This window comes from Macaca thibetana, chromosome 1 (genome assembly GCF_024542745.1).
Source record: "Macaca thibetana thibetana isolate TM-01 chromosome 1, ASM2454274v1, whole genome shotgun sequence".
Taxonomy (NCBI): Eukaryota; Metazoa; Chordata; class Mammalia; order Primates; family Cercopithecidae; genus Macaca; species Macaca thibetana.
In genome coordinates, this window is record NC_065578.1 from 176,870,276 (window position 1) to 177,998,313 (window position 1,128,038).

General features: G+C 37.3%; 6 protein-coding genes, 1 long non-coding RNA gene, 2 other non-coding genes and 1 pseudogene across 28 annotated transcripts; 4 read left to right on the top strand and 6 right to left on the bottom strand.

Annotated features, from left to right (window-relative positions):
• Nucleotides 1–9,416: 9,416 nt before the first annotated feature.
• On the bottom strand, nt 9,417–57,287 carry ODR4 (odr-4 GPCR localization factor homolog). Of its 4 annotated transcripts, none has more exons than XM_050783308.1 (14): nt 57,009–57,287; nt 53,379–53,496; nt 50,344–50,478; nt 47,445–47,540; nt 45,332–45,438; nt 44,243–44,279; nt 43,021–43,161; nt 42,080–42,175; nt 40,020–40,088; nt 35,792–35,920; nt 35,179–35,269; nt 27,771–27,956; nt 16,488–16,598; nt 9,417–15,328 (listed from the first exon to the last, which is right to left on the bottom strand). In XM_050783308.1, the coding sequence occupies exons 2-14, from the start codon at nt 53,475–53,477 to the stop codon at nt 15,261–15,263; spliced, it is 1,365 nt and encodes a 454-aa protein (XP_050639265.1). In that variant the 5' UTR covers nt 53,478–53,496; nt 57,009–57,287; the 3' UTR covers nt 9,417–15,260. The 4 variants fall into 4 exon arrangements, 3 of the variants coding, with proteins under 3 accessions (XP_050639265.1, XP_050639275.1, XP_050639284.1); XR_007724061.1 differs by lacking the exon at nt 9,417–15,328 and adding an exon at nt 22,208–22,290 and having other exon boundaries at nt 16,516–16,598; XM_050783318.1 differs by lacking the exon at nt 47,445–47,540.
• TPR (translocated promoter region, nuclear basket protein) lies at nt 57,254–119,834 on the top strand. The gene is made up of 52 exons (XM_050783265.1): nt 57,254–57,427; nt 57,799–58,107; nt 59,834–59,938; nt 63,116–63,189; nt 66,171–66,267; nt 70,715–70,818; nt 71,159–71,323; nt 71,779–71,871; nt 72,291–72,371; nt 72,451–72,538; nt 73,260–73,400; nt 73,793–73,884; nt 74,163–74,360; nt 75,537–75,644; nt 76,571–76,797; nt 77,736–77,899; nt 78,417–78,550; nt 78,627–78,775; nt 80,331–80,493; nt 82,062–82,196; nt 82,702–82,842; nt 83,801–83,966; nt 86,431–86,597; nt 87,584–87,736; nt 88,185–88,301; nt 89,308–89,511; nt 89,782–89,966; nt 90,395–90,542; nt 92,483–92,620; nt 92,709–92,840; nt 94,120–94,250; nt 95,681–95,891; nt 96,764–96,907; nt 97,220–97,418; nt 98,379–98,584; nt 98,795–98,856; nt 99,387–99,595; nt 100,535–100,807; nt 101,615–101,763; nt 102,373–102,456; nt 106,236–106,436; nt 107,296–107,427; nt 107,676–107,766; nt 109,719–109,903; nt 111,019–111,087; nt 111,197–111,291; nt 113,178–113,284; nt 114,758–114,853; nt 114,983–115,139; nt 115,990–116,108; nt 118,928–119,023; nt 119,634–119,834. The coding sequence occupies exons 1-52, from the start codon at nt 57,358–57,360 to the stop codon at nt 119,687–119,689; spliced, it is 7,320 nt and encodes a 2,439-aa protein (XP_050639222.1). The 5' UTR covers nt 57,254–57,357; the 3' UTR covers nt 119,690–119,834.
• On the bottom strand, nt 119,787–137,162 carry PRG4 (proteoglycan 4). Its single transcript, XM_050783274.1, is given in 14 exon segments — nt 119,787–119,979; nt 120,775–120,900; nt 121,305–121,502; nt 122,068–122,224; nt 122,492–122,628; nt 123,744–123,821; nt 124,475–126,068; nt 126,070–127,106; nt 128,493–128,621; nt 129,155–129,304; nt 131,693–131,812; nt 133,189–133,311; nt 136,425–136,530; nt 137,084–137,162. Coding segments are annotated over 13 exon segments (4,023 nt in total). The 5' UTR covers nt 136,501–136,530; nt 137,084–137,162; the 3' UTR covers nt 119,787–119,881.
• LOC126944618 (U6 spliceosomal RNA) lies at nt 121,743–121,850 on the top strand. The gene has a single exon (XR_007722133.1). It is a non-coding gene; the product is annotated as a U6 spliceosomal RNA (small nuclear RNA).
• A 102,157-nt stretch (nt 137,163–239,319) lies between the features above and the next one.
• Nucleotides 239,320–747,829, bottom strand: HMCN1 (hemicentin 1). 8 transcript variants are annotated; one of them, XM_050765484.1, is made up of 110 exons: nt 746,466–747,829; nt 745,144–745,250; nt 741,163–741,268; nt 694,013–694,219; nt 588,576–588,646; nt 569,756–569,914; nt 568,542–568,664; nt 518,715–518,886; nt 516,104–516,210; nt 505,117–505,237; nt 503,960–504,223; nt 501,968–502,112; nt 498,510–498,631; nt 493,025–493,300; nt 477,987–478,128; nt 476,745–476,872; nt 474,391–474,504; nt 469,502–469,660; nt 461,380–461,574; nt 458,319–458,414; nt 457,004–457,131; nt 454,796–454,940; nt 451,597–451,709; nt 449,768–449,927; nt 448,984–449,152; nt 446,115–446,242; nt 444,371–444,643; nt 441,934–442,029; nt 439,216–439,410; nt 438,100–438,230; nt 437,787–437,934; nt 435,685–435,811; nt 432,682–432,836; nt 417,203–417,481; nt 416,401–416,682; nt 415,566–415,674; nt 414,290–414,459; nt 412,931–413,091; nt 409,435–409,558; nt 390,536–390,637; nt 389,562–389,738; nt 388,692–388,843; nt 387,440–387,563; nt 382,226–382,401; nt 379,236–379,332; nt 374,969–375,091; nt 374,061–374,222; nt 372,394–372,675; nt 369,029–369,196; nt 364,358–364,471; nt 363,712–363,798; nt 361,012–361,203; nt 358,410–358,583; nt 356,599–356,712; nt 355,644–355,789; nt 351,544–351,694; nt 349,816–350,010; nt 348,227–348,340; nt 345,081–345,268; nt 343,176–343,272; nt 339,768–339,929; nt 338,911–339,024; nt 338,596–338,798; nt 338,230–338,311; nt 337,958–338,089; nt 337,460–337,609; nt 335,287–335,446; nt 332,994–333,118; nt 332,583–332,766; nt 331,877–331,974; nt 330,724–331,002; nt 322,813–323,009; nt 319,546–319,627; nt 318,121–318,257; nt 314,021–314,162; nt 312,856–313,000; nt 312,032–312,159; nt 311,564–311,720; nt 309,848–309,969; nt 309,349–309,513; nt 307,670–307,777; nt 307,084–307,221; nt 306,810–306,944; nt 305,573–305,842; nt 302,998–303,188; nt 300,555–300,768; nt 298,813–298,947; nt 298,251–298,441; nt 296,551–296,632; nt 292,611–292,880; nt 291,876–292,046; nt 291,572–291,742; nt 279,177–279,347; nt 278,816–278,986; nt 277,950–278,120; nt 277,609–277,779; nt 272,026–272,175; nt 271,599–271,736; nt 270,517–270,638; nt 269,450–269,687; nt 264,555–264,617; nt 263,421–263,540; nt 262,803–262,937; nt 258,461–258,574; nt 257,786–257,911; nt 255,352–255,480; nt 251,393–251,743; nt 247,915–248,034; nt 242,206–242,332; nt 239,320–240,744 (listed from the first exon to the last, which is right to left on the bottom strand). In XM_050765484.1, exons 4-110 carry the CDS (start codon nt 694,125–694,127, stop codon nt 240,378–240,380), a joined length of 16,761 nt encoding a protein of 5,586 aa, XP_050621441.1. In that variant the 5' UTR covers nt 694,128–694,219; nt 741,163–741,268; nt 745,144–745,250; nt 746,466–747,829; the 3' UTR covers nt 239,320–240,377. The 8 variants fall into 8 exon arrangements, with proteins under 8 accessions (XP_050621441.1, XP_050621450.1, XP_050621468.1 ...); XM_050765493.1 differs by lacking the exon at nt 741,163–741,268; XM_050765511.1 differs by lacking the exon at nt 694,013–694,219.
• LOC126939933 (uncharacterized) lies at nt 473,616–477,328 on the top strand. The gene is made up of 2 exons (XR_007720505.1): nt 473,616–473,802; nt 477,173–477,328. It is a non-coding gene; the product is annotated as an uncharacterized LOC126939933 (long non-coding RNA).
• On the bottom strand, nt 708,886–709,002 carry LOC126945531 (uncharacterized; annotated as a pseudogene).
• Nucleotides 747,830–748,782: 953 nt separating the features above from the next.
• LOC126939910 (uncharacterized) lies at nt 748,783–944,378 on the bottom strand. Of its 10 annotated transcripts, none has more exons than XR_007720491.1 (12): nt 933,015–933,137; nt 884,177–884,312; nt 862,756–862,990; nt 798,992–799,077; nt 797,314–797,405; nt 795,443–795,585; nt 793,288–793,430; nt 780,929–781,206; nt 762,623–762,668; nt 759,737–761,067; nt 754,821–756,965; nt 748,783–751,061 (listed from the first exon to the last, which is right to left on the bottom strand). XR_007720491.1 is itself a non-coding variant. In XM_050765742.1 (4 exons), exons 1-4 carry the CDS (start codon nt 781,199–781,201, stop codon nt 759,797–759,799), a joined length of 618 nt encoding a protein of 205 aa, XP_050621699.1. In that variant the 5' UTR covers nt 781,202–787,218; the 3' UTR covers nt 757,969–759,796. The 10 variants fall into 10 exon arrangements, 1 of the variants encoding a protein (XP_050621699.1); XR_007720489.1 differs by having other exon boundaries at nt 748,783–751,082; XR_007720490.1 differs by lacking the exon at nt 748,783–751,061 and having other exon boundaries at nt 752,177–756,965.
• A 50,090-nt stretch (nt 944,379–994,468) lies between these two features.
• LOC126945046 (U7 small nuclear RNA) lies at nt 994,469–994,530 on the bottom strand. Its single transcript, XR_007722279.1, has one exon. It is a non-coding gene; the product is annotated as a U7 small nuclear RNA (small nuclear RNA).
• A 109,009-nt stretch (nt 994,531–1,103,539) lies between these two features.
• Nucleotides 1,103,540–1,124,036, top strand: IVNS1ABP (influenza virus NS1A binding protein). The gene is made up of 15 exons (XM_050765700.1): nt 1,103,540–1,103,638; nt 1,109,261–1,109,488; nt 1,111,036–1,111,164; nt 1,111,376–1,111,545; nt 1,111,672–1,111,747; nt 1,112,880–1,113,053; nt 1,113,361–1,113,486; nt 1,114,861–1,114,968; nt 1,118,826–1,118,955; nt 1,119,194–1,119,418; nt 1,119,854–1,119,975; nt 1,120,069–1,120,195; nt 1,120,279–1,120,410; nt 1,120,533–1,120,706; nt 1,122,142–1,124,036. Exons 3-15 carry the CDS (start codon nt 1,111,054–1,111,056, stop codon nt 1,122,393–1,122,395), a joined length of 1,929 nt encoding a protein of 642 aa, XP_050621657.1. The 5' UTR covers nt 1,103,540–1,103,638; nt 1,109,261–1,109,488; nt 1,111,036–1,111,053; the 3' UTR covers nt 1,122,396–1,124,036.
• Nucleotides 1,124,037–1,128,038: the final 4,002 nt, after the last annotated feature.

Here is a 1,128,038-nt window from a genome sequence, read left to right on the forward strand (position 1 = left end):
CACAGAAGTTTAGAAGAATAAGGCCATGGCTCTACATTACATTTATCGTTTATTAAAAATAAATACAGATGTCATTTTTGCCAATCATTGTCTCTCCAACTTATTTTTTCCCTTCTTCAAGCATTTCCGGAGAATGAGGATTTTTAATTTTCTTTTTTGTTGCTTTTGTTTTGGTAGGGAAATGGAGAGGACTTTTAAACCTCCATTTGGCTTTCCTTGAAGGAGCAGCAAGGAGTTTCTATTTGAAAACAGAGTTATTTTACCATTCTTTCCAGTTCCAGAGTAAGAATTTAAAAAGGCAATAATTCCAAACATAATAATAGTGACAAAAACCATAAACGATTTCAATTTAACAGTTATGAGGCATATATTGTTTAATTAGACTTTTTATAAACTCAGGTATTGGCTATTCAAAAGAGATACATACAAAACATAAGGATACAGAAAAGCAAAGTATAAAATGATGGAAAACCATATCTAGCAAATACAATTCTTTAAGCAAGTATCAATTAATATCAGACAAATACATTTAAAGAGAAAAAGCATTATTAGATATAGAAATATATCTGACATACATAATGTAATATTACTTACATTATTACATAAGTATAAAATGGTACAGTACCACTAGAATGATCTAAAAATTTTAAACATATATATGGCTAATAAAATGTCATAGAATATACATGGTAAAAATTGATAGGTTACAAGAAAATAGTGGCAATCCACCATCAGAAATTTCAGTACAGTTCTTTCAACCTTTGCTAGATCGCATAACAAAAAAAATTAGTATCTACGTAGATATTAACCACAGAATTAACAAGCTTGATCTAAAGGACATATTTAAAACACCACAACTGACCAGGTGCAGTAGCTCATGCCTATAATCCCAGCACTTTGGGAGGCCGAGACGGGTGGATCACCTAAGGTCAGGAGTTCAAGACCAGCCCAGCAATATGGCAAAACCTGTCTACTGAAAATACAAAAATTCACTGGGTGTGGTGGCGGGCACCTGTAATCCCAGATACTCGGAAGGCTGAGGCAGGAGAATTGCTTGAACCCGAGCTGCAGAGGTTGCAGTGAGCCAAGATCGTACCAGTGCACTCCAACCTGGACCACAGAGTGAGACTCCGTCTCAAAATAATAATAATAAAATAATAAAAATAAAGCACTGCAACTAATAATTAGGAAAGTAGCCACTTTTCCCCCTCCAACACACAAGGAACATTTTCAAAAGTTAATAATGAACTAGGACACCGTAAGACAAATTACTCTTTAGGACCACAATGCAATTAAGTAGAAATTAATAACAAATATGTATTTACTATTAATCACAAATACACATACATCTAAATAACTTCTGTGTCAAGGAATAAATTATACTGGAAATCTAAAATTCTTAAAACTTAAGAATAATAACTATTTTATATCAAAACTTTGGAATATCAAGAAAATATTACTATTAAAAACATAAATTACAAAAGAAGAAAGACTTAAAACAAATAGCCTGAGTTTCCAACTGAGAAAATAAAGCAAGCCCACGAAGTAGAAAAATAAGGAAATAAGTACATGCAGAAATTAATATAATATAATATAATATAATATAATATAATACAAATTTTATAGATAGAATTCACATGCCAAAAATTGGTTCTTTAATAAGATTTGAAAAAAATCTGGCCGGGTGCGATAGCTCACGCCTGTCATCCCAGCACTTTGGGAGGCCAAGGTGGACGGATCATGAGGTCAAGAGTTCGAGACCAGCCTGACCAACAGGGTGAAACCTCATATCTGCTAAAAATACAAAAATTAGCCTAGTGTGTTGTCATGCTACTGGTGTGTTGCCAGTAGTCTCAGCTACTCGAGAGGCTGAGGCAGGAGAATTGCTTGAACTCGGGAAGTGGGGGTTGCAGTGAGCTGAGACCACGCCATTGCACTCTAGCCTGGGTAACCGACTCCGTCTCAAAAAAAAATTAAAAATAATAATAATAATAATAAAAACTTCCAGATTCACTGCAGGGGGTGTGGTGGCTATGAGAAAAGCATAAATAAACAACATTTAAAATTTTTTTTAAACTCATGCTTAGATAGAGCTGAGATAAAAAAGATATAGAATATTATGAGCAACTTAATGTCAACAAATTTGGAAACAAAAAAATCAATAGATTTCTAGAAAAATATAATTTATCAGAATTGAGTTAAGACAGATAGAAAGTCTGAATAGCCCTGTAACCAGCAAAGAAACCAGAACAGTAATTAACAAAATATTACTCCCCACAAAAAAACCACAGGGTCTAGATGTATTTTTAAGTTAATTCTATCAATATGAAAAGAAACATTACTTTACACAGGCTTTTTCAGAGAACAGAGAAGGAGAATAATTATCATTTTATTAAACTTGTATAATCTTTGTACCAAAACTGGACAAGGGCAGTATGAGAAGGGAAAATTACAGGCTAATATTGCTATAAGTATGGAAACAAAAAAAAATTAAATATTAGCAAGTCAAATCCAACAGTGTATGTAAAAGAGAAAATATGATCAAGTTGGATTTCTCCCTGGAATATAAGGTTGGATACATAAAGCTCATAGCTCATAGCTATAGGTTATGTTCCTACTGTAGCCTTAATGTCTTTAGTTGCTGGCATCAATACCTAGGTCCCTTCCCACCTCCAAGCCATTTAGGAGAAGCTACCCAAACTTGTTCCAACTGCAATAATTACTCACTTAGGCTGAATGAGTCAAATCCTTTATTAGAACCAGAATCCAGCCTCCTCAAAAACTCTGAAATTGAACCCACTATGACTCTTAATCTTGCATTAATCACAGTCAATATCTAAAATATAAGCCCCCTACCAACTTTTCCCACTCCCTACTTTCTGCCCACTCCCAGCTTGCCCTTTGCTTTAATAATCTACTACACCATCCCCATGAAAGTCTGTGCTTCCTTGCTCTCTGAAATCAGAATTTCCCTCTATTTTCAACCTTTTTTCCAAGAATTCCTTCCACATCTTTGCCATTACTGAAACCTGCCTCTTCAAAGAGGGCACACTTTCTCTTTATAGCTTGCAAGTGGTGATTGTGTACTATTTCAGAATTCAAATATCATTAGTGACACTCTCCCTTACCCCAGATTATTCTTCTCATTGGTTTCCATAAAAATACTACATATCTTTTAGGCTCATGCTATTTGTATGTATCACTTTTTTCCATCCTTGCAACTGACAAATATTGGCCTTCTAATTACTGTACTTTTCTGCTTAAGTTTTGTGGTCATCATTAGCCTAAATTTCTAAGACCTTCTTTAATTTCAACTCATCTGTCTATTAGACAATCCTCCCAAATATTGCTCTTCATTTTTTCTATTCTTGAATCTGAGAAGACAAGGATTGCTGGGGGAAAAATACACAACTTATTCATTAGTGATTACTAACCTCAAAAGGAGTTTTACCACTCTCTGGCAATTCCACGATATTTCTCTGGTCAACTCGATATACCACTCTTTGCAATACTTCTTACAAATCTTTATTTTCATCATCCTTCACTCTAGGAAGATGACCTTGACAATTTTATAGAAATCTAAGGCATCAGATGAGATTATCTTCAACTTTTCACCAGCACACCTACAAGTCTGTATATATTTACACCTATTTTCTTCCCCCTCTGAGCTATTATGCTAGAAGGGGTGTTCCTTCTCTAAAGGCTAAGAGCCACCTGTACTTTAGAGTCTATCCTCTCCCACATTCCAAAAATCTTACATTTATGTTTTCTTAGTTGTGTACAGTCATCTGTCTTGTTTCTACACACTTAATTGTTCCCTTTCATCAGTATGTTTTCCCTTAATCTGTATATGTACAGTAATCTTTAGGCTTAGAAAATGACTTTCCTGAACATTTTTCTGAATGGTTAAAAAAAAAAAAAAGGAGGGAGGGCATGATAGAAATGAAAGTACTTTGCAAACAGTAAAGCACTATTTATTGAGAGTTAGTGTAATGTTAGAATTTGTTCCCACTTAAAGATCAAAGGAATTAACTGACTTCGCAAGGTTTTATTATTTTTCTTTTGGCAGATCTAGGAATATAACTCAATTCTCCATAATTATTAGCTATTTATAATTAAAAACTAGAAAATATTTTTAATAGTGCTAACTTGAAAGCACAGAAAAAATCTATTAAAATTATGTTGGTTATTTTTGTTTCGACATAGAAATTGCAGTCTAACATCTTAGCTTATTGACATTCAGAATTTTAATCATGGGGGTAGGCGTCTGGTGTTTCTACAACTAAATTGGATTTGCCTAAAATAGAATCTAAGACCTGATTAAACTACCTTCATCCCTATCATTAAGTTCCTCTTCACCATTCTGTAAACAAAAAATCTCCTCAACAAATTGAACAAGTTGAATAAAGGATAGTTTTCTAAAATATCAAGCCTTTTTAATTAAGGATTTTTTTACAGTGCTATTTTGGGATCAGAAATTCCATAGTACAGTACAAAATCTAGCTTCATTTAATGGCGTTAAGTAAATAAAATACCTATAAAATATTTTTACAAAGATGAAAAAAGAAGGAATAATGTTTCTGATTATTGAGATAAAGATAATAGTTATTTACTCAAATATCTACTCTATGTATCCTTGTGAATAATAATCAAAGTCTATTTCTATTATATTAATAAAATTTGAATCTATTTAACAAATTTTTGCCCTTACAATACAAACTGTTATAAAAATCCAATGAAGTAATGAATCTGAAACACTTTCAAAATGGCAAAAACAAACGACTGTAACTTCTAACTCTACTTTCATCCTTTGTTCTTAACAAATAATAAATCAGTACCTATTAACATATTAATTTATGTTTTAATATGTTATAAATTTTATGAGACCTCATTGACCACCTTTGATTAATATTCATTAATAGACTTGATATTTCCAACATAATTATTTTTTAGGTTAAAGTCAGAAATCAAGAACAATTTACCAGATATTTATTGTGCATTGGCTAATTTATATTTAGACAAATCTTTTAGGTAAGAGCCAGCAAACATAACGACATTATATTATAATAGGGCTTGATTATTCCTAACTATATTGGTGATGTAGTCATGAACCTATTGACTATTGAGGATTGTAGGGTAGGTAAAAGACATTTTATTTGTCCCCAGAATTGTCACAGTGAAAAAGAGGAAGACAGAGGCACTATAAAAGACAGACTGTGACAAGAGTCATATGTGGATTATTTTTTGTGTAATAACTATTTCCTTAGGGAACTCTTTTGTCTCTTCTTTCTCCTAAAGTTTACAGGCATATCTTATTTTATTGTAGTTGGCTTTATTGCACTTCACATATACTGCAATTTTTAGGAATAGAAAGTTTTTGACAACCCTGCCTCAAGCAAGTCTATCGTAATTTTTCCAACAGCATATGCTCATTTTCTGTCTATGTATCACAAATTGGTAACTCTTGTAATAACTCAAACTTCTTCATTTACATGATACCTTTTTTTTTTTTCTTGAGACAGAGTCTCAGTGTGTCACCCAGGCTGGAATGCAGTGGCACAATCATGGCTTACTACAGTCTTGGCCTCCCAGGCTTAGGTGGTCCTCCCACCTCAGCCTCCCAAGTAGCTGGGACTACAGGCATATGTCAACCATACCCAGTTAATTTTTGTTTGTTTGGTGGTGGTGTTTTTGTAGAGACGAGGTTTCATCATGTTGCCTAGGCTGGTCTTGAACTCCCAGGCTCAAGTGATTTACTCATCAAAGTGCTCGGATTATAGGAATGAGCCACCATGCCCAGCCTCATTATAACTGTTACAGTGATCTGTGATCAGTGACTTTGATGTTACTATTATAATTGTTTTGGGGCTCCATGAACCATGCCCATATAAGAGGGTAAACTTAATTGATAAAATTCTGTGTGTTCTGATTACTCAACCACTCAGTCGTTTCCCTGTCTTTCTCCCTATCCCTATTCTCTGAAACACAATATTATTATTACTAGGCCGGTTGATAACCCTACAATGGTCTCTAAGTGTCCAAGTGAAAGAAAGAGTTACATGTCTCTCACTTTAAACCAAAAGCTAGAAATGGTTAAGGTAAATGAGGAAGGCATGTCGAAAGACAAGACAGGCTGAAAGCTAAGCCTCTTGCAACAAAGAGCCAAGTTGTGAGTGCAAAGGAAAAGTTCTTGAAAGAAATTAAAAGTGCTACTCCGGTGAACATATGAATAAGTGCCTTATTGCTTATATGGAGAAAGTTTGAGTGGTTTAGATAGATCAAACCAGTCACAACATTCCCTTAAGACAAAGCCTAGTCCAGAGCAAGGCCCTAATGCTCAGAAAATGATTCCTTTCAAAATATTATTGCAAGAGCTCTTATGGAGATATGCAAAGAGATTAATGTTTGTTTCATACCTACGAATATAACATCCATTCTTCAGACCATGGTTCAATAAGTAATTCTGACTTTCAAGTTTTATTATTTAAGAAATACATTTTGTAAGGTGATAGCTGCCAATGATAATGATTCCTCTGATGGATCTGGACAAACTAAATTGAAAATACTTTGGAAAAACTTAATCGTTCTACGTCATTAAGAATATTTGTGACTCATGGAAGCAGGTCAAAATATCAACATTAACAGAAGTTTGGAACAATTTTATTCCAATCCTCATGAATGACTGAGGGGTTCAAGACTTCAGTGGAAGAAGTAATTACAGATGTGGTAGAATTAGCAAAAGAACTAGAACTAGAAGTGGAGGCTAAAGATGTGACTGAATTGGTGCGATATCATGATAAAACTTGAATGAATGAGGAGTTGTTTCTTAAGGATGAGCAAAGAAACTGGCTTCTGGAGATACAATCTACTCCCAGCAAGGATGCTATGAACACTGTTGAAATAACAACAAAGGATTCAGAATAACACACAAACTTAGTTGATAAAGAAGCCATAGGGTTTGAGGGGACTGACTCCAATTCTGAAAGTTTTACTGTGGGTAAAATGCTATCAAACAGCATCACCTGCTCTAGAAAAATCTTTAATGAAAAGAAGAGTCAATTGATGTGGCAAATGTCATTGTCTTTTTTAAGAAATTGCCATGGCCACCCCAACCTTCAGCAACCACCACCCTAATCAGTCAACAGCCATCAATATCAAGGCAAAAACCTTCCACCATCAAAAAGATTATGATTTGCTGAAACGTCAGAGGATTGCCACTTTTTTTTTTAGCAGCAAAGTATTTTTAAATTAAGGTATATACATTGTTATTTAGACATAATGCTATTGTGCACTTACTAGACTACAGTATAAAAGTAATTTTATATGCACTGAGAAAACAAAACAAATTGTGACTTGATTATGATAGCTTAGTATTGGTGGTCTGGGACCCTGCCCACAATATCTCTGAGGTATGATTGTATTTTCAATCTTCTTTTTTTTGACATATACTAAAAATGTGTAGTTACAAATCTCCATTAATGACTGCCATCAATTCTTTCTCTCTCTACAAGCATGTGCCACTTCCCCAATGAGATATGGGCTACTTTTTCCCCTTCTATGGAAACTGGGCTGGACCTGTGTTTGCTTTGACCAGTAGAACGCAAAGAGTGACGTTCTGGGACTTCTGAGAAGACCAGGCCTTAAGAGGACTAACGGTTTCCACTTCTTTCATCTCTGAACACTGAATCTTGGAACACTCCCTTTTGGAATCTAATCACCATGCTGTGGGAAGCCAAGCTCTTTGGAAAAGTCACACGAAGGAAAATCAGATAAACTGTCAACCATGTGGATGAACTGTCTTGGATATCATGGCCTTTAGATAACTGAATATCCCACCCAGCATCATGTGGAGCAGGGCCACCCAACTGGGTCAGTTAAGCTCTATCTATACAAAGAGTCATGAGTTAACAAAATGATTGGTTTAAGCCACTAAGTTTTGAGCTTGTTTGTTGTGTAGCAAAAGATAACTGAAATAGAAACCGGTAGCTAGAAATAGGGTGCCACTGGGTCAAACCCAAAACTTATGTAGCCTCAACTTTGGAATTGAACAGGAAATGCAGACAGTGGTGGCTAGAAGATCAAAGAGAAAACAGGAGGGCAACACTTTCCTTTGCAGTAATGTGAAAGGTAGAACTAATAAGCTCATGGCAATTGCTAAAGGGAAAGCATAACCTAATAAATTTGTGAATCTACCCAAGGAGACGTCCAGGCAAACATTGAAAATGCCACCTGACTACTTCTAGCTGCCTATCATCAAATAGGAGAAGAGAAAAATAAACTAAATAAGAAACTGTTCAGTTTTGGAGCAAAATTTATAGAATATATAAACCATGTAGAACATCTTTTCCAGCCAGCAAGAGGTTCTCAAGGAAGAAATCACCTTATGGCAAAGATCAAATCAAGAATTGTTAGTAAACCACAGAATTAGGATAATTTAGGATCAATGGTGCATCTGTAATATCCTTTAAGGTTTCAGAAATATTTAAGCCAGTGCTTCATAGACCTCTTAGCTAGACAAAAACACTTCTAAGAATCTTATGAGCACATTTTGTAGATCACTCTGCTTGATAATGAGTATCTAAGACTGTTAAAGGTGCTGTTCCTCAACATCTCTCAGTTCAAATTGGAGACAGGCCTGTCTTAAAGAGACAAGTATGGATTTTGTCTAATGGAGCAGATTATAATTCAATTCAAAGGGAACACAAGATGTTTTAAAATGAATTACATCAGCTTATACTAAAAGACAGAGACAGTTCAAATTGAAGAGTCTTCTGGGCCTTCAGCGTCCCCAAATCAGGAAGTGGTTTGAGAAGGCTACTCAGCTTCAAACACAAAGCCATTTCTCATGGAAAAGAATGACTCAGAGCAAAGTTGAGATCTTACAGGGAAGAACCAAGAGCTGAGAACCACTCTCAGGTAGAATTAGGCCCTAACTGACATACATTCTCTGCTCCCAGAATCATAATTAGACGTGCCCAATTGGAGTTCAGAATTGCTATGAACCATTCACTGCTATGTACCTCTCATTTTTCCTCTTTTTAAAACAAGAGTGTATATTCCCTGACTCACCATTGTAGGCTGGGTGAATATGAGAAAGAAAACTTGTCTAGGTGAATATGGGAAAGAAAACACATCTTCAGATTGAGGGAAACTGTAGTAAAGGCACCTCATATGTAACTGAAACTGGTTTAGATGATGAGATTCTGGGTCTTGAGCTTGAACCTGATGTCATATTGAGACGAGACTTTAAGGTTTCCTGGGAGGTGGTGAAATAATTTTCCATCAGGAACATAAATTACTATGACCAGGGGGTACATTATAACTACCAAATATTTCTGCCGTTTCTTTCTTGCTCATGTATGCATGTCCCTTTCCCATCAAAAAAGGATTTGTTTGCTTTTTTTTTTTCCTTCTTCAATCTAGGCTGGCCCTGTGGGTTACTTTGACCAATACAATGTGGTGAAAATAATGTTCTGGGACTTCCAAGCTAAGGCCCCAAGAGGACTTAGCTTCTACTTTCCTCTTCTTGAAATGCTTATACTTGGGGTGCTGCTTCTTGGATCCCAGCCATAAATGATAGCAAGCCCAGCCACCACGACTGGAAGAACTCCAAGTCCCATGGAGAAGCCACATAAACTGAGGTGTGGCAGCTGAATTCCCAGCTGATAGCCACCATTAACTGCCAGTCATGTGCATGAGTATCTCAGATGTTTCAAGCCCAGTCCAGCCCCGAGATAACTGCAGCTAAAGTCACCATCATGTGGAGCGAAACCACCCAGCTGATTCCTATGAACTCACAGCAATTATGAGGCAAGTGAAATGGTTATTTTAAGCTAATTAAGTTTGAGGGTAGTTTGTTAGTAACAGACAACCCCCCAAAATTCATGTTAGTGCCATTAAGTAAATGAAATGAAGATCAAGAAACCCATTACTCAAGAACCAAAGTATCACTAATATTATTTTATGTATTCATGTGTTACACCTTGCCACTATGCTGAATTTTATGACTCTTGTCAAAGTTTATCACAAATATACATATTCCTACATAATACACTTTAGGTTTCTTTTACAGCTTTATAAAAACTGTAGCATACTGTACGTAGACTTCTGAGACTTGCTTTATCATTTTTACAATTACTCTAGGTTGTTGCATGTAGGTCATTCTCCCTACTAAACAAAATTACAAAACCCCTAATTTATTTTTTGTTGTCAGTGGTCATTTGAGTGGTTAAAAACAGAGCTGCCACGAGCACTCTTGAGGTACACAGGTCCAAGAATTTCTCGAAGGCATTTATGTAAACGTAGACTGGTTAGGGTATGTGAATGCTTAACGCTAAGAGAGAGTGCCAAATTGCTTTCTGAGGAGCCTATCAGTTCAAAATCCTACCTGCAGCGTGAAAAACTGAGGCCCATCATCTTTATTGGTATTGTCATATCCTTTAATTTTTCAATCTATTGAATGCAAAATATTATTCATTATGGTTTTAATTAGCCAATCACTTAAGAGGTAAAACATCTTTTCATGTGTTCAGCCACATCCTCTGAAAATACCTGGTTTGTCTTTTGCTTATTTTTCTATAGGACAGTGATAAATAGAAGTGGTGGTCGGGTGCAGTGGCTCATGCCTGTAATCCCAGCACTTTAGGAGGCCGAGGCAGGCGGATTACCTCAGGTCGGGAGTTCAAGACCAGCCTGGACAACTTGGTGAAACCCTGTCTCTACTAAAAATATAAAAATTAGTTGGGTGTGGGAGCAGACACCTGTAATCCCAGCTACTTGGGAGGCTGAGGCGAGAGAATCGCTTGAACCCGGGAGGTGGAGATTGCAGTGAGCCGAGATCACGCAACTGCACTCCAGCCTGGGCGACAGAGGGAGACTCCATTTAAAAAAAAAAAAAAAAAAAAAAAAGCACAAGAAGTGGTGATAATAGCCACCCTTATGTTCCTGATTTTCAAAGTATACAACTTGGTCATGATGCAGTTTTAGTATGTCAACGTTTATTAATAGTGCTTTTGACTTTACAAGTATAAGTGCTATTAGCCTGTAATTTTCTTTTCTCCTACTGAATGTCTCTGATTTTAGAATCAGTAAGTTATATCAACCTCACACAATATGCTGGCAAGTATTCCCTCATTAGCTATTTTTGTCTGAAAGAGCTTGTATAAAATGTTGGAATTTTACCCCCCTTGAAAGAGGGGTAAAACTTACCTGTAAACCTGTGCCAGGTCTTGTCAAAAAGTTAATTATTGTTTACTATTCAACCTATGAATAAGTATATTCAGCTTTTCTATTTCTTCTTGAGCCAATTTAAGTAAATTGCAATTTTCTGGAGTTTGGTCTATTTTGTCTAAGTTTTCAAATACATTAGCATTAAGATGTTCCTGGTAGTCACTTTTTCATCCCTGCTTTATCAATGGATTCAGACCGCTTTTTCAATCTTTACATTGTTTGTGTCCCATTTCATCTTGTTCAATTATGCCACTTTTACTGTTTTGTCATGAAAACAACTTTGACATGTAATTCTTCATCATTTTCTAATTCATTGATTTATTCCCTTGCCTGTATCTTCTTGCTTCTACATTGCTTTTACTATTTTCTAAGTTACACATCTAGTCTTTTCCCTTAAGCATTTAAAGCCACTTCCCTCAAAGTGCTGTTTTAGCTGTAATACCCAATTAAAAATATATATTACTTGTAACTAGGTTTCAAGTATTTCCTTTTTCCTTTGTGACGATTTAAACATGTAAATGTAAGACTTTAAAAAATTTAACCTTTATTACTGACCTCCACTTGCTTCTGATTATCCATTTAATACCAATTATTTGATGTTTTGTAACTTGCTTATGCCTAAAATACATGGTCAATTTTTGCTAATATACAATGCTTAAGAAAAATATTCTCTGTTTAATACATTGTTCTAAATGTTTATTGACTCAATATTAAGAATGCTTTCACTAATTCTTTATCATTAATTAGTTGTTGAAATCTCCCATTGTTGTTCAATTTGTTGCTTCAGCCCTATTGTTGCTTCAGTTCATACATTTTGAGGCCATTTCATATGGTAAAGGCACACTGAAAATTGTTATATATACCTAGTAAATTGATCCTTTAACTATTTTTAATTGACTTCTCAATCTTTAATATCATAAATCTAATTATTTTAATATCACTAAAGCTACACGTTTTTAGTATTTACCTACTTCATTTTTAAAAAATATTTACTTTCAACCTCCTCATGTCTAATATTTTAGGTGTTTTAAAAAGCCTAGTTGGGTTTTTAAAAAAATCTGACCAATGCTATCATTTAATCGGGTAATTGTCTATTCATAATTAATATTAGACTTGTTATTATTATCTTACTTTCTAACTTCACTCCCCCACCTCCATTATTTCTTCCTTTATTTGTACTAGGTTATTGCATACCTATTCTGTATTTTAAAGTTCTTTTCCTTTGGAATGATTCATCCCCTATCTTTTTTTTTCTTTGAGATGGGGTCTCACTCTGTCACCCACACTGGAGTGCAGTGGCACGATCTCGGCTCACTGCAACTGTCACCTCCCCGGTTCAAGTGATTCTCGCACCTCACCCTCCAGAGTAGCTGGGATTACAGGCACCTGCCATCATGCCCGGCTAATTTTTGTGTATTTTGGTAGAACGGGGTTTCACCATGTTGGCCAGGATGGTCTCAAACTCCTGACCCCAAGTGATCTGCCCGCCTCAGTCTCCCAAAATGCTGATTATAGGTGTGAGCCACAGTGCCTGGCCAATCCCCTATCTATTCTTGTGGCAGTCACCCCTGAACTCTGATTACATATATTTATTATAACATAGTCAATTTTAAGGTTAAACAGTATCTTAACCAGTTTTCTGAATAAAAGAACCTCAGAACCCTCTAATTCCAATCACCCTTCTGCCAGCCAACCGCTGGCAGTTTTTCAATTATATCCTTATTTAAAAATTCCACATTATTAATGTTGCATAACATTTATTTAGTTTTACATTTGTTTACAATTTCTTATAAACACTTTTCATTATAATTGTTTTATCCAAAGTTTAAATTTACTTATGCTAGTTTTTCAATTTCAGATCATCCTTTTAGAATCATTTTCCTTCTTGAAGATCATCCTTTTGTAGTCTCTTGCCTGAAGTTCTGCTGAGGATAACATCTGTTTTTCATCTCAGCCTGTGTTTGCTTCAGTTTCACTTGCTGCAAATTCTAAGCTAACAGTTTTTCTCAGAAGTCTACCCTCTTTTGGGTATATCGTTGCTGTTAGGAAGCCTACTAAGTATTTGACTGTCTTGCCTTCACTGATGATGATCTTTTTCTCCCCATGGTTGCTTTTAAAATTTTCTCTTTGGTATCTTATCATTTACAATACCTTGAGTCTAGGCCTGGATTTTATTTAAATATATGTTTGGTATATATTGTGCTTTCTGAAGCTATGAATTCATGTTTTTCCAACAAATTTGGAAAATTGTTTTATCTTTTCAAGTACGCCTTTCCTTCATTCTCTAAATTCTCTCCTTCTAGTACTCCTAGTCTTTATAATTCTTCCCTCCAACTCTCTTAACTTTCTAATGTTTTCTAGCTCCTTCTTTCTCCTCACTGCTCACTGGGTAATTTTAGATCCAGCTTATAGTTCACTTGTCTCTTCAGCTGAGTCTAATAAAATATTCACCATGTCTGAGGGCTTTTTTCTTATTTCAATAAATATTTCTCATTTCTAGGAATTCTATTTGTTTCTTTTTCAGATCTGCCTGTGGTTCCAACTTCATTTCTTATGTTGGTGATGAAACCTTGAAGAACTGAGTTCAATGTTTATTTTTTCTACAGCTTCCTTGTCATGCTAGTTTGTTTCAACTTGTGCCTGTGATCTCTAGTCATAATATAATACTACTTGATAACAATCTATACGAATCTTGGAACTAAATTAGGAAGGTTTCCCTCTTGCCTCTGCCAGGAGCTACAGCACTACAAACTGAGGGCCACTGAACCTTCTTTAACTGTCCTCTCTAGGGCAGCATCTCAGATTCAGATGTCTTCTTGTTTCTGATTTGAGGCAAACTGAATATGGCAGTGTTGCTATTGGTATCTGCCATCCAGACAAGCATAGTCCACTTGTATGGTCAATACAGTATTCATGACTCCTAACTTAAAATGCATCCATTTCTTGTGGCAGAGGAAAGGCAGAAGTATAGAAGTATGGTTCTTGAAAGTTCTCCTACTTCCTGTGAACCTATTCAAAAGCAGATTTTATTCAGGATCTAGTTGTTTTATAATATCTAGTCTAACATACCTGCTGGAAGCAAAGTCTTATTTTGTATATTAAGTATACTAAAACAGTTATATAGTAACCTGAGAAAGCACATATTTTATGTCATTTCTTACTAATGGGACCTCTCTGGAAAGGTTCCCTACCCCTTGATCAGAACAAAACACACAGTATATAGGAACTGAGTGCACGTCAGAAAACTCCTAGAAGATGAGCTTATCATAAGGTTGTTGTTTCACTTGGTAGAAATTTCTCCTAGTGCTCTATTACTAAGACGTTGCATCAACATTGACTGTTCAAATTACTTTTTTTTTTTACTTTTTAAATTTACTTATTTATTTTAGAGACAACGTCTCATTTTGTCACCCAGGCTGGAGTACAGTAGTGCGATCATAGCTTGCTGCGGCCTCAAACTCCTGGGCTCAAGTGATCTTCCCGCATCAGCCTCCAAGTAGTTCCAAGTAGTTGGGACTAGAGCTGCATGCCACCATGTCCAGCTAATTTTTTTTTTTTTCCAGTAGAGACAGAATCTCATTATGTCATCCGGGCTGGTCTCCAACTCCCTCCTAGCCCCAGGTGATCCTCCTGCCTCAGCCTCCCAAAGCATTGAGATTATAGGTGTGAGCCACCATGCCTCTGTTCAACTTTTTAATGTCCTGATTAATATGTGATTCAGATTAGTAAGACTAAAATCTTGATCATATCCCATCATTTTGAACCTTTTAAAAAATAGATAATAATGATTTGTTACATGCAGCTTCCATCTAGATGCATAACTTTATTTCTGGAAATGTGGGCCACCTACAATGTAAAGCAGACTAAACAAGGCAGCTTGTGATTTCATTTTAATCAGAAACACATCAAATAGGCATCATGGCAGCAGATCTGGCTGCTACTGTTTTAAATACAGATGGATTAACATCTTTATTATTCATAATTATCTGTCAATGTTCTCTGGATGATCAAGAAACTCTTTGTGCCTCACCCTAATCACTGAAGTAATGAAAGGAGATACCAGCAGCAAGCACTGCAACTGTAAATGCTGCAATCACACCTAAAAGTAAAACAAACACAGAACAAATGAAAATGGAATGAGCAAAAGAAAGGCCAAACTAATCCTAGGCTCTGAAATGTGGGTAACTGATGGGCCTAAAAAACAACAATACACAAACACACAAACACACAATCTTACATACACATACATATGTATATACTAAAAGGCAGCAACATCTTAGAGAAAAATATAGTCATAAGTTGAAAAACTAGACTTCGAATGTTGGACAAAGTATCTTTCTTGCACAAATGTGCACTGAGACGTATCTAAGAGAAAAAATAACAAACACTTTAAAGGGCTTATATAAATATTTTTATTGGCATACCAGCTGTCTTATGCTACTTAGGTTAAAAAAAAAAAAGGCAGTTCCAGTAGGCAGCAGTTCTCAACCATTATAATGTAAAGCCACTTGTGTAACTTGTGTAGCTACTGAAAACTGCAGAAGTCCATGTTCAACCATTATAAAATCTAAGAATTAGTATGTCTAAGTTGTAACTTTTATTTTTTCCTGATTATAGTAAGCTAAAGAAAGAAACTGGCCATAGTAGTCCAGACAGACAGACACACACACGTACAAAAAAATTAATTAAATTTATCTAATGAATGACAAGAACTACAATTAAATCTTCTGGCTCCTAACTCTCAGTCAGAAGTCTTAATACTTAGTATTTCTCAAATTGTTACCCCATTAAACAATAGTCTGCATGTTCCTTGTTCAAAAAGTCTGAAAATGTTAAAATAATTCTGCATTTCTTAGAGCCTTTAAAATATAAAAATACATTATAAAATGCCTGACTTGAATTTGACATTTTTTGTCATAGAACACACATCAAAATCTCCTGTGATACTAATTCTAGGAATACCAGTTTGTAAAACATTAGCCCTACTATACTAACTGATTCCCAAAACTCTGCATTTTTTTCTTTTAAGAATGTTTTAAAAATTAATAGGATGTGTCATCTTTGAGGGCACTTGAATGACAATGTATGAATTATAAATCTTTCTATCTCTAGGGCCTGGCACTTTCCATAATACCCAATAAATACTGTTAAGTCTAGCAATCTTAAGAAAGCGAAATGAAATACACAAATTTTAAAGTAACAAGAAAACTCAAATCTAAATATGTTTTCAGTGTTATCAAAGAAGTAAAATTAAATACCTATGTTTTGCTGAATTTTCAATAACATTGTAGTTTTAATTGGTTGTTTTGGTTGTTCATCATCTGTGTTGTCCAATGAAGCTTGACTATTCATAGAGGAACTCATACAAGCTGAAAGAGTATAATAATAATAAATTTCACATAAAATAAGGATTAACACATGAAACTGAGTTTTAAAGAACATTATAAAAACCATACAATCAACACCATTTTCATTCTACTTGTTTTTTATATAATAATGAATTTGCTCATTATCAATTGTAGGTGAATTAAATTTAATAGAATATATGTCAAATTGACAGTTTTCAAAACAATATAGCTTTATCATTGAACTAAATCAGAGGGCCACACAGCCAGTTCTGAATGACTTTCAAAAATTGTAATTTGTTGGTCAGGCATGGTGGCTGACGTGTGTAATCCCAGCACTTTGGGAGGCTGAGGCAGGCAGAGTGCCTGAGCTCAGGAGTTCAAGACTAGCCTGGGCAACATGGTGAAACCCTGTCTCTACTAAAATACAAAACATTAGCCGGGCGTGGTGGCATGCACCTGTAGTCCCAGTTACTTGGGAGGCTGAGGCAGGAGAACTGCTTGAACCTGGGAGATGGAGGTTGCAGTGAGCCAAGGTCATGCCACTGCACTCCAGCCTGAGTGAAAGAGTGAGACTCTGTCTCAAAAAATAATAATAATAATAATAATAATTTGTTTACTATATAGTAGTAAATTTATACCAAAATTCATAGCAGAGTAAACTTCACTCCTGAGATTTACTTTTTTTTTTTGAGACAGAGTCCTACTCTGTCACCGAGGCTGGAGTGCAGTGGCATGATCTCAGCTCACTGCAACCTCCGCCTCCCACGTTCAAGTGATTCTCTTGCCTCAACCTCCTGAGTAGCTGGGATTACAGCTGCCTGCCACCACACCCGGCTAATCTTTGCATTTTAATTTATTTTATTTATTTATTTGAGACAGAGTCTTGCTCTGTCGCCTAAGCTGTAGTGCAATGGCGTGATCTCGGCTCATTGCAACCTCCACCTCCCAGGTTCAAGAAATTCTCCCGCCTCAGCCTCCCGAGTAGCTGGGACTACAGGGTTGCGCCACTACGCCCCACTAACTTTTGTATTTTTAGTAAGATAGGGTTTTGCCATGTTGGTCTGGCTGGTCCCCAACTCCTGACCTCAGGTAACGCGCCCACTTTGGCCTCCCAAAATGCTGGGATTACAGCCATGAGCCACCACGCCCGGCCTAGTTTTTGTATTTTTAGTAGAGACAGGATTTCGCCATGTTGGCCAGGCTGGTCTCCAACTCCTGACCACAAGGGATCTGCCGCCTCGACCTCCCAAAGTGCTGGGATCACACAGTGGGTGGGAGCCACTGTGCCGAGCCAAATTTATATCATTATTGGTGGTTTTAGCAATTAATAATTTCAAATAATTAGATATTAATAATAAAACCAGTGACTAGCACATTGCAATACATGGGCCTCTGGCTCATGACCTATTTTTGTAAAAGCTTTTAAACTAAAAATCTATTTTTTTATATTTTTAAAACACTGTAAAAAAAAAAAAGAATATGTGAAAAAGACCTTATGTGGCTCACAAAGCCTAAAATATTTATTTGCACAAAAAAAATCTGCTGACTCTTGATCCAACTTGAAATTTAAACTATGATAAAAATTTTGACCTTAAAACAACTCTGAATGGTAAGCAAGGCAAGGACATCATCACATTTTACAAATGGAAAACATAACCTGGAAGGTTAAAGTGCGTATTTGACCATCACAGGCATTTGACTGATGATTTGGACACAAGTTCTCTTTCTACTTCATTATGCTGACAGCAATTTATGTAGGTTAGCCTATCTGAATTTATTTAATGCTCAATGAAAGTGTGTGAACTGATAACATCCTCAAAGACCACACAGGCTAATAGTTTTCCATTTTTTTTCTCCTAGGACTGAAGAATCCTACGAAAACAAAGAAAATCTGACAGAAATTCCCAGTGTGTAAAAAAGATGAAAGTATGCTAGCCAGGCTGAAGCCGGGAGGGAGGACTCCTGGAGTCAGACCAGCTCCTTACTTCTATCCTAGAGGTGACAGAAGAATGCTACTCTATAGAACTCTAGGGAACTAGGTTATGAAAGCAACTACTTTAGATTGATCTGTTTATTTACCCTCACCACTCCCCAAAAAAGAGAGAGAGAACTCAAGAGAGATAGTAAATATTATTGTTTAAATTTAAAGTAAAATAGATTATTGTTGAATTTACAATGTTCTTACAGACATCTTCGCACCCCAATATACTAGCACAAGTTCAAAAGAATGACATATAAACTTACTGAAATAAGCATCTATGATACCAAAACGGATGAAAAAGAAAAAAAAATTACCTACTTGTCATTAATTTCTCATAAAGTTTGATTTTCATAAATAATTCCTAGTAACTATCTTATTAGAATCAAGGACGCCACCATTCTTTTTTTTCTTCTTCAAGTATACAACTAAAATACTTTAAAAACAAAAAACAAAAACACCCTCCCTGCCTTTTTTTTTCTATTCTCACATGAAACCAGTCACAAAGAACAACAAATTCTTATGAACTGTCTCTAGGAATATCTAGTTTTCTATATTTCCAATTTCTAGGTTTCTCAAGGGCTATAATACCTCGGTTCCAGACTATATTAGCCTAGTAATTTAAAATTTCTTCCAACTTCAGTCCATAGGTCTAAAAGTTGAATGGCTAATACAATTTTACGTTAAATAAAAACAAAAACAACATTTGGCTCTATGAGCAAATATCTCTGTTAAAAAGGTATTTTTTGGCTGGGCACGGTGGCTCACCCTTGTAATCCCAGCACTTCGGGAGGCCAAGGTGGGCGGGTCACGAGATCAGGAGATTGAGACCATCCTGGCTAACATGGTGAAACCCCGTCTCTACTAAAAATACAAAAAATATTAGCCGGGTGTGGTAGCAGGTACCTGTAGTCCCAGCTACTCAGGAGGCTGATGCAGGAGAATGGCGTGAACCCAGGAGGCGGAGCTTGCAGTGAGCCAAGATAGTGCCAGTGCACTCCAGCCTGGGCTCCGTCTCAAAAAAAAAAAAAAGGTTTATTTTTTTTTCCCCATATTTGGGCCAATAAAATCCTTATATCAGATAACAAACAAAAATAATGGATGGTGTGAATTATACCTATTTGCTATAGGAACTTTATTACCTGAATACTTGCATACAAAAAAAAAAACAAAATTGTTTTAGTAGTCATATTACTTATATATTTAACATTGAATATTACATATGAAGATCATGCTCTAGAAGATCGTACTCTGCACAAATAATATACTTTTATAAAAGGCATTCCATTGCCCTGCTATTTCCATTTTTAAATCTGTCATATAAAATCATGTGGTTTGATACAAATTTGAGATGATTTTACTGAAGCAGAATGTTTTTCAATAATGAAAATAGCAATTTATTTGTTTATTTTTGGTGGAGGCTTGTAGGATTTTTAAATCAAATCTCAGGCACTGTGTTATTTCACCAATATTTTAATATATTACATGAAATTTAAATACAAATAACACAGTGATTCAATACAACATTAGATCTCAACCATTCCTTAAAACCAAGTAATTTTAAATTCAGACAAATCGAAAATTGATCATTATTGTTAAGAAAGTATTCTTCTTGAGCAGCTGTCAAAAAGACAGACAAAACAAGGGTGTGAATGCATGCAAAAGTTGCAGACATGTTCAGATTTCATTCCAAGCTGCTGCTAGGTAAGAAGGACTATTTAAAAGCTTAAAATGAAATGTTAAGACTTGAACTCCTTCGTTGGCTGTGTTCTTCCTATCCCTAAATCCTAAATTACTGATGTATAATTATAGTCAGCGATGTAGCCATAAAATTGTATCTTCAGTATTACTCATTTTTCTTTTATAATTGTCAATGTTTAACCAAATGACAAAAATTAATTTCAGCTCTGATATTGGCAAAGATGAGGTTCACCAGATTTTAAAGGTGTGACTTCAAAATTTTTTAGATGGTACTGTTGATAAAAGTACATTGAAATTATTAAGTTAATGTCAACTAGGAGATGACTAACACAGCTAAGAAATTTTAAAGCCAGTTATCCCTCACCTCAAGTGAGTCATTTTGACAAACAAATTGTTCCTCATCTCTTAAGTCATTTAAAAGTATGTTATTTTAAGACACTTACTTGGCAAATATGTATTTTAAACATAGCAACTATTTGGCAGCCATACTATAGAACAGAAATAAGTAATAACCAGGTAAATAATATAAGTTGAGCATCCCTTACCTGAAATGATTTTTTTTTTTTTCAAATTTTGGATTATTTGCATTATACTTACTGGTTGAGCATCCCTAATCTGAAATCCAAAACCCAAAATGTTCTAATGAGCATATTTCCTTTGAGTATCATGTTGGTGCTCAAAAAGTTTCTAATTTTGGAGCATTTTGTGTTTCAGACTTTCAGATTAGGGATACTCAACCTGTAATGTTAAATACTTAGAAGATAAAGCAAAATGTTTATAGCAAATTTAACATTCCTAAATGTGTAGTAATTGATTCCAATTTCTGAATTTGAACATTTGAGCTCCACTTTTTTGTGGTTTATTTTATATGGAAACTCTAATTTCAAATATTTAGGAAAACTTACACATATTATAAAACATTTTCATACTTTAACATTAATATTTTTCATTACAAGTCAGAGGTTCAGTATTTAAAAGCCTAATAATGTGTTAATATCATCTCTGTTTAGAAAGTGTTTTCCCTAACAGTTTTACCAAATTCTCATAGCAACCCCAAGAGAATCTAGGACTCAGAGGGCACTTCTTTAAGGTTAGTTCTAAGTGGCAGGCCTGGATTCCTGGACATTATCTTCGTAAAATTGTGGCATCTAATATCTTTGAGTAAATGAATAAATGAGTAAATGAGTGAATAAGTGCGTATAATTCTTAAAAAAAAATAGGATGTTTATGTAAAGGCACATAATTTTTCTATTAAAATGTATGTTTTTATTCTATTGTTTGAGAATGTGTTCTTTATAATAAATATGCATAATTACTAAATCATTCCTTCCAATTTAACAAATGCTTGATGAAGCAAAACTAATATACTTCTAGGTAAGCCATATTCTTGGTTGTAATATATCTCATACCAGTGTTCAATTCCTAAAAAGCTACTTTTACTTGTATTCATCCTTCAAAATGAACTCAAATGTCATCTGCTCTAAGAAGCTTTCCCTGAGTCCCTTACAGAGATAGTGCCTCTGCTAAGAGTTCTGACGCTTCTCTGTTCATTCTTGTTATAGAGTTATTAGTGGTTTTAGCAATTAATAATTTCAAATAATTAGATATTAATAATAAAGCCACAGATCAGCACATTATAGCACATGGGCCACTTTGTTTTGGAATAACTCATTTCTTTGTATTTTCCATTGCACTGTGGGCTTCTTGAGAGTCAGGTCTATATATTTTATCTGTAGAATCCTAATACATAATAGGCAACCAAGAATAGACATCACTCGCTCACTCACTCACTCACTCGAGATTCATGTAAGTTTCAAAAACAGGGCAGAGTCCTGAAAGGATCATACCTACCATACTGAAATATCTTCAATACGTTATACAATATTAGAAAAATGTATAATATCATCTAGAAACCATGAGTTTAATATGGCATACATGTAAGTATACACACCTAAACTTTCCAAATTGCTGTTTTGCTTCCTTTGTTCTTGTAATATTAAACTCTTCCTACTGTTAATCCATCTCTATACTAGACTGTCAGCATAAAAAAGAGAAATATAGACAGTAAATAATTTTTAAATACAGTGTGAAACATATAACTAAGTTTTAACAGTAAAGGTTTATGAAAATTAAAATCCATAAATCAGACATATGTATTAATATTTATATATTATCTAAGATTTTAAAGTTATTTTAAGGTATTTCATATTTACTGGTTCATGCGAATATTTAACAAGGTGCAAATAATGCTAATGATAAAGTTTACTGAGGGAACTCAAGAAAGAGGATTAAAATATATTTAGTATATATATAAACAGTTCATTAGAGAATAGCATTTATATCTGACAATAATGGATAAAAAGTGTATTGTTTTGAGGCTAAAATTAAAACTTTTATTTATTTGCAAAAGTAAACATCATTCAAAACTATGAAACTTTCAACACAAGAAGGATTATACACTGTATAGAGCATCAATTTATAAAACTGCTATGTGCTTTCAGTGACCTTTCAGTTGAAGTGAAACATAAAAGTAGTACAGGTTGAGTATTCCTTGTCCAAAATGCTTGGGACCGTAAGTGTTTCAGATTTCAGATTTTTTTGAATTCTGAAATATCTGCAGTACATCAATTTAGCACTCCTAATCCAAAAATCCAAAATCTGAAATGCTCTACTGAATATTTCCTTTGAGTATATCAGTGCTCAAAAAGGTTCAAATTTTGGAGCATTTCAGATTTTAGATTTTCAGATTAGGGATACTCAACTGTAATAAAGAATACAAAAAGGGAAATAATTTACTAAATTTTTTTTTTTTTTTGAGGCAGAGTCTTCACTCTGTCGCCCAGGCTGGAGTGCAGTGGCGCGATCTCGGCTCACTGCGAGCTCCGCCTCCCGGGTTTGTGCCATTCTCCTGCCTCAGCCTCCCAAGTAGCTGGGTTTACAGGCATGCGCCACCATGCCCGGCTAACTTTGTATTTTTAGTAGAGACGGGGTTTCTCCATGTTGGTCACGCTGGTCTTGAACTCCTGACCTCAGGTGATCCCCCCGCCTCAGCCTCCCAAAGTGCTGGGACTACAGGCATGAGCCATCGTGCCTGGTCCACTAAAATTTTAATATAGGAATGCCAAAACTTTGTTACTGTATATTGTAGATTTCTGGTAATGCCTATAATAGAGACTTTTTTCTGATTAAATTACTAACCAAATCACTGGAGACCCTAAAATTCTCATCACTAATCTTGATGGAGTACTTAGGTACTCTTAGGACCTTACTACATTCTCTGCATAACTAATCACGCATATACATTCTATCTTTCCTCTAGGCTTCTAAAGGAAAGCAATCAAGTTATTGATTCATATCTATTATATTGTCTTGAACAGAGCGTAAGCTTAATAAACATCTGATAAATAGACATACTAAATGCTGTAAACTAGATTAAAATTTCTGGGACAACAACTAGTGCTACATATTTTCATATAAAAGACATAATTTCATGTCTTAAATGTTCAATACTCCTGAAAATGTTCTGAACTATACATTCTCAGCCAAACATCTACGAATATTATAGCCTTTTTAAACCTTCAACATGTTCAGTATACTATACTACACAAACCTTAAAAACCTTGTCTGTCCAGGCATAAGCTTATAATTTGTCAAGTATAAAATAAATGTGAAAACAAGATGTGCTGTAGTTTCCTAAGAATCATTTATTCAGTATTTATGAATCAGTAACAAATACTTAGGAACACCTACTATGTTTTAGGCACAGATAAATAAATACTCTACTTACTTTCAAAAATCTTATAGTCTAATGTGAAAGATCAACATTAAATATGCAATTGATGATTTAAATAATTACAAGTATGTAAAGTATTATAGAAGAACAGCATAGAAGAGCGAACTACAAGAAAGTTTAGTGAAGGAGTTTACCTAGTTTGAACTAGCCTGAAGTTAGTAAAAACATAGTATCTACACAGACATTTTTTTAAAAACTCTATTGACTGGGCGTGGTGACTAACACCCGTAATCCCAGCACTTTGGGAGGCTGTGGTGGGTGGATCACGAGGTCAGGAGTTCGAGACCAGCCTGACTAACATGGTGAAACCCCATCTCTACTAACAATGCAAAAATTAGCCACGCTTGGTGGCACACGCCTGTAATCCCAGATACTCAGGAGGCTGAGGCAAGAGAATCGCTTGAGCCTGGGAGGTAGAGGTTTCAGTGAACTGAGAATGCGCCTGTGCACTCCAGCCTGCGAGACAGAGCAAGACTCTGACTCAAAAAACAAACAAACAAAAATCTACTTAGCTCCTTGAAGACAGGATCAGCATTTTGTTGTTCTTTGGATCCCAATCCACAGGACTGACAAAATAAATAATTTATTCAGTCAACAAATATCTACTGACAACCTATGACGTGCTAAGGCTAAGCTCTTAGTAAAGTGCTAGAAATATAACAGTAAGCAAGAGAGGCAAAGGCCCTTTTTGCTCTCTCAACAGATGTTTGCTGAAATGCAATGGTTAAATATAATGGTTTCATGAGAATTCAAATTTATTGGGTTTTAGTTTTGGTTTTGGGAGGCTGTCATGCCAGGTTGCCATAGTTACCTCTTAGGAATACATTACAGTGGTCGAAGCTACTTAATTTTTTTTTTTTTTTTTTTTTTTGAGACAGGGTCTTACTCTGTCATCCAGGCTTGACTGCAGTGGTGTAAACATGGCCCACTGAAACCTCTACAGCTAATTTTTGTATTCTTATTGTAGAGACAGGGTTTCATCATGTTGCCCAAGTTAAATTTTTTTAAATGTCTTAGCAATGTAAAGAAAGAATATTAACCTCTGTTATTAACTGTTTGTTAAAATATAACTTAAAGAGAACTGAATAAAATAGTGTTAGTCTATATACTTGTGTTTAACATACAACATGAAATTAAATGAGTTAAAAATACTTAAGACAGAAATATTTTTAAGAATTATTTTAAAAACCTAGATGAAATGACTCTCCCTATTCTTTTATATCTGACTTTTAAAGTAACTTGTGAATGGGGCAAGTTTTGCATAGAGTGCTACCCTTAGTCATTCTTAGTTTAAGAATGTGATATGCACTAAGAATGTGACAAGTAATTCAAAAAATTATATATAAACATGATATATATTTATATATTTTTATAAGAAAACATTTTTATATATTGTTTATATTGTATTTTATAAACATATTCACATAAACATATAAACATGTTTATAACTATAACTTATATTTATATATAAACATAAAAATGTTTATATTACACGTTTATATACATGTATATGTTTATATTATATATAAACATAACATACATTTATATTATGTTTATATAAACATGAGATCCAAGATTCCAGCCAACAAATGAGAAATTATATTGACATAATCTAGATGAAATTAAACCAAGATAATGTAACATCATCCATTTACACTTGAAAATGTTTAAAGGGATGGAATGAAGAACACCAGGCTAAAATATGTATCTAGATCATGGAAAGTAATAGTACTATACTTCATTATTTAGCTCCCACAGAAAGGCAGTAAAACAAAATTTTTAGAAAAGAGGCACAGACTCTAAAACCAGACTGCCTAAGTTTAAATTCCAGCTCCACCATTATGAGCGATGTAACTTTGAAAAGTTACCTGGCCTTTCTGAGCCTTAATTCTCTCATCTGGAAAATAGGATTAATAATATTATTTACATCAGAGGGTTGTTATAAGGAATGATAATTTGGTATTTGTAAGACTCTTAAAACTGTGCCTGGCAGATATATAAATAATGGCTGATATTAGTTTTAGAGCATTAGCTTCATCAGGGTAACATATTTCAAGAAAGGCAAACCAGAGTATATTTAAGAAGTAATTTTTAATTTTTCTTAGTTACCAACTCTTTGAAAGCGATAAACCTTTTCTTCAGAAAAAAATCATACAATTACTTTCAAGTGGTTTGTCAACCTTCTAAAAGTTCAGCTCTGACACCAAAGGTTTTGGAGCTCACAGGTTAAAAATTCCTAATCTACTGGAAGGCAAACAAGGTGGTAAGAAAAAAATGTGGTCTGGAAACTATAATAAAAAGAACAGCTTAAGGTAGATGAGAATATAGGGCTTTGAAATATTTAGAATATAACAGTTGCTCTCAAATTTAAAGCATGGTCTCAACGAGGAAGTGGTACTCATGTTTTATTGCTGTGTATTACTGAAAGAATAGGTTACAGGGAGGCAGATTGGTATGTAAAATGAAGAATAGAAGGTGAATAGAACTATATCTGCTAGGGACATAGTTTTCAGTATTAACAGGTTAAATTAGGTCAATTTGAATAATCCTACCAACACTATAAGATCTATTCAACAACAGAATGGCTCAAGAACTATTGCTAGGCATTAACGATAGACAAGTGAACAAAACAAACAAAAATCCCTGTCCTCGTGATTCTAAGTTTCATTGGCAGAGATAATGCAGTCACTAACCAGGGAAAATAAATTTTGGAAAGCAGTAAACATTTTTAACAGTCTACTTTCAAAAAGCCAATACTTTCCGTCTGCTACAGTTATATCTTTAAAATTATCAGTTTTCATGGGATTAGAAAGTAGTTGCTTCTTTATTTTAACACCACGTACTGGGTAATTTAGTATATTTTATTTTCCCCACTGAAACAAGCTTATTGCTTTACATCATGATCTGGCATTGCTGAAACTAAAGGGTGGTTTGCAACTAACTTGAGGCAGTTTACTATGATTTGAAGTTCCCCAATCAAATACTAACTTGACTCACTATAATCTCAAGTGCACTCTGAATCAAACACCCTATTCCTGAAGGGAGAATTAACTATGCAAAGAGGAATAACTAAGAAATCAGAAAAGGAATTTACATATTTATTTATAGACATGTTTTCATACCCTGAACTCACTAGAAACAAAAAGAAAGTGAAACAAAACAAAACAGTCTTCCAAAGTGTAAATTCAAATGTGAAAGTGATGGCTAGGGGAAAAAAATGTGTTATCAAACCCAGATAGTACAACAAATCTATGCTCTAGGAAAGTAATCTAATTTCTGGAACTGTCCATTTTGGTGTAGTATCCCAATTACATGAAAGGGATATTTTAAAAAAGGCAAATAATATGGAGAAAATGTTTAGTAAATTAGTGTTTTAAAACTTTCTGTTCTGACATGGTGCTTACTTACCAAGTAAGTAAGACTTACCAAGTCTGACATGTAATTTTACCTACTTAATGCTGAACTTGTTTTATTAAGATTTACTTGCTAAGCTTGAAAAATACCTTAGTATCTTAAATTTTGGTACAATTTCCCAGGAAATACTCTATGTCTAGACATGTAGAAATTAAACATACATTTTAAAATGTCTCAGTTAATATTTTGAAGTGTCAAACAGAATTAGCTTTAAAAAATCTAAAGACATGCCATTTAAACTAGACATCTCATAGGTAAAATCTTAGCTGTAATCTAATCAGATTATTAAATAGCATCATATAATGACCTGTGTTTATTTCCTCTGCAATTTTCAAATCTTCTATTTGAATTGTATGATCCAACATCTCCATAAAATGGTCCCTGATTTCTTCAGCCGGCTCATCATCAAATTTGTAATCACACAACATTACAGTGGATCCAGGAAGGGGAACAAAGACTCGATAAGGGAGGATGTGGAACTCTTTTTCAGAATCTAAAAGGAGAAAAAATATTATGAATATTTAGATAGGTTTGTCACTGGTATCAGTGATACATATTTCAGAAGTACATAAAAAAACTAATAGAAATAAAGCTTAAAAAAGGTCAGTATTTTTTCATTTTCTAGTTGATCTGGCACAAAACTGCTCTTACCAAATTGTGCTTTACCTCAAAATCCCTGGTCTTTGCAAGAAACCTAAATGATACTCCTATGAGAAACAAATTTATCTCCAGGTGCAGTGGTTCATGCCTGTAATCCCAACACTTTGAGAGGCTGAGGTGGGCAGATCACTTGAGGTCAAGAGTTGGAGACCAACATGGCCAACATGGTGAAATCCCATTTCTACTAAAAATACAAAAATTAGTCAGACATGGTGGCGGGTGCCTGTAATCCCAGCTACTCAGGAGGCTGAGGCAGAAGAATTTCTTGAACCAGGAGGTGGAGGCTGCGGTGAGCCGAGATCGCACCACTGCACTCCAGCCTGGGCAACAGAGCGAGACTCCATCTCAAAATAAAAATAAAAATAGAATAAACTTATCATTGCCTTCAATGTAAAGATGTTGATTACACATTCTTATATGACTCACTGTCCTATGAAGAACACTCAAGAGACAATTTTGTCCCTAATGTCAGAAACATTGTCCCTCGTTTGTTTTACCCTCATAGGTGCTGTACATTTTACAGTTGGTTTTTCTCTTCTTCATCCAAGTTTGGAGCCAAATTACCACCCACCTTACATCAAGTGCACAGGATCTGACAGAATACATTTTTGTACTAATCTCACCATGAATTTGGTCTTACTAGATGCAGCCCCCTTCCTGTATCAAGCATGTTTAGGACATCTAGTCATACATACATTTTTTGTGTACCAATCTCACCACCAACTCCATTTTGCTTTCTTTAACTTCCCTTTGACTCTTTATTACTAATACTTATTTTCACTTGTTTACTTATGCTTCTTTGTAAAAAGCCTTAAATCATTTTTAGAAAAAAATAAATAGAAGTAAATAATAAATATCTCATTCTTCTTTGAATACTTACAAACTGGAATATATTATTTTCCCTAATTTCTAACATAGTCACTGTTGCATGTAAATGATTACTTTTTAGTTCAACACTACGATTCTTATGAACTATCAGAAAGATAGAAATTTTGTGAAAAGAATGACCTCTTTCAGCCACAGATATGATTAAAAAGTTACTAATGTAAAGATCAAGTGGAAAACTAGGGCTTACTTTAATAGTAACCTAGACTTCGTTATCAAGAAACTAGTGGTAACTTTACATAATTACAAACAGAAGATGAGGAACAATGCCTTAAGTGCCACGGGAAATGCAATGGCTTAAACTATGTGTTCCTTCCAGATTCGGTGTATCATCTTGTTTGCACAGGAGAACTGGGAGAGAAATTTTACTCTTTGACCAGACTGCCTCCTAGCTGTGGAAGAATAGTACTGCAATTTGTACTGTAGCACAAAAATTATCCACACATTGAAATTAGGACTATATTATTTTATTTTGGGCCACAGTTACTTGAAACAGATTAAATAAAAACTTAAAAATGACTATAATGTGCATGTGCAATTGGCATGCAAAATTTTAAAACCATTTCAAACTACATCAATTCTTGGTCTATCTGAAAAATAAGCTAAAAAAATTAAACATTAAATAACTGATTCCAATAAATTTAAATTACTAATTTAAAAAAGCACTTATAACTTTCAAATTAAGACGTTAAATTAGTAATTCAGTATCTAAATAAGACTCGTTTTCTGTTGGTCTGAGGTTTAAATGGGAGGAGAAATCTTTTTGAAAAGACACATCTCAAAAAGCATTCAAAAGCAGAATCCTTTAGGAATATCCTCATGTCACGGTATTTAGTTCAAAATTATCTGAATAAATTCAAAACAAATAAAAAACTAAATTTAAGCCAATATAAATAAGAATTGGGTTTCTATTGGTCAAATGTCCTAGCTGGTATCACAGTACTATAGAAGCTTTTAATTTACTTATGTATTTATTTTTTATAGAAACTATTTTAGAACAGGTGATAGCAGAGCTGAAGATTAAAGGACAGGAGGACATCTGCATAAAGGGATAGGAAAAGTACTATTCAGAGAGTGGAATCATGGGCACAGGCAAAGAGGATTACAAATGTTCTGGGAAGACAGTGGAGTTTGGTATAGAGGATACTGATGTAGGGATGGGCAAAAGTAAGAGGTTTCATAACTGATGACCTCCATTTTCACAATGAGTAGGTCATGTATGAGAGTAAGTTGAGCAGGATCAAATGAAGACTTAAAACAGTGAAGAAGGCTTAGGCTATATCTTAAGAGGAATCAAAGAGGAAGATCACAACAAGTATAAGGATTAATTGGAGGGTTTTTTTTTTTTTTTTTTTTTTTTTTTTTAAACTGACATTGACATACTAAGTTCTTTTATCTGGATAGCCAAAATTAAAAGCCTAGGTTTACTTCAGAGATCAGAAATAGAAAGTTATAACGTCCTTTACAGACTTCCACATGCATGCAAAAATACTCTAATTCAGGTTAATTTTATGGCATACGTTCTACATTTTACTGTATTACAGCATCTATAAGATCTTACCAGTATATAAGAAAATTAAGCTAAGTAAAATGAGGACAAAATCTAAAATCTAACAATTTGGTGTATAAATTCAACATCAGAATTTAATTTATTTATGCTTGAGAGGATGGATAACTCATTCTCCATGATGATTAGTTTATATCACATGCTTGTATCAAAACATCTCATATACCTCATATATATATATATCTACTATGTATCCACAAAAGTTAAAAATTAAAAAAAATTTTAAAGAATTTACATTTATTTATATTATCACACTTACAATATATTCTTTTATCTTGATACCTAAGATCAAATAATACATTGTTGGAATAATTATCCTGTTACTAAAGTGTTGAATATATATTTACATCTTATTTCTGTTTGAGATATGCTAAATTTCCCAAAAATTGAAGTTAAGACATTTTAAAGACAATTAACATAAGTAGTTCTCCTTCACCATCTCCAACATGGTATTAAAACCACTTGCTGAGGGCTTGGCTTAAATCAATTTTATTAGGGGCCTTACAAACATCATCTCATTTAATCTTGCAGCCTCAAAAAGTAGCGACCATAATTCCTGTTTTATATATAAGAAAATAGGGCCATTCATAGTGGCTCATGCCTATAATTCCTAGTGCTTTGGGAATTATAGGTTTAATTTATAAATTAAAGATTTATATGCTTAAATCATTTTTAGAAAAAAATAAATCTAAATAAATTAAATAAATATCTCATTCTTCTTTGAATACTTACAAACTGGAATATATTATTTCTCCTAATTTCTAATATAGTCACTGTTGCATGTAAATAAATAATTACTTTTAAGTTCAACACTATGATTCTTATGAACTATCAGAAAGATAGAAATTTTGTGAAAAGAATGACCTCTTTCAGCAACAGATACGATTAAAAAGTTACTTGGGGCCAGGAATCTGAGACCACCTGGACAACATAACAAGGCCCCATCTCTACAAAAAAGTGAAAATTAAAAGATTACCCAGGCATACTGCCGTGCAACTGTAGTCCCAGCTACCTGGGAGGCTGAGAGAGGAGGATCCCTTACAGCCGGGAGTTCAAAGCTGTATTTAGCTATGATCATACGTGTGCACAGCCATGGGACTACAGCCAGGCCAACACAGCAAAGACTCTGTCTCTACAAAAAAGTTAAAAAAAAAAAAAAATCAGCCAGGTGCGGTGGCCCTTGCCTGTAGTCCCAGCTACTCAGGAGGCTGAGGCAGGAGGACTGCTTAGGACCAAGAGTTCAAGGCTGCAGTGAGCTATAACTGCATTATTGCGTTCCAGGCTGGGTGACAGAGAGAGACCCTCTCATTAAAAAAAAAAAAAAGAAGGAAGGAAGGAAGGAAGAGGAGGAGAGGAGAGAGGAGAGGAGAGAGGAGAGGAGAGAGGAGAGGAGAGAGGAGAGGAGAGAGGAGAGAAGCGGGAGAGGAGAGGGAGAAGAGAGGGAGAGGAGAGGGAGAGAAGAGAAGAGAGGGTAGGAGAGGAGAGAGGAGAGGAGAGGAGGGGGGAGGGGAGGGAAGGGAAGCAAAGGGAAGGAAGAAAGGAAGGAAGGAAGGAAGGAAGGAAGGAAGGAAGGAAGGAAGGAAGGAAGGAAGGAAGGAAGGAAGGAAGGAAGGAAGGAAGGAAGGAAGGAATGGAGGGAGGGAGGATCCCTATAAAGTCATTTGTCTGAGGTTACCCCGCTAGCAGCAAAATAGACACAGAACCCGAGAACCTCAAAGTCTTTGCAGAAAGAAAGGAAGAACAAAGACAGAAAGAAAAAAAAGACAGAAAGAAAACAAGAAGAAATAGAAAACCTGAACAGACTAATAAAAAAATCACATGATTGAATCAGTAATGAAAAATTTCCAAACAAAGAAAACTCCAAGACTGGATGGTTTTACCAATGATTTATACCGAACCTTTAAAAAAGAAATAATACCAATTATTCTCAAACTACTACAAAAAAAGGAAGCACAGAGAACTCTTAACTCATTCTATGAGATCAGCATAACCTTAATAACAAAACCAAAGACACAAAAAAGAAAACTACACAATATCCCCAATGAACACAGACACAAAAATCCTCATCAAAATACTAGCAAACCAAATGCAACAGTACATCAAAAAGATAATACATGATAATCAAGTTGGATTTACTCCAGAGATTCAAGGATGATCCAACATATAAAAGCGAATAATGTGATATATCACATCAAAAGAATGTCAAAACCTATGTGATCATAGAAAGAGGGAGAGAGAGGAGAAAGGAGAGGAACAAAGAAGGAAGGAGAAAGAGAAAGAGAGAGGAAGGGAGGGAGGGAGGGAAGGAGGCAAGGAAAGAGGGAAAGAGGGAAGGAGGGAAGGAAGGAAGGAAGGAAGGAAGGAAGGAAGGAAGGAAGGAAGGAAGGAAGGAAGGAAGGAAGGAAGGAAGGAAGGAAGGAAGGAAGGCAGGCAGGCAGGCAGGCAGGAAGGCAGGCAGGAAGGCAGGAAGGCAGGCAGGCAGGCAGGCAGGCAGGCAGGCAGTCAAGCAGGCAGGCAGGCAAAATTCAATGCCTATAAAGTCGTTTGCCTAAGGTCACTCTGCTAGGAGCAGAATAAACACAGAACCTGAGAACTTCAAAGTCTTTACTCTTTCCACCAAACTACAGTCTATGCTCTTCACACAGGTCCCAAGGCCACTCAATTACCAGTAAAAACTTTTTCACTTTTTAAAAATTTAGGATTAGGCTATAACATTAACTGCTAAATGCATCAAGTTTAACATAAGAACAGTACAACTGCTGTTAGGGGCCATTAATTTTATTAATTGAACATCAGCAAAAATTTCAAAATACTAACTGAACATGAAAGAATACCATGATAGCCATATAATACCACTTTTATAAAGGATTTTTAAATAGAAGAGAATATGCTAATGTGTCTGATGAGGTGGATCTTTAACATTAATGGTGGATACATCCCCATACCCTGAAAATCCTGAAACTCGCTATGCAGCTATAACATACACTGTTGCTCAGAAAGTGAAGCAATGATTTCCACCACAGGAGTTACCACAAACTCAAAGTCAAATTGCAAAAACAAAGCCACACTGACATGGGGCTGCTAAACTGACGGACCATGTGAACAGGTCCCACATACTGCCCTTCCAAAACTCTCTATCCAATTGTTTCATGTAAGAGTCAAATAAAATTATAAATTATTAGTAAATGGAACTTTAGAATTGTGAATTAAGGGAAGGATAAATGTGAAATCTGGCATCCGCAGAATCTAGCATACTAGGAATATAAAAAAATTAGCCCATCAAACTTAATATACTAGCTATCAGTAGTACTAAAAGAAGTTGGTTAAATAGAGGAGCTGTGTTTTCGTACAAACATAAAAATATTCCCTTCAAAAGCTAATGTGGGCCAGGCGTGGCGGCTCATGCCTGTAATTGCAGCACTTTGGGAGGCCGAGGTGGGTGGATCACCTGAGGTCAGGAGTTCACGACCAGCATGGCCAACATGGTGAAACCCTGTCTCTACTAAAAATACAAAAATTAGCCAGCTGTGGTGGCGGGCGCCTGTAATCTCAGCTACTCGGAGGCTGAGGCAGGAGAATTGCTGGACCCGAAGCTAGTATGAATGTTTCAATTATGTACATATCTAAATGTGAATCTCAAATCCAGTGACATTGGAATAATAAGAATGGGGAGATGATGATATAGCTTTAAAAAGTGTACTCAGTATTTGAATTTGCTTTTGATTAAAAAAATTTTTAATACCAATTACTGCGATGGTATAAATTGTTATGTTTCCCAAAAGTTGCAATCGTTATTAAAGGGTAAGATACTGTGACTCAGCCTTTTTTAAACCTAATGAAGTCTGTTAGAGTAATAGCTGAGAAGCATATAAACTCATGTAGTTTATGTAAATAGTACCTATTAAAGGACCTATTATATAGTATTAAACATTAATAAATAATATTTTGATTATGGCTAAATTATTTAAAATACTCATAGATATTAACAAAAAATATTAACTTTAAAATGTCAACAAGGTTTACTCATTCTGGCAGGAGAAGTTCACTTGGAATTAATTTTTTTAAAAATCCTCCCTAAAATTGTTAAGTGTCGACAAATTTGCTAAATTTGATAAAGTGTTCAAAAACATTTTTCTAGAGTCAAGCATGGTGGCTCACACCTGTAATCCCAGCACTTTGGGAAGCCAAGGACGGTGGATCACTTTAGTTCAGGAGTTTGAGACCAACCTGGGCAATACGGCGAAACCCTGTCTCTAAAAAAGAAATACTAAAAATTAGCCAGGCATCATGGCATATGCTTGCAGGCCCACGTACTAGGGAGGTTGAGGTAGGAGGACTGCTTGAGCCCAAGAGGCTGAGGCTTCAGATGAGCCCTGACTGCACCACAGCACTCCAGCCTGGGCAACACAGTGAGACTCTGTCTCAAAAAAAAAAAAATTTTTCTGAGCAGCAACTGAAAAATGTTCATCCAATGATAAAAGATGATACACTGTTTGAAAACACAGATAGGTAGCTATAAAAGATGATGTATTTGCTATATCTTGATATCTTATTACTATATCAGTCGAAGTTAGGCAAAAAAGTACTTATTTTATACTCATAACTTTTTTTTCTGGAATTTCATTCAAAAGCAGATCCTCAAATAGTATTTCACAACGATCAGCAACTGTGTTCAATATATCCCTCTTTACTGCCTACAGGGAAAAACACACAAAGACACAGTAAGAAATAAAATACTTTGGATTTACATTATTTAACTAACAAAAAAACATAATTTGCTTTCCAGTACAATCATGCCCACTAAATAACTGATACATCATTCAGTGTTTTATTTCCATTTATTTAGCACACTTATTAACAAATGTATAGTTTAATGACAAATTTGCCTAGACCATATCTAAATAATTAAAACCAAATAAATGAATAAAGTTTCACATCTAAAAAAATAATTGCAGTGTTCCAAATTAGATACTAATATGTACAACTGTGGAACACTTACTAAACTTGTATAGCCATCATTTTTAAAAAGGCACAAAATAGATCCTCTACATATGAAAATCTTGACACCAGTTATATGGTACATTTGGACTGCAAAATAGGCCATTATCAGTTAAAATCAAATGAATAATTATAAAATATAAGATAAAAAAAGGTAAAATTTTAGGTTTTTGTTAATAGTTAACATGTTTTCATTCACTAGTTATTCCTTTTTGTACCTGCACAGCATCTTTAACTTTGGGTTTACTGCTGTGGATATAAGCTCTGCATTTCACAGTACCCTTAAGGTTTACAGAACCGCTACATATCTGGACTGTGGCTGTGGATCTGTGGTCTGAATTCAGGAGCTGAAAGACAAAATCTGTTTAAGTTCTAACAGCCAACAATGATTAACTACAGGAAATACTTAAACATTATATTAGAGATTTTATGAAGACAGAAGAAAGTTTTGACTGAGCCAAGCATTTGAAATTATTTGCCGCAAATTATTTAAAGGCCTTCATATTTGTTTTTATAAGTTATATATTATTTTCCAGGCATTTTGAAAGTATACTGAAATTAAACACAACTACATCTAAATTTTTCTAACATAACCATCTAAAATGGTTCAATATTCACTCAGTATGTTCCTAAAAATATATTATTTGCAAATTACTCACATCAGTACTGTGATGATTAAAAGATGTACAAAGACATGATGTAGTAGATGTAAGTTGTGCAATGCAAAATAAGTTCAACAATAACAAAGTGGGATGTGAGAACTATGGTAAAACTATAAGCAATGCACAGACACATATATTTACACACTTTCAACCAAAAGCTTTCATAGACTAAAAGTAATCCTATGCTCCAGAGCAAAACTGAAACAAGTCAACTATGCCTACTATCAGAAAATGGTATCAGTGGTCGTAAGCAGTCACTTTCATCTCACAGTCCCATCCTCTTCAGTCTAAGGAATGCCAGTGCTCTTGTTTGGTTTTCAGGTGTTTCACATATATTTTCAACCTCATCATCTTAATAAGTGCCAAAAACAAGGATAGTATCAAAATAGTTAAAGTACTACAGGTACTTTAACTTTAAAGTAACTTTGAAGTACTACATCCTTAATCTGAAAATCCTGAATGCTCCAAGATCCAAAACTCATTGAGCACCAATGTGATGCTCAAAGGAAATGCTAATTAGAGCATATAAGATTTTAGATTTTTGGATTAGAGATACTCAACTGGTATGTATTCTGCAAATATTACAAAATCTAAAACAATCCCAAACCCAAAACACTTCTGGTCCTAAGAAGTGTTTCAAATAAGGCACACTCAACCTGTAATAGAGGCTCATAATAATGGAAACAAAAAATCATGATTTAAAAAGATAACCAAAAAATGGAAATGGTAAGGAAGTAATTTATGTTCTAAGAACACTTGGAGTATAAGTCATTCAACAACAAAATCAATTCTGAAGAACAAGAGTCAAATTACACAACTTGTGAAAAGTGCTTTGTGCCTATCTGCTTACGCAATCAGGAATAAATGCGGAAAAATAATGAAGAGTAGAATATTTAAATGCATAGCTATCAAAAGAGCATTATTTGATGTCTAGTGTAATTCAGGCAATATCTAAGGTAATGTAAACCTTCTAGGTGTTGTTAAACAATTTAAACTCTAACATGGTCAAGGACTTGTTGATAAAAAATTAGCCACAGAACACACAGCTCCAAAGGTCCTGGGTCCATTCAAAAATGGCTATCATCAAACCAAGCAGCAGTCTGACCATGCTGATACGATATCTGGAATAAGCTTCCATATGACACATGTAGAGTTTACTGATATATCAATAAGGTGGAGTTGGAGGAGGAATAACAGGCTTTCTCTATCTACTCCATAAATTTTTACTGTAGACAAAACTACTCTAAAAAGAATGCCCTATTTTACATATTTAATATATAACGTATATCTTTTTAACATATAACACAATTACATATTAGTATATGTAAATATTTGTGTGTGTGTGTATATACATCTATCGAGCTAGCTAGCTATTTATCTATCTATATTTAATTAGGGCACTGTTTTCCAAAATAGACTAGACTATTAAAGATCATATACACACATATTAAAGAAAAGAGGTATTTTTTGGTTGGTTGGTTGGTTGTTTTGTTTTGTTTGAGGCAGGGTCTCGTTCTGTCGTCCAGCCTAGAGTGCAGTGGTGCTATCACAGCTCACTGCAGCCTCAAGATCCTAGGCTCAATCGATCCTCCCACCTTCGCCTCCCGAGTAGCTGGGACTACAGGCACACACCATCACCCCCAGTTAATTTTTGTATTTTTTGTAGAGACAGGGTTTCACTTGTTGCTCAGACTCATCTTGAACTCCTAGGCTCAAGCGATCACCCTGCCTAGGCCTCCCAAAATTGCTGGGATTACAGGCATGAGCTACCATGCTCAGCCAGGAAAAGTTTTAAAGAATATAAGGTCTGACTCATTCCTTTTAGGTGGAAATGTAAACTAGTTGGGGTCTACAAATGTAAACTCCTCTTGATTACCTGGACTTAGGAATAACCTGGCTGACAAACAGCCTTTAGGTAAAGGAACTTCTGTGATGCTAACACGGCATTTGAAAAAGAGAAGATTCCCCATTTTTATGGGAACCAAATGAAATCTTACACAAGTAATGGCATTTGGGCTAGATCTTAATGTACTGATAGGATTTTGACAGTTTGGGTGACAGAGAAAAGAGCAAAGACCTAACACATAGTTCAGGAAATACAGAGTTTTAAAGGTACAGCAAGCATACATCTAGAAAATAAGAGGTAGAAAGAAAGAACAAAAAGGTATGTTGAGGCTATGAAGAACCCTGAGTTGGACTTCTCTAACTAGTCAGTACAGAACACTTAAGAAATTTTGAGCAAGAAGAATAACATAATCAGTGTCTGGCCATTGTACAAACTCAATAAATACTTCTTGAAAAAAATTAATAACTGAACATAAACTATGATTCAGAAATGATCATCTGAGTGTATAAACAGGATAGAGTAGATAAATGGAAAGTATTTCAAGAGATATACTAACAAAGGTAGAAGGGTTTTTAGAGAAACAATCAGTTTGGACAAGAATGTATAGATGAAGAGAGACCAGTTAAGGGTTACTTGTGCTAATTTAGGTAAAATAATAGTGTTGTAAGGCTAATAACAGCAGGACTGTATGAAAAATAAAAGAAAAGCTTAATACTACAAATAAGGAATCAATGAGACTTAACTGGGAGAAAAGTGGCAATAAGTACTGACTACTTATTGTATATTAGTCACTTCAAAATTTCCAGTTAAGTGATCGGTGGAGTGACTGCCAAAAATATACTATATAATATTACTACAATAAATTATCTCATGAGATTATCTTTCACTCATCTCTCTATATTCCCACACTCTATACATCTCCCAACTACAATTTTATACTATTAATAAAATAATCTTAACCAAATTGTTTAATAAACCATGTAGTAAGCCTAACTAGTGAAGAGCACATAAGTAGAGGAATAGCCAGCCTCAAAACAAAGGACACTTCTAAAATCAAGACAAAGTAGAAAATCAAGACTAAAATACTTCTAAGGTATTGAAAAATGAAATTGAGAACTCACATTGAGTGGCATAAGTCCAAAGACAATTTACTAATGCTCTATTGCTACACACAGAAAAAGAAGAAACTAAAACATCCTCAAATGCCAAATTGCTTTTAATTCTATTCTATTCAGTTCAAAAAAAGACAAGTCCTGAGAGTACTTCTGTTTCAAAATTCAGTATAATATTGAAATAAAGTTTCCTACAAACACGCGTGTGCTATTTTATACCCTTGTCTGTTCTTTAGGATAATTTCAAGTAGGATTAAAATCAAAGGCATGTATATTTTTAGGAGTAATTAGTGGCTTTAACTTTTTATTCTTCAAGATATCCAACTTTTAAATTTTCGAAAAGATGTGTAAATTAATGCAACCATACAGAAATATAAAACTTGCTAATTAATACTTTGTAATTTTTATAAAATCAAGGGGTATAAATCTAATACATCTACTTCAAATGAAGCATATGAAAACTCTTTGCACCTCTGTATACACATCTTTTACTTTTAAGTTGTTAAAATTGCAACTTTAACTATAAAAGCTACAACCCAAAATATTTACACACATGCATACATATCACGTATGTATGTATGTATATGTACATATTTTTTTCAACTGCTATTGATGTTAAAATTTTAATATCCTTAAGGCAAAAAACCCAAACAGGTTTTATTAAAATGACGTTTCTTGGGAATAACGTTCCTATAACCAGCCATTTCATACAGTCTCTTACAGCTCTAAAATCCTTTTATTCTCTAATGAGAAACATAAAAACAGAAAGTTTCATTATGGTTAGTCTAATAAATATTTTAAATCAGTGGTATTTTAAAATATTTACCAACTGCGTTAGCACTCTGACATCAAAAGAATGACTAGTTGCTTGAGTATTTCCTCTAGAAGATTTTTTCTGAAAAAACACAAAAGTTAAAAAGCCAAATTGTTAAGACTACAGAACATAAAAGACAACTTAGACTATTGTAGATGTACTAAGTAACTTAGAAAAAACAAGTCTTTTAATTATTTTAATTTAGTTTTTTACATAGATATTACTTTATGTATTCTGGATCAATGTGCAGTCTTTAAAACAATTAATTCCATACTTTCATTCCTCTAAAGTAACAACTGGCAAACCATTGCCTGTGGGCAAATGCCCACATTGCTACCTGTCTTTGTAAATAAAGTTTTACTGGTATGCAACCAGGATCATTCACTTATGTATATTTCCTGTAGCTGCTTTCATGCTACACAGTAGAGATAAAAATACAGACTGTGAAATCTAAATATGTAGTATTTTCCTCTTCACATAAAGTTTGCTGATCCCTGCTTTGAAAAGGGAGGGATCACAGAAGTTCTGCTTCCTTCAGGTCAAAGCTATTTTAGAAGCCTCTATAGACTTCTCTTATAAAATTGCCATAGCTTTTGAACTGCCATGAGGGCAGAACAACATGTGGCCTTTGGTTGCAGGTCAGCAATTTGCAATTTGGAAATTAAATGAAATTCAGATGACACTCCCATAAGTTTCGGGATTTCAATTACATCATCTTCTCTTTTTTTCTTGGACTTACTTATTTTTTAACTTTTAAGTTCATCAGTACATGTGCAGGTTACATAGGTAAATTTGAGTCATAGGGGTTTGATATACAGATTATTTCATCACCCAGGTATCAAACCTAGTACCCATTAGTTATTTTTCCTGATTCTCTCCTTCTCCCTCCTCCCACCCTCTACCTTCCGATAGGCTCTAGTGTGTGTTTTTCCCCTCTATGTGTCCATGTGTTTTCGTTGTTTCGCTCCCACTTATAAGTCAGAACATATGGTATTTGGTTTTCTGTTTCTCTGCTAGTTTTCTTTTTTTCCTTTTCTTTTATTTTGAAATGGAGTCTCACTCTGTAGCCCAAGGCTGGAGTGCAGTGGCACGATCTCAGCTCAATGCAACCTCCACCTCCCAGGTTCAAGTGATGCTTCTGTTTCAGCCTCCTGAGTAGCTGCGATTACAGGCAGCTGCCACCACACCCGGCTAACTTTTGTACTTTTAGTAGAGACAGGGTTTCACCATGCTGACCAGGCTGATCTTGAACTCCTGACCTCAAATGATCCACCCACCTCAGCCCCTCCAAAGTGCTGGGATTACAGATGTGAGCCACCACGCCTGGCCCCTGCATTAGTTTTCTAAGGATAATGGCCTCCATCTCCACTCATGTTCCTGCAAAGGACATGATCTCGTTCTTTTTTTACAGCTGCATAGTATTCCATGGTGTGTACGTACCACATTTTCATTATCCAGTCTATCATTGATGGGCATTTAGGTTGATTCCACGTCTTTGCTATTGTGAATAGTGCTGCAGTGAACGTAATGTATGCATGTGTCTTTACAATAAAACAATTTATATCCCTTTGGGTGTACAGCCAGTAATAGGATTGCTGAATCAAATGGTATCCTTGTTTTTAGGTCTTTGAGGAATCACCACACTGCCTTCCACAATGGTTGAACTTATTTATACTCCCACCAACAGTGTGTAAGCATTCCTTTTTCTCTGCAGCCTCACCAGCATCTGTTATTTTTTGACTTTTTAATAACAGCAATTCTGACTGGTGTGAGATGGTATCTCACTGTGGTTTTCATTTGCATTTCTCTAATGATCAGTAATGCTGAGCTCTTTTTCATACGATTCTTGGTTGCATGTATGTCTTCTTTTGAAAAGTGTCTGTTCATGTCCTCTGCCTACTTTTTAATGGGGTTGTTTTTCTAAGAAAAACATTTGCCCTTTATTTTAAAAGAAATTATAAATGAGAGGTAGATGAAATCAGTTATCTTGTAGGCAAGGACTAAAAATAAGTTATCTTTTATTTTTCCTTAAGCATTAACAATTTAATAAGATGATTTTTCTCTTAACTCACCTGTCCTTCTAATAGGTCACAATCTTCATCTTTAACTTGTCCATTAATCAAATAAACACCATTTTCTATTTCCTTGGCCCAGCGTGTAAGTCCATTCTTAAGAGAAACACAACATGGAAATCTTTCAGATTTCCTATCTCAATTAAACTTCCTATAATCTACTTTTTTCACCTAATAAACTGAAATATTAAAATCCCTAAAAGTCTCATTAATGCAGCATTTAAATCTAGTTTCACAAATTAAAAAAAACTTATACCCCCCAATTCTTGGTACCTTATCATATCTAATAATATAGTTTTTTTCTGATCTTTATCCCAGAATAACATTTATGTCACAGACTCGGGAGGTTATTAAGTACATGACCAGTTAAATAAAATTTAACGCCCATTACCTTAAAAAAAAAAAAAGTGAGAAAAAAACCTCAAATAATATGTCTAAATAATTTTTTTTAAAAAAGCTCCATTTGAAATCTTCAATGGGAAAAATGAAGAAAAATAAGATAAAAATAAAAGAATGGTATAGAAATACAAAAAAGAACTGGAAAAAGACAAAAAATCTAAGTACCAAGAGAAAGCTGAAAGTCCAAACACTATAACTTCGTACATTAATTACATTTTACATATGTTAATTAATGAATACTGGTGTATTTAGTTTAATGACAAAGCACATAATAATACTTAATTGGCACATAATAAATACTAGTGTATTTAGTTCAATAACTAAATTATTAGTTATTATTAAACTGAATACACTAGTATTATGACATTGTTCCACTTCTAAAAATTTCTAATTTGGCTGTGGCTATGGTTACTCACTCATATAACATTATTATAAACAGAATGTAATTTTTTAGGATTGTAAAATGAATGACACATGCAAGCAAAATAAAAGCAGATTGTTCACTTAGCAATCACTGAAGAAAATTCATTTTACCCTGATACCTTTGTATTTTTCTCCAGAGTATAGCTGACAGAAGTAGCAGAAAGTGGGATATGAATATTAATGTGAACTGTACACTCTAAAGAAAGCCATGAGGATAATAATCCACTTTGATACTTCCAATCTGCTGGTCTTGCTGAACCCTAGTAGTGGAGAAGGGAGAAAAATAACTATGATGTGGTCTAGATAAAATACATGGATCAACAAAACATCATTAAGTATATAACCTAAATAACGCATACAAGCTGATATCTAACATATATGGCTAAACCCTCGATCAAAAGACTACAGGTTGAACTAAATACAAAAGAAAGCATGTGTTAAGTTCAGTACTCTTCAAGCTTGGCATCCTTGGCATCACTGCTCCTCCCAATGGTAGACAGAAAAAGAACCAGAAATTTCCATGTTTAGAATTCTGAAAGGTCCTTTGATCCTCTAGCTTCAACAGTATCAATATCGAAGATTCTGATGTGAAGCAAATAATCACTGAGCAACTCCTAGGTGGCAGGCATTCTCCTTCTGTCCCATCCTTGCTAATGACACTGCAAAGTTACTTTTTCACAACCCTTTTAGATGCATTAGCAAAGTGCTAGTCTGGGTTTTGCTGAATACACATAGCTTGTTCAGTAGGCATTGCAGCTACCAAAGTCCTCAGTCACTTTTATTACCAGCCTCTCAAATATAAAACTAAATACACAAACAAGGCAGGAGGAGATTAACAAAGATATTTTAACAATTTTTTTAAAAGTTGGCTGGGCCTGGTGGCTCAAGCCTGCAATCCCAGCATTTTGGGAGGCCAAGGCAGGCAGATCACTTGAGCCCAGAAGTTCAAGACAAGCATGAGTAACATAGCAAAACCCTATCTCTATCAAAAAAAAACAAAAAAACAAAAATAATTACGGTGCAGTGGTGCACATCTGTAGTCTCAGCTACTCAGGAGGCTGAGATGGGAGTATCCCTCCAGCCCAAGAGGTGGAGGATGCAGTGAGCCATGACTGCACCACTGCACTCTAGCTTGGGCAACAGAGTGAGACCCTGTCACACACACAAAAGTTTTCCTTACCTTTAGTAAAATTAATCATAGTTCAAAGTAAAAACTATAGTTAGCTGTAGACATCAGTAGGAAGTGATGGCAATGGAAATTATTAAAACTAAATATAAAGCTGAATTTTGATTGAAAATACTTTGTGACACAGAAAAATCTTTAAAGAGTAAATTTCTTACCTTTGGATCATGCATATCATAAGTTCGACAAAATATTCTTTACTAATTAAGGAAAGAAATAACCAAAAAAGGCATTATGGATAACTAAAAGAATATAAACCATCAAAAAATAAACTAAAAAATGCACACATCCAAAAGTTCTTACAAATTCATAACTTTAAAGATATGCGTACATATATGTATACATGTGTGCATGTGTATAAATATGTGTGTATGTAGTCATACATGTAAACTGCTGTCACTATAGTACTTGAGATGCTTCAAAACTCATTTCCTACCTTTTATGAATCCCACTAATTGCAATAAATAGAATCAAAGCACTTGTGAAATTCTGCTCAAATACACATTCTCCATTAAAAAAAGTAGCACTGTTTTATATGAGGTCAAACCTGAGACTATTTACTGGATTAAAGGGCTTGTACATGAAACTTTGCAGTTAAATACTAAAGATACAAAAAGAAAAAAAAAAAAAAAAAGCCCTGCTTCTGCAGGAATGGTCACTTTTAAAATTCTGTCTTTGGAAGTCCATCAATCGTGTCACTCCTTCGGTGAGGCTGACCCTTGTTTGGGAGGTACCCTTGCCCTGGCAAGGTGTAGACAAGAAAAGGTAAGGAGGCCCTGTAACTGGCTTTTAGTGTCATTTCATCTTAGCCAAAGACATAAGAATTTCTCGGATGTCCTATACTATCCAGCTCTGTGCACCTGTGCTTTGAATTGTACATCATTATCTATCGAAACTGGAGGTGAAAACTTTCACATAATAAAAACACTACTTTGCCTAAGTCATGAGTTAGGCATTTATCTCTGTAGAGAACCTACTGTGCTTGGATGTACCGGGGCAGATAGGTAAAAAATTCAAAATCCTGAGACTTTCATATTTCAGATCTCAAGCTTTTTATGACCTTGAGACATGATTAACAACCATTATTGCTATTATTATTATTAGCAGCTCTAATTCCATGTTATTTACAGAAAAATCTTACAAAACTATGCCTATTTTTTAAATGATGATTTAAATAGCAAAAAAACCTTGTAATAATATTATTTTGGTACTTTGTACTTTTAAACCATAAACTGAACAAAAGATACTTTTTTGTAGATGCACAAATGTGAAGTGTCACTCGTTCTGAGACCTCCTCCTCTGTGAAATTCCACAATCTCTTTCTATTTATAGACTTTTCCACAGCATACATTAGCTGAAAGAGAAAAATACACATCAATTGAATGCAAAATGAAAAAAAAAAAGTGAGTGTTGAAATAGGCAATTATAATGTCCCCAACTCTCATCTAGCTTTAAAATTTCATGATTCTTTATTTACTGGAGAAGGGGTCCCATTATGTTGCTCAAGTTGGCCTTCAATACCTGGGCTCAAGCAATTCTCTCACCTCAGCGTCCCACGTAGCTGAGACTACAGGTGTGTGCCACCATTAATTTTTCTTTTCTTCAAATTAAAGACTGGAGCTAATTACTAACCTTTTGAGTCCCTTTTAGGAAATTACAAAAAAATTGGGTTTAAATAAAAAAATGTAATTCACTGTCATTAGTGATTAACTGGACATGAACAATTAATTTGGGGCAACTAGAATTTACATAAACTATAGAACAGAGACTTTATTTTCATTAGAATGAGAAATGACAAGTGATTTTAACTAAAGAAATCAAGCATGTCATTAGCATTTCTTGTTTAAATGTCACACAAGACTTAAGGCAATATATAACAACATATAAAATATAATAATAACATAAATTAAAAGTTAAAGTAGAAGAGTGAGATAAATTTGTGTCAGAAATAAGAATTATAAAAATGCATACTTGATATAAGGGGTGGTAACACATTTCGCTCTAAGCTTTCTAACAATAATGCACAGAGAGAAATCTAATCTGTAACCTAATTCACATGGTCTGTAAGCTGAAGACAAACAATCATCAGAGGAGGCACAACTTTCTTCATGATATAAAAAGAAATTTCTTCTGGAAACACAGTATTAATGTAACATGATGAATAAAGTTCTTAACAACAATGGGTGACACTGACAAGTTTTATAAGGCTGTTTCTTATAGTGTTGGTCAATGTAAGCCAATGGAAACAATTAGATAATTGAAACTCAGTAATTTTACAGATAAGCATTTCTAAAGTTTTATATACTTTTTAGGAACAAAAGATACAAAAGCAAGGAAAGTGGGTCTGGCTATATCCCTCTAGCACTGGGCCCACATTCAACCCACTCAATTCAGCACCAGCCACAAAAGAGTGCACAGTCAATGCTATTAATATTAAATACGCATAGATTTAGGTTAAATTTCAAAATGCCAAAGGGAATGAACAATTGTGAACAAGGTAAATTTATTTAAGATGGAAAAATTGGCAGAGGGTCAAACAATTTAGCAGGGAGAATATCTCCATTTTCTTCCCTTACTCCCTTAGGTGCAAATATCAGAGGCTTGAGGCTTGGACATCTGACAGGACAGGTTACAAGACTGAAAAAATCTGTAACATCTAAGTTCTCAGCTGCACACTTTTTGTGGGATACTGCTGAGGTTGGGTTTTATATGTCTCAAGATTAAAAGGTCCCCCCCTTTTGGGGTATGAAATACCCTTCAAAAAGTTCATGTGGATCCTGAATGTTGAAAGAACTGGCTACACAGAGTTTACCTTAGGTTTGGGTTTAAGGGAAAACAGCTTGTGCAACTTCATATTTACTTTTACACTACATTACCCTATTCTCTGGTGCAGTAATTAAGCAAAAAACACAGGAGATTCCTGATAGATACTGTGTCCAGGAATAATCTGATTCTTTATGTTTTTACTCTTGGGATCCAAGAAGAATTGAAAAGAAGGTAAAGAATTTCAGCACCTATTAATTTCATGTTACAATAATCACTAGGTGCTAAATGGAATGTGTGACAGAATACTGCTATTGTACAAGAAAAACTGTTAAAGCATTATAACTTGTTTCCTAATAGTCAGAATTGTCTCTAAAATAAAGACTATTTTAAAATATGTAGTTTTTAAATATATAAACAGTTTTTACACTCAAGATATCCAAGAAATCGAGTGAAAAAAGCTTTTTCAATGTAACCCCAGCAAAAAGAATTATGGAAAACAAATTTAAATATGCCTAGAATCATTATATATACTCATAATCAATAAAAATAACATATAACTGATTTCATTAAGAATTTTCGATATATCAAACTTACTCTACGCAGGGCATTTTGAAAATCATTTGCCAGTTCTAAAGTAGTAATAATAAATACTCCAAGAACTAAAAGTCCCCCTGGTAGCATTCTGGATACCTAAAAATAGAAATATAGTATTAGCTAACAAAAGCATTTGGCATTATACGCAATCCTTTCCGTTTGAGAAACTGTCTTCTTAGAGTGTCCTTAGCTTTTCACCTTAAAACTACTTTATAAATAAAACTATCTGATAACAACATCCTTTAGCTACATCAATAAATAAACCCCTTTCTCAGGAGATCGAAGACTGAAATATTTTTTCAATGGTGTCCCACCATCAGCTAAATAAAATTAAGTTTTATTTTAGATTGATATTTCAGACTTTCTAGAATTTGGTCAATCTGATATTTATACCCTCATTTGACACTACTTTTCCTCAAGTAATTCAAATATTTGTCAAAAACTACTTGAAAAGCAGAGTCAAATGAGCTATAAACTGTTTCCCATATACATCCTAGGCTTCCTAACCCTATGTCTTTACTCAGGGTGCTCCCTAGGCCAAAAATGACTTTCTCTTATATTTCTACGTGTCTCAACTCTACTGGATACTTCAAAGGCAGCTTGAGGAAGCTGCCTTCTCTGATCCTTTGATCTCTGAACTCCCATAGGGCTTTGGGGTAGTTTTCCCAAGGATTTTATCACACAGCCTTATATTATAGTTATCTGTGAACCCTACTAGTTGGTCAGGGAGCTCCTTAAGGGAGTAAGTAATTCTACCTTTGTATCCCTATTTTTAGCAGCATACTAGATCTGGAATTTGAACAGAGGGAGTCTGACTTGAAAATCCATTATTTTCTATCGCATAGATTAACCTCAAATTTTTAAGCCCATTTACTGATATTGGGCATTTATGTTATATCTAATTTTACCTTAAAATAATATAGATTAAAAATCCTAGTACGTCTTTCTGCATTCATAGAATTATTTGTTTAGGACAAATCCCTTGAGATGGACAACTGGTTTAAGAAGTTATACATATTTTCAAGGTTTTTGATACATACTACCATGATATCTCCATATTTGTATTTCCCTTCACATGATTGTGGCTAGTTCTTAACACCACATGGATTTTTTTCTATCATCTACACTCAGAGATTAGAGTGCTTTGGTTAGCTTTTCATTAGTTAATGTATAAGCAATTAATCAGAGTACAGTCTTAAAAAATTAGATACCATGCTCTAATCCTTAATCTACTTGCATTATGTCTGCTGGTGGTTTCCTCTAATTTAATAAATTCTATTTACTATAGTAGCACAATCTGACAAAGTTTTCATATTTAGCATAGGGAGTCTGCTATCTTTTCAAAATCACCAACACAAAAAATTAACCATTTTTTAGGAGATGGAGGTGACAGCAAGAAAGGGGAAAAAGTAATATCAACCTTTTCTTTCTAGAGGTAAAAGGTTAAGCTAATTTACTATATAAATTCATTAATACTCTGTGTGTGTGTGTGTGTGTGTGTGTGTGTCATATACAATTTCACGAGAGACCAAAAGCAAAATTAGAGTAGAAAGTTATTTACAAACCATTGGGAATTGAACTTTACAATACTTAATATTTTTTTTAGAAGATAGTTGCCATGTTTGTCCCCCTTAAACATCATGTTGAAATGGAAGCTGTTTGGGTCATGGGGCAGATCCCTCATTAATGGCTTGGTTACATCCTCACACCAACGAACGAGTTCTCGCTATATTTGTTCCTAGGAGAGCTGGTTGTTAAAAAAAACAAAAAGCCTGGCACCTCCCAACCCCTTGCTTCCTCTCTGGCCATGTGATCTTTACACACCAGCTCCAATTTGCCTTCTGACATGAACAGAAGCAGCCTGAGGCTTTCACCAGATGCTCAATCTTGCAGCCAGCAGAATCATGAGCCAAAAAGGCCTTTTCTCTTTATAAATTACTCAGTCTTAGGTATTCCTTAATAGGAACACAAATGGACTAAAACAATAATAATTAAATATTGAATTTCTTTGTTTTTTGTTTTGTTTCGTTTTGTTTTTTGAGACAAGTCTCGCTTTGTCGCTCTGGCTGGAGTACAATGGCACGATCTTGACTCATTGCAACCTCTGCCTCCCGGGTTCAAGCAATTCTCCTGTCTCAGCCTCCCAAGTAGCTGGGATTATAGGCACCTGCCACCACACCTGGCTAATTTTTCGTATTTTTAATAGAGACAGGGTTTTGCCATGTTGGCCAGGCTGGTCTCGAACTCCTGACCTCAGGTGATCCACCCGCCTTGGCCTCCCAAAGTGCTGGGATTACAGGCAGGATTTTTGTTGTATATAACTACGCACTGCCCCATAATCACAAACACAAACACAGATACAGATATATGTCTGTGTGTACATATATATATACACAGAAACACACGTTTGAGTTTAAAAGATTTAAAGTTGATTGGAAAAGGAAATAATTCTTTTATTTCTTAAAGAAAATTCTTTTTCTCCAAAAAAACAAAAACCCAAAAACACAGAATGGGCAGGTTTGTCACATAGGTATACGTGTGCTGTGGTGGCTTGCTGTACCTATTGACTCGTCCTCTAAGTTCCCTCCCGTCACCCCCAACCCCAGAAAAGGAAATAATTCTATTTTTAGCTTATTCTAACATTATGTATTTGATGATACATAATTCATTCAATAAATACTTGTAAGTGAATTTAGTCATTATTCCCACTCACTCATCCCAAATCTGTTTCTTCCTTGTATAATGCCAACACTATCCTCCTAGACACCCCAGCTAACAATCTCAGTCATGTTTAGCTACTTTCTCCCTATGTCTCTTCTCTCTACTCAGCCACTAAATCTTCTTGATTCTAGCTTTTTTGAAATAAAACTAAAACATATAAACAGAAAAATAAGATAACCTGGTAGGCATGTTCTGTGGCCCATTCTTCATCCAAGTTATCCAACTTAGCTTTGGGATGTTTGAGGTTCTCACTTTGTTCCTCTTTGGGGGGCGTTCTAGTGGCAAGAATCACATAATCCTTTTGTGAAGAACACTTCAAAAACAAATTTAAAAGCTTGTTAGAGTGGTATCTGATTCCTCAATCTAATTAGAGTGATACCTGAATTCCTTAGCTTTTATGACATGCAAAAACTGAGTAATATTTGTTAACAGGTTAAATCATTAACACCAATATTATAGTGGAAGCTAAAGGGAGGCTAATTTTCAAGAGTGGCCTTCCAACCTTTCCCTCACATGTTGTTTATCTTTTAACGTATTTAATATCAGCTTCTTATTTATTTGGACAACTCAAATATAAATCATAGAGTGGCCCCTAAAAATGGTTTACAGGATGAGTGAATGAATTACATTAACTAAAAAGTAACATGCTTATTCAGTTTTCTAGTTATATTTGTTATATTTTCTAGATATATTTGTTTTATAAATAGTAAGTGAACAGATTGTAAAATATCAGTGATATTAAACAAGTGACCTTTTGTATCTTATTTTAACTGAAATGATGACAGTGGGAAACTTCCACATACATTTCCACAGAATAACAAAGGGGATTTGGGACACAATTCAAAGTGACACCAGATTCTATGTTCTTCAAGGGTTTTTTCTGTTTTGTTTTTTGTTCTTTGTGTGTGTGCATGTGTGTGTTTATTTATTTAGAGACAGGGTCTTGCTCTAATGCCCAGGCTGGAGTGCAGTGGCGTGATCACAGCTCACTGCAACCTTGAACTCCTGGGCTCAAGCAATCCTCCCGAGTAGTCTCCCAAGTAGCTAGGACTACAAGGCTTGAACAACCAGCCACAATCGCCCGGCTATTTTTTTTTTTTTTTTTTTTTTTTTACTTTTTTGTAGAGACAGAGTCCTGCTATGTTGCCCAGGCTAGGTCAAACACCGAGCTTCAAGCAATCCTCCCACCTCGGCCTCACAAAGCATTGGAATTACAGGCATGAACCACCACACCCAATCTGTTCTTCAGTTGTAAGATCAGTTAAGTAGTGACCAAAGGTGGGAGATCTAAAAATAAATGTAGGGAACATTTAATAGCTCAGTTTCACTAGAGTGAAAGTTTCCTACAAAAAAGAGTGAAAATAACACTGCTAATGCAAGTTAGCATTGTATCATCCCCACACATGACCTGAAATGTATTAGACCTGAAATGATCATTAGTATCACCTTGGGATAGAAAATAAGATTAATTATTCCTACCAGTTATTTTCAGGAAGTTACATTCAAATAAACACAGGAAAAGAAGGTAGGTCTCAGTTAAGAAGGCTTCTCTTTTCTTAATAAAATGTATAACTTTGAAAAGAAAAACTGACAGAGACCAGGAAACAAGCAAGCTTAAGGGGAAGGAGAGGAAAAAGCAATAAACTCTGGAAGAAAAGCGAAGAAAAAGCATGTAGAATACTGAAAGGAATGAATTCCTCTGTCCTTGAGCAATACATACTAAAGCATAAAGACAGATGGAAGGAAGGCCTTAAATTATGAGACACTCATTTGTAAGATGGCAGTTTGCCTGAGCTTTAGAAACAACCTTTATCCAGTTAAGACAAATTTAGAAGAGGGTCTTTCTCCCTGACTTTTTATCTCTACCGATCACATCTTTCTCTAAGACTTCTTCTCTTTAATATTTTAAACAAAGAGAAACAAAAAAACTTAAACAGAAAACTCCTAATAAAAAGAGCCCCGAATTACATGCTAAGTAACTGAATTAAAAAGAAATTCACACTGTTCTCAAGAGAGGTGGTCTGGTTGTCTAATGAGAGGCTTCACAGGGTGGTGCTACCTGGTTGATCCATGTAGACGTGCCCTCTGTTTTGCAAATTAAGAAATGAGATTTGTAAAAATTCTGAAAATGAGCCTGTCTTTCATGGCTAGACTGACATTAACAGAGTTTATTCAGAATGATGTAGAAAGCTAAAATGTCATGAAGGCATCTGAACACGAGTCCTCTGGACAGTGTATTCTTCATAAATAGATAACATGGGGCATCAAACTATAAAAGAAAGTAGCTTGGGAATATGGATAGAATCAGAATAAGAAAAGTTAATTACATAATTTGAAGATTCTAAGGCATCAGGCTAAGTTATCTAGAAAGAAAATTGTCCCAATAACAGCTTTATTGGCTAGTAGGCCTCAAAATCAAGTCCTTGGGCCAAAGTGCACTCTCCCCAGTGTTTTTGGATAGACACAGTCAGCTTGCCTGTGTGACTCGTTTTTTTGTTTGTTTGTTTGTTTGTTTGTTTGTTTGCTTTGTACTGCTGACCAGTCCCTCCAGCTGATTAACAGGTTCTTCTTTCACCTGTAACAAATCAGTGGCATAGGTTTTCAAATAAGTACCTGAATCTCTGTTTGATTTTGTGTCTATTTTTAAGACACAGCTCTAAGAAGAAATTAGAATTTGTCTAATTTCCAAATTTTTCCCAATCCCTCTCCCTCCTTATTGATCCAACATAAAAAAAAATGCAGTAAGATGGGTACTATAGCATATAAAAATATGACCACTGTTGCTATAATGTCTAATATAAGACAACACAAATCAGAATAGGAATAAAATTTCCAAAAGCTTCCTTTGTAAAGAATTGAATAACCAGATATTAGAAAGATTAGAAGGGAGTACAAAACACTCTGGAAAGACAACAAAATGTGAATAATCTGGTCAATGAACATTCTAATTCTGAAGTTTCCATGTAATAAATTACTTTTACATGGTGAAAGGGGAAGGTGTCCTGACTTGAGCAAAACTGGGCTAGGTTTGTCACTTTTCCATGTTTCCCCAAAGATCTACTTTAAAATTACTTCTTCTACATTCCTTCTTCCATCCCCCAACCTTGCGTTTATTATTAAACAGCATCTTTTAACTTTAAATAAACAAGTAATTTGTTTTAATAAATTACAGAGTAATTATTTAGTAATAAATACAGAGTAAAAGATACATACCTGTCCTATTAAAAGGCCAGAGACAAAAGCCTTTCCTTGGAGATTTATGTTTGAAAGATACTGGCCAACAGTCTCTTCTACAATGTAGGTTCTTCCCATTTTTAGGAACTAAAATCTCCTGTATTACAAGAAAAAAAGATATAGTGTTTTTAGGTAAAATATCATTTGCAATGTCTTTATCATGAGAGTAGTACAGCAAAAGAAGTGATACTATCCTGAGGCCATCCCAGGCCTTGCAGCAAATGCTTATTACACAGTGTATTCCTTCTTGCAAAGTTCAGATGTAGTTCCAGAGTTCTCAATACAGTGCAGCAGGAAACAACCACAAATCAACCAGAGTTGACATGAGAGATCAAACCTTTTTCTCAAAGCTGGGATAAGGGAGAGGATACTAAACTAGTAGGCAATACATCAGATTGCTTTCTTTTTTTTTTTTTTTTTTTTTATTTATTTTTTCTTGAGATGGAGTTTTGCCCTTGTCACCCAGGCTGGAGTGCAACGGCACAATCTTGGCACACTGTAACCTCCGCCTCCCGGGTTCAAGCAATTCTCCTGCCTCTAGTCTCCCGAGTAGGAGGGATTACAGGCACCCACCACCATGCCCGGCTAATTTTTGTATTTTTAGTAGAGACGGGGTTTCACCATGTTGGCCAGGCTGGTCTCGAACTCCTGACCTCAGGTGATCCGCCCGCCTCGGCCTCCCAAAATGCTGGGATTACAGGCGTGAGCCACCGTGCCCGGCCAACACATCAGATTTCTTATTTTAGATCTACTTCCTAGTTGTATTGTCTTTGATAACATATTGCTAAGTCTCAGTGTTCTCATTGCTAAAATAGTAAACATGAATTTCTGAATAGTTCATTAGGAAGTAGAGTCAAATTCATTTACTTGATAAGCATATATGAAAGAACTATACTTCTGCTTAGAAACTATGCTAAGTGGGATAACACAAAGATGAGCAACACAGTCTCTGTCCTTGAGCAATATATACTACAGTAAGAGTTATTTAAGTAGATAAATAGCAATACAACAACAACATTTATATAGCTTCTATTTTGAACAAGGCATTATTGTAAGTACGTTCCATGTAACAATAATTCATGAAACCCCAGGAAGTAGGTACCATTATAATCCTCATTTTATATATGAAGAAACTGAAATGAGAAAGTTGATTAAATAACTTGCCAAAGTGACAAAGTTGGTTAAGTGGCAAAGGAGACACTCCAGCTCTAGAATCCCTGTTTTTCAACACCATTCTCGTAATGAGGAATCGTAACCAGTCCTTCAATTAAATCATTACTAAGCATAGCTCTTGTTCTGCTTTCTCTCTGATTTCTGGAAGGAAATCAGTATATTCATTCCCTCTATTGGCTTATGCTCCTTCGATTTGCATTTCTATAGCTTAAAACCAAAGATACTCAATAAAAGAGCTAGGCAATATAATGAATGATTAAATCAAGGAGCTCATAATTGGTGAGGATGAAAATGTAAAAGAGATGATACCCAAAAGAGCTATAAAACAAACAGAGACTGCAGGAACACAGTTACAGTATTTTGAACACTGCAATTTAGGAATAATCATCATTTGGGTTCTGTAAAAAATGTGAATCTTATTCAGTACCACAAAGTTAAGGCTACCAGAGATATGCTGGGATGGTATATCTGATACCAGTAAACTGTCAGTCACAAGATGGTTTTGCATTTTAAAATTAAAGCCCAGAGAATGGATTCAAGTTTGAACTGTCCTACTAGAGGCTGTTTCATTATTGTTTCAATGAGCTTGCTCAGTTTTGTCTCAAAATACGTTAATTTCTTCCTAGCTCTTTTTTGACAACAATAGACGTGAATCAGATTTGCATATCATTTTTTAGAGACTAAGTCTAGGAATGCTTGTCTAAATATCACTGATGCCTCTGTGAAGTTAAGGGCTTTTACCTTTTAGTAATGCCTTACGAAATTCTATATATAAACTTTCCTCTACTTCACCATATTATACTCCTTTTCCTTCTGCTCTAATAATTCTTAATTCTTGCAACAATACAAATAATTCCAAAGTTATATTTACCCTTTTAACCTTAGTTCCTCTAGGGTGTCACTAATAGCCATATTAATGTGTAAGAAACTCAGTGCAATAGAGAGGTGAAAATCTGTTCAATTATGAAATCGGATTGAATGTCAGATAAATTTTTCTTTAGAGCTCTTTCAAAATGTTTAAATGTAGTCAACCATACTTTATAAAAGGCAGTACTAAAAATATATATAGTCAGCTTTCCACATCTGTGGTTTCCACTTCCATGTAGCCAACCAACCACAGACTGAAAGAAATTCTATTTTAAAAAAGCATGATTACATCTGTACCATTAGTGCAAAGATGTTTTTTCTTGTCACTATTCCCTAAACAATACAACAACTATAGCATTTACATTGTATTAGGCATTATAAGTAATTTACAGATGATTTAAAGTATCCAAATGCCACACCATTTAATATAAGGAACTGGAGCATCCATGGATTTCGGTATCCATGGGGTGGGCAGGTGAGAGGGTCCTGGAACCAATGCTCCACGGACACTAAGGGACCACTGTATTTTGCCTTATAGGGTCATAATTTTCCAGAAATGTTGTATATCAGCCAAAGCCTTTGTGATCCAAGCACTGTGACTGACACAACTCACTCTTCCTGGGCTCCGGTTTCCTAATCTATAAAATAAAGCATTTGAATCCTAGCAGATCTGAAAACCTATCTAATGTTAGGATTCTGTGAATCTAAATACAGAAAATCTACATTTCCCAAATGACAGATCAACAGTATGATAATACTGTGCGCTTAGGACATAGCATAATACTTCATATACCAGCAACTTTAATTACAGTGCTTATCTAAAACGTATTTTGGGGGAAAAAATCAACCTTAAGCTCCGCTGCTGATTTATTTTTCCTTAGTTATTACAAAATATCACAAAATGCTTCCATTTATATTTCTTAGATGGCTTCACAACATGATTCAAAAGTAGGAACTAGAGAAAAAGAATAAATTTCATATAAGAAATAAATCTCCAATTCACAGAAGGCCCACGACTGTGGGAACTGCAGAGAGAAGACATTGGGAATGCATTATTTACAATGAATAATTTAATAAATTCTTTCTGAAGAGTAATTAAACACGAAGCAATCTACGGATTGAGCTTTAAAATTACAGAATTATGATCTGGAAACATGCAAGTTCTATTACTGTAGCAATTAACACTGTGTTTAAAAACTTCAGTTATAACAGTTTTCAATTTTAAAAACAATATAATGTTAGGTAGCAATTTCTGCAACGAAAAATTTAAAACACAGGCTACACTCAAAGTGCTAACGGTTTCTTTTAATTCTCCTCCTGAAGAATTAACCCGGGTCCTTAAATTCCCGGGTACTGTATCACTCAGTACCACCTCTCCACCGCCAAAAACCATTTAGGTACGCCGTTTCACACAAGGTAAGTTCGTCAGAAGTGTGTGCCGGAGTGACTGTCCATATGTTTCCAACACTCTGTCCCTTCCTTTTTCTCTTGAAAAGGGAGCTGTGTGCTCTAGTGCACACGCACGCGCACACACACACACACACATACACTACATTTAGGCTGACTTACCTGTTTTCAGAATGTGCACTCGTGGCCGACAATTACCTCGGACAGTCTGTCTCTGCTGGAGATGGGGTTTGGGGGCGCAAGTACCAGCCTCTAGGGGCCAGATTCCCTCCGGTCTCAATTCACTGCCACTTAATTCATCAGAAAGCGACCTACTTCCCACACCTCACTTCCCACTCCAAAGCTAGGGTCTTGGGAGTCAGGTGCCGCAGATTGATGACGTAAAACGCCCCCCCTCCCTTCACCGCAGAGCCTCAGCCAAAGCGACTGCGGTCGCCACCCCGCCCCCTTCTGGGCGCCATAGAGAGCGTGGCGGTAGCCTGGAGCCTGCCGTCCGCCCCTACCGGGACCGATGCCCTCTAGTGGCTCAGTGTCCAGAAGCCGCCAAAGAGGACGATCCATGGTATCCCGGGGCTTTGATGGTAAGGTCACCAGCTCTTCAGGGAGGGCCATGGGGTGACGAGTACGTATGTGGCGCCACCGTGCGGACAGCGGTTACGGAGCAGAGATAGGAGAGCCAGGGGGGCGGGGAGAAAAACGGAAACTGAAAGGGCGGTGCGGGATTGGGCTCGCGGAAGGGAATGAGAAAAACACTACATTTCCCAGAGACCTACAAGGCCTGAAGTGGGTGGAGCTGGAAGCCGGAAAATTGAGTGCGCAATAGGATCGGGGTAGCAGCTGAGCTCGGGTTCCCAGGGTGCGTAGCTTCCAACGGCTGCGCGCGCACTTCGGTCGCGGGCGGTGAGGTGCTGTTGCTGAAGCGCCGCCGCTTAGGCTGGACTCGATTTCCCAGGGTCCCGCCGCGGGAGTCTCCGGAGGGCGGGCGCGCGCGAGCCACCGAGCGAGGTGGTAGAGGCGGCGGCCCAGGCGTCTGGGTCCTCCTGGTCTTCGCCTTTCTTCTCTGCTTCTACCCCGTCAGCCGCTGCCACTGGGGCCCCTGGCCCCACCGACATGGCGGCGGTGTTGCAGCAAGTCCTGGAGCGCACAGAGCTGAACAAGCTGCCCAAGTCTGTCCAGAACAAACTTGAAAAGTTCCTTGCTGATCAGCAATCCGAGATCGATGGCCTGAAGGGGCGGCACGAGAAATTTAAGGTGGAGAGCGGTAAGTGAGATGCTCTTTCCGCACTTGGTTATGAGCTTGACTCTCGCCCTTTGGGTCTGGTCTTCCCCCTATCAAGTTGGCACTGGGTACCACGCTGTTAACCTCACTTCCTGGGCTCTTTGGATATCCTGAGCCTTCGCTTTCCTGCTCCTTACAGTTTGATAAGAAGCCTTTGAAAAATAAAATCTGAATCTAAGTTTAGTACCATTTTCTTTGTCATTAGGGTAGGCTCATATAGGGACTCTTACTTCTCTTCGTCCGACAAACGGGAAACAGACTTGGCTGGAGTCTGCTAACCCATCTCTCTGAGCCTGGAGTACCTTGTATGTTTTGTTGCACTTCAACTGGTAGTGGCTCCGCCCTATTTTCTAGTCACCTGCATTCTAGGCCTTTGCCAAATTGACCACTCTGTGCACTTGTTCTTAGTGTGTGCGTCGTCCCTTGGCCCCAGAATGAATTAGATGTTTACGAAAATGAATATTAGGTGCATAAGAGCGCTGGAAACACAGTGAACGTGCAGTACATAAATTTAATGTATCTGATTTCTCTCAAAAAGTTGGAGTTTGATAGAAAACATTAAAATTTTCTTGTAATTACCTAAAGTAGGCCTTTAAGTAAGAAAGTTACTGACAACAATGGCTTGAACATCCTTGAAAAAATATGAAGAATATAGTAATTACCATTAGTAAAATACAAACTTACTGATAATGTGTTTTGGTTTACCATTTGTTTGGGGAAGTTAATGCTGTTCTTGCTAAGTTGACTGGAAATTCTGAACAAGTTTTTACTTCAAAAAAAGTGTAACTGTCTGCTGGGCGCATTGGCTCACACCTGTAATCCCAGCACTTTGGGAAGCCGAGGCGGGCGGATCACGAGGTCAGGAGATCGAGACCATCCTGGCTAACACGGTGAAACCCTGTCTCTACTAAAAATACAAAAAAAAAAATTAGCTGTAGGTGGTGGCGGGCGCCTGTTGTCCCTGCTATTCGGGAGGCTGAGGCAGGGGAACAGCGTGAACCCGGGAGGCAGAGCTTGCAGTGAGCTGAGATCCAGCCACTGCACTCCAGCCTGGGCTGCAGAGGGAGACTCCTTCTCAAAAAAAAAAAAAAAGTAAAAATAAGTGTAACTGTCAAGCAGAATTGACTTTGAAAATTAGTTCTCTGATCTCAGAGCTGAGTAGTACGTTGCATTCTATATATTAATTTGCACCGTAAATATTGAGTGTCTTACATGTTCCTGATACTATGCTGAGCACGATATTCAATCCCTTCCCTTGGGAAGTTTACACATTTACGTAAATTTAGTAGTTTTATGCTTTCAGGTAATATCTTGACTACTATAAAAGAAGCCTTTTAAAACAAAGCAATTTTTTTTTGTCTAAACAATTTTTTCTTGTTTAATAAATACTTCATGGTAAGCAGTTTACTGATGTCTGGAGAAAATACTAAGATAAATGAGACATGTTACCTGCCTTAAAGACATTGATTTGTAAATTCCCTTTTAGGCCTTATTTTTATTTTTATTTTTTGTCATGTAAGTCATTTGGAAATACTCTAAGTCCTTTTCAGTGCTCAGTCTATTTATCTTTACTTAGATTCTGTTACGTGAAGTGCAATTCTAGTACTATACCTTAAATTTTAAATTCGAGGTTATTAGAAATAAATAACAGTATTGACAATGTATGTACATGTGTTTGATTTTGTTGTTTTTTGCTTGTCTGCTGTAGAACAACAGTATTTTGAAATAGAAAAGAGATTGTCTCACAGTCAGGAGAGACTTGTGAATGAAACCCGGGAGTGTCAAAGCTTGCGGCTTGAGCTAGAGAAACTCAGTAAGTATTTAGTTCGTCTTTGTAAGTATTCTTGGAGTATTGAAATCTTCAGAGACTCCTTTGTATACTTGGGAAACATTTACTTACTAAATATGAAGATATTGATTAAGCATCATTGGTTTTTATTATGGTGATATTTTGATTTTTCACTTAGTAGTAAAGATTTTGTAAGAACACAGAACTTAATGGACGGGAGGCCTGGATTCTTATTCTGATTTTGCTATTAAAAACGCTTTTGCCCCATGTAAATCTTAACAGTATCTGATTATTGTTTATAAAATGGCTAGACCCACATACCTGTCTACTTAGACAGCTTTGTAAATCAAATAAGAGTTCTTGAAATATTTTTTAAAAGGTGGAAGCGTTATGCAACTAAGGAAGTAGAGAGTAGCTTGTTTTTATGTTGAAGAATCAAAGCCTATTGATTTCATTATATTTATGTTTTAACTTTTTAAATAATTTTTATAAATATCTGTGAATCTCAGGATATTTCCCCTTTAAGGCCTAGTTCCTATAAAAGATTGATAGCTAATCTCTTTCTTAGTTTTCTTACATCATTAAGTTTTAGAAACCTCACAAGATGTTTGAAGGGGTGGCCTGCCCCTCCACACCTGTGGGCCTTTCTCCTTAGCTGGAACGAGAGACTTAAGAAAAGAAATGAGACACAGAGACAAAGTATAGAGAAAGAAAAAGTGGGCCCAGGGGACCCTGCTCACCATACAGAGGACCCACGCCAGCAGTAAGACATATGAATAAAGATCTCTGTGACATGAATAAGTTTAAGGAAAAGTGCTGTGCCTTGATATACATACGCAGACGTCTCCATAAACCTTTTTAGTGCATAAAGAGCAGCATTGCTGCTAGCACGTCCCACCTTCAGCCCTAAGGCGGTTTTCTCCTTTCTCAATAAACAGAACATACAATAGGGTTTTACACCGAGATGTTCCATTGCCCAGGGTGTTCCATTGCCCAGGGACGGGCAGGAGACAGATGCTTTTGTTTATCTTAACTGCCAAGAGGCCTTCTTTCCTCTTATACTTCTTTCCTCTTCTTTCCTCCTTAGCACATACCCTTCATGGGTGACAGACTGGGGGACGATCAGGTCTTTCCCTTCCCACGAGGCCGTACTTCAGACTATCACATGGGGAGAAACCTTGGACAATACCTAGCTTTCCTAGGCAGAGGTCCCTGCAACCTGCAGTGTATGTGTCCCTGGGTACTTGAGATTAAGAGAATGGTGATGACTTTTCACAAGCATACTGCCTTCGGGCACTTGTTTAACAAAGCACACCCTGCACAGCCCCAAATCCTTTAAACCTTGAGCCCCCACAGCACAGTCTCTTGCAAGGACAAGGTTGGGGGTAGGTTCACAGATTAACAGCATCACAAATATAGAACAAAATGGAGTCTTTTATGTCTACTTCTTTCTATATATACACAGTAACAGTCTGATCTCTCTTTTCCCCACAAGATGTTAAAGATCCTGACATTTCTTAGGAGGATGATATGTCCTGTGCTTTGCTTCTACCATCCAAGTTCTAACCAGGCCCGACCATGTTTAGCTTCCGAGATCAGACAAGATTGGGTGCCTCAGGGTGGTCTGGCTGTAGACTACTTCTGATTTAAGAAAGCAAATGTCAGAACATTAGGAAAAATCTCTATAGAGGCATAATTAATTTTTTTTAATTTTTATTTTTGGAGACAGAGTCTCACTCTGTTGCCCAGGCCAGAGTGCAGTGGTGCGATCTTGGCTCTCTGCAACCTCTGCCTCACGGGTTCAGAAGATTCTTGTGCCTCAGCCTCCTGAGTAGCTGGGATTACAGGCATGTACCACCAGGTCCAGCTAATTTTTGCATTTTTAGTAGATAGAGTGGTTCGCCATGTTGGCCAGGCTGGTCTTGAACTCCTGGCCTCGAGTGATACTCCCGCCTCGGCCTCCCAAAGTGCTGGGATTGCCACCGTCCCTGGCTGGCATAATTAAATGATATTTAATATAGTTCAGTTTTAATGTGATTGTTGGAGAAGGAACACAGGAAGTTCATAATCAAAGGAATGATTAAAATTGCAACTTTCTTTCTTAATGGGTTCATGACCATCAACTATTTAGGTTATAACTTTTTCCAGCTACTTTTGGTACACCTCATTTTAAAAACATAATGTATATGCATACATGTGTGATGGAGCATATATAGCTAGATCTGGTTCATTATCTATGTAGTTTTGCCTAGGCATAATAGGAAGATCTGTTTGGTAGTAGTGCCGAGGAATTTGAGAAAAATGATTGTGAAGACAGCTTTTATGAGATCTGGGAGAAGAGAAAAAGGGAGGAACCTAGATACATCAGATACCTTCCTGTGGTATACAGTTAATATGTGTGTGTGTGTTTATGTACTGTGGATCAGTAAGTCTGGAAAGCAGTAAATAATATTAAAACAAAATAGAAAATTTAGACCCATTTAATGGGGTCCTCTTTAAATAGTAGTTAAGATTAGAATTAATTATAATGTATTTGCTTATTAAATTACCAGCATATGTATTTTAGTGAAATACAGTTTCACAATGTATATTTTTGGAAAAATTTCGAAAATTATATTTTTTCTAGTTAGCCTATGTTTAGAAGAGAAACTGTGTGTAAGGGAAAAGAACCCATTTTGAGTGGCAATTGAGAAATTGATAAGTGTGTTATCAAGCATAATATTTTTTTTCTTTAAAGTCTGTATGTAGAGTGATAAACACGATAGGAATTGCAAATATTCATTATTGTGATTTGCTGTATATACATGTTATATAGTTTAAATGCTATTTTCTCTCTTGATCCTATCTTTTTAACTGCATTTTCTTGTTGCTAAATACAGGTCACTGTTTCTTATGATATATGTTGACTTAGAAGATGGCATTGAAAAATAAAGGAATTACTAATTGCATATGACTTTCCCCATAAATGTTGGCTAGGATTATTATACATTTGATTTGGAGACAGGATAGCATATTTAAAATTTTGGTCTAGAACACAGTAAATTTTGAATGTATTCATGAATTTGAAATGTGATGTGCATGCAGTCCTTCTGGGCTTCTGTTTTTTCATTTTTAAAATGTGTAAGGTTGGCAGTTGCATAAAAATACTCATTGCAAGTTTTAAGCAAATGTGTATGTATTCATAAAATTCCTTTTATCCAGGCAATCAGCTGAAGGCATTAACTGAGAAAAACAAAGAACTTGAAATTGCTCAGGATCGCAATATTGCCATTCAGGTAAGAGATATTTCTTTGAATAAGCTCATTGTAGATGTGTTACTTGAAGAGACATTCTATTCTGATTGTTTATTAGTTATTAGTCCATGGGAAGATGTAACTGATGTCCTCTTAGGAGAAGCTACCGACAAAAATAAGTATATATAAATTCCTTAATTGGATCTATGTTTTATTGATAGATTGGACATTTCTTTTACTCAACAGAAATTATCTGTTGAATGCTTACTGTAGTCCAGGTATTACACCAAATGTGATACAGTTGGGGATTTGGGTGAATCCACATTGGTAATCATTTCTTTAGGGTAGTTTTGTAAGAATAACAGTTTGAATATGATCCCAGGGATTGCTGACAAATTTGTTAAAGTGGTCACATGCAGTTATTTTTTAGCCAGATACAACTTTATACTTTTGCCATTGCTTTTTTAAAATTTACATTTTATTTGCTGTTAAAAGATAATTTCTTCAAATTTCTGAAGGGAAAAAAAAAATTTACTTCCAAAATCTGAATAGGAGCAAAAAAGCCTCGTAATATGCCTAGAAAGGCTTTGTAAGAAATGTATTTATATGAAGAAAAACTCAATACACAATAAAACTCAAATACTTTTCTGAAAACTGTGAGAATATACCTTTATAAATGAAGATATTACAAATTTCTGGATGGAAATGGTTTCCAAATTAATGTGTTGGTAATACATTTTGACTCTTAAATCCAAGTCAGATAGCCAGAAACTTGTTAATGTAGTTCTAAAGATGATTGGGGAAAAAAAAGCATAGTGTAGCTAGGATGCTTCTAAAAAAGGAAGTATCAGTTTAAAAATACTTGCATAGCCACATATTCAAATGTTTTATAAAGCTATGGTTATTAAAACATTACAATGCTGATATAAGAATCAGTACAGAGAATAAAAGGCAGTCCAGAAATAAAACCCAATACGGAGGTTCTTAATCTTTTGGAAAGAAAGCAGAACTGTCACAAAATCTTTATAAATCTTATAAAAGCTATGGATCTGTAGCCCAAGAAAATAGTGTGCACACAGTCACATAAAATTTTGCAGGAAAAAAATCCATGAAGCAACTTAAAAAGTAATAGAAATTATTTAACTGCTTGATGGCTGAAAAAAAGAAACTGAAAACTTTTTCACTAAGATCCAATGGAAGGCCGGGATGCCCACTCGCCATTTGTATTCAGTATAGTACTGGAAGTACCAGCGAGAGCAATCAGACAAGGAAATAAAATGCACCCAAATTGGAAAGGAAGAAATAAAAATATCTCTACTTATAGATTATATGATCCTATATGTAGAAAACCTCAGAAGATTCCACAAAATCCTGTCAGAGCTAATAAGTAAATTTATACAGTTGCAGGATACAAAATCAATATTAAAAAATCTTGTAGCATTTCTATACACAAATAATGACCTAGCTGAAAAAGAAATCGAGACAGCAATTTCATTAGGGTACCATCCAAAAACCAAAAAACAACTTAGGAATAAATTTAACCTGAGAGGTGAAAGATTCGTATACTAAAAATGATATAACATTGATGAAAGAAATTGAAGATGCAAATAATTGGAAAGATATCCCATACGCATAGTTAAGAAGAATTCATATTGCTATAATGTCCACACTATATAAAGTGGTATAAAGATTCAGCCCAATCCTGTCAGAATTCCAGTGGCACTCTTCACAGAAATAGAGAAAAAAATCTAAACTTCTGATGGAATCAGTTAAAAAATCCTGAATAACCAAAGCAATATTGAGCAAGAAAAACAAAGTTGGAGGCATCATACTTCATGATTTAGAAAACTGTTATAAAACTATAGTAATCCAAATAGTACAGTACTGACATAAAAACAGAAACATGACCAATGGAATAGAGAGCCCAGAAATCAATCCAAACGTATGGTCAACTAATTTCAACAAGGGTGCCAAGAAGATACAAAGGAGACGGGATTGTCTCCTCATTAATGGTGTTGGGAAAACTGGATTTCCACATTTGAAGAAATGAATGTTGGATGTTTGTGCATCATATACCAAAGTCGAGCCAAAATGGATGAACGATCTAAATGTAAGATCTGAAGCCATAAAACTCAGAGAAGTGAACATAGGGGAAAGATTCTTGACATTGGCCTTGATAATGATTGTTTGGATATTACATCAGTAGTTCAAGCTGCAAAAAGAATTAAATGGAGCTGTATCAAATTAAAAAGCTCCTACACAGGAAACAAGAATATTAAAAGGCAACCTACAGTTCTGGCATAGGTAGCTTGAGATTGGTATTTCTCAACGGCATATAAATTGCCATTGTCTTGCTGGGAAGCAGTTTGACAAGTTTTTTGGTTTTTTGTTTTTGAGACAGGGTCTCGCTCTGTCACTCAGGCTAGAGTGCAGTGATGCAGTCTCGGCTCACTGCAACCTCCGCCTCCCGGCCTCAAATGATCATCCCACCTCAGCTTCCTGAGTAGGTGGGACTGCAGGCACATGCCACCATGCCTGGCTTTTTTTTTTCTACTCGTAGAAATGGGGTTTTGCCATGTTGCCCAAGCTGGTCTTGAACTCCTAGATTCAAATGATCCGCCCAGCTTGATTTCCCAAAGTGCTGTGATTACAGGCATGAGCCACTGTACCCGGCTGACAAAATATATTAAAAGTTTTAAGTAATTCAATTTTTAGAAATCTTTCTTGAAAAATAGTTTGAACTAAGGTGTAAATACAGTGATATTCTAAGTTATTAGGACATTTCCTTGTGATTAAAAGAGATATGAGAAAAATTTTCATAAGCCTGGTAAAAATGTTTTAAAAATCCAAAACTTAAATAGAAACATTGGAATTATGGATATTTTTAATTTTTTGATGTGTAAATTATAAGAGAAAGCCAATCATTTAAACTGCAGCTGATGTTAACTAAAGTGACAATTCTATGTTCACTTTCCTGTATTGCTCTACTTGATTTTCTTATTTATTACTCCTTTATATGACAGAGCCAATTCACAAGAACAAAAGAAGAATTAGAAGCTGAGAAAAGAGACTTAATTAGAACCAATGAGAGACTATCTCAAGAACTTGAATACTCAACAGGTATGAAGAAGTGCTTTTAGCTTTTAGTTCCATTGCTTTATTTTTCTTCTGATAATGCTAGGAGTTAATACTCAGCCCATTTCTGTTGCTAATATTTTTTTGTTATGGTTGAGTATAGAGTTGTAATATCCTATTATTTCTCATACTCATTTATCTTTAAATCATTATCAAGTGTTTAAAGAAGTGTCTAGAAAGTGCAAGAAATGAAGAACATCTCAAAGAAGTAGTAATTTGGACCAAATTTTCCATGCAAAGATTTTTACTATAATGCTATACATAATATCAAATTGGAAGCACTTTAAATGTTCATTTGCAAAGACTGAACTACTGTTCTTCATTTCATATGGACATCCTTGCTGTATAATAAGCATGCAATATAAGAACCTATACTCAGCTCATATTTATAAACAAATTGAAGGAGACAGGGACATAAAATACATAAACATAGACTATAGTATATAATACAACTGATGTAGTCAGGTGAACTTGACTCTGAAGCAGTTAATGGTAAGAAGTTTCCTTTGGTGGCTGGGCATGGTGGCTGACGCCTGTAATCCCAGCACTTTGGGAGGCCGAGGCGGGTGGATCATGAGGTCAGAATTCCAAGAACAGCTTGGCCATGATGGTGAAACCCTGTCTCTACTAAAAATAACAAAAATTAGCTGGTCATGGTGGCACGCATCTATAATCCCAGCTACTTGGGAGGCTGAGGCAGAGAATTGCTGAAACCCAGGAGGTGGAGGTTGCAGTGAGCCAAGATTGTGTCACTGCACTCCAGCCTGGGCGACAGAGCGAGACTCTGTGTTAAAAAAAAAAAAGAAGAAGTTTTTGGGGTCCTTTTTTGTGTGTATGTGTGGTTTTTGAAACCTTTTTATTTCTATAAAAGAAAGAATTCTCAGATATTTATGTCATTATACAATAATATTCCATTAGTTAGGTATACTTTCCCAGTCTCACGAGAGTTCCTTCAAAATACTTGCTGAGTGTGTTGATCAACAAGTGGTAGTTACAATTAAAGGAATTCATAAAATCTAGATATTTAATAGGTAGTTTTAAAAAAATGTATATTCTATATTGAGTAGAAGATTTTTATATTTATCATTGCTTTTTAGCTTAATGGTTATTTATAAAATTTTAATAGATCTTCGGATATGTATCAGGAAAATTAAGGTTGATGTTGAATATTTAACTTACTTAAGATACTATATTTAAAATAAAGAAACTTGGATAATTCACAGGTTTGGATACACAAATTTCAATTTTTTGTCATCTATTTGTAGAAATTGAATTTGTAATTAACTATGGCAGAAACAAGTTAAAATAAGGGAGTGGAGAGCTACAGTTGACCCTTAAACAACACAGTGGTTAGGGCTGCTGACCCCCCCCCAGTTGAAAATTTATGTGTAACTTTTGACTCCCCAAAAACTTAACTACTGCTGTTAACTAGAAATAACTTACCAATAGCATACACAGCAGATTGTCATACGTTTTGTTTGTGATCTGTATTACTGTGCTGCTTCAATAAAGTGGAGAAAAAAAATGTTAAGAAAATCATAAGGAGGAGAAAATACATTTACTGTTCATTAAATGGAAATGGATCGTCACAACCATCTTCATCCTCCTTGTCTTTACCTAGGCTGAAGAATAGGGGTTGGTCTTGCTGGCTCAGGTGCCAAAGGTAGAAGCGGGAGGCAGGAGAGGGAGGCACACTGAATGTAACTTTCCTTCCACCATTCGCTGTAGTTTCAGTGCCCGTATAAGAAAACGGTCTATGTCATAAAAGAAATCAAAAGCAGTCTTGGATAATCAGAACCCTTCCGCCAGATAGTCTGTTATCGATTTGTTTTCTGACACTGCTAGTTCTACGTTCTTTTTCCTCATTGTCTCGCACTGGTTTTGAAGCACTCATTTCCATCCAGTCATCTTCTGTTAATTTCTCTGATATGGTATCTGTTAGCTCTTGGATTTCTCCAAGGTCCATATCTTGAAACCCTTCATCCCACCTTTTTTGCCATATCCACAATCTCTTTCATGATTCCCTTGATTGGCTCTGTTATAAATTTTGTGACATCATGCACAACATCTGGACGGTTTCCTCCAACAGGAATTTATTATATTAGCCTTGATGGCTTTCATAACTTTTTCTGTAACAGAGATGGCCTCTTCAATTGTGTTATCCTTTAAAACTTTCATGGTATTTTCTCTGTTGGGGTACTCTTCCACAGTGTTGACATTTTTTTTCCACAAGGTGTCATCTCTACTGAGCCGTAAAGGTCCTTATGACCCCGATCTAAAGGCTGAATTAGAAACATGTTTGGGAGCAAGTAGACTGCTTTGACACCTTCCATGTTGAACTCCTGGGTTCTGGGGCCAGAGACAGTGTCTAAAATCAAAAGAACTTTAAAGGTAGCCCCTTGCCCTGGCACGGTGGCTCATGCCTGTAATCCCAGCACTTTGGGAGGCTGAGGCAGGTGGCTTACCTGATGTCAGGAGTTCGAGACCAGCCTGGCCAACATGGCAAAACCCCGTCTCTACTAAAAATACAAAAATTAGCTGGGCATGGTGGTATTCGCCTGTAGTCCCAGCTACTCAGGAGGCTCATGTGAGAATTGTGTGAACCAGGGAGGCAGAGGTTGCGGTGAGCGGAGATCATGCCACTGCACTCCAGCCTGGGGGATAGAGTGAGACTCTGTCTCCAAAAAAAAAAAAAAAAAAAAAAAAAAAAAAGGCAAGGTACTTTCTGACTTCAGGGACAAAGCATGAGTGGAACCAGTTCAGAGAAAGGCGTCTCTCACTGTCCAGGTCTTCTTCTTGTGTAACCAAAAGACAGGCAGCTGGTTTTTATCTTTTTCCTTTGGGCCCTGGGGTTAACAGCTTTATAAATAAGGGCAGTCCTTATCATAAACCTGACTGCATTTGCGCAATGTGGTAGAGTTAGCCTATCCCTTCCTGCCCTAATCCTGGTACTCCCTTCTCTTTCTTACTAATAAATATCTTTCGTGGCATTTTTTTTTCCAGAATAGGACACTTCCATCTGCATTAAAAACCTGGTGCAGGGATATAACCTTTCTCAATGATTTTCTTAACAGCATCTGCTGTTTCTTGGTTGACAGAACGTGCTGCTTCTGTTTTCTTGACTTTTCTTTAAGTCAAACCTCTTTCTAAAATTATCAAACCATCCTTTGCCGGCATTAAAATCTCCAGCTTTCCTTTTGCTTTAAATTGTCATATAATAATTTAAAGCAGCTTTCCTTTTGCTTTAAATTGTCATATAATAATTGTTTTACCTCGAATCATATTAGAGTCTATAGGTATGTGATAGCAATCCTGCACCCCATAAAAGCTGCATTTTCAATACGAGATAGGAAGGTATTTTGCAGAAATGCACTTTTTTATGCTTGCTGGAGTAGCTGCAGTGATGGTTTTATGAATTTTCTCCCTTTTTTTTTTTTTTTTTTTTCAAAAAAACAACGGTCTTTATACTGGATTCATTCGTCTTGAAATGGTGGGTAACCATAGCTGCAGTCCTCAATCTATGGCACATATCAAGCAATTCAACTCTTTAAAATATTGTCATGACATTTCTCTGCTTCTTAGAAGCACTTCCAGCATCACTTGTGGCACTTCTTATGGAACCCGTGTTGTTATTCAAGGTTTATGGTATTGCACTAAACACGATGATAAATATGCAAAAACTTCAAAAGATTTCAAGGTTTATGGTATTGCACTAAACACAATGACAAATATGCAAAAACTTCAAAAGGTTTCAAGGTTTATGGTATTGCACTAAACACAATGACAAATATGCAAAAACTTCAAAAGATTACTGTTTTCTGCATTATGCAATTTACTAGAGAGAAACTGCTCACGTTAAGAGTCACACAGCATTCCATACAGATACTCAAAACACTTGCGCTTACTGCAGGAGTATCAGGAGGTGGCTATGAAAGTATTACAGTAATATAGTATGTATTACAGTTTATGCAGTTATGGTTTAATAAAGCATCTGTACATTTGTTTATATTTCTGTTGATTACAAATGAGGTTGTGTACTGTTGGTATAACTTTCGATAAAATTTTTAAGTTTGTTTCATAGATTTGTGCATATCTTAATGGTAGTAAATGATAAAATACACTAATATCTACATATATTTTATGCACTTACAGTAGCTTTTTCTTAGTTTGTTTCCATTTCTGGGCTGCCTGGATTGGTCTGTGGTCTCTGAGGTTTTCAAATTGTTGTAAGTTTTTGGGAAAAAGGTCCAATATATTTATTGAAGAAAATATGAGTGGAAGTGAATCTGCACAGTTCCATACTCTGTTATTCAAGGGCCAGCTGTGCATACTTTGTATTAAAGATTTATATTCCTAGAAATATATTTTTGATATTTGGTTCCCCTGAGTGTTAATTAGTCATTATTTTTTAATTCTCTTTTCACCATTCTAGAGGATGTTAAACGTCTAAATGAAAAACTTAAAGAAAGCAATACAACAAAGGGTGAACTTCAGTTAAAATTGGATGAACTTCAAGCTTCTGATGTTTCTGTTAAGGCAAGTAACAGATGATTCCTAATGCATAAACTGTAGCTTTTGATTAAAACTCACCTAAATTAAATTTCAAATACAGGCAATAAAGTAATTAAAAGCTGCATTTTGTTTTGTTTTTAATGTCAGAAAATTAAGCATTAGGACAATTCTATTTCAACTGTTTTGCTTGTTTGAAATTTAAGTTTGTTACAGTTTTTAATGTTTTCTAGTTAAGGATCTATGCAAATACTTAATTTCTGTTTTGAAATAAAATTCTGCTTGTGTCCCTTAGCTACAGACAAAATCTTTTGAATAATCGTATATCTTCTTTAACTGTAGATGTTATTTTCTTGGATTTCTTTAGTATCGAGAAAAACGCTTGGAGCAAGAAAAGGAATTGCTGCATAGTCAGAATACATGGCTGAATACAGAGTTGAAAACCAAAACTGATGAACTTCTGGCCCTTGGAAGAGAAAAAGGGAATGAGATTCTAGAGCTTAAATGTAATCTTGAAAATAAAAAAGAGGAGGTAAGTTAGTAAAATTGTTTTTCTTCATGTTGAGTATAACTTACATTTGTGTGTTAGTTTATTAAATATGTATTCAGTATTGTGTACCTGATTAGTTGTAAGATTAGTGGTTAAATGTGAATAATGCATTAGCATTTGGCATAGGAAATCAACCAATTGCATTTGCATAAAAAATTTAAGATTCATTGTTGAATCTGGATAGTATCTACTGTGTTTTGATGTATCTTTCCTAAAATATGTGTTTGTTTAAGAAGTGGTGATAAGTTTTTGTGAGCTAAATCTAAACATTGTTCTGTGAGCAGTTATTCTTAGTTTTCTTAAATGTGCACATTTGAATTGCTTTTTCAGGTGGGGACGGGGAGTTACTCAGCTTTTCCTTAGCAGCATAAACCTCATGTCAGAGTAATTTCAATTGATATGACATCCTTTAACTCTGCTCTATGTTTTGTTTTTAGGTTTCTAGACTGGAAGAACAAATGAATGGCTTAAAAACATCAAATGAACATCTTCAAAAGCATGTGGAGGATCTGTTGACCAAATTAAAAGAGGTATATATGACCATTAAAAAGTCTTTTTTACAAAATATTAAAGAACTTATGAAGCTGTTATTTCACAAAATGATGTCATGTTTTAATCTGTCCTTGAGTCCATAAAGCAGTGAGAGTACTACTTCCATATGCTGTAGCTAGGCTAAAATAGAATCAGAAATAGCAATTATATGTTATATCGAAAATACTATGTAAAAAATGAGTATGGGTTAATTTTTTTGTTTAATTATTTTACTTTGAATTTAAAATATCAGTAATATTTTATCCATAATTTATCTTTGTCATGAAGACTGATTTGAATTTGAGTGTTTTAGATTTAGCTCTGACTTTACAAAAATGGAATTTTTCATCTTGTCATTTGATAAGCATTCTAAATTTAGTTCAAAGTAGACTGCTATAATTGGGCTATATTTTTTCAGGCCAAGGAACAACAGGCCAGTATGGAAGAGAAATTCCACAATGAGTTAAATGCACACATAAAACTTTCTAACTTGTACAAGGTAAATATCCCACCACACATGTTAGTATCTAAATGTTGCATTGTTGACTGTTAGGTAACTTTTTAAAATTAACTTTTAGAGTGCTGCTGATGACTCAGAAGCAAAGAGCAATGAACTAACCCGGGCAGTGGATGAACTACACAAACTTTTGAAAGAAGCTGGTGAAGGTAAGTGTTTTCGATTATGGGAACATTATTTTTGTTATAGTCTTTTTTCTTTTTACCCTTGTTTTGTATAGATTATTGGATTTAAGTGTTAGACTTTATTTGGGATGAAATTAGGTACAGAAGAAAGAATTTTGGATTAGGAAATTCGGAATTATATCTTAAGCAAAAGTAAGTTTATGTATTTTTGAAAATACAGACAGCAGGGGGTTTTGTTCGTTTTTCATCTAATAATCTTGTATAATTTCCTGATTTCTAATCAGAAAGTTTTCTTTTTTGAAACATTTACTCTGATTAAGTATGTTTGAGTACTCTTGGTTTATAAATAAGACATCCTCTTTAAGTTATCATTTGCATTTTGTAAAGTCTTTTATTTCCTCAAATTTTTGCTTTTTTCAGTGTACAATATTTATGGTCTTTTCCAATAATTTCCTTTGCTTAGGATTAAAGATCAAAATCGAAATCAAAGATATGCCTAGAACCACTTTTTACCCTTTGGGTTTCCTTATTTTCATTGTGGGTAAGAGACATCAAAAGGAGAAACACCAGGCCAAGACAATTACAAAATTAAAAGTAGAGCAAGAACTTTCAATAGATACTGTCAGCTGAAGCCTCTCTAGAAATTTAATATCTGCTCAGGAGAGAAGTGACTGATCTATTGCATTTTGTAAACTAAAATTTTAACTGTATGTTTGAATATTTGGTCTTTAAAATTGTTTTTTAGCCAACAAAGCAATACAAGATCATCTTCTAGAGGTGGAGCAATCCAAAGATCAAATGGAAAAAGAAATGCTCGAGAAAATAGGGAAATTGGAGAAGGAATTAGAGAATGTAAATGACCTTCTTTCTGCCACAAAACGTAAAGGTATGCCTAATAGATGCTTGTTAGTGACTTGAAATACTACAGCTTTCCTACATAAAAGTCATTTAATTTCATTAATAGTATTTGTCATGCTGTGATGTAGGAAACTCCATCAAGTTATATTAATAGAATTTGTTTTAAAATTAATACTCTGTATCTTTATAGAATCAAGTATATAAATACCATTTGATCACACACAGTCTTGTAAATTCCCAGGTTATTGTGTGATTTTTAGAATTAGATGTGTTACATGACTTTTTGATGTCATATATTTAAAATTTTTATAGGAATCACTATATAATGTACAGTACATGTCACTTATCTTGAAATAATTATTAATGACTTTTAGTTTGGAATTTTACAAAATTATACTAGATGTATATTTGTTGGCACAGGAGCCATATTGTCTGAAGAAGAACTTGCAGCCATGTCTCCTACTGCAGCAGCTGTAGCTAAGATAGTGAAACCTGGGATGAAACTAACTGAGGTAAGAATGGTATGAAATGTTGTTAAATTATTTTTCTTCGGCAAAGGTATACAAATCTCTTTGAAATTTAATTCTCCCAAAACTTATTTTTAAAATCATCTTAAAATTAATGGATCATTCTAGGAAATACTTTCTTTCGTTCCTAGTTCTGTGTAACTAACATATAATAAATATTGCCATTTTGTGTTAGTGTTAAAGAATGTTTATTATAAAACTAGATAGACTAAATATTTGTGTTGTTGTGGTTAGATTTGAAACAACCCCTCGTCTACTTTCAGCTCTATAATGCTTATGTGGAAACTCAGGATCAGTTGCTTTTGGAGAAACTAGAAAACAAAAGAATTAATAAGTACCTAGATGAAATAGTGAAAGAAGTGGAAGCCAAAGCACCAATTTTGAAACGCCAACGTGAGGAATATGAACGTGCCCAGAAAGCTGTAGCAAGTTTATCTGTTAAGCTTGAACAAGCTATGAAGGTTGGTTCCATTCCTAAAATTTAGCTGTGGTAACAATACAAATGAGAAATGATTTACTAGGTATTTTTTTCTTAAGGTAATTGAGTCAGAAAAATCTAAATATGATTTTCAGTAAGTACATTTTGAAACTTCTCACTACATTATTTAACACTACTAATCACAAAACGTCCTACCTTTATTTAGCAATTTTTATTTATTTCACAATTTTTATATAAAATTATGAAAGCATTTTAACCTTTTTTTAATGCATTTGGTATGTTTTCCTTAGGATTCTCAACTAGAGAATAATAGCCAAATCTCCTAAGACTGCTCTTCAAATTCAGATAATCTGTGTGTAATAAAACTCTCCTATTTTGCGTAATCATTCTTTATCAGACAGTTGTAATAGCCTGCCTAAAAATAATAATATTGTTTGACCATAAGTAGAACTCCTTTTTTATACCATTTCACAATTTGGCATGTCTCTGTATACATTATTTTGTTATAGCTCCTTTGCTTATTAAAAGTGTTAATGAAATTCATAAAGATTTTTTCTCTTTTTAAGAGATATTGATTGAAAAAGAGGTTATACTCTGAATGTTTTGCTTTACGGTACAATTATTAACTACTGAGGGAAATGTAAAGATTTCTTTAAGAAGTTTTATGGAGGAAATTCAGTTAAATGAATTTATATCTACTCTTCTAAACTGATAAATTGTTTTCCTTTTGTTGGAAAAGAATATAAATAAATTATATCCCTATTTCAAAATTAAATCTCTGTTGCTGTTATAATTTAGAAGTCAGCTTAAATCCAAGTACTTTATTATATCAACTGGTTTTTTCCTTCTTCATCAAATGAAGTCTAGCAGTCCCGCCTGACTGGGAATAATTGACTTTTTTTTTTTTTTTTTACTAGCAGTGTAGTTTGCAAGAGAGCCCTTGGGTCCAATTAGATCTTCCTTGAATTTTTCTCTCTGTTGAAAGTGAGGGTTTTACCTAAAGCTTGTTATTGTCTGAATAAAAAAATAATGTGTTCAAATTTATACAGAACTTCTTTTTTAGTGGCTACAATATGGTATAGAATTTTATTTAGTGTATAAGTTGATTACTGGTGGTATTTGAGTATTACATGTCTTGATTATTTGTATGAATCCTAGAAGGAAGTACAAAATTTTAACTTGAATTTACATTTTAAAGGAGATTCAGCGATTGCAGGAGGACACTGATAAAGCCAACAAGCAGTCATCTGTACTGGAGAGAGATAATCAAAGAATGGAAATACAAATAAAAGATCTTTCACAACAGGTTAGAATTTGTTTTGTTTGTTTTCTTACTTTTAAAATCCTGACTGCCCGTTAATCTTTGAATCTGAAGGTATCTAAGATAGAACTACCACCTATGAAATTCTAATTAATTAGGAATAGTACTCAAGCAGAATTGTAGCGTTATTGTTTCTTTTCATAGCCCCTCCCTTTTTTCAAATGTTTGATAAATTTTTAAATTATATGTGTTGGTTGTAATAAATGAATAAATAATTCAAAGATAAATAAAAGCTTTCTCCGATTTCTACCCCTCTACCCTCCAAAGTCCCAAAGTGTAGCTAACAGACTGTTGTGTATTTTTTTCACATCCTTCTCTGTATATGTATATACATGAGCATATATAAACATATGTAAGAATTATTTGACTTTACTGAAATAAAATTGGACTGTATGCATTGCTCTGACACTTTTTTAAAAAGCAAATCAGTAAATTTAACGTCTCATTCATATATTTTACCCTAATTTGTGTGTGTGTGTGTATATCCACACAACGCACAAATGTAAAAATTTCACATGAATGACATTATATATATGCTTTTTGTTTAAATGTCCATTTTTCATGCTCTTCCCTATTATATATACAAAAGCACACACACAAAAAATAGATGTTTATATCTCTGTGGGTTTTATTTGATCATTGTTTTACAAAAATGGAGCCATGTTTTGGGAATTGTAATTTGGCTACTTTTTAATAAATATCCTTCAATATATACTTAAAAGTAACTTTATTCTATTCAAATTTGATTGTTTAGATTTTAATATCTAAGGATGCTTTGTTTTTAAAGATAATTTGAGGCAATACAAGTTGAAGGTTTTATAAGTAATGTTTTAATTTGAAAACTTTCATTCTAAACTTTTCCAGAATTGAAACTAATACTATTTTATAACATATTAAAACTTTGTTTTTAGATTAGAGTGCTTTTGATGGAACTTGAAGAAGCAAGGGGTAACCACGTAATTCGTGATGAGGAAGTAAGCTCTGCTGATATAAGTAGTTCATCTGAGGTAATATCACAGCATCTAGTATCTTACAGAAATATTGAAGAGCTTCAACAACAAAATCAACGTCTGTTAGTGGCCCTTAGAGAGCTTGGGGAAACCAGAGAAAGAGAAGAACAAGAAACAACTTCATCCAAGTAAGCAGTCGAATACCTCAGCTTGTTGAGCAAACATTTATGAAAACTTCAGCTAGGCTCAGTGTCTCATGCCTGTAATCCCAACGTTTTGGGAGGCCTGAATGGGGTATCATTTGAACCCAGGAGGTCGAGACCAGCCTGGACAACATAGTGAGACCCTGTTTCTCCAAAAAAAGTAAAAAATTAGCTGGGTGTGGTGGCACATGTCTATAGTCCCAGCTATTCAGGTGGCAGGCTGAGGTGGGAGGATCACTTGAGCCCAGGAGGTTTAGGCTGCAGTGAAGCATGGTCATGCACTGCACTCTAAGTGGGTCGACAGAGTAAGACCCTGTTGCCAGCAAAAAAAATCTCCTATGTGTCCCTAACAGTGCTAGATACTTGGGATATAGTGATATAGAGAGGAAAGAATTGAGCAACAATACCAGACAAAAAATTTCTACTCCAGGACCTCAGGTTATGGGTGAGACAGATGTAATAAATAGATAATACGATAGGCAAGTAGACAATTTCCATTCAATGTGGTTAGTGCCTATCTGTGGGAGCATAGAGATGAAGGACCTGTCCTAGATTTCAGGGAGCAGACCAGCTTCATGGAGAACCTATATAAGAATTAATCAGAGATTTTTTCAAAACACATGTATAATGCTAGAAGAGGAAGAATGACTAAGAAAGCAAGAAGACTAGAGTTTGGAGTGAGTGGAACTGATTTAATTTTTACAAACAAATTTTTCAGATTGCATTGGTAAGTATAAATACCTGAGTCCTGTGTGGTAGGGATTTAAAAAGTAGTTCATAAAATACTCAGCATCTAAAAAAGGATGAGAGAGACGAAAATGGTATGCTTAATGGTAGGCAAAGATGCTTGGTTAATTACAGTGGAAATTAAAATCAGCTAACTCTCAGTTCAGTCCTGTGAAATAGGCCGACTTTTTCTACAGAATCAGTGAGCTTCAGCTCAAACTTGAGAGTGCCCTCACTGAACTAGAACAACTCCGCAAATCACGACAGCATCAAATGCAGCTTGTTGATTCCATAGTTCGTCAGCGTGATATGTACCGTATTTTATTGTCCCAAACAACAGGAGTTGCCATTCCATTACATGGTAGGTTTTTATAAAGTTATTTAAAGGAATAATTTAGAAATGTACATTAAGGGATTAATTTTGCAACATAAGCAATAGCTAATGATGGTAGGTTCAAATTTGACTACCATGTATGATTGCTTATAACATTCCATCAACTGTAAAACATACCATTATTTTGTGTATTACTAAGAAGAAATGCTTTCTGTTGTTGAAAAAGGTGCATCTCAGAATCAATGAATTACAGTGTTTATTTTGATTATGTTTTGATGACCAAAGCAGATAATATGTTTTAATAAAACATAAATGTGGATTATGTTTTAACCCATAAATACTGAGTTATTTCTAATAATCATCAAAAAATCTTAATACATTGTTTAGTGGATTCCTTATTTAAAAACTCCTATAATTTCATTATTTCATTTCAATAAGTGTAGCTTGTTTATTTGGTAATAGTGTATTTGCAAAGAATTGTTAGATTAAAACTGATCCATGAACGCCAACAAAGCATTTTATTAGTCTTTTTACTTTCCTGAAGCTTCAAGCTTAGATGATATTTCTCTTGCATCAACTCCAAAACGTCCAAGTACATCACAGACTGTTTCCACTCCTGCTCCAGTACCTGTTATTGAATCAACAGAGGCTATAGAGGCTAAGGCTGCCCTTAAACAGGTAAAGATCACACCTTTGCCCTGGGTTAGGTTTTTAGAGAACACAGTGTTACCTTCTCATAATCTCCAATATTTAGTTGCAGGAAATTTTTGAGAACTACAAAAAAGAAAAAGCAGAAAATGAAAAAATACAAAATGAGCAGCTTGAGAAACTTCAAGAACAAGTTACAGATTTGCGATCACAAAATACCAAAATTTCTACCCAGCTAGATTTTGCTTCGAAACGGTAAGTTTTCTTTTGTTTCAAATTAATTAAGTCTAAATTGTATGCTTTACAATTCAAATCATTTAAATTCAAGAGCTAATTTGCAATAGCGTTACTTTTTTTGTGAACCGTCTTCTAGAATGAGAACCTCTGGTAATTCATTTTTTTCATATTAATTGATTCTCTGGGCAGTGCTAAGGGTTTAGCTTGTTTAATAAGTTGAGGCCTGGCGTGGCGGCGCATGCCTGTAATCCCAACACTTTGGGAGGCCGAAGAAGGGGGATCATTTGTCTCAGGAATTCAAGACCAGCCTGGCCAATATGGTGAAACCCCGTCTCTACTAAAAATACAAAAATTAGCTGAGCAGCAGTGGTGCATGCTTGTAATCTCAGCTACTCAGGAGGCTGAGGCAGGAGAATCACTTGAGCCCAGGAGGCGGAGGTTGCGGTGAGCCGAGATCGGGCCACTGCACTACAGTCTGGGCAAGAGAGTGAGAATCTGTCCCAAAAAAATAAAATAAAATAGAAATAAGTTGAAATTCATGTGAGGAATGTTGGTAGTTTCCCTTCCTAAGATTGAAGGACCTGTTTCAGTAGGACTTAATTCTTTTATAAATGCACCAGACAATGAGAGAAATGGGAGCAAATTTTATTCCACCTTTTCTGTTCTAGGTAGAAGAGAAGCGAGTGCCACGTAGTTTTAGGAGAATTAATTTTCTTGGTCACATCCAAAGAAATAATAATAAATATTTCATGGTTATTTGTGATTAGATTCATTGAATACTTGTTAGTTTAGTTTGTTAGGACAGCATTTTTTTTTTTTAGTACGTGACAAAACCATTTCTGTTTTATAGCAGACAGGATATATTGCAGACAGTTACCCCTATATATCTAATAGTTCAGCAACCCCAATTAAAGCCCCTTTTTTTTTTGTGGTGTTAGCTCTGGCCAGCCATTATCTAAGCTGTCAAGCACATAAGAAAATAAAACTGAGGGTTATAGAAGAAAAAAGGATTAGCAAAAATCCATCACTAACCTTGTATAATATCTTAATTTGCATACTGCATTGTAGTGGGTGTCTGGTGTTATCAATATTGTATTGACATTATTTTAAATATAATTGATGTTTTTTAAAAAAAATTAAGAAGTTATTTAGCATGAAATACTTTGTTTATTTAAAACTTGGACTACTACATTTGGATTTGGGAAAAAAGAATGAAGGTTTTACCTTATTACACAAGCCACTTTTTCATGAATCATAAAATTAACCCCTTTCCCATTTAGAAAAAAAAAGTGCAACTTGTTGCCAGTGCTCATTTAATTTTACATAAGCATGCTGTTTGAGGTTAAGACAAATGTGACAGGTTTTCAGTGTGAAAATAAAATATAAAAACTGTTCCTGGAGTTATTTCTAAAGAGAACTCAATGTAACAGAAATATATATGATGTTACATTAGGATTAGAGACAATATTCTCAGGGCAATTGGGGAAATGGGTTAAGCTATTGTGAAATTTCTTCGAGGAATTAAGCTAGGATATCATTTCGGTTACTTATAGAATTACTTTTTTCATACCAGTTATGAAATGCTGCAAGATAACGTTGAAGGATATCGTCGAGAAATAACATCACTTCATGAGAGAAATCAGAAACTCACTGCCACGACTCAAAAGCAAGAACAGATTATCAATACAATGACTCAAGATTTGAGAGGAGCAAATGAGAAGCTAGCTGTCGCAGAAGTGAGTCCAATATCCCGTATCCGACTTGCATTATAAGTTGCATTTGACATTTGTTTAGTTTTTACTTTGAATTTTACTCACTGATAGGACTTAGGTATTTAAGAAGTTTATAGATTACATCCAAGTAATTAATACATAGTCTGCAAATAGCCAGTGTGCGTTAGTGAGGTGATTGTTTCTATTAAGATGGAAAAGGGAAAGGAATTTGTTTTTCTGCTGGACTAAGATTTACTCGCAAGTCTTGTATTTCAAAATAAATTTGTAGGTCAGTGTTCGGTTCTAACAAAGATAACAAAGACAATTTTTTTTTTTTTTTTGAGACAGAGTCTCCCTCTGTCACCCAGGCTGGAGTGCAGTGGCACTATCTCGGCTCACTGCAAGCTCCATCTCCCAGGTTCACGCAATCCTCCTGCCTCAGCCTTCCGAGTAGCTGGGACTACAGGCGCCCGCTACCACACCCAGCTAATTTTTTGTATTTTTAGTAGACATGGGGTTTCACTGTGTTAGCCAGGATGGTCTCGATCTCCTGACCTCGTGATCCGCCCGCCTCGGCCTCCCAAAGTGCTGGGATTACAGGTGTGAGCCCCCGCGCCCGGCCAGACGAATATGTTTTATTCATTCTTGCTCATCTGAAATAAAAGGCAATATAATAATTATATTGCATTGAATTTTATTTCTGAATTTTAACTTGACTATAAATGTCCATTTGAAATTAACAATATTTTTAACTACTTAGTTCAGTGATGATAAATTTTTTATATAGTCTTCTTTATTACTTAGTTATCTCTTCTGTCTTTGATCATTACTGTAAGCAAGGTATGGTTGTCCCCCATTTTACCTGTGTGAAACAAACTCAAGAGCTAATATATAATTTGCCTATTTTGGGACAGTCATGAGAGATGGGTTGGTTAGGACTTGAACCCATGTCTTATAATACTCTTATAAGGCTGTATTCTTTGTTTTTATCTTGCTCCATCTCCGTTGTGAGGAGTGGGCAGCAGCACTTTTTCAAACTGGTAGAGTGAATTTTATGGTTGATTATTTTTATGAATCATTGTGTGTAAATATGAGTACTTTGAGATTATTGGTTTTCAAAACATTCTCCCTGGTCCCCTTGAGACTCAGAGTGTACTCTCTGGGTTGAGGGGAGGGAGATGATTTAAATAGATGAATCATCACTTTTAAACAGGTACTTAGAAACCAGCTTGGATTCTAAAACTTACATAATTTAATAGTAGTCAGGTATGATTATAGCAGTCAAGCAATTCTGCTTTCTTATTCTTGCATATCAAATTTTTCTTGCTGTTATTTTTTAAAGTCTGGATTGTTAGAGCAAGGAACCATAAGTATTTGTAGTAGTCAAAAGATTTTTTCATTGATCATCCCCAATAATTTTTGCTTCATATTTTAGCACATGAAACTAAGTTATATATTTCCTTGTACAATGAGGAGGTATAGTCTCTAAGAGCATTAAAAAAAATGTAGTGATGTATGAATCATTTTATAATCTTAATACATTTTACACCATGTTTTTCAGCATTTTTTGTTTCATTTCTACTTATGTTAAGGTAAGAGCTGAAAATTTGAAGAAGGAAAAGGAAATGCTTAAATTGTCTGAAGTTCGTCTTTCTCAGCAGAGGGAGTCTTTGTTAGCTGAACAAAGGGGGCAAAACTTACTGCTAACTAATCTGCAAACAATTCAGGTAACCAATAAAAAGCCTATGTAGAAAAAATTTATAAAAGTTAAATTTAGATTATGTTTGTATTCTCTCAATTTCCTTAATTAGAAAATTTATCCATCACTTTTGTCATCCATTATAATCATTGAATTTTGGAGTTTATTAAGACATTTCAGTATTTTAAATAACATATTGAAAGAAAATTGATTGAAACCATACATTGGTAAGTCCTCAGTTATATTTACAGCGTCCTGTGCAGTTTTACTATTTATAAGATTAATTCTTTGGTTTTTATTTTCTTTAAAACTGGGAAATCTGAGTGATGATCGTAATATGTTCCATCTCTTTCGTGTATAATAGATGTTTTAATATTGAAAAATACCAGAATACTTTCTTGATAAATACTCTGGATTTTAGCTTCTTCATGTAGAAATGGGTTTTAATACTGTAATTATTTCTTGCCTTTAATTTTTATTGTTTTGTATTGCCTTTTTCTTAAGCATAACCAAAAATCTTTTCTTTACTTTAGGGAATACTGGAGCGATCTGAAACAGAAACCAAACAAAGACTTAGTAGCCAGATAGAAAAACTGGAACATGAGATCTCTCATCTAAAGAAGAAGTTGGGAAATGAGGTGGAACAAAGGCATACACTTACTAGAAATCTAGATGTGAGTCCATCAGAGTTCTGAATTTCTGTAGTGTGTTTATGTTCAGTAATTAATCTGGTGTGTGGACAGTCTGCCATCTAAGATGAAGCATGATTTTGAAAAACTTTCTCACTAAGTTTCTTGCCTCACTCTATACCCAGTAATTTTTTACTGGGTGCCATGTATTGTGAGTTTTATTGTGTTGGGTGCAATTTTTGTATTCCTTTAAATCTTCTTGAGCTTTATTCTGAGATGCAGTAAAGTTAATTTAAAATGGTTTGATTCTTTTGACTTTGCCTTTTATGATGTATTAGGTGGGCCCAGAACAGTGTGCATTCTGGAGTTATTATTCCGCACTACTGAGGCCAAGACTTCCATGAGTTCTAGTGCCAGTGTCCAGTGTAATTGTGGGTTTTTTTTTTTAGTCTGGCTGCTGGGAAGAGTCATTATTCTTGACTTTCTTTGAGTGACAGATACTCTTCACTCTTAATTCCTTTGGACAATTCTTCCCCTTTCTGGGGTAAGCGCCTCATATATATATGCAGTGATCACTACTCTGGTGAATATTTAAGGAGGACCCTCTGTAGAGCTCCAGGGTACTCTGTGTATGCATCTCTCCTGTCTTACATTCTGTCTTACAAATTTGAGCTGCTTTGGTCTCCCTGGACTCAGATCTGTGTTCTCAATTCAGAGAGTCTCCTGGCCTCTGCCTCATTTCCTCTTCCCTGTGTCATAGCCTGGAAACTTTTAAATCAGTAAACCGAGGCAATATAAGGTTCACCTCTTTTGTTTTCCATCTCAGGGATCTCAGTTGTTTCATGTGTTTTCTCTGGTTTTTTTGGCTGTTTCAGGTGTGACAGTATATCTATTTTCTGTTACTCTCTCTTGGCTGAGCTCCAAAGGTTTATAAAGAGATAGTTTGAACCTTTAGTTGCTTAGGAACCTAAAGAGAGTGTTATAAGGTTGATGTATTTTATAGGTTCAACTTTTAGATACAAAGAGACAACTGGATACAGAGACAAATCTTCATCTTAACACAAAAGAACTATTTAAAAATGCTCAAAAAGAAATTGCTACATTGAAACAGCACCTCAGTAATATGGAAGTCCAACTTGCTTCTCAGTCTTCACAGAGAACTGGTAAAGGTAAATAAAATAAATAGACCAATATAATTGTAAATAAATAAGTATTTCTTAGTATTATATATTCTGTCAGTAAATAACCTTATTCTTTATGAATGCTAGTAAAATGAAACAAAAAAAAAAAACAAAAAAACGCAGCTTTTTCTTTATACAGTGGTACTCAGTTTTGGGCCTACAATAGTAAATTCGCTGTTTTAAAAGATTCAGAATAGTTTGGCTTGGCCTTTGATCAAGGTATGTACCCAGTTTTCTAATCCTTGAAACTATTTATTGATACTTTAAAAATTATTCTTTCTGAAGAGAGTTATTTGATTTTTAACCCGGGCCCCTTGGAAATGAGGTTACATACCAAATCTACAATAAGTTTCTCTTAAAGAAAGAGTTGATTTGTGATCTCCTTTAAAGTAGTATTCCCAATTTTTGCTTATTGGTAGCCTCAGGTAAAACATTTGTTTCATTAGATTTTGCTTCCCTTTTTAAATACATCATTTCAAGGTCAAAGCCTTTGTGTCTCAATAATCTTTCTATATGGTTTTATTTCTTAATACAAGGGAAATAAATAATAAGTGTATGCAGACTTTCTGATTTACACAGTTTTTCAACCTATGGTGCAAAAGCAGTACACATTCAGTAGAAAATACTTCAGTACAGTATTTGTTCAGGAAATTACATGAGATACTCAACACCTCATTATAAAATAGGCTTTGTGTTAGATGATTTTGACCAACTATAGGCTAACGTAAGTGTTCTGAGCTCCTTTAAGGTAGTCTAGGCAAAGCTATAAGCTATAAGCTAAGCTATGGTGTTCAGTGAGTTAGGTATATTGTATGCGTTTTCAACTCAACGATAGTTTCAAATTACGATGAGTTTATCAGGATGTGCCCCCACTGGGAGTACAGAAACATCTCTCTGTATATGTGCATATATACAGACTCATAAATATCTGATCCATATAAATAATGGGTATATAATTATCTAGGAGATAAGTATATACTTTCTTGTTGATATCGTGTGATAAAACATTCTTTCCAACTTACAGTTTTCTGCCTATTTTATGTACTTCTGATAAAAATTGGGCTAAATTTTAGATTTAAGATTTAGTGTTTTAGAGTAAATAATGTTTAATTATTGGGAGAATCCACCCCCAATATTTCAACATAGGTTCTATTTTCCATAACTATTGGCCGACTGAGAAATAAAGAGAGACAGTACAAAGAGAGGAATTTTACAGCTGGGTTGCCAGGGGTGACATCACGTGTTGGTAGGACCATGATGCCCACCTGAGTCTCAGACCAGCAAGTTTTTATTAAGGGTTTCAAAAGGGGAGGGGGTGTAGGAACAGAGAATAGATACAAGGATCACATGCTTCAAAGAGCAAAAAGCAGAACCACTGATAAGGGTCTAACAAAGATCACATGCTTCTGAGGGAATAGGGCAAAGGGCAAAAGCAGAACCACTGATAAGGGTCTGTGTTCAGCGGTGCACATATTGTCTTGATAAACATCTTAAACCAGAAAACAGGGTTCGAGAGCAGAGAACCTGTGTGACCACAAATTTACCAGGGCTGAGTTTTCCAAACCCTAGTAAACCTGAGGGTTCTGCAGGAGACCAGGGCTTATCTCAGTCCTTATCTCAACTGCACAAGACAGACATTCTCAGAGCGGCCATTCGTAGACCTCCCCTGAGGAATGCATTCTTTTCCCAGGGTATTAATATTAATATTCCTTGCTAGGAAAAGAATTTAGCGATGTATTTCCTACTTGCATGTCAGTTTATAGGCCCTCTGCAGGAAGAAAAATATGGCTCTTTTTGCCTGACCCCGCAGGCAATCAGACCTTATGGTTGTCTTCCCTTGTTCCATAAAGATCGCTATTCTGTTCTTTTTCAAGGTGCACTGATTTCATATTGTTCAAACACACGTTTTACAATCAATTTGTTAGTTAACACAATTATCACAGTGGTCCTGAGGTGACGTGCATCCTCAGCTTACGAAGATAACAGGATTAAGAGATTAAAGACAGGCATAAGAAATTATAAAAGTATTATCTGAGAACTGATAAATGTCCATGTTAAGATGAAATCTTCACAATTTATGTTCCTCTACTGCGGCTCCAGCTGGTCCCTCCATTCGGGGTCCCTGACTTCCTGTAATATTTAATAAATTAAGAGTTCTGTCATTTCTTCATATAGCTACCTCAGTTTAGTGGAAATATTTGATTGTTCTCTTTTGAATATTCTTTTCTTAATTTTTGTAACAGATTTCAAATATTAATATTTGAATATTTTGTTTTTGAGGAAGTAACATAACAAAGTACCTGTTTTTATTTTTGTATTTGACATGCATTGAAACGTACTTTCTAAATATATCTATATTTGAACCTTAATGCTAATTTCACAAGCTCTTTATAACAGTCATCTCAGATACTATTGAAAATACTAATTTTAACAGAGCTGTTGTATCTTTTAGGTCAGCCTAGCAACAAAGAAGATGTAGATGATCTTGTGAGTCAGCTAAGACAGACAGAAGAGCAGGTGAATGACTTAAAGGAGAGACTCAAAACAAGTACTAGCAATGTGGAACAATATCGAGCAATGGTTACTAGTTTAGAAGAATCCCTCAACAAGGAAAAACAGGTATGTATGATTCTGAACTCAGAATTCAATCTGAACACATTTGTTAACTTTGTTTTTATTAATTAGAGGACTGCTTTGTAAGGCACTGGTATGAATTAGACCAACATCATTGCCTTTAACCTTATGAAAGTACTTGAGTCTCATAAGACAGATAAAACAAAAACACACAAAATTCATGAAGCAAGGAGGTTATCCTTGCTGTTGGAATGGTCCAGATCAAATGTTGAGAATGAGAGGTCGGGAATGTTATTTGTTTTCTGGGTATGCATGCCTTCACGAGAGATGGCCTTTGTGCAGATAAAGCCTTGAATGAAGGTATCTGTGTAGGCAAATAGAGTAGAAAGGTATTTTACATACTGGGAACCCTCAGCCATGGTAGAAAGCCTTCAGAAGATGACAGTTTGTAAAGTGAGTAGTGAAGGGATACAGTTATAAATGTAGTTGATAACCAAATGTGAAAGGTTTTAAATATGTTAAATTATATTCTGTAGGTTTATTAAGAGCCATTGATTTTTTTAACATGTCATAATCAGATTTTTTTTTTTTATTAGAAAATTAATGTGGTAGATTGGAAGATACAGTGCTCATTTTGAAGGCTGTAGCAGTAGTCTAGGGCTGCAATTTTAAAAGATCCTTTTGTAGTTGACATCACTGTAAAGACATCACAATGTGTGAGGAAAATACCTTTCAATTGTAGAATAGATGGATTTGGCAAGTGGATGTGAGGATTGAGGGAGAAATGAGAGATTGGAAATTTCATTTCAAAAAAGAAAAATGGCCAGTAGCCAAGCTGAAAGGTAAATGCTTGTAGATTTATATGGTGTTTTTGCTTGTTGTCGAATCTTCTAATCACCTTTACTGGATACTTTTTCTAATATAATGCAAACATTAATTTTCTTATCAAATTAGTTTTGATTTGGAGAAAGTAATTATATGATTTTAAATGTGTGTAATTTTTATATCCTACGGTTTGTAATATGGTAAAGGTGACAGAAGAAGTGCGTAAGAATATTGAAGTTCGTTTAAAAGAGTCAGCTGAGTTTCAGACACAGTTGGAAAAGAAGTTGATGGAAGTAGAGAAGGAAAAACAAGAACTTCAGGATGATAAGAGAAGAGCCATAGAGAGCATGGAACAACAGGTAAATAGGTTAATGATATTAATGTTGTTGTTGTTGTTGTTGTTGTTGTTGTTGTTGTTGTAAGGATTTGAATTCTTTTAACTAGGTCATTAGTTGCCATTTAGTTCATCTCAGCAGAAATTTATTAAAAACATAGGCAAAATTATGTTTTACTCTTTTCTGTACCTCTATATACATTTCCCATTGAAATGTTTAGACTGCTTTACAGAAATAGGTATCAGTGGTTCTTTTTAAAAGCCCCTATCTGAGATGACTTTTGCAAATATTAGGGGATGGATAGAGTTGCAAAACTGATTTTATCAGGGTGTGAGCATTTTAAATTTAGCAGCAGTTTTTTGGTCTAATTGGATCTTGAAAAATGAGCCTTCAGTATAGTAACACTACAATACAGTATTTTCCAAGTAAGTTTGCAATTAATTTTGGTTTTAATCTTGTTCTTTCTACTTAGTTATCTGAATTGAAAAAAACACTTTCTAGTGTTCAGAATGAAGTACAAGAAGCTCTTCAGAGAGCAAGCACAGCTTTAAGTAATGAGCAGCAAGCCAGACGTGACTGTCAGGAACAAGTAAGTGGTGCTCTTATAGCCAGTTAATTGAGAAATGAGTTTTGATCCTAGAGAATGATTCTTGAAGTATATTTATGCATTGTGAGAATTGGTGGACCTTGGAAAAATTCAAGATTATTTCCACTTTTGTGGAACTTAGGACAAATTGAAAAGTATAGATGAAGGCTAAAAATAAATACATAGTGCAATATTCGTTAACAAAGCAATCTTGACAATGGGAAAACAAAAACAGGAGTAGGAGACTAAAATTTGTACTTGGCTCTTATTTGCGAAAATTATTTTACTATTGTCCTTCACTAGATCCGGTTATAAAATTATAGATACAATTGATTAGAGACAGCCTTTCCTTAACAAAACAAAAACCTCTTGATAACACTGTTAATGCATTACTAAGTTTGCACATATATCTGTATACTGCTTTTTATAAAATGTTAAAAAAAGTCTTATTAGTTTGACTGTATGTATGTATGTGCACACGTGTTGAAGCTTTTTATAATTTTTTTATGAACAAGAAATTATAAAAATTCAGGAGTCAGAGTTACTAAAATGGTAGGATGGGATAGGAATACGTTTGAGGATATTGGTAATGTTCTTATTTTAAGTTGGGTGTCATGTTAATAGCTATTCATTTGGTTACTATTCTTTATTGCCTATATATATGTAACATGTATACCACTATTTTAAAATGTAATACAGGGAACTGCTTCAAAGTAAATTTCATTAAAATCAGTGGATCTATAATTTAGTATTTATATAGCTGAGTTATGTTTAGTTTCTTATATCGGAAAGTTTGTCCAAATTGCTACCATCTTCTAAGTTTCATTTCTGACAGTTTTATTATATTTCATTAAGTAGCTAAAGCATTAACTTTTAATTTCTTATTTTGCTACATTTAGATTGTCTTTACTTTTATTATTTAAAAAGTTCAATGTGTATCTTTTCCAAAAGTGCTAGCTAGCTTTATGGATTTTTGATCTTTGGTATCAACTGGGAAATAATTTTATAGGCTAAAATAGCTGTGGAAGCTCAGAATAAGTATGAGAGAGAATTGATGCTGCATGCTGCTGATGTTGAAGCTCTACAAGCTGCGAAGGAGCAGGTTTCAAAAATGGCATCAGTCCGTCAGCATTTGGAAGAAACAACACAGAAAGCAGAATCACAGTTGTTGGAGTGTAAAGCATCTTGGGAGGAAAGAGAGAGAATGTTAAAGGTATAATTGTAAATCTGAATAGAATGTTCAGTTGAATTCAAAGATTTTTTTTTTTTTTTTTGTGAGATGGAGTCTCGCTCTGTCACCCATGCTGGAGTGCGATGGCGTGATATTGGCTCACTGCAATCTCTGCCTCCCGGGTCAAGCAATTCTCCTGCCTCAGCCTCCCAAGTAGCTGGGATTATAGGCATTAGCCACCGTGCCTGACCAAGTTGTTTTTTAAAATGTGTATTGGAAAATCTGCTATTCTGATAGACTCTTGGCTTGCAGGATGAAGTTTCCAAATGTGTATGTCGCTGTGAAGATCTGGAGAAACAAAACAAGTTACTTCATGATCAGATCGAAAAATTAAGTGACAAGGTCGTGGCCTCTGTGAAAGAAGGTGTACAAGGACCACTGAATGTATCTCTCAGTGAAGAAGGAAAATCTCAAGAACAAATTTTGGAAATTCTCAGGTAAATCATGTTCTTACTGCTTCGTTTCTGTGGTATAACAACTGTGAAATAAAACTACAAATCATAAATTAAAGAGATTATACATAATTTTGATACAGAGTTCATTCTTCTATTTGTCAAAAAACTCATAACTTTTAACATTTACACATACTAATCAGTGACTAATAAGTTGAATCTGATAGTAGGAACTAGAGCAGATTTCTCTTGAAAAACTAAATGCCTTTCAGATCATTTTAGAGATGAACATTCTAAAGCCAGTGTCTATAAAAGAAAATAGAAATGCATTTCCCATTATTGTTTATTATTAATAAAAACATGTGAAATAGTTATTAAAGTCAATGATTTTTGTCATCTTACCAAATTATCCAAGTTTTGAAATGTTGGCTTTTTAAAATTCACATAAAATTTTAATATCTGTATTTTTGTAGATTTATACGACGAGAAAAAGAAATTGCTGAAACTAGGTTTGAGGTGGCTCAGGTTGAGAGTCTGCGTTATCGACAAAGGGTTGAACTTTTAGAAAGAGAGCTGCAGGAACTGCAAGATAGTCTAAATGCTGAAAGGGAGAAAGTCCAGGTAGGTATAGTAAGCTTTAAGAAAGCATTTGTTAAATCAAAAGAGAAACACTCATTTGTATCTCTACTATTTAGCATAACGTAAAATTTAACTTGAAGTAAGCATTCTTCTAAACTTATAAATTCATTAAGCTTTTGTTAAACACTAATATAGTATAGTGCTTGAAAGTAAAGGCTCTGTAACCACACTGCCTGGTTTCAGATTCTAGCTTCATACCATTAGCTGTGGCATTGAGTACATTGTTTAACTTCCCTGCTCTTAGTTTCTTCATCTGTAATATTTGGATAATAATGAGGATTAATTGAGTTTGTGCACATGAAGCATTTAAAAGCATGTCTGGTATGTAGTGGGTGCTTAATAAATTCCAGCTGTCTTAATTTATTATCGTTATGGTTTATACATGTGGATAGTCATTCTAGGATAAAGTGATTTAAACTGCTACAGAATATCTTTCTCACCCAAGGAGCAAAAAGTAGTAAAAACTAACAACCAAAGGAAAAGAAGCTGTGGTAGTGAAATGTATGGTAATAACACAAGCTTGACTCCTTACGGCACACTACCACCCAAAGCTTATTGTTGAGTTACTTCATTCTTAGGAACTACAGTAATATACCCCCACATCTAGAAGGAAGGAAATTAAGATCTTAAAACATTCACCTCTTTTAACTGATAAGTAGTCAAAATGACTGTTAAGAAACCATTGAACAGGGAAAAGTAAATAATGAAGTTTATGGGATTTATGTGTTCAGCAGAAGCTAAAGTTTCCAGAATTATATCCTGTTTAATTCAAATGTATCTCACCATGGAAATAATAGAGCCTCCAGTTCAATGGAGTTAATACTTGGAGGAAAAGGGACAGAATCAGAGTCTGTAACAAAGATTGCATATTGTTTCAGTCTTTTCTGCTTCCTTTTTTTTTTCCTTTGGGCTATAGAAAGTAAATACTAGAAAATGCCTGCCCACCAACAAGTTCACAGGGGGAAACCAACTCTTAAATATAGGAAGAAGAGAGTCAATAAGTAACATAGATTATATAAAAAGTAATATAATGGGCCGGGCGCGGTGGCTCACGCCTGTAACCCTGCACTTTGGGAGGCCAAGGCAGGCAGATCATGAGGTCAGGAGATCGAGACCATCCTGGCTAACACGGTGAAACCCCATCTCTACTAAAATATAAAAAAATTAGCCGGGCGTGGTGGCGGGCTCCTGTAGTCTCAGCTACTCGGGAGGCTGAGGCAGGAGAATGGCATGAACCCGGGAGGCGGAGCTTGCAGTGAGCCAAGATCGTGCCACTGGACTCCAGCCTGGGCGACAGAGCGAGACTCCATCTCAAAAAATAAACAATAATAATAATAATAATATAATGTCTGTCTAAGCTTGAACAGTATAGCATGGCAACCATGAAATATGCTATAGCTTTAAAAATAGTGGGGGAAGAAAGTAATATACCAAATGCAAAAGATGGATAATTATACCCTATGAGAAGGAAAAAATTCTTCACAGATAATTCGGTAAAATTTCTCATAACCAAAGTGATGAAACAAAGGATCAAAATAAAGAGATTTCTGAACAAGAGGGAATAAACTGAGATTAAAATAACATTTTAGAACTAATACTGAATTTAGTGCAGCAAGGAAAAAAAAGATACAGAAAGAAAAAAAAATAGAGATTTGGATTGATGTTTTTACCTAATGTTAATACTTTGTTGGTGGGATTTGTAGCATCTTTTCACTTTTATCTTTGTAATTCTTGTATTTGTTTAAACTGTGCAGTTAGCATGCCTCACAGAAAAGTAAACATGAACTTTCAAAAATTTTAGTTCTAAAAGTTGAAACTTAAATCCTCTTTACTTTGTTGTAGGGAGGATTTGAGCTCATAGGAACAGGTAGACTTTCAACTATTGTTAGATGTTGGTATGTATATTTATTTGAAATGTTTAGGTAACTGCAAAAACAATGGCTCAGCATGAAGAACTGATGAAGAAAACTGAAACAATGAATGTAGTTATGGAGACCAATAAAATGCTAAGAGAAGAAAAGGAGAGACTAGAACAGGATCTACAGCAAATGCAAGCAAAGGTTTGTTGCTTGGTTATCAAGAGTGGAAGTTATTTTTAATAATAAATGAATTTTTACATTTGTTGTTAAATATTGGCATGACTTTCAGGTAAGGAAACTGGAGTTAGATATTTTACCCTTACAAGAAGCAAATGCTGAGCTGAGTGAGAAAAGCGGTATGTTGCAGGCAGAAAAGAAGCTGTTAGAAGAGGATGTCAAACGTTGGAAAGCACGTAACCAGGTAAATGCAGTTAAAACTCTTCCAAAACATGGAAACGTGTGTTTTTCATAATAGGGGAAACTTAGGGGGATAAAGATATTTGAGGAACTAGTGAAAATTACTGTGTTTATTAGTGGAAGTCTATTATTTACATGTATTATGTTATTAACACATGTAAATATTTGACATGTTAAACTTATAACCCAATTTATTAAAAATTTTTGTTACATTATATACATTTCTAAAAAGCAGTTACTTTATTTTCCATAATTTAAAAGTTTTAGGCTTTCATTTTATCTCTAAAATATTTTTATACATGAAAATAGAAATCTGAGGCCAGACATGGTGGCTCATGCCTGTAATCCCAGCACTTTGGGAGGCCAAGATGGGAGGATTGCTTGAGCCCAGAAGTTTGAGACCAGCCTGGGCAATGTAGTGAGACTCCATCTCTACAAAAAATTAAAAATTAGCTGGGCATGGTGGTGCATGCCTGTAGTCCCATCTACTTGGGAGGCTGAGGCCAGAGGATTACTTGAGCCTAAGAGGTCGAAGCTACAGTGAGTTGTGATCATGCCACTGCATGCCAGCCTGGGTGAGAGAGGGAGACGCTGTCTCAAAAACAAACTAGGAATGTGTATACTTTATTGTATTTATTGAAGCACTTTAAAAAGACTTGTTCACTGGAACGTTTTTAGGGAGATGAAACCATGTTAACATACTGTGGTTAGAAACTCAGCTCTTTATTCAAACAAAAGGTTAGAAATCTGCCTTGCATGTACTAGTTATATGACTTGGGAGAGTTTCTTAACCTCTTGGAGCTTTAGTTTTCCTCATTTGTAAAATGAGGGAAACTCTTATCACCTTTCGTGTGATAAAAAATGTAATACACGTAAAGCACGTTACCTGGCCTCTACAGAAGGTTTGTGTGTTTAACTTGTAATGCATTATCTACATTTTTTTTCTTTTAAATGTCACTTCAATGAAATTAGATACTTAATATTGAAAGTTTTGATTCTTTGGATCCCTTTATTTGGCTTCTAACTAATCTGAAATGTTTATTCACAAATATGAAAATATAATGAGCAGTTAATGACATTTGATTTGTTTTCCTCTTCCGTTTTGGCTAGACTTCTTAGCCAAACCAAAGCTAAGTTTGATCTTAGTATCTTGTAGTTCCATGCTTGATTACTTTACATGCAAGTAACCTAATGTAAACATAATCAGATATTCTTCCATTTTATTATAGCACATTTGTTTCATAAAACCTAAAAAAATCAAGTAAGCATTTTTGTTATTCTAGCATCTAGTAAGTCAACAGAAAGATCCAGATACAGAAGAATATCGGAAGCTCCTTTCTGAAAAGGAAGTTCATACTAAGCGTATTCAACAGTTGACAGAAGAAATTGGTAGACTTAAAGCTGAAATTGCAAGGTATATTGAAAGAAGCCTTAAATCATATATAATATATAAAATCTTAAAGAAGTTTATTTTACTTACTTATATGACTCCCCAAGTGCCTGCCTCGTGGTTTAAGAAAGAATGGAACGTGCTAGAGCACTCATATCTGACTTGCGTCTACTTTGTAGAGTCAAGCAGTGATTTAATATTATGCCTTCATATATAAAGTATGTATGAGAATATCCTCATTATAGATAATTATTTCTCTATATTTTATTTTTTAAAGAGCTACTCAGTAGAAGTCTAAAGCTAAGTTTATAGCTATCAAAGACTTTTACAAGTAGTTTTTGTTGTTGTTGTTGTTGTTGTTTTGGTTAGCTGATATTTGTGACTCTGTAAGGGAAGTGGGTTTTATTGCTTTGGCTTTTTTGTTCCTTTTTGTGGAGAACAGTGTTTCCCTCTGTTGCCCAGGCAGGTCTCAAACTCCTGGGCTCAAGCTCTCCTCCCACTTCTGCCTCCCTAAGAGCTGGAATTACAGGCATGAGCCATCATGCCTGGCCAAGGGAAGTTTTTAAGTCTTAATTTTTTCTTGCATGAACTAATAGCAAAGTGTTGCCCCTTTAAAATTAAGAAATTAAATATTAATGTTTCTGGTTTACCTTTTCTGAAGCTTTAGTGTAATTTGTCCATATCATGACCCCATTTATATATTGCTTTACAACTTACAAATTTGTGTGTTTTTTATACATATGTGTATATATATTCTCTTTGTAGCAATAGTCTAGCATGTTAAGTAGAAGAGTTATATTTTAATCTTAAAAATGAAGAACCTAAGATTCAAAAAGATTGACTACCTAATTCAGGCCATCTGATTTCAAGTTCAGTTCAAAATTAACCCGTACTCTTAATTCAGGCCATCTGATTTCAAGTTCAGTCCAGGATATAGTACAGGCATTGGCAAACTATAGCCCACAGACCTAATGTGACCCATGATTTGGTTTTGTACAGCCTATAAGCCAAGACTGATTTTTATATTTTTAAAGCATTGTTGAAGAAAAATGCAGCAAAGACTTTGTGGCTTGCAAAGTATAGCATATTCTAATATCCGGCCCTTTACAGAAGAAATTTGACAATACTCAATGCAGTAGAAAGAGGGTGGGTTTTACTCTCAAGCAAGTCTGAATTAAAATCTGAGTACCATCACTTGATTTTAGTTTGTGAAATTGCGCATGTTACTTGACCACTGGTAACTCCGTTTTTCTCATCTCTAAAATGCACATGTAAACCTATGTAATAAGATCTTGCCTAAGGGCTGTAAATTTGTAAGTTCTTACCTTTGAAGTATGTGGGTATTTTTTAGGATTTTCAAAAAAAAAAATTTTATTAAAGCAGTATAACGTAAAGTTACATTGAACTTCAAAATTTGAAAGAAAAATCTTTATTTTTTCCTCCATTTTTTAAAGATCAAATGCATCTTTGACTAACAACCAGAACTTAATTCAGAGTCTGAAGGAAGATCTAAATAAAGTAAGAACTGAAAAGGAAACCATCCAGAAGGACTTAGATGCCAAAATAATTGATATCCAAGAAAAAGTCAAAACTATTACTCAAGTAAAGAAAATTGGACGTAGGTACAAGACTCAATATGAAGAACTTAAAGCACAACAGGATAAGGTATTTTGAAGAAGCTTACAAAAAAAAATTAGGATGAATGTTATGAAATCTTATTTCTTTGTAATTTTGAATATTACTGGCTTTCAGATACTAAACTCGTGTAACCATATATGATATCTTTATTTAAGATTAGTTCTTTAATATGCTGAAAATGCATTATAAACTCACAAATTTTGGTAAATACTAGATATATTTTGGTTCAGTTTTCACCTTTCAAGTACTCTCCATTTTCAAAGCTATGTTCTTATAACTCATTGGTAATTACAATTGGATATTAAAAAATGATGACTAATCAGGTTTTGTATAGTTTTAAATAAATTATTTATGTTAACCACCTATCAAAAAAATTCAGAAATCTTTATTATGTTTATATTTTGAATCTAAATGTTGTTTTTAATTCCTGAAGGTAAGGAATTTGTATATTGAGAATTACGTATTTATTACATGTTGGATTAGAAAATAAAGAAAAAAATTCGCAATTACTACCCCTTTGTTTTAGCCACTATTAGTACATTAGTATCCCTTTTCATACATATAAGCGATGTGTTTTTTCAAAGAAATAATATTATATGCTTATATTATTTTGTAGTCTGCTTTTTTCACTTGATTCATTATTATGAAAATGCAGTTCAGTGTTGAAAATTGAACTATAATGCATCATTTTGATTAGCTGTTTAGTATTCAGTTATGTGGAAAACCAAACTAGTTCCCCGTTTTTGGAGATTACAGTTGTTTCATAGAAAATTCTGTTTCGAATACCTTCAAGGATAAAGTTTCTTTGCAAAGCTGTGATTATTTTCTTAGACAAACTTGCAGAAATGGAATTACTGAACGTAAATATTTAAGTGTATTATTACTGTTTGTTGTCTTAGGTTATGGAGACATCGGCTCAGTCCTCTGGAGACCATCAGGAACAGCATGTTTTAGTCCAGGAAATGCAGGAACTCAAAGAAACGCTCAACCAAGCTGAAACAAAATCAAAATCACTCGAGAGTCAAGTAGAGAATCTGCAGAAGGTATGAGTGTGAGAACAGTCTGTTCCTAATTCTTTCCTGTTATACACCTGAAGAAATATGTACTAACTACTGACAGTTTCTCTTACCATGTGGGAATGGATACATTTTATTCGTTTTACTTGGAATGGCTCCTGTAAGTAAGTAGTACCCAGTCATCTTCAGGTGTGCATTTAGTTGGTCTGACCACCATTTTTATGCTTCTATTTAATCTTTTAAAGAGCAAATTAATAAGTTATACTTTAAGTTGCTACCACATACAGTTTATATTGAAATGATTGAATTCCATGGTGAATACTTTGTTTTCCTTTAAAGACATTATCTGAAAAAGAGACAGAAGCAAGAAATCTCCAGGAACAGACTGTGCAACTTCAGTCTGAACTTTCACGACTTCGTCAGGATCTTCAAGATAGAACCACACAGGAGGAACAGCTCCGACAACAGATAACTGAAAAGGAAGAAAAAACCAGAAAAGCTATTGTAGCAGCAAAATCAAAAATTGCACACTTAGCTGGTAAATACCTGTTTAAAGTTTGAACTTGGTAGTGAAAGTTGGTTGTGTGTTGCAGGCTTAAAATTAAATGGAATAGAAATAAAAGGTATCTACTATGAAGGGTGTGTTTGTGTCTGTGTGTGTGTGTGCGCGCTTTAAATATTAGGAATAATTAGTTGGACACAAAGAGCAATCCTAATTTTCAAGTGATGAGGACGTCCTTGATATGAAATTTTTCTCAATTGTTGGCTGGCAATAGATAATGGAGTACTGCTATCCTTCTGCTTTCATGAATAACAATTTTATCTTGTGACAGAGATCCTTTGAGCCCAGACCATGCTGCCTACACACCTTATGTAGACTGCATAAAGATCTTTACCAGTCCAGGGATTTTTTTGTGCCTCATATGGTAGTGGGCCCCTCTAGCTCTTTGGGGAGAGTATCATGTCAAATTTATGAAGAACCTAGTTCTTCAAGGATCAGGGGTTTATTCGGCCTTGCCTGTCAGTCTGCTGAGTAGTTAAATAAAATGTCAAATCAGTTGGGTTTTGTTACAGGCTTTTTTTTTTTAAATGATCTTTAAGACAATGTCCTAACAACTTACTTGATTTTAAAAGTTCTTGAATTATTTTTAAACAGTGCTGTAGATTATATGAAATAAAAATTTTGCAATTCATAATAATGAATTGAATGATACATTGAAATATAAAAGGGCTTCTGCTAACTCAGATCTTTAGTTTGTTGAGATTTTAGTTAGGAAAAAGTAAATTTTTATGTTGGAGTAAGTATATTTTATATTCTAGTAATAAGTGAAAACATGAATGTACTTAGAACTTTGCTCATTGAGATGTATAGTATATCATAACTAATGTAGATGTTATAGTAGTAGAATCTGATGTGACCACGTGTCAATTAAGTGCATAAATGTTGTTTTAAATGTTTGATTGTAATATTAATATAATCACCTGGTTACTTCTTTAGGTGTAAAAGATCAGCTAACTAAAGAAAATGAGGAGCTTAAACAAAGGAATGGAGCCTTAGATCAGCAGAAAGATGAATTGGATGTTCGTATTACTGCTCTAAAGTCCCAATATGAAGGTCGAATTAGTCGCTTGGAAAGAGAACTCAGGGAGCATCAAGAGAGACACCTTGAGCAGAGAGATGAGCCTCAAGAACCTTCTAATAAGGTGATTAGCTAATTCTGCTTAAGTAACAAATTGTTTTTCTTTGTACATTTTACTTGAAAGTGCCTGGTGACATAGGAGCCTTTGTCAGAGTGAATTTTGGCTAAAATTCAATGTATGCAGAGAGAATTAACAATAGTGAAATATTTTTTGTAGCATTTTTAGTGGACTCTTGTGGGCTAGGAACAACAATCAAGAGCTTTCTCTTTATAGGTCCCTGAACAGCAGAGACAGATCACGTTGAAAACAACTCCAGCTTCTGGTGAAAGAGGAATGTGAGTTTTAGTTATTTCATAGTCTGTTATTTTTCTTTTAAAGCTCAGGGAATATCTAGTGATCTTTCTGTTTAGGAAACAGAAATCTGTGTATTCTATTGTAAAAACATACACTAAAGAGTTATTTTCTCTGCAAAACTGTATCATGTGTTTGCCAACTTGTTTTCAGCATACTTTCAGTCCTATCAGATGAAGCTTTGTGACAGAGAAAACATCTCTCATCTTTTAGTTTACAGTTGGTTTCTAAGGCTGCTACTGATTTTCCCCGTGATGTTACATGATGACAGATATAAAATGCTGGGCTGAGACTTGGGTTCAGCAATTCAGCAGCTGGATACATTCTGCATTGTCAGGATGCACCACACTGGAGCATTCCCTGTATAGTTTTTAATGCTTAAATTCAAAACAGCTTTAATAAGGCTCTGAAATACTTAGTGAACAAAAAAATAGAGACCTGTACTCACTGTGTTTTTAAAAGTATTTGTGTAATAATTTGTTATTAATTATTCTTGCATTTTCTCCTCTATTAGTGCCAGCACCTCAGACCCACCAACAGCCAATATCAAGCCAACTCCTGTTGTGTCTACTCCAAGTAAAGTGACAGCTGCAGCTTTGGCTGGAAATAAGTCAACACCCAGGGCGAGTATCCGCCCAATGGTTACACCTGCAACTGTTACAAATCCCACTACTACCCCAACAGCTACAGTGATGCCCACTACACAAGTGGAATCACAGGAAGGTTAGTAAAATAATACAGATCTGATTAGACTGATTGCTTATTTAGATTTATTATGAGAAAATGACAGTAATTTCAAAGATAAGTGAAGCGTCCAGTACAGCTGAAGTCAATGTCATTATAAAAATGGATGCTTAATATTTGCAGTACATACTTCTAGGACCAAAAATTTCACTTGTAATGACAAAGAATATATGAAATCCACTTTGGAAAATCATACTGAATTACTGGCTCAACCCAACATTGCTTTCTCACTGAACCTGACCATTTCATTGCTTTCTTCAATTTTTTCCCATGACATTCTGTTACTCATTACAGCAGTTACAACTTTGTATTTTATTCTGTGGTATACATGCCTTTTTACTCCACTACATTGAGCTCCTCAAGGGCAAAAATCTTGGCTTCTTATTGTTTAATCCCTTTACCTAACTCCACAGTAGGTGTTCAGTAAAACTTTGCTACCTGCATAGTTCCTTATATTCTTATCTTGATAAATGTTAGAATTCAGTAAATTATTCAAGTGTATCTGTGCTATGAAAATACAGAATGTTTTATTTCAACTACATCCAATAAACTAAATATATTACTAATTACATTTACTGTTATATCAATTAAAAACAAAAGATGCTTAATGAAAAATTCTAATTATACTTCGAGCTTAATTTCATTAATTTTATTCAACAGTAATTTAAATGAGTAGATGCAAAATCAGTTTCAGATACTTATTTATTTAATTGAGCCAACATTTTATTGCATGCTACATATCAATTACATAGGGAATATAAAAATCCATAATACATTACCTTTACCCACAGTGTATTTGTCTACTAAGTGCCAAGAGAATCCTTGTGAAAGGTGACGTTTACCGCAGAATAGGGAAAGATAATTTCAGTTTTGATGAAAGTAGAAGTCTTATATTCAGCATTATAATTATTTTTTCAGCTATGCAGTCAGAAGGGCCTGTGGAACATGTTCCAGTTTTTGGAAGCACAAGTGGATCCGTTCGTTCTACTAGTCCTAATGTCCAGCCTTCTATCTCTCAACCTATTTTAACTGTTCAGCAACAAACACAGGCTACAGCTTTTGTGCAACCCACTCAACAGAGTCATCCTCAGATTGAGCCTGTCAATCAGGAGTTATCTTCAAACATAGTAGAGGTTGTTCAGAGTTCACCAGTTGAGCGGCCTTCTACTTCCACAGCAGTATTTGGCACAGGTAAGATTAATTTTAAAATGAAGTCAGAGTACACCTATGCATTTATAAGATCTCGAGTATATCTTGAGTTACATATCTTGAGTATATCTTGAGTATATATATCTTGAGTATTCTTTGTACAAATGAAGTTAAGTAAACCTATACAATTATGATATCTTATATGTATTATAATACATATCACAAGTACTCTTTGTGCATACTTGCTTTCTACCAGATATTAGAATGAACGAATATATTACTAACATTTTATTTCATGTTTACTGCTGAATATGACTATTTTAGATCAGTTGTTTGTCATTAAGATGATTCTCCCCCTCCAGTTACTTTTTTTACTGGTTTTACCTATTAACGTAAAACATATTGTATGTAATTTAACGGAGGTCCAGAGGACTAAAAGACACCTAAGATAAGACTATATACTGATTTACATATAGTGTACATTTTTTCTTATTCAAGGAGTCCTGAGTTTTGTAGAAGGTCCCATGTAAACTTTGTAAATAACAACATATTAGTATAATCTCAGTGAATCAGATATATTGTAAAAATTGGTTGACTTTATTAAGCAAAGCGTGAGTTGGTATAAAAACATTGACTCAGAGCGTAAGTTGCTCTTTGTTTACCCATAGCTTAGCAGAAACAAATTATGTTGATGCATTGATCTAGGAGTTGGTTGAGTGTATTTTAGTAATCTGTACAATTAAATGTTTACTGTGTTCTCCTTTAGTTAAGTGACTGTATTGGGTAAATTATCTTTATCTAAATCGAGTTATGATCATGCTCTAATTCAAGATTTATGTAATTTCAAAGTTTCAGCTACCCCCAGTTCTTCTTTGCCAAAGCGTACACGTGAAGAGGAAGAGGATAGCACCATAGAAGCATCAGACCAAGTCTCTGATGATACAGTGGAAATGCCTCTTCCAAAGAAGTTGAAAAGCGTTACACCCGTAGGAACTGAGGTGCATAAAGTTCTTTTGTCGATTTTAATCTTTACCAGTAGAGTTAAGGTACTCTTTTCAGTTATAGCCTAGAGAAAATTAATCTTTTGGGACCAAAATGTTTTATCTGGAAAACACTTTTATTGAACTTTCTACAAAGATTCCACTGACAACCCAGGTATTGTTGCCAACAGTGTTTTATGTTCTTGCATATCTTTAATTTGTTTCTATTTCAATAAAAAAACACAGTTATAAAAACACAAATTGAATTTCATCTCAGCTTTTAAATATCATGGACATAAACTGTTACCTGCTGTCTTTTTCTAAGATTAACCAAAATTATATTCCTTTTTGTTGTTAAGATTAAATTATAATGAAGCAGGTTTCAAATCAAACATTAAGGCTACTAAATTAATTGTATTAGCATGTATTAATGTTCATAAACCTTACTTTGTGTATACTGAGGAGGAATGTGATTATAATTTTTAAATAAAATTTTATTTTTCTATAGTTTCATAAAATTAAAGATTTGAAGGGTTTTTTCAAATGAGAGAACTAACAAAAACAGGTAACCCTTCATCTTCATCTGCTACACTGATATGGTTAATATATTAGTGTATTATGATACAGGAAGAAGTTATGGCAGAAGAAAGTACTGATGGAGAGGTGGAGACTCAGGTATACAACCAGGATTCTCAAGATTCCATTGGAGAAGTAAGTAAAAACATACCTAACGTAGCAAACTGTTGCTTTTCATGAATGAAATTAGCTTTGACAGATTGAAACATTATTTGGTTTTTTTTTTTTTTTTTTTTTACTTGTTCTTATTATATTTAATGAAATTAAATTAATCATTGCAGAGTCTGCTTTCTTTTACTCCTATGAGTATAGTGTACTGCCTTCTAAACTTATATTAAAGAAATGTTTTTGTTCATATATAGCACAGATTTCCAGATTTTTTAGAGTTGTGAGCCAAGATTTTTCACTATTTTAATTACATGGAATACAAGAGTGCTAGTTGCGTCTGGAGTTAATTCATAATACCCCATTTGCTGCTTCTCTCTTACTCCCCTGTATTATTTCCCTTACGGAATTAAAGTAATCCATAAGAGGAAATGCATTTATGCACCTCTTCATTTTTTTATCTTTCATTGAGTTTCCTCTAGAGCAGTTTTACTAGTGGAGAGAATATAGACCCTGAAATTACAAAGCATGAGGTGAGCTTTGTGACTGTAAAGCATGTCCTTAATTCCCTGCATTGTCTCATTTGTCAAAAAATACAAAGTAGTACCTGCCACATATTAGGCACTCAGGGTATTATTACTTTCCTTTCTTCCCTCTGTCCCACAAAATGAGAATTCATATTGTCATCCAGAAGACCCCCAGGGTGGCTAAATACTGTTTAATAGAAAGGAGAGCTTTATTAGTGATATCATTTTGCTAATGAGGAAGAGATAGTCTCCAGCATGGACCAGAGGTGTTTTGTCTTCACACAGGGCAGGGACAGGTGTGGTTGTATGCCTCACAGGGTCCTAATTACACAATAGAATCATACATATTCAGCAGGTTTGGGGAAAAAGCTATACATATTTATGAGGGGAACTGAGCATATGAACAATAGGTAAACCTATATAATATACATCCTGTGTTCACTTTGGGGCAGGGTTTTAGCACTAAAATGATCTGGAATCTGGCTCTTTATGTGAAGAGTGAACAAAAGGTGAACTACAGGACACAAAGACAGTTTGTGCGCAGCCTCTTTAAGCAGGCTGAAACTAGCTTAAGGTGTCTGCTGCAGTTGTTTGCCAGTCCTCTCTACAGTCACAGTTGTAGTCGTTGTATTGTAAATCAGAGATAGAAGTCTGATAACTTGCCCGATAGCTCCAGTTAGAGGAGTTTAGCAAAGTCGTATTTTTTTTTAATTGTACGTACGAATTTAGAAATTTGCCGTGCCAGCCAGGCCCTGAACCCTTGACCTACAGGTAACTTTTGTTTCCTTAACCTTTGGGTTTGTCTTAGTTGACAAAATGGCATCTATTTTGGTCTCTCAGATCACAATATATGATAGTAATTAAATATCAATATTTAACACCGAACTCATTACTATATGCCAAATGTTGATCTAAGAAATTTTTATTTATTGACTAATTTAATCTTCATTATACCTCATAGTTACAGAAACCGATACCCAGATAAAGTAGTGTACCGAAGTTCACATAGCATTGGAACTCAGATTCAAACCCAGGCTAGGTAGTTTTCGACTGTCCTAAGCTTGAAACAGTACTTTTCTCTGGATAAACTTTCTGAATCATCTTATGCTATAATTATTTTATCCATGTAAAATTAAGGAATTATCTCAAGCTAACCATAAATAGCCATATCGCAAGTAAATTTTAGTTTCTTAGCTGCGTTAATTTTGTAAGCTAATTTTACCAGCTTTCTTTGACTGAAAACACTAAACTAAATCTTCAGATGAATATGTAGTACAAGTCGAACATCCCTAATTTGAAAATTCAAAACTTTTTAGGTGCCAATGTGCAAGCCATATGTGTAATGTTCCACAGCTGACTTAATGTGATGGGCCACAGTCAAAACAGTCAGAACTTCATTTTACACACAAAACTATTAAAAATACTGTGTCAGATTAACTTCAGGCTATGGGTATAAGGTATATATGAAACATAAGTGAATTTTGCATTTATGCTTGGATCTTACAGATATCTCATTATGGATATGCAAATATTCCAAAATCCTAAAAAATCCAAAATCTGAAACACTTCTGGACCCAGGCATTTTAGATAAGTTATTCAGAGCGTACTATAAATGATATCTTTTTCATCTATCCTTTAGAGAGCATTATTTCTGAAGAACATAATAATTTGAAAATAATAAGATGTGAATTTCTGCTTTCTTGTCAGACTTGGTTAAATTATACTGAAATCTTCTGCGAAAGCTTTTTCTTGAAATTGGCAAAATTGTCTGTGACTCCAAAATACCATTTGGATTTTTATTCTACCCTTCTAGCATTGTCTACTGAATGTGTAACAGTTTATTTTTCTGATTTTCTGACAGTGAAGCAGATGTTCTTTACAAGTGATGCTTCTTCTGAAATAAGCATGTCACTTTGAGGCACTTTTTAAATTAAATCATGACTTACTCGTTTTTTCCATTATGGCATGTGTAATTTTTTATGAATGTCTTAGTTTAAAAGATACTGTTGCTGGCTTATATGAAAAAATGATTTTAGTGAGTGCTTAAGCCAAAACGACATTTAACTTTTGATAGTAAATGTTATAAATGAAGTTAAAATAATAGTTTATTTCAGTAGTTAACAAAATAGAATTGTGGAAATAGATTGAGCAAGGAATTGTCTAGTATCTGATATATTTATTTTGGTGTGAAGGCTTGGAATAATTGGAGTTTTGGGGAGGGAAGAAGTTCTTTGTAGAAAGACAACAATAATAACTTATGTATTCAGTGCTTTTCTTTGTGAAAAGACAATGGTAATAGCTTATTTATTCAGTGCATTTCCAAATTAGGTCTAGTTTGGGAAAACCTTCTCTTAAAACATTGCAGACCTATGAGTATTTTTTTTTTTTTCTGACTTTGGTCTGTAGCTGTATTGTACACTATCCGCACTGGTCATTGAGCAACTGAAAAATGGCTGTCCAGATTGATATAAATATAAAATATACATCAGATTTTTGAAGACTTAGAAATTTTAAAATGTGAAATATCTGGTTAATAATTTTTACATTGATTACATGTGGAAATATTTTGGATATATTGGTTAAGTATATTATTAAAATTGATTTCACCTTTTTTTAAAGTGGCTACTAAAAAATTTAAAATTACATAACATATTTCTGTCTCACAGCACTGATGTACGATATCACACTAGTAGTTTTGAATACATAAATATTTGTTTATATTTTTTTCTCTTTTTCTTCTTGGAGTATTAACCAATAAGATTTATGATAATTCTTCTATAGGAAGACATTAAGGAAACTCAAAGGTTCATCTTCTTTCTTCAAAAATACTTGAAGTACCATTTTTAAAATTAAATGCAGCTGGCTGAGGTAGCTCACACCTATAATCCGAGCACTTTGGGAGGCCAAGGTGGGCAGATCACTTGAAGTCAGGAGTTCGAGACCAGCCTGGCCAACATGGTGAAAACCCGTCTCTACTAAAAATACAAAAAATTAGCCAGACGTGGTGGGGGGTGCCCATAGTCCCAGCTACTCAGGATGCTGAGGCAGGAGAATTGCTTGAACCTAGCGGGGCGGAGGTTTCGGTGAGGTGAGGTTGCACCATTACACTCCAGCCGGGGTGACAAGAGCAAGACTCTGTCTCAAAAAAAATAAATTAAATTAAATGCTGCTAGTCCATAAGTACTCATTATTCTTTACTTTGACCTATAATAATACCTCACATATAGTTTTAGGTATCTTTATAGGGCTCTTAATTTTTTTCTTGCTTTTTTATTTTCAAAGGGAGTTACCCAGGGAGATTATACACCTATGGAAGACAGTGAAGAAACCTCTCAGTCTCTACAAATAGATCTTGGACCACTTCAATCAGATCAGCAAACAACAACTTCATCCCAGGATGGTCAAGGCAAAGGAGATGATGTCATTGTAATTGACAGTGATGATGAAGAAGAGGATGATGATGAAAATGATGGAGAACATGAGGTAAATTTGATTTGAAATCATCTAGTGTTTTTAAACTATTGGATGAAAGTGCTCAGATCCTTGGGATACTAATGCATTGGCTGTAAATTCTGGTTCCCAGTCACCTTAAGTAGATTGTATTGTTTTTTTCTTCTATCTTAATTAGTTCAGAAATCAACATTTTATAATGAAAAGTAGTGTAGAGCCAGTGATGGAAAGCCCATTTTTAAAATTTTGTTTCATTTTGGTTTTTTGATGATTCATGAGTGTTTTAGGATTTGTTCTCAATTAGACCTAATTTTAAGTCTTATTGGTAAGTGACTGTATGGCTTTAAATGTAAGTGCTATGGTTTCTGGAGATAAAAAGAAGAAACAAGAATTATTTTTGTTTCCTCTTGGAGCCCCATAAGTCGTTTTTGTCATTTTTTTATATATAAAGTATATTTTATGTATATAAAGTCAAATTGTGTATTTTATTTTGGGGTTTAAATCTTATATTGACAGCTTCTCATTTTAGATTAATAAAGCAACATTTTTTTAAAAGCTCCTGATATAGTGTAATTTTATCATTTTCTTCAGCTCCACCTGTTTAAATTTAGAATAAAGTGGACCACTTGACATTTTGCTGACACCTAAGGTCTATATTATCTTTGAACAATCTCATGCAAACAGAATTCAGAATTGATCATTATTGTACTAATTCCAGTAAGTATCACAGTTGTGATATCTGGTACAGCTATACTAATCCCATACAACTCTCAGGACAATTCCTGTCTTCTGATTAATGCGTCACTTAAATTTCTAAGTGTGGTATCTAGATATGCAGAGCATATAGGCCATATTCTAAACTTTTATTTATACCTGGGGAACTTTCTACTAGGATTATGAAGAGGATGAGGAAGACGATGATGATGATGAAGATGACACAGGGATGGGAGACGAGGGTGAAGATAGTAATGAAGGAACTGGTAGTGCCGATGGCAATGATGGTTATGAAGCTGATGATGCTGAGGTAACTGGCTAGAATTTTGACCGTTCATAGTTCTTTCTGAGAGCTTTCTTGAATTTGATGTTTTCCAAGGATATAGAAAGGCTTATGAAATACACTAAAACCTTTGGGGGTTTTGTTCATTTGTTTTGTTTTTTGTTGTTGTTGTTAGTTATTTGTTTTGTTGTGGTTTGGTTTGGTTAATTATTCTGTCTGGTTTTTTTAACGTACCTATTTTATTTGCGCATTATGTTATCACGTTTTGTTTTTAGGGTGGTGATGGGACTGATCCAGGTACAGAAACAGAAGAAAGTATGGGTGGAGGTGAAGGTAATCAGAGAGCTGCTGATTCGCAAAACATTGGTGAGATTTTTATTAGTCTTTTTTGAATTGAATATCTCTGGTATTTTCTAAACTAGAATTGCACTTAATTATAATATATAAATTTATTTAGCAAATTGGTAAGAAAGAGATTGGCCCCTGCTCTAGCTTTGTGACTGTTATGCTGTCATAAAAAGTCTACTATATTTATGACTGTTAGGTGCTGTCATTATACTTTTTCTGCCTCATTGGACTGCTATAAGATGCAAACATTTTGTAACCCTTACAGTATTGTAGATGCTGTACGCTGCCATTAAGAGGAAAACTTTAATTAGGGACTACTTGTAACAGCAATTCACAACCAGAGGAGGTCAGTCTAATCAAGCTGCATGCTTCAACATTTGGGACTATTGGAACGTTGCAGTATGTTCTGGTTTTCCAATGAATAAAAGATTTTTGGATCAATGTAGCACATATTTTGTTAAATCTTGGAAAGGATAAATCCTAGAGGTCCACTGAAAAGTTTTGGGCATTAAAAGAGTATGGAAGTTGTAGAAAATAATTTTATTTTGAAATGTGTTTTAAAGAATTAATGATTATCTGGATAATAGATAACTAACAACTGATATGAAGCCAAAATCGTTAGTGTTGACATAGTAAATAAAACCTTAGCTGTTTAGACTAATGGGAAAATATTGTATCTGGGTTTCTGTAGAGGCCTGGGTATTTAAAAGGGCAAGGTGTATTCTCATTTTAACTAAAGCAAGAACAGACAAAAATTTAAACTTTTAAATTTTTTAAGAGAAAAAATACATTAATGAATATTAAGCCATATAATAAGTAATACTATTCTTACTTTTAAAGAGAGATGAGAAATTGATATACTTTGAACAACAATTTACATTTTATAAACAATTCGTAGATTAAGAAACATTTTTTGTGAATCACATAGTTGAAATATAGAGGGAACAATTTTTGCTCTTCTAGGCCTGCCTGCCTGCCTTGCCTCCCTCCCTCCCTCCTTCCTTCCTTCCTTCCTTCCTTCCTTACTTTTCCTATTTTTTTTTATTTTTATTTTTGCAGCCAAGCAAAAATAGGCCTAGTGGCCCAAATAAAATTAATGGATGGATTTGAGTACATTTCAAGCAACTATACTTGTATTGAATTGTTTAATTCTTATAGTAAACTTAATAAGGTTTAGGTACCAATGAAAAATCTGAATCGCAGAAGTAAGGTCACTTGAGGTGTCACATAGCTTACTAAGTAGCTAAGTAGCTTAAGTATTAGATATTAGAGCAAGGATCTGAATCTAGACCTCAGACTTTTAAACTATGAAATTCTGTGGCATCCTGTTCAACTTTTCATAGTAGAAGATGGCTTCTTTTGTTGCTACAGTGTATGTAGAAGAATACCCAGACATTTGAGAGACATTTGTGAAAATTCAAAATTCGGGGAAACCAAAAGATAAAAATGTATTTGTAAGGCTTTTCCTCTGTCTTTATCCTATTTGATTGTTATACTGATTCTCTAGTAGTCTAATCTTTAGGCAACTTGCCTACTTTATTAAAAATTATGTAACCCAAATTTATTAAATGTTAATTTTAGTTTTATTTTATTAAATGTTTACTTTAATTTTAATTTATTAGATGTTTATCATGTGTTGAACTAAGGGCTTTATGTTCATTATCTGAACTCTTTAGAAAAACCATTTTAGAAAGACCATACCTGGAGGTTACATTTGCTCTATTAACCAACCAAAAAGTAGACTCAAAGAGGTTAAGGGACATGCCCAAAGCCACACAGCTAATAAGTACAGATCCCATTATCTCTGCGTATAAAAGCCCACATTTGTTTCCATCACATCTCACTACTTTACTTCTGAAAATATTAGAGCGGTGAACATTCCTGTTGGCAAGATTTATACTTCTAGGGATAGTCCAAGTTTTTTTGTCGTAAATTTAGCAGTTCAAAAGTAAATTTCTCTTTTCCTGTAGGTGAAGGAAATACAAGTGCTGCAGAATCTTCCTTTTCTCAGGAGGTTTCTAGAGAACAACAGCCATCATCAGCATCTGAAAGACAGGCCCCTCGAGCACCTCAGTCACCTAGACGCCCACCACATCCACTTCCCCCAAGACTGACCATTCATGCTCCACCTCAGGAGTTGGGACCACCAGTTCAGGTATTAAAAGTACTGGTCATTAGGAAAAATGAACTTGAAAAAAATCTTGGCTTTTCTCCCTTTCCATTATGTATTTCTCTCTCTCTCTCTCTCTCTCTCTCTCTCGATTTTTTAAATTAGCAATCCCATGAACTTTTGGGTATTTTGGCACATTTTTATAAAATTCTTTGAACTGAAACTAATCTCTGAGGGATGTTTAGAAAGGCAAGCATTACTAAAAGTTGTGCATACGTTGAAATGGTTATAGTTATAGCAAATAAAATTCTGTTTGTTATTTCTCAAGTGAGAAAAGAAAGATTTTCTTGGGTTTTAATTAAAGTACATTTCAGCAGCTCACCATTGTCTGATTTGAAGGTTTCTTTCTGTACAGTGCACGTATTTATAAGAGAAAGGAATTTCTGTCGTACTTAAGAATATTTTTTCTCATTTGTTGATAATCACATATTTTAACTTTTAAATTTAATGAAGGTATGTATGACCCCTTATATTTAGCATATAGTAGGGTCGGTCATCTCTTAATCAGAAGCACTTGCAAGAAGAGTAGGAAAAGCACAAAGGTTCTGTTAATTTAGCTTAAATTTTACCCTATAAAATAGTATGTGTAAACACTGTCAAATATAGATTCTACTAAAATATCACTAGTGAAAATAATTTCATGATGGGAGAATATCAAGTCTTAAAGGATCATGTATGGAGGCTGCAAAAATATATACAATCTATCCATTTAGAATTGTCTTAACTGGAAAACAGTTTAAAAGGCAATACTGCTGTTTGAACTCCAAAAGAATACTTGCTAACACTTCCAGCTAAGGAAATAGGAATTAAATTTGTTTACATGCAAGATGGTATTAGATCTGTTTTTATTTAAGTATTGGCTAATAATTGATCTGTTGGTTAATAGAATGATTTGTATTGGTTAATATTAGAGACTATAGTTAAAAATTTGTCATTGACTAAAAGCGATTTCTTGGCAGGTTTTCCTGGGAAAATTTCCTAATTACCTATCTGCTAACTATTTTGTTGGCAGCATAATAAGCTGTATCTGTTGATATTTGGTGTTTGTTTCATTGCCTCATTTCTTAAAGCAAATGTAATTCCTTTTTCTTGACATGCAGAGAATTCAGATGACCCGAAGGCAGTCTGTAGGACGTGGGCTTCAGTTGACTCCAGGAATAGGTGGCATGGTAAGTACTTACCCATTATGTAAAAGTAATTCATTTCTTCAGCAGATATTTGTATAGTCCATATGTGTGGTGTTTTGCCTGTTAACTCTGTTTTCTATCTTTGTTTTAGCAACAGCATTTTTTTGATGATGAAGACAGAACAGTTCCAAGTACTCCAACTCTTGTGGTGCCACATCGTACTGATGGATTTGCTGAAGCAATTCAGTAAGTTAATGAAAGGGAAACATTTTGTAACTAATCAAACTTTTAGTCTTTCTCTGTTAGTTTGTTTATCATTTGGTTAACTCATTATTTGTTGAGTCCCTCTCTATTATGTACTAATAAGTACTTGTGGTAGGTCAGTTGAGGATGTATTGTTGGGGAAAATTATACAGAGGTCAATGACATACAGTTACTTCTACCAAGAATTTAAAGTAAAAGACAATATAAGAATGTTTAAGAACATGGCCTCTAGAGTCAGAATGCCTGTGTTTGAAACCTAACTCTACTGTTAACTAGTAGTAGCAAGTTCCTTAGGTTCTCTGTTCGTGAGTACCTTCATTTTAAAAATGGGAATAACAATAGAATAATTTCTATTGCATAAGTTAAAAGAATTAGGTGAATCAGTTAATTTGTGTTAACATGTTTAGGATATTACCTGACTCATGATAAATTGCTTTATAGTTGTTAAGTGTTAGTAATTACAATGATCATAATTTATAGTATTCTTGTGGAAGCTAAGCAAATGAGCAACTAACTAATGTAAACAATGTAGAAGGATAATAGAGCAATAAGCAGTAGGCTTTGTTAATACAAATGAAGTAGTAATTAATTTCAACAACTAAGGAGAAAGAATATGAGATGATTTAATGGGGATGATATTGAATTCAGTCTTGGGAAAGAATACTTAGCATTTACTGAGCATTTTCATGCGTTAGTTTATTTAATCCTCATACCTTATGAGGGTAGACATTATTAATGTTGTCATCTTATAGTATACTGAAACACAGACATGTTAACAAATTTGCCAGAGGTCAGACAGCAACAAAGTAGCAGTTTTTAGTTTCAAACCAATTAGTCTGGCTGTAGGACCTGTGTTAAGTGTTGTGCTATACCACTCCTCTTAAAGGGTTGAAAGGTTCTCCATATGAAAGTATACACATTTATTTATGGCTGAGGTATTAGTTGCATAACAGGATATATTCGAAGATCAGAACTTACAAATTTCTACAAACTTGGGGAAAGGTTGATTGTTCTATAGATGTGGTAACATGTGGCAGTTAGAACCAGTTTTAAACTTGCTCAGTTAGCCGCAATTTACCTTGGCTAACACATTTTTACAAGCCAACCAATCAATTTCAGCTCCCTCCTTCTGAAAGTCAGCACTCAGGAAGAGACTTACTCCAATAAACATGAAGAATTCTGAGTACCAGCAATCAACAGCATCTTCACTCAAACAAATGTCACTACTCCTACGCCTCTAGAAGTCACCACTTCCTGAACTCCATGTTTCCTAAAGACATTAATAGCTCACTAGCTAAAGAAAGATAGGCAGAGTTAAATAATGCTAAGTTTTATGTCCTGAATTATAGACAGAAAAATAAATGATAGTGGTATTAGGATAAGGAAAAAAGCAAGTTTTTAGCTATCTAATATTAGAATTTTCCTAAACCTTGGGAGCTAGCTAGTAAACTCTTAATAAGCTAGACAGGTGACTTGATTTTTCTATGACTAAGTGAAAACTAAGATAAAGCTTTGTCTCATGACTTCATTCTAACTTATGTTTCATGTTGAGTTTGTGTTGCTTTCAATATATCTATGTGAGGATATCTGAGACATTCAAGAAATGTGAGGCATAGTTCAGGAGAGCTGAAAATTATTTACATGTAAGTCACAGGTTATTCATATTATTGCTAAATTCATTGACACCTGATAGTATAAAAGGATTTTTATAAGTAAGAAACCCTTTAAAATAAATAGACTTTATTTTCGATCTGTTTCCTTCCCAGTTTGTTGGTGTTCATTCTTCCTTCTTCCTATATTATTTTCACCATTGTGCTTTAAATAGGTTAACTTTAAATTTCATCTTAAATTAGTTTTTGTCCATTTAGTTCACCACAGGTTGCTGGTGTCCCTAGATTCCGGTTTGGGCCACCTGAAGATATGCCACAAACAAGTTCTAGTCACTCTGATCTTGGCCAGCTTGCTTCTCAAGGAGGTAAATAGTTAAACCTTTAGATCTCCTGGATTTGTATGTATTTGGTAATAAACTATTGTGATGTGATTTAAGGGGGATAAAAGAGCGAATATAAATATTTTTAAAATTGATATTGTTTGCTAATTTACTTTTTTGAATGCTGTAATATACTTATTAAGCACTGCCTTACATCTTACCTTTCTGACAAAGTTCTAATTTCTTTGAGCATAAGGATTAGCTTTTACATTAGTATTTCTTCTGGCTCCTGGTGTAATGTCATACATGTAGTTTAAGTATTCAGGAATATGTGTTGAACCAATAAATATGGGTACTACTAGCCATTTTAAAGTTGTTGGAAGGAATGCGGCATGTTTTCTGTTTACAGTTTGACGCTTGTAACATTCCTAATTAAATGTCTAAGGCTAGTTATATTTTTTGTATTAACATTACTTGGAAAAACAAAAAATAAAAGATCAAAATATGTGGAATAAAATGGTCACCACATTAAGTAGTAGAATTAGTTTTCCACATGTGAATTATGCAATTTGTGGAATTGATTACCTTTTAATCCTTAGTTGGAATCCATATGACCCTCTTTATTTCTGGGAAGCTGTCTGGCACTTGGTAAATGAATAGAGAATGCATACTACTGTTATAATAAGCTCAATCTTTAGCCCTCATAAAAGTCATACAATGTAACATCTGCTTGTTTAGAATATTAGTTCTAACACTGAAGGCCTCTTACATGAAATTGTAAGTTGACTTTATAAATTTAAAATGTTATTTGATTTTGTGACTGTATGTTAATACAATTTCCTAGACTTGGGCATCAGATCTAGGCTTAAATTGGAATGCCAACACTTACTAAACTTTGTAACCTTGGTAATTACTTTTGTTAATTACAAAGTAACATCCGTAGTTGTATACTCAATAAAATTAGCTTGTATGAAAGTCTTAACAGCATTTTAGCTAATGTTTTAAGGGCACTTTAGTGTTAGAAAGTTTAAAGGATGTCTTTAAATTGTATTTAAAATTTTGAGGCCAGGTGCAGTGGCTCACACTTGTAATCCCAGAACTTTGGGAGGCCAAGGCAGGAGGATCACTTGAGGTCAGGAGTTCAGGTGCAGCCTTGACAGCATAACAAGACTAACCCCTGTCTCTACAAAAATGAAAAATAATTAACTGGGCCTGTGTTGGTAGCCCTAGCTCCTTGGGAGGCTGAGGTGAGAGGATCACTTGAGCCCAGGAGTTTCAGGCTACAGTGAGCTATGGTGGTGTCACTGCACTCTAACTTGAGTGACAGAATGAGACCCTGTCTCTAAAATAAAATAAAAAATAAAAGTTTGAGAGATGGATTTTTGCTTGATGGAATAATTAAATTGTGGTCTTTAGTAAAGTTGTGTATCTCCAATAATTAATATTTTTCTTTCAGATCCCTAGCTTGTTGACAATTTTATGTTTTTTTCAGTCATTAATATTCAGAATTGTCTTTAGGTTTAGGAATGTACGAAACACCCCTGTTCCTAGCTCATGAAGAGGAGTCAGGTGGCCGAAGTGTTCCCACTACTCCACTACAAGTAGCAGCCCCAGGTAGGGATCAAAGGCAGATAATAGGTTCTGTTTTATTGGTAAAATGAAAACCTATGAAATATATTCTGGCTAAAAATTTGATAAACGACAAAGTTTAAAAGTTCTTTTACTTGTCTTTTCTTTTTAAAGTGACTGTATTTACTGAGAGCACCACCTCTGATGCTTCGGAACATGCCTCTCAATCTGTTCCAATGGTGACTACATCCACTGGCACTTTATCTACAACAAATGAAACAGCAACAGGTGATGATGGAGATGAAGTATTTGTGGAGGCAGAATCTGAAGGGTAAAAGTTTATTTTGTTGTTTTTGCTTGCTTTAGTCTTAGCAGACTTTTACATTTGTTTTCCTTTAGCCAAGAAACAATCAGCTAAGCCGTTTTCTCTTTTTTTTTTTTTTTTTGAGACGGAGTCTCACTCTGTCACCCAGGCTGGAGTGCAGTGGCGTGATCTCGGCTCACTGCAGCCTCCACCTCCCAGGTTCAAGCAGTTCTCTGCCTCAGCCTCCCAAGTAGCTGGGATTACAGGCGCCTGACACCACACCTGGCTAATTTTTGTAGTCATTTTATACTGAAGTTTTCAAATGACTTAAACTGGAGCAGATTCATGTTATTCTTGTACTGTCTCCCTCATTTGTGTCTTGAATGGAAGAGAGAAAGATGGATGTAGCCACTGAGCTAGGAATTTTACATACCCATAGCCTATCTCATCTGGGCTAGAGCCCATGGTTTAGTTACTGGCATACTATTTAATAGTGTGACTATTGTGAACTTTTTAGTACTGTGCTTTCCTAAAATGTTGTTTTGAGATTTATCAAAATCTGGACCATATATTTCTTATGAGTGTCAAGAATGTGAACATCCTTGTCAAAAGGAAAAAGGAAACAGAAGAAGAGGAAAATCATAAACTAAAATTGGAACATGTCATAGTGAGAAAAGGAGTGAGGAAAAAACAACTTGAACTCTCTTTCCCCCGTTCCTTTGAAAAATATATATGGTTAGCAAATCAGTCTGTAATTTTTTGTTTAAGGGAGCTCTGGATTATTTAAGTGATAAAATTGATTTAAAAGAGTGGATATAATTTAGGATAGACTGTAGGATCAGTTTTGTATTTTTTAATTAATTTTTCTTTTCCTTAGTATTAGTTCAGAAGCAGGCCTAGAAATTGATAGCCAGCAGGAAGAAGAGCCTGTTCAAGCATCTGATGAGTCAGATCTCCCCTCCACCAGCCAGGATCCTCCTTCTAGCTCATCTGTAGGTGAGTCCCTGCCCTTGACCGCAATACAGCTTTTATACATCAAACTTGTTTGTGAAAACAGTGCTTTATTAGTAACAAATTAATAATCATTTTTTCCTTTATTTTAAAATGCTTTATTTAAAAGAGAAATTTTATTATTAAAGGGAACTTGATTTATATTGAAATCATTATTCTAAGAATATTCTGGCATCGATAATAAGAAATATGGACATGGTGGATCTATCCCAAAAGAATAGCTCACTCATGTTTCATCTAGACTAATGATTGTCAACGTGTTTTGTAGAGCTCTTGGGTCTTTTAGAGGTGCTACAGGGGTTGTAGTGGATGGGTATACTGGGAGGGAGGCTAAGGAGTGCTAGGGCACTCCAGGCCTCTTGACTCTCAACCACAACAGCTCCATTTTTATTTGTTCTACATATTGGGGTTCTACATGAGATTTGATGTGGAGAGTTAAAGGGTAAGAGCTCTGTTGCTTAAAAAAAATTATTTGAAATTTACTGATGTAAACAGTTTCAGAGTTTGGCTTTTCAAATTTTTGAAGTTAATTTTGAAAAAAGGATATGTATTCCTGTAATAGAAGTTATTTTTTAGAATAACAGTTAGCATTTACTGAACACTTAACTGTGTATCATGCAGTATTCTGAGCCCTTTACTTATATTTACTTATTTGATTCTCACAACTCAATGTGGTAGATATTCATCCACATTTTATAGATGTGGAAGCTGAGGCACAGAAAGGTTGAATAACCTCTTCAAAGTCAAATAGCTAATAAGTAATGGACAAGCAACGATTACACTGAAGAAGTCTGGCTCCAGAGACTCCACTCTTAAACAATACAGTGTACTAGCTCAGCTATCTCAAATTTTTAGACAGAGAATTACCTTTATTATTAAGGATATACAGTACTTGGTCATTCAGTCTGATTATTTTAATTTTTAATTGCTTACAGTGGTAATTCTTAAACTCTGCCATGGAACCTTCAGATTTTAGGGCAGACCTGCTCAGTTATTTATTACTTTTTTAAATCACAGAACTTTGCTATCCCAAGATCTCTTCCCCTGCTTCTCAGCTGCTTTGATGTGACACATCAACCTATTGGCTAACATCCCTTATATCTACCGTTTCATATCTGGTAACTTTACATTTCTATACGTTATGCAATATGGATACTCATAACTAATCTTGCAATCAGGATTTAAAATAATGTATGTAAAATACAGAACCATTTCATACACAGTAAAGCTCAAAAAATTTATAACTATCATATTCATGATTACTGAGGTTTTGTGCCCCCAGTTATATTTTGATGTCCCATAAAAATTGGCTTTCCTCAACACAATTGGCACTTGTTATATCTTATCAGAGCTTGTATGAGAAAAAATGGTGGTTGTTCCCTTTAAAGTATAATATGAAATTACGATGTCTTTAAATTTATTTGATAATGTAAAACTGGACCTCCCCCATCTGAGTATTTGGTCAACAATACTCATGCTGCATTGTCAACAAATATTTGACAATGCAGCAGGCAGTCTCATAGGAAGCATCACTAAGAGAAGGTGACATTTAAGTGAAGATCTGAAAGAAGAAAGGGATCAAAGCTGTGCAGTTACTTAATGAAGAGCATACTAGATCAAAGAAAATATTAATAGATGCCAAGTCCATAAGGCAGCAGTGTGTCTGCTTGTGTTCAGGGTCAACAAGGAGGCCACTGTGGCTGAAGCACAGTGAGTGAGAACAGAGACTAGCAGGAGATATGTTAGAGGCGGGAGAAGATAGAGTAGATCATTGTAATTGCCTTGGCTGTCATGGATACTGGAAGCTACTGGAGGGCTTCACACAGAATAATGACACGACATGATCTCATCAGTTTGGCTGCTGTGTACTGAAGAGATTGAAAATGAATAATGGACAGAAACAAGGAGAAACTTTGGAGGCTACTGCAGTAATTCAGGAAAAGATAGTGATGGCTTAGGTGAGATGGTAGAGTTAGGGTTGTGAGAAGTTGTCAGATTTGGGACATATATTTAAATTTGACCATTCAGGATTTGCTAATGATTGCATTTGGGGTGTCTGACAAAGAAGAATCAGATATAATTTGTGTTCTATTGTAGGCGGTTTGCTGAGGGACTTGATATTTTGTTTTCTGTTGTATTTCTTAGCACCTGGTACTATGTTTGATACATGGGTAGTCAACAAGTAAATATTTATTAATATAAGTGAATAAATGAAAAAAGTCAAGCACTTCTGGGTTTTTTTGTTGTTGTTGTTGTTTTTGAGACAGGGCCTCGGTCTGCCTGGTTTTTTTGGGGTTTTTTTGAGGCAGGATCTCACCTGTCTCCAGGGAGTGATTTAAAGAGGGAAGTAAGGAAATAAGAAAGAATAAAATGAAGATAGATAGTAGTCAGGCTGGAGTACAGTTAGCTTGATCATGGCTCACTGCAGCCTCAGCCTCACCCGGGCTCAAGTGATCCTCTAGCCTCAGCCTCCTGAGTAACTGGGACTGTAGGCATGTTCCACCATGCCCAGCAAATTGTTTTATAATTTTGTAGAAACAGGGTTTCGCTGTGTTGCCCAGGCTGGTCTCAAACTCCTGAGCTCGTGATCCTCCCACCTTAGCCTCCCAAAGTACTGCTTTTTTTGATGTTCAACCATTTACCCTTTTTTGGTTTGTTAAATGTTCCTCATTGTTTGAAAAAAGGAATTGAAAACAAATGGACAAGTCTGCATCTTATTCATTCTTTTAGTAATCAGTTTGTATCATTATAAATGCTTTCTCATTTTTTCACTTGCTTTTGTTTTATCTTAATGTTTTTTGTAGATACAAGTAGTAGTCAACCAAAGCCTTTCAGACGAGTAAGACTTCAGACAACATTGAGACAAGGTGTCCGTGGTCGTCAGTTTAACAGACAGAGAGGTGAATTTCTGACATAACTGTATTACATGATAGAACGTGGAATAGTAATAAATGGAACAAGTTTTCTAATCCTTAAGCCTCCAATTTATTTTTTTTAATGTTCCAAAGTTTTATTAAATAATTACATGTTGAACAGGTGATATTTACCAATCTGTAAACTTCATGTAGACAGATTTGTATACCTTAGGTATACAGTAAATATATGCTTATATTTTATATTTATTGATTTCTTCCTTAAATCCAAATTAAGATTTGGAAAATATGAAGTGTTATGGTGTTATATTCATTTGTTGTATCTCTACATCTCTACCTATTGCCATTATATTGTTATTTTTTTATACAATGGATAAAGCTTTGTGATTATGTTTTAGCTAGTAAAAGTGTAAAATTTTAATATTTCCATGTTTTCCAATATAACTTTTAGATTGTACTTATGTCACAAAAATATTAATATGCTTGTAATAATTTCCATTGAAGTTGTAGAATACCCAACAGTTTTATATCCATAATGCCTAGATATTTTTTATAATGAAGTAGAGTAAGTGAATACATGAGTTTTGAATTCTTAAAAGATATATTCAATTTGATTCTATTTTTTTTTCTTTTACAGGTGTGAGTCATGCAATGGGAGGGAGAGGAGGAATAAATAGAGGAAATATTAATTAATTGGTCTGTAAACAATAACAATTGTGAATAAGATTTTCAAATCTGTTTTAGTGTAATGATTGTCAAGTTTAAAAACATTTTTATATATAAACTGGTATACTCATGTCAATATTCTTTATTAATAAAATGTTTTTCAGTGTCAAAATGTATTATTCTTTTCTTCATTAGTTGACTCCTCCTTTGCTCATCAGTCTAAGGACAGTTGTACCAGACTTTGGATAAGGTCTGCCCAGAACGAGTAGTAATTGCTCTTGCTGTTCTACTAGGCACATCAATGTTATAGTATTGATCTAAATGGAAGAGAAAACATTTTTTTAGTTAAAAGAAAACAATGCCCAAACTAAAAAATAACTTATATTGACTATTATGCTCAAAGACAATGTTTATCATTTTAATAGAGATGTTTTTACTAATTAATTTGAACTTTATAACAGAAAGAAAAACAATTGCCTAGACTTTCCAACCTTTCAGCTTTTTTGATGTTTCAGAAGATTGACATTTCACCATCTTTTTGTAAAATCAGATTCAACTCTCGTTTATGAAATAAGCATTAAAGAGTAACCAAGTTTGAAAAATAATTTACTTGGGTTTATTCTTTTTAAAAAATACATGCCAGTGTCATTCATATTATGGAATTACAGGCAAAATAACTTAGATTTCTGGGCATTTCAAAGAAAAGCATCCTGAGTAACACAATTTAATTGATAAAGTTAGTTTCTCAGGCACTTCTTTTCTGATCTTACAGACTGCAATGATGCAAATCAGTATAACCTTGTGCCAAACAAGGTATCTGTTAAATGCCACAAATGATAGAAGTAAAATATTATCGTCAGTAGCAATTTTACTCTAGTAATTGGATGTTTTATCGTAATCTCATAAAGGTTAGAGCAGAATTGAATTGCAGTGCCATTCATTTTAATTGAAATTAAAGCAAAAGTCTTAACTCTTTTCCACAGCAATTAGAATTAAGTATCGTAGTGTAACTTCTCACATTCAGTCATCATTGCAGCCAGCATTTTTACTTTATCTTCATTATTTTCACAAATGATATCACCTCCTTGGGAAACTATTAGTTAATAACTTACCTTTAGAAAAGGCATAGTAATCATAGCCATCAGGTTTTCTAATGTTGGGCAGTGATATAGCTGAGGTAACCACATTTGGAAGTCCTCTCCACAGTGTACTCACTTTAACTTCATTATGAAGGAAACCTGTAGATGACATGTTTAATAATAAAGATACCAGATTAAAAGGCAATGTACTATCTTGGGAAGGGCCAGACAGATCTGAGTTTTAATCTCAGTTTTTGCCCTCTGATGTAGAACTATTGAAGGTTATAGATTGGTATATAAAAATAGTTCTTGGTAAGATGTACTTGATAAATAGTATTGGTTATAACTGACAAACCTGAACAAACTGCTTTCCTTACCCACAAGGAAAAAGAAAGTATTGGTCTTTGGTTATTCACTAAGGCAAGTGGATGAGTTTTTCATCAGTAAGCTTAAATTATTAGGGCTGTTTGATCAGTATCTATATTTCGTAAGCCTTACTGTATAAGAAACTGTATCACATCTACTTATGTTTAAGGATTTTTTTAACAGAATAAAAATGTTACCTTTGTCTTGATAAGCCAGTCTGACGGGTGAATAGTGAATTCTGATGGTGTGTGTTAGAGAAGGTCCTATAGCACGTTCAAAGCGACGTCTCCTAACCTGTGTCGTTTCTCCATACACTGGATAATTTAGAGCAGGCCTTCTTCCAGGGCACTTCTGTACAGGTTCCTGTTTATAAATATACTGCTGAATACTGCCACCTGTTATGTGTTAGAATATCACATGGAAAATGAAAATTTTAATCCCCTCAGAAAAGATGGAAAGCAACTTTTACAATGTATAGGAAAAAATTTTGTTTCATTTTTCATATAATATGTCGATATTAATGGCTGTTAGTCAAGGGTATTGTAAAAATAATTATTAAACCCTGAAATACTTGTTGAATGAATAGATGCAGCCAATTACATGGTTATATATTTAATTTCAATTGAAAGTGACAAGTGCTCACGTTGGCAGCACATATGCTAAAATTGGAATGATACAGAGATTAGCATGGCCCCTGTGCAAGGATGACATGCACATTTGTGAAGCGAAAGTAAAACATTCTATCAGTGACCTGAAAACTCAAATGAATTGTGATTTGCCTGTGAAGAAATCTAAGTAAAAATTGAGGACAATAAGAATACTACCCTCAATTTTGATTTTTGTCACTGAAAATATTTGATTCCAGCCATTAAAGATATCTTTTAACAGTAAACTCAATAATAAAATGCTGAGTGTAATTCTTTAAAAGTTTTGTAATCTTGTCAGTTATGTAGCACATACCTCTCTTGAAAAAATACACAGATTCAGGCCGGTTCTTGTATTTAGCTATTGAAAGCGCTGCCACTATTTGTCCAGTTAGTCCTCCAAATCCTTTGACAACTGGTTTGGGATACCCTGCATCTTTTATATCATTGGTAAAACGCCAGTACTGAGAATCCTGATAATTTAAAAGAGAAAATTATGTTACCAGCTTTGGGAAAAAAGATTAGGAACTCATTTCTAGATTTAAGTATAGAGAGAACATGTTAACTTAGTTGAATGGTTGAATTTTGACCATTAATGTTATCAAACTTGCTTATGATTAAATTTTGATGATAGTTTAAAGTGCGGACACTTATATTGGAGGTTAAGGTGATATATGTTGTAATAAACAATGCATTTACAAATTATAATTAAATTTCTCTCACAAAGATAATTGTGTTACCTTGAAGAAGAAAGTTTTTCCTTCACAGTTGCACCTAGTAAAAACAGTATCAATGGGGGAAGGAATACCCCAGACTTCAGTAATTCTGCGAGCTGGAGATGGTGGACTGAATGGACTTAGCATCCAGAAATAATGACCTAAAATTTAAGGAAAAACATCAGCCTACAAGCTGAATGCTAAACCTATCACAAAAGAAACCAAAATGGAAAAAAAAAAAAAAATGTAGTTTTCTTATGCATTGTATGACTGGAAGTTTAGTCAGATCCAAAAGGTAGTGTTTGAACATTTCTGAGAGCAGGTATTTCCCAAGTCCGAAATTTAGCATAACCTTTGAGATATTTTAGTTTTCTAGTTTCTTTAGAACGAGCTATTGGTTGGGCCAGGTGCAGTGGCTCACACCTGTAATCCAGCACTTTGGGAGGTCCAGGTGGGTAAATGGCTGGGCCCAGGAGTTTGAGACCAGTGTGGGCACCATGACAAAACCCTGTCTTCACCAAAAAAAATACAAGAATTAGCCAGGTATGGTGGCGCACACCTGTAGTCCCAGCTACTCAGGTGGCTGAGACGGGAGGATCGCTTGGGCCCAGGAGATTGAGCCGTGATTGTGCCACTCTACTCCAGCCTGGGTGACAGAGGGAGACCCTGTCTCAAGAAAGCCTTTCGGCTTTGTGACTTACTATCTCTTTAGTTCTCAATTTCTTTATCTCTTAGAACTAAAGAATTATAATTTAATGGCTAACATCTCTTTAGCCTCTACTATACAAAAAGGAATTATTTTCACATTTAATCTAAATATGTGTTAAGACTGACTAGCAGAGAGTACAGCAGAGAATTAACATGAAATAACTTTTCTTCTGTTACCCTCCGACAGAGTGTAACACTTAAACACATCACAATTGAGATGTTATTTTCAAATAAAGCAGCGAATATGCATGCTGATGTCATTTCATTTGGTATGAAATTAAAATTTTAACAACCGCCCAAAAAAAAAAATTGAACTACCTTTTAAATCTTAACAGTAGGAAAAAAACCTCAGTAGTATCAGTTCAGGGTCTTGATTTTGTTTTGTTACTTTGTCTAATTTTCTTAATCCAATATTTCCATTATTACTCTCAGATTCTCCTGTGAGGTATGTTTATCAATCAGATTCCCCTCCAGAAAACAACCCAAACTAGCACTCTTCCATGACTTTGGTTCTCATAAATGCCGAAACAAAATGATGAGAAGAAAAATAAACGTGTACATAGCTCACCTCGGAATGCAACTAATGTCCCATTGCGCAAAGTAGTCAGTCCATCTACTGGCCTACCATTGCATATATCGGTCTCATCTAAACAAATTAACAAAAACAAAACAAATACAGAACAAAATGAGAAAAGTATGTATGTTTTTTCAAGTCTTTCCACAGGGTTCTATTTCCTGTTTACCTTTTCTAAGATCTTGAAGAACAAAATTTGACGCGTTTGCAGTTATATACTTGATAATTCCATTTTACTTAAAGATGCTACTCTTCAAAAGTATTACATGAAATAAATTATGATGAATTGGAATGGGCCAGGTTACCTAGATTTTCATGTAAACTAGACATTTATTGGATGTATGAACTCAATGTGAAATTGCATCTTTCAGTTCTGATTGCCCTCCCTTTGGGTTAGTTTGGAAAATGATACTACACATTTTTGCTTTGCATTGTACTTTTAAGAATAGACTCCCAACTAAATTTTTTTGACATTCGATGTACCATCTCTGCTGCTCACAGACACACACATGCTAAATTCCCAACCCTAAATTATTAATTTCCTAAAGAATGAATAAGCTTACTATACGCCTCTGCTTACCTACACGGAAGCTGTAAAACTTCACAAGTTAATCAGGTCAGGTAATACATCTCAGTCGAGTGATACTAAACTAAGGCATTCTGGTTCATATAGATGTAAACTAACATTACCAACTTTAAAAATGAAAATAACTGATTCTAAATACCGGAAAGCATGGGATTGATGATAATGCCTTGATTGGGTACTCTCAGTGAGTAATCCATGCCGGGAATAACTATAGGCGTGAACACATGGGGCCTGGGAAGCATGTGAGGTGTTTCTCCTTCAGCACCACCTGCATCTTCATTCTTTGGATTTACTTCAAATAGTTTGGAGTTTGGAGTTTGGCTAGGTCTGGTGGTGGTTTGGAGCATGGCTTCTGCTACTCTTGAGGTAGGGTTCAATTCTGGCATTGTTGATGTCATCTTGGGGGGAGTTGGTGTCATCTTTGGTTTTCTCACTCTAGGTGTTGTTTTTGGCTTTTTGGTAGAAGTGGGCTTTTTGGTAGAAGTGGGCTTTTTGGTAGAAGTGGGCTTTTTGGGTGCTTTGGTTGGCTTTTGAGGTTTAGCAGTTGTCGCTTTAGAATTAGTAGCTCTATCTTTTGGTTTAGCTGTTTCTTCAGGTTTGTTCATGATCTCAGTTGTAGTAATTGTCTTTTTTGTTGTAGTTACTTTGGGTGCAAGAGTAGTTGTTTTAAAAGTAGTAATTTTGAATGGTGTGGTATCTTGAGTAGTGGTAGATGTTACTTCTGTGGCTGTAGTTGTTATTTTGGATTCGGTAGTTTTTTCTGTTGTAGTTGCTGTCTCTTTTGTCATCTTAGGTGCAACAGTTGTAGTTTCAGGTGTAGTACGTATGTCTCTTTCTGTTATCTTGTCTTTAGCTATTGTAGTCATTTCAGATTTAGTCACTGCAGGAGTCTTAGTTGTAGGTACACTGGGTTTCTTGGAACTGTTTTCAAGAACCTTTGGTGTGGGTTCTGCAGAAAGCTCAGGAGTTGATTCATCAGGGCTTTTGTGGCTAGTGGGAGGCTCCATGGTGGTAGTTGGAGTAGAGGCCTCTGAAGTGGTTGCAGGAGGTGTCTCAGGAGTAGTTGGAGCAGGCTTCTTGGGGGTAGTTGGAGCGGGCTTGTCAGAGGTGGTGGGTGTGGGCTCCTTGGTGGTGGTGGGTGCAAGCTCCTTGGGGGCAGGCTGCTTGGGAGTAGTGAGTGCAGGTTCATTGAGGGTAGTTGGAGCAGTCCCCTTAGGGGTAGTTGGAGCAGTCTCCTTGAGGGTCGTTGGAGCAGTCCCCTTAGGGGTAGTTGGAGCAGTCCCCTTAGGGGTAGTCGGAGCAGTCTCCTTAGGGGTAGTTGGAGGAGTCTCCTTGAGGGTCGTTGGAGCAGTCCCCTTAGGGGTAGTTGGAGCAGGCTCCTTAGGGGTGGTTGGAGCAGTTTTTGGAGCAGGCTCCTTAGGGGTGGTGGGAGCTGGTGCCTTGGGAGTGGTGGGAGCAGGTTCCTCAGGGGTGGTGGGTGTGGGCTCCTCAGGGGTGGTGGGTGTGGGCTCCTCAGGGGTGGTGGGTGTGAGCTCCTCAGGGGTGGTGGGTGTGAGCTCCTCAGGGGTGGTGGGTACGAGCTCCTCAGGGATGGTGGGTGTGAGCTCCTTGGGAGTAGTGGGTGCAGGCTTCTTGGTGGTGGTGGGTGTGAGCTCCTTGGGAGTGGTGGGTGCAGGCTTCTTGGTGGTGGTGGGTGTGAGCTCCTTGGGAGTGGTGGGTGCAGGCTCCTTGGGGGGTGGTGGGTGCAGGCTTTTTAGTGGTGGTGGGTGCAGGCTCCTTGGGGGTGGTTGGGCCAGGCTCCTTGGGAGTAGTGGGTGCAGGCTTCTTGGTGGTGGTGGGTGCAGGCTCCTTGGGGGGAGTTGGGGCAGGCTCCTTGGGAGTGGTGGGTGCAGGCTCCTTGGGGGGAGTTGGGGTAGGCTCCTTGGGAGTGGTGGGTGTGAGCTCCTTGGGAGTGGTGGGTGACGGCTCCTTGGGGGTGGTGGGTGCAGGCTCCTTAGTGGTGGTGGGTGCAGGCTCCTTGGGAGTGGTGGTTGCAGGCTCCTTGGGAGTGGTGGGTGCAGGCTCCTTGGGGATGGTGGGTGCTGGCTCCTTAGTGGTGGTGGGTAAAGGCTCCTTGGGAGTGGTGGGTGCAGGCTTCTTGGTAGTGGTGGGTGAAGGCTCCTTGGGTGCAATTGGTGCAGGCTTCTTGGGAGTGGTGGGTGCAGGCTCCTTGGGGGTAGTTGGGGCAGGCTCCTTGGGAGTAGTGGGTGCAGACTTGGTGGTGGTGGGTGCAGGCTCTTTGGGAGTGGTAGATACAGGCTCCTTGGGAGTGGTGGGTGTAGGCTCCTTGGGGGTGGTAAGAGCAGGGCCTTTGGTTGTAGTTTCAGCTTTGGGTGTAGGTTTAGCCGGCACTTTAGATGTAGGTGCTAAATCTTTAGCTGATGTTTTCTCTACACTTTGTGTCTCTTTAGCTGAAGTAGTCTCTTTTCCATCAGTTGAAGTCTGTTTATTTGTTGTAGTAGGTTCTTTAGTTTCAACTGTTGTCTCTTTATTCGTTGTCAAAGATGTCTGTTTAGATGTATCAGAATTAGGTGGAAGACTGGGTCTGGGATTTTTTGGTTTTGCTGTTGTGATTTTGGGAGATGTGGTGACTTTATTGTGTTGGGTGGTAGACGTGGCAGGAGTTGTGGTGACCTTGAAGTCACCATTGTCCAATCCACTTCCAGCTTCATCTACAACTGGTGGTTTGGGAGTAGGTTTCTTTTTAGTTCTGTTCTTCTTGTTATCTTTTCCTGGAGAAAAAACACATCTTGTTATTTTAGAATTTTTTTTCTTTAATAGTGAGATAAAGATCCCATTTTTATCATTGACTAGTTGTGTGTTTCTAAGCAAATTGCTAACCTCTACTATGTCCTTTAATTTGTTGTAAAATGGTAAATACTCAACCTATCTTATTCAGTTGTTTTAGGGAATGAATGAGATGAGGGATGAGAAAGCACAAATTAAACTCTATACAATTAATACATGTAAGTCAGTGGCAACTTTGAAATTAGCAACACAACAAATAACACTAATTCATCTGTTTATATTAATGTTCTTTACCCCCCACTTTTCTAGTCTTATTCTTCAGTGCCCAGTGTCCCTTCCTTCCTCCTGGAAACCTAGTACTACCATCTTGCTGCAACAATTATCTCAGAGGCCTCTACAGCTACCTCTGAGCAATCTGCCCCAGTCACCTGCACAGTCCCTGCTTGAGGCTTGTTCCCATACATAGGGCTATTAGCCACTCCTTTTCTTCTGCGCAGCTAAACTGGCAAGTCCCAGGGGACATAAGTAGGAGATTAGGGTGCCATGGCAGCAAAAAGACAGTATTTATCAAGGCTTTCCCATAGCAGCTACCCCACAGGTGAACTACAAAGCCCAAGGGTGGCTTTGTGCATGATTTTCTGGGTGACTAAAAGATTAAATATCTGGCTATTTATCTAGAGAGAATGCTTCGGAGGAAATCACAACCACTTAGAGTTCTTTAAAACTCCCTTATCCAAAAATTCAGTATTTCCTGGAGAAAGAGAATATATTTTAGAACCAGAACTTCAGGAAATAATAAACAGCAAAGGAAATCTCTTTTCAGGCAATAATAGCCTACTCTGTAGCATAGTCTCTACTAGAGAAAAATCAGCCAGATATATAAGTTACCAGGAAAATAAAGAGGATTTGTAAAATATGGATAACATTTTTTCCATAGAGGTTTGTAAGAATTTAATGAATTAATACTTGTAAAACACTTAGAACAATAGTATATAAATGTTTGTTAAAATAAAGCTGGGGAAGGGAAAATGAAGATGCAAGGAAGATGAAGGGGAAGAAGCAAAATGATATCAAGTAAATAAGAGTGACAATAGAACGCCATAAATAATCATCTCTGGTGCCATCCTGTGGTTCCACAGTCAATGCTACAGCATCTTCTTATCCTTTGCTTTTAGAGTGGCTTCTGAGCTGCTTGGCACTAATTTCCTGTAGTAAGTATTCATTTGGTACTTTCTAAGATAATAGTTTTAAAGTTATATTCCCCCACCCCATATTGAGATGTCTTCATTCTACCAACACGCACTACTTTTAAATATAATCATTGTTAATATGGCATTGATATAGTCTTTGATCTTTATCAATGCTCAAACCTTTGAGTTTCTTCTGTAATTCTCTATTAGCAGCTGAATTTTTGGAAGACTTGATTTTCCGAATTGTTGAAGAAGAAGAGGAAGAGGAGGAGGAGGAGGAGGACTCTTGATTTTCAGAAACAGAATGTTCTATAAATCAAATAGAAAGTTTGATCACACCAACTTGATTTAAAACAAAAAAGAACTGACAGTCTAAATACAGCAAGAAGTGCTATTTACTAATCTACAAGTATCTGGATTTTGCTTTTATTAGTAATATGACCAACTGCCTTTCAACTGTCATTAAAAGCAAGGCACCTGGGCTTATCACAGATACTAGCAGTATTACTAGTATCTCTCAACTTTCCCATATCCTCCAAAACACAGAATCAAATTATTCTGCAAAGAAACTCATGGGATGGTTTTTGTTTTTTACAGTAAGATGTGTCCCTTCTGATTTGTTTTAACCCAGACTCATGCTGGGTTTGGTAAATACAGAAAGACCTGAGAGTTTATACTTTGTCTTAAACTTTACTTAAAAGCAAAGTCTAAAACCTTCAAGTGTAATGAGCCTCATGATTCCTAAGATTACCCTGTTCTCTGAGAATGGGCTTAGATAAGCAGTCACCTACAAGTTATTTCATCTAAGAAAGCTCCTTTGATTATATCTGTCATCTTCCTACCTTCTGTTATTTCCTCTGATTCTACAACTTTCTTAGTCGTCTTCTTGTTTGGTGGTTTGGGTGAACGTTTGGTTGTTGATTTGATGGTTTGAGATGCTCCTGAAGGTGGAGGTGCTTTCTTTGCAGATGGTGGTGATGTGGGATTATGCACTGAGGCCAAGCAAGACAAGTCAGTTAACATCTTGTTTTCATCAGCAGCTCTAACTGTGAAAAGCACAGATGCATCTAGCTTCAAGAGTAGATGCTGGTGACAGCCAGTGCAGGCAGGCTCCAGCCCAACACGAATGACTCCATTTTATTCTAAGGATGCATTGCTATAAAATATTAGTTCTCAGATTGTTGTAAGTTATGACAGGGAGCAAAGTCTCAGGAATCAGAAGACCTGAATTCCAGTCCTAGACCTACGAGCCTCTACCATTGTGACCTTAGGCAAATAATTCTCTTGAACTTCATCTTCCTGTCTACAAACTAAGATGTTTATTCAAGATGATTTCTAAAAGTCTTTGCCTTCAGAATTTTTTTTCTGTTTTAGTATTCGTTTTTTGTTTTAATATTCATTTAAATTAAATGATACCAATTTGTCCTTTGTTTTTTTAATTACAAAAGTTCCACATGAATATTCTTGTGAAAAGTTCACACCTTCACATTATGCTTTTCCTCAAATGTGCTTCCCTTCCCAAAGATACAACTGTTAATGGTTTGGAGTGTATCTTTTTAACCTTTTAGTCCCCTTCCCTCTTCTGCTTCTCAGTCTAGAAGAGAAAACACGGAACTTTAAAATTTTTTTTTTAATCATTAGGAACAAGAGGGACTAATGAAGGATATGAAAACAGAGAGTACTGGGGACTCTCTGGGTACAGAAAAGTTGTGATAAATTGTGCTGCTCCCAGCAACATCGCCCCAGAACCCTATTGCTATAGTCTCCATGAACTGGCCACTGCCCCTCTCATTTCTCTTGCCACCCAACAAAAATGTCAAGTATCTCAATTTGAGAAACAGATCTGCCATGTACTAGCTCGTGCTCTTGGCCAGAACGGTTAACCTCTTGAACTCTGTTTTCTCTCTCCCATTCGGAGACACTTGGATGGCTGGGATTCCTTCAATTCTTGAAATGTTATGATTTTTAGATGTATAGACACCTGTAAGTGGTATCTATACTGAAACAACTAGGTGGTGAATCTCAAGATAGTTGGGTTATTATACTTAAACAATAAAGTATTGAGATTCTGAGTGGTTTTATTATTTTAAGTTGGGACCCTGACTATCTTATGAATTCTGTAAAGAAAGTTGGCCAGCATTTCCTTCATCTTTTTTTTCACTGAGTTCTACCTAAACTTTAAGTAAGCTGACCAAACATTTCTTAGCATAAAGTATTATCTTTATCAAAATGTTCTCTCAATGTCTCATCACTTTCTAATCATCTTCCCTCCCTACACATCCTCTGCCCAAAACAAATTCTTAGCTTTCTTGTCTCACAGCCAAAACAATTAGGGTAATGAGTAAATATGTGTCACTCATCATGGGACCTGCTAAAAGCTGCAGGAAGGGTGAGCTCTGAGTTTTTTATTACAAGGGTGTTGTCTTCATTATTTTTGGAATGTTTTCCCATGAAAACATTGAACGGCTAAGAAACATCTCTCAACTCTGCTGATTAACAGTTTTCCACTCTGTTTCTTCACTGTTCTAAACAAGCAGGAGGTGAAGGCTTGTTTAAATAAAATGATAAGATTGATTATGCAAGCAAAGCTTGTCTTCACCTCCACAAATATTCTTGTTTTAACAAAGTAGAATTTAAGAACAGCCGTTTGGTAAAGGAAAGTAATTCAGTATTTAAGTATGTTTTTAAAATCTTTTTCTATAAAATCTGGAGCCTTTTGTTATATTCTAGAGTAGTCCTTCAAGACCTATAAATAGAGAAGATGATATTAAGATGGGAATATCGCTTGTTATTGACTTTACCATGCACATGTATTGGAATAGAGACTGCTGAAGAGACTGCAGAAATGGGAAGGAACATGACAGTTAACAACGTGTTACGTAGATTTGCCTATAAATTTAATGGCTTAAACTAATTCATAAATTTACTTGTTTAGGGAAGCTGAAAGTGTTGCTTGTGTCCTTAAATATATACTCAAACACTGAGGCCAAAAGCACAGATAGCTCGAAGGATAGTTGGCTTTGTGAAGTCAGCAAGGGTGAGACAAGAAATAATCAAGTGAGTTGATTACTGTTGATTTAACCTGAAATTGAACCATATCTGAAGAAAAAAAAGACATGTGCATTCAGCCTCATCCTCTGTCTTTCCCCTCTAGCAACATCTTGTGCTCCTGGAGCCTGGCTGAGCCTGGGGGTGCTGCTGTTGCAAGGCGCTTTTCTTCTTTAATTAATCTCCACAACACAAAATTGTTATGAAATAGCTTATATGTTAGTAGAATCAAGGCATGAGATGGACTGCATGTTAGACATTAGCAGTGATGCTAAGGTCGGTGCACAGATCTGCCTATACTGAGAAGCATTGGTTGGTACTGTGATGCTTACCTTCTGCACAGAAACTCTCATAATCAGGACAGCACTTGTCATACTTCTTACATTGGGCGTCGCAGTCACACTCCCTCCCTCTCTCGAAGGACTCAAAGCAGCGGCCTTTACAGGAAAGCTCTACCCAGAGCAAAACAAGAAGTTACAGATTATTAATTGCAAAGCCAGGCCCGTGTATTTGACAGCCATTTCCCACCTTAGACTCGACTAGGTTTCCAAAAGTTCATTTCTAAGTCTTTTATTTAAAATTTGAAGTACATCATCCAGGAAAAATTAGATAGTATCCCAGATGGAGACAGCCCAAGTCAAAAAAGAAATATGGTGACTGAGGGCCACTCTTCTTGCCGTTCAAGACGTCCTGATGCTGCCTAAGTTATTCACATTTATGAACAATGAAAAATCGGGAAATGTCTAAATAGTGAGGTACACTTAATATGAAATCTCTTCATCCTTCTCCTCTTCACACACTGTTTTGTAATAGATTCACAGTAATTGAATGTACAGATCTCAGCAATATATTCCATATAAATATATATCTGTATATATATATATTCCTATAAATGGGCCACTTTTGAGGCTTAAAAATCATTTGTAATGCAGAGACCCTTATTATGACAAACTGAGAAACGTGTATAGTTGAAAGCTTTCAGCCTAATCTTATAGTGTGGACTATGTTAGGGAGGACTACTCATTTAAAACAGGAAAATTTAAAAAGCCTTGGTTAGAGGTACCAGGACTTACCAAGGCCTATTTGAAATAATTACCCACCCAATACATAAATTGTACAATGTATTCCTCACCTTCGCATTCAAATTCTAAAGCAAATATACCTTTCAAATAATTTTAATTATAATTTTCTTAAATTGAATAGGAAATGTTTCTGTGTTAATAACAAAATGGTCCAAAATATATTCAAGTGAAACACTACTCACAATTTAAAATTCAGACCTTCGAGTTTAACTGAAATTCATCATTAAACACTAGCACTTTATCTTTAAAGTGTCTTTTCCAGGTAATTTAGAAATGTATTAACATCAAAAAGTCAAATAATAGACAAGATTATTCCACGCTCATGTATTCTTTTGAGAAACTATTGAAAGACCTCATCACTAGTTGAGGACATCTCTGATTGTAAATAATTACTCCTTACTATATACTTAATGACTGTTGACTCATCGTATCTTCTCTATTTAAAATAAGACATTTTACTTGGAACTAGTCAATAACCTTGTGCAAGTGACAGATTTCCAGGCTCCCCTTACCCTCCCCAGTAATCACAAGCTTTGACACCATCCTTAGGTACAACGCGCTGCAACATTTATGCAAGTGAAGGAAAAGGCACTTAAGCAAAGGAAGTGATACAGTGGGAAAACATCACTGCAAGTGGGTGCAAGGGGAGGCTCAGTCTCACAGTCAGCACTGCACGAGGGTGCAAGGAGGCACTCACAGACTCACAGAGCTGCTTAACAGAGGAGACACTCGCTCTCAGGACTTACCCACAGTGCAGACTCTCTTGAAATCAGGGCAGCACTCCATGTAGTGTTGACAGTTATAATCACAGTTGCAGGTGGCATCTCTAGAATACCCTTCCCCACATCTCCCTGCACAGCTTGATAAATCTAAAATTATACAATACTGGCGTAAATATGGCCAAACCACTTTATAGAAAGGGAGCAATCTAATGAGGGGGACGAAGCTGCTTGGTGAGAGAGAATTTTATTGACCGAGAAGGTGTTGGAATGATGTTAGCAATAGGCCCAGCTGATATTTGGCTGATGTCTTAGGTGATCTCAGTTATGTCACTTTATTCTTCACTAGATTGAGATAAAAAATACACTTTTGAAAAGCAGGCAAAGTAATGGCTTTGCCTGAAGAGGGTGATATTCCTAAGGGAGAGGTGGCAGCTACAGCTACTACCGATGCTGTGGCTATGATGATTAGCAGTTGACATTTATTGAGCTTCTCTATGCCAGGTACTGAGTCATACATTATCTCTAATGCTTATGAAAATGTTTCCAGGATTTAATAGCCCTTTTTTAGAGATAAGAAAGCTGAAACACAGAAATTTTGACGACTTGCTCATCATCACACGGCTAGTTAATAGTTCCAGTGTATCTGTATCGTAGGCTAATTAATACCTTCCAATTATTTGTAGTGAACTCATTTACTCTTATAATTGTCCTAATTTAGATAATACATTTTATGATCACCTTAAGTAAACAATCCATCCAGAATTTGAACTCTGATATATCTTATTTCAAGCCTGAGATTTTTCCACCCATCGCATCGCCTCCCATTCCTGATGATAAGCTTAAAGCAAGCCGGTTGCACCAGCACAAACTTTACTGAGCTTTTTCTTTCTTAATTGGTGGGGATAACTGGATTTTTAAAATGTCAGGGAAGCCAGATGCTTACAACCACTGCTAAAGTGAGAACACTTAAAATAACTGGGCATAACTATAAAGGTCATGAACAGAGATTCTCCAGGCAACAAATAAGCAAACAATAACAAAAGCATACTCATTCTCAAATATTTTTTAAAAGTCATTTGGAAAACACCACCTTAAAACCCTCCCTAAGAAATGACTGCAGGAATGTGACAATGGAATCCATCTCTGGAACAGAAATTGGCAGGTGCAATGTCCTAAATCCACAGAGGAATGTTGAAACACACTGAAAACAAATCTTAATAGAGTCCAGGAATGCCAAGGTCTGAATATGCAAATAAAACAGTAAATTATAGGACAACTTTCAGAACATTTTGCATACATGAATGCATAACACATACAAAAATGTATATATAGTGTATGTATATAAATACATATATTATATATAAAGAAAAAAGAGAATGAGATGAGGTTGAGAAAGCAAGGGAAGCAGACAAGACAGTATCAAGAGATTTTTTTTTTATGGTTGGCAGATTTCTGAAATAAGAAATCAACTGTAATCCCGGCACTTTGGGAGGCAGAGGCGGGCGGATCACCTGAGGTCAGGTGAGACCAGCCTGGCCAACATGGTGAAAACCCATCTTTACTAAAAATACAAAAATTAGCCAGGCATGATGGCAGGGGCCTGTAATCCCAGCTACTCAGGAGGTTGAGATAGGAGAATCGCTTGAACCTGGTAGGTGGAGGTTGCAGTCAGCCAAGATCATGCCACTGCACTCCAGCCTGGGACAAAAAAAGACCCTGTTTCAAAAAAAAAAAGGAAATCATCCTTACAGGAAAAGTTTGTTTTCATAGATTAGGTGTCTGTCCTACTTTTATTGCTATTAATTATAACCATTAATTATATTTATTTATTTATTTATTTTTGAGACAGAGTCTCACTCTGTTGCCCAGGCTGGAGTACAGTGGAGCAAGCTCGGCTCACTGCAACCTCCACCTCCTGAATTCAAGAGATCCTCCTGCCTCAGCCTCCGAGTAGCTGGGATTACAGGCACACGCTACCACACCCGGCTGATTTTTTGTATTTTGTATAGAGACAAGATTTTGCCATGTTGCCCAGGCTGCTCTTGAGCTCCTGACCTCAGGTGATCTGTCTGCCTAGGCCTCCCAAAGTGCTGGGATTACAGGTGTGAGCCACCGCACCCAGCCCCGTTAATTTTAATTTCATTTATTTAATGAAAATTAAAATTAAAGTAGCACTGTTTTAGTGAACAACCAATTGTATTACAGAGGAAAAGGCAGTTTAGAAAGTGCCCCCAGGGTTGTGAACCTTGTCATATTGTTATGCGAAAGCCGAAGGGTCTGGAGATACTGGAGTAGTCATCATTCTCATTGACTATTCACATTTGCTTTCATGTGTTTTCCCATCTTTTCTTATCTAAACAATTCTGCAACTTATGCCTATGCAGACAGTTACCACTCTTGTTCAGGTTTCATAAGAATCTTCGTATTTTACTGGAAATGTTTACTTTAGAAATGTAATTTCATCATAACTGTCATGAATCTTGATTTTTATTCTCTCAGCTTTTGCTTATCAAAGGGGAACAAAAGGAAAAGAAAAGAAAAATCCAAAGCTTGGCATTGTTACTCTTAATCCACCTAGATGGCATGATAGCATCTTCTACTAATGTGATTACACTGAGTGTACTTTAACATTCTCTAAAAAATGAATAACAAGAACTGTTCATCCAGGACCTGTTTTAGAGGACTGTGAAAAGTTTAATGTTATAATACAAAATGACAGTCACGTCTGTATTTGTCCATACCTGGATGAATAGTTCCTGTAAGAAAAAGAGAACATTTTCAAGACTAATAAAATGCCATTTGAAACACTGTCGTTTATTATAATATGGTATCTATGCCTAAATGATGCCAAAATAAGTTATCAATAATTTATTTGATTTAAAAGACCAAATTGTTCAACATATAGGCAAAAAATATGTTATCTAAATATTGTTCTTTTTAGTTATTTTTATGATACTATATAGCTCCAGCATAAATTTATGATGAACTGTTTGCACTTTTTAAACTTTTGGGAGAACCATAGAAATAACAAGTACCAAAATTATTATTTACAGAAGCTCAAAACTCTCAAAAGGAGAAAAAGATGAGAATTCCGAAGCACTTATAAACAGGCTACATATTGTATATTATTTTAAGGTTGTACGATATATTAAACTCAAGCAAATATAAATTTTTAGAAATATATTTCTGTTGTTATAAAAATCAAGACTGAATGATTAGCAATAGTTGTTAAATAAAAGTATGTCCGATGGTTAAGCTACCTTGAGATGAAACTTGCTGAATCACGAAAACAGACAGCAGCAACAACAGGTAAATGGGAAGTGTTTTCCACGCCATGGTTGTTTTCGGGTACCATAGGTACCCTTGCTGAAAATAAAATAAAGGTATCAGAAAACTGCTCTTTCATCTCACCACTAACTTAGGCTTGCACTATACATGTTTCAGTAATTTTAAAAATGTAACTTAATAATAAAACCATCCTATTCTTGAAACAAGACTTTAAATCACCTTTAATTCTATAGAAAATATTTGACCATTAGACTTAATTTTATGCAGAACAAATCACGTCACCCTCAGCCATATTATTGACAGTTTTAATATTTAAGAAATCTCTAACATAGAATAGACTTATCTTAAAACTCTAGTCAAAGTATAGCATGTACTTACCAGTGCAAGGTTAAAATTTTATCTTAAGGAAAATAATAACCCGTGTCATTGAAATGTAATTTAATAAGCATCATGGAGTTACTGTTCCAACTTTTCCTTAACTCTCAATATAAATTCAGAGACTTCCAACAGGTGTATTGCATAAATATAATCCTTTTCAAAAATTTCCAACTACTATCCTTATACATTTTTTTCAAATACCTCTAAAGAAAACACATTTAATTCCATGAAGCAAGTTAACTTTGACACTTACCCGTAAAGGATAGATGAGTTTATCTCATGTCCTGGAAGTCTTATATATCAGTGCAAATATAGTGGGATGAACCAATTAGTCCAAAGGTTAGACAAAATCAACAGTGACAACCTATGAAATCAAACTTTCCTCATTTATTGGAAGAGGGCCCAGACGACTAGACTTAGGCAACATCTGGAAAACACTTCCATTAAGCAAAATGACTACTACAAAATAAATTTAGATTTATTGGCCAGAGCACATTTCTAATTTCTAAGTGAAGTGAACAAATTGTCCTGAGATGGTAAATAGCCCTGGCAGGCTTCAACTAGTATATTGAAGCAGCAACTGTAAAACATTCACATACTGGTATCACTTCTTTCTTTCTTCCGTTTTCCAGTTAAATCTAGCAAAGGTGGCTTTGACATTTACCTAGTGTTAGCTTGTGGTATACATTTTATATACTTATACCATTATATCAAATGTACATTTCTTGAGTAGTTTCATTTTCTCTGAGCACAGAAAACATGCTCTCAGTTACCTGCAGGTGGATTATTGACACTGGATTTTCTAGCTTCCTTTATCATCTTAAAAACCTGCTTAAAAACCGTATTGATATTTTCCTTAGATCCCTCCTTTAAGATAAGCATGCTTGGAAAAGGTCTTTTAAATTACTAATTTTGCTCCCTTTCCACAATGAAAATGTGAACCATCACCATTGCACAGCTAAGTCAGCTCAGCCCAAGGCTTTCCCCCATTTTCATATGGAATGTATTGGTGTAAAATCTTACCCACCAACATAAGGCCTCTCTCATGTCCTAGCACCTCCCTGAAACCTTTCCAGATCAAATTCAAATCACATCTAGAATTATAGTCAACAACTGTACTACATTTTACTGAAAGCATCTGTTCATCTGTCTCATACCCCCAACAGACTATGATTTCCCTAAGGACAACCAACACATATATCTTAGTCTATTGCCAACAAACAGCCCAGTTGTTTCACCAAGTTTATATGTTTAAAACATGGTCAGGCCGGGTGCAGTGGCTCACTCCTGCAATCCCAGCACTTTGGGAGGTGGAGGTGGGTGGATCACCTGAGGTCAGGAGTTTGAGACCAGCCTGGCCAACAAGGTGAAACGCCCTCTCTACTAAAAATACAAAAAATTAGCCGGGTGTGGTGGTGGGCACCTGTAATCCCAGCTACTCGGGAGGCTGAGGCAGGAGCATCACTTGAACCTAGGAGGTGGAGGTTGCAGTGAGCTGAGATCACGCCATTGCACTCCAGTTTCGGCGACAAGAGCAAAACTCAGTCTCAAAAAAAAAAAAAAAAAAAAGAAAGAAAAAAGAAAAAGGAAAGGAAAGAAAACATGTTCAGTGAACCACATGGTTGAAGGTTGGATCCTGCTGTCTACTATTCATTTAGTAGGTGCTGCAGTTAATTTTCACAAAATGCCTTAAAGTTAAATATAATCATCCACATTTACAAATAAAAAGATGAAGACCCACAAATGAAGAATGTGTGACCCATCCAAGGATCTATAAAGACTAGAGGCCAGAACCAAGATTTGAACCCATGTCTTTGCATTTTAAGTTCCATCATGTTTGCACTATATCCAGCTCCCTTTTGATCAAAACCATCACTTAGTTTGTAATCATTATACTACATTTTACTCCTTTACTCCACATGTATACACAGATTTGTGAGATTGTGACTTTTTTAAGACTAGGAATTATAAGCATCTATTTTCTTTCCACAGTGCTTATTTCACAGGACTAAACATATAAAGACAATTTGGAGGACACCTGCTCATCTCTAAATAATCCCCCTTTTCTGGAAACTACTTCCCTTTCTATCAGGGTATTTTCCTTTTAGCTCTGGTTATATATGTTACCTTCCCACATCAGCCACAGCCAATAGGATTAGGAGTCGGAACTTGAACAACCTGAGCCAATATGATTTCTTCTCCTAGAAAACTGAAATTATAGTTCAGAGATTACAAATTTGTCGGTCTATGTAGACCAATAATGTGTACATTTCTGCCCATGGTCTAAAGGTTTAGAGAAAGTCATTCACAATAAAAAGATCCATATAAATGAAGCAACCATGCAGAGAGAAATTTCTGATAACTTTCTAAGTCTCAGTTACTCTGTTTTTTAGACCCAACTTCTTGCTCTGCATCTTTATGGCAAGTTTCCCTTTTGGAGCTGAAGCTGGTTATAGATGCCTTTTGCTACTTGAAATCAATATACAATAGATACACAAAAGATCATATATGGAGTTGAACATTAAACAGAATTCTGTGAATTCTTAGCTCTACTGAGGCCAAGAGTGGGTCAGCTACAAGCTTTTCCAAGTAAGACCTCTACAGTGTTACTTTATTATTTATTTGGAATATTGGGAATGCCCAAGTCAGATACAAATATATACATAGATACATATTTTTAAATAAGATATAAATTGTTTTCTAATCATTGCCTTTTGAACTGTATGCACTATCATTTTCCTTCTTTGTATTGATCTTATAATAGTGATGGCAAATAAAATTCTTGAATTGATTAATATCACTTTTTTTTTTTTTGAGATGGAGTTTCATTCTTGTCACCCAGGCTGGAATGCAGTGGTACAATCTGGGCTCATTGCAACCTCTGCCTCCCGGGTTCAAGCAATTCTGCTGCCTCAGCCTCCCGAGTAGCTGGGATTACAGGTGTGAGCCACCATGCCTGGCCTATTAATATATTTTTATAAACTGTACTAAATACTCCATTCTGTGAATATTGATCCATTTAACCTTCCTTGTTGATCACACTGCAATCATCCCATTCGTTTATAGGTTCCTCTTTTAAGATTTCCCTTCTCTTAAAGGTATTTTCTTAATGTTCATTTAAATCTCATTTAATTGGATAAAAGCTATTCCAGAATTGGTTTTTGATGCATGGGAAATGGGGAAAGTAAAGAGACATGGAAAAGACATACACAATGTTAAATCCTAGAGACCTCTTCTAGGGATGATTTTCACAGGGTTCAACCTCATAAGCATCAGTTTTATGCTTGGCAGCAGCACAGTGATACCTTAGAGAACACTAAAGCAAGTTCAGGGGTATTTTTCCTGTGCTAGATTACCCTGGACTGTGGTGCCTTTATACTTCGTCTCCATGCCTGCCCATTAGTTGTCACTTTGCCCTGTAGCCAGAGTGTCTACACCTAGTGGCATCCCTCCACCTTTCCACATCTTTGATGTGTTTCATTTCCTTCCAGCAGCAGCCTAGGAAAAAGTGAAGCATGCCAGGGGAAAACCACAGATGTGAGCTTGTTCTTTATTGCCCTAATGTTGCTCACAATGCTAAGTTAGTGTGCTCTAGATACGAAATAACTCCCCTCCTCTCACATGAACCAGAGTGTAGGACTTTGGGACTATTCCTGCCCATTCTGTTCAGGCATTTTCACATATTAGAAAGTGATGTGGCTTTTTCTTTGCAGGTTTGCTCAAAAGTATCACTATTAGATCAGTGAAAGTATTATTAGATTCGCTTTTGAGATTGTGGCAGTCTGATCATTGATCCCAATCTTTTCTAACTTTTTCTAGTTGCCCAGCTAGAGAGTACATTTCCCACCTTCTCCTTCAGGTAGTTGTGACCGTACAACTGTGGTCTCTCTGGTAAAATAGGGACAGAAGTAATATGGGCAACTTGCACTTATTTTTCTAACAGGAAACTGCTTGATCTGGACTTTCTCTTTTTCCTGCTTCTTGCAGAATGGAAAGGGGGCATCAGAGACAAGCTTTGATTATGCAGACAAGGCTAGCAGCCTAGGGAATAGTATTCTTGGTGGAATCCAGATGCTGTCTCACTCTCTGCACTAGTCAGAAAGTTTCAGGAAAAGAAATACATTTCTATTGTATTTGAACAACACTCACTTTAGGTCTTTTTAGACACTATCCTAACACAGAGATCATAGGAAATTTCTAAATATTTATAGGAATTATATTCCAAAATTTGATTTGAATTCTCTACGACAATAAAAAAGAGTGAGCTAAATGACCTATCAGTAATAAACTATTGGCATTGGAGAGGCAGAGGTAAACTATCCTTATTTGCAGATGACATAATTGTGTATGTAGCTTTAAAATCCTAAAGAATCTAAAAGCTGTAAAAACTACTGAGTGAATTCAGCAAGATTGATATAAGATCAACAATCTTATATCCAGATTCATACTGAGGCCATTTTAATGCATAAACTTAAATGTGCACGAATAAAGAATTTTCTCTACTGAATTTTCTAAGAATAAAAGTTCATCCAATTTGTTCATTCTATTGAGGGGAAATGATCAAATAGTGATCACTACACACCAAACCTAGTATCAACTTCTAGAGATACATATGTGTGCAAAAGAGAATCCCTGGTCCCTAGCATTTCTTGGACTATTCAGGTAGCCAGAAACAAACAAATAGTTCAAATATCATGTGAAAGGAGTAGGCAGGGTGGTGAGCATAAAGCTGGGCTTTGGAATGGATGAGAACATTGTTCAAATCTCCACTACAAAATTGTCTACCTGGTGGCTTCATGCAATTATCTTGACTTATCTAGGCCTCAGTCTCCTCATCTGGAAAGTGGGAGCAATAATCCCAATGAGTTGGCATTGTCGAGATGCATAAAAAAATCAGAGAATTATACTGAACATTAGTGACATATACAGAATAAATTATAAGTGTTACTGTTATGGCTGATTATCATGCTAAAGCTGCACACAAACTCTTATGGAAACATAGATGAGGAAGTGCCAACTCTACCCAAGGAATTCTTTGCAGATGAATGACATATAATCTGGAGTCTGAAGGCTCCCACGGCTAAAAACTGGGACAGTAGCCAAAGGTGACAATAAGGGAAAAAATAATATAGCTACACTTTTTCATTCTTCTTACCTCCTTGTTCTTTAGTTCCTGATAATATGGCTTTTTCTTCCTCCAAAACAGAGCTTTGGGAGATAAAAAGTAACCTTATAATCATTCTAGTATAGCCTTTTACTAACGGGCCATTTTAGTAACCTAATAATAATAGAAAACATGTGTTGAGTGTTTATTTTGTTACATGGCATAAATGTATGACTTTATTGGATCTTACAGTAATTTTTTTTTTTTTTTTGAGACGGAGTCTCACTCTGTCACCAGGGTGGAGTACAGTGGTGTGATCTTGGCTCACTGCAACCTCCGCCTCCCGGGTTCAAGCAATTCTCCTGCCTCAGCCTCCAGAGCAGCTGGGACTACAGCCACGCACCACCACGCCCAGATAATTTTTGTATTTTTAGTAGAGATGGGGTTTCACTATGTTGAGATAGTGATCCACCTTCCTACAGGCATGAGCCACTGTGCCCGGCTGAGCCTCACAGTAATCTTATGACATAATAGTTATTATTATTCAAGCTATTTGACATTTCAGATTATCTGAGGCATAGAAAAGTAATGTGCTCAAGATTAAAAAGCTGAAAAGCCAACAAATGGTAAGTTAGTATCTTAACCCCAGCCTTGTCTGACTCCAAAGCCCATGATTTTAACCAACTCAATGACCCATGTGCTATAATATCCATGGTTAGTAATTTCCTTCTTTGTGCTCCTATATAACTGTTTGCATCTCTAAAACAGCATCTCACTCTTATCAATATCTATCTTTCTCACTATGCTGTAAGCTTCTTAAGGTTTCAGAATGATTACATTTTGTAGCTTTTTCACAGCTAGCATGGTTTCTTCTCATACATGATAAACTTAGGTTTACTGTCTTTCTTCTAACGGCCACTTTGCCATCATATATCTGTTTTCTAATCCAGTATTGTGATCATTCAAGTCCCCATCACTTGGGTTCCAGATGTCAAGGAAGCATACTATGCGACAGCTCAGACAGGAACATTACTGACTTATTTTCCAGTAGCCAACAACATGAGTAATTTCCAACATGAGGGAGTGAAAGTGAATTGGGGTGCTATAACTCAGTGTGACAAATACTTCAGAATTGGGAAATTCAGAGAGTGGGAGCAGAGCCTGGGTGTGGCTGAAGGACCCATAGATAGGTGGGATAAGAGGGAAGTCTCCCCAGAGACACTGTAGAAGACATTTCATTGAGTCATTCCAAAGCAGGAACACCAGGCTCTTTAAAGATATTGAGTATAATGCAGTATTGGCTGATTGTATAGTATTGCATAATAATCCTTTTAAAATCCCTTTCCCCGTGATGGCAGCTAATTTCTGTCAAAAGGATTAAGAAGCAGGACATTTGCAACAATTGTCTCTATGGAGCTTATGTTAAGCTTGATACAGAAAACTCAATCAGAAGATTAAAATTCAACATTTCCTCCTTTCTTTTGGTTGATTGCTTATGAAACAAGACCCCAGAGGATCTGTATATCTCTGGTGGCTCAGTAAATGTTCCTGACTAAATTAATGAATAAATGTCACTGCTAATATTAGCACTTGCTCTGCCTGTGCCTTGGACTGGGGAAAAGGGCCTTGGTATTGACAAACACGTGGGTTCGTTGTATGTGTCACTTAGACCCTCAAGATTTTTGAAGGGATGGAGAGCAGACACGGAACAAATGGTTACCTATTTATCCTTTTATTTGTACTCTGCTGTTTGTGCAAAGAAAATATTCACGGGAGGGGCACTGATAGAGACCAGACCCTTTGTTCCTCCAAGTCCTCCTTAAAGTAATATCGTAGAAAGCTATGTCCTTTACAGAGGCAAACTCAGGGTCACAGCAATGCCTTGAGGAGTCCTATACTAGGCTTTGGACAACTCCTCCACAAACCATCAATATTTATTAAGTATCAGCTAGGTACCAGACATTTATTCTGATTAAAGTGAAACCAACATAAACAAAATAAAAATAAGAAAAAACAGTGAGGTAGCTTTTGTTATTGTCCTCATATTACAAATAAGAAACTGAGCATCAAAATTTCAGTAGCTTTTTCTGTGAAAATGACAGCAGTAGGATCCCAGCCTACATGTGTCCAAAAATTATGCAGTAGATTCCTTTTAATATTATATTGCAAGTTCCAACACCAAATTACTATAAGGATCCAAAGAAGCTTTGGAGTCTTAAATTTATTCTCAGTTTAAAAGATGTCTTCCTCCTTAAAAAGTCTTCCTCCTTCATAGGTGGCCTGTTATTATGATGAATTCAGTAGAATATGGCAAGTAACTCTAAGCCTCTAATTTTCTTTTGTATTTAATTATAAAAATATTTTAATACAAGAAAAACACTCACCTATAATTTTACCATCCTAACATAGTATTTACATTCTTACCTATTTTCTTCCAGATTTAGTCCTTATGTAATTAATTAGTCCTTATGCAATTAAATTAGTCCTTATGCAATTAAAATTGCATAAACATATTCAAAATCAAGAATTCGTATTTTTTATTGTTTACTATCAACTTACTATTCAATTAGCCAACATGTTTGTTTTCTTCATAAGTGTCATAATTATCGCAGAAAACTCCATGTACTTGAGATACCATAATTTAATTTTATTGAGCAAATTCTCTGTTATAAGACATTTCTAGCTTTTTTTGTAATAAAAATGTACATTTAGCTTTTTCTCTTCTATTAAAGATAATGAGAAGCCTACATAGAAAATATACAGGTAACTTGTGCTTTTTTGCATTTTTGGAGGTTGGAAGAAGCAGTCATAGAAATAGCCTGAATTCCAGCTACGTAAACTTTGTGTCCCAAAGAAAACTTTTACTTCCATGCAGCCTATAATTAACTATTCTCCCAAATCTGTTCATGGTATATTATGGACTCTCCTTGTTCAGTGATCAATGTATAATTCTGGTTTACTTAAAAAAAATAGCCTCTCCTTGCCCCAATTTCTTCAAACTCTTTGACCCTATATATTATACTTCTTAGGGAATATTTGTCCTAAATTTTTCTAACCACAAAAAATGAGATATATTAACAAATGAGGTATAAAAATGAGAATACCTTCATAGTAAAATTGAATTTTGCAAATAGCAGTAGTGTAGGTCATTAGAGTCAATCTTTCTGTTTTATCTTCACAATTATTATTCTAAATGATGCTATAGTATTTTGATCTTTACTTAACTATCATTCTATTATTGACCTCCATACAAGTTGTTTCTAGGTTTTTGCTAATGACTAACGCTTCAATAAATTCCCTTTTTCATGCGGCTTGTATTGAATTTTACCTTTAAAATAAAATCTTAGGAGTGGGAACATCTTCATAATTCTTAATAAATATCAACAAATTATCTTGCAGTTTAGATTGTAAATTCATCAAAGGCAAGAATATGCTGTATCCCCAGCACCTAGCAGAGGACTTGGCACATAAGTGTTTGATAAAATATCAGATTGAATTTAATGAAACTGTAGGATTGTCATTAAAATTTTTTTTTCTCCTAAAAATGAAGTTGGTGCTTAGAGACACATACTGTTTCTTCTTCCCAACAGCGTGCATTAATAGGCATGAGACTGAACTGATGGATGTGGCCTGTGTAGGCTGAAAAACCCAGTAAGGTAAGAAACAGTGCTGGGAAACAAATGACTTCTCAGAACTCAGAAAAGTTATGATCAGTCCTCCAAAGCACTGAAAACAGGAACTGCTCTTTACTTTGATCCTTTTTTCTGTTTTTGTTTATTTTGTTTTGTTTTGTTTTGTTTTTGAGACAGAGTCTCGCTCTATCGCCCAGGCTGGAGTTCTGTGGAGCGATCTCGGCTCACCCCAAGCTCTGCCTCCCGGGTTCACACCATTCTCCTGCCTCAGCCTCCCGAGTAGCTGGGACTACAGGTGTCCGCCACCACGCCTGGCTAATTTTTTGTATTTTTAGTAGAGACGGGGTTTCACTGTGTTATCCAGGATGGTCAGGATACCTCGTGATTCACCCATATCGGCCTCCCAACGTGCTGGGATTGCAGGCTTGAGCCACCGCGCCCGGCCCTCTGGTTTTTTAATCTTAAAGCACATTGCTATAGATATGAATGTGCTTATCATATCAGAAGAACACAGGAGGTCAAAGTTGAGGAGAGTAGCCAAAAACTAATTTATTTCCCAACACCCTTTATCTCTTCCATGCTTCTTGCAGAAGAGGAATGTGAAGGCCTTAAGGAGAAGATAAAGGAAAGGCCAAAAAAAATAAGTCCTGATGTAAATAGATGACACAGCTTACACAAAACCATCTATCTTATACCTGGTAGAGGAGGCAGGAATGTCAGAAGGGAAAAAAGTGGAGTCATTTATATCAATGCTGGTAAGACTATAATTGGGATTGTATAAGGTTTTTTGGAAATTGAACTACTTTGTGGTTCTGCTTTTGGATCTAAAAAATTAGTTTAACACAGGAAAGTAAAGAAACTATGTATTATGCAGTGTAATTGTCTGGATAAAATGTTATATCTTTGAGAGCAACAATTCATTTTGCCCTCCTCGTGCCTTCCAGAAGAAAGACTGATTTTAGTGAAACAAGATTTTAATAATCTCTCAGCTAAATAGAAGCTGGCCAGCACCCAGAGATTCTGCACAATAAAGAAAGGTAGGAGGAAGCAGAGGGAGGAAGTTGTGGGCTGGAAGGAAAGGGGAGAGAGGGAGGAAGGGATCTTGGATAGAATGATGGTAAAGGCTGAAGGCGGAATTTAGGTAAACAGCAATGGAGATTTATTAAGATACGTGCTGTGTGGTGTGAAATATACAATCTTTAGTAAATCCTATAAATTTACAAAAGCTTTTGATTTCAATGGATTTGTTATGGTGGTTGTAGAAATTAAAAAGAAGATTCTTTTGCTATATACATATTGGGTCATGACTGACACTGGGCAAAACTAGAAACTACTCTAATCCTTTATTGCTAAGGATACTAAACAATGACATTACATCCAACGTGTAAAATATAGTAAGAGGAATATTGTCAGAGCTGCTTTCAGAGGCTGCCAGTCACAAGGAGGGTATGGGCTGAAAGTATAAATGTCCCTAAAAATTAAGGAATAATTGGAGGTAATCGAAATGTTTGATAGTTGACAGAACATCTCTGACTGGGAAACTGACACAGAGGCCTATGGGGCAGATCCCTGCCATCTCTTCAGGGCCTCTGTCCGGTGCAGTCTGTCTGGGCTGATTCTTTGTCTGTTCCATGAGGCAATTCTAGAATCCTGGGTTGAGGTACCTAATGATGGGAGAGATAGCAGTTTGCTTTTTTTGCTTATATTTTGCTTTATCATTGAATAAAACAATACTTAGGCATCATATAAAGAAAACAATTCTAACAGCAAGCGAAAGTTTTAAAATATAGGAAAGCTGTTTTCAAGGGGAAAAAAGATGAGGATGGCTATTTGTTGTTCATGGATTATAGCCAGTTCTTCCTTCCTTGATGGTGATTCTTATAAGTGATGCGCTGTTATAAACTGGAATAACATCTAATGGCCAGAGTGACTCACTGATGGGAAATTAGTCAACAACGCACAACAACTTTTGAGTAATAGGTCAATTTCTATCTTCTGACTTGAGCCACACTCCTTCTCCCTTTGCCCCTAGAATTTCACCTGGACATCTCTTTTCTGCTTTATTACATCAAGGAAAGTTAGGTTCAACTCTGATTTTTTTCAAGCCTCTTACAGGAAGCAAACCTATGAATCAAAAACTAATAGAGTGACCTAATTAATGGCTGGTCCAGGCTTCCTGCCATTGGCAACCCACCAACCCATTCCCTCCTTCAGAAGATTTCTTTATAGAAGTTGTGAGTGCTAATTATTTGCAGCTGTTGCTGACCGTGCTGTAACAACCTGATGGGCTCACCCTAGGAGTCTGGCGGATTGACCAGCCTATATGGGGTTATTGGCCAAATCCTACTAAAACCAAAGACAGTGGGAGTATGGAAATTATATGGGGGAATCCCAAGAGGAATCTCAGAAAAATATCTGTAGAAATGTATATTTTGCCTAAAAGCAGCCAATTCCAGAACTCTTAGCTTTAGAGAGAAAGTATCAACAGGGAATTGCAGAACATAAGAAAAAGGAAAGATCAGTGAGGGAGGATTAAGGAAGGAAAGAAGGAATCAGCACTTGGAGACTTGGATATAGGAAGGCAATTCCTCCCCAGGGTGGCAGGTTGGAGTAAAGGGGACAACCCCGCCCCTTTTATAGTCCAGGAGTAACAGTCGTGAATGGAAATGTTAAATCTGGCAGTTACCTCAGGATAGAAATGGGACCAAAGGGTCCAGGACAAGGAAGTGAGCACACAACGAGGCCTGACCAGGTGGCATGGCATCTACAGGACGTTCAATCAGACACCCTGCAAGGGCCACCCTTCCAGCTCAGGAGGAACCGCTGGCTAATCACATCAGTTCTCAAACTTTTGCCCCAGCTCAGGACTGGGGGCTATTTTTTCTCATATATAATCTGAATTTTTTAATACTTTTCCTTGATTTTATTTTTTAGATATTAAAAAAAATTGTCCAATTAAGGATGAGAAAAATATATTTTAAAAAATAACATGGGAGCCGGGCGCAGTGGCTCACGCCTGTAATCCTAGCACTTTGGGAGGCCGAGGCGGGCAGATCGCCTGAGGTTGGGAGTTCGAGACCAGCCTGACCAACATGGAGAAACCCCGTCTCTACTAAAAATACAAAATTAGCCAGGCATGGTGGTGCATCCCTGTAATCTCAGCTACTTGAGAGGATGAGGCAAGAGAATCGCTTGAACCCGGGAGGTGGAGGTTGCAGTGAGCAGAGATCGTGCCATTGCACTCCAGCTTGGGCATCAACAGTGAAAATCTGTCTCAAATAAATAAATAAATAAATAAATAACGTGGAAACTCATAACTGCAACTGCATCAACCTTTATTATGACTTCAACCTTTATCATGAAGCCTAAGCTAGGCTTCACATCTTGATTTTAAACTCTGGGGAAGGGAGTCATGTCTTGCTTTGGACCAATTCAACATTAAGCAGAGATTTAGTAGATGTGAGTAGTTTCCTGACTACTAGACTATTACTTATATAATCATAAAATAGGGCACAGGAATATAAAGTTTGGAGGCAAATCCAGATACAATAGAACTGTTTATAAATTTAAACATACTGTATGATACCTAATATTTCAGCATATTTAGTAAAAATCAATAGAATAACACATGATGAGGCATTTGTCTTGTTCCACACAAGCTTTAAAAAGGCATTTTGGTATACTTTGAACTAATGGGAAAATGTGAATTCATAATCTAATTGGTGGACTATCATAAACTTTGAAAGCTGTTGAAAAATTCTCCTGTGGATATAATGACTATTATCTGGAAAATCATATAACAAAGTAATTCAAGTGTAGGCTCTGTCAATCACTAGCTATGTGAACCTAGGTAAATTATGTAACCACTCTGTGCCAAGAATACCTATTGTGGAAGGATGTTGTAATGATCCACACAGGTTAATGCATCTAAAGCACTTAGAACAATACTAGCTACATAATGTATACTCAGCAAAAGTTAGCTTTTATTATTGGTATTCTTTTAATTACATGAGTTTAAGAGTTATTTGGTGTGCCATCAAATTTCATGGTAAAATGACTATCTTCAGAGACTTAGCAGATTATCACATGGAAGACTATGGCATTCTGTCGTAGAAAATGGTAGAGAAGGAAAGATCTAGGTTGGAATCACAACAGTTCACCGGTATATCATAAAATTTTGCCACAGAATCTCAATCTTTACTAGATTCTCTCTACTTGCCCCTCTACCCATCCAACCCCCAGATCAAACCTTGATGTGAATAAAGCTGAGCACCTTCAATGTTTTTTTCACAAAAATTATAATCTGTAAATACAGCACTTTTATGTTTTTAAACTTTTGTGACAATTTCTGAAAAAGTACGAAGGGGATTTTTGTTGTTTTTCATTAACTCCTGCTAACACACTGGTTCTCTCCTCCATTCTCCATAGCTGACCCAAATATTTTATGACGATTATAATGATAAGTAATTAGGCTGTATATACGATAAAATAACACTTAACTTTTCATATTGACCACTATGAAGTTTAAAACTCTATTTATGGCTTAGATCTAACAAGAGTCTCTTGAGTCACATAATTGTTCTATAAAGTAATGTGTAATTCAAATGCTTCAATAAAATAACTTCTCTGGGAGGAAATAAAATAGACATAGGAGATATGTTCAAATAGGTTTTATAAATACCACTCATCTTCTTGTCTGTCATATAAAACTTGTACCAACAGTGGTTTTTAAGAAAGCAAATATAATGGATTGAATGTTCATGTTCCCCCTCCAAATTCATATGTTGAAATCCTAACTCCCAGTATAATGGTATTGGGAGCTGGGGCCTTTGGAGGTAATTTAGGTTGTGATGGTGGCGCTCTTATGAATGGGATTAGTGTGCCCACGAATGGAAAAGAGACCCCAGAGATTTCTCAACCCCTGCTCCCACCATCTAAAGATACAAAAAGAAGTCAGAAGTCTGCAGCTTGGAAGAGGTCCCTCACCAGAAGCCAACTATACTGGCACCCTCATTGGAAACTTCCAGCTTCCAGAGCTGTGAGAAATAAATTTCTTTTGTTTATATGCCACCCAATCTACAGTACTTTGTTATAACATCTCAAATTGACTAAGACAGCAAGTAAATTAAAAATATTAATGATATGACTGTAAAAAATACGACAATCTCCAATCAATATCCAAATGATAGCCTACAAACAAAGCTGGGGAGGAAAGAGTAAGGAAACAACTGTCACAGAAACATCACTGAAATAAATTTAAAATGTAGCATCTGTTAGTTTAAGTTTTAGCATGGAAATTGAGGAAGAGAAAACTTGCGTTCTCTTTGTCCTGGGCACACAGTTGGATTGCATTTACCAGCGTTCTATATAATTGCAGGGGCAGGGGGTGGGGGGAGTACATGATTGTGTAATGGATTATGGGCAGAAGTGAGGTACACCCCTTTTACTTTGGGCAAAGTGGAGGACTCAAGTGCACTAGATAATGGCAGAGCCCCTTCATGGGAGAAGTCTGGATCCATGAATGACCATCAACCAGAGACTCCCCTCTCCTCTTCCCTGCATTGAACTGTGCCATGAAGCATAAACTTTAACTGTGTATTAAAAATATGAGAGGAGTTATTTTTTTCTTAAATGGCAGTTAGCATAGCCTGACTAAAACAGAAATCTGACAAAACTAGTAAAACATAAATTGAATTTTCTTCTGGCGAAATAGAGTACACCCTTGAGATAAAGTAGAAAAGCACTCTCATCTCTGGTGAGTAATTTTATGAGTGCCTGTGGCACTTGGTAAAAAGAGGCTGCTGAGTGGAAAATCCCCTTGAATCAAGCTGTGAGTAGCTTAGTTATCCAAAACTGATCCTCAACTTCCCCATTTTGTAAACCTTAAAATGTGATGAGCAGTTTCAATGATACTATTTCACACGGTATTATGGTTTTTTTAAGTACCATTTTCACCATTATTTTTGTAAAGATATAGAGGATATTTACTTGTCACAAGTCCCTGGACACAGAAGCAGAGCCCATTTCCAACAGGAGGGGAAAGAAACCTGGAGACAGTCTCCAAGTGCTGTTATCCCAAGCAGAAGACTCTTCCACAAGCAAATCTCCTCTGCTCTCCATCTTGAAACTGATCGAATCATCGCAGGTTTCTGTAGGATTCAACAAGCTTGGGATGATCTCTATTATCCTTGGGGCAGTGTGGTGAGGGGGCAGTGTAGTGAGAAGGCAGTTGCTCCAATAGAGAGCCCAAAAACTAAACTGCAAACCATTAAAGATTCATACACTGAATAAAAATTATCTATAAAGAGTCATGCCCCTTTGTGCTCAAAACATTATCTAATACCTCAGTACAAAACGTAAGATCCTTCATGTTCTGGCATTTGTTTACCCTACAGCTTCACCTTTTTCCACTCTCCCTTCACAATTTATACTGGCCATGCTGAACCTTTTAAAGTTTCTTCAATTGTCCCTGTTCTTTCTCAATTTCATTTTTCTTTACACATAGTGTTTCCCTTCTCACAGCTGCTAAAGATCTGCTCTACTTACTCCACCACTTGTTAATTGAACAGAGATTCAAGGAGGCAACTGAGTGGCATGAAAGAAGTGGTGCTCTGAGAGGATTCAAAGAAATGTTTAGCAGTTTTGACCTTCCCAGCCTCTGCTTAGATATCCTTTCCACCTGGAAGCCATCTGGTTAGTTGCTTCATCTATGTCCTCCTCCAAGCGTCCCTATGCCAATGTATTCCAGTCATTGCACTTTACTCCTAGTATACCCCCACCCTCCACCACTCCCAGCACACACACACACACACACACACACACACACACACACACACACACACACACACCCCGAAGAGCTTCATGAGAACAGTACTCAAACCCTGTCTGCTCCTGTTATCTCTCAGGCCTCAGTGCTTAGGGGTTTGTTGAATGATTAAATGAATGCATCTGCCACCGTCATCAAACTAAGTAGCTGAAACAGCCCCATCCACCTACTTTTCTGCTCCAGCCTAAATGTTACTTCTTTTTAATGACATCTTGTCTCTTTGATGCTGCCATTGACTTTCACTTAGAATTTATATCTTATGTATTAAAATACATCAGTAAATGGAATATATACTGTATTTTACCCACAGAATTCTGTTCTGGCTTAGGGGATGCTCATTAACTATAATAATGGCAAACTTTTTTCTTTCCTTTTTCTTTTTTTAGGCATGTGGATGCAATATAGAAAAAAATTAAAGAGATTATGATTTATACTTTTGGATTAAAAATGAAAAGTTCTGTTTGAAAAAAATGTATATTCATATAACTCAAAGAGCATGTGGAAAGAGGGTATAAATAAAAAACTACTATAAAAATATCATTTTAACTTTTCACTGAAAATAATTTCAGACTTACCAAAAGTTACAAAAAGGTACGAAGATTTCAAATATATCTTTCACCCAGATTTCCTAAATGCTAACATCTTACACCACTACACTTTTCAAAATCAAGAAATTATTATTGTTATAAAATAGCACTGTATATATTTTATAGACTTTATTTCAAATTTCATTAATGGCTTGGCTAATGTCCTTTTCTGGCCCAGGATCCAATCCAGTAACATACATTGCATTTAGACATTAGATATACTTATCCTCCTTTTTAGAAAAGCTCTTCAATTATTTTGTCTTTAATGGCATTGACAGCTTTGAAAATTATTGGCCAGTTATTTTGTAGAATTTTCCTATGTTTAGGTTTGTCTGATTTTTCCTTGTGATTAAATTCAGGCCATGCATTTTTGTTAAAAATACCACAAAAATGATGTTGTATTCTTCTCAATATATCATATCAGGAGGCACATTTTATCAATGTGATCACTTGGCTAAGCCAGTATCTGCCAGGTTTCTTCACTGGAAAGTTACTATTTATTTTCCTCTGCAATTAGTAAATATCTTGTGGGGAGACAATGTAAGACTATACAAATATTTTGTTTCTCATCACACTTTCATCCTCTAATGGCAGCATCCATTGGTGATCTCCACCTAACACAATTATTACTATGATGCTTGAAAGACAGTAGCTTTTACTTTTCTTCTTCTTTTTTTTTTTTCCAAGATGGAGTCTTGCTCTGTCATGCAGACTGGAGTGCAGTGGCGCGATCTCAGCTAACTGCAACCTCTGCCTCCCAGGTTCAAGCAATTCTCCTGCCTCAGCCTCCCAAGTTGCTGGGATTACAGGCACCCAGCACCACGCCCGGCTACATTTTTTGTATTCTTAGTAGAGACAGGGTTTCACCATGTTGGCCAGGCTGGTCTCTAACTCCTGACCTCATGATCCACCTGCCTCGACTTCCCAAAGTGCTGGGATTACAGGCATGAGTCACTGTACCTGGCCCAGTAGCACTTAATTTTCTTATTCTTTCTACATCTGTCAGTTGGAATTCTCCTGAAGAGCTTTCTTATTTACTTATTTATTTATTCATGGAATCTTATTTTAATAAACAGGTTACAATCCACGACTTTCATTATTTCTTGTTCAAACTGTTCCAGATTTGAGGTTAAAGTGATATCATAATTTTGTATATCCGTAGCACTTTCCATAGGGCAGACATAGTGGATACTCAAAAAATATTTGCTAAGTAGTGAACGATGCTAAAGGAAAAAACCAGAATGTATTATTTATATATAAGAATGAAGAAAAGAATATGAATTAACTTTTATTTATAGATTGTTTCTAGAAAATTTATAGCAACATGGTAAGGAACTCACAATTAAAAGTATAATATGAATTAGAATAAGAGAGAAGGTTGGTGCAAAGAAGAAACTAAGTAGAAATATATGATGGAAATAAGAATAAGGTGAGTGCTCAAAATGTATAACGATCTACACAATTGTTGAGAATAGGCAGTAGAATTGTTTGCTTAATGTAGTGCACTTATGGTGACAACAATGAAGACGATTGCTGACTTCTTCAAGGTCAATTTGAGACTCAGGTTTCAAGCCTGGGATGAAGTAGTAAATGTGTTTGTTTGTTTTTAGAAAAGGCAGTATAATGATCATAATCTTCAATCTTAAATTGCCTTCTTCACTTAAACAGATGTCTAAAGGGCAAAGGATGAATCTAATATACCACAAGAAGAGAATATCACACAAAGAATGGGAGAGAACAAGAGAGAGAATGTTCTACTCTTGGCTTCTTTTGGTTCTTCAAGAATATTGCTAATGAGCCCCATCTGTGTCGGCTTCTGAGTCTTTACAACTTGTTTCTGGTTGGACTCACATCCCTGATTTTTCTTTTATGGAAAACAGCAGCCTAAAATCATGCCCTCCCACAGGAAAAGGTTGCCAAGCCATCTGGAGTCCCTCTGGGGACAAGAACAGTTTACCATACCCCATTAGAGGCAGGCAGATATGCCCTACATAAAGACCAATAGCTGCCTAGCAAGTCAACAAGAAAACACAAATAATCATTAAAAACAATTTTTACTGCACTGCTTAAAGGAAAAACAAATGTGGTGTCTGCATACTGAAGTTACTATATCTCCAGGAAAGCAACAACCTGCCCTGGGGGCCCTGTAATATCCTGCTTTCGTTCTTCCAAATTCCTATGCTTTCATCAGTTTCCTTTACTGCAGATCTACTCAGAGCCTTTAATATGAGTTAACATATAGCATGACTTTCTGAATGGGGAGTGTTATGTAAAGTATTTTCCAAATGTGTCTTGTAATATGTTGGGACATTTGCACAGGCCAGTAGTTCTCAAACATTAGCACGCATCAGAATCACTTGCAAGGCTTGTTTAAAGAGGAACTGCTGTTCTACCCTACTCTGTAGTTTCCGATGCAGCAGGTTTGTGGTGGGGCCTAGAATTTGCATTTCTAACAAGTACTCAGATGATGCTGATGCTGCTAGTCCAGGAACTATTTTGGGGACCACTGGCCTAGGTATATGGTACCCAAACCATTTTGGTTTAAATATGTCTTTAGGGGTCTTTTATATCTTTCAATTCCCAATAAGAGACAAATTAAAAAATAGGTCTCAGCTCACTGGAAATTTTTGCTGTTGTTAAACCTCCATCCAGTGTTTTCAGAAATGTAAACAAAGAATGACCAATGCTCTATTGCAATTCTGTCAGGGGCCTACAGGTTGTTTTATTATAAAATTGTGTGTATAATATGACAACATCTGGGTTTCCAACAAATAAGAAACATCGACTTATAGTATTTTACGGTTTCAGATTCCATCCCACTGGTGATTCATTAAGAGAAGCGGTCTTCTTACAGATTATGGCAGGGATTTTTTGCATCAGAAGGTTACTCTCTGTACAGGTGTTTGGATTTGTTTTTTGTTAAAATTTTTGGTCTCGGGGGAAAAAAAACTAACTTCTAGTCACTTCTTAGAGGTGCTAAAGTTTCTCTGTGGCCATGAAGATAAGAGATGGTGGAAATATCAATAAAGAGTTCTGACGGCTCCATGCGGTGACGCATGCCTGTAATCCTAGCACTTTGGGAGGCCAAGGCGGGTGGATCACCTGAGGTCAGGAGTTCGAGACCAACCTGGCCAACATGGTGAAACCCTGTCTCTACTAAAGATACAAAAATTAGCTGGGCGTGATAGCGGGCGCCTGTAATCCTAGCTATTTGGGAGGCTGAGGCAGGAGAAGCACTTGAACTGGGAGGCAGAGTTTGCAGTGAGGTGAGATTGCGCCACTGTACTCCAGCCTAGGTGACAGAGTGAGAATCTGTCTCAAACAAAAAAAAAGAAAGAAGAAGAAAACAAAAACAGCTCTGAGAGCTGTGAATCCAGTGAATTAAGTACCAAACCTGGTTTACAAACCAATTTTAAATCAAATATATGTGTATAAATATTCTCTATTTGCTATAAATATCTAAGGAGTGCTTTCAGGCCAACTAATCCCAAACTTTGTGTTTTCATTAAACATGCACCTGTTCTCCTTGGTCTTGGGGTACCAGAAGGAAACCAAAATTGAAGTTCAGCATTTATTATTATGCTAGTGATTATCAGTAACAGTCCTGGTACATATTTGTTATTCAAAAACTCCTGGAACCAGATGTGCTTCAAAATTAAGAATTCAGAATTTCTACCATTTTGGAATGATAAACAGTGAACACATTTTGCAATATATATATAACATTTCCAGCAGGGTCCAGGATAGCACCTGATAAAGAAATGAATTAACATTTCTACAGAAAAAGATACACATAGTCACACTAAGTGGCTTAAATAAAGACAATCAACAGTTTTATAATGGTTACATTTTGCTACCAAATAAGTTCAAGTCATATTTTTTCTTTTAACTTTTAAAAATAGCTTGATTGAGATTTAACTCACATTCCATAAAATCACTATTTTAAAGTGTACGATTCAGAGTTCTTTAGTATATTCACAGAACTGTGCAAACCATCACCACTATCTAATTTTAGATTGTATCCATCACGCTCTATTTCTCTTTCCTCCTGGCCCCTGGTAGCCACTAATCCTTCTGTCTCTATGGATTCACCTATTTTGGACACTTCATATAAATGGAATCATACAATATTGGCCCTTTGTGTCTGCCTTTTCTTGCTTAGCATAATGTTTTCAAGGTTCACCTATGCAGTAATATATATCAGTACTTCATTACTCTATGTTGCTGGATAATGTTCCATTTTATGGCTATACTACATTTTGTTCCTCCATTCATCAATCAATGAACATTTGGGTTCTTCACCTTTCAGTTATTATGAATAATGCTCCTATAAACTAGTAGGTACAAGTTATTTGTTTGCTTGTTCATTTGCTTTTGAGACGGAGTCTTGCTCTGTCACCAGGCTGATGCAGTGGTGCAATCTTGGCTCACTGCTGCAAACTTCCAACTCCCTGGTTCAAGCAATTCTCCTGCCTCAGCCTCCCAAATAGCTGGGATTACAGGCATGCACCACTACACCCAGCTAATTTTTGTATTTTCAGTAGAGATGAGTTTCACCATGTTGGGCAGGATGATCTCGATCTCCTGACCTTGTAATCTGCCCGCTTCAGCCTCCCAAAGTGCTGGGATAACAGGCATGAGCCACTGCACCTGGCCACAAGTTTTTGTGTAAACATGTAGATATACACATAAGATCGGACAAGTTTTTGTGTGAACATATAGATATATACGTAAGAGTGGGCAAGTATATATATCACATGTGTGGAATTATACCTAAAATACACACACACACACACACACACACACACCCCTAATAGTGGAATATAACTAAGAGTGGAATTTCTGGGTCACATGGCAACCCTGTTTAAGTATTTTTTAGGAACTGAAAAACTTTTTTTTTCCAAAACAGCTGCACCACTTTCCATTCCCACCAGCATGATGGTTCCAATTTGTTTTTGTCCTTGCCAATACTTGTCCTTGTTCATCTTTTTTATTATAGCCATCCTTGTGACTTTGAAGTAGTGTTTAATTGTGGTCTTGATTTTTATTTCCCTGATGGCTAATGAGGTTGATTTTTTTTCATGTACTTATTAGTCATTTCTATTTCTTCTTTGGAGAAATATTTATTCAAATCACTCACTCATTTAAAACATTGAGTTATTTCTCTTTTTGTCATGGAGGTATAACAATTCTTCATAAGTGCCCCTTGTATTGTTGCAAGCCTTTGGTTAATGTGTAGAGTTCTGAAAAAGTTAGATTTTTAACGTTTTTGCCAATGTTTTCATAACTTTTGTGGAGAGTCTGCTTTGCAGAGCTTCTTATCCTGCCATTCCAGAAGCGCTTCCCAGGTCATATCTTACAGATTATATATATATATATAAACCTTTCATTTTTCAAAAATCTTTTGGGCTGTAGAATTGTAAATCACGTTTTGCTCTGAATATAAATTATATCCTCATTTCACCTTTTTGGTGTACATATGATTTGAATAAAGGAGATGGCAAAATTGTATGACAGAAAATACAACTTTTCAATGTACAGTAGAATCTAGCGATGAGGATGTGAAAAGAAAATTGAAAATGGAGATGATTATGTCAGAGTTGCTAAAATGGAGCTGGGAGGGCATGACGAGTTGGAGCTCAGTCACATACACACCCAGATGGAATTTGACCTGTTTAACTGGGGCCAAATTATAAAACCAGCTGCATTTGATTTGAGCTATTTCGACTGGGCCCAATCACCAACATCCTGGAGAAATAGCTACACAAAACTAAATTGATCTTCAACTAGAGACATCCTAAGCTGATAACCAACCATCATCAATCATAGACTGTGCTAAAACCCTCCAGATGTATGAACCTACAATAGTCGTTAAAAGCCCTGCCTTACCTTGCCTAGATAGAACATGATTTAGCTGCTTGCTAGATTTGTGTCTCTCAAATTGCAATTCCTAAGGCCCTGATTAGCTAACACCTATCTTCTGCTTGCTGTTCTACAGTGTTGGTTGTATTTCTGGTATTATTATTATTATTATTGAGACAGAATGTCACTCTGTCACCAGGCTGGAGTGCAATGGTGTAACCTGGGCTTACTTCTACTCCCACCTCCTGGGTTCAAGTGATTCTCCTGCCTCAGCCTCCTGAGTAGCTGGACTATAGGTGAGCACCACCACACCTGGGTACATTTTTTTGGTATTTTTAGTAGAGATGGTCTCAATTTCTTGTCCTCATGACCTGCCTGCCTTGGCCTCCCAAAGTGCTGGGATTACAGGCTGTATTTCTTACTCATTGACAAGGAAGAGGTAAATATAAATCCTACGTTTTTATGTTGATATTATGGAACAACTTTGTTATAACTCTACCTACATGAGAATAAACCATAATATTAGGGTTAATTTATACTTATTTTATGTTTAAAAATACTTGTTTTCATAAGAACAGGCCAAAACCCAGATGTTTTGGTTTTTACTGGCAGAAAGTAAAGGCAATATAAAAATTTAATTAAGGTTGTTACTCTTCCATAAATTTATAAATTTCACTGACAACCAGTTACTCTGTGTTTTGATATGTTCTGCCCTTTAAAAATATGAGAATTATAAAAATTAGTTTAATTATACAAATTTATAGAAAAGCCATCAAAATTTTAATATTAAGCTGCTAAGAGTTTCAAAGAGTCATGTTTTGCTTATAGATTTTAGACACCAGGAAAGGATGCCAGAAAGTGGCTTGCTAGTGTAGGAGAGAGAAAAATGTCTTCCCTTCACCTTTCTAGGTTCTTTGGCTGGGCTATAAATTAAATTGCCACCACACAAATTAGCAGGAGAAAAACCATGTTTAATTAAATGCATACACACAGGAGTCCCATGAAAATAGATGATTTAAGCTTATATAGCATCCTGAACTACATACAGAAAAGAATTGGGACTTGGGGCTTCTGGTGGGCAGTGGAGATAAGTTTCAGAAGGATGAGGTGAGGAAATGTATGGTGAATAAATGTTGTCTTGTTATGCAGATTAAAAGTCAGGTAATAAAGTTGTCTCAGAGCAGCCCTCTTTCTGTTACAGATACTTTTACTGATGTAGATTTCCTTTATAGATGTAAATTTCTTGTATAAAAGGATGGGTTTTCAGAGCTACTTCTGTGTCTGCAGTGTCTCAGAATAAGCAGCTCAAAACATGCTAAAAAGGCATATTTTGTGGTAGCATATTCTGGTGTCCTTTGGTCATATTTTGGGATGTCCTGAGTCTCCACATCAGACTTGGGAGTCTTAGAACTCGTATTTATTGAGCATGTACTACATGCCTGGAAACATGTGATTGTGTTTGGAGATAGGGCCTTTAAAAAGGTAATTAAAGTGAAATTAGGTCATGTGGGTTAGCCCTGATTCAATATGACTGGTGTCCTTGTAAGAGGAGGCGATTAGGACACAGACAACACACACTGAAGTTTGGCCATGTAAGGCCACAGAATGTGGTCATTTACAAGCCAAAGAGAAGCTTCAGAAGAAACTAAACCTGACAACACCTTGATCTTGGGCTTCCAGACTTCAGAAGTGTGAGAAAATAAACTTCTGTTGTTTAAGCCACTCAGTGTGTTGCATTTTTTTTTTTTTTTTTTTTTTTTTTTTTTTTGAGATGGAGTCTCACTGTTGAACGAGCCGGGCTGGAGTGCAATAACTTGATTTCGGCTCACTGCAACCTCCGCCTCCCGGGTTCCAGCAATTCTCCTGCCTCAGCCTCCCGAGTAGCTGGGATTATAGGAATGTGCCACCACACCTGGCTAGTTTTTGTATTTTTTTAGTAGAGATGGGGTTTCACCATGTTGGCCAGGCTGGTCTTGAACTCCTGACCTCAGGTGATTCACCCACCTTGGCCTCCCAAAGTGCTGGGTATAGAGGCATGAGCCACTGCACCTGGCTGCATTTTTTTAAATGGAAGCCCTAGCAAACTAATGTAATGGGGCAAGAAGAAAATAAAATAAGAAAAAATGTGTGACAATGTGATACAAGCACTAGGAAGAAAGGAGGAATGAAGGGGCTGCTATATGTGACAGAGTGGCTCAGGGAAGACATCTCTAATGACATTTGGGAGACTTGCATAAAGTGAGGAAGTAGACGTTATGGACATCTGAGAAGAGATGGAAAAGGTAACAAGTGCACAATTTCTGAGGTTGAAATGCATTTATCACCTCGTGATGTAAGGCCACTTGGCCTGAAAGCACTCTGAGACACATAGGGTTTAGGGCTGTAGGAGTGGTCTCTAATTGCCTGGCACCCGAGGTTGGTTGGTTTGCATTTGAAAGACACGCCCAGTGAGTCCTTTGCTGTCTCTGAAAACTGGCTATCCCTGGTTGGGACAGTCTCTCTGGTCAGCAAGCTCTTAAGATGTCAAAACATCGTAAAATACCGAAAAAAATGTAAAAAATGATTAATACAAGCAAATAGTGAAGATCCATGCAGATACATTTGATCTAAAGTTAGTTTGTAACTAGGTTTGATACTTAACTAAGGATTCATAGCTCAGCTTGCTCTCAGAGTTCTTTAGTGATATTTCCACCATTCCTCATCTTCTATCATAGCAACAAAGAAAACTCAGCACCTGCAAGGAAGTATCTGATCTCAATAAAAAAAGTTAGAAGTTTTTTCTTAAAAATGGTTTTTAGTGAGATCAGATAAATGCATGCACACACACACACACACACACACACACACACACACAGACATCCTTATAAGTTCTTAGACATAAAGTGAGGCTTAGGGCAGTTAAATAATATTTCTACTATCAACAGAGAGTACAATTTTGTCTGATTATAAATCTCATATTTTACATTTTTAAAAATCACATTTTTGAAAGCAATAGAGGCTTAAGTAAATTTCAGATGCTTAGGGAATAGTCTGATGGTTTATTTATGCAATCAACGGTGTCATCTAGTGGCAATTCATCTAAATTTCAACCAAATACCCCAGAGGGCTATGCTAAAGTCATTAGAGAGTATGACTAACTTCTCCAACTTAAATGACTCAAAGTATAGTCATCACTTTTTTGAAATAATCAGATTCAGAGGAAGTTACAAAGATAGTACAAGGAGGTCTGTGTACCCTTTAGCTAATTTTCCTTCATCTAACTTTCCACTGTGCACCCTTCGTCTAATGTACTGTAGGTTACTTTTAATGTAACTGATAGTTATAAAACTATAGTACATTATCAAAACCAGGAAATTAACACTGGAACAATGTATCTATAGTTCCATGTCTTTTTATCATACATGTAGATTTTGCATCACCACCATCACAATCAAGATACATAAATATTTCATTATCCCAAATACAGTCAGCCCTCTATATCTATGGGTTCTGCATTCATGGATTCAACCAACTGCTGATAAAAAATATTTGGAAAATAGGAAGAATGAATAAGAGTTAGTATTTAATAGCACAACAAGGTGACTGTAGTCAATAAAAACTTAATTGTACATTTAAAAATAAGAGCATAAATGGATTGCAACACAAGGAATAAATGCTTGAGGGAATGGATTCTCCATTTTTCATGGTGCGATTATTACTTATTACATGCCTGTATCAAAAAATCTCAAGTATCCCATAAATATATTTACCTACAGTGTATGCACAAATTTAAAAATAAAAATAAAATTTAAAAAGACTATCAAAAGTCTAAAAAGTTTGAAAAAATGTGTATTAAAAATGCAGAGACTTTTTTCCTTGTCATTATTCCCTAAACAATACAGCATAAAAACTATTTAGCATTTACATTGTATTAGGTATTATAAGTAACCTAGAGAAGATTTAGAGTATACAGGTAGGTGTACTTAGGTTATATGCAAATAGTAGGTCTTTTTATATAAGCGGCTTGAGTATCACAAATTTTGATATCCACAGGGGTCCTGGAACCAATCCTCCACAGAAATCAAGGAACAACTGTAACTCTCTCAAGCTATACCTTCTTATAGTCATGCTCATCTTCCTCTTCCCTACCATTGCTGACCACTAATTTGATCTCCACCTCTACAATTTTGTCATTTTAAGGATGTTGTCTAAATGAATCATGTAGTATGTGACTCTTTGAGATTGACTTTTTTTCCACTCAGCATAATTCCCTGGAGAGCCAGAGAGGTTGCTCTGTATGTCAATAGTTCATTCATTTTTATTGCTGCATAGTTTTCCATAGTATTGCTATACCACAGTTTATTTAACCATTTACCTGTTGAAGTACATCTGAGTTATCTGAATTTTTGATGATTACAAATAAACATGCAATAAAGGTTTTGTGTGATCATGTTTCAATTTCTCTGGAATACATATCCAGAAGCATGATTGCTGAGTTACATGGTAAGTGTATGTTCTGTTTTTGAAAGAAACTGCCAAACTATTTTTCAGAGTGGTGGCACCATTTAGATTCCCACCAACAATGTATGAGTGATCCAGTTTCTCTGCATTTTTATGAACATTTGGTATTGTCATTATTTTTTATATTGGCTTTTATGATAGGTGTATACTAATAACTCATTGTGGTCCTAATTTGTACTTCTCTAATGAGTAATAGTGTTGAACATCTTTCCATGTGCTTCTCTGTTGTATGCATATACTCTTCAATAAATTGTATCTTCACGTATTTTGTCTATTTTCTAATGGATTTTTTTTCGCTGTTGCATTTTAAGTTCATTTATATTCTAAATACAAGTCTTTTGTAGGATACATGCTTTACAGATTTTTTTCTTAGGCTGTAGCTTGTCTTTTCATCATCTTAATAGGATCTTTCAAAGAGTAAACATTTTAAATTTTGATGAAATCCAATTTATCAAATTATTCATTTTATGAAATGTGCTTTTGGTTTCAAGTCTAAACTCTTCACCAAGACCTAGGTCCTGAAGAGGTTCTACTGTGTTATCTTTGTTTATCCTCTTTGGGGTTCACTCAGATTCTCGAATCTGAGGGTTTCTGTCTGTCTTCAAATTTGGGAAAATTTCAGGCACTATTTCCTTAAATAACATTTCAGGCCATTCCTCTTTCTTCTCTCCTTCTTGAACTCAGTGACATAAATGTTAGATCTTTTGTTATAGAACCGCAGGTCCCTAAGGCCCTATTCACTTTTTTCAGTGTATTTTCTCTATTAAGATTGGGTCATTTCGACTGTTCTTTTTCAATTTTGCTGGTTCTTTTCTCTACTCCTTCCATTCTGTTGTTGAGCTCATCCATTAGGTTTTTGTTTTGTTTTGTTTTTGTTTGTTTTGTTTTGAGATTCTTGTATTTTACAGTTCTAAAATTTTCATTTGGTTCTTCATCTGACTACCACAAAAATCTTCTCAGAAAAACCTAACCTAATATCAATGTCATCTTGGTTTTTGTGTCTATTGACTCAAATTAAGATTTTCCTGGTTCTTTGAATGACAAGTGATTTTTGTTTGAAGCCTTGACATTTTGATATTCTATTCAGAGACTCTAGATCATACAGAAAACATGTTTTCTTTTCTCTCTCTTATTTATTTATTTATTTATTTATTTTTTAGGCAGAGTTTCGCTCTTTCGCCCAGGCTGGAGGGAAGCGGTGGGATTTCAGCTCAGTGCGACCTCTGCCAAGATCGTGCCACTTCACTCTGGCCTGGACGAAAGAGCAAAACTATCTATTCCACCTATTATTCCATCTATTATTCTATCTCAGCATAATAAATTCTCCTGCCTCAGCTTCCCGAGCAGCTGGGATTACAGGCGCTCGCCACCACGCTTGGCTAATTTTTGTATTTTTAGTAGAGATGGGGTTTCACCATATTGGCCAGGCTGGTCCCGAACTCTTGACCTCGGTGATACACCCGCCTCGGCCTCCCAAATTGCTAGAGTGCTAAGATTACAGACACAAGCCACTGCGCCTGGCCGTTTTTTGTTTGTTTGTTTTTTGAGACGGAGTCTCGCTCTGTCGCCCAGGCTGGAGTGCAGTGGCGCGATCTCGACTCACTGCAAGCTCCACCTCCCGGGTTCACGCCATTCTCCTGCCTCAGCCTCCCGAGTAGCTGGGACTACAGGCTCCCGCCACCACGCCTGGCTATTTTTTTGTTTTTTTAGTAGAGACGGGGTTTCACTGTGTTAGCCAGGATGGTCTCCATCTCCTGACTTCGGGATCCGCCCGCCTCGGCCTCCCAAAGTCCGTGCCCGGCCTTTTTTTTTTTTTTTTTTTTTTTGAAAGCAAGTATTATTTGATGCTGCTTTCTTTAGTGGAGGGAAAGGAATGCTATTTCATCATTGCTAGACGGAGGCGGAAGTACAGATTACCCACTCAGTCTCCACTGACATAGAGGGTGGGAAGGTGCTCCTCCTCTCAGCTTAATGGGGATGGGTGTTCCAGCCCAACTAGGCTTTACTGATATTACCTGGCTGAGAAGAACAGGACTATCTCATCCCTGCTCCCCACATGGTCTCCGCTGACAAAGCACCGTAGTGGAAGTCCTGACCCTGTACTAGGCCTGCTCTGACACCACCACAACATGGAGCGGAGGGATCCGTCTTTACTGCTGGTTGGGGGTGGAATCTAGATTCCCTATTCAGCCTTTGTTGACGTGGGTGGGGGGTTGCATTTTTTTTTTTTTATTATGTTTGGCAGGTGTAGGGCAATTATCGTCAAATAGTTTGTCTTGCTAGGCTGCCCCTTTCCTAATCCTTTGGCTAGAGAGAGAAAGCTGTTTTGTTGTTGTTGTTGTTGTTGTTGTTGTTGTCTGTAGCTGTTGGGATTTCCAAGTTGCTGGCATCTCCATCTCTATCACCCCATCCAAGATGTATGAAGCAAAATGAAAACTTAGGAAACATACTCCCGTGTTGCTTCTCAGGCCCTAATGTCCCTAGACAGTCTGACTTTCTTCTTCCACCATTTGGAGTCTTCTCATGTTTGTTTAATATTGAATGTCCAGGGTTGTTAGCTGTATATTTAATGGGAGGAAAGGGAAAATTGTGTCTACTCCATCTTGTCCAGAAATGAAAGTAGAAGTCAGTCACCAGGTAAACTTTGTTTATTATGGTAAAATTCACGTAACATAAAATTAAAGTTCTCACTCATAAGTGGGAGTTGAACAATGAGAACACATGGACACAGGGAGAGGAACATCACGCAGTGGCGTCTGTCATGGGGTGGGGGGGTAGGGGAGGGATAACATTAGGAAAAGTACCTAATGTAGGTGACGGGTTGATGGGTGCAGCAAACCGCCATGGCATTTGTATACCTATGTAACAAACCTGCACGTTCTGCACATGTACCCCAGAATTTGAAAGTATAGTAATAATAATAATAATAAACAGAAAAAAAGAAAATGGAACAAAGAAAATTTGAATTCAACAAATGGCAGGAGATAGGTAAACAGGAAAAAAAAATGTCAGTAGAAAGCCAAATATTAAAATGTCAAGACCAAATCCAAATATAGCAATAAAAACGGTAACTATAAATGAGTTACACTCACCCATTGTAAAACAGAGATTCTTAGGTGATTATTAAAAAACAAACAAAATAAAAGCTAAAGTTTTCTATGTGCTGTATAAAAAGATACTCCTGAAACAAAATAATAGTGAGACGTCTGCTTTCGGGCGGAAGGGAATATTTGATGCTGAACTAACCCTCTCACTCTCAACGACTAGACAATTAGACACAGTATAGGAAATAACTGTTTTCAGACTTTGTACAATAGGCAATGCAAGACTGACTCTTGAAGTTTTATATAATTCTTTTTGACTTCACCATTTTTAGGTAGTAATTTAGCAACTTTGGCTTAAGACAAATTTTGCCTTTATTACTACTTTATAATGTATTGAATACTGAAAGGTAGCATTACTTTTTATTACTTTCAGTTAACTTTGAAGTCTTGTCCAATTGAGTGCTAAGGGTAACATTTTCAAAGGTGGCTGGCTGATGAAATCAGAATCTCTGAGAATGGAGCCCAGGCACTGGACTATTTTAAAGCTTCAGGTGATTTTAAAGTTCATCAGGGCCAGGTGCGGTGGCTCACGCCTGTAATCCCAGTACTTGTGGGATGCTGAGGCAGGCGGATCACCTGAGGCCAGGACTTCGAGACCAGTCTGGCCAAAAAGGCAAAACCCCATTTCTGCTAAAAGTACAAAAACTAGCCAGGCATGGTAGTGGGTGCCTGTAACCCCAGCTACTCTGGAGGCTGAGGCAGGAGAATCGCTTGAACCCAGGAGGCGGAGGTTACAGTGAGCTGAGATTGTGACACTGCACTCTGGCCTGGGCTGAGCAAGACTTCCCTCTCAGAAAAAAAGAAAAAAAAAATCATTAGGATTGAAAAGTCATTATTATATCTGAAAACAAAATCAAACAGAAACTGTTTAGGATAATCAATAATAAAGGACATTTTTTGCAGATTAAATTATTTTGTCATATGAATTAACTATATAATTGAAGCCAGGTGTGAGTTATAATAATGAGTCCTTTTAATAATCGTTAGAAGGATGCCATGTAGAGCAGACTTTCTACTATATTTTTTCATTCTACAAAAACATATTGAATGCCTACTATAATCTAGGCTGTGTGCACTGGAAACCAAAGTGAACAAAAAAGTCATGGTCCCTTAAGAACTGGAGGAGCCAGACATTAAGTACATAGTCATACAAGTCAGTGTTTAAAAATGATCTGTGGCAAATGCTATGACAAAACAGTACAGGTGCTCAGAAAGCATGCATGGGAGGCTCCTGTCATAGTCTAAAAGGTCAGGGAAGTTTGAGTTTTAGTTGAAATATTTGAGTTGATAAATTAATAAGGTGAAGGGAGGTGGGCAAGAATACTGTTTCCTAGGAAAGGAAGGAGCATTTGCAATGTTCCTATGATGCAAAGTTGTGCGGGGTAGCGCTTCTCACACTTCAATGTGCATAAGAATTTTCTGGGGGGATCTTCTTAAAAGACAATGAATCTGAAGTGGAATCTGCTTACGAGTGATACTGATATCGCTGGTCCACATTCCACACTTTAAGTATCAAGAGAAGGACATTCAAGAAACGGAATGAACTTTGGTGTGGTTTGGCCCCCAGAGTTGGAAAGTAATGAAGCAGGAGCCACATGGTACTGTAGGGCCATTTATTTCATTTAGTCCTAATAGTTTGTCACTTAAGTCTTGCATCATTTAAATTGATGGTAATTATCATCTAGAATTTACAGCTTTTTCTCTCTCTCTCTTCCCACCTATCCCTTATGGAGAAAAATGATTGTAACTCTCACTGAATTGGGTCAAAACTCCTAGCTAAAGACTACAAAAAATGCACTTGTAGTTAAAGTTAGGCTTATTTGTTTAGTTGGATCCACCATGGTTATCCATGTGGATAACCAAACTAATTTGCCTTTCTAGATGAATAGTTTGCATTTCTTTAAAGGGAGAGTTTACTAGAAACTTGCTGTTGCAGCCCAATGCTGCATAATTAAGTTGTCCAGTTCTGTTTTCTCCTACTGGGTCCTCTTTAATTAATCAAAGATTAAGACACTCATGAGGGGAAATACTGGTTATAACCCTCCACACACTGAAGTAATAGATTTTTTCATTTAGCCTTTGCTTTTGTAAGAGCTGCCAGAAAGAGGGAATGCACCTGGAAGGAACCACAGGGCTTTCAGCCCGGGGTAGAAGGGACGGGCTTCCTATAATGTTTGGGTTTATGCCAGGTGGTTCTAAAGAGGGACTAGGGAAGAGGGGAAAGAGGGGACATGTTCTGGGTTGGCTTGTGTCTAGAAGCAGCAGTTTGGTATTCCAGTAATCCTGTGCCTTTCTCACCTGCATAACTCCAGAGATCAAAGTCTTTTGTTTCTTTTTCAGCACTTAACTGAGTCCATGTCTGATAACGCCACTATCTGAGTCCCCTATAGGACTGGTTTTTTTGTTTTGTTTTGTTTTGTTTTCTGCTAGTTTTCATTCATGTTGGGTGGTCCTTTCATGGAACTGTTACTATTATTATTATTATAATTATTAATTATGCCAGACTTTGCATTTGCAAAATTACAGAAACAATTGGAGTTCCAGAAAGATGTAATCTTCCAGAGTGGATTTACATTTACTTTCGTCTGGCTTCTTCGTATTATTTCAACTTCAGGCATTGAGCTAATTTGAAGCTGAGCTTCAGTTTCTGTGAGGGCCATTCACTTCCAGTGCACTCTGCTCCTAGGAGGCAACGCTGTCTGAAATCAAAGAAAGAAGGTTCGTTAGACACTCTTTTAGCAAGTTCTGGATCTCATGCCCATTCTTCGAACCCTGTGACTCTTTTAAAAGCACTGTTCAACCCTTCAGACTCCTCCTCTGCGACTGACATAGGAACCCTCTAGGACTGGCAAACATCTCCAGGGGAAAAGTGGTCCTTCCCGGGATTTTGGCTCAATACTTCTTCATATATTATTAGCTCTATAATTGCATCAAGCAATTAAAAAAACAAAACTGTCCAGCTTTTCTAGTTGTCTTCAGTGGGAAACTTGGTCTGCCATTTCTAGAAGCACATATCATATACAATTTTTATAAATTAATTATATTTTATTACCTTTAAAGTTCTTGCATAAAATTAGCTATCTGGATATGGCATATTTATACATTCTTTATTAGCAGAAATAAGTTGTTAGCCAATACCTCACTCTTCCAAACCATGATGGATAACCAAACTAATTTGCCTTTCTAGAAGAAAAGTTTGTATTTCTTTAAAGGCAGAGTTTACTAGAAACTTGCTGTTGCAGCCCAATGCTGCACAATTAAGTTGTCCAGTTCTGTTTTCTCCTACTGGGTCCTCTTTAATTAATCAAAGATTAAGACACTCATGAGGGGAAATACTGGTTATAACCCTCCACACACTGAAGTAATAGATTTATTCATTTAGCCTTTGCTTTTGTAAGACTTGTCATCAAAGAAGGTAGAGTGGCAATGGTAATTTGGAGACATTACTTCATTACCAATGGATCTGAGACTGTAATTGGTTTCCTTTCCTAGTCCATGTGTATCATGCACATCTGTTAAAAAGGAGAGTTGTTTGCAGAGTCAATACAATTTTGCCATTACAAAATCTGCAAAGGGACACAACAACAGTCTCTTCCAAACTTGCAGTTTAAACAAAATATTTTTCTTTACCTGCTTTCCAGCTGAAATTTATTTAAATTTAAACTAAGCTAGAAGATGTTTATAGTTAGAAGGAAAATACCCAGTTGAAGCTGTGAAGCCAACATAGCAGAAATGGAATCTTTCCAACCTGAAATCATTTCATAGTATGATTTAATGATGACAAAACATGAGTTCCCAGAAAAATATAATTTCCATTTCCCTTACTGCAAGTGTTCACCCAGTTTGAATTGTTAATATCCCTGAACCTAGACCAACATCAGAAGTGCCCTGAATATAAGTGATTTTCCAGTCATTTCCCTAGATGTGGAAGGCAAAAATGCAGCTGAATACAAATGGGCCCAATCTCATTATATTAAGTGTGCCTCGGGGAAACTGCTTTGTGAGAAACCAGTATTACTATTAGAAATTATAAAGTATACAGTTAAGGACATTAGAGAAATCTCATATTAATGGGAATGTTAAGAGCCATCTTAATGACTGGGGAAGCTTGGAACAGAGGCATATTTTAAATAATATTAATTTAGAAAGACATTATGGAAAGCTATCAAAACAGTAAGTTAAAATATAGGGAAAAAACTGTGGTGAAATTGGTTATATTTTTCCTGTTGGGATTAAAGACAAACAAACAACAATAAAAACACTTTGAAATTGAACCATCTTTAGTCACTCTAAACTCCAGAGAGAAAATGAATTACCAAATAGAAATCATATCTGGTCTCCACGTAGAGGCAACATGTAATTGCTGACCTCTGCTTGCCCAATTTCTACACTGTTTCTGGGAGAATAGCCCATCCTTCTTTCCCTTCCAGGGTAAGGACACCAAGCACATATGAGCAAACTTTTGAAGGTTTCATAAGAAGCTGGTCGTGGGTGTACAGTATATAATTGTGTTACTCTGTTCCTATGAGCAGAGCTAATTGAGTGCATTATCCTATAGCCAAAATTTTTCCTTTAAAAATTGTGAAATGAATCAAGTTCAGTAAAGATGAATAAGGCTGGTTAAAACTCCTGAGGAAAATGATCATGATTTAACACTTTTAAATGCTTGGCAAGAAGGTCTACTCAGTCTTTTATAAGGGCTCTAGCATTTAATGTGTGTTACATGTTCCCAAAGAAAGGTATTTGATTTTGAGTCATGGATCTGCTCGAAGACATATTCTTTTAAAAAAAAGTTGATGCCACTCTGCTACATGTTCATGGTCTTCCATGGTCACCAAAGTCCACATAGATGCCCAATTTAATCTTATCTTGTGGGTGGTTGTATATTTTGTTGAGCTAATCATGTAGCATGGATGGTATGTTAGTTTCCTATTGCTGTTGTAACAAATTACTACAAATTTAGTGGCTTAATATAATGCAAATTTATTATCTTAGTAAATTGACGTTTTGGAGGTCAGAGGCCAGAAATGGATCTTCTGGGGTGAACATCAAGGTATTGGCAAGGTTGAGTTCCCTCTCAAGGCTCTGGGGGAGAAAACTTTCCATGCCTTTTCCAGTTTCTAGAACCGCCTACATTCCTCAGCTCCTGGCTGCATCCACTCTGACCTCTGCTTCTGTCATCACATCTGTTGTTTGACCTTCCTGCCTCTCTGTTCTTGTAAGGACCCTCATGATTTTTATATCGAACCACTGTCAAAAATAAACACAGCCAGACATTAAAGCAGTGAATACAGATTTTATTCAATAACCACTGAGTGTTGGAGAAAGAGCCCAGCTCCATTCCGATTTGTGCAGAGGTGATTGGGTATTTTAAAGAAAGAATGAGGGAATAGGGAGAGGGAATGTCAGGGGTTGAGTAGAATTAGGGAAGTGAACAATTACAGTAGGTGGGAAGGGGGATTGGTGCATGTGAAACCCATCTGGGTTTGCTAACTGGCACTTGTTGAAATGTGGCTCCTGCTCTCCCACAGAGATGGGGAAACAGAGGCCAAATCTCCAGGTATTGGCTAGAAAAAACAGTAAATTATTCTGGCAGTCTTATAATCACCAAAGTTCAGTTTTTATGAGTAACTCTGTGATAATAGTGATTCTATTTAGTTTCCAAATAAATGTATTTATTCATGTAATTAAAAAACATTGAGTGTTAGCTATAAAAACTTTAATTCCTCAAGGGGTCTTCAGATAGAGACTATTTTCTTTATCCCTGACTCTCCAGTCCCTACCACAGAGCCTTGAACATCAATAATCAATAATTCTTCGACATAGGTAAGTAAACATGTTTGATGCAGCTATGAGAGAAGGAAGCACAGGGAACACTCCTTTGGATATGACAACCTAGGGTATGCGATTTGGGAACCAAAATATTTGGGGTCTTAGTATTGTAGCAGGCTTATACTAGGGAGTTGGGAAAATTGGATTATAAAGGGCGTTGAGGAAAAACAATTTCAAGGCTGACATTGTGGAAGACAGAAGGTGAAACCCTGTCTCTACTAAAAATACAAAAATTAGCCGGGCATGGTGGCGGGTGCCTTTAATGCCAGCTACTAGGGAGGGTGAGGCAGGAGAATCCCTTGAACCCAGGAGGTAGAGGTTGCAGTGAGCTGGTTGCACTCCAGTGTGGGTGACAAAGCTAGACCCTGTCTCAAAAAAAAAAAAAAAATAAAATAAACCAGGTGGAGATGGAGAAAGGCATCAGAAGAAAAGGGGAGAAGATAACAGGAAGTACGCTGTAGACAGCTTCCTATGACTTTGCCACATAAAATATTATTTAAAATGTTCTCTACTTGAATTTAAGGAGTGCAGATTGTTTCCTCAGGTTCATGAATGTATAAATATATCTACTTGATATTGATAAGCCATAATACTATAGGTTGTCATTCAATAGCATTATATGAATCTACAAATAACTAACGAAGAAAAGTTTGAGCTGTGTGAGATTAAAACATTTGAAGATGACCTCTTATTTCCTAGATTGAAGTATTCTCTCATTCATCTTCAAAGCAAAATGCCGATTTTTGATAGTTAATCCATCATCCAGGTATAGTCAATGATTGTAATCAGAAGAGGCTTGGAACCCTTTTAAAAGATGTATGCAAATAGTGAAAGTTAAGAGATAGTATAAGATGTTTTGAATTTAAGAGATAGTATAAGATGTTTTGCAAAAGCTTCCACACCTATTTCAGCGTCTTAGGCAAGTTAAGAAATTCAAACCTGAAACTGCAAAGAACTATAGGATCAGGAAATCCTTCACTATTAAAAGTTCTTTTCTCTGGTAAATAATGCTTAACACATTAAACCAAAAATTTCATAATGAACATTTTCCTTTTTTCATGACTTGGAGAGAAATGGTGAGTTGACTTTTCACAGTATATTTTAGCCATATATCAGTTCCTCTGACACTTTCCCTTCATACATGTATTTTACCTGTATTACTTGGCCCATACCCTCTCAATGCATTTGACACACTTAAACACTTCTTCAGCAAATGACATCATAGCCTCAGTAGCTCAGATAATCTTGAATCCTCTCTTCCCGTCACAGCCCCACATTCAAACCAGCAGGGCTTTTCTTGTTTATTTTCTGTCTGCTCTCCTTGAATGTAAGCTCTGAGGGAGTAGGGATCCTTTCAGTCCTGATGATAAACAAATCCTTAGGACTAGACAGAGTCTAGACAGAGTAGGTATTAAATGCATATTTATTGAATGAATTAATAAAAGCTTTAATAATATTTTAAATAATTTTTTGTATAAAATATTCATTGTCTTTGGTGATATTTTCTTTCAATAGACTATTTTTAGGGGCAGTTCTAAGTTCCCAGCAAAATTATAAAGAAAGTACAGAGACTTCTTCTATACTTATACCCCTTCCCCCACAGATGATAGCCTCCCCCGCAATATCAAATCCCCACCATTAGTTACAATTGATGAACCTACATTGATACATCATTATCACTGAGAGTCCATAGTTTATATTCGGGTTTCCTCTTGGCATTGTGTATACTATGGGTTTGTGCATGTATCCACCATTACAGTATCATAAAGAGGAGTTTCACTGCCTTAAGAATCCTCTGTGCTCCTCCTAATCATCCCTTCCTCTCCTATAACCCCTGGCAACCACTAATCTTTTCACTGTCTCCATAGTTTTGCCTTTTCCAGAATGTCATATAGCTAGAATAATACATTATGTGACCTTTTCAGATTGGTTTATTTCACTTAGTAATATTACTTCTTTCAGGGTTCCTCTGCTTCTTTTTATGGCTTGATAGTTCATTTCTTTTCATTGCTTAGTTTTGAAAGAAACTCTCATACTGTCTTTTAAAGTGACTCTACCATTTTGTATTCCCACCAGCAATGAAAGAGAGTTTATGTTATTCTATGGCTTTGTCAGCATCTGGTGTTGTCAATTTTGGCCATTCTAATAGATGTGTAGTGGTATCTTGTTTTAATTTGCATTTCTCTGATAGCTATGATTTACAGTATTTGTTCATATGCTTATTTGCTATCTGCATATCTTCTTTGGTAAAGTATCTGTTAAGGTCTTTGGCCTATTTTTAAATTGGATTATTTTCTTATTGTTTGATATGGTTTGGCTGTGTTCCCCACCGAAATCTCATCTTGAATTCCCATGTGTTGTGGGAGGGACCCAACAGGAGGTAATTGAATCATGCGAGCAAGTCTTTCCCTTGCTGTTCTCATGCTAGTGAGTAAGTCTCATGAGATCTGATGGGTTTAAAAAGAGGAATTCACCTGCACAAGCTCTCTCTCTCTCTCTGCTTGCTGCCGTCCATGTAAGATGTGACTTGCTCCTCCTTGCTTTCCACAATGATTGTGAGGCTTCCCCAGCCATGTGGAACTGTATGTTCTATTAAATCTCTTCCTTTTATAAATTGCCCAGTCTCTGGTATGTCTTTATCAGCAGCATGAAAACAGACTAATACGGTAAATTTGTAACAGGAGTGCGCTGCTGCTGAGAAGATACCCAAAAATGTGGAAGCAGCTTTGGAACTGGGTAATAGGCAGAGGTTGGAATAGCTTGGAGGGCTCAGAATAAGACAGAAAAATGTGTCAAAGTTTCGAACTTCCTAGAGACTTGTTGAATGGCTTTGAACAAAATGCCGATAGTGACGTGAACAATGAAATCCAGGCTGAGGTGGTGTCATATGGAGATGAGGAAATTGTTGGGAACTGGAGCAAAGGTGACACTTGTTATGTTTTAGCAAAGAGACTGGCAGTATTTTGCTCCTGTCCTAGAGATTTGTGGAACTTTGAACTTGAGAGAGATGATTTAGGGTAGCTGGTGGAAGAAATTTCTAAGCAGCAAAGCATTCAGGATGTGACTTGGGTGCTGTTAAAGGCATTCAGTTTTAAAAAGGAAACAGAGCATAAGAGTTTGAAAAATTTGCAGCCTGACAATGCAATAGAAAAGAAAATCCCATTTTCTGAGGAGAAATCCTAGCTGGCTGCAGAAATTTGCGTAAGTAACAAGGAACTGAATGTTAATCACCAAGACAATGGGGAAAATGTCTCCAGGACATGTCAGAGGTCTTCACAGCAGCCCCTCCCGTCACAGGCTCAAAAAGTGGTTTCATGGGCTGAGCCCAGGGTCCCTCTGCTGTGTGCAGTCTAGGGACTTGGTGTCCTGCGTCCCAGCTGCTCTAGCCATGACTAAAAGCGTCCAAGGTACAACTCAGGCTGTTGCTTCAGAGATTAGAAGCCCCAAGCCTTGGCAACTTCCACATGGTGTTGAACCTGAGGGTGCACAAAAGTCAAGAATTGAGGTTATGGAACCTTCGTCAGGATTTCAGAAGATGTATGGAAACGCCTGGATGCCCAGGCAGAAATTTGCTGCAGGGGTGGGACCCTCATGGAGAACCTCTGCTAGGGCAGTGCAGAAGGGAAATGTGGGTTTGGAGCCCCCACACAGAGTCCCTACTGAGGAACCACCTAGTGGAGCTGTGAGAAGAGGGCTGCCATCCTTCAGACCTCGGAATGGTAAATCCCCCAGCAGCTTACACTGTGCACCTGGAAAAGCCACAGGCACTCAATTCCAGTCCATGAAAGCAGCCAGGAGGGAGGCTGTACCCTGCAAAGCCACAGGAGCAGAGCTGCCCAAAACAATGGAAACCCACCTCTTGCATCAGCATGACCTGGATGTGAGACATGGAGTCCAAGGAGATAATTTTGGAGTTTTAAGATTTGACTGCCCTGCTGGATTTTGAACCTGCATGGGGCCTGTAGCCCCTTTGTTTTGGCCAATTTCCCCCATTTGGAATGTCTGTATTTATCCAATGTCTGTACCCCCATTGTGTCTAGGAAATAACTAACTTGCTTTTGATTTTACAAGATCATAGTCTAAAAGGACTTGCCTTGTCTCAGATAAGACTTTGGACTCTTGACTTTTGAGTAAATTTTGAAATGAGTTAAGACGGGGGGACTGTTGGGAAGGCATGATTGGTTTTGAAATGTGAAGACATGAGATTTGGGAGGGGCCAGGGGCAGTATGATATGGTTTGGCTGTGTCCCCACCAAAATCTCATCTTGAATTCACATATGTTGTGGGAAGGACCCAGTGGGAGGTAATTGAATTAGGGGGGCAAGTCTTTCCTTGCTGTTCTCATGATAGTGAATAAGTCTCACAAGATCTGATGGTTTTAAAAAGAATTCCACTGCACAAGCTACCTCTCTTTGCCTGCTGCCATCCACGTAAGATGTGACTTGCTCTTCTTTGCCTTGTGGCACGATTGTGAGGATTCCCTAGCCACTTGGAACTGTAAGTTCAATTAAACCTATTTGTTTTGTAAATTGCCTGGTCTCAAGTATGTCTTTATCAGCAGTGTGAAAATGGACTAATACATTGTTGATTAGGTGAGATTTTGAAATGTACAGAAAAGTGCAAAGAATGAAATGGTGGTCTCTATGATGTTTGTATCCAGAGAAAATCACTATTAATAATTTGATATATTTCTTCTAGAAATCTAAAAGTGAATGTTATATGCTTTCCAATAGATCCTTAAAAGATGAATTAGTGTTGAAGAAGATTAAGTTTTACGGCTTTTAAGACACATTGAGATAATGTTTATAGAATTTTTATTTTTCCCTCACATAAAATTATATAATAAGTGTTTTCTCATCTGGCTTAAATTTGAAGATATCTTTTAAACAGGAACCTATCTGTTAAGGTGTAAATGGAATTTGCTGGTGAGTGTGCCATTCTGCATCTGCCACACATCACTGGCAAGGAAGTGGCTTCCTCGGAGCCCAGTCAAACTTGTTGAAAGATGACCACTGAGTCTTTTGCAAATCATTGACAACCACACTGCAGGAAAGAAGGAAGGCACACTGAAAACAGGAAGAGAAGCTCTAGTGACAAATTCTAACATTGTTCCAGCTGGGAAAGGAGAAATATTTAATACTCTATATCCAAAATTATAATGCAAGACAAAAAAAGGGTAGATCTGGCACGCAATTGTGAGAAACACGCTCACCCGTTCAAACCCAAAGAATGGACTTAGAGGCACAGAGAACAGTGAAAGTGAGACTTTTAATATCTGTCTTGCAATATCGGGTGTTTGGTAGGCAGGCAAATCCAGGGCAGTCACAACAGGTAATTTATGGTCACAACAGGTAATTTATCTCCTAGCATGAAAGTCCCTTCCCCAGTTCCTCATTGGTTGAGTACTATGGGGTTACAATCTTCCCAGACGTCTCCTAATTTTCATTATCCCCCTTATAAAGTTATACCCCAGCCTCCTTCCATGCTTAAATTTCAATTTCCGAATAACAAAACTTTTTCCCCTTTTATGGGCTGATCCCTCCTCTACATTCTGTTCACTTATTGTGACCTTCTAGTTGCATGACCCATGTGGTTTGTTACATTTGCAGGCTGGCTGCCAGTACTTAGATTTATCATGCCTTGAAAATGGACCATTTAAAATGTTTTCTCACACCATCACGCATAGCACTTTTTTAATGGAATGTTCTTATTATGACTAGTGCATAGAATTGCCATGAAATTTTGCTTATTGATATCATACTTAGCAACTGTGATAAACTTTTTTATTAATTCTAGTTTGTATATTCTTCTGGTTTTCTATGCTGACTATTGTATCACCTGTGAATAATAACAGGTGATATGTCTGTCTTTTGTTTTCTTTATAATCCTTACACAGTTTTTTTTTTCCCTTTAATTGCCTTCTTAAGCTGAATAGGACTTACAGTACAATGTTAAATAGAAGTGATAATAGTGGCATTTTTGACATGTTCCTGAATTTGAAAGGAATGCTTGTAATATTTCACTACTGAATATAATATTTGCTGAACTTTTGGTTCATATACACTCTAGGTTTAAGAAATGATATGGTTAAGCTTTGTGACCCCACCCAAATCTCATCTTGAAATATAATCCCCATAATCTCCACATGTCAAGGGACAGACCAGGTGGAGATAATTGGATCATGGGGGCAGTGTCTTTCATGCTGTTATCATGATAGTGAGTGAGTTATCATGAGAGCTGATGGTTTTACAAGTGTTTAGTAGTTCCTCCTGCATTCATTTCTCTTTCCTGCTGCCTTGAGAAGAAGGTACCTGCCTCCTTTTTACCTTCTGTCATGATTGTAAGTTTCCTGAGGCCTCCCCGGCAATGTGGAACTATGAGTCAAACCTCTTTTCTTTATAAATTACTCAGTCTTAGATAGTATCTTTATAGCACTGTGAAAATGGACTAATACAGTTAATTGGTATCATGGAGAGTGGGGTACTGCCATAAATATACCTAAAAATGTGGAAGCGACTTTGGAACTAGATAACAGGCAGAGGTTGGAACAGTTTGGAGGGCTCAGAAGAAGTTAGGAAAATGTGGGAAAGTTTGGAACTTCCTAGAGACTTGTTGAATGGCTATGAATAAAATCCTGATAGTGATATGGTCAATGAAATCCAGGCTCAGGTGGTCTCAGATGGAGATGAGGAACTTCTTGGGAACTGGAGTAAAGGTCACCCTTACTATATTTTAGCAAAGAGACTGGTGGCATTTTGCCCTGCCCTAGAGATCTGTGGAACTTCTATCTTGAGAGAGATGATTTAGGGCATCTGGAAGAAGAAATTTCTAAGCAGCAAAGTGTTCAAGAGGTGACAGAGTGTAAAAGTTTGGAAAATTTGCAGCCTGATCATGTCGTAGAAAAGAAAAGCTATTTTCTAAGGAGAATTCAAGCTGGCAGCAGAAATTTGCATAAGTAACCAGGAGTCACAGGCCTAGAGGCCTAGTAGGGAAAAATGGTTTTGTAGGCCAGGCCCAGAGCACCCTGCTTTGTGCAGCCTCAGGACTTGGTGCCCTGCGCCCAAGCTTGGTGGCCGGCTCCAGCTGTGGCTAAAAGGGGCCAACATAAAGCTCAGGCCATTGCTTCAGGGGGTGCAAGCCCCAAGCCTTGACAGCTTCCATGTGGTGTTGGGCCTGCCAGTGCCCAGAAGTCAAGAATTAAGGTTTTGGAACCTCTATCTAGATTTCAGAGGATGTATGGAAATTCCTGAACGACCAGGCTAAGTTTGCTGCAGGAGTGGAGCCCTCATGGAGAACCTCTGTTAGTGTTACCAGTGGAGGGTCTTGACAACACATTTTCCAGGTCCTAGGCATTTTGAACAAAGAATTGAACAAAATGCACAAAGTAACAAAGAAGTGAAACACAGGAATGAAACAGGCAAAACAGGAATTTACCAAAGCGAGAAAGTACTCCACAGGATGAGAATGGGCCTGATCAAGCAGTTCAAGGACCCAGTTACAAAGTTTTCCGGGCTTTAAGTACTCTGAGGCTCCTGTTGGCATCCCCCTATCTGGATGAAGGATTTGGTCTGTGGCTAATTAAAGGCTGAGATGAATTTCACCTGGGGCCAGTCCAAGGCACTTTCCCTTTCCATCTGAGATGTGGAAGGGGAGAGTTGTAGGGAGAGTAGCCTTTGATCCTTTGTTACTCAGGTGTGGGGAGATGGGTTTTTCCTTTTGGTTTAGCCTTGGGAAGTTTGTGTTAATTGGCCTTAGGTTCCCTGCCCCCAGACCCAGGTGTTTTCCATTTGATCCAGCTGTGGGAAGTCAGCGCAAATTGGAATGAGATCCCTGCCCCCGATCTTGGTGTTTTTCCTTGATTCAGCAAGTATTGGCCTTAAGTTCCCTTCCTTCAGACCCTATTCTCCTGCCTCACTAGGGCAGTGCAGAAGGGAAATGTGGGGTCAGAACCCCCACACAGAGGCCCCTCTGGGGCACTGCCAAGTGGAGCTGTGAGAAGAGGGCCACTGTTCTCCAGACCCCAGAATGGTAGATCCACAAACAGCTTGCACTCTGTGCCTGGAAAAGCCACAGACACTCAACGCCAGCTGGTGAAAGCAGCGGGAAGTGGAGCTGCGCCCTGCAAAGCCACAGGGTGGAGCTGCTCAAGGCTGTAGAAGCCCATCTCTTGCATCAGCGTGACCTAGACGTGAGACATGGAGTCAAAATGGATCATATTGGAACTTTAAGATTTAATGACTGCCCAGACGGATTTCGGACTTCAATGGGACTTGCAGCCCCTTTGTTTTGGCTGATTTCTCCCATTTGGAACGGTAGCATTTACCCAATGCCTGTACCCCCGTTGTATTTAGGAAGTAACTAACTTGCTTTTGATTTTACAGGCTCCTACATAGAAAGCACTTGCCTTGTCTCAGATAAGACTTTGGACTTGTACTTTTGGGTTAATGCTGGAATGAATTAAGACTTTGGGGGACTGTTGAGATGGCATGATTGATTTTTGAAATGTGAAAGGGACATGAAATTTGGGAGGGGCCAGGAGCGGAATGATATGGTTTGGCTTTGTATTCCCACCCAAATCTCATCTTGATTATAATCCCCATAATCCCCACTTGTCAAGGGAGAGACCAGGTGGAAATCATTGAATCATGGGGCGGGGTTTCCCCCATGCTGCTCTCGTGATAGTGAGTTCTCACGAGATCTGCTGATTTTATAAGTGTTTGGTATTTCCTCCTGCTTTCATGTCTCTCTTCTGCCGCTTGTGAAGAAGCTGCTTGCCTCCCTTTCGTCTCCGCCATGATTTCAAGTTTCCCGAGGCTTCCCCAACCATGTGGAACTGTAAGTACATTAAACCTCTTTCCTTTATAAATTACCCACTCTCAGGTAGTATTTTTATAGCAGTGTGAAAATGGACTAATACAAGAAAGTTCTTCTCTATTTATGAAATTCTCTATATTGGAGTGATTTTTTAAGGTGTACTTTCAAGAAGAACATCAAAATTATAGTAAGCCTTTATTTACGTTTTCTAAGTTTGTGTTTATTAGAAGCAGAGCACAGTTAATAATTCACATTCAGTAATAGTTTAGTTTATGAAAATTCTTATATTTGCTGTGTATTTGAGCTATACAATAACCATTTGAGGTAGGAAAAGGCGTGGTAGAATTTGCTACTTGCTTTCTCTCTTTTTTCCATAATCATTACTTTTTTAAGGTGGAACATGGTCAAAGTAAAGATACGCTTCTCTTTGCGGTGAGTGTGGCTATGGTACTTTGTTCTGGTCAATGGGATAGACGTTGAAGCGTCATGTAGCATTTGCACAAAGATCTTTAAGAGGTTGTTCATGTGTACTCTTTGATACTTCAATTTTTCATCTACTTTGCTGCTTGTAACATGGATAATATCATCTTGGGCCATGAGCATAAGAACTCCCCATAGTAGAATGTCACAGCAATGAGCTTCAAAGAGCTGGTTCCCTGAGGACTCTGTGGAAGAGAGTAACTGTGCCAGGTCATTTATGCAGTTTTACATGAGAGAAAGAAAATTTTCTATCCTGTTTAAGCTATTTTTACTTGTACTTTCTCATTTTTGCTTATTTTTTTTTTCAAAAACTAGAACTATGAAAATATATGGACTATAAATCACAAATATATGTGGTGTATATATTAACACATAATTTATGTGACTACCTTGTTGGGTAGATTTACACTTAAAGACACAAATATTTTATATACTTATGAACATAAATTAAAAAGTCCTAAATATAAAAGCAAATTAAAACAATTGAATATTGTATATTGAGTAAGTGGTATAACCAAACCGGGAAAGGATATTTCAGATGACTTCGTAGCACAGCAATGTGTTTGTGGATACACTGTGTGATATACTCTGAGAACAAAAATAAGTGCAAGGGTATCTTAAAACGTATTCAATAATCAGCTGGGTGCAGTGGCACACGCCTGTAATCCCACCACTTTAGGAGGCCAAGATGGGCAGATCACTTGAGGCCAGGTGTTTGAGACAACTTTGGCCAACATGGTGAAACCCTGTCTCTACTAAAAATACAAAAATTAGTCGGGTGTGCTGGTGCATGTCTGTAATCCCAGCTACTCAGGAGGCTGAGGCACTAGAATTGCTTGAACCCAGGAGGCCAAGGTTGCAGTGAGCTGAAATCATGCCACTGTACTCCAGCCTGGGTGATAGACTGAGACTCTGTCTCAAAAAAAAAAAAAAAAAAAAAAAAATTCAATAATCTATTGGTGGTGGTGTTGGTATTGTCATAGATGGGGGTGTATGTAATTGTGGGATAGACTTAATGGGTTATATATTTTGGTATTGATTAGAATGAGAATTTTTCTTTCAATGGAAGAATAAAACATAAGATTTAAGTGAAATACCTTGTAGTCCTAACTTGACTGGAGTTAAAAATATAAATTCATGATGTGCTTTATGTTAAATAGAAGTGTCATGTAGTTCTGTTCACTGAAAAGTCCTGAAAGAGTAAGTAACAGTGATGTTAAATACCTCTAGTGCTAAAAGTCTTCTAAATTTACTTTTCCTTTAAAAGATACCCAAGTTTCTTGAAAAATGGCTGATTTCAGCTCTGGGGCAGAAAATGTACAAGATAAGATGTCTCATGACTTTGGAAGGCAAGATAGTACTACTATCAAATACTACTAGGGTCATATCAAAAAGGAGCCCAAACTGACCTGAAGATGGTACATCTGGCCAAAATGGTACAATCTATCAATAGAATTATAGTTGCAATATAGTAAAGCACATAAAATGTTTATGTCCTGAAGCTCATAATAATCCCAAAAGACAAAACAAAAGGATCACCTTTACAAGTAGTTTGTAGAATAACTTTATTTGAAGGGAACGAATAAAGGGAAATAAGTATTTATTTATTGCCCTTTCTGTATGAAATATTCCTCAAGGTAACCACACAGTTAATAAAGAGAAATGTTTCTTTATAAAAGTATCCCAGCTAATGGTTGTGGAAGAAACTATATGATTAGCATCTTACCATTTTGCAACCCCAGGTGAATTAGTAGATCTTGGTAATGGTTATTAGTAGCTAGCATCACACAGATATCCAGACATATATGCACCATCACCTATGAAATATTCTTGTAGAGGCTTAAAGCTTAATCTAAATAAAGTTATTTATCTAATTTCTGATGTACAGAAAGGAAATACAGGGGACAGAGAAACATGTTGAATATCGCAGGGATGTAGTCAGCAAAATCCAGACTAGAAAACTCTACAGGACAACCACCTGGTTTCTTCAAAAAAGAATTAAGAGATAGAATGATAGTGGGAGAACCTATAAGTTAAAAGCGACTGAAAAAGTATATCCACTGATCACAAGGTATAGGCCTCATTTAGATTTTTCCTTAAAAAATTTGTGAGCTAATCAGGAAAATTTGAACACTGATTGGACATCTTGGAATATTAAGAAATTAGGGTTATTATTTATTTTTAGGTGTGATGATATTGTGATTTAGTTCTTTTAACAGTTCCTACCTTTTAGAGATTCATAATGAAATATTTCTAGATGAAAGAATATGATGTCTGGAATTGGCTTAAAAGTCATCTGAAGGTAGAAGGAGTAAGCTGGGGTAGAGATAAAGCAAGACTGTCGAAGAATTAGTAGTTGAGGAAATGGGTTGATCCTCTACTACTAAATATTAAACTATATTCAACTTCTGAATATACTTGAAATTTTCTTTAAAAATGTAAAAAAAAAAAAAAAAAAAAAAAAAAAAAAAATGCTGATGCCTTGACCCCTCCCTAAATTCCAGTTTTAAAAGCCTGAGGTGATGATAGATGCTTGATGAAACCAAATCTCATTCAGTTGAAGTTAAACAGGAAACCAAGAGATGCAGTTTCAGACAGGCAGAGCAGATTGAAAAGTACTTGTGTGATAACCAGAGAAAGCGAACTGGAAGGAGGTCAGGAGAAAGGGATGCTAGACCTGGCCTTGCCTCTAGGGAGTGAATGAAACTAGACAAGTCACTTCATCTCTATGGGCCTGTATTTCTTCGTCTGTAAAATGAAGGTATAGAATATTTAATTTTGAACATTCTTTCCAGGTTTTGCAGTGCATGAGAGAGAGGAACGATTATTAAGTACATTGAGGTACCCAATATTACACCATTATTGCATTTTCTTAATTTTTTCCAACCAAATAATTCCTCTGGCCTTTAGAATAAATGTATTTGCTTCTCGGTGGAACCTGACTGAACTTCCTTATTCCCACGATTGTTCCCTTGTAGCTGCTCACCTCACTGTGGGGTCCAGCTAGCAGGATCTGACTGGTCCTTCGCAGTCCTTCTGCTCTTTCATCGCACAAACACGTAACAAGTCCTATTATAGTTCACAAAGAGTCTTAGAAACAGAATATATGATTCTTACGTGGAGATTTATACAAACATAAATGCCATACAATTAGGTAAATGTGTAAAATTTTTAAGACATGGACATTTGAATCAATGGGAGGTATCAGAGGTCTGTCCACAGAGATATGACAAGATCATTTTGGTATATTTGAAATATCTTTGTGGCAGTTGTGTAAAGTGATACAAGTTCAGACAGGCAGCTCTGCTTGATGATAAGAGAATGGGTCCCTGAGTGCTACTGTGTTTGAAAACTGGCTCTGCTGCTTATTAGCTGTGTGACTGGTGTGTGTTATGTAACCCCTGTGTGCCTCAAGCCCCCATCTGAAAAGGGGAGATCGTTATAGTAGACTTTCCACAGGGCTGTTTTTGAGTATCAAATAAATTGATAAAAAGCACTTAGAATAGTGCCAGAGTAGGACATGGTGGCTCATGCCTGTAACCCCAGCATTTTGGGAGGCTGAAGCAGAAAGGTCACTTGACTCCAGGAGTTCAAGACGAACCTGGGCCAACATAGTAAGACCCACACCGACCCATCTACCAAAACAAACAAGAAAACCCCCACCAAATTAGCTAGGCGTAATGGTGCACACTTGTAGTCCCAGCTACTTGGGAGAGATGCTGAGGTGGGAGGATCACCTGTGCCCATGACTTCAAGGCTGTAAGCCATAATAGTGCCTCTGCACTCCAATCTGGATGAGAGACCCCATATCCCAAAATAAAAAATAAAAAAAAAACAAATAGTGCCTGTCTCAGAGGAAGCACTCTATTATTATATAGTGTATAATAATTATTATTTATGGCAAAAAAATACTTCTAGTATAATTTTGAGGATGATAGTTTTGTTGTCATAATTCTGCTACATATAACATAAGAATTATAGGAGGAAGGCATACAATATACCTTCCTCATTTATGAAAAGGTATAAAATAGAATGCAAAGCAAAGAAAATAATTCTGAGGCAATATTTTTTAAAATGGAGACAATTATAAAAATATACCTGGAGGGAATTCACATTAGGATTAAAATTATTAGTTATTTGACACATTTTTATCAAATGTCTTGAACTAGAAGTCACAGTTAAATGTACCCATGATGAAATCTTATCATCTGGAAACACACAGAAATATAATAGTAAAACATACATTTTTTCATGTTCAAAAACAGATGTCCTGAGTTTTGAAATTATTTGTACCAATATATTACTTGAGAATATTAACATTGTCCACTCCTTACATGAATAGAAATCTGTTTCACTAGAAGAATTGTGGCTTCTTTGGTTTATATGTGTGAGGGCACTCTCAGATGGCCAGCTCTTGAAAACATGAGACACATCATCTTTGAGGAGGTTCAATCTTGCCCTAATTAAATAGTGGTCACCACAGGCTCAGCCAATCATAATAAACACTTGTGGCAAAATACTTGGCTATGGAGAAAAAATATATTTCTGGGAGACCCTGTACACCTCTTGGGATCATAGAAGAGGCATTTTAGAGGAAAGCAAATGTTCTTTGGCTCTTACTGGGTAACTGAAGCCTTAATTATATTAAATAAATCAGTGGTTGGGTTGTTGGTGGTGAAAACTGTTAGTGTCTTTGGCCCTACACTTGAATAATTTTTTTTCTTTTAGAGTAACAGCTCAGAGACATATATAATTCACTTCTTAAAGGACGATAATAAAAACATGTAGCCACCTATTCATGAAGGCAAATATGAAGGAAAAAGCCATTCCCCTCATCTGTGCTTAGATAACTTATATTTTGTGCTTGGATAACTTATATTTCCTTTTTTTAAAATTAAAAAATGTTAAAACTTTCATACAGTGTAGGGAAAATAAGGTTAGCATTTTATTGGGTATTTGAAACAAGGACTTCCATCAAGAAGGCATCCCTTATCCATGTATGATTTCTTAGCTTAACAATCTTAATGAATTTTGATGAATTTTAATTTTGTGGAAAATTCAAGCTCCCTCTTCCACTCCCTCCATGAGCTCTATGGTCATCTAGAGGATGTCAGCACATTGAGGAACATCTTGTACTTTATTACTGAAGAAGAAGATGATTTAAAAATTACACATGAGCTTGTATCCTGTGATTTTTGTTTTGCCAAACAAGACTCTAACAGGAGCTCATAGAGCATGAGCATGGTGTAATTTGTGGATGCTGGGGAAAGTCTCTGGGTCATGAAGGATGTTATTCCCTTAATAAAATTCCTTATTATAACACATATATCACACAAAGAATGGGTAGAGTTATTGACTAGCCTCATATTTAGGATGAGTCTAACAGCAAAGTAGTTACAAAAATATTTAATAGGACCCTGGGAAGGAGTCGTAGGAGGAAAATACTGGAAGTCAATGGATGATGATGATATAGTTGCTGATAGGGAGTGAGAACTTACTACGTGTTAAAAATATCAGTGAAATGTCACAGTTGAGTCCAGAACCCAGCTAAGTTTCTGTATTACTTTCTACTTCTTGCCTGCCTCTTGTTTTGCTGCCTACCCTTTGCCCCTCCACTTCTCCATTTGTATCACAACTCATTTCGTTCCCGCCTGCCACACACATTGACTCACCTGTGCCTGTGAATGTGAATGAGTGTCCTGCCTGCTGTTGCTGCTAATCTAAGTGTTCAAGTCTTCCTTGCGCTGTGGTTGTACAGGCCCACACTGGGGATGACCTGAGTTTGTGAGCCATCTTCTAGGTCTTAATCAGTTCATCTTGTTTCCTTTTAAGCTGTGTAAACTCCCTGGCCCAGAAAGCTGGGAAATAGATGCCATTGCACATAGTGGCCTCCTGATAATAATGATGATGACGATGATACAGTAGCTGATAAGGTAATGAGGACTTACTATGTGTCATGAACTCTAAGTTATTTGAATGTACTACCTTTTAAACCTCAAAATTGGTCTTATGAGTTTAGGAACTATTATTCTCATTTTACAGATGAAGGAATTAAGATTCCTTCTACATGAAGATCAAGGAACTTGCCCAGAGCACAGAGAAGGTAAGGGATGGGCTGGAATTTGAGCCCAGTCTGTGTGATTCTGGAGCTCACGCTTTCAAATGATTCCCTCTATTTGACTTTCACCTCCAAGTACTCAGCTCAAATGGCTGAAGAATTTTAATATCAGAAGTTATAGACTGTTCTATGCAACTTGGTTGAAGATAGTCTTGTTTCTGCCTTTTTCTATCTGCCCTTCTTAAGGAACCCTGGGCATCACTTGAAGATTATTGGGGTCCATTATTGCTTTCTGTTGGCCTTGGCCACTCATAGGTTCTGCTGCTCTGGAGCACATCTGGGACCTAAGGAGTCATTTCATGGAGGCTTCCTCTGGGAGTTGCTTGTATATTTCCTCATTAGGAATGACTCACCCAACCCTAGGGTGAGAGGGTGTCAGGGATAAGAGATGTGATGCCTGTCCAATGAATCACACACTTCTCTCCTCTGGATCTCTTCTTGTCTTGCTTCTGCCTAGACCTCACACTCTCTGCTTCTTCACTTAAGGTGACAACTCTGTTGTTCTTTCAGCTGTGCTCAAAAATAGGTAGATGTCTCAATGGAACTGTTTGACTGTCTTGAATTTTCACTTTCATGAAAGGTTGACATGCTTCATACAAACCAAGAACCCATATACAAAACAAACAGTGCCTTTTCTAATAATCATCATGCATTCTCCACACTTCTCATATGTTTTCTGCCCGAGCAGATCATGCTCACATTTCTGTATTCTCTATGTGTAGTTGTAGGTGGTGGGACTAGAGGTCTCCACTAGAGTAGCGCAGGACAGAAGTCACCTTGGAATAGCTGAGCATAGCTCCCTTAGTTCTGAGGGCTCTTGTGTTTTGAGGATCTATTAAAATTTGGTGGTTCAACTCTGAGAGGTAGCAAACATTGCGTCTAATGCCAACCAATTCTCCTGGAGTGTTATGTTCAGGCATGTGACTATGTAAGTGAACGGTTTTTGATAGGGGCTATATCAAGAGTGAGTACTCAGATCCGATATTGAGAAAAGGTCCATAATGCTGGAGATATTCTTTTCCTAAAGCATCATGGGAAAAGAGCACTCTCCTGGTACTCACAGCAGCAGCTGAGGCATAGGATTCTGTCTTTACCATTGGGCTCTAGACTCAAAATGTGTGAACAGCTTTGCTGGCGAGTAAAATATTTTTCTTTCTGGCATCTTCCATCCATGCTGGATTGCCTTCTGTCTTTTGAAAAGGCAATTCCATTGCTGTCATATATCCCGGTTCTACCACAGCCAAATTTCCACAACTTTACATCTATAGGGAAACTGGAAATAAATAACTTTTAACAATAAGACCCTGGCCGGCTTGGCTGGGAGCCCCTCCACTGAGCATAACACTTGGCTATGGGTGGCCTACCATATAAAGATTGGCTTCTGTAGATGACTATGCTATTCCAATGGCTGTGACTTTTATCAGGGTTAGGGGCTTTGCGTGGCTTTCTAAATTTTAAGACATGATTCACAAAGGCTAATTTCTAATAAAAACTAGTGACCCTCTGCCATCATTGCATATATCAAGAGAGATCTAAGAAGGACTGGTTTCTGTCTTTCATACTCTTTTAAGCATTCAGAGAATCTCTGGAGGTAGGAGCCTAGAGGGCGATGGGCTGGATTTGTAGAAAACCTGCTATTGCCACAGGTACAGGCTCAAGCATTTGCATTTTGTGAATAGATAAGAAGCAGCTAGGATGAGCAGACACCGCAGATGCTATATGTTTATAGCCGTATGTACGCATGTGACTGTGCACATATTTATGTATTTGTTGGGAGGGGGAGAAAGGATACTTGGAATATTAACATATCCTTGATATGAAAAATAGAGTAGATATCAGACTAAGGTTTCGAAGTGTGTACATAACTGATTCTCTATAAATACAGAACAGTTATTAGAATAAATTCAAAGTCCTATTTAAGACTCTAACTCATGAACACCTGTGTTGGCACAACATCAGAATCATGACTGAGCAAAAACACAAAGTGGATCAAAATTTCAGACATGAAATCTCATAAATAAGTTATGTATCTTCTTTCCTTTCTTTCATATTGCTAAATGTGAAACATTGCCCTACATGTTGACATGTTGGTACTAGTCAAAGGAACACTAGCTCCTATAACAAATGAGTCCCCAAATCTCAGTGGCTTATAATAAAACTTATTTCTAGCTTATGAACATACTATTGCAATTCCTGGTAGATGAAGTAACCAATCATCCTGGGTTGCCCAGAATGGAGGGGGTGGGGATCCTGGAATACAAGATTTTCAGTGTTAAGACTGGGGAAGTTCTGGGTAAACCAGGACAACTTGGTCATCCTACTGGTCAAACAAATTTTTTGAAACTGGGATCCAGGTACCTGGGTTTTTTCTATCTTATGGCTTCAACAACTTTATCACTTGACTTCCAAGGCTGCCCTGAGGGCTGTATCCATTCCCTTCCAACTAGAAACAGAAAAGAACATGGAAGATTTCATGGAAGGTTTTCTGGCCAATGCTGGAAGTGGCATATATCACTTCTTCCCTTCTTCAGTTGGCTAGAGTCAGACACATGGAAACACTTGCCTACAAGAATGACTAGGAAAGGCAGTCCTTTTTTCAGAAAGAACGTATTTAATAGTGAGTAGTCTTTGGTACATCAACATATATAGATTGTGTTGAATATACAGGTACATCAATATATATATAGATTCTGTTGAATATACAGAAATAGATTGCAATGAGTGATTTGGTAACATGCAATGTAATATTTTCCCCAAAGATTTTTGTTCTCTGATCATTCCTTTCAAAATTGCTTGCTTGTTCTTAGGAATTATTTTTATAGCCATTTAGCAGTTTATTTTTTTCCACTGAATCTTTCCCAACAGGAACTATTTCTTAAAAATCAGGGAGTACTCAGTTTTCATCAGGAAGATGTGGAGTGGGGTTGTTCTTACCCACTGCTTGGCAGAGAAGACATTCAGCTTAACTGTGCTATCTGCTTGCCAAGGGTACCACATCGGGAAGGTCAGAGAGCCTGTTCCAGGGATGTGTGCTGAAGTTTGTAGCAGTTGGGTAGGCATCAGCCTTTCAACCCAGACAAGAGCAGGAAAATGGAGTGCTCTTGAGAGGTATTTTTCAGAAAATGAGCAGGTTCAAATATCTGATATGATGAAACATTTGAGAAAACTGAGCATTATTATCAGTAGTATATTACAAGACACAAAAGACCATCTCAACCATCTCAAAAAAGGCTCTACAAGTAGATGTAATCATAATAAACTTCTTGGCTTTTAGGTGAACTACATATAAGTAAAATAACAGCATAAACACAAATGATAAAATTATATTGGATACGTGGCAAAAGGAGGCTGGGCTTGGTGTAAAAAAACAAAGAGGTCATATCCTCATCATAACAAATACAGATAGTGTCTAAAACTGATAAATCAGGGAATAGAATTACAGGCATATTTATATGAGATAATTACTATAAAACTTAGAAAAAAGAGTTAAAAGTAGTTTGAAGGGGAGATGAACAAGGGATGAGGAAAGTGGGGCTGGAAACAATTGTTCTTATAACCCATTCAATGCTGTTTTTTAAAAAGTGACTAATGTATTGTTAAAAATATTTATATACATGGACATAAAGATGGAAACAATAGACACTGAGGATTCCAAAACAAGAGGGGTGGAGCAAGGGCTGAAACACTTCCTATTGGATACTATGTTTACTATCTTGGTGATGGGATCGATAGAGGCCCAAACCTCAACATCATGCAATATATCCTTAAAAGAAACCAGCACATGTACCCCTTGAATCTAAAATTTAAAAAAAAAAGATGTTTATTTTTAGAAGAGCAGTGCATCTTTAGGATTTCCATAAATATATGCCAATAGATAGAAAATATTGTTGAGGTTCCACAAAATTCCACAATATTTGCAAGGAAGCAAAAACAATAAAGATAAGCAAAATCATGTGTGAATGCTACATAGAGTAAGAGTGGGTTGCTTAGTATCAGGGCATATATGAAATTGTACACATTACACCAACAGTAAGTATAGAGTGAAATTTATGGATTTTCAGCTAAAGCATTTTTTTTTCCTGGATTGGGAAGTACTGAGATAAAGGAGACATACTACAGGAACATATCTCAGGCATGTAATTAAACAAAAAGTAGAAAACAGAATTAATGTGGAAAAACTCAAGATAGTACAGCGAGAGAAAAAAGATGAAGTCATGGTTTCTGGAATGTTAAGATAATGCTACGTGCTGTAACAAACTCTAACTGTAAAATGACTCGAACATCATCATAGGAGTTTGTTCTTAGCATCTAAAATGTTCAGAAGGTGGTGATTTGGGGGCTGTAGGCTCCTTCCATCCCATGGTTGTACGGTCTTCAACATATACCTAACAAAGTAGCATACTCACCTGCATCCAGCCAGTAGGTGGGTTAAGAGCATGGAGGGTCATATGGGGATTTCCACCAGCCAAGCCTGAAACTGCCATTTCTCACTTTTACCTACCTTGTATTGGCTAGAATTCAGTTATATGGTATGATGGTTAATTTTATGTGTAAATTTGACTGGGCTACAGGATGCCCAGGTATCTGGTCAAACATTATTCTGGGTGTTTCTATGAAGATGGTTTTGGATGAGATTAACATTTTAAGTGGGTAGACTTAGTAAAGCAGATTGTCCTCCATAGTGTGTGTGTGTGTGTGTATGTGTATGTGTGTGTGTGTGTGTGTGTGTGTGTGTGTGTGTGTGTGTGTGTTTTTCAATCAACTGAAGGCCCAATTAGAATGAGTGACTGACCCTCCCCTTACTGAGAGAGAATTCTTCTGCCCGCCAGCCTTTGAACTGAAACATTGGCTCTCCCAGCCTTCGGGTTTTTGACCTGGGATGTTGACTCTTCCTGGTTCTACAGCAGTTTGTTGGCCTCCCAGTCTTCATAATTATGTGAGCCAATTCCTTACAATAAATTTCCTTAGGTATAAGCTTCTATTGGTCTGTTTCTCTGGAGAACCCTAATGCGTATGGTTACATGTAACTGTAACAGAGGCTGTTGAGAATAATCTTTGTGTCCAGGACGAAGAGGAGTGGGATTAGAGAATAGCTAGCCTATCTCTGCTGTTCCTAGGGTAGCCAGATGCTGGGAATCAGGCTTTCAACCTTAAAAAAGATTCTAGTACACAAATTTGGCATTGGAGCAGTGACGTCAACTGCCATTGGGGGACCATGCTTTCGTGAAAAAGTATTTACCAGCAGTGATATATGTAGACTGATCACCAAAGGGACGTCTCTAATGCTCTGGACATGACATATAAAACTCCTAAGAGCTTTGCAAAGGTAGTAGCAGTAGTGACTCAGTCTAACTTTTCCTGACTCAGAGGGAAGGATGATTAAATCTGACTTAGAGAATGTTTTAGCTACTGCTTCCTAGCAAACAACCACAAAATGTCAGTGGCATGTCACACTGGCTTTTCTCTATTCCATGTTGACCGGTAGGCTGAGAGGGGTTGTCTGATCCCAGCTGGGCTTGGCTCTGTGCTACAGGTTGGATGTGGATCTGCTGTTCGTGTGTCTCATCATTCTTAGCATGTTCTCATGGCTCGAGGCAAGAGTAAGGCAAGATAGGGAAGGCAGAACAGCTTGGGTGAATTGGTGGATGATGATGTCATTCCCTAAAATAGGGAAAAAAGGAGGTAGATATGGGAAAGGTAGGAAACAGATGATGAGCTAAATTTTGAATCTGTTTGAGGTTTGGGACATCCAAATAGAGACATGTCCTGTAATGAAAACACAGAGAGCATACTATATTCTCGTATGTTACAAAACTAGTCTGTTCTTCGTGCATTTCAGTCCCAGTTTCCCTCTCCCTTATGCGCTTCACACCAGAAAGTGTTTTCCTGGAAGGCCAAGAGATAGGCCATGATCAAAGGAGCAGGTGTTAGGCACTAGGCATTTTCCATGTGGATATAATTGGAAATTTATTATTAAAACATGGAAAAAACATACAACCCAAGCCTATAGTAACTAGGTAAGATGAAGTTTGGCTTCTTAAATATTCACATGATAGCTCTAGGTGAATTGAAATCTCAAAACTTGAAAAAAGTAGGCTTAAGATAGAAAAGTATTCTTTCCCCAAAAGATGGTTAATTTACAGACCCGAAGCTGCAAGATAAAATACAGGATGCTCAGTTAAATGAACTATAGATTTAATAATGATTATATTTTTAGTATGTTGCAAATATTGCATGGTCCATACTTAAAGGAAATAACCATTTGTTGCTTATCTCAAATTTATTCTGTTTATTTTTTTCTTTTACTTTTTAGAGACAGGGTCTCTATCACCCAGGATAGAGTGCAGTGGCCTGATCATGGCCCAACCTTCTGGGCTCAAACCATTCGCCTGCTTCTTTAGTAGCTGGGAGTACAGGCATGCACCACCATGCCCAGCTAATTTTTATTTTTTGTAGAGATAGGGTCTCACTGTATTGCACAGGCTGGTCTCAAACTCCTGGCCTTAAGCAATCTTCCTTCCTTGGCCTCCCAAAGTGCTGGGATTACAGACATGAGCCACAACACCCGGGCTGCTTATCTGAAATTTGAACTGAGTGCCTTACATTTCTATTTTTTAAATTTGGCAACCCTATATAGACATCATTACTTCAAAAAAATATTAAGCTGAAAATATAAAATTTAGTGGCTGCTTTAGTTTCCTTTGGTGCCACAACAAATTACCACAAACTTAGTGCCTTAAAACAATACAAATTTATATTACAGTTCTGGAGGGAAAAAGTCTGAAATGGGTTTCACCTGGGTAAAATCAAGGTGTTGCCAGGTGTGTACACCTTCTGGAGGCTCAAGGGGAGCATCTGTCCCTTGTCTTTTCCGGTTTCTAGAAGCCCTCTGCATTCCTTGGCTCGCAGCTCCTCTATCTTCTAAGCCACCAATATTTCATCTTCCAGTTCCTGCTTCTGACCCATCTCCCTCATAAGGACCTTGTGATTACAGTGAACCCACCAGAGTCACCCAGGATAATCTCCCAATCTCATGATCCTTAATTTAATCACCTCTGTGAAGTTCCTTTTGCCACATAAAGAACATATTCACAGGTTCCAGGGATTAGGACATGAGCATCTTTGTAGGGTCATTGTTCTGCCTACCATAGCAGCTTTCCAAAAATATTAGACTCATGAATACGAATCTATAATGAGCTAGCTTTTGCTATCCTGTGTGATATGTCACCCTCAGTTTTCTAAGATTTTTCGTCAGTTTTTTTCTGCCAGGCTGAAAACAGGATTCTGTAAAGTAGTTGGTATACTAGCTCTGCAGTAACATACTTCAATCCTGCCAAGGCTGTGAGGAAATACAGTTATACCAGGGTACAAGACTGTCTTGAGTTATAACTTGGCAACAAAAGGGATGGGATGGAAGATGGGGTTGATGAAGAGCACCTTACTTTAAAGATGTCCTGAAGCTCCCTCTAGGATGTGACCAAAGCCACGGGTGTTAGAAAGTACAAAAATGTGTCTAGAAGGAATTTTGAAGAATAATTATTAATTTTAATTAACCTCTAAAGAAGCAGCATTGAGGAAAACTGTGGACAAAGTAATTAAAAGGCTGAGTTTATTTTAAAGAATAATTATCTTATTTTTACTTAACCATTAAAGAAGCATCAAGGAAGAATGTAGACCAAGTAATTAAAAGGCTGAGTCAGAATGATGCCAAATCAACTGCTGAATCTCATCATTTCAAACAACTGGACAATTTGTCCAGTTGGCTGAAAATACATCAAATTGATGGTGTCAGAAAAAGAAAAACATGATTACTTGCTTTTACTTTTTAATTGATTATGAACATATAAAAGTTTTTAGAAATTATCTGGCACAGTACCTATTATGTTCTTGGATCTGTGCCTGATAAGTTTACCCATATTATCTTTTTACACCTTCATAAAAATCCTCACAGCAGATATCCTATTCACTATTTCACACCAGCAGAAACCAAGGAGCAGAGAGATTAGCTTGGCTGTCCAAGGGGCAACAGCTTAATGTCAGAGTCAGAATTTAGATGCTGGATTGTCCTAACCCCAAGACACTTTCATTCTCTGTGTCAAGTTTCTAAGATTTTATCACACATTGTTTGAAAAGCTATAAAAAGGGAGTGTTGAAATGCCGATTAGAGAGGTTTTAATCGTTCTTTATTCCTCTATGGGGGAAGAGTCCTGTTGGTCATGTATAAATTTTCTTTAGCTGTATGGAAACAACCAGGTAGCAATTATTTAATAAGGATAATTATGTCCCTCTTTAGAGAAGTACATCCACCTTGTGTTCCATCCCCTCCTTGCCCCATGTAGCTTAATGTTTGTTTTGTAAGACTATAGTGAAGTAATACGTTCTGAATGTTGAGGCATATTTTGGCTTTCTCTGGAGGAGACACGAATTTCTGGCCCTTCTTAATGTTCCTCTTTTGTTCTTTGTACAGTGAAGCACCAAGAGTTTCTATTTTTTTCCACAGAATTTTTACTGTCTCGAGGCATTCAGGGATTGGAAACCCAAAACACTGGTGAGCCAGTGACAGGCGTCGGCCCATGGTCAGACCCAACCCAATGACATAAGCTGAGACAATCTCACTCTGCCAGATTTGGTTTCTTTACTACGCTCTGCTGCAAATGTTTTTCTGAACACACCCAAATCCCAAAGATTTTCGTCTTGTCTGGGCTCCGCAACATCCGCTTTGTCAAATAACAAGTTATTACAGAACAAACCCAGTCTAGGTTTCCAGTAGGATTCTTACTGGGGATACCATTCTTCCTTGCAACAGAATACCTAGAGGCAAATGAGTTTCAGAGTCATCCTTGAACTATGGATGGCTACTCCATAGACAGAGCTGCTGGTTGCCCATTTTTATGGTTATTTCTTGATGCTATGCTGAACAACGGGCGAGGGGGGATTACTCATGCCTCCCCTTCTTAGACCATATAGGGTAACTCCCTGATGTTGCCATGACAATTGTAAACTGTCATGGCACTGGTGGGGGTGCAGCAAAACTATCATCACCATCTTGGTTTTGGTGGGTTTTAGTGGCTTCTTTACTGCAACATGTTTCATCAGCAAGGTCTTTATGACGTGTATCTTGTGTTGACCTCCTATCTTATCCTGTGACTTAGAAGGTCTTATCATCTGGGAATGCAGCCTAGCAGGTCTCAGCCTCATTTTACCTAGTCCCTATTCAAGACAGAGTTACTCTGTTCACACGCTTCTGACATTTCCCCTCTCCCTTTTTATAAAAGAACCCTTAATCCTAAGATTTGCAGAGGGATGAAGATTCATCTTCTGTAACTTCTTCAGGCTGAAGAGGGGTGATGATATTCCTGCCTAACTATGAGGGTTTCTTGTGTTCAGCGTAGAGAGAAGCTCAGTCAGAAAGTAACTGTATGGTGAGGGCCATTCATAACTCCGTTTCAGCAAAAGGTGATACCTGGAAGAATAATAAGTGTTCAATTTAAGAAAACAGTACACTTTATCCTGCATTCCTACACAAAGAGTACAATAGCAGTATGTTCCGCAACAGTAAAGCAAAATAAGAAAACTTATTCCAAGTAAACTAAATTAGAAAGCTTTCCATGAACTGGGCAACTGTGGGAACCAAGCTGATATGGGGTCGCTAGCTGATTACAATGTGTCCAGAATCAGAATATTGATTCAGATTTTTTACATTACTCATCTCTTTTGTTTCTTCTAAGCAGCAGTCAGAGATCATGGCTGGTTCACAGGAAGAAGCAAGGCTAGTCTAAAATGCAGAAACAAACTTAAAAAATAACTGATGAGACTAGAATTTAATAAGTGTACCATAGTTCTTGAAACACATGTCTCCAGTTTCCCATTTTTACTAAAGACAAATTATGGTAAGACCAATTTGCTTTATTATACTTTGCCTAATTATTTGTATAAAGTGCAGCAAGAATAATTATTTGCCATGTAAGCTTTTTAAATTGGCTTTGGTGGAACTCTGTTCCATAAGGAATCTCAAATAAGACTCTTTTAAAAGTTGAGCCCATTCATGGGTTTGTACCCTCACATACCTGAGTTGAGTAAATTCCTACTAACTTGGTGCTTCTGGGCCTGATGGAAAGTGGTTCTTTACTTACTACAGGTCAGAAACCTTATACAGAGACTGTGTAGACAAGGTATGAGGCATTTCCCAAGGGGCTTTTATTGGCTTTACAAGTCAAGTTTGATTTCTTAAAGGAAAACACACCACTCCAGTCAAAGTCTTGGTAAAATACTCAGTTTTTCCAATTGTGTCCTGATACAAAAAAAAAAAAAAAAAAAAGTATTGCACTTATTATATTATATTGCCATAAGTTAATACAAATAGTTTCCAAATTCTGGAGAAATTGGGTAGGGAGAAACAAATATGCTCCAAATTTTTATTACAGGAGTATATTTAATTGCTACAAGCTGTAAATAGCTTAAAAGTTTTCTTAACTCTGAAAAACAAAACAAAGGGTCAGGAACATTGTAAGCAAAGTTAAAAAGATTACTTTAGACTTCAGTTTAGTCCATGCAGTTAACTTCTGTTTGATATTCATGAACATTATAGCTCTCTGAGAGTTTTGAAAGTGGCTTCCTCTATTCTGATGTCACAGTTTCCAGAGTTATCAGAAATCTATATTTAAGAACACCTGTTGAAGTCCTATAGCTGATTTGCAAAGTGGATTAAAACAAGACGACAATTGTCTGTGGATGACAAAACATCTTAGGACAGCCACAGTCAAAAACACAATGGACAAAGAAATTGTTACCTCTGTGGCACACAATAATTTAACGCAACAATTATAATTATTGATGACATATACTGAGGCATATCATTATCAGTTTTTATGATTTTAGAACACATACCAATAACACATTTATACAAATACAGCCCAAAGAGAACCAAACACCATTTCATATTTGACAATGCCCCATGTATGATTTTTATACCAAATAAGCCAAATGTCACTGCTGCATTAGTGCACTATTAATGTTAAGCCCAACTCTTAAGCCCTATAGACAAATGTATTTAGTCTCATCAGTTTGACCATAAGGTAAGATTCTTATAAACCTTTATAACCTTTACAATTTTTTGTTAAAGAGCAGATCATAAGCAGGTTTTTGCTCTACGAAAAACCTGTTGTACTTTTATTCCAGTGTTTACTTTCGAAAAAAAAAAAAAACCTGAATAATGTCCATTTAACTTTAGGCAATATGTTACACGCAAAATTTCTTTTACAAATAATTTTTTTCAGAAACTTTCCACAACTTACTTAAACCTTCAGCTTTATTCTATGTAATGTAATCCTACACTTGTAATTAAATCTCTACACTTAGGCAAGAAATCTACATTCCCATGCTTCTTAACTTTTACCAAAAGCACATTCTACTGTCCTTACATGCCTTATGCCTTGTGTGTAAAACAATTTTTTTTTCTTGTAGTCTCAAACACATGTTACACTGTTAACTCTTACCAAGATTTTCTTGAAAAAAGTTGCTAAGTTCAGGATTTTAACTATGTACTAGATATGGAACCTACACCCAGACACAAATGTAGATAAGATCTAACTCTTTCTAATGTCTAACTCCACATGTCCCAGGCCTTAGCTGTAAAGAAGCCAAGTTGTACAGTAAAAGTCATAGTGGCATTTTATGAAGCATTTAGGAGGCCTAATCATCTTTAAATCGTACATTTCTTGCATAACTTCCCTGTCATAAATTCTTTCACAACTTACATAGACCATGCTTGGACTTTCTGACTTCTCCTAAACATCTTTTTTTTTTTTTGAACAACCAGTCATTTTACTTTAGGACAAGAATCTGTCATACAAGATCCTGTCTTATATAAAATCTCTTTTCTTTATAACCTTCTTTACATAACTAGGGGGCAGGGCTAATTCCATGTGTCCCCCAGCCTTATCTAGAATCTAATGCTCCAAAGTAGATAAGCTGAACAATTTTCAAAAGTCAAAGAAGCAGTTTATGATCTTAAAGCATTTAGCAAACTTAATCTGACCTGCATAATTTAGAACAAATGTTTACATTTTTGAAACAATTTTCATTTTACCAATAATCTTTAAAACTGTCTTTATTTCCTAAAGATTACTTAAGTCACATGAACTAAATAAAAGGCATTACACTTTTTACTTTTATGAGAAAGTATTTGATTTATTATTAAGCCAATTAATTAAAGGCCTTTCATATATAAACATCACACACACAACACATATAAATACATAGACAGAAGATAAAGCACTTATTTTCTAAGCCAGGAATTGAACCCTGAACCGGGGCTGCCATTGTGAATAGAGAAAGCACAACTGCGAAACTATAAGGTCGAGCTCCCAAGGACATACAACACAAGAAGGAAACCTCATCCAGTTTTTTTTAGGGACCTGCAGCAAAGTTTATAACTGACCAGTTTGCTGGACCGTCTTGAAGAGCAGGCCTATGGGGTCCTAGGCATTCACCTGAGGTACCCCTTATTATGACAGAACAATACGTGAAGACACAAAGCACACTAGAGGATGACTAGCCTCACAAATCCTTTTTCCCACTAATCAAAACTTTACAGAGGAGATAAAGAGTGATTTTTACCATTTCACCATTTGTTCAACCTCTAGCCAGGAGGTGGTGCTTTCAAGAGTTCATCAGCTGTGGTACTATAGGGAGAATGCAAACTTGTCCCAGGGTCACCTGGTTAACTGTTCAGGTTTCTCAGGTGTGGTGGGCAGGGCCATAGAGCTCCCAAGAGATTATGACCTTTGTCTTTGGCTACCAAGGCAGGTAGAGAGAGACCTCCAGGTTGGGTGCAGGGATGGGTATTTCTGGGCTCAGCCTCTCCTTGAGCAGGGCTTGCTGGGGCTGCTATGGGGGATGGGAGTATGGTTCCCAGGCCAACGGAGTCATGTTCCCAGGGGCTTTATGGCTGCTGCTGCTGAGTCATACAGGTCCCCATGGAAGTGGAGGAAAGCCAGCAGTCACAGGCCTCACCCTGCTCCCATGCCTAAAGGCCAATGTCAATCCCACTGTGCCCCTACCACCAGTACCGAGTCTGTTTCCAGGCAGCTGGTGACCAGGGCTGAGAAGTTGCCCCAGACCATGAGCCTCCCCATTGAGAAAGCAAGCCAACTCAGTTTTTCAGCATCTCAGGGAGACTGCAGTGGCAATCAAGTTTCTTCAAAGGGTTTGTGGATTCTCTTGGATTTCCTGATATGTTCCTGGGGTAGTCCTTGGAACAAAAGCTCATGATGTGAGTCTCCACCTGCTGTTCTGTCTGAGTGGGATCTGCAAGCTAGTCCTGCCTCCTATCTGCCATCTTAATCCCGAGGGGTTATTCCCTTTTCACTGTTGTGCTTCAAGCTAGCCCCAAGGAGCCAGAACTGACTCCTGCAGAGGCACGAATGGTTTATGAGCTAGAAGTTCTGCTGTTGATGCTTGCTGCTTAAAAGGGGCTTAGAGTCTTAAAAAATTGAGTTCAAGAGCCCAAGTTGCAGTCAAATTACAATGTGCATTGACTACCCTGAGATTTACAAGACTGGGTCAACCAGGCTTAGGCAAGGATGTAAAGTTGGTGAAATTGCTGTGGTGTGCTCTACCTGCCTTTTTAATGTCCTTTCCAGTTGGCGACGATTAGACTGACCTGCAAGCAGATTGCAGTTCTGCCCTTATTAGCTGTGTGACCCTGAGAAGTCCACAAAACCTTTCTGAATCTCAGGTTTTTCTCCCCATAGGTAAAATGGATAATTGTGAAGATTAAAAGAAATGACAGAAATACAGAGAAAAAGACAAAAAATGCTTTTGTTCTAATTCTGTCTTTCCCCATTTCTCTATGGGGCTCTGCTCCAGCCACACTGGTCTTCTCTCTCTTCCTCAAATTGCTCAGCTGCTTGGTGCCTCAGGGCCTTTGCAAATGCCCACTGTTTGCTTGTAACATTCCTCCTTATATCTTCGCATGGCTTCCTCTTTCCCCCCGTTTAGATCTCTGTTAAAATTCCTCCTTGGAGTGGCCTTCTTGGACTTTACTTTATAAAACAAGGAACAATCACCCTTCACTGTCTCTGTAGCCTAATTTCTGTTTTATTCATAGCCTTCATTATGGAAAGAAATTGTACAATTTATATATTTATATACTTGTTTAACCACCTCTCCCATGAGGCTGATGGATCCAAGGGGGTAGGATTTTTTTTGTTTGTTTTGTGGCTGAATCCTTATGGTGTAGGAGAGCACCTGGCATACAATTGAGGGGCATTAAATACTTTTGCATGAATGAAGAAACAAATGAATAAAATTAATGTGCTTAACTCAAAGTACATATTGTGAAAACATTAACTTTTTTCTCTTTCTGGTGTCCCATTAAAGCTATTAACAGTTTTTCATTCGTTTTCCAAGAATATGTGCATTTAAGGGAGGCTATCTGAAGAGACAATGGCATAACCCAGTAGGACTGTCCAATGTTGGCAGTTCAGAGCCCAGGCCTAAAAGCCTACCTCTAATTCTTGAGCCAGGGTATTTACCCTTGTCCTCACACCCCAACTAACTGCTTCGATGGGTTAGCCAGCCTGAGAAAAGACGATGTTAACTGATCCTGAAAAGCAGTAAAGATGAGGGGAAATATCCTCCCAACCCACGTGTTAGGGAAAATGGCTTACTGCAGAAACCACCCTTCCTCATATGACTTAGATAAGACTCGGAGACACTTTCCTTGTTTACCCATGACAAGGGCAGACACAGATTTTCCAAATCCTCATTCTTTTCCTCATAAATAGCTGCACTGCTTGTCATCACTGGTCAGTGAGATCAAAATGACTGTTAACCACACTTTGGTTTATTCTTTCTCTCCTCCTCCCAGTTTCCTGAATGTTGCCGCACTCAGCCCAGCCTATCACCCCTGCTAAGAAGAAGTCAGCCTTAGGGTAACCATTCTCTGGTCCACTGTCTGACCATGCCCCCTTTTATCCCACTTCCTCACATCCAGTTTTTTTCTAGTCTGTGCACAACTCCCCGTGAAAGAAAACCCCCTCTTGTCTAATTCTTGAGACTGTTGCAGATCTATGCTAACAGCTCTTTCCTTGTTCAAAAATCCCCCATCCCCTCTTCCAATAGCCTCTTCCCCTTGAAGAATCCTTCTTGAATAAAGTCTCTTCTTACTAAGTCTGGATTTTTAAAAAAAATTTAACAAAGAACAAGAATATTGCTTTTCAATGGCTGTTACGGGAGAATGGCTTTGGAAAACACGAATTCATGTTAAATACATCTTTAGGTTTTACCTTTTGAGTATTTTTGCTGTTTTTCCACCTCCGGTGCTGTGGTTCGTTACAACGTTATAAGCAGTTGCCATCTATCTGCTCTCACCTGTTACTGCAAAGACCTGCTGGCTGACTTCCTCGTATTTGTTTTGTAGCCCCCCTAGTCTCCATCCTGCAGCTAAAGTGGTTGTCCTAAATAGCAAAGTTGAGCAGGTCACTGCACTTGTTGAACTGCAAAATTCAACACTTTGGTGGCAAGATGGACTTTTTTCTTAGTATTTTTCCCTTTCCTTTGCTCCATTTGAAGAGGGAGCCAGCTCTGGTCTTCCTTGTCTCTGAGGAAGTGTGTGACATGGATCCTTGTATTTTTGTTTTTCTTTTTTCAAAAGTACCATAGAGGAGATTCTGTGAGGTATTCTGGTAGCTTTGAGAACAGAAGGAGTGTTTATGCGGGAAACTTGGCATGAATTCCCCCCACCCCCTGGATAACATAAAATTTAATAAAAGGTAACAGAGTTCTGGAGATTCCACAGTCTCCAGGGGACTTGAGCTAGGTTCCACAGCAGAGAACTGGCATCAAAGGGCTCTGGCCAAGTGAACACCTGGGCAGAGCCAAGGCCAGTGGGCAGTATAGTGTTGCTATTAAGAGCAAAATGGTGCCTCACAAAGAATATGTCGTAAGTCTAGAGTCAGAAAGATGTGGGTTCCAGGCCGGCTCTTCCATACATCAGCCCTAAGATAGTTCAGCTCTTTGAGTTTCAACTTCCTCGCAAGTAAACAGAGATAATGATAAGTAAAACTTATAAGAAAGTTATAAGAGATGTAAAGCTGGGCACTTGGCTTAGACTAGGCACTCAATATCACTTTCTCTTTCAAGAGTATAAATTGTGATCTCAATGTGAACATGGCTGTATCCTGTTGAGCATGTCAGAGGAAAGTGCTGTTGGTACAGGTCCTTCCCGGTGGATAGAAGGAATAAGGCTCTGCTCTCCTGTGCTATTTGTGAACAATTTTGTATTCAACCTCCCAAGGGGAGACTAAGGCACCCACCAGTTAAATACATCCACAGAGACCCCTATAACATATGTACATTACCTCTTTTTAATGTGTAATCTTCCACAATATCATTTTTTATGGGCTTTCTCTCAGATGATTATCTTTAGGATTGGGTGGCCATTTATTTCAGGCCTTTAGTATTGTCTGAGTCTCCAAACTCTAAATGCCTTTTAGATGTTTAGGCATGAATTTGGATTGATGCTTTAGTGCTATGCATACAATATATATTTTTAAAAAATTATTTTGACTTCAATTGGAAGGCTGCTTTGTTTGTCACATAAGCATGAACTTACTGCACAGAAATTTCCCCTGGTCAAACACAGCAATGCCTTGTTCTTTTATGATCAGCATTCTGGTATTTAGTAACCTATTCATGTGAACCTTCTTACGCGATACAGTGATGACTTTTTAATAATTTACTTTCCACCAGTAATTGTTTTCAATGTGGAACAAAAAAATTATTTAATCTCATACATTGTGCATAAGTTACTATGTATTCTAAAAATAACAAGCTCAATACTTTGATCAGATTCCAAAGCAATCATAATTAGCTTACAGGGTCAAATATTCAGTGTTTCAACTTGGAGTACCCCACAGACAAGGATGCCATCAACCTAATTAGGTCATGATAATTCACAAACATAGTCAGAGTTCAAAGTCTATGATGAGATTTAGCATTGTTATTCCTTTGCTACTAATAGGTCTCCTGCCCGTTAAAGTATAGATTCCTAAAAAGTATGATATCCCGTTATCTTAAATAGTCACGTATTTGCAAATGGTTGACAGTATATTTTTGATCTGTCATGTGACTTATTCTGAAAACTGATATTATGAATTGAATATAACAGAAAGTAGACCCAGAGTTTAGATTGAGTATTCAGACCAGAAGATTGTAGCTAGTATTTAATTCTATGCTAAAACCGCATTGTTTTTTTTATAAGAATTAAGCTGCTTTTGATTAATCAAGAGTTGGTATTTAGCCCACCAGCTCTCCAGAAGAGAGTCTGGAAATGGTTGAATGTGAAAGGCTGTGTTGTAATGACCAGAGACACATTCATTCACTGCTGTTAGTCCTGTCCTATCTGAAATCCTGATGAGGAGTGTCTCCTTGAAGAAATTCTGTAAGCCTCCAGGATCATTGGCTGTGGTTGTTACTTCAGTAATGCCAGAGAGGGGCGAGTGGGAAGCCCTGCTCATGGTTACCATGTATACAGCCATGCCATGTATAATTGGAAGGTGTAGCCTCAGATTCCAGCTTCATCAAGTCATAAGCTGACAGAATCTCATGTTGTCAATGGCTGAATGAAGAAAAGCCTAGGCCTCCAGCACGGGTCTCCTGCTGCTCTGGCTAAAATGATCCTTGCTTCCTGGGTATGAGGGCATAGAGGTATAGGAGAAATTCAAGCACATGTTGAGATTAGTGAAGAATTTGGGGTTTTCTCAGAATGCATGTGGATTTTATGTCCATTTTCCATTTCTTTCACTACCTGCAAGATACCTTCCTCAGGTAAAACAAAGTGTTCATGTTATTGTGTCTCATGACTCAGAACCTATTTTCTTCGTTATTGTCTGGCCATTAGATAATAATTGACATATTAATTTAACCAAATAGGCAAAAATTGGCTTTATCTGTTGTTTAGAGAAAGAAATAATTCACATTTAAATAAAACACCAGCAAAATAATTCTACATGTATGTTGTGTTTTGCTTTGTCTCGTGTTGATGTATTTAAGCTGGAGCTACATTTCCCAGAATTTCTTTCACTGCATAATTCCAGGTTAGTGTTGGGTCATAGGGGACACTTTGCATACAGTTTGGAAGGTAAAAATAGCCAGGGCCATGTGATTTTTTACATTCAGATAATTGGTGCAGGTCACACACATGGTCCAGGGTCTGCTGGCTCATGCTGTTGTCATGGACAGCAACTGGGCACCTCCAGGTCCCACTGGACCACTCTTCCAGCTGCTGCTTCTCGTGGGCCAAGTGCATGTTTAGCTGCATTATAAAGAGCACCCCTCCTCCTGTAGGTTACTCGCATCATTGAAGTTGGAGGCTGGGAGGCCGTAAGGGGCCAGTACGGGTTCCAGCTTGTCCTCTTGGTTCTGGTTTGCCATTGCTCTCCCTCACCTCACAACTATATTTCCTCCCTGGATGTCTTCCTTGCTGACCTGAGGCACAGTAAGAAATGTGAAAATAACAGCAGAAAGTCAACTATTTGACCAGCTCTCACGATTGTGTGAGATCAAATCTCTATGATAATCTCCTATTACATACGTGACTTCCCAGTGACTTTTCCTTCTCTGATCAAATCATGATTGATACAACCAGTATGTTTTGGTGCCCAAGTGTATAAGCCAGCTTTTCTTTCTCTAGAAATGTTTGACTCACAAGAATTACAAACTAAGGACCTATATATCTTAGCTAGGTGAGGTGGCATATATATCTAAGGACCTAATTATATGTCTGGCTAATTTTTGTATTTTTTGTAGAGATGGGTTTTGCCATGTTGCCCAGCTTAAGGACCTGTATTGACATAATAAGTCTTCTGTTCAGGGGAGCTGGCAGAAAATGTGAGAATCTGAATATAGAGAGTGAAGGCTCTACTAAGTTTGATGACTTTGAAGATTTCTTTTCCTATATATTTATAATCTTTATCTCTGATAGTTTTATTGGAATACAAATTCTTTATTGAATCTGTGATAGAGGTACCATTTTAAAACATAAGATGCAGGCTAGAAATCCTGGAAAATATTGGATTGCTTTTGCTCTGTGAGCTAAGCTGGTGGATTGTGCTGGGTGGTGCTGAAAGTCTGGATTTTGGAATCATGCAAAATTGGAATCAGACATTTATTGCTACAAAACCATAGACATGCCACTTAATCTCTCTGAACCTTGGTTTTTTGACCTGTTAAGTCTGCTGAAAATATGGTAAAATTTTCAATATTTAAAAATTGTTGTGAAGACTAGATGAAATAACAAATCAAGGCGAAATTCACGCACATGGAAGTGCAGAAGTTGCCATGGACTGCCATATCCAGTAGTTATCTGTGTACGTTTCACCTCTTTTTCAAATTTGAAAATGCCCTTGAGAGTAGGACTGTGCTTTTTTTCATCATTGTTCCTAATACTGTGTGAGGTGTTCAATAACTGGCATGTATCTGGTTCATTCTCAATATTACTTGTGTTACAAACGAATGGATGTCCAGAGGCACATCTTTATTGCTGATGCAGCACAATTCAACCTTCTCTTCTGTGATCCCAAATAGGTAAGGCTGGCTACTGTGTTTAGAAAGTCAGGAGTAACGGGTGAATGTCTGAGAATCACCGTGTCTCTGACAGCATTGAAGTTAAGGATTTCTCATCTGAAGATCTTGGAAGGCCTGCCACCTGCAGTTATAATTGCATACCAGTGGATGTCACCCTTGGAACACACAAGCGTGCTGTCCTGCTTGCTTTGAGAAGGCCAGACAGATATTCCACAGATGTTTGCTCCTTTCACAAGGAGATCACAATGATGTTGATCTCCAGGTGACATTCATCATCATGGAGCCCTCCATGCTACATCCTCATCCAAGGGCAGAAAGAGCACTTGCAGAATACTTTGCCTTTATCTATAGGAATGGTGTTCATTGATTGATGGAATTTTGAAAATGCCTCGTAGTGAATGGATACCATTGAAAAATGTTTGGCTGTAATAGCACTTGCCTCTGGAAAGGAAAATGGAGGATTCAGGCCTAGGCATGGGGAGTTCTCCTTTCACTTCTGTATTGGTGTGTGCTGTTTTGTTTGTACTTTGTCAATAAATCACTCATTCAAAAGTAAAGATTAAAACATAAATTGTTTGGCAAAATCTTGGAAGTATAATTCAAGGAAGCAAAATCCTGCTTCCTTGAATTGTTTGTCCTATTACTAAGGACGTTTCTATTTTGAAAAAAAAAAAATACTGATAACATTCTCTGTAAAGTTACTGGTTTTCAAAACCAGTTTCTCATCAGACATTAATTCAGATTTATGTATTTCAATATTTATTATGTACCTGTATGTTAGATGTTGTACAGTCACTAGGGCATGAGGGCAAATAAGACACAATTTTTATTTTTATTTATTTTTTTATTATATTTTAAGTTCTAGGATACATGTGTGCAACATGCAGGTTTGTTACATAGGTATACATGTGCCATGTTGGTGTGCTACACCCATTAACTCATCATTTACATTAGGGATTTCTCCTAATGCTATCCCTCCCCCCTTCCCCCACCCCACAACAGGCCCCAGTGTGTGATGTTCCCCACCCTATGTCCAAGTGTTCTCATTGTTCAATTCTCACCTATTTGAGTGAGAATATGCGGTGTTTGGTTTTCTGTCCTTGCAATAGTTTGCTGAGAATTATGGTTTCCAGCTTCATCCATGTCCCTACAAAGGACATGAACTCATCCTTTTTTATGGCTGCTTAGTATTCCAGGGTGTGTATGTGCCACATTTTCTTAATCCCAGTCTATCATTCATGGACATTTGGGTTGGTTCCAAGTCTTTGCTGTTGTGAATAGTGGTGCAATAAACATATGTGTGCATGTGTCTTTATAGCAGCATAATTTATAATCCTTTGGATATATATCCAGTAATGGGATCTCTGGGTTAAATGGTATTTCTAGTTCTAGATCCTTGAGGAATCGCCACACTGTCTTCCACCATGGTTGAACTAGTTTACAGTCCTACCAACAGTGTAAAAGTGTTCCTATTTCTCCACATCCTCTCCAGCACCTGTCATTTCCTGACTTTTTGATGATTGCCATTCTAACTGGTGTGAGGTGGTATCTCATTGTGTTTTTGATTTGCATTTCTCTGATGGCCAGTGATGATGAGCATTTTTCATGAAGATACAATTTTTAAAAAGAGAACTGAGGCCAGGCCTGGTGGCTCATGCCTGTAATTCCAGCACTTTGGGAGGCCGAGGCAGGTGGATCACCTGAGGGTCAGGACTTCGAGACCAGCCTGACAAATATGATGAAACCCCATCTCTACTAAAGATACAACAATTAGCTGAGCGTAGTGGTATGTGCCTATAATCCCAGCTACTTGGGAGGCTGAGACAGGAGAATCACTTGAATCTGGGAGGCCGAGATCACACCATTGCACTTCAACCTGGGTGATGAGCAAAACTCCATCTCAAAAAAAAAAAAAAAAAAACAAAAACTGATATGCATTAGTATTATAGAGAATAATAAGAAATACAGGGCCTTCAAAATCACGTGTCTGGTTTCTAGTTTATGGGTAGATTTATAAATAGGTAGATTTATAATAAAAGTATGTAGCTTATAATTTTATCGGAATAAAAATTTATCATGAAGTTGGCAAAATTAAGTGGTTTCTACTTGGGAGTGTAATTATGTCCTCAGAGCAATTTGTTGAGACATCTCTGAAACCTCAGGAGTTATTATTTTTGACCCAGCAATTCCACATCTAGAAATCATTCTCAGGTGAGAAAGGTGTATTAGAAAGGTATGTACAAGAAAGTTTTAGTAAGAACTATGTATATTGGAGAAAAATCAGAAGCAAGAAAGAGGAAATATAGTGATCACTCCCTTAGCAGAACAGTGTGGCCGGGAGGCAGCTGTTGCCAAAGCACAAAGAGAGTGCGTCCCTGATTAGCCCTTCACCTTTGGGTTGCTTTGCATCCCTTGTGCCCTTTGCAAGTTCCCAGGCAGGAAAATGTCAAGCAGTGGGTTCTCTTTCCTTTGACTTTCAGGAGGAGGGAGTGGATAAGGCGCCATGTATCAGTAATACTACACACACTGCGGGATGCCCCACAACATAGGTGGAGAATTGTGTGTTTGCCAAAACCTAACGGAAGTCCACTACAGTAGACACAGGGAGGTAGGACTTCTCCAAATCCTAACTGGTTTAGTTCTGCCTATTGACAAGAATGAACTTCCGGTTAAAGAAGATGGAACATCGTTAAGATGAAACTACAGCGTGAAGATAGTTGAGTTTACCTGGTTGTCCTAAATGAGCTCAAGTCCCTAGGATAGGACAGATTAAATTCTAGACTACTCACAGAACTGGCAAATGAAATCAAGTTAGCTTCAGAGAGCTCTGTTAAAACAACAACAACAACAACAAAAAGTAGAGTGGTGCTGGAAAATGGAGCACAAGTAAATATTGCTTTGATTTTCTGAAGGGTGAAAAAAATTCTGAAAATGTTAGCCTTTGAGCCAACAGGTGAAGTATCTTAATTCTGCTTCACATCGGGGTACAGTTGGGTGACCTCAGGTTCAGGCTTCTCCTTCTGACCCTGTGTTAGTTTTCTGGTGCTGCCATAACGAAGTACCACAAACTGCATGGCTTAAAACAACAGAAATTTATCTTCTCGTGGTTCTGAAGTCCTGAAGTCCTGAAGTCCAGAATCAAACTGCATGGCTTAAAACAACAAAAATTTATTCTCTCATGCTTCTGAAGTCCTGAAGTCCAAAATCAAGGTGTCAGCAGGGCCGTGCTCCCTCTGAAACCTATTGGGGAGACTCCTTCCCTGCCTCTCCCTAACTTCCGGTGTGGCCATCAATCCTTGATGTTTTTAGGCTTGCAGCTGTATCACTCCAATGTGTGCAGATGTATCACTCCTCTGTCATCACTCGGCACATTCCCTGTGTGTCTTCTAAGGACATCAGTCAGATTTAGATTAGGGCCCACCCTCATGACCTCATTTTAACTTGATTACGTCTGCAAAGACTCTATTTCCAAATAAGGTTATATTCATAGCTGCTAGCAGTTAGGACTTCAACATGTCTTTTGGGGGATATAATTCAATCCATAGTGACAGCTTCTTCTTTTTCTTTATCTTTTCATTATCTTATTCTATCTTGTTCTATATTGTGTGGTCTATTTCTTCTAGTCTATAATCATATGCCATATGTCTGCTTCTATAAACTACCACCTCCAAACTCTTTCCCACATTTATTTTTATGAGTAGGATTATTTCTGTTATCCATCCATACTCAGGTGATCAAGCTAAAATTTTGAAATTGACAACTGTAATGCATTAATTGGGACATGCTTTCTTAAGTGGCATGGAGCCTGAGATGGAACCTAAGTACTTGGTCAAACTTTAAGGTTTCTAATCCTGCTTTCTGGACCTCAGCTTCCTCATATGTACAATCACCTCCACACTTCCCAGCTTGAAAACTAATAATATGTGTGACAAACTACAGTAACCAACAATTCTGATGTGGGGGCCTTTGATTGGGTGCAGAGATTAGGACAGGCTGAAACAAGCCCTCCCGTTTGGCACATTAGGACCTGCAAATAAACTGCAGTGCATCTTCATGTCCCTATTGGAGTAGACACATCAACAACCCCTCTATCTTGTTGGTGACTCATACCTCAAGGTTTGTTCAAACCCAACGTCTGAAGCAACCACTAAAACATGGAGGAACTGTAGAAGCAGCAGTTTCTTTTCAAAGAGACTGCTAGGCAAAAAGTCAAGTTCAGTCTGCAGGTCTGGTGATTGTTTCTGCTGCATATCAAAAGATGCCTATTTTTAATTTCCATATCATGTTGCCAAAGAGGTAATAATAACGAAGTGTGATTCTGTAAAGGAACAGCCCTGCCTCAAATGCATGTCCTTCTTTGATCCAGCCAAGCCAGATGATAGTTATTTTGCTGTCAAGAGAGCAATGACAAAAGGCCAGCCAAGCTGCAATGGTTTAGCTGGGTGTGTGTCAACTGAGGACAGATGCCTGTGCCTCTTCGAACTGGAGGCTGGGAAGGCTCAGTTTCATTTGTTCAGAATCCAGATACAACGATTGGTTCTCAAAAATCAGCTTATGGGATCAAAGCTCCCAGGGTGTGAGAAAGATTAAAGTGTCTCTATGTTTTTACCTTTAGTCTGTGGAACAGTATCCTACAGGCAGGAAGCTGAATGGATACAGAGAACCATTACTTCTTGTCCATTCTCTTTCTCATCTGCTTTGAATGAAAGCTAGTTTTTGTGCTACCTGGGAATAAAGCTACTTATTTTTTTTTAAGAAACGTTTTCCTAGGGTGCAATCATCAGATAGTTTGAGTTGTGCTTTATTTCAAAATGAAATAAAAAATTGCAAGAAAGATAGAACACCATATATCTTGATAGTGTCAATTTAGCAAGTTGTATCCTCGCTTTTAATCTTAACAAGTACTTGGGAGCTTTGCCTCCCTGGTGTAATGGCATTCTGAATGCTACCAAGTGCTCTGTTTCCTATTGCAATTCTTCCACCAGAGTGATGTTGGTACCTTTGATCTCAGACCAGGAATGAGAATTTGTATGAAGACAAACTTTCATGTTCAGCTGTAGTATGGACCATGTTGGCCTTTCAATGGTGAGGTTCAGGCTTTGTGTGAGAAGCAACTGTTAAGCAACCTCAATTTCCCAAGTGAATTACATTATGAGCCAGTCAGTCCTGATTTTCTTGTTCTAGGAAGGCCACCTCTGGTCTCCTGAACCCCTTGCTAAAGGTCCTGGTACACTTTCATTTAGGAAGGATGAGGCTGAAACTCATCAGACCCCACCATCTAGGAGAAGGGCATTTGCTCATATTGCCTTAAAGAAAACAAATGAACTCTATCATAAACAATCCATTCCTAAATTTCCTATAACAACCCTCAATTTAGGATAAGGACTAAGTTCCTAGGGTTGGTGTCATTGAGTTCAGCCTTTCAGCTTCTCTCAAAACAAATTCTGTTTCACATTACTCTGGAATAAAGTCATAACTTCCTGAAAGAATTTACGGGAACTTTCATATTTTTATATCTGCTCTATTCTCCAGGCTTCTAGCCATATGGAACTGCTCACTCACCTCTGAATCTAATGATCTCTGTAGAGAATGACTTTTCCCCACTGGCATGTTTCCTGCCCCTTCCCCTTCCTTGCCACTTGGATAACACTCAGCCATTCATTGCACTGTGGAGCACAGAGGTTAACAGCCCCAGGTAACCTGGTCCTACATCTAGGCTCTGCCATTTACCATCCATAATATGTTTGGGCAGATTACCTCCCTTTTTATGTCTCTATTTATTCATTGGGGATAAATTACAGTATCTGCAACAAGGGGTTTTAAAGTATGCAGTAACTAACTTGGGTCATATATGTTAAATCGTGTAGAATTGTGTCTGGCTCAATAAGAGTTAGCTAATATTATTACAATTCAGGTTTTCGCTTGGCTGCCACATTCCCCAGGGCCTTTTAGTCCTGGAGTAGTGCCCCTGCACATGCCCTGCTTGCTGGTTCTTTTCCTTATATATCACTCACCACGCAGTATGGTGGTGTGGGAAGGAAGTGTATGCTGAGGTGGGCTAGAGTGGTCCTGTGTGTAGGTATGTAATACTGCCACCACAGAGTACTTATGCTTCATCTTTTTTACATGCTCCTGGATTGAGTACCCCAGTCACTTAGACAATGCCCCTTAATCCTGTTTAGAAAGGAAAAAAATGCAGCTGGCTGCCAGCACTCCGTTAATTTTACATAAACACGCTCTTTGGGGCCGAAGCAAATCTGACTGATTTTCAGTGTGAAAATAAAATATAAAAACTGTTCTTGGAGTTTTTCTAAACAGAACTAACATCAGAATCATCTGGATCATCAGACTTTTCTATTTTGGAAAAATTGGATTCATACAAAATCTTTGGCCAACAACTGTTCAAGAACCATGTTAATATGCATAGGAATGCTACATTTTCTAGGACTGGACATCTTCAGCAATTGAGAGTTACTATATTTTGTAAATGGAAATACCACTACTAGAAACAGAATGCTATGAATAGAATGATGTCTTTTGCTTCCAAAGTTAATATACTAGAGCGATGCAAAAATAATAGTAAAAGTGAGATATTTCGTGGCAAAGTTTTCTTGGGGTAAACGTTGCAGCCGCAAGCACCACTGGTATTCTCAGGGCAAATGTGAAAAGGCTTAAATTTCCAAACCAGGAACCCTCAAAGATACCACATAAAAAGTTTAGCTTTCAAAGGAGGAGAAGATGAAAACCATGCCTGTGAAACATCCCATCCTGTTCTTTCCTTACTGGGCCCATGGCACTTGTTTTTACATGCTAATTTACTGCCGTGAATCTGGGAAGCTGTTTGGTTTCTTTGGCACATGTTACATTTTTTTTTTTTTACCCCAATTTCTCTATACAAAAAGGATAGGAGCCTTGCAGGGTTCATTCTGGTGGAATTCTACTTCTGTTGTAGATCTGTGTCCAGCATGGCCACACATGCAGTGATAAATATTCAGATGTGCAAAATGCCCAGGCAGGCACATGTTTCATTACATATCTTTTACTGATGCTCTAATACCATTGCCCGTATGTTGGAAATACACAGGATACAACAAAATCTTGATCTGTTAGCAGCTATGGTCATTTGGTGTTAGTAAATCACTGTTTTTTCAGGCCCTGGACTTATTGGGAGTGAAGGGTCTAAGAGGCCCAACCATGACCACAGGAGAAAGATGAAGCCTTCAGCCACTCTTCCAAATGCTTTCAGACACCAGGGCGTGAAGTTTTGTGTAGATCAAACAGTTGGGAAAATTGACTAAACTTTTTGTTTGCCATCCAGATGTTTCTATGTACAGGTCCAAGTTCTTTACTCTCACTTTGTCTCCTTGGCAACAAAACAGCTGATCCATTCAGTAGCCACTCTTCCTTTCCTCATTAATTTTTTCTTTTAGTCTTACTCTGTCCTCCCAAGCTCCTGCCTGTTCCTTTTAATTGTTAACTCTTTTTTTTTTTTTTTTTTTTTGAGATGGAGTCTCACTCAGTGGCCCAGGCTGGAGTGCAGTGGCGCCATCTCGGCTCACTGCAAGCTCCGCCTCCCGGGTTCCCGCCATTCTCCTGCCTCAACCTCCCGAGTAGCTGGGACTACAGGCGCCCGCCACCACGCCTGGCTAATTTTTTGTGTTTTTAGTAGAAACGGGTTTCACCGTGTTAGCCAGGATGGTCTCCATCTCCTGACCTCCTGATCCGCCCGCCTCGGCCTCCCAAAGTGCTGGGATTACAGGCATGAGCCACTGTGCCCGGCCTAATTGTTAACTCTTTCAGCAGTTCTGGTACTGCAGTTCACACGTCCATGAACATGAAAGTGTTAAATGAACATATTGTAGCATGGCAGTCAATCAGCATTTTAAATTTCATTAGTGACAACTTTAGAGATCTTTGATGTGAATTCACAGATTCCATCATGAAGAACTTCTGAGCAATTTTCAAGTGTCTTTAATACTCAACATAGAAGATTTTTTTTTTCCTATGTGAAGCCAGGTAAATCAATACAACTCTCCTCAGTGACCCCCACTGTATTAGACTTATGTATATTCACCCATAGATTTATCAAACATTTGTTCAGGCCTACTATATGGCAGGCACTATGCCACTCCTGTAAGTGCAGAAGATACATTATTAACAAATGCATTGGTATGGACTTGGAGGACACATGTCAACAGTTATCGTATACTGTTGTCATGGACTGAATTGTGTCCCTGAATAACTCATATGTTGAACCCCTAATGCCAATACATCAGAATGGAACTGTATTTGGAGATAGGACCTTTGAAGAAGTGACTAAGTTAAAAACAAGGTCATCAGGGCAAGCCTTAATTCAGTCTGACTGGTGTCCTTATAAGATGAAAGATTTTGGACACATACAGAGACACCAGGGACATGTGTGCACAGAAACGCTTTGCAAGCCAAAGAGAGAGTCCTCAGGAGAAAGTAAACCTGCTTTGCATAATGATCTTGGACTTTTAGCCTCCAGAACTGTGAGAAAGTCAATTTCTGTTGTTTAAGGCACCCAGTCTGTATGGCAGCCCTAGCAGAGTAATACAACTGCTGATAAGTATATAGTCCTGTGTGAGTATGGAGAAGAGGAACCTGATCTAATTGGGACTGGGGATAGGATTCAAGAGAGACAAGAAGAGGTGATACCTCAGCTAAATATTAAAAGGTACTTTTATAAGCAGCAGGCACATTTTAAAGGCATCTTCTATCAGGCTTTTGGCATAGAAGAATATATTCACATTGAATGAGAATTCAGCGGTACACACATTTCCAGCATTTGCTTGGGCCTTTTCTATTAACATGTAAAAAGAGAAATGTCTGATTGAAGAAAGTAGTTTTCAGACACAACAAAAAAAGAGAATTTTAGACCAATATCCCTGATGAACATTGATGCAAAAATCCTCAATAAAATACTGGCAAACCGGATTCAGCAACACATCAAAAAGCTTATCCACCATGATCAAGTGGGCTTCATCCCTGGGATGCAAGGCTGGTTCAACATTCGCAAATCAATAAACATAATCCAGCATATAAACAGAACCAAAGACAAGAACCACATGATTATCTCAATAGATGCAGAAAAGGCTTTTGACAAAATTCAACAGCCCTTCATGCTAAAAATGCTCAATAAATTCGGTATTGATGGAATGTACCTCAAAATAATAACAGCTATTTATGACAAACCCACAGCCAATATCATACTGAATGGGCAAAAACTGGAAAAATTCCCTGTGAAAACTGGCACAAGACAGGGATGCCCTCTCTCACCACTCCTATTCAACATAGTGTTGGAAGTTCTGGCTAGGGCAATTAGGCAAGAGAAAGAAATCAAGGGTATTCAGTTAGGAAAAGAAGAAGTCAAACTGTCCCTGTTTGCAGATGACATGATTGTATATTTAGAAAACCCCATTGTCTCAGCCCCAAATCTCCTTAAGCTGATAAGCAACTTCAGCAAAGTCTCAGGATACAAAATCAATGTGCAAAAATCACAAGCATTCTTATACACCAGTAACAGACAAACAGAGAGCCAAATCAGGAATGAACTTCCATTCACAATTGCTTCAAAGAGAATAAAATACCTAGGAATCCAACTTACAAGGGATGTAAAAGACCTCTTCAAGAAGAACTACAAACCACTGCTCAGTGAAATAAAAGAGGACACAAACAAATGGAAGAACATACCATGCTCATGGATAGGAAGAATCAATATCGTGAAAATGGCCATACTGCCCAAGGTAATTTATAGATTCAATGCCATCCCCATCAAGCTACCAATGAGTTTCTTCACAGAATTGGAAAAAAACTGCTTTAAAGTTCATATGGAACCAAAAAAGAGCCCGCATCTCCAAGACAATCCTAAGTCAAAAGAACAAAGCTGGAGGCATCACGCTACCTGACTTCAAACTATACTACAAGGCTACAGTAACCAAAACAGCATGGTACTGGTACCAAAACAGAGATATAGACCAATGGAACAGAACAGAGTCCTCAGAAATAATACCACACATCTACAGCCATCTGATCTTTGACAAACCTGAGAGAAACAAGAAATGGGGAAAGGATTCCCTATTTAATAAATGGTGCTGGGAAAATTGGCTAGCCACAAGTAGAAAGCTGAAACTGGATCCTTTCCTTACTCCTTATACGAAAATTAATTCAAGATGGATTAGAGACTTAAATGTTAGACCTAATACCATAAAAATCCTAGAGGAAAACCTAGGTAGTACCATTCAGGACATAGGCATGGGCAAAGACTTCATGTCTAAAACACCAAAAGCAACGGCAGCAAAAGCCAAAATTGACAAATGGGATCTCATTAAACTAAAGAGCTTCTGCACAGCAAAAGAAACTACCATCAGAGTGAACAGGCAACCTACAGAATGGGAGAAAATTTTTGCAATCTACTCATCTGACAAAGGGCTAATATCCAGAACCTACAAAGAACTCAAACAAATTTACAAGAAAAAAACAAACAACCCCATCAAAAAGTGGGCAAAGGATATGAACAGACATTTCTCAAAAGAAGACATTCATACAGCCAACAGACACATGAAAAAATGCTCATCATCACTGGCCATCAGAGAAATGCAAATCAAAACCACAATGAGATTCCATCTCACACCAGTTAGAATGGCGATCATTAAAAAGTCAGGAAAAACAGGTGCTGGAGAGGATGTGGAGAAATAGGAACACTTTTACACTGTTGGTGGGATTGTAAACTAGTTCAACCATTATGGAAAACAGTATGGCGATTCCTCAAGGATCTAGAACTAGATGTACCATATGACCCAGCCATCCCATTACTGGGTATATACCCAAAGGATTATAAATTATGCTGCTATAAAGACACATGCACACGTATGTTTATTGCGGCACTATTCACAATAGCGAAGACTTGGAATCAACCCAAATGTCCATCAGTGACAGATTGGATTAAGAAAATGTGGCACATATACACCATGGAATACTATGCAGCCATCAAAAAGGATGAGTTTGCGTCCTTTGTAGGGACATGGATGCAGCTGGAAACCATCATTCTTAGCAAACTATCACAAGAACAGAAAACCAAACACCGCATGTTCTCACTCATAGGTGGGAACTGAACAATGAGATCACTTGGACTCAGGAAGGGGAACATCACACACAGGGGCCTATCATGGGGAGGGGGTAGGGGGGAGGGATTGCATTGGGAGTTATACCTGATGTAAATGATGAGTTGATGGGTGCAGCACACCAACATGGCACAAGTATACATATGTAACAAACCTGCACGTTATGCACATGTACCCTACAACTTAAAGTATAATAATAAATAAATTAAAAAAAAAAGTAGTTTTCAATCTTTTTAAAGGGATTCCCAACATTGTTTTTAACTGATATTATACGCATATCCTCAACATAGAAAACGAGTTTTAAATTGTTCCCATTGAAATGGGTAGTGGGGCCCAAGTCCCATCCACTTAGCCTCACTCCCTAAAATAATTCATGAGGCACTTTTGGTTATCCCAAGGTTCTAAGGAAAGTTATTCATCTAGATAGCACAGGGCTGAACACTCTCCATGCCAAGGTTGGAGTTCAACTTACTTGTAGACAGAGACTGAAAACTCTTCAAAAAATATAAGCTTTCATGTCAGAAGTGACCTTTCCATGGATGCCTGGCATGTTGTAGGACAGTGTGAAGCCACCTGACCTGGGCTGTAGAGATGACTTAGAACAAAGAAACAAAAGAGGACCAGAGGGAGAAAATGGCCATCCACTACCATCCTTGAGCCAAGGACTTCACCAATACTCTTCTCTCTGCCTGGTTTTGCACTAGTACATGTTCCTAGAAGAATAAGTTTTGAGTAAAGCTTGAAAGGAGAAAGACACTCCATTTGTTAGAAGGAAGTAGAGTGGGAATTCTAGTTGTGAGAGATGAGAAAGATAGCTAAGAATGGTTGAAGGGTGCTAAGAAACAATGGATTGGGATATAAACTAGCCTGGAGGTCATACATATGTAGACCTTTAAAAGAAGAGGTGGACTACTGAGCACATACAGAATCAGTAGACACTCTCAAAGCCCTTACTGATGATTTTTCATATCAATCCTAGATACTAGCTATTTCCCTGGATTTTGGACCTTGGGCATTTTTCTGAACTCTGGAATGTGGTTTCTTCATCTTCTCTGGTTGTCTGGTTTTGTACTCACTCCTACACTTTGTGAATACACTGACTCCAGATGGTTTCTGTGATTCCAATGCTAAGTCTTCTTGTAAGCTATAAGCTTTGGTTACATGTTCATGTGCCTATTCTAATTTTATTACCAATTGGTTTCCTTGACCATCAACTCTTCTGTAAATCTTATTTACTCCTCTGCATGGATCTCTCACATCTGAGAACTTCTAAGAGACTTTACCTCTTCTGACCCCCAATTTACCCTTGAAGAAAGGGGATTGCTCATATGGATGGTCAAGTATAAGAATTTAATGGGTCTTGGTGCTAAGCAGTGGTACATTTAAGGGGATGAACAGAAAGATTAACAGTTTGTGTTTCTATCTGATGTGTTCTTTCTTTAAGCCTTCTCCCTTGAGACTCAGAATTGTTCTTGAATTCTGTATTCCAATGAAACTGTGAAAGGCACATTTCCCTGGAAAGGGCCAGGAAAAAGGAGCCTAAATATCCCTTAGCCTGATTTTGGTAAGGACCCTGGTTCTACCCACAGTATAAGCAGAAGGCGTGCCAGTTCAAGAAAAACTTGTATTATTAATTGGGGCAAAACACCGAGCTAGCAATAAAAAGCATGTGTTTGTCTAAACTTCGTATATTTCTCCATGTAAACTGATTGTGATTGGGTGGCAGACAGTTGGCTGAGGATCTTGGTTACTGGCTTAATACCCTCTCTACATCACTAGTAAGTATCAGTAAAGGTCCCAAGAAAGATAGACAAATCCTAATAGATGATTATGTTACTGAGCATAGGCTGGCACAAAAGGAGGAAGAACTGACAAAGGTGGAAGCCAGCTGATGCAGCGAAGGTGGTGAAGGCCAGCGTGAGGGCTGAGATGCTAGACGTGGGGAGGGAGGAACTCACCCAGAAACCACTGTGAAGAACTTCCAAATTCCCAGGCTGTTCCTCTGAGTAGAAAATCTGAAACAGAGTCTTGGCAGAGCATGGTGATTGGGAAACGGCAATCGCTTTGACCAGTTACATGTTGTACGGCTGCTCCAGCTTGGCAGTGAGATTTCTGACTCAGGAGAGGCGATTACACATTGAAAATTTGGCCCCAGTGTGTCCCGTCCAAGGACCCCTGGAAGGCTGGAGTTAATCAACAGACTGGTCATCAGGGGTCACTTGACATTTTGAAAATGTGTTTTAGATACCTCGGAAAGTCTGTTGATACATTCTTTCAGTGTTCCTACAGAGCTGGAACCACCGGTGGCCAAAGGGACGTGTCAGGCACTGCCTCCGCACATGGAACCATTTTGTTTGGGAGCCCAGGCCAGAGTGTGATGAGCTTGTCTCCTTCCTGCTGTCTGACTCAGAGGTGGAGGCAACTGGACATAGCAGGACTTGGTAGATTAGAAGCTTGAAAATCAGACACTCTGGGAGTCTGCAAACCAATAGAACAAGAACAGAGGGACTCAGTACACAAGAACAGCTCCCTACCACCAGAAAATTATGTAGGAACTAAAGACTTTCTGCATGTCCCATTGTCCCCTGCAGAATGTCTGGAGAGAAATCAATCATTCCACAGACCAAAGTGTATTATTACCATCAGGAACATTCTTAGGGTGGCTAAAACACAGGGCTTCTCCTTGGAACATGAGTCATATACCACCTTCCTCCCATCTATCTATGGATACTTTATTACTCTGTGAAATCAAGTGAAAATGAACATCAGTTTTAAAGAGAAAAACGTCAACAAGAGGGAGATGAGAGAAAAAGCCACCTCTTTCATCTTTTACTTACAAATAGTAGGGAATTTGTGTGTTAGTTGAATGAATAGAAAGCTATGCTTTGTTTGCTTTTCTAAAGGTAGATGGTAGAGTCAGTCCTTCCTCCTGTCCACATATCTTTCTATTAGAATCATCTTCCCTGTCCCTATCAATACCAAGGCTACTTGCTTTTCCCTCACCTGCCTAGAACAACAAAAACATGGGACCCAGGGCAATCCTACTCTTCAGTAGAGAATTCTTCAACTTGTAACTCTTTATCTCTAAAGCCTACATAGTTTCTGGCACAGAATAAACAACAATAATATAATAACAAACAGTACTGTCCTAAGGACTCAGTAGAAAATAAATCTTTAGATTCTGAAGTAAAGGCTGGTATTATTGTATTAATATGCCTATTTTAAAAAGAAGGAAACTGAGGTTTAGACAGGTTTAGTGAAATTAATTTGCCTCAGATTATGTTGTTAGAAAGTGTAGCTACTTGTGAATTCAGATCACCTGACTTCAGAACCTATGCTTGCAATCATTTTCCTCCTCCTCCTCCTCCTCCTCTTCCATTCTTCTTTTTTGTTCTTGTTTTTTTGTTGTTGTTCTTTTTTGTTCTTCAAGAAAGGGTCTTGCTCTGTTGCCCAGGCTGGAGTGCAGTGGCATATCATGGCTCATGACAGCCCCAAACTCTTGCTTCAAGTGATTCTCCCCACTCAGCCTAATGAGTAACTGGGACCACAGGCGCACACCACCATGCTCAGCTAATTAAACAATTTTGTGTGTGTGTAAAGACAGGGTGTCATTTCACTGTTGCCCAGGCTGGTGTTGAACTCCTGGGCTCAAGTGATCCTCCCGCCTTAGTCTCCTAAAGTGCTGAGCCACCATGGCCAGTCCAGCCATTTTTGTATGATTCAAAAATAGTATTTATTTTCCCAAATTGATCTACAGATTGGTTGCAATTTCTATCAAATTCCCACAAGCCCTTTTGCAGAAATTGATAAACCCTAAAATTTATGTGGAGATGCAAGGGACCCAGTATAGCCAAAATACTTTTGAAAAAGAAAAAATAAAGTTAGAGGACTTACCCTTTTTAATTATAAAACTTATTCTAAAGTTACAGTAATCAATTTATAGTTAATTCATTTTTGACAAAAGTGCCAAGGCAATTCAATGGGAAAAAATAGCCTTTTCCAAAATAATGCTGGGACAATTGGATATACATGGAAAATATGATGAATTTAGCTCCTTCCCCCCACATTGTACACAAAAGTTAAATAAAAATGTATCATAATAGGGAGGCTAATGCAGGAGGATTGCTTGAACCTGGGAGGCGGAGGTTGTGGTGAGCCCAGATGACACCACTGTACTCCAGTACTCCAGCCTGGGCAACAGAGTGAGACTGTCTCAAAAAAAACAAACACAAAAAGGTATCATAAACTTAAATATAGGAACTAAAATGCTATATATGTGTATATATATACACACACACACACAATATACACACACACACACACACACACACATATATATATTTTGAGATGGAGTCTTGCTCTGTCGCTCAGGCTGGAGTGCAGTGGTGCGATCTCTGCTCACTGCAAGCTCCACCTCCTGGGTTCATGCCATTCTCCTGCCTCAGCCTCCCAAGTAGCTGGGACTACAGGCGCCCGCCAAAACGCCCGGCTAATTTTATTTTGTATTTTTAGCAGACGGGGTTTCACCGTGTTAGCCAGGATGGTCTCGATCTCCTGACCTCATGATTCACCAGCTTTGGCCTCCCAAAGTGCTGGGATTACAGGTGTCAGCCACTGCACCTGGCCTTAAAGTGCTATAAGTTTTATGAGAAAACATAGGAGAAAATCTTTGTGACCTTGTGTTAAGACAAAGATTTCTTAGCTAGAACACCAAATGCACAATCCATTAAAGAAAACATTGATAAAATGGACTTAAAAATGAAAACCTCTGCACTTCAAAAGACACCATTAAGAAAATGAAAAGATAAGCCATAATTGGAAAAGCATATTGGCAAATCAGGTATCTGATAAATAACCTGGATCTAGAATATATAAATAATTCTTACAAAGCAACAAAAAGAAGAGAGACAACACAGCTTGAAATGGGCAAATTATTTGAATAGACATCTCCCCAGAAAAGATATCCCAATGGCCAATAGCACATAAAAAGATTCTCAAAATTATTAGTCATTAGAGGAATGCAAATTAAAATGAGATACTACTCTATATCTACTAGAATAGCTATAATACAAAAGAAAGACAATAAGTATTGGTGAGCATGTGGAGAAACTGGAACGCTCATATATTATTGATGAGACTGTAAATAGTGCAGCCACTTTGAAAAACAGTTTGGGAATTTCTTACAAATTTAAATATAGATTTACCAAGGGACCCAGAAGTTTTACTCCCAAGTGTCTATGCAAGAGGGAATAAAACATGTCCACACAAAAGCTTACACATAAATTTTTTTGTAGCAGGATTATCTATAATAGCCCAAAATGAAAAAAAAAAAAAAAACCCTCAAATGTTCATCAGCTGAGGATGGATAAATAAGAGTCGTATATGACTGGATGCAGTGGCTCACACCTGTAATGCCAGCACTTGGGAGGCCAAGGTGGGAGGAGCAGTTGAGGCCAGGAGTTCAAGATCAGCCTGGCAATACAGTGAGGCCCTAGTTCTACAAAATATTAAAATAAAAATTTTAATAAATGAAGTAGCCACACAGTGGAACACAATTCAGTGATAAAGAATAAAATATAACATGGATAAACATCAAGAATGTTCTGCTAAATGGAAATAGCCAGACACAAAAGATCATATATTTTATGATTGTATTTATATGAAAAGTCCAGAAAAGGAAAGTCTATAGAGATGGAAAATAGATTTGTGGTTGTCTAGGATTAGAGATAAAATCAGGGAATGACTGCAAATGAGCATGATGGATCTTTTTGGAGTCACGGAAACACTCTAAAATTAGGTTGTGGTGATAATTGTACAACCCTATAAATTTACGAAACATTGCATTTTATACTTAAGATGGAAAAATACATGGTTTTAAAATTATACACCCAATTAAATCTGTTAAAAGAGTTTTCCAATGGGTAAATGAATACGTCTTCAGGCCCTTAATGTTTGCTTTTTTGGTCTGTTATTCATTTCTTGGTTTTAGTTGTTGCTGGCCTAGAATCCACCATCCAGTTTTTCAGACATGACTCTCAGTAGCATCATCAATTCCATTGTCCCAACTTTCCTGCACTTTACCTGCTCAGAAGTTTGGATTATGACAAACTGAACCACGTACATTCTCTACTCTGTATAGACTTATACATGCCATTGTCAGTAAGTATTCAAGTTATCTGATCTTTATTCTCTTAGCAACATTTGCCAATGTTAGTACAGATGCCTTGTGAAGTCTTTTTCTGACTCTTCTCACCTGTGATTTTACAACTTAATTCTTCTTTCAAACCCCTGATTTCAAATTGCTACCTTTGTTTTGACCTCTATTTCACAGAAAAGTAGAGACCATCTAGTGTGAACTAATATGAACTCCCTTAATTTCTTGTCTTCATAGTGACAGATATATTTATTTGTAGCACAATTGTCATTCCATACATTCTTACTTGAGTTTTGCAGTGTCTATCCTCTCTCAAATCCTGTAAATCTTTAGCTCTGCATCAACTTATCTATGTTTTTGTTTTCTTCTATGTGTGTTTACACTCAGGCCATTGGGCACTGATTGAATACTGAGAGTCACATGAATGCATTGGAGTCAGAAATATTTATGATTCTTCAATGTCAGCTTGATCTCTGTCACTACTAAGTCATCCTTTAGATGTTTCTAATTCGTTCCATCTTCTGTTTTCCATAGGAGCTATCACAAAAGTTTACACCATCCTTGTCTCTCAAACCCTCAGCATATGGCTTTATTTCACTCACACTCTTGGCAACCCACCTCCACTTCACCTATACTTAGGTTCTTTCTGCCATTTACTCCTGTGATGGACTGAATTGTGTCCTCCCAAAATTCATCTGTCGAAGCCCTACTTCCAAAGTGAGGTTATTTGGGGATAGGACCTCTAAGGAGGTAATAAAGGTTAAATGCATTCATAAGGGTGTGCCCCTAATTGAGTAAGACTGGTGTCTCTGTAGAAAAGGAAGAGACATCAGAGATGTGGGTGCATAGAGAGGCCATAGGAAGACAGTGAGAAGGCGGCCATTGTAAGCCAAGGAGCAAGATCTCAGGAAAAACCAAATCTGCCAACACCTTGATCTAGGACTTCCAGCCTCTAGGACTGTGAGTAAATAAACGTTGTCTAAGCCACCCAGTCTGTGGTATTTTGTTATGGCAGCCCTAGAAGACTAAGTCAACTCCTCTTGTTCATCTATAATCCCCTCTTCTATGCTTTAGAGTAAAATCTTTTCATGTCTTTTAGAATGCTGCTCTACTCTCTCTTTTATCTTTAATCACCGGCTCTTTCTCATATTAAAAACAAAACAGAATAGACCCAGTGTTTCCTCTATCAACAAACATCTCCCCATTCTTTCACGTTTGGGAAGAAGGAACCCCTTCCCCCTCTTTCTGGTACCCATTTCCAGTTCCTGCAGCACCTTGGAGCAGATTCGTAGTTGTCTTGTCTTCTTCATAGAACAGAGCATGGAGTTCAACCAAAAAACTATCTTCTTTGCTTTTCTTCTGTTAAGTTCTTGCTCATGAGATATAAATAACAATGTTGTGTGGGAATTTCTGAGAAATTTTAAAGGGAAGGGTGTGTCTCATGTCCTTTTGTCCTCCTTACTGTCTGAAATGTGGACTCTTTCCTGCTTTTCCCAAGTGGACTTAGGACTCTGTTCCCTATCTTTCCATTGCACTTTGTACTGACTTTTATTGTAATTACCATTATGATTTATAATTTTTACATGTGAATGTAAAATTTACTGGGCTATAAATATATTTTAATGTTTAGATTCCTCATTTTTATCAGTGAGCCCAGCACATAGTAGACATTCAATCTATAGTCTTTGAATAAATAGATGAATAATTGAACCTATGGATTGCTTTGATCATTGTATTAGTCCAATCTCAAGCTGCTATGAAGAAATACATGAGATTGGGTAATTTATAAAGGAAAGAAGTTTAATCGACTCTCAGTTCCGCATGTTGGGTAGGCCTCAGGAGACTTACAATCATGGTGGGAAGGCACCTCTTCACAGGGTGGCAAGAGAGAGAATGAGAGCCCCCTCTCCCTGAAAGGGAAAGCCCCCTACAAAACCATGAGCTCTTATGAGAACGAATTCACTATTATGAGAACAGCATGGGGGAAACCACACCCTTGATTCAATGATTTCCACTGGGTACCGCCCTTGACATGTGGGAATTAGTAAAATTCAAGGTGAGATTTGGGTGAGAACACAGAGCCAAACCATATCAATCATGATAAACTTTGGATTTCTTTTTATCTTAATCCATTGATTAGTCATCCTTGCACTTAGTGTATGGGGTAAGTATTAGTTACAGTGTTCTGTGCTAACAGCAGTGCAGGATAAGGGATGAACTGGATTCAAGTCTCTTGCTGTTTAGTGGACAAGAAAATGCATGTGCCAGGCAACCATAATACAAAGCAGAAGGTAAGAATGAGAGGTGCAGAGAGAGGCCGACTTCAGAGATGGAAGGAGAGGCCTTTTGTTTAAAAGATTAGGGAAGACTCTATGGAAGATCTGGCATTAAATAGGGCTTTGAAGATGTGAGAATTGAGTATATGGAATTGGAAAGCAGAGCATTCTAATATGTAAAAATAGAAAAAAAACTGGATTATGGAAAGTGTGTGGTGTCATTACATGGAAAACAGGTACATACAACAGAATTATTATGACATAAATACTGAAAAGGTAAGCTAGGGTCCAGTTATGGGGAAATCTGGGATTACCCCAGATAAAGGGAGCCACTTCGGGTGACTGTGAGGGCTACAGTGTCTCATGTCTTGAGACCTTTCAGATAAATAACCAACCAGTTAAGCTGTCAGTCTTTCCCTGGGATTTCAGTTGACTTAATCATGACTGTCAAACTTCAGCCTCCTGCATAGAGAAGGTGGAGTGCTAAAAATTTTTATTGACATCAAATCTCATTCCTTCAGATTCATCAGAGGAATTCAGAAAGTGTTAATAAAATGGTTAGACCAAACCCACAGAGTATGCATAGCTGAACTCCAACAGTTGGTTCTGAAGGATGAGTAATATCTGCAACCACGATAATCTTAAGAGCTGATATCCCACTTTATTGGGAGACCTGAGGATTTGAAGGCACTTTGACAAAGCACCAACCTGAGCAGTATGGTCACCTTCACACTTCAGTGGTAATGGTTGGAAGTAAGCAGATGTTTCTCAACAGACTAAGAGAAGTTTCCTTATTCAGGGTATTGGCAAGTGTTAGGTTTTGTAGTCAGATGGACTTGGGTCCAGATCTTAACTCTGCATCTCCTACTAGTGATGACTTTGCAGCAAATTTTCTAATCTCTGAACTTCAGCTTCCCTCTCTGTGAAATACTGGCTTATAATCTTTAGTTTGTGGTGTTGTGCCATGCAATGCTTTTCAAATTACCTGTGGTAACTTTTTTTAAAGTTCCAAGCTGTTTTTTTTTTTTTTTTTAAGTTGTAGTCTATTATAGATGGTTACTTTCATAGAATATAATAGAAACCACTAGAAAAGTAAAATGAAAAAGTTTTGTTACTGGATTCCACAGACATGAGTCTGACTGTAGGTCTAGGAGCAATAAGGGGTAATGGGGACAGTTCCAGGGAGGGTCATCTGGTTTTTGCAACAGACCTCAAGAGAGGCCATTACAGGTTATTTAGGCAAGGAAGACTAAATTCAGAGAAGAGGGAAAGCTTCTGTTGGCAAGGAAAACATATCAAATTTGGAGTCTGAGGTTTCCAGCTTCATCAGAATCTGTTCATGTGTCTCCATCCCAAATTTTAGGGCCACATTTCTTTTTCAGTCCGTGTCCTAACTTTATCATAAGAGGCATCATGAGGTTGGGAATTTAACTTGTGCTGTAATTCAGCCACTCTCAGGAATAGGTGTTTTTTGTTTGTTTGTTTGTTTTTTGTTTTGTTTTGTTTTGTTGTGTGTGCGTGTGTGTTTAGAAACCTTGGCCCTGCGGTTATAAAGTTATGAGATAAAGATTTCTTTTGGGTCACCATTCTACTTCATCTCCCTTTTGTGTTGGAAATAAAGCCCTCAGCTCATTATTTTCTTTCTCCAGTGCACTTAGAAGCAAGCAAGCAACCTTATTGTACTCTCTATTTTCACTAAAATAATCCAGGAGAGGGAACTGAAGCCCATAAACATGGATAGAACCCATGATAGACTGGAACCTGTGCTGGTCTCTGTATGAGTCAGCTCAGCTGCCATCACTAAGTACCAGTGACTGCGCAGCTTATGCAACAGAAATGTATTTTCTCACAGGTCTGGAGGCTGGGAAGCCCAAGTCAAGGTCTGGCAGAGTTTGGTTTCTGGTGAGCACATGTTCTGGCTTGCAGGTGGCTGCCTTTCACTGTGTCATCACATGGTAGGCATAGCGAGAGATCTCTGGTGTCTCTTCTTTTTTTTTTTTTTTTTTTTTGAGATAAGATTTTTTATTCATCCTTGTAGAGCTTAAAGGATTCCAGTGGAAAAGATACCAGTGGAAAAACTTATTCAGTACACGTGAATATTTAATATAGTGTGGTTGAATTAGTTGTTGAAAAGGTCAAAGTTCGATATTTCTAAAAATCAGAGAGAGTCCCCAAAGGCAAAATTCTTATTTCTTTATGGTCATAGTGCATCACTAACCTTGAGCACCCTTGCAAATCTGCAACTTTAGATATTAAAAAGGGAAAGCAACTCTATATGCATACCCTACAGCCAGGTATGTTAATGTGTTGTATTTATTATACAACACAGCTTTTTAATAAACTCCACAGTTGTAAAGATTTCATCTCTGATAATATATTAAGCAGTTTTATAAGCTTCCAGTTCAAAATATAAATACTGTAGTTACACTTAGAACACCGTCTAGTAAAGTCAAACATATTTTAAACATTCTTACATGAAGATGTTTGACCCACAAAAGTCTACTGTAACATATCTGAAAAATTTTTAAGCACCTAAAATTTCTATACCAATAGCACAAACACAGTTGTAATATCAAATTTCTCAGTAGTGAAAGTAATATTTTCCTGAGACATAATCTTGGATAGTGATATTTAAGGAGAAACTTCAATCTGTGGTCATATACATCTTCACAAGAAAATAATTGAACTAACATTGGCTTTTGCAGTAATGTAAATAAAACTCCAGTGATTCCTGAAAGATTTCTTGTAATAAACACGTTGCCATTTGAATAATACATTTCATTAGCAAATTATATTCTAGAAGCAAACTCATCTTATCATATAAGTAATATAATTAAGATATCTTACATGTTATATGTTACTTAACATTTCTTTTTTTTTTTTAATTTATTTATTATTACTATACTTTAAGTTGTAGGGTACCTGTGCATAACATGCAGGTTTGTTACATATGTATACTTGTGCCATGTTGCTGTGCTGCACCCATCAACTCGTCATTTACATCAGGTATAACTCCCAATGCAATCCCCCCTCCCCATGATAGGCCCCGGTGTGTGATGTTCCCCTTCCTGAGTCCCAGTGATCTCATTGTTCAGTTCCCACCTATGAGTGAGAACATGCGGTGTTTGGTTTTCTGTTCTTGTGATAGTTTGCTAAGAATGATGGATTCCAGCTGCATCCAAGTCCCTACAAAGGACACAAACTCATCCTTTTTTATGGCTGCATAGTATTTCATGGTGTATATGTGCCACATTTTCTTAATCCAATCTGTCACTGATGGACATTTGGGTTGATTCCAAGTCTTTGCTATTGTGAATAGTGCCGCAATAAACATACGTGTGCATGTGTCTTTATAGCAGCATAATTTATAATCCTTTGGGTATATACCCAGTAATGGGATGGCTGGGTCATATGGTACATCTAGTTCTAGATCCTTGAGGAATCGCCATACTGTTTTCCATAATGGTTGAACTAGTTTACAATCCCACCAACAGTGTAAAAGTGTTCCTATTTCTCCACATCCTCTCCAGCACCTGTTTTTTCCTGACTTTTTAATGATCGCCATTCTAACTGGTGTGAGATGGTATCTCATTGTGGTTTTGATTTGCATTTCTCTGATGGCCAGTGATGATGAGCATTTTTTCATGTGTCTGTTGGCTGTATGAATGTCTTCTTTTGAGAAATGTCTGTTCATATCCTTTGCCCACTTTTTGATGGGGTTGTTTGTTTTTTTCTTGTAAATTTGTTTGAGTTCTTTGTAGGTTCTGGATATTAGCCCTTTGTCAGATGAGTAGATTGCAAAAATTTTCTCCCATTCTGTAGGTTGCCTGTTCACTCTGATGGTAGTTTCTTTTGCTGTGCAGAAGCTCTTTAGTTTAATGAGATCCCATTTGTCAATTTTGGCTTTTGCTGCCGTTGCTTTTGGTGTTTTAGACATGAAGTCTTTGCCCATGCCTATGTCCTGAATGGTACTACCTAGGTTTTCCTCTAGGATTTTTATGGTATTAGGTCTAACATTTAAGTCTCTAATCCATCTTGAATTAATTTTCGTATAAGGAGTAAGGAAAGGATCCAGTTTCAGCTTTCTACTTATGGCTTGCCAATTTTCCCAGCACCATTTATTAAATAGGGAATCCTTTCCCCATTTCTTGTTTCTCTCAGGTTTGTCAAAGATCAAATGGCTGTAGATGTGTGGTATTATTTCTGAGGACTCTGTTCTGTTCCATTGGTCTATATCTCTGTTTTGGTACCAGTACCATGCTGTTTTGGTTACTGTAGCCTTGTAGTATAGTTTGAAGTCAGGTAGCGTGATGCCTCCAGCTTTGTTCTTTTGACTTAGGATTGTCTTGGAGATGCGGGCTCTTTTTTGGTTCCATATGAACTTTAAAGCAGTTTTTTCCAATTCTGTGAAGAAACTCATTGGTAGCTTGATGGGGATGGCATTGAATCTATAAATTACCTTGGGCAGTATGGCCATTTTCACGATATTGATTCTTCCTATCCATGAGCATGGTATGTTCTTCCATTTGTTTGTGTCTCTTTTATTTCACTGAGCAGTGGTTTGTAGTTCTCCTTGAAGAGGTCCTTTACATCCCTTGTAAGTTGGATTCCTAGGTATTTGATTCTCTTTGAAGCAATTGTGAATGGAAGTTCATTCCTGATTTGGCTCTCTGTTTGTCTGTTACTGGTGTATAAGAATGCTTGTGATTTTTGCACATTAATTTTGTATCCTGAGACTTTGCTGAAGTTGCTTATCAGCTTAAGGAGATTTGGGGCTGAGACAATGGGGTTTTCTAAATATACAATCATGTCATCTGCAAACAGGGACAGTTTGACTTCTTCTTTTCCTAACTGAATACCCTTGATTTCTTTCTCTTGCCTGATTGCCCTAGCCAGAACTTCCAACACTATGTTGAACAGGAGTGGTGAGAGAGGGCATCCCTGTCTTGTGCCAGTTTTCACAGGGAATTTTTCCAGTTTTTGCCCATTCAGTATGATATTGGCTGTGGGTTTGTCATAAATAGCTGTTATTATTTTGAGGTACGTTCCATCAGTACCGAATTTATTGAGTGTTTTTAGCATGAAGGGCTGTTGAATTTTGTCAAAAGCCTTTTCTGCATCTATTGAGATAATCATGTGGTTCTTGTCTTTGGTTCTGTTTATATGCTGGATTATGTTTATTGATTTGCGAATGTTGAACCAGCCTTGCATCCCAGGGATGAAGCCCACTTGATCATGGTGGATAAGCTTTTTGATGTGTTGCTGAATCCGGTTTGCCAGTATTTTATTGAGGATTTTTGCATCAATGTTCATCAGGGATATTGGTCTAAAATTCTCTTTTTTTGTTGTGTCTCTGCCAGGCTTTGGTATCAGGATGATGTTGGCCTCATAAAATGAGTTAGGGAGGATTCCCTCTTTTTCTATTGATTGGAATAGTTTCAGAAGGAATGGTACCAACTCCTCCTTGTACCTCTGGTAGAATTCAGCTGTGAATCCATCTGGTCCTGGACTTTTTTTGGTTGGTAGGCTATTAATTGTTGCCTCAATTTCAGAGCCTGCTATTGGTCTATTCAGGGATTCAACTTCTTCCTGGTTTAGTCTTGGAAGAGTGTAAGTGTCCAGGAAATTATCCATTTCTTCTAGATTTTCCAGTTTATTTGCGTAGAGGTGTTTATAGTATTCTCTGATGGTAGTTTGTATTTCTGTGGGGTCGGTGGTGATATCCCCTTTATCATTTTTAATTGCGTCGATTTGATTCTTCTCTCTTTTCTTCTTTATTAGTCTTGCTAGTGGTCTGTTAATTTTTTTGATCTTTTCAAAAAACCAACTCCTGGATTCATTGATTTTTTGGAGGGTTTTTTGTGTCTCTATCTCCTTCAGTTCTGCTCTGATCTTAGTTATTTCTTGCCTTCTGCTAGCTTTCGAATGTGTTTGCTCTTGCTTCTCTAGTTCTTTTAATTGCGATGTTAGAGTGTCAATTTTAGATCTTTCCTGCTTTCTCTTGTGGGCATTTAGTGCTATAAATTTCCCTCTACACACTGCTTTAAATGTGTCCCACAGATTCTGGTATGTTGTATCTTTGTTCTCATTGGTTTCAAAGAACATCTTTATTTCTGCCTTCATTTCGTTATGTACCCAGTAGTCATTCAGGAACAGGTTGTTCAGTTTCCATGTAGTTGAGTGGTTTTGATTGAGTTTCTTAGTCCTGAGTTCTAGTTTGATTGCACTGTGGTCTGAGAGACAGTTTGTTATAATTTCTGTTCTTGTACATTTGCTGAGGAGTGCTTTACTTCCAATTACGTGGTCAATTTTGGAGTAAGTACGATGTGGTGCTGAGAAGAATGTATATTCTGTTGATTTGGGGTGGAGAGTTCTATAGATGTCTATTAGGTCTGCTTGCTGCAGAGATGAGTTCAATTCCTGGATATCCTTGTTAACTTTCTGTCTCGTTGATCTGTCTAATGTTGACAGTGGAGTGTTGAAGTCTCCCATTATTATTGTATGGGAGTCTAAGTCTCTTTGTAAGTCTCTAAGGACTTGCTTTATGAATCTGGGTGCTCCTGTATTGGGTGCATATATATTTAGGATAGTTAGCTCTTCCTGTTGAATTGATCCCTTTACCATTATGTAATGGCCTTCTTTGTCTCTTTTGATCTTTGATGGTTTAAAGTCTGTTTTATCAGAGACTAGTATTGCAACCCCTGCTTTTTTTGTTCTCCATTTGCTTGGTAAATCTTCCTCCATCCCTTTATTTTGAGCCTATGTATGTCTCTGCATGTGAGATGGGTCTCCTGAATACAGCAGACTGATGGGTCTTGACTCTTTATCCAGTTTGCCAGTCTGTGTCTTTTAATTGGAGCATTTAGTCCATTTACATTTAAGGTTAATATTTTTATGTGTGAACTTGATCCTGCCATTATGATATTAACTGGTTATTTTGCTCGTTAGTTGATGCAGTTTCTTCCTAGCCTCGATGGTCTTTACATTTTGGCATGTTTTTGCAATGGCTGGTACCGGTTGTTCCTTTCCATGTTTAGTGCTTCCTTCAGGGTCTCTTGTAAGGCAGGCCTAGTGGTGACAAAATCTCTAAGCATTTGCTTATCTGTAAAGGATTTTATTTCTCCTTCACTTATGAAACTTAGTTTGGCTGGATATGAAATTCTGGGTTTAAAATTCTTTTCTTTAAGAATGTTGAATATTGGCCCCCACTCTCTTCTGGCTTGTAGAGTTTCTGCTGAGAGATCTGCTGTTAGTCTGATGGGCTTCCCTTTGTGGGTAACCCGACCTTTCTCTCTGGCTGCCCTTAAGATTTTTTCCTTCATTTCAACTTTGGTGAATCTGGCAATTATGTGTCTTGGAGTTGCTCTTCTCGAGGAGTATCTTTGTGGCGTTCTCTGTATTTCCTGGATTTGAATGTTGGCCTGCCCTACTAGGTTGGGGAAGTTCTCCTGGATGATATCCTGAAGAGTGTTTTCCAACTTGGTTCCATTTTCCCCCTCACTTTCAGGCACCCCAATCAGACGTAGATTTGGTCTTTTTACATAATCCCATACTTCTTGCAGGCTTTGTTCATTTCTTTTTCTTCTTTTTTCTTTTGGTTTCTCTTCTCGCTTCATTTCATTCATTTGATCCTCAATCGCAGATACTCTTTCTTCCAGTTGATCGAGTCGGTTACTGAAGCTTGTGCATTTGTCACGTATTTCTCGTGTCATGGTTTTCATCTCTTTCATTTCGTTTAGGACCTTCTCTGCATTAATTACTCTAGCCATCAATTCTTCCACTTTTTTTTCAAGATTTTTAGTTTCTTTGCGCTGGGTACGTAATTCCTCCTTTAGCTCTGAGAAATTTGATGGACTGAAGCCTTCTTCTCTCATCTCGTCAAAGTCATTCTCCGTCCAGCTTTGATCCGTTGCTGGCGATGAGCTGCGCTCCTTTGCCGGGGGAGATGCGCTCTTATTTTTTGAATTTCCAGCTTTTCTGCCCTGCTTTTTCCCCATCTTTGTGGTTTTATCTGCTTCTGGTCTTTGATGATGGTGATGTACTGATGGGGTTTTGGTGTAGGTGTCCTTCCTGTTTGATAGTTTTCCTTCTAACAGTCAGGACCCTCAGCTGTAGGTCTGTTGGAGATTGCTTGAGGTCCACTCCAGACCCTGTTTGCCTGGGTATCAGCAGCAGAGGCTGCAGAAGATAGAATATTTCTGAACAGCGAGTGTACCTGTCTGATTCTTGCTTTGGAAGCTTCCTCTCAGGGTGTACTCCTCCCTGTGAGGTGTGGGGTGTCAGACTGCCCCTAGTGGGGGATGTCTCCCAGTTAGGCTACTCAGGGGTCAGGGACCCACTTGAGCAGGGAGTCTGTCCCTTCTCAGATCTCAACCTCCGTGTTGGGAGATCCACTGCTCTCTTCAAAGCTGTCAGACAGAGTCGTTTGCGTCTGCAGAGGTGTCTGCTGCGTTTGTTTAGTTTACTGTGCCCTGTCCCCAGAGGTGGAGTCTACAGAGACAGGCAGGTTTCCTTGAGCTGCTGTGAGCTCCACCCAGTTCGAGCTTCCCAGCAGCTTTGTTTACCTACTTAAGCCTCAGCAATGGCGGGTGCCCCTCCCCCAGCCTCGCTGCTGCCTTGCCAGTAGATCACAGACTGCTGTGCTAGCAATGAGGGAGGCTCGTGGTTGTGGGACCCTCCCGGCCAGGAGTGGGATATGATCTCCTGGTGTGCCTGTTTGCTTAAAGTGCAGTATTGGGGTGGGAGTTACCCGATTTTCCAGGTGTTGTGTGTCTCAGTTCCCCTGGCTAGGAAAAGGGACTCCCTTTCCCCTTGTGCTTCCCAGGTGAGGCAATGCCTCGCCCTGCTTCAGCTCTCGCTGGTCGGGCTGCAGCAGCTGACCAGCGCCGATCGTCCGGCACTCCCCAGTGAGATGAACCCAGTACCTCAGTTGAAAATGCAGAAATCACCGGTCTTCTGTGTCGCTCGCGCTGGGAGTTGGAGACTGGAGCTGCTCCTATTCGGCCATCTTGCTCCGCCCCCCTCTGGTGTCTCTTCTTATAAGGGCACTAATCCTATCAGATTAAGGTCCCACCCTTATGACCTCATTTAACCTTAGTTACTCCTTAGGCCTTATGTCCAAATGCAGTCACGTTGAGGGTTAGGGCTCCTATGTGTACATCTTGGGGGAGAAAATTCTGTCCATAGCAATCTTTCACCATCTGTAATTTTCCAACTTCAATGATGTAGGTCTCATGCAGGAAAAGCTGGGGTTCTTTGTTACCAGTGTAGACACACATCTAGCTCAAGGGTTGTAAAAGATGAAGATGGATCCAGTGGGAAGTAGAATGGCTGTGGGCCCACCATTGTCCTGAGCCACCAAGAGGAGCTAGCAGATAATGATGGGGTCTGTGACTTGCAACAGTACCTGGTACCTCTGCAGTGACTTTCCAAATGTAAAAGCAATATGGCTGCAGCTTTACTTACACTTTTCAGATCTCATGCTACATGTCTCTTGTGGCCTATGCTCTGAAACTTTCAGAGACAGGAAATGTAGTTCCAGGTTACCTAAGCGGACATAGTAGGGAGAAACTAGATCATCTAACACATTTAGGTCATAAAAGGAAAGAGGAATGGAGAGTTATTGATGGAGTGACGTGATCTGATAGGTGTTTTTAAAAGACCAGTCTTGTAGAAAACAGAGTACAGCAGAGCAGGTGTGGCAGAGGAACTTGGGTAGGAGTGCATCATGTGACAGTGGTGGCCTTGCCTAGGATGGTAGCCCGGGAGATGGAGAGTTCCATTTTGATGGACTGAATGTGTACATTTTAGATGAGAGAGAAGTTAGTGAATCCCAGGGCTTCAGTTGGAGTGATTAGATGAATGGTAGTACAATTAATGTAGTTAGGAAAGACTAGGGTAGGAAAAGGGTTTGAAGGATCATTCAGTAGGCATTCAGGTATTCAGCTGTAAATAGAGACAGTCCAACAAATAATTGTTTAAATAAGTAAGGAGTTTTTAAGACTCAAACGATTGCAAGTCCTGGGGTAGTTATTTCAATGCTGAAGAATGGTTCAACAAAGTCATATATATAAAAGGTTTCAGCCCCCCTCCTCCCTCCCTTCGCCCTCCCTTACGCTTCCCCTCCTCCTCCCTCCCTTCCTCCCTTCCTCCCTTCCTCCCTTTCTCCCTTCCTCCCTTTCTTCCTTCCTTCCTTCTCATCCTCAGGGTGGTTGCCTCATTGTTGCAAGATGCTTGGCAAATCTCTGTCCGCATTCTGAGCATGGAAAGATTGAAAAATGCAGGCCAAACTGGCATGCCATAAAGACTACCCCTTTTAAAGCAATTTCCCAGAAGCGACACCAAGTGATTTCTGCTTACATCTTATTGGACAGACTGGAGTCACATGACCACTGCAACTAGACAGTTGCTAGAGAGCAGGAGATATGTGGTTGCGGTTTGGATCAACCATATGCTGGATGTGTAAGTCTGAGTTACTAGTTAGGGAGCCAAGTGAAAATGTCAGGTAGCCAGCTGGACAAATGGGTCTGTATCTTGGGAGTGTCAATCTTTGGCCTACCTGGCTCACCCAGATGAACTGAAATGTGAAATAAGTTCCGGTAAGTGTGCTGTTATCCTACCCTACAAAGCATGCTGCTGTGTGCACGTGTGTGTTTATGAAGGGAGAGTGGGGCTTGAATATGACTGCAGCCTAACAGCTAAGTCTGCCGCTGGGTTAATGTAAAGAATGAGAACAAGTTTTAGAGATGTGGAAGGCTTGCACATGCTGAGGCCAGCAGCCTGCTACGAAACTGGTCAGAGCCTTGACTGTCATGTGTGCTTGGAGCTCAGATTGGGCTGTTGTGAATGTCAAAAAGATGTATACCCAGTTTGTAGATCAGAGGTAAACTATGACCTTGCAGGCTAAATCCAGCCAGGTTTTGTAAATCAAGCGTTACTGGAGCACATGTTTATGTGCTGTCCATGGCTGCTCTCATGCTAAACAGCAGACTTGAGTAGTAGCAACAGAGACCGCATGGCCTAGAGGGCCTAAAATATTTGCTGTCTGTATCTTTATAGAAAAAGTTTGTTGACTGTTGGTGGAGATCACACTTCTGTTTAGGTTAATATCAGGTTAAGTAATTATACTGTAGGTAGACTTCATCTGCATTGAATGTGTGCGAGTCAAAGATTACCTATTGAAACTCTAGTTTGCTCTCTTAGTTTCCTTCCTTTGGAGACCTTCCCCTTTCTGCTAGTCATCCTATCTAGGGTATCTGTGGAATGTGCAAGCTCAGAGGACTGTCATCGCAATATACAAGATGGAGGCTTGTTCCTCGCAGCTCTGCTAGATGTCATGAAGGAGGGCTTCCTCACTCTGTTGTGTATCCTGAGGGAACTTTCAGGGTTGGTGATTGATTTCATTGCCTACCTTTGCTCAACCACTGGCATGCTTGAGAATTTTCAAGGAAATGTTGTCAAAAGTACTTGGTTAAAGTCAAAGTTCTGACTGGATCTTCTGGCTCCCCAAATAGGAATTTCCAAATCAAATACTGTAGTAACCAGAAGTCTGTTCCTACTAATGACTATGCAGTAGCTCATGTCTGGTCACTGTCCTGTCAGTTTCTATGCTTGTAGAATATTGGACAGAGGAAATGAGCAAAACTAATGTGGTTTAATTTTAGAAAGAAGCTCAATGGTCAGGGTCAGGTGTTGGAGTTGTTTACCAAAGTATTTAGTTATAAAAATGTCCTTTCTAAGGATTTAGGCATGAAGTAGATGTCTTGACTGTATTGCATCAGCATTTCCCCAAGTGTTCAGTGAGATAATGTATGAGGGAAAAAAAGGTTTGGTATTAAATCTGTCAGAAAATGTTGGCTTGAATAAACTCAACCTGTTCACTGCTGAACTTCTAAGTTTCTTTAATTGTTAGTGTTGACAGAAAATCTTTAATAGGAGGACATGTTATGTAGTATTTTTCAAACTTGTTTGATCATAGAACACTTGTGACTAAAAACACCTTTACTAGACTAGTATTCTGTAGAACATTCTTTGGTAAACACTGATTTAGTCAATCACCTGGCTGACAGCTGGACTGTGGAGTGGATATTTTTTCCAGGTTTCTTTGAATAATGTGATTCTAGGTTAAAAATCCTTCAATCATAGCTCACGATTAGGCCTTCACTAGTTTAATATCACAGGAGATGAATTCACTTGAGATAAGATATAGAAAACACTGTTTAGGTAGATGAAAAAACTTATGTAGTGGGAGTCATGACAGGTAAGGTAGGACATGTCACTCACTAGCTGTCTTAAGAAAGTTACTTAAGTTATGTCTGTCCTAGGATCCTGGCCTATAAAATGTGGTAAAATGTAATGCTACCTCTATCTCAAGGGATCTCATGATTGTGTGTCTGTTTATGTGTATGACTTTAAATTTAATCCCTGTTTTAGCTGTAAGGAAACAAATTCTAGGTTCTTCAAAAGGTTATGAAAAAATGTGAAAATTTATTGAGGCTGATTTTAGTGTAATATTGTTTTTTTATAAAATAATTTTATAAAAGAGTCCATCAAGATATTACATAGAAAATGCACACTAAGGTAATATATATATACACTTCATAAAAATAGAATACATCTTGGCAATTGCTTAGTCTATTACCACCATGTACAGTGTATTGACGTTTAACATTTATGTTAATTTGAACATATGAGATTTTTAAGAAACAAACCTGTCCCACTGGTATCTTTAAAAATTGTTTTCATTGACAGGAAAATAAAAAATTCTGGAATGTAAAAGTTATGAAGCTAACTGGATGAAAGTTTATATTAAAATGTTAAAGTTCCATGCCCTGAACAACTGTTGTGAGGGCAAAGCGATTTTTTTAAAAAATTATTTTCATAAGTGGTTCAGCACAAAATCACTGAAAATAATATCCTTGTTCTGAATGTTCAGTCAAGATAAGCACCATTTGGGATCAAACAAGACTTCTAGTAACTGTACTATATTTTTAAAAATGAGTGGTGTTTTTCTCCTTAAAATGAAAATAGGTAAATCCTATTATATTGTATCAATACTTACAAAAATTGCCAGAAGTTATTTTATAAGCTTTGATCAAAATACTTAGTAACTAATTTTATGATTCTAAAAATAGTCAAATGCTCAAAAACTCTATTTGACTCTGAATCAGTTGTTTTTGTTTTTTGTTGTTTGGTTTGGCTTTCAGGAAAATGATCCTAGGTACTACACTACTATAAACCATCACTGATAGGTTCTGTTAGATGTTCAGAGTAATCTTTGGGAAATAACTGCTCCAGTGTAATAAATAAAATAATAAGGGACTTTTCTAGACCATACTTCAAGATATGACCATGGTGGGATCATGAAAACACCTCAGAAGTACCAAGGAAGGCACACAAAACAGAGTGTAGCACCATTTTCAAGTTGCCAAGATTGCAACTGTTCAAGAGACAGTAATCTGGAAGGGGGCTTGATTGTCATGATTAATGCGGTTTAAATATGTGGAATAGGCTTTGGAGAGTTCCTTAGTATGGATAGGCAGACACAGCTATATAAACTATGAATGTGGTCTGATATTCAATGGTCCCGTTGGCACTGTAGGATGAGGCTCGGACCCTCATGCGGTAGGTCTCTGCTTCTCGTAGTGGTCGTGTTGTATACACCACTCCTTTCAGGTTTTCATCCCTCAAAGCAAAAGGAACAGTCTGTTCCTCATCTATCATGAGGAAAGTTGTCCTGGGATGCATCACTCCATCCTGCGTGTAGGCGACAAGCCGGATTAAATCTTGATTGGTGGCTATTCCAAATGGGAGGGAGACGAGTTTGTATTCCAAAGCATATGGACTCAAGGCACATTCCAAATCATTGGGTGGACAGTTCTTGAGGCAGAACCTAAGAACAACAAACATATGAAATACATAGTTATCTGGAAGCAGGAGGTGGCATGATGCAGATGATCGTGATCCATGACAACTTTCAGGCACTGCATGCAGGAGGCAGCCTGGTTGTAAAAAGCGGTAAGACTCAGTCATGTTCTGTGTCACTAACTCAAACCAGACACCAGATGACTAGGAGAAGATGCTGGTGTGAAGTCAAATATCTATCTTGCAGCTCCATTAAAAGCAGAAGTGTCTGAGCCATTGAAGTAAGTATGAATGCCACAAGAGTATTTTCTTTAAAATGAAAAGTCAGTTTTGGAAATAAAAGCATCTGCATATATATTGGAAACATGTACTTCTTAAAGAGGAATACAAACTACTTTTTAATTATATAATATCCTAACACTGTTTGAAAGGTGAAACAAAATATATTGATATTTTATTTTTCTAAAAATAATAAAAGGTCAATTAGGATTTCCGGTGGGGAAGGGGCACTTCTTTTGTAATTGTCGTTCACATTATTGTAGATTAAAAAGCTTTATTTTCTTTTACCAGAGCGCATGTTGACTGCTTTTTGAGTCTGATGACTTTTAAATTGTTTGCCAGAAACCGATGGTAATCGAGGGGGAAAAATGCACAGAGGACCGTTTTATGAAGATAGGATTCTGCAGTCATAGTATTTTTAGAGGCTTTGTTAAGTCTGTATTTTCAATTTTCTCCTTCCTATTCCACATCTCATCAGACCAATCGCAAATAGGTTTTTGGTGGCTTCTGGGCAGTCCACACTTGACTATGCTGCAGTAACTTGGTAAGCATTACCAAGAGGAAAACAAAGTGAGCTCCAGCCAGTATTTGGTTTCAGAAACACCTTCCTATTAGCTGGACCTATCCAAGAGGAACATTATCACTTGTTTTCAATCACCCTGTTAACTTGGTACCTGGACAGAGTACAACATTTCTGGAAGGAAAGAGAGAAAATAGAATGGTAGTTTATTCAGAACGCAGAAAAGCCTGTTTCAGACAGAAGGAAATATAAGCAAGATGATGTATGAATGGGCAGACGACTGACTCATCTTCGCTCATCTCCATTCTCAAGGAGTGGTGAGTCAGTGAAACAACAGAAAAGGTGCCTCATGGTGGGCTCTAAGTCTGCAGAGCCCTTACCACCCTGAGGCAACACAACAGAAACGAAAAACTTGCTGCTGAGGCAGAACCCACCATGTTACATGTTATATGCTGGGAAGACTGCTTCAGGCAACACTGGCAGCCAAGAGTGAGCTTGGGTGGCAGTGGCTGCTGCAGGATGAGCTCATTTCTTGGCCACTCGTTGAAGAGAATACTTACTGTCACCACACATCTTCCTGGAGTTAGTGACTTCCTGTGAGTTACACATGACAAGAGACAGTTTATGTTGGTCAAGGAGTGGGAGGAAGGATTTTCGAAAGCATGTCTGGGATGAGAAGGCAAGACATACCCTGAAACAGGATCCCGTTGGTAGTTGGGCGGACAGGGTGTATCGATGCACTGGTAACTTCCTCTCATGTTGAAGCACATGCGATTGGGCCCACAGTGTACATTCTGCTCCAGACACTCATCGATATCTAGGGACAGTACAGGGAACATGCAGCATCAGCAATGAGGGTGAGAGAGGCCATCAGAGCAGGCACTGTGGATGTGTGACTGGAAGGTGGAGGGCTAGCCTTCTCCTCCCATGAATGAACTTAGTCCTGTCTAAGCTTCTTCAACCACAAAATAGGGATCATGACACCTGGGGGGGTTTTTTCCCAGATTGCCTCGAGCACCTATTTCTTTATGTGAAAGGACATCAAAAAATGAGAGCTATAAAAGTAGATGGGGAGATATTAAGAGCTCTCTGGTGTCTTTTATATTTGGGCAATACCGTGCATTTGAGTTTTATAAAGCAAGTAATGTTTTAAATGCACTATGAACAAGCCAAAAATTTAAAGGACAGTTGTGAATATTTTTTGCAAAGTGAAGAATCTTCTTAAAATGTGAGTAATCCTTGCCTACTGTTTTATTTTATAATGTCAAATTGTTGAGTGGAAAATAGGGTCTGAGATATGAAAGGAGTCAAGTTATAAATTCAGGAGAGATGGTACAGGCTAGTCAGATCTTGAGGAGAGAGACAAACAAAACAGGATCAAATACGTGGCCCAGGCACCACAAAGTAAGCTGATGAAATGGAACAGTTTACCTGGATCTGGACTGTGTTGAGTCTATCCTCTGTTGTTATGCTAGTGGGATGCTCTCCTTAGGGTAATGGTATGGGGAAAATATGCAAATGAAATACTCTTTATTTTGTTGTTTTCTACACTAAGTTGTTAAGTAGAAACATACTTTAAGTGCTTCATGAAAATGAGTGTTTTTGAGCCATGATTCTTAATTTGGGGTTTATTTTTGAGGATCGGGGATCTGTAAATGAAAATGTTTGCGTGTGTGTGTGTGTGTGTGTGAGACAGAGAGATAGAGAATGTGAGATTGATTGATGGATGGATTTTCTGGAAAGAGGGTCTATGGAATACAACACAATTTTTAAGGAATTTAAAGAGCCCAAAGGTAAGAATGGTATTTTAGAGCAGTGGTTTTCATACTGGGGCATCCTCATTCCCTTGGTGATGCACGAATGTTTTCTAGCAGTATGAATGCAGGCGAATATTTCAGGGAATCGATTCCCATATTCTCATTTTCCATAATTCTCCGCTCAGTTTGCCTGAGAACATCTCATGGCCTGGAGGTCTCTATTCCCTTCTCCCTGTTTCCACCCTTCTTCTGATTTACAAAGACAGGTTTCAACTAATCTCAGAGGATAAACAGAGTAAGCATATTGGTAATAAAGACTGATGGTGGCAGGCCTTATTTTATCATGGCTACAAACCAATGGTCTTAGCTCGCTATTTTATTTTATTTTTTGAGATGGAGTCTCACTCTGTTGCCCAGGCTGGAGTGTAGTGGTGCTGTCTCGGTTCACTGCAAGCTCTGCCTCCTGGGCTCAAGTGATTCTCCTGCCTCAGCTTCCTGAGTAGCTGGGACTACAGGCATGCATCACCATGCCTGGCTAACTTTTGTATTTTTAGTAGAGATGGGATTTCACCATGTTGGCCAGGCTGGTCTCGAACCCCTGACCTTAGGTGATCCACCTGCCTCAGCCTCCCATTAGCTTGCTATTTTAAATTAGATTTCGGAAGTGAGTTGGCTGTCATGGGGACACTTACTAACATTTTTGTTTGAACAGAAAAATCACCTTCGACTTTTTCTGACAGTAGATCTGATTAATTTGACAAGAATACAGACTTTCATATATAGTGGCCACCTTTCATTAACCGAGGGAGTTAAACCTGCAGCTCTGAAGTGTTGATGAAAATATATTTAAAGCTTATGCACATTAAGATAACAATCTGTATAACAGTGCCAGAATTCACATCCTTTACAACTATTTAAACTTATAAGAAACTTTAGTGGTTAATTTTTAAAAGTATGAGTAAAGTATAAGGTTTTCAAAGTCTAAGTCAATTGGCTGCATATAGCATTGGTCCTGATATAAAAGAGGGAAAAGTGACAATTAAATGGACTGAATTGGTTCTCCAGAGGTGGGTCCTGAAGGTCAAATGCACTTCTATCATGGAAGCTGTGCTAAGAACAATGGGCATGTGTTACTATGACGTCACTGTACAGTAGTACATAACCTGGTAGTTGGATAATGGTATTTATATTGGGACTTGATACAAAAATAAGCATTTTAGATTTGGCTCCAAATATGTTGTTTTCTAAGGAAAACACAGACAATGTAATTATTTACTGAAAACAATAAGTCTGCACAAAGTAAAAAGATACTGGGTTAGAATGATATGGAGTAAATAACTTTTTAGTTATATGTGCTGACAATGATGTAGTATGCTATTACTAGTAATATACTAGGATTAGTTTTCCTACAGGAATGAAACACAATGTGAAACAACTTTTTATTTCAGTTAAGTCTTGCCTACTGGCTCTGTGAAACAATTTCTAATTATGATTTTATCAGTCAGGAGGGCTTAATCTCCCTGACAAAATGAGATTGTCTCAGTGATGTGAAAAGCCTTCTAGAAAAATGTGAAATTCAATTAGCCTTATCTTCCTTCTCTCATTAAAAAATGTTCTCTTCATATTCATCGTCCACATGAATTTTATCTCATTTTCATCATGAACTCTTGCAGAAACATGAAGCCAGTGGGCTGCAGGGGACCATGATAGTGGTGGTGTGGAGACTAGAAGCTGGATGAACATCAGTGTGCATAATTAGTTGTTATTTAGCAGTTACCTTATGATATATTTTCATTGGGTAAATATGAATCTATAAAGAAATATCAGAATCTAATATAGAAATATACACTTTCTATTAAAAAGCTTTCCTAAGTACTGAGGTGCTGGGCAGGTGGACCTCTTCTGTCTCTGGTCTATTACCCTCTCCTTAGGGTGAAGCACTCTCTCTAGAAATTCACTCACTCTACTCATTTACTCTACTCACTATTCTTAAAAAAAAGACAGAAAAATAAATAGAAATTGTGTTGTCTTCTGTTCATGGATGATGTGATGTCTGGTTTCTATTAAATATAAGAAAATCACGATTGAAATGAAAGTATTTTGTAACATACTGCTACAAGAATCCCAAAATGAGCTGAAAATTTTTATATTAACAGCTTTAGAACATATGAATGTATTTAACCAAGTGCTTCTGAATACTAAAAAAAATAATTTAGGATAAATATACTTGAAACGTCTGTCTTATAGAAAATATAAGTAATTTAGATTCTTGATAAACATACATTGCATTTTTAAAACACGGATGAATAAGAGCACTCATTTTAAATGCAGTGCTCATATGTTTCCAAATTTTTAGAAGTAGATTAGTGGTGCATAAAATTAGCATAAGGATCCTTTAGTTTCTCCTCTCTGCATCTTAGGCAATTCTTGATTGGTCATGCTTTTTTTCATTTTGCAGTCTGGTGACTTTCACTTTTGACTAGAGTTTCCGTCCTTGTTCAATGTCAAATTCACTTTAATTTCCCTTTTATTATTGACATTTGTATCAGTAATTTCTAAATCTTTTAAAAAACCATATGCAAATAAAAAGCAGTCTTTGGTTCCTTATAAATGCCTCAAACACTTTCTAAAACTATAAAAAGAATGCAAGTTATTCTTTAGGGCAAAGAAAAAGGCATAATTGTTTTCTCTCAAGTCTTTTTAAAACCACAAAAATATGTAACCCATTTAAATTGCAAACATTTCAAGTGACACCTGTTTCTGATTTGTCCACGTTATTTTCCACTCTCTGTAGCACAACTGAAAGCTGAAGAATGTTTTGAACTAAGTAAGGGACAAAGGCAATTAAAAAAATGGGCACAATTTAGAAAGGGAGAAAAATTCTTTAATGAGAATAAAATATAACCCTTTAAAATCTGGCTAAGGGGTTTTGCGTTTCAGTGGTTATTCCAAATGCTTCGGTATCTGCCCTGTTGCCTTCCTTGGTGCCTGGAGTACCCCGAGGGGGTGTGGTTTTAGCATGGGCATCGCCACTTCTTCAGGAAGACTCTTGGGTTGAAGAACTGGGAAAAGTGATCACATCTGGATAAAGTGCTCTCACCCCATCCTGCTGCCTCAGTGCAATGCTCCTGGTGCTCACAGCATCCCAGGAGACAAAGGACTATTCTAGACATATAGATCTGAGGTCAAGTCCTACCTCTGCTCTTGATTATTCTAGGACATCAAGGCTCACATAATCACTCTGAGAATTAGTTTCAGAATGGGTACAAATTATCTAATGGGTGTCCATTAGAATGGGTGCAAATTATTGCCCTTGACATATTTATACTGCTGATTAAAATGAAATAACAGTTGCTTTGGAAAAAGATAACAATATGATTAAATAAATTATTCCAGTACTTCAAATCTGAGTAAAATTCTCTGCATGGGGTAGGTTCTTAAAAATGTTTGGTGACTGAAGGCCCAAAGCAAAAGTTATTGCTCAACTTGATGTTTCATCTCCAGCCCACATGACCCAGTTGGGGCTCTCAGGGAGTGTGAATGAGTGAATGGGTGGGGTAGGGTGGTGTGGGGTAAGGTGGCAGTGCTCATGGTAACTAGGGTTAAGCCATTGCCCATACTGGTTTTGCCTCCTGGAACTCATTTTCCATGAGCTGCATCCCAGCAAGTCTTTTGTGAATCCCATAAAGAGAAAAAAATTCAATCGAAATTTGATTGCTGCTGATAAAGCACTCTTTCGGAGCATTTATTTGCTATACTTTACAAAAGGATATAATTTTCCATGACACAAATTAATACAATTCAAAAGCTTATTAAGACCTACATAATACTCCTAGATTTTGTCTACAAAATTCAAGGGTTTCTTAGAAGATTTTTAGGAGCTATACAAGTTCTTATTTCTCCTTAATGTAAGTACATGTTGCAATATAATCAACCTTACCAAATTACAATGCTCCTTTCACATTTTTGTGTAAAAAGGGAACTACTGAGATTGATTTTTTTTTGTCATTGCTACACTTGCCTAAAACTGTTATAGAACCAATAAGCTATATTTTGATTTATTTACATGTCTGTCTCTACTAGCCTGTAAACTCTTAAAGGGAAGACTCTATCTTATTTATCTGTTTAAATCTTGCAATGCTAGCACATAATTGTTCCACATCAATGTAGACTCAATGAATGAATGAATCATTTAATTGACTACCAAACTGATCACTCTAAAAATAAGTTTAATAAGAGGGACCACATATAAAATAATGTCTAACACTGAAGTAAATTTACTGAGTAACCTTCTCATTTTTCACTTCCATTTTAGTGGAATTGTAAAAAAAAAAAAAGTTTGAAGAGATCTATTCCCATTAAGGCTTAACAAATATATAATATGAACTGGCTTAGGCATTTTTGCTCCTTCTAGTAAGACCGTTCCAAAAAATGTTTCTCAACTATTTTCTTTGCTTACTTCCTCTCCCATTGCTTCTCCTGCTTGCAAAAGCAATGTTTGAACATAATTCTGACCCATGGGAATGGGCAAGAAGGGGAAGCCACTAGGAGAATGATTATTCAAAAAAAAAAAAAAAACTTCTCACACTCTCTGTTGGTTTTTAGTCAAGTTGCAACAATAAACATCCCAATGTTTTCTCACCTTGGCATGTCTTTCCATTGAGTGTGAGTTGATAGCCAGGTGGGCAGATGCATTGATAACTTCCAAAGGTATTCTTACACTCATGCTGGCAGGCATCTGTATTTTCACATTCATCAATATCTGTTCAGGAAGACGACAGAGTTATCACCACACAAGAAAAAAGCAGACATTGTGACAGAGCCAACTCTCATCAAGTTGTTGATATACATTAGAAAAACTTCTTGGTGATTTTATACTCGTGTGTTAAAAAATGCTCAGAGCTATTTTCTATCAAGTTTTTTTATGTTATAAAAATATTGAATATAGTACTATATACACATTACCATATTACAAAATATGGACATTTCTTCTATGTATAAGCATATATATGCTGAAGTCCCAACCTGATCAATTTTTGTATTAAGAGAGACATGACAGAGGAAACAAATGTGGACAGGATCCTAAACCACCAAAATATGAAACTCTTTAAGGAACAGTAGAAATTTCCTAAAATATAATGTTCCTATTGAGATTAATTGCAAAAAGGAGTATTTGTTTTTACTGTATTCAAATTTTGGCTCTCTTTCTCTCTCGCAGCAGGCCTACCCATGCATAGCTTTCCCATACATAGATATCATATGGAAATGTTTTTCGTTTTTGTGACAAAAAATATTCCTCACATTTTTTACACAATTTGAATGCACTAATGACAAGTACATACATATATAGTTGTGTTACCTTTGGCAGGCCATTTAACTTCTCAAGATCTCATTTATTCTTCTGTCAAAAGGGACACTTGAGACTATCTGCCCTAATTCACAGTTTTGCTGAAAGGTTCTATACAGTAATATGTGGGAAAATAGTCTATAAAGGGCTATCTGCTATTATTAAACAAAGCCATGAAAATGGCAAGGAGTGTGAGAATAGTTGATAATTCAAAATTGATATTTGCTTTAAGGTATGTGATTTCGGAGGCTGAAAATTTCTTGTCCCAGTGGTGTTTTGCTTTGACTAAAATTAAAATTTGCTCATAGTCTCTGATCATACACCAACCAGTGGAAGACTAGTTAACCAAAGTGTTGATTCTATGACTTATGTGAGTTTTTACTTCTTTAAAATCAGCTTTAACCTAAAATAACAGAAATGTAAATGATATTGAACTCCAAGTAGTTAAAACAGAGCTTTTGCAAGTATGAATTTTACAGTGCCCCCAAGTGTGATTTCTGCATTCAGATGCAATGCAATGGTCATTTTCCCTGTTACGCTTTGGAATCAATTTCTTCAAAAATTAGACTTTAGCGCAAGTCTAATAAGATTTCATTTGTTAATTTGAATCTTTCATAACTTGTCTGTCCCAGATAGTTAATGAAAAACATTTGGTGTTTATTGCAAGTTGGTCTTGTTGTGTAGTTCCAAAGCTGTCTACAATCTTACTGTAAATTTCTTCATTAGTCCCAATACTATAAAATACCGTATTTTAAGAAATGTTTAAGCCTATGAATTGCCCCCAAAGAAACTTAAATATCCAGTAATGGACTAACTGTACATTTTTACTTTAGATTCTCCAAGATTGACCCTTACTGTGAAATAGTGGCTGCCTCAAATAGCAGATGACTGAGGAAGATGATTGTGATAACATAATATAGGTTTAACATAAACAGAAGACAGAAAACATTTATAAGACTCTACTGTGATGAAGCTGCAGCCATAGATAGTGATGAAGAAGTAGGGAAATGGGTTATTCATCAGGAAACTTTCTTAAAATAACTTGGACCTTCTGATAATTTGGAAGAAACCAGCTAATGGTGTATAGTGTGGAGGGTGTGGTTTAATTCATTTTTCATAACACAGACGTTTGCGCAGGAAAGTAAAGGTAGAACAAAAGAAAGTGCTTGTCTAAAATGAAGGCCGAGAATGGGATGGTAACCTATCACCTAGTCTGTGAAAACCCTCTAGTGGGAATGACTGTTTGGAAGAAACTGAAAGACAAAATGTCAGATGTTAATTCTGTCAATAAAAGAATAGTGAACAACTTTAATGAAGAGTCAGATGAAAATTGTGGGCATAAAAAATTACCAAAACTCTGTAGCAGATTGACAGTATTGTTTAATATACTAGCAAGAATACTGGAGTCTACATATTTAGCAATTAAACAGTATTTGACCACATGGGACAAAATGTAGACAATTGTTAATGAATGCATTAATGTTTGGTGGTAGAAGGAGTGAGCACTGTCAACAATTCTGGTAAGCTAATCACAAGGGAGAAGTTTCCATATCCCTTATATTAAGCTGCAGGTACATCAGGGTGAAAAAAGACATAAAAGTGCTGGAAAAAAATATGAACCTAAAAAGCAAAGGGTAAAGTTTGAGTGTCCAGAGGGACTGAGGGTCCAACTGAGTAGAGATGATATGGGAAGATGAATCCACCTAAGGTTGACCAAGAAGTACATCTGAGAAGATAATAACAGGGCTTGGGCAAGGGTGGAAAAAGAAACAACAAAAATTGAAGATAGAAGGAGAAGAAATGTTTAAAAAATATTTAGCAAAAAGCATAGTTAGGAGAGAGTAAGCAAAGTGTAGAACGCTTTCGAGAAATGTAAGAAAATGAGGCTGGAATAGTGGTCTTTGAATTTAAACAGAATTTCTTTTTTCCCTCCCTCTTTACTTCCCTCCTCTGTGCTTTCTTTTTCCAGCTAACAAATAGTAAAACTAATTCCTGCTTGCTAATTCCCCTTGAGTAGGTCAATGACATGCAAATTGTAGATGTTCACAGAAAATTGAGTTAAATGAGTGACAGATGGTAATGTTTGCAACTTGAGTGAAAACAAGGTCTCAATTCTTAAGTTGGAAATTATACTTCACTTTGGCAAACAAATGAAATTATAGACTTGTGAATTTAGATAGATACTGAAAGCATATATGTTAGAGCGATAGAAGTAATTTAATTTTGTCCCAACTCATACTATCTTTTCAGTGACATACAAACATATACAATAATCAAACAGCAATTCCATGGGGACTGTGGAGCAACAGTCAATGGGATGTTGATTGTCATACAGAACAGTCGACTGAGAAGCTGAAACTTTCACTTTTAAACCACTGCTTTTCCATCAGTCCGATGTGGCTATAATCTGATGGCATATTATGTGGCAATTATGTGGCAATATTTACATCCTCTTTTAAATAAACTATATTCTGGATGCCACCGAAATTTATTTCTATGTAGCATTAAATTTAGTAACACCTTCAGGATGACCAAAAAGAGAAACTTACTATAACACAATAAATTATCAGAATGCCCACATGTAAATCCATAATTTACTTGACTCAAGTCTGTAATAGTTTTAGGTGCCAAAATAAATGTCTTAAAATTTCGAGTCATTCCGGACTTGAGATCAGATGTAGTTCACTGCACCCAAACAATCACAGGTGCTGTACACATACTTTGATCAGTAAGAGAGCCCACAGAAAGGAAATGTAATATGGCTGACATTTACCTACACATGTGTCATGGCTTGCCTCAGAGCCTTCAGGGCAAGTTTTCCTAATAGTCCTTCTAGTCCTGGAGAGAGATGTTCTGCTGTTTCTATACTCTGAGTAGGAGCTGTAGAGATGTGAGTACTGTCTGTAATGCTGTTGAGGTTGATAGTTGTTTCTCACAGGGGAGAACCGTGCAAGGTTATAGCTACTGTACTGAGTGCCGTAATTTGGCAGCCTCTCCAATCCAGCGCAAGATTTCCCGTCCCCTAATAAATGTTGTCCCGGCGGACAGATACACTTGAAGCTGCCGGGGGTGTTGGAGCACTGATGTGCACAAGGTTTAGGCACTTGTTCACATTCATTAATGTCTGCTCGTGTGCCATGACATAAAAAAGAGAAAAAAAGACACATACATACACACACAAAACACAGGAATATAGAATGAATCTGTGAAACAAACCGAAGATATTGTTACCCTCTAAAGCCAGGCATACAGTAATTTCTCCTCAACTGTTGTGAACTTTTGAGGAAGCTTTAATCATTCAGTTATGAACATAAAGACAGATTCTGTAAATTTCCCCCTAAATACTAATGCACACATTTTATTTGAACACTCACATTGGAGCAAGTGGCTCAGAAAACGAGACACATTAGTTCTGTGAATTCATACTCCTTTGACTTTCACTTATGGCCTTAAGATCTAGGGAACTCTGTTTTCAGCCTTGTCTCCTTGATCAGTTTAAGCTAATTTGGTATACATTTTTACATGTAATTCTACGAGTAACATTAAGATTTTAAATCTTAGAAATACTACACTAAGCTTTCTCAGTTCAGCTAGGCAGAGACATCCTAAATTGTTAAAATTTGTGTCTCTTCCTCTGGGGGAAAAACGGTACAAGAGAGTGTGGGCTCACAAATGAATACAATTTTCATCAAACTTCACTTATAAAAATGTCTCAAGATAATACCTCTTAATACAATCATACGTGTACATTTGGGAAATTTCTCTCTTGTTTTTTCTTTCTTTTGACAAATATTTCAGATGGAATTCTGACTTTTCTACTGGTTGACAATGTTGGAAGCTTTCTAATATGTCCATACATAATTTTAAAAAATGTAACTACTTTTATGTTTGTTTAAATGACTTGGTCTTTCTGCAAGCATCTTTGCCCTCCTAATTCTCCACATAGCAGCGAGAGAACTTTTCCAAATGTAAACCATATCATATTGCTTGTCTGCCCAAGACCTTTCATGTTTTCCCATCACATTCTTTATTATGGGCTCTTTATCCTCCTTACCCTCTGCCTACCTTTGCTCCAATAGCCTGACCCCTTGGTTCTTCCTTATTTATGGTCAGTGCATTCTTTTATGAATGACATCGACCTGGCTTCTCCTCAGCATGAAATACACTTGCTCAGAGCTTCCCATCGTGGCTGCTCTTTCCTTTTTTTTTTTTTTTTTTTTTTTTTTTTTTTTTTTTTGAGATAGAGTTGCTCTGTTGCCTAGGCTGGAGTGCAGTGGCATGATCTCAGCTCACTTGCAATCTCTGCCACCTGAGTTCAAGGGATTCTCCTGTCTCAGCCTCCTGAGTACCTGGGACTACAGGCGTGTGCCACCACACCCAGCTAATCTTTTTTGTATTTTAAATAGAGACAGGGTTTCACTGTGTTAGCCAGGATGGTCTAGATCTCCTGACCTCATGATCAGCCCGCCTCGGTCTCCCAAAGTGCTGGGATTAGAGGCGTGCGTCACCACGCCTGGCCTGCTCTTTCCTTTTGTCCAGTTTCTCAGAGAGGCTGCCTGGGTCACAGTGCTACCACCCCAGTCTGGGTCTCTCTTTCTCCTTACTGTTTTATTTTTCCTTAAAGTGCTTATCACTATCTGAAATTGTATATTTTGTGATTCTTCTTTCTCTCTCTGAAAGGTAAACTCCACGAGGACAGAGACCTGGTCTGCCCTGTTTAGCGATGTATTCCCACAACCTAGAACATCATCCAACACAAAGTAGGTGCTCAATAAACATTTGTTGAATTAATGAAGGAATGGGCTTGATATCCTGTGCCAAATCAAGCCATGAACAGTAGAAACGAAAAAGATCCTATGGGAAAATGTGGTCTTAAATACATGAAAACCAGAGTTCAAAGCTAATATAGATCTTAATTCTATCAGTAGAGAGAGAAATGAAATCACATCTCTAGTTTGCATTTAATTACAAGTTTTAGAGGTAGGAATGCTGGCAAAACTACAGACTTTAAATTTTTATTTTCTGAATTAGTAATTTTGAATTAATGAACAAGCCAAGCACATTTTCCCCCAATAGATTAAAAACAAGGAAACAAGGACATAGAATCAGTTCTTAACAAGATATAAACTCACCAAACATGTAAAATTTTAAAAAGTTATTTGCTTTCTATTGCTAGGTCAACACATGGAATCTGTACTTGTAACTCTTCCTATAAATTGGAAAAGGGAATGAAAGCCAAATTTTTTAATTCATTACCACAGTGGCATGAAAGAAAACAATATAGGAAGGTAGAATAAAATAGTAAATTTTGCTTTAAAAACTTTTAGTAGGTAAAAATTAATATCTTAACTCTTTTCTTTCTTTCTTTCTTTTTTTTTGAGACAGAGTTTTGCTCTTGTTGCCCAGACTGGAGTGCAGTGGTGCAATCTTGGCTCACTGCAACCTCCACACCGCAGGTGCAAGCAATTCTCCTGTCTCAGCCTGCTGAGTAGCTGGGATTACAAGTGCCTGCCGCCATGCCCAGCTAATTTTTGTACTTTTAGTAGAGATGGGGTTTCGCCATGTTGGCCAGGCTGGTCTCGAATTCCTGACCTCAGGTGGTCCACCCATCTTGGCCTCCCAAAGTGCTGGGATTACAGGTGTGAACCACCACGCCCAGCCATTCTAACTCTTGTTTTAAGGCAATGGTTCTGCATCCTTCCTTGTTTTATTCCCTAGCACAATGTCTGAGATCCAACTGGTGGCCAAATTGGTGAACAAATACCTGTATTTCATTCTGAAAAGTCACTGTTATGGCTAATCAAGATTTTAAACTATATATAAATGATAATATCTAAATAGAAGACTAAAATGATGCTTTGTATTGCTGTTATTAAAAAACATTAAAAGAGTTTCTAGTAATGGTATTAGTTTGAATATTTGCTACATACAAAATACTATGCGAGGGATTGCATAAAGACAGAGCTACGTCTTTTTGGGAGAATTTGCTATGAATAATCGTTAAGTAGACAACAAGGCAACCAATTTGAAAAACAGCATGTAACCCAGAAGCTAGTATTGAAAAGCCCACACAATTATTTTAGTGCAATTGAATATTCTAAGGAAGACTACAGTTTGATAGATCAGTTTCTTGATTATAAATGCATTAATTTTTACCAAAAGTATGTGGTTATCTTCTTACAGATATTTTCTATTTGCCTTCATATTCAAATATGACTAAGATGAAAACAAGTAGGCAAGTGGGGAGAAATGAATGAGATATTTAAGCATTAAATATGCAATAAAGTAATAATTATCCATTTGTTTAAATTGTGTGTCCCTATTTTAAAACCTCACACCTAAACTTTCATACTACATACAAGTATACGTCATGCTCAAATAAAATGTATCTATGCAAACATTTATGTCATGTGCATAGAGATATAATCAATGAGATAATCTTGGTAATTAAGTTGTGATGGCAATTATATCAGAACCTCACTTTGGTATGTATGGTGTACAGCAAGCACACAGTAAGTGATTATTATCACTTGAAATGTCAGTGTAAATTGAGCTCAATATGAAGTCTCCAAAGAAGTATCCAAATTGTGTTGAATGATGTAAATCAATTTACATACCTTATTATTGTAACAAGAGACCATTTGAGGATAGAGAAAGTGGCCCTAAGCGAGTTGGTAAGGCTAGGTAACTGTATCAGTAGCTTTATTGCTCAACAAGTTCCTATTAACTTACCCATGCAGGGTCTTCCAACTCCTTGAGACCGATAACCTCTTGGGCATACACAGCGATAGCTGCCTCTTGTATTCTCACATATCTGGTTATATCTGCACTGATGGGTCCCATCTTTACATTCATCAATATCTACAGACATGGAGGCAATAAGAAGTAACATTTCCTCTTTCAAACCCAAAGTCATTGTATCTGAAATCAGCATTCTGTAGGATTGCCAAAGGTTGCATTTCTCACCAAGTGGTTGAGATCATACCAACTTACAACTTGGAATCAGAAAACCTGGGTTCAAGTCCCAGCTCTGCCACTTATTAACTGGCTGCTTTTCCTCCTCCTGCTCCCTATTATGGAGAGTTTTATTCTCAGATTTCTTTTTTCTCCTTCTCTATATCCCTTCCTCCTTTTGTTGTCTTCTTTGTACAAGTGATTAGAGTTTAGACAGACTGAGAACAGTAGTGCTATATTGCTTCTGATCCACAGTCCCATGTTTCTAGCTGCTAGCTGGACATCCCCATCTCTTTGTTTTACCACTACTTCAAACCCAGCACACCCTCAGTGCCTTAACCTTACTCCCCTATTTGTGATAACAGCATGCCTGTGTTTCAAGTCCATCAAGCTTTAAATGATAAATGATGTTCTGTATTCCTGCTATTGAAAAGCATTTCTTTTAAAAGAGTTTCTAGTAATAATAGTTTGAACATTTGCTATATACAAAGATTGGGTAGTTCTATTTCCTCAATCAAAACCATGTATCTCTACATTTACATTTCCACTTAGCTAGATTTTTGCTGTAGCTTCTTAAAAAGTTTCTGCTCTTTCAACTCATCTCATGCCTAGTTAATCTTATACATAATTAGGGTCAGTATTCTGAAAAATGTTTATAGTTGCATGTAACTGTACATGATGCTCTGAGATGGCTGCTACCCCTTTTTTTTTTTGAGATGGGGTATCGCTCTATCACCCAGGCTGGAGTGCAGTGGCATGACCTTAGCTTACTGCAACCTCTGCCTGCTGGGTTCAAGTGATCCTCCCACCTCAGCCCTCAGAGTAGCTGGGACTACAGGCATGCGCCACCTTGCCCAGCTAATTTTTGTATTTTTAGTAGAGACGGGGTTCCACCATGTTGGCCAGGCTGGCATCAAACTCCTGATAGAGTTGGCTGCTATTAAATGATAAGGAAAGTATTGACCAATATCTATAGTGTGAGAGCTGAAACAAGTCTTTGAAATCTAATAGTTCAATTCCCATCACCAGTTGTTGTTGTTTTAAATTATACTAATGAACTTAGCAACTATCAACAGATGGCCAATATTCCTTCATCTATATCTATCCCCCACAATCCTATCATATTGTTTTGAAACAAATCTAAGACACTATAATTTTATTAATATTTTAGAATTGATTTTTTAAAGAAAAACTGTTATTTTTACAACAAGAGACTTAAACTCAAATTTCTGTGTAATCATAAGACTTGTCCAAAGGTTAGACAGCTATCAAGAAGGAACAATGAATTTTAACACTTAATCCCTAAGTTCAGCTCTTTCTCCCTTATACAAGGCTTTCTTGCTTTCCTTTTCCTATCATCTCCATCTAGTAACATCCCAACCTATATTTAAATGTGATCATTTCCACGACCTCCTTCATAGTGACTCCTACTGGATACAGTCACTTTCTTGGGTATTCTTGTAGAATTTGTTCCTCTTTATGGTGTTTCATTCACCTTGTATTATAGGTTTTTGCTTTTTTGGGGGGAGGGGGTATAGTGGAGGGACTAGAGTAGGCCAATTTAACCCATACATTATTTCTTTCTCCTGTGTTCTTTAGCAGGAATGAGAACGGGAATGGTATCTCTTTTATTTTTATAAATCCTACAGTTGCTAGCTCTGCTAACCAGGCTGGTACAGAATAGACATACACAGAAAAAATGTAGGGAGAAATATAATGTACCATTGTGTCTGGTCATTGATGTAGAATAGATAAAGCATAAATTTTGGGCAAATTATTTATTTGTCTGGTCATGGATTTGATATTTAAAGAATATACAGCTCCAAAATAATTATATTTTGAATTTTAATAAATCTCCTACAGACATAATTTTTCTTTCCTCCATGAAATTCTTAACATATATGCTAAATTTCATATTAGAAATTATGTGAGATAATATTAATGCTTGTGGATATTAAACCATGTAAACCAAATATTTAATTGATGGGAGATCAAAATGGTCGTAAGTTTTCATAGTGAGCTTCCATTTCCGGGTATAGCCATGACCCTGGGACCTGGAGCTCAATTATCCTAGAAGTTGGGAGTACTTATGGAAAAAGAAAGATTTCCTTGGTAGCTTAAATTTACTGTAATCACTAGTTTTAAAATGAATGCCTTACTTGACTTGTTGATGGCGAACTGATCTCAGTCATGGAAACAGCCAGACACTCACCAATACAGGTTCCATTTTCTGCCTTGGTCATTCCATTTGGACAAAGATCAATGCACTTATAGCCACCACGGGTGTTCTTACAGTGCTGATCTGGTCTGCATACATTCTGCCTACACTCGTTCACATCTTGATGAAAGAACAAAGGTAATGTAGATTAAGAAAATTATGTATTCAACTTTTCCAGGGAAATCATACTTTTGGAGTTTAGGGATATTATTTACATATATTCATTGCATAATCACTGTGTAAGGTTAAAGTGCTTAAATTCAACAATGTATGTAACACACTTTAAAATAGAATAAAAATCAAAAACAAAAACAAATACTGTTTTATAGAGCAGGTAGCCATACCATTTTCTCTTCTTAGAAAAATAAAATTTATATACACTGTTAATTTCATTTGTATACATATATATGTACATATATTTATATGTATAGGTATACTTTTGCAAAAAAATTAGAGGAAATGTCATGAAGAATGGGTATGTAATTAGAAAAAGAAACTCATAAAACATAGCATTTTTTGTCATTTTGGTTTTGCATGGATTGCATACATGCTGCATGCTTGATGTCCTAAATGGGAACCAGTACCAAGACACACTTTATGCATTTAGATCAGACATCATTAAGAAGTTGTAGAGGTGTCATTCCTTTAAATTCAAAGCCCTTTTCTTACCCATGCATTTTCTGCCTTTGAGCTGATACCCAGGTTCACATCCACAGTGGAAACTTCCTATGGCATTGAAACAGCGCTGGTGACAGGGGCTGGATTCTTGACATTCATTAATATCTGTTAAATAAAACAATACTTTCATTATATGCTATTAGGAAACCTGAGTTAATGTATCCCAAATATTTAACATTTTAATGATCTTGATCATTACCATGTTTAAGATCTCTAAAACCTATCCAATGTATTCACACTCATGTGATCTGCCAAATACTTGACAGAATTAATTGCTGGAGAGGATATCTCTCTTCAATACTCTTAAAAGTAGACAACTGCTAATGATACAGAACTGTCAATGAAACACTCTTCTACTTTAAGTATTTTGCCATATGGCTCTCACTCCTGTTTCTAGGAAGTTCCAGTCCTGGAATGTTACTGACAGACTGGGATGCTGAATACAGAGGAAAAAACTCCAACACTACTAAGGTCTTTTGCAATTGTCCTTTCTTCCCCTTTCTTGCTCCTTAACTTGGTGCAGGTCTTTATCACCCTGTGCCTGACTGCATTAACATCAGCATTTCGCTACATTTGCAGTCACTGCTACGTTGTACTTCCCAAACACCATCTGGGTCATAGTGTAACAAAAACTCTGCAGGCATGAACTCCTCAAACTCTTGGGGAATTGCCTGTGGTTTGTACCTTCTTTCCTTTCCTTTCCTCCAGTCCCAGAGGAAGAAATCCCTCTTCTCTCACTGAAGAAAAGTCCCTCTATTTGAGCTTTTGAGCTCTGCAGCCCATCTTACCCTTCCTCACCAAGATGAGGACTGTGGTCCATCAATCATTCCCTCCTCCTGTGCATTTTTAAAGTCCTTCCAGTCTATCACTGATGGGCATTTGGGTTGGTTCTATGTCTTTACTATTGTGAATAGTGCTTCAGTAAACATACGTGTGCACGTGTCTTTATAGTAGAATGATTTATAATCCTTTGAGTATATATCCAGTAATGGGATTGGTGGGTCAAACGGTATTTCTGGTTCTAGTTCCTTGAGGAATCGCCACACTGTCTTCCACAATCATCGAACTAATTTACACTCCCACCAACAGTGTAAAAGCATTCCTATTTCTCTACCTCCTCTCCAGCATCTGTTGTTTCCTGACTTTTTAATGATTGCCATTCTAACTTACGTAAGATGGTCTCATTGTGGTTTTGATTTGCATTTCTCTAATGACCAGTGATGATGAGCTTTTACTCATATGGTTGTTGGCTGCATAAATGTCTTCTTTTGCGAAGTGTCTGTTCATATCCTTTGTGTACTTTTTGATGGGATTTTTTTTTTTCTTGTAAATTTGTTTAAGTTTCTTGTAGGTTCTGGATATTAGCCCTTTGTCAGATCGATAGATTGCAAAAATTTTCTCACTCTGATAGTTTCTTTTGCTGTGCAGAAGCTCTTCAGTTTAATTAGATCCCATTTGTCAATTTTGACTTTTGTTGCCATTGCTTTCGGTGTTTTAGTCATGAAGTCTTTGCCCATGCCTATGTCCTGAATGCTATTGCCTAGGTTTTCTTCTAGGGTTTTTATGGTTTTAGGTCTTATGTTTAAGTCGTTAACCCATCTTGAGTTAATTTTTGTATAAGGTGTAAGGAAGGGGTCCAGTTTCAATTTTCTGCATATGGCTAGCCAGTTTTCTCACCATTTATTACATAGGGAATCCTTTCCCTATTGCTTGTGTCAGGTTTGTCAAAGATCAGATGGTTGTAGATATGTGGTGGTATTTCTGAGGCCTCTTTTCTGTTCCATTGGTCTATATATCTGTTTTGGCACCAGTACCATGCTGTTTTTGTTACTGTAGCTTTGTAGTATAGTTTGAAGTCAGGTAGCATGATGCCTCCAGTTTTTTTCTTTTTGCTTAGGATTGTCTTGGCTATACGGGCTCTTTTTTGGTTCCACATAAAATTTAAAGTAGTTTTTTCTAGTTCTGTGAAGAAAATCAGTGGTAGCTTGATGGGGATAGCACTGAATCTATAAATTACTTTGGGCAGTATGGCCATTTTCACGATATTGATTCTTCCTATCCATGAGCATGGAACGTTTATGTCCTCTCTTATTTCCTTGAGCAGTGGTTTGCAGTTCTCCTTGAGAGGTCCTTCACATAAAATGTGGCACATATACACCATGGAATACTATGCAGCCATTAAAAGGGTAAGTTCATGTCCTTTGCAGGATTAAGCTGGAAACCATAATTCTCAGCAAACTAACACAGGAACAGAAAACCACACACTGTGTGTTCTCACTCCTAAGTGGGAGTTGAACAATGAGAATGCATGGACATAGGGAGGGAAGCATCACACACCAGGGCCTGTCGAGGGGTTGGGAGGGGGTTAGGGGAGGGACAGCCTTAGGAGAAATACCTAATGTAGGTGATGGGTTGATGGGTGCAGCAAACCACCATGGCATGTGCATACCTATGTAACAAACCTGCACATTCTGCACATATATCTCAAAACTTAAGTAAAAGAAGGAAGTACTTTTTAAAAAATTATACTTTTTCTTTCCAATAAACCTGTAGATATAATCAAAATTTTCCTCTAAGTCCATACTCATCTCAAGCTCCTGCCACTTCTCTCTTGCTATATTCCAAACCCTTCAAAAGAAAAATCACCATAGTTGAGCTCTTCACTTCCTCACCTTACATTCTGGATTGCCAATGTCTCTTATTTTGTACTTGTTTTCTATTTGACATCTTTTAATTTAACCACTCAAAATCTACAATGTGTTAACTTACATAAACACAGATGTGATGATATACTTTTTTGTTTTGTTTTTGAGACAGAGTCTCTCTCTGTCACCCAGGCTGGAGTGCAATGGCACAATCTCGGCTCACTGCAACCTCTACCTCCTGGGTTCAAGTGATTCTCCTGCCTCAGCCTCCCAAATAGCTGGGATTACATTTGTGAACCACTGCACCCGGCTGTGATCACAAACTTTTAAAATATTTTTCTTAGTGCAGTTTTTTTTTTCTTCTTCCTCTTTTGGTTGGGCTCCCTTCTCCCTTTTTACCCTTCTTACCCACCAAAGGCAAACAACATTAACAATCTAGTATGAATAATAATTTATTTCTACTGCAGCCACATAAATATCTCCACCGAAATATATAGATCCATTTCCTTTTTTTCTTTGGTTGTTTTTCCAGTTACATACTCTTTTCTGCAAAATTATACATACTTTCCTACATCTGGATTTTTCTCATGGATGCACAGTGGTTCATGGTGTATGTACCATGCTTCATTTATTCTGTTGATAAACATTCAGTTTTGGATCCACTGTCTTTTCCTTTATGAAAAATCCTGATAACAGCTTTATTTATATTTGCCAAAACTTGGAGGCAACTAAGATGTCCTTCACTAGGTAAACTGTTTTGTATCTAGATATTTATTATTGAGCAGTGAAAAGAAATGAACTATCAAGCCATGAAAAGGGGTGGAGGAACCTTAAATGTTACTAAGTGAAAGAAGGCAATCTGAAAAGGCTGCACAATTGTATGATTCCAACTATATGACATTCTGGAAAAGGCAAAACCACAAAGATAGTAACAAGATCGGTGTTTGTCAGAGGTTGGAGGAAACAGAAATGATTCAGTGAAGCACAGAGAATTTTGAGGACAGTGAAACTATTCTGTACGACACTATCATGGCAGATACATGTTGTTATAAATTTTTGCAAACCTATAGAATGTGCAACACCAAGAGAAGCTTAATATAAGCTAGCCTCTGAGTGATAATGATGTGTCAGTGTAGGTTTATTGACTGTAACAAATGTACCGCCCTGGTACATTTGCTAGTGTGGGATGTTGATAGTGAGGAAGGCTGTGTGTGTGGAGGGAAGGGGTTATGTGGGAATCTATGTACTTTCTGCTCAATTTTGCTGTGAACCTAAAACTGTTCTTAAAAATAGCCTACTAAAAATATCCTTCAACAAACATTCTGGCAGTCTTATGCAATGGAATTTTATGAAATAGATTTTATTGGACTGTGCAGTATGATCTTAATCAAATGGTAACAGGCAAATGGTCATTCAAAACCACTGTGCCATACATATTTAAAATAGCTGTGGAATGTATCTGAATACGAGCTCATGAAGAAGCTCAACTTATAAAACGTATAAAATGAAGTTCAGGTTTAAGTTCTCCAGAGAGACAGGAGTCCCACTTGCTGGATATCTCCTCACTCTCTCCCTTTTATGTGGTCCCTTCCTCTTGGAGTTTCTGAGACAGTTAACTTTCGAGGAGTCAAAAGGGGGGTCTAATTCTTACTGTCATGAACATAAAGAAAAGGCCTCCATTTTTATACCTTGACAACTCAGCCCATCAGAGGTTCTTCGAAAACCAGTTCCACAATGGACCACACAGCGATAGGATCCAATTGTATTGTCACAGTCCTGACCAGCGTGGCAGGTGTGCCTACCCAAAGCACACTCATCAATATCTGCAACAGAAGGAATCATTCAACTGAGGTGAACTGAAGAACACCAGCCCAAGAACCTGCTGTGAAATAGGGATATGAAAAGCCATGAAGGACACTTGAAACTAGAAAAGAACAAGAAGGACTGAAGTTTTTGGTTGAGTCACTTCAGGTGGGCTAAATAGCTGACAAACTCACAGCAGCACGGTGTGATTAGTATCTTCATAGACTGACTAATCAGACCATTTACAAATTAGGTGGCTTTTAAGAAGTTACTTCTCCTTTCTGAGATCTTGAGTGAGATGCTCCAGGCATTCCTGCCTTGAGAGTGCCCTACATGCAGGCAGTGCATGAGCAGTGTTCTTGTTTTTTCAGCCCAACCTTCTGTTTGTTGCCAAAGTGTGGGCAGAAGTAGTAGGAAAGAAGAGAATGGGTCTATCACACTTTTTCTAGGTCAAAGATTGCCTTGACCCATTGCTTAAATGTGTCTATTAGATTCGTGAATACCTTGACAAGTTCTTCCATCTGCAGCTATGGTGAGGCCTTTAGGGCAGGAGCAGTAGTAGGTCCCCATGGCATTGTGGCAGGTATGGGAACAGGGATTCCCTGCTGCACATTCATCCTCATCTGAAAGAAAAAAACAAGAAGGCCCAGATCAATATATAAAATCCCTACTTTCTGGGAGTTATTAAAGCCAGTAAAAATAATTGCTTATAGAGGCCAAGAAGTTGAATCAACTATAATAGAAAATACTTTAAGTGCCACAAAATGAATTCACTAAATGAAAATAATTTGAGGCATCTGAGTTATCCTTGATAGTGAATAGATGGTTAGATTACATCGTAAAACAACAATGATAATAGCTAAAATATATTTATCTACTGTGCTCTAAATGCCTTTTACCTGCTTTAACTGTTTCATCGCAGAATTTCTAGGAGATAAGTATTTTTATTACTGTCCTCATTTTGCAGGACAAAACTGAGGAACAAAGAAGTTACATAAATTGCTTAAGGTCATATAAGTCATTACTGGCAGGGCTGTCATTTGAACCTCGGTAGTCAAAAGACCACCTCTTTATCATAAGACTATATTACATTGCCTACTAATGAAAGAAAAGCGCTGTGTATGTAAATGTAAGCTCCTCAAGCCATTTACTTAGCAGTTAACTTATCTGTACATCTCTTGTGCTGGTACTTTGGTGGGATAAAATTGGTTTACATTAGTGATAAGTCCACAATCCTGCCTGTCCTCTGATTAATTCTAGGGTTCAGTGGCTTAATGTTGGATTGTGGCTCTCACACCCACAGCAATCAAGTCACCAGATGAAGTATAGTGTTTATTGTCTGTCTGCTCGCTCCACATCTATAGTTAGTCACTATCTCTGACACAGTTGGCTGTGGCCAAATTCAGAGAACATGGGCTTTGCAATTAACTTAAATTCAAATGTAGCTCTGCCACTTGATGCTGAGTGGTTTTTGGTAGTTTGACTTTTCTACATCTCTATTTCCTTAGCTGTCAAATGGGATGTTTACAGAACTGTTGTGATGATTAAATACCTAGGGAAAGGGCAATAGATATCCATTAAATGCTATCCAACATTGACATTTTCATTACAATAAAACCCTTTATCTCTGTACTTACCAGCACAAAAAGGTCCAACTGAGTCTAAGGTAAACCCAGAGGGGCACTGATTACTGCGATCTCCTACCACAGAGAGGAAAGCAAAGTTAACTGGCTTATTAGAATAGTTGCCCCTGGTTTCTTTCCATTAGCATCTTTCCTGGGAATATATGCCAAAGATGAAACACATAATGCAAAAATGCAATAGGTGAAAATAAGCAGGCATGGAAAACTTTGCCTGTTTCTCAACCAAGAAGTAAATGAATCCCAGTCCAGAGATTGTTGACAAGCTGCCACTGGAAACGGGTTTCTTGTGTAAGTTGTTCACATCAATAAAAAAATTATTCTGTGATAACTAAAAAGGGTCCAAGATAAATGTATATGCCAGGTATAACCACGGGCAAAGTCCTATTCTTCCAGCCATTACTAACCCTGTTTTACTCTAGAAAGAGAAATGCTGTTTTCAAGCAACTTAAAATAATTCGTGCCAGTGAAAAATAGAAACTCTGTGAAGAAGCTCCCTCCTTTTGTGGATCTCCTCCATTAGCATCATTGAGCATTTGGGTCAAAATCTCCCATGTGTGACCAAGTGTTTTCCTTTTCATCTAGTCAAAATAAGGGGAAACAGGCATACTGTGATAGAAAAGACTTAAGTTAGATGTCAGAAACAAAAAAGCGAACAAGAACAGATTAGTTAAGAAACCTCTTTTCCTGAAAGCATCCTAGTCTTCCTGCTCATGCAGTGGGGTCGTACTAGGATAGATGGGACAGAAACATCTAGGGCACATTGCTTGCTAAGTGATCATTGCATGGTTACTGTGTGTGTATCACAATTTAGTTTCCACTTAGTCATTTGTTCATTCTTTAATCCAACCAGTTACGTTGTGTGGGACACAATTGCGGAAAAAACATGTCATGTAAACATATTAATTTATTACCTGATAGTAGTTTTAGGTTTTTGGTTATAAATAGGGGAGATATCTTCTATTAGGTGGAATTCGGGAACTTTTTTGGGAGATACTTTTGTTGTCATAATAAGACTATTAAAATTCAGTGAGTGGGACAGGTCCCGTGGCAGATTTTACAAGAATGCAATGTGTAGTCTTGAAAGATGATGATCTGTCCCTTGCCTTGCAAGACTTTCATGAAAGTAAGAAATCTATAATTATCTAAGCTTTGAATGTGTCTGCCGTATATTACGCATTTTTCAAGATTTAAATATATAGTGAATTTTCTAGGAATGCAGTTTTCATAAAAATTGATGGCTGATTGGACTGTTTCATATAGAACATTACTAAGAGTTGCTTAATGTTCCCCAAATAATCATACTAGGATTCAGTGTATGTTTGAGTATACAACTACTTCTTTCTGTCCAAAGATTTTCATATTAAAATATGTAATGTTATGAGTTATTTTCTTTTTGTTGATTTTCATATTATAAAGTGTGTTATTTTGAATTATGTTACAATTTTTATTTCAAGATAGTAAAAGGCAATAAAAAATATTTGTTTATAATAATGTATGATAACAGTAGAAACCTTGAAAAGTATAAAATTCTGGTAGTCTTGTCAAATTGAACGAACTACTGCTGAGATTTTGATGTTTTTCCTTCCAGTCAATTTTGTGAATATATACTTAGAAATTAAATTTAGGATATACAGACTGATAATTGCCAAGCTTGACTAATCATAAAAATCATTTGAAAATCTTATTAAAAATATAGGTTCCCTTGGTCCCATTATTACTAGAATTGCCAAGAAAGAGAACTGGGAATCTGTGTTTTTAATGGGTGTAAAGATTTTCTTATAATCACCCAGGGGTGGGCAACCCAGGTTTGGCTCATACAGTGCTTTTCAGTTATTATTGTCATGAACATTTCCCTTTGTTACTTGTTTACAGTGATGCTGTCAACACCTAGAACAATGTTTAGTACACAGTAGGTACTCAACAAATATTTGTTAAATGAATAAATGAGCTAAATATTTCCTATTTCAGTGATTTTAAGTTATTGTTATATAGCTGTGCCATAACTTATGTATTTGTTTCCTACTTTGAGGATATTTATTATTTTTCTATTATAAATAACACTGGATAAAACTTCCTAAGCATTCATCTTTGGCTATTTCTGTGATTTTCATAGGACAGACTCCCAAAATGAGATAACTGAAAAGATATGAATATTTGAAAGGCTATTGGAGACACACTGCCTTCCAGAAATGTTGAACCAATTTATCCCCCTGCCAGCAGTGTGTAAGGGTGTTCATTTCCCCATACCTCTGTAACACTAGGCAGTCATCACCCTTGTTATAGTCAGAAAATAACTTATTAATTTGCATTTCCTTGCTTACTAATGAGGGTAAACAGTTTCTTCACATTTGTCATTATTTACTCTTTTGTGAGTTTCCCTTATGCAGTTTTCTACTGAGGATATTTGCCTCTTTCTGATTTTGAAGTGCCTTTGTATGTATTAAGGTTAATCATGGTTGTCAATAACATGTGATGCAAGTATTTTTTCTTGGTGCATATTTTACCTTCTCATTTCACTTTTTTTTCTTCCCATGAAGAAGTTTTAAAAAATGTATTTGTAGTTAAATTTATATATTCCTTTATAATTTCTGATACGCTCTGATTGGTTTGTAAAATATATACTTTATAATTAATTTTAAAAAGACATTAGATTTTAAAGATATAAAAATAGGAGATTGACTTTATTTGAGAGTTTTCCTGACCAGTACTTTCCAAAAGCAAGAGTGCAGACCAGATATATTAGAATCATTTAGGGTCTGTGTTAAAAATACAAACTCCCAGACCCGACCGTGGACTTGCTAAACCAAAAATCTTTGTGGCCAGAAATCTGAACTTTCATCAGGCTCTCCGGAAGATTCTAATTTCACTGCAACCATACTTAGCTCTAGTATAGACCTAACACGATTTGCTAGTTAAATTACCAGGAATGCAAGCTTGCCCCCTAATGGTTGCTCAAAAACAAATTGCAAGTACACAATTCTTAAAATTGACAAGGACCATGACATATGTATCATATGTAATTCATAGAATCACAGTGTCCAAGGATAGTAAGGGGCCTTTAAAAGTCATACAGTGTGTTTCTTTATATTGTGGGACCCAGATCCCTCAACAAACCCACTTAAAGACACCACAAAGACCTTTAAGCAGTTTTGGGCTTGGGAAATGTACATGATTAGGTAGAAAGTGTACATGACTTTTCAGAAATCAATTCATGTAGTTCCAGATGGTAGAAATTCACTTATTTGTGCCCAGTTATCTTTTTTTTTTTTTTTTTTAATTAGATGGAGTACTGAAAAAAGTAGAAACAGAAGTTAGATTTAAAAAGCAGGTATTTGGGAGGCCGAGACGGGCGGATCACGAGGTCAGGAGATCGAGACCATCCTGGTTAACACGGTGAAACCCTGTCTCTACTAAAAATACAAAAAATTAGCCGGGCATGGTGGCGGGCACCTGTAGTCCCAGCTACTTGGGAGGCTGGAACAGGAGAATGGCGTGAACCCGGGAGGTGGAGCTTGCAGTGAGCCGAGATCGCGCCACTGCACTCCAGCCTGGGCGATGAGCGAAATTCCATCTCAAAAAAAACACAAAAAAACCTGGCATAATTAGGGAAAGAAAATGTAACTCCTCATTCTGGTAGCTCATTTCTTTTGTTCAAGTGGCATGGCATGCATGGCAATAGTAAAAGTTACTGATGAAAGCAAGAGTAAACACTGAAAATAAATTTTTAGCATATCTGCTAAACATAAAATGGTGATGTTTAAAATTTACTTGGCTCTATTTTAGGAAACATGGCACACAGGAAAACACATTCACAAGGTCAATGTGAATCCTTTTAAGTAAACTCATGGGAGCCTAAAGTTCAACGTTAAATTGAACTTTTATGTTAAAGAACATAAACATTTAATGTCTAACATGACTACATACAAGAATCATCCCAGCATTAAAACCCCACAGAATATGGAATGTTAATTGCTGTGGTGGCTCTTTATGACTGAAAAGGGAATCTCAGGAGACGGACACATCAAAGAACCACATAGCACAGATGGACTGCTTAGATCAAGAGTTGCAGAACCATGCTTGGAAAATGAAAGCAGTTAAAAAATCATAACTTCCAGGAACAAGAAATGACAGCTGGAATCCTGATTATCACCGCATAATTTTAAAAAGCTGCTTTTAAAATATAGAAATTATTTTTGACTAGTTTAAGACACACCTTTGTATTGTGTTTCAGGAATTTAAAAAATTTCTTGACAAATATAAAATTCAAGACAATAACAAATGGATTTTATTATTTGAAGAAAAAGCATTTGGACACATGTTTTTCTTTTTTTGGAGATGGAGTTTTGCTCTTTGTTGTACAGGCTGGAGTGCAGTGGCGTGATCTCGGCTCACTGCAACCTCTGCCTCCTGGGTTCAAACAATTCTGCCTCAGCCTCCTGAGTAGCTGGCACCCGCCACCACGCCTGGCTAATTTTTTTTTTTTTTTTTTTTTAAGTAGAGATGGTAGTTTTACCATGTTGGCCAGGCTGGTCTGGATCTCCCGACCTCAGGTGATCCGCCCGCCTCTGCCTCCCAAAATGCTGGGATTACAGGAGTGAGCCACTGCACCCCACCATATTATGTTTTTAACCCTCTCTGCATGTATGGAATAGAACAACAGCAACCCCACTGTGTAGTGTGAAGAAGTATATTAGTAAAATAAACGTACTAGAACTCCAATTGGGTTGGCTTTTCCATAGGGCTTTACTTAACAAAAAAGCATAGACAACACACATGAAAAACCTGATATCATCATGTTAGATGTAAGCCTCAATGTCCTTATTTTGAATTTTTTTTAACCATTTAGACTGGATGGCATAAAGATACGGATTTTCTTTTAATCAAATTACCTTTGGATATTGAAGCATGAATTTTAAAACCCAGTGTCTCTTCTAACTGGTTATAGTCAGATTCGACAGAGGATGCATGAAGTGTTTCAACCAAGAAAGGCATTCTTCCCCGTGCCTGATCATAGAAAACGGTGTGGTTCCATGTGTATGGGATGCTGATGCCATCAATGGTGAACAGCCGCGTTGAGTAGGCGTACAGCTGCCCAGGACCTGTTTGAATGTAGTCCTCTGTGTAATCCTAAGGAGAACAATGTGGATTTGAAGATCAATATGGCTCATACTAATTTTTTGTCCCCTTAAGGGGACTATGAAATGCAGAATGAGGGGGGAAAAAGGATTAGGAGCTAAAAAATACACATCATGATGATGGTAAACATTTAATATGTGTTAACTCTTTTAATCCTATCAACAATTCTATAAGGTAGCTTTAAATAGCCATAGTTTGCAGACTAGAAAAGTAAGTTTGTAGAAATTAAGCAACTTTCTTATGACATTGCTAGAAAGTGGTGGAATGAGGATCTGAATGTGGATCTGCTTGGCATCAAACCCTATGTTCTTTTATTTATTGCCTCCTTCATGAGAAAAATTGTATAGTAATTGTACAGTAGTGTTCAGGAAATAACATAAGGTTTGAACTCTTTAATTATAACATAGTTGTTTCATAATTTTGCTGTCATAAATTTCAGTTTAATAAGAGACTCAAAGATAAACAGATGTGAAAGGGTGATTGTTAGCCTTTAATTTCTTAAATATTTTGTGGATGATACACAAAAACGTTTATGCAAGAATTACTATCATCTTTGTTTAAAGAAAATTAAACAAATGCGTTACATCAAGTATTTGATCTTGGTCCTGATAGGGAGGGTGGTAAAACCATTAAGAGAGTTTGTAAAAACTTGTCCCTGAAGATTCTTAAACAAAGATCAGATAGTTACTTAAAGGCTTAGTAGTTTGGACATTTTCCCCCCACAAAGTGGACAAGTTATCTGTGCTCCTTCTATGGACCTTTCACTCATACTCATCATTACTCTAATAAGCAGCAAAGACAAGTTATCCTGGCATTTTACCTTTACAGTGACTTCAGCAGGTGACTGAAGCTGTAGGACATAGCCACTCACAACGATATCTAGCAGCAAAGCACCATCGGAATCCAAGCCCCGGGCAATATGAGTCATCCGCAAGATTTCTCCTGGGAATTACAAGATATTCATTTTGACAGCAAAACAAACAAACAAAAAAGGTTTCTGGAAGCACAGAGCAGATTTACCTTACATACCGGTTCAGCTATGCTATTTGAGTTCCAACTGGAATAAGTATAGGTGATGAGAACTGAATTAGCACTTAGCCTCCCAATTCAAGAGTTAGGTTTATTGAATTCAGTTTCTTTTAACATTTCATGTAGCAAAAATGTGGCATATGGTTATACAAATTTCATACTTTAAATTCACAGGCAATAACAAAGCAGCCTTATAAAAACGAATTGTCTGTGACTGGCAAAAACCACTAGTCTGGCCACAGTGCTTTGTTCTTTCTGATGCTTCTAAAAGTAACAAAGGACATCTTAGTAAGTGGATGCCCATGAAAAGATCCAATTGTCTTCTCCGCTGATTAAATGTTGGTTAAAGATAAGCCCCTCTTCCTTAAAGGTCGCTGCTATTGAGGCTGACCAACTGTGAAGAGGCTTGAAATGGAGCTCTCTAAACATCTGTATGTACATGGAAAGGGTCATGAATAGCTAACCCAAACTCCTTAAGACTAGGGATAAGTGAAAAGCCTTTAGGTTTGTTTGTTTTGTTTCTATCTTTTTCATAAAGAATTGCTAATTGGATCTTGGTTTAAAGACAAAGGTCTCTAATTAATAACAGTAACTCATTTTCCTTCTTTGTTTGGTCTTTAAAATCCTCTCTAAGAAGGAGGAGAGGAGAAAAACTTTTAGGGTATACAAATGACTGCTTGAGAACACATGGCCTCTTACGATCTTATGTTAGTACAAGTTTATAGCAAAATATGAAATTTCTTTTATATCACTTATGAATAAGATTGCATCCAAAAGTTTCAAATTATTCTCTGTGAACATGTATTTTTCTTAACCACCAATCTTTATGGTACTTTTTATAGTAATAGAATATTAAATTCAGCTGACACTAACCAGTTGCAAATTCCACTTGAGTTTCTCTTTTGAAGACTGCATTGGTGAGGGTAAAGCCATTGACTGCTTCTCCTATTTCCTTTGCTGTTGCCCAATAAATGGGATTTAGAATAGAAACTATCTTTCTCATTGCTGAACCTAAAGAAAAAAAGGATAAATAAGGTGATAGCAAAATTTTACAGTCTATTTTATTGTCTTCATAGCACATTATTCACAAGGATGAATTCTAAATAATGTTGAATACCAGAAACAAATAACAGTACCTGATGTATCTTTAAAAGCTTACCATTGGAATAGAGCTAAGGATTATTATACTTATGACTTAGTAGTATCTTTCTATAGAACTTTAAATGGAAGTAATAATAAAGAATAATATATAAGTTTTTAAAAAGACGCTTATGAACAACTTCTATAAGCAAAGACTTACCAAGACTACGAGGTACATTGGTAATTTTGGCACGTATTATTCTGGTATCAGAGTTAGGGCTATCAGTTATTGTGGCATTAAGGAAAGCAATTCCAAATTCAACATCATTAATATTTCCAATAACACTTCCTCTGGCTCGCTGGGGCCCACCTATTGGGGGAAAAAAAAACATTCCTGGATAAGGATGCAATTTCATCAACATTACGTGGGAGAAAAGAAGGCCAGTATTCAGAGATGCTACAAATCTTTTCTCAAACATCAAAAAGATCATACGACATCTGAATTTAATAGTGAAATAAATAAACTTTTAAAACATTCGACTTTCACGTAACACCCATCATCCCCCATAAATCTAGGATCCTTCTAATCTATGCACATCATAGTGTTATTAATATTTCATAAGCCAAAGAATACAATCAGTGTCCAGTTCCCAAACTAAAAATGAAGAATGTGTTGGTGGTGGTGATGAAACGACAATGAGAGTTTATGAGCATGTTAAGCATGATGGTAAACATTTAATATGTGTTAACTCTTTTAATCCTATCAACAATTCTATAAGGTAGCTTTAAACAGCCATAGTTTGCAGACTAGAAAAATAAGTTTGTAGGAATTAAGCAACTTTCTCATCATTACATTGCTAGAAAGTGGTGGAATGTGGATCTGCTTGGCATCAAACCCTGTGTTCTTTTATTTATTGCCTCCTTCATGAGAACATCCAGGCAAAGGAGAGACTTCATCAACAAAACAGCTTCTAGGCCACTGCCAATGTAAACGTGGATTATCTAAGGACATTGTTCAGTCTTGGGTTTTAGAGTGAGGGTTTATCAAGTTCTTCATATTACAAATATATTGAAAGATGCTTAACTTGAGAGAGATTGTGCTTTTGCCAGTGCTATAAAATTCATACCAAGGTAATCTGGTTGCAAAACAATTATTTTTAAAAAAGGGCCTCAACATTAATTTCATTACTTCTTTCTATTGTTCAACAAAATTATTGGTGACTAGTACAGAATAGGCGGTTAATGAATGTTTCTCAAAATGAATTTCATGCTTTGACAAGAGAGGGCAACATACTGGGGAGTAGCTGATATTCAAATTCATAAATATTCATTATCTGATGTCTTTTAATTAAATACATTTTTAAAGCAATTACTAGGAATTTCAGATACTATTATCATGTACAAGCATATTTAGTTTTATCATACTTTGCTTTGTTGCTCTTTGCAGACACCGTGTATTTTTACAAATTGAAGGTCTGTGGCAACCCTGTGATGAGAAAGTCTACCAGTGCCATTTTTGCAACAGCCTTTGCTCACTTTGTGTTCCTGTGTCACATTTTGGTAATGTTGCAATATTTCAAATTATTATTATCTCTTAGGGTGTCCTGTGATCAGTGATCTTGAATGTTGTTATTGTTGTTTTGGGGTTTCATGAACTGTGCCCATATGAGACGGTGAACTTAATCAATGTTTTGTGTGTTCTGACTGCTCCATCGACTACCAGTTATTCCCCTGACTCTCTTCCTCTCCACAAGCCTCCTTATTCTCTGAGACACAATATTGAAACTAGGCCAATTATTCACCCTACAATGGTCTCTAAGTGTTCAAGTGAAAGAAAGAGTCTCATGTCTCTCACTTTAAATCAAAAGTTGGAAATGGTTAAGCTTAGTAAGGCAGGCATGTAGAAAATTGATGTAGGTCAAAAGCTAGGCCTCTGGCACCAAAGAGTTAGCCAAGTTGTGAATGCAAAGGAAGAAGTCTTGAAGAAAATTAAAAGTGCTACTCCAGTGAACACACGAATAAGAAAGTGAAACAACCTTATTTTTTATATGGAGGAAGTCTGAGTGGTTTGGATAAAAGATCAGACCAGTCACAATGTTCCCTTACGCCAAAGCCCAATCCAGAGTAAGGCCCTAACTCTCTTTAGTTCCATGAAGCTTGAGGTAGATGAGGAAGCTGCAGAAGACAAGAGGCTTAAGGACAGAAGCCATTTAAGTAACATAAAAGTGCAAGGTAGAACAGCACAAGCTGATGTAGAAACTGGAGCAAATTATTCAGAGGTAGCTAGGTCATTAATAAAGATGGCTACACTAAACTACAGATTTTCAATTTAGAAAAAACAGCCTTCTCTTGGAAGAAGATGCCGGTTAGGAAGAGGTGAAATCGGTGCCTAGCTTCAAAGCTCCAAAGAACAAGCTGACTGTCTTGTTAAGGGCTTATGCAATTGGTGACTTTAAGTTGAGGTCAATCAATGCTCATTGTGAAAATCCTAAGGCCCATAAGAATTGTACTAAATCTACTCTGCCTCTGTGCTATAAATGAAACAAAGCCTGGAGGATAGCACCTCTGTTTATAGCATGGTTTACTGAATATTTTAAGCCCACTTTTGAGACCTAACGCTCAGGAAAAAAAGATTCCTTTCAAAGTATTACTGGCCACTGACGATGTGAATATTCACTGCAGAGGTCTAATGGAGATGTACAAGGAGAGAAATATTGCTTTCATGCGTAATACAGCATCTATTCTGCAGCCATGGATCAAGGAGTAATGTTGACTTCCAGGACTTATTATTTAAGAAATACATTTTATAGGCCAGATGCTGGTAGCTCCCGCCTGTAATCCCAGCACTTTGGGAGGCTGAGGCTGGTGTATCACTTGAGGAAAGGAATTCGAGACCATCCTGGCCAACATGGTGAAACCCTGTCTCTACTAAAAAAATAGAAAACATTAGCTCTGCATGGTGGTGGGCACTTGTAATCACTTGGAGGCTGAGATGAGAAACGCTTGAACCCAGGAGCCAGAGGTTGCAGTGAGCTGAGATTATGCTACTGCATTCGAGCCTGGGCAACAGAATGAGACTCTGTCTCAAACAACAACAACAACAACAAACAAACATTTTTCTAAGGCTACAGCTACCATAGTGATTCCTTTGCTGGATCTGGGCTAAGTAAATTGAAAACCTTCTGGAAAGAATTCATCATTCTAGATGCCATTATCAGGATATTGGAAGTTGATTCCACCCATCGTAGATGACTTTGAAGGTTCAAGACTTCAGTGGAGGAAGTAACTACAGAAGTGGTTAAAAGAGCAAGAGAATTAGAAGTATATCCTAAAGATGGGACTGACTTGCTACAATCTTATGAAAAAACTTGAATGAATGGAGGAGTTCCTTCTTACAGATGAACAAAGAAAATGGTTGTTTGATATGGAATCTACCCCTGATGAAGATGCTGTGAACATTGTTAAAATGACAACAAAGGATTTAAAATATTACATAAACTTAGTTGATAAAGCAGTGGCAGGATTTGAGAGGACTGACTCAAACTTTGAAAGTTTTACTGAGGGTAAAGTGCTGTTAAACAGCATTGTCTGCTACAGAGAAATCAATCATTAAATCAATTGATGTGGCAAATGCCATTCTTGTCTGTCTTTAAGAAATTGCTAGAGTCACCCTAACCTTCAGCACCCACCACCCTGATCAGTCAGCAGCCATCAACCTCAAGGCAAGACCCTCTGTCAGCAAAAAGATTGTCTTGCTGAAGGCTCAGACCATCCTGGCCAACATGGTGAAACCCTGTCTCTACAAAAAAAATACAAAAAAATTAGCTGGGCATGGTGGTGGGCACTTGGAGGCTGAGATGAGAATCGCTTGAACCCAGGAGCCAGAGGTTGCAGTGAGCTGAGATCACGCTACTGCATTCGAGCCTGGGCAATAAAGTATTTTAAAATTAAGGTATGTGCATTGTTTTTTAGACATGATGCTATTGAATACTTAATAGTACTACAGAATAGTGCAAACATAACACTTATATGCGCTGGGAAACCAAAACATTGGTGTGACTTGCTCTATTGCAATATTCACTTCCCTGTGGTGGTCTAAAACTGAATCAGCAATATCTCTGAGGTATGCTTGTATTATATATTGGAGAGAAATACAATTGTATTCAGCCTCAGAAAAATCAGTAAGTACAGTACTTTACATTTTAATTTACACTACTTTTATTATTAATACTGAGAAAACATCTTTTTGTGTTGATTCAGCCTTCCTGGTCTGTGCTACATTCATTTGTTTGTCACAAATTAAAGAAAAAAAATGGTGAGAAAAAAAAAAAGACATGAAGCCTGCATTCATAGAGCTTATGTCTGAATTGGGGAGAAAAACAATCTAAATCCCACAAACAAAAGTAAGGTTGAAATGCATTGCTATCTACTATTTAGGGAAGTTTGAGAAGGAAGTAAAAATAATAGAAGAAACCTAAAGAAAGTTTTAAGTCTTAACTAAGCCAGGGAGGGCAGAAGGGCTTTCTGGGTAGGGAAGGAATGTGTGCCACTCTTTTGTGGGTAGTGGCTTGCCACATCTGAGAGGGCAAAAGCAGCAGAAAGTGTAGAGAGTAATGGAAACCATGCTGCAAGATGATGCAGGAACGTAGAGAGCCAGTCAGGGCCAGTAGGCCATTCTGGTTCTCATCCTTAGTCCTAAGCAGGGAGAAAGGGGAGTATTAGGACCACTAATTTACTTAGCTCTCCAGGTCATTGCTGACATTTTGACCCTGGTTCTGTAGTCTCATAGAGGGACTTGAGTCGCAGTGCTCAAAAGACTCCTAGTTCTGAATACCTGGCTGAGATCCCTGAAATCCTCTGACAGACTCTGCAGCACAAACTGTCAACCTATTTGGAATTCCTGATGCCACTGGGGCCCTGCTACTAACAAAAGCTGAGCTACAAAGTACATCAACTGAAGCTGACACCACGCCTCAGTTGGAGCCTCAAAGTCCTTGTTAATTAGTCAATATGTTGAACAGTTGTTGATGGTAGTAGACCCATCAACTTCCTTTAGCTTGTCTAGATCCTATACATTTTTAAATATAAATCTCTCTCACTCTGTCAAATGATCTTGATTTTTCAGGAACTTTTTATTTCTAAGAAAACCTTAAAGCTTTGGAAAGTCTAATTGATATCTTGACACTTCAACAATATAAAACTGTTATTGTTGGTCTTCTTATAACCTTTAGAAGCCTGCCTGCTGAGACAAGGTATTGAGTATTAGCTACCATTTCTTGGAATCCCAGCAAACTCTAAGGCCCATGAGTTGTAGACTTCTGAATTTTTACATCAGTTGCTAGATGCGATGCATGACTCAGGCTGAACTTCATACTTGAACTCCCCTTATTCTTTCTCCTAGGACTGAACTGATTCTTACTTTACTTCTCACACACTCATGTCCTTCAATTTCCCATCCACAGATGAACAGCCTCCAATTGTGGCTTTCTTTAGATATTTAGCCACTGCCCCACCTTACCTTTAGTCTGGAATCTCAGCCCATTTTTCCCCACTCTGTCTCACACTTTTTCCTGTCAAGGCCAGGACTATATCCTTTTACCAGGAAGCCTGGAAAGGCAAAAGCAGAGGCTAGAACCCAGCCTTGAGTTCATACAGAACTGTACCAATTAAGAGCAAGAAAGTACTTTTTTTTTTTTCCTAATTCCTCCTCTCAGGGTTGGCAGTGTTTTGTAATTTGTGGCACCTTTCTCTAATGTGCACAAAGGCTCTAAATGTGCTACCAAAGTCCAATTTAGTTGCTTACCTGGACATGCTTGTACATTGCACCTGGTCACCTGAGTAGTGTCTCCGGGACAGGGACGGCCACCTTTAGCTGGCACAGGGTGGTCACACAGCCGCTTCCGAGTCTTCTCACCTCCTCCACAGGAGGCAGAGCACTGGCTCCAACTATGCCAGCTTCCCCAGCTTCCATCCACTGTGAACAAGAATGGAATGGTCACTGTTAACAAATTGGCTTCAAAATCTACACTTGGGGTGCTCCTGCCTATACAACTTTAATTTTAAAGTCTGAAGCAATAGGGCTGCTACAGTGAGCACTAAATTAAATGCTTTACTTATTCAACTGCCAGAAATCAAGAGACTCACCAGGACACATGTCAGTGTTGCACCTCTGGATCTGGGAGTCTGGTCCCCCACAAGTTCTTCCCCCATTGGAGGGACGAGGGTTGTCACATGTGCGGTACCGCCGCATCTGCCCTCCATTACACGTCCGGCTGCATGTTCCCCAGCCACTCCAAGGACTCCAGTTACCATGGGCTACAAGACAGAATAATCTGAGATGAAAACAGAGCCCCTAAAATGAGAAGTGGTCAACAATGACATTCATCTAAAAAGTATTAAAAAAGTCTCTTCTCAGCACCTGAAACAAAACATAAAAGTCTATAAATAGGCAACTTCCCAAGGAAGACAGTTTAATTCAGTTTTGGCTAGAAACTGAGTATACATTCCTGTATTTGTGTGATTCCATTTAACATATATTTACTGAGTCTTAAAATATTGCAGGAGCTGGAGGGTATAAATGAGACAGGGTCTCTGCTTTTGATGAGCCAAGGCTGTAAAATTCAGGATACAATGTAACTCGGATTTCCAGATATCAAATTGCTGCAGGGGTCTAAAAATCTAGCTTGGTGACTGAATTAAGGCAGAGAGCTGCCTGCTTGCCTTCATAAAAGACTCGTAAGCATCATGAAGAGTTAGCCTGCAGGGGTGCTCTCATTCTTATACTCTGGGGCTACTCCTATACAGAGCAAGTGAAATAGGACACAGCTCCTGTCCCTATGAATCGAAGACATCTATGGTATTACACAGACACGACAGCAACCTTATAACATTCTGACATCCCAAACCAAAGGTTGAAGAACTAAGTAACAGAATATTACAACTTTAAGGAATTCAGGTCATAATGAAACTTTACGAAAGTATAATGTTGACTCACTATTTCCAACACTCACTTGGGCAAGGGTCACTATTGCAAAAATCACTCTGGACATCACTCCCTTCACATTTCCTTCCTCCATACTGGGGCACAGGGTCGGAGCAGTCCCTTGTTCTCTGTCTGGCGCCGCCTCCACACGACACAGAACAGGCACTCCAACTGGCCCAAGTCGCCCACTTGCCATCAACTGGAATAAGGGAAAAATGTACATGCTTTCTTACTACCTAGAAACCATCATGTTACACTCTGGGCATTGTTAGTTTGAGAGATGTACTTGTGGGCACAGTTAGAATGGGATAGATTCTTGTCGACATACTACCTTGATAAGATAGGTAGATGTTAATTTGTTAAAGATATAAACAGTATATTTCTCTTACTTGGACAATGTCTTTCATTGCACACTTGCATCTGCGTTTCTGCTCCATCACAGTAGGACCCACCCAGTGCTGGCGGTGGGTTATTACAAAGTCTTGCTCTTGTCTGAGCACCTTTCCCACAACTTCCACTGCATGTTCCCCAAGGCTGCCAAGTGCTCCATGCTCCATGAACTACAAATGCCCCAAAAGACAGTTTCAAGTCACAGAACCATGCTTGTTTAAAACCAAAATTATATAAATAAATAAACTCAGTAATGAGCTAATTAGCCCACAATCTAAGAGAATTGAAACTGAACCAAACAAATGATGATCTTTCTCCTTCTGGTTAGATTTTCAGAGGAATTTTTGTCTACAGGGAAATTCAGAAGGCTTACCTGATGCCAAAAATAAATGCTTAAAATCACCCAAAGGAGCTATTTTATTACAATTAGATTTACTCAAACTACCATATATAAATACAGTCTGAGTGTTTAAGCCCTAGCTAAGTATTTGTCTGTGCTGTTTGCTCTGGAGAAAGTAGAAAGAATTGGGAGCTTGGGAACAAGGCTGTATAACACATTGAGATGTGGTTATGGATAATACAAATATTTCCACAAAGATAATTTGGACCCTAGACAGCGAGACCACATCCTTAAGCCTGATTCAGCTTCGTATCTACATATGTACTTGGATTTTTCAACAACATGATGATTTGCACAGCTGTAATTCTTTGGAAAACTTTCTCCATTACATGTGTTCATGAATTAAAGTTCTGAATAACATACTAACCTGCTTCCTAAACAACATAAAAAGCTGACCAGTAGTTTCCAAGGAGTGATATTAGGGCCTTCCTTTTGGTAACTAACACATTACACCATTGGACCACAGAGTGAAACAATCTTATGTTTTACCAGGTACATGGGCTGAGATTCAACATTATGGCTTTCCTTATATACAAGTGAATACCAAGTCATATTTTTGTTTTCAGGGAACTTGCTAGATATGGAGCTCATAAAGTATGTCTTGTGATCACCTGGTTTAACTAAAATATGAGCAAAAATAAGAGCCTCAAAGAATGAGTGTAAATATTCTCCAGAACAAGTTGAAAACCACGTAATGAAACTCATTTGTCTGCTTTGGTTAGAAAAATATTTTAAAATGCATGTTACAGTTTCTTATAATTAACGGGTTTCTTACTGAGTTGACTAATTATCCTTGTGCTTTGTAGACAAAAACATAGTCACACAAATCTATTTTAGCCAAGAAGAATTTGCACTAAAAAGTATTTGGCTAAACCTCAGAGGAAAGAAGAAAGCCTTTAAATATATGGCAGATATTCAAAACTACTTCTGTATTAATTCAGGCTGTGGATGCTCATAGCCCTCAAATATAGACTATATGATTTCAAAAATTCTGAGGTTCCAACTATTTTAATACATTTTATTTTCAAGACTGTTGGTTAACAAAAGTCCCAACTGCTTATACTATAATGCCATTTAATATAGATGCATTTTTAATTGGAGGGTTAACAATTGGGTAACATTTATTCATTTCTGTTATTTCTATTACATATAATTATAGGTTTTCAGCTAAAGACTTTATTTTTATTTTTTAACCAATATGGAAAATCCTAACTAGAATTGGACTTCATGACACAAAATGTTGTAGAGTTCAAGTGTTTCTTTTATAAGAATGGAATGACAGCAAGAAAAAAGGAAGAATGATAACATAAACTGGAGAAGGCATAAAACATCATGCTATCTAGATGACGCAAAAAAAACAAGAACTAAAAACACAACTACCATTTGACCCTGCAATCCCACTATTGGGCATATGCCCAAAGCAATATAAATTGTTCTACCATAAAGACACATGCACGTGTGTGTTCATTAAGCACTATTTACAACAGTAAAGACAGAAGCAACCAAAACAGCAAACAACAGTAGACTGGATAAAGAAAATGTGGTATATATACACCATGGAATACTATGCAGCCATAAAAAAGAATGAGATCACGTCCTTTGCAGGAACAGGGATGGAACTAGAGGTCAGTATCCTCAGCAAAGTAACTCAGGAACAGAAAACCAAATACCACATGTTCTCACTTATAAATGGGAGCTAAATAATGAGAACACATGGCAGAAAGAGGGGAACAACAAACACTGGGGCCTACTTGAGGGAGGAGGGTGGAAGGAGGAAGAGGTTTAGAAAAATAAACTGTTGGATACTATGCTTAGTACCCAGGTAGTGACAAAATAATCTGTACATCAAATCCTTGAGTCATAAGTTTACCTATATAACAAACCTGAACATGTACCTCTGAAACTAAAATGAAAGTTAAAATATTAAAAAAAAACAAAAACAAAAAACTACAGAGGGATTAGTAGGTAAGAAACATGCAAAATCTTATAACTGAATTTGTTATACTATGTTTCAGTTTTAATTATGGAAGGGTAGAGGAGCACAATGCTAGGGGCAGGGTCTCCAGGCAGACACTCTGGGCCTGAATAACTATTCTGCCCTTAGAGGCCATGCAATCCTGACAAGTGACTTGGCTTCTGTGTGCCTAGTTTCAACATCTGCAATATGCAAATAATAAAAGATAATTTATTAGAGTTGAGGTGAGCAATGAATTTGTAGAAGAAAAGTGCTTGGAACAGTACAGGACACATAGTAAATCCTACATAAAAGTGTAAGCTAGGAGGTATGATGAGCTTTGCTCAAAGTTCTCAACAATTTTCAGACAGACACTTGAAAAAATGCTCATTCTTTAATCTGTAGCTATATATGTATTTTAATGACAATGATTCTCAAATGTCAGGATAGGCCATCCCCAAATATATCAATCTTTAAAAAAGATTTGTAGTTTAAAAACACTCTTCTAACTGGGGCAGGGAAAGTACAAAATAAGTTTGAAGTAACTATTTGTACCAGAAAGTAAGAAAATATTTAAAGAATCATGAGGACATCCCAAGAGAACACTGAAGCCAGCCGGGACAGGCCTTCCTCCACTAACCTATTCTAGGATAATGTGAACATCACGATAAATAATGACAGTGTATGATAAACCAGGGGTGCTCAATCCCATGGGCCATGGATCACTTGGCAAGTGAGCCAAGCTTCACAGCTGTATTTACAGCTATCACCCACTGCTAACATTACCATGAACTCCGTCTCCTGTCAGATCAGCAGTGGCATTAGAGTCTCATAGGAGCATGAAACCTATTGTGAACTGCGCATGTGAGGGATCTACGTTGTGTGCTCCTTATGAGAATCTAATGCCTGATAATCTATCACTGTCCCCCATCAACCCCGGAAAGGACCTTCTAGTTGCAGTAAAACAAGCTCAGGGCTTCCACTGATTCTACATTATGGTGAGTTGTATAATTATTTCATTGTATATAAAATACACAATAAATATAATGTGCTTGAATCATCCTGAAGCCATCCCCCCAACCCTCGATCTGTAGAAAAATTGTCTTCCACAAAACCAGTCCCTGGTGCCAAAAAGGTTGGGTTCCACTGTGATAACCCATTGAATAATACCTGAGTCCTTATTGCTATAAATCATAAAGTAAAAAAAATGAGAAAGTTCTTGACAGAGGTCAATAACAGATACGGAAGATAATGATGGAGTTAGAAAATAGCTGTTTTGCAAAAATCACAGTAATAACTGATTCAAGTAGAAATCAGAAATGGATGGTAAAACTAGTGGGTGAAAGGTTGATAAGATGTTTATATAGTTTCCAAGTTTCCCTACAAAATACTTAGAAGTAAAAATAGTAACTATGCAATGACAGACACCACCTTAAACAAGTAAAGAAAGGTAAAACCACCAGTATGGGACAAACTGACATTATGTACCTTCTGAAATGATGCACTGAGAAGGACACAAAATCATTTCTGTGGTGTTCCTGCCAAAATGCAAAACCTACATATAATCATGAGGAAATGTTAGGCAAATCCAAATTCAATTGTCTTCTCTAAAATGGTTGGCCTGTACACTAAAAAATATCAAGTTCTAGGGGTGTGCCCAAGATGGCCGAATAGGAACAGCTCCAGCCTCCAGCTCCCAGCGTGAGCGACACAGAATACGGTGATTTCTGCATTTTAAACTGAGGTACTGGGTTCATCTCAGTGGGTCTTGTCGGACAGTTGGCGCTGGTCCGTGGGTGCAGCCTGACAAGTGAGAGCTGAAGTAGGGTGAGGCATCACCTCACCTGGGAAGCACAAGGGGGAAGGGAATTCCTTTTCTTAGCCAAAGGAAATTGAGACACACAATACCTGGAAAATCGGGTAACTCCCACCCTAATACTATGCTTTACCAAGGGTCTTAGCAAACGGCACACCAGGAGATTATATCCCACATCTGGCCCGGAAGGTCCCATGCCTACGGAGCCTCCCTCATTGCTAGCATAGCAGTCTGAGATCTAACTGCAAGGCAGCAGCAAGGCTGGGGGAGGGGCACCGGCCATTGCTGAGGCTTAAGTAGATAAAGCCACTGGGAAGCTCGAATTGGGTGGAGCCCACCACAGCTCAAGGAGGCTGGCCTGCCTCTGTAGACTCCTCCTCTAGGGACAGGTCATAGCTAAACAAAAAGCAGCAGAAACCTCAGCAGAGGTAAATGTCCCCATCTGACAGCTTTGAAGAGAGCAGTGGATCTCCCAGCACGGAGGTTGAGATCTGAGAACAACTGACAGACTGCCTGCTCAAGTGGGTCCCTGACCCCTGAGTAGCCTAACTGGAAGACATCCCCCACTAGGTGCAGACCGACACCTCACAACTCACACAGCGGGGTACATGCATGAGACGAAGCTTCCAGAGCAAGAATCAGACAGCAACACTTGCTGTTCGGCAGCATTCTATCTTCTGCAGCCTCCACTGCTGATACCCAGGCAAACAGGGTCTGGAGTGGACCTCAAGCAAACTCCAACAAAACTGCAGCTGAAGGTCCTGATTGTTAGAAGGAAAACTAACAAACAGAAAGGACACCCACACCAAAACCCCATCAGTACATCACCATCATCAAAGACCAAAGGCAGATAAAACCACAAAGATGGGGAAAAAGCAGTGCAGAAAAGCTGGAAATTCAAAAAATCAGAGCGCATCTCCCCCTCCAAAGAAATGCAGCTCATCGCTAGCAACAGAACAAAGCTGGACGGAGAATGACTTGGACGAGTCGAGAGAAGAAGGTTTCAGTAGATCCAACTTCTCAGAGCTAAAAGAGGAACTACGTAACCAGTGCAAAGAAACTAAAAACTTTGAAAAAAGAATGGATGAATGGATAACTAGAATAATCAATGTAGAGAAGTCCTTAAAAGAACTGATAGAGATGAAAACCATAACACGAGAACTACGTGACAAATGCACAAGCTTCAGTAACCAACTCGATCATCTGGAAGAGAGTATCAGCGCTTGAAGATCAAATGAATGAAATGAAGCAAGAAGAGAAGTGTAGAGAAAAAAGAGTAAAAATAAATGAACAAAGCCTCCAAGAAATATGGGATTATGTGAAAAGACCAAATCTATGTCTGATTGGTGTGCCTGAAAGTGACGGGGAAAACGGAACCAAGTTGGAAAACACTCTGCAGGATATCATCCTGGAGAACTTCCCCAACCTAGTAAGGCAGGCCAACATTCAAATTCAGGAAATGCAGAGAATGCCACAAAGATACTCCTCGAGAAGAGCAACTCCAAGACACATAATTATCAGATTCACCAAAGTTGAAATGAAGGAAAAAATGTTAAGGGCAGCCAGAGAGAAAGGTCGGGTAACCTACAAAGGGAAGCCCATCAGACTAACAGCGGATCTCTTGGCAGAAACTCTCCAAGCCAGAAGAGAGTGGGGGCCAATATTCAATATTTTTAAAGAAAATAATTTTCAACCCAGAATTTCATATCCAGCCAAACTAAGTTTCATAAGTGAAGGAGAAATAAAATCCTTTACAGACAAGCAAATGCTTAGAGATTTTGTCACCACCAGGCCTGCCCTACAAGAGATCCTGAAGGAAGCACTAAACATGGAAAGCACTAAACAGGTACCAGCAATTGCAAAAACATGTCAAAATGTAAAGTCCACCGATGCTAGGAAGAAACTGCATCAACTAGCGAGCAAAATAACCAGCTAATATCAAAATGACAAGACACAGACTGGCAAACTGGATAAAGAGTCAAGACCCATCAGTTTGCTGCATTCAGGAGACCCATCTCACATGGAGAGACATGCATAGGCTCAAAATAAAGGGATGGAGGAATATCTACCAAGCAAATGGAAAACAAAAAAAAGCAGGGGTTGCAATCCTAGTCTCTGATAAAACAGACTTTAAACCATCAAAGATCAAAAGAGACAAAGAAGGCCATTACATAATGGGAAAGGGATCAATTCCTCAGTAAGAGCTAACTATCCTAAATATATATGCACCCAATACAGGAGCACCCAGATTCATAAAGCCAGTCCTTAGAGACTTGCAAAGAGACTTCGACATGCAATAATAACGGGAGACTTTAACACCTCACTGTCAACATTAGACAGATCAACGAGACAGAAAGTCAACAAGGATATCCAGGAATTGAACTCAACTCTGTACCAAGCAGACCTAATAGACATCTACAGAACTCTCCACCCCAAATGAACAGAATATACATTCTTCTCAGCACCACATTGCACCTATTCCAAAATTGACCACATAGTTAGAAGTAAAGCACTCCTCAGCAAATGTACAAGAACAGAAATTATAACAAACTGTCTCTCAGACCACAGTGCTATCAAACTAGAACTCAGGACTAAGAAACTCAATCAAAACTGCCCCTGAATGACTACTGGGTACCTAACGAAATGAAGGAAGAAATAAAGATGGTCTTTGAAACCAATGAGAACAAAGATACAACACACCAGAATCTCTGGGACATATTTAAAGCAGTGTGTAGAGGGAAATTTATAGCACTAAATGCCCACAAGAGAAAGCAGGAAAGATCTAAAATTGACACCCTAGCATCACGATTAAAAGAACTAGAGAAGCAAGAGCAAACACATTCAAAAGCTAGCTGAAGGCAAGAAATAACTAAGATCAGAGCAGAACTGAAGGAGATAGAGACACAAAAAACCCCTCAAAAAAATCCATGAATCCAGGAGCTGGTGTTTGAAAAGATCAACAAAATTGATAGACTACTAGCAAGACTAATAAAGAAAAGAGAGAAGAATCAAATAGATGCAATAAAAAATGATAAAGGGGATATCACCAGCGACCCCACAGAAATACAAACTACCATCAGAGAATACTATAAACACCTCTATGCAAATAAACTAGAAAACCTAGAAGAAATGGACTATTTCCTGGACACTTACACTCTCCCAAGACTAAACCAGGAAGAAGTTGAATCCCTGAATAGACCAATAGCAGGCTCTGAAATTGAGGCAATAATTAAAAGCCTACCAACCAAAAAAACTTCAGGACCAGACAGATTCACAGCCGAATTCTACCAGAGGTACAAGGAGGAGTTGGTACCATTCCTTCTGAAACTATTCCAATCAATAGAAAAAGAGGGAATCCTCCCTAACTCATTTTATGAGGCCAACATCATCCTGATACCAAAGCCTGACAGAGATACAACAAAAAAAGAGAATTTTAGACCAATATCCCTGATGAACATCGATGCAAAAATCCTCAATAAAATACTGGCAAACCGCATCTAGCAGCACATCAAAAAGCTTATCCACCATGATCAAGTGGGCTTCATCCCTGGGATGCAAGGCTGGTTCAACATATGCAAATCAATAAATGTAATCCAGCATATAAACAGAACCAAAGACAAAAACCACATGATTATCTCAATAGATGCAAAAAAGGCCTTTGACAAAATTCAACAGCCTTTCATGATAGAAACACAATAAATTTGGTATTGATGGAACGTATCTCAAAATAATAAGAGATATTTATGACAAAACCACAGCCAATATCATACTGAATGGGCAAAAGCTGGAAGCATTCCCTTTGAAAACTGGCACAAGACAGGGATGCCCTCTCTCACCACTCCTATTCAACATAGTGTTGGAAGTTCTGGCTAGGGCAATCAGGCAAGAGAAAGAAATAAAGAGTATTCAGTTAGGAAAAGAAAAAGTCAAATTGTCCCTGTTTGTGGATGACATGATTGTATATTTAGAAAACCCCATCATCTCAGCCCAAAATCTCCTTAAGCTAATAAGCAACTTCAGCAAAGTCTCAGGATACAAAATCAATGTGCAAATATCACAAGCATTCTTATACACTAGTAACAGACAGAGAGCCAAATCATGAATGAACTCCCATTCACAATAGCTTCAAAGAGAATAAAATACATAGGAATCCAACTTACAAGGGATGTAAAGGACCTCTTCAAGGAGAACTACAATCCACTGCTCAGTGAAATAAAAGAGGACACAAACAAATGGAAGAACATTTCATGCTCATGGATAGGAAGAATCAATACTGTGAAAATGGCTATACTGCCCAAGGTAATTTATAGATTCAATGCCATCCCCATCAAGCTACCAATGAGTTTCTTCACAGAATTGGAAAAAACTGCTTTAAAGTTCATATGGAACCAAAAAAAGACCCTGCATTGCCAAGACAATCCTAAGCCAAAAGAACAAAGCTGGAGGCATCAACTACCTGACTTCAAACTATACTACAAGGCTACAGTAACCAAAATAACATGGTACTGGTACCAAAACAGAGATGTAGACCAATGGAACAGAACAGAGTCCTCAGAAATAATACCACACATCTATAGCCATCTGATCTTTGACAAACCTGACAAAAACAAGAAATGGGGAAAGGATTCCCTGTTTAATAAATGGTGCTGGGAAAATTGGCTAGCCATAAGTAGAAAGCTGAAACTAGATCCTTTCCTTACTCCTTATACGAAAATTAATTCAAGATGGATTAGAGACTTAAATGTTAGACTGAAAACCATAAAAACCCTAGAAGAAAACCTAGGTAATACCATTCAGGACATAGGCATGGGCAAGGACTTCATGTCGAAAACACCTAAAGCAATGGCAATAAAAGCCAAAATTGACAAATGGGATCTAATTAAACTAAAGAGCTCCTGCACAGCAAAAGAAACTACCATCAGAGTGAACAGGCAACCTACAGAATGGGAGAAAATTTTTGCAATCTACTCATCTGACAAAGGGCTAATGTCCAGAACCTACAAAGAACTCAATCAAATTTACAAGAAAAAACAACCCCATCAAAAAGTGGGCAAAGGATATGAACAAACACTTCTCAAAAGAAGACATTTATACAGTCAACAGACACATGAAAAAATGCTCATCACTTGCCATGAGAGAAATGCAAATCAAAACCACAATGAGATACCATCTCACACCAGTTAGAATGGTGATCATTAAAAAAATCAGGAAACAACAGGTGCTGGAGAGGATGTGGAGAAATAGGAACAATTTTACACTATTGGTGGGACTGTAAACTAGTTCAGTCATTGTGGAAAACAGTGTGGCGATTCCTGAAGGATCTAGAACTAGAAATACCATTTGACCCAGCCATCCCATTACTAGGGATATACCCAAAGGATTGTAAGTCATGCTGCTATAAGGACACATGCACATGTATGTTTATTGCAGCACTATTCACAATAGCAAAGACTTGGAATCAACCCAAATGTCCATCAGTGACAGACTGGATTAAGAAAATGTGGCACATACACACCATGGAATACTATGCAGCCATAAAAAAGGATGAGTTCGTGTCTTTTGTAGGGACATGGATGCAGCTGGAAACCATTATTCTCAGCAAACTATCTCAAGAACAGAAAACCAAATACTGCATGTTCTCACTCATAGGTGGGAATTGAACAATGAGGTCACTTGGAGACAGGAAGGGGAACATCACACACCGGGTCCTATTGTGGGGAAGGGGGAGAGATAGCATTAGGAGATATACCTAATGTAAATGACGAGTTAATGGGTGCAGCACAACAACATGGCCCATGTATACATATGTAACAAAGCTGCACATTGTGCACATGTACCCTAGAACTTAGAAAGTATAATTTAAAAAAAATATATCAAGTTCATGAAAGAAAAAGACTGAGAAAATTTTCCAATTAAAAGAGACTAACGGGACACAACAAATAAGTACAAGTGTGATCCTGGATCGGATCTTGGAATGGGGGATAAAAGAGTTATAAATGATATTACTGGGACAACTGGCAAAATTTGAATATGGCCTATGGATTACATAACAAGGTTAGATAATGAAATGAGGTAACAGTAGTATCAATGTTAAATTTCCCAATTTTGATCACTGTACTATGTTCATGAAAGAGAATGTCCTTGTTTCAGGAAATACACAAAATTTCACCTAGATAGTGTTATATAGAAATTATCTGTACTCTTCTTGCAACTCTTTTGTAAATTCAACATTGTTAGAAATGAATTGTACCAAAAGCAAGTATCTTCTGCCCCTGATATTTTCACGTACCTCCTGGATGAGAAAGGCTATCTTAGGCTGGCGCCCATTTTGCAGTGGTGAGCTGAGAAATATTTAACAACCAGCTCTCTAGGGGTGAGGAGGAAAACTTGTAGCATTGCTAATTTTTGTGGTATAGATACTCCTACTACAGCTGATACTTACCTACCAATATGGCATCAGTAAATTTTCATACATGCTCTTATCGGGAAGAAATACATGCTTTCATTGAATGGCTCTAGGACACCACCGACACTGTGCTCAAAAAATAGCTAAATTCAATTGGTTTAGGGGCTAGGGGAAATAACTAGAGAAAGCCTTTTAAAAAAATACAAGCCAATAAAATAGTGAACAAAACAACAGAACTAAGCAAACAGTAGTAAGCGAAGTGTTACTCAACATGAAGAGAAAAGACTGATTTTTATTTTAGGATATTTACAAATATCATTTAGTTATTATATAGTTATTAAAGATGACAAATTACACAAAATTGCTCAATCAAGTATTTCCTGCTCTTTTAAGTTTAGAACATAATGTTATTACAACCAGCTTTTAAATTCTTTAAGACTAAAGTAAATGGCTTCTCATTTATTTTAAGATTTCAGGACAGTACTTCGTTTTTGTAATGTAATCAAAGTTCCGAATTGCAAATCCAGATACCTACAATTTAAATAAGCTTGGTAATTAGATCAACCTGAGTTCAAAACTTTGATTCGCTTTTTATTAGCTGTCTATCCTTAGTGAATCACTGAACATTATTTTCTAAATCTTTCCTCATCTGCACAATAGGATGCAATACCCAATGTAGTGAATACCTGTCCCATTTTGGTTTGTCACTCTTTCTTTTTCTGACATTCCAGCTAAGATATCTCTCCAAGTTGTACTCCATCATTTCAAGTCTCTGAGTTTTTTGGGTATGCTGATCAAAACTGGAAAGATACTGTTTATTATTTTAACTCTAGCAACTAGAACAGTGTCTTGATGACAAAGTAAGCACTCAATAAATATTTGTTGGATGAATGAATAAATAAATGAACAGCTCCTCTACTTTGCATGATTTCTTTCTCTGCCCCACTTTACACTAGGTAGACAGTTCACCCAAGCTGGCTATTAGAATACCCTGGACTCACTTGAGTTCAGGTGTAAGCATGTGACCCGAACAAAAGCAAACAGGGTTCCTTCCCAGAGACTGATAGGAATTCTGAGAGACAAGGGAACTCTTTTTCTCTGAGGCCTCACTTATATTATATAAGGCCCCTGTGAGCCAGTAGCTGTCAGCAGTCATTGTTTCCACCACATGGAAAGAGTTTAATAGCGAATAAAGCCAAAGAGAGGAAAGCAGAGATAAGAGATGGACATGCTAGTAAAAGCACTCTCCAAATCCTTGGATTCAATTACACCTGAAAAGTTTTCTACTTAGACTTAAGTTTGATTTGTCACTTTACTTGGAAAGAGTGCTAAGACACAACATCAATAATAATATGCAATATTAACAATATAAAGCACTTAGCATGGTTCCTATTGTATGGTAAGTATTTAGTGAATGACAGCGATTAGCATTTACCCCTCACCAGTTGTGTGTTTCTGGGCAAGTCTTTAACCTCTCTAGGGTTCATTTTCCTCACCTCAAAATGGATGGCTGGATTAGATGTTACTTTATGACCTTGTCAATACTTATGTTTTCTTTACATGAGTGAGAAATACACTCCAGTTTGGACCTTTTCTTCATGTTCAATTAAAGCAGGTATTTTGCTTAACATCAATGAATGCCATACTTTTACAAGTTTCTCCATAAAAGAGAGCTAAGAATATAGTGAATGAACATATTCTCAAGGGTACAGGCCATAACATCTTTTTACAATGAAGAAGAAAAGGCAAATGTAATTTTTTCCTAGGAGTTAAGATAGAAAAGTTTTGTTTATCCTAGTATTATTGGTGGGTTCTCACCTGGGCAAGGCCTGATGTTGCACATAATTATTTCCACAGCATTCCCTTCACATGGCCGCCCACCATGCTGAGCTGATGGATTATTGCAAGTCCTGGTCCTGGTTCGGTTGCCATGTCCACAGCTCCTTGTGCATTCTTCCCAGGGACTCCATTCCGACCAGCTACCATCCACTATACAAAGGTGAACCATTACACCATCAGGTATATTTCAATTGGGAGTACTCACACTGGGGTAATCCATAGGTAGAAAACAGAAATGAAGGTCTATTAAACACATGCCTATCAGTTAAATAAGGAGGTGTACCTGGACACGGCTTATTTTGACAGTTTCGCGTTTCCAAATCTGAACCTTGGCAGGGCTTCCCACCATTGGCTGGAAGGGGCTGGTTGCACAGACGACTCCTCTTTTGGATGCCTTTTCCACAGGTGACACTGCAGGCTCTCCATGCAGACCACTGGGAAAATCCACCATGAACTGCAAGTAAAACATTGTCCTTTGTCTTAGCTTTGCAAATAAAATATTGTAAAGGAGATTTCATTTAAGATATGCGCTGGTTACAGAGCTAAATATATAGTTGTTGAGAAATAGCTTATGAAATCTCTCCTTTAAGGTAAAATTAAAATCCAACAGAGAAGAACTTCTGTTAGCTAGAGTTTCTTCTCAGATCTCATCCTCACTCACTTGCACATGGCTGCTGGAAGAGTTAGAGACCAACGAGTTTACAAACTGCTTACCTTTTGGACATAAGTCATTCTTTAAAGCGAAAACATATACATTGATTTCTGAGAATAGATTTGACTTAGTTGTGAATCAGAAATTTAGTTTGGGATTTTAAATTAAAACCTTGACATTTTGAAGCTCTAAAATATGTATTGGTTTAGGCCCTTCAATCTGTAAATTTTGATGATTTTTTCCTCTCCCCAACACCTAAAAGTATCTTAAGGTGACAGGCGACTTGGACTAAAGTGCTTAATAATTTCCATGATTTGAGTCACCCCAGGTACTGTTTACTATGAATATTCCTCTGATCACACTCACCCTGGACTATGACTGGCACTCTGACAAGGACAGAACCCATTAAGTTTCGAGCAACACATTCAAATTCAGAGGTATCATCTTTCTGAGCATCAGCAATATACAACGAGTTGTTGGACAACATGTTAACCCGGTCATCCCAGGAAATAGAGTGCCCTTGACGGGACCATGTAATGGTTGGTTGAGGCTCTCCAGTTGCCTGACAATTCAATATGACTTTGCCACCAACATTAATAACAGTTTCCACTGGCTCAAGAGTGATAATAGGAGGACCTACGGAAAAAAAGCACATAGTGTCTCAGTTTTTGTGGAGTTATAACATTTTTTATCATGTATTATACAGTAACATTATTTTGAAAAAAGTGGTTGATTTGTTTATAAAACACTCTTGCTTCCCAACTAAGATTGTAGATTATAATTGCTGTTGATACAATTTTCATAATTCTTTTTTATTTAGTAAATGTCAAAAATTTAAAATTCCTGAGCAGATTAGCCTAGAGCATGGGCTCTAGAGTCACGTTTCCCGGATTCAAATTCTGTGTCTGCTCCTTACTGCCTCTCTCAGCCCCGTGTCCTTAAAAATGGTGCCTACTTCAGAGGATTCCTGTTAGACTCAACAAGAGGATGTGACTACAACTTTTGCATACAGTACTCTTAGTTACTATTGTTATTTTTGTCTGTGTTTTATATGGTGAATATTCACTTTTTTCTTTTGATCATTTTTGAGGTAAAGAGTCATTTACTCTTTTTTTTTTTTTTTTTTTTTTTTTTTTTAGCCAGAGTCTCCCTTTGTCACCTAGGCTGGAGTGCAGTGGCATGATCTTGACTCCCTGCAACCTCTGCCTCCAGGGTTCAAGCAATTCTCCTGCCTCAGCCTCCCGAGTAGCTGGGACTACAAGTGCCCGCCACTATGCCTGGCTAATTAACTCATTCTTTTATCACTGGCCATCATTCATTTATTCAGTAAACATGTACTGAAAGCCTGCTATTTGCCAGCATTGTGCTGGGTGCTAAGAGTATATAGAGAAAAGATATTATTTCTAGTCTCAAGGAGCTCATAGGACCACTGATAAGATAGACTTGTGCTATAGCATACCTATAGAATTAATGTGTACTAACATGGGAGCATAAACAACAGTAACAATATATCAAACAAAAGCATGCCACTGGAAATAGAGAGGAAAAGGAAGACATATCCAATAATTAGTAAGAAAGTAGAAATGATAGAACTTTGTTACAGACTGGTATGGGTTAAAGGGAAGAACTGATGACTACAGGGTTTTGATTTGGAGAATATGGTATATTTGGGCAATGCAATAGCATACACCAGAAGAACAGATTTGTGGATAGGGAGTAAGGAATGATAATTTGCATCCATTTAGGACTATTGAGCTTGAGGTATCTGTAAGACATTCATATAGAGATGTCTACGTAACAGGGATATTCATATCTAGAGCTCAGAATAAAGATGAGCAAGAAATATATATGTGTGAGTCTTTCATAGTGAATAAGATTGTTTCAGAAGAGAGTCTAAAATGAGAAGAGCACCAAAGACAGAAACAATTGCAACAGCATTATTTAAGAGATGGACAGAAGCAAGCTTATAAATGATACTCAGAACCAATCACTGAGGTAGGAAGAAAATCGGGAGAAAAATGGTATTCTGGTAACCAAAAAGGAAGGAGGGAGATGTTAACAGTGTCTACAGTGAATGACAGTGGTTCCAGTAAAGCCCTTGGAAAGATTGTAAAAGGAACTGCATGCAACTGCTGGCAGAATGTTTGTCTATATTGGTCTACAGTCCCAAGAAAGATAGAATATGACAGACTTCATTGGGAAGAAGAGACTTGAACTGGATTTTCAAAAATAAGTAAGGTTATTTGAACAGAGAGGAGAGGGGAGAACACTTGGAGAGAAAGACACAACATGGAGATGGATTTAGCTCTTTTTCTTTTTCAAGACAATGAACGAATAGAAAGGATGGTTCACCCTGAAGAGTAACAGCATACAGGGTTTTAAACATTGGTTCAAATCTTAAAATAAGAAAGGTTTTCATTTAAATAAGAAAGCAAAGGGGGCAGCATATACATTCTTGAGAAGGATCATGGTGGGATGAGAGCGGTGTTTTAGTGACATTGAACTGAAAGGTGGAATGATTTGTTCAGTGAGTGATAATATCTGATAATTCAAGGTGGTGGCTGCATATTTTAGACTGAGAAGTGCATCTAGAATAAATAGAATACAAATAAGACAAAAATAGAATAAAAATGTGTTTTGTTGTGATATTAACATGTTAGTTTTTTCTGCAAAGGTATCAGTGACATGGTGTCTTTTAAAAAAGTACTTCACGTGAGGTTTGACTCTCTTAGCAAGTGTCATATAAAGCATTATTCTGACTTATGCTCATCACCCTACACAATGCCTTCTAACTGATGTTTTTATTAACCTCCAGAAACTTTCAGGGCCAGTGCCTTTATTTCTCTCCTAGTTTCCAGATTACATTATGTATTCAATAAACTGTTGCTGCATAAAGTAAATACCTCAGGTTTATCTCTCCACACTAAGTGACAACGTGACTAAATAAGCTTGTCTGCTCATATCAAAATGGCCAAAGTATCAAATAAACTCAGAACCTTAATTTAGATACCATATTGAACATTCCCAATTGCATATAAAGCTATAAATTAATACAATAAAATTCCACATGTACATACTTCGATTGAATTAATTCCATCATTCACATAATAATTACAAACACTTTAAATAATAATATAGCTTCTGGTACTTTAATCCTAATTTGAATCAAATTATATTTTTGACTAATATGCCTCACTTACTAAAATGAATTTATTGTCAGTATGTGCAGATGAGCTGCTCTCATGTAGCTTTTCTTAAACTGGGTCAGTGCTATTGTGTAGTGTCCTACCTACATTCACTTTTTATTGGAAAATGTGGCATATTATATTCTCCCCTTGTTGGGCCATAATTCACATCAACATATTAACATTTCTAGAAAATTTGCAGTAAAGAAATTTGGTATGCCTAAGGAGGGCTGAGCACATAGTAACTGTTCTTTATATATTTAATAAATAAAAGAACTCTGTTTAATTCATTTTTTCTCAGAATTGTTTGAACATAGAACCCTATTTTTTCCTAATGACATCCCATGTTATCATTTGATAGACATGTTCTTTAGTGAAACATTGTGTTAGATACTATCATCTATTCAATGTCTTACAGAATTATTTAGTTTGGCAAACAGCTAACTAATCTAGAGCATCTCTCAATAGTGATAAAGAAAATGTAAACTCATCCTGTTAAATACTGAGCCTAGTCACAAAATGACTTGACTTGCTTAAATTCTCAACCCAATGACATTGTCTTAGGGTCAGCCCCTTAAGTGATTCTGTAAACTCTCCAGTGGGCCATTGGAGTATTCTATGTTTATTCAATTATGGATACTCTGTTTTCCAATGACTCTTACTAAAGGGCTTCCTGATGAGCATGAGGATCTCACCCAGAACGTTTAGTTACAGTTAGAGTACAGCCATCAAGCTGGAGCACTTTTGAGCTCCTTTACATTAGTCTTTATTTTTAATAAATATCTTAAAATGCCATAAATGGCAATCTTTTTAAGCATGTTGGAATAACTGTGGTGAATTGTAAGAAGGGGCACCCCATTGAATGTGTTGTAATAAAAAAGCTCTGCCACCAATCAATTGCAATCTTATACTACATATGTTAGATAAAATACAGAAAAATATCTCTGTGTTATCAGTTCTATATTTGATGACAACTGCTCCATCAGCAGCAGCAAATTAAATCAGGCACACTCTGAGAGCTACCACTAATGAACTTGCTATAGAGTTAAAGAAAATAAACACTCTTTATTAGGTAATATTTTCTAAATCAAGTGTTTAATTAGTTTCATTAAGCAACTTACTTTGCAGAGTCAGACTCATACTGCGCTCCACCACCCCAGCTTCATTGGTAGCTACACATGTATAGTCACCGGCATCTTCATTCTATGGAAACAAGCAGCATTTTTACAAAAATATGAGCCTACAGAGCAGGGCAATCACTTTTTTCACCACATGCTAGTTTATTTGAAATTTCATTTTTGAGAAGGAATTTTAATGGAAATAAGAAAACCTACATATGTCTAACCTCTTAAATAGATTTAAAGGAGGGAGGAAGAGGAAGAGAAAGAGGAGGGCGAGGGGAGAAAACAAATTCCAAGCCTAAACTTTCTCAAAATAGCCTATCATTGATCTCCAGGAATACTAACTGGTAAGAAACCAAAGCAAAAATTACATTATTTTCTGATCATCTATCTGGAATTATTTTAATAAAGAAAAATACTAATACTATACTTACAGATACCTTAAAAAGCATTAAAATAATCGGGACAAATTAATATTGAGTCCTTTCTAATGGGGATTATTAAAACTACATTCAGCTGGACCTCTGTCTAGGGAGTTTGAAGTTTAGGAGAGAAAGTGAAAAACTAATTTACTTATAATAAATCACAGACTGTAGGTCACATTATATATACATATGTATGTGTCTGTGTGTAAATTTATGTAGGATTGCACTAAATAAATTTCAATTTGGTGACTAGAGGCACAGATTTTGCTGAAGGTCTTGTGGAATGGAAGAATTCAAGTCTCCTTAACAAACAGTAAGTCAATAAAGGGGAGCTGATTTGCAGGTAGTAGATTGGGAGAAGGAAAAATAAATGTTGGTTTAGATGTTTAATTTGAGGTTTCAGTGTATTATCCAAACAGAAGTTCCTAGTCAACAGCTGGAAATGGAACTTGGAAGAGTTTCAGCATTGGTGATACTACAGTTTTAGGAATCTTAAATTGCATGATGAAAAAAAAATTAGTATTAACATTGGTATTAGAAGTACCAAGGACTTCAGAAATAGTAATAGAGGAAAAGGGGAAAAGTGGTAATGAAGAAGGCTGAGCCGTATTAGTATTATGGCACATAAGGTAGAAATTCATAATAGAAGGAACAATCAACAAATGACATCTAATGTTGAAGTAAAATCAATGAGACTAAAAGACTGAGACTGGTCCACTGGATTGGGTAATTAGATAGTATATCTTAATTTTTTCAATTACTTAAACAATGACAGCACATAAGTGGTCTCACCAAATGTGATTTAACAAATTCATGTGTATTCTAGTTTAGACATTTTGGGATAAAATATTTCACTTTGGGGTAATGACCCCAAAATTAGAATAATAACCAAAAGCACCACTCATTTTCTGAATTACTGAACTTTGGAAAAGCCTAACATAGTTATCAGCTTACTATGAAATCTACTCTATATGTAACTGTGTTTGTAATTCTTCAATTTCCTTGTCCTAAAACAGATCTGAGGAAGTTATCTCCAAATGTTAATTAGTAAGTCAATGATAAGGAACAAGGCAGCCAAATTATCCCACTGCACTTATTTGAAAGGGCTAAAATATCTATTTCAATCCTTGTTTCAGTTTTTTAAAAGAAGTTATTTGATTCAGATTTTATGATTTAAATAGGAATGTAAGAGAAATTTTTCCTATCTATGGCACTTACAGAGGGGTATTGGCTGTGGGGGTTTAAAGGTGCATCAATCATTCCAGTGTGACTTACAACAGTGCCATAGATGGCCAGGGAACCATTGCCCAGTTTCCGGATTCTGTGGCTAATTTCAATATCCACTCCCTTTCTATTCCACTGGATGGTTGGGGTGGGGTCTCCTTTCACCTCACAATTCAGGATTGCATTCCCACCAAGTGGTTCAATCCAGTTAGAAGGATAATCACCTTTGAAGACTGGAGGTTCTGGAAAATAACATAAGACAGGTACAACGTAAAAGTAAGTGCTGATAATTTGTGATTTTTGATCTATTTGGAAAAATAATTTAGTAAAGAGGGGAGTAAAGCCACCTTAAAACCTCATGAATTTTCCAGAATCAAATCTTGCTAAATCACCAGATAATTTTGTCAATTTCAATATTCTAAGGGAATGATTCCACTTTGTGTGAAATGATCTCTTCACTTCTTATCTACTTTTGAGTTGAATGCTCATAATTTTTTCCTCATGAATTTGTACATCTGTGAAATAGGACTGAGTGGATTAAAAACTAAGAAGCAAAACCTGAGCCATTCATTATGAATATATTATAAATTTAAAATGCAGTGCTTTTACCTACCTTTCACATAAACAAACCCAATTGCCTTCACAAAGCCGACGCTGTTCTCTGCGGTGCACACGTAAGTACCTGAATCCTCTTTTGACACTCTTTCAATAACAAGTTCACTGTGTCCATTTACACTGTCAAAGTGGGCTGAAGGAAACAAGAAACAACACAAATGCCTCTCAGGAACCTAGGAAAAATTTCACGACAGCTCCATATTTTGCACATTAGATTTATGAGTTGGTCAACAATTGAACCAAAGAGATGACATTGGAGAAGAGAGCCTTTTCCACAGATTTCTTCATCTGAGCTATTTACTATGTCTATAGACACTTGTTTGAAGAACAAAAAACAACAGAAAGAACAGGAAAAGAGAATGAAAACAAACATCTTTTAAAAATTAGGCTTAAAGTAAACCTTTCATCTAAATGTGTTGCTTAAAGCTGGCTCGTAGTCTGAGTTTCAAAAATATTTCATTCAGAAATATTACATTTTCCATTTCATTTATCTCACTACCACTTTCCCTCCCAAACAATTTACTTCAAACACATGAAAACCTTTTCACCTTATAATTCAACTGACTTGGCAGGTCAAAGGGGAAAATTATGAAAACCTATGCTAGTTAGGTAATAACAACATAGTCAAATTTGTAATAATTTAAACTTCTCTGTAAATCATAAATGGTGATTATATAAATATTTACAAAGGAAGATATTAAAAATTTATGATAGTAATATTTATAACATAATGTGTAACATTTAGAAGAAAATATAAGGCAAATATGCTAATCCTAAAACAACTAAGACTAAATAAAATTCTGACTAAACCAGTCCATATCTAAATACGCATGTTTACCTTGCATGCTCTCCCCATTCAAGTTTTTTTAAAAAAATATTTTACTGCTGAATATTAAGTGGAAAATTAAGCTTTAAAAGTATATTTACATTACTGCACTTTCAGAAAACAATATTGATTAGATTTTTTAGTGTTTGTTTTTTCTTAGTGAGATGTATTGTTGTTATTAAGGTAATGCAGTTGATAAATTTCAGTCATTAACATAACTCTTTATAATAGAAAAAAACCCCTCAAGCTTATTACTACTTTTCTAGCAAGACACTTAGTAAATGCTAATAGTATAATACTTCAGGACTCAATTTTGGGATAGGACAATTTCTCAGTACCGACAAAGTCTTTATACTGATGACAAAGTCTAACAAGTAGATATTTGTTCACCCAGGGACGGGTACTTCTGGGTTCCAGACATGACCTTAACTTGTAGTATACACAGTGACTAGAAATTTTCCAAATAAATTAATCTACACTATAATAGAGGTTGAGGCAAACAGTGAGAAGTAGAATTCTTCTCTGTAACATTAAGTGAATCTTCAGGGCTCCAACAGTGGCCATCTTAATCCATTGATCAGTGATGCAGGGGGTCCAGCTGTGATAAGTTTAGGCACCTATATAAACATACTGCCTTCTCATGGAGTAGGGGGAATTATATTTAGGTTAAAAAAGCTACTTATAACCTGCAATATATGGCCCTATGATCAACTTACACTTCCAAAAGAAGGAACAAAACATATATATTGGATAGAGGGTAAAATCCAAGCAGAGGCACACATTTTACAGATTTTAAAGCAATCAATTCAATTCTTGTTACTTTTCAATTAATTTTCACAGCTGGAGGAAATAGAGTTTGGTCTAGAGTTCTACATAGGTGTATTTATTCACTTCTTGAGAATTAAATGACCAACCTGGGATAATATTGTTATTGAAGGTCCATGTTAATTTGGGCAATGGAATACCAGTAGCTTTACAGCTTAATCGTAGCTGTTCTCCTTTATTTAATGACACGTCTCCAGGAAGTTCAGTAAAAGTGGGGAGAACATGTACAGTCAGGCTGACAGTGTGTGTATCTTCACCTGCAGCATTGTTAGCAACACAGGTATAGAAGCCAGAATCCTCCAGCTAAAATAAAAGTAGCATTTAAAATTTCATAATCATCCATCATAGTACATAAAATACATCAAGTTGCATAGCTAGGCCCTCAAGAAACTCTCTTATCCAAAGACAATTTAAATCTCCATCTTTTAACCATCAGGTTAGCTTTTGCATAACATAATTTAAAATGTATGGAAGTTTAAATATAAGCCCATAATCATTCTACAGTGGTAAGATTTCAGAAAACTGTAGATTCTGTGGTTTACTAGATATCAAGTGTATAGATGCTCTGCATTGCACAAATAAAGAGCAAATAATCCCAAAAGCTGACAGCATCTTGACAGCATAGTTGGCTCTCTGAGTAAGGTGGTATCAAAGACCACCAAAACTATCAGAGGAAATGGTAAGAGAAAGGGCACTATTACCTACAATTCTGAGGCTTCACTTGCTAAATTCAATGACCAGCTCTCATGACTCATCTTTCTTGATGCATTTGTAGCACCTGACACAATTACGAGTCCTTTCTATCTGAAACCACCTTTACATGGCTTTCAGGACGCTATGCTCTCCTAGTTTCCCTCCTATCTCACTGGTTGCTTCTCCAACTTTTTTGGGGGCTTCTCCTCAACATTAACATCTTAATGTTGGCATGTGAGAAGGCTCAGCCTCTGGTCCTCTTTTCTGCTATATCTGTACTCATTTTTTTGGTGATCTCATACAGTGCTATGGCTTTAAATATAAACTTTATGCTGATGACTATCAGCATCTCCAACCCAAATACTGATACTTTCTTACAAACTCAGTCTATTGAACTTCTTATTCTAACTCTTTGCTCTGATGCCGAAGATATGTCTCACACTCATGCCCCAAAACTGAGCTCCCAATTCCTTCCAACGGCCCCTTCTTGTACTGCCTGTAGCCTTCACCATCGCAGCTGATGGCTATTTCACCCTTCCAATTGTTCATGCCTTCAGTCTCAAACATTTGAGTCATTCTTATTTTTTTTTCCTCACACCCTACTTGCAATCGATCAGAAAATGCTAGCTTCAAAGTATATGCAGAATCTTACTTCTTGCCTCTTCTCTGCTAACATCCTGCTTTGAGTTCTATCATTTCTCATCTGCCTCCAGACAGTCTTCCCAAGAGGTCTCACTGGTCCTGTCCTTGTCTCCCTACCTCTGATTCTCACCACAACAGCCAACATAACGCTTTAAAAATGTAAGGCATATAAAAACCTGCTCAAAAACCTGCAATGGATTCTGACTTAGAGTAAAAGGTAAAATTGTACAATGACCTGTAAGACCTGACATGATTTGGCCTCCATTTATCACTGACGTCTTTCTCCTTTCATTCTTTGCTTTGCTTTCACTGGCTTCCTGTTTTTCAAATACACTGGACATGTTTCCACCTCAAGTGCTTTGCTCCACCTATTTTTTTTTCCCCTGGTCTGCTCCTCCACATATTTGCTTGGCTAATTCACTTCCTTCAAGTTTGGCTCAAATGTCACCTTCCCAAAGAGAACTTACTCTGACTACCCTATTTACAACTGTAATCTTCACTGCTCCAACTCCTGACACCCTTTACCCCTCTCTTATTTTTCATGCCATTTTTTTTTCTTCTGACTTATTTTCTTCTGACATCATTATTTTTCATTTTTATTGTCTCCTTCCTCTATATATAAACTCCATAAGGGCAAAGATCTTTGATTCTTTTGTTCCCTGATGTATTCCCAGTGTCTAAACTAGTGCTAGTTGCAGAGAAGGTGTTCGATAAACATTTGTTGAATATTTGAATAGGAATATTCAAATATGAATATATATGAATACTTATGTTGAATATTAATGACTGCTTCTGAGTGCATTGAGACATATAGACTTTTTTCCTTTTTAAAAAAATGTTTAACATTTTTTCCCCTTGAAGTACTAAAGAATTGAAAGTTATTTACTCTAGATACTTATCATTGCCCTGTAAGGTTAAGAGCAGAGAATATAGCAATGGTACTTAAAATTTTTCCTGATAAACACATATTTCCACAAACATCATTTTAGAAGGAGGGCATTTGTGAGTTCCTATCATCTGTTAAATATTATTCAAGGGACATAAAATGAAATATGTGTAAAATTAATTTTGTGACCTGATTTTATAAGAATTTTTTTTTTAATTATTAAAGAATATACTTCCATGCTAAATTACTAAAAGTATGACAGCAAATTTATAATCTGGCTTAACGTATCTGTTCATGTCCATTAAACTTACCACAACATTTTCTAAAATGAGTTCTCCATATGGTTCAGCAGTGTATTTTCCTAACAAGTTAGCTAAAAGAACATTGTCTTTTTTCCAGTTAATTGCTGGTGTGGGGATTCCGTCAGCTACGCATGGAAGAATGGCTTGTGAATTCTCATTGACCGTGTAGTGTCCTTCTGTGCTTCTGATCCTGGGTGGTACTATGAAGAGTTTAAAAAAGAGTCATCCAGGAAGCTGAGTTCAATAATGTCTTTATTCACAGTAAAAATTAACACACAAAAAACTCTCTTCATGGTAACTTTGCTAGAAATATTAAAAATGAAATATTACGATATTGATTTGCTTCCTGCTATGAAAGAAATCAGTATTTTTGGTGCTAGCAAGAATCCTAATGTATTTGAACTTACTGAATATATTTACATTCAGTTTCTGAGCAAATGACAGAACTGGGTAGAAGATCTTTAGATTTTATTTGGCTTCCTGACTTTTCCATCTTTGAGTTACTTCTGTTTATTGCAGTGAAGTAAAACAAACCAACAACAAAACCAAAAAATGCTTCTATGGTTGTATAACTGCTATATTTGTCTCAGAGATATATTATGAGGACGAACTAATAATAGCTACCAGAAAACACTATAAGACACCCAATATTGAATATCACAAAGTGCTGTAGAAAAAAATACTTATTGCAGTATTTTACATGTTATAATGAATACAAGTAAACCAGATCAAGACATTTAATTCAGCTTTTATACTGTCAGGAAATTTTCATAATGACTTTATAACTCTGCACATTTGGTACATTATAGTACCAAATACTTCCTGTGACTCAAATTTTTTTTAACTAGAATTTAGGCAATATAGAGATGAACTGAATATTTTAGTGTAATAAAAAATACTCGACTGGACTTAGAACTAAGATAGTTACTTCTAAAGAAAAGACAAAAAGTATTAAGAATTCTTGGCTCAAAAGTAAAAATACACTCCCTTCCCAAAACAATGAATGTGGAATTATTCAAACAAATCAGTGAGAAGTGGACCCATCTTAATGACATTTTAAAGAGTGACAGGAGAACAGTTGACCTTAGCAAAAATAAAATTGCTATATAAACTTTAGCTGGTTTCAGTTAAATTAACTGCTTTCAATTAAAATAGTTAATTTTTATCTTTTATGATATGATTAAATATACAAACAATAATAGATATAAACATTATAATCTGGAAAACACAAAAATTGATTTTGCTCAATGGTGCATCATAAATATTCATTTTTAATTAATTCATGCTCTATTTTCATTATCTTCTTTATCCTGATTTCCTTGCATTGCGATTTGTCTTTTGTTAGGGGATACAAAGTTGCAGCATTTGTATATTTAGTTCAGTTCTTTCTTTTTCAAAATGAAAGAATTATGGCTGACTTTCTATTGATTTTAGCTTTGAGCACACACTGTACATTTTGATATGTCATGTCTTTATTTTCTAAATAATCTGAAAATAGAAAATTATTCTTTGACCTACTTTTTGGCTGGAAGAGTGTTTTTAAAGTCGTCTGGGTTTGGGGTTTTGGCATTGAAAGTTGATTACAAATTTCTAGCTTTATTGCATGGTGGGTAGAAATTATGGTCTATCTTTTTGAAACTTATTAACAATTTCTTTGTTTAGGTCAATTTTGGTAAATTTTCTACAGACACTTGAAAAGAAGGAGTATTATTTATTTGAAGGCAAATGGATAGTGTATATTGATTAATTATGTTAACTGAAAGCAGGGGATTTATTTGGAAAACTCATAAATGGTGATTTTTAATTTTGGCTAAATTATTCAACCAAAAATGTTTCCACTCAAAATTATCTCTGTTATTCTGACGTTACAGAAAATTAAAATGCAATTGAAAATAAAACAGCTTTCACAAATTTCTGAAAAATGAAAAAGCAGAAACTCCTCATTATAATTACCTCTGAAAAGAGAGGTTGGAAGCAGTTTCATCTGCTATTGTTTCCTACCACTGATATTAACATGGATTCTATCCTTAGTCAAAATATACAATAAAAACTAAAAATATTTCAATGCTGATTTTTCAATATTTTGTTGTCTTAATATAAAGGAAATATATTTTTCTGTTATAAAAATGTATAGGTAAATATTTTGCCACTTTAATATAATGAATCAAATAGATCTCCTAATTCTTATTAGGGTCAAGTCATACAATGTAGGCCATATGGTGATTCATTTTGAACCAAGATGACTTGAAGCTTGAAAAGTAAAGCAGAAAAGTCACAAAACACAAACAGACTCCTCATAAGTCAACTAATCACAACATGTGAGGATACCAGCAACACATTAAAAATCCTGGCAATATTAATAAAATCTGTCTCTCTCACACACCTATGTGCACAAACACACATAAACACAGTCCACAGAAAACAGATTTGAAGTGTACCTACATACCACACCCCCCCCCCCCAACACACACTTTGGATTACTGAGTTTAAGGGTTTTTGACTTCTATCAGATTTGCTCTTGGTAGCCTTTTATCTTTGCCATGGTAGTGTAGCAGACGGAAATAATTCATGTTAAACAACCTACCATGGACGGTGAGCTTGGTGCTTGTGCTGCTTGATCCTGCTACATTGGCTGCCATACAGGTGTAATGACCAGCATCACCAGACTGGGCAAATGCTATTTGCAGAGAGCCAGAGCTGAGGACGCGCTGGCGGATAGATTCCACAATTGCACGCCCATCTTTATGCCATGTAATGTCAGGTGGTGGGATGCCATCTGCTTTACACGGTAATGTGATGGGCTTGTCCACAGCAATAACATATTCCTTTAGATGAGGGCTAATGACTGGAGGAACTAAAAGATACAAAAAATATAAAGTTCAAAGTTCATCTTAGAAGCGTGAGTGCACATATTACATACTACAGTACTGCTCTAGCAAACATTGATAAGAAACAAAATCCTGACTTCATCATATCATTAGAAAAGGAGCACTACACTTTTTCATGGGAACAAAAAAGTAACTGGGCACACTTCAGAAAACTAGTCCCCAGCTAACAAATAAATGTTAAGTGATAGTCGATTTTAGATGAGGAGATAAACATATAGTCATGAGGGCTTGCATGTCTAGAAAATTTAAGCTGTATCAACAAAATTATGTTGATACACTTACATAATTTATGTGATTCATAAATGAGTGACTCTTATGTCACTCATTTACATAAATTATGTGATTCACTTTAGGTATTTAAACTTCCAAAATGAACACCAAGTTTTGGAAAATATTTTGGAAAAAAATTAACTGCTCTGAATAGACTGTCCCCTTGGAAATACAAATGTAATGGCAAGCACAAATTCAACCAAATAATTTTGTTGCTATAAATAATATGATTATTCAGTTATTTCATAATCTTCTTTATAGTGATGCATTACAACTCAATAGAATATCCAGGCTAATAGCTAAGTGGTGATTAGCCTATTGTAAACACTTGGAAAGAAAATCCTTATTATGAGCCCTTTCATAGGTTTCCAAATAAGTGGGAAGAGTTTTACCTATATAATGAAATAGATTATCAAATAGAGGTTCATAGAAGTTCAAAATAGGATTAGATGCCTGTGTTTTCTTATACAAACAATGGCCAGAAAAATAAAATACACTAAGCTTTCTTCATAAAAGTGATAGAAAAACCAGTAGGATAATACAAACTAAGAATGTTGAGAACTATGGGGGAACAGCAGCATAAGCAATTTAGATATATAAATATTTGGTAGACATTGTTACAAACATCTTTGAATTGAAAACAGAGATGAATTATTTAGGTACCTTGGACATTTAACTTGACTTTGCCCAAGGCTGTACCAGCTGGGTTCTGGGCCACACACATGTAAGTGCCAGCATCCTCTCGGACAGCTCTGGAGATCTGTAAGCTGCCACTAGGAAGAACTGCATGGTTTTTGCCTACATCACATTAAAAAAGCAGAGTGGAAAAAAAAAAAAAAAAAAAAAAAAAAACCTTTTCATTAAAAACAATCACGCTGATTTGAATTATAAAACACTGATGTGCTATGATTTTCTTGATAGAAACAGTGGTAGGTACCTGAAGTGATAACATTGATGCCTTCTTTTTGCCAAGTAATGAAAGGACTGGGTGTCCCTGTTGCTTCACATGGTAATAGAATAGGATTGTTCAGAATGACTTGTAGTTCACTTGGTTGGGGCTGAATGACTGGAGGCTCTATAAGAAACCAATCAACAAAAAGAAGTAATAGCACTAGTTAATGGAAACCATGTCTATTATAGTAATGAGCTTAAAAATACCCAAATTCATAATTCTAAAATATTAGTGATTTGATTGCCCAAGAGAAAAGTGAATGTTGGCCACACTGCATTCTTTGAGTCTTGCTACAGTAGCCAGTTTCCGTTAGAAGAACTCCGCTGGAAGACTAGAGTCAGGAACAGATTATAAAAATCCAAGAAGAAAAATTATTTTGGAGTTACTTTGAGTAGTTTGTCATTTGTGCGCCTTTTTTAGCCTATTAAAAATATCTACCAGGCTTTCATGTCCCCAAGATATTACTATGATTCATAGCTCTAGACAGTACCACCTTTCAGAATAAATATGAACAGGAAAACCTCCCCAAACCCAGCGAACTTTGAATGAGTGAGTAAATAGCCTTCCATACCATGAACATGAAGGGTCACATGTCGATGTGCAGAGCCAGCCGCATTCCTAGCGACACAAGTATATCTTCCAGCATGGTTTAATTGGGTGGCAAGTATTTCAATTGCTCCTAAAAAGGAAAAAAAAACTTTTAATGTATACTGCATCTCAGTTTTTTTTTTTTTATTGTTCAATAAAATTTGACTCTCTTTTGTGTGTTTTCTGCAACTAGCATGGTGGTGCTTGGCTTATATTCATACTTGTATCCCCTGAAGTGCCTAGCACAGTACTTAAATTATTACTAGCAGCTTTATTGAGGCATAATTTACATACCATAAGAGTCACTTATTTAAATGCACAATTCAATGATTTTTAGTATACTTATAGAGTTATACAAACATCACCACAATCAAATTTTAGAATATTTCCATCACCCCCAAAAGAAACCTGGTGCTCATTTACAGTCATTCCCCACTTCCAACCCTGGCCTTAGCCCACCTCTAGTCTGCTTTCTGATTATACAGATTTGCCTTTTCTGAACACTTCATATAAATTGAATCATACAGTATGTGGTCCTTTGTGTCTGACTTCTTTCACTATGAGCATAATGTTTTTGAGGTTCATCTGCTGTAGCATTTGTCAATATTTTGTTCCTTTTTATTGCCAAACAGAATTCCATTGCATGGATATACCACATTTTATTTATCCATTTATCAGCTGATGGACATTTGAATTGTTTCCACTTCTTGGCTATTGCAAATGATGCTGTATGAAGATGTGCATGTAAGTCTTTGTGTAGACCAGTGTTTTCATTTCTTTGGGTAAATACCTAGGAATGAAGTTGATGGGTTTAATATTTTGAGAAAGTTCTAAGTTGTTTTCTTAGCCTGATACTTTATTCTAAATATACATATATTTATATATATTTTATGATTTGAATGGCTATCACTCTATAGTCAAAATAATTTGTCTTGAAAGCCAAGTTGCATCCTGGGAACAAATTTTCCACTATTTCCCTTCCATACAAATTCTCTTAGAATAATATGCACATACTCATAAAGTCCCAGGATATTAGTTACTCACTTTATCTCTATTGTGTTTCCCAGTGTAGGATAAGTTTTAGAAATACCAATGTGAATCACCTATACTTTAGGTGATTTTTTTTTCTTCAATACTATAAATTGTATAAATGAGGGTTACTACCACTATAAACATTTTTCCTTCACAGAACTCACTACTCAGTCTTACATACTCAATTTTAAAAGCCTTGAAACCTAGAACCCTGTTTTAGTTATATAGTCTCAGAATCTTAGTAGAGTATATATCCTGTCTGAGGCACTGAATGTTCATTAAATGAAGAGACATTCCATTTGGCCAATGAAATAAGTGTGATTCACTCTCAGGTAACTCAGGAATTTGTTAAACCTTAGGTTTGGTAAATATACACAAATACCGGTGATCATGTTTATTATATTCAGATCAGTCTTAAATATTATTTTGTTTCCAGACTTCTTTTTCTTTCATTCCCTAGATCCCCTTCCTATGTGAAAAATATGTTTTAACAATCTGTTTTCCAGATTTTTAAGTCTAAGAATGCATGCATATTTTATTCTTTTATTCTGGTGCAACAAAGACCAGGTAAGAATATGCATCAATAACTAATACAATCGATAGATGTGAAATCACTGAGCTTGGTCTTACCTGAGGACAGAATTCTATAGCCATCTCCCCTGGGAAGCAGTCTTATACCATTTTTGGTCCAGTGAATTGAGGGAAATGGAACTCCTGAAGCAGTGCAGGTAATTACTGCTGGGGCATGTTTGGTTACTAGGAAATCTGTAGGCTCATCAGCTATGGAAGGTGGAACTAAAACAACAACAACAAAAAGGGAAAAAACTACACATTTCCAACTGTTAAATAATTCCAAAGACTTATCATACATCATCTTTTTGTGCTGAAAGTGAAAGTTAGGTAAGTATAAAAGGGATTCCTCCTTTTATTTCTGGGTTAATACCTGGGTGATGAAGTAATCGGTACAACAAACCCCCATGACACAAGTTTACCCATATAACAAACCCGCACACGTACCCATGAATAAATGTTTAAAAAAAGGAAAGAAAAGGGATCCCTTTTGTAAAGTAGTGGAATGATGAAGTGATAGCATTATCATGTTTCAATCTATGTTCCAAGACAGTTCTACCTTGGACAGTGAGATCCACAGTTCTTTTATCATCTCCAGCACCGTTTGCCACAGTACACTCATAGGTTGCAGTGTCATCCACAGAAGGGGAAATAATTACTAGTGAACCTGAAGAAAGGAGCCTAGAAGACAGATTTCAAAGCATGAGATACTATATGTAGGTTTTCATAAATTTTCCCAGCTAGTTTAACACGGTACCATGTTGTAAATTGATGAAAACAGTACTCTTCCCTCATGTTAAAATTAACATCATGTGCCTGAGGCAAACTTTATGCATTACAGTTTGTTTATATGGCAGTGGCTTTCTAGAGCCTCAAACTTGGTATAATATTTACAGGAAGTAATTGTTGGAAGGATTGTCTGAAGAGGGAATCTTACATTCTCTGAATGCTTACATCATGATCAACCTTGCTCTCCTAGGAGAAATACAGTACAATGAGAATACTGATAAAAGCCACTGTCTACTGGGCATCAAATTCACTCCTGGCACCATCTTAAATGCTTTGCATAAATTATCTCTAAATTTCACAATAACCTAGCAGGTTGATATTTGTTTATTTCCATTGACAGATGACTAATGACAAGTCTGTGTGTCTCACCCCTTTACGTACTTCACATGTCTCCTTAAATGTGTAGCTACTTTGTAGATAATATGGCAATATCTATATATCTATATCTATCTATATGTAGTTTTGAATAACTGTGTGTATGTGTGTGTGTGTGTGTATATATATATATATATAAAAACTAAAATCTAGAACACTTCACATTTTAGGAGGTTTAGTAAATACACATACATGATTTAAAGTAAATCTAAATTAGAATATCTACTTTACTTCACACTATGCATGATAGAAATGGTTTAATAAAAACATTAATAAAAACATATTTGACACACCTTTTTATTAAAAAGCATAGCACATTTTCCATACAGTGTATACTTGCAAGTCACTGAACCTCCCAATGCCAAAAGATTAAAAGGGTGAAAAAGAGACATGATAGAATTTCAACTGAGGCACTCCTAGTTTTATATTTCCTGATGTGTTGGAACTGATTTTTGTCAAAGTGGACATAAGAGAGCATTTGTTTTTAGTGCTACAGCAAATGTTTGACAGAGTAACGATCTAATAGCTCAGGTAAGATCCAAAAAATGATGCTCACCTATAACATCAGAAATTCTTAGTGATTTAAAGTTTAGCCTTTGAAAAATAGATATTGCCATATTATGAGCTATGGCAGTAAAGCTTGGAAAAAGGCAAAAAAAAAAAAATTGGAGGAAATGCTGTTTTTCCTCCCTACACACATTCTGCCAATATCTAAATTGTATCTTAAGGTGTAAAATTTGACTTTTATTCTATAACTAAAGCTTATATTTATTTTTACAGAATAGTTTTTCTTTTATATAAAATGATGTTCTTATTCTTTACCTTTATAAAATTCTAAAAGGTACTAAACAAGGCAGGATATAAATCTAATCCTATATATAATCACTGACATTCATCCACAGGGTTTATGTATGGAAAAGATGACCTATAATTCAGAAAAATATTTTAGGCTGAAAACCTAAGTCCGTATTAAGGAAAAAAAACCCTCTATATGCTAGCTAATTTGTTATAGTCCATAGATTTGCTGGCCCCACTGATAGAATTAAAATGTTGATTCATTACAAACTGTTTCTAAATAGTTGGTGGGAGTTTTCAATTAAATTATCCTTACCTGTATGAGTTCTGATTTTGATCCACATTAAGAAGATGCCCATTTTTTCTCCAATTAATTGATGGTTTTGGTATCCCAGTAGCCTCACAAGCCAGAGTAGTTTGAACATTTACTGTTACAGTCATGTTGGTAGGACCCGGAGCAATAGATGGAGGAACTAAGACGATGTCACCAAATAAGAAGGAAACACAGTCAGCAAATAGTGTGCCATCTGAAATATTTCTGCTGAATTGAAATTAGTCACTGTTAACTGGCTTCATAGTTATGAGCAAACAAGGCTCTGTGAATTTTAATAGTGCTGTGATGATATTAACTATACTAAGGAGAAAACTTGGGGCTTGACTATTCATAATACAATGTAAATTGCTTAACTAGCCTTCAATGTCAAGATCTTTATGACCTCACTAGTTTAGGCTATCAAAGAGCATTTGACACAGAGACTGGATGTCATCTATAAAGTGTATTTACCATGAACCTGTAAATCTATTCGGCTGCGATCTGTTCCAGCAGCATTGGTGGCCATACACAAATACCTTCCAGTGTCAGTGACATGTGCTGATTGAATATGAAGGAATCCATTTTCCAAGATGGAATATCTGCAAGAGAAACCACAAGTGAAGTCTTCTGAATCAGCCTTTTTTTGATTATTCATATTTTGACTGAGGGAAATGTTAAACACTTGGTGAAATCCATTCAGTTTTTTTCCTGTTTCAGATGACACATGTTTACAATACCCTTGGTGGAAGAAAAAGTTACGACGCAAAGGTGCATAACAGATGGGCTTGTGATCTTGAATGGATTATAATCATTAGGTAGACATAAGCCTCAGGGATTATGCTTTTAAATTACTAAATTTGGGCCTGGAGTGATGGCTCATGCCTGTAATCCCAGCCCTTTGGAAGGCTGAGGTGGGCGGATCACCTGAGGTCAGGAGTTTGAGACCAGCCTGACTAACATGGTGAAACTCCATCTCTACTAAAAATACAAAAAATTAGCTGGGCGTGGTGGCATGCACCTGTAATTTCAGTTTACTTGGGAGGCTGAGGCAGGAGAATCAATTGAACCCAGGAGGCGGAGGTTGCAATGAGCCAAGATCATGCCACTGCACTCCAGCGTGGGCAACAGAGCAAGTCTCTGTCTCAGAAAAATAATAAAATACTACATTTTGATTATTGTATTAAGATGAAATGCTAATTCTAAACATAATGAGACCAAAATAGTGCACTAGAAAAAAAATTTAAGAATTTGTATGTCAAGTCTTACAGCATTTTTTAATTTTCCAGTATTGTTACCTTGCATGATTCCCAGCTAGAACAGCTCCATCCTTTCTCCATGTTATCCTTGGAGTTGGCACACCTTCAGCGATGCATTCCAATACAGCTGACTTATTTAAAAGAATTACAAGACTCTGGGGGCCCCTCTTTATGTTTGGAGGAACTGAACAAGAGATGCACATGAAAAAATTCAGTGATACTAAATAACACAGCCTGCATGAAGACACTGAAGATGTAATATAAGATGAGCTTTGAGTCAAATGTATAGCTTTGTCTACATGAATCTAGGTTAGTATAAATATAATTGAGGTTTAATTACTGAAGTCTTACTCGAGATACTTTGCCTTTAAAAATAAAGGGTAGGTAGGCAGGGGGATTTTAAATCTCTAATATGGTATATGAAATCTGGCTTACTGTGAGAGAGGCTTAAATGAAACTCAGCTCTAGTCTGATGCAAATTAAAGATGATATTTCTTATTTCTCTTTGGCCAAATAATGGTCAGAGAATGTTAACACTGAAACAGCTTCACTTTAAATGAAGAACAGAAAGTGGGCTGTTTTAACAAAAAGCACATCTGTGATCAATCATGCAATTCTCAGAGCATGCATTTTATTGACCATTGAGTTCATATGGGAATAGACAGCCTGAATTTTAATTTTAGTATTAGAGATATTAGTTGTGTGGGTCACCCACTATTCTGTAAAATTTTATATATTAAATATCCAATAGACTGTTTTGAGGACAAGTCTATATTCCTAAATGTTGGCATTCAGATACTATATTTAACAAAATTACAGTCCTATGGCAGTCTCTGTTTGGCACATATGTACTCTCAAGCCACCATCAATGAAGGTGAACTAAATGATGGGCTATTTGTCATCCAGTGATTTAGTGTATTGACTTCCTCAATGGTTCTGATTCTGAATGACATAAAACATCATGATATGCTAACAGTAATTGGACATATTCTCTAAGATAGACTAAAATATCTCTAGTTGTGTTTTTTGGAAATTGAGTTAATTTGCAGTATAGATCTAATACAAATACTCCATGTTGCCTTTTTCAAAAGCAGTAAGATAAGCACAAGGCTTCATTTAGTATGCACATAAGAAAAAGCTATCATCTCTTTGAATGCCCTTGGTCAGATTTTTAAATTGTGGAACAATGAATACCTTTTCTTACCATTTACAGTGAGAATAAATTCTCTTGTAGTCTTCCCGGCAATGTTGCTGGCAACACAGGTATAATTGGCTGTATCACCGAGGTCTGCGTTGTTGATTTGCAAGTATCTCCCTCCAGATAGGATTCGCACTCGAGGTGTTGCCTGGATTCAGCAAGTAAATAAATTTACCATTAAAATGTCAGGAAAAGAGAGTAAATATTATTTCACAGCATCAAAAGTAACTATAGTGAACTGTGGAGCTGTTGTCTGTCAGCATGCTTTGTCTACTCCTCCACCATTTTCATAGTATCAAAAATCCCTGGGAACTGTTTTAACGAGCGATGCTAAGTAAAAGGAGCTGCTGTCTGTCAGCATGCTTTTGTCTGCTCCTCCACCATTTTCGTAGTATCAAAAATCCCTGGGAACTGTTTTAATGAGTGACGTTATGCCCCCAATTCCTTTGACAATTATGATCCATTCAGGAATGGGCAGGTGACTTAAGTCAGGCCTACCAGAGTCCTCCTCTAGACTCTGCTGGGAGTGTCAGGGAAAGGATGTGCCCTTTTTCCTAGAATCACAGGTTGTGAGGATGACCTAAGCCTAGTGGCAGTCTTATCATGTGGAAACAGCCTGTCCTGAATCTAAGGCAATACAAGTAGAGTTCATTCAGAGAAAGGATAGATGCCTCATTACATAGTTAGAGCCTCTGGAAATTCACCAATTATTGTAGCCAATACATTTCCTTTTTGTTTTTCCTTTTCATTTAAGTTGCTTTGAATTTGAATTCTGTCACTTATAACTGAAAGCCTGCTGACTAACTTTGGTTAACTTAGAGGAAAACATTGTATTCCAACATTTTTAAAAAATAAGTAAACTACCACAAATATTTCTTAAGAATTTATTCTTAACTAGGCATAGACCAAAAATTATGAAAACATAGCACAATGAAACCTAATGTCTGCTATTAAGTCTAACTGGAGAGCTACATATATGAACAAGTAATTTAAGGATAAAATATATGATCATAGTTGTTAAAAAATTCCAGATAGCATCAAAGATTGATATTCTCTCATTGTACCTAAGATGAAAGCATTTCAGGAATAGTCCAAATAAGATTTCTCTACCATATGAGCTTGGTCCCAGATACATATATCTTTCTAATAAAACATTGCTCGAGGTAAAATATGCAGTTCAGGTTCATTTATTTTAAAAGTTCACACATTTTCTCTAGTCCTTTCTATTGGTGCTATTAGTGATAAAATTATGTTACCTTTGATGAGAATAAGCGATTTCTTAAATATGTATAGTAAGTTCTATAAAAAAATATTTTAATTTTTAACTTTTATATGGGTATAGCAGAGTTTTAGGCTAATAAAAACTTTCAGAGTGATTTTTTTTTTCTTAAGAGACAGATTCTTATTCTGTCACCCATGCTGCAGTAGTGGTGCTATCATAGTTCACTGTAATCTCAAAATCCTGGGCTCAAGCAATCCTCCCACATCAGTATCCTCAGTAGCTACAACTACAGATGTGCGCCACCATACCCAGCTAATTTTTTTTTATGCAGGTGGGGTCTTGCTATGTTGCCTAAGCTGGTCTTGAACCCCTGTCCTTAAGCAATCCTGCCTTGGCCTCCCGAAGTGCTGGGATTGTAGCGTGAACCACCATATCTGGCTCAGATTGATTCTCATAATGTTTTTCTTCCATGAATATCAGTACTTTCTGCTAACTTATTAAGTCTCATTATAATTTTCTCTGGTTTTCCTTCCATAGACTACCTATAATTCTTCCAAATTTAACTTGTCTCCTGATAGAACCTCATTCTTAGCTGATAATCTCACTTCCTGTTCCACTGAGAAAATTAAAGCCCCACACCAGCAGTTCTCCCCTCCTCCCACCTTGGGTATGAATGCAACCTTCTATTCTATTTCCCCATCTCTGCAGAAAATGGATGGCCCTTCTCGGCAAGGCTAACCCATTCAACTGTGCCTGGGTCTCATACCTCCCCTATCCAAAATAACTTGTCACATAAACTGATCTTTCTCTCTCCTCTGTCTTCAATCTCTTTCTTTCAGCAAATACACATACAGAAATCTTTAAAGAACGGTTCACGCTTGCTTCTACTTCCTCTTCTTCCATTTACTCTCCAAACAACTGTAACCTGCCTTCTACTTCGATCACTCTTTGAAGAACCACTGCTCAAGTCTTTAATTACCTATATGTATTACCAAAGCTAATGGACACAAATTTATTGTACCTTCTGTGGCCATTGTTAACCACCCCCGACCTTTTCCTTGACTTTTAATACACCAGTGTTTCCTACTTTTAATCCTATTTCTGAGTCCTGCTCAGTCTCATTCATCATCTTTTTTCCTATGCTCACCTTGTAATTGTTACTATTGCCTAAAGCTTTATTTTCACTTAACTGGGACTCTCATACTCTGCTTTCTAGTCAACCTCCTACAAACTTATGACTTCAACAAGAGATTATACCATGATGATTACATCAAAGGCCGCTTTTTTTTTTTTTTAAAGTAAATATGGACCATGAAACCAAAGCCTTTTTTGATGAAATACGGGCCAATATTTTTAAATGATTTCTACAATCTCCTCTTGGAAAATATAGGTAATTCAAACTCAAAATGTCTAAACCTGAACTCATCTTTTTTTCATTTTTCATCACTAGTGAACTTACCCTTTCCTAGGATTGCCATCACTTGGTCAACCTGGGATCAACCTAGACTTCTCCATCATCAACATTCACTCAGTTTTTACCTTTACCCCAATGGTCTGGAGTAAAGTGCACACATGGGAGATCAGACTATGGAGGCAAAGTCAGAGCATGAAAGGGCTTGTGAGCTCAGTTGTGTGGTTTAACCAGAATCCTGAAATCTATGGGGAATCAGCAAAGATTTTAACCAAGATCTATTTCAGGTATACCAAGCTACTTGCAGTTCTCAGACCAGCAGCCTTCCTTTTCTTGTAATAGCTTTGTACATGCCATTACCTGTAATTGGAATCACTTTCTTCTCCGGCCTCACCCACTATATACTGATCCTTTAAAACTGAGCTCATCTTTAAAGACTTCCATGGGCTGTTCCTTACCCTTTAGTCTGGGTTCTTTGCTTCTCATCTCTGTTTCTACACATACTTCTAATATACAATTTATTAGTGGTATCCATTCTATAATCTTTGACTAACCTGTCTTCTCAGATGGTGTGTGAGCTCCTTGAGGGTAAAGCCTATTTTCAGTAGCAATCATAGCACCTGGTATTCTAGTAGGCACACAATAAATAGAGAAACTGAAGTACCGGAGGGTTAAGTGATATGCATGATGATTTAGCATGTTAGTAACTCTCAGAACCCAGCCCCTCCATGTTTGGTGTTTGTGTGGTTTAGTGGTGGTGGAAGTCTTTATGTCTTAGATGTTAGGGGACATAATCCCCTTTTGTAATTAACTATTAGAAACAAAGTATAGGTTACAATAAGAGGATGAGGAAGAACAAAGAAGAAAATAATCACTAGGATAATCACAATCAAAACATTCACAGTCAAAGCTTTCAGTAGTCTCTAAAAGGCTACTGAAGATCCTGGCCTTTGACACTCTATGACAGCAGGTAGGTATCATCTGAGCATGGCAAGTTTTAGACAGCCAGTAACTGGTTCTTCACGGATTCCAGTCTCAGACACCTGGTATCTTTGGGGTCACTCATGAGGTCCAAGCTTAGACAAGGGAAATTCAGTAAAAGAAGCATTCTCCCTAGAGATGTGGCAGTTATTTTGAGACTTTGTTGGTTTCTTCTGTCTTAAGAAATAGGTGAGTATTTCAAATCAGACTTCAATGCAAGGGCACAAGGAAATACATACTTTGGCAAATTTCCAGAGTGTCATGAATCTAAATACCTTTCTTTGACCCATGACCAACTATTAACTACCCCGGCAAAGGCAAATAATAAAGCAAATAATAAAGCTAATTTAAAAACCCTGTGCTTACTGCTGCAATGTTGAATAATTAGTAGCCTGATGTTACTTGGTTTTGAGTACCTAGCAAAGGCCCTAGAGCTGATTTTTTATTTTTTAATCTCAAAAAGGAATTTGTGGAGCTTATCAAAAAATTTACCTGTAGCCGTTCTCCATTTTTGAGCCAAGTAATTACAGGTGGGGGCACTGCATCTGATTTGCATTCCAATGTCACTTGTCTGTTCCGTAACACAGTGACATCCTGGGGCTCATCAGTTCCAGCAATATTAGGAGGTACTGGGTATGAGAACAAATACAACAAAAGCTTTAAAAAAATGAGCTGTAACATGATCTATATTATCATAGTTAACCAAAAAATGTTGGTTCTGCTATATGAAATAATAAGAGTCATAAAATTAAAACATTACTCATTTAATTTATAGCCTAGATAATTACAAACGGAAGTTTTTTTTACCTTATTTAGCACTTTCATGTACACTAAGTAAAGAAATCCTTTCAACAACTACATGAATGATAGAAGTAACAAAATTGCATTATTTTCACCATTTGACAGTAAAGAAACGGAGGCACAAAGAAGGGATCCCTTGTCCAGGTTACGCACTTGGTAATAATTTTATCTGAACATAAGATTTAAAAATTACTGAATCAGAGAGTGCCCATCATAATATACTGAAAGTCTTTTTCATGTGGCTCTTTCTTTAAGCAGAATTTGCATGTCAATTAATGGCAGGTTTAATTTGTATGTGGGGATGATGGGGGCACTTAAATCCCAGATAGTTTGCACTGCCTAGTCATTCAGGCTATGACAATGAACCAAAGATCTTCTGTTAGTTTTTAAATTATTCCTCCCCATGACGAATAATTCCTATTTCAATGTCAAAACTATATTGGACAGAGTCTAACTGGCCCAATTCTTCTAGGAAGTAATCTGACAATAAGTTTCAAAATCCTTAGAAGAGTGTGTATGTGTGTGTGTTTGTAACCAAGCAAGTGCACTTACAGAAATTTCTCAAAGGGAATGGGCTAACACGTGCATGCAAAGTTATCCACAGCAGGGCTGTTTATATTGGAAAAAATATAGAAATAGCCTAAACATCCAAAAATATGGAGCAAAATGGGATACTAAACAATCACTAAAAATTATGTTATAAAAATATATTTCGTGACATGAAAATGTTCACCAAACTATTGAGGTAAAAGCAAGTTAAATTCTATAGGTAAACTATATAAACATACATTTTCTATCATATTTTTGTGACAAAACATTTATATGCAAAAAAGTCTTTGATGAGATTCTGGATTTTTAAATTTTATTCATCGTAGTTTATCTTCTATTATTTTAAACCAATGAATACAAATTATTAATGCAGAAACTAATCAAATAACTCAAAAAAATCCATGAACTGCCCCCAACAGCATTTGATTAGTCAAATATAAGAATCAGATTTGCAAAATATATATTCCCTAACTTATAAACATATCTTGTGATGTGCTGCGGTGTTGTCCCAGGTTTTTCTAATCAGGTGTGTGTATGATAGACTGTAGGAGCTTTTGCCAAATTTACCATGCACTCTCACTAGATATTCTTTATCATCATCTCCTGCAGGACTGGATGCCAGACATGTGTATCTTCCTGTATCCTCCACCTACAAAACCCAAATAATGAATTACACAATGTTAACATGTAAGTTTTTGTTATTAAAATAAATATCCACTAGAATGAATGTAAATAATCCCAGACCAAAAGCAAGATAATTAAAGCAAACTGTTAACACTATGATTAGCACTCTGATAGAAAGCTAGGTTGTTATCTACATTATATGCAAACCTATGTTTTTACAGGATTTTGGTATTGATGTAAGAATGTTTGTATATTAAGTGTATTTAATGATATCTGAAAAGGTAGATATATATAGGACCTAGCATCATATGTGATAGGCTATATCCTCAATGTTCATTGAAGTAACAAATATTCATGGGTTTAAATTGCAGACTGAAAAGTTAAAACAAAGCCTTTCTCAAGAAAATCAAATGTCAAATAAGTAAACAGATAAATAAAATACCTGGCTATTAAAATCAAATATATAATATCTCATCTTGACTCTACCTTTGATATACATGGTGAAACAAAAGAGTTATATTATGTAATGTGTTAGAAATAGGGTCAGACTGACAGCAGGATCTATAATTATCTAACTAAAACCAAAATCATTACTTTAAAAATCCCCAAGCACGGCTTCCATGGAACGCTAGGGTTCATTCATATGTTTGACATTGTGTAGACACAACCCATAATCATGTACACGTAGAGGATACTATGGAAAACAGATGCTTTTACGACTGCGAAAAATGTATTTTGGAAAAATAGAAATATCCTGTTCTCATTTATTTTAGTACTTGAACATTCCCAGAATATTGGCATTTAAAAAATTCTTACATTCAAACTTACTTTACAGGTTATGGAAACACTTTTTGATAGGCTGCAAAAACTCCTTTCAAAAACATTGAGACTAGAATGTTTGGGAAAACACTTAAATATGATTTTAGAAGAACAATGCTTACATCATTATTCAATAAAGAATTTTAAAATGATATGCTGTTTCCTAAGAATAATTTCTAAATTTCTCATCATATCTTTAAAATCTCTAAAAACTAACTCTTCTCTACCAACTCTGTTCATTCACAATCCCCTCACTTGTCTTGACTCAGCCAAACTTGAACCATCATTCAGGACCGCTCTTAAATGTTCCCTCTTCCACAAAATATTTCCTGACAACTTCTGCCCTTCTGGCTACCCACAGACATCACCTGTAGTTAGTTTCTAAAGTCTTGTTTTACTAATAGAATGTCAGAAAAATTACAGTTAAGCATGTATCTTTAGAGGAAGATTTTGCAGAGGTGGACATGCATTATGGTTCACAAAGGAGAGTACAGTATATAAAGTTTTCTAAATCTATTAGTCATAGAGTAGTCCCCTCCCCTCTTGGGATAAATTACAGAAGTAGTGTTTGACAAAAGATGTTTTAGGAAATTCTTGTCTATACCACACAATTTGCAATTTGCAAAGCATCCACATCCATTATGTACCAGGCATAAGTAGATGTTGCAGATAAATACACAAAGAACCAAAGTTGAGATAAGCAAAATATAATGCAGTAAGTGTTACTACAGAAGTATATACGAAACGCTATGAAAACAGAGGAGCAGAGTAACCAAAATCAGTTTGGGGACTTGATCATATTTAATTTTCCACTTCCATACTGTTTTTAATGGTTCTATTATTGACTCATATCCAATTGTATCTTATGTATACAGTCATTTTTCTGCCCTAGACATCGAGCACCTTCTTGAAGGCTGATACATGTCATATATCTTAGGTCTTATGGATTCTCCACAATAGCTAGAACACATGGGAAATCTGGCCATCATTTAACATTCTATGAGACCTTCATCTTGTTTTGTTACAACCCGCCTTTTTGTTCTTGCCTTTAAGACCTACAGTAATGGCCTTAACTTCCCTTTCAAGCTTTATTTGTCATTTTTTAAATATTCATTATTCTATTCCACATACTTTCCTGTCTCCATGCTGTTCCTATGTCACAAAATTCTTTTGCCTACTTTTTGTTTGTTGAAATTATATCATTCAAGAGTTTTGATTCAGTACATGGTTTTAGTTTAACCTGACTCTAAGTTACTGCAATGTTTGAAATGGAGAGAAAAAAGGGGAATGGAAGGTATGTGCTCCAAGACACTAGAAATGCACTGTGCTGAGATGCACTCGCTAGGCTTCTGAATCAGACTAAGGACTGAGGCCTAGCTCCATCACTGAGCAACAGTGAATAACTTGGCAGATAAGTACTTAATCTCTCTGCATCTGATTCTGGATTTGTGGGATAGACACATTGCCTCACAGAGTTGCCATGAGGGGAATGGGTAGGATAGATAGCCCAGATATGAACACAACAGGACACAGTAGACAGTTTATAATTCTTAGCTCTCTTCTTCCAGTTCCCTTTCTTCCATTCTCAGTGAAAAATGCAAACAAAATATGATCAAATAATTTGTTATTCTACATTCAGAGGAATGATGATTATGGTAACAACAACAGCAACAGCAGGAACAATCCTTTTTATTTTTTAAAGCATTTACTACATGCCTGTGGCACATTATGTTGGAATATTTCTTTAAATACTTCAGTGTATGAATGAGGCATGATTATTATTTTTATCCCCAGTATATAAATGATGGCATTGGGGCTCAGATGGAGAATAATTACAACATAAGGTTTGCCTTTATTAGTAGAATAGAAGACTGCTACAATAAGACATCCCAGGCACACTTCTCTTTTAATATATTCACATTTCAGATCCATTTCCTTAAACTAAACCAGTCAGTTTTATTGAACTGATCATTATTTGAAAAATTTTGTATCTTCAGACTTCCATATCTGCTAGTTCATTTTGGAGATCAAGTGTTCTTTGAAACCTTATATATGTGCATGTCAGATTGCTTTTTGCCAGTTCCATTAAGGGCCACATAACACAAATTAAGAACTTCGGGAAATATACTAACACTTATAGCACTGTGAAAACTTGCAAAAGTTAATGGAAAGGTATCTTGCTTTCTTCAGAGTTTAATATGATACTGCTTTGTCTTCCTTTTAATTAAGTTACCCAATCATGCATATCATAGGACTAATCTATCCTGCTCAAGTTACACAGAGCTGTGATATATAAGGATTCAAAGACGTGACTTCTTTAACAGTTCTCATATATTAGCAAATGAGAAGTTTGACCTAACCTAAAATAATTGTGTGAACTTTGACACTTACCTGAGCAGTAGAAATTCTAAGAACCTCTCCTCCTTCTAGAGTCTGCAATTGATCTGTCTGTGGAAGGGGCCGGCCATCTTTCATCCAGGTCATTTTAGGGGCTGGGATTCCAGAAGCAATGCAGGCAAGTTCAAGTGGGTTATTAACAATTACTGATATCTCTTCATGTTCTTCAGATCCATTAATGTGAGGTGGTTCTATTTAAAGGGAATAAAAAACAATAATAAACCCTCTATTTCATAAAATATTTCTCGTTAGAAAAACTTGAAAATCCAACACAAATTCACATTCACATAAAAATTGATTAGAACAAGGAAAGTGAAATAATTCCTAGATGTCATTACCGTTTCTCATTGACACACTTTCAAAAGGGATGGATCATGCACATAAGAGATAATGAAGTGAATGGCAATTCATTACCATGTAATTATAGAACAACAGATCGAACTCAGTTAATTAGAGCAGTCTTGACTGAAAGATTTGAAAACAATAAAAACCAAACCCAACTTGTGCCACTTTTTTTTTTTTGAGAGGGACTTAGCATGTTACTATGTTTTTGTATCTTTAAATACCAATAGTTTCTACAAAAGCAATGTGTAAATACTGTGGAATTTTGCTATCATCTTTTCCATGAAGAGCTTTGAGAGGAAACAATGACTAAGCAGAAGAAAAAATAGTTACACTTGGAGATAATTTCTGTATAAAACACATTTGTTATGTCTGGATGGCAGTAACTTCCTCTTTTGTTACTTATACTTCTAAAATTACCTTTCTCAAGAGAAGGTCAAACAATCTAAACACTGGGAAGAAACATTAAGATTCTTTAGTCTACTACCAACTTTGGTAATTCCTTTAAAACACATTCCCCTTACAATGACCATTCGAGTTTTCTATGACATTTTCATAATTCAAGCTTCCAGCTTAGTATTTGACGAGGCAGCCAAAATAGCTGTTGGACAGCTCCAGGGGTTAGCAGGTTTGTTTTTCCTTAATAAGGCACATAGTTTAGAACGGTGACTCATAGCAGAAGATCTGGAGTCTAAGTTTGAATGCTGGTGTCAACAATTATTAGCTTCATGTATTTGAGCAAACCTCTAAAATGGGGATACCAACATTATTTACCTAATAGGATCCGTGTGTGGCGTCAGTGAGATACATTATACACTTTTTTGTGTGTTTCTGTATGTTTTATTTTACAATTAAAGGTTTTTAAAAAGTTACTACTGCTGCAGTGTTTATACCCCAGCTGCTGGTATTATTAAAATTTGCTTCCTCAAATTTCCTAAATCTGCTTTCCTAAAATTAAATAAAAACTCATCATGGTTTCCAAGGCTTCCACAGGATGGTCTAAATCTATCGTTGTCATTATTAACTTTTAACATACTTATATGTAACCTAAACTTCAAATCCGTCAACAAGCTCAGTCCTTTCTTGCTCCTCATAGTCCCCCAACCGAGCATGCTGAAGTACCATCAAAGTTATATTGTCCTCAAGTTCATTTTGTGAAAACCATAAATCATTTCTTGATTCTCTCAACCAATTATAAAATTTCAATCCTCTTACTTATTGGTTATTTAATATATGTCAGTCACCATGAATACAAAGATTAATTTGGCATGCTCGCTGCCCCCACCCCAAAGTTTATAATCACTAGATTTAAAACAGTAGCAGCAGTAATAGTATTAACATATTCTTGAGTGGTTCAAACCCCAGACTGTCCAGATCTTACCTGTGTTAAGTGATTGTGACCTATTTTACTCTGTGTTTTGTCCATATATCCTGTACTTTGGGCAGAATTAAGAGTTGTCTATACTCCAATAACTCCAGAATTTACATTTCCGGCCTAGACTCTCTTCTGAGCTCCAGATTCCTAAATGCAATTATCAAATAAACATCTCCATTTGGATGTTTGAAAACCACTTAAAACTCAACATGTATTCAGACTGAATCTATTGTCTTATTTCTCAAAACCTGTTTCTTTTTTTTCCAGTATTCTCTGCATCTAGGTGATGAATTTGCCAATTAGTCACATAAGCCAGAAACTAAGAGTCATCCTTGATACCTTATTCATCACTTCCTTGTGTTCCAATCCACAACCAAGTCCTAATACTTCCACTGGACTTATTTCCAGAATACACCTTTTTCTCTCATCTCCCTCACTCTAATTTGAGCTACAATACCATTTACTTAATGTTTTTTTTCTTCTTGGTTTTAGGTGCCTACCCAAAATTACTGATTTCTTTCTGATTAACAGACTCAAATCTTGTTGGGGTTGTCAATGTGCTAAACAAATTACATTTCCCAGCCTCTTTAGCAGAGAGTAGATGGAGTAGATGGAGTGATATATGACAGTTCTGACCAATGAGATGTAGGTGGATGTGGTTTTGTGGGGCTTGTAAGAAAGTCTTAATTCTTTTCTAAAGGGGCAATGCTTTGCCCTTCCTAGTTTCCTGCTCTATTGTTGCATCTAGAACAGCATCTAGTTATGCTAGGGGTGAGCAGATACTGCATGATCACCAAACAACCATGTTGTAAAGGTTCAAAAGAACTGAAAATATTTGAACTGCTGAACCAATGCAACAACTGCCTACCTCCAGCCATCTCAGTGAGAAAAACGAAAGTACTTTGTTTAACTCGCCGTATTTCAACTCTGTAATTCACAGCCAAGCACAATTCCTTATACTGGTCTCTCAGAATCCATTCTTGTCCTAGTCCAAGTAGCCTTGCATTTTATAGCCAGAGTGCTCTTCTCAAACTGTAGTTCTATTTGTTATTCCATTTTTAGAACTTTGACTGATTTCTCATTGTTACAGGATAAAAAGCAGACTTCTTAATGTGGTCAACAAAGTCCTTTATGACCTGGCCCTATGAAAACCCCCTATTTTGTATAATGCTCTCCCTTGTTTTCAGTGGTCTAGCCACATTGGACTTTTCAGAACCACTAATATACCATGATACCTCCCCACCACATGGATAGAATTAAATAAAGAGTATTTCCCCAAGTTAAGATGTTTGCATTCTGAGTGGTAGCACTGCTTCAAGTGAAGAACTTTCCAGAGTTTAATGGAATTAATTTTCAACAGATGCTGAAATGCTAAAACTTCTCATCGTTCTTCTAAGCCCGTTTTCAAATCTGTTTTGAGAAATTATTGCTTATAAACTCAACTTTATAAATGGCAGGCTGTTCTTTAAGAATTCCACTAAGAATAACATTGTTGTTTTTCTCCTTAATTTGCTTCATCCAGAAATGCACCAGTCTATGATTCTGCTCCTGGGTTCTTTCTTCCCCTCCCCCCCCTCCCCCTGCCACATGCTAGACCAGGCCCCTGCATTTACAGGGCTGTATGAATACAGCAGCCTCTTCAATTCATTTTTCACTCTGTCAGAGGGATTTTTTGGAAGTGAAATCCGTCTGTAACATATTTCTCCTTAAGATTCTTCCATTGCCTTGATAATGAGGTCCAAACTTCCTCAAAGTTCTCAGATCTTTGCATAGTTTGTCCTCTGCCCATATATAGTTCCTGTCTTGTCTCTTGCTACTCTTCCTCTTACACTCAGTTTCAGGGAGTGTAAATTGACAATTCAAATTGTATAATCTCTAGGTGAGAAATGTATATAAAATTCCCCACTCTACAGTCCTACTCTTCAGGGCTCAGATTTATGCTTGAGGAGATCGAATCTGAAATTTACCATCCCACAGAATGTTATTTTATCCACATAATCCTCATCACGCTGAAAAGTAATTACTTGTTTCGTATCTGTTATTTTATCCACATAATCCTCATCACGCTGAAAAGTAATTACTTGTTTCGTATCTGTCTTCCACAGATGCAGGAAGTTGAGGGCTGAGATCATATCTTTCTTAGTGATGCATTTTTGTGTTTGCCACACCATACATGTTCATAATGATAGTTAAATGATGGCTAGAAACATACCTGTCATATAATGTATATTCAATAATACTTGATATGTGAATAATGAATGTACAGGATCACATTATGTCATCTCCTCTTACTCCTCACGTTCTGTGAATTGATGTACAGGAATTTGCTACCCAATCCCACCCTGCACCTCCCAGACACACAGTTGTTTGTTTGTTTTTTTTCTCATTGACACATAATTATTATGCATATTTAGGGGGTACAATGTGATGTTTCCATACGTGTATACATTGTGTAATTATCAAATCAGGGTAATTAGCATTTCCATCACTTCAAACATTTATCAGTTCTTTGTGGTGAAAGCATTGAAATTCCTCTCTACTAGCTATTCTGAGAGGGACAATAGTACATTGTTAACTGTAGTCACCCTACTTTGCAATAGAACACCAGAACTCATTCTTCCTTTCTAATTGTAACTGTACCCATTGACCAACTCCCCATCTCCCTTGTCTTTGGTAACCACTGTCCTATTCACTACTTCTATGAGATCAACTTTTTAAAATTTCACATGAGTGAAACCATGTGGTATTTTCTTTCTGTGCCTGGCTAATTTCACATAGTTTAATGTTCTCCAGGTTCGTCCATGTTGTCATAAATGACAGAATTTTACTCTTTTTTATGGCTGAATAGTACTCCATTGTGTATATCTACTACATTGTCTTTATTCATTCATCCATAGTTGAACATTTAAGTTGATTACATATCTTGTCTGTTGTGAATAGTGCTGTGATAAACGTGGATTTATTTGACATACCAATTTCATTTCCTTTGGAGATATATATATATATATATATATAGATATAGATATAGATATAGATATAGATATATATCCAGTAGTGGGATTTCTGAACCATATGGTAGTTCTATTTTTAATTTTTTTAGGAACCTGTTTTTCATAATGGCTATACTGATTTACAGTCCCACCAACAGTGTGCAGGTGTTCCCTTTTCTCCACATCCTTGCCAACCCTTGTTACCTCTTGTCTTTTTGGTAATACCCATCCTCACTAGAGTGAGGTGATATCTCATTGTGGTTTTGATTTGCCTTTCTTTGATGATTAGTAATGTTGAGGCTTTCTTCATATACCTGTTGGCCATTTACATGTCTTCTTTTGAGAAATGTCTGCTGAGGTTTTTGTCCATTTTGAAATTGTGCTCTTTCATTTTTTGCTATTAAGTCCCTTATATATATTGGATATTAACCCCTTATCAGAGGTATAGTTTGAAATATTTTCTCCCATTCTGTAGGTTGTCTCTTCACTTTATCGAATGTTTCCTTAGCTGTGCAGAGGCTTTTTCTTTGATATAATACCATTTGTCTATTTTTGCTTTTGTTGCCAATGCTTTTGAGGTCTTATCCAGAAAACTCCTTGCCAAGTCCAGTATCATGAAGTATTTCCTCTGTGTTTTCGTCTAGTAGTTTCGTAGTTGGGGACTTACATTTAACTCTTTAATCCATTTTGAGTTGTTTTTTGTATACAGTGAAAGATAGAGGTCCAGTTTCATATTTCTGCATGTGGGCATCCCAATTTTCCCAGCACTATTTATTGAAGAGACTATCCTTTCCCCGTATGTGTTCTTGGGACCTTTGTCAAAAATCAGGTGGCTGTAGATGCATGAATTTATTTCTGAGCTCCTTATTCTGCTCAATTGGTCTATCTGTCTATTTTTATGCCAATAGCATGCTGTTTTGATTAATACAGCTTTGTAGTATATTTTTAAGTTAGGTAGTCTGATGCCTTAAGCTTTGTACTCAAGACTGCTTTGGTTATTTAGAGTCTTTTGTGGTTCCATACAAATTTTAGGTTTTTTTTTTTTCTTATTCAGTGAAGAATGTCAATGGTATTTTCATAGAAATTGCATTGAATCTCATTGTTTTGAGAGTATGGCCATTTTAATAGTATTAATTCTTCCAACCCATAAACATGAAATATCTTTCCATTTATTTGTTTCCTTTCAATTTCTTTCACTGATGTTTAAATTTATTCTTACGTATCTTTTTTTTTTTTTGGATAGCTATTGTATCTCAGTATCTCCAGAGGATTGGTTTCAGACCCTCTGTGAATACCAAAATCTGCAGATGCTTAATTAAGCCTGGCAGCAGGCCTTGAGAAACCCATAGATACAAAGTTGGCCCTTGGTATCCACGGATTCCACATCCAATGAATATTATATTTTTGATATGCAGTTGTTTGAATCCACAGATGTGGAACCAACACATATGAAGGGCTGACAGTAAATGGGATTATTTTCTTGATTTCTTTTTCAGATAATTTGCTGTTGGCAAATAGAAATGCTACTGACTTTTGTATGTTGATTTTGTATCCTGCAACTTTACTGAATTTGTTTGTCATTTCTAAGAGTTTTTGCTGTAGTCTTTAGAGGTTTTCTATATATAAAACCATGCTGTCTGCAAACAGAGCATTTGACTTACTTCTTTCAAATTTGGATGTCTTTTATTTTTTTGCCTGGTTGCTCTAGCTAGGACTTCAATACTATGTCTAATAGAAGTAGAGAAAGTGGGCATCCTTATCTTGTGCTAGACCTTATAGGAGAAAGGCTTTCGACTTTTTCCTGTTTAGTGTGATGTTAGCTGTGGATTTATCATAAGCAGTCTTTATTGTGTTGAGGTATGTATCTTCTATCCCTAATTTGTTGAGCGTCTTTCTCATGAAGGAATGTTGAATTTTGTCAAATGCTTTTTTTGCATCTATTGAAATGATCATATGATTTTTGTCCTATCTGTTAACGTGATGTATCACATTTATTGATTGTGTATGTTAAAACATCCTTGCATCCCTGGAATGCAACCCACTTGATCAGAGTGAATGATCTTTTCAATATACTGTCGAATCTGGTTTGCTAGTATTTTGTTGAGGATTTTTGCAACTATATTGAAAAGGGATATTGGGTTGTAGTTTTCTTTTGCCTCTAAATATCCTGGAGAACTTCCTTTACTCTCAGCCTCCATTCTATGGAAGTAGCATCTACTCCAGAGAATCATTGTTCTGTTTCCCTCTACAGACGAAACTCCCTTTAATCCATCTGGAAAGTAACTAATGTGGTTCAATTTAATCCAACAAATAGCACATTAATAATCTCTAATGTATTAAATGTCATGCTAAGCACGGGGAATGCAGCAATAAGAAGACATCTGCCCTCATAAAGCTTAACTAGGGATGAAGCAGAATTTTAGGGTTACACAAATAATTAAATTTTAATAGGTGCTCTGAGAAAGATTATGACACACTCTGACACATATGCTAACTTCCACCAAACCAAGACTCTTGCCAAAATTACTTCTGCTCTTCTCTGTAGGGTGTATTTTCTGCTATGTAAGGAGCATGGGGTCTCACTTGCTTCATAGTGAAAAAATCGAACAAAATGCCAAAAGGTCTTGGTTATTGAAATAATTCATTTCATTATCTTCCTTTGTCTTCGGAGGTTAACATTTTTTACTTCAAAGAAAAGTGTTTTCTCTTTAAACTGTTGCATTGAGAACATTGGAATACATATTTTAAGTATTTAAATGCACATAAGAATAAATAGAACTAGACTATTTGAAATGATTATTCCAGCTATAATCTCTAGACTGGATTATTTAAAGCCTGGGATAATATATAATAGTATCCATATTATGCTTTTTCATCAAATTTCTATAATCAGATGTGGTTTCAATTCTTGGCAAAAGTTTAAAAAGCTACTTATCAATGGGTTATAAGATTTTATCAATGAATAATGTTTTATGAGCTGGAGTTTTCATCTCTTCAGACAGATAAAGAATACAATTTAAATTTAACATGCTTCAGATGAGAGTAAGTCAAAGTGAATTATGAAAGAAATAAAAATGCAATAAAATTTGTTCAAAAAATTGTCTCATCGCAACTGATTCTAAGAATTATACTTTTTTACTAAATATTCACTATCACTTATTTTCCAGTTATTCTACATTGACCACAATGTTTACATACCTAAGACCTTGAGGATAAAGTGCTTGCTGACTTCTCCAGCTTCATTTGAGGCAATGCAGGTGTACTTTCCCGAATCTTCAGTCTCTGCTTTGAGGAGCTGTAGGACCATTCCATGGGTGCTGACTGTCAGATGGGCATCAAGCCCCAGAGGCTGGCTATCTCTAAGCCAGGCCATACTGGGAGCTGGGGTTCCATGTGTAATGCATGCCATAGAGGTGGAACTGCCTTTGAGAATTGTGATTTCCTCTGTCCCCATTGAATTGTCCATATTTGGTGGGGCTACATAGAAAACAACATGGGCAAAATTTGGATGTCTATTGTAGTTTGAGATCAATTTAAATTAAAACATTTGAATAATTCTATAATGTTTCTGTGGTTGATAAAAATATATACTTTAAAATTGTGTAATTAAGGACTTTACAATAAAAATATCTATTAGGTATGCTAATTATTAACCTTCCAAATATTAGTAATAAAACTTAAAAATTGTTTTCTTACAGAACACACAATGTGTTTTAAATTTTGGTGATTTTTCAACTTCTTTGGTCCATCTCTTTAATTTGTTGTAATGTATATAATAGTTTTAGTAGTATTCTTTTAACTACTTTATACAGTATAAATAAAATAATATCAAGTTATAGAGTAAGTCATTTGTAGATTATAATAAAGAGTTACTTAAATGAGGTGCTCTTGGGGATTGAGAAATGTGGATCAGCAAACTTCAGTATTTCCGAAATGGAAGGTATTGCGTTCTCTCCATATATATACATACACACACATGCATATATTCACATACATCCATTCATAGTTTGAATACTCTAAACAAGCTGCTAATATTGTTAGAAAAGTTTTCACTTTTTCTTTACGTGAAAAGACTGGTGTCATGTCTGGATTGAAATGCTATTTCAAAAAATTAGACTTGATTTATTGCAAATTTCTAGATCAGTAGAGTATTTTGACAGACAGACAGTATGGTCCAATAATATGGACCCTTTGGAAGAAAATACATTCTCTAGTCAGTAAGATCCTATTTCACTAATCCTTTTTGATAAAATCAGATTTCTAAATCTCTGAGGAAGTCAGTTTCTGAAGATAAGTCTGTTGCTTAATACTTGACATAGTAAAGTAATAGGGTCATTTCTGTGACACATACCAAACACTTGAAGACTGTAATGCTTATTATCCACCCCAGCTCTGTTGGCGGCCACACAAGTATACACAGCGGCATCAGACACCTGAGCTCTCACAATCCTGAGGAACAATTGAGCCAACATTTCATCACGTGATCCCATGCAACAAATACACATAAAATAGTTATGATTTATAAATAGGCTGTAGGTGGTAATTTATGTTGGGAAATTTTAATTATGAGGCTTATAGCCATCCATCACAAAATATAGGGGCCTCAAATGCAATTTATTCTACAAAGCTGATTAGGCAATGACAATAAACCACTGGAAATATAGCACAATTTAAGAGGTGAATATTTTTCAAATATATATTAATAGAGAGTGCTGCTAACATGAAAATCACATTATCATAGTAGGCATCTTCCTACTACCTTGCCACATAAAGTTTTAGCTAAAACAGTAATTCCTGGAAATACATATGTGATAACAAACCTGTCTATAAAAGAACACTTTACACATTTATTAAAAAATGAAAGCAATTAAATAAGGATAAAAAAATCATTTCAAGTGTATATTTGTTGTCCTCCCTCTACTAAAAATATACTTAAAGGGGAAAACAACTGTAAAGGCTTAGAAAAAAACATTTCTTCAACACTGTTTAAATGAAGGAAAAGTCTACAATCACAGTTACTTCATCTGTTTAGGAAATCAGACACAATAAAAGCTGACCTGATAACTTGTCCTGCTGCCAGTAACCGGATATGGGAGGAGAGAGGCAGAGGAAGTCCATTCTTCAGCCAGTTTATCTGTGGTGGAGGTGTCCCTGTGGCTCTGCATTCAATATTTATTGAGGTATCCACTAAAGTCATTAGTTTCTCTGCTTCATCTTTATTACCCCTAATTGTAGGTGTAACTGTGTCGAGGAGAAAGTGAGGGAAAGGGAAAATGGATGTATTATGTATTACTAGTTCAAATAATTTCAACTACAATTGCTCTCATTTCAAAATTGTATCCCAAAAGGAAATAACGGAGGGATCAAATTTAAAACGAAATGCTCCAGACACCTGCTGCTGGACCTTCACTTCTACTGGTAGATTCTTAAGGCAGCATTATCCAAAGAGGGGGATATTTCATATTTACCAAAGACATTCAAGTTAAAAATTCGGTCTTCTTCTCCAGCGGGATTAGTAGCAACACATGTGTATTTCCCCGTGTCAGACGTAAGAGCTCCATAAATGTTTAATGTGCTGCCATTTGCGCTCACACTATGGAAAAGATCGTAACAGGAGCTGAAATGAGTTTGAATCTATTGCACTAAGTACATGAAAGCCTATTAAAAATCAGTTGCTGAAAGTGATGGAAAATTCAAGCAACCAACTGAAATTCTACAGTAGTGAGTCTCATATCCACCACTTCCTTATGAGAAAAAAAGAAAACGAACAAAATCAGGAATACTTCTCTATTCAAATCACAGGCAAAGACATGTTTTTCTCAGAGATAGAATACTGTATTCTTAGTTATCAAAATAAGGTTCGAATTCATGTTATACAAAATTCTGGCATGAAAGTTGAAGACTGTTACAGACAATGAGAAACTGAAAAAATTACACATAAAAATCTAGTTATAAACAATACCTTAATAAAAACAGAACAGGATCATTTAAATTGTGACAACAATATATGTGTTTATATTTTGCAAACATTTTTTCTACAAGTTGCTAAATAAAGCTTTTCTTTTGAATTACATAATAGTAAAAAATAAATGTACAATGAGATAATTAAAGATCTCTGAGCTAAGGTTATTTCATTATTGGTTGTTTTCACACACCATTAATTCCAAATCAAAATTTCCTGTGTTTTTGGTAGAGATTAAATTGCCATCTACAGTTGTACGATAGTGATTTCATTAGAATCACCCTGTGTCAAAAGTAAAAGCTCCATTTCTATTATATTTTGTTATTAAATGTTTATTGAGAGCTATGTTATTATCTTGGATATAGTTGTGTTTTTTTTTCAAACTAAAATTTTTTAAATTGCATGAGTTTAATTAAATTAATAAGCAAAAAGCAAGTTGCCGTGATCAAAAAAAGTAGTACACTGACTTTGGAAAAACTATTGTAGTTGATTGACAAACTGTTCTACCTACAAATCTATACATATTATGGAATGAATGAATAATAAAGATATAAGAATAAGTAAATTTAGAATGTTAATGTAGGAGAAGGAATGATAGACTCCAAATTCCTAGCTACAAATACTATCTTATATAAAATATATCCATATATAAAAGATCTTATCTTTATATCCCTTATAAAATCTTTAGATGCCATCGAATATGTACTTGGTCTGAAATATGGCAAATATCAGCTGATTTAACAAAATAATTAAATACTTGTTATTTACTCAAAAATGTTCACACCAGAGAAATAAAAGTTAAAATGTATCCTCTAAAAGACTAGAAATTTTAATACACAATGAATACAAAGAAAATAACATTTATCTCTTTAAATTATATATATTCAATTTATTGACCAGAAAATATACTCCAAGCCCTTAAATTTACATATTGGTCCAAAATGTTAAAGTCTACAATACATGTAGTTAATGCCTACTTATGCATATAATTAATCTGGTGTAGGTAATGGAATTTTGTGATGAAAAATCTAGTACAATATCAAATTCCAGATTGTCCTTCCAAAGGAATTTGTTGTTGAAAGTAGGAGGAGGCCCTTACCACATTATTATTCCATCTCTATGTGGTTTGTGGCATGGGTAACAAGTGCCAGCTGAAAATGGGATTTGGACAAACCATTATGAGAGTTATGACATTATCGTATATTTTCTCAAAATGAGCCAATCAGGATAGCATGTCCAAGTCTATGTGGTTTGTTGCATGGGTAACAAGTGTCAGCTGAAAATGGCATCTGAACAAACCACTATAACAGTTATGACATTATTGTATCTTTTCTCAAAAGGAGCCAATTAGTATAGCATGTACACAGTTTGGTTGTTTCAGCATACAAAATCATATCTAGAATTATTGATGAATCATTTGTGAGATAAAGTTGGTTTGGCATTTGCAGGAAAGCACTAATTATTTTTATGGCATGGGCTTTAGTATAACCATTCTGAAATTACAAGAACAAAATCAGCAACAGTTAACATTACAGTTAATGAGTTAATTAAAGTTAGTCAAAGTTAATGAGTTAATTAACATTACAGAGTTAACAGATAAGAAACATACACAATTCTGAGTGATTCTCTAAGGAGAATGTCTATGTCCAGTTCTCAAAAGTTTTCTGTTTCGTTGTGAATATAATGATAGCTAAGTTCCAATGGGATGGAATTTGGTATTATTATTCATGTGAAATTTGAAGCATAAAGCATTGCAGAAGGCCTTACAATTTATAATGGAAGGTTATTTTTAAACATACCGGATTCTTTCTGTTTCACCACTAGCTACGGGCTTTCCATCTTTAAGCCATTGAATAACTGGAGTAGGAATGCCATTTGCATTGCAGACCAGCTCAACATTTTCTCCTAGAAGGACACTGACATCACTTGGAATTTCAGCACCAGCAACACTTGGAGGAACTTTGGAGAAATAATTAGGAATTTCATTAACAAGACACAGGATATAAATTCTAATAAATATAACAGAGTCATAAAACAATATGCCATTTCTAGTTCATATTCTTTGTAGATTATGGTTCAAGATCAAACTATTTTTATCTTCATGAATTACTTTTAAATGATGAAGATAAAGGAACTCTTCAATATTTCTGGTGCATTTGTAAGTTGATATAATTATTTAGTCATAGAGGTTAGTGATAGAGCTACCTCGTGATCACCCTTTCTGGCCAAATTAAATCACTCTTAGATTAAATCCTCAATGGATAGTACAGTTAAAGAACCACAAGCACATAGGTAAGGCAGCCATGCATTTTTTTTGTGTGTGTTTTTCTTTTGCTCTTAATTCGCTAGACTTATAGACTCTGTCTTATAAAACCTTGGCATAAAGATCTGAGGAAAGTATCTAAGTTGGTTATTTCTTTCTCCATTATTGAATTTAATTATTATTTATTCTGAAAAATTGATAGGTTTATTGTAGTTCTGAAGAGGCAATAGTTTCTATTTTCTTTTTCTAGCCATCTTTGGTTTTCACTTTGATTTCACTGAGAAATATTGTGTAATAAAAATACTGCCAATGGTATCAGATAGAAACATGTTTGAATTTCTATTCTATATGATCATAGTGATGTGCAGAAAGTAGTTCACACCAGGTCACAAAGCCAATTTTGTACATGTTTTCCCCACTCTGTGTTCAGTAACATCCCTTTGGTAGGTTGAAATCTTGTATATATTAGATCATGGTGGGAATATTTATACCATGGACACTGGCAAACAATTGGCTACAAATCATAATCTTTTTGTCTGGAGATACAATTCTTAAACATTTACCAGAACATCACTGAATAATCTCTATAAATCTAATTTTAGTCATTCAGAAAATAATAATTATACCACATTTGCAGAATTTAGAGTATTAAAGAAGTTGAGTCAATAAGAACATTAGTAATAAGAGACATCCTACAATGAGTATCTAATATATGACAAGCACTGGACTAGGTCCTATATACATATATTATTTCTAGTTCTAAGACATAATAAAGTATATAAATATCTAGTAAAATGTTTAGTTCTACCACATATCTCATGATTAGCATCTGTTATTATTAATGCATTAAACATAATTAAATATGCAACTTCTGATACTGAATCTCTAACTAGCTGTTTTTCCTTTAGCTTCTGAAATCCCAAAGCATCACTAATCATCACAGAAAGACCTACTGATAGCTGTGAAATTAATTCTTCTAATTGTATTTTTTTGGAGCTATCTTTAGCAGAGCACACAACAGATACATAATATTCATAATAGAATTCATAATTTATGAGAAATTATTTCCCTAATAAGACTGGAATAAAAAGTATTTCAACTTAGTTTCAAGTTAGACCTTCATTTCAGTTTCAATACTGAGCCAAATGTAATAATCAAAGGGTTTACTGAAAATCAAAAGAAAACAACTTGTCCCTGAAATGCTTAATACTATGTTGGAACATAGTAGGCATTAATTAAATATTTGATGAACTGCTCCTTATTATCATCTTAAAATAGTATAAGATTCATCATTCATTCAAATTTACCTAATTTACCTATGGTCAGATCATAGTACAACTTCTTTGTGAATTAAATCTTATCTATACCAATGAGAACAGATCTATAAGCTTAGCATCAAAATAAATTATACCAGTTTAAAATAAGTATAACTCCATAGAATATATTCTATAAAAGATAATAATGGAAGTGGAAATGGAAAATTGGAAAAAGTAGAGATTACCAAATTTCCACTATTCTTTTTTCCACGTTTATGTCCATTTCCATGAAAACAGAATCTACTGGTAAATACAAGACAGAAAACTGATGATAGTTTTTGATGATCTAAAGATATGTTGAATCAATTACTACTGATCCCTTTAAATGTGGATTTTGTACTATAAATGGAATAACAAAGAAATTGAAGATAGATCACGGTGGACAATACATACCTTGAATTGAAAGAAAGTAATATTTCTGGGCTCTTCCCTCCATATTTGAGGCAATACATGTATAGTTTCCACTATCTGAACGCTGGGACCGGGCAATCTGGAGTTTGCTACCTCCAGACAAAATATGAACTTCTAGTGAGTCAGAATTTTCTAGAGGTAGAAACAAAGCACAATAAAACATTTAAAAAACCTTTAAACTGCAACATCTCTAAAATTCATGATAAAATGTCTTGCTTTATGTGATAAATGTATTTCTTAAAAGTTCTCCGAGTGTACTTTCATTTTAAATGAGTCTTTTTAAAAAAAGAAAAAAATTCTTTATAAAATGATTAATCATTTTACAATGAGTCTATTTTGTAAATTTGTATTTCAGTGCATTAGGCTTCTTGAACTAAACACCCCTATGAGCATGGTACTTAAAATGTGCTATTTTAAAAGTCTAGTGAATTAAGAGTAAAAGAAAAAAAACACACACACAAAAATGCATGGTTGACTTACCTATGTGCTTGTGGTTTTTTAACCATGCTATCGTGGGAGGTGGGATCCCAGTGGCATCACATGTTAACATCACAGGATTGCTGATTGTCTCCACAATCACTTCTCTTTCAGGTCCTTCAATACTGGGTGGCACTGTAAAAAAACAACAACGACAACAACAACAACAACAAAAAACAGAAGAAAATTATTTGTCCTCATTAAGCTAATTTGGAACACTTTCTTTCATTTGCATATCTGGGGGAAAAAGAGTTGTATTAGAGGCAAATGCTCACCATATACATTGAGGTGGAAATTTTTATCATCCCGTCCTGCTACATTTATAGCTCTACATACATACTGGCCTGTGTCAGATACCTAAAAGAAAAAGATACTATTGTATGTGCTCCATTAAGTTATAGATGACCAATCATACTGTTTGCATTTAGATTAAATCATCAGTCATCTGTATGCTCAGTGCCCCAGTTCTAATTGCCTTCTGCAATCTTGCTATTTTTTATAAAAATAGTCAATGGTATTCGCTATGTTTTTTTAATGAAAATCATTTTTCACTGTAGTAAAAGGGAAAGTGCAACTTCCAAGCATCTTTTCCACCGCCCCACCAAGGTGTCATGACACTCAAACAAGAATAAAAGATGCACCTCAGCTTTCTTAATGTGTAGCATTTGTCCATCGGCTAAAATCTCCACATGAGTAGACTCTGTTATCATCCGCCCATTCTTATACCAAGTGATGACTGGAGGTGGGACAGCGTTCGACTCGCACTCCAAAGACACAGAAGTTCCCTCTCTTACATTAACTACAGAAAGAGATTCACTGTCATGGTCTTTAATGCTCGGGGGCACTGAGGGAAGAAAACAGAAGGATTTTTTTTTTTTTCATTAAGGTGCTCAGATAGAAAATACTGAATACCAGTTTTAAAATAAAAGAATTTTATGAAGAGAATAAAAACAAACCATAAACAGTCAGAGAAAATTTTTTCTTGCTTTCGCCAGCTTGATTGATAGCTATACAAGTGTATTCACCACCATCTGATACCTTGGCCCGAATAATTTGTAGAGTTCGACCACCTGTAGGCAAATAGAATGCAAATTGTAGAGTGGTATACAGGTTGTTCTAACAACTATTTTACCAATCAGATAAATAGCAACATATATCCTTCCCCTTAGAGTAAAATTTATAGAGAAGCCTTCCTATTTAAAATAAAATGATTGGATCAGTTTTCTTTGATCTTTCCTTTATTATTCACATAATTCCTTATACAGGAAGAGATTCATAGAATTTTTCTCTGCAGCATCCAAACATGGACAGTAAAACTGTTTGATACAGGCTCTGGTGAGCAAACAGTAATTGTACTATGGTCAAAATATGTTAAGAAGTGTTTTCTAGGTTTAAATTTCCCAAAACGCTGAGGTGTCCTTCCTATCTATCTATCTATCTATCTATCTATCTATCTATCTATCTAGTCTATCATCTATCCTTAAGGAACTTTAGGATTGATTTAAACAACCAGCAGATGTATCCAATGAAAGTACTATTTGCCATCTACCACTTGGTATTACTAGGCCATTCAAAGCTGTTCTCTTTCTAAATTGTATCATTTCTTGAAGGAGACTTTGTTATTTGTACATTCCCACTAAAATCAGAGAAGTCTACACAATCTTAATGACCCCAAATGAGCAAAGAGAGGCATTTACTGTGAATAAATAAACGAAGCACGAAAAAAGTTTGGAAAGAGACTAATTTGAAATGCCATGTGTATTAAAATAAAGATGAGAAAATTTTGCCTACTTTATAATAAGAAGTTCCTTACCAGGCACAATGAGAGCATTTGTGTTCAGCTTGATGGGCTGTTCATTCTTGAGCCAGCTGAGGTCAGGAGGTGGAAAACCAGAGACCTCACAGGTCAAAGAGATGAAATTGTTCACCACAACAGTAAGATTTTCAGATTTAGGACCAATGACACTTGGAGGAACTATAATAGTAAATGTATTAAAAGTGAAAGCAGGTGTTATCAACATATATTCCCATTTACTAAATATAAATCCAACCACTATACTCTGCTAAAGGACTGAGTTAATGATTCTATTCATTATCTAGCTGGCTGTCTTAGAATTCCCTAATGACTTCATCAAACTCACGCTGGAGTTTATTCTTCCCAATTGAAAGAGAGCACCAGAATTTTCAGACAGAATTACTCTGCATTTTATTTGTAAAACATAGTTGACAATTGCTAAGATAATTTTGTCAATGTACAAAGGAGACCTAATGTGCTTTTTATTAAGTATATTTGAATAATCTTGTAATATTTTATTTTTACTTAAGTGCTGTAGAGAAGGAGATAATAGTGAGAATTTCAATATTAAAGAGACAGGAGGAGATGGTGGGTTTTTTAAGGAGATAATGGGGCAGGGATCTAGAGTCAAGTTAGACCTTGGCCTTTGGAAGGTAGAGCAATGCATTTCTCTTATCTTAACAAGAAGGAAGAAAGAAATGGCAGGAACAGATGTGGTCCGTACTCTTAATTTGATGGTAGGAATTTGAGGTGGATTTCTAGAATATGCTTTCTCTTTTCCCTGCAAAAGAGAAGGTGAAAGTGTATTTACTGAGAGAAAGTGAGAGGGGACTGTTATGAACTGACTGTTTCTGTCCCGGCAAATTCATATGTTGCAGCCCTAAGTCCCAGTGTGGCTGTATTTGAAGATGAGGCCTTTAAGGAAGCAATTAAAGTCAAATGATTCCTTAGGATTAGTGTCCTTTAAGAAGAGCCACCAGAGAACTGGCTGTCTCTCACCAAGCATGCTCAGAAGAAAGGCTATGTGAGGCCACGTGAAGACACAGCAGGTGTCTGCAAGCCAGGTGGAGAGCCTTCTCCAGACACCGAACCCTGTCAGTACCTTGATTGTGGACTTTCTGGCCACCAGAACTTTGAGAAAATGAATTTCTGTTCTTTAAGCTACACAGTGTCTGGTCTTGTTAAAGCAGCCTGAGCAGACCAAGACAGTGGCCACTTGATATTTTTGAGGAGGGCGTGAAGGTTTAAGAGAATCACTATAGTGTAGAGACAAAACGACAAGTCGTAATCAGCATGGAGAGCTCAGTTCAAGCTGGTACTATGAATTTACAATGACATCAATATTCCTGACTTCAAGATTTCCTTCAGCCATGGTGAGCTACCTAAGTGCAGGTAGCGTACAGATGTGGAATTTAGTGAGAGGTATTAGAGAGAAGCAGGTATAAAACTTATGGAATAAAATTGCCTGCATTAAAATCCTGGTGCAGCATTTGCAAGCTGTGTAACTTTGAGTATGTAACTTAATCTCATTGAGCCTCGTTTGCCTTTTTCACCTCCAAGGGAGGCATAAAATGGTTACTGAGCACATATGGTTACTGAGATAATGAAGTGAAATAACCTATATAAAACATTTGGCACAGCACCTGGTAGGTTTCAAGCAGTCAGTTTGTTGTCCTTGTTGTTATATGCAGATTTGAGCTTTTCCTGAGCAAGAGTGATGAGAAGCCATGGGCTAAGAGAAGTGATTGAAACACTGTTCCACAAAAATTAAGCTGGCTATGAGAGAGTGAAAAGAGCTAAAACCTAAGATACCAACAGACTGAAGGAGTACAAAGGAAGCAAGCATAGTTGTAGAGGGAGATAACAAATGGTATTGTTTTGCATGAAAATAATTTACGTTATTTCCCCTCAAATAAATTTTCCAATATTTAAATAATGAGTTCCTGATTGCCGTCAGGAACTGAAAACATCATTAACTGGTAAAAGAAGAAACACATTCCTGAACTCCAATCCTTAGTAGTAAAACACTAGTGATTACTTCCTCACAAGTCACTGTCCCACTTCAGGTGTTTCTACTGCACATTGCAAAAAGACAACGATTATGAAAAATATATACTAAACATGCAGAAAACATTTAGTTAGCAACTACCACAACTATAGACACCATTCTAGGTTTACAGAGACCAAGATAAGTAAGATATGACCATCTGCCTAGAGCACTTACAATAAAGTTATAGGATAGAGGCAAAGATACAGATATATGAAGATAACACAAGGCAACATATGGAACTGCTACAATTGGGGTATTTACAAGATGCTTTTTTGTCATAGAGAAGGAAAAATGAATTTTGCCTTGAGCAATCAGGAAAACCAATCAGTATTTTGTTTTCCAATATTTACTGCACTTTACAGATTAGAATGTGTGCTTTCACAATGATTCTGTTTGTTTAATTCATTCTTCCTGAGAATTCATAACACATGTGTTCCTGCTCTGGTTAGATTATCCATTCAAAAAACTTCAAAGACACTTATTAAGTATCTACAGTGTGTTACTCACTGTGCTAAGTACTGGAATTAAAAAGATAAAAGTGTTTCAAATATGTTACACAAACACCAAATACTGCTAGATACCAATACTCACTACATATCACACCAAAGAAGAATATTTATCATGCTACATAAAAGTCCTTTTGAAGGCAGAAATTTTTTGTGACATTTCAAATTTCAGTTACTTCCAAAATGAGCTGGAATTCTATGTGTGTATTACCTATGTAAAGGAGATCTTTTATAATGATTATTCACCATTTCCAATTTAATATTCTGGAAGCACCAGCATCTCACAAAATAAAAACTACTCTTTTGCAGTAGATATTCAACTACTTTGTTTTTTAGCAAAAAATGGTATTTATGGAGTGTCTAGCATGTATTTAAGAGTCTGATGAATCATTTAGGTGTGCTGGTAGTTTTAAAGGAATTATTTAACTCCACAAAGTACTTTTTCTTCTCCAGGGAGTATATTAGTTATTAGAGGACATAGCTCAACATGAATTCTGCACTTAAGGACAGAAACCAGTCCCAATCAGGACTAGTGGATACATTTTTATGAGTAGAAGACCTGTATTTGCTTGTAACTTTATAAACTTGTAATCATTAATATTTTAAATTCTGTTTTTCCTTTCAAATATGCAGGAGTAATTATTGTCTCTTGAGAGACTGAAGTAATATAAAAACTGTCTTCCTGGAAGTTTTATACTTTATAAATCATACTAGCCATCATGGAAAGACAGAAGAGAGGGGATTGAATGAGGACAGGCTCCTCACATTGTGTAAGTTAAAAAACACAAAATAAGCCTACATAATCTAAAACAGAAATTTTCTGCTTTTCCAGGCATACCCTAACAGATGGTTTTGGAACTGAGTTCTTACCATTAACATTGAGGTTAAAATATTTTTTGGCACTCCCAGCTGTGTTCTCAGCAACACACACATACCTGCCGATATCTATTATTTGAGTATTCAGAATCTAAGGGAAAAATGAAGAAATTCCAAATGAAATTTTGAATAAAGCAACTTGTCATATTTTCCTATTTTTTTAGAATAATATATATTATTTCTACTTAATACCAGATAGAAAAAAGTGTTGTACATACTAGTGCCGATGCTAGCTTTTATTAGGTAAATCAAATAAATATTTACTAAGATTTCTAATCAGGAAAAATTCTATACATATTTGTGGGATATTGACTAGAAAAAATGTCCCAAATTATTCTCCCATTTGCCTCTCTCTGCCTCTGGCATTGTGACTTTGACACCCCTCCCATCAGGAAGTAGAATTTGTTGGTCTTATGACCGGTTTTGGTCAACAGAACGTGATGGAAGTGACAGTCATTTCAAAACTGAGGCCTATTCACTTTTGCTTACTCTTTTGGAATCCTTCCAGCACCATGTGAGGAAGTCAGGGTTAGCCGGCTGGAGGGTGGAGATCATGGGAGGAATCATCACAGGTTACTGCAACTGAGGTCCCAGATATGTGTGCAAAGTCAGCCAAGGCCACATCCGGAAGAATCATCTAGCAAACCAGCTGGCTTGTGAGCTAAATAAATGCTTATTGTTTCAAGTCATTAAGTTTTGGAGTGGTTTGTTTTATGCAGCTAATATAACAATTATGTTTTCTTCATTTTATTACATAGAAATTTCTATCCATCTATATATCTTTTGGACTTGGACACAGAACCATTGAAGTATTTGGTAGAGGCTATATGATTATCACATGGAAACAGTCACAATATTTAGAAGATACTTTGAAAATTTAAGGTTATTTATAGGTAATAAACCTCATTCTCTTTTGAATAAGGAATTCCATGAGATATGTCCTATGTTGGGTACACTGATGGTTATGTTTGGATTCTTGAGCCAACAGAATAGTATTTATTTTGCTCAAAAGTAATTTATCAGATTGTATCCTAACAAAAGAACTGGTATTATTTCTATAAGTGCCTTTCTTTCAGGACATGTGAAAAGAAGAATATGGACACACCACTGGTAAATGACAATCCAGGATATTTATGTGATCTTCATAAATTTTACTATTGTCAACATTTTGCCTATATACAAATTTAAATCTATAGGGAACTTTCTACCATTTAGAATTTTACCACCTGAAATATATAATGGAAAGGATTGCAATAATGATTTGTTTATAATACAATTTTTACCACAAAGACCATATTGTAGTCAATTGAGGTGTGTGTGTGTGTGTGTGTGTGTGTGTGTGTGTGTGTGTGTGTAGAACATTTCTGGAAAAAGCCACACAAAACTATTAATGGTGGTAATCTCTGGTAGTGGGAACAGAATGAGGAGGAAGAATTTTATTTCATATACCTTTGATGGTTGGTTATTTTTACAAATATAATATTTATAAGCTAATAACATTATTTTTAAAAGTCAAAAACAATTATTACAAAATGCAAAGTCAAATAGCTCTTTTTTTTTTTTTTTTTTTTTTTTTTTTTTTGAGACGGAGTCTCGCTGTGTCTCCCAGGCTGGAGTGCAGTGGCGTGATCTCAGCTCACTGCAAGCTCCGCCTCCCGGGTTCACGCCATTCTCCCGCCTCAGCCTCCCAAGTAGCTGAGACTACAGGCGCCCGCCACCACGCCCGGCTAGTTTTTTGTATTTTTAGTAGAGACGGGGTTTCACCATGTTAGCCAGGGTAGTCTCGATCTCCTGACCTCGTGATCCACCCGCCTCGGCCTCCCAAAGTGCTGGGATTACAGGCTTGAGCCACCGCGCCCGGCCAAATAGCTCTTTTTAAAATTAGATCTTTACTTTTACCTGCAGAATTCGTCCATTAGATAGAAATTTATGATGGTCATCTTCTAGCAAGGGCTGTCCATCTTTCTGCCAGGAATTCCTTGGCGCTGGGCTGCCACTGGATAAACACTCCATCAGTGCACTCTTGTTCACCAGCACGGTGACCTCTGCAGGGAGATCACTATTTGCTCCCTTGATAATTGGTGGCACTAACAAAGGATTGTAACAAAGGTATAAAAAATGTGCAACAGTCTTTTCTAAATTATTCTAATTTTCTGACAGCTTTAAAAAGTTTGGTATAATAATAGAGAAGCAAAACTTGAAGGAGAAACCATGATCCCCAGGTAACATTTTATACTAATAAATTGGGGTGGTGAAAACAGTATTTGAATTTGAGTTTATTCTCTTCCCTCTCTTCACTTATGCTAGACTAATCCCTCAGATAGTATCATTCCCATTTAGCCCAATCTCAATTCTTCTCCAATATATCTTTTACTTCTCTCTCAGCCCCTCCCACTACACCTTCTGGGTTTTCAAGCATACATATAAGAAGCATCTGTATAAATAGATATTTAAGTCTATATGGTTATCCAGAGGGGACAGATAAATTATACCCTTTAAAGTGTATTTGAAATGTTCAGATTTGGCCTTATTCGGAATGGAATTGCCTGGGCGATTCAAAGTGTGTTTCCCAGCTTCAGCACTGGTGGTATCAGCATCAGCATCGCCTGGGAGTTTGATTAAAAATGCAAATTCTTGGGCGCCAACTAACTTCAATAGGCATCTCTGAGGAAGGGCCAATAAATCTGTGTCTTAACAAGCTTTCCAGGTGATCTTTATGTATGCTAAAGTTTGAGAAGTCTCACTCTAGATTTTTCTACATGTGTTCATTCTTGCTTAAAATAATACTGTATAATCCAGCTACACATTAGTTATGAAAAATCATGTTACCCATAGAATTTCAAAAATGAAAATGTTAAATGAACTAGGGACACATGTTGACTGCCTTGGTAAAAGTAGAAATTGATTTTTAAAATAAATAATCATTTTTGTTTTGAAAGCTTGGTTATTTTTCTCCCACTTAAAAAATATGCCTTATCTTTAGCAATCAGTAAAGACTACAAGTTTGATGTAGATGCTATCTTATGGTATCTGGGTTTCCAACAACTAAACTGAAAGTCTGTAAAGAAAATACTCAATGCCACAAAGCACATAATAGAATTTTAATGTTATTTTGAATGCATACTTTCACATTCAAAGCTACATGATTGATTTTACTATGCTTCAGATAATGTAAAATATATAATTTGAACTGCAGATTAATAAATAATAAACTTGAGTTTTAGATTAAATGAGACTATCACTACCCAACATCAAGAAAACTAATCAAGAGCTGAAGCATTAGGAGGGGTAGGAGATTCAGGCACTGACATGCAGAGGCCCCCACCTCAGCTCTTTGCTTCCACCTGCTCCAGCTGCCACACCCTACCAGTTGGGTTATACCACTCAGAATTGTTCTCAGTGGCCGTCCATGCACCTAGGAGGTGAGCAGCAGAACATGAAACAGCCCTAATTCAGAATTTGGGGGTCAGTTAGTTGTTCTTTCTTTGTTCTACCTTCTAAACTCATCTCCAACTTGTTCACTAACTTCCTAATTGAAAATAACAGCCTGAGGCATGAACATCTACCCTTGACCATCCAATCCCATAGTTTCATTTCAATTTCACTGAATCGCAGTGTTTCCCTACCTATATTATCAACTCCTTCTACTCACCCTAAATTAAACTCTTTCCAAATTTAGGTCTGTAAGGTACATGGATGTGTTTGGTCAAGGAATAGGTGGAGGCAGACATCCAGGCCTGAATGACACAGCGGGATTGATGTGCGGGCACACACCTCCACTTGTTATACAAGTGTTTGTGTAAGTTCATACTTGGCTCTGAGCCACTATTGTCTATAGAAGGTATAGCTGCCCTGTGGCACTGTGCTCAGGGCTTGGTTTGGCATGGCATAGCATGGCTTGACATGGCTTGCATGCGCCCAGAGAGAGAGAGACTACTGACCACTGTAAGGGAGAGTCAGGCTCCTTTAAGGCAGGCAGGAACCAGCTCATCCCCAGAGAGAAAGAGTTAAGCTGCTAACACTGCAAGAGAGAGCTGGCCTTGCAGGCCAGCCATACAGCTATGCATGGGAGCTGGCTGCTGAGAGGAGCCACAGAGGTGGAGCAAAAAGCCAAGATAAAGGCGGACAGTGTAAGAGAGCTAGTGTGAGAAAGCTGCTGCTGAGAGAGCTGCTAAACACAACTAGAGCTGGGGCTGGAAGCTGACCCCAAGCAGGACATATGGCATAGTTGTGAATCTGACAAGGTCAAGTTAAGCCAGGTGGTCCAAGATATTCCTTCAGTGTCCTTGACATCGTCAGCACTGATTTTTAATTGTCATCTCCTCTCTTTTCCTTGTAACTCTCTCATGAACTTTAAAATCTATGTTAACTGTTATGTCACTTATCTTTTCCCTTACGGGAACAATACTTCTTCAACTCTCTGTTCATGTATTCAGATGGTGATCTGGTTCAAGGATGAACACATGAACTATACCTTATCAATCAGAACATTGCAACCTCTTGCTCTCTGTAATTGGCTCTGGATGGATAAGTGATTCACACTTGGCCAATGAAAACCATGGAAATTCAATTCTAGGGCTTCAGTTGTAAATACTAGGAGAAAAACCTTTCATTTGAATGTGGAACTAGCAGGATGCAAGCCTAGAGCTGCTAGAGGCTACCTTGCTATCCAAGGGGATCCCCCTCCCTAAGAGTGACATGAATAAAGAAAAGCAGAGTCAAGAGACAGGTAAAGTCTGTTGACCTTTTTTGAATGACAGAAGTCAGACATGACTGTAGCCAGCTCTGTTTTGGGACTTTCCTGATTCATAAGTCTATTAATTCTTTTTTATTTTTTTTCATTTAAGTCAGTTTGTTTCTTAATACTTCAAGAGTCCTGACTAATGTGCTGTCAATATGTAGAAGATAATTACCTCCTTCGGAGAACTATCAGTTTCTGGTTATCTTTATAGTCTCAAAGTGCTTAGTGTAACATCCTGCAAACATTAGTTCCTCAAAAATACTTTTCAGTAAAAGAATGAACAATAAACAAAAGAAAAACTCACCGAGTACACGGACATCATACTGAAGGGAATCTTCTCCAGCCTCATTAACAGCCACACATGTGTATCTCCCAGCATCTTCTACTTTAGCCCGAGGAATCTGCAACACTCGCCCTCCTGAAAATAATATCCCACTATGTTTACTTCTCTAATCTTAGAGTGAACACAAGCCATAAACAAAGATACAAATTTTCTGGTCTAATGACTGCCTTACATTTTCTTTCAAGGTTCCTGTTTCATCCAATGGTTCAGTTTTAATCTCAGATACCACTTTTACAACAAACACTGCATTATTAAAAAGTGACCCAACATATGAATCGGATCTCCTGAGAAATGAATAGCTCATGTAGATTTTCCTAGAAGGGAGACTGCTACTCTATGTGCTTCATCATGTTTCCTAGGCAATGTTACTATGTAGTAACTTCTTGCTTTTATTGTTTTGAACACTTTTAATATAAGTTTACACCATTTGCTGCAAGTACTTGTTTGAGAAAGCAATATCCAAAGATGTAAAAGTATAAAGTGTACTATTTTACATACGTTCTTATGAGGATAGCTGTGTATTTTTAAACGTCATGTAGACATAATTTCAAATTTAGAGAAAAGTTGCAATAATTATGTAAAGACTTTTACTCATGTTCACTAATTATTTATATTTCACTCCATTTGCTTTATCTCTCTCTGTCATATGTATATAATCTTTTTCTGAACCATTCAAGAGTAAGTTGGAGACATGGTGCCCTTTCACCCCTAAAATACTCATAAATCCGTATTTCATAACAACAAGGGTAATCCCTTATATAACCGTGTTACGATTAAAAACAGAAAATTTAAAATCAAAACTACTATTGAATCCACAGTCCATAATCATATTTCATTATTGTTGCAATAATGTTTTTTACAGCCATTTTGCCCAAACCCAGATCTAATTTAGAATCACATATTAGAGTTGCCATGTCTACTTAGTCTCTTTTCATTTTTATTTTCAGGATGTCTTTTATTTAATTGAGGTCAAATTTACATTCAATTACTTAATGCACTGACCGAAAGTGTACAATCTGATGAATTTTGACAAGCCCTGTATATTTGAATGCTTGTTAAAATTAAATAGAAGCCTTGAAAATATTACTCCATAACAGTTTAAACATCTTTGCTATCAATAAACCAGGTAACAATTTAAATATTTGAAACTAATATTCTTCCCTATTTATGTTAGGTGCATTTAATAAACTGAGTAGTAGTGATCTGTAAATATATATTAGCATTTATGTTAATAATATATATAAACCAAACTGATTATCTTATTGCACTAATGGAGAAATGGAGGCACAAGGAAGCCAAAGGACTTTGTTGTGTTGATAGAGTGATGTGTAGTAGATCTGAAAAGTTTACTAAGCTATGCTCTTCTATTGTCTAATTCTCAACCAAGACTATTTATTCTAGATTGAAGCTATGTGGATGCCAGCGGCATTCAGCAGCCTGCCAGTTAAATTACTTGGCCAGAGACTCAACCAATTTAATTCATCTAATACATGAGAGGAAACACATTTGGCAGAGAGTCAGCTTTTCACCCTTTTGGTAGCAATCTTTACCTGGCAAAATCAATACTTTATCACTTGAGGTCAGAGGGTGGCCATCTTTGTACCATGTCAGTGTAGGAGGGGGAGCAGCATTTGTCTCACAGTAAAGAGAAATGGGATTGTTGATGATCACATCTTTGGCTTCACCACTCCTGCCGGTATCTAGCATGTTTCCTATTTCCCAGAGTTTCTGAAAACTTGGAGGAACTATGGAGGAAACGCATTAAATGTCAGTCACATATGAATGCTTAAACAAAGATCTTGGATGTGTTTTCACCAGAGTGATTTGTAAAAGCAATAGATTAGACAATGTGAAAATAATTTCAAGTACTGACACCATTACCAACTCTAGTCCTTAGCCAAAAAAGTAGTAGACGAAAGTCAGAGCTGGTTCTCATGTGGAAGAACAAGAAATATGAGGCTCAGAATGCTGTTCTCATGCTTTGCTCTCCCTGTTAAAGGGCTCTGGCACTTAGACAATAAAGGGGCTCACTCTCAGAAAGGAGCATTGCTAAATGATACACAGCAGGAAAGACTAATTTTGAGAAACCATTAAAAAATACTGGCTCAATTGAGAGCATTTCACAGTGATTTGGCTTACTAAGAAGGCAAAAGAAATTATGCAATCAGGATTAAAAATTCCATTAACAAAAATAATAGGAATTTTCATACTTTTCTGGTTACAAGTATGAAGTTTATGGAAGGCAATTTGCCTGCACATCAAAAGCATTAAAAGAGTGCATAACATAAAATTTATCACAGAAAAAAGTACATAACATTTAACCTAAAATTTCCATTCTTAGAAAATTATGAAAAATAAAAGATGTCCAAAAGTTTTATGTATAAAGATGTTCAGTGCAGTATTATTTATGAGTGGTGAAAGCTTATAAACAACCCAGACATTCAACAGTAGGAGTCTGGTTAAATAGTTTTTGGATATTCAACTGGTGAAAGACATAATTATTACAAATCATGTCAAATATAGCAACATCAACAGTAACAACATAAACAATAATAATAGCAGGTATCATTTCTCAATCATTTTGCTAAGAGCTTTATATACTTTATCTCATTTAGTATTCGCTGAAATTCTACAAGACAGTCATGTTAAAACTGAGGAAACAGTCTTAAAATTTAGGTTACTTTACCAAGTCACAAAGCTTTTAGAAGCCATAATCATCATTCAATTCCAAGTCTGTTTTGTTTTGTTGTTTGCTTGTTTTTATTTTTACATTTACTTATTTATTTCTTCCAACTTTCATTTTATGTTCACAGGGTACATGTGCTGGTTTGTTATGTGGGTAAATTGCATGTTGTGGGGGTTTGGTGTACATATTATTTCATCACCCAGATAATATGCCTGGTAGTGGACAGATAGTTTTTTATTACTCTGAATTCCATACTGTACTACTTTCCTGCCTTTCATGTAAATGCTGTTTTTAAAACTTCACGATATAAAATTAAGGGAATGCTAATGCAACACAGAAATCTATATTGTGTGACCCCAACTTTGTAAAACAAGTATATATTTTAAAATACAAGAAGGAAACACATAAAAATAACAGGGGCAATCCTGAATGATGGGATTATTTCCTTCTTTAATTCCCAAGTCTAAATTTTCAATCATGAATTTATATTGTTAACAGAAAAAAACACTGTTTAAAATAAGTCAAATCTCTTTTCTTATACTTTGAAAGATCATCTAAATTACATTATATACAATAAGCATATTAGTATTACCTTGTATATTCACATCAAAATCCAACTCATCTTCACCTGCAATGTTAGATGCTACACAAGTATATCGTCCAGTGTCTGATATTTGAGCCTCCTTTATTTGAAGTGTGTGTCCATTCGCAGCAATATTAACATGATCATCGGATTTAAGGGGCTGTGATTCAATTATAACAATGTTAGCATTAAGTGCTATAATGAATCCTCTAAGAGGCCATGCAATTGATAGTTTTTGTGATTTTTTAAATAAATGAAAATAAAATTGTATGCAGAACATTCACAATAGTTTAATCAAAATAATTGATTTACTTTGATTAAACTCATTGTTTTTGACTAATCAAATTTTTATTTATTGAAAATTGCCACAGTTATAGTTTATATTTGTACCAGGCATTTGTGCATGATGCATTTATACATTTTTTATGATAAATATGTGTTCTTAGTTACCACATGTATTCATGTTGGAAAATATTTTTCACTGATCTAATGTAATATTTAAAAAGCATGTCTTTTATAATTTTGTAGAAAAGGTTAGAATTTCTTTATGAAAGATTGAGCACATTAGTATAATCTGATTTGACCTAAATTATTTTTTATTCGAAACATTACTTTATAAATAAAAAATTTTAACCTAAAGATATTTATATTATGTTTAATTGAAATTATTACTATAAAATAGGATATTAACTTACATATATTTGTATTATGATGTATTATCAATAACATTACATATAGTTAATAGAATATTTCCCATCTTCTCAACATTTTCATTTATACTAAATTCCCCCTCATTCATTGAAAATTTTAGCTCCAGGCTCAGTGTCATTCCTTCTAATGATACTCTTCCCATAATTCTTGGTGATTCCAATGCTGTGTTCTCTTACCTCCTTGATCTCCTTCTTTTAATTTTCTTGTCCCTCACCCTTTCTCAGCCACTAAATAGGAGAGTCATACCTAGACCTTACAATTACCAATAACTGCGCTCCTTCATAATCTCACTTTCAAGCTCTCATCTGCTGACTACCACTTCCTAATTTTCTATTATTACTAATTTTCTCTAAGTTTTTTTTTTCTTTTTTAATCCCATGGGAGCCCCACAATCCATTGATCTTGCAATATTTTCACTGTCACTCAGTCTCCTCCTAACCTCTCTTCCCTTCTTACCCAGAGAAGTTCTGTCATGATAATCATTCCTTGTATAAACTCTCAACTCCCTTGACTCCTCTCCCTTTATTTTACTCCCCTGGCAAAACCTGAACTGGTTAAAATCAGTTTCTGCCCATTCTGAGAATTTGCTGGTCTACTCAAGGACATCCCTCCAGCAACTGCGTTTCTCTCACCTACATCATCATTAACTTGTTTCTTTCCACTGGATGATTTCAACCTAAAACAAAAACAAAAACAAAAACCTCTCTTGCTGCAGCCCACCTCTACATTTTCCACTGCACTTTGTAGCCAAATGACTTAAAAATGTTTTCTACACTTGTGTTCTCCAATTACTTTCCTTCAGTTTTTTCCTTCCGTCATTTCTTGATATGTTACAATCAGACTTTCACTCTTTCTTCTTGATCAAAAAGACTTTGTCAAGGTCACCAATGACATTCATGTTGCTAAATTTGTTGGAAAATTCTAAGTACTTATTTTACCTGATCAGTATCATTTAACACAGTTTAACTTGTGTTCATTTTGAAGTACCTTTTTCACTTATCTTTTGGGACACTACACTCCCTAACCTTTAAAGGAGTACCCTGAGGCTTAATCCTTAGACCTCTTCTCTATCTACTCTCACTTATCTTGGACTTATCTTTAATCTCCTTCCTACACATCCCACACATCCTTCTACCACCTTGGTCCAAGCAACAACCATCACTCTTTTGGTGGAGATGCAATTGCAATAACCATTGCAATAACTTCATAATTGGACCTTTATTCTCCAAGTACAGAAAGAAATGCAATCTGCTTAAAACCTTAAGTCAGATTATGTCATATCATTCTTGTGTTCAAAATTTCCCAGTTGGCTTTCCATCAGAATAAAGACCAACTGGCACACGGGGTGGCATGATCCGGCTCTCCATTAGTCTTCTGCTCACATCTTCTATTCCCATCAATCACTGCACTTCAGCCTAAATGCCTCAGGGCCTTTGCCCTTGCTATGCTCTCTACTTTGGAATATTTTGCCCTCTATTATTTTATGTCTGCTTCCTTCACTTTCTTTGGGTTTCTGTTTAAATGTCACATTATCAGTGAGGTCTTCTCTATTAAAGTAAGACATCACACTCTTCACTCTTGGTTTCCTTCTCTCATATTGAGTTTTCTCCATGATACCTGTCCCACCTGACACATTATGTCTTTATTGGTTTGGTTTAGTTTTCGCCTTCCTAAACTTCACATGAGTAGAACTTTGTGTCTGTTTCTTTCATAGCTATATTCCTGCATCTAAAACAGTGTCTGACAAATAGTAGATGCTCAACAAATAATTCAGAATGCAATTAATCATTATTAACATTGTATCACTTATCTATAAGAGTAGCATAATTTAAATTTCCTTTGCTAAAAGAAAAACTTCAGGGTATGAATAAATAAAACTCAAGATTCTTTCAAAACTTAATGTGGCCAATACTTTGTCCAGTTTTTAATGTCTGTCAATATATTTTGTGTTTGTTTTCTTGAAAACACTACTTAAGTAGTGTTGCTTATCTGAAGACTGAAATAACAGGAGAATGAATATGGAAAATAAATTTTAAAATAGTACTTTTTTGTTCACATTCTAGGAGACCAATTGCAAACTCTAAAAAATCTAGCAGTATAAAGCATCATAATTGGGTCAATTTCGAAGCCTGAACTTGAAGCTGTAATTTAGCTATTTATAATGAAATTTTCAAAAATAAGACAAAAATGCCTAATTTCCTGTGCACTTTTAGTCTTTATCCAGTTTTTAATGTGTGTATGTGTTCGTGTACTCGTAAGCATATGTCGTAACTATAAGGAATGAAACAACTTTAGAAAAGATTAAAAATAAAATAATATTTCAAAGGAGAAAGGATTATTTGTTTCCAAGTAAATTCATAAAGAATCGATATTGTACTATGAAGTGTGCTTGTAGTCAGAAAAGAAACTATAAACAGAGCATAGTGGGAATTCTATATTTTCCCTTTTGTAATGGCTTCCAGATGAAACTTGCTTATTTTATAAGAGATGACTTTTTTTCTAGCTGCCAGGATTGCAAAATCCATCTGAGATCTGAAAAAATAAAGCTTTATCTTTCTTGCATCTTAAATCATGATTATGATCTGAACTTCTACAACTGGAATTTGACCATTTGGTTGATTATGTGTAAAACAGAATGAACAGCAGCTTAGCTGTTTCACATCTGTATTAAGTACGGTGTTAACAGCTGCTTAAAAATCTATTTTGGTCTAAGATCAACAGCACATATGTCTTTAAAACACACACGGAAGAATATAAGTTGAATGAGAAATAAGGATGTGTGGTCTGAAAACCAGATTACAGAATTGAACGATCTTTTATTTAAAGCTTCTCTGTTCCCAGTTAACTGTACTGGGAACGTCATCATCTCTTTTAGTTTTTTTTCTTTATTTTGGAATATTTAAAAATATACCTTTTGTAAAAGAGTTAAAGATACTTAAAGAATATCTGAGTAACTTTAGTAAATTTAGTACCCATGTTATACCTGTCATTCTCACCTGGGATAGCACCATTTATGTGTTGGTTCTTTACCAAGTTTACTTATTCTGTAAAACTGCAAAATAACAACAGCAAAAAACAAAACAAAACAAAACAAAACAAAAACCTGGTTTCCCTAAATTCTCCAGTGTGAGGGTGGCCAGATTTTTATAGAAAACTGCTAATATATACAAAAATAATTGTGCAGACTCTCCAGTGATGGAATAATGCTAAAATTGTTGAACATCGTTCAGGTTGGTTGGGTTTTTTTTTTTCAGTTTTAGATTCTAGGAGCATGGAATTTGCTAGTTTTAAGATCACAGTGATTCTCTGAGTCACCTGTGTCTATTTTATTATTTCTTTTCAATTGACTATTTTAGTCTTTAAGAAATCATTAGCAAATGAAAAAAGTTGTGACTGGCCTGTCCATCCTTGTACCAGCTGAGGGAGGCAGAAGGAATTGCATAAGCTTCACATTCCAAGGTCAGAGTGTTGTTTACTTTGATCTTCACTTCTTTAGGGGAAAGACCTGGCCCCCAAAGGTCCCCTTTATTGATTATGGGTGGGACTGCGTAAAATAAATATTAAAGAGTTAGACATTGGTTATTTTCAATACATGGAATACCACAGAAATCACACTGAGGATTACTTATCAAGAAAACAAGGAAATAACAGAAGCATTCTATGCTGATCTTTCATTAAGTATCTAAGTTAACATGAAAGAGTGTTCAAATGCAAGATGGAATGGGAAATCTTTCTCCCTTTATCATTATAATACTGCCAATAAAGCTAATGTCCTTTACAGAACAGTTAGCCTCATTTGTTCCAGTTCCACAGACATAGTCTGAACATGATCCATAAAATGTATTTTATTGGCCATTAAGGGAAGCAAGTCAAAGAACAAAAGATAATCAGAAAGATACTCTTCCTTTACAAACACAAAAGCAAAATCCTGAAATATGAGTCCTATTAATGGCAGTGTTAGCTTTGCCTTTTATTTATAGGTCAATGTACATTGGAATAGCTCAAAATCACTAATGATCTCATCTTGGGCTGTTGATTAGAACATATGCGTCTAACAACAGTTTTGTACATGAAAGTACTATACCTCAACCCAGAGGGTAATTCAGAAGGAAAAACAGAGAAACTTAAAGAAATGCCACAAGAGAGTAATGAGCAGATTTAGTGGGCTCTTCACATCTTTAAGCAATTGAGGCCATAGACACAATGCTTAATTCAACTTCCATCCTTAATAAAGTAAGCTGTACAAACAAGTCTTTAATGATGAGTATAAATAATTATGAACGCACAATGAAAAACAGGATTGAAAGAGAAAAATGGAGAAGCTATGAAACATAGTATTCTTTCAGAACTTACTGTACACTTTCACTTCATAGTGCTTTATCATTTCTCCAGCCTCATTCGTGGCTACACAAGAGTATCTTCCAGCATTGTCCTTCTGTGCATTGAGGATCTGCAGAGTTCTGCCTCCTGTAAAATCACGGAACATCAAAGAATCTTTAAAATCACAGTGACAGCGGAGTACACACAGGCTATCGGGGGTTTACGTCTTCTTGTTAACATATTTCTTCTTACATATGACAATTCTGTGATGGACATATGATGTAAGATAAATTACAATACTGATGGGGATTGCATGGTATCTGAGGACAGCTGCTGAGTCCCCAGTGGTGGTGCTCTGTGGTGGTGCTCTGTGGTGATGACTCTCATGGTCATTTGCACCTGCCATGCCTTTGTACACCACTCCAGCTAAGGTCCTTCATAAGGTCTTTTATCCTCTTCATAAATAGGTTTCTGCCATAATCATCTTTTCCTCTGATCTACCTAGGCTACAGGAGAAATTAATTGTGCTGAAGCAAAGTTTTTATATTGGTACTGTCCTCCTTAAACATTTTCAATCGTTCTCAATTGACCAATATATAAAGTAAAAACTCTTAATTCTTATTTCAGGCATTCAAAACATGACTCCAGCTTTTCTTGCTGATCTTATTTCCTGCCCCTCCGCCAACATACGTACACACAATATTTCTATCAAATTTCGGGGAGTGGGTGAGAATTCTATTGCACAGGGCTAGGCCATTCTCACTTTGTACTTTTCCCACCCTGGTTACCCTGATGGATCTGAAACCTCTCCTAACTCATTTCCAGTCAACTAAATTCTAGAATTTTCTTTAAAGTCTCATCAAGTTCTGACTAAGCAACAAAGCTTTTTCTGACCACTTCAGCCCACAGTGGCCATTTCTTCATTTGAAGTCAGTTTTCTTTATTTTTTTCTTCCTTTTTTTTTTTTTTTTTTTTTTTTTTTTGAGACTGAGTTTTGCTCTGTCTCCCAGCCTGGAGTGCAGTGGTGCGATCTCGGCTTACTGCAACCTCTGCCTCCCGGGTTCAAGAGATTCTCCTGCCTCAACCTCCTGAGTAGCTGGGACTACAGGCATGTGCCACCATGCCTGGCCAATTTTTTGTATTTTTTTTTAGTAGGGATAGCATTTCACTGTGTTAGCCAGGATGGTCTCGATCTCCTGACCTCGTGATCCGCCCGCCTCGGCCTCCCAAAGTGCTGGGATTACAGGCGTGAGCCACCGCACCCAGCTTCTTCATTTGAATTGTTATAAAACTCACTCCCTATTTACCATACCTGACTATTCAGAATCCATGATTTTTCACAGATTCATATTCTTAATCAACTCTTTGCACATATTACCTCTCCTCAACATAAGACTGTCAGTCTCTTAAAGCCAGCAATAATCCTTTTTCTTTCTATTTGCATTATCTATTTCCATGCGGTAAAGAGGAACAAACTCTCTCACTTTGAACTGAACTTTGAAGGAGAGTTAATATTTAATCACGAGTGAATTTCTACCCTTTTCGGCATTCACATTATAATATATTTTAGCAGTTAATTACTTTGTGGCATTTATTTATTTGCCTTTTAACTTAGGTATTTTTCTGATCTTTTAAAAAGTAATTTTCAGTACTTTACAGCAGGGGTCCCAATCACCAAGCCATGGACTGGTACCGGCCTGTGGCCTATTAGGACCCAGGCTGCACAGAACATAACACGACCAACAAAACAGAGGTGTTTTTAATGAAAAGTAACTAATGATTCTGCTTTTCTAGAATAGTGGATGACACAGATGCACCTTGGGCATCTGAAGCAAATGAATTACCTGGAAGAATACGAATATTTCGGTTAGACTCTAAAGGAGTGCCATCCTTAAACCAGGTGATGGTAGCTGGAGGATACGAATAAGCTTCACAGACCAAAGATGTGGGGCTGTTAAGGATGACAGTGACATCTTCAGGACTGCCATCACTACCTACACCAGCAATTGTAGGAGATACTGAAAAAGATGAGAATTTGATTGAAGAAATATATGTAGAAATTTGTATATTTGTGCATTTCTAAATTTCCATTATATGTATTTGTATAATGTCATTCCCTAGCAGTTACAGAAAACAAATGATGATGATGATGATGATGATGATGATGATTATTATACACAAAAGAGAGTGACCCCTCAAAAAACTCATAGGGTAATGGAGGAGATGACACATAAAAAAGGAACCATAACACATAAAAGAACATAATATATTAAGGACAATAATGGGAATGTTGGTGCAAGGTAAATGGAGGTTTTTTTTGGAAATGAGTTAGCATTCAGTCCAGTTTGAGGTATGTGGTGTGAAGAGTCTCATTAGAGAAGGCCTCTTAAAGGAGGAAGAGGATGTAAAGTGAACCTTAAATGATCAGTGGTAGTTACCAGGTGAAAGCAGAGAGACTAGTAAGAGGGAACATATTGGGAGCATGGTAGTATTAAATTGTAAGCAATGAGGGGCAAGCAGGGTATATCAAGAGGATGAACTGAAGTGGATCAATATTGGAAGCAAGGATAGCTGAGACAGGTACTTTGTTTTATAAAAGATAATGAGGAACTGAACTAGAGCATTAAAGGAAGGTATAAAGTAGAAGGAGAAAGTAAAGAAAGACTTAGGGCATTACTGACAGGACTTGATTATGGAAACTGGGGGCTAAAGGAAACTGAAGTCAAATATAACTTCCGGTTTGCTTGCTTAGGAACTAAACTGCAGAGAAGTAACATAAAAATATAAAATGTAGAAAGATTTGATCATTTAGGAAGGGAAAATAGTTTGTTCAGTTCTGAATATCTTGTATTTTAAGTGCTTATGGGAATTTCAGGTGGAAATGCCCAACAAGTAACTCTATATAGGAATTCAAACATTGCAAGAAAGATCTGGGTTACAGGTATACATTTTTAAAAGTTTCTTGTGTATAAAAGATTATTAAACATCTGGGAATGAATTCTATTACTTGAAGAGAATATCTAGAGTAACACGAGTAGTGAAGTAAGGACAGAACACCAGGGAACCCAGTATTTAAGAGGTGGCTCAAGCTTCCATAAAGGGCAGAGAAAGGGAGCAAACAAAGATATGCAAGGATAACTGGGAAAGAACATTGTGAAGGAAAAAGAGATCAAAATGTACAAAACATTAAAATTGGGACTGCAAGATATTTGCTGGACCTAGCAAAAGGGAAGTGCTTGCCAGAGTAGTGTCAGACAAAGCCTGTTTTCAGTAGGACAGCAAGTATAGATATCTGGGCATGGTTAAAATATGAAGTGGTGGAGACAGTAGATGGTGAAGCTGCAAGTAAGGCAGACGGTGGAAAGATACAGGGTGGAGGGTGTAAGTGCAAGGAGTAACTGTGAACAAGAAGGATAATTTATCCTCTGAGAAAAGAAAGGGTAAAGGCACTGAATTTTTGGCTGGGTAGATTGGAAGTTGCAAACACATGCACTTAAATAGCCTCTACTTTATGAAGTTGGTGGAGAAGGGCTTTGATTCAGATCTAGACCCCTCAGTCTTCAATGAATGAACGAATGAATGAATGAATGAATGAATGAACATATATATAATACCAGATACTGTATGTCAATTTATACACTTATACACTTATGACATTTATAATTATCAATTTATACACTTATACACAATACAATATTGACACTTATACAGTATCTGGTATTTTGATTTAATTTTTCTTGCACATATATCTCTGCTACTTAATTAGACTATGAGCTCCTTGAGGCCTGTGTTCAATATGAGAAGTTTCTATCTATGATAGTGTCTTTGTACTCCTTAAGTGGTATTACCAATAACTATAAAAACAAACAACTATATAAATTTTCATACTCACATATAGGTCAGTTGATTTTAGTAGAATTATTTGATACTAGGAATCTAATACAATAAATTTAAGTGGTACAAATTTCAAAAAGTGAGCACAAGTTAAAAATCTATTTTAATGTCTTTCCTGAGACATAAGAACTGAATATATCAACATACAGTTATTTTATCACTCTTAGTCCACAAAGACTATAATATGGCCATTTCCAATAATGGCAAAGTCTCACAAAAAAAAGGATAGAATATCTCAGGTTGAGACCCAATCACTGTTTACCAGCTTCTCTTTGACCAACATATCTTTATCCTTTACTACTGATTAGTCTACCTTATTCAGAGTTGTGTCCCTAGCACAAAACACTGTGCCTAGAACATAGTAGGTACTCCATACATGACAAATGAATTTATAAATTAATTCAGGAAAAATAGTAAATGTACACAAGCACTGGTCCTCCTTCCACGAGGAAATTCTATGATGGAAACATTATTTGAACAGAGAAAGAAAAGAAAAATGTAGCCTACAGTCAAGTCAGATTCTTTAAGATATGAAGAAAAGCCCACGCCTACCAAATACATTAAGACTGAAGCTCCTGCTCTTGTCGCCAGCTGGACTGGAAGCCAAACATGTATATCTTCCAGTGTGTGACACCTGGGCATTGGTAATTTGAAGAAAACGGCCACCAGACATAATGTGATGGGCTTCATCTTCTTGGAGGAGCTGCCCATCTTTGTGCCATGTAATTTCTGGCACTGGATTCCCTGTAAAAAGCCATTTCTGAGAGTCGGCTAATAGTGACATGTGTACAATGCATAAACTTCGAAAGAGGAGGTTTTCACTCATTTGCTTCCTACATATCCCACATGTAAAACACTGCAGTATCCATTCACTTAAAAATAACTATGCAAACTAACTTATTTTATAATAAGATTGTACTGACTTTAAAAATATGCATAGATTATAAATCATTTTCAAATGTATGTTAGTGTTCATCTATAAGTGAAATGATTCTAAACTGACCTTCATGTTTAACTAAATAACTAAATTTATACTATTTTTTAGACTATTACAACTAAGCATTTTGATAGTACAGTTTTAAAATAATGCAGCATTCATTTTTATTAAAAGTATTATTCATGAACACCTTTGTAGTCATATAATTTTTTTTTTTTTTGAGACAAAGTCTCTCTCTGTCACCCAGGCTGGAGTGCAGTGGTGCAATCTCGGCTCACAGCAAGCTCTGCCTCCTGGGTTCACGCCATTCTCCTGCCTCAGCCTCCTGAGTAGCTGGGACTATAGGCGCCCGCCACCACATCCAGCTAATTTTTTTGTATTTTTAGTAGAGACGGGGTTTCACCGTGTTAGCCAGGATAGTCTCGATCTCCTGACCTTGTGATCTGCTCGTCTTGGCCTCCCAAAGTGCTGAGATTACAGGCATGAGCCACTGCACCCAGCCTCATATAAAAATTTTTAAAAAGATTTTATATTTTTGATAAAAAGCTGTAAAAAAGCAAAACCTTTAATTCAACAAGCAGATATTTTGAGTCCATACCAGGATTCTATCATAGACAGATGGTAGAATATTGAACAGATCAGTAGACATATAAATATATTAATCATTCTTTGATATTTACAGCCTCTAGGAAGAGATCCTGTATTTTTGTTTTCAAATGAGATCTATGTTAAATATTAAGCTTTAAGTTATTCAAATACTCTTTGAAAATTTTAAAACCATAAAAGCAAGTCATGTTAGGAAAGAGGGCTAGGATGATATACTAGCTTGAAGACAGGATTTTATAAAATTTAGGCAATGGTTATCTATGCAACTGTTGTTAATTAATACATTATTTCTAGGAAAAAATTAACAGGGTAAGTAATATCACACTCTTTATATCTGCTTTTCTTAAAATGGAAACATTCCCCTCTCTGCTTATTTAAATTTATTGCTCACATAAGGCAGACAAACAATGAAATAAGAAACTCATTGAATCTTCCTTAAAACTCTGGCTTTCCATAAAATGTTATGGGCTACTTTCATTGTTACTTTAAAACTGCAAGGCCATCTACAATAAAAAGACAGCCTTGAAAATATGCTCTTAGAGATGTGTTTATTTTGATTATATGCAAGAAATCAATTTACTGGTAAAGATGGTGAAACTGGTATTAGAATTTTTATTTTTCCTAGTCTATATTCCCTTTGTAATATTCAAACATGCTAACAAAAAGTAACAATATTGTTCTTGGAAAATCCCCACTATGAAATAATGCCATTCTTTCACCAAAACTCCTACCCATTTCTTTGAAATGAAATTTAAGTAAACAGGAAAAGGAAAGGAAGGCACAAACACAGGGAAGGAAACAAAAATTTAAAAAGGTAGGGCAAGATAAACATACATATAAGTAGAAGCAGAATAATTTTTCAAAAAAGAATGATTTATTGAACTGAAAGAAAAGACCAGTTCGTTTCTTTCTTCCTTCCTTCTTTTTCTTTCTTCCTTCCCTTCCTCCCTCCCTCCCTTTCTTCCTCCCCGCCCCTCACTCTTTCTTTCTTCCTTTCTTGTTGGTATCTCCTTTTTGTCTCCACAGAATTTGAAAGGTTTCCTCCTACATTTCTGCCAGCTATACTGAACTAGAATTCAATTTCAAATGCCAATTATAGTAGCTGGACTTTTTCTCAACTGATTAATAATATATAGTGGGACTCAGTATCTATCCAAAGGAAAATAAATCATAACAAAAAGATACCTTCACTAGTATGTTTACCATAGCACTATTCACAATAGCAAAGATACGTATCTGTATACACACACATATATATATGTACACACCATGAAATGCTACCTATCCATAAAAAGAATGAAATCATATCTTTTGCAGCAATATGAATGGAACTGGAGGCCTTTATCTTAACTGGAGTAACTCAGAAACAAAAAGTCAAATACCATATGTTCTAACTTACAAATGGGAGCTAAGTAATGTGTATAAATTACTTAGCACACAAAGAGTGAAATAATAGACCTTGGGGACTAGGAAGGGTGCGGGGGTGGGAGAGGGGTTGAGAGATGAGAAATTACCTAATAGGTAAAATACACACTACTTGGGTAATGTTTACCATCACTGAGACTTCACCAGTATTCAATATATCCATGTAACAAAACTGCACTTATACCCCCTAAATATATTTTAAAAATTTAATAAGATATATAGTGGAGACAATGACTATCAGCGAATGGGGGGAGCATCAAAAGTCTGAGAGCTGAGCCCCATACCTGTCACTTCACAAGTCAGCGTAACACTCTGTTTCTCTTTTACCTTCACATCTTCCAATGTATTTTCACCCAAAATATGAGGTGGTACTGAAAAACAACAACAACAACAAAATAACAGCTCTTAACAGCAAGGTTGCTGTTTTATAGGTATTTATGTATGGTTTTATTAAGTCATAACCTTCAAAACAAATCCCCCAATCCACATTCATTATCTGACTGCTAGAATGTCATAATATTATTTTGATTAAGTCTACTTTTAAAGTTATATGTCACAAATCCAATTATAATGAATTTTATTGTAATGTAAATTATAAAGTCTGCATAAAAATATGTCAACAAATCACCAGGAATATTTATTTGACTTTTATTTCTTCTACTATAACTCTAATATGCATTCACATTGAACAAGTCATTCAGCCTCTCAGAATATTGTTGAGCAATTGTGAATTAAAACAGGCATTTTAATTCCTCCAAACAATTGCCTGATTGCCTCCAAACAATTCTAATATTGAATTCTTGCCAAGAGTCACAGTCCAGGGTCTAAATAACACAGGTATGAGATCAAGTGGTAAATAAATTTTAACTCTGCTTCCAGGATTTAAGGCAATTAAAGTTTTTTCCTAGATATTGCAAACTATATAAGTACCTAATACTGAAAGCCCAAAGATTTTTCTTTCTTCACCAGCTGCATTCCTTACAACACAAGTATATTGGCCAGCATCTTCCATTCTGGTCTGCATCAGCCGTAGCATCCTGCCTCCTGCAGAAGCAAACCATCTTTTTAAGATGACTTAAAAAGAAAAATGAAACTTTATAAGCCATCCAAGTGATGCTCAATTTAGGTAAAAATTTAATCCGTACGCTTTAGAGGCCCTTAAAGTGAATTTATTTCAAGCTTTTACAAAAATCACATTTTAAACCTGTATAAAACAAAATAACTCAGAAAAATCTTCTAGTTCAATAGATTAAAAAAATATATAATGTTAGATGACAGCAAGCAAGAAATGTTGTTTCACAGAGAAGGTGATGTTTGAATATGATCTTAAAAGGTAAGTATACTTTACACACGAGTTGAGAGATGCTGATATGGTTTGGCTCTGTGACCCCACCCAAGTGTCATCTCGAATTGTAATCCCCATAATCCCCACATGTCAAGGGAGGGACTTGGTGGGAGGTGACTGGATCACGGGAATGGTTTCCCCCATGCTGTTCTCATGATAGTGAGTGAGTTGCTATGAGATCTGATAGTTTCATAAGCATTTGACAGGTCTTCCCTTCACATACTCTCTCTTCTGCCGTCTTGTGAAGAAGGTGCCTGCTTCCCCTTCTGCCATGATTGTAAGTTTCCTGAGGCCTCCCCAGCCATGCAGAATGTAAGTCAATTAAACCTCTCACCTTTATAAATTACTCAATCTCGAATATTTCTTTATAGTCGTATGAAAACAGACTAATACGGATGCTAATGAAGAGACAGAGGTAGAAAGTCAGTGTGAGAAGTGGTACCAAAAGCAGAGCAGGTGGAGAAAATGGTAAGAGATGAGGCTTGATGGAATACGGCCAGATTGTGTGGGCCTGTGAATGCTGTGCTAAGGAATTTAGATTTTATTGTGTTCACGAAAGACTATGGAGTGTATAAACAAACAGGGATCATGATCCAATTTGTGCTTAGAAAGACAACTGTGATCAGACGATTGGAAAAATAGTCTTAGTTTTCCATTGAACATATAATATGGGAATGTCAGAAAGATAACCAGACCAGACACCCAGATTTGGGTGACATCAATACATTACCACTACTTTCAATGGCAAAAACCACAATTACTTTTGCACCAACCTAATATAAGGAAGATAGGAGAATGAAGACTACCAGCTTTCAATTGAGCTTCATGGAATCCTACATTTATATAAAATGTTATGGGGTTACTTCACGCACTAGTGATACACTGCTTTTGTTTCTTTTTGTACTTTGAACATCTATGTAACATTTTGTTTGAAGAAATATTCATCTAAGAAATGCAAGTAGACTGAAAGTGAAACTCTGATATACTGGGGGTGTAATTTGGAGGGAAACTCTTAAAGATAAAGGCAGAAGAGCCAACAAATAAGATGAAACAAAACCTGTGGAAAACTAAGAGACACTGAGAGAACAAAGTCCTGGGCACCATTTGAGGAGTAAGGTCCAACAAAAGAAGTAGTTCATTTATTGGGTTGTGTAATAATTTTCTAGCTGGTATATTTTTGCTTAGCACCCTGAATTTGAACTAAAAACAGTGTAATGGTTAACATGAAATTTTCATGTAAATATTCACCTGGGTCTGGTTTCCTAGGAGTATTCAATCTGTTTTCTGTTTATGTAAACACAAGCTGACATTGAACTTTTTCTATAAGCAACTTTCCCATCCTCAACCTACTGAAAGGTGAACTTAGTAGTATCTTATTTAGACAAACAAAGCTAATTACCTGAATCTAGCCTTTTTTCCCCAATTGAATTAGTAAACAGAAATTATGTTTACTTAAGAAGTAAAAGTGCTTTAAAAACTTATGTCAATTAGGGAAGGATTCAAGCACTCACTGCCACTTCAGATTAGTGAGATCACAATATGATTCCAGTTGAGAATACTAAAGCAATACAACTTTTATGAATCACTGCTGGCTCTACAAACCTCAGCCTCGTAAGTTTCATGATCTTCCTTTTCTCTTGGTTTTGTGGCCTTCTCACTTAATCCAGTGAAAACCAAAAATGGGTTCTGACAGTAAATTATATGGAGACGTTTCTTGTACCTATTAAATTTTTATAGCAGTTATCTGTTTCTGGCAGATAACTTCATAACCATGATAGGGTCTTCATCAAAGTACTGCTTTTAGAAAAGCTATACTTAAATTCTCAGGAGGACTAATATTAATGAAATAGGCATGTACAGGAGACTGAAGACCAAGCAAGTCATATGCCATTCATTTGATTCTCATTTATCTATTGCACAACGCAACATGTTCAGATTGTAAAACTGAATAACTCATTTGGCAGCACCACAAGGTGAAATACTTATCATGTGTTCACTCAGGGATCTCCAGCTGCTAGTCAAGCACAACAAAGATAGATAAAACCAAAACACCACTTCTGTAAATTTGTAACAAACTAGAGCACATCACTTTAGCTTGCCGTTTTCACTTCCAGGAGCTCTGCTACACTTACTATATTTAATAAGAGTCTCTACTTTCTTAGCAATTGAACATTTTTTAAAAAGCCAGAAAGATAAATATAATTTCAAGCCAAGAAGATAATGCGTTTAGGCTTTGGTAACCACATATTAATACAATCTTTGCCATTAGTGTATGTGTGTGTGTGTGTGTGTGTGTGTGTGTGTATTTTCTTTTTCTTTTTTTCTTTTTTTTCTTTTTCTGAGACAGAGTCTCACTCTGTAGCACAGGCTGGAGTGGAATGGCGTGACTTTGGCTCACTGCAAGCTCCACCTCCCAGCATTAGTATGTATTTCTTAAGATCAACAGAGACTGAGAGTCCTGTCAAAGTAAAAACATCATAGTAAGGACATAGGAAAGTTTCCCAGGACAGACAGACCACAAACCTTTTACCAGGTTGTCTATGACAATAACAAGAAACAGGTATTGGATGCTTCCATAGAAGCAAGTGCTGTGTTAACTGTTTTAGAGATCTCATTTCATCCTTACAAAAACCCTGAAGCAAATACTATTATCACTTTACAAGTGATCAAACTGAAGTTAGCAAAGTTAAGTAACTAGTCTGAGGTCATAAATATAGTGAGTATTATAGACAATAAATGTGGTTAATAGCAATGTACATTCTTCGTCAAGCTCCTATCAGTTATAAACCAAGATTGGGAAGAAACAAGTGGAACTTAGGTTTTTTAGACTTAATTCCAGCACTAGGAAAGAATCTTTTCTGAATATGCCTTCAGTAGTGGTAAATTTTGAGCACATTTAGGTGAAGGGAGCTTACTGCCACGTAAAGTAGCTCATCTTGACTTTAAGCAAGCTAATTATCTGTTAAGTTGTTTATATTCAGATACAAATCTGTCCCTAGAATCTTCCATATACTGACATTACTTTTAACCTCTGGAACTAGAAAAAAACAACATAATCCTTTCTACACCATGGCTCATCAAATATTTAAATTTACTTTGGATTATATACTAAATACACCACAAAATTTATTTCTCCAGGTTAAATACAGATATATTAATCATTATGTGATAATTTCCCATCATATTTTTCTCTGAAAATACTGTCATTAAGCCTTTCTTCTTGTCTTTCTAATAAGTTCTGCTAAGTTTATAGTGCAAATTATCTCCTGCTTTTCTTATTGGAGAAAATATAGTTTATTGATGTGGCAAAATATTGCATTTGTTGTCGGGATAATCACATTGTATTTTAAAGCATACTGAGAAACTAACACAATTCAGACATCTTTTCATATTAAGAGTGCTGAAGCTATACTTCATCATAATCTCATCACTGGTTTGACTGTAAGTACAAAGAGATCATAAACTAGCATAATTAGTAATTATATAGAGGGTCATCATGAGCCTTACTTAACCTTCATCTTGTTAGGTTTAACCCAAAAGCTCCAGCATGAGGTGTGTTTGAATTTGGAAGCCTTCAATCACACATTAGGTATTTTTCTAAGTATCTAAGCTTTTTATTAACCAAACACTTGGCAAGATTATCTTAGTCTGTATCCAAGTCATTACTAAAATGGGCCAAGTGCAGATTTATGCGGCTTGCCTTAAAAATCTCTCTCTACGCTTATATTGATCCACAAATGACAAGCTATTTGGATTTTCCCACAAAATTATATGAGGAATATGATCAATATCTCTTGACAATAAAGTCTTAGCTCATAGGAAACTATCCCATTTTAGAAATGTAAACTGAGATTAGTCATGAATACGTTGAAATATTAATATTTGGATATAGAGGTATTTTATATTCTAGGATTCACTGTAGACTTTGGATTCAATTTCAGCACTTCCTGTAATTCTTTTCAAGTTGGTTGATGCTCATTGTAGCATGAATGCTTTGACATCCCATGACTGAAGTAATCAGCAAGTGCCAAGATTTGTTTTTAAAAGGGGTCTAGAGATATTTGGAGATTTCCCATTTTCATATAGCTTCTTACGTCCTTTCAAATATTTTTTTCTTAATATGATTAGTGAGTATTATAGTAAGCAGCTAGGTTAAAAAAAATAAAACAATAAAAACACTGAGAAACTTGAAATTAAGGAGAAATTGTAGCCTCATGAAGCTTACAAGATTATAAGGCTACCAGAATTTCTAATACCTGAGAGAATCCTCACAGAATTGCTAAGGCTGACAGGCCATCCATCTTTAAGCCAGGTTATGGAAGGCAGGGGAATTCCAGAAGCTTCACAAGTCAAGGATACTGAGTTCTTTTCTACCACACTGATATTTTCAGGTGACCTGTGGTTTCCTATGATGCTTGGAGGAGCTGTAAGACAAAATAAAACAAATGGGGAATGGAAATATTAGTTGCCTGCTATACATTTGATATACCTGATGTTGTATATCAAACATCAAATCCTAAACAGTGTATGGTTAATAAGACTTCCATTTTCTGATTAACAGTAAGCAAAATAAGCAATCACAACAACCAGTTCTGTGTGTGTGTGTGTGTGTGTGTGTGTGTGTGTGTGTGTGTGTGAGAGAGAGAGAGAGAGAGAGAGAGAGAGAGAGAGAGAGATATTCCTGGAAGTAAAAATGTCACTTCTTCCTCAATCTTAGCAGTAAATTATTTTCATATTGTTATTCCAATAGTGGTGAGTGATTTTGTATGAGTCACTCACCCCCCCCTTTTTTTTAAATTGCAATTTAAACTTCCATTTTAGACTAAGGGGATACATGTGCAGGTTTGTTACATGGGTATATTCTGTGATGCTGAGGCTTGGGGTATGATTGATCCTGTCACCTAGGTGGTAAGCATAGAACCCAAGAGTTAGTTTTTGAACCCCTGCCTCCTTTCCTCCTTCCCCTTCAATAGTCCCCTGTGTCTACTGTTGCCATGTTTATGTCTTTGGGTACTCAATATTTAGTTCCCACTTATAAGTGAGAATATGGGGCATCTGATTTTCCGTTCCTCCATGAATTCACTGATGATTACAGCCTCCAGCTATATTCATGTTGCTGCAAAGGACATGAGTTTTGGCTGTGTAGTATTCCATGGTGCATATGTACCATATTTTCTTTATCCAATCCACCATTTATTAATCAGCACCTAGGCTGATTGTATGTCTTTGCTACTGTGAATATGAATCACTCATCTTTTCTTGCAAATTTGTGATACGGATTTATAACCTACATATAGAGATTTCCTAAAAAAATCAATCATCTAATCCTAAAAATTAAGAGTAATCCAACAAAAAAGTACTTAAGATTAATTCATCTTCCCTTTTGTGTTGTGATTCCTATAGCTTTGGCACACACATTGGCTGCAAACTACAGGATATTAACACTGAACTTCTTGTGTGTGTTAACTGAGGGCAAGTTACAAGATCTGTGTCCATTAAATTTACCATTGTTTCTATAGCTATAAAAATTATAGTTCAAAATGTACACATCTAAGTCATTGTCCCTATGTATGTGTATGTTTGGTCTATTCTTTTTATTATTATTATACTTTAAGTTCTAGGGTACATGTGAACAACATGCAGGTTTGTTACATAGGTATATATGTGCCATGTCGGTGTGCTGCACCCATCAACTCGTCAGCACCCATCAACTCGTCATTTACATCAGGTATAACTCCCAATGCCATCCCTCCCCCCCACCAATAGGCCCTGGTGTGTGAGTTTCCCCTTCCTGTGCCCAAGAGATCTCACTGTTCAATTCCCACCTATGAGTGAGAACATGCGGTGTTTGGCTTTCTGTTCTTGTGATAGTTCGCTCAGAATGATGGTTTCCAGCTGCATCCATGTCCCTACAAAGGACATGAACTCATCCTTTTTCATGGCTGCATAGTATTCCATGGTGTATATGTGCCACATTTTCTTAATCCAGTCTGTCACTGATGGAAATCTGGGTTGATTCTAAGTCTTTGCTATTGTGAATAGTGCTGCAATAAACATACGTGTGCATGTGTCTTTATAGTAGCATGATTTATAATCCTTTGGGTATATACCCAGTAATGGGATGGCTGGGTCATATGGTATTTCTAGTTCTAGATCCTTGAGGAATCGCCATACTGTTTTCCACAATGGTTGAACTAGTTTACAATCCCACCATAGATTCAATGTCATCCCAATCAAGCTACCAACAACTTTCTTCACAGAATTGGAAAAAACTGCTTTAAAGTTCATATGGAACCAAAAAAGAACCCGCATTGCCAAGACAATCCTAAGTCAAAAGAACAAAGCTGGAGGCATCACGCTACCTGACTTCAAACTATACTACAAGGCTACAGTAACCAAAACAGTGTGGTACTGGTACCAAAACAGAGATGTAGACCAATGGAACAGAACAGAGCCCTCAGAAATAATACCACACATCTACAGCCATCTGATCTTTGACAAACCTGACAAAAACAAGAAATGAAGACAGAATTCCCTATTTAATAAATGGTGCTGGGAAAATTGGCTAGCCATAAGTAGAAAGCTGAAACTGCATCCTCTCCTTACTCCTTATATGAAAATTAATTCAAGATGGATTAGAGACTTAAATGTTAGACCTAATACCATAAAAACCCTAGAAGAAAACCTAAGTAATACCATTCAGGACATAGGCATGGGCAAGGACTTCATGTCTAAAACACCAAAAGCAATGGCAACAAAAGCCAAAATTGACAAATGGGATCCCATTAAACTAAAGAGCTTCTGCACAGCAAAAGAAACTACCATCAGAGTGAACAGGCAACCTACAGAATGGGAGAAAATTTTTGCAATCTACACATCTGACAAAGGTCTAACATCCAGAACCTACAAAGAACTCAAACAAATTTACAAGAAAAAAACAAACAACCCCATCAAAAAGTGGGCAAAGCATTTGAACAGACATTTCTCAAAAGAAGACATTCATACAGCCAACAGACACATGAAAAAATGCTCGTCATCCCTGGCCATCAGAGAAATGCAAATCAAAACCACAATAAGATACCATCTCACACCAGTTAGAATGGCAATCATTAAAAAGTCAGGAAACAACAGGTGCTGGAGAGGATGTGGAGAAATAGGAACACTTTTACAATGTTTGCTCTATTCTTATTGACATTTATGACTCATTAGAGTTGGAATATTAAAGCTGACTTCAGTATAACTCATGTCTAACTGATGATGAGTCAGTAAATTCTAAGGCACTTACCTTTATACAAATCCAGTTAAGTCAGCTAATTTGGAAAACATAAAATAGAGATTTTACTTGGGACAGCATCAGACCAAAAGCATTTGAAGACAACAATTTTCTACTTTACTGTGTGCTTTCCTTAAAGAATATCTAATATGTGCTTATTTCAGCAAGGTAAATAATGTGAGGTCAGGTATAGAAGGAGAAATGAGACTGACCTGGGGAAAAGGTATATATGTTTAAAATGATGGATTATAAATAAATGACTTTCATAACTTGGGGCCTATATCTCCCATCCAGGATGTTAGATTATATTAGCCAGTAAATGAACATATTGAGCTTCTTTCTACTTACCATGGACACTTAAGTCATATTTTTTGTCAGTCATTCCTGCTACATTCACAGCAACACACACATAACGGCCTGTGTCAGATACATGAATGTTCTTCAGCTGAAGGATGTGACCTTCATCCAGTATTTCCACTCCCTTTGCCTTGATCAAGGGGCGGCCATCTTTCATCCAACTCACTGTTGGTGGAGGAATACCCTGCACCTCACACTCCAAGGAGATACTCTTCCCTCGGGTCACAATAATTTCAGTAGGGTGGCTGCCACTGTTGGTTATGGTCGGTCTAACTGAGGGTTGGAGGAAGAGAAAAAGAAACAAAATAGGAAATGTTTGTTTCAAGTCTTACATAGGAATTTTCATCAGCCAAACTTAAATATATATTTATGTTAAAATATAAACAACTGAAGAAAAGACCCAGGACTAACAGACATGATGTTATGCTGAGAGGTGGAATTCTTCTCCAATGTTTTAAGTGGGTTCATACCTAAAATGAAGCTATTGACACAGTTCACTAACTTCCCACTTTTGAGAAGCTATACAAATATTTGAACTTATCACTTGTAGCCCTGCTTTACGTAAGTCTTCCTAGTAGTCATTTAAAACAGATACAGTAGCCTAGCTTACAACCCAATGTCTGTTATTAACTCCTTTCTTCCTTCTCCCTTTTACAGTATGAGTTGGAAAAGCTGAGATGGTTTCTCAGTCTTGTTGGGAAACTGGGGTAACCACATGAATGAATTTAGGCCTGTAAAACCTAAACAGAGGTCTGCTGCGGATTTTGGGGAAAATTTTGCTCTCCTAACAAAAGGGAAAGATACCAGCCCTTTCCCTTCCTCCTGCCTTCTACGTGGAATTGATACCACAATAACAGCTACCATCTTGAGACCATGAAGGAGGGATCAGTAGAATGCCAGAGCTCCTATGCTGACACAATTAAGCCGCTGACCAACTCCAGTGATTAATGCTAACCTCTGCCTTCTTATTATGTGAGAACATAAACCTTTACTTGGTTAAGCCACTTATAGCCATTTATTCTGTTGTTTGAAGCTGAATTCACGTGTCATTGATGCTAGGAACAAAAATTAGATCAATTCTAATACATATATGTGTGGAAAGAAAAGTAGGCCCGTGTCAGTAATCCGATGTTCTAGTGTCAGTCCTACCACACACAAGCCACATGACCTTGTTCAACCAACAAAACCTCTCGGAGCTTAAATTTCCACGTACACAAAATGGAGGCGACAGTTTTGTCTTATATAACAGCTCATGTGAATATTAAATGAGTATACAACTATCTTAAGCACTCTAAGATCTTATACAAGTAAAATAATCTTTAAAATAAAATGTTTTCACATATTGTAAATATCCCCTATGGTAAAATGCTCTCCCTTCCCCCTCCATGTGTCCACTATCTGCCCCCAACAAATTACAGCCACACTGATGTGTCTGTCATTGGTGACCTAATGCAGAGTGGACAGCTGTAATGCCGAATAACAGCCAGAAGGAAGTAATTGCTCTCCAGTTATGTCAGCACAATTTAAATGTGTGTGTCATATGATAGTTACAACCGTACCATTTTGAATGAATATTAAAGATATTTTATAAAGTAAATGAGAAGGATGAAAAGATTTAAAAGAAAATTGTGCCAAAGCCTGGCTAATCAACAACTTACTGTAAACTTGCAGACTGTATTCTTTCTTTGCAGTTCCAGCAACATTCGATGCCACACATGAATAGAGTGCCGCATCAGACTTTTCAGCAATTGAAATTTGTAATTGCCTGCCCCCAGATAAAATTCTAACTCGCCCCATGGAGTCAGTCAGCACTGGAGAGCCTGCAAAGAAGTCCAAATGGCAGAATATGAGGCAGAAATGTAAAGCATTTTGTATACATTACTAAATATGATACTTGTTTACTTAGTTCAAGTATATAAAAGGCAAATGACACTGTAAAATAATCCTGCCCTAGTATGTAAAATGAAGGAGCACTAATATTTAAATGAACTAAAAATTTAAATGATCTTTCTGCTACTTAGTGGGCTTAAGGAACTGTTGATAAATAAATTGAAAATCTGGTCAAACACAGAATTCATTCTTAATGTACATTGAAAACTGTCACAGAGAAAAAATGTTACTTTTTAATAATATCAACTTTTATTTTATATTCAGGAGGTACAGGTGCAGGTTTATTACATGGATGTATTGTGTGATGCTGAGGTTTGGGGTATGACTGAACCAATCACCCAGGAAGTTTAAAACTTATTTTAAAGAAGAAAATGTAGTTCCTGAATGGTGCATTCTCAATGTTTATAGCTGCCCTATAATGCATTTGATTCAAAAATAATCAATTAAGGCAGAATTTTTTTTTTCTAGGGAGGAGTTAACAGTCTTAAAAAAATTTCAGCTGGGTAGTGTAGAAGGATCACATGTTGCACATTTAATATAAAGCAATTTTGCTGTCTAGCATTTAGTATGCAAATTCCAGGAAAATTTGTTTATAATCTAACACATTTGTCAAACAAAGTCAATATCCATCTTCTATTTTCATTTAATTTTATAAATTTCAAGGATGAAAACTGACCTTTCTTCTTCCAAATGAGATTTGGGGGTGGAATACCACTTGATTCACACAACAGACTAATGAGATTCCCTTCAATGACTGTAAGTTGAGTAAGTTCATCAGAACCACCAATATTTGGGGGGACTGGAAAAAAATAAAAATATTATTTTTCCACTCATTTCATATAGAATTTTCCTAACAGTTTACATGTAAGATAAAAGGCTTCTACTCAAATGACATAATGAAGAAATTGGCATATGAGGTTGACATCAACATCAAATTAAAAGTCACCTGTAAGATGTAGCATAAATAGCTAATAGCAGACTTCCCACGTACACAGATAGAAATTTATCAAAATATTCAGAATGGCATAAAGAGAAGCTACTTTATCATAACTTACAAAATATGTTAGCTCATATATTTAGCTATTATAAAATGTATATTTGATGCAAGATATTTAGATACCTTGCATCAAAAAGCTAAAGTACCTACCAAGTTTAAACTTAGCCCAGTCACTGTTGCCTGGCTAGCTTTGATATCTCAAATAGTGAACAGAACAGGAAACATAAGGCATATAACATATTCTAAAGAACAGAGGCAAGGGGTTTTGTCTAAAGAAAGAACATATTACCGCTTTCAGATTGCACAGTCTGCTTCTCTACTGGCCTACAGCTTCACCCTGGAACCTTCAAAGTGAATACTGACTACCCAAGATTTTCCCAAAGGTGCTGGAATCTGCAGTTGCTGGCTGAACTCTCCTTGAGGACACTTCTTTGGCTGCAGGACTGTCAGCTGGTAGATGGCTTGTTCTTCCAAACTCCTGAGAGTTGAGGAGTGGGAGAATCCTCTTGCACCCCTAGTGCGGCTTCCGGTCATTGTTCAACCATCCCATGTAAAAGCCTCTATTCCTTTGAGGCTCATATAACCAATTTATTTCTCTCTCTCTCTCTCTTTTTTTAAATCCCGTCTGTAAACCTGTCATTCTTCCTTTATTCACTGAACAGTCTGTGTTCTTATACTTTTCATACTAAGTCCTACCATCACTCTGTATGAACCCAACATCCACATGTATAACCAGTCTAAATACCCTGTCTACTCAGTTATTGATATACCCATCCCATTTTCCATCAGAAGCCATACCATGGCTCTTCCCATCATCTAGAACATTCCTCCTGTAAGTTTATAAATTTAGGCCTCTTTCTGACAACTTCTCTGTTCTTTTTGCTCTCAATTATTCCCAATTCTCAAGTCAATTCCCATTGACTTAATTGAATCTCAAGTGTTTTCACTTCTCAGAAGTCCCCCTATCCAGCTGCCTATTCTTCTGTTTACCGACTTCTCTACTCAGCGTAGATTTCATAATTAATTATTTCAACTGTTCCTTTGTCAATATGCTCAACTGCCTTGTACCTTTGCCCTTCTTATTTGTCAATACCCTTACTCTGGATGAATCCTACAGTTTACTCTGTCACTGATACCACAAACTGAAAGTTCCAAAAGAAAATGACACAATTGCATAGATTGTCACTACTATAAATTTATGATCTCCATTCTAAACTCTACCCTTCTCTACCCCCAGGGCTTCTCATTAATACAAATACTTGAAAATCTATATCTGTAATGGAGACCCTCTCTGAGGTCTAGACTTTTATATCCAACTAACTACTTAACATCTCAAGTTGGATGCCTTAGAAGCATTGTCAAATTTGACTTGTCCAAAACTGAACTGAGCCCTCTTTGTTCCTTCTCTGAGAAAAGGACACTATTATCCTCACGGCCCAGTCGGCTAAGCCACACAGACATCCATCCTTTACTCTTCTTGTTTCCAAACTTCATCTAATCAACTGAACCATGTTGATTCAATTTATTAAATATGTCTGCTTTCTTCTAAAATACAGACCTGAGCATCCGGTCCTTTTTAAAATCTCTTTAGTTTATTCTATCACCTTTAGAATCAAATCTATATGTTTTAAATTGATTTAAGAGGCCTTCTTCAATATGCCTATTTTTACCTTTTTACCTAATATCTCCTCTCTCTCCTCGCATCACACTAGGCTCCATAGTGAAGAATATTAAGCTCATTGAATACAGACAGTATTCTCCAGAGCTTTGCATTGCTTTTACCCTCTTCACAGAGTTAATGCCTGAGCATCCTTAAGGGCTCAGTTAAACATTTCTCATATGCTTTTCTACGTAACCACCTATGATAGCTCTTAGGAGGTTTAATTTTAATTTTGACTAATTAAAGAAATTTCTCCACCAGCCAACTATAAGTTCTGTGAGAGCAACATCATTGTCTTTCTCACTAATTGCTCTATGTCCACACATGGCATAGCGCCTAGAAGATGGAAGCATATAAGTATTTTTTTTTTAGTTAATCTATCTTTGATGTCTCAACTTTCTCCCTTATTCATTCTTATACCTACTGCATCCTGCTTTCCACTATTACATTGCTTTTCTTTAAGAGGTACTGGTCTGCATATTTGTAAACTATATTTTTTAGTTTAATTTGAATTCTCTGCAATATGTAATATTACTCATTCACTCATCCATTCATCCATATCAAACTTACTTGTGTTCTTCTGAGAACAACATTGTCAATAGTTTCCATGATACATTTTTTTACTGGGTTCTCCTCCGACCTCTCAGGCTCTTCCTTCTCAGTTTCTTATCTAGAGTTTCTTTTACTAGCTCTCTTCTTATATGGTACACCTGAGAGCCATCCTATCTAGTACTCTTCTGTATACATTCTTTTTACCTTCTCCAAGTGATTTCATCTGCTACCTATATAGTTATGTCTGCAACCTTATGTTTTTCACTCTTATCTCCCCTAAATGATAGACTTGTATTTCTGGCTGCAGGGCGGACAGCTTCACATAGTCCACAGGTACCTCAAATATCACATATGAAAAAGGAATTCTTCACCTCAGTTTCTAATTGATCATCACTCCTAATTTTTCTTTTTTCTTTTTTGTCATCTTTACTTGATAACACTTAGTCTAGTGTCTTGTCCATATTTGGAACTAGATAAAAATATTAAATTATTAAATAAATGAACTAGATATAAATAATAAATATTTTTCCCATTTGAAAGAAATGAGGATGGAAGGGAAGGGAAAATGGAGAGGGAAAATGGGTAAAAAGAGGCAGGAACAGAAGTTAACGACATATAAGTGGTATATAATGAAATAAATTTACCATATAGTAACTTTTACTATTTAATAGTAAATTTTACAGGGTGTATAATAGCGTTTCTCATAACCTGCCTGGAGGGTTTTTTAACAATGATAGTCATTTATTAATAAGTCATTTTCTACATCAGTGCATGCTTTCAAAATTTTAAAGAGTATTTCTTCTCCATTGGAATAAAGTTATTTCATCCAGTTTTACTTTTATTTAAAAAATGTTTGTGAATAAACTATAAATCAAAGGTAAATTCAGCTTATAATTTCAATAATTAAAAAGTTTAAACAAATACAATCAAAATGAAGAGGGCTTATTAAGTTATGAGTTTTTTAAAGTATGTAAAATACAGGTGAATGTACTAGAAATGGGAATGGTTTTTAGCTGACAGCCACAGCTGAAGCAAAAGTTGTGACTGTAAGAATTATCTTAATTAGTAACAAATGGTAAAATTTCAGCTGAGAATAGCTTTTCTCCCTGGTTATTATAGTAATCTAATCTCCCACCACACAAATGAATACATTATAAATGAGTTTTTTAAAGTATGTGAAATACAGGTGAATATGCTGGAAATGGGAATGCTTTTTAGCTGATAGCCACAGCTGAGGCTCAAGTTGTGACTATAAGAATTACCTTAATTAGTAACAAACGGTAAAATTTCAACTGAGAATAGCTTTTCTCCCTGATTATCATAGTAATCCTATCTCCCACCACACAAGCACCTGTGTTCTTTCTCTCACATACACACACAGTTCACATATATAATTTGGCTTTTTGGCTTATTTTCTTTCCATTGACGAACCCACCACTAGTTACTAGAGAAGGCCCAATCATTACGAGACGCTGGCTGTGGAAGACAAAGGGCATGTTACTCAGGCAGATGAGGAGAATCCTTCAACATCAAAGTTACAAGAAAGTTCATCTAGAGTTGCTCTCGAAGTAGTCATACGAACTGATACCCAGGACAGTTCAGAACCATGTAAATGTACTAATTGTTGTTCATCTACCTATTATAATCAGTTTTAGTTACATGGATGAATGTCATTTTAAGTGACACAAAAACCACAGCCTGCATCATTTGCTTTCAAGAGCTGATTACACTTACCCCAAATATTGACATTGTAATTTTTTTCAGTTTTTCCAGCAACATTTGTTGCTTCACAAGTGTAACGACCAGTGTCCTGAACCTGAGCATCTTCAATCTGAAAACAAAATCATCCTTTGAAATCACACTTTCTATTTCACTTGAGGTTTTTTAAATTAATACTACTTGTGATCTATTATTTTTATTCTGAAGATTTACAAAGATATCAAAAATAGAGGAAATAGCAATATAAATGGCTATATGCCCATCACCCAGTTTCAACACAACAAGGTTCAACCATTTTCATCTATGCCATACCTTATTTTAATCTGGTTTATATTAGGGGTTGAGGGTCTAGAACAGCTTTTTAAATATAATTCAGAAAAAAATAATGAAAAGGTACAATTTCTGTTGAAGTAATTTAAGACTTTAAAATATGAAATCCTTATACATCCAGGAAACTGTCCAGTAAAATAACAGCCTTATTCTTGAGACCAGTAATATATCTTTCTCCCATGCTGGGTCTGTAAGCTTCTTTAAGCTAAGTATTATATTACATTAGCCTCATTCTCCTAGTACCCAGTTTGTTGCTTGGTAGATGAATTAGTATCAGTAAATATTTTTCATGTATTTATGTACAACATGCATCAATGCTCATTCATCCATTGACCATTTGCAGTTATTACAGCACTTGTACTAGGTACTGTAGGTAGAAGACATAAACAGATATAATGTCACATATGGTTTCTGATTTAAGTTTGCAATCTAATTGAGAATATAAAGGATGTGAACATAAAAAAGAATTTAATAATAAATAATATATAATAATACAAGATAATACAAAAGATACAACAAGCAGTATGTGACTTATTGCCAACTAAGTTTGCAATCAATAATTTCTAAAACATTCAATGATCACTGACGTTAGAGTGATCATTTGAAGTATTTCGCTTAGAGGGGTGCACAGAAGGCAGTCAATAAACATTTATTAATCAATTGGTGTGAACAATAGAGATGGAATTAGCTAAAAGAACACATGGAGAACCTAAGAATATTAGACTTGAAAGAGGAAATAAAATCCAACCTCCTCATTTTACAGATAAGGAAACTCAATCAATTAAGATATCTAAATTGCTCAGAGTCACATAATTCGTGGCAGGCTCACTCAAATCTGGGGTTCCAAGTCCTTAAGGTCAGTATGCACAGGCCTGCATGTCTCATAGAAAGAGTCGGGGAGGGAATAATAGAGAGGAGGGATTAATATTTATTGAGCACCTAGTGTGTACCAGGCAAAACAAAATGGCAATATTCTATTACTTGATTTTGTTAGAGATGTGTGTGAATGGTAGTACGTAGGTAAGATACTTTTAACTGACTAATAAGAATTGCATTCCAAAAAAGTTTTCATTTCTCTGATCTTCTCCCTAAACCCCTCAATGGGACAAACTTCTGTACTCACTGAGATTTGCATTTATGCAATTGTCTACCTCCGTCATTTCGTCAGAGTTAAGGTTTGGGAATTTTACCGCATGCTTTCTAGAATGCTAGGCTCTGCCCCTGCGAATGGACAATGACTTTTCTTCTTCTTCTTCTTCTTTTTTTCTTGTGTAGTTCAATTAGTTCATCCCTCTTTCTTTCATCAGTGATTCTGGTCTTTCCTTTCTCACCCAGCTCCGTTGTTATACAATCATAATACCCAAGATCTCCATCCTCTGCCTCTAACATACTCCTTCACGCTCCCTTTCACTCAACCCCATGCTTCTGTCTTCCTTAGGTAAGCTGCCCAGCTTACTGTCTGCCATCTATTTCTCAAGACTCTTTGTTTATCAGTAATAAACCTTCCTTTAGCAAGAGGCTATGTGGTGGTTAGTAGCACGGGTTCTGAAGCCATACTCCCGGTGTTCTAATCCAATTTCTGTCTTTCAGTAACTGTAGGCAGATTACTTAGCTGGTCTTTTGATTTCTCAGTTGGGTTATTATCAGGATGTTATAAACATTTGGCAGTCTTCTGTCCTCCTGAATCCGAATTCCTTAGGCTGACTTTCAATGTCACACTTTATTTCATTCAAATCAACCTTTTCAACATTTTTTCCAAATATTCACTTTGTTAAATTCTCTGCTTGAGCCAAACTACCCGACTTGCTTCCCTTGCCTTTTATCTCATCTACCTCTAAAACACTAAGTAGTCTTTTAAGACTAATCCTGGCAATGAGAGCCTCATCTTTTGCCACCCCCCAAAATGTATTATCTGTACCATCCACTTCGTAATTGACTCAGACTATAGTATTCGTTGCATTTTTCAACTAAATTGTTAATTTTTTATGTATTTACATGAGGTTGGAAGACATCAAGGACATGAAGTGTGTCATGCTTGTTTGCATTTCTTTTCTTTTTTTTTTTTTTTTTTTTTGAGACAAAGTCTTGCTCTGTCACCCAGGCTAGAGTGCAGTGGTGTGATCTCAGCTCACTGCAACCTGCACCTCCCGGGTTCAGGCAGCTGTCTTGCCTCAGCCTCCCAAGTAGCTGAGATTACAGGTGCATGCCACCATGCCAGGCTAATTTTTGTATTTTTAGTAAAGACAGGGTTTCACCATGTTGACCGGGCTGCTCTTGAACTCCTGACCTTAAGTGATCTGCCCACCTTGGCCTCCCAAAGTGTTGGGATCAGGTGTGAACCACCATGACTTTTTGCATCTTAGTCCAGAGCACCTAAAATGGGCACTTGGTGATTGGCTGGAAGACTGAAGGTGAGGCACACCTTGGATTATTTCTATGATATTTTCCTGGAAGCATTTTTTGAGATCGTTTCTGGATATGGATGACAAATAATTGAATCTCACTAAGCACAAAATTTAAAAATATTACAAACCTCCTCAATAAAAGGGTTCCTAGAATTTTGTAAGAGAAAATTAGTCCAACACTTGTGAAAGACAGGCACGCTAAATAGGGGTAGTACCAAAACCATGAACTTACAATAACATAAGATAAAATAAATGAATCCATATCCTTACCTTTAACACACTTCCATTTTCAGATATACTGAGGCCTGGTTTCTTCAGCAAGGGGTGGCCGTCTTTTAACCAAGTAAGAGTAGGTGGGGGAATAGCATCGCTTTGACATAGTAACTCCACAGCTTGGCTAATGAGGACAGAGACATTCTGTTCTTCTCCCATAATATTTGGTGGAACTACATGAAAGATGGGTTTTCTTTCAGGATAAAACAGGCCAGCACACTATTTATATTCATTAATTATCAGGACATATACTGAATACCTTTATTGGTTCTTTTAAGATGTAGGATCACAATCATTCTAACATACCCTTTTGCATCACTTGGTTCAGAATCAAGTACTAGTAAATCACTGATTAATGTATTCTTGTTGAACAATGCTTCTCACTTTTTATTTAAAAAACGTTTAGAATGGGAAGTTCTCATCAAGTGCCCAAATAAGAAACTTTTAGAACTAGATGTTACTGCGTAAGGTTTTCAAAGTAACAAATCACTCATGAAATATTTTAGAAACAATAAGCTAAGAGTGAATACACCTCCAATATTTATTTGTAATTTTTGCAAAAGAAATAGATGTCATAGTCACAGAGGCAACATTAAAAAATAGTTGGAGGATATCATAGAGCTCATCCAGTCCCATCTCTCAGTGTGCAAAACATAAAATTGGTGTCAGATAATAGCTTGTGCAAAATAATATGGTTAATTGGTGGTAAAGTTAGGAGCCTCCTGACTTGCACTTTAGTGTTCTTTTTGGTTTTCCATGGTGACAGAATAAAGAACAAATCAATTCAATGACCAGCTGCACAACATACTCACAATTGCATAAGAGGAAATAAGTGGAAATTTTAATGAGATTAAAATTAGGATTCCCTGGCTATATAAAGCTCCTTAGATGCTGAAATGTGTTTTCTGAAAAGTTTAAGAAACCTCTTTCCCTTGGGTGTATTAAAGAATACAGTAAACAATCATTTATCTTAGATGGTTTAGGTACAGTCCTGCCAAGAATGAGAGGGTGGGCTCCATAACTTCTCAAAGACTCTTTTAGGCCTGTATATATAATTATTCAGAAACACAAACTAATGATGAAATCAGGCCTGTTATAAAAGGCCACTCCAACAAAGCACAGAGGGGAATTTCCTTGGCCATTTCTCACAAAATCCCATCACTATGCAGGGCTATAGAAAATTTGCCATATTTGTAGCATTTTTTTTTTAACTACAAAAAAAGGTTAAGTTGTACTAAAATGTTTTGGTAGAAACAAGATTTTTGTGGTGAAAATATTATTATCGTTTATCAGCCATTGTTTCAGGCTTGATACTCCATCAGCATGTGGCAAGATAAAGAAGGCAATAGACTTTGACTATAGTAGTAGTATTGTGCCTCTGTAACCATGAGGTTTCTCTGTTACTATGTCTGCTACAGAGGGAAAGGGTATGAACTAAAGAGCACTTTCATGTGCTGTTTTGGGGTGCAGGACTTATGTTAAACTCAAAGAAATTGATGCTGAAGGAAGAAACACACTGCACAATGGCTGAGACTGACCAATGGAGCATTTGTGCAGAGATTCATGATGTTCCTTCTGCTAAATTTAGTAGTACACACAGACATCTGGCTCTTGATAAGTTTAAAGTAATCTGAGAAACAGAAAACACTGACATTGTTGATGTGTGACACATTCAATAAAAGATACATGATTAGTCTGTTTGAGATTAAAACTACTGCAAAGACTTGGAATCAACCCAAATGTCCATCAGTGACAGATTGGATTAAGAAAATGTGGCACATATACACCATGGAATACTATGCAGCCATCAAAAAGGATGAGTTTGCGTCCTTTGTAGGGACATGGATGCAGCTGGAAACCATCATTCTTAGCAAACTATCACAAGAACAGAAAACCAAACACCGCATGTTCTCACTCATAGGTGGGAACTGAACAATAAGATCACTTGGACTCAGGAAGGGGAACATCACACACAGGGGCCTATCATGGGGAGGGGAACATCACACACAGGGGCCTATCATGGGGAGGGGGGAGTGGGGAGGGATTGCATTGGGAGTTATACGTGATGTAAATGATGAGTTGATGGGTGCAGCACACCAACATGGCACAAGTATACATATGTAACAAACCTGCACATTATGTACATGTACCCTACAACTTAAAGTATAATAATAATAAATAAAAAAAAGAGAGATTAAAACTACTATAAAAATAGCAAAGTGAGCACAATTAGTGCCACTTTCTTTCCTTTTTTTTTTTTTTTTTTTTTTGAGAAGGTGTTTCGCTCTTGTTGCCCAGGCTGGAGTACAATGGCACAGTCTCGGCTCACTGCAACCTCTGCCTCCCAGGTTCAAGCAATTCTCTTGCCTCAGCCTCCCAAATAGCTGGGATTGCAGGCATGTGCCACCACAACTGGCTAATTTTTTTTTTTTTTGTATTTTTAGTAGAGACGGGGTTTCACCATGTTGACCAGGCTGGTCTCGAACTCCTGACCTCAGGCGATCCACCTGCCTTGGCCTCCCAAAGTGCTGGGATTATAGGCGTGAGCCACTGAGCCCGGCCTAATTAGTGCCACTTTCTAAAGATGCCATGAAAACAGATTCACAAGTCCTAGCACTCAGGAAGCCCTAAATAGAACAGCTGATTTCACATCTTGCAAATAATTTTAGGTAAAGTTTGGCCTTATTGAATAAAAAAGTACCATAACTGTATAAAAATGTTTGTCTTAGATTATTTGTAGAATCTACAAAACAGCATGAGTTCATTATGACTGCAGAAGTGAAAGTCGGAAACAATTCAAGACTACAGAATGCTAATTCATTTCCAAATATATTTTCCTTCAGTTACTTTCTTTTTTACACTAAATGAGTTGAATCAAGTTCAAAAGGAAACCAGATTTTTTAAATGAGAGGGAAAAATGCAAAAACAATGGAGTATTTGTTTAAGGGATAAAAACTGAAGCAAATCTAATTATAGCCGAGGATATATATTACCAAAACATGTATTTTTTTTTTGTCCTGTCTCTCATTTCCAACTTTTTGTTTAGTCTGAGAAGAGAACAAGGGTTCTACCCTTTAGATCCTCAGCTTCCTTAGATGTTATCCCTATTTTGCTTTGTGGTTATGTTGCTTAGGAAGGGATGTGTTCTGGACCTGTTTCTCATCCTAAGCGTTATGTTTGTTAAATTTAATTACTAAAATCAGACTTGTCATAGGGTTGTCATTGCTGGGAAGCTGAAGAATGTATGATCTCCAGGAAAGTTCTCTAAGCTTAAGTTTAAAGAAAAGGTACTATATGAATCCAAATCTTTTAAAAACTCAATTCTCTTGTTTCAATATCTCAGGGTATGGCAAAACATACTCTGAATTATACCAGGGAGAAAAATTTTAACGAACTACTCATAATTGTAGGAAAAGCTACTTTGCCTACTATCTACTTCTCCTGTTCCATCCCCCACCACCACCACACCCCCCAGTGTAAATCTGAAGGTGATTTATCTCTGGGAATTAACATTCATTAGGCTCTAATTAGACACACATCACCAAGGTTACTACTACAAATATAAAAATAAAATTTATGGAAATAATACTAATAGTGAAATACAGATTGGACACTGATTTTAGATTAAAAACCTGTTTTACTTTTATACTTTTTCAGCAGCTTGCTGCATGTGTATTTCAATGGCTTAACACATATAAACATTCCCAAACACATATATCAGCTAGCCACTTGACTTTTATATCAGAGAAAGATACTGATTTTCAGCCTAAGAAAGTAGTATAGAAGTATCTTAGCAAATGATAAGGAATAGTGATGCATGTTTCTGTAATTCCTGGAAAATATCAACTCTTTATCATCTCCCAGGTTCATTCTTGACACTAGCCAGTGTAGAAATGTAAGGAGACCATCTCAGATTTCTGTGTTGACTAAAACCCTGTCAAGACCAATGTCACCCCTCTGCTTGCTTCCTAATGACTGAAGAACTACTGTGTTACACACTTGATTAATTGATGAATCAGTCTCAAAGGATATTTTAGAATGGAAACTTTCCAGTTCTTCATAAAGCATAAAAGCGACTCAATTCAGGGAAGGAGTTAAAATTCCTGGGGTTGGGCATTATAGACCTATCTGTTACCTCAAATACCTAAGCAAATCTGGAGGCTGGATGTGAACTCATGTCAATTGCAATAGCAACAAAAAAGAAAGAGCATAGAGAACCCTTTGGTAGTGTACCGATGCCAACTAAAACCTTTACTTTCATTAAATATGTATGATATCCACAACAAGGGGTCTTTTTACGAAAACATTATGTAACAATATATGTTAGTTGTGATCATTACATTTACATTGGCAAACATATAAGAGAAGACAACATGGTCCACATTGTCTGGAGGTAAAATTTTTTAAAAAGGTAATATATTTCAGAAAGTAATGAATTATTTGGAAGTGAGGTAGGACTTTAAGGAGAAGGCTTGCATTCTGCATTAAACAGAAACTCTTCAAGAGGTCATAAAAGAAATAATTTCATTATTCCGTGAACTAAGAAATATAATGCAAATAAGCCACAGAAAAAAGTCTAAAAGAGTTCTGAATGTAAAGGTATACTGGAATGTGGATAGACAAGCATAATATATAAACGGAGATCAAGAGGCCCCAACTTTCTTCTGGGGCTCTTTTGCTGTGATGGGATCGGATATTTCCTTTTGTGATCATTGTGGGCAGCATTGAGAGTGGGAAAAACTTAAATTTTGCCTACATTTATATTAACTTTTTGCTTCTCAAAGAGCCCTTAATGCACAAACATAGTATTGATCACAAATATGCTGATTACAAATAATTAGAAAGTAATAAAAGCATGGCTTTGAGTAGAATGAATGAAGAGAGCTACTTGAACAGATACTTGCTTCAATGAGAAGATTATCTCTTCTAAATGGCAGAGCTGCTATGCACAGTCATGGTTTTCAGAGTACTCTATAAAACCAACACCCTACATGCTGGCTGTGTGCATTTTACTTTCTCAGAACTTTAAAAAAGGAAAATCGTCCAAAGTCAGATATAAGACAGAAAGAGAATCTGATTTGAATTGATCCTGTAATATCATTTCTAAGGTTCATTGTTCTTTATTGTCAACAACTTCTCTTAACTTTCTCAATGATTTTAGGACCCAAACACATGTCTATCAGAGCAAAATTAATTACTAAAATGTCTCACCATATACTCGGAGGTCAATGTCCCTTTGTTTTTCTCCAGCAGCATTCACTGCCACGCAGGTGTACCTTCCTGTGTCACTGATTTGTGCACTGGTCAATGCTAGGATTCGACCACCAGAGAGAACCTATTAATGATAAGAATCCTGAATAACCAATATGTCTCTGAGAATGGTAGGTGTAATAGATGTTTTCTCTTATTTTTTTGAGATTAGTCAGTTAACATTTGCCTTTTAGGAAGATTTTCCCTTGGATATTTTTAAGTAGGCAAACATCATATAATACTCTTTTCATCTTCTCAGTGGAAGAATGTAAGAGGCTAGAATTAAATTTGGTAATGACTACCGAAAATAAGTCTTTACATACGGCATCAGATGAAAGTCAACTTTCATCCATACGCACTACAAACAGAGAGAAAGATGCCAGGGGAGAAACCTGAGTTGGAATAAAAGGCACTAATTCTCTTTCTAATTTTTCTTTGGGTAAAAAGGTAAGAAACTGAAATTAACAACAAAGTAGTAGCCAAATTAATTAATAAGCTACATTGATTATCCTTCATCCCATGGATTCAGTCGTATTTCTAAAATACTGACGTTAACTCTGGATGTTCTATGATCCCAAGTTTTGAAAGCATTAGATTTGCAAGAAAACCTGAAGAAGTAGAATGTTAGGAGAACTATGCTTTCTGTTAGACAAGATAAAAATTAAACTAGGTATACATGCACTTCTATATTTTTAATTTTGACTCAATATAATGCATTTAAAATTTTTCTAGGACTCAAATTTTACTTCTCATGATGTTTACATTATATTTTTTCTTACTATATTACTTGATGTTTTTGTAGAAGTATATATGCTCCATGTAGTCTCTGATTCATAACTATTTGAAGACATTTAAACCTAAATTCTACCAGAAAATTCCTGTTTTGTTGATTAACATTTCTTTGTGTAAAGTATCTATTGTGGTAGTAGCAGAAAGTGGAGTGGGGCAGGTAGAAAACAACAAATATCTAAAACAAATGGTCAAAATATAACACCTAAAAGTAAGATAAGGGAACTCTTAGAAACAGTGAGCTTTTAATGAATTATTTGGGGATCCCAGTTATGTGTCCATGGATTTTATGGCTGCATATGTGTACTTAAAAAATAGTATCTGTTAATCCTTGTTCTCTAAATCTCTTCAACAGTTTTACGTGTGTACTTCCTGTACTGAATAATCAGGTGGTAAATGTCACCAAAGAAATGAATGAAGGTACCTGTATTCCATTAGAAAAACTAGAAACAGGACTCCCATCTTTCAACCAGGTCAGACTTGGGGCAGGAATACCTCTGGCTTCACATTCTAACCTCACCGGGTTATTAACCACCACTGCCACCATGTTATTGCTGCCAGAAATTGATGGGGCCACTGAAAAAAACAAATGAAGGTAAGACATGTTAATATCACAGGATTTGTGATCTCAAATGACGAAAACTACATGTAATGTCTACAACATTGTGTTCTTATTGGAGGGTTTGTTTACTTGTTTTTTGGTAAGTTCTTTCACCTCTCTTATTTAAGATCTAATCACAGCCATCCTGTGAGATAAATAGAGCAAGTATCAATTTCTCCATTTCACAGATAAGGAAAAACAAGTTTTGCCAGTTTGTTTAAGAAATCAGTTTTTTATACCAGAGTGGAATTTTATTTATTGATTTCTAGGCTTGTGTATGTGTGTGTGCAGGAACACACATGTGTACCCCCCTTCACTGCATCCACTGTAGTATGTTAACTACCAACTCCTCTTAAAAGCATTATTAGAGATAATCACGCAGAAACATTTCACTAATACCTATGATTCTTTTAGAGAGCATTTACAAGCAGTGTTTTTTTGTCGTTAGCTAACAGTATCAATGACTATTTCAACAACCCATTGAAAGCAAACTTAAGTCAACAGCATGTGGAAATTGAGCATTTTAATAGGAATCAGGAATAAGCACATTTATAAGTTTTAGAACACTATGCCCTTACATAAAGATGACAATAACACACTCTGTTAAATACTTACACAAAAATTTTATAGAAGCACTTAATCATTTTGAATGCTTCTTTACCCCAGAATGAATCTAGGTGAAGTGGCACTAACCATGAACTTGCAGACTGTAAAATAACTCTGTAGCTCCAGCTGAGTTGATGGCCACGCATTTATATATGCCAGCATCTGAGATCTGGGCACTTTCGATATCAATGATCTGTCCTCTGTTCAAGAAAGTCATGCTGGTGGAACCTGAGAGTAGACGATTATCTTTGTACCATGTAATAACTGAAAGAAGAAGGGGAGAAGATGATCTATGTAAAAATTTTTTTAATTAAATATACTAAGTTGTATCTTAGCTAAGTCGCAATTACTTTATTCTTATACTTATCATCTGAATTTAATCTGTTTAAGTAATCATCTCTTTAGCTTTGATTTTTAAGAGAAGGTAACCCTTAGAAAAACACCAAGAGCCAAGTCAGTGAGTCCTGAAAATGAATTTAGAAGAAAGATATTCTTTAGTATCTCTAATATATCAGTATTATTTAATAGCAAACTTTCAACTTATCTATTTTTTTTTTGTTGTATGTTTCCTCTCATCCATAAAATGTTGGCTATATGCCTAACCAAACCAAATACCATACACATTATTGACCTCAAAAATGTATGTTGTTACTGATTCATATGAATAATCTACCAGTGGTGGGAATATACAAAACAAAGTTGTAGTCTCATTAGAATGACAATTTGATGTAGCTTCATTAAGATGCTTTTAAGTTAAAAAAAAGTTTCAGCATAAATGGATATAAACCACCATGTGGGTCTTGTGGCCACAATACTGACAATAAGATGATTAAGGTATTCACATATTTCTACATTTTTTAAATAAATTGTTTCATGCAGTTAAAGGCAATAAAAATTCAAAAATTTTATCTAACTGATAATATTCTTATCAATGTTTCACCCATGAAATGTATTCTATAACCTGTTCTTTATGAGTAATTAGTATATTATGCTCAAAACCAGTTTCAGTTATTCCCAGAAATCTTAAAATATTAAGTTATAGAGTCCACAAGTAAACATACCAGGCACAGGATTTCCAGCTGCCTTACACTCCAGCTGTACAGGGTTGCTCACCACCACAGTCTCATTCAGCATCTTCCCTGCATCTTCCAGACTAGGTGGTTCTGCAAGAGGCCCAAACAGATACTTATAAGTAGAATATTTAAGCTGAAATTGTTTGCTCAATTAAAATTATAATTTTTCTTCCTTTCTTCTTTTTTTCACATATATACACTGACCTATTTGGAATAAAAGTATACTATTAAATAGATTGAAGAACAAGATTTAAAAAAAATCTAAATAAGTTTTCTGGATCACACATTTCTCTGTGTCCAGATAGGAAAATCCTTAGAATTATATAGATTAGTAGAGGAGTAAAAAAAGTTAAAGAAAGATTTTTTATTGTACTTAATCTGATTGATTTGGTAAGTAATTATCTTTACCAAGAAGTAATTAGTCTACTAAATTTGAACTCTTCCAGTGAAGAAGAAATCAACATCTCAAAATATCTTACTTTATCTTTGGATAGCACTGTCTTAAGCTATTTCAGGAAAAGCAGAGTAATTTTTGTGTGTTTTTTGGCAGCTTTTTTCCTTTGATATAAAATTTAAACTTAAGTTATTCACAAAATAAAACAGAAAAGTATATTTTCAACTTTAAGTAATTACTGATAAGGATGATCTGTTATTTACTACAGTTGGAAAGTAGGAATTCGTGAAGTCTGAGAGGCGTAATATAAAAGAAATAACTTGGAACATTAATTCCATGTTTTCAACAATATATCAAGGAGTGTGAGAGGCATACCAGGATAAGAAAATTACAAGGGAATTAAAAGTTCTGTCTTGTTTGAAAAAGATGTTGTAAATTAGTATCTGAAGTTGACAGAGAAAAACATATTTTAAGAATTTGCTACATTTAACTAATTCAATGCACTAGAGACCCTCAACCCACTTACTATCAATAAATCCATCAATCCATTGATCTACCAAAAACGGGAAAGGGGGAAAGAAGGAAAGAAAACAAGAAAAAATAGAAGTAAGATGGCAGAAATAAAATCAAATATATAAATATGAATGAGTTCATTTAATTGTTTAATAGAATTTTTTTGACACTTAAAATAGTGACTTTTTGACACGTTAATACTTGTATGGGTGGCCGGGTGTGGTGGCTCATGCCTGTAATCCCAGCACTTCGGGAGGCTGAGGCAGGCGAATCACAGGTGAGGAGTTCGAGACCAGCCTGGCCAACATGGTGAAACCCCGTCTCTACTAAAAATACAAAAAATTAGCCAGACATAGTGGTGGGTGCCTGTAATCCCAGCTACTTGGGAGGCTGACACAGGAGAATCACTTGAAAGTGGGAGGTGGAGGTTGCAGTGAGCTGAGATCATGCCATTGCACTCCAACCTGGGCAACAAGAGTGAAACTCCACCTCAAAAAACAAACAAACAAACAAACAAAAAACAAAAAAAAAAACAACTTGTGTGGGTGACAAGGTTTGGCTATGTCCCCACCCAAATCTCATCTTGAATTTTGGCTTGGAGGGTCCCCACTGGTAGATAACTGAATCACGGGGGCGGTTCCCCCATACTGTTCTCATGGTAGTGAATAAATCTCATGGGATCTGATGGTTTTAGATCCGTCAGATTGCCTTGGCTCTCATTCTCTTCTCTTGTCTGCCACCATGTGAGATGTGCCTTATGCCTTCTGCCATGATTGTGAGACCTCCCCAGCTATGTGGAACTGTGAGTCCATTAAACCTCTTTGTTTTCTAGATTGCCCATTCTTGGGTATGTCTCTATCGGCAGCATGAAAATGGACTAATACAATGGGTTAAAACTATTTTTTAATTAAAATATCTAAGTGGATAAGGAGCACAAATAAAAACCCACAAAAACGTTACAATAAGGAGCTAGACAAAGATATACAATAATTTGACATCAATTTCTGATAAATATACAAAGCAAAAATTATTAAACATGACAAAACAGCATGATTTATATTAACATGTTACAATTCATGAATAATATTTTATAATGACAATACCTTATGCATTGAATAACAAAGCAAAAATTGTTAGAAAGCAAGAAAAATTCAAAAACTCTAAAAGTGGTGTATTTTAATATGTCTTCCTCAGAAACTGGCTGTGTAGTGAAACAAAAAATACAGTTGTAAAGAATATGAAAAATAAAGTACCCATCCAGATTATGTATGCATATGTGTATGTGTGTGTTTGGGGATTTGTAGTTACCAAAGAATATATATGTTTTTTAAATGACAATGGAATATTTTCAAAATGAAATATTAGCCCACAAAAGGTGTTTTATAATCACAATTTTAAAAAACTACAAAATGTAAATCAACAACAAAAATACAAAGTTATCTACATGGGGAAAATCTCATTAAAGATGAAATTAAAATAAGAGTATAAGTTTAGAAAAACGTAAAGTGAAATTGATTAATGTTAAAACCTGTAGGATGTCACTAAAGCAGTACAGTACTTAAAGAAAATCTAAAGCCATAATTAACATATATGAAAAACAAGAAATAATGGAAAAAAGTCCTAAGCACTCAACCCAGAATTTAAAAGACCAATACAATAAACCAAAACAGGCTAGAAATAAATAATAAATATAAAAGCAGAAAACAAACAAAATCAAAGAAGATAATAACACTCAAAGTTGATTTTTGAAAAGTCTAAAATAAAGTCTGTTTTCAGAAGTAGATGTCCTTTGGGTCAAATCTCTTTTGTCCTGGGAGTTTTTCCTAAAGGCTCACCCTAGAACCACCCCTCCTTCACTCTTACAATTACTTTTGTATTCATTTAATTCCATGTATTAACCCTGCCTGTTTGAAATGCCTAGAATGCTTCTGTTTTCTGCACTGAATTCTGATTATCAACACAGTATTTAAGGACACAAGACCTCTAAATATGGCTATCTAACTTTTCCAACTGGAAAAGAAAAAAGGAAGAATGATCAGTCCATGGCACATTCCTTCAAAACAGCTTTTTAAATACTTGAAGCCTTCTGGACTGAAGTGCTCATTGAAGAATTTGACAGACTATGTAGCTGCTACAATAAAACACTACGATGGGAATAAGAAATACAGAGCTATGGAATGGGTTGGCAATTTCTCACTTCACTAGAGAACTTTAAGAAAGATTGGATGTCAGCAAGAATGCCAGACTAAGGACTCAAAAAATCTACTCCTCCAGTAAAGAAACAAAAACATTGGAAACATTGTCAAAATCAACCTTTTCAGAACTTGGGAAATTAACCAAAGACTTGCAAAAATCCAAAAAGTATTTATTAAAAAATAAGTAGCTAAATTTCATTTAAAACAGTGAGTTTTGTGGCATTTTAACTGACCTACCCCTGTCACCCTCTCTCCAGCTCAAACTTGAAAACAAATAGTCCAATAATCGCAGTGAAAAAAGCAGCCTAGCAGACACTGAAGGAAGTACAATAGGTTTCAAGCTACCCGAAAGTACCATTCTGAGAGAACTGTCATTATTTGACCTGTCTGGCCTTTCTGTGAAAGTTCCTATTTGCAAGATTTTTCTTTATTTAACCAGACTCAATGTTCTGTCAGTGCAAACCTTTTCCCCAGGGGTAAAGTCTGTATAAACAGACTTCATAGAATTTATATAGAAAAGTTCGTTTCCTTATGTTTCTAAAACAAATTACCTCAAACTTGGTAGCTTAAACAATACAAATTTATCTTACAGTTTTTTAGGTCAGAAGTCTAACATGGCCTGACTGGGTTAATATTAAGGTGTTAGCAGAGCTGAATTCCCTTCTGGAGGCTCTAGAGGAGAATCTGTTCCCTTGCCTTTTCCAACTTCTACAGGCCATTTCCTCCATCTTCAAAGCCAGCAATGGGCAGGCCATGTGAGGATGTGAGTGGAGCATTCTTCTCACATTATATCACTCTGATATGCTGCTTCCCTTTTCCACATTTAATGATCCTTATGATTACATTGGGTTCATCCAGATAATTAGGTATTAACTTCCTATTTTAAGGTCAAATGATTAACAACCTTAATTCCCCTTTATGATGTAACCTAACATATTAACAGGTTCAAGGATTAGGATATGAAAATTTGGGAGGATGCCAGTATTCTGCCTACTCACTAATGAATCAAGACACAACAATGAAAACCAGCAACAAAAAACAATAACAATAAAAATCATGAGGAGAGAAGGATATGATTTTCAGAGTTGCCACATTATATTATTTAAAATACCTACTTTTTCAACAAAAATCACAAGATAGCATTGCTCATACATAGAAAAAGAAGCAGCATAGAAACTGTCCATCAGGAAACTTAGAACCTAGATATTGGATTTACTAGGCAAAAACTTTAAATCTGCTATTTTAAATACAATTAGCCCTCTCTATCTGCAGTGTCAATCAACCACAGATTGGAAATTTTTTAAATAAAAAATAACAATACAACAATAAAAATTAATACAAATAAAAAATGTAGTATAACTACTAATTACATAGCATTCATGCTGTATTGGGAATTAAGTAATCTAGAGACAATAAACTATATAAGAGGATGTGTATACACAAATACTATACAATTTAATGTTTATCTCAATAGTTTTTGGGGTACAGGTGGTGTTGGTTACATGGATAAGTTCTTCAGTGGTGATTTGAGATTTTAGTACACCCATCACTCGAACAGTATATGCTGTACCCAATATGTAGTCTTTTATCCCTCATCCCCCGTCACACTTCCCCCTGAATCTCCAAAGTGCATTATATCATTCTTATGCCTTTGCATCCTCATGGCTTAGCTCCTACTTATAAGTGAGAACATACAATATTTGATTTTCTATTCCTGGGTTACTTCACTTAGAATAATGGCCTCCAACTCCATCCAAGTTGCTGCAAAAGACATTATTTCATTCCTTTTTATGGCTGAGTAGTTTCCATGGTGTGTGTGTGTACATATATATAATATATATAATATATATTTTATATATATATATATATTTATCACATTTTCTTTATCCACTCTGGTTGATGGGCACTTAGGTTGGTTCCATATCTTTGCAATTGCGAATTGTGCTGCTGTAAACATGCATGTGCACGTGTCTTTTTCATATAACGACTTTTTTTCTTTTGGATAAATACCCAGTAGTGAGATTGCCGGGTTGAATGGTATTCTACTTTTGGTTCCTTAAGGAATCTTCATACTGTTCTCCATAGTGGTTGTACTAATTTACATTCCCACCAGCAGTGTATAAGTGTTCCCTTTCACTGCATCCACAGCACATCTTTTTTTTTTTTTTCTGCTTTTTACTTATGGTCATTGTGTTAGTTCATTCTCATGCTGCTAATAAAGACATACCCAAGACTGGGTAATTTATAAAGGAAAGAGGTTTCATTGACTCACAGTTCAGCATGGCTGGGGAGGCCCCAGGAAGTTTATAATCATGGCTGAAGGGGAAGCAAACACATTCTTCTTCACATGGTAGCAGCAAGGAATAGTGCAGAGCAAAGGTGGGGAAAAGTCCCTTATAAGACCATTAGATCTCATGAGAACTTACTCCCATGATTCAATTACCTCCCATTGGGTCCCTCCCACAACACATAGAAATTATGGGAACTATGATTCAGGGTGAGATTTGGGTGGGTACACAGTGAAACCATATCAGCCACTCTTGCAGGAGTAAGGTGGTATCTCATTGTGGTTTCAATTTGCATTTCCCTAATGATGAGTGATGTCGAGCTTTTTTTCATATATTAAAAATGGTTGGCTGCCTGTATATCTTTGTTGTCTATTCATATCCTTTGACCACTTTTTGATAGGATTATTTCTTTTTTCTTGCTGATCTATTTGAGTTCCTTGTAAATTCTAAATATTGGTCCTTTGCCAGATGCATAGTTTGCTAAAATTTTTTCCCACTCTGTGGGTTGTCTGTTAACTCTGCTGATTATTTCTTTTGTTATGCAGAAGGTTTTAGATTTAATTGGTCCCATTTATTATTTTTGCAACAAATACTATACAAATTTTTTTAGATGTGTTGCTTTTTATTATTATTATTATTATTATTACTACTATACTTTCAGTTCTAGGGTACATGTGCACAATGTGCAGGTTTGTTACATATGTATACATGTGCCATATTGGTGTGCTGCACCCATTAACTTGTCATTTACATTAGGTATATCTCCTAATGCTATCCCTCTCCCCTCCCCACTCCCCACAATAGGCCCCAGTGTGTGATGTTCCCCTTCCTGTGTCCAAGTGATCTCATTGTTCAATTCCCACCTATGAGTGAGAACATGCGGTGTTTGGTTTTCTGTTCTTGCAATAGTTTGCTGAGAATGATGGCTTCCAGCTGCATCCATGTCCCTACAAAGGACACAAACTCATCCTTTTTTATGGCTGCATAGTATTCCATGGTGTATATGTGCCACATTTTCTTAATCCAGTCTGCCACTGATGGACATTTGGGTTTATTCCAAGTCTTTGCTGTTGTGAATAGTGCTGCAATAAACATACGTGTGCATGTGTCTTTATAGCAGCATGATTTATAATCCTTTGGGTATATACCCAGTAATGGGATGGCTGGGTCAAATGGTATTTCTAGTTCTAGATCCTTGAGGAATCGCCACATTGTTTTCCACAATAGTTGAACTAGTTTACAGTCCCACCAACAGTGTAAAAGTGTTTCTATTTCTCCACATGCTCTCCAGCACCTGTTGTTTCCTGATTTTTTAATGATTGCCATTCTAACTGGTGTGAGATGGTATCTCATTTTGATTTTGATTTGCATTTCCTTTGCCCACTTTTTGATGGGGTTGTTTGTTTTTCTCTTGTAAATTTGTTTGAGTTCTTTGTAGGTTCTGGATATTAGCCCTTTGTCAGAACTATACAATTTAATATAAGGAACTTGAGCATCAACAAATTTTGGTATCCATGTGGGGTCCTAGAATCAATCCCCTGTGGATATTGAGGGATGACTGAATGTTCCAAGAATTACAGGAAACCATGTATAAAGAACCAAAGAAAAGTAGCTGAATTATCATTAAATATAGATATTAATCAAGAGACAGAAATTACTTTTAAAAGCCAAATAAAGATTCTAAAGTGTAATAAAGACTCAACACCTGGAAGAAGAAAGCTGGAAGCTGGAAGAAGAAAGAAATCAACAAATTTGAAGATTGATCAGTTGAGATAATCCAATTTTAGAATCAAAGAAAAAAGAAGAAAGAAAAGTGAATAGAGCCTCTACGACTTGTGGAAACACCATCAAACATAATGTGAGTACCAGAGGAGAGAGGAAAGAGAAAGGTACAGAAAGAATGCCTTAAAAGGTAATAACTGAAACATTCCCAAATTTGAGGAAAAGCATCAAGCTATATATCTAAGAAGTTTAAAAAATTCTAAGTTAGATAAACTCAAAGAAGTCCCCACCAAGACATCAAAACCAAACTGTTTAAAACCAACAGCTAAGAATCTTGAAAGCAGTAAGAGAGAAGTGACTTATGTGCAAAGATCCTCAATACAACCAACAGCCAATTTCTCATCAAAAAAGACAAAGGCCAGAAGGTAGTAGGATGACATAGCCAAAGTGCTGAAAGAAAATGACGACCAATCAAGAATTTCATATGCAGAAAATCTGTCTTTTAAAATTAAGAAGAAATTAAGATATTTCTAGAACAGAAATTGAATTATTTCTAGAATTCATTGCTAGACCACTGTTCTGTGAGGAATACTAAAAGGAGTTCTTCAAGTTGAAATGAAACAATAAATCTAGTATACACAAAAGAATAAAGTTCACTGGTAGAGGTAACTACATAGGTAAATGTGTAAGATGTAAAAAACTGTATATTTTGCTCATAACTCATTTTTTCTCCTATTGATTTAAAAGATGATAGTATAAAGCAATAATGGGCACTTTAAAATGTAATTTGTTTAATAATAATGGCATAAAAGAGGGGAAACAGAGAGAGCTAATTAGGAACAAAATTTTTGTATACTATTGAAGTATCCAAATACTATATTAATTAAGATTCTAATTATAATACTCAGGAAAACTACTAAAAATAAAACTCAAAAAAAGTAAAAGAATCAATAAGGTAAATAAAATGGCACCCAAGAAAATGTCAGCAATGGAGAAAGAGAAAAACAAAAAATGACATAATAAATATTGAAATGTATAACCAATGACAGATATAAACTCTACCACATCAGTAGTTAAATTAAATATAAATGGATTAAATGCTCCAATCAAAAGGCAGAGATTGGCAGAATGGATTTTTTAAAAATTCCAACTGTATGTTGCCTATAATAGCACACTTTAGATTTGAAGACAAATAAATTGAAAGTAAAAAGATGGAAAACAATATATGATGCAAACAGTAATGGAAAAAGAACTGAAGGGGCTATACTAACATCACACAAAATAGACTTCAACAAAAACTGTTACTGGCAACAAAGTAGGACTTTAAAAACAATAATACAAAAGGTTAATTCATCAGGATATACCAATTATAAATATATATGTACATAACAACAGATCCCCAATATACATGGAACAAAAATGGACAAACTCAAAGGGAGAAACAGACAATACAACAACAAAAGTTAGAGACTTCGATATCCCACTTTCCATAGTGGATACAACAACTACACAGAAAATCAATAAAAAGATAGAAGACTTGTACAACCTATAATGCAACTGGCACACATAGACTACTCCACCAGAAAACACATTCTTCTCAAGTCCACATGTCCTATTCTCAAAGATAGAGTATATATAAGACTATAAGACAACTCTTGATACATTTAAAAGGACTATAATCTTACAGTATATGTTCCCCAGCACAGTGAAATTTAGGAACCAATAATAAAACAAAATTTGGGAACTTCACAAATATGTGAAAATGAAGTATCACACTCCTAAATAACTATTGGTCAAAGAAGAAATCACATGATAGATAACATTTTGAGAGGAATGAAAACAAAAACAACATGCCAGAACTTGTGGGATGTACATAAAGAAGAGCTTAGACTGATTTGTAGCTGCAAACATGCATATTAAAAAATAAGATCTCAAATTGATAACCTAACATTCTACCTTTAAACCAGAAAAAAAGAAGAGTAAACTCTACCCTAAGTAAGCAAAAGGAAAAAACAAACAAACAAAAAATTAGAGCATATACAAATTAAATAGAGAATAGAAAAACAATAGAGAAAATTATCAAAACCAAAAGCTGATTCTTGGAAAAGATCAACAAAATCAAAAAGACTTCAGCTATACTGACTAAGAAAAACAAAAGCGAGAAGACCTAATTACTATAAACAGAAATGAAAGAGGGATCGTTACTACCAATCTTACAAAAATAATAATTTAAAAAAAAAAACTGTAGGAAAAGATTACAAACAGTTGTATGCTGACAAATTAGATAACTTAGATAAAACAAAAACAATCTTAGAAAGATGCAAACTACTGAAATTGACTGAATTGTATACTCTAAAAGGATGACTTTTCTAGTGTGTGAATTATATCTGTGATGTCTTTGTGAATAACGAGCTCAGAATTTTTAATGTGCAACTCAAGAAACAATTGGGATCAAGAAGCACCCATAACTGACCTACAAAAATCTCATAATAAATCAGATAGTCTGATTTGACGCTCATTGTATTTCAACATGATTTTAATTTATAGCCTCAGAGGGTTGAAAAAAAATAAGCCAATTGCTTTTCTACTCCAAATAATTAGAGATAAAAATTATTGCTAGGCATTTTTTTTTTCTAAAAGGCTTCTATTAAGTCTTCACAGCCAGATATAGCAAACATAAAGATGTTATCTTCGCTAATTGTTTCAGATGCCCTCAAGGTAGTTTCCATATGAAACACACGCTTTAGGCCAGGTGCAGTGGCTCACGCCTGTAATCCCAGAACTTTGGAAGGCCGAGGTGGATGGATCATGAGGTCAGGAGTTCGAGACCAGCCTGGCCAACATAGTGAAACCCCATCTCTACTAAAAAGACAAAAAATTAGCCAGGAGTGGTGGCGAGTGCCCATAACCCCAGCTACTCAGGAGGCTGAGGCAGGAGAATCACTTGAACCCGGGAGGTGGAAGTTGTAGTGAGCCAAGATCGCGCCATTATACTCCAGCCCAGGCAACAGTGTGAGACTCCATCTCAAAAAATATATATATGCTTTAGAAATGTCAAAACATAATTCAGTAACTAAAAGAGGAAAGCTAATGACTAAAGGCCTTGTACAGAGAAGCTCTTTGGGTATAGCCTGATTTCTCATTTTGAGGTTAAAAGTAAATACAGGTAGCGTGATGCCTCCAGCTTTGTTCTTTTGACTTAGGATTGTCTTGGAGATGCGGGCTCTTTTTTGGTTCCATATGAACTTTAAAGCAGTTTTTTCCAATTCTGTGAAGAAACTCATTGGTAGCTTGATGGGGATGGCATTGAATCTATAAATTACCTTGGGCAGTATGGCCATTTTCACGATATTGATTCTTCCTATCCATGAGCATGGTATGTTCTTCCATTTGTTTGTGTCCTCTTTTATTTCACTGAGCAGTCGTTTGTAGTTCTCCTTGAAGAGGTCCTTTACATCCCTTGCAAGTTGGATTCCTAGATATTTTATTCTCTTCGAAGCAATTGTGAATGGAAGTTCATTCATGATTTGGCTTTCTGTTTGTCTGTTACTGGTGTATACGAATGCTTGTGATTTTTGCACATTAATTTTGTATCCTGAGACTTTGCTGAAGTTGCTTATCAGCTTAAGGAGATTTTGGGCTGAGACAATGGGGTTTTCTAAATATACAATCATGTCATCTGCAAAGAGGGACAATTTGACTTCTTCTTTTCCTAACTGAATACCCTTGATTTCTTTCTCTTGCCTGATTGCCCTAGCCAGAACTTCCAACACTATGTTGAATAGGAGTGGTGAGAGAGGGCATCCCTGTCTTGTGCCAGTTTTCAAAGGGAATTTTTCCAGTTTTTGCCCATTCAGTATGATATTGGCTGTGGGTTCGTCATCAATAGCTCTTATTATTTTGAGGTACGTTCCATCAATACGGAATTTATTGAGCGTTTTTAGCATGAAGGGCTGTTGAATTTTGTCAAAAGCCTTTTCTGCATCTATTGAGATAATCATGTGGTTCTTGTCTTTGGTTCTGTTTATATGCTAGATTATGTTTATTGATTTGCGAATGTTGAACCAGCCTTGCATCCCAGGGATGAAGCCCACTTGATCATGGTGGATAAGCTTTTTGATGTGCTGCTGATCCGGTTTGCTAGTATTTTATTGAGGATTTTTGCATCGATGTTCATCAGGGAGATTGGTCTAAAATTCTCTTTTTTTGTTGTGTCTCTGCCAGGCTTTGGTATCAGGATGATGTTGGCTTCATAAAATGAGTTAGGGAGGATTCCCTCTTTTTCTATTGATTGGAATAGTTTCAGAAGGAATGGTACCAGCTCCTCCTTGTACCTCTGGTAGAATTTGGCTGTGAATCCATCTGGTCCTGGACTTTTTTTCATTGGTAGGCTATTAATTATTGCCTCAATTTCAGAGCCTGCCATTGGTCTATTCAGGGATTCAACTTCTTCCTGGTTTAGTCTTGGAAGAGTGTAAGTATCCAGGAAATTATACATTTCTTCTAGATTTTCTAGTTTATTTGCGTAGAGGTGTTTATAGTATTCTCTGATGTTAGTTTGTATTTCTGTGGGGTTGGTGGTGATATCCTCTATCATTTTTTATTGCGTCTATTTGATTCTTCTCTCTTTTCTTCTTTATTAGTCTTGCTAGTGGTCTGTCAATTTTGTTGATCTTTTCAAAAAACCAACTCCTGGATTCATTGATTTTTTGGAGGGTTTTTTGTGTCTCTATCTCCTTCAGTTCTGCTCTGATCTTAGTTATTTCTTGCCTTCTGCTAGCTTTTGAATGCGTTTGCTCTTGCTTCTCTAGTTCTTTTAATTGTGATGTTAGAGTGTCAATTGTAGATCTTTCCTGCTTTCTCTTGTGGGCATTTAGTGCTATAAATTTCCCTCTACACACTGCTTTAAATGTGTCCCAGAGATTCTGGTATGTTGTATCTTTGTTTTGACTTCAAACTATACTACAAGGCTACAGTAACCAAAACAGCATGGTACTGGTACCAAAACAGAGATATAGACCAATGGAACAGAACAGAGCCCTCAGAAATAATACCACACATCTACAGCCATCTGATCTTTGACAAACCTGACAAAAACAACAAATGGGGAAAGGATTCCCTATTTAATAAATGGTGCTGGGAAAATTGGCTAGCCATAAGTAGAAAGCTGAAACTGGATCCTTTCCTTACTCCTTATACGAAAATTAATTCAAGATGGATTAGAGACTTAAATGTTAGACTTAATACCATAAAAACCCTAGAGGAAAACCTAGGTAGTACCATTCAGGACATAGGCATGGGCAAAGACTTCATGTCTAAAACACCAAAAGCAACGGCAGCAAAAGCCAAAATTGACAAATGGGATCTCATTAAACTAAAGAGCTTCTGCACAGCAAAAGAAACTACCATCAGAGTGAACAGGCAACCTACAGAATGGGAGAAAATTTTTGCAATCTACTCATCTGACAAAGGGCTAATATCCAGAACCTACAAAGAACTCAAACAAATTTACAAGAATAAAACAAACAACCCCAACAAAAAGTGGGCAAAGGATATGAACAGACATTTCTCAAAAGAAGACATTCATACAGCCAACAGACACATGAAAAAATGCTCATCACTGGCCATCAGAGAAATGCAAATCAAAACCACAATGAGATACCATCTCACACCAGTTAGCATGGCGATCATTAAAAAGTCAGGAAACAACAGGTGCTGGAGAGGATGTGGAGAAATAGGAACACTTTTACACTGTTGGTGGGATTGTAAACTAGTTCAACCATTATGGAAAACAGTATGGCGATTCCTCAAGGATCTAGAACTAGATGTACCATATGACCCAGCCATCCCATTACTGGGTATATACCCAAAGGATTATAAATCATGCTGCTATAAAGACACATGCACACGTATGTTCATTGCGGCACTATTCACAATAGCAAAGACTTGGAATCAACCCAAATGTCCATCAGTGACAGACTGGATTAAGAAAATGTGACACATATACACCATGGAATACTATGCAGCCATAAAAAAGGATGAATTTGTGTCCTTTGTAGGGACATGGATGCAGCTGGAAACCATCATTCTTAGCAAACTATCACAAGAACAGAAAACCAAACACCGCATGTTCTCACTCATAGGTGGGAACTGAACAATGAGATCACTTGAACTCGGGAAGGGGAATATCACACACCGGGGCCTATCATGGGGAGGGGGGAGGGGGGAGGGATTGCATTGGGAGTTATACCTGATGTAAATGACGAGTTGATGGGTGCTGACAAGTTGATGGGTGCAGCACAGCAACATGACACAAGTATACATATGTAACAAACCTGCACGTTATGCACATGTACCCTAGAACTTAAAGTATAATAATAATAATAAATAAATAAAAATACTAATAATAAAAAAATTATTCATTTATCTTAAAAGTATTTTGGAAGTGTCTATGTATAAATAAATGTTTGGAACAAAACAAAAAAAAAAGTAAATACAAATATAAATTCCATTGCTCCCTTCTAGCATTGAAATGCATAGTCTTGAAATTTAGGAAAACACTGTTCTAGATAGAGTAGCAATAAGGTAACAATATCTTATGATCTTATTTTAATAATAAGATGTCGGCATTCTCCAAGAAGAAGGTTGAATTCCATTCAATTTGCTGGGTATTTTTTCCTTTTTCCAAAAGCCACATGTACATATCATGGTGAAACTACAATACCTTCTTCTTGACTCATTGTGTGCTAGATTTTGCCTATTCCTTCAATCACTCAGGTCATGAATAGAGTCTTTCAAATCCTGGTTAAATTTCAGGTAGTATATAAGTGATCTAAATGTAATTTTGGTGAGTTAATATTCTCTATCTAGTGAAATTATGAAATAGGGAGGAATAAATTAATCTATACCAAGAAAATCATAGAGTCCTGAACGAAGTTATCCATGAAAAAAGAAAAAGGTTCCCTACAACAATCCCAAGTCTCCTTTAAGCTACATTTGAGCCATTAAACAAAACACAGAAATGATAGAGGAACCATTTTTGAGTGGGTGTTAGCAGATGTTAGCCAAGCAAATACTTTTTAAAAAATAAAATAAAAATAAGGGGTGCTCTACTAATGTTTTTACCAGACAACTAATACAGACCCAAGAGAGTTCCTGGCCAAGAGTAAAGGCAGGAGGGACTTTACAGATATTTATCAAAATGGTGCAGTGAGAAGGGCCAGAAATCAAATATGTGTTTTGCCAGACAGCCTTTATGCTGTCATTTACAGATGCTGACTAGGAACCAGGCACCAGGCTAAGATTTTCACATGTAATCTTTCATCTGATCCTCACATAACCTCCATAACTGTGGTGCACTCTCTCTATCCTTCCCATTTTACAGATGAGGAATGTGTGTTTTTATCCTGCAGTTATTAACTGGCAATATAGAAAAGGAAATTTGAAGCAACAATATTTTACTTTTTCTGGTGCTTCACCTTGGTTGATTTTTTTCCTGGGAAATAATTGTGTGCAGATAAAATGAATGCTTGGACTATTAGACTCCAAATAATCATTTGTTTGTGGAAACATCTGTCGCACTTGGCAAATAAATGAGGTTTAGATATAATTTCATAGTTTGGTCTAGGGAATAAAAACTTCCAGAATTATTAAACTTTGATGATCCAAAAGACCACCTACTGAGGGCTCCTGCCCTTTATAAATGACAGAACACCCCCTCCTGGAAAACCCCATGAGAATGTTCCTCTTCTCTTGATCATGATGTGGTCTCCTAGTCCAGGAGACCAGGCACCCTTACTATAGCTTTTAGAAACAACTTTTGCTATGATTAAGAAGAATGGTAGTATCTAAGATATTTTTATAAGAAAGGAAAACATTAAACAATTGAAACACTGAATATTTTAGGATTAGACATTTCTGGATGACAACTGTAGTAAATGAACATTTGCTGAATCTGTTACCCTTCAATAAAGATTGGGATTAAAAAAAAAAACCTGGGCTGGGCATGGTGGCTCACACCTGTAATCCCAACACTTTGGAAGGCCGAGGTCGGCAGACGTCTTGAGCCCAGGAGTTCAAGACCAGCCTGGGCAACATGGTGAAATCCCATCTCTACAAAAAGTACAAAAGTTAGCCAGGCGTGGCGGCATTTGCTTGTAGTCCTCCCTACTAGGGAGTCTGAGGTGGGAAGATCACCTGAGCCCAGGGAGATTCAGGCTGTAATGAGCCATGATCATGCCACTGCACTCCAACTTGGGTGACAGAGTGAGACTTTGTCTCTAAAAACAAAAATAAAAACAAAAAATTCTAACTTAAAAAGTAACTATAGGGATGGCTGATAAATTAATAACTGAACCTAATTAAATGAGGATTGCTTCCCTATAGGTTTTGTAATGCCTTTTTAAATACATAGAATAAGAATTGTATGCAATACTTTGGGAGCATTCAAAGAGCAAGAGTATTAATGGGGCTAGTCCCTCTCCTCTTCCTCCTACTGTAACTTCTGCTATTGACTGCTAAGTTTCATTAACTTTTTTATGAAACTAAATTGTCATATCTACAGTAATTGGAACAAACCAAATCCAAATTCAAATACTCAAGTACTTCAATGCATGGTGTCATGATGTGCTTTTCACATCCCATTCGTGCATAGTTTTCCACATTATATTAACTTGTCATTTTAACCACTGAGGTCTTTTTGAAGTCTATCATCAACCAGTCTCTTAGAAATTCCTACATTTTTTAACATTTCCAGTTATCAGTAAAGTCATTAATACAAGTATTGAAGAGGACAGAGTCAGGTTTGCAGCCTTATGTGTCCAATGTGATGTTATTGTCACGAATGTCAAAATGCCAGTTTTCTGTCTAGATTTCTAGATTCCCATCACATGCACTCAGTCAACTGCTTTTTTCCAGGCTGATCACAATTAGTATCAGATTAGAAGTGCACTTCAGCATTTATTCTCCCTTCAGGGAGATGAACTGTTATGTACACAAGCCATGATCATATTAGTTGAAATGTTTTAAGCTACTACCATACCTTACCTCTATCCTGTGATTTGTATCAGGAAGGTAGTTTTATATTCTCCCTCTGATTAAGCAATTTTTAATAAGCTCTTAAAATGACTAACGTTCTGCTTCTCTTTCTTTTTGCATTAACTCATATGTTTACCAGTCTGCCCCCTTCTCTTTGATGATTTTCCATGTAGATATGCACCCTAATTGCATCTCTGTCAACCAACATTTTGTTATAATATTCAAGTTTACAGACTTGTGCCTTCTTAGGTATCAATTATGCTTTTTCTCTTCTGTTGTTGCTCTTTATTTGATGGGATACTTGATTTCTCTCACAGACGCTGGTTTTCAGTCAGTCTTGACTATACTGGCAAGTCTTTAGGACTGTCTTTAGTGTCTAGGCCAATGTTTTTCCAAATACTGGCTCACAGACCACCTATATTAGAGGTGCTGTTTCAGGAGATCTGGGACTAGGCCTAGGAAGCTGTATTTTTAATATGTAACTCGCATGTCTTTTAAGAATATTGAAATTTTAGAGCATCTGTTCTAGGCAGATTCTTCCAGGACTGGAGACATACACTCTATTCTTTATTATACAGCAGGGGTCCCCAGCCCTGGACCACAGACTGATACCAGTTGATGGTCTGTTAGGTACTGGGCTACATAGCAGGAGGTGAGTGGCAGGAGAGCAAGCATTACCACCTGAGTGCTGCCTCCTGTCAGATCAGCAGCAGCACTAGATTCTCATAGGAGTACGAACCCTATTGTCAACCGTGCCTGCAAGGAATCTGGGTTGCGTATTCATTATGAGAATCTAATGCCTGATGATCTGTCACTGTCTCCCATCACCCCAGATGGGACCGTCTAGTTGCAGGAAAACAAGCTCAGGGCTCCCACTGATTCTACATTATGGTGAGTTGTATAATTATATCATTATATATTACAATGTAATAATAATAGAAATAAAGTGCCCAATAAGTGTAATGCACTTGGATAATCCTGAAAACATCCCTCTCCCTAGTCTGTGGAAAAATTGTCTTCCAAGAAACTGGTTCCTGGTGCCAAAAAGATTGGAGGCTGCTATTATAGAGCATTCATTTAAGCATTTTAAAACAGTCTAGAGAACAAAACATCCTCCTTTTTTAAAACACCTCAAGAAGTAGAAGTCAGCAAAGCTAGCTGCTACCATTTATTTAGTGTCTATGAAGTGGGAGATGTTTTACACCTATCATCTCTAAACCCCAAAATCACTATGGAAGTCAGATACTCATAGAAATTAAGTAGTTTACTCAAGGTAACATGTATCATGTTTAGCATAGCATTTAAACCAAAGTTGGCCTGACTCCTAAGTGCGTAAGATGATTGCATCATGCCATTGTATCCCACTTAACTGTTTCCTCTTAGCCAGTAACAGAGACCAGACAGGAACTTAACTTGATGGGAGAAGGAAGGTAAACAGCTTGTAGAAGGAGAAGAGAAGGAGCCTCAGGGTAGGGAAATAAGAAAGAAGAGAGAACCCCCGCACAAGCATACTCTCAGATGGAAGTGTAAGTCTGAGTAGATGCTGGAGACAGCTGTAAAAGAGCCCTAGGAAGAGATAATGGCCTTATGGGGAACGAAGCAAATGCAAGGCAACTTACAATAGAGCAGGGTCAGCCTGTCCCCTAACCCCACTAGCAAGGTCAGCCAATTGTAAAATGGTTACATTCAGATATTGGTCTCCCAACTAACAATTCAGTGAAAGAATAAAGACCCACACGGTTTATGCGGTTATGTATGTTACGGTATGTATGCAGACATCCCTAAGTTAGGCATTCGTATTTCAGGGACTGGGAAAAGAATAAATTGATTTATTGGAAACATTTAGGAAACTGATGATTTGAATCTTTTTAACTGGTTGATTCAAATGGAAGAAAATGTGCAACGAATTAGATGAATTCAATATCCAATGAAAACTTTTTCATTCACCTACTATTTACTCTTTTATTTGTTAAATATTTTTGACTGCCTACTATACACCTGGAATTAAGCTAGGTGCTAGGACATTATTCTACATTTAATTGCTTGGTAAATGTGAAGTGAATATATGAATGAATAAATTAATAAAGGGCTGAACAATAAATCATGTGAATTAGAGAAAATGAATAATGTGTACATTAAAATCTTGAACAGTTTTCTGCAAATATTCTGGCTAAATTAGGAAAGTTCAAGCCTCTAATTATTGGCCTTTTCTGATGAGCCTCTAGAGATCTGAAGTGGTATATTCAAGGTTATGTAGTCTTTCAAGTTTACTGTGAAGCTATGATTTTATTGAGGTACTCCATGGCCACCCAGACTTTTTATTACAGCACATTGGAGAAGATCCTGAGCCAAAGATGGCTTCTACTCACGAAATCCTTCTTACAGGCAGGCAAGAAAATCGCAGACAAGATTAAGAAATAATGCTGCCAACTTCTGTCTTTTCAACAAAAGTTATCTGTAGAAAGCTATAAGTTAACAGAATACAGATAACTTAAAATACAGGATGGTGTATTTAATTATGAGCTCCAGTATGTCCTATTTGACAACCTGAAAACTGAAGATCCTAACATGAGCAATGATAATTACAATAATGTAAGAAAAAAACTAGGTTTTTTTTTTAATACAGGCTAATAAAATAAACACCTGTTTCTTTCATACTGTAATTCAATAAAAATGAGCCCACTATTTTTTAAAAAGTGATACAAATATTCTTTTGTTAAGATGTAGAAATTACATTACCATGAACATGCAGTTGAATGTGCTGTTGTGTTTCTCCAGCTGCATTGGTAGCCACACATGTGTATCTGCCAGCATCTTCCAACAGGGTTTTGGCAATTTGTAGAACTCGACCAGAAGACTGTATCTAATTGGGAGCAGAAAGCACAGATGATTTTTGTAGTTTATACTTGGATTTGAAAACATTCACTGAGACAGAAAATTTCATTTAAATGTATAATACCTAACAATATTTTCATGCCAATATCTTAATAAACTCTTGATAGACTAGAGCAAGTTCACATCATCATGCACAAGACAATAGATTAGTATGATTGGAAAGCCTTTTCTTATTCATTGGAAAACACAAAATAAAATAACCTAAGGCCAGCTTACTGGTATAGTCATAGTGAATAAAAGACTTTAGCACTGAACTATGAAGTATGTGATGAAAAGTTAAGCTATTTGAAAAAAAAAAAAAAAACTGGCCACATTTATATAACAATTCATAAATAGTTTTAAAACAATGACTTTTTATTAAATGGTCATGAGAGCCAAAAAAACAATAAAATTATAAAATATGGATAATGGAAATGCAGATAAATTTCTTCCTATTTTTCCCAATTTCCCTCTTAAACCCACTGCAACTGGTCTCTGCCATTTTGAAACTTGTGATTCAGAGGTTATTCTTTGAAACATACTATTCAGAGGTTACTAGTAACTTCCAGTCACAATATCCATCAGCCTAGGTAGTAAGCTCATACTCTCCTCCACCATCTATAACATTTGGAGTGGTTGACTACCAACTCCTTGAAACTCTCTACCTTCTGGGTGTTAAAAAATAAGCATTCCCTCAGTTCTAATTCTCTGACTTTCTTAGGAGATTACTTTCCAGAATCTGCTTCCTTTTCCTGTTCCACACCCAAGGAACATAGCTGTCTGATAGTTTTTATCTAAACTCATGGCATCAGTGAAAAACTTTAATGCTTCCTAAATTTACAGGATAGCCTCACTTTCTCTCCTGAGCTCTACATGTGTCCTTCCAGCAATCTGCTGAACAGGTTAGTACATCAAATTTAACGTCAAATTCACTTGCACAAAATTAAGCTCATATATTTTTCCTTGTATTTCTGAAGTCTACTTCTGATTGCATGTTCCCAGTCTTGTTTAATGGCACCCACTATTTTTCCAGTCATCTAGGTTTTGGAGCCTACTTTGAATCCTATTAATTATGCCACTATATGTTTCTCAGATCGCCTGTTTTCCATTTCCACAGCCACTGTGGGATTATTATAGCTTCTTAACTGATGTTCCAGTGTCTCCAACCTCCCCAACTGTTAATCTATCTTGCATATTGTTGCCAGAATAATTTGTTTAAAATTCAAATTTGATCCTTTAACTAGTTTCCCATCAAAGTTCATTCATGGCTCTCCACCTTTCCCAGAATGAAATCTGAACTCAGCACAGCCCTCCAGGCTCACCACATTCTGACCCCAAATGATCTCTCCAAACTCTCCCATGTAAACTCCCACTTAACCTATTCTCCATTCGTACTGTTATAAACATGTTAAGCAAACATTCATACATTTATATTCATGTCGGGACTATTATATTACATGGTCTTTAAATGCCATAATTTTTTAAGGCTGAATTAGGTCAGTCCTCTCTCCTTTTTCTTCTTACCCTTTACTCTCTCCTTGGATTAACTCATCCATGCCCATGGTTTCAAATATCATTGATATGCCAATATGTCCAGCCAGAACTCTCCTTCGAGCTCCAAGACCATATATTCAATGACATCTCCACTAGTTGATCTCATAGTCACCTTAGCCACCTAAAATCTAAAACTCAAATCAGTTTTCTCACCTCAAACTTGTCCCCCTCCAGTCTCTTAAACTCACTATATGGCAACACTTGTCCCCCTCCAGTCTCTTAAACTCACTGTATGGCAACACTAGCCATACAGTTGTATACGTTGGAATCCTAGGAGTCTTCCTTGACACATCCCTCTCCTTCACTTTTCACAGAGTCCTTCATCAACCTCCAGTGATTTAACTAATAAATACCTCACCAATCTATCCAAGTATCCTCATCTGCATGACCAGCGTATGAGTCTCAATTTCTATCTTTTCTCTCTCCTAGACAAATGTAACTAGTTTCTGATTGGTTTCTACATATATATCATTGGCTCCTCCAATTTATTCTTTGGAATGGGTCTGGATAACTATATTAAAATGCAAACCTGATCATGTCACTCCTCTCTTAAAACTCTTCAAAGGTCTCTCATTGCCTTAAAGTAAAAATAAAATCATTAACTGTACTTAAGTGCCTCCTACCTAGTCTCCAGTCTTTAATACCACCTCTCCCTTGGTCTCTTCCTCAGTCCACTGGCTTGCTGGTCCTTAAGAGGTGCCATGCTCACCTTTGCTTTGTTTGCCCATGCACATATTCTTGAACCACTCTACTCAGTTCTATTTCATTAATTCACCCATTTAACTTCTATAAAGTCTTCTGAACTCTACTCAGGGCTTTTCCCATAAATTTTTCTCATTCTAGAAGTCTTTGCTTTTCTCATGATATGTTCTTACACCTCTAGGTTTTCTCTTAAAATCATTCATTATGGTTTGCAATCCTACTTTTGTATGATAACACAATAAATACCTGTCTCCCAGGTAAACAATTGTTTACCTTCACTATGGCCGAAGGCTAAAAACTGAATCTTTCACTTGCACAAAGATGTGAGATTATTTCCATTGGATTTGGAATAGGAATTAAAAATTAACAGATATTCACTACTACTACAGTATTCACTTCTACTAAAAAAGGAACATAACATATCTCTCATTAGGGAAAACTCACGAGTAAAATTCAAGCCCACATTAGTTAATTAACTTGACCCTATTAGCAAAATCTATTAATTCTTATTTCAAATGCATCCTTTAGATTATCCAGATTTGAAATCTATCATCTATCTATCATCAATCTACTAATTTAACAACTGAGATAAATGTACTGAGATACAGTTATATGCCAGGGACTATACTCACTATGAAGGATAAAAATGTGAACTTATTCACTTTTTAAAAAATTGAGTCTTTGACCTCTTGAAGCTTATAAACTAATTCTTAAAAATATTTTTCAAGACTTATTTTACCTACATTTACGTAAATATGACTTTATCTTAATTTAACTCAATGGTGAACATTTTTGGCTTATTAGTGATGAACATCGTTCATCTGTGAAACACCGGTTTTTTAACAGCTAAATTAGGCATAAATCAAAATAGTATAAATAATGACCACTATCTTAAAATCAGTATCATTGTTAAAGTTAGTCTTTAATTCCATTCTTCAAATCAAAATATTAAGTTAAATTCTTAAAAACTCTAAGAAAAATGGATATTTTTAATAAATTTTCTGCAAAATCTGTCTAACAGGAAAATCTACAGTTAAGAAAGAATAATTTGATATTTCCAGGAAGATCTATGTAGCTTTCCCAGTTTAGGCTGAGTAATACTTACACTTACTTTAAGGTTTCCTTGGGCAGTGTTCACAGGTTGGTCATCTTTTAACCATGTAATGGAAGGATTTGGAATCCCATTAGCTATGCACTGCAAGGTGACAGGCTTGTATTTTACCACAACTCTCTCAGAAAGGCCTGAGGACTTGATTGTTGGAGGAACTATATTTAAGGAAGCGGGAGAGGGAATGAAACCATAATCAGTGGGGTCGAACTTAAAAATCTGTATGCAAGAACCTGAAACCTTAAAATTCAGGAAAAAAAAAAAAAGCAAATCCCTATTTTAACAAACAATGAAATACTTTCATTCCATGCATTTAATTTCTAATTTTTAGCAACTTTATAGATTAGTTACTTCTTAACTATGGATTTTTAAATCTCCAAAGAATAAGTAAAATGTATTTATGGCTACCGTAATCCACATGTATATTTGGCTTATGTCTTTTGATGGGTTTTACTAATCTATAATGACCCTCCCTTTCTCTAGGACAACTTCATTAAATCAAGGTGGATTTCTAGCCATATTTATACTGCATGACTCTGCCCCCTGCAAGGATGATTGAATGTGGAGTGGTAACTTTATTTAAATTGGGCCTGCCAGATTTCCTCCCTCAGGAATTGGGACTGAGACTGAAAAACAGGGTTATCTATATTCCATCATGGGATATGGTCTAAAAATCAAGAAAACAGCAGTCTACAGAGACAGAGGGAGAATAAAGTTGACATTCATAGACACTCCTTGTGGTTTCCAAGTGGCTGTCCAGTTTCTCGTTCCAGTACTCCCTTCCCAAGTTCTGCCAGCAAGTGAGACACACAATACCCTGGCAGAGGGTTGCTTCTGTCATTAGAGTAATGGTTATACTCCTAATGTGCCAGTTTTGTGAATGTACTTATGTCCCTCAGATCCTTCAATTACATCTTCAGCCACCATTTCTGCAAACTACTGTATTCACCATCCCTCTTGCTTTGGCTAAAACCTTAAACGCTTACATAACCTCTTTACTTGGAAGTTGTTCCATGCCTCTTCTATCTTATTTGGTCTAATTCCTCAGACCTTGGCATTCTATGTAGAACACACTTCCTAACATTTAAATTCTGTCTACATTTATTTATTTATTTATTTCCCAGAATTATTTTGGCTACTGTCTGCATGTGTTCACATGATACATCTTGGTTGAGTCTCTGGGTCAATAAAGTAACTAAAAAAATCTGTCATTATACAACTGAAATTCATATCCTTTACACTACCTTCCACAACTCAGGATTTATTCACATTATTGAGCTACAATTCTGAGTTAGATAATAAAACAATGCATAAATTAATTTAAAATGCAAAGCTCCTGTCTCTCATTCAGCATACCATGAACAGTCACTTCAAATTCCTTCTTGTGGTCTCCAGCAGTATTTGTTGCCATGCACCGATAAAGGCCTGTGTCTGACACTTGAGCCTGAGCAATAACCAGTTTGCGTCCATTTAACAATATCTTAAATCCATCCCTTTCATCAATTAACTGACCATCCTTCAGCCACCTATAGAAAAAGGCAAAAGGAAGTCTGGATAAATATTTTAAGTCAATCGTATCCTAGAAGATATATAAAGTTTCTATTGTAAATTTGTCTAATTTCCTAGTTGCTTACTCTGTAAAATAAATTGTAAATGAAAAAGAGAAACAAAAAGGAAACCTGGCCTAACATAGAGGTTGGCATATTGCTGGAACCCAATAATTATGTGTTGAGTTCTTTATTCTTCTACTAATTTTAGGCTACAAAAAAGGGAGAAGTATTGGATTGTTTGCAATACAGCGCATAAATGCTTGAGGTGACGGATATCCCATTTACCATGACATGATTATTATGTATGCATACCTGAACCAAAATATCTCATATAACCCATAAATATATACACCCACTATGTACAAAAAAATTTAAAATTAGAAAAACAAATTAATTAGAAAAGAGACAAGTGCTCCTAAATATTACCCTCTTCAATGTTTAATAACCAGCAAAACATACACAATCTTAAAACAACTGTAAACAAAACTTTGAAATCATATAGCATTATATTTTTACATTTCTATACATTCCAGTTAGTTTTATAATCATGTGTGAACATATTTCATTTCCTTCACTGACTAACTCTTCTTCTGCATATCCCATTGTGACTTGGAAACAAAAGCTAAGTATTTAATACATGCTTTGAAAATTAAAGAATAAGAAAAAAAGAATTGGTAAACACATACTCATGTTAACTTTCTCTGTTTACCTAATATGTCTGGTATACTTCTTTTTATTTAGTAGTCTGTCAAACATTTCAGTACCTCAGGAGAGTCTGACAATACTGCTTAATAGACTGTCTCTGCGAACTAAATATGTAATTTCTAGACCATACAATGGAATTCCTCAAAATATGTAATTTCTAAGTCCATACAATGCAATTCCTCTAACTGAGCAAATTTAGGTGCCTTTTGACTATCAAGTAGACATTGCCTTGTATATGGATAGAGTATGTCTTAAAAGAGGAATATAAAGAATACAATTTCATACAATCCTTTTTAATGGTACAGAACAGCTTTCAAGGTACTTCTAAAACACTCAAAACAAAAAGCGGTATTTAGAAGACATACCAAAACCCTTACATGATAGTTGGTGGGGGAGAGCCTGTCACATGACAATCTAGCTCCAGTAAGTTATTAACCATCACAATGAAGTAAGATGTTTCATCTCCTCCTTCTATAGCTGGTGGCACTAGAAAACAACAGGAATGTAACACACAAAGAAATGTATACAACAAGAAACACACCATCACATGAAGCAATAATACATAGCAGTTCAGAAGGTTGATAAGTATGATAGTAGTTTGATACACGAAGGGGACTTGAAATGCATTTTAAATACATTTTACAGTAAACACTTGTCAGGATCAATAAACATACTTTTTACATATCATAGCTATTCCTCCATCTAGTACTATGGTACCACTGATGCCAGGTGAATATAAAGTTGATTCATATTTTATACTGTTTATTTTCATAAGCACAAGAGAAAGAAACTCCCAAAATTGGGCATCTATTCAAAAGCCTTAAATTTATAGATAAAGATACTGGGTTTCAAGGTTGTAAGATGACTTTCCACGGCCCAGAGACTAGGTTTCCTGTTACCTGGCACAGTGTTTATGGCAAAAGACCATGTTGTTGCTCACTGCGATTAGACATTGTCATAGACGTAAAAATGTATCTATGCACTTGCAAATATCAAGTATACCTATCAAAACTAGTGGAAGATTTATGTAAGATTCTAGATCCTGAGACTCTGGTGACAAATCCACCCCTTGGTAATGTGCAATCCACAGTTGCACAGAGGACTATACCTTCTTTTAATTGTTTTATTATTGCACGAAGAACAAAAACATTTAACAAACTAATCAGGTTTTGCTATGAATCTGAGAACCAAGGCAGTGGCATCCTTATTTACCCAAGACATCAACTTCATATTTGATTTCCTTTTCTCCTGCCACACTGGTAGCCACGCATATGTACTGTCCCTGATCAATTTCTTGGGCACTCATGATTTCGAGTTTCTTCCCACCAGCTTCTATGTGGATATTGTCATTAGCTTTCACAGGTACACCATCTTTCAACCAGGTGAGAATGGGAGAAGGGTTTCCAGCAGCTTTGCATTCCAGTGTCAGAGAATGAGCAATAACTACTTGCTTATTCAAAGGCATGGCCAAGTCACCTTCAATCATTGGAGGAACTAGGGAGAAACATAGCAACATTTCAGGCAATTATTTGTGTGGTCACAAAATACATTCTAATGAAATAAAGAAGAGTTTTTGTTTTTTCTCATAAAGTTTGACCATTAAAATCTATCTGTATGCCTGTCTCCCTCTAAGCTATTGAGGAAAGAATTTATTGGTTCAGCTAATCTGTAACTGTCCTAATTATTCTGGAAACTCTGGACTGTCTGGCTTATAAAAGACCAATAGTAGAGAATGATCTTAGTCCCAACAACTACTTTGCCTTTTCAGTAACAACCAAATTGTCTAGATGCTCCAAGTGCCATGGCAAAGGTTAGTTGAATGAATGGACACCCTCTTGCTAACCTTAGGTTTTAAAAATATTTTTTCAAATCATGGAACAAATTCTTCCAATTCCTATCCATGTATATTGAAAAAGACAAACCCACCGAGGATTATTAGTGAATAAATTGGATATTTGCATATTAGAAAGCATAGGTAGAAAGGTATATAATTAAAGCAAATGTTGTTCCTTACCATAGACATCCACATGGAATGATTTTTCAGCAGTTCCAGCAACATTCACTACATGACACATATATGTTGCTGAATCAGAGACCTGTGCTCGAGGAATATGAAGATATTGTCCTTTATCAATATAAAGTGCTTGTGAGCTGGACATGATTGGCTGCCCGTCCTTATACCAAGTAATGGCAGGCATTGGAAGTCCCCGTGTTTCACATTCCAGTTTAATAATGCTGTTGATCAATACTGATATGTCTGAGGTGACATTTCCTCCTTTAATACTAGGTGGAACTACAAAGGATTTCAGAACAAAAACAAGTCATCTAAGTTTCAGCATCTTCATCAAAATCGTAAATGCTATAGATGTTTATACAATGCATTTAAAGTAAATTAAAGACAATTGGGAAGTCTGTGGTTTATCTCCTGATAATGAGTTTTCTGTATTGTCAAAACCATCTTTATCATTCCCCGTTTGGGTTTCAGATTTCAGTAAAAACAGAAAGTCACAGATTCCACTTCAGGGAGTCATTTAGGTTCAAGAGATCATATTAGAATAACTAAGATAGTTATGTTTAACCAACAAAGCAAAACAAAATAAAACCCCACTCAAAGTAGACACAGCAAGTTTCAAATCAGACCAAGGGAGCAAAAATGTCACATGTGGTACAACTGTATGCCCTCTCCCCAAGAAATACTAAAGGTCTAAGTGCTATCAGAACCAGCTATTCATAATAGCTGCGGAGTCTTCAATATTTGCTTCTTGCTATTTTTTTCTTTTTTGGGGGGTGGTGGGTACTGCCAAGACTCCATTCACTCAACTTTACTCATCCAATTGTCTACATGTGTATCTCCTACAATTCAGCAACCACATGTCTGGCCTCTCACACTACATAAGGGCTGTACTGCTGGAAAAACAACTCAAGTCACTCAGTCTCTGCTGCAAATTCTGAATATGGTCATTCTAGGATCATGCTATCATCGCAATAATTTAAAAGAAATCAAATGGCATGTGTATGAATTTGAGTATCAATATAATCTTAATAAAGTTTTAGAATAGCATACTTGATAGAATGTTTTTCTCATGGTTAAGCTGGGATTATGGGTTTTGAGAGGGAGACCATATAGGTAAAGTGCCATTTTCATCATATGCTACCAAACGTACATGCTATCAACATGACTTATCACTGAGAACTGTGCTAAGTTATGTTGATAGCATGTACCTTTGGTAACCTGGCTAAGGTAGTGTTTGCCATATTTCTCTACTGTAAAGTTACTCTTTTTCCTCCTCTTTCCTTTGAAGGGAGTCCTTATTCCAGCCCATACAAATGAAGTGAGGAGTTATGTTCTACTTCTATGAGAGGAGACTACCTACATAATTTAATTATAATTCTTCTCTATGAAGATGTGTCTCTTCTTCTCGTTTTATTTGAGTCAATCACTTATTTTTATCAATATGGACTCATAAAAACTTATATGCCTTGGTTTACATCCAATACTACATTATTTATCCAGTTTGGGCTATTGGGAGGTCTTTCAGTTGCCTCTTAAGTCCCTTCAATATACCCTCACTATTTTATTTTGTTTTATTATTTGCACTTACTTCCTTACTTTCCAGCCTTACTACATGCTCCAGGATCATCTTGTGTATTCCCTGCCCTAGCTCCAGACTTAACTATTTCTCCAAGGAGCCTGGTCCCTTTTAATGGATATTAGAAAGCAAGGATATTAGAAAACAAGATCTGGATGCTGAGTAGAGTACCTTAATATTTTCTGGTAATCATTCTTAGAACCAGTCCATACTGACAAACATTCATGTACACATTTTTTTCTCTCACATAACTTAAGGCAAGATCTACTATACTTTGAGGTGAATTCGATGATAGAATCATTTTTCTCTCAGGAGGCTTACTATAAATATCAGGGGTCAGTCAACTGTGGCCCACAGGCCAGGAGATGCTAAGCTAAGAATGGCTTTTACATTTTTTAATTGTTGAAAAAAAATCAAAATAATAACATTTTGTGACATCTGAAAATTATATGAAACTCAAACTTTAGTGTCCATAGAGTTTTACTGGGATATAGTCACATTCATTCATTTACATATTGTCTAAGGCTTTTACTCAACAGTAGCAGAGTAAAGAGTTAAAGCAAAAACCAATATGGTGTTCACATTGCTTCTGCTGCTGTTCAGCTTACTGTAAATTTTGGTGGCATAGTTACAACTTGATAGCATTTTTAGTGCTATGTATATCACCATACTGTGATATTTTATTTAATTTTATCACCAGTGAATACTCCTTATGTCAGAACAAGAAAAGATAGTAAAATATCTCATTTTTAAGACACAGCACAGTGCGGAGTATTTTATCAAATTAAAGGGCAAAATACTGTGTTTATTTTGTAACACTATACCTATTCTAATAATCACTAGACTAAGCAGCCATCAAAATATTCCCAATTTTAAAAATCAAGAGTTTGAAAAATTAGAAAACATAAAAAGAAATGTTTTATCATAGCAAATTTCTTCACAAAAATAATCCAAAATAAGGCTACAACCAAACTAAATTTCTGAGAGGCTTATTTGTTAGCCAACCAAGGAAAGCCATTTACCAATGGTGATTTAATTAAATCAGACATGATTTCAGAGGCAAAAGAAACGTGTCTAAAGAAAATAAATGTGTTAAAGATTCTTACTTAGAATGTGTTAAATTATTCTTAGTGAGAATAATTGCTTGAAGAGTTGAGAACATTGGGAGCAACATCAATAGTCAAATTTTTTTAAGACAACTTTTTACTCAATAGTATTCTTGGCTTTTGACAAGTTGACAGATGTTACTGACACTGCTCACCTGTTCTTGTTTATTTGAGGAACCAATGAAAGTGTAAACAAAAACAAAAACAAAAACATACACTGAAGAATTCGCCTCTTAGAGCAGTCTGAGAAACAACAGACAAAAATATTTTCAGAAAAGTTGAAAAAAACACTAATTTATTACAACCTGAAGTGGAATCTGCTAAGATTTGTTACAATTGGTGTTGGTAAAAATATACGTGAAGCAAAAAACAGGCTTAGACACGTTTACAAAGCTTATTACAATGTAAAGTGTTTAAAAAAATCTATGTTTTTTCATTGTATTATTCCCCAGCAGGCACTTCGTGTAAAAGATTCAGGTGTCATTGAACCAGTAGTGTTAAATGCTATACTTTGTTTGCTCTCATATAAACATCATCAGTTCTATGACTTTTTGTCAGAAGTCGAACTGAATATCCTGACTTGCCTTACCGCACAGCAGGTCAATGCATTAGTGGTGATGAAGTTTCATTGCACTTTTTTTGAGCTCAGGGCTGAGACTGAACTTCTTTCTCAATAAAAAGAATCATTCTTAAACACTCTTATCGAATACTGAATGCTTTTGGAAATTAGGTTTTGCTGTAAACTTGATAGTGTTTCAAAATGAGTCCAACCCCAAATTACCAGACCAAAAAAGTACATATACGCAAAATATATACCATGGTAGTTATTGTGTTGTTTTAGTCACATGTCAAGCAGTTTTATACATTCTCCATGCTGCCAAAAATTCAAGCAAAAAGTGAGATCTAGATTCCTCCACAAATGTGTAGTGGATATATTTTCTGAGCTTTAACTACAGTTCTAGCAGGGTGTCACACCTTGAGGCAAATGCAAAGAAAATTTTCGCATTCAAAATCTAGTTATCTTTGAAAATGAGGGCTTTCCACCTAACCTTCACCTAGAATTTATTAATTCACAGTCAAATATCAAAAGAAGAATATAATAACATTCTGTAAATGGCTTCCAAGCAATGAATATGTACAATTAAAATATGCCTGTGAAATGATATCAGTACTAGGCAGTACTTATCTGTATGAAGAGACATTTTCAAAGATGAAATAGGTAAAATCTCATTAAAAATCAAAAGTAGGCTGGGCGCGATGGCTCACACCTGTAATCCCAGCACTTGGCAGGCTGAGGCGGGCAGATCACAAGGTCAGGAGTTCGAGACCATCCTGGCTAACACAGTGAAATGCCATCTCTAATAAAAATGCAAAAAATTACCTGGGCATGGTGGCGGGCACCTGTAATCCCAGCTACTCGGGAAGCTGAGGCAGGAGAATTGCTTGAACCCAAGAGGTGGATGTTGCAGTGAGCCGAGATCACGCCACTGCACTCCAGCCTGGGTGACAGCGAGAGTCCCTCTCAGGAAAACAAAACAAAACAAAACAAACTACCAGTAGCAGATGAACATTTGCAATTGATTTTGATGATAGAGAATACTAACTTCAAATTTCAATTAAGTGAAATGTTTCCCCACAAAATAACTCTATTTTTCTCATTAGTAGACTTGTATTATGAAAAGTTTATAATTAAAAAAACTATCAAATAAATGGAATTTCACGAACAAACAATTTTGTAGAAATATGTTTCTCTCTAATTGTATAAGTATCTATATTATCTCCTTGATTTTGCCTAATGGTCTGCAAAGCCTAAAATATTTACTATATTGCCCTTTATAAAAAAGGTTTGCCAAGTCCTGCTATACGTAATTAATTAACACAAATTCAAGCTACTATTTTGAAATCCTAAGAAAGAGCATTTTACTCATGCTTTAAATTTTAATTTTGATTGAGATTATTTATATTGTATGTTAATCTATAAATGCCTATCAAACTTTGGCTCAAATTGTGTAAATCATTGGCTAGCCTAAGTAGATGGATAATATATTAATGAAACCAAGAACACAGGTTCAGACAAATCCACACATTTTGTGAATGCTTTAGAAAGGAATATTATTTGTATCAGAAAGGGTCTACTTTAAAAGTCTGTATTTATGAAAACGAGAAAAATTACTCAAAGAATATTTGTAATTGATGGTATAATAACATAGTATCCACTGCTTAAATTTGACAATTACATAAATATTTCACTTCCTGTTTCATTGTAATGCATACGTATTTGCCAGAGAACTAAACTTCCATTTGGGAGAAGGGAATACAAATAAAAATTATGAATACACTGCCCATTAAACTGTACATATATGTGCATATATATGCATGTATAGATACGCCCATGTACCCCCCCGCTTACACATGCATACACACAGACACACACAGACACACACACACACACACACACACACACACACACACACACACACTCCAAGACTTTTTTTCTTATTTATTATACTTTAAGTTCTAGGGTACGTGTGTACAATGTGCAGGTTTGTTACATATGTATACATGTGCCATGTTGGTGTGCTGCACCCATTAACTTGTCATTTACATTAGGTATATCTCCTAATGCTATCCCTTCCCCTCCTGCCTCCCCACAACAGGCCCCAGTGTGAGATGTTCCCCCTCCTGTGTCAAAGTGTTCTCATTATTCAATTTCAACCTATGAGTGAGAACACGCGGTGTTTGGTTTTCTGTTCTTGCGATAGTTTGCTGAGAACGATGGCTTCCAGCTGCATCCATGTCTCTACAAAGGACATGAATTAATCCTTTTTTGTGGCTGCATAGTATTCCATGGTGTATATGTGCCACATTTTCTTAATCCAGTCTGTCATTGATGGACATTTCGGTTGGTTCCAAGTCTTTGCTATTGTGAATAGTGCCACAATAAACATACGTGTGCATGTGTCTTTACAGTAGCATGATTTATAATCCTTTGGGTATATACCCAGTAATGGGATGGCGGGGCCAAATGGTATTTCTAGTTCTATATCCTTGACGACTCACCACACTGTCTTCCACAATGGTTGAACTAGTTTACAGGCCCACCAACAGTGTAAAAGTGTTCGTATTTCTCCACATCCTCTCCAGCACTTGTTGCTTTCTGACTTTTTAATGATCGCCATTCTAACTGGTGTGAGATGGTATCTCATTGTGGTTTGATTTGCATTTCTCTGATGGCTAGTGATGATTAGCACTTTTTCATGTGTCTGTTGGCTGCATAAATGTCTTCCTTTGAGAAGTGTCTGTTCATATTCTTTGCCCACTTTTTGATGGGGTTGTTTTTTTCTTGTAAATTTGTTTGAGTTCTTTGTAGGTTCTGGACATTAGCCCTTTGTCTGATGAGTAGATTGCAAAAATTTTCTCCCATTCTGTAGGTTGCCTGTTCACTCTGATGGTAGTTTCTTTTGCTGTGCAGAAGTTCTTTAGTTTAATTATATCCCATTTGTCAATTGTGGCTTTTGTTGTCATTGCTTTTGGTGTTTTAGACATGAAGTCCTTGCTCATGCCTATGTCCTGAATGGTACTGCCTAGGTTTTCTTCTAAGGTTTTTATGGTTTTAGGTCTAACATTTAAGTCTCTAATCCATCTTGAATTAATTTTTGTATAAGGCGTAAGGAAGAGATCCAGTTTCAGCTTTCTGCTTATGGCTAGTCAGTTTTCCCATCACCATTTATTAAATAGGGAATCCGTTAGCCATTTCTTGTTTTTGTCAGGTTTCTCAAAGATCAGATGGTTCTAGATGTGTGATATTATTTCTGAAGGCTCTGTTCTGTTCATTGGTCTCTATCTCTGTTTTGGTACCAGTATCATGCTGTTTTGGTTACTGTAGCCTTGTAGTATAGTTTTAAGTCAGGTAGCATGACGCCTCCAGCTTTGTTCTTTTGGCTTAGGACTGTCTTGGCAATGCAGGCTCTTTTTGGGTTCCATATGAACTTTAAAGTAGTTTTTCCAGTTCTGTGAAGTAAGTCATTGGTAGCTTCATGGGGATGGCATTGAATCTATAAATTACCTTGGGCAGTATGGCCATTTTCATGATATTGATTCTTCCTATCCATGAGCATGGTATGTTCTTCCATTTGTTTGTGTCCTCTTTTATTTCATTGAACAGTGGTTTGTAGTTCTCCTTGAAGAGGTCTTTCACATCCCTTGTAAGTTGGATTCCTAGGTATTTTATCCTCTTTGTAGCAATTGTGAATGGAAGTTCATTCATGATTTGGCTCTCTGTTTGTCTGTTACTGGTGTATACGAATGCTTGTGATTTTTGCACATTAATTTTGTATCCTGAGACTTTGCTGAAGTTGCTTATCAGCTTAAGGACATTTTGGGCTGAGACAATGGGGTTTTCTAAATATACAATCATGTCATCTGCAGAGAGGGACAATTTGACTTCCTCTTTTCCTAACTGAATACCCTTTATTTCTTTCTCTTGCCTGATTGCCCTGGCCAGAATTTCGAACACTATGCTGAGTAGGAGTGCTGACAGAGGGCATCCCTGTCTTGTGCCAGTTTTCAAGGGGAATGCCTCCAGTTTTTGCCCATTCAGTATGATATTGGTTGTGGGTCTGTCATCAATAGCTCTTATTATTTTGAGATATGTTCCATCAATATCAAATTTATTGAGAGCTTTTAGCATGAAGGGCTGTTGAATTTTGTCAAAGGCCTTTTCTGAATCTATTGAGATAATCCTGTGGTTTTTGTCTTTGGTTCTGTTTATATGCTGGATTATGTTTATTGATTTGTGTATGTTGAACCAGCCTTGCATCCCAGGGATGAAGCCCACTTGATCATGGTGGATCAGCTTTTTGATGTGCTGCTGGATTTGGTTTGCCAGTATTTTATTGAGGATTTTCCCATCGATGTGCATCAGGGATATTGGTCTAAAATTCTGTTTTTTTTCTGTTGTGTCTTTGCCAAGCTTTGGTATCAGGATGATGCTGGCCTCATAAAATGAGTTAGGGAGGATTCTCTCTTTTTCTATTGATTGGAATAATTTCAGAAGGAATGGTACCAGGTCCTCCTTGTACCTCTGGTAGAATTCAGCTGTGAATCCGTCTGGTCCTGGACTTTTTTTTGGTTGGTAGGCCATTAATTATTGCCTCAATTTCAGAACCTGTTATTGTTCTATTCAGGGATTCAACTTCTTCCTGGTTTAGTCTTGGGCGAGTGTATGTGTCCAGGAATTTATCCATTTCTTCTAGGTTTTCTAGTTTATTTGCGTAGAGGTGTTTAAAGTATTCTCTGATGGTAGTTTGTATTTCTGGTGGGTCAGTGGTGATATACCCTTTTTCATTTTATATTGCGTCTATTGATTCTTTTCTCTTGTCTTCTTTATTAGTCTTGCTAGTGGTCTACCAATTTTGCTGATCTTTTCAAAAAACCAGCTCCTGGATTAATTGATTTTTCTAAGGGTTTTTTGTGTCTCTATCTCCTTCAGTTCTGCTCTGATCTTAGTTATTTCTTGCCTTCTTCTAGCTTTTGAATGTGTTTGCTCTTGCTTTTCTAGTTCTTTTAATTGTGATGTTACAGCGTCCATTTTAGATCTTTCCTGCTTTCTCTTGTGGGCATTTAGTGCTTTAAATTTCCCTCTACACACTGCTTTAAATGTGTCCCAGAGATTCTGGTATGTTGTATCTTTGTTCTCATTGGTTTCAAAGAACATCTTTGTTTCTGCCTTCATTTCGTTATGTACCCACTAGTCCTTCAGGAGCAGGTTGTTCAGTTTCCATGTAGTTGAGCAGTTTTGAGTGAGTTTCTTAATCCTGAGTTCTAGTTTGATTGCACTGTGGTCTGAGAGACAGTTTGTTATAATTTCTATTCTTTTACATTTGCCAGGAGTGCTTTACTTCCAATTATGTAGTCAGTTTTGGAATAAGTGCGATGTGGTGCAGGGAAGAATGTATATTCTGTTGATTTGGGGTGGAGAGTTCTGTAGATGTCTATTAGGTCTGCTTGGTGCAGAGTTGTGTTCAATTCCTGGATATCCTTGTTAACTTTCTGTCTCGTTGATCTGTCTAATGTTGACAGTGGGGTGTTTAAGTCTCCCATTATTACTGTGTGAGAGTCTAAGTCTCTTTGTAAGTCTCTAAGGACTTGCTTTATGAATCTAGGTGCTCCTGTATTGGGTGCATATATGTTTAGGATAGTTAGCTCTTCTGTTGAATTGATCCCTTTACCATTATGTAATGGCCTTCTTTGTGTCTTTTGATCTTTGTTGGTTTAAAGTCTGTTTTATCAGAAACTAGGAATGCAACCCTTGCCTTTTTTTGTTTTCCATTTGCTTGGTAGATCTTCCTCCATCCCTTTATTTTGAGCCTATGTGTGTCTCTGCACTTGAGATCAGTCTCCAGGATACAGCAAATTGATTGGTCTTGACTCTTTATCCAATTTGGCAACCTGTGTCTTTATACTGGAGCATTTAGCCCATTTACATTAAAGGTTAATATTGTTATATGTAAATTTTATCCTGTCATTATGATGTTAGCTGGTTATTTTGCTCATTAGTTGATGCAGTTTCTTCCTAACATCAATGGTCTTTACATTTTGGCATGTTTTTGCAGTGGTTGGTACCGGTTGTTACTTTCCATGTTTAATGCTTCCTTCAGGATCTCTTGTAGGGCAGGTCTGGTGGTGACAAAATCTCTCAGCATTTGCTTGTCTGTAAAGAATTTTATATCTCCTTCACTTATGAAACTTAGTTTGGCTGGATATTAAATTCTGTGTTGTAAATTCTTTTTTTAAGAATTGAATATTGGCCCCACTCTCTTCTGCTTGTAGAGTTTTTGCTGAGAGATCCACTGTTAGTCTGAAGGGCTTCCCTTTGTGTGTAACCTGACCTTTCTCTCTGGCTGCCCTTAACATTTTTTCCTTCATTTCAACTTTGGTGAATCTGATAATTATGTGTCTTGGAGTTGCTCTTCTTGAGGAGTATCTTTGTGGCATTTTCTGTATTTTCTGAATTTGAATGTTGGCCTGCCTTGCCAAGTTGGGGAAGTTCTCCTGGACAATATCCTGCAGAGTGTTTTCCAACTTGGTTCCATTCTCCCCGTCACTTTCAGGTACCCCAATCAGATGTAGATTTGGTCTTTTCACATAGTCCCATGTTTCTTGGAGATTTTGTTCATTTCTTTTTACTCTTCTTTCTCTAATCTTCTCTTCTCACTTCATTTCATTCATTTGATCTGCAATCACTGATACCCTTTCTTCCAGTTGATTGAGTCAGTTACTGAAGCTTGTGCATTTGTCACGTAGTTCTCGTGTCATGGTTTTCATCTCTATCAGTTCGTTTAAGGACTTCTCTGCATTGGTTATTCTAGTTAGCCCTTCATCAAATCTTTTTTCAAGGTGTTTAGTTTCTTTGTGCTGGGTTCATAATTCCTCCTTTAGCTCAGAGAAGTTTGATTGTCTGAAGTCTTCTTCTCTCAACTCATCAAATTAATTCTCCGTCCAGCTTGGTTCCATTGCTGGTGAGGAGCTGCATTCCTTTGGAGGGGTAGAGGCACTCTGATTTTTAGAATTTCCAGCTTTTCTGTACTGCTTTTTCCCCATCTTTGTGGTTTTAATTTACCTTTGGTCTTTGATGATGGTGACATACAAATGGAGTTTTGGTGTGGATTTCCTTTATGTTTGTTATTTTTCCTTCTAACAGTCAGGAACCTCAGCTACAGGTCTGTTGGAGTTTGCTCAAGGTCCACTCCAGACCCTGATTGTCTGGGTATCAGCAGTGGAGGATGCAGAGAGTGAACATTGCTGAACAGCAAATGTTGCTGTATGATCGTTCCTCTGGAAGCTTCGTCTCAGAGGTGTACCCAGCCATGTGAGGTGTGAGGTGTCAGTCTGCCCCTAGTGGAGGATGTCTCCCAGTTAGGCTACTCAGGGGTCAGGGACCCACTTGAACAGACAATCTGTCCATTCTCAGATCTCAAACTCCATGCTGGGAAAACCACTACTCTCTTCAAAGCTGTCAGACAGGGACATTTACATCTGCAGAGGTTTCTGCTGCCTTTTGTTTGGCTATGCCCTGTCCCCAGAGGTGGAGTCTACAGAGGTAGGCTGGCCTCCTTGAGCTGCACTGGGCTCCACGCAGTTCGAGCTTCCTGGTCACTTTGTTTACCTACTAAAGCCTCAGCAATGTCGGGCACCCCTCCCTCAGCCTTGCTGCTGCCTTGCAGTTAGATCTCAGACTGCTGTGCTAGCAATAATGGAGGCTCTGTGGGCGTGGGACCCTCTGAGCCAGGTGCGGGATATAATCTGGTATGCCGTTTGCTAAGACCCTTGGTACAGCGCAGTATTAGGGTGGGATTGACCTGATTTTCCAGGTGTTGTGTGTCATGGTTTCCCTTGGCTAGGAAAGTGAATTCCCTTCCCCCTTGCACTTCTCAGGTGCCTCACCCTGCTTCAGCTCTCACTTATTGGGCTGCACCCACTGTCCTGTACCCACTGTCCAACACACCCCAGTGAGATGAACCCAGTATCTCAGTTGGAAATGCAGAAATAACCTGTCTTCTGTGTTGCTCATGCTGGGAGCTGGAGGCTGGAGCTGTTCCTATTCAGCTATCTTGGTGCGGATCACTCTAAGACTTTTATATAATTGAGGGCAGGAGTTCCCAACACCTGGGCCATGGAAGCATTTGGATCCTTGGCCTGTTAGGAACTGGGCCCTATAGCAGGAGGTGATGGACGAGCAAGCATTACCACCTGAGCTCTGTCTCCTGTCAGCTCGATGAGGGCATCAGATTCTCATAGGAGCACAGACCCTATTTCACGGGCTTCTCATGAGAATCCAACTAATGACTGATGATGTGCAGTGGAACAGTTTCATTCCACAAAACTGACCCTGGTGCCAAAATGGTTGGGGACTGCTGACTTAGGGAAGCTCTGAAACCTCCAAAACTCATCCATGGACCTCCGCTTACAAATCTTTGCCTCAGAACTACTAGTAAATCTGCACAATCTCCTGATAGGATATTAAAACTTCATTTATGGAATAGGAACAGCTCCAGCCTCCAGCTCCCAGCATGAGCGACGCAGAAGACGGATGATTTCTGCATTTTCAACTGAGGTACCAGGTTCATCTCACTGGGGCATGTCAGACAGTTGGCGCTGGTCCACGGGTACAGCCCGACCAGCGGGAGCTGAAGCAGGGCAATGCATCACCTCACCTGGGAAGTGCAAGGAGGAAGGGAATTCCTTTTCCTAGCCAAAGGAATTTGAGACACACAACACCTGGAAAATCGGGTAACTCACACCCTAATACTGCGCTTTACCAAGGGTCTTAGCAAATGGCACACCAGGAGATTATATCCCACACCTGGCCCATAGGGTCCCACATCCACAGAGCCTCCCGAATTGCTAGCACAGCAGTCTGAGATCTAACTGCAAGGTAGCAGTGAGGCTGGGGAAGAACCTATAAAGAATTCAATCAAATTTACAAGAAAAAACAAACAACCCCATCAAAAAGTGGGCAAAGTATATGAACAGACACTTCAAAAAAAGACATTCATACAGCCAACAGACACATGAAAAAATGCTCATCATCACTCGCCATCAGAGAAATGCAAATCAAAACCACAATGAGATACCATCTCACATCAGTTAGAATGGCAGTCATTAAAAAATCAGGAAACCACAGGTGCTGGAGAGGATGTGGAGAAATAGGAACACTTTTACACTGTTGGTGGGCCTGTAAACTAGTTCAACCATTGTGGAAGACAGTGTGGCAATTCCTCAAGGATCTAGAACTAGAAATACCATTTGACCCGACCATCCCATTACTGGGGATACACCCAAAGGATTATAAATCATGCTGCTATAAGGACACATGCACATGTATGTTTCCACATTAGCAAAGACTTGGAATCAACCCAAATGTCCATCAGTGACAGATTGGATTAAGAAAATGTGGCACATATACACCATGGAATACTATGCAGCCATAAAAAAGGATGAGTTTGTGTCCTTTGTAGGGACATGGATGCAGCTGGAAACCATCATTCTCAGCAAACTATCACAAGAATGGAAAACCAAACATGGCATGTTCTCACTCATAGGTGGGAACTGAACAATGAGGTCACTTGGACACAGGAAGGGGAACATCACACACCGGGTCCTATTGTGGACAGGGGATCGGGGGAAGGGATAGCATTAGGAGATATACGTAATGTAAATGATGAGTTAATGGGTGCAGCACACCAACATGGCACATGTATACATATGTAACAAACCTGCACATTGTGCACATGTACCCTAGAACTTAAAGTATTTAAAAAAAAAAAAATTCATTTACTTTTTTCCCTCTTTGACATTCTTCTTTTTCTTTTTTATCTGCCATCTCTTTTATTTTTTTCTTGTATTTTGTCTCAGTTTCTTTCCTTTTTCAGGCACAATGTTCATTTATACCTTGCAAGTGTATCAACCCACCTGCTTCATTCTCATATCAGTGTGTAAGTAAGGAAAAGGAATGAATCAACTGTAGTATGAAACACACTCTCAATCTGAAATCTACATACATATTCTTCACAGTTAGCCAAAGCATGATACCTGTTTTACTTTTTTTTTCCATTTTAAGAACAAAAGTATTTTCACAAGTGAAATAAATTTAAGCTTAAGAGATGCAGGTGAGCATTGATAAGGAGGAAATGGCACTATTTCCTGAATTATAATACTCAAAACTTTGCTATATTATAATGCCTTTTATCTCAGACAATCCCAGAAGGTTTAATTATTATAGAGCCCACTTTTCTGGGTGCTTGGGGGCATCAAGAGTGAACAAGAGTGAACAAGAGTGATGAGTGTTCACTCATCAAGAGTGAACAAGAGGATCTGAAATGAAAGAACCCAAGTCCCATGGAAATAAGAGTCTTATTGAATCACCAAAATGTATTCATCACAGATCCTGGCAAAAATACAATAGGGCAGAGAAGGCTACTCAACAGCTTGGGAAAAATATTGCACCTATTGTTTAAATGCCTGGCTCTGGTGGGAAGCCAATGGTACCAATAGTACTTCTGTTTAACTTGGATGCTTGTATAGTTAATCTTTCAGCAATGTTATTCTTTTTTAGAGAACATGTCTTTTCATGACTAATTTCTTCCAAAGGCTTTTATTTATAGATACAAATGATTTAAAAGCCTGCATTAAATATAATTTCTTTGATTCAAGAAAGCTATTTGAACTTTGCATGAAGACAGTAACATTTAAAAAGGTAGATTTGGAAAGCAATTAAATTATATAGAAATCAAGCTAGATTCTATATTTACATTAAGTTTTAAGAAGATACAATCACTAATTAGGTAATGATAAATGAATAACATTTATTGGGTTCTTAGTATAAGCTCAATAATCCATGTAAAGTATCTAGCATTTGATCTTCACAATAACACTTACTGCATAGGTGCTATTATTATCCCCATTTTAAGACTGAGAAAACTGAAGCCCAGAGGGTTTAGGAAATTTATCCACAGTCACAAAGCTAGTCAGTGGCAGTGGTTGGGCCTCAACACAAGCTCTTATTAATTATTCAATCTGTATTGTCCAATAGAAATACAATGCAAACTCACATATGTAATTTTAAATTTTTTAATAGCCACATTAAAAAATATGGAAAGTAACAGAGGAAATTAATTTTAATAATACATTTTACTCTGCCCAATATATCCAAAATATTATTTGATATCTGGTGTATATTTTATAACAGTGCATCTTAGTTTGGACTAGCTACATTTCAAGCACTCAATAACCTCACATGGCTTGTGGCTACCATATTAGACAGCGTAACACTAGACCATTCATTCATTTAGCAAATATTTCTTGAGACTTGCTATGTATCAGACATTAAAGGAGGGAACATGCAAAACAAAAGTCTGCTCTTATCGAGTTTAAATTCCTGGGAAAGAAATAGATCATAAGTAAATAAACCTATAATTAAGCAATCAAATATCAGATAGTGACGTGTGCCGTGAAAACAAGACAGTAAGTAGGTGACTGCTTTTAATTGGGAAGATCGTAAGAGGAGACATTCTAAGAGATATCTGAACTTTCCTTGAGCATCATACACCATGGAAAGACAGAAGACAGTGCAGTGAGCACTACAGGTCTATTGAGCTCTATTCCTTTCTATTGTATAAATCTTTGTGCTAGAAACAGAATATTCATGTGCCTACCTCTGACTCCACGGGTAAAAATTAAAATGAATTCGGCAATCACATTCCTCAGAAGAGGCTGATAATGTTAGGGAAAAAAGAGCTACATATATTTGGTAGGGACATAGCTGGGAGAAAATAGTAGCACAAACACATAAGGTATTTAAAAGATAATCACATGGTCAGGATAAAGGCCATGGTGGAATTAAAATAGAATAATTGAATTGTCTGCATATCATCAACTTTGTTCTATTTCATAAATTTCTATACGTTTTGAAGTTTGTTCTGTTCCTTTCAAAGATGCAGACATTTGGTTTGTGTATATGCTAACCAATTGGGAAATTCTTGCTCTCTTTAAGTGAGATTATATAAAAATCACTAGATCCTTTGAAGAAATCCATATTTAATTTAAAAAGGCATTAAAATTTGATCCAATATTCTAGCCTTTTAAAACACATGAAGATAGGCTCCTTCTTCTCTTGAAGTATGTAGTATTCCAAATTATTCAGTATTAAACAAGAGAGTAGTTACCAGTAGAGTAAACCCTGCTTTTCAACTTAAAATGAGAGCTGACAATAAAAAGCATAAGAAAATCACACTTACTATAGATAGTTAGTTTTATATCCTTGGCTTGTTTGCCAGCTGCATTAGACACAGTACATTGGTAGCGCCCTTTGTCACTTCTCCGTGCATTCTTCAAATGTAAGACTTGTCCTCTGTCTAGAAGTTCAACATTAGGATCACCCAAAAATAAAGGCCTAGAAAAAATAAAATTTTATTTTATTATTCCATGGGTCTATTTTCAGTTTTCCATATTTCTTATTTATCACAACAAAAATCATTAGTACAAGTTAAAAATACAAGTGAAAGTTCATTTAAAACATAAAACGATATGATTAGCACTCCTGTTCAGAAGAATGAAAGTTTTAAACCACTTTTCTAACGGAAGTTAGATAATCATAAATATCTCTTTGAGATGAAAAGTTTCTCCATTTCAAACTTAAATTATGTAACAATATTAATAGAAATCCAGTAGTGTCATTATTTGTTTTATTCATTCATCCATTCTTATTCATTTTTTAGTTTTTTTAATTTTATTTTTTGGTTTGCATAGCTAAAATTTCTAACATTATCTGGAAAAGAATAATTAAGAGTTTTAAACATTACAGTATAGGAACTTTGGACCAAATAATATTATTTTAAAATAATATCATTATAATATCTAGAAGAGTATTCACAATATCATGAATGGTTATTTTTACTGGAGGCAATAATCATGCCAACTTCTCTAAAAATAAATATTGTAATAAATACAAACGCTTACATAATTATAAATATTGAAAGATATTTATGTCAAAGAAGCTCGTATATGGTTGTCAAGGAAGTCTTTTTCTACTATACAGAGTCATTTGCTGAACACTATAAAATGCTCAGTTTATGTAATTGGCAGCAGATTTATTTTAAAATTTGGTTGTTAAAGTCTATGATATCCTAAGACTCATGCCTTTGAAGTCCATCAGTCGTTTTCAGGAATATCCATAGCTAGTTTTTTAGAAGTTGCAAAGACTTAGCCACATAATGATTAATTAAATGCATTGCCATATTCATAAGACACTAGTAAGATTCATAAGACACTACAAAATTAAATGACAAACATTTCACTTCCTATGGTAGTATATTTCATTATTTCTTAGTATGACACTTTGTATATAGCTCTCAAAAGTTAAGAGAATAAAGTACCTTTATTTAGTGCATTTTAAGTTTTTTTTTTTTTCTTTGAGACGAAGTCTCGCTCTTGTCGCCCAGGATGTAGTTCTATGGAGCTAGCTTGGCTCACTGTAACCTCTGCCTCCTGGGTTCAAGCAGTTCTCCTGCCTTACCCTCCCAAGTAGCTGGGATTACAGGTGCCTGCCACCACACCCAGCTAATTTTTGCAGTTTTAGTAGAGACGGGGTTTCACCATGTTTTCCAGGCTGGTCTCAAACTCCTGACCTCAGGTGATACACCTGCCTCAGCCTCCCAAAGTGCTGGGATTACAGGCATAAGCCACCGCACCTGGCTGCATTTTAAGTTTTTAAAGAAATACTTGATAATATGCTACTCAAATTTAAGTAACTTTGAAACTTTTATTGATTGTTAATTGTGCAAGTGACAAAAAATTTTAAACAAAAAAGCATTATGATGAGAAAAATTCTCCTTGGTCTATGACCCCTAATGTGAGTCTGCTTTCGAGACTTCTCTTTATCAGTTTGATTTGTATTCTTCCACATTTTTTACATTTATGAACATTTTTGTTTTTAACAAAATTATAAATATTTTTGGTTCTGTTTTATATTTATAAACAATTTAAACAATTAAAATTGTTTATAAACATTTATAAACAAAAATGTTTATAAATATACTCCCAAAGATATCTAAAGTTTTAATATATCAATGGTATCAGGTTATTGTTCTGCTTTTCTTTCACTCTATAATAGGTATGGAGATATTTTTGGTACACATAGCTTGATCTTACTATTTTTAATTGATGCACAGTGTTCCATAATATGACTATGCCATAAAGTATCTACCTATTCTCCCAATGTTGGGTTTTAGCCAGCTTTCACTTTTTTGCCGTCACAGTGTCGCAGTGAATATCAATATACAAGCCTCTCTGTGGATATGCATGACTACTTCCGTCTCCGGGATACTGCATCACAGTGTATGTGCATCAAATTTTAATAGATATCAACAAGTTGCCTTTTAAGGTACTAATTTACATCTTCCCTGTCAGAGCACTATATCTTGATTTCCCATACTCTAGTCAACACTTGATAATTTCAAACCTTTATGTTTTTGCCTATATGACCTGTAAATAACAAAATTTTATTATTCATCAAATTATTGATGGTATCTTTTAATATGTTTATTGCCTTAGTATACTTTGTCTGTTCATATCCTCCATATATTTTCTCTGTTGCTGTTTGTATTTATTAGTGATTTATAAAAAGCTTGAATACAATCTTTTATTTTATATACCAAAAATCTTGACTATTTTCTACTTAGGCCTTAGATATCTGCTCCCAGAAACTGTAAAACACAAACTGTAACCACCATTTGAGAAATAAATTCTCACAACCAATACAGACCACTGCAGCCACTTCTATGTAGGCACACCTCAGCAGCCCTTGAGATCTGGAGTTGGAGAAACATCTGTAGTTCCTTTTTGCTGGTACACAGAACTAGCTTAGTATTCATCTCACTGTCATAAAAACATTTTCCTTTTTAAAAAGTAAATTCCATGTAAAGAGAAAATCATCTCACATTTGGATCTTGTATTTTTCACTGTTAGCCTTTAGACAGAGGATATTTAGTGTATATTAAATTTGAGTTTCTCTGTGTTTCTAAAATGAATTCCCAACATTTATAGGGAGCTTTGAATCCATAAGAATGAAAAATAATACAAGACTTTTAGACTAGTTTTTGAGCAATATTGTTTTTCCTGTATGCTTATTTAATAATATTCTATGTAATAAAATAATTAAGAGGGAGAAAGTCCACATGCATTTTTATACATCTTTTTCCTATCAATTGAACCCTTGCAACAAATACAGAAAAGATACTCACTTGCCGTCTTTGAACCAATGAATATCAGGAAAGGGAGTGCCTTTGACCTGGCATTCAAGGGCGACGTCATGGCTGAGGACAACTGAGACTTCATTTGGGAAGTTGGTACCTATTATGGTGGGTGGAACTTGAACAAAGACAGTGTATTATGAAACTCTGTTACTCAGCAAAAAGAGCAGGCATGGGGTTAGAAAGTAGTCAATGATTTCTATAGTATTTCAACAAGATCTTAATGTCAAACATAAAATACCACACAACAACACTTTTTCATATCATTTCTGTGTACCCAAACGATAAATTTAAATGTAGAAACATATTTATAAAATATTTGCTAGCAAGACAATTACTTGCAAGAATTATGATAGTATAGGATTCATTTTTGGGTGTATTAAACTCATACGCAAAAGTAGCTTAGAATGTAAGTGATCAGTGATGCTTATATAATGTAATTTGCTACCGCGATACATTTTGGATAATGAATGACAATTAACATCACTCTTATAATGTTCAAATTCTACATATACTGTTGTGTTACTTGAAATATATTACCTTTGTCTTTTAAACAACTAAGATGGTAAATTTGGTATGCAATATAACATGAAAAATAATGTGCTAGTTTTTATTCTTGGGATTATCAAGCTTATTAAAGAGCTTCTGGATACTTCTCGGTCTAGTCATCCCCCTTCACACCATGTTAAAGTGTTTGGTCTTCATCCTCAGAAAAATGACCAGCCACTAAAGGATTTCAGTAGGGGAGGAGTGGGGTGTAATCATATTTGTGTTTTAAGACCACATGCTTTTAAGTGAAGAATGAATTACAGTAGCAAGAAGTGGATTCAGGTGAGACCTTAGGCTACATTAATTCAGCTCATGAATGATGATAGACTTTCACAGAAGGATGAAAAGACGTAGATCACCAAAGAATTAGGAAGTAGACATAACAGGAAATGTATAGATTTGAAATGTTGGGGAGATGGTAGTAGTGAGAACCTGGAAGTTCCGGAATAAGCAAGTGAGTGGATGGAGGTATCAGTCCCTAGAATGGGGATCTTGAAGGCAACTGGAACTGGCTTTCACTGGGACCTCTTTGTTTGATATAAAACTAAGATATTCAAGTCACAATACTATGGAGAAAATTAGCTATCTATCCCTAGGCTCAGGGAAGAAGTCTGAATTGGAGATAAAAATTTGGGAGTCATCAGCACACAGATGGAATTAAGTCAAGGGAGCAGATGAGTACCAGGAGAAATAATGTCAATAAGACTCATGATAACAATGATTTCTTAGTTTGTTTTTATAACTTATACTTAAATATAATAATGGTGATTTTGTGGAAAGAAAAATTTCAGGCTTTGAGAAGCCTAATGGGAGGAATTATTTTTATGTTATAGCAGTTTATGAATATAATTTTTATGCAGTATCATTCCTCCACCTCACTTCTACTCAAGACTTACAAATTATGTGCCCATTGTAAGGAGCAAAATATTGAAAATGGAGAAAGTCATTTTTTCACAAAGTGAACTTTAAATGGCAAATATAATTTCACAAACTAAAATTATAGAATTTTAAATTTATGATTACCATTAAAATGTCTCACATCCTAATTTATTACAGCTGCTACCTACTTAATTAGAATCAGGACTGACTTAGTTACAAGAGTCAATTAGAATGCAGAGGAAAGAGGATTTACTACCTTCTGTTCAAGTACAGCCTAGCAGCTTCAGGATGTACACAGCATGAATGTGATATATTCTGCATCACCCTGTTGTAGCCACTTCCCAAAGAATATCCTGCCTACTTAACCAGAGAAATTGACAAGAGTAATAATTTCTTATTTTACACAATATAGCAGTACTGCTTTTGAGTATTTGATACTATTGTATATATGATTCAAAGGCATCTCTCTATTATAAATAATGAAACTCTTCAAAATTTCTATATCATATGGTTCTGATTAACAAATAATAAGGACAAAAATAATAGAATGAAACTGTATTTTTTTTTCTGTCAATTTATCTTTTTCTCTTTTTCATATAGTCAGCTCTATTTTAGGTAAGAAATGCCTCTGAATTGTAGTTTTTTAAAAGGATGTTATTTCTTACCAAGCACATCAATGTTAAAGTACTTCTGAGAAGTGCCTGCAATATTAATTGCTTTGCAGGAGTATCTTCCTGCATCCTCTGGAGTGGCTTTGAAGAACTTCAGTATCTTCCCATTGTTCACAATCTGAACAGTGCTGCTTTCAGTCACCTTTAAGGGCCAAAATGGTCAGTGTTATTTCCAATCCTAATAAAAATGCATAATTAAAAAATGAAGTAGAAAGTTTATTTTATTAGTAGTAAGAAATGAACATCTGAACAACTTACTTCAGATGCAGAGGCAACGAATTACACATATTTGGATGACTCTGTTTACCTGGACATTATCTTTATACCACATAATGATGGGAGATGGAGTGCCTTCCACTTCACAAAAGAGATTGGTCAGCTGATTTAACAACACTGACACATTTGTAACTTGTTCTTTATCTTTAATTACTGGAGGAACTGCAAAAAGAGAGGAGTCATAGCTAGGTAGTTTTATAATAAATATTATTTATAGAGATTATTTATAATGGCCTTTATACAGCAAATTCTGAAATATTTGATGGCTAGAAAAGCTAGACATATTTAAGCATACGCTTTGTTACAAAATTAAAAAGTTTTGACCAATGTATTCATAATAACAACCCTTATTGGATTTTTACTTTATTATTTCAAGGTTTTAAATTTAGGATGAAATTTGGGATAAGCTTAAGGGAGAATCTACTTTTATTCCACATATTACTCAAACTATAAGCTTATGGGGTCTTAATTAAGTCACATGAGACTCATTACTTTGTTGATGAGGGTGAATATTGCCCAGTGTCTAAAGAAACCAATATTCATCAAATTTTAAAATATATATACACTTTCACTTATGCAAAATGGCATATATACAGTATTTTCATTAAAGGTTAATAAAAACAACTGTTAATAATCTACATGCTCATCATTAATAGAGGAAGATCAAATAAATGTGTATGTATACAATGAGATGCTATAGAGTTAGGAACATTAAATAAAATCCAAGATAGATTGTTTAATGAGACAGAGAAGGTGAAAAATGTGAATATAATGTTCTATTATATGTGTACATTTTATAAATAGAGGATAAAACATTGTATTTGTATATTCATAAAATATCTCTGACACACACACACACACACACACACACAAATAGAGGATAAGTAGATGGCTCAGCTCAGGGTCAGGAGACTTTTTATCATGTATCTTTTTCTACCATTTGAATTTTGAATGATGTAAAGTCACAATACAAAATTACATGAAAGTTTAAATCCAATAATAAATTCAATCAGACCACCAGATTTCTGTTTGGTACTACTGCTATTCACATTAATATTAAATGATACCACACTGAGAGAATAATTTAAACATTTAAGAACGGGAGACTGACAAACGTAGTCAGTTACATGATTTTAGCAATATTTACCATGAACTTTGAGGTTATATTTTCTTTCTGTAGTTCCAGCTTCATTGACTGCCACACAGATGTACTCCCCATTGTCATAGGGTGTAACAGAAGCAATAACCAGCAAGGTGCCATCTTCCAAGATAGAAATGCCAGGCTCTCTGCCTGTCAATTCTCTACCATTGTGTAACCATTTGATGGTTGGTTTAGGGGTACCTAAATAAGAAATTAGAGTCTTGTGATATTTTACCACAAAATCAGAAATTATTAAATATCAAATATATCAAAGAGAAATAAAGTTTTTCTTATGACAATAATTTCAAGATATTTCTCCTGGTATGGAAATATGAAGAGATTATGTTAGTTAATGCCTCTAAATCCCAGTGGGTCTTAAGAGACCTATGGTAAAGTTTGAACAAAGTTGTTTTTATCTAAACATTCAGATGATAGTAAGTAAAGCATTTTCCTAGTGAGTTCACAGTGCTTTGTTGGTGGGGCAGGAACTATATTAATCCTACGGACTGGATGTGGAGAGAGTTTTAGGGTGAAATAAAGACAGAGCAAAAATAAGACACTGTCACAGAAATACAACATGAAGATTGTCAACCAAACAGAGTGTATACATGATGTGGAGACATGATGTTTTATAATTCCCTTTTTTAAAAAGGCCTGATATTGTAGAGATGAGGAAACTCTACTGTTCATGCATCTTTTGGAGATCTCATTCTGTTAAACAAAGGATAATAGCTCAATTCTTGAAATGGTAGTTGAGAAAGTAGTGAGACAAATAGCTTTCCTGGATTCATTTATGACTAACAGAATGAATGGAAATTATGTACTCTTGGAGAAAAAAAATGATACAACAATCTTTGAGTGTATAATAGAATCAAAAGGAATATTGGAAATAAGTAAACATTAAATCTATACTAACGATGTATTTATTTAGCAAACATTTTGCCAGGTATTATTCTAAGCATTTAAAAAACTTATTTAATCTCTATAAGAAGAAGAAAACACATTAAATAAAAATTACATGACTACAGAAGACATTGTTAATAATCCTGTATTAAATGATAGTAAAATATTAAAGGATGAATATATAACCCAGGATATATATAAAAGAATAGCAGAAATACATAGAATATGTCATTGAAGCTACACTTAAATTGAATTAAAGGCTTAAACAGTGACTATGAAAATTATATTTATGGAAAAAAATTAAAGACTGGCCTATTTAATTGTGCTCATAGTATAATGTCGACTGATGAGAACAAAAAGGTTAAACTGACGGATTCTAGTTGCCTGTCCATGTTGTCAAGAAAAAAGGAGGCTGTAATCATTTCCTTACGTCCCAGTCATTCCTTCATGAATTTTAATCAGACTACTTAATTAATATTTGTTGAGGTAATAAAAATGTAAATGAACAAACAAAAGAAAGAAGTTGCATTATCTTTAATTTTTAAATGATAGAACAATCATGAGTGAGATGAAATTCAAAATAAAAGATAATGAAAAAGATGTCTAGTAACTTTAAATGAATTCAAGCACTATATTCCAGGTGAAAATGAAGAAGTAAGGAAGACATGTTTTTCTAGGTGGAAAAGGGAAGTCAAAACAAGAAATTAGCTTGGGAGTCAGGAATCCAGAGGGGAACAAGAAGCAACAGGGCCACCAGCGGGTCCAGTGGGAGTGAGCAGTCATAGTACTTCCCTGAACTTAAACCCTTCTAAAGAAGGCCTCCTCTCCAGGCTTCACCTCCCTAATTCTCAGCGACTCTTGGAATAGTTATTGTTAATTCTTTAGGTATCTGGAAAGCTTGCTAAAGATATTTTTCTTTTAATATTGGTAGAAAATAAAGTAATCATTGGTGACAGCGACTGCTGCGATTGAAAAGCTTGCCAGAGAAACAGAGACAGCCATGAAGACCTTCAGTTGCTGCCGCCCAGGAATAACTGCTAAAAGGCACATGAGGGGGCACAAATGGTACTAGCCATCTGGAGGCCCTCAGGAGGTTACAGAAAGACTACTGCTTGGACTTTGCCAGAACTGCTACAAACCTGCTTTGAATCACTGCTGATGAATACACGCTTGAGAGAGGATGTTCTTAATTACCTACTTGGCAGAGTTAGGGTGAAAGTGACAGTCCTTTTCATATTCCCCTGAGGAGAAATAATATCAATCTCCTGGCAGAAAACATGGTAGGATAGAAAGCCCAGAAATCCAAGGAAAAGAAGGGCTTCAATAAGCCTCCAAGTGACAATTTACAATCTGGTCCTAGAATTACCAGTTGAGAGGAGATCTAGGAAAAGAGGTTTTCAGAAGTGTCCAGAACAAACAAAGGAATAGTCCTAATTATACCTCTGCCAGGTTGAGATAAATCTGGAATATTTTGAATAGCTCCAGCTATCACATTGTAAAGAGAAAACCTGCTAAAAAATAAAAAAAAAAAGAAGGAAATAAGAAGTAGCAGGAAGGATCTGAACTACCTGGAAAACATGTGAGACTAGGCAAGTTTGAAAGAATGGAAAGTCTTTACATTAAAAGAAATAAAATACCTGAAAGAAAAAAAAATATTTATTCAAAGAGTTGTTATCCAAAAGATGGGTTAGTTTCTATTATGCTCAAATGTCGTACCAAGGATTGATGTGGAATTTTATAAGGATGGCAATTTGGGTTCAATATAGCATTCTGAAACAATATAACATTATGCCAATGCCTATATCTTTGAGTATTACATACCTTTTGCAGGACATGGAAATGCAATGCGTTGATTGGCCACTCTTTCTTGGAATGGAGTGTTATATGGAGGTTCTAGATCTTCCACTGTGGGTGGTTCTATTAGGAAAATAAATGCTTTATCACAGGCTTTATTTGAGCAATTTCAAACTCTCCTAAGGCACAATGAACCACCTGCACTGATGAGCTGCTATCTCTGCTGATTCTTCTTTTAAATATGATTCCTATTTCCAGCTGCCAAACATTTCTACCTAGCTGTGACACAGCGCCTTAAACTGAAAATTCTCCGAACAACATTCATTATATTATGCTTCCCGCAATCCTGTTCTATTTCCCTTATTCCCTCAATGAAGGCATTATGGTCTACCCAGTCATTTTTCTTTCTCCCTTAAGTTTGGCCTCCATATCTAATCATATAGTACCATATATGTTCGCATATCTGTGTCTTCCTCTCTATGTTTAAGACCATTGCTTATTTTCAACCCTTATTTTCTCTTACCAGACTATTCCAATAGACTTCTTATAGGGATCCTTTTCTCAAACATGTTCCCCTTTAGATTGATATTCTGCACAGTCCCCAGAATACTCTCTCTGAAATACAAATCTCATCGCTGACTTATCTAATTCAAATCCTTACTTGTACTCATCTTGTCTATAAGATAAAGTTTCAGACCTGTTCTTTCCAAAGTGCCCCCTGTCAGTGCATCTCATATCTCTGAAAAGCTTCATCATCCATTCATTGTATGAAGAAATTTGGGAGTTATTCTTGAGAACTCTATCTCCTTCAGTCTCATATCCAATCCATCACCATGTCCTGAGTATTTCCTTTCCTAATTATTTTTTAGCCCATTCCCTTCTTTTCCCCATTCTAACTACCGCCATCTTTTACCTGGGCTACTATACTAGTCTATACCAGTTTCCCTTATCTTCTCTAGCTGAATGATTCCCTCCCAAATGAGTGATTTTAAAACTGGAAATCAGCCACATCACTTTCCCAACTATGACTTCTTAAAGTCTTTTTATCGCATTTAGAATAAAGTCTAACTTTATTAGTCTGGTTTCCTAGGTCTTGGATAACCTGACCCATGACCACATCTCCAGCTTCATCACATATTACTCAGTCCTCAGTCTGGAATGCAGCTAGCTGGCCTTCATTGATGATGACTGATTCCAGTGTCCCCAAAATATTACATGCCCTTCTCTTCATATTCTATGTCCTTTTCCTGGAAAGTTCTCTTCACATTCTCTTGGAAGGGCTGCCCCTCACTTCTACCTACCCTTCAAATCTCAACTGACATGTCCCTACCCCAAGGGAAGCCTTCTGTGATTTGTCTTTTTGTTAAAAGCTTATATAGAGCCTTCCACCATTTCATAAGGGCACTAACCAATGTTTAGTTATGTAATCATGAGATTATTTCATGAATTATTATCTTTCCCATTCAACTATAAACATGAATACCCAATAAAGTTTGTGGAATGAACACGAAAACTTCTCCATTAGTGTCCTAGCCAACCATCCAACAAACCTGGCAATGGGTCAGGTACCTTAGTACTGTACTAATACTTAGAACAGTATTAGTACTAATTAATACTAATACTCAGTACAGCACTAAGAACTATCTAATACTGTGCTAAGTACCATACCTGCTTATCTTTTCTTCTTGTCTTTGTACTAGTATTCCCTCTGACAAGAATGTTCTTCCCCCTGATTTCCATGTGGCCGGTTCTTTCCAGTCCAGAGGATCTCACTCTAAAGATCACCTCCTCAGAGAAGTCCTGCTTGATAGTTGAATCTAAAGTAGGCAACTCTCAGGACCATTGCCTTATTTTAACTTCCTACAAAGCACTTTTCATAATCTATATTTCTTGTTTATATGTTGGTCTGTTTTCCATCTACTCACACTAGAACAGCTCATGAAAGCAGGGGTTTTGCCTTTGTTACTACTTTCTCATCACCATCTAGAATATGACAGATGACTGGCAAGAGCTCAATCAATATTTGTTGCTTGAATACATAAACACTGATCTTTAAATCTTCAAAGCAAATACAGTATTAATAGAGAAGTAGTGGATCTAGATTTCGTAGGGCTCTATTTTGAGTGCACCCCAGCACTGTGAGGTGACAACCTACTCTAATTCACTCTTCCCGCAATGTCTTCCAAACCAAAAATAGTGGGTGGGGCATCATCTAGGATTGTTTCTGTTATCTACATGATCCATGGCAACTTTGTTTCAAAAGTAAGCATACAAAAATTGATGCAGATTTAGAAATGGTATGTTTCACTTCTTTTGGGAATGGTTCTCCTTTCAAAGAGTCACAAAAGTTATATAGAGCTCTTTCTGAAGTAATTTAAGATTATCCAAGATAATCTATTTAGCTCTAGGGCTTTTCCCTCACTCCCCACCCCATATACATATATTTTCCTGTGTCAAAAATCACCTTGGACATGTAGCGTTATCTCTGTTTCATCAGTGCCTGCTATGTTAGTAGCAACACAAGTATATATGCCAGCATCTGAGGGCATGGCTTGGTCGATGCTTAAAGTTCCGTCTGGATTGCTAACATGCTGCACTCCATCAACCAGCATGGTGCTTCCACCTTTGGACCAGGTGATTACAGGAAGAGGGGTCCCTTGAGCATTACATGGAATATCCACTCTTTGACCAACTTGGACTTTGAGATGTTTAGGTCCACGCTGTATCTTTGGAGGAACTAGAAATAATAATTGGGTATTAATAATCCAACTTTTACAAATTCCTTCCTTTACTCACTTTAAATGAGAGCTCCTTATCAACAGGCAGCATGGAAAAGTGAAACAATTTCAAGATATGGACCTAGGCTCGAACCATTCACTAGCTAGGTGATCTAGGATAAGTCAGTAAACTTCCTGAGGCCTGTTTCCTTGATAATCCAGGGAAAATAGCCTGTAATCTCAGTACATTGCAAGGATTACAGGAAATAATAAATATAAAACTCTTAGTTCCAAACTTGAGGAACAGCAAGCATTTTAAAATGTTAAGCATCTTTTAATTTGTGAATAATTTTAGGTTAAAAACTCTCTTAAAAGGCAATCCAGGTAATTTCTATAAGGGTTAAAAAGCATTTCTCTCCATGTATTCAGTTTCTGTTCTCTTTGTAGAAGGATCAGACAATAAGAAAAGTTTCTCATGAAAGCCTTTGCTAATTTCAGATAAGAAAACCACAAAGAGCCTCTATCTCTTCCTTTTATCAACTTCCTTTAGAAATTTAAATGCAGTAGTTTATCAAAATACCAGAAAAGGATTCCTGATTTCCACATACTTGCATTGTGCACTGTAGAATCAAGTTGAGCCACAAGGATATAATTATAATTAATGCACCATACATTCTTTAACTTAATATTTAATGAACACTTTCTAAAGGTTGTCACTAACAAGAACCTTATATATTTGATGATAGTATTATCATCATTTTATGAAAGAGAAAACTAAAGATAAGAAAGGTTAGTGAATATGCCTGATGCCCTAGAGCTAGTAAATGACAGGACTCTTATATGACTTCACACCCCATAATCAATGCGGACACAATTGTCCTGATCATCTGAGAGTGAAATCAGATCAATACTATCTGAGCTAATTTCTTCTGATATTTGAATATCGTTCATCTAAACAATGCCTGGTGTAGAGTATGCACTCAGTGTGTTGAATGAATGAAGAACTGGATGGACTGTGTGGATCGGAGGAATAAAGCAAACTAACTAGGGAGGTGTAGTCAAAGAGTCCTAGAAAACAGAATTTTTTCAGTTGCTGAGATCTTTAAATATTGAAAATGATCATTTAAATACTACTAAATTATTATTTAAAAATTTGTATTAGCTTCTATAAAATGTTACCAGCTTAAACACATTTTCTTTCTACCATATATCAACAATAATAGCAATAAGTGACTGCTGACCTTTAGAAAAATCGAGATCCAAAAATTTAATATAGTTTATTTGATAAAGGAAGAAACAAAAGATTGTTTATAAATAGCAGAAAAACTTTTCAGAGTAAATGAAAGAAAATCACAAGTCTCAGATTTTAGAGAATGTTTTCTTTAATTACTCCATAAACAATTTGGAAATTAGCTATCAAATAAACTAGGATTATGGGTTTTCTTGTGGCCAGTCCACAGGGTTGTCATATGCTCTCATTTCAAAACTCACCATGGACATTTAATTTGACAGCTTGAGTCACGTTCCCAGCAATATTTGTGGCAACACAAAGATACATCCCACTATCTGTAATGCGGGTTTCAGTGATCTTCATTGAACCAGAAGGGAGGAACGTGTGTCTAAAAGAAAGAAACCATATAGTAGACCATGGAACAGGCGAATTTAAATATCCCCTATGCAGCTACACTTCAGTATGAAATTACTACTCTGCAAGTAGTTTTTAAAATCATTTTCCCATCTGCAATGTCTATCTATACACCTTAAAAGCCAGGACTTTTCATAATTATCTTGTGTATGATGTTCCCGCAAACAGAAAAACAGTTTTATTTTACTTTTAAATCTTAATGGTCTGAAATTGCCAAATAATTGTACATCTTTCTGCTCTACAAAGCAAATGTGTATTTGAGTTAACTTTGAATTTATTTTGAGCAATTTGTTATTATTTTCTACATTGTTAAAGTAAAGGAAAAAGAAGATATATATGTTCTCAAAAATAGTTGAATATATTCCTCCTTTTGAGTAGCAATGCAGCTGGGTGAGCCAGACCTACATATAAAAATTTATTGCATTGTGTTAAAATAGTTTTAAAGGTAGTGGAGGCCAGGTACACCTACCTAATACCAAGATTTCTTACACAGCTAAGTCAAATGAATAGGGCTATTGGCCCAGAGACATGCAAATGAATAAACAGTTAAGGACAGAGTCCTCCAGAAAGACCTCAGCATATTTAAGAACTCAACATGTAATATGTAACATCAGAGGTTATATCACAAAAAGTAAGGAACGTATTGACTATTCAAAGTGATGTTGTGCAACTGACTTTTCAAATGGAAAAATAAAGATATAAAATGAGAGCACTACGTGATATTACTTACAAAATTTAAAATTCAGATAGATTGAAGTCCAAAACGTGAAAAACAAAACTTAAAATATTAGAATTAAACACTGAAGGTTATGTTTATAATCTGCTTCATGTTAAGATACAAAAAGTACACATCTGAAAAAGAACAGATTAATACATTGTGCTCCTTAAAAACTGAAACCTTCTGTACAACAAAAGGCACCACACATAAACTTGACACCACAGCAATAGACTGAGAGAAGATATTTTCAACACATGTAAAAGACAAAAGATTATTATCAAAAATAAAGACCAAATTTCTACATTCAATAAGAGAAAGACAAGTCACCAGAAAACTGTGCAACAGATTTATAGGTTATTGAATACCACAAATGGCCAACAAACACATAAAAAGATTCTCAGTTCACTTGAAGTCAATCACATGAAAATTAAAACAATCACAAGATACCATTTTACACCCATCAACTGGCAAAAATTCCTAAGTCAGTCAATACCATGCGCTAATTAGAACATGGACACAAGTACACCCATATTCTGCTGGTGGATGGATAATCAATACTGCCCCTTTGGAAAGCAATTTAGCAATGCCTATGAAGCTGGAAGCAGGAGTTTGCTTTGATCAGGAATTGTAGCTCTGTATGCAGGTCCTAAAGAAAGTCATGCATAAGTATACAAAGAGAAATATACAAAGCTATTCACTGAAAAGCCTTGTTTTAAAAACAAAGAAAAAAAATAGAAAGAATAAACAAACTAGAATGTCCATAAATAAAGGAATGAAAAAATAAAATGTAGAATATGCATGTAGGAGTTAAAATGAATAAATGGAATCCCTATGTATAATAGTAGACAAATGTTGACTTAATAAAGCAACTAATAAAATAATAATATACTATTTTTTACAATAGCAAATTGAAAACAGACACACAAAACAAAATGGAAAACACAGAAAACAGTAATCTACATTGTTTAAGGATGTATGTGTAGAATGCCTACCAAGTTTGTGGCAGTGTTTGCCCCTGGGAAGAGGGAGAAGAAATTGCGACTGTGGAAGGGAACAATAAAACTTTCTGATCTGTATTACTATAATTTTTTACTCAAAAACATTCAAAGAAAATTTTTTCAAACAAATAGTAAAATTATATAAAGTCCTTCTTAATTGTTTTCCTTCACTGGCAGTAGGGAAATGACACTAGCATGAATTTATGTCTTCATAATTATATATCAATGATTCTAATAGAAAGTTAATTATAGTCTAGTGACTAATTCTTATTTCACCAGTAACTTTTGCCTTGATGTTGGGTTAAAATAGTAACCAAGAACTAGAGACAATGAATGTGAAATGTACATTATCTTACATAATCCTCTCAGATAAGTATCATCCCCATTTTATAAATAGGAAATATGAGGTTCAGAGAGACCCCTTAAAAATTTTCAAAGGTTTCAGGCAAACTTTAAGTGGAAGAGATAAATATAAACTCATAGCTGGTTGGCAACGAAGGTTGTGCTTTCAAAGCTCCAGTATTCTTCTTGTTACATCACTTAGCCTATCAAATACAGTACATTGTCTCAATGTGCTCATATTTGTATAAGGATTTAAGCAAGAAGACTTACAAAATCATCCAATGAAAGCCAAATCCTAGACATTAGAGTGTGCCTATTGTATTTTATTGCTCTTATGGGATTAATGGAATTCTATGTGTGCTTACACATTGGGCTAACAGGAATCTTGTACAATTCTGCTCCATTTTAATAACTACCTTATAAAATGCACCAGGGGAAAATTATGGCAAAGCTGAATGTTAGCATTTCTGACATTAAAGATGTCAGAAGCATGATTCAGATGTTATAAATACTTCTTGTAGACTCAGATGTACATGTGCATTATCTCAATTTTAAAAGTGATTTTTTGAGACGTTTGATAACCTGAATAGGCATGGCCATCTGTCCCAAGAGGTTGATTATGTTTTCATGTGTTGCAATTCATCCCAGATCTCCTACCTTGGAGAGAACGGTGAGATGAGCTGGGTTTCTTTGGCCCAAGTAATTATGGGTGGAGGTAAGCTCTTCACTTCACATGGAAGTGTTACCTCTTCCCCTGCAAGGACGGAGATCTCAACAGGCTTATCCTGGGACAGTCCTCGTTGATCTCCAAACACTCTGGGCCTTACTAAAATAAACACATGTTTTGGAAGGGAAATAGTATATTGAAAACAAAGCACAGTTTAATTTACATTAAAATGTGGACTACTAATGTTCTTAAGTAATTTATAAAAAGATGCTGTTCAGGACATAAGCTAAAACTTTCCATTAATACATTTATTGTGAGAACTAAAAGAAAAATGATGAAAAAATTTCTCTAGTCAGTAATTCCTTTTAGAACACAATGAAGAGATCGGCTTCAATGCCCTCTCAGAGTCTACCATCTGTAAAAGTAAACCCTCAAGGCAGACTCCTACCCAAGACATAGCTGAGGTTTGGCTTTGCTAGGAGTGTTAACTAACTGGTGTTACTGAAGAGGGTTGGGTGCAATAAGCATACTTCTTGGGAAAATACCATAAAAATTTTCCAAAAGACTATACAATTGCATTCCTTAAAATCAGAGTCTAAGTAGAAGTGATTTTGGTTGGCAGTAAAAAATGCATTTCTGTAAACAAATATATCAACTTGGGGGAGCAATTCACTTTAGGGGTACATGCATCTGGTAACAGTACTGGGGAAAGAACTGTGAGTTTTGGCACAGATAGACAATGTCAATAAAAACCATTCCTCCACCAGCTCTCACCATAGACTGTCAGTTGCACTTTCCTTTTGGCATAGCCGGCTGCGTTGGTGGCGGTGCAGACATACTCGCCACTTTCCTCTCCCCCAGGTGACACCACATACAGACTGCCATCAGCCCCTGCTGAAAATTTAGCACTGCTGGTTGAAATCAGCTCTCCTTTCTGCAAAACACAGCAAAAAGCAAAGGGTTTTTTTTTTTTTTGGTTTTTTTTTTTGTTTTTTTTTTTTAAGATCATAAAAGAGTGACAATGTCTAGAAGAGGAATAGAGAGAAAAAAACATCTCCAACGGGGGAATAGAGTAAATTTTAAAATGCTAACTTGAAAAAAGTTATTTATAAGAAACATTAGACAAATAAAAGTACTAAAAGTGGTATTTCTCCATATCAAATCATGTCATCTTCATTCCAGAGCTACTTAAGAAGGCAGAGAATAACAGTAATGGTAAGGATGGAACAGTGAATGCTTATGCTATGCCAGGCTCTGTTTTGAGCACTTTACCTGAATTAACCATTTTAACACTCACAACAGTCTTATGAATAGCAACTACCACAACACTCATTTTACAGTTTCGAGTATCAAAGCATGGGAGAGGGGAGTAAAGGAATTTGCCCAAGATCACAAAGCCCCTCAGTGGTAGAGCTGGGGTTGAAACCCAGCAGCCAGGCTCTAGAGACCACGTTCTTAACCTCTGTGCTTGACCACAGCACAGAGGTCAACATGGAAATATTTCACTTTTGCATCTTCCTTAAAATGCATTAAACTTCTACTCAGTGCTGGCTACTGTGCAGTTCAGGGATTAGCTTTACCGCTGTGACTTTTCTGTCCAGAATAAAAAAAAAAAGTTAACCTTTTAATTTATTTACAAATGTCAACACCAACTTCTCCATATTTCAGAGATTGTTAGATAGATAAAACTAGATGGTATGGCAAAACACTAGTAGTGCTAATTATACAAATGCCATACTTCATTAGCATGTCATTACTTTATATTTGCTGGATTCAAATACATTTACAGAAAATGTGCCATCTTTGTGGCTGTTCAAGGATGAAAGGACTTCTTCAGGAAATGGGTTTTTCTTCACTGCAAGAATACAGGTAAAAGCTGAACAACATAACAGGGATATAGAGGGGAATAAATTAGTTTGTGTATGTGTCTTACAATTTTTAGTCACCCATAGAAATGGTGACTACACCATAGAACTTTATAAATAAGAAAATCCATGCAGTCATATCATTTAGAAGGAACCTTAAAAGGTCTTTAGTGAAATCACCTACTTGAGACTTGAATGGTATTAGAAACATTACAGTGAACATGTCTATAGCACAGACTGTGTGCCCGGAACATTTCTAAGCACTTTACATCTTATAGCAGATCCTTTTTATCCCGTGCCACATCCCTAAGCCCTCTTCCCTCTTAATTTCAGCGCAGCTCTCGTGGACAGCTCCACATGATCCACCAGGGTCATCCTTCTTGCACTTATGTTTTTTCTTTTGTTTGTTTCTTTTTTTTTTTTGGACCAGGGCTTTATCCAAAGCCCCAGAAGGCCACAGCCAGGAAGTGCAGCAGTGTAAGCTTCACTGGGGAATGGAGGGAATATGTCATGTATAAATGCTCCACTTCCTGTCCATCCAAGAGAGCCTTCTGAGGTGCATCTATACGGTTTCTTGGAGAGTTCCCAGCATGTCTGTACAGCCACAGAGGAAACCCTTTATTAACTTATCTTCTTTCCATGCCTCACTCCCCCAGCCTCCTGCTCCAGACCTGGGATAACCTGCAGGTAAACTTCACACTCTGCTCTTCAGGAAATATGACTAGATATATTATTTACCTTGGACCAGATGACAGACGGTTTTGGAATTCCACTTGCTTTGCATGGTAAAGTTACTGGAATGCCTTCAATTGTACTGAGTATCTGCTGCCCATGCTGAATGGTTGGCAGAACTGAAAAGGTAAGTAGGATTTGGAATCTGAGCACCTGTTCTTCCATTTAACATCATTATTTAAAGTTGAACATTTTCAATATAACATTAATGTTTGTAAAAATGAGCAATTATTTAACATTTTATGATAAAAATGTAAGATAATCTCTGTAAAGGAGTGTGCTAAACAAAGACAATAAAGTAGTTATGATCTGAAAAATGAAATAAAAACTTAAAATCAAGTAGTAAGTGATGTCTAATAAGCTGACTTTCCTAACAAAAATAAGAGAGGACTGAAGAAAATTCATTTTGTTTTGCTGGAAACCCAAGACGGAATTGCACTCTAAGAGCTACACATTTAATGTGAATCTCCAATCACTGTCCTTTATTCATTAAGCTGCAATAAGCTGACATAAGCGTACATTCAGAGAAATGGGCTCTTTAGCTACTGCTTATTAAATATCTATCTATACTCAGGAATCACTTAGTGAGCTACTACATTTAACCTAGATAAAAAGATTTGTTTTGTTAAGAAGAATTCAATGGTAAAACTCAAATCTTCAGAGTACATTTTTTTTTTATTGTATGTATGTATGTATGTATGTATTTTTTTAAGACGGGGTCTTGCTGTGTTACCCAGGCTGGTCTTGAACTCCTGGGCTCACATGATCCTCCTGCCATGGCCTCCAAAAGTGCTGGGATTACAGGCATAAGCCACCATGCCCAGTCAAGTATTTTATGTTTAAAAGACTAAAAGGACTCTAACTCGATATTTTTCAGGAAGGAGAATAACATATCTTTGACTTTAGAAAGCAACTGAAGAATTAACATGAGTAGAAGCAAAAGGAAAAGAAAAGTGCCCTCCATTCTGTGTAAATCATAATCAGAACCAACTCTCACAAACAGAAATTATCAATACTCAATGTTCTTAAAATGGTGATTTTGATTAAAGAAGCTTGCATATATGAAAGTTCCTAACATAGTGAGAAGAAGACAATAAAAGCCCAATCTATAACAGGCATTTCCTTTCCATCCTCTGGAAAGATGAGACTGGAACTGCTCCCAGGAGCTCAATCACTCATCATTTCTCTTCCTTAAAATCAGATTTTTCAAGGATTATCATAACTACTCTGGAGAAGTTTTTTAGAACTAGAGACACCAGAAACCTCAGTGCAAAAACATTCCTTGGGGGGCTTAGATTAGATATGCTACATACTCATATTTTCCTATGGCTGGGTTTACTCTTTAGATAATTTCTTCTTAAAGAATTGGCAGCAAATCCCCAGCCCTAAACAACAATGCCAGGCTACTCTCTAAAGCAAGAAATTTAGTTTTCAGACTAATCATGGGATATTCATCTTTCAACTATGCTGTCAATTTGTGGCAACATGGAATAAGCCATTTTGATACAAACATATTGAGTTCGACAGCAATAAAGAAAAGTGGCAAATTTAGGCAACAGTTTTGAAATCTGTTGACATTTGGGTGTGGAAGAGAAGTTTCTTTTCAGATTGTCAATCTATATAAACCAATATGACAATTAAACTGTTTTGTCATTTTAATTTACATTTATACTTGTATTCATTCATTATTTTAAGAACTGGATTGACAGCCTTTAATGAGTATTCTTAAAAATGGAGACACAGAATGATGAAGGAACAGTCCTGCTAATTAACATAAATACAGAGGTATAGAGAGCTGCTAGGCTGCATCACATCCATCTGCTAAATGGCCGCTAGATTTAGTTAATGGCAAATGGCTGCACTAATTTTTTAACTCTATTGACTAAATTAGTTACTCATTTTGGACTAAAATGGACCAATGAATGCTGTGAAATGATCTCTTAATTTTTAATATTAAAACTGCTTGTATCACAATATACCATATCATTGGTTTGTCGGTATCCTCGCCCCTCTGACAAGAAAGACATCAAAATTAATTCTGTCATTTTTTCAAGTGAAATTCAGCCTCAGAATCCTATTCAACACAATATTCTAGAAGCCAGATAGGGAGAACATGAGGGCATTTCTACACTAGATTCTCAAACCAGTCTATAAGCACTGTTCAGGAAATCTATGGTCTGGTCTTCTTGAAAAATAGTTACACAACCATATCCAATCTGTCAGTATGCATTTATTCCTCTAGGTTATAACTAATTTAGTGTTGCTTTAGTATTTCTTCAAAATAATATTTCTTCAAGAATATCTATGGTGATGTTGGTGGATACTTAATGTAAAACTGAGAAAGGTGGAAGAGGCTGTTTAAGAGAAGCAGGCAAAATAGAAGAAAATAGTCTGCATTCAGTGATATTGTCAACAGACCAAACAGAATTGGAAAACTACTGGACTCTCCAATTCACACTCTAAATAAAGAATAAATCAACTACTAAAAATAAGTATTTTGTGCTACTTTCTTCCCTCAGATATTCAGCTCTGTACACGAAGCTATTTTTAATGCAATGGTTTTTTTGTTTTTGATTTTGTTTTTTTTTTTAAAAAGTAGTGTTGCAGTCTTTAAAGCAAGTATACAAAAAAGTTATGACAATTTCTTAAACTATGAAGCTGTCAATTACTGAGATGTAAAAAGCTGGTTACTGTTAGTCACGAATGGAAAAAGATTGTTTCTGGATTTTCTTATTTGTGACCTTTAAGTTATTTAACATGCAAGAAGATTGGAGCACATGAGGTGACCTTTAGAAAAGCTTAGGTCATTTCTAGCTCAAACACAAAGGGGTCATTAGTAAGGATATGCTTGTTGCACAATCCAAAAAAAAAAAGGCAATCTGGAGGGTATAATGAGTTCAGCTTGTCTGAAATTAAAATGTATTTTTAAACATAATTCTTTGAGAGCCGAGGTCACTTTTAACAATTAAGAAACCACTTACAAAAGCCCTTGGCCAGACTCAGCTGGTGACTCCCAAGAATGTCTTTTTGTGTACATAAAAAAGGGAAATCTGGAAACAACATTAACAATGTAGATATTGTTCAAGAAATAAGAAATAACAATTAAGAGAGACTGTAATTAGAGGAACAGAGTTATTTGATTAAAATATAGGAACAACTACTTTGTACACAGTTTGAAAACAATAACATTGGGTGTGTCTCTTACCATGCACAACCACAGAGGTAGTTTTGTTATTTGTCCCAGCAACGTTACTGGCCACACAAGTATATTCACCACCATCCTGAAGCTGAACTCTTTCAATATGGAGGCTCCCATCACTGCGCACAGTGATGTAAGGATTTTGGAGCAACTTAAAGGAAAAAAAAAAAAAAGGAAATTTTTATTTAAAAAGAAAGGAGTTGTGAGAGTCAAAAAGAATCTTTTTTTTTTTTTTAAATCGGGTTACTAAAAGTCTATACACAAAATATTTTAATGTCCTTAAGTGAAAAATGATGAGCATAAATGTTACCAAGAGTGTGACTGTATAATTTAATCCTGATATACCTCCAAATATTATACCTATTAATATTTATCAGAGAGTTAAGCACAAGCTAAAAAAAGAAAGATACAGATATGACTTGCTTAATGTTCCTGTAAATTTTGTCATCAATCAAAATCCAAATTTCACTATAATTTTTACTTTTGGCTTAACTTGTTCTTTTCCAAGAAGGCCTTATTACCACTAGCAAGCCATTTGATATTTTTATTTTGGCACATAGGCCCTTATTTACACCAAGGGAGAAGGACTTAATCTCAACATCCGCCCTTGTTAGGTAACAGATACAAATATTAGTGGACAATATGTGATATATGAATTGTGTCAGGGAAGTCTGGTAATATTTTCAGTTAAGAATGATCGCCTGTAAATCTGTATCATCCACCTACACTGCTTTTTATTTGCATAAAAACCTGAGAAAAAATTAGCAAACCTTGCTTAAAAATAAATGCCCTTGTAGAATGATAGTATTTGAGCACACATGATGGGGTTTCACCATGTTGGCCAGGCTGGTCTCAAACTCCTGACCTCAAGTGATCCATCCACCTTGGCCTCTCAAAGTGCTGGGATTACAGGTGTGAATCACCACACCTGGCCCACATTCCTAATTTTCTTGAGTAAGAAGTAAATATACAAAAATATACTTCTTGTATATTTCTTGAGACTCTAATTACAGTCTCTCTTAATTGTTATTTCTTATTTCTTGAACAATACTTGTGTGAAGATACTTGTGTGCTCAAATACTATCATTCTACAAGGGCATTTGTTTTTAAGTGAGGTTTGCTAATTTTTCTCAGGTTTTTATGCAAATATGAAATTTTACATCTTCTTAGATGGAGTCAATTCATTTTATTTTTTGAGACGGAGTCTTGCTCTCTCACCCAGGCTGGAGGGCAGTGGCGCGATCTCGGCTCACTGCAACCTCTACCTCCTGGGTTCAGCATATTCACTTCTAATGAGTACTGCAAGAGAGTGAGTCCCAATATTCTGGAAAATGGAAAGAAAAATGCTCTGAACCAGAAGAAAATTTATTTCCATAGATAGCTTATTTACAGAAAAAATTTCATAGAACTGTAAACATTTTTCACATCCTTTCATAAAAAAATTTACACTGAAAAACAATGACTATATATCTACATTTTTATATAGTTCATAATGAAAGATATGTTTAAAGCTAATAATAATAAAGACTGATATACAAAATGGAAGAATTTTATGGGAATATTAACGTTTAATAATGTACTAAAAAGAAGAGCACAAAAATATTTAAGTGCTATGAAAATAACAATATTTGCTTCAGTTCTTCTATATTCTGAAAAAAGTTCACTAGTGACACTGAATTTAATATAAAATTATGAAAATTACACTATTTCTCCATTTCATTAATGTCAAAATAATATGAATAACAAAAATGTTAATAATAAAGAAAAGCTTTGGTATACTTATAAAAACATATTTTTGTATATTTATTAAATTGATACTTTTGGTGACTGGAATACATTACTTGTTACTCAAGAAAATTAGGAATGTGGGCCAGGTGTGGTGATTCACACCTGTAATCCCAGCAGTTTGAGAGGCCAAGGTGGATGGATCACTTGAGGTCAGGAGTTTGAGACCAGCCTGGCCAACATGGTGAAACCCCATCTCTGCTAAAAAATACAAAAATTAGCTGGCCATGGTGGTAGGCACCTGTAATCCTGCTACTCTGGGGGCTGAGGCATGAGAATCCCTTGAACCTGTGAGGCAGAGGTTGCAATGAGCCTAGATCCCACTACTGCACTCCAGCCTAGGCGACAGAACAAAACTCCATCTCAAAGGGGGGAAAAAAAAGAAAAGAAAATTAGGAATGTGAATGCATGCATTTAAAATGTTCTTACCATAGCTGAATTCTTAATCCACCGACGTTCTGGAATGGGATTTCCAGCTAACAGAGTACAGGGCAAAGTAAGCTGCTGTCCTTCAATAACATTGGCCACTGAAGGGCTGATTCCAATAAGTGGAGCAACTAAATTAGAGACAGTACAGGCACTTTCAACTCTATTTCACCCAAAAGAAAGGTAAACCACTTTACAGGCCCCAAAGACTATGAGTTATGCTATAAAAATTTGAGTTTTCAGAAACAAAATATTTACATGAAAATGGGTATGATTTTGAAAGTAAAAATTAAAGCCTCCTTCTAAGTAGAGGGAATGCAAAAGGATAGGTAATACATTAGTGTAGAAGTAAAGAAGGTAAAAAGGAATGCTTATGACATGGAAGGCCTGAAATGTCAAGCCAAGATATTTGCAATATATTCAGTAGACAAATGGAGAGTAACTGAAAACATTTATAAATGGAAAAGTGGAATCATCAGGATCATTTCTGGGGGAAATATTAATCTGAAAACTAAGTACACTGGAAGAAATGGGATCAATAAGGATGCTGTTGTAATAGCTCAAGCAAATAATACGAGGTTGACTCTCTTAGATGGAATGGTAAGGGAGTATTGTAAATATGCCCTTCTCTAAGAATTAATGAATAAATTTAACATAAAGTAAAATCCCTAAGGGATTTTACTTGGAAAATTTATACATAGACAAATGAAGACATATTTTAAAAACTGTGTAAAAGGTTATTAATGAGAAACGTGTACTGACAGATATAAAAACACATTAAATGCTATAATAATTTAAGCAATGTAGTACTATTTCAGAAATAGAATTCTGAGGACTAGACATGGGGACATAAACTTACTATGTGATCAAATGGGTATTTTAGTCAGTGGGAAGATAATATTCAATAATGCATATTGCGTCAAATGTCTTACTACTTGGAAATAAATGATATTATACTTTTACCTATCATACACAAAAATAATTCCATGTTGACTAAAATAACAAATGTAAAAAGGGAATCAGAAAAGACTACGACTCTAATATGTGTGTGTGTGTGTGTGTGCGTGTGCATGTGTGTATTCATATTTAGATTTAAAACAATTTATTTATATTGCCCTTCATTTTGGAGCAGATAATCTCTAAGGTTATTTCCAGGACTAACATTCTAAGAAATATGAAATGTGGTAGGGAAGGGAAGGTTGGTCTAGTAATTAGTTATTTATCCTTTTTTTTTAAGTGGCACAGGCAAGAGATGACATAGTAAAAGAAGTCTGATGATTTTGAAGACCGTGGTATGTAGACATTCAATTGTTCTTACCAAGTCCGGTCACTGTTATTGTTGTCTCTGACTGGATCTTCCCAAACTGGTTTTCAGCTTCACAAATATAGGTTCCTTTATCGCTTGCCCATAAGTCTAAAAGGAAGAACTCATTTACTCATCCTATACCATCTATGGAGCATTAACTACGTGCCAGAAACAGTGCTGAGATCTGTGGATGGAAAGTGTGCACTGCCTTCTGGTAGAGGAGGGGACATACACAGAAACCATCAGTCACACCACAGTGAAATAAGTACTAACAAAGAGTTTCAGACAGTGAGTTCTGGAAACAGAGACAGAAGTGACTGCATGAAGGCGATTGGAGAAGGATTCACATTGAGGTAATATCTGAGTGAGTAGAATAGAGGAAGGGCAGTCCAAATCTAATAGATTACAAAAGCAAGAGCATGACTAGAAAAATCATGGCCCGTACAAAGAATGGAAAGCTGCACCATCAATGAACTCTGCACCACCACCCTGTTAGAAGCTTGCAGGGGAGATTTTTTAGTTGATGCAATGACTGGAGAAGTCTGCTGGCATTCAGTGGGTAAAAACTAGAGAGACGATACATGGGGCAGATTCGCAAAGAAACAATTTTCCCAAGTCCAGCACGATTTTGAAGCTCCAACTGAACTGTGTGTATTTCATAACTTTGTTTGTAACTACATGAGTCTACAATCTAATTCTGTATGCACAGAAGGCAGAACTTTAATAATAACTGCACATCATCTTAGAAAATCACTTCACCAGCTTGGAGTTTTTGAGTCATCAATCCTATACTCCTGCGTGAGCCTGCATTTGAGCTATTGAATTCATAATGATGTCACATAAATGTATCTTCATATTGTGTAGACAATGCCAGAGTATTTACATAATGAAATATACATTATTTTAATATAAATTACTTTCCCTCATTTTTCATTTGTATGTGTTAGATATTAACATAATTTTTTATGTAGTTAGATCAAATATATAAAATTTTTCCAGATAATAAAATGATATTACAAAATATTTGTAATTAAAGAGAGTATTGGAGCCATGAGGATGGGGACTACTGAGCTATAGGTTGTGTGGGGATAGTCAGGAGACTGAAGTTGAAGAGGTGGGCTGGTACCTTCTCAAGAGCATGGTTTTGTCTTGTGAGCAATCAGGAAGGAAGGAGAGAATTTTAAATAGGGGAATGAGTGTAACCTTGTAAATATATGACCCAAAATAAGCAGTTTAATCTATTGATAAGATTTGAACAGAGAGAAGTACAGCTTTCCAGTATGAATAGTTCCATATTATCTCAGATAAAGAACCATGACAAAGATTCTACTCCTCTGCTAACCATATGCATCTAATTGTAGAACTGCATCTGGTAAACTAAGTCAGCATCCACTCTAAATAGCAGACACTCATTTGGAAATAAAAATTCAGCAAACCACTCGATTAATAAATCATACATTAGTTCTACCCAGGATATTTTTTGTATTCCGAATTCTTGGGCTAATTTGTGCAGAAAAACAACATACCATGAGAACCAAGTTTCTAATCACTAATTTCCTTTCAGACAATTTAATTTTGACAATTAGGCAACTGTTGCTTAAGATATTGAGCTCTTTCATTCTTCCTTTCCTTTCATCTCCTTTAATTAATTTGTTTTCAGGTCTCACTTTTTATCATCATCACTGATGATGTTTCTCATCATCACTCTTTGAGCTTTTCAATGTTCCCTTTCTCTCATCTCTCTTCCTACCTTGTAGCAGTGTTGTTCTGAAACAGTACTTTCATGTACCTTTTCCTGCCTATCAAACTTGAAATGGGGCTCTCTAACTTCTAGCTCATTAAATCCATTTTTTTCACCTGGACATTCAAGTCATACACAATCTGACCCAATCTGATGTGTGTTTCCCAGTAGCTCCTTTTATGGGCATCCACTCAGAGAACAGACTGCAAACTACCTGGGTGAAGGACTCTATATCTGACTCTGTCCACCATAGAGTTCACCACAGAGCTGAACACTTGTTAGTAGACAATGTAATTGATATCTAGAAGTTTAAGTGGCCAATGTACATTTAATACTGTTAATAAACTTGGGCCAGGCATGGTGGTTCACAACTGTAATCCCAGTACTTTGGGAAGACGAGGTGGGTGGATCATTTGAAGTCAAGAGTTCGAGACCACCCTGGCCAACATGGTAAAACCCATCTCTACCAAAAATACAAAAATTAGCTGGGTGTGGTGGTTCACACCTGTAATCCCAGTTACTCGGGAGGCTGAAGAAGGAGAACTGCTTGAACCTGCGAGGTGGAGTTTGCAGTGAGCCAAGTTCATGCCACCGCACTCCAGCCTGGGCAACAGAATGAGAACATGTGCCCACCCAAAATATAAAAACAAAATAATTAACTTAGCAGTAACTGATTGAAAGCTTTCTATAAAATACCCCAAACATCCCATTATTTTTAAAAATGCAATTCATTATCTAAATGCTTTTCCTCCTCTGGTAACACCATGCAATTATTCTTAGCATTATTTGAAAAAATAGAAGGTGCTTCCAAATATCTGAATACTGAATAGCTTATAAAATATTTAGATGAGAAAGTATTTGGCTTTTGTGGGGGTGGCAGGGATCTTTTGCTTCAGGCAGATACAGCTTTTAATAAAGGAGTTTCCAACGCATCCCTATGTTGTTATGTACTGTTGGACAAAATAAGTAAACTAATAGTAATATTTTACCTTTCTATACAACAATTGTTTCAAGAATCAAGGTAATGTGACCACTTATCTATGTAGAGGCTCAGGTGACTCTATTTGCAATAAGAAATGGTAAGGGATGAAGAAGTCATATTGTTTCATGAGCCTTTACGATAAATTAATGACATACATTTGAATAAAATATAACTCATTTATGATAATTCCCAAATATAAAATGCCAGTACTATTTCAAAGTAAAATGCAATGAACATAAAATGTGTTGGCAAGATTAATATATTATTTTAAATAGCAATACCTATGTATAAAACATAAATGTACAATATAAAAGTACATATTCATACAAAATATATTTCCTTCAACCTACTTAAAATAAAGAGAGCTCCTGTTCTTAGTTGGCTGATGGAACTAACTGAAAAAGGTCTTGAGAAAATCGGCATGTTGTCTAATCTTCGCCATTTGATTGTTGGTTCTGGATAACCCTGAACGTAACAAGGTAATGTCACATTTGAGCCAATTTCCATAGACACGTCAGCAGGTTCTTGTATGAAAACTGGAGGTGCTGGAAGATATTACAAACAACAAAAAAGTCATTGGTATATTATCCAGGTATATTAAACATAAACTTAAATATTAAACTGTCAACTGATTTAATTTGAATTATTGTTCATATTATATTGTAAATTTACCCCGTTGATATTCCTCTCTTACATAAAAACAGTGAGTGTTTCTTTTTTGCTTTATAAATGAAGAGAGACACTTAGAAGCCCAACCATTTCCTTAAAGTGATAGATGATAAAAAGAGTGGGAGTTCAAATTATAATTACCTTAAATAAAGAGAACGTTTCATTCTAAAAATTTGTTTTCGATTTTAGTTTCTGTCAAATTGCTCAAACTTTAAGACTCTCTTATACATAAGTGGGCCTTATAATAAGATATTTTTGACACTTTCCATAACTTGCTCCTTTGGTTGAATTTTTAAATTAATTTATACCAGAGTTCATTCTTTCATAATCACTATATAACAAGCTAACACTGTTTACTCCTAAATTATATCCTTGTTCAAGATCATATTCTTGCTTCTCATACCTTTCACATTTTTGAATTAGAGAAATTCAAATTTGAGAATAAATAATACAAAGTAACAGAATGTAGTATTTGATAAAAAGAGAATAGGGAGAGTTTAATGTCTTAGACAGAATTAAGAAATGATTCAGAAACTATAAAAATTATAGATAAGAGGCTACAGATATCCACATAATTCAGGTAACCACAGAGATCAGGGAGGAAGACATAGAAATACATCAGAGGCACATCTTGGCAAACATAGGAATCCTGTTTAGGGAGGATACTGTCAGCAAGTTCAAATAGATGAGGCTCTGAATACATCCTGGAAACTTATGAGTGATGAGACATCAGGTAAGGAGAACTACAGAGGGTACTTCTGGAGGCAATGGATGAAACCTGCTCATACAGGACTCTAAGAGGTGTACCCTAGGGAAGGCTCCTTGATAAAGTCAAGGTTAAATCTTGGTTAGAAGTGATAATTATCACTTACAGAGTCAGAGGTTGTGTTAAGTGCTGTCCATCATTTATCTCATTTAATCTTCACAATATCTCTATGGGGTAGATATTGTTATTACTCTGATGTTATAGATGAAGAAACTGAAACACAGATAGCTAATTTGCTAAGTGTCACATGGAGTTGAATTATGGAAGCAGGATTAAAAGCCAAGTCAATTCAACTTTGGAGTCACCATTCTTTGCTATTATATTAACTTCCCCTTTTCTATGGCTTCTCACAACTACTCATAGTCATACTAGTTAGCAGGCTCATAAATATTCTTACAGAGATCACTTGTCTTCCCATGGGAATTCTGGATTTGATGTACAGTTGTCTCTTCAGCAGCATTAGTGGTTTTTAGCATAGGTTAAAGAACCTCCTCCAACTCTGCAGCCTCATCTCCTATTATTTACCCTTATAAATGTTACTACCTGGGCAATCAGCATCCCTTGTTCTTCTCCAAACAAGGACTGACCTTTCTCTTATCAGTACCTTGTTATTACCACCTCCCATAAGTGTAATGTCTGCTATTGATCTCTAGCTGTTGAAATATTGGCAATCTTTTAATCTGGTTTAAAAGGCCCCCTCCTCTATGACGCCATCTCTTACCAGTTGAGATGAGCATGATTTCTTCCCTCTCTAAAGTTTCAGAGAACTCACTCTCTACCATTCTCATAGCAATCACCACATTCAACCTGTTGTTATACTATGTTTGTTTTTTATTTCCTAGAGAGTTTATATTTGTAACCGTATTTTTATCTTTTACAGCAGCTAACATAGTACTTTGTGCGTTATTCATGGCCACTGGATATTTGTGAATGAATTTTTGAATCAGTATGACAACACTTCAGTAATAACCCAGTGTGTGTTTGTGTGTGTGTGTGTGTGTGTGTGTGTGTGTGTCTGGTGCATAAGTGTATATAACAACCTTGACCCAGTACATTGAACTTTCACATGGCAATTTCAGAAGCCCTCTTATTTATTTATTGAACCCAAACAAATTAAATTAGGTTAAATACCACAATTGAACAATATGATTTTATAAATAAATGGTGTATCAGTGTTTATATTTTTCTTAATCCATCTATATGGGAATTTGACTTATAAAAATAATAGACAAAATAAACATATTTCAAACATAGTTAATAGAATAGCTCATAGCTTGCTTATTCTAAGTGATATGGTTTGGATCTGTGTCCCTGCCCAAATCTCATGTCGAATTGTAATCCCCAATTTTGGAGGAGGGACCTGGTGGGAGGTGATTGGATCATGGGGGCAGATTGCCCCCTTGATGTTCTCGGGATAGTGAGTGAATTCTCATGAGATCTGGTGATTTAAAAGTGTGTAGCACCTCCGCCTTTGCTCTATTCCTTCTGCTCTGGCCATGTAAGATGTGCCTGCTTCCCTTTTGCCTTCTGCCATGATTTTAAGTTTCCTGAGTCCTCCCTAGCCATGCCTTCTGTGGAGTCTGCAGAACGGTGAACCAATTAAACCTCTTTTCTTCATAAATTACCCAGTCTTTGGGATTTCTTTATAGCAGTGTGAGAACAGACTAATATACAAAGTGTCTAAGACCTAGTTACTTTTCTCTGGATAAATGGAAGTCATTTATTCTAAAGCAGGTGGCTGTTCTGAAAAATGGAAGTTAAGTTTAAAAGTTTCCAGATACGGTAGGCTCAGAGTATGGGCAGGTAAATGCAGTGATGGATAGAAAATAAATTCCAGAACAGCATGAAGATATGCAGAAGCCTGGAATCAACCAAGTACTTGGAAGAAAACCCAGTTTACTGACACATTACAACACAGGCATCAGTGAAAATGATGGCAGATTTCAATTTTCAGAACTAAGAAAGCCAAGAGCAAACTGGAATAAAAAAGGGTAAGCAAACCTCAACCTGTACCAACAAAACTCAATTAAGACTGGAGAAGTCATCCGTCATAAAAGCAGCTTTGAGAACAGCATCATGCACAAAACAAGCACAAGGTCAAAGAATATATGTACTGGTATCACAAAACAACGCAAATGAGAATACCAGGCACTAGGTAAGCAGCCAAGGCAGCATCAATGGCAAGCAAACCTCAAAAATGAAGCAACTCCTAACACAGCCAAAAAGCTTTTTAAATACTTCCTACTCCTGAATGTAGCCAACATGAACTCCAAGTGAATTACAGTGGGTAGATGGTAAATACATTAATGAAACTAAGGGAAAGGAGAACAGCAGTGAGTGTACTACCATGTATGGTGCTTCTACAGAGGAGGCTGTTTGCTTAGAGAGGTGAAGAGCACACTAAGTGGCTTCAAATGGCAACTCTAAGCTTGAGAAAATGATTTTACCTCCTCCAGTTAAAATATCCCCATCAACAAGAAAGGCATAACATTTCCTACCTTATGTTGTTAAAAGAGATGATCTTTACTAATCATTTAGTATATAATAATCACTCAGATATAAACTTTCATTAAAAATATTGTAAGGCCGGGCGCAGTGGCTCAAGCCTGTAATCCCAGCACTTTGGGAGGCCGAGATGGGCGGATCATGAGGTCAGGAGATCAAGACCATCCTGGCTAATACAGTGAAACCCCGTCTCTACTAAAAAATACAAAAAACTAGCTGGGCGAGGTGGCGGGCGCCTGTAGTCCCAGCTACTCGGGAGGCTGAGGCAGGAGAATGGCGTGAACCCGGGAGGCGGAGCTTGCAGTGAGCTGAGATCCGGCCACTGCACTCCAGCCTGGGCGGCATAGCGAGACTCCATCTCAAAAAAAAAAAAAAAAAAAAAATTGTAGAGTTAACTTACTCTCAACTGCAGTTTAATATATCTAGGTTAATTTCTGTGGTTAGTTTAATGTATCAATGGTTAATTTCAATTTTGGCTTCTTCTTCATAGAGTCTGTTAGGATGATGTTTGATCCTCTGAGATCCTAAGTATTTGTTTGCAAGCATCTTGAGATCTGCACAGGGTTAATGCCACAGTATAACTTTTCTGTAACTTACATATAGATATGGTTGTGTACACACATTATTCTGCAAATACAAAAATCAGAAACAGATTGACCATCTTGCTCCAAAAATTATTCCATAAAATTATTCTAGTTCCCTTAGGGACAATTAAATATATGTACTCCATATGGTGACTCTTGCATTATTTTAGTCAGAGATTTTCTTTCCTAAAATGACTGGACACATTGTTTTGGTTCCACCAAACCACAAAGCATGAAACCACAGTCTAAGACTCAAACCCTGTGTGGTATGGAATGCTACAAATAAAATCACTGCTAAGCCAACTTTTTGTTTGATGTAGCCAGTCCTCTTTCCTTCCAAATGACTTCACAATTCACTATCCCTTTTTACAAAGGATAAAAATCATTGGTAACTTTCCCTGTTGACCTGAAATGTCCATAATTTAAAACCATGATAATAAGTAATAGAAAAAAGGGCATTCACTACAAGAAGCTAGAACTCAAAAATCATATTAAATAGCCTTTTCATTATTTTTTTGATCTAGTATTGTTGATATGAAGTAATATGCCCACAAAAACAACCTGAAAGTTCAAATGATATGGATAAAAGCATGTTTTTCTTCCTAAGTCATAAGCTACTTAAATTTATGCCCAATGGTTTTGGAACTCAAATGAACAATTTTATGCACTACTAAGCTTAATACTTAACTTGTGTCAAGCCCTTTCTTTAAAAAGTTAAGCTGAAACAGTGACTTTCACATTAAAATCCCAATGCTTAATCTTAAATACTAAGCTGCTATTATATAGGCATTTCCATATGATTTTTCAAGGTTCAAAGAATCATAATGGCCACTTAAGGTGTGAAGTTAATATTCATTTACATGATACATGTTTCATTAAACAGCTTTAGGGGAACAGCAATAGCAGCTGATATGCTAGGTGTACGTTATGATGATATCTCATTTTATCTTTACAACCAACCAATGAGGTAGGTACCACTTAGATCATTATTTTATAGATGAGAAAAGTTAGGCAGAAAACCCATTCTCTGTCAGAGTCCACCACTTACTTAACCACTATATAAGTTCTGGGGAAAGTTTTGATTTCATGTGTGTTTACCTTTAAACCTAATAGTGATAACTGTAATTATCACTACAACTGTGATTTGCATGGTTCTTGGCATTTACATATTACATCTGCTAGAATATGTAACCACAGTGTGATGTGAACAGACAAGGTCTATTCAACCTTTGTTATTCAAGAAAACAAGCTGAAGGTCAAAGAATATATGTACTGGTATCACAAAACAAGGCAAATGAGAAGACCAGGCAGTAGGTAAGAAGCTAAGGTAGCATCGATGACAAGCAAACCTCAAAAATGAAGCAACTCCTAACATTGTGAGCTACAATGAGAAAGATCTAACAGCGAATATGGTAATAGTTAATGCAAAACAGAAACATGAATGGTACTGACTTTAATACTAAGTTTTTTGGCAATTGTGAACAATGGTCAAGGTTACAATAAACAAATAATTTGGCTTATGTTGATGGTTCTGTCAGGACAATTACTGGAATAAAAGTTGAAAAAGCCATTGTTTTAGAAAGGGTCACGGGGAATGAAGATTTTGAGTATAAGTGAAGATAAAACAAAATTCACTTCTGTTCAAGAAATAAAGTATAAATATGAAACATTTGTTAGGATGTTTCCTAATCCAATGCAAGTCACCCCAGTACAGATAGCGTGAACCCTTATATGGTGTATCACTGGACAGAAGAAGGAATCTGGAAATTCCAGAAGCTAAAAGGGATTATCAAGAAGGCAGCAAGTAAGCAAAGAAGCCTGTGCAAAAGATTCTTAGGATTTCTACAAACTTTCAGGGGACTGAGGGTGCAATTACCTTTTTGCTGGGAAAAATTACTGAAACTGTTTCTTCTTCTAGAGCTAGACAAGTCTAACAGAATGTTGAATAAACATAAAATATCTGTGCAGGAAGGAGGTAGAAGGAGAACTAGAAAATGTTGAGAATTAAAATGTTGTACTCAGTATATTTCTTGTAAACAAGAATTCTCTATGTAGTGACCCTCTTTATTTGGGCCTTATATTTCTAAAAGCTTTACTGTGTTTTACATCCTGCTGGCTAGTAGATTCAGAGCTACCCTCCACCCAAAGGTTCCAATCTTATTTTCAAGGCATTTTTCTTAATAACCACAGAGTTTAGTCATGGTTAAAACACGTCTTACAGTGTCCTAGACAGATTCTATAGTGGTCTTTGTGGTCATTTCCAGCTTTGTTGATTCTCCCCCAGGGCATAATCACTAAGAATGCAGAGTGTTCACCAGACAGCTCAGGGGCAAGGGGATCATAAAAGATCCCAGAAAGCAAAAATTTAGCTTACACGAAACAAATATCAAGTTTAGCAGGGCATAATTTTCATTGAAAGACTTAAAACAGTAGAACTAAAATGTTTTGTGTTACTGTATTCTAAGAAAAACAAAAAGCATTTTCTTTACAGTTCTAACTTTGGCTTTACAAAAACAGTCTGGCATGAATAATATCATCATATACAAGTGAAAATATAGGAAAATTGAATGCAATGTCGTATTTTATAAGTTCTAAGTGACACAAATGTTAAATTGTCTTAAAAATTAAATGCCAGATTACATTTCATACAAAGTGAACTCTGTTATATCTGACCACAATGTGAAGGTATTTATTCTTTAAGAGAGACATTAGGTAGACAAAAAGAAGGGAGGACCGGCCGGGCGCGGTGGCTCAAGCCTGTAATCCCAGCACTTTGGGAGGCCGAGACGGGTGGATCACGAGGTGAGGAGATCGAGACCATCCTGGCTAACACGGTGAAACCCCATCTCTACTAAAAAATACAAAAAACTAGCCGGGCGAGGTGGCGGGCGCCTGTAGTCCCAGCTACTCAGGAGGCTGAGGCAGGAGAATGGCGTAAACCCGGGAGGTGGAGCTTGCAGTGAGCTGAGATCCGGCCACTGCACCCCAGCCTGGGCGACAGAGCAAGACTCCGTCTCAAAAAAAAAAAAAAAAAGAAGGGAGGACCAAACTTCTTGAGTAACCCATATATTGGTTGCCTTGCATGCACTGTATCTTCATTTTATGATTGACATGTTTTTGTAGTACTTTATTTTATACACTGAAGAGTAATTACTATTGGATTTTTTTTTAAGTAAAAGCACAATCTGATACCTTTGCTGTCATCAACATCTTCAAACTGTGGTCTAGGGCCAAAGTAGAATTGCTGGCCTCCAAATGTTGATACTTAGAAATTTGGTGGCAGAATGGATGACTCTTGGTAGGGAAATGGCAACTTGAGTTCAAATATCCAGGTTCTGCCCCTCCCTAACTCTGTAACCCTGATCAAGTTGCTTAGCCTTTATAAGCCTCAGTTTCCTTATCTATAAAAAGGAGATAATTTTAGGATCTCTCCATATAAAAGTTTTTGACATAGCAAATGGTACATAGAAAGTGGCCCGGTGCGGTGGCTCACGCTTGTAATCTCAGCACTTTGGGAGGCTGAGGCGGGTGGATCACGAGGTCAGGAGTTCAAGACCAGCCTGGCCAACATGGTGAAACCCTGCCTCTACTAAAAATACAAAAAAAAAAAAGCTGGGCATGGTGGCAGGCGCCTGCAATATCAACTACTCAGGAGGCTGAGGCAGGAGAATTGCTTGAACATGGGGTGCAGAGGTTACAGTGAGCCGAGATAGCACCACTGCACTCCAGCCTGGGTGAGAGTGAGACTCTGTATCAAAAAAAAAAAAAAGAAAGAAAGAAAGAAAGCACCTTGTAAATGCCAACTACTGTTATGATATTAATCTGAAATGCACCCTCTAATTTTGCCATTCTGATGAATAATTCTACCAAATCATTTCAAGGTTATTAAACATGAAAAATAACAGATCAATTTCAAAACAAATTGGCCTGTAAGATCTGGAGGCTTACAGCCAACATCCAGAGTTATCTTGCCAGTTGCTCTTCCAGCCTCATTGATGGCTACACAGGTATAATCACCAGCATCCAGATCTTGTGTTTCTTGAATCTTCAAAAGTCCCAAGAGAGGGTCAATAATGAGGAATGTTGAGGGCCTCAACTCAAGATCTCCTAGGTCAAAACAAAGGGGAGAATATTAAATACTAAAGTTTTAAAATTGTTTATGCAGTTATTGGTTTAATTTCAAAACTTCTGAATAAAGTTGATTGCAAAGTTTTTAAACACAAGTGTTTGGCACAACAAAGACACTTTCTACAGTCTAAAATCCAGACCTGTAATAAACTGTGTATGAATATTTTCTATTTATATCTGTATGTGCAACTAAATAAAAAAATAAGGAGCTCTTTGAAGCTAGAACTGGGAAAGCCTGGGAGTCACAATCAAGGCTTAGGTAAGAAGGGAGTGCGGAAATGAAGGTTGAAAGGAGGTTTCTACCATCTTTGTGGCAGGATGCTTTTGGTTACTCAGTAGATGTTTGAGAGACCAGAGGAATTTTATTTCAGCTAATGACCAGTGCCTTGAATTTCCCGAGAATGACTTTTATTTGAAGGCAGAAGATGCCTCAACAAAGCTATGATTTATGTTAGGCTTTTCCTTATGCTCCCCCTCCTCCTCCTCCAGGGCATCTCCTTTCCAAAGAATGGAATTAATCAGGATGACCACTATCATAAAAAAATACATAGTACTGTACATAATACTGGATGTTTAGTGCCAGCTCAGTGTCCACATCTCTTTTGTTTGTTTTTGTAAAGGGTGACATCAAACATGTCAGGATCTTAAAAACTTCCAGGAGCTTTGAGAGCCATTGTTCTTAGAGTTTCATAGTATTCCCAGATGTCAAGCCTGAAAAGGTATTCTCCAAAATGTCATACACCAGCCATCTGACCTTGGCCTGAGGACCATGGAAGTAACTGTCTTAGCTTCTAAGAAGCAAACACAACTCAGGAGCTAGTACTAAAATTCTCTAGGACACTGCAAACAGCAATAGTCAACAGACTCGGGGCAACAAATGGACAATTCCCTTTCCATTTATATAATTTTCAAAGGCAAGGAGGTCACGAGAGGTCTAAATTTGAAAAAAAAAAAAATTACATCAGCAACCAACTGTCAGTGCCTAAAACAAAGTATTTTTCAGCATTCCAATATTTAAAACCTTAATCATCCTTTTAAGCTGCTACTACATACCACGTGAAAATGAGAACAGTAACTAAAGCTGTGTTGATGTGCCTCTGAGAAATTTTTATAAATAAAAGCAGATGATGTTGACATAAACTTTCCTTACACCATGGGAGGATGCAATGTGACCCCACTGTTCATCAACTATTAAAATGTTTGGACTAAAATGCATTCAGATTTTTGAAATTTACTTTTCCCTTATATATCTTCTGTAAGTGTCAGAGGACATTAACAGGATAAAGACCTTTTTTTTCTAGTAGCTTTCTAACAGAATAAAAATGTTTAAAGAATAGCAGTCAAGAAACAAAATATAAATTGGAAAACATTAGTTCAATTAAGTTTCTATTTTAATCACATTTTGATAGATTCTCCTTTCCTGATTTCTACTGAAAAGTTACTCATCAAATTATTGAGGAGCTATAAATACAGAACCTTTCAGATGGAAGTAAAATAGTGATTAGTTACTTTTTTTTCTTTTTTTTTTTTTTTTTTACATGGAGTCTTACTCTGTCCACGAGGTTGGAGTCCAGTGGCACAATCTCAGCTCACTGCAAGCTCCGCCTCCTGGGTTCATGCCATTTTCCTGCCCCAGCCTCCTGAGTAACAGGGACTACAGGTGCCCGCCACCACGTCCGGCTAATTTTTTTGCATTTTTTAGCAGAGACGGGGTTTCACTGTGTTAGCCAGGATGGTCTTGATCTCCTGACCTCATGATCCGCCCACGTCAGCCTCCCAAAATGCTGGGATTACAGGCGTGAGCCACCACGCCCGGCCTATTTACTTTTAATATTAGGTAAGACCAGAAGAATGTTATACATAGTAAAATATATAAACTTTACTGACAATATATTCTAGGATTAACAGTCATTACCATTGAGGAGAGTTCTCTTTTTGCTGTAGTTTAAATTCAATCCTGGCTTCTGTGGATATAAAGACTAAAGGACAGATCATTATCTCTGGTATAAGATCCTTTCAAATAATTGATAAGTAAGTAGTTATCAAAAACGTTTGTTTAAAAACTTCTTAAGTGTACTCTTAAAAATTAATGGGTACCCTGGTGAATTTTTATGTAGATTATATTTATCTATACTATATATATACACACATATATATATCATTTTACAAATAAAACTGAGATATTTAAAAATATGCATTCACTTATTTTTAATAAACGCCTGACATTTTAGTATAATGATTATATTTTTAAAATTGTATTTTCAAAACATGAGAAATTTAGTGAGAAGAGTGGCAGTGTTTCCCATTTTTGCAAATCTCTATAATCTCTCATGTAGCATAATACAAGACGGCCGAAGCTCACATTTGCTTCTCCACTGACTCTATTGGATATCACATAGCCTCTAGAAACTCCATTATTCACTTTTGAGACAATAAGAATGAAAAAGGCAACATCTTAGTATTATTATGAAAATAGTTTTGATCTCATGAATCCCCTAAAACAATTGTGGGAAGTCTCCAAAACACATTTTAAGAACAACAGATCTAAATGAATAAATCTAATTTCTTTAATATTTTACCATACATGTTCTTTTTATAAGATTTCAATATTGTTTTGATTTTCCTTTGAATCCACTTTATGTTGCTCATTTCTAAAAATAAAAGATCTAAAATTTCAGAGAGCATTTGTGCTTATGGAATTCCTTTTCTCTGATGGTCTGACTGGAATACAGTTTGTTCATTTTTTTCTTTCAAACACATACTTTATTCAATCAGAATCACCTCAAGGAAGGTATGAGGAAAAACAGATTCTTATGGTGAAGGCAGGAACTCTTCCTCCTCACCCCTATGGTTTCCATAAGGTAGCATTTTCCCAACCTTCCTGGTGTCTTGTTCTCAGCAGAGATGGGACTGGAAAGCCCACCTGCTCCTAACCCCCTCCATTTTGAGGCCAGTTTGCATTCACAGGAGTTTGTCCCCTAGATTTGTTCTTGGTCTTCCTAACTCTGCTCTGTTTATGCATAAATTGTCTGCCTGTGACTTACGAGGGTATGTTAGTTGACCTGATCCTGGAGGTCAGGGCAGCTCTGCCTATTATTGATGAACCCAGGGAACACGTCTTACAATGTATCAAATGCCCATATTCTATCTCTGTTGGTTCATAACTTGGACAGCAAAATGATATATTATTGAACTCACTGAGTGGTAATATCTATAGTTGACAGAAGGGACAGAGAGTAAATTCTAGAATCTCTCATGTGGTGGGTACATAGTTCTCTATCTCCTCTTTAGTTTCCAAGCTATTTGTGGGTTTAAGACAGGCATGAAGACTAATTGATTCAGGAGCACAGTCCCAGTTTGGGAGAATAAAATACTTTTTGTGAGATTCTGCTATATACACGTATATAGAAGTTGGCATTACCATTACTTTTTTGAATTTTTATTTTCATGATAAACTATTGAATGACATTTAAAATAAAGAAATACTATCTCTATAACATATTTTCTTGATATATTTAATTATAATGTAAATTTGAAATCGGTACTTATTTCTTTGGCAATTCAAAAATTTAAGTATTTTAAGAAAGTAAAATTAGTTTATGTTAACCAACATAAACCTGATTAAGGAGCAAATTCAGAAATGCCTTCTTATCAGAGAAAACATGAAAACTACAAATCCTTTCAGTATGGACAACCAGGAAAATGGCATTACTTCCTAGCTTCCACCTTGCTTTTGATTTATATTATTTAAAACTATTTATTTTCTACATAAAGCCTTTCTTTTTCACCTCATGTTCCCTAAGAGTTTGAACTTGAGGTGAATTCCTAATTTTGTGATTATGACATCAACCTGTTGCTATGGAAATGTTTGTGATTTAACAAACAGAATCATAACAATAGTGTTTTGTATTATTTAACACTTTTCATCTGAAGATTAAAAAGTATTTTGCAAACAGTATCTCAATAATCCTAGCAACCTCCCTGTTAGGGTGTTTGCAGGATTTTTTTCCTTTTTCCCGTAATTGGAAGAACTGAAACAGAAGCAGAAGCAGGGCTTTTTACACAGATATCTACTGTCAGCATCTGAGCCTGAACCAGGATCCAAGTGTATTCTCATCAAGGTCAAGTGGCATATAACTATTATTTCATTATGGAATCACAGAGGTGCAATCTTTATGATACAACTATAGAAAGATAATTTCTATAATTGAGACAAGCATTTACCATGTATGATGTAGCTGACCTATCAATAAATACATTTGTCTTTCAACTATCTGTAAGCTTCAATGTGTATCTTTAGTTGAACACTTTATAGAAAGTGCCCTTGTGAATCTAGAAAACTTTTTAATAGTGAGAGCCATCATCTCTAAGAAAAGTGAACTAAAATCAGTGGAGTTATTTTAAATGTGAACTGAGTATTCTTGGATAATTTTCTTCAGGAAACAATCCTAAACTAATAAAGAGAATGTTCAGCTGGATTAGCAAAGGCGAACTTTTCCTGCTTTGATTTTCACAGTCCTGTAATCCATACCAGATGTCAAATCCTGAAATTCAGAGTTGAGCATTTTGAACTATTGTCTCCAGTGAGATCATAAACACATTTTATGGGGCTGCTAAGTCACACACCAACACAAAGTTTTAACAAATCATTTTTTAAAAAAGAAAACAAAACTAAGTGAACCAGACACAAACATACTGAAGAAATGTACCTTTGAACCATTTAACTTGAGGTGGAGGAATACCAGAGGTTTTGCATTCCATAACGGTTATATCCCCAAGGGCAACCAGGAGCTCGCTCTGAACTACTATCAACTTAGGGGCTTCTGAAAAAAACAAACACGCAAATAGCCAACATTTAGCACAAGACCAGATGGGGTTTTTTTATGTTTACTAAATGAACCAATTTAAAAATCTATCAGAATTTATGTGCTTGTGGCCATTTCAATATTTATAAATCAAAAGAAACTCTTGTAATGCACATGCACATATGTATATGTGATAAAAAGATCACTTATCAAGGTCACAGAAATTATATCAGGAAAAAAATAATGACTAAAACAAAAAATAATTATGATAAAACAAACTCCAAAAAAATTACAAAACTAATTGAAAGTTCTTTAAGAAAAAGAGTTATTTAAGGAAAGAAACATCTTAGAAATCAGAATACATCTTAGAGAAACAATACTACAAGAACAGAGAGAGGAATAATTCTAAGAAAAATATAGTCAAAAGAGGGATAATGGTAAGACCGACAGCTAAATTAAGACTTGAGGATGATATAACTGTAGATGAATTTGTTAACATTTTCTACATCATTTTAAGGATATTCATGTCTAACTACAGGAAGATATTTGCAGTCCAAGCCTAAAATTTGCATTTACAAAAAAGAGTCTCCTGGTTTTGACCCTTCTTTTTCCTGTGATGCTAAATACAGACATTCTCTAAATTTCTGTTCTTCACTCTGTTTGCTTCACTTGCTTGCCTAATGGTTCAGTTTACTCACACATTTTGTCTTAACGAGATATTTTAGGACTTCCTAGCTTCAGCTGAGGTATTTTTAAACAAAGCTAAGTTAACTTCTCACAGATCATGTAATTTTTCTGCTAGAATACCTTCAATGATTCCCACTGCTTTCAAAATTCCATAGAATCTCTTTCAAAAATCATAAATGGGTGCATAGCTTTTTTTTTTAGCCTTACCCTCCGTTACACTTCCTCACTTATCACAAGGTACAGAGCTTCACTGATAGTCCAAAACACAACAGAATTTTACTTTTCTATCTTCTTTGCCTTTCCCAAAGCTATTTCCTCTTTGTAAAATGCCCTTTGCCACAATCCTTCAAATCCCACTCATTCCTCCAGACTGAGCCTAAATCCTGTCTCCTTTGAGAAATCTTTGCTAATTCCTCAGTCTGAATTAATCTTCCCCTCTGCCAACCTCCCACTGTAGTATTTGTCTGTCTGCCTTGTTATATTCCTATATATATCCACCCCCATTGTGTAAATTCTTGAAAAGTAAAGGCTACATGACATACATTTTTAAAATTTTACACTCCACAGTCTCCAGCACAGCAGTTTGCATGCTGCATCTCTAGAGGTGCTTAATAAGTTAAAATAAATGTTTAACATTAAGGCTTCTATGTGAATGAACCAAAATTTGTTTTCACAATGGAAGTAGAATTCGGTTTCAGTCACTTGTTCCACATTCCCAACTGTTTTTCCCTCTACACTGGGGTATTCTGTGAACATTTTTAATTCACTTATCTCCAAATCTGAGCTCACTTTCCATCTAAACGTATTCACCATGTGCCTTCTTTATTTCTATAAATGAGACCACTTCTTTCTAGACTCTCAATTCAATACTTGTGACATTTTTGTTCTCTCCCTCACCTATACCTTCAAGTACAATTCTCTATTTTTATTATCTCTTTTGAATCCTTTCTTCTCTACTGACAGTTTCATTATCTTACTATGAATGAGACTGAATAAGAATGAATGAAAGGGTGGATTGCTAGCAATTGATTATTCACAATTTATAACCTGGATCTGAGTATATGACACCTTTATCCTTTATTTGACTAAGAAAGACAAAATTAAATAGAAATATTCTATAGGATAATTTTCATAGAGTACGCTTCCAATAAATGTTTAAGTTTGGAGGGGGAAATTGAAGATAAAAAGTAAAAATTATATTATATACAGTTTTGAATATAAGTAGAAATTATAAAATGGAAGTTAAGCTAGAAAGGATATAGAATTTATTAATTTAAAAGTAAAATATTGCAGAGAACAGATGAACAGTGGAAAGACAGAACTTTGTGGACAATATGAAATTATTCCATTAACCTGGAAGCTTCCTTGATTTCTGTTGACTAATGAAGCTTTTCACTCTATGAAATTTTAACTTAAATTATTTACAATGTTTGCTCCAATCAGTGTGTGAAATGAATAAAGTATAATACTATGTATACAATACTAATATTAATTTTTCAAAACAGTACTTTTGCATTGCTTGATGTGATATTCATCCTATTTTAATTGCCTTTTAAAGTGATTATACTTGCCAATGTATCTGAGAGTAGAACTCTGTTTATCTGTTCCAGCTGAATTACTCGCTAGGCAACCATAGATCCCTGCATCTTTGGGACCTGCATTTTTGATAAATAAGGTACCATCTGAGGTCATCCTATACCTATGAATAAAAAACAAAAAGAATATAAAATTGAAAATACCATAATAGTAATATCAAGATAATACAGTGCTTTCCTTTAAAACATTTTCAAATGTTTTAGAGTTATATTTTTGGTGTTGATTGCAGAAATGGTTAACATCATTATTTTATAAGCGGAAATGCAATAATAATAATAATAATATCATGTACCCACTGTTGGATACATGCCAGTCACTGCTCTAGAAACTTTACTTTTATTTACATCTAAAATTTTCCTAATACCCTAATGAGTTAAATACTATGAATATCTCTGTTTTACAGGTGAGCAAAGAGGTTACAGAACTCACCCAAAGCCAGAGTTAGTAAATGGAAGAACTGGAATTTGCACCCAGGCAATCTTGCTCCATGTGGTGAATTGCTATACTAGACGGTTCTTCAAAATGAAAACTCCAGAGATGTAATGTCTCATGTCACACAGTGAGTCTGTGAGGAGTCTAGGAATAGACTCTGACTCAACTTGCTGGATAATACCTATGACTTCTTCACTGCCAAACCCAGAGTAATGGAAGCCCCATGGCTGGATACTTTGTTGTTTATATTCCACGTGTTTATTATACTCTAGGAGCATGAGTGGATTCAATGCCTTTAAAAAGCACCCAGTGGAATTAAATACTTCCCACAATAGTTTGGCAAAAATGGAAGTAATTATAAAGAATGTCTGTACACATTTTAATTAGAGCTACTGGTCTGTTCTTGATCTCTCTCTTCTCTTAAATCCAGGACAATGTCTTTAATGGATTTGTTAAAACTATATGTTATTTTACCTCACAAAAAGTTTATTATCCTCATTTCAATTACTCAAGTTAAACTAACTGTTTTGGTGCTATGTTTGCAACTCAAAGTATTGGGAAGCACTTGGTCCCAGCTATCGAATTCAAGACTTAATAACCTCAAACTTTATAAAGTCATCATTTATATTATTTTTGACATTCACAGCCTGTTTAGAAAATGTAAAGCTACGTATGTTGGTCAAACTTCCCTTAATATTAGGGATTTGGTCATATTAGTTTGGTCTAGAAGTCTCATCAGTTTTCCTCACTCAATAAAAACAAAGAACATGATACAAACCCAGTACCTGTGTGAACCCACAATAAACATATCATTAACGGTCCAGGCGATCTTTGGTTTGGGATAACCTGTCGCAGAACACATGATGGAGACCTCAGACCCTCCTGTGAAAGACTGATTCTTGGGCATCACAGTGACTTTGGGTGGTTCTGCAAATAAAAGTATATGTATGTAGAAAAATTGCCAATTTATCTTGATGTTAGAAGCTTCCTATGTTAGCAGATTTGTAGGTTTTTCACCACCACACCTTCATTGCCTTCCTCTATGGATGACCCACATCATAGATATGTCAGGAAAGAAACCAGTGGTAATGAAAACAAAGGAAGTAAACTCTCTTTGAAAGTTAAATGAATTTGATCCCGATGTTATATTGTTGTGTTTCCACTGGTTACCATGAAGCCCCTTGCTGGCTTGCTTCCCCTAGCCAACCTACAGTTTGTGCCACTAATCTGATACTTCTCTATGAACCTGTTCCAAGGCAAAGTCTCTAGATAGAACTTTTGGCTCTTTCTAGACAACGAATGTAGGATTGGAGCCACAGCTTGTCCTGACTATGCTGTCTGCTTTGTTCAACTTGATCTTTCTATTTTTATTTATTTGATCGTAACTTTGTTAAGGTCAGAAACCATGTACTCATATTATTCCATATTCTATTACATTCTATAGCATTTAACATCCCTTGTATATCATGCAGTGGCTTGTATATAAAAGACACTTAAAACTTTTGATGGAATGCAGTTTCCTCAACTGTAACCTGGCTCTGAATTGTAATCTCTGCCAGTCCCTCCCAAGATCCTGCTACACTGGTCATTTGACTCATGTCCGTGCATCCACAGGACCTCAACTTAACAAAAAATATCAGTTATTCAAACTTTCTGTTTCATTACACTTCTATGACAGGAAAACGACTTTTGAAAATGAAACACTAAATCAGGAATTTATCATCAAAAAGAAAACAATTCTCTGAGATAATTCTGGGATGTTGATATATTTGTCTTAATAGATTACATGTTTTACATCTATGTTGCTACACAATAAGAATTAATCTTCAAAGAAGGTACCATCAAAGAGATATTAAGTAACTCCTAATGTAAATATCCACCACTCAATAAGGTAAACAAAAGTAAATTAATTTCCAGTGTTTGAAACAGTCAGATTTCATGAGTATTAACAGAAATAAATAAATTCATTCAATGACATCTGTTTTTTGCACAATTATTATGTGCCAGGCACTGTGCTAACTTGCAGGGACACACAGATGACTCTAACAGGCATGCTGTCTGCTTTCCATTTAATTTGGTTTTTACTATAAATAAAATTGAGGAATTCAGTTAGTCAGTTAGATGTGAATATATTTATGATATATCTTTCCTGTAAGTTGGTCTGCAAATTGTGGCTTAGTTTCATTAAGGAACCATTAGCTTGGGGAATCTCTATACATGTGAAAGAGATACAAATGGTACTGCTGGGTGGCAGCAGCTACACAACTGAAGGAAGTTAATTAGTGCCTAATTGCTAGCAGCTTACAATTGTCCCCCTCCTCTTTTTTTCCTGTTTACATTGTGTTTTTCAAATTATGATCTAGTCTTTGAAGTTAATGTTTGCAGGATTTTTTCCAGTCCATGAATTTGGTTGATAGCCCCATTATTCCACGGATTCTTGTTGGTGAGCATAGGGCTAGAGAAATGTGTGAGGTCAAGGGCAGACTGACTATGGCCGGTAAGTTCAAATTGTGATTCCATCTGGAGTCCATCAATTCTGAAATTCTGAAGGACTGCACATGCTGTAGGGATGTTGCAGATAATCTTCAGGGGATAAGGGGGAAAAAATGAACAGTTCTTTCTCTTTGGAATTTATTGAAATGCACATTTATTCATTCCCATCTTCCTAAAATGTTTCTCGTGTCTAGCTATTGACATGGAATTGCTGCAAAGATTCAAGAAACTCTCAGAATTTTTGTCCAAACTTGGTGTCTTCCAACATAGTCTGCCAGAAAAGGCCTGGCATCTCTCCCAGCAAGAATCCCACTGGTAGGCTCTGTAGTTCAGATATCAAAGTAAAAATAAGCCAGTTACCCAAACCAGGATGCAGAGAGCTAAGAGGTCATTGAGCAAATACAGCCTGGATATAGGGTGCTACTCAGGGTCATGAAATAAGTCTGTGTGCAACACACAGATGGGATGACATCATACCACAGGAGGTGAGAAATTTACCATTCCCTTAGAACATTCCTGCTGATTGCTGGGCATGGTGGCTCACGCCTATAATCCCAATGCTTTGGGAGGCAGAGGCCGGTGGATCACCTGAGTTTGAGAGTTTGAGACCAGCCTGACCAACACGGAGAAACTCGGTCTCTACTAAAAATACAAAACTTAGCCAGGCGTGGTGGCATATGCCTGTAATCCCAGCTACTCAGGAGGCTGAGGCAGGAGAATTGCTTGAACCTGGGAGGTGGAGGTTGCAGTGAGCCAAGATCATGCCACTGCACTCCAGCCTGGGCAACAAGAGTGAAACTCCTCACAAAAAATAAATAAATAAATAAAATTAAATTTAAAAAAAAAAGAATATTCCTGCTGATAAGATACTTAGAAAGAACATGAACAAATTCAGAGGAGCAAAATTAGATTTCCACCAAATAACAGTTGAATAAAAATGGTCAAAATGAATTAGCCTTTACTTAATCAGGTTAAATAATGATATAATAGATCTCACTATAGTTACTTCAACTGCTAATTTTTTAATTCCTAGAAAAACCTCCTTACTTTAATGAAATAGTTTCAATGGAGCAAGAACATGGAAGTGAAGAACCACAGTTCAACTCCATCAACGGAGTAACATCATTTGCCAACTAACAAACTGAATCTGCATCTCTTTATTTGCAATGTAAAACCCCATTCGGATAGGAAAAATACATAGTACTAATGTTGGATTTATAAGTCCAGAGTTCAATTTTAGGTTTTGGAGAGAAGTAATCCATTTTTACTTGAGATTTCCAATCTCATATCACCATCATCATCATTATCACCATTATCATCACCACCACCACCATGAGCAACCAACACCATCATCATCAAGAACAACTTGCTTTTGATAGCCAAAGCATTGGGAACACAGCACTCTAGTAAGTGGCAAGGTATTAATTTGCTTTTTATTTTTTAATTATAACAAAAGCAAAATACATGTTTTTGTAATTTCCTATCAATAATTTAGAAGAATTAAATATAAATATAAAATAAAAACCAACACTACTTTAAGAATTGGGTATCTTAATACACTATTAATGGTAAGATTTGCAAAAATGAAGTGTAAGCTGCCATGAAAACAGCTATCTCACTGCCTACAAAGACTAGGGAAGAAAAAATCTCACCTAATTCTCTTGGAAACTGCCAACACTATCTTCAAGCTCAGGAGACATATTTCCTGTCAGCTGGGTCTGATTTGTTGCTCTTAAGCCTCCGGTAGAAAATTTCTCAGAGAAAATATCTAAGGACTTTTTATTTAAGGTTATTTAATTACCACCAACAAATTAATTAGATATTGCAAATGATTTAATTACCTAAGTCACAATTAGCAATATTTATCACCACTAGTATATTTAGAATACTTGGGCAAATTTCTATGTGTTTTCATTTTTTCAGCCAACAAACATTACTGAGTACTGACTATGTTTCAGATACTTTATGTCTTCAAAGATCTCACAGACACTATAAAGTATATTATGCAAAATTAGGAACTAAATCTCTTTCTAGTAGTCAGTTCATTGAAATAGGAAAGTGGTGCTTTCCTTCAGTCAGTGCCTATTACATGCCAGGTATCTAATTCTAGACCAATCATTTATTTTCCACACTAACACTATATAGTAAGTGTTACTGCCATTTTACAAATAAACTATGACTCAAAATGCTTAAATAATTTGCCCAGTCACTCAAAGGTGGAGCTGGAATTCAAATGCAGACATTGCTTGCTCCATGGTTTCTGTCCGTAACTTAATGGGAAATAATAGTACCTACCTCATGGCATTATTATGGATTAGCTAGGTTAATATACATAAAACACTTAGAACAATGCCTGGCATGTAGTAGGCATGATGTAACTTTTGCTATTATTAGTAGTATTCCTCTATATAGCAAAGTGTGACAAAGAATGACCAAATAAAGTACTATAGCATTTAAAATACATCTGTGCATATGTACTATCTAGACATTTACAAATGAAAGTTGATCAACACAATCCTCACACTTACATACTCCATTTAGATTATATACCCTATTTCAGCCTGTGCACGGTGGCTCACGCCTGTAATCCCAGCATTTTGGGAGGCCAAGGTGGGGGGATCACTTGAACCCAGGAGTTCAAGACCAGCCTGAGCAACAGGGTAAAAACCTCTCTCTACTAAAAATACAAAAATTAGCCTGGCATAGTGGTGCACACCTGTAGTCCCAGCTACTACTTGGCAGACTGAGGTAGGAGGATCACCTCGGCCCAGGAGGCAGAGGTTGCAGTGAGCTGAAGGTTGCAGTGAGCCAAAAGTTGCAGTGAGCCAAGATTGCACCACTGAACTCCAGCTTAGATGTGAATGAGACCCTGTCTCAAAAAAAAAGATTATATATCCTATTTAAAAACAATATTTGTTATATCTTATTTAATTCTTCTGAAATCTGAAATATTTCTAGATACTTAAAATTTACTACAAATTTCAATAAAATAGATAAAATTAGATTTTTTCCTCTGTTTTACTGATGGAAAAAGCGTGCTACTTACCATGTCACGTGGCACATGTTAAAAAGAGTATGATAATATAACAAGCATGTGGTTATAATATTATTTTCATACTTAGTGAAGTAATTCTCATCATTAAATACTGACTTCATCAACCATCTTGAGAAATATTTCCTTTTTTGTTGCAATGTTCTCTCTGGTGACATGGCCTAATTAATGACAGACATCTACCCTTTCCTGATACCACAGAAGACAAGTTAATACTTCTCATGTTCATACAGAAATAACATCAAGGAGAAAATGAGGCTTTGTCTGGCACTTTGATTTCTATGTCACAACATGTGATTACGGAGGAGACGTCAGCTACACACTAAATATACTCAAATTGAACAAGGACTCCTGGGTTGGTCCCCAGCCTTAAAAATCCTCCTCATAAGGGAACAACCAGTGGAATCAACAGAAAACTATTTATGTTGTCAGATAAATAGGAAAACAATCTTAAAACCTTAAACTCCTACTATATATGTAAAAACTTCCCCTTCTCTCCCACACTTATGTAAGCTTTACTCAGAAGCAGTATAAGCATTTGAAAATTAAGCAGCCACTGTATCAGCTTAACAGTGACAAATTGCTTTAGCCTATTTTGTAAAATTTTGCAAAAGTCACTCACATGATTTTGTTTCTAAATTGGGGTGAATAATATAAACAATATTTTAAAAATAACAACTATAAATTTTTCGTGAGATAATTACCAGATTTTGTTCTAAAATATGGTTTTAAATGCAAGCAGTAATATGCTGGCTTGTGTTGCAACTGGAAAAGAAAGTACTCACATAATGACATTTCAAACTGCTGATGCGATTCAAATAACCCATTGAAGTTAACATGGAAACATGACAGATAAGGGTAATGACCAAGACTTCCCTATAGTGTTACTGTTACATTGAGGTTCATTCAGCAATTAAGAAATTATACATCTATTGGGTGCAATTATGCATTTTCCCTCTGTGCAAGGCACTATGGGTTTAAAAAATGACAATGTGATATTGTGAAATATATATTTTGCTTTGTCCCATTTCCTGACATATAGCTCCTAACATCCTTTGAATCTCGGTAGTGATAAAAGTTTATTTTGCATGCTAATTGGTGACTGGTGGTACCCAGATGGCTTCAGGATGGGGCTAATCACCAGAAAGACCAAGGCAGGATGGAACTTTCAATCCCACCCTCAAAATCCAGGGAAGGGAGAGGAGATGAAGGCAGAGATGATCACTGATGGCCCGTGATGTCATCAATCATGTCTACAGAAGGACATCTCCTTAAAAACCAAAAACAAAAAAGCCAGAGTTTGAAGAGCTTCTAAAATAGCTAAACATGCAGAGAATAGCTGAACACATAGAGGTTCCTGGAGGATGGTGTGAAGCTGTGTGCCTGCTTGATCAGAAGCATAGGAAGCCCAGGGCTTGTGATTGGCATTTAAAGTAGGTGCAGTTTGGTGGGATTAAGCCCTTAACCTGTGGGGTCTCATGCTAAATGAGTTGATTTCTGAATTGAATTAAATTCATGGGCACCCAGTTGGGGCCTAGAGAGTTGGAGATTTGGTTGTTGGTGTGGAAAAAAAACTTACACATTTAGAAGTGCTGTAAATTGAAATTGACCATAGTAAATAATAGCAGTCTGTGAGGATTAGATGAAGTAAAGTATGCTATCAACTCCCAAAATTTAAAAAAAATGTTAGTTGGTAGCTTTCTTTAAATAATTTAGTGGGTTGATATGCTTGCTAATTGCTCATTTGGTCTCTCTTCCCAGGAGTCAAAACACTGAGAAAGGAGTATTGTTTTCCCTGCTACTGCATTCTATCATTTAGCCTCTCCAACACTTAGACATCTTTTCCACCAGCTCACTTAAAGCCACCAGGTTTGGCTTAATACACATTTTCACATAGTCTATTTTTGCTGAAAATTAAAATGTCCACAGTGTATCACTTCTTCATAACAATTCTCTTATACACTTGAATTACTTATTAAGTCATCCTTTTTTACTTTTGTTTGGTTTTGGTTTTTGTTTGAGATGGAGTCTTGCTCTGTCGCCAAGGCTGGAGTGCAGTGGCACAATCTCAGCTCACCACAACCTCCACCTCCTGGGTTCAAGCGATTCTCCTGCCTCATCCTCCTGAGTAGCTGGGATTACAGGCACGTGCCACCAGGCCTGGCTGATTTCTGCATTTTCAGTAGAGATGGAGTTTCGCCATGTTGGTCAAGCTGGTCTTGAACTCCTGACCTCATGTGATCTGCCTGTTTTGCCTCCCAAAGTGCAGAGATTATAGGCATGAGCCACTGCACCCGGCCTTTTTTTGTTCCTTTTATAATCTAAATAAGTCTAATTTTTTAGTCTTTCCTTCTAAGTTCTATTTAGAGACCCTTTAACATTTCTCTCTTTTAAGTTTTAGAGAGCATTCTCTTCATCTAAAATTAAAGTACTCTAACATATTTATAGTACACAGATTCCTTGGATGAAAGGCAAAAGTAACTGAAACATGATATTCATTCATACATGTTATTGCATGAAATTGGAATGTTTTATACCAGAAACTTGCCCCTAACTATGGAGATGGTAGATTACATTTGGCAGATAAATTAAGTGAATACCCAATTTTTCCTATAGAAAAACCTAATTTAGTTATCAGTTGAAATTCCACATTTATTCCTTTTCATAGACCCCATTTTGGTTCAGAAAGAATTTAAAGGACTTACTCTGTAACACAGTCCTACAAAATTCCAGATCCTTAAGCTTTCAAATATGAATGTTTGTAGAATCAGATGATCTAACTTGACATTTTAAGTCTGACTGCTTTATGATACTTTTTAATTTAGAAATAATTCCATGTGGTGGATGCTTGTTAAGTACCAAATAGATTTTTAAAATATGCAGAATAACTTCTGAAATGTTATAGATATGAGATAAACTTCCCAACAAGTGGAACAGTTATAAGTAATCCATTCTGAAGACCAAGTGAGGTCATCATCTCAACACCAAAGGTCTTCAGGTAAATTCTATGTACTTACCATTTTTAAATACATCTCATACTCTTTAAAAAGTATTCAGAGGGCTAGGTGCGGTGGCTCACACCTGTAATCCTAGCACTTTGGGAGGCCGAGGTGGGCAGATCATGAGGTCAGGAGTTCGAGATGAGCCTGGCCAGCATGGTGAAACCCCATCTCTACAGCGATTTTCAGGGAGCAAGGGAAGATAACCATAAGGTCTGACTGCCTGAGGGGTCGGGCAAAATAGAGCCATATTTTTCTTCTTACAGACAGCCTATAGATGAATGTGCAAGTAGGAGAGATATCACTAAATTCTTCTCCTAGCAAGGAATATTAAATATTAAGAACCTAGGAAAAGAATAGCATTCCTGGGGGGAGGTCTATAAATGGACACTCTGGGAGTGTCTGTCTTATGCAGTTAAGATAAGGACTGAAATACATCCTGGTCTGCTGCAGTACCCTTAGGCTCATCAGGGTGGGGAAAAATTCCTGCCCTGGTGAATTTGAGGTCAGACCAGTTCTCTGATCTTGAATCCTGTTTTCTGTTGTTTAAGATGTTTATCAAGATGATACGTGCACAGCTGAACATAGACCCTCATCAGTAATTCTAATTTTGCCCTTGCCTTGTGGTCTTGCTTTGCCCTTTGAAGCATGTAATCTTTGTGACCTAATCCCTATTCGTACAGCCCCTCCTCTTTTGAAATCCGTAATAAAAACTTGCTGGTTTTGCAGCTCAGGGGTCATCATGGTCCTACCAATATGTGATGTCACCCCCAGAAGCCCAGCTGTAAAATTCTTCTCTTCGTACCCTGTCTCTTTATTTCTCAGACCAGCCGACACTTAGGGAAAATAGAAAGAACCTATGTTGAAATATTGGGGGCTGGTTTTTCTGATAAACATATTTAAATAAGCTTTAAGTCATTTTAAAAAGCAACAATTTTGTGGCATAAGCTGATACCATTCCTCAGTTATTTCTACTAAAAAGCACTTTTACCATTCTACTGAAAAGAACTTATACCGCTCTACTGAAAAGAACTTATACCACTCAACATGCAGTGATGGAACTGCTGTCGTATCCTTATACCTAACAGAACTAGGAGCTGCCTACAAATAAACCTTGGAAAGAATTATTTTTTCTCCAAAATAAACTTTTTAGAACTCAACTTTTTAATATTTAAGGGAATATATCACTAGATCCTTACTTTATAATCTATACTTCCATTTATATAAAGCAGATAGGAGATGTTTCTTCTTATAAATTGACCTAAAATCTATTTTTATCTTAAATCCTGTTGCTTTTCTTTTTGAGAGGCATTATTTGTTAATTTATGTTCTTAGTTATTTCTTATTTTTAAACATTTATTTTTTCAATTATATTAAATATGAAAGTGATAAAGCACATTCTCAATATCTAGAAAACAAAGAGAACAAATTACTCATACATAATTCAATCCTCTAATAAAATTAATGTGAGCATTTAGGAAAATTTAAATTCTATTTACACAAAGTTTAAAAATAATCCATTTCTTTTAAGTATTTTTTCAAGTACAGAAAAGCATGAAATGATTTATGAAAAATGCAAGTTAACTGCCTGAAGTAGATCTTAAAACAGAAAAACAAAAAAACTACAAGTCAAAAAGTCACTTATAGTTCTGCTGCCCCCAAACAATCATGTACACATTTGGTATATATCAATCTAGTTATCTTTTTTCTCCTAGCATAGCAGTGTTGGCTTCCATTTGTTTGTTTGCATAGCTGGACTTCTGAGTCTTATGGTAAACCCTGCTTCAGGGTATTCCTTTCCTGGGGAATTTCCTGTGTCTAAGGATATCATTATCCTCGTGGTAAGGAATTCTCATAATGAAGTAAGCATATCAACTCATTCACATTCTCACATGCTCATCAGTGTGGCTGATTCAAACAGTCATAGTTTCTGAGGTTAGCTTTGCCTCCCAAGGCTTTTTTGATGAGTTGGTAATGAGCTTGATAATAGTCACTGAGGGAAGTTCACCAGTTCTTCATACCATGGCTTCTCCAATTTGGATTTTTTTGTTTTTCCTTTTTAAGATCTACTTCAAGCCGTTAAGTTGCATTTTTAATAAATCATTTTAAGAAAGCTATATATTTGGCATTTTTCTTGAACTGTTGGACATTTGAGAATGTCCTTTTGATGGCTTTTTATAGGAAAGACAACTTAACTGGATTAAATTCTTGGATTCCATTTTTTTTTTAAACTACTTGCATCTTTCTTATTATTGTGTCAGTTGGAATTCTCAATTGCAAACAACAGAAACCAGGTTGGCTGACTTAAGTAGAAAAGGAATTCATTGGGAAAATTTTTTCTGAGGTACAGAATCAAAAGGAAACTGGATATCAGATAGAAATGGTGTGGCTAGACCGCTGAGAACACAGCCAACATCAGTCTGTTAAAGTGATGGTGAAGGGCCACTGGGACATTTGCTTCTGCTGTTGGACTCTAAATTCCATGATGCTGCCAAAATTAGAATTTTTTCAGTGTTCATGGTCTTGGCAAGAGTGAAAGTCCCACTGGGAGCATATTAGTGGCTGGCTGTGGGTCATGTGATCTAGGGAATAAGGAAAATGAATTATCTGACCTCACTTGTTTTCTGCTTCCCACCAAGATAATAAATAATTCCTCCCCAAATTAGGGAAAGTATTCAGACCCTAAGAGCAAAATTATGACAAATATCCACTGCAATTATCTTCTAGCTTTTAGCATAAGAAGTCAGACACAAATCTGATTTTATCTTTCGGTTTACAATGGGTTTAGTCATATGCTTATGGGGAATGAGTAGATTGTTCCTACTAGTAATTTCAAATTCAGCCAGGATGTATCTAGATGAAGTCCTCCCTTCATTTACCTTGGTTAATCTACTCACTCAAGACAACTTTTTCTCCCTAGAACAGTTTTCTTCAATTATATCTCGGACTATTTCTTTAGTTTCAATTGTCTTTGTTTCCTAAACTCCTATAAATTTTAGATTAAACTTATTTTTTTATTTCCACTTAAAAATCATATTATTCAACTGTTAGTTCTTTTCCTCAATATTCTGAAAGACTTCTCAAATTTATGCACCACATCCATGATTTTTTATATAGTATAAATTCTGCTCTTCAGTGCCTCTATTACATATTTGCACTAAAATATTGCATTTTAAAAATCAAATCTTTTCTGACTTCTTCCATTCCACTTATTATTATTACTATTATTATCATTATTATGGAGATGGAGTCTCGCTCTGTTGCCCAGGCTGGAGTGCAGTGGTGTGATCTCAGCTCACAGCAACCTCCGCCTCCCAGGTTCAAGTCTCCTGCCTCAGCTTCCCAAGTAGCTGGGACTACAGATGTGTGCCATCATACCTGGTTAATTTTTGGTATTTTTAGTAGAGACAGGGTTTCACCATGTTAGCCAGGATAGTCTCAATATCCTGACCTCATGATCTGCCTGCCTCAGCCTCCCAAAGTGCTGGGATTACAGGCATGAGTCACTGTGTTCAGCCCATTCCACTTATTATTGTCCTTTTGTCTTAGCCGGTTCTTGCCTTATGTTATGGTTTGAATGTGTCTCCCTGAATTTGTGTGCTGAAAACTTAATCTCCAATGTAACAGCATTGGGAGATGAGGCCTCATGGGAGATGTTTAGGTTTCTGCCCACATGAAAACATTAATACCCTTAATTAAAAAGCTCACAGGAGTAGATGTGCTCTTTTGCTTTCTTTGTCTTTCTGCCCTCTACCATGTGATGACGCAGGAAGAAGGGCTTCACTAGATGCCCCAGTCTTGATCTTGGACCTCCTAGCCTTCAGCACTGTGAGCCAATAAATTTCTGTTCATTATAAATTACCCAGTCTCAGGGATTCTGTTACAGCAGCAAAAAAACAGACTAAGATACCGTATGAATATACACTGTCATCTAAAAGAAGTGAAGTCTTTTTGAAAGATAATGGGCAGACCAAATACTTTTTCCCCTTGTCTCTAGAATAAGCTGCTTTCAAAGCGTCCATTTCTTGTAAGTATTCCCTGCCTGCCTTGTTTTGTTCCTCAGCATTTCTACTTAAGTCCTATGCTCCATTTCCCCCCCACTGTTTTATTTATTTCGATAGTTTTCTGTTTATTCATCTTCAAATGAAGTGACATTCATCCAAAACTAGTGTCTTTTAACAAAGTGTTTGGATGGACTTGACTTCATTCTCACTCTGCTTCTGTTCTGGAGGAGCTGAACCCCCTTTTCAGCTCTGCAGCTAAGTGAGAGTCTGACGTACATGGCTCCTTGCCCAGTCCTCATCTATGGAGCTCTTTTGGCTGAGATGTGATGCTCCCCTCTGCAACCATCTGTTTCTAAAATTCCTAACTGACACTCGTATCGATGTTTCTCTTGCTTTCAAATACTTTCATTGGTGGGAAACATACATCCCAGGTTACATATATCCAAGGTTACAATTTTCTACCTGGGACCAGGTTGCCTGCTCATTTACTATCCTGCTAGTTTCCTAACTGAATAGTTAGAGCTAGTATGAGAAAATAGCATTCTGGCTTCTTCAAAGAGTAACATTTTCTTTTTGGAGCAAACTATAAAACAAGGACAAAGATACTTCCTATTTTCATGTGAACAGAAAAAGGATGGAGCACTGTTAAGATTTTCATTCCAGTGATCTTAAAATATAGATAAATATTCTATATACATATTTATATAAGAAAAAAATCTTTATATGTAATACATATAAAATTCCTCCTAGGATTTTTGCTGCTGTTAATTGCTGCTAGTTTTTAGTATTCTTTAGCTTTGTCTTTTTGAAGACTTTATATATAATTTATTGTCAGGTAAAGAAAGGCTGCAATACTAGACATATACTATCTTAAAGAAGAAAATTCTTGCTAATTATATTTTGTAAAATTACTACAAAAAACTTGTAAAATCTAGATTTTTAACTCTTAAAAGTATTCCAGATAGAAATAGTTCCCAAACATACCAGTGGAAGCATAACAACATAAATGAGGCTGTGAATTAAGCTACTGATTCCCCTTTAAACAAGAAAACTATTCCTAAAGTTAAGTATTCAATCCAAGTATTATTTTGTCTTTTAAGTTTTCTAAAACTATTTGTTATTTCTGCTTTTAAAAAGATTTAACTGCATTAAAGTGAAATTAATTTGTAATGTAAGATTTAATGCCAATAGTTTATCAGCTCTCATATTATCATAAACTTTACCTTTAGGTATGGCAGTTTACTTCATCAAATACCCATAGCTTTCCAATAGTGCATTCAACCATAAAATAATACACTTAGGTAACTACAATTAGCAAAAGTCTCTTATTTTTACTGAGCAGTACTATCAATTCTAGAGTATATTTTTGTTAGATTTTTGAAACATCCTTTATCATCAAAATTGGCCCCTCAAACTCAAGGCCAACTGGACAAGCCATAAAATAACACCTCTAGACAGATTTGCACCACTAATACAGATTACCCAGTAATGATGTACTGTCATACAGTTTTTATATTTATGTTTTGTGTATTATATAACATTTTACCTCAGCACTTTGTAAATTGTTGGATAATAATGGCTTTATTTTACCAGAAAGAAGAGAGTCAAGGGCTTCCCTTAAAGATACACATTTCTAGATCATATGGTTCATTCTGTAGAATGGATATATATGCTGTTTTCAGAAAATGTCCATGGAATTACTTGAGAAGGCTATTAAAATGCAGATTCCCAGGCCACACACCAGACCTATAGAAAAAACATCGCTTGATGTGGGGTTAGAAATATGCATTTTTAAAAAAGTCCTTGGGTAATTCCTTACTCATGGAAGTTTGAGAATCACCGCTCTAATGAACTAAACAGAAAAATTATGGACTGTAATGTTAACTTGGAGAAACAAGGAAGGCTCTGATTTATTTACAATCTCATTCTAAGGGACTTCAAATAAAGAACCAAGATCAAATTTCAGAAGTCCATTAGCACTTATTTTATCCGAAACAATCAGTTCGGTAAAATAGTTCCAGAGTTCTAGTAACCCAAGTTGCTAGAACTTGGATCGACTCATATTATCTAGGCAGTTTCATGTGGAAATGTGGTGAACCATTTACAAAAGCAACATTTCCCTAAAGGATTCCCCAGATCAACTAACAAAAGACACACATTCTGATTGCAGCATATATTTCAACTGCCAGGGAGAAAACTATAATCAGATGTCAACCATTTTGTTCATTCTCATGGTAGTTTCGCTTTTCTGTCATTAATAACATTCTAAGAGTTAGCCTTGAAGCTCAATGGTCATTTTCTTAGGTAACCTTGCTAAAAAGTTACCTGAGACTGCTACTTCAGGCATGTTATAAAATTGTTTCTAATACCACAATCAAATAGACCCAATTCTGGTGCAATCAGTCTCCCACATCAAGGAACTGAAATAAAATATTCTGCTGAGGCAGTAACTGAACCTTTCAGCTTAACAGTGAAAAACTGCCAACAGTAATTTTTTCATTACATTAAGACTCCCAGCTGGTCTATAGACATTTAGAAGCCAAATATGTTTCCACTGAAAGAGAAACTTTGGAGTAGTTTCTCCTCGTCATTTGATGATCCTGAACAATATATATTTAGTAGCCATTAACCACATTGCTCATAAATTCATTTTCAACTATTGGAACATGTAATCTATGAATACATAATTCAAAATTGGCTCACAATTAGTTTATTTTCAATAGGCACTTGTGTGTGTACATGCGTGTGTAAGACAAATAGTGTTAAAAACAACTCTGCTTATGTTTCAATAAAATTTCACCAAGATGAGACGCATCTTAAACCTTTATTTTAAAGGTATTAGTGAGAATTATCACACAATTTCACAACGAAAGGTAAATTAGTTATGTATGCAATAACACAGTACTTAAATTGGGAAGAAATTGTTTTTTGACCAATTATTAATTAGTATGCTTTGTAAAAAATCCACAAGATGGATTAAAGAATTTAAAACTATTAAATTATCCAGAGACAATTTTTATATTGTCTTAAAATAAACATCTTCAACCACTATGATTAGTTATGATTGTATTAAAGTTTCCTATTTGTTAGTGATGTTTTAGTTTCCAGTTTTCTTGGCCATAGACCACTGAATACGCTTAAGCATTCCATCACTCAAAACGATAATTATTTGGGTAGATACTCTCACTCTCAAATAGCCAACTTGGGAGGACAAAAATTTTAAAAAAAGAAGACAGAAAGATGTCATAATTCAGAAGTTACCAAAAGCACTGTACCTTGCACTGTGAGGAAAACTGAAGCGGCTGATGATCCACCTTCACTAGAAACCATACAAAGATACTCTCCAGCATCGTTGAATTTCACACTCTTTAGCTCCAATGACAGATTAGTCAAGGTCCTAATTCTTGCTGGCTCTGCCAGTCTGACATCTCTGTCATTCCTCTGCCAGGTTAGATTGTAATCCACTGCGCTGATGATGAGACATGTTAACACTGCTGTCTCTCCAGGAGTGACTGTAACATTGCTAGGCACTTGGATGACTGGAGGCGGTTCTGTGTGAAATCAAAAAATTCAAATCAAGAGATCTAAAAGCCATTTTGCTCACTTACAGATGTGGTTTAAAAACTGAATAAGTATGTATTGAATATCCAGTAGGAAAGATGCAGTGCAACAGAACTTACTCCATTAATGCGTATGACTATGAGCCCCCCTAAAATTATCACTGAAAGGATGCTTTAGAAAGTAGTACACAATTACATACCAAAGGATACTCAAGCCAAATTATAGACATGAGAGTCAAAGAGGCATGGCAAAAGAGTATAACTTGACTGATTTAGGATTGCAAAATGAGGCCAAGTTTTTATTGATGAAAGTAGCATTTGCGAACTTTTAAATTTTAAAAATATATATTTAGCGTTGTAAAGAAAATAGCACACAAAGGATAGTAAACATGAAAATGACAGTATCATCTTTCAGGGGAGTTACAGTCTCATTAAGAAGACATAGGACAATAGAAGAGTAAGATAAATGTTCAAGCAAAAATGGGGAACAGTTTGATTTATGAAGTTCAGGTGAACAGTAGGAACAGACCATTAATAAAATTGTACACAGAGCCATATACACAAAAGGCATTGAGTAATGCATGTGTTTCAGATATGGTCAAAGGCCAATTACTAATTAAATATTTAACCAACATTTTTGCAGAAAATCACATTTCTCTAGTTCGTTGGTTCTTTTTATTATTTTACTTTAAGTTCCGGGGTACATGTGCAGAACATGCAGGTTTGTCACATAGGTGTACGTGTGCCATGGTGGTTTGCTGCACCTATTGACCTGTCCTCTAAGTTGCCTCCCCTTGCCCCCCACCCCCCAACAGGCCCTGGTGTGTGTTGTTCCCCTCCCTGTGCATGTGTTCCCATTGTTCAACTCCTACTTATGAGTGAGAACATGCGGTGTTTGGTTTCCTTTTCCTGAGTTAGCTCTAGTTAGTTTTGAGAGTGAATCTAAATTCTCTCTCCAAAGCTGTCTCTGCTCAAATGCTTTAAAATGATCCCCGGGCGCGGTGGCTCAAGCCTGTAATCCCAGCACTTTGGGAGGCCGAGATGGGCGGATCACGAAGTCAGGAGATCGAGACCATCCTGGCTAACATGGTGAAACCCCGTCTCTACTAAAATACAAAAAAAATTAGCCGGGCGAGGTGGCGGGCGCCTGTACTCCCAGCTACTCGGGAGGCTGAGGCAGGAGAATGGTGTGAACCCAGGAGGCGGGGCTTGCAGTGAGCTGAGATCCGGCCACTGCACTCCAGCCTGGGCAACAGAGCCAGACTCCATCTCAAAAAAAAAAAAAAAAAAAGATCTCCTGTAGCAATACATTATAAATAATGCCGCAATAAAAACTGCAGTGATCTATGCTAGCTAGAAATTCATGTGTCTGTTTTAGTTTAATATGAAAGTGTGTCAAATATTCAAGATCAAACTTTATCCCCGTGCTATTTAAAACTATGTATGAGTGCAGATTAATATAATAAGCCTAGAATGGAGACTGAAAACAAGTATACCAAAACCACAGTGGTTATCTCTGAGTGATATAATATGTGTGTTTTCCATATTTTGTTATATTTATCATTGTTTTCCCAAACTGTTTCTAAGTAGTATATGCTATTTTAAGTTAAAAAAATGTTTTATTATTTTGTTATTTTTTAAATCTCTTATGAAAATAGCTAGTGAATACATTGGAAAGAATACAGGACAAAGGAAGCTTTGATTGGAGTCTGGCTAGGGTTCACAGATAAAATGCAGGACACTTTGTTAAATCTGAATTTCAGATACAAATACAATAATATTTCAGTACAAGTATGCCTTGTGTAATATTTGGGTCACACATATGTGATATTCAAATTTAACTGGGCATCCTGTGTTTTTAATTTGCTAAATTTGGTAATAATAGGCCACCTAGTTCTACCCCTAATTAGTTGTGTGACTTTAGATAAGTCAATTTAGTGATATTAATAGTTTAGTTTTTCTATCTGAAAAATAAGATGATTAATTTATCATAAAGACTCCTTCTAGCTCTCAGATCCCTATGAAACAAACATGCTGAAGGTTAGACACCCCTTTCCAGTGCTGCTCACATCCAATTACTTCTTAATGAAGGAAGAAAGACCCAGCTCTCCTCGCTCAATTCAGGGCCCTCCCAGCTCCAGAGCTGCCTGTAGGCCCTTGCTGCAACTGTAGCTCAGTTCCTCTTCTTCCACTTCCCTCATTCCCTTACAGGTGCTTTTCCCTAGAGAACTCTCCAAAAACTCTCTTGCATACAAACTCCACCCCAGATACTAGTTTCTCTTAGAATATAAATTCAAATAAGTACCTGCCAACTTTCTAATAACATACATGAGCAGATGAGATTTGAAATAATGACATACGACACCACCACTGCATAAATACTTCAAGACAATAAATATTATACACATGGAAATATTTAGACATATGTGAATAAATTTGGTAGGAATAGGGGAATGATGAGGGAGAATTACAGCAGTTTGTGAAGGAGGCCAAGATTATGGATTATCAGAAATAACCTGTTCTAGGAGTACAAAGGGCAGCCATTCCTGAGTGAAAGCAGGCTGGGATTAGGGTAGCAGAAAGGAAACCTCAATAATCAGGGAGGAACAGTGACAAGCGTAGGCTTGGGACATTAGGACCATGAGACTGAGAATCAGGAGGCCAGGAATCTACATCTTACGACCTATCTACCCATTTGATCATAAACAGGTCACTTGCTTCCTCTGGGTTCTGTTTCATTAGCTATAAAATGATAAGGTGGTGTAAGATTATTTCCAAATCTTAGCCTTTCTAAAAGAATATTCTGTAATTATAATTTAAGGTTTCCTGTCACTGACATGCCCTTGACAAGTTTTCTCTCTTCAGATTTTTACCTAAACTCAGAATTTTAGTACTCTGTGTGTGTGTGTGTGTGTGTGTGTGTGTGTGTGTGTGTGTGTTGGGTGAAGGTCATTGTGTTAGTAAAACAATTCAGTACAGATAATTAATATAACTTAGTATCAAACTAAACTACCAAATGTAATTTGAAAAGAATAAGTTTTTCATGCTTCTGCAGTTTCACTCATTTGATTCTGTGTGTTTATATTCAATAAAAGAGAAGAACAATGCTTTCTACACCTATTGTGCATTTAAAACAATCAATAACCCAATAACCAACATTTCAAATGAACCAAAAGTCCTCAAACATGTCAACTAGTAAAAAAGTGCTGGCAAAAACTGAGGCGACATATTGGTAGAACTTGGGCATTTCTTTAAACTGCTCTTGGGTGTTCCTTGACTTTATAAAATAAAATAATATCCATAATGGCATGAGAATATTAGTGTTCAATAATGCTTTGCTTCCTAATACCCCTTTAAAAAATATAAGATCTAATTATCCTGTGAATTTGCACCTGATTCCAGTATGCTGATAATTAGTTACAGTGCGGTGGCTGAGCTGGGACCTCAGCCTAGGCTAGGGGAAATTCGGAAGGGGGTGGAGCTTAAAGACTGGCGTATTAGGCAACAGCTAACCCAGAAAACAAAAAGTCCACTCTTTCAAGTTCAAAGGGGCACTCACTTGTGACTTCTGCTGTTATAGTCATTGCCCTTGCCATCACCGTTTCTGCCCTATTCTTTTTAAATTGACTGAGTGGAAAACAATTCCTGAAAGTCAGCTCGGGCACAGTACAATTTCCTAGTTATTCCATTGCCTGGCTGGCACAGATCACAGACGGCTACTAGAAGGACATGTGTAGAATACACATATGGAAGTTCCTGACACTGTCAAGCCCAATTCATGACAGTCAGTTCACAAGTTCTTCCTGGCACTTCCCAGTTATTTATGCAAGATGTCTGAATCAACTCACTCAAACCTCTTTCCTTGTTGTCCTTCTCTTAAAAAGTATTGCTGGGAAAAATACTCAAGTGTTCAAGTATTTGTTTTCCCAGAAGCTGAGGAATGTTGACATAACTCCAATGCTTTTTGTAATTATTGAACATGAAAAAATGAATAGTTTGTGATGTATGTCAACTTGCTAAATTGTTTCAGAAGACAAACGTTTTCTAGCAGTAACAGAATACAAATAGTTTAACTGCAAGAAGAACATGCTTGTCTGACTTGCATGCTTCTGCTTTAAGGTTTTGAAATTACTGATAGCAAACAACAAATCCTAGACTTCTAAATATATGATATACCTATAATTATAAGCTTCTTTTGTCTTAACTTGTCTGAAGAAAATGCACCCCAGTACTAAAAGCAAATATAGACATTGTAACAAATTCAACAGCAGCAATATATAGGTCAGAATAGGTTACAATTAAACACATAGCAACACTAGTCCACAAGGCAGGTAGAAAATCATTTAGCCTAAACAAAGTTTTCAATTATAGATAAACACCAAGTAAATGACTTAATCCTGATCATTGATTATAAATGGTAGTCTTTTATCCCCTAAAAATTAGGTGAGATGAGAGGAAAAATTATTTTTTTCACTTTAATGTATTTTACCTTATAAAATAATATGAACTATATCTCCCATCTATTCATAGGAAACATACTATCTGAATGCAAAATAATTAGCACTACTTCTACCCTTCTTAGTGCGAATATTGTAGCCACTGAGGTCCTGTGTTCTTAGAATATAATCGTTTTCATTATTATCTTTAATTTAAATATCAGAATCTACTCATAAAAATGCTCTGCTCATTATGAATATGGGAGAGGAAGAGTGAACATTTAACCTTGTTTTGATCAGAATAGATCCTTCACTTAAATTTTATTTTCTCACGGGAAAATGCTATATGATCATTTCAAAAACTATTCCTTAGTCCCCGACAATAATGATAACAACAATAATAATAATCACTAATGTCTATGAAGTGTTTCTATGTGGCAGGCTCTCTTCTAAGTGCCTTGCATATATTACATATCATTTAATACTCACTGTTTCCCATGAAATATAGACTGTTCTTGTTGTTATGCTTTTTTTATAGTTAGGGAAACCAAGGCATAATTATTATCCTTAAATAATTAGCCCAAGGAGGGTCATGTATCTGATACATGGTGAAGCCAGGATTTGAGTTCTCCATTCAGTGGAGAGATAGACAATAATAAAATAATCATAAAGACAACTGTATAAACACAAACTGGTTAACAAACATCCCATTTCCACAGCTGCATTAATACTTGGGCAACTGCAAAGAAATTAGTGGTAATTACCTGATACATCAAAAAATGTCTGTGCCCGTCCAGTACCTGCACTGCTGACAGCGATGCACTCATAGAAACCTTCGTCAGACAAAGTGACCTTTTCAATATCTAAGTTCACACTGGCAGATTCTCTGGAGGGAAGATAATGGAAAACTTTTAGTTACTACAAAATAAGACCAAGTTGAAAGCAATGATTCACTATTTTTCTTGAAGTTTCATTCAAAAGAACAATGTAAATAAAATAAACTGATAAAACTGCAGGGTTCTTTTTAACTTAAAATGACACACCGTTTATATTTTACTAGAACATGAGGCTTTTCTACTCTGAGCAAAAGACACAACATAAACAATAATTATAGAGGTTGAAAATTTATTTAGGGAAATATTTTGTAGCTATGTCAAAATATAAGATAACAGAGCTGGCAAAGAAATACTCATTAATCCTCTCTCCTTTTATTTTTTCCAGTTTTTGGTCATGTCAGTAGGAATCTTAGACAAAGCAATTTAATTAGGCAATATACAAATTTGAAGGCAGGAAATCTACTTTTTGATTCTAAGAAGATACATTCTCCTTAACTTTCTTTTAGATAAGCTCCACATGGGGCGATAGGCCATATATCGTTCAACCTACATACACAATGAGAAATGAAAACAAATGATCAGTTTTATAGTTAAACTCTAAAAAAAAATCCCTCTACTATATTATGTACTCATTCATTTAATAAATATTTATTCTTTGTCCTCTAACACTGTTCAAATTATTTCTCATTTTCTGGAAGTGTCTTAATAATAGATATTTAATCTTTGTTTCAAAGAGCTCAATGATCTACAAAAATAGGCATTGTCCTGTTTTAAAGTGTGGCTGAAATGTCAAAAATGTTTTCATAATTTTTCTCCTGTATCATCTGTAGCTACTTATAACCTTAAAAAAATCAAGATACAGATAAGGTAAAAAGCCCACTGCAGACAAGAGATTTTCCACTGAATTCTGAAAGTGGTATAAAATATGATACCTTATGGTGATATCTCCAGATCTCTCCCCATCCAAACACACCATACTTATCATCAGAAACCAAGAAGAACTTACTGAGCTCTTAACTCCTATTTGGTACAACTGGGGTTTGTAAGAAAAAGTTAAAACAGGTTTCTGTGCCTTAGGAAAGTGAGAAACAAAGCAAGGTCATTGTTCCATGTGTTTTAGTAGCTGAGAAAATTCACTTTAGTTAAACATTGTTTCCTTTCAATTCTGTAGGCACTAACTACATGCCAGTGGTTCTTCTTGTCACTTTCAGAATGAAAGCAGAATACCACTTGACTCCATACCATACTGATCATGTAAGCTGTATCTTCGAGGCTTAACAGGAGTATACTAAGTACAAATTTGTAAATGTCATCATCTAGGAGGTACTGGTAAGTTTCAGGAAGGTAGGGGTTTGGAATACATACATCTTTGGTGTTTTCTTCAGAGCCTACTTAAAAGCTGAGCATATATTAGGATTAATAAAGAACAGATTGATGGAAATTTTAGAACAGAAACTGAAGATTCTTTGAGTCCTAAATCCCTTTTTAAAAATGAAAGTTGAGATAGAGAAAGGACAAGTAATTTGTCCAAAGACATACAACCAGTTTACTAAATGCTTGAAGAATGTTCTTTACAGTTGTTCCTTTCTTGATTATGGAATGTTACATGAAAATAATTCTCTTTTTCATGGAGCCTTCTCAGTTGACATTAAGCACTATGTGGACATAATAAAAAAAGTTTTGAAGGGTAGATTTTGGAATAGGGAAAAGAACACGTCAAATAAAAATGCACCCTGCTGCTAATGCAAACGGATTCTCCCTTACATTCCCTGGTGACCAAAGTGACTGACATAAACAAACATTAAGTCACATGTTTCATGTTATTAGGAAATCTAGGGTAGGGACATGAGAGTGAATCAGAATTAGAGTATCAGTCTATCATCACTCATGCCTAATTTTGTCTCTAACTTCTCACATCCAAAGAGCTTAATACATGTCAGCAAAACATGTCATATCTCTGGGCCACAGAGCTGGAAAAATGAGAAAAAGAATTCTCGTGGCTTACCTCCCAGGAATTGTGTGGAATTAATGAATTAATGTTTCTAAAGAATTTCAAGTGTCTTTGAAAAATGTTACTGTTTAAACATAAAACAGAATTATTTGATTTCACCAGCTAGTTATGTAGCTTCATCATTTTATATCCTGGTCAATTATGTTGCTGGTTATTAAATACACAGCTAAATAAATCATTAAGATATACTATGTAAGGGGCAGGAAATAATACAGTTTAATCTTTAAAGAGTAGAAAATGTCCTAGTTCTGATGAACATTCCTGCCATAAATTTTTGATTAAAATAAGTTGCCATAAAGTGATTGTATAAGCTGAGACTGTCAAACATTTAACATCTTATGGAAGTTATGTTGATATTGAATTAATAGTATAAAAGTCTGATAAAACAATAATTCCTAGAGATTTTCCCAAAACGTTGTTTCACAGTAAGTTAAAAGGCAACACTTTGCAGAAATCGTTTTTCTCCAGTTTTCAAGGTTTACTTAGTTTTTATCATTAAATTACTTGCATTTGTCTAAAAAAGTTACCCAACTTCACAAGGAAAAGCTAGTGCCCTCTAGCCCGCTCCTGCTGATTGTTATATGCAGGCGCCACACCTGCTGTGAGCCACCTGTCACCCCACCTGCAGCACACACCATGCCTCTCTGACCTTCTCTGCTCCCCTTCTCCTCCTGGCTCAATGGGCTTCAGCCATACTGGCCTCCTTCTGTCTGTCCTTCCCACATGACCAGTCCACTCCAGCCTTCATGCATTTGCACTTGCTCTTCCTGGTGTTTGAATACTCTTCTCTGGATACCTTGTTGATCACCTTTCTTGGCATCTTTATGTCTTTGCTCCAATGCCCCTTACTCTGAATTTTAGGCTTTCAAATTGGCCAATGCTACATCCACTCCACCTACCAGCATTATTCAACCCAACTAACCTGCTGTATGCTTACCAGATTCACTTATCATAATACTTTAAATCAGATTCAGAAACACTTTTACCATGAAGCCAATAAAGCTAAAGCTTCAGGACCTCTCATTTGCAAAGTCTCCTTTCAAGATTTTGTACTTAATGTCATTTTCATAATTCTGTATTTGTCTTAACAACAGACCATCAAATTACGAAACATTCAGATTCTATAACACAGGAGTCAACATTTGAATATGTTCCAGTATTTATTATGTTATTATATTTATCTTCTGTTTACTGTCTCCCTCTATGACAATATAAGCTCCACAACGGCACAGATTTGTCTCCATTTTGTTCCCTGCTATATTCCAGACTATGTAGCAAGTGAGAATTTCCAGTGAAAAAGTACATTGCAATAATAGGCTATTTATATTTACATGTTTAATACTGAATCTTATTACTGACAGAAACATGTACCTACTTCAAATACTGGTCTACTCCAAGTGTGACTTCATTTCTGACAAAGCTCAAGGTAAAGGGCAAAAGACTGTCAACAGAGCAGGGAATTTGGCCAGGCTGCAGATAGTATCCTGGGGTTTTCTCAGGCATTGTAACTTTGGGAGCATCTGGGAAAAAAACAAAAACAAAAAACATAAGCAAAAAGGTTACAATGATGTTAAGTACTGCCTCTTAATCCATTCAAAATCTTTATACTTAAATTATTCCAGTAAATCCTCTGCATTCCAATTAACCCAGATCACTAAAAATTACTTTTTCTATCTTTATTTGTTCAAAGCTGGTTGATTTCTGGATATCTTTATGAGCCCCTTACTACAGTATTCATTGAATCTAAGACTCCACAGTTTTTAAGACACAGTATTGTTTTGTACCACCAAGATAGAAAAACTGCTACCAAATAAGTAATAATACATCAATTCTAGAATATGTTTTTATTTCAAAAACATAAGAACCCACATATCTCAGAATCAAATTGTTTTTCCAAAATAAATGTAAAAAATGACTTTTAGGAATCCATCAGATTTTGTAGCATTCAAATTAGGAGGTAAGCCAACTTTGAATATTGTATATGAGGAAATACTGAGGTTGGTTCTATTCTCACCACTCTACAACTATTAAACAAAAGCTATAGAATTGTTCCTGAATTTCCCAAATCACTGTCTTATGTATAAATGATAAATTTTTGTCCCTCCACCTAATAGTACAATTTTATAAGCAATCTTATATCTCTGTCAGTCTATGGTTCAAGCTACAGTCCTAAAGATTGGGTCAGAGTTCTGGCCGGGCGCGATGACTCATGCCTGTTATCCCAGCACTTTGGGAGGCCAAGGCGGGCAGATCACGAGGTCAAGAGATCGAGACCATCCTGGCTAATACGGTGAAACCCGTCTCTACTAAAAATACAAAGAATTAGCCAGGAGAGGTGGCAGGCACCTGTAGTCCCAGCTACTCAGGAGGCTGAGGCAGGAGAATGGCATGAACCCGGGAGGTAGAGCTTGCAATGAGCCAAAATTACGCCACTGCACCTTGGCTTGGGCGACAGAGCAAGACTCTGTCTCAAAGAAAAAAAAAGATTGGGTCAGAGTTCAGTCATGAGCCTTGAAAAATAGCTCAAGTACAGCTAAGCTGAAATGCTAGCTGATGCTTCCATATAATATCTAATCTGTAATCTCCTCTCTATGTAGTAGCAAATGTACAATTAACTAGCTAACTAACCAACTAGACAAATAAAGGCAGTGATCACCTGTTGTTTACTATGAACCACCATCTATGGAGCAGAAAGTTTCTGACAATTGTATGTATACATTTAGCCAATTTAGATAGTTTAAGCAAATATATGCCCCAGGCTTTTTTTTTTTTTTTTTTTTTTTTTTTTTTTGAGACGGAGTCTCGCTTTGTCGCCCAGGCTGGAGTGCAGTGGCCGGATCTCAGCTCACTGCAAGCTCCGCCTCCCGGGTTTACGCCATTCTCCTGCCTCAGCCTCCCGAGTAGCTGGGACTACAGGTGCCCACCACCTTGCCCGGCTAGTTTTTTGTATTTTTAGTAGAGACGGGGTTTCACCATATTAGCCAGGATAGTCTCAATCTCCTGACCTCGTGATCCGCCCGTCTCGGCCTCCCAAAGTGCTGGGATTACAGGCTTGAGCCACCGCGCCCGGCTCCCCAGGCTTTTTTTAGAGGGAAAGAGAGTACGAGAATTTTCCAGTTCCAGCTCTTACACTGACTAATCAAAATTCTCAGATCTGCAATCAGTGAGACTTAACATGAAACTTTGGATGTGCTATTTAACAGCTAAGAAAAACTGTATTGCCCTACATGTAAATGTTCATCAATTTGGTGATGCAGTAATAATATGAAGATAATACTTTTTATTTTATAGTCCATTATTTACCTATGGGACAACATCACCCCCTTAAACTGTCAATATTCCAATGTTGAATAAAATGATGTCTTACCTGGGACAATACTAGAAAAGGAAACACTTGATACTCTCTGGAAGAGGTAATCATCCTCATCATAGCCTGTTACTTTGAGAAAGAAAGCTTCATTTGGTGGTACAAAGTCAGAAATATTCCATATGCCATAAGGTTTTCGATCTGGGTAATATTTAACAGGAATAGTCTTAAGAGAACTTCCTGAGATACTCAAAAGTTCAAGAAGATCTATTCTAGCTGGAGTGGAAATTCCAGAAGTATTGAGCAGCACATAGGTAGGTATTCCTACAAGAGAAAGATTTTATCATTTATAAGAAACATGCAATTGAAGTCATATATCAAATAAGTATTTGCATGATAATAATATATGAGTACCATAAGGATGCCTACAAATTCTGGATCAGTTGCAGAATTGTTTCTACATAAAAGACCGTTTATGCATGACCAGAGAAACTTAGGAAATCCTAAGAAATTACTTTTATAGTATTTTAACTATGTTTACATGTTAAAAAAATTAGAATTGTGAGAACTTTATATAATGTTTGATCACATGAATACTTTTAAAGATAAATTATTTTGTATCTTTCCAGGAAATGCAGCAATAAAAATAAATGAACAATAACCTCCCCCAAATTTTAACTGTTACATTATAGTTAAGCTTCTTTTCAGCTAGAAAACTATAAATCTTAATGTATGAATAAAATAAGAGGAGGACAAGGTTTAAAAATCAATAATTTTATCTTTGAAATACAATGATATGTAATGTGTTTAATTTTTCAGCTATATATACACATTTTACCTTGACAATAGGTAATTTATAGGTTTTGGTAAGAAAAAAATCTCAAGATCTGGGTTAGTAATTCTCAAAATTTAGTAAGTGTAAGAATCAACTGAGGTGCTCACTGAAGTCCATATTCCTGGGCCCTACCTTCCATGACAGGAGATCTGGAGTAAGGTCCAGGAATCTTAATTTTTAACAAGCACCCTCAGCGATTTTGATATCAGTGGTCTTGGGATTACGTTTTGAGAAAGTGACTAGGCCAAGAGAATAGTCACATTTAAAGCTATGCTTCTCAATGTTATTGAATACTACAAAATTATAAAATTATAGACAGTCTGAGAAATATTTTTCATTTGGATAGCTATTATGTCAATTTAAATAATATGCACATACAAACCTTGCACTGGTCTGCTGACTGTTTTTTTGAAGTCCAGGGTAGGCTTTCGAGAAAAGCCAGCTCGGAAATCAATAGTACTAAGGCCAGTAATGCGAACAGAGTGCCTTCCACTGCTTGAGGTCTGAAAATGTTTAATGACAAACCTGGTCAGCAGTTGATCCAGTATGCTGGTCGTATGCAACCCTCGCCAGTATGGGAAACTGCACAATATTTAATTAGGATTGATGTCCAAAAACTGAGGCTCTGATCCGGATGTTCTCAACATAAATATGATTCTATATTTTAAATGCAAGTTTTGTAATACATACCCCATGGGGACAGCTTTAAAAAACCATTCAGTCATATATTTCATGCCTAATGATAAAAGATACAAGTGTTTAGTCACTAATGAATGGGCTGGAAATAAATCTGTAAAAGCTCCTTGAGGGAATGGATCTTTGTTTTGGTCACTATTGTTAACATAGTAGATGTTTAGCAAATATGGAAATCTTCCACAAATACATCCAAGTTCAATTCTAGGACATTACAGCGAGTGCAAGCAATAGAGCTGACCATTTTCCAGATGTGGGCAACCTGGCACCCTCAGCTCAGCAGTGTTCCAGCAAAGGTCCTCAGCATTTCTTAAAAATACAAAGTCCTGGCCGGGCGCGGTGGCTCAAGCCTGTAATCCCAGCACTTTGGGAGGCCGAGACGGGCGGATCATGAGGTCAGGAGATCGAGACCATCCTGGATAACCCAGTGAAACCCCGTCTCTACTAAAAAATACAAAAAAAAAAATTAGCCGGGCGAGGTGGCGGGCGCCTGTAGTCCCAGCTACGCGGGAGGCTGAGGCAAGAGAATGGCGTGAACCCGGGAGGCGGAGCTTGCAGTGAGCTGAGATCCAGCCACTGTACTCCAGCCTGGGCGACAGAGCCAGACTCCGTCTCAAAAAAAAAAAAAAAAAAAAAAAAAAAAAAAAAAAAAAAAAAAATACAAAGTCCTTAGTTCCAGTCCAGATTTACTGAATCAGAACATTAGGTCAGGGCAGTCTAGGAATTTGCATATCAAAAACCCCCTAAGACTTATGAACAAGAGTTCACCATTATTTTATTACATAGGTTACCAAGATTCTGTCTCAAAATAAAATGACCACATAATTCCAGCATTTAAGTAGAAGTAGGAGATGGGAGTGAAAGAAAAACTTCACATAACACTAATGTACCAATTATCAATCTCAAACTCAACACTGAGAAGGCACATATTGAGGTATTATAGCAATGACAGAATGCACTGAAGTGTGTATATATATAAATTTTAATCTGGTAGACAGCCAGATTTGCATATATACATTTTAACCTGGTGGACAGCCAGATGAATTCACACCATGGTTACCAGTGGGCCACTTCCAGAGCTGTGCAAACTATGCCATATTCCCTGAATCACTGCTACTCCTTGTTATTTAGCAATGTGGAGAAGAAGGAAGAGAAGATCTGTCCCTGTTGCTACCATGTTCCTTCCTTATTGAGCAGAATCTCAAGAACTCAAAGGGTAGTAAAATGAAGGGGAGAAAGAAGAAAAAAACACATCATTATGAAAGCTGTTGCTATATTCTTAGCATAAATGATGCAGCTAGTTACTATGGCTCATTTGCATAAAGGTTACAAAAGATTATATGTGTAAGTGTAGGGATCTTAGTACCACCCTTATTCCATTATTTCTCAATGAATACATTATGAATTCCACATAATAAATTTAAAAAGGAAACTATCAATTTTAAATCAGGGATTCCCCATAGGGTTATATAAAACTTTGGTAATTCTAATGTCAATTTCTTTAGATAATGTAGAGCTTTATGGAAGACACTATCACCTACTAATTTCATGTAAGTCAATCAGAATGTTTGATATTACAATGAGTTAATTTTTATTTTTTCACTAACATCATATATCACTGTTAGTTGCCTTGCTCCTCAGAAAGTCCCTTATGATGAAACAGCTGTTGAGGTTACTAAGGACAAATTTAACACGTAATTTTCCAAATGCCTGCTATCAAGTGCTAATCATCTGCCAAGTGTTCTATGCATAAATCAACTAACAAAGGTGGTTTTTAAAAATGTGGTGCTTAATAGCTGAGTGAAAAAAAACCCAGAAATTATACAGATGTTTGAAAATATGCTAACCTCTACTACTAAATAACACGTTAAAGCAGATTTGATGAACAGGGAGCCCCTTATAAATTATATAAAATTAATGTAATATAAATTAACTTTGATCCTTCAAAGACCACACCAAGTAATAAAGTATGCAAAAGTAAGAATATAGGTTTACTATTCTCTGAACAAATATGAAGAGTATATTGCTCTGCTAAAATATGAAGAGTAATAAATAACAAAATATCTTAATTTCATGTGTCTATACTATACTGTAGACAGTGAGAATGTCTTCGATGAATTTAAAAGTGTTTGTAAATAAAAGATATCTTCAAGTGAGTCCATTTTTATATGCAATTAATACAACTCTGGGCTAATCAGGGTAATGGAAACAAAGGACATCCCAAATAAACTAACACTGTGGTTAAAATATACAATAAAAAGAAAAAAAAATGAGCTAATTTAAAGTTTTTAAAATAATTTAGTATTAAAATAGCCTCTGATGTTAATTCATGCATTTATCATTATTTAATTATTCTCTTAAAAGAATTCTAATACTTGAACAGTATTTTAGGCACACTAAACACCACATAAATTTCTTCATGAGAAAGCACCAATAGTTTGATATCTATTAAAGTAAGCTATTGTTTTCATCTCTTTCTTATCTAAGCTCCCTTTAAAAAACATTAGTGTAAAAGAAACAAACAGGTTTTATGTATAATGAGGGTATAACCCACCAATAAATGGAAAAGGGAGGAGAAAAAAGCACTAACATGCACAAAATGCACACACTATATATAAAGCTTCATTTTTTATACAAATTCTCACTTTTAATCCTCACAAAAGTCCCCGTGAGAGAGTATTATTATCACCTTCACTTCATGGATCAGAGAGGTTAAGTGACTTGCTCAAAGTAACAGATACAGCAGGTGGCAAAGCTGGAGTCTGAACTCGGTGAAGCTCCAGAAACCAAACTCTACAGCTACCCCATGCGTTTCTCATGATGATCTCAATGAATTTAATTATGCTGGTTTGAGGGTAAATGTTGAAATATGCTGAACTGCTTTACACAATAGGAGGAGAGTTATATGGAACTTCTGGGACTATCCAGAAGAAAGAAGCAGAGAAATGTAATGGGGAGGCGAGGGGGTGGTGGCCAAGGAAAGAGCAGGAAAAGCATAAGGTGCTTTATGACATAGACCCCAAATCTACGAGCAAATCTACCAAATTCACAAAATGCTTGCTATTGATAGATTTCTTTTGATATTTTGAAGGGGCTGAGTTTTGCCCTACATCAAAGTACAAAAGGTTATAATCAACACAAATAATCAGAAGGCAATGAGACCATAAGCAAGAAAGCTTTTAGGAAACTGCAGGAGTGTTGGGAGAAGACTTTGGAGTCTCGTGAGTTACGAACCTGATGAGGTTAGAGGAGAACTAAATGACATGAAGGTCTTGGAGGGGCAAAGAAAACTAAGCTAATTCTGTAACTGAGACAAGCAAAGAGGAGGTCCAGCCGTATTTTTTCCCTTCCCTTCTCTTCCAAATTATTTTAGCCATTTTAATACATTTTTAATAAATGTAATAAAATTATATAAATATATGTCATAAAATTAGTGAGGTCAAAATTACTGTCTTAATGTCTTTCTATTTGGTCTTTTATATCATCTAGATTCAACCTGTGGGTTATATTAAAATTAGAATATGGCTCCAAAAAGCACCTTTCCACTACATAATGTCTTGAACTTTTACTCCTGCAGAGTTACCCTAACCTCATGGCTTCTGTAGATAAGAGGGTAATCTAGCAGCAGCATTCAGGCTCAGAGCATAACAGGAAACTTTCTAGATATCAGATGTTGAACAGGATTTATCTGAGCTAGGAAGAGTTGTGTTTCAAAGTCAATTTATTCATAAAATTTCTAAACGTACATAATGAGCCACATTACTCCTCTCAATGAGTAGCATCACGTTCATTAAGTTGTGAAGGGGTCTGAGTCAGGAATACACAGGCTGCTGCAGTGTGAGCGGATGTGAGGTAAGGTCACGGTATGGCAAAGACGAGGTTACACTAGATGTGATAGTTAAAATTAGGTATCAACTTGATTGGATTGAAGGATACCTAGAGAGCTGGTAAAGTATTCTTTCTGGGTGCATCTGTGAGGGTGTTGCCAAAGGAGACTGACATTTGAGTCAATGTACTGGGGGAGGAAGACCCCCCTCAATGTGGGTGGGCACTATCTAGTTGGCTGCCAGCACGACTGGAACAAAGCAAGTGGAAGAAGGTGGGATAAGCTGGCTTGCTGAGTCTTCTGGCTTTTGCCTTTCTCCCATGATGGATGCTTTCTTCCATTCCTCCTGCCCTTGGACAACAGACTCCAGGTTCTTCGGCCTTTGGACTCTTGGACTTACACCACTGAGTCCAAGGGGCTCTCGGGCCTTTGGTCACAGACTCAAGGCATCACTGTTGGCTTCCCTGCTTTTGAGGGTTTTGGACATGGACTGAGTCACTACTGGCTTCTTTCTTCCCCAGCTTGCAGATGGCCTATTGTGGGACTTTGACTTGAGATTGTGTGAGCCAGTTCTTCCTAATAAGTTCCCTTTCATATATGTATGTATCCTATTATTTCTGTCCCTCTGGAGAACCCTCATACAGAGATACATATTGGTATCCTAAAGTTGTAAATAGGTAGCCTTGACCTACAATGCAGTAAGGGAAAAGAAGGAGCAGAGTGAACCAGAGTCTAGGTTTCTGAATTGGAGTGAGACTACCAAGAATGAAGGAGCAGGACAGGCTGAAGGACAATGGAACAAGCACCATGGAGAGCTCCAGCGGAAAATTACTTGCTCCTCTGAGATCTCAGCTCAGATCTTCCTGGTCAGCTCTACTGCAGATGGATTTACTTCTTAGTTTAAAGGCAAAGGCCTGTTAAATGCCTGCCTACATTGAAAGTCCCTTCAAGGCAGTAACTATTTCATATTCATCACCACAGAATGTCACTCAGGAGGCATGTGATAAATGTAGGTTTTGTAGGTTTAATAAATGACATGGAAACCATCCATGCACCTAGTGTTGATGTTTTTTCTTAGATTTTCCTCAGACCAGCTAATGCCATACTCATCAAGAATTCACTAAATGTTTCTAGATGCATTATGCTAAGTATGTTCACACATTATCTCTTAAAACCCTATTATATCCAAAGATAATTTTATGGAACTACAAAGAAACAGAGGCTCAAAAGAATGATATTTATCTAGGTATAGATAGCAACTTAAATGGCAATTATTCCAAGTTCAATGTCTTTCTCAGGTACCTAAGTCTGTGCATGGTATTTTGGAATAACATAATTCCTGGGTAGATTTACACCCTATGGCATATAAAACAATAACATTCTCCAACTATTTCTTTGCCATTCTACATTTCTGAGTACCCTTTCAGTTAGGAAAAGTCAGGTCAGTGAGGTACTAATAAATTCCTCTCTAACAAAAAAAACCCCTAATTTTTGTCATTTTTCAATTTCTGTGGTGTAAATGTTCCCATCATAGCTGATTGCTAGCTCCCAACATGATGTCGCTGAACACAGAGCTAGAAGAGAAATGTATCATTGACTCTCCAGGAGTCGTTATGAGCCAGCTCTAGTATACCATTAGGCCACAATAACAGCTTGCCTACTGGGTAATAAGGGAGTGAAATGTGTCGCTTCTGGGATGAGACAAAAGTAACAAATTTCTTTTTATTTATTCACTGCCACATCCTCCAGGTTTTTCCCTCATTAAGTGACTGAAGATGCTGCATGTTCTAAATTATGGTAGAGCCACCATCAGCTTGGGTTCCTGAGTGACTGTGAAGCAGAATACTCTACCAGACCCCATGGAACACAGAACATTAGTGAGGAATTAACCTTCTTGTACTAAGCCAGTGAGAATTCCTCCTAGCACTAAATATGAAACCTTACCTTTTATAAATTGAATTAAAATTTGATTGATAGAGATGGTTTTTCTCTCTCCAACAGAGTTTCAATGTTTTATAAAATGGTAAATGTGCCCAAAGTAAGACAAACACAAAAACTAAAGAAAAATTCAAGTATATGTGCATTAAAGGAAAGTAAAGATACAATGTATGATTTACATATATTCAAAAGAATAACTAATTAACCTGTCAGAATTCATGTGCCAACATTATTAGCAACAACTAATTCATGAATCAGAAACTGCTGAAGCACTTTACCAATATCTCATTTAACCATGACAATATTGAGTAGCCATTATTTTACCCCACTTTCCTCAGACTTAGAGAGGTTAAGTAATTTCTCCACGAACAAAAAGACATTAAGTAATGAATCTTGAATTCAAATAGATGTCCACCTCTTTTCAAAATTTGCTCTTAAGTTTTAAATTCTTTCCAAATTAAAGAATAGATGGTTCCAATAAAATATTTATTAAGAACCTACTGTGAGTTAGGCATTGTGTCAGACAAAGACACAATCATGGAAGCTAGATTTAAATACCATTATTTTGTTGGGCATTATGCGCTTGGAGAAATGTGTGATAAGGAAATGTATTCAAAACATAAATTCTGCTTAAATACACACACACACACACATATATGCACACACATATGCATATAAATTTACATATACCCAAGTGCATGTGTACCTAAGTGTACACATATCTTTTTTATAAAGGAAGCATTCTATTTAGTTGACAGTCTGATATTGACAGGCCAAAAAACTGGCAAATTATCCAGGAAAAATCTATTATCAAACATTCCCCTGACCCAAAACACTAATGCTACACCTAATCTATTTACTTAACACACCTTGTATAAACTACAGGCTTATTCATAAGAGTCACCAGGAAAGACTAATAGGAGGCCAGCATAATAATCTTCATGTGTGGTCCTTTCAGACTTGAGGTTGATTTAATTATGATTCCTAAACAAGCTTATGCCACTTGAGTAGGATTTTTAAAATATCCTTACCCTGTAGAAAATGCATTAGTAGGCTCTGGCTACCAACGTAACTATCCAAAACCAAAATATTTCTACTAGTCTCAGAATCTCAGTATAATTATGTGGTTGGGTACACGCCTTTCTGTACTTGGGAGATTATCTAAAGACAGTTTATCCAAATATACTTAATAGAAACATATCCCAGGGGATATGTTAAATTAAATGATCACACTGCTGATCCTAGACTAATATAAACATTTGTACCACCTAAACCCATTGGGTGCTGACAATTATCTAATGTCTTTGCAGGGAGTTTCCTTTAAAAAGCAGAGGACAAAATTTGGCTCAAGAGTTTCTGTGGTTACACTCTAATACTCTATATTAGTTGCTGAATGGAAAAAACATATTGCTTCTCAGAAATAAGATCCATGATCTGTAGCTTTCCTACAAATGGAAATTTAGGAGCATAAAACAATCTTCTCTTCTGTTTTTAATAAAACTTTATGTTATTTCCAGTTACTTCTTTTTAACATGCTTTACCTGCATCAGAGGAAACCTAAAACATTTGAGTGTTTATGTGAATTATACAAATGAGTTGACTCATTATCTCTGCTTAGTGAAAGTGCCCTAAGACGGAACAGTAAAGTACTTACCAGAAAAATCACAAAAGAAAAGAAACTGCCACTCTCTTATCATTTTAAATCATTAAACGTATTAGTGTTCCATGCTAGCACCTCCACTATAGGCTAACTAAACCAGTTCTTCTGCCTACTTCCCTGGATATCCTCAGAATAAATGTATTAATTTTTATTCATAAATATTTATGTAGTTCTTTCTCAGGCACTGTGGCATATACTAGTGGCAAAATCTGATCTATAGAAAAAGAGAGACAGAAAATATTTATAGAAATAAAAATGACAAGGGAGAAATTAATCCAAAAGGGAAGCGCAGAAAAATTTAATAGAAAGCCAGAGAGAAAAGAGCATTTTAAGGAAAAAAAATCTGACAAAGTTTGATGAAAGTTTTGTTATTTGAGGTGAACTCTGTGGGATAGTTATAAGTCAGAATGGAAGAAAAGGCATTATAAAGGGAAGGAAAAGCTTGGAAGAAAGCATGGGGTAAGAGAATGTGGTGGGGGGAGAGAGACAGTACAAAATTATATATGATAAGAATGTAAAAACAAGTGATAGAAGATAACTAGAAAGACTGGCTTAAGGCTCAATTGGGTGGTCCTTGAATACCATGGTAATGTTGAGTAATAGATCGTTCTCCATATTTGGGATAAAAACTGTATGTGAAACATTCAAAAAGCCACTATTAATTTTAGTGATAGAGCAGATCTTTTCCAGATAGTCGAGCGCATGGGAGATAGCACCAGGGATACACTATCTAATCTCAGACATTTCCCATCTTGAGAAAGTGCACATGTAAAACATTTATCATTCATCAGACATCCAAAAGGGAAATCCAAAGTCAACAGATTTTATGTCATCAGATTCAGTTCAATTTCCTTTGCATCAACCTGATACATTCTTTTGGTATTTCATATAGAAGCAAAATAAGTTTATTATTTTTCAGTTTCATTATAATGCTTACTCTTTGTTTTCTTATTGTAAGCACTAATCCTACACTAGAAATACTGTAAATCAGAGCTGGAGGCTCTTTTGGTGAGGGCTAGATAAAAATTTAAGATAAAATGATAATAGATACTGTGTCTTTTTATTGTTCCCTTAATTATAGGAGACTGAGCTTAGAGACTTGTCTAAACAGAGTTCTCGTCACCTCCTCACCTGATCAAAGCCTCTGCTCACTCATAAAACTAATCCTCATTACTTCTCTGTTCTAATTATCAATTAAAATGTGCTTCATGTCCATTAAGTAAGTAGCACAGAACATGGCCAAGAGCAGTCAGTAAATGTTTATTGAATGGATGACTGAATGAATACTTGTGTGAGGCACAAGGTAAAATAACAGACATGCAATATCCCTCCTCTAGGCAAGAGTTTTACTAGAGGAAATACCACTGGTAGCAATCCAAATCACCTGGAAATAGGTACAAGTACTGCACAATAAATTGCTACTAACATGGAAGAATGGCATCACGTGCATGTATTTCACAGTCAATAATGGATTACTTAAGGCCAATATTCAGAAAGCAAGAAAAAATTATTCCAGTGGACTTGCTAGCTCAAGATACTGTTGGCTAAGTCATGCTTAAATTAAAGTATTTGAGGGATGAAGAGACTCGACACTTGTAATTCCTTCCTACTGTGGTCACAAAAAGTCAGACTCAATGCTAGTGATATTTTTGGCAAGTTAGTCAAAATAACCATTACATAAAATTTGGCCACATTTATTTAAAACATTGTAGCAGCAAAACAATTCCTCAATCTAATACACTCAATAAATACTAGGCACTATGTGCAAGGAACTGGGTGGAAAAAAACAGGCAGGTAGGGTCGTTTCTGGCCCATTCATTAAGAAATTACCAGATTTTCTTTCACATGCCTTTTCACCTATACCCTTATATTATCCACCTTGAAATAATCTATACAAGAGTTTCTATTTTTCCTGCAGGGCTTAGAGTTCTGAGAATAAAAAACTAGTATCTTAGGATTTGAATCGATTTACAAGGTAAACATTCATTCTTTAAACTGGGGACATTAATAGAGATATTCTTTTAAAAAAAAAAAACTGGCATGAAAAATGGCTCCTTGAATTTCTACAGTATATCAGCTACACATACTTTCACAGCAGCTCTATCATTTGAATTATGATACCATTAATTCAATTTTTTATGTTAAAAAAAAGACAATGAAAGAGTAAACAATGTACAGGATATCTTCAGAAAGATTCTAGAGCAAGTTGTTTATTTGACAGCTGGAAAGAATGCTAATAGCAAGGGGGGAGATAATGCAGGAACGGGAAGAGGCCCTCAAAGGGTGTGTTTTAAGCCTTTTCCCACAGTGGACACCTGGAGTGTGTTCCCTTCAGGTGCTAATAGCTGCTCCTGAGGGGTGTTAATTCCTCAGCAGAACAACCTTTTCCTGTTCTAGGAAAAAACCTCTGAAGACACAGAAATGCAGATACTAGATCGGGAAGTACGCTGAAAAGCCTGAGAAATATGGGCAAGTCACTCAGGGCATCCGCCACAGTGGGACACACACAGAATCTGCGGCAGAACTAGATCTCTGATTTATGGTATCTTGAATTTTGAGTGTATTTTTTTCCTCCATACTGCCAAAATACAATGCTTTCTTAAAGGAAATATGTACCACTTAAGTTTAGGATACAAATACCACATTGTGCTAAAGAAAAAAAATGAATAGAAATCCACCAAATAAAAAAAGCCAACACAGCACTTGAATGCTTGCTTTGAAACAGAAACAATACTATTTCAGCTGTATCATATTAATTTAATCCTCAGACCAATTCTGTAAAGTAAAGGACTGTGACTACCATCCCCACATGACAGAGAAGGAAAGCCATGCACAGAGAAGTTCTGTTCCCCAGGCAGTGCAGCTGTGAAGGCGTGGTGTTAAGATCCAAACCCAGGCAGTTTCACAACACAGCCTATGGCTCTAACCGTTATTCTCTGTTGGCTCCATCTCTGATTATTTTGTAAGCATGAAGTAGATAATAAAATAAATCTACAGATTTGATGATAGGAAAACTATCTGAGAATTGTAAGTGTATCGTGTGGCAATGATGATGTTCATGGTCCTCAAACTGAAAACTACCAAATTCATGTGATCAAGACGCCTCCTACAAACACCTATGTACATTGCTTTTTATTACAAGCACTCTCCACGATAGCAAGAGTTTATGTTTAAAAAAACCACTGTGTATACTTCACGAAACATGCCAACTTCAAAATAAAATAATAAACAAACTTTGTGAAGTAACAGTACCTTCACTGTCCACATTCCAGCCTCTGGCTCTTTCACATTCACTACTTTGGCAGAGTTATGGATATTTAATAGCTCATTCAGGCCAAATCCCTTTTTGATCAGCTTCCCTGAAAGACAGAACATAAAGGTAACAAGCACAATCCTTCTCTCAGCTATGTATATTAGGTAATTTAACACTACACAAAACCAAGAGCATGATCAAATTTCAAATAACACTGGCACATGTTTTACTAAAGTGTGCTGCAAACTAACCCAAAGAGCCTTTATTTTCTATACTGTGGCTAAAACACATTCAATTTCCAGTATCTATGACCTGATTGACACTTATACCCATAACTCAAAACATTATTTTATTTATTTCTAAAATATACTTAATTTTAGGGTGTCCAGGCATTAGAAACTGAAAAAACAGATTACTATTTGTTATGCTGATTTGATCATCAAATGAGAATAACAATTAGCAGACTGTAATCATATTTCCGAAGCCAGCCTAAATAGTAACTACTACGGTTACCAAAAAAGTTACACAGAGTCACTAGAGATATTTAGATTAAATAGATGGCAAACACAGCAAACCAGAATAAATGTCATTCTGGAGAGCAATCAAAGTATTACTAACATGAGAGCCCTGGGCATCTTTACACAAAGTGTAAAACCTTAACCGGTTTCCCATGAAGCACAGGAGAAGGCTTTTATCTGTCATAGGAATAATTAAAGGAGGCAGTGTAATGAAGTAGCACGATACCATCGCCTACTGACCTGACATTTATCTAAAGTGTCCAATAGTTGGAACTTAGAAGAGAGGAAAAGCAAATTTGGAATTAAGCCACAGTTCAGTTTTTCACCTCACTCTTGACTTTCCCATGGACTACTTCTCTAGTTATATAAAGAAATAAGTTAGGCCAGGTGTGGTGGCTCATGCCTGTAATCCCAACACTCTGGAAGGCTGAGGTGGGCAGATCACAAGGTAAGGATTTCGAAAACAGCCTGACCAACATGGTGAAACTCCGTCTCTACTAAAAATACAAAAATTAGCCAGGTGTGGTGGTGTGCACCTGTAATCCCAGCTACTCAGGAGGCTGAGGCAGGAGAATCACTTGAACCCAGGAGGCGGAGGCTGCAATGAGCTGAGGTCATGCTACTGCACTCCAGCCTGGGCAACAGAGCAAGACGCCATGTCAAAAAAGAAAAAAGAAAGAAAAAGAAGAAAAAGAAAGAGAAAGAAAGGAAGGAAGGAAGGAAGGAAGGAAGGAAGGAAGGAAGGAAGGAAGGAAGGAAGGAAGGAAAAGAAAGAAAGAAAGAAAGAAAGAAAGAAAGAAAGAAAGAAAAAGAAAAAAGAAAGAAAGAAAGAAAGAAAGAAAGAAAGAAAGAAAGAGAGAGAGAGAGAGAGAGAGAAAGAAAGAAAGAAAGAAAGAAAGAAAGAAAGAAAGAAAAGAAAAGAAAAGAAAAGAAAAGAAAAGAAAAGAAAAGAAAAGAAAAGAAAAGAAAAGAAAAGAAAGAAAGAGGAAGGAAGGAAGGAGGGAGGGAGGGAGGAAAGAAGGAAAGAAAGAAGTTATAAGCATCCTATGTTTGAATCAAAAGTTTTACAATCATTGTATGCCCAATGACTTTTTAAAGTAGTAGAAAAATAATGCAATGGGTACAGGTACTCTGAGTCTCCAGGTAGTAGAAAACACAACTCTTTCCTCGGTAACATGGATGTTATTGGAGTGGAATGCTACTTCAACAGGAAAATCCATTTATAAGGTCAAACTTGTAGAAGTCTTGAGAAAGACATTGTATTTGTCTTGTAAATTTTAATGTGTTTGTGGCCTCTGAGAACAATTTCATAGGTTGTTTTCTTTTGGAAATTAGTTATTTTCTTCTAAGACAAAGTAAGAAAACCAGTTATCCTCCTCTCTATTTATAAATACAGAGAAAAAATACACAACTAAAGCCACGGTGGAAATATAACTATTTTGCAAATATTAGGTTAAAAAATTTCTAAATGAAAATGTTAAGAAAAGATTAAAGATTTCTGTCTTTACTAGATTGCTATTCGATGTAAATCTTATTGTAGTTATCAACTAGCAATTGTACCAAACAAATCATATGGTTATAAAATATACTTAAGTAAAGAGGCAAAGTGAATTAAAAGTTCCCTTTACTAAGAATATAAATTTGGTTTTTAACAAATATCTTCTGTAAAATTAAAATTTATCAAGAAAATAATAGAGTGGAAAATTAGTTATTTTAAGAGTTATTCGGTGTGAGTCATTTAAAAATAATGTAAAATACTGAATTTGACAGAATAAGTTACTGTAAAATACCTCCTCATATAAACTTTCAGGTTTTATTTAAATATTTTTATTTTGTATCATTTAAATATAATTAATTTACTAAATGTGATCTGCTTAAATATGAGAAGTTTTACCTTTTTGGATCTCATATTAATTCAACAATAGCTAGCACTTTCAAAATGTTACATTTTTTAAACACCTTCCTTAGCCACATCCGAATTTATTGAATTTATTCATGAAGTTGGCATTAACTTGACAAAAACAAGTGTGTGAAAAGTATTTTACCCTCTATGTATTTTGTATTTTATTATGTGATGGTTGATATATCTCACCTAAAGGATTGCGAATTTCAATCACTGGAGAAGGTCCACTCAAAGACACAGTGACCTCTTTTAGGCTGGGATCAAAAGGAATTCTCCAAGTATTTACAGCCTGTTCCAAATGATCTGTGGACAAGAGGTGAACTTTGGAGGCCTGTACTGCTTCTTCTACCCATTTTAATACCTATAAGAGAAAAAGAGAAGTGTAAGTGTTATCAGAAAACATTCGCAGTTTTATATCATTGCTGTTTCAGGTACTTTGGGTAATCAAATGACTCCGGCACATCCTGGACTAGTGTGAAATTTATTTCAGTCATTACTGAAGATAGGACTCTTTCTAATTCTGGTTAGTGTAGATTCAAAACAAAATGCTGGTTTAACCCATGTTCAAATTTCAAGTTTTCTATCTTGAATAATACATTCGAAATGAGACTACAAAATCAGTGAGGGGAGACACGCAGAGATATTACTGACAGTTTGCTATGTCTCAAGAGATAAGAACCTATTTAAAAACACAGTAGTGCTAACATGTGCAATCCCTTCTTCTATTCTTTCTTTCCAGATTTTATTTCTTCCAGATGCAATTTGTAAAAGAAACCCACTTAGCAAATTATCAAATCCAATTTAACTAAATTGGGCATATTAATTATTGTATTATACTGTAATTATATATAGTGTATTATATTATAGCATACTAATTATAGAAAAATAATTGCAATGTCACTAAAATAGTCATTTTTATAATAAAGTGAATAAGTAACAATATAATGGGAAAAGCACTGCATTAAAGAGAATAGAAAAATATTTCAGGTTAGGATTTAATACCAAGTAGTGTATTCTTGAAAAATAGTCTTTAAAAATCATTAAGAAATTGGGTTATAAAAAGGTGTTAATGCCTCATTGTGAACAAGAAAAACTTTGAATCCATAGAAAGTTTCTGTACTAACAAAGACAATTTCCCTTTAGACAAATACTGCATGTCTGTACAGGTACTCCTTGGATGATCTTACAATTTTAAGTCACGATAACCTTTGATCACCTCATCTTTCTCTGGTTTATGTATCCCTTAAGACTGCATATCACTATGAAAATTTTCTTTTCTAATGAGGCATAAGACACTGAACAGAGCTGGATAGTAAGCTAAAGTCAAGCTATTAATGATTAAACAAAAACATTTTTTGAAATTTCAGTATAGGTGGTCACATATCAAGTAACCAAGCAATAAATACTGTGCAACATTTTTATTTTCTGTGAAAAGTATTCTTTTATTGTTTTTCCTTTTCTTTCCCTCTAAGGATAAGGGAAGCATCTAAGACTTATCACATAACAATATGAAGCAATCACATTCATCATAAAATAAATGTTTATTGTTCAAGATACTTTTCCAGGTACTAAGTATTGATTACCACATTTTTAGTCATTAGGACTCAGATTTCCCGAATGTTTTGCATTTCTTATATTTTTCATAAAAATTCCTGTCCTTGCTCCAGTATCAAAAACCGTATCTCCTATTTCTTTGTGTATCCAAAACAAAGTATTGTGCTCTATACATGATAAAGGTGTGTATATACTAATGTCAATGAAACTGGTCATAATGGTAATAATACTTATGTTCTTATTAAATAAAAGAAATTCATAATACAAGAAATGCTGTTGAAAAAATGTACATAAAATGCCCTCACAGTACTTCCACACAGTAATGCCACATCACAGTGTTTTCACAGTCCACATACTTATATAATCTTAGCTTTCTCCCTCCCCAGCTAAATTCCCTTCCCTTCCCCTAGTTGTTTTGGCCATTGCTGAAGTGTTTCAGCAATGACTTCACAGGCAAAGTAAAGTAATCTGACTATGAAAGACAGAAAAGTTTTCTGTAAATAACGAAAGAGGCAAATTCAAACCAGACAGAAGAGAGAAGCTGAGCAAGAACACTGAGACAGAGACAGAAGTACTCCAAATATGTTGGGAACGTGAGTGACTACATCTGGCTGCAGTGAAGTGCTCAGATAAAAAAGAAGATGAGGCTGGAAGTCTGTGTCAGGACCAGACAATGGATGGTAATTTTAAGTCAGGCTATGACATTTGGATTTCATCCTAGAGATCCCATGAAAATGACTAAAGGGCTTCAAGCAGAGGAGTGACACACTGAAATATTTTAAAAAGAAAAATCTGTAGTGTCATCACGGATGAATTGAGCAAAAAAACAAAATTTAATACAACTAATTACCCCATAAATCATATGACGTATTTCCCCAAAATTTAACCTTACAAAGAACATGGAATTTTACATATGAAATAAAACATATTTGTTTAATGAAGCAGATGCCATTTTTGAAAAATGGGTTCTTAATGATCTATCATGCTTGAAGAGAAGGGTATGGATCACTCTGCTTATCAAATCCGTCCATATGACTAGAGACCAGACTGACTGTAACTAACATTGACCATACATAGAACACATATTTTAGTAATCAGAGTGTTGACATTTTTATGTCAACATAAAACAAGGCTGTAAGGGTCTGCCTAACTAAAAAAAAAAAAAAAAAAGAAAAGAAAAGAAAAGAAAAAAAGAAAGGATTGTTGTTGGTCCTCAGAAAGCATTTGATAAATTTAACTGATAATAATTTTGAGGATAATGTCTGATATAGAGACTGAAGAGGGCAAAGAAGAGAAATTAAACAAATGGACAGAATATCTGTTTTAAGGACAAGACACATAATCTGGTCATAAATGATTCTCAATAGAAAAGAAAAAAAAATAGAAAACAAGTACCACTAGGAATTGTGAGATGTTTCAAGTTTAATAATGAAATGAAATGGCATTAATAAAGATGGAAGTCATTTTTTACATACATCCTTCATTAAATTTATAGTCTATGCCTGGGTGGCTCCACAAATATATCTTTCCTTCAAACCCAATGCAGAGAGGTTATGATATATTGCTGGAAAGCTATCTTGTTGTCTGTTAGTTACACATGAAGGTTCCCAAGTCTTGAGTATTCATAGGAAAATGGAAGCCTTCCTAATTTGGCTGCATGTTTGTGAAGCAAGTGTGTTCAAATGGTACAGAATATAAGCGGGCTTTGGTTTACTCTCAATAATGCTTCCAATTCATCAACATTTATGAGGCTTTCACAAAGGGATTACCATGTATCATAATATTACTTGTTGGGAAAGACATAGTGCAGACTTCTGTCAATAGTCTCAAATCACTTTTTTTTATCCACTTATAAGAAAAATCAAATTGAAAACAGATGCAACTTGTTTTATTAGAAAATACAGATACTACCAATATGTGAATAAAAGTAGATCACTGCAAGCTACAGAATGTACCATAAGTGAGGTTTCTGGCTTCTTAGAGTGCCAGACACAAGAAAATTAAAAATCTCTAATTGTCTAACTATGAGAAATATTCTCATGAGATTAGAAATCATCCTCTATTATAAAGAAGAAAGAATAAAACTAGAATAATGTGAGAGCCTAAAAATTATGCATTTTTATCAACACAAAAGCTTTTTTAAATCCCTAGATAACTGTTTATACAGTACCTTAAAAGTTTTAATGTAAAAATGGTTCTCTGACAATTTGTAACAGTTTATATCTACAAAGGGCCTCCGAGACCATCTAATCCACCTCCTTAATTTGATAGATGAAAAAACTGATATTTCAGAGTTCTTGTACCTTTAAAACGTCTAACAAATTGGATTCTGGCTCAACAGTTATATTTTTACGTAAGTCCCTTGTGTACTCTCATAGTTTAAAGATTTTGCGGTCCATGCTACAACCAATACTTAAAAATATATCTACTCAACTCTAAAATAAGATACAATTACAGTTTTAAAGCACAAAACCAGCACACATTATTATGAATGTTAAGACAGTAGGAATAGAAGTGAAGTCAATTTTTGCATACATATTCATGAACCGAACTTGAAGAATAGCTTTGTTTGGAAGAGCATTTCTTATGTTATGCATTACATCTGAATGAATTTCCCCAGGACATCCTTTGTCTTCCTGGCAAGAAAGGGGAAGTATGGTGAGGTGTTCAATACAGTTCTCAATTATGCCTTTATTTGTATTTTGTGGTTGCTGTTGTTACTTTTTATCCATCTTTCCTTCTAAATTGTAAGTTCTATGAGGGCAGAGACCATAGCTGATTTGTTTGCTACTATAGTTCCTGAACCTAATATATTACATGAAATATAGCAGATTCCTTAATTAAATATGTGTGGGAGGGAGAGATAAAAGAAGAAAGAAAAGGACAAGAGAGAGAGAAAATGGAAGGGAGGGAAGAATTTTAAATCAGGTCTTTACCTGGAGTTAAATGTGTGCTAAAAGACAGTATTTTGGCCCTGTGTGCATTTGTGACAGTCCTTTCTCAGCACTGAATTTTCTGCATTGAAGCTGAATAGTTAAAACCTGTACACATGGTTTTAAATGTGAACATCACATTGTATTGAATTTTTATTTTATTTAGTTGTTTAGCTTAGGATTTTTAAATGCTGAAAATGTCACATAATTAAGCCAGTTTTTAAGAAATGCAAAAATTCATGCATTTTTCTCAGTCACACTTGATAGAGATTTTTCCAGCTCAGTGATGGTAGAAAGTTGATTAGGTGTAAATGCATCCACCTGACAAGTGAAGCCTGATCTAGAAAAAAAATTGTGTAAAATTAACACTAACACCAGTAAGCACACAGCAGTGCTTATTAGATGTTGGATACTTCTAAAAGTCTTACAATGATCTTCACAACCGCCATTTGCACAGGTACATAGCTACAATTATTTCCATTTTACAGATGAATAAAAACGAGTGAAACATGCCAAAGTTCATAAGACACACAACTAATAAGAAGGCAGCACTTGCCTGTTGGTCCCATAATCTTGTCTTTCACTTTCTATTTTCTGAGTTAGCATTAGGAAAAAAAAATTGACAGTTTTTAAGAGTGAATCTGAAATAATAGCTAGTGAAAAACAAAAATTCAATGCAGGTGTTTTTAAAATGAAATAGCATGCCACACATAATGAATAGATTAGCTGTATATTTTTATCACCATTTTGGCAGCAAATTGTTAAGAGTTACACTATATAAAAATATTAAAGCCTTTAAATCTATATTGTATTTGATATGAAAAAGATTTGCTACTTTTCCAAGACAATTGTTTTGTAGTAAACCCTACATTATAGCAATGGCAGGCTTTACAAACCTCTGACCTGGCTAAGAGAGATGCCCATCTGGATAACCAGTAGAGTCCATCTCTCTGGGTTCAAATTCATTCCTATCCTGCAGTATAGCATGGAACCCATGCTTCCAATTTTGCTTAGAAGTCACTAAGCATTTACTGAGCATCCAGGTGGGAATATGAAGGAGGAATTCAGAGATTTGAATCTGACGTTCATTTGAAAGATTCAGGTCACTGATCTAATGGAATTTAAAGCCATGAATCCCCTTGCAGGCCCTGTCCACAAGAACGTAGACAAAAGAAGATATACATCATCCTGTGAAAATAAACTTAAACATCCACATATAATGGCTCAGAAAAGAGCCTGGGAGCAAGTCTCCCCTTGTTCTGATGCTGGCAAATTTTGGATGATGATTTACTCTTTGTACATGTGCCTATAGATGGCAAATGTATCACTTGTGCCAACATAAGTGTTCTAGGCTTCCAAGCAATTAGATTTCTCATGGTAGATGAATGAGCTGGCATTCAGATTTTTATACAGCACTCCTCTAAGTTTAGTTAGTTCAAGTCTATTCCTGAGGATGGATCCACTCAGAGGCTGACAAATCCAGTGTCATGGTTGGTAGATTTAGCAAATCCACCAAAAAATATCACCACTTGAGACTTTTTGAGAGGATCTTCCCCTGATAATATCCATTTATATTACTCTTTGGGTGTTGTGTGCCTATTTAATTTGGAAAAGTCTATAGTGAGTTTTAACAATAGTAAGTGCTCATAAATAAGTGTGGCTGTTGATGTGTTGTATAGCCATAAACGCTCATGCAAAATAAGAAATAATTTACAGGATTTTTTAAAAAAGACTTTCTGCTGGAACTAAACTTTTACTCAGTTTATACAGAGAATATGGGTTGGAGGAGCTTAGAAATTGGAATGGCATTAGAAAATCTGGGCTCAGTGGGGACTCTAGAGGGGATTAGTGAAAAGAGTAACTCTCAATTTCAACTCAGTGAGCACCCAAAACTTGTGTAAAACGTCCACACCTTCTACATGATGAAAGTTTTATAATACACAACAGCTGAAAAAATAAAAGCACACTTTAGACATTTCTGAACAGTGAAATCATTCCTGTTAGTTTTATTTTAAAGTGTCAAGGTATATTTCATTAATTTATCTTCATAAAATTATTGTGTCAGAATTTCAATGTGTTACAAATGAGAGAGGAAATTTAGCTTGCCAGAAAAATGTTTTATTTAAAATAATACAAATATAGAAAATTAACTTTTATCATTCATGTCTCTCACTGAATCTTTTTTTGTTTGCTTGGTTTTTTTGCTTGCTTGTTTCACATATTTTTTTTCCTTAATCAACTAAATACCTGTCTATTTTAGAATGGCCAAATCTCAGTGAGTTCAGTTGTTCCATTGAAACTTGCTAGTTTTAAAAGGAAAAAAAGCTATAAAAACACACATACATACATTCATATGCATTCATACATACACGTACATATATATATGTACATACATATATGCCAGTTATGGTCTTATCGCTGGCTACCCGGAAAGCAGGAAAAACTTCAAACTATACTTAGGCTATGAGTAACAAAAACAACTCCTAGTTAGGGAGGCACATAAGCATTATTGATATTACAGGCTCCTAGCTCTGACTTTTTCTCCTCATTCATACCCTTTATTTATTTACCTATCCATATATGCATACACACTCACTCATTTAATAAGGTATGCAGGTATAGTAGTTACATAAAACACTATTGCACATATGTTTGAAATGACTAATCTGGATTCCATGAATGGCTTCAGGGTCATCTATGAAATCCCCAAAATCATTTGCAAAATTATATAGAGATATATATATATATATGGACACAGTACATGGGAGGAAGGGTCATAGTTTGGTCAGATTTTCAAAGGGAGATGGGAGGGACAGTTTAGAAAACAACTTTACAGAGGTATCCTCTCTTCCATAGAAGTCTTTTACATTTCTAAAACAAAAAAAAATTTATAAAAAAAGTATCTGAATATCTTTTTTAAAATAGATAAGTTAGAGCATGAAATAATTCACACTGCAAAGGATTCCTCAATTCATAAGTGGATATAGGCTCCTTCCAAGTTGTTTTTATAGTTATTAAATAAAAAGTTAAGAGAAGAAGAAACTATGAACTAAAGTATTACAGAGTACTAAAATAATTTTTAATTTTTAGTTACTAAGGAAAGTAGATCCTTATATGTTCTAATCTGCTCTTCCCACCACCAACATATACTGGAAGGACATAAAAATACAAAATTTTCTGGTTTATACTTGACATGTAGAAATCCTATTAGTTCCTTCTAGCATATATAAAGGTTAGAAAAATCCTTCCCAAAAGACCTCAAAATATAGACCTCATTTCAAATAACAATTTAGTAGGGTCTAGGATCTGGTTTTTAGGTTTAGGCACTTAATTTCAACTGGGATTAGGTCTATTTTGGGGAGAACTTATTCTTTCATACAGATACATATGTATTGAACCCAAAGGCTTTTAATGTCAGTAAAGAAGAATCATTGACTACCCCATTGGCATCTGGAGGCAAAGTGATGCTGGAAACTAAAGCATAACTGGATGGTTGCTTTGATGGCTACCATTTAAACAGCACTTATATGCTAAGCTCCATGCTAAGAATGTTACAAATTTTACCTCATTCATTTTTTTTCTATATTCTATAAATACTAATATTTACTTTTTCAGTAAATTACAGATTTCTCGTAAGTATAAAACTCAAAAAAGGCACAGGACTCTAAATCCTATTCTCTTAACTATTGTTACATTATAACATGGGGTGAATTTCTTTGTACCTCCATTACCCTTCATTTCTACCTTTGAAAGAAACTTCGACTCCAAGTGGCCCAGAAAAAGAAAGAAAAAAGAAGGAAATAAGGAAGGGAAGAAGAAAGAGAGAGAGAGTTGGGGAGAGAAGGAAAGAAATACATTATAGATTTTGTGCTGCTAAGGGCCTAGGTCATAATCATTTAAAGGTGATTCAACATATTTTGAGTATAATTTTAACTACACAATTAACAAATTATGTCCTGGCTTAAGATGCAACTCCCATTTAGAATATAAATCCATTATCCTGTCATGTGCTTATTGGGTTTAGAAATAATACAGATGAAGTGATTTAGATGCATTAAACATTTAATAGAATTTTCTTGATTAAATCAATTTCCCAATAGAAGTGCTGGTTGAGGCTCCCTTACTTTCAGACAGAAGTTGGATGGGAACTACCAACATTTATCTTCATGACTTAATTGTTCTTAAGCTTTCCTGTTGGTTTGCACTCATTTGGATTGACATACTCTTTAGATACTTTAAGGTATTCAATCAAGTTTTAGGCAAGTTTCATCAATTTCTGGGCCTTTCGGCCAATAAAAGGAACCTTTTGTATATCTCTACTCTGATTATGTCTTGATCCTAAAGTGAAGTTCTCAAGATCTCATCATATTCTCCGTATTTCCAAATAGTCTCCTAATACACTAATAATCTCTTCAAAAACAAGGAGCTTTAGGAAGTATACATTCAAATGTCATATAATAGAGCATATAATAGTGCATTGGATATGCAGATAAATTGGAGGATTTCAAAGGTCCAATCATTTCAGACGTTCCATGAGGCATAAATGCTAGTGGCAATATTTCCTTCAGGCAGTCAAAAAGATGAGCCATCTATGTGGACTAAAATTATTGGGAAATACTATATAGAAAATGCAACATTATATGGTTTTTAAAATCTGGCACCACGCACAAAAATCTCACTAACACTAACTCTTTCCAGATCCCCTGTAATCTTTATAAAGGACTTTTCGATTTATATAACAACCTGGATTTTACTGGTAACGTTAGCAATAATATAGGTGAATATTCAGCAGTTGCCAGACATCTTTAATAAATTACGGCAAAACTTTATTAGCTCTCACAACTAAATCATCACTCCAGAGATGGTAGTTGGAAACAACTGTACAAATCTTAGAAATCCTATGGGAAAAGAAAAAAGTAAAGCAAGAATCCAAATTTTGGAAATAAATGAAAGCAATGGATTAAATCAGAGAAAGTCAGACTCATCAGCGTACCAAACGGTGATCTAGATGCCTGAGAAAGGGAGAGTTTGAAAGTAAAGAAGAAACAGAGGCAGGAGGACATTTTCAGCACGTTGAGGAAGAGAGGAGGAAAAAAAGGAAAAGAAAAAAGCATCCAACCCATAGGCTTGTTAGGATCTTTGAAATAAATATTGTTTCTATTTATTTTAAATCTAATTATCACAATACATATATTAACAACTCAAGAATGAGACAGATGTATGGCCTGTAAAGGGGTTTCATATTAAGTCAATGAACATTTAAGTATGGTTTCACCAAATAGTGGGTTCTGTGCTAGATACACAAAGGTGACAAAGTATGTTGCCTGCCTATAGTAACTTATAGTGCCAAATTGGAACACTCATTCATTTGGGATTTGCCAACAGAAACTAGGATAACATCTCCTCTCTGTTTTACTACCGCTAAACGGTGTTTCTGAACAGAACTGTTCTGTATCTCCAACTGGAGGGCAACAGAGAGAAGTCTCAGCAAAAGATAATAGAACATAAATGTTCTCCAAAATGCCTTTTCTTCAGTGGCAGATCTGGGTTGTGCGGGCCTCAAGCTTACACAACTGGGAAGTCCTTAGAAAATATGAAATTATGAAGAGTTTCCTCAAGTGAGAAAATAGTTCACATAAACTTCAAATTGTTAAAAGCCAACAAACACTGCAAATCTCACAAAATCTAGAAATTAAGAACAATTTTGTTAACATCTGACAAGAGTCTGTGGCATTTTTTTTGCTGGATTTTTGGCTATATAATCTTTGAATGTCTACTACTATGACAAAAAAAAGTTGTAATATTTATATTCTCTACAGAAATAACAGAAAGATAATTTTTATTCTTTTCCAGGAAGCTTCAAAACTTTCAACTTCACATATAGCTATACTTGTGTTTGTAGTATTGATAGAAATTTGGGTCCAAAATAATAGCGAAGATCTCCCCAGTGTCACTGGACACTAAGGAACGTGTACCAGAGGAGAAGTTGAAGTCGAAGAATATAATGGTCTTATCATAGCTTAAATATCTTACTTCTGCCAAATTCCCCCTCAATTTGTAACTCTGTGAACACATTTTTGTTACCCTTTTTAGAGCCTTGGAAGGGGTCCACACAAAAGAAGGGCCCTGAAGCTTAAGTTTTGTTGCCTTCAATCAATCTGCATTCACTTCCATTCTTTGGATGACACATTGATTGCAACCCATTTACCACACCAATCAAATGGCGACCATCAATGTCCGATGTTTTTTAGCTGTCTGAAGACCAGTCAACAGTGAGTTTCAATATCTTCTTCACTTTTCAGTAGCTGTAGATACAATAACATTCTTAGACTTACAAGGGCCATTTAAAGTAACTGGCATTAGGTTCTACAAAATCTCTAAAATGAACTAAACTAGATATGTATACCTCTCCAGAGCAGGCTCTGTGGACCTTCTTGTCATCCGAATACTTGCTTCTGAGTTCCTTCCTGTGCTGAAATCTAGGATTTGTTGCTTGGATTCAGGATCTACAAAAGCATTCTGTGGAATTAGGACCAGGGTTCATTGAGACCCTGATCATCACTAAGACCGCTATAAGCTAGGACCCATCTCCCTTGATGTATGTGGTACTTCTATTAAAATAGGTATCTTTCTAGTTAAAAAAAAATCTCTTTATAGTTTAATTGGTATTGTTACTTTTGCTGTTAGCAAATTTCCAAGCCTTCATTCTTTTTCAGACAATAGACAGGGTTCTGATCTCCTCACTCTGGAAGTAATGAAGTGAACAGTTCAACCTTAGTGAATTTATTGCCCCAGATTACCTGGGAGAAGAGTCACTCCCCACAGTGATTTTGTCTCTGTCTCTCATTAGGCCTAATTAACTTTTAGAATCCCAGCCCCATCCATGTTCTGTTCTCTGTATTACGCCCACAGGTGAAAGTGCCCTCTACAGGGGGAGGTCCACCACTTTCCAGCTTCAGTGCCTATGTCTGAGTGTTGTTGGGTAAATATGAAATAAGGTGTGAAACAGAAGATCCTTTCTATTTTGCAATTCAGTTTCGCCATTAATACTGTTATAATCCCTATTGAAAAAATCTGCTTATTTCCTCCATTTTATAGGATCAACTGGAGGTGTGGGTGGGGTGGATAGGTAATTAGTTTCCTGTAATCTTTAACATGCATAACAAGGAAAAGTAAATGCAAACAGTCAGTCTAGAGGGGAGCAGATGAGTTAAATATCAAGAGGGGGGACCTTATCTCTTAAAAGCTAGCTAATAATAGGAGAGAGAACATCTTTCAGGGATCAAGAGTAGCTAACCTATTTTAGGGGTTTATAGTCTAGTGGGGAAGACATGTAAATAAATAATAGAAAATGTATGTCAGGTATAAAGGCAGAGAAAATGGTCAAATCTGGTTTGTTTTTATCTGGAAAGGTGACCAGGCATACTTGAGATTGAAAATTGAAGGATGAGCAGGATGCAAATGGATGAGGAGAGGGAGAACATGTGGGACAGAAGAAATAACATGTTCAAAGCCAATATAATCAGCCATATCACAAAAGATACTAAAGTGTGTCATGGCTGGTGTGTGTGTGTACAGTGGTAAGTGATGAGGGTAGGAAGAATTTGGAAGTATGTGGCGGTCCTCACATGCTGTGCTGGATGGCACATCTTACCCTGAAGATCTATGGAAGCCATTGAAAGAGTTCAGAAACAGGATGTTACATCAAGTTTGTATTTAAGAAGGATCCTACTGGACGAATGTGGTGGAGGGATTTGGAGGGAAAGGCTGTAAGCAGAATGATCTGTAATGTGGCAGCTAGAACAGGCAAAAAATAAATAAACGATCAATAATGTGGCAGTTAGAATAGGCAGTTAGAATAGAATAGAAAAAATAAAGAAAAGTAGTGGAAATGAAGAAGAGAAAATAGATTCCAAAGATATCTTAGATTCAATGTTCCCTAGGTGACAATTTAAACCGAGATATGAAAAAGAAGAAAAAGTCTAGAATGACTCAGCTTCCTAGCTTGAGAAGCAAAAGGAATGATGATGCCATTTAACTATGGCCAGAATTACAAAAGGAAAGTTGGTTCATGAGGCATCACCTTAAAGAATCAATACTTTGCCAATTCAAAGGAAAATAGAAAATTAAAACACCATCAAGGTATATTTGAAATTTACTTCAAACAAAATGTTATAACTGATTATGGATGATCATATTTTTTAAAAAACTATTGAGAAGAAAACTCTTAAGTTATGGTATACCCACAAATCAAATAGTCGGTACACTCATTCATTTTGGATTCCTTCACAATAGAGGTTTGCAAAACTATTCTGTTCATGACTGTTAGACCCATCCATATATTAGAACAATTAGGAGAATGCCAGTTCCTCTACTGATTGTTTAACACTGAGATTCAGCTTGACCAAAGTTTTGAGGCATCAATTCCAACGAACTTTGTTTCTCTGCTTAGCACAAATGAAATACATTATTTTATATTACCTTTTCTGTTTCAAATTTTGCTTTTAAATGTTTTATCATAATAGTAATAAATGCTATGTAAAAATGTAAAATAAAGAATCATAGAAAAAATAACACATTATTGTACTACCTGCAAATAATTGTCTTCTATATTTTGGTCTTTCTTTCCATATGTATATGGGTGTACATGTATGAGTTTTTGTGTGTTCTTACACACAGGCTTATTATACTATACATATAATGTTTACCCTTATTTCAATACATATTATTAATACTAGGTACTCACCCATCTAGTAGACATTTGGAAATGCAAAAGACATTAAAAAGAGTTCATGTCCTGAAGCATATTTTAGAATTATTAAATGAGACTAGCCAGGCACGGTGGCTCACGGCTGTAACCCCAGCACTTGGGGAGGCTGAGGTGGGCAGATCATGAGGTCAGGAGCTCGAGACCATCCTGGCTAACATGGTTAAACCCTGTCTCTACTAAAAATACAAAAACAAATTAGCCGGGTGTGGTGGCGGGCACCTGTAGTCCCAGCTACTTGGGAGGCTGAGGGAGGAGAATGGCATGAATCCGGGAGGGGGAGCTTGCAGTGAACTGAGATTGCCCCACTGCACTCCAGCCTGGGTGACACAGCGAGACTGTCACCAAAAAAAAAAAAAAATGGATTAAATGAGACTATAACAATATACTTGAGGTTGGAGTTAGGGAACATACCAAATGCAGCAATTTATAAGTTATGAACTAATCAGTGTCTTGCTTACCAAGGAAAAAGGCAAATCCTAACACTATATATTCTTTACCCAATGACAATGTAAGAAAGGTCTTACACATGCTCATTCAGTGTGAGGCTCTTAACATGCACCCCATCACTGCCTGGTTGTACTCAGCACTTTGAGTTTCCAGACCGCAAAAGAAATACTTGGAAATTCATCATGGTTCCATAAAACTATTGCACTGATCCCTTGGTGATTTTCTAAGGCCTTGTTTTGTAAATGAAACATTGTGACAGACAGAAGGGAATAGATCTTTCTTATTTCTGAGTCATAATTAATTATTATTGTAATTAGCCACACACTTTGTACAAACTTATGGAATTAAATATACTGAAGTCAGCACCTTTAATTTTAGAATAATTAAGAAATACAGCTTTATGATTCAGTAAGAGACCAAATGTCTTGGCCTGAACATTCCTGAGTAGGAAAGAATATTGCCAAGAAAAAATGACCACAGTATTGCTCTCAGCAATCACAGGATAAAGAAATGGAAGTATAGGATAATTATCTAATACTCAAAACCCACAAAATATCTTGGAACATACAAAAAATCAATCAGAACTATTAATTCATTAGGGATTTAATGCAAAGATTTTAAACCATGGCTTTTACTTGCAAGATATAGTTACAATAGATAGTTGCAGCATCGGTGAGGCTCAAATGCTTTCTTTCTAACTTTATTTCCCAATAAACAATGCTAGTAGTAATTGTAAATATGTGTAAACAAAAAATAAATAATATTAATCTAAGAAAGTAACCAACAAATTGTTAAATCACCCCCAACTTCCAGGAATTAGCATAATTCTGTGACTCGGAAGTCAGGAGAGTCAAATGGATAACTCTGGAGACTAAATAAAACGGTCAGTAGATTTCCACAAAGCCAAAAGTAATTGTAGTTAAATATCAACAGAAAGATATTGCCAGAAACTACCCAAACTACAGTGTCAGGAAAAAAAACAAAAATGAGTAATGGTAATAGCTTCAGTAATTATTTTCATGTGAATCCTATAGCTCAATCGAAAGCACTTGTCTTCTATAACTGTGACCATACTTCTCAAAGAAAATCCAAAAACCTTGTTGGAAGCTCTTCTAAACCTATACAAAAAATTAAATAAAATAATCATACAATACACATCTACTAGAATGGCTAAAATGAAAAAGACAGAAAACACCAAATGTTGGTGCAGCGGTAGAGCAGTCAGGATTCTTACAAACAAGTGAGGGGAATATAAATGGAAACAACTTTGGAAAAAGGTTACATGGCATCTGCTAAAGATGAACAATCATGCGCAGTGATCCATCTTTCCCACTTCTAGATACATATCCAAGAAAAATTAGTACATTTGTATAACAAATCAAATGTCCTAGAATGTTTGGAACAATGCTATTTGCATTAGATCAAAACTGGAAATTACCCATGTATATATCAACAGTGGAAAGGAGAAATAGACTGTGGTATATTCACAAAATAGAATACTATACATCAATGAGAATGAACAATCTACAACCACATGCAATGATGTGCCTGAATCTCACAAACAGAATGTTGAACAAAAGAAGCAACTGAAGTATACTGTATGATTTCATTTATACAAAGGACACAACTTGCCAAACTAATCTATTTATTTTATTTATTTTATTTTATTTTATTTATTTATTTTGAGATGGAGTCTCACTCTGCTGCCCAGGCTGGAGTGCAGTGGTGCAATCTCGGCTCACGGCAAGCTCCGCCTCGCGGGTTCACGCCATTCTCCTGCTTTAGCCTCCAGAGTAGCTGGGACTACAGGCACCCGCCACCACGTCCGGCTGATTTTTTGTAATCTATGTTTTTTGATGCCAGTATAATGATAAACCATGTGACCAGAAAACAGTATGAAGGACAATTTTGTGGAGTCCTGGTAATGTACTGTTTCTCAGTCTGAGTGCTAGCTAACCAGGATACGTTGAGTTTGTGAAAATATATTAAGCTGTATGCTTATGTGTACTTTTCTGTATGTATATAATACTTCAATGAAAATTTTAAAATAAAAGAAAATAACAATAATTCATAAAAGCACTTTTCTAAACAAGCATGTTTCTTATATTTGTCAAGTTTAATTTAATTAAAAGTTTCACTAATTGAATCAAAGAAGCTCAAGTACATATCTGATGCTGTAGTGTATTCTAAGGGAGTAAGATGGAAAAAAAAGGTTTTCATGGTAGCAAAATTTACAATGATGCTGGGCAATATATCAGACACTCAGAAAACCGTTAGGAAACAATAAATAATTGCTAATATTAATTGCTAATATAAATATGTTAATACAGTACACACTGATTTTCCAACTCTTAACATGTCATAAATTCTAAAATGCACCATTATTTTCTGTGCGAGTTAGAAAGGAAAAACACTTCCAATCAACCTATATAATATGCCACTGATTGTAAAATAAATTTCATTTAGGAGCCATTGAATTGTTTCACTGTTTAAAAAATGTTGCTTAGTATGGATGAGAAAATGTGTCATAACACATTTTCTGCAGAAATAGTTAAGTACTGCAGACTTACTAGGAAGTCAGACTAGGAAAGTATACACATGGCAGGTAGATGCTTGTAGGACTTATATATTAAGAGGGACAAAAGATGGCCCTTGAAAGATGGAAAGGAAAGAAGTTAAAAGCTAAAAAGTGAGGTTACTTCAGGTTAAAGAAGCAGAAGTGCTGAGGCAGCAAAGTACCCAACACTGTGTAGGGGCAGACAAAAGATAGCCTAATTAGAGTGGGGAAGGGAGTATTAGGAAATACCTGGAGATACATTTGGATGGCAAGGCCAGGCCAGATTATAGAAGGGCTGGAATTACAACAAGAACTATTTGGACACCATTCAACTGGCAGTAGAATTGGTTTTTCAAACAGGGGCAGGGCGTGATGAAAGTGATATTTGAGGAAGCTTATCTTACTGGATTGGGTAGGGAAAAGTAGCAGTCAAGAAAGAATAAATTATTGCAGTAACCCAGGTGTGAAGTGATGAAGACTTGGGCAAGAGAGCTGACATTAGAGTGCATTAAATAAAATTTTCCATAATATATCTTTATGATACATTCATATATAAAACTAAATTTGATGTGGTGAACACAATTTTCTAAAAAATAAAAAACTACATGCTTTTTCTTTTTTGTTAAACATTTAAATGAGAAAATTTGAATATATATTTTTATCTCTGAATCCATTTTGTGCAAGTAAGAGATGAATTAAAAAGACTTATAATGAGAAACAAGCATCCCCAACCTTTTCAAAGGAGATGCATCGTAGCTTTATCTTCAAGTTTCTCAAGACCTAAGTTTCTTAAACACCTAATCAAGGAATCTCTTAGGTATTCACCTACTTAACTACATATGTTGGATGTTTACTTCATTTAAATTAGACATGACTATTAGTCATTCCAGCACATACACAATTGGGCTTTTCTTTTCTGCTGTTCCTCTGTTTCTCTGTTTCCACCTACTGCCCCCATCTCTTTTTCTTTTTCTTCCAGTAGAACATGCAGTATAAAGGCTGTAAGTGTTTGAAGCTCTGAGCCCTGCATGTTCTATTGGAAGAAAACTGTAACCAGAGCAGAAAAAAAGAGAGACAGATGGTACAAAATCTATGTAGTCTTCATCACTGAGTTATGTAAATGATCCTTATCTGTCTTTAGACAGACTCTCAGGGACACAATAAGCATTTAGACACTTTTTCTAATTTAAAAAAACAGATTACCAGTTGGTGAATCCTTATAGAATGACTACAAAATTGTAAAGAGACTACTTTTAAATCAAATTTGGTATCATATGCATGCCATAGAATCATTCCTTTGAGCCATAATACTATGAAAAGCATAGTATTACTGACATAGCAAAAAAGACAACTGGAATCAATTTTTCCTTGGAAGTTTTATGGATTGCTGGTAGATGACTGGCCGCTATGCCTCCTTTATTCAGGATAGATAACTAAATGAGATAATGTGTCTGGCACTGGGAAATCAAATTATCTACTTCTCCAAAATCTTCTGATTCACCTAGTTATAGACATACAGTGATGTTTATAAATCTCAGTAACAGAGCAATAAGCAGTAAGCCTATATCTTAAGAAATCTAATTTAGAGGACTGAATATAGAAATATACTCCCTTACTATAGTGACAGGTAGTGCAATCATACTAGTGGTTTAGAGAAAAGGAAAAAAAAAAACTTCAGGAAATTTGTCACTAAAGTAATTTTTAACACAGGTAATAAGGAAATACTTAATATTTACATATGTAACATGATAATTTCAGAAAATAATGGGATCGTATTATTCATTCTCTGCTTCAACTATAATTCTCAATGGATATAAATGTTGCCTAATGATTTTTCTTTTTTGCTTGTTAATTAGCATTATCTTTTTTTATTATTATTATACTTTAAGTTCTAGGGTACATGAGCACAATGTGCAGGTTTTTTACATATGTATACATGTGCCATGTTGGTGTGCTGTACCCATTAACTCGTCATTTCCATTAGGTATATCTCCTAATGCTATCCCTCCCCACAATAGGCCCCGGTGTGTGATGTTCCCCTTCCTGTGTCCAAGTGATCTCATTGTTCAATTCCCACCTATGAGTGAGAACATGCGGTGCTTGGTTTTCTGTTCTTGCGATAGTTTGTTGTGAATGATGGTTTTCAGCTGCATCCATGTCCCTACAAAGGGCACAAATTCATCCATTTTTATGGCTGCATAGTATTAAATGATGTATATGTGCCACATTTTCTTAATCCAGTCTGTCACTGATGGACATTTGGGTTGATCCCAAGTCTTTGCTATTGTGAATAGTGCCGCAATAAACATACATGTGCGTGTGTCTTTTTTTTTATTATTATACTTTAAGTTGTAGGGTACATGTGCATAACGTGCAGGTTTGTTACATATGTATACTTGTGCCATGTTGCTGTGCTGCACCCATCAACTCGTCAGCACCCATCAACTCGTCATTTACATCAGGTATAACTCCCAGTGCAATCCCTCCCCCATCCCCCCTCCCCATGATAGGCCCCGGTGTGTGATGTTCCCCTTCCCGAGTCCAAGTGATCTCATTGTTCAGTTCCCACCTACGAGTGAGAACATGTGGTGTTTGGTTTTCTGTTCTTGTGATAGTTTGCTAAGAATGATGATTTCCAGCTGCATCCATGTCCCTACAAAGGACACAAACTCATCCTTTTTGATGGGTGCATAGTATTCCATGGTGTATATGTGCCACATTTTCTTAATTCAGTCTGTCACTGATGGACATTTGGGTTGATTCCAAGTCTTTGCTACTGTGAATAGTGCCGCAATAAACATACGTGTGCATGTGACTTTATAGCAGCATGATTTATAATCCTTTGAGTATATACCCAGTAATGGGATGGCTGGGTCATATGGTACATCTAGTTCTAGATCCTTGAAGAATCGACATACTGTTTTCCATAATGGTTGAACTAGTTTACAATTCCACCAACAGTGTAAAAGTGTTCCTATTTCTCCACATCCTCTCCAGCACCTGTTGTTTCCTGACTTTTTAATGATCGCCATTCTAACTGGTGTGAGATGGTATCTCATTGTGGTTTTGATTTGCATTTCTCTGATGGCCAGCGATGATGAGCATTTTTTCATGTATCTGTTGGCTGTATGAATGTCTTCTTTTGAGAAATGTCTGTTCATATCCTTTGCCCACTTTTTGATGGGGTTGTTTTTTTTTTCTTGTAAATTTGTTTGAGTTCTTTGTAGGTTCTGGATATTAGCCCTTTGTCAGATGAGTAGATTGCAAAAATTTTCTCCCATTCTGTAGGTTGCCTGTTGACTCTGATGGTAGTTTCTTTTGCTGTGCAGAAGCTCTTTAGTTTAATGAGATCCCATTTGTCAATTTTGGCTTTTGCTGCCGTTGCTTTTGGTGTTTTAAACATGAAGTCTTTGCCCATGCCTATGTCCTGAATGGTACTACCTAGGTTTTCTTCTAGGGTTTTTATGGTATTAGGTCTAACATTTAAGTCTCTAATCCATCTTGAATTAATTTTCGTATAAGGAGTAAGGAAAGGATCCAGTTTCAGCTTTCTACTTATGGCTAGCCAATTTTCCCAGCACCATTTATTAAATAGGGAATCCTTTCCCCATTTCTTGTTTCTCTCAGGTTTGTCAAAGATCAGATGGCTGTAGATGTGTGGTATTATTTCTGAGGACTCTGTTCTGTTCCATTGGTCTATATCTCTGTTTTGGTACCAGTACCATGCTGTTTTGGTTACTGTAGCCTTGTAGTATAGTTTGAAGTCAGGTAGCGTGATGCCTCCAGCTTTGTTCTTTTGACTTAGGATTGTCTTGGCGATGCGGGCTCTTTTTTGGTTCCATATGAACTTTAAAGCAGTTTTTTCCAATTTTGTGAAGAAACTCATTGGTAGCTTGATGGGGATGGCATTGAATCTATAAATAACCTTGGGCAGTATGGCCATTTTCACGATATTGATTCTTCCTATCCATGAGCATGGTATGTTCTTCCATTTGTTTATGTCCTCTTTTATTTCACTGAGCAGTGGTTTGTAGTTCTCCTTGAAGTGGTCCTTTACATCCCTTGTAAGTTGGATTCCTAGGTATTTTATTCTCTTTGAAGCAATTGTGAATGGAAGTTCATTCATGATTTGGCTCTCTGTTTGTCTGTTACTGGTGTATAAGAATGCTTGTGATTTTTGCACATTAATTTTGTATCCTGAGACTTTGCTGAAGTTGCTTATCAGCTTAAGGAGATTTTGGGCTGAGACAATGGGGTTTTCTAAATATACAATCATGTCATCTGCAAACAGGGACAGTTTGACTTCTTCTTTTCCTAACTGAACACCCTTGATTTCTTTCTCTTGCCTGATTGCCCTAGCCAGAACTTCCAACACTATGTTGAATAGGAGTGGTGAGAGAGGGCATCCCTGTCTTGTGCCAGTTTTCAAAGGGAATTTTTCCAGTTTTTGCCCATTCAGTATGATATTGGCTGTGGGTTTGTCATAAATAGCTCTTATTATTTTGAGGTACGTTCCATCAATACCGAATTTATTGAGCGTTTTTAGCATGAAGGGCTGTTGAATTTTGTCAAAAGCCTTTTCTGCATCTATTGAGATAATCATGTGGTTCTTGTCTTTGGTTCTGTTTATATGCTGGATTATGTTTATTGATTTGCGAGTGTTGAACCAGCCTTGCATCCCAGGGATGAACCCACTTGATCATGGTGGATAAGCTTTTTGATGTGCTGCTGAATCCGGTTTGCCAGTATTTTATTGAGGATTTTTGCATCGATGTTCATCAGGGATATTGGTCTAAAATTCTCTTTTTTTGTTGTGCCTCTGCCAGGCTTTGGTATCAGGATGATGTTGGCCTCATAAAATGAGTTAGGGAGGATTCCCTCTTTTTCTATTGATTGGAATAGTTTCAGAAGGAATGGTACCAGCTCCTCCTGGTACATCTGGTAGAATTCAGCTGTGAATCCATCTGGTCCTGGACTTTTTTTGGTTGGTAGGCTATTAATTATTGCCTCAATTTCAGAGCCTGCTATTGGTCTATTCAGGGATTCAACTTCTTCCTGACTTAGTCTTGGGAGAATGTAAGTGTCCAGAAAACTATTCATTTCTTCTAGGTTTTCTAGTTTATTTGTGTAGAGGTGTTTATAGTATTCTCTGATGGCAGTCTGTATTTTGTGGGGGTCAGTGGTGATATCCCCTTTATCATTTTTTATTGCATCTATTTGATTCTTCTCTCTTTTCTTCTTTATTAGTCTTGCTAGCGGTCTACCAATTTTGTTGATCTTTTCAAAAAACCAGCTCCTGGATTCATTGATCTTTTGGAGAGTTTTGTGTCTCTATCTCCTTCACTTCTGCTCTGATCTTAGTTATGTCTTGCCTTCTGCTAGCCTTTGAATGTGTTTGCTCTTGCTTCTCTAGTTCTTTTAATTGTGATGTTAGGATGTCAATTGTAGATCTTTCCTGCTTTCTCTTGTGGGCATTTAGTGCTATAAATTTCCCTCTACACACTGCTTTAAATGTGTCCCAGAGATTCTGGTATGTTGTATCTTTGTTCTCATTGGTTTCAAAGAACATCTTTATTTCTGCCTTCATTTCGTTATGTACCCAGTAGTCATTCAGGAGCAGGTTGTTCAGTTTCCATGTAGTTGAGTGGTTTTGATTGAGTTTCTTAGTCCTGAGTTCTAGTTTGATTGCACTGTGGTCTAAGAGACAGTTTGTTATAATTTCTGTTCTTTTATATTTGCTGAGGAGTGTTTTACTTCCAACTATGTAGTCAATTTTGGAATAAGTGTGACATGGTGCTGAGAAGAATGTATATTCTGTTGATTTGGGGTGGAGAGTTCTGTAGATGTCTATTAGGTCCACTTGGTGCAGAGTTGAGTTCAATTCCTGGATATCCTTGTTAACTTCCTGTCTCGTTGATCTGTCTAATGTTGACAGTGGGGTGTTAAAGTCTCCCATTATTATTGTATGGTAGTCTAAGTCTCTTTGTAAGTCTCTAAGGACTTGCTTTATGAATCTGGATGCTCCTGTATTGGGTGCACATATATTTAGGATAGTTAGCTCTTCCTGATGAATTGATCCCTTTACCATTATGTAATGGCCTTGTCTCTTTTGATTTTTGATGGTTTAAAGTCTGTTTTATCAGAGACTAGGATTGCACCCCCTGCTTTTTTTTTTGTTTTCCATTTGCTTGGTAGATCTTCCTCCATCCCTTTATTTTGAGCCTATGTGTGTCTCTGCATGTGAGATGGGTCTCCTGAATATAGCGAACTGATGGGTCTTGACTCTTTAACCAATTTGCCAGTCTGTGTCTTTTAATTGGACCATTTAATCCACTTACATTTAAGGTTAATATTGTTATGTGTGAACTTGATCCTGTCATCATGATATTAGCTGGTTATTTTGCTCGTTAGTTGATGCAGTTTCTTCCTAGCATTGATGGACTTTACATTTTGAAATGTTTTTGCAATGGCTGGTACATGTTGTTCCTTTCCATGTTTAGTGCTTCCTTCAGGATCTCTTGTAGGGCAGGCCTGGTTGTGACAAAATCTCTCAGCATTTGCTTGTCTGTAAAGGATTTTATTTCTCCTTCACTTATGAAACTTAGTTTGGCTGGATATGAAATTCTGGGTTTAAAATTCTTTTCTTTAAGAATGTTGAATATGGGTCCCCACTCTCTTCTGGCTTGGAGAGTTTCTGCCAAGAGATCTGCTGTTAGTCTGATGGGCTTCCCTTTGTGGGTAACCCGACCTTTCTCTGTGGCTGCCCTTAAGATTTTTTCCTTCATTTCAACTTTGGTGACTCTGACAATTATGTGTCTTGGAGTTGCTCTTCTCGAGGAGTATCTTTGTGGCGTTCTCTGTATTTCCTGAATTTGAATGTTGGCCTGCCGTACTAGGTTGGGGAAGTTCTCCTGGATGATATCCTGCAGAGTGTTTTCCAAGTTGGTTCCATTTTCCCCATCACTTTCAGTCATACCAATCAGACGTAGATTTGGTCTTTTCACATAATCCCATATATCTTGGAGGCTTTGTTCATTTCTTTTTACTCTTTTTTCTCTGCATTTCTCTTCTCACTTCATTTCATTCATTTGATCTTCAATCACTGATAATCTTCCTTCCAGTTGATCGAGTAGGTTACTGAAGCTTGTGCATTTGTCACGTAGTTCTCGTGTCATGGTTTTCATCTTCATCAGTTCTTTTAAGGTCTTCTCTGCATTGATTATTCTAGTTATCCATTCATCCATTCTTTTTTCAAGGTTTTTAGTTTCTTTGCGCTGGTTACGTAGTTCCTCCTTTAGCTCTGAGAAGTTTGATCGATTGAAGCCTTCTTCTCTCAACTCGTCAAAGTCATTCTCTGTCCAGCTTTGTTCTGTTGCTGGCGATGAGCTGCATTTGGAGGGGGAGATGCGCTCTGATTTTTTGAATTTCCAGCTTTTCTGCACTACTTTTTCCCCTTCTTTGTGGTTTTATCTGCCTTTGGTGTTTGATGATGGTGATGTACTGATGGGGTTTTGGTGTGGGTGTCCTTTCTGTTTGTTAGTTTTCCTTCTAACATTCAGGACCCTCAGCTGCAGGTCTGTTGGAGTTTGCTTGAGGTCCACTCCAGACCATTTTTGCCTGGGTATCAGCAGCAGAGGCTGCAGAAGACAGAATATTGCTGAACAGCGAGTGTTGCTGTCTCATTCTTGCTCTGGAAGCTTCGTCTCAGGGTGTACCCAGCCGTGTGAGGTGTGATGTGTCACTCTGCACCTAGTAGGGGGATGTCTCCCAGTTAGGACCCATTTGAGCAGGCAGTCTGTCTGTTGTTCTCAGATCTCAACCTCTGTGCTGGGAGATCCACTGCTCTCTTCAAAGCTGTCAGACAGGGACTTTTACATCTGCAGAGGTTTCTGCTGCTTTTTGTTTAGCTATGCCCTGTCCCCAGAGGAGGAGGCTACAGAGGCAAGCAGGCCTCCTTGAGCTGTGGTGTGCTCCACCCAATTCGAGCTTCCTGGCAGCTTTTTTTATCTACTTAAGCCTCGGCAATGGCAGGCGCCCCTCCCCCAGCCTCAATGCCGCCCTGCAGTTAGATCTCTGACTGCTCTGCTAGCAATGAGGGAGGCTCTGTGGGCGTGGGAACCTCTGGGCCAGGTGTGGGATATAATCTCCTGGTGTGCCGTTTGCTAAGACCCTTGGTAAAGCACAGTATCAGGGTGGGAGTTACTGGATTTTCCAGGTATTGTGTGTCTCAATTTCCCTTGGCTAGGAAAAGGAATTCCCTTCCCCCTTGCACTTCCCAGGTGAGGAGATGTCTCACCCTGCTTCAGCTCTCACTGGTCAGGCTGCACCTGTGGATCAGCATCAACTGTCTGAAACACCCCAGTAAAATGAACCCGGTACCTCAGTTGAAAATGCAGAAATCACCCGTTTTCTATGTCACTCACACTAGGAGCTGGAGGCTGGAGCTGTTCCTATTCTGCCTAATGATTTTCAAAAACCATATAATCATGGTCTTTATGTCTGTATGCCTTTATATGGGCAAACTAGCTATTGTACCTCCTTGTATGAGTTTGTCGAGATATTATCTATCCTTTTCTGTACAGTACCTTTATGAAGTAACTTAGTAATGTATCTTCATTCTTAAGAATAATGACTAATTTGTTTCTAATATACTGAATTCTTAATTCCTTTAATAATTTCTGCTCCTCTGAAATTCTCCAACTTTTCACAGTTCTCATGACAAACAAGGACCACTACCAAAGAAAAACATAAAATGAAGGCATGTCCAAGAATGGCATTATAAACCATTCTGAAAGATATATTAGTGTGATTTTTCTTTTTAATTATTAATGCTCAACTTCATAACATTTTAAGAGTATAGGTCTTCTGTTATTTGTAGTTATACTATTTTACCAGTTTATACAAAACAATCATATTTGTGTCTCCAAAATCAATAATGTTCAATCCTTTGATATGACCAATGCCATCCTTTAAGACTTTTTTTCAGAATAATCAATATATGATATAATAAAGTAAAACTGCTCTGATTTTGAGATATCATGCTCTTTGCACTTTTCTCCTTTAGTGCCCCTTGGGTCCTTTATAAAATATTCCTCACAAAGTGTGATCAGCTTTCCCAAACAAGTGACAGTGTTTGATTGAATGACTTAGTAACCTGTTTCAGACACTTTCAAACCAATTTTGTTTCATGAGGGACTGCCAAGTTAGAAACTGCCCTCCTACAAATAACTAAAGCCATTAGGCAAAATATAGAGGTAACTTTTTTTAGGTGTAACAGATAGAATAGGATTGTTACCCTTGAGAGATGACAAAAAAGTGAGATGAGCTCAGGATTTCTAGCTGGAGGCAATTTCCAGCCTGGAATTATAATTCAGTTAAAAAGACAGAAATCTGAGTTGGGGGAAGCTGAAGCAGTTAGATTTTTAAGGGCAGAATTATAGAGAAAAGGGAGCTATGAAGACAAGAGCATCCAGATATCTGCATAGGGAGCCTTTTGATTCTTTGTCTAAATAACAATCTGTGTATGCAAAAGGTAAGCCCCAGGAGGTTAAGAGAGAACCACTTTCTACAATGGAAAAATTACTTGATATAAATAAGATAAAAATTCCTAGAGTTCACACAGGACCAGTAATTACATGAGTTCTTTTCAGCCTCATTGAAATAATGAGACCTCATTGAATACATGCTGAAATTAGAAGAGGCCACAAAAGGGCCACATCTTGGGGCGGAGCAAGATGGCCGAATAGGAACAGCTCCAGTCTCCAACTCCCAGCGCGAGCGACACAGAAGACCGGTGATTTCTGCATTTTCAACTGAGGCAAACAGGGTCTGGAGTGGACCTCAAGCAATCTCCAACAGACCTACAGCTGAGGGTCCTGACTGTTAGAAGGAAAACTATCAAACAGGAAGGACACCTACACCAAAACCCCATCAGTACATCACCATCATCAAAGACCAGAGGCAGATAAAACCACAAAGATGGGGAAAAAGCAGGGCAGAAAAGCTGGAAATTCAAAAAATAAGAGCGCATCTCCCCCGGCAAAGGAGCGCAGCTTATCGCCAGCAACGGATCAAAGCTGGATGGAGAATGACTTTGACGAGATGAGAGAAGAAGGCTTCAGTCCATCAAACTTCTCAGAGCTAAAGGAGGAATTACGTACCCAGTGTAAAGAAACTAAAAACCTTGAAAAAAAAGTGGAAGAATTGATGGCTAGAGTAATTAATGCAGAGAAGGTCATAAACGAAATGAAAGAGATGAAAACCATGACACGAGAAATACGTGACAAATGCACAAGCTTCAGTAACCGACTCGATCAACTGGAAGAAAGAGTATCAGCGATTGAGGATCAAATGAATGAAATGAAGCGAGAAGAGAAACCAAAAGAAAAAAGAAGAAAAAGAAATGAACAAAGCCTGCAAGAAGTATGGGATTATGTAAAAAGACCAAATCTACGTCTGATTGGGGTGCCTGAAAGTGAGGGGGAAGATGGAACCAAGTTGGAAAACACTCTTCAGGATATCATCCAGGAGAACTTCCCCAACCTAGTAGGGCAGGCCAACATTCAAATCCAGGAAATACAGAGAACGCCACAAAGATACTCCTCGAGAAGAGCAACTCCAAGACACATAATTGCCAGATTCACCAAAGTTGAAATGAAGGAAAAAATCTTAAGGGCAGCCACAGAGAAAGGTCGGGTTACCCACAAAGGGAAGCCCATCAGACTAACAGCAGATCTCTCGGCAGAAACTCTACAAGCCAGAAGAGAGTGGGGGCCAATATTCAACATTCTTAAAGAAAAGAATTTTAAACCCAGAATTTCATATCCAGCCAAACTAAGTTTCATAAGTGAAGGAGAAATAAAATCCTTTACAGATAAGCAAATGCTTAGAGATTTTGTCACCACTAGGCCTGCCTTACAAGAGACCCTGAAGGAAGCACTAAACATGGAAAGGAACAACCGGTACCAGCCATTGCAAAAACATGCCAAAATGTAAAGACCATCGAGGCTAGGAAGAAACTGCATCAACTAACGAGCAAAATAACCAGTTAATATCATAATGGCAGGATCAAGTTCACACATAACAATATTAACCTTAAATGTAAATGGACTAAATGCTCCAATTAAAAGACATAGACTGGCAAACTGGATAAAGAGTCAAGACCCATCAGTCTGCTGTATTCAGGAGACCCATCTCACATGCAGAGACATACATAGGCTCAAAATAAAGGGATGGAGGAAGATTTACCAAGCAAATAGAGAACAAAAAAAAGCGGGGGTTGCAATACTAGTCTCTGATAAAACAGACTTTAAACCATCAAAGATCAAAAGAGACAAAGAAGGCCATTACATAATGGTAAAGGGATCAATTCAACAGGAAGAGCTAACTATCCTAAATATATATGCACCCAATACAGGAGCACCCAGATTCATAAAGCAAGTCCTTAGAGACTTACAAAGAGACTTAGACTCCCATACAATAATAATGGGAGACTTCAACACTCCACTGTCAACATTAGACAGATCAACGAGACAGAAAGTTAACAAGGATATCCAGGAATTGAACTCATCTCTGCAGCAAGCAGACCTAATAGACATCTATAGAACTCTCCACCCCAAATCAACAGAATATACATTCTTCTCAGCACCACATCATACTTACTCCAAAATTGACCACGTAATTGGAAGTAAAGCACTCCTCAGCAAATGTACAAGAACAGAAATTATAACAAACTGTCTCTCAGACCACAGTGCAATCAAACTAGAACTCAGGACTAAGAAACTCAATCAAAACCACTCAACTACATGGAAACTGAACAACCTGCTCCTGAATGACTACTGGGTACATAACGAAATGAAGGCAGAAATAAAGATGTTCTTTGAAACCAATGAGAACAAAGATACAACATACCAGAATCTCTGGGACACATTTAAAGCAGTGTGTAGAGGGAAATTTATAGCACTAAATGCCCACAAGAGAAAGCAGGAAAGATCTAAAATTGACACTCTAACATCGCAATTAAAAGAACTAGAGAAGCAAGCGCAAACACATTCGAAAGCTAGCAGAAGGCAAGAAATAACTAAGATCAGAGCAGAACTGAAGGAGATAGAGACACAAAAAACCCTCCAAAAAATCAATGAATCCAGGAGTTGGTTTTTTGAAAAGATCAACAAAATTGACAGACCACTAGCAAGACTAATAAAGAAGAAAAGAGAGAAGAATCAAATCGACGCAATTAAAAATGATCAAGGGGATATCACCACCGACCCCACAGAAATACAAACTACCATCAGAGAATACTATAAACACCTCTACGCAAATAAACTGGAAAATCTAGAAGAAATGGATAATTTCCTGGACACTTACACTCTTCCAAGACTAAACCAGGAAGAAGTTGAATCCCTGAATAGACCAATAGCAGGCTCTGAAATTGAGGCAATAATTAATAGCCTACCAACCAAAAAAAGTCCAGGACCAGATGGATTCACAGCTGAATTCTACCAGAGGTACAAGGAGGAGTTGGTACCATTCCTTCTGAAACTATTCCAATCAATAGAAAAAGAGGGAATCCTCCCTAACTCATTTTATGAGGCCAACATCATCCTGATACCAAAGCCTGGCAGAGACACAACAAAAAAAGAGAATTTTAGACCAATATCCCTGATGAACATCGATGCAAAAATCCTCAATAAAATACTGGCAAACCGGATTCAGCAGCACATCAAAAAGCTTATCCACCATGATCAAGTGGGCTTCATCCCTGGGATGCAAGGCTGGTTCAACACTCGCAAATCAATAAACATAATCCAGCATATAAACAGAACCAAAGACAAGAACCACATGATTATCTCAATAGATGCAGAAAAGGCTTTTGACAAAATTCAACAGCCCCTTCATGCTAAAAACGCTCAATAAATTCGGTATTGATGGAACGTACCTCAAAATAATAAGAGCTATTTATGACAAACCCACAGCCAATATCATACTGAATGGGCAAAAACTGGAAAAATTCCCTTCGAAAACTGGCACAAGACAGGGATGCCCTCTCTCACCACTCCTATTCAACATAGTGTTGGAAGTTCTGGCTAGGGCAATCAGGCAAGAGAAAGAAATCAAGGGTGTTCAGTTAGGAAAAGAAGAAGTCAAACTGTCCCTGTTTGCAGATGACATGATTGTATATTTAGAAAACCCCATTGTCTCAGCCCAAAATCTCCTTAAGCTGATAAGCAACTTCAGCAAAGTCTCAGGATACAAAATTAATGTGCAAAAATCACAAGCATTCTTATACACCAGTAACAGACAAACAGAGAGCCAAATCATGAATGAACTTCCATTCACAATTGCTTCAAAGAGAATAAAATACCTAGGAATCCAACTTACAAGGGATGTAAAGGACCTCTTCAAGGAGAACTACAAACGACTGCTCAGTGAAATAAAAGAGGACATAAACAAATGGAAGAACATACCATGCTCATGGATAGGAAGAATCAATATCGTGAAAATGGCCATACTGCCCAAGGTTATTTATAGATTCAATGCCATCCCCATCAAGCTACCAATGAGTTTCTTCACAAAATTGGAAAAAACTGCTTTAAAGTTCATATGGAACCAAAAAAGAGCCCGCATCTCCAAGACAATCCTAAGTCAAAAGAACAAAGCTGGAGGCATCACGCTACCTGACTTCAAACTATACTACAAGGCTACAGTAACCAAAACAGCATGGTACTGGTACCAAAACAGAGATATAGACCAATGGAACAGAACAGAGTCCTCAGAAATAATACCACACATCTACAGCCATCTGATCTTTGACAAACCTGAGAGAAACAAGAAATGGGGAAAGGATTCCCTATTTAATAAATGGTGCTGGGAAAATTGGCTAGCCATAAGTAGAAAGCTGAAACTGGATCCTTTCCTTACTCCTTATACGAAAATTAATTCAAGATGGATTAGAGACTTAAATGTTAGACCTAATACCATAAAAACCCTAGAAGAAAACCTAGGTAGTACCATTCAGGACATAGGCATGGGCAAAGACTTCATGTCTAAAACACCAAAAGCAACGGCAGCAAAAGCCAAAATTGACAAATGGGATCTCATTAAACTAAAGAGCTTCTGCACAGCAAAAGAAACTACCATCAGAGTCAACAGGCAACCTACAGAATGGGAGAAAATTTTTGCAATCTACTCATCTGACAAAGGGCTAATATCCAGAACCTACAAAGAACTCAAACAAATTTACAAGAAAAAAACAAACAACCCCATCAAAAAGTGGGCAAAGGATATGAACAGACATTTCTCAAAAGAAGACATTCATACAGCCAACAGACACATGAAAAAATGCTCATCATCACTGGCCATCAGAGAAATGCAAATCAAAACCACAATGAGATACCATCTCACACCAGTTAGAATGGCGATCATTAAAAAGTCAGGAAACAACAGGTGCTGGAGAGGATGTGGAGAAATAGGAACACTTTTACACTGTTGGTGGGATTGTAAACTAGTTCAACCATTATGGAAAACAGTATGGCAATTCCTCAAGGATCTAGAACTAGATGTACCATATGACCCAGCCATCCCATTACTGGGTATATACCCAAAGGATTATAAATCATGCTGCTATAAAGACACATGCACACGTATGTTCATTGCGGCACTATTCACAATAGCAAAGACTTGGAATCAACCCAAATGTCCATCAGTGACAGACTGGATTAAGAAAATGTGGCACATATACACCATGGAATACTATGCACCCATCAAAAAGGATGAGTTTGTGTCCTTTGTAGGGACATGGATGCAGCTGGAAACCATCATTCTTAGCAAACTATCACAAGAACAGAAAACCAAACACCGCATGTTCTCACTCATAGGTGGGAACTGAACAATGAGATCACTTGGACTCGGGAAGGGGAACATCACACACCGGGGCCTATCATGGGGAGGGGGGAGGGGGGAGGGATTGCATTGGGAGTTATACCTGATGTAAATGACGAGTTGATGGGTGCTGACGAGTTGATGGGTGCAGCACACCAACATGGCACAAGTATACATATGTAACAAACCTGCACGTTATGCACATGTACCCTAGTACTTAAAGTATAATAATAATAAATAAATTTAAAAAAAAAAGGGGGGGCCACATCTTATAAGTAGAACTAAGTTAACCATGGAATAAAAGTATTTTTAAAACTCATTCTATAATAACTTTCTAAAGCCTCAAAGGATCAACCAAATCTATAAGTAACCCACTCTCTGTCATACAAGTTCAATGATTTTTAAATGAATACAACAAAATCCAATACTCAACAATAACTAATATCTAGCCTAGAATCCAAAATCACTAGACATATTAAAAAGCAAAAAAAAAAAAAAAAAAATCATGACCTATATCTAGTCAATTGAAACAAATCCGGAAATGACAGAAATGATAGAACTAGCAACTAATAACATTACTTATGAGGGGAATCCAAATGAAAATCACAATGAAATTAAAATACATTAGAATGGCTAAATTTTAGAAATTGAAAATGCACAATGAACCATACAGCAATGTTCATAGGAGCTTTATCCAAAGTAAATAAGCACTAGAAACAATTCCAATATCCAACAACAGGGAAATGGATAAACAAATTGTGGTATATCCATAAAGTCAAATGCACTAAGTAAAATGGAATAAACTAATGATACACACAATAACTTGGGTAAATTTCAAAAACATTATACTCAATTTAAAAATCTAGACCAAAAATTTCCATTTATATGAAATTTTTAAAAGACTAAATCAATCAACTGAAGGAAAACAAATCAGTGGTCAACAGGCTGAATGACAGGGAGCAGAAGTGAGTGAAAAGGGGCATAAGGGAAGTTTCAAGGGTGGTGGAAATGTTCTGTATCATAATTGTAGTGGAATACATAAGCATATACATTTGTCAAAATGCACACTTAATATGAATGCATTTTAGTTCATGCAGCCAAATAATACTTGTAGAAAGTATTTTGTGAGTATATTAGGATGTATTGAAATCTGATTTATATCAACAAGAATACAAAGATAAATGTCATAAGTATGCTTTCTTTGTGTTCATAATGAAGTGAAAGACACACAAACACATACATATGTATATATTGTATTCACTCACTCATTCTTTTCATTATTCAAAAGCATAGTAATTGAACATTACTTTAGGGTAAATTATTACAAGCATTTAAAGCAAAACCTTTGTCCTCCCTGCCCTCAGGAGCTCACAATCTGGCACTAAAATAGAGATCAGAGAAATAAGAGAGTATAATGAAAGAAAAGATAGATTCAAGTAGGTACAAGAATTTAAGAGGCAGCTATGATGGAGGACTCTACCTTTTGCCATCTTTGTAAATGCTCTCCCTCACCAGCTATAAACAAAGAATACATTTTTAGGTCTTGATTTTTGTCAAATATGAGCAAAAATTGTCTTCTTATAATCTTCAAAGAGTTGAATACATTATAAATAATTATTTTTCATGGTTGAAAGCCCAAGGTGATGGCATCAGATGAAAAAATTCATAAAATATACTTCACTTGCTATTTCCATCCTAAAAGCTAAGTATTATTTTTATCATTCTTTATATTATAATTTCTGAAGTGGGAAAATGGTGACTTCCAGGTTTATGGCTTTACATAAATGAATTCCAAACAATTTCATTTTTCTGTGGCAATTAACCCATATCAATGCTTTTCAAACTTTTTTTAAAAAACAGGACACTTTTGTCAAATCAAATAGTACACGGAAAAAAATGTAAAACAGGTAAAAGCCAAACTGTTCCAAGATCTACCCCAAACAAACTCTGCAGAGCTCTGTTTAAAATCACTTAGCTGCATAATCAAACAATAACATTAAAACTGAAAAAAAAAAAATCACGTTCATTTATTTGACAACACATTAATTTCCTCAGTATTCTATCAGGTAGGCAACAATAAGCTGTGAATGCTCCATGTGAGTTTCATTAGCATTGCTTCATTCCATAACTGCATATAAATCAATGATTATCTGTAAAGTCTACTATGGTCAATGCAGCTAGCCCCGTAAGTTTATGTGCCCTTTAAAATAACTCTTATATACTAATCTTCTAAAACAAAAATAAATGTAATTTTCTCAAAAAAAGTTATTAAGACTGATAGATCTTCAAATACAAAATGAATAGTTTTCCATTTGGATGCTAGTCCTTTCTACATCTGTTTAGGCTAGACATTTCTAAAAGAAAAATTATCTTATGAAATTCAGAATTTCAACTTCCAGGCCCCATCTAAAAGAGGAAGTACAGGGAAAATCCAAAATGAGAAAACACTAAGAGACTTCTTAAAATAATTTTGAAGCTGGAAAAATATTCAGAACAAGTTTGGATGTGAGTACAAATGGGATTTTATTTTATAAAAAACTGGCTATTTCTTCTGAGCTTACTTTTGAAACGTCACCTGAAAATGAACTTTATTCTGTTTAATATTGCAGACTGGATTCATAAATGACTTTGTCTAAATTCATATGTTCAGCATTATGTCTTATTCTATATTTCTAATAAAAATGATGGACACTGTGATAGGGGCAAGAGGGAGAGAAATTCTAGGCAGAACAGGGCAGGTCCCCAGCAAAAGTCCCACCCTCAAGCCAAAAAGCCTGAAACTGCAGGCCAAAGTGAGAACTTATATCCCTGTTTTCCCACTGGAATGTTGTCCTTTCCTAAACCATGCATGGCTCCAGCCCACCCCATCCTGTGCCTATAAAGACCCCAGACTCAGCTGGCAGAGAAGAGAAGAAGCTGGACACTGGGGACTATGCCTAGACATCAGAGAGTAAAAGCTTGACTTCAGGGGGACAGTTTGACAGCATAACTTTGGAGAAGAATTTGATCAGAGATGGCCAGACTTCAGGGGAATATTGCTTTCCCATCCCATCCTCTTTTCAGCTCCCCTTCCCACTGACAGCCACTTTCATCAGCAACAAAATCCCCCACATTTACCATCCTTCATTTTGTTCATGCAACCTCATTTTTCCTGGATGCCAAACAAGAGCTCTGGAGCCACAAGTGCAGATACAAAAGGCTGTCACACTGGTCCTTTGCCCTCGCTGGTAGAGGGCAGCCACCTCACGCAAAATGGCAAAGGGCCCGCTGAACTGTTAACATTTAAGCCATCTGCCAACAGCACAGCTAAACGAGCAAGAATTCAAGAGGCAGCTATGATGGAGGACTCTACCTTTTGCCATCTTTGTAAATGCTGTCCCTCACCAGCTATAAATAAAGAATACATTCTTAGGCCTTGATTTTGTCAAATATGAGCAAAAATTTTCTTCTTATAATATTTGAAGAGTTGAATACATTATAAATAATTATTTCTCATGGTTGAAAGCCCAAGGTGATGGCATCAGATGAAAAAATTCATAAAATATGCTTCACTTCACAGGTCTTCTGGGACTTTGGGAGTCACAGACATCCCTGGCTGGATGCTGCTGCAAAGATTTTGCTCCTGCTGGTGCCCAAAAGCCCTGACTCCGGCTCCTGCACATGCTCACCTGCGCGCTCCCTCCCTCAAGGGGTGGATGTCATATTTGGACACAAGGTCACCCTGCACATGATAAAGCTGTCAGAAAGACAACTCCTTTCTTCTTCCATTTACATGGGGGTTATTACAACTAACACATAGCAGTAGAACTGAGATTTTACTCCAGATTCTTCTGGTCCAAATCCCAACTTCATGCCCCTATTTCATTCCTTCAAACATTCATTCAACAAATATTATGTATCTAGAAATCTACTATATGCCTGGCACTCTGGTAGGCAGCAGAAATATTAAAAATTAAACACAGAAGCAGGTCTTTCTCTTGTGGAGTTTACAGCCTAGAACAGCAAATGCACTGTTATTATTATACAACATGATAATATGAAGAGAGAAGGACAAAGGTCAGGCAACTTTCTCAAATTTAGTTGGTGGTTGGTTATTGCAACAGGTGCTGGAAAGTTTTCCAGGAGTAAGGAAGAGCCCATTTAAAGTCTCATAGGAAAAAGCATGATATATCAGTGAAAGTTAAACAAACAAAAAAAACAAACAAAAAACATTATAACTGGACCTACCATGATTCACATCTACATTAAATTTGGCCATCCCCTAGTATGGAATTACCTGCAATTATCAATCTCCTTTTTGTACTTTTGCTTTATGTTCTATCCTTTTTTTCCATCAACCTAAGTTTTTATGGATTCTTCTAGACCAAAGTGCTTCTTTGTGACTTCCAAAATGTCCATTCCATTGTTGGACTCCTTGTGCCAAATCTTTACTGAAAACTCAAGATACCTTCTAACACCAAGGAAAATATATCCCTCATCCAGGCTAGTCTTATCTCCAACAACTCTATTTGATGAAAGTTATTCATTATCCTGCACCCCATATATCTTAGAGATTGAACCTAGGGCAGCCTTTTCATTCCTCACTCCTGCCTGCTCCACAATGGATACAGCTCTGCTCCTTTGAGACTTGTACCATCTCACTTTATTGCTGCCTCACCACTGTTTCCTCATTTATTGAAGACTCTGTTTCCTGGCTCACTGTCTCTCCATAGCAAGTCTTATTGTCACTACAGTGATTTCCACATTCAGATAGATGGCCTATCCAACTCGTTGACCTGTCAATGACCTCCTCAACTCTTCTAACCCTCCTCACTGCTCCATTTTGCCCACACATTCCCAAGGCAACCAATGAACTTGCCATCAACTGGGGTTGCTCCAGACATCTTACTTTCTCACAACAATCTGCAAATCCTCCAGCCTCTTTACTCAGATGCTTCCTCTACAACACTTTTGCACTATAAGAACCTGCCCTATATCTACTTTTGCTCAATATTGAATCCTTAAAGTCTAACACATAGTAAGTAGGCCTCAACAATTTTATGGAATGAATACATAAATAAATGAGTGAATTACTGACTTAATATTAAAAATATAAATAAATGAGATAATGGTAAGGAGACAGTCAAAAGATCACATGGGTCAGGCAAGGTGATTCACACCTCTAATCCCAGCACTTTGGGAGGCCAAAGTGGAAGAATTGCTTGAACCCAAGAGTTTGAAACCAGCCGAGGCAACATAGGAAGATTCTCTCTCTATAAAAAATTTAACAATTAGCTGGGCATGGTGGTGCACACCTGTAATCCTAACTACTCAGGAGGTTGAGGTGGGAGAATTGCTTGGGCCTGGGAGGTCGAGGCTGCAGTGAGCAGTGATCACACCACTCCACTCTAGCCTGGGCAACAGAGTAAGACCCTGTCTCAAACAAAACAAAAGGCCATATGGTCAGAGACTAAGCAAGATACTAGGAAAGGAAAGGATTCGTTGACTGGGACAGCAATTATGAATATAGAATGGAAAGCATTTTACCAACTAACTAAATGTGGACAGCAAATGAAAAGAGGATAACTCAGGACACTTGAGCCTGGATAACTGCAAGACTTGTGGTAATATCAAGAGCAAAGAGGAATACTAAAAAAGAACATGTCCAATGAGGAGCTTCTATCTTACAGGTATTGGGAGAATAGTCAGATTAAGATGACCAAAGGGCAGTCTGAATACAGGATGATAGCTGAAGAAGCAATCAGGGCTGAAGACTTGGACATCATCTGCACAGAGTAAAAAGGAAAGCAGTAAGATCCATTCATTCAAAACATTTAGTTAGTAACTATTAATTAAATACATGCCAAATATCAAACACTGTTTTAGGCAAAGACAAAGGATATGTAATATAATATTAGATAGAAGTATTGTAAAAATGAAGTAGATAATGGTGTTGAATACAGACCCCAAAATCATCTACAAAATATTAGCAAATCAAATCTAACAGCACACCAAAAAGATAATATATCACAATCATGTGGGTCTTATTCCAGGGATGCAAAGATGGTTCAACATCCACAAATCTCTAAATACATAAACAAACAGAATTAAAGACAATAACCATATGGTCATCTCACAGATGCAGAAAAAGCATTTGACAAAATCCAAAATCCCTCCATGATAAAAGCCCTCAACAAACTAGGCATCCAAGGAACATACCTCAAATCAATAAAAACCATATGCAACAAACCCACAGGTAACATCATACTGAATGGGGGAAAGTTGGAAGCATTCCCGCTAAGAACTGGAACAAAATAAGGATGCTCACCCAGCACTCCTATTTAACATAGTGCTGAAAGTCCCAGCCAGAACAATCAATGAAGATTAAACAATGAAAAGCATCCAAATTAGAAAAGAAGTTAAATTACCTCTGTTTGCTGATCACATAATCTTATGCCTAGAAAACTCTAAAAGACTCCTAGACTTGATAAGCAACTTCAGTGAAGTTTCAAGATTTCAGAATATGAGATCAATGTACAAAAATCAGTAGCATTTCTATTCATCAGTAACATTTAAGATGAGAACCAAATGAAGAATTCTATCTCAATTACAATAGCCATTCAACAGAAAAACAAATACTGCATGTTCTGACTTATAAGTGGGAGCTAAATAATGAGAACCAATGGGGACAAAGAGGTGAACAACAGACACTAGGGCCTACTTGAGGGAGGAGGGAGTGAGCAGAGAGAGGATTAGGAAAAATAACTATCAGATACTATGCTTAGTACCTAGGTGACAAAATAATCTGTATACCAAAACCCTGTGACAAAAATTTGCTTATACAAACCTGCATATGTACCTCTGAACCTAAAATAAAAGTCAAGAAAAGGAAAAAATAGCCATACAAAAAGTAAAATACCTAAGAATATATTTAACCAAGGAGGTGAAAGATTTCTACAAGAAGAATTACAAAATACTGATGAAAGAAATTATAGATGACATAAACAAATCAAAAATCATCCTGTGCTCATAGATTAGAATAATCAATATTGTTAAAATGCCCGTAATGCCCAAAGCAATATGCAGATTCAATGTAATTTCTATCCAACTACCAATGTTATTTTTCAGAGAATTAGAAAAAAAATACTGAAATTAATATTGAACCAAAACAGAGCCTTATGACCAACGTAATCCTAAACAAAAAGAACAAAACCAGAGGCATCACATTACCTGACTTCAAATCATACAAAAAGGCGAGCGTGGTACTGGTTAAAAAAAAAAAAAAAAAAAAAATCTATAGATCAATGAAATAGAATAGAGAATCCAGAAATTAAGCCACATGCCAACTGATCTTCAACAAAGTCAACAAAAATATACAATGGAGAGAGGACACTCTATTTAATAAATAGTCCTGGGAAAACTGGATAGCCATATGCAGAAGAATGAAATTAGAACCTTTGTATCTTTTACAATATGCAAAAATTAACTCAAGATGGGTTAAATACTTAAATGTAAGAGCTGAAACTATAGAAATTCTAGAAGAAAACTTAGGAAAAGCTCTTCTAGACCTTGATCTAGGCAAAGAATTTCTGACTGAAGACCTCAAAAGCAAATGTAAAAACCCAAAAATAGATAAATGGGACTTAAACAAAATACCTCCTGCAGAGCAAAAGAAATAACCAGTGGAGTAAACAGAAAACCAAGAGAAAGGGAGAAAATATTTGCAAATGATATATCTGACAAAGGACTAACATCCAGAATCTAGAAATAAACAACTCAACAAGAAAAACAAAAAACAAAAGTGGGCACATTAAAATGTGGGCAAAGGATATGAACAGATAGTTCTCCAAAGATATACAAGTGGCCAACAAACATGTGAAAAAAATGTTCATCATTACTAATCATCAGAGAAATGTGAACTAAAACCAAAACAAGATCCCATTTTTGACCAGTCAGAAAGGCTATTACTAAAAAGTCAAAAAAGAGCAGATGTTGGCAAAGATGCAGAGAAGAGAATGCTTACACGCTATTTGTGGGAATGTAAATTAGTGCAACCTCTACAGAAAACAATATGGAAATATTGCAGAGAACTAAAAACAGTACTACCATTTGACCCAGCAAACCCGCTACTGCATATCTACTGAAAGGAAAAAAAATTGTTATACCAAAAAGACACCTGCACTCCTGTGTTTATCATAGCACTATTGAAAAAAGTCATGGAATAAACCACAGTGTTCATCAATGGATGACTGAATAAAGAAAATGTGGTGTATGTACCCCGTAGAATACTATTCTGCCATAAAAAAAGAGTGAAATCATGTCATCTACAGCAACGTGGAGGGAATTGGAGGCCATTATCTTAAGTTAAATAACTCAAGAACAGAAAATAAAATACTGTATGTTCTCACTTGTGAGCAGGAACTAAACAATAGGTGCACATGAACATACTGAGGGGAATAATAGATACTTGGGACTACAAATGTGGGGAGGGTGGTGGCGAGGGTTGAAAAATTACCTACTGGGTATATGTTCACTACTTGGGTGTTAGGTACTCTAGAAACCCAAACCTCACCATTATGCAATATCTCCAGGTAACAAACCTGTACATGTGCCCCCATAAAAGTAATAAAAAAAAGTAGGATAATGTGAATAGGACAGAAAATGAGGGGTGTTCTTTTAAATAATGCTATCAGGAGAAAGAGGCATTTAAGTAGATAACTAGATGACTTAAGGAAAGGAGTTATGACCAGAAACAAAGGAATAATTGAATCGTAATATCAAGAGATAGAGTAAGAACAGAGGTTAGCCAAAATTGGGAAATACATCTGGGATAAGAGGAGTAAGAAGTATCAGTAAAGGAGGCAGAGAAGGAATAGAGATCTGTCAGGAGAGAACATCATATCACAGATACTCAGGGCAAGAGGTTTCAAAAAAGCAAAATGATCAATAGTGTCAAATTTTACACAAGGAAATGAGGACTGAGGCAACAGTTATTGTAATACATGAAGAGAACAGTTCTAATTGAGTGAAGAAGGGAAGGTCTGTACTTAAGGAAGAAGCAAAACAGAAAGTAGAATTTGGTTCATGATTTTGCTTCTGGACAGGGGAGACTTGATCCCTCTCCTCAGAGATTCCAAAATCTGGCATCTTGAGACATCATATCTATGTCTGATTTGTTCTTACATCATCACAGCTCATAGCATACAGTCTTGCTTATAAAGCTGTAACAAGAGTATATGAGGTGTGTTTGAAATTTTTTTTGTTAGTAGAAATGTCTTCACTATTTTTATTTATTTTAAAAATAATACCTACGCAGTAAACAATAAGATAAGACATAAAAGAAAAAATACTAAAATTATCCATAATCATACTATCCAGTGATTGCCATTATCAACATTTTTAGGTATGACTTTTTCATTTGTCTAGAAATATGCATACATAAATGTAAATGAATATATTTTTAAACTGCAATCTTACCAGACATATACTTTTAAGAAACATTGTTCAAATTAATAATTCTACTTGTTTTTATTAATGTATTATTTAAATTTATTGTATATTATATTATTGCATTAATTTGTTAATTTAATAAATATTATTTGAATAAATAATGGCCAAATTTTCACAAATGCATTCACTAGTTCCTAAAGACTTTCTTCCTTTCTGCAGATGGCACCGATACTCAAATTTTAAATGGTTTAACTATATCATGTGTCTTTTTCCTAAGTTCATAATAAAAAGAAGTTAATGAAATAACCCAACAATCATATTTTAAAGTACATAAGTTTCTTGTGTCTATTTAAAATTATGACTAGAATTCTGAATTTTTTTTTCCTTTCTCTTCATTCAATCACTCATACCAAAGCTGTTTAAATTTTATGGTATATTACTTTAAAGTACATTTTTCTTCTGGGGTCTGCAACAAGAAAGAGAAAACCATTTGTAATTTTTGTCACAAAGCCAAATCATGACCAAAATATTACAATGGAGCTCTCAAAAGTAGCTCATACCATCTCTCAAAAGATTTTGCTTTTATAACCCTATTACAGTCAATTCACTCTTGGAATGCATAAGGAAACCTGGAAAATATACGAAGCATGGACTCTGTTTCCATTTATTTATCCTGGGTCATAAGGAAATTTCTCAAATAAAACTTCCCTTACTTTGACTCTTAACTCTTTCATCTCCCCTTTGCTATTGCAGAATCAGAAGCCAAAACTAGATGGTCCTTGATAAATATTTTTAGGTTGAACCAAATGCAAGCAATGACAAATCACGATATATGCTTGGTATTTAAATGGCATTTGCAACTTAATATTTTCATGGAACTGCTTACTGCTTCATTAGATAAGCTCACTGTTTTCAAAGCCATCCATTGGTTCATAATATACAGAAATATTTAAAATAAGACCTTCAGTTTTCTTCATACTTTGTATACTAAATGGTTTAAATTGCTTTAAAAAAAATTCATGTTTTTTCCAAAGGTTTAAATTATCTTTAATTGATACAATTATTTCTGCTAGAGATAATAGCCAAGAGTTTCCTACTTTAAAACAGTATGTACCTGCTGTGTTTGGTACAAAAGTTACAATTTTTTCTTTCAGATGAATAGTAATTATGTAATGGAGTTCCTGGGTAGGTAATTATGAAAAGTAAGTTACATAAGTTATATAATTATAAAAGATCTTCTATGTCTAGAGATTAACAAGAGGCAATTTGGCCCAAATTATTCAATTATCATTATTAAAGAAATAATACTATTGTGTTTTCCCCTCAATTACATAAATGTAAGGGCAGCAGGCAATTCTTGTTCAGCAGAAAAGATGTAATAACAAACCGTTTGCATTTTTCTACTTTCTGAGAATTGCTTATTACTCAATCATAGGTGCTTTTTAACAAAAAAAACTTGAAAAGGAATATCTTAAAATTAAATATATAAAATACGAAAGGAAATATCCAAATTGTTGCGGCTGTTGAAAACTGCTCAATAGAATTTTATTTGTCTCATCATTGATGCAATTTTTTTATGTTCCCTTGTGTTCCTTTGCAGTTCCCAATGGGTAAACTCTTCAAGAGATCACAGTCAGCAATTTCAAAGGCTAACAAGTTGTTTCAGTTTTAAATATCAAGCATTTGGGACTATTTTTCTCAATTCAAATCTTTAGTTGCCACCACAACTCCAGTAAAAACAAAGACCAAATGGGGAGAAAAGGTATTCTCTTTCGAGACAGTGTGGATTTTTCTTGAGATTTTTCAAAGACTTTGAGGTTGACACAGTAACTTTTTGGTAGTTAAGATTTTTACAAACCCAGAATTAGCTATGCAGGTAATTGACTGATTCAGTTATCTCTAACATCTCATAGTCAAACTTGATATTTTATTTAGCTTCTAATCAAAATAGAGTCAGCTAAACAAATAGGTTTATTTCTTTTTCTATCTGATTTGGTCCTGTTGAAAAGCATCCAACTTATTGGCTAGTGTTTATCCTTAAGTAACATTTCCTTCTTTTCTAAGAAATATTCCTTGAAGCATTTATATAAGCTTCTTTCTCCTTAAAGATAGGTCTTCTGTGCTTTTTTGGTATTTTAGGAAGAAGCTTTAATGAGTGATGTCCATTCTGTTTTCTGATTTTTATATTATGGATCAGATACCATGGTTGTCTTATGGGATAATACTTTCATACTGAAACTTACATTTCACAGGCAATGAGTTCTGTTGTATAGAGATGATCCCACTGCACATTGCAGAATGTATTGCTGCAGTTTATAACTAGTGCTTCAAAACAGTTCCCAGAGCCCATATACAAAATCATGAAATGAAAGATAGGCACTCTCATTTTGCAGGGTTTATCCTTTTAAATCATGTATTCCCCACTCCCCATCCCATATCTGGTCCCATCCCCTGCTGTTTCAGACTGCAGGAGAGCTCTGCTTGACTTCTGGTATATTTTTTCTAAATGATATTCTGTTGAGAGCAGTCATCTCCATCCATCCTTCCCCCCAACATTTGTGAGAAATATTTGTACTCTTTAAATGTCATTACAAAAACTGTTCACATGCTCAGAAACCTACAGGCAAAGATAATTTTTAAGCAATTTAGGACTTCATGTTTTATTTTATCTAAACAAATGGAAACATGGAGTACACATGGCTTCATTTAAGTATATTCGTGACCTATAAGCACTCCCAGGTGCCTGGGAGTGAAAAGGTAACTATGTGACTGGAACATTAGCATTCCTAGCACATACTCATACAGATAACATGTCAATCTTAGCACAAAAAAAGAGAAAGAAAGCATTCCACTGAAACTGAAGTTCAGGGATGCATTCCTTTTCTGTTGTGTTTGTGGATGTGGAGACATACATTTATTTTAAAGAATCAGCTCTGAACATCTCCATTCTATTTTCCACAGGTGAATTCAAAGAAGGGATAAGTGGAAACATTTACACATTGTTTCCACACATTTCCTGTAGCTCTCTAGAACATTATAGTTGTCCCTGATACATTTTCAAATTTCAGAGGAAACACCTGTTTCTACTTATTTTCAAGGTCAGCAGTAAGGTTTCGCTTTTAGAATAATTTCTGGAGTGAAACTCGGGAATGGGGAAAAAACAAAATGGCAGATACCTCATTTTAGAGCACTAATTGTCCAAAACCCCAAGTTTCAGAGTCTCATCATTGAGCCATATGCAGAAAGCTAAAGTCTAGTCCTAAATGGTCTAAAGTCTAGTCCTAAATGGCCATTAGCCAAAATAGCAGGAAGAGGCTATGCCAAATTCATACTCCAGCAAAGTTTACCGTTTTTTCTAATATAAGTATTGAACTCAGGGAAAAAACTAACAAGAGAAATAAGTCCAGTACTCTCTAATCTATGAGGCTTTTTGTTGCCAGGATTTGAATTTTTCATGGATGTGTTGCAAATTGTCACTTTATTTTCCTGGGTTCAGTTTATTTCCTTTGAAATACCTAGTAAGCTCAACTCTCCTCTTCCTATTAGAAAACCAAAAAAGATCACTAGAACATTTTGACTAGCATGTATCACTAAATAAAAATAATAGCAGTTAATATTTATCGATATGTTCTAAACCCAACAACACTATGAAGTAGGAACTATCATTCTCTCCATTTACAGATAAGGAAACTGCCACACAGAAAATATCTAAGGTCATATGACTGGGATATGTGCCATGGTCCCAGAGCATTAGTCTTCACTACCGCACAATACTGCTTGTGCTGAATGTTTTCTGCTTGCCCCTCCAGCTTCATTCTCTAATAATCATTTCCATCTGACTTTGCACCCTGGGATGCCGATTTTTTTTTTTTTTTTTTTTTTTTTTTGAGACAGAGTCTCGCTCTGTCACCCACACTGGAGTGCAGTGGCGCGATCTCGGCTCACTGCAACTTCTGCCTCCTGGGGGCTCAAGCGATTCTCCTGCCTCAGCCTCCCCAGTAGCTGGGACTACAGGTGCATGCCACCATGCCTGGCTAATTTTTGTATTTTAGTAGAGATGGGATTTTGCCATGTTGGTCAGGATGGTCTCAATCTCTTGACCTCGTAATCCGCCTGCCTCGGCCTCCCAAAGTGCTGGGATTACAGACGTGACCGCAGCCTGAGATGCTGACTTTTATGGAACGCCTCAACAGGGCTCCTTGGTTCCAGTTGGATTTGGGAAAATGAAAGGCACCAGGAAATAGGAAGGGGTTGGGTACATATTCCCCTGGTTCCTTTGTTATAGAGCTTCAGTTACTGATACCCTGGCTCTGTAATAGATAATTACAGAACTAATTATTTATTGAAATGCTATTTATTGCTTAATTGTACATTTGAAAACAACTTAAAGAGTGTAATTGGGTTGTTTGTAACTCAAAGATACCTGCTTGAGAAGATGGATACCCCATTCTCCATAATGTGCTTATTTCATATTGCATGCCTGTATCAAAACATCTCATGGACCCATAAATATATACACCTACTATGCACCCACAAAACTTTAAAAAATAAAAAAAAGAAATGTTTTTATTGTAATGTTAGCATCTATTGGAATCAGACCAATAAAACAGGCTGGTAAGATTTTTTCAAGGGAAGGGAATGTTACAGGACATGAGTTGGGGGAGGTGGGAAGAAGGATAGGGAAGCTCAGGACAAGCGAATTATCTAAATAACAGCGGGTCTTTTGTGTTAGCTTCTTTGACACAGGGATATAGCATCTGTAAGAAACTTTGAGATTTCCAGCTTGGACTTTTTCTTACACCAAAAGGAAGCATTAATTAAATCAACTGACAACGCACCCAGCATATAAATAAAGGAGTAACACTGCAATAGTTTAGTTCTTTGTCTGTATTCAAAGGTGAATTAAGGACATCCTTGAGATGTATTGTAAATTGCGTTTCCAAAATGTAATACCATACAGTGATTTATAGACCACTGATGCTTGGCCAAATAATTTCTTCACTTTGGTTTCCCTTTTATGTTAAATAAAGATGAAAGAGTCCTAGATTTTCTACTTAATCATTGTTCTTTAAAAAAAAAAAAAAAAGAAAAAACAGAACGCAGTAAAAACTTTACTTTAGCTCAAGAGAGAGTTGATATAAAATATATCCCCCAGGTTAAGAAACTGATTAAATAGGTTAAGAGAGTAAAATATAACACTACACTTTCCTTTAGAAACAGTAGATGAAAAGTCTTGAGTAAAATGAAAGGACTCAGTGCATGTGTGGCTTCTCTGCAGTTCTTGTGTCTATTAAATGTGAAGATTCCAGTATAGCATCTATTTTCCCTAGAGTTCGTAATGTTTACATAATAGAATAATTTGGAACAGTGAGAAAAAAGAAATGACTAAATTACATGCCAAAATTTTGCAAATCCAATTTTAACACTGTCACAATGCTTCCTATTAACAAAATCTTCCATGGTGGTAGCTTTCTTTAAGGAATATATTGACTTATACAGTTCCAATAGGAGCTTCACAATATTTTTTTTTTCACACACATTGAAAACCGTCCAACCTCTTCCTGGATTCTCCTACTCAGATTTATTTCCCAGTAACAATCAGGCATCTAATTTCTAGCAAACATGATGGCACAATTTTCCTCACTTTAAAAGCATAATACCAACACTACCAGTGTTATAATAACACTAGTGAATATTTATTGGGCACTGCTCTGTGCCAGACCTTGTGTGGAACATTTAAGTGCATTATCTCACTTAACCTTAGAGCAAATTTCTGAAAAGGGTAATTCTATTGTCTCCATTTTACAAACAGGGAAACTGGGACTCACAGATCCCATGTCACAAAGAAATATACAAGTTTTATCATTTAGGATGCATTTACTTTAAGGTAACTGAATACTCAACTCAAATTGGCTTGAACAAAAAGATAATGTCCTGAACTCTGATGGTTTAGCAGTAGGATGGGTTTGATTGTTGACTTCATCCAAGATACTCCTAGCTAAAACTCCTTTGGTCTCATTAGCCCAAAGTAAATGAAACATCGTTTCCTGCACCAATTAGCGAGGTGGTAAGAATTGCTATGATGGATAGATAAATAAAGGCTCAGCCCTATTGTCAGCATCAAACTCTAGTTTATAAAAATGGACAACTTTAGCAATGCTTCTTTCTAGTGCTATTCTGCTAAAGCTAAATTTAAAGATTACAATATCAGTTGCTGATCCAGGAGAGAAACACTAACAACAAGCCAGTGGGTTAAGTTTCTGTAATATATTCATATTTATAAAATTTTCTGAATTTACACCAAATTTTTATAAATTATTATTCTTACAAAGTATCTGGTAATTGTCAGAATTATTAAAAATTATTAGAACTATAAAAATTATGTATAATATCATGCTGTATTAGTCCTTTCTCACGTAGCCATAAAGAACTGCCCAAGACTGGGTAATTTATAAAGGAAAGAGGTTTAATTGACTCACAGTTCTGCATGGCTGGGGAGGCCTTAGAAAATTTACAATCATGACAGAAGGGGAAGAAAACACATCCTTCTTAGTGGCAGGAGAGAGAAGTGCTGAGTGAAGCAGGGAAAGGCCCCTTATACAACCATCAGATCTTATGAGAACTCCACTCGCTATCATGAGAAAAGCATGGGGGAACCACTCCCATAATCTAATCAACTCCAGTGAGGTCCCTCCAATGACATGTGGGGATTATGGGAATTACAATTCAAGATGAGAACTGATTGGGGGGTGGCGGGGGGAGACACAGCCAAACAATATCACATGCCATTTAATAAAGGTTCTAGGGCTTATAGTTTCTCTATAGGGCTTAGTTTCTCCATTTAACGCACTATATTATTTCAATTTTATGTAACTCAATTTTCCTTGGTTATATGGACATAAATGGAGTCACATTCCCAGGACACACTTTTTTTTTTTTTTTTTGTCGTCATTGTTGTTTATCTGGCTCTGAAACCCACTACTAATAAAGTCCTATGGTTCTCCTTAAATTTAACCCCATTTGTTTGAGGAATTTTTTTTTTTTTTAAGATGGAGTCTCACTCTGTTGCCCAGACTGGAGTGCAGTGGTGTGGTCTCGCCTCACTGCAACCTCCACCTCCCAGATTCAAGCGATTCTCCTGCCTCAGCCTCCCGAGTAGCTGGGACTACAGGTGCGTGCCACCATGCCCAGCTAATTTTTGTATTTTTAGTAGAGACAGGGTTTCACCATGTTGGCCAGGCTGGTCTCGAACTCCTGACCTCATGATCCACCTGCCTCGGCCTCCCAAAGTGCTGGGATTATGTGTGAGCCACTGTGCTCAGCCTGTTTTGGGAATCTCTAGGTGGTGTCTGACTATTCACAAACACACAAACAGGTCCCATAGAGCAACTATTCTTTCAAAAGCTTAGATGCCAGCCATGTGTCTTCTTGCCTCTTTTATAGTACTTCTGCTAAAAATGGCCATGTCCACTAGGCATGGCATACTCAGCATACTGACCCCGACACTATCTCTCTCCACTGCACACCAACACCACCTCCCACCCAGAACCTCACAAAACTCTAAGTAAGTGATGTACAAGCTGATGTAAGAGAAAATGATACTCTTCCTCACTTAAGTCCCATTTAATGCTGCTCACTATACCCTAGAGTCTTACAGAATTCCATGTTGAAGACAATTTCTATCAGCAGCTTTTCCTTCTTTAGGTTCAAGTACAGTATATGGGATAGGACAAGGAACCCAGTGTCTGAGACAGCCCTGCACTGTTCCCCAAACCCTTTCTTCCCAGGTTCCCAAATTCTCATGCAAACATTGATGCAGATTAACTGTTGAGGGCTCGCTGTGTAGTCATTAGACCCTGCCCAGGAATTTCTGAGTTACTAGAGTGGACACAATCTAAAATCAAGCCATAACCCTCTCTAAAGCTGTTTCTTCCAAGAATACATTTTTTAGATTAATTTTACAGATCTATATATTTCAATATGTTGATTAAAAAATTTTTCACTAGATTGCTTCCTCTAGAAATTTGTAATGTCCTATTAGTTCTACCTTGATATAATAAGAACTCCTAAGCTATAAGAGAACTAGTGAACCATTTCATTTAAGACACAAAGGAGTCTGTCATGAAATTAATAGAACTTGTAGAGATACGGTAACCACAGGAATCAAATGTGAATTACGCCATGGCACACGTTTACCTATGTAACAAAGCTGTATATCTTGCACATGTACCCCAGCACTTAAAAAAAAAAATAGGACTAAACAAAAAATAAAATAAATTTTAAAATACCTTTATCTTTGTATTGGTATGTTCCTAGAAACTTAAATGAGAGCCAAATATATAAACCGGTTTAAAATAATGTCATTATCTTGAGTGAGGCCAAGGAAAGACAGCAAAATGGACAAAGAAGAAATTATGGGCCGGGCACGGTGGCTCATGCCTGTAATCCCAGCACTTTGGGAGGCCGAGGCAGGCAGATCACGAGGTCAGGAGATCGAGATCATCCTGGCTAACATGGTGAAACCCCGTCTCTACTAAAAATACAAAAACATTAGCCAGGCATGGTGGTTGGCACCTGTAGTCCCAGCTACTCGGGAGGCTGAGGCAGGAGAATGTCATGAACCCGGGAGGCAGAGCTTGCAGTGAGCTGAGATTGTGCCACTGCACTCCAGCCTGGGCGACAGAGTGAGACTCCGTCTCAAAAAAAAAAAAAATGACAATTAAACCTATCTAAAGGAATTTTCAAGAAAATACTGGCCGGGCACGGTGGCTCAAGCCTCTAATCCCAGCACTTTGGGAGGCCGAGACGGGCGGATCACAAGGTCAGGAGATCAAGACCATCCTGGCTAATACGGTGAAACCCCGTCTCTACTAAAAAAATACAAAAAACTAGCCGGGTGAGGTGGCGGGCGCCTGTAGTCCCAGCTACTCGGGAGGCTGAGGCAGGAGAATGGCGTGAGCCCGGGAGGCGGAGCTTGCAGTGAGCTGGGATCGGGCCACTGCATTCCAGCCTGGGTGACAGAGTGAGACTCCGTCTCAAAAAAAAAAGAAAACACTAAATTTTCTTACATTAGAATTTTGCTCAGTAATTAACTTTTTCACATTCTACTTCAGTAACCAGTTAAGCCTCATTTTAATAGTCATATGAAAGTTATTCATCACAAACACAAATTGACCTTACTGAACAACAAAAAATTTTGATTCCCATAAAATTAAACAGTTAAATTAAATTTAACAGTTTGTTGCTATAAGTAATACAATCTAAAAATTAACATTAAATATATCTACATTACTTCACATTATTCAATGCCTTTATTGAACTGTGGCCTAGGAGTAATACCTTTTTGTTAAAATTGTTTTTGAAATCAAATCTGTCATAATTAGGCTGGCCTAACCGATTTTGATAAGGCAGCTGGTAATAAAGTAGACTCCTTTTATTAAACTGACCTCATTAACTTGTTTTTTGTCCAGATGGAACACTTGACCGGAACTTGTAGAGGCAATTTCTTCATAGACTTTATATCCAATATGGGTCCTGTCATCACAATCCCCAGTTAGTACGAATACCACCTATGATTTAAAAAAAAAAAAAAAAAAAAAATCAAAGTGTTAAGGGTTTCCAGAAATTAAAAAAATGTATCGAGTACCTATTGTGTTAACACATTACTAGGCAAGTAGAATATGTGAGTGTGTGTGTGTATATGTGTGTATATATAATTATTGATTTTATACTCTGTTTAATAGTGAACTCAGATAGGAACATAGTGATTTCTATTTCAGAAGTGTAGGCTAAAAGCTGTAGAAGTAGAAATGAGACCATGACTATGCTAGATCACAGAATGGCCTCAATTCCTCACCCCTCCCTGTATCACTCAGTCAAAAGATTCTGAATTTCTTCTTATAAAAGAGGTAGAGCTTATTTTGTCATCTTTGAATCTAAGCTTGTCCATGTAACTTCCTTTGGCCTATACCATGAGGCAAAAATGACATTCTACAAGGTCTGGGCTGAGACCCAAAAGGGCTTATGTATTTCCATTTGCTCTCAAGTGTTTCTGCCATGGCCATGAGACGGACATGCCTAAACTAACTTACTGGTCTCAAAAAGAGGGTAAGACAACTATGAGGCAAAGCCAGGTCTCCTGACAGTCAAGCTTAGATAAGCAAAACCCATACTATTCCCCAGACACACCAGTGAGCAAGCCTGGCCTAGATCAACTGAGCTCTGTGAACATGTGAGAAAGAAATGCTTATTGTTTTAGACCATTGAGTGTTTGAAAAGTTTGTCATGCAGCAATAGCTGATACAGAGAATAACTCTGACTCAGACATGATTCCACGTCAGAGATAACATTGGAATATAAGCCTTTTTTGGTTAGGCCTATGTTTTGTCAATTATAAGGAAAAAATGGTAACAAGTACCTTAATTAATCCCCAATCATGTCTTCTCCATACTGAAAAACAAGGCATTCATATGCTATGTATAAATATCACATATATGTTTAATATGTTTAAATTAGATGACATATACATATTGGAGAACATACATGTGGATAGTCATAATTTTTGTTATTGACCACATATGGAATAGTCAAAGAAGATAGGCAATCTCTTACTTACTGCATTTAGACATAATGCAGTATGTTGGGATTGATTCTTACTCACTTGTGACTGTTTCTGTTGGATAAGTTGCAGAACCTCATGGGTGAGCCGGTAATCTTTGGACCGAGCATCAGTGAAAACATAGATGAAAGAACCAGGAAGAGAAATTTCCAAGGCAATTTTTATAGCTCCGATACTCATTTCTGGACAATCACCACCACCCTGTTGAGTGGAGAGAAAAATTCAATTACCTCATCAGCAAAAACAATTGAATATTTTGGTTATAACAAGGTACTTTGGGAGTTTTAGAACTGAGCAAGTTTTCACTTTTATTTTCTGGCAGTTTGGCACTTTGTTCAAGAAGGGATGGAAGAGATGTAAAGTGATATGAACTAGAAAAATGCTTACTTAGGGATAAGTTAGAAATTCACCCAAAACACACAAACTAATAGCTATATAAGTTCAAAATTAAATGTCTATTTACTCTCCCCTCTCTTACATGATGATCTCATATACCCCCTCTTCTCTTACTTTTTCTCATTCTTATTTGATGACCTTGCTTATTGTATTGAGAAGACAGGAGCAATTAGAAGAGAATGTTTTTAAGCTCCCACCACAATACCTGTTAACCTACCTGCAGAAACAGCCAGATGCCTGCCTTAATCGTGAACCACTTGCTTGCACTCATGGCTGTGCACCCATGGCTAAGGCCAACTACTTACCTGGGAACTAATCAAGGTGATCTCTCTACTCCATCACACTCTTTACTAAATCTTTCCAGCATGGCATGTCTCTATACTCCTTCAAACTTCTGCTCACTTCGTACCTGTCAGAGAAGCTTTCCCTGACTATCTGACATAAAATGCATTCTGTTTGTCATTCTTTTCACTCTGACTCTGTTTCATTTTCCTATTAACCCATGATCTGTGTGTTTTATTTTCTACTTGAATAGGCTCAATATGTATTCCTAAGCAAAAACTGTTCCCATCCTCAGAGGAATTCTTGTCATGTTTATTTCCTTCATAATGATGTGGATTTGTACATGAAATTGTGAGCTTGCTGTATTTACAGTTTTATGCATTTTATTTTAGAATTACATCCTGTTTGGTTCCATGTCATCAGCATTGTTTAAAACCACAGGTTTGAATAATGGAATAACATTCTATTATGTCTATATTCTATACTTTAGTCAACCATTTCTCTGCTGTTGAAATATTAGTGCTCCTTCCAATTTTACTTCTCCATCATAAATGGTAGATAGATAGACAAACAGACAGACAGACTGATAGCAATAACTATAGGGCCAAGGGAATGGACTTTTGATCAATATAATTTGAGCGATTAATAATTGCTGAACACCTGGCTAAGATCTGGTCATCCAACAAATAAGCTAAAATATCCTGTCCTGAAGGAGTTCAAGGCCTAGAATAAGCAATCACATAAAAAGCAGGGCAGCTTGGGATCATGTGGGCTTTATGGCAGCAGAGTCCAACAAGTAAGAGCTCTTTCTCAGAAAGAAAATAGTTATTCCATGAAAGGAGTAAGGCTTTATCATTAAACTCTGGAAATCCTATTTGCTTTTCCTATTGGGTCTTTCGCCAGGCTCCAACAGTCTCATATTCTGATACAGATACCATGAATACCATAGATCTAATCAGGGTCATAAGAACCAAGTATTAGAATAGTTTACAATGTAGCTAGCCTGGATGAAGTAGAGAATCTTTTCTTGTACTGGATCCCAATCAAAACTTACAGTCTTTGAGTATTATTTGTTAAATAGGTTGAAACAGAGCATCAGCTGTTAAAAAAATGACTCTAAAACTGAGAGACTCGTTAAATATTAGGTCACTTTCTTAATTGCATGGGGCTAGCAGATGTAGGAGCCAGATCTTCACTTTGGAAAATATACCAGCCATAGATTCCCCAAAATTTTATTGAGTTAGCAGTCCTTTCTCTTTTTGCAGAACTTATCTCCTACCTTCTATCACTTATATGCATTTTCGAGGCATTTAGTTTAACAAATCACACCGCTCTCAACAACTTATATATTTGTATCTTTTGACCATACTTATCTCTCAAGTTCTAATTTTACATTTTCAATTTCTTGTTAGACCTCTATTCCTGGGTGTTCTATAGGCATCTCCAATTTAGTGCATCTAAAACAGAACTCATATTTTCTGCTTTGTCATCCCTATTTTGTTTACAGTACTATCTGCATATTTAGTTTCAAAACCTGAGTCATTTTTGACTCCTCCTTCTACTTTCATCTAATCAGTGGTCATTCATTCGACTTAAATCTGTCCCTTCCCTTTCTCTTCACCTCCTACTAGTCACTTTTCTTAACACGAATTTTATACATGTACAGACTCCTATCTGATTTTCTGCTTTTCCTTCCACTTTATTTTGCCTGCAGTAAAAAGCTATATACATCACGTTCCTCCTTAAAATATTTCACTACTTGTGTTGGATCAAATAATCTTTCTAACTTTCTATCTCCTGTTGCCCCTTCTCCACAAATTGCTCCCTTTAAGCTTACTTTCTTTTCTTTTAATATTTCCCTGGCTTCATGCCTTAATGCCATAACAATTTTCATTCAAGTAGTCTTTCTACTGTTCTATCTCTACCATCAAACACTTCTCAACAAAACATGCATGCCTAAATTCTTCCATTATTGTATAAGCTCATTGATGGCAAGAAACTGTGCTTTGCTGAGTCCTTGAATCTTCAGTTCATAGCACATTTCTGGCTTAAAGTCATCACTGACTAAATATTTTTCAAATTAAACTATTATCTCACAATGGTTGAGATAATATGCCTTCCCCTCCTTAAAGCTTTGTTTCCAGTCAAATGTGCTTCCTCACTCTTCAGATGTATTCTACTCTGCTTTACACTTTAGTGGTACTTAACATATTTCCTTTGCATAACAGTTATTTGGAGGGTTATCATGCAACAATGACCCTAAATGAAAATTTATGTAATTGGAAAGTGGGAAATAGACAGACATGTTAGTAATTTTGGTATATTGGATAGAAATAATCTTTACTTGCAGCCAATTTTGTATAATTTGTAATGGATATTCTGAGATGCTCAAAAAAATTTAAATTCCTATTGTATATTCAGAAGTTTAAAGAAAAACATTTCTCAACTGCACTTGACACTGTGCACCCGAGTGTGAACCACAATATAATTTATCCATTCTACAAGCATTTGTTGAGTGGCCAAGTACACAATACAACTCCATGGTAGTATAATTCTAAGGAGAGATTAATGTCTTTTACTAATTGTCACGTGTATACCAACACACTAGGAGAAGTTTTCTGTCTACAGGCCAAACATGAGGACAGCTAAGAAAGATCTAGAGGCACATATTAGGAATAGAAGGAATGATAAACCTTGTCCCGTTATTGAGGGAGAGACCCTCTCTGAGCCATTTGACTTAGGTATAAATTTGCCCTAAGAGGACCTATAGATGCCTACTTCCCTAGGAATCCTGAAACATTACCCAGGAGTAGACTGTAGAGACCACTAGAATCCTTGAAAGGGACTCCAGATGAATTTGCCTGATTGGAATCTCCCCAGAACTTCAGGCTCCACCTAAAATTGAATGCAGCTCTAAAAAAATCATGTACTGAAATAGGGTCCCTAAGACTATAAACATTTTTCAGCCTATAAATTTGAATAAAGCAGTTTAACCACATATTAATAAAATCAAGATGGTCCACAACCTTTTCTGTAAGTATTAGAACCACCTTATTTTCCTGAAATAAAAAAGCCACTTTGTGAAACACTGGAGCTTTATGTATGTGAGGCTTCATAGTGGTTAATAATCAAAGGAAAGAGCTTGGTGAGCTGACACAACTAAAACCCCACAGAGAATTTCACAAATATCGTTTTATTTATTGGACTTATATAATATCATGTACTCTAAAATGAATTCTTTAACTTTTATGAAAGAACTAACAAAAAGTCTCAAAGCAGCCAGGAAAATTGGAGAATGTCAAGGAAAAAGAGAACATTTTAAGCCAGGCATGGTAGCACATGCCTGTCGTCCCAGTTACTTGGGCAGCTGAGGTGGGAGGATCCCTTGAAACCAGGAATTCCCATCCAGCCTGGGCAACATAGCAAGCTATCTCTTAAAAAATAAAATAAATGTTTAAAAAAGAAACACTTTGACTCACACATGTCAGAAGCCAAGATTGGATGTGCTTATACATCCTTTAGGAGTGCTCTATATAGCTTAATTATGTTTTGCCTGCTATGGAAATCAATGTATTCTTTATAATAAAAATGACTGTTCTGCCCCAAATTTTACATTTGCAATATAATCTGCAAACACAGATTATATTGTAATCATATTGATTATAAGTGTTCTCAGGAATAAAACTCTTCCCAAAGTAATACAGTATATTTAAATTATTACCTTTCTGCTTCTAGCTAACTGAAAATTAAAAGTAAATGTTAACTAGTAATTCGTATCTTAATAAAGCTATGTGTCTATCTCATTGTGGATAGAAGGTCCTGAAAAGAAAAGTAAGTTCATTCTTTTTCCAAAAGAAGTTAACATACAGTATTATCTTGTTATAAAAGCTCCCTATCTGATATTTGAGTTTGGTTTCCTAATAATTTTAAATCATAAGTGGCCATTAAAATGATCTATGAGGCCAGGTGCAGTGGCTCATACCTGTAATCCCAGCACTTTGGGAGGCTGAGGTGCGCAGACTGCCTGAGTTTAGGAGTTCGCGACCAGCCTGGGCTACATGGTGAAAACCCGTCTCTACTAAAATACAAAAAAAAAAAAAAAAAAAATTGCCAGACATGGCGACATGCCCCTAGTCCCAGCTACTCAGGAGGCTGAGGCAGGAGAATTACTTGAACCCAGGAGGTGGAGGTTGCAGTGAGCCGAGATCGCGCCACTGCACTCCAGACTGGGTGACAGAGTGAGACTCCATCTCAAAATAATAATAATAAATAAAATGATCTATGAAAGAAATGCTTTACCTCTGCACTAACACAGTAGCCACTACCTAGCCTCATGTGGTTACTAAGCACTTGAAATGTGGCTAGTAAAAATGAGAAACTGAATTTTTAAATTTTATTTTAATTAAAATTTAAATTAAAAAACTAAAGCAATGCTAATTTTTATATTGATGACATATTGAAATATTTTGGATATATTCAGTTAAATAAATAAATTATTGAAATTAATTTCAACTGCTTTTGAAATTATATACGTAGCTCACATTATTTGTTGGATAGTACTACTTTAGAATGATACATTTGATTGACTTATGTAGACTTCATTTTAGACTGTTAATTGCCAGGCATGGTGACTCATATCTGTAATCTCAGCAGTTTGGAAGGCCAAAGAGGGCAGATCTCTTAAGACTAGGAGCTTAAGACTAGCCTTGTGGCCGGGCGCGGTGGCTCAAGCCTGTAATCCCAGCACTTTGGGAGGCCGAGACGGGCGGATCACGAGGTCAGGAGATCGAGACCATCCTGGCTGACACGGTGAAACCCCGTCTCTACTAAAAAAATACAAAAAAAACTAGCCAGGCGAGGTGGCGGGCGCCTGTAGTCCCAGCTACTCAGGAGGCTGAGGCAGGAGAATGGCGTGAACCCGGGAGGCAGAGCTTGCAGTGAGCCGAGATCTGGCCACTGCACTCCAGCCTGGGCGGCAGAGCGAGACTCCATCTCAAAAAAAAAAAAAAAAAAAAAAAAAAAAGACTAGCCTTGCAACAGAGAAAATCCCCATCTCTTAAAAAAAAAAAAAAAAAAAAAAAATTAGCTGGGTGTGGGGTGTGGTGGCACACAGCTGGTATGTGATCCCAGCTACTCAGAGGGCTGGGTAAGTGGAGGCTGCAGTGAACTGTGATTGTGCCACTGCACTCCAGCCTGGGCTACAGAGTAAGACCTTGTCTCAAAAAAAATAAATTAACTAATTAATTAAGTCCTTTAAAAGTCTGTAGCAGTTTTTGACCTGAATACCAAATAGAAAAAATGTAAAATCATAATCCATAAACATTTATGATGGAAGAATTTACAACTGAAGAATTTAATTCTATAAAAGCTCTTATTGATTTAATCAGCATTTTTCTTGGTAATAAGACACTCTACCTGTGTTAATTCAATAAATGTCTACTCTGAGCCAAGTGCTGAGAGAGTATTGTCACAAACATTATGTTATTTATTTTTTATATCAGTGGATAAGGTAAACATCACTTTTAACATGTTTTATTGACTCATTTTGAAAATCCTTTTTCAGGGTCACACAACTAGTAAGTGAAAAAGCAGAGATTTGAACTCAATTATTCCTGGCCTGAAAATTCATGCAAACTCCCATGAGGTATTTTATTACCTTCTGGAACTTCTGTGACTATAAGCAAGTAGCTTTATGGGACACTGTATAATCAGAGGAAGAAAATTCCCATTCTTCTAGACACCTACAGAATATTGTTTATTCTTTTGTGGTATTCAATAAGATGTATTATAATTTATATTTCCTCCTACTAGATCTCTGTTTTTTGGAGTACTTAGTAAGTGTTCCATTGTTGTTTGACGAATGAATGGATAAATGACTAGTGAGTAAATGGGTGAAAGATTTTCAAAGCAATCTTGACATATTCTAGGCACACTTAACATACTCAGCCTGAGCTTGACTTAAGCCTAGCCCATCCCATTTCAAGTAATATAATTCCAGAACTAAACCTTCTAAAAGTACAAGTGTATAAAGCTAACTCTCCCTATGTTAGATCTCTCCCCCACACCCCTCTCTGTCCTGGCGTACCATCAGGATTAATAATTAACAGGATAAAACCAACATAGCTATGTAAATATATTTCCTAAAACCACAGAAACATGTGCGTGCACACACACACACACACACACACACACACAAATGAAAGTTATAATGGAGAAGAACTGTATAATGCATAGAATTAGCTCCCTAAATGCATTTTAGAAAGGGTCTGACTTTGTTAACCCGTGCTTTTATTTGAACCTTGAAATATAGATAATTAGTATCAGTATGCACAGTCCTGCTCAATATTTTGATTGACATTTTATCTTTATAATTCTACTGATACCTACAATTTACTAAACTGCCAAAGACGTTTCAGATAGAAAAACGTGTACTAAAAAAACAGAAGCATGTGCGCTTTCACAGTAAATGTTGCTCCTGGAATAAAAAATTTTTTTAAAAAAACTGTAACTTCAGAGTTACAGTGATAATTATGTTCACAAAATGAATTCCTGAAAAGCAAGATTAAATAAGAATGGATAGAAATCTTATCATTCAAGGGAGTATTAAAACACAGATTATCATGCTGTCATTTCTAAATACAAGACAGTGTAGGAGTGGCACTGGAATAAACTGAACCTTTAAACTGTGAGAGGAGTGGGAAAAAAATGAAGTCCCTGTTCAAATCCTAATGGGACAATGTACATCAAATGATGGATCAGAGAGACCCAAGAATGTTAATCTCAGAGCAAGCATGTTCCCATGCCTTATCATTTATCTTCTAATCAACCTATTTCAATTCTTCTCATCTTTTCATTGAACTCTTTTTTATATCAATTGTTTTCCAAGTGCCTAACTCTAAGCAATAAAAAATTGAAACTTTTTATAGGCTCATGACTAAGTCCAAAATAATTCTCATTAGCATTACAATATTTACCCTTATTCTAACATGAGTATAACCTACTAAAGTTTGCACTTAGTTTCAAAGTCAGACTGTATCCTTTTCACATGGAACCCCTATGCGTGAAATGTCTTATTTGTGTAATCTGTCCCTTACCTATAAAATTTAGATATGAAACTCAGTTTCAAGCTGAACAAAAAACATTTTTTTTCTTTGTTTTTTCTTTTTTTTGTTGAGACAGGGTCTAGCTCTGTCACCCAGGCTGGAGTGCAGTGGCATGATCTTGCTCACTGCAACCTCCACCTCTGGTGCTCAAGAGATTCTCCTGCCTCAACCTCGAGAGTAGCTGGGATTACAGGCACCTAACACCACGCCCAGCTAATTTTTGTATTTTTAGTAGAAACAGAGTTTTACCATGTTGGCCAGGCTGGTCGCAAACTCGTGACCTCAGATAATCCGCCCACCTGAGCCTCCCAAAGTGCTGGGATTACAGGCGTGAGCTACTGCACCCAGTCTAAAGCTGAACACAATTTTACAACTCTCAGTTCTCTTTCTTAAAATACAGTTGTGCAATTCTTTTACCAAGAAAATAGGATGTATATGTGAAAACCATTAAATTACATCGAGTCTAATTTACAGTTGCATCAAAGCAAGTATAAAATAAATTAGAATAATTACAGAGTTTGTCAGTGACATGTGCTGGCTTTTATTACTTGTAGAATATATTGCAGGGATGTACTGAGAGACAATCAGAATATTGCAGAGCCCAAACCTCAAATCTCCAAAATCAAAATAAAAGATGTTACATCCCAGGCAGTCAAACTATGCTGCTCTTTGCTACACATTCATTGATCACCAAACAAGCTCAAAGAAGGTGAAATCCAGATCAAAGCATCAAAGAACTGCTGACCACAATTCCAGGCACAGTAAAGGTAACAATCACAACAATGTCCATGCTTTCAGATTATCACCTGTCACTGGTAAGGATCTTTCAACTCATCAGGAACTGATCTTTCCACTCGTTGGACCTTCATTTAAGGGAGGTAGAGCTTTGGTAGGTCTTCAGGGGATATGTTTTGTTGGGTCTTCAGAGGAGGTTCAGTTCCCTTCAAATAAAATATTTATAAAAACTGCACTATGTACCAGGCACTCAATATTTGATGAGTAAATTAGAAAATGTTGTACCTAATACTTTAAAAAATATCAAAAACTTCATAATTCACATGAGTTATAATGCACAGTGAGTGGTCCTTTGAAGAGGAAAATAGGATGGAGTCAATCAAGAAAAAAAAAATAACAAAAATACCTTCTACTTATCAGAAGACATGTAGAAGTAGACAGGGTTAACCGTAGGCAAAAATTGGAAACTAACAAATTATATCTTGGTATTCTCAGTCACCCTTCAGTAATCATCCTCTTCTCAGCTTCTTAGAGAATTCTTTCTTACCCCCATTCAAGGATTGGGTATCTTTTTTTTTTTTTTTTTTTTTTTTTTGAGACAGTCTTGCTCTGTCTCCCAGGCTGGAGTGCAGTGGCACAATCTCGGCTCACTGCAAGCTCCGCCTCCCAGGTTTAGGCCATTCCCCTGCTTCAGCCTCCCCAATAGCTGGGACTACAGGCGCCCGCCACCACACCCAGCTAATTTTTTTGTATTTTTAGTAGAAAGACGGGGTTTCACTCTTTTAGCCAGGATGGTCTCGATCTCCTGACCTCGTGATCCGCCCGCCTCGGCCTCCCGAGCGTGAGGATTCGGTATCTTTTTAATGTGACCTTCAAAATTAAGACACTGCCATTGCCCTGGTTGGAATGGATTCTTGGTCCCACCTAACAAGTGGCTCTCTTGTTTGCTTAGGGAGCAAAAGCCAGAGCGGGCAGGGACAGGGTCTAAGAAGGTCCTACTAGCAAATCATCATTTGCTTATTGAAGGAGGAAGCATTCACCATACATATACTTGCTCTGAGCAGACCGTCTTGCTCCCAGTTCTTCCTCTCCTGTGACCCTTCTCTGTTTTTCCTCTCTGCTAGTCAAGACTCTACCTAGCCATAGAAATTTCTCTCTTTCTTCTGCTCCAACACTCACATATGGATTCTGCATGCCATCTAGCACATTTGGTATTATCTTTGTTATTACCTAGTTAATGAAGATTGTAATGCCGTGACTCCTTATTTAATGTGGTAAAAATATATTTATACTGCTTGTTTTATTTCCTCTCTTGGCAAAATGGAAAAATGCATTTTTACTAATAAAATCATTATGATTTACAAAGACATCGTATTATGAGAAAGTTTGAGATACGCAAATTTTACATTTTTTAGTAGTCATTTAAAAAATGATGAAATAAGATCTTAAAGGAGATGACTACATATATGATAGAGCAAATAAATCAGGATTTTTAAAAAATCACCATGAATATAAAAGGACAGAGACCTAGTTTAAACATTTATATAAGGAAACCTGGGGGACTTAGCTGATGATGGAACCAATATTCAATAATGTAATATGCCTGCCAAAGAAAGCTGAAATCAGCCTCCAGCATTAAAAGACGCTCCCCAGACATTGCTCCAGAGGAGGCCCCCAGGTTTCATCTGGCGACAAAGTCCAGTGCTATCAAATCTTTAACTAGTGTTACTCAGGTCTGGGGTATTGACAGGTTGCTGGAAGGCATTCTAACATCTGATGGGGTAACCGGACAAATGATATTCAAAATCAATTCCAATACTAAGACTCCTCAGTTCTCCTGAAATTTTTTTTAAAGGTCTAGGAATAAAAAAGATGCTTCCTGAGAACTAACTGCTCCTACCCAGTTTGGATAGAGAAAAAACTCCAATTTTCCTTTATGTCCATTTCACTGAAAATGAGTTTGTATTTTTACTGCAGCTGCTAGCAACTCTGAAAAAAATGAGATTTATAGTTTTCGCTAGGAATCCTGGCTGTAGGTCAAGGAACATTCTCCCAAGAAAACTGTTTTGATCTCCATCCTTACCATCACCTAAAAACTAACAAAATCAGATTTAGTACTTATTGTGGGGAACAGAACAATCTGTTGCTTGCCTAAGTAGCACATGTGGATTGAATCCAGGCAACATAGGTTAATGTATTCTTTCTCTTAAACGTAATTTGGCCACAGGAATCTGCCATATTTACCACGCAATGACTCATATATTTACCCTTAAGGATATTCCCATAGATGCACACTTTGAAGAGAAATTCAAGAAATTTCCCATTATAATCCATATCCACCCCACTCTAACCACCTGTATATTCCATTTTGAAAAAGCAATCCAACAGTCAAAATAGGCTTCAATATTCTTTGTCCTTTGGAGTTTACAGAAAAGATCACAAAATCAACCACGTATTTGCTTCTGGATAGGGTACCAAAATGGATACCTAAAAAAGGGCCAAACATTCCCATTCCTGTCCTCCACCGTCTTGTCGCAGTCTCTATTCCTTGTTCTCTGGGGATATAGGACTGTTTGTCCCTCAGAGAATTCTTCACTCTAGCAGAAACTCTAATAGAAAACTCAAACTGCAAAGTAAAGTTTTAATAGATGCTTCATTCGGGCCCAAAGAAGTTTCAACATAAAAATAAAAACAATCAAAACACTACCTATGAATGTACCTACAGTACACACTTAAAAATATTTTGTTCTTGTTTCTCTCCAAAGTGTGCATGAGCTTAAATAAGCTTAGCATACTTAGTACCAAGAAAATTTGCTGAGGAAAAGCAGTGATTTTATTATTAACTTTGTCATTTGCTACTTGGTAATTTTTGGTGGGCCAATTACTCAAAGCGATTGGAGATAGGAATGAAGTAAAAATATTTAAGAAATAAATTCATTTTGTGGAGGATGAGATCAGCCCTAGACATACATCTGTCTTTAATTCTTTCCTACTTTGTAACATACAAAGAGAAATTATATAAATAAATATGTTAACTTGATTAGATCAATAAGGTTGTTTAAACAGATATTTAGAAGGAAAGTAGCAGAGCAATAAAGGAAACTGGGTTTGGCATTAAATACCTCCAGTTTTGAGATCAGCTTTGCTACTTGCTATTTTTGTGACCTGTGTAAGACATGTTACCTAACATCCAAAAGCTTATGATTCCTCATTTGTAAAAAGAAATAGTAATATTTATGTGGGTATAAATTGAGAAAATGATTTTAAAACACTTACAAAACCTTTTGCAAGGCACATATTCCAAAACTGTTGCTCATTTATGACATAAATATTTGGGAATTACTTCCCTTTAAAGAACTTTGGAGTACTAGAGCTAGTAGTAGCAATAGATAACATTTATTGAGCTTGTACTTTGGGCCACTGTTCTGCTTAAAAGTTTGTACATACTATGAGTTAGATGCCTTATCATACTTTCTTCCCTAAATTAAATACAAGCCAGTCCTCCTTTAAAGTGTGTGTGTATGTGTGTGTGTGTGTGTGTGTGTGTGTGGTATTTGTAAGAAACTGCATATCATGAAAACTTCAATGGAAATTAAAACTGCTTTTCTAAGTTGAATCATGTCTAACCATGTCCAAAAATGAAAATCAAACCTCTGATAGCTCTACATTATATCTATGTCCATGCTGACATATAATGCCTTTTCTTTCCTTTTTTGGTTCATTTTTAAAATTTATTTGCTTTCTTCATTTTTCTAGCCATATATGTTTGATTTTTAAAAATTCATATGGAAGAATTCTCTATCTAGAAATTAAAGTTACAGTTTTACACGATAGCATTTTTTAAATACTAGAAATTAAAGTATATATACCAAATTGGCATAGTAAATTATACTTCTAAAATCAGCATTATTTTGTTCTCCTCTTTTTAGCAGTCTTTGCCTTTCTGGCCAGGGTATTTCATATTCTCCTTAGGCAGTTAATTCTATCAACTGTTCTTTTATAGCAAAACATTCTTTTCCGCCTAACCTTAACCTTCCAAAGTTTAAACCTATTTATTCTTCTGGACCTCACCCTATCTTCTTCATAACTCTATCATGTTGCTATGTGACAATACTTTTCCAGATATTTTTAATCATATTCCTACTTTTTTAAAAAGTCTATTTTATTAAAAGACTTTACTAAGGAAACTTAAATTATGTGTGAAGCTTTCGATTTGGGTATCAACAATGTATACAAAAGTTGGCATTGTAATCTCATTATTGTAGAAATATATTGGTGTTTTGAGGGGTTGTGTGTATGTGTGTGTGTGTTTACACTTTGAATGTTTGACTAACGTACTTTTTGTTCTTTAAAACATTTGGATAAAAGGCTTGAAAGCATATCACTGCCAATACCATTTTCTAAAACTCAACAAGCTTTATAGTTTCTTATAAAGAATGTGTCCCGAAGCAAGTCTTTGCACTGCATATTTACAAGGATATTAATTTCCAAAGCTCTGTGTGATTTGAATACCATTTGTTGTCATTTGTCTTTCCTTCTTTTCCCCAGAGAGAAAGCACAGTTGTTTTCAAGTTACTTCTCTGTGTTCCAGATGAAATAGGATAAAGGAAAATGAAATTAATGGTATCAATTTAATAAATTAAGTGTAATAATTTTTTGCTGATTTTTTCCTGGAAAATTTTAGATTGCTTTTTCTCAAGTTAATTCCATATCTCTGGAAGAAAAATAGTCGAGCCTGCTGTAATGTGAATGGATGATTAATGCACTTCAAACTGAATTCACTTCTCTTGTTTTCAAAACCAATTTAAATATGAAAGGAATATTTTTAAAAGTCTTTTTTTAAAGTTCACGTTAGTTTAATAGGATAACAATACTTGTTGCTCTTGATATCAGTGATTTTGGGGGAGTTACTAAAAATGGTAGAAAGGGAATTAACTGAAGAAGGGTTTGAAAATCATATAGAAAACAGAATTTTGTATCTCATACAAAAATTTTATGAAATTTGTGAGGTTTCTCAAACTGATTAATGAAATAATATTCTATAAGTAAACACTGAACAAAATATATGCTTTAGGGTAGTATTAAGTGATGACATATTTAACCTTTAAATTTTTTGTCACTGATTTAAGACCGAATAATTCACTAAAATCTTTGAAAGCAAAAACACTTCCATGGTATTCCCAATGCCTATAACAATGCCTAATGTTGAATGAAGGGAAAAAGTAAATATTTGATTTTTTCCCTTGCTGTTTGTTCTAATTAAGCATGCTTTTGGATCCTATGAAAGTGCAAAAAAGGGGAAAAAAAGAAAAAAGAAAATCTCATAAGATACAACCTGTCCAGGGGAAACCTACAGAGAAATAGACCCCAGCTTTTATTGCATGGGAGAAAGAAAGAAAAAATATTTTTCTGAACAGAGGTAAAATTACATAATCTTACAGAGTGTTCTGTATCATATTCAATTCCAGAGGGTGGAGGGAGACCTCTGGAGAGGCAGTCATGCAGTATGAGTCAGGAATCAGGATCCTTCACCCTGGAGTCAAACAGAGCAAGGAGGATCAGGGCACTCCCTATAGATCCTTCAGAACAAAAGAAGGGGAGAGGCAGATAATCAGGAAGCCTGTGCCAGGTCTCATTGACAATGTAGGTATTTTCATTCTGGCCAGATTTTCAAGAATATAGTCTAGTTGTATTCTCACAGAGGAAAAAAAATGAATACAGTAAATGCCTTTCTGACATTCTATCTGCTAGAAATCCCCATTACTTGGCCCTTCTGATTATCTATAATGTAATAAAAACTGATAGTTAGGTTTTTGGGGTATTTTCTGTACCATCAAGTGAAGTTTAAATAATATTTGATACAGTTTTACTGTTAAATGTACATTTTTAAAAGAAGCCACTTCAAATGGCACTCATTTATTCAACAGCTATTGAAAGTTTACTGCAGACACTGGTTTATCTTCCAGATGAAGCACAGGGTAATACGAGCTACAGGGCTTTTGTCATCAGGAACTCAGCACAATAAGGGTACATGAAAGCATTTAAACAACCAGAACAATGCAATTTCTAATTTCCAAGATCCATGAATATAATATAAATTTCTATGGAAATTTTTTTCAGAGAATTTGGACATCCAAAGTGGCAAAGAATTTTCTACATTGAGGGAGAGAAAAGTAAATAGTAAATAAGTAGCAAAATAATGACTGAAAAAATGCCATGGTATAAGAGAAAGGAAATGGAAGACTGTTGGTGAAAAAAAGGTCAAAAAAAATTCAGTAAAAGAGAAAAATAGTCAAGAGATAATTATATAAATCTACTTACATATTCATCAAATATAATTCAATTTAGTATATAATTTACAAATGGAGACATGCACAAAATAGAATCACCCTTGAATACACATTTGGAATGCCAAACTTCCAGTTTTATACCCTATGCCTCAATTATGCTTATTACTATGTGCAAATCTGAATCAAGTCATTTATCCAACAGTGAATCCATGAAAGTATTATACTTCAAACTCTGATTTGGACTCTGTTAATCTGTATATTCTGGTATATTCATTCATTCATTCATTCATTTATTAAAAAGTGAACAGGTTCTATATGCCAGTCCTATTACTGGGGTATTTAATAAGCTAAATTATACACAGTCCTTCAATGTGAACTCCCAACTGCTTTATGACAGAGAAAGGTAGTGAGAAATGACACAGCTGAGAAAATAGGGCAGGATTCTCTGAGGAAGTGGTATTATTCAAGACGAGACTTTGAATACAGGATTTTAAACTAGGTTAAGGGAGTGTGGAAATGAGGGCAGACTGAAGGACAGGAACTTTCTGTGCAAGAACAGCATGTGCAAAAATGCCCTGAGGAGATGGGTGGGGATACAGATATGGGGAGGCTCTATTCAAGGCCCCTGCAGCAGAGTACAGAGCCTGGGAGAAAGAGTGGCACCAGATGGGAACGAAAGGTAGGAAGGTCTCAGGTCACTCAGAACCCAGAAACATAGGAAGAATTTGATGAGGTGGGGGTAAAGAGTCAAGTAGACATGGTACAAGGCAGAAACTTTCAGAGCTGTATTCTGAGATCCCTTTGTCTGCAGAGTAGAGAAGTTAGGCCTGGAAAATAGAAGCAAGAATAAATGCAAGAAAATCCCTTAGAAGCTTTTTGCATTCATTTAGACTTAAGATACGGTAATTGGGACTCAGATGGTGTCAAAAGAAATGGAGAGGAGCCAATTGATTTAAAAGGTATTTAGAAAGTTACAAACAACACTTAATAACAGTTGGACCGACTATAAGGGGTAAAAGCGCAGGGTGTATTAACGAAGTATCCAGATATTTGGCTGGGTAACCAGAATACTATAACATCACTCACAAAGGTAACAAAGAGGAGACAAAAGCCAAGGATTAAGCACTAAATTTAGGGTACTGGAAAAATAACATTCATGAATTTCATTTTAGAAGGCCATTGTGACATCCAAGAGACTGAAAAGAGGGTCTGTTCCTCAGGAAAGAGGTCAAGGCTAAAGCATATTTACATGGTATGGATGACTTTACCTAAGGAGATGATAGAAAATGAGGAAACAGAAAGGAGCCAGTTTCAAAACCTTGAGGAACACCAATATTCAATGGCCAAGTGGAAGGAAATGAAGTTTCCTAAGAAGTTGAGTAGGAAAAATGAGATTAAAAAATGAAACATGGATGAGGGAATGAAGTGTGTCAAGCAGAAGGGAGAGTCCAATGTTGTCAAACACTACAGAGATGTCTATCCATTATGATGAGGACTGGAACATTTCCATTGCATTTAGCAAAATGGATATCACTGGTCACTAACTAATGATACTTTGATACAGTGGGAGGAATGGGAACTAGTTTGAAATAGATTGAAGAGTGACTGGCAGAGATGGGAGTAAGGAAATGATAGCAGTGAACATAGACAATGTGGTTGGCATTGAGGGAATTGAGAGAATAGAAATTATTGATAAGAGGACTTGAGAAAAATACAGAAACTTTTTGTTTTTTATTTCGTTTTGCTTTTTATGGTTTTGTTTGTTGGGATTTGTGTGTATGTTTTTTGAGACTTGAACATATATATATATATATATATATATATATATATTTTTTTTTTTTTTTTTTTTTTTTTTTTTTTTTTTGAGACGGAGTCTCGCGCTGTCACCCAGGCTGGAGTGCAGTGGCCGGATCTCAGCTCACTGCAAGCTCCGCCTCCCGGGTTCACGCCATTCTCCTGCCTCGGCCTCCCGAGTAGCTGGGACTACAGGCGTCCGCCACCTCGGCCGGCTAGTTTTTTGTATTTTTTAGTAGAGACGGGGTTTCACCGTGTTAACCAGGATGGTCTCGATCTCCTGACCTCGTGATCCGCCCGTCTCGGCCTCCCAAAGTGCTGGGATTACAGGCTTGAGCCACCGCGCCCGGCCGAACATATATATTTAAAAGTCAATGAAAACTCCTTTTTGGCTTTCTTTTGGAGACAGGGTCTCACTCTGTCACCCACACTGTCGTGCAACGGTATGATGATAGCTCATTGTAGCCTCAAACTTTGGGGCTCAAGTGATCCTTCACCCTCACCTTTTCAAGTAGCTGGGACTACAGGCATGCACCACCATGCCTGGCTGATTTTTTTGTTTGTTTGTTTTTTAGAGACAGGGTCTCACTATGTGCCCAGGCTGGTCTCAAACTCCTGGCCTCAAATGATCCTCCTACCTTTGCCTCCCAAACCAGCACTGGGATTACAGGCAAGAGCTACTGTGCCCAGCCTCAATGGGAACTCTTTAACAGTTGAAAGAAACAGTTTGATAGCGTTAAATCCCAAGAAAGTCAAGGAATTTAGATCAAGTGAATAAGGATAGGATAGGTGCTGGATGGAAATGGGTTATATGTTACATACGAGGAAGCAGAGGGCTTCCTTTGTTTGTGACTATGTGTGAAAACGAGGTCACTCTCTCAGAGTAGATCATCTGCTGAAATAACCAGTAGTAAAAGGGTGGTGAGATAAAGGTTAAAGGAGAGTGAATAAGATTTGCAATTGTCATTGAGAAGAAAGGCAGATTTTATTGATCAAAGAAACATAGTAACATCATGAGAGTATTAAGAGTCCATTTGAGTTAGGTGGCTATGAATTCACCAGAGAATCAAAGCATCATGTTGTGAAACTTCAACATTTCGCCATTCGTGGACAAGCATGAACAATGCAGACAGTTGAGTCATTCAGGAATGAGATTATGCCTTTTGAATAGAAAGGCAATGGACAAAGGAGAAAAAGCAGTGTTTTAAATGATTAAAAAAAACTCTGAGCTAGATTAGAAGAAGTGAAAAAATAAGAAATCTGATGGCCTGGGAGACAGTGCAGGGGTCAGTGGACTGCAGTGCTTGCTGAGGATAAGGGAATTGTTGTAGTGTAAAAAGTTGCACCAACCCGCTCGTGCACAGGTAATTGTTGATAAAGATGTCTGAATTATCTGAGAGAGGAAACATGATAACAAGATCTAGGGGATGTTTGGATGTTTGTGGAAATAGATGACTAAGACAGAGTAAGGAAAAGGTCATCGAAGATAACTAGTAGCTCAAGGAACTGAAAAGGGACTATTCTGACTAGGTCATTCTCATAAATGTTGAAGTCACTCACAATAATGGCACCCCTGGAGAGAAAAGGCAGCCAATGAGGCAGGTACCAATATCAGAAATGAATGATGGAGAGTGGCCAAAAAGTCTGAGGATAACAGGGGCAGAGACCACAGAAGGTAGTATAGTGAAATAGCCTCAGAGAAGCACATTTTTTAAATGAATAAATTCAGCACCAAAAGGTGCATAGCAACTTTACCTCTAAGTTCTGTTTTCAGAATAACATTTAAACCAATGTGATCCATCTTCTCTAATAACCAAGTTATGTGTACAATCAAACATTTCATATGGCTGACTTACAGCAGCACAGAATATCAAAATTACCTTAGTTATGCCATTAATTTTGTGGGAAAATAATTATTAACTCTTCCTTATATTTCTAAGCAAAAAGACTTATCTAGAGCAGGGGTCAGCAAACTTTTTCCTTAAAGGGACCAGTCTGCCACAATTACTCAACTCTGCCGTGATAGTATAAACCAGCCATAGGGAGTAACTAACTGGTGATATTTCAAATCCCATCTGTCCTATTTCTGTATCTATTGTTCAATTCATTCTGGACTCAGGTGGAGGGCTGGGGGGGTATGGCAATTATGGGGTCCCTTAAAAAGCCAACAATTATTTCTTTTAGATTTAAAAAATAAAGATAATCAGCTAAAGGCTGGTGATTTTCCATTCCACCAAGAGAACACTGAAAGCAAGCACTCACCTGAACATATAGTTCTCTGAGTTCATATTGAAATTTCTTGGGATCTGTGGTAATTGTCACTGGGCCAATTTCTGTGAAGATAAAAATGACATAGGTCAATAAATAGTAATCAATGGCATTAAAGACTTCATTGTGTTTATGGATGGCTTTTCACTGTGCACTACATGGTTACTTATTAATAAGAAATAGTAAAATACCAAATACTCTTTCTCAATGTGTAGCTACCAAGGAATAACTTATAATTTACTGTAAAGTATGCATATCTAAAAGGGTAAATTTTTAACCATAGGAAATGCAAGGAGGAGTAAAATAGTCACAGGACAAAGAATCAGGAGAGCACAGTTCCAGTTCTTTCTTACTCTCACCAGTCAGTAAATATTTATTAAGCACCACTTTGTTGTTAGAATTTAGATGAATCACTTATTCGTCCATAATTCAGTTTCCCCAACTTTAAAGTGAAAATTTGTTTGCAACCTTTCTGTAAGTCTTAACTCATTCAAAATAAAAAGTTTGGTGCTAAACAAAAAAAGAAAAAAGTGAACATTCACTGCCTATCCCATAGGTTTTTAAGAATTTGGAGATGTGGCCAGATGCGGTGGCTCACACCTGTAATCTCAGCACTTTGGGAGTTCAAGGCGGGCAGATCATCTGACGTCAGGAGTTCAAGACCAGCCTGACCAACATGGTGAAACCCCATCTCTACTAAAAAATACAAAAAAACTAGCCGGGCATGGTAGCACATGTCTATAGTCCCAGCTATTCGGGAGTGGAGGTTGCAGTGAGCCGAGTTCATGCCACTGCACTCCAGCCTGGGAGACAGTGAGACTCTGTCTCAAAAAAAAAAAAAAAAAAAAAAAAAAAAAGAAAGAAAGAAAAAGAATTTGGAGACATGTAGTTGCAAGGACATTAACAGTGCAGGAACTAGTCCCTATAACTTTTTTTCTCAAGGCTGGGGTGGCTGAACCTGGCTATCGCCATTCTCCTGAGCTGGCTTTGACCATAACTACCTTCAGGGTTGTGGCCATCCTCACAACTGCCCAGATGTACTACACAAAACTACTTCTTCCAACAGGAAAATGTGGGGCCACTGCCTTCCCTGGAGAGCCAAGACTTAGATCATAAGTCAGGTGAATAGAAGGATCCCAGATATCATAGGTTAACTTGGAAATCTGTATATACATATATATTCGTATTTTTGGTTGGACCCAGCATGTCTAAAGTAAACAGTTCAATCCTGAGCTTATTCTCTTTAAAAAATAAATCAATTCTTAACATAGATAAACTAAAAGTGGCCATTTATGGGTATCAATTACTTTCCCCAGAGAGAATCCATGTATTTAAGTAATGGTATTAAAATTCATCTGGGTACTATGAGCTTATATATATCATCTTAAATTCTCAGGGTGGATGAAAAGCTTCCTATCTTATATAATGAAGGTATAGACTCATTCGAAACTGTAATGTGCAACTACAATGCAAAATTATAAAGATACTTAACATTTAGCTTTTACAAAATGTTTTCTAGCTTTAAAGGCATACTGCTCAAAAAAGAGCTTATAACTCCAAAGAACAATACTTAATTAGCCAAACCTTCCATAACAAGCTACATATGGTACAAAACCAGACTGTAGTATTTTAAAAGTAAATGAGACAAATTGGAAGGGAGGTACAATTTGTCTGCCATAACCCATGTAATTTTTCTTAGAAATAACAGGAAAAAATGCCTCAATCCTTCACTATAGATTAGACACTTTGCATTTTGCAAAAGGAGTGGAGAAGCAATTGGAGAAACTGTGAAAACGCAAACATCTGCATTCCATACAAAGCAAAATCATCATTAACCACGTCCCAAGTATATGGAAAATGGGAGAAGCCTACTCCCTCAAGACTAAACAAAGGCATACTTTGCAAAGGAATGCAAAACAGCAAAGAATATGCCAGGCAGTTACACCCTGACATATAAATTGTCAGTAGCATTGTCAAGCCAAGCTTCTATATTCCCACATTGCATAATACTGAAATAATCTAAGAATTTAAAATTCAAGAAGTAGAAAGAAATACAAAGAATACTAGAAAAAAACAATTATATAATAATAAAGAGTGTAAACATGCAAGGACATTCCCTATAGTAATAAAAAATATCTGTGAATATATGCCTGCTCTTCAAGAGTGGGGATCAAGGGATGCTATTAAAATAAGAGGACAAATTAGCCTTCATTTTAGTTAACCAGAGACTCTCAAATATCCACCTGTTTTCAACAAAGATAGGAAACCTTTCTTAAAGCTCATTATATTTTTGCAAACCATACTGGACAGCTGAGATAAATCTTTATCAGTTATGAAACATACTCAGGAGAGGTAACAGCTTGCTGAGCTGTCCTATCCCTCCAGCTGTAAGCATCCTTTCCAATTCATTTTAATTGAATGATATGACTATTTGGCAAAATCAGCCCTCCTCCCTTTCAGAACTTGCTTCCATTCCAGTCTTTCTTTTCACATAACAGAGCCCTGTGCCAGCTGTGTCATTAGCAATTTCCTCTTTTCTTCCTTTTCACTCATGCTGGTTTCATCCCCTGCCAAGCCTTTGATGACATTCAGCAGGTACAACTTTGTCCTCTCTTCCTGCCTGAACATGGTCCTTCAGCGCTTATAGAATTAAATGGGAACTCTCAAAGGTAATCCAGGACCTCACTACAAACTTCAAACTTTGAAGCTATTGCACTTGCTTACCATTTCCATCACTGTCCCCTTTGTCTTTCTCCTGCCCATGTACCTGTCAAGTCTATAAGGCCTGACTTAAACCTTATCTTTTTTAATATTTTGCCTTTTCTCTAATTTGCTTTACGGTCGTCCTGATAACATTGTTATAACAGGAAGTGGAAACAATAGAGTTGCATATTTAACAAAATGCAGAGATCATTTCTACGTTACTCCTTTTATTTTATCTAGTTGTTTACAAAGAAAACTCACGCATAAAAAAGAAAATAACCATCAATCTCAAATATAAATATAGAGCTAGAAAGGGCATTAAAGATTGTTTGGTTCAATCCCCTTACCCCACAGACAAGAAAACTTGAGGTCCAGAGACAATAAAATTGAAAAACTTTGGTAGTGAAGAAAGAGGTGAAGATATCTGATAACATATTTTATGTTGAGTGACCTATGCAGCTTGCTAACTTTCCCTGTTTTCCAACATCTCCATTCTGTGAATTATATCAAGACTAACATCCTTCTCCTTTCCTCTGGACTATGGGCAGGATGAGCTTCTTTGGAGTCCAGAATTTTAATATGATACACACAGTACCCAGCATTCTTTGTTGTCACATGCCTATATTTTTTTTAAGTTATTTGTTGTTGTTGTTGTTGTTGTTTAAGACAGGGTCTTGCTCTGTCACCCAGGCTGGAGTGCAGTGGCACTGTCATAGCTTACTGCAGCCTTGCCCTCCCAAGGATCAAGTGATCCTCCTGCTTCAGCCTCCCAAGTAGCTGGGACCACAGGTATGAGCTACCATGCCCAGCCAATTTTTTTATTTTTTGTTGAGACAGGGTCTCATTATGTTGCCCAGGCTGGAGTGCAATGGCATGATCACAGCTCACTGCAGCCTTGACCTCCCAAAGCTCAAGCAATCCTCCTGCCTCAGCCTCCCAAGTAGCTGCGACCACAGGTATGAGTCACCATGCCTGGCTCATTTTTTCATATTTTTTGGAGACAAGGTCTCACTATATTGCCCAGGCTGGCTGGGTGAATACTTTTTAATAGACTGAATATCCCTCTTGCCTTGTAAATACTATAATCAACCACACTAAGCAACTTCGCTAGAAAATTGCCTCTCAAATCTATTTAACAAAAAGACGTTGAACACCTACTGTTTGCAGTTGCCACTGGTGACAAAGATGAATGAACATGAACCCTGTCCTCAAAGTCTCACCAGTCTAGTGAGATTAAAATGTAGATATGTAATTATAGTATGATGTAGTAAGGGCAGAAATAAAAGTGTGGAAAAGGTAGTGTAAAAGCACTAATTGATAGAGACTTTTTTTTCCAGAAAGAACCAACGGAGATTTAAAAAAGGATGTGAAAGTTCTGGATTTCAAATTAGTTAAAACAAAAGTTATTTATTCACACTGATTTCTTTTTAAGTTCTATATATCAAGTTCACAAGGTATTCACATCTTGTATCAAATAAGTTATTACATATCACTATCTATATTTGCAATAACTTGTATAATTCACAATACTCTATAACACATGCTGACCCACTTTAAGTCTTATAACAACCTCATAGAGTAGGTAGATATAAGTATATAGACAATAGAAGCTTAAGTGATTAGCCAAAGTGGCCCAGCCTCTTTAAGGGCTACCACTATACCAAGTGCCAGCGACATGATAGCCAGCATCTACCATATGATACTATTGATTGCCTGATTGCTTTATTCATACCTCACTTGACTGTCAGCACCTTGAGGGGATTAACTGCCTCAGTATACATTCAGATTTCCAGTAAGTGCTTGAATATAGGAGGAAGGAGGAGAATGACAATAAAAAGAATAAAGATTAAACCTAGGCCTTCAGATTCTTTATTTCTTGCTTTATCACTACATCATGGAGCCTCAATGCTATAGCTAAAGACCATGCTAAAGATCAGTGAGGACACTGATTAATCAACTGAAAAAATTTCAATTTCCTATGTAACCAGAATGGTTTATTCTTTAGTTTAATCAAGTAAAGATGATACAGAAAACTGATACAATTTTTCATATATAACTTATTTTTTAAAAAACAGTAAGACAACATGTATTATACAAAAATAAACAATTTTTTTGTGCTTCAGAGACCATTTTTTATTTAAAAAAAAATAATGTCTGAAACTCTAAGGAAGTCTTTTCTCTTTTCAGTAATTTTATTATTTCCCATTTCCTAGGGATTTATCAGATGGGTTGGATTTATTTCCAGCATCTCAGCTATTGTTCTCTTAATCTGAGTTGCTGGGTTGTACTTAAGAAAATAATGGAAAGAAATTCACAATGTAATATTTTCTTTCACTGCTTCATTTGGCAAGATCAATATCCAGCCTCTCACTTCCTTTTTCCTTTCCACTAACAGACTTCTGCTACTTGTAGTTTTTCTTTACTCAAAGCGGTTCCTTGATAATGAGAGGAATATTTACTGCTGCCTTCTGGGGTCTAAACACTGCCTAGATATAATTTAATAGCCATTTTCCCAATTTTTTTGTTTTTTTAAAAAAATATATTGTTCTTAACTTTATATTGATATACATGAATAAATATATGAAAAGCTAAAACAAGAACCCCCTGAGCTGCATTATGAACTAATCAATATTTTCAAGGCATTATAGAAGAAGCTAAGAAATATATAAATCAGATTATCTGCCACAATTGAAATACAGTTGAAAACTTTAAAAACAGCAAGCTAAGTTAAAAGAAAGCTAAACCAGCATCTGAGAAGAGCCAAGTAGTACAGATACAAGAAGACAGTAAATTTTCTGTGTCCAAAGAGGATAGTGAAATCCATGAGTTGTAGGAAAATACACCATGAAGGCATCCAGGAAGAGACAGGGTATGAGTTGGAATATGAAGCGAACACCAAATTAATAGAGGGTGACAAAAGAACAAAGAAATCCTAGGCATGGGGAAGTGGCCTCCTTAAAATGCCATTCATGAGCTGAAAGTCAACATGTCCCTCCCAATTTCTAAAAATTCTACTCTTAGTCACTTAATGTAAGACAAATCGATTATAATGTCCTTTATGTGCAAAGATGTTAGTATAAATATACATATTCAAAGCACTGGGGATGTTTTCTGAATTAAAAAAATAATAAATTATGTTTTCTGCTTTAGGATACTGCAAAAAATCAGATTATTATATCTACTCTTACTGTTTTCAATTTATCTACAATACATGCGTTCCATATTTCTCCATCCTTACTCAATTATAATGTTGCTGTCCAGCACCATTTTTAAATGATCTTCATCTAATCGACAAACACAGACAATAAAATGATGTATTTTGTGTATTTTATAAAATCAGTGAATTCATGCACAGCATATTATCTAATATGGCTTAAATAGCATTCTGTTCCACTTCCAAAGGGATTATCCACTTAACAATAAGAGGCATGATAGCCTTAAATATATGCATTGAACAAAATTGCACATAGTATATGTATAATGCATGGATCATTTCGCTTTACGGACTGCTGAATGAGATGTAGAAAAAATTGTTAACATAAATTCAGCAATGTTACACAGATGTTTAGAACAAGAAGCAAAGAAGAACTCCTTAATAATGAACACAGGGCTTTGAGGTATATAGAGTAGGATGTTATTGCTTAGATGACTTTGGCCAGAGCAGCAGAAAGCCCTCTTGCAAAAAAACAGTCATGGGATTTTTATGGCTAACAAAGTTCAGACTCTCAGTTTTACATGTAATCCTAAATGTAAGATGACATTTTTAACATTAAAATACACCTATGCACTGATAAGGCATAATCAGAGATACAAGAGAACATATATTTTAAGTCATGCTATTTAACAAGATTTCATTAACAAGCTTTCCAATGTTATCAAGCTTTCCAACATTTCCAATGTTTTATACGCTGAAAGCAAACAAAAAGAAAATAAATACCATCTTCAAGAATATTTTTGAATTGAAATAATTCTTATTGGGATATGTGCTTTAAATTTTAAGATAAGAATACTGTAATTCATTTCAAAGTTTTAATTGCTCTTAGACAATTCCTTAACATTAATATTCTTCCAAATAAATCTAGTCATTAGTTAGGGATAAAGAAAATAAAAAATTATGAAGGGAGAGGTAAAATGTTGATGAAGAAGAAAAAAGTCTGTTTGCAAGTCCTTAGAAAGGAATCATTAATGTTGTTGAAATTTCCAAATGTTGGGAGAATAGACCTAACTTCAGCTTTGGTTGTTTCCACAACCACCAAACAAATGTATGCAGCACTTTGACTGTGTTTTCAGAGAAAACAAAACCATATTTATGAAGCAAACATTTTATTCACAAAAATAGGGGAATCAGAGACATTACTAAAAGTATGATAGATGTCTGGGTGTATATAATATGTGTATTCCCTAAATACTTGCTTCAATTCATTCAACAAACAGGCAGTATACACACTTAGCAGAGTTCAAATTGTCAGAAGAAAGTATAAGCAAACAAATACTCTTAAAGAAAGGAGTCTCGATTATAAAAGTCAGAAATATCTGGGTGTGTCTTACAAATTTAAGAACCAGCTGCATGGATTTATGACAAGGTCCTGCTTTCAACGGGGCTTCACCTTGGGGTCTAATGCTTTGCAGTCACTGTAGGGAATTTTTTTTTCTTTTGGATTTGTGTTTTGTAAGTGAAGTTCAATGGGATGATTGACCTTGGCTCACGGATGGTCCCACCTCCCACCACCACAAGATTCTCTGCTACCTGCTCTCCCACTTCTAGATGCCCAGGCCCTACTCAGTAGCCCCATCTCTGTTCCTACAGGCTGTCACCTTCTTTTTTTTTTTTTTTTTTTTTTTTTTTTTTTTTTTGAGACGGAGTCTCTCTCTGTCGCCCAGGCTGGAGTGCAGTGGCCGGATCTCAGCTCACTGCAAGCTCTGCCTCCCGGGTTCACGCCATTCTCCTGCCTCAGCCTCCCGAGTAGCTGGGACTACAGGCGTCCGCCACATCGCCCGGCTAGTATTTTGTATTTTTTTAGTAGAGACGGGGTTTCACCGCGTTAGCCAGGATGGTCTCGATCTCCTGACCTCGTGATCCACCCGTCTCGGCCTCCCAAAGTGCTGGGATTACAGGCTTGAGCCACCGCGCCCGGCCCAGGCTGTCACCTTCTGCCCCAATAGGAACCTGTATATGGGAACAGAAAAGACTGGGGGGTATAATGCCCAGCACCATCTTTGAGTGGGGCATGGAGGTGGCAAACCCCTCTCCAGGCTGGCAGCACCATAACACACTAGTAGAAGCCAGAGGCCAAATCTCAGTGGGGCAAGCTTTTCATTCACTTCCAATCCAGCTACCAAGCACACCTCAGCGCTGAGGCTTAAAGATCCCCGGGGGTCGCCTGTCTGTCAAGAGTTGGGGTGGCTGGCCCATGGAAAGAGGGGATGTCTGCTTCAAATGGATCTGTAAAGAGCACAGAGCCTAGGGCTTGTGCTGGTGGGAAGGGGAAACTGGCAACCCAGGCTGCCTAGAGGTGAAGCACAGCCTATATCGTGAGGAAGAACCTTCTGGTGCCCACATGGGTCTGCATTTGCCTAAGAAGTGTCCAGATGCCCAGGGACCTCCCTCTCAGGCTCCAAGCCTAGAGGATCTTCTCTTCTAGGTGCCAGCTCTCTGAAGTCTGGCTTAACTTACTAGCAAGAGTTTTACTATCCTTCATTGTGTGCAATGCTAGTTTTAAAATGCAAATAACAGAGCATTTGACTGGTATGTAGATTCACTCAAATTATATAATTCCTGTTTCCTGGCTGATCCCAGATGGTGCCTACAGCTGGCCAGGAAAGACAAATACAAACCAGATTGAGAATACTGAAAGAGGAACCATTTACCGTATTATCCTAACAATAGTATGTTGTTCCAATTTATCATGACATTGGGTTAAATAGTACTCTCTACTGAAAAATCTGTTTTTTTTTTTTTTAACGAAGAGAGAAAAACCATGTTTATATAAAAGAATATATATCAGATCTATATAAAAATAACATTCTACCTTTCAAAGCAATATAAGAGATCACAAAGGAAAATACTGACAGATATAAATATAGCAAAAGAAATTAAAATCTGAAATATATAAAACCAGATTCAGCAGCATTTTTATGAACAATTAAAATAGATTAAAACCTATGATATCTGAAGAGATTATTCAACTTCATAAGAAAAAAATAAAATACCAAACACTACATGAAAGGAAAATTCTTAAAAAAGCAAAAAAACAACAGGAGCAAGGTCACATTTAGTCATAGTGAAAGAGATGCAAACTTCAGCAAATTTAAAGAAAGAAAACTTTTTTGAAAGATTATTAATCAAACTAGTGTCATGATAAACCTGGAATATTTGTAGTGTTGGTAAGATTGTGAATGGTTACAACATCTGTGAAATTTACTACAGTTACATCTATTACAAGCCTTCAAAGTATTTTGTGATACACATATGTTCATTACAGCACTATTCACAATTGCCGAGACATGAAATCAACCTAAATGCCCATCAACAGTAGACTGAATAAAGAAAATGTGAGAGATACACACACATACACACATACACACACACACACCATGGAACATACACCATAGAATACCGTGCAGTCATTAAAAAAGGACCAGATCATGTCTTTTATAGCAACATGGATGGAGCTAGAGGCCATTATCCTAAGCAAACTAACAAAGAAACAGAAACCAAGTACTAAATGCTCTCACTTACAAGTGGGAGCTAAACACTGAATACATATGGACACCAAGAAGGTAAGAATAGACACCAGGTCTACTTGAAGGCGGAGGGTGGGAAGAGGGTGAGGACTGAAAAACTACCTATTGGGTACTATGCTTATCACCTGGGTGGTGAAATAATCTGTACACCCACTACATGCCATTTACCTAAAAACAAACCTTCACATGTACCCCTGAACCTAAAATAAAGGTCTAAATAAAAGTATCTTATGATAAAGTCATTTCGCTCTTTGTTATAATTCACTGGAAATAAAATGACACGGACATTTTCAGAATATCAATAAAGTCAAAATGGAGAAATGATTAAAAACATATAATTCTCTAAATAATATTAGGCATCAATTAAATTATTGTTCAATGGAGAAAAATAAGCCAATGTTTATTATATAATAAATAAAAAGACAAAACACAGAATTGTATATATACTTTAATTGCAATTATTTGCAAAGACACATGTACATAAGGACAAGTGCTGAAAGGTAACACCAGAGTAAAAATTAATGTTTGAAACTAATAGAATGAGTATTTTTTATTTTTCTAAATTTTCAACTTATTGTACTGTTACATAATCTAAGAAAAAAAAGGAATTTCACCTGATCACATACAAGCTTGATGTGTTCATGAATTTTGGCTGTGTGGTTATTAATTTGTTTAAAATGGTCACTGGAAAAAAAGTACAGAAGTATTTCTGAGCATTAGGCAAGATAACAAGGAAAGCATTAATTTAAGACATTATTTGTTAATATTGTGAGATGAAATATTTTAAGTATTTCGAGTCTAATCAAAACAGTCATTGTCTGGATATGGTCTTTTTCAATCCTCTCACTTCAAGCTTTCATCTCTTTCAAGTACACAAGTCTTGGCAATGTCATCTTCCTACTGTTAGTCTTTATTGAATATACAAGAATTCCTTTTCATTGAATGAAATGAAACACTGTTCAGACTTCTAACACTGAACTCCACCACAGCCAAATTTTGGTTCTTTTTTTCTGTGTATTATTTATATTTTCTCTATATACTGTTGCAATTATACATACAAATATCTGTCTTGCTTTTTTCTCTTCATAGAATAAATATTTAAAATATGAAATATCCAAAATAATTGTAAATACTGAAAATAATACTGCATCATCAGTGTAAATGCCCATTTTACATTTAAATACTTCTAATATGAACAAGTTCAGAGTCTCCACTTTAGTTGGTAACTAAAAGCATCTTAGATTTAGAAATTATCCTAGTCTCTTTAAGGTCAATGAACTTAATTATTTTGTTCCAGTTTGAATCTTCTCCAAAGGCATTTCAGCCTAAGACAGAACACATACATTATGCTTACACATAATAATAGGAAAGCATCCACATTTGAGCCATCCCACTCCCTCCCCTTACAAGTCACCAATGCACTGAGGCAGTTGCAGAGAGAGGCAAGTGTCTCCACACAAATACCAATGAGCTGTGGCACATATCCAAAACTTTCTAAAAACTATAGAAGAGAAACAAGAGCATTCTGTGGCATTATCTGGTATCACTGTGATCAGTGCACCCATACCAACCGATATCACACACAGGGTTTCAATATCTCTGGCTCCCAATTCCCATGCTTCTCCTCTTCACTCTGAAGCACATTCTTGTTAACTGATTATATCAATTCTTCTCTTTAAAACCTGAAGTCTAAAAGGCAGAGATTGTTTCTTTGTTGTATGATCTGTACTCAAACCAAAATGCAATAATTGACCTGTGTTTTACAGACATCCATTCATAACAAGTAGCAGACACTGAAAAGGAGATGAAAATACTACTGTCAAGTTATGTTATCTGTCATTGTTCCCAAAGTAATCTAGAAAAATGCCCATCTCTACATTTTTGTTTATATTTTTTTCTATATAAGAGGCTGTTTTCCCTATTTACTTATCACATCTTACTTCAAGATTCAACTTGGGTCTCAATTTGTTTTGGAAAGCCTCCTGAATGTCTCACTCTTCTGAATTAGAGCTAACTCAACTAATTTCTCTTAAGGATATGTCTTAGCTGCCTGTTCAGTATTTATCAAATGTGGTAAGCATCCTCTAAAATGGCCTCCAATTATCCCCATGTCCTGGTATGCATACCCTTGTGTAATCCCCTCCCCTTGGCTATAGGCTGGACCTAGTGTCCTGCTTCTAAAAAAAGGATAGGGCAAAGATGATGAGATGTCACTATCAAGATTAAATTATAAAGAGAACTTAGTTTCTGTCTTGCATGCCCTCTCTTGCTCTCTGATGAAAATCAGTCATGTGAACCAGCCATGTGAGCTACCCTGTTACCCTACGGAGACCCATATAACAAGAAACAGAGGACAGCCGATATGTACCTGAGGCCCTCAGTCCAACAGCTCAAGAGGAACTCAATCCTGCCAACAACCATATGAGTAACTTGGAAGTGGATCCTTTTTCAGTCAAGTTTTGCAAGGATCACAAGGTCTAATCAGTATCTTAATTATAGACTTGTAAGAGACTCTGAGCCAGAGGACCCAGCTCAGTAGTGCTAGGGCTCCTGGCCCATAAAAACTGGCAAATAATAAATGTTTATTGCATTAAATAGCACTAAGTTTTGGAATATTTTTTATGCAACAGTAGATAGCTATATTCACTTATGCATTCTCCCAAACTAGATTATAAACTGCTCCGATGATAGCAACTGTGACATTTTGAATCTCCAGCACTTAGACAATGACCCTCACTGTTTAATGACAGTAAAGCTATAGAAAGAGACAATTTTGAACAATATACACAAATCACTACTTTAAAATAGTCACTATAGCAATTTATAGATGAGATAAAGTGCAGTCTCTGTGTTAAAAAATCTGTAGTTTAATTTGCAAAACAGAAAATATAAATACGTTTATGTATATGTGTGTATAATAAGAAATACACAGATAAATAAATATTCAAATTTAGAAGAGGCTAACATTTAAGCAATAATTAAGAAAATGAAAAATGTGATGTATGAAGAAATTGGAAAACAGTATGGCTGTCAGGAAAAAAATTAAGAAAAAGAAAATACTAAGTACTATAAAATCCCTTAAAATATATATAATTATGGTACTTAATCCTAAAAAGTATGAGAGAAATAACAGACATTAATAGAACATTTGAAGTCATTCATATATTATCTCAAATGCTGCCTATGAATCTCATCATGGTATTTAGTCATCAAAATGAAAGAGAGATGAAAGAATGAAGAAAATTCAAAGCAATTGAAATTGAGTTCAAAACTCTGAAGAAGTTATTAATGAAGACTCTGCCAAAAAATCAACTAAAAAAATTTAAGATCTTTACTGGCAAACACACTACTTCTGATACGTTTTAATTCAACAAATAATTTTTAAGTCCCTGCTAACTAATCATGAACTGTACTTGAAGTTGACTACTTAAAGCCTAATTAGACAGTTCACATTGTATACAGCCCAGTTACTTGGTGAATTTATATGATGTCTTCTTAATTATGTAAATGTCTGCCCATCTACACAGTTTAGTATAAAAAAGCTGAATATGTTTGATAAAAGTGATAAGGAACACTATTTAGAAGGTATTTTTCTGGTGGTGGAAGAGAACAACCTGGAATAGAATCAAACATTACCAGATGCTTCATATTTGATAGCACTGTGCTTGGCACAACCGCGGAAGAAAAAGATATAATCCTTTTCTCCAATAAATTCACAATCTTGGAGAGAAAACGAAGAATAAAACAAGGAAAGAGACAAAATAACAAGTTGAAATAAATGCTACTATAGAAATAAGCAGGCTACTGAGACAGAAATAATGAGAAGGGGGGTGCTTACTATAACAATGGAAGATATCTATTGTATTTCTCTCATATAAAATGAATGTCTACAGTCTGTGTCCACTTGTACTGGGTTGTTGGGTATTTTGTGCCAATTTGTAGATGCTCTTTATATATCAAGTAAATTGGGTTTTGTCTGTGATAAAGTTGCAAAAAATTTCCTCCAGTTTGATGTTTCTTATAGCAATTTTGGCCATGTGGAAATAGCTTTCTTTTAGGTAGTAAGTAAAATTTATTAACCTATTTCTTGTGGTTTCCTGATTCTTATCACAGTTGAGAAAGCTTTCTTCCCTCTAAAGTTGCACAGAATTCTCTCATGATGTCTTCAAGTATATTTATGGTTTATGATGTACATTTACATTTATGATGCATTTGGAATTTATCCTAGTTTAAGGTATAAGGTATGGAACCTCTTTTTTTCCAGACGGCTACCCAGTTGGCTCCTCATTACTTATGGAAAAACTCATTTCTTCCATTGACATTACAAACCACTATGATTCACATATGTATTCTATATACTAATCCACTACTCTTTCCCTTCATACTTAGAACCAAATTGTCTTAATAACTGAGGCTTAGTAATATGTTTTAATATCTAGTAAAACTAGTCCCACATCATTACTCCCCTTTTGCTAAATTTTTCTGGCCATTCATGCTTATTATTTTTCCATATCAACTTTATCTTTTTGTTGTTGTTGTTGTTGTTGTTGTTTTGAGATGGAGTCTCACTCTGTCGCCCAGGCTGAAGTGCAGTAGTGTGATCTCGGCTTACTGCAGCCTCTGCCTCGTGGGTTCAAGCAATTCTCCCACATCAGCTCCCCAAGTAACTGGGATTACAAGCATGTGCCACCACGCCCAGCTAATTTTTGTATTTTAGTAGAGACCAAAATTTTTAGTAGAGACAAAATTCACCGTGTTGGCCAGGCTGGTCTTGAACTCCTGACCTCAAGAGATCCACCTGCCTCCACCTCCCAAAGCGCTGGGATTACAGGCGTGAGCCACCACGCCCAGCCCATATCAACTTTAGATCAGCCTGTCTATATCCAAAAATATCCTGTCTGTACTTTTGCAGATGTCACATTAAATTTATACAATCAATTAGGAGAAACTGACAAGATGTTGAGGCTTTCTATAGTGTATTATTCCAATTATTGTAATATTTTGGGAGGAATCTTAGAAGGGTTTTAATTTAAGATTTTATTTATTTTATTTTATTTTTTTTTTTTTTTGAGACGGAGTCTCGCTCTGTCGCCCAGGCTGGAATGCAGTGGCCGGATCTCAGCTCACTGCAAGCTCCGCCTCCCGGGTTCACGCCATTCTCCTGCCTCAGCCTCCCGAGTAGCTGGGACTACAGGCGTGTGTTTGCACATTTCTTGGTAAATTTATGGCTAGTTACTTTATCTTTCTTGTAGATGTTTTGAATTGGGGTATTTCTTCCATTATATGTTCTGAATGGTTGTATTTTTGTATATATAAAAGCTATTGACTTTTTAATATTTTTTTCATTCACCACTGTACAGAGTTTTTTACTGTTTCTAAGACTTCTCAGCTTTTCAGGTACACAATCATAGACGTTCTAAATGTTTTTCTACTTTTATATCTCTAATTTCTTTCTTTTATCTAATTGCATTGGCTAGTACTCCTGAACAATGTTTAATGTAGTGAGAATGGAGTTACTGTTTTGTTCCTAAAATTATCAGGTGCTTCTAGTGTTTCCCCACTAAGAATAATACTGGATTTGAGATTGAAACAGATACATTTTATCAGGTTATGAAAATATATATCTATTCCCTGTTGAGTTAATAGGTTTGGGGTTTTTCTTTAAATTAAATCAGGCCTTAACACTAATCTTGTTAAATGCCTTATATATACATTAATATAATCATGTGCTCTTCCCTTAGATATAATGTTAATAATTTCCTTTGACTGACCTATCATCATGCCCCTGAAATAACACCTTTAATCAGAATGTTTATTCTTTTAACATGTGCTAAATTCTGTTTGGCAACATTTTACTTAGAATTTTTGCAATTATTTGCATGAACATGAAAATGAAAGATCTAAAGTTTTCTTTGAAGTGAAATTTTTATTAAATTTTAATGTCAATATCATGCTCACATCATTTACCACTTCCCTGAAAGAGTTTAAATATTATTAACATTATCAACTTTTTGAAGTTTTGGTACAATTCCCTAATAAAACCATCAGGGCTTTGTGCTTTTGATGATAGTGGGGGTATAGATTTATGTTTTGTTTTTTTCAGTCAATATAGCCACTATTTTTTTTTCTTTTGAGTTGGAGTCTTGCTCTGTCATCCATTCATGCTTATTATTTTTCCATCCAGCTCTGTCACCCAGGCTGGAGTGTAGTGGCATGATCTCAGTTCACTGCAACCTCCACCTCCTTAGCTCAACAGATCCTCCCACCTCAGCCTCCCCAGTAGCTCAGACTACAGGCATGCACCACCACGCCTGGCCAATTTTTGTATTTTTTTGTAGAGACAGGGTATGCCATGTGGCCCAGTGTAGTCTCGAACTCCTGGGCTCAAGCGATCTGCCCAGGCTCCCAAAGTGCTGGGGTTACACAAAACAGCATGGTAGTGGTACCAAAACAGACATATAGACCAATGGAGCAGAACAGAGATAACACCACACACATCTACAACCATCTGCTCTTTGGCAAGTCTGACAAAAATAAGCAATGTGGAAAGGATCTCCTATCCAGTAAATGGTGCTGGGAAAACCAGCTAGCCATATGCAGAAAACTGAAATTGAACTCCTTCCTTACACCTTATACAAAAATTAACTCAAGATGGATTAAAGACTTCAAGGTAAAACCCAAAACCATAAAAAACCCTAGAAGAAAACCTAGGTAAAACCATTCAGGACAGAGGCACAGGCAAAGGCTTCATGACAAAAATGACAAAAGCAATTGCAACTAAAGCCAAAATTGGCAAATGGAATCTAATTAAACTAAAGGGCTTCTGCAAAGCAAGAAACTATCATCAGAGTGAGCAGGTAATCTACAGAATGAGAGAAAATTTTTGCAATCTACCCATCTGACAAAGGTCTAATATCCAGGATTTACAAGGAACTTAAACATATTTACAAGAAAAAAAAAAACTCTACAAAAAAGTGGGCAAAGGATATGAATAGACACTTCTCAAAAGACATTTATGCAGCCAAAAAATACATGAAAAAAAGCTCAACATGACTAATTATCAGCTAAATGCAAATCAAAACCGCAACGAGATACCATCTCACACCAGTCAGAATGGTGATTACTAAAAAGTCAGGAAACAATAGATTCTGGCAAGGCTGTGGAGAAATAGGAACGCTTTTACACTGTTGGTGGGAGTGTTCAACAATTGTGGAAGACAGTATGGTGATTCCTCAAGGATCTAGAACCAGAAATACCATTTGCCCCAGCAATCCCATTACTGAGTAGATACCCAAAGGATTATAAATCATTCTACTATACATATGCACATATATGTTTATTGCAGCACTATTTACAATAGCAAATACATGGAATTAACCCAAATGCCCATCAATGACAGACTGGATAAAGAAAATGTGGCACATATACACCATGGAATACTATGCAGCCATAAAAAGGAATGAGATCATATCCTTTGCAGGCACATGGATGAAGGTGCAAGCCATCGTCCTTAGCAAACTAACACAGGAACAGAAAACCAAACACCACATATTCTCATTCATAAGTGGGAGCTGAATATTGAGAACGAATGGACACAGCGGAGGGAACAACACACACCACGGTCTGTTGGGGGGTTGGGGGTGAGGGGAGGGAACTTAGAGGACAGACAGGTCAATAGGTGCAGTAAACCACCATGGCACACGTATACCATGGAACAAGCCTGTACATTCTGTACATGTATCCCTTTTTTTTTTTTTTAGAAAAAAAAAAAAAAAAACACGCAACAAAGTACTGGGGTTACAGGTGTGAGCCACCATGCCCAGCCTTCAATTGTATTTTCTGTATGCTTTGGAAATTTTAGAAAATTTTCTCTCCAAAGAAATTTAACCATTTTATTCAATTTTTTCAAATTGTTCACCTTTAGTAAACAAAATCTTTTATGACTAAATTTCCAGCATTTCAAGATAGTCTCCCTATCATCCTTTTTTACATGATGTATTTGTGGCCTGTACATTTTATTTTATTAACTAATAGTTTAGTTTCCCAAAGTAGAAGTACTTCTTTTATCTCTAAACTAATTCATTTATTTCTGCTTTATTATTTCATTTTGCTTTGCATAGGTTGATTCTATTGTTTTCTTCTAACTTCCTAATACACTACTCAGAGTACTAAGTGTATACTTTTCTTCTGAGAGTTTTATCTACACCCCATAGATTCTGATATGTTGTGTTTATATTACCTTTGTTTTCTAAATTTTACAAATTTTAGGTTGGGTTTCCTGTTTGACATGAGTTTTAGAGAGATTTTTAAATTTGATGAAGTTTTAAAAAAATTCACCTCCCTTGTTATTAATTTCTAGTTTTATTTCATTGTGATGAGTGCACTTTTCCTTGTGGTACTATATGTGATTGGCTCTTGTTAACACTCCATGGCTACTTGAAAAGAAGTATTGTGTTTTCAGGAAACAATGTTTTATATACCAGTTAGATGTGTATTTATTACATTAACCAGGTCTTCTATAGATGTAGATATTTTTGTCTTCTTGATCTGTCATCAACTACGGAAGAAAATTCAAGTCTCTTACTCTAATCTGTTTCTATATCTTCTGTTATTGTTTTGTTCTATGAATGTTGATGTTATGCTGTTAGTATACAGATACATTTCACTGCTGTATTTTCACTGTGAATGTCTCAATCTTTATAAAATGCTATTTTTGTTTTGTTTAACATCAAGACCATGACCCTCACTTACTTTTAATTTGCATTTAGAATACATGTATTTATGATACTTCCACTTTCTTTCCCTGTTTTCTCCATTTTTAGAAGGCTTATTACTTTTATTGTCAGTATGATTTGCATTACAGTCTGCTCTGTTACCCTAATCCCCATATTTATGTTACTCTCAGTCAAACAATTGCATAAATCCAATGCTCATGGTTAGTATTTTTGTTGTAGATTTTTTAGACACCTCTTGTTTGATTTTTCTTCTAAAAATTTCCTGATATCTCATGAAAACAATATTCCCTAAGTTGTGCATGTTCAAAATTGTTTGCTATTGCCTCTGTATTTGAACAACATTTTTGCTGGTTATAAAATTCTTGAGTCACATTCAACATGTAGATTTTATTCCATTATCTTGTAGCATTCAATGTGTTCTAGAGTAGTTCAAGATCACATTAATCTATTTCTTCTACAAGAGACATCCTTCTTGGCCACCCAAGGGAGTCTTTCATTATCTCTGAATTTTACTTGGATATGTTTTTAGGTTTATGGCTCTGGGGCAATTTCCATTGGATTTAGTATGGTTTTTCAACATGTAAATTTAAGTCTTCCTTAACTTATGGCAATTATCTTAATTTATATCTTTAAATATTTATTTTGTGACATAATTTTCATTTTTGTGACTCCAAAAATGTGCATGCTTGATTTCCTTTGCCTGTCTTCTATAGCTACCTATCATTTTCTTTCTAATCTTTTAAAACTCTTATTAAATTTCTCTTTCATTTTGCTCACTTTCCTCATATCCATCCTCTCTCAAGGTCTTTGCTATATTTCAGCAGTGGTATTCTTTCTTGTGCTCCTGTCAACTTTTCCTTGATTTCTGTGGTGGTTTTATTTTTCCTGTCCATTTCTTTGAGACCACTCTTCACCTACCATCTCTTCTCTGAGTTCTTTTATTTTTTATTTGCATTCATCCTTCATAAACACACTTACTTCTTTAAGTTTTGTTTTCCTTTATTTTAAAATTCATGGCACAATGTTCAGTAACAATTTTTGTCTTTCATGGGCACACTATTTTGCTTTGTTTTGCTATTATTTTCTCCTGAGCTTTTGGTTTCCTTCTTCATTTCCTCATATTTTTCTTGCAATTTTTCCTTTTCTTTTCTTTTTTTTTTTTTGAGACGGAGTCTTGCTCTGTTGCCCAGGCTGGAGTGCAGTGGCGAGATCTCGGTTCACCGCAGGCTCCGCCTCCCGGGTTCAAGCCATTCTCCTGCCTCAGCCTCCCCAGTAGCTGAGACTACAGGCACCCGCCACCAGGCCTGGCTAATTTTTTGTATTTTTAGTAGAGACAGGGATTCACCGTGTTAGCCAGGATGGTCTCGATTTCCTGACCTCATGATCCACCCACCTTGGCCTACCAAGCAATTTTTTTAAAAAAGATCTTAGGCTAATCCTTTTTTGTATCATATAGTATTGAAACTGGTGCGTTTTTTCTATATCAGCTATTTGTCAGAAGTTCATGTGGGTGGGGAAGAGACATATTCCAGGCTAAGAGCAATTTTTCTTATGATATAGGATTTTGATTGTGTATTTATTTCCTTTTTACACTCCCTCAAACAATGGACATGGCAGCTGAGATGGTTTTCTTAATGCAAGCTATCTTTTCTCTACTACAATGAAGACTGGCTGTTTGCTCAACCAATGAAGACTGGTCTATGTTTTCATGTGGTTGGCCCATGTTTTTCACTGCTCAGAACCAACTAGGTCTGAGAAAGTTGGTGCACTTAGTTTGTCCTGTTATAATAATAGAGCTCAGAAATTGCATCTCAGTGTGTATCCCTCATCTTCATAAATGGCTCTCTCGTAGCTGCACAGCTGTTAGACTGGCTCCACTGTTTTCCATCTCCCCATCCTAATCTACAATGTCTACTGCCTTGGGAAGACATTCCTCCTTTTGGAGGATCTGGAGTTTAGCAGTCTTTTAGCTTCACCAAATATGGTTGTTTAAATTTCTGTTTTTCATTCACCTTGTCGCTTTGGATAATTTCTGGAAAGATGAGGTGATAATGTGACTTTAAACTACCACATTCAAATCAGATATTCTATCCTAAATTCTTTAATTTTTAGTCTTAATCAAATATTCTCAAAATCCATATGTTTTATACATTTAGGAATTGAGTCGGAAATACAAGGAAACAATAATAGCCATCTACTTTGTATCTGGCACTGTAAACACACATAAAACTATTTTATTGTATATGCCTCAAAATAGCCCTGCAAGTTGGGTATTATCTTCGTTTTACAAATGAATAGCACAGCCCAGATTTGTCTTTACTCTGAACCCCACTGAAATAAATTCTCATTCTCCCAAGATAACTTTTAAATATTTAACTTTTAGAGAAACAAAATAATTCCTGATTAGACTGTATTATTTCTTTGTTTTGGATTCTAAATTTCTTTCGTCTCCTCCAAATACTTTTTTAAACCACTAGCAATATGTAAGAGAAAAACCTTTTAGAACAGAAATGGTTGCATGCTATTAAACAAGAACTGGACTTCCTAAGCTGTAAAACCACAAAGCCCAACATAACACAATCAATATGCTGTTTGGTTTTGTCCCCTAAGCAACTGACCAAACACTACTATAAATTTGCCTGCCAATGAATTTGACAAAGATTAAGAATGTTGATACACCCCCTACCTAAAATACAAACTTTGAGTAAATGTAACATAAATATAATAACAAACAGACAAGAATTCAAGTGACAAACAATTTGAGAGTAAGATTACAAATTCTTTGTTTTGGGCAGAATTGATTATCATTATTTCATGTACTTTTTGAGCTTGCTACATTTATAAAAACTCCAGACTCACAATATTTCAGACACTTTTACAAATAGAAGTTAGCACTTGCTACCATACTTTCTTGGCATCTGAAACAAAGAAAGCACTGCACAAATCATTCCTTCTTTCAAAATGAGGTTTTATTAAATTTTTTTAAAGTTATCCCCTAAAGATAGCACTAAAACCAGACATAATATAAAAAGCACTGTATTTAAAGTGAAGAACTTGGTTATTATACTAGTTCTACATTATTAGTGGTGTGAATTTGGACAAGTTACTTAACTCTCTGAGCTTTGGTGTTTGCCTTTGTGTAAAATACACTTGGAAGTACCCCTCCTTAGTGTTTCTGTCTGGCTAATATATGTGTAAACAACTAGCATAGCTCCTAACACATAGATGTTCAGTAAGTATTTATTGAGTCTTAATAACATTCTGAACAATTTCTTGTTTTTACTTTCTATTACATTAAAATCTAATATAATGATGGCAATAAAACACTTTCCTTGAGGAGTACATCAGCCATTATAGTAATCATGAGATATCAAAGCTCCACTTACTCATTTCTCTATCTTTGGCCACAATAATAGAGTTAACCTTAGCGTTAACTCTTGCTCAGAAAGATTTCTACACTATTTTAGTGTTTTAACAAAATAAATATATTGCTCTGATGGAATAAAAAAGTTTGAAAAAAATACAGGCTATTGAATAAAACAAACATGAATACCAGTACTGGTTTTGGTAGTTACTATGGCAAGTTATTTAATCTCTCTGAAGCTCAGTTTATTTATCTGTAAGATTCTGACAGATTGCTAAGAACTGAATGGGACAAAGTATGTAAAGTAATACATATAGTAGATATGCAATAAAAGTGAGCCTCTTCCCCATGAAAACTCCAAAAGTCTTTATAGTTTCAATTGTGGTTATGCTTACAACCAACATAGTATCCATTCATCCCAATAGTCTAACCAGAGTTTAGACCATAGTAGGATGTTAATACTTGAGTGTTTATTAGTATCTTATCAGAAGGCATTGTGTAGCTTGCAGAGAGGGTGTACTTTATTGGGTTACACAATTTGAGAATTCTCTGATCCCAAAAAGCCTACAATTTAGTCAGAGGGTAAACATAACAAAATTAATGACAGACTGTGAGATACATGTGGTGCAAACTCTCTTTGCACTCTTTGCTCTCTTAAGCCACAAGAGTTTAAAGAAAGAGGAGATTGCTTTTGTCTGGGGCAATAAGTTTAGTGGTTATACACATGGCCTTTGAAGGAGACAGCTTGAGCTCCAATCTTAATCAACCACTTGCTAGCATCTTAAACCATTTGGGCAACTTACTTAAACTCTTTTAGCCTCAGATTCCTCATCTTTAGACTAGACCTTCTCAGGGTTATTCAGAGTATTAAACAAGCTGAAGCATAAAGCCAAGTACTCAGGACATGTGAGTTAATAAAAATATCCTATTATCTAAGTCTCACAGTAAGCACAGAATATTTTTAAATAGACTCCCATTTCTATCAGAGATATGCCATGTCAGTTCCCCACAGAATGGTGATGATGGTGATAAAATAAACAAACAAAAATCTACTTGCTGATAGTTCTAAAGTGCTCAGATGTGTTTGAAAGAAATAAAAAATAGAAGTAGTCGCACATTAGAAAAGCAACACAAATATAACACACTTGACTGCACTATGAAACTAGGTAATTTAATTATTCATTTCTAGAAGTCTGTATTGTTTCAGTTCTGAATTCAAAATGCTGCTGCTTCTTTAAATTTAGGTCTTAAGTTAGAAATAAAAAGAAATAAGGAAAGACACACAGGTCCTTTGGGTGGTTTATTTTTCCAGAACAGGATATTGTATTTCATGTCTATCTTCTGGCATTCAGTCATGTGAACAGCCCAATGAGCTGACTTGGATTTCACTAAAACCACAAAGCCAAGTGATGGCCACTTGGGAAGCTCATGACCGACTGGTCATGAAAATAAGCATCTTTGCCAGAAGTCTATAGTAAACTGAGGCAACATCAAACTTGCAATCAATTGAGACATCCAAATCAAAAATAACAGAAAAACGATCAATATTTATTACCATGAAATTAACATTATTTACACTTTACCTTAAACACCACAATGTTGCCTACACTTTCACAGTTGTTTTACATGTTTGCCTTGGATATTTCAGAGAGCTCATGAAAATATCAGCATACAGATATTTAAAATTTTGCTGTTGATTATGAAAAAGAACTATCTTTTTCCAGAAAATGATCTCTCTCAAGAACGCATTGCTCTGGAGAAATTATCATATCTATTCAAAATTTCCAGTTTAAAGAGAATAAGTTATTTAATAGTCAGTAGGAGTTAATGAAATAAATTTGGGTCCATATGTGACATTTTACCAATAATGTTATTGGTATTCATTCCTTGGGGAAATACTCATGATATAATGGCTGAAAAAAGTAAAATATAAAATATCCCATATAACTTTCATTTGAAACAAAATGAGTGAGATAAGTGAAAGGAAGGGAGAGTGAAAGAAGAGACAAGTGAAATATTATCAAATTTTAACAGTGAGATTGTTCAAATTTTGCTAATTTTGTTTGGTTATTCATATTTTGTATAGTTTCTAAGTTTTCTACAAGGAGTATAAACAAACAAAAAATTCCGAATCTGAAGTATTCTCTGTCAAATAAGATACTTCCTGCCCATAACAGGGATGTCTTCCTGAGAAAAACACTACCAAGTTTTGAAATATAAAGTCATAAATGAGAAAGCCTATATTCTCAGCAAAACTACTTACTTTGGATGCATTAACTCCTTCCAGACAACTACTGTGCCCTTGAATCTCACTAAAATTGAGATTCAACAAAATAATAATAGAAAAAATTTTAAATTTAACCTTTTATTTCAAAACATTTACTGGCAGCCAGAATGTGCTCTTAGAAGTCATAGACTTAATCAAATACTTTAATGTAGCTGTGTGAGGAAGGAGTTGATTTAATTTACATGAACATGAACATTATCAACCCCTTCAAGTTAGTATAAGAGTGTTGATCAGGCAGGCAGGAGCTTGAACACTCAGTTTGGATGTTTTGGGGACCTCCTAGTTTCCTGGAAAGATGGAGAACATAAAGCTTATTTTATGTTTTAAGACTATTTTTCAGAGAAGTTTTAGGTTCAGAACAAAATTGGGATGAAGGAACAGAGATTCCCAGGTACCTCCTGCTCATCCCACCCTACAGCTTCCCCCATTGTCAACATCCCCCACCAGAGTGGTACATTTGTTACAACTGATGAACCTACATTGACACATCATTATCAACTAAAGTCTATCATTTTCCTTAGGGCTCCCTCTCTTGGTGTTGTACATTGTATGGGTTTGGACAAAGGTATAGTGACATGTACCTACCATTATAGTACCACATGGAGTAATTTCACTGCCCCAAGAATCCTCTGTGCTCCACCTGTTCATTCCTCTCAAACCCTGGCAACCACTGATCTTTTTACTGTCTCCACAGTTTTCCCTTTTCCCAAAAATTATGTAGTTGGAATCATACAGTACATAGCCTTTTCAGATTGGCTTCTTTCACTTAGCAATATTCATTTAAGCTTCTTCTATTGTTATAAAGCTTTTTTTTTTTTTTTAAGAGCAAAGCAATTAACAGGTATTAGCTTTACTTTCCAGGGTAAGGCACAGTATCTCTCATGCCTACAGAGTCACCACTGCTTGCCAAGGCACTTCCCCAGTGCCAGCCTTCTTGGCTTTACTGAGCCTTTTTCCAAGTTGACCAAGCAGAAGAGAACCCATGGACAGGCCTTGCTCTAAAGTCTTCCTTGGCTCAAAAAGTAAGATACAACATTGGCCCCATACCTCTCAGCAAGGCTAAAAAGTAGAGCCAGACCAGAGCTGAAACGTAGTGTACACATACACAAGTATAATTGTCATCAGACTTTCATATATGTGATATATGAATTACATTGTAAGAGTTACATGATTTAATTCCAAGAGTTACATGCTAGTGATAAGAAATTGGCCATCACCGTTGGCAACTCAGTAGAGATTATAATACGCTACCCTTAAGCTGTCATCTATTATTATATGACAGAATATGAGTATGAGTTTCCTAAACCTTTCTACCCATAAGATAATTCATTTCCTTTGCATTAAACATATGTCAACACCTAATGACATATAGTTGTTTTCTTTAAACAAGAGAAATCAAAACTTAGAGCTAACTTCTTCAGAATTGTTCTCAATGTATGTACCTTTGGTTAAGTTATACTAGAGAATGCAATCCTTTATACTGGTGGTCTTTACAGAGGGGTGTACATGTCCCAAAAAGGTACACAAAAATATCTGTATGAAGACATTTGTGCTCTTACTGACTCTCAACCATCTCTAAGTTTTTGCTTTAAAGTTGACAAAATATATTACAGCAACAGCACATCCTGTGATTTATAAACATATATATGTGTGTGTGTGTGTATATATATATTACATGTACATATATATATATTACAGGTAATGTTTTCAGCAGTAAAGGTGTCTGATTTCTAAATGTTTAAAATTAGATGATTAGAACTCATGAAGAAAATGTCTGTATTCAAAATCCACATATTAAAATGAGTGTTCTAATATCTACCTAAGCAAATATCTTTATTCCTCTGAAGGCAGTAGAGGTAGATGGTCCATTTCACTTGTAGTTTATGGCAAGTGCTTTGCAGACATAAAATATTGCTATACACCACTAAAATATTACATATTCTATTGACATTGTTTCCCATAAAGTACTCTCTGATGACAGATGCTTTTAGCTAATGGCCTTCAGCTTGATTTTAATCATACCAATCCTTTAAATCCCAAAGCTTCCAAGACTAATATGCACCACAAGTTTAAATATATTTTTAGACTGTCTTAAAATTTACTATGTATAACCTTATTTGAGTACCAGAAAACAATTTTATGTTCAGAGGAAAATTAATTTGAGATTGAAATCACTAGGAACCATGTCTTTCACTTCTATTATAAATAGTTTGATCTAGATTCATTGATGAACTATTCTACCAACTAAAACATCTATTATTTGGGGCTGTCTCAGCTTGTTAATTTGAAGACCCAGTTTTAAAAAAAGATGACTGAGGAATGCCTTAGGTAATAAAATGGATACAGCAAAATCCAATCCCAAATACCTTACGACCTGATAGCTTTAATGCCCTTGTATAACAAATATGGAGTTGGTATCCTTCAGTGAAGTGGTCCAGAAGAAATGAAAAAGGCTAATCTATTTAGGATCCATGTTTCTTGCAGTATAAAGACAAAGTAACCTCAGAGATTACTTTGTGTAGTTATGTGTAGTTACTGGGCATACATCATTTTAATTCTTATGAAAAACATATTTAGACACTTTCTCCTGCTGACAGTTCCCAATCAAAAGCAAATAGCATGCACATATTTGTCAGGGTCATTGGCAGTGGTTCTCCAAACCTTTTGCCCCCTTATCATACTTCATTGTGCTTTTTTCCTTCCTGCTACTCACTTTATCTACTTCCTGCACCTTCTCTAGGCTTTCTTTTTCTTCTCCTGTGACTTGCCATGCCTTTAAGAGGTCATGTTAAACATGCTATATGGCATGATACATTATTAATAAATGGGAAATAAAACTACATTTCAGAATGTTGGTTGGGGTTCATAATATTGAATTGTTTTATTGCCTTTTCCACCATGGAAATACCCAGTGGTTCTATAAAATTCCCTCATTTGTTTTGGACTCCTCATGTTTTCAAATATTTGGGGAAATTTCTTATAAGACTGTTTCTTTCTCTAATTATTTCCAAACAACAAATATGAATTTTTTAAGTAAAATATTTAAGAAGAAAGGCTTTAAAGAGTTATAGGAAAACTACTGTAATCAAAGAAGCAGGTGCAAAATCATTTAAAAAGACCACAAGAATACCTGGACAATTTGAATGAGATATTTTTCTCCAATTTCTGACTATACCTAGGTTTTAGTTCCTGAAAAAACATAGAGAAGGACACAGATTTATGTAATATCGGAGAACTCATGGACAACAAGAAAATGTAACAAAAAGTGATAAATAGGAAAAAATATGTTTCTCAAAAGAGGGAAAAGAGTAGCAAATATTGGAAAGCATAGTTTGGTTGGTAAACTTAATTTTAAAATCAAGAAAATGCCTACAATTGTCCTGAATGTTTAGAAAAAGACATAAAGACATAGTTACTTGTGAATGAAAACAAAATATATCAAGCTAACAGCAGGTCCTTTTTTTTTTTTTTTTTTTTTTTTTTTTTTTTGAGACGGAGTTTTGCTCTTGTTGCCCAGGCTGGAGTGCAGTGGCGCAATCTCGACTCACCACAACCTCTGCCTTCTCATTTCAAGTGATTCTCCTACCTCAGCCTCCTGATTAGCTGGGATTACAGGTGCCCACCACCATACCCAACTAATTTTTGTACTTTTAGTCAAGACGGGGTTTCATCATGTTGGCCAGGCTGGTCTCGAACTCCTGACTTTGTGATGCACCCGCCTCAGCCTCCCAAAGTGCTGGGATTACAGGCGTGGCTTCCAGGTAACAGATCAAGGAACCACATAAGTTAGTTTGATTTCAGGAAAAAAAAAAAAAAAAAGAAAGAAAAGGTAAATAAGTTTCCAAATGTAAAAAATTGGATTTAGTTAGGATAAGTTTTACATTCCATACTTAAGTTTTTGACGGTACAGAATGGTGGTAAGCTGGTGCCATTCATTTATTCATCTAACTGTAGTTATTGGGCACATATTTTAATTCTTATGAAAAACATATTTAGACTAGCCAATTGCAAGCATTACATCAGTCAATAATGTGAGATCACTACCAAAAAAGCCCAAAATCTCAGGGTTAATAAAAATATATATTGTATCAAAGAAGATAAGAATTAACTATATTCAGTTCTATTCAATTCACATCTGAAAAATTATATAAAATTACACATTTTAAAAGAAAAAAGTGACCAAATGGAGTTTATCCATAGAAAGGCTACCAAGTTTTGAGGTGTCTTAATCTGGAAACCAATATTCATACAAATAGTGATAAGAAGCTAATAATCTCTGAACACTTACATCCATGCCATTTAGGAAAAAAAAAATAACTTAAATTGATAGGTGAAGGAAACAAACAGATTTCAACTCAACACAATGAAGAATTTTCTAACAATTAAAAGTGTTATGTGATAAGCCCACACTGTCATGTGAAGTATTTAGGGGCAACTTAGATGATCAATTTCAAGGATGCTATAGTGAGGCTTGGAATGATTGATTTATCCATGCTTAAAAGCAAAGAAAATTATGTTGCAGTAAAAAAATATATAAAGAAAATATATCTAGGTGCAGATAGAGGTGTGCCCTGCCTCATAAAGGTGGGGAAGTCTAAGGAAGGCTTCTGGACAAGTCCAGAACAAATAATAAATAATATAAGTTTTGAAGAAGGAGTTGGGCTTAGCCAAATGCAGGAGATAGAGAGTTGGTAGAGGAATGGAGGAATGAAAGAGGAAAACAGTATGGGTAAAAGCACCAATATGAGAGAAAACATAGTAGCTGTAAAGGACTAAAAGTATTTAAGCCTGACTACATTGCCTTCTATCTGCTGAGACCCTATGAGCCAAAACAGCTTTTTGTGCTCTACACAGACTGGTGATTTTTAGGCTTTTCTCAGTCTTTTTATACTGTTTCAGAATTTGACTGTACACACACTAATGAAAGTCAGGGCCATTCTCACACCTCTTTTAATAAATATATTGGAGATATTTCATAGGCTTTGGTAAATGCTAAAAACAATCAAATCAACAATTCTTGAAACTATGTAATAAGCTAAAAAGTATAAACTGTGGCCAGTGACTTTCAGAATTTAGAATTAAGCATTGTTCATGATCCTTAAGCATGCACAAATTTCTAATTCTATATAAATTCTTCACTGCTTTATCATGTCATTGCTGCCCCTCCATAAACTGGCCCCAGCCTTTCTCTTCAGCCTTCTTTCCAACTTGTCCCCTCACATACCCCACCCTGGGCCCAATCTCTCTGCTTATTGCTATGCACTCAGGTCCCAAAGTTTCTACCCCTGTCTTTGCTCCAACTCTCCCATCAACCTGGAGGCACCCCTTTCCACTGCTGTCTATTGCTGCCCACATATCCTTAAAGGCCAAGTTGACTGTCCCTTACCTCAAGGAGTTCTGTAGTTCCACTTCCTTCCCCATTAGAATGACTTTATTTATCATGTGGACCTACGGCCATTGGGGATATGCTACTTGTCTTTTGTATACACAGCATGTCATCCCTGCTGGACTCTGGGTGAGCTGAAGAATGAAGAGTTTCTCGTTCATCTCTGTTTCTACCATCATACCTACTAAAGCACCTTGCACAGAATAATCTGTAAGCAAACTCATTAGTATTTACTTGCAAATATTTACTGAGCTTCCACTATGTGCCGGGCCCTGTTCAAGACACTGAAGATACAGTGGAAGGGAAACAAAAAACAACAGAGCAATCCCTGCCCTCATGGAGTTTCCAATGGGATATGGAGAGAGGCCTAAGCAATAGACCAAAAAGAAGTCCAGGCCACAGCATCGAGAATGTGCTATGGTCAGCCATCAAACCATGCAGTAATCACAGTTGAAGTCCTTGCCACTTTCTACTTCTTTCTGTCCCCCAGCTTCCCCTCAGATAGACCCAAGGAAGTATCCAATTCCAGGTGCTTCTCCTAAGGGAGCTTCCAAATCCATAAAATCCTAAAACAAGATGTATTTAAATGCCTTACCCCCACATTGGGGCATTAGTTCTGAGTCATTTTCTTTGCTAGGATGTTACCCAATACAGACCACTGTTTTTTCCATGTTATGTTCCAAGCTGCCTTTATTGCTAATCAGATACAGCTGACATTAGCATAAAAACATTAACCATCATTATTTAAAATTTATTCTGTCATGGGCACAGTGTATATAAACAAATTGTTTTAATCTCCTTTCCTATATCCAATACATTGATATACATTGGGAAATCACAATGGGATGAGCATACAAGAGATTTGAAAGCTGTGATCAAGCTATGGTTATGGAATTCTGGAAACCTCCTTTCCATTTAAATATTACAAACATCTCCAAAAGTACAAAGACTAGTCGCCTGAGTACTTCAACATACAGTGACTGCTTTTCAAACAATAGTGTGGTAAAAGGAGGTATCACTGGCCATTTTACAAAGTCAGCTCAGCACATGGATTGGTGGATCTGTGTTAGTAACTGCCTATAATTTGTTCTTCCTTTGAGTCCCTCAGTCTTCCATTCTGACCAAATAGTAAGTGAAAGTTCCATGATTATGCTACATGTTCTGTCTTAAACAGGAAACAAAATGGAATTTTTCTGGCTGAGGCAAAATAATTCCGTAGTCTACTGGTCCCAAGTTTTGCCTATATCAAACTCAGTCCATGAATTCTTGCCTGGATTCTGACCATGGGCCTATTCACTACACAAATAATGGGTATGACATTACTAAGTGGGTAGCAATGTTACTCATGGGGTATAATATTGCTAAAGAAAAACAGCATCACCAAGGTATGGAGTACACAGTATTTTAAATTATAGTAACAAACAAATCAAATTGATGTTCAGCAATATAGTAAATATTTTAACAAGTAATTCTAGCAGCCTAATGGCACTACTGTCAGTTATATTTACTTTCATAAATTAGTGTACATGTATTTTCAAAATTAGAGGAAACTTACTCACATATCATTGTCACTAATGTGTTGCTGAATATACTAAGATCAGTCCTTTTTGTTCTAGGTTGCATAGCCAGCCAAAACTGCTAGTGTTGATATTAAGACCTAGAACTCTTGGTCTGATGCTTTTAACACTAAATAACAAAATTATCTCCACAGCACATAATATACATAATAGAAGTGGAGAATTAAAAATTCCTATTCAATATAAATGCATTCTTTCATTCAGCAAATCTTCCTGGAGTACCTTCTATGTTTAAGTACTTTATAGGCAGCATGGATGAGATAATATGGTAGCCACTTATAAGAATCCTAAGTGATTCTAGGCACTTACAATGCTATTAATGAAAAGAAAATAAGAGTAACTTATTCGACTTGTAAACAACTGACATAGAACTTTCTATATAAAAAACTAAACTTTAGGATGACAAATTTCTCATCACATTTCAAACATTAAAGTGGTCCATGCTTCATCCCCTCACAGTCTGTGTCAAACAATATGTTTTACAAGTTGATTACATCGTTCCCAGGATATGGTTCTTCAAAATTATGTAATTAGTATATTTGAGTGATCCACCATTATACATGTAAAAGCATTGAAGTATAAGCTCTATTTGCCATTGACTTCAAACATATTTTTCTTTTCTAAGCAGACATTGTTCACTTTCTCTTTTTCACCAAAGAACACTGATTTTTCTTACCCTCCATAACCCCTAAATTATTCTACTTACATAAAAAGTTCGGCTAGGCACAAGTAGCGCATGCCTGTAATCCCAGCACTTTGGGAGGCCAAGGCGGGTGGATCACTTCAGGTCAGGAGTTTAAGACCAGCTTGGCTAACATAGTGAAACCCCATCTCTACTAAAAATACAAAAATTAGCCGGGCATGGTGGTGTGTGCCTGTAGTCCCAGCTACTTCGGAGGCTGAGGCAGGAGAATCGCTTGAACCCAGGAGGTTGAGGTTGCAGTGAGCTGAGATCGTGCCACTGTACTCCAGCCTGGGCTACAGAGCGATACTCCATCTCAAACAAAATAAAAATAAAAATAAAATAAATATCAAGTGCAATAAAATAATCAAAAGATAACCTCCTGAGAAACATCAAATAGGAAATATAAAGTGGATGGCTTCATTACTAAGTAACTCCCCAGTGACCAACTGACTAAATATCACCAGACATGAAATTTATCTTCTACTGACTAAGTTAAGTTATTGTTTTAGTAAGAAAAGGAGCATGAAAGCAGATATTCATCTTTCATTATACCTTAGTAGAACTATGAGTAATTTCTCAGAAGACTTCAACTTTGTTTGTCTGTTATTAAATTTTAATGGCTCGTGAAAACCAGTATACATTGGGAAGTATCCCACCAACTATGTTTCTAGCACAATTTTTAATTTTATAGTACACAGATGTTCCAGAAAAAAAAATGTAATCTATTTGAAAGGCAAGGGAATAAAAATTTAAGTCAGAGACTATCATCCATCAGCAATTGCTTCAAAAGAGTAGCGCATACAAGTATTGTTTTAAGGGAAGAAAGAAGACTTGATTGTGAAGGCCTCTTCTATTTTCAAGTTGTTAGGTTCTGTATCTCTCTTCAAATAAGAGGTTAAACTTGACTATTCATATCTAAAACTTTGTTTTACTTTTTCGAATTCCAATCACTCAGACAAAATATGCAATACTAAGTGTAGAAGGGATATGTAAGCCAAACATGCTTACATGAACTAATGCATTAAAAACCCACTATAATTTATCTGTTGCCTTTAAGTGAACTCCATATCCTATTCATTCACTCATCATTTTTTCACTCTTTCCCCAAGATGAGTCTAAACTTGACTTTTCAGTTACCTCTGTTCCAGTCTCTGGTGTGTGTATTTTGTTAGCATACATTTAAGGTAAGTAAAATGTATTACAGCAAAATTATTTCTGTGACAGCAAACACAAGTAAAAATAAGTGAAAACAAGTCAGAAATGTTCTATTAAACTATAAATTATGGTTCTATTACATGCAGAATTTAAGATGTGTGCTTAATACCATGATATGTAAAATTCCTTATAAAAGTTTCTACCAGGATTTTGATTCTACCACAAGTCAACCCTTTAGAAAGAGGCCATGTTATTCAGCATTGGAATACAGCTCCACCTGCTGGAATTGCCAGATCCATATGTTATATAAACCTTTTAGAGGCTAGTGTTACTAAATTTATGCTTATTCAAAGCTGACCTAAAGCCTCCTACAGCAGTATATTTTACAAGAGTAATCAGAATTTGATTTCACTTAAAATTTTCCCAGAAGTATAATTATATAGGAATTACACTGACATTATACTGTTCCTCTTCAAGAAAATACAGTTCACAACCTATTCCATTTGCTTTTGATGACCAAACAAATTTAAGGAATGGCAATATAATTGGTTTCTATTTTTATATTTTAACTAGGTAGTCAAACAAAACCTCAGTGATTACATTAATTTACCCTGTTTCCATGCAGCTATTTTCTTATTTTAAGAAACCAAAGTTAGGCCGGGCGCAGTGGCTCAAACCTGTAATCCCAGCACTTTGGGAGGCCGAGACGGGCAGATCACTAGGTCAGGAGATCGAGACCATCCTGGCGAACACGGTGAAACCCCATCTCTACTAAAAAATACAAAAAACTAGCCGGGCGAGGCGGCGGGCGCCTGTAGTCCCAGCTACTCGGGAGGCTGAGGCAGGAGAATGGCGTAAACCCGGGAGGCAGAGCTTGCAGTGAGCTGAGATCTGGCCACTGCACTCCAGCCTGGGCGACAGAGCCAGACTCCGTCTCAAAAAAAAAAAAAAAAAAAGAAACCAAAGTTATGTAAGTATACTTATTCATTCATTGATGTACAATATTAATTGAACAACTATTATGGGGCCAAGTTCCATGTTAGGCTCTGAAAAGCAGAACTGAGTAAGCCAGACATGGAGTTTACAGTGCAGCCAAGGAACAAAAGTTGAACAAGTATCTATTTAGGTAGTCACTATCACTTCAATCAGATACAATCAGGAAGTACTCTTGTGAGAAAACATGTGAAAACTGTACTCATGTACATGTGTAGAGAAAACTTATAATAGTTATCTTTGTAAAACAACAGTATTATAAATTTGGAAGCTTTATGCTATATATTTTCTCCTTTACATAAAAAAGTTAGGTCTCATTTCCATCTTATTGAGAATGATGCATATCAGTGAGGGGAATGTGGGGGAGTGGTTTGCAAACATATGTATATATATTCCAAGCAAGTGTAAATATTGAGATAATTTAAGAACCAGAAAGCAACCTGCTGGATAACTAAATTGCTAGAACCATTTTTAATACTTTCTTTTTTTTTTTTTTTTTTTTTTGAGAGGGAGTCTGGCTCTGTCGCCCAGGCTGGAGTGCAGTGGCCGGATCTCAGCTCACTGCAAGCTCCGCCTCCCGGGTTTATGCCATTCTCCTGCCTCAGCCTCCCGAGTAGCTGGGACTACAGGCGCCCGCCACCTCGCCCGGCTAGTTTTCTTGTATTTTTTAGTAGAGATGGGGTTTCACCGTGTTAGCCAGGATGGTCTTGATCTCCTGACCTCGTGATCCGCCCGTCTCGGCCTCCCAAAGTGCTGGGATTACAGGCTTGAGCCACTGCGCCCGGCCAATACTTTCTCTCAATTATTCAGTATTCAATTATTCTCACTTAATGTACAAACATATAAACTGTTTCAAAAGTCTAATATCTGTGCTAAATATTTACCTTTAAAAACTCATAAGAGGTGGGCTTTGTACATGTGAAGCAGATCATACTTACAATTTTCACTTCTCAGATCCCAAATATTATGTGTTATATAACCAATAGATAACCAGAGAATGTGAAAAAGCTAAAAGGCATTTCAAATAAGAAATCCATTTAATTTTTCTTAGAGTTGCATATGACACTTTGTTAAAGAAACAGGTCCAGTAAGTCAAAATCATATTCATTTTTTTCAAATCAAGTAGCTTTTAAGATGATGCAGTCTCTTGTGTATGTATTTTCCGTTGATTTGAATGTGTTACATTTCTCAATCAAACATGTCAAAATAACACTAAAATCAATGTTTCAGTAAAAGATATTTATCAATAGGAAATCAGTCAAATAACCTAGACAGGCCACAGAAGCAATCTGCTTCCTTTTTATCATCACTTATATCTTGCCCTAAAAACAAATCAACAACATACTATTAAGCAGATACAAACTTTTAATGTTGGCCATCTGCAAAAACTATATGCTACCTAGAGATTAGCTGACTGGGTAAGTTAAAGCTGAGTACTCTAAAACTCTAATTGAGAGGATCTGCCTTAAGTTGAAAGGAAATTATCTTCATAAACATTGCTAATGTCTGTCTCCAGTTTTCTACAACATCACAATTCTTAACAAAATGCCCTAGAAAGTAGTTCACCTCATTAATGGAGACAATCTCAAAATATCTAAAGTGTACTAAAAAGAAAAATGTGCAAAAATAATGTCAAGAAAGAAGGTCCATAGTTAGGTTAGTTCAATATGTTCAGGATTTCATTTAATCTTTTTGCTAAAACAATCCTATGAAGGCACATGCATATGTATATACATATGTGTATTTTTTCTTTTAGAGAAAGGGAAAGAGAAAGAAGATTGCCTTTTCTTTCTTTCCAGTCTCCTAGCTTAAAAACCAGATCCAGAGAAAAATGGGTTATACCAAGAAATCCACACACCCTTTTTTTTTTTTTTTTTTCTTTTTTAAGGGACAGGGTCTTACTCTGTCACCCAGGCTGGAGCACAGTGGTGTGATCATAGCTCAACCTCCTGTGCCTAAGCAATCCTTCCCACCTCAGCCTCCAAGCAGCTGGGACTTACAGGCAAATGCCACTGTATCTGGCTAACTTTCAAATTCTTTTTAATAGAGATGAGGTCTCACTGTGTTGCCCAGGCTGGTCCTCGCACTTTTATGAGAATCACCTGTTTCAAGTAGACTGTGATGTGGAGAACAGTACATATCACAGCCCTAAATCAATGTATTAAGTTCAGTTAATGGAGCACCAGTGGAGGGCGGGGCACACATTTCTTTGTGGAGGCTGTGTAAGAGAATCTGCCCTCTCCCTCTAATAGCCTTTGTTTTTCAAAATGAGAGCATACAATGACTTTTTTAAAGTGTTTTTCTCAAAATTCTGTAAGACCACTCCTATCTTAAATCCTATATGTAAAGACATGTAGAAATGAAATAAAGAGACTAAAACTCTCAGATACACAAAAAATTTCAGATTGAATATCAGGACAAATGAAAAACATTTCGTGCAAACTTAACTTGTTTGAGACATTGGGGGTGTGGAATGGGTTTGTTTTTTAATAAGCAAATGCAGATGTTGAAGGAAAAATGTTTAGATTTTTGACACTGTTCTTTGCTAACAGAATTGCCAAATGTTTTCCATAAGCAATGTTGAAATGTCTGAATTTTTTTGTAAAACCATCACCCAGCCGAACTTTGAAAAATGAAATTTACTGATTTACTGTAAATAAGCTTATATATCTAATATTTCAGATTAACATTTTTATACAACTTTTATTTTCCAGGCACTTTATAAATTTTAATCATTATGGGAAGAATTTGTGGTCTTCCCGTGCTGTGCACATGTGAGATACAAACACACACACATACACACACACACACAGTGTTGATATTTATTTAGTTGTCCCTCTTTAGGAACATATTTAATGTTGTACATAAACTGATTGTGGGATTAAATTGAGTCCATTTTACTACATGCAGCAGTTTGGATTCATCTTAATGTCATGTGCAAAACTACCTATGTTCAAGTATTCACTGTCATATCAGAAAAAATACTCAAAAAGTAAAACATTCATGCAGCTTTTCTTATAACTGAGTTTCACTTTCAGTCATTAATGTGATATCTGTGCATCTTTTTATAGGGTGGAATAATCTTTTTCCTTTTAAACTTAAAATATTTATTGATTATATTTGACAAGTTTCACTTCAATCTCTTCCCAGGGTCTGTATGCAAAATGCAAAATTGTCCCAATCATTAAGGGAAACTAAACTTAGCTATAACACATTTTCCCTATTAAAGCTAAGAACTCACTGATCAATGGAAAAAATGACAGAGGCAAGAGACTAGATTGGATCATTTAATCGCAGAATATGTCTCCCCCTCATTCTGTTTAATAGTGTGATGAAGGCTCATATAAGTTTGACTCTCTCCTGTTTTGTAGACATATAACCAAAGTATTAAAAGATTATTTTGCAGTTACCAATAATTCCTAAGAAGGGTGGCAATGATCGGTTTGTTTATTAGTTTATTTCCTCACCTTTAATCATTTCACTAAAAAAGACTAATAAGTGGGGCCAAAGAGATCCCAAAATACAGAATAATATTGATACCCAAAAGAAAAACAGTACTAAAAGGATGACCTAAACCCTACAACAAACATTTTGGAGTTTTCACTAGGTAGTGATGAGAATTTGAATTGTTTCAAAAAGTGTCTTAAACCTTTCAGAGTGGCAGTAGTGACAAAATAAATCACTAAATCTGGTAAGTGTAGACCAGACCTAAATACTTTTAGGTACCTCCTCCCTGGCTGATCCCATATTATCAAAAAGCATGTTATATCATACTATATCATATCTATATATTAAAAAGTATGTGAGGATACTACTTACTATTATTTCCAGGAGTGCCACTGCACAAGGTCTAGGATCACCTTTTTTCAACACTGTTTTCCTGTCTTCATCACTTTACTGACTACAAGATGCATAGTAGGAATTTCGGAAATATTAATTATATATATATAATGCCTAGAAATTTCTAGTGATATATATATGTAATCACATGTATATACATATGCACATATTATGTTATGGTACATATAATGCCCAGGAATTCTAGTGACGTATATATAATCACATGTATGTGTGTGCGTATACAAATTCATTGTTAATGGAATGGAGACAAAGAAAACATATTTTATTAATTACAATATTATCTCAAAGATTCTAATAAAGTATATTAAGAGAGAGTTATTTCAAAGTTGAAATTCTTGGAGAAAACTGCCAAAATCTGTTTTCCAGAAAACGACCTTAGTCTCCAGCCCTGTCTGTAAAATGGGGTTTTTACTATGGTGAAGGAAAATACTTGGCCTCTTTCTCATTCTTAGACATATGTTAGGAATGAAAGAGATGTTAATAAAGTGCTTATATGTCCTTTGGGAGAAAAGTATTACACCGAATACTATCATTAGGTAAGTCGAAATATAATTTGACAAAAGGTAATTACCCATTTGGATCCTCTGGCTCCGGATCACAAAGGAGGGTGGGTAAAGCAACCTTGAACAAGTGGTCTGTTATAAATTAATAGTTCTCCATTCCAAACAGCTAATCCATTACATACTGCCTATTGCTATTTCCCTTCTGAATACTTTTTTGACTCTTCTTGTAAGAGTTGCCCAAAGATCCATGTTGGATGCCATCATATTATTAATAGTCAAAGAAATAAATATTGAGCCACGAAGAAAACAGAACAGTTAACCTCTTATTCAGATGTCTTAAGAGAAAAGGAAGTAGAATTCACTTTGAAGGATTCCCTTATCCATGTAGTTTATCAAATTGCAAACATCAAAATATAATATAAAATACAGCTGTAGGTTTATTGCCACAAAAAGAAAATCCTATACTAAGTACTAAAATCCATTCACAATTTTAATAAATAGTCTGTAATAAAACAGTAACAAAAAACAAATCAAAGATAAATTGTTGGGTTTAAGTAACTTTGCTGGATCAAAGTCTCGCTCTGTTGCCCAGGCTGCAGTGCAGTAGCGTGATCACACCTCATTGCAGCCTCAACTTTCTGGGCTCAAGTGATACTCCCACCTCAGCCTCTGGAATAGTTAGGATGACAGGCATGCACCACCATGCCCAGCTATTTTATTTATTTTTTTTTTTTTTTGAGACAGAATTTTACTCTGTCACCTAGGCTGGAGTGCAGTGGCACGATCTCAGCTATCTGCAACCTCTGCTTTCGGGGTTCAAGGGATTCTCGTGCCTCAGCCTCCTGAGTAGGCGGGACTATAGGCACACACCACCACACCTGGCTAATTTTTTGTATTTTTAGTAAAGACAGGGCTTCACCATATTGGCCAGGCTGGTCTTAAACTCCTGGCCTCAAGTGATACACCCATCTTAGCCTCCCAAAATGCTGGGATTACAGGTTTTTGTTTGTTTGTTTGTTTGTTTGTTTTTTACTTTTTGTAGAGACAGGGGTCTCACTATATTGCCCAGGCTGGTGTGACTTTTAAGTTAATTTTTTTTTAATTATTTAGAAATTTCAATATGAAGCAGAACTGTATCTCTACCTTCAGAAATTAGAACAGAAAGTTCCACACCTTAAATATTTCAAAAAGAGAATATTCCTGTCACTTGTTTTCTGAACATAATAGTTTTCAAGCTATTTACTTTTTAGAAAATTAGTAAAGTTATACCACTTAATTTGTTATCTCTTATCTTTCAGACTGCAAGGAAAAAAAGTATTATCATAAAAGAATTTTGCAGAAAGAATCCACTCTAAAGATATAAAATTCATAAACATGAAATAAGTGATACTAAAGATAGGAATGCAAGGCTTATTCTCACAAATTATAAATAACATTGGAAGGCTTAAAGGAGTTTTTGAATCATAACACCAAAACAAAGTAATACAAAAGAAGCCTTTTGGCTAGAACTAGCCTTTCTTTCAAATAAGTATGCATGAACCCATAAGCATACGTGTGTATGCTAATATGTGCATGTTTATGTATATTCGTGTGTATATTACCGCATATGACCATATGTGTATATGTATGAATGTGTTCTTGAGTATTTGTGTGAGTACATGTGTGAATATGCTAGTTTGCTTTCCTCAATCAGATTTATTCTGCATGTTAAGAGAAGCCCATCTATTGAACTATGTAGGCTGGGTAACAGCTAAGTTGCTCCAAAATATTACATGTAATTAATTATTGGGAAATTAAGTGGCAGCATAGAAAAAGTCCGAATATTGACTCTTCAGTGCCAAAATGTAACTCTATTTTTAAGGACTAAGTAACCTTCAACAGGAAATCATCACACTGAAATGTTAAAAGTCTTCATATTCAGGGTTTTGAATGTTCTTAGTTTAAATAGGAAATTTATTTAACAGAAAACTGCTTTTTTAGTATAATCTTCAACACACAGGGAGCTAAAACTTTAAACATTATCCCTTTTACTAATTACTACTATAATCCCAAATTCTTGAGAGTTAAAGTTACATCAAAGTCAAAGGTGTAATTTTACAGATTTTCAATCATTGAGAACAACTTCAACTGTGTCATTAAACGAAATGTTAAGAAAAAATGTATAAGACAGGAAATGAGGATGGAAAGCCTTTCATAACAAGACTAATTTAACCTTCTCCACATAATGCCTACATTAAGCCACATTAAATAAATTAAATATAGTAAAAACAGAGTGGGCATTTTATAAATTCTTTCATAATAATACATCAGTACAAAACTTTGTAGCGGGTTACATTTAATTTTGAAACTCAAAAAGGCTCTTTCTAAAATGCAAACCAGTTTGTAAAGGTAAAAGAAGCAAGATGCAATGCCATCGTACATGAGAGATGCTTGGTTCGAAAATGGATCAAATCAAAGATAACAAAGAAAAAAATCAAAGATAACTTGCTGAGTTTTAAGTGATGTCTTATGTCTTTTTTCTTTTTTTTTTTTGAGACAAGGTCTTACTCTGTTGCCCAGGCTACAGTGAAATGGCATGATCACACAACTTACGACAGCCTTGACCTCCTGGGCTCAAGCAATCCTCCTACCTCAGCCTCCTGAGTAGCTTAAGACTATAAGTGTGTGCCACCAAATCCAGCATTTGTTGCTGGATAAAACTTTCCTGTTAGGCCTCATAAACATACAAAGTAAATCTGAGAAAAGCACTCCCTACATACTGAAGGAAGTAGAGACTACTGCTTAAGAATGTGGGCTCTAGAGTCAGAGTGTGCTTGAATCCCATTTCTGTCCCTTAGTTGTTCAGGCATTTAATCCTTAGTGACAGTTTCCTCATCTATGAAATGGAGGTAAAAATAGAACTACTTTGTAGAGTTATTGTACATTTAAATGAGTTAACAAATTAAAGAACTTAGAACTATAATATGTAACAAGCTCTCAATAAAAGTTACCTATTGTTATTATTATTATGTGAAGTTTGTACATGCTTGGATTCACTCTACAATAAGCTCTTAATTTCTTAAGCTAGAATGACTCTTCCACAATGGGAAATATTTTCCCTAGGAATGAAAATGATAGGATCTTTTTTAGCTCCATGTAAAAAAAAAAAAAAAAAAAAAAAGGACAATGAACCATGCCCTAACCATGAATGTGGCACCAAATGGTAATGATTAGAGTGCATATTTTGTCTGCACCAGAATCAGCTCAAGTATTTACTCTACAAGTATAGGAGCAGGACACAAGGCTGACATGCTGTGCTGCTCACACAACTGTCAGAAGTATCTTTTGTGCAGCATGGGCCAGGGTTAGACATATGCGGTAGAGAGAGGCAGTGACAGAGAGAGGGAGGGAGAGATATAGCACATATGCTACAGCAAAATCCTGCTTTCCAGAATAAATTTGCAAAAAGATCATATGGTTAAAATGTTTCACAAAAGTAACTTTGCCTAAATATTTTTGAGGGATATAGAATACATGTATTCCTGTTTTGTCCTTTATTAATAATGAGATATGACAAAAACTCAACTATAATTCCCATAAAGCTCAGAAATACCAATCAAATTATATATGATAGTCACTTTCATTTCACACACACACCACATTGTCATTTCTACCTAAATGTTATTATGTAACGACAAAATTTTTACAATTTCCAGAGGGAAGATATTTGAACTTTTTGGCCTCTGCACTTGATAATTAGAGGATGGGGATACAAAACTGTCACTTGTCCATTTCATAAGCATGTCTGGGGGCTGCCATATCAATAAAAAATATTTTGGGAAATGAAATTTAAAATGTTACAAATTATACTGTACTTATAACTGTGGAAAGTATTTTAATGTCTTTAGAATTTTTTTAAAATGTGATTGTATTTCACAAGCTTTTCTCATGGTCCCAGTCTAATGTTAGGTAACTGAAACTTAAATAAAAGACTGCCATCAATGTAAGGAAAATGTGCCATCAGAATAATTTTTCCCCACTAAAAACTTAATTAAAATGGTTCAAAATACATTTTCCAATAGAATCTGTCAGGTGTACAATTCCTTCCAAATGCTAATCTCATCCATTTTTAAACCAAACTACTACAACAAGTCAATAGAGAAATAGTATAGTTTTTTTTGTTTTTAAACTAGGTCAACAAACATTACTTCAACACAAAGCACATTACTTTCTAACAGCAGGAATCTGTAGTCTCGTCATAACATTCTAAGCCCCCTCTGAAGTTTAAAGAGCAAGGATTTAGGAAGACTATAAAGAAGGAACTACTATAGCCATGACAGGAAACAATTAAGACATAAATAAGAATTTCCACAGAATCAGGTCAAAGTAAGGACACATTTAAGAAATGTCCTAAAAGTGTGAAAAACAGACATAAAATGAAGTAATGGTTGGAAGGAGAGGTAGAAGATCTGGTTGGTGCTAAAAGAACTCATTTTAAAAAAAACCTAAAAGCTTTGAGTTGAAAGTCCTAAACCTGTTTTTAAAAATTCACACTACTAAAAAAATTCATAGAGACTTTGAGTTGTGGGATTCCATGATCACTCCTGAGATCTTGCAGGAAATGAAGTTGTAGTATTAATTTAAAGTAAATGAGGCTTCCTTTTCCTTTAGTCGGTGAAGCACTCTGAAGGTATTCAGAAGAAAAAGATCTAGTTATTTGAGTTTAGGTAATAAACATTCCAGACGACTGTCAAACAGACCACAACTCAACAAACACTAGAATCACGATGACTGCAGTTATAATGTGCAAAGCAGTCAATGTTTCAGTAAGCAGACATACAAATTAAGGATTTGTTAATACCATTTTTGTAATACTCTATGGGTAATTGTGTGATTAACTTTGCAATTTGTTAGTGTTACTAGCTTGGAAAACTAAAATTATACTTTGAAAACATAGAGTATATAAAACACCCTCTTTAGGCATTTCAATTTTTAAATGAAAAATTTTTAAAAATCTGACTAGTAAACTCTTTGTAATGGTTGATTTAGAAGGTATGAAAAGAGATGAATAAAAAAATATGTCTCTTTTCTGTACCAATTCATGCATCTGGGGCTGTAAGAGGAATATTTCAAAAATAAAGACAAATAATTTATTTTTGTTGACAGATAACTAAAGGATCCAAGAAGATGCGTTCTGAGGACAGCAATTGAGTGATAGCCAAAAAGCAATGACTAAAGTTTGCAGAATCCTGGAATATTTGATCAGCAAGGCAACTTGGATATAATCTCTTCCAATGCCTTTGTTTTACAGATGACAAAACTGAAGGGTTGGCTTACCTAAATTTACACAAGTTGTCAGGAGAGGATAAGAAGGTTTTAACAGAAATTGAAAAGAAATTTTTAGCATGAAAAGTAGTATCTGAAGTATAAGGAAATTTAAGAACAACTAGAATTCTACCTAATCCCACTTCCCTATTCCTAAACAGGTACTAAGTATTCAAAAGTGTGCTTTTCCCTCATCCTTTTTCTGTCTCATGTTTTAAATGTTGAAAGAACATCTTTTGTTAGAGATTTACTTTTCAACTCCCTTTTTTCCCTCACCACAAATCCTTTTGGAAAGTAAAACTGACTGGGAGAAAAAATGCTATTGAAGAAAAAATAATGGTTCTTTCAGTTTAAATGACCAGATGTTACTTGAATTCCACAGATAAATATTCATCTTTGCTTCTATAGACTTAAGTTATTATGATGAGAGTTTGTAATGAAACTGTAGTCATAAAAATGTCAAAGCTATATATTTAAGGTGTTTATGAAGGTTAAAGTAAGTTTAAAGGACCTTATCTTTCCTTTTTTTTTTTTTTCAATCTCACCATATTTACTCCCCAAAGTAATTTCCTCCTTTTTTTTTTTTTTTTGGTTCTGCTAATTTTAGTGGAGGCATTTAATAAAAAAGATATTTTTCTTGTGTGAAGGTTATTTTGAGGGAGACTCAAGAAGTTCACAGAGAATTCTGACAATCCTTTATGCATAGATTTGTGCAAATAAGCATTCAGATTCTAGGAGCCAAAGAGAAAAAATATGCAGTAGGAGCTTTATTTTTCTGGAATGTTCTATCTCCCTATTGCATATATCTAAATGCTCCCTCTTTTCCATAGCTTTTAAACCTTTCAAGTTTCTACAATTTATAAAACACAAAAACAAAACAATGAAACACTTCCCTGTTCCGAACCCTTATTCTCTTTCACTATCATTCCATCTTTCTCCTCCCCCTTATAAACAACTTGCCCAAATATTTATCTGTGATCACTATTTCTTCATTTCCACCAAATCTCAATTTTAGTTAAATCTGGCTTCTCTCCCAACACATCACCAAAACAACCCTGAGTCAAGTCAATTACCTTTATGACACTAAGTCAAATAAGCACTTTTCAGTCTCCATCTCACATGATCTCTCAACAGCATTTGGCACCACTCCCTCATTCTTAAAACACTCTCTTTCCTTGGTGGCCTTGATATAACATTGTCTTGGTTTTCTCTCATCCTTCATTCTGGGTCTTTCAGTTGTATGCTCTTTCTTCTTTACTTGGCAAATAAGGATTCTACACCTCCTAAGGGCCTATTCTTAGGCCATTGTACTATACTTTACCTAGGTCATTTCAACCATGCCAGTGGGCCTCTGTTAAAACCTATGCAATGGTGATTCTAGTCTAAGGCAAATTTCACAGAATCTCTTATATCAAGATGTCTCGTCTACATTTGTACCGAAATGTCCCTAAATCATCTGTAGTTTGATGTGTCAAAACAAAAATTTATCATTTCACCTCTACCCTCCAATCTGTTTATTTTCTACTGGCTCCCATATCTATGAAAAGTACCTATGTTCATCCAATTGCACAATCCAAAAACTTAGATGTTGACATTATTCACCCCATGCCTAGCCTCACTCCTCCCATACCCAAACCATCACTAAATCTTATCGATTTTACCCATTAAATAGCTCTTGAACTTCGCTACTTTTTCTCATCTCCTCAACCACAACCTTAGTCCTTTTTATCTCTTAGAGAACCTAGGGTATGTAAAGAGCCCCTAACATTTCTTCCATCATTCACTATTAATTCCTCTCTAATCCATTCCCTACAGGGAACCAAAGTATGTTTTCTGGGACATAAACATGATTATATAATCTACCAATTAAATCCTTCCAATGACTTTCTATTGCTCCTAGGATGAAGCTGAAACTCCTAAGCATGGACAACAATGCCTTGCATGGTCTGGTTTCCACCTATGCCTCCAGCCATCCTTAACTCCCTCCACACCTTTTAGTTTCTCTTACTTGCCTTGCACACTTTTATTTCATAGGACCTTTCCCCTCTTCCATCCCCTAGATTGTTCTTCCCTCTACTTTTCCTCTGATTAATTGTTATTCCTACTTGTCATTTAATTCAGCCTTCACTCCCCTTAGGAAATTCTTGCCTGAATCATTCAACTAGTTCATACTCTCTAAGTTGCAATTACATTTTCAACTGTTTAATTTGACTGTTTAATCAATTTTTGTCTCTCCACAAGACTGTTAGCCAAAGACAGAAGGGACTTCATATGGTTTTGCTTTTCAATCATTTCAGGGCCAAGTGAGTGCCTAGCATGTTGCAGAAGCTCAGTGTTTGCTGAATAAAGGAGCAAATGACCAAACTAGAAACCTAGAGCCCTGAACAGTTAGAACAACTTGTGGTTGTTGGATATCTCATGAAATAAATGGAAGAAGGATGGATCTAATCATTTGGGCTGTGATTTTTTTCCCAGAGCACTTATTTTTCTTAGCACACAAGTGATAATATCTTAGCCCACTAACTTCTTTCTGTTTCGGCACTCATCACTAACACGAATAAATCTGAATTATTGACCAAATCTTAACTATGCAAGTCTTTCATAGCAGCATTATTTAATTTTTTTCTTTCATTTGTTTTTCTACTCAATTTAACTGAAAACAAATGAAGCATCTCTTGTGTACAGGCATTATATCAGGTATTGTGGCACCGTGCTTGTTCATTGTTGTAGTTTTGTTTTGTTTTCAGATATATCCAAAACACCTCATCTTTTGCTTTGTACAACTTTTTAAAAGCTGCCAAGATCAGAGTAGTGACCCAAGAAGAGTACAAACACTTCTTTAAGAAAATTATTAAAAACAGTGCTTTACTTTCTTAGCTGACACACACACACACACACATATATAAATATATATATATTTTTTTTTTTTTTTTTTTTTTTTTTTGAGACGGAGTCTTGCTCTGTAGCCCGGGCTGGAGTGCAGTGGCCGGATCTCAGGTCACTGCAAGCTCCGCCTCCCGGGTTCACGCCATTCTCCTGCCTCAGCCTCCAGAGTAGCTGGGACTACAGGCGCCCGCCACCTCGCCTGGCTAGTTTTTTGTATTTTTAGTAGAGATGGGGTTTCACGGTGTTAGCCAGGATGGTCTCGATCTCCTGACCTCGTGATCCGCCCGTCTCGGCCTCCCAAAGTGCTGGGATTACAGGCTTGAGCCACCGCACCCGGCCGACACATATTTTTAAATACTTTTATTTTCCACAAATATAAGACAGAGGAAATGCTATCAGATATTCATGTTTCATAGATGGCCAAATATTTTTTCTATAGTAGGTGCACTTATTTTCTCTTTAGCATAACAGTTCATAAATACTAAGACAATTCATAAACTGGGTATGGTTAATTCAAATAATAGACATATTTTTAGTGAAAGATCTAATTCACTTGCAAAACAAGTTAAACATGAAATTGAAGTTGAAGTTGTTCCATTTATAATTATTTATAATATTTCCTACCATTTAATAAGTGTTTCCTGTGTATTAGGTGCTTATCACTAATCTTCAAAACAACCTGTAAAATAAAATATTATATAAAATATAATTAGTCATATTTACAGAGGGGGAAATTATAGCTTGGAAATGCTACAGACTAAACAGATGACTGGATGATTTCCAACATGTAGTTAAAATAAGATGATCATGATGAAGGGGTTCAAGATGACTGACTAGATGCAGCTAGCACACACCTCTCCCACAGAGAGGAACCAAAATAGTGAGTAGATATTCACACACACTTCAACTAGATCATCTCAGGGAGAACACTGGAATCCAACAGAGAAGTAAAGGGAAGCACTGAAAGCAAAGAGGGAGACAATGCAGCCTGCTTGCCTGAGATTGCTGGAGCTAGGATAAACTTCTGGACAACAGCAAATGATAGGTGAGAGACGCCACGATCAAGTGCATGGGAGCTAAGTGGGTCCCACTATCACCTTGTAAGCTGTGGAGCCTGGGCCGCCCCTCTTTCTCCATGTGGGCTCTTTGGCATGGTAGAGGCACCTTTGCTGCTCCCCTAGAACATTGCCCCAGCAGCCTGAGAACTGCCTTTTGACCCCATCTAGGCTGGTACTTGTACCCATCACTGGGGAATCTGCATATGGTGTGCCCAACCCAACCTTATCCAGCTTTGCCCCTGATACCCACCTCAGTGGTAGAACATGGGACAGGGACTCCCGGGAGTTCCATAGCCCCACCCATCACCTGAGACATTATTTCTGGTTAATAAAGGTCAAGCATAAACCCCATTGCACTACCACAGCTGCCTCTCTTGTAAGAGCTGCCTACTGGCCAGGAGGTCACCTGCACAGCCCATTATAACATCTGCTGGCACAATTGCATGGTGCTTGGGTGGGAGAAAAGTTTTGTGAAACCTCAGCTACCAGCATGCCCCTAAACACCCCAGCTACTCAGCAGGCCCTGAGCTCACTGACCTACCTGCCACTACACCAGGCATTTAAGAAAGCTACCACACCAAGGGTATTCATAACTTAAGAAATCATAGAGTCTACACCATTCCTGCACTTTTGCCCCCACTCCTGCCACGATCAGGGCTGGTTCTTGTGTCTGCCATTGGGAGATCTGAAAGTAAGCCTTCCTAGTCCAGCTCCAACTAACTTCACCCCCACTCTGGGGCTGAGAGTGGAGTCCAAGCCATTGGGCATCCCACAGACCAGCCCACTGCCTAAGGTCAGAGAGTTTCCTCCTCTACTGGCCTGGAGGTTAACCTGCACAATTCCATATAAAATCCACTGACACAAATGCATAGCACTTGGGGACAAGATAAGCTCCTTAAGACTTCCACCAACCCAGCTCTGCAGGAGACGATGAGCCTGCACACATGCTGAGTATATTCCAACTACAACCAGCATTTGAAGAAAGTGACCACACTGAAGCTATCTATAACCAAGGAATTTATACAGATACTTTGCCACCAAAAGCACCCTTAGAACCAAAGCCAACAGACCCTGAACAACATATATTATAGTCACATCCTAAAAAGGGAGAAAAAAGTTTTATCTAAATGAAATTAAATTCCAAAATAAGAAACAGTATAAGCAGATGATAAGGAACCAAAGAAACAATTCTGAAAGTATGAAAAAGTGTTACAACACCCCAAAGGTTCACACTAACTCTCTGGTAGTAGATCCTGATCAAAACGAAATTCTTGTAATATCAGATAAAGAATTCAAACTGTTGATTTTCAAAAAGCTCAATGAGATCCAAGAGAAAGTTGAAAACCAACACAAAGAAATCAAAATAACAATTTAGAACATGAAGGAAAAATATACCAATGAGATAGATATATTTAAAACCCCAGAACTTCTAGAAACAAAAAATTCATTGAAGGAAATACAAAATACAGTTGAAAGTGTTAACAATAGACTAGAACAAGCAGAAGAAAGAATCTCAGAGCCTGAAGGCAGGTCTTTTGAATTAACCCAAACAAATATAAAGAAAAAAAGAATTTGTTAAAATGAACAAAGACTTCAAGTAGCATGGGATTATGTAAAATGTTCAAATCTAGGAGTCAGAGGTATTCCTGAGGGAGAAGAAAAAGTAAAGAGTTTGTAAAACATATCTGAGAAAAGAGTTGAAGAAAACTTCCCAAGTCTTGCTAGAGATTTAGACACCCAGATCTAAGAGGTTAAAGAACTTCAGGAAAACACATTGAAAGAAGTACTTGAGCAAGACATATAGTCATCAGCCTAAAGTCAGCAAGAGAAAAGCATCTAATTGCCTATAAAGGAAACCCTATCAGACTAACCTAGACTTCTAAGCAGACACTTTATGAGGTAGAAGAGATTAGGGTCTTATTCCCAAAATTCTTAAATAAAAAAACTGTCAGCCATGAATGTTGTATCCTGCTAAACTAGGCTTCACAAATGAAGGGGAAATAAAGCCTTTCCCAGACAAGTAAATGCTAAAGAAACTCATCACCACCAGACTGGTCCTAGAAGAAATGCACAAAAAAGGTCTAAACATTGAAATTAAAGGTCAATACCCACCATTATTTAAAAAAAAAAAAAAACATAAAAGTATAAAACAAGTCTTATAAAGCAATTACGTAAATGAGACTATAAAGCAACTAGGTAACAATTAACATTATGACAGGAACAAAACCTTACATATCAATATTAACTTTGAATCTCAGCACTTTGGGAGGCCAAGGTAGGAGGACTGCTTGAGGCCAGGAGTTCAAGACCAGCCTGGGCAATATAGTGAGACTGCATCTCTACAAAAAAAATTTTTTTTTAAATTAGCCAGATGTGGTAGCACACACCTGTCCCAGCTAATCAGAAAGCTGAAGTAGAAAGACTGCTTAAGCCCAGAAGTTTGAGGTTACAATGATCTGAGATTTGTGCCACTGCACTGTATCCTGGGCAACAGAGCAAGACCCAGTCTCAAAACAAACCGAAAAACAAAAAAAGGCAACTTTTAGAATGGAAGAAAATATTTGCAAAGTATGCATCTGACAAAGGACTAATATCCAGAACATACAAGGAATTCAAACAACTCAACAAGAAAAAAACAACCCCATTAACAAAAATGGGCAAAGGACATGAACAGATATTTTGCAAATGAAGACATACAAATGGCCAACAAACATGAAAAGAAGCTTAACATCACCAATCATCAGAGAAACACAAATTAGAACCACAATGAGATACCATCTTACACCAGTCAGAATGATTATTATTAAAAAGTCAATAAATAGCAGATGTTATCGAGAATGCAGAGAAAAGGAAACATGTATACACTACTGGTGGAAATGTAAAGTCGTACAACGTCTATGGAAAAGAGTACGGAGATTTTTCAAAGAACTAATAATAGATCTACCATTTGATCCTGCAATCCCACTTCTGGGTACCTTCCCAAAGGAAAAGGGATCATTATATCAAAAGGGTATCTGCACTCATGTTTATTGCAACACTATTCCCAATAGGAAAGATATGGAATCAACTTAATTGTACATCAATAGTTGACTAGATAAAGAAAACGCAGTGTGTGTACATATGTATGTGTAAAGGGTATATATGTGAGTGTATATATATACACACACATACACACACACACATACACGACTCAGCCATAAAAGAATTAAATTATGTCTTTTGTGGCAACATAGATGGAACTGGAGGCCCTTATCGTAAGTGAAATTACTCAGAAACAGAAAGTCAGATTCTCATTTATAAGTGGAAGCTAAATAATATGTTCACATGGACATAGAGAGTAGAATAATAGACAGTGGACACTGAGAAAGGTGGGAAGGTGGAACAGGGGTAAGGGATGAGAAAATACCTAATGGGCACAATGTACACCGGGGGTCCTCAACCCCCAGACCGTGGACCCATACCAGTCCGTGGCCTCTTAGGAACTGGGCCACACAGCAGGAGGTAAGCAGCATTACCTCCTGTCACATCAATGAGGGAATTAGATTCTCCTAGGAGCACAAACCCTATTGTGAACTGTGCATAGAGGGGAGCTAGGTTGTTCACTCCTTATGAGAATCTAACTAATACCCAGTGTTCTGAGGTAGAACAGTTTCATCTTCAAACTGCATTCTTCCACTGTCCATGGAAAAACTGTCTTCCACAAAATCGGTCCCTGGTGCCAAAAAGTTTGAGGACCACTGATATACACTATTAAGATGATGGTTACACTAATAGCCCAGGCTTTATCACTACATTATACATCCATGTTAGCAAAACTTCACTTTACCCCCTAAATCTGTAAAGTAAAATTTAAAAAATAATAAGGTAGCATAGCTATAGCAGGCACCACAAGGTTATTCATTTCATTGATCAACAAACTTTTAGCATGTATCTGCTATGTAGTATGTGTTAGACCTTGTGATGTAACAGTGAACAAGAGAGACAAGATCCTTGGCCTTCATCATTGAAATTACTTAGTATATTTTATTAAAATCCATTAAGAGGAAGAAATCAGTGTTGCAATTTAAAAGGGAAATCCCAAGACCTTGATTCTTTAAGCTGCTGCTTTCTAGCATTCTGGAGGTGAGAAAAGTCTTTTTTATATCCTAGACGTGCTCCTCTTCATGACCTACCAGTATAAACAGAGGCCATGTCTTTTTCTGAGAACTTGAAACAATCAGAAAACATCCCCACACTCAGGACATTCCTATGAGAAGTAGTAAAGTAGAATTTGGTGCCCAAACACTCATCACGATTTCTTGAGTTGCGTCCTTGGCATGAGGGCACCAAATTTTGTGTGCCATTTCAACAGTCAGAAATTGATGATTTGTAATACAACCAACTCAACATGCAGCTCTTGGGAAAAAAAGGTTTCTCTTGGGAAGATAATTTAAAATGACTCTTTATTTTTTTAGGACTCAATGATTATATGAAGTAAAAAGATAAAAATGTACATTTCTTGGACAGTTAGGAAACTGAAATATTTGGGTTGGCAACAGAAAGTTACAAGTAAATCAAAGGCACTATAGCTTCTGTCAGCTAGTGGCCAATTACTATGGGAAAGAAATTTCACAAGCTCAACTATGACCACTCTACCTTTAAAACTCTACTATTAGACACTCAGTTGTAGAATAATTTTTGTGAAAGCCAGTGTGTAGTTCACTTATTTAGGTACTTTTACTTCTTCCTAATGCAACATAACGTGCATAGTTCCTTCAATGGAAAACCAAGACTTCTAACTGCTCCCAGAAATAGACAGTGGACCTTAACTGGGAAAGTAAATGATTCCAGAGCTGATATAAATATTCCAAAAGCTGAGGTTCTAATCTAAAAATTTCTACTCCAAATATACAGAGAATGTACAAATACAGTGGCACTACTTTCATTTTCTTCATAAAAGTCATATTTTGGCAATATTATCACAACAGTTTTTTAAAATCAATGTTGTGATGGTTAATACTGAATGTCAACTTGATTGGATTGAAGGATGCAAAGTATTGATCCTGGGTGTGTCTGCGAGGGTGTTACCAAAGGATATTAAGGTCTGAGTCAGTGGGCTGGGAAAGGCAGACCAGGCAGACCCATACTTAATCTGGGTGGGTACCACCTAATCAGCTGCCAGCCCAGCTAGAATATAAAGCAGGCAAATTACATTATATATTTATACATAAATTATATATAAATTTATATATTTTTATATATTTATATATAACACACACACACACACACACACATATATATATATAATCTATCCTCTTAGTTCTGTCCCTCTAGAGAACCCTGACAAATACAAATATAGTATACACATTCAATAACACTTAGCTAAATTCATAATTGGGGCTTGAGAATGTAGCTGTGTTACAGACTTGTTAGGATGTTCTTGCTATTTTCAACAAGGTATTTTAAAAGTTTGTTTTTTTCCTTTTAGAAGATGAAAACCAAAATGGCAAAAGAATCTATCAAATAGAGATAAAACACCGGATAATTGAAACAAATCTTAACATTTCCCAGAGTTGTCTACTTATCAAGAAGTTTTCCAGAAATCAAGTAACAGCACTGGCAGTGAAAAATTAATGCCATTAAAATCAGAAATTATTAGCATTTGGAATACATGGGTATAACGTATCTAAATCCAGTTAATCCCTCAACTTTCTGATAGTTCTTAGTAAAAATTCAACTCAATGGTTCTGAACTGTGAGTTGTTTTTTAGGTCTTCATATAGTTCATCTGCATATGGCATTCCAGTATTCTCAACTGAGCAGTGCAACTTTTACCTCTAAAGGAAGTATATCAGAATCTCCCTGGAAGCATATATTATTTGAAAAATGCCCCCTGAAAACCCTGGATGACTCTTTAAATGCCTCCCCATCTCCTGTTTTAAAAATCACAAATTTAAATATTTGACATTAATTGTCTTTTGACTTTAATCAGCATTTAAAATGTTAGTTAAAACAACTCAACGACTTAGGCACTTCTATATTAAGGTAATTATGATAGGCAGAATAATGGCCTCCCAAAGATGTCCACATCCTAACCCCCAGAACCTATGAATATGTAACTTTATATGGCAAAAGGGACTTTGCCAATATGATTAAATTAAGGATCTTGAGGAGATTATCCTGGATTATTTAAGTGGGACCAAAGTCATCACAAGAGACCTTACAAGAGGGAGGCAAGAAGGTCGAGTCAGAGAAGATTTAACAATAGCAGCAGAAGCCAGCATGAAGCAAGGAAGGAACCATGAACCAAGGAATGCAAGTGACATCTGAAAGCTGGAAAAGGCAAGGACATGGATTCACCCCTCCAGCCTCTAGAAGGTAAGCATCCCTGTTGGCACCTTGATATTTGACCTTCTGTGCTTTAGAACTGTAAGATAATAAGTTAGTATTATTTAAAGCCTCTAAATTCATGGTAATTTATTACAGCAATAGTAGAAAACTAATATAGTACCACTGTATCAAGAACTGTAAGATCTATCAGAGCCATGCTAGAATTAACTTCAACTGTAGCAACCTAAATGTATCTACACAAAACCAAAACAAAAGGTGTTGAAACTGTAACTGTCTATAAGTTGTTTTTCCAATGAAATGATGGTTCCTCTTATACACTAGACAGTTTATTCTTGAGTCTAGAGACTGAGAGCATTGCTATAGAACTGCATTACTAATCACAATTTAAAAATTGTTATAAAACAATATATTAATAATCACCCATTTTTAGAATTCCTTAACTTAAATAATTTTGGTACAGTTTGCTGTAATGTGGGGTGGGGGTGGTAATTGTAGACCTACTAGTAATTGGTAGGTGACATCACAGCAGCCTCAACCATGAAATACAAATGTGAGGTACAGTCACAAGGAGGCCAAGAAGTGATTGTGAGCTAACTGGAAACTCCTCAGTAGGAACCGTTCTGTCATTTCTATATCTTAGTAGGTAATAATCACTTTCAGAGCTTTAACTATGAAAAATCATATATGATAAATGTTATTCCTTAATCCATATAATGAATTTTAAATTTTTATTTTTATTTTTTTTTAAAAAATGCACAAAGAAGATTCTGGGGCTGAATAGGTCAAATTTATTTTTTGACATTGTTTCTTTTTGGAGCTAAGACATTTAAATACCAAACATATGATTAATTCAAATAGTTCCTGTCCTGGACATTCTGGGAAAACTATTTTCTACTAAAAAGATAATAGGACTAAGCCACCAATAAAAACTAGCAGGATGCTTTGAACAGTTTTCTTTATAGCTGTGAATGATTTATGTTAGTCCATTAAAACTTTATATTTCACTTACCATAAGTCTGTGATTGGGAATACAGTTTGTGGCTAGAAAATTGAAGAATGCTATGTGGTCCATTCAAGTAAAAATAATTGTTGTTACTAGCATGGTGACGGCCCCTTACAAGGTAAGATAACCAATCTTATCACCATACTACCTTCAGAGTTATCCTTCTAAAATGACCTCTATATTCTTTTGAATATTTATTATAGTTATTTTTCATATCTTTTTCCTTTTCCAGATGGTGAGTTTCTTGAGGGCAAGATTTATTGTCTCATTTATCTCTCTACCTTCATTGCCTGGAAGATAGTAGGCATTTGATGAATGTTAATTAAATTAATCCATCTACCCACCAGTACTTTCAATTTCCTGGTGGCCTACACCTGGTGAAGCATATCCTGGAGCAAATGACACCTATTGCAAGCTCAGAATTTATATGGGTTTGCTTAAGCTATTTAAGATTATCCTACACATTTATAAGGTATTAAAAATTATATCACTCAATTTGAATATATGAAGAAATAATGACTAATTTAATCTTCCTGAGTACTCCTGTTTGTTTATTTTTGAAACGGAGTAGCTCTGTTGCCCAGGCTGGAATGCAGTGGCACAATCTCGGCTCACTGCAACCTCTGCCTCCTGGGTTCAAGTGATTCTCCTGCCTCAGCCTCCTGAGTAGCTGGGACCACAGAAGCCTGCCACCACACCCAGCTGATTTTTCTGTATTTTTAGTAGAGACGGGGTTTCACCATGTTGGTCAGGCTGGTCTCAAACTCCTGGCCTCAAGTGATCTGCCCGCCTCATCCTCCCAAAGTGCTGGGATTACAAGTGTGAGCTGCCATGCCCAGTCAAATTTTTTATGTAAGTAGAATAATTTAGTTTTCAGTGTAACCCACATCAGTCTACAATGTCAGTTAACACAAACTTTTCTACTTCCTTTCAACCTAAAAATATTTCTGAATCTTACCATACTTTCCTTCCAGTTTATTTTATTCACGTAACAGCAAATATTTATTCAGGGCCTACTATGCACCAGACACTGTAATAGGCATGAACAAACTAGTTATCTCTGTTCTCAAGTGTACTGAGAAAGATAAACATGAAAATGAGCTGTGCATTTCAATGTGAAATGTAGGTAGTAAGGGAGCCCACGGTAGGAAGCTCTGATACCTAGGTGTCTATAAATTTAACTCTACGCTGAATCCAAAGTATGACTGGGAACTTTTTAGGTACAACAGTTCCACATCAATAAAGTTAGAGGCTTGGAAGAAAAAAAAAGTTTGGAAAAGTTTACATAGGGTAATACAAGAGGTGCACATTTTGTAACATGGGTAATGGAAGTAAAGTATGCTGAACCTTATATACACCACTAGTCTCTCACAAATAAACAAATAAATAAATAAGTTAAGGCTTATACATCATGCTAAGGACTCTTGGAAGAAAAAGTTAATCATAACCTACAGTTGCCTCTCAACCCAGGGCAGTATCACTCTGGAGAGAACATTGGAGAATGTGTGGGGCATTTTTGGTTGGCATAATGGGGGATGTAATCAGCAATTAGTGCCTGGAGGCCAGGGATGCCAAACATCCTGCAATGCTTAGTAGAGTCCCTCATAAGGAAAACTTGTTCCACCCAAAATGCCAACAAGGCCCCATTGACAAACAGTGCTGTAGGCCATGTGACATCAAACGTCTCTCCTCTCCACTTTTACTTTGGTGCCTCATGATCTGGAGGCACAGCAGTTAAATAAGGTGCCCATATGCGGATAGTAAGAGTCACAACTGTGTCTGTCTGACCTCAAAGCCCTGTTCCTTCTATTAGTCAGGATAAAGCAGTGATATGAAAACCAAGCATAAAAGACAATGTTTTAAGAACAGAGCAGTGGTAGCATCACAGTCTATGGAAAAGAGAAGAAAAATGAGACTGACAAAATCACTGTTTGCTTTGGCAACAAGCATGTTGTTGGCAACAGTTGGAGAATAGTAGCTTTATTACAAGGAATACAGGAAGGGTTGATTAGGAAGTGGAAATTTCGAATAGGTTAAATGTGTGCTTTCAATAAATTTGACAATGAAAGCATGCATATTTTAAAGTAGTTTGAAGGGCTTGTTAGTTGTAGCAACAAGTTTTTGTTCTCACTATTTTTGGTTTGGTCAGGACACTATTTCTTTGCGGTAAGTAGGGTGTGTGTCTGTGTGTTTCACAAATGACAGGACAGACTGTTTGCAAGTGACAACCAAGACTAACTGAAGGAGAGTGTCTCAGAGGAATGGAACAGGAACAGATCTTCTGGGAAGGTGGGATCTGACAAACACCAAGTACTGAAGCTCTTTTAAACAGAAAGATTTAGGTGGCATCTATAGTTCTTAGCAGTTTCAGCCCAGAGATGGGGGGAGAAAGTACAGTAACTGACTGCACCAGTAAGTGGTAAACTTTGAGATTATCTCTGACACTAGCAAAGAGGCTGTTTGCCTGAGCCTATAGTATCTAAGAGATAATCAAACTGCCTCTGAAAACACCTAGGGCAGAGGCACTAGAATTACTGAAAGATCATCACAAGGTACATCTAATGTAATCACAGCAACAAAAATCACAGAAATGGCCTTCACTGAGAAACGCGGTAGAGAAAGTATTATTCTTCATTCATATGTCATATGTCATTCATCAGATTGTTACCACAATCTGCGGCATCTGTGGCATAATTTAGATAAAATTTATGATAGTATTTTTGTTGCATCAAATTTACAATGATATTTCTGACATAAAAAATCACAAAGTGATAAATGTGCGTGACATGCTTTCTAATTAACATAATCAAACATTCTTCATTATATCATAGTGAGAATACGGTAATTAGAAGGCACATTGGTGTTACTTGAGCTATAGTGAGGTGTGAATACCATGTCATGTTAAACCTCCCTGAACCTACTTGTGCCAGGGTCTCTGTGATTCCCAGTGAGTGCTCACAAACCACCTGAAACTTGACAAGCTGCATACAGCTCACTACTTCCTCACACCACCTCCCTTCCACCCTTATTCCTTCTCTTAACTAACAGAAAATCCATTCACCCAACTGCCAAAGCTAGGAACATAAAATAGATGTCTTTCAAGTCACATTAATACTCAATAAGGTACCATTGTTTATGACTGCTTTTTTATTGCTTTATAGATTTCAGTGGTGGGAAAGTAGTGACAAATACTACATGTGAATTTTAATTTTATAAAAATAATGTACAAGTCTTTGGAAATTTTAATAAAAACAAGTGTAGTTAAAATGTTTTTATTTCTTTATCTCAAAATGCCTATAAAGCTTTACCTTATTTTGTAATTTCTCAGAAAACTTTGGGTTAGTCAAATATTTTAAATTTGTTACTTTATTACATAGGTACTAGAAGGCAAATAATAATCAAATTCTCATGATTTCTTCAAACTCAGTATGGGACATTTTTACTGAATAAATTAAACTCTTTTTTCTGAATATAATCTTGAGAAAAAATCCATTAAAAAGAAAAATTGCACTTGGGGACAACCTCATGTCCTCACAAAATTAAACAAAAGCTCTGTTCTTCTAAGAACAGACTTGGACATACCAAGGTACAGCTCAAGCGAGCTCAGGAAATGTTTCAGTGATATTCTATTATCCCTTGAGACACTTAACTTCAGCTCATGAAAATGCCAGGGTCTAAGGGATGAAAATTACAATGGCTTCCTGTAAAAGCCCCCTCTAGGCTATGGAGCTAATTTAAACGACATGGCAAAACTGCAACCAAACCTCATGCATAGGTTAAAATGTCTATGATTTAAAAGCTAATCTCTGCATTTATCTGTCAACAGTACATCTTTTCTATTTCAAGTTCCACATGTTTTACATGTTCCACAAAATAAAAAGAAACTATAAGGTATTCTAATGTAATATTAATTTTTACTATCTCAGTTTTCTTGTTGTCTTTGTAAGAAGGAGGAGGCGGTTGGGCATAACACCGTACATATGTACTACAGATGTGTTGAATTGACAATTTTATAATGCCACTTAAATAAATGCATAAATGAAGCTATGTCCTCTTTGTGTCTGCTGCATTGGCATAAGAGAAATGCCAAAACTTTCAAATAATCCTTGAAGTATTTCAAAACCAAAAATCAAAACAGAAGATAACAGCATACATTTCAAACTCAACAAATTATTAGCCTAAAATAAATATTATTTAATTTGCTGGGTCATGAGCTGCAGGAGAGAGTAAGCTAAAGTGATTTTTAATTTAGACAGACCTGCTACTGTCTGGGTATCAGTATTTGGGGGTGGATGGGTAGAAGATAAAGATTTAGTATATACATTCGGAATCTAAGCAACTGGGCCTCAATTATAGCTACTGCCTACCTGATTTTTGACCTTTACTAAGTTATCTGACCTCTCTGAGCTTTACCTTAGTATCTGTAATATGGTAAAAATAAATATAGAAATATAGAAAAAAGTATCATAAAAATGGGAAAATAAATAAAACTGCCTCACAGAGTTACACAACGGATGTTAGTTTCCTTCCTTCTCTCATTTCCAGCATTTGCTCCTTATACCCTGAGATACATAGGTAAAATAGATTTCAGCATTTTGTTAACCTCAAGCTTTCAGTCATAAAGAGCATAAGGACTTGCTGGAAGATGGGGAGCTGGAAAATGACAATGAAAGTGCTAAGGATTTTTATGATTTTCTCTCTTGCTTGTTCCCACACTGGTGACTTCCTTCCCAACATACTTCCCGATGAGCTCTCAGACAATAGGCAGTGTGGATCTTGCAATCTTAGCATGCCACGAGCTTCAGTCAACTGGCGTCTCTGGGCACTGGGTGTGCTTCTGCCAATCTCTCCAGACTCTGATTGAGTATGGCATGCGCCTGCTGATTCCCACTCTCCCAGCCCAGAGTAAAAGACCAAGCCAAGCTGGAGTTTAAAGCAGCTTATGAAGGGCATTCTCTGCCACCATCAACCCCAGCCTTAATCTAATTCTTCTCATTCCTGATACAGAGGGTATCCCAGAAGATATATATTTTCTGTCTGCCTTTCAGGCCCATTGTTCATTAAAAACACACACACACACACACACACACACACAATCATACCACTTCAAACAATTTTCTCTTTCTCACTCTGACATACACAAATGCACACAGATAAACACATTCACCTCATAGGTTCAAATTTAAAGGAACATATTTTAGCTTACTAAATTACATTAAAATGGAGAAAAATAAAGAGAAAATGGTGAAAAACAAAGTTATCTCATGTTAACAGAAGTAAGTCAAAAAAGTATGTCCCGTCATTGCACATGTAATTTTTAACAAGTATGGGAGGTAAAAAGTCTCCCTATGAAATGTTGGCAGATGTAGCATTGGGGTGACACATAGTATAGGATATGATAACACTAACCACAGATGGGAAATTAGGCCGCTAGCATGCCCAAAACCTAGAGACTGGGAAAAATGCAACAGTTTTAATTTAGTTCTGCCATATTTGATTTATGTAATAGTTTCGTGTTGGCTTTATATCTGGAAATGTGTTCTTCTTCAAATAGTTTTAACATTAATAATTTGCGGACTGAAATCTGTGGTTAAATACATTTTTAAGAGGGTATTTGCAACTAGCAAAGGTCTGCACAATGATCCATTGCAACTGCTGGACCCAGTCTAAACCATAGGACAGATTTCCAAGGAAGTCAAAGAAAGTCAAGATGCTAGAGAACTCCAGATGAGGCAACAAAGCCAAGATGCCAATTTTAATCCAAAGCCCAGCCTCCCTTTGCCTATATATATTTTCATCCTAAAACAAAATCAGGTTTCTTATTGGCCAAATAACGAGCTCCCTGCAAAGACATAAATGACAGAAGAAAAGCGTAATCAACATTAATGGGAAAACAGGAAGGTTAAATACAAAGTAATGGGCATGCAGAGAGAACATGGAAAAATATGTACTGTGTAAATGTAAGTTCCAAACACTGTTTTCTGCATTTCCATGGAAAACCTCATGTTAGGGAAAAGGATTTCTGGGCCTTCAATTTGGAAACTAAAAGAGGCCTCCTTGGAGCCTGATAAATAACAACATCGTCACGATGTTATAAAATCACAATGCATTCTTCTTCTAAAATATCTCACAATGTCTTACAAACATTGTTTTGTTAATCTCTATTCCCTGAGATATACATGCAGTATTTTACTGATTATGGATCTCAGTATGATTTGCCAGTGATAGCTGGTAAATGGAGACAAGATTAGGTACCAGGTCACTCAATTTATATAACAGACCTCTATCCAGTAGGCAATGTCGTTTCTAAGTGGAGTAAGCAAAATCACTCAAAGTCCCCTAAGCGAGCAGCATGATCCATGCGTTTTTAAAATATCCCACTAAAGAAAATGACTATTTCCCAGAATTGTCCCGGGATTTGTTCATGTCAATGACATGTTTGATTTTTAAAGACAGAGAGTCTGCTATCAGCCACAAACAGGATCACATTACATTTGTCACACTGAAGAAAAATGTTTCCTATTTGGCCTTCAAAACAGAATTGTTGGAGTTCTGGGACAAGATGGCAGATTGAAGCCAAATTTGATTTTAAAACATATGGCTGCTTTGAGAAATATATATAAAACATGGATGGAGAAAAGGAAGCTGAATTATTCAAACAATTTTCAATATTTTGTCTGTTATAAATTGGACTTCCAGGGAAAATTAGCAGTTTGAAACTGAGCAGAGACTCTTCCTTCCCACAAGCCTAACAAAAGAACAAAATAGATTAAAACTGACCAAGAAAAATACAGCAATCAAATTAAGGAGGAGGCACAATATTAATGTCACTATCTTTTTAAGAAATGGTCACCAGAAAAGAGAAAGTGAAGATTCTAGAAGGTGTACAGTTATCTCAAACACATCCTACTCCTACATACACCACAGAAGTAAGGAAGAGAGGTGAATGGACAAAATCCCAAATTTTCCACTAATGTCATCAATTTATTTTAAAGAAGCAGCCTGAGCAACACCTGTCTACCTATTTCCAAGCAACTGTATTCTCAGATATTTATCCAAGAGAAATGAAAACATGTCCCCAAAAAGACTTGTACGAGAATGTCCATAATCCCAAAGCCAGAAGCAATCAAAATGTTCATTACCAGGAAGATAGATAAACAAACTATGGTATATTTATACAATGGAATATTACGTAATAATTAAAAAGAAATTGTTACATGCAAAACATTGAAGTAAGTGAAAAAAGTCAGGAACAAATGAGGACATTCTCTATGATTTCACTTATATGCCAAACATATCCATGACAGATATCAGAACAATGGCTGCCTACGTGTTGGTAGGATTGGCAGAGAAGGGGCATAAAGGGAACATTCTGGGCTTACATGGTATATACATTTGTCAAATTCATCAAAACATACACTTAAGATCTGTACATGGTACATGGTACAACATGTAATTGATACCATGATTAATTATTTAAGACACAAAATAAATAAAGACAAGAAGTAGACTGAGAGGATAAGCAGACAAAGCAAGGGAAAGATGTAGAAATCCCCAACAGACAAATAGGCCTCCCTACCATGACAGTATGTCACAGGTTCAGAAATTTCCACCAAGTCTGTCCAGCTCATGTTTTCCTGTCTAGGAAGAAAGCTAAGATGAAAAAGCAGAACTATCAAAGCCAACCCACTCCATTTCCAGCAATAAAGAGGCAAAAAAAAAAAAAAAAAAAGAAAAAAATGAAAGAGAAAATAAGACACAATTTTCCAAGGAAATGGGAAACCTTCAGAGAGAAACACACAGAGGTTCTCTATGGAAGTCTCCATACCTCTGTGAACTATACACCGTGTCCAAAATCCACAGTTTGTTCCTCACTGACTAAAAGGAGTCAGGAGTCCCTCACCGACTAAGAGCTGCTGGGATTAATCAGGGCAAGTGAACACTTAGGGCCAATTATCTTTAAAGCAGTGAAGGTTCTGGGAGTTCATCTTGACTCTGGAAGAAGACCTGAAACCCAAAGGAGTAAGAAAGTTCCCCAATTAGGGGAGGAAACCCTAGCTCATTTTGTTTTCAATGGCCTTTAGGCAAACAGATTAGTCCATCCACTGCCATAGCCAGCCACAACCCCTTTCAAGTTCTGCTCTCCACTGTAATCATAATGTCAGGACAAGAAAAGCATATTGAATACCCAAATATACCCAGTCCTGGAAAGGCAGTTAAGAACATGGCAAATATGCCTCAAAAAGGGTGGAAGCAAGAATTCACTTAGACCATATCACAACCAATTGGAGGATAAGAGAACTGCCTACGTCTAACTTAAATAAAATGTAAAGAAAGCACAGTGGACCAGGCACAGTGGCTCATGCCTGTAATCCCAGCAGGAGGCTGAGGCCAGCGGATCATAAGGTCAAGAGATCAAGACCATTCTTGCCAACATGGTGAAACCCTGTCTCTACTAAAAATACAAAAATTAGCTGGGTGTGGTGGCGCACACCTGTAGTCCCAGCTACTCAGGAGACTGAGGCAGGAGAATCGCTTGAAGCCAGGAGGTAGAGGTGGCAGTGAGCCGAGATTGCACCACTGCACTCTGGCCTGGCAACAGAGCAAGACTCCATCTCAGAAAAAAAAGAAAGAGAGAGAGAGAGAAAAAGAGAGAGAGAAAAAAAAAGAAAGAAAAGTGCACCACAGTTGTGCATACTGAGATCCCAATAATCCTACTTTAACATTGTGTCAAACATTTGAAATTGCAGATTGCTTTGTAGCAAGACTCTAAGATTCTGGAGAGTGAGCTATTGAATGTATTGAATGATAACTTATAGAAGTATAAGAGGATAAAATATTCTGCATTGATGCCTTTGAACAGGGGAAATGAACAGGGGAAGATGGAGAGGAGATAGCAAGAAATTTTTATCTACACTCTTCATTATCTCTCCGTGTCCTTATCACATAACTAGCCAATGGAGAAAAGCAGAAATTAAGGATTGGAAAAGGCGCTGGAACTTGTAGCAGCTTCCGGGTATTGAAAATTATGCAAAATAAGACTATAATAATAAGTATTGTCCTGTATGGATCTAGCGAACTCACTTTTACACTTGAACAGTAAGTCATAAGAGTAAGACCTGCTGCATGACTGCACTGTCTCTTGTATTTATGGTTTAATTGGCTATGAGCAAACCATACTTTCAAAGGCAATTATATTCTTAACAATAAATAATATAACAAAATGTAATTCATGAAATGAAAGCAGCAATTACTGAAAGAAAATCTGTAAAATCTTATAAAAAGTGAATATTCCATCAGGAAGGAGATCATAGAAACACAAACATCTGAAACAGGCAACCACTTATAGGGCAACATAAATCCCATTCATATTATGCATTTTTATGTAATCATGCTTTCTGTTATCCCATAATAAATGAAGCATCTGTGATGCTAAAAGCACATATATTTTTCCCACTCTCACAATGACCCCATTTATTTTACCAAGCTTTCAAAACAATTTATCCCCAGCAGAAACCCAATGAAGCCAGCGTCATCCTTAGGAATATTTTTTTTATTACAGAGAAAGTAACAAGAATGTAATTACTAAAAAAGAGATTTGTATTTACTCCATATTACAACATGGCTATTTTCATTGAGTAAAGACTGAATACACACACACACACACACACACACATCCTATACAATTATTGTTAATACTTAAAGTTAATCACCACCTGAAGGGCATGTTCCTCACTTACCCAGGGGTGGGAAAATTTAATGACAGAAACAAACATTCCATGCAAGGAGTGAAGATAGCATATGGTCGCTAAAAACAAGCTATCTAATCAAAATGCAGAAAGACATCTGTGCTCTCCAATTATTAATTTCACAAGAGAGACAATTTAAAGATTCATAAAAATATCTAAGAAAACTGGAGTTTACAAAAAATTTAAATATGAAAATAATAAACTAGATCTAATAAAAATAAATAGGAAATACATAAAATAGGAAATACTAATAAATGAATAGGAAATGCCAATGGCTTATCACCTAGTAAACCACACCCTCTGAGCCATGATTTGGGTCACATATAAAAAAAAAACTCAGACTTCATAGCTTTACATTTCAACATATAGAACAGTCAATGTAACCCTAAAGGGAGATAGCACTTCTCTCTGCAGCCTGCTCCTATTAGAGCATTGTCAATTACCATAGGGTACAGCAGAGGTTGAGTAACAGGGCTGACCTCTTTCAACAATGTTAAAGCTTTCCCTACCCCAGCCCAATAAACACATGTTCCCAATAACTCCCCCAATGAATAAGCCCCTTTCAAAAGAGAAACAGGACTCACAGAAACACTAACCTCTTGATTAAAAAGCACATATTTAGTCAGCGGACTGTGAAGGTCTTCCCCAATTCACATGCTTCAGGCTGCATTCACAATCAATTAGTTACATCAAATCCCTTTTTGTTTCCCTCCAGTGACTTTTTATCACCCTGTTATTTGACTCCTAAACAACTGCCCTACCTGGCTTTCATCCAGATTCCCTGCAAAGTATGTTCCTCCCAAACCATAGGAGCCAGCCTGTTTATATGTGACCAACCTCCTAGAACTTCCATAATATGATAGAAAAATATTTTCAAAATAGTTCCCAGTTCAGTGAGGCATTTATACTTGTTTAATTGAAGAGACTCACTCATTCCTTTTTTTTTTTTCTTTTTTTTTTAAGAGACAGGACTCACTATGTTGCCCAAACTGGAGTGCAGTGGCTATTCACAGGCATGATTATAGCACACTATAGTCTCGAACTTCTGGGCTCAAGTGATCCTCCTGCTTCAGTCTCCCAAGTAGCTGGAACTAGAGGTGTGTGCTATGATGATGGGCTGGCTTATTTCTCTTCTTATTTATTCTTGAAGTTTTTATGAAGTCTCTGTCTTTCACATACTCTAGAACTGCTCAAAAAAGAGCACATTCAGCTAAGAACAAAAATATACAAGTGATAATCTCAGTTTAGTCACTAAAAAGCTACCTGACCTTGAGAATTCACTCTGCCCTTAGCATCTCCGAACCTCAGATTGTTCATCTGCAAAGTGGGTGAATTTTGGTAATTTCATTTCTATTTCAAAATGGGATGATTTAGTGACACAAGAGACATCCAAGAAGTGACCTTTTGATGTCAATCATACTTTATCCCACATCACTCTCATTTTAATTAAGTGTTCACCTACCTCTAAGCTTTATCCCTGAAAGACATATGGATGTCTAATGATTTATTCTAACCACTCTCAATTTCCAATATTTTCTTCAATACCCTAAGTTTCCAAAGTCATATGAATGCATTCCTACTGACAATGTGATGCTCAACAATTTCATCAACATTCCGACCAGCATTTTTTTTAGCTACTACTTTACCAATTAATGTATTCCACTCTTCCTTCCAAACTCCAAGCTTGCATTAACAAAACTATTTCAAGGGTTGCTGTGCATTCCACGGGGGATTACACATATATGCTAATTTTGATCCATCACAAATTTATGAGATTCAACTCCAACAGCTCAGCAATTCATTTGTTTATCTCTCCTCTGCTGCTCTTCTCCATTGCCTAAAAGCAGTTAGTCAGCCATTTTCAGACGAAGCACCAGAGTCCCTCATTTTCAACAGACACTGCCAGGGGGGAAAAAAAAGTTAGCCATGAACTCCTTTAACTGCCCTCTTCTTTATTTATATCATATGCGTTCTTTCCTCCTGTAGTAGATAAACTGGTGTTAGAGTTGCTTTTCCTTTCCAAAGTTATATCCTTCTTAAGTAAATTTAAATGCAGCCCTTCACGTCTATTCCAAAGCCATCCCATCAATGACATCTTCTATTTCTTTCATCAATGTTCTTCTACAAAGTCTTGTTTCTCCTTCCGCTTAGGATATATGTTCAACTCCCCCAAGCTTTAAAAAAACAAATTATTTTTCATTAGACTTTCTTGAGGATAGGGGATCTGGAAAGGTAGTTTCTGGCTGAGGATCTACATCCTGGTAATTATTCTATAGTACAGAACAAAAAGCACAACTTTTCAGTAGACAGCAAGTTGTCTCTATCACATCATATCACTCACTGAGCTCCATGCATAGCTTTTCTGAATCCTTGCAACAAGGCTTTCATTACATTTTCTTATTTGCACACTCATAATTTAAGAGCTGTATTGTAAAATTCTACTTCTACTGAATTTTCTTCTTGCTCTCCAATCTGATTGGACTAGATCACCAGTTCCATAACGCACCTGTCACCTCTCTATGAAATCTTTTACAGCTCTAACTCAAATTGTAACCTTTTTGCTAAGCTCTAATGTTACATGTTCTATACTTTACTTAACACCACCATTTTGAATCATCCACAAGCAATTCAACATGGCAGTATCAGTTAGGATGCTTTAGGTTACCAGTAATAGGAAAACTCTACTCATTCTATCTTAGACCATAAGTAGATTTATAGCCCCATGTAACAAGACATAGAACAGGCTGCAAGCACAGTTAAAATGTACATCAAAGCTCTGAATCCTGTTGTCTGCATTTTCCTTGGTTCTGCCCTCCTCTACATTCTGGCTTCATCCTCAAGCTGATGAAAAGATAGATGCAACAGTTCTACATGTCATGTGCAGATATAACATCATTCATAAAAATAAGTGTATCACTTACTTTAAAAGAAAAACTTTACAAAAGTTCTATGAAATTAGGCCCATGCTCATTCCTAAATCAATGATTGGCAAATGAAATGAGATTACCATAGTTAGTTTAGATCAAGGTTTTTCAGTCTTTGAAGTACTGACATTTGGAACTAGATAATTCTTTGTTGTGGAGGGTTATTCTATGCATTGCAGTATTTTTAGTAGTATGCCTGGCACCTACATCCTACATGCCAGTAGCACTCCCCACTTGTGATAACCAAAAATGTCTCCAGCCAATGCCAAATGTCTCCTGGAGGGTGAAATCACTCCCAACGGAGAATCACTGGCATACACTAACCATGATCTATCCTTAGAATATAAATGAGGGTCATTGCTATGGTCTGAATGTGTCCCCCAAAATTCATGTGTTGGAAACAATTTCCAGTGCAACAGTGTTGGGAGGTGGGGCTTTTGGGGAGGTATTTATGTCATGAAAGCAGAGCCCTCGTGAATGAATTAATGCCACTATAAAAAGAGCTTATGAGAACGAGCTCACTCTTTTGCTCTTCTGCCATGTAAGGAAACATTCATCTCTGTGGGCCCTTCTACCTTCTGCCATGTGAGAAAACAGAAGGAAGACTCTTACCAACCAGATGCCGGCACCTTGACCTTGGACTTCCTAGCCTCGAGAACTGTCATAAAATAAAATTGTTGTTCCTTATAAACAACCCAGTCTGTGGCATTCTGTTATAGCAGCACAAATGGACTACAACAGTCATCTTCCCTTAATAGAGAAGATAAGAAATAAATGTTGGGTAAGCAATCAGTAGTTACCACTATGATGTCCAAAACCAAAATTCTTTTCTACTCCACACCTCCAGAAATATATTTCTTCTTCTGAATACCCAATACGAACATATAACTGTCTAGATATTCAATGGCCCAAACTAAACTAAGAACCCTGGTCTCATCTTGATACTTCAATCAAGTTGAAGTTCATGAAGTTCAAGATGAAGTTCATTACCCATGTTCAATTATCAGCAACTCCTAGCACTACTACTATGAAGCACTCCATGAATTTGTTCTCTTCTCTCCATTTCCACTGTCACCTACATATCTCAGGGGTTACTTCCTCACTGTTTGTTGCTTCCTAGGCTTTCCTCCAGTTTTGACAGTTATCTTTTAAAGGACAAATCTGATCTAATCACTCCCCAACTTAAAACTATTTTATGGTTCTTCATCACTCACAGAACTAAACTGAAAATCTTCAGCCTGTTATATAAAGCCCTTAATGACTTATCTCTTGCCCACTACTATGGCTCCAACTCCAGCCACCTTGCTTATTGTATTCTTTAGCCATTCTAGATTACTTGTTGTTCCTCAAACAAAATGTGTCAAAACATCGGTAACTTGTTTGTGTTAAGTCCACTGCCTTGAGTGGCCTCACACTCTTAAATCTTCATCCTTCTTTGGGTCCTCCAAACTTCTCATGCATTATTTCATTTTTGGTTACTTCTATTCTCCCCATGAGAAAATTAATTACTGTAACAGCTGTAGCACTATATCATTTATAAAACTACAATTCTAATTGAAGCACATAATGTATCAAATTATAGCTTTATTTGTGAGTCAGCATAGCAAGATCATGAGCTACTAAAGGTGATGAATTACCTCTATCTGTATCAACAGATTCTGCCACCATGCTTGGAACCTAATAGGACAGCTCTAAGTATGGGTCTTGAAACGGATTGACTTGAACTCATTTGAATATCTGTACCAAATTTTAATAATGTGGTACAAATCCAATCAGTGACTAAATCCAATCAGTCAATTAAATATATTTATCTCTAATAACTATCCAAAGTATCTGAAAAATGCATTTCTCTTATGAAATGTTAATAAATGTTTACTTAACAGTCAAATAGCTTAAGTCCAAAAGGTGAAGAGCAGTGTAACAAAAAGTCAGCTACAACACCTACCAAATCATCAAAACATTAAGAGGGATGATAATTTCCAACTCTCTGCATGATTTAGAGGGCCTGTTACATATGTGCATTCCTAGAGCCTAACCAAATCCCTCCTCATACTTCACACCAAATAATGAACAGGTTATATTTCATGCTCATGTTGAAAGCCCCAGTGTCTAACAGCTTACTTTGATCAGGGTGAACAGCACCTGTGGTTATCTGCCAAACCTTACTGACCCCTCCTGTCCTTTGTAGAGAATCTTAATTGCATTAGCCTGTTGGCCACGATGCAAGGGTACGGTACAGTATTCTGGAATGCTCTAGTTTCAAGGACTTCCTAATTTTTAGCACACATAAAACCAATCTCTCAAACATTAAAAAGACATAATTAGTGCCCTGATAACACATTGCTAAATCCTATATCTAAAAATGGGATTTGAATAACAACGCTACAACATGGTCCTGTCCTCTCTGTCCCTTAGGCTCTTTTTTAGCTTCATATTCCAGGAATATCCCAGGACCCAGCTTTTACCTGTAATGACAAAACTGCAATAGGCCCCAAGAAAGAGAAAAAAGCTAGTGCGAGCACTGGGTGTGGCATGACAGTCCTACCTTTCACTAATAATCTGGTGACCACAAACACTGCCTTAATAAGGCACTGCACTTAAACATCAATTTTATTTTTGTTTCCTGCCCAGCCAGCTGGAATCAAATGATAGTTCCAGCTAAATGACTGCTCCATAGAGGAAGCAAGCGAATATTAGTGATGGGTACATAAAAAGCATAAATGTTGAAACAGATTAAGGCGTATTCTCACACTGCCATATCTTAGATACAGTTTATTGGGCTGAAGAGACATTACTTCTCCGCTGACCCTCACCCTATTTACAAGTGCAAAAAAAAAAAAAAAAAGAAAAAAAAAAATCAGGTTTCTCAGAAACTCCTGTTTGCATTTAGGTAGTCTAAGATGGAGCTACTGCATTATAAAACAAAAGCTCCATTTTTCTTCAGGACAAGAAAATCATAGCTAGCCATATGTCATCTTTATATTTTTCAACAGAATCTGGATCTTTTTCTTTATGTGTTCCGTTTCTCTTTTTTAAAAAACATTGATACAGCGCACTTTATATTTTCTATATTGCAATTACCAAATTGTGGCTTTCAACACTTTATCTAATTTAAAGTTAAAAGCTAAATTATTTACTTTTTGCTGAGAATAGCTTTAATAGATACTCTCTCCGAAAAAGTCTAAATCCTCGTTTGTTCCTCTCTTCAGTATTCATCACAAACACAGTTCCTTTCAAGCTTCACATTACCCTTTCAGTCCTTTCTCTATAGAGACAGTGGTGATGTTTTTGAGATTTGTTGGAATCTGTCTCTTGTAGTTCACTCTCCACATTATAAAATCTACTAGAACTCACTTCCCTACTGTAGAAGATTGCAAAAATAGCTTGAACTGCCTAAATGCATACCCTTTGAAATGTAACTTTGCCTCTCATCAAGAGGCAAAGTCTATCTCCCCTCCCTTTGACTCTGGACTGGTCTTTTTACTTGTTTTGACCAACAGAATATGATGAAAGGGATGGTATGCCAGTTCCAAGAATAGACCTTAAGAGGATTTGCACACTTCCCCTTGCTCTCTTAGAATCGTGCTAGCCACTATGTAAAAAAGCCTAAGTTAGCATCTGTGATGATGGGAGCCCACAAGAAATGGAGTAAGAAACCCCAGCTGAGGTCATCCTAGAGCCAGGGCTTACCTGACTCAGCAGCTTATCACACAGGCATCATCAGTAAGACCAGACAAGATCAGAAGAACTGCCCAGCTGAAAATTTTGACCAACAGAACCAGGAGCCATATGAAATGGTGGTTGTCTTAAACAACCACCATTTAAGTTTTGAAATAATTTGTTACACAACAAAAGCTAACTAATATAGCTGCCCATATACATTTTTAACAATCCAAACTCTTTTCTCCCTGCCATTTTTCTTTTTATATGATAGGCAAAATGTTTCTCATCAATTAGGCTATCCGTTTATCCAAACATATATTATAATGTCTTTTTTTTTCCTTTTTTGAGACAGGGTTTCACTCTGTCACCCAGGCTGGTATGCAGTGGCACAGTCACGGCCCACTGTGCCTTGACTTCCTGGGCTCAAGCAGTCTTCCCATCTCAACTTTCTGAGTAGCTGGGACAACAGGTGCATGCCATCATGCTCAGCTAATTTTTTCATTTTTTGTAAAGATGGAGTCCTGACATGTTGCTCAGGCTGGTCTTAAACTCCTGGGCTCAAGTGATCCTCCCACCTCAGCCTTCCAAAGTGCAGGGATTACAGGTGTGAGCCACTGTACCTGGCCTATTATAAAGTCTTAAAATGCAACACAAAAAGTCTCCCTATTCCCAAAGTATTTAGAAAGGGCATTCTTGGTGAAAATGATATTAAAGGAGGTATTGTATAAAATGTCCCTCAAATCAAATATTTAAAATTCTAATTCATACAACTGTCATATAATGTAGAAACAAATATTTTCATATTTCCTTTTAGGATTTTAACCTGCTATGTACCAGATATTTTGTAAATTATATCTCTTTTCATCTTTTCTATCAGAAGATAATCTTAATGATTATTTTGTTAATAAATAATAATAAATAATCTTAATAAATATTTTGTTCTAGGTCAAAAAGTGAGTAACAGATAGGATACTTAACTTCATATCTTCTGATTCCAGGCCCATTTTTATATTATTATTATTAATACAATTTTAAATAAATAGAGACGGGGTCTCACTATGTTGTCCAGGCTAGTCTTGAACTCCTGTGCTCAAGTGATCCTCCCACCTCAGCCTCCCAAAGTGCTAGGATCACAGGTGTGAGCCACCGCACCCAGCCAAACCATACTGGCCATCTTGACTTTAAGAGTATGTGATTAACTTGCCCTAAATTCCTTATGCCTTAGATATACTAAGTTTTGCATCAACTTGTAGAACACATTCCTTAAGTGTCTTTGTTTACTCATTCATTCAGGTGGCAGATGCAGCATATGGATATGCACTCTCTTGATCCTTGAATCTTGGGGTTTGCCTACCTTTTGTTTCTGCTTTGTCTCTTCTCAGAGGACATGACAATGGGGATTAAGCCACCTTCTCCCACCTGTTTCTACATGCTTTCCTGCCAAACAAATCAGCCATCTCCTCTAAAAATTATTACTTTTTTCCAGCCCATCTTCTAATCTATGACTGAAATACATAGAGGAGGAAAAAGATAAAATGCAAATCAAAACACGAAAATATTCATTAAATCTAAGAAGCCAACTTACTGTCACCTATGAGAATCACCCTGGCCCTTGGTTATACCAATTATAAGCCTTCTGGACAAAGTGGGCTTCTTTCTCAATATTTTGACATGATAGGTGTTTAGTAAATGTATGTTGAGGATTAATAATAATGCAAAAAGTAGAAACTATATTTTCCCTCTCTGGCTTCATGTTGCATTCAAAGGAATTATCCTTTATGGCAGTTAACTTGAACTTCATGTTTTTTCCTTGCTAAGGGCTATTAACATTAATATTGCACCACAGAGGGGATTTTTGTTTTTCTTCTGATAGCCATCTTTCAACAAGTCTGGCTGCAAGTAAATGAGATCAGCATTTCAAGAGCCAACTATTGTGTGGCTTATTGCCTATACTTGCTAAACTTGTCATTCCCCATAGTTTGCCTCTGTTTCTATCACTGACTTTATCTTGTAATGAAAATTAATGCCCTGGTTTAAATGAGTGATATGAAATATGATCTATTATGCCTGCTGGCAAACAGTATGTTTCACCTCATTACCACATTCTTAAAGAATAATTAGCATCTCTAGGGATGAATTGGATATCACATATCCAACATTTGCAGATACCTTTATTCACATTGTTAAAACACAGTGGTTCTTTCCTTTCCACACACTAAGCCTCAGTTATAAATTTTACGAATCCTGAACATTAAAATTATTCTCTGGGGAACCAAGATTGTGTTACTTTTAAATCAGTTATACGCTAGTGGAACCGAGAAACTTTCTACTTGCATACTTGTAAAATTGTCACTATTGTCTTATCTTTGCATTGCTTCCAAAGTTACTTATTCCCTCTAAACACTTTAATTAAAGTTGAAAACTAAAATGGAAAACTGACACCATTTAGCTGAAATATTTACTCTCAAAACTCATAAGTGTTCATGACATATTCAGATAATTGAGATCAATATTATGCCTTTGCTCAATTATTGGAGAGCTCACAAATCACTATCTAAATCAATCTCTCAGTTGGATGCAGACATTGAAATATAAACTTAATGTAAGTTTAATGTACTTTAAATTACCTTTATATATTGACAATCTAGAATGCAAATATTAACTGAAGTATGTTATTCACTAATTTCAAATAAATTTGAATCTAACATTAACTGCACAAAATACATTTCACAAAATCTACTCTTATCAAAAAATAAACAAGGTTATTCAGAGTATGAAACACATTGAGCCTTTGTTATCAGTCCCTTGGTTTAATTCTTTTTTTTTTTTTTTTAACGATTTCTCTGAATTCTATTTTTTCTCAAATGTGCTAGGACTTTAGTTTCTTATTCCCTTAAAACATTTTGAAGCTTGTCTTATTTCTTTAAAGCGAGGGTTTTGTTGTATAATCTGTCTGACAATTATAAAACCTTAAGTTGTGTGGTTCTATTTCAGTGGTTGGTTGTTTCTGCTGGTTCTTATCCTGGGTTCCTAGATTCCTTGTATGCTTGCTTAAATTTGACTGTGATCTGCCCAAGTTATTCATGGAACTATTTTGGAATTCTTGGAGGCTTAGGACTGGCATTTCCTTCTGCTACACGCACACAAAAGTACCACCTGTTCAGAACAACCTTAAACTAAATCCACACCTAGCTCTGTGTTAACTGCCTAGGGAAGGTGTATTTAAGCAATGAGTCCTTGAAAACACCAGTGATTGGCTAAAACTTCTTTGCTCAAAGATGTGTTTATTTCATTTGGTTTGATTTTGGGGCCATCTTCTGCTAAGCACTAAAATGAATCAAGCAGTTTCCTGAGAGGGCCAGGAGAGTTTACTCATTATCCTGAGGTATAGCCCTTGGAATCTCAGCTTCATGCAGGGAGTATGTCCCCTCTTAAAAACCCTACCATGGGTAGGCCTTGGACTCAGGTTGGCCAGGTTATGCAACTGGCTAATGTCCTCAGACAGAAGCAGTTTCAGTGTTCCCCCAACCTCTGAGTTCTCATTTTCTTCTGAGATTTTGACCAGGCAATTCCTTGTTATTTTTCATCGTTCTCATGCTTTTAAGATTATACAAGTATTCATCAAAAAATTTTTTAGTGGTTTTCAGTAGCAAGGTTGTTCTGACTATCCTAGTTTACCATGTTTCCAGAAATAGAACTTTGCTTTGGTTTAATAAGCTCTATTAAAGCGAACATATTCCAGTTGTCTAAAGTGTTTGTTTTAATTATATATTTTAATTGCAAATCACAAACATAACTCAAGCTACCTTAAATACCTGGAGGTAGTTATAAGGATATGGGTACACAGAACCCCAGGAGTAGCTGAACAATCCAGATCACAGGAAGAGGAGGAGCTTTTTACATTGGACCACATAGAGATAAGAAGATCCAGAACAGCAGAAGACTGGTCTTTGCCCTACCTTAAGAGTTCTCCAACTTAAGAGAAAATAAGGATCATATAGATTGAAATACAGATTGCTGGGCCCCATCCAGTTTCTTAAGTAAAGCCTGATAACTAGCATTTATACTAAGTTCCCAGTTAATGCTGATGCTGCTGGTCCAGGGACCACCTTTTGAGAACCATTGCCCTACTGCATTATTGTTCAAGAATGAAGTCTCAAGTTAAATTACTCAGATTCTGGTCCTAATTACCCAACTACTGGATATATGAACTCAGACATGTTATCATGCCTCCTTATGCCTTGGTTTCCTCATCTTGGTGACTTAGCTACCTAATCTGTGAAACAGGGATACTGGTAGTATTTACCTCAAGAGTTTTGCTGAGAAGATTAAATGAAATAAAAGATGTGAAATGCTTCAAATAGTACCTAGTACTGAGCAAGCACTTGGCAATATCAGCTATGATTATTACTATCATAGTATTATGATTATTACTATCACTCACCAATCTTAAATAAATCATATTTCAGTATTTACACTTCCTTGTATATGTCTAATTTTGCTTCCCACTACTAAATTCCTTTTTAACTCTCTCTTTCTTCTTTCTCTCTCTCCTTCTCCCTCTTTCATGCTTTTAAGATATTCTAGCATCACCTCCTTATAACTTTAGTTTACCATAACCTCATAGAATAGACTCAGTATGCCTCTCCTGACTGTCTTTACTCTGTGGTTTATTCCTTTCCAATCTTAAGAGTTGATTAATCACCCATTATATACTTAATTATGTCCATCTTTCCCAATTTAAATTCTAAAAATGGAATCTGACTAGTCCAGATTGTCATTTGGTACCACGCCAAGTCACAGATTACTGAGTCCATTAATTCCCTGCCCTTGCAGTAGGTCACTCTCCCCATGCAATCAGTTGCGGTGCAGCAGGATGCGGGAGGGTGAGTTAGAAGAAAGTAAGGCTGCATAGGGACGCTCTTCAGGCATTGCCTATGAATGGCAAGGAGTCACTTAGAAAGGTCTGAGCATGTGACAGATTGACACCTCTAAGAAGTATCATTATAAGTTTAAAAAATATTACATGTTGTTGCTCTATCTGTTCTCATTAAAATTAAACACTGTAATTAAATTTATTTATATGAAATTACTTACTATTTCATATAGACTTTATTCAAATATACTCTTGAGCTCTCATTTCATGTGGTTCATTCATGTTAAGATCACTGGAGGTTGTCAGTACTAAGTATAGCCACACCTCAGTAAGTGAATAAGAGACCAGGAAGAAACTTAACCACCCAAGGATAAAGTTCCAGTAACTATATATTTATATTACCTGTTTTTAAGTTAATATTAGATCCATAAGTCAGAAAGCATGATAAAAGGGATAATTTATGGATACTGCCTGACAGAGTGATACTCAAAAGAAAATCCATGCTACAATCTTGAGGAGCACAGTAAATATCAATATGGGTCAAAACAATAATCCAACTCTTCCTAAAAAAATAGCATCAGATAAGAATTCTATATAAAGTGTAGTAGTTGCTTTAAAAACACCACTTGAAATATTAACCACTATAACCCTAACTTCTTACAGAAATACTGGTTATGGATCCTTCAGCTATGAATTTTTCAAACTCTTCACTTAACTTATTTGTCTTGTTGAAACATACCCTCAACATGCACAACTTTTTTCTCCTTCACCCTCCATTTCACCATGCAAACTAGTAGTAAATAATATAGGCTTCTCTTCTCAAAATGTCCATTAACAAGTAATTATCTCTCCTGAATTTATTTTATATAATCCCATGAGTTAATTCAAGTTGGTTAAGAGAGTTGTAAACTATTCTTAATTGTACACATTTGTTTTTCATTCAGGAACTGGCTCCCTTCCCATGAAGAATGAGGACCTATATCTTTACAGACTCTATCACAGAGTTAACAGTTCCTGGGTCCTAGAACATATTTTCTCTTTTTGACCTGAACAAACAACTTGCACAATCAATTATATACACATGTTCCTCCTATTAGGTGAGACTGTCTCATATAATTTAAACTTTTATTTAGTAAGAATGTTAGAAATGTTATAGCACATAAAACTTAGAACATGAGTAATTGGATAACAGAGAGCTATGTGTAAGTGACTTTAGGTGATTTACAGCATTTCTCAGAGCCTTACCTTTCTAATCTGTAAAACAGACATAAAAGTACCTACCCCATGCCAAAATTGTGAGTGTTAAATGAGATAATATACAAGAGCATCAGGCAGAATATTTATTTTTAAGAAATAAAAATTTCTTTCCTTCTACAATATATTATAACAGAGCCAGCATTAAAATGTAAAGTAGCTCTTTATTTTTAACCAGGCATTTAGGAAAAGATACTGTGAAGCTCCTGGAAAAACTACCATGAACTTATTCCAAAAGCTAATTAATATGAGGAGCCATCTTGCAGCAAAGAGTAGAAACACTGGTAAAAGATATCATTTTAGATAAAATCATTTTTGTCTCAAACTTCAGCTTAGATCCTCCCTCAAGTGGATCCTTCCAGCAACTAAATCCTCATTTTTGAAATCTGCCTTTGTTTCCCTGTAATTTCTGCCAGCCCTTGACCCCAAACTTCACCCTTGGAATTTTCCCTTAGGCCTAAGTTCACCTTGTGGTTGTCAGCCTGTCTCTGGCGGCCCCAGAGCTGGTTCTCCGGTGTCTGCTTCAATGTCGCCATTTGCCTCTGTGCGTTTGCACCCAGATCTGGTATCAGCTCTCCCTCACATTTTGCTGCAGAAAACAGAATCTCTCCAGGCATGATCAATTTACCAGTGTCCTGGGTTTTGGGGCCTAGGTACTCCTGGAATCAATGCTGCCCTTTTCCAGACAATCTCACTCAGAGGACAGATCTCTGTTCTTCTCACGCCCCTAACCCTGTTCCTTAACCTTTGGGTTATGATAGCTGTGAGTATAAAGAAAGAAACAAATAAGTTAGCCAAGGGAAAAACTTCTGTGATTTGAGGGAGGCAAGAAGGACATGGACACTAACATTGGACAGAAGAACAAAGATCCTTTAAAAGTCTGAGAGTTTTGCATAAACATCATCAGTGTTAAAATACCTGGGACCTGTGCTCTTAACCAACATCTAAATCTCTTCCACACTAAAAGCTTTCAATTTAGGACCCCAGGGTATTTTATTCCTTTAGGATATTGTTGACACTTTTATTATCAGGGACAGTGTCAAAACTGATTCACTTAACTACATATCTTTGGGTTATGGTCAACACTGCTGAAATTCATCTATCCTATCTTGTTAGCCTCTCTGCCTGACTTCATCACTAAGATGGGTAAAATTTCTTTCTCCTCTGATGAGTCTATTCCTAAACTGATGGCATGATTACTTCTGGCTTCCCCACTTTTCTTATTTATTGGGAACCATGACTATCAGAGCTAAAGTTTCAAGATCAAGCTAAAATAACACAAGCACAACTTTTGTTCAGTTTATTTTATTACAGCAGTGTCCAAGTCATATTTTGAGCACCTTAATACAAGTTACAAGTACCCGGAGGATATGCACTCAAATAAACACTAATGAAAGTGTAAATGAAAGTTCTATATGACATCAGCAAAGCTTGCCTTGCTGAAAATACAACTTAATTAAAACAAATGATTGCCATTCATTTAAAAAATATATGGAGATCTTGAAACTTATCAAGGCAGCCCCCTTTGAAAAGTAATGACAATGTCAGTTATTCCTTTCCAGGCAAAATTGAAATATAAACTAGAGTGTAAGTCTTCTCATAGAAACAGAGAAAACCATTGTTCTAAAATACTCTTCACCTCTTTTTTCCCTCGAGTGCAAATCGCACAAAGTATCCTACACAGAAATTCTTTTTGTTCCCTAACTAGTAAAGCTGGAATGCCTGCTGCAAGCTTGTTTAAACAGGGTGACGATCCAGAAACTTATCCTATGTACATGGTCAGTTTTAAAGATGGATACCAGTTTAAAATATGATTCCATATTTAGCGTTATGCTTTCTCTTATACTTAAACTTAGCACCTGGGGGGATTAATTAGATTACTATTAATAAAACCTTAAAAATTAATCTAAAAATTATGGTCAGAAACCACGGATAAATTATCCCAAAATTCTGTTTTGTGCCAAAGTATTTATGTCGTATACCATCAAAATGATTTACCTGTGTAGACAAACCAGAGTTGTGTTTAGTCATGTTTCATACACTTTCATATAGTAATCTTGATTTTTATATAGTATCTACTTCCTAAACCATAAAATGGTTTCCTAGTCTAGAAAAAAGACAGTTGTCATTTTAGCAATGTTTCATTTACTTTACTTGTCTGACTCTTTGATGGTGAAATTAATAAACAGTGAAAGTACCAGTAAACAGGCAGCAGTAAAAATGAAAAGTGAAAGAGTTGAGATACCACTGTAATACCACTTGAAGTTAACAGGCCCATGGAGAAAGGGTTTTGACTGCAGACACATACAAACTAAAGAATGTGACAAGGAAAATGGGATGGGCAGGTAGGGTCTCAGGAGACAGATATTTGACTATTAATAAGATCACAAGTCTAACCATCTTTAGCACATCTACATTGGGCCTCAGAAGAAGCTCAGACCTCAACCAAAAACAAACAACAACAACAAAAAAGCTCTACCACCTCCCAACTTGAGTGTCTGACTGCTCTCCCACTTCACCATCTCCTTTTTGCCTTTGAGTCTTGAACATGTTACCTCTGTCTCCATTCTCAATTCCTGCTACCACTACTTCCATTCTCCCCAACTACACCTGTGCCCCTTCCCCCAGGTCTTACTACAATACCTCTGCTTGGGGAAACTTCCCAGCTCCTTGTCCTAGCCTCATACTCACTTTCCACTGGAAGTGGAGAAATTAATAAACAATAGGAAAATAAGAGAATATAATGATTACAGCTTCAGATTTTGGAGATGAACTGGTTTCAAATCTTGGATCTACCATGTACTAGTCACGAGAACCTGACAGTAAAACTTCACCTTCCTGAGACTCCATTTCCTCATACACGAAATGTAAATAATAATAATAATACTTTGTAAAGTTGTCATGAGGATTAAATTTGTTAACGCATATAAAGCACTAAGAATGGTGCCTGATGCATAGTAACTGTTCAAACAGCATTACTTATTAGTATTACTTCCATGAAACCCGGATTTTCCACATTCTATAATATGATGTATCATATTAATACTATACTATAATTCCAATTTTCTTGACGTTACCTTCCATACACTGTATGCTCCATAAGGGAAAGGACCTTGTCTGTCTCATTAATTGTTGCATTCTGTGCACAGAATACAGTATGAGACATAGAGCAGGCACTCAATAAATATTCAATGAATAAATACATGTTAAAAAAAAAGTGAATTATTATCAAACAATGGCTCTGCCTCCACACCATGGGTCTATTCTTCCAAGTTGAGGAACTGTTGCTGTAACCCTGCAAGCCCACTCCCCATTGTCAGACATGTTCTCCACTTACAACTACCTGGACTCGACGACTCTAGAATTACTCCCTGGATTCTCCTTCACTGACTTCCACTGTGCATTACCTTTGAGACTTTTTGACTTGGGTCGGCTGTTGGAATACTCTCTATCCAACTTGATGACTGGCTCCTAGACAAAACCACTCAATTCTTACACCTTCTAGGTGTTTGAACTTGGTTTCTTTTCTGGACTATTTATACAACTTTGCACCATAACTCCACAAAAGAAATGCCTGTTCCAGCTTACCACCTGGGCAAGCATTTCCTCACATCTAGTCCATATCCTATTCCCACCAGTAAATGAAGAAATTGGCAATATCATACCCCAAAACATGACTTTGCTCACCAATGTGAAGCTCTAAAAAAAAGAAGAAAAGAATTACTTCTGAATATCAACTAGAATTCCATCATTTGTTATTTTCTCATCATTATAGTACAGTAACAATTGGTATTATTAATAATGGCCTGATTCGGTGCATTCAGTATCATTTTACTCTTCTGTGCTTTATTACTTATAATGTTTAAGAGTTGTCCATATTCACGATCCCATTACATTGTCCATGACATGTAGTGAAAAGCATTTCACACTAACAAAATCATGGGATGACATTAGCAGGTTAGAGACAAAAGTCCATACCAAAGATACTAAAACAATGTTATTTCATCAGTCAATTTTAAAAAATGTATTGAATTCCTACTATTGCCATGTAGTAAGATAAAGGATAGAGATAGAAAGATGAATAAATTATATTTCATGACTTTCAAACTTCACAAGTTAGTGAATTTAAATTCAGGTTAAAATATTACTTAAGCATTTGCAATAAAAGCATAGTTTTCCAATTTTGTTCTTCAAACACTTAAAAAAACTGGTGCCATCCTGACCTTGAAGGATAGCTGCTCAAAATCATCTCTTTTGAAGTCTATTATTTCTATTAAATCTCCCTAAATCTATACAGAACATATGCAAAAGGATTCCCTTTACTTATGACCCTTCATGCTTTGGTCAGGATAGAATCTAATAGAATCACCAATTCATGATAATGTCCCTGTCTTAACATTCCAGGAAACATCACAGGAAAGGCAGCGAGGGAAGCAAAGTTCAACAGCCATATGACTGACCTTTCCACAATTCTCCCCATCTGTGCAGTGTACTCACATTACTGATACAGTTAAAACAGTGAAAATGTGTTCATATGGCAAGAAGGAAATAGGGGAAGGACAACATTCTCAAGTGTTTATAATCACAGACAGTACAAAAAACAGGTTCCAGCCAAGTTATGTTTATATGTCTACATTTTTCTTCTAGTACAGCTATAGCTTTTCAGGAACAGATGTAATTTGTGCTTCTAAATCTTCAACCATCACCTGCAGAAGTATTTCTGTTCTATCTATTAATATAGTTCCAAGGAACACTAGAGAGTTAGCCTGACATTAGCAGGAATACCCAGGTTTGAATCCACCACCTGAGAAGGTCTTGGATGAGCTATTTAACCTCTCTGATCTTCCTCTACAAAATGAAAGAAATAACAACTAAGTCACAGATTTGTTACAGGAACTAATTTTTTAAAAAACTGCATGAAGATGCCTAATACATTTTGACTCTCTATTGAGTCAAAAATTAATTTTTAAAAAAGGAAAAAGAAGAATGGAAAGAGGAAGAAAAATATGAGGAAAAGAAAGAGGAAGAAAAAAAGGAGGAATAGCAGGAAGACAATAAAAGAGTTTCTGTTTGTTTCTGGTTTTTTGTTTGTTTGTTTGTTTATTTGTTTGTGACAGGGTCTCTCTCTGTTGCCCAGGCTAGAATGCAGTGGTGTGATCAAGGCTCACTGCAGGCTCCACCTCCCAGGCTCAAGCAATTATCTCACCTCAGCCTTCCGAGTGGCTGGGACTACAGGTGTGTGCAACCATGCCCAGCTAATTTTTGTATTTTTTGTAGAGACAGGGTTTTGCCATGTCGCCCAAGCTGGTCTCGAACTCCTGAGCTCAAGTGAGCCACCCAGCTCAGTCTCCAAATTGCTGGGATTACAGGTATGAGCCACCACACCTAGCCTGGAAGAGGTTTTAAATCATGAATGTCATCAAGAATGGAAATTGTAATCCCCTGGCTTCAAAAGGACAACTGCTATAAAGTTAAATAATTCTTTTAAAAGTCATTTGCTGGCAGTTTTCTTGAGTGCATAAGTGAATAAAGAGTGAATTCATTTTACAAACCTAAAGGGGCTGAGAAAATGGCATGGGCATGTTGAAGACAATCCTGAAAAATGTACACATCCTCCAACAAGCCTAGTTACCGTCCAAACGACATGACTGCCAAGACGTGTTGAGAAGTGCTGGTGAGTCAGGCAGCATTTTCAGCACTGCCTCTTCTATCTGTATTTTAAATAAGGTTGATTTTTTTTTTTATCATTTTTACTTGATTCGTCAATTCAACCAATTATCGAACACTTTACCTTCAATTCTGTACTCCAGCACCCTGCAGTGGAGTAGAGGATGTATAAGAATATCTATGAATAACCAAAATCCAAGGAACATGACAATACAGTAAGAAATGGAAATTAAACACACTGGGGACTCCAAGGAGGGAGGAATTACCTATAATGGTAGTACTCTGAAAGGTTTCATGAAGAAAACACCATTCATGCATTGTGCCAATATATTTTGGCATTTTCCCATGTATCAGATATCATTTAAAGAGTTAGAAACATATCAGTTGATTAAGATAGATGAAACTTACACTTTAGGGGAAGAAAACAATAAATAAGCATATACATGAAAATATTATAATAATAATTGGTCTTTGAGTAATAATGACAATTGTTTTTGAATAAATTAAAATAGGGTAATCTGATGGAGAACAATTAGGGGCAGCAGGAGGCAACTTCAGATAAAGCGGCCAAGAAAGATCTCTTTGAAGTTCAAGCATTTTAGCTGAGACCTGAAAACATTCTCAGCAGAGAGAATAAAGCCAAGGTCTTGAAAGGAGAATGAGCTGCATATAATAGGCATTCATAGGAAGATGAAATGTATTGAAGAGGGGAAGGATAGAAGGAGAGGGCACAGAGAAGCAATCGGGCCAGATCTCACAGGCTCTTACAGGCCATAGGAAGAAATTTATATTTTATTTAAAATCTGGCTGGGCGCAGTGGCTCACGCCTGTAATCCCAGCACTTTGGGAGGCTGAGGGAGGTGGATCACTTGAGGTCAGAAGTTCAAGACCAGCCTGGTCAACAAGATGAAACTCTGTCTCTACTAAATATACAAAAATTAGCCAGGCATGGTGGCAGGCACCTGTAATACCAGCTACTCGGGAGGCTGAGGCTGGAGAATCGCTTGAACCCAGGAGGCGGAGGTTGCAGTGAGCTGAGATCATGCCACTGCTCTCCAGCCTGGGCAACATGAGTGAAACTTTGTCTCAAAAATAAAATAAAATAAAATAAATCTATGGGAAGCTGCTGGAAGGTTTCTAATTTACAGATGATGAGATTTATATTCATTTTAAAAAGACTGCCATGATTATTATGTGGATGGAAAAAGAGCAGCAGAGACCAAGTGGAAAGTTATCACAGAAGTAAAAGAAATGATAGTGTCTGGGCAATAGCAGAAACTAAGAGAAATGGACAGCTTCCAAGTGCATTTTGAAGTTAGAAGGAGCAAAACTTCTGATTATATGTGTGTGTGTTGAAAACAGTTTGACTTGACCATTTAGAAGACTGGTAGGGAAAGAGTGCAAATATCCTACCATTTAGACTATGGGTAGATGAATATTGGTAGAATATTGGTAGAAAATATTTCCTAAGGAGAGAAAAGGGAAAACGAATTAATATTTATTGGTCACTTGCTATGTCTGTAAACTTCTTCATTTAATCTTCACTACAACTTATAGAGAAAGATATTATTATCATACCTTCTTTTTTCTTTTTTCTTTTTGTTTTTTGTTTTTTTGGTTTTTTTTACGCTGAGGTCAAATTAGGAGAAAATGTGTTAAAGTGCGCAAGATCAAATGACTAGGAAAGAACAGTTCCAGACCCGGGTTCACCTAACTCAAAGCATGTGTCCTTTTTTGATCTCCTGTCTTTCCCTGGGACAATGAGAAAGGTGAATGCAAAGACACAATGGCAGAAAAGGCATGAACAGGAAACAGACATCACTCAGTTTGACTAGAAAATACATGTATAAAGGGGAATAGTAAGAAACTGAACTGGCTACAGCCTTTAACAACTATCTCTTCTCCCAAAATTTCACCATGGTTATCCTATTTAAAAAATTGGTTTAAATAATCTCTCCAGATTCTAAATCCATTCACACAGTCTTATTGACTTCCACTGTCAATCCTTCATTTGTGAGTGCTTTTCGCCCATCCTGTAGATCTAATATTCCGTAAGAGCCCAAAAAGCCAGGTACAGTTGGCATGCACCTATAGTGCCAGCTACTCAGGAGGCTGAGGCAGGAGACCTGCTTTAGCTTAGGAACTTGAGGCTTCAGTGCACCATGATTACAACTGTAAACAGCCACTGCACTCCAGCCTGGGCAACATAGGGAGACCTCAAGCTGAAAGATTTCAAAAAGAGCCCACGCTTTCTAAGGCTGTAACACTGGGAATAGAACTTTGGTTCTCCTTTGCTCCACTCATAGGTGGCCCCTTTACTCCCATTCCCAGCTTTCTGGAATTCCCTTCCCCATCCCATCCCAAAGAATAATGGAAATTCCTAATCCCTTCTCACCCTCATCAGGTATGGCTGCCCTGGTCTGTCACAGTCCTCAGCCCACACCTGAACTCCAGATGTGGTTTTTAGAGCAGTTGTGTTCTCCTCAGTTAGCTGATGGAGTAATACTTGAGACTTTTTCTCCAGGTTTCCCAGCTTCATACAGAAATGCCCAAGCAGCTCACAAGGGTCTCACAGTGGCTGAGGAGGAGTTCTGGAGCCTACCCCAGCACTACACCATGAGGCCTAGCCGCACTCTCAGGTGGAAAACCAGTGAATGGCAGCCTTCCAGATAAGATCTGACCGATGGTGATGCTGCTTGGTCTAGATATCCCTGAGCCATTCTGGACAATCCCCTGAATCAGCCTTCGGCCAATCTGCCTGCCCCACAACGTGTGGCTTTTTCTAATCTCCACAAAGGCACTTGGATTAAGAAAGATGTTACCATGCAATAACAAAAATGTATAAATATACCAAGTAGATGTAATAATTTTAAATGTACACATCTAGATTTACAACATAGAGAATGAAAGATGGACCAAAGTATAAGGAGAAAAACAGATTATAGTGAGTGATTTCAATATATCTCTATCACAAACTGATAGCACAAGAAAATAAAAATAATTAGAAATATGGATTTGAATAATAGCAATATAGACTAATATTCCAGGAGCTATTCTAAGCATTTGATATATTAATTGATTTAACCAAAAAAAAACTCTATGAGAAGGTACTAACATCATCTACATTTTACACACAAAGAAACTGACAATAGAGAAGTAATGCTCATATTAACAGAACTAGTAAGCAGCAGAACAAGGATTAAAACACAGATAGTCTACTCCATAACCTATGTTCTTAACTATTGTTTTTTCTTTTATTATTTTTTGAGACAGGGTTTCATTCTGTTGCCCACTGGAGTGCAATGCCACAATTATGACTCACTGCAACCTCTGTCTCCTAAGCTCAAGCAATTCTCCTGTCTCAGCCTCCCAAGAGGCTGGGACTACAGGCGTCCACCACCATGCCTGGTTAATTTGTATTTTCTAAAGAGATGGAGTTTAGCCATGTTGCTCAGGCTGGTCTCAAATTTCTTAACTATTGTTATATCACCTCTCTTTACAATATAATTAACAACTTGGTCTAAAATATATATAAAGAATTATACATCCAACAAGTGGAGGATACCTATGCTTTTCAAACACACTCAAAATATTTAAAAAACAATAATTGATCAAACTGGTTGACCAAAGAAGTCTCAACAATTAAAAAAAAAATACGTGTATGTTTGGAAAGCAAAGATCACTTTTTTAAACCAAAGATTTATTAAAATGGAAACTTTTAAGGCAAATAATTTAACTTAGAATGGTCTGATTGATTAAGCATTGAAGACTTTTTTTTTCAAATACTTACTTATTCCTCTTAATTGAAGCATTGTACCCTTTCACCAACATCTTCCCATTCCTCCCACTCCCGAGTCTCTGGTGACCACCGTTCTACTCTCTGCTCCTACGAATTTGATTGCTTTCGACTCTACATATAAGTGAAAACATGTCATATTTATCTTTCTGTGCCTTATTTCACTTAGCATAATGTCTTCCAGGTTCATCCATGTTGTCACGAATGTCAAAATTTCCTTTCTTTTCAAGATCGAATAGTATTTCATAGTGCACATATACCACATCTCTTTATCCAATCATCCATCCATGGACACAGATTGATTCTATATGTTGGCTATTGTGAATAACACTGCAATGACCATGAGAGTGCAGATATCTCTTCTACATACTGATTTCAAGTCCTTAGGATATATACCCAGAAGTGTGATTGCTGGATCATATGGTAATTCTATTTTTAGTTTTTTGAGGAATCTCCACAGTTTTCCATAATGGCTGTACTAATTTACATTCCCACCAACAATGTACAAGGGTTCCCTATCCACCACATCCTTATCAAGACTTATCTTTCATCTTTTTAATAGTAGCCATCCTTATAGGTGTAAGCTGATATCTCATTCTCGTTAAAAAAACACAGTCTTAAATAAGAAATGGTTAAAGTAGACATTACAAAGTATTTAGAATCAGATGAAGACAAAAGTACAAGAGATCAAAACTTTAAGATGGACTAAAGTGGCTCATGAAAACAAATGTACGACAAAATTAAAAGGTTTCAAATATCTGCATTAGAGAGTAAAAAGAAACATATAAATTTTAAAGTTAGAAAAGAACAAGAGAAGACAACTAAGCAAAGGAGAATCTTAAAAATAATAAAAATAGGGCCACAAATTAATAAAACAGAAAACAAAAAATTGGAGATGATCAATAAAACCAAAGCAGTTTCCTCCCAATAGAAACGCTGATCTAGACTAATCATAAGAAAAACAGAAGTCACAAGTAATATTGGAAATGAAAACTGAGCCATTGGTATAGATACACCAGAGTTAAACTTCCTTTATGCTATTTTTTTATCTTCATTGCAATTCCAAAGGGAAAAAGTTTAGTTTAACCATCAAATATGATGACTATTTTTGAGTTTTTTGAGGAATTATTTTTAGATTAGAGAAGTTATTGTATATTCCTAGTTGGGTAAGAGTTGCTTATTTGTTTGCTAATAAATGAATATATAATTATATAAAATACTATTTATGTAACTATTTAGATGATCATATGATTTTTCTTTTTTTATCTACTAGTATAATTATTTGTTTTCTAGTGTTAAACTAATCTTTTTATTCTTGGGATAAAAACAACCTGGTCATTACATCTGCTCCTTTTTATATATTGCTGAATTGGTTTGCTAATATTGAATTGGGAATTTTTGCCTCTAGGTTTCTAAAGGAAGTTGACCTATAATTTTTATTTCTTGTAACATTCATATCAGATATTTGGTACCCGGGTTATGCTAGCCTAATGGGAAGTATTACTTTTTTTCTATTGCCAGGAAGTAGTTCAGTACAGTTATAATTATTTTTCCTTGAATACTTGGTAAAGATCTTCTGAGAAATCACCTGGGCCTACAGTTTTCTGCGTAAGCAAATATTTTACTATGAGAAAGACCTGTGTTTGAAAGGGAGAAATCTGGACATAAGGAAAGAATATAGAGGCAAGGAAATGTGTGATGATATGAGAAGTGACCTTTCAGTAACATGACAGATTAAGTTGACATGGAAGACAGTCTTCCTCCAAAACAGAAACACTGAGCAAAATACAGAATTTCCTTTTTAATAAATAGTTACGATGGAGTGGTAAGAATAAGGGGAAATATCTCAATGCCCAAAATAAAAAAGAAGCTCAAAACAGAAATAAACTTCAATTGTCACCAGAGCAGCACAAAAATCCTGACATAGGATTTGATTATTTTAAAGTGTTAATGTCCATGTGGGCATGATTTTTATGGTATCAGCATTTTTGGGTTAGAGAGCTACAATAGAGTACTCTTTTATAAAGCTGAGCCCTATCAGTAAAACAAGGAAGAATTCCTCTCACTAACTCAAAAAAAACTGTCAAGAAAGCTTGCCATCTGTCAAAAAAATCTCCTGACAGAAATTGAAACCCTAAGCCAGAAACATGTAACAGATAATAGAGGTTATACTAGCTGTATGGTACTGGAATCCAAAGCCCAAAAATTAGTCCACAGGCTAATTTTGGAATCCCAACAAAAGCAAATGCAAACCCTTCTGTAGAAAGATTAGTAGTGCACAAGCCAAGGTGCACCAGACTCCCTGTTCAAGATGCACTGACAGGAGGCAATTAGCAACCACACAAGGAAATAAACCACAATGACAGAGAATTAGTAGACCAAATAGATGGGAGAATTTGTACCACCGTAAGAAGTAGAAATAATAGAACAATATGAGACTCTAGTAATATAGAGCATATTATAAAAAAATAAAATAAGCAGATTTGAAAAGGAACCAAATGAATCTTCTGAAAAAAAAAAAAAAAAAAAAAAAACTATGATCATTGAAATTGAAAACTCAATGGATGGCTTAAAGAGTAAATTGGACAGAACTGAAGAGAAACGTATGAAAGATTTGAGGAAATCACCGCAAATTCAGCAAAGAGAAAAAAACAGAAAATATGAAAGGTAAAAAGGCTTAGAGAATGAGAAGATCTAAAATACACTCAACAAGGTTTTATGAAGGGGAGATTACAGACAGTGTGGAGAGGAAATAACTGAAAGACAAGAATTGTCCAGAATTTAATAAAAATCTGAGTGAGTTGGGGAGGCAAACCAGGTTCCAGCCAGGAAAGACAAAATCAGAACTATGCTTAGACACTGAAAAAGGCACTGCAGAAATAGGAAGACAGAGATAATTTTAAAATAACCACAGAGAAAACACAGCTTACCTGAACAGGGACAAAAATTAGACTGAGAGAAGACAACAACAAAAGAAGTCAGAAAACAATAAAATGCTATCGTCCATGGGCTAAGTTAGATATAGAATTTTACACCTAACTAAACTACTAATCAAGAAAGAAGTACACATAGATTCTCAAATAAAGACCAAAAGGATATCCTACTTGTATGTCATCCCTGAAAAAACTACTAGAGAATGTAAAGAATGCATAGGGTTGGTGGGGCAATAAGAATCCAAAATGAAGGAGTAGGGAGCTAGAAGCAACAATGAGTAAAGAAATCAAGAGACAAGTTAAATCTAAGGAAACACTGACTATGTAAACAAAATGACTAATTTGGGTGTGTTTAAAAACAAAGTGAAATAACCATACTACAGAGAGTAGGAGGAAGGTGATCAGAATAAAGCCCCCTAAGGTCCTTATGCTACACAGAAGCATAAAAACAGTGATTAACTTCAAGACAACCAAATCAAGAATAAGCATTTTTAAAAGAGAAAGATGCAATGTGTAATTTCTAAGCCAACAGCAGGAGGAAAAACAGAATTTTAAAAAAACTCAACAGTAGGAAAAGAGGGGGAAAGATCAACAAAAATCACAGTAAACAGAAAACATAAAATAAGATCATAGAAATAAGTCTATATTAAAAATCACAATAAAAGTAACAGGATTAAATTTGACTATAAAAATGGTTTGAAAATAAAGGAAGGGAAAATGTATTTGATAAATACCAATCAGATATGGAACAGTATTATTAATACCAAGCAAAGTGCATTTAAAGGCAAATAGTACTATTAGAGATTAAAATGGCCATATATTTAAAGATAAAATGAACAATTCACTAGAAAGATACAAAAATCCTTAGCCAGTACGTACCTACCAACATGGCCTTTATGCCCAAAATTGACTGGAATTATAAAGAGAAATTAACAAAACCATAATCGCAATGGGAACATTTAATATAACTTTTTTAAAAACCTGATAGATCAATTATGCAATAACTGATAAAGAGAATATTTGAGCAACAGAAAAAGTTTGATCTTTTGGACATAGGTAGAACTCTACAGAAAATGATTAGAACTTTTTTTTTTAGTACAAAAAGAATACAAAAAAAATCATTCTTTCTTTAAATAAAAGAAGGCACTCACTTTATTGAGTGCCTTCTGTATGCCAGGAAACTTACATGAGGCTCTACCAAATACAGTCATGAAAATTAAGTTCCTGCCCTCATGGAGTTTATATATAGTCAGGAAGATAGAACTTAAATGAACCAATTCACATCATCTTTAAAGACAACCAGTGCTAAATTCTATAAAGAAAAATAAAGCAAGTTAACAAGACAGACTCATGTGCAGAACTATGTTAGATGGGTAGTCAGGGAAAGCTTCCCTTAGGAGGTGACTTTTAGCCAAGAGCCATATGAAGTGATGTGCCTGTCATGCAAATCAAGGGTCTGAGGAAAGAGGGAACAGCAAGGGCAATGGCTCTGGAGAGGAACAGCGCCTGACATGTAAGAAACAATAATGAAGCCAATATGCTAAAAGTAATGTGAATAAGGACATCAGAAAAGGAAGCTGGGAATAATTACATCTTTCTTTCATTTTAAAAGGATCCTTCTGACAACTCTGGGGAAAACAGCAGCAAGACCAGTTAAAGTGGCTCAGGCTAGAGGAGTACCCGTAGAGGGAGATGAGAACTGGTCAAATTTAAAATGATCTTGAAGGCAGAGCGAAAATAATTTGTGGAGGGATCAGATGCGGGGTGTGAAAGAAAGAGAGGAGAACAGGAGGTCTCAAAGGGCCTTCTCCTAAATAAGTAAGAAAATCTGGCGCCTGTACTGAGATGGGGAACACTGGAGAAGACACATGTAGGGTGGGGAGGGTTGATGATAAATGTGAGGTACCTATTAGATGCCCCATGAAGATTTAAGCAGGCAGTAGGTTTCTCCTTGTCCCGCTTCTGTATTGGTGTTGCCTGCCTAGCCTCACTGGGCATTTAATGTTGAAACTTCCCAAAACCATCATGCAAAAGAAAACACTCAATCTGCTTTCTCCATCACAGAACTAATTCTACTCTCACTAACTCTACCCTTGTAATAGACTTTTCCAAGCACAATTAAACTAACATTTTGTGAATGACAATTACACTAAGTCCTTTCATAAATAGTGCACAGACTCACTGAAACATAAATATCCTTCTTTGTGGAGGGAATTTTAGGTGGTGAATGAGAGATGATTGTGCACACCTTTTCCCAACTCTACATCCAGGCTTCATGTTGGTGTTTGAAATTGGCCATGGAGGAGTAACAACATCATACAAACTGGCAAATGCTACAAATAAAACCCTCTCCCTACCCCAAACTCCAGAGCCAGAGATTTAACATTTATCAGTACACAAAACTGGTTTTATCCTTATTTTCTGCAGAAAGAAACTGAGGTTCTAAGAGTCTAGTTACCTGCCCAGATACAGAGCCAGTACTCAAGTGTTTTGACTCTTGAGGTCGAGTGTTATTTCCCTTATAGGACACTCTTGGGTTTGTGTCAGGTTTTGCACCAAAAGCTTTATATGGATTTTTTCTTCTAAGCCTTATAACAATTCTGCAAAGGAAGTATGACTGTTATTCTCACTTTACTGATACTCACTTTAATGATAAGGAAACTAAGGCTTTAAGAAGTTAGTAACTTACTAATAATCAAATGCTGATCTATTTGATATTAGAATCCATTCACTCAAAACCTATGCTATTCTAACTCTACTAAATTTTACTTTGTCAAAATAAATCAAATCCCTTGTTAATTTTCATTATGATGTAGAAGGATTAAGAAGGGATAATATTATCAAAGGCACAAATTAAGTCCATGAAATACAATAAATATAGAAAGGGATCTCAATATTAAAAAGAATGACACTTTTCTAATATTCCAGGAAAGTTCCTTGGGAGATGTGAAATTTTGGAAACTCTTTTGATTATGAGTGAGACATTGTCCTACACATAGGGGACATTCCAACATAGGGTGTGGCTGGAGAGAAAACTTCAAGGCAAAAGTGTGATGACCTGATCAAGGAGGTGGTGAGCATGTTCACCTAAGAAGAGCAGGGAAGACCCTCTGGGGAATATGAAAACAATAGAAATGAGGTTTTCTGTGTGCTCTAGTAAAAGGCTTTGAAGTGAAAATAAGGAGCTAAACAAAAAGCATAACAGATTTTGCTTTGAATTTTAAAAACTGAAATTCCAGATAGCACAATATCTTTTTAAAATTTTGTTCTCTATTACTTAGTGAAATAATGTATTTTCTTGACCTTCTATTTGTAAAAAAAAAAAAAAAAAAAAGAAAAAGAAAAAAAATTTTAAGTACCCTTTCTTGTATTTATCTCCTCCCCATCACCCATGCTTCTCACTTCACTCTCTCCCTGTCAGAACTTGGCAAGAGCATAAAGGTTACCCTGAAGCACTTTTGGTGGTAATCAGCATGCCTTACAGCCTGAGAACATCAAGGAATTCCTTCCACCTGCTATAAAACAGTGCTTAAAGCGAAGTTCTCAGAGACATGGTGCTAATGGAAAAATTGCTCCATTTAGTGTTTAACGTTTTGAAGAAAAGAAAGCTGGGAGTATACAATGTCAAAATATTTTAGAACCCATACATAATTCCCAGAATTCCTAGCTCCATGTAATTTTCCCCATCTCAAAATTAAATATCTCAACATCACCAACAAAAGATTAAATACAACTTTATTAAATGCATGCTTAAAAGTAACAGGGCCAGGTGCGTTGGCTCTTGCCTATAATCCCAGCACTTTGGCAGGCCAAGGCAGGTGGATCACTTGAGGTCAGGAGTTCGAGACCAATCTGGCCAACATGGTGAAACCCCGTCTGTATCAAAACCACAAAAAATTAGCCAAGTATGGTAGCATGCACCTGTAGGTCCAGCAACTTGGGAGGCTAAGTCATGAGAATTGCTTGAACCAAGGAGGTGGAGGTTGCAGTGAGCCAAGATCATGCCACTGCACTCCAGCCTGGGTGATGAAGTAAAACTCTGTCTCCAAAAAAAAAAAGTAACAGGTTTTTAACAATACAAATTATTTTGAGGACTTAAATAGCACCTCAAACATTAATGCCTGTCTCCATAACTGCCACTGAGAACTCTGTCGCTATCAAATAAAAGAGATCAGAGTTTAGAGTCTATGATAATCCCTAATGCAAGCATTCTGATCCGAAATTTTAGAACAGAGTTTTCCTAGTAAAAGAATTACACTTTTGGTTTTTTAATGTTAATTGCTAAGTGATCTGCTGTGAGTTGAATTATGTCCTCCAAAAATTCATATGTTAAAGTCCCATCCTCCAGCACCTCAGAATGTGACCTTCTTTGTAAATAGTCTTTGCAGATGTAATTAAGAGGCGACCACATTGGAGTATCGTGGGCTGCTAATCCAATATGACTGGTGTCCTCACAAAAAAGGAAAATTTGGCCAGTTGCGGTGGCTCACGCCTGTAATCCCAACACTTTGGGAAGCCCAGGCGGGCGGATCGCCTGAGGTCAGGAGTTTGAGACAAGCCTGGCCAACATGGCGAAACCCCACCTCTACCAAAAATACAAAAACTTAGCTGGACATGGTGGCGGGCATCTGTAATCCCAGCTACTTGGGAGGCTGAGGCAGGGAGAATCGCTAGAACCTGGGAGGCAGAAGTTGCGGTGAGCTGAGATCACGCCATTGCATTGTAGCCTGGGCAACAGAGCGAGACTCTCTCTCACAAAAAAAAAAAAAAAAAAAAAAAAAAAAAAAGGAAAAGGGAAAGGAAAATCTGACACAGCACACAAAGAGAACACCATGTGAAGACAAAGGCAGAGATTAGGGTGATGTATCTACAAGCCAAGGAACGCTAAAGATTGCCAGCAAACCACCAGAAGTTAGGGAAGAGGCATGAAACAGATTTGTCCTCACAGCCTTCATTACCCTACCAACATCTTGATTTTGGACTTCCAGCCTTTAGAACTGTGAGACAATAAATTTCTACTGTTTAAGTCACACATTTTGTGATAGTTTGCTATGGCAGCCCTAGGAGTATGCCCTGTCTTCTTGGGCTTACTGAAATAGAAGCACAAAGAACTTAAGATCACACAGCAAGTAATTGGTGGAGTCAGACTTCCAAACCAAACCTCAGATTCCAGGGCCTATGCTTTTCTTTCATGAAAGAAACATACTGTACTCACCAACTCCATTTTCTTAAATCATCATTTTAGTCTTCTATGGAAGCTCCACAACTCCAGTAAAACTGTCCTAATTAGCTCCATATTGTTTACCCTTTATTTTCAGTAACTCTATAAATGCACGGAGTTGACAACTTCTCCTGCTTAGAACTAACAACTTTTTAGATTTCCAAACACTACTCATTCCTGTTTTTCTCCCTGTCTTCCTGGACTCCCTTTTCCAGAGTCCATAATGAACTTCTCTTTTTCTGTCTTCTTTTAAATGACTGTGTTCTCTAAGTTCTATCCTGTCTCCTTCCTTTTCTCAGTCTGCACTCTCTCCTTGGATGATCTCATTTATTCCGATGGCTTCAGTTGTCATCTATGTAAGTTTCAAGTGGACAGAACAGCTACTTGGCACTAGTCATACTAACACTGACAGTTGGAAATGCTGAGGAGTGATACCTGGAGACAGACAGGCCACCCAAACAGATCCACACAGAGAGACTTTGATAAATTCACCATCATTGATCAAGGACTGGCTCTTGGACTTGCAAATTCAGAAACTTGAACTTGACACTGTCAGAATATTTTAAACAAAAGAGACTGATGGATATGACTAGTGTGCCAAAATATGAGTTAACAATGAGAAATATAACTGCCTGGTGAACCTGATGTATGTGCCAGTCTGACTACAGCCTTCTCTCCCCATAAGGAAAGTGCATGAGGTTACATTTGCAGGAGGCTATTTGGTGAGCATTCAACCAGAAAAAGGAGAGTTAATATTATGATCCAAATATGTAATGACATCATTACATATTTATAAGGATAAACAGTCTATCACCACAGTTAGAAAGACTGCTGATGCGTGGGCTGGTTATTCAAGTATAGAATGAACTAACATCCTGAACCCTAGTTAGAACTTGGCTGTACACTGCTTAAGTCTGTTTCTGTGACTCTCTTTTTCATTGCCGATTCCCTAAACTTTAGGTTGACATTTTATCTTGGATAAGTTAATGTATAAGGAGCTTGCTATCAGCACTTACTGGCCTGGGAGTAACGTTGTGTCTTAAAGCTAACTTTGCATATCTTTTTCTTCCATCATATGCTAATTTCAAATTTTAACCTCCAAAAGGCAATTATATTTCTCTTTTTTTTTTTTTTTTTTTTACATTCTTAGGACCATGTCCAGTCCATTGGACATTCTTAATAGCTCAGAAATCTATCCCCTTATCTCTACACCCAAGTCCCCTCAATGTTTCCCCCTGAACTGTGATGGCCTCACATTTCATCTCCCAGCTCTCAGGATTCCCTTGTTCCAATCCATCCAGGAGATAGAGATCTAAAATAAAAACCCAATCATGTCACTCCTTACTTATAATCCTTCCAGGCTCCTGATAGCTTTCAGGATGAAATCCAAACTCCTCAATGCTTGATTAAACTGCTTTTATTCATGCACTTTCTTCAGATTTCAGTCCAGGCCACAACTGTTCCAGAAAACCTTTGCTACCACCACCATCTTAATTCAGGATCAGGTGCACTGCTCCAGGTCTGCACAGCACCCTATGCTTCCTACTGCTATAAAAGGTAGCATAGTATTGTATATTGTAATTTATCTTGCCCTATTTCTCATAGAGTTGAATCAAGAGCATCTAGCATAGTCCCTGACAAATGGTAAGAAGTCTGTAATTGACAGACTAAATAACTGAATGAATGAATGGATCTAATGGCATATCTTTGACATTTTAGATTCTCTTGCTAGTTTTCCAATTATGAGGCTCCAATTGAGCCTAGGGCTCAAAGGGATAATATAGTAAAGCATACATGCTTCTCAAAGCACTGAATATATGGAAATATATTAGAATAGTTATATAACTGAACTAGTTTGAATCATCCTTTGCCTATAGGTTAACAGTCACCGAGTAGAATCTTTTTCTATTTATTTTATTAGTCTGACTATATAAGTGTTGTACTATTTTCCTTGATAATTGCCTTCCTTCCAGTACCTATTCAATATTTATAGACAAATAAGTTACAGCAACACCATTTGTTCTATGGTACTTTTAAATGACTTTCACACATAATGTTTTACTTAACCACAGTGGCATCACTAAGGTAGGAAACACTGATAGCATGACATCTTATAGTTGACATAAGTCCATTTTTAAATTTTTCCTATTCTCCACAGTGATGAAGACTCCTCATGGGATTATCAGAAACCACAAAAACCAAGGTTGAGAATCCCTGTAGATTTGTGAGAAGACCTACAACACGGGTCCTCTGGTTGCACAGTGCTCCTTGGAAATCAGTTTAATTGTTCTAACACTCCTTCAGTCAGTCCAGTTAAAATTGGAAGGTAGGCAGACTGCCTTATAGCATACAGCTGAAACATTCCAGACTGCATTTAAATCCCCAACAAAATCACCTGCTTTAGAAACATTCAATCACTACCCAAGACTCAGTCAGGCATTATCTGGGTCATAATTATCCTTCCATTTCATATTCAAGCTTGGATGGGAAATATATTATCACCAAAAAGGCCTAATTAGCAAATTATTATGTTGTAAAATGTATTCTTCTACTTATGAGTTAAAAAGTAAAATCATAGATATGAAAGGCAGGATAAAAATACCCAGAGAAATTATCAGTTTTTGTCTGCAGCATTCATTCATTCATTCATGAAACATTTCTTGAGTGTCTATTGTGTGGCTGTAAGGTGAATCAAGTAGTCTTTTGGAGCTTAATGTCTAGTCAGGGAGAAAGATGAGTAAGCAAAATTATAAAGATCATCAAGAATGGTTATTGTCTGTGTGATCAGAAACAAATCATAAGCAATGTCAAATTCTGATTTATCAACAATAAAGTAGAAGGCTATTCCTTAACTAATCAACAAGGGGGGCGGGGAATACTTCATTTCTTGGAGTCACAGAGGATTCTGTTAAATGGGAAACATCCCTAACACATTTAAAATATCTGATTTACCAAACTTTGGTCCCTATACTTTAAGAGAAAGTATTTGTTATGCATAGCAAAACACCTCTACATATCCTCAGGAGACATCCAGTGACATAAGACTCACTCACCAAAGTTGAAATATTTATTATCCTAAGAAAGAAGAGTTGCCCTTGTCCAAAGTCTCTAACTCTTAAAGTTTAGTACATTCCGGTCAGTTGAATTTCTCTTGGACATAACAGACCAATCATTTTGCTCATGAAAATCTCCTTCCTGTAGGATGTGCGAGAGGCACAGAGACTAACTTTTTGGTTCTTTTTCCTATATATATTGAAACTGACAACATTTCAATTTGAAGTTCAGTTCATATAGATGTGCATAGGTTGTCAAGGTCCAAATGTGTGATATCTTCCATGTCAAAATCTTTCTATTCATTATGGTTTCAAATGATCTTGCTATCACTCAGAAAAATATTCTAAGAGAATCATTTTACCAAAAAAAAAATCCTGGAGGATTTTCTTAACACTGTGTAGGTACAGCCAAACTATACCAAGTTATTGAAGGCTGATGAACTGTATTAAAATGAAAATTTTTATATACAAAGATATATAATGCCAATATTTCTCCCAATGAATCAAGTCCTTGCTACTTTGAACCTCTTTATAGTCGCTTACTTTTCTCTATATTATAATGATGTAAATCATGAACTTTGATAATAACCTACCAATGCACTAATTTTTTAGGTGGAGAAACAGAGACTCGAGCAAGGTTAAATGATTTGCTGAAGTGAAAAGAATAAGGAAAAGAACACAAGTCTTCTGTTCCAAACTGGATGTTCTTTTTATTTTTATTTGTATTTCATAAAATACTGGTTGAATCGTTCATCAAAACTAAGTTCAATTTTAGCCTCTGAACAAAGCAACTGTTCCAGTAGTTGGACACAGCAATACAATTACAAAGATTTCCAAATCCTCTTTTCCCATTCTCTTTGAATTCTCTCCAAACAAGCTTTCACTCCCATCTCCTCCGTGAAACTGTTCTTGTTGAGTCACCAATGACTTCCACATTGCTAAACTGATTAGCCAATTCTTGATCCTCCTTTTAAGTGACCAATTAGTTCTTCTTTGAAACAGTTCCTTGACTTCTAGTATAACATACTCTTCTCCTCCTACCCTGAGTTCAATCTCTTGGGCTGCTTTGCTGATTCATCCTCATCTATCTGACTGCTAAACCTTGGAGACCCAGGGCTAGGTTCTCAGACCTCTTCTCTTCTTCATTTATAGTCAGTCCCCCTTAATGATCTCATCTAGTCTAATTGTCCTAAATATCATCTACATGTATGTCTTTGGATCCCAAGACATCTCCCCTGGAACTTAAATCTCACATATCCAACTATCTTCTTATCTCTACTTGAGTATCAAAAGGCATCTCAGACTTTAACACCTAAAAATCAAAACTTCATCCTACCACCCTTTATCAAACCTGCTTCTTGCTCATTCTTCTCCATCTCAGTGAAAGGCCAAGCTACACTTCTATTCACTTGTCTTAGTCCATTCACTGTAGTTATAACAGAATGCTTTAGGCTAGGTAATTTTTAAAGAAAAATGGTGTATTGGGCTCATGATTCTGGTGACTGGAAAGTTCAAAATTGGGCAGCTGCAACTGGTGAGGGCCTCATGCTGCTTCCACTCATAGTGGATGATGGAAGGGAGGTGGGGCATTGCAAAGAGATCACATGGCAAGAGAAGCAGCAAGAGAGAAAAACCAAGGAAGCCAGACTCTTTTTAAACAACTTGCTCTTTTTTTTTTTTTTTTTGAGATGGAGTCTGCTCTATTGCCCAGGCTTAAGTGCAATGGTCCAATCTCAGCTCACTGTAACCTCTGCCTCCAGGGTTCAAGCGATTTTCCTGCCTCAGCTTCCCAAGGAGCTGAGACTACGGGCACGTGCCACCATACCCAGCTAATTTTGTATTTTTAGTGGAGACAGGGTTTCACCATGTTGGCCAGGCTGGTCTTGAACTGTTGACCTCAAGTAATCTGTCTGCCTCAGTCTCTCAAAGTGCTGGGATTACAGGTGTGAAACACTGAGCTCCTCCCCACCCCCCCCCACTCAATCAACTTACTCTTAAAAGGAACTAATTTATTCACGTAAGAGCAAGAACTTGCCCTCAAGGGAAGACATTAACCTGTCCATGAGGGATCTACCTAAACACTTCCTACTAGGTCCTACCTCCCAACACTGACACATTGGGTATCAAATTTCCACATAAAATTTTTGGCATGGAAAAACCACATCCAAACCATAGCATCATTCAAGCCAAATCCTCAGAACCTGTCTTGTCTTCTTTATTTTTCTAAGACCTCACATCCAGTTCTTCATTAAATCCTTTTGGATTCATCTTCAAAATATACAGAAAATCCGATTATTTCTCACACCTCCCACAGCCACCAACTTCATGCAAGATATGCCATCTTGTTTTGTCTGAATTATACAATAGTGTCCCGTCTATTCTCCCTGTTTCTGTCCTTGCTCTGTTCCAACTATTCTCAAACAACAGAATGATTATGTAGATGCATAAGTCAGATCATGTCACTTCTATGTTCAGAACCCTAAAATGGCAACCCATCTCACTCAGAGTAAAAGCCAAAGTCACAATGGACTACGAGCCCTTTCCTGAAATGACTTTAACATATTTCTGACTTCACCCTCTAACTTCTTCCTATCACTCATTGTGTTCCAGACCCTGGTCTTTTCACTGTTTCCTGAACATGTCAGGATGCTCTTATCAGGAGAGTTTTTCATTTATTGTTTCTCCACCTGTAACATTCTTTCCATAGATATCCTCATTTCTCCCTCTCTCACCTCCTTCAAGTCTTTGATCAAATGTAACTTTTCAACTGAGGATTTCCCTAATGACCATATTTAAAATCCCAACACCTTCAATCCACCTCAAACTCCCCATCCCTTTTCCTGCTTTTTATTTTCTCCATACCAATTATCATCATCAAAAATACCATATATATTTTAATTGTTTTCTTTATTGCCTGTGTCACTCCCCACCCCTGCAATAGAATGTAAGCTCATGAATGTAGGAGCTTTTATCTGTTTTACTCCCTTTCATGTGAAGCAAGGTCTGAAACACAGGTGAGTGAATGAATGAATGCATGCATGAAGACTCACATAAGATATCCTGGGAAGAAAGTGGAGACACAATTGTGAAAGAGAAGAAAAAAAGAGTTTTCTTTCTATGAAGTAACTCATTAAAACACACTGTCCTGTTCTCTCTCCTCCTGTCTCTGGTACCTGCCTTAAAGAGAGGAGGGGATATAAGAGAGTGAGTGATAAAAGAAGCTATAGTGAAAGAGAGATGATCAGCCCTCCTCAACGCTGTATTTCAAGGAAGAGAGGAATACATTTTGAGTGTTATGTAAAAAGCACAGTAAAAATTAATACATAAGAATCAAAAATTTCAATAACAGCATGTTGCACTAGCAAAGACATGGAATCAACCTAGATGCCCATTAATGATGGACTAGACAAAGAAAATATGGTACAGATACCCCATGGAATACTACACAGTCATAAGAAAGAGTGAAATCATGTCCTTTTCGGTAACATGGATACAGCTGGAGGCCATTATCCTAAGCATATTAATGCAGGAACAGAAAACCAAATGCCATATGTTTTCACTTATAAGTAGGGGCTAAACACTGAGTACACATGTACACAAAGAGGTAGACAGACACTGGAACTTACTTGAGATGAGAGGATACGAGGAGGCTGAGAATTGAAAAGCTATCAGGTACTACGCTCACTACCTGGATGATGAAATCATTTGTACACCAAACCCCAGTGACACACAATTTACCCATGTAACAAGGCTGCACATGTGGCCCCTGAACCTAAAATGAAAGTTGGAAGAAAAAAAGAAGTTGTATGCTACATAAAGAGAATAATCTCCGGAATGAGTTTACTTTCTATTTTTTTAAATTATTTTAACTATAAGTAATAAGAGCCTTATAAATCTATGTGATATAACAAAGAACCTGTGCATTTTTCAAATAATGATAATAATCGTAATATATTGAGGAGGATGTGAAGAAATCGGAACTGCTCACACACTGCTAGTGGGAATATAAAATGGTACAGCTGCTTTGGAAAACAGCCTGGCAGTTTCTCAAACAATTAAACATAGAGTTCCTATGACCCAGCAATTCCACTTCCAGGTATATACCCAAAAGAAATGAAAACAACTGTCTACACAGAAACTTGTACATGAATATGTATGGGAGCATTGTTCACAATAATGTTTCAAAAGGTGGAAACAACTCAAATATCCATCATGGACTAACAGATAAACAAAATGTGGTGTATCATTCAATGGAATATTATTTGGCTATAAAAAGGGGAATGAAGTGCTAATACATGCTACAACATGGATGAATGTTGAAAATGTTATGCTAAAGTGAAAGAAGCCAGTCATAAAAGACCTCATAGAATATGATTCTACTTGTATAAAAGTCCAGATCAGAAAAATCTATAGAAGCAAAAAAATAGATTAGTGGCTGGCCGGGACTGAGGGGAAGATGATTGGGGTATAGGGGACTGATAGCTGAAGGGTATGGGATTTGGTTTTGTGGTAATAAAGATGTCTACAATGGACTGTCGCAATGTTTGCACCTATCTGTAAATATATTAAAAACATCAAATTGTACATTTTAAGTGGATGAATTGTATGGTAAGGGGATTACATCTCAACAAAACCATTAAAAATCAATACATTAACTGTGATTGTGATTGTGAAAGTGGAAAATCCATCTTAACCATAGTTAAGTTACATCAAAATCAAAAGGTTGGCCCGCCTTTCCATGACCCCTGGTCATCTCTGGTACCTCCTCCTACTCTAGACACATGTGCTGCTAGTTCAACACAGTGCTTCTTACATGCACGTATTCTGAATGGTCTTATTTCATTTTCAACTTGTTAGACATCCTGCCTCCTCTATACCTATGTGTTCCATGTGTTTTAAATTTACTCCATCTGCAAACACACACCTTGCTCTAAACTGTAATGCAGGGCTCCAAAGCAAACATCTGCAAAGATCTAAAGGTTTATATCAAAAGACATAGAATATATCCCAGAATGTATCCATTATTTCATCTAGCTAAATGTGATAGATGTCAAAGGGCTTATAAGCATTCAAGATTATTATATAATCATATTAAATCCCATACGTTATTTCTTTCCATGTTGGTTGTGTCACTCAACCATAGGAATATGTGTTAGGGACTATGAAAACAACCATATGTAAAACAGAGTCATTAACTGTCACAATTAGAAGAGACCTTAGAGATATTCACATAGAATTCTGTCAATTTATATAGTTGATGATATTAACACTCAAACAGTAAATGTACTTTTCTAATGTCACTCACTAAGACAGCCAATTCCCATTTAAGGTCCTTCCTGTCATTCCAAGATGCCCATGCCTATAATCCCAGCACTTTGGGAGGCCAAGGCAGGAGAATCACTTGAGACCAGGAGTTCAAGACCAACCTGGGCAACATAGTGGAACCCCTGTCTCTGCGAATAAAATAGTCAAGTGTGGTGGCATGTGCCTGTAGCCCCACCTACTTGGGAGGCTGAGGTGAGAGGACTGCTTGAGCCTAGGAGGTTGAGGCTGCAGTGAGCCGTGATAGAGCCACTGTACTGCAGCCTGGGTGACAAAGTGAGACTCTGTCTTAAAAAAAAAAAAAAAAAAAAACACACAAAGAGGCCAAAAACTCTTAAGAATTATACACACATACACACACAGAGGAAAGATATCACACAAATAAAGTACCACAATCTAGTAAAGTAAATACTAATGTTAACAGTATGTTTTAACTTCAATTTCTCTCTTTATCTTGAAAAATATTATATTTTAAACAGCCTTACATAACATAAACATTTGGCCACTTCTCTCTACTTTGAATCACAATGTAAACAGAATTAATAATTCTTTTTAATTATATACACAATTAAGTTTTTGAAACCAATTTAAATTAACCATTTTCTCATATTAGAAAAGCTCTAATTTATTCATTCATCTGTTATTAGCATGTCAAGTTTCCCCCTACTTTAAATCATGATTGCTAAACTACAGGAAAGTCAACTACAACAATACACAAACTTTACCATTTGGTAACAACTGAAAAGCAGGGCACCACAATACAATTCATTCCAATAATTTTTCATATCACTTCAAAAATCAGGATAGTCCAGTAGCCATTTATAACTTGGGGCAATTTTTGTATTCTGTTTACGGCAATATAATTTCATAAGAGTTCTTTGGTGAAAAGCAAATCGTAGTGTTAGAGAAAAAACAAAATTTTACTTCATTTTTTAGCTAACTTCAGATTCATCCATATAGAAGAAACATATTCAAGGTATCCCGAAATAACAAAAACCTCAAACTGCATCACAGTTGGCATCTTGACATTTAATACATTGAAAATCACAACATATGACGTGTCTTACTAAGACAGTAAACACAGTAAATAATCATTCTTTATTTAAATATAAATATTTCATGTTTAACTAATGTAGAAATTACAAATATGTGTAATTACATATATGTGATGTATGTATGTGTATGTGTGTATACATATATTACATATCCCAGAAGAGGACAGATTGCTTTCATCATTTGAAGAGCATGAAAATCCGAGAGTTCTATTTCTCTTTAAATTTCTCCCAGTGCCATTGTTTAATAGTTAAAACCTGCCACATTTAATACCTACCAATAATATGAACTTATATACCTTTGCTAAATGCACAGGAAAGAATTCGAGATTGCCGATATCACACTCTCATTGTGAAGAGGTTGTGTCAAGTTCTTCTCGTGAAGGGAGAATTTCAAAAGCAGGAGAAGTGTGGGAGAACAGTGGGGGAGGGCTGTTAAGAAACCACTGCTTTATTTCTTTAACTGGGCAGCAACTTGTGCTAATGAAACTCAGGTGGACATTAGACTGCCAGCCCCAGGGCTCCCCTTGCAAGGCTACCCTCAGCTATGGCAATGAGGGCTCCTATAAGCCTCACAGAGAGGTGCTACTTTAAAGAGAAACTGAAAAAAGTAAATAGGATCATATTACAGTGGAGCCGCTGAAACCCATGGCTTTAGGGCAAAAATGAAGTTATTTCGCTTCAACTACCTTTAAAAAGCACAGACATTCCGAATTACATGCAGTTCTACTGCAGGAGACACGGATGTAATGTTTATACCCATCCGTGAACCTATCTAATGATGCCCGGGTGCAAAGATGAATAGATTCAGTTAAGAAATGATTGGTTTCTCTCTTTTCTTTTCATGTCTTCAGTTCCACCAGTAGTTACTACTTACAGGCTTCCTTGTGCCTCATACAACAGGTTTTTTCCCCCTCTTAAATGAGAGTTATCCTCAGAGTGTGCTTTCAATCCGGATGTTAGCCCCTAAAGCTTTGCTGCTATAAATTCGTGTCCAAGTCTGCCTTCGTAATTAAACATGCTTTAGTTCTAAAATCTAAGTGAGTTAAGTGATTTTGATGCCGTTGCCCAAGATTTTTGGTTTTGTTTTTCATAACTCCACATTTCCAGGTTTGAGGACCACTCTACAAGTTCCCTAAACAAGCCATCTCCACCAGGGCTGAGATTTAAGTAGGTATCAATGAGCAAACCCAGACGCCAGCAAGCAATTCTTTGTTACAACTATATTCAGCTGCACGTTTTTTTTAAAAATGGTTTTGAAACTTCCTGACAAACAATTTCATTCACAGCATAAGAAATAATGTAATCATGACACAGAGCAAAGACAAAGTATAAATATTTCCCTTACCTGGATCATGGAAAGGCACCAACGCAAAGTTGAAAAGAGGTCTCTTAGGTCTTTTCAAAGATGTCTCCAAAATTTTGGAAGCCCCTTCAATCACCTGAACTAAATCATCATACATAGAACCAGTCACATCAAACACAAAAGCCAACGTGGAGGCCCCCTCGGGAATTTCCTCAGCTCTGATCTCTGACTGGGGGCTCGCATCTTGAGCTAGGGAAGAATAAAGAAGAGCAAACAGGAATACTGTATGGACAACTTCCCTGGAAATCATTTTCTTTTTTTTCCACTTCTTTTCCCCCTGAGCGCCTAAGCACTGTGCTTAGTCCTCCTCAACAACAGGCAGGGGGTTTCCTCTCAGAGTAACTCATCAGACTCTTGGAATCTCTGAGCTAGCAAAAAGTTTGGCGCTGAGAATCAGACGGGGACAAGCACCAAACTCGAATCCCTCCAGGGGCTGGGCAGGGCAGGGATGCGGCAGCTTTTGTCTGGATGCGGCTTCCTGCTGGACGGCTATCTGCCCGCGGGCCCTGGACAGCCTGTGGCGGAGTGCTGGCGGCGCGCCGGGTCCATGCCCCGGGGGCAACTCTGAGCCTGCGGCGCCGCGGCCGGAGTCCCGCTGCCCTCGCCGCCGCCGCTGCTCTCCGCCTGGGCCGGCGACTGAGGTTCCCAACTTTCCACTGTTTGCAGCTCACGAGCGACGAGGGGAAGCCTGTCTCGGCCTCGCCTCCTGATTGGCCAGTTGCCGTCCTCCCTCCTTTGCTCTGGAGGCCCCCCTGGAGGGTGACTTTCCCCTCAACTGATTGTAGGGTCAATTCAGTGCCAGGGAAGCGCTTGCAGTGTCAGCTCGGTTCCCACCGGCACCGTTCCTAACCTGCAAAACCCTAGTGTAAACAATGGCTTTCAAGAATGTGTGGCAAAGACCCAAACCGAGGGACACCACACTAGCACAAAGGGAATTTTGTTTTTCTATCGTGTACAACGCAGCTTCGGATACTTCTTTCCTAATTCCCCACAGAAGTCAAGACGCCCCAGCCCAGCCTCCTACCTCTCAGCCCACAACTCGGCCCAGCCAGGAGGGGGAGCTGGAAAATTCTCTCAGCTGGGAGGCAGCCACACTATGGCTCTTTGATCTCCTCAGAGACCGTGGACTGCGAGGAAGGGAGGGAGGAGAACGCTGTAGGGGCAAGACGCCCAGGAAGAGGAAAGGGGCTGATGAGGGAAATGAGAGACAAGAACTGGGTAGTCACTAATTGTAGGGGGGAATGTGAATACAGGATGGAAGCCCCGTAGAAAGGACAAGGAGGAGGGGCGGGAGAGGTGTGGGGAAAGAGTGAGACATTGCATTCAAAGAGAAAATTGATTGTTTAATTGTATTATGAAGATTCACATTTGCTGAGCAGTTTGAATCCTACACGCAGCATAGTAAGGCAGAATAATATCCCCGTTTCAGATTTCCTCCCCTAGAACAGTCATGTCTCAGGTCTCAGCCAAAGATCCATTAGAAAGGTGCTCCCCTCTATGGCATTTTCTTGCCAGTCAAGAAGGAAACCTCACCCTGAAGAGAGGCCAACGTTTTTCCGTGTTGTGATTGCTATATACATTACAGTACTAATAACAGAGATAAGAGGATAAGCAAAGAAAGTCTACCATGAACTAACGATTCTTTGTGTCATTTGAATAAAAACACATTTCCTTCCTGGAAAAGGAGTTGTTGTCCAGATCCCAGCATTTAAAGAGGGGCAAACAGGCATCCTGATTTCTGTTTGGATGTATATTAGACCGCCCACCCGACGGGGATGCAGCCTGAGAAAGAGTCAGCTCCCACCAACCTTTTGTAGTCTACAACTGTCGTCTCTTTTCAGCCCCAGCGGCTGTGGAACCCGAGTTTATGATACCGATAAGTCATGTCACTTAAAGGAAGCAGACAGGCCATTTGGGCTGAGTGGGAATATGAGAGGAAAGGGGGAAGGTACTTCCTTTCCAAGCAGTATTTAGAGAATGCTATTTGAGTCTCCCATTCTGTTGTTTATTTAAAAAGGATTTCATTCTAAGTCACAGAGACCTGAGCTATTCCAGGTGCTCAAGGGAGGCCACAGAGCCTAGTGATTAAGAGTTCTGGGTCAGATACCCTGGGTTCAAAGCCCAGCTGTGACATTTAACTGTGTGACCTTCAGAAGGTTACCAAACTTTTCCAGACCTGTGTTTACTCAATTGTAAATGGGAATAATGATAGCTTCCACCTATTAAGGATTAAATGATCTGTAAGTGGTCCGTGTGCACTTGAAAAGAATGCTATTGGGTAGAATGTTCTGTAAATGTTAATTAGGTCCAGTTGTTTAATAATGTTCCAATCTTCTATATCCTTAGTGATTTCTGCCTGTTTGTTCTATCAGTTGTTGAAAGTGGCATTGAAATCTCTGATAATTGCGGATTTGTGTATTTCTTCTTGCAGTTCTATGAGTTTTAGCTCATGTATTTGAAACTCTGTGGTTAGTTACATAAGCATTTAGGATTATTATGTCCTCTTGATGAATCGACACCTTTATCATTATGAAGTTGCCTTCATTGTCCCTGGTAGTATTCTTTGTTCCAAAATATACTTTGTCTGATATTAACACTCCAACTTTCTTTTGATTAGTGTTGCATGGTGTATCATTTTCCATCCTTTCACCTTTAACTTATTTTTTTCTTTATATTTAAAGTATATTTTAGGTAGTCACCCTAAAATTGGGTCTTACTTTTTCATCCAGTCTAATAATCTCTGCCTTTTAATTTGTGTGCTTAGACGTTTTACACTCAATGCGATTATGGATATGGTTGAGTTTAAATCTGCCATCATGATATGTGTTCCTATTTGTCCCATCTATTCTTTGTTCCTTTTTCTTGCCTTCTTTTTGAATATTTTTTATGATTCCATTTTATTTCCATTGCTAGTTTATTAGCTAAGACTGTTTATTTTAGTGGTTGCTTTACACTTTATAGTATACATATTTACCAGCCTTTCTTCATGCAGTGTTATACCACTTCATGTATAAGAACCGTAGACTAGTATACATCCATTTCTCCCTTCCTGACTTTTTTACTACTTTTGTCATCCATTTTTGTTGCATATTACTATATTTTAAATCCCATATTACATTGGTTTTTTTTGCATAAGGAGTCAGTTATCTTTTAAAGAGATCTAAATAAGAAGAATTTAGCATATTTACCCATGTAGTTATCACTTTTTGTGCTGTTCATTTCTTTGTGTAGATCCAGATTTCCAGCTGGTATCATTTTCCTTCTCCCTGAGAGACTTTCTTTAATAATTCCAGTAATGCAGTTCTACTAGAGACAAATTCTTTCACTTTTGTATGTTTGGAAAAGTTTTTATTTCACTTTGTTTTTCAAAGATTTTTTCTTTTTTTTTTTTTTTTTTTTTTTTTTTTTTTTGCAGAGTAAAGAATTCTAGGTAGACAAGTTTTTGTTTTTGTTTTAGCACTTCCATTTGTCTTCTTGCTTGTATTGTTTCCAATAAAAATAAAATCTCTATCATCTTTGTACTTACTTGTTCTATATAAACAATGTCTCTTTTCTCTTGATGTTAAGAGTTTTTTTTATTGTTACTGTTTTTGAGCAATTTGATTATGATGTGCATTGATGTGGCTCCCCTCATATTTCTTGTACTTCTTCCATCTGTTTTCATCAAATTTGGACATTTGAGGCCATTATTTTTTCTGTCTTCAACCTCCTTTCCTTTACGGGCCCCAATTACACATATATGAAGCTACTTAAAGTTCTTCCACAGTGCACTGATGCTCTGTTCATTTTTTTAAATATTGTTTTCTTTTATCACTATGCTTCATTTTTTACAGTTTCCATAACTATTTCTTCAAGTTCATTAACCTTTACCTCTCCACTATTCAATCTGCCAATTGCCTCGTCCAATATATTTTTCATCTCAGGCATTGTAGTTTTCAACTCTAGAGGTTTAATTTGGATCTGTTTTATGTATTCCTTTTCTCCCTTTAAGTGTATAAATAGATAGAACACAGTTATAATAACTTTAATGTGTGCATTTGATCATTTTAATATCTGTGTCAGTTCTGGATCAGTTTCAATTGGTCAGTACTCCTACTTGTTATGGATTGTATTTTCTTGTCTTTTCAGGCCTCATAATCCTTGACTACCTATCAGACATAGTGAATTTAACCTTGTTAGGATAACAAGGATATCTTTGTATTCCCATCAATATGCTTGAGCTTTATTCTGGGACAGAATTAAGTTGCTTAGAAACAGTTTGATCCTTTTAGGGTTTGCTTTTAAAATTTGTTAGGTGAAACCAAAGCAGTATTCAGTCTATGCCTAAGTATTTCCACTACTGAGAAAAGACCCTTCTGTATACTCTGCCAAGTACTCTATGAATCATGGGGTTTTCTAGTCTGACTAGAGATGGTTTGGAGTGTGACCCCAGGGTACAGGCATGAGGGGTAGAGGTAATGAAGTAAGGAAGAAAGGATAGCCAATATAATAGTACATTATCAAGTTGATTGCTTATAGGTCTTTTGTAGCTTCACTACCATCAAGTGGGTGATAGCACTTATGAATGTATTTAAGATCCACAAGGTGCCATAGTTGGGAAAGAAAAAAGGAACATCTAATACCTAAATGGCATTTTTACGTGCATATGTATATATGTAGAAATAGACTTATATCTTCCATAATCTCAAATCCATCTCTTAAGTCTCATATATTGATGAATGTATGACTTGGGACACAGGAGGGTCTCTTATTCGTTTTCAATAAAGTTTAGTCTTATATTAAAATGTAGCTTTCTGGGACAAAGTAGTCCCTGGATGGAAATCTTACTTACACTTTAGAATAAATGAACCCCTGAAATTAGATTTTGACAAGCAGTCAGCTGAGAATACCAAGAATATAAATCAAGAGAACATGATTCAGTTAGGAAAAGGGCCCAGACCAGGATGAGAGTAGGAGGGGTTGGGATAAAAGAGTAGGAGGGGTTGGGATAAAAAACAATAGTGAAGCTTAAGTGAAAGTATTACTCAGGAATAACAATATATGAAGTGGTGAATAACAAGTATCCAATAAACTGAACTAATACAAGTAATTATTGGGTATTATCCAATATTACCCCTTATTTGACAGATAGAGTAATTAAAATCCATAAAAATGGCATAGTTAATAACCTGAACCCTCTATTGTCTCTTAACCCCAAACTGTACTCAGTTGTTTACTTATTCATTCCTCAAGAAATTTCTGGAATACCTGTTATTTAGCCAGAGATTATACTATGTACTAGAGAGAGAAAACTCAGTCCCTGCCCTCAAGGCACTTACAGTTTTGTAGGGCTCAGCAAACAGCTTAAGAATGTCCTGAAAAATGAAACCTAGCAGTCTTAGGAAGCGAATAGGGCAGGCATCTCTCTCAGGAAAGGCAAATCAGGGAAGGTGTTCTAGAAAGTATGGCATCTCAAGTAAGTGTAGAATATGTAGAAACTTACCAGGCCTCAGTTGGGGTTGGGAGTGAAGGGACATGGCCCATTTATAGAACTACAGGTAAGGTTCAAGTGTGGAGAAAGTACAAAAGGGAGCCGAGCATAGATCATTTGCAGCCTTGAAACCAGTTGTAAAGGCTTGGATTATATCCTAAAGACACCAAAGGACTTTAAGCTGAAGAGTAAAAGGAGTTATTCATTACAAAACCACTGGATGTGTGAGAGATGGAATAAGGGAAATAAATTGGAAAAAAAAACAAAACAAAAATAGGAGTAGGTTGCAATAATAATATTGATGACATTCTTCATCTAAGGAAACTGAGACTTGGAGAGTTAAGCAATTTGCCTAAATTCTATGCTAGCAAGCAGTAGAGCCAAGACTTGAACCCAAGCAATCTCACTCCAGAGCCTCTGCTGTTCACTACTTTGCAAAGCAGCCTTCTGGCTATAAGTACAAGGAGGTGAACTAAAATAATAGTAATGGATAATGCAAAAAGTGACATGAATTCAAGATCAACGTGATTTGGTAATTTTCAGTTGCTTTTTATGAAAAGAGCTGCATAGGTAGCTCCAAAGAAGCACAAACCAAAAATACTCTTTAAAGGCTATGGGGACAGAGACAGGGAGAAAAGAGAAAAGTAAAAGACCTTTTCGGTTTATCAGGAACTGATACCTATCCTTGATCTTAGAAGTCCTAAGAGGGAGGAAATGAAAGCAGAGAAGGGAGTTCCCTCTTCTAAAGTTTACATACGCAATGCTGGACTTTGCAGCAACATGTAGCAGATTATGGGACATTTCTAGTTTCATGATACAATCACCGAATTATTCTCAAAAGTCTCCTAACATAGATTCTCATCATTAATGTTACATTGGATGGTAGGGATGGGGGAATGAGGCAAAGGAAAAGGTAACATTGTTTTTTTCTGTAGTCCAGCACATTTCCAATAATGTCATTGCTAAAATCCTCTCTCCAATTCAGTTTTCTCCGTTGAAATTCTTCTACCTGCTCTGGAGAAGATAAGACTGTGCTTACTGTTTAAATATTTTAAGTGATTGTTTAATTGGAAGCATTCATCACACTGGGTCTGATAAAGCCTAGTTCAGAAAAACTTTGAATTAATAAGGGTTGTGAAGATGATTGCTATAAAGCAGTATGCAAAAACACCACTTTGTTGTAAACTGCCTCCTGCAAATCACTAAATGGTTTGATGTTATTCTCAACGATCCTTCCCAAAATGTCTTGTTCTCTACGTAACGAGGCCCACCATTATTTTATGTTTACTTTAGTATATTTCTACAGGGCAAGTAACTTGCTATTGCCATTGACTTTAAAGTACAGTACTTTTGCACCAACCATAATGGTTATACTTGGCAATTCTATGACACTTTAAAAAAAAGAAAGATTATTTGTTCTTCTCTTTTCTCCTTTAAGAAGGCAATAAAAGGACAGAAAGTCATCATGTTATAACTGGAAAACTAATCACATAGAATATTCTCTTATACTAATCAAGTTTAAGTCTGGAATTAGTTTATATAAAACAGATGTTTACATTCTTATTCTCCTTTGGTACTAAAGAGAAAAAAAGCACAGAATAACTCTCATGGCATACTTCGGGGAATGTAATACTCAGCCTCTTACTTTTTTTTAATGAAGCCAGGAAGCCTTTGGTCAGCTAGGCGAACAAGCAGAAGAGGGAAAAGCACCAAGGGCCTGGTCTTTTACTCCTTATATAGGCAACATTTCCATCATAAAACAGGAGGCATGCTGCCTCAGAAGAGAACACTGGCTCACAACAAATCCAAGAGGACATAGAAAACATGGGTCTGGTAGCTTATCCAAAAGGAGCCGCTCTTTAGGCTCAGCTGGGGCCCTAGTTTTCTAGGACTTGTGATTCTGATTTGTTTATCAGTTGTGGCCCTCTCTACAAGGACCTCAGCTCTCCATCCCAGCGTACATACCCCCAAATAAAGATTAAGACCTTCAGGCAGTTCTCATACTACTTGAGGAAAAGTCTTGTAAACTCTAACTAAATGCTTAATGAGGAATAGAGACTAGAACCAAAAATATCTCTGCTTCATTTTCTGAAACAAAGATAGAAGAAATTAAAATTTATTCTCAATGACCCTTCTCGAGATGTCCTCTCAAACGTCCCCATTACTCTCACAGGTAGCTGCTATCTCCATAAAGTCAGGGCCCAAGCAACTCTCACACCCAGTCTCTTCTGCTCCTTTACCCCAATTCAAAAGCTGGAAAAAATTTTAAAGATCGTTCTTCTACTCTAGGATCTTATACAGAGAGAAAACTGAGGCCCAGAGGATAACTTGTCTAAGATCTCACAAAAAAAATTTGAGACAGTGCAGAAGTATATTTTGAGCTTGTGATGATCACTCTTGTACCTTACCAGATATATATGATATATATATTTTTTGATACAGGGTCTCACTCTGTTGCCCAGGCTGGAGTGCAGTGGCATTATCTAGGCTCACTGCAACCACCTCCCAGGTTCAAGTGATTCTCGTGCCTCAGCCTCCCAAGTAGCTGGGACTACAGGCGTATGCCACCATGCCCAGCTAATTTTTGTATTTTTAGTAGAGATGGGGTTTCATCATGTTGGCCAGGTCAGTCTCAAATGCCTGACCTCAAGTAATTGGCCCACCTCAGCCTCCCAAAGTGCTGGAATTATAGGCGTGAGCTACCGCACCCAGCCTTAAGTGCTTTATATGTATTAACGCACTGTCCCCTTTAATTCTCATTCTAAAACTATAAGATAGCTAATAGAATGATCCCCATTTCATAGAAGAGGAAATTAAAGATGAAATTAACACAAAGAGGTTAAGTCATCTGTTCAAGTTCTCACAGCTCATTCTTCTCCTCTTCACTTTTATTCTCCTTCTTTTGCCTTTAGTCTACATTTTCCCTATGACTTTACAGTAAAATTGAAAATTTTTAAACTTTGAAATATACAATTACTTTATAGTATATTGCAAACTTTCATCATTAATATGATATATACATTATAATTATATTGATCTTTTCAGGAAAAAAAACGACAGAGTTTTGGGTTCTTTTGCTTTGTGAATTATCCATGAAGCATTATTTGTTCTTGAATGAGCTTTTCCTGCTCATGAGTATTTTTCTGAGCTTTCTCTCTTATTTACAAATTCAAAGTAATTTCATATTTTTCCTCCAATGCCATGAACTCCTTGGAAATAAGGACTGTGTTTTATTCATTTTTATAAACACATAGTGTTTTATTCATTTTTATACAGTAGGAACTCAATAATGTTTCTTTGATGAGTTGCTGAATTCATTATGATTAATAATGATAACCATAATAACTGCCATCTGAGCACTTTAAGCATATTTTGTGTGTGTGTGTGTGTATATACATATACACACACATATATACATACATACATATATGTTTTCAGATGCAGGATCTTGCTGTATTTCCCAGGCTGGTCTCAAACTCCTTGGCTCAAGTAACTCTTCCACCTCAGCCCCAACTCCCCATACCCCCATAGCTAGGCACGCGTCTCCATGCACAACAACTTTAAGCATATTCTTAGCACATGAGTGAACTCACAAACACATTTAATATTCATAACGACCTTGTAAGATAAGTATTCCTACAACCATCTCAAAGATGAGCAAACTAAACTCAGAATGACAAGCAATTTATCCAAGATCACTTCCATGGCATGTAGTACTATCAGGCAGGAGTAAAACTCAGGTCTTGGAGGACTCTTTCTAATACACTCCATTGCCACCATGCAAAATAATTTTATTATTAGCCTAAATATGATATTCCTAGTAAAATAAATGTTCTGTAGAGAAAGGTAATCATTCTAAGTCCAAAATCATTGTTTAAATCATTTTGTTTAGGTGAAACATCATTACTTACTTCCAGATAGGTAATGAAAGAAGTGAGGACAATTTAGCAGAATGTAGTTTTTAAAATATCAAAAAGCTTTTTTTAAAAAACATAGTATGAAGTTGTAAATATCTAGGCACTCATCTGCTTATGAAAAGGAAACATCCATTCATGCCTATGACCAGATTCCATTAAACATAAGGAGCTTGAAAAAGGGGCAGATCAATATGCTAACATGGATTTACTTGATGTTGAAGAATATGAAAAGATATTAGAGTACAGATTGGGTAGTAGGTATAATCTATTCTTTTTTTCTCCTTTTTCAGATGTCCTTCTCATATCTTCAAAGTAGGGATTTTCCTAGGCAAAGGCTTTAATTATACATGGGAAAATCCCAGAATTCAGAGAAGAAAAAGAATTTTGAAAATCAGAAAAACACCTACTATTCTAGACAAGTAGGAATCCATCCTAGTTTTAAGGAACAGTCACCAATTTCTCTTCTTATCTTACATTCTAACATTCAGTAACTCTCTATAGCACAATGTTTTCCCTTACATTTCTTCTAACGCAATTTTAGCCTCTTTCTTCTTGTTCTGTTTACAGAAAAACTAGAGCTGGTCGCAATCTTTCACATACTTTTTTTCCATACCAATTAATGAAAGAAGAAAAGTTTTGGCTTCAATAATAATAAACTGTGTCCAGGCCTTCTGTCTTTACTTAAAAAATAGCTTAGTCCATTTAAATCATACTACTCAAAAGGCAGTAAATAATTCCAGGTTGCTCTGGAGAAATAGTAGAATACATCATAAACACCAGTCTTCTTTCTTTCTCTCCTTTTTATTTTCAGCCTACACTGAGTTAAAAAATATATTTATATTTTTAAGTAACAAGTCCCCAGAAGGCTAGAGTGATCCTTTGGTGATGGAGTAGAATTGGTCACATCAGCATGAACTCATGTTTGACTTAATGCAGAATAACATGAGTATATATTAATAAATACTCATAGATATATGTATATATAATTAGCATACACATGTATATTCTTGCTCTGTCAGCTGAGATGGACTAAAATTAATGACATCTCAATAGCAATGAGCACAATTAGTGCCCAAATATTGATTTTTCTTTTTACCAGCTTGACTTCAAAATACATCAAATACTGATTTCTAATGCCAATTTCCCATAAAAGAAACCAGGATTCTTTGCATAAATTCCTAGATTCTGAGACCGGGACAAGGAATATATAAGATGAGCATTTTATTGTGGCCGAAAATGAAGGAAATGCAAAACATAAAAATGTAAAGCACAATGCACACAATGGTGGGATATGTTAGATACAGCTGCCAGTTAAAAGAATGCCCAGTGAACAAAGCTGTAACAATTTAAGCAACAAAATAAATAAAATAATATTAAATTAAAACTCAAAATATAAAATAAATATGCTGAGTCCATAAGGATATAAGTTGAGTAAATAAATAAATAAATATAGACAAATCTCCCAAGCAGAAGAATTCAAAATAGTATATATCATATTCCCACTTCAATGAGATGGAGGATGTGTGGGCTGCACATGATGTCTTGCTCCCAAAGAATACAGTAAAGAAAGGTAGAAAATAACTTTACAGAGGAGAAACCTGTCAAACACTACCTGCACCAGATGATCAAGTTTAACAACAGGGATAAGTCATGTCAATAGCATGTACTCTTGATATCATGTGATGAGAATAGCATCTGTGGCCTTCCTTTCAGGAATCCCCTCAAGATTTCTTGTCATAATGTAGAGAAGCCTAATGTGTAATGTATCCTGGATAGAATATTGGAACAGAAAAGGTATAGCTGAGGAAACATGAATAAAGTATGGAGTTTAGTTGATGATAATGTTTAATACTGGTTCATTAGTTATAACAAATGTACCATACCAATATAAGATGTTAGCCATACTGGAAACTGGGTGTAGCATATATGGTAGCTCTCTGTTCTATCTTCATAACTTTTTTATAAACCTGAAACTATTGTAAAGTTCAAGTTTATATACAATTAAATAAATAAGTTGTAAAAAGTAGCCACCAAATCATTTTTAAAGAGGCATGAATATGATCATATCAAGAAATACAAATTATTTTTATAGTCATTTGTCATCTACACAATGAAGTGAATTAAATAATCCATCAAAATTTATGTCAACCTAAAAGACAGAAAGAGGCTCTCTAAAAGAAAATAATATTTATTCAAGAATAGGGCATTGCAATGGGAATAGGCATGTCATAATAAATATGTGTGTATTCAGGGTGTATTCAGGGAGGTAAAGGAAGACAAAAATTTTTAAAGGAAAAATGAAGAGAATTACATAATTTTTGAGGTAATTATTCTTGCTGCAAAGATCAATAAATAACTAGGGTATCACCAGTTCAAGACTGGACAGGCAGTTAATGGGCAGATGTCCTCAACGAAGAATTTTGTGTGTGTGTAAGGCTATTATGGCCTTTTGCAAGGTTGAAATTTTTGCAGTCTTTTGTGGTAGTTTTTTTTAATCTGGCATTTGTGCATGAGAACCCTCCCTTCATAAGCTTCCCTGGATCTATTTGTCAGGGCTTTTGACAACACAAGTGACTCCATTTTGATTCTGACAACTTTCACATTCATAAGTGTATTTTACCCTTGGAATAAAGTCTTACACTTAGAAGACAAAACATCTAAAAGAAATTCTGTCAGTCCTATGGGAAATCAAACTAAAGGCACTACATAGCATAAATAAACATTGCAAATGTGCCCTAAAACAATAATGCTGTTGTTGCTTATGGCCATACGGCAAATTATTGCCACTAAGTCAAGGCTTCAAAAGTATAGCATTAAATTACTGAAACACTGGGAGTAGAAGAGATTCATACTTTTTTCAAAAAATTTATCTATTAACATAATAAATTGCAACTGCTTTAATCAGAAGAGTTTGCTAATGAGGCTAAAGTCATTAAAATGTGGATCACTTCGTTTGATTACATTTGATGACAAACTCCAGCTCAATACTAGCTTGTTGCCTTGCAGCTGTTAGTCAACGCGGAACAAGAGTGTGCCTACATCAGCATAAACCCAAACATTCCCACCCAAAATTACCTAAACAGAATGCGTTACTGATGGTAGATCATGTTGTTATTTTCTTATGGAACTTGACCTTATTAACCCAGGCAAAGAATCTTGAGCAGAGCAAAGAAAGTGCTACTCTAAATGACTCTGATGGGAAAACTGTGCCGAGATTTGATGGGCAAATTTCAGAAAAATCCTTCCACTCACACTGCAACTAATCTCACATCTTCCAGTAGAGGATTTGCAGTACTATATTTAAGGCATCTCTGCAAATTTCTTTTACTGCGACTTTTAGTCTGGCCAAAAACCTAAACATCAAGAGTACACAGAAGAAGGTTTCTTCCCACTAGACCTGTAGTTTTTGCCTTAAGGTGGAGTTTCTAAAAACAAATGTATAATGAATTATTGGAAACATAAGACTCATTCAGTCATCCCCAAAGTCCATTCCCTCATGTTAAATATTTATCTATATGGTGAAACAGAGTATAGATTTAGAAATGCATTTAACAGATGTTGAAACAAAAATCTGGCATAATGCCAACTAATTCAAACTGCCAACATAGTTGCTAACATCCTATGTAGGTGAAATAATAATAACTGCATACCAAAATTGAGAAAATAAGATACATAGATACTGAGCAGACACATATTGACTCACTCACAATTTATATTGTATCTCTCCTTTTAATTCAGCCTAAAAATATCAATTTGAGTCTTTCTGACTTTAGTTCTGTCAAGTGGCTTGTTTAATTCAATCAGCACTTGATAAATAATATTTTAATTTTCATAATCTTACTTTTCATAAATCCAGTCTAGCCAAATATCCTTACCAATATTAAGTAAGCCTTGGAACTCTCCTATGGAAAGTTCAGCAATAGCTTTCATCTTTTACTAATCTAAGCTATGGTGATTAAATTCATTGATTTAAGGTTACTCTAAAATTGCTGGAAAGACCAAAAATCACTTTCCAAAGTGCTATCTGAAACATTCAAAGAAGGCATGCACAGAAATGATTGCATTCTAAATGAGAGGAGAGTGTAAGAAGTTTTCATCCTACCCTTGGCCTCCACCCAACCCCATACACACATATCTATTGGATCAGCATTTATTTACTTATAAGTTATTCAATGAATAGTCACTGAAAACTTTCTGTGTGCTGGAGAATAGGGACATACCATAAAGAGATGGTAACCCTCCAGCTGAATTATAACCAGCAAATGTCTAGAGTTTTCATAGCAATGAAAATAAATAAGCTTAATATTTATCAGAGATGTTGGAATTCTAATACTCAACACCATAGTTTATCTTCGCTTCTACTATGTTCCTGCTCGTATCTGCCAGAAACAAAAATACTTTATAGCCTAAGATTTCTACCAAATAGCTATTTTATACTTAACGGTTTAAAATCAGTAGAGGTATTAGGAGTGTGAAAACTAATATTGCCCTCTGCTGGCAGATTCCTCAAGTAGAAAGCATTGTGTTTTGCTATTTGTAGCTTATTCCTCATTCTCTTGTGGTACATTGTAACATTAAGAGATTAGAGTTTGCTTCTTGTAAGTAACATTTGGAATTTCTTCTGAAACAAAGTCCAAAATGTCTGGGAAAGGGAGATAAATATCTCATTAGCACCAACCAAAATAAATACTTTAAAAAATATAGCTCTACCCACGTGATGTAAAGGCATTGTCTCACAGCACAGCAGTTTAAAATTCAGGGATATCTTAATATCATTTAATTGAATCTGAATCTAATTCTCCAAGACTCTCCAGGCTTCTACAAACTAGATAGCTCTGAAATTTTTAAGTAGTCCTTATCAGAGCATATAGTAGACAATTATGCCTCTCTCTCTCTTTTTTTTTTTTTTTTTTTTTTAACCATTGTGGTATATGAATTCACTCCAGTTAAAGTCTCAGATGTGGCATGAAATTTGGGGACATGACTATCCCAGGATATTTGATAAACTCTCAGTTTCAGAGGCTTTATGAATAAAGCTCCTTGCTAATTAAAAAGATTTGAATCATGGTTTGGAGTTGCTTCTATCATTATGTAATGAGTTTCTCTTTGCTGGTAAATATGGATGGATAGAAGAAGCTTTGATCTTAAGCTCCTTGAGAGTGAGTGCTCTCTTATTCTTTGTATACCTAATACTTAGCAGTGCCCTGTATATAATACATATTTAAGGAAAGCTTATTGAGTGGATAAATGAAGTGGTCTATTCCATTCACCATGCTTAATTAGATTAAGCCTATTTCCCAATAAAATGCTTAGGGTAGAATGCAGTATGGTATGGTAGGAAGAGCAGATGCTTTTGAGTGGGACAGATAGATTTAAATCCTAGCTTTGATACCCAGCTGTGTGAAAGGAAAGCCACCTAATCTCTCTGAACTGCAGCTTTCTTCTTGTGTTGTTATACAAATTATATAAGATAAAATATGTAAAGTATTTGAGAATGTGCCTGGCACATAATGAGTATTGAAACATTTAATTATCTTCCCTTTCCTTTCAGGTACATTGCTAATTTCTTTCTTTTCAATCAGTACTACAGAACAAAATTGGCTCAGATCCATTTTGAGAAGAAAGAATTTGTGGTAGTTACACTATTTGTTCAAATTTTCAAACCTGTTTTTCCCCCACCAGAATATGTACGTCCAAGCTCCCATATTTTGCCTGCTTCAAAAGAGCTTCTATTGACTTCAGAAAAGGTTACAAACACTAGGAAAAGAAGTAGGGGAATTTACTTTATTTACCATCATTTTCCAATTAAGTAAAAGTGGAAAATTACAACACTTTCCATTAGATTAACGATTCACAGACTTCAAAACACTGATCTATATTCTCTCACTGCAAGCTCACATTAGCCCCCACTTTCCTTAAAGCTAAGGAAACTGAGGGAGGAAAAAAGGGGAGCTGCCAAATGTACAGAATAAAACCAGACATCGTGAGTTCTGACTTGTCCTGGGATCTTTCCCAGCCCCACCCTAGGATGCACTGCATCCCGTGTTCTCCTTGGGAACTGTCATTACATGCTCACTAGTGCTCCCTGCCCTCCACTTTGGACGTTGCATCTTGGAAGCAAGCCCTCTCCTGTTGCCAACGGGATTGTGGTCTACTAGTTAAAGGAGACAACCAAGTCATGAGTAGTGTTCATTTTTTTGCTTTCTCAGTGACTCACAATAAGACATGTGGTGAGTTGTTCAGAATTAACTACTTTTCCAAGGTTTTACAAACACTAAATGCCCATGGTGGTATTTTTAACAATTCTGGTGAAGTTCTCAGTTTATTTTCAACATTAAGGATGCTACAGCAAGTGTTACTGGAATGGAAAAATTGAAGCTCTCATCTATAGGGGTACAGACTCACAGTCTCCATTAGAAACAGCTGTGCCCATAAGTTTTTTTCTGTGATGCATTTATTGACATTCTTGTTGCATTGCCAGTGCTAGCTGGTGGCCAGCTGTCCCTACCATATTTTAATTAAAGAAGCTCCCACACCATCAAGAAATGATCTGTGCAAAGACATGTAATACCTATCTGCTGTTTTTCCTGTCTAGACCTTAAACACGTGTGTAGACATTAACAATATAATACATTCTTACCCTTGCCATCCCACATCCCCCACAAAAGTGTTATTAATTTGGGATCCCTGTACCTTTAAGGGAAATTTATCTCCCTGAAACTTATGTAAAATTATAGAGGTATATTCTTATGAAGAAAAGGTTCACACTTTCAAAAGATTCTCACATGAATTCACTCAGAAAGGGGGTAAAGAAAATTGACTGTAGACAGGTACCCATTTAGATCAATTTTCAGTGGAAATAAATGAATAATTGTTTCTTATCTTAAAAATCTCAACAATGGAAGACTTCTAGAGGTAAGCTAAAGACTAAATAAAGTAGAAATAAAACATGGGGAAGAGAAGTACAAATAGTAGCAGGCAACAGATGACAAATTGCTTGAAAAGTGAAGGTTATAAAACAGAAAATATACTACCATCATATTAGTGAACATTTCACATACTAACAATAAGTATATGGATGGACTCCTAGAAGAGGCTTTTAGGGAAGCAATGGTCAGGAAGCAATGGTCATCTTTAAGTTTATAAGCTCATGCTGTGTCCAAAAAGAAAGTACAGTAGTGATTTAATTTTAATAAATAATAATTTATAAATGAACTGATTATAATTTGCCTTCTCTACTACTTTTCTTACTTCACCTTCCCATTAGCCAATTAAAGCAGCCAGTTGAGAGCCATTGTCCATCTCCCTTCTCCAGCATAGCACAGATAGAGAGAAAGAGCGTCACAGAAAGTCTGAATTTGCTTTATCATGCCCAACACCAAAATAGCACATTGTATTGACCAAAATCACTAATGCTGTTCCCCAAAATTGTCTTCAATCACAGAATTTAATAAGAAATCTCATTTAAGCTCCTACCCAAGCCTCCCTCTAATTATATAAGGCATCCTACCGCCACCTTTATCCTTTCCCCTTCTTCAGTGCTTCTCCCTCCTCTGCCTCTGTTCCTCGCACTTGCCCAAGCTCTTCTCCCACAAAAACAGAGAAAAATAATAATATTAAGAGTGTACCTTTTCTGGAGGTAAAGAAGTCAGTCCAGGGCTAACTTACATAGTAACTGAAGAAATATTCTTGAATGTGTGGCAATAATGTTTACAACCTCATCATTTCTACCTTCTTGATATGACTTCTGTTTCTTTTTTCTTAAGAATCTCTCTAAGGATTCTCTTCTAAGAAGCCCTAAGGAAAACAACCCTGTCACTCAAGCCATCCCAAATCTAATGCATCTTACCACCTTCAATTTGGCTAATAATAAATTATCTGAGAAGAGAAACAACAGGGCCCAGCATGGTGGCTCACACCTGTAATCCCAGCATTTTGGGATGCCAATGAGGACAGATCGCTTGAGCCCAGGAGTTTGAGACCAGCCTGGACAACATGGTAAAATCCCATCTTAAAAAGTGCAAAAATTAGCTGGGTGTGGTGGCGCACACCTGTGGTCCCAGCTACTCCAGTGGCTGAGGTGGGAGGATTGCTTGAGTCTGGGAGGCAGAGGCTACAGTGAGGTGAGATTGTGCCACTGCACTCCAGCCTGGGTAACAGAGCAAGACCCTGTCTCAAAAGAAAAGAAAAAAGACACAACGGAAAACTGAAAAATGTGTATTTTTCCCCTTTTTCACCCTGAAAGAAGACAGAAACTGTTAGCAAGGGGTAAGGGGTTGACAAGTAAAGCAGTGGCAGTAAAATGTGCACAGACACACACACACACACACACACACACACAGAGCATTATGGGCAACATTTTGGTTGAAAAGACTAACAATGGTAAAATGAGGTCCCTCTTAATCATCAAATGACAATTTTAGCAACCTAGTTTTGGAAAAAAGTTACACTTGGCTTACTTCTAGTAAAATCCCAATTTCTTATGCCTATAGATTTATTACCACAATAATGGAACACAACTAGGCATTAAAAAGTTACTGCTTTGAAAAAAAAAGGTGAGTTCTACAATAAAATTTGTATACTTTGTCTTTTCAATACCTGAGGCACTGTTTCCAGCTTTTTTACCCTAGCATTGTGTGTACATACAAAATATCAAAATAAAACTTCAAGTGAAAATTTTAGTAAGGTTATTTTTTAAAAAAGAAAACTAGTTTTAGTGTGAGTTGCATGCTAATAGTCCTCTCATGCTAAGATTTATTCTAGCAGCAGTAAAAATGTTCACATTTACTATACAGTTTGGGGCAAGCTAATAATTTGTTCTGAATTCTACTATTGTATATGTCAAATCTAATAGACTTCAGTCAAGATTTAAACAAAATTCATCAGGTGTTTTAAGACATCCTGAAATTCTATGTCCTTCACAAAGACTTTTCTGTGTAAGGTGGTAATTTCTTGCCCTCTCACCCTGTCCTCATTTTTTCAATATGACATTCATAAATCTGACTCTTCTGTCAGCACTTTTATGGAAATAATGGAGCTGTGCCAGAAGGCCAAAGATAGGCAAAGCCCTGATTTTCAAAGGGGTGGAAAACAGCAGAAACACAAGTAGATCTTTCAAGTTAAAGACTACATCTTATTCACTTTATGACTGGCAGCACCTAGTATAGGTTCTGTAACATGAAGGAGGGAAGGAGGGAAGGAGGGAAGGAGGGAAGGAGGGAAGGAGCGAAGGAGCGAAGGAGCGAAGTAAGGAAGGAAGGAAGGAAGGAAGGAAGGAAGGAAGGAAGGAAGGAAATCAATTTAAATAGGTTCTTAAAACCCTGGCAAATATAGCATCTACATTCCATCGAAAACAGAAATAAGTTGATAAATTTTGGTCTCTTTAAAAGAGAGCCTGGATTCACTAAAAACAAATTATGTCAGGTTAACCTCACCAGGATTCTGTTCTTTGCCCTGTCCTGATCAACTTAGATCAAAACATAATCAGCATGCTAATCAAATTTGTGAATATTACAAGAGTGGTAAGGACAGTCAATATGCTAGATAACAAAATAGAGATTCTAATTTATGTCAAAGTTCAGAAAAATGAACTGAAAATAATCCATTTGAAGTTTTACAAGGATAAATGTAAATGACTATATTGAGACTCATGAAAACAATCTGAAAACTTAAGATGAGAAAATCTGGACTCAATGGTATAAAAACTATAGTATGATATGGCTTGAAAAATAATGCAGGAGTTTTCAACTGACCATAACTCAGTACAAGCCATGATATGAGTACTAAAAAGTGAGTATAAATTTTAATATTAAAAGCCATATTATATACAGATTATAAAAGCAAATAGTCCACTGATAGAATAGACATAATCCATCTTTGCCCTCTGGTGTGATTCTTTAAGAGAAATGTTGACTAACTGGAGAACTTTGAGAGGAGCCTGACCAAGATGATGAGAGGGTCTAAAGGCCCATCGTATGAAGAACATTTAAGAAAGCTGGGGCACAAAGTAAAGGAGATGAATATTAACCTTCAGGTTTCTATTGGACTTCAAGGACACCAAAATATAATAATCATAATCGTTGGTTTAAGACACATTCTCATCACTGATCCATGAATGTTTTAACTTATTTTTATATGATTATTTGATGTCTATTTTCGATAATGCAATAAGATCCCATGAACCCACCACCCAACAAAAAACCAAAACTTTGACAATAACTTACTTCCACTTCTGGCAGAGACCACAGAGATGACTCCCATCCCACATGCCCTTCTTACAATGTGACAATGACCCCTACCCACTGAATAATGGGGGCTTATGTACCCTCCTCTTGAAACTGAAAGGACCATTGTAACTGCCTTGACCAACAGAGTTTGCAAAAGGTAGATCATAAAGATGCCATGCCCTTCTGCCTTTCTCTCCAGGGATACTCACTCTTAAAATCTAACCATCATTCTGTGAGGAAGCTCAAACTAGCCCACCCTGAAAATCTATGTGGAGAGGCCACACATAGGCATTCCAGCCATCAGTCAGCATCAACTGCTAGACATCTCCAGATGGTTCTAGTCAGTCTTATGCTTCAAGTCCTCCCCGCTGCGGCAGTGACATCATGGAGCAAACACAAGTTATCCCCATAGTTCCTTGTCTAAATCCCTGACTCAGTGAATCTGTGAAAATAATTAAATGGTTATTTTATGGCACTAAGTTTTGGCTGGTTTCTTATACAGCAATAATAACTGAAGACCAACACGCAGTCAGCACCACTGCATTTTCCTGTCTCACTCAACCTAAAGTAACTACCGTCTTGAATCCTATGATTATCTATCCCTTCCTTTCATTGTATATAGTTTGATCTCATCTCCGTATAAGCTTAAAAGTATATTTTTCATTTTAAGTTTTTCTGGCTTTATTTAAAAAGTATCACATTTAATGTATTCTTTTGGAACTTATATTTAACTTAATATTATATTTGTAATATCTATCCTTGTTTTTTAATAGTTTTGACTGCTAAATACTATTTCATTGAATCAATAGACAATAGGTGATCATCTACTCTCCTGTCAATGGGCTATTAGGCTGTCATAGGTTTTTGCTAATGTGAATAGAGCTACTGTGAGCATTCTAACGTAGGTCTCCTGGAGTATTTGTATGAATTTATCTTGGGTGTGTCTGTGAGAATGGGACTACTAGAAGGTAGTCTATATAAGTGCTTGGTCAAATATTTAGAAGAGTGTGGCAAGGAAGAGAACTACAATGCAGGTACAATGTAAAAACCTAGCCCTGGAGTCAGATGACTTTGAGAGGAATTCAAGTTTCATAGCTCAAAGATTGTAAGATCACAGACAATTTATTGCATGTTAATTTACAAGAAATTTTTGTTGAGATTTAATCAAATAATGTGAAATCTCTTCGCAATCTGAAGCGCAACAAAAATATGACATTATTATTAAGAATAGATGTGTTGTTTTTGTGTTACTACAAGGGAAAAAAAAAATAGTTCATACCAAAGAGTGGAAAGTACTGTGACTCAGATTTTGACCAAAGACAAAAGCAAACTTTAAACAATTTAACCTATCCAACAATAGAACAAGCTTCCTAGAATGGCCAAGTCAAGGTGGGTCTGGATTATGGCTGATCTGTGAGGGTCTGAGATCTTCCTACAAAACCAGGTTGGGCAGATAAAAGTCACAAAGAGAGAATGATGGGTTGGGCTTCAAGCCTGAGACGATATGGAAGATTCTTAGCCAAAAAGCCAAAAATAGGGGCATAAGTAATCAAATATATTCAGGCAAATCACTTAGCTCTTCTGGTTATACTGAGTGTTATGGATTGAATTGTGACCTCCAAAAGCAAACATTGCAGCCCTAACCTGTGGTTCCTGTAACGTGACCTTATTTGGAAATGAAGCCTTTGCAGATGTAAACAAATTAAGAGGAGGTCATTAGGGTGGGCCCTTAATTCAATATGACAGATGGTCTTACGAGAAGAAAAGATGACCACATGAAGAGATAGACACTCAGGAAGAACGCTCTGTTGAGAGGGAGGCAGAGATTGGAGCTATGCTACCATAAACTAGGGAAAACCTGGGGCTATCAGAAGTTTGAAGAAGCAAGGAAAGATCCTCCCCACAGGTGTTCATGGTAACGTGACCCTACCAAACCTTGATTTCAAACTTCTAGCCTCCAGAACTGTGAGATAATAAATTTCTGTTGTTCTAAGTCACCCAGTTTGTGGGAATTTGTTATGGCAGCTCCAGGAAACAAATATACTGTAAGTCATAAAGAGCCCAAGGAGGGATAGCTAGTTCCCTATGACTGAATGGACAACTGTACATCAGCAATGTTGTGAAACAAATATCTTCTTCAAAAGAGCATTTGGATGTGATGATCTCTAAAGATCTCTCCTGACTCTAAGATTCTCCAAATTCTCATACAGTAAAGTTTCCACACCAGTAGACACATAAGATAGATATGTAGTTTATAGTTAGTGGACTAGAAAGGCTAGACAACATATCTAATACATGCATGCATTTAAACCTCACATGCCTTATATCAGACGTGCTCGGCTTCCCAGAACACCATAGATGTCTACATATCTTAATCCATTAATTCCAGCCTTCCCTCGGAAAAAATGTAGGAAGGAGATGGTGATAGAGTAACTCCACAATAGTCATTTGGGGATTACCCACTACAGTAAAAATAGAAAATAAAATAAGAATATTATGACAAATTTGTGGTCTTCTGTCCTACCAAAATATCTCCTGACTAGAGGTTTTTTTAAAAAATAAAAAAAATTGGGGTATGTAACTCCATTTCTGAATTTAGGGCCGGGAGTCATAGAGTCCAAATTATTCAACTATTCGCTGCACCATCATAATAAAGCAAGCTCATGATTTCCCAAAAGATAGAAGGTACCATTGATACATTTTTTTTCTATGAAACATTCACAATCTTTTAGGAAAACTTTTAATAGTACATGATTTACATCTCTGTTTAATCTATGTTTCTGTTCTCACTTTTACATAGTCTCTCTCGAATTGTAAACTATGAGAGAGAAAGAGACTCTCTTTTATAGATACAACATGACATAAGATACTTGGAGAATTTTTAAATACAGTAAATAGTGCTTTAGTTAAATGTCATTGTGTTTTGTCATAACCTGCAACTAATAGTGCTTTTCGATCCCCCTCATGGGGTTGTTGGCATGATTAAATACGATAGCTAGGGCAAGGCACTAGCACAGTGTCTAGCAATTGGTAAATCTCCATTAAATATCAGCTCCAGGTTTGATACTGAAACAAGTATTAAGGGTCAATATTTATGCTTAAAATTAAATATGCAAATTTGTAAGATTCTTACCCCTGTAGTGATATGGTGAGAAGTGGCAGAGCACAGAAGTTAACACAAGCTTTAGAGTTCAACAGTCAGAGTTTGGGCCATGGGTCTTATACTCAGTAACTGTATGACCTCAGGTAAGTTATCTGACTCCCAGATCTTCAGTTATCATTAAAGAATTATTTCCAGAGTCATTAGAGATAGTGTTTATAAAGCACCTAATGTGACAGCCAACACACAGTAAGCATTCAATAAATAGTAGCAGTAAATCCAAGGGGGCTTCAGTCCATATTGTCTCATCTCAAAGGATTCCTCTAAGTACTTGTCATTCTGTATACAACTCTTATTTTTATCCAATAATTTGATTTCCCCCAGATGGCTATTACATATTTATATAATACCTATATTACTAAAAAAGCACATAATTAATTTTTTAAAGGTCTTCAATGCCCTGATAAGGAAAAGCATCCAAAATTGAAAAAAGGAAGAAACAAAAAAGTAGATTGCAGGTTCTTTCCAATATTTTATGGGTTTAAGATTCACCCGAGGGATTATCCAAGGGATTATCTAGGAAAATATAATTTGATTTACTATGTACTACTGATTAAAAGCCTCAAACTTAGTGACATTACCATGAAACTTGTAGATTTTTGTCCAGTAAAAATGAAAATAAAGTCTGGTTTGTTGAATAGATTATCCCAAAGGTAATGATTTACTGCCCTGTAGGATATTAACCAGAATTTTCTAATGCAGTGCAGCAATCTTATCCCGACATTCTTTTATTAAATTGCTTATAAATGCCTAAGTCCTCAAATGCTTTTGAAACCAGCATAAACATCTTGCTGATTCCTTCTTTAATAAATGAGCTGAATAAAATCTTTGTCATATTTATCTTATATTTGCATGCAACTCATGGTTTTCATTTTCTTAAAATTATGTTAGCAGCCTTGAGAAAGCTTAGTAGAAAAACTAATTACCACAGTTAATATTTTACGAAGTGAAAAATTATTTAGCAACATGAATGATCACTTTCTAATTAATCTCTTATACCAGCCTTTTATATGTGTTTTCTCATACCTGGGCATTCTTGTGTGGCATGAGCAAGTACGACTGCCACTTGCCGCAGCAAGATAAGTTGGCTGAAGTTCTAAAGTCTCTTATACAGCTGTGTTAGTAATGAATTCAAAAATCACTCTAACAATTGCTATTGGCTTCCCTTTCTTTGCTTCTTCCAATCCTTATTAATGGTCTGAGAGATAAGGCTCCTGTTACCACACGCACACAATGTCTGGCTAGCGTCACACACACGAGATACAGTTTCATTCCAGTTTTCCTGCCACCAGGGGAAATAAACAACAAAGGTGGACTCTGAAGGAATGGGCTTGTAGGTTTAGGCCATCTTGCACCTTGTTAACATGTCATACTCATCCACGTAGTCACCATTTGGCAACACTTGGAGCCAGATTTCTGCTTAATAAGTCATGTGAATTATCAAAGGCTTACATCCTCAAAATTTAGAAGAAACAAAGGTGTGGACAGTTCTAATGTGAATTTATTATTGTGTGAATTATTCGAAGTCAAATGAGGCATATTTTCATGGACAAAAAAGATGAGGTATATGATGAATTCCATAGATTCAAAATAGGAAGAACAGAAAAGGTATAAAAGGGAAAGTTATTCTCTTCACAGAAGGATTCTCCACTGTACAAAATAATTCATAAAAGGCCTTTGAAGGAGCAAAACTCCCTAATTCTCCAAACTTTTCTTTTTCTCAACACAAATGCTTAAAGTAGTGTGGTACATTAAGCAAGACTTTGGCACTATTAGTAACGTGCCACCTTAGAGAAACCTATTCATCTCACTCGGATAGGATTTCCTTATCCGAGGAATAAAGCAGCAGGCCTAGTAGGATTCTAAGACTCTAAGTGAAACTTGCTGGTGTTCCATTTAGCAAGTTCCATTTTATGACTTACAGACAGCTTTTTCAGAGGACACATTACATAAAATAATATATTCCTGAAGTAATGTGAGGAAAATAATTGCCAGAGGATGTCCATAGGGTCAGCTCATTTGACTTAAGAAGAAAGGACCATGTCCTGTGATAGATCTACTCATGCTGGTAACTCCTTTTGTCTAACAGACAGAACAGAAAAAGAACACCAAATGAAGCAAGTTTTAAGGGTCTTAATCAGAGCTTTACCAATAACTAGTTGTCTGGTTTGGGGCATGTTATTTTGCCTCTTATAAAATGAAGACTTGAATTAATTCTCTCTTCCAGCACTAATTTTCATTGTCTACTCAAATGAAAGATATTCAGTTAGTTGCAGGGGTAGCTAGATCTAGCCTATATTTTCCATTTACTGGCACTGCTAGTAGGTTTTAGAGGCATGAATCCCAGCTCTGACACTTACAAGCCCTATAACTTTGGGCAAATCAATTAAACTTGTAGACCCTCAGCTTCCTCATCTGTAAAATGAGAACAAAGATGCTATTTATAGCGTATATTTTAAAGATTAAATGGTTAAGTTATTTAAACTGCCTGATACGGTAACTGGTATGTAGTTTTCACTCAATAAGCAGTAGTTGTTTTCAATGTTACAGTCAAGATATGGTAAGACTTCTGAGCTGAAGAAAAATTTTGCATGATTATGTTTTAAACTCTATCTTCAAAACTGTGTATGCTCTTTTTGATTCAGTGCAACTTGCTTATAAATTCAAGATACTCTGTCTAGAATTGAAATTAAATTTTGCCTGTCACAATAATTCTGTTTCATGAGTGTACAAAGATTTAATAATACATTTATAATATTTTATTAGCTGCAAATGGAAAACACTACATACCTGTCTGAGGCTTTTCATAATATTTTTTTAAGTCACTAAGCTAAATGTTTGCATTGACAATTATATAGGATGACAATAAGAGAGGATTAGGGTTGAACTATTGAAGAAGAATGTTCCCTAAGCAAACTGTAAAGTCTCTTCAGTTGAAATAAATGTTTCAAAATAATGTTTGTATAATGTCAGTATTAACGTTAATTCAATGATGTATTATTGTTTATAGACCCTGAAAAATGTGAGTGGTGTGGACTTTTAGAAGTTGATTTGAGTTTCAATTTTTAAAATGTAAGCATTAAGCATAAGATCTCAAGAAATGTGAAATTAATGTTAGCTAAGAATTGCCCAATTTTATAAATTGATTCATAAAATTGTTGTCCAAAGTCCAAAATAAATAACTCTAAGCTTAACGTTGGTAACATTTCAGCTTTGGTTACTGTACAGATATTTTCATTTAACAGTGTATCAGTAATTTATCACTCTCCAATGCCTGACTCTATTATGGAACTTACTACTGTTGTGAGGGGAGAAAAAAAATCTCTCTTAAGTGCATTGTGTCCAAAGGACATTTAGATTTTAAGACTAAAATAAAACTTCAAAATCATAAAAACAGGGGTAAAAATGACAATACTACAATTTGTTGAATATTTACCTCTTATTGAGCACTCACTATGAGTCAGATATTAAGTACATGAGCATTTAAGTTAATATTTCCATACTTGGTTAACAACCATGAAAGATAAAAATTATTTTCTCCATTTATCAGATAAGAAAACAAGACAGGAAGTTTAGTTACTTGCCCACAGCTACAAAGCTTTCAAATGACAAGGCAGGGAGTATTTTTTGACCTAAAGTCTATGCTCTCTTTACACTCCTCTTTAATAGATCACAGCAAAGCTCTGGAACCTCTCATCTGCATTTCCACTCTACCCCCATACCTGTCACAAGCTGTATCTTCTGGCTCATCTCTGGGAGAGGAGGGGAAAATGAGAAGAGAGAGAGCTGGGTTGCTCCGGTTTATTTATTTAACTGTGCTAGCATATAGAATGTGATCTTTCCTGCCATCCTGCAATACTGTCTAAGTCTTAAGTCCAGAACTGAGGGTAGAAGACACCTCATATGTTCTACATTCCAATTTCCTACCAGTGTTTGGCATAATCCCTGCCACCACCAAACCCCAGAGAGTACTGATCATAATCTTTAAAAATCCATCCCTTTATTCAACTGTCTTGTGTGCCAGACCTTCTTTTGATGGAGTGTCATGGAGGCCCTAAAGGGAGTGGGAGAGGGCTGGGTGTTGGGAGCAGGCCCCCAAAAATCTGGCCATAAACTGGCCCCAAAACTGGCCATAAACAGAATCTCTGCAGCACTGTGACATGTTCATGATGGCCATAACGCCCACACTGGAAGGTTGTGGGTTTACGGGAATGAGGGCAAGGAACACCTAGCCCGCCCAGGGTGGAAACCGCTTAAAGACATTCTTAAACCACAGACAATAGCATGAGCAATCTGTGCCTTAAGAACATGCTCCTGCTGCAGTTAACTAGCCCAACCTATTCCTTTAATTCGGCCCATCCCTTCGTTTCCCATAAGGGATACTTTTAGTTAATTTAATATCTATAGAAACAATGCTAATGACTGGTTTGCTGTTAATAAATATGTGGGTAAATTTCTGTTCAGGGCTCTCAGCTCTGAAGGCTGTGAGACCCCTGATTTCCTACTTCACACCTCTATATTTCTGTGTGTGGGTCTTTAATTCCTCTGGTGCCGCTGGGTTAGGGTCTCCCCAAGCTGGTCTCGGCACTGGGGAAGGGACAAGCATAATCCTAGCAGTAGATTTAAAGTTGGGCTTTATTCTGGATTTGGGTAAGGGGAAGCTATTGAAAGGTTTCAGAGCAGGACATAACTGGCACCAACCTGTGCAAAATCTTGGAGTGAGACTGCAGTTGGAGAGTCAGGCTCTAGGTGATGCAGAACTGATGACTATGGGTTGGTGGTGGTGACAGTAAGGATTTGAATTTTAGTAAATGTAGGTTCTGAGCCAGGGGAAGTGGTGGCACTTTGTCATTTGGAACTGGATTGGAGGAAGAAGGGCAGAGCTCACATCACTTGTATGGAGAGAAAGGAGGAAAATATCAGTAGGTGAGAGAAGGGGTGATGAGTTATTACTTCATTCTTGGGGCAGAGGACCAAGGAAGCATCTCTGCTCCTTGGACCCAGTTTTAAGTCCAGGCTGAAGCCAGAGAGAAACAAAGAGAAAAAGGAGGAGCAACAAATGAAAGCAAAGGTCATGGGGTGAGGGCACTGCCAGGTCTTATAAAAAGACTGAGAGAAATCGTCATGTATGGTTTTGAGGAGCAAATGTCTGTGAAAAGAGTGCTATTACCCCACCTTCTACTGGGGAGGTAGTGGGAGATTTTCTTTCCAGAAGGCAAGTGAAAGAAGCTCTGAGAAAATCCTTAAAGGTGGCTGCAGGAATGGGCATTATTTTCTGGCAAGATCCACACTAGACTGTAGAGACCACAAGTTCACATTCATCCTGGCTCAGGAGCCAGGCTTGTTGAGGCCATCCTTGAATAAAGAGCATTCTCAGCAAAAAAGCATGTAGCATGTTTGCCTTTACATTCTGCTTCCCAATCTGGGGAAGAAGGGAGGGTTACTTAACATCTATTCCTAGACTAAGAGATCCCAGAAGTAGGAAACTACATCTGCAAGGATTGATGGGATTGTTTTGTGATGTATCTAGGAAGAAAACAGGGAAAACCCCACCCATCCCAGTTTTCCATGACCCTTAGAGGATATATAATACAGTATCACTCCTCTCATTCCTTTGACTTCATATGAAGGTGTACAGAGATTAGCAGAAGAGCGGGAACATCAGGGGATACCCAGACAGCCTGACCCAGAGAAGAGTTTAGAACTTTTCCTCTTGGCAGCAATAAAGATGTCAAAATAAAGATGAACAGTGACCCCTAAAAGCCACCTATAGTCCCTAAACAGAGACTACTATATCAGCAAAGGCTAGCAGCAGCAGACAGAGACAGGCTAAACCTGAATAAGGAGAGGACTCCTCTATCACTTGCTATTCAAGTCTGACCCTCCAAAAGGCAGTATCAGCATCACCTTGGAATTACTGGCACTGCAGAGTCTCAGGCCCAACCCATCAACCTCCTGAATCAGAATCTGCATTTTGTCAAGACCAGTAGGGGTTTCATATGCATATGAAAGTCTGAGAAACAATGCTGTAAACTACAGGTGTCATCAGTAGCTGTAGCTACTGAGGAGCTTGCTCTCCCTTTCCACTGAGTTGCCTCCAGCAGGCACTGTGAGGACACATAGGAACCTAGGGTCTGAGGAGAGGTGGGAGGGAAGTTCCAAAGGGAAGAGAAAAAAAGAAAGAGTGTATAAAAAGTGCACATAATCCCATTTATTTATTTTTGCTGTTGTAGCCTAGGTTTTTGGTGTGATAGTCAAAAAATCATTGCCAAGGCAAATGTCAAGGAACTTTTCCCTATGTTGTATTATAGTTTTATGGTGTCAGGTCTTACATCTAGGTCTTTTATCCATTTTGAGTTCATTTTTGTATATAGTGTAAGATAAGGCTTTAATTTCACACTTTTGCTTGTGGAAATCCAGTTTTCCCAGCACCATTTATTGACAGGATTATCATTTCCCCATTGTGTCCTCTTAGAGGCTTTGTTAAAAATAAATTGACCATATATGTTTGGATTTGTTTCTGGGCCCTGTACTCTCTGTTCCATTGGTCTATGTCTCTGTTCTTATGCCAGTACCATACAGTTTTGAGTATTATAGTTTTGTAATATAATTTACATTCTGGAAGTGCAGTGACTTTAAGTTTGTTTTTCTTTCTCAGTATTGTTGTGGTTCTTCAGGATTATTTGAGGTTCTATGCAAACTTTAAGATTGTTTTATCTACTTCAGAAGAATGCCATGGGAATTTTGATAGGCACTGTGTTAAATCTATATTTTGGGGGGTAGTAGGAAGATTTTAATAATATTAATTATTTCAATCCATATACACAGGATATCTGTCCATTTAGGTAACAACAACAAAATGAAAAGGCAATCTATGGATTGGGGAAAAAAAATATTTGCAAACCACATAGCTGATGAGGGGTTGATACCCAAAATTTATAGAGAACTCTAACAATTCAATAGCAAAACAACAAATAACCTTATTTTAAAATGGGCAAAGGACCTGAACAGACATTTCTCCAGAGAAGGCATACAAATGGTCAACAAATATATGAGAAGGTGGTCAACATCACTAATCACTGGGGAAACATCATTAAGGAATGCAAATTAAAAACACCATGAGATATGATCTCACACTCACTAAGGTAGCTATTATCAAAAAAAAACAAGAAATAACAAATGACGCTGAGGGTGTAGAGAAAAGGGAACCCTAGTTCAGTGTTATTGGGAATGTAGATTGGTAGAGCCATTGTTGAAAACAGTATAGAAGTTCCAAAATAAATTAAAAATGGAACTACCATATAACCCAGCAATCCCTCTTCTGGGTATATATCCAAAGGAGATGAAGTCACCATTTCATAAAGATATCCATATTTTTTGCAGCATTATTCACAGTAGCCATGATCTGGAAACAACCTAAATGTCTGTCAAAAAGAGGAATGGATAAAGAAAGTGTACTACATGCCTGTAGTCCCAGCTACTCAGGAGGCTGAAGCAGGAGAAACACTTGAACTCAGAAGGCAGAGGGTGCAATGAGCTGAGATCATGCCACTTCACTCCAGCCTGGGTGAAAGAACGAGACTACATCTCAAAAAAAAAAAAAGAAAGAAAGAAAGAAAAAAAAAGAAAAAGAAAATATGCCAAACACACACACAGACACACACAGAGAGACACACACAGAAGAATATTATTCAACCTTTACAAAGAAGGATATCCTGCATTTGCCACAACATTGATAGACCTGGATGACATTATGCTAAGTGAAATAAGCCAAACACAGAAAGAAAAATATTGCATGATCTCACTTATATGTGGAACCTTAAAAAAAAAAAAAGAAAAGAAAACAAGGTCAAGTATAAGAGACAGAGAATAAAACAGTGGTTACCAAGGACAGCAGTGGGGGATAAAAGAAGATATAGGTCAAAAGATACAAAGTAGTAAATACGTAGGATGAAGCCTAGAAATCTAATGTATAACATGAGGATTTCTGTTAATTAAATTGCATGGTATTTGGGATTTTTGCTAAATAAGTAGATTTTAATTGCTCTTATCACACACAAAAAAACTATGTAAAATGATAGATATGTTCATTTGTTTCACTATAGTAAGCATTTTGCTATCTGTATATATCCTATAACACGGTATAAACCTCAAATATATACAATAAAATTTATTTTTATAAAAAATAGAGAGAGAGAGAAAGGCTGAACACCTGTAATCCCATCATTTTGGGAGACCAAGGTAGGAGGATTGCTTGAGACCAGTAGTTCAAGACCAGCCTGAGTGACACAGGGAGGCCCTATCTCTACAAAAAATTTTAAAATAAAAAATAAATTGGCCAGGCATGGTGGCATGCACCTGCGGTCCCAGCTACTTGGGAGGGCGAGGTGGAAGGATTGCTTTAGTCTGGGAGGTCATGGCTGCAGTGAGCCATGATGGTGCCACCACCCTCCAGCATGGGCAATAGAACATGACCCTGTCTTAAAAAGAAAACAAAAATCGACATACATCAAATTTCAGATCACCTTGTAGATAGTGTCAAGGAAAGGAACGGGAAGAAGTCTTAAATAATATTTAAGAATGAAGTTTTTGGCTGGACATGGTGGCTTGTGTCTATAATTCCAGCACTTTGGGAGGCCAAGGCAGGAGAATTGTTCGCTTGAGGCCAGGAGTTTGAGGCCAGCCTGAGCAACATAGAGAGACCCATCTCTGCAAAAGCAAAACCAAAAAAATTTAGCCAAGCATGGTAGCACGTGCCTACAGTACTAGCTACTAGAGACTAAGGAAGGAGGATTACTTGAGCCCAGGAGTTCAAGGCTGCAGTGAGCTATGATAGCCCCATTGCCACCAGTCTGGGTGACAGAGCAAGGCCCCATCAAAAAAAAAAAAGAAAAGAAAAGAAAAGAAAAGAAAGAGAAAGAAAAAGTTTTCAAACGAACAGTCTTAAGTACTCAAATAAGAGTGACTCAATAATCAAATGAATAAAAAAAAATGAAATGTAGCCAAGATGATTTTAAGATTTTTAAATGATATTTAAAATATTAAATAATATTTAAAATCAGTAAGAATAAATACAATCATCTCATATTTATATGTACAATATGTTGACAGTCCTTAAGAGGGTACTTCAACAGTGATTCGTTTAACCAGCAAACATTTATTTAAACTCTTTTAAACGCCAGCCACTATGCTAGGTGCTAGAAATGCAAACAAGACATGGCCCTAAGGGACTTAAAGATGTAATGGGTGAGACAGTCATTCACTTGGCAAATATTTGTTTATTGAGCCAGGCACTGTTGTGAGGGCTGAGAAGTAAGAGTGAAAAACACAAGCATAATCACTATTTGTGGCGCTTACATGGTAGGGGAGAAGACAGATGATACATGAGACACATAAGAAAAATGTATAGTATGTGGGATAAAGCTTAGAAAGTAAAGCAGTCAAGTAGGATTGTAAGTGTAGGAGGAGTGTTGCAATTTTAGGTGGGTGGCCAGAAAGAAGTATGAGTTTTGAGTAACCCTGAAGGAGGGAGGGAGCACACCATGTGAGTGTATGGAAGGAGAGTATTCCAAGTCGACTGAACTGTAATTCAAAGGCCTTTACGTACCAAGACCACCGAGGAGGCCATGTAGCTGCAGCAGAAGGAGGACGGGTGATAGAGGAGTTGAGGTTGGAGTGGGAACACAGGCCAGTTAGAGTGGGTCTTGATGGCCACCATGAGAACGTAGGCTTTTCCTCTGAGTGAGGGAAAATCCCTGTTTTTAAGCAGGGGAGTAACAGTAATCTGATTCATGTTCTAATAGGATAAAGCTGGTTGCTGTGAAAGAGGAAATTACAAGAAGTTTGTAGATTCTGAGTCTGTTTTTAAGGTGGAGTCACCAATATTTGTTGTTGAATGTTAAAAAAAAAAAAGACAATATATAAACAAATGAACGTAATAAAATATTATTGTGCTTTGTAACTAAATTCTGTAAATCAAGTCTCATATAAATCCAAAGAGCTCTAGAGTTGATCCACACACAGCACACCAGGCCCACTCTTGCAGGACTTCATGCTGGAACTACATGTTCTTTAAGCTACACAGAGCACTGCCGTATACCCAGCGGACATCATATAGCTTTTCTATATTGTGATGAGGAAACTTAGAAAATGAAGTCACAGGATGTTATAGTTGAAACCTGTCTTCTTTTCTTGGACCAATGTAAACCCCATGTTGGGGTATTTCTTCTTTTCTTTTTTTTTTTAAAAACACACGGTGGTAGGGAAATGTTGGAGTATTTCTTACAGATTTCCTCAATGTTCTGAAGTGGTAAGTTCTAAACCCATATGTTCCCTTCATTCAAGTTTACTAAAGATACGCTAATGAGGTTCCTCCTATTAGCTCCTGCTGTACTAGCACTAATCCAAAAGATGATCTCTAAAAGCCTCTTCAATTCTTAAGAAACCCAAAACCAATTTTTCAAGGTAGTTGAATAAAAAGTGGTAAACAAGGGTCTCAGAGAGAAAACATTCTGAAGTGCACTGAATCTGAATTATAAATTTCTAAATATCCAGTCATAAGTCTCAAGTTATTGTCAGAAAATGTTCATCCATTCTACCTTTCTTTTTGAAAGAATCTATAAGCCAGGATCATAAAATCACAAGAATTTACATTTTAAACATGTAACCACAAGGTGGAGATCTAAAGCAAAGATTAGTTTTCACAGCAGGGCTCAATTTAGAATCCAAAACTTCTTATCTAAGGTTAGAGTTGTACCCATCCTAAGGAAATTGATTTATTATTTTAAGCTAGAAGAAAACACAGTGCTTATATATCAGTAGTATTGTATATAGATTAGAAACATATATGGCATACAAGTATTTGAGGAAGGTTTAAGCAGTACTATGTCAGACAGCAAAGTGGAGACATTGATCATATTAGAAATTTCAAGCTTTAAATCTCAAGTAGGGAGAACACTATTGTTATATCACTTCATCATGAGTACATTTAACAAAGGCTAATGTGATTATTTTAGTCCAAATATATGGTTTATATTGAACAACTAATCCTTTAACCTGACAGCACTACTGGACTAGTGGTTCTAAAGATTCTAAATCGAATGAATAAAACACGCCTCTAGTTTTATTTCATTGGTATGTGATAATGGGACTGACTTACCAAGTTAGACCCTGGTGACAGCCGAAAACTTTCACCTTCTTTTTAGATGAATGGGTTTTATCAGTTTCCCTGATTATACACCAAACACATTTATTTAATTCACAAACTATCCTCCGGGTTTACTCATCTAGAAGTTTCATTATTTTTTTTAAAAAATCCATTTCTTTTGCTTTCTTTCAGTGTGAATAAGTATTCTTCCCTATAGAAACAACCAACTATCGAAACAGAAAATCCAAGCTAAATAACAGATAGAAAACATGGTACGATCTTTTCTCTCTGCTTCTACTTCCAGGTGCCTTTATTCAGAGATCACAAAACAGAAGTTAATTAAATTAACTACCCTCTTCCGCCACCCACAACCTCAGCTGAAATTCTTGGCAGCGAACGAATGCCTTAAAGTTCCTCTGTTATTTTTTATTGTAATGAAAGAATTCATTTGTGGAAACTGTATATCCTCTTAGCTTACTCAGATTCTAAGACCTTCAATCTTCAATTTATTAAGAGTTTTGATCACCTATACCTTAGAAAATTAAAAGGGAAGGCAAGCACAAACTCAAGTATTGTTGCGCTCAGCTATTAGGTGGGAATTTCCCCTCGTTCCTCAGCTCTGATTGATCTCATTCAGTCACCTGCCTGTGTTACAAGTGGTGAAGGAGAGTTTCAAATTGCTTATTTACATAACGATCAAAGTTTGAGATCTGCACTTAAGAGACCTTTGATCCTGTACACCTTGATTTAGAAATCAAATTGGGACTCTAACAAGAAACATTTGTCCCTTCCGCTACTTTCTGGTCTCAGCGAGGCCGGAAATACCAAGAGACGACTCCGCAGTAGTTTAGAACTTCCGCTTCCTGTTCTGGACGAAAGCAGAAGTGGAGAAACATGAAAATGTTAACCAAGAAGCACAATGACCTTTTGCAGACCACCACAACATTGAAGTTAAATTTAGTTCAAATGTTGCCTGTTTACTTAACCAGTGTAAGTTTATGTGACACCATATTAAACCAAAACAAAATCTGTAGAAACAGCGTGGGCGACGTTGAAAGACCCTATCTCTAAAAATAAAACAAACAAACAAAAATCTATCCTTGAGCCGGGTGCAATGACACAGGCCTGTAGTTTCAGCTACTGGGGAGGCTGAGGCGGGAGGATCAGGAGTTCCAGCAGAGCCTTTGCAAAAATAGCAACACCGGCTCAAAACAAAAATCTGTAGGAAGCGTTCAGATCACCATTACTGATTTGCAGAGGAACGTGAGTGAGTGAGAAACATTATCCAAAAGTGACCCCTGGAATGCAAGGGGCCAGATGATCAGTTACTAGCTTAGATGGCAATAGGGGCTGTTCAATTTTCCATTTAGGTAGCAGTACTCAAATTGTGCATGCATCAGAATCACACGGAGGGCTCCTCAAAATGCAAATTGCTGTGCCCATCCCACTCTCACCCCCCAGTCTCTAATTCGGTAAATTTGGTGCTAGGTCAGAAAATTAACATTTCTAGTAAATTCCTAGGTGTTGCTGATTCTGCTGATCTGAAGACTACATTTGGAGAACCACTGCTCTAAGTAATTTGCCTGTGAAAATGGGAAAACATCTTAAATTTTAGCAAATGTTAGGATCTCATTTTAAAGAGGAAATAAGACAAAAGAGTTAGGAGCATAGGGCTCACAATCAGCAAAACTTGGGATTTGAATCTGGATCTGCCCAAAGTCATGAGTCTGGGCAAATTGCTTAACCTCCCTGAACCACAGTTTCCTTACTTCTAGAATGTGAAATAATAATCATATCTGTCACTGAGAACCAAATAAAGTATTCTATGTAGGTGTCTGGCATATGGTACCTCATAAATGATTACTATTTTTAAGATTACATACACTATTAGAAAAATGGTCACATGTAGGCAATACTTTCTGAGATCTAGTCATGGGAGAAAGTTTAGTCAGGATACAATCTGTATTTGTTTTGGATTTAGATTAAATGAAAACAGATTGATACAGCTTAAAGAACAGTCTTTCTCCTTTCAAATAAATAACTCTCATAAGATCCCTTGTTCTTTCTTGAAACCTATCCCTAATTCCCATTTCTTTATTGTCATTTTAAAGTTTATTCTAACATTTATTAAGATGTCCCTTGCTGCTTTATTTCTCTATGCTGCTGTTTACACCAAAAACAAACAACAACAACAACAAAAACTGAACTTTTTCTTCTAGCAAGGAAAAATTTGAATAACACTAAAGCTCTTATGTAGTGGAGTTAACCCTTTCCATTAACCACCAAATCAGAATTTGAACACAAAGAATAACTAATTAACTTAAAAAAGAATAAAATTAACAACACCTGTTAACTAAACTAATGATATTTAAATTAATGTATACTGCCCAATTTCATTGTTAATGAGACATCTGTGCATTTTCACCAAAGTAACAGTATATTGCATCCCAAAGCAAAGACAGAACTAGAAGAAAGTGAATAGCAATTCTCCATCTCTTCTAATAATTGGAAATGGGCTCAACTTAATGCATGAAACATGTTTGCTGATAAAAGGGATAGCTCATTCATATATTAGGCAAATACTCACTGTGAGCTTACTATGTGACTCTTTCTGTGACACTGGGGATATACTGGTGAGTAGAAGAGCCCAAAGGCCTTACTTCATGGAGCTTTATAGTCTAGTTGGGAAAACAAACATTAATCAAATAAGCACACAAATATATAAACAAAGAGAAAGAGTGATAGGTGCAATGGACCAAAAATACAGGTTAAGTAACACAGGGACACTGGGGGTTGGAGCAGCACAGATAAAAGCACTCAGATGCTATGGAAAGGCCATAAAGTGACAGGAACATGATGGCACATTGGAAGATACTAAAGACCAGAGATGCTGGAGGTGAGAGTGAGGAGGAAGGATGGCTAAGTCAGGATCACGGAGTGTCTTGTCAACCATATGCGTTTTCATCCTAGGAAGGATGAGAAGCCACCAAAGGATTTGAAGAAGAGAATTGGCATGATCTAACTCGCATTTTTAAAAGATCACTTGGGCTTCAGTGTGCCAAATAGGTTACTGGGTGTAGGGGAGTATAAAATAAAAGGGGGAAGGAATGGCAAGAATGGTAACAAGAGTCAGTGCAGTTTAGGGCATTACTGTTATAGCCCAGGTGAGAGAGAGATGATGGTACATTGTACCTTGTTGTGATGAAATAGCTTAGTTATTCATTGTAACCTTCTTTAGTGGAAATTTGTGCAAATAAAAAATATCATTTTTTCAGATGTCAAAATATTGATGTGCCTGAAAACCTATAGATGGATCACATAATTGTTGAAGGTCCCTTCCATACTTTGACATGATTTAGATGAATTTCAAACCCACACGGTCGCACAATCAGCCTTCAGAGTGGCACTTTGTTTTGTTTTGAAGCTGCTAAATAGATGGCCCAAAAGATCCATTCACATGGGTATCTGAACTCATCATTTGATATTTCATTTTTGTGTGATAAAGGCTTATCAGTTCTTGGGAACCACTTGAATAAATATTTCCCAGAGGAAAATGTTTTCTAGGTAAGACACCAATGAGGATTACAAAAGAACTAGCTAAGAACAAACTTCTGGAAACATAGGACTGAGGATCTTCCCTGGGGAGGAATTTATTATAATCATAATCCTGAAAGATACCATCTCAAATGTCATAATCCCACAAGTTGAAATCCTTAAAAATCAAAATCCCAAAAATATAATTCTGGAAAAAAAACTCTACGCAAATAAACTAGAAAACCTAGAAGAAATGGATAAATTCCTGGACACATATAGTCTCCCAAGACTAAACCAGGAAGAAGTTTAATCCCTGAATAGACCAATAACAGGCTCTGGAATTGAAGCAATAATTAATAGCCTACCCACCAAAAAAAGTCCAGGACCAGATGGATTCACAGCCAAATTCTACCAGAGGTACAAGGAGGAGCTGGTACCATTCCTTCTGAAACTATTCCAATCAATGGAAAAAGAGGGAATCCTCCCTAACTCATTTTATGAGGCCAGCATCATACTGATACCAAAGCCTGGCAGAGACAAAACAAATAAAGAGAATTTTAGACCAATATCCCTGATGAACATCGATGCAAAAATCCTCAATAAAATACTGGCAAACTAAATCCAGCAGCACATAAAAAGCTTATCCACCATGATCAAGTGAGCTTCATCCCTGGGATGCAAGGCTGGTTCAACATATGCAAATCAATAAATGTAATCCAGCATATAAATAGAACCAAAGAAAAAACCACATGATTATCTCAATAGATGCAGAAAAGGCCTTTGACAAAATTCAACAGCCCTTCATGCTAAAAACTCTCAATAAATTTGGTATTGATGGAACATATCACAAAATAATAAGAGCTATTTATGACAAACCCACAACTAATATCATACTGAATGGGCAAAAACTGGAATCATTCCCTTTGAAAACTGACGCAAGATAGGGATGCCCTCTCTCACCACTCCTATTCAACATAGTGTTGGAAGTTCTGGCCAGGGCAATTAGGCAGGACAAAGAAATAAAGGGTATTCAATTAGGAAAAGAGGAAGTCAAATTGTTCCTGTTTGCAGATGACATGATTGTATATCTAGAAAACCCCATCATCTCATCCCAAAATCTCCTTAAGCTGATAAGCAACTTCAATAAAGTCTCAGGATACAAAATCAATGTGCAAAAATCACAGGCATTCTAATACCAATAACAGACAAACAGAGAGCCAAATCATGAATGAACTCCCATTCACAATTGCTTCAAAGAGAATAAAATACCTAGGAATCCAACTTACAAGGGATGTGAAGGACCTCTTCAAGGAGAACTACAAACCACTGCTCACTGAAATAAAAGAAGACACAAACAAATGGAAGAACATTCCATGCTCATGGATAGGAAGAATCAATATCGTGAAAATGGCCATACTGCCCAAGGTAATGGATAGATTCAATGCCATCCCCATTAAGCAACCAATGACTTACTTCACAGAACTGGAAAAAACTACTTTAAAGTTCATATGGAACCAAAAGAGAGCCCGCGTTGCCAAGACAATCTTAAGCCAAAAGAACAAAGCTGGAGGCATCATGCTACCTGACTTCAAACTATACTACAAGGCTGCAGTAACCAAAACAGCATGGTACTGGTACCAAAACAGAGATATAGACCAATGGAACAGAACAGAGACCTCAGAAATAATACCACACATCTACAGCTATCTGATCTTTGACAAACCTGACAAAAACAAGAAATGGGGAAAGGATTCCCTATTTAATAAATGGTGCTGGGAAAACTGGCTAGCCATAAGTAGAAAACTGAAACTGGATCCCTTCCTTACACCTTATACAAAAATTAATTCAAGATGGATTAGAGATTCAAATGTTAGACCTAAAACCATAAAAACCTTAGAAGAAACCTAGGCAATACCATTCAGGACATAGGCATGGGCAAGGATTTCATGTCTAAAACACCAAAAGCAATGGCAACAAAAGCCAAAATTGACAAATGGGATCTAATTAAACTAAAGAGCTTCCACACAGCAAAAGAAACTACCATCAGAGTGAACAGGCAACCTACAGAATGGGAGAAAATTTTTGCAATCTACTCATCTGACAAAGGGCTAATATCCAGAACCTACAAAGAACTCAAACAAATTTACAAGAAAAAAACAAACAACCCCATCAAAAAGTGGGCAAAGGATATGAACAGATATTTCTCAAAAGAAGACACTTATGCAGCCAACAGACACATGAAAAAATGCTCATCATCACTAGCCATCAGAGAAATGCAAATCAAAACCACAATGAGATACCATCTCACACCAGTTAGAATGGTGATCATTAAAAAGTCAGGAAACAACAGGTGCTGGAGAGGATGTGGAGAAGTAGGAACACTTTTACACTGTTGGCAGGACTGTAAACTAGTTTACAATCATTTATTGAGAATAAACTCATTTATTGAGAAAGTTTCAATGTTTTTACATACATGCACAATGCTTATCTGCAAAGTGAACATTATAACACACTTTCATGGAGTCAATTTAACACACTTGTAACACACATTATAACACACTTTCATGGAGTCAATTTTTTAAAAAATGCATGAAATGAATCAGAAGTCTCTAAAAATTCTACACAGTTTATCCCTCTAGTATTCGAAATGATGTGAACATGAAATACATAGCATATAGAATGATAAAAAAAAAAAATTGACAATTTAGTGGAAAAAAACAAAAAAGAAAAAGATTTTTTTTTTTTTTTTTTTTTTTTTTTTTTTGAGACAGAGTCTCACTCTGTCACCCTGGCTGGAGTGCAATGGTGCGATCTTGGCTCACTGCAATCTCCACCTCCTGGGTTCAAGCAATTGTTCTGCATCAGCCTCCTGAGTAGCTGGGATTACAGGTGCCAGCCATCACACCCTGCTAATTTTTGTATTTTTGGTAGAGATGGGGTTTCACCATGTTGGTCAGGCTGGTCTTGAACTCCTGACCTCAAGAAATCCACCTCCCTCAGCCTCCCAAAGTGCTGGGATTACAGGTGTGAGCCACCATGCCCAGCCAAGAAAAAGAAATTAAAAACAGAATTTGACATATGAAAAAGTGAATTACAGGAATAGATTACGGGCAATTACAGGGAGATAGTCCATAAGAGTTGGCCAACTTTCATGATTATTAACTATATTTTGAAGTCTGGCATCACAATAAATACCTGCTTTTTTCTTTTAAGAGAAGACTCTCCTTGGAGAATACATTTACATTCATTTTCTATATGGTGCTGCTCCTTGGGAAATTCTTCTGTGATTCTATATATACATTGACATGAACATTCCCTATTAAAATTTTACCATCTTCTGCTTAGGGATTTTGAACTTTTGGGATTTCAACATTCAGAATTATGCTGTTTGGAATTGTGTCTTTTGGGATTATGATCCAAACCCTTCCTTAGTAGGCCTATGTGGCAGAAGAGGGAGGGGTGCAAAACAGAGTAGGTAAAGAGGGAATGAGACACTAAAGACAAACTTCACCTCTTTCCTCAAGTTTGCCATCCCTGCGAATGAGGAGTTATGGGAGGTTGTTACAGGAAGTATGCTGTCATTTTTAATTGGTTTTATACAACGCCTTCCCTCTATAGAAGATCAGCCAAGAATGACAATAAATCCTAGCCATATATATTCTAATTAGACTCTTCATTATTGAAAGCAATCTCAGTAAAAACAGAAGCTAGGCATAGTGGCATACACCTGTAGTCCCACCTACTCAGGAGACTGAGGCAGGAGGATCGATTGAGCCCAGGAGACAGAGGGAAAGATGTGTTCACGAACATGGACTTCCTCTCCACAACAGTTCAGAAGGCCACTACTTCTCCTCTCCCTTTCAATTTATTCCTGTGGTGAGAGGATTCCCATGGTTCCTATCTTTTGAAGGTGATACACAAGTCCCCAAAACTGTGGCTGTTTATTTTCTCTCCCTTAAGGTACAGCTGAGCCCTGAGCCACTGCCAAGATACTCTAGGTTGAGAATTAAATTCCTCTGTTTTAAAGCCTCTATCATGAATTTGGATGAAGATATTTGATAGCTGGCACAGAATCCTCTCTTTTTCTTATACACTGAATTTAATATGTATAGTTCTATGTTGTTGAAGATAATGTACATAAAGTTCATAGCATAGTGCTTGTTTTATTCAAAAGACTTATACCTAACATAAAACCACTGCTTTACTTCCTCTAATATTGCTCTCAACTTCTACGAGAACCTTTCTTGTATTCTGCATGCTGTTATTATAGGGAATTTTATTGCCAGTGGGTCTATAAGAGTTTTCCTGGAGTTAAAATCTTCTAAGGCAGTGAACAGGTGACAACTTGAATCACATTTATCTGGAGTGATTTTACAGGATCACTCCAGATAAATGTGATTCAAGTTGTCACCTGTTCACTGGCAAGTAAAAATGCAGGTACTGGCCCTGGTCCAAACCTACTGGATTAAAATCTCTATTCTGATAAAAACTCCAAGCAATTCCTGCTGTATTGTAGCTATGTTACAGCACTATACGGATGCACTGCTCTATTTCATGTTAGTGGCAGGGAAGGGAGTGGGGTGTGTATCACTGTCAGCCGCCTTCATTCATGAGGCAGCCTAAAGTGTTCCATTCATTTGGTTAGTCAAGTAGGTTGGTCCAAAATTTTGTCTTGGTCAAAAAGGTTAAAATAATTTCTCTTATTTTAGGAGTGAAATTTGAGTAAAGGGAGGATGATTATCATCTAGTCTCCACATAGATGGAGCTACCGCTCTGGTGGGCATTTGGAAATGTCAGAGGTGAGGGAGGGAGTCACATTGCTGACTGATGGGTACTGTGGGCACTTGGTGGTCAGGGGTCTAAGATGCTAAACTTCCTGCCTTTGGGTGACCTCTCACATAAAAAAGAATTGTGCTGCCCAAATGTCAATAATACCCTAGGTTGAGAATTAAATTCCTCTGTTTTAAAGACTCTATCATGAATTTGGATGCAGATATTTGATATCTGACACGGAATCCCCTCTTTTTCTTTTACACTGAGTTTAGTATGTGTATTTCTATGTTGTTGAAGAGAATGTACATAAAGTTCATAGTATAGTGTTTGTTTTACTTTAGATAGCTCTTTTCAGATTTACATTGATTTGATCAATGAAAATAAATGGTAGAGGAGGATTAATTATAATGATTATATTTTTCCTGGGGCTTGCCAATTTGAATACAATCTAGAGTGAAAAAAACAACGGAAGAAGGGTGATATCACCTGTCTTAACTTAGAAAGTTGGCATGAAACCTCTTGACTTCAGGAAAGTCCAGCATCTGTTAGACCAGAATTCCTCATCAACTTTCCATTATTATCACTAACAACATTAAACTTTTGAAAGAAAGAAAGAAAAAGAATAGAGAGAGATAAAAGAAAAAAAAAAGAAAGAAAGAAAGAAAGAAAGAAAGAAAGAAAGAAAGAAAGAAAGAAAGAAAGAAAGAAAGAGAAAGAAAGGAAGGAAGGAAGGAAGGAAGGAAGGAAGGAAGGAAGGAAGGAAGGAAGGAAGGAAGGAAGGAAGGAAGGAAGGAAGGAAGGAAGGAAAAGAAAAGAAGGAAGGAAGGAAGGAAAAGAAAAGAAGGAAGGAAGGGAAGGAAGGAAAGAAAAAGAAAGAAAGAAAGAAAGAAAGAAAGAAAGAAAGAAAGAAAGAAAGAAAGAAAGAAAGAAAGAAAGAAAGAAAGAAAGAAAGAAAGAAAGAAAAGAAAGAAAAGAAAAGAAAAGAAAGAAGGAAGGAAGGAAGGAAGGAAGGAAGGAAGGGAAAAGAAAGAAAGGAGAAGAGAAAAGAAAAGAGAGGAAGGAAGGGAGAGAGGGAGGGAAGGAGGGAGAGAGTGAAGGAAGGAAGGAAGGAAGGAAGGAAGGAAGGAAGGAAGGAAGGAAGGAAGGAAGGAAGGGAGGAAGGAAGGAAGGAAGGAAGGAAATAGTAACTACGTGAAGTGATCGGTATGTTAATTAGCTTTATTTTCACAATGTAGGTATATATAGAAACATCAAGGTGTACATCTTAAATATACACAATTTATTATTTGTTAATTCAGTAAAGCTGAGAAAAAAACTATTCAATGGATTACACAAAATTTTGCTGAAAGTTGGGAAGATAGAGTGCTTTTCATTGAAACACTGTGCATTAATATTTGGCCCTAGCTTTCACGGCTGTTAACAGTAGTTTTTAAGATAAATTGTGTTTTCTATAAAAATAAATCCAGTGTTAGGATTCATAATTTGCACCAGACTCAGGGAAAAAAAATCCTTGCTCCAAAAATGCAGTTGAAATGGTATTCTTGCCAGAAGCTATATGCCATTCTGCAATTTATTTCCTCCTCAATAGAAGAAAGAACTTCAAAGCTATAAGTATACACATATGCTACAAGCATGTCTAAAATCTAAATGTAGGAAGTCTGAACCCACACTTCCACATGATACAATTGGCAATTCTATAATTTATCTTGCAAGATAATATAAAAGTAACAAGAATTAGAGATTGAGAGAAGACATAAATTACACAAGCAAAGAATAGTGAGGTGTAGAAAATAAACTTTCTAAAATACAAATGTGATCAGCAACTCCTATCATCTTTAGGATAAAATTCAAGTTCCTTGAGATGTCCTGCAACTCCTTTCACATTCTGACCTTTTGAAAACTGACAAATCTTCATGTATTTTGAACACTTACTTGAAAAGCAAAGCAAAGCATGTGGGAGCCTAATATCACAAAAAAAGGAAAAGAAAGCACTGCTCTGAGGGATGGAAGGAATGAAGTTCTAGTGTCCACTTTGCCACTGACTTTGTACAAGTTACTTTGGTCATCTATGAAATTGTGAGAGAAAATAGATGGTAGCTGGTGCTAACAATTCATTGATCTGCTAGAATTTTTGCTTCATTGATGGAATTGCTCAGTATGTCAACAAGGCTTATCACTGGTCTGTTTCACATCATTTTTTAATGAACTGTGCCCTGGATTAATATAAATTTAAGAAGTAACTGCTAGTAGTTTGAATATTGATACCTTTTTAGAATGGAAAAGGGAATTTTTGGCAGCAGAAAGCAAGCAGTGAAACTCATGCTCTCTTTTATTTTATGGGAACATAAGTTTTTAAAACTCCTAGCACTTTACCCATCTGTTTCCTTGAACATTCATTTGAGAAAAGTCTTTTAAATTTCAACTGAACTACAAAAAGTTCATTTTAACAATTTACCACATTGAAGCAATTCAAGTTTGTCCTAATTCTACATATAAAGAAACCTTCCTTGTAGCAATTTATTAGAGGACATTTTTGGTGTCTTTCACAGTGATACTCAGAGTATTTTTAGTACATGAGTTCTCCCCAAGGCTTTTTCAAAAGAAGTGTGTTTCTAAATAAACTTTCAAAAGAAATCCAATAAAAGCAAAGATAGTATGACAGCAGCTACTTGGGAGAAAAAAAGCCATCATAATTGGTCTATAATGGTTTCTTCTGGGAAGCTCATGCTGCTTAAATGAAATTCTAAAAGTATCAAGATTTCAATACTTCTATGCAAATTAGTAGACTCTAAAATATGTACACAAATCTAAAATGACTGGCTCAGAATGTATAATCACTATACTGCCACCAGCTACTCTAAATTTCACCCAAAGCAATCCAGTCTCCAATTTAATCCCAAGAGGATATACTTTTATGCATTTCTAAAATCTGAATTCTACAAGAAATCAGCTTTCTGCAGTCCCCTGGTGGCTTCCAGCCCCACATCTTTTCACATTGTCTCCCCTCCCGCCCAGCAGTTTTTCACTGAGGACCTGCATTCAACAAAAAGCCCCAGAATGCTGCCTACTGTATATGAAGCACCCAGGCAAAATTTGGAGTCTTAAACAGTGGCATTGGCATTCCAATTAACTGTACACATTGTCAAGGCACTGATGATGGAATTTTGAAGTATGTGGCAGAACTGTGTTCCAGCAGAAAAAGGAGAAAAACCAATTTCAACTGTAATAATTAGGATTTGCACTCTTGGAAACAGCACTGGGCAGAATCTTACCATCATCCAAATAGATGCTGTAGGATCTATGGAAGTTTGCATCATGTAAGAGTGACAAAGAATGGACATTACTATATAACTTTCATCCTGCCCCCATTCAGTTGACAATACTTCCATCTGGCCTGATGGGCCAAGAGGAAATGGGAAAAGCCTGAAGTTTATCTGGATTTATATTAGAGAACTACTGGCCAGAAGCAGGAATACAAAATAGATGAGCAAAGGATAAAAGGTGAAGAATTCAAGACAGCATATATGAATGAAGTTCACAGGACAGATTTCGGCAGGAGAGAGATGTGGGAGAGAAAATTTCAAGAGGTTTACTATGATAAGAAAGGTGGCTCACCCATGTAATCCCATTAGTCTGGGAGGCCGAGGCAGGCAGATCACCTGATATCAGGAGTTTGAGACTAGCCTGACCAACATGGCGAAACCCTGTCTCTACCAAAAACACAAAAATTATCTGGGCGTGGTGGTGTGTGCCTGCAGTCCCAGCTACTCAGGAGGCTGAGGTTTGAGAATCACTTGAACCTGGGAGTTGTAGGTTGCAGTGAGCCAAGATCGCACCACAGCACTCCAGCATGGGCGACATAGCAAGAAATTTACTTGGGACATTGCGATAAACATTTAAATTCCCTTGAATTAATTTTCATTGCCTGATTGGTGTTGTTTTGAATGTGACACCATCTACAAGGGATCTCTCGGTCTCTCAGGCACAACTTGAAACCACAATCTTTCCAAAATGCAAATCTGATCATGTCACTCCTCTCCTGAAAATTCTTCAGAAGTTCCAAATCAGTCTGCTTAGCACTGGATGAGCTGGTCTCGAATTAGGTTCAGTCACATGTCCTAAGCTATCACCTAAATTCTATGCTCCAGCCATACACGTAATGGATTGTTCTGCAGATGCATTGTGATCTCACAGGCCTTCAGACCTTCACACTCACACTGCTCCCTCAGCTTGAAATGCCTCCCTACCTCATTCTTTTATTCATCCTTTCATACAACAAACATTTATTGAGCACCTATTATGTGGTAGGCACTGTTCTAGGTTATGAGTAACCAAAACAGTAAACAATGATGACAACAACAATAACGAAACAGTGAACGAAACACAAAATAAGCACCTGCCTACATAGGGCATACATTCCTTGGATAGTTCTTCATGCTATTCAAAACACACTCTGATATCATAGTAACAAACAGTAGGGTGTGGACCTTGTTTAAATCTTGTTTCAAGTACACTACCTTTTAAAAAATCATGAAACAACAGAAGAAACTTGAATCTTACTGGATATTTGAAAATATTAAGAAATTGTTATTTCTAGGTGAGACAACAGTATTGTAATTATGTTTTTTAGTAAAAATGAGAGTCTTGATCTTTTATGGATACACACTAAAATACTTATGGATGAAATAATATGCAGTCTGAAATTGGATTTAAAATAGTCTGTTTAGCTGGGCTCTATGGCATGCACCTGTGGTCTCAGCTACTCAGGAGGCTGAGGCAGGAGGATCATTTGAGTCCAGGAGTTCAAGTCCAGGCTGGGCAATGTAGCAAGACTCTGTTTCATGTCATCAAAGAAAAGAGAGAAGAGAGACCTGAGCTAACACAGCAGCATGCTCAGCCGCCTTACCATATGATACTCCCTTGGACCAACTCAGGACTCTGCAGCGTCCCCACCAGCAAGAAGGCTTTCATTAGATGTGACCCTTTGACCTTGGATTTCTCAGGCTCTAGAACTGTAAGAAATAAATTCCTTTAAATTAATTAAAATAAAATAGCCTATTGGGGGTTGTAGGGAGTGAGGAAGTGTAGATAAAACAAGATTGGTTATGTGTGGATAGCTGTTAAATTATCTCTCTACTTCGTATACGTTTGAAAATTTCCATTACAAAAGATTTTTAAAAAGGAACAAAGGAAAAACGTCAAGATGCATTTGGACTCCTGCCCTCCATCAAGTCTTTTCTGGGCTCCATACTCCCAGGCCCATTCTCTGGAACTCAAGGGGCCTGCTTGCTTTCCTAGTCACTTGACTCATTCCATCATTACATCATTTTGCCCCTGTTGGTGTATATCACCCCAATGAGACAGCCATTTAAGGGCAAGGACTGTGTGTGTCTGTCTAATCATTCTTTTCATCAGCTACAATTACAATGCCTGGTGAAAAAATAGACACTGGACATCATCTCTGCAAATGAAAAACCAAAGGCTATGAAAATCAGATTTCAATGAAAGCAACATTAATTTCAGCAGAAGGGAAGCTTGGTAGCTGCCTTCTCTACTAACCAAAATGATCTGACAGATGCAATTCCACTGGCTCAGCATACATTTACTGAGTCCCCCACTGTGTGAGAGACACTGTGCTGGGTACCATATGCTCCCTATTAACAACTGTCTTCTTTCTTTGGGGTCTCCATAAAAGCCCAGGAAAAAAATGGCTATGCACATGTGTACACACACATAAAATTATTTTCTTGTTATTATTCCCTTTAGGATCCAGTTGAAATAAACAACAAAGTTAGTATCCTTGTAGTAATCTAGCATTTGTTTGTTCGTTTTACATACTGTATTCATAAATGAAATTAAATGCATTGATATTTTAAATGGTTGTGAGGCCAATATAAGTCAAATATTAAGTTAGCTGAGGATAAAACAACTTTTGTTTCTTCCCTGAGGCTTATTTCCATTTTAAAAAAGTTAAAAGCAAAATATATATGCATACTATTTGTTCTACTAATGATATGAAAGTTGTAAATTCTGACAAGTTTAAGTAAGTAGTGGGTGACATGGGTCCCTACTCACCCTCTCCCAATCCCAAATTAAGTACAGATAAACAAATCAACCTCATGATAAGGTAAGATGAATAATATGCTCTAGTTTTGTGGCATTGTTTTCTTCAAGGTAGATTACCTACCTCAATTTTGAGTAAAATTACATTGTCTGTCAAGAAGAGTTCACATCAAATAAAGAGTATTTTCAAAGAATACACACTTAACTCACTTTGCTCACTTACCACAACTTTGAACTTAATTTTATTGGTGCCGCTGCAATGACAATATTTCAGAACCTATGAAAATCTTGCTCAGTGATGGCACAGCCCAATAGCTAGAGCTATCCTTCAACACGTTTAATTCCATAAATGTTAAGGTAAACTATGCTTTGCAAAAGCTATTAACCATTCATAAAGCATAACAAAGCAGAAGGCAGGATCACTATTGCACATTTTCCAGTACAGCTGCACTCGATAAGCCCAGTTTTACATGCTCGTCACCATCATGTATTACACAGGGCATGCACCTCGAAGAAGCCGAACACATTCTTACGAAATGAACAAGTGAATGAATCTCATAAGTTTGGACTAATGAAGCAGGGTCAAATACTAAAAGCCTATATTGTACAAGAGCATCCATATATAGTTTCACTATTCTAAGAGTACATTAAAGCCAAAATATGTATCTTGATCAATGTTTTTGGATGACCACAGAGGAGGTCTACAGAACAAAAAAAAAAAAAAAAAAAAAAAAAAAAAGATTGGAAAAACTCTTTTAGTGGTGGCCAAAATAATATTTTTATCAACTACCTGAATGTAAATGATATTTATAAACATTCAACTATGTGTTCAAAATATTTAAGGCTAGTAATTTATAGTGTTAGTAGTAATTTCCATTATCTATGAAGTATCGTATTAAACCAAGATAAGTGCCTATCAACTCCTAACTTGCAGCCTTCTCTAACATGGGGCTAGCACCTAGTTGCTGAAGTCAGAAACCTGGCTTGAACTCTGTCTTGGACTCCCCTTTTGCCTGGCCCCATTACCCTAATTACCAAAGTGTATTGTGCCTATGACCCAACAATCTTTTCCTTTTGTCTGCCTGGAAACCTCCCACTTTTCCTTCCAATTCACAATTCTGTATAGCTAACCTGACTCTCCCAGACAGACTTAGGCCTTCCTTATGTGTAATATACCTTAGCCATATTTCTGTTGTATCATAATTACTATACCATTATATTATAATTATTCAAACCTCTCCTTTCTTGGGAAGCGGCTGTTCAGATGAATTCAACTGAATACATTGGTGGAGCAAACCCAAGCCAATATCCACAAGAGGGAGCCATAAATCAGGAATCAGAGGTAAGAAACACTAGCTCCAAGGGATCAGATTAAAAGGGTACCTGGAATGCTGAGCAAGTAAGATCTGGGAAGTGAGGGGAAGGATAGAAATGAGAGCAGGTTAACTAAAGGAAAACAGTTCAGAATAATTGCCACAAACACTGGTGGGTCTGAACCTCACATTTACTCAAGAGAGTTCTGTTGCACAGAAATTTTTAAGCTATTTTAACACAGCCAACTCAAGGAAATCAGTCAGGGTGTTCCATTATCTGCCAGATGAATGGTCAGATATTTGGAAGGGTAGAGGTCTGATCTCTTCTCCCAGGGAAGGTAAAGCCCAGGCCTTGGCTCAGCTGGGATTCGGGAGCTGAAAGTATAAAGGAAGTGAGTCTGTGGGGGAGACTGGTTGCTATAGGTGACAGCAGAGGGGAAGTGACATCTATGGCTCAGGGAAAGGGTAGAAGGAGCCAAAGAGACTCTAAAGCTCTCATTCATTTATTCAATAAACATACAGTAGGTGCTTAATGTGTACTAAGCACTGTGCCAGGGCCCTGTGACCTCATGGTGAAAGAGAGCCTTCATAAGTACGAGAGTGTTAGAGAAGGAAAGAACAGAATTTTGAAGATTATGTTTGCCAGGGGTTGCTCAGCTAGTTGTTAAGCTACAGGAAATAATGAAGACAAGAAAGGGACCCAAACCAAGGGTAGGAGCAAAGATTCAGTGAACGGATAAGAAGAGCCAGTGGCATTCAGGAAGCCAGCCTGGGAAGATGGGCAGAGGTAGCAGTGCCTGCAGGGAAGTGTGTCCTTCAGGTGTCTGAGCCCAAGGGGGAGGGCAGGCGAGGAGCTGAACCTGTTCATAGAGGAAGGAAAGATTCTTGGACACAAGTTCACCTCTAGGCTGTAGCAAGAACAGAGTGGGCAATAAAACATTCATTTGTTGACTAACTTAACAAATGATGAATGAATGAATATGACTGTCCTCCCTTTTACATTGTTTGATTTAATTAGTTTGATCCTTGAGGAGTATTTGAAGCAGTAAGCCTTAGAAACTTCTGTCCTGATTGCCCAGGTTGTATAAAATCTAGCACCTTTTCTTCTTTTTACTGCTCTATTTCCTCTCCTGTTCCTTCTGACTCTCCTTAACATTCTAGAGCTCTTTGAATCTCATGAGCCAAAGAAGGGAAAGGGAGTGAAGCTGAGCCATCAAGTTGCATATTTGGGGCAAATCATAGCAAAAGACTTGCTGCAGAAACAATCAATTGTTTTAGATTTTCATTTGGCTACATTATCCTTCCATCTATACCACAGGTGTAATAAAAACTGTTATTTTACTTTGCCAGTGGAGAGTGTATCCAAGTCGTTTACAGTTCACAGCTAAATAAAATGCTATTTGGGTTCTCATTAAAGCCTTGTTAGGATGTTATATAATAGAGGAAGAAGCTTAGAGGGACAGCAAGGCCACTTGATGCTTTGGAGCACGTATTGTCTTCCCACTCATTACCTTGCCAACGTGAGTGTGCACAGTTGGTCCTTCCAGCGAGCTCTGGACCTGCCTCTTCACATCCTTGGCTGCGTTACTGAGAATCTGTCAGCTCATTCTCCTCACCCCTGGAGGGAATCACATAAGGAAGTTCAGTCAGGGTCAAGGTGGCTTGTTTCTCTTCCTCTTCAATGGATTTACTCTATAATCCTATTTGTCCTGCCAAATGAAAGGAAATCCTTATTGTCTTTTCACACTTGAGCTTCCCTAACGCAAGAGCTATCTTAAGAGTTATGACTAAGTTACCAAGTTGCTTCACGTAGGTATTTGTTTTTTCCTGGAATGGTGATGGGATCAAGGCCCAAATCTATGAAACGGTTTGTGAGAATTTTTGGAACTATAAGGTATTTATCAGGATGAATAGTGGTGGTTTGATGTTGATCTTACTCATTTTCATTTCTGTTTTTCTCTGAGAATTTTAACCATGTTACTTGAAATTTCCTCAAAAAATGATTTAATGATAAAACTTTCAGAAGAGCAAAATGTTAATAAGCCCCAGTTCCTAATCTGGCCTGTGTCTAGTAATAGTCAATGTCTCAAAATTTCAGGATAATTAAAAATAAGGCTTCCTAAAGTTGCAATAAACCTTTTTCTGTCTCTTCAGGTAATTGAAACGATGCCATATGCTATTTTAAGTGCAAAAATATTTTACCTCAAAGGATCCAATTGGATCTCAGAAAAATGCTATCTAGAGAAAAACTACCCATAAAAATCATGGAATTATAAAATAATAAGGTGAAAATAGTCTTAGAGGTCAGTGCAATAATTGATAGTCCTGTCCCTTTGCAGATGAGGAAGCTAAGGCTGCTCAGATGACATGATTTGTACATGGTGACAAAACTCATGAATGGAGAACCAGGACACAAACATGAATCTTCTATTCCCCAAAGTCCAAGGCTATGTACAGAAAATTGTAGGCCACTGCACATCCTCCCTTTTATAATTGTACATTTAGTAATACAAACTTCATATTAAATTTCCAAGTTCATATCCGGATTGAAGGATATGTCTCCATGTATTTCCTTAAACATTTCCAACTGTTTTTTTTTTTTTTTTTTTTTTTTTTTTTTTTTTAACTTATTGCATTTGGCCTTTATTCTCAACTCAAAAGCTTGGTATAAGTGCAAGCCTTTTGGAATTTTTTAAAAGATAGAGATTTCCTTTGTGTCTGAGATCTAGATTTTCCTTAGATCTTATTTCCTCTTGGTTAGTTCAATTTTCCTCTTTAAAACTCCTTTATTTTCATTTAACTAAGGAAGTGTGTTCATCATGTACCTTCTTACCTCTTGAAATATTTGTTTTGTTTAGCCATGAAAGTCCAAATGCAATTTAACACCTAAAAAGAGAAGAGGTAAAATTGTAAAACTGTAACAATTTTGCTAAATTGAGCAGTACTTCTTTAAAAATCTTAGGAAATATGAATTCTTCTATTGTGAGCTATACACTTGTTGTCACTTAAAGATAACTACCACTTCTCTAAACTCAGCCAGTGAGGTATCTAATCCTAATGTCCTTTCACCAAGGTAAGAAATGGTTATCTTTCTGGATATTAAAAGACAATAAACATATCAATTAAATTAAAAGATGAAGATTATTAAAGTGATTTAACAGATTTAAAGATTATTAGAGTTCATTTCTCCAGTCTGACTACAGCTCCAAAGGATGAGTATTAAATGAAACATATTTAATAATTTTTAATTCAAATCAATTTCATATTCTTGAGATGTTCATCAAAAATAAATGCTGACATGTTATCATACAAGTTCAAAGCACTTCCTGTTTGGTAAAAACGAAGACCTAATGTTCTGTATAATCATGTTGTCTTGAGAAAAGACTTCAGTTTTATAGAAAGTATTCTCTCCCCCATGCCAGGAATTGAAAGGAGGGAAAAGAGACAAAAAAACAAAAACATAAAAAAACAAAAAACAGTTGTTGGGTAGAAAAATAATTCTTGTAGTATCATTATTAAATTTGGCTACAAACAGTATTGGTATGCTTTATGTCCAAAATGGTATCATTGGAATTGCTTTAATGGATGAATAATTATTTTACCATGTAACCATGGATTTTACCAGAATACCTCCCCTATGTAAGGCAAAAGTGAGCAAGTTTAAAAACAGTAACTCATGATCACCTGCTACTTTAAAAATCCAGTGATATGCATACCTTTTATTCAGAAGTGAGTAATGCCCTCTAGATCTCTCTTTTTATTCTGCACCTTTGTCAGCCAACCCACTTTATGGCTATTAAGTCCATAAAGCTTCTGAATCCTCTACAGCTCATCTCAAAACAAAAGCTAACCACCTGACATGCAGGGCTGGTTGTGTGAAAATACAACAATCCCTCTCCAAGACCGTGATAACCTGAGTCAACAGTGAACACATTAGTGAAATACAATTGTTGGTTTATGGAGTAATTCCAGTTAGCCACTGAACATGAGGTATCTTCTAATTCTTCCATTGTTTAAAGATTCATTCTGTTTGTTTGCCCGTAAGCCAAGTGGACACAAAAGAAGAAACAATGAAATCATGAGTTGATCTGGTCCACCTAAAATAACTCCCATTACTTAAAAAAAAACCTAAATTAATTCAGTCTTTGCTTTAATAAAACATATTTAAATGGAAACTTTGAGCTATAATAAAGAGTATTCTTCAAACTATACAAAAAGACTAAAATTCTTTATATCAAAATTTTTCACTGATGTATAAGACAATCTAGGTTTCCTGAAAGAAAACAAATAGACCTCTATAAAGATAACATAAATGTATACCTCCACTACTTCCACCAAAGTAAAAATACCATACTCTTTTTCAAAACAAACAGTTAAAGACTAGGATAGCTGATCTAGATGGGACCCTAGAAGGTATCTCACCTTGCCCCCTGACATTTGATGGAGAAAAAAACTGGGGAGCAGATAGGTTCACTGATTTGAGGTAGACACAGGTCAGTGGCTAGCATGTAACTAAACTAGAAGTAGACTAATGGTTGCATGAATCTCTTCTCTACTCTTTCTATGTAGGATATAGTTCACCATCATCCTCTTGCCTTCCTGTTTAGGATCCTCTCTGCTATGCACTTGTTACAAGTGCCTAATCTATGATCTGTTCCTAAAGAGTCTGACGTTCCCAGTTAACTATTAAGTTTGGAAAATAATCTCTTAAACTAGAGTGCAGTCTTAAACCAAAATGTAGCTCTGGCATATTAACAGATGTTGTCTGACAAAAGTAGTCTCTGGTCAAATTGGTTTGGAAAATTCTAGATTAAGCAAATGTTTCTTTTCTATAGAATAGTTTCAGGCCTGATGTGCATTGTGAGTCTTCAGGTATGCATATGTCAACCTTATTAGATTATGGCATCTTTTTTTTTTTTTACAAAGCAGATATCATAGACGCTATAATAAAGTGAAACACAATTTGAGAAACACTGTGACACAAGGTAATTCCTAATGAGCTTATCTTGGATGCATACTTTCCAAAAATATAGGTACTTTTAATAATTATTAATAAAATGAATTGTTATTTTGATCATTTAAAATACATAGTAGAAAATTAAACTGACCTCTATTTATACTAGCTAATGATAAGAAGAGATCCAGAACCTTTTAAAATTGACTTTTGGAATATTAAAAAGGCTTTAAGATGTGAAGAAATTAAAACTTAAGATGGCATTTCATATACTGTGAAATGAGATGCTGAGGGTGGACGACAGGAGGACTCCACCAGTTAACATCAGATTACTTCACGTCTGTATCTGCTCCCTTGTGAATAGAGGTGCCATTTATTCAGTGCTTGCTGCATACTACACTGTGCTAAGCACCTTATTTACACCAGCTCTAGAAGATAGAGCCTATTACAATTCAAATCTAAGTTAGTCAAGTTTCAAAGTCTATGCTACTAATCTCACTATGACACACCTTCCCCAGCCTATCCTAGTTAGCAAAATTCAAATAATTCACATCAACTCTGCTTTTTCCTCCATACCGCAACTCCTGAAAGTGCCAAGATGTAAGCCAGAATTCTGCCTGTATTTCAGAACCATTTACCTCTCCTTCAAGCAAGGAGAGGGACACAGCTGCTGCTTGCTTGTAATTCTGTGTAAGTTTTATGATTTCATTTTAGAACAGCACTTCCTATATATTCTCAGGGTTTATTCCTATCATTCCTCACGAAGGTGCGCTTAGGCAGAAGAACGGATACCCCCACCAGCACATTGTTCATTTTTAGGGACTTAGTTTTAAATAAAACACGCAGTTTTAGAAAGATGAAGCAGAAAGTCAAGTAGAAAATCATAATTTTAAAAATTTTAAAAATTTTTAAAAATTTAAAAATTTAAAAATTTTTAATGCAATCTAATTCTAAATGTATCTACTCAGCACAGTGAGAAGAGACAGAGAAATAAGTGAACCCTTCTTAAAGTGTTTACCAACTTTCTGCAAATCCTACCTAACATGCCTCTAGAAATATTTTCTCAGACAATAGAAATTGAGATGCAATGAATTCAGTTACTTTACATAGAAAAATTGCTTGCCTAACATCCTATATAGTTTGAGTGAGTTAACTGTCAGAGCCCATTCTTTTCACTTATTAAAAGAGAGATAAAAGAAACTTCTTTCAAGTTCTGTTCATTCCTCTGTTTTTCAATTTCTCTACAGGAATTTTCATCCACATCATGCATGAAAGACACAGTAGAGAACAGAGCTGTCATCCAACTGCATCAGAACTTATTGACTGTTTCTTCAACTACCTAAAACTTTCAGAAAAACAATAGCTGTCCTCAGGAACCTAAGCAGTTGCCTCCATTTCTCCCATTTACTTTGTAGAAGTCTATACATAATTCCATCATCTTTAAAACTGAGACCCCTTGAGATTGCGCTTTTAAAGTAATGCTGAAAAAGATTCTACTGCTTAATATTTATTTTCGGTCTCTAATGAAGGCAGAGAGTAATCTTCATTCCTGAAGAGTTGTGACAATGTAAACATAAAACATTTATCTAGAATTTGGTCAGACAGAGGAGCACATATGAAAGTCACTAGAATGTGCTAAATCATGACCATGACCATAACAACAGAAACGTGAGAAAAAAACTTGTCAGAAGCTTAGGGCCATGTTTTCGTAGGGGTGGAGGGGCACAGAGAGGATGTATCGCTCTTCATCTATCTTGAGCAAATGTTTGCTTTGGTCTATTTTTACTTCCTCTTCCACTTCCTACTAAACATGTCACACTAGAGTCAGTCATGTCAATATTTAAAGGGACTCATTTAGCAGCTGCATTGTCTCCACTTCCCGTCATCACGGAACACTAATGTTAGCTGTTGTCTACTTTCAAAATAAGTTTTAAACATAGTTATCTCCATCCTTATGCTCTCTTCCCACAATCGGCTTCCACATTTTCAAATCAAACCACTTCTAATAATAGTTCATCAGTTCTGAAGTTCTACTTTGTCTGTGTTTCATATTCGGTGTTTCAAATAAGCTGAAGGAAAGATACAAAATTAATGTATTAATTCAATTTACTGAACTTCTGAATCAGATCTCTCCAGTGGCAAACCCTGGGCATCTGCATTTTCTTATTTTTTAAATAATTGCCTTTCCTTATTTAAAACTTTTATTAATCAAGGGCCACGTGCAATGGCTCATGCCTGTAATCCAGCACTTTGGGTGGTGGAGGGAGGCGGATCACTCGATGTCAGAAGTTTGCGACCAGGCTGGCCAACATGGTGAAACGTGAAACCCTGTGTCTACTAAAAAATACAAAAATTAGCCAGGTGTAATGGCAGGTGCCTGTAATCTCAGCTCCTCAGGAGGCTGAAGCAGGAGAATCGCTTAAACCCAGGAAGCGGACGTTGCGGTGAGCCAAGATCGCGCCATTGCACTGCAGCCTGGGCGACAAGAGCAAAACTCTGTATCAAGAAAAATTAAAATTAAAATTAAAAACTTTATTAATTAGATTTAAATATTTTTGAACTGACTTTTTATTTCTTAGTGTTTTTTTTTTCTTTTGTTCTGCTTTCCAGGAAATGCCTCAATTCTGTCTTCCAAACTTTTCACTGAATTTCTTATTTTGCCATCATATTTTCAATTCCCAATGCCTCTTTTCTATTCTCCTAATGTTTATTTTCTCATAGTACCCTGTACATTTTTTTCCCTCCATAGGTACATTCTTTTCTCTACAAGGGTGTTGAAATTACAGTTCCTTTGACGTTTTCTCCTTTTCCTTGTATTATCTGTAATGAAATTTGAAAATTTCAGTGGAGAGTTTCTTTGTTCCTTGTTTGTTCTGAGGAAGGAAGAAAGTGGAAGCTTTCTTGAAATATATGATGGACAGTGCAATAAAAACTCTAATTCTCCCACACTTCCTGTAGTCAACCCATTGTCATGTGACTTTGCAGTTCCCCTAATTGGAGGCAGAATCTGTCACCCGAACCCTTGAATCTGAGCCAGTCTTAGGACTTCCTTTGGCTGATACAACTTAGCAAACATCACCATGTGCCAATTCTGAACCTAGGCCTCAAGAAACTTTGTATATTTTTGCTTATGCTCTCTCTTGCACCTCTGTCATCCCCATAAACCACGCCCAGGTTAGTCAGCCAGAGGACAAGGAACACATAGAGCAGAGCCAGGTTGCCCCAGTTATTCCAGCTAAGTCTACTCTAGACAAGCCAAGGCCAGCCAACCTCCAGACATAAGAGCAACTCCAGTCAAGCTCAAGCAGAGTCCACAGTAGACCAGCCTAGACGAGGGAATAATAAATGTTTCTTAAATATGTCCTTGAGATTTTGTGGTTGTTGGTTACATAGTATTATCTGGGAAATAGACAACTGATATAGACAGGTGGTCAGTAGTCAGATGTGGAGGATCACGTATGATGCATCAGGGGATTTAAATTTATGCTTCCAAAAAAAAAAACAAACTCTGAAGTGTCTTAAAAGGGGAAGAACATAGGCTGGCTCACACCTCTAATACCAACACATTAGAGGTGGCTGGCTCACACAGTGGCTCACACCTCTAATACCAACACATTGGGAGGCCAAGGCAGGCAGATCACCCGAGGTTGGGAATTGGCCTGGTCAACATGGTCAAACTCTGTCTCTACTAAAAATACAAAAATTAGCAGGCGTGGTGGCGCCTGCCTGTAATCCCAGCTACTCAGGAGGCTGAGGCAGGAGAATTGCTTGACAGAATGAGACTCTGTCTCAAAAAAAAAAGTGGAGGGTGGGGAAGAACATGATTTGATTTGCATTTTGGAAAAGCAACTCTGGCTACAATGTGTAGGTTCAGTTGAAAGTAGAATCTCTTATAATAGTCCAGGTAAGTGCCTGAATGAAGGTAACATCAGTGAAGATAGTAAGGAGAAGACAAATACCAGAAATGCCAAAAAGGTAAATATTATAGTGTATAGTAACTGGTTGGTTGTGGAAGAAGGTAAGGAAAGATTCTGGTGTGTTTCCCAGATATGGGGTTTTGAGACCATGAAATGAACTGGAACTAAATTCAGGGAGAAGACATATTAAGTTCAGTTTTGCTATACTGAAATTGAATCCTTATGGGACATTCAGGAAGATGTTGGGCAGCCCATTTTATGTATAGCTCCGAAGGTCAGGGTACAGCTCAATTTTAAATAGCAATATTAATTTAGGAAACCGCAGTAGATGGATAGTAAATAGAGTCATGAGTTTGGATGAGAACACTCAGAAGGAGGGTATATAATGAGAAGACGGCCAAAGACAGAGGATGGGGGATAAACAATGTTTAAGATGCTTGCTGAGAATGGAGGGACAGCAAAGTAGGGGGAGGTGGGATGGGGAATCTCAAAGTCAGAAGAACACTTTAAAAAGAGAAGGATCAATGGTATCTATTTGGTGTGAACTGTATCTCTCCCATTAGCAATGCCCATCTAAAATTTTAGAACAAGAAAAGGATTTAAAGATCAAGAACTCAACATTGCAATGATCTCTACAGAATTATTTTTCAAAAGAAATAAATAATTTTGTATGCATTGGCTCCTGTGAATCTGACACCAGAGTGGTAAGTTAAAATATTTCTGGGCCAGACACAGTGACTCATGCCTGTAATCCTAGCACTTTGGGAGGCCAAGGAGTGTGGATCATTTGAGGTCAGGAGTTCGAGACCAACCTTGCCAACATGGTGAAACCTGTCTCTACTAAAAATACAAAAAATTAGCCAGGCATGGTGGTGCATGCCTGTAATCCCAGCTACTCGGGGGACTGAGGCAGAAGAATAGCTTAAACCTGGGAGGTGGAGGTTGCAGGTAGCTGAGATCATGCCACTGCACTCTCAGCCTGGGCAACAGAGACTCCATTTCAAACAAAATAAAATATTTCTGAAAATATTTTAAAGAATCACGTCAAAAACTGTAGAATCACATTTTAAGTCTCATGAAATTTAAGAGAGAGAAGAATAATTATTCTTAGTATCCATAATGGATTCTTTTCTTTCTATTACTAATTTCAGGTAACTTTCCCTAGCGAGCACTAGAACAATGTTCAGCCAACATACAGGTTGTCTCTCTCTAGTGCAGGGCACTCTGTTCGATTTTTAAAAATAACTTCTCATTCACACCAGCTGATTTAAAAACAAGCTAGGAAGCATTTAGGCCAAATGTGCAGGGACTTCGAGGAGCCTACATGTTTTGATCTTCTGTGACAGTACCTCCATTTTAATCTTGCTATTTTACAAGACAGATTAAACATTGATAAATTAGTCTGCTGTGTTAGGGTTGTTTTGTTCTTATTAATGTATACTCCTGAGAAACTTATTTTATGAGCTTTCCCTTATAAATGAGTGTGAAAGTAACACTCCCAGAATGTAAGGCAATCCATCCAATATTTAGAAGTCATTCGCACCGAGGATTTCTTGAACGTTGTGGTTATACAGCTGTCACCGCAGTCTAAGTTGTGCAGATTTTACCAACGCGGTAAACTTCAGAGAACAGTGGGCTTTACAAGCGACAGACTAAGTAAGGTTCATTTTAGGTCTCCCACCTTAAGGAGGAAGGCAACCATAGCAGTTGCTCTAACCACCGGAGGGGGCCATTTCATCAAATTCAAGCCCGCCTATAATTAAGTAAAACTATTTTTTGTTATTGATAGGCTTCCCATCTAGTAGTGAGAAGTGCTTGGTTACCATTTTCAAATGAGAAGAGCTAGGACCCTCCCTTGGCTGGGGCTTGTATTGCGAGGGTGCCTCAAACCCTTGATCACCCCTATTAGGACTGAAATAGTACTGGCAGGAGCGCAGGGGATCCATGAATAGCTCATCAGCACCTTCAGCAGCTGTTCATGTCACGTTATTGACCTTGCCCACAAGGAAATAAGTGCTACTTGCTTTTGTATGGATGAACTAACACATTGCTAAGCTGCAATACTAAACACATTCCTTATGGAAAATGTACATTCCTTAAACACATTCCTTAAAGAAGCTCACGAAACTTGGGTGTAGGTGAAGAGGGATTCCTTTTTAAATTTACCCACGTTATTTCACCAGCATTTCTCCAGTATCCTTGGAGATACTGGTAGTTAAGAACAGGAGCTTTTTAGTCATATAATGGTTCTGCCCGTTTCAGTAGCCAAGAACAAAAGCCCAACTCAAAGTAGTTTAGTAGAGATAAAGAGACATACATTGGATCACATAGCTGAAAGACCCAGATATATACTCTCTTCAGGAACAGCCAGCTTCAGAATTTAATATCTTGAGGATGCTATTGCCTTGTCTCCATCTCCTAGCTCTACTTTCTTATGTGTTAACTTCAATGGCAGGCAGATTTTCTTCTCATGGTACCAGGTAGGCCCAGTCAGTTCCGGGTTTAAATGGCTCTTATACCCAGGGACCTCTTTTCCAATAGCTCCAGCAAAAGTGCAGGCCTCAGTATGGATCAGACCACCTTAGGACGTGTGTCCACTGAAGCCAGGCCTGCGTCCTGTGCTCTCCTATGACTACCAACGTTATAAAACCTGGAGAGAGAGAATGGTAAAACTGTGAATGCATGGAGCTGACTGCATAGAGTGAGAATGAGAAAGAGCTGGTCTCTAAAAAGCCAAAAAAAAAAAAAAAAAAAAAAAAACAAAACTGACTGCTGAGACCAGCTCGGTTGGGGAGAACTGAACCCAGCAGTGCTAGAGGAATTAAAGACACACACACACAGAAATATAGAGGTGTGAAGTGGGAAATCAGGGTTTCCCAGACTTCAGAGCTGAAAGCCCAGAACAGAGATTTACCTACATATTTATTAACAGCAAGCCAGTCATTAGCATTGTTTCTATAGATATTTGATTAACTAAAAGTATCCCTTATGAGAAACAAAGGGATGGGCCGAAATAAAGGGGTGGGTATGGCTAGTTATCTGCAGCAGGAACATGCCCTTAAGGCACAGATTGCTCATGCTATTGTTTGTGGTTTAAGAACGCCTTTACGCGGTTTTCCGTCCTGGGTGGGCCAGATGTTCCTTGCCCTCATTCTGGTAAACCCACAACCTTCCAGCGTGGGCATTATGGCCATCATGAACATGTCACAGTGCCTCAGAGATTTTGTTTATGGCAAGTTTTGGGGCCAGTTTATGGCCAGAGTTTGGGGGCCTGTTCCAAACACGTCCCCTTTCCTTGATTTGCAAAGCAATAAAAGCAAAGGCAGCTCTGTCATAGTGAGCTACTTCTCGCAGGAGTCAGGATCTACATCTGCAGACTATACAAAGACAAACAATACATATTAAAAGCACAATCATCATTGAAATCACAGAGCTTCCAAGTGTTTTTATCCATTTAAATGGGTTACTAGCTGCCAATCTGTCTGCAGCTCCTTTTAAGCACTCCAGTTCTCGGCATTAAGGTCAGGTATGCCTGGGAAGCTTTAAATATTTGTTCTTTTAATTTTGCAATATCCAAAGACAAGTTTGTAGAGTGTCTTTCTAGATGCTTTTTTATTCTTTCCCAAATTTTGATCTGATTAAGAGCTATTAATAGTTTCCACAAATCCTTATATTTAGCTCCTACAAAAGGCCGTATCATTTGAGGTTGAGGTGCCACTATACTGCCATGGTTCCAAATAATAGGAACTTTTGCTGTACTTATCATTTCTACCCTCTGACCATTTTGTTCAGATCAGCTGAACATAGTGTGGCCATGGCATGCAGACTAAGAGTGCAATTCAAGCTAAACATACCCTCAGTGGACCAATTAATAATGATTCCATAAGAATCGTTGTGCAGCACCTCTGCCTGTTCTGCAGTGGAATCTTCCTAAACAAGTACGTTCTTTTTTTCTGGCCAGGTTCAATTTTGTTTACCAATAGGTTTTCGAGGGCGGTATGCCTCAATTATAGAAGCAGATTTATTATGGTAAATACTGAGATCAGAAAGCATGTGTAACTGTATCATAGAGTGATTACATCTAGGCATTATTGCCAGCTAAGATTGATAAATATTCCCAATAAGTATAATTGTTCTCTGCGTCAGCCCTTATTGAAGGAATACTTACGGCAGTGGTGATAACTACTATCATAGCTACCATTAAATTACTCATTGTGACTGGCGGTCCCACTTTCCTCAGGTTTTCTTCTGCCATCTGTGACAGCTTCTTGATCTGTCCCCAGGTGGGTGGCTGTGTTCAACGGGTGTTGCTCATGACAGCTGGGATCCTCCTCAGTGTCAGTCTCGACATGGCTGCAACCAGGGAGTCCTCAGGATCCTCCCGGAATATCTTCCTCTGCATCTGGCTCATGATAAGGTTTCAGGTGTCTTGGTGGTATCCAAATCAGCCGTTGATTTTCGCCTGGAGAAACAAGCATAACCTCTACCCCAAGTTATTATTTTACCTATTTCCCAACTTTTTGTTATCGGATCTCTCCACCAAATCAGTTGTTCTGCTTCTGTCTTTGCAGCTGGTTTCTGTAGATGCTGTTTAGCTGCTGATAACATCTGGCATTTGGGCAGGTTCAAAAATTTAAAGTTAATAATGCTAGATTCAACTGTGTATGAGCTGTCCCATAATCCCTGTTTCTCCCCCTTTTTTGTTTTTGTCGTTAGTTGTTTATCTGTATGAAATCATAACTGAGCATTTTTAATTAACTGTGTGGAATGAACCACGTATGAAGAATCAGAAATCACATTAATAGGCATATCAAAAGCAGTGAATACCTCAATTACAGCTACAAGCTCTGCTTTTTGAGCTGAAGTATATGGCGTCTGGAAAACTTTACCTTTTGATCCAGAATAAGAAGCTTTACCATGACTAGACCCATCTGTAAAACAATGAAAACGCTTAGCAGGCTGCAGGTTGTTTACTGCAGGAACTGTAAATGCAAACCGTTCACAGTCTTGCTCAGCTAAGGGGATAGTAAAGAAACAGTCTTTTAAATCTACCACTATTAAAGGCCAATTTTTTGGAATTATAGCAGGAGAAGGCAATCCTGGCTGTAATGCTCCTATAAGTTGTATAACTGAATTGATGGCTCTTAAGTCAGTTAACATTCTCCATTTACCTACTTTTTTCTTAATTACAAAAACTGGAGAATTCCAAGGGGAAAATGTTGGAGCTATGTGCCTATTTTCTAATTGTTCAGTAACTAATTTCTCTAAAGCCTCCAGTTTCTCTTTACTTAGCTGCCATTGTTCTATCCAAATTGGCTTATCTGTTAAAGGTTCTGGAGCCTTAACAATGGCCACCATCAAAATGATATCCTAATCCTTGATGGGAACTTTGTCTTTTCACTTGAAGCAGTTCTTTCTTTCTTTTTTTTTTTTGAGACGGAGTCTCGCTCTGTCACCCAGGCTGGAGTGCAGTGGCACAATCTCGGCTCACTGCAAGCTCCGCCTCCCGGGTTCACGCCATTCTCCTGCCTCAGCCTCCCGAGTAGCTGGGACTACAGGCGCCCGCCCCTGCGCCCGGCTAATTTTTTCTATTTTTAGTAGAGACGGGGTTTCACCATGGTCTCGATCTCCTGACCTTGTGATCCGCCCACCTCGGCCTCCCAAAGTGCTGGGATTACAGGCGTGAGCCACCACGCCCGGCCTTGAAGCAGTTCTTTCAAACCTTGCAAATATTTTTCTAGTCCCATACCAGGGACATACCCCAGTTCATGCATTGTATGTTGACATTGAGGGCTATATAATTGTTCTGGAATTAGAACTCGTGCCCCCCTTTGTTGTAATAAATCTCTCCCCCATAAATTTATAGGTACAGAAGTTATAATTAGTTGAATGGTCCTAGGTTGTCCCTTGGGCCCTTTACAATGCAAAATGTAACCACTTTGATATACTTCAGGGGCTTTACCAATTCCAACTATGTTAAATTGAGCAGGTTGAATTGTCCACATGGACAGCCAGTGCTGTAGAGAAATGATTGAAATGTCCGCTCCTTTATCTACCAAACCTTTAAATTTCTTTCCCTGAATAGTTATTTCACAGGTAGGACATTTATCAGTAATTTGATTTACCCAATAAGCTGCTTTGCCTTGTTTATTTGTGCTTCCAAATCCTCCTGTTCGTTTAATTTCACTTTTTCCCATCCCCACATATGGCACAATCAGGACTGTGCTATGCGATCTCCTGGCTCTGCTTTCCAGGGAACAGAAGTAGATATAACAATTTGAATTTCCCCATTGGAATCTGAATCAATGACTCCTGTATATATTTGTACCCCTTTTAAACTTAAACTAGACCTTCCTAAAAGTAATCCTATCGTCCCTGCTGGCAAGGGTCCACAGGCTCCTGTTGGGACCTTTTGCAGGAGTTCCCCAGGCAGAAGGCTCACAGGTTTTGTGCAGTATAAATCTATCGCAGCACTACGGGCTGTGGTGGGGGACAGACATTGTACAGGGGTGAGCAAATGGCATGAGCTGAAAATGCCCCAGTTTAGAATGGGCCCGGGACGGGCCCCTCATGGCATTTCCTGAAATCAGGTTCCCATCTTTATCAAACTTAGAGTGACACTGATTAGCCTAATGATTTCCTTTTTTACATTTTGGACATATTTCATGCTCAGCAGTTTTCTTTTCTCCCTTATCTGGTGGCCTGACTTGCTGATATTTTCTACATATTTTTTTTAGTATGAATAGCTTGTTTAAATTCTTTGAGTAATTTAAAAGGAAAAGGCTCAAATATAGCTATAATAGTTCCCTGTTGATCTGGGGGGGTGTATCCTAACAGGGAACTGCCAAACCTCTAAATCACCCTCTCATCTAGCTTGCTGAATTCCTGCCTGAATAGAACTAAGAGCGGTCGCTCAAGTCGCTGCTCGAACAGTCACTGGGGCAACTACTTTTCACCCAGTGTCCTCCGGAAAATAAAGATCTGGAGGGTCAGGCCACTCTTTTTCTTCAAAATAATAATGAGGGGGTGCAGAAGGGTAAAGATGAACTTTTCCCTCCTTTGCCACTTTAGCGTTAGCTGGCAAACAAACCTGCTCTGTAACCTCTTCTTTTACTTCATTATACTCTCCTCCTTCTTCATCATTAGTGTGAAAATGTTCCAAGGTGGAACGAACCAGATCCCACACTTGTCTCATTGTTACTCTGATACTTCTGAGCTCCCCTTCTTACTCACCACAAGGATTGCTTTAAGAGTACTCAGGTGTCCTCTAGCTAGTTCCACGTTCTCCAACTGTCACTCCAGTGACCCTTCGACCCGGATTTGAGCTCCCACGATGGACACTACTTGCCAAGACCAGCTCGGTCGGGGAAATCCTAACCCAGTGGCACTAGAGGAATTAAAGACACACATACAGAAATATAGAGGTGTGAAGTGGGAAATCAGGGGTCTCACAGCCTTCAGAGCTGAGAGCCCTGAACAGAGATTTACCCACATATTTATTAACAGCAAACCAGTCATTAGCATTGTTTCTATAGATATTCTACTAATTAAAAGTATCCCTTATGGGAAACAAAGCGATGGGCTGAAATAAAGGGGTGGGTGTGGCTAGTTATCTGCAGCAGGAACATGCCCTTAAGGCACAGATCGCTCATGCTGTTGTTTGTGGTTTAAGAACGCCTTTAAATGGTTTTCCGCCCTGGGCGGGCCAGGTGTTCCTTGCCCTCATTTCAGTAAACCCACAACCTTCCAGCGTGGGTGTTATGGCCATCATGAACATGTCACAGTGCTGCAGAGATTCTGTTTATGGCCAATTTTGGGGCCAGTTTATGGCTAGATTTTGGGGGCCTGTTCCCAACAAAAGACATTATTTCTGAAAGAAGGAAGGGATGTTAGACACACAGAAAAGCTTTATGTCTCTTATAGTTTGTAAAGCACTTACCACAGTGCTTGGAACATAAAAAGAACTTTAAAAAATAGTAGCTAAAGGAATTAATAAAGTAATTATAATGATGATGATGATGACAATATTTTTGAGAACCAAATAGATGATGATATACTCTGAAGATAAGATCATTGCTAGTTATTTCAGTATAGAACACACTATTCTTTGTACAACTCATCAATTGATCTATTTAACTGCAAACTTGGATATAAATGATGTCAGTGCTATATGATTATTATTAAGAAATAATGAAAAGGCAAAGAAAGCATATTCAGTGACTCAAGAAAACTGGCATTTGGATGCAGATAATTTTGTGTTCTAGCAAATGGCTGCTTGAGTGGGGACTTGAGGAACACGTTTTGTTTTCCTGCTTCAGTTATTATGAGGTGCCATTGGGTAAATTTGTATCTCATTTACCTTTGAGGAGAAATCCTTGTTTCAGGCAGGCCCATCAAACATGACTGCCAACCACTAGGCATTTGTTCAGGGGGTCTTCGCAGCCTGAAGTGGATCCCTCCTCCTCTCTGGCTATCCAAAGCACTCTGCAATTTAAGGCCATCTCTGCTTTGCATACTGCTCCAACTAGCATTGACCTCCTCTATCTCACAGCCCTGTAAAGTCACTGACAAAACCAGAAAACTTACTTTAGCGAATTTTGTTTCTATAGCACAATGTTGACCCTTCATCTTGCTCTTTTGTATTGTCCCTATATATTTTTCATGGTGTACCTCATTCTCCATGTCTACCCCCTTGCAGTTTGTGTTTGGTGATTCTGAAGTACCTATACATCTTTTAAACATGCTATACTTTGGCCGGGTGCATTGGCTCACGCCTGTAATCCCACCACTTTGGGAGGCTGAGGTGGGTGTATCACGAGATCAGGAGATCAAGACCATCCTGGCTAACACGGTGAAACCCCATCTCTCCTAAAAATATAAAAAATTAGCCGGGCGTGGTGGTGGGCACCTGTAGTTCCAGCTACTTGGGAGGCTGAGGCAGGAGAATGGCATGAACCCAGGAGGTGGAGTTTGCAGTCAGCCGAGATCGCGCCACTGCACTCCAGCCTGGGTGACAGAGCAAGACTCCATCTCAAAAAAATAAAAATAAAAATAAAAAATAAACATGCTATACTTTATCTTCTCTTTGCAAAACCACTTCTTGAATATGGAATGGGATCCTACACTCTGCCAGCCTTTTCCCCACTTTTACTCTTCACCTGATTACATCCTACTCATCCTACTTAGCTTAGATGTCCTCTCCTAAGTCTTCCATGACCCTAGAAGTTATGACAGGTGCTCCTATACTTTTCCAGAGCCTCTTCAGCAGTTCAGATATACATTTTCTTTGTGAATATTACCAATGCAAAATCTTCGATAAGCCTTTGATCTACTTAGCAAGTCAAAAATAGATCACAGGAGAAAAATTAGAGAGCAATTTAATCCTAAATGTCATTGTACTCACTAAAAATACCTGAGGAGTTCAACAAAAGAGAAAACTAAGGAAGGTTTTAGGGAATGGTGTGTTTTATTCATCACAGTATACTTAGCCCTGGGCTCAGTACCTAGAACATATAGACAACACATATCAATACCCAGACAATCAAATAGAATAATGTGGACTTGGACAAATGCCCAAGGGATGGAGGGGAAAACAGAGGGAGGAATGGAGGGCAGGGACATCTAGTGCAGTGCTGAGTGCAAACTGCATTTGAACACATAGGGCTGAGTAGATTATTATTGTATCTGGTTTGCATTTGTTATAAAACCAGATGAATTATACCATCCTTGCTCTAAGGCAGAGGTAAAAAACATCTTTAAAAAAGAGAATAGGAAAAAATCAACCACAAAGTGGTATACGACTATAGTCCCAGCTACTCCAGAAACTGAGGAGGGAGGATCTCTTGAGCCCAGGAGTTCAAGACCAACCTGGACAAAACAGCAACACCAAGTCTCTTGGGGGGAAAAAAAAAAAAGTGTGTGGAGGTTTACAGCAAAGAGGATAAGGGAAGTAAGAATGATGAGCCACATCTACAGAATAGTTTGTTTTATAGTCTTACTCCCAGAATGTCTAAGAACAAATATCTGAAATTGTCTGCAATGGATTCTGTTTTAAAGAAGAATGGTTTTAAATCAAGTCAAACACTTTAAACTTTGACTGGGGACTGAGAAATCACATACCTCTTATCCTAAACAGCATCTCTCGGACAAATCTGGGATGTATTTCCTATGAAACAGAAAACAATACATTACTGGTGTGAACCGTAATAGAGAGTTCTGGGAGATCTATTGTTTATCAAGCCATGAATCTGTATACATCACTTGTAATGAAATAATCACTCTGCAGGAACTTAATACAGTCTGGGAATGATTCTTGAGTGTTGTACCCAGGGAACCTAATAATGAAACTTGAAGCAACTGTGTAAGAGGAACAGAAAAACAACCCAAGCTGTTATCTCTTATTGAGTCTATTTTCTCATAGAGAATCCTGAGAAAACAAAAGACATTTTGTTTGAAGTGTTTTTGCCTTCCTCAAGTAGGAGAAAAAAATTTTTTTTCCTTTGAAGTACTTCCAAATTAAACATTGTGAAGCGTAATTCTTCCTTTATATCTGAAATATTTACTAATTCTGAAATTAGAAAATTTTGCCTTTCAAAAAATATTTAATTAGCATCTACTTGTGCTTGGAACTAGACATTGTGGAGAATACAAGATAAATAAAATTACAACAGCATCACCTGGGAACTGGTTAAAAATGCAAGTTCTTAGGGTCCACCCAGACCTAATGAATCAGAATCTGCATTTTAGCAAGATCCCAGGTGATTTGTATGTACTTTATAATTTGAGAAGCAACATTGTAACTGCATATAGGGTTTTATTTTTGTTTTTTAATACTGTTGCCTGGATCCCAGTCCCAGAAATTTTTATTTAATTTTCATGGGGTGCAGCCCAGCCATCATGACTCTCCTAAATTGCGACAGAGTTTAAGAACAGCTGCCCTGCTGTCAGTGAAGCTACCCAGCCATTTTGATCCTTGCAGTCTAGGCTCTTCCTAAAATGCAGACTCGGATTCATTTGATCTGTGCTAGATCCTGAGAATTTGCTTTTCTAACAATGGTGTGATTTTACTACTCTTATATCTTCCATAATGCCTAGCTCCAGGCACAATTAGATGCTCATTAAATAATTTTTCAAGGCCTACCTACATTATTCTCCATATAATTATATGTTATGGCTACTTTTCACACTTTTTTTTAAATGACAGCACAAACTCAAACCTCTAAGGAATCGCAAGAAGGAAAATTAATGTTAACTTAACTGGTAGCAGGCTGTTTGTTATGTGTTGAATTGTGTCCCCTCAAAAGATATGTTGAAGTCCTAACCCCTAGAACCTCAGAATGTGATCTTATTTGAAGATAAATGTAATTGCAGATAAAATTAGTTAAGATGAGGTCATACTGGAGTAGCATGGGCCCTTAATCCAAAGTGACTGACTTCCTTACAAGAAGAAGAGAAGAAACACAGAGACACACACACAGGGCCATGTAACAACAAAGGCAAAGATTGTACTGATGAATCTATAGTCCAAGGAATGTCAGAGGCTAAGGAACCTCAAGAAACTAAGAAGAAGCAAAGAAAGATTCTTCCCTAGAGCCTTCAGAGGAAGTCTGGCCCTGTCAACACCTTGATTTCAAACCATCTCCAGAACTGTGAGGGAATAAATTTCAGTTGTTTTAAGCCACGCTGTTTACAATAATTTGTTATGAGAGCCCTAGCCAGCCTATCTTCTTATACTTTTACATACACTAGGGGTTTTTTGGGGCAGTTTCGTTTTGTTTTGATTCATTTTTGCATCCAGGACATGCAGGCCACTGCCTATGTATAAAACTAAATTGATCTACCCACAGCTACCTCAAATTTGGTGCATGGTTTACTATTACAGATAGCAAGGAAAGGAATTATAAAGTAAAAGAAGAAACAAATGAATGAAAACAGTTCTGAAAAATGAATGAAAAGAGGGAAACTTAAAACCCCAGAAAAGAAAAGAAAATATACAGACACAGAGTTTATTATGAATAATCTTAAATTAGAGGGAAAGCACACGAGTTTGCAGGAATGGAGTTATTTCTTAACAGAAATACATCACTTTGTGATCATACTGATCTAAATTTAAATCCCAGTAACATATGTGTGATTTTAAAGAAGTCATATAATGTTCATGACTCTGTAAAATGGAAACACTACTGTTAATACTTGCCTACAAATGTTGGTGTGAGGATTATAAAGAGTTCAGCAGCCTGTCAGAAACATTCAGTATATGGTAACAATAATTGTTAGAAGACGGTGGGGTGGGGTGGCTCACGCCTGTAATCCCAGCACTTTGGGAGGCCGAGAAGGGTGGATCGCCTGAGGTCAGGAGTTTGAGACCAGCCTGGCCAATATAGTGAAACCCTCTCTCTACTGAAAATACAAAAAATTAGTTGGGCATCGTGGCGGGTGCCTGTAATCCCAGCTACTCGGGATGCTGAGGTAGGAGAATCACTTGAACCCGGGAGGTGGAGGTCGCAGTGAGCCAAGATCATACCATTGAACCCCAGCCTGGGCAAAAAGAGCGAGACTCCATCTCAAGAAAAAAAAAAAATATATATATATATATATAGAGAGAGAGAGAGAGAGAGAGAAGAGAGAACGAAGGACATCAAAGGACATGGAGCATAATTTCTTCAGCTCCCCTCTAGTCCCCTTTCATTCATTACAAAATTAATGTTTATCAGTTCATGGATACAGTGGCGCTCACCTGTAGTCCCAGCTACTCAGGAGAGTGAGATGGGAGGATAACTCGAGCCCAGGAGTTCAAGACCAGCCTGAGCAACATAGTGAGACCCTGTCTCTAGAAAAAGTTATCTATTTATCCATCTATATCAGTTCAGCTAAGTGCCACCTGGAACCAAACCCAGGGGAAAAAATACAAAATTGGTTAAAGAAAAATGATGGTAGAAACAGCAGCAAACAGCACAGAAAGGAGGAGCCCTGGAGCTACTCCAGCCTGTGCCATTGCAGTCAAGCCCAGGACACAGAGCACAAGGGAGTGGTGCCTGGCGGGAGGGAAAGGTTTTGTTGTTGTTGTTGTTGTTGTTGTCGTTGTTGTTGTTTGAGACAGAGTCTTGCTCTGTTGCCCAGGCTGGGGTGCAGTGGCGAGATCTCGGCTCACTGCAAGCTCTGCCTCCCGGGTTCACGCCATTCTCCTGCCTCAGCTTCCTGAGTACCTGGGACTACAGGTACCCACCACCACGCCTGACTAATTTTTTTTTTTTTTTTTTTTTTGAGACTGAGTCTCGCTCTGTCGCCCAGGCTGGAGTGCAGTGGCACGATCTCGGCTCACTGCAAGCTCCGCCTTCCGGGTTCACGCCATTCTCCTGCCTCAGCCTCCCGAGTAGCTGGGACTACAGGCGCCTGCCATCACGCCCAGCTAGTTTTTTGTATTTTTAGTAGAGACGGGGTTTCACTGTGTGAGCCGGGATGGGATGGTCTCGATCTCCTGACCTCGTGATCCGCCCTCCTCGGCCTCCCAAAGTGGTGGGATTACAGGCGTGAGCCACCGCGACTGGCCTGGAAAGGCTTTTAAAAGCGCGACAGGGTCCGTGCGCAGTGGAACTGAAAACAAACTTCCTTTCACAATTTTCCCATGGGCCTTCAGCAAATAAAACGTATTTCCTTTCAGTATATTAAAAACATGTCTGATCTTATTATTTCTAATATAAATGTCTGAGCAAAGACCACAATTGATGAAAACTTTATTACGTACATATCTTTGTACAGAAAGAAAGAAAAGAATAAGTGAAATAGATTACTTTTAACCTTTATTGTTAAATTTCAAGATAAGAATAAATTAAATCCAAATTTATATTTTCAAACCAAGCAAAATTCACTACAATCCAGTATTTTCATTTGTTAAATGTTTATTGGACAAAAAGAGAAAAATAATAATGTTTATTTTACCAGGCATGAAAATGGTAAGTTTATTTCCAATAAGAACACAATACCTGTCCCTCTAGGGGGTGTGTGTGTGTGTGTGTGTGTGTGTGTGTGTGTGTGTGTGTGTGTGTGTGTGTGTGTGTGTCAGAACTCCTAAACTACTACCAAGCAGACAAATAACTATATAATTTATTTAACCTAGAAAATTATTGTAGAATAATTTAATTTCCTGGGTAACTGGAAGAATATAGTCTATTTACTAGATTAGGGAGGAATTTACTTTGTTGGACCATTGGCTCATACCTCTATTACTACATTCTTTCTGTTTTATTATGATTTATCTCTTTACAGGGCTGAGTATCTATAAGATCCTGAAGAACAGGAAGTACCTAATTCATGGTTATATTCTCAGAATCCTCTAGCCTCTCAATAAACTTATGTTGAATGAACTATATATAAAACCATGAAGTGAAGTTCGGGAAAACTGCAAGACAAGGGACCTGAATACTGGACATTTATCAATTTTTTTTATTATTTCCAATGATCTAAACCCTCTTCATATGTTTAAAGAATGTCCCTCTGTATAAAGCTAGATACTCACTTCCCTGAGCCCCTGGTAACCGGATCTCCCAATAAGCTACATCTTTCAAATTGGGATATCATGACACTGACAAGCAGAGACACGGGGGAATCCATCATGTTGGTGGCAGAGGCAGCCTTGACTGACACATTCATTCTCCAAGGGGGGCAGTGCCACCAGCATTATCTACCTACCCAACAGCGTCCAGAGGTCTGTGAGAGTTACACCAGTGACCTCACAGGACTGGCTCTGAAATATGGTGCTGCCTGCAGCCCAGCAATCCCTTCTTTCAACTCCTTTCTGATCCTGGCTCTCTAACATTCCTGGAGATGTGAGCTGTGAGTTGTCAATCTTTTTTTTTTCTGCCTAAATCACCCAAGATTTATTTCTGTACCCATAACTAGAATCCTTCTGAGTCCAGCTGGGCTTCACCACTATTCAATAGAATGGCAGGTTCACCTAAGTACTATGGGATTTTAAAAGATTATTTCTTTAGAAACATCACCATTTTTGACTATATGTCTAAATTTCCATCTGGCTCTAAAATTCTTTGATTCCATTGGGGCAGTTTCAGTAAGGCATATAAATACCATGTGTGCCTTCCAGATGAAAAGATCAGACACCACGATTTTTACAGTGCTGCTGTTGTCTTTTAAGAACTTTGGTCAGTAGAGAAGTTCTGGACTTTTTGTGATATAAATTATATTAAGGCCAACCCTGAGAATTGTAAAACATCTATGGACCATCGGCTGACCACATCACATATACCACTATATGTGTTACTGAGTTGAGGGAGAAACATGTTCTTTGAACTCAACTTAATGATCTGTAGAGCTATTTGTTCAAGTGCCCTCAAGGGAGTTAAGTGTACCAGAGTGTATTCTCTTCTTATTCATGACTGTCACATGAATAAGAAGTCATTCTTGTCTAAGAAAGAAAGACACTGGCAATTCAGTTGCACAATTGCCAGGAGTTTTTTTGTTTTGTTTTGGTTTTTAGCACTTATGTAAAAGGAAATCTCAAAGAAAGCCAAATTACACAGGGCTGGTTACCTGCCATCAAGCTGACTATGGTTATCTTGTTTCCCTAGACTTTATTCTAACAAAGGGCTCATGTACTTTGACACTTATCGAGAAAAGGTGCTAATTTTCTTTTCACTTACACATAAGTTATTTCTTCTAGATGAGATTTAAACAGGAGATTAGCATAAAATCCTTGGCCTTTCTTCTATTTCTCTAATGTAGAAACATTCAACGGATCTGATAAGAGCATTTTCTTTGCAATTTGACATTGAGAGAGCACCTTGGAAGGGTTATTATGAAGACCAAGCTGTTCTCTAAGTTTCATGCAGAGTGAATTATATTCTGTGACCTGTAATGAATTCATAGAAGCGTCAAGAAGACAGAATCCATATATTCTAAATAGCATATTTCCCAAGATTTTTTACATGTAGAGAAGAATATTATTCACTTAAAAAATATACTTCCCCCTTTTTTCATTTTTGCTCTAAGAAAGGGTTAGGAGAAAGTATGTGAACTACAAAATGCTAGTCTATTCAGATTCTCATCCCCAGATTCTAAAGAATAACACAACACCCAGCTTTCCATGACAGTAGATGACCAGTTAGTGGACATCAAGCAATGTTATGCCCATTTTGTTTCAGCACTAGCTTTAATGATATGAAGAATAACCTTTACAATTAGGATTTAAAGCCCTCGAAAATCTTGAGTTCAAGCCATAAATGCTTGCAGGAAGAAGAGCCTGGCAGTTGCTACAGCCTGTCTCCTCTGGAGCCTCTGGGAGTGCAGAAGCAGAGGGACAGAAGTTGGGATAGAAGTCAAGGACAGAAGGGATGGTGATAGGCCCTGTCATTCCTTGTTATCTCCAGTGGTCAGCACCCAAAGACATTTTGTTGTTATTGTTGTTATTATTATTATTATTTTGAGTCAGAGTCTCGCTCTGTCACCCAGACTGGAGTGCAGTGGTATGATCTCGGCTCACTGCAACCTCCATCTCCCAGGCTCAAGCAATTCTCCTGCCTCAGCCTCTCAAGTAGATGTGATTACAAGCGTGTGCCACCATGCCCAGCTAATTTTTATATTTTTAGTAGAGACAGGGTTTCACCATATTGACCAGGCTGGTCTTGAACTCCTGACCTCCGGTGATCGGCCTGCCTCAGCTTCCCAAAGGGCTGGGATTACAGGCATGAGCCACCACGCCCGGCCCAAAGACTTTTTTAATTGACCTTTTTTTTCTGCCTGAGTAAAGGCGGAAATTGAACACAGTGAATCTGAACACAGGCTTAAAAAAAAGGTTCTGAATGAATCGAACACAGGTTAAAAGAAAAGGAAGGGGGGAATATGCAAGGGTGACTCTATTATCCATCTAAAGAGTTGGAGTACAGAAAATACAGAATGGACAGCACTCAACAATTGAACAGAAAAAAATAGAAATAAATGAAATAATCTTAGGTAGGGTGCAGTGGCTCATGCCTGTAATCCCAACATTTTGGGATGCCAAAGCAGGAAGATCACCTGAGCCCAGGAGTTCGAGACTAGCCTGTGCAATGTAGCAACACTCCATCTCTACAGAAATTTTTTTTAATTATGTAAAAAAGAAAAATAAATAAATAATCTTAGGCCTGAGAGACTTATTTCTACACCAAGCAGGAACCTATGGAATTATTAGATACTTGATTACTTAGGCCAACAACCCCGACTATATTTACTGTTTATTTGGGTAGAAGCTGTGTCAGTCTTCTATGATCCTACAGTAATCATTAGCTATGTCTGTCACTCACAACACCACCCACCACTCTTAGGTTGCACCCTCTGCATTGTTGCCCATGTTTCTCTCCTATATTGATGAACTAACCCGGTATTTCTTCAGAACAAATGTAGGCCATTATTAAATGAATGGCCTACAAGTTTAGTCTATAGGTATGAAAAATACCTGGTTTTATTTTATGGCATCAATTTGTGATGTTAGACTCATCTTCAACAACAATCATTTTTTGAACACCATAAGACTTCAAAATGCAATTGAAGGAATGAGGGGCCTGGATCTGATGGATTTAGGCTTGAATTCCAGCCTCATCATTGATCAATTTAACTGCACCTCTTTTCTTTTTTTTCTGTCCAAGTATGTTGTGGGCAACCTCTAAGATAGCCCCCAATGCATACCTTCTGGTATTCATGCCCTTGTGTAATTCCCTACCAGTATGGGTGGGTCGTACCTAGTGCATTGCTTCTAATGAATAGAATGTGGCAAAAGTGGTGACCTATCACCTGCAAGCTTAGGTCACATAAGTAATGTAACTTCCATCTAGTGCTGCCTCTCTCTCTCTCTCTCTCTCTCTCTCATACACACACACACTAATGTCTCTGACCAACAGCCAGTAATGAACTGAGGTCTGCCAAGAGCCACATAAGATGGAAATACAATTTACTGAAAGCTTGGAAGCGGACCTTCCATAATTGAGCCTTGAGATGGCTGCAGCATCAGCCCACATCTTCAGTGCAGCTTTGTGGAGGACCTCGAAGCAGAGGACCCAGCTAAGCAGGGCCTGCATTTCTGACCCACAGAAGCTGTGAGTTTTAAGAATGTGTGTTGTTTAAGCTGCTAAATTGGAAACTGGGGACTGGGTGGGTGTTACACAGCAGAAAATAACTTAAAGCAAATAAAAATAATAACACCTCTATTCCAAGATTGTTGTGAGGGTTGGAGGTGATGTATGTATATCTTATGTTTGTCACAGAGCCTCTCCTTAAGAAATGGTAGCTCTCACTATTACCAAGCCTCCTCTATGTGGGGGGCTACTGTCTGCATCACTTACCTATCTATAATTTTTAATTCAGCCTAGGTTAGAGAAAAAATGGTCACCTTCAACCTCAAATTAAAATAAATTTGAAATGAAGGGAATTGTTTTGTGTAGAAAGGCCAATTGGCAGATATTTGAAAAGCATAGACTCCACTGAGGCAATAAAGGAAGAAAACAGGATTGTATGGAAAATGGGAATGTCCAATATGGACTAGTATTTAATACCTTAAGAATAAGAACCTTGGGGTCAGGCGAGATGGCTCACACCTGTAATCCCAGCACTTTGGGAGGCCGAGGCGGGCGGATCACGAGGTCAGGAGTTCGAGACCAGCCTGGCCAACATGGTGAAACCCTGTCTCTACTAAAAATACAAAAATTAGCCAGCCTCGGTGGTGGACGCCTTTAAAGTCCTAGCTACTCGGGAGGCTGAGGCAGGAAAATTGCTCGAACCCTGGAGGCGGGGGTTGCAGGGAGCCGAGATCACGCCACTGCACTCCAGCCAGGGTGACAGAGCAAGATTCTGTCTTAAAAAAAACAAAAATAAGACCCTCAAACATCCTTCACTGACTTAACAACCTTTTAGGGCATGGTCATTTTCAAACATTTAATGCAAGTAGTTGAAAATATTAATGATCAAAGAGTTATTTATAATTTACTTGGGGTAGAAAAAATTAAATTTATAAAAGGAAAACTGAAGAAGAGATAGTAAAAATGTGAAAAGGGCTACTCAGAAAGGCAGTATAACATCAGGAAAACATCCCTGAATTTGGAATGAGAAGTTTTGCTTTCATTCTTCCAAAAAAGATGTATTAAGTACCTACTGTATGCCAAGCCCTTTTCTAACTTTATAGTTTCTGGGCCTATCACTGGGAGTCTGTTTTGTTGTGGACAAAACAGACTTAATTGTTGCCTTCATGGAGCTCGTGGAACATGAAACAAAAGTATATTTAATTACAATTACAGTAAGTACCACAAGGAAAATTACAAGGTGTAATTAGAAAATGACAGGAGGTACTTACACTGAATTGGAGGGTTTAAGGAAAGCCTCTCTGAGGAAGTGACATTGAAACTGAAGGATGGACATGAGTTAGCCAGGCAACTGGGTGACGAAGAGCAGCGGGGAGGAATATTCAGTCAGAGAAAACAGCATGGCAAAGGCTTTGAAGCTGAAACAAGCTTGGCATGTTTGAGGAACACAGAGGTTCATGGGCTAGAACATGGTAGACAGAAAGAGGGAGGAGAGTTGAAGAAGTAAACCACACGGACTTTTGAGCATATCAGGCCGTCAGTTATTGTGGCATGGAAGGATTTAAAATATAACGATGAGATTTATTTTTAGTAAAAGAGCACTCTGGTTGCAGTATGGAAACAAATTAAAGATTAAAAAAAAAAAAAAAAAGAAAAGAAAAACTACAGAAGAACCTGGTGTCTGGACCTAGAGTGGACACAGTGGAGATGGAAAGGAGGAGATGGAGTAGAGATCTGATTGTAAAGACAGAATCCAAATGACTTGGTAATAGACTGGATATGGGAAGTAAGAGAGAAAGAAAGGGTAGTCAGGGAATGCTCCCAGGTTTGTGGTTTAAGCAACTAAGTAGGAAGTGCTATTTAATAGATGATTAAAAACTGGAGCAGAAAGAAATTGGGAAGGAGGACAGAGAAAGAGAAAATTTTCCATTTTGTCCATTAAATTTGTGATGGCTGCAGGACATTCAGGTAAACACTAGAAAGCTGCTGAGTATGTGTACCTAGCAAGAAGAAGTCTGACTCCTTTTCAGTTGGAAACTTTGGACAAAATACTTACGACTCTGAACTCCATTTCACTATCTGCAAAAGGAAACCCATCATCTGTTTGCCTCAATAGGACAGACAGAAAGACAGATGAGGCAGCATCTATGAACGGTCTCTCTAAACTATAATTCAGTATAGATGTGCAAGAGCACTTAGTCACAGATAACTTTTCACGTTGATAAGGGAAATGTGAAATAAGGGCATACACTAAGTTTCAGCATTCCCATGTACCCTAACTGGCAAATATACATTCATTTATGGATGGATGGAAGGAAGGAAGGAAGGAAGGAAGGAAGGAAGGAAGGAAGGAGAAGAGAAAGAGAGAGAGAAAGAGAGAGAGGGAGGGAGAGAGAAAAACAAAAGAAAAAAGAAAAGCAGGAAGGAAGGGACAGAGGGATGCAGGGATGGGGGGGTGTGGAGGGGAGGGGAGAAGGGGATGAGGAGAAAGGGAGAAAGGAGAAGGGGAGAGGGAGCAGAAAGAAAGGAGGTAGGCAGGAGAAATAAGCAAAAAAAATTAGCAATTTTTATGCTCATATATTTGTTAAAGGTTAACTTTTAAGAAAAAAGGTAAAATTGCTGGGCATGGTGGCACATGCCTGTAATCTCAGTACTTTAAGAGGTCAAGGAGGGAGAATCACTTAAGTACAGGAGTTCAATACCAGCCTGGGCAACTTAGTGAGATCTCTTCTCTACAGAAAATCAAAAAATGAGGCGGGGCAATCACTTGAGCCCACGAGGTCGAGGCTGCAATGAGCCGGGATCGCACCACTACACTCCAGCCTGACCCAGAGTGAGACCCTGCCTCAAAAAAAAAAAAAAAAAGTAAAATAATGACTCATATGCAAACATAAATGTGTCAAAGATTTATTTTAGCCCATTAATGAGGAACTAGGAAGGCAAAAACAGTAACAGCACTACCCAGTTCAATGGAGAATCCAAAGAACAGACAAACATATGCATATAGGTGTTCGGGAAAAGGTTAACACAGCAATCTTGGGTTACTCAAACCCTGCACATTCCAAGAAAAAGGACTGCTCCCTGGCTGACATCCAGGAGGTGACCTCTGAGCTCTCTTGAAATCTCCCACCTGCCTGGAGTGCTTTTGTAGGTCTAAGTTGTTGAACCACACTGCATCAGTTGTTGAACCACACTGCCCTCTGGAGGTTGGAGACTGAGTAGCTAATGTTGTCCTGTAGCCGCTACATGCCTTTGCCACTAACCCCAATAAAAATCCTTGGACACCAAGGCTCAGATGAGATTCATAGGATAGAAAAATTTACATGTGTGTCACATTGTTACTGAGATAATTAAGTGCTGTTCATGCAACACCTTTGGGAGAGGCCAACTGGAAGCTTGTGCCCTGTTTCTCCTAGACTCTGCCCTATCCACCTTTTCCTTTTGCTGACTCTAATCTGTAGTCTTTCACTCTAATAAACCATAAACACGAGTATGACAGCTTTTTCTGAGTCCTGTGAGTCCTTTTAGTGCATGAAGCCTGAGAGTGGCCTTGCAGACTCCTGATCTGTGAGGCCATCAGAAATGCTGAAAACGAATTTACATCTATTAAAGATGCCTTTTACAGGATGGATGAAGTTCATTTTCATTTCCACTGAACAAAATAATTTGCAATACTATCCATTTTTTTTCAATTTAGAGAGTTGTAAAATGGATTCAAAACAATGAAAGATATAGACCTTTATAGACTCAAATAACTCTGGAGGATATACTAGACAAAGCACAGCATTCTATTGAAAAGACACTTAGTAGTATTTTTGCTCATTTCAAAGACTTTTATAATTTTTTCTGACACATTTATTAAACCAGTACTTCTTAAGGAAGTCCCTGGTCCTGGCAATGAGGACTCTCTCAAGGCTTAAATTAAGTAGAGTAGTTGTTTTTTAAAGGTGATTCTCATTGTAATGTATTTGATAAAATCAATGTCATTTGATTTTCCAGTTTATGAACCATAAATTTCCTCATGTAAAATAAAAATCTGTTCACTGTATCTTCTTGAAAAGGAGTCAGTTTCAGGTTATTTGAAAGAGCAACATGTTTCCAAAAAAGTAGGATAAATATATACATATATACACACACACACACACACACACACACATATGTATTCAAAACTGAAGAGTCTTAGAGACTAAATAGACTTAAGGCTTTACCTTTACTGTCAAACAATTATTGAGGTTTAGGAAACTTCTTTAATGGTATAACTTAGAGAACATCCTGAATAGAACAAATCATCCTTGAAGGAGATGCCATAGTAAGGCATACTAACAAGACCACCTGAGTTTAAAAGACAAGGGAGGGAAGACAGAATCAAAATGTGAAAAGTGATTGCAGGAATGAGAGCAAGCCTGCAAACTGCAGGATCATGAACTCTGGGGGCAACATTTGAAGCCTGCTGTTCAATGATCCCCACATCAATCCACTTTAAAAACTAACAAAATTATGGCACTTATCTGTCTACCCCAAAGGTTGACCATTACCTACAGGATAAATTTCTTCACTTGATATACAAAGTTTGTCCCAAACCTCATTTTGTGCCATTACTTAATAAATATCTTCTACTCCAGCTACCAATGGTTCCCAACTTGGAATTACCTGTGGAGCTTTTAAAAATCTACTGCCCAGGCCTTCCCTTGGATTGATCAAATCAGAACCTCCAGGAGGTACAGCCCAGGCATCAATGTCCTTTTACAACTCTCTGGTTAATTCCAACGGGCAGCAAAAGTTGAACACTTCTGAACTAACAGTTTTGAAATCGACATTTTGGAAAGCCAGGAAAATGTAGCTCTACTGATTCTTCTCTCTTAAAAAGTAACGGTAAAGTACAGCTAACTTAGGTTAAATTGTTCCTTTGTAATATTATTTCCAAATTATTTAAAAGGCTTTGCATATAGGATTAAAAGTTATAGAACATAGTTTAACCTCTCATTCAACAACCAATTCCTTTCCAATCAAGTCACATTCTTTCTATCTCCATACCCGCATAGACTCAGTAGAGTGGAAATGACAACAGTGCTATGAGCCACTCTTGTTTACTTTAGTTCCTATCAGCAAGTACTATACAGAGTTATCAGGTGTGTGTTAAATATAGGCTTAGGAAAATGACTGCTATTTCCCTGCCAAAGACTGGCTAGGCAAATAACAAGGGAAACTGATATTAAGACATGGCATTTAAAATAGTGTTCATGGACCTTTTCTTCCTCACAATCTTTATCATTTTTTTAATAGTACATGAGTGCCACTAAACCTTTTTTAAATTTTTTTGAGGGAAAAAAAAGGAAAGGAAGAAGGAAAGAGAGGAGAAAGAAAAGAAGGAAAGGGAAGGGAAAAGGAAAGGGGAAAGAAGGGAGGAAGGACAGGAGTGAGGGAGGAGAGAAAGGAAGAAGAGAAAGAACAAAAAGAAAGGAAGGAAAGAAGAAAAGGAGTAAGGAAGGAATAAAAGGAGGAAGGAAGGAAAAATGGAAGGAAGGCATTGGAATAATTCAAGTGTTAATCTTGGATTTTACTGTGTAAATTATTGCAAAGAAATAGGTCTTGGGCTTGGCACGGTGGCTCATGCCTATAATCCCAGCACTTTGGGAGGCTGAGGCAGGTTGATCACTTGAAGTCAGGAGTTCAAGAACAGCCTGGCCAACATGGTAAAACCCTGTCTCTACAAAAAAAGACAAAAAATTAGCTAGGTGTGGTGGCGCACGCCTGTAATCCCAGCTACCCAGAAGGCTGAGGCAGGAGAAGCACTTGAACGCAGGAGGTGGAGGTTACAGTGAGCTGAGATCATGCCACTGCACTCCAGCCTAGGTAACAGAATAAGACTCGGTTATGTCTCGAAAGAGGAAGGGAAGGGAAGGGGAAGGGGAAGAGGATGGGGAAGGGGAAGAGGAAGGAAAAGAAACGAAAAAAGAAAAGAAAAGAAAAAAGTCTTGGGCAGTCTCACAGGAAAGGCTCTCTAGTTTTTTGGCTATCCCCACCTTGATATCTGTACCTTTTGCTTTTTTTTTTCCCTCTTAAATAACCTTCCTACCCGAGATCTTTCATAAAATGTTTCATAGGGCAGATAAATTGCAAAAATCATATTATCTATTAGCATGGAGAAATACAGGGTACATATTATGTATAAGTAAGTAAAACAATTGACTATTTTAATTTACTCAAGGCTGAACTTTTGCAGTCTACTTCCATGCTAAGCCGATTTAAGTGTCTTCTTTTAGTTCTACTAATGCTAAAGTACTAAGTGTTTATCTAGTCTCTCCAGAATATACATTGAATTTTAGGCCCAATTTGTACCCTAGTCATCTCAACATGTTCTTGCAGAGGTATTCCTCTCAGTTCGTTCTTTCCTTTTGGGGGTTTGCAGCTCACAGTCATTTTTCCTAAACTACTTCAATGGTAGATTTTTTAAAAATATATGTTCTTTTCAGTCTTCAATAATAGGGTTGAGTCTATTGACTTCTGCCTTTTCCCATAACACTCCCATCTTTAAACAAAATATCCTACTTGAAGAGTTCTGCTTTCACAAACTTTCCATTTGTTCTTTCTCAATCAACCCCTAAATTTTGTCCTGAGGGCCACTTCATGGTTTCAAGTTGTATGTCCCTTAAAACAGCAGCTTTATCAAAGCCCACATTTATTAGATTGGTGCAAAAGTAATTGTGTCTTTTTGCCTTGAAATAGCAAACACCGCAATTACTTTTGCACAAACTTACTACATCAAAAGAGGATCCTGCCTTCTTTGACAATTCTCCCACGCTGTGGAGAGAGGAATTTTTATAATAGTCTTAAGACCAGTAGAGTTGTCTAAATAATCTGAAGGACATAAAAGAAAAAATCTAGTGTTGATTTTTAAAAAATTTTTAAATGATGGGGAAGAGGATAAAAGAAAGCTTTAATAACATTGGATAGCAGAAAATAGAGGTAAAAAAGTATTAAAATGAGGGTGATGTTCTTTTGAGATTAGAAAACCTTGGAACAAGAGGCAGAAATGAAGTATAGTTCCTATAAGCTTTTTTTAAAAAAAGCATTATATGGTATGCAATGTATGAGATTCAAGTGGAATAAAACAGACACATAGAATTATTTGTGATTAAAAAAAAAAAAAGCTATTTTAACAAGTAGCTTAAGAGTACTTCAACTTCACCAATGAAGGCAAGTGAGAAGAAAGGCAACTACAAAAGCCAAGCTCAATTCTGCCATCTACTGCCTAGCAGTAAAACCATGTGTGGGGGAGACCTATGTCTATTCCAGTACCCAAGGTCATTGCTAGGGCACTGACACCCAGTTAGAGAAAGATGGGATGAAAGCCACTGAGATTATATCCTAGAGATGCAGCAAGGTTTCCATCAACATAGAACAGACATTGGGTTTGATTTAACCCCTTTAATAATTAGACCAACTCAGGGTTTCTAATATGGTGTATGTATAACTAATTATAGTCCACCCCTTTTTAAAACTACAACACTATTGGAGTAAAAGCTCAATTTATATAGCCCCTTTGAATAGTCAACAACATTATGGAAACACAGCTGCTGCTATTTTAGTTTTCTCAGTATCTCTTGGACCTGAAAGTAACAAACTGTGTCCTCTTTATTCATTCTTCAAGGGAAGATGGATCTTTAATGTTGGAATAGGAGGTGAGGAACAGTATTCCAGGCTTTCTCTGCTCTATTCTTCTTAAACAGTGTTGTCATTAAAGGACAAAATTATAGATAACATAATTGGAAAGACGGTGTGGTTTTGCCTCCCTAAAAAAAGAAATGACTTTCATATTAATCTATTCCTCAAGTCATATTTTGACAACAAAACTCATAGCGTATTTTATTTGTAGTCAACAACAATAGCTTTTGTTTGTATATAAGAAAAAAAGCAAGGGATCACATTTTCTATCTCTAGATTCCTAGTTCTGGTAGTGAGAAGGAACACGATAAACTTCAGCCTAGTAATTCTGCAACTATCATGTGTTGATAATTTTTTGTCAGTTGCCTAAACTTTAAAGTAAAAAACAAGTATTTTGAAAAGATAGATTCAACTTAGGAAGCCACGGTGGGAAAATCACTTGAGCTCAAGGGTTCAAGACCAGTCTGGGCAATATAGGTAAGACCTATCTATAAAAATAAAGAAATAATAAAAAAAACAAAGAAAGGAATATAAAAGATTGATTGGAAAAGTAGTGATTAAAAGCCCAGGCTCGTAGTCAGGAAAGTATGACCTCTGATTTCTGGCTCTATTGCTCATGAATTGTTCAGCCTTGTCAAGCCTTAGTTTCCTTCTCTGTAAAATCCTCCCCTATAGGATTACTATAAGGATAAATGAGATCACGTATGTAAAGAATTTAGAATAGTGCCAGCATAAAACACATCTTCAATAAATAATAATCATTATTGGTATTTTTATAATCAGTTAGACTTCTACTTTTGATAGTCATAACCATAACCCCATACTTCTCGCGATATTTTATGACATCCAAAAAATGCTTATATTAGTTCATTTAATTTTGTTTAATCCTCACAACCACCTCTGAGACAAATAGGTATGAGTATATACCTCATTTTATAGACAGAGGAATTGAGAATCAAAGAAGTCAAGTGGCTTGCCTAATAGTTCACAGCTCATGAGGAAGCTTCAAACAGACCCTGGCACTCACATCTGAGTTTTGCTATGCTGCTGCAGCTGCCCTGAAGAGAGAAGATGTGACTATTAAAATGTCTAATCTTGCTCAAACTGGTCTTGGTGAGAAACATTCTAAGCCTGATTACTTTTATCCTGCCCTTCCTATGTCCTGAGGCAGAGGGTTTCAGTTACTAAGAACTTTTTCAGTCTCTAAGAAATAACTGACTCATAATAACCCATTATCTAAGTGTGTAAATCAGTTTATGAATCCACTCCTACATTGAGGTTGGTTTACAAGCATTGAACAAATGCTTGGATGCCTCACTCGTAAAATTCCAAGTGGCACCTGGCTGTGATTATGCTACTTTCTCTGAAGACTCCTATCTACAGAAGGAAGTCCAAAGTTCAAAACTCATGGCCCTTCACTATGTCCACCTCTTTCTCTAGCCACTCTCCCCTGACCACTCCCCAGAAGTACCCTGTTCTCATAGCATCATGCCTTCCTCCTTCCAAACTCTACCTCCCCAGCATGTGATTCAAGGCTCTGCTCATGAGAGGTGACAACATGCTAGCAGCCCTAGCTCTCAGCGCCTCCTCGGCTTTGGAGTCCACTCTGGCCTTCAGCCCGCCATGGCACTGTTGGAGCCCCTCTCTGGGCTGCCCTAGGCCAGAGCCAGGGCCCTCTGCTTGCAGGGAGGTATGGCGGGAAAGGCGCTGGTGGAAACGAGGCTGCGCATGGTGATCGCAGGCCAGCGTGAGTTCTGGCGGGCGGGGGTGCGTGCTCATCGGCCGCACTGGGAGCAGCTGTCCGGTGCCGCCGGCACAGGGCAGTGAGGGGCTTAGTACCCAGGCCAGCAGTTGCAGAGGGTGTGCCAGCTCCCCCAGCAGTGCTGGCCGGCAGGCGCTGTGCTCGAATTCTCGCAGGGCCTCAGCTGACTCCTCGCAGGGCAGGACTCTGAACCTGCAGCCGGCCATGCCCGAAATCCCCTCCCACCACCAGGGGCTCCTGCAAGGCCTGAGCCTCCCTGACGAGCGCAGCTGCCCCGTGCCGCAGCAGCGCCGGGTCCCATTGACCACCCAAGGGCTCAGGAATGCCAGCGCAGGGCTGGGACTGGCGGGCAGCTCTGCCTGCAACCCCAGCTTGGGATCCACTAGGTGAAGCCAGCTGGGCTCCTGGGTCTAGTGGGGACTTGGAGAACCTTTATGTCTAGCTAAGGGATTGTAAACGCACCAATCGGTACTCTGTGTCTAGCTCAAGGTTTGTAAAAGCACCAATCAGTGCTCTGTGTCTAGCTAATCTAGTGGGGACTTGGAGAACTTTTATGTCTAGCTAGAGGATTGTAAATGCACCAATCAGCACCCTGTCAAAACGGACCAATCAGCTGTCTGTAAAATGGACCGATCATCTCTCTGTAAAACGGACCAATCAGCAGGATGTGGGTGGGGCCAGATAAGTGAATAAAACCAGGCTGCAGGAGCCAGCCAGGGGCAACCTGCCTGGGTCTTCTTCCAAGCTGTGGAAGCTTTAATCTTTTGCTCTTTACAATAAATATTGCTGCTGCTCACCTTTTGGGTCCACGCTGCCTTTAAGAGCTGTAACACTGTAAAGGTCTGTGGCTTTACTCCTGAAGCCAGTGAGACCACAAACCCACTGGGAAGAATGAACAACTCCAGACATGTTGGCTTTAAGAGCTGTAACACTCACCATGAAGGTCTGCAGCTTCACTCCTGTCAGCGAGACCACGAACCCACCAGAAGGAAGAAGCTCCAGACACATCTGAACACCTGAAGGAAAAACTCTGGACACACCATCTTTAAGAGCTGTAACATTCACTGCGAGGGTCTGCGGCTTCATTCTTGAAGTCAGCGAGACCAAGAACCCACCAATTCCGGACATACTCAGACATCCATCCTCTCTAAGGCTCACATTTAGCAATCTCCATTTCAAGATGAATTGCTTTCTCATCCAGGCTCCCATGGCAGCTAAAGGAAATAAAAATATTTCAGCCCCAAATATATTTCTTTGACATATTTTGTGATAGCTGTCAGAGGGTCAGTAAATAGAAATGGCCCTGCAAAGCTGTCTTTTGTGGGGGAAATTTGCATCATTAGACAATCTGCATTAACGCAGCCAGGCCTTCCCTAGTCCAGATCTAGGAAAGATTAACTGAGAGTGTGACATCTCTTAAAGATCCAAAAGAAACATTGTCCATTTATTTTCTCTGAGGGCTGCTACCTGTGACGTTTCATCTCCATACCAAGACCACTTTTTCTAGCCAAGTCTCTCCTTCTCTCCCTCCCATAACCTGTCTCACCACTAAAATCTGATTTACCACCATAACCTAGTTTTGGCCATGCTCCGAGCTCCTGTTCTTTCTGTAACCTCAAGGTGATATACAAGCTCCTACACCCCACTGGGGAGCTGAATCTTCATTCTGAAGACTCCTGTGTCATGGGAAACTATGATCAAATAAACTATGGTCAAACAAGTTTGACCATAGTTTCTTTTAGTATCCTTTTTCTCCTATTAATCTGCCTTTTGTGAACTGAATTTTTCAGGGAAACTTCTGAGAGTAAAGGGGAAGCTTTCCCTTCACCCCTACACAATTTGTCACATTCCTCTTTCCTACACTTATATTTCATCATCAATGTTTGTGCATCTGGATTATCCACTGGACTGAAGACTCCTTGAGAGCAAAAATCCCAACCATTTAACTTTAGTGCTCCAGCAGCTGGAATGCAAGTGTTTGATCTGTGAACTATACTGGGTTTACCAGCCGCAGGTGGCATGCTAAAATTAATGAATATACCTCCTCGGATATCTAAGGAAAACAGATCTTTGCAAATCTCCGTGTATCTACTCAGAGAGTTCCACAAAACTGCCAAACGCCAAGCCAAAGGTAGAAGCATGATCAAGAAAGAGAGATGATGCCACACAAGGATGGGGAACTGAAGTATGAAAGAATTGATTCGCTTATAAATTACATAAACCAAAAATAAAATTCTAAGGTCCCTCAACCATTTGGGTGAACTTCCTCCTCAGTTAGGTCTTTTAAAACTTAACCTGAGAGACTGTTTCAGGCCATGACAGGAAGTGGGGGGTTAAACATGCTTCATTATACCTCTCCGGCATTAACATCAACACAGATTTTAAGTCTGATAAGAAACATTTTACAATCTATTTTCTCTGATGCTTGCTAGCTAAAAGCTTCATCCGCATAGTAAAACTTTGGTCTCTACAGCCTCTTATCGCAACCCAGACATTCTTTTCTATTGATCCCAGGTCTTTAGACAAACTCAACCAATTGTCAACCAGAAAATGTTTAAATTTACCTATAGCCTGGAAGCCCGACTTTAAATGGTCCAGCCTTTGTGTACAAAACTAATGTACTTCTTACATGTATTTGATTGATGTCTCATGCCTCCCTAAAATGTATAAAACCAAGCTGCACCCCAGCCACATTGCACACATGTTCTCAGGACCTCCTGGGTCATGGTCACTCACATTTGGCTCAGAATAAATCTCTTCAAATATTTTACAGAGTTTAACTCTTTTAATTGACAATTACATTACAAAACAACAAAATCTTTCCATTCAAGTTTTCAGCAAGTAATCATAAAAATTTAAATAAATCAGGGTGTATAGTATATTTAATATTTTGTCTTTTGATCATTGTACAGCTTTGAGTGAACTAAAGGAATTAAAAAATTTATCTTGTTTGTAAGTCTCAAAACAATTGTTGGTATCTCTGTTAAATAAATTTTTGGACAATAATTTTAAATATTACAGTCTTCTGGGTAGTGTAGTTCACAGAATAATTTAGAAAACACGTTATCTAGATTTACAGTATGGACCTCTCAGGTAAGACAATAAAGGAGGAAAATCTTTTTAGGTGCCCCTATTTTTGGGAGCTTAGAATTCTCACTTATACTTTCTTCCAACCATGATGAATGGGTAACTCTTTTGCTTTCTTTGATTTTTGTTTAAACCTCTTAATTTTTTGTAAACTTTAAATCTATTATTCACCATCTCAAAATTTAAAGTATATATGCTCCTATCTTTAAAACTGCAAGTCTTTTTCTCCATCATTATTATTATTATTATTTGAATTACTGTTAACCTAGGCTCTCACCAATCCATTTGGCATTTACCCACACATTTTCCTGAAGATTTAATTTTAAAAGTTCTGTAAAATTACTGCATCTCCAAAATAACAGCACATCCATAGCTGTCTATTGAGTCAGTTGTATTTCTAAAAGAAATATGTTATTTCATGGCAGCTTCCTTGGTAAATTTCTGGTAGTCACTAGAAAATGAAAGGAAGTGGAAAAGGTCGGGGAGGGTAGAAAATAGTTGCGGAGAAGAATCACGGGTTATCACATACTTGAAAGGAATAATCCTGACAATTCAAAACTTCACAACTCTTTTTGTCCCTATGCTCCCTAGTGAAAACAGTCTGTGTTAGTCAGAAGCAAACTCACAAAGCTCATGAATAACTTGCATTCTTATGCTGGAGAACAGCCAATTACCCTGGGACCAAATTCCTGTTTACTTTGTAGTGAATGTGGGAGACAAGCTGCCTGCCAGTAGCTGTTAAGGCAGTAAAAACACATCCAGAGGCTATCACAAGGAGGAAATCACAGAGCAAGTTAATTTGTGAACTTCAAGGACAGAGATTAAATATTGTGCAATGAAGTCAATATGGTGGCCTTGTCTGAAAGTAGAAGAATCTGGTCTGAAAAGCACCCTTAAGAGTTAGCACGGTATTTGCATAATGAGTGACACATCGTTGTTTCCAGATTTGCTATTTTAATGATTGATATCCTTTAAAATTTTCTTCCAAAAAGGTTATTGATTCCCTGCTTGGGAAATGCAAGTTTGTTTTACTCTTGATTCTCTCATTCTGATATATCTGGTACAGAGAGTATTAAAGCCAAAAGGACAGTATTTGGGGTAAAATTTGGAAAATCCCAGACCCAGTTTGGAAACCAGGACAGCTCATTGTACCCTGTTGTTTTATAGAGCTGCCATGTTCAGTGTTTCGGGGACTTGAGGCTGCTCTGAGATCTCTTATTTGCATTCAGAACTTGAGTAGTTTTTGACCAAGGGGAAAAAATGAGAACTGCCAAATCTATTAGCTTGCCCATAACCCCAAATAGTGTACTATAGTGTCATACTCTACAGAGAAAACAGCTTACTCTTTAAATCCTAGGAATTACACACTAACTACTGGGTCACCATAACCTCACTATGATACCCTTAGGTCACATGTTGTGAATTTTACAGTTGTTTGGACATAGAGTTTATCAAAAATTAAAATAAAATAAACCTTTGGATAGAGTATAACATTGGGGCTCAGAAAGCAATAACCCAAACACTGGCGCTATGGCAGGCTAAGAGGCCTTAGACACAGCCCCCAAATCAAGGTCCCTCTATCTTTGCCTTGTCCCACAGCCCTTGCCTCAAGCACAGGGAGGGACTCTCTCTGGAATTTCCTTATCTAACCAAGAAAGCTTCTTTCTAAGAGAAATACAATTGTCTTCCTCCCTTCTCTGAAATCTCATTATCTGTCTCAGAAAAGAAGACTAAGGAATGCAACCACAGGGAGATGGACTTTTTCACAATATAATGCCAGCCTCTAGGGCTCATTCAAATTCCAAAGAGAATCATTTACAAATTCATTGTTCTCCCTAATAATCATTTGTGGTCCCTCAAAGGAATTGCCTACAGTCCCCATCTCTCCTCTCCCCTATGGAAGAGAGTATATAAACTTCTGTACCACGTTGGGTTATTAGGCAATCTTTCTCCTTAAGTTCCCCAGTGCTAACCATGTTAAAATAACGTGCCTTTTCTCCTACTTATCTGTCTTTTGTCAACTGATTTTTAGTGATCCTTTGGAGGGTGAAGGGGAAGTTTTCCTTTGGTTCCTACAATAAGATGGACCAATATTATACTGATTTTCAATGCCATAGCTAATCATATTATATTGAGGTTTGTAAAACTAATGAAACCTACCAAGATTAGGATTATGGGAGGAGCCTGAATTCTGCTAAAATGTAGGTGCTGTTTCTACAATCCCTTCCTGCTCAGGAGTCATGTGGCCAGAAGTCACAAGATTTGTTGCTTCCCCAGCTGCACCTATAGGTAACATCACTATTGTAGAACCTAAGATTGCTCTTTTGAGATGTTTTTCAGACTTACCCAACCTGGACTAGTCACTCATGACTCATCTGTCCTGTGGGCCCCCACCCACCCCACCACCACCCATCCAGAGACAGACTCAATGCACACAGACTATTTTCCACACCTCTATAATTGCATCCCCAGCCAATCAGCAGTACCCATTCCCTAGTTCTCTTCCCACCAAACTATGCTTGCAAAACCCTAACCTCTGACCCTTCAGGAAGACTAATTTGAGTGATAACTCCAGTTCTTCTGCATAGCTGGCCTTGTGCTAATAATTAATTCTGTACCACAGTACCATAGTCTCAGTGAACTGGTTTTGTTTGTGCAGTGGGCAAGAAGAACCAGTCAGGCAACTACAGTTGTAATGCCATGGAAAATTGAAATGCATCTTGCACATGTCCCATGTTGGAAGAACTTAGAGGTGTTTTTCAATGTTTATTAGAGAACATGAGAAATAGCCTGCCAGGCCCAGAATCCAGAGCTTTATCCACTAGCACTTTAAATCTAGTCAAATGGAACATACTTACTGGTGCTGAGAGACCTAGGTGCCTAGGGAAAATGAGCACAGCAATATACTAATAGAAGACAAATATTCAATCAACTATAAAGCTTTAGGCTTTAGAAAGACACAATCTTTTTATGGTTTAGTCGTCATCATTTCGCATTCAGATTTATCAATTAAAATGTGTCATTTTTATGCTGTAGTTCAAATGTTATTTCCCTTCTTGAAGGACACTAAAGACTCTAATCAAAAGATTATTAAAGTCTATGCATAGTTCAGATAATAAATAAACCACCCACCAATTTTTCTCAAAAGTATTCTTTTTCTTTTTGCATACTTTTCTGCCCTAAAAGAGACATTGTTTTTAAATTTCACCATGTCACAACCAGAAAAAACATCAATTAAGTTTCCTAGTATGGAAGCCCAACCTAATGAAGTGTATTTGTTTATTTATTTATTTCTCCATTTCTTTCTTTCTCTTGTTCCTTTTAAAAAATAAAAGCAAAATCCTAAACTGCCCCCTGACACCCAACTGACTAAAAGGACCCCCTCTCAACCAAGGGGAAAACAGAGAAACCTTAAACACTGAGTTCCTGACGGTGATGGGATGAGAGGTCAGAGATGCCTTAGCATGCCCCTTCCTTATTGATCTTTAACCAGAATTCTTTCCTAAGGAGTAAGCAGAAACCAGCTCTAGAAAACAAGAAACAGACAACTCATTTCTTTACCATCTTCTGCCAGTTATCTGAGGCTGCTACCAGACTCCACCTACCTCTTTGCAGTTTCAACATGACAATTCACCAGTTTCACAATGCACCTCTTACTAAAAACTGACCACCATGTCTAGTTTTGAGCCACTCACAGAGGATGTGCAGTGTGGGTTTTTGTGTCTTCTGCTTCACCTTTTGACATCAGAGGGCTGAAAACGCCACCCTCAGATCATGCTAACACCATCATTTTTTCAACATGTGACTCATGAAAAGGCATGAAGCTCAATTGCACATTTGCATATTCTCCCTTCATACTCATGACGTCCCTTTAGCTTATTGAATATGTATATTTGGCTACCCTATTCAGTATGAATTCCTGTCTTACATTTTACCTTCTTGAAGTGCCTGTTATCAGTTTCTGTCAGAGACTACACTTCCAAGCCTGTCAAAATGGCTACCTGTAGGCTACAATCCTTTATAAGAAATAAAGTTCGGCTGGGCGTGGTGGCTCAAGCCTGTAATCCCATCACTTTGGGAGGCCGAGACGGGTGGATCATGAGGTCAGGAGATCGAGACCATCCTGGCTAATACAGTGAAACCCCATCTCTACTAAAAAATACAAAAAACTAGCCGGGCGCAGTGGCGGGCGCCTGTAGTCCCAGCTACTCGGGAGGCTGAGGCAGGAGAATGGCGTGAACCCGGGAGGCGGAGCTTGCAGTGCACTCCATCCTGGGCAACAGAGCGAGACTCTGTCTAAAAAAAAAGAAATAAAGTTCTCCTTTCCTTTTATGAACCTCCTCATTCTTCAATTGACAATCTCAATTTTCCTGGTGACAGTGATTCCAAAGTATCATAGAAAGGCTTGGTTGTTCTTGCCATAACTTTCAGAAGTTAAAGTGTCCTAGTTTTTATTTGGAGCCAACTATGAATATCGGACATGAATTTATCTTAACCCTTTTGTTTTTGTTAAGCTGTTTGTTTATATTTTTAGCTTGTGACATGTCTTGAGATAATGAGTTCCATGTCCCATATGAGAGAAAATAATTTATCTCTTACAGATAGAGTAAATAGGCCAGGAAAGGAAAGGTCCAGGACATAGTTTTATGTCTTGGGAATCCAGACCTCGACCTGGCCTTGAAGTCAAAGGACTCTGGGCAACTGAAGAATATTCTGCAATTTTTGGTTCATTTGCCTTCCCCCTCCAGGGCAGAACCTGTGTCTTGGTACTTTCAGCACAAAACAGTATCTAGCATATACTAGACGTACAATAACTGTGCTGTGAAAAACAATGAATGAATAGATGGATAAATGGAGGGAGGGAGGAAGGGAAGGAGGTCTGTTATGAGGAACTGGAGGAAACATGAATGAGACAATTTTCCCACTTCATAATTTTGGCAATATAATATGTTTCTGTACTAAATTCTCAACTCCTGAATTTCCCACAAACTCATAATTTATATATTTTATATGTGTGTGTATATACATAAATATATATATTTCATTCCAGAAGTCTGCTCTTCATGTTTTACCTTTAAAATATGCTTATTGTTTTGTGTATATTCCTTTGCTTTAATAATTAAAGTAGAAATATTGTAGCTGAGAATATAAGAAAATATATGGTTAAAGTGAATTTACAGAAATAACAACTGATTGCAAGAAATATATCATTTTAGCCTGTAATCCCAGCTGTTTGGGAGGCCAAGGTGGAAGGATTACTTGAAGCCAGAAGCTCAAGACCAGCCTGGGCAACCAAGCATTTCTACAAAAAGTTAAAAAATTAGTCAGGCATGGTGGTGTGGACCTGTAGTCCTAGCCACTCATGAGGCTGAAGTGGGAGAATCACTTGAACCTAGAAATTTTAAACTGCAGTGAGCTATGATTATACAACTGCACTCCAGTCTGGGCAATATGAGACCTCATCTTTATTAATAATAATTATGAATAAAATAAATAAAAATTTAAAAAGAAATACATTATTTTAGTTACTGGGCATAGCTATAAACAGGAATAAGCAAGAAAACAACTTAGAAAAAAATAAAAAAAAAAATGAGTGGGTTGGAACAGCAACAGGGCAGCACTGACTAGGGAATAATTTCCATCACGAGCTACAATACTGCCTAGTTTGGGAAAATCAGTTAAGTTATGATTTCTAAGTTCCTCATCAACAAAATAATTAAAATAGTATCTATTTTGCAAAACACACAAAATTGGAGTAAGGATCCAAATTAGATGATGTTCAAGAATTAATCTATTATCTTCCCTTTTGCATGTTTCTCAAGAGCAAGAATTCTGTTTCATTTACCTTTGTACCCAGTTTCTAATACATGCTATATTAGTCTGTTCTCATGCTGCCAATAAAGACATACCTGAGACTAGGTAATTTGTAAAGAATAAGAGGTTTAGTGGATTCAAAATTCCACTTGGCTAGGGAGGCCTCACAATCATGGCAGAAGGCAAAGGAGGAGCAAAGGCATATCTTACATGGCTGCAGGCAAGGGAGTATGTGCACGGGAACCGCCCTTTATAAAACCATCAGATTTCACTATCAGGAGAACAGCACAGGAGAAACCCGCCCCCATGATTCAATTACCTCCCACCAGGTCTCTCCCATGACATGTAGGGATTATGGGAGCTATAATTCAGGATGAGATTTGGGTGAGGACATAACCAAACCATATCACATGTCCAATATGTAAATGCATGAAAGTTTTTTTAGGTGTTTTAATCATTAGGCCATAGATCGTCAAGCTGAGATCAGAGAAGAAATGCCAAAAACAAAAGGCAAATTTTTCAAAGTCAACATTGGTCTCTGTGTGTGTGTGCATGAGTGTCATGAGTATAGTAATAAACAAGAAAGGAAAAGAGAGGAAATTAGGGCAGTTTGAGTAGGGTGGTCAAAGCATTATCAAAAAGAGATATAGCTGACCTGAGCAACATGGAAAAACTCAAACTCTACAAAAAATAGACATATTAGTTGGATGTGGTGGAATGCACTTGTACTCCCAGCTACTCAGGAGGCTGAAGTGAAATGATTACCTGAGCCCAGGAGTTCGAGGCTGCAGTGAGCCATGATTGTGCCTCTGCACTCCAGCCTGGGTGACAGAGTGAGACCCTGTCTAAAAAAAAATAGAAGACACATAGCTGCCTGATTTATTATGACAGCAGCATTAAAGACATTGTGAGGGGAAGACAGATTCCATTTGTAAAGGAGGAAGATCCAGCTGTCTGAAGGTAGTGAGTTATTTCAATTGATCATTCACAGTGAGTTACAGATCCAACTACCTTGTTCTACTGTTTCCCTGCTTCTCAGTACTGCACTTGACTAATTTTTTAAAAAAGGAAAAGGAGGAAAAACAAAGAAACAAGGGAAAGGAATCCCCTCCCCCACCTCTCACCTTTCTTATCCATTTATCCAATGTATTCTCTTTTGTCTCATCATGTCCCATCTCCTGAGTGATGCTCTTCCCAATGGCTTTATTCCATACTGATTTCTACCTTCTCTCAACTCCTAAATATTTTTTTAATGATTTCCACCTCTCTGTGTGGCATGTACCCCCTGCTATTTTCTCATTGCTTCATCTCTCTGACATTTTGTCAGTCTGCTAATTGTCCATCAAAATCCATTCTTCCCTTCTTTTATGGTTTCTATAACCCCTTGGAGTTAGGCAGCTAAATGATTATGTTCTTTCCAATGGAAAGAAAGTGAAAGTAATGTATGCCACTGCCAGGCTGGGCCCATAAAACCTCCCAGCAGTATCTTTCCATCTTATTCCCCCTTCCTGAAAGCTGAATGATGTCAGTGAAGACCAGAGCAACATGTTGAAGATGGTGGCTTTCCAGCAGTTTGGGTTCCTGAATGATTACAGTGAGCGAAGGCTTCCACCACCCCAGAATAATCAATAATAACCTTAACAATTACCCAAGGGAGAAATAAACTTCTACTGTTTTTGAGATATAACACTTTGGTTCTATTTGTTACAGTCTACCCTAACTAATAAAGATAGGTATATCTCTTCTCTCTGTCCTCCAAAAGACCACCAGGGTGGCTAAATAGTAGAAAGGAGAGCGTTATTAACAATGTCAATTTGCAGACCAGGAACAGTCAGTCTCCAGAATGAACCAAAAATGCTGTCTTCGAAACAGGAATAGGTAAGTCGGGTTTTATGCCTCACAGCATCTGTATTACTCAATAGAGTCATACATATTGAGCAGCTTTAGGGAACAAGATAAACATATTTATTAAGGGAGTCAAGCACATGTGCAATGGGGACACATATATGTAAGATACATCCAATGTTCACTTTGGGGTAGGGTTTTAGGATTGAAATAAGGTGGAATTTGGCTTTTTGCATCAAAAGGTGAACTACAGGACACAAAGACAGTTTGTGCACAGCCATTATAAACGGACTGAAACTGGTTTAAGCTCTGCAGTTGCTTATTAGAAAAGAATGTTTGCAAGGCCAGTCCCCTGTCCAATCAGAGTTGTAGTGGTTTGGGATGTAAGTCAGAGTTAGGAAAGCTCTGACAATTTGGCTGATATTTCCTATTGTTGGATAATTTAGCAAGAGTGTGGTTTGTTTTTGTAGCCATAAGAATTTAGGAAGTTGCCATGCCAGCCAAGCCCTGAACTGTCAACCTGTAGACAACTTTTGTTTCTTTAACCTTAGGCTTCATTTCAGTTGATAAAGGGGTGTTTATTTGGGTCTGTCAGATCATATCTCCAATTAGATAACATTTCTTAATCATACCACCCACTCCAGCACTATGTACATAATAGGTAAATGATAAACACCAAGATTATTGATATTTTAAAAATTAAAAATAAATATTGCCTGTGAACCCAGAAAATCTGAGACAGGTCTCAGTTTATTTAAAAAGTTTATTTTGCCAAGGTTCAGAAAGTGTGCCTGTGACACAGCCTCATCAGGTCCTGATAACATGTGCTCAAGGTGGTCAGAGCACAGTTTGGTTTTATACATTCTAGGGAGACATAAGACATCAATCAACATATGCAACATGAACATTGGTTTGGTCTGGAAAAGCAGGACAACTGGAAGCAAAGGCGGGAAGACTAGAAATGGGGAGGGGGCTTCTAGGTAATAAGTAGATAAGAGACAAATGGTTACAGTCTTTTGAGTTTCTGATTAGACTCTCCAGGGAGACAATCAGATATACATTTATCTCAGTGAGAAGAGGGATGACTTTGAATAGAATGGGAGGCAGGTTGGCCTTGAGCAGATCCCAGCTTGACTTTTCCCTTTAGCTTAGTGATTTGGAGTCCCCAACATTTATCTTTCTTTCACATGCCAAATTAAAACTCAGTGAAACAGAGAAAAAATAGTATCACAGCTACACATCTAGGATGGAGAATAGCATTTGTGATGAAGTAGAAAATATGGGAGACCCGCATACTGCTCTGGAAAGATAGAATTTAGGAGATACTAAAAATATTATTGTTACTATCTTTTAAGTAGTATTCCTGTGCTTCCTAGAACTGCTAATAGAGATTCAAAAAAATTCAGGTTTTTGGTAAAGCATATGGGTCCTTTAAGAGAAAAATTATACTTTTTCTCTTAAGATATTCGTTATCAGAATCTTTGAAAATGAAATATTAGACATGTCAAAAACCATAAACAGTCATAAATCCTATGGAAACTACTGAGCTGGAATTTTTTTCAAGTACCATTGCATAGGCCAAAGGCCTTTGTGCCTGTTGACTTGTATTATTATCTGGATGATCTTACATTAATGTTTACATCATAATTTAAATAGGGCTTTTACCTGTAAGTGCTATTTAATTAAAAATGTCTCTGGGCACAGTGGTGCACACTTCTAGTTCCAGTTACTTAGGAGGCTGAGGCAAGAGCATCACTGGAGACCAGGAATTTAAGCTGTGGAGAACTAGGATTGTGTCTGTGAATAGCCACTGCACTCCAGTCTGGGCAGCATAGCAAGACCCCGTATCTTAAAAAATATAAATTATTGAAGATCTATACATTCTCGAATCCTTGGCAGATATGATGAGATTTCTACGACTAAATTGCCAGCAGTAGCACTGTAAAAAGCCCCTGAAAAGCAATTGGTAAGAACTCTTCCTAAAGTTGAAACAGATTTAGTATTTACATTGATCTCTAATCTGTTTAGTCAAAATATCACCCAGCCTAAGAGTTCTATGTTTAGAGGTCTGTAATCTCTCTGAAAACAAGCAAAATTGAGCATCCTGGGCAGGGACTGTAGGGCTCTTGACAATTCATTGGCTCAAACATAGATCCTCAACTTCTCACTGACATGCTGGTAAAACAAGTTGGCTTGAGTGCTAAGAAAGGGAAAACAACAACAACAACAACAACAACAAGCTGAAGTACAAAGAGGTTTGTTTCCTGTCCTTAGTGGACTCAGAAGGAGGTCCTCTAGGTACAGAGGCAGAAGTGAGATATTAGGGTCTACCGTATTCAGAATATTTCTACTAAGAGATTGGAAATGGGAACAGTGGCATTTGTTAGCCGATTACAGAAGAATCCACTTATCCAAAGCATGTTTAAAAGGCTAGTGTGGTTCCAATACCTAAATCCAGCAAATTTGATTAATTTGTGAGATTTTTGAAGGTTAATTTATCCAATGTTGTCAACAGCATGGAGAAAATATTGTTTGTATTGCAGAACTACCTTCCTCATCCCAGCAATCTAATGTTGGAGATTTCTCTGATGATGCATTTCAAGATTACCCACTGCAATTTATACTTTTGTATCCTCAGGTTCCCCATCCACATGAATTCAACCAACCATGGATCCAAAATATTGTTTAAAAACTAAAACAATAAAAAGTAAGAACACATCAGTTTAAAATGACACAAATAGTCTGGTCTGAATGCAGTGGTGTTTACAACTAACTGATCACAACCAATACAGAGTTCTTTTTCTCCACTCCCACTGCTTCACTTGACTAGCCTTAAAAAAATAAAATAAAGTAAAAATAATACAGTACAACATAACAGCTATTTATATAGCATTTACACTGCATTAGGTATTATAAGTAATCAAGAGGTGATTTAAAGTACACAGGAAGATGTGGTTAGGTTACATGCAAATATAGCCAAGTCCTGCATGACAACATTTGGGTCAAGGACAGACCGCATATCGTATGGTGGTCCCATAAGATTATAGTACCATATTTTTACTGTACCTTTTCTATGTTTAGATATGCTTAAGTAGATAAATACTACCTACATTTGTGTAAGTATACTCTATGATGCTCATTCACACAACAACAAAATTGCCTAAGGACACATGTCTCAGAACAAATTCCCATAGTTCAGCGGCAGATGTACTATGCCATTTTATGTAAGGGATTTGAGCATCCTTGGATTGTGGTGTCTTCACAGGTCCTAGGACTAATACACTGTGGATACCAGGGGATGACTCTATATGGAATTTATATTGGAGCCCTTGTACTTCTCAACTAAATCAAATTTATTATTTTAGTAGCTCAATAAAATATCCTTACAACTGAGACTATAACACATCATGGCACAAAACTTAAATTGTTTTCACTATAAATAGTGGGCAAAGTACACATAGAAAATTTGTGTTGGTAGACACTAAAGAGCATATCCTTTCAATGTTCTGTCCTGCTAGGTTTTTTTTTATTCCAGAAAGTTATTTGATAACCACATAACATCTCAAGAACTATTTGAGTTTGAATTTCAGCTCTAACTTATATAAACTCTGGGCTCTTAGGCAATTTATTCAACCTTTCCTTACCTCAGTTTCCCATTTATAAGATGATTAATAGATATGCAGTACTGGTTTACATATAGTAATAGCTCAGTGAACTACAGAGATGACACCCCAAATAGAAATTCTATTCCATACTTCTGTCCTGTTGAGTCAATTGCTCTAGCACAACCATAGCAACATTTAAATATTTTGTGAGAATCTTGAACACAACATGCCCCAAATCACACTCATCATATTCTGACTGAAAACTGGTTCTTCCATTGTCTCCATTTTGTTTTCTGAATTTGCTATAATTCTCCAATTTAAGCTAATTGGAAGCTCAAGTTGCATCCCCCATTTTGGTATAGTTACCACATAGTTTTCTTACTCCATTTTAAGTGTAAAAGGATTTCAAATCTGAAATCTGGCACAGAATTCTGTCTGCAGAGAAAACTGCACAGAAAATTTATAATGGGATATTTGAAGAAAAAAATGGCTTATCCTGAACAGCACCAGAAGTTTCATTTTTCTCTGTACTGTTGTAACTCAGCAGATAATGTTTACATTTGTATATATGTCTTTCAACACAAATAAGTATAGTTGCTAAATAATATTATGCCACTAAACTTCTTGTTTAATGCTTCTTCCTTATGATTCATTATAATTGCTTAATGCTTCTTCATTATGATGTGTTAGAAGTTTTTCAAAAGTTTATACTTTGTCTCTTAGTCGCAATTAAAAAAGAAATAAACACGAACTCCCCAAATGAGCCACAAAAATAAATCAGCATGTCTAAATTTCAGAATGAGAAACAAAGATGCAATTCTCTCCTCAGACCAAACACAGCAGAGATTTTCAAACTGCAGAGGTGCCATAGAAAAGGCTGAATTCTCAGGCATAGTGAGCTTAGATTTTATAGCTGAAATAGAAGGTCAGAGCATTAACAAAACATTAGAACCTCACATTTAAAGACTAGTATGAGAAGTTTTTGTTATTGTGCTAAGACCCTTACACACATGATTTCTTCTAGCCAATACAGGCACAGATTCAACAAAGATGGTGCCTTTTGTGAAAGGTATATATATTGTGAAAACAGAACATTCACCTTGTCTTCTGACATTGTAAAGACCACCCACATCTGCACAGATGCTGCTGCTGTAGTACTTTCAGGCAAGGCCAAGTCTTCTTGAAAAGCTGGTCATGGCCCAGTGATCAATGAAGAACTCAGGGACATCCCAAAATTCAGGACTATAAGGTAGGAGAAAGACATTAACCCCTGGCCTGAGAATGAGATTAGAACCTTAACATGCCTCCCATTAGACTTAATTCAGAGCAAGACTGAACCCCAGTGAACCAGACACTGAATGGAAATCACCATACTTTCCCTTCCCCACTGACCTTTACCACTCCCTGCCAGATATTCAAATGAATTCAATCGTAAAGAGATTCTCCCCTTTAACTCTTTTTCTTTTTGTGTTAATTAACATTTAGATGTTTTTTTTTCTCACAATACATAAATTTACTTGTTTCTTGAGGCCCATCTAGAAAAATCAAAATTCAGCCAAGGCATCAACGTATCATAGGAACTGTTTCCCAATTTCCATGGCAGAGGATAGCACATGGAAAATTCTTAGGAGCTGTAAGCAATTCAGATAAAAGGCTAAAAAGAGGGAGGCTGGATTCATATATTCCTCTTTGAACCTCAAAGGCACACAGTTGAGTTAATCCTACTTCCTTGTCATCGCATGCTATCTCCACAGGCTAACAGAAGCTCTCATCCTTGTTTAATGTATTTTTTCTCTTCACCCCCATCCCCATTCCCATTTTCCTTCCACCTGTAGAGGCACTCATTCCATTTTGTTTAATGTATATCAGGTATATATGTATCAGGTATATATGTATCAGGTATATATGTATCAAAAAAATTGGAATATTTGCTTGCATCTTTATACACTTTAATCCAGGTAAATGATACTACGTCATTGCTCAAATTCCATTTCTTATTTTTTTCACTCAGCACTGAATTTCTAGATGTATCCATGTTGCTGCATGTATATTTAAGTCATTACTTCTGACTGCAGTGGAATATTCTAATGCATTCTTCCAGTGTGTCCTTTATCCATTTTCTAGTAATAAACACTTAGTTGCCGGCTACCACAAAGATGGATTGAGTATTCTAATATATATGATGGGTTTCTCTGGAGTAAATAAACAGGAGTACACATTTTGGCTCAAAGAGTATATACAGATCAAATTTCCCTCTATGCTGCCAGATTGCTTTTCCAAATAGCTGTGCCAGTCTGGACTCGCTTGGGAAATGTTAAGTGTATTCCTTTTGTTGTTTACTTTTGCTTTTGTTTTTGAGACAAGGTCATACTGTCATTCAGGCTGGATTACAGTGGTGCAGATGTAGTTCACCCAGCCTTACCATCCCAGACTCCAGCGATCCCCCACCTCAGCCTCCTGCCTCAGTCTCCCTAGTAGCTGGGACCATAGGCATGCACCACCACACCTGGCTAATTTTTTTTATGTTTTGTAGAGACAGAGTCTTTTTGTGTTGCCCAGCCTGGTCTTTAACTCCTGGGCTGAGCAATCCTCCTGCCTTGGTCTCCCAAAGTGCTGGGATTACAGGCATGAGCCACTCTGCCCAGACAAGAGTGTACTCTTAACCAGCATTTGTATCATCCAACCTTCTACTTATTGTCAATCTGATCTGTGTAAATTAGGAACTTTAAAATTATCATTTACCTAATTGTAACCATAATAGGTTCATTTGCCTGATATGCAGTGAGTCAATAAACTGAGACACTTGGGATACAGCAGAGAAAGAGTTTAATAATTGTAGGGCAGCTGAATGAGGAGACAAGAGGAAACTTCAACTATGTCTCCCCAAGAGTTCTGGGGTTGTTTTTAAGAGGTATTAACGGGGGTTGAAGTGTGGGAATCACTGATTAGACGAGAAGCTCAGAGTGATACCTTGGGACAGGGAGATGAAGAAACCACATTTTTGGTTCTGAGTGTGTTTCTGGATGGATGGGCAGTCTTCACACTGGTTGACCTCAGACCTGCTGGAATTTGAAAACGCCATAAGCTCTTGAGCAAGAAGCTGCTATCATTCTAGCATCAGAAATTCTGTCTATAGGCACGATGCGGGAGCAGTTACCAGGTGGCCAGCATCCTAAATGACTCTCAGCAGCTGCAGAGAAGTGAGTCAAAGTGCACCAGTGCACTCTGAACAATGTCTAACTATAATTCTGCCTAAAGCCTGGCTTGTAATTCTTGTTAACCCCGTGAGTTAACATAACTACTATTGAACTTGACATCTATCTATCTATCTATCTATCTATCTATCTATCTATCTATCTATCTATCTATATTTTGGAGACAGGGTCTCACTCTGTCACCCAGGCTGGAGTGCAGTGGTGCAATCTTGGATCACTGCAATCTCCATCTCCTGGGCTCAAGTGATCCTCCCACCTCAGCCTCCAGAGTAGCTGAGAACACAGGTGTGCGCCACCATGCCCATCTAATTTTTTGTATTTTTGGTAGAGATGGGGTTTCACCGTGTTAGCCAGGATGGTCTCCATCTCCTGACCTCGTGATCCGCCCACCTTGGCCTCCCAAAGTGCTGGGATTACAAGCATGAGCCACCACGCCCAGCCTTTTCCCCCATTTTTCTACTTGTTTTCCATCTTGTTCTCATTGATTTACAGGTATTGTTCATGAAATCTAGATCAGGTTGTCCAATCTTTTGGCTTCCCTGGGCCACACTGGAAGAAGAATTGTTTTGGCCTACACATAAAATACACTAACACCAACAATCGCTGATGAGCTGGAAAAAAAAAAAATCACAAAATATCTCATGTTTTAGGAAAGTTTATGAATTTGTGTTGGCCTGAATTCAAAGCTGTCCTGGGCCACATGCAGCCCATGGACTACAGGTTGGACAAGCTTGCTCTAGATAGTAATCCCTTGACATTCTTAGACATTTGCTGGAGTGCAGAAAACGATTCTGTAAAACATGGTACTTGGGCATGCTGAGTGCTTTTGAAAATTGAAAGGCCTCAGAATCAAATAAGGCTCAAAATCAAATAAGCCTCAGAATCTATTTATTTATTTATTTATTTATTTATTTATTTATTTTTTGAGACGGAGTCTCGCTCTGTTGCCCAGGCTGGAGTGCAGTGGCTGGATCTCAGCTCACTGCAAGCTCCACCTCCCGGGTTTACACCATTCTCCTGCCTCGGCCTCCCAAGTAGCTGGGACTACAGGTGCCCGCCACCTTGTCTGGCTAGTTTTTTGTATTTTTTAGTAGAGACGAGGTTTCACCGGGTTAGCCAGGATGGTCTCGATCTCCTGACCTTGTGATCTGCCCATCTCGTCTCGGCCTCCCAAAGTGCTGGGATTACAGGCTTGAGCCACCGCGCCCGGTCTCAGAATCAATTTAAACTTGTCTTGGGTTCCCCGCCCCCAGCACAGGGAAAGACTCTCTGGAATTTCCTTATCTAACCAAGAGGGCTTCTTAACAACAACAACAAAAGCAAAACAGGAAATCTCTCTCTGTCTCTGTCTCTCTCTCTCTCTCTCTCTCACACACACACACACACAAATTGCCTTCTCTCCCCCACCCTCCACACCGCCCTTACCTCCTTACCTATTGTGGAAAAGACAGAAGAATGCAACCACACCTGGATGGACTTTTCCACAAGATAATGCCTGCTTCTCAGGCTCATTCAAATTCTAAAGGGAATTATTTACAAGTTAATTTCTGCCTTGGGTCCATTCATTCTCCCTAATAATTATTTACTGCCCCTCAGATGAATTGTCTATATTTCCCCATCTCCCCCCTTCCCCTATGAAAAAGGATATAGAAGCATCTGTACTCCATGGCATGGTGGGTAATTACTCTGTGATTCCCTCCCCCGCCCTCCATGCACATTAATACATTTGGATGCCTTTTCTCCTATTAATCTGGGACTTTTGTCAGTTGATTTTGAGGGAACCTTCAGAGAGCAAAGGGAAGGTTTGCCTTGGCCCCTAAAAGTTGCAACCGTCCACAGTCTGTCATCTACCTTTTAATTTTATGGTGTCCTCTGTTGAACAGAAATCTAATTGTGCTACAGTCAAAGCTATGTTTCTCTCCTTTTTTAGTGCATTTTGACCCTGTTGAAATAAGGTATTCCATTTCTAACTCACAAACATATCTTTCCATTTTTTTTTTTTTTTTAAGGCAGAGTCTCGCTCTGTCTCCCAGGCTGGAGTGCAGTGGCCAGATCTCAGCTCACTGCAAGCTCCGCCTCCCGGGTTTACGCCATTCTCCTGCCTCAGCCTCCCGAGTAGCTGGGACTACAGGTGCCCGCCACCTCGCCCAGCTAGTTTTTTGTATTTTTTTTTAGTAGAGACGGGGTTTCACTGTGTTAGCCAGGATGGTCTCGATCTCCTGACCTCGTGATCTGCCCGCCTCGGCCTCCCAAAGTGCTGGGATTACAGGCTTGAGCCACCGCGCCCGGCCCTCCATATTTTCTTTATAAGATTTTAGCTTCACCTCTCACTTTTAGGTCTTCAGTCCATTTAAACTTTGTTTTCATATATGGTATGAGCTAGGAATTCAAATTTATTTTTCTCCACCTAGTGATTCTGTTTTCCTCAGTACCATCTGCTAATAATCTATTCTTTCCTCATAATGAGATACCACCTCTATCATTCACTGACTTCACATTAATATGTGAGGTATTCTGAGTTCCTTTTCTCTTTCATTGGCAGTTTCTATTTCTACGACAAACTTCACTTTTTAGTTTTGATTGCTCATATTTTCTAAAGTATCCCTCTTTCTCTTCTTTTGCAAATTTGTCTTTTCATGTACCTTTATTTTTCTATATAATTTTAGAATCAATTTGTCAAAAGCTCCAAAATAATTTTATCAGAAAATTTATTAAAAAGACTTTGAATGCATTCCTTAATTTGAAAGGAGTTATCATCTTTAAAATTTTACAGCTCCCCATAAATGAGCATGGTATATGGTACTATTGATACAGGAGCTAAAAGAAATTATTTAGGCAGATAGTGAATGTAAGAGAGTCCTTGGCAGAGCTTCCCTTTTAACAAAAAGCAGCCCCCAAAATCATTTTTTTCTAACAAAGAGCAGCCTGAAAAATCAAGCTGCAGACATAGATAAGGAAGGTGGAAGCTTGCACGGGTGAATGTCAGCAGCTGCGCCAATAGAGAAGGGCTACCTGAGGGCCAGGTATGTTCAACATGGAGGCTCCATTTTCCCTTTTCTTCGTCACCATGTGTACAGTAAAGGAAGAGGCAACATGGCACCAGCCAGTTAGAGAACCCATCTACATAATAAAAGATTAGCGTGGGGTGGCTAGATTTTCACATGCTTTGTAAATGACACACCTAGTCTGAACCAGTTCTCCAAATGTATTTGATACAGAATCAAATTTTAAATTAAAATGTTTATCTACAATAAAAGAAATGGACTGGTTAGCCAGTTTTTAACACTTTATGCTAATGGCACACTTGGTCTGACCAATCTTTCGTGCTCTATGTAAATCAGATACTCCTTCTCAAGCTCATCTATAAAACCCCTTGCATTTTGCTGCAGACCAGAAAACCCGCTTGGGACCCCTCTCTGCAGGAGAGAGCTTTTTTCTTTCTTTTGCCTATTGAACCTCCGCTCTTAACCTCACTCCCCTTGTGTGTCCGCATCCTTGATTTCCTTGGCATGAGACAATGAACCTTGGGTATTACCCCAGACAAATGCTGTCACTTCACTATCTTATAATATCTTCTTTTGTATCTTTCAATAAATTTCTCCTAAAATATTCTCCATAAAAGTCTTGTGCATTCTTTATCCTATTAACTCCTAGATCTTTTATCCTTTTTTTGCTAATATGAATGTGATCTTATTTGCTGTTATCTAGTAAATTTTATTGTAGATAAACCTTTTAATTTAAAATTTGATTCTGTATCAAATACATTTGAAGAACTTTATTAATTTGAATAGTTTATCTATGGATTATGTCAGGCTTTTTTCTATCAATGAGTATGTCATCTATAATCAATGGTTTTTGTTTTGTTTTGTTTTGTTTTTGAGAGAGTCTCACTCTGTCGCCCTGGCTAGATTGCAATGGCATGGTTTCGGCTCACTGCAACCTCCACCTCCCAGGTTCAAGCAATTCTCTTGCCTCAGTCTCCCGAGTAACTGGGATTACAGGCATGCACCACCATGTCTGGCTAATTTTTTTTGTTTTCAGTAGAGACGGGGTTTCCCCATGTTAGCCAGGCTGATCTCAAACTCCTGACCTCAGGTGATCTGCCCGTTTCGGCCTCCCAAAGTATTGGGATTACAAGTGTGAGTCACTGCACCCAACCATCAATGGTATTTTTAACTCTTCCATTTACTTCTTATACTTTCATTTATTTTGTCTTGTTGCACTGTCCAGGACCATAATGGATGGATATATATAGGCTGACAGATAACAATTGGCTTGAGTTGTTTGATGATATTCACCAGATCTTCTATATTTTGATATTTTATGGACATTATTTTCAATTTCTGAGGTAAGTATAATGAATTCTGTAACTATAAATTGTTAATTTACCTACTTGTCCACAGAGTTCTGTCTGTGATTGTTTTCTATATTTTAACTATGTGTTGTTTGGTGTATATTCCTACTGGTTCATATCTCCTTAGCCCCTTGTTCCTTTTACCAGTATATATATTTCATACCTTTATGATTTTTCTTTTTTATTTGTCTTCCAAAAATATGAAATTATTGGAATATTTGCAAGAGCTGAGTTTTAAAATGATCTAATTTGTGTGTGTAATTTAATTTCTTTGATATTTATAAGACCACTCAGCTATTCTATACCTTCCTGAGTTAGTTTCAGTCAACTTTTGCTTTTGTTTTTTAGTAGACTTTATTTTTGGAGCAGTTTTAGGTTCACAGCAAAGCTGAGCAGAAGGTACAGAGATTTCCTATATACTCCCCATACACGCTGATATGGTTTGGATACTTAGGGCCTCCAAATCTCATACTGAAATATGACCCCCTATGTGGAGATGGACCAAGTGGGAAGTGTTTGGGTCATGGCGGAAGATCCTTCATGAATGGCTTAGTACTCTCTTCACAGTAATGAGGGAGTTCTCACTCTATTAGTTTGCAGGAGAACTGGTAGTGAGAGAGCCTTGGCACCTCCTCCTCTCTCTTGCCCCCTCACTGACCATGTGACACACCTGCTCCCCTTTTGCCTTCTGCCATGAGTAAAAGCTTCCTGAAGCTTCACTAGAAGCAGATGCTGGTGCCATGCTTCTTGTATAGTCTGCAGAACAATGAGTCAAATAAACCTCTTTCCTTTATAAATTACTCAGCCTCAGGTATTTCTTTATAGCAATGCACAATGGACTAATACAGATGCATACTTCCTCTATGACCAATATCCCCCATCAGAGTGACACAGTTGTTACAACTGACGAACCTACACTGACACACCATCATCACCTAAAAGTTTGCCGTTTATATCAGGGTTCACTCACTCTTGGTGTTGTGCATTCTGTGGGTTTGGACAAATGTATATACCATTATAGATTCATACAGAGTAATTTCACTGATTTTTAAATTCTCTGTTCTCTGCCTATTCATGCCTTCCTCTCTCTCACTAACCCCTGGCAACCACTGATCTTTTTACTGTCATCACAGTTTTGTCGTTTCCAGAATGCCATACAGTTGGAATCATACAGTATATAGACTATGCAGGTTTTTATGTAGACATATTTTTGACTCCTTTGGGCAAATACCAAGGAGCAATATTGCTGGACCATATGGTAAGACTATGTTTAGTTTTATAAGAGACTGCCAAATTATCTTCCAAAGTGGCTGTACCATTTTACATTCTTAAGAGCAAAGAATGAGAGTTCCTGTTACTCTACATCTTCACTGGCATTTGGTGTTCTCAGTGTTGTAGATTTTGGCTGCTCTAATAGGTATATATGGTACCTCATTGTTGGTCTAATTCACATTTTCCTAATACTATATGATATGGAGCATCTTTTCATATGCTTATTTGCCATCTATTTATCTTCTTTGGTGAAGTGACTGTTGACGGCTTTGGTATATTTTTTGGTCAAGTTTTTGTTTTCTTATTTTTGAGTTTCAAGAGTTCTTTGTATGTGTTGGATAGTAGTCCTTTATCAGCTGTTTTGCGCAAATATTTTCTCTCCATCTGTGGCTTGTCTTCCCATTCTCTGGACAGTGCCTTTCACAGTACAGAAATTTTTAATTTTAATGAAGTCCAACTTATCAATTCTGTCTTTCATGGATCGTGCCTTTGGTCTTGTATCTAAAAAGTCATCTCCAACCCCAAGGTCATCTAGATTTTCTCCTATGTTATCTTCTTTTTTTTTTTGAGACGGAGTCTCACGCTGTTGCCCAGGCTGGAGTGCAGTGGCGCGATCTCGGCTCACTGCAAGCTCCGCCTCCTGGGTTCACGCCATTCTCCTGCCTCAGCCTCCTGAGTAGCTAGGACTACAGGCGCCCGCCACCGCGCCCGGCTAATTTTTTGTATTTTTAGTAGAGACGGGGTTTCACTGTGGTCTCGATCTCCTGACCTTGTGATCCGCCCGCCTCGGCCTCCCAAAGTGCTGGGATTACAGGCTTGAGCCACCACGCCCGGCCTTTGCTATGTTATCTTCTAATAGTTTTATAGTTGTGCATTTTACATTTAGGTCTGTGATTCATTCTGAGTGAGTTTTGTGAAAGGTGTAAAATCTGAGTCTAGATTCATTTTTCTTGCATGTGGATGCCCAGTTGTTTCAGTACCATTTGTTGAAAAGACTACCTTTACCCCATTGAATTGCTTTTGCTCTTTTGTCAGAGATCAGTTAACTATATTTATGTGGGTCAAATTCTAGGCTCTCTATTCTGTTCCACTGATCTATGTGTCTATTCTTTAGCCAATACTACATTGTCTTGATTACTCCAGCTTTACAGTACGTCTTCAAAAATTGTAGAGCCAGTCCCACTTTAATTCTCCTTGAATATTAAAGTAGCTGTTTGGCTATTCTGGGCTTTTTCCCTCTAAAAGTAAACTTTAAAATCAGTATGTCGATATTCACAGAATAACATACTGGGATTTTGATTGGGATTGCCTTGAATCTATAGATCAAGTTGGGAAGTATTAGAATCTTCATATATATACACACACACATATACACACACACATATATGTGTATATATACACACATATATATGAAGATTCCACATATATACACATATATATACACACATATATGTATATGTATATATATGAAGATTCCAGTTCTTCCCAACTTGATCTATAGATGCATATATATGTATATGTGTGTGTGTGTGTATATATATATATAGCTTAGGCTTAAGCTATCCTCCTGCCTTAGGCTCCTGAGTAGCTCCAATCACAGGCATGTGCCACTATGCCCAGCTAGTTATTTTATTTTTTGTAGAAATGGAGTCTTGCTATTTGCCCAGGATGGTCTCAAACCCTCTCCTCAAGTGATCCTCCCACTTTGGCTTCACTTCCCAAAGTGGTGGCATTACAGGTATGAGCACTGAACCCAGCCTAGAAATGAAATCTTGACAACATTGAGTCTTTCTGTCAATGAACATGAAATATCTCTCCATCTATTTAGTTCTCTGACTTCTTTCATCAGATTTTTGTAGTTTTCTACTATAAATCTTGCAAATATTTTGTTAGATTTATATCTAAGTATTTCATTTTGTGGGGTACCAATATCAATGGTATTACATTTTTAATTTCAAATTCCATGTGTTCATTGCTAGTTTATAAGAAAGCAACTGGCTTTTGTATATTAATCTTACACTCTGCAACCTTGCTATAATTGCTTGTTAGTTCCAGGATTCTTTTTTTCTTTTTTTTTTTCTTTTTTTTGCCTATTCTTGAAGATTTTCTACATAGACCATCATGTCAGCTGCAGACAAAGAGTTTTATTTCTTCCTTTATAATCCACATACCTTCTACTTCCTACTTCCTTCTCATATCTTATTGAATTAGCAAAAACTTACAGTATAATGCTGAAGAGGAGTGGTAAGAGAGAACAGCCCTGCCTTGTTCCCGTTCTTAATTGGAGAGTGTCTAGTTTCTACCATTAAGTATGATGTTCACTGTAGGGTTTTTTTCCCAAGGGATAGGGGGTGATATTTAACAAGTTGAGAAAGTTTCCCTGTATTCCTAGTTTGTCTAGAGTTTTTATCACAAATGAGTATTAGATTTTGCCAAATGCATTTTCTACATCTATTGATAGAATTATGTGATTTTTCTTTTTTAGTCTATTGACATAATGGATTACATGAATTGATTTGTAAATGTTGAACCACCCTTGCAAACCTGAGATAAATTCCACTTGGTCATAATGTATAATTCTTTTTATATATTGTTGGATTCAATTTGCTAATATTCTTTTGAGAATATTTGCATCTATGTTCATGAGAGATATTGGTCTGTAGTTTTTTTGTAATATTTTTCTCTGGTTTCGGTATTAAGTTAATGTTGGCCTCATAAATGAGTTACTAAGTATTCTCTCTGTTTTTGTCTTTTGAAAGAAACTGGTATAATTTATTCCTTAAATATTTGGTAGAATTCACTTGTGAACCTATCTGAGCTTGGTGCTATCTGTTTGGAAGGTTGTTAATTATTGATTCAGTTTCTTTAATAGATATAGGCCTATTCAGATTGTTTTTTATCTTCTATGAGTTTTGGCAGATTGTGTCTTTTAAGAAATTGATCTGTTATCAAATTTGTAAGCATAGAGTTGTTCATAGTATTCCTTTATTATCTTTTTGATGTCCATGGGATGTTACCTTTTTCATTTCTGATATGAGTAATTTGTGTCCTCTCTATTTTTTTCTTAGTTAGCTTGAATAGAGGCTCATTAATTTTATTTATCTTTTTGAAGAACCACTTTTGGTGATTTTCTTTTGCTTTTTTTTTTTTTTTTAAATTATTGAGATGGAGTTTCATTATTTTCGCCCAGGTTGGAATGCAATGGTGCAATCTTGGCCTCCTGTGTTCAAGCAATTCTCCTGCCTCAGCCTCCTGAGTACCTGGGATTACAGGTGCCCACCACCACACCCAGTTAATTTTTGTGTTTTTAGTAGAGACAGGTTTCACCATGTTGGCCAGGCTGGTCTTGAATCCCTGACCTCAGGTGATCTACCCACCTTGGCCTCCCAAAGTGCTGGGATTACAGGCATTAGCCACTGCAGTCAGCCAGTGATTTTCTTTATAATTTTACGTTTTCACATGTTTTGTACAAATTTTTAATTTTACTAATTTCTCCTCTAATTTATATTATTTTTCTTCTGTTTACTTTGGATTTAACTTGCTCTTTTTTTTCTCTCTACTTTCCTAAGGTGAAAGTGTAGAGGACTAACTTTAGATCTTTCTTCTTTTGTAATATATGCATTCAGTGCCATAAATTTCCCTCAGCACTGCTTTTGCTCCATTCCACAAATTTTATTGTTGCATTTTCATTTGTTTATAAATTTTAAAGTTTCTCTTGAGATTTTTTCTCTGGTCCATGTTCTATTTAGAAGTGTGCTGTTTAATCTCCAAGTATTTTGGGATTTTCTAACTATCCTTCCATTATTGATTTCTAGTTTAATTCCATTGTGTTCTCAGAGTAGACACTATATTATTTCTATTTTTTAAGTTTGTTAAGGTGTGTCTTTTTGGCCCAGAATGTGGTCTGTCTAGGTGGATGTTCAATGTTAGCTTGAGAAGAATGTGTATTCTGTTGTTGATGTCAATTGTATCTAGTAGATTAGTGGTGCTGTTGAGTTCACCTATGTCCTTCCTGATTTTTTTGCCTACTGGATATGTCCATTTCTGATAGAAGGGTGTTAGAATTTCCAATTGTAAGAATGCATTAATTTATATCTCCTTGTAGTCTATCAGTTTTGCCTTACATATTTTGATGCTCTATTGTTAAGTGCGTACACATTGAGGATTGTGATACCTTCTTGGAGAATTGACCCCTTTATTATTATGTAATGCTCATCTTTATCCCTGATAACTTTCTCTGCTCTGAACATCTGCTCTCTGAAATTAATATAGCTATTCCCACTTTCTTTTGACGAGTGTTAGCATGGTATATCTTTCTCCATCCATTTATTTTTAATCTATATGTGTCTTTATATTTAAAGTGGCTTCCGTGTAGACAACATATAGTAGGGTCTTTTTTTTTAATCCATTCTGACAATCTCTGTATTTTAATTGGTGCATTTAGACCACTGATATTCAAAGTGATTATTGATATAGTTAGATTAATACCTACCATATTTGTGACTGTTTTCAATTTGTTGCACTTGTTCTTTGTTCCTATTCTTGTTTTATAGTCTCTTTCTACCTTTTGTGGTTTTAATTGAGCATTTGATATAATTTCATTTTTTCTTCTTTTTTACTTTTTTTAGTGGTTGGCCTAGAATTTACAATACATATATATGGCAACTAATCTATTTATTCACAGCTAATCCAAGTTCACTTTCAAATAACACTGTAGTGTTTCACATGTAGAGCAAGTACCTTATAATAATGAAAATCTTGATTCCTCATTCCCATCCCTTGTATTCATGGTGTTATTCATCTCACTTATACATAATGAATACACTGTTGCTATTACTACTTTGAGCAAACTGTTACATGTCAGATTAATTAAAAACAAGAAAAATAAAAGTTTTTATTTTATTTTTGCCAAGTTCTTCTCTGATGCTTTTTGTTTTTTTTTTCTTCTTCTTCTTTTTTTTTTTTTTTTTTTTTTTTTCAATGTAGATTTAAGTTTCTGGCCTAACAATTTTCCTTCTCCCTAAAGAACTTCTTTTAACATTTCTTGCAAAGCAGGTCTACTGGCAATAAATTCCCTCAATTTTTGTTAGTCTGAGAAACTATTTCTCTTTGAAGGACAATTTCACAGAATACAGAAATCTAGGTAGATGGAGTTTTCCCTCAGAGGACTTTAAACATTTTACTCAATTCTCATCTTACTTGTCTGTTTCTGAGAAGTTTGATGTTATTCTTATTTGCTCCTCAATAGGTAAGATTTTTTTCCTTTGGCTTCTTTCAGGACTTTTTCTTTACTTTTGATTTTCTGTAGTTTGAGTATGATATACCTTATCCTGTTTGGTGTTTTCTCAGCTTCCTGGGTCTGTGTTTTTATGTCTTATTAATTTCAGAAAATTCTCAGCCATTATTGCTTCAAATATTTCTTCTGTTCAATTCTCTCTTTCTTCTCCTTCTGAAATTCCCGTTACACATATTTATATCTCTGTAATTGTTTCATAGCTCTTGGATATTTTGTTCTGTTTGTTTGTTCAGTCTTTTTTCTATTTACTTTTCAGTTTTGGAGATTTCTATTGAAAAATCCTCAAGGTCAGAGATTATTTCCTCCTCTATGTCTAGTCTACTAATAAACCCATCACAGAAATTCTTTATTTCTTTAAAAATGTTTTTCAGCTCTAGCATTTGTTTCTGTCTCTTTTTCAAGATTTTGGTCTCTTTGCTTACATTGCCTAACTGTTCTTGTATGCTTTTAAATTTATCCGCTAGAGCCCTTAACATGTTAATCATAGTTATTTTTAATTTTCAGTATTATAATTCTAACACCCTGCCATATCTGAGCCTGCTTTTGAGGCTTGCTCTTTCTCTTCAAACTGTTTTTTTTTTTTTTTTTTTTTAAGTAGGTCTTGTAATTTTTTTTTTTGAAAAAGCCAAACATGATGTATTAGGTAAAAAGAATTGCCATAAAGAGGACAAAAAAAAAAAAAAAAAAAAAGAAAACAATAAAGCATGTCTACAAGATCTAGAAAATAGCCTCAAAAAGGCAAATTTAACAGTTATTGTGCTGAAGAGGAGGTAGAGAGATTGGGGTAGAATATTTATTTAAAGGGATAGTAACAGAATACTTTCCAAACCTGGAGAAAGATATCAATATTCAAGTAAAAGAAGATATAGAACACCAACCAGATTTAACCCAAAGAAGTCTATGTCAAGGCATTTAATAATCAAACTCCCAAAGGTCAAAGATAAAGAAAGGTTCCTGAAAGCAGCAAGATAAATAAACAAATGACATACAAAGGAGTGCCAATGTTTGGCAGCAGACTTCTCAGTGGAAAATTTATAGACCAGGAACGAGTGGCATGACATATTTAAAATGCTGAAGGAATAAAAAACTGTATTGCAGGATAGCATATCCAGTAAAAAAAATCCTTCAAACATGAAGGCAAAATAAAGACTTTCCCAGACCTGTTTGCTTCAGTGCTGAATTTTATCAAATATTTAAATAAGAACTAATATCAATCTACTGAAACTATTCTGAAAAATAGAGGAGGAGAGAATACTCCCAAACTCATTCTCTGAGGTCGGTATTACTCTGATATCAAGATCAGAAAAAGACACATCAAAAAAAGAAAACTACAAGCCAATATCCCTGATGGACATTGGTGCAAAAACCCTCAACAAAATACTAGCAAATCAAATTTAACAACACATTAAAAAAAAAGATCATTCATCATGACCAACTGGGATTTATCCCAGAGATGCAAGAATGTTTCAACATATGCAAATCAGTCAATGTGGTATATCATATCAACAGAATAAAGGATAAACCATACGATCATTTCAATTGATACTGAAAAAGCATTTGATAATATTAAATATCCCTTCATGATACAAATCCTCAAAAAATAAGTATAGAAGGAACATACTTCAACATAATAAAAGTCATATATGACACATCCACAACCAGTATTATAATGAATGGTGGGAAAACTGAAAGCCTTTTCTCTAAGATCTGGAACATAACAAGGATGTCCACTTTCACCACTATTATTTTATGTAGTACTGGAAGTTCTACCTACAGCAATCAGACAAGATAAAGAAATAAAGGGAATCCAAATTGGAACAGAAGAAGTCAGATTATCCTTGTTTGCAGATGATATGATCTTATATTTGGAAAAACCTAGACTCTCCAAAAAACCTATTAGAACTGATAAATTCAATAAGGTTGCAGAATAAAACTTCATATACAAAAATCAGTAGCATTTCTATATGCCAATAGTGAACAATCTGAAAAAGAAATCAAGAAAGTAATCCCATTTACAATAGCTACAAATAAAATAGTATACTTAGGAATAAACTTAAAGAAGTAAAAGATCTCTACAGTGAAAACTATAAAATATTGATGAAAGAAATTGAAGAGGACATACCAAAAAAAAAAAAAAAAAAAAGGGAAGATATTCCATGTTCACGGACTGGAAAACTCGATATTGTTAATACTACCCAAAGCAATCTACAGATTCAGTGCAATCACAATCAAAATATCAAGGGCATTCATAACAAAAATAGAAAAAAATTATCCTAAAACATATACAGAACCACAAAAGACCCTGAATAGCCAAAGTCATCCTGAGCAAAAAGAAAAATAAAACTGGAGAAATCATATTATCCGACTTCAGATTACACTACAGAGCTAGAGTAACCAAAAAAGCATGACACTGGCATAAAAACAGACACACAGACAATGGAACAGAATAGAGAACCTAGAAATAAATCCATTCATCTACAATGAATTAATTTTCAACAAAGGTATCAAGAACACTCACTGGGGAAAGGACAGTCTCTTCAATAAATGGTGCTGGGAAAACTGGATATTCATATGCAGCAGAATTAAATAAGGCCCCTATCTCTAACAAAATAAAATCAAAATGGATTACAGACTTAAATCTAAGACCTAAAACTATACAACAAATTTTGTATTTGTTGTATACAAATACAAAAAGAAAGCTTTAAGGAAACTCTGCAGGATATTGGTCAAGGTAAAGACTTCTTGAGTAATACCTCAAAAGCGCAGGAAACCAAAGCAAAAATGGACAAATGGGATCACATCGAGTTGAAAAGCTTCTGCACAGCAAAGGAAACAATCAACAAAATGAAGAGGCAACCCACAGAATGGGAGAGCATATCTGTAAACTAGCCATCTGACAAAGAATACATACTAGAATACATACGGAGCTCAAACAACTCAATAGAAAAAAAAATCTAATAATCTTTTTTTTTTTTTTTTTTTGAGACGGAGTCTCACGCTGTTGCCCAGGCTGGAGTGCAGTGGCGCGATCTCGGCTCACTGCAAGCTCCGCCTCCCGGGTTCACGCCATTCTCCTGCCTCAGCCTCCTGAGTAGCTGGGACTACAGGCGCCCGCCACCGCGCCCGGCTAATTTTTTGTATTTTTAGTAGAGACGGGGTTTCACTGTGGTCTCGATCTCCTGACCTTGTGATCCGCCCGCCTCGGCCTCCCAAAGTGCTGGGATTACAGGCTTGAGCCACCGCGCCCGGCCTAATAATCTTATTGTATTGTATTGTATTGTATTGTATTGTATTTTTGAGACGGAGTCTCGCTCTGTCGCCCAGGCTGGAGTGCAATGGCGCCATCTCGGCTCACTGCAAGCTCCGCCTCCCGGGTTCACGCCATTTTCCTGCCTCAGCCTCCCGAGTAGCTGGGACTACAGGCACCTGTCACCACACCCGGCTAATTTTTTGTATTTTTTAGTAGAGACGGGGTTTCACTGTGTTAACCAGGATGGTGTCGGTCTCCTGACCTCCTGATCCGCCCGCCTCGGCCTCCCAAAGTGCTGGGATTACAGGCGTAAGTCACCACGCCCATCCAATAATCTTATTTTAAATGGGCAAAAGATCTGTACACACATTTCTCAAAAACAAAAACAAACAAAAAAAAAACCATACAAATGGTAAACGAGTATATAAGAAGATGCTCAACATCATTGATCATCAGAGAAATGCTAATCAAAACTACAATGAGGTATCATCTCACCCCAGTTAAAATGGTTTATACCCAAAAGACAGGCAATAACAAATGTTGGCAAGGACGTGGAGAAAAGGGATCTAAAAATCAAAACAATTGAACTCCTGGAGATAGAGTAGAAGGATGGTTACCAGAGGTTGAGAAGAGTCGTTGGTGTGTAGGGGTGGTGGGGAGGGTATGGTTAATGAGTACGAAAATATAGAGAATGAATAAGATTGAGTATTTGATAGCCCAACAGGGTGGTTCCAGTCAACAGTAATTTGTTGTACTTTTAAAATAACTAAGAGTATAATTGGAATATTTGTAACACAAATAAATGATAAATGATAAATGCTTGAGGAGATAGATACCTCCTTTACCCTGATGTGATAGTTACACATTGTATGATCATGTCAAAATATCTCATGTACCCCCATAAATACATACAACTACTATGTACCCATAAAAATAAATAAATGCATGTTATTTCTTATTCTAAAAAAAAAGACTTGCTATAACACTACAGTAATAAAAACAGTATGCTAATCGTATAAGAATAGACATATGTATTGATGGAATTGAATAGAGTCCTAAATAACTTACATACAGTCAGTTGAAGCCTAAATATTAAGTGTCTTTCAAGAGAGAAATGGCAGGACGATGACAGGAGAAGGCCAAATGAGCAAGAAAGATTTCTTTTCAGGTGGGAGAGAAGTGAATACATGTAAATGCTGCAAGAGAAAAGTCAACAGAGAAAGTAAACATATAGAAGAAAACTGGAAAAATCATGAATAACATTTCAGAGAAAGAGGCAGGATAGGAGGATCCAAGGTGGAGAAATTTTACTTAGACTAAAAAGAGAATCCCTGCTCTGAAAATGGCCGTAAAAACAGATTAATTTGAGTTAGGGTCAGATAGCCTTGATAATGTTTTCCAAAGAAGAAGATCTTTTAGATGAGAGAGAAGGCGTATGTGGCACAAGTTTCTAAAGATAAGGAGTTAACAAGGTGGAGAAGAGAGGGAGAATGTTCCAAATGAAGAGAAGATCATGAACAAAATCAGGAAAGAAGAAAACTTAGCACACAGAAGAGCCACAGTTTAAAACCTCAACTATTGCCATAGAAGCCTGGTGAACGATGCAATATGTCTGTGTCTGTAATACACATGTAAGTTATTTATATCATGATCAGTGGAAGATTAAAAATAGAATGCAGGAGATATTCCAATGAGAAGCTCTAATTTGTGACTCTGAAAGTATGATTAACATACATCCTTGCTCCATCACTATGCAGTAGGATTTCCTTTTTTATTTTTTTCAAGAATCTACCAATTATTTTTGAAAGATAAATCCCTTAGAAACTAATGGTTACAAGGGCAGCTTGATTTTTTTTTTAATTTTTAATTTTTGTGGGCACATAGTAGGTGTCTATATTTATGGGGTACATGAGCTGTTTTGATACAGGCAGGCAATGCATAATAATCACTTCATGGAAACTTGGGTGTCCATTCCCTCAAGCATTTATCCTTTGCGTTATAAACAATTCAATTCTACTCTTTTATTTTTAAATGTGCAATTAAATTAGTATTGACTATAGTTCCTCTGTTGTGCTGTCAAACACTAGATCTTATTCATTGTTTCTATTTTTTTTTTTTTAACAATTGACCATCCTTACCTCTCCCCCACTCACCCTCACTACCCTTCCCTACGTCTGGTAACCACCCTTCTACTCTCTCTCTTTATGCGTTCAATTGTTTTGATTTTTAGATCCTATGAATAAGTGAGCACGTGTGATGTTTGCATTTCTGTGCCTGGCTTATTTCACTTAAAAAATGACCTCTAGTTCCATCCATGTTGTTGCCCATTTATTTTTATGGCTGAATACTATACACAGTCCATTGTGTATACATACAACATTTTCTTTATCCATCCGTTGATGGACACTTAGGTTGCTTCCAAATTTTGGCTATTGTGAACAGTGCTGCAACAAATGTGGGAGTGCAGATATCTCTTCAATATACTGATTTCCTTTCTTTTGGGGATATTCACAGCAGTGGGATTGCTGGATCACATGGTAGCTCAATTTTTAGTTTTTTGAGGAACCTCCAAACTGTTGTCCAAAGTGGTTATATTAGTTTACCTTTCCACCAACAGCGTAAGATGGTTCCCTTTTCTCCGCATCCTCAGCAGTATTTGTTATTGCCTGTCTTCTGGGTATAAGCCATTTTAACTGGGGTGAAATGATACCTCATTGTAGTTTTGATTTACATTTCTCTGATTATCAGTGATGCTGAGCACATTTTCATATGCCTGTTTGAAATTTGTGTGTCTTGCCTGGAGAAATGTCTATACAGATCTTTTGCCCATTTTTAATTGGATTTATTAGGTATGTGAACTTAAGCAAGTTATCCCTCAGGCCTTCAAAATCTTCATCCATAAAATGTGGATAATAATTATATTCACTTCATAGGTGTTTTGTGAGGCTTAAATGAGATGATGTATGCAAAGTAAGTGTCATAATGTTAGCTACTCTGACAATTGCTATTTTTATTCTTGTGAAGAGTTTCTCCTAGAATGTCATTACCAAAAACTTTAACTCAGTGAGCTTGTTTGAAAAGTTTTTGCCACATTTTTTCTGCTTCTTGCTTTGAACAGTAAATGACAATAAATGAATGTGTTTTCATTATATCTTGACTGGGTAGCATAACTAACAGCAAAGGCTATGCAAGAAATTGTAATTGTCAAAAGCAACCATGAATAGAATGTGGCATTGGAACAGACTGATGAGCTGTGGGGCTATTCTAATATAATTTTGAAGTATTTCTTCTTCTGTGGGACAATAACACTCATCAATCTCAGAGACTTCGCCAAACAGATCTACTATTTATAATTTCTACATTGACACTAGACTTGGCAGATAAGCCAATACATAGTGAGTTAAAGAGTATTTATGCCAAAGTATTACATGTTGTGTTGTATAAGTAAGGTTGGCAAAATAACTTCATTCTTTAATAATTCCTACAGCCCGGGTTATATATTAAGTCTCATACCTTATGTGTAACTGAGTGATAAAATCTGTCCTGATTTCTATTGCAAGGAGGGGCTGAAGTGTCTGGGCTTGACTTAGCCTTTGAGATGGCCGTGGTATCCTATAACCATATAAAGAACAGGCCTGGCAGATTGCAAACATTACTGGCTAATTTGGAAGTCACAGAGAAATAGAAAACTTGAAGAACTTATGATATTTTACTTAAAAATGTTTGAAATAATTATTGGTTGAATAATGTTCCAAAATCAGTTTTTTTGTTTAACTTTTATTTTAGGTTCAGGGATATATGCGAAGGTTTGTTACATAGCTAAACACATGTCACAGGGGTTTGTCTTACAGATTATTTCATCACTCAGGTATTAAGCCCGCTACCCAATAGTTATCTTTTCTGCTCCACTCCCTCCTCCCACCCTCCCCACTCAAGTAGACACTAGTGTCTGTTGTTTCCTTCTTTGTGTTCAGAAGTTCTTATCATTTAGCTCCCACTTATAAGAGAGAATATGTGATATTCGGTTTTCTGTTCCTGCATTAGTTTGCTAAGGATAATGGCCTCCAACTCCATCCATGTTCCTGCAAGAGACATGATCTTGTTCTTTTTTATGGCTGCATAGTATTCCATGGTGTAAGTGTATATATATTTTTATCTAATCTGTCATTGATGAGCATTTAAGTTGATTCTATGACTTTGCTATGAATAGTGCTGCAATGAACATTTGCATGCATGTGCCTTTATGGTAGAATGATTTATATTATTCTGGGTATATACTCAGTAATGAGGTTCACAGATCATATGCTAGTTCTGCTTTTAGCTCTTTGAGGAATTATACTGCTTTCCACAATGGTTGAACTAATTTACCTTCCCACCAGCAGCGTATAAGTGTTCCCTTTTCTCTGCAAACTCGCCAGCATCTGTTGTTTTTGACGTTTTAATAATAGCCATTCTGACTCAGGAGATAGTATCTCATTGTGGTCTTGATTTGCATTTCTCTAATGTTCAGTGATGCTGAGTTTTCTTTTGCATGCTTGTTGGCTACATGTATGTCTTCTTTTGAACAAAATCTTTTTAATATTGAATTTTTGTTACTTGATGTCTAGAAATTAAAATGTTATGTGCATATATATGCATGCATATACACATTACATTTAGAATAAAAAGAAAGAGGAAACAATGTTTAACTCAAATTTCTTTTCTTGAATTCTTTAGTTTTTAAGAATTCTCCATTTGTTTTTACTTGCAGATACCATACCAGTCTTTACCTAATAGGTCTTGAAATATTGTTTAATATTTAATGAGCACAGTGAATTAGAAATTCTGTAGACCACAGAGATTTTACAGGAAATATGGTCAGGCTGTTTTTGCTAACACTTAAATTGGTAGACAGCATGCACCTTGACTTCAGGGATGGTGCCATCTCTGTATTTTCAGCACCTTGCTCAGTGTCTGGCAAATTGTAGATGAAGGAATAGACGACTGAAGAAATAAGTGCATGGTTACATGAATGAAGTGATAATGACAAGAGTGATTAAACAAGATGTTAGCTTTCTGTGGGTCTTAAAACATTTAATGAAAATAATGATTGCCATGTATTTAATGAAGAATGTACCTGAGAAATGGGACTGAGAGGTCCCACAGTTCTGGACACCAGAAGGTATAAGGCAGTAGTAGCCACTGGATGATCGAGCAGGTTGCCAGGCTGCATATTCAAACCCTTTTATTGAATGTGAATCTCTATGTGTCCATAAGAAGTCATTAATTGAAGAGAATATAACATAATATTTGGTCAGGCTGATCTTTTTCTTTTTTTCGTGTATTCATTTGCTATTTTCTTTCTGTGTTTCTTCCTTGTCAGGAAAGAGGCATTACCATGTCAAAGCCTTTAGCCTTCTTGCATCATGACAAAAATTTGAACTTGGTGTTTGAAGAACATGAAAAATGAGAAGGAATAAAATAATCATGAGTTTCTGGTCATTAACTGCATGAAGTTGAGCTGGTCACTTAAGCCATTCCTAATGTGTAACTTGAGAGTACAGTATTAGATGTTCAGTAAATTCCCTTCAAAATTCATATTTAATGATTCCTAATTAAATATAAATTTGAGGATAAATATACATGGTAGTTAAGTTCTATATTTACTTCCTCCCTCACTAATTTAGCAGTTTTTCATTTCTTTCTTTTTTTTTTTAATTAGAAATGGGGTCTTGCTCTGTCACTCAGGCTGGACTGTGCAGTGGCAGCATCCTAGCTTACTACAGCCTCAAACTCCTGGGCTCAACTAATCCTCAGCCTCCTAAGTAGCTGGGACTGCAGGCATGTGCCACCACGTCCAACTAATTAAGAAAAAAATTGTTTTTTTTTTTTTTTTTTTTTTAGAAATGGGGTCTTGCTGGATTGCCCAGGCTGAACAGTAGTTTCTCCAAAATAAATTCGCTTTTTTTCTTAATTTGCTGATTTATCAATGTTATCTATGTATCTAATGGGACTGAGAATTAACATGTCCATCCAGCCCTCTACCAGAACTGCAGTAAATATGAGAAGTGGTACAGAGGATAAGAGCCCAGGAGACATCATTTCTCTAAGGAAAATACTTACTGATGACAAACAACATTTCAATTGATCTATGTCTGGTGGGGGAACATTTTGAATTGAGGAAGATGGGAATTAGGAAAGGGGTGTAAGCAAGAAAGTGACCAGGGAGGCAGATGAAGATGAGGGATCAATGTAGATTTATTTGTAAAAAAGAGTCCACTAGTGAGTTTCAGAGAGCTGATTTACAGAAGTAAAGGAGATTGTCATAAATTCACTATGAACTATTTGCTTAGATTTCTTTTTCAAGGAAAAGCAAATGATTTAGGTTATTTCTAAATTCCATTTGTTCGTTTGAGAAAGAGTCTCACTCTATCCCCCAGGCTGGAGTACAGTGGCGCAATCTCCGCTCACTGCAACCTCCACCTCCCAGGTTCAAGCAATTTTCCTGCCTCAGCCTCCCAAGTAGCTGGGACTGCAGATGCCCACCACGACACCCAGCTAATTTTTTGCATTTATAGTAGAGACAGGATTTCACTATGTTGGCCAGGCTGGTCTTGAACTCCTGGCCTTAAGTGATCCACCTGCCTCTGCCTCCCAAAATGCTGGGATTACAGGCATGACCCACTTTTAAAACTTGTAAAATGTTAGAATTTTCTGTTTTAGGTTTACAGAATAGTTGCAAAAGTAGTACAGAAAGTTCATTTATATCTCAAACCTAGTTTCCTGTAAGAAATTTATTTCTTACAGTTCTGGAGCCTGAGAAATCCAAATCAATGTGCCAGGAGACAGTGTCTGGTGAGGGCTTTTTCTCCTCTTCAAAGATGGTGCCTTGTTGCTGTGTCTCTACACGGTAGAAAGGGGAAAAAGGGCCTAACTCACTTACTTGATCCCTTTTATAGGGGCACAAATTCCTTCCACGATGGCAGAGTCCCCATAAAGTCCTTACTTCTTAATATTATTGCATTGGGGATTAAGTTTCTACATGAATTTTGAAGGGACACAAACATTCAAACCATAAAAACAAGCACTGGTCAGGTTTTATATCCCTCACATTAGTTTTGTCTAATTTTTAAATTATGATTTGACTGGGGTGATGGCTTTGGAGAGGAAGATCACAGAGGTGAAGTGCCATTCTTTGATAAGGGTACATCATATCAAGGGTACATGTTACGTACAAGACTTATCACTGATGGTATTAACTTTGAACACCTGGCTGAGGCAGTGTTCGCCAGGTTTCTCTGTTATAAGGTTATTTTCCCCTTTCCTTTCTGTGTTGTATAGAATCAAGACACTAAGTGTAGTCCACATTTGAGAGGTGGAGAGTTATGTCCCACCTCCTTGAGGAGGCAGTATCTATATAAACCATTTAGAAGTCTTTTTTGTTTGTTTGTTTGTTTTTGGGGCGGGGGGAGGTTTGTCTCTTATATCCTATTCATTTATTTAGTCATCTATTTAGATTAGTATGGACCCATTCAATACTTTGGGTTAAAATCCCAAAGTCATTTATTTTGTTGCCTAAATTCCTTTTTTTGGTTGAATTTATTTTCTTGAACAGAACCTCCTGAGAAGCTCAGAATTCCTCAGGCTGCCTTTGGGGCCTTTTCTATTAGCCCAGGAGACTGACTTAGAAGTTCCTCGTGTGTTCTTGTGACTTTCTATACTCAGGTACATTTTTGTTTGTTCATTTGCTTTGAGATAGGGTCTCACTCTGTCACTCAGGTTGGAGTGCAGTGGTGCGATCATGGCTCACTGCAGCCTTGACCTCCCAGGCTCAAGCAATCCTCTTTCCTCTGCTACCCAACTGGCTGAGACCACAAGTGTGTGCCACCATGCCCAGCTAATTTTTAAATTTTTAGTAGAGACACGGTCTTTCTGTGTTGCCCAGGCTAGTCTCGAACTCCTGGGCTCAAGTGATTCTTCCACCTCAGCCTCCCAAAGTACAGTGAACAGGTGTGAGCCACCACACTTAGTGCTAGGTACATACATTATATTTGAATCATAATTCTGGGACCAGGAAGCATCAACTGTCATAGTAAGCCACTGCTTAGACATTCTATCCAGAGAAATCACATGCAAATGCCAAGAGTCCTTGATGCTAGGGATTTTTACTATAGGCCGTACCCTGTAGGGTTTCATGGCAGCAAGAAGGCCAGTCTGGAAAAGGCATGTGAGTCTCCTTGATAGGCTATAAGGGAATCAGGACAAGAACACTGAGTGTGTGCATGTACTGACCTTTTGTTCCATTATCTATTATTAGTCTGTTTTACACATAAATTTAAGATTTGGATGCCATTCCAATGACCCTGAAACTTACATCCTTGGTTCAAAAAACAGCAAATAAAATATCTTAAAAGATGCATACTCTTAGGATGGCTGCATTTTTAAAGTGTGTCCATAATGCAAAAAGTACAACTTAAAAATCCCCATTTAAAAATATTTTTTAAATGTTATATTGAACAAAATGTGTTAATTTCTATAACATCTCAGTAGATTAACACAACACAGGCCTACTTCTCCCTCGAGTAAAGTCTGATGTGGATATTACCAGTCAGAAAGTTCTCCTGGCTGGGCATGGTGGCTCATGCCTGTAATCCCAGCACTTTGGGAGTCTGAGGCGGGAAGATCATGAGATCAGGAGTTTGAGAACAGCCTGGCCAATATATTGAAACCTTGTCTCTACTAAAATTACAAAAATTAGCCAAGCGTGATGGTGGGCCCCTGTAGTCTCAGCTACTCTGGAGGCTGAGACAGGAGAATCGCTTGAACCTGGGAGACGGAGGTTGTAGTGAGCTGAGATCATGTCACTGCACTCCATCCTGGGTGACAGAGTGAGACTCCATATGGCTCCACACAGTCACATGGTGGGAAAGAGAGAACATGTACATACATCACCTACAATGCTGTAGGGGCCTGCTTGGAAGTAGACAACATCACTTCCACCTCTACCTCCTTTTTTTTTTTTTTTTTTTTTTTGAGCCGGAGTCTCGCTCTGTCTCCCAGGCTGGAGTGCTGTGGCCGGATCTCAGCTCACTGCAAGCTCCGCCTCCCGGGTTCCCGCCATTCTCCTGCCTCAGCCTCCCGAGTAGCTGGGACCACAGGCGCCCGCCACCTCGCCCGGCTAGTTTTTTGTATTTTTTTAGTAGAGACGGGGTTTCACCGTGTTAGCCAGGATGGTCTCGATCTCCCGACCTCGTGATCCGCCCGTCTCGGCCTCCCAAAGTGCTGGGATTACAGGCTTGAGCCACCGCGCCCGGCCCTCTACCTCCTTTCTGTTGCCCAGTGCTCAGTCCCACTGCCCCATCTAGATGGAGTGCAAGACTGGAAAATGTCCTCCTGGTGTCCAGGAGACAAAAAAAAAACAAAAACAGACTATTAAACACAACATTATGTCTTCCACAGCTGCTTAAATTATTATCCTAAAAGAAAATAGATTCTAACAGTTATCTTGTTTCCCTTCGTAGCATTTCCATCCTCTCTTACCATTTTTCCTTTCTTCCTCCCCACCCCTGATTCTCTTCTTATGCCTCATGATTTGATGTTCTCTGTGATTCTATCCTTGTGCAAGAACTCATCTCTTCTTAGCCTCTGTTCTCCCTCAGTGATCTGGTTCTCTTCCCTGGCTTCAACTACTACCCATCTGCTGATGATTTCTACCTTCATTTCACTGCTGATTTGTATTTTCAAGTGCTTACCAGGTATATCCACCCAGATGGCTCAGAGGCGCTTTTTTTTTTTTTTTTTTTTGAGACAAGATCTCACGCTGCTGCTCAGGCTAGAGTACAGTGACACCATCTCCACTCATTGCAATGCAGCCTCTTGGGCTTAAGTGATCCTCCCACCTCAGTCTACAGAGTAGCTGGAACTATGGCATGCACCACCACACCTGGATAATTTTTGTATTTTTTGTAAAAATGGGGTTTCACCATGTTGCCCGGGTGGTTTTGAACTCCTGAACTCAAGTGATCCACCTGCCTCAGCCTCCCAAAAGTGCTGGGATTACAGGTGTGAGCCACTGTGCCTGGCCAGAGGCTCTAGAATTGGGCAATCACAAGCTGAATTTACTGTCTCCTCCTAAATTTTACTCCAGTTTATCTCTAATGGACCAGCTCACAGTGGTTTCTCATACCATAAACTGGGGGTCATTCTAGATCCTTTGCCTTTCCTTTCACAATACATCTAATCTCTATGTCCTTTCACTGATACTTTCTAAATGGCCCTTTAAATTTATCCTATTCTCTCTGTCATAGCTGCTAAGTGCCTTAATTTAGGCTTTCATTATCTCTCATCCAGACCACCTAATTGTTATTATTCTCTTAAATACCTCCTCCTCAATTCCATCCTTCATATGGCCCCCAAAGTCATATTTTTAGACCCAGATTTGATCAGCTCACTCTTCTATCTAAAATATTTCACTGCCCCCCATCTGATAAAACCTGTGAGTCTTCTTCTCTCAAACAAAAAAGTGGGACTATGACAAAATGGCAAATATTCCCCATACTTTCAGCTACTATCCACTGCTTCCCAGAATGGCTGTTGTATCTCTTCCATAACCAGGACATTGAGGGGGAAGCTTTGCTCAAGCCAACTCATAATGTGAATGGTAGAAAGTAAAAACAAGGTAAATATCACTTAGGGTAAGCCAAGAGTAAGAAGCCATGAAAACTAATTGTGAACATTCACTTCAAAGGGCCAGTGGCAGCCCTGGAGTTGATGTTACAGCTATAAAGATAGCATTTGAGGCCAGCCAGTCAATGCCAGCAACAAGAAGAGAGAGTCTGAAGAAACTGGCTCAAGCAACTCTGGGGCATCCACAGCCGGCCTTTTTTAGTTGGTTACCAGGCTTATGGCTATTTGAGGCAGAAATCATAGGAAATAAATGGCAGCCCTGGAGAATGCTTTGAGCTGAGTGAATTTAAATTAAATCATAAGAGAATCCCGGTAAAAGCCATGTCACATCTCCCTAGGACAGAGAAAATTTTTAAAGTCTAGATTGCTTCAAGAACCACTCCCATCTGAAGCAGTGTGAGGTTGAGGGCTACATTATTCAGGGATCTCCAGAGAGACAGGATCAATAGGATGGACAGATAGATGATAGATGATAGATGGATGGATGGATGGATGGATGGATGGATGGATGGATGGATGGATAGATAGATAGATAGATAGATAGATAGATAGATAGATAGATAGATAGTTTTATGAGAGGAGAGATTTACTAGTGAATTGGCTCCCATGATGATGGAGTCTAAATTCCATGACAGGCTGTCTACAAGCCGAAGACCACAGGGTGCCAGTTAAGTGGCTCAGTCTAAGTTCGAAAGCCTCAGAACCAGGGAAGCTGATGGTGTGGCTCTCAGAAGACCCAAGAACCTGGGGAGCTGCTGGTGGGAGACCTGAAGCCCAAAGGACAGAGAAGCAGGAGTTCTGATGTCCAAAGGCAGTAGAAGAAGAGTATCCCATCTCCAGGAAATAGAGAGAGGAAATCGCCCTTCCTCTGCCTTTTTTGTTCTATTCAGGCCCCCAATTGATTGAATGGTGCCCGCGCACTGAGGACAGATCTTCCCCACTCAGTCTGCTGACTCACAGCCTAACCTGCTTTGCAAACACTCTCACAGACGTACCAGAAATAATGCTTTACCAATTCTCTAGGTGATCCTTAATCCAGACAAGTTGACACCCCAAATGAATCATTATAGGGACAGATATAATTTGAAAAGAAACCCACTTCTATTTAGAGATGAAAAGTCAAATAATTACCATCACTTCCACATTTGTTTCTCTTTTCTTACATTGTGGATATAGAAGCTTAAATAACAGCATTAGAAATTTACCCAATACTACACACTGACTTTCGCTTCAACACTCAATCTGCTAGGACAATCAAGAGGCTGAGATCTTCAAGAAGGAGTCTCAATTTACAGAATTTAGTATAATATCACTTAAAGAGCAGAATATTACATCAGCCCCCAAATTTCTAATAATTGAGTTTCGGTTGGGATTTTTTTTTTTTGCAAGAAACAGAATACCTAATATAATAATGGCCTAAGCAAATTAAGAGTTTGTTTTTTCCTCATATGAAAACCTAGAATTAGATTGTCCAGGGCTAGTTTGGAGTGCCACCGTGCATAAGACTAGGCTTCCATTCGCAAATTCACCTCCTTGCCCAAGATGTCTCCAACCTTTGTTAGAAAAAGAGAGGAACAAGGACATGACCTCCCCCACCCACCCCATACACACTTTAGGTATACTTGCTGCAAGCTGCATACTTTCATTTACATTCCACTGACCAGAGGCTGAGCATAGGGCCACACGTGGCTGCAGATGAGGGTAAGAAGTACAATCTTACTTCTTAGCAGATATGTGCTCATCTAAAAATAAGAGGTTCTATTGCTAAGGAAGGAGAATAAGTATTAGAGGACAATTAAGAGCAATGTCACATTCAGATGCCTTACTCTCTTCCACATACCTATCAATCACTGAATTTATTCTTATACTCTACATTTCTTCAAAATTGAATAGAAGATAATTTATTTCTATAATGGAACTATATGAAAATTTTGCTACACCATAGTTTGTTTCATTAACAGAATATGAACTTTTACAAGAGTAGAATATAAACTTTTAAAAACTAAATATTGAAAAAAAATCCATAGGGGCACATTTTACATAACATAAAATAAAATATTTAAAGACAAAACCAACAAGGAAATCAAAGAACTGAGAACAAAAGACTTCCAAAAAAGATATGACAGTGAGCTCAAAATATAAATCAGAATTTCTATATGCACAGCTGAGATATTATTTTTCTTTTGTACCTAGACCTGTCTCCTCAAGCCATTTCTCTGTGCATCTTACCACCATAGCAATTATCTTGAACCTTAGCTGCAAAAAAAAATTTTTTCTTGAAAAAAATAAATACTATTCATGAAAAAAATGGATTTTCAGTATTTGAAATATTTTCAGTGTTTCTAATTTATTCTTTATTTCATTCTTTAATACTTATTTAGTTAATTTAGTTTCTATTTTGCATGAGGGATTCTGCTGTACTACAATGGGTGGGAAAGCCAGGGTTGATATAAAGATAAGTCATAGCCTTCAATAATCAAAATTTGAAGAGATAAGATGTTTGAAAAAATAGTTTTAATAAAAATAATAAATGCCCTAACTATGGAAGTTCAGAGAACTATCTTAACATTTTCAAATGTCTGTTACCAATATGACCTTCTTTATCAGCTCAAAATACAAAGGTGATTATATTGCCATTATAATACTAATTACTTATTAGCAAGTCCAGTATTTTCCTTTAGAAACCACTGCTTGCTGTTAATTATACAAGTATCTTAATGCTTATTCAGCCCCAAGTGGTCGTTTCTACTTCCAAACGACCAAGTAGAGAGAACCAGAGGGTCTATTGAGACCACTAGCATAATTCCTCAGTAGCAACCACATTTACATAGTTACTGAATACTAGATGCCCAATGGATGCTTGTCCAGCTGCAGTGATTTCCTTGCTGATCCTTGCTGCAGTTGTTTTCAGTCAGAATCACATATTCAGTCATTGCAGCTAAAACATGATCCCAAGCCTACGTCTGGCTTAGTAAAGAATATCTTCTACCATATCCACGTATTGTGGATATGTGCCATCAACATGCCAACTCTGGTGTTAAGATTGGGACACTACTTCTACACATTTCTTAGGAGCGAACTTCAGTTAGCTGAAGTTAGTTGAACTCTGTCTACCAGTGATGTTCTAAAATAATTTTAAACTCAAAAGGCATGAGGTCAGTTTCTTGATTCTTCAGTCCTAGGAATCTCCTTGGCCCTTATGCAATGTTTCCTACCTCCTCTCCACCAAAACAGCTCTGCCTACCAAGGGCTATTATAAGGGGCTTCCTTTTGCTAGCCATAGAAAGCACCCTTACACATAGTTATTATTTTCCCTAATATTAGAATTTGTTTTAAAATTACTTTGCATTTTTTTTGATTCCCTAGAGAGTTTTAACGTGTTTTTGAAAGTCACATTTCGATATTACATAGATGTTCAACTTAGAGTATATGGTCTAGGTAAGACTAGAAATAAACCATATTAGATCATGAATGTGAGGGTTGCTATGGAATGTATTTGATGTACATTTCATTTACAGGCACCCAACTGAGCAGTTTGCCAACGAAAAAGAAAAGTGTCTCAAAATAGTTTTTTTCTGTTTTTTTTTTTTTTTTTTTTTTTTTTTTTTTTTTTTTTTTTTTTTTTTTTAAAGAAGGGGCAAATGAAGCTAGTAAGTTTATGCATAGTTGAGGAGGGGAAATGTGATTGCTAAGTTGGTATGCTACTACTGAGGAGAAGTACATCACACCTGTAATTTCTCTCCATCAGCAGTAGCTTTGTGAATAAAAATGATAATTTTTACCCCATTAGGAGAAAGTAAGAGACTAGGTACATGGAACGTAGGTTAGCAAGAGAACTAAGTACTGATAACTGACGAAGCTGAAGACAGTCAAAAGATTGCCTCAATAAGGAAGTTAAATCTTGTAATAGAAATGAAGAACCATCTAGAGATGTTATTAAAATTTCAACGTAGTGGAAAAGCCCCGGAAGAATCTCTGGGCAAGTTAAAGATAAGGAGTTTCTTTCCAGACTAAAAATAGACTAGAGATGAAGTTTGATTGACAACAGCTAAGGATCATCAAAGAAGGTACAAAACTCTACTTAGGTTTTGTTAACATCTTTTAATTTTTTTTTAAGTTTGTTACTTACTTTAAAAATAGTAGCCATGTTTCCTAATTATGGTCAGTGTTTCTACTTTGCTAAGTTAATAAAAATTACCTTTTTATACATTAACGTTAAAGTATGCATTTTACTGGGAGGCAAAGCATACAGGATCGCCTTTTGAGAATCAGTCTTTCAAATCCGTAATTGAGCCAATGAAGGGGAGGCAAATGTAATGCAGATTAAAAGTAGAAAGAACTCCAAGCCTCGTCAAAGGTTTATGTTTGCACTGTGGGTTTTTCTTTTTCTTTTTTTGTTTGTCACATAAATATTGTTACCAGCAGAAAAGCAAATACAGAAATAATGCATAATTTATTTTTAAAAATTGATAACCAGGCAACTTTTTAAGGAATCTATAACAAACTCATATTTTTTAGAAATAACATGTTTATCTGTTTATCGTATAATTATTTTCATCTTTCTTTGCATTCTTAATTTTTTTTAATGCATTTTGCTTTGCAATTCAACACTGAATTATTAGACTTCTGTTTGTGACTGCCAGTAATTCTGGTTGGCATTGATTTAAGTAAACAGTATCAAAACACATTGCACTACAGTGAAACTAATAGGCCCAGTAGGACTATCCTCAAAATAATGATCTATAGGAATTATTTTTTGCCAAAGTTATTATTGCTTTTTAATGCTGAAAACCAGAACAAAGAAAGCAGATGAAACAAAACAATAAGGTTTCAGTTATTATGGATAATAACAAAGGATTATTTCTAGGAAATGAATATTTGAGACAGATGAGCCAATTTGGTAAGTAGCATTTCAATGTTCCTTTTATATGAAAAATTTGTAGTAACAGCTCCTTCCACACCAGTCAAGGTGCTTATTTCACAAATTCTCTGGAGAAATATGGGAGTTGATATAAAGGAACTAAAGTGCTTAACTCAAGCATTGTCATTAATTAAGAGGAATTGGCCAAAAGTCACACTTTTGCACTAAATAGATCTTGCGTGCAAATGTATCTTTTAATATCGTACACATGAAAAAAATTATACCTAAGCCTGTGTCTCCTGAGGCACCTAAAAGTAGTACTGGGGACTCCAACAATTATTTTTAATGTTCCAAAATATCAAATGAAAATCCCAGTTTTATCGTTGTTAGAATTGCTTGGGATAACTAAAACATCTGTTGCTTGTGGTTGGAATTCAGTCAAGTTGGTGCTGAAATAATGTCTAACTTTTAAGAATATTTTTATTTATAAATACTGAGAAATGATTTGTAAAATATTGTTTGTGGTTTAAGTGACAAAAATCTTTCACACTATGGGGTGGGGGAAAATAAAACGGTCTCTGGGTAGAGCTCTGGGTGGTTCCTGCTCCACTTCAATGGCCAGTGAAAACCTATAGCAAAAGCTGGGAGGAAAGATACATATGATTCTCCAAACCCCAGGGGATTTGCAATCAATCACCAAGGGAATGGTAGAAAAGTAGAGCTTTTCCCTGGAGTTCACAGATCTGGGATGACAGGACCCCTTAGCAGCTGAAACCAGTCTGTATAATGACCCTCAAGTCTCCTTTTCATGAATGTGTATCCTAGTTTCCAACAGCTTTAAGCCCAACAGTGAGCTCTTACAATTTTTTTTTCTTTTTCAACAATTTTTAAATTAAATAAAATGTATATGTGTATATGTCTGTATGTGTGAAAATATCAATCTCTAGCTCTGTAGAGATAGATATAAATATATCTCCAACCAGAGACTGGAGTGGCATAAAACTTACAAAAAGGTTTTCTCTATGTTTCTGATTTAGCAAAAGAATTCATTTTCGTTACTCTCAAAAGAGTTAAGGAGTTAATAAAATAATTTTTCCTGCAAAGACTTTGAAAGTAACTCTTCAAGATGTTGACAGGCAGAAATGAGAGAGTCAAATGCTATCCAAAGCAAGACCACGTCACCCTTCATATCTGGCTATCGATATCCACCTTCTCCATTGTTCTTATTTTTTACCCCTCATATCTTTATTATGTGATACTGGGTCTGGGACTCTGCAAATCAGCTTAACCTGTGAGCTTCCACCAATAGTGGCTGTTAGAGGGAGGTTAAAAGGCAGACTCCTTGCTTTCTTCCTGTTCCTCTCATCACCTCAGCAATAGTTCTGCATCCTGGAATGGGCAGTTGGCTTCAATCTCCTCTTTTACTTCAGTATTCTAAGAACTAACCTAAATGTGCCCTCAGAGGTACAGGTATCAGCACTAGCTGTGAAGTCTTCCCAGCTCTTCTGAGCTCCTGAGGTACCAGCACATGCTGGGCAGTATCAAGGCCTGCACTTCCTGCCCTCCACCCCCTGACACATAAGGTTCTGCATTATAGTTCTCTGGGCTGTGAAGATAGGACTTTGTGAGAGACTGGATGTGGGAGAGAAAGGCAATGAAGACAAAGCTTAAGATTCGGATCTGGAAAGGCAGCAGCTTCTTATAGTCACTCTCTCTTTGTGACCTCAATATCCCTTCTTTGAGTTTTTATTTCTCCAGTCCTGTTTAACCAACTTCTCATGTTAAATCCTCACTGTTGAAATGATCAATGCAGTTTCTGTTTTCCTGACCAGACTCTTATCAATATGCCATATACCAAGAAAATAACTTTCTTTTGATGTCTAAAATAATTAGATGAACCAGCATCCACGTAGACTAAATCATTAATGAGTATGAATAAGCTCCTTAATGTATAGGTACAAGATATTAGGAAAATGACAGACATAAAATCCAGCCTGGCTCCTTTGGAGCTCTCTCTCTTCTCATTCAGCCATCATGCTGCAGCCACACTGGCTGTCTCTCAGGTCCTCAGATTCTCCACACTTCCCTCCAGCTCAAAGTCCCCACACATGCTCTTCTCTTTGCCAAGAATACACTTCCTGACATTCAACATGCTCACACCTATTCCTTTTTAAGATCTAAATTCATTTACCACTTCCTCAGGGGAACCTCCCCAAAACTTTCAGGGGGAGGTAGACATTTTTATGGCACCCTGTACTTCTGAAAAGATTAGTATTTAAATAAATAATTGGCTCATTAGTTATTAAATCCTAGAATGTAAATTCCACTGGGGCAAAAACAATTTCTTGCTGTGCTTCAGTTGACTCTCTTGCCCTCTGGCTCCCTGCTGGATTTGGCAGAGCAGAAACTATTTCTGTAGACTAGTACCTGTTTCATAACTGTTTCACCAGTTCTTTTAACTACATAGTAGTTAAATTACAAGAGTACAAAATATATTAGTTATTGAACCCTATGTGCCAGGCATTGTACTAAACACATTGCATGTATTATTTCATTTAATTTTCCCAACAACTCTAAAAGATAGGTACTATGATTACATTGAACAGAGAAGGAGCCTAAGGCACAGCGATGGGAAGTGGCTTGAACAAGTTTGTACAGCTCACAAGCGATGGAGATAGAATTCCAGCCACTCTTACTCCAAGCCTATAAATGAGTGAGTGAAAGAACAAAGCTGATAGTCTTATTGGGAAAACAAGGTTATACTTAACAGACAGGCAGCGTAGGCTAAGTTTGAAAAAGCTAGTGCAGACATTCTGTATTACCAGAGCACAGAGAAAGGGCAAATCTCCAAGGCAAGGGTGATAAGAAAGATTTCACAGAGTGGCTGGGACTTCACTACCTTGAAGGTAGGGCTGTGCTAGATAAGGAGAAAGAAGGAAGGACATTTAATGCAGAGTAAACAGCCCAAGAAAATTTCCTCAACCCTTCACCTTCAGGTGACCTTTAAAAGCAAAGAAAACAATCTGGAAAATTTTTAAACGTATGGTTTTTTTTTTTTTTTTAAGGACTAAATTTCCTTTTTAAAAGGATTCCCTTTTCAACAGCCAAATAAGCACAGTTACCAATTTATTATAAAGCACTTCTAATCTGAAAGGGATGATTACAGAGAACCCCCAAACAGAGGGATATATGCCAGGATACTGTTGAGCAAGTGGCAGGCTGCATCAGAGGGCACCAGGACATGATGCCTACCATTGGCCACAGCAGATACAGTGGAACAAAGCCACAGAAAAACTGGCAGAGCAGCATTTGTGCTGCAGAGCCAGGCAGGAAATACGTCTTCCAAAACTGACACTGGGCTGGGACTCAGGATTCCTGAGCATTCTTAGGATAAAGCCCTGAATAAAAAGAAGGAATCAGGATTTAACTGACAAAATTATTCTAAGACAGAGCCAAAATAATTTGCTTATAGAAATGGGTTAGGAAGTAGAGTTATTACCATTAGCAAACCATAGATGGAAATAGGTTCTGTTGAAGGATGGGCTTATAGAAAATGAAAAAGTTTAAGGAAGGACCAAAAGACACCTGGATCAAGCCTGATTTCCAACTTCACTTAGGAATAGTAGAAATTGCCTCGTTAGCATGGTCCTCTATGGGTACAGGCTCTAATAAACCAACCTAGGGTTTTCTTCTAGTAAGCCACCTTGATTTTGATATTTATTCCTTTACAAATGATAAAATTTGTCCCACCTTGGGGGAAAAATCATTATCTATTTTTGCATGGTTTTTAAATTTTTTTAATTTGGTTTTACTATTTTATATTACTTGAAAGAGACATAATTTCATTTTGATATTTTGTTAAAAAATTCTTCCAGACATTGGTGTATGAAATAAATATGATGTATGTACATAGTTCTATAAAAGTGAAATTATGCATTATATGTTGTTTTTTAAACTCCCTTTTCCACTCAGCAATATGTTTGGACCCCTCTCTATGACAGTAAACACATTTCTTCGTTATTTACCATCTATTTTCAGAATAGGAAAATTGAAGCCCAGGGGACTAAAATGACTAATCAAAGCTCCAAAGGAAATCATTTAGAAAATGCATTCATTAAATATCCATTTTTTTGTAACACTACATAAAAAAAGTTAAAACCCATGTAGACCTTAATCAGCATGTATTTACTGTATAAGATAAACACAGAAAGAGCCACAAAAATTATAAAGCCTAGAAAAATCAGATAACTAAAAATATTCTCAAAGAGGTTTATGGTTTATAGAGCAGTTCTGGATAAATCATTTGCTTTTTCAAAACAATCCAATGAATTAGCTAAATCTGTTATTTTTGATTAATCATTATACTTATTGATAAGTGTCTTCCTATCTACTATACATTTCTACTTATAAAAATTCCTCATTCTTCTGCTTCCCACTCACAACAAACCTCATTAAATAATTATTCAAAACATGCTATTTCCACTTCCTTATTCAAATATTCATCCTCCAACCTACTCCAATCTGGATTCCAACCTTATTACTTGACTGATTTCCACTTTGGTAAATCCAATAGTAAATGAGACTTTTCTGTCCTTATCTTTCTAAACCTTTCAGTAGGATTTCATGTGCATTATCACCTCCCTCTGAAATCTTTCTCTTCTCTTGGGGTCCATAACACTACATTCTCCTGATTTATGTTCGGAATTACTGGCTGCTTTTTCTTACTTTCTCTTTTTTTTTTTTTTTTTTTTTGAGACGGAGTCTCGCTCTGTCGCCCAGGCTGGAGTGCAGTGGCCGGATCTCGGCTCACTGCAAGCTCCGCCTCCCGGGTTCACACCATTCTCCTGCCTCAGCCACCCGAGTAGCTGGGACTACAGGCGCCCGCCAACTCGCCTGGCTAGTTTTTTGTATTTTTTAGTAGAGACGGGGTTTCACCGTGTTAACCAGGATGGTCTCGATCTCCTGACCTCGTGATCCACCCGTCTCGGCCTCCCAAAGTGCTGGGATTACAGGCTTGAGCCACCGCGCCCGGCACGCTTTTTCTTACTTTCTTTTACTAAATTCTACCCAATCTCTTAGTGTTTGAGTGCCTCTGGAATTTTTTCTGCTTTTCTCTATCTGTATTTTTGTCTAGTTCTCTCATCCAATCCAATGACTTTAAAGGACACCCATATGCTAGTGACTACCAAAGTTGTGTATCTAGCTCTAACCAATCTACATCCCAAGCTCCAGACTCATATTTCTGACAGCTGACTAAACAACTCCATTTGAATATCTAATAGAATCTCAGATTTACCAGGTCTAAAATAACCCCCTCCAACAACAAAATCTGTGTTCCTCTAATAAAAAAAATTTTTTTTATTATACTTTAAGTTCTAGGGTACATGTGCACAACGTGCAGGTTTGTTACATATGTATACATGTGCCATGTTGGTTTGCTGCACCCATCAACTCGTCATTTACATCAGGTATTTCTCCTAATGCTATCCCTCCCCCAGTCCTCTACTCCCCAACAGGCCCTGGTGTGTGATGTTCCCTGCCCTGTGTCCAAGTGTTCTCATTGTTCAGTTCCCACCTATGAGTGAGAACATGCGGTATTTGGTTTTCTGTCCTTGTGATAGTTTGCTGAGAATGATGGTTTTCCGCTTCATTCATGTCCCTGCAAAGGACATTAACTCATCCTTTTTTACGGCTGCATAGTATTCCATGGTGTATATGTGCCATATTTTCTTAATCCAGTCTATCATTGATGGATATTTGGGTTGGTTCCAAGTCTTTGCTATTGTGAAAAGTGCTGCAATAAACATATGTGTGCATGTGTCTTTATAGTAGCATGATTTATAATCCTTTGGGTATATACCCACTAATGGAATTGCTGGGTCAAATGGTATTTCTAGTTCTAGATCCTTGAGAAATCACCACACTGTCTTCCACAATGGTTGAACTAATTTACACTCCCAGGAACAGTGTAAAAGTGTTCCTATTTCTCCACATCCTCTCCAGCATGTGTTGTTTCCTGACTTTTTAATGATTGCCAATCTAACTGGTATGAGATGGTATCTCATTGTGGTTTTGATTTACATTTCTCTGATGACCAGTGATGATGAGCATTTTTTCATGTGTCTGTTGGCTGCATAAATGTCTTATTTTGAGAAGTGTCTGTTGATATCCTTTGCCCACTTTTTGATGGGGTTGTTGTTTTTTTCTTGTAAATTTGTTTCTTAAGTTCTTTGTAGATTCTGGATGTTAGCCCTTTGTCAGATAGGTAGAGGGTAAAAATTTTCTCCCATTCTGTAGGTTGCCTATTCACTCTGATTAGTTTCTTTTGCTGTGCAGAAGCTCTTCAGTTTAATTAGATCCCATTTGTCTATTTTGGCTTTTGTTGCCATTGCTTTTCGTGTTTTAGTCACGAAGTCTTTGCCCATGCCTATGTCCTGAATGGTATTACCTAGGTTTTCTTCTAGGGTTTCTATGGTTTTAGGCCTTACATTTAAGTCTTTAATCCATCTTGAATTAATTTTTGTATAAGGTATAAGGAAGGGATCCAGTTTCGGCTTTCTATATGGCTACCCAGTTTCCCCAGCACCATTTATTTAGGGAATCCTTTTCCCATTTCTTGTTTCTGTCAGGTTTGTCAAAGATCAGATGGTTGTAGATGTGTGGTGGTATTTCTGAGGCCTCTGTTCTGTTCCATTGGTCTATATCTCTGTTTTGGTACCAGTACCATGCTGTTTTCACGATATTGATTCTTCCTATCCATGAGCATGAAATGTTCTTCCATTTGTTTGTGTCCTTTTTTATTTCATCGAGCAGTGGTTTGCAGTTCTCCTTGAAGAGGTCCTTCACATCCCTTATAAGTTGGATGCCTAGGTATTTTATTCTCCTTGTAGCAATTCTGAATGGGAGTTCACTCATGATTTGGCTCTCTGTTGTCTGTTATTGGTGTATAGGAATGCTTGTGATTTTTGCACATTGATTTTGTATCCTGAGACTTTGCTGAAGTTGCTTATCAGCTTAAGGAGATTTTGGGCTGAGACGATGGGGTTTTCTAAATATACAATCATGTCATCTGCAAACAGGGACAATTTGACTCCCTCTTTTCCTAATTGATTCCTAATTATTTCTTTCTCTTGCCTGATTGCCCTGGCCAGAACTTCCAACACTATGTTGAATAGGAGTGGTGAGAGAGGACATCCTTGTCTTGTACTGGTTTTCAAAGGGAAAGCTTCCAGTATTTGCTCATTCAGTATGATACTGGCTATGGATCTGTCATAAATAGCTCTTATTATTTTGAGATATGTTCCATCAATACCTAGTTTATTGGGAGTTTTTAGCATGAAGGGCTGTTGAATTTTGTCGAAGACCTTTTCTGCATCTATTGAGATAATCATGTGGTTTTTGTCATTGGTTCTATTTATGTGATGGATTACGTTTATTGATTTGTGTATGTTGAACCAGCCTTGCATCCTAGGGATGAAGCCGACTTGATCGTGGTGGATAAGCTTTTTGATGTGCTGCTGGATTCGGTTTGCCAGTATTTTATTGAGGATTTTCCCATTGATGTTCATCAGGGATATTGGTCTAAAATCTCTTGTTTTGTTGTGTCTCTGCCAGGTTTTAGTATCAGGATGATTCTGGCCTCATAAAAAGAATTAGGGAGAATTCTCTCTTTTCCTATTGATTGGAATAGTTTCAGAAGGAATGGTATCAGCTCCTCTTTGTACCTCTTGTAGAATTTGGCTGTGAATCCATCTGGTCCTGGACTTTTTTTGGTTGGTAGGCTATTAATTATTGCCTCAATTTCAGAGCCTGTTATTGGTCTGTTCAGAGATTCAACTTCTTCCTGGTTTAGCCTTCAGAGGGTGTATGTGTCCAGGAATTTATCCATTTCTTCTAGGTTTTCTAGTTTATTTGCTTAGAGGTGTTTATAGTATTCTCCGATGGTAGTTTGTATTTCTGTGGGATCAGTGGTGATATCCCCTTTATCATTTTTTATTGCATCTATTTGATTCTTCTCTCTTTTCTTCTTTATCAGTCTTGCTAGCAGTCTATCCATTTTGTTGATCCAGCTTCTGGCTTGGATCAAAAAACCAGCTTCTGGCTTCATTGATTTTGTGAAGGGTTTTTCATGTCTCTATCTCCTTCAGTTCTGCTCTGATCTTAGTTATTTCTTGTCCTCTGCTAGCTTTTGAATTTGTTTGCTCTCGCTTCTCTAGTTCTTTTAATTGGGATGTTAGGGTGTCGATTTTAGATCTTTCCTGCTTTCTTTTGTGGGCATTTAGTGCTATAAATTTCCCTCTGCACACTGCTTTGTGCCCCAGAGATTCTGGTACATTGTGTCTTTGTTCTCATTGGTTTCAAAGAACATTTGTATTTCTGCCTTAATTTCATTACTTACCCAGTAATCATTCAGGAGCAGGTTGTTCAGTTTCCATGTAGTTGTGCGGTTTGTCCTCCATCCCTTTATTTTGAGCCTATGTGAGATGGGTCTGCATGTGAGATGGATGTCCTGAATACAACACACTGATGAATCTTGACTCTTTATCCAGTTTGCCAGTCTGTCTTTTAATCGGGGCATTTAGCCCATTTATATTTAAGGTTAATATTGTTATGTGTGAATTTGTACCTGTCATTATGATGTTAGCTGGTTATTTTGCCCGTTAATTGATGCAGTTTCTTCCTAGCATCGATGGTCTTTACAATTTGGCATGTTTTTGCAGTGGTTGTCACTGATTGTTCCTTTCCATGTTTAGTGCTTCCTTCTCTTGTAAGGCAGGCCTGGTGGTGACAAAATCTCTAAGCATTTGCTTCTCTGTAAAGGATTTTATTTCTCCTTCACTTATGAAGCTTTGTTTGGCTGGATGTGAAATTCTGGGTTGAAAACTCTTTTCTTTAAGAACATTGAATATTGGTCCCCAGTCTCTTCTGGCTTGTAGGGTTTCTGCTGAGAGATCTGTCATTAATCTGATGGGCTTCCCTTTGTGGGTAACCCGACCTTTCTCTCTGGCTGCCCTTAACATTTTTTCCTTCATTTCAACTTTGGTGAATCTGACAATTATGTGTCTTTGGGTTGCTCTTCTCGAGGAATAGCTTTGTGGCGTTCTCTGTATTTTCTGAATTTGAATGTTGGCCTGCCTTGTTATGGTTGGGGAAGTTCTCCTGGATAATACCCTGAAGAGTGTTTTTCAACTTGGTTCCATTCTCCCTGTCACTTTCAGGTACACCAATCAAACATAGATTTGGTCTTTTCACATAGTCCCATATTTCTTGGAGGCTTTGTTCATTCCTTTTTACTCTTTTTTTCCTAATCTTGTCTTCTCGCTTTATTTCATTAATTTGATCTTCAATTACTGATATCCTTTCTTCCACTTGATCAAACTGACTACTGAAGCTTGTGCATGTGTCACGAAGTTCTTGTGCCATGGTTTTCAACTCCATCAGGTCATTGAAGATCTTCTATACATGTCTATTCTAGTTAGCCATCCATCTAACCTTTTTTTAAGGGTTTTAGCTTCCTTGCGATGGGTTAGAACATGCTCCTTTAGCTCAGAGAAGTTTGTTATTACCAACCTTCTGAAACTTACTTCTGTCAGTTCATCAAAATCATTCTCTGTCCAGCTTTGTTCCGTTGCTGGAGAGGAGCCATGATCCTTTGGAGGAGAAGACGCACTCTGGTTTTTAGAATTTTCAGCTTTTCTGCTCTGGTTTCTCCCCATCTTTGTGGTTTTATCTACCTTTGGTCTTTGATGTTGGTGACCTACAGATGGGGTTTTGGTGTGGATGTCCTTTTTGTTGGTGTTGATGCTATTCCTTTCCATTTGTTAGTTTTCCCTCTAACAGTCAGGACCCTCAGCTGCAGGTCTGTTGGAGTTTACTGGATGTCCACTCCAGACCCTGTTGTCCTGGGTATCACCAGTTGAGGCTGCGGAACAGCAAATATTGCTGCCTGATCCTTCCTCTGGAAGCTTCATCCCAGAGGGGCACCCACCTGTATGAGGTGTCTTTTGGCTCCTACTGAGAGGTGTCTCCCAGTTAGGCTACAGGGGAGTCAGGGACCCACTTGAAGAGGGAATGTGTCCATTCTCAGAGTGCAAACACCATGCTGGGAGAACCACTGCTCTGTTCAGAGCTGTCAGACAGGGACATTTAAGTCTGCAGAAGTTGTCTGCTGCCTTTTGTTCAGCTATGCCCTGCACACAGTGGTGGAGTCTATAGAGGCTGTAGGCCTTGCTGAGCTGTGCTGGGCTCTACCCAGTTCGAGCTTCCCAGCCACTTTGTTTACCTACTCAAGCCTCAGCAATGATGGACACCCCTCCTCCCACCAGTCTGCACCCTCACAGTTTGATCTCAGACTGCTAGCAGTGAGGAAGGCTCCGTGGGTGTGGGACCCACCAAGCCAGGCATGGGAGAGAATCTCCTAGTCTACTGGTTGCTAAGACTGTGGGAAAAGCACAGTATTTGAGCCGGAGTGTACCAATTTTCCAGGTACAGTCTGTCACGGCTTCCCTTGGCTAGGAAAGGGAAATCCCCTGATCCCTTGTGCTTCCTTGGTGAGGCAATGGCCCACTCTGCTTTGGTTTACCCTCTGTGGGCTGCACCTACTGTCCAACCAATCCCAATGAGGTGAACCAGGTACCTCAGTTGGAAATGCAGAAATCACCCGTCTTCTGCATTGATCACACTGGGAGCTGCAGACCAGAGCTGTCCCTATTTGGCCATCTTGGAACAGACTCTCTTTCATCAACACATTTTATCACCATTTACTCCATTGCTCAAACCCCAAACCTAGAAAGCACTTATATTCTTCCTTTTACATCACTCCCTCATACCTAATCTCTCCATGTCTTGGAGAAATTGTAATTTCTTCCAGTTTTCACATCTGTCCTCCTGTTTCTGTGTGGGAGATCAGTCAAGGTGGTGGGAAAAATTATAAAGTTATAGGAAATAGGCACAAACCTTCTTGGAAAGGCAGGAGGTTTGCGTAGCTTCAGTAAAAGATTTGACTGCAGGCAGCCTCATCCTCTTTACCTTGAGTTGATAGCAGAATAGCAAATAACAAAGGAATGTTGGGGAGCTTATCTAAATAGCTTGTTTACTTATATGGTCCTAAGACTGACCTTTGATCTTCCATGGGTGCATGACTACTCTCTCTGGGGGAGGGTGACCAGATTAATTATCCATACGTGTGTTGACTCAACGTCTTTGTCATCAAATCTGTGCTGAACAAATGCCCACAGGGCCAGCTAGTCAGGGCACATGACTGCCACAACTTTTTTCTATGTGTGGCCCAGCACCCTAGCTGCTCTTTCACTGAGTATCGGTGTCTGAATACATTATTCATCCATCATGTAGCCTGGGTCTGTGAGTCAGACCCTGGCATTTCTGTGTCCACTACTAACATCTAACTTCAAGAAATGTTAGAAGGTCACACTCTGGAGCTTCTCTATGTACTTGTATGATCTCGGGCAAGTTACTCAATTACTCTGTGACTTATCTTCCTTATCTATAAAATGGCCTATTTCATAGTATTGATAGGATAGTGAGAATTAATGTGTCAACATGTATAAACTACTTAGAACAGAAATTGGAGTTTTTAGATTATGACCAAGTGACTCTTAATGGACAAACATTTTTGCAGAAAACTATGCTAAATTCTGGACTTAGTATTCAAAAACCATTTTATGAAGGCACCATGGAGTGACCAAAAAGCAGACAGAAACTGTAGGGGAGGTGACACTTACAGGAAGAGAAGAGGGAGGGTTTCTTGTTTTTTAGTGTTTCATCTGGAGGCCATCTCATCAGTCTGTCTCACATCATGTGGTTCAAACTCAGCTAGAAAATCAATATTTACTGGCTGAAAGAACCTGAAGATAGAGTTAAAGGCAGCTGGAAAGTGAGGAGAGAAGTTCTAGAAAGCAGAGAGACACGAAAGTGGAGCCCTAAATTCTGTTTATATATTCTGCCAAAATCTCTGAACCACACATATGTGGGGCAGATTCTGAGCAACTAAGATAAGGGTAAATTAAAAACTTAAGATTTCAATTGCCACCCATTTCATGTAAGAAAGGATTTTTAGTATACATTCAACCATGTTAACTTTCTGCTTAAAAATAATTTTTTAGTTAAGTTGAAAAAAATTGAGGGGCAGGCCAAGATGGCTGATTAGAAGCAGCTGCAGTCCACAGCTCTTGTGGAGAGGAATGAAAACAGTGAGTGAATTTTTCACCTTCAACTGAGGTATCCAGGTTCTCACATTGGGATTGACTAGGCAGAAGGCTCAACCCCTGGAAAGCAAGGAAAAGCAGGGTGGGGTGATGCCCCACCCAGGAGCTGTATGGAGCCACAGGAGCCCCCACCCCCAGCCAAGAAAAGTGGTGAGTGATTGTGTAGCCCTGCCAGGGAAACCATGCTTTTCCCACAGATCTTTGCAACCTACAGATCAGGAGATCCCCTCATGAGCCCATGCCACCAGGGCCTTTGTTCTGATGCACAAAGTGATGCAGAGTCTTGGGGAAGTGGCTGCTTGGGCATGCATGGAGACTTAGGAGTTTTGCATACTCCAGCTCTGGGAACTCTGGTGAGGTGGGATATCCATCTGTGCATTCCCCTAGGAAGGGGTCTGAATCCAGGGAGCCAAGCAGTGTCATTCTGCAGGTCCCATTCCAACAACACCTCACAAGTTAATACCTACTGGCTTGGAATTCCAGCTTGCTAGCAGCAGCAGGCTGGAGAATGCCTGAGATGGACCAAGTTCCCAGCTAGAGGGAACTCCATCTCCGTGGTTCGAATCGACCGTTCCAGGCTTCCAGCTCCAGGGAGTCCAGGCAGTCTAGACCAGAACTCTGATCTCTCCCTGGGATGGAGCTTCTAAGGGGAAGGGTGGCTGTAGTCTCTGTGGTTCAGTCAATTTAGCCTTTCTAGCCTGCTGGCTCTAGAGAGCCTGGGTGGTCTGGTCAAGGCATATTCCCCCCAGAACAGTACACCCACTTTGCCAAGGGGATGCCAGACTGCTTCTTCAAGGGGGTCCCTGATGCCATTTCTCCTGACTGGGTGAGACCTCCCAACAGAGGTCTCCAGACATCTCCTACAGGAGCATTCAGGCGGCATCACGTTGGTGCCCCCCTGGAATGGAGCTCCCAGAGGAAGGAGCAGGCTGCCATTTTTGCTGTTTTGCAGCTTTCACTGATGATACCTCCAGGTGCAGAAGGGACCAAAGTGACTACAGTCTGGAGTGGGACCCCAGCAAACCACAACAGCCCTATGGAAGAATAGCCTGACGAAAGAAAAATAAACAAATAAAAAGCAATAGCAACAACAGCATCAACAAAAAAGACCCCACAAAAACCCCATTCAAAGGTAAGCAACCTCAAAGATTGAAGGAAGATAAGCCCATAAAGATGAGAAAAAAAATCAATGCAAAAACATTGAAACCTTAAAAAGCCAGAACGCCTCTTCTCCTCCAAATGACTGCAATACCTCTCCTGGAAGGGCACAGAACTGGGCTGAGGCTGAGATGGCTGAATTGACAGATGTAGGCTTCAGAAGGTAGGTAATAATGAACTTTGCTAAAGGAACATGTTCTAACCCAACGCAAAGAAACTAAGAATCATGATAAAACAATATGGGAAATGATAACCAGAACAGCCAGTATAGAGAGGAGCGTAACTGACCTGACACAACACGAGAGATTCACAATGCAATCACAAGTATCAACAGCAGAATAGACCAAGTGGAGGAAACAATCTCAGAGCTTGAAGACTATCTTTCTGAAATAAGACCGGCATACAAGAATGGAGAAAAAAGAATGAAAAGGAACAAACAAAACCTCTCTGAAACATGAGACTATGTAAAAAGCTTGAACCTACAACTGACTGGGGTACCTGAAAGAGATGGGAAGAATGGAACCAAGTTGGGAAACACACTTCAGGATATCCTCCAGGAGAACTTCCCCAACCTAGCAAGACAGGCCAATATTCAAATTCAGGAAATTCAAAGGACCCCAGTATGACACTGTACAAAAAGATCAACCCTAAGACACATGATCATCAAATTCTCCAAGGTCAAAATGAAAGAAAACATGTTAAGGGCAGCCAGAGAGAAAGTCCAGGTCACCTACAAAGGGAAGCCTATCAGAATAACAGGAGATCTCTCAGCAGAAACCCCACTAGCCAGAAGAGACTGGGGGCCAATATTCAACATTCTTAAAGAAAACAGTTTCCAACCTAGAATTTCATATCCAGCCAAACTAAGCTTCATAAGCAATGGAGAAATAAGATCCTTTTCAGACAAGCAAATGTTGAGGGAATTCATTATCAGCAGGCCTGCCATGCAAGAGCAACTGAAGGAAGCATTAAATATGGAAATGACAAAAAAAAAAAATTACCAGCCACTACAAAAACACACTGAAGTACACAGACCAGTGACACTATGAAGCAACCACATAAAAAAGTCTTCAAAATAACCAGGTAGCATCATGATGACAAGATAAAATTCACACATAACAATATTAACCTTAAATGTCAATGGGCTAAATGCCCCAATTAAAAGACACAGAATAGCAAGCTGAATAGAAAGCCAAGGCCCATTGGTATGCTATCTTCGAGATACCCATCTCATGGTCAAAGGCACACATAGGCTCAAAATAAAGGGATGGAGGAAAATTCACCAAGAAAATGGAAAACAGAAAAAAGCATTGGTCATAATTCTAGTTTCTGACAAAACAGACTTTAAGCCAACAAAGATTAAAAAAGACAAAGGCCATTACATAATGGTAAAGGGATCAATTCAATAAGAAGAGCTAACTATCCTAAATATATATACAACCAACACAGGAGCACCCAGATTCATAAAGCAAGTTCTTAGAGACCTACAAAGAGACTTAGACTCCCACACAATAATAGTGGGAGACTTTGACACCAACTGACAATATTAGACAGATCATTGAGACAGAAAATTAACAAAGATATTCAAGACCTGAACTCAGCTCTGGATCAAGTGGACTTGATCGATATCCACAGAACTTTTCACCCAGAAACAAAAGAATATACATTCTCATCACCACATAGCACTTAGTCTAAAATTGATCACATAATTGGAAGTAAAACACTCCTCAGCAAATACAAAAGAAGTAAAATCATAACAAACAGTCTCTCAGACCACAACGCAGTCAAATTAGATCTCAAAATCTCAATAAATTCTTTGAAAATTGATTAAATTAGATCTCAAGGAGTTCTTTGAGCTGGGCGTGGTGGCTCATGCCTGTAATCCCAGCACTTTGGGAGGCCGAGGTGGGTGGATCACCTGAGGTCAAGAGTTCAAGACCAGCCTGACTACCCCATCTCTACTAAAAATACAAACAAACCCTAAAAATACTAGTGACACCCCATCTCTACTAAAAATACAGAAATTAGCCAGGCATGGTGGTGTGTGCCTGTAATCCCAGCTACTCTGGAGGCTGAGGCATGAGATCACTTGAACCCAGGAGGCGGAAGCTGCAGTGAGCCGAGATCACACCATTGCACTCCAGCCTGGGCAACTCCATCTCTTAAAAAAAAAAAAAGAAGAAGAAGAAGAAGTTATTTGAAACTAATAAGAACAAAGGGACAATGTACCAGAATCTCTAGGATACAGCTAAAGCAGTGTTAAGAGGGAAATTTATAGCACCAAATGCCCACATCAAAAAGCTAGAAAGATCTCAAATCAACAAACTAACATTACAGCTGAAAGAACTAGAGAATCAACCCCAAACTCCAAAGCTAGCAGAAGACAAGGAATAACCAATAAAGAAAAGAGAAGAATCAAATGACACAATCAGAAATGATAAGGGGGATGTCACCACTGACCCCACAAAAAGAAAAACAACCATTAGAGAATACTATAAACACTTCTATGCACAAAAACTAGAAAATCTAGAAGAAACGGATAAATTCCTGGATGCATACACCCTCCCAAGCCTAAACCAGGGAGAAACTGAATTCCTGAATGGACCGATAACAAGTTCTAAAATTGAGGCAGTAATAAATAGCGTAACAACCAAGAAAAGCCCAGGACTAGACGGATTTACAGTTGAATTCTACTAGAGGTGCAAAGAAGAGTTGCTACCATTTCTATTGAAACTATTCCAAACCATTGAAAAGAAGGGACTCCTCCCTACCTCATTCTATGAGACAAACATCATCCTGATACCAAAACCTGGCAGAGATACAACAATGACAAAAACACTTCAGACCAAGGAAATTCAGACCAATTTCCCTGATGAAATCAACACAAAAATCCCCAATAAAATACTGGCAAACCAAATCCAGCAGCACATCAAAAAGCTTATCCACCACAATCAAGTTGGCTTCATCCCCAGGATGCAAGGTTGGTTCAACATACACAAATTAATAAATGTGATTCATCACATAAATAGAACTAAAGACAAAAACCACATGATTATCTCAATAGATGCAGAAAAGCCTTCAATAAACTTCAACTTCCTTTCTTGTTAAAAATTCTCAATAAACTAGGTATTGAAGGAACATACCTGAAAATAATAAAAGCCATATATGACAAACCCACAGCCAATATCATACTGAATAGGCAAAATCTAGAATCATTCCTCTTGAAGCCTGGCACAAGACAAGAATGCCCTCTTTCAACCACTCCTATTCAACATAGTATTGGAAGTTCTGGCCAGGACAATAAGATAAGAGAAAGAAATAAAGCGTATTCAAATAGGAAGATAGGAAGTCAAATTATCCTTGTTTGCAGATGACATGATCCTGTGTCTAGAAAACTCCATCATCTCAGCCCAGAAGCCTCTTAAGCTGATAAACAACTTCAGCAAAATCTCAGGATACAAAATCAATGTGCAAAAATTGCTAGCATTCCTATCTACCAAAAACAGGCAGGCAGAGAGCCAAATCATGAATGAATTCCCATTCACAATTGCTACAAAGACAATAAAATGCCTAGGAATATAACTGACAAGGGAAGTGGAGAACCTCAAGGAGAACTACAAACCACTGTTCAAGGAAATCAGAGAGCACACAAACAAATAGAAAAGCATTCCATGCTCATAGGTAGGAAGAATCAATATCGTGAAAATGGCCACACTGCCCAAAGTAATTAATAGATTCAATCCTATTCTCGTTAAACTACCATTGATGTTCTTCACAGAATTAGAGAAAACTATTTTAAAATTCCTCTAGAACCAAAAAAGAGCCTGAATAGCCAAGAAGATCCTAAGCAAAAAGAACAAAGCTGGAGGCATCATGCACCTGACTTCAAACTGTACTATAAGGCTTCATTAACCAAAACAGCAGGTACTGGTACAAAAACAGATACAGAGACCAATGGGACAGAATAGAGAACTCCGAAATAAGACTGCACACCTGCAACCATCTGATCTTTGACAAACCTGACAAAAACAAGCAATGGGGAAAGGATTCCCTATTTAATAAATGGTGCTAGGAGAGCTGGCTAGCCATATACAGAAAATTAAAACTAGACCCCTTCCTTACACTTTATACATAAATTAATTCTATCGGGGGAACCCACCCCCAGTATTTCAACATAGATTCTTTCTATTTTCCGTAAGTATCATCAAGCTGAGAAATAAAGAGAAAGAGTACAAAGAGAGGAATTTTACAGCTGGGCCTCCAGGGGTGACATCACATATCGGTAGGACCGTGATGCCTACCTGAGCCTTAAAGCCAGCAAGTTTTATTAAGGATTTCAAAAGGGGAGGGGGTGCAAGAACAACGAGTAAGTTACAAGATCACATGCTTCAAAGGGCAAAGATCACATGCTTCTGAGGAAACGGGACAAGGGCAAATTCAGAACTACTGATAAGGGTCTATGTTCAGCTGTGTATGTATTGTCTTGATAAACATTTTAAATAACAGAAAACAGAGTTTGAGAGTAGACAACCAGTCTGATCTCAGATTTACCAGGGTAGGTTTTTTTCCCCACCCCAGTAAGCCTGAGGGTGCTGCAGGAGACCAGGGCGTCCTTATCTCAACTGCATAAGACAGACAGTCCCAGAGTGGCCATTTATAGACCTCCTCGCAGGAATGTATTCCTTTCCCAGGGTCTTAATTATTAATATTCCTTGCTAGGAAAAGAATTTAGCTATATCTTCCCTACTTGCATGTCCATTGATAGGCTGTCTGCCAGAAGAAAAATATGGCTCTATTCTGCCTGACCCCACAGGCAGTCAGACATTATGGTTGTCTTCCCTTGTTCCCTGAAAATCACTGTTATTCTGTTATTTTTCAAGGTGCACTGATTTCATATTTTTCAAACACACATATTTTACAATCAATTTGTACAGTTAACACAATAGTGGTCCTGAGGTGACGTACATTCTCAGCTTACAAAGATAACATGATTAAGCGATTAAAGACAGTCATAAAAACTTACACAAGTATTAATTTTGGAATTGATAAATGTCCATATTAAAATGTAATCTTCACAATTTATGTTCAGCGATTGAAGTAAAGACAGGCATAAGAAATTATGAAAGTATTATTTGGGAACTGGCAAATGCCCATGAAATCTTCACAATTTATGTTCAGAGATTGAAGTAAAGACAGGCGTAATAAATTATAAAAGTATTTGGGAACTGATGTATGTCCATATTAAAATGAAATCTTTACAATTTATGTTCCTCTGCTGCGGCTCCAGCTGGTTCCTCCATTTGGGGTCCCTGACTTCCTGCAACATAACTCAAGACAGACTAAAGACTTAAATGTAAAACCCAAAAGTATAAAAATCCTAGAAGAAAATCTAGGCAGTTCCATTCAGGACAAAGGCATGGGCAAAGATTTCATGACAAAAATGCCCAAAGCAATTGCAACAAAAGCAAAAATTGACAAATGGGATCGAATTAAACTAAAGAGCTTCTGCACAGCAAAAGAAACTATTATCAGAGTGAACAGACCACCTACAGAATGGGAGAAAAGTTTTGCAATCTATCTATCTGACAAAGGTCTGATATCCAGAAACTACAAGGAACTTAAACAAATTTACATGAAACAAATGAACAATCTCATTAAAAAGTGGGCAAAGGACATTAACAGACAATTCTCAAAAGAAGACATTCATGTGGTCAAGAAATGTATGAAAAACTCAACATCACTGATTATTAGATAAATGCAAATCAAAACTACAATGAGGTACCATCTCACACCAGTCAGAATGACGATTATTAAAAAGTCAAGAAAAAACAGATGCTGGTGAGGTTTTGGAGATAAAGGAATGCTTTTACACCGTTGGTGGGAGTGTAAAGTAGTTTACTCGTTGTGTAAGACAGTGCAGCGATTCCTCAAAGATCTAGAGGCAACAATACTGTCTGACCCAGCAATCTCATTACTGGGTATATACCCAAAGGAATATAAATCATTCTACTATAAAGACACATGCATGCTATATGTTCATTGCAGCACTATTCACAATAGCAAAGACATGGAGTCAACACAAATGCCCATCAGTGATAGACTGGATAAAGAAAATGTAGTATATACACCATGGAATATGATACAGCCATCAAAAGGAATGAGATGATATTCTTTGCAGGGGCATGGATGGAGCTGGAAGCTGCTATCCTTAGCAAACTAACACAGGAACAGAAAACGAAACACTGAATGTTCTCACTTATAAGTGGGAGCTGAATGATGAGAACACATAGACACATGGTAGTGAACAATACACACTGGGGCCTGTTTGTGGGGGTGCAGGGGGATGGAGAACATCAGGAAGAATAGCTAATGGATGCTGGGCTTAATACCTAGGTAATGGGCTTATTTGTGCAGCAAACCACATAGCACATGTTTACCTGTGTAACAAACCTGCACATCCTGCACATGTACCCCAGAACTTAAAAGTTGACCAAAAAAAGGAAATGTGGTACATATATGTCATGGAATACTACTCAGCCATAGAAAAGAATAAAATCATGTTTTTTGCAGCAACATGGGTAGAGCTGGAGGCCATTATCCTAAGTGAGATAACTCAAACAGAAAATCAGATACCACATGTTCTTATTTACAAGTGGAAGCTAAACAATGGGAACACATGGGTACAAAGAAACAGAAAAATATGAATCATATTTGAAAGAAAAGGCATTCAACAGAGACTACAGATTCAGATGTTAAAATTAGCAGAGAAGGATTTTAAAGCCACTATTATAACTATGCACAATATAGCAAAGGAAAATATCTTTATTATAAATAAAAAAGCAGGAAAATTTGACAGAGTAACATAAACTACAACAAAGAACCAAAAGAAATTCTAGAGCTGAAAAACACAAAACTGAAATTTAAAAATATATATATCACTGGGTGAGATTAACAGCAGATTGGAGATGATAGAAGAATGTAAACTTGAAGGTAGATCAATAGATTATCCAAACTGAAGAACAGAGAGAAAAAAGATTGAACAAAATGACAGAGCCTTAGGGACCTGTGGGACAATATGAAAAATTCTCACCAAGTGTCACTGGAGTTCCCAAAGGAGAGGAGTAAAACAGACTGGATCATACTTGAATGCGTGTATTTGTCAAACTCACTGAATGGTATATGTAAATTTGTGCATTTACAATATGTATGTTTGATGACAGAAGAATAAAAGAGAAATAATAAAAAAATGGATCCCTAGTTAATTGTATTCATGTTGAAGTGTTTAGAAGTGAAGTGTATTGATGCTTGCATTTACTTTGAAATTCATTAAAAAATAAGGTGGATTGATAGAGAGATGAGTAGAGGGATACATTTGTGGCAAACCAAGAATAGTAAAAGGTTGATTGCAGAATCTTGGTGGTAGGTACATGGTCTAATACTATGATTATTTCAACATTTCTCTATTATGAAAATTTTAAAAATATTATGACAGAAAACTGTAAATTAGGTAATATATTTATAGTGTTTTTGTCCAAAACTTGCCTCAAATAAATAATCCCTGAAAATTTGCTTACAAGTCTATAAAGAGTTTCTATGAGGCTGGGTGTGGTGGTTTATGTCTGTAATTCCAGCACTTTGGGAGGCCGAGGCAATCGGATCAACTGAGGTCAGGAGTTCAAGACCAGCCTGGCCAACATGGCAGAACCCTGTCTCTAGAAAAATACAAATATCAGCTGGGCAGGATAGCAGGCACCTGTAGTCCCAGCTACTTAGGAGGCTGAGGCAGGAGAATCACTTGAACCCAGAGGTGGGGTTGCAGTGAGCCGAGATCACACCACTGCACTCCAGCCTGGGTGACAAAGCGAGGTTCCATCTCAAAAAAAAAATAAATAAATAAATAAAATTTCTATGCATTAACTATTATTATTTAAGACACTTTTATTTTTCTTGGACAACTACAATAGCCTCCTAGCTAGTCTCTCTCTTTTCACTTTATCTCTAATTCATGATCTCCATTCAACAGCTAGAATGATATTACGAAAATGTAAATCTGGATCTGTTGTTTCCTTTGCTTAAAATGCATGAATGGCTTCTCTTGCTCTTAGAATAAAACTTAATCTCTTCACAGCCTGGAGTTCCTGTTACTTGTCCCACCATGCCCTTTCACACTTGCAGGCTTTGCACTTGCCTGGAATGTTCTTCTCCGAGTTTCTTAGTGGCTGACTAATTCTCATTCTTTAGCTCTATCTCATCATCCTTGTTTTCATTTCTTTAATGGCATTTATCACAGTTTGTAATTATCTGGTGTTTCTGTATTTCCTTATTGTCTGTCTGCCGAACTAAAGTTTCATAAAGGTAAAGATTTTTCATTCTCGCTCACTGTTGTCTTCCTAGAGCCCAAAATGTAGTGGGCTCTGATTAGACATTAAGTATTTTCTTCATACTATATCAAAATTATTAAATTACAGAGCTGACATTCAAACTCAACTCTTCTCTGGGTTCTTTCACATATCAAATGAGTAGGGAGAAATCAGACTGCAAGATTTCTACCCTTCTGGAGTTTTTAGTCTAGAAAAGTTAGAATACAGAACCAGAGTAAGAACTGGTTCCAAGCTCAGAAAACCCCCACATTTCATTCTCCCACCATATCTTTCCTTGAAGATCCACGCTCATCATCAGTTAGGATTTATCATGTCCTCTTATCTCCCACATAGAGTCACTAAACCCTGTGTTATTCTACTTCTGATGTGTATCTCTGTTCCCCACTACTACTGTACCATACCAGGCTTTGTCATTTGTCAAGGCTACCACAACCAGTGGTCACCTCTCCTCCATGTTGCCTCTATTCTCTATGCTGCATTCAGTGTAATCCTTGTGAAACACAAATCTCGCCATGTCATTTCCCCACTTCAAACCATATAACTTCCCTAGAATGCAGTCCAGGCTCATTAACATATCTCTCAAGGATCCTTAGGAGGCACCTCCCTCCCAATGCCTCCTTCCTTCTGGAAGCCCATCTCCTGTTACTCCTCTCCCTGAATTTCAACATTTCAGTTCCCCAAATGCTCTCTCCCTCTAAAATATTTCTTCTGCCCAGAACACTACTACACTAGCTTATTTGGCTGACTTCCTCCCACTTTGCCTTCCTTCCCCTCCACCTCTTTACCTTCTATGCCTCTATATTATTGCACACGTACATTTAGGAAAATCTCTTGACATCTTGGAACCTCACTATCTTCATCTACAAGATGGAGATAATAGTGGCTATCTCAATGGATTTCTGTGCTGCAGAGTACTTACCACAGTGTTTAGCTCAATGGCATGAATGTCAAGTTTTCCCCTCTGCCAGTGTTTTGTTGTTTTGTTTTTTCTTGAAGACTGTCCCCAGTCCTGACTATAATTGGAGATTTCAGCTGAATGCATTAAGGATACAACTCACTGAGCACCAGCCACTCATTTGCATTGGAAGAAGGAGGGGAGCAATCAAGAATAAAAGAAAATGTACAAAGATATGCTAAATGTGGTACTGCAAATGATGAGGTTGATCAGGCCTTTAAGACATTTCATTTTACAGCCTGAGATTGCAATAACAAGTGTGTACCAAGTTTCATGCTGAACTCTTATCCGTGAACTCACCATTCTGCCATTTTGATGGAAGGCTAGACTTGTTTCAAATAGAGGAGTGAACTACAGCCAATTTTTGATTAATGAAAGACAGCTGATCTGATTTGGAACTCCTCTGAGGGTCCTCCAAGGCCACATTTCTGTCACATGAACCATTTTAATGTCAGTTTCTCTGCTTCAGAGCTGAGCCTCAAAAGGAGCCATAAATTACTTTTGATCATGCATATGCTGTAAGCTGACTGGAGGAGATGGGATGCCAATCTGCCTCTTTTTTGGGGGAGCATGAGGAGACCAGATGTAACCCAAAGCATCCTGAAATTCTATTTTTAATCATCATCTTTTATTTGTCTTCTCATTGCTCTTCCTGGCTTCCCCTTTATCCTCCAGATTATAGCTGAGGAATAGGTAGTGCTGCTATGGAGGTTTGGGCCTGGATAAAATAAGGGCAGCAGGGACATAACTGTAATTAAGGACTCAGCTTCTACCTGGACCTTGATTTATTTATTCATCCAATCAAGCAGGCATTTCATAAGTACCTATTGTCTTCACACTTATCCAGAGAGCACTAAACTGAAGGAAACTTTCTTTTGTTGGAAGAATTTCCAGCCATAGCTGTGTTTCGAAATTTCCTGTGGAGTTTAACAAAAATGCATACTCTTGAGCCCAACTCTCCAAAGACCCTGATTTGGTATTTCTAGTGGGGTTCTTAGCACTCGCATTCAAATGTACAGCACAATTCCTTCCATGTCGTTACCATTTGCCTATCATGAATGTCTTCCTCAAGCCTCACCCTCTCTGGTTGTGATGTCTTTTCATATTAATTAGCTAATTAGGCAAATGAAGTCAGGGCCTCTCTTCTACAAGAAATATCCATCCATTTGACCAACACGTACAAAGCCTGAGCCAGGTGCTCTGTGTAGACCACATAAAGATGAGCAGTCCTGGCCCTGCCTTACGGTTTTAACAATGGTCTTCTAGAGATAATCATCTGCATGTAGAATATGCTGGAGGGGATTTTCAGACCAAGTTGAAGTAGTGATTTCAGGAAGATGTACAAAGTCAGGCAGTTTAGCTGCCACTTACTCTGACCCAGGGTAGAGCTGGCTTTTACCATGGTCTCGTGATTCAAGGGACTCAGAGGATTTTTTCCTACTCCTTTTGGAAGTAGAAGCCTGGAACCTGGGCCTCCGTTTAAGCACAGAAATATGAACACGAGGACAGAACATGACCTTAGGAGACTCCCGGAGAATCTGAAAAACAGATCAGCAACTCCCACAGAATCAGGAGTTAGCAGAAAGTGTTGGATAAGTTTAGAAAGATGATTAGTTCATGCATGATTTAAATGTTCTGCATAATTTTCATTATACAGTTTGAGTTTGAGATTATCCATGTCAAAATTTTTTCTTAGTAAGTCTGGAGTTGGTCATATTTCATTATTTTAAACATGCAATTCTGTATTATCCACCTCTACAATGAGCTACTTACTGAGGAAAAAAAAATCTATGTGATCTTGAGCCCAAGAGGTCTAAGTAAATTTGGGATCTAAGCCTTCCATGAACATAAGGTTTGAAGGTGATATTTTCTCAAGGGCACTTTCATTCCTATGGAAACAGAAAATCAGCAGAGATGCCAAGTTTGGTATGCAGAGGGTGAACAATAAATGACAGTAGAATTTAATTCTAAATGGAAAGGAAAAGATGGAGGAGAAGTTCCAAAGAGTATAGGCGCTTAAACGATCTCAAGACTTGGAAAGGAATAACCAAACAAATGCCTGTTCGACTAAATGGAAATTTTAAATGAGTTGGAGAGAGTTTGAAAACATGTTTTTTTTTTTGGCTTTGTTTTCCATACTACTCCATCCCACCCCCAGTCATTCCAAGGCAGTAATGGAATAACTTGATAAAGTAAGCAAGCCTTGCGTCACTGGAAAATAACACATTTCTGGTGAATGAATAACCGGCTAGATTATAAAATCAGAATACAGCCTTTTTTTTCCCCCTCTTAAGTCAAATGCTCTTAGAAACTGACCTGAGGCTATTTTTTATGATTCCACTGACAGACTTTAGGCTTTACCTGTTTTTCACTTGACTGTGATGCGATCTGATAGTATCACGTGGCTTAGGTGTGTCACAGGTTGCCTGCTGTGTACGTGGAGTCAGACATTCAGACTTCAGAGTCGGAAGTCAAGGTTCATGAGACAAAGCTCACTTCAATGTGTTGTATTCTGAATGTCAGAACAATTAGAGATTAAATGGAAGGAAATTTGAGGCCAAAAAGAAACTAAAACTTGTGGTCACAAATGGAGAAGACTGAGTTTTACTTCTTGTACATCTCTTATTCCTTCATCTTGATCTCTCTCCCATGACTCTTCTGTGTCTCATGAACATATACACTAGATCAATTCCCTAATGTTCTTCCTCTATTAAAATAGTCATACCCAGCCTGCTTATGTAGGAGGAGGCTGGAAAAGATAGAATAGTAAAATTACATTTTGTTGCAGGAGGACTATAGCTCAGGGACATTTATTAGTTGGAAACCAGAAATAACTAGAGAGAGAGGAGCATCACAGGAATGAGAGAAAAGTCTTCCAGGCCATACATACTCAGCCAAGAATGTATTTTCCCCCCTTCTTAAATCCAAGGTGGTCCATAAAACCACTCTCACTGAAGCTGCAGAGAACACTTTGACTAGAACATTTGGTGCAGGGAAGGAATAGGCATTCAATGAACTGGTTAACAGAAAATGTAACATTGGAGGAGCCTCTCATCTCTAACATTTCATGCATTCGCCTGGATTCGTAAAATTGGAAATAGGAAAATAAGTAACTAAGTAATCACATAATAGCTAACTATGTTTGTGAAGCCAAGCGGAAAGTCTGAACTTTAAACAATTGGAGACTGAAGAATCAAAAGCTCTGAAACTACATATGCACTGTGAATTTAAGAAGAAACCAGTTTGACAGCAAACCAATATGAAACAGAGTTTGAAGTGGAAAGAGATGAGGCCCGAGGAGAAAAATGAAACCATGAGAATCTCTAGACAAAGGAAAGACGCTTCCTAGCAAGGAAAGGCTGGTAGTGAGAACCAGAACTGTGGCTTTTCCTCGTGATCTTGCTTGGCTCATTCATTCACGTATGGATGTCCTCTCACATCTCCAGATGGCAATCCCTTTAGCTCTGTGATACCCAGCCCTCTCCTTGGCCTCTCAAAGAACACCTGGTGGATCTGGCTGCAGAACTCCTGCCAAATGATAGAAATCTGATAGTCTGTAACTTCAATTAAGTCGATCAGGTATATGTTTTCATAACATTGCCTGAGCCAAGTCCATTTTCATTTACATATTTTTCTTCCAACTAGACTATGAGCTTAAGGGGGAAATCACTATGTCTTATTCATCCAGATATCCTCCAATGCACGTAGTAGATGTTCAAAAAATGTTTTTGAATGAATAGACAAGGTTGCCATTCAAACCAAATGATTTCAGAGTGAACTGTTGAGAGTCACATATTCATTCAGTATGTATTTACTGAGTAACCAGCTATCGGGCTAGCTAACTAGGTATAAAAAACTAAGACAACTCATGCCCTCAGGAAGCTCACATTTCAAGGAGATAGGAACTATGATGGAGTGGCAGTGGGATGGAAAGAAGAGGACAGGCTCAAGAGACAGTAAGGGGATCAAATCCATAGCACTTGGTGCCTGTTTCACACTTAGATAAGAAAAAGATTAGGAGGAGAAGAGCTTGCATTAAAGGAAGAGACATGAGAATATCCAGCCTAAGGGAAAGTGCCATTGGAGATAGTTGATGCAGTGAAAATCCTAAAAGGTCCCCTCCAAAAATGGCTAGCTTTCTACGTCTTAAAGCAGCTGAGTCTATTTTTAGCAACTCTGAGGACTTGAATATCTACTATGATATAGCTACTAGCCACTGGTCATAGTTGGTTCTATGAAAGTCACACAGAAAAAGTGAAATTCCTTCTCTATGTGACAGTTCTTCAAATGCATGCTCCCCTTTTCATATAATATGATTTCCAGACTTTTCGCCATTTTGGTCATTGTAATGCTTTTAGATTGACTAATTAGAAAATGGAAGCTTTAAGAGATCATAGAAGGTAAAAAATCTGAAAATTATGGTTGCAAAGTCTGGGAGGTAATGGAAGGGGAAAAATTAATCACCTACATGCGAAGTACTGGGTTAGGTCTTTTTTGTACAGACTAAAATGCCACAGGGGTCTGAAGACATCCTGTGATGCCTTGTTCTCCTCCTCCGGTTCATTTCCCACTTACTTTCTTACAGCATTCTCATGAAAGAGAATCAGTCATCCTGAGGTCAGTCATCTTGCCCTTAAAATACATTAATTCTGTTTTGCTTTTCTTATTCTGTATTAAAATACTGATGAATAATGTGAAAGAGGCATTAGGATGAAATAAGTATTTCATAATCTTTAGAAATAAATGATACTTAAATGTGAGGCAACAGGCAGTAGTGAGTTGGCTCTATCTTTGCACATCATAAGTTGCCCAAACAACATTTCCTTTGTGGTAAATTGTAAAGAAAAAAATGTGAAAATTTTACTATGTCATATGCTGCAGTTACGTGTACATATCAAAGAAAAAGGAAGGGAGAAGTATAAAATCAATTTTTTTGCTTACACAAATAATTACACTAATAGTTTACGAAATAAGAAATTGCTCAAGCAAGAACGAAACCATTTCTTTTAGATATTAGAATCTATTCAGAAATTATGTCTTTTCATTGGACTTTCATCTGATTTCCAACATGTCAAATCATATATCTTTTAAACCACATGTTTTTTTTTTGTAGGTTGGATAGTTTCAGAGTAGGCTCCATTTACCCCTTTCTGTATAGAATCATGCACCTTACAGTTCCACTTTTGCCGCATCTTTCGTGCTTTATGTTTCACATTTTATGAATGGGAATCCATATTTTAGAATAAAAGCTGCAATGTCAAACCAACATCATTTTTTTTTTCTTTTCTTTCTTTACTTTTTACTTTTTTTTTTTTGAGACAGAGTCTCACTCTGTTGCCCAGGCTGGAGTGCAGTGACATGGTCTTGGCTCACTGTAACCTCCACCTCCCAGGTTGAAGTGATTCTCCTGCCTCAGCCTCCTGAGTAGCTGGGATTATGGGCATGCACCATCATGCCCAGCTATTTTTTTTTTTTTAGTAGAGAGAGGGTTTCATCATGTTCTCCAGGCTGGTCTTGAGCTTCTGACCTCAAGTGATCTGCTGCCTCAGCCTCCCCAGGTGATGGGATTACAGGCATGAGTCACCATGCCCAGCCATCTTTTCCTCCTTGGGGTTTTCCTCTATATGTATAGACCTTGAGAAAGAGCATTCAAAATAGACTTTATCCATAATCAACATTTTAGGATCTTTTTTCCTCCATAAAGATCTTCAGCATCACTATGCACCACAGTTCATTCCTCTTTTAAAGCGAAACGTAGCATAAACTAGACAAAACTACCAAATGAGCTCTCCATTTCCTTCAGCTTTTGTAGCTCTAGCAGTGTAGTCTATTGCTGGGCAATATATTCAAACCTCCCACTGATTATGTTATCAAAGCTGTTTAAATTCCATTCCATGAGTTTGTGTATGGCAAAGATGAAGCTGTTTGTTTAATTAAACAATTCCTCTAAAAATGCACACAGTATATTTTGAGAACATACTGAGACTTTGACCTCGCTTCAACAAGGGCATTTTGCTGCCACACTTTTCAACATGTTATCCCTCTTGAGTTTTATTTCTATGTTACAAAATATCTCATCAATTGATATCTAGCATTTTGCATCTAATGCATTCTCATAACTTCTAGTTGGCTGTGGCTTATTTCATTGTATGCTTTCTTCTTCATGCTTCTGGACAAGCTTTGTTTTTATGGCCTTAAAAAAACATGGCTGTTGTCAAACACTATATACGGAAATGGTTTCCTTGACAACCATAACCACAAGCGAGTCGTCTGCATCTCTTTCTCATTGCATGGCTTGTTTGGTTGCTAAAACACTTCAAAACAGTTTTGTTCAGAGTCAGGTATTAAATACCTGAATTTATAGAGCAAGCTGAAAGCCAAGCAGTGATGAACTATCAGAACAGCTGTAAAGTGGTAAACTCTAATAATTTTCAAGTGTTAGAGTTCAGCCTTATGACACAGTCTCTAAAAGGACAAATGCTGAAATCTTGATATTTAAGATCCAAAATGAATGACTACCTCAAGGACACAAGTTAAAAAAAAAAAAAAAAAAAGTGGCTAGAAGTGCCAAAGAAATGAAAAATATTGCTTAAATGGAAAGTGACACTGCAGTTTTATTTATCCATATAAAAGTTCCAAATGCTAATTATTTAATAGGAAAGAGGTCAGCTTCAAGGTTATCAACAGAACAGCAGATATTTGGTCAAAAGTGCTCCTAATACTATGTCTCTTGAAAAATTAAGCACAATATATATGGAGTATCCATTTAAAATAGTTTTTGAAAATTTTCTTTGGTTAAATGTCTCATAGCTCATAAGATTCAAAAAAATCTCTATTTCTGGGAACTTCTCAGGATAAAAATATTTTCCCAAATATCAATTTTTTACAAGGAAATGTACAGCTTGCATGGATTACAAAAAAATTAGAAAGATCAACAGGAGATTCTGTACAATATGATAAGCATCCCAAGAAAAAATTACTAATAAGGTCATATCACTCCATACTGGTCTAGTCTCCTAATATCTGTCAAAGACAGGATATAATAAAAAACATGGTTTACTGTCCCCCCCACCCCATCTTGTCCAAAACCATGGGTAAGTTGGACATGTCTTTAGATTGGTTGGGATCAGAGTAATTTGACTGAAATAAATCTCATAAATAATCCTATTTGTGTTCATGCATGTTTATAGAAAACAATTGTGCAAAAATATGAACCTGGAAATTTAATCGAGAGAGGTAGTGGCAACTCTTATGAGAAATTGGAGCTCTGGGTCACTAGGTGGGTTGAGCAGCAGGTGAAAAAAAATTATACAGAGAGTTTTTACTTACAGAATTTTACTTAACAGCTCTGAAAGAGCCTGTGAGGTTAGGTATGAATTACGGCAGGGGCAAGGCAGGCAGATAGGCAGGCAGGCAGGCAGAAGGAAGGAAGGAAGGAAGGGCAGGCAGGTGGGTGAAAAGAAAGAAAATGAAGAAAGAGATAAAGAGAAAACTTAGGCCAAGCTGCTCAGAGCGGGAGGGTAGTTATAGAGCAACCAAAGTAAAATCAGGAAGTCAATGGAGATCCCAGGTACCATTCTGAGGTGATTTCGAGGACAGTGTTAAAATGAAGCCAAAGAGATGTATCTGAGGCCTGGTCAAAAAAGAACCTCAGTTCCCCATAGACCCAGATAATTCAAAAAGAGTTTAACTTTTTTCACATACTTCAATTCTTACCATAATGTTCTACAGGTATAGAATGTTGGGGCCCTTCCATTACTCCATGCATTGGGGAAGAACCAGAATTGTGAGAAGAGCTTTGGTGCCGCCACAACCATCCCTTGGCCCACCTCCAAGAAAAGGCAGGCTGGCCTCTGTTCAGGTGTTGTCTGTGCTTGCATTCCCAACATTCACATGAGGAATTATCAATGGGTTCCGGACATAGTCAGCCACAGAGCAGAGTGAATTTCAGGAGGTATGTGTCAGGCAGGATCCCATCAAACTCATGGCTTTCAATACTTCAAAAGCTTGTTTTAGAAACACCATTATGCAGAATTGCCTGAAGGACAGAAAATCCAGACATTCCGCTGCATACTCTAAAATCTGTCTTTGGGTTGTTCCAGGCCAGCAGAGATTTTCATAACTAGACCGTCTCGTTTAGTTCTTCCCATCTTTCGATGACTTTTAAAAATGTGTATATTCATACCTTACTTTGTTCTGAAAGAATTTAAGATAGGAATTTTTATTGAATTGAGCTGTGAATTTATGCCATCAGTCTTTATCTGAGGAACATCATAGAAAGCACTTCTGTGAAATGCCTGTCAAGATACTATTGAAAATGTGGCTTATTACATTTCAAAGTATCCTTCTTATGAAGACCCGCTGGAAAAACTTCCCTCTTGCCTTCATACAAAGAAGCATTGAGCTTTTCTTCTAGCACTGGCTTGTTGTATCTTATGGAGACTGATTCACATATTGGACCATGTTTTTCTCTACGCACAATGCCAACTTGGTGCCCTTGCCCATCCACCATACAGAACCTCTCAGCGTGCATTTTGTGGATTCACTTCCAGATTTACCCTTCTTTCCCTACCTCTATTTTTTCTGTATTCAAAAATCTCCACTTTGTACATTTTAAAATTTGTTAATATATATAGAACACTAAGTAAATATGCTATGAGTTCAGAGTAGTGCCTCTCCTGCCAGAGGATGGAGAGAGGCAATATACCCCATTGGGGCTGGACACATATTCTACCCATTTGGATCCCGAGAGAAACTTGAGCCTTTCTTCTCATGGAGAAAGAGTAGGGTAAAATCACAGACCACCACTACCTGTCAGACCACCTTCATCCACAGACTAACTTTGGATTAGTGGATGAGGATAACTAATCCACTAATTAGTGGAGGGTAACTTTTAGGGAAATCATTTTGGAGTGTCATGTAATACCACCCAATTTTCCTATAGACTTATAAGTTTAAATACTCAGTACTTTTCAAAAATGAAAATAAGAAACAAAAGTTCATTATTAAACTGTAATGTTTACTTTATCCCTTGCATAGGATGAAAACAATCTACTCCCCTGAAGGAAAGTGCTGACTTCCTCTATTGGCTCTGTAAGTCCTGTGGCAGTTGGTCCCTGCAGCAGAGAACTGAATGAGAAGACCCTTAGAGTAGCCAGCTGACTATTATAGAATTCCTGGGAGAGCCATACCTCCTTATCCACGTAGAATGGGCCCAGCTTATTCTAATTTCATTTGGCTCCATGTAGAAACACTCTTCAATGTCTAAAACTTTGGATGGCTGTGAACTTCAGCTTTGCTCCTTAACTCTCCACTGGCCCTTTTCTTGACCCACTATTTTGCTCACTATATTTTTGCAATATAGACTTGGCTTGGGCCACCAAAAAAACTCACCCCTACCTGGTCCACAGCTACTCCCCTGAACTCGGCTGAACAGCTCACCCTGGCTTTAAAACTGGAAGTCCCACATCCCTGGAAACTTCTCAGTCCTAGGCAAAGGAGGGATGATTGGTCACCCTACTCCCAGTCCACACTGATCATGCAGTAAATCAGTGACAGAACCAGAACCTTATTTATTTTATTCCTTTATATATTATTATATAGCACATATAATAACATATAAAGGACTATAACAATTATACATGTTATATAACATATTACTAATTATATATGTTCATATGCATGTAATAAAATATACAGAATAGATAACTATATTATAAAGGAATAAAAATATGTATACAGATATATACATAAGCAAAATTTACATATGCATATATATTTTACAGTATATAACTTCTTAAAAGACAACACCGTGAGCAAATTTCACAGAACTAAGTTATTTAACTGTGTAAGAACAGCATGGCAATATCCATGGCAAAATTTTAATCTCATTCTTTTCCCCGGTGATCCTTCATGCTTTGGAAATGCCTCTGCTGCCTTTTACCACTGTGTGTTCAAGTAATAGGAATAAATGTCTAAAATTAGTCCAAAGAAAATGAGGTTAAGGAAGTATATCTGTTATCTAAAAATAAACTATGAATTCTAACCCCCCCCCCAAATGATTTTAGGATTATCCAATTTTATCAAATCTCTCTCTCTCCTCCTTTCTTTAGTGTAAATAACAAGATCTGCCTATAAATCTACCTCAGAGGACAAAGGGAAAAGCAAAACTTTGCACAGGGAGATCTTACTTTACAAACCAGGTGACCAAATTTCTAAAACATCATTCCCGTAATCCCTGATCAACAGAAAGGAAGCTCTGGAAGCATGAATGGTCAGTACACACATCGTCAACAGGACTCACACACCACAAACTAGTCATTGATGCTTTTGACCCAATTTCAGAAAATATGTTTACATAGAGACACATATTTTTGCCATTTGCTTTTTGAACAACCAACAGGAAAATCTATCCACATATGTCCATTATGATCCTCTCTAATGAACACTATCTCTTTATGTTGTTTAAACAAAAAGAAATTAATGCATGAGAATGTCAAAGTTCTGAGCTTTAAATTTCTGTACTCAATATATTGAATAAAAGATACATGTAGTATACATTGGAATAGAAGGAGATTAACTCAGTGCGTCATCACACACCTAGTTCTGGAGGTGGTATAATCATTCTGTCATGTATGATGGATGCCTGGATAGATCTCAGGATTTTGAAAGTCTCAAATTAAGCTTCTAGTTTATTCATCTAAATCTCTAGGGCTTTAAATAAAAACAATCTCTTATATCTTCACTACAAGATTCAAGTGTGAAACGCTTCAGTAGGCCTCTGATTTAAATATGTTTGGTAACTGATTATGTGTCCACATTATCTGAATGTAGGAGATGGATGCTGACACTGCTTTAAAATAACAATAGGAAAACTGGTTTCCAGTGGGAAAGCCCCTGTTATGGGAATGTCAGTTTATTGCAGACATTTGTGATAAAGAGAAAAGTCAGTCATTTTTCTTAAATGAAAACTAGAGTTAAACACAGTAAATCTGCTGGCAATGGAAATTAATAGTATACCAATTTAAAAGGAACTACACATTTTTTTGAAAGGAAGAAATCTTAGTTTTTAGAGCAGTTTTAGGTTGACAGCAAAATTGAGCAAAAGATACAGAGATTCCCAGAAGGTACAGAGATAACCCCTTCGCACATATGCACAGCCTCCCCATTGTCAATATCCCCTACCTGAGTGGTACAGTTATGACAATTATGAACCTGTACTGATACATCATTATCACTGAAAGACTATAGTTTATATTAGTGTTCACCTCAGAGGTGCACATTCTGTGAATTTTTCCTAATCTATAATAACATGTATGCACCATTACAGTAGCATACAGAGTAGTTTCACTGTCTTAACACGGTGAAACCACGTCTCTACTAAAAAAATACAAAAAATTAGCCAGGCGTGGTGGCGGGTGCCTGTAGTCCCAGCTACTCGGGAGGCCGAGGCAGAAGAATGGCGTGAACCCAGGCGGCGGAGCTTGCAGTGAGCCGAGATTGCGCCACTGCACTCCAGCCTGGGCGACAGAGTGAGAGTCTGTCTCAAAAAAAAAAAAAAAAAAAAAAAGGAAAGAAAAAGAAAAAAAAAAAAATCTTCTGTGCTCCACCTATTCATCTCTTCTCCCTCCCCCCTGGCAACCACTGATCATTTACTGTCTCCATAGTTTTGCCATTTCTGGAATGTCACATAGTTGGAAACCTACAGTGTGTAGACTTTGCAAATAGACTTCTTTCATTTGGTGATATGCACTGACATTTTCTCCAGGTCTTTTCGTGACTTGATAGTCCATTTCTTTGGAACCACACACATTTTTTAAAAATTGACATTCTTCTGTGACTTACAACTGTGGTTTCTGTGGTTAGATATAGAGACTGAGTTTTACATGTTGGCAGATACATTTTGGAGTAGATAAGCCCTGGGTTTAGAGACAGCAGTCATGGGTTCAAGTTCCAGCTCTGCCATTTACTAGGATGGGAACTAGGAGAAGTCACTTAACACTGAGGTTAGTAAAGGCTGAACATAAGGAGGCCCAATTATCCTTGAGGTAACCCGGCTTGAGCTTTCATCCAATAGGGGTACCCCAGAAGGGGTGTGTGACACACTGAGCCAGTCAAACCCTCTGTCTTACAAAGTTGAACCAGCAGATAAATACATATAAGAAATAGGGAGCCATTAAGTTTGAGGGGATTCAGAAGATAGATCACAGAGTTGCTCTTGAATCCTAAAATAAATTCAGTTCTATCCATATAGTGAAACAAAATGTAGTAAATAAAGTTCATTATTTGAGATAGGGAAGATTTTAACAATAGGGGGTCATTCTCATAAGTAATTACATGTGGGAGGGGTAAGATATAAAGTAAGTTATAAAGATGTACACACAGAATTAGGCTACATCTGTAACTCATGATTTAATCTGATCCCACAGGATAATAAATAAAGGTAGCAAAGGAGATACTCCAACATTATTACCCATATTTATCTCTAAGTCTGGATTATGATTATACCATCCTGTGTTTCAGCAGAAAACTGATAAAACTCGTATACTGGGTAATTTGAGGAGAGTGTCTTAAGGGACTGTTTGTGAGGTATGGGTGAAGAATGGTACGGGTTCCTAGGGTCAGCCCCATTAGCAGCCTAGGCCACAAGGGGCTGGAGGAGGGAGTGGGTTCCTGAACCTTTAGAGAGAGGGCTGCTGGACAGAGCTGCGCCTTTCAGTCAAGGCACACAGACAGCCAGCTACAACCCCACAGGAAGGAAGTCAGGTCCAACTTTACTCACATGGGCATAACTCCAGCAGAAGTCAGAAGGCAAAGGGGCCTTTGGATGCAGCTCAGCTTCCCCAGGCACTCAGCAAGGTGGAGAAGGATGGGTGCAGAGAGCAAACAGGGTGATCTAACCGTCCTCTTTATTCTTGTCTGAATGTTCTACACTTTCTCCAGGGAACATGTAGATCAAACATGTATTTCATAGCTTTAAGTTATTTTCTCCTTCGGTATTCCATTTTTGTCATTCACTGCAGAGGGTTGGATAAAAAATAAAATAGAGGCGTGGGTCAAAATAAAAGACTGAAAATAAGTAGAAGGGGATGAGAATGAGAAATTCTGGAAAAAGTAACAGAAGTGATTCTGGGGACCAAAAAAATTTCACATTTGGTGGCTAAAGCAAATGGGCTGCCAAGTCTCACTGTCCCAGCTCCACGGTGCTCTGCACATTAAAGACTAACCATAATAGAAATAATAGTCATTTCTAAGGGGATTTTTTCAAATGGACTTCCCTGAGTCTGCTTTGACATACAAATTAGCCTTAAATGAAAACACCATTTCAGAGTTGCCAAGGCCTTTTTCAGCATTCTAAAGTCATTTTGTCTTTTCATGTCTCTGATCTAAATGTATCTGCTTTCAAACCCAAAATGGTATTTTCTGTGCAAGTGTACCAAATTGAGTAGAACCTGCATCTGACAGATCTCACAGATGTGAGTAGTTTCAGTACAAGCAGATGTCAAACCAAGTAAACCATTGTCACTGGATAAGTGCATGAGGTGAACTGAGGATAAATTCTGTGGTCGCCACTTCCTCAGAGCTCAAAGGCTAACATCCAGTTCATCAGAAGGACCCACTGGCTTCATGGACTCCTATGCTGATCCAGTAGAGGGCAGTGATGGTTCCAGGAGCCTGGCTGGCCCTATGCAAGGATTCCCCAATGAAGGCAGGACTCTAAGGCTTTATTCAAGCAAGACAGACAGAGTCACCTGAATTTATTTCTCTCATCACACTGTGGTCTGTGGCTGTTCCCTTAGTAACCCTGCAGCTGCTGCCAGCAATCATGGGAAAAGGAATTATGACCTTCATCTCCATCTGCAACCCTGAAAACAAAAGCCACAGCACCTATAGCCTCCGCAATATCAGATATATGACGCAATTGTCTGGTTATATATTTCAGACCCAAGGCAGCCTCTGAGTGAGGTAGGCAGGGGGCTACTCCTTTAAAGGAGCAGCAAAGGAGCCCATAGTTCCCAAAAAGGACATTTAAACCTCATCAAGAAGGGATCTGAAGTAGAAGACCATCAATGCTGATCTTTGAAAGGTCTAGAGCTCTTTAATTAAACAGACCTCCCCCTCACTTGACATTATAGTTAATGCGGGAGAGATGTGCTTAATTATGAACAAGCAAAAGTGTGTTTCACTTGCAAATATCAAATAAGCTGTGGAAATTATTTGCATGGATTATCAGTTGGTAGACACCTCAGAAGATTTCAAGTCTCTAGGAATTTCTAAAATAATTTATTTAAGTTATTTAAGTTACATGTTGGGGAAGCACATAATGCAACAGTCTTCCCAGTGCTACTTAACTTTTCTACTAAGGAAAATAACTTTACTTGCATTGCACCATTTGTATGCAATCAGGAGTTAGTCTTCCTTTCAATGGCATATAAAAATAGAAAGCATTATAAATGTTAGAGCTAGAAGAGACTTTAGATATCACTGTTTTAAATTTGTTAAGCAATGGAACCCTTTTCAAGATAAACCTTATAGGCAACCTCAATATATCCAGAACAGATAAAAATATTCTATTAATATAAGTTTATTTTATAAGTTCACATTTCTGTTAAATATTATAAAGTCAGTCACTGAGAACAAGGAAGTGTTTTTAGATGAATGAGATCTGAGTTCATGAATGACTTATAAACATACATCAGTTTTAGAATATAATTTATTTTGGTATTGTCTTTGCAATGACTTTTGTCAAGGATGACAGTGATTGCCACAGATAAATGACTGTAAATGGTAACAGATGTTTTTATAATAGCCTTTCTTGCAACCTTAGGATATTCTTTAACTAAATAAAACAAAGAAGTTTAATTCGAAAATCTGCACTGAAACAAGTTATTAACATTGGCAACATAGTAGTAAGCTGTAGTACCCAAAAAATTAAAAGATATTTTTAAAAATTGTGGTAGAGACAGATAGCTGTGTCCTTGACAAAAATAAGTTCCTTTTCTCTCTGGGTTCACAGCTCAACCATATTTACCAGTCTTCCTGTGGTGATTTGTCTGAGCTCCAGCTAGTGAAGTGTGAGTAGAACGGACATGCACCACTTCCAGACCTGGCACCTGCAAAGCCCCCACAGCAATCCTCCAACCCTTTGCTCAGCAACTGTACTGTGCTGGAAAGGACTGAGGATCTAGAGGAGGACAGGGCTGTAATATGGCAGGAGCTTGGTTTCTGAAGGACTAATGTAGCAGGCCACCTGCAGAGTGGGAACATCTTTAATAGGTTTGGAAGAGCAAGAAATAAACTGGTCTTGTGTTAAACAACTAATTTTTGGGTGTTTGGTACAACAGCTAGCATTATTTACCCCTACTAATTAATATTATAGATATCGTGGTTAAGATAAATATGAAAACAACATTTGAATCAAATGTTTGCTGAACCCCTAAAGCACCTGTCCAGAAACCACAGTTTGAAAAAACAGAGTTATGTTTGTTTTTGTTTGTTTGAGACAGAGTCTCACTCTGTTGCCCAGGATGGGATGCAGTGGTGCACTCTCAGCTCACTGCAACCTCCACCTCCTGAGTTCAAGCAATTCTCCTGTCTCGGCCTCCCAAGTAGCTATGATTACAGGTGTGCACCACCATGCCCGGCTACTTTTTTGTATTTTTAGTAGAGATGGGTTTTCTCCATGTTGGCCAGGCTGGTCTGGAACTCCTAAACTCAGGTGATCTGCCCATCTTGACCTCCCATAGTGCCGGGATTACAGGTGTGAGCCACTGCACCCAGCGGAAAAACCAGAGTTTTGATCCAAATTTCTATATGGAGGCATGACTTCCTTACTGCAGGGCAAAGTGAACTCTTACTCAAAGCCACCAAAAAGTTAGTAGGGCTTTCAGCAACTAGTAAGAATAATATGATCAAGATAACTTCTATTTTTTTTTGAGACGAAGTCTTGCTCTGTCACCCAGGCTGGAGTGCAATGGTGTGATCTCAGTTCACTGCAACCTTCATCTCCTGGGTTCAAGCAATTCTCCTACCTCAGCCTCCCGAGTAGCTGGGATTACAGGCAGCCACCACCACACTCAGCTAATTTTGGCATTTTTAGTAGAGACAGGGTTTTACCACGTTGGCCAGGTTGGTCGCAAACTCCTGACCTCAGGTGATCTGCCTGCCTCAGCCTCCCAAAGTGATGGGAGTACAGGTGTGAGGCACTGCTCCCAGTCAATAACTTCTATTTTTATGCAGTAGTGTGAGAGAATTAAGGTACTGGTCCCTCCCAGCTAAAGCCATTATTTCCCTGGCATACTCATTCTCCATGAACCTTAGGGGACTTGGATGCTGCACCTGTGGTACCTGAGGGTATGAGATAGAGCATGGCCTCTCTTTTTTTCCAATAAATCCCTACAACAGGAGGCACCTTCTCCGCCATTTTATTCCTAGTGAATTTGCCAATTTAAGAGGGGAAGGTGTGGACTAGCAGGAAGACCAGCAAACTCAGTCAGAAGTTCCAAATTCAAGCCCCACACCAACTTCTTACTAGTTACATGAACTTAGGCAAATCTCCGAACTTCATCTGCAAAATTAAGAAGTGAGATCATTGAAAATAGTAAATAAACTCAAACGTATGAAAGTTCTTTAAAAAACAAAAGAATATATGAAATACAAAATATTGCAGTTACTGGTGACCCTGAAGAACTTAGCAGATCTATAGTCATTTCACCAAAGAGGCATTATGATAAAATGTTACAATCATGAGATTTAGTATGAGAAGACATAGGTTGGCCTCTTTTTCTGCTTTGAATTTGTGGAATTCTGTTTGGTTGTAAGCGACAGAAAAATATAATGGTGGTTTAGTTCCCTCATGTGTAAAAGTCCTGGGAGACTTCTTAGGGTGGGTATAGCATTCCATAGTGGGGTTCCAGTTAGGGCTGCCAGATAAAACACAGAATACTCAGTAAAATCTGAATTCCAGGTAAACGTTGAGTAACATTTCAACACCAGTATGTCCCATGCAGTATTTATTGGTCATCTTGTGTTTTTATTTGCTAAATCTGGCAACTATAGACCAGCCAGGCTTCTTCTTTTAATTTATTCATTCACTTTCCAAGATGGTAGCATTCATATTCCAGAAGGAAAAAATGAAGAGAAAAACACAGTGTATATAAGCACTAGTTTTAATCAAAGCTCCCCCAGAGCTACCACACTACAATTCTATATGCATCTCAGGGTCCAGAACTTAGTCACATGGCCATGCCTAGTTGGAGCATGGAAAATGGAGTCATTATTTCGGGCAGTGGCATGCTCACCTAAAAGTTCCATGACTGTGGAAGTAGGAAGGACTTAATGCCACAAAACAACTGTTAGATTCTAATACAGACTGTCTTAGTCCATTCTTGCTATTATGACAAAACGCCACAGACTGGGAGCACTCATGACTTAATCACTTCCCCATGGACCCTACCTCTTAATACTATCACATTGGATATTAGGTTCTAACATATGAATTTTGGAGGAACACATCTATTCAAACCATAACATATACCTCTAATCAAAAGTTTCATTTTATAAAAATCAGTGTACTGCTTCTCCAAAACACAGTTCACTTATCAAGGCACTTGACTTTTTGAAGACTAAAAATGGAACAATGTATATAGACTTTTGCTTTATTACTAGGTAAACATTTAACTATGCTTTTATTCCTTCACAGATGGGGTGTACAGGCAATACCAATAAAGTCAGGAAACTGCCACTGTGAGGCCTAGCACAGTAGAGTTAGAGATGGGATGGGCAGCTTAGAGGTCTCCTTTATGGAGTAGATAGGACTTGGCCTTGATGATGGGTAGACTTTGCAAAACTTCAGAGTAGTGGTGAGGACATTTGTGGGAGGAGAATGGCTTAAGTAAAGGCATAGAGTTAGAAATAGTCACCACCTGTTCAAGGTGTGAGAAGCTAATTTGACTGTAACAAAAGAGCTATTACAGAGATTTCAATATTCCCATTATTCCCACTCAGAGCTCTGCCTCTTAACTTAATCATTACATTTCTTATTTTTTCAAATGCCTGATAAGTTGATTTTTAGTGAGCTAAAAGAACATTTTCTTTTAGTTCTGCAATTTTAGTTGAAATATTTTGGCATATATTTGTTGATCATCTCTGATGAGCTGAGCACTGGGGCTATATAAACCAGTGAGATGTTTGTCCAGAAAGACATGTGAACAATGAAAAGATGATATGGAAGTGCTATAATGGGAATATGTGTAAGCTGCCACCAGAGCTTTGGGGAGTAAGCATCTAACTGCTCCTGGGAACTGGGCAAGGCTTTGCAGAGTAAGTGAACTTTCCTTGCACAGTCGTGAAAAAAAAAAAATAGAAAAATGGGTCAGGAAAAAATGAAGAGGCGAGCCAGCCCTCCTGGTAGAAACAATCAAAACGCAAAGGCATAAAATCATTGTAGAACAAGGGAAGTTATGGGTGGAATGACAGATCAATGTCAAGGAATGTCAGGAATATAAATGGAAAAGGTTGACTTTGAAGTGCTGTGTGAATACTTCAAGTAATAAACTAAGCTCTGGACATCAAAGCATAAATTTAGAAGACTTGGGCTCAATTTCGGTCTCTGCTAATTACAAAGCTACGTGATCTTGAGGACATATCATTTAATCTTTTTTTTTTTTCCAAAACAGAGTTTCACTCTATCACCCAGGCTGAAGTGCAGTGGTACAATCTCGGCTCACTGCAATCTCAGCTCACTGCAACCTCTGCCTCTCAGGTTCAAGCAATTCTCCTGCCTCAGACTCCTGAGTGGCTGGGATTACAGGTGCCCACCACCATGACAGGCTAATTTTCTGTATTTTTAGTACAGACAGGTTTCACCATATTGGCCAGGCTGGTCTTGAAATCCTCGTCTCAAGTGATCCGCTTGCCTCGGCCTCCCAAAGTGCTGGAATTACAGACATGAGCCACCATTCCTGGACCCTCGTTTGATCTTTTCTGAACTTTAGTTTCCCTACTAGTGAAATGGGAGAGATACCAGTGCTAATTTTGGCTATTATTACTACAATTGTGTGCAACAGAAAACTTTTGGAATTTTTAGGCAGGAGGTGTACATTAGAAAAACATATCTAGAGACCATGCAGAGCATAAATTGGAAATGCAAACAACTGTAGGAAAGAATAACTCTCATCCTAATGAGAATTTGAACTAAGAACAGGAGTAGGCACAGAAAAGAGAGCTGTCTGAAAGTAGAATCAACAGGTTTGCCAGACAAGTACTTGAGAGCAGTAAGGAAGACAGTCAAGGATTAACTGAGACTTCCAAGATTATGAGCACAGAGATATTATAGATGAGTCAGTTACAGAAGAGCAGGCCCTGTGAATGTGACCTTATTTGAAGAAAAAAAAAAAAGGCTTTGCACATGTTGTTAAATTAAGTATTTGGCCAACCACAGTGGCTCACACCTGTAATCCTAGCACTTTGGGAGGCCAAGGCAAGCAGATTGCTTGAGTCCAGGAGTTTGAGACCAGCCTGAGCAACACAGTGAAACCCTGCAGATGTGGTGGTGCATACCCATAGTCTCAGCTACTCGGGAGGCTGAGGTTGGAGAATCGCTTGAGCCACTGCAGTGAGCTGAGATCTCACCACTGTACTCTATCCTGGACAACAGGGCGAGATCCTGTCTCAAAAAAAAAAAAAAAAAAAATTAAGGAATTTAAAATGAGATCATTCTGGTGGATCCATGAGGGCCCTAAATCTAATGACAAATGTCCTTTTAAATTAAATGCAGAGGATTTGACACAGAGAGAAATGGGGAAGGAAAAGAAGGCCGAAGGAAGACGGAGGCAGAGATTGTGCCTATGCTGCTACAAGCCAAGGAACGTCTGGAACCACCAGCTGGATGAGGCTTGGAAGAATCTTCCTCTAGAGCCTTTAAAGAGAGTGCAGCCCTGCCAACACCTTGACTTAGATATTCTGGCCTCCAGAACCGTGAGAGAATGAGTTTCTCTTGTTTTAGGCCACTCAGTTTGTGTTTATGTATTATGGCAACCACAGAACACAAATATACCGATTCATACATATGAACTTTTCACACATTACAATTGTCAAGGTCCTGTTATTATCCCATCTTATAGATGAAGGCAACGAGACACCAAAAACTTAAGAAATTTTCCCCAAGATCACACAGCTAGCTGTTGACAGAGCTGAGATTTGTGTTTCGGCTGTCCTGTCCCAGAGCCTGTGCACCTCAGGATGTGGGGGTGGAGCCACCTGAGAGGTGTCCACATGGAGGCAGCTAAAAGTAGAGAAAGGTAGATCTAACTTTCAGACCTACTGGTATCTCTCATAGTGAAGTGGCTTTATTTATTTATTTATTTGGGATGGGGGTCTCACTAGGTTGCCCAGGCTGGTCACAAACTCCTAGCCTCAAGCAAGGAGTCTGGCCTAATGAGGAGGGTTTAGATGAGCTAAAACCTGTAAATTATTTACACAGTTGCACAGTGTACAGAAAATGCTCAATTAATCATAATTATCAATATTACTATTACATGTAGTTCGAATACAATATTAATATTGTATTTGAAACTGCAAGAGTGGCATTGTTCTTGCCTAATAAGAAGACTTGATTTATTGAAAGGTAGAGAGAGAAAGTTACATCAAAATCAAATCTTAAAATCATAGGAACTATGAAAAACAAAAGGAAAAAATGAGTTTGACATTAGTACCACAGACACAGCTTGAGCTCTCCAAAACAGAATGCAAACGTAGTAAGAAGATAATTAAAGAAAAGTCCCTAACATAAGCAATAAAGAAGGGGTGGTGGGCCGGGCACGGTGGCTCATGCCTGTAATCCCAGGACTTTGGGATGCTGAGGCAGGTGGATCATGAGGTCAAGAGATCAAGACCATCCTGGCCAACATGGTGGAACCCCATTTCTATTAAAAACACACAAAAAAATTAGCTGGTTGTGGTGGCACACATCTGTACTCCCAGCTACTGGGGATGCTGAGTCATGAGAATTGCTTGAACCTGGGAGGCAGAGGCTGCAGTGAGCCGAGATCATGCCACTCCCACCTGGCGACAGAGTGAGACTCTATCTCAAAAAAACAAAAAACAAACAAACAAAAAACAAAAACAAGAAGGGGTGGAGAGAAGATAGATCAAACAATGTGGAAGTAAAACAATTATGTAAATTATATAATTATGTAAATAGGTAAATAGTGTCTTATCTGCTAAAGCAAAGGTCTTGGTATTTGTACTCTAAATATTAAATAATTACGCTCAAAAACTTTGAAAAAATAAAATAACGACAATTAACTTGGTACTTAATTAGCTTAGTATGACAATTCGCTCAGTTGAATCTGATTGGAAGTCCACAAGATATAGGCAATGGTAAGACCTGAGACAACTTTCTTTTAAATTCTTTGGCCCAGGTTGGGATCACTAGAATACCCTTGATCATAGCTCTTGTCCTAACTCTAAAGTCAAAAGATGCAACTACTTTGTAGGTTACTTCTGTTTATATACTCTTGCTCTGTCTTATTCATTCACTTAACAAACATTAAGTGCCTACACAGCACTGTCTAAGCCCTGGGAATACACAAATAACTTGGACATAGCCCCTGTCCTCAAGGAGCTGTGTGAGTAAGAGGCAGGCATTGAAAGATGATACGACAATGTAGCAGCACAGTATAGAGTAATGCTCTGGATATTAATGGAAGTAGAAAGGAGGAAATCTGGACACATCTAACAAAGGGGATTCAGAGTAGGTTCAGTCCATTTGGGCCGCTCTCACAAAATGCCATAAACTGGATACCTTATAAACAACAGAAATTTATTTCTCATACTCTGTGGGCTAGGAAATCCAAGATCAAGGCGTCAGCAGATTCAGCAATTGGTAAAGGCTTTCTGGTTCATAGATGGTACCTTCTGGCTGTCCTCACAAGATGGAGGGCAAGTGGTCTCTCTCGGCCCTCATTTGTAAGGACGCTAATCTTATTCTTGAGGGCTCCACCCTCTCTCACCTCCCAAAGTCCCAGTCTCCTAATACAATAATCTTAGAGGTTAGGAGTCCAGTGTATGAATCTGGGGGAGATGCAAACATCCAGATCACAGCAGGCTCCCTGGAGGGCATGCTCCCTGGGTTGGCATAAGCAAAGGCACAAAGGTGAAAGACCACAGGACGGTTGCAGAAACTTCACATCTCAGTGCTGTTGGCATATCAAAAAATCCAACTGAACAGGTAAGTTGAGGTCAGATTACAAGACCTTTCATGTCTTAATGCTTTTAGGTTTTATCAACTTCTTCCTAGGCCCTTGACTTGCTTCCTTCACTCCTAGACTGGTGGATTTCAGCCAAGAAGCATTTATTTTGTTCTTTCTAATGAAGAAGTTTTTGTCCTTTAGATCAACCACTGGGAGCCAGGGGATCTTGCTTCTCCTGCCATGAGCAGACCCCGCCCACCTCTGAGGGCACACGCTGGCCTTGATGCAATGAGAACCTGAGTACAGGGAAACAGTTGGAGGCAGAGGATCATGAGGAAGCAATTCAGTAGACATGCCGGAGACTCCTCCCATGCCAGGGGTCATCCACAGCCCCTCAGAGCATGGTAGAGAAGGTTCCACTCTAATCTGTGTTTCTGAGATAACTTTAGCTGAGAAAAAAAAATCAGTACAATCCTGTTTTTCTCATTTCTCAGATCTCTGTGACATAAAGGGACAGGGATCTATTTAATTTTAGTCATTGCTGTTTCTTTCCTATAAAATTAGAAAAATCTTTAATCAAGACAAATTATATACATTAAATATGTGCAGTGTTTTAGGCATACAATTATACCTCAATAAAGCTGATAAGAAAAAAAAAAAAAAGAGTTACATGGATATACTACTAGCCATCTCAGCAAGAGACTGTTCCAACTCAGGGCTCTCCTGTGGCCATTTCTTGGATCAGCCTCTGGTTTTCCACTACAGTTTCTGCCTTAACTATTTTTTTCTGGTTAAAACCATAATGACAGACTGAAGCCCCCACCCCTGCCCCACCCCACCACCTCCAAGTCCTATCCATACTTAAGATTTATGTCTAAAAAGTGTTTCAGAGGAAAGAAAACGGAAGAACCACCTAATCACCCACATGAACACAGCACTTCTCAGCTATCCCATCTCAGAAATAAAGCACCATTGACGGAGCTCACTTGGGAACATCCAAATATTTACTGAAAGAAAATGATTCTGCATATCAAGAGGTGGAAGAAATGCCTAGGAGAGCAGATTCTGATGAGATTTGCTGCTGTGTGCACTGGCAAAAACAACTTCACCAGACAAACACCAGTCTATAAATAATGGCAGTTACTCCCAGGAAAGTCGTGTTCCTGTAGAAGAAATGGTTTTGTTTTTTCTTTTGCTTTTTTTTTTTTTTTTTTTTTTTTTTTTTTTTTTTTTTTTTGCTACCGTTATTTACCAAGAGACTTGGTATTTAAAAAAGAAATGAGAAGGTAGATTGATCAGGGACCATTATGGGAATAGCTGCTCTGAACCCAGCCTTGAAGACAGGTCCTTGGAATCCAGCACTTCCCCCTGTTAAAACACCATTTCCAGTACCAAAAAGTAAAAAAAAAGTGTGCAATTTTATGCAGCAAAAAAAATGCTGTTGTGACAAGAAACACTAATTAGATGTCTGGAGTGAGGGGGCTGCAGGGGGATTCTGTTGCAAATTTCATAAAGGAATTTTATATACTCAGTGTGTGAGTACACTGTAATACAGAAGGAGGCAAGAAAGTGAAATGAACACTAGATGCCATCAGAAAAATAATTTGTAAATATTTGCTTTTTGATAAAGCTAAATGCTCTTTTTAAAAATAAAGTTGTTCCTTGGTGGTATAAATAACTAGAACACAAAATAAAGGCATCCCCGGAGAACAGACGTTTTAAATGCTAATCAAAAGGCAATTTCCATATAATACGAAAACTAACATTGAGAAGAAAGAAGAGAAAGGACAAAATAAAGATGAAAAGTTTTCCTTGAAAAATTGAGGGAAAAGTCTTTTAATGTAGTTTCTGTAAATACAAATATATTTTAACAATATTTCTCATCATTGATAAAATCATAGGTATGTTTAGAGAACATATTAACGTATCAATAGCCAATTTGCATTTGGGAAAGTCTGACTTCCCAAAAGAAGAATCATGTCCACCCAAAGTCTCACAACTTGTTTTTTTCCCCCTTTTAACCTTGAATATCCCACTTTACAAAATGAAAACAGACTGTACGACACAAGAGCAATATATCCAGGACCCCAACACAAGGTAATTAAAGGCCTAAGGAAATTGAACTGTGGTCAGCAGCTTTTTGTTATATTTATCTAATTATCCAACAGTCTGTCTCCATAAATGGCACTTTGTTAATTCAACGAATATATACTGAGCGCTCACTATATGTAAGGTTGTAAGGTGCTCTTCTAGGCACTAAGGTTAGGGCAGCAAAGAAAATCTACACGTCCCTTTTCTCTCAGAGTTTACAACCTAAACTAGAGGCAGGACTGCAGAGAAAGAAGAGACATGTTTCCTAGTTGGAGACACTATTGGCATTTGAGATCAAAATCCTTGATGATCAAAATCTCTAAAGTTGGCTGGGTGTGGTGACTCACGCCTATAATTCCACCACTTTGGGAGGCTGAGGCAGTGGATCACTTGAGTCCAGGAGTTTGAGACCAGCCTGGGCAACATGGCAAAACCCCATCTCTACAAAAAATACAAAAATTAGCCAGGCATGGTGCGGTGAGCCTGTAGTCCCAGCTACTTGGGAAGCTAAGGTGGGAGGATCACTTGAGCCCAGGAGAGCGAGGCTGCAGTGAGCCAAGATTGCACCACTGTATTCCAGCCTGGGTGACAGAGACCCTATCTCAACACACACACACACACACATACACCCCAAAGTCTAAAGTCTAAAATCCTGAAAATCACAATACATCATATTGCATCATGTTAGGTGAAACTATTGCCTCGTTACTATCTCTTTTAGAAATTAAGTATGGTTTAAGGAGATATGTATGGGCGCCAAGTTGACGAGGGGTGGGTTTGTGGATTTAATTTTAGCTTGCCAATTTGACTGGATTCAAGAATACTTAGAAACCTGGTAAAGCATTATTTTGGGTATGTCTAGGAGGGTGTTTCCAGCAGAGACTAGAGTGTGAGTCTAGTGGATAAAGTAGGGAGGATTGGCCCTCAGTGTTGGTGGGTATCATCCAATAGGCTGAGGGCCTGGAGAGAAAACAGAAGGAGAATTAGTGTCTCTCTGAGAGCTGGCACAGACTTTTCTTCTGCTACCTTGGACATCAGAACTCCAGGCTCTCTGGCCTTTGAATTGCAGGACTGACGCCAGTGGCGCCCGGGTTCTCAGTCTGTTAGCTTCGGACTGAGAGTCACACCAGCGGCTTCCCTGGTTCTGAGGCCCTTGGACTTAGACTGAGCCATGCAACCAGCATCCAAGGGTCTCCAGCTTGCATATGGCCTGTCATGGCACTCTTCAGCTTTCATAATTGCATGAACCAATTCTCCTAATAAATACCCTCTAGTGTATCTATATACATATGCTATTAGTTCTGTCTTTTTAGAGAATCGTAACTAATACAGATTTGGTATTGGAGAAACCAAATATCTTTCCTTCTTACTATATTCCTTATAACACAATGGTAGAGATCTGTGAAATTGTTCCCTTGGAAAAATAAAAAAAGGTTGTGATAACTATATGAGGCTACTTAACGGTAAAAGATAAAAGTTTAAAAGCTAATTATTATGGGTGTTTTGAAAGCAGAAAATGGCTTAATTCCAATGGTCAAGCAATAACCATAGTTTCTAATGGACAGCATGTACTTAACAAAATTTGTAGGCCACAACCACTCTCCAAATACAAGCGCAGCAATTGTTTCAAAGATCATAGAGGTGAAAAATACAAGAAATCTCTTCTGCCAAATTATTCAGTCATGTGTGACTTCTGTGTCTTCACACATAGTGTAATACTTGCTTTCAAAAACAGTTATTCAGTGAATAAAAAGAATTTGGCAAGCTCAGTGACCTTCTGAACCAAAGACACTGGCTGATTTTGAGGTTCCTTCAGTGTTACAAAGCACATTAAATGGTGAACTATTCCTGATTAGGCATTTGACTGTTGAAGAAAACAGAATTTTTTTTTTTTTTTTTTTTTTTTTTTTTTTACATTTACCACTAAATCTAACATAGAAAAACTAACACATGCTTCATTTTGGCTAGTGGATGTCACTTTCTTTCTTCTTCCACAACAATTATCTTAGGAAGGATGGCACTTTCAAAACTGTCCATACTGTTTGTTTGTTTTTTTAATCAAGTATCCACATAATTCATGCCCCTGATGGATCTGAAATATCCTGAACTTATCTGCTCATTTATTTATTAATGACTGGAAAGAGTGAAGTACTTTTTAAATGCTGATTTGAAAACTTTGTGGCTTCCTCCTTGCTTCTTTGTCTTGGATCAGTTACTCTGGAGGAAGCCAGATGACATGTCATGAGGATGCTCTAGCAGTCCTATGGAGAGCTCCACATGGTGAGGAACTGAGGCCACCTGCCAACATGAGCCACCTTGGAGGCAGGTCCTCCAGTCCCAGTCAAGCCTTCAGGTGACAGCAGCCTACGCTGACATCTTCAGTCAAATCTCATGAGACACCCTGAGCCAGAATCCCCTAGCTAAGCCACTCCCAGATTCAGACTGCTAGAAAACATGAGCTAAAAATGTCTGTTGTTTTAAGCTGCTAAATTTGGAGTAATTTGTTTCTCAGCAATGGGTAACTAATATAAGTGTGTACTTTGATCACTATGGTCTAAATAGAAACCTAATCTTCCAAATTTGTTTTAAACCTTCCATATTGCAAATCAGGGTGACCCAGGTGTCAGCAGCAGCTCCTGTCTTTAGGATATCTCAACATAATTGTCTCTACTCAGAGCTTAGCCAGCTCCACAGCTATGAATTGTGAACTCTATCCTGTGGCATAATCCTGAATACGAAGTACTTCCCCGTCTTCTAGACTTCTGTTTCCACCTAACCAGAGATTATCAAGGCATTCTCTGCAAATAAATACAATGTTCTCCTTCGTAGGAACTGAGGTAAGTACAACTGTCTCCATCTCATTGTTCAATATCTTATTGGATTTCAATGCATAGATTTATAACCTCTGAATCAGACTACTATCAACATATCCCAAAGTACCAGACCCATTTCGTGGAACAATACCCTGTGCCACCAATTGTTAATATGTGTGATGAGCAGCTTCTAAGACAGCTCCCCCAATTCCCAGTTCCTGGTATTCATGTCCCTGTACAATTTCCTCCCTTTAAATGTGGGTTGGGCCTAGGAACTTTCTTCTAACAAACAGACTGTGGTGAACGAGATGGGATGTCACTTCTGAGATGAGATTAGAAAGAGGCTCGGGCTTCTCCCTTGTTCGTTATGATGACAGCCATGTTGTGAGATGCCCTGTGAAAAGGCCCATTTGCCAACGAACCAAGGGAGACCTACAGCTAACAGCCACTGAGCTAATGAGGCCCTCAGCTCAACAGTCACAAGGAACTAAATCCTGCCAACAACCACATGAGTGAACTTAGAAGAGGATCCTCCCCTGATTGAGCTTTGAGGGAACCACAGCCCTGGTCACCACCTTGGGTGTAGCCTTATGGGAAACCCTGAGCCACAGAACCCAGCTAAGCCACACCCAGTTTCTGACCCACAAAAATGTGAGATAGTAAATGTTTGTTCTTTAAGCTGCTACATTTGGGGGTAATTTATTACACAATTGATAAGTAATATAATGTGGGAAAAGAATTAGCTATAAAACATAAATTGTAAAGTGCATGACAGTCAAGTGTTTCTAGAGCATATTCAGCACTGTTAACACAAAGCACTAAACAAATATTTGACCAAGACCTAATAACACCAAATTATAGATTATGGGATGCAAATTTATCTTGACATGTGAATTTTCTCTGTGATAAGTTTTCCCAGATTCATCTTTGTTGTCTTCATAATTCATAAGAACTGTGCATGGGAATATAAACACAGCTATAGAGTATTAAAATGTTTTTAAAAAGCATTAAGTAGAAACATATCTGGCATGTACATAGCCTCTGATCTCCTTTCTTAGGTTTTATGAATTCACTACCTACCACATGGTAGATGAGCATTTGTCATACTTAAATATGTATGGGAAAGTAAATTTGGAAAGCCATTCATCAGCACAATTTGTTTTAAACCCCTGAATTGAAAAAGGAGAACAGTAGCTGAGTTTTGAGTTTTTCTCTAAATTGGCATTTCTCTAAGTATACAAGCTATTTAGGAGTGGTATATATATTTTTTAAAAGGTTCCATTGTCAAATAAGTTTGAGAAAAGCTAGGTGAAATTAAATTAAAATAGGCTTATTTTTTGCACAACATCGCTAAGCCTTTTTTCCCCCCAGTGTACCTGCTGCTGGGTCACCTAAGCCTTTGCTGTGTACATAAGTATTGTGAAGCTCTAAAAGGATGGTGTGTTCCACAGCGTTTTTAAAATCTTATTTGGTTGAATGACTGATGCTTCTTCTCCAGGAACATTCCCTGAAATCACAGTTTGGCAAAACTGTTGAAAATTAAGAGCTTAACTGAAAACTTACATCTGAATGTTGCCCTTAGCTGTTTCCTATCAGAAGATTCCATTCCTCAAATGTTATCAAAGTCACCCCCAAACTTCCCTCATGGGCTGAAGCTTTATTAGGTAAGAAGCTGGAGCTACACACTTAAACAGGTTTAATATTCCTCACCAGTAATGGGTTTAGCTTCATTCATAATTGCAACGACAACATTAGTAACCACATCTGTTCTTAAAATAGGGTTAATAAATTGTAATAGTAAACCCACAGTAAATGTTAACTATGTGCCAGGCATTATTGTGAACCCCCCCCCCCCCCAAATAATCTGCACTGACAGATGGAAGAGTTGAAATCCAGGAAGGTTAAAGGAAACACTGTTTAAATACCACCACCAATATCTGTGTACCATGTCTTCATGCCAGGGGAGTACTATTATAATATGGATATTGCCTGCATTGGTTCAACAATTCAATGTAAATTATTTTATGAAAGAACAAGCACAAATTAATCTTATACTCTATTAAAATTCATCTCAGTTTGCTGCTGAATTTTTCCCTATTGATTATTATGTTGTAACACAGAAACAATATTGACATAATATTCTCATGACAAATATTAATGCACCAAGGATTATATAGTCAATACCAAGATACAACAAATTAATATTCCGTTAGCATTTTTTAACATCTTTTGAACTAAATTGGCTATAAAATTCACAAGCTTTACAATTTTAAAGTGAGTTTTTTTCCTAGGAGCGTCTATAATTCTAGTGAATATACATTGAATTTACATTTAACGCCAACCAGCAAGAGCTCTTACAACTGCCTCCTTTGACTCTTGTTAATGCCTAAAATCCACATGTTTTGTACCATGAACATTAATGCATAGAGACTACATGTGTTTTTACAATTATTTGTTGACTTTTAAGAGGAAAAAGTTTTAACTTTTAAAAATTATGTCACTTAGGAAATTTTTCTAGTTGTTAAACTTTTAATTGAATATCATAAAGGTTCTATAATTGATAGCAAAACAGATCAGATACTCATTGTTTAATCTAGAAGAGACCCAACTGTATCTGAAAGTTTTATCATATGTTGACCGAGTGTGGTGGTTCACACTTGTAATCCCAGCACTTTGGGAGGGTTGGGCAGGCAGATCACCCAAGGTCAGGAATTCAAGACCAGCCTGGCCAAGATGGTGAAACCCCACCTCTACTAAATATACAAAAATTAGCCAGGCATGGTGGCAGATGCCTGTAATCCCAGCTATTCGAGAGGCTGAGGCAGGAGAGCCTGAACCCAGGAGGCGGAGGTTGCAGTGAGCCAAGATTGTGTCACTGCACTCCAGCCTGAACAACAGAGTAAGACTCAGTTTCAAAAAATTAAATAAAAATTTAAAAGTTTTATCATATGCTATATGCTTTATCTTATGAATAGATTACACACACAAACACAGACACACACGGAAGTAGAATTTCTTTGGAGAGGAGTAGAAAGGCTATATGGAACCTGCCTTTTGTCATTAAAGCACAGATGTAGTAAAAAGAGTTAGATCTGTGTTCAAATTCCACCTCTACATGTTTTATTTTAGAGTAGTTACTTAACCTCTCTGACTTATCTATGAATTGATGGAGAGCAGAGTGATAATACAAGGAGTAGAGACAATATATATGTGCCTAGCACACAGTTCGCACTTGACAAAGTCCTGGAAACACCATCATTATTCAGTTTAAAAGGCAAATGCTAAAACTTGTATTTTCTAAACCCTCTGTGAATCTGTCTTAATACAAAGAGAACGAAGTCCCAACTGGTGAGTGATCATATATATGGAACGTGCTTGATATGACACAGTGAACCTTAAGAGACTTGTCCCCATAGTTTAGGGAAAAATAATTAGCCATTTAGGCATCTAATCCTTAAAGTGAGCATTAGAAGGTAGGAGGAGGAGAGAATATCAGTAGGTTTGGGGATGGGGCTGCAGAGAAGGTAAAGAAAAGGAACCTGAGAGTGGACTGTCTTGTGAACTGGGCTACCACACTGACTTGTCTGTATCTGTCTCTGCTGCTAGCTCCAGAGCAACACAAGATACTGGGACTGTGCCTTCTTTATCTTCTGTTGGCCACAGTACCTAACACAGACCTTTAAACATGGTGCTCAGTAAAGTGTCAGATGAGTGGGAAGAAAGAATGAAAAAAGGTGAAGAGAAGCTGGAGAGAAAGGCAGAAGAAAGAAGTAGGCAGATGAGAAGCAAGAAGAGGTAAGGAAGAGCACGATAAGGAATTGGTTACTCTCTCAAATGAGAACCAGAAATTTCTACTCTGTAAACATTGCTCACATCTATGTTTTTGTGAATTTTTAAAAACTTTTTTTCTCATTTAATGGGTAACAGTTCTTTGATTCAATAAAACTAAGACCAAGAAAGCTCTGCATAGTTGGAAGTATTGGAAGTAGAGTTATTTGATGGTGATGGCAGCTACACCAGTTCCCAAGGGTGGACTGGGACGGGACAGTGAGATGGGGGAACCAGACAGCCATCCCATTAAATGTCCCTCTGTGATGGCTAATCCTTCCCACTAACTCACACCAGCCAATCTAATTACAGCCTGCTTACATGAAGGGCACAACCAAATCTTATCTATTCCTCCATGTAATCCCTCTGAAAGTCATTTCTGAGCTTCAACCTTTTTGGCTATACCCACTAGATTCTGAGATTCTGAGTTCTTTCCTTTCAACTTCATTTCATACATAGCTGTAAAACCTTTTGCTGCTATCCTTCCTGCTTCAGAACGTTCATTAAGTCCTTTGTCCTGGCTTCCTTACCTGTCACACAAAATTTAAGTTGGGGAGATTAGTTTTGATCATAGTACTAAAGAAACTAAGGCCAAAGGTTAAATACCAGAAAAAGCTTATAAATTCCTGAACTCACAAACCTTGAGCGTGAAAAGAATTCTAACAATGACTTAGCACAACCCTTTTATTTTCCAGAGGAGATTATTAAGGCCTGGAAAGATCAAGTTTGCACTGGAAAAAAAAAAAAAAAGAAAAGAAAAGCATGTATACATGGCCACAAAATGATTTTAAATCTTAGGCAATCATCTTGAAAATGCCTGTTTTGTATTTCCAGAAGTCAGGTAAGAATGAGGATTACATCACATAACCATCACCCTCCTAGAGGAGGCTGGGAAACCTCAAAGCTCTTAAAATTCTCTTCCTCTAATTGCCAGTCCCCTTCCCACTGAAGTATATGTCCTAATCCTTAGCCCCAATTTGCATTTCTTACTTTTGTCAACTGAATGTTGAGGAGAGAAAGGCCAGAGAAAGATCTCAGATAGTATGTGTACTATAGAAGTGAGATACAAGGATTCTGGAGACAGATGGGGCTGGAGTTTTACCTCTTAGCTGCCTCCCAGCCCTTACTTTGGGCAAGTTTCTTAACCCCTCTAAGCCTAAGTTTCATAGCTGGAAAAATGAGGACAATACTAGGTCCTACATTGTAGAGTTTTTGAGAGGGTAAGTGAGCAACCCTGAACCAGTCTTCCACTATAACCACATAGGACCTTGTTTGTAACATGCGGCACAGCCTAGTTGTCCCATTTCCCACGGTTAGTTTCTTCCTGGATGGGAGAGAGTTGGTCTTCTTCCCTAACCAATGACTTCAGTTAGGACTGCCTCAGTTCATCAGAGATGTTCTAACATTAAACCTCAAAAGGGAAGAAATTAGGGTCTCAAATCACTTTTATTCCCATAAGCTTCTTAGCACCTTGTGGAAATATGCTTTCACTCTCCCCACCCTACACACCAACCAGCAACCTCATACACCAAGGGCATAGGGGGTTACCATTGTCTGGCCAAACAATATCTTATTCTGCTGCTATAATTCATCTTTATTTCATGTACTTTCTTCACCTTTATACCATATTTTCCTATAGTATGGATAGTAAGAATTTGATTCTTTCATATTTAATCACATATTCTTTTTGTTTGTTAAGCATTTGTTTACATGAGTGTTTTTATATTGCTACATAAATAGGCATGTCTGTTAACATACATTAACATCTCTGAAAAGAGTCAGATATTCTCCCCAGAAAAGGATCTGAGTCAAGCTGATCTGATATGTCCAACACCAGAAACACACTTTTAAATAGCAGTTATTCTTTCTATGAGTGTTCCCACATTTCTTCTTATTGGGCAACCAACCCCATCAAAATGATAATATCATTTATTAGGTTACTATTATGTCCTAAGCATTTTTTCAAGTGTTACTTTATTTATTCTTCAAATAATCTTAATTTTAATAGATCAGCACCATTATTCCTATTTTTCAAATAAGGAAACTGAGGTACAATGGGGTAATGTCATCGGCAAAAATGTCACTCAGCTAGCAGACAATGGAGCCAGGATTCAAAACAAATCTATATGGAAATATCAGAGGCATTTGAACCAGAGCAACTCCATCTTGAATAGGAGCTCGGTAAATTAAGACTAAGACCTACCGGGCAGCCATGTTTCCAGATGGTTCGGCATTCTCAGTCACAGATGAGATAGGAGGTCGGCACAAGATACAGGTCAGAAGACCTTGCTAATAAAACAGTTGCAGTACAGAAGACAGCTAAAACCTACCAAAATCAAGATGGTGATGAGAATGATCTCTGGTCCTCCTCACAGCTACACTCCCACCAGCGCCATGACAGTTTACAAATGCTGTGGCAAAGTCTGGAAGTTACCCTATATGGCCTAAAAAGGGGAGGCATGAATAATCCACTCCTTGTTTAGCATATCATCAAGAAATAAACATAAAAATGGGCCCAGCAGCCCTCAGGGCTACTCTGTCTATGGAGTAGTCATTCTTTTATTCCTCCACTTTCTTAATAAACTTGCTTTCACTGTACTCTATGGACTCATCCTGAATTCTTGCTTGCATCTGGATCAGGACCATTTTTTGGTAACAATTCTATAACTCATGCCTACATCATCTTAATTTACAGGATTCTCCATAAATGAAATATAAGCCAATGACTTAAAACGTGTATTAGTCTGTTCTCACACTGCTGTAAAGAACTAGCTAAGACTGGGTAATTCATGAAGAAAATAGGTTTAATTGACTCACCGTTCCACAGGCTGTACAAGCAGCACGGCTGCAAGGTCTTAGGAAAGGTACAGTCATGGTGGAAGGCGAAAGGATAGCAAGCATGTCTTACATGGTGAAGCAGGAGAGACAGAGAGTGAAGGGGGAAGTGCCACGCACTTTTAAACCACCAGATCTCATGAGAACTCACTATCACAAGAACAGCAAGGGGGAAATCTGCCCCCATGATAGAATCACCTGCCATCAGGCCCTTTCCCAGCATTGGGGATTACAATTCAACATGAGATTTGGGTGGGGACACAGAGCCAAACCCTATCAAAAGGCAACTATGGCAGAAAGTTTTAGCCTATGACTCAGAAACTCCGTAGCTGTTTGGTGGCAGAGAGGGTGTAGAGCAAAAACCCAAAGAAGTGAGTTATGTGTAGGGGACACACTCACCAAGGCCTGTGGGCTGCAGGAGAAACACAGCTGTTTGGCTTACCGCATTGTTAGAGCCCTTACTTCTTCTCTCACTGACAAGTCAGCCCAGTATTAGGGAGACCCCCAGAATGGCAGAACTCTTGAAAACTTTCCATGAGACATGGCGTGTTGTAGGCTGTGGTAAATTTAGTCACAAGCTGAAAAAACATGTATAAAATGCAAATATCAAAATCATTTTAACTCAGAGGCTGTAACATTTTAAAGGAAAAATTTTAAAAGAAAATAAGTTATACATATATGTACATGTGTATGTGGATAGATAGTATTTATACATAAATTCTACATTCTAAATATCTGCAAATGAGGAATATACATATGTATACATATATGTACACATATCCCAATTAAAAACCACCTGTCAAGATTAGATACTCTATCCATGTTAGACATGACAAATGACAGCATTAGAAGCACTTGAACTTTGTACCACTTATCTGGGCAGCTACGTCAGAGAACTTGTGATCTCAGTAAGCCAGAGTTCTTGGGAGAGGGGCCTCATGGCACTCAGGAGACTCCTTGGTCCAGGCTACAAATACTGGAGCAGTAGTGCTGTCTCGACAAGGATGTTTATCCAGGAATTCATCTGACATTTGGTCAGAAGCTACTGAATTCCTTTAGGGTACTCTGGACTTGAACTCCTCTGCACCTGGAGAGCAGTAATAACAGGTGGCTGGAGTTGAAAAGAGCACCCCCAGAATTCCACCTGGGCACTACCCTCCCTTGTTCCTGTTTACAAAACCAGACTTCCCATTAACTTCAGCCCAGCTTCATCCCCTGGCTCCTGTTTCTTGCCTTTGCTTTCTTTAATGAGGCCTTATGTTCAAGTCTGTGTCCAACCTTCAGTTCCATGAGCAAGGACTCTTTCTTTGAGCAAGTTCCATCCATGGATCTTGGTTTTACCCTGGCCTTGCCTTTGTTCTCAGCTCTGCTCTATACCTTCCTAGCATCCCACCCTCTCCAATATGTCCACCTTCCACCAACCTCACTTCTCCCTTATCTCTTCTCCAGGACTTGGGCTCGTGCCTGCCCACATCTGACGTGAGCTCCTAGCTCCTGTTCAACTGGAGCTGGCTCAGCTCCCCACCCAGCTATGTGAAAGCTAGAGGGCTGCCGAGTCTCAAGCCCCAGCAGAGCCAAGGAGCCATTCTTCTTCCAAAATTCTTACCAAATACATAAGAGAGTCCCAATAGCCTTGCCAGAATCAAAGATAATTCATATCTCTATAGCAAGCTCTCTACATCTCTGTTCTCCATCCTACATTGTAACACACCCAGAGAAAGGAAGTGTTCCCTTGGAAATCAAGATTGACCATGCACCCACAATCTCAATCACTAACCTTAAAAGCCATAATGTCTTCAAATTTTTAACTGTGCGGGTTCACAATGAATGGAGAGGCTAAGGTGTTATATTTTAATATCAAATAAATGTGTCATATTTCTCTTACTGAGAACTATTGAGGATTGAAGTGATAGAGTTGATTAAAATTTATACCAGAAACAAAACGAGTTTCTGAAAACTTAGTTCTACTGGAAGTAAAGTATAAGCTTAAAAAAGAAAAAGAAAAAAGAAGAGGAAAGGAAGGGAGAGAGGAAAGGGGAAGAAAAAGAAAGTGACAGGTCTTGTAGCAGCAAAAACTACTAGGAAAGCTTGGAGATTTTTTCCCCTCGTTATACAATTAATACACGGAGATTAATAGAAAACTTTTTAAAAAAAGAAGCAATTTTTAAAACTATTCCACGAACACAATGCATCTGAATTTTATGTGTTTTCTTCATCTTTATGCTATATTTGTCTTATAATATAAATCATAAGTATTTCATTTTATTGTATACTCAAATGTAAATTTTTTATTATTCGATAAGCATATGTTACATCATCTTTATAATCATTATTTGAATGGTTGCATAATATTCCACAGATTCCACAGACTGACCAAACTCTTTTACCTAGTTGTTACCAATGTATTACCTAGATACTCAATTGTATATTTAGGTTGCTTCTAATTCTTTCCTGTTTTTAAGTAACACTGCTAGTAATACCTTTACACAATTTTTCAACATTTAGATTATTGTTTTAGGCTAAGTGTCCAGAAGTGGATTAGTAAGAAAGGGTATAAACACTTTAATGGTTCCTGATCTATGTTCCTATATGTCTTTCAGAATGAATTTTTACCAATTTACACAAAAAGGTTTGATTTTACTGGACTCATCAAAATTAAACATTGGCATTTTAAAATTTTTTTTTATCAATTAACTCATTTTTTTACTTTAATTTAGCTCTCTTTGATTTGCATAATGAAAAAATTCATACCTTAATTCTTATGTATAATTGAATTAAGGTATGAATTTTTTCATTCTCTTTACAATTTATATATATTATTTAAATGCTGTTGTAGGCAGAGAGAGTACTAAAGGAATTGCAGACACTTACCGAAGGATTACTTCCCTAAATGTTAAATAGATTTTATCAAAAGTTAAAATTTGGAATGCTCTTTTGAAAACCAGAAGATCTGAACCAGTTTTCTTGCTTCTGCATTTAATTTAGGATCATTTAATAAAGTACTGGTTGATCTTGAAAGTGTTATATTTGATATTTTTGGTAACAGAAGGAGAAAGAATAATATATTGGAAGCACCACCATTGCAGATTTGTAACAACAGGCTTGTCTTACGGAGATGGGGTGAAGCCATTTATATCTCATTACTCTGGTCTTATTACTAATATTCACTTTGAAGCATTTATTATATTGTATCTTTTGCCTTCCTCTCCATGCATAAAATGTTTACTTATATGGTTTCCTAAAAAAAAAGTTTAAAAAATTATTCTGAGGATAGGTACTTGCCACCCAAAGTCACTCACTTGGCAATCGTAAAGAACAGGAGATGCTGAGGGAGAGAGTGAGATAAAGGATCAGAGAGAGGCGGACTTACCAACAGTTACACAGAATTCTCAGGACATGAAAGGTGAGAATATTCATTTCTAAAATTTTGGTTTAAAGAATATGAAACATTGATATTAAGGGCTGGAAGTAATCAGCAGTGCACTTGAGCAGGTAAAGAGAAAGGAGGGGGAGCTGGCAAGGAAAATGAAAGACTTAGACAAACAGTAGACATTCCATGTTCCTGCAATTAATTGCAAGCCAACCAGAATCTCAACCAGGCACCTGGAGCCAAGTAAAGTAACAAAGTGTACTCAATGTCCTAAACCTCCTGTGTACCTCTGGTGAGGCCAGGGCTTAGTGCTTTCCCAAAATGATCTGTAGATTCACAGAAGCAACACATGTAACCTTCTGACAACAAATAGAGCCATGAAAATAGCATTGGCCTTTATGTCCACTGGCCCATGTTCTTAAAAAGGTCAACTTGGAACTAAAAGCAAACAAGCACTATGCCAAAAAAAATTAAGTAACAGGCTTTTGACACATTTTATGACTTCCCGTATTTTGTGTGGTTTTAAGAGAGCGGTTTATGCTTGTTCATTAAAAAATGATTCATTGTTTTCCAACAACAAAAGATAATTTTTAAAAAATGTGGTATATTCATTTAATGGAATATTTATAATCTTTAAAATACATAACGACATGGGAAGATTTTTGATGTATTTTCAAGTAAAAAAGAACTATTATAAACCAGTGGAAATTGTTATATTTTTAAAGTGGGTAAAACCACGAGGCTCATACAGATAGAAAATAAACACATGTCAGAATTTCTATGTAACTCATTATTAGTTATTAAACAAGGGAAACAAGCAGATGTTACAACCAATTCAAAGGAGAAATTAAAGAACTGGAAATTTACATGGAGCAAATGAATGCTGAAATAAATTTACAAATGAACACAAAACTGGCTTTTTCCTGGGGATGAAGAGGGAGATTGTCTTTCCAACAGACAGAAGTCATTTGAAAGTCTAGAGACAAGAAGTACTTGCATTTGCAATAATTTGTCAGTAATTCACAAATTACAGAATTGAAAAATAACCTGATGAAAGACAAAGTCCACATCCCTAAGCAGTGATTCTCAATCTTTTTTTCATTATTGCCTTTCTAAGAAGATTTTTTTCAGATATCTTAACTTAATCTCCCCTACTCGGTGCCCTCAAAATTAAACACTAAGATATAAGGATTTTGTTGGGTACAGTTGAACTTCAGAGGGCCACAAACCATTATAATTGCTATGATTCTTTTCTGCCCCTCAGATCGAATTTTTGTCCCCTTTGGGGCAACTGAAAATCCATGTTGTTAAGGACAATACCCAGAGTCTATTGGAAGGAATATCTAGTAATCTCTGCAGCCTGTTTCAAAGTTTTAAATTACCTTTACAATACAATGATGTCATTCTTTAAAACCACCATATATGTGTGTGCCGGGGGCAGGGGCGGGTGTTAAAGTGTATTGCAGGAATCAGCAAACTACAGTTTACAGGCAGACTCTAACCTGCCCATTTTGTAAACACAGCTTTGTTGGTGACACACAGCCACACACAGAGTTTCTAATCATCTCCTGTCTTCTGTGGCTGCTTTCATGCCCCAACAGCAGACTTCAGTCGTTGCGACAGAGACCGCAGGGTCCGCACAGCTTCAAATATTTATTATTTGTCCATTGACAGAAAACGTTTGCCAATCTCTGGTTTATACTAGACTGTTGATAGAAATTGTCTCTAGTTAATAAGAAAATAAATTATTTTTCTTTACAAAAAATAACATCTCTATTTTCTATAAATGTTTTACTTATTGATGAGACAAAAACTCAAAATTATTTGTTACACATCAATCGTACGCAAAGCACTTGAAGGATAGAAGTATACACCATGGTTCCTGTTTTTTAAAAAGCTTCTAATCTCATGTTGCTGGGATAAAACGGTATGTTTGCTATCAGAGTTGCATTCTTTTGCTGAAGTAAACTAAAAATAGAAGTAGATAGGGACCACTAACGGGGAAAATAGTAATTGTAAATATGAGCCAGGTCAATGTCAACTTCTGGTTTAAACTTTGGCCTTCTGAGTCTTAAAAATAAAGGAAAATCAGATTTAATAGTTCATCATGACTGAAGTATTTGCTTCAAATTATAAAATAGGAAAGAATGTGCTTGTTCTCAACCTCTAGAGAACAGTATTTTCTCTCCATTCAAATTTTATACTCACTGAGGTCATGAAATTCAAAGGTACCCTAAAAACCACTGTGAGAAGATGTCTTCTAGATAGGTAATATTTCAAGAATTAAGCTGTCCTGGTTCCCATAAATCTCTTATATTTTCCTGTTCACCTTTCAAGATATCATAGCTTAACAGAGCATCTCAAGGTATGTGTGGCATTCTTTTCAGTTCATTCTTGCCAGCTTCCAGAAACTTACTTTCCCAGGGACTTTATCCTTGGATGGGTCTCTTTAATACACGAATGACAATATCTTTGTTCCCATCATAATATAATTCTTATAGTATGAAGAAGCTATTTTTTGTAATGTAAGACTCTTGTATATAACCATCAATACCCAGGCAAATGATTTTTCTCATTGCTTAATTCTAGAAATTTGAGAACAGCATCCTCCAAACCAGCACACTTACAGAGTAAGAATTTTACTTATTTGCAAGATATAAAAAGGTAAATAGATAAATGAATGAGTCTTGGGGGATCAAAAAAATAAATTTTTTGGTTGAAAATTCTCCAGGAAAAATAACTATAAAATCACCATTAAATCCAAATCAATTTAATAATTGCTTCGGACCTAATATATCAGCCTTTCCCAACCATGCAGTCATAAAACACTAAGGTGCTCCAATCGATCGTGTGGTGTGTCTCCAGTAATCTGTCTCTAATAAAGGCTAAAATACTGAAGTTTCCAATTTATTTACTATTTCAGAAATGATTACTGATTCGAGGTGACCCCTATAATAACTGTTGTCACTCACTTGCCTTCTAATACATATTACTGAATGAGCAAGAAAGATGACGTTAAGGCCAACGATACTCCTATAGAGGCGTCTGGCATGTGAACAACATCTGTCATTTATATCATGGTGTACAGATGAGGTTCAAACTTGCAGCAGAATGGAAAGAATCAATGGGGAAAGAGAAAAATGGTGGAGGAGGGGAAGACAGAAGATGAGAAGGTGAAGCAGCAGGAAAAGAACAATTTGATGAATGAGAAAGGAGAGCCCAAATGGAAACAAAGCAAAAAGAATCAGAAACCAGGAGAGAGTGGCTAATGGAAACCACAGGAGCAAAGTCTCTAAAACAAAATGGGTATAGAGGGCAGCATCAATTCCTGCTGAGAAATTCAGCAACTTTGCCGATGTGAGGCAATTAGATGCCCCTAGGCTGGCATTAAAGCCTGAATTGAAGAAACAGTTAAAGGAGGGGAAATAGAGCATCTGTAGACTCTTCCTTGCCGAAGCTTGAACTTGCTGAAAGTGAGAAAGATAGGATGGTGTTTAGAGAGAACACTAAGTGAAGGCTATCACTTTTAAGAATTGGAGAGACGTGGCTTAAGTCTGTAATCCCAGCACTTTGGGAGGCCGAGACAGGTGGATCACGAGGTCAGGAGATCAAGACCATCCTGGCTAACACAGTGAAACCCCGTATCTACTAAAAAGTACAAAAAAACTAGCCGGGCAAGGTGGCGGGCACCTGTAGTCCCAGCTACTCAGGAGGCTGAGGCAGGAGAATGGCGTAAACCCGGGGGGCGGAGCTTGCAGTGAGCTGAGATCCGGCCACTGCACTCCAGCCTGGGCGACAGAGCGAGACTCCATCTCAAAAAACAACAACAACAACAAAAAGAATTGGAGAGACCTAAGTATGTATAGAGGCTCCAAACAAAAACAAACTAACAAGGATGGGTTAAAAATATCTTATAGAGAGGAAATACCCAATGGAACAAGGTTCTATTCCCAGAAAGGGCAGAAGGGGATAAGATCATGAACAAGGTTTGCTCTGTAACAGGAAAAGACACACCTCTTCCTCATAAACTGGAAGAGAGGAGATAAGAGGGTATGTATTTGGAGTTCAATTTCTTGTGGACAGAAAGCCATGAGATTCACATCCTGTAGACCTGAAAAAAGTTATCAACTGAGTGCGAAGAGGACAGGGTAGAAAATGAATGGCTGTTGTAGAACGTGGGAGAGGAAGATGAAGAGAAACAGCTAAAATTATACACCCCCAAGGCCCTGTATATATTTTCCAGAAGAAAGGAAGGAGGAGCTAACAAAGACAGTGGAGAGAGAATGGCCGCAGTACTGGGAAGAAAGCTTTATTGTCACAGAAGCCATAGTAAGGAACACTTAAAAGAAGAACTAAATAGGGAAAAGAAGGAGCTGATCAATAGAATACAAAACTAGCAAGAACTTTGAATGATACATATAGAGGAAACTTCCCTAGATTTGGCAATGAGGAAGTTATTAATAACTAAGTGAAATTTTCTATAATGGCAAAGATTAGACCAGATCTCATGGAGTGGTAGTGATGAGTTGAAGACAGTTATGGGAACATTCCACCTTTCCAGAAATTTTAGAAGTGAACAAAGTATGAGATGGGGTAACAGTCTGGGGAGATGGGATATTTTGTATATAAAAGAAAACTGAACATATATTCATGTGTTTGTGGCAGGGGTTGGAGGGTATGTGTTGAGTGCTACTATAACTCAACCACTCAGTTACCTTACAGGAATATTGTAAGAATTAAATAAAACACTTTATAAACTGAAAATTATCATTCTAATATTAAGTGTTATCATTTTCATTATACACAGATTCTCGTTTATTGAATGTACAAAACATGTTCTTAACATTCAAAATTCCATTTAGTGTTTTATATGAATGCAGTCATGAATCAATACAGTTTATCATCAGAGTTCTCTCCTCATAGCCACTAAAATCCTTGACAGCTCTGAAAGATGAAATCTCCAGACCAATGAAACCAGCAATTGCCATCTCAGAACCTGAGCAGAGAAAAATAGAAACATTACATTAAGCTGATTTCTATGGTCCTCAGACACCTGCAGGTTATGGGGACAAAACACTGACTTCGGGAATTAGCTTGCTTTTTCATTCTGGCTTTCAGATCTGTTGCTAATTTAATGAAACCCATATTTCTGCTGGGCAAGACTCAGTTAAGTCTTAGGTCAAGTTTTAAAACCCAAGCCTTTTATCACACTCTGACAGCTGGGAAAATGACATCTGGAAAATGCCATTATCAGGGGAAAGCGGTGTGTTTTGCTTTGGGCTCTTTGGCCTGAGGTTTTCTGCACATTTGAAAAACCCCAAAGGAGCTAAGCAGTTTGCAGGTAACAGCTAGTAATTAAATTGTGTATTTGCCAAAATAAATAAAACTCATTAATTAGTAGGATTGCATTACATTCTAATATTTCAGCCAACATTTTTTTGTAAGAGTAGGTTCTCAAACTATCAACTCTTGATATGAAATCAGTGGGCCTTTGGAACAGAACAATCTTTCTGTTTTGCGCTGTTTATATATTTGAGAGCAATTAATTTAACCTACCTGAATGTTAATTTTTTCATATAAACTGAAGATAAGAATTATAGTCATATGCCACTTAACGACAAGGATATGTTCTGAGAAATGCATTGTTAGGCCATTTCATCATTGTGTGAACATCATAGAGTATACTTTTACAAACCCAAAGGGTATATATAGCCCACTACACACCTAGTCTAGATGGTCTGTTACCATACAGCTACTGCAGGCAACTGTTAACACAATGATAAGTGTTTGTGTACCTACACATAGCTAAACATATAAAAGGTATAATAAAATACAATGCAAAAGATTAAAAGTGGCACACCTGTATAGGGCACTGGCTGTGAATGGAGCTTGCAGGAAGTTGCTCTGGGTGAGTGAGTGAGTAGTGAGTGAATGTGAAGGCCTAGGACATTACTGTATACTACTGTAGACTTTATGAAACTGTATACTTAGGCTACATTCCATTTATTTAAAAAAATCTTTCTTCAAGAATAAATTAACCTTAGCTTACTATAACTTTTTATTTTATACACATTCAAACATTTTTAACTTTTTGACTCTGTTGTAAATAACACTTAGCTTAAAACACAAACCCATTGTCAGTGGTACAAAAATATTTTCTTTATATTCTCACTCAAAGTTTTTTTCGATTTTTAGAACTTTTTAATTTTTATTTGTTACTTTTAAAGCTTTTTTTGTTAAAAACTGAGACACAGACACGTACATCAGCCTAGGCTTACACAGTACTGGGATCATGAAGATGTCATTCGGTGAGAAAAATTTTTCAGCTCTACTATAATCTTATAGGACCACCACCTTATATGCAGTCTGTTGTTGACCAAAATGTCACTGTGCGGCCAAATGACTGCTTTGGTAAAGAGGAACATTTGCACCTTCTTACAGTGTGGTAAGCATTGGGGATATCATCCTTGTCTTCATAGAGCTTTGGATATTCAAAATGCAATATTACTAAAATAGTATTTCCAGCTCTTAAACGTTGAAAACCTGGCTCTCTGAGATTAGCTATGGGTTTTGAAACAGAGACTCTGTGGAAAATTTGGCATTAGAACAGAGGCCACCAAAAATGAGGTGGGATACACAATAGACTCTTAACGTAGGTCTGTCTGGGAGAAGGCAGGGACAAGATGGAATGTGGAATCAAGAAGATTGAATGTTATTTTAGTACACTTGTCATCACCCTGAAAATGCAATGGGTTTTGTAGATTTTGAAAGTTTTCATAAATATTTTAACATAGATTTAAATAATCCATGCCTCTTTACTCCTTTTAGTACAAATCAATATATAGTTTGTTAAAGTTGTATCTTCAGAATCATAAATAAAGATAACTTTATTTTAACCCTTATTAATTTAAGTGAGGCAACTTCAAGTTGGAAGACTTACATAAAATGATCAAATGTAATACTTGGCTAACTCATATTTCCCCACGTCTAGTGAATTTCCTGGGCTGTCAACCAAAAAAAAAAAAAAAAAAAAAAATCTGGTTTGAGCAAAAAGATGCTTAGTAAGAAACGAGGACATTCCTCTATGCCAGTCTTACATAAGAATCATATTGGCAGCAATTCTTCCAAGCCATCGTAGTCATATGCTGCTATCTGCGAAAGACAGGAACAGAAGAGCAATGAGTCACAGGCAATACCTGCCACATGCCTTATCCTCAAGGTAAATGCATGTCATGAGACAAGGCCACAGAGTCCCAAAATAGTCTGAGCCTGTCACCTGGTACCCAAAGTAATTATTCAAGAAATAATTGTTTCTAAAGGGACAAATTACCCCATCAGCATAAAATGACACTGTCATGAGACTGTTGGATAATGTCTTTCTTTTAAATAATTTCACAGTAATCACTCTGACATGAAAATTATAAATTAAAATTACATCAGCTAAAGGGAGTCAGGAATTGTTTTCTAAATCTCTCCTCAGTTCTAGTCTAGGTTTGAAATAATTCCCACAGAAGGACCACAGTAGGAGCTGGTCAAGAGAATCCATGGGAATCAACTATGAGGAAAACTGAAAAGCAAGTGTCTCAGAAAGATCAGAAAGACTGGAGGCTTCCCATGGGGAGAAGTCAGGAGAAGACACTCCAGAGCTTGAGTTTTCGAGCACATGCCTGCTAGAGAGCCACGTCCTGTTACAGAGCACATGAAAGGGGTGTCTGAACACAGAACTTTAAACATAGGTGAGGATCAACTAACCTGAAGTTTGCAAGGTGTATTAGTTTCCTGGGGCTGCCATAACAAATGACCACACACTGGTGGCTTCAAACAGCAGAAATCTATTGTCTTGAAGTTCTGGAAGCTAGAAGTCCAAAATCAAGAGGTCAGCAGATCAAGAGGCTCCTCCTAGAGGTTCTGAGAGAGAATCTGCGCTATGCCTCTCTCCTAGCTTCTGGTGATTGCTGGCAATTCTTGGTGTTCCTTGACTTGTAGGTGCATCACTGTCATCTCTGCCCCCATTGTCACATGGTGCCCTCTTTGTGTTGGTCCAAATTTCCATCTTTTTATAAGGATACTGGTCATTGAATTAAGATCTACCATAATCTAGTGTGACCACATCTTAACTTGATTACATCTGAAAAGCAGTATTTCTAAGTAAGATTACATTCACAGGTAGCAGTGGTCAGGATTTGAACATATATTGTTGGGGTGGGGGGACACAATTCAACCCACAACACTAAGTCTCTCAGAAGCGACCCAGATGTCCACTACCACAGTGATGTGGGGTCTTCTGGCACAATGTGAGGAAACCATAGAATGCTAAGGATAAAAGCAATCTTAGCAATCACCAAACCTAACCATCTTACTTCATAATTAACAGATCTTTCCAAAGCAGCAGTTTGTAACCAAGCACACTATTGAGACCCAGGGTACACAATCTATTGCAAGGGATGAGACAAGTAAATGATTATTTTTTAGAAACACTAAGTAGTGAGGATAATTCACTTTCCCTATGCACAAGGACAGATGAACAACTGTGCCCATAACCCCCTCACTCACACTCACTTGTATTTCTTGTGTTGGAGAGACAGGAGGGACAATAAAGCTAAAGGGGTTGAGAATTGCCTGTAATCCACTTGCATCTTACCTCTGCTTCCAAGAAAGTATATCAAGCATTAGAATGTCTTCCAGATGGGTATTCTAGTACAAAAATGGCTAAAAATCCCCATTCTGCAAAAACTACTTTAGTAGGCAAAGATTGTGTGATGCACCCATGCACTACTCAGTTTCTGGACATGCACAGAAGAAACAGAAAGGGGAACTTGAGAGAAATATGCAAATGGCATACACAGTAGAGCACAACTTCAAACAAGGTGGCTTAGACAGGGTTGCAATGGAGAACAAAGAAAATGTGTAAAACATAGAATCAAAGGAAAATCTCCAGAAGGCCCCACTGAAGACCCTACCCAGACACAAAATGACTGTCTTCAGTCCTCTACCTTCCTGCAGGGGGAAAAGAAAGGTAAAGAACAATCTGTACCTTTGCCCTGCTCACCTGAGAGGCACTATAGCAAAGTGGCTATGACTAAGTTATCCACTCTAGGGATGATGTCAGTTCTGCTTCTGGAAGGCTGTGTGACCTCAAGCAAGTTACTTTAACTCTCTGGGCCTTGGTTTCCTCATTTGTGAGGATAATAATAGGAACTAAGGTTGTTTGAAGGAAAAGGTTAATAGACATAAAATACTTAGAAAAATTTCTGGCACATAGTAAACAATAAATACTAGCTACTATTTTTATAGTGTTGCTTGTGAGGATCCAATGAAACATTTATAATTTCTGAAAGCTATAAAATTGACATTGTTACATCAGTAATAAAGGGAATGATATCTTCTTTAAACAGATTATTTTATACTTGATAAATATTTATGAGGCTCTTTTGACATATTTTCTTGAATTTAAACTCAGTTATAAAAGATAAACACTACTTTTTGAAATTCATGTAGGCATTTTTAAAATGTTTAAATCATTTAATGTCTTATATTGGCCAATGTATAGGTACGGATTCATTATTTTGGAGTCTTGGAGTCCTTCTACATGCTCTCTAAAGTCACCATATTTGGGTAAAAGTCACATTAGACTGGTAACAAGACTTCAGGGTTCAAATTCTAGCCCAGCCATAAACAAACTGAATGTCTTTAGGCAAATGATTTGGCCTCTCAAAACCACAGTCTCCTTATACATAAAATTTCCAGGTGGGAGCAGATAATCTGCAAGACCACATACAATTATAAAATTCCATGAGTCGTAAGTTAGCACAAACATCATTATCTTTGTTTTCTTCAGGATACATTTTAAAAGACTTGCCTGAAATCAGACATTTCAAATTTCAAACAAACAGAAAACACCATTCTCCTGGCTCCCAGACTGGAAATTTCAGTTCACTGAATCTCCAACTTTTGAAATCAAGATGCCATAGAACTCCTCTACTATGTAAAAATATTGAAAATAAAGATAATTGAAGAAAAATAAACTCACAATTCTTAGCAAGTTGACACCACCTGAAAAACACTTTTCCTGTTTTAATCTTTCTCAGGCAAAAGGATACCTCTACCAGCTTGGCAGAAGCAAGGTCAAAAAATTTTCCAAAGGTAGATAAAGGCAACTCATCCTATTCATATAGCCTGAAACCAACAAACTAATTTTGCTGCTAGCCTGCATTGGTCTCAACACTGCCCGATTTTAAGAAAACTGCAATGGCTACCAGTACGTCACTCCACCTGTGCCTCACCAATGTGTTTAATACTACCTGACAAAAGTCAGCAGGAGGGACAGTGACATGGTTCGGCTGTGTCCCCACCCAAATCTCATCTTTAATTGTACCTCCCATATTTCCCACATGTCATGGGAAGGCCCTGCTGGAAGGTCATTGAATCACAGGAGTGCACATTTCCCATGCTGTTCTCATGATAATGAATAGGTCTCACGAGATCTGATGGTTTTATAAAGGGGAGTTCCCTTGCACACACCTTCCTGCAGCCATGTAAGACATGACTTTGCTCTTCATCTACCTTCCACCATGACTTTGAGGCCTTCCCAGCAATGTGGAACTGTGAGTCAATTAAACCTCTTTCCTTTATAAATTACCCAGTCTTGGGTATGTCTTTATTAGCAGCATGAGAACAGACTAATACAGTAAATTGATACCAGAAGTGGGTGTTGCTGTAAAGATACGTGAAAATGTGAAAGTAACTTTGGAACTGAGTAACAGGCAGAGGTTGGAACAGTTTGGAGGGATCAGAAGAAGATAAGAAAATGTGGGAAAGTTTGGTACTTCCTAGAGACTTGTTGAATGGCTATGACCAAAATGCTGATAGTGATATGGACCATGAAGTCCAGGCTGAGGTGGTCTCAGATGGAGATGAGGAACTTCTTGGGAAATAGAGTAAAGATCACTCTTGCTATGCAAACAGACTGGTGGCATTTTTCCCCTGCCCTGGAGAACTGTAGAACTTTGAACTTGAGAGAGATGATTTAGGGTGTCTGGAGGAAGAAATTTCTAAGCAGCAAAGGGTTCAAGAGGAAGCAGAGCATAGTTTGGAAAATTTGCAGCCTGATGACACTGTAGAAAAGAAAAAACCATTTTCTGGGAAGAAATTCTAGCCACCAGCAGAAACCTGCATAAATAACAGGGAGTCAAATGTTAATTGTCAAAACAATGGGGAAAATGTCTCCAGGGCATGTCAGACGTCTTCACGGCAGCCCCTCCCATCACAGACCTAGAGGCCTAGAAGAAAAAATGGTTTCATGGGCCAGGCCCAAGCCTCCCCTGCTCTATGCAGCCTAGGTACTTGGTGTCCTGCATCCCAGCCACTCCAGCTTTGGCAAAAATGGGCCAAGGTACAGCTTGGGATGTTGCTTCAGAGTATGCAAGCCCCAAGCCTTGGCAGCTTCCACATGGTGTTGAGTCTGCAAACGCACAGAAGACAAGAATTAAGGTTTCAGGACCTCTGCCTAGATTTCAGAGGGTGTACGGAAATGCCTGGATGTCCAGGCTGAAATTTGCTGCAGGGGCGGGGCCCTCAGGGAGAAGCTCTGCCAGAGCAGTGCAGAAGGGAAATGTGGGGTTTGGAGCCCCGACACAGAGTCCCCACTGGGGCACTGCCTGGTGGAGCTGTGAGAAGAGGGCCATCATCCTCCAGACCCCAGAAGGGTAGATCCACCAACAGCTTACACCGTACACCTAGAAAAGCCACACACATTCAATGCCAGCCCATGAAAGTAGCCAGGAGGGAGGCTGTACCCTGCAAAGTCACAGAGGTGGAGCTGCCCAGGACTATGGGAACCCACCTCTTGCATCAACATGACCCATATGTGAGATATGGAGTCAAAGGAGATCATTCGGAGCTTTAAGATTTGACTGCCCTGTTGGATTTCAGACCTGCATGGCCCCTGTAGTCCCTTCATTTTGGCCAATTTCTCCCATTTTAATGGATATATTTACCCATTGCCCGCCCCTATTGTATCTAGGAAGCAACTAATTTACTTTTTATTTTACAGGCTCATAGGTGGAAGAGACTTGCCTTGTCTCAGATAAGACTTTGGATTGTGGAATTCTGAGTTAATGCTGAAATGAGTTAAGACTTTGCAGGGGCAGGGGGCTGTTGGGAAGGCATAATTGGTTTTGAAAGGTAAGGACATGAGATTTTGGAGGAGCCAGGGGCAGAACGATATGGTTTGGCTGTGTCCCCACCCAAATCTCGTCTTCAACTGTAGCTCCCATAATTCCCATGTGTTGTGGCAGGGACCCAGTGAGAGGTAATTAAATCATGGGGGCAGGTATTTCCTATGCTCTTCTTGTGATAGTGGGTAAGTCTCACAAGATCTGATGGTTTTATAAAGGGATTTCCCCTACACATGCTCTCTTGCCTGCTGCCATGTAAGATGTGACTTTGCTCTTCATTTGCCTTTAGTCATGATTGTGAGGCCTCCCCAGCCATATGGAACTGTGAATCAATTAAACCTGTTTCCTATATAAATTACCCAGTCTCAGGTATGTTTTTATTAGCAGTGTGAGAACAGACTAATACAGACAGTATATTGGCAAATGAGAAAAATAAGCAGAAAACATATTAAAGTCAATTATTTTCTTAGTGGTTATATTAACATCAGACAAAGTAGACTTCTAGACAAGGAATATTGACAGAGATAAAGAGGGACATCCCACAATGATAAAGGGGTCAATTTATTAAGAATATATGGCAATCTTAAATATATTTGCACCTAATAACAGATCTTTAATCTGCATGAAGCAAAAATTCACAGAACTAAAGAGAAAAAGGACATAAAGTTTGAGAGTTTTAACCATCCTTCTTCTAGTCATTAATTCAATAAATAGAGAAAATCAATAAGGATATTGAAGATTTGCTTAATACTATTAACCAACTTTATCTCTTTGATATTTATATAACAGAACAACCAACACCCTGCAAAAAATACTTTTTTCAAAGGCATATGGAACAACTATCTAGCAGGATCATGTGATGAGACACAAATCAAATCTCAAGAATTTCAAAGAACTTAATAATACAGAATATTACCATGACTATAACAGAATTAAGATAGAAATCAGTTACCACAAGATACATGGAAAACCTCAGAATCTGGAAATTAAAAAACCTACTTCTAAATAATCTATTAGTCAAACAAGCAATCTAAATTAGAATATAATTCAAGCAAAATGCTAATGAAATCAAACTTTGTAAAATGCCATCAAAATTGCACTTAGAGGGCAATTTCTAGCTTTAAATGCTTATATTAGAAAATAAGAAAAATTTATAAATAATAATCTAAGGCTCTACGTAGAGAAGTTGGAAAAAGAAAAGCTAATTAATTTAAATTAATTAGAAAAAAGAAAACATTAAAGAATGGAAGACAACAAAATGAGAAGCAGGCAATGGACAAAATAAAAGAGCTAAAAAAATGGATTTTGAAAAAAAAATTTTAAGGTGATCAACCCTGCGAAGATTGATAAAGTAAAAAAAAAGAGAGAAAAAACCCTCACAAATTACCAGTATCAGGAATAGAATAGGGACATTACCATAGACCCTATGGACCTCAAAAGACTAATAAGGGAATATCATGAAAAACTTTATGCTGATTAATTTGCCAATTTCAATAAAATAGAGAAAATCCACTAAAAATACAAATTGTGAAAAATTATGCAAGAAGTAACAGAACATCTGAATAGCCCTATAACTGTTATGGATGTTTAACTTATTTCAATTTTTCCACAGAGAAACATCAAGGCTAAGATGGTCCCATTGATGACTTCTGTCAAACATGTAAGGAAGAATAAATACCAATTATATACAAACTCTTTGAGAAAATAAAGTAGAAAGAACTTTCCCAATGCATTTATTGGAACAAGATAAACCTGGTGTTAAAACCTGACAAGGACATTACAATATATAAAAATAACCCTCTTGAATAAAAATACAAAATTCTTTTAACATAATACTAGTAAATCAAATCTAGCTATATACAGAGTATAGTGCATCATGACCAGTAGGCCCATTCCCCTGAAGGCAAGATTAGTTTAACAATCAAAATTCAATCAATGTGTGTAGGCCAGGTGTGGTGGCTCACACCTGTAATCCCAGTACTTTGGGAGGCAAGGAGGACAGATCGCTTAAACCCAGAAGTTTGAGACCAGTCTGGGAAACATGGAGAAACCGTGTCTCTACAAAAAATACAAAAATTATGCAGGTATAGTGGCATGTGCCTGTAGTTAAGCTACTTGGGAGGCTGAGGTAGGGGGTTCACCTGAGCCTGAGAAGGTCAAGGGTGCAGTGAGCCATGATTGCACCACTGCACTCCAGCCCAGGTGACAGAGTGAGAGCCAATCTCAAAAAAATTAAAAAATAAAAATAAAAAATAAAAAAATTCAGTCAATGTGTCAATTAAAATTAAGGCTGTTCAGATAAAAATAATTTAATACAGTTTCCTTCAAAGCAAAATGTGAGGATAAACTTGAGAAAACACACTATCAAAGTTAAGAGTTTTTGAAGTCTGGTGGGAAATTTTTATAGGAGAGATTAGGAGAAGTGAGGGGGACTCCTCATACTGGATTGTCTCTTTTCATTGGAGGGTGCAATATAGAGGTTTACAATCACTGGATACAGATTGCTATGTACAGGCTAAAATGTCTACATGCAAGACAATCAGTAAAATTTTATAATTCAAAAATGAATCAGCATCCTTTTCAGTGTCAGTAGGCTATGCATTAATCAGTACATCAACAATTTGAGGAACTCATGACAAGATTCTTTACTCAGGAAGCAGGTGTCACCATGAATCACAAGACTTTTCCAAGGCAGATTAATTTGAAAGCCTGTTTTCTTTTAAACTGTCAAAATTGACCTCTGGTTTTCACTTCCCCTTTTTGATCAAAAATCTTCCCATAGAAGCACTGATGATCAATCTCTGTTTAGGTTACAGTGATAGACTTGCTTCATTCCTTGGTGCTAGGAAAGCTCATTCTCAGAAAGTCATATCCCTCAGTGGGGGCAAAGAACCTTGTTACTGCAGGTAAGGCAGATTGTTAGGAATGTAGGTCATGGACACAAGACTACATGCTATTCTCCTGAATAATGAATCATTGCCAGTTGCTGGGTAACCATAATTTTGACTTTAGACGCTGATCTAAAGCAAGCAGAAATGAAAATAATGAGTAACTTAATAGCCAGGAAAATAACAACTATGTTTATATTTATGGTTATGGTTATAATAATAACAATTTGAAGGCCAGCACAAAATAAAGAAGTTAGTCCTGAGTGTAACCAACTAAATAAGATACCAATTTATAGCTGCTCTAACTTGTTGAATCATCTCTAATCTTTAGAATTTCACAATTTTGTTTTCTTGGAAGAAGTAAAACAATGAGACATACATCGTATTAATAATTTAAATAGTGAAAAAAATGCACATAAGGATTAGAATTATAAAGAGAATTTGTATGCCAGAATTGGAAAAAGAGAGCCTATACTATTAGGGGACCAACTAAAAATCATCAAGAAGAAAATCAACTTCAGATTCTTCTTTAGAGACATGTTATAACCAGGAAATAATCCCGTATTTAGTCCAAAAAAGGGCAAATTTTTAAAACTCAAAGACAACAGTCAGGGCTAGAATCTAATAACAGTTCTCTTCTGTACTATAGTTCTCTTCTGAAACATGGTAGTTCTCTCTCCAGTCCCTTTTTCTACCAAAGAAAAATCACAGTGAGACCAATTTGTTTGCCATATAAGTTTTAGTCAGATTGCATTTGCCTTGGTTATTTGTATAAAGTACAGCAAGAATAGTGATTGGCCATAGAGACTCCTTTAAATTAGCTTTGCTGTAACTTTTTTTATAAGGATTTTGGGTTGGACTCTTAAAAGCCTTTTGAGCCTAAGTAGCCAAGCCAAGGATTCACTATCAGACTGTGCTTGTAATACCAGTGCAGATTAGGTGACTTCCCCTCTTCTTGAGGTCCCCAGAATATCTTGAGGTTCCTAATCCTATCCAAAAGTAGCATTCTTTACTTACCACAAGGTCAGAAACCTTGTAAGGAAATTGCATAGACTAAGTATCAGGCCCATATTTTTCCAAGTCTATTAGCCTCAATCTCAATTTCTCAAAGCAATCTTGTCCTATTTGAAAATACGACATTGTGGTTAAAGCTTTGAAAAATAACTAGTGTTTCCACTGTATCCTGTTACCAAAAAAAAAAAAAAAAATTCTTATTGAATTTATGCAAATAACTACATTGTCATAAAACGAGAATGCTTATGAATAGTTTCCAGATTCTGGATAATTCAAGTAGAGAGAGAAAGGTAAATGTTTCAGTTTTGTTTATAAAAGTATATTTTACCCAATTACTGTAGCTCAAAAGGAAAAACTGTTTTCTTGACTCTGGAAAACAAAATATAAAAAGAATCAGCCATATTTCAAACAAAAAGTCATAAAAAATCACTTTAGTCCTCCATCAGTTTAGTTTCATATCATTTTTGTTCTGCTTGATTTTGAGTTAGCAATTTTCATGAATAAATCAGTTTTTTGTCAGAGTTCTGAAAGTTCTAGTCCATTGATCTTAAAGTTATCAGAAGTCTGTGTTCAAGAGCACTTGTTAGAGTCTTTTCAATAAAAAGCATTTTTGTACCTTAGCTGATTGCAAATAATTTTAGAGAAGAATTGAAAATATTAACTGTAGATGACAAAAACTTAGAATAGCCATGGTTAAAATCTGATGAAAGTTTCTAATAGATAAAGGAATGTAGTTATTTCTATTACATGGAGCATTTTAAGAAAACAACTAGAATCCATATGCTTTCAATGAAGCACCTTAAAAGCAGGGGCAAGGAGACTGTGGCTATTTTTAACTTGTACTAATTTATCTCTTTCACAGGTTTCAAAGATTTTCAATTTTTCTCACCCTGGAATATCAAATTTCTATTAATGCAAAAGCACTATGTATGTTTTCCTCTGGGCTGAATTGTGGCACCCAATTTATTGCCTATCAGATAATGCTATTATCAGGTATGAGGGTCTAAGTTGCAACTGTGCTGCCAACCTACATAACTGTCCTACCTTTTAAAATACAATGTATCATAGAATGGATTTATATTGTGTATCAAACAATGAAAATGAGAAACATGTTTTTAAAATAACATTAATCTCTGTGGTGTAGGAAAATAGAAGAAACTGACAAATGAATAGCAATGAATAAATATGATGAGGAATCTGTTAAATCATAATGAATTAATTCAGTGGACCTACTGCTATGCCAAGCTATGAGCAACACCTTCCTGAACCAAGTATTTTAATGAAATATGTCATTTAATACTTACAACGCTATGACATAGGTACTATTATCATTATTTACATTTTGCAGATAAAGAGAAATGTTTAGTGTAACAAAACTACTTGTGCAAAATCCATGACAAGCTGTAAAGCTTCAACTTAGCACGGTGTTTTTTCTCCAAGCCTATGTGTTTTAACTATTGCACTCAATATCCTCAGTATAGCTGGGTATTATAAAGTATCAGTCAATGTTTTGTTTTGTTTTGTTCTGTTTTTAGTTTTTTTCTCAGACTGTCTTTCATCTTGTGATTCTACCCTATTTTGTCAATTGATTTAAGATCACCATTGCACCAAGTATTAGCAAAACTAGAGAATTAAACTGTTAAAGTCTTGATGTGAACACCACTTATAAAATACAAGCTAACCTACTGAAACCATCAGACATAGAAGCAACGTTCAGAACCATAGGTCGTTTAAGTCCTTAAATTCACAGATGAGAAAACCAAGGCCTAAAGATTTACAATAACTTGAAAGAGTTATATAATTAGCAAATGGCACATCTGAATAGAAAACTCTTATTTCTTTTTTTAAAAATTTTGTTTTGATTATTTTCATTTGCTACCAATATTTTTATTGTAAGAAATAAAAAGGTATCACAAATACACAAAAAAAAAAAAAGAAAAGAAAACAACTAGAATCATGACTAACATCATCACATGAAGACCCTTAGACTTTTGTAAATTTCACATGATCTTTAGAATCTTTAGAATATTCACATTAATAACATAGTCATACAAATATAACTTCAGAAAAAAATGATCAAAATTATAAACAACATATTAGATTTTTATGAATTTATATAATTTTTGGAACATTTATATCAATAACATACCCATAAATATAACTGATTTTGATCCTGAGGAAACCTGCCAGGATATCAAAGTTTCAAAACACGTGATCAAAGCATAATCACAGGTCATTGTAAAATAACAGGTATTCATTTAACCAGAGTCAAGTGGACTTCAGAAGCAATACAGGAAGTTACATGAATGTGAAAACATTAATCTTTTTAAAACTTAGTTTTTTAAAGTAATCAGAGTCCTAATAAAGACAATGTAGAAATTATCTTGATAGAAGTTTCAAAAAGAAAAATTACAGGATTAAAAATTGAAATCTCTTGCAATTTTATTAAGAGCAAATTAATACTTCAAGAAAGCTTTGTTATTATAACATAGGGGATCAAATTCTTTAAGTTTTGTATTTGAGTATTTTTAATATCAAAGCTTCATCTTCAGAAAGGCATCCATAATTTTCATCTAATTATAGCCAACTTGATCAAACACAAGATTTCTTTCATAAATTTTCTTTTCATAAACCTTCTTTTCATAAACCTTATCATGACTTACTCAGACAATTGACAATATGCTTGGACTTTTTAATTTATCCTACATCTCCTCTTTCTTAAATAGATAGTCATTTACTTTAGGAAAAACATACAAGATTCTTCCTCATACAAAACTATTCTCCTTACTTTTTAACCTTCCCAGCCAAAAAGTCATCTTCATATCCATAACTATTTTTTTGTTTTCTGTTTTGTTTTGCTTTGTTTTGTTTTTTGTTGTTTTATTATACTTTAAGTTCTAGGGTACGTGTGCACAACATGCAGGTTTGTTACATATATATACATGTGCCATGTTGGTGTGCTGCACCCATTAACTCGTCATTTACATTAGGTATTTCTCCTAATGCTATCCTTCCTCCCTCCCCCCATCCCATGACAGGCCCATGTGTGATGTTCCCCACCCTGTGTCTAAGTGTTCTCATTGTTCAATTCCCACCTATGAGTGAGAACATGGAGTGTTTGGTTTACTGTCCTTGCGATAGTTTGCTGAGAATGATGGTTTCCAGCTTCTTCCATGTCCCTACAAAGGACATGAACTCATCCTTTTTTATGGCTACATAGTATTCCATGGTGTATATGTGCCACATTTTCTTAATCCAGTCTATCATTGATGGACATTTGGGTTGGTTCCAAGTCTTTGCTATTGTGACTAGTGACACAATAAACATACATGTGCATGTGTCTTTACAGTAGCATGATTCATATCCATAACTTTCTTTACATTCTTCTCTCTCCCATTTACTGGTTCCTTTTAATCTTGTTTCTGTTTCCTTCCTAAATCTATAATTTGAAGTAATCTTTAGGTAACATCGACATTGTACAAAATTATTCTTTTCTCAATAAGGAACACATTTTTATATCTTCTGATAATATGTTCTCATCAAAAACACATCTTACTTTTTTGGTCCTTTTTTTTATAGAGAGTTGTATATATTAATTAGAATTTTAAATCTTAGTAATTTTAAATTTTAGTGAAAACCTAAGAAGCAAGAAATCTAGAATTATCTGTCACATATCAGTTTTTTATAGATAGGAACCATTTTATAATTTCTAGAAACATGCTTTCTTATAACACAATTTTTTACCTTAAGTGGAAATGACCCAGACATTTAATGACTATTATTTAAGATAACTTTGAGATCTCAAATAACATAAAAAATTCATTTATAGTAGTTTATCCCATTTACATTTAGTTTTTTTAACAATTTACCTAGTTTACTTATGAGAACTAAGATATTAGACAAAGGTAGTCATCATTTCAAGTTATTTTCCTGTTAACCATTTTTATAGCCTATGAATATCAGGTGTTCACTCAAGAAAGACTATTAAAGTTAAATATTTGGATGTTTTGCCAATAACTCAGAAAATACAGCTGTTTTCATTAAATCAACAATATTAAATTAATCTTATTTACCAAAAGATTTATTCAAGTCCTGTGAACTTGGAAAATATTTGGGCTTACTAATTTATAAGCACTCATTTATTTATAATCAATTTAGTACCATGTAGACAACATACAAATATAGATATGTACACATAAAAATACAGATAAATATTTTATAGCTTTGAATTTAAAATTTTAGTCATGAGTCAGAGAAAACTCACTAGTTTAAATGAAGAATTTAGTTAAATTGTGCCTCTGAGAACAGAACAAGTTAAAGTTTATCTGTCCTGCATGGCCAAAGCCCTTACCACATGTTAGGGAAAACAGCGTAGCAAATTTATATCTCAAAGCATGGAGAAAGAATTTAAGCTTTCCAAAAGGCCAGTGTTTTACATCTCCAAATGACTGCAAAGTCCAACAGGGCATTTAAAGAACATTATCTGATATTGGGTAAAAGGTTTAATCAATTTTACTTCCACTTTAATGGGGATGGCTCAATATATTTCACCAACATGAGTGAAAATTGGGACCATAAGTGATCCAGCACAGCTTGCAATAAATTATCAATATCACTCATTAGTTCTGGTTTAGGAAAATTTGTTGGATCTGTATTTTTATAATCTCAGTAGTTTTATGATTCTGAATTATTCCATTTGCTCCTTCTGTTCCAAATTTAAATACATTTTCCCCTTTTGAGAGAAGGAAATGTGTGCATTGTGAAATTCTAAAAATCTCTTCCTGAGACCTATGCGAGTTGAAGGAACAAGCTGAAAGGAATGATTTCAGATAAAGGAGAATATGAAGGCACAGGACAGAATGAGGAAGAGCATTCAGAGGCAATAGGGAGAATGTCTCTGAAGTCTTATCTAATTTAGAAATAAGTTTCAAATATCCTTTGTTTACCTCTTGAATGGGGAAAACATTTTTTTCAGAATTTGTTTTAGAAGCTTCTAGGTGCTACTGAAAGTAAGTCTCCCATTCAACTTGTCTGATTCTAAAACCAGTTTTTTCCAATTTGTTTTGAGTAAGACAAGCTATATAGTGGATCAAGTGCGCTAGTTACGAATCGTTCTTCCCAGAGGTTTCATGCAATGGGCCTAATAGAGTCTCTTAGGTGTCTCAGATTCCCAAATCACCTCCAAAGAAGTGGCAGGGTGCTCATGGGAAAGAGATGATTAGTCTTTATAAATCCTACCAGCTGAGCAAAAACTTATGATCATTCTTTATGAATCCCACCAGCTGGGCAAAATATTAACAGTGTAGGGCTTTTCCTATGAGACTACTCCATGTCATGGACAGTTCATCAGACACCTTTGTTAGTTTTTGTTTCCTAAGAGTCATTCAACCAGAGGAAGGGTCTTTTACCTTCAGAGCAAGAGTGTCCTCATGGGAAGGGAAGGGGAGGGGAGGGGAGGGGAGGGGGGAGGGGAGGGGAGGGGAAGGGAGAGGAGAGGGGAGGGGAGGGGAGGGGAGGGGAAGGGGAGGGGAAGGGGGAGGGGAAGGGGAGGGGAAGAGGAGGGGAAGGGGAGGGGAAGGGGAGGGGAAGGGGGGGGGGGGGGGGGGAGGGGAGGGGAGGGGAGGGGAGGGGAAGGGAAGGGAAGGGAAGGGAAGAGAAGGGAAGGGAAGGGAAGGGAGAAGGAAGAAGGAAGAAGGAAGGAAAGAGAGAGAGAGAGAGAGAAAGAAAGAAAAGAAAGAAAGCAAGCAAAAAAAAAAAAAAAAAAAAAAAAGCTAAAGTTGTCTTGCTTCAAACCTCCAGGGAAACAATTCACAGAGCTCCTATTTTACCATGGCCTAGAACTAACAACAACAACAAAAAAACCCCTTACCTTGAATTCATGGGAGTAACTCTAATTTTGAGAGAGTCTATGACCTCTTAGCCAAGGAAAAAACCAGCTTCAGTAAACCAGAACTTTCACCAAGATGAGAGGTTTACTGATTCTGGGAGGAGCTCATCTGTAGTACCTAGTAAGGGTAACTGCGTTCAGGAATACAATGGGTCCATTGCTAGTATCAGCACAAATGCTGTAAGCCATGCCAGATGGTCTAGGGAGGTGACTGTGAAATCCTACCAGCTATGCCAAAATGTCGACCTAAATTAAGTTTGTTGAGCCAGAAATAATTTGATAGAGTTTTACTGGAAGCCAAATGTGAGGACTGATCTGAGAAGACACACACCAACAAAGCTGGGAGCATTCCAGAGTCTGCTACAAATTGGAAAACTTTTATGAGACACTTTAGAAAGGATGAGAACTCCTCATATCAAGCTTATTTTACATTGGAGAGTACAATACCAAGGTTACAATCATTGGACACAGGTTGCAATATACACGCTAAACTATCTGCATGCAAGACAGTCAATAAAACTTTATAATACAGAAATAAATCAGCACCCTTTGCAGTGTCAGTAGGTTATACATTAATCAGTACATCAACAATTTGAGGAACTCATGATAAGATTGTTTTTTTAACTTAGAGACAGTATGTTGCCATGAATCACAAGACCTTATCAAGGCAACTCAATTTGGAAGCCTATTTTCTCTTAAAGAAAAGTGTCAAGTGTGAACTGTAGGTCATCAAATGTAATTCACAATAACTGTATCCCATTAAGAGCGTTATAAAATGACAAAATTAAAATCGATTAATTCAGAAAACCAGAAATAGAAAGGGAGTATCTTCAATATAAATAAAAAACATATACAGCTAAAAAAAATACATAGTTGGCCAGGCACGGTGGCTTACGCCTGTAATCCCACCACTCTGGGAGGCCGAGGAGGGTGGATCACGAGTTCAGGAGATCGAGACCATCCTGGCTAACATGGTGAAACCCTGTCTCTCTAAAAATACAAAAAATTAGCTGGGCATGGTGTCAAGCACCTGTAGTCTCAGCTACTCAGGAGGCTGAGACAGAAGAATGGCGTGAACCCAGGGGGACGGAACTTACAGTAAGCCAAGTTCGCACCACTGCACTCCAGCCTGGGCGACAGAGTGAGACTCCGTCTCAAAAAAAAAAAAAAAAAAAAAAAAAAAAAGCTAACATTATACTTAGTGGTGAAAAACTGATACATTTCTCCAAAGATCAGGTAAGAATGGCTCTTTTCTTTATCTTTGAACTGGAAGTCTTAATAATAAAGCAAGGAAAGAAAACTTAAAAGCAAAGATTAGAAAAAAAAATTAACATTGTCTTTGTCAATGACCTGATTTTATTCATCCAAAATCCTAAGGATCCATAAAGAATCTAATAAGCCATAAAACAATTCTTAGTAAATTCAAAGAAACCAAAACCATACCAACCACACTCTTGGACCATAGCATGATCAAAATAGAAATCAAGACTAAGAGGATTACTCAAAACCATATAATTATGTGGAAATTAAACAACCTGCTCATGAATGACTTTTGGGTAACAAATTAAAGCAGAATCAATAAATTCTTTAAAGCTCATGAAAACAAAGATACAACATACCTGAATCTTTGGAACAGAGCTAAGCAGTGTTTAGGTGAACATTTATAGCACTAAATTCCCACATCAAGAAGTTAGAAAGATCTCAAATTAACAATCTAACATCACACCTAGAGGAACTAAAAACACAAGAGCAAACCAATCCCAAAACTAGGAGAAGACAAGAAACAATGAAAGTCAGAGCTGAACTGAATGAAATTGAGTAGTGAAAAACCATAAAAAAGATGAACAAAACCAGAAGTTGTTTCTTTGAAAGAAAAAATAAGATTGATAGACTGCTAACTAGATTAATAAAGAAAAAAGAGAATATCTGAATAAACACAATCAGAAATGCAAAGGGGACATTACCATCGACCCCATAAAAATATAGAAGACTTTCAGAGACTTATTATGAACACCTCTATGCACACAAACTAGAAAACCTACAAGAAATGGATAAATTCCTAGAAACATACAACCCTCCAAGATTGAACCAGGAAGAAATTAAAACCCTGAATAGATTAATAACAAGTTTCAAAATTGAATCAGTAATAAAAAGCCTACCAACCAGGAAAAGCCCTAAACCAGACAGCTGAATTCTACTAGATATAAAGAAGAGCTGATACCATTCCTAGTGAAACTATTCCAAAAAATTGAGTCAGAGGGACTCCTCTCTAAATAATTCTATGAGTACAGCATCATCCTGTATATTAGTGCATTCTCATGCTGCTATGAGAACATACCTGAGACTGTGCAATCTATAACAGAAAAAGGTTTGATTGACTCACAGTTCCACATGGCTAGGGAGGCCTCAGGAAACCTATAATCATGGCAGAAGAGGAAGCAAACACATCCCCACAACCAGACACGGTGGAAGGAAGGAGAAGAATGAGAGCTTAGCAAAGGGGGAAGCCCCTCATAAAACCATCAGTTCTCACGAGAACCTACTATCACAAGAATAGCATGGGAGAAACTGCCCCCATGATTCCATTGCTTCCCACTGGGTACCTCCCACTGTGGGAACTACAATTCAAGATGAAATTTGGGTGGGGACACAGCCAAACCATATCATTCCACCCCAGGCCCCTCCCAAATCTCAAGTCCTCACATTTCAAAACACAATCATGCCCTTCCAACAGTCCCCCAAAGTCTTAACTCATTCTAGAATTAACCCTAAAGTCCAAGTCCAAACTCTTATCTGGGACAAGGCAAGTCCCTTCCATCTATAAGCCTGTAAAATCAAAAGCAAATTAGAGATTGATCATAAAAGTGAAAACTATAAAGCTTCTAGAGGAAAATGTATGATACTATCTTTATGTTCTTGGGATAGGTAAAGATATTGTAGGCAAGATTAAAAAGTCTAAGCATAAATGAAAAATTATCAAATCAGACGTCTATAAATTAAAAACTATTGTTCATCAAAAACACATTAAGAACAGGAATAATCCACAAACAGAAAATATTTGTGACATCTTTATCTGATGAAAGACTTATATCCAGAATATGTAAAGAACTACATATCACAAATCAATAATAAAATGATAACTCTATTTTTTTAATGGAAAAACTTGAAGATATACTGGAGGAAAAAGAGGATACACAAGACAAATGGCCAAGAAGCACATGAAGAGGTGCTCAACATCATAGTCATCAGTGAAATGCAAATGAGAAGTACATTGAGAAATTACTACACACCCTCTCAAACGGCTAAGATGTTAAAAGTAATAATAGGAATATTGGCAAAGATGTGAAACCACTGGAACATTCATATATCACTGGTAGGTGAGGGAAATGCAGCAACCACTTTGGAAAACCATTTTTTGGTTCCTTAAAAACATATATATATAGGCGTATACATTTGTCTAGACCCATCAAACTGTTCAGGTAAGATCTGTGCACTTTGTACATTAGTAAATAAAAACTAGCATTTCAAATACCTTATCTTATGTGAAATATAGAGCAGATACATGTTTTTTTTTTTTTTTTTTTTTTTTTTTTTTTTTTGAGATGGAGTTTCGCTCTTGTCACCCAGGTTGGAGTGCAATGGCACAATCTCAGCTCACTGCAACCTCCGCCTCCTCGGTTCAAGCGATTCTTCCTGCCTCAGCCTCCCGAGTAGCTGGGATTACAGGCGCCTGCCATCATACCCAGCTAATTTTTGTATTTTTAGTGGAGACAGGGTTTCGCCATGTTAGCCAGGCTGATGTCAAATTCCTGACCTCAGGTGATCCGCCCGCCTCAGTCTCCCAAAGTGCTGGGCTTACAGGCACGAGCCAATGTGCCCAGCCATGTGTTGCTTTTAAGAAATAAAATAAAATAAAATAGCTACATTGGGTTGTGATTAGCAAGATGATTTTTACTAAAGACACTTGCTTGGGAGTTCCTCTGAATAAAACGATCCTTTAGTACACTGAAAATATTAGATTTTCAAGCACATAGTTTAAAACAGCTTTTTAGGAACATAAATCCTGCATAAAGAATCAGCTCAAAAATTGGAAAATATCTTAGTTCTTGGTTACAAAGAATCTCTCAGGTATTTAACTTAACAGTCCCAGAAGTAGATAACTTGAGATCATGTTCCAAGAAAACATTCCTCATGGTAGACATGTCACAACTCATGAGCTACCTATGTCAGTTTTTCTTAGCACATAGAAAAAAAAATGTGATTCAATAGGTTCAAAAGAGCTATAGGAAGAAAATTCTGCATTTACGAGCCAATCTGGCTCTATATGCCATTTTTCTGCATGGGCAAGCATTTTCAGTTTTATCTTGACATATCTATTGCCATCTTTCTAAAAGCTGCTTTTGCACATGAAAAATTGTCACTTCACACATAGCGAAATACTTTAAATCTCCTTCACACATATAAAAAAAAGTCACGTAATCTCTGAAAAGTTGGTTATATTTTTATCATTACTGAGAACTGATAAAATTAAATTATATAAGTTACATAAGTTTATATGAAGCTTACATATTACTAACTAGCTGGGGTAGGTGTGATCTACACATAATATGTATACCTTTGTTATCAAAGGTGTTTCTAATTGCCTGTCTTCTCAGTGTCCTAATCACTAACCTTTAAAATCTAGTCATACCACGATTTACATAAAGATGAAAAACAAAGGATTGAAAAGATATAATCAGGATTCTGTTACTTAGAACAATGCCTTTTCTCCTCAGTAACAGACAGACACTAATACTACCAATGACATCCAATTCCGTAAATAAGTGAGGTAAGTGGCACCTCTCCTGGGATTCAGTGTAACTCATCACTGCCATTGGCCCTAACTCTGCTGACATTGCCAATGTTAGAGCTCATGGCCACTGTTGGGCAAGAAATAGAAGGAAACTTAACAGGAGATCCACGAACCTACCAATAGTGCTGGCCTAGATTTGGTCAAAGAAAAAGATGTGCAGTGCTACACCCAACAACTTGGTTATTCACTTCCTTTCTTAGCTAATACTGGATGGGGGGCAGAAGAAGCAGTTTAACTTATTGAACTGAGACACTACATTGGAAACTATTTGTTAACAGAAGGATTTGGTGTGCACCTGACCCATCTTGGGCTGTATCCAATTTAGTTACTGAAGAAACCGGGGTGCTTTGTAGAAAATGTCACTGTGAAAAGCAGTGTCACCTATTTGGCCCAACTCTAAAGAAGGAGTTAGGGAACACTAGAGTAATTTCTAGCATATAGTAGGCTATGAATATATATTTGTCGAGTGAATGGATGGATAAATGAATGAATGAATGAATAAAACAAGGCTCTAGTACATTGTTGAGAAGCTTTAATACTTACACATAAAGTTAAGAATAATTTATTGGTTTCACTTGAACAAGTATATATACATAAAATAACAATACTAGCTACCATTTATCAAGTACCTGCTACATAGCTGAAGGAAAAGAAATAATATTCTGAACGTATTAAGCTAGTAGATATGCCTTACTACTCCCTATCCAGTAAAAACAAGAGCTTTTAACACTTTCAGGGAACAGATAAAGAAAAATGAAGTTACCATTCAGTTTTAACTTGCATATTATATTTGCTAGTTCCATTTTTAGTTTTGACAACCAGACTTTGTTGAGAGGGGATAGAAATTTCCAAACTCAAAAGGCTTCTCTTGAAAAAACCAAGAACCCCCTGAAAAGAAAATCAGGGAAATAAAGTCAGAAAGTGCAGCGTATAGGTTCATACAAATGGACACCAAAAGCGAGCAGGAGTAGCTATTCTTCTATCAGACAAAACAAACTTTAAAGCAACAGCAGTTTAGAATGACAAAGAGGGACATTATATAATGATAAAAGGGCTAGTTCAACAGGAAAATATCACAATCCTAAATATATATACATCTAACACTGGAGCTTCCAAATTTATAAAACAATTACTACTAGACCTAAGAAATGAGATAGACCGCAACATAATAACACTGGGGGACTTCAATATTCCATTGACAGCATAGAGAGGGCATTAAGACAGAAAGTCAACAAAGAATATTAAACTATACCCTGGAAAAAAATTGACTTAGCAGATATTTACACAACATTCTACCCAACAACTGCAGAATATACATTCTATTCATCAGCACGTGGAACATTCTCCAAGATAGGCCACATTATAGGCCACAAAACAAGTCTCAATAAATTTAAGAAAATTGAAATTATATGAAGTATTCACTCAGACAACAGTGAAATAAAATTGGAAATCAACTACAAAAGGATACCTCAAAACCATGCAAACACACAGAAATTAAATAACCTGCTCCTGAACTACTATTGAGTCAGTAATGAAATCACGATAGAAATTAAGAATTTCGGCCAGGCACGGTGGCTCACGCATGTAATCCCAGCACTTTGGGAGGCCAAGGTGGGTAGATCACAAGGTCAGGAGATTGAGACCATCCTGGTTAACGTGGTGAAACCCCGTCTGTACTAAAAATACAAAAAATTAGCAGGGCGTGGTGTTGGGTGCCTGTAGTCCCAGCTACTCGGGAGGCTGAGGCAGGAGAATGGTGTGAACCTGGGAGGCGGAGCTTGCAGTGAGCTGAGATGGCGCCACTGCACTCCAGTCTGGGCGACAGAGCAAGACTCTGTCTCAAAAAAAAAAAAAAAAAAAAAAAAATTAAGAAATTCCTTGAAATGAATGGCAATAGTGACACAACCAATCAAAACATCTGGGATACAGCAAAGGTGATGCTAAGAGGAAAGTTCATAGCCTTAAATGCCTATATCAAAGAGTCTGAAAGAGCACAAATACACAATCTAAGGTCACACCTCAAGGAGCTAGAGAAACAAGAATAAACCAAACCCAAACTCAGCAGAAGAAAAGAAATAAAGATCAGAGCAGAATGAATGAAATGATATGGAAACAAATAAAAAATACAAAAGCTTTTTTAAAAAGAAAAGCTGGCTATTTGAAAAGATAAACAAAGTTGATAGACAATTAGCAAGATTAACCAAGAGAAGAAGAGAGAATATCCAAATAAGCTCAATTAAAAACAAAACAGGAGATATTACAACTGATTTCACAGAAATACAAAAGATTACTCAAAGCTACTATGAACACTTTCGCATGCATAAACTAGGAAACCTAGAGGAGATGGATAAATTCCCAGAAATATGCAACCCTCCAAGATTAAACCATGAAGAAATAGAAATTCTGAACAGACCAATAACAAGCAGCAAGACTGTAATGGTAATTTTTTAAAAATGCCAACGAAAAAAGTCCAGGACCAGACGGATTCACAACTGAATTCTACCAGACATTCAAAGAAGAATTGGTACCAATTCTATTGACACTATTCCAAAAGAGAGAGAAAGGGACTCCTCCCTAAATCATTCTTTGAAGCCAGTATCACCCTAATACCAAAACCATGAAAGGATATAACAAAAAAAGAAAACTACAGACCAATACCCCTGAAGAATATGGATGTAAAAATCCTTAACAAAATACTAGCTAACGGAATCCAACTGTATATCAAAAATATAATCAACCATGATCAAGTAGGTTTTATACTGGAGATGCAGGGCTAGTTTAACATACCAACTCTAAATGTGATACACCACATAAACAGAATTAAAAACAAAAATCATATGATCATCTCAATAGATGCAGAAAAAGCATTTGACAATTCAGCATCACTTTATGATTAAAACCCTTAGCAAAATCGGCATAGAAGGGACATAACTTAATGTAATAAAAGCCATCTATGACAAACCCACAGCCAAGATAATACTGAATGGGGAAAAGTTGAAAGCATTTCCCCTGAGAACTGGAACAAGACAAGGATGCCCACTTTCACCACTTCTATTCAACATCATACTTACTGGAAGTCCTAGCCAGAGCAATCAGACAAGAGAAAGAAATGAAGGGCATTCAAATTGGTAAAGAGGAAGTCAAACCGTCGCTGTTTGCCAATGATAAAATCATATACCTAGAAAACCCTAAAAACTCCTCCAGAAATAGCACTGATAAATGAATTTGGCAAAGTTTCAGGATACAAAATTAACATACACAAATCAGTAGCCCTGCTATATGCAAACAGTGACCAAGCTGAGAATCAAACAAGAACTCAACCCCTTTTACAATAGCTACCAAAATAAATAAATAAATGAAATACTTAGGAATATACCTAACCAAGGGGGCAAAAGACCTCTACAAGGAAAACTATAAAACACTGCTGAAAGAAATCATAGACAACACAAACAAATGGAAATACATCCATGCTCATGAATGGGCAAAATCAATATTTTCAAAATGAGCATACTGCCCAAAGCACTCTACAAATTCAATGCAATTCCCATCAAAATACCACCATCATTCTTCACAGAACTAGAAAAAAACAATTCTATTACTCATATGGAACCAAAAAAGAGCCCACATATTCAAAGCAAGACTAAGCAAAAAGAATAAATCTGGAAGGATCACATTACCTGACTTCAAACTATACTATAAGGCTATAGTCACCAAAATGGCATGGTACTAGTATAAAAATAGGTATATAGACCAATGGAACAGAATAGAGAACACACACATTAGGCCAAGTACTTACAGCCAACTGATCTTCAACACAGTAAACAAAAATAAAGTGAGAAAAGGACACCCTATTCAACAAATGGTTCTGGGATAATTGGCAAGCCACATCAAGTCACATGTAGCAGAAGAATGAAACTGGATCCTCATCTCTCACCTTAAACAAAAATCAATTCCAGATCAAGGACTTAAATCTAAGACATGAAACCATTAAAATTCTAGAAGATAACATTAGAAAAACCCTTCTAGACATTGGCTTAGGCAAAGACTTCATGACCACGAGCCCAAAAGCAAATGCCACAAAACCAAAGATAAATAGATGGGACTTAATTAAACTGAAAAGCTTCTGCACAACCAAAGAAATAATTAGCAGAGTAAACACACAACCCACAGAATGGGAGGATATCTTCACAATCTATACATTTGACTCAGGACTAATATCCAGAATCTACAAGGAACTCAAAAAAATTAGTAATAACAAACAATCCCATCAAAAAGTGGACTTAGAATATGAATAGATAATGCTGAAAAGAAGATATACAAATGGCCAAACATGAAAAAATGCTCAATATCACTACTGATCAGGGAAATGCAAATCAAAACCACAACGTGATACCACCTGACTCCTGCAAGAATGACCATAATCGAAAAATAAAAAAATAATAGATGCTGGCGTGGATGTGGTGAAAAAAGGAACACTTTTACACTGCTGGTGGGAATGTAAACTAGTACAACTACTGTGGAAAACTTTGTGGGGATTTCTTAATGAACTAAAAGTAGAACTACCATTTGATCCAGCAATCCCACTGTTGGGTATCTACCCAAAGGAAAAGAAGTCATTACACAAAAAAGATACTTGCACACACATGTTTTTAGCAGCACAATTCACGAATGCAAAAGTATGGAACCAGCCCGAATGCCCATCAGTCAACAAGTGGATAAAGAAAATGTGAGAGAGAGAGAGAGAGAGAGAGAGAGAGAGAGAGAGAGAGAGAGATATTCACCATGGAATACTACTCAAGCATAAAAAGGAATGAAATTATGGCATTTGCAGCAACCTGGATGGAATTGGAGACCATTATTCTAAGTGATGTAACTCAGGAATCAAAAACCAAACATCGTATGTTCTTACTTATAAGTGGGAGCTAAGCTATGAGGATCCAAAGGCATAAGAATAATAAAATGGACTTTGGGAACTTGGGGGAAAAGAGTGGGAGTGGGGGTGCAGGATAAAAGATGACACATTGGGTACAGTTTACACTGCTCGGGCAGTGGGTGCACCAAATCTCAGAAATCACTACTAAAGAACTTATTCATGTAACCAAACACCATCTGTTCCCCAAAAACCCACTGAAATGAAAACAAACAAAAAAACAAATAAACTACAGCACTTATACCCCATACCCTACTCCAGCTAGAGTCTGGAAAAAGCAATATACATTTAATAGGTCTAATTTCTCACCTTTTAAATTAAAATTTTATCAAACTGATATATGCAAAGGGTTAAAACAATAAAAGTTAAATAAATTGAAAAATAATGATGTATTAAGTACCAGACAATATACTAAACTCATTACTGTTATTAATTCATGTATTAATCACAACTACTCTATGAAGCAGATACTATTTTTTAACCTACATTTCTTTTTGTGTAATGTCAAATTTTACTTTAGATATGGAGGGTACATCTGCAGGTTTTATTACAAGCGTATATTGCAACCAGGCAGTGAGCATAATACCCAATAGGTAGTTTTTCAATTCACGTGCCCCCTCCAGTAGACCACAGAGTCTACTGTTCCCATGTTTATGACTATGCATACTCAATGTTTAGCTCCCACTTATAAGTAAGAACTTAGAGTATTTGGTTTTCCATTTTTGTGTTAGTTTGTTTCCCCCTCCATCCATATTGCTGAAAGGACATGATTTCATGCTTTTTTATGGTTGCACATTCTATGATGTGTATGTTCCACATTTTCTTTATCTAATCCACCATTGATGGCAATAGGTACTATTTTCATACCCATTTTACAAATGAGGAAAATCCCATAGCTAGTAAGTGACAGAACCTGGACACACACTAGACAATCTGGCACCAGAACCAGTACTCTTAACTCCTCTGGTAAACTAAAGCTGTATTTGTTTTCTTGCTTTTATTTTTGTTTTTGTTTGTTTCTTATTTTTTTGAGACAGTGTCTCTGTCGCCCAGGTTGGAGTGCAGTGGCGTGATCACAGCTCACTATAGCCTCGACTTCCTGGGCTCAGGAGATTCTCCCACTTCAGCCTCCCAAGTAGCTGAGACTATTGGAGCATGCCACTATGCCAGTCTAATTTTTAAATTATTTATTATTATTATTTTTTGTAGAGATGGGGTTTCACCATGTTGCCCAGGCTGGTCTCGAATTCCTGGGCTCAAACAATCCTCCCACCTTAGCCTCCCAAACTTCTGGGATTATAGGCATGAGCCACTGCACCCGGCCTAAAGCTGTATTTGAATAAAATTAACTTTGCAAACTAGGAAACAGCCTATCTGGAATTTAATACAGTCATGTGATGCATAACACCATTTCAGTCAATGATGGGCCATACATATGACTGTGGTCTCATAAAATTATAATGGAACTGAAAAATTCTTAAGGTCTAGTGACATTCTAGCCATGGTAACCTCCTGTCACATAGCATTACCTGTTCAATGTTTAGATAGTTTAGGTACACAAGTATTTACCTTTGTGTTACAACTGCCTACAGAACTCAGTACTGTAACATGCTGTACAGGTTTGCACCCTACCAACAATAGGCCATACCATATGCCCTAGGTGTATAGTAGGGCATCTAGTACACCATCTAGGAGACCCATCTGTGGTACACCATTCACAGTTAAGGATTACACTATCAGGTAAGTTCACCTACTCAAATGCCTAGGGTCACCCTAAACCTATCATATCTTTATATCACCAGCTCTGAGCATATAGTTGAAATAGGTATACCCAGAATTTCTCAGAATCTGCACATTAGTTCCCTGAACTGTGGTGGACAAATAAAAATTCTTTGAACTCCTACTACTAAGACAAACATTACTTCCACCATCAAAGACTTGTAAATGCAGGGGTGGTGCATATGTCATCCTCATTTCCTTTACCTCTTTGATCAGTGGAGCAGGCAGATGGAACTTACAGAATACAAGTAGATGATTATAAATTTAATCAAGCGGTGACTCTAATTGTACCTGCTATTCTAGATGCAGTCACTTTACTTAAGTAAACCAAAATCGTCCCTAGTTCGTGACATGTAGCTATTCCTCAGGAAAATGCTTTTTCCTTTTTATCGGTATGCAGACACCAAAATCCTTTCTGGGAGGGGTACCAATAAATCTTCATCATCTTTCTCACTTATGCCAACCTGCCGGCTCTGTGCTAAAATTTAATCCATGCATCCCTTGATAACACCATCTCATATCTCACTGACCCCCTGTATGACAAAGAGAAGTGTACTATTCTATATGCTTTGGTAATACAATGTATATAAGAAGAAGAACAAGAATTGTAAGATAATATCATGATTTGTAACTTCAGTTTCTGGGAGGTCAATGATCTGGGACAAGTTGAGGTAGCGTCCCCAAAATGAGGGTACGGTTGCTAACTTTGAACCTTTTCTCACTGAAAAAGAAGTCAACAATTTTATGAATCTCTTTGGATTTGGGAGGCAACATTCCTATGTATGTGCTGGCTGCTCTGGTCTATTTGCTGGATGACCTAAAAAAATTGCTAACTTTGACTAGGGGTACTCCTAATCAATCAAGGGCTTTCTGTCTGGTTTGAACCATAGCTCAAGCAGCTCTGCTACTTAACCTTTATGACCCTTCAGGACAGATAGCACTTAAAATATCAAATGAAACAATGAGGAAGCTAAATAGAGCTCATAACAAGTCATGTGAAAGCCCCTAGGGCTTTGGATAGAAGCCATGCCCTTTTCAGCAAGTAATTATTCTTCTTGTGAGTAACACCTTGCTACTGGACTCTGACAGAGACTAATAAACAGATCATGGGACACCAGCTGACCATTGTGAATGGTTATCTCAGGTGCTTCACCATTAACTCAGTACACCCTGTAGCATATGATTAGCAAATGGAAGTGTTTTTCTACAGGCCAAAGCACAAACACAAACTTTTGCTCATTCTGAAAGCATAAATTTCATGAGCAAGTGGTTCATACTTCTGGCATATCTGCTTCCGACCTAATACCACCCCTCCTCAGCCCACAGTTACGACTTCAGGAGAGTGGTCTACGAGTCATGGACTACAACAGAAACGTCTTGAACGGCATCTAGAGAAGGCTCTGTGTGATATTCTGGCACCCTTTGAAAGGTTTGCTGAAATGTTTCACACCCATTTAGGCATGCTTCTGAGGGACTATGAAAAAGAGAAACCTCCCTGTGAGTAGAAACTTGAGAGCTCTTTTGTCCAATTTGCTTGTAAATAGCAATGGCTTGAGGTTAAATACATACAGGTTCATAGGAATGTGCTAATGGTTTGGTCAGATATTCAGATATTTGGAAGGAATGAGATGGAAGGATTGGAAGTAAGGTTTGGAGAAATGTATATAACTCTCCGAATGGACCCAGGTTGTGAGGATACAGGAGTGCTCACCGAAAGACCTAAGAAACAAGGATATTCCCCAACCCTGTGTGACCCAGGTATTGTCCTGCCTTCTCCTTCTTGCAGTTATTTCCCTAACCCCAGATGGTTGCCTCTCACATGTGTACTGATCATCACTTAAAGACTCAAGGGGATCCCTCTAGAGATCTCTGAAGTGCTCTCTTTGTGGAGTCCTTCTTATTTACTACTCCACTCTGAAAATTTTAGAAGTCATGACTTCGCCAAACTCCGGTCTCCATCTCTTACACTCAGCAAGATGACCAGAGACATCCCTACCCTCACTGTCAAACCTCTTGCAGATAGGAATCTAGTACGATCTTAGCACTTGTCTTATTTTCTTTCTCTCAAAGGTCACAGTCCTTCACTGCCTGTTGTCCAACACCCGAAACCATTAATTCGTATCATTTCTCTGGTGCTTTGTTGTTTCAAGCAGAGTGGTAAATCCAAACTCTGTCACTCCATCTTGACTGGAAGAAGGGTGCAGCTTCATTTTTAATGCATGCCTGGAATTCCATTGATGGATGTACCCTGCTGGACTATATGTACTTGGTAGGACAAACCATGCCTTGTTGACTGTTATACCCAAAGTCTGAGGTATGATGGAATTTGACATATAGCAACATTTAATAAATATTAACTGAATAAATTAATATTGAAGCTGTTTCTATTTATTTTTTAGTATAAGAACATTAATAAACAGATATTTTTGTACAAATCTTTATCGGAATTCTATAGTAGTCATTTCTTGATGATACATGTTGGTAAGCATAAATATTGGCTCAAAGAGAAGGCAGATTTTAAGGCATTAATGTTTACTTCCAAATTGACCAAATGTAATCAACTTACATCTTCATTAGCTAATAAGCTTTTCATGAGTGCTTATTTCTCTATATACCTGACTCAACTGGATAATCCACTTACAAAATATTTCTTAATTTCATAGGTTTTAAAGAAGTTGTCTTATATTAGTTGTTACTTTGATTTCTTTGATACTATTGAAGTTTATCATATTTGTGTTTTTGTTTTCATTTGTAGTCCTTGAGCAATTCTATTGTTCAAATATTGTGTGAATTGTCTCTTAATCAAGTAGGTAATGGGAACTTTTAACCTCTACAACATTCATCTTATATTCAGCACTACATCCAAAGCTTAGAGAGATATTTGGTTTTTATCACCCCTTTTCTACTGTCATGTTTAAAACAGCTCAAAGCCAGAGAGCTCATTTGCTACTATAAAGAATGGACAGTATGTTCAAAGGATCCAGCAGTTTGGCAGAATCAAAAGGCAAAGAGGCAAAGAAAAGAACTGTAATTAAAAGCACTTTCACAGGTCAAAAGTGTAAGCTCATTAATGTTTTACTGAGCAGATGGCATTAATGAGTAGCCAAAGATGCATGCTCATTATTATTGTCCCCATCATTGTTCCTTTGACATAAATGGCTCAGTAGATGTGAGATGCTTACCCAGATGATGAGATTCAATAATTAACATGGTACCTGGTCCCTTTTCCTACAGAAATACTAAATAGGGGCAATAAAGGAAAATGCATAAAATTAGAATAAGAAACATTCACACCTTATTAAAGAGATAACTTACCTCAGCATTATTTATAGTTACAAAAACACTGGAAATTTCTAATAATACAGTAAATGATTAACTAAATTATGGGACGACCTCTAACTAAAGATATATGCTGTCATTAAAATACTATTTTTCTGCAAAATTGTTAGCAACATGGGAAAATGTTCATAACATGTTAATTTTGTTTAAAAAAGCCAATTGTGTATGCATTACAATCTCAATTACATAAAATACGTACAATTATAAATATATGTGTATGTAAAGGACTACCGATTGTAGAAAACCCTAAAATATTAACTTTATCTTTGTGTAGGATGGTAATGAGTGTTTGACTTTGTTTTCTTCCTTTTACTTTTCTAACATATTCCACATATTACTTTTCTAACTGGAGAAAAACATCACCAGAGACTACTTTTTTAAAGAGAGAATTATATATCAAAGGGTAGTTTGATCACAGTAGTTACCTCTGTGAAGGGTGGCAAGACTGGCAACTTGCTTTGTCTGTACTATCAGAATACTTTAAAGCAAGAATATGCTCATCTATTACTTACATGATGAAAATCATTTATTTTTTAACAAGGAGAATTGTGGATTATATTTTGGATATTTTCTTTATTCTGTTCCTTCATATTTAATATTCAAGTGTAAGGCTCCATTATAACTTTGGATTTAATATAGTGAAAAGCAGTCTCCTTAGTATTAGAGAAAAACCTTGATTTTTAGGCCAGGTCTACCACTTACTAACTGTGTGACCTTGGGCTAGTCACTTAACCTCTCTGTGCCCCAAAATTGTCATATATAAAATATTAAATTGATATTTTCCCACCCATCAACATGATTCTGATAATTCTTATAATTTATATGAATGCTTGTGAGCTGTAAAAATGCTCCCCCAATGCAAGGTGTCATTTGGCAGTAACAAAAATGCACTGCCACTGAACAGAAAGGACACTTTTCAAAAGTTGTTTAACTTTACCTTCTGAACAAGGGAAATTCAAAAAGTGAGGGAGCAGAGAATTTAAAGAAGCAGGATGAGGGAAGCATGAAATTGGGAAGAAGTAAACTCCCGTCACAAAAAAAAAAAAAAAAAAAAAAAAGGAAAAATAAAAGCTAATCTCTCTCTCTCTCTCAATCTGAAGAAACTAAAAGTTCAGAAAAGTAACTTGTAGGATATTCTCATGGAACTAGATAAGAACCCAGACTTCCAATGTCTGACACACTGAAAGTACCAAACTCATGTTAATATACTAGATTTCAGCAAGTCTTCTTGAAAATTCCATACAGGACAGCTCAACACCACTAGGCAGACATTAACTCGCTGGAGGAATGACCAACCCCATGCTCAGAACAAAGTGGGGACTCCAGCTTCTCTCCACACCAGCCCGACATCTACTTACTGACATGTGCTCCTGTTACTGCAGATGAACTGCCCAAGCTCCTGGGCGGTCCTGGTTGCCCTGGCATAGTTATCAATGGTACCTTCATTTCATGCTCAAATACGCCCTGGTCTGGATCACAAAGCACATGTGATTTATAGGTATATATCTTATATATTTTAACCTATCAATAAGCAGTAGAGGGGATAGGTGGGTACCGAGAGAGATCAACCTGCTTACGGTGAGCACCAAGTCCTGAGTGCGATGAGCACTGTGTCAATAACTGTCAGCTCCCTTCAGCTGCCAAGGAATCATTTTAACCCTGGGATATGAACTAAAAAATGCCCCAGTGGAAGGAGCCAGTAGCTCATGGTCCATGTTTCACCTTAGAGTTCTCACACCCTCTCCTCTCACTAGCCAGGGCTCACAAAGATGATTCCCCATCTCCACCATTACCTAGCTCTTAGCCCTCAGACCTTGGCTTCCACTGATGGACATTTTGAGTCTGATTTGCTGCAACATCTTGATATATCTAATATCAATTATCACCTTGCCTCCAAACCAGCTCTGTCCTCAGATTTCCGCCATCCTATGAATGAAGCCATCTGTTACCCAGACCCAGGCTGCAGGGTCCTCTTCCACCTCTTCTGTGGCTCACCCCACAGCCTTCATCTCAGCCAGCTGCTCAGGTGTGTCAGTCACCAACCAACTTCAGATCTATGTGACTGGGAGACTCTAGAGACCTCTGCCCCTGGTCCCTGCAGAAGCTGTATTTGGAAAATCTTTCTACAAGTACTGTTATAATTACACCACTTCCTTTCCAGCACATGCATCCTCTAGAGTTCAGCCCAACTCATGCCTCCTCAAAAAAGCCTTCCCAACTCCTGCAGAAAGGCATTCTTCCCTCCTCTGGATAGCCATCAAACCTCTGATCTGTAGCATGAGCTCAGCATTTTTACCACAGCCTACTGTTGTCTCTTCTCTTAGTTAGAGGATGGTATTTCTGAGGGCTAGGGTCCTATCTCAGACATTTTAAAAAATCTCCCGCAAATCTAATGTAGAGCTTGATGTTAAGTGTTTTCCTTGTTTGGTAAGCTGAAGCACAACCAAATTAGACGATGTGTCCACTGAGAGAGCTTCAGTTACAAAACTAGGATCAAAATGCAGGCCTCTGAGAACGTCTCTTCAATCTTCCTTTTAAAGCTGTAGAAATATTCACTAGATTAGTCACCTACTCTAATTAATTTCATTAAACCCCTCTGAGCAGAAAAGATTCTCTGTAATCAATATATCTGAACAAATAGTTTCAAAGATGAAAAAAAGTGATTCATTTGCCCTAGGCAACACAGCTAGACTTTTTGATCTTCTGGAGTATATTTTTTATTTAAATATGTCTTCATTCTGGAAATATTATCTACATTTGTAATTGCTTAAAGGACAAATGGGTATAAGTTGCCTGAAAGAAATTAACATTTTTGACATTCAATATATCCATGAATAGTATATCATTTAGTTCCTCTTATTTTGAAACAGTCATTCAGGAAGCCTTTTGGTAAAGCAGGAAGAGAACTAGTCACTGAATATAATGTATTCCAGTCTGTCTAACACATAGCACCATCTAAATCTAATACCTTGTCCTTCAAGCATTTGTGTTTTGCTTTTTCCATGTCCCCTTCAAACTAAATTGTGATCTTCATGAGAGCAGGAATATTGCCTATCTGCTTCTTCAACAACAACAACAACAATGCTTGGTGTTTGGGTGGTGAAATTTAGTTTCACTGGGTATTTGTTTCCTCACAGCTAAATTTAAAACACTGATGAACTCCAAGTTTTCTCTTAGATTCAAAAATCCTATTATTTATGTAATTTAATGAGAAGCATAAAAGAGAAGGTTAGCCCAGGCACAGTGGCTCATGCCTATAATCCCAGCACTTTGGCAGACCAAGGTGGGTGGATCATTTGAGGTCAGGAGTTCGAAACCAGCCTGGCCAACATGGTGAAACCCCGTCTCCACCAAAAATACAAAAATTAGCCAGGTGGTAGTGGTGCATGCCTGTAATCCCAGTTACTCAGGAGGCTGAGACAAGAGAATCACTTGAGCCTCAGAGGTGGAGGTTTCAGTGAGCCAAGATCAGGACACTGCACTCCAGTCTGGGGGAGAGAGCGAGACCCTGTCTTTAAAAAAAAAAACAACTGGCTCATTTGGAGTTCATAGTAACGAAAAATATCCTCAATTAAGGCAGCAGCTGTTCTAGTTAATTGGTTATATTCCATGAAATGAAATCTTTATTTTTCATGTTTAAATCACAAAGCAATATAACCAAGCAATCTTAGCCATATAATGCAGTTTAGCTATTTATGTTGTTACTTCTAGACTTTGCAAGGCTAGACCAGATTCTTTTAATGCCTAAGATACTTTAAAAGTCTCAGCTACTCAGGAGGCTGAGGTGGGAGGATCCCTTGAGGCCAGGAGTTTGAGGCCAGTTTGCTATGATTGTGTCTGTCAAAAACCACTGCATTCCAGCCTGGACACTTAATAAGACCCTATCTCTTTTTTTAAAAAAAAGTTATTTTCTTCCTCTTCAAGTTCATTGAGGTCTTAACAGACCAAGGTAATTTTACTAAATGGTCTACAGTAGTTTGTAGTTTTGAATTATCTCCTTTTATAAAATCCTTTTTGTCGTTCAATTCTCAATCATTCTTACCATTTGCAAAAGTAAAACTTTAAAGTTAGAGATAATAAATGATTATTTGCATTGTAAAAGACTTCATAATTCCCCTCCTCCAAGAAAAGTACTTGTAAAATTCAGCTAACTAGCAAGCTATCTTAAAACCTTTAAGAATTCCATTTATTAAAAAGATAATCAATTTTAAACATAGCAATTCAATGAAATTAAAAAACCAATCTAACCACACTTTTGTTTCAAGCAAGAAGCTGCAAATGCTGTCCTACATTTATAAAATGGAAAATATATCATTAGGAAAAATGTAAGAACAGGTTATCAAAAGGGTGATTTTTGAGGGTGATTCTTTATGAAAAGAAGGAATAAATGATGAACAGGAGCCGTTCTAGATTCACAAAGAATGCCAACTTAAACTTATTCATTTTTTTGATAGGAGTACCCACTAAACTGAAAGATCAAAAGAATACTATAGTCATGGAAGGATCTAAATTTCAGTATTTCTGGATAACCTTACTGAAAGCATAGTGAAATGTGAGCTGATAATCACAGTTAGCTGACTTTATCTTTGAACGCCAAGAATGCCAATCAATACACTGATGCCAATTTAAAGGGGCTTGGTACCATGTTCTGTCTTTATCCTTGTATTATGGGGGCTTGGAGATAAATGACATACTAAAGAAATGAGTGTGTAACAAGAAGTTATGTGGAATAGCAAAGTCATAAGATAACGAAGTAGCTATCCAAAATGAATTCAATAGAACCAAAGCAGGCAGTTAATTTTACATGAAAATTATGTGGGTTACCAGTCATCAGGAATCTGCAAATTAAAGCAATGAGATAAAAACACTATACACATCTTTAAAATGTCTAAAATTGACAGGACTTAACTAGAACTGGAGATATGGAAAGCTAGAACTCTGCACATTACTAGTAAGCATACAAATGGTACAACCACTTTGAAAAATTATTTGGCAGTATGGTCTAAGCAAAACATATTTACCCCATGACCCAGCAATTCCACTCCTGAGTATACAACCACCAGATATGAGTGCCTGTTTCCAAAAGGCACGTACTAGAATAGTTGTGGTAGCTTTATTTTTAAAAGTCAAACAGTTGAACGAATAAATAAATTGTGGTATAATTCATACTATGGAATGCTACCTAGTAATAAAAAAGTGATTTTCAGCCTCACTCAGCTATATGAACAGAGTCACAGATGCACACATGAGAATTGGAATTGTACAATTTTATTTTTATGAAGTTCAAAACAGGCAAAATTAATCTACAGTGATAGAGATCAGAACAGTGGTTACATTTGTAGGATATTGACTATGAAGGAAGGTGAAACCACCTTTTAGGGTGGTAGAAAAACTCTCTATATTGCTCTGGGTGGTGGTCAAATGGATGTTTACATATGTAGAAATTCTTTGATCAGTGCACTTCAGATTACTGCCTGTTACTCTATGTAAATTATCCTTCAAGATTATATATATACACATATGTATGTAAATATGCATGTATGTATATGTATATATGAATAAGTTAAAAACTGCATTCAGATTCAAATAAACAATTCTATTGGCTAGAGGCGAAGAACCTAAACTGCTACACAAATGAAAATATTAATGAGTTTCAGTTGTCTACCTACATGACATGAGTAAATGGCAAGGATAACAGCTAATAAGATCTTAGTATTCATAAAAATGTGGTGTCAAGAACTACTCTATTGGGCCTTCTCTGTAGTATTTAGACCACACCTCGGGTATTATGGTTATTTCTTTCTGCAAAGCTTTAACATCACAAATTGGTATGCTTCTAGAGAAAAATAACCATATGTTGAACATCTGAAGCAAGTCTGAAAAAGCTAACTAAGGCTTTTCAGCCTGGGGAGGAAAAAAAATGATTCAGAGGGGAACCAGATTTATCCTATGTATACTCAGAAGGCTGAAGTAGAATTAATAAGTAGAAGTCGCAAGCAGGTTGATTTTGATTTACTATAAGGAAGAAATTTCTAAATTATAAAGCTTCCATCAAATTGCTGCAAGAGGCAATAAGTTGATCAAACAATGACCAGACATATGCCTATGTATGTCAAGAAGGTACCTTTCTCACCCAGTCGGTTAAATAAGAAGCCCTCTAATAATCCTGTTAATTCTGTTACTCCATTATTTTCCCAATCAACATCAGTTTATGTAACAGGAAAATTTGGCAGGAATATAGGAAATCCACAAGCAGCTTATTCTGTGCAGAAAGTCACTGATCATATCTTTCCACCCAAACAAGAGAGGCCTCTGTCCTATGGCTACAGACTTAATCACCATTCAAAGCCTTCATTACTTAGAAGAGCTTTCCAAAGTAGATAAAGCACATTTCTGAGGATGATAAAATAGAAGGGGCGTCTCTTGACAATGATTTACCTGATTGCCCATAATTTAAACTATAACCATCTTTATATAAATTGTTTTCTTTTTTGGTTTATTTCCTCAATCTATATACCATAATGTAGATTATAACTGAAAGGGCAAGATATGTTTTATTGCTCTCATCATAATTGGGCAGAATGTACTCCAGAATCATTGGAACAATTTAAATGTCACTAGCAACATATAAATATATGTATTTTTCTTATACCTCTATTAACATTGGGTTTTGTCATTGTAATTAATTTGTTTCTAACTTTTTTTTTTATTTTTTTAATTTTTTTATTTTTTTTTTTGAGACGGAGTCTCGCTCTGTCGCCCAGGCTGGAGTGCTGTGGCCGGATCTCAGCTCACTGCAAGCTCCGCCTCCCGGGTTCCCGCCATTCTCCTGCCTCAGCCTCCCGAGTAGCCGGGACTACAGGCGCCCGCCACCTCGCCCGGCTATTTTTTTTTTTTTTTTTTTTTTGTATTTTTTAGTAGAGACGGGGTTTCACCGTGTTAGCCAGGATGGTCTCAATCTCCTGACCTCGTGATCCGCCCGTCTCGGCCTCCCAAAGTGCTGGGATTACAGGCTTGAGCCACTGCGCCTGGCTGTTTCAAACTTAATAAGCAATAGTAGAGCTCTGAGTTGTTTCAACTAACATTTATTTAATTATTAGTGAAGCCACGCACTTGAAAGTATTGAAAGACTGGAAAAAATGCAATAAGCAATCCCGTAGTAATCCCATAATGTTCATTTTTCATTGCACAGATTGCATCTGTTTGAGCCAAATTGTTTACTGCTTAGACAGGGATTTCCTCTGTTCTCACAAGCCAAGTGGTTCCACAGGATGGGAAACCATCTTTCCTTGACATTAGGTAAACATTACATTGCGGTCTTACTGCCTCCTCATTATGCTGCTGTACTTTGTCGCAGGACCAATTTTTCCATCCATGGTTATAGCAACAGCAAATTTCATTACATAGGTCCACAGTGGACAGCACTCCCGTAAAGACTTCAGAGAATGCTAATGTGCCAATGCATACCAAAGAGAACATTGTTACAAACCAAATAGTTAACAGTGGTTGCGTCCGTTGATAGGATTGGGGGTAACTTTTTTCTTTTGCTAGTCTGTATTTTCTAATTTTTCAACAGTGAACATGGAGTACTTGTACAAATTTGTTTAAGTTATCTTGATCGGAACAGTGACAAGTGGGAGGAATATGAACAGAAAAAAAGTGAGAAAAGATTTTATCTCTAAACTATATTCTCTTTGTTGATTTTTTTAAAGGAAAGAAACAGTTCCCATTATAGGCACCATTGATGCATAAACTGTTACAAGCCATAGATCAAGGTGATGCAAAAAGTGTGGAAGTGGAGTTCCACAAAGACTTTGGGTTGTATTGCTGTAAAGGCACCTGCTTTTCTCAGGCAGAAGTAGAGAAGGAGAAGACATATCTATAATAAACCACTTCAAAGTCAATGAATATTGGATTTTATGCAACCATTTTTCTATTTCTGTCCTGAATGGCTTGAACACCAAGTTCATTGTCTATTACCAGGAAATACTCACATGTAATGGGACAAAAGGCAGGCAGAGAACCATGAGCACTTTGACCTCATTGTAGGCCACTTAATAATCTTTCTATATTTACATGTTCATATATAATTAAGCTTCAAGGGAAGGTATAACCGGGGGAAAAAAATCCAGAAATGGTCAGTGGGTTATTCTCCCTAAGTTTTGACAAGGCATTATAGCTCCCAAAGCCCAAACAAGACCCAAGGAATATGTGTGCTTCCCGTTGCGAAACACACAAGGTACAGGCTCTTCCCCACTTCCTTAATCCTTCCTCATGTACTTGCAACCAAGCCAGAATGCTGGATGAGGGGGCAATTCCAATGCACTTTTGTTCTATAATAGCAGAAATATCATTTTTTACTAATGCACACAAGGGCATAATTATTAGGGTGTACCTCTTTTTAAAAATAGAGCTAAAATTACTTTTAACTGTAATTACTTCAGCAAAAAATCTGACGCCTCAATTCAAAGTTCAAAATGTACATTTAAAAATATTCACAGTGCTTTTTATAAAGCCATTTAACCTTAAATGTAGCACAAAATACTCTTTAAGGAAAACAGTAGATATTGGAAACATAGACTAATGAAATCAGGGGGATTCAGATACCTCTTAGAAAATTATACACAGAGGGTGAAAATTTGAAAACAAAAATACCTTTTAGAAAAACGTTAAAAGAAACCTAATTAATAAAGTTCCACAAAGATGACCTTCAATTGAGGTACATTTTCAAAATCTATTCAAGTTGTAAAGCTTCTCATATAGAGGCCTTGGGACATCATGTCAGACATTCATCAGGTCCCAGGGCTCAAGATGTAAAAAATAAAAAAAGGGAAGTGTGCCAACCTGTGTCTGGAAGGTTAGGTGGTGAAGTCTTATAAAGAGAGATGAGGTTCAGGCTCACACCTGAACCTGTAATCCCAGCACTTTGGGAGGTGGAGGCGGGTGGATCACCTAAGGTCAGGAATTCAAGACCAGCCTGGTCAACGTGGGGAAACTCCATCCCTACCAAAAATTCAAAAATTAGCTGGATGTGGTAGTACATACCTATAATGCCAGCTACCCAGGAGGCTGAGGTGGGAAAATCGCTTGAACCCAGGAGGCTGAGGCTGTAGTGAGTCAAGATCATGCCACTGCACTCCAGCCTGGGTGTCAGAGTGAGACTCTGTCTCAGAAACAATAAAAACAAAGAGACAAGGTTCAACAGAGAACCAGCAGACTAGAATAGACTAGAAATTCGCTAGAGGAGAGAAATGTACAGGCAGAGCCAAGGTCTCCGCTGAGCACAGCAGGGCAGGGCGCCTGTGCCTGCAGCAAAGACAAAGTGAGCCAGCAAAGTCCAAGGGCAAAAGCTGGAGATGGCTAACTGGCTGGTGTTACTGCAACTTCAAGGAAAACCACCCCAGCTGCTAAAGGGATACATCTGGGCCCACACCTAAATGGACTTTGCTTCTCCAGAAACCTCCGAAGAAGAAGGAAAGAAACAGGTTAGCAGAACCAGTGTAGTCCAGCTCTGGAGAGTGGGAGTCAGGAGGAAACAGAGAGGAAGAGCTGGGGTATGCAGAGGCTCGGGGTTACCAGAGTGCACCTTGGCTTCCCTCAGCGAGGCAGAAGGGAAAACGCAGGGGCTTCTTAATCATTAACTGACTCCAAACTAAGGAAATAAGAAGGAGTGCATGTAATCTGTTCCCTGAAATTTCCTTTCAGTAATAAAGGAATTTTGGCACTAAAAATCCTTTATTAGGAAGACGATTTGTCTGTTTCTCCTCTGCAGGGTAAACTGCATGAGGGCACAGCGCACCCATGCTCACAGAGCCCCTGGCCAACAGGAGAGTCGATGCTGATCCACTGAATGAAGGGAGAGGGACCTTCATTCATGAAGGAGTAGAGTAAGTTCATCTCAATACGGAGTGAAAGGGGTAGACTTCAAATCCCAGGTGGTTTTTCTGGAGGCAAATCCCCTTCGATGCCTCTTAAGGGTTAGTGTTACCCTAAAGAAGCAGCGTTGGGAAACCTGGAAGAGAGCCTTCTGTTTCCATGAATCTTCTGCTTTGCTGAGTCTATTCAGCCCACAGCTGACATGTGCTAGTCTCCTAAACATGTCAGGCTTGACATTTATCATCACATTTTCAAGTTTTGCAAACCTGCTTCTAAACATGGGTTCCCTTTAAACAAAACTACAAAGAACCCTTTATATTACATATTTTCTTTGATTCTGCCTGCATTAGCAAGCCAGCAAGAAACATGGGCAGTGAAAGCTCCTGACCATAGTGCTTTCTGGCTCCTTTCATGTCTCTGTGAGTTGTTTCTGTGCACTGTCACTTGGGAATCAAGCCTTGCACCAGCTACATGGCCAGAATTAGAATGGGACGTTCACTCTCTATAGACCTGCTATTGCTATACTCCACAACAGCAAAAGAAAGATTACAAAAACACAAATCAGATATTGTAAACACTTCTTTGTATAAAACATTTCCCCAGCTTCTTATCACTCTTACAATAAAATTCAAACTCCTTGTCATGACCTCCAAAGCCTTAAACGTCTAGTCCCATCCACCTTGCCAACCTCAGTTTCCACCTCTCTTTTCTCTCTCCCTCCCCATCCAAATGAGCTTAAATATGCTGTCGTCCAGGAGAATGGCCTACAACAAAAGACCTCATCATATTTTCTCTTATTTTACTGATTTTTTTTAAAGTTTTCATTGTTTCAAAAACTTTTAACACAGCTCTCAATCACTGCATAATCAGCATAACAAAATGTAGACGTGCAGTTATTTTGACAAGCCTGGATGAAAAGTTATGCTTCCAGTCTTGGTTTATGATTACTCTGTCACTTACATCACTCCCCCTTATTATCCATGCACCTATCATTCTCAGCTCCTAGTGATCACAGGGGCAGAGATGGTCAGAGCTAAGACCTACAGAGTAGACATCAACAATTCCACAAATATCACTGAGCAAATCTCTGCCCTTAAAAAGCAGGATCACCTCACAACAGAACATCATCTCATTATTTTAACACAGCACAGCTTTTTCTTGCTAAAAGGCATTTGGTCTATAGGATGGTTTGGTTTGGTTTTGAATTGCAGTGTTTGCAGTTGGTGCCCAGCTCACAGCTGGGTCTTCAAGCAGGCTCACTGCCCATCTCACCAACTGCTGCATTCTCTCATGGCTGCCAAGGAAAGAGCATTTTGCTGTTTCAGCATTCCAGGAGAACATGCAGAAAACACAAACACCAGGACCTTATAAATCAGGCTTCTTCACATGCTCTCAGTATGGACACAGCAAGTTTTAAATGCATCACAATGGACTTCAGGCTTTAAAATTTCTGGTTGGTGGCCAGAGGCCTAGTGAACTAGGGATGCCTATGCTTCTCCTGTTGGTAGGTAGAAGAGACACTTCACCATTTGGGAAGTGAACTTCAGTTATCACCACTGTCTCTTTAGGATTTGCTAAGAGCAGCAGACACCTTGTCTGCCAGAATGTAAGAGCATGAGAGGTAACAGCCAGAGCAGGCTGTCCTCAGGGCCCAGACAAGTTGGTTTTCTCTCCAGTCTTAGAGGCTTTCCATTGTTCTTGAAGATATCAGCCCATTTTCCATGGCCTCTCTTTTCAGTCTCTGGGTTGTTTCCTCTGAAACTGCCAGTGTGTAGGGGAAGCTGGTAAGATGAGTTGTTTAAAGTGTCTACTAGACTCTTTGCCTTTACTTTAAACCTGGCTCACCCACCACCCACCATGAGGCCAGTGGTCGACTATAGGAAGCCACTGTTCACCAATCACCATTGACCTGCTGGCCTTGATCCCCCCTCCATTCCAATTCTCCAGGCTCTGACCCCTTAGTCTTAATCTTCCATTCCTTTTCCTGTTGGCCCCAAGGTTTCATCACTGAGTTTAATCTCTTCCTCATGACCTGTCACCTTTTCTAGAAACAGTTTATGTTCTCTGTCTCTCTCCTCCCTTCCTGATCGATTTGACCAACTCTTCCATCTCTTCCCCATAGTGGTTTCCAGCCCACCTAATGAGTGACCCTTGAAGATAAACTCAGACATAAAGATGTCAACAAAAGATTTAACTTGCCAGCTCCATTAACCCTGACAGCTACATCTCCAGCCCTTCCTCCCTCCCATTTTCCTATATCTTTTGTGCCTGAAAGCCATATTAAAATCAAAGTTATCTTTCCTCTAAAACCAGATTTATTCTGGATGATTTCTCTCTTTCTGTTCGTGGTACCATCATTCTTCTGCTCATAGAAGAATGTGAGCTGCTCATTCATTCTCACAAAAGTCAGCATACCAGCCTCCTTTTCACTTGTTTTCAACCCAAGGACTTCACACAAGCTGTTCCCTTTGCCTGGATTGTTCTTACTTTCCTTCATTCCTGCCTCACTCCAACTCATCCCTCAAGTTTCACTGTCAGCATCCCCAAAACCCTTCCCAATTGCTAATTACACCAGTTTCCATTTCTCTGATAGTACATATTACCATCATAATCAAAATCAAGCTTGTCCGACCCACGGCCCAGGATGGCTTTGAATGTGGCCTAACACAAATTTGTGAACTTTGTTTAAACATTATGAGGTGTGTGTGTTTGTTTTTGGTTTTGTTTTCCTCACTAGCTATCATTAGTGTGTTTTATGTGTGGCCCAAGACAATTCTTCTCCTCCCAGTGTGGCCCAGGGAAGCCAAAAGATTGAACACCTCGATCTAAATATTGACTTGTGGAATTACATGTAGGATGTTGGTAAACTACACCTCCCAGTACAGTAGGCAAGAGCCACATGAGACTGTTGAGCACTTAACATGTAGCGAATCCAAACTGAGATGTATTATAAGTGCAAAACACATACAAAATTTTGAAGACTAACTACAATAAAAAGAATGTAAACTTTTACACTGATTACATGTCATAATATTTTAGCTATATTGAGTTAAATGAAATGTTATTAAAATTAATTTTACCTGCTTCTTTTGGCTTTTAAAAGTGTATTTACTAGAACATTTTAAGTTATAATATGCATTCCCATTATATTTCTACTGGACTGGGCTGTTGTAGACCTTAAGCCCCATGAGAACAAGGCTATTTTGTTCATGACTGTAATCTCAGCTACATTAGCATAGGGCCTGGCACATAGTAACTGGATTGGGGAATATATTTTGAAAGAATAAGTTTTTCTAGACACCTGGTATTTAAATCTAGGATTATCAGGCCAGGCATGGTGGCTCACACTTGTAACCCCAGCACTTTGGGAGGCCCAGGAGTTTGAAACCAGCCTGGACAACATGGCAAAACCTCGTCTCTACAAAAATTTAAAAAATTAGCCAGGCATGGTGGCACACATCTGTAGTCCCAGCTACTTGGGAGGCTGATGTGGGAGTATCGCTTGAGCCCAGGAGGCGAAGGTTGCAGTGAGACAAAATCACACCACTACTCTCCAGCCTGGGCAACAGCAAGACCCTGTCTCAAAAAAGTAAAAGTAAAAGAATAAATAAGTCCAGGATTCTACTTCTTAGAAAAAGAGTAACCAAGGATAAACAATTAAGGTGAGGGAGTTAGCAGCTCCCCTCTCCAGCAGTTTGTGCTGTCTGCTTGCCATGGGCATTGGAGCATCTTTCAGCCTGGGAGACTTCATTATGGGACAAGATCTAAACAGTCAGGCTCAGACAGTTTGTCACTGGCTTAAATTGATAGCATATCCATCTGAAAGTACTCAACAACTAGGGTTACCTTTCAAATTATAGACAATGATGGAACAGAAAATAATAAAAGAATCTACATAGCAAGAAAGGAATTAAGGGTGATTCTTTTGATCTAAGTCATTTTCACAAGTATGATCTCATGAGTAATAAATAGCTCATTTTCTTTTCTCAATCCTTAGTATCAGAAAATTCTTAATCTGAATTCATTATAAAGCAAAACATTTAGCATGTGGGAAAACATTTGAATGTGGGAAAGATGAGTGTCTAAGAAGCCTAGTGATGTCCTGAAAGACCATTTTTCTTCCACATGAGTTGGCTCACTCACATTCACAGACATGACCATCACTGTGAAGTGACTCAGCAATTTCAAGTATCTGTATTGCGTTACACCAAGTTCCCATGGTTGGCATTAATAGCACATTGCTTGAGGAAGGAAGAAGCCAAGCTGTCCTGTGATCCTGAGGACTAATCCCACAAGAGAAGCACTGGTTAGTCACAGACAAGAGAACGGGGATTAGAAGCTGTTCAGCCAGATGTGTCAGGTGACAACTGGAAGAGAGTTGCTGAGAGCTGGGATGCCGGGAAGGCAATCAACCACCAAGACTCTTAACACAAACATGCATTTCATCTGAAGCATCAAGAACTCCTTACTTGGCAGTATCACTGCCTTCCCCAATGACAATAGGAACAAAAAACATCACTTTAATGAGGCTTACAGAAGCGGAGAAAGCTACAACTCCCTCTTTCTGTCCTCATGTTTCAAAATCCACAGTTGAGAGACAACCAGATGGTATATCCTCAGAAGTGTCACAGTCATCCTTAAGCTTTCTCAAGAACACAGAAATAGTACTGGGCTAGAAATGAGAAGTTGGGATTCCTATTCCTCCTATCGGGTATTAGTTTGAGAATCACTGAGTTGACATGCATTAGGCCTGCTGTTCTCAGTGTTACCTTGGGACCGTGCTCACAGCAAAAATGACTTAAACAGCAACAGCCATATGACAGGATACCTCAGCTTCCCTGTGACTGAGGCTCCTATTGTTCCAAGAAAGTCTTGGAGGAACACAAGATCCAACAGGATGCCTTCATGTCCATGAGATCTTACCAACTCTACATCTGTCTTTCCCCACTTACCCAATAAGGATTCACACATTTTAGAGTAAAATTACAGAAAGGAAAAACACTCAAAGTTTTTTGTTTTTGTTTTTTTTTTTTAAAGACAGGGACACGTAAAAAGGGTACACAAGCCAAAGGCCCAAAGCAGGAACATGTTGAGCAACAAAACAAATAGTAGTATTGGATTTTAACCCATAGACTAAAATAAATACCCGTAAGTCCACACTGAGTAAGTAAATGAGTGAACAAATAAATTAGGGAGAAGAGACAGCTCTTCCTTACAGGAAAATTTCAATTAATGAAAATAGAAGAAATAGGGAAATAGAAAACAGCAATTAGAATACCACAATAATAACTACTGCAGGCAAGATCTAGAGATAGATGCTAAAATTAATGGGCAGAAGGTTGAGGAGAAACAGGATATTTGTAAAGTCTCAAAACATCTCTCCCAAGATATTTATAAATTTTAAAAGGGAAAATAGTAACTTTACGGAAGAGAAACCCGACAGATACCACCTTAACCAAGAGATCACGGCTAACAGCACCAGTAATAAGATACACTGATGGCTGGGCACGGTGGCTCAGCCTGTAATCCAGCACTTTGGGAGGCTGAGGTGGGCAGGTCATGAGGTCAGGAGATTGAGACCACCCTGGCCAACAAGGTGAAACCCCGTCTCTACTAAAATACAAAAAGTTAGCCAGATGTGGTGGTGAGTGCCTGTAGTCCCAGCTACTGGGGAGGCTGAGGTAGGGGAATCTCTTGAACCCGGGAGGTGGAGATTGCAGTGAGCCAAGATCGTACCATTGCACTCCAGCCTGGCAACAGAACAAGACTCCGTCTCAAAAAAAAAAAAGATACACTGACATCAGGTATCCCACGTTAGACTCACTAAGAAGAACACTGACCTTACTTTGGCTGTAATGCAATTTTTTACCAAAAATACAGAACCTCAATCTACTCACAAGAAAACATCAGACAAACCAAATAGAACCAAATATTTGACGAGTACTTTTCAGAAGCATCAAGGTCATGAAAGACAGGGAAGGACTGAGGAGCTGTCATGGATCAGAGGGAATTAAGGAGATGACAAGTAAATGAGACGTGGGCTCCTGAACTGGATTATAGAACAGAAACAGAGCACTAGTGGAAAACTGGTGAAATCCGAAGAGTCAGTAGCTTAGTTGATAGTATTGTATTGATGTTAATTTTTTGGCATTGAAAATTGTACTATGGTTTTCTAGGATGGTAACAGCTGGAAAATCTGGGCAAAGAGTACACAGGAACTCTATATATTGGCAACTTTTATGCAAATCAAAAATCATTCCAATTAAAAAGTTTAAAAATGGAAATTAAAAATTTGAAGAGGCCTGGCGCGGTGGCTCACATCTGTACTCTCAGCACTTTGGGAAGCTGAGGCAGGTGCATCATGAGGTCAGGAGATCAAGACCATCCTGGCTAACACGGTGAAACCCTGTCTTTACTAAAAATACAAAAAATTAGCTGGGTGTGGTGGCGGGCATCTGTAGTACCAGCTACTCAGGAGGCTGAGGCAGGAGAATAGCGTGAACCCAGGAGGCGGAGCTTGCAGTGAGCCGAGATCGCGCCACTGCACTCCAGCCTGAGCGACAGAGCGAGACTCTGTCTCAAAAAAAAAAAAAAAAAAAAAAAAAAAATTGAAGGTTGAATCCTAAAATTAAAAGTGCCAGAAGACATTTAAAATGTAAAAGACCAATATATTAACTAAATAAAATTTCAAGGAGATAAGGAGTTCACAACAGAAGGTAAATCAATGTACTGCTTCCTTCACTGAGAAAGTCTTGTATGAACAAAACATCAGGCAAATTAAACAGCATGTCTAGTGACCTGGTTGATTTACATTCTGACACAAACTTCTAATCTCCTCATAGACAGTCACAGCTTGCAGACAGTCACAGGTCCACAAACCACACTTGAGTAGCACCTTTGTGGACCATTATAAGGCCTTTGACTTGTATGTAGTGGAATAGGGAGTCCATTGGAAAGTTTTGAACCAAAGAATAATTTGATCTGACTTATATTTTAACAGAATCACTCTAACTCCTACGCTGATGACTTGATGACTTGGACCACAGTTGGATACAGTGGAGATGGTGTGAAATGTTTGGATTCTAGAAATATTTTGAAGCTAGAGTCAGTAGAATTTCCTGGCAGGTTGAATGGGTAAGAGACAGAAAAAAAGTCAACGACAACATCAGCATTTTGACCATTACAACTGGAAGGATGGATAGTTACTGTTCATTGAGGTGGAAAGACTTGGAGCAGGTATGAGGAGAAAGATAAGGAACTTGGTTCTGAATATGTAAAGTCTGAAATGCATATTAGACACCTGAGAGAAGATATCAAGTAGATAGTTGGACACAAGGGTCTGGAGTTCAGGAACTTACTCTAACACCCTTCCTCTTCCCAATCCTCCAGCCTCTTCAGATCAGACCTAGATCGGCCCAACTTATTTCTTGTAATTACTTATACCATGGAAAATCTTAAAACTATTGCTAGATGGAAATTGCTAGGAGTCACTTTACATTGGTTATTCCTTTTAATCCTTACCATTTGGCCAAAGGTTAGATACTATTATCCCATTAAGGTAAGGAAACCAAGGCTTAGGGAAGACAAATAATTTTCTCAAGATCATATGGCCAGGAAGTAATAGAATGATTATTTAAAAACAATTCTGTCTGCCCCCAAGTTCCTGTCCTGTAGAATGCCTTGCTGTTCAACTGCTGGACAGTCTCCCTTGGGAAGGTGGTCATGGAGATTCTTGTTCACATGGGCAGTTTGACTGGGTTAGACCAGATGACTGTGAGATGCTTCCCGGCTCTACAATTCTAGGTTTCTATAAAATCTATTTTGAAGTGGGAATACGTTTTGAAATGTTTTATGTCTTCTTTTTCCCCCTGAAAAATCTCTGTAGGAAGGAACCAGTTTCCAGTTCAAGAAAGGGAGTGGGTACTTCAAAATGATTATGAGCAATGGACATTTCCCTTCCCAAACCAGCTCCAATCCGTGGGCCTTTAAAATAAATTAAAAAAAAAAAAATCAGTGGTAAACCTATGGATTATATTGAAAAAAAAATCCAATGATGTTATTACCACTACCTTCAGTAAACATGCACAAACATCCTCAATTTTATCAGAAAGCAAAGACAGAAAGTGAAGACAGCGGCTATTTGAATAAAAATCATGAATTGCTGCAGGTGTATTCTTTAAAGCACTGTTTCCATATTCTTCTCCTTCCCCCATGACCCTCCCAACAAGTAGCCCTTAGTGACAGTTTCACTGTTTTTCACACCAAAAATGGCTTTCAAGTGTAGGAAAGTATCAGAAGGTCCCTGCTGGGCTGCCAGCTGGGCAAGTGTCACAGGTCACTGAACTCTAAAATGAGCTGTCTCTGCAACAAAGGGTCCCTTTCCCTTGGAACAACTTCAAGGAGATGGCACACTGCAGCCCTCCTTGCCCTTTTTGTATTCCAGTTTGATTAAACTGGGAATTGTTCTGTGCTTACCACTGTTGAGAGCACCAGGTGGTGGATTCTAGAGATAAAGGATTATATAGATCCTTTGTTAGAAACAGACATCTCTATTGTGTGACTTACAATATTTTAGCACAAATGCCAGGAGCTTCCCAGACAGCCTAACGGTTATGCACAGGAGACAATCAATAAATCCTATTCCCCACTCACTCATGGCAAGCGGGGGCTGCTGGTGGCTAAACATGGTCTAGCCACTGGCTAAAAATGAAAGAAACTGAAAAATGAGTATTTACAATGAAAGAAGTGAACCAAAGCAAGGAAGGAAAAGAGAAATGTATCCAAGATGTAGCAGCAGTTGATCTTCATAGAACCCGGGTGTCAGGAGAAATGAGATGATTTCTCATCTTGACCAGAAACTCCTTGTGGGACTGGCACCACGCTGGGTCAGCATTGTCTCCCCAGTCCCTCATGCAGGACATATTTGCTGAGGAGGTCTAATAACAAATGGAACGATGATAGCTAATGTTTATTACAATCGTTATTTCTGACTATAGTAGTTTTCTTTTGTTATTGCTGTGTTTTTGAGATGGGGTCTTGCTCTATTGCCCAATCTAGGGTTCAGTGGCCCAATCATAGCTCACTGAAACCCCAGACTCCTGGGGATCATAGCTCACTATAACCCCAAACACCTGGGCTCAGGCCATCCTCCTGCCTCAGCGTCCCAAGTGACTGAAACTGCAGGTGTGAGCCACCACACCCGGCTAATTTTTTTATGTTTTAGTAGTGACAAGGGCCCACCGTGTTGTTCAGGCTGGTCTCAAACTCCTGGCTTGAAGCATTCTGCCCTCCTCGGCCTCCCAAAATGCTGGGATTATAGGCGTGAGCTGCTGTGCCTGGCCTTTCTATTACTTTTCTATTGCTGTGTGACCAATTACCACAAGCCTAGTGACTCAAAACAACACACAGTCATATCTCACCATTCTGTAGTTCTGAAGTCCAAGAAGACTTGACTGGATTTTCTGCTGAGAATCTCACAAGGCTGAAGTCCGTGTGGCAGGCAGCTGGGCTCTTATTGGGAGGTTCTGAGAAGAATCGACTTCTAAGCTCATTCACATTGTTAGCTGAATGTAGTCCCTTGAGGCTGTAGAACTGAGTCTCCATTTCCTTGCTGGCTGTCAGCCGGGGTGTCTCTTAGCTCTGAAAGTGTCTATTCCTTCCCACTTGCTGCCCTCTCCCCTCAAAGCCAGCAATGCACATCAAGGCCTTCTCACACTTGGAAACTTCCCGACTTCCTCCTCTACCAGCCCCTGAAGAAAGCACTCTGCATTTAAAGTGGCTCGTGTGATTAGATTGGGCCCACCCAGAGAATCTCCTATTTTAACTCAATTGTGCCTACATAACAAGGGGGAGTGATGTTTCATCATATTCCCAGGTTCTGGGGATTAGGGGAGAACATCTTTGAGGGGCATTTAAGGAATCTTGCATACTACATTGGCAGACATTGTTCCAAGTGTTTCACATTTAATAATCCATCAATCCTCATAACAACCCTGTGAGATAGGCTCTACTATCTTCCCCATTTTATAGATGAAGCACAGAGAGACCTTATTTGCCAAGGTCTTCCAGCCCGTATGTGGCAGAGCCTGGATTTCAACTCAGGCAGGCTGGCTCCAGAGCCTTACCTCTTACCCACCATTGTACATTGCTATTCAATTAACTGTTTCTGGAATTATTGAATACATGAATAATTGAATTTGGTGTGGGACTTGGAGACAGTGCTAAGGATGAGTAAATTTCTTAATTTGTATGGAAAATTTTGTGCATAAATTGTATGCTAATTGTGAAGGGAGTCTGCAGAATCTCAAAGGCATAGGTCTTAGAGAAGTGCTTATACCTGAGAAATTCCTCCAATACAATGCCTTCCCTTTTCAGTCTTCAGCTGTTAGTAAGCAGCAACACTAAAACCGGAATTGCAAACATCTGAGACCAACGTGGAACTCTTGGAACTGCTTTTGACACTAGATCATCTCTTCCCTCTGTCACTTTCCTCCTTGGCCATGGCCCAGGACAGATATTGACAGTCATGAGAACAAAGCCACTATGGTCATTTGGATTCTAGGAAAACAAGAAGAAAAATTAAGAGAGTCAAAAATTGAGCCGAAACAAACGCAAGAAAGGAGAATGACGAAAAACTGAAGTCATTCCTCAAGCCTGAAATTTATTTTACATGCTGTTGTCTCTTTCTGTGAATCCTATTGTCTATTGCAGGGGTGTCCAATCTTTTGGCTTCCTTGGGCCACAATGGAAGAAGAAGAATTGTCTTGGGCCAAACATAAAATACACTAATGATAGCTGATGAACTAAAAAATAAAAATTGCAACAAAAATCTCAAAACGTTTTAGGAAAGTTTACGAATTTGTGTTGGGCCTCATTCAAAGCCGTCCTGAGCTGCCTGAGGCCCGTGGGACACAGGCTGGACAAGCTTGTTCTATTGCTTACCTGGGGTGTAGTAGAAACAATACTTGATTGAAACTCAGAAGACTTGAGTTCCAGTCCTGGCTCTGTTTCTTATGTGATCTTAAGTCACTTAATTTTCTGGATCTTATTCATCCCATTTGTAAAATACAAATAATTCGTACTTCACGGAATTTGGGAAATAAATATGATAGTGAATGGGTTGTGTTCCCTTTACAAATTGTGAAGTACAATACAAATGTTACATGCCATTATTGCACCAGGTAACCAAGGGACTGAGGGAAGGAAGGGATAGTACATGCCGAGCCACCTGACGAAGAGGGTACTTCTCCCAGTGTGATGATCTAAAATCAACATTGGCTTAGAAAGAAAGAGAGTAAGATCAAGAAGCCACAGACTACTCGCTAGTCTTCTGAACACGCATTTTGCAAAATAAAATACACTTAAAGAGTAAAAACTAGTGTTGATATCATCTTTATGGAGAAAAAATGGAGGCAAAGAAAAATCATTTGCACAAGTGGCAGAGCTGAAAGTCCGTTTTGGATATGCTGACTCTCAGTACAGTGCTTGAAGCCAAACTTAAATGTATCCATTCTATGTCTAAAATGTCAGGGGGAAAATGGTATGCTGGTTAAGAGAAGAAATTATGTTGCTTGAATAAATACTGAGACTCAGTTGCATCAAATTAGATGGAATACCAAAATGTTCATCCTCTCAAACCTCTACAGCTAAATGGTCAGCTGTGAGTATCAAGTCATGTGATATTGATTGTCCTTAAAACAGTCATATAATCTACACCTGAGAGGAGAAAATAGTTCTCACGTGCGATATCTCTCATGACACTTTGATTTTGGCCTTGTGAGACCCTGAGCAGACAGCCTCGTCAAGCCTGCTCAGACTTCTGAACTCCAGGACTATGAGAGAATGAATGGGTGTTGTTTTAAGCCAATAAATTTATACTAAGCTGTTACACAGTAGTTTGTCTCAACACACCTTTTTTTTTTCACACAGTAATCAAAAAGCTTAAAGAAAGTCACCTTGAGAGCACATTAGCATAAAAGTAATGACTACAATTCATCAGCTTCTGGCAAACTCACCATCGCTAACCAGCAAGTTCTAAAAACCCAGTGGGGGAGTGTACATGGCTTAAAGACAGGCAATCCAGAGTTCTCCAGCAACATCCCATCACCAGTGACATTAACATGAATATACTAACTGTTGTGCAATTAAGCTAATCAGCCTTGCAAAACAATTCAAGCCTACAGACTGTCTTTACTGTCTGACAGAAATACTTAAAGCACATTTCCAAAATAATCTGCAATAGCAAACAAAGCAGCCCAACAAGGTGGCTGCTTTGCGTTGACTTAGAAAGGGTCCTGATAGTCATGCTTCATGGAGAACTTCATGAGAAATGATACCACACCCCCAACACACACACACACACACACACACACACACACACTCCTCCCACCCAAGGTGACCACCTCAAGGGAAGAGACTGTGCCTTAACATCTTGTAATATTACCATACCAAGTGTTATGGATATTAACAAAGTTTAATGGTACTCACTACCTTCACGTTTATGGCCCTTCAAATAATAAAGTCAAAAATTTCTATAAACATCCTTAACCTATGTAGCGACTTCCACCTAACTTTAACATTGTAGACACTTTAATACTTCTGAATGTCAGTTAAAGTAGTTTTAAAGAAGGGCCAAATCTGAGAGGTTAAAAGACGGAGGAAAGGACTACCAAAAGAAAAAGTTACTGATTTGAACTAATTGAAGGCATGGAGTGCTGAAAACAGAAAGGCTTTCGGGTTCACTCTGAGGGATACAAGATGTTATGGTGAAAAGAGTATGCCGTAGACATGCAAACTCTAGCGGTGATACTCCAGGTGCATACTCTAGGTTGTCTTCACAACTCCTGAGCATCATAACTCGAGGCAAGTCCTTACCTCCCTGAGATTCAGTTTCCTCCTCTATAAAGTAACAGTGATAATAAATGAGTGTGGTTGTGAGAATTCCCTAAGAGAACATAAATGGAGGGTATCACACAACGCCAAGCACACAGTTGGTGTTCAGCATATTTAAGCCATTTCTTTCTGCTCATCATGATATACCAACAATCCACCTCCCTCTTTCCGTGCCCCATCCCCTTCAACACTGACAAAAAATGTGACCCACCAAGTGAGCAGAATAATATAACGGTATCACTCACCGGAAGAGAAAAAGAGGTACTTCTCTGTACAGGCAAGTGCCAGGAGAATGGTAAGTAAAGGACGGTTTAAAACCTGGCTTTATCTCATGTACAGTTGGGAAACTTTTGGCAAGTTATTTAACCTCTATGTACCTCAGTTTCTTCTTCTGTAAAATAGAGATATGAACGATGTTTATCTCATAGAGTTTGTATGAGAACTAAATGAGCCAATAGATGTAAAATTCATCCTTACAACAGTGCTTAGTACAAGGTCAACACTGGTAGTCAATGTTACCTACTACTGTTAACTATTATTATTACTCACAATAGCCTTGTATGTGTAGTAGCTAAAAGGGAATGAAGAAAGAAGGCTGGCTTCTGCCATGAGGCAAAACTGCAGAAAAGGTGTGGCAGCAACAGCAGACTATGCTGCAGGAGGGAGGAGCCAGTAAACAATGGAAAAATGAGCTATGGAAAGAATGGTAATAAACACCTGTATAATGTTCATTATGTGGCAGGCACTGCTAAGTATTTTATATATATTAACTTATTCAATTCTCTTAACAATCCCTTAAGGTTTTGACTCATTTAATCCTTTGAAACAAGCCTAAGTGGCAGACGCGGTAATTATTCTATTTTTCAGATGAGAAAACAGAAGAACACAGAGGTTAAGTAACCTGACTGAAGTCACACAGGAAGTGGTAGAATCAGGATTTAATCACAGACAATCTGGCTCCAGTGCCTGGGCTCTGAACCACATCATTAATGTAGACTATTGGCTGCAAGGTAGACTCACTGACACACTTATTCCCATTCCCTCAGAGATAGAAACAGGTCTGGGTTGTTTTCAGTGTGAGAAATGAGAATTCAAGCCATTTTTTAAAGAATGGTCAAATAAAGCCAGATGACTCGAGAGCATCCAAGCTAGAGACATTGTGGGGAGAGAAAAACAGGTTGAGATGGATAGGTTGATGAGAGGATTTCCTGGAGGAATCAAATAAGTAAAATTATTAATTGTTGCAAAAATTAGTATAAAAATTATATACTATAAAATTTTATTTAATTATTTTTAAAATAGTGATGAAGTACATGTAAAACTTAGTTTTCTAGCTTTGCAGCCTAGATTAGTCCAATTTCATACTGCTATGAAGAACATCTGGAGTCTGGGTAGTTTATAAAGGAAAGAGGTTTAATTGACTCACTGTTCAGTATGGCTAGGGAGGCCTCAGGTAACTTACAATCATGGGAGAAGGTGAAGGGGAAGCAAAGCACCTTCTTCACAAGGCGGCAGGAAGGAGAATGAACACAGGAGGAACTACCAACACTTATAAAACCATCAGATCCTGTAAGAACTCACTGTCAGGAGAATAGGGAAACTGCCCCCACGATTCAATTACTTCCACCTGGTCTCTCCTGTGACATGTGGGGATTATGGGGATTAGAATTTAAGATGAGATTTGGGTGAGACACAAAGCCTAACCATATCACCGCCAAACTTTCTTCCTACTTGAAATATCAGTTAGGGAGGAAATATGGCTTGAAAATTATATTCTTCCTTTACACTTACAATGAAATTAGACTTAATCTTAAAATAGGAAGACGAATTCCCAATTTCCTTTTCATCCCAAGAGAAGAGCCAGCTGACCCCAGGGGACACTCAACCCCATGGGGTCAGGCCACACCCCCTGAGACCCTCCCTAGGGCACCTTACATAAAAGCACCAACAGCTATGGCAACTGGGATGGGAGTGGGAAATATTGACTTCTACCATAGCTTCCCAACTATTCACCTGCTCCTAGATTCATACCCATCCACAGTCATCCTCCCCAAAACCTCCAGTCATATTTCTAAAAGACAAATCTGATTATCTTCCTCTTCTGCCAAAAATCTTTCAAAGGTTTGCCATCAACTATGGCAAATTAGTCAAAATCTTTAGCATGGACAACAATGTCCTCCCTAAGCAAACCCTCTTGGAAAGCTTATCTTTCTCATCCCTGGTGCTGCATGCTGTGTGGTGGTCTAGAAGATGGAAAGGGATGCTTGCTGTATCAGCAAAATTCTTTGTAGATTATGATGTCTCTTAACCAGCTTCCTAGTCTTAATTTATGGAGGCTTTGGTAGAGGGACTCAAAAGATTCCAGTGGGGATTCACTGGGCAGGGAAAAAAAAAAAAAAGCAGAGAGTATGTATTAAATCATAAAACACACATTTGCAAAAGTTGTCCTAAAGCTTTCCCAAGTCAGAAACTATAAATCCCCTTACAGCCATTTATTATACATTAGGGAATGCAGCTTTTTCAGATGTAAAGATGTAAAAAGTAAACATTTTAACTCCCCTTTTTTTTAAGTTCAGGTCTTTTAAAATTTAATTCTAAGTATTTGCCTTTTTGAATTCTGGTGAACTCAGCAGTGGTGGGGGCTAATCTAATTTAGAACCACTGTCTTTTCCTAGACTAAGGCAACCAGAAAGGAAAATCTCAATTGAAAATGAACTAAGAAATGTCTACATTGTTGATGGGGTGAAAGATGACTAACCTGCTAGTGGGCTTCATTATCATTGGAACCTGGGTCCAAAAACAAAACAAAACCCAATATAGGGCTTAGTGCAAAAACTGTTCTGGGAGTTAACATTGATATTTAATATATAACAATGATTCACTGAAACTTATTTGTATTATTTGATAGATACCTTCCTGGGCAAAAAGAGTCACTCCAGGTTGTTCTAAGTTACAAACTCCCTGAAAACTCAGAAGATGCTAATTTCATTTACTGAATATTAACTAACACTAAACTTGTTTGGAACTATATTTAGTACAGTAGTGAGACCACAGGCACCAACCAGCAAAGCATATGAATTTTCCTTTCAGCGTCTCAGCCTTGGCAGCACAGAGTGTTACGACAGTGAGAAAGGCCTCCTGCTTCACCTGAAGAATCTATCAAGAAATTTTATGACAAGCCTCAGAAGTGACATTTTGCACCTTCTGAATGTGGCATTGAGCCATTTCACACCGGTTGGAGAAAACAGTGTGCCCGTTAACAACATTTTTCATGGAAAAATTAGAAATCAACTCCAAAGCAACTGTAAATAGTACCCGTCTACCACAATTACTGTGCTTCCAACCGACACATAGTTCTCAGGCACAAAAAGGTAACAAAAATAAACTTAAAAAAGGAAAGAGGGGCCAGGCGTGGTGGCTCACACCTATAATCCCAACACTTTGGAAGGCTGAGGTGAGAGGATCACCTACGCCCAGGAGTGTGAGGCCAGCCTGAGCAACACAGCAAGACCTTGTCTGTAATAAAAATAAAAATTTTTAAATGTGTTTGGAAAAAGGAAAAATGAAGTAAAATGAGTTATAATGAAGTGCTCTTTCTCTGTAGATGCTAATCTTATAATAAAGCCAACCGGGGAATTCTATTTTTAATTAATATTTTCGAGGATTTTTTTTTAAGACAGAGAAAATAACACTTTTACTGAATATCCAGTTTTGGATCTACATTTCATTTATTCATTCATTTTAAGTTCCAGAAAGTTAGGAATTTTTGCTGTTTTGTTCACTGCTGCATCCCTAGCTCCTGGAACAGTGCCTGGCATAAGGTAAGAACTCCAGAAATATTAGTTGAATAAATTCATTCATCAAATACATATCAAGTGCCTACGCTGTATCACGCTGGGTGATAGGTCCAGGGATGTAAAGAGTTGCTCACAGTCTATAAAGTATACCCCTCCCAGCTCCAAATTCATATATCTAAATGCTTCCTTGAAATATCTAACAGGCTTCTCAAATTTGACATGGCCAAAACAGAGCTTTTTTCTGCAACTACTCACCTACCTCTTGCTCCAAATCATTCCCACCCTTGATAGGTGGAAAATAATTACCCCAGGACTTCTGATCACTTGATGCAAATATATGCCAATGAAGCACCAGTGTAAGGTTTCCTATTATGTATAGCTAGACACAATCCTAACTGATACATCATTCAAAGGGTAGATAGAAGAGAGGCAAGGAAGAAAACAAATTTTAAAAGGGCTTTCAAAGGTAGTAAGAGGACCAGGGAAGCAGATTAGATAGGAAGGTCAACTTGAAACCAGGGGACCACCACCATGTGGTCAAATAAAATGAGAACATGATAAAAAGTGATTTTACTTGGCAGTTAGATGTCGGTTCCAACAGGAGTGAAAAGAAGAAAAGGAGATTAACATATTTCCGTTGTTCTATTTAGAGAGATATCTATGCTTTATTGACTATTAAATCTGTATATTCATAAAACTTCTTTGTTTAGCTTTACTTAAATGGCCGGAGAATCATGTACTAACATATCCCAGCTATCATGGCAAAGAAAACCAGTGGAACCTGAGTTAACCTCTAGTAAGAGGAAGCAAAATTAATTGGCATGACTGCTTTCACCAATATCCCCCTAACTACAACCAGACTAATAGATTCTCAACAACAATGAAAGAGTCTATGAAAGAGAAGGAGAAAAGAAGGAAGAAGAAGGGGCTAGGGGAGAGTAGGAAGGAAAGAAGGAAGTGAGAAGGTCTAGAGGGAGTGACACAATGCCATTTGTATTACAATAGACAGTGGACATGCTAGAAGACAGCCAGGGAAGACTTCTCAGCAGAAGTCGCTCATAAACTGAGAGCTACAGACAGCAGAATTAATCAGGAAAGAATGTGAGGAAATGCTCCAGGCTGGGTCAGGAAGGACCACGGAAAGTACATGAAGCATGTCTTAATCATCTAAAACATCTTTCTCGAGGTTTCTTTCCATCCTTGTGCTTGAACTTAACAGGTAACCTACTATTTTGAGTTACGCTGATTTGGTTTGTTTGGTAATTTGAAACACTGTCCATCATCCAAAGTCATTAACTGGATTTTACCAGTGGGTGCCTAGATCCCAGCTAATACCCCAGTTCCCAAAGCAAGGGTCTGGGAACTGTTATAGTAACATATGATAGTAACATGTTACTATCATAATATTTAGTGTCTTTTACTGAAGCATACCAGTGAACCCGGAAAAGAGAAAACTCTGAAATCATCCTAGTCATTTATTTGGATATTGATGTGCAGTCTTTAACGTATCACCAAATTAGAACACAACAGGGTTTTGTGGCAGCCCCCATATACTCACTGTACAATGCCAAGGAAAGCATCCAAAATAGCCTAGATTTAAGAGTAAAAATCTTTGTCTCTAATATAGAACCAAAAGATGACAAGCATAAGAAAAAGTTTCCTTTTGCACCTTGTGTTTACCCATCCTGTTCAAAAAATTGTTAGGGATTAGTGCAATGTGAAAGCAACATTTTGTACTTTGGGTTCTCAGCCATTTACTCCCCGGTAATAGCCAAAGAGGTGGGGGTGGGGAGGAATTTGATCAAGATTTGTAAAAATCCCCCTGTAACCTAATATTGAAAACTTTAAAGAGCCTTTCTGAAATTACCGTTACTAAAATATTCACAGCAGCCAAGCCTTCTGCCGAAATCCTTAGGCCCTGCTAAGTCAATGTAAGGGATGAAATCAGTTACACAGGCTTAATTTGCAAAGAGAGAAAATTTAAACATCTAAACTGGGATTACTTAGTTTCACAAGATATATCCAGTTACTGAAGTTTTTATGAGCCCTGCATAGAATAAGTCCCCAAATATTTGTTTAATGAGTTAACTAGTGAATGAGAATCAATGAATAAAAGTAAAAGAGGGAAGGAAATTCAGCTATAAGAATTAGCAATGTATAAATATGCTTTGAGTATTAGACATTAAATACAGTTTAAATCCATGTCAGTATCTAAGTAACTGATGAGAGATGCCTGATATAAAATGAGCTATCATCTCAATGAGACTATTAAGAAAGCAAGTAACTGGAAACCAGGTTGTAGTACACAAGTCTTCCTTCTTCCTTACCCTCATGCTCTTACCTTCTAATTGGTTTTTTTCCCCCTCTTCTCCAATCTCACTTCTGTAATCTCTGGTCCCCAATATTTTTTTTAAGTATCCAAAGAGGTAGAGGTAAAGACTCTTCATTCCCTTTCTGCTAGCAACACTCACACCTTACGCTGGATGAGTCTGTTCAATTGTTCATTCATTGCTTAGTTGACTCAACAGCAAATGAGCAGCTGGGTCCCAAGCACTGTTCTTGGGCTAGGGTCAAAAACAACCAAAAAACACACTTGGTCCCTACCCTCAGGCTGCTTAGAGTCTTTGCGGGGACACAGATGAGTAAAGGACCAATTACAATACAAATAGAGGTATATTTGGAACTCTTGGAAAACACAGCCTAATGTTAGAATTTATAATCTAGTTGCGGAGGAAGGACATTTGAAATGTAAAGGAAATGAGTGTTGGTTAATGGTTCAAGAGAACCACTATATATTAGTGGTTAGAGGGATATTGGCAAAAGGAGGTAAGATCTAAGATGGAGTCTGGAGATGAGAAAGCATTAGCGAGGTGGAAATGGAGGGGAAATAGAAGGGAAATGTAGGAAAAGTAAATAGAACTAAATCTGCATTGAAAGACCGGAGCTGATGGATCGGTATTTTGAGGGAATCTGTCTGGATAAGACCTGTGCTTTACATCAAACAAAGCAAACTCACTACTTCGCTAAGCACAATCCCACTGTGCTTTGTCTGTCTGCTCACCAGTGGCCACATGGGAATATCCTCCCCATCTTGCCCCCAGTCCCACCCTTCCTTTAATGCATAACTTTGCAATTCATTATGTCCTGTCTTAAACCTTACATTTCTATGGCTCTTTTTAGGGTTCACATATGTGCTTTGTCAATACTTGTGATATCTGTACTGTTTCAAATGACTCTTCTCCTCCACTAATAGATTGTAAGTAGTTCCTTAAGAACAGGATGATCTTAAAACAACCTGATTGATATAGAATTGTCTTTGTCTTTGTTCCTGGTACAGTACTTTCCCAGAGCAAATACTTACTATTTATTAATTGTTTAGTAACACCGTTTAGGTAAGCAAAAATGACAAAATTATAACCCAAAACTACCTAGTCATCCAGGTTCTGGACGATTCTTAAGGGAGAAATGGAAAAAACTAATTTTTCTTGGTGTAACTTCCAGTGGATCTATGTGGGGATTCACTGTGATGAGAAAGTGAACAGGTAGTTCTGTTCCATAAACACTACACATTTGGACTAGAGGTCCAAATTGTTAGATTAGCATGACACTAAAACCATTATTACTTAAGAATAATTCGGGGTTGGGGTCAAATATTTATCCTCTTTATTGAGATGATGGTGACACCTAAATCTCCAGTACACCTGCAAATTCCAGAGGAGAGGAGAATTCTCCTCTATGACCAGTTGAAAAGAGAGATATACTTGGGACATGTGGCAGTAAATTTTCAAAAGATTGATGCCCAGAAATTGCAAGCAAAACTTCTAGTCATAATAAAATGATACTTGTAGCCAGCTCTCTTAGGTAAGTTTTTGAGACAAAAACAAAATTAAGATTGAACTTTGAGAAAGATTATTTTTCTTGAGGCAGCATCAGAGGACTTTGTACATTTCTTCAGTTCACTGGTTTACAAAGTTGTGGTTACATGTAGTTCAAAAGAAGTTCCAGTGTTCTGTAAGAAATGCTCAATGGCCAAAACACCCATTCCATGGCTCATAGGTAGCCTTTTATGAAGTGGAAATTTCCACTAAAAGTAAAAATTATATTATCATACTGATACAAACAGGAGACAGGGAAATACTGGGTAGAAGAGGGTAGTTCCCCAGCAAAGGCCCTATCCTCAAGCCTGAAGACCTGTGGCCCTAAGTGAGGACAGGCATTTCTGTTTTCAGGCTCAAAAAGTTGCCTTTTGGCCCATCATGTCCCCCATCCTGCCCCTATATAAACCCAAGACACAAGCAGCTGAACATCAAGACCAGCAGACCAGCAACGGTGGAACAATGAAGCAGAGCAAGAGAGAAGAGGAGGGATGTCTGGATGCTGAGGGGAGTTCAGCTGGGGACGGTCAGAGAAGAGTCTGACCACTGGATGGCCCATCTCCAGGGGAAAGCCACCCTCCCACTCCATCCCCCGCTTCCAGTTCCCCATCTGTCTCTCTGAGAGCCACCTCCACCACTCAATAAAACCTTGCACTCATCCTTTGAGTCCACATGTGATCCAATTCTTCTGGTACACTGGGCAATAACTTGGGATACAGAAGGCTGTCACACTGCCCACCCTGCCCTTGCTATAAGGAAGAAGATCCACTGAGCTGATGAACAGACAAGCCATCTGCAGGTGGCCAATCTAAAAGAGCTTGGTAACACATGCTCACTTGGGCTTCGGGATTCGCAGACATCCACCCCTAGATGCTGCTGTGGGGCTGGAGCCCAAAAGCACTCACACGGGCCTCTGCACCTGCGTGCTCCCCCGGGAGTTTGAGCTGCGGGACAACCAAGCAGATGACAGCCCTGTCACACGTCCTGCGAGGGGAATCAGGGAACTCTCCATTTCAATACCAGCATACCAGTGCTGATTAAGTGATAGGCTTCAAATGCGTCTCCACATTTGGGGACTATCTAGCAGGACCAGCTCCTATGGATGATCATTGGCATTTGCCTGATAAGACAAGGTGTCTATTTTGCCATTTAGGGCTTTGCAGACTTTGTTATAAAGGAAGCTTAGACTCTTGCAGTATTCACTATTCTTAATATATTGTCTCTGAGAGACTTGTAATTTTTTTTACTAACTCAACAAACATTTATTGAGCACCTATCATGTTCCAAGCGCTGAGCTGTGGCAAAGGTGATTCCATTCTGGCCTTGCCATCCAGGAACTAACAATCCAGTGGTGGAGGCAAACATGTAAAACAGATAATTTTGCTAAATAGTGGTAAGTGCATAATAGAAGTAGGAGGAGAATACAGTGGGTTCAAGAGAAGCAAAGAAGAATATGAATCACTCTGGGAGATGTTAGACTACTAGAAGGGATATCAGTAACTGAGGTTACTGCAAACATTCCTCAATTGCTTTCTTGAAAAACACTTAATTTTCTATCAGGAACTTTACTTAGCGATTAATCCCTTGATCAGTCATAAGACCTAAAAAGATTTTTTTTTTTAATAAAGTAGGACAAACTTCACCACCTCCAGGTAACCCACCCACCTATAATTCAAAATGTGGGTCAACCCCAGTTTGACTCAGAGGGATCAAGCTCACTCAAAATACCCCAGAAATGCCCTAGTGACCACTGGTCACCTTTAATCAGAAAAGCAAGAGAAGACCTTGTCAACTCCAAAAGCAACCTAAAACACAGCTGGAATTCTCTACACTCCCAAGGCCACTCACATTTACCTTCTTACCTTTCCAGGGCATAGTTGCCTAAACAGTGTCCCATCCTCTCATTGAGGGCCCTCTAGCCATAAAGTTAACATTCTCCAAATGTGCTCAAAACTCCTAACCATGTATCTCTTATGCACAGAATATTGCATATAATGAGAGCTCACTTACATTTGTACAATGAATGAATGAATGAGTTTTTCTATTTTTATTCACTTTATCAGGCTTTTCTCTCTATGTCAAATGGTATTTCCATGTCTCCCTCTCCTTCCTCTCCCGCTACAAATCCCTGCCCTCCACCATTATATCGTCTGTTAAGCAATATTTGAAGGGAGATGGTAATAGAAAGAACAAGGATTCTGCAATTAGACATCTCTGATTCAAACCCTGACAACATTACCTTATCAAGTCACTCAACATCTGTGACTCCCAGTTCTCCACCTGTAAAATGAGAATAATGCCCCCTAATATATAGTATTGTTGTGAGAGAAAACAGTTATGTCTAAAGTTCCTGGTACGCTTTTGTGTCAAGCCCCAATGCTAATTTCTTTCCTTTTCTCAGGACCCAACTTAAATCCCTCCTCTTCTGAGAAGCCTGTCTGCTTACCCACTAAAAATTAATCTCTACTGTAGCATGGGAACACTGTCCCAGTCTCTGAATGCCTCCATGGGGAAACAAATCTACAGTTGAGAAACTTTAGACATTATAGAGAAAACAGGATAGGAAACTGAGGGCATTGTTAAGCCTGAACTGTTCTAAGTTCAGTAAAATAAAACCATAACCCAACTTGCTAAATAAAAACATTATCAATTTTATTTATGGCTCTAAAGTTAGCAATTATGCCTACTGTAGTACTATTTTTCATTTACCACTCCCTGCTCATTAGAAGATTTCTAAAGAGTTCCTTGCCTTGTAATTGATAAAGCTGCTTGTAAATTCATTTCACTTTGAGGCAAATTATCCACATACTGCCAGAAGCTGTGTTTTATCTATAGCCAAATGTTCGATGCCTATCTGATTTTATGGCTCCCATTATCGACTCCTGCGTCTCAAGTTCCAACACGGTCTCCAAAACAAGGAAGCACACAGGGCTTGAGAAGAAAAACAGCTTTAAACAAGTTCTAATAAAGCACTGTATATTACTAGTGAGCAGTGTACAAACCCCCACTTCTCAGTGCTCAGGATGATGCAGTTTTCTTCAGTCCATGATAACCCCAGGTTTTAAGATTTCCTGACCTCCAATGCCCAAGGCTGCAGCCTGAAAAATGAACTTTTTTCAGCTTCCTTTATCAACTTCTTCCTTTTTCATGGACAAAAACACTAGTCCTTGTGAAACCAAGCTTTTTGTTTTTTCCTTCTTCTTTATACGGTCTGATGTCAAATTAATGTTACTTGGTCAAGGCCCCACCGGAGTTACCACAATTGGGTGGAATCACTGAGAGAAGAGAAGTGCCTACAGGTACCCCAAAGTCTCCTCTCCCTTAACCTATCTTTCACTGAGAGATGTGGTCCTCTTTCTGAGGACACCAATAAAAATGTGATACGAAAGAATTGTAAAAATACAATTCTGGATTGAAGCATTAACAACTCTGTGCAGTATTCTGCTTTCTGACAGAGAACAACAAAGACCATTTTGTAAAAGGCATCTACAGCTGCCCACCACAATCCTTACTGCCTTTTAGTGAACTTATATGGGACCATCATTCACTAATGTTTCACACGCTTGTGGACCAATTCATGCTATCCAGGCAGAAATTTATATAGATTTTTCTGTACTTTCTCCAATGAACACAGAAAGTAACTTTTCACGTCAAGATTTATCCTCTTCTTCTGAATCATTCAACAAACACTTATTGAGTTCTGAGATACTGCAGTGAGCAACATAGACAATGTATTTTTTCTCATGGTGCTTAAATGTTAGGGTAGGACATGGACAACAAACAAGTACAGTTAGCCCTCCAATTCTATGGGTTCCTTATCCCTGGATTCAACCAAGCTCAGACCAAAAATATTCAGAAAACAAAAATGGATGGTTGCACCCATGAAGATCATACACAGACTTTTTTGTCATTATTTCCCAAACAATAGCATATAACAATTATTTACACAACATTTACATTATATTAGGTGTGATAAATAATCTAGAGATAATTGCAAGTGTGCCAGAGGATGTGTGTAGATTATATGGCAGCACTCCACCAGTTTATATGAGGTACTTGAGCATCTGTGGGTTTTGGTATCCAAGAGGGATCCTGGAACCAATCTCCTGCAGATACTAGGGTACTGAGGGATGGCTATCAGCACTTAATTGCAGATAATGGTAAGTGCTGTGAAGAAAATTAGGCAGGATAATGTGTGTGTGAGAGAGAGTGTAAAGTGGGTATACGGGAAATTAGTACAGATGAGGTCATCGAGGAAGGCCTCTCTGAAGAGGTGACATTTAGCTGAGACCTGAATACTGAGAAGCAATCGTGCATATTCCAGACAGAGGAAATAGTGAATGGGAAGTCTTCAGGTAGGAACAAGATCAAGGAACTACGGCCCCTGGGAGAGCTCACTGTCATGTGTGCTTCTTCATGACTTTATAAACTTTATACATAAATCCTGTTAACCTTGATCTTTGTGGACAAAATAATGCAAATCACATCTATGAGTTTCTAGCCCTCTTGGTTCTTTCTGGCGCACTCCTTCAGGGCGAGCTGCAGACATCCAGGAATACTTGTTGATGATTAACACCCACAGATGATGAAAAACAGATTTTGCTGGTTGGTCAGCCATAAAATTCTAAGGAAGCCTGCCGGAGATTTATCACAATCCTTAGGTAGCTGGGCCATTCATTTCTGTATAACTATTACCTTACCCAATCCCTCACCCCATCTCACCCGTCCCCAGGAACATAATAGCTGTGCTGAGTAATAACCTTTCTTAATCTGTGGGAAGTCAATAGTTAACAACTGAGGATTGTCTTTCACATTGCTTTTTGTTGAAATACACCTGAGACTCTCGGATGTTATTTGGGAAAAGCTCTAAAACTTAACCTGATAAAGAAGTAATTTACAAAAAGATAAGCTTTGATAGATATTCCTGATGAGGCTGACTCTAGGCTTACAAAGCATTGTAAACAGTTATGAGTACAAACATATGGTTAGATAAAAGAAATAAGTTCTGTTTGATAGCAGATAGTGTGACTATACTTAGCAACAATGTTATGTATATTTCAAAGTAACTAGAAGAGAGGACTTGAAATGATACCAGTACATAAAAATGATACTCACTCAAGGTGATGAATACCCCAATTATCCTGATTTGATTGTTACACACTCTTTGCATGTAAAAAACACTCACAGTACCCCATAAATAAGTAAATTATTATATATCAATAAAAGGGAAAAAAATAACCATAAAATAGAAGCACATCATATTCCATATTAGTGATATTACATCCTCACGTTAAGAATGGATACGTTTTCTTCACATTCAATTCATTCATTATTCACACAGATGAATTCATCAGGCCTGAAATATACCAGTCTCTTAGACTTTTTCCCTAACCCAGTATAAACTGCTGCATTCCCAAGGTTATGGGAGCTGCCTCAGTGGTATCACCCTTGCTAACACTAGTGTGTGATACTTTCTTCCATTCACACATTCACTCATTGGTCCACATACCTCAGGAGAATGATAAAATCTCTTTTACTTGTATGTTTACAGAAAGTCATCATAGCCTGTTATTGAAAAATCTTTTTAAATACCCTGTAAGTCTGTACTGCCCTAAATTGACACAATCTACTCCTTTCTGTCCTGAAGTCTAAGCTAATGTTCAATCCCGGAGATATTTTACTTTTATGATGACATAATTAAGTGCCAAACATAGTCAAGAGACCTAAATTCCAGTCCTAGATTCATTTCTTCACTCACCAACCACTTATTATATATATATTATGCACCAGACTTTGCACCACTGGTAGGTTTTTTCACTTTGGGTAAGTAGCTAAATTGCTTTATCCCCCAGCTTTCTCATCTGTACATAGTTCTATAAAAAGGTCATTTACCAGATAATCTCTAAGGTCTCTTGCAGTTTTAAATACCTTTACTTCTAAGTCCAATTCTAATGTCCATATTGTTTCTGAATCATACTTGTTTCGAAGTAAACTGAGTTTGTCTCATAGACATTTCCCATTAAAACAAAGGTCAGTACTGGTTATTTCTCCTAAAGCATTAATATAATTTCACTGGTTGGGAGAAAAATATATAACAATATTTCTGGAATTCAGATGAATATTTGCAAGAATTATCAATGAAGAAATCATACTTTATATATATGTACACACACACACACACACACACACACACACAAACACACAGTGGCCATTCATATTCACGAGTTCCACATCTGTGGATATGGAGGGCCAACTAAGAAACTTGTACATACTGGGAGTTTGATGTCCTGGTGATAGGGGGTCCTGGAACCAATTCTCTGAGGATATGGAAAGCTCCACTGTATATATATTCACAAGAGTTAGAAAACAATAGTATGTTACAAATGTCTCAGAACCAGTTTCCCTAACAAAAAGAGAAGTATACAAAAATAAATATATTTTGCTGGTCATATTGTATATTCTTTCTCAGACTGATTTGACAATATGTAACATGGATCATAAAACTGGTTGTGTAGATTAATTACAATAATAATCTTAATTCTTCATTTTGCCATATCTTTTTTTTTTTGTCATGGTGTATAATGTATTTTCTTTTTTTTTTTTTTAATTTTAGTTAAGTTCTGGGATAAATGTGCTGAATGCGCTGGTTTGTTACGTAGGTTTACATGTGCCATGGTGGTTTGCTGCACCTATCAACCCATCATCTAGGTCTTAAGCCCCACATGCATTAGGTATTTGTCCTAATGTTCTCCCTCCCTTGCCCCCATCCCCCAACAGGCCCCAGTGTGTGATGTTGCCCTACCTGTGTCCATGTGTTCTCATTGTTTAACTCCCACTTATGAGTGAGAACATGTGTGTTTGGTTTTCTGTTCCTGTGTCAGTTTGCTGAGGATAATGGTTTCCACCTTCATCCATGTCCTTCCAAAGGACATTATTTTTTATGGCTGCATAGTATTTCATGGTGTATATGTGTGACATTTTTTTTTTTTTTTTTATTTTTTTTTTATTTTTTATTTTTTATTATTATTATACTTTAAGTTCTAGGGTACATGCGCATAATGTGCAGGTTTGTTACATATGTATACTTGTGCCATGTTGCTGTGCTGCACCCATCAACTCGTCAGCACCCATCAACTTGTCATTTACATCAGGTATAACTCCCAATGCAATCCCTCCCCCCTCCCCCCTCCCCATGATAGGCCCCGGTGTGTGATGTTCTCCTTCCCGAGTCCAAGTGATCTCATTGTTCAGTTCCCACCTATGAGTGAGAACATGCGCTGTTTGGTTTTCTGTTCTTGTGATAGTTTGCTAAGAATGATGGTTTCCAGCTGCATCCATGTCCCTACAAAGGACACAAACTCATCGTTTTTTATGGCTGCATAGTATTCCATGGTGTTTATGTGCCACATTTTCTTAATCCAGTCTGTCACTGATGGACATTTGGGTTGATTCCAAGTCTTTGCTATTGTGAATAGTGCCGCAATAAACATATGTGTGCATGTGTCTTTATAGCAGCATGATTTATAATCCTTTGGGTATATACCCAGTAATGGGATGGCTGGGTCATATGGTATATCTAGTTCTAGATCCTTGAGGAATCGCCATACTGTTTTCCATAATGGTTGAACTAGTTTACAATCCCACCAACAGTGTAAAAGTGTTCCTATTTCTCCACATCCTCTCCAGCACCTGTTGTTTCCTGACTTTTTAATGATCGCCATTCTAACTGGTGTGAGATGGTATCTCATTGTGGTTTTGATTTGCATTTCTCTGATGGCCAGTGATGATGAGCATTTTTTCATGTGTCTGTTGGCTGTATGAATGTCTTCTTTTGAGAAATGTCTGTTCATATCCTTTGCCCACTTTTTGATAGGGTTGCTTGTTTTTTTCTTGTAAATTTGTTTGAGTTCTTTGTAGGTTCTGGATATTAGCCCTTTGTCAGATGAGCAGATTGCAAAAATTTTCTCCCATTCTGTAGGTTGCCTGTTCACTCTGATGGTAGTTTCTTTTGCTGTGCAGAAGCTCTTTAGTTTAATGAGATCCCATTTGTCAATTTTGGCTTTTGCTGCCGTTGCTTTTGGTGTTTTAGACATGAAGTCTTTGCCCATGCCTATGTCCTGAATGGTACTACCTAGGTTATCCTCTAGAGTTTTTATGGTATTAGGTCTAATATTTAAGTCTCTAATCCATCTTGAATTAATTTTCGTATAAGGAGTAAGGAAAGGATCCAGTTTCAGCTTTCTACTTATGGCTAGCCAATTTTCCCAGCACCATTTATTAAATAGGGAATCCTTTCCCCATTTCTTGTTTCTCTCAGGTTTGTCAAAGATCAGATGGCTGTAGATGTGTGGTATTATTTCTGAGGACTCTGTTCTGTTCCATTGGTCTATATCTCTGTTTTGGTACCAGTACCATGCTGTTTTGGTTACTGTAGCCTTGTAGTATAGTTTGAAGTCAGGTAGCGTGATGCCTCCAGCTTTGTTCTTAATTCAGTCTATCATTGATGGACACTTGGGTTGGTTCCAAGTCTTTGCTATTGTGAATAGTGCTGCAATAAACATACATGTATGTACGTGTGTCTTCATAGTAGAATGATTTATAATCCTTTGGGTATATACCCAGTAATGGGATTGCTGGGTCAAATGGTATTTCTGGTTCTATATCCTTGAGGAATCGCCACACTGCCTTCCATAATGGTTGAACTAGTTTACAGACCCACCAATATTATAAAAGTGTACCTATTTCTCCACATCCTTGCCAGAATCTGTTTTTTCCTGACTTTTTAATAATTGTTATTCCTACTGCCTGAGATGGTATCTCATTGTGGTTTTGGTTTGCATTTCTCTAGTGACCAGTGATGATGAGCTTCTTTTCATGTTTGTTGGCCGCATAAATGTCTTCTTTTGAGAAGTGTCTGTTCATATCCTTCACCCACTTTTTGATGGGGTTGTTGTTTTTCTTGTAAATTTGTTTAAGTTGCTTGTAGATTCTGGATATTAGATCTTTGTCAGATGGATAGATTGCAAAAATTTTCTCCCATTCTGTAGGTTGCCTGTTCACTCTGATGATGGTTTCTTTTACTGTGCAGAAGCTCTTTAATTGGTCCCATTTGTCAATTTTGGCTTTTGTTGCAATTGCTTTCCGTGTGTTAGTCATGAAGTCTTTGCCCATGCCTATGTCCTGAATGGTATTACTTAGGTTTTCTTCTAGGGTTTTTATGGTTTTAGGTTTTATGTTTAAGTCTTTAATCCATCTCAAGTTAATTTCCGTGTAAGGTGTAAGGAAGGGGTCCAGTTTCAGTTGTCTGCATATGGCTAGCCAGTTTTCCCTGCATCATTTGTTAAATAGGGAATCCTTTCCGCATTGCTTGTTTTGGTCAGGTTTGTTGAAGATCAGATAGTTGTAGATGTGTGGTCAATTTCCAAGGCCTCTATTCTGTTCCATTGGTCTATATATCTGTTTTGGTACAAGTACCATGCTGTTTTGGTTACTGTAGCCTTGCAGCATAGTTTGAAGTCAAGTAGCCTCCAGCTTTGTTCTTTTTGCTTAGGATTGTGTTGGCTCTACAGGCTCTTTTTTGGTTCCATATGAAATTTAAAGCAGTTTTTTTCTAGTTCTGTGAAGAAAGTCAATGGTAGCTTGATGGCAATAGCAGTGAATCTATAAATTACTTGGAGCAGTATGGCCATTTTCATGATATTGATTCTTCCTGGTTCACCTATGTAACTTCCTTTCACCAATGAGCTTTCTCTCTTTCCAATCAGGCTCCTTTGCCATCACCATGAGGACACGCCCACCTCAGCCTGAGGAGTGAATGTGAGAGACACCTGGAAGAAAACCAAGTCATTCCAGCGGGGACCAGCAGTTTCTATGAGTTAAGAAGATCTAGCCAGGAGTCCAGGAAGGCCAGAGCAGCTAGAATTTGCAAGGCGAAATACCAAAGAGAGAACGCTGCAAATCTGCAGAGCCCCTCTCAAATCTGTGCAGCACATGACAAGTAATGATCAGCACATGTGTGTGACGAAACTGCCCACGGTTTGGGAAACAACCACGCCCCAAAACGATTAGAAAAGATATTCTCTAGAGCTCACACAGAGCCAGAAACAGTTCTTGTTCCCACTAGCTAAAGTGAAAACCTCATAATTCATGAGGCATCAGACAGCATGACTGGGGAAGGGCACGGCCTGTGTAATGGGGCAAAATCAACTCTGGACAAAATACCTCTTTGCTGTCACCTAACAAAACTTAAAAGCGAAACGGAAAGAATCAACCTATTTCTAAGTAATGTAACTGTGCCCTAGAACAAATCTCAAGAATATTTACAGAAATACAAAAATATCCAGTTCCCAACAAGGTGAAACTGATCATTTCTGTATCCAACGAAAACTTACCAGGTATATTAGTTTGCTAGGGCTGCGTGACATTTATTGTGTCACAACTCTGGATTCCAAAAGTTCAAGGTCAAGGTGTTGGCAGGGTCGGTTTCTTCCAAGGAACGGAGGGAAGGAAGAAGGGATCTACCACAGATTTTTATCAGGCTGCTGGAATTGGGGTAGGAAGAAAGTAGAATGGGGCCAAATAAGCCATTGGGACAGAAATAAAATTCTATTTTTTTAAATAATCTATGCCTTTTACAAAAGAATGTGAAGGTGCTCAGCAAGACACACACAATAATGAAATTAAAATCTAAATGGAAAGCAAAGCCATGAATATCTGGAGGAATTAAGTAAATATGTTAGCCTTAAGTGCTAACTTAGTTACTACAATCATCAATAAACATGGCTTGGAGCTTCCTGACAGCTGTAGCCGAAGGGGAAATACAGTTTGTAAGAAATTATGCTTTGTGTCAGGGAGAAAAATTATTAATGCACAAATACTCACTGCCTTCCTCTACCCTTTCCCTAGATGTCTTTAAATCTTACTTCTCCCACCCAGGCTTTTGCTAGACCCTGGGGTTGGGGAGCGGGGATCAAGAATATACACAGTAATGGCCAGGTGCGGTGGCTTACGCCTGTAATCCCAGCATTTTGGGAGGCTGAGGTGGGTGGATCACCTGAGGTCAGAAGTTCAAGACTAGCCTGGCCAACATGGCAAAACCCCGTCTCTACTAAAAATACAAAAATTAGCCAGGCATGGTGGCATGTGCCTGTAATCCCAGCTACTGGGGGAGTTGAGGCAGGAGGATCGTTTGAGCATGGGAGGCGGAGCTTGCAGTGAGCCAAGATCATGCCACTGCACTCCAGCCTGAGCAACAGAGTGAGACTCTGTCTCAAAAAAAAAAAAAAAAGAAAATACACAGTTAGGAAACTCAGGTGTTCTATGTCACCGTCTGAAGGAGGAATCATACATTTTGGTACCCAAAAAGAGGAAGTAGGTTATCCCTTTCAGAGCATACGTAAATCCTTACTCCATCATTTTACACCAGTTAAATGCTTTATTTACCTTTGTCAATGAGCAGATAAGCAAGTGCTCTTCTGCAAAACTATAAATAATTAGAAGCCAAAATGGTGGAATGCTGAAATCATCATCTGCAAATTAGCAATGGCTATTTTTATGTCAGGTTTTGATTTTAGGAGAAAGGAAAAGAATATATTCTAATCTACTTCGTCGGAACAGTTGTAATCAGCAGATGATGGAGATGACAAAACTCAAGTAATTAAACTTCTTTCTCATTTAAAAATCTATTATTCAACAGCAAAAGCAAAAAATACATCAGTGGATTTTTACTTTCGACCACTGGAAAGTGTTCTATCTCTAAATGGACTATCATTAATTTCTATAATATATATGATTAGGCAAACAAACAAAAAAGGAAATAATAAATATAATTACCTTAGAAAAGAATGTTTTGTAGCTTACTTGTTTCTTTTATGGCCTCAATATATTGAAAGATATGTGACTATGGAAATATCAGTCTATCTCTTTTTTTCTCTTACTCATTACTGTCAAGTCCTGCAGAATGCAAGATGGCACTGGAATACTGTGTTCCATTCTGTTGCATTAAGAGACTTAACCCATTATTAAATCTCTGAGTTCTTTTGCTGGTCCTTTGGCAAACAGGTAAATAAATTGCTGGAAAAAGTCCTCATCAGTCATTTGTTCATTAAACTAATATTTATTGACCCTACTATGAGCCAACAAGATTCTATTAGGTGAATGAAGCAGACTAAAATCCCTGCCTTCATGGAGTTTACATCCTAGTGGAGGAAGGACAATAAAACAAACAAGTAGAGAGTTAAGTCATATGGTGATAAAAATGGAAGAGGAATGGGGTTGGGGAGAGGGCGCTAGGGAGTTGGTAGCATTTTAAAGGATGTGATAAGGTCTCCATGAGAGGATGCCTTATGACATTTCAGCAAAGATCCAAAAGGTGTGAGGGAGGGAGGCATGGAAATAACTGTAGAAAGAGCCTTCCACACAGAGGAAGCAGGGCTGGCAGGATTGAGGAATGGCAAGGAGGTCAGTGCAGCAGAATAGAGCAGTCTAGGGGATGAGTGCGATGAGTTGAACCAGGGAGGTGAGGGACAGAAGGGCAGGGCAGATTGTGGAGGACACTGTGGGCCATTATTAAGACTCTGGCTTTCACTCTGAGACAGATGGGAAGTCACACAGAGGTTGAACTAAGGAGAAGCATAAAATGGCACATAGATTTTAAATTATTGTATGGTCATTGTGTTGACCACAGACTATAGAGGATCAAGGGGAGAAACAGGAGGCTCTGCAGGAAGCTGTTGCCGTTATTCAAACAAGAGAGAATGGGGGCTCAGACCAGGGGGTTGCAGCCTCCATGGTGAAAAGACCCCTGCAGATAACTTCCCACCCAGCTGTTCATGGGATTAAGAGATGCCACAGGTTGAGTCATATTTTCTTGGAAAAGTTTTCCTTAAAAAATAGTCAGCAGGGTGCGGTGGCTCACGCCTATAATCTCAGCACTTTGGGAGACCAAGGCAGGCAGATTACCTGAGGTCAGGAGTTTGAGACCGGCCTTGCCAACATGGTGAAACTCCATATCTACTAAAAATATAAAAGTTAGCCAGGTGTGGTGGCGGTTGCCTGTAATCTTAGCTCCTCGGGAGGCTGAGGCAGGAGAATTGCTGGCAGCCAGGAGACAGATGTTGCAGTGAGCCCACATGGAGCCATTGCACTCCAGCCTGGGAGACAGAGGGAGGCTCCATTTGAAAATAATAATAATAATAACAATAGTCATTGTGGTTTTTTGTGGTTTTTAAAAATTTTTTAATTTTTTGTTTTTTTGAGATGGAGTCTTGCTCTGTCACGTGGGCTGAAGTGTAGTGGCATGATCTTGGCTCACTGCAACCTCTGCCTCCCAGGTTCGAGCAATTCTCTGCCTCAGCCTCCCAAGTAGTCAAGATTACAGGCACCCACCACCATGCCCGGCTAATTTTTGTATTTGTAGTAGAGACGGGGTTTCACCATCTTGGCCAGGCTGGTCTTGAACTCCTGAACTCGTGATCTACCCGCCTCGGCCTCCCAAAGTACTGGGATTACAGGCATGAGCCATTGCTCCCAGCCTAGTCTTTGTCTTTAATAAAAGTATCGAATATTTTTTAAAGCCAAAAAAGCCAACATTTACAAATGGGAAACTGGTATTAAAGGGTTATTGCTAATGAAATTAGAACCACAGCAATACATCTATTTTTAAAGGCCAAGGTTTATTCATTGCAGTTTCTATTTAGGCAACAATTAAATAAGAATTTTACTTACTTGCACCCTTACTGTGGAAACTCTTTCTTACACATAATTGGCTCACTTCCCTACCTTTGTAAATGTTATATAGTGAGCAAAATTAAATTAATTCAATGCTTGATGATTGAAGTTTTGCATTACCTCAGAATCCTACTTCTCACCAATAATTCATATTAAACAGATGTTTGGATAAAGATGTAAAAGATACATGAGATAGGCCTGAATTTATACTAAATCACAGAATATACTTTAGATATTTGATTATTTTTTAAAAATACCATGTATGTTTGATTTCTCGTTATTGCAAATTTTTCTTCTAAAAGTAGATTACAAATGAACTGTAGTTAATGGAATGATAGAGATCAAAATGTGGTTCCCCCCCCCCGCCGTGATTCCCAGCGTTTGAGGGCCACAGTGCACATCACTTGCCAACTCTACAGATGATGATGACACTTACCAAATAAGTACTGAAATTTATCATCTTGTTTCTGAAATAAACATACTGTATTACAAGCGAGTGTCGTGGCTCACGCCTATAATCCCAGCACTTTGGGAGGCAGAGGCGGGTGGATCACGAGGTCAGGAGATGGAGACCATCCTGGCTAACACGGTGAAACCCCGTCTCCACTAAAAATACAAAAAATTAACCGGGAGTGGTGGCGGGTGCCCGTAGTCCCAGCTACTCAGGAGGCTGAGGCAGGAGAATGGCGCGAACCCGGGAGGCAAAGCTTGCAGTGAGCTGAGATCACACCACTGTACTCCAGCAGCCTGGGTGACAGAGCAAGACTCCATCTCAAAAAAAAAAAAAAAAAAAAACTGTATTACTAAACTCAATCATGTTATCCAAATATAGATCAAAACATTCCCTTTCATGATAAGACTGTACTTCTATAGCCTCCCCTGCTGTTCTCACTCCAGCAACATTTTTCTGGCCTGACAGGACCGTTAACCAGATTTTCCAAGCAAGAATTATTTATATCCTCCTGTGCACTTCAGTGAAACTAATTTGAGTTGTCCTTCTTTTTCACTGGCTTCTCAATAAATCTTGCTGATAGTTTAAATAGAAATATCATCAAGTCAGGCTGGAATGTGGCAAAAATTACCATTGTTAAGCCCAGAGCTTAAGTGGTAAAAGAAAAAAGAGACTGGAAAATATGAGGCAAGAGCTTTTTGATAAACATGAGACACAACAGAAAATATGCAAAGCTTCACAGTGTATGCATAAGAAAAAAATTCCAAAGGAATGGTCCAAACCTAGTGTTTTAGTTTTCTAGGGCTACCATAACAAAATACTGCAGACTGGGTTGTTTAAACCAGCGGTCCTTCACCTTTTTGGCACCAGGGACTGGTTTCATGGAAGACAATTTTTCCACAGCCCAGAGGTAGGTGGATGGTTTGGGGATGATTCAAACACATTACATTTATTGTGCACTTTATTTGCATTATTACACTGTAATATGTAATGAAATAACTATGCAACTCACCATAATGTAGCATCATTGGGAGCCCTGAGACTGTTTTCCTGCAACTAGATGGTCCCAGCTGGGGGTGAAAGGAGACAGTAACAGATCCTCAAGTATTAGATTCTCATAAGGAACTCGCAACCTAGATCCCTCTCCTGCGCAGTTCACAATAGGGTTTGTTTTCCTATGAGAATCTAATGCTGCCGCTGATCTGACAGGAAGTGGAGCTCAGGCAGTAATGCAAGCAATGGGGAGCGGCTATGACTATAGTTGAAGCTCTCCCACCACTAACCTCCTGCTGTGTGGCCCAGTTCCTCACAGGCCACGGACCACTATCAGTCCATAACCTGGGGGCTGTAGACCCCTGGCTTAAACAATAGTTATTCATTTTCTAACAGTCCTGGAGGTCAGACATCTGAGACCAAGGTGTTAACAGGATTGCTTTCTCCCAAGGGCTCTGTCCTTGACTTGTAGACAGTCATCTTCATGTTCACACGGCATACTCCGCAATGTGTGTCTACGTCTACATTTCCTCCTTTCCTTGGCTTATAGTTGGTTGTGTTCTCCCTGCATCTCTTCACATGGAGTACTCTGTGTATGTGCATCTGTCTCTAAATTTCCCCTTTTTATAAGGACTCCAATCATACTGAATTAGGGCCCACCCTGATAACCTCATTTTAACTCTTTAAAGCTTCTATCTCTAAATACAGTCACATTCCAAGATGCTGGGAGTTAGGACTTCAACATATGAATTTTGGGGCCATACAATTCAGCTCATAACACACACCATTTAGGAAAAGTATATGGAATACACCTGTTGTCACCTGTTAGCTGTTTAATAAACTATGGTTTTTGATTGTTTGAACACCAAAACTATGCTAAGCCCAGAATACAGCATTTGACATACTTACATGCAAGTGAGAGGCCTAAAGCTTAAGTTTCATTAGCTTCAACCTGGTATATCTGGCCCTGCCACAAAGAAAAATGCTGCCTCAAAATCAAAACTCTTCTGTAAAGAGTGTTCATTCCTTCACCCCCATCCCCTATTCACACACACCCGCCTCCTTTAGCTCTTGTATGTCTGTGTCTTGCTCTACATGGTCTCTGTTACTATTGCCTTACTTTGTCCCCCAGTCAGTTTAGATTCATAGGTAGCCACAGGATGGGCAAGTTAGGAGATTCAAGACTAGGGCTGTGCTTGAGAAACACCCAGGCCTCAGAGGGTATTGTCATGTTATTTAGAAAGGGACATGTATTTGGTTCCCTCTGCTTCTGAAGTTAACCAGAGGTCACATTTTTAGTGAATTAGAGACAAGTCTCCAGGATTTAGCATATAAAGACAAGCCAACCCTCTCATATACAATTGAGAAGTCGAGTGTGGAGGTTTGAAATGTAGTGTACAATTTACATAAAGAGTCCAAAGCCTTCTTAGGGAAAGGAACCAATATTACTGTGCACTTCCGCAGATATTCAAAGTTATGAAAGCAGATGTGATAGACTGAATAGGCTTTGTCCAAGTCTGAATGTCAAAAAAAGGCAATGGGACTCTTGAGGGAAAAAGAGGCTTTAAGAGTTGAAGGAGACAAAAACAGACAGTGGGTCCTTGCTCTAAGATGGTCAGAAGGGACCTTGGTTCTGGACCCACCTAGACTTCATAGAGACGACACTGGTACCCCTACTACCTTTCTGAAGTAGCTATGAACAAGTGGGCAGGCTGGGAGACCACTGTTACTATGTAGCTGTAACTTTGGGAACACAAACCTTCTTTAGAACAGAATGTTCATAGTGAATATAAAACTGATGATAGACACAGATATTTTACACATTTGCCTTCCCCTTCCCCCTAGCCTCTCTCTTCACAGGGATCACTCTTTCTGCATAGCATTTCCTGGAACATCCAGGACCCCGTGAATCCCGTTCTTCCCCCAAGGGCAGTGGTAGTGGTTTTGGTGGCGGCAACACGCCTGGGATTCTGTCTCACCCCCAGCATCTGAGAATCCTTCACAGGCCCTATCTTAGGGAAGCTTTTTAGTATAGTGGAAAAGGATGTGGAAATACGGGAAACCTAGGTTTGAACCCTGGCTCCATCATGTACCAACTGTACGGCTGTAAGTAAGTTAACTTACCTCTGTGAACCTCAGTTTCTTCATCTGTAAGCTGAAGTCACTGTGGGCAACAACCAAGTAGATTTGTCTAACATGCATAGCATGATCCCCAGCACAGCATGTGCTCTGAAAATTTTGGTTCCATAACTTTGCACTCCCAAAGACTTCCCTGGTAATGTTCGACCAATCACAAGTTTTAATTTGGAATACAGTCAAATTTAGAATGTAGCTGAAACAAGTCCTCTTATTATCACCATCACCTGTACATCACTGTTGTAATCCACTGGAAGCTATGGTCACACCGTTGTAAGGAGCTGTGAAGGATAAAAAGGCCATGCCCATCACAAATGGGGCTTAGGTTTGAACACTGAATAAACACTGAGAAATGAGATAAGAAAACTAGGCATCACTCAGCTTGGATTGAATAAAAAAAAAAAACCTCCCAAAACACAGATATGCGATGTGAATAAAAAACAAAATGCATATGAATCAATGACTAGAGCCTGAAGTAACTTGCTTTGGAGCAGACAGGAAAGCAAACAAGCAAACTGGCTTCAAGAAACTTGACTGGCAATCCCCGCCTTAAATGGATCGTTTACTTCCTGTGAATTCTCTCCACCCTTAAGTACAGAGGTTGGGCTGCCTCACCCTACACTTATCTATGTTCACTTGTCATTCTGTTTCAGGTTTTAGCTCCCTAAGTTCATTGTCAATTCCACCAGGGAAGAAACAATTATTTGTTTCTTTGGTATGCTCCCGTTGAGTAGGAACACAAGAAATAAAAGGAAAAAAGGGAGCAAGAAGGAAGAAGGAAGGGGACAAGAAGGAAGGAAGAAGTAAAAAGAGAGCAGAAAGGAAGATCTGCTTCAAAAGGAGGCTGAACTTTGCAGCAAAGTATCCTGTAGCAAAGTATCTCCATGCTAGGAACCTGGCCAGCTGCAAACTGCTCTTGGCTGTCCTATTGAACTTGATGCATCCATCTTCCTATAATAGATACTTGTTGGAGGATTCAGTGTAAGGAAGCATCTGCCATGTTTGACCTGAATTGTCATCAATAAAGCAATAAACTCTTTTATAGCTTGTATTGGTCATTAGTGACTAATTAAATGTGGGAGATAAATGCAATATTTTCCAGGACAGCTGTTATACAAAGGGGCAAGGCGGCAGAAATAATTGCACAACTGCTTTTATAAAGAGCTTTGTCTTTGAATATAAATCCAGGTATTTTCCTATGATGGCAACACCTAAAACAAGAAATAAGTAACACTGGCAGAAGAACTTGAGAAAGAGCAGTTCTCAAGTCCCCTTAGACCCTACACCGCTATGATAGAAGGGATCCTTACACCTGCCCAAACATGCTGCCTTCTAGAAGTAACCCCTCCCACTTCTTAAATTTTCTCAGCACACAGCTCATGAGGCTCTTATTAAGCACTGCACTGGATTGTAATCCTCTGTGTCTGTGTCTTTTTATTTCTACCATTTGTAGATTCTTTAAGGCAAGGACTTTTCCACATTTAACTCCGAACCTTACATAAGACCAAACTAGTGCTTTTTACTGAGTCTACAATAAAGAAATATTTGTTGCATAAATTAATAAAATTTGCATTATCTTTTAGTCTGAAATTTGTTCTCTTATCTATTTTTTTTTCATTTGCGCTTGAGCCCCTAAATCCAATAACTCTATGTAGACTTTGTTAAACAAGCACCAGACAGCATGGCCTAATAGTGAAAACACTGGGTAGAGGAGGTCAGGAAACACAAAGCATAATTATGGTACTTTTTCTAAAAATAAAAGTGAACTTTGGTAAGTCACATAACTTTTCTACACCTTGATTTCTTTATCTATAAAATGAGGAAAGATAGTATCTGCCCTCCAAAGAAACAAGGGAGGGGAAGGGAGGAGACATTTACTGGGTGCTTATTATATGCCAGACACTGAGTTAGGTATACACACAGGAATCATCTCATGTGACTCTCTTAATAACTTTGTGTTTGTTTTCCAGCTATACAGATGAGGAAACTGAGACTCAAGTAAAGTAACTGCAAAAAGTTATTCAACTAATAATTGACAAAGTGAGAACACACAGTTCAGGTCAAGCCATTCAACACTTAGTGAGAGCCACTGAGCTGACACTATGACTGTAGTCAAGGATACAAGATAAACTAAACAGAACTGTTACTATCAAGAAAAGGAAACATATAAACAAATAATTATATGCGAGTATGCATTTAAGATTCCTTCCAACCACATCTGCTGCTTTTAATGAGACTGTGAAAGATCAAGTATGTAAAAGTGTCACCAAGTCAAAAGGTTTATTTTAAGTACCTGTGCCTAATACTGTAGAAACTCCACTAGGAAACATACTTTAAGTAAATAACTCTCAGTCATTGGTCACTGTCCTCAAGACGCTTACAATCTTACTGAACATATTGGTGCTTGAAGTGGTGGACTTCATCTAGAAAACTCACTCACATGAAATAATACATTCTACTAAAATAATGAGCAAAATTGATATGAATAATTCTGCTTTTGAGAATGCTTGACAACTATAACAATAGTTGATAATAGAAGATAAACAGTGTCTTTGCCGTACAATGAATACAGTGTTAACCACACATCAGGGGCTAAGGTTTTCTGAATATTACGTCACCTACTTACAATTAATCTCCAGGTTTCATTGGGTTTATAGTAGGAAATATTCCACCACCCATATTCTGGCTTTGGCCATATATTCCTCTACAATTCAAGGCACTTTCTGGTTAAACAATATTTTAACATTTTCATAATGGCTTGCTCACTTGAAGCAGTAATATTAACTTTTATTCATAAAATCTTCGCTTCTTCCCATGAACCCAAGAACTGAGAATAGTACACATGAAATTAAAATAACAAAATATATAAAGGAAATTTCAAAAGAAAGTCAAGCCAAAAACTAGGACATCATTAACTAGAAATTACAAAGCAAACGAGTTGTAAAAAGATGTTTTATATTATCTTTCCTTTAGTACTTCACTTTTGTATTGTTATGGATCTTTTACAAGCATAATTTTCTTGAATCTCTTGTGTTATTGTTGAAGTGATATTTAAAGCATCCACACATAACCCACAGGCTTAAATTCAGTGACTGATACTTACATATTTATTATGTTAAAAATATGTGCAGTTTCAGAATGCTCCTCTCTCTGGTGTATCATGAGGATTTAATTTGTGTCCCACTATACAAAATGAGAACTGATTCCTTCTTTGTTCTGTAAGCATTTGGAAGAGAAGGCCTCGAAAAACAATACGTGGAAACACACCCACCTACCACCTTCTAAAAAACAGATTGAAACAGGTACCCCACTCTCTTCTGAACAGACAGAAGTCCACTGACTAGCAGTGAGTTTATATTTAATATTTCACAATTGTCCTGTGAAACAAATACGCCCTCTAGGAGTACTTGAAGTTTCTTCAGATATTAATAAAACTTTAAGAAAAGAGGGGTTTACTACAAGCTCAATACGCTCTACTTTGGTGATTGTTTAGGAAAGTTAATTGCTTATGAAAGGAATCATGAAAGAATGGGGCTAGAATTTTCAGGGCCTAAGTTAAGAAAGGTGTCATGAGGGTTGTGAGGGTCTAAGTCTCTCCATCTCTCCCCAGGACAGCCCTTTGCATGTGGGCCTCAGATGCTACCAGGTGGAGTTAGGTGTTGTCCCTCTTTGCTTTTAGCCATCTTGCTCTAAATTTTATAGGGATGAGAAATCACTTGGGAGAAAAGGCCTGGGACCCAGTTTCTCTTTATTGAAATTCATAGGGATTACCCAAAGTGATGCCTCAAAAGGTTATGCTAAAAGACAAATTATACAATCCAGATCTTATTTAAAAATCTACCACAAGGCTAAGCACAGTGGCTCACACCTGTAACCCCAGCAGTTTGGGCGGCTAAGGCAGGCAGATCACTTGACGCCAGGAGTTCCAGACCAGCCTGGCCAACATAGTGAAACCCCATCTCTACTAAAAATACAAAAATCAGCCAGGCATGGTGGCGGGCACCTGTAATTCCAGTTACTCGGGAGGCTGAGCCACAAGAATCACTTGAACCCGGGAGGCAGAGTTGCAGTGAGCTGAGATGTCACCGTTGCATTCCACCCTGGATGACAGAGCAAGACTCCAACTCAAAAAAAAAAAAATCTATTACAAGTTTCAAAAAGTAAAATTTTAATCCATTTATATTTTAAAGATAAAATTAACCAGCTAGCTACAGCTCTGGATCACAAACCCAAGTGGTTGTGTTTTCGGGTAATATAATGAAATAATATAATGAACGTCACACATCGTGAAGAGGTCACATGGTGAAAGGCCTCCCTGCCCTGGCTATCCAGCCACCCTCTTCACTGACAGCCTTCCCCAGAGTAATCACTTTTTCCAGTTTCTTTGTATCTTTCTCGAGATATTCTAATCATATACAGGCATAAATGTGTGTATCACCCTTTAAAACACAAATGGAAACACCACAGTAATATTAATAATAGTTTTAGGCAAAAATAATCAATGGATGCTCAAATTAGTGGATAAGAAAGTACAATGAGTAACAGGATATTTGCATAGTCTCAAATTAACTCCCCACAAGACACTTGCTATGTTCAGAATTGTGTCCTTCCAAAATTCATACAGTAAAGCTCTAACCCCCAGTGTGATAATATTTGGAGTTAGGGCCTTTGGGAAGTAATTAAGTTCAGATGAGGTTATAAAGGTGAGGCCCTTATGATGGGGTGAATGTCCTGATAAGAAGAGACAGCAGAGAGCTTGCTTTCCTTCTGTCTCCACCATGTGAAGACAGAGCAAGAAGGTTGCTGTCTGCAAGCCCGGAAGAGAGCCCTCACCAGAAACCAAACCCTTCTGGATATCCTGCTGGACCCTGCTGGATCTTGATGTTGGACTTCCAGCCCCCAGAACTATGAGAAAACGGATTTTTGTTGTTTAAGTCACCTAATTTATAGTATTTTGATATGGCAGCCAAGCTGGCTAATTACAAAAGAAAAACAAAATAACTTGGCAATGGAGAACGCTAGCAGATACCACCTTAACCAAGTGATCGAGTTAACATCTCCAGCAACAAGGCACATCAACATTATGTGCCTCCTGATGTGCACTGTGAAGAGCTAACATCCCTTCTGTGGTATTCTTGCAAAAAAAAAAAAAAAAAAAAAATCAAAACCTGTATCTAATCATGAGGAAACCTTAGACAGTCCCATTTTACAAAATATCTGATGAATAGTCTTCAAACGTGTCAAGATCATCAAAGGAGAAGAAAGAAGATGAACTGGAGGAGCTATCCCTGATTAAAGTATACTGAAGGGCATTAGAGGAGCAATTGAAAAAAATTTTGAATAAAAATCTTCAAAAGTCTGTGGATTAGTTCATGTGATTTCATCAATGTTAATTTCCTAGTTATGTAACTTTTTATAAGTATAAAGTTATTTTAAAAAGAAAAGTAAATTTTAAAAATTAAAAACACAAGTGGTTGTGTTCTGTGTATTTTCCATCTTTCATTTCTCCTCTAAACAATGTCGTAAGCATCATTTCATGTCAGTATAGACACTGCATTTTTAATGAATGTGAACTGTTCCGCTGCATGGATTTATGTCTTTAATCAGTTCCTTATTAATGAATACTTTGAGCTATTTCCTAGCTTTTGCTGTTACAGTGTTGCAGTTAACATTCTTTTCAATAAGACTCTTTGTGAACATGGTAAAGCCACTCTAAATGCACAATAAACCAGTGTCCCCCTTCCTTTAAGAAAGAGGTTCCCCAACCTTTCTGGCACCAGGGACCAGTTTTGCAGAAGACAATTTTTCCACAGATAGGGGTAGCGGGATGGTTTCGGGATGAAACTGTTCCACCCAAGCATTAGATTTTCATAAGGAGCTCGCAACCTAGATCCCTCACAAGCACAACCTAGATCCCTTACAATAGGGGTCATGTGCCTATGACAATCTAATGCCACAGCTGATCTGACAGGAAAGTGGAGCTCAGGCGGTAATGCCTGCTTGCCGGCTGCTCACTTCCTACTGTACAGCCTGGTTCCTAACAGGCCACAGACCAGTACCTGTCTGTGGCCTAGGGTTTGGGGACCGTGCTGTAAGACTTAGAATGCAGACCAAGCAAATGTTCAGGACAGAATAACATATGTGACCAAGCTCTTTATCAAAGCCAGAGTTGAGAAAAATAATACATGATTTATTTTTTGATATTATAAATTCTTAATGTTGTGGTTAAAATGAAGCAGTTTTTAAGATTGTCTTATCCATTGAACATATATTCCTTGGCTTTTTACTTGTCATCTAAATTATTTAATTTAGGGGTAGAAAAAGTAAAATCATCACAAATGTTACTAGTTAAGGCATTTTTTTAAAAAAATAGATGAAATTAATCCTAAATTTAAAATTCTAATGCACCTGCCTTCTCTGGTAATTAAGACTGTAACCAAATCTTTAGCGTGCAAATCAGCTGTTTTAATGATCTGAATCCTAGGGCATGTGCAAGAGTTTAAGATAAACTTAATAGGCCAGGCGCAGTGGCTCACCCCTGTAATTCCAGCACTTTGGGAGGCCGAGGCAGATGGATCACCTGAGGTCTGGAGTTCGAGACCACTCTGGCCAACACAGTGAAACCCTGTCTCTACTACAAATACAAAAAATCAGCCGCACATGGTGGCACGCACCTGTAGTCCCAGCTACTTGGGAGGCTGAGGCGGAAGAATCGCTTGAATCTGGGAGGCAGAGGCTGCAGTGAGCCAAGATTGCACCACTGCACTCCAGTCTGGGAGACAGTGAGACTCTGTCTAAAAAAAAAAAAAAAAAAAAAAAAAAAAAAAAAAAAACACCCTAACTATTGCAATAAAATGCTAAAATGCACTTATCTACAAGAAATACTGTATCAGTAATCAGAAAACTCTGAACGCATTATCCCTCTCTTCTTCTCTCTGTACTGTACACATAACCTTCTTACTGTCCATTTGCCACCTTAATTTACTTCAGCAAGTGGTCAAACAAGGCATTCTGATGCCAAGTCCATGCTTAAGGAAAGAGGAGAGATATTTTGAGCATGTTCTTTCCCTTTTAAAGTCTTCCACATGTTTTTTATCATTGAAACAGCATCTATCAAGCACTATGCCGGGTATTTCGCAAAGCCAATGAACAGTTCCCATCCACTTTTTAGCTTATAACAACAAACCAACAGCAAATACAGCAAACCAATAAACGTGGGTTTTCTGCTGAAGGTCAAGTAAATAGAGCACTGAATGAGGTGAAGGACTGTTATTAGGGGTCCTTTATTTTTCCAGTAAGGTCTTTCTGGAAATTTCCAGATATTAGGATTCATTTGAGGAAAAAGCTAGGAAGCCATATTAATTTCCTCTGTCTGTTGTAACAAAGTATTACAAATAATAATAATTTGGTAGGTTTGAAAACAATGGCAATTTATTCTCTTGAAACCAGAAGTCCAAAATCAGTATCACTAGACCCAAATCTCCCTTATGGCATCCCAGAGGCTCTAGGGGAGAATCTGTTCCTCCCTCTTCTAGCATCTGGTAGCTGCCAGCTTTCCTTGGTTTGTGGCTGCAAGCCAATATCTTTCTCCACGTTCACACTGACTTCCGTTTGTGTCAAATCTTCTTTTGTCTCTCTCTTATAAGGACACTTGTGACTGAATTTGGGGCCCTCCCACGTAATGTGGAATAATCTCCCCATCTTAAAAATCTCTTACTAAATCACATCTGCAATGACCTTTCTTCCATTTGTGGTAACAATGACAGGTCCCAGAGATTAAGATCTGATATCCTTGGGGACTATTATTCAACCTACTCCAGAGTTCCTTCCCTTTTGTGGGGAGCAGTGTTCTAGAAAGCTTGAAATCAAAGTAAGGGAAGTCAGTCAGTGCAGTGGCTCACACCTGTAATCCAAACAACTTGGGAGGCCAAGGTAGGTGGATCACTTGAGGTCACAAGTTTGAGACCAACCTGGCCAACATGGTGAAACCCCATCTCTACTAAAAATAAAAAATTAGCCAGAAATGATGGCGGGCACCTGTAATCCCAGCTACTTGGGAGGCTGAGGTGGGAGGATCTCTTGAACCAGGAAGCAGAGGCTGCAGTGAGCCGAGATCGTGCCACTGCACTCCAGCCTGGGTGTCAGAGTGGTGCTTCATATCAGAAACAAAAAAATGAACAAAAAGCAAAGTAAGGGATGTAGAGGATCTCACCAACACAGGAATAAAGAGTTTGAGTTTGTGTTGCTTTTGTTGTTTATCAGAGTGTCTAGTTGAAGCCTTGAAAGTACTGACTGCGATGAAATGTAATTGGCAGGGGTTCTGGAGGAAAGGTGTGGTGACCAAGGAAAACCCAGGGGTCACAGATCCCAGACTCATCAAGACTGTGGGCTGAGAACCAACAGTACTTTCACCTACTTATTCTGGCTTTCCTAGGGTCTACCTTGACACAGACCATCTTAGCCTCCCACCAGCGTCCCCAGGACTCACACATACTCCAGAGACAGCCACAGCAACACCCCCACCTTTGCCCACCCCCAGTGCTCCTTGCTGGATGGCCTTCTCCTTTCACAACTCTGTTTGCATTCCATTTCATTCTACTCTTTCCACCAGATGGTCTGCTTATTCTTATTATAGCTGAAAAGAATTCAGCCAGATTAAAATAAATCCTCTATAGTCATCACCTAAGTGTTAATGTAAGCCCAATGCTTGTCTTAATACCAATTTTTCTATTTAAAGTCTTAGTACAATGTCTTGGGGTGACAGGGGTGAACAGGATGACAAACTGCATGGTTTTTTTTTATACCTTTTGAATGAAACTAAGGAGACTAAGCAATTTTTTGGGCGGGGGACTAATGATTTTAAGTTCTTTTTACTATAAGTTGGGTGCTAGATAATATCCTCCACATGACAGCCTAAGAACAGCCACCAATCCTGGTTATAAGGGACTTATTGCTCTCTAGGAAATACAAGGGGCCTGTTCCAGGAGATGTTTCACAGGAGCACTTATGTGTGGCTTTGGCTTCTTGCCTATGGTGCACTCTAGCATGGTACACAATCCCTGGGTTCCATGTCACATCACCTAGGTTCAAACCCCTGCTCCAACACTCATCATTCTTGTGAATTGCTTCACAGAGGTTGCTTGAGGGTTCAACGAGATAACACGTGTTTTATGTGTCAATTTGGCAAGGCTCCAGTCTCCAGTTATTCAATCAAACATTAACCATAGTGGTGCTGTGAGAGTATTTTGTAGATGTGCTTAAAGTACATAAACCTGACTATAAGTAAGGGGGGTTATCCTCAATAATCTGAGTGGGTCTGATTCAATCGGTGAAAGGCCTTAAAAACCAAATTGCAGTTTCCCAGAAGAAGAAGAAATTCTGTCTGTGGCTGGTAGCCTCAGCTCATGCCCCAGGGTTCCAGCCTGCCCTTCCTAACAGCCTCGCCTACAGAGCCCCCACAATCACATAAGCCAACTCCTCTCAATAAATGTCTATATATGTCCTGCTGGTCTTGTGTTTCTGGTTGAACCTTGTCTAATGCAAGACAGAATGCGCAGGACAGACACTGACACAGTGCTCAGAAGGTTTTTGCTCCTATTTTTGTTGGTGATGGTGGTGGTAGTGGTAATAGTGATGGTGGCGTTATATAACATAAACTGGAGTTTTCCCATTCCTATTGGAAATTTTCCAATGCCCAGTATTCTCTCCCATTGACCCCAATAAGTACATTCTTTCTTGTCAGATCATGTGACTCAATGTTTCATTCAAAAAAATGCAGCCACTAAAAATTCTCCACTTAACAGACAAAACAACTCACATTCCAACCCATGTGATACGATTTCCACAGCCCAATAATTAAAACATGTCCCAGTAGAAATATGTGCTTTAGACAATCATTAGCTTGGAGAAATTTTTCATCTCTTGAGTATTAGAACAAATTCTACATTTACCTTTTTTTTTTTTTTTTTTGAGATGGAGTCTCACTCTGTCCCCGGGCTGGAGTGCAGTGACACGATCTGGGCTCACTGCAACCTCCGTCTCCTGGGTTCAAGCGATTCTCCTGCCTCAGCCTCCCAAGTAGCTGGGACTACAGGCGCACACAACCATGCCCAGCTAATTTTTGTATTTTTAGTAGAGACAGGGTTTCACCATGTTGGCCAGGATGGTCTTGATTCTTGACCTCGTGATCTGCCCGCCTCAGCCTCCCAAAGTGCTGGGATTACAGGCGTGAGCCACTTCCCCTTGCCTCTACGTTTACCTTTAAGTATTTTTTTTTAAGCCTAAGAATTATATTATTTCCTTCTACTTGCTCTCCTTGTATTTTCAACATTCTTTCAAATACATTAATTTTCACCTCTTCCTTTCTTCCTCTGCTATTTTCCACTTAACATGGCAGAATTATTTCAACTCCATGAAGCTATCTACATACAGCAATTAATTCTCTGCTAATAGGTTTATTCTATCTGTAACTGACACAAGTTTGTGGCAAGAGCCACACAAGCAACTCTTAGACCTGATGACATCACATTTTCCACTGACCTAAATGTCTCGTGCAAATTTGAAGTACAAGATTGTTTTCACTTTTTTTTCTAATAGTCTCCATTACTTCATGACTACTTTGTCTTCCAGAAGTATGCTTTATTGGTTCATTTGACAGACACTTATCAAGCACCTGCTATAAGCAAAAAGAATGTGTCACCTCTCCTATTCTCATGGTGTTTTCAACATATATGAGAGATAAACACAAATAACTCTATTAGTTAGAAGATGTTGATAACTGTCATGAGGGTGGTTCAGATAGTGTGATAGTGATTCTGAGAAGTGAAATGTCACGTCTGGTTGATTGGGTGATTACATTGAGAATAGCCTAACGACAGCTTCTGAGATAATTCTTAGAATGTCTAGGATTTCAACAGGCTGACAAGGAAGTAAGAACCATTTCAGAGAATGAAAATAGCACATGAGCACTGAAAATGACTCATTTTATACATGAGGAAAGCAGACAAGAATTTGCCCAAGGGCGTGCAGCTAGTCAGTCACAATAAGAACCTCTAGCTGGTGGACCTCTAGCTGAGGTCAGAAACCCCAAGGAAGCTGATATAACACCTTTCATCTGTAGCTTCTCCACTCCTAGTTATAGTGTGGGACTGAGACCTGAACTTCTGGGCCTCCCATGAAGAGGCCATCAAAACAAATTTCTCATACTTTATTCCCTCTAAACTCAACCACTCTCAGAAGTCTAAGACCCTATCATTCATCCACACATCTCCCTCCAGTCTGGATCCCATACTCCTCCATTCATTCCTCCCACCTTCTCTATCATCTCCTTTACTGGGCCACTGGGGACTCCCAGTTGGTCTTCACCTTCTTTTCCTAAATGAAACCTTTTCCTTCCTATAACCACAAGCAAGGGTTGCTTTCTTCTTTATAACCCATGAACCTAGAGCCTGATTGGTGTCTTCCTAGCTCCTAGAACCATTTTCAAAGCTTTCTTTTGCCTCTTCTTCTTTAAAATATCCAGCTTATATCATTAGACCACAATTCACTCACATCTCCCTCCTTGTAGATGGCATATATCAACCTCCTGACCACTCCTCCACTCACTGGTGACATTTTTTCCAGTCCATTACCTTCATGTCCTCACTGCCCTTTGTGCCCAGACATCTGCTCCCACACAAACTCTTTTAATTATTTTCCACCCCTTCCCTCCTTCTGACTACCCCAGAAAACCTTCATACCTGATTAAATTTAACTCTGGCCAAATTCTGGTAACTGAATTTTGCTAAAGAAAACCATTCAAGGCCACTAAATCGTTCCACCATAAATTCATGACTCCGAGTTCGTGAATGGATACTCAAGACTTCCCCAGTGTGCTTGTTTTCCAGCTCTCACAGACAGCTATTTTATTCTTTCTCTTCCTCAAACATTCCTGTCTCATCCCAGCCCTTGACCTTACCTCCCATTTTCCTGAGAAATTAGAAGCCATTTAAATGGAGTTACCTTATCTTCTCATCGCCAAATCTATATATCTCCTTTCTTCTGTGCCTCTGCTTTCTACCTTATTTCCTGCAGTTACTAAGGTAGATATGTCCTTTCTTCCAAAAAAGCCCACCTACTCCACTGGGATCTCTGAATCCATGTTCTCCCCCTACTTTGCAATTATACCCTCTCTCTCCTATATCACCCTATTTCTCCCATGCTTCTGAATCAGTTGCATCAGATCTAATTTCTCTATTTATAAAAATCACCCTCCCTGGACCCAAGATACTCTCTAGTTATTACCCCATTTCTTTCCTTCTTTTTATAGCAAACATCTCAAAAGAATAACTCTATCTCCTGTCTCCACTTCCATACTTCCCAGTCTCATCTCAACCACTCCAATCAAGCTTCTATGTTCTTGTTGAGATCGCCAATGACCTCCATGCTACCAAATGCAATGGACACATCTTGTGCCTTCATCATGCTGAACTTCTTAGCAACATTTAGTGTTACTGATCACTCCTTAACTTTCTGAAACACTTTTCTCTTCCCAGAAGAGTGTCACCCCCACTGTCCTAATTTTCCTCTTACCTCACTGGTCTTTCACTCTTCAACTCCTCTTTTTCTACCTACCTCTGAACTTTGAAACAGCATTGGATTCTCTTCTTTTTCTCTTCTTACATTTGTTTCCCAGGTGACCTCATCTGAGTCTCTGATTCCAGTCACTTCCACCAGCAGAGCACAGATCCCTGACTAGGCCTTACAGTACTTAAAGGGACAAATGAGCCCAGATGGAAATTAGGCTGCACTCAACCAAGTGTACTCCCCACCAAAACTAGACGGGGTTCCCAAGGTCACATCCTGAGGCTCATTCACACACTCGGTTCTCCCCCATACAGTGATCTTTTCCCAGGACAGGGCATCACACAGACTTATCCAGAGCCATCCTTTGTGTTGAACTTCCATGCTCCCCACTCTGAAGCTGGGAAATCCCTCCTTCTTCCTCTCCCATGTCTGCTTCCTGTCACAGAGTGAGTGAACTGCTTTCAGAGCACAGTCCCCACAACCACCTATTGCTTACACAGACCTCCTGATTCTGCATCCAAGATTTTTTTTACACTGTCAGATCCTTACTTATACATTAAATTCCATTTTGTGCTACCCTGTATATACATTGTTCACATGAAATTCTTATCCTCTACAACCAACCACATTCCAAAAAATAATTGACCATTCATTCCTTTGTGGCCCCATAAAATACTAGCAGGGGATGCAATGTGGCACAGAGAAATTTACTTTTCCAAACAGGTAAAACAAAAAGCTTGGTTTAACAATAATAAGTACTTTATACTTGTGCATCCAAACAACACCAAAAAATCTATTTCTTTATTCTTGTTTTCCTTTGCAATAGTCCATTACTATGTCATATTTCAAAACAAAAGCTAGTTTCCATAGGAAGGGAAAACAGATTAAGTAACACAATGAAGAAAGGAGTACTGTGTGTAAGGTTTGAATGTGAAATCTTTTTTTTTTATATTTTACTTTAAATTCTAGGTACATGTGCACAACGTGCAGGTTTGTTACATATGTATACATGTGCCATGTTGTGTCCTGCACCAATTAACTCATCATTTACATTAGGTATATCTCCTAATGCTATCCCTCCCCACTCCCCCTACCCCATGACAGGCCCGGGTGTGTGATGTTCCTCTTCCTGTGTCCAAGTGTTCTCATTGTTCAATTCCCACCTACGAGTGAGAACATGCAGTGTTTGTTTCTTTGTCCTTGTGATAGTTTGCTGAGAATGATGGTTTCCAGCTGCATCCATTTCCCTACAAAGGACATGAATTCATCCTTTTTTATGGCTGCATAGTATTCAATGGTGTATATATGCCACATTTTCTTAATCCAGTCTATCATTGATGGACATTTGGGTTGGTTCCAAGTCTTTGCTGTTGTGAATAGTGCCAAAATAAATATACATGTGCATGTGTCTTTATAGCAGCATGATTTATAATCCTTTGGGTATATACCCAGTAATGGGATGGCTGGGTCAAAAGGTATTTCTAGTTCTAGATCCTTGAGGAATCGCCACACTGTCTTCCACAATGTTCAAAGTAGTTTACAGTCCCACCGACAGTGTAAAAGTGTTCCTATTTCTCCACATCCTCTCCAGCACCTGTTGTTTCCTGACGTTTTAATGATCACCATTCTAACTATTGTGAGATGGTATCTCATTGTGGTTTTGATTTGCATTTCTCTGATGGCCAATGATGATGAGCATTTTTTCATGTGTCTATCAGCTGCATAAATGTCTTCTTTTGAAAAGTGTCTGTTCATACCCTTTGCCCACTTTTTGATGGGGTTGCTTGTTTTTTTCTTGTAAATTTGTTTGAGTTTTTGTAGATTCTGGATATTAGCCCTTTGTCAGATGAGTAGATTGCAAAAATTTTCTCCCATTCTGTAGGTTGCCTGTTCACTCTGATGGTAGTGCAGAAGCTCTTTAGTTTAATTAGATCCCATTTGTCAATTTTGACTTTTGTTGCCATTGCTTTTGGTGTTTTAGACATGAAGTCCTTGCCCATCCTTTGTCCTGAGTGGTATTGCCTAGGTTTTCTTCTAGGGTTTTTAATGGTTTTAGGTCTAACATTTAAGTCTTTAATCCATCTTGAATTAATTTTTGTATAAGGTGTAAGGAAGGGATCCAGTTTCAGCTTTCTACATATGGCTAGCCAGTTTTCCCAGCAGCATTTATTAAATAGGTAATACTTTCCCTATTTCTTGTTTTTGTCAGGTTTGTCAAAGATCAGATGGCTGTAGATGTGTAGTATTACTTCTGAGGGCTGTTCTGTTCCATTGGTCTATATCTCTGTTTTGGTACCAGTACCATGCTGTTTTGGTTACTGCACCCTTGTAGTATAGTTTGAAGTCAGGTAGCATGATGCCTCCAGCTCTGTTCTTTTGGCTTAGGATTGTCTTGGCAATGCGGGCTCTTTTTTTGGTTCCATATGAACATTAAAGTCGTTTTTTCCAATTTTGTGAAGAAAGTCAGTGGTAACTTGATGGGGATGGCATTGAATCTATAAATTACCTTGGGCAGTATGGCTATTTTCACAATATTCATTATTCCTATCCATGAGCATGGAATGTTCTTCCATTTGTTTGTGTCCTCTTTGATTTCATTGAGCGGTGGTTTGTAGTTCTCCTTGAAGAGGTCCTTCACATCTCTTGTAAGTTGGATTCCTAGGTATTTTATTCTCTTTGAAGCAGTTGTGAATGGGAGTTCACTCATGATTTGGCTCTCTGTCTGTTATTGGTGTATAAGAATGCTTGTGATTTTTGCACATTGATTTTGTATCCTGAGACTTTGCTGAAGTTGCTTATCAGTTTAAGGAGATTTTGAGCTGAGACAATGGGGTTTTCTAAATATACAATCATGTCATCTGCAAACAGGGACAATTTTACTTCCTCTTTTCCTAATTGAATATCCTTTTCTTTGTCCTGCCTGATTGCCCTGGCCAGAACTTCCAACACTGTGTTGAATAGGAGTGGTGACAGAGGGCATCCCTGTCGTGTGCCAGTTTCCAAAAGAAATACTTCCAGCTTTTGTCCATTCAGTATGATATTGGCTGTAGGTTTGTCATAAATAGCTCTTATTATTTTGAGATACATCCCATCAATACCTAATTTATTGAGAGTTTTTAGCATGAAGGGCTGCTGAATTTTGTCAAAGGCCTTTTCTGCATCTATTGAGATAATTATGTGGTTACTGTCTTTGTTTCTGTTTATATGCTGGATTACATTTACTGATTTGCGTATGTTGAAGCACCCTTGCATCCCAGGGATGAAGCCCACTTGATCATGGTGGATAAGCTTTTTGATGTGCTGCTGGATTTTGTTTGCCAGTATTTTATTGAGGATTTTTGCATCGATGTTCATCAGGGATATTGGTCTAAAATTCTCTTTATTTGTTGTGTCTCTGCCAGGCTTTGGTATCAGGATGATCCTGGCCTCATAAAATGAGTTAGGGAGGATTCCCTCTTTTTCTATTGGTTGGAATAGTTTCAGAAGGAATGGTACCAGCTCCTCCTTGTACCTCTGATCCTGGAGTTTTTTTGGTTAGTAGGCTACTAATTATTGCCTCAACTTCAGAGCCTGTTATTGGTCTATTCAGGGATTCAACTTCTTCCTGGTTTAGTCTTGGGAGGGTGTATGTGTCCAGGAATTTATCCATTTCTTCTAGATTTTCCAGTTTATTTGCTTAGAGGTGTTTATAGTATTCTCCGATGGTAGTTTGTTTTTCTGTGGGATTGGTGGTGATATCCCCTTTATCATTTTTTATTGCGTCTATTTGATTCTTCCCTCTTTTTTTCTTTATTAGTCTTGCTAGTCGTCTATCAATTTTGTTGATCTTTTCAAAAAACCAGCTCCTGGATTTAATTGATTTTTTGAAGAGATTTTTGTGTCTCTATCTCCTTCAGTTCTGCTCTGATCTTAGTTATTTCTTGCCTTCTGCTAGCTTTTGAATGTGTTTGCTCTTCCTTCTCTAGTTCTTTTAATTGTGATGTTAGGGTGTCAATTTTAGATCTTTCCTACTTTCTCTTGTGGGCATTTAGTGCTATAAATTTCCCTCTACACACTGCTTTAAATGTGTCCCAGAGATTCTGGTATGTTGTATCTTTGTTCTCATTAGTTTCAAAAAACATCTTTATTTCAGCCTTCATTTCGTTATGTACCCAGTAGTCCTTCAGGAGCAGATTGTTCAGTTTCCATGTAGTTGAGCAGTTTTGAGTGAGTTTCTTAATCCTGAGTTCTAGCTTGATTGCACTGTGGTCTGAGAGACAGTTTGTTATAATTTCTGTTCTTTTACATTTGCTGAGGAGTGCTTTACTTCCAACTATGTGGTCAATTTTGCAATAAGTGCGATGTGGTGCTGAGAAGAATGTATATTCTGTTGATCTGGGGTGGAGACTTCTGTAGATATCTATTAGGTCCACTTGGTGCAGAGTTGAACTCAATTCCTGGATATCCTTCTTAATTTTCTGTCTCATTGATCTGTCTAATGTTGACAGTGGGGTGTTAAAGTCTCCCATTATTATTGTGTGGGAGTCTAAGTCTCTGTGTCGGTCTCTAAGGACTTGCTTTATGAATCTGTGTGCTCCTGTATTGGGTGCATATATATTTAGGATAGTTAGCTCTTCTTGTTGCAGTGATCCCTTTACCATTATATAATGGCCTTCTTTGTCTCTTTTGATCTTTGTTGGTTTAAAGTCTGTTTTATCAGAGACTAGGATTGCAACCCCTGCTTTTTTTTTTTTTTTTTTTTTTTTTTTTTTTTTGCTTTCCATTTTCTTGGTAGATCTTCCTTCATCCCTTTATTTTGAGCCTATGTGTGTCTCTGCACATGAGATGGGTCTCCTGAATACAGTACACTGATGGGTCTTGATTCTTTATCCAATTTGCCAGTCTGTGTCTTTTAATTGGAGCATTTAACTCATTTACATTTAAGGTTAATATTGTTATGTGTGAATTTTATCCTGTCATTATGATGTTAGCTGGTTATTTTGCTCATTAGTTGATGCAGTTTCTTCCTAGCATCAATGGTCTTTACAATTTGGAATGTTTTTGCAGTAGCTGGTACTGGTTTTTCCTTTCCATGTTTAGTGCTTCCTACAGGAGCTGTTGTAGGGTAGGCCTAGTGGTCACAAAATCTCTCAGCATTTGCTTGTCTGTAAAGGATTTTATTTCTCCTTCACTTATGAAGCTTAGTTTGGCTGGATATGAAATTCTGGGTTGAAAATTTTTTTCTTTAAGAACGCTGAATATGGGCCCCCACTCTCTTCTGGCTTGTAGAGTTTCTGCCGAGAGATCTGCTGTTAGTCTGATGGGCTTCCCTTTGTGTGTAACCCAACCTTTCTCTCTGGCTGCCCTTAACATTTTTTCCTTCATTTCAACTTTGGTGAATCTGATAATTATGTGTCTTGGAGTTGCTCTTCTCGAGGAGTATCTTTGTGGCATTCTCTGTATTTCCTGAATTTGAATGTTGGCCTGCCTTGCTAGGTTGGAGAAGTTCTCCTGAATAATATCCTGTAGAGTGTTTTCCAACTTGGTTCCATTCTCCCCATCACTTTCAGGTACACCAATCAGACGTAGATTTGGTCTTTTCACATAGTCCCATATTTCTTGGAGGCTTTCTTCATTTCATTTTACTCTTTTTTCTCTTAACTTCTCTTCTCACTTTATTTCATTCATTTGATCTTCAATCAATGATACCCTTTCTTCCAGTTGATCGAATCGGCTACTGAAGCTTGTACATTTGTCATGTAGTTCTCATGCCACGGTTTTCAGCTCCATCAGGTCATTTAAGGACTTCTCTACACTGGTTATTCTAGTTAGCCATTCGTCTAATCTTTTTTCAAGGTTTTTAGCTTCTTCGCGATGGGTTTGAACTTCCTCCTTTAGCTCAGAGAAGTTTGATCATCTGAAGCCTTCTTCTCTCAACTCGTCAAAGTCATTCTCTGTCCCACTTTGTTCCGTTGCTGGTGAGGAGTTCCTTTGGAGCGGGGCAGGCACTCTGATTTTTAGAGTTTTCAGCTTTTCTGCTCTGTTTTTTTCCCCATCTTTGTGGTTTTATCTACCTGTGGTCTTTGATCATGGTGACGTACAGATGGGGTTTTGGTGTGGATGTCCTTTCTGTTTGTTAGTTTTCCTTCTATCAGTCAGGACCCTCAGCTTCAGGTCTGTTGGAGTTTGCTGGAGGTCCACTCCAGACCCTGTTTGCCTGGGTATCAGCAGCGGAGGCTGCAAAACAGCGAATATTGCTGAACAGCAAATGTTGCTGCCTGATCATTCCTCTGGAAGCTTCATCTCAGAAGGGTACCCGGCCATGTGAGGTGTCAGTCTGCCCCTCCTAGGGGGTGCCTCCCAATTAGGCTACTCGGGGGGTCAGGGACCCACTTGAGGAGGCAGTCTGTCCGTTCTCAGATCTCAAACTCTGTGCTGGGAGAATCACTACTCTCTTTAAAGATGTCAGACAGGGACATTTAAGTCTGCAGAGGTTTCTGCTGCCTTTTGTTTGGCTATGCCCTGCCCCCAGAGATGGAGTCTACAGAGGCAGGCAGGCCTCCTTGAGCTGCGGTGGACTCCACACAGTTCGAGCTTCCCGGTGCTTTGTTTACCGACTCAAGCCTCAGCAATGGTGGGCGCCCCTCCACCAGCCTCACTGCTGCCTTGCAGTTTGATCTCAGACTGCTGTGCTGCAATGAGGGAGGCTCCGTGGGCGTGGGACCCTCTGAGCCAGGTGAGGGATATAATCTTCTGGTATGCCATTTGCTAAGACCATTGGAAAAGCACAGTATTAGGGTGGGAGTGACCCGATTTTCCAGGTGCTGTCTGTCACAACTTCCCTCGGCTAGGAAAGGGAATTCCCTGACCCCTTGCACTTCCCGGGTGAGGCGATGCCTCACCCTGCTTCAGTTCACACTCGATGGGCTGCACCCATGGTCCTGCACTGTCTGACAAGCCCCAGTGAGATGAACCCAGTCCCTCAGTTGGAAATGCAGAAATCACCCATCTTCTGCATCGCTCACACTGGGAGCTGTAGACTGGAGCTGCTCCTATTCGGCCATCTTGACTTTTTATCTGGATGTGAAATCTTACATAGCTTTTCCAAAAATACCAATTTGGCTGGAACTTTAATCCTGAACATGACATTTAAACTTCTATGGAGATAAAACTATATTACCTATAAACAAAACAAGCAAAACAGCAATCCCTTCCTGATTGAACTCAGGATGAATTTCTCTTGCAACACTTTTCACATTTGAGTAATGTACCTTTTTCTCTAGCCATTTTAAAATAGATTAGATTTGAAGCTCTCAAGGAGTCAAGTGACAACTAAACTAAAATAGGGTAGGAAGAAAGGTCTCATTCCACGTTCCTCAAAGCATATTCTACTGGCAATTAGTGCATTGGGCAGTAATAATGTTTATGACAAAGCCTATACTACTTTTCTTTGGGTTATGAATTATTTATTTATGACCTTTAATGAAAATCAGACACTGCCTCATTACTGTCCCATCCAAGAAGTTTGTCTTGCAATGAACTCTAGCAATATCTATTTTTCCCCCATTAGAGTGGTATGCATTTTAATAATTAGAAATGATATTATTAGGTAATCTGTTCAAGTCAATGTTTCTAGGACTATAAATTTATGGCTAGCAGGTGCCAATTCATGTTATTGGAAATTTGGAGACTATATAAGAAAGAAGCACTAGAGCAGTCAGATTCCTGAGTCTTACTGACCATCATTAAATTAGGGACATAGGAAGGGGTTACAAAACAGCTGTGTTCCAACTTTGAGTGCCTTAAGAGCTCAGAAGAGGTAGACATGTATTATTGAATACCATATCCATTTCCTATTTGATCTTTGTGTTCAAGGAATATTCTTAAGCTAATAGTTCAATCAGATAGTGCACTATGATAAAGGCAGGAATGAGCTTGGGTGGCATAAACATTTGGAGTCAGGCAGACCTATATTTTAATCTCAACTCCGCCTTAGACCTTAGGTGACTTCGGACAAATGGAATAACCTCTTAGCTTGAATTCCTCTTTCTGAAAATCAGAGAGCTAATACATAGCCTCAGTAAGCCTGTAGTTTGGATTTAAAGATGTAAATGTATGTACTGTGCCTGGTTTCTCTCTCTTTTATTTTTCTTTTTTAGCCTGAGCTCCTTCCTGCCAGTCCTATGGGTTGGTCTCTGGGCACAGTAAGAAAAATTGAGGTCACACAGATTCAGCCTTTGACCTCTGGCAGATTAGGACAGCTGGGCCAAGGGAACAGCAGGTACAAAAGTCCAAATGCTACCACTTCAGGTAAGGCCAGTGCTCAGCCAGGCTGCAGCAGGTGGATGGGGCACCATGGTTCTCTTTTGGTGAAGGGTTCACCATGGTAGTGTTTCTTCTCAGGCAGCTGCTATGACCATTTGATGATTCTAGCCAGGAATTGCTGCACCCACCACTCCATCCAGGCCAGTGAGCACAAAGCTGTGCAGCAGGGTCTAGGGGTCTTCTCCATGTACTGCATAGGCCTTGGCCCACTCTCACTGGTTGGGCCACCATCTGGCTGCAGTTCCACCTGCTGCCAGGCTTCAGACAGTAAGTAAACATTCTCCCTAGGGTACAGTGCCTGGCTTCTAATAAGAGTTAATTCCCTTCCCTTGAACAATTTTACATCAGGAATCAGTGGTAGATTCCATCGTATCACAACTGCTCACTGATTCTCTTAGGTATTCAGTACAGTATTGGCCTATTTGTTGCCTCTTTAGAGACAAAAAGATTTCTAGGGCTTTAGAGTCCAATGATAGGCCAATCTCCATCTAATGACCCATTTCACAGATAGAACTCATGGTTCACAAATGGTTTTGTTAACCAAGACAATAAAAATATTAAAGCTTTTCTATAACAAAATAATGCCTGTGGGCCCAGCTACATTTTTTTTTAATTAGATGTAGATTTCTAACAATCATTGAGTTCACTAATGCATACGCTTCAGAACAAAGGCAGGGAAGATTTTTTTTTTTATTGTTAATACAGAATAGACAAGACTAACAGTATACACAACAATAATATTTCTGGGGGGGCTGAAGTTTGGCAAATTTATTAAGAGGTTAAAAATGATCTATGCTTTAGACTCAACAAATAATATATTCTAATGAAATAATGACGGTTGTGCATAAAATTTTACCCATAAAAGTGCTTAAAATGCAACATTTGTAATAATAATAAAAAACTGAAAACTACTGCTCCAAAATAGATCATTGCTAATTAAATTATGTTATATCCATACAACATAGCTATACAAAGCCATCAAGATGATGTTGTAGAATACTGATAGAATGTTATAGAATATTGTAGAATAGATATTTTAGAAATATGTTAATAATTGGTAAAGTGAAAACAAATTATAAAATGGTATGAATAGCATTCTTCCATAAAGAAAGAGAAGGAAGAAAAGGAAGGAAAGGAGGAAGGGAGGAAGGGAGGAAGGGAGGAAGGAAGGGAAGAAGGGAAGGAAGAGAAGGAAGAGGGGGAAGAAAAAAAACACCAATATTAATAGTAGTTTACTCTGGACAGTAGAAATTTGGGTGTTTGTTTTTAATTTGCTTTTCTTTTTATAATTATCTGTTTCTTACAATGTATTATAATTATGTATTCAATTATGCATAAGTATGGTAATTTTGAGCTATTTTTAAAGAAGTAATAAATTGTCCAAATATCCCAATCAGTTAAAACATCATGGGGAAAAAGAATAACAGACCAGGCAAGGTTGCTCACACCTGTAATCACAACACTTGGGAAGGCCAAGGTGGAAGGATCACTTGAGCTCAGGAGTTCAAGACCAGCCTAGACAACACAGTAAGACCTCATCTCTACAAAAAAATTATAAAAATTAGCCAAGCCTGGTGGTGTGTGCCTGTAGTACCAGCTATTCCTTAGGAGGCTGAGGCAAGAGGACTGCTTGAGTCAGGGAGTTAGAGGCCACAGTGAGCCATGTTCACACCACTGCACTCCAGCCTGGGTAACAGAGTAAGACTCTGCCTCTAAAAAATAAAAATAAATAAAAAAAAGAATAACAGAGGGGGAGGAAAGATGAGAACCTGTAAAATATAGACTACTCCCTGACAAATGTCTGGAGAAAATTTTTAAACATGTGTTGTGAAAAATAGGACATTAGTTAATAATAATTACATAATAATATAATTTTTTTGCATGTGGGGTTTTCCAGTGAAAACCAGAAATTCTAGTATATAAATTCTAAAAGAGTGGTAACATTATTATAATATTATTAATAACAAATATTTTATTGTTCATAAAGTGATTTCAGACTAACTTCACTGCCTTTATTCAGTGACTGCTATGTTTATCAAAAACGGTACAGACACCATGTAAATAGATTTCTGCAAAGCATGTGGTGTTTCTCATAATATTCATTGGAGAAGATGGTGAAAGTAAACCTAAGTGGATTATAAATTTCCTGAACAATTGAAACACTCAGGAGATTCAAACACTTATGTATTTAACAACTGCTCACATAGAGTTTCCTACACGCCAGACACTGTTTCAGAAATATTAGAGGCTTCAGAAATATTAAATTACTTAATTCTCACAATAGTCATAGGAGATAGGAGATGACAAAACCCTATTATAACTTCCTCTCTACAGAGGGCAGGTTAGGTAACTTGATCAAGGTCACAGGACTAGTGAAGGGCACAGCTGGGATTAAAGCCCAGGCAGCCTGTCTCCGGAGAGGGTGCCCCTAAGCACCACACTATCATGCACATCTTCACGGCATATGGGCCATGATTATGCACTTAATACATTTTACAAAGCAAATTTTATATCTTAAATTTAGGACCAGAAAATACAACATGTTATATAAATATAGAATGAGAGAGACAGATTTACATTTTAAAAAGTTTGGATTTATTTCAGGTCCAAAATAATAACAATGTAGTAGCTACAAAAACTAATTAATAAATTTCCAGACTTCATTAACAGGGAAGAAGTAAGGGAGAGGAATGGAAGAAAAAAGAACTAGGTTTATTGATTGCCTATGGTGTATCAGATCATTTATACATAATATTTGTTTTTCGTTAAAATTCTTGGAAGTAGGTAATTGTGCTAGATTAAATGCATTATCGGCTTCAATGGCCTCCCTCTATTCACATCCATTACAACGTGATTTTTTAACTACTCCACCCCCATCAAGAGATGAAATCTTCACCTTTTGAATCTAGGCTAGATTTGCTTTGGCCAAAAAACTGCAACCAAAGTAATGTTGTGCCACTTCTGAGCCTGAGTCTCACAAAGCTGCCTACGCTTCCACCCTCCCTTTCCTGGAACCCTGCTAATCTCCATAGAAACAAGCCCAGAGTAGCCTGTGAGGAGATGAGAAACCACTTACGTCATGACAGCTGAAGTCATCCTCAACCAGACCAGCCCCCACCAACCTACTGACTTTAGATACGTAAGTCCAGGTTGGGCGCAGTGGCTCACACCTGTAATCCCAGCACTTTGGGAGTCTGAGGGGGACAGATCACTTGAGCCCAGGAATTTGAGACCAGCCTGGCCAACATGGTGAAACCCCGCCTCTACAAAAAAATTACAAAAACTTAATTGGGTGTGGTGGTGCATGCTACCCATCCAGGAGGATCTCCTGAGCCCAGGAGGTTGAGGCTGCAGTAAGCCATGATCATATCACTGCATTCCAGCCTGGGCAACAGAGTGAGATGCTGTCCCAAAGAAAAAAAAGAAGAGTCCAGCCAAGATCAACCAACTCTCCCATAGTCTCTAGGGAAATAATATACAGACTTCTTTTTAAATCATTACATTTTAGGGTGCTTTGTTACACAGCAATCGCCATATGATTCAGTATAATTTTTTTCTCTTATAAATGTAGAAATTGAGGTTCAGAGACGCATTTTACCCTAAATCACCCAGTTTGTACGTGGCAGAAGTCAGCCCCAGTCTGTTTTATTTCAAAGCACATAACATTCAGATGTTAGAATAATCATCTCCCTGAGCTCTATACTAGACTGGCCATATATGAAGTGCTATATTTAATTCTATACAACCTAACATGAACCCAGAAGAAAATACAAAGAATTTTATGATGTCTATAAACTAAAACAAAAAAACAAAAATGAAAATAAATAAATAAATAAATAAATAAAAGAGAAAGAAAGGTTTGCTGGCTGAGTACGGAAGCTCATGCCTATAATCCCAGCACTTTGGGAGGCCAAGATGGGAAAACAGCTTGGGGCCAAGAGTTTGAGACACACCTAGGCAAAGTAGTGAGACCCAATCTCTACAATAAATAAAAAATTAGCCAAGCATGGTGGTGCACACCTGTAGTCCCAGCTACTCTGGAAGCTGAGGTAGGAGGATTGCCTGAGCCCAGGAAGTGGAGGCTGCAGTGAGCTATGATTATGCCACTGTACTTCAGCCTCGGTGATACAGCGAGACCCTGTCTCAAAAACAAAATAATAAAAAATAAAAAAAGAAATAAAAAGAAAGGTCTGCTTAAGTTGGAGAAGATAAAGCTCATGGAGGACATAAATAGAGGGGCAGATTTTTTTCTGTTGCTCCTGTCTCATCTACTCTGATTCCTTCAAGCAACAGCTCCCTAGCACTCATGAAGAGACACATCTAACCACTTGTGCTGATTACTGGGTTTAGATGTTAATCTCAGTCTTCCTGGTCTTCATCACATCAGGGCCTACTCAACCCTTATAGACTCACTTTGAGCTTCTAACAGCCTCTCTCAAGTCCATCTCTGCATCTTACCACAACTATACTCAGTGTGATGTTTTCTCAAATTCCTTTCCAGGTAACGCTGTTCCCAGCTAGACTTGGCCTCCAAAATTGGTCTCTTTCACCACAAAAAGAAGCCTCCATATCACAAACACACTCACATTTTCTTTCCTGGCCTTGCTCCAGAGATCGACGGCTAAAACTAACAGGATTTCATCAGATATTAGCTTAATAAAAGGGAGATATACCTACCAATGACATTTGTCAAGTAAAAGCACTAGCCCTTCATGACAATAAAGACCCAAATCCAGACAGCATGGTATGTTGTATAAGGGAATCCTCCTCATGTGATAACTTGGATAGCATAAGGTACTGAAACAAACAAAATCCCCAAATTTTAGTAGCTTAAAACAACATAATATTATGTCTCACTCCTGTATCAATCCAATGAGAGTATTTCTAGCTGCCTGACAGCTTTCCTGAATATGGTGATCCAAGGACCCACCCAGTTCCTTCTGTCTTGTAGTTCCACCATCCTTTGAAAACATTGAGCATTTTGTTTTTTATTTAGTCTGCCTAGGAGGCAAGAGAAGACAAACTAGAAAAGGTACCCATTTTTTTAATCACCTCAGTCAACAAGTTATGCATGTCAGATTCCATTAGTGAGACCTAGTCATACGTCCCTATCTAGATGTAAGGGGAGTTGGGAAATGCAGTCCTTGGCTGGAAAGCCATGGCCCAGTAACTATTCCTCCCTACAGAAGGGGAATATCAATATTTGGTGGGCAGACAACCATTTCTACTGCCATTGGTAATAAAATAAATGGGCTCTAAGTTCTGTTTTAACTACAATGTTCACGACCCTCAACTTTCAGCAAGGTTCAGTTAAAAAAAAATCCGCTTAAAAGTATCAATTTAGCCGGGTGCGGTGGCTCACGTCTGTAATTCCAGCACTTTGGGAGGCCGAGGCGGGTGGATCACGAGGTCGGGAGATCGGGACCATCCTGGCTGACACGGTGAAACTCTCTCTACTAAAAATACAAAAAAATTGGCCGGGCGTGGTGGCAGGCGCCTGTAGTCCCAGCTTCTCGGGAGGCTGAGGCAGGAGAATGGTGTGAACCCGGGAGGCGGAGCTTGCAGTGAGCGGAGATCGCACCACTGCACTCCAGCCTGGGCGACAAAGCAAGACTTCGTCTCAAAAAAAAAAAAAAAAAGTATGAATTTAACTGCAAACTCTTCATATTTCTAGTTTAAGATATTAATCAGAAGCTCTTATACTAGACCCTAAGGACTTTGAGAGCAAGAATTGACTCCTTCAAGCTTTGTATGCCTGGAGCTTCCCACATATAGTAGCTACCCATGGAACATTTGCTGAGTAAATAAACTAGGCGCTGGTTATCCTATCCCAGGTTCTTTTTTTTTTTTTTTAAGTTGGTCTGCTTTTTATTTTTATATTTATTTACTTATTTTTTAACTTTTTTTTAAAGGCAAGATCATTGAGACTTTAAACAAATTTTTTTTTTATTATTTTTGAGACAGAGTCTCGCTCTGTGGCCCAGGCTGGAGTGGAGTAGTGCGACTCGGCTCACTGCAACCTCTGACTCCCAGGTTCAACCAATTCTCCTGCCTCAGCCTCCCACGTAGCTGAGATTACAGGCATGCGCAACCATGCCCAACTAATTTTTACATTTTTAGTAAAGACAGAGTTTCACTATGTTGGCCAGACTGGTCTCAAACTCCTGGCCTCAAGTGATCCACCCGCCTTGGCCTCCCAAAGTGCTGGGATTACAAGCATGAGCCCCTGTGCCCTGTTTTTTAACTTCTAAGTTCAGGGGTACATGTGTAGGTTTGTTATACAGTTAAATTTGTATCATGAGAGTTTGTTGTACAGATCATTTCATCACTCCAGGTATTAAGCCTAGTGCCTATTAGTTATTTTTCCTTATCGTCTCCCTCCTCCCACCCTCCAACCTTTGATAGGCCCCAGTGTGTTTTGTTTCCCTTTATGTATCCATGTGTTCTCCTCATTTAGCTCCCACTTATAAATGAGAATATGCAGTATTTGGTTTTCTGTTCCTGCGTTAGTTTGCTGAGGATAATGGCCTCCAGCTCCATTCATGTTCCTGCAAAAGATATGATCTCATTCCTTTTTATGGCTGCATAGTATTCCATGGTGTACATGCAGCACGTTTTCTTTATCCTGTCCCCACCATTGATGGGCATTTAGGTTGATTCCATGTCTTTGCTATTGTGAATAGTGCTGCAATGAACATACATGTGCATGTGTGTTCATAATAGAACAATTTATATTCTGCTGGGTATATAGCCAGTAATGGAATTGCTGGGGTGAATAGTATTTCTGTTTTTAGCTCTTTGAGGAATCACCACACTGTCTTCCACAATGGTTGAATTGATTTATACTCCCAATAACAGTGTATAAGTGTTCCTTTTTTTCCACAACCTCACCAGTTTCTGTTATGTTTTGACATTTTAATAATAGCCATTCTGACTAGTGTCAGATGGTATCTCATTGTGGTTTTGATTTACATTTCTCTAATGATCAGTGATGTTGAACTTTTTCCCATATGAGTGTTGGCAGAATGTATGTCTTCTTTTGTAAAATGTCTGTTCATGTCCCTTGCGTACTTTTTAATGGTTTGTTTTTCTCTTGTAAATTTGTTTAGACCTTTGTTAGATGCATAGTTTGCAAAACTTTTCTCCCATTCTGTAGGATGTGTTCACTCTAGCCAGGGTTCTTTATACAAAATGAATGTGAATCCATACTTGAATTCAATGTTGGGGATGTTGTTTCTCAGGATAAATTTCTTCTATGCCTGTGTGCTCCTGCAATGCTAAGCTACTTATGGTTCTGTGAGAATGCAATATTTTGGTACTTCATTCATTTCCAGATACAGTCTCCTGTGCCTGGGTTGCCCTACCCCACATTCACCTGGAAAAGGCTTTCTCCTTCCTGAAGAGTTGGCTCAAGAACCACCACCTCCCGTCCACACCATTTAACCAATTCTCCCAGCAGACTTAAGCACCCCTTCCCCTGTGCTTCCACTATGACCATTACTATTCTTATCTTAATTTATAGGAATTACACATTTGTTTTCTGTCTGTCCATTAGATAAGGGTAGGAACCATGGCGTTTCATATTTATATTGGCAAAATCTTGGCCACTGTGTGACATATCAAAAAGGCTCAATTAATATTTGTTAAACAAATTATCATTGTTTTAATCTATTCTATACCTACATAAAAAGCATACAAATGTCTCGAAGAATGATATGCCCCCCTCTTTCATACTCTTTGCCCCACACATAGAGTGGTCTGATGTATTTTAACAAATCAGAGATATTGAAAGCAGAGAATCTTCAGTACCTTATTTAAGGTGATAAGCTTCTAATACCATTCATACTATAATACCCATGACTTTAAGCGCAATGATACATTATCTGTTGCATCATGTTATAGTTTCATACTTCATTGGAACCTTAACTGGATATTAGCCAGTATTTTGTCTATGTGATAATTATTTTGGACATATTTTTAGTATTTTATAATTGTGCTACACAATTTATAAAGTTCAAAGACCCACTGCCTTCAAACTAAAATATTTATATTTTCAGATATTATCAAAGGAGATGAGAAAAAAAGAAATTAAATTTAACAGAACACCTATGGGGGTACTTGGTTGGTGGTAGCACTTTACATACTTACCTCATCAAAATCTTACATCAACCTAATGAGAGATAAACATTATTAACACCATTGAGATAAACCTAAGGCTTAGAAAGAATAAAACATTGTTAGAGCCAGGATTCAAATTCAGATGCATCAAGCTATGTACTAGGCTGAAGAGTGGTCCCACAAGATGTCAACATCCCAATCCCTGAAGCTTGTAAATGTTACTTTATATGGCAAAAGTGATTTTGCAGATATGATTAAGGATCCTGAGATGGAAAGATTATACTGGATTGTCTTGACGGACCCTAAATATAATCACAAGGACCTAGTAAGAGAGAGGCAGAGGGAATCTGAATTCAGTAGAGGAGAAAGCAGTGTGAGCATGAAAGCAGAGATTGGAGTGATGCAGCCAACAGCCAAGGACTGCTGGTGGCCTCCAGAAGTGGCTAAGGTAAGGACTAGATTCTCCCAGGTAGCTTCCAGAAAGATCCAGCCTTGCTGACACCTTCCTTGAATTTAGCCCTCATGATTCATTTGGCCTTCTGACCTCCAGAACTGTAAGAAAATAAATTTGTATTGTTTTAAGTGTGGGATTTGTTGCACCAGCAACAGGAAACTAACATACATGCTCCAAACTTAAGGAGATCTTTGATTAAATCAGTTTAGTACAACAAACAAGGCAGAGTAATTAAACACCTCCTCTAACAGGAAAAGAAAACAGCTGGAGCCACGTCAGAGCACATAAGGAAGTTCCAAATGTGAATATCCTCCAAGAACACTTGAGCCATCATCATGACTATTCCAAAGTAATATCTGGAAAGCTTTAGCCAAGTGCTCTAGCAGATCTTCCCAGCTGGGAGGAAGGAACAGTGTGAGGGCCAATCCCTCAGGTAGCCAAGTCATAAACCTTGCAGAACTAAACCAAAACTTTAAACTGAGCCCACAAGCCTGAGGTGGCCAACACAAACCTCAGTAGAACTAGTTGTACTTCCAGTAGCAAAACACTTTTAAACAAGGGCCGTATTCCATTTGCAACTTTTGAGGTAAAGCTTTGTCTATGCCCCACAGTAGCCCAGAACTGGAATTTACCAGGGAATGAGTAAGTCAGAAAAAAAGTTTGCAAACTCTGTGCCTAGCCCAGATGGAAAAACAAGCTACTGGCTTTAATGCAGTACATACTCCAGACCTTGAGCCAGTAATAGCCTCCTCCAGGATTGCATTTGGCATAAGAATGGGAATTATAGTGGTGTGAATTACACATATTTTCCAATGCAAAATAAGGACTACCACAAATTGAAAGAAAGTTTGTGTACGTCTTCTGTTGTTCATTAAGACAATTCTCACCGGCTCTCATGTCTGCTGTCCAGGGCTACCCTCTTGAGGGAAGTGACTCAAGCGGGAAACAAGCACCAAGGCCAAGAGAAAACAGAATCTTCTGAATGAAATTAGCTTTTGTTTGCCTGCCACCTTTTGACCTTGATGGATATTTCTACATAAAAATATGTTCTGAAATATTTGGAAAAGTAAGGCTCAGAGGTATAAGCAATAAGGCTGTCTCCGTATTTAGTAAGTTTCCCTGGTAGAGTCCCCTGGTAGAGGTGGACTCTGATCTGATTAAAGAAAAAACGAAAACATAACAAGGAAACTGATGGAAATCTACAGGGATTTTTAACAGTAAAGTGTTAAAGTAATGAAATATCTCACTGAAATCCTTAATGATATAGCTACCCTCAAAATTTAAAAATCTATTTATTTCTTCACCAATCTCTCTGAATTACTAACACTGTGGGTATAACAATTGTCAGAAGTCCCATAAAAAGTACTTTAAATGCCTCAAAACAATCTTGACTATGACTTTTATATCAGACCAACTATAGCTTAGAAACTATCTCCTTCACACTAATTAAAATCAAATCAATAGGTAGTAATCGAGCATCAGTTATTCACAAAACGATGTGGGAAGTACAACAATCAACGTCAGTGCCCTCATGGGGCTTATCATCTACTAAAGAGAAAAGCAATACACATGCAAAACATTAAATAACAAAGTTTCACATATGGGTTAAAAAATAGAAACCCATCACAAAGCAGTATGTGGTCAGTCAACACATGACTCCATAGGAAGGGGCCAGTATGGGAGTTTAAGAGAGAAGGAGGTTAGAGCAGCAAGGTTAGATGGAACCTAGAGAATTCCGTTGTTTCTATTTTATCTCAATGTGGCTAAAGGCAGTAGGTAACTGGTGTGATGGGAAGTGTGAGACATCAGCTCCACAACTTGCCAGGCATCACACCTTGACAGTTACTTAAACACTCTGAGCCTGATTATCTTACTCTGTAAAATATAGATCAAGCCTACCTCCAAGGTTGCACTGAGGTTAAAGTGAGAAATGTATATAAAGGTCTCAGCAGATTGTAGATGCTCAATAAATATTAGTTGTTTTTCTTTCTGTAGTTATTTAATCTTCAATACAATTTGTTTTCTGAGAGTGTTGTGGTATTTTGTTATTTTCCACAAACCCAAACATGTATTTTATCTCATAGGTCTCTTGGAGCATTATTTGTCTGTAAATGCTAAATAATTCTCAGTGAATTTTAGATTCCAGGAAACATGGAGAGTCCTGGTTAAGTTTGTTATGCACCTTAAGCTGAGAGTAAAGTCACTAAGGTGTTATCTAGTTTAAGAGACATAAAGTTTTCCCTGACTTCTAGACACTTAAAAAAAATCTCTTTCATAGTTCAGGCTTTTAACAATGCAATGCTTCTCTCGTAGGTACTGGTCTTGCCACATGTTTGCTCTGACACATTAAATTACCTTTGCAGCATCAACCCAATCAGATAGAACTGAGTGCCAATGAGACAATGGCCCCCTCTCAGGCCTCCCATCAGTTCATGAGCTTTGCTCATTTCCATTGTCACACAGCATATGGAGAAAGCTAACCATCTGTCTTAGAATTTCTTGCCCATAATTACAAGAAAGACTGGGTAGGACAGTATGGATACAATTAACACAGATCTATCACCAATACCAGGCATTTGTGTGGGGACTCCCTCCTGGGAGAGCTGGGCAGAGGCTCAGGGCTGAAAACCAGTGAGGAAGGAAAAGGAAGTCGCTTCTATAAGCCAAAGTTTAAATAAAAATGAAAAATCCGTCATTGATTATGTGTTCTGCCAAATGCAGTCTTTTCCACTATAACCAAGCCAGACGACAGAGCTGGCCCTCCGCTCTTCACTCTTCCCCCACCCCACTCTCAGGCTGACTTCTCCCTTTCAGTTCCAAGCTTGCCTGTGCTCTTCTCTTTAATGTGGATTCCACCTAATAGGAAGAACCCATCTTTCTCGCTTAAAAATATCAACATTCATTTCACGCAGGCTCACACCTATGCCTCAATTCTGCTATCCTTGGTCTACACATTCTGCAGTTTCTGTCAATGCCATATGGAAAGGGAATAAGGCATGTGAAGCCACCAAGGCAATGGAGATGAGACGGTAGAGTACTTGACTCCCCTCAGCCAGAAGGTGGCTAATGGGGTTGCCTGGATAGTATCGTGGTACTCCTATGACTGCCCAACCAAGTGTAGGATTCCAGCTTGATCATCATGTACACCATGCAGAAAGTGACTCTCCCCTCAGAAACATTTTTTTGAAACTCCTGCCATTGCCATGGGATAGAAAGAAGCCACATATTTCCTCCATTCCATGATGCATAATTTTCACTTCTGAAATTGGAGTGTGTCTTATAACTGACCTCCAAAGAAACTTGCCAGGAATGTCTTTTTTAATAAAATATTGCTATGAATATAGTGCTTTGTTATACAGTTAAGGGCATCTTCACATGGAGGAAATATGGTCCTTCCACTGAAAAGATTGGAATTTCAGTAGAGAACAGGCTTGGACTCAAGTTTAGAGGCAAGAAGCCCACAGATTCATGTCACAGAGCTCTATACTTAAAAATGGTAAAATAACAAATTTTATGTTATATATATATATTTACCAACATTTAAAAAAATATTAAGCCACAGAATCTGTAACTACCCCCTGGATGAACGGTTCAATATTGTGCAAGTGAGCCAGCATCATGCAGGGCTTATTGGAAAAAAAAAGCAAAGTCTTCCATAGGAACAAACTGGTTCTCTGCCTTCAAGCTCCTTCTTTGAGGAAGAGCACAGGCATAGGCTGAGGCATCTCTACAATTAGTTACCCTGGGTCTAAAGCAAGACATGGTTTTCCTACTCAGGTGGACAGACTGGAGAGTCACAGGAGATGATGGTAAACACTCTTCCCTTAGTCCTACCAGTCAAGAGTTTTCACCAGTTCACTTAGTGCAAAAGACCTGGAAATAATATTGGAACCCACCATGGATTCTTCACAGTGCCCTAGCGCTTTGTGAATGGCTCTCTGGAGTAACAGATAACTCCCTCTAGAGAGCCAGGCCCCCTCATTCACTGAGTCCCACTGTTGTTTCCAATAGGTGGTATGGATCCTAGCAGTTCAGCATTCCACTGTTGGTGCTGCTTGGTCAGAAGGGGTCCAAAAGGTGGTCAATCCATCTATCCCTCGCTTGGCATGTGGTACCATACGGAATGTTCAAGACTGGACATTGCTCAGCAAATCTGGCGTTCAGTGGGGCCAATGACCAGGTCAGGCATTGTAAGGGGAAATTTTGTTGTTGAACATATGCACAGCCTCCAGCCCTGACTCCTACCTTGTTCACAGAACACTGAGCAAGCACTGGGGTGGCCACAGAGGAGGCTGAGTGACATCCACAGGACAACTCAGCATGTCTACCCTTCCCCTGAGTCTCCTCTGCAGCAGAAGCTCTTCGGTCTGCACTCATGAGGAACATGCCCTGGGGCCCGCTCAAAGAGTATCACCCACTCGACCTCCGAAACCTCCTTGCCATCAACCTTCAAGTCTTCTCTCCTTTCAGGCAAAATGGACCCCAAGGTGTACTTCTCAAAGTGCTGGGGGGATTTCTCTTCTCCTCTAAACTCCAGGGTACCTCAGCAGCCCAAGTCCAACTGCTATCAGCAGAGCCATCTGTAACCCTGTACCTAAATGAAGCAAACTCCCCATGAAGCCACAGGTGTGGGTGCTACAGGCATAATGGCAAAAACAATAGAAGCAACTGAAATGTCCAGAAATGGAGGTTGGTTAAATAAGGTATGCTATATAGAAATAATAGGCATCCATTTTAAATGACGCTATGAATACTCGATGAGATAAACTATTTGTTGCTACATGGTTAAATGGAAACATACATGTTAAAAACCAGTAATTATCTCTAAAGATGTAAAATTATGAAATATTACTTTTCTTCCTTCTGTTTATTTGCACATTTTGTGTACTATGAACATTTATTCATTTTGTAACATGTCATTAAAATAAACCCTTTTGGTAGACAAAACACTGCTACCAATCTTCCTAACAACAAGCATGTTTTGAGTATCACTGTAGGGTAGTGCTGAGGTCAGTTAAATGATTTAAATGCTTTTGCTTGCTACAGGGAGTATATTAAACAGGGGGAAAAGTCATTTTCTGCACAAAATTGCTTGGAGTTATTTTTTAAGAGATCCAAGACATCCAACAGGACTTTCTACATTTCTGGACAACAAATTCAGTTCTCAATAAAATGCTTAATTCTAGTTAGCAAATAAATTTTTGGTCAGATACAGCTGATACATATCTTTAGATCTATATCCTTTCCACAGTCCACATATGGTATATTTATATACATCTATATATATATATTATTAAGATTTAGAAAATACATTTACTTATTTGGATGCTACATGTTTGCTTTTATAACATACTATTGGCCATAACAATGACTTACTTGTTTCAAAGTTCCATTCTAACTTTGTTTCTCTAGAGAAAATACAATCTACTCTGTACTGATTTATTTGTTGATGGTGTCCAAGACAAGCTACATAGGAAATTATCTAAGTAAAAATATGGAATGGACTCTCCTTAGTTAGAATCCCCCTAAAGATAGACTTGGCTTTGCACTCCTATGTAAGGGTATTATTTGCATTCTCTTATTTATGTCCAAGTCAGGCAGCCTCTCCAACAAGCTGACTGCCAATAAATAGACCCACATAAATGTATTAACAAAGTTCATCTTTGTCATTTGGGCCAGAGACTAAAAGGAGTATGGTACAGATTCCAAAAAGATTTTCTTCAAAAGTGTCATTTTTGTGTTTATTCACATTCTTAATTAGCCTTCACAGATATACATTCCGTTTCTTTTAGGAAAGTTTTGAGGTTATTTTAAAAGAGCTGCAACATCGTAAAGAATGCCATATAATTTAGTCAAAAAGGTGTTTGTTTTCCCCCACGTTGTTAGTAGCTATTTCTGTCTCATCCATAAGCCCACACACTGAGAAAAATACGCATTTTTCACACCCTGGTGTGTGACCACTCCCCATACATTGGAGCCATACATTGGCAGATGGTTATTCCATCACCCCACCCAGAAAGAAAACAAATGACTGCCATTCAAAGAAAATGAAGGGTTTTAAGCAAAGTGGTATAAAAATAATTACCTCGATCATTTCTTCTGTAATTTGTAACATTCTGTTTGACCCAGAACAGAGTGGGATGCATATTTCTTCTTTTCGAGGAAGCTATCTCTGTTGACACTCATTCATACACGATCATCCTGATTCTTCTCCCTCTCAGCATCCTCTGTTTCATTCCTGTGCAGAACTCTCGTTGATTATAGACTAATCTGTTGGAAACACTGGGAGAGTCCCCTTCCTCACCGTATGTGTCCCAGTGGTCTGAAATTGTATCTTTAGATATGATTTGTTTTAGGATCTTAAAGGCTTTTTTTTTTTTCAGTCTCCAACAATCTCATGAGAAGTTAAGAGTAAATCCTAGAAGCTGCTAGCACCCTGAGAGTGTGGAGACTACCTGCCATGTTAGGGGAAGGATTCCAGGGGAAGGAAGGCAGAGGAGAGAGGGCAGTGACAGAAATCTTACTGGAGGACAAATTCAATCTGACTTCAAATACAAAAGCATTTCTACAGGCTACTTGGCAGTTTATTTACTGCTGTTAAACTCTCCTTTACGTTCACATTTAAGCCAAAACAATGACAAATAAAAATACCAAAGTTATAAACACACTAGAGTCAGTAGTAAGAAAAAAAAGAGGGGTATTTTCCTTCTAGAGGCCCAAAAAGGGGATAAGGTAAAAGAAAAAAGGTTGAGGAAGTTAAGTACTTTAGAGGGGATGGGGGCAGAAGTGTGCTGTTTTACTGAACTATGGCCAGTGTGCTTTGCTTTGTTTGTTCTCCACACTTCCTTCCCCAACTGCACCACATCCTTTACACTAAAAACCCCAATAGCACCTTCCCCAGTTGCACCACATCCCTTACACTAAAAGCAAAAACTTTGGTCAAAATGTTGTAGAGCCTGAAAGGTCAAAAGAAGGATCTCAAAGACTCCACCACCAAACAATGAAGGAATCACTGTAGCCTTGTTCCCCCAGCCCAGAACCTCACATTCAGAGAAATATTAACACTTCCAAGGAAGACCCAAAACTCCACCCTTCTTTCTGTAAACCCCATGAGAAGCTCATTGAGGCTGGCCCTGGGCAAAACTGGAAGGGAGAGAACCTAAAGATCTGACCCCTCTGTCCTTCACTGCCCCTTCCCTGCAGGCCTTTTCCAGAAACCACAGCCCACATTCTCAGCCTATCAACAGCATCCTGGTGACCAGGTACATTCTCATTTTATCATGAGATTGCTGAAAACTAAAGAAGGCATCAAGACCCCCATGTGAATTTCTACTGATGCAATTTCAGACCTGTGGAGGAAAATATTTAACACAGAAAACGCTTTCTCGAGAGGGTGCCTTCAAAGTTCCCAGAGCTCTTGTGCCTCAGCTGACTCTCACAGACCTGAGACCGAGTGACCCGGCAGCTGCGGGCTCCTCCATTGACTCAGGCTTCCTCAGAGAGCACCATAAGTGCCATATCTCCTGCTTCAGACCACCTGAGGACCATTCTACCTGTATTATTCATCTGCTAGGGGTGCCATAACAGAATACCACAGTCCTAGCACGTAAAATATGGAAGAGATCCTCCAAAATGGAGAAACCTATTGGGGATATGCCTCCTGGAGTTTGATCAAGGAAGATGGACACAAACAGAAAAGAGAAACTGTCCAGAGGAAGCTGAAGGGTCTCCTACATTGCACCAGATGCTGTAGATGAGGAGGACCATTCCACTGCGTGCATTCAGGACTGTAAACAGCAGACTGTGAGTGCGGCAGGCAGGGATCAACCAGGCTTGACAACTCAACAGAGTGAGTAATCTGCTGTTCTCCCAGACCCAGCAAGAGCATCTGGCATTACTTTAGGGCTGTTTCTCATTTAAAGCAGCCAAGCCACTCTTTTTTTATTTTTGTTTGCTTTTAGTAATAACAATAATAGCAGTAACAAAAATGATACCACACATTAAACACTTGCTGTATAGCAAGCATTGGTTTAATTGCTGTGTATACTTTGTCCCGTTTAATTCTCACATTATCTCTATTTTATATAGGAAGAAACTGAAGCACAGAGAAGTTAGGTGAGTTATCCAAAGTCACGCCAGCTAGTAAGAAGACCTACTATTTGAATTAGGAACTCTGACTACAGAGTGCTTAGCTACTTCTCTTCATCATTCTAACCTTGGGAGGAAATATGGTTTGACTAGAGCAATGTAGTGAGAAAAACATAAGCTTTAGCCTCACAGACTAGTGTTTAAATTCTAGCCCTATGACCAAGGGCAAGTTCATCTCTCTATACTTGGTTGCCTCCCATTTGAAGTGAGAATCATTTATGAAAAGTACAATCAAAGTAACTCATAAATAGTATCTATTATTATTACTATTATTATTTTTCTCTCCTGGCTGTGTTCTATGATTAAATTTGTGGCAATATAAACCAATAACATTTCAGTAAAATATAAAATAAAGTAGGCTGGGCATGGTAGCTCATGCCTGTAATCCCAACACTTTGAAAGGCTGAGGCATGACGATCAAAACTTCAAGACCAGCCTGGTCAAAGTAGATGGACCCAATCTCTACCAAAAAATAAAAAAATTAGCTGGACATGGTGGTGCATGCTTGTGGTCCCAGCTATCTGGGAGGCTGAGGCAGGAGAGCCCCTTAAGCCCAGGAGTTGAGGCCAGGAGGTTAAGGTTGCAGTGAGCTGTGATCGCAACAGGGCACTCCAGCCTGGGCGACAGAGCGAGACTCTGTCTCAAAAAATAAAAGATAAAAATCATGAAATAAAATAAAGTAATACCTTTCATTGCAAGTTTACGTTAATTAGTACTAATTTAAAGCTGTCCTTTTAGCTCATTCTTCAGCAAAGGTGAAATGTAGATGGACCCTTCTTTTTCACCTCCTTTTTAAAATCACAACTGATTGCTTATTATCATTACATTTTCATTATCCCTACAGCATCTCGATCCCTCAGGAAGGTAATGAATAATTTAAAATTCATGTTTAATTTATTATACATGCTTATGGCAACTATTTTCATAGACCGATCCTTGTTAAAGTTCTCAGAGGCCTTGAGGCACAGGTGGTTCTATTAAAAATGTATTTCTGTTTTCTGGAGGGATGCTGTTTTAAAGTGCTGGAATGAGCATGGTCATAATTAATTGACAGTAGATTAGATGCTACCCTGTTCAATATATCCAAAGGAAAAAAAAAAAAAAACATTGCTTTTTTTCTGCTCCCAAATGAGCTATATGTCAATACTTTTTGTTTCCTTCTTTAGAGATTGTAATTACTACATATAACATAAGACAACATGACTGCTTCAATGATTTTTGGGGAAATTGTTAAAGGGAGAGTTACGGAGGAAAACTGGGAGCAGGGGAGAGGAAGAGTGAGGAATGTACGCTTCCGAGTAGGACCTTAGGAAGTTAGCATAGTCGGAAACAGCAAAGAGGCCAGGAGCTTTCTTGGCATTGTCCAGATGCTCTGAATGGAATAATGAAGATGGAGAGCACTTTGGTCTGGTCATGACCTCCACTCTGGGGCCAAGATGCATCCTCAGTCAGGTATCAGCCACTTGCCAGCAACAGAACTGAAGCCGGAACATAGCATATTTTTCTGCTGAACATAGTTCCATACTCTACCGAATGGTTTATGTTTCATTATCACTCAGCTTGAGTTTGTAGTCTCCTCATACCTAAATTGGGCCCCCTTATAAGCTTTCTATATATTGAGTAAATAGAGTTATTTACTTGTAGAGATGTGAAAACTCTGACTACAACAAAGGATGTCAGTTCCAATTAACATGGTGTGGGAAGCATTGGTTTTATGTGGATTAGCGTATATGAGTTTTTTTAAATAATGTATCTACAGTTAAAAGTCTTCCTTACTTGATGTTTTTGTGCCATCAAAACTATGAGAGGTGTAAACAGCCTTGGAAAAGGCTCTTTTTCCCCAAGTGAGGGACTTAGGAAAGCTCTACACTACAACAATACAGTTTTCACTTTACTTGCCAGACAGGTGGACCAGACTTAGGGTTGGCTCTAGAATTTTCTATCAAAATAATTATGATTATTCCCCAAAACATACCAAATTACTTCCATTAAGTTAATATGAACAATGGCCCAGGATTGAGAACGAAAGTTTAAGTGATCTATTTGTGAATATTCTCTGGGGTGAAAAATCATGTACATTTTTACAGAGACCTTATTTAATGCAGAGTATTAAAAGCAGCTCTTGAGAGCAACAATGTTGATTTCACTTATCATTATATCTCCAATACCTGGCTAGGGCATATAACGCAGTGGAGATTTCAAAATATTTGTTAAATAGGGAAAAGGTACATGCTTGAAAATAAGCACATTCCAGCATCCTAATTCATCTTATATAATATATTCAATTAGATAATAAATGTATTTTTTCTTTAACACATCAACACTGCAACTTGCTGTGAGGTTGGTCTTCTCTCAGTAGAGAGTAGCAATTAGCTTTGGAACAGACTTTTTTGTATACAGAGCATAAGAACACTAAGGGAACAATAAGAACATAAGGGGACACTGCCCTTAATCTTTTCAAATTCCTAGATGTAGAATTGCATTAGCCATTTTAAGAATAAGACCTAGGAATTCCAGCAGCAGTAACCCATTTTACAGATGAAAAAGGAAAATCCAAAGGTAATAATGACAGCTGACACTAACTGAGCACTTACTTATATATTCAATGCTTACGAATCCCTAAGTATACTATCTACCCTCACAGCCATCCCCTGAAGTAGGTATAATTTTAGTCCCATGTTACATTGGAGAAAACCAAAGGTAAAAGTGTTATGTGACTTGCCAAATGTTACATGGCTTCCTAGTGGTGAAGACAGGATTTGAACCAAGGTCTATCTGGCTCCAGAGTTCAGGCGTGTAACCACTGTCCTTTCCTGCCTCTGTGCTCTTCTATCTTCTGAAAGTCCATAAAGGCATTGATAAAATCCATTCCTGGATATGGTATACTTTAATGAAACAGGGTCTTCCAAGATCTCAAAACAAAAATTGTCTTAAAAATAAAAACAGGCCAGGTGCAGTGGTTCACACCTGTAATCCCAGCACTTTGGGAAGCCGAGGCAGGCAGATCACCTGAGATCAGGAGTTTGAGACCAGGCTGGCCAACATGGTGAGACCCCATCTCTACTAAAAATACAAAATATTAGCCAGGCATGGTGGTGCATGCCTGCAATCTCAGCTACTTGGGAAGCTGAGGCAGGAGAATCCCTTGAACCCAGGAGGCAAAAGTTGCAGTTAGCTGAGATCACACCACTGCACTCCAGCCTGGGCAATAGAGTGAGACTCTGTCTCAATAAATTACAATACAATACAATACAATACAATACAATACAATACAATACAATACAATACAATACAACACAACATAACACAACACAGAAGATGAATTAAAAGGAATTCTGGGGCCATGATCTGGGATCCTGCAATGAGGTTTGCTAACTCTTACTTCAAAGTCCTGGTCCCAAGCTTACAGTGTTTGGGCCTCTTGGGCTGCATATCCAGTTTCATTTCAAGCTGCTCATCAACAAGCCTCCTCTATTTAAATCAGGCTGGACTCCTTAAAATTCCTACTACAACTTTTATGTATTCCTATCTCTATTCCCTTCCAGAAGCTGTTCTCCCCATTGGAAATGCCCTATGGTAAGATAAATCTGGCCACGAATTCTTTAAAGCTCTTCCCATTAAAAGGCGGAATCTATTTCCCCACTCCCTGGGATCTGGGCTGATTTTGTGACTTGTTTTGAACAATGGGATGTGGCAGAAACAACATCATATGTCTACCAAGGTTTGGCTTCTAGAGACCCTGTAGCTTCCACTTTCACCTTCTTTGAACAATGCTATCTGTGAACTAGTCCTTTGTTGAGGATGAGAGGCACCACATGGAGAAAGAGGCCCAGCCATCCAGCCATTACAGGACCCTCTCCCCAGGTCCCAGGCTGGCAGTGAGGTCATCTATGATGGGCCAACCCATCAACAATTGCAAACAGATACAAAGTAGAAATGAGCTGTGCTCTGCCCAAATTGCCAGACCAAAGAATGGTAACGAATCAATGGCTATGGTTGTGGCCTTTAAGCTTTGGGGTGGTTTGTAAGCAGCAGTAGGTCACTAACATGTCTTTTTATTCCTTCTTTTCTAATATGTCCACTTCCTACTTGCAAACTGAGCTCCAAAGTCACTTCTCCAAGAAATATTCCTGGATGGAATCTTCCGTGACAAAGCCAGCCTCACTCAGGGCTAAGTAGATGGCCCTGTCTAATGTGATTCTAAGGGCACGGAGACCCCACTGTCTCCCTAAATACCTTCCCCATCCACTGGCTAATGCCTGGGATTTCATCACTACAGTATAATTGCTTATATAAGAGCATAATGCCAATTAAATTTTAAGATTCCCTGGAAGGCATAGCAAGTTTGTGCTTTTGATTTTGCTCTTATTATAAAAGCATACAGGAATAAAAAGTAGTGCTAACATAAGTTTACTTTCCCAAAGAGAAAAAAAAATTTAATAATGTGGACCAACTCAAATGTAAGCCTTTAGAAAGATAGATGAAATAGTGATATATCTAATTTCAATGTTTAATTTATTAATTTAAGTAAGCGTACATATTTAAAGTCATATTGTATAAAACAACTCAATTTAGAGATATTTTTCCACTTTTCCATCCCATGAAGGTGTCTGATTTAAAGTTGCCATCTGTGTGTCTAGTGACAAGTGTCTTCCACTTCATGAGACATGTTTTTAGGTATCTGATAGTTTTCCAGACATAATCTTCTCTTCCATCTAATTTGTTTTTTTCTTTTTTCAAACCGTGATGCTGCCATTGCCAATTTTTATCACAAGCCACAAAACACTAAAACACTAAAACAATTTTTTGTTCCCTTCATCCTACAAATGTATATTTATGTTTGTCACAGTGTAATCACTTATAGCATTGCTTGGTAAAAGGAATCTTCAGAAAGCTGGTTTACAATGACATTTAGAACTTGCAATTAATTTGGAGGCCTTTTCCCAAAGAAATGATTCATTAAATTTATGTTAATGCTTTCTGGTCCTTTATTTTTATTTTTAATTTTTTTCCTTTTCTTCCTCCTCCCTTCATGGTCCTTCTTTTAAAAAGCAAACAACCATAATTATCTAAAAGTTTATGATTTGTTAGGGTCAATTCAAGCTAATGTGTCCTCCCCACCTAGCACTTTGTGTTTCAAAAAAAGTCAGTGAGCACACCATAGTGCAAAGGACTTTGGAAGAACTCAAATGCAACTCCTTTTCTGAGAGATACTGTCTGGGGGGGAAACCAAATTTTCTTATCTGTTATATATGAATACACGTTCATTCTAGAAACTTTGAACAATACAGAAAATTAAGGAGGTGAAAATAAAAGTCATTCTTAATGTTCCCAATTAGAAATCATGATTTCAACAGTTTGGTGCATTCTTTCCAGACCTTCTTTCTATGCGTTATTACATATTATGTTAAACTCAATCAGCTGTTTCTACTTATTACTATAACATACACATTTCCCTTAGTAGAAATTCTTTGTATAAAGATACGCCATTATTCACTCCAACTCCCTCCTATTGCTGTAGATTTAGGTTATCTGGGGAAACAGCAACATCTCAAGGCACGCACCACCACACCCGGCTAAGTCTTTGTATTTTTAGTAGAGATGGGGTTTCACCATGTTGGCCAGGCTTGCACCTTAGCATGAATGGTTTTAGATTATTTTTTCCCTTTTTACTTTATTGAGCATCTACCCAAATAAAAATATACCAAACATGAATAAAGGGAAGTCCCTGTCTCAAAACAGACAAAGTTATCAATAATTAATTGTGCCAGGCGTGGTGGCTCACGCTGTAATCCCAGTACATTGGAAGGCTGAGGCGGGTGGATTACCTGGGATCAGGAGTTCGGGACCAGCCTGGCCAACATGATGAAACCCCATCTCTACTAAAAAAATACAAAAAATTAGCTGGGCGTGGTGGCGGGTGCCTGTAATCCCAGCTACTCAGGAGACTGAAACAGGAGAATTGCTTGAACCTGGGACGTAGAGGTTGCAGTGAGCAGAGATTGCACCATTGCACTCCAGCCTGGGCAATAAGAGCGAAACTCCATCTCAAATAAATAAATAAATAAGTAAACAAATAAACAAATCATTGCATGAAATATGATGAGGACTTGAATAAAGGTACAGTCATGTGCCACACAACAATATTTTGGTCAACAATGGACTGCCTATACATCAGTGGTCCCTTAAGATTGTAATTTGTCTATGCTTAGACACACAAAAACCACCAGAGTATGTCCTTACTATAGAGTATAAGGACACTCTATGATGTTCTCACAACGAAATTGCCTAATGATGCATCTCTCAGAACATATCCCTGTCATTATGTGATACATGTATATCAAAAGCTGTATGTATACACAAAAAGCTCTGGCAACAAAAAGAGAGAAAGCTGACAGCTCAGGGGAGTGGTTCGAGGAAATGTCATGGAAATTAAAGGATTCGGGGACTTCTTGTTTGTTAATTGCTTCTTTTTAAAATATTAAGACTTAATTTTGAATATATTTGCAAGAAGAAATTTTTAAGACTCTCTCCCCATCTAAATTCCCAGAACAGAGTACCTCTGCTGTGTGGAAACCAGCCAGGTCACACTTTGGTTATGCAACAACTGAAGGCTTCCTGAATTAGAGTCTTTTCTCTGAAAGCAGGTTTGGATGGGAGGGAAAGAGTACAGGGACACCTGGGGCCTGAAGGGTAGATCAAGAACGACACCAGGACAAGTGCCAGCAAGACAGGCCAGAACAAGCCTGGCCTCTTCCTTGTCTGGCTGGGACGAGCCCTGCCACTCCCATGCTCATCAATGCCTTGCTTTGCATTTCCGTGTCCCGCATACAGCACAGTGACAGCCACTGATTGTGCTCTCTGGTTCTTAATGTATGCATGTCCCGTGTCCTTCCAGTAAGTTCCTGAAGTTTAGTGGAGACAGCAATAATGTAACTGTGTTAAGCCCATGAAGCTGGGTTCCACGCCAACTCCACCACTGACCGTGGGCTCTCTGTGACCCTGGGTTAACCCCAGCTCCCTCTGTGCTCTCATTTCTGCCCAAGCCACCTTGCTCTTCTCCTCTCTCTGTCTGTAGACATAGCCACAGGCAGGTGACGAATGTGCCCCTCTGACCACACTAACCCTACAGATTTTTCATCTCAGATCTGTTTCTTGCTTTTATACGGCACTTTGAATTTGACATTTGCTCACGCTCCCTTAAAAAAACAACTTTAAGATAGTCAATTTATTTGTGAACAAATATCTAAGGAATTGATCACGAAATAATTCCTCCTGCCAATTAGCCTCAAGGACCCTATGGCATTTTATCAAATGCAAATATCCCTATAGCAACTATTTTTAGACATCAGACTGGCAGAACTGATAGACTTAGTTGATACCTTAGTGTGGTAAGGTAAAAGTAAAAGAAGATTGAAAACAATTGGTGCAATTTAGATTTCCTTTCTCTGCTTAGGGCATAGCCTTCTGACTGCGCAAGGTATCCAAGTCTTTTGTTTTAAGTTCCTCCTGCAGCATCAAGAAAGCTTCGTGTCTATCTCCACATGCCTCTTAGAAATAACCGAGCTTAGCTGTTCATCAAAATACTCCACTGGCTCCTGTTTTGGAAGTGGCCTGGGAGGTGATATACACAAGGTATCAAGACAACACATACATGGCTGGTTCTGAAACAAAGAAACACCTCTGGGAAGAACCCGCCGCCTCTGCCAAAAAAATATTTAGAATAGAGGATAAAATTTCTCATAGAATTTCTCTCCCACAACCTCTGGGAGAAACAGCAGCGGTCGGCCAGATTTTAAATTTTTGTTTGAAGCCCTCTTATATCCACATGAAAATGCTTGCCCCAACCCTACCCCCCTCACAAAAAAGAATTGAATCTACTTGAAAGTCATTTGCTGACATTTCCAATCTCCTAATTCAGAGAAACCTGTTCAGAATAGATACTACTTACTGCATTAGAGGATTTATAGAACATAATGCTACCTCTGCAGGAAAAAAATCTAAATATCACACAAGTCAGATAATTCATTCAGCCATTTCTCACCTTCTCCCGCCACATAATAAAGAAAAGTATGAAATTCACATTTTATTCTTATCAGTAATCGCTAACATTTATTGAGCACTTACTGTATTACGGATTATACTTAGTCCTTTTCAGTTTTAGCTCATTTAATCGCAGTAGCCCTATTGAGTACTATTATTATCCTCACTTTATAGACGGGGAAGCTGAAGTTTGGATATATAGCCAATAAGTCATAGAGCCAAGTTTTGTTACATAGTCAAGGTCAGAGAACTAGAAAGTGGCAAAAAGGGAAAGCAAACAACGCATGAGAGAAATTCCAAAGCTCAGCCTCTGAGCCACTGCACTAGAAGAATCTGGCAGCATGAAACACCTTGAATACATTTGGATTTAGGATGATATTTATTTACAGTTTGACCTTGAAAAGAATGAACTGGGAACTCCCTGGTAATACCCAGGGCCTCCTAAATGTAGAGTGCTTTTAACCTTGTCATCACGTGCCTCTTGTGTGGGAGACAAGAAATGACCTTCTGGGCAGCAGGGGAAAGTGTTCACTCAACAGTGACAAGAAATACTTGAAAACTAGATTCTTATTTTTGTTTTAAGAAGTACTAAGCAAAACAACCGATAAAAAGGGAAAGGAGACATGCCAGTGTTTGAACCTGCTCTCATAACTGCTCGAATTCTGTGCCTCTGTGCATTGTTAATATTTGGATGCACGCAGGGCTGGGGTGGAAACTGGTCTTAACACATACTGTGGTTTTCCAGAAACACTCACAAACCAATACATGTAACAGACATTCCATTTATTAACGGGCACATATGTGAAAAACAGTATAGAAAAGAGGCTAATACTAGAAAATCGTTAAGTCCTTAACTTCAAGTGTGTTTATATAATGGACACTGTCAATGTTCACAACTTAAATTTGGGTATGTGGTCAAAATAATGCTTGGGAAACATTTTATTAAAAATTGAGTTAAATTGTAAAAAAAGGGAAGAAAGGAATATTTGAAAACTAACAAAATGAGGAAACAGTCAAACATTGGTTTAACCGCAGAAGGCTGATATAAATTAGAGTTATTTGTGTGCTGTGTTTACATTTATTGTGCAACATGACATCAGACTGCACAGATTTTATGCATTTGTTATAATGGTTTCGTTTTACAGCACCAAGGTCTTCCCACTGAACCTCTCAGACCACATGGGAGATGGCTAAAGAGAAGGCCTTGTCCAGTCCTTAGGCAACACCCCTACCGTGTCACACAGAATTACCCAGTGTCCAGATACAACCAAACTGATTACACCAGCAGAACAGCCAAGGAATCTGACTAGGACACACATTAACTGAAAGGCATAGTTTGTGGGATTTTGAAAGCTTAAACAGGGAGAACAAAGAGATATTGTTCCAGGGCTTGATACTGGCCTCAAGCATTTGATACTAAACCTGTGTAAGTTAGAGGTAATAAGAGAGACCTTCGAAAAGTGTACAGAACATATTAAGTGCTTAGTAATCTTTGGGAAGCTCTGATGCCCAAGACTTGCTTTATTACCAGGGAGGAGAAAGAAAGTCATAGGGTCTCAGCTTAGAAGGGAGTTTGGACTGGAGAGCAGTTGGGCTGAGCATCTGAGCCTATTGAGAAAGGGTATGCTTCAGGGGGCAAGAGGGAAGAGAAAGGGAACCCTCTCAAGAGTCTGTAGTATAATTATCACAAGGTTGTCATTTGTGCTTAGAACAGTGTTTGTTACGTTTGTCTGAGATTTATTATAGAAGAAGAATATTGCCAATGCACCAGCATCTAAGTTATTTATGGATAACTAAGAAGCCAAGCATTCTGCCTTCAGTTCTTACATTTATCACTGACTTATTGTTTTATTCCTGGGAAAGCTATTTAATCTCTATCACTTAAATGCATCCATCAGTAAACTGTGGGGAAGACAATAGCCTCAGCCTGCATCCTAAGAATGTAAGAACCACACAAGATGGCTGCTGCCCATCAGGAGAGCCACCACTCAGCCCACTGAATTCCACCAAGCCTGTCATGAAAAATTCTTCTCTGCTACCACACCTGCCGGTGGAGGAGGGAAAATGAGTAGGTTGTGAAATCTCATGCAGTAATTCAAAAAGTAACCAAAGTGAGAAGAGTGGATGAGAATATGAATGGCCGAAACATCAAAGGAATTTGAGACAAATGATACAAAATAAAAGACAAAGCAAACATAAGACACAGATGAAAGCACAGTAAAATATCCAAATAATAGTAAATAAGATCCGAAATAAAAATAAAGAAAGTGCCCCACTTTCTAGTATATGATGAGGATGTAATAATAACAGTCATCGAGAAGCACAACGTTGAGCGCTGATTGTTAGAGTTTTGCAGGCCAAAGGCATAAATAAAAATAACAGCCAATAAAAAATTGAAAGTTAAAATGGAGGTGGGGGGAGGATTACAATAAAAGACAATGTAAAGGAAATCTTAGAAGCTTATTCCAAAAAATAAAAAAGATGCCGAATTAAATGAGGAGGGAAAAGTAACACAGTCATGAATACGGAGGATGTCTCTTTGGCATCTTTCTCTTTCACTGACTTTTCACTCCACTTCCTTCAATAAATGATTTCAGGGTATTGCCCGTTTCTTCTGACTTTTAAAAATTGCCTCACAGAACCACAAACACAGTGACTCAGACTGATCGAATATTTGTAATGGTAAATGCAAAACGGCTAACTGAAGGGTGGTGGTTCTTGAAGAGCCAAGTAAACCGATAGCCCACAAAGAAGAATGTGTCAGTGTTTACTCAGTGCTGTGCAGGGAGAGAGACTCTGGGGACACAGTTTTATTTGGACTTTATGTTGTTGCCTTAAGGGTTCGCCTCAAGGTGAATCAATGAATTGGATTTTTTTCTTAATGGGTAAAATTGAGTACCAGATCATGGACCCACTGTGAGGGAACAAATTGAAGTAGCATTTGCATCTCTCTATGCCATGTTGTAACCAGGCCTGTGAAGTTCTATCACTGTGCCTTCCAGATGCCATTATGCAGCGACTTCTAGCCAGGCCTTATTACAGACCCCAAATGGGTCAATAATTTCTTCCATTCCTGAGCAGTGTTCTTCAATTGTGACTCTAAGAGAAACAAATAAATTCCGGGTTTTTTTTATTATTACACCCTAGGCAAACTAATACACCAATTTTATTCTACAATGAGCTGCAAATATCTCAACTACTTATGGATATGCCATATACATATAGTTGTTATTTTAGTTCTGACCACCAATCTCTCTGGCCCCAGGTGGCTAAGTCGGCATTTCATCTCTATGTCTGTCTTCAGAGTCTTTATCTGATTCTGAGCATTTTTCACAGGTATGGTCACATACAACACAGTCATATATCCTTCCAGATAACCTCTGAATTTACTTAATGGCCAGGCATTAAATAAAGCTTTACCATGCTAACTGAAAAAGTTCTTAAGCTGTCCTTACTATCTTCTATTTCCCAATGCCAGTCTGTAGAATACACAGAAAAAACTACTGGGGATCAAGTTCAAAACACAGATTTCTGGGGCCCATCTCCAAAGATTCAGAAGACCCAGAAACCTGTATGTTTAACATATTTCCTACAAAGAGTACAAAAATGGACAAGGGGATTGGCAGCATGGTGTAATCGTTACAAATACAAAGTGCCTGAACTTAAATATCAACTCCCACTTTTACTCTGTGTGTGCACTTGGGCAAGTGACTTTATCCCTCTCTACTTTGCATGCTCATTTGGAGGTGGGAGGGTAGTTGGATTGATATGGTTTGGATGTTTTGTCCCCTCCAAATGTTGAAATGTGACCTCCAATGTTAGAGTTGGGCCTTGTGTGAGGTGTTTGGGTTATGGGGGTGGATCTCTTATGAATGGCTTGGTGCTGTCCTCACTGTAATGAGTGCTCACTCTGAGATCCCACGAGATCTGGTTGTTTAAAAGAGCCTGGTGCCTCCTCCCTCTCTCTTACTTCTGCTCTCAACATTTGATAAGCTGGCTCCCCGTTTGCCTTCCACTATGATTGTAAGCTTCCTGAGGCCTCACCAGAGGCTGAGCAGATGCTGGCACCATACTTCCTGTACAGCCTGTAGAACTGTGAGCCAATTAAACTTCTTTAAAAACTGCCCAGTCTCAGGTATTCCTTTACAGCAATGCAAAGTGGATGAATACAAGTATATATGGCATTTTGTAAGTATCAAATGGGTTAAGACTTGTTGATCCTTGAAATGGTATTAATATCTTGAAACAATATTAATGTGTATTCAAAAAAATTCATTCCTTGCTTCATATACTTCTATGTATTGTTTTGAAGGGTTTTTTTTTTTTCTTTTTTTTTCAAATAAGCATGTAATTACTTTTGTAATGTTTAAAAAAAAGATCTTGCCCTTCCCAGGGGATTTTGACACTAGGGAAAACTTGTACAAATCTCCCTTTGCCACTAGGGGATTTGTAAGCTGGGCTGCATGGATGATGGCACTCCCTCCTCCCCACCCTTTTATGCATTTAGCTATGTTGTGTAGACCTTAGTTTTCTTCTGCCCCATGCTCCTTTTGCTGCTGCCCTGGGTGAGAGTCCACTCTCAAAGGTGATCCTTCTTCTTGGACTCTTGCTCCTTCAGGGCTGGCCTCATGCCTCCTGGAAAATTAAGCAAAGCCAACCCAACTGCTGGGCGACAGGCCACTTCTCTGCTCCCTGTCTCCTCTTCCTTATGCCACTAGCCAGCTTATTCCACAGGCTCATGTCCTACTCTACCCCACCCCATTTTGCTCTAACACAGAATCTTATGGCTTTCTAGCCCTTAGCGCAAGTCCTAATTCTACATGAGTTTACTAATAGGGACAGGATCCTCATCCAGTTTTTTTCATCATTGTATTTTAGTTCTTAGGACTGTTCTTGGCACATAGAGGGCAATCACTAAAACATTTTTAAATAGATGGATGAATAAATCCATCCACCAGGCCATTCCATGCAGCCTGACCTATTGACTGTCTCAGGCAACCCACCTGTGGTCAGATGCAGCCTGCACAAGAGGAGGGTTTGACCTGCAGGTTTGCCACGAGGAGAAATTCACTTATGGAGACAAAGCAGCCCTGTCTCTGGGATAGTTCCCATGCCGCCACTCTGCAGTTATCCCTCCCACAGCTACAGAAACAGGAATGGAATCGCCATGCTTCAAAAGGAACCCACTCTATTCTACTACCATCATTCCATCAGAAACATCTTGGAACATTTTAAACCCCTGTAGTCCTTCCAACCCATCCCCAGCTCAGACAGACCCATGCCTGAGAGGCCGGCAGACCAGCTCTCAGACTCATCGCTGATGACAGGTCCTCTTTAAAGCCATAAAGTAACTTGTGACGCCTGATCACTGGATACAATCAAATGGCAATAGGTGCAAATTGCTTTTAAAACAGTCCTGTGATTTGTGAATTAGCCAATAAATGCTTTTTCTAACAAAATAATCCACATATATTAGTTTTGAGCTTCTTGGATGAGATATACTAAAACAAACATTACCTTTCATTCTAATGTAGCAGTGAAAGTAAATTATGCTCCAAATTCCAATCTATCAAAATGTAGGTATTTTACCTAGTTCCTGGTCTAGATCTTTAGCCCATTGATTTTCATCCTCAAGAAACACCAATTCATGTTATCTTGTCAAAGATGTAGAAGACTGGAAGGAATTTGTTCTAACTTTGCCACTTAGGATATGTTGCTTCCTCACCTATTAAATTTTATGTTTCAGTATTGTGAGATCATTTTCAAATTTCCTTATTTGAATCTCAAACTTTTACATAATTTCTCAGCATGAAGATAAAAAGGACAATTAAAATACATGCTTGCTGGCAAGTTACTCTTCTGATCCTGAGAACTGCATTTGCTTTACTTTCATCCTCCCTTATTAAGTATACTTCTAAGTAGTGACTTCATGAATTTTGCAACACACCACACCCTTGAAAGTGAAGGTTTCCACCGGGCAGGGACTAAACCTCTGTGTTGCTTTGCATAATGCTACCAGAGCCCTTATATTAAAAGATAGGCATCTTCCAGTGCCTTTTACTCTGCCCATTCCTAAAGTCACAAAGCATGACCTTCATGTCTCAGGCTTCTATATAAAAGCAGGAAAATCCATTGCCACAGGATTTGCTGCACTTGTTGAATGTCATCATAAACTGTTGCAATATTTTTCTTCTCTGCTTACAAGGGCACACACCACGACTGGGCGCGTAGGATAGCGAAGAGAAGCACAATGACTCCATCCTCTATTGTTTCTCTACCTGCAGAGCTCATCTTAGCAAAGATACTTCATTCAAAGTCACCTTTTCCCCTTCTCATTACTCCTTCTTTTCTCAATACTAACCAGTTTTGTTTAGACTGAGATAATTCTGTCTCATAAAACTTCTAAGTTATTTGCTCATTAAAAAGAGAGAAAAGAAAAGCTGTCAGAACAAGGATGTTAACCAGGATTAAGAACATATTCAAGAAAACGCAAGTAACATACTTTTTAATTTCTTCAATCCAACTTCTAGCTAGGAAAAATATAGTAGAGAAATAATACAATGAAGGACAAACAAAAAATACGAATTATACTGACTTGTTTGCCAGGACCCCACAATTTCCTGTTTTATTCCTTTTACTCTGGCCTCTGCTTCTCAAAGATCCTTCACTGGTTACTCCCCATCTCTTTGGCTCCTTTTTCCTTTGTGTGTGTGTGTGTGGTTTTTTTGTAAACAGCCAAGGCTGTTAAATTGAGGGATAATTTATATACCACAAACTTCACTTGTTTTATAACATTTCCAGAAAGCCCTGGGGCTGCTGAGCAGCCCAGGCTCTCCTCCGATTGCCCCCGCCAAACTCCACATCATTCTGCTGGTCGATGGCCTGCTGGCGTGCCAGTGCCTGCGGTGTGCTCCCGGCGTCCTCTCGACTCCCAGCAGCTTGTGTGTTTGCCTGCTAGAATGTTAGGGTTTTTATAGGCACAGAATGGATGCATGGCAGGCCAGGGTGGTCTTGAGAAATGCAACATTTGGGCAGGAAAACAAAAATGCCTGTCCTCACCGAGGTCCGCAGGCACAGGCCAGGGGATAGAGCCCTAGCCAGGGACCACGCCCTTCCCCCATTCCATATCATTTAAAGGGATCATGCCGTGCCCTTCCCAGCACTTCCCTTCCCCCGTTCTGTATCATTACCAAGGAGCTTAGTCTTTGGACCACTTTTCTTTATACTCATTCCCTAGATTATCTCATCCAGTCTCTACATTTTAAATACCAGGTATATATTCTAATGACTCCCAAATCTAAAATCCCACCCTACCCCCCTCCCCTAAACTCCAGACTCATCTCTTAGATGTCTGATAGGTATTTCAAACTTAGCATGCTCAAAAACAAGTTTTGATCTTTACCTAAAACTGTCCCTCCCACAGTCTTCCCTAAACCAGCTAATAGTAACACTATATTCCAGTTGCTCATAAAACCCCTGGAGTCATCCTTGACTCCACTCTCCTCCCCACTCGTACAACAATCCATCAGAAATCCTATTGACTCAACTTGTGAAATATATCCAGAATCAGCCACTTTTCGCATCTACACTGCTGTCACCCAGGGCAAGCCACCACTTTCCTCCCCTGGTTTATCGCAATGGCCACATTACTGGTCTTCTGCTCCTCTTCTTACTCCCTACACTCAATTCTCAACATGGGAGCCAGAGTGATTCTTTTAAAACTTGAGTCAGACCACAGCATAACTCTATTCAAAACCCTGCAATGACTTCCCATCTCACACAGAACAAAAGCCAACATCCCTACCATGGCTTACCGGACTCTGACCACAAGCACTCTGACCTCAGCTCCTTGGCCTCTCCCCTTGTTCATGCTGCTTCAGTCTCTCTGGCCTACTTGTTCTTCCTCAATCTCATCTGCCTCCGAATCTTGACACTGATTGTTTCCTCTGCCTGTAAGACGTGTCACCAGAAAATTGGCTGATTTCTTTATCTCCTACAAGTCTTTGCTCAGATCCTACTTTTCAGTGAAACCTATCCACACTACCCTATCTAATACCATAACCTTCTCTGCTTGCCTCTCAATCCCCTTACCTTGTTCTATTTTTTCTTTTTGCATGGAATTTTTCATGCTTTAACTTGACAAACTACTTCTAAATTTAATGTGAAAGAGCAAAGGCCAGAAAAAGCCAAGAAAATTTTGAAGGAGAATAAAGACGAATATTATCCCTACCAGATAGAAAACTTATTATAAAGCCACAGTCATTAAATGGGTAGAGCAATAGTGCAGAAACAGAAAAATAGACCAATGGAACAAAGAGCCCAGAAACAAACTCATGTCTATACAGAAACTTGGGATATGACATGTTGGCATCACAAATCATTGAGAAAGGAAAACTATTTGAAAACTTGTGTCAGGACAACTGGCTTTCCATTTGAAAAAAGATAAAATTAGAACCCTGTTTTACTTCATATACAAGATAAATTCTAGGGAGATTAAAGAACTAAACATAAAAAGAAAAACTTTCAACCTTTAGCAGAAAATATAGGAATACATTTATGACATCCAGATATGAATGTTTTCATAAACAAGACAAAAATGCACAAACTATAAAGAAAAAGACTGACATATTTTGCTACAGTAATATTTAAAAGTATGTGTATATCAGAAAGTACAATAAACCAAATTAAAAGATATACCGCAATCTAAAAGATGGTACACAATAATGCCTCGTTTCTAGTATTTATGCATTTTTAAACCACTAGCAATTTAAAAAGAAAAGATAAATAATTCGGTGAAAATACTTTTAATGTTCAAGATAAAATTTAAATGTTGAAATATATGAAAAAGCAATTAATTCATAGTAGAAGAAATTTATCAGGCCAGTATACAAATGAAAATACATTCAATCTCATTAAATTAATATGCAATTAAAATGATGATACTCTCCAATTGGCTCTACAAAACATAAAAATAAGGCTGATAACACAAGGTGCACTTCATAAAGATGTAGAGGAAATTAAGTTGTTATACACCCTGGAAGGGTGTGTGAACTCACCTAAACTACTTTGGAGAATAATTTGGCAATTAGTATCCAATAAAGTTAAAAATGTATGTATCCTAGAACAATAGGTCCATTTTAAGAAGTGTATCTAGAGAAACTGTCATATATGCATATGAAATAGTGTACAAGCATACTCATTGCAGCTTTGCTGGTGACTGCAAAAAATAATGGGAAATAATTCAAATGTTCATCAACAAGAGAATGCATAGATATTACATGAGATGAATTTCATCAAAACAGTACATTTCAAAAACATAATTGTGAATTTTAAAACAATGTGCAAAAGCATGTATTGATAGGATATTAAATTATGCTAATTTTATAATACAAAATATTATTTATAAACATAAACACATCTACTAAAAATGTAAAACACATACATGGAAAAAATACATATGCTTTGCAGCAGATCACAAAATAGTCACAATTTTCCACCCCTCCTAGAAACCTACTCCCACTTACGATATGACTTTACTACTCCTTACATCAAAAAGCAAAGTGTATTTTCCCATTCCTTGAATCTGGTGTCTTTGTGATTTGCTTTCACCAACAGAATACAGGAGATGAAATGTTTTGCCAGAGGCTTTGCATTCCTCATTCTACTTTCCCTTCCCTACTTTCCCTCCTAGAACCCTGCTGCTACTTTGTGAATAAGCCTGGGCTAGCCTGCCGAATGATGAGCAATGCATGGCCCAGACAACCCCATTGCCCAGTCTGCAATCAGCTAACTGCCAGACATATGATTAAGGCCATACCAAGACAAGCCAGCACCCAGTTGACCTGCCAATTGACCACAGACACAGGGGCAAGCCCAGCTCAGATCAACCTAGGCCAGCTCATGTCCATAGAACCACCCAGCTGACCTATGGACTATGCGCAAAATAATAAGCGGTTGTTGTTTTAAGTCACTAAGTTTTAGGGGCGATATTTTTCGACACAGCAATGGGTACATGATACATGTGCTGTCTTTGGAACAATTATCTCTAAGGAAAGAAAGAAGGGAAGAATAACATGGGGAGTGAGCACCTTCACCTTTTACCTTTTACATTTATTTATTATTATTATTTTAAGACAGAGTCTCACTCTGTCACCCAGGCTGGAGAGCAGTGGCTCCGTCTCTGCTCACTGCGACTCCACCTCCCAGGCTCAAGTAATCCTCCCACCTCAGCCTCCAGAATAGCTGGTACTACAGGCACACACCACCATGCCCGGCTAATTTTTCTATTTTTCTATAGACATGGGGTTTTGTCAGTTGCCCAGGCTGGTCTCAAACTTGTGAGCTCAAGTGATCCTCCCACTTTGGCCTCCCAAAGTGCTAGGATTACAGGTGTAAGTTGCCACTCCCAGCCTACACTTAATTTTTTAAGAATTTAAAAGTCCTCAAATCTCACGTTACATCTGGGTAGCAGCAAGTGGGGAGTCTGTTCTATTATTTTCGGGATTATTTCTGAACACCTGAAATGCTGCCTAATTGTTTAAAGAAGCATGCCGCCATCCTTTATATTTTTGTCATGTTCATATAAATATGGTAGAAGTAGAAAGGGCTGAAAGGTCTGGTTCACCGTTTGATTCTCATGTAGACTGGCTACACAGAAACTTGGAAATATTAGACCTTGACTTATGTAACTGACCTCATGAGCCACAGTGACTCAGACTGACCAAATATTTTGGTCACACCCCATTTTGTGGTAGAATATAAACATGAGCTAAAAGAAAAACATCAAACTCTCAATTAATTACATTCAAGAAACAAATTTTCTTTGATGAAAAAAGATATTTTTAGGACAAAACAAACTGGTATCAAAGGTATTCTTTAGTTTTCAGATTAAGTGCTGGTGTCAGTGTTGATTCAACATACTTTTCTGATGTTCAATATTAAGGTAGGAGTGTGGTATGCTGCTGAAAAATATTTTCATCAAAGACTGAAATAAAATGAGTTTTCTATTTGATCTTCACTTTACCAAAAAATTAATTGTGTATCACATACAAAAATGCTGATTTTATTGAAATAGAATTATTTCAATTTTGTTTCAATGTAATTCCATAATTTAAAAAAAAGAAAAGAAAAAAAAACACCCTGTGAGAGGATGTAGGTGTAGGAACTGTAAATAATTTATGCAGAATGAGGCCTGTCCATAAATTCCAAGCCCCCAGTGAAACCTATTGAAAAAGTTCCATTAATCTGCACAAGGCAAGCTATTTCTAAGGGGTCAATGTTCCTGATTTTGATGGGATCTTTTTACCCTAAACCCCACAAACAAAGTAAATGAAGGACCAAATTTTTACCTGCAACTTTGGGTGAAAACATAAACAGGCAGTAATCAATCTCTCTGCAGTACTACAGCCAGTACTGCAAACACTTCTTTTATATGGAAAGGAATGGAAAGCTCTAAAGCCAACATCATTCCAGGTGATAAGAGATAAGAAAAGGCATTCGTGGCTAAAAGACAAGGTCTTCTGGGACTTGGGAGAGGCTGATGTGAGACAAACAGGGACTTGGAAGAGGCTGGTGTGAGACAAACAGACAAAACAAAACAGAAAGTACATGTTCTGAAGCAAGTCACATCACATACGAGCCTAGGCAGCAGAATACGTCAAGGCTACACAGAGCTGAAAATAAATTAATTTGATTTATAAACAGAAGTGCAAGGCTAACTCTCTCCAATTTACTTATTAATTATATATATATATATACACACACACACACATATATATTTATATTTATGGCCTTTTTTCCTTTCTGCTGATTCTACCATTCATAAGTGATTACAATACAGTCTGTTAATCAGCTTTTTAGGTTTAATTTCTAACAAAGAATATCTGTAGAGTTTTAAAAATTAGTATAGCAGAAAGTCAGGATAGCAGGGTGAACCAAATTGCAAAATCACTTATCCCAATATTTGAGAAGACAAATCAAAAATCTATAACAAAAACAGTAAAATAGAAATAGTACTTAGTATATACCAGGCATTATTCTAAGGACTTTATACATTTTAACTCATTTAATAATATCATATCTTTATGGAAAATAATATTATATCCTCATTTTAGAGATGTGGAAACTGAAACACAAATTATAGCTAGTAAGCAGCAGACCTGAAATTTGATTCCCAGTAGTCTCAATTCAGAGCTTGTGTTTTTAACCACCACACTATACTGCTCTCAGATAGACAAAATAGGCAATAAGTGAAAAGCAAGAAAAAAAAACCACCATTACCAAACAAGGAAAGGACCAAAACTTATGCCTAAACAAACAAAACAAGAAATAAAAGGGATTGAGAAGGTATACTAATCCTATTCCCAATTACCAGAAGCAATATTGTATTAATATTTTGAGTGAAACAAACCCAAAAAATTCTCACTAATATACCTTCCCTCACCCAAAATAAACAATTTGGGGAGAGGTGAAACAGTGGAGTGAATAGGCAACATCAGGAGTTAAATACTCCAGGCCTTATCATTTTCCAGAGCCTTGAGATTTTGTTTCTAAGAAAAGACCAAAAAAAAAATGAGCATGATAAAAATTAATGATATGACAGTGGCAAACACTACACACACAACCACACAAGAAAGGAATATGACAAATTAAGGACCCTATCTGGAAGAAATCACAACCTAAGGAAAATTCCCTGTGTGTGTGTTTGATCACAAACCATTAAAAGAACGTAAATTCAATGAAGCACCATCTCAATCAATCAATAAAACTGGAGAATAAAACAATTAAATAAGATGAAAAGACAGTTTGTAGAGTTATGAAAACTAATTGAGCACCAAAACTACACCACTGGAGTAGGGATCTGAAAACTATGGCCCCTGAGACAAATCCAGGCTACGGCTTATTTTTATAAATAAAGTTTTATTGGAATACAGCCACACCCATTTATTTACGTATTGTCTATGGCTGCTTTTGCACTACAACAGCAGAGATGAGTAGTTGCAATGGAAACTTTATAGTCCACAAAACCCAAAATATTTACCAAGTAATCTTTCACAGAAAAAGTTTGCCTGGCTGGGAGCAGTGACTCATGGCTAAATCCCAGCGCTTTGGGAAGCTAACGTGGGAGAATTACTTGAGGACAGGCTCAAGACCAGCCTGGGAAATATAGCTAGACTCCATCTCTACCAAAGGAAAAAAAAAATTGCCTAAAACATTAGTACATTATAAATGACCTGGGCCTTCCTGTCCGGGGCTCTTCTACCCCACTTCTGTGCTGCTACAAATACTTTCCTGTTACACTCTGGAATTGAATGCCCACTAGTTTTAAATGCAGTACAAGTTGGTTGGTCACACTTTGGACCTCTGGAACTTCAAACCAGGCACTTGGAAACTACCACATTATTAGATGCCTTGAAATACATAGACTTCTCACCCTCAGCTTAAGCCAAGTATCTTTGAGAACATATAATTATAATAGGTAGCATTTATTTTATTATTTTGGGGGGAAATAAGAGTCAACAAACATTTATTTGGTGCTACATGCTGGGTAATATTGTGCATTTTTAAGAATATAGGAAAAAATGGTAAAGGTGGTATATAAATAAAGTTTAGGCAATATTACCAAAGTGGAAAATATTTCCCTGCTGCATAGTAACCTAAAAAATGAGATGATAAAGGAGAAAAACCAGGTTCAAATTTTGTAACACTTTACTTATATAAACATGTTTTATTGGAAGTATCATTGTAGTAAACATTTTAGAGACTTATTTACTTTAATAATTTTCAGAAAAAAGTATTAGACTGTAACTCCAATTATGAAAGATTTATAATTCTTTCAAAAATTTACAAAGTACAGTGCAAATTAAATGTTACTACTTTAACCTTGGCTAGGACTAAACAGCACATTTTATTTTCAGTGGTCATTGGACTGGAATTTACTACTTTGAGGCAAAATAACCCACTGGACTAGTCTGATACCAACTCCTCAAATCTCTAATCCAAGCTCCACAGCTCCCTTGAGCGTTTCTTACTATTGAACAGACATAAGTTTATTTATTCGACAATAATTTTGAAGTATTGTCAAGAAAGCAATTTTTGTTCAGAAACATTTTTCAAAATGTGCATAACGGACTGTAACGTCACTATTTTCTATATTCTCTGTGAGCATTACATTTCAATTTTTATCGCACTCAGTTGTTAAGGTGTGTCAAAATAGATATTGTTAGCTAATATAACACTTTAGCTTTCATTTTGCAAATATGGATCCAATGCAAACCATGTTCTCCAGGCTCTGTGAGAGGAGCTGGATACACTAATAAATAAGTCACAGGCTTTTTGGAATTTAAAGTCAAGAGTACAGATGAGATCTTCCAAGATAGTTATGTAAAACAGGAGTAGAGAAAATGTTTCTTTTCATGTGCAAACTCTGATCATTTGATGACTGCCTGAAGCGTTTTTTAGAATTCTAGGATAGAATCAGGATTCAGAGAAAATTGCCAAAATCAATTAACAACGTCTGCTGTGGGCATGTGTGATTTGATGCATATTGTATGTTTATAACTTTTGGTAGCATTAATAGAAAAAAGGACCAAGTATGGAATATTGGATATCAGTAATTATGGTATGGGTGAAGGAAGAATAAGAATAGCAGAAAACTATTCAATGGCAACACCATGGAAGCTAGAGATTATAAAGTACAGTGCAAATTATATGAATTTATAAGAAGTGAATTTTCAGGAGGAAGTACTCAATAATGTCAATTTTTTTCCTTGCAGAAGAAAGTTTGGTAAATTATAATTCATTGGTGACTTCTCTGAAAGCAGTTTCAGTTGATTGGTAGCTGAAACAAGTATAGTGACTAAGGAAGTAAGAAAGTAGGCACAAACTACATAGTTCTAGAAATCTAAGATTCTTCACACTTCCTACTGCTTGATAATATACAATAATGCATTGGTTCTGGGCTTATTTCTTTTCTTTTTTCTTTTTTTTTTGAGACCGAGTCTCATTCTGTTGCCTAGGTTGGAGTGCAATGGCATGATCTCAGCTCACTGCAACCTCTGCCTCCCGGGTTCAAGCGATTCTCCTGCCTCAGCCTCCCAAGTAGCTGGGATTACAGGCGCCCACCACTACACCCGGCTAATTTTTTTTTTTGTATTTTTAGTGGAGACGGGATTTCGCCATGTTAGTCAGGCTGGTCTCGAACTCCTGACCTCAGGTGATCTGCCTGCCTGGGCCTCCCAAAGTGCTGGGATTACAGGCGTGAGCTACCGCGCCCGCCCTGGGCTTATTTCTTTGTTCACAGTTATGTACCCTGAAATTGCAACATCTAGGCTGCATTCTTCTGGTACATCCATACCCCCATTATACCACTTTTCTCTGTAAACACAGATAGCCTATTTTACATTATTCTGATGCTACACTCATACATCTACTTTGTCTTTTACTTGCTAAATTATTGACTTTTATTTTTGCTAAATAGTGTCTTCTGTTTCAATAACATGAAATATGCTATTACTATTCAATATTTACAACTCCCAGGATATCAGATTAGCATTTCTAATGGCCTTCCTCAACTAAAGTTCAATAATGAGTTCTGAGTCTCAGAATCTAATTTATTAATCAATATCTTAGATTTTTAAAAATCCTTTTACAATATAAAAAATCTTCAATTTGATTAGGGTACTCTAGTGTAATTAATTCAGTAAGAAATATTTAATCTAAATCATACTGTGGAAAAAAGGAGAAAGAATATGTGCCTTAAATATGATTTCTAAGCCGGGTATGGTGACTCACACCTGTAATCCCAGCATTTCGGGAGGCCGAGGCAGGCAGATCACGAGGTCAAGAGATCAAGACCATCCTGGCCAACATGGTAAAACCCCATCTCTACTAAAAACACAAAATTAGCCAGGTGTGGTGGCACATGCCTGTAGTCCCAGCTACTCAGGAGGGTGAGGCAGAAGAATCACTTGAACCTAGGAAGTAGAGGTTGCAGTGAGCTGAGATCATGCCACTGCACTCCGGGGCGCAAGAGCTAAACTCCATCTAAAAAAAAAAAAAAAGAGTCATAATACTAAAAATATACAATCATGGGGTGAGTATAACCAGTTCCAATAGCAGATCATGGCACAGTTTGCCACACCTGATTGATGAGAACCTGGAAATACCAGTTTCCATTCACGTATCAAGTCTTGTTCTAGGGAAAGAACTGTACACAGTGTTTCAGGTTAATCTGATTTTATCACACTTTTATACATCTGAACAAAAGAAATTAAATTGAGAGTCAGAGAAATTGAACAAATGTTATTTTCTGGGAGAAATAAACCATAAGCAGAGCTGCAAATCATGACCTTGAGTGTATTCTCCCCTCCGAGGTTGATGAAAATGATCAACTAACATGCCTGGGTCATAGAGGTGAATTAGATCTCTGAGTTTCTTTTCCATTCTAATGCTCTATGCCACTATGAGTCTACAAGGCTGGGAAAGCAGAACAAGATACATAGAGAAATTAGAACAGAGATTAGCTTCAAACTCAGGCAACAGGAAGAGAGCCCTTGTTTTAAAGATTAAGTTTGTACTTAGGATATTTAAGGAAAATGGCATGTAAATTCACTCAGAAACAAATACTGGTCAGCCCTTTGTTCAGTGTTTTTTTTGTTTTTTGTTTTTTGTTTTTTGTTTTTTTTTTTTTAGCTGTGGACCTATTATGAAGGTAAGTTATGGTCAACTAAAATGTGCCTACACAATCAAATCCTCCTTGTAAAAGTCAGGATGAAGGAAATGCCAATCTATTACATCATGCATCACTAAGTGAGTAACTTAAGCTATGTCAATAGCTTGTGTAACAAGAATAAATCCATTGTTATTAAATATTAGGGTAAGATTTGTGTCACATAATTTAAAAGTCAGGATCAAAGCTTTGTTGTGGCACATAAAAACTACCAGCTCATGGCTTCATGATCACATTTTATTACATTAGCAAGATTTTTTCCATTTATGCTTATGTCTAGTAAATATTTAGTCTTAATTGGGGGGGGGAAGTTCTTAAATATAGACCAATCTCAAACATAGCCAAAAGCTTCATTCTGCCAAGCAAGTCATTATTCATTCCCTAACTAAATTTTTTTTAAAATCTATCTTTGAACTTTATTCTTAATGACCAATTTAGTCAGATAAAAGATATAAGGTCTCTCACCTGTACTCTCATACTTTGGAAAGCCAAGGTGGGTGGATTGCTTGAGCCTAGGAGTTCGAGACCAGCCTGGGCAACATGGCAAACCCTGTCTCTACAAAAAATACAAAAAAGTAGCCGGGTGTGGTGGCATGCCCTTGTAATCCCAGGGACTCAGGAGGCTGAGGCAGGAGAATCACCTGAACCTGGGAGATGGATGCTGCAGTGAGACACGTTCCCACCACTGTACTCCAGCCTGGGCAACAGAGCAAGACCCTGTCTCAAAAAATTTAAAAAAGAATAGATACAAGGTCAAATCACTTGGTTCTTTAGAATCCCCAAGTGAAATCTGTTCTAAACAGATGTATCAGGTTTCAGTTCGCATTTGCCAAAACGTCGAAAAAGAACCTCACCATATTTTCCATTTAAGTAATAACATATTCAATCTTTACTATGTTTTGATTGTACCAAGCATTTTACATGATTTATCTCGTTTAATTCTTACAGTAATTTCAGGGGTAAATATCATTATCCTCATTTTACAGATAAGGTAACAAAGGTTTAAGGAAATTAAATGATAAAATGGCAAAGCCAGACTTTGAAGTCACATCTCTTAACCTTTGTGGCAGTGGAGAGATGACAGATGGAAGGTGAGCAGTTGATTTCAGGATAATAAGAACTTGATTTCATATAGGAAGGGGAACATCACACACCGGGGCCTATTGTGGGGAGGGGGAAGCAGGGAGGAATAGCATTAGGAGATATACCTAATGTAAATGACAAGTTAATGGGTGCAGCACACCAACATGGCACATGTATACATATATAACAAACCTGCACTTTGTGCACATGTACCCTAGAACTTAAAGTGAATAATAATAATAATAATAATAATAATAATAAAAAAGAACCTGATTTCTAGCAAAATCAGGAAATTTGGAATTCTACTTACCTGATGTTGCTTTGGAACATCCATCAGGCATTCAGTAAATTCATAGTGATTGACAGCTGATTGATATACAGATGATAAACAGATGTTTGCTATTATAACCAAACTCACTGGGTGGTTAAACCTGGAATTCAATGTGATTATCAAAGATGAGGAGAGTTTGATTATGATAGCGAAAAGATGTTATCATTCTTGTTCTACAAAAGAACAAACAGACACTCAATAAGGGTAAACAATTTACAGAAGTTCACAGAGTAGGAAATAAAGCCAGACACACATGCAGATCCTCCAAGACCAAGTCCAGTATTCTTTCCACAGGGCCACATGACCCTCCCAAAGATGGTTCTCTGGGCCATTCAGTGAGGGCCACTTATCTATTGTAACCTCGTTGTTTAGATCCTTAGTGATACACCAAGACTGTCTTGGACTTTTCCCCCAACCAAATATTCTGTTAAGTTATATGTTTGACCTTGAATATAGCCTTTTTTTTTTTTTTGAGACGGAGTCTCGCTCTGTCACCCAGGCTGGAGTGCAGTGGCCGGATCTCTGCTCACTGCAAGCTCCGCCTCCCGGGTTCACGCCATTCTCCTGCCTCAGCCTCCCGAGTAGCTGGGACTACAGGCGCCCGCCACCTCGCCCGGCTAGTTTTTTGTAGTTTTAGTAGAGACGGGGTTTCACTGTGTTCACCAGGATGGTCTCGATCTCCTGACCTCGTGATCCACCCGTCTCGGCCTCCCAAAGTGCTGGGATTACAGGCTTGAGTCACCGCGCCGGGCCGAATATAGCCTTGAACTCAACTGGAGCCTTCCTACCAACAGAACTTAGAAAGAACAAAGGGTTTACACCTGATGATGTAGTGATGCTATCAGCACTTCAGTATGATGGAAGGAGATGATGACCACAGTGAGGCCTTGGAGCCTAGGACAAGCCCAGCATTTGGAAGGTATTCTATAATGTTTGCTTAATAAGTGATTGAATGAACACAACCATAGTGCCCACTTCTGATTTAGGCCAGTAGTCTCTGGTGTAGAGAGTATAAATTCCAAGGGATATATCATATGATCCACTGGAAAGTGGAAAGAAAATATTGAAATTTCTACATTGAATTTTCATCTCATATTTTTAAAAATTCTATTTTGTTTTATAATGTATATATTAGCATAGTGGTACTTGTAATTTTAAAATAAATGTATAATATACAAACATTAGGATTACATTATACAAAAGATTTTATTGATGGGGATGCATAAGTTTTTAAAATATAGAAACTTCTGGTTAAGATCAATTTATCTACCTTGTCCTCTGTGAGCCTCATAAGGGTTCCAAAACACCTTATGTAGTGGTTTTCAAACTTTAGTGGGCATAAGAATCATTTGGATAGTTTGTTTAAAACGTAAATTTGGGGTTCCATCTCTTTATACACTCAGTTGATCTGTGGCAGGATCCCAGACTTTGCATTTTTAACCAATAACTAGCTAATTCTGCTCCAAGTGATCTCAGGAGAAACATTAACTCACAAGGCTACAGTGACCTGGAGAATCTCCTACTCTTGCCACCAACACAGATCAGATACCCCAATGTAGTTTTGAGAACTAAAGGGATAAATGTTCTCTTAGGTAGGAATAACCACATATTGCTTATGAGCCTAAAGCCTTGAATAAAAAATATAATTGTTATAGTAATTATAAAACCAGCCACCATTTATTAGACACCCACATCTGATAGCTTATTTCTGATTATCAGAATTCAATAAGGTTTCCATCATCAGCCTGATTTTACAGAAAAACAGGTCTTAGCAAGGTGAAGTAAGTTACCCAATATTTTCAATTATAGGTTGAGCATCCTAAATCTGAAAATTCAAAATCTGAAATGCTCCAAAACCAAAACTTATTGAGTGCCAACATAATGCTCAAAGGAAATGCTCCTTGGAACATTTCAGATTCCAGATTTTCAGATTTTAGATGTTCAATTGGTATGATGCAAATATTCTAAAATCTGAAAAAAAATGAGAAATTCAAAACACTCCTGGTCTCAAGCATTTAGAATAAGGAGCACTCAAACTGTATTTTTTCTAAAAGCTTTCAGGCCCAGAAGAAGCAACTTTCTTTACAACTTTCCAACAATTCATTATCCCAGTAATATATGGGAGACTTAGCTTTATGATCTTGATTCTTTTTCTGCATTAAGATTTACATGACGTCAAGGTTGCTGAGAATCAGATATCCAGTTTCCTCATTGCCAGCCATTATCTTGCCTTTGTTCATAATGACCTTGGAAAGTCCAGAGATTGCTTATCTATACTGTGCTGTAACAACCTACCTACAAAGAGATGTTAATTAAAGAGCATGACTCTTTTAAACACAAATACTCCAGGGTATTTATGTAGAATTTCAACTCTCATGTCATCAACTGGTATCTGTAAAATGGGAGGTTTGGAGTAAATATTTGGTCAAATCCTTCTATTCCAGAAGTTAGACAATTATAACTTTATTAGGCAATGAATGACAGTCATTTATTTAGGAGGCTTCTCTTAGTTGCAGTGCCCGCATCATCACCCACCTTTCACATCTTCCAATGCAGACTCATTTGCTTCCTTTGAAAGCAAGTGAGTAACCCTTGGGAAGTCCACATCACCCCCAATATTATATTGGCTGCCAGAGGCATGAAGCCATGAAGCAACTTAGCAATACCAAGACACTGTAAATCTCAAAAATACAATTTAAAAAGCCATGTTAATTGCAGTCCTCCCTTCTCTCTTGGACTGTTCACTTTGAGGGAAGCTAGTTGCCTTGTCATGAAGGCACTCAAGCAGCCACACAGATAGGAAGCCACACAAGATGGAAGAAGCTGAGGCCTCCAGCCAATAGCCATATGAATGAGCCAGCTTGAGCTGGCTCAAGCTGGAGTAGACCCTAGAGACCCCGTCAAGCTTTCAGACAATGCAGCACTGACTGACACTTGACTGCAACCTCATGAAAGACCCTGGGCCAAAACCATCCAGCTAAGCTGCCCCCAGATTCCTGACCCTTAGAAATTATGAGATCATAAATGTTTGCAGCTTTAACTTTAAACACACATATTCACATACACAATAACAAAATTCCTAGGACTCACTTCTGAGATAAAGGGCCCAAAACAGCCCCTCAGAGATTTATCCTAGCAGGGAGTCTAGCCTGAACACCAAAACAATGTTTTATAATCATGTTTTGTTGACTCATATGCCAATGTCGGCAACCCCCAAAATGGGTTCAAGAATTAACACACCCTTAGAGTTAGGCTCACTGGTATGCACCCTGCAGTCCCAGCTACTCAGGAGGCTGAGGCAGAAGGACTGCTTGAGTCCAAGAGCTCTGGGCTGTAGTGTGCAATGATAATGCCTGCGAATAGCCACTGCACTCCAACCTGGGCAACTTAGTGAGATCATGTCTCAAAAAAAGAATTAACACACCCCTCCCATCCTGCAGCCTTCCTGGATCTAATCAGAAGGGGAATGGCAAGTGCTGGGGCAGTGTGGGTGTGCTTTTTTAACCGTAAACTCTTCGTTAGGTTCTGGCACCTCATATCAGATCATTCTGATCCTGAGCTATTCACCAAGCTTGTATTTAAGTGTCTTACAACTACATGCTTTCTACCCATAATAAAGATAGCTTCCATTGATCTCCAGTCTCTAGGAGCCTCTCAGAGTTTTCAAGGAAACAGGGTTGGGCTATGTGGTCTGTGAGTAGGACATACATGCTATTTACACTATTAGGCCGTTGCTCTATCCTACTCTGTTGAGATTCCTAGGAATTTACACAAACAAGTGTCAAAAATGAACCATGTTTGGCCCCAAAGAAAGAGCAACGTAAATGAAAGAAGATTCTCATTATTCAAACAAGAAACTGGTGTCTTTGAACCTTAATGATACCTCTTGTGACTGTTAACATGACCAGTAAGTTCTCTGGCTGGTGCAGCATGCTAGTGTAATAAGATAAAAGTCACCCTTGCATTTACTTGCTCCTTATGTGCCTGGGGCATAGCCTCACTACAGAGTTTATTCTCTAACTTCAAGGAGAATTCTGTTATGAAAAAGTGATGCTGTTGAAACTGAAGAATAAAGCCGAATATGTGTCAGTGGATAACTATGGTTGGAAAGGTTGTTTTTAACATTTTGGCTATGTTTTGCAAGTAATAGGTATTTTCTAAATGTGCACCGACCAAATGAAATGGCTCAGATACTATCTAGTAGCCTTTTTGATAACGAATTTTTCTTTTTCAATTCCACTGTCCTTCAGTGGAAGGACATAATTTGCATTGAGTTTCAGCAATGTAAGCATTCAGTAGTTTATTACCATTTGATTTCATAAACAAAAAGCAGAGTATGATATAACTTCTGTTGGTTTTAGATTTTAGTAATTGTTTTCCTTTGTCCCATGAAACTTTTTTTATGCTGAAAATGCATCTTAGAGAAGCTGTCACCTTCCCTTATCACTCTATTTGTGCCCTCCTACACCATTCTGAACAGGCCAGGTTGAACACTTCTGCCACTAACTACCCACAGGACACCGAGCCTCAATTTCCCCAAGTTCATATGGGAAGATTTGGACACGGTGATTAAGGTCCCTTCTCATGGTAATATTCTATGGACACAAAATCTGGGTTTTGATTTTTGTGTTTTTAAAGCAAAGCTGGCGAAAAATTGACCTTCAACCTCAGCTACAGAACTTAAGTACGTTAAAAATAGTCTGGTTCAAGACAATTCCATATAACTTTCCAACATTTCCTTGGATTGTGTGCAACCTTTAAGAGCACTCAGCCTGTTCTTTTTAGCCTCTGCATTTGTTCACCTCCCACTCTCCAAAGAAAGGCTCCCTCCCCTGTGTGTTCCTTGGTTGAAGTTCGGCTAAAAACAAAAAACAAAAAACAACCTTATAGCATTGTAACCTGTTCGTTCCAATTGTTTGTAATCTGGCTGTGGCTATCAGATGTGGATTATGGGGAGAGTAGAGGTGAGCACATTGGTAGTGCTTTGGTCCATGTATATGTAGTCTTTATCTCATAATCAAATATCTTTCCATTCGTTTGAAAATATATCTGTGTGGCCAGGCACGGTGGCTCACACCTGTAATCCCAGCACTTTGGGAGGCCGAGGCAGGTGGATCACCTGAGGTCAGGAGTTCGAGACCAGCCTGGCCAACATGGTGAAACCCTATCTCTACTAAAAATACAAAACTTAGCCAGATGTGGTGGCGCACGCCTGTAATCCCAGCTACTCAGGAGGCTGAGGCAGGAGAATCGCTTGAACCCAGGAGGCGGAGGTTACAATGAGCTGAGACTGCACCATTGCACTCCAGCCTGGATACAAGAGTGAAACTCCATCTCAAAAAAAAAAAAAAAGGAAAAAAAAAAAAGAAAAGAAAAGAAAATATGTGTGTCAGTCCTATTCTGGTTTGCTGTCCTATTCCTCAGAGGTCACAGGCTGACCACCTGCAGACTTTATTTGGCCCATAGATGTTTTGTTTTTCCTCCACATTCTAGGAGGACCAACCATTCCAGTTTGGCCTGGACTCTCCTTGTTTTAGCGCTGAAAGACCCATGTCCCAGGTAACCCCTCAGTCCCAGGAAAACCTGACTGGTTGGTTACCTATTTAAAATGTAGGCCCAAGACTTTTGTTGTTGTTTTAATTTTAAATTGGTTGTCAATATTTAAATAACAGATGATTTTACAGAAACATCCAGATTTCTGGCTTCTCTTTAAAAATGGAAATATCTGACACAACTGGACCCTCTTTCACAGCAACTATAAGCGGGAACTGAGTCGCAGCTGCCCCATTAGGTAAGTCATGTTATTTCCAGGGTCCCACAGGCCCTGCCACTTTATACTGCCCCCCAGACTGAGGTGGAACATCGACTATTCATTATTGCTCTCTGGCTATTGTTTTTCTTATGGTAAAGGAGAAAGTGAAGTTCCTTATAACTACGTTTCTATCACAAGGGGGAAAATGAAAGCTCTACCAATAGGAGAAAATATATTGTGTGTGTGTAGAAATGAAGACTATTCCTACCTGTTAATAGTCCTGGCCCTCTGTATCTGGGTATGCAGCCTACCGATCCCTCTGGGCACTGAAGTCCTGACACACATCACGGGTTCTGTCATTTGTAGTTGATGGCGTGTGAGGTTGGTACCTTTACTTAGAAATCTGGCAGTGTTGGCCAGCGCGCACAGGCTGCCAGCACTCCAGAAATATCACTAAGCAAGGTCTTAAACGCTTGGTCCTTCCTAATAGGAATTCAATTTCTATCACTTGCTTCTACTCCATGTAAAAATCAGATCAGCTTTATCTTCCCCACCAGGGATTTCTTGAGTTTCAGCCTCTAATTAATTTCTGTGCTTCATTCATCTTGAAGTCATTAAGAACTTTAGTCAAACACATAACCTATGCCTACTAATCGATTTTAATGTTCTTTCACATGGAAATATTTATAAAATGTTCATCTCCTATATTGAAAACATTCTTTTTCCTCACTGTACATTGTTATCTGGGTTTGCAGGGAGCTAATCTTCATCTGTAAATACTGAAAAAGCAACTAACCTGGAGGGAACAAGGTTCTCAGCTCTGTGGAAGCAGAGATGGTGCCCTTTTTGTGGCTCATCATTTTAATATTGGCACATACCTGGCCCATAGTAAGCATTCAAGTAGCACTGACTGATTGACTAACTGAATGAATAAATGAATGAATGCTCAAATGAAAAAATAAATGGTGCAAAAGGTGGTGGCCTTTTTTTTTTTTTTTTCATTAGGGCCATGATGGCTACTGAAGAAGGTGTAGGCTTTGAGGTTGGAAAGATATGAGTTCAAACCCTAGTTATTAATCCCAGCTCTGCCTTCCCTTGCCAGATGTCTTTGAACAAGCAGTTCCTCTGAGCCTCGGTATCCACATTGGCCTAACAGAAATAATACTATCTATGCCTCATAGGGAAGCTATGAAGATTCTATGAGAAAATGTTCAAGGCCTCATACAAAGGAGGTACCCAATAAAGAGTAGCTAATTAAAAAGTCATTCACAGGGAAGTAGGACATGGTGGCTCACGCCTGTAATCCCAGCACTCTATGAGGCCAAGGTGAGCAGATTGCTTGAGCTCAGGAGTTCAAGACCAACCTGGGCAACATGGCGAAATTCCATCTCTACTACAAATATAAAAAAATAGCCGGGTGTGGTGGCATGCACCTGTTGTCCCAGCTACTGGGGAGGTTGAGGTTGGAGGATCGCTTGAGCCCAGAAGACAGAGGTTGCAGTGAGCTGAGACTGTGCCACTGCACTCCAGCCTGAGTGACAGAGTGAGACCCTGTCAAAAAACAAACAAGCAAACAAACAAAAAATGAAAGAAAGAAATCCTTAAGCTACCTCTAAGTGTGAAGTGCTTAAAATGGAAAATGCAAAAGTTTTAGAATTTTAAGTTTCCTAACTTGGATAAGATCACATTCTTAAAAAGCATATTCTAAAATTTTGTTTAGTTTTTTCTATATTTCTATATTTTTTGAAGCTGGGGCTCCCCAATTATTATTTCATATTGATTCTATTTAAAGTTAGGTTTTAAATATTTAAAACAGATAAACCAACAATATCTATAATTGCAATGGGCTTTTAAAGTAAAAAGCCCACGGATGCAAGGTTAAGAATAAAAGGAATTTTACTTGGGAGGCTGAGGAGCGGGGATTGTTTGAGCTCAGGAGATCAAGACCAACCTGGGCAAAAACAAGACCCTATCTCTTAAAAAATGAAAAAGAATGAAAATAATTTGTGGATTTTCATCCCTCTAACATATGCATACACACTCTATATTATGTGATCCAGTAAAAATGAAAATAAATAATAAATAGATTCATACAAATAAACATTTAGGAATATCAAATAATAAAAATAAAATCATGAAATGGATTTCTTTTTTGCCAATACAAAAATTCCCAATCTCAGCTTCTGTGCAATTAAAGCCCTCCTTAAGACTTAAGTTTAACCACTGCCTTATGTTGGAAATAAATGTACATGACCAGCTATGAAAAACAGTGCCTAGGCTGATTGATCTCATACTTTTCTGGTAAAGATAGAAGATGTAAACAGTTTCACTCTCCAGGAGATCTCAGATCATGGCTTTATTGAGTTTAGTTTGTCAGAGACTGATACTTTAGAAATGGTGATGCCATTCATGGTCACAAACTTATGCTATTGCATCTTAGCGGAAAAGTAATAATTCCCGAAATTGTATGTACACTGTCCATTAGTATCAAGTAGAAGAATCTCTTGACTATTTGTTGTTGTCTTTGTTTTTATGTTTTGTTTTGTTTTGTTTTTTAAGACTGAGTCTTGCTCTGTCATCCAGGCTGGAATACAGTGGAATGATCTCAGCTCACTGCAACCTCCTCCTCCCTGATTCAAGCAATTCCCCTGCCTCAGCCTCCTGAGTAGCTGGGATTACAGGCACCCACCACTATGCCTGGCTTTTTTTTTTTTTTTTTTGTATTTTTAGTAGAGACAGGGTTTTGCCATGTTGGCCAGGCTTGTCTTGAACTCCTGACCTCAGGTGATCCACCCACCTCGGCCTTCCAAAGTGCTGGGGTTGCAGGCATGAGCCCCGTAATAGCGCCCAGCCCTATTTGGTTTTGTTTTACTGAGACCTTCTTGCCTGGCAAATATAAACTTGAAGATTCATTAACTTTTTAAAAATCACTCATCTGTCCATCCTAGGTACGGTGGAGTAGCAGACCTCATAGCCATTCTAACCTGTTTCCAATGTGCCCTCCATGCTGCAGAGACTGGAAAGCTAAAAGCCACATCTCCCAGACCTCCTAGTAGCCAAGGTTTTGTTCCACCAATCATGTGTACTGGCATGAGAGCTAGAAGACAACACAGATAAGCTTCCGCCGCTTTGGCGCTTCCTGTTAGCCAACACTAGAATGTTGTGTCTGGTTTTTTTGAGGCGGTTTCTGGAGAGTATTTATTTCTTCTGAGTCAACCTGCTAGGGAATTTTTTTTTTTTAATTGGAGAAAAGGGATATAAATTTTATTAACGTGTACACGGGGAGAACCACACACAGTCATTATCCCAGTTTCTTGATCTTGTCAGTTCCTAGTAGTGCTGACCTCCTTTTCATGCAGGTGTTCTCTTTCCAGAAGTGGTCATTTGGTCCCAGAGCCAGCAGCTGACCCCTCAGTGTCCCTGCTTGGCTGTAGTTCTCCCAATCAAAGAAGAGCGATCTCTAACTTGGTGGCCCAGTCAGTGTGTGGTTTCCAAGGTGGTTCCTGAAAGCTCACTGTGGAGGCTGTTGTTGCAGCCTTCTCGATGGTGAACCACATTCTCTAATTAATCCCGTTCTGTTCAAATTAGCTAGAGTAGATTCCTTTTTTTTTTTTTTTTTTTTTTTTTTTTTTTGCTTCTGGACCTTGACACAATCCTTAAACCCTTGAGACTCTCTTCCACCCTGAATTGATTGAAAGACAGGCATACCTATTCAATCAGCCCATCAACAATGGGCCCTGCACTGTTTTAGACTACTGTTTTAGATTACTGCCATAATAAACAAAGCAGATAATGTGGAGTGGTCAGGGAGCATTCATTTAAGGGAGCAGCGTGGACATAAACAAGATAATCTCCAAGACAAATGTAATGCAGAAACTAAAACAGAGTAACAATATAGAGAGTGACTCCGGCTGGCAGGGAGGGTCATGTAGGATATGGTGATCAGGGAAGTCTCTCTAAGCAGGTGTCATTTGAGCAGAGACCTGAGTAACAAGTAAACAGAGACCTGTGAATACAGCTTTCCAGGAGTGAGATCTAAAAGAAAAAGGCTGAAAGGTGAGAAGGAGCTCCAGATGTCTGAGAGGTGGAAGAAAGGTCAGTGTGGCTAGAGCTTAATGAGCACAGAGGAACAAGGTCAGAGCACATTTCATTTATTCACCAGTGAAGTATCTGTTTGAGCACCTACAATGCATCATACCCTATTTAGGGTGCCTTCATTATATCAGTGGAAAATAGACACAAAAATTCCTGTTCTCATGGAGATTATATTCTATTGGTGGGGAAGGGAGAAACAATAAACAAATACATAGGTAAAATGCATATTTGCATTAGATCAATGATTCTCAACCAGGGGTGGTTTTGTCCCCTAGGAGACATTTGGCAGTGTCTGGAGACATTTCTGGCTGTCCCAACCTAGGGAGGAAAGTTGCAGGTATTGAGTGGGTCGAGGGTGGTGGTGATGCTGCTAAACATCCTGCCAGGCACAGGATAATACCCCGCAACAAAGAACTATTCCCAAATGCCAATCATGCCAAGCTTGAGAAGCCCTGTATGAGGTGGTGGCAAGAGTTACAGGGAAAACAATCCAAGAAAGGCCAAAGGGATTTCCGGGGGCAAGGTGGAGGGGGTGAGGAGCTGTTCAGGGAAGAGCGCACCAGGAAGATGACATCTGAACAAAAACCTGCAAAAGGAGCAGCAGTGAGCTGCTGTTGATATCTGCAGGAAGAGCATCATAGGGCAGGAAATGACAAATGCGAAGTCCCTGCGGGAGAAACATGTTGGGCAAGTTCCGGGAGAGCAGGAGACCAATGTGGCAGGGGCAGAGTGAGCAAAAGGAGGAGGAGCAGAAATGAAAAGCTTACGGGGCCCAGATGTGTCAAGCTTCAGCTTGTGCTCTGAGTGATCAGGAAGTCATTCGGGAACTTTGGGCACAGCAGTGACATGATTTCTGAATCCATTTTTGAAAGGATCACTTTGGCTGCTGTTTAGAAAATGATTCATAAGAGAACAAGGGCACAAGGCAGGAATACCAACTGGGTGGCATCAAGTAGACTGCAAGACAAGGAGGTGGTACAGATAACAACCAAATGTCTGGTGTAAGCAAGGGAAAGGTCTGAGATGCTGGGCCCTGAGACGGGAGAGCTGTGAGAGAAGCTGGTTTAGGAAGCAATGGAGATCAGGCATTCCAGGTTAGACATATGGAGTCCGAGATGCTGATAACAAATCCAAATGGAGATGTCACAGACTGTAGAATGAGTCTAGGGTTTACCAAAATCTGGGTTGGACATACTAATCTACTGGAAACAACAAACAAATGGCATCTAAAGTTGCAAGGAGCATAAAATCACCAAAGAAGTGAGCATAGAGAGTAGTAGTCTGAAGACTGGGGAGTTACACGGTGCCCAGATTATACAGAATGTTATCAAAATGCTAGAGACATATGGTCTAGCCGGATGCAGTGGCTCGCACCTGTCATCCCAGCACTTTAGGAGGCCAAGACGGGCAGATCAGTTGAGCCCAATAGTTCGAGACCAGCCTGGGCAACATGGCAAAACCCCACCTCTATTTTTAAGAAAAAAAGTACATAATTGTTACTATACATTCCTTAGAGGAAAGCTAAAACCAAGATTTTTAAAGCAACAGTATCATGGATTAGTGGAGTTGTTTAAAGAATTCCATGGCAGGACCATAAACATAACTAATTTAAATCCAAAATATTAGAGATGAGGAGGCTGATGCCCCACATAGCCAGGTCACAGAAGAGCAGGACTTTGGAGTGCCATTAGCCCGGGGTCCCACAGCTGATTATGGGCATAATCAAAACAAGAAGCTTAATCTCCTTTCTTATTCTAATGCTCTTTCTTCTTTATCATGCTGAGAAGTCCAACTCAGAAGTCCAATTCAAAACAAAGAAGAAATTCTTCTGAAATAATCATTTCAACTGGGGGAGAAATTTGATTTGCTTACAAATATTTGATACTCACAAAACTTGTCTTATAGACAACTTGTAGCATAAAATTTCTATATCTTGTCAGTGCACCTCTCTATCCACAGAAGAATAAGAGCAATCCTGTGTACTAAACTCAAGGATGAAACACCAATCTTGTTTTGGGAGGTAAAATAAGCTCTCTGGCAACTGGTCCTGTTGCTTTAGCAGCTAGGAGGAAAGTAAGGAAGTGAGTCAACATGGGGATGTAACTTGGGTAGCCCAAGATTTCACTCGTACCCTGCAATAAACAAGCCGACATTCAGAAAGCTGCTGTGTGTCCCTGATAGAATCACCCGTGAATGTTGTTGGTGCTAACAGTAATAGGAGGGAGAGTGATTCTGCGCTTTCCCTGAAGAGGACAAGAACTAATCTCCTTTTCATCCTTGTCTCAAATCACACTCACAAATATACACATTTATTTCCATGGAATGAAGAAACACGGTGAGGACTGCTATGGTCCCCCTGTACACAAAGGAACAAAAACATCCGAAGGGGAAGTGAGCTGGCCCTGCCATCCTGTGAGTCAGTGGTGAAAAGATGGTATTCTATCCACAGCTTAGCCACTGACCATGTATTTGCCATCTGTGTCCAGCAAGCAAACCCAGAGAGGCAGAGCAGACCCAGGTCTGGACTAGCTCAGCGTAGGGGGAGATGAACAAGAGTGTACATTCACACGGTGAGTAGCCCATATGGTACAGTGTGAACCAAAGCACCTCAGACCTCAAACCTCTGCTTTCAAGTATGCCAAGGTCCTCACTCTTAGATGCCATTTGTACACTACAGGACAAATTGTGGGTTGCTCATCTTTTTCCTTATTTCTTTTTTAAAAATTTCTGAATAAAAATACTTTTTAAAATGTCTCCTTTGTTTTTGTTTTGTTTTTCAAAATGAGTATTTGCAGTGCTTTCCAGAACTCTGTTTACTTCCTTTCTTCCACCAGCATAAAATTACTCTGGGAACAGGAAATATGGTTTAGTAAGAAAACTGTATTTGTTGAAAAAGAGAAATACTAACTGCATCTTCTGAAAATCAAAGGGTGCAGTAATCTACATCTCCAAAGCAGGTCTTTAACTCCCCACTGTTGTTTCCTGGGAAATGGGGTTCTTAAGCGAGTAACCTGAATCTTATTGAATTACTTTCCCATGTAATACAACTTTGCTTATTTTCTAGGCCACTCTTGGAAAAGTCTTTCCAAATTCTACCCGCATTTCAAGGCTAAGTTCACATACTATCTCTTTCCTGAAACTTCCCTGATTATTCCTCTCGGGCAACATGTATGTGTGTCTTGTGTCTAAATTTCTCTACTAGGCTGAAATGTCCTTCATGTCAAGAGTCTAGTATATATTATTGAATCCTAGTCTCCCCTTATGGTATCTAACATGGTGCTTTTGTATAAAAACAGAGAAATCCCATATATTAATAGCTAGAAAGAGAAGGTTACTTGGTTACCAGACTGAAGGGGACATTCCTAGAAGATTATAGATATCTTTGGGGCATAAATAAATATATCAAGAAAGTCTACTACCAAAATGGGGCCTTTAAATGCACTACATATCATGGAAGGTGTTCAGACAGAAAGTGGATAATCACTTATGAGATGTTAGACAGCAGCTGGGAAGGTAGACCAGATGACCTCTTGGCCCTTTCCAACTCTAAGTTTCAAAATGATTTTTTGAAGGATTGGTTAGCTGGATAACCCTGTTTTGCTATTGTCTCTGTGGACACTGCCACTGTAGCAGGAAACTCTAAGAGCTTTTCCAAACAGCCTGATTGAAACACCCCAGCTTATAGCTTCTAAGGAATGCATCCTAGAACCTTCTAACTTTGACATTATCCTACCTTCACTTTACTTGGTCATCACAAAAGGTCATGGTTCAGGAAGACCACAAAGTAGTTGGCATCTGAACTCTTTAACTCTCAATCCCAGATACAGAAATTTAAGTTCTATGTCAATTTTGCACTCACTTGCCCTGTGCTCTTGGTCTCTCCAGATACAATAGACAGTCTGAGAATCATTTTCCTAATATTTGCCATTGTTGCTTTTTTCTGTATCTTGTCAGTGGGAAATACTGCAGGGACTTTGGCTAGCTTCATTCTTTCTCAATAATTGTGTGCGTCAGATTAGTGGCACAGAGGAAAAAGTAGCAGAAGAGTTGAAAACATGTCCATTGAGTATGCCACACTTCTTGATTGTTGGTGTTCCTTAAGGCAACATCCTCACTCTCTGAAGGACATGCCCAGAACACTACTGAGGAGGACTATGCCTAACACTAGGGAGGCATGCATTAGCAGTGGGATTTCAGGCATCAGGGGGATTTGGGGACCAAGTTAAGAGTGTTTCATTGTTGTCTGTCTATCTATTTCTGTTCTAATCACAACCCAGACCATAGTAATGCTAGTCCCTATGTGCTGTGTATGCAAATTTGTATAGAACAAACAGTTGAAGGTGTCAAAATTAATCAGGACTCAAACAGCAATATGTTATGATAATCTGTTTCTTTATTCTAATTGTTTTTACTACTTTGAAAGATTGATAAAGCTAAAAAAAAGAAATGACAGACCTGTCACATGTTTCTTTCCACAAATCTACCTAACAATATAAGTGTTTTTGTGAGATTAATGCAGATTTCTCCAGCTATTGTTTTTATTACCACAAAGCTAAACACCCTATATATTAAATTCTAAAGTATAGTGATCACAAATTACTTAAATCACAAATTACTTAAAGTAATTCCAGCTAATTGAAAAACATGTTCTCCATTTAAAAATTATTTATTATATTTTCAAGAGCCTCTTTATTATCCTTGGGAAAATATGATCAGTGTGGACAACTGTGGAAGTAGTTACAGTGCAGAATAATCAAGCCACCTCTTATGTTAAACAATCCAACAAGTAAGAGCAAAATCAATTATTGCTTCAACCTTTTTTTTTTTTTTTTTTTTGAGATGGAGTCTCACTGTGTCACCCAGGCTGGAGTGCAGTGGCACAATCTCAGCTCACTGCAAGCTTTGCCTCCTGGGTTCATGCCATTCTCCTGCCTCAGTGTCCCAAGTAGCTAGGACTACAGGCACCCGCCACCACGCCCGGCTAATTTTTGTTGTATTTTTTAGTAGACACAGGGTTTCCACCATGTTAGCCATTCTTCAACTTTTAAAAAGTCTTCTCCCATGATATTAGACCAGGCTCAAGAAGACATTGTATTGATTCACAGCTTTTGCTTGAATACACTGAAAAGGCATATCCCAATAGGATTATCGTGAATCTAGCAAAAAGACAGGCTCAAGCCCCTTTTATAAGAATGAAAGATATGTCTAGGCACAATGGCTCATGCCTGTAATCCCAGCACTTTGGGATGCTGAGGCAGACATATCCCTTGGGCCTAGGAGTTTGAGACCAGCCTGGGCAAATAGTGAAACCCCATCTCTACAAAGAATACAAAAATTTCACTCTGGAAGGCTGAGGCAGGCGAATCATGAGGTCAAGAAATCGAGACCATCCTGACCAACATGGTGAAACCCCGTCTCTACTAAAAATACAAAAATTATCTGGGCGTGGTGGCGCACGCCTATAGTCCCAGCAACTTGGGAGGCTGAGGCAGAAGAATCACTTGAGCCCAGGAGGCAGACGTTGCAGTGTGCCAAGATCGTGCCACGGCACTCCTGCCTGGGCGACACAGCAAGACTCCACCTCAAAAAAAAAAGAAAAGAAATTAACCAGGCATGGTGGCACTCACCTGTGGTCTCAGTTGCTTCGGGGGACTGGAGTGGGAGGATCACTTGAGCCTGGGAGGCGGAAGTTGCAGTGAGTCAAGATTGTGCCACTCCAGCCTGGGTGACAGAGCAAGACCCTGTCTCGAAAAAAGAAAAAGTAAAGAAAGATATGTTCACAGTATCTCCAAACTCTGCCTGACTTCCCTAGATGCTAAATCAAATATGGGATTCTGTAGCCTAGCACATGTTGGTTATTTATTAAATAAGTATTACATTAATTCAAATAGCCACCAAATTGTGTTACTCAAACCAGCAATTGCGGGGGAAGGAGGACAATGTACTGAGATTTATCTTTTTCACCAAAGGCTTTAATTTCATCTGGTCTGTGGATCATCTTGCCATTGCATAAGTGCTACTATTGCTGTTGCCCATGCTGGACATGGCCCTGAGTTCTTCACATCCACACCTTACTTTATGCTGACAAAAAAAGAAAAAGAATTGACACATCTCACTTCAGATGCTAAAGAAGTGAGGCATCTCACCTCAGTTGCTATAAACCTGGTGCATTTATACTGACACAAGTGACCAGAATCACATAAGTTATGGGACTTTCAATAATTTTTCAGGCAGCTATAAAGGAGGAAGCACATCCCTTCATTTTCCTGCTGAAAATCACCAACCAGGGCATGGAAAAATCCCAAATCCTGCACCTCTGCTTTAACCAGCCCTGCTGGCGTCCTGGCAGACCAATTTGGAAACCATGATTAATCTCTTAGTAAACAGAAAATAGGCTCTGGAGCCAAGAGAAGCCAAACTTGAGTCACTCCCTGGAGACTACATTTGGCCGATGTAGCTCTACCTCCTCCTCCAGGAGCTGGCTCACTTGCCTGGTGACTTTCAGCTAACAGAAAGGCCTTTCCATGGTGGCAGACTAGCACAGTGAAGCAGAGACCAAAGCATGGCTGCAGGTAATGACAATGAGCTGGGGTAACCCAGATCTATGCAGGGGTCACCATGGCCTATATGGATCAAATGAAATTGGCTGAAACCCTATCCTACATGAAATGGAAAACTCAACAAGCTTCCCATTTTCTCCAGCAACTCAGGGCAAAGAAGACAATGTGTCTGAGTTTCTCTTTGTCATCAAGCGAGAACTTCATCTGGTCTGTGGGTCATGTTGCCTTTGCATAAATATTACTACTCTGTTGTCCATGCTGGACACAGCCCCGAGTCCCACACATCCACACCTCACTTTAGGTGCTTCCCCAAAATACCACCCATTCCAGGTTCTGGGTGTAACTAATTTTTATGGAAGATTCAGGGCAATGGAGAAGGTTTACATGGAAACACCAAAAATAATTTAAAATATCATTGTTCTCCAAAGCCCTTCTACCACTCTGGCCCCAGAAGTTTCTGACCAGTTGTCCTTTCTCCTCAGGCTCTGGCCTCCTGCTCTGCCCACTTCTTCATTTCCTGCGTCCTCCCCTCCCCTCTGTCTCCAGTTAAGCCTCTCTCCCTAATTCATGTCACTTTATGTAAATGTAATTTTGATTTCCCATCTCTTTGCAGACTGTGTCCTTACCTTGAAATCTTAAAACATTTTCCTAAAGAAAGACACCTCTTTTGCAAAGAGGAAATGTATGGCCCATGGTTCAAATACATTTACACAGACATACACCTGTACCTGTTTACCATCAGAAAACACAAGGGCAGCGGTACAAGCTTTCAGAGGGTAGGCCCACAGGACAAGAATGGTAGGACTGGGCAAAAGGTGAGGTTTTTAAAATGCATTTTAATTTTTACATATGAGTACTACTTTTTCCTTACTTTCCTAGGGTGTGTATTCACTGGAAATACTAAAGATTCTTGGTTGCTGTGAGACTGTCTGAGGCCAGGCGGGCCCCGAGAAGCCAGCTCCCACTACTCACCAGCATATACGTGGTGCTCCTGGCACCTCAGGCTGTCACTTCACTTCCTCTGGGTCCCAACTGTTATTTCAGTCTCTACGCTTTTGTTCATGCTGTTCCACTCCCGCCACTCCCCGACACACTCTTTTGCCTCCTGCAATGCTTTTCTACCTTTCACCTCCTGAATCACATCCATTCTTCAAGGTTTTTCTGCATGAAGTCTCCCAGATTGTGGCATTTGGTTTTATTCTTTCTCCTTCTTCTTTGTTTCATTTACATAGGCATTTCCTCCCTACCAGTAACATGTCTGGCACTTTCTCTGTGTTCCCCTAGATGAACTAGCACAGTTTCAGACACACAATAGATGCTCAGCAATGCCTATGAATTGGTTGAAATAGATCACTGTGTCTCTAAACCAGAGTGTAATTAACCACCAATATTAATTTGCCCAGTTGAGGTCAGCTGAGGAAACCTGAAACCCTGGAAACAGCATTGTCAGGAGATTTAGGTAGTTTCTAATACCAAATCTAGTATCTACCTTTTTTTGTGACTTTGAGCCGATTATTTAACTTCTTTGAGCATCATTTTTTAAACTGTAATATAAGAAAAATAAAAATACTTGACCTGCTCATCTCATATAGTATGCAGTTGTAAGAATTAAATGGGTACATATTTATATATATATTCTTTATATATTCATATATATATATAAATGATCTGAGAAGCATTGTGCAGAAGACAAATTATTATAAATTCCAGGTGTTCCAGATCTCTTTTTAAAAGCTTGACTATTTTATCCAGTAGCATAGATTATATATAGACTGTCTTCTAATATTTATTGTGAAACATTTTCCCATAAATAAATGCCAATATTATTTCCCACAAAACATTTCCTTAGCCATAAAAAAGCTTTATGACAGCTTTCAAACCTATGTAAATCTCACCAATAAGCAAAATATGTCCTGTTTTTTTTCCCTTGTGTCAAGAGAATTTATTTTCTTTCCTGTGGGATTTGCTGTCATATGAAAATTAAGATATATAAAGGCCATCTTTGATGCCAACATTATGAAAATTATTACACTTTAAAATTTGATGGCAAGTTGTGTTGGGAAAAATGTTTAAGAAGTGGCAAATTTTACAAAAGGATCACTAATTTTAGATATTTAAAAAATAATAAAAGTATATTTTCTTCTAAGACTCTAATAAATATTTAAGTGGTTTAGCATATATCTCCTCATTCCTTATGAGGAGTGTATTCGTTTCCTGTGGCTTCTGAAACAAATTGCCACAAACTTGATAGCTTAAAACAACGGAAATTCACTTTTTCACAGTTCTAATTCAGAACTATGACTCGGACATTTGAAGCCAGTTTCACTGGACTGAAATCAAGAGGTTAGCAAAGCCGCCTGTGTTCCTTCCACATGCTGTAGAGGAGAATCCATTCGTTTCCTTTTCCAGCTTCCGGTGGCTGCCCTCATCCCTGGTTGTTCATGCGTCACTCTAGGCTCTGCCTCTGTGATCACACTGCCTCCTCCTCTTCCATGTGTGTACTCTCCCTCTGTCTCTCTCTTAAAAGGGTCCTTGTGCCGATATTTAGGATTCATCCAGATAATCTAGGATAATTTCTTGTTTTAAGATCTTTAATCAGACCTGCAAAGACCCTATTGCCAAACAAGATAATATTTTATACGTTCCAGGGATTCAGATGCACTGTCTTTTGAGGTGCCATTTTCAGCCTATCAAACGGTGGTTCTCAAACTTTAGCATTCATTAACATTGTCTGAAGGGCTTGTTAAAACACTGGTTGCTGGGCTCCACTCCCAGAGCCTCTGACTCAGTAAGTCTGGGGTGGGGCTCAAGATTTTGAATTATTAACAAATTTCCAGGTGACAGATGCTGCTGGTCATGAGGCCACACTTGGAGAGCTACTAGCTTATCGAAGCTGTAATAATTATCTTCTTGCTTGTTTTTCCCACTTTAAGCTATATGTCACCAACTTTTTGTGCCCATTTTTTGTACATATTCTAACATCAGAGGTTTTGACAGAAACAAGGCAGCAAGCACCTATTTTCTCCTTTCAGATACTGTCACACATTCCTCCAATTAGAACTCTGCAATTAGACATGTCCAGAGATGAAAAATCTTCTATAAACTCATTTAATGCCACCATTGGTTTCTGTGAGAGAAACCACAGGATAATTAGTACACATTCCTTAGCCTGACATTCAAGGGCCTCCATAACATAACTTTAATCCCCACCTTTGGTTTGCAGCTAGATTATTTGCATCTCCCCAAATGCCCTCTGCACACCTCTCCGAATAGAAGACTTCCTCATGTAGCTTCAGCTAGGTAGAATATCCTGTCATCACTGTTCAAAGTGCCAGCTCTGTCCATCAAAATCTCAAGGTCCCAAAGCCCAAATCATCTGCCTAGCCTTTTCCATTCAAATTAATATGGTCTCTCCCTTGGCACTGAACTCTCTAAAGCCCTTTGTAAGCTTTTTGTGATAATTGGTATAGTCTCTCTTGAATCATAATTACACTTTCTAATCCCTCGATGGATTTTAAAATTCTTTAGGATAAAGATTATTCTTTGTTTATGTTCGTTTCTTGAGTGGCAGTGATAAATGTTTGTAAAACTGGCAAAAGAATTTTGTCTGTTTTTTAGCACTTCTTATCTCCTCCAACCTCTTTGCAGTTAAAAGGCACACAGATGTCATGGTTGTCTTTTTGGTGACCCTGTAGCACACAACTTTGGGGGAACTCCTCCCACCCCATTCCAGCAATGTGGTTCTGACGATGGCTGTCAATCACAGTAACCCACATATAACCCATATTCCTCCCTATCTCTCCTACAGATGTGAGCCCCTTTCCTACATTTTTTACTTTGGCTTCTAGAGAAAATGAGCCCTTTCCTCTCATGGAAGCAGCTGGGAATAGGTTGGCCTTTCGGGGAAAACAGTCTTCAGATAATGAGATGAACATACAATGAGAAGAAGGGAGATGTGAGTCCTTACACCATCAGATCTCCAGCAGTTTCATATTATGGGCTAATACGGTTGCCATTTTGCCTACTCTGGTTCAAGTTAGATTCTGCCACTTTCAGTCAAGAGTCCTATCTAATAATCCATGTGAAGGGTAGAAGAACTCATTATCTTTGTTATCCTTTTAGATTGTCCAGATGAATGTGAGGCTAAACACCACAATAGAGAGCTTCTAACCCTCTGTGTATATAGATAATGCACTGTCTGTGATGATATTAGGTATAATGGAAACTTACACATAATTAATTGTTATGAAGCTATAACAGCAGAAAAATAAAAACAGAAGAGTCCAACTTTTTTTTTTTTTTCAGGAGAAATATCCCCAGGAATCTTGGTAAGGAAGGCAAATATTATTATTTTTACTTTTGATACCTTAAACAGGTAAAGCCCAGATAAGTCAATAGGTTTTAATAATGCAATGTAAAGATAACAAAAGAAATGATTCCTCTTAAAAGAATGGTAATAAAGAACCAAGAATGGTAGGTAGATAAATACATTTAGAAGATCAGAAAGACACATACCAAAGAAGCTGAACCAGACAAAGAGCAATTTTCCAAAAGTCATTATTTTTTCAATGACTAGATGTTTTTTTGTCTTTGTTTGTTTTTGTTTTTGGTAGAACAATGTGTTTTCTTTTGGATATATACCCAGTAATGGAATTGCTGGGTCAAATGGTAGTTCTGTTTTAAGTTCTTTGAGAAATCTCCAAACTGCTTTCCTCAGTGGCTAACCTAATTTACATTCCCACCAGCAGTGTATCAGTGTTCCCTTTTCTCTGCAACCTCACCAACATGCTTTTTGTTTTTTTACTTTTTAATAATAGCCATTCTGGTTTAATAATAGCTTTCATTGGTATGAGATGGTATTTCATTGTGGTTTTGATTTGCATTTTCTCTAATAATTAGTGATGTTGAGCATTTTTTCATGTTCATTGGCTGCATGTGTGTCTTCTTTTGAGAAGTGTCTGTTTATGTCATTTTCCTATTTTTTGAAATGGGGTTGTTTTTTACCTGTTGATTTGCTTAAGTTCCTTATAAATTCTAGATATTAGACTTTTGTTACATGTAAAGTTTGAGAATATTTTCTCCCATGCTGTAGGTTGTCTGTTTACTGTATTGATAGTTTCTTTTGCTGTGCAAAAGGTCATTAATTAGGTCCTACTTGTCAGTTTTTATTTTTGTTGCAACTGCTTTTAGAGTCTTTATCATGAAATCTTTGCCAAGGTCTATGTCCAGAATGATATTTCCTAGGTTTGCTTCTGGTGTGTTTAATTTTAGGTCTTATATTTAAGTATTTAATCCATTTGGAGTTGATTTTTGTATATAGTGAAAGGAAGAGGTCCAGATTCAATCTTCTGCCTATGACCAGCCAGTTATCCTAACACGATTTATTGAATAGGGAGTCCTTTCCCTGTTGCTTGTGATTGTCAGTTTGTGGAGACCAGATGGTTGTAGCTCTGCAGCTTGCTTTCTGGGTTCTCTAACCTGTTCTATAGGTTTATGTGTCTGTTTTTTGTACAACTACCATGCTGTCTTGGTTTTGTTCTCTGGCTTTGTTCTTTTTGCTTAGGATTGCTTTGGCTATTTGGGCTCATTTTTGTTCCACGTGAATTTTTGAACACTTTTTTCTAATTCTATGAAAAATGATGTTGGTTGTTTGACAGGAATAGTATTGAATCTGTACATTGCTTCAGGCACTGTGGCCTTTTTAACAATATTGATTCTTCCTATCCATGAGCATGTGATGTTTTTCCATTTGTGTCATCTCTTATTTCTTTCAGGAGTGTTTTGTGATTCTAGTTGTAGAGATCTTTCATCTCCCTGGTTAGCTGCATTCCTAAGTATTTTCTTTTTTCTGTGGCTATTGTGAATGGGACTGCATTCTTGATTTGGCTCTTAGCTTGGACATTATTGGTATAAAGAAACACTACTGATTTCTGTACATTAATTTTCTATCCTGAAATGTTACTGAAGTTGTTTATTAGTTCTAGGACCCTTTGGGCAGAAGTTATGGGGGTTTTCTAGGTATAGAATCATATCATCAGTGAAAGGAGATAGTTTGGCCTCCTGTCTTCCTATTTGGGTGCTTTTTATTTTTTTCTCTTGCCTGACTGCTTTGGCTAGGACTTCCAGTACTATGTTGAATAGGAGTGGTGATTCAGCATTCTTTGTCTTGTTTCAGTTCTCAAAGGAAATGCTTCTAGCTTTTGCCTGTTCATCATGATGTTGGTTGTGGATTTGTCATAGATTGCTCTTATTATTTTGAGGTTTGTTCCTTCAATGTCTAGTTTGTTGAGGGTTTTTAACACGAATGTATGTTGAATTTTATAAAAAAGCCTTTTCTGTATCTATTGAGATTATCATGTAGTTTTTGGTTTTATGTGATGAATCACTTTTATCACACAAAAGTGATTTGCATATGTTGAACCAACCTTGCATCCCAGGGATAAAGCCTACATGATCACAGTGGATTAGCTTTTTGATGTGCTGCTAGATTTGGTTTGCTATACTTTGTTGAAGATTTTTGTATCTATGTTTATAAAGTATTTTGGCCTGAAGTTTCCTTTTTTCATTGTGTCTCTGCCAGGTTTCAGTGCCAGAATGATGTTGGCCTCATACAGTAAGTTAGGGAGGAATCCTTCCTCCTCAATTTTTTGGAGTATTTTCAGTACGATTGGTACTAGCTCTTCTTTGTACATCTGGTAGAATGTGGCTGTGAATCCTGCTGGTCTAGAGCTTGTTCTGGTTGGTTAAGTTTTTAATTACTGACTCAGTTTCAGAACTCATTATTTGTCTGTTCAGGATTTCAATTTCTTCCTGGTTCAATCTTGGGAGGTTGTATGTTCTAGGAATTTATCCATTTCTTGTAGGTTTCCTAGTTTGTGTGCATAGAGGTGTTTATAATAGACTCTGAGAGTTTTTTTGTATTTCTGTGGGGTCAGTGGTAATGTCACCTTTATTATTTCTGCTTGTGTTTATTTGGATCTTCTCTCTTTTGTCTTTAATAATCTAGCTAGTATTCTATCAATCTTGTTTATTGTTTCAAAAAACCAAGTTCATGTCTCAATTTCAATCAGTTCAGCTCTGATTTTGGTAATTCCTTTTCTTCAACTAGTTTTGGGATTGGTTTGCTCTTGTTCTTCTAGTTTCTCTAAGTGTGATGTTAGGTTGTTAATTTGAGGAGCTTCTTAACTTTTTGATATAGGAATTTAGCACTATAAACTTTCCTCTTAACATTACATTAGAATCTCTGAGTAAACAAAGATTCTAGTAATACTGTATCTTTGTTTTCATTAGTTTCCAAGAATTTTTTGATGTCTGTCTTAATTTCATTCTTTATTCAAAATCATTCAGGACCAAGTTGTTTAATTTCCACATAATTTATGGTTTTGAGAGATCGTTGTATTGATTTCTATTTTTACTGCTCTGTGGCCCAAGAGTGTGGTTGATATGATTTTGGTTTTTAAAAATTTGTTTGGAATTGCTTTATGGCTGAGCATATGGTCCATCTTAAAGTATGTGCTGGCAAGAATAATGTATATTCTTATTGTTGGGTGGAGTGTTCTGTAGATGTCTGTTAGGTCTGTTGGTCAAGTGTCAAGTTTTGCTCCTGAATATCTTTGTTAGTTTTCTACCTCAATGATCTTACACTGTCAGTGGGGTTTTGAAGTCTCCCACTGTTATTGTGTGGTTATCTAACTTTCTTCATAGGTCTCTAAGAATTTGTTTTTATGAATCTGGGTGCTCCAATGTTGAGTGTATATATGTTTAGGACAGTTAAGTCTTCTTGTTGAATTAAATCCTTTATCAGTATGTAATACCCTTCTTTGCCCTTTTTAATCATTGTTGGTTAAGTCTGCTTTGTCTGAAATAAGAATAGCAACCCTGCTCTTTTTTGTTTTTCATTTACTTGATAGATCTTTCTCCTTCCTTTTTTCTTGAGCCTACAGGAGTCATCGGATATAGATGGGTCTCTTGAAGACAGCATACGGTGAGATCTTGCTTCTTTATCCAACTTGCTACTTTGTGCCTTTTAAGTTGGGTGTTTAGTCCATTTACATTCAAGGTCAATATTGATATGTAAGAATTTGATCCTATCATCCTGTCGTTAGCTGGTTGTTATGTATACTTGATTGCATAGCTGCTTTATAGTGTCAGTGGGCTGTGTACCTAAGTGTGTTTATGTGTGGTAGGTATCAGTCTTTCCTTTCCATGTTTAGCACTCCCTTAACAAACTCTTGTAAGGCAGGTCTCATGGTAATGAATTTCCTTAGCATGTGTTTGTCTAAAAAGGATTTCATTTCCCCTTTGCTTATTCAGCTTAGTTTGGCTGGCCATGAAATTCTTGTTTGGAATTTCTGTGCTTTAGTGATGCTCTATGTAGGCCCCTAAACTCTTCTGGCTTGTAAGGTTTCTGCTGAAAGATCCACTGTTAATCTGATGGGGTTCTCTTTGTATATGACCTGCCCCTTCTCTCTGGCTGCCTTTAAGATTTTTTTGTTGCACACTGACCTTACAGAATTTGATGACTATGTATCTTGGAGATGGTCATCTTGTATAGTATCTTACAGGAGTTCTCTGAACTTCCTGAATTTGCATGTCAAACTCTGCAGCAAGGTTGGGGAAATTTTCATGGACAATATCCTCAAATATGTTTTCCAAGTTGCTCACTCTCTCTCCATCTCTTTCAGAAATGCCAATGAGTCATAGGTTTGGTCTCTTTACATAATCCCATATTTCTCAGAGGTTTTGTTCATTTTTTAAAAATTATTTTTTCTTTATTTTTGTCTGCACTGATTTGAGAGAGTGGACTTTAAACTCTGAGATTCTTTCCTCAGCTTGGTCTAGTCTGTTATTAATGCTTCCAATTGCATTATGAAATTCCTGTAGTAAATTTTTCATTTCCAGAAGTTCAGTTTGGTTCTTTCTTTTTTTTTTAGATGGAGTTTTGCTCTTGTCACCCAGACTGGAGGACAATGGTGCAATATCAGCTCACTGCAACCTCCGCCTCCCAGGTTCAAGCGATTCTCCCGCCTCAGCCTCCCAAGTAGCTGGGATTACAGGAACTGGCCACCATGCCTGGCTAATTTTTTGTATATTTAGCAGAGGTGAGATTTTACCATGTTGGCCAGGCTGGTCTTAAACTCCTGACCTCAGGTGCTCTGCCCACCTCAGCCTCCCAAAATGCTGGGATTATAGGCATGAACCACCATGCCCAGCCCAGTTTGATTCTTTCTTAAAATGGCTAGATTTGGAAGCAGCCTAAGTGTTCATGAACAGATTAATGGATAAAGAAAATGTGGTACTTATACACAACAGAGTACTATTCAGCCATAAAAAGAATAAGATTCTGTCATTTGCAACAACATGGTTGGAACTGGAGATCATTATGCTAATGAAATAAGCCAGGCACAGAAAGACAAACATCATGCATTCTCATTTATAAGATCTAAAAATCAAAATGATTGAACTTCTGAAGAGAGAAGATACAAGGATGGTTACCAGAGGTTGGGAGAGGTAGTGCGGGGCTGGGAGGAGGTAGGGATGGTTAATGGGTACAAAAAAATAGAAAGTATGAATAAGACCTAGTATTTGATAGCACAACAGAGGGACTATAGTCAATAATAATTTAATTGTACATTTAAAAATAACTAAGAGAATAATTGGATTGTTTGTAACAGGAAGGATAAATGCTTGAGGGGATAGATACCCAATTTTCCATGATGTGATTATTACCCATTGTATATCTGTATCAAAATATCTCATGTATTCCAGAAATATATACAGCTACTATGTATGCACAAAAAATCAAAAACTTAAAAATTTTTTAAAATTTTTAAATGGCTTCATCTTTCAACTGTTGGATCATTGTACTGGTTTCCTTGGACTGAGTTTCAACCTTCTCCTGTATCTTGTTGAGCTTCCTTGCCATGCAGATTCTGAATTCTATGTCTGTCATTTCAGCCATTTTGATCTTGTTAAGAACCATTTCTGGGTAGTTAGTGTGGTCATTTGGAGGTAAGAAGACACTGACTGTTACAGTTGCCAGAGTTTTTGTGCTGGTTCTTTCTCATCTGTGTGGGCTGATGTTCCTTTAATCTTTGAAGTTGCTGTCCTTGAATGTGTCTTTTTTGCTTTTATATTTTTTGATGCCCTTGAGGGTTTGACTTTGGTATAAGTTGGGTTTACTCAATTGGCTTCCTTTCTGGATACTTTTAGGGGCCCAAGGGTCAGCTCAACACTCCTGGGCTGCATGTTCTAATTCTGTGGGGCTGAGACTGGGCCCGTGGCTTTGTTCTCTGGTTTCTTGAGATTAAGCACTGCTGTGCTGGAAGGGCCAAGGTGTTCCAGTCCAGTGGCAACAATAGGCCCATAAGGACTTCCAGCAAAAGCCTCTGATGGGGCAGCAGCAGGTGGGGGAGTGCAGGAGAGTGTGCTGCAGTGCGGAGGCCACGGAGGAGTGAGCAGCAGGAGGACAGTATGGCAGAGGGAGGGTATGGGCATGGGCACAGTGGTGAGGTGGCAGCAGTCCACACACATTTGCACACTGGCAGGACGGTGGTGGGTCTCAATGGGACTGTGCAGTGGTAGGGTAGCTGGGGGAGGCTGCAGGCAGGTGTCTGCCAGCTGGGGTGTCTGCAAAAGTGCTCCAGTGGGAACATGGCTGCTGCCAAGCATTTCAGCAGGGCAGCTGAGGCCTGCTACAAGTGGATGTGTCCAGGCCTGGACCCTAGGAGAGGCCAACAGACAGGAAGGTATTCATATCACGCTGACCCTATCCCACAGGCAAGACTGCCCTGCTCTCTCTAAATCTGGCAGCTAACAAAGTTTACAGACACCTAGAGGAGTATGGCAAGCCTTGGGGGATGAGTACTCCAAGGTTATGTTCCAGTGCAGACATTCTCACACCAAACCCTCCGGGCTCTGTGCAAGCTAGAGCTCTGTCTCTGCCAATTCTCTGGGCAGTTCTCCCTGCCAACTCAAATATCTGTCCATCGGGGTCATGGGGTCTCCCATGGCTAGGATCCTGGAGGTCCACGGTGAGAGTGGGCTGCTCCATGCCTATTCCACTTACCACTTCCCTAAGAGCCACTTGTGGTCAGGATTGAGTTCCAGTGCTTGGCAACCCTGTGCAGGATTCCCAACTTTCTCTCCTTTCAGCCCCAGAGTCTGCATCCTGCCTCTATCCACTCTCAATGCCTTCTTTCCAAAGATCTGTTTGGAGTGTGCTTGTCTACTTGATGGTCTGGTCTCTCTTGGTGGGAGAAGGACGGGGAAGATCAGGAGAGGTCAACCAAGGGGTGCAAAATTACAGTTAGGAAGAATAAGTTCTATCTTCTATTACATAGTAGAGTGGCCATAGCTAATAACAGTATATTGTACGGCCGGGCGCAGTGGCTGATGCCTGTAATCCCAGCACCTTGGGAGGCCGAGGCGGGTGGATCACGAGATCAGGAGATCGAGACCATCCTGGCTAACACGGTGAAACCCCATCTCTACTAAAAATACAAAAAAAATTAGCTGGATGTGGTGGGCGCCTGTAGTCCCAGTTACTCGGGAGGCTGAGGCAGAAGAATGGCATGAACCCGGGAGGCGGAGCTTGCAGTGAGCTGAGTTTATGCCACTGCACTCCAGCCTGGGCAACTGAGCAAGACTCCGTGTCAAAAAAAAAAAAAAAAAAAAAAAAACAGTGTATTGTACATTTCAAGATAGCTGGAAAAGAGGATATTGAAAGTTTTCACCACAAAGAAATGATAAAGGTTTGAGGTGATGAACGTGCTACATGCTAACTACACTGATTTAATCATTTTACCATATATACAGGTATTGAAACATCACATTGTACCCCATAAACAGGCATGATTATTATGTGTCAATTATAAACAAAATAAAAGAATACTCATAGCTTTAATTTATAAACTTTGAATCATACTATATTATTTCTTTTTTTATTATTATTTCAAATATATATATTTCACTTAATGATGTATTTTGAGCATCTTTCCATGTCAATAGTCAATATTTCTGTACCTGTTTGTTTTTTTGTTTTTTGTTTTGTTTTGTTTTGTTTTTGAGACAGGGTCTCACTTTGTCACCCAGGCTGGAGTGCAGCGCTGCAATCATGACTCACTGCAGCCTCCCTCTCCCAGGCTCAAGCAATCCTCCTGCCTCTGCCCCACAAGTAGCTGCACCTACAGGTGCACACCACCATGCCAGGCTAATTTTTGATTTTTTTTTTTTGCAGAGATGGGGTTTTGCCATGTCACCCAGGCTTGTATCAAACTCCTAAGCTCAAGCGAGCCACTCACCTCAGCCTCCCAAAGTGGTGGGATTATAGGCGTGAGCCACCACACCTGGCCTACCTATCATTGTTAATGGCAGTGAGACACTCTGTTGTGTTGATATAACTTATTTTCTTTTATAGGATATATAGATTATTTTTAATCTTTCATTACAACAAACTACTTTGCAATAAATATCTTTACGAATCATTTCCTTCATCCTCAATGTTTTCCTTAGGACAAACTCCTAAAAATAGTGTTTTGTTTTTGTAGTATTTTGGGGTCAAAGGGAGTGTACATTTGTAAAGCTTTTGATATAAGACCCTATGTTTTTCTGAGGACCCTTTGAAACATTTGTATAGAATTTCAGCAACATGCCAGTGAAATATGGAGTCTGAAAGTGGCAGAACTACACTTAAAGATGCCCTTAACCATCCACTTTCAGAGAATAACTCTGAGGTGCCAGCAGGTCAATAATTTTTTTTTTTTCTTTTTGACGGGACCTTGTTCTGTCACCAAGGCTGGAGTGCAGTGGTACAATCATGGCTCACTGCAACCTTGACCTCCTGGGCTCAAGTGACCCTTTTATCTCAGCCTCCTGAGTAGCTGGAACTGCAGGCACATGCCACTATGCCTGTCTAATTGTCTTATTTTCTTGTAGAGACAGGGTCTCCCTATGCTGCCCAGCCTAGTCTTGAACTCCTGGGCTCAAGTAATCCTCCCATCTCAGCCTCCCAGAGTGCTGGGATTACAGATGTGAGCCATTGCGCCTGGCCCTGATTACTTATTTAGTATATTATGTATTACCCTGAGAGTCTGAAAGACAACAGTTTAGTTTATATGTACAGAATACACCCTACAAGACTTTTCTCACTATTTTCTAATGTTAGTTAATTTGATTTAGGATTTGTTTCTTTGGATTGACATTTGGGTTGCTATTGCTATGTTTTAATAAGTAGACATTTTCTGGTTTAGCACAGTAAGATAGTAGTTTGTAATGGGATGGTATGCCAGCAAACTTCCACTCTACCAGTCTACAAAAGCTAAGAGCTATACTTTCCATTTTGGTTACAACTAGGGGCAGCCATGTGACTTGGCACTGGCCAATGATATGCAAGCTGCAAGGATGTGAGCCCTCTCCTCGGCCCTTCTCCTCTTCCCACTGGTTGGAATGTAGATGGCAGCAATTGCAGAAGCAGCTACATTATTAGACCACAAGATGGAAACTTCATGTTGAGAATGGCAGAGCACCCAGATGGAAAGAGCCTGATTGATCCCTTGCACTATGAAATGGCCATATCAGCTATAGTCTATTTAAGCTCTACTATTTTGTGAGAAAGAAAAAAACTTCCATTTGTCTGACACTGTTATTTTGGCCTTTGTGTCAGGACTGACCTGGTATCCTAACACAGAAGATTTGAGGAGTTTGACCATTTATTTTCACTGGCCACTACCAGAATATTCCATGTGGCAGATTCAAATTGTAACAAAGATTTTTTCAGGTTAAATGACAAGGAATATCATTGACAGCCAAGTAAGTGAAAGCCAAAATATTTTACTAAGAAATAGGTACAAATTATTTCACTATTTAATAAGTTTTTTCCTTTGAAACTAAAATCCACTTACAGTTTATAAAAGGAATGATTTGGTTCGCTGACTTTTTGGCTTGCTCTGTAGTGAGTGAAAAGTTAGACTCCATAGCTTTGGTCTCTGTTTGATATAACTCTTGGTGATTCTATAGATTTCCCCAATGTCTTTCATATTCAGGGATATTATAAAGATAAAGCTTTATAAGAATTAACTCAAATTGCATATGAAAACATGCAAACATCACTTTTATAAATTCTAACCATACTTACATATTACCTCACAGGCTAAAAAGATCTAGATACCACTAACTAAATGATAATTTTTATGGTATTTAGTAAATATATGAAGTTGATGATATTTATATCCATGTTAGAGGTGAGGAACATGAGAAGAAAAAAGCAATTAGGTCACAAATGAGTTGATTGGTAGACACTAAAGATTTACCAAAATGGAGATCTTGATATACAGTTTATACAGTTGGCCACTGAACAACACAAGTTTGAACTGCATGGGTCCACTTATACACAGATTTTTTTTTTTTTTTTGAGACAGGGTCTTACCCTGTCACCCAGGCTGGAGGGCAGTGGCACGATCACAGCCCACTGCAGCCTCAGCCTCCCAGGCTGAAGTGATCCTCCCACCTCAGCCTCCTGAGTAACTGGGACTACAGGCATGTGCCACCATACCTGGCTAATTCGTGTTTTGTTTTGTTTTTGTAGAGACAGGGTTTCACCATGTTGCCCAGGCTGGTTTCAAACTCCCGGACTCAAGTGTCTGCCCGCCTTGGCCTCCCAAAGTGCTGTGATTATAGGTATGCGCCACCGTGCCCAGCCAACAGAGGTTTTTCCATAAATATATTGGAACATTTTTTTGGAGATTTGCGACAATTTGAAAAAACTTGCAGACAAAATATGCAGCCTAGAAATATCAAAAAATTAAGAAAAAAATTAGGTATGTCATACATGCATAAAATATATGTAGATACTAGTCTATTGATCATTTACTGTCACAAAATATATAAAAGTCTATTACAAAAAGTTAAAATTTATCAAAACTTACACACACAGACCATTCATGGCCTCATTTGTAGTTGAGAGAAATGTAAACAAACATAGAAATGCAGTATTCACTTAAAACTGCACAAAATTAACTGCAGCAAATACTATACTGCTGTAATAATTTTGTAGCCACCTCCTGTTGCTATTGCTATGAGTTCAAGTGTTGCAAGTATCTGCTTAAAACACTGTGTGATGCTAATTATCTCCACGTGAGCCATTTGTCTTTCCAGTAGAATTGCAGTAAAAAGTATCTCTCACAGTTCTTGCCTATTTTTCACCGTGCTTAGTGAAATACCTCAAACTTGAATAACACCAAGGGACCCATACGAATGCCACCAATGATGCTGGAAGTGCTCCCAAGAATCAGAGAAAGTCATGACATGACAAGAAGAAGTTGAATTGCTTGATATGTACCGTAACTTGAGATCTGCAGCTGCAGTGGCTGCCGTTTCAGACGGAGGATTCGTCTTGGAAACAGAAGACATAAACTTAATAAACACAGAATGGTACCATAAACATATTTATCTTCTTTATGATTTTCTTAATGACCTTTTCTCTAGCTTACTTTATTGTAAGATGACAGCATATAATATAACATACAAAATGTGTTAAGCAACTGTTCAGGTTATTGGTAAGGCTCACGGTAGGCTAGCAGTAGTTAAGTTTTTGGGGAGTCAAAACTTATAGGAGAATTTTTGACCGCAGGGGCATCGGCATCCCTAACCCTTACATTGCTCAAGGGTCAACTGTACATAATATCTCCACACTGTATATCTATCTCTCCAGCTATACATCTCTAGCATCCATTTCTTTCTTTCTAATAGCACCCGGAATTCCTTTTGGAGAAAGGAAACCCCCTAGGCAGTGTTCCATCCTGTAAATGCAGATGCATGTCTCCGTGGAAATGGAAGGGACCATATCCTCCCTGGCCCCTGACTCACCTCGGCCAAGGAGCAGGCAATGAGGAATCCGCCAGGCAATGCTCTCCCCTGGCTTTTTGAAACTTGAGAGAGACACAAGGAAACAGCTGTGGCTCTGACCTCAAGAATTCTTTTTGAGTGCCCAAGGTTCCGGCCTATTTCCAAACCTGGCTCTCCAATATCCCATCAATTTTAAGCACAACACCACCGGCACCAAATCTTTCATGCCTATAAATATTCTTTAGTTTCAGTTAGTCAGTTTTTGTTAGCAACAGCCAAGGATTCTCATCATTATACAACTTCACATTCTCTAGTGAGTACTCTTTGTTAAAAACCTAAATAAGTGAATATATATAAAATTATGTTAAAAAGTTTTATAGGGTATATGTCTATGTTTTGTTGGATACAATTCAAGAATTTTGTATGTGTATTTTAGTTTTTTCCCCTTTAAGATAAAAATACTTTCTGCCTGAAACTTTTTTTTTTTTTTTTTTTAAAAACAAAGTCTTGCTCTGTGGCCCAGACTGGAGTGTAGTGGCGTGATCTTGGCTTACTGCAACCTCCCCATTCTGGGTTCAGGCAATTCTCCTGCCTCACCCTCCCAAGTAGCTGAGACTACAGGCACACGCCACCATGCCCAGCTAATTTTATATTTTTAGTAGAGACAGGGTTTCACCATGTTGGCCAGACTGGTCTTGAACTCCTGACCCCAGGTGATCCACCTGCCTTGGCCTCCCAAAGTACTGGGATTACAGGGATGAGCTACCACATCTGCCCGGTCTGAAAGTTTTAACATGTACTGTAACACTTAAGTAGCTTTTTTAAGTTGCTGAATTATTCTTTTTTTATATACTAATTTACATCTTCTGAATTAATCTGTATTCTTTAAAATAATTAGTAAATATCATGGTACAGCTTCAGATTTTATCTTTTCCACACTAAGAATGCTAAGCCAAATTGGGAAACAATTTAATAGTTAAAACCAGTAAGTTAGCACTCCTAATGCACAGAATTATTTGCCTCTGATTTGCACACTTTTCCATTTTACACATCAGCCAAGCGGAAACAACTGGTTGCTAAGCAACAGTTTTTCCCTCAACAACCAGAAATAGAATACATAGAAGGTCAATTTAAAAAAATATATAATATACACATATATGAAGTTAAAGAGGGCACGTGTCCCATAGTTTGGCTATTTGCCTAGAATTCTTGTCATGAATATTGAATTCATGATGACACTTTGTGAATTCTGGATACCTTTGATGTATGAATCCTTGCGTAACTATATCATTTTGTATTTTCTTCCAGTATGTTCCTTGTTCCTCGCTACTGAAAAACTGTGGAGTAACACGGAAATCAGGATTTTAAAGCAAATTTCTTTTGAAAAACTGTTTGTAAATTGTACAGTTAGGTTTTGTTGAACCAAGTCATTCTTAAAGTAGCATTAACATTCCTGTTGCACTACTGTTCTCTCTGTAAAAACTACATATGTATTTAATGCTCTGGAAAGATATAGTCTGAGTGGTTAATAGTGACTACCACACGCAAATGACCATTCCCTTTCATATCTATGTATTCTTTACAAAGAAAATAATAACTGCTAGCAATTATTGGGTGTTTACAAAGTACTAGGCACTGTTCTAAGCTCAATGTACATATTAACTTGCATTAATATTCCCCACTTGGCAGATGAGGACAAAGCCTCGGAGAGGTTATATAACTTGCTCAAAGTCATGAATCTAAGAAGCTGCAGAGCCAGTATTTGAACTCAAGCAGTGAGGCTCCAGGTCTTCACCACTTCACTGTTCTGCCTTTTACAAGGTGGTTCCCATATTGCCTCAATACTTTCTTAAAAAATTATACTGCCCCAGGACACACAGAATTATAGTTATCTCTGGGTGCTTAATTCATTAGCAGCTTTTCACCACTGGCTTTAATCAGTTTCACACCAGCAGGAATTAAGAGCATAACAGAAATGGAGGGAGTGATGAAGATCAACATGTGGATTGATTCAGTCAACAGAGAACTAAAATTGTGCCAAATCAACGGAACCTGTGGCCACATGCTACACTTACTCAAAATAGATCACGCAGCTACAGAAGTTTCTAAGGAATCTCTTTAAATAAATACCATTTCTGGAACTGATTTTCTTCTTAAAGGTATATTTAGTGATTTCTTTTCAAAATGTACTTAGTATACAAAAAAAGAATATAAGACAAACATTATTATTCTTAGCAGCTAGAGTGAGATACTATCTTAATGAGAGCCAATCATTTGTTCAGAAAGTGTTTTATTTTGTCTGCTTAGACTCTAGGCGGACAAGGATTTGCACACCTGTGGTCTAGCTACACACAGAAGAATGTTGGATAAAATGTAGAGTTTTTTAAGTTTGGAAGAAGACTGAAAGAAAAGGAGACAGGGTAACTGACAGGAGAGAAGAGATGTCCAGTGTGTATTTGGAGGTGAAATGTTTTGAGTGACAGAGAATCCCCTATAAATTCATAAAAAAATTTCCATATTTCTAAATAAATAAACATTATTATCATTTAGAGTACTTGATAACAAATATCCTTTAAAGTAACTTTACCCTCCCTTTATATTGTTATTTAAATTTCTAAAGTGATACAAATTAATAAAAAGCCATGTTCTGGTATATAAGTTTCTCTTCTTTCTCACTTTTGGGATCAATGTAGAAAAGATGAGTGTTTAACAGCAATAGAGGCAGAAATTATTTTCTCCTTAAATTATTCCCCCATGGGGGTAGATAAGGTATTCAAATAAAGAAAACTATAAATCAGACTGGAAAAAGACCACTGAAAACTTTGCTGATTAAAATCAATTTAGGAAAGACGTAAAATGCCAAATACACTGGTTAATCTCTCTGTTAGAACATTTTTGTGTTCATTCAGTCATTCATTCTGTGTTAGGACACTTCCCTGGACACTGGAGACACAGAAATGAAATGCACACTCCTATACTCACACTCGAGAAGCAGCAGAAATGTATATAAACATGAAATTGCAGCTTAATGTAAAGCCTCCTAATGGAGGTAGAAAGAGGGTAGTGGGAACCTGTGGGGATGGATTGACCTCGTAGGAAAATGAGATCTAGGTCTTGAAGCATGAGAACAAATTTGCTAGAGAGTTAATAATATGTGCAAAGTCCCAGGAAGACATATATATGAGGTCAGCGAGAACTCTTTGTACTTCAGATTAGGCCAGGGAGACAGGATAGGGCTGGGAAGCTGGGATTTTATTTACTGTGTAGAAAATGTGGACTTTATCCTGAGGGCAACTGGTAGATGCCAGAAGACAGTGAAGCATATTATAAATGTCAATGTTATAAGTCATGGCAACATACAAATAAAAACATAACTAAAAAATTAGAAGAGAGTGAAACAATGGATACATGTGCTAATGTGCTCAGTTTTCATAGCAAGAAGTCAATAGGTATATCTAAAAATCAGTTAGAAAATAGAGGCCATCTGTATTATGCAGTCATAAGAGACAACCAGTAGACAAACTGAATAAGCTAGACCTGACAAATATGAGAAGGTAAAAGACAGTAATTTAGGTACAGGGTTCCATGAGAATGCTTCCCATTCTCTACATCAAGGAGTCAAGAGATATTGCCCCGAGGTGATAAATCACGGATGAGAAATTGGCAGAACTTAAAATCGCTGCCTCTGCAAAAGAACACTTGGTTAGAAGAGGTTCCTGGGGAACAAGATGTTTATTTTCATTGACTATGCTTTTACATAGTTTGAATGATCATTTTTTTCTTCTATGCTTATAGCTCCCACCTATAATCCTAGCACTTTGAGAGGTTGAGACAGGCAGATCACTTGACCAGGCAGACACACGAGCCTGGTCAACATGGCAAAACCCCATCTCTACTAAAAATACAGAAATTAGCTGGGTACGGTGGCATGCACCTGTAATCCCAGCTACTTGGGAGGCTGAGGCAGGAGAATAGCTTGAACCTGGGCAGTGAGCCAACATCACGTCACAGCACTCCAACCTGGGTGACAGAGTGACACCTTGTCTCAAAAAAAAATTATGTATGCTTGAAGGAGAGAAATGGGGAGGGAAAAGGGAAGAGAAGAGAGAGGAAACAAAATAGTGGGGAGAGAGAAAGACAGAGATTGGCAAAAGGCTACCACTAGGTAGAAATCTGCCTGGCATTGGTCAGGCAAGGTAGATATACAACTCCTACCCATCCCCCTTCCGAGAGCAGTCTCATCAAACATTTACCCAGGCCTTTTATCTTGAGTTATTATTCACAGTTTAACTAGGTCTTTGATTAAAAACAAATAGGAACTAGTCTAAAAGGAAATATATGTAGAATGTGCGCTACGAATTAAGATGACACCAAATATAAAATATTAAGTAGCTCTGACTTTTTTGAAGCAGAAGTAATAGAGTTACCAAAGTTATATTTTAGCTCCCAGCTTCACAAGTAAAATTGCTTAACATACCACATAAAATATATAAGTGCCACATTTTTACAACCATAAACTGAGATGTGAAATCTGACAATGAGTTTTTTCAGAGCTGTGAATGTATTATAGAAAATGTCTGTTAGAAGTATAATGTTAAAAAAAAAAGTTAACTATTGAATAAATCACATTTATTGAAAAGAATATGATTCTAAAGAAGATCATTCCCAAGATCCTATAAGAAAGTGCTTTCTGCTGGACACAATGGCTCACTCACACCAGTAATCCCAACTCTTTAGGAGGCCAAGGTGGGAGAATCGCTTCAGCCCAGGAGTTCAAGACCAGCCTTGGCAATATAGGGAGGCCCTATCTGTAAAAGAAATTTTTTTAATTGGCTGGACATGGTGGCACATGCCTGTACTCCCAGCTGCTCAGGAGGCTGAGGTGGAAGGATTGTTTGAACCTAGAGGTCAAGGCTGCAGTGAGCAGTGATTTTGTTACTGTACTCCAGCCTGGGTGACAGAGAGCAAGATCCTATCTCAAAAAAAAAAAAAAAAAAAAAAAAAAAATTGAAAGTACTTTCTGTTGATTTTGATACCTGGAATTATTTCCCTATATCTGGTGCAAAAGGCAAAAGGGGCACAGATGCTTTTTCTTTTTCTTTCATCACTTTCTCCAACAGCATTATTTATCACTGTACAATCTTTAAAATTCAATTTCTCACCTCCTCTCTTAGGAGTAGGTCTCCGAAGAGATGTTTATTACTCTTCTAGTAATAAACAACCTTCACTGATATAATGAGAAAAAACTGTCTTTAACTCATGCACTCATGATAAAACATAGACTCTGAAGACTTCAGTGAACTTAAAATAATTAGTACTGGTGTCATTTCTCTACTTTAGATATAGAAAACCTAAGGAACAAACATGTAAAGCCTTTAATCATAAATTATAATGTAGATGCTAAGTTAACTTTTTTTTATTTCTTCGTAATTTTGTATGCATGTTAGGGATGATTCAAATCTTATTAAAACAGTCTTAATGAGTTAGAATGAAAAAAATGTCATAGGAGTTTTAACTTTCCCTTGGAAATAACATCTTTCTTTTGTGACAAAATTCAAGCTAAATTTTTTAAAATACAGTTTAAAAAAATCAACAACAATCTGTTGGAAGATTTTGCTAAAAAGCAAAGAGCCAATATCCCTAAAAAGAAAAGATTCGTGCCATCATTCTGAGACAAAAAGAATGACATCAACTACACTCAAGGCAAAACAATTTTTAAATGCTTCTTATGGTAGGATCATCTACATAATACCTGACATGACAAATAAGCCCTTCCTCTTCGCACGTAAAAACCTATCTATATCTATATCTATATGGCTATATTCAATAATATTCAAGAGTCTGAGGGCTGACTCTGCAAGACCTGAGTTGAAAGCTCAGCTTTGACACCAGCTAGGTGATCTCAGACCAGTTATTTAATCTAGGTCTTGGTTTCCTAAAAGCACCTGTTTTACAGAGTTGTGGTGGGGAATAAATAGAAAAACGGATATAAAGTGCTTAGCATAGTGAATGGCACAATGTTAGCTTTTGCTCTAAGTAAACTTTATTTAGTTGTTTTAACAGAAATATTTTCTATTTTAAAAAGTACCTTTTAACGCAAATATCCTAGGCTGGTAGTTAACTTTTAGTAAGTGAAACACACACACACACACACACACACACACACACACACACACAGAGAGAATTGTGCTTAGTTACCTGCTACAGATCTAACAAAGGAAATCTAAATGGTAACAATTTAGAAGCCACAGATGAAGTTATAACATCACCCAGCCCCTCACTGGCCATCTTCATCAGGGACCATCTCCTTCCAGAGGGCCCTCTCCCAAGGAATGCTTTTTCATTGAGAAACTATTTTCTCACTAGCAAGAAATGATTCGGTTAATGTCTGTTGGGATGAGAAGACCACTTATGTGATCAAGGGTAACTCCTACAAAACACTTTATAAATCCAAATGCCAACATGATTTTCCTTTGACACTTCTACCTTAGCATGCTGACAATTCCAGCATCAAACATTCTCCTCTGGGCAGGGAGGGGAGGTGGTCAAGTGGAAGAGGTATTGAGAAGACACACATATACCAATAATATGTAACCCACAAAGCCTAAAACATTTTCTATCTGGTCCTTGACAGAAAAAGTTTGTCAACCCATGCTTTAGAGCCTAAACACTAAACTTTGAGAGCCCCTGCTTTAAGAATTTCAAACTCCACAAGCAAATCAAATAGAATCCTTGGTTCCTGCATAATGAATGATGTCAACAAGTTTTAGTTATGGGTCTGAGATATTGACTAGAAAAGGACATTTTTTCTTCTTGCATCTATTTGTTTGAATTACTGTAGATGAAATAATTGGCTTTGTGGCACAGAGTTGTCATTCAATCAGAATCATGTGCCATCTGTCCTATCACTGGGACTGGAACTGAGAACAGGAACAGGAACTTTCCTAAAGCCAGCAGTCCCCTGGGTCATGCAGCCCTGAGAATCACCGCTCAGCAGTAACACTCCCAGCCAGAAAATCAACTCAGAAGCTCTGAAAACTGAGAGTTTTCCATGCTTTGGGCTCTAAAACTCATTGTTGTGGAAAAACCTGAATGCAACTGATGTGGGCGATTTGTTGCCTTTACACACCTAGTGTGGCTATTCACACTTTTGCTGCAGAAGTGTTGGCATGTTTGAGTACAGGGCACTACCCTAAAGTCTGCTGAGTGTGTAACAAATTGGAGTTCATGCACTGCCTTCTAAAACCTGAAGAAAAGAAATCGGAATTCTGAACACAGCTGGTCCCAATGGTTTTCAATAGGGAACTATAAACCTATGTTGCATTTGATTATGGTTACAGCAAAAGAGGAACTATGCAGTCGCTACTACCTTGAAATGGGTGAATTCTTTTTTCCATGACACTCTCACATAATAACCCCCCACCTTCAGTTTTTTAGTGTTTGCAAACACTAAAAGCCTAACATTAATTCCAGTAAACAAGTGAATGCATCATACTAATAGGTATCTCTTTTAAGAAGGATTGTGTACACAGTAGTAACATCAGAGTTAAAAACACTACGAATATAAACAGAAGTAAGTGAGAAGAACTCACCAAGGCTGGAGTGCAGTGGGTGATCACAGCTCAGTGCATCCATGAGCTCCTGGGCTCAAGTCATTCTCCTGCCTCAGCTTCCTGATTTACTAGCACTAATAGGCACATGCCAACACACTTGGCGTTTTTTTTTTTTTTTTTTTTTTTTTTTTTTTTTTAGTAGTGACAGGGCCTTACTATTTTTAAGGTTATACACACTCTTCTCTCTCCATTGTTACCACTTGAAATTTAAATGAATTTAAACCAAAAAATTATTTTTTGAGACCTTCTTACGTGCCAGGCACGAAGGTAGGTACATTGTAAACAGAACAGGCATTTTCTGTCATAAGAAAACTAACAAGATTCATCTAGTTACTCATACATTTACACAAAACATACATTTATTGAATGCCTTCTACAAACTAAGCACTATTCTAGGTGCTAGGGATTTGGCACTCAATAAGGTAGAGAAAAATCCTTGTCATCACAAATGCTACATCCTAATAGAAAGAGGTAGATAATAAGCAAAATAAAAAAATAAGTAAAATAAATAAATACAAAGCAGAGCAGAAAATGGGGAGTGCCAGAATGAGGGATGCAATTTTAAATAGGGGGATCAGAGAAGGCCTCACTGACAAGAACACATTTTAGAAAAGTGACAGAAATGAGAGACCACCATGGATATTGGGGGGTGGGGGCTCCAGTCAGAGAATTAACAGGTGTCAAGGTCCTAGGGTAGGGGAGAGTGCTGCCACCTTCGAGGAATAACAAGGAGGCCAGGGTGGCTGCAGAAGAGCAAACAAAGAGAAAAATTAGTAGAAGACAAAGTAAAGAAATGGGAGTAGCTCGTGTAGGACCACACAGGCCACTGTAAAGACTGGATTTTAGTCTGAATGAAATAGAGAACCTTGGAGGATTTTGAGCAGTTGAGCAGCTCACTAATACTTTAGAACTTTCTTTTTACCATGAAAGCACTGAGTGTGGAAGAACATCCAGTAAAGCGATTTCCCTCTACTAAGAGGTCCGTGAAGGCCTCCCTGAAGAAATGACATTGAGACCTGAAGAACTTGTCCACTGTGGGAGATCAGTTCTAAGGAAAAGGGAGGAGCACTCTCTGGCTAAGAGGACTATCTAATGGAAGGGAGAACAGAGCAAGTGGGAGGATTTTAAAGTCATGATAAGCATCTCATAATTCATCTGCTAAGAGTAATGAGTACGAAATTATTGAAGGGTTTTAAGCAAGAGAGTGACATGGTCTGCCCAGGGTTTATAGACACTGGTTGTTTTTTATAAAATGGAACAGGCGGTGTTTTTAAACTGCAGGTCATCACTCATGAATGCAAGAGGTTACCAACTAGCTCTTTTTTTTTTTTTTTTTTTTTTTAAATGAAACATTAGATAACATCAGAATATCCCGCAAGCTGTGAGGGTAAGTATAGTTTGCAGGGAACTTGATTCTGTATATATACATATGTCTGAAGTTTGAAGTCACTTTGGTTAGAAGGAAGGACCTACAGAAGAGGAAAGCAGTAGAGACTGTGCTGTAACTTTAGTAAAGGTATTGCTGGCTGCTGAGACTAAATAGGGAGAGAAGCAAAAGGGCCCACCTAATGGATGTGGGGCAAAGGGAAAGGTCAAGGGCAGTTTTAAGAACTGGATAGATGGAGGCAACATCACTGAAATTGAGAAGACAGGCGGGGGAAATGATGAGTTGAATTTTCAGCATGTTGCCTGCAAGACTTCACAATGGAGATTTTCAGTTTAACACACATGATGAGGCTGGATACTGAGATTTGGAAGTGGTCAGCATTAACTGTAAAACAAATTTTTTAAGGATTTCATGACAATTTATTTCATATAATGTTGTAGTCATCCCATGTAATATTTTGGGAGAAATTTATACTTTAAAAAATTGGTGGTATATCTGAATTCATATTTAATAGAGCATCCTGTATTTTATCTGGCAATCTTAGAGTTCAAGTCCCCTGACAACAGCAGTAGACATACCAGTTAGGACAGAATGACCACAATCCAGGCAAAAGGGAAGAAAACACTAAAACTAGAGTTTCATAGGAATTCTTTGCTTGACATTTTTTAAGAGACTGGGTCTCGCTCTGTCACCAAGGCTGGAGTGCAGTGGGGGATCACAGCTCACTGCATCCATGGGGCTCAAGTCATTCTCCTGCCTCAGCTTCCTGATTTACTAGCACTACAGGCACACGCCAACACACTTGGCCTTTTTAAAATTTTTATTTATTTATTTTCTTGGTAGTGACAGGGCCTTACTATACTACCTGGGCTGATCACAAACTCCTGGCCTCAAGCGATTCTCCCGCCTCAGCCTCCCAAAGTTCCGAGATTACAGATGTAAGCCTCTGTGCCTGGCCTGCTTGCTTAGTATAAACGCAAATTCTCAAATGTAAATTTAAATGATTAACTTTTAAATTATTTATAAGCACAATGCCATTCTACAGACTACCTGTCTGTCAGGGTCGGGATGTATACCTGGTGTCTTGGAGTGTGTGGCTGGCTCCAGCTATGGGGCTCAGAAGCATGATGGGCCCTGCTGTCTGCTATTGCAGATTCTCATAGAACACGTCACCCCAGAGAGGGAATTGAGAGCTGGTCGGGCTGTCCTAAAGGGACTTAACTGTGGGAAGAAAGTTCCGTTTGTGTTTTTCACTTCAATAGAACTTGTTTACAGTGTTGAACTTGACATAAAAACAAAAACTGAATGGTCCCATTGTAGATACAACTTTCCTTCAGGAAATGTTTAAACCACACACATTCTCAATATGTAAACCCATGATTTTCGTTATTTGGTTTAAAAAAAAAAAAAGCCATGGAAAAACAAAATAAAAATAAATGCTACATATCAGAACTATTTCAAAATACATAATATTTTCTTCTTTCAGGGCAGCTGTGCTCCTACTGCCCTGAAGTTTCATATAATACACGCTATAAATGGAATTCCATGGCCTTGATCTATCAGCAAACACTAAAGACCTCACTGTCCCTGGGCTCTGTCTCCAGAAGGCTCCCCGGGGAAAAAAAAAAAAAAAAAAAAAAAAAAAAAAGAGCAAACAATTGCACACACATGGATGCATTCTCAAAGGGGATTGGCAGGTCCCACAATGACAGTATCTTGGCTTTTGCAGGCCCAAGTTCCATGAGCAGAAATGTCTACAATGGCAAAAGAATTTTTAAAAACTTGTAAATAGATGTGGAACAGAAACATGATTAAAAAAACATGAGTGACATCTGTCATTTAATCACATGACATCTTCAACACTCAGATTCAAATGTAATTTCAGTAAGGGCAGTAATGCTAGTTGGGGCCCTGTTTTCTCTTCACAAAGTGAGGTGAGGTGAAGAGTCCAAGGTAGCCAGTCAGCATGTTCAAGAGGATGCTGAAAGTATTCAAGCTTTTCATCTTTAATCTGTCAACAGCAACTCAGTAACCAAAAGTGGCCATTTCAATTCTTCCATTCATTCAGTAAATACCTACTGAGAGCCAAGTTTTGATATGTGGAATTTATTTTTATTTTGTTTTTCCGTGGCTTTTTTTTTTTAAACCAAATAATTAAAATCATGGGTCTACATATTGAGAAGGTGTGTGGTTTAAACATTTTCCTGAAGGGAAGTTATATCTACAATAGGACCACATGCACTGTGATGGCACCTGTGCTTCAAGAATAGAAAAGGCCGTTCTGTTGGGGCACAGTTTTCTGTGTCTTTGACATAGTGCTTGGACATGCTGGGTACTTTGAAAATGGAAAGGCTTCAGAAATAAGCCTCAGAAGTAAGTCTCAGAACTGAGGTGTCCGTCAGACATTCCCACCTCTGAATCTTTCTGATCTTCCCTCCCAAAGCACCAGGAGGTACTTCCAGAGGAATTTTCTTACCTAAGAAAGCTTCTTTCCAACAGCTTTCCAAAAATTGTCTTAAGACCTCCTCCCTAGGAATCTCATCAAATAACCAGGAAAAATCAATCTCAACCACCAAAGAGAAAAGAAAACAGTGGGAGTTGTCACCATGCCCAGGCAGACTTTTAATCTATTCTTCTGAGGCAGTTCCTAGCAATTACCTGGGGGACTTTATCTGCATAAGACAAACTTTGTTCCTGTGCAGTTCTGCCCTAGATGGCATAACTTGTGCCATCGAGCTTCCAAAGAGTATCATTTACAAAATAACGTCGTTCTCCTGGGTTCATACATCACGCCCCTATGAAGAGAGTATTTAAGCCTCAACCATCTGGCCCCTCTTTGAGTCTCATACTGTGTGTTTGGCTTCCATGTTTATGCACGTCAAATGAATTTTTTATGCCTTTTTCTCCTATTCTGACTTTTGTCTGTTCATTTTCAGCAAACTTTCAGTGGGTGAAGAGGAAGCTCTCTTTCTGCCCCTACAATATGTAAAGAACTGTATTGCAGAAATCCACACTTTTAAACACTAGTCCTAGGTGCTATTAAACAAAATTCATGGAAGACCATTGTTTTGGGCTAAGTTCCTGCAGTAGGCCCCAACAGACCAAACTAAAATGGAGTCACTCATGCTAAAGTTCCATGCCACCAAATCAAAACTAAGTTGCTTATCTGACCTTCAGAAAAATCAGGAGAGAGAGAGGGAGAATAGCCAAATTCCCAAACAGGCCAGTTTTAGCCAGCATAATAAGGAAATCCCCTGTTTTTAACTCTTCTCAAAGTTTCTTGAGGCCCTAATCTGAAGTAATCTGATGTTAACCTATGAGTCTGAGTTTTATTATGCTGTTTCCTTGTTCCTGCTCAAACTACCTTTATAAAAACAGATTTTTCTGCCTTGCCCAGCTTAGCATCTATTTTTAGATTAGATACCACTTGATTCAAGAATTGCAAATAAAAGCCAATTTGATCATTTAAATTTGTCGAAATTTTGTCTTTGACAATGCTATCTTAAAAGAAAGTCAGTATACTAAAACCACCACATTGTACATTTTAAAAGGTTTAATCCTATGTGAGTTATATTTCAATTTTTAAAAAGGGTTTAAAAAATAAAGATAAGCATGGTAGTATGTGTCTGTAGTCCCAGCTTCTCAGGAGGCTGAGGCAGGAAGTTCAATTGAGCCCAGGAATTTGAAACTACAGAGCACTATGATCACACCGTGAATAGCCACTGCATGTTAGCCCACACAACACAGACTCACCTTTAAAAGTAAAATAAAATAACAGTTAATAGTTTTAAAAAGTGGGAAGCTAAAATATAATTAGATACTATCCTTTTTTATGCAAGTGGATAGAGGCAGTAAAATCAATACTTTTTAATTAACAAACAAACCTAGAAATTGTCAAGTTAACCTAAGATACTACCCCAAACCAAACAATATAATTAACATTTTTTTTAAAGACAAGAGAATGAATGTCTTAATTTCAGAGTAAAAACTGATTTCTGACTGCCCAGGAAAAACAAATAAAATGACTGACATCAGGTAAGAAAACAGAAAAGCAAGGTGGGGGAGAGTCTCTAAAATGAAAAGGTTTTCTGGATTCTTGGCCAGCTATTTTTAAAGGGAAATGATTTTCAAAATCCTTAGGAGTAATTTTAAGACAATTTTTTAAATAAAGGCTATGTAAGAACTGTTGGATCTTTTGTTCCATTACTTAGTAAATTTAAAAAACTAGAAAATTGTTTTATGAATTATCAAGTGCTATCGTTTGAATGTTTGAGCCTCGAAACCTCATACTGAAATTCGATCCCCACCCGCCGCCACCGCCACCCTGCCGTCAGAGTGGGGCCTAACGGGAGGTATTTGGGTCATGGAGATGGATCCCTCACGAATGGCTTGGTGCCATCCTCACAGTAGTGAGTTCTTCTATTAGTTACTACAAGGATTCCCGCAAGAGTTCCCCCAAGAGCTAATTGTTAGAAAAGGGCCTGGCACCTTCTCCCTTTCTCTTGCTTCCTCCTCACCATGTTATCCCTACACAGCAGCTCCCCTTCACCTTGCACCATGAGTGGAAGTTTCTTGAGGCCCTAATCAGAAGCAGATGCTGCCACCATTCTTCTTGTATTGTCTGCAGAACCATGAGCCAAATAAACCTCTTTATACATTATCCTGCCTTAGGTATTGCTTTACAGAAACACAAAGATACCAAGTCTGTGTTTTATAAATTACCACATCAAAATAATATGCAGATCTGAGTAAATCAAATTGCTTCCAAGGTTATCTAAAGCCCTACTAGAGTGTTAAAGAAAAAAAAATCATGACACTTATTAAAGATGGTAAGGAAGACTTTATTCAAGCGGGGCGGGGTGGGGGGCACTATTACAATGAGGTTTTTGTTATCAGGGGAACGAGATCAGGTTCAACTCCAAGTACAAGAAAAAGGGGGAATTTATAGACAAAGAGCACAGTGCAGGAGTAGGTGGATGGAAAATTGCCAAGAGAAAGCATCAAGGGTAAGGGGATTTGCTGGTTAAACAAACATAATGGGATTCTTGCTGAAGGCAGGTCAGGGTGATCTGATGTTACGTAGTGGATGGCGGAGGATGAGAATGTTGATCAGATTTTGAGGATGATCAGATATTAAGGTGGGAAATTCTGGCTAAACTGATTCAGCAGGATTCTTGCTAAAATTGGACACCTGGGGGACTTGCCCAAGGCCATAGAAGCCTGACTAAGGTTTGGTCAAGGGGAGATTCAGTAGCACAGATACAGCCCTAAAAAGGCACTATCACAGATATGGCTGTAAAAAGGCAGTTTCTCTCCTTAAGTTGGAAACCACAAGCAGGAAATGGTCTACAAACGCTGAGGTTTCCTTTCAGATCCTCCTTTTAATCCACAAGCTCAGCTGACCATGTCTTATGCAACTAAGCAAGTTTTTGTGGCAGGAATGAAAGTTGATTTAGGCCCTAGGAGTACCCCAGTCTGGCTCCTGGGTCTTCTGCTACCTGAGTTTGGATGACACAGTTATCTGTAACAAGGTCTTCAGGAAGACAAACTTATAAAGGTAAGCTGCTTGGTACATTGTAAATATTTAACGAACATGAAGGCCTAATCTAAGAGCTGCAATCAGATCTTCCTGGACATGTCCCAGACTCAACTGGAGTAAGTGGTGGGGTCTAAAGAAGTGGTCTTCAAACTGGGGTACTCATAACTCTGGGAATATAAAGACTTCCCAAGGGTTCACAGGCATGAGTAGCTTTAACAGAATCAATGTTCAAATCCTCAGTTCCCACGTGTCCTCTCATAACACTGCTCTACAGAAGAGAAGTCTGCAGCAGCCTGTGGTTCCCTTTCCCACATCCTCTCTGCCAACCAAAGGCTCTGCAACCACTTTGTAAAAGAAAGTGAAGGCAAAGCCCCACTGGGACCTAATCTTCCTGTGTGCTTGCTCCAGGGGTAAACACCTCTGGGCCACCAAGCAGAGGGAGCAGGGAATGGAGATTTCTGGAGAGGTAGGGCAAGGTGAAGAAAGCCGCAGCAAGGCTCCATGCCTTTTCCCTCATTCTCTCTCCCACCCTCCCCAACATTGTGTCTCTTACATTCAGAAGTGAGGTTGCACAGACATGCATGTAATCACATTTATTTTCAGTAAAAATAAATAAATAAAGTCAACTTTTTCCTGACAGAAACAACCAGTCTAAACTGATCAGATAATTTGCTCTATGAACAATTCCTGACCTGAGACAAATCTGAAACTCTGTGATTTTAAGGAAAAGGTATTTAAAGCATGAAGATAATACTGCTAAATAAAAATCACAAGAGGCCACTGTTTTGGACTAAGTTTCTGTACCAGGCCTCAACAGACCAGACAAAAAATCAGAATGGGATCACTCATACTAAAGTTCCACTCTACCAAACTCTAAGTATTTATTTGACCTTCTGAGAAATCAGGAGAAAGAGATAACAGCTGATTTTCCAAACAAGCCAGTTTAAATCTTCAATCAGCACGAAAAACTTCTACTTAAATCCTTAAACATATAAACAGTTAAAAGTTTTAAAAAGTGGCAAGCTAAAATATAATTAGATACTATCCTTTTTTACACAAGTGGATATAGAGGCAGTAAAATTAATAATTTTTCATTAAAAAAAAGTAGAAATTGTCAACTTACCCAAAGATAGTACCCAAAACCAAACAATATAATTAACATTTTTAAAAGACAAAAAAATGAGTGTCTTAGTTTCAGAGTAAAATCTGATTTCTGACTGCCCAGGAAAAACAAAGACAATGACTGACATCAGGTAAGAGAACAGAAAAACAAGAGGGAGAGAGAGTCTCTAAAACGAAAAGTTTTTCTGGATTCTTGGCCAGCTACTTTTCAAAGGAAATGTTTTTCAAAATACTAAGGAGTAGTTTCAAGACAATTTATCTTTTTTTCTCTTTTTAAATAAAGCCTATGTAAGAACTGTTGAATCTTTTGTTTCATTACTTAGTAAATTTGAAAAAAAAAACACAAAAGAAGTAGCCTGATGTTAACTAATCAGTTATATCTCTCTCTGTGTGTCTCTTTTTTTTTTTTTTAAGAGGGGTTCTTGCTTTGTCACACAGGCTGGAGTGCAGTGGCACGATCATAGATCACTGTAGCCTAGAACTCTTGGCTTCAAGTGATCCTCCCACCTCAACCTCCTGAGTAGCTGGGATTACAGATGGAAGCCACATTTTTTTTTTATTATTCTGCTTCTCGATTCTGCCTTACAGAAAAATAGCTGTGGAATGACTAATATACTCTTTGCTCTCTTTGCTTCTGCTTTCTTCAGCCGTCCTCTGCCTACAAAGCTAACTCCTTCTGCTCAGCTCATCAGAACACTTATTATATTTTTATGGTATGAAGTGTTGCCCAATTCTAGAACCACAATACAGCCAACTGAGTTATTTAAACTGTTTGTTGTAATTTTGTCTGTTGACAACATAAAATAGATCCTTTACACAATATGTTCATGTTGACTTGAAAATGTGCAGATATATTAAGTTTTACAAGTCTTTTAAAGCTTTTGAGAGGAAAAACTTTGAAGACTATCGTTCTAAGGAACTTAACTGAAAGGTCTATGCCAATTTATACATACGATTTAATGACAAGCACAGGTCTTCTTAAGGAAGAGTGACTTTGAATGGAGTTAGATTATTCCCAGCCCAATCCTCAGGAACTTGTGTCCACTTCAGGGGAAAAATAGCCTTACCAATAGGGCTGGTAAATAACATGGAGCCACATCGCCCACATATCTGTGGGAAACAGCTCAAACCAGCACAGTTTTAAGACAGACAAATGAGGGGTGAAGTACTAGCTTCATTATAGTACCTACGTCAAGAGCTACAGGGCACCAGAAATACCACAAGGTAGCCAGAGAGATTACAGAAATTCAAATCGCTGTCTGACAAACCTTGGGAACCTTCTACATTAGTTGGGAGAAGTTGCGAGGAATGGGATGTATGTGGTTCTAGCTCCTTCTATTTCATCCAATCTGTAGGATCAGCATCTCATCGCTGCTCTTGAGAGCTCATTGGGCATGGCCTGGGGAAATGCAGGTAACACTTTAGATAAAATGTCTAGAAGTCATTAAATAGACAATCCCTTTCTTCATTGTCTCCACCTCTAGCCTCCCTCTCTTCCCAATCAAATATGAGGAAACTGAGGCCCAGCAAAGTTGAATTGTCAAAAGTTCTGAAGCAGTGCCTGGTCAAACTGAGAAAGGAACACAGACATTTCCAATTCTGTTTCTGCTCAGCTCTCCTAATTTCAAGTCCAGAATTCTAGCCACAAACCAGACACTACTGCAAGTAAACTCTCAGAAGGACATTACTTTGTATTTTTCTCAAGTTGTTTTTTATGTCATTTGGCTAAGAAACAGAATTGGATGTGGACAACAAGCTGGGTGTGAAGCTGTACCTCTTCCTGACTCACCAGGTGCACCACTCCACTTGGGCGGCAGCTCACCCATCAATAGGACAAGCCCTACTAGGAGATGGTGGCAGGGATTTGTCTGGATGCTGTGTGATCAACGACACAATAAGTACTAGTTTTCTTCCTTCATTCCCAGTCTAGTATACCTCCTCTTGATAGTGTCACCTGTTGTAGGACTCTGGGGGATCCCTACGGGTAACAGAGGCCCCATTTGCAAAAGAAAAGAAAATTATTTATATAGAGAACTTCATCAAGAATTTTCAGTACTGCTTGGCAAAGTACAGATATTAACATGAATTTGATGCATTCATAGGAAAGACCAAATATACAATCTCCAGCAGAAATTCTCATACAGACACTACAAAATTTGAAGACGTACACTTCATGTGCTAAAAGATATTTGTAAACTTCTTTGTCAAGGACTCCTTTCTATGGGGTCCTGGGTTGTACCACATTTCTGCAAAGTTCACACTTCTAATCTAAATCAATGTTACTTGGCTCCCTTGTACACCAGTTTCTTCTAGACCTATAGAGTTATATATATTCTGCATGATTTGACAAGATCTTGTGAATCATTCTATTTCTCAAATTTTTGTTTCTGATCCAATCCAGCTCATAGCACCCTTTACAATCTAACATACTTCCAAGTATAACTTAGAAAGGGGATGGCAACTACAAGGATGGGGAGCTTCACACACTTCCCCCAGATAAGGCAGATATTGCTTATCAATTGCCACATTTGTTTCATGGATTCAGTTGAGGTTCAGTCTCAATTCTTCTCATCCTAATACTCCAGGCAACACTGACAACTAATTAGAATTGACATCTAAATATCTCAATTAAAATCTATTTGCTTGGGTAAGCATATGCACAGAAGAAAGAAAAAAATCTATTTTCGACCCCAGGATTAGATTTAATCACTGAAAAGTAGTTCTTGAGGGTTTTTTGTATTTGGGTTTTTTGTTTTTTGTTTTTTGTTTTGAAGACGAGGGCTCACCATTTTGCCCTTGAACTCCTGGGCTCAAGCAATCCTCCTGCCTCAGCATCCCAAATAGTTGGGATTACAGGCATGTGCCACTGCACTGGCCTTAGAGTTTGTTGAGGATCCCAAATGTTATTCCTGGCACTTAAATGTTACATTCCCAATGGCAACATTCCTTAGATGACTCCAAAGTTCCATCTCTCTTTGAATACACATTAGAATTCTAACCTCCTGAGTTTTGACATGTACCAAGAAATATCTTCAGGTGTGGAGATAAGGGATGGTTTATCTACTCCCTCTTTTCCTTTCATTCTTTGAAGTGAGTAGACCTACTGTTTCCCAAACTTTCTACTAAGTTGGCCCTAAGGATTTTAGTTTGATTTGAGTTTAAGGTGGACATTATATCTGTTCATATTTTATCTGACTTATCCATCCTTCAGGACTCTGAAAAATAGTCACTGCATAGTTATTATTAAATATCAACAGACTTGAGAGCTTATATATGCCCCAGAGAAGGCAGATATTGAATGAATGAGCATAATTTCATGATAAATAAGCATTATGGAAAAGTAACTCCAAATCTTATATTTTTTTAGGATTTCAGAACCTAAGGAAGAATCTTAGAGTTTGTAACAGAATCAAATGTATCTGGTTCAGCATTTTACCAAGAGTGCTCCTTAGAACAGAAGACTATAAGTTCCCTATATAAAAGGGATCCTGTAATCAAGTTTGGAGACCCTGAATCCAATGTTCTACTCAAATATTCATAGTTTACATTATCACATTAAATGTCGTTTAAAAAAATAGTGCAGTAAATAGATAGGCCTATTCAGTTGTGCCTAAGCCAAACTTCTGGGGAGCACTGCAACTTTGTTTTCTGTTATCTGTTAACAGATGGAATGACTCTTCTAAAGAACATGCTGTAGGAAGTCTGAATACGTCCAACCTCTTGCCTCAACCAGAAACAAAACTTACAATGTGAAAGACAATGACGACCTTTTATAAAACATCCTCAGGTCTGAAAAGGCTACCAATTCCCTTCATAACCTCTGTTTAATCCCCACAGGGTCAAGTTCTTCCTTTGTCTAATCGAACTCTCTCTTGCAACAATTCATTCCCTGCATGTTATCTTTTCCCTCTTACTCTCTCCCTTGTGGATATGGAGAAGTCAGCAGTCTTCTCTTTAAGAAAACCATCCACAAAAGCTTAAAAAAAAAAAAAAAAAAAAAAAAAAGCAAATATGAGAATATTCCTCCCTAGATTAATTAGTTTCTCATTGCCTTTAAGAGAATCCAAATGCTGGGATTGCCCTTTCTATTTCATAGAATGGGTTGTTGCCTGATTCTAAAAAGTAAAAATAATAATAATAATAAGACAATTCAAATTCTAAGGAATAACAGTTGCAAGCAAGGCACCCTTTTCCCTGTTCACCTTCGTTTTTGTTTTGTTTTGTTTCAAGAGACAGGGTCTTGCTATGTCACCCAGGCTGATCTGGAACTCCTAGGCTCAAGCAATTTTCCTGTCTCAGCCTTCTGAGTAGCTGAGATTACAGGCATGCACTACTGTGCCAGCTTCACCTCCCTTTCTTTGGTGTCCAACCTGCTTTCTTCTTACCCTCTCTCCATCATACTCTATTTAGGAGTCCTCAAATATACTGTTTTTATTTTGCACATGTTTTCTAAAATGCCTTCCCCTATCCACCAGGTAAACTCATACCCATCTTTAAGTCTCATGTCAAACCCCACCTTCTCTGGAATCTTCCCTGATCACTGGCTCAGCTGCCCTTCTTCCAGGCTCCAATAGCATTTGGAATCTATCTTCCCTCAGCATATCACATATGTATCTAATATATATTAGATAAATTTCAATATCTAACTTTGACTCCATAGGACAAAACCTTACCACAGTACCTGCTGTATGATAAGCATTTAATCAACATTTGCTTAAGGAATTAAACAAGCAGACTTGAGACTTTGGGATCAACTTTTCCGTTTTTAGCAAAGGAACCACCAGGACTTTCCTTATTTATCCTATTTTCTACCTGGTAATATTTTACTAGGAACCTCTCTGATTTCTCCACATTCCTATGAGAAGGAACCCAAAACGTGACCCTGTGCGTATTTTATGGTATCTGGAGCCTCAAGGTTTTTCCGTCTGACTGAATCTACAATGAATTTCATTTCAAAATTCATTATCAAATTTTGGTATTTCTTCCCACAAACATTTTCTTTTAAAAATAAAAGCATGAAATTGAAGTTAGAACTTTGGACAAAGGAAGCTTCTGTTGCTCAAGTCAGATCTGCAGCGGTTGCTGTCGCCACCCGGAGTGGCCAGGGTCCTCTGCTAGGCCACAGCCCTTGCCAGCCTTGCGTGGCATGACATTGGAGAAGACCTTCAAGCAGTGCCACTCCTTTGAACAAAGAGTAGATGTCCCACTTACCTGACAGCAGCGTCTTACCAAAATCCCAGTGGCAAAAGAATGACACAGGGGTGAGAAGCAGCTTCCTGGCCTGGAAAACCAAGTAATTTTGTACGTGATCAGGTCAACATGAGTAAACTCGTCAAGATAATTAGAACGCCCTTACAGCTCGATGGTAATCAAGCTCCTTCCTAGTGGTGAGCAGAGACAGCTTGGTGAGTATTTCCATGCTGATTTCTGAAGTGTATGAAGGTGAGAAGGATGAAGACAGATTCCTATAAGTGACAGTATATACCTCTAGAGAGACATTTGGAGTGAAGCTATCAGTATAAGACTAGAAACACACACACACAAAATGCATCTATTCTAGAATGTTTAACTCCTTCCCAGAGTTGGGGGCGGGGGAAGGATAAAAAAGGGGATGTTACCAATTGAGACTGATCAGTTCATCTAATCACAGATCATCAAAACAGCAGTGTTGCCACCTAGGAGTTTAGAAAGTTGTGTTTGCATTTAAAGCAGAAAAACTGAGCTCTTAATGAGCACATTCAATTTTAGAAAACTATATTATTTATCCTAGGCTATCTTGTTTCCAAATTTTAAAAATTCAAAAATAAAATATTTTGCATTCTAAGTTGCCAGTGAAATAATTCTTCAAGTTCTTTTAATGCTCCTTTTTTTCCACCCCCAAATAGGCACTTGTAGTTTGAGCAGTAACTTAAAGGCATTCAGAGAGACATTGAGTCTTCTCTTTAGGTTCATAGAACCTGCCACGTTTTATCAGAAGGGTTCTTACCTAACTAGAGAAATCTGCTTAAGAAAATCTCTAAGCATAAATTGTCCAGCAACCCGCTCCAAAATACATATGCCATAAGCACAAAGCAGGGAAAATGGGGGCATATAAGAAAACGAGACTGACTGTGAACTGCTGTTAAAGATTCCTAATTCTTAATAGAAATATGCCAAAAGGCAATGCTCTTGCAGTGTTAGAAATTTCTTATTTTATTTGCTCTTTAGACAGTTACACAGAAGAACACCACTACTCTATATGAACTTTGAATAATTTATAAATTTGGTCTAATTTCTTTAAAAGCCCTAGAGAAAAAGAGGGGCATTTCTTGTTTTGTATTTTCTCTAATCTAAGAGCTCAAACTACTGCCTGCTTTGGCAAATGAAGAAGCAGTTGTATCCATTTCATTCTTTAGGACAGTATTAGAAACTACAGAAAATGAAAACTAAAATCATTAAAATGTAGATATGTTCCTTTCTACCTCTTAGCACAAAGTTATAGATGACCCACATTTTGTGTTAAGTATGTGACTAAAATATATTATTAAAAAGCAGTTCAGTTATTACTTTTAGGTCAAACAACTATCAAAATTATCCATTCTGATAAAAGACTACAAATTGGGTTTAATGTACACTGCTTGGGTGATGGGTGCACCAAAATCTCACAAATCACTACTAAAAACTTACTCATGTAACCAAACATCACCTGTTCCCCCCAAAACCTATGAAAATAAAAAAGTAAAAAAAAATTTCCCCCACTCTGAGTGCAGGTCAGTTGTGAGGAAAACATAGCAAAAGGAAATATGTTCTTTACAAATATTAATGTCAAGAGTTAAACATCTTCCAAGCTCAAACTAGAATAAGCTACCAGTGCTTCCCACTGCCTACATGGGGTTCACTATTCACTATTTTCTTGGGAGTATCACAGAAAGATCACACTTATACCACTTTAGGTTGTACATGTAGCAGGTCATAATTTACTCTGTGTACTGAATGTGTACGGAATACCTGTATCTGTTAGTGAAAATTATTTTCCGTAATGGAATGGGGAAAAGCAACATAACTGTACATGAGCCCTCAAGTGATCATTAAAGGGATTCTCATCACCTACTCTCCCCGCTGCAGCTGTCTGTCCACATGTCTCACTTTCGATATGGACTATACTTTTACATTATGTGTTTTGTTGTTGTTGTTGTTGTTGTTTTGCGACGGCGTTTCACTCTTGTTGCCCAGGCTGGAGTGCAATGGCACAATCTCAGCTCACCACAACCTCTGCCTCCCAGGTTCAAGCAATTCTCCTGCCTCAGCCTCCCAAGTACCTGCGATTACATGCATGCACCACCATGCCTGGCTAATTTTGTATTTTTAGTAGAGACAGGGTTTCTCCGTGTTGGTTAGGCTGGTCTCAAACTCCCTACCTCAGGTGACCTGCCCGCGTTGGCCTCCCAAAGTGCTGGGATTACAGGTGTGAGCCACCACGCCCAGCCGACATTATGTAGATTCTTAATCAGCCTGTCTGGTTTAGATTGTATATGTCATCACATCTGACATTCTTGTAACTACTATGTAATCAATAAGACTCCTATAACAAATACTGCTTAAAAAAAAAAAAAAAATACTACGTTGAGAGGTGACCTGTATCCCACATCAGTGGGCAGTCATTTATAGGATCTTTCAAACAAGTATATTTTTAATGAAATAAGAGTCACTAAAGGCACAACCATCAAAAAAATAATGTCAGAACTTTGGTGGATGTATAAAGTCACAGTATTAGTGATAATTTCAGACATCTTCCAGAAAAGTCTCCCAATAGTAGCATTGCTAAGAATTCTCAAAGATGTAAACCATTTTGACTGGGCTATTACTTTAGAACTCTTTTTAGTAGAGAACTATGTTTCAGGCACTAGGAGGAACACATTCTTTTTAATGTTGAAGGACTTTGGGTTCTGTAAAAGAAAATGTTTTTAGTACCTTTACAGTTAGGTATATAACATATATCAGAACATAAAACATTAATTAGGATAGTCACAGACTTTATAAAGACTAGTGAAAATGATTACTAAAAATAATGTAGGCTGGGCATGGTGGCTTATGCCTGTAATCCCAGCAGTTAGGGAGGCCAAGGCAGGCAGATTGCTTGAGCTCATGAGTTGGAAACCAGTCTGGGCAACATGGTGAAAGCCCATCTCTAAAAAAAATACAAAAATTAGCTGGGTGTGGTGGTGTGCACCTGTGATCCCAGCTACTCAGGAGGCTGAGGTGGAAGATGGTTTGAGCCCGGGTGGTAGAGGATGCAGTGAGCCAAGACTGTGCCACTGCACCCCAGCCTGGGTAACAGAGCCAGGCCCTGTCTCTAAATAAATAAATAAATAAATAATGCAAACCTACTTTTTTTTTTTTTTTTGAGACAGAGTCTCGTTCTGTTGCCCAGGCTGAAGTGCAGTTGTGTGATCTCGGCTCACTCCAACCTCCACCTCCCAGGTTCAAGTGATTCTCCTGCCTCAGCCTCCTGAGTAGCTGGGACTACAGGCATGCATCACCATGCCCAGCTAATTTTTTTGCATTTTTAGTGGAGACGGGGTTTCACTATGTTGGTCAGGCTGGTCTCAAACTACTGACCTCAAATGATCCACCCGCCTCAGCCTCCCAAAGTGCTGGTATTATAGGTGTGAGCCACCGTACCCAGCCAAACCTGCTATTTTGGATTACTATGGAAAATGAATAAGAAAATTTCTCCAGCCACATATATAGAACAGTAAAATTCAGAATCACAAACATAACCATGCATCCAAATATAACGTTGGTGAATTTCTCAAAACAATTAACTATATTTTTTTTTGTTCCCAGTAACCAGGAGAATCCCAGAATGGGACATTAATAAATTCTTTCAATTATCAGCACTCACTGGAATAAGTCCATCTTGAGAAAATATGCCAAGAACATAGCAGTTCTGATGACAAGGCACCACAGGCAACAGTTTTAAGTTGAGAAGTGGGATGCATGGCAACAGCCAGGACTATTGGGTTACAAGTGATGAAAAGCCAAGTAACCTCGCTTAAAAAAAAAAAGAAAAGAAAAAGAAAAAGGAAGTTAATTGACTTATGTAAGTATAAGTGAGCATTGACTTCATGACTGGATCCAGGACCAATGTCAATGTACCTTGGCCTTGGCCTCTCTTCATCTTACAACCCCTTTCCTCTTCATTGCTTTACTCAAAGGCAGCTTCTCTCCACATGATGGCCCCAGCAACACCAGGCATGTATCTCCCAGATTCCTGTCCAGTCATTGTGCAAGGGTTCATTCTAATTGCATCAATTTTGGTCACATATCCATTAACGAACATTCACTGTGGCCAAAGGGTTGTGGTCCCAGAAAGAGGAGTGAATGCTAGACAGCCAGAAACCATAAATTTCCACCATGGTAACTGCATAACAAATTTTATATTGCTTTTGAGCTGTGTAAATACCTCAGATCCTAGTTCTTAAAAATTAGACATCCTGAATTCATGGAGCCATCTGTCATATCATCATGGTTATCTCAAATTCAAGTGTTCTCTTTGTGACAATTAAAGCATGCTAGCTTTATTTGTGAGAAGGTTCTTATTCAACAGCATGCTGCATGAAGTTTTGTTTTCTTTATATTTTAGCCTAAGTCTCAAAGCTGAAAATAAGAGACAATTATCCCCATATTCTAAAGAGAAGTGTCTGACACATCCACGCTACTTAGTATAAAAAGCCAGATCAGTCTAGTATTTATAAAACTCTTACCTACAGATTCTATATGCCAAAGTCAAAGAGAACAGGAATTCAAGAGTAAAGAATGTGTTGGCCTTTTTTCACCCCTCCTCATAGAGGGGAGAAGGGGGATATGGTTAGGCTTTGTGTCCCCACCCAAATCTCATCTTGAATTATAATTCCCATAAACCCCACATGTCAAGCGAGAGACCAGGTGGAGGCAACTGAATCATGGGGGCGGTTTCCCCCATGCTGTTCTCGTGACAGTGAGTTCTCACAAGATCCGATGGTTTTCTAAGGGGCTCTTCCTGATTCACTCAGCACTTCTCCTTCCTGCCACCTTGTGAAAAAGGTGACTTGCTTCTTCTTCGCCTTCTGCCATGATTGAAAGTTTCCTGAGGCCTCCTGAGCCATGCTGAACCGTGTCAATGAAACCTCTTTCCTTTACAAATTACCCAGTCTCAGGCAGTTCTTTATGGCCATATGAAAACAGACTAATACAGTGTGTTATCTCCCAACCTCCCTCATAAAGATGGGAGGCACCTGCAGAAGGTGAAACAGACACCTAACTTCCCAGCAGAAGTATAATTTATCAGATGGTGAGATGAGAAAAATAAAGCAGAGTAAGGAAATGATGGTTGTGGGCATAGCCACTTGAGACAGGGTACTTAGGGAAGGCCTTGCTGATAAGGCAACATTTAAGCAGAGGCTTAAAAGTGAGGGAGCAAGCCACGCGGCTAGCTGGAGGGAAAAGCTTTAAGCAGAAAGAAGAGTAAATCCAAAGGTTCTTGCAACATGGTTATTATATTCTGGGACTGAAAGAAAGACACTGGAACTGGAAAGAAATGAGCAGCAAGGAAAGTGGCAGGAATTAAGAAGACAGATTAAAATGGAGTTGCCATTTACTACCATGTGGTAAAGAGTAAATTAAAAGTCAGAGGAAGATCACACTCCCCATGCCCACTGTGGGTGCCTGAGCCTTGGGAGGTGGGGGAAGCCAGGGAGAACTTTGATACATGTAAGATTAAAGTCTTGATTTAGACCTAACTGTATTTGTTTTTCTTTTACTATCTGAAAATGAACCTTACACATCCAAAAGGACTAAAAAGTTTTGGGATCTTAAGGGTTATCTATAAGGCAAGAATGAAAGAGTTATCAGTGAATGTTTGAAGATCAGAAAAAAATAAACCCGCTCCCCATTTGTACCCCACAGATTCTACCCTATTCAGTAAACTGGTTACTTTCTAAAAAATTAAAAACTTCACAACACATCTGTAAACTTCACGGTATTCAGCACAATGCTTCACACAAAACAGACACTCAGTAAATACTTGCTGTAGTCCATCAAGTAAACTAATATGCCGTTTGGGAGAGCAAAAATGATGTGGTATTAGATTAGTGGTCAGATAAGAGAGAGGTGGGGTAGGGCTTAACCTTCTAAATTGCAAAGTTTAAAATTTGAGATTGTAGACTTTGCATATGGTCTTGACTTTTAATTAGAGTCACCTACAAACAACTTACTGCAAACTTGATAGAATGAGTAACCAATCTTTAGCATTGAAACTATGTTTGCAATTTGCTAGCTTCTAATGCACAGTGTAGACTCAAGGAAATACAAACAGCTAGTGTATTATAAAATGAAATAAATTGAACAGAAAGGATAGGATACAAAAAGGATACTTCTAAAAAGTGACAGAGATCACTAAATTGGCTATTTCCATTTCCTTTTTTGACTTAAATCAAAGTTTGTTTCCTTTTCACATAGAGGAAGTCTAGAGTTTGGGAGTCCAGAGCATGTATGGCAGCTCAAAGGTCACTGGGAGCTAGATTTGTTCTATGGCACTTCTCGGATCATCCTTGGTGTGTCACCTCATGGTCTAAAATGGTAACTTGAATTCGAGACACTTTTTCTAAGTCTATCAGCTCATTTGGAAGTAACACAGGAAGCACTGTACCCTTTTGTTTGTAAAACAAATATTCTAAAAAGCTTTCAATTCATTCTGATTGGCCTAACCTTTCAATAACTTGAATTTCATTCTTTATACCACTTTAAGTATGGCAAAGAAATGACCATGGTTCTTCTGGATCTTTGAAGATTTTCTTAACCTATATGTAACTGGCTTTTCTAAGGCATGTCTACATTACTGTTCCATTGGGTGAGGGGGCATCATGCTTTAAACTTAGACCAATAAGAAATTATCTAGAAATTTCTATATACAGTAGTGACAATATGGTCAATTAATGAAGCTAATTTCCCAGTAGACAATCTGGTACTTTAAAAAACATATATAAAATATTTTTCTCTTTCATTTATACTTAACATGCAAATTGGACATCCATAAATTCATTCCAGATAGAGTAAAACTAATAAAATTCATTCCAGATAGAGTAAAACTAATAAAAGTTTTATGACTCAGTAGATCCTGAATCATTTAAGATACTATAAGTTCTTGAAGAAAGCATTTTAAAATTTGACAAGATCCCCTTAAAAGCAAAGAAAATATTAGTTCTTTGCAGAAAAGGAAATTTCCTATTCAATTGAAATAAAGAAAATCACTTCTAGGCTGGGCACGGTGGTGCACGCCTATAATCCCAGCACTTTGGGAGGCCGAAGCGGGCAGATCATGAGGTCGGGAGATCGAGACCATCCTGGTCAACATGGGGAAACCCCGTCTCTACTAAAAACACAAAAATTAGCCGGGCGTGGTGGCAGGTGCCTGTAGTCTCAGCTACTAGGGAGACTGAGGCAGAAGGATTGCTAGAACCCAGGAGGCAGAAGTTGCAGTGAGCTGAGGTCATACCACTGCATTCCAGCATGGTAACAAAGCAAGACTCCGTCTCAAAAAAAAAAAAAAATTAAAAAGAAAATCACTTCTAAAAGTTCAATGCGTCTATTTTTTTAGAAGATAAAAATTATGTGCAAAAACACTGGGATAAAAACTATGGTTAGATGCAAAATGAACCATGGTCTTTATCCCCATAGAGCACAAAACAAAATACATTTCCCTTTTCATCCCACAATAGTTTCCTATTAACAGAGAGAGCTACAAGAGGCACAGATGATTAAGACATGAATTCATTCAACACTTCTGAGATCCGAGGCACAGCCCATTTAGAAGTCTGGACTGCTGCCATGTACTCAAAGATTATAATCTCTTCTTTTTTTTTTTTTTTTTTTTTTTTGGGACGAAGTCTCCCTCTGTAGCCCAGGCTGGAGTGCAGTGGCATGATCTTGTAACCTCTGCTTCCTGCGTTCAAGTGATTCTCCTGCCTCAGCCTCTCAAGTAGCTGGGACTACAAGCATGTGCCACCACGCCCAGCTAATTTTTGTATTTTCAGTAGAGACGAGGTTTTCCCATGTTAGCCAGGATGGTCTTGATCTCCTGCACTCGTGATCCACTCACCTTGGCCTCCCAAAGTGCTAGGATTACAGGCGTGAGCCACGGCGCCTGGCCTCACTTAATTCTTAAATTTGTAAGTAAAAAAGTACCCTGCATTGGATTAAGTATCAAATAACTGTTATTAACGATGTGTCAGGGTTCAGATTTGGAAGAAAAGCTATATATGCTGGAGTAATTGGAAGAAGCCTTAAAATAAATAAGTAAACAAATATTTACTCATAACACTATATGCCAAGTATATATAGGTTGGTGCAAAAGTAATTGCAGTTTTGGCCATTAGAAGTAAACATTTGCACCAACTTTAATTCTGTGAGATAAGTTTTATTGCTCCTATTTTAAAGTATAGAAAACAATCACCATGAAGACAAGAGATCTGACTTAGGTAATTGAGTAACAGAGCCAAGATTTGAGAATAGGCTTCAAGCCTAGCATTCTTTCCACTACACTAGCCCACTTCTTGGAAATGAAAAGGTACTAACTGGGTCTAAAAGGACAGGAGCAAGGTATTGAGAACACAGAAGTGCTATTGTGGGACAAGGGTGACTAAGGCATAGTGACCCAAATAAGGCCTGTTGGTACAATATCTTGCCGCAACAGTTTTCCTTTCACATTTTTCTTTTTAGTAAGATATTGGAGATGGTTGGGAAAGCAAACATTTCACTCAATAATTCTTCCCCCAATGGCATTGATTTTGGAGTAGTACAGTAGGAGGAATTATTTTCAAGGCGCAGGAACTTCTAGCTAATGGTTTTCTGACTTTCTTTCATAGTTAGAAAGCTTAATTCAGGCCGGGTGCCCTGGCTCATGTCTATAATCCAGGCACTTTGAGATGCCAAGGGGTGTAGATTGCTTGAGCTCAGGAGTTCAAGGGCAACATGGCAGAACCCTGTCTCTACAAAAAATACAAAAATTAGCAGGGGATGGTGGCACGTGCCTGTAGTCCCAGCTACAGGTAAGTTGAGGCTGCAGTGAACTGTGGTGATTGTGCCACTGCACTCTAGCCTAGGTGACTGGAATGAGACCCTATCTCAAAAAAAAAAAAAAAAAAAAGAAAGAAAAAAAAAGAAAAAGAAAAAAAAGAAAAAAGAAAGTCCAGTTCACTCGACTCTTATAAAACATGATTTTCTCCTTGTACTTTACTCTGCTCCTCTTTAGACAATAAGAATACAAGAAAGGAGAACTTGTGTTTACAACCCAACTGCTCTGTCCTTTCTGTTTTCTTTCACTGAAGTAGTCTCTTGACTTCATGTTGAGTGATCACTTTACACAGGCAACAGTTGGCTAGCTAGTCCAATTGAATTATTATTCTTTTTGTTTTTGTTTCCTGTAGCACTACTTCCTGAATAGTCCAACTGAATTATACTGGGTAACTTTCATTCACCAGGTATCCAGTTTTGAATGTGATCACAACAAAAGATCTCTTTCTGAACTGAACTGTATAGATTGTGCTATATGTTACCACACTTTTGTCTATACATTTAATTTAGTGACTACATTAAAAACTCAGCTTAGTATAAAGGCTGCTTATTCCATGCCTTGCTCATTCTCAGCAATCAAGTTGATTAAAAAATAAGTTTTTTTTTATTGAAGCCCAGGCTATACATCAGAGTTCATGGCTGAATATGACATGTCCAAAGATAGAGCAGGCTTGAAGGTTATACAATGTTAGAGGATACATGTTTGAATGACATAAGAAGTTTTAACTCCTAAGAAACTGTTGAAAGAAAGAGAAACTATTAGGGAATCCTGGTTGTTGGATGAGGAGGCTGGAACTGTTCTCAAAAACATTAACAGAAATTATTTTAGAAAACTGGCAAAAAGTCATTAGTAAAATAGTTTGCTGGGATAATGTAACAGCTGCCAGGAAGAATTCAAGACTAAAGTATTCTGAGGCACGTATTTGGAGAATTATAACTCTTGGATTTTTATTTTTTAGAAAGGGGGTCTCACTATGTTGCCCAGGCTGGTCTTGAATTTCTGGGCTCAAGAGATTCTCCCGCCTCAGCCTCCCTAGTAGCTGGGGTTATAGGCAGGTGCCACCTTGCCCAAATCCTTGGATTTTTTATTTTTTTTTTTAAGTACTCAGTTTGCCTTATTCTGATGAGGTATCTATGGAAGCCTTATCTGGAAAATGGAAGATTTTCTCTGAAAGGGAATACTAATTTAAAAAGCCTTTTTTTTTTTTTTTTTTTTTTTTTTTTTTACAGAGGCATCAAGTTCTCAATTTGTTATACATTGTAACACAATTTCCAATGACCTACTTTAGTGGAAGTAAGTATGGAAGTCTTAAGACTTTTCCCTAGGCTTTTTGTGCCTTTTATGACACTACCATTCCCTTGTTTTGGCTCTTAAGACACCATTAATATAACCTAAAAATATTTTCAAGTGCCAAAAGGAAAGAAGAGAAAGAAATTGAGAACAGCAGCACTGACTGCAAGGGATGAAAGAAATATATGACAGAAGAGTCAGTCACTTAGAGTACAGGAGAAACTAGCAGACTGGAGGAGGCAGGCAAAGCATTGCTTTCTTTGCCAAGTCACAAATTGGCAACAGTTTTTCATTAAGCAAATGACACCCAGAAAATACAGACAGTTGATCAAAAATAATGTAATGTGGCATAGAAGTTTTAAAATGTAAATAAGATTCCAACTGAAATTAAGACCATGACTGGTAAACTGAATTGCTAAGTAGTAGTATTGAATAAAATCAGCTTATCATCATTAGCATGGTTAATAAATAAGAGAGATGACCAATATATGAGGAGAAATGGAGCACGTTCACATGCCTAGAAAAGGCTTTTGTATTTGCAGTGGTTTTCCGGCTTCAGTAGGGGTACAAGATGCTAGGGTGTTTGTCAAAATGTAGGTTTCCAGGTCACTTTCCCAGAGACTAAACTTACCAATTTTAGGACAGGGTTTCTCAATCCTGGCACAACTGACATTTCAGGTGGAATAATTTTTTGTTGTGGGACCATGTCCTGTGCCTTGTAGGATGCTCAGCAGCATTCCAGGTCCAGTAGATACCTGTAGCACGTCTCCCCCAGTCATGTTTCCAGGGATTGCCAAATACTCCCCAGGGGAAAATTACTCGCTTCCTTTGAAAATCATTAGTCTAGGGTAAAGCCTAAGGACCTGCGTTTCTAGTAAGAATACACAGGTGATTCCAACAAATGTGGTCAGTGGACCCCACTTAAGAAACAATGAACTAAGTAAGGTTTTATGAGTTGAACTGTGTTCCCTCAACATTTGTATGTTAAAGTCCTAACCCCTAGTACCTCAAAATGTGACCTTATCTGGAAACAGAGTAGTTGCAGATTTAGTTAAAATGACGTCATACCGGAGTAAGGTGGGTGCCTAATCCAATTAACCCTGGTATCCATATAAAAAGGGGAAATTTGAACAACAGACACTCAGACAGGGAGAATATCATGTGAAAACTGGAGTTATGTTGACAAGCCAAGGAACTACCAGAAGTTAGGAGAGTCGTCTAGAGCCTTCAGAGGAAATAGGGCCCTGACAATACCTTGATCTCAGACTTCTAGCCTTCAGAACTGTAAAACGAATTTCTGGAGGGTTTTTGTTTTTGTGTTTTAGAGACAGGGTTTTACTCTGTTGCCTGAATGCAGTGGCACGATCACAGCTCACTGCAGTCTTGAATTCCTGGGCTCAAGTGGTCCTCTAGCCGCCACCAGTAGCTAGGATTATAGGTGTGAGCCATCATGTTTGACAATGTTCTGTTGTTTAAGCCACTCAGTCTGTTATGGCAGCCCTAGCAAACTAATACATCAAGAATAAACAAAACACAAGTCAGTTAAGGACAGAGACAACATCTGAAGCAGGATCAGGGTGAACAAGGAAAAGATGGCAGATTGACACCAATTCCTAATTTATCTTTCTCAGGACCTGACACAAAATAGGTACTCAAGAAATTCATACATTTTATTTTTATTACGCACTTTCCAAATAAAGCTTACCTAAGTACAGTAGTCACCCCCACCCCCTTATGCCTGGTGGTTATGTTCCAAGACCCTCAGTGGATGCCTGAAACCTCAGATAGTATCGAACTGTAAATGCACTATGTTTTTTCCTATACATACATACCTATGATAAAGTTTCACTTATAAATTAGGCACAGTAAGAGATTAACAATAACTTAATAATAAAAATAGAACAGGCTGGGCACTGTGGCTCATGCCTGTAATCCCAGCACTTTGGGAGGCCGAGGTGGGCAGATCACCTGGGGTCAGGGGTTCGAGACCAGACTGGCCAACATGCCAAAACCCTATCTCTACTAAAAATACAAAAATTAGCTGGGTGTGGTGGCAGGCACCTGTAATCCCAGCTACTCGGGAGGCTGAGGCAGGAGAATTGCTTGAACCCTGGAGGCCGAGGTTGCAGTGAACTGAAATTGTGCCATTATACTCCTGGTTGGGAGAGAGGAGCAAAACTCTGTCTCAAAATAAAATAAAAAAAAATAAAATAAAATAAAATAAAATAAAATGGAACAATTTTAAGAGTATACCATAATAAAAGTTATGTATGGTCTCCCTCTCAAAGCATCTTAGTGTACTGAACTCACCCTTCTCCTTCTTGTGATGTGAGATGATAAAATACCTACATGATGAGATGAAGTGAGGTAAATGACATAAGTATTGTGACATAAATAGAAAATTCCAGAAATAACTCATAAGTTTTAAACTGTGCACCATTCTGAGGAGCACAGTCCCCTCTGTCCCTGCCCAGACTGCCATTAGCCAGTTGCTGTCTGGGTTGTGAGACCGTTGCAGTGTGACAGTGCTTGTGTTCACATAACTATCATTTTATGTAATAGTACCCCCCAAATGCAAGAGTAGTGAGGTAATATTTTTGGGCCATGGTTGACAAAATCTTGGAAAGTGAAACCAAGGATAAGGGGGACTGCTACATTAAGAGCAAAATCTTACAACATAATTTGTTACTTTAAGAGGCTGAAATTAGCCATCAAGTTCCCTGAAAGGCAAATGGAATGCATAAGTTATGCCATTATTCATAGAGAAGGTAATAAGAAAATTTGAAATTCCATACAAAGCAAAAATACAATGAGTGTAGGCACACTGTAGCTTTAAGAAAAGTGTTGACTGTTTCAGGTCACAAAGGCACTATTTAGAGTACAGCAAGTGTGACCATGTATCCAACAGGCCATGCAGTCATGTGCCTACCCAGAGTGGGCAATTCACACTCTCCCACTGGAAGGATGAAACCCATTGTATTAAAAGAGCTTGAAAGGTACGTACCCTGATAGTTTCATTTGTAATAAAAGTAAACATTGCTGTCAGTTATTATCAGCAAGACAAAACAAGAGCGCAGTGTCAAATGTCAGTCTTTTTCCCCTTAAGAAAGATATAAAAATCACACTAATAGACATCTTAGTTCTTGTTTCATCCTACAATTGAATTCTCAGTGGTGGGGTCGGGGGAGACCTGCAAGAAATCTGTGAGGAAAAAAGGGGCGGGGAATAAGTCTCCTTGCCTCAAGATTTTAGAATAAAAAGTTGTAAACCTTCTATTGCAGATGAAGGCTCCCAAAATTTATTTTTCCTGCTTCCATAAGCATAAATAAAGATAAAAACGGGAAGAGGTATTGACAAAGAGCTCCTAGAATGTCTACAAATTTAGGTGAGTGATCAAACACAAAGTTAGGCCTAGACAGCTTAAGTGTCCTCCACAAATCAGGATAAGCGTAACAGGACATTAACCTGGAAGCCTTTACCAAACTCTAATTTGGATATAATTTTACCTCACTACATCCCGCTCCTTCAATCAAAAAACCTTTCCTGCCTGCCCTTCAGAGTCCACGAAGTTGCTGCCAGATCCCAGCTTAAATCACGTTTCGCTTTCACAGATCTCCCTCCTGGGCAAGGTGGTGGTGTGGATAATGAAGTCTGGCACCTGGTCTAAAGGGCCCCAGGAGGTTAGGATAGGAACTACCACTTCTCAGGCCTGTTTTATTTTTCCGGAAGAGGGCAAGACCAGTAGAGAACTGACTCAGCGTCTCCAACAAAAGGAGAGCTGCACGCAGACAAAACAAACCCGGGGCGGGGGGGTGGTGAAAACTGGAAGTAAACTGGTGTTTGTGGCACCACTGATAGTATTATACCTTCTCTGACTTCTCCAATTGTTTTTTTCCCCACGTGACTCAATCTTCTCACCCAAACCAGGCCAAATGAGGGGTTAGTTGTTCGACTTCTTCTGAGAGTGCCTCTCTTCTTTCTCACACTCTGCAAGCCTCCTCCCCGCACACGCCACTTCCCCCCCGACCCCAAAGTTAAGGACTCATGCCCAGCTAGATCCTAATGTCCACGGCGAGCAGCTGCAGTCTAGGGGGGTTGCCTAGAAGTAGGTCTGACGCCGAGCAATCTAATCTCCCACGTCTGATCTTTCAGGCTATTGTGCCTCGAGGGGAAGTCAGAACAGGTGAGGGCGGCTGGAGGGAACCAGTTCCGGGACAGGCAACGCACTGGACGAAGTGAGGGTGTGGGGCAAGAAACGGAGGGAGGGACAAACGCGCGATAAAGAACGAGGGCGCCCCCCGAGCGCCGCCTATCTCCTCAGATCACCTTGCGCTGACCTAGTTGCACCGAGAAAGAAGGAACCCCAGTCGAAGAGGGAGGAGGGCGGGGCGGGATGTGGGCGGGGCCGCGGGCGGGGGCGGGGCCTAGAGCGGGATCTTTATGGGGCTCGCCTGTGATTTGCAGATGGATTCGAGACGGAAGCGGGCTGGGAGGGGTTGGCGGCGGCGGCGCACGTGGTGACGTGCAAGGGGGTGCGGCGCGAGCGGTCGGCGGCGGCAGAGGCAGTGTCTCCCGGTCGCGCGTGGAGGTCGGTCGCTCAGAGCTGCTGAGCGCAGTTTCTGCGCCTGCTGCTTCGGCGCGGCTGTGTCGGCGAGCGAGCGAGTTCCCGCGAGTTCTCGGTGGCGCTCCCCACTCCTCTCAGTCTCCACGGACTGGACCCTTGTCCTTCTACTTGACCGCTCCCCCCTTCCGCCGCCTCCTGGCGCCTTCCGTTGGGCTGATTCCCGCCCGCTTCCTCCTGCTTCCCATCGAAGCTCTAGAGATGAATGTTTCCATCTCTTCAGAGATGAACCAGGTAATACGCGCTGGTTCTACGAACTGCAGATGAGGGACAGGGCGCGGCTAGAATCCGAGATGAGGGGATGGCGCCGGCGGATGGGAAGAGGGTAGGAGGCGCGGAAGCGGTGTCCTCATCAGAGGAGGCAGCCCCAAGCGGCGGCGGCCGCCGCCGCCGCCCTCTGGGACGTGAAGCCCGCGCCGCGCTGGGCCGGCGCTCCAGCGCTGCCATGGTTGCCGAGTCGCGTTGGCGGCCGAGAGCGGGCGCTGGCCGCCTCGGAGAGCGCGGAGGCTCGAACCCCTTTTCTGCACTGGCGCGGGGGAGGCAGGCTGGGAGGAACGAGAGTTTTTTGCTCGAAGGGTTTTGGGGGGCCTGGTTAGGGCGCCGCCGGGAGGGGATGACCAGCCGGAAGGAGGGCGCGGGACTCCCCGTTCTTGCTGTCAGAAGCGGACGCCTCTCCTTGGGTTTGCCTGGGGTGTGGGATTCTCTTCTGGAAGAGCTCCCGGGACTTGGCGCGTGTGGGCGGGCAGCCAGCCCCGGGCCTGGAGTAGGGTGGCACGGAGTCCCCGATCGCCGTGGGCCGCGGGGTCCTTTGTTCCCGCTCCACGTTGCCCGCTTTTCTTGCCAAGCGCGGGGAGAAGGGGGCGGGAGGAGGGAGGGAGCGGCTGCCCTGACGTGTCGGTACTGAGTGACTGCAGGGCTGGCCAATCCCGGGCGGGGGTGTGCGGGCGCTGGGGGCCTCGCCTAGCAGCCTTCGGAGTGGGCGCGGGCCTGACCGCGCGCGGAGGAAGGCCTGGGACGCTTTTTCTTTTTTATGAAAGAAATAAGTGGCAAGATTTGCTCTTTTTCCGTCCCTCCACGCTTTTGGTTAAGTGTCTCTGATTATAAGCTCTTGATGATAGATAGGAAGGTATCAGGCTGAGGGTTGAACCTAGGGTAAATTGAACCACTAGTTGAGAACTACATTTACTTCCCCCGCCCCCCGCCCCGGTCCGTAGTGGACGTATCTATTGGTTTGAGGCAGCTGACATTTCAAGGAGAAATGCAGATGTCCAAGAGGGCGCATTTTGTTCATGTCTGTTGCAGTGATGGAGCTTTAGAACACCTTGGCGTCAAGCTATTCGTTGAGTGTGTTGTGATCTTCTGTCTACTAATAGATGACAACTCTGGAAGCCTAGTACCACTCTTAACAGATGAATAAGTACAGCATAGACTAGAGTGCCACAGGCCATGCTTTCTTTTAATAATTCTAGCACCAGTGATTGATTTAGGAAAAACAAAATACTGATGATTACTTTTAGGCTAAAGCCTGCTGACACTTCTGTCTTAAAGATACTGAAGGAGTAGTTGTATTGGTTAAGTCTGGACGTGAGGTAAACACGGACTTTAGAATTGGATTGAGACTAGTATCATTTAATGCCAGCTGGCAGGCTACTTATCAAGTCCATAATTTGGTAGCCAGAGGTAAACGGAACTTGAGCTACTGACCAAAGAGAGCCCTGGAATGGTTTTCCTGTGTTTTCCTAATAAATGAAATCTCTAGTTAACTGATAGATACTAATTTCTATAGCCAATAATTTGTAGTTGATTTTCTAGCTTTCCCCCCAAGACAAAACATTTCAGGTTTTAGTCTTAGTTTTAAATTAGTCTTTTTGGCTACTTGGTTTTGGAAGGTGGGATTTTGTTTTTCTTGCTTGAAGGATTTGTTAGATGGTAATTAAATGTAGTTTTGCAAATACGTTTTTAAATATGCTTTCCTGTTAAGGAAGTATCTTAATAATTGATATTAAGATGAAGTAACTCTAAGTAAGTCATTTCATCCACTTTTTAGCAGTGCGATTGTATAGTCAAATCCTGCAAATAGGAATTCTTAAAGGTTGGGGGTCTTCCCACCATGTCATGTTCTAGTGTGTGTGTGTAAATTGAAGTATTGTAAGAGAGTGATTTCTGGGTTTTTGTTAGAACAACAGAAAATACACACTTGTAAACTACAAGTTGTATATCTTGTAAATGTTTCTGAACCTATACTTAACATCATACTATTATATTTTTGTTATTAACATGCAGATACCTCAGCATTAGAACGTCTCAAACCAAATTCTTCCTTTCCTTCCCTTCTCCATGTAGCAAACTATAAACGACTTTGTGTTACGCTTTTTGGTAACTGATTTTAATAAGGATACCACATATCTTAATTTTGATAATTGATTTTAATAAGGATGCCACATATCTAAAATAAAATATCTTAAGTCCTCACTGCCTTAAAGGAGCACGGGTGTACAGAATCTTAACTGCCCTGTTTCCATGCTTTACTCATTCCTCTAGACCATCCCCAACATTTCTGCTAGGATGCCCTATGCCTCCTTGTTTAAATCCTTCATCTGCTTTCCATGCTTAGCATTGTTTAAACCTTGGAATTAGGCTTTCTTACTTCGTTGCCCACTATGACCATATGCATCCTGCAAATCTACAATCTGTTGAAACTGAAATAGCTGCCATTTCTGGAATATATTTGCTAATACCTTTTTTCCTTTCTGTTCAAGCTATTTTCATAGCTTGTTTTATCTTTCTGACTGCCCTGTGAAGTGTTCAAGGTTAGAGAACTGAGTTAACTTTTATTGTGTTATGATACGAGCATTCCATTTCAGTTTGTGCCTTCACATTTGGTGCAAATATGTTTGTGTTGTTGTGAAAGAATTACAAAACTATGAGCATTGGATGGAATGAATGAGTTCAGTGAGTTTTCATATACATGGATGGTGAGTGATGGTGGTTTTAGAGGTTACATTGGAAAGCTGTAACTTCTGGTTTTAAAAAGATTTGTTGATTTACTTTGTATTATAAAGTCTTTCCTTTAAAATTGCAGTTGATGGCTACTTGGTGGGAGCTGACTGCCCTCAAATGATTGCCTTTTGCTTTATCTTGCTCTTACTGAAGGCCAGAGAAAAATGTTAGCAGAGGACATATTGTGCCTTTTTAACAACTTTGATAAGGCCTGTTGAATTGTATTTCAGTTAAGCTAATCTTTCTGGGCTGTGAACTTCTTCTGGGTGTTATTAAAGCAGTTTAATTACTCATTTATGAGTCTTCAATATCCCTTGCAGTGGCCATAGAAGTATCCTGAATTTATCTGAATATATTGCATTAGATCCTTGTTTTCAGTGTGTAAGAATAGTGACCTAGGTGTAGATTTAGTTGAAAGTATATTTTAAATACCAAATAATTCTATGTTTTATATTCTTATATGACTCTGGGATGTTTGGGCTTTTGGTTTGGATTTTCAAAGAAAACAATTTTCCCCATTTTTTAAATTCCACTAGTTATCATGCTTGAGTTTTATAGACCAAATAAGATCCCCTGTCAGTTTGGGGAGTAGTTTAAAACTCTTGATTTGCCCTAGCTCACTTTAATGAAAGTAAATGTGAACTTTCAAAAACATGGTTTGCAACAGGAATTGATCTGATCCCCTCCAAAATTGATCTGATCCTTGAGGTGGGTGGGAAGTAGGAATATAGTGTATGAGGACAATAATTAAATAAAATAAGTTTGCATTAACTTAAATGTCATCTAGATTTGGGCTGGCTTTTAAAATCAGGTAGCTTTGTACTCTGATCAGTAGATATTAAAGAGATGAGGTTCATATTATGACCTTGATGTACTAAAAACGAGGTACTAATAATCTGTCATGGAATTAGAGTAAAAAATAAATAAAAATCAAGTACTAAATATAGGATTCATTTTACTACAAAACTCATAATAATATTGTACAAATTTGTCTGATGCAAATTGCCCCAAAAATTCTCCAGTGTTTTCTCCAAGGGCTGCGGTAATTTTAACCATTTTTTTCCAAAATAAATTTTAGGTAGAACATTCAATTTGTCAAATATAGTAAATGGATACCATTTTTGTTTTTGGTTAGATCAAGTTTACAAGTAAAAAATGAATAAAACTGGTCAAAGTTTAAAATAGTACCTTCATATTATCTTTTTGGCTTTTCAGAGGATGCATTTTAATATAACAATTTGCATGGGGACTCCTTCCTCTTACTCTTATTTTAAGAGCAGTTTATGAAACTGAAGTTAGGAGTTGCCAACTATGCCTGTGAGTTGACCATGCCAGTATATATCATATATATATGAAAATTTTCTTAGCTTGAGCCAGGTCTTGGCTGAAAATGTTTGAAGGTTTCTTTAGGGTAGTGTGTTCTCTCTGTGTACAAAGAATTGTGTATATTTGGAAAACATTTGCTAGAACTAGTTTCTTGAGAAAAGCCAAATTAACTAACCTAGATAAAAGGTAGAGCAGAGGAAATCAATATTACCTAATGCTGTGATACAGTTTTAATGCAGGGGTAAGCATTCATAACAATCCCAACCTGAATTGGCATTCTTGGGTTTCCTTGAAATGAAACCTGTTACAGAGAAACCTGTTAGGACACATGTTGAACTAAACATAGTAGGTTTGTTGAATTTGAACTGGACCAGCCTGCAGTGGAGTCCCGTGGTAAGTGATTATTCACTTTGACATAATTGTTAGATTTAGAATTGTTGTATTGATGTATAAGACAGATAATATATCCATAAAAATGAATATATTTGCACATATTTCAGGTAAGTTATTTCTTAGTTCTGGTTTCCAGAATTGATAGTGGTGTAATAGCAGTTCAGGTGATTAAAAAATAAGTACCATCTGAATTTGACACTAGTAATTGATGATGTGAAAACGAGGGAGGGAGAATAGGTAGGAGGACTGATTACCTTGAAGATTAGGTTTGAACCAGAATGATTCCATTGGTAGTTTATTACGGTATATGAGAAAAATGATCATACAAAGCACAGGCATCAGTATTTTCCCTTCTGTTTAGTTTGTTCTAACAAATTACTCATCTTTATGTTCAAGATTTTAGGCTAGTCCTGGTAGAAAGGAGATGGGATGGATACAAAAGATGAACAAGACAGAAGCTTTGCCCATGAGTCAAGGAAGATAAACAAGTATATATATAAATACAGCATGAAATAGACCAGCTGGAAGATCATAAATACCTCTCAGAGAGGGTTCTATATGTGGAACATGAGGAGAAACTGCTTCCCAACTGGGAGCATTTGGCAGAGGCTCTATGGCTGTAAAATTTCCTCTGGCATAGGTTGGGTTAAGGGCCTTCCAGGTAGAGAGAAGAACTTGAACAAACTTAACAGAGTCTGGGAAGTGCAGAGTTCATTTTGAGGAACAGTAACACAGTATATATGCTTGGGAATAATGCCTAAGGTTGCTTGCTGGCTCAAAACAGATCGCATGTTGGCATATTAGTTGGAAATTAATAGTAAAGAATATTAGAGTTAAACAGTATTGACATTTGTTCTGTAAGTCTTGTGCTTTTAGACCTCATAAACACGTCATTAGTCCCCGGTCTTTGGGAAAGGACCGGCTTTTTTTTTTTTTTTTAGATCACTTGGGTTGTTACAAGTTAAATGAAAAATGTTTATGTGGAATTGCATTTGTGTTCTTTTTTTATGTAATGCGAATATTTTTGCCATTTAGCTCAAATCTCTTGAAGATCAGGACTTGTTTTACATGATCTGCTCTACCTAGATCAATGAGTCTTTGATCATTCTGAATAACTCAAATTTATCATTGTTATAGATTATGATGCACCATTATCACAGAAGAAATTCGTGTCTATAGCTTTTAAGGACTTGATTACATCATTTTCAAGCCTGATAGTTTTGGAATCACCATTAGAGCTTAAGACACATCTGCCTTCACTTCAACCACCTGTCTTCATACCCTGACGAAGTGCGCCTTTTAACACTCCTTTGTCCTTGGATTACTTAAGAGTTCCCAGAAATACATTTGCCACCAACAGAGTAGGTAAGTGAATATTCTCTGCCTAGTCCAGTATTAAGACATATTGTTTTTCTGAAGACGATATGTCGAGTACAGTAAACCTTTCATACTTTTTTTTTTAAAGGCAGAGAAGTCAGTAATCATTTGAGTATAAAAAACATTTTCGTATTTTTCTTTTCTATATTTTGACTTCAAAGTAAAATTTCTTACTGCCTTTTTTTTTTTTAAATTAGAGAGAGAGGCTCTCACTCTGTTGCCCAGGCTGGAGTGCAGTGGTGGGATCATAGCTCATTGCAGCCTGGAACTCCTGGGCTCAAGTGATTCTCCTGACTCAGCCTTCCTAGTAACTGAGACTAGAGGTGTGTGCCGCCACCATGACGGGTTTCACATTTTCTGTAGATAGAGGATTTCACTGTGTTTCCCAGACTGGTCTCAAACCCCTGGGCTCAAGCAATCTTCTTGCCTTGGCCTCCCTATTACTGTTCTTTATTTTGTTTTTTGAGATGGAGTCTCTCTGTTGCCCAGGCTGGAGTGCAGTGGCACAATCTCGGCTCATTGCAACCTTTGCCTCCTGAGTTCAAGCGATTCTCCTGCCTCAGCCCCCACAAGTAGCTGGGATTACAGGCGCCCACCACCACGCCTGGCTAAATTTTGTATTTTTAGTAGAGACAGGATTTCACCATGTTGGCCAGGCTGGTCTTGAACTCCTGACCTCAAATGATCCACCTGTCTCGGCCTCCCAAAGTGCTGGGATTACAGGTGTGAGCCATAGCGCCCGGCCTATTACTGTTTTTTAATTATGCATTTTGTGTAGTCATTAGTCAGTTGTTTATAAGTAATGGTAAAATGCAAAAAAGTTTTAAGTTCCCATTTATATTTATATAATCTGATGAGATAAGTGATTTAGAATATATGAAAGGAACAGAATATAAGTTCTTTTTTAATCACTTATGTTTCAAAACATTTATAAAAATCATTTTGTAGATACAGTGACAAGACTAATCAGACTTTTTAAGTCTGTGTATATGGCAAGGGAGGAAGAAATTAGGCAATTTTCTGCATATAAATCTTGACTGTATATAATTTTGAAGACTAGGAGCAAATTGGGGGCCCTTTAAGGAAACTGAAAAGGGGCAGATTAGGATAAATAATGGTTTTTCTCGCTTGTGGGTAAAGGAATGACAGGAGCCCAAATCCAAGGAAACCTATATGTACTGGCTATTTTACCCTTTCAGGCTTTTAGGTTACTTGTTATATGGGTTTGGGCAGGATGGAGTTTCATTTCCTTCCCTTCAGAATCAATTTGCTTAATAGGCATGGGAACCCAGCCAAAATTGTTGAGATAGCTGCTACTGTTTGAATCTTTTGAAAGTCTTATGACCAAAGTATTAGGGAACAAAGACTTGGACATTCAGCACAGGTGTTGTTTCAGCTATGTTTTTGTGTGATGAAATTTTTATGTATCATTTATAGGATGGAAATTGAGAATAAAGAGACTGTATTACTCTTTAGCATTATATTTTCAAAACCATTATTTGCAAGTAAAATAACTTGGCTTTCTTTTCATTTAGCCAAATTTATAAGGAAAAATGATTCCCAATGGATATTTGATGTTTGAGGATGAAAATTTTATTGAGTCTTCTGTTGCCAAATTAAATGCCCTGAGGAAAAGTGGCCAGTTCTGTGATGTTCGACTTCAGGTATTTAAAACTTAATTCAAAATTTATAGAATTTTTTATTACTAAAAGCCATAAGTTCTTAGATTTGCTTATTTTCTTTTACATAGGCATTTAATGAAATGATTTTTTAAAAGAATACTGAGAAATGTAAGATAAAGCAATCTGATGTAGTAATTAGCTAGAGAAGCACATAATCCACACTACTTATAATTATAATTCTTCATAATTTCAGGTCTGTGGCCATGAAATGTTAGCACACAGAGCAGTGCTAGCTTGCTGCAGTCCCTATTTATTTGAAATCTTTAATAGTGATAGTGATCCTCATGGAATTTCTCATGTTAAATTTGATGATCTCAATCCAGAAGCTGTTGAAGTCTTGTTGAATTATGCCTACACTGCTCAGTAAGTACATTTGAAGTAAACCATATAATTAGGGAATATCTTCAGAAAATTCCAAGTCTTGCTACATATATTTAAATTAAGTGTGTTTTAAGGCTTTGGTATCATAAATAACTTTTTTTTTAATAGGTTGAAAGCAGATAAGGAATTGGTAAAAGATGTTTATTCTGCAGCAAAAAAGCTGAAGATGGATCGAGTAAAGCAGGTAGAGTATCAGAAGTAAATAAAATCACTTATGGAGTCTTATTTTGTGTTATTGCAATGCTGAATTTATCATGAAACATCTTGTTAGTCTCAAGGAATTGAAAATGTCCCTTTTTTCCCTCAGAATAATCAATATGTTATTTTAACTGTTTGGCTATAATAATGTAGCAAGATCACACTTCTCAGATAACTTGGGCTAAAGTCTTACCCTTTCAGCAGTCTTCTCTGGTAGGGTGGCTATGTCAGCCTTTGATAGCATGAATTAAAATAAATGTTTTTCTTAAGAGTTAATCACATAACTTATGTCCTCAATTCTGTGTTCTCCTAAACTTCCTGTGCTCTCTAAAAGTATTCCTTCTAGAATTTAATAGTAAAAAGTACTTTTGGAAAATAGGCATTTAATCCCCTAATATATGGGGGCCAGTAAACTTAAGGCCTACCAGCCAGCTGCCTATTTTTATAAAGTTTTATTCCAGTACAACCATGTGTGTTCATTTACATATGGTCTAGGCTGCTTTCCAGCTACAATGACAGAATTGAGCAGTTGTGACAAACAGTATGGTCTACAAGCCTAAAATGCTTTTACTATCTGGGCCTTTAAGAAAAAGTTTGATTTGCTAGCCCTTCTTCTAATACCACTCCTTGGCTCAAAAATCCTTCCTTAATTTACAGCATGTATCCCTGAATTTAGTATTCTAGATTTTCCCTAATATAGTTGCTGTTTTTCCAAAACTATTTCCTAGTTATCTTTTCTCCAACCAAATTAAATTGTTTGCAGCATCTTCTCTACTTCTGTCTGCATTCAATATCAATATCATCTCTCCTGTAGAGCCCAGTTCAGATACTGTTTCATGAAGCCTTACCACATTATTCTACTTGAAAATACTTATGTGAACTTACATAGCATTTCAATTTGTTGCATCTCTCCTTAAACTAAAACTTAAATATCTGTATAGCATAATTTGATGTTTATCATTTGTATACATGTTATTACCACTATTACATTTGTTGTATTAAGACAGTGATTTTTGCTTCATCTTTGTATCTTCATATAGTGTTTACCACACTGAACATTAAATATTTGTTGAATAAAAGATATGTAAGTGTTGGCACTCATATATTTCTTTTCCAAGGTTTGTGGTGATTATTTACTATCAAGAATGGATGTTACCAGCTGCATCTCTTACCGAAATTTTGCAAGTTGTATGGGAGACTCCCGTTTGTTGAATAAAGTTGATGCTTATATTCAGGAGCATTTGTTACAAATTTCGGAAGAGGAGGAGTTTCTTAAGCTTCCAAGGCTAAAGGTAAGGAGTGAACTCTATAAACAGATGTATACTATCTAGTTCCAGGCATGGAATCTTGGTCTGTGTTTCAAGCAAGTGAGTAGTGATTATGAAATGGTACATTGAAATTATACTGTTGTTCTTATCAGCATAATGAGTTTCTACCTACCAGTTTGTTTACTTTGTTTTTGATTACTGGTTCCTTACAAATTAGAGTAAATGTATGGAATGAATTGTGCATCTGTGACAACTTTATTATGAAATTGGGAATTAAGCTGAGAACTAGAAGCCCAACACTGATCCATGTCATTGTTTTTTCCAATTCTAGTTGGAGGTGATGCTTGAAGATAATGTTTGCTTGCCCAGCAATGGCAAATTGTATACAAAGGTAATCAACTGGGTGCAGCGTAGCATCTGGGAGAATGGAGACAGTCTGGAAGAGCTGATGGAAGAGGTTAGTTTTAAAGTAAATGGGATTCAACCACTTTTAAAAATTATTTTGCTATAACATGAAGGATTCCCTTTCACTTTTATTTTATAACCATGACCCTAAAGAATTTAAATTTTGCTATAGGTACCCCTAAGCTGAGAAACAGGGGGGGTGTCCAGGTGAGCTGAATGAACTGTTCAGTTTGGTCTTCTGCTTTTCTTTTTTTATTTCTTTGCTTATTATGTGCTGTTAACTTTCTTTAAAGTAGCTTGTAATTTGCTTTAGAAATGGGAAGTGGTACTGAAATTTTCTGTAGATTCTTAATTTTTCTTCACAGGTTTTTGCTTTAAATTTGACAAGTAGGTAAAAGCTTCTAATGGTTGTTCCTCCCCATTGATTTATCTCCCCATAGGTTTATTAACAAAACTAGGATACCCAAGACTGAAGAAACAAGAAGAAACCTCAAGTGTATTGACACGTAAAGAAGCAGCAGTCCTGCCCCAGTTCTCCTAAGAAAAATCCGCTGTGGGCAGAGAACGATGATGATTTAATGGTGTTTACTCCTTTACAGGATTCTTGTCTTTAAAGCTGTGTGTTTTTCAATGGTGTTGTTCATACATATAGTCACTCACTTAACTTGGGCTACTTTTTAAAAAAATACACAAGATAAACAAAATTGATGGAGAAATGGTGGGAATTGAAAACACGCAGGTGGAGCAGTGGAGTAACCTTGAGTTTCTCTCTCCACTTAAACATTTCAGAGTTCCTTTGAGAGCTTACCAAATCTGTTAGGCCTGCAGAAACACTGTCATCATTATGTTCTAAAAGGGCTAACAGATTATCTTTAAATTCTATGATTCCCACTTGAAAGTCAGATGCATTTGCTATATATTTGCATCTGTCAGTGGAGATAACTCTACAGCTTGCTTGAAATTTTGCATTTGTTTTTTCTTTGTTTTTCTTGACATTGCTTACAGGAAGGAAATATGTTTATGCAAACCAGACCACTTATCTGCAAAGGTGTAAACTATATTCAGTATTTTATTGTAAATATGTATATTATTTAAGAGTATATATTGTACTAGTGCTTTTTTTCTTACTGTTATATGATAGAAGCTATGAAAAAAATGAAGATTTCTTTCAAGCCAATCAAGCCAACGACTCTTCAGCCAGTATTGAAAGATTTTGTATTTGATTTTGGTTTTTTGTTTTTGTTTTTTTTTTAATTTTTACCACCATGACATGTATTTTTCTTTACCTCCGGATCCTGCCAGAGTAATATGTCAAGAAGTTCAAGAAGCACACTGGAGGTTACCTTGAGGCGTTTGTGTAATCTGCATACTAGTGGAGTAGCCATGGTGACCGTAGCCACATGGGTGTTCTGTTGCTGTTTTGCAGGTTCAAACCTTGTACTACTCAGCTGATCACAAGCTGCTTGATGGGAACCTACTAGATGGACAGGCTGAGGTGTTTGGCAGTGATGATGACCACATTCAGTTTGTGCAGGTACACATTGCACAGTCTGAGGTAACCTCAGGTTAAAATTTGACTAGAGAATTTGATAGCATACTTAAATTTTCCTTTAATAAAGGAAAGTAGACCAATTTCATTGGTATAACTGGACAGAAACATTTTTGGGAGAAAACAAGCATATCTTAGAGTTAGTATTTTTGCCACATGAAAAGATATTAACGAATTAGGAAACCCCCCTATTGAAATTTTTTCCTCATAAAGCAGGAATTACAAATAGTAAAGACCAATAAGATGGAACAATATAGAAATTATTTGGGAAGATTATGAAAAGTAGTTGTTTGTGGCAGGCATGACTGATAAACTCAGTTTTTTTAAAAAAGGGGCAGGGGGACTTAAATTGTTGATGGCTATGAAAGAAATTTTGGATGTTACCTTAACTACTGAGCTGTCTCACTGGAAATTAGAAATGGTATAGGTAATGGACTATACAATGTAATAAGTTTAAAAGTGGTTGATCATATGTTACAACCTGATCTAGATGTTTCTTAACCAAAATGAATTAAAATATAGTAGAGTTCCACTGTGCCGATTGAGTTACTTTGCATTTTATAAAATCCAATTTCATTTCTCCCCTACGGGTAAACACGTAATTATTCAGACACATTATCAACAATTACTAGAGAACAAACTTCTCAGGTCTAAACTTTTTAAGTTTATGGACAAATACAGAAAAGTACACAAGTCATAATTGCCACACAGTGAACCTACCAGTGTAAAAACTACCCAAATCAAGAAGAGAAGGTTTCTAGCATCCTGGCAGCCTTTCTCTTGCCTCTTTTTATTTGGCCTTTAGCTCAAATTATGTTTTTGAGGGACAAGCTATAAAGTAGTTGACTCAACCCAGACTGAGGAATGCTTTTCTTTAAAAATCAGAGGGTAAGTGGTAGACTTAGTAGTAGCCTATATGGTTACAAATTATCAGGTGTTAGCTCTCTGGTGTCCTGTGGCAATAGTGGGTGAATATCTTTATTTTCTAAAAGTTTTGGAATTTGAATTAGTTGAGAACTTAGTTTGTACATTTTGAATATATTGAGGATATTTTCCCCCTTAACTCTAAACATTTCGAGTTAACATTTTAAAAGTATGTTTTCAACATGCAGAGAGGTTGAGTGCCCAATAAATGGCAGGCCATAGTTCGGTATGGCAACACAAAAATGTGTCTAAGAGACAGTTTCTGCTTGTAGGACCTTCTAAGAGTGGGCAAAACAATACAGGCTTATAAGGGGTAGCTATGAAAGGCCTAAAGGGGAGGACACAATGAGACAGGAGAGAAGCCAGGGATATTTCACACAAGAGGTAACTTTTGAGCAGTCTTAGGATTTAGAGGAGTCTGCATAGCAGATAAAGGGAGAAGTGTTAGATAGCAAAGAGTATCGAATGGGGCTTATACTTTATCCTATAGGCAGTGGGAAGCCTTAGGTAAGACTACAGTGATATGAAAGTTATGCATTCACAACTTTAGTAATAGTGAAAAACTGGGGAACAGTCTAACTATTAGGTGGCAGTCTCTGGGCTGGGATATTCCAACTGATTTCTGGTTTTTTATTTTCTCAAATTGTTGCCTTGGACCCTTCCTGTTTTTATAACCAGATGCAGAAGATCAATAAAAGTTTGAGCCCAGTTTATAGACTATTGCCAGTAGTAGTTCAGGTTTTAAAAAAATGATGAGGGCTTAATCTAGGGGTATGAAGGAGAAAGGATGGATTTTTTATGTATGTCTATAAGTAGACATTTATATTAACAAAGGTTGACTTAGCAGGCCTTAGTGATTGCTTAGCAAGATGAGGGAAAAGGAAGAATTTGAGAGTAAGTGGGATTCTGACATGTGTGACTCATTAGAATGTGATGCCATGAATAGAGATCATGAATTGAAGAGGATGAGAGGGACACATGTTAGACTTCAAGAAAAGAAAAAGAACATTGAGAAGAAGCCATTAGAAAAGTTACAGGACAATAAGAATCTAATCATGTTGTAAAAGCTGCCTAAGGTAGGAGAAGAAAATTTGAAGGAGAACTGTACACTAAACTGTACACTGTCAAATCCTCTGGGAGGTCATGTAAAATAAGGTTTAGGGATATATCCTTTACATATAAAGGATTTAACCAGCATTTCTATATTATGTTTGTTATTAGGCATTGTTATGAAGCATTGCTATAGGGCCTTTCTCTTCCACAGTCATTTTCTCTTAATTATAGTTTGTATATTAGAACAGTTTTCTTACCCCAATACAGCCTCAATGTAAGCATCATCCATTTGTGATATTTGGATCCCTTCTTCCCATAGGTTGGGATGAGGTTTTATGTACATTGTAATTCATAATAATAGATAAGGTTAGATAAGTCTAACCTTATTTTTTATTCTTAATATTCATAGTATAAAAGTGATATGAACAGATGCATTCACAACTTTAGTAACAGTGAAAAACTGGAAAACAGCCTGTCATAGTGTAAATCTGTTTCATACTATGACGTAACTTGTCATAGTATAAAAAGGGTGGGGTTTATCTTCATAAGTCCTAGTCTTTCTTTTAGCTGTATTGCCTTGGGCAATGCGTATCTTCTTGAGTTTCAGTATTTTTATCTATAAAATGGGTAGATAATATCACCCTCATTGGACTAAAAAAGATGATGTAAATAAAGTATCTAGTAATACCTAGGTACATAATAAACATCTAAGTGGAATTTAATGATAACCATTGATGATATATTCCCTGCCTTTTCTCAGAATAGCCTATGTATGTTGTAACCACACTCAGGCCTAACTTTTGATATAGCTTTTTCTTATAGCTTCAAGTAGCTACCAAAATCTTTTTCTCTATTACTTGTTATGTGGCTTTTTGCTTCCACTAGCAACAGAAATTTCCATTAGAAATTTTACCTATCCTTGTGGTCTGGCCGTCTGGACCAGCACAAGTGGGATGAGCAAACTAGGCCAGGAGCTGAAGGTGCTACCTGTTCATTTGGCAGTTCCTCTCAGAGTAGTCTTTACTCTTCCAATTCCAAAAGATCATATCCTTTGGAAGTGGCAAAGGCTAAAGTAATTGGAAGGAAACCATCATGGAAAACTCATACATGAGAACACATGTGTAAAGTAGTTCTCTTACAATTATTTGGATATTGGCAGCTTTGTTCATTTCTCCCTCTTTAGTGTTCCTGTATATTCTACTTTTGTGAATATTTGGTTGTTTTTAGTAATGTTTCATTTCTGATTACTGTTTCTTGTGTTTTGATGTAATTTTGTCTAGAAAACCACTCTATAATACCTAAAGAAATATTCTTTTAAGTGTTTCTTGTAATTGCCACTTTTTTCCTGTAAAGTACTTTCAGAGAAACCGGATGAATCTATGTCTGCTTACGTTTTGCTGGCATTGTATGAAGGATACCTGTACATATGATTTAGTTAGGTTTGACAGTTTCATGAAAATAGTGGGTTAAATGTATTCTCTGTTAATTCATACTATTTTAAATTTACAACATTCTTTTAGAAGATTCTATACTTAATATAAAAATCTGTGAGCTTATATCAATTATAGATTGGTTTTTTCTTTCTTCTATTGAGGTCTTGATTTGCAACATGTTTTTCAAATTGTTAAAATTGAGCTTTTTCTTACCTAGGGTAATTGTTTAGGTGTAGTTGTCTCATCATTAAGTGGAGGTGGAAGTATGCCAGTAATTTGTGTCATTTGGAAAGTGCTGGCTTGAGTTAAAGTTAGTGTCCTATAAATGTCATATAGGTGAAGGATACTCAGTGTTGTGGAATAGCTCAGGAACAAAGGTACATCAGATGTGGTCTTTGGCTAGGTTTCTGTAGCTACCTTTTGATTTTGCAGAAAAAGCCACCACGTGAGAATGGCCATAAGCAGATAAGTAGCAGTTCAACTGGATGTCTCTCTTCTCCAAATGCTACAGTACAAAGCCCTAAGCATGAGTGGAAAATCGTTGCTTCAGAAAAGACTTCAAGTAAGTATATGGCACTTGCCAGTTGTTTTCAGCTTACCTATGTTTAAGAAGGAGTGTTGCCAATTTAATACCTTTTAAATTGACTACTCGAGGAAAAAACTCAGAAGCAATTAAATTTGGAAAATGAGAGCAGATTGTTCCAGTCTGGGATGTGGAGACTGTGGAGTCCAATTCAGGATCATATACACCAACCAAAAGTAATAATTACATCTTAAACCTGGAATTCTTGTGCTTACAGATAACACTTACTTGTGCCTGGCTGTGCTGGATGGTGTATTCTGTGTCATTTTTCTTCATGGGAGAAACAGCCCACAGAGCTCACCAACAAGTACTCCAAAACTAAGTAAGAGTTTAAGCTTTGAGATGCAACAAGATGAGCTGATCGAAAAGCCCATGTCTCCTATGCAGTACGCACGATCTGGTCTAGGAACAGCAGAGATGAATGGCAAACTCATAGCTGCAGGTAAGAACAGAAGGATGAGTGACATAACAGAAGCAGTCAACTGGCTAAGCATGTAGATGGGCATTTTTGTAACATGCAAACTTTCAAAAGAGGGTTTAATATGCCATCTTTCATGGCAATCCAGTAAGACAGGGAAATAACAATACTATTGAATATGGCTAACCTTCAGTTCAATGTCTGTCTCTAATTTAAAAAAAAATTATGTCGTGGCTAAATTTTTCTAATTTTCAAGCCAAGACTTAAGCAGTTTACTTATACTGATAATGTTATTTTTTTAGCTATTACAAGCACTTAAGTTAAAAGATCAACTAAGGCATCCCTAAAAAGTTTTAATACTTTTTCTCATTGTGCAGATTTCTTAAACTTACAGGACTAGAAACCATGGCCCAGTTTAATACTTTAAACATAAGTCTATATGGTTTTATTTTTTACCAGGTGGCTATAACAGAGAGGAATGTCTTCGAACAGTCGAATGCTATGACCCACATACAGATCATTGGTCCTTTCTTGCTCCCATGAGAACACCAAGAGCCCGATTTCAAATGGCTGTACTCATGGTAAGCACATCATGTTCCAGGAGCAACCTATATTTAGCTTTTTCCTCATAACTTCAGGATATTGGAAATTCTCATCTCTCACTTTTGGCATAGGGCCAGCTCTATGTGGTAGGTGGATCAAATGGCCACTCAGATGACCTGAGTTGTGGAGAGATGTATGATTCAAACATAGATGACTGGATTCCTGTTCCAGAATTGAGAACTAACCGTTGTAATGCAGGTAATAATTTTCTCCTGAGATATCCAGTATTTAAATATGATAAATAAATTATCAATATATAACTTTATTTTATACTTACATAGGAGTGTGTGCTCTGGATGGAAAATTATACATCGTTGGTGGCTCTGATCCATATGGTCAAAAAGGACTGAAAAATTGTGATGTATTTGATCCTGTAACAAAGTTGTGGACGAGCTGTGCTCCTCTTAACATTCGTAAGTTGATTTTTTTCCTTTTTTCATTTTTTTTTTTAAAGACCTTTAAATTAACAGTATGTGTAGTACACACTTAAAGTCTGGGAGATGTAGCAATAATCTTGACTTGACTTTTCTTGTAGGGAGACACCAGTCTGCAGTCTGTGAACTTGGTGGTTATTTGTACATAATCGGAGGTGCAGAATCTTGGAATTGTCTGAACACAGTAGAACGATACAATCCTGAAAATAACACCTGGACTTTAATTGCACCCATGAATGTGGCTAGACGAGGAGCTGGAGTGGCTGTTCTTAATGGTGAGTGTTGAGATTTGGAGAAGTGAAGAGTAGATAGTGGCAAGACTTTGTTCTAAAACTCTGAGAGAAAAGGTCAATGATAACTATAGTTGTACAGTTAAGAATTCAGAAGCAGTCATCTCTGGTGATGCAATGGAGATTAGGGTGATTTGTCCTTTAGAAATACATTTGCTAATCAAAGACTTATAATACTTGATATATAACTTAATTTGCCAGTCTTTTGATGGGTGCACTGAGTGAATTTCCAAGTCATTTTCTTCTATAAAACATATCCATACTGCATCATCTTGGATTTTGAGTTTCCCAGAGAACCAGAATTTAAAGAATCTGATCTGCAAAACAAAGTAAATGCAAATCCCTAGTCTTTTCCAACTGTCTACTCCATACCTAATTGGAAATATAACCTTTAGACTATTTTAACAAGTTTCCAAAGTATTAAACTTTTTAAATGTAGACATAGCTTTCTTTCCACATCCATTTTATTGACTTTTATTTAATGTCTAAGTATATAACCATAATTTAAAAGTTAGCATTGTTTTTGGTACCAGGATGAATTTTAGTAGGCTTACTACGGCTCAACTGGTGAAAGCTTAAGGGTAGACACGGCCTATTGGCCTAGAGCCTTGTCAGTGTGGTTTACAGATACATAGAATGCAAGCTGGTTAAGTGATGGTCAAATGAAAAAATAATGAATTTGAGAATCAGTAATAAAATTTTTTCTAAGCTACAGAGTATTTATTGCTAACATTTTATCTATTTGAAAATAGTCATAACTCTGTTTCCAGGAGAAATTTCTGTACCACAATCATTTTATTTTGTTTTTTAATTGAGACATAGTCTCACTGTGTTGCCCAGGCTGGTCTTGAACCCCTGGGCTCATGCAGTCCTCCCACCTTGGGCTCCCATAGTATTGGGATTATAGGCATGAGCCACCGCACCTGGCCCCAAAATCATTTTATACAGTTGGAAAGCCCTAAAATATTTTTCTGCTTTCCTATAATCTGAGTCTTAATTCTGTACATTGGGCTGATACAAAGTCCAGTGCACAGAACTATTCTGGTTTGCTACTTAGTAGCTGCATCTGTAGGATAATTGACCAGCTTCTTCCTGCTTCTTTTCTTCTTTGAAATAATAGTAGTAACTACCACAGAGTTTTTGTGAAAATTGTACTTTATTTAGATGCTGCTACTGCTTCCTCTCCCTTCCCCTTTTAAGTTGCCTAAGTTCCATATGGGAATGGTTTTTTTATTGATTTGATTCCCAGCTCTTAGAGAGTATTTGCCATATTAGTAGCATTTAATAAATTCTTTTTGACAGAATGAACAGGCATTTCTATTTTAAAAACCACTGATTTTTAAGCAAAAGACAGATTTAGGGGAGTTTTACCTTATTATACTTTAGTCTCTGGATTTACCCCATGTCATTTCTCTTTTAGGAAAACTGTTTGTATGTGGTGGCTTTGATGGTTCTCATGCCATCAGTTGTGTGGAAATGTATGATCCAACTAGAAATGAGTGGAAGATGATGGGAAATATGACTTCACCAAGGAGCAATGCTGGGATTGCAACTGTAGGGAACACCATTTATGCAGTGGGAGGATTCGATGGCAATGAATTTCTGAATACGGTGGAAGTCTACAACCTTGAGTCAAATGAATGGAGCCCCTATACAAAGATTTTCCAGTTTTAACAAATTTAAGACCCTCTCAAACTAACAGGCTTAGTGATGTAATTGTGTTTAGTAGAGGTACACTTGTGAATAAGGAGGGTGGGTGGGTATAGATGTTGCTAACAGCAACACAAAGCTTTTGCATATTGCATATTATTAAACATGCTGTACATACTTTTTGTGTTTATTTAGAAAGGAATGCAAAGATGAAGGTCTGTTTTGTGTATTTTTAAGACTTTGGTTATTTTACTTTTTGGAAAAGAATAAACCGAGAATTGATTGGGCACATTATTTCAAGAAGTCCCCTGTCCTCCACATTTGTTTTGCCAATTTGCACATTAAATGACTCTTCCCTCAAATGTGTATTATGGGGTAAGAGGGATAGGGTTTAAAGATGTAGACAGTTGGGTTTTTTAAGGGCCCTTTTTCAATAACTGGAACACTCTATAACAAAGGATACTTATTTAAATAGATGACATTGACTATTTTTGTTTTTATTAAAAGGAAGCTGACATGCCTACCAATATTTAATCTTTTATGATTGCCTTTTTATAACTTTTTATATTCTCAGCAGAGTGCTTTACCTATTGAAGTAAAATGTGGCAGGTTGGAGTTATTGAAGCAGAGTGGCAGTCTTCAAGTTTGCAGAGTAGGGGTCTTTTAAACTCTCTGAGTGCAAACTTCAGAGCTCTTGCCTCAGCTGCAGTTTTTTTCCTTCAAGAATGCAGTACTAACATTTATTTGAGTGGAGTTACTGAACAGTAACATAGGTGTGATTTTTGGTATTTGAAACACTGGTTTTAAATATTTTGACTTGTTGAGGGTTTTATATAGCAAGACATATAGCAGTAAAAAATAGTGTTTTATCTTCTATATAATCCCTGTTTTTATTATTAACAATCCTAAATAGCAGCCCTCAATTGTGAAAAAAAATTATTTTAAACTACATTAGGTTGTGAATGCAGGTTTTATCAGAACTATGTTTTTGTTCAGTTTATCTGTTCTTATGGATAAATATTGGTTGGGATGACTTGGTCTGTAATGTGTAGTGCTACACACCTAACTTATGGTGCCAAAATAGCATGTCCTAATGCTTGCTGCTGATGCAAACACATTAAAGGTACTTTGCAGGAAATCCTTGCACCATGGGATTAATATCCAATTGCTGCTTGTACACTCATTCATTACTAAAAGTTTTGAGAAATTTTTTTCCAGTAATGAGCTTAAGAAATTTGGGGAAAATAACTCACCCGGCATCTTACATCTGAAATAAGGAATGATTGATATAAGGTTTTTTTTTCTCACAGAAGATGAGGCACACAGGAACCTAATGGGCCAACTGGGATGAGATGACTATTCAGTGATGACTATTCTGAGATGACTATTCAGTGGCTAACTTGGGTTAGGAAGAAAATAATTAGGTATTTTCTCCAAATGTTCACTGGTACTCTGCCACTTTATTTCTCTCATCTGTTACACAAAGAACCACCAGGAAAGGAAATCAGTTTGGTTGGTAACTCTGTAATTCCTAACACTGGTTTGGTTCTGGACTAAAACTACATTGACAGATTGAATTTGCCTAATATGATGACTGTTTTTAATATGGATCTGTATGTGTTCTATTCAGCACAAGGAAATAAAATTTTAGTTGAGGATTCAGCCTAAAATCCTTGAGATCACTTCTCATTTCATAAGTGACATGCTTAATGCAAATAATATATGCGAATACTTTGGGTCAAAGTTTTCCTGCATTACCTTGGATGCCAAAGAGGTAGTTTGGTGGCCAAAAAGTATCTTTTTTAAGAAGCTGTTGTAGCCAGTCTTCATGAAGATGAGAAGTTTCCGTAAATGAAAAAAAGAAAAAACAGTACTCAATGGCCATTTGTTACTGTTAATCCGTATCTAAAAGGTACATACTTTCTTCAGAGAGGCAGAAAATGGCATAGCCTCAGCACAATTAAAAAAAACCTTTTTTAACCAGTAGGAATTTTTTAATCGTTTCAAAATAATATTGGTAATACCACACTTCTGGTCGATTTTAATAAAACACTTGAAATCTCCTAAAAAGGTAGCAAAACTATAAAATATCTAAAATTAACCAAATATTATTGGTTATACTTAGGCATGGATCTTTTATTATGAACTTTAAATGTAGGGTTCTGATTTTTGGCTTCTAGTGTGTCATGTACTTTACCACTGCTCAGCGTGTTTTCAAATTCCCAATAGTCATATTTTAGGGAAAATCCAGGATTTGGGTATGTGATATATCACTAGAATCCTTGCTTAATTAACAAATTAGGTATGTACCCTATTACCTCTCCTGACCTCAGAATTCTTAAAATTGAAGAAGGCAAAGGAGGAGCCCCAGTAGGACATTTCTGTAACTGCAGAGTTGCCTTCAGAGGAGTGAATATGATTCACGCAAAACTCAGTTGCTGTCGTAATTTAGACGCAGCTGCTTTTTGTTGCAAAGATCTGAAGAGTCAGCAAGTGAGACATAAAATACAAGGTTAATTAGGTGTAAGGGAGAAAGAAAAACACTCATATATGAATCCTTAAATCCTTGGTAAGGCTGAGCTACAAATTTGGTCCTGTAAACAGGTTTTATTAAGTTAAATCAGTGTCTCTAGGTTAAAAAGGAGTAATTGCTATGAATTGCAGATATCCTTCATAATAAAACCGCAAGTTTCTCAAGAGTATTAATGACACTTTGAACAACAAGTAGAGTTTATAAAGAGGAACATACAAACTCATGTGAATGTCCTGGGTTCTTCAACCTATGAGCACCAATAATCTTGGCCAATAAAATACTCAACTTTATTAATAGCTCCGCACCTTACTGGGGATTGAACAAAGGTGAGAAGCAAAACTCAAGCATTATGCTGGATCTGTGTGTAATGCCTTTAACAGAGGCATATATGAATAGAGGCTACACATTTGCTCAGGATGACCAAAGGGAATAACATAATTTTAACCAGAAAAAAAGACACACAGAAAGACCTAACTTGGAGTAATGAAACAACTGAGATGAACTGAAATATCCAGCAAGGTAATAAGATGAGATCTGTTAAAACAATTTTTAAATGGGTAAAATATTTGAAAACACTTTGCAAAAGAAGTGGATGCCACTAAGAACACAGAAAGATACTATCATAAATCAGTCATTAAGAAAATGTAAATTAAAACCAAAATGGCATACACCTACTGAAACTGAATATACCAAATTCTGCTTAGGTTGCAGAGCAACTTAAACTCTCGTACATTGCTGGAGGAACTGCAAAGGTGCACAGGCAGTTTAAAAAACGATCTATCCACTTTCTAATCTGTGACAAAGCAATCCCATTCATATTACCCAAGTGAAGGAAAATATTCACACAAACCTGTATGTGAAGATAGCAGCCTTATAAACACCAAAAACTGAATTCAATGAAGTAGGCTTCCACCTGGTGAATGAATAAATTTGTACATCCATGGCAATGCAATACTTCTTGAGAATAAAAGAATGAACTACTGATATATGGGTAAGTCTCAGGCATCATGCCAAATGAAAAGCCAGACTCAAAAGCCTCCACTAGCTGGGCGTGGTGGCGTGTACCTGTAATCCCAGCTACTCAGGAGGCTGAGGTGAGACGATTGCCTGAGTCCAGGAGTTCAAGGCTGTAGTATGCTATGATATCTGTGAACAGCCACTGCACTCAAGCCTTGGGCAACATAGCAAGACCCTGTCTCTTTAAAAAAACAGTCCCCATTTATATAGCATTCAGGAATGGAAAAACTACAGGGATGGCAAACACATCAATGGCCTCCTGAGACGGGGATGGGAGTTAATTACAAAGGGAAATGAAGGAATATTTAGGGGTGGTGTGACTTTAGTATCTTGACTTGATGATTACATGTTTGACAGAACTCACAGAACTCTACGCTTACGAAGGAAAAAAAGTTTTGTTTTTCTAGCTTAACCAAAGTGGTACTAAACCTTTAAAATATCAAGCTTAGAAGAAGGGCTTAGAACATGTCCATATTTTACCTCATTAGAAATAAAGAACAGGATGTTGAAAATGGTTTGTGCTTTAAGATTGAACCAAGCTAGTAGCTCAGATCTGGGTGTCCACCACCTCACCTTCCAGGTTTATAATTGGTAATTCTGCTCAAGAATCTGTCCTCAGGGTTTTCAACATCCAGAATTAATTTGAGACAAACTACACCTAGTTCATAAACAAAGCTAGATCAGAATTAAGAAGGATTCCTGTCACAGGCCAAAACTCATCTACAAACCCTCAGGGGGGCCAATTCTTGCTTTTAACAACAGCCAAAGATATTAAAGAATTCCATGAATATAGAGATGGATTTTTTAAAATACAAGTATATATAATTAATACTAAAACCCTCAGGAAAGCCAATACCTCGAGGTACTCTGGCTCCAGAAGAATCCATTTCGGTGGGGCATATTCCAAGATCTAAAAGAGGTATATCTGTTTGACTTTACTGAGTGGCTTTTCACCTGACAGACCAGACAAACTTAGAAGCTTTCAAGTCGAACTTTGGTAGGCAAAGGTAAAGTATGTCTTTTTTTTAAAGTAGGTGAGCCTGCAGGTCAATTTGTCAAAAATATTAACTAACCACAACTATGAGACACTAGACACAGTGTAGTTCCTGCCTTCATGGAGCTCAGTTCTATTCACTGGAGTGAGTTTTATTAGCAAAATACCCAATAAATAGGAGTGTGACTGGCCTGTCCAATCTCGAAGTCAGAAAAGGGCCATGGATAGTATCACATCCTGAGAGGCTGGATGTAGTCACCACCCTTTGAGGAAAGAGGGAAATTCATCCCAACCTGTCATACTAGCTAAGGGAGCAAAAAGTCAAGAATATGAACAATGTGACCTAGGCTCTGAAAGCTGACCAAGACACCATCTAAATAAACCTGGATTGACAATGAAAGGACTTTTGCTCTCCCTTAAAATGATGTTCAAAGTATCAAGCACATAGAGCTTCAGATCTGTCCACCTGGTCTTTCATGTGATAGTCAAAGATCCACAATATGAAAGTGGGATTAACCCATCTGTGAAGTTCTAATCTGTGCGGTCACAACTGACCATTGCAGGTCTTAACAAGAGGACCCTGTGGGCACACAACAGACTTCAATTCTTTAGCCAGCTGTTCCTTGGCTCAGAATATGGAGAGAGCTGGAGACCCTCCAAACCAGAGGATATTCCCTGGTCTTCCCAGGAGAGAAATGAACTATCTTTTGTAAAAGTAAGTTTCAAAGGCCAAGTGTGGTGGCTCATGCCTGTAATCCCAGCACTTTGGGAGGCGAAGGTAGGTAGATAACTTGAGGTCAGGAGTTCGAGACCAGCTTGGCAAACACGGTGAGATCCCATGTCTACTAAAAATACAGAAAAAATTAGCCAGGCGTAATGGCGCACGCCTGTAATCCCAGCTACTTGGGAAGCTGAGGTATGAGAATTGCTTGAACCCGAGAGGCAGAGGTTGCAGTGAGCCGAGATCGAGCCACTACACTCCAGCCTGGGTGACAGAGTGAGACTCTGCCTCAAAAAAAAAAAAAAAAAAATAAGTTGCAAACCATTAATGTAAAGGAACTCTCAACCCCGGCATTACATGATTAGGACAACAAATAGAAAAGTAATAAAGTTTAAGATCATG

Excerpts from the sequence above, each read along its gene's own strand:
- ODR4 (XM_050783308.1), bottom strand. The coding sequence starts at position 53,477 with ATGGGAAGAACCTACATTGTAGAAGAGACTGTTGGCCAGTATCTTTCA. Across the intron at positions 50,479-53,378 it reads CTGGCCTTTTAATAGGACAG|TGTTCTTCACAAAAGGATTA; the intron begins GTATGTATCTTT and ends TTGTTTTTGAAG. Across the intron at positions 43,162-44,242 it reads ATGATATGCATGATCCAAAG|GGTTCAGCAAGACCAGCAGA; the intron begins GTAAGAAATTTA and ends CTCCACTACTAG.
- LOC126939910 (XM_050765742.1), bottom strand. The coding sequence starts at position 781,201 with ATGGGAGCCTGGATGAGAAAGCAATTCATCTTGAAATGGAGATTGCTA. Across the intron at positions 762,669-780,928 it reads TGAAGCTGCAGACCTTCATG|GAAATACATCCCAGATTTGT; the intron begins GTGAGTGTTACA and ends TCTGTTTCATAG. Across the intron at positions 761,068-762,622 it reads GATGCTGTTTAGGATAAGAG|TGACTTTACAGGGCTGTGAG; the intron begins GTATGTGATTTC and ends TGGTTTTGTCAG.
- IVNS1ABP (XM_050765700.1), top strand. The coding sequence starts at position 1,111,054 with ATGATTCCCAATGGATATTTGATGTTTGAGGATGAAAATTTTATTGAG. Across the intron at positions 1,111,165-1,111,375 it reads TCTGTGATGTTCGACTTCAG|GTCTGTGGCCATGAAATGTT; the intron begins GTATTTAAAACT and ends TCATAATTTCAG. Across the intron at positions 1,120,707-1,122,141 it reads TGGAGTGGCTGTTCTTAATG|GAAAACTGTTTGTATGTGGT; the intron begins GTGAGTGTTGAG and ends TTTCTCTTTTAG.
- HMCN1 (XM_050765463.1), bottom strand. The coding sequence starts at position 694,280 with ATGATTTCCAGGGAAGTTGTCCATACAGTATTCCTGTTTGCTCTTCTT. Across the intron at positions 478,129-493,024 it reads AGTTTTCCTCACAGTGCAAG|AACCACCCAAAGTCACTGTG; the intron begins GTACAGTGCTTT and ends TTTTATTTGCAG. Across the intron at positions 355,790-356,598 it reads CTATGAAGTGAAAGTGTACA|TCCCACCCATAATCAATAAA; the intron begins GTAAGTTCTGAA and ends TATTTTACGCAG.
- TPR (XM_050783265.1), top strand. The coding sequence starts at position 57,358 with ATGCCCTCTAGTGGCTCAGTGTCCAGAAGCCGCCAAAGAGGACGATCC. Across the intron at positions 72,539-73,259 it reads TTTGAAAGAAGCTGGTGAAG|CCAACAAAGCAATACAAGAT; the intron begins GTAAGTGTTTTC and ends ATTGTTTTTTAG. Across the intron at positions 86,598-87,583 it reads CCCTCAACAAGGAAAAACAG|GTGACAGAAGAAGTGCGTAA; the intron begins GTATGTATGATT and ends AATATGGTAAAG.